Raw genomic sequence first — 1,153,433 nt, forward strand, 5'->3', positions numbered from 1 at the left:
GTCGGCATTGTGCCTTATCTATTTAATTCCGATGCAATTTCTGTGTCTCATGGTCAATAAGAAGGTCCATGGGATGCAGTACAATTGAAGTGAGCATCGGAATCTACAACTGGTGTCACAGGAATGGTTCAAAACATAGACAGTAAGAAGAGTCAGTCTTCTTGTACTTAAGTCGGCATTGTGCCTTTTCTATTTAATTCCGATGCAATTTCTGAGTTTCATCATCGATAAGAAGTTCAGAGGGATACAGTAAACCTGAAGTGAAGTATCGGGGTCTATAACTAGTGTCACAGGAATGATTCAAAACATAGTCAGTAAGAAGAGTCAGTCTTCTTGTACTTGAGTCGGCATTGTGCCTTTCGTATTTAATTATGATGCAATTTCGGTGTTTCATCGTCAATAAGAAGGTCCAAGGGATACACAAAACATATAGTGAAGAAACGGAATCTAAAACTGGTCTCACAGGAATGGTTCAAAACATAGTCTCTAAGAAGAGTCAGTCTTCTTGTACTTAAGTCTTCATTGTGCTTTTTCTATTTAATTCCGATGCAATATCTGTGTTTCATCGTCAATAAGAAGGTCAGAGGGATACATTAAACCTGTAGTGAAGCATCGGAATTTATAACTAGTGTCACAGGAATGGTTCAAAACATAGACAGTAGCAAGAGTCAGTCTTCATGCACTTAAGTCAGCATTGTGCCTTTTCTATTTCTTTCCGATGCAATTTCTGTGTTTCATCATCAATAAGAAGGTCCAAGGGATACAGTAAACCTGAAGTGAGGCATCGGAATCTATAACTAGTGTAACAGGAATGGGTCAAAACATAGTTAGGAAGAAGAGTCGGTCTTCTTGAACTTAAGTCGGCATTATGCCTTTTGTATTTAATTCCGATGCAATTTCTGTGTTTCATCGTCAATAAGAAGGTCCAAGGGATACAGTAAACCTAAAGTGAAGCATCGGAATCTATAACTGGTGTCACAGGAATGTTTCAAAACATAGTCGGTAAGAAGAGTCAGTCTTCTTGTACCTAAGTCGGCATTGTGCCTTTTCTATTTAATTCCGATGCAATTTCTGTGTTTTATCGTCAATAAGAAGGTCTGAGAGATACAGTAAACCTGAAGTGAAGCATCGGAATCTATAACTAGTGTCACAGGAATGGTTCAAAACATAGACTGTAGGAAGAGTCAGTCTTCTCGTACTTATGTCGGCAGTGTGAGTTTTGTTTAAAATTCCGATGCAAATTCTGTTTTTCATCGCCAATAAGAAGGTCCAAGGGATAAAGTAAACCTGAAGTGAGGCATCGGAATCTATAACTAGTGTCACAGGAATGGTTTTAAACATAGACAGTAGGAAGAGTCAGTCATCTTGTACTTAAGTCGGCATTGTGCAATTTGTATTTAATTCCGATGCTATTTCTGTGTTTCATCCTCAATAAGAAGGTCAGAGGGATACAGTATACCTGTAGTGAAGCATCGGAATCTATAACTAGTGTCACAGGAATGGTTCAAAACATAGACTGTAGGAAGAGTCAGTCTTCTCGTGCTTATGTCGGCGCTGTGCCTTTTGTTTTAAATTCCGATGCAAATTCTGTTTTTCATCGTCAATAAGAAGGTCCAAGGGATGAAGTAAACCTGAAGTGAGGCATCGGAATCTATAACTAGTGACACAGGAATGGTTCAAAACATAGACAGTAGGGAGAGTCAGTCTTCTTGTACTTGAGTCGGCATTGTGCCTTTCGTATTTAATTCCGATGTAATTCGGTGTTTCATCGTCAATAAGAAGGTCCAAGGGATACACTAAACATATAGTGAAGAAACGGAATCTAAAACTGGTCTCACAGGAATGGTTCAAAACATAGTCACTAAGAAGAGTCAGTCTTCTTGTACTTAAGTCTTCATTGTGCCTTATCTATTTAATTCCGATGCAATATCTGTGTTTCATCGTCAATAAGAAGGTCAGAGGGATACAGTATACCTGTAGTGAAGCATCGGAATCTAGAACTAGTGTCACAGGAATGGTTAAAGACATAGACAGTAGGAAGAGTCAGTCTTCATGTACTTAAGTCAGCATTGTGCCTTTTCTATTTATTTCCGATGCAATTTCTGTGTTTCATCATCAATAAGAAGGTCCAAGGATACAGTAAACCTGAAGTGAGGCATCGGAATCTATAACTAGTGTCACAGGAATAGTTCAAAACATAGTCAGGTAGAAGAGTCAGTCTTCTTGTACTTAAGTCAGCATTGTGCCTTTTGTATTTAATTCCGATGCAATTTCTGTGTTTCATCGTCAATAAGAAGGTCCAAGGGATACAGTAAACCTAAAGTGAAGCATCGGAATCTATAAAGAGTGACACAGGAATGTTTCAAAACATAGTCGGTAAGAAGAGTCAGTCTTCTTGTACCTAAGTCGGCATTGTGCCTTTTCTATTTAATTCCGATGCAATTTCTGTGTTTTATCGTCAATAAGAAGGTCTGAGAGATACAGTAAACCTGAAGTGAAGCATCGGAATCTATAACTAGTGTCACAGGAAGGGTTCAAAACATAGACTGTAGGAAGAGTCAGTCTTCTCGTACTTATGTCGGCACTGTGCCTTTTGTTTTAAATTCCGATGCAAATTCTGTTTTTCATCGTCAATAAGAAGGTCCAAGGGATGAAGTAAACCTGAAGTGAGGCATCGGAATCTATAACTAGTGACACAGGAATGGTTCAAAACATAGACAGTAGGGAGAGTCAGTCTTCTTGTACTTAAGTCGGCATTGTGACTTTTCTGTTTAATTCCGATGCAATTTCTGTGTTTCATCGTCAATAAGAAGGTCAGAGGGATACAGTAAACCTGAAGTGAAGCATCGGAATCTATAACTAGTGTCACAGAAATGGTTCAAAACATAGACAGTAGGAAGAGTCCGTCTTCTTGTACTTAAGTCGGCTTTGTGCCTTTTGTATTTAATTCCGATGCAATTTCTGTGTTTCAACGTCAATAAGAAGGTCAGAGGGATACAGTAAACATGAAGTGAAGTATCAGAATCTATAACTAGTGTCACAGGAATGGTTCGAAACATAGACAGTAAGAAGAGTCAGTCTACTTGTACTTAAGTCGGCATTGTGCCTTTTGCATTTATTTCGGATGCAATTTCAGTGTTTCATCGTCAATAAGAAGGTCCAAGGGATACAGTAAACCTGAAGTGTAGCATCGGAATCTATAACTAGTGTCATAGGTTCGGTTCAAATCATAGACAGTAAGAAGAGTCAGTCTTCTTGTACATAATTCGGCATTGTGCCCTTTCTATTTATATCCGATGCAATATCTGTGTCTCATCGTCAATAAGAAGGTCAGAGGGATACAGTAAACCTGAAGTGAAGCATCGGAATCTATAACTAGTGTCACAGGAATGGTTCAAAACATAGACAGTAGGAAGAGTCAGTGTTCTTGTACTTAAGTCGGCATTTTGCCTTTTGTATTTAATTCCGATGCAATTTCTGTGTTTCATCATCAATAAGAAGGTCCAAGGGACACATTAACCCTGAAGTGAGGCATCAGAATCTATAACTAGTGTCACAGGAATGGTTCAAAACATAGTCAGTAAGAAGAGTCAGTCTTCTTGTACTTAAGTCGGCATTGTGCATTTTGTATTTAATTCCGATGCAATTTCTGTGTTTCATCGTCAATAAGAATGTCCAAGTGATACACTAAACATATAGTGAAGAATCGGAATCTAAAACTCAACTCACAGGAAATGTTCAAAACATAGTCAGCAAGTAGAGTCAGTCTTCTTGTACTTAAGTCGGCATTGTGCCTTTTCTATTTACGTCCTATGCAATTTCTGTGTTTCGGCGTCAATTAGAAGGTCCAAGGGATACAGTAAACCTAAAGTGAAGCATCGCAGTCTATAACTAGTGTCACAGGAATGGTTCAAAACATAGACAGTAGGAAGAGTCAGTCTTAATGTCCTTATGTCAGCATTGTGCCTTTTCTATTTATTTCCGATGCAATTTCTGTGTTTCATCATCAATAAGAAGGTCCAAGGGATACTGTAAACCTGAAGTGAGGAATCGGAATCTATAACTAGTGTCACAGGAATGGTTCATAACAAAGTCAGGAAGAAGAGTCAGTCTTCTTGTACTTAAGTCGGCATTGTGCGTTTTCTATTTAAATCCGATGCAATTTCTGTGTTTTATCGTCAATTAGAAGGTCTGAGAGATGCAGTAAACCTGAAGTGTAGCATCGGAATCTATAACTAGTGTCACAGGAATGGTTCAAAACGTAGACAGTAGGAAGAGTCAGTCTTCTTGTACTTGTCGGCATTGTGCCTTTTGTATTTAATTCCGTTGCAATTTCTGTGTTTCATCGTCAATAAGAAGGTCAGAGGGATACCGTAAACCTAAAGTGAAGCATCGGAAACTATAACTAGTGTCACAGGAATGGTTAAAACATAGACAGTAAGAAGAGTCAGTCTTCTCGTACTTATGTCGGCACTGTGCCTTTTGTTTTTAATTCCGATGCAATTTCTGTTTTTCATCGTCAATAAGAAGGTCCAAGGGATAAAGTAAACCTGAAGTGAGGCATCGGATTCTATAACTAGTGTCACACCAATGGTTCAAATCATAGACAGTAAGAAGAGTCAGTCTTCTTGTACTCAAGTCGGCATTGTGCCTTTTCTGCTTAATTCCGATGCAATTTCTGTGTTTCATCGTCAATAAGAAGGTCCAAGGCATACAGTAAACCTGAAGTGAAGCATCTGAATCTATAACTAGTGTCACAGGTTCGGTTCAAATCATAGACAGTAAGAAGAGTCAGTCTTCTTGTACATAAGTCGGCATTCTGCCTTTTCTATTTAAATCCGATGCAATATCTGTGTCTCATCGTCAATAAGAAGGTCAGAGGGATACAGTAATCCTGAAGTGAAGCATCGGAATCTATAACTAGTGTCACAGAAATGGTTCAAAACATAGACAGTAGGAAGAGTCCGTCTTCATGTACTTAAGTCGGCATTGTGCCTTTTGTATTTAATTCCGATGCAATTTCTGTGTTTCAACGTCAATAAGAAGGTCAGAGGGATACAGTAAACATGAAGTGAAGTATCAGAATCTATAACTAGTGTCACAGGAATGGTTCAAAACATAGACAGTAAGAAGAGTCAGTCTACTTGTACTTAAGTCGGCATTGTGCCTTATCTATTTAATTCCGATGCAATTTCTGTGTCTCACGGTCAATAAGAAGGTCCATGGGATGCAGTACACCAGAAGTGAAGCATCGGAATCTACAACTGGTGTCACAGGGATGGTTCCAAACATAGACAGTAAGAAGAGTCAGTCTTCTTGTACTTAAGTCGGCATTGTGCCTTTACTATTTAATTCCGATGCAATTTCTGTGTTTCATCATCAATAAGAAGGTCAGAGGGATACAGTAAACCTGAAGTGAAGCATCGGGGTCTATAACTAGTGTCACAGGAATGGTCCAAACCATAGTCAGTAATAAGAGTCAGTCTTCTTGTACTTGAGTCGGCATTGTGGCTTTCGTATTTAATTCCGATGCAATTTCGGTGTTTCATCGTCAATAAGTATGTCCAAGGGATACACTAAACATATAGAGAAGAATCGGAATCTAAAACGGGTCTCACAGGAAATGTTCAAAACATAGTCAGCAAGTAGAGTCAGTCTTCTTGTACTTAAGTCGGCATTGTGCCTTTTCTATTTAAATCCGATGCAATTTCTGTGTTTCGGCGTCAGTAAGAAGGTCCAAGGGATACAGTAAACCTAAAGTGAAGCATCGGAATCTGTAACTAGTGTCACAGGAATGGTTCAAAACATAGTCAGTAAGAAGAGTCAGTCCTCTTGTACTTAGGTCGGCATTGTGCCTTTCCTATTTACTTCCGATGCAATTTCTGTGTATTATCGTCAATAAGAAGGTCAGAGGGATACAGTAAACCTGACGTGTAGCATCGGAGTCTATAACTAGTGTCACAGGAATGGTTCAAAGCATAGTCAGTGAGAAGAGCCAGTCTTCTTGTACTTAAGTCGGCATTGAGCATTTTCTATTTAATTCCGATGCAATATCTGTGTTTCATCGTCAATAAGAAGGTCAGATCGATACAGCAAACCTGTAGTGAAGCATCGGAATCTGTAACTAGTGTCACAGAAATGGTTCAAAACATAGAAAGTAGGAAGAGTCAGTCTTCATGTCCTTATGTCAGCATTGTGCCTTTTCTATTTATTTCCGATGCAATTTCTGTGTTTCATCATCAATAAGAAGGTCCAAGGGATACGGTAAACCTGATGTGAGGCATCGGAATCTATAACTAGTGTCACAGGAATGGTTTAAAACAAAATCAGGAAGAAGAGTTAGTCTTCTTGTACTTAGGTCGGCATTGTGCCTTTTCTATTTAAATCCGTTGCAATTTCTGTGTTTTATCGTCAATAAGAAGGTCTGAGAGATACAGTAAACCTGAAGTAAAGCATCGGAATCTATAACTAGTGTCACAGGAATGGTTCAAAACATAGACAGTAGGAAGAGTCAGTCTTCTCGTACTTAAGTCGGCATTGTGCTTTTTGTATTTAATTCCGATGCAATTTCTGTTTTTCATCGTCAATAAGAAGGTCCAAGGGATAAAGTAAACCTGAAGTGAGGCATCGGAATCTATAACTAGTGTCACAGGAATGGTTCAAACATAGACAGTAAGATGAGTCAGTCTTCTTGTACTTAAGTCGGCATTGTGCCTTTTCTGTTTAATTCCGATGCAATTTTAGTGTTTCATCGTCTATAAGATGGTCAGAGGGATACAGTAAACCTGAAGTGAAGCATCGGAATCTATAACTAGTGTCACAGGAATAGTTCAAAGCTTAGACAGTAGGAAGAGTCCATCTTCTTGTACTTAAGTCGGCATTGTGCCTTTTGTATTTAATTCCGATGCAATATCTGTGTTTCATCGTCAATAAGAAGGTAAGAGGGATACAGAAAACCTGTAGTGAAGCATCGGAATCTATAACTAGTGTCACAGGAATCGTTCAAAACATAGACAGTAGGAAGAGTCAGTCTTCATGTACTTAAGTCGGCATTGTGCTTTTTCTATTTATTTCCGATGCAATTTCTGTGTTTCATCATCAATAAGAAGGTCCAAGGGATACAGTAAACCTGAAGTGAGGCATCGGAATCTATAACTAGTGTCACAGGAATGGTTAAAAACATTGACAGTAAGAAGAGTCAGTCTTCTTGTATTTTAGTCGGCATTGTGCCTTTTGTATTTAATTTTGATGCAATCTCTGTGTTTCATCGTCAATAAGAAGTTAAGAGGGATACAGTAAACCTGAAGTGAAGCTTCAGAATCTATAACTAGTGTCACAGGAATGGTTCAAAACATAGACAGTAGGAAGAGTCAGTCTTCTCGTACTTAAGTCGGCATTGTGCCTTTTGTATTTAATTCCGATGCAATTTCTGTTTTTCATCGTCAATAAGAAGGTCCAAGGGATAAAGTATACCTGAAGTGAGGCATCGGAATCTATAACTAGTGTCACAGGAATGGTTAAAAACATTGACAGTAAGAAGAGTCAGTCTTCTTGTATTTAAGTCGGCATTGTGCCTTTTGTATTTAATTCCGATGCAATCTCTGTGTTTAATTGTCTATAAGAAAGTCCAAGGGAAACAGTAAACCTGAAGTGAAGCATCGGAATCTATAACTAGTGTCACAGGAATGGTTCAAAACATAGACAGTAGGAAGAGTCAGTGTTCTTGTACTTAAGTCGGCATTGTGCCTTTTGTATTTAATTCCGATGCAATTTCTGTGTTTCATCATCAATAAGAAGGTCCAAGGGATACATTAAACCTGAAATGAGGCATCGGAATCTATAACTAGTGTCACAGGAATGGTTCAAAGCATAGTCAGTAAGAAGAGTCAGTCTTCTTGTACTTAAGTCGGCATTGTGCCTTTTTTATTTATTTCCGATGCAATTTCTGTGTTTCATCGTCAATAAGAAGGTCCAAGGGATACACTAAACATATAGTGAAAAATCGGAATATAAAACTGGTCTCACAGGAAATGTTCAAAGCATAGTCAGCAAGTAGAGTCAGTCTTCTTGTACTTAAGTCGGCATTGTTCCTTTTCTATTTAAATCCGAATAAATTTCTTTGTTTCGTCGTCAATAAGAAGGTCCAAGGAATACAGTATACCTAAAGTGAAGCATCAGAATCTGTAACTAATGTCACAGGAATGGTTCAAAACATAGTCAGGAAGAAGAGTCAGTCTTCTTGTACTTAAGTCGGCATTGTGCCTTTTCTATTTACTTCCGATGCAATTTCTGTGTTTTATCTTCAATAAGAAGGTCAGAGATATACTGTAAACCTGAAGTGAAGCATAGGAGTATATAACTAGTGTCACAGGAATATTTCACAACATAGTCAGTAAGAAGAGTCAGTCTTCTTGTACTTAAGTCGGCATTGTGCCTTTTCCTTTTAATTCCGATCCAATATCTGTGTTTCATCGTATATAAGAAGGTCAGAGGGATACAGAAAACCTGTAGTGAAGCATCGGATTCTATAAAAAGTGTCACAGGAATGGTTCAAAACATAGACAGGAGGAAGAGTCAGTCTTCATGTACTTAAGTCAGCATTGTGCTTTTTCTATTTATTTCCGATGCAATTTCTGTGTTTCATCATCAATAAGAAGGTCCAAGGGATACAGTAAACTTGATGTGAGGCATCGGAATCTATAACTAGTGTCACAGGAATGGTTCAAAACATAGTCAGGAAGAAGAGTCAGTCTTCTTGTACTTAAGTCGGCATTGTGCCTTTTTTATTTAATTCCGATGCAATTTCTGTGTTTTATCGTCAATACGAAGGTCTGAGAGATACAGTAAACCTGAAGTGAAGCATCGGAATCTATAACTAGTGTCACAGGAATTTTTAAAAACATAGACAGTAAGAAGAGTCATTTCTCTTGTACTTAAGTCGGTATTGTGCCTATTCTGTTTAATTCCGATGCAAATTCTGTGTTTCATCGTCAATAAGAAGGTCAGAGGGATACAGTAAACCCGAAGTGAGGCATCGGAATCTATAACTAGTGTCACAGGAATGGTTCAAAACATAGACAGTAGGAAGAGTCAGTCTTCTTGTACTGAAGTCGGCATTGTGCCTTTTCTATTTCATTCCGATGCAATTTCTGTGTTTTGTCGTCATTAAGAAGATCAGAGGGATACGGTAAACCTGAAGTGAAATATCGGAATCTATGACTAGTGTCACCGTAATGGATAAAACATACACAGTAAGAAGAGTCAGTCTTCTTGTACTTAAGTCGGCATTGTGCATTTTGTATTTAGTTCCGATGCAATTTCTGTGTTTCATCGTCAATATGAAGGTCAAAGGGATACAGTAAACCTAACGTGAAGCATCGGAATCTGTAAGTAGTGTCACAGGAATGGTTCAAAACATAGTCAATAAGAAGAGTCCGTCTTCTTGTACTTAAGTCGGCATTGTGCCTTCTCCAATTAATTCCGATGCAATTTCTGTGTTTTGTCATCAATAAGAAGGTCAGAGGGATACAGTAAACTGAAAGTGAAGCATCGGAATCTATAACTTGTGTCACAGGGATGGTTCAAAACATAGACAGTAGGAAGAGTCCGTCTTCTTGTACTTAAGTTGGCATTGTGCCTTTTGTATTTAATTCCGATGCAATTTCTGTGTTTCATCGTCAATAAGAAGGTCATGGGAATACAGTACACATGAAGTGAAGTAGCAGAATTTATAACTAGTGTCACACGAATGGCTCAAACATAGACAGTAAGAAGAGTCAGTCTACTTATACTTAAGTCGGCATTGTGACTTTTGCATTTAATATCGATGCAATTTCTGTGTTTCACCGTCAATAAGAAGGTCCGAGGGATACAGTACACCTGAAGTGAAGCGTCGGAATCTATAACTAGTGTCACAGGAATGGTTCAAATCATAGACAGTACGAAGGGTCAGTCTTCTTGTACTTGAGTCGGCATTGTGCCTTTTCTATTTAATTCCGATGGAATTTCTGTGTTTCATCGTCAATAAGAAGGTCAGGGTTACAGTAAACCTGAAGAGAAGCATCGGAATCTATAACTAGTGTCACAGGAAAGGTTCAAATCATAGACAGTAGGAAGAGTCAGTCTTCTTGTACTTAAGTCGGCATTGTGCCTTTTCTATTTAATTCCGATGCTATTTCTGTGTTTTATCGTCAATAAGAAGGTCAGAGGGATACAGTGAACCTGAAGTGAAGCATCGGAATCTATAACTAGTGTCACAGGGATGGTTCAAAACATAGACAGTAGGAAGAGTCCGTCTTCTTGTACTTAAATCGGCAATGTTCCTTTCGTATTTAATTCCTATGCAATTTCTGTGTTTCATCGTCAATAAGAAGGTCAGAGGGATACAGTAAACATGAAGCGAAGTATCAGAATCTATAACTAGTGTCACAGGAATGGTTCAAAACATAGACAGTTGGATGAGTCAGTCTACTTGTCCTCAAATCGGCATTGTGCCTTTTGCATTTAATTCCGATGCAATTTCTGTGTTTCATCATCAATAAGAAGGTCCAAGGGATACAGTACACCTGAAGTGAAGCATCGGAATCTCTAACTAGTGTCACAGGGATGGTTCAAATCATAGACAGTAAGAGGAGTCAGTCTTCCTGTACTTAAGTCGGCATTGTGCCGTTTCTATTTAATTCTGATGCAATTTCTGTGTTTCATCATGAATAAGAAGGTCAGAGGGATACAGTAAACCTTAAGTGAAGCTTGGGAGTCCATAACTAGTGTCACAGGAATGGTTCAAATCATAGTCAGTAAGAAGAGTCAGTCTTCTTGTACTTAAGTCGGCATTGTGCCTTTTCTATTTAATTCCGATGCAATTTCTGTGTTTAATCGTCAATAAGAAGGTCGGAGCGATACAGTAAACCTGAAGTGAAGCATCGGAATCCATAACTAGTGTCACACGAATGGTTCAAACATAGACGGTACGAGGAGTCAGTCATCTTGTACTTAAGTCGGCATTGTGCCTTTTGTATTTAATTCCGATGCTATTTCTGTGTTTCATCCTCAATAAGAAGGTCCAAGGGATAAAGTAAACCTGAAGTGAAGCATCGGAATCTATAACTAGTGTCACAGGAATGGTTCAAAGCACACACAGTAAGAAGAGTCAGTCTTCTTGTACTTCAGTTGGCATTGTGCCTTTTCAGTTTAATTCCGATGCACTTTCTGTGTTTCATCGTTATTAAGAAGGTAAGAGGGATACAGTTAACCTACAGTGAAGCATCGGAACCTATAACTAGTGTCACAGGAATGGTTCAAAACATAGACAGTAGGAAGCGTCAGTCTTCTTGTACTTATGTCGGCATTGTGCCTTTAATATTTAATTCCGATGCAATTTCTGTGTTTCATCGTCAATAAGAAGGTCCAAGGGATACAGTAAAACTGAAGTGAGGCATCGGAATCTATAACTAGTGTCAGAGAAATGGTTCAAAACATAGTCAGTAAGAAGAGTCAGTCATCTTGTACTTAAGACGGCATTGTGCCTTTTCTACTTAATTCCGATGCAATTTCTGTGTTTCATTGTCAATAAGAAGGTCAGAGTGATACAGTAAACCTGGAGTGAAGCATCGGAATCTATAACTAGTGTCACAGGGATGGTTCAAAACATAGACAGTTGGAAGAGTCAGTCTTCTTGTACTTAAGTCGGCATTGTGCCTTTTCAATTCAATTCAGATGCAATTTCTGTGTTTCATCGTCAATAAGAAAGTCAGAGGGATACATTAAACCTGACATGAAGCATCGGAATATATAACTAGTGTCACAGGGATGGTTCAAAACATAGACAGATGGAAGAGTCAGTCTTCTTGTACTTAAGTCGGCATTGTGCCTTTTGTATTTAATTCCGATGCAATTTCTGTGTTTCATCGTCAATAATAAGGTCAGAGGGATACAGTAAACATGAAGTGAAGTATCAGAAACTATAACTAGTGTCACAAGAATGGTTCAAAACATAGACAGTAATAAGAGTGAGTCTACTTGTACTTAAGTCGGCATTGTGCCTTTTCTATTTAATTCCGATGCAATTTCTGTGTTTCATTGTCAACAAGAAGGTCAGAGGGATACAGTAAACCTGAAGAGGAGAATCGGGATCTATAACTAGTGTCACACGGTTGGTTCAAAACATAGACAGTGGGAAGAGTCAGTCTACTTGTACTAAAGTCGGCATTGTGCCTTTTGTATTTAATTCCCATGCAATTTCTGTATTTCATCGTCAATAAGAAGGTCAGAGGGATACAGTATACATGTAGTGAAGTATCAGAATCTATAACTAGTGTCACAGAAATGGATCAAAACATAGACAGTAAGAAGAGACAGTCTACTTGTACTTACGTCGGCATTGAGCATTTTGTATTTAATTCCGATGCAATTTCTGTGTTTCATCGTCAATAGGAAGGTAAGCGGGATACAGTAAACCTGAAGTGAAGCATCGGAATCTATAACTAGTGTCACAGGAATGGTTAAAACATAGACAGTAAGAAGAGTCAGTCTTCTTGTACTTAAGTCGGCATTGTGCATTTTGTATTTAATTCCGATGCAATTTCTGTGTTTCATCGTCAATAAGAAGGTCCAAGGGATACAGTAAACCTAAAGTGAAGCATCGGAATTTGTAAGTAGTGTCACAGGTTTGGTTCAAATCATAGTCAATAAGGAGAGTCAGTCTTCTTGAACTTATGTCGGCATTGTGACTTTTCCATTTAATTCCGATGCAATTTCTGTGTTTCATCGTCAATAAGGTCAGAGGTATACAGTAAACCTGAAGTGAAGCATCGGAATCTATAACCAGTGTCGCAGGGATGGTTCAAAACATAGTCAGTAAGAAGAGTCAGTCATCTTGTACTTAAGACGGCATTGTGCCTTTTGTATTTAATTCCGATGCAATTTCTGTGTTTCATCGTCAATAAGAGGGTCAGAGGGATACAGTAAACCTGGAGTGAAGCATCGGAATCTATAACTAGTGTCACAGGGATGGCTCAAAACATTGACAGTTGGAAGAGTCAGTCTTCTTGTACTTAAGTCGGCATTGTGACTTTTCTATTTAATTCCGATGCAATTTCTGTGTTTCATCGTCGATAAGAAGGTCAGAGGGATACAGTAAACATGAAGTGAAGTATCAGAATCTACAACTAGTGTCACAGAAATGGTTCAAAACATAGACAGTAATAAGAGTGAGTCTACTTGTACTTAAGTCGGCATTGTGCCTTTTGTATTTAATTCCGATTCAATTTCTGTGTTTCATCGTCAATAAGAAGGTAAAAGGGAATCAGTAAACCTGAAGTGAAGCATCGGAATCTATAAATAGTGTGACAGGAATGGTTAAAACGTAGACAGTAAGAAGAGTCAGTCTTCCTGTACTTAAGTCGGCATTGTGACTTTTCTATTTAATTCCGATGCAATTTCTGTGTTTCATTGTCAACAAGAAGGTCAGAGGGATACAGTAAACCTGAAGAGGAGAATCGGGATCTATAACTAGTGTCACACGGTTGGTTCAAAACATAGACAGTAGGAAGAGTCAGTCTACTTTTACTAAAGTCGGCGTTGTGCCTTTTGTATTTAATTCCCATGCAATTTCTGTATTTCATCGTCAATAAGAAGGTCAGAGGGATACAGTATACATGAAGTGAAGTATCAGAATCTATAACTAGTGTCACAGAAATGGATCAAATCATAGACAGTAAGAAGAGACAGTCTACTTGTACTTACGTCGGCATTGAGCATTTTGTATTTAATTCCGATGCAATTTCTGTGTTTCATCGTCAATAGGAAGGTAAGCGGGATTCAGTAAACCTGAAGTGAAGCATCGGAATCTATAACTAGTGTCACAGGAATGGTTAAAACATAGACAGTAAGAAGAGTCAGTCTTCTTGTACTTAAGTCGGCATTGTGCATTTTGTATTTAATTCCGATGCAATTTCTGTGTTTCATCGTCAATAAGAAGGTTCAAGGGATCCAGTAAACCTAAAGTGAAGCATCGGAATTTGTAAGTAGTGTCACAGGTTTGGTTCAAATCATAGTCAATAAGGAGAGTCAGTCTTCTTGAACTTATGTCGGCATTGTGACTTTTCTATTTAATTCCGATGCAATTTCTGTGTTTCATCGTCAATAAGAAGGTCAGAGGTATACAGTAAACATGAAGTGAAGTATCAGAATCTATAACTAGTGTCACAGAAATGGTTCAAATCATAGACAGTAAGAAGAGTCAGTGTACTTGTACTTAAGTCGGCATTGTGCCTTTTGTATTTAATTCCGATACAATATCTGTGTTTCATCGTCAATACGAAGGTAGGAGGGAATCAGTAAACCTGAAGTGAAGCATCGGAATCTATAACTAGTGTCACAGGAATGGTTAAAACGTAGACAGTAAGAAGAGTCAGTCTTCTTGTACTTAAGTCGGCATTGTACCTTTTCTATTTAATTCCGATGCAATTTCTGTGTTTCATCGTCAAGAAGAAGGTCCAAGGGCTACAGTAATCATACAGTAAAGCATCGGAATCATTAACTAGTGTCATAGGAATGGTTCAAATCATAGTCAATAAGAAGAGTCAGTCTTCTTGTACTTAAGTCGGCATTGTGCCTTTTCAATTTAATTGAGATGCAATTTCTGTGTTTTATCCTCAATAAGAAGGTCAGAGGGATACAGTAAACCTGAAGTGAAGCATCGGAATCTATAACCAGTGTCGCAGGGATGGTTCAAAACATAGACAGTAGGAAGAGTCGGTCTTCTTGTATTTAAGTCGGCATTGTGCCTTTTGTATTTAATTCCGATGCAATTTCTGTGTTTCATCGTCAATAAAAAGGTCAGAGGGATACAGTAAACATGAAGTGAAGTATCAGAATCTATAACTAGTGTCACAAGAATGGTTCAAAACATAGACAGTAAGAAGAGTCAGTCTACTTGTACTTAAGTCGGCATTGTGCCTTTTGTATTTAATTCCGATGCAATTTCCGTGTTTCATCGTCAATAAGAAGGTCAGAGGGATACAGTAAACCTGAAGTGAAGTATCAGAATCTATAACTAGTGTCACAAGAATGGTTCAAAACATAGACAGTAAGAAGAGTCAGTCTTCTTGTACTTAAGACGGCATTGTGCCTTTTCTATTTAATTCCGATGCAATATCTGTGTTTCATCGTCAATGAGAAGGTCCAAGGGAAACAGTAAACATATAGTGAAGGATCAGAACCTAAAACTGGTCTCACAGGAAATGTTCAAACATAGAGAGTAAGAAGAGCCAGTCATCTTGTATTGGAGTCGGCATGTACCCTTTGTATTTAATTCCGATGCAATTTCTGTGTTTCATCGCCAATAAGAAGGGCCAAGGGATGCAGTAAACCTGATGTGAAGCATCGGAATCTATAACTAGAGTCACATTAATAGTTCAAAACATAGACAGTAAGAAGAGCCAGTCATCTTGTATTTGAGTCGGCATGTACCTTTTGTATTTTTTCCGATGCAATTTCTGTGTTTCATCGTCAATGAGAAGGTCAGAGGGATACAGTAAACCTGAAGTGAAGCTTCGGAATCTATAACTAGTGACACAGGAATGGTTAAAACACAGACAGTAAGAAGAGTCAGTTTTCTTGTACTTAAGTCGGCATTGTGCCTTTTCTATTTAATTCCGATGCAATTTCTGTGTTTCATCGTCAACAAGAAGGTCCAAGAGTTACAGTAAACCTAAAGTGAAGCATCGGAATCTGTAACTAGTGTCACAGGAAGGTTCAAATCATAGTCAATAAGAAGACTCAGTCTTCTAGTACTTAAGTCGGCATTGTGCCTTTTCTATTTAATTCCGATGCAAATTCTGTGTTTTACCGTCAATAAGAAGGTCAGAGGGATACAGTAAACCTGATGTGAAGCATCGGAATCTATAACTAGTGTCACAGGGATGGTTCAAAACATAGACAGTTGGAAGAATCAGTCTTCTTGTACTTAAGTCGGCATTGTGACTTTTCTATTTAATTCCGATGCAATTTCTGTGTTTCATCGTATATAAAAAGGTCAGAGGGATACAGTAAACATGAAGTGAAGTATCAGAATCTATAACTAGTGTCACAGAAATGGTTCAAAAGAAACACAGTAAGAAGAGTGAGTCTACTTGTACTTAAGTCGGCATTGTGCCTTTTGTATTTAATTCCGATGTAATTTCTGTGTTTCATCGTCAATAAGAAGGTAAGAAAAAATCAGTAAACCTGAAGCGAAGCATCGGAATCTATAACTAGTGTCACAGGAATGGTTAAAACGTAGACAGTAAGAAGAGTCAGTCTTCTTGTACTTAAGTCGGCATTGTGCCTTTTCAATTTAATTCAGATGCAATTTCTGTGTTTCATCGTCAATAAGAAAGTCAGAGGGATACAGTAAACCTGACATGAAGCATCGGAATCAATAACTTGTGTCACAGGGATGGTTCAAAACATAGACAGTTGGAAGAGTCAGTCTTCTTGTACTTAGGTCGGCATTGTGCCTTTGGTATTTAATTCCGATGCGATTTCTGTGTTTCATCGTCAATAAGAAGGTCAGAGGGATACAGTAAACATGAAGTGAAGTATCAGAATCTATAACTAGTGTCACAAGAGTGGTTCAAAACATGGACAGTAAGAAGAGTCAGTATTCCTGTACTTAAGTCGGCATTGTGACTTTTCTATTTAATTCCGATGCAATTGCTGTATTTCATCGTCAATAAGATGGTCAGAGGGATACAGTATACATGAAGTGAAGTATCAAAAACTATAACTAGTGTCACAGAAATGGCTCAAAACATAGTCAGTAAGAAGAGACAGTCTACTTGTACTTAAGTCGGCATTGAGCATTTTGTATTTAATTCCGATGCAATTTCTGTGTTTCATCGTCAATAAGAAGGTAAGCGGGATACAGTAAACCTGAAGTGAAGCATCGGAATCTATAACTAGTATCACAGGAATGGTTAAATCATAGAGAGTAAGAAGAGTCAGTCTTCTTGTACTTAAGTCGGCATTTTGCATTTTGTATTTATTTCCGTTGCAATTTCTGTGTGTCATCGTCAATAAGAAGGTCCAAGGGATACAGTAAACCTAAAGTGAAGCATCGGAATTTGTAAGTAGTGTCCCAGGAATGGTTCAAATCATAGTCAATAAGAAGAGTCAGTCTTCTTGCACTTAAGTCGGCATTGTGCATTTTGTATTTAATTCCGTTGCAATTTCTGTGTTTTATCGTCAATAAGAAGGTCAGAGGGATACAGTAAACCTGAAGTGAAGCATCGGAATCTATAACTAGTGTCACAGAAATGGTTCAAAACATAGACAGTTGGAAGAGTCAGTTTTCTTGTACTTAAGTCGGCTTGTGACTTTTCTATTTAATTCCGATGCAATTTCTGTGTTTCATCGTCAATAAGAAGGTAAGAGGGAATCAATAAACCTTAAGTAAAGCATCGGAATCTATAACTAGTGTCACAGGAATGGTTAAAACGAGGACAGTAAGAAGAGTCAGTCTTCTTGTACTTAAGTCGGCATTGTACATTTTCTCTTTAATTCCGATGCAATTTCTGTGTTTCATCGTCAAGAAGAAGGCCCAAGGAATACAGTAAACATAAAGTAAAGCATCGGAATCATTAACTAGTGTCATAGGAATGGTTCAAATAATAGTCAATACGAAGAGTCAGTCTTCTTGCACTTAAGTCGGCATTGTGCCTTTTCAATTGAATTCAGATGCAATTTCTGTGTTTTATCGTCAATAAGGTCAGAGGGATACAGTAAACCTGAAGTGAAGCATCGGAATCTATAACCAGTGTCACAGGGATGGTTCAAAACATAGACTGTTGGAAGAGTCAGTCTTCTTGTACTTAAGTCGGCATTGTGCCTTTTGTATTTAATTCCGATGCAATTTCTGTGTTTCATCGTCAATAAAAAGGTCAGAGTGATACAGTAAACATGAAGTGAAGTATCAGAATCTATAACTAGTGTCACAAGAATGGTTCAAAACATAGACAGTAAGAAGAGTCAGTCTACTTGTACTTAAGTCGACATTGTGCCTTTTGTATTTAATTCCGATGCAATTTCTGTGTTTCATCGTCAATAAGAAGGTCAGAGGGATAAAGTAAACCTGAAGTGAAGCATCGGAATCTATACCTAGCGTCACAGGGATGGTTCAAAACATAGACAGTAGGAAGAGTCAGTCTTCTTGTACTTAAGTCGGCATTGTGCCTTTTGTATTTAATTCCGATGCAATTTCTGTGGTTCATCGTCAATAAGAAGGTAAGAAAGAATCAGTAAACCTGAAGCGAAGCATCGGAATCTATAACTAGTGTCACAGGAATGGTTAAAACGTAGACAGTAAGAAGAGTCAGTCTTCTTGTACTTATGTCGGCATTGTGCCTTTTCAATTTAATTCAGATGCAATTTCTGTGTTTCATCGTCAATAAGAAAGACAGAGGGATACAGTAAACCTGACATGAAGCTACGGAATCAATAACTTGTGTCACAGGGATGGTTCAAAACATAGACAGTTGGAAGAGTCAGTCTTCTTGTACTTAGGTCGGCATTGTGCCTTTGGTATTTAATTCCGATGCGATTTCTGTGTTTCATCGTCAATAAGAAGGTCAGAGGGATACAGTAAACATGAAGTGAAGTATCAGAATCTATAACTAGTGTCACAAGAGTGGTTCAAAACATAGACAGTAAGAAGAGTCAGTATTCCTGTACTTAAGTCGGCATTGTGACTTTTCTATTTAATTCCGATGCAATTGCTGTATTTCATCGTCAATAAGAAGGTCAGAGGGATACAGTATACATGAAGTGAAGTATCAAAATCTATAACTAGTGTCACAGAAATGGCTCAAAACATAGACAGTAAGAAGAGACAGTCTACTTGTACTTAAGTCGGCATTGAGCATTTTGTATTTAATTCCGATGCAATTTCTGTGTTTCATCGTCAATAAGAAGGTAAGCGGGATACAGTAAACCTGAAGTGAACCATCGGAATCTATAACTAGTATCACAGGAATGGTTAAATCATAGACAGTAAGAAGAGTCAGTCTTCTTGTACTTAAGTCGGCATTGTGCATTTTGTATTTATTTCCGTTGCAATTTCTGTGTTTCATCGTCAATAAGAAGGTCCAGGGATACAGTAAACCTAAAGTGAAGCATCGGAATTTGTAAGTAGTGTCACAGGAATGGTTCAAATCATAGACAATAAGAAGAGTCAGTCTTCTTGCACTTAAGTCGGCATTGTGTATTTTGTATTTACTTCCGTTGCAATTTCTGTGTTTTATCGTCAATAAGAAGGTCAGAGGGATACAGTAAACCTGAAGTGAAGCATCGGAATCTATAACTAGTGTCACAGAAATGGTTCAAAACATAGACAGTTGGAAGAGTCAGTTTTCTTGTACTTAAGTCGGCTTGTGACTTTTCTATTTAATTCCGATGCAATTTCTGTGTTTCATCGTCAATAAGAAGGTAAGAGGGAATCAATAAACCTTAAGTAAAGCATCGGAATCTATAACTAGTGTCACAGGAATGGTTAAAACGAGGACAGTAAGAAGAGTCAGTCTTCTTGTACTTAAGTCGGCATTGTACATTTTCTCTTTAATTCCGATGCAATTTCTGTGTTTCAACGTCAAGAAGAAGGCCCAAGGAATACAGTAAACATAAAGTAAAGCATCGGAATCATTAACTAGTGTCATAGGAATGGTTCAAATCATAGTCAATACGAAGAGTCAGTCTTCTTGCACTTAAGTCGGCATTGTGCCTTTTCAATTGAATTCAGATGCAATTTCTGTGTTTTATCGTCAATAAGAAGGTCAGAGGGATACAGTAAACCTGAAGTGAAGCATCGGAATCTATAACCAGTGTCACAGGGATGGTTCAAAACATAGACTGTTGGAAGAGTCAGTCTTCTTGTACTTAAGTCGGCATTGTGCCTTTTGTATTTAATTCCGATCCAATTTCTGTGTTTCATCGTCAATAAAAACGTCAGAGGGATACAGTAAACATGAAGTGAAGTATCAGAATCTATAACTAGTGTCACAAGAATGGTTCAAAACATAGACAGTAAGAAGAGTCAGTCTACTTGTACTTAAGTCGACATTGTGCCTTTTGTATTTAATTCCGATGCAATTTCTGTGTTTCATCGTCAATAAGAAGGTCAGAGGGATAAAGTAAACCTGAAGTGAAGCATCGGAATCTATAACTAGCGTCACAGGGATGGTTCAAAACATAGACAGTAGGAAGAGTCAGTCTTCTTGTACTTAAGTCGGCATTGTGCCTTTTGTATTTAATTCCGATGCAATTTCTGTGTTTCATCGTTAATAAGAAGGTCAGAGGGATACAGTACACCTAAAGTGAAGCATCGGAATCTATAACTAGTGTTACAGGAATGGTTCAAATCATAGACAGTAAGAAGAGTCAGTTTTCCTGTACTTAAGTAGGCATTGTGCCTTTTGTATTTAATTCCGATGCAATTTCTGTGTTTCATCGTCAATAAGAGGTCAGAGGGATACAGTATACATGAAGCATCGTCGACAGGACTGACTGCGGACCTTTGGTACAGAGCCGAGTGGAGGGTCTGAATCAGAGCCTGAGACGGTTCTGCGACCGTGTGGGCTGCAGATTCCTCGACTTGCGCCATAGGGTGGTGGGGTTTCGGGTTCCGCTGGATAGGTCAGGAGTCCACTACACGCAACAAGCGGCTACACGGGTAGCAGGGGTTGTGTGGCGTGGGCTGGGCGGTTTTTTAGGTTAGATGGCCTTGGGCAAGTACAGAAAGGGCAACAGCCTCAACGGGTGAGGGGCAAAGTCAGGACATGCGGGGACCAAGCAGCAATCGGTATTGTAATTGTCAACTGTCGAAGCTGCGTTGGTAAAGTACCGGAACTTCAAGCGCTGATAGAAAGCACCGAAGCTGAAATCGTTATAGGTACAGAAAGCTGGCTTAAGCCAGAGATAAATTCTTCCGAAATTTTTACAAAGGTACAGACGGTGTTTAGAAAGGATAGATTGCATGCAACCGGTGGTGGAGTGTTCATCGCTGTTAGTAGTAGTTTATCCTGTAGTGAAGTAGAAGTGGATAGTTCCTGTGAATTATTATGGGTGGAGGTTACACTAAACAACCGAACTAGGTTAATAATTGGCTCCTTTTACCGACCTCCCGACTCAGCAGCATTAGTGGCAGAACAACTGAGAGAAAATTTGGAATACATTTCACATAAATTTTCTCAGCATGTTATAGTCTTAGGTGGAGATTTCAATTTACCAGATATAGACTGGGACACTCAGATGTTTAGGACGGGTGGTAGGGACAGAGCATCGAGTGACATTATACTGAGTGCACTATCCGAAAATTACCTCGAGCAATTAAACAGAGAACCGACTCGTGGAGATAACATATTGGACCTACTGATAACAAACAGACCCGAACTTTTCGAATCTGTATGTACAGAACAGGGAATCAGTGATCATAAGGCCGTTGCAGCATCCCTGAATATGGAAGTTAATAGGAATATAAAATAAGGGAGGAAGGTTTATCTGTTTAGCAAGAGTAATAGAAGGCAGATTTCAGACTACCTAACAGATCAAAACGAAAATTTCTGTTCCGACACTGACAATGTTGAGTGTTTATGGAAAAAGTTCAAGGCAATCGTAAAATGCGTTTTAGACAGGTACGTGCCGAGTAAAACTGTGAGGGACGGGAAAAACCCACCGTGGTACAACAACAAAGTTAGGAAACTACTGCGAAAGCAAAGAGAGCTCCACTCCAAGTTTAAACGCAGCCAAAACCTCTCAGACAAACAGAAGCTAAACGATGTCAAAGTTAGCGTAAGGAGGGCTATGCGTGAAGCGTTCATTGAATTCGAAAGTAAAATTCTATGTACCGACTTGACAGAAAATCCTAGGAAGTTCTGGTCTTACGTTAAATCAGTAAGTGGCTCGAAACAGCATATCCAGACACTACGGGATGATGATGGCATTGAAACAGAGGATGACACGCGTAAAGCTGAAATACTAAACACCTTTTTCCAAAGCTGTTTCACAGAGGAAGACCGCACTGCAGTTCCTTCTCTAAATCCCCGCACAATCGAAAAAATGGCTGACATCGAAATAAGTGTCCAAGGAATAGAAAAGCAACTGGAATCACTCAATAGAGGAAAGTCCACTGGACCTGACGGGATACCAATTCGATTCTACACAGAGTACGCGAAAGAACTTGCCCCCCTACTAACAGCCGTGTACCGCAAGTCTCTAGAGGAACGGAGGGTTCCAAATGATTGGAAAAGAGCACAGATAGTCCCAGTCTTTAAGAAGGGTCGTCGAGCAGATGCGCAAAACTATAGACCTATATCTCTTACGTCGATCTCTTGTAGAATTTTAGAACATGTTTTTTGCTCGCGTATCATGTCATTTCTGGAAACCCAGAATCTACTATGTAGGAATCAACATGGATTCCGGAAACAGCGATCGTGTGAGACCCAACTCGCCTTATTTGTTCATGAGACCCAGAAAATATTAGATAGAGGCTCCCAGGTAGATGCTATTTTTCTTGACTTCCGGAAGGCGTTCGATACAGTTCCGCACTGTCGCCTGATAAACAAAGTAAGAGCCTACGGAATATCAGACCAGCTGTGTGGTTGGATTGAAGAGTTTTTAGCAAACAGAACACAGCATGTTGTTATCAATGGAGAGACGTCTACAGACGTTAAAGTAACCTCTGGCGTGCCACAGGGGAGTGTTATGGGACCATTGCTTTTCACAATATATATAAATGAATTAGTAGATAGTGTCGGAAGTTCCATGCGGCTTTTCGCGGATGATGCTGTAGTATACAGAGAAGTTGCTGCATTAGAAAATTGTAGCGAAATACAGGAAGATCTGCAGCGGATAGGCACTTGGTGCAGGGAGTGGCAACTGACCCTTAACATAGACAAATGTAATGTATTGCGAATACATAGAAAGAAGGATCCTTTATTGTATGATTATATGATAGCGGAACAAACACTGGTAGCAGTTACTTCTGTAAAATATCTGGGAGTATGCGTACGGAACGATTTGAAGTGGAATGATCATATAAAACTAGTTGTTGGTAAGGCGGGTACCAGGTTGAGATTCATTGGGAGAGTGCTTAGAAAATGTAGTCCATCAACAAAGGAGGTGGCTTACAAAACACTCGTTCGACCTATACTTGAGTATTGCTCATCAGTGTGGGATCCGTACCAGGTCGGGTTGACGGAGGAGATAGAGAAGATCCAAAGAAGAGCGGCGCGTTTCGTCACTGGGTTATTTGGTAACCGTGATAGCGTTACGGAGATGTTTAATAAACTCAAGTGGCAGACTCTGCAAGAGAGGCGCTCTGCATCGCGGTGTAGCTTGCTCGCCAGGTTTCGAGAGGGTGCGTTTCTGGATGAGGTATCGAATATATTGCTTCCCCCTACTTATACCTCCCGAGGAGATCACGAATGTAAAATTAGAGAGATTAGAGCGCGCACGGAGGCTTTCAGACAGTCGTTCTTCCCGCGAACCATACGCGACTGGAACAGGAAAGGGAGGTAATGACAGTGGCACGTAAAGTGCCCTCCGCCACACACCGTTGGGTGGCTTGCGGGGTATCAATGTAGATGTAGATGTAGAAGTGAAGTATCAGAATCTATAAGTATTGTCACAGAAATGCTTCAAAACATAGACAGTAAGAAGAGTCAGCCTACTTGTACTTAAGTCGGCATTGTGCTTTTTGTATTTAATTCCGATGCAATTTCTGTGTTTCATCGTCAATAAGAAGGTAAGCGGGATACAGTAAACCTGAAGTGAAACATCGGAACCTATAACTAGTGTCACAGGAATGGTTGAAACATAGACAGTAAGAAGAGTCAGTCTTCTTGTACTTAAGTCGGCATTGTGCATTTTGTATTTAATTCCGATGCAATTTCTGTGTTTCATCGTCAATAAGAAGGTCCAAGGGATCCAGTAAACCTAAAGTGAAGCATCGGAATTTGTAAGTAGTGTCAAAGGAATGGTTCAAATCATAGTCAATAAGTAGAGTCAGTCTTCTTGCACTTAAGTCGGCATTGTGATTTTTCTATTTAATTCCGATGCAATTTCTGTGTTTTATCGTCAATAAGAAGGTCAGAGGGATACAGTAAACCTGAAGTGAAGCATCGGAATCTATAACTAGTGTCACAGGGACGGTTCAAAGATTAGACAGTAGGAAAAGTCCTACTTCTTGTACTTAAGTCGGCATTGTGCCTTTTGTATTTAATTCCTATGCAATTTCTGTGTTTCATCGTCAATAAGAAGGTCCAAGGGATACAGTACACCTGAAGTGAAGCATCGGAATCTATAACTAGTGTCACAGGAATGGTTCAAAATATAGTCAAGAAGAACAGTCAGTCTTCTTGCACTTAAGTCGGCATTGTGCCTTTTCTATTTCATTCCGATGCAATTTCTGAGTTTTATCGTCAATAAGAAGGTCAGAGGGATACAGTAAATCTGAAGTGAAGCATCGGAATCTATAACTAGTGTTACAGGGGTGGTTCAAAGCATAGACAGTAGGAAGAGTACGTCATCTTGTACTTAAGTAGGCATTGTGCCTTTTGAATTTAATTCCGATGCAATTTCTGTGTTTCATCGTCAATAAGAAGGTCAGAGGGATACAGTAAACATGAAGTGAAGTATCAGAATATATAACTAGTGTCACAGGAATGGTTCAAACATAGACAGTAAGAAGAGTCAGTCTACTTGTACTTAAGTCGGCATTGTGCTTTTTGTATTTAATTCCGATGCAATTTCTGTGTTTCATCGTCAATAAGGAGGTCAGAGGGATACAGTACACCTGAAGTGAAGCATCCGAATCTAAAACTAGTGTCACAGGAATGGTTCAAATCGTAGACAGTAAGAAGAGACAGTCTTCCTGTACTTAAGTCGGCATTGTGACTTTTTTATTTAATTCCGATGCAATTTCTGTGTTTTATTGTCAATAAGAAGGCCAGAGGGATACAGTAAACCTGAAGTGAAGCATCGGAATCTATAACTAGTGTCACAGGGATGGTTCAAAACATAGACAGTAGGAAGAGTCAGTCTTCCTGTACTTAAGTCGGCATTGTGCCTTTTGTATGTAATTCCGATGCAATGTCTGTGTTTCATTGTCAACAAGAAGGTCCAAGGGATACAGTAAACCTGGAGTGAAGCATCGAAATCTATAACTAGTGTCACAGGAATTGTTCAAAACATAGACAGTAAGAAGAGTCAGTCTACTTGTACTTATGTCGACATTGTGCCTTTTGCATTTAATTCCGATGCAATTTCTGTGTTTCATCGTCAATAAGAAGGTCCAAGGGATACAGTACTCCTGAAGTGAGGCATCGGAATCTATAACTAGTGTCACAGGAATGGTTCAAATCATAGACATTAAGAGGAGTCAGTCTTCTTGTACATAAGTCGTCATTGTGCGTTTTCTATTTAATTCCGATGCAATTTCTGTGTTTCATTGTCATTAAGAAGGTCAGAGGGATACAATAAACCTGAAGTGAAGCATCGGAATCTATGAGTAGTGTCACAGGAATGGTTCAAAACACAGACAGTAGGAAGAGTCAGTCTTCTTGTACTTGAGTCGGCATTGTGCCTCTTGTATTTAATTACGATGCAATTTCTGTGTTTCATCCTCAATACGAAGGTCAGAGGGTTACAGCAAACCTGAAGAGTAGCATCGCAATCAATAACTAGTGTCACAAGAATGGTTCAAAACATAGACAGTAGGAGGAGTCAGTCTTCTTGTACTTATGTCGGCATTGTGCCTTTTCTATTTAATTCCGATGCAATTTCTGTGTTTTATAGTCAATAAGAAGGTCAGAGGGATACACTAAACCTGAAGTGAAGCATCGGAATCTATAACTAGTGTCACAGGGATGGTTCAAAATCATAGATATTAGGAGGAGTCAGTCTTCTTGTGCTTAAGTCGGCATTGTGCCTTTTGTATTTAATTCCGATGCAATCTCTGTGTTTCATCGACAATAAGAAGGTCCAAGGGATACAGTACACCTGAAGTGAAGCATGGGGATCTATAACTAGTGTCACATTAATGGTTCAAATCATAGATAGTACGGAGCGTCAGTCTTCTTGTACTTAAGTCGGCATTGTGCCTTTTCTATTTAATTCCGATGTAATTTCTGTGTTTCATTGTCAATAAGAAGGTCACAGGGTTACAGTAAACCTGAAGTGAAGCATCGGAATCTATAACTAGTGTCATTGGAATGGGTCAAGCATAGACAGTATTAAGAGTCATACTTCTTGTACTTAAGTCGGCATTGTGCCTTTTGAATTTAATTCCGATGCAATTTCTGTGTTTCATCGTCAATAAGAAGGTCAGAGGGATACAGTAAACTTGAAGTGAAGCATCGGAATCTGTAACTAGTGTCACAGGCATGGTTCAAAGCTTAGACAGTAGGAAGAGTCCTTCTTCTTGTACTTCAGTCGGCATTGTGCCTTTTGTATTTAATTCCTATGCAATTTCGGTGTTTCATCGTCAATAAGAAGGTCAGAGGGATACAGTAAACATGAAGTGAAGTATCAGAATCTATAACTAGTGTCACAGGAATGGTTCAAAACATAGACAGTAAGAAGAGTCAGTCTACTTGTACTTAAGTCGGCATTGTGCTTTTTGTATTTAATTCCGATGCAATTTCTGTGTTTTATCGTCAATAAGAAGGTAAGCGGGATACAGTAAACCTGAAGTGAAGCATCGGAATCTATAACTAGTATCACAGGAATGGTTAAAACATAGACAGTAAGGAGAGTCAGTCTTCTTGTACTTAAGTCGGCATTGTGCATTTTGTATTTATTTCCGTTGCAATTTCTGTGTTTCATCGTCAATAAGAAGGTCCAAGGGATACAGTAAACCTGAAGTGAAGCATCGGAATCTATAACTAGTGTCACAGGGATGGTTCAAAACATAGACAGTAGTAAGAGTCTGTTTTCTTGTACTTAAGTCGGCATTGTGCCTTTTGTATTTAATTCCGATGCAATTTCTGTGTTTCATCGTCAATAAGAAGGTCAGAGGTATACAGTAAACCGGAAGTGAAGCATCGGAATCTATAACTAGTGTCACAGGAATGGTTCAAAACATAGACAGTAGGAAGAGTCAGTCTTCTTGTACTTGGGTAGGCATTGTGACTTTTTTACTTAATTCCGATGCAATTTCTGTGTTTCATTGTCAACAAGAAGGTCAGAGGGATACAGTAAACCTGAAGTGAAGCATCGGAATCTATAACTAGTGTCACACGGATGGTTCAAAACATAGACAGTAGGAAGAGTCAGTCTTCGTGTACTTAAGTGGGCATTGTGCCTTTTGTATTTAATTCCGATGCAATTTCTGTGTTTCATCGTCAATAAGAAGGTCCAAGGGATACAGTACACATGAAGTGAAGCATGGGAATCTATAACTAGTGTCACACTAATGGTTCAAATCGTAGTCAGTAAGAAGAGTTAGTCTTCTTGTACTTAAGTCGGCATTGTGCCTTTTCTATTTGATTCCGATGTAATTTCTGTGTTTCATTGTCAATAAGAAGGTCAGAGGGATACAGTAAACCTGAAGTTAAGCATCGGAATCTATAACTAGTGTCACAGGAATGGTTCAAGCATAGACAGTATTAAGAGTCATACTTCTTGTACTTAATTCGGCATTGTCCCTTTTCTATTTAATTCCGATGCAATTTCTGTGTTTCATTGTCAATAAGAAGGTCAGAGGGATACAGTAAACCTGAAGTGAAGCATAGGAATCTATAACTAGTGTCACAGGGATGGTTCAAAACATAGACAGTAGTAAGAGTCAGTTTTCTTGTACTTAAGTCGGCATTGTGCCTTTTGTATTTCATTCCGATGCAATTTCTGTGTTTCATCGTCAATAAGAAGGTGCAAGGGATACAGTAAACCTAATGTGAAGCATCGGAATCTGTAAGTAGTGTCACAGGAATGGTTCAAAACATAGTCAATAAGAAAAGTCAGTCTTCTTGTACTTAAGTCGGCATTGTGCCTTTTGTATTTAATTCCGATGCAATATCTGTGTTTCATCGTCAATAAGAAGATCAGAGGGATACAGTAAACATGAAGTGAAGTATCAGAATCTATAACTAGTGTCACAGGAATGGTTCAAAGCATAGACAGTAAGAAGAGTCTGTCTACTTGTACTTAAGTTGGCATTGTGCCTTTTGCATTTATTTCCGATGCAATTTCTGTGTTTCATCGTCAATACGAAGGCCCAAGGGATACAGTACACCTAAAGTGAAGCATCGGAATCTATAACTAGTGTCGCAGGAACGGTTCGAATCAATAGACAGTAATAAGAGTCAGTCTTCTTGTACTTAAGTCGGCATCGTGCCTCTTCTATTTAATTCCGATGCAATTTCTGTGTTTCGTTGTCAATGAGAAGGTCAGAGGGATACAGTAAACCTGAAGTTAAGCATCGGATTCTATAACTATTGTCATAGGAATGGTTCAAAACATAGACAGTAGGAAGAGTCAATCTTCTTGTACTTGAGTCGGCATTGTGCCTTTGTATATAATTCCGATGCAATTTCTGTGTTTCATCGTCAATAAGAAGGTCAGAGGGTTACAGTAAACCTGAAGAGAAGCATCGGAATCTATAACTAGTGTCACAGGAATGGTTCAAAACATAGCCAGTAACGAGAGTCAGTGTTCTTGTACTTTAGTCGGCATTGTGCCTTTTCTATTTAATTCCGATGCAATTTCTGTGTTTTATCGTCAATAAGAAAGTCATAGGGATACACTAAACCTGAAGTGAAGCATCGGAATCTATAACTAGTGTCACAGGGATGGTTCAAAATCATAGATAGTAGGAGGAGTCAGTCTACTTGTACTTAAGTCGGCATTGTGCCTATTGTATTTAATTCCGATGCAATATCTGTGTTTCATCGTCAATAAGAAGGTCAGAGGGACACAGAAAACATGAAGTGAAGTATCAAAATCTATAACTAGTGTCAAAGGAATAGTTCAAACATAGACAGTAAAAAGAGTCAGTCTACTTGTACTTAAGTCGGCATTGTGTCTTTTGTATTTAATGCCGATGCAATTTCTGTGTTTCGTCATCAATAAGAAGGTCGAAGGGATACAGTGCACCTGAAGTGAAGCATGGGAATCTATAACTAGTGTCACATTAATGGTTCAAATCATAGACAGTAAGAAGAGTCAGTCTTCTTGTACTTAAGCCAGCATTGTGCCTTTTCTATTTAATTCCGATGTAATTTCTGTGTTTCATTGTCAATAAGAAGGTCAGAGGGATACAGTAAACCTGAAGTGAAGCATCTGAATCTATAACTAGTGTCACAGGAATGGTTCAAAGCTTAGACAGTATTAAGAGTCATACTTCTTGTACTTAAGTCGGCATGGTGCCTTTTCTATTTAATTCCGATGCAATTTCTGTGTTCACATTGTCAATAAGAAGGTCAGAGGGATACACTAAACCTGAAGTGAAGCATCGGAATCTATAACTTGTGTCACAGGGATGGTTCAAAACATAGACAGTAGGAAGGGTCCGTCTTCTTGTACTTAGGTCGGCATTGTCCCTTTTGTATTTAATTTCGATGCAATTTCTGTGTTTCATCGTCAATAAGAAGGTCCAAGGGGTACAGTACACCTGAAGTGAAGCATCGGAATCTATAACTAGTGTCACAGGAATGTTTCAAATCATAGACAGTAAGAAGAGTGAGTCGGCTTGTACTTAAGTCGGCATCGTGCCTTTTCTGTTTAATTCCGATGTAATTTCTGTGTTTCATTGTCAATAAGAAGGTCAGAGGGATACAGTAAACCTGAAATGAAGCATCGGAATCTATAACTAGTATCACAGGAATGGTTCAAAATACAGACAGTAGGAAGAGTCAGTCTTCTTGTACTTGAGTCGGCATTGTGCCTTTGTATTTAATTTCGATGCAATTTCTGTGTTTCATCGTCATTAAGAAGGTCCGAGGGATACAGTAAACCTGAAGTGATGCATCGGAATCTATAACCTGTGTCACAGGAATGGTTAAAATATAGACGGAAAGAAGAGTCACTCTTCTTGTATTTAAGTCGGCATTGTGCATTTTGTAATTAATTCCGATGCAATTTCTGTGTTTCATCGTTAATAAGAAGGTCAGAGGGAAACAGTAAACATGAAGTGAAGTATCAGAATCTATAACCAGTGTCACAGGAATGGTTCAAAACATAGACAGTAAGAAGAATCAGTCTACTTGTATTTAAGTCGGCATTGTGCCTTTTGCATTTAATTCCGATGCAATTTCTGTGTTTAATCGTCAATAAGAAGGTCTGAGAGATACAGTAAACCTGAAAGGATGCATCGGAATTTATAACTAGTGTCTCAGGAATGGTTGAAAACATAGACAGTAGGAAGAGTCAGTCTTCTTGTACTTAAGTCGGCATTGTGCCTTTTCTATTTAATTCCGATTCAATATCTGTGTTTCATCGTCAATAAGAAGGTCCAAGGGATACAGTAAACATATAGTGAAGCATCGGAATCTAAAACTGGTCTCACAGGAAAGGTTCAAAGCATAGAGAGTAAAAAGAGCCAGTCATCTTGTATTTGAGTCGGCATGTACCTTTTGTATTTAATTCCGATGCAAGTTTTGTGTTTCATCGTTAATAAGAAGGTCAGAGGGATACAGTAACCCTGAAGTGAAGCATCGGAATCTATAACTAGTGTCACAGGAATGGATAAAACATAGACAGTAGGAAGAGTCAGTCTTCTTGTACTTAAGTCGGCATTGTGCCTTTTGTATTTAATTCCGATGCAGTTTCTGGGTTACATCGTCAATAAGAAGGTCCGAGCGATACAGTAAACATGACGTGAAGTATCATAATCTATAATTAGTGTCACAGAAATGGTTCAAAACATAGACAGTGAGAAGAGTCAGTCTTGTTGTACTTAAGTCGGCATTGTGCATTTTTTATTTAATTCCGATGCAATTTCTGTGTTTCATCGTCAATAAGAAGGTGCAAAGGGATACAGTACACCTTAAGTGAAGCATCAGAATCTATAACTAGTGTCACAGGAATGGTTCAAATCATAGACAGTGAGAAGAGTCAGTCTTGTTGTACTTATGTCGGCATTGTGACTTTTCTATTTAATTCCGATGCAATTTCTGTGTTTCATTGTCAATGAGAAGGTCAGAGGGATACAGTAAAGCTAAAGTGAAGCATCGGAATCTGTTAGTAGTGTCACAGGAATGGTTCAAAACATAGTCAATAAGAAGATTCAGTCCTCTTGTACTTAAGTCGGCATTGTGCTTTTTGTATTTAATTCCGATGCAAATTCTGTGTTTTATCGTCAATAAGAAGGTCAGAGGGATACAGTAAACCTGAAGAGAAGCATCGGAATCTATAACTAGTGTCACAGGGATGGTTCAAATCTTAGACAGTAAGAGGAGTCACTCTTCTTGTACTTAAGTCCGCATTGTGCCATTTCTATTTAATTCCGATGCAATTTCTGTTTTTCATTGTCAATAAGAGGGTCAGAGGGATACAGTAAACCTGAAGTGAAGCATCGGAATCTATAACTAGCGTCACAGGAATGGTTCAAAACATAGACATTAGGGAGAGTCAGTCTTCTTGTACTTGAGTCGGCATTGTGCCTTTTGTATTTAATTCCGATGCAATTTCTGTGTTTCATCGTCAATAAGAAGGTCAGAGTGTTACAGTAAACCTGAAGAGAAGCATCGGAATCTATATCTAGTGTCACAGGAATGGTTCAAAACGTAGACAGTAGGAAGAGTCAGTCTTCTTGTACTTAAGTCGGCATTGTGTCTTTTGTGTTTAATTCCGATGCAATTTCTGTGTTTCATCGACAATAAGAGGGTCAGAGGGATACAGTCATCATCAAGTGAAGTATCTGAATCTATAACTAGTGTCACAGGAATGGTTCAAAACATAGACAGTAAGAAGAGTCAGTCTACTTGTACTTAAGTCGGCATTGTGCCTTTTGTATTTAATTCCGATGCCATTTCTGTGTTTCATCGTCAATAAGAAGGTAAGAGGGATACAGTAAACTTGAAGTGAAGCATCGGAATCTATAACTAGTGTCACAGGAATGGTTAAAACATAGACAGTAAGATGAATCAGTTTCTTGTACTTAAGCCGGCATTGTGCATTTTGTATTTAATTCCGATGCAATTTCTGTGTTTCTACGTCAGTAAGAAGGTCCAAGGGAAACAGTAAACCTGACTTGAAGTATCGGAATCTGTAAGTAGTGTCACAGGAATGGTTCAAATCATAGACAGTAAGAAGAGCCAGTCTTCTTGTACTTAAGTCGGCATTGTGACTTTTCTATTTAATTCCGATGCAATTTCTGTGTTTCATTGTCAATGAGAAGGTCACAGGGATACAGTAACCCTAAAGTGAAGCATCGGAATCTGTAAGTAGTGTCACAGGAAAGGTTCAAACATCGTCAATAAGAAGAGTCAGTCTTCTTGTACTTAAGTTAGCATTGAGCCTTTTGTATTTAATTCCGATGCAATTTCTGTGTTTTATAGTCAATATGAAGGTCAGAGGGATACAGAAAACCTGATGTGAAGCGTCGGAATCTATAACTAGTGTCACAGGGATGGTTCAAAACACAGACAGTAGGAAGAGTCCGTCTTCTTGTACTTAAATCGGCATTGTGCCTTTTGTAGTTAATTCCGATGCAGATTCTGTGTTTCATCGTCAATAAGAAGGTCAGAGGGTTACAGTAAACTTGAAGAGAAGCATCGGAATCTATAACTTGTGTCACAGGAATGGTTCAAAGCATAGACAGTAGGAGGAGTCAGTCTTCTTGTACTTAAGTCGGCATTGTGCCTTATGTATTTTATTCCGATGCAATTTCTGTGTTTCATCGTCAATAAGAAGGTCAGAGGGATACAGTAAACATCAAGTGAAGTATCAGAATCAATAACTAGTGTCACAGGAATGGTTCAAATCATTGACAGAAAGAAGAGTCAGTCTATTTGTACTTAAGTCGGCATTGTGCCTTTTGTATTTAATTCCGATCCAATTTCTGTGTTTTGCGTCAATAAGAAGGTCAGAGGGATACAGTAAACCTGAAGTGAAACATCGGAATCTATAACTAGTGTTACAGAGATGGTTCAAACCATAGACAGTAGGAAGAGTCCGTCTTCTTGTACTTAAGTCGGCATTGTGCCTTTTGTATTTAATTCCGATGCATTTTCTGTGTTTCATCGTCAATAAGAAGGTCAGAGGGATGCAGTAAAAATGAAGTGAAGTATCAGAATCTATAACTACTGTCACAGGAATGTTTCAAAACATAGACATCAAGAATAGTCAGTCTACATGTATTTAAGTCGGCATTTTGCTTGTTGCGTATAATTCCGATGCAATTTCTCTGTTTCATCGTCAATAAGAAGGTCCAAGGGAGACAGTACACCTGAAGTGAAGCATCGGAATCTATAACTAGTGTCACAGGAATGGTTCAAATCATAGACAGTAAGAGGAGTCAGTCTTCCTGTACTTAAGTCGGCATTGTGCCTTTTCTATTTTATTCCGATGCAATTTCTGTGTTTCATTGTCAATAAGAAGGTCAGAGGGATACAGTAAACCTGAAGTGACGCATCGGAATCTATAACTAGTGTCACAGGATTGGTTCAAAACATGGACAGTAGGAAGAGTCAGACTTCTTGTACTTTAGTCGGCATTGTGCATTTTGCATTTAATTCCGATGCAATTTCTGTGTTTCATTGTCAATAAGAAAGTCAGAGGGATACAGTAAACCTGAAGTGAAGCATCGGAATCTATAACTAGTGTCACAGGAATGGTTCAAAACATAGACAGTAGGAAGAGTCAGTCTTCTTGTACTGGAGTCGGCATTGTGGCTTTTGTATTTAATTCCGATGCAATTTCTGTGTTTCGTCGTCAATAAGAAGGTCAGAGGGTTACAGTAAACATGAAGTGAAATATCAGAATCTATAACTAGTGTCACAGGAATGGTTCAAAACATAGACAGTAAGAAGAGCCAGTCTACTTGTACTTAAGTCGGCATTGTGCCTTTTGTATTTGATTCCGATGCAATTTCTGTGTTTCATCGTCAATAAGATGGTCCAAGGCCTACTGTACACCTGAAGTGAAGCATCTGAATCTATAACTAGTGTCACAGGAATGGTTAAAACATAGACAGTAAGAAGAGTCAGTCTTCGTGTACTTAAATCGGCATTGTGCATTTTGTATTTAATTCCGATGCAATTTCTGTGTTTCATCGTCAGTAAGAAAGTCCAAGCGATACAGTAAACCTGAAGTGAAGCATCGGAAACTGTAAGTAGTGTCACAGGAATGGTTCAAAACATAGTGAATAAGAAGAGTCAGTCTTCTTGTACTTAAGTCGGCATTGTGCCTTTTCTATTTAATTCCGATGCAATTTCTGTGTTTTATCGTCAATAAGAAGGTCAGAGGGATACAGTAAACCTGAAGTGAAACATCGGAATCTATAACTAGTGTCACAGGGATGGTACAAACCATAGACAGTAGGAAGAGTCCGACCTCTTGTACTTAAGTCGGCATTGTGCCTTTTGTATTTAATTCCGATGCAATTTCTGTGTTTCATCGTCAATAAGAAGGTCAGAGGGATACAGTAAACATGAAGTGAAGTATCAGAATCTATAACTACTGTCACAGGAATGGTTCAAAACATAGACAGCAAGAAGAGTCAGTCTACATGTACTTAAGTCGGCATTTTGCCTTTTGCGTATAATTCCGATGCAATTTCTGTGTTTCATCGTCAATAAGAAGGTCCAAGGGATACAGTACACCTGAAGTGAAGCATCGGAATCTATAACTAGTGTCACAGGAGTGGTTCAATTCATAGACAGTAAGAGGAGTCAGTCTTCTTGTACTTAAGTCGGCATTGTGCCTTTTCTATTTAATTCCGATGCAATTTCTGTGTTTTATCGTCAATAAGAAGGTCAGAGGGATACAGTAAACCTGAAGTGAAGCATCGGAATCTATAACTAGTGTCACAGGAATGGTTCACAACATAGACAGTAGGAAGAGTCAGTCTTCTTGTACTTGAGCCGGCATTGTGCCTTTTGTATTTAATTCCGATGCAATTTCCTTGTTTCATCGTCAATAAGAAGGTCCAAGGGATACAGTACAGCTAAAGTGAAGCATTGGAATCTATAACTAGTGTCACAGGAATGGTTAAAAACATAGAGAATAGGAAGAGAATGTCTCCTTGTACTTGAGTCGGCATTGTGCCATTTATTATTAATTCCGATGCAATTTCTGTGTTTCATCGTCAATAAGAGGGTCAGAGGGATACTGTATACCTGAAGTGAAGCATCGGAGTCTATAACTAGTGTCACATGAATGGTTCAAAACATAGTCAGTAAGAAGAATCAGTCTTCTTATACTTAAGTCGGCATTGTGCCTTTTGTATTTAATTCCGATGCAATTTCTGTGTTTCATCGTCAATAAGAAGGTCCAAGGGATACAGTACACCTAAAGTGAAGCATCGGAATCTATAATTAGTGTCACAGGAATGGTTCAAAACATAGAGAGTAGGAAGAGTCTGTCTCCATGTACTTGAGTCGGCATTGTGCCTTTTGTATTTAATTCCGTTGCAATTTCTGTGTTTCATCGTCAATAAGAAGGTCAGAGGGTTACAGTACACCTGAAGAGAAGCATCGGAATCTATAACTAGTGTCACAGGAATGGTTCAAAGCATAGACAGTAAGAAGAGTCAGGCTTCTTGTAGTTAAGTCGGCATTGTGCCTTTTGTATTTAATTCCGATGCAATTTCTGTGTTCCATCATCAATTAGAAGGTCAGAGGGATACAGTAAACATGAAGTGAAGTATCAGAATCTATAACTACTGTCACAGGAATGGTTCAAATCATATACAGTAAGAAGAGTCAGTCTTCTTGTAGGTAAGTCGGCATTGTGCCTTTTTTATTTAATTCCGATGCAATATCTGTGTTTAATCGTCAATAAGAAGGTCAGAGGGATACAGTATACCTGAAGTGAAGCATCGGAGTCTATAACTAGTGTCACAGGAATGGTTAAAAGCATAGACAGTAAGAAGAGTCAGTCTTCTTGTACTGAAGTCGGTATTGTGCCTTTTGTATTTAATTCTGATGCAATTTCTGTGTTTCATCGTCAGTAAGACGGTCCAAGGGATACAGTAAACCTGAAGTGAAGCATCGGAACCTGTAAGTAGTGTCACAGGAATGGTTTAAAAAGATAGTGGATAAGATGAGTCAGTCTTCTTGTACTTAAGTCGGCATTGTGCCTTTTCTATTTAATTCCGATGCAATTTCTGTGTTTTATCGTCAATAAGAAGGTCAGAGGGATACAGTAAACCTGAAGTGAAACATCGGAATCTATAACTAGTGTCACAGGGATGGTTCAAACCATAGACAGTAGGAAGAGGCCTTCTTCTTGTACATAAGTCGGCATTGTGCCTTTTGTATTTAATTCCGATGCAATTTCTGTGTTTCATCGTCAATAAGAAGGTCAGAGGGATACAGTAAACATGAAGTGAAGTATCAGAATCTATAACTACTGTCACAGGAATGGTTCAAAACATAGACAGCAAGAAGAGTTAGTCTACATGTACTTAAGTCGGCATTTTGCCTTTTGCGTATAATTCCGATGCAATTTCTGTGTTTCATCGTCAATAAGAAGGTCCAAGGGATACAGTACACCCGAAGTGAAGCATCGGAATCTATAACAAGTGTCACAGGAATGGTTCAAATCATAGACAGTAAGTGGAGTCAGTCTTCTTGTACTTAAGTCGGCATTGTGCCTTTTCTATTTAATTCCGATGCAATTTCTGTGTTTTGTCGTCAATAAGAAGGTCAGAGGGATACAGAAAACCTGAAGTGAAGCTTTGGAATGTATAACTAGTGTACAGGAATGGTTCACAACACAGACAGTGGGAAGAGTCAGTATTCTTGTACTTGAGCCGGCATTGTGCCTTTTGTATTTAATTCCGATGCAATTTCCGTGTTTCATCGTCAATAAGAAGGTCCAAGGGATACAGTACACCTAAAGTGAAGCATCGGAATCTATAACTAGTGTCACAGGAATGGTTCAAAACATAGAGAGTAGGAAGAGTCTGTCTCCTTGTACTTGAGTCGTCATTGTGCCATTTATTATCAATTCCGATGCAATTTCTGTGTTTCATCGTCAATAAGAAGGTCAGAGGGTTACAGTAAACCTGATGAGAAACATCGGAATCTATAACTAGTGTCACAGGAATGGTTCAAATATAGACGGTGGGAAGAGTCAGTCTTCTTGTACTTAAGTCGGCATTGTGCAATTTCTATTTAATTCCGATGCAATTTCTGTGTTTCATCATCAATAAGCAGGTCAGAGGGATACTGTATACCTGAAGTGAAGCATCGGAGTCTATAACTAGTGTCACATGAATGGTTCAAAACATAGTCAGTAAGAAGAATAAGTCTTCTTGTACTTAAGTCGGCATTGTGCCTTTTGTATTTAATTCCGATGCAATTTCTGCGTTTCATCGTCAATAAGAAGATCCAAGGGATACAGCACACCTGAAGTGAAGCATCTGAATCTATAACTAGTGTCACAGGAATGGTTCAAATCATAGGCAGTAAGATGAGTCAGTCTTCTTGTACTTAAGTCGGCTTTGTGCGTTTTCTATTTACTTCCGATGCAATTTCTGTGTTTCATTGTCAATAAGATGGTCAGACGGATACAGTTAACCTGAAGTGAAGCATCGGAATCTATAACTAGTGTCACAGGAATGGTTCAAAACATAGACAGTAGGAAGAGTCAGTCTTCTTGTACTTGGGTCGGCATTGTGATTTTTGTATTTAATTCCGTTGCAATTTCTGTGTTTCATCGTCAGTAAGAAGGTCAGAGGGTTACAGTAAACCTGAAGAGAAGCATCGGAATCTATAACTAGTGTCACAGGTATGGTTCAAAACATAGACAGTAGTAAGAGTCAGTCTTCTTGTACTTAAGTCGGCATTGTGCCTTTTCTATTTAATTCCGATGCAATTTCTTTGTTTTATCGTGAAGAAGAAGGTCAGAGGGATACAGTAAACCTGAAGTGAAGCATCGGAATCTATAACTAGTGTCACAGGGATGGTTAAAAACATAGTCAGTAGGAAGAGTCTGTCTTCTTGTACTTAGTTCGGTATTTTGCCTTTTGTATTTAATTCCGATGCAATTTCTGTGTTTCATCGTCAATAAGAGGGTCAGAGGTATACAATAAACCTGAAGTGAAGCATCGGAATCTATAACTCGTGTCACAGGAATGGTTCAAATCATAGACAGTAAGAAGAGTCAGTTTTCTTGTACTTAAGTCGGCTTTGTGCCTTTTCTATTTAATTCCGATGCAATTTCTGTGTTTCATTGTCAATAAGAAGGTCCAAGGGATACAGCAAACCTGAAGTGAAGCATCGGAATCTATAACTCGTGTCACAGGAATGGTTCAAATCGTAGACAGTAAGAAGAGTCATTCTTCTTGTACTTGAGCCGGCATTGTGCCTTTTGTATATAATTCCGATGCAATATCTGTGTTTCATCGTTAATAAGAAAGTCAGAGGGTTACAGTAAACCTGAAGAGAAGCATCGGAATCTATAACTAGTGACACTGGAATGGTTCAAAACGTAGACAGTAGGAAGAGTCAGTCTTCTGGTACTTAAGTTGGCATTGTGCCTTTTCTATTTAATTCCGATGCAATTTCTGTGTTTTATCGTCAATAAGAAGGTCAGAGGGATACAGTAAACCTGAAGTGAAGCACCGGAATGTATAACTAGTGTCACAATGATGGTTCAAAACATAGACAGTGGGAAGAGTCAGTCTTCTTCTACTCAAGTCGGCATTGTGCCTATTGTATTTAATTCCGAAGCAATTTCTGTGTTTCATCGACAATAAGAGGGTCAGAGGGATACAGTAAACTTAAAGTGAAGTATCAGAATCTATAACTAGTGTCACAGGAATGGTTCAAAACATAGACAGTAAGAAGGGTCAGTCTATTTGTATTTAAGTCGGCATTGTGTCTTTTGTATTTAATTCCGATGCAATTTCTGTGTTTCATCGTCACAAAGAAGGTCCAAGGGATACAGTACACCTAAAGTGAAGCATCGGAATCTATAATTAGTGTCACTGGAATGGTTCAAATCATAGAGAGTAGGAAGAGTCTGTCTCCTTGTACTTGAGTCGGCATTGTGCCTTTTGTATTTAATACCGATGCAATTTCTATGTTTCATCGTCAATAAGAAGGTCGGAGGGTTACAGTAAACCTGAAGAGAAGCATCGGAATCTATAACTAGTGTCAAGGAATGGTTCAAAACATAGACAGTAGGAAGAGTCAGTCTTCTTGTACTTAAGTCGGCATTGTGCATTTTCTATTTACTTCCGATGCAATTTCTGTGTTTCATTGTCATTAAGATGGTCAGACGGATACAGTTAACCTGAAGTGAAGCATCGGAATCTATAACTAGTGCCACAGGAATGGTTCAAAACATAGACAGTAGGAAGCGTCAGTCTTCTTGTACTTGGGTCGGCATTGTGAGTTTTGTATTTAATTCCGTTGCAATTTCTGTGTTTCATCGTCAATAAGAAGGTCAGAGGGTTACAGTAAACCTGAAGAGAAGCATCGGAATCTATAACTAGTGTCACAGGAATGGTTCAAAACATAGACAGTAGTAAGAGTCAGTCTTCTTGTACTTAAGTCGTCATTGTGCCTTTTCTATTTAATTCCGATGCAATTTCTTTGTTTTATCGTGAATAAGAAGGTCAGAGGGATACAGTAAACCTGAAGTGAAGCATCGGAATCTATAACTAGTGTCACAGGGATGGTTCAAAACATAGTCAGTAGGAAGAGTCAGTCTTCTTGTACTTAGGTCGGCATTTTGCCTTTTGTATTTAATTCCGATGCAATTTCTGTGTTTCATCGTCAATAAGAGGGTCAGAGGTATACAATAAACCTGAAGTGAAGCTTCGGAATCTATAACTAGTGTCACAGGAATGGTTCAAAAACATAGAGTGTTAAAAGAGTCAGTCTTCTTGTACTTGAGTCGGCATTGTGCCTTTTGTATTTACTTCCGATGCAATTTCTGTGTTTCATCGTCAATAAGAAGGTCAGAGGATTACAGTAAACCTGAAGAGAAGCATCGGAATCTATAACTAGTGTCACAGGAATGGTTCAAATCGTAGACAGTAGGAAGAGCCAGTCTTCTTGTACTTAAGTCATCATTGTGCCTTTTCTATTTAATTCCGATGCAATTTCTGTGTTTCATCATCAATAAGTAGGTCAAAGAGATACAGTAAACCTGAAGTGAGGCATTGGAATCTATAACTAGTCTCACAGGAATGGTTCAAAACATAGTCAGTAAGAAGAGTCAGTCTTCTTGTACTTAAGTCGGCATTGTGCCTTTTGTATTTCATTCCGACGCAATTTCTGTGTTTCATCGTCAATAAGAAGGTCAGAGAGATACAGTACACCTGAAGTGAAGCATCGTAATCTATAACTAGTGTCACAGGTTCGGTTCAAAACTTAGACAGTAGAAAGAGTCAGTCTTCTTGTACCTAAGTCGGCATTGTGCCTTTTATATTTAATTCCGATGCAATTTCTGTGTTTCATCGTGAATAAGAAGGTCAGAGGAATACAGTACACCTGAAGTGTAGCATCGGAATCAATAACTAGTGGCACAGGAATGGTTCAAATCATAGACAGTAGAAAGAGTCAGTCTTCTTGTACTTGAGTCGGCATTGTGCCTTTTGTATTTAATTCTGATGAAATTGCTGTGTTTCATCGTCAATAAGAAGGTTAGAGGGATACAGTAAACCTGAAGTGAAGCATCGGAATGTATAACTAGTGTCACAATGATGGTTCAAAACATAGACAGTGGGAAGAGTCAGTCTTCTTGTACTCAAGTCGGCATTGTGCCTATTGCATTTAATTCCGATGCAATTTCTGTGTTTCATCGTCACAAAGAAGGTCCAAGGGATACAGTACACCTAAAGTGAAGCATCGGAATCTATAATTAGTGTCACTGGAATGGTTCAAAACATAGAGAGTAGGAAGAGTCTGTCTCCTTGTTCTTGAGTCGGCATTGTGCCTTTTGTATTTAATACCGATGCAATTTCTGTGTTTCTCCGTCAATAAGAATGTCGGAGGGTTACAGTAAACCTGAAGAGAAGCATCGGAATCTATAACTAGTGTCAAGGAATGGTTCAAAACATAGACAGTAGGAAGAGTCAGTCTTCTTGTACTTAAGTCGGCATTGTGCCTTTTCTATTTAATTCCGATGCAATTTGTTTGTTTTATCGTGAATAAGAAGGTCAGAGGAAAACAGTTAACCTGAAGTGAAGCATCGGAATCTATAACTAGTGTCACAGGGATGGTTCAAATCATAGCCTGTAGGAAGAGTCCGTCTTCTTGTACTTAAGTCGGCATTGTGCCTTTTGTATTTAATTCCGACGCAATTTCTGTGTTTCATCGTCAATAAGAAGGTCAGAGAGATACAGTACACCTGAAGTGAAGCATCGTAATCTATATCTAGTGTCACAGGTTCGGTTCAAAACTGAGACAGTAGAAAGAGTCAGTCTTCTTGTACCTAAGTCGGCATTGTGCCTTTTATATTTAATTCCGATGCAATTTCTGTGTTTCATCGTGAATAAGAAGGTCAGAGGAATACAGTACACCTGAAGTGTAGCATCGGAATCAATAACTAGTGTCACAGGAATGGTTCAAATCATAGACAGTAGAAAGAGTCAGTCTTCTTGTACTTGAGTCGGCATTGTGCCTTTTGTATTTAATTCCGATGAAATTGCTATGTTTCATCGTCAATAAGAAGGTTAGAGGGATACAGTAAACCTGAAGTGAAGCATCTGAATCTATAACTAGTGTCACAGGAATGGTTCAAAACATAGCCAGTAGGAAGAGTCAGTCTTCTTGTACTTAAGTCGGCTTTGTGCCTTTTGTATTTAATTCCGATGTAATTTCTGTGTTTTATCGTCAATAAGAAGGTCAGAGGGATACAGTAAGCCTGACGTGAAGCATCGGAATCTATAACTAGTGTCACAGGTATGGTTCAAAACATAGACAGTAGGAAGAGTCGGTCTTCTTGTACTTAAGTCGGCATTGTGCCTTTTCTATTTAATTCCGATGCAATTTCTTTGTTTTATCGTGAATAAGAAGGTCAGAGGGATACAGTAAACCTGAAGTGAAGCATCGGAATCTATAACTAGTGTCACAGGGATGGTTCAAAACATAGTCAGTAGGAAGAGTCAGCCTTCTTGTACTTAGGTCGGCATTTTGCCTTTTGTATTTAATTCCGATGCAATTTCTGTGTTTCATCGTCAATAAGAGGGCCAGGGGTATACAATAAACCTGAAGTGAAGCATCGGAATCTATAACTAGTGTCACAGGAATGGTTCAAAAACATAGAGTGTTAAAAGAGTCAGTCTTCTTGTACTTGAGTCGGCATTGTGCCTTTTGTATTTAATTCCGATGCAATTTCTGTGTTTCATCGTCAATAAGAAGGTCAGAGGATTACAGTAAACCTGAAGAGAAGCATCGGAATCTATAACTAGTGTCACACGAATGGTTCAAATCGTAGACAGTAGGAAGAGTCAGTCTTCTTGTACTTAAGTCATCATTGTGCCTTTTCTATTTAATTCCGATGCAATTTCTGTGTTTCATCATTAATAAGTAGGTCCAAGAGATACAGTAAACCTGAAGTGAGGCATCGGAATCTATAACTAGTCTCACAGGAATGGTTCAAAACATAGTCAGTAAGAAGAGTCAGTCTTCTTGTACTTAAGTCGGCATTGTGCCTTTTGTATTTAATTCCGACGCAATTTCTGTGTTTCATCGTCAATAAGAAGGTCAGAGAGATACAGTACACCTGAAGTGAAGCATCGTAATCTATAACTAGTGTCACACGTTCGGTTCAAAACTTAGACAGTAGAAAGAGTCAGTCTTCTTGTACCTAAGTCGGCATTGTGCCTTTTATATTTAATTCCGATGCAATTTCTGTGTTTCATCGTGAATAAGAAGGTCAGAGGAACACAGTACACCTGATGTGTAGCATCGGAATCAATAACTAGTGTCACAGGAATGGTTCAAATCATAGACAGTAGAAAGAGTCAGTCTTCTTGTACTTGAGTCGGCATTGTGCCTTTTGTATTTAATTCCGATGAAATTGCTGTGTTTCATCGTCAATAAGAAGGTTAGAGGGATACAGTAAACCTGAAGTGAAGCATCGGAATGTATAACTAGTGTCACAATGATGGTTCAAAACATAGACAGTGGGAAGAGTCAGTCTTCTTGTACTCAAGTCGGCATTGTGCCTATTGTATGTAATTCCGATGCAATTTTTGTGTTTCATCGTTAATAAGAGGGTCAGAGGGATACAGTAAACTTAAAGTGAAGTATCAGAATCTATAACTAGTGTCACAGGAATGGTTCAAAACATAGACAGTAAGAAGGGTCAGTCTACTTGTATTTAAGTCGGCATTGTGTCTTTTGTATTTAATTCCGATGCAATTTCTGTGTTTCATCGTCACAAAGATGGTCCAAGGGATACAGTACACCTAAAGTGAGGCATCGGAATCTATAATTAGTGTCACTGGAATGGATCAAAACATAGAGAGTAGGAAGAGTCTGTCTCCTTGTACTTGAGTCGGCATTGTGCCTTTTGTATTTAATTCCGATGCAATTTCTGTGTTTCATCGTCAATAAGAAGGTCGGAGGGTTACAGTAAACCTGAAGAGAAGCATCGGAATCTATAACTAGTGTCAAGGAATGGTTCAAAACATAGACAGTAGGAAGAGTCAGTCTTCTTGTACTTAAGTCGGCATCGTGCCTTTTGTATTTAAATCCGACGCAATTTCTGTGTTTCATCGTCAATAAGAAGGTCAGAGTGATACAGTAAACATGAACTGAAATATCAGAATCTATAACTACTGTCACAGGGATGGTTCAAAACATAGTCAGTAGAAAGAGTCAGTCTTCTTGTACTTAGGTCGGCATTTTGCCTTTTGTATTTAACTCCGATGCAATTTCTGTGTTTCATCGTCAATAAGAGGGTCAGAGGTATACAATAAACCTGAAGTGAAGCATCGGAATCTATAACTAGTGTCACAGGTATGGTTCAAAACATAGACAGTAGGAAGAGTCGGTCTTCTTGTACTTAAGTCGGCATTGTGCCTTTCGTATTTAATTCCGATGCAATTTCTGTGTTTCATCGTTAATAAGAAGGTCCAAGTGATACAGTAAACCTGAAGTGAGACATAGGAAATAATAACTAGCGTCACAGGAATGGTTCAAAACATAGACAGTAAGAAGAGTCAGTCTTCTTGTCCTTAAGTCGGCATTGTACCTTTTCTATTTAATTACAATGCAATTTCTGTGTTTCATCGTCAATAAGAGTGTCATAGGTATACAGTAAAACCGAAGTGAAGCATTGGAATCAATAAGTGGTGCCACAGGAATGGTTAAAAACATAGTCAGTAAGAAGAGTCAGTCTTCTTGTACTTAAGTCGGCATTGTGCCTTTTGTATTTTATTCCGACGCAATTTCTGCGTTTCATCGTCAATAAGAAGGTCAGAGAGATACAGTACACCTGAAGTGAAGCATCGTAATCTATAACTAGTGTCACAGGTTCGGTTCAAAACTTAGACAGTAGAAAGAGTCAGTCTTCTTGTACCTAAGTCGGCATTGTGCCTTTTATATTTAATTCCGATGCAATTTCTGTGTTTCATCGTGAATTAGAAGGTCAGAGTAATACAGTACGCCTGAAGTGTAGCATCGGAATCAATAACTAGTGTCACAGGAATGGTTCAAATCATAGACAGTAGAAAGAGTCAGTCTTCTTGTACTTGAGTCGGCATTGTGCCTTTTGTATTTAATTCCGATGAAATTGCTGTGTTTCATCGTCAATAAGAAGGTTAGAGGGATACAGTAAACCTGAAGTGAAGCATCTGAATCTATAACTAGTGTCACAGGAATGGTTCAAAACATAGCCAGTAGGAAGAGTCAGTCTTCTTGTACTTAAATCGGCTTTGTGCCTTTTGTATTTATTTCCGATGTAATTTCTGTGTTTTATCGTCAATAAGAAGGTCAGAGCGATACAGTAAGCCTGAAGTGAAGCATCGGAATCTATAACTAATGTCACAGGTATGGTTCAAAACATAGACAGTAGGAAGAGTCGGTCTTCTTGTACTTAAGTCGGCCTTGTGCCTTTCGTATTTAATTCCGATGCAATTTCTGTGTTTCATCGTTAATAAGAAGGTCCAAGTGTTACAGTAAACCTGAAGTGAGACATCGGAATTAATAACTAGTGTCACAGGAATGGTTCAAAACATAGACAGTAAGAAGAGTCAGTCTTCTTGTCCTTAAGTCGGCATTGTACCTTTTCTATTTAATTACAATGCAATTTCTGTGTTTCATCGTCAATAAGAGCGTCATAGGTATACAGTAAAACCGAAGTGAAGCATTGGAATCAATAAGTGGTGTCACAGGAATGGTTAAAAACATAGTCAGTAAGAAGAGTCAGCCTTCTTGTACTTAAGTCGGCATTGTGCCTTTCGTATTCAATTCCGACGCAATTTCGGTGTTTCATCGTCAATAAGAAGGTCCAAGGGATACAGTAATCCTCAAGTGAAGTATCGGAATCTATAACTAATAACACAGGATCGGTTCAATACATAGACAGTAAGAAGATTCAGTCTACTAGTACTTAAGTCGGCATTGCGCCTTTTCTATTTAATTCCGATGCAATTTCTGTGTTTCATTATCAATGAGAAGGTCAGAGGGATACAGTAAACCTGAAGTGAAGCATCGGAATCTATAACTAGTGTCACAGGAATGGTTCAAAACATAGACAGTAGGAGGAGTCAGTCTTCTTGTACTTAAGTAGGCATTGTGCCTTTTCTATTTAATTCCGATGCAATTTCTGTGTTTTATCGTCCATAAGAAGGTCAGAGCGATACAGTAAACCTGAAGTGAAGCATTGGAATCTATAACTAGTGTCACAGGGATGGTTCAAATCATAGACAGTAGGAAGAGTCCGTCTTCTTGTACTTAAGTCGGCATCGTGCCTTTTGTATTTAATTCCGACGCAATTTCTGTGTTTCATCGTCAATAAGACGGTCAGATGGATACAGTAATCATGAAGTGAAATATCAGTATCTATAACTAGTGTCACAGGAATGGTTCAAAACATAGACAGTAAGAAGAGTCAGTCTACATGTACTTAAGTCGGCATTGTGCCTTTCGTATTTAATTCCGATGCAATTTCTGTGTTTCATCGTCATTAAGATGGTCCAAGGCCTACAGTACACCTGAAGTGAAGCATCGGAATCTATAACTAGTGTCACAGGAATGGTTCAAGTCATAGGCAGTAAGAAGAGTCAGTCTCCTTTACTTAAGTCTGCTTTGTGCATTTTCTATTTAATTACGATGCAATTTGTGTCTTACATTGTCAATAAGATGGTCAGAGGGATACAGTAAACCTGAAGTGAAGCATCGGAATCTATAACTAGTGGCACAAGAATGGTTCAAAACATAGACAGTAGTATGAGTCAGTCTTCTTGTACTTAAGTCGGCATTGTCCCTTTTCTATTTAATTCCGATGCAATTTCTGTGTTTCATCGTCAATAAGAGGGTCAGAGGTATGCAGTAAACCTGAAGTGAAGTATCGGAATCTATAACTAGTGTCACAGGAATGGTTCAAATCGTAGACAGTGGGAAGAGTCAGTCTTCTTGTACTTAAGTCGGCATTGTCCCTTTTCTATTTAATTCCGGTGCAATTTCTGTGTTTCATCATCAATAAGAACGTCAGAGGGATACAGTATACCTGAAGTGAAGCATCGGAGTCTATAACTAGTGTCACACGAATGGTTCAAAGCATAGTCAGTAGGAAGAGTCTGTCTTCTTGTACTTAAGTCGGCATTGTGCCTTTTCTATTTAATTACGATGCAATATCTGTGTTTCATCGTCAATAAGAAGGTCAGAGGGATACAGTAAACCTGAAGTGAAGCATCGGAATCTATAACTAGTGTCACAGGAATGGTTCAAAACATAAACAGTAGGATAAGTGAGGCTTCTTGTGCTTAAGTCGGCATTGTGAATTTTCTATTTAATTCCGAAGCAATTTCTGTGTTTCATCATCAATAAGTAGGTCCAAGGGATACAGTAAACCTGAAGTGAGGCATCGGAATCCATAGCTAGTCTCGCAGGAATGGTTCAAAACATAGTCAGTAAGAAGAGTCAGTCTTCATGTACATAAGTCGGCAATGTGCCTTTTGTATTTAATTCCGTCGCAATTTCTGTGTTTCATCGTCAATAAGAAGGTCAGAGGGATACAGTAAACCTGAAGTGAAGCGTCGGAATCTATAGCTGGTGTCACAGGAATGGTTCAAAACATAGACAGTAGGAAGAGTCAGTCTTCTTGTACTTGAGTCGGCATTGTGCCTTTTGTATTTAATTCCGATGAAATTGCTGTGTTTCATCGTCAATAAGAAGGTTAGAGGGATACAGTAAACCTAAAGTGAAGCATCTGAATCTATAACTAGTGTCACAGGAATGGTTCAAAACATAGCCAGTAAGAAGAGTCAGTCTTCATGTACTTAAGTCGGCATTGTGCCTTTTCTATATAATCCGATGCAATTTCTGTGTTTCATCGTCAATAAGAATGTCAGAGGGATACAGTAAACCTGAAGTGAAGCATCGGAATCTATAACTAGTGACACAGGAATGGTTCAAAACACAGACAGTAGGAAGAGTCAGTCTTCTTGTACTTGAGTCGGCATTGAGCCTTTTGTATTTAATTCCGATGAAATTGCTGTGTTTCATCGTCAATAAGAAGGTTAGAGGGATACAGTAAACCTGAAGTGAAGCATCTGAATCTATAACTAGTGTCACAGGAATGGTTCAAAGCATAGCCAGTAGGAAGAGTCAGTCTTCTTGTACTTAAGTCGGCTTTGTGCCTTTTGTATTTAATTCCTATGTAATTTCTGTGTTTTATCGTCAATAAGAAGGACAGAGGGATACAGTAAAACTGGAGTGAAGCATCGGAATCTATAACTAGTGTCACAGGGATGGTTCAAAACATAGACAGTAAAAAGAGTCGGTCTTCTTGCACTTAAGTCGGCATTGTGCTTTTTGTATTTAATTCCGATGCAATTTCTGTATTTCATCGTCAATAAGAAAGTCCAAGTGATACAGTAAACCTGAAGTGAGACATCGGAATCCGTAACTAGTGTCACAGGTATGGTTCAAAACATAGACAGTAAGAAGAGTCAGTCTTCTTGTACTTAAGACGGCATTGTTCCTTTTCTATTTAATTACAATGCAATTTCTGTGTTTCATCGTCAATAAGGGCGTCAGAGGGATACAGTAAAACCGAAGTGAAGCATTGGAATCAATAAGTGGTGTCACAGGAATGGTTCAAAGCATAGTCAGTAAGAAGAGTCAGTCTTCTTGTACTTAAGTCGGCACTGTGCCTTTCGTATTCAATTCCGACGCAATTTCGGTTTTTCATCGTCAATAAGAAGGTCCAAGGGATACAGTAATCCTGAAGTGAAGCATCGGAATCTATAACTAGTGTCACAGGATCGGTTCAATACATAGACAGTAAGAAGAGTCAGTCTTCTAGCACTTAAGTCAGCATTGTGATTTTTCTATTTAATTCCGATGCAATTTCTGTGTTTCATTATCAATAAGTAGGTCAGAGGGATACCGTAAACCTGAAGTGAAGCATCGGAATCTATAACTAGTGTCACAGGTATGGTTCAAAACATAGACAGTAGGATGTGTCAGTCTTTTTGTACTTGAGTCGGCATAGTGCCTTTTGTATTTAATTCCGTTGCAATTTCTGTGTTTTATCGTCAATAAGAAGGTCAGAGGGTCACAGTAAACCTGAAGAGAAGCATCGGAATCTATAACTAGTGTCAAAGGAATGGTTCAAAACATAGACAGTAGGAAGAGCCAGTCGTCTGGTACTTAAGTCGGCATTGTGCCTTTTCTATTTAATTCCGATGCATTTTCTTTGTTTTATCGTCAATAAGAAGGACAGAGGGATACAGTAATCCTGAAGTGAAGCTTCGGAATCTATAACTAGTGTCACAGGGATGGTTCAAAACATAGACAGTAGGAAGAGTCGGTCTTCTTGTACTTAATTCGGCATTGTGCCTTTCGTATTTAATTCCGATGCAATTTCTGTGTTTCATCGTCATTAAGATGGTCCAAGGCCTACAGTACACCTGAAGTGAAGCATCGGAATCTATAACTAGTGTCACAGGAATGGTCCAAATCATAGGCAGTAAGAAGAGTCAGTCTCCTTTACTTAAGTCTGCTTTGTGCATTTTCTATTTAATTACGATGCAATTTGTGTCTTTCATTGTCAATAAGATGGTCAGAGGGATACAGTAAACCTGAAGTGAAGCATCGGAATCTATAACTAGTGGCACAGGAATGGTTCAAAACATAGACAGTAGTATGAGTCAGTCTTCTTGTACTTAAGTCGGCATTGTCCCTTTTCTATTTAATTCCGATGCAATTTCTGTGTTTCATCGTCAATAAGAGGGTCAGAGGTATGCAGTAAACCTGAAGTGAAGTATCGGAATCTATAACTAGTGTCACAGGAATGGTTCAAATCGTAGACAGTAGGAAGAGTCAGTCTTCTTGTACTTAAGTCGGCATTGTCCCTTTTCTATTTAATTCCGGTGCAATTTCTGTGTTTCATCATCAATAAGAACGTCAGAGGGATACAGTATACCTGAAGTGAAGCATCGGAGTCTATAACTAGTGTCACATGAATGGTTCAAAGCATAGTCAGTAGGAAGAGTCTGTCTTCTTGTACTTAAGTCGGCATTGTGCCTTTTCTATTTAATTACGATGCAATATCTGTGTTTCATCGTCAATAAGAAGGTCAGAGGGATACAGTAAACCTGAAGTGAAGCATCGGAATCTATAACTAGTGTCACAGGAATGGTTCAAAACGTAAACAGTAGGATAAGTGAGGCTTCTTGTGCTTAAGTCGGCATTGTGAATTTTCTATTTAATTCCGAAGCAATTTCTGTGTTTCATCATCAATAAGTAGGTCCAAGGGATACAGTAAACCTGAAGTGAGGCATCGGAATCCATAGCTAGTCTCGCAGGAATGGTTCAAAACATAGTCAGTAAGAAGAGTCAGTCTTCATGTACATAAGTCGGCAATGTGCCTTTTGTATTTAATTCCGTCGCAATTTCTGTGTTTCATCGTCAATAAGAAGGTCAGAGGGATACAGTAAACCTGAAGTGAAGCGTCGGAATCTATAGCTGGTGTCACAGGAATGGTTCAAAACATAGACAGTAGGAAGAGTCAGTCTTCTTGTACTTGAGTCGGCATTGTGCCTTTTGTATTTAATTCCGATGAAATTGCTGTGTTTCATCGTCAATAAGAAGGTTAGAGGGATACAGTAAACCTAAAGTGAAGCATCTGAATCTATAACTAGTGTCACAGGAATGGTTCAAAACATAGCCAGTAAGAAGAGTCAGTCTTCATGTACTTAAGTCGGCATTGTGCCTTTTCTATATAATCCGATGCAATTTCTGTGTTTCATCGTCAATAAGAATGTCAGAGGGATACAGTAAACCTGAAGTGAAGCATCGGAATCTATAACTAGTGACACAGGAATGGTTCGAAACACAGACAGTAGGAAGAGTCAGTCTTCTTGTACTTGAGTCGGCATTGAGCCTTTTGTATTTAATTCCGATGAAATTGCTGTGTTTCATCGTCAATAAGAAGGTTAGAGGGATACAGTAAACCTGAAGTGAAGCATCTGAATCTATAACTAGTGTCACAGGAATGGTTCAAAGCATAGCCAGTAGGAAGAGTCAGTCTTCTTGTACTTAAGTCGGCTTTGTGCCTTTTGTATTTAATTCCTATGTAATTTCTGTGTTTTATCGTCAATAAGAAGGACAGAGGGATACAGTAAAACTGAAGTGAAGCATCGGAATCTATAACTAGTGTCACAGGGATGGTTCAAAACATAGACAGTAAGAAGAGTCAGTCTTCTTGTACTTAAGACGGCATTGTTCCTTTTCTATTTAATTACAATGCAATTTCTGTGTTTCATCGTCAATAAGGGCGTCAGAGGGATACAGTAAAACCGAAGTGAAGCATTGGAATCAATAAGTGGTGTCACAGGAATGGTTCAAAACATAGTCAGTAAGAAGAGTCAGTCTTCTTGTACTTAAGTCGGCACTGTGCCTTTCGTATTCAATTCCGACGCAATTTCGGTTTTTCATCGTCAATAAGAAGGTCCAAGGGATACAGTAATCCTGAAGTGAAGCATCGGAATCTATAACTAGTGTCACAGGATCGGTTCAATACATAGACAGTAAGAAGAGTCAGTCTTCTTGCACTTAAGTCAGCATTGTGATTTTTCTATTTAATTCCGATGCAATTTCTGTGTTTCATTATCAATAAGTAGGTCAGAGGGATACCGTAAACCTGAAGTGAAGCATCGGAATCTATAACTAGTGTCACAGGTATGGTTCAAAACATAGACAGTAGGATGTGTCAGTCTTTTTGTACTTGAGTCGGCATTGTGCCTTTTGTATTTAATTCCGTTGCAATTTCTGTGTTTTATCGTCAATAAGAAGGTCAGAGGGTCACAGTAAACCTGAAGAGAAGCATCGGAATCTATAACTAGTGTCAAAGGAATGGTTCAAAACATAGACAGTAGGAAGAGCCAGTCGTCTGGTACTTAAGTCGGCATTGTGCCTTTTCTATTTAATTCCGATGCATTTTCTTTGTTTTATCGTCAATAAGAAGGACAGAGGGATACAGTAATCCTGAAGTGAAGCTTCGGAATCTATAACTAATGTCACAGGGATGGTTCAAAACATAGACAGTAGGAAGAGTCGGTCTTCTTGTACTTAATTCGGCATTGTGGCTTTTCTATTTACATCCGATGCAATTTCTGTGTTACATCATCAATAAGAAGGTCAGAGGGATACAGTAAACCTGAAGTGAAGCATCGGAGTCTAAAACTAGTGTCACAGGAATGGTTCAAAACATAGCCAGTAGGAAGAGTTAGTCTTCTTATACTTAAGCCGGCATTGTGCCTTTTCTAATAAATTTCGATGCAATTTCTGTGTGTCGTCGTCAATAAGAAGGCCCAAGGGATACAGTAAACCTGAAGTGAAGCATCGGAATCTATAAGTAGTGTCACAGGAATAGTTTAAACATAGATAGTAAGAAGAGTCAGTCTTCTTGTACTTCAGTCTGCATTGTGCCGTTTGTATTTAATTCCGATGCAATTTCTGAGTTACATCGTCAATTCGAAGGTCAGAGGGTAAGAGTAAACCTGAAGAGAAGCATCGGAATCTATAACTAGTGTCACAGGGATGGTTCAAATCATAGACAGTAGGAAGAGTCCGTCTTCTGGTACTTAAGTCAGCATCGTGCCTTTTGTATTTAATTCCGATGCAATTTCTGTGTTTCATCGTCAATAAGAAGGTCAGAGGGATACAGTAAACATGATGAGAAATATCAGAATCTATAACAAGTGTCACAGGAATGGTTCAAATCATAGACAGAAAGAAGAGTCAGTCTTCTTGTACTTAAGTCGGCTTTGTGCATTTTCTATTTAATTCCGATGCAGTTTCTGTGTTTCATTGTCAATAGGATGGTCAGAGGGATACAGTTAACCTGAAGGGAAGCATCTGAATCTATAACTAGTGTCACAGGAATGGTTCACAACATAGACAGTAGGAAGAGTCAGTCTTCTTGTACTTGAGTCGGCATTGCGCCTTTTGTATTTAATTCCGTTGCAATTTCTGCGTTTCAATGTCAATAAGAAGGTCAGAGGGTTACAGTAAACCTGAAGAGAAGCATCGGAATCTATAACTAGTGTCACAGGAATAGTTCAAAACATAGACAGTAGGAAGAGGCAGTCTTCATGTACTTAAGTCGGCATTGTGCCTTTCTATTTAATTCCGATGTAATTTCTTTGTTTTATCGTCAATAAGAAGGTCAGAGGGATACAGTAAACCTGAAGTGAAGCTTCGTAATCCACAACTAGTGTCACAGGGATGGATCGAAACATAGTCAGTAGGAAAAGTCAGTTTTCTTGTAGTTAAGTCGGCATCGTGCCTTTTGTATTTAATTCCGATGCAATTTCTGTGTTTCATCGTCAATAAGAGGGTCAGAGGGATACAGTAAACATGAAGTGAAGTATCAGAATCTATAACTAGTGTCACAGGAATGGTTCAAAGCATAGACAGTAAGAAGGGACAGTCTACTTGTACTCAAGTCGGCATTGTGCCTTTTGTATTTAATTCCGATGCAATTTCTGTGTTTCATCGTCAACAAGAAGGTCCAAGTGATACAGTACACCTGAAGTGAAGCATCGGAATCTACAACTAGTGTCACAGGAATGGTTCAAATCATAGACAGTAAGAAGAGTCAGTCTTCCTGTACTTAAGTCGGCATTGTGCCTTTTCTATTTAATTCCGATGTAATTTCTGTGTTTCATTGTCAATAAGAAGGTCAGAGAATTACAGTAAACCTGATGTGAAGCATCGGAATCTATAACTAGTGTCATAAGAATGGTTCAAAACATAGAGAGTTGGAAGAGTCAGTCTTCTTGTACTTGAGTCGGCATTGTGCCTATTGTATTTAATTCCGATGCAATTTCTGTGTTTCATCGTCAACAAGAAGGTCAGAGAATTACAGTAAACCTGAAGAGAAGCATCGGAATCTATAACTAGTGTCACAGGAATGGTTCAAAACATAGACAGTAAGAAGAGTCAGTCTTCTTGTACTTAAGTCGGCATTGTGCTTTTTCTATTCAATTCCGATGCAATTTCTGTGTTTCATCGTCAATAAGAACGTCAGAGGGATACTGTAAACCTGAAGTGAAGTATTGGAATCAATAAGTGGTGTCACAGGAATGGTTCAAAACATAGTCAGTAAGAAGAGTCAGTCTTCTTGTACTTAAGTCGGCATTGTGCCTTTCGTATTCAATTCCGACGCAATTTCGGTGTTTCATCGTCAATACGAAGGTCCAAGGGATACAGTAAACCTGAAGTGAAGCATCGGAATCTGTAACTAGTGTCACAGGAATGGTTCAAAACATAGACAGTAAGATGAGTCAGTCTGCAAGCACATTAGTCGGCATTGTGCCTTTTCTATGTAATTCCGATGCAATTTCTGTGATTCATCGTCAATAAGAAGATCCAAGGGATACAGTAAACCTGAAGTGAAGCATCGGAATCTATAACTAGTGTCACAGGAATGGTTGAAAACATAGACAATAGGAAGGGTCAGTCTTCTTGTACTTAAGTTGGCATTGTGCCTTTTCTATTAAATTCCGATGCAATTTCTGTGTGTCGTCGTCACTAAGAAGGTCCAAGGGATACAGTAAACCTGAAGTGAAGCATCGGAATCTATAACTAGTGTCACAGGAATGTTTCAAAACATAGATAGTAAGAAGAGTCAGTCCTCTTGTACTTAAGTAGGCATTGTGCTATTTGTATCTAATTCCGATGCAATTTCTGTGTTTCATCGTCAATAAGAAATTCAGAGGGATATAGGAAACCTGAAGTGAAGCATCGGAATCTATAACTAGTGTCACAGGAATGGTTGAAAACATAGACAATAGGAAGGGTCAGTCTTCTTGTACTTAAGTTGGCATTGTGCCTTTTCTATTAAATTCCGATGCAATTTCTGTGTGTCGTCGTCACTAAGAAGGTCCAAGGGATACAGTAAACCTGAAGTGAAGCATCGGAATCTATAACTAGTGTCACAGGAATGTTTCAAAACATAGATAGTAAGAAGAGTCAGTCCTCTTGTACTTAAGTAGGCATTGTGCTATTTGTATCTAATTCCGATGCAATTTCTGTGTTTCATCGTCAATAAGAAATTCAGAGGGATATAGGAAACCTGAAGTGAAGCATCGGAATCTATAACTAGTGTCGCAGGAGTGGTTCAAAACATAGACAGTAAGAATAGTCAGTCTATTTGTACTTAAGTCAGCATTGTGCCTTTTTACTTAATTCCGATGCAATTTCTGTGTTTCATCGTCGATAAGAAGGTCCAAGGGATACAGTAAACCTGAAGTGAAGCATCGGAATCTATAACTAGTGTCACAGGAATAGTTTAAACATAGATAGTAAGAAGAGTCAGTCTTCTTGTACTTCAGTCTGCATTGTGCCTTTTGTATTTAATTCCGATGCAATTTCTGTGTTACATCGTCAATAAGAAGGTCCAAGGGATACAGTAAACCTGAAGTGAAGAATCGGAATCTATAACTAGTGTCACAGGAATGGTTCAAACACAGACAGTAAGAAGAGTCAGACTTCTTGTACTTAAGTCGGCATTGTGCATTTTATGTTTAATTCCGATGCAATTTCTGTGTTTCATCGTCAATAAGAACGTCAGAGGGATACAGTAAACCTGAAGTGAAGCATCGTAATCTATAACTAGTGTCACAGGGATGGTTCAAAACATAGACAGTAGGAAGAGTCGGTCTTCTTGTACTTACGTCGGCATTGTGCCTTTTCTATTTAATTACGATGCAATTTCTGTGTTTCATCGTCAATAAGAACGTCAGAGGGATACATTAAAACCGAAGTGAACCATTGGAATCAATAAGTGGTGTCACAGGAATGGTTCAAAACATAGTCAGTAAGAAGAGTCCGTCTTATTGTACTTAAATCGGCATTGTGCCTTTCGTATTCAATTCCAACGCAATTTCGGTGTTTCATCGTCAATAAGAAGGTCCAAGGGATACAGTAATCCTGAAGTGAAGCATCGGTATCTATAACTAGTGTCACAGGATCGGTTCAAAACATAGACAGTAAGAAGAGTCAGTCTTCTTGTACTTAAGTCGGCATTGTGCCTTAAGTATTTAATTCCGATGCAATTTCTGAGATTCATCGTCAATAATAATGTCAGAGGGATACAGTAAGCCTGAAGTGAAGCATCGGAATTTATAACTAGTGTCACAGTAATGGTTAAAAGATAGACAGTAAGAAGAGACAGTCTTCTTGTACTTATGTCGGCATTGTGCCTTTTGTATTTAATTCCGATGCAATTTCTGTGTTTCATCGTCAATAAGACGGTCCAAGGGATACAGTAAACATATAGTGAAGCATCGGAATCTAAAACTGGTCTCACTGGAAATGTTCACAACATAGTCAGTAAGAAGAGTCAGTCTTCTTGTACTTAAGTCTGTATTGTGCCTTTTGTATATAATTCCGATTCAATTTCTGTGTTTCGTCGTCAATACGAAGGTCCAAGGGATACAGTAAATCTGAATTGAATTATCGGAATCTATAACTAGTGTCGCAGGAATGGTTCATAGCATAGACAGTAAGAAGAGTCAGTCTATTTGTACTTAAATCAGCATTGTGCCTTTTTATTTAATTCCGATGCAATTTCTGTGTTTCATCGTCGATAAGAAGGTCCGAGGGGTACAGTATACCTGAAGTGAAGCATCGGAATCTATAACTAGTGTCACAGGAACGGTTCAAACATAGACAGTAAGAAGAGTCAGGCTTCTTGTACTTAAGTCGGCATTGTGCCTTTTATGTTTAATTCCGATGCAATTTCTGAGTTTCATCGTCAATAAGAAGGTCAGAGGGATACAGTAAACCTGAAGTGAAGCATCGGAATCTATAACTAGTGTCACAGGAATGGTTCAAACATAGACAGTGAGATGAGTCAGTCTACAAGTACATAAGTCGGCATTGTGCCTTTTCCATTTAATTCCGATGCAATTTCTGTGATTCATCGTCAACAAGAAGATCCAAGGGATACAGTAAACCTGACGTGAAGCATCGGAATCTATAACTAATGTCACAGGAATGGTTGAAAACATAGACAATAGAAAGGGTCAGTCTTCTTGTACTTAAGTCGGCATTGTCTATTTTGTATTTAATTTCGATGCAATTTCTGTGTTTTAACGTCAATAAGAAGGCCAGAGGGATACAGTAAACCTGAAGTGAAGCATCGGAACATATAACTAGTGTCACAGGGATGGTACAAAACATAGACCGTAGGAATAGTCGGTCTTCTTGTACTTAAGTCGGCATTGTGCCTTTTGTATTTAATTCCGATGCAACTTCTGTGTTTCATCGTCAATAAGAAGGTCCAAGTGATACAGTATACCTGAAGTGAGACATCGGAATTTATAACTGGTGTCACAGGAATGGTTCAAAACATAGACAGTAGGAAGATCAGTCTTCTTGTACTTAAGTCGGCATTGTGCCTTTTCTATTTAATTACGATGCAAATTCTGTGTTTCATCGTCAATAAGAACGTCAGAGAGATACAGTAAAATCGAAGTGAAGCATTGGAATCAATAAGTGGTGTCACAGGAATGGTTCAAATCATAGTCAGTAAGAAGAGTCAGTCTTCTTGTACTTAAGTCCGCATTGTGCCTTTCGTATTCAATTCCGACGCAATTTCGGTGTTTCATCGTCAATAAGAAGGTCCAAGGGATACAGTAATCCTGAAGTGAAGCATCGGAATCTATAACTAGTGTCACAGGATCGGTTCAAAACATAGACAGTAAGAAGAGTCGGTCTTCTTGTACTTAAGTCGGCATTGTGAATTTTCTGTTTAATTCCGATGCAAGTTCTGTGTTTCATCATCAATAAGAAGGTACAAGTGATACAGTAAACTTGAAGTGAAGCATCGGAATCTAAAACCGGTCTCACAGGAAAGGTTCAAAACATAGAGAGTAAGAAGAGTCAGTCTTCTTGTACTTAAGTCGGCTTTGTGCCTTTAGTATTTAATTCCAATGCAATTTCTGTGCTTCATCGTCAATAAGAAGGCCAGAGGGATACAGTAAACCTGAAGTGAAGCATCGGAATCTATAACTAGTGTCACAGTAATGGTTAAAAAATAGACAGTATGAAGAGATAGTCTTCTTGTACTTAAGTCGGCATTGTGCCTTTTGTATATAATTCCGATGCAATTTCTGTGTTTCATCGTCAATAAGAAGGTCAGAAGGATACAGTAAACCTGAAGTGAAGCATCGGAATCGATAACTAGTGTCACAGGAATGGTTCTAAATATAGACAGTAAGAAGAGTCAGTCTATTTGTACTTAAGTCAGCATTGTGCCTTTTGTATTTAATTCCGATGCAATTTCGTGTTTCATCGTCGATAAGATTGTCCAAGGGATACAGTAAACCTGAAGTGAAGCCTCGGAATCTATAACTAGTATCACAGGAATAGTTCTAACATAGACAGTAAGAAGAGACAGTCTTCTTGTACTTCTGTCGGCATTGTGCCTTTTGTATTTAATTCCGATGCAATTTCTGTGTTACATCGTCAATAAGAAGGTCCAAGGGATACAGTAAACCAGAAGTGAAGTATCGGAATCTATAACTAGTGTCACAGGAATGGTTCAAACATAGACAGTAAGAAGAGTCAGTCTTCTTGCACTTAAGTCGGCATTGTGCCTTTTATGTATAATTCCGATGCAATTTCTGTGTTTCATCGTCAATAAGAAGGTCAGAGGGATACAGTAAACCTGAAGTAAAGCATCGGAATCTATAACTAGTGTCACAGGAATGGTTCAAAACATAGACAGTGAGATGAGTCAGTCTTCTTGTACATAAGTCCTCATTGTGCCTTTTGTATTTAATTCCGATGCAATTTCTGTGTTTCATCGTCAATAAGAAGGTCCAAGGGATACAGTAAACCTGAAGTGAAGCATCGGAATCTATAACTAGTGTCACAGGAATGGTTCAAAACATAGACAGTAATAAGAGTCAGTCTTATTGTACTTAAGTCGGCATTGTGCCTTTTCTATTTACTTACGATGCAATTTCTGTGTTTCATCGTCAATAAGAACGTAAGAGGGATACAGTGAAACTGAAGTGAAGCATCGGTATCTAAAACTAGTGTCACAGGAATGGTTTAAAACATAGAGAGTAGGAAGAGTCAGTCTTCTTGTACTTAAGTCGTCATTGTGCATTTTTTTTTAATTCCGATGCAAATTTCTGTGTTTCATCGACAATAATAAGGTCAGAGGGATACAGTAAGCCTGAAGTGAAGCATCGGAATCTATAACTAGTGTCACAGGAATAATTAAAAACATAGTCAGTAAGAAGAGTCAGTCTTCGTGTACTTAATTCGGCATTGTGCCTTTTTACTTGATTCCGATGCAATTTCTGTATTTCATCGTCAATAAGAAGATCCAAGGGATACAGTAAACCTGAAGTGAAGCATCGGAATCTATAACTAGTGACACAGAAATGGTTCAAATCATAATCAGTAAGAAGAGTCAGTCTTCTTGTACGTAAGTCGGCATTGTGCCTTTTGTATTTAATTCCGATGCAATTTCTGTGTTTTATCGTCAATAAGAAGGTCAGAGGGATACAGTAAACCTGAAGTGAAGCATCGGTACCTATGACTAGTGTCACAGGGATGGTTCAAAACATAGACAGTTGGAAGAGTCGGTCTTCTTGTACTTCAGTCGGCATTGTGCCGTTTGTATTTAATTCCGACGCAATTTCTGTGTATCATCGTCAATAAGAAGGTCCAAGTGATACAGTAAACCTGAAGTGCGACATCAGAATCCATAACTAGTGTCACAGGAATGGTTCGAAACATAGACAGTGAGAAGAGTCAGTCTTCTTGTACTTAAGTCGGCATTGTGCCTTTTCTATTTACTTACGATGCAATTTCTGTGTTTCATCGTCAATAAGAACGTAAGAGGGATACAGTAAACCGAAGTGAAGCATTGGAATCAATAAGTGGTGTCACAGGAATGGTTCAAATCATAGTCAGTAAGAAGAGTCAGTCTTCTCGTACTTAAGTCGGCATTGTGCCTTTCGTATTCAATTCCAACGCAGTTTCGGTGTTTCATCGTCAATAAGAAGGTCCAAGGGATACAGTAATCCAGAAGTGAAGCATCGGAATCTATAACTAGTGTCACAGAAATGTTTCAAAACATTATCAGTAAGAGGAGTCAGTCTTCTTGTATTTAAGTCGACATTGTGCCTTTTGTATTTAATGCCGATGCAATTTCTGTGTTTCATCGTCAATAAGAAGGTCCATGGGATACAGTAACATATAGTGAAGCATCGGAATCTAAAACTGGTCTCACAGGAAATGTTCCCAACATAGTCAGTAAGAAGCGTCAGTCTTCATGTACTTAAGTCGGCATTGTGCCTTTTGTATATAATTGCGATGCAATTTCTGTGGTTCATCGTCAATAAGAAGGTCAGAAGGATACAGTAAACCTGAAGTGAAGCATCGGAATCTATAACTAGTGTCACAGTAATGGTTAAAAAATAGACAGTAAGAAGAGACAGTCTTCTTGTACTTAAGTCGGCTTTGTGCATTTTGTATTTCATTCCGTTGCAATTTCTGTGTTTCATCGTCAATAAGAAGGTCCAAGGGATACAGTAAACATATAGTGAAGCATCGGAATCAAAAACTGGTCACACAGGAAATGTTTAAAACATAGTCAATAAGAAGAGTCAGTCTTCTTGTACTTAAGTCTGCATTGTGCCTCTTCTATTTAATTCCGATGAAATTTCTGTGTTTCGACGTCAATAAGAAGGTCCAAGGGATACAGTAAACCTGAAGTGAAGCATCGGAATCTATAACTAGTGTCACAGGAAGAGTTGAAACATAGACAGTAAGAAGAGTCAGTCTTCTTGTACTTCAGCCGGCATTGTGCCTTTTGTATTTAATTCCGATGCAATTTCTGTGTTTCATCGTCAATAAGAAGGTCAGAGGGATACAGTACACCTGAAGTGAAGCATCGGAATCTATAACTAGTGTCACAGGAATGGTTTAAAGCATAGACAGTAGGAAGAGTCTGTCATCTTGTACTTGATCGGCATTGTGCCTTTTGTATTTAATTCCGATGCAATTTCTGTGTTTCATCGTCAATAAGAAGGTTAGAGGGACACAGTAAACCTAAAGTGAAGCATCGGAAACTATTACTAGTGGCACAGGCATGGTTCAAAACATAGCCAGTAGGAAGAGTCAGGCTTCTTGTACTTAAGTCGGTATTGTGCCTTTTGTATTTAATTCCGATGCAATTTCTGTGTTACATCGCCAATAAGAAGGTCCAAGGGATACAGTAAACATATAGTGAAGCATCGGAATCAAAAACTGGTCACACAGGAAATGTTTAAAACATAGTCAATAAGAAGAGTCAGTCTTCTTGTACTTAAGTCGGCATTGTGCGTTTTCCATTTCATTCCGATGCATTTTCTGTGTTTCATCGTCAATAAGAAGGTCAGAGGGATACAGTAAACCTGAAGTGAAGCATCAGAATCTATAACTAGTGTCACAGGAATGGTTCAAAACATTGACAGTAGGAAGAGTAAGTCTACTTGTACTTATGTCGGCATTGTGCCTTTTGTATTTAGTTCCGATGCAATTTCTGTGTTTCATCGTCAATAAGAAGGTCCAAGGGATTCAGTAAACCTGAAGTGAGGCATCGGAAACTATAACTAGTGTCACAGGAATGGTTCAAAACATAGACAGCAGGAAGAGTCAGTCTTCTTGTACTTGAGCCTACATTCTGCCTTTTGTATTTAATTCCTATGCAATTTCTGTGTTTCATCGTCAATAAGAATATCAGAGGGATACAGTAAACCTGAAGTGAAGCATCGGAATCTATAACTAGTGTCACAGGAATGGTTCAAAACACAGACAGTAAGAAGAGTCAGTCTTCTTGTTCTTAAGTCAGCATTGTGCATTTCTATTCAATTCCGATGTAATTTCTGTGATTCATCGTCAATAAGACGGTCAGAGGGAGACAGTAAACCTGAAGTGAAGCATCGGAATCTATAACTAGTGTCACAGGAATTGTTCAAAACATAGTCAATAAGAAGAGTCAGTCTTCTTGTACTTAAGTCGGCATTGTGCGTTTTCCATTTCATTCCGATGCAATTTCTGTGTTTCATCGTCAATAAGAAGGTCAGAGGGATACAGTAAACCTGAAGTGAAGAATCAGAATCTATAACTAGTGTCACAGGAATGGTTCAAAACACAGACAGTAAGAAGGGTCAGTCTTCTTTTTCTTAAGTCAGCATTGTGCATTTCTATTCACTTCCGATGTAATGTCTGTGATTCATCGTCAATAAGAAGGTCCAAGGGATTCAGTAAACCTGAAGTGAGGCATCGGTAACTATAACTAGTGTCACAGGAATGGTTCAAAACATAGACAGTAGGAAGAGTCAGTCTTCTTGTACTTGAGTCGGCATTCTGCCTTTTGTATTTAATTCCAATGCAATTTCTGTGTTTCATCGTCAATAAGAGGGTCAGAGGGATATAGTAAACCTGAAGTGAAGCATCGGAATCTATAACTAGTGTCACAGGAATGGTTCAAAACATAGACTGTAATAAGTGTCAGTCTTCTTGTACTTAAGTCAGCATTGTGCCTTTCCTATTCAATTCCGATGTTATTTCTGTGATTCATCGTCAATAAGAAGGTCAGAGGGATACAGTAAACATGAAGTGAAGCATCGGAATCTATAACTAGTGTCACAGGAAATGTTCAAAACATAGACAGTAGGAAGAGTCAGTCTTCTTGTACTTGAGTCGGCATTGTGCCTTTTGTATTTAATTAAAATGCAATTTCTGTGTTTCATCGTCATTAAGAAGGTCAGAGGGATGCAGTAAACCTGAAGTGAAGCATCGGAATCTGTAACTAGTTTCACAGGAATGGTTCTAAACATAGACAGTAGGAAGAGTGAGTCGTCTTGTACTTGAGTCGGCATTGTGCCTTTTGTAATTAATTCCGATGCAATTTCTGTGTTTCATCGTCAATAAGAAGGTCAGAGGGATACGGTAAACGGGAAGTGAAGCATCTCAATCTATAACTAGTGTCACAGGAATGGTTCAAAGCATAGACGGTAAGAAGTGTCAATCTTCTTGTACTTAAGTCAGCATTGTGCCTTTTCTATTCAATTCCGATGTAATTTCTGTGTTTCATCGTCAATAAGAAGGTCAGAGGGATACAGTAAACCTGAAGTGAGGCATCGGAATCTATAACTAGTGTCACAGGAATTGTTCAACCATAGACAGTAAGAAGGGTCAGTCTTCTTGTACTTAAATCGGCATTGTGCCTTTTGTATATAATTCCGATGCAATTTCTGTGTTTCATCGTCAGTAAGAAGGGCCAAGGGATACAGTAAACCTGAATTGAAGCATCGGAATCTATAACTAGTGTCACAGGAATTTCTCAAACATAGACAGTAAGAAGAGTCAGTCTTCTTGTACTTAAGTCGGCATTCTGCCTTTTGTATTTAATTCCGATGCAATTTCTGTGTTTCATCGTCAATAAGATGGTCCAAGGGATACAGTAAACCTGAAGTGAAGCATCGGGAACTATAACTAGTGTCACAGGAATGGTTCAAAAATAGTCAGTAAGAAGAGTCAGTCTTCTTGTACTTAAGTCGGCATTGTGCCTCTTGTATTTAATTCCGATGTAATTTCTGTGGTTGATCGTCAATAAGAAGGTCAGAGGGATACAGTAAAACTGAAGTGAAACATCGGAATCTGTAACGCGTATCACAGGAATAGTTCAAAACATAGACAGTAGGAAGAGTCAGTCCTCTCGTACTAAAGTCGGCATTGTGCCTTTTGTATTTAATTCCGATTCAATTTCTGTGTTTCATCGTCAATAAGAAGGTCCAAGGGATACCGTAAACCTGAAGTGAGGCAGCGGAAACTATAACTAGTATCACAGGAATGGTTCCAACTTAGTCAGTAAGAAGAGTCAGTCTTCTTGTACTTTAGTCGGCATTGTGCCTCTCGTATTTAATTCCGATGCAATTTCTGTGTTCCATCGTCAATAAGAAGGTCCAAGGGATACAGTAAACCTGAAGTGAGGCATCGGAATCTAAAACTAGTGTCACGGGAATTGTTCAAACATAGACAGTAAGAAGAGTCAGTCTTCTTGTACTTGAGTCGGCATTGTGCCTTTTGTATTTAATTCCAATGCAATTTCTGTGTTTCATCTTCAATGAGATGGTCAGAGGGATACAGTAAACCTGAAGTGAAGCATCGGAATCTATAACTAGTGTCACAGGAATGGTTCAAAACATAGACAGTTATAAGAGTCAGTCTTCTTGTAGTTAAGTCGGCATTGAGCATTTTGTAATTCATTCCGATGCTATTTCTGTGTTTCATCGTCAATAAGAAGGTCCAACGGATACAGTAAACCTGAAGTGAGGCATCGGGAACTATAACTAGTGTCACAGGAATGGTTCAAAAATAGTCAGTAAGAAGAGTCAGTCTTCTTGTACTTAAGTCGGCATTGTGCCTCTTGTATTTAATTCCGATGCAATTTCTGTGTTCCTTCGTCAATAAGTAGGTCTAAGGGATACAGTACACCTAAAGTGAGGCATCGGAATCTATAACTAGTGTCACAGGAATTGTTCAAACATAGACAGTAAGAAGAGTCAGTCTTCTAGTACTTAAGTCGGCATTGTGCCTTTTGTATTTAATTCCGATGCAATTTCTGTGTTTCATCGTCAATAAGAAGGTCCAAGCGATACAGTAAACCTGTAGTGAAGCATCGGAATCTATAATTAGAGTCATAGGAATGGTTCAAAACATAGACAGTAAGAAGGGTCAGTCTTCTTGTAGTTAAGACAGCATTGTGCCTCTTCTATTTAATTCCGATGTAATTTCTGTGGTTGATCGTCAATAAGAAGGTCAGAGGGATACAGTAAACCTGAAGTGAAACATCGGAATCTGTAACGCGTATCACAGGAATGGTTCAAAACATAGACAGTAGGAAGAGTCAGTCCTCTTGTACTAAAGTCGGCATTGTGCCTTTTGTATTTAATTCCGATTCAATTTCTGTGTTTCATCGTCAATAAGAAGGTCCAAGGGATACCGTAAACCTGAAGTGAGGCAGCGGAAACTATAACTAGTATCACAGGAATGGTTCCAACATAGTCAGTAAGAAGAGTCAGTCTTCTTGTACTTTAGTCGGCATTGTGCCTCTCGTATTTAATTCCGATGCAATTTCTGTGTTCCATCGTCAATAAGAAGGTCCAAGGGATACAGTAAACCTGAAGTGAGGCATCGGAATCTAAAACTAGTGTCAAGGGAATTGTTCAAACATAGACAGTAAGAAGAGTCAGTCTTCTTGTACTTCAGTCGGCATTGTGCCTTTTGTATTTAATTCCGATGCAATTTCTGTGTTTCATCGTCAATAAGAAGGTCCAAGGGATACAGTAAACCTGAAGTGAAGCACCGTAATCTATAACTAGAGTCACAGGAATGGTTCAAAACATATACAGTAGAAAGAGTCAGTCTTCTTGTACTTGAGTCGGCATTGTGCCTTTTGTTTTTAATTCCAATGCAATTTCTGTGTTTCATCTTCAATGAGAAGGTCAGAGGGATACAGTAAACCTGAAGTGAAGCATCGGAATCTGTAACTAGTTTCACAGGAATGGTTCTAAACATAGACAGTAGGAAGAGTGAGTCTTCTTGTACATGAGTCGGCATTGTGCCTTTTGTAATTAATTCCGATGCAATTTCTGTGTTTCATCGCCAATAAGAAGGTCAGAGGGATACGGTAAACGGGAAGTGAAGCATCTGAATCTATAACTAGTGTCACAGGAATGGTTCAAAGCATAGACAGTAAGAAGTGTCAATCTTCTTGTACTTAAGTCAGCATTGTGCCTTTTCTATTCAATTCCGATGTAATTTCTGTGTTTCATCGTCAATAAGAAGGTCAGAGGGATACAGTAAACCTGAAGTGAGGCATTGGAATCTATAACTAGTGTCACAGGAATTGTTCAACCATAGACAGTAAGAAGGGTCAGTCTTCTTGTACTTAAATCGGCATTGTGCCTTTTGTATATAATTCCGATGCAATTTCTGTGTTTCATCGTCAGTAAGAAGGGCCAAGGGATACAGTAAACCTGAATTGAAGCATCGGAATCTATAACTAGTGTCACAGGAATTTCTCAAACATAGACAGTAAGAAGAGTCAGTCTTCTTGTACTTAAGTCGGCATTCTGCCTTTTGTATTTAATTCCGATGCAATGTCTGTGTTTCATCGTCAATAAGATGGTCCAAGGGATACAGTAAACCTGAAGTGAAGCATCGGAATCTATAACTAGTGTCACAGGAATGGTTCAAAACATAGACAGTTATAAGAGTCAGTCTTCTTGTAGTTAAGTCGGCATTGAGCATTTTGTAATTCATTCCGATGCAATTTCTGTGTTTCATCGTGAATACGAAGGTCCAACGGATACAGTAAACCTGAAGCGAGGCATCGGGAACTATAACTAGTGTCACAGGAATGGTTCAAAAATAGTCAGTAAGAAGAGTCAGTCTTCTTGTACTTAAGTCGGCATTGTGCCTCTTGTATTTAATGCCGATGCAATTTCTGTGTTCCTTCGTCAGTAAGTAGGTCTAAGGGATACAGTACACCTAAAGTGAGGCATCGGAATCTATAACTAGTGTCACAGGAATTGTTCAAACATAGACAGTAAGAAGAGTCAGTCTTCTAGTACTTAAGTCGGCATTGTGCCTTTTGTATTTAATTCCGATGCAATTTCTGTGTTTCATCGTCAATAAGAAGGTCCAAGCGATACAGTAAACCTGTAGTGAAGCATCGGAATCTATAATTAGAGTCATAGGAATGGTTCAAAACATAGACAGTAAGAAGGGTCAGTCTTCTTGTAGTTAAGACAGCATTGTGCCTCTTCTATTTAATTCCGATGTAACTTCTGTGGTTGATCGTCAATAAGAAGGTCAGAGGGATACAGTAAACCTGAAGTGAAACATCGGAATCTGTAACGCGTATCACAGGAATGGTTCAAAACATAGACAGTAGGAAGAGTCAGTCCTCTTGTACTAAAGTCGGCATTGTGCCTTTTGTATTTAATTCCGATTCAATTTCTGTGTTTCATCGTCAATAAGAAGGTCCAAGGGATACCGTAAACCTGAAGTGAGGCAGCGGAAACTATAACTAGTATCACAGGAATGGTTCCAACATAGTCAGTAAGAAGAGTCAGTCTTCTTGTACTTTAGTCGGCATTGTGCCTCTCGTATTTAATTCCGATGCAATTTCTGTGTTCCATCGTCAATAAGAAGGTCCAAGGGATACAGTAAACCTGAAGTGAGGCATCGGAATCTAAAACTAGTGTCACGGGAATTGTTCAAACATAGACAGTAAGAAGAGTCAGTCTTCTTGTACTTCAGTCGGCATTGTGCCTTTTGTATTTAATTCCGATGCAATTTCTGTGTTTCATCGTCAATAAGAAGGTCCAAGGGATACAGTAAACCTGAAGTGAAGCACCGTAATCTATAACTAGAGTCACAGGAAAGGTTCAAAACATATACAGTAGAAAGAGTCAGTCTTCTTGTACTTGAGTCGGCATTGTGCCTTTTGTATTTAATTCCAATGCAATTTCTGTGTTTCATCTTCAATGAGAAGGTCAGAGGGATACAGTAAACCTGAAGTGAAGCATCGGAATCTATAACTAGTGTCACAGGAATGGTTCAAAACACAGACAGTAAGAAGGGTCAGTCTTCTTTTTCTTAAGTCAGCATTGTGCATTTCTATTCAATTCCGATGTAATGTCTGTGATTCATCGTCAATAAGAAGGTCCAAGGGATTCAGTAAACCTGAAGTGAAGCATCGGAATCTATAACTAGTGTCACAGGAATTGTTCAAAACATAGACAGTAGGAAGAGTCAGTCTTCTTGTACTTGAGTCGGCATTGTGCCTTTTGTATTTAATTAAAATGCAATTTCTGTGTTTCATCGTCATTAAGAAGGTCAGAGGGATACAGTAAACCTGAAGTGAAGCATCGGAATCTGTAACTAGTTTCACAGGAATGGTTCTAAACATAGACAGTAGGAAGAGTGAGTCTTCTTGTACTTGAGTCGGCATTGTGCCTTTTGTAATTAATTCCGATGCAATTTCTGTGTTTCATCGTCAATAAGAAGGTCAGAGGGATACGGTAAACGGGAAGTGAAGCATCTGAATCTATAACTACTGTCACAGGAATGGTTCAAAGCATAGACAGTAAGAAGTGTCAATCTTCTTGTACTTAAGTCAGCATTGTGCCTTTTCTATTCAATTCCGATGTAATTTCTGTGTTTCATCGTCAATAAGAAGGTCAGAGGGATACAGTAAACCTGAAGTGAGGCATCGGAATCTATAACTAGTGTCACAGGAATTGTTCAACCATAGACAGTAAGAAGGGTCAGTCTTCTTGTACTTAAATCGGCATTGTGCCTTTTGTATATAATTCCGATGCAATTTCTGTGTTTCATCGTCAGTAAGAAGGGCCAAGGGATACAGTAAACCTGAATTGAAGCATCGGAATCTATAACTAGTGTCACAGGAATTTCTCAAACATAGACAGTAAGAATAGTCAGTCTTCTTGTACTTAAGTCGGCATTCTGCCTTTTGTATTTAATTCCGATGCTATTTCTGTGTTTCATCGTCAATAAGATGGTCCAAGGGATACAGTAAACCTGAAGTGAAGCATCGGAATCTATAACTAGTGTCACAGGAATGGTTCAAAACATAGACAGTTATAAGAGTCAGTCTTCTTGTAGTTAAGTCGGCATTGAGCATTTTGTAATTCATTCCGATGCAATTTCTGTGTTTCATCGTCAATACGAAGGTCCAACGGATACAGTAAACCTGAAGTGAGGCATCGGGAACTATAACTAGTGTCACAGGAATGGTTCAAAAATAGTCAGTAAGAAGAGTCAGTCTTCTTGTACTTAAGTCGGCATTGTGCCTCTTGTATTTAATTCCGATGCAATTTCTGTGTTCCTTCGTCATTAAGTCGGTCTAAGGGATACAGTACACCTAAAGTGAGGCATCGGAATCTATAACTAGTGTCACAGGAATTGTTCAAACATAGACAGGAAGAAGAGTCAGTCTTCTAGTACTTAAGTCGGCATTGTGCCTTTTGTATTTAATTCCGATGCAATTTCTGTGTTTCATCGTCAATAAGAAGGTCCAAGCGATACAGTAAACCTGTAGTGAAGCATCGGAATCTATAATTAGAGTCATAGGAATGGTTCAAAACATAGACAGTAAGAAGGGTCAGTCTTCTTGTAGTTAAGTCAGCATTGTGCCTCTTCTATTTAATTCCGATGTAATTTCTGTGGTTGATCGTCAATAAGAAGGTCCAAGGGATACCGTAAACCTGAAGTGAGGCAGCGGAAACTATAACTAGTATCACAGGAATGGTTCCAACATAGTCAGTAAGAAGAGTCAGTCTTCTTGTACTTTAGTCTGCATTGTGCCTCTCGTATTTAATTCCGATGCAATTTCTGTGTTCCATCGTCAATAAGAAGGTCCAAGGGATACAGTAGACCTGAAGTTAGGCATCGGAATCTAAAACTAGTGTCACGGGAATTGTTCAAACATAGACAGTAAGAAGAGTCAGTATTCTTGTACTTCAGTCGGCATTGTGCCTTTTGTATTTAATTCCGATGCAATTTCTGTGTTTCATCGTCAATAAGAAGGTCCAAGGGATACAGTAAACCTGAAGTGAAGCACCGGAATCTATAACTAGAGTCACAGGAATGGTTCAAAACATATACAGTAGAAAGAGTCAGTCTTCTTGTACTTGAGTCGGCATTGTGCCTTTTGTATTTAATTCCAATGCAATTTCTGTGTTTCATCTTCAATGAGAAGGTCAGAGGGATACAGTAAACCTGAAGTAAAGCATCGGAATCTATAACTAGTGTCACAGGAATGATTCAAAACATAGACAGTAGGAAGACCCAGTCTTCTTGTACTTTAGTCGGCATTGTGCCATTTCTATTTAATTCCGATGCAATTTCTGTGTCTCATCGTCAATAAGAACGTCAGAGGGATACAGTAAACCTGAAGTGAAGCATCGGAATCTATAACTAGTGTCACAGGAATGGTTCAAAACATAGGCACTAGGAAGAGTCAGTCTTCTTGTACTTAAGTCGGCATTGTGCCTTTTCTATTTAATTCCGATGCAATATCTGTGTTTCATCGCCAATAAGAAGGTCAGAGGGATACAGTAAACCTGAAGTGAAGCATCGGAATCTATAAGTGGTGTCACAGGAGCGGTTCAAACATAGTCAGTAAGAATAGTCTGTCTTCTAGTACTTAAGTTGAATTTGTGCCTTTCGTATTTAATTCCGATGCAATTTCGGTGTTTCATCGTCAATAAGAAGGTCCAAAGGATACAGTAAACCTGAAGTGAAGCATCGGAATCTATAAGTAGTGTCACAGGATCGGTACAAAACATAGACAGTAAGAAGAGTCAGTCTTCTTGTTCTTAAGTCGGCTTTGTGCCTTTTGTATATAATTCCGATGCAATTTCCGTGTTTCATCATCAACAATTAGGTCAGAGGGATACAGTAAAACTGAAGTAAAGCATCTGAATCCATAACTAGTGTCACAGGAATGGTTCGAAACATAGACAGTAAGATGAGTCAGTCTTCTTGTACATAAGTCGGCATTGTGCCGTTTCTATTTAATTCCGATGCAATTTCAGTGATTCATCGTTTATAAGAAGGTACAATGGATACAGTAAACCTGAAGTGAAGCATCGGAATCTATAACTAGTGTCACAGGAATGGTTCAAAACATAGGCAGTAAGAAGAGTCACTCATCTTGTACCTAAGTCGGCTTTGTGCCTTTTCTATTTAATTCCGATGCAATTTCTGTGTTTCATCGTCAATAAGACGGTCCAAGGGTTACAGTAAACCTGAAATGAGGCATCGTAATCAATAACTAGTGTCACAGGAATTGTTGAAACATAGACAGTAAGAAGAGTCAGTCTTCTTGTACTTAAGTCGGCATTATGCCTATTGTATTTAATTCCGATGCAATTTCTGTGTTTTATCGTCAATACGATGATCCAAGGGATACAGTAAACCTGAAGTGAAGCATCGGAATCTATAACTAGTGTCACAGGAATGGTTCAAAACATAGACAGTAAGGAGAGTCGGTCTTCTTGCACTTAAGTGAGCATTGTGCCTTTTCTATTTAATTCCGATGTAATTTCTGTGTTTCATCGTCAATTAGAAGGTCAGAAAAATACAGTAAACCTGAAGTGAAGCATCGGAATCTATAACTAATGTCACAGGAATGGTTCAAAACATAGACAGTAGGAGGAGTCAGTCTTCTTGTACTTGAGTCGGCATTGTGCCAATTGTATTTAATTCCAACGCAATTTCTGTGTTTCATCGTCAATAAGAAGGTCAGAGGGATACAGTAAACCTGTAGTGAAGAATCGGAATCTATAACTAGTATCACAGGAATGATTCAAAACATAGACAGTAGGAAGAGTCAGTCTTCTTGTACCTTAGTCGGCATTGTGCCTTTTCTATTTAATTCCGATGCAATATCTGTGTTCCATCGTCGATACGAAGGTCCAAGGGATAAAGTAAACCTGAGGTGAGGCATCGGAATCTATAACTAGTGTCACAGGAATGGTTCAAAACGTAGTCAGTAAGAAGAGTCAGTCTTCTTGTACTGAAGTCCTCAGTGTGCTTTTTGTATTTATTTCCGATGCAATTTCTGTGTTTCATCGTCAATAAGAAGGCCAGAGGGATACAGTAAACCTGAAGTGAAGCATCGGAATCTATAACTAGTGTCACAGGAATGGTTCAAAACATATACACTAGGAAGAATCAGCCTTCTTGTACTTGAGTCGGCATTGTGCCTTTTGTATTTAATTCCAATGCAATTTCTGTGTTTCATCTTCAATAAGATGGTCAGAGGGATACAGTAAACCTGAAGTGAAGCATCGGAATCTATAACTAGTGTCACAGGAATGATTCAAAACATAGGCAGTAGGAAGAACCAGTCTTCTTGTACTTTAGTCGGCATTGTGCCTTTTCTATTTAATTCCGATGCAATTTCTGTGTTTCATCGTCAATAAGAACGTCAGAGGGTTACAGTAAACCTGAAGTGAAGAATCGGAATTTATAACTAGTGTCACAGGAATGGTTCAAAACATAGACACTAGGAAGAGTCAGTTTCTTGTACTTAAGTCGGCATTGTGCCTTTTGTATTTAATTCCGATGCAATTTCTGTGTTTCTTCGTCAATAAGAAGGTCCAAGGGATACAGTAAACCTGAAGTGAGGCATCGGAATCTATAACTAGTGTCACAGGCATGGTTCAAAATATAGTCAGTAAGAAGAGTCAGTCTTCTTGTACTTAAGCCGTCATTGTGCCTTTTCCATTTAATTCCGATGCAATTTCTGTGTTTCATCGTCAACAAGAATGTCCAGGGATGCAGTACACCTGAAGTGAAGCATCGGAATCTATAAGCAGTGTCACAGGGATGGTTCAAAACATAGTCAGTAAGAAGAGTCAGTCTTCTTGTACTTAAGTTGGCATTGTGCCTTTTCTATTTAATTCCCCAGCAATTTCTGTGTTTCATCGTCAATAAGAAGGTCAGAGGGATACAGTAAACCTGAAGTGAAGCATCGGAATCTATAAGTGGTGTCACAGGAATGGTTCAAAACATAGACAGTAAGAAGAGTCAGTCTTTCATCTACTTAAGTCGGCGTTGTGCATTTTCTATTTAATTCCGAGGCAATTTCTGTGTTTCATCTTCAACAGGAAGGTCAGAAGGATACAGTAAACCTGAAGTGAAACATCGGAATCTATAACTAGTGTCACAGGAATGGTTCAAAACATAGACAGTAAGATGAGTCAGTCTTCTTGTACATAAGTCGGCATTGTGCCGTTTCTATTTAATTCCGATGCAATTTCAGTGATTCATCGTTTATAAGAAGGTACAAGGGATACAGTAAACCTGAAGTGAAGCATCGGAATCTATAACTAGTGTCACAGGAATGGTTCAAAACATAGACAGTAAGAAGAGTCACTCATCTTGTACCAAAGTCGGCTTTGTGCCTTTTCTATTTAATTCCGATGCAATTTCTGTGTTTCATCGTCAATACGACGGTCCAAGGGTTACAGTAAACCTGAAGTGAGGCATCGGAAACTATAACTAGTGTCACAGGATTGGTGCAAAACATAGTCAGTAAGAAGAGTCAGTCTACTTGTACTTAAGTCGGCATTGTGCCTTTTGTATTTAATTCCGATGCAATTTCTGTGTTTCATCATCAATAAGAATTTCAGAGGGATACAGTAAACCTGAAGTGAGGCATCGTAATCTATAACTAGTGTCACAGGAATTGTTCAAACATAGACAGTAAGAAGAGTCAGTCTTCTTGTACTTAAGTCGGCATTATGCCTATTGTATTTAATTCCGATGCAATTTCTGTGTTTTATCGTCAATACGATGATCCAAGGGATACAGTAAACCTGAAGTGAAGCATCGGAATCTATAACTAGTGTCACAGGAATGGTTCAAAACATAGACAGTAAGAAGAGTCGGTCTTCTTGCACTTAAGTGAGCATTGTTCCTTTTCTATTTAATTCCGATGTAATTTCTGTGTTTCATCGTCAATAAGAAGGTCAGAAAAATACAGTAAACCTGAAGTGAAGCATCGGAATCTATAACTAATGTCACAGGAATGGTTCAAAACATAGACAGTAGGAGGAGTCAGTCTTCTTGTACTTGAGTCGGCATTGTGCCTATTGTATTTAATTCCAACGCAATTTCTGTGTTTCATCGTCAATAAGAAGGTCAGAGGGATACAGTAAACCTGAAGTGAAGAATCGGAATCTATAACTAGTATCACAGGAATGATTCAAAACATAGACATTAGGAAGAGTCAGTCTTCTTGTACCTTAGTCGGCATTGTGCCTTTTCTATTTAATTCCGATGCAATATCTGTGTTCCATCGTCGATACGAAGGTCCAAGGGATAAAGTAAACCTGAGGTGAGGCATCGGAATCTATAACTAGTGTCACAGGAATGGTTCAAAACGTAGTCAGTAAGAAGAGTCAGTCTTCTTGTACTGAAGTCTTCAGTGTGCTTTTTGTATTTAATTCCGATGCAATTGCTGTGTTTCATCGTCAATAAGACGGTCCAAGGGATACAGTAAACCTGAAGTGAGGCATCGGAATCCATAACTAGTGTCACAGGAATGATTCAAAACATGGACAGTAGGAAGAGTCAGTATTGTTGTACTTAAGTAGGCATTGTTCATTTTGCATTTAATTCCGATGCAATTTCTGTGTTTCATCGTCAATAAAAAGGTCCAAGAGATACAGTAAACCTGAAGTGAGTCATCGGAAACTATAACTAGTGTAACAGGAATGCTTCAAAACATAGTCAGTTAGAAGAGTCTGTCTTCTTGTACTTATGTCGGCAATGTGAATATTGTATTTAATTCCTATGCAATTTCTGGGTTTCATCGTCCATAAGAAGATCCAAGGGATACAGTAAACCTGAAGTGAGGCATCGGAATCTATAACTAGTGTCACAGGAATTGTTGAAACATCGACAGTGAGAAGAGTCAGTCTTCTTGTACTTTAGTCGGCATTGTGCCTTTTGTATTTAATTCCCTTGCAATTTCTGTGTTTCATCCTCAATAGGAAAGTCAGAGGGATACAGTGAACATGAAGTGAAGCATCGGAATCTATAACTAGTGTCACAGGAATGGTTCAAAACATGGACAGTAGGAAGAATCAGTCTTCATGTACTTTAGTCGGCATTGTGCCTTTTGTATTTAATTCCGATGCAAATTCTGTGTTTCATCGTCAATAAAAAGGTCCAACGGATACAGTAAACCTGAAGTGAGGCATCGGAATCTATAACTAGTGTTACAGGAATGGTTCAAACCATAGTCAGTAAGAAGAGTCAGTCTTCTTGTACTTAAGTCGGCTTTGTGCCTTTTGTAATTAATTCCGTTGCAATTTCTGTGTTTCATTGTCAATAAGAAGGTCCAACGGATACAGTAAACCTGAAGTGAAGCATCGGAATCTATTACTAGTGTCACAGGAATGATTCAAACCATAGATAGTAGGAAGAGGCAGTCTTCTTGTACTTATGTCGACATTGAGCCTTTTCTACTTATTTCAGATGCAATTTCTGTGTTTCATCGTCAATAAGAAGGTCAGAGGGATACAGTAAACCTGAAGTGAAGCATCGGAATCTATAACTAGTGTCACAGGAATGGTTCAAAACATATACACTAGGAAGAATCAGCCTTCTTGTACTTGAGTCGGCATTGTGCCTTTTGTATTTAATTCCAATGCAATTTCTGTGTTTCATCTTCAATAAGATGGTCATAGGGATACAGTAAACCTGAAGTGAAGCATCGGAATCTATAACTAGTGTCATAGGAATGATTCAAAACATAGGCAGTAGGAAGAACCAGTCTTCTTGTACTTTAGTCGGCATTGTGCCTTTTCTATTTAATTCCGATGCAATTTCTGTGTTTCATCGTCAATAGGAACGTCAGAGGGATACAGTAAACCTGAAGTGAAGAATCGGAATCTATAACTAGTGTCACAGGAATGGTTCAAAACATAGACACTAGGAAGAGTCAGTTTTCTTGTACTTAAGTCGGCATTGTGCCTTTTGTATTTAATTCCGATGCAATTTCTGTGTTTCTTCGTCAATAAGAAGGTCCAAGGGATACAGTAAACCTGAAGTGAGGCATCGGAATCTATAACTAGTGTCACAGGCATGGTTCAAAATATAGTCAGTAAGAAGAGTCAGTCTTCTTGTACTTAAGCCGTCATTGTGCCTTTTCCATTTAATTCCGATGCAATTTCTGTGTTTCATCGTCAACAAGAATGCCCAGGGATGCAGTACACCTGAAGTGAAGCATCGGAATCTATATGCAGTGTCACAGGGATGGTTCAAAACATAGTCAGTAAGAAGAGTCAGTCTTCTTGTACTTAAGTTGGCATTGTGCCTTTTCTATTTAATTCCCCAGCAATTTCTGTGTTTCATCGTCAATAAGAAGGTCAGAGGGATACAGTAAACCTGAAGTGAAGCATCGGAATCTATAAGTGGTGTCACAGGAATGGTTCAAAACATAGACAGTAAGAAGAGTCAGTCTACTTGTACGTAAGTCGGCATTGTGCCTTTGTATTTAATTCCCCTGCAATTTCTGTGTTTCATCGTCAATAAGGTCAGAGGGATACAGTAAACCTGAAGTGAAGCATCGGAATCTATAAGTAGTGTCACAGGAATGGTTCAAAACATAGTCAGTAAGAAGAGTCAGTCTTTTTGTACTTAGGTCGGCATTGTGCCTTTCGTATTTAATTCCGATGCAATTTCGGTGTTACATCGTAAATAAGAAGGTCCAAGGGATACAGTAAACCTGATGTGAAGAATCGGAATCTATAACTAGTGTCACAGGAATGGTGCAAAACATAGTCAGTAAGAAGAGTCAGTCTACTTGTACTTAAGTCGGCATTGTGCCTTTGTATTTAATTCCGATGCAATTTCTGTGTTTCATCGTCAATAAGAAGGTCCAAGGGATACAGTAAATCTGAAGTGAGGCATCGGAATCTATAACTAGTGTCAGAGGAATTGTTCACACATAGGCAGTAAGACGAGTCAGTCTTCTTGTGCTTAAATGAGCATTGTGCCTTTTCTATTTAATTTCGATGTAATTTCTGTATTTCAATGTCAATAAGAAGGTCATAAAGATACAGTAAACCTGATGTGAAGCATCGGAATCTATAACTAAAGTCACAGGAATGGTACAAAACATAGACAGTAGGAGGAGTCAGTCTTTTTGTACTTGAGTCGGCATTGTGCCTTTCGTATTTAATTCCAATGCAATTTCTGTGTTTCATCGTCAATAAGAAGGTCAGAGGGATACAGTAAACCTGAAGTGAAGCATCGGAATCTATAACTAGTATCACAGGAATGATTCAAATCATAGACAGTAGGAAGAGTCAGTCTTCTTGTACCTTAATCGGCATTGTGCCTTTTGCTATTTAATTCCGATGCAATATCTGTGTTCCATCGTCAATTAGAAGGTCCAAAGGATACAGTAAACCTGAAGTCACTCATCGGAAACTATAACTAGTGTCACAGGAATGGTGCAAAACATAGTCAGTTAGAAGAGTCAGTCTTCTTGTACTTAAGTCGGCATTGTGCCTTTTGCTATTTAATTCCGATGCAATATCTGTGTTCCATCGTCAATTAGAACATCCAAGGGATACAGTATACCTGAAGTGAGGCATCGGAATCTATAACTAGTGTCACAGGAATTGTTCAAACATCGACAGTAAGAAGAGTTAGTCTTCTTGTTCTTAAGTCTGCATTGTGCCTTTTGTATATAATTCCGATGCAATTTCTGTGTTTTATCGTCAGTAAGAAGGTCCACGGGATACAGTAAACCTAAAGTGAAGCATCGGAATCAATAACTAGTGTCTCAGGAATGGTTCAAATCATAGACAGTAAGAAGAGTCAGTCTTTTTGTACTTAAGTCAGAATTGTGCTTTTTCTATTTAATTCCCATGTAATTTCTGTGTTTCATCGTCAATAAGAAGGTTAGAGGGATACAGTAAACCTATAGTGGAGCATCGGAATCTATAACTAGTGTCACAGGAATGGTTCATAACATAGACAGTAGGAAAAGTCAGTCTACTTGTACTTAAGTAGCATTGTGCCTTTTGTATTTCATTCCGATGCAATTTCTGTGTTTCATCGTCAATAAGAAGTTCCAAGGGATACAGTAAACCTGAAGTCACTCATCGGAAACCATAACTAGTGTCACAGGAATGGTGCAAAACATAGTCAGTTAGAAGAGTCAGTCTTCTTGTACCTAAGTCGGCATTGTGCCTTTTCTATTTAATTCCGATGCAATTTCTGTGTTTTATCGTCAATAAGAAGGTCCAAGTGATGCAGTACACCTGAAGTGAAGCATCGGAATCTATAACTAGTGTCACAGGAATGGTTCAAAACATAGACGGTAGGAAGAGTCAGTCTTCTTGTACTTAAGTCGGCATTGTGCCTTTTCTATTTAATTCCGATGCAATTTCTGTGTTTCATCGTCAATAAGAAGATCCAAGGGATACAGTAAACCTGAAGTGAGGCATCGGAATCCATAACTAGTGTCACAGGAATTGTTCAAACATCGACAATAAGAAGAGTCCGTCTTCTTGTACTTAAGTCTGCATTGTGCCTTTTGTATTTAATTCCGATGCAACTTCTGTGTTTTATCGTCAGTAAGAAGGTCCACGGAATACAGTAAACCTTAAGTGAAGCATCGGAATCAGTAACTGGTGTCTCAGGAATGGTTCAAATCATAGACAGTAAGAAGAGTCAGTCTTCTTGTACTTAAGTCAGCATTGTGCTTTTTCTATTTAATTCCGATGTAATTTCTGTGTTTCATCGTCAATAAGAAGGTTAAAGGGATACAGTAAACCTATAGTGAAGCATCGGAATCTATAACTAGTGTCACAGGAAAGGTTCATAACATAGACAGTAGGAAAAGTTAGTCTTCTTGTACTTAAGTCGGCATTGTGCCTTTTGTATTTTATTCCGACGCAATTTCTGTGTTTCATCGTCGATAGGAAGGTCCAAGGGACCCAGTAAACCTGACGTGAAGCATCGGAATCTATAACTAGTGTCACAGGAGTTATTCAAACATAGACAGTAAGACGAGTCAGTCTTTTTGTACCTAAGTCGGCATTGTGCCTTTTCTATTTAATTCCGATGCAATTTCTGTGCTTCATCGTCAATAAGAAGGTCCAAGGGATGCAGTACACCTGAAGTGAAGCATCGGAATCTATAATTAGTGTCACAGGAATGGTTCGAAACATAGACAGTAAGAAGAGTCAGTCTTCCTGTACTTAAGTCGGCATTGTGCCTTTTCTATTTAATTCCGATGCAATTTCTGTGATTCATCGTCAGTAAGAAGGTCAGAGGGATACAGTAAACCTGAAGTGAAGTATCGTAATCTATAACTGGTGTCACAGGAATGGTTCAAAACATAGTCAGTAAGAAGAGTTAGTCTTCGTGTACTTAAGTCGGCATTGTGCCTCTTGTATTTAATTCCGATGCAATTTCAGTGTTTCATCGTCAATAAGAAGGTCAGCGGGATACAGTAAACCTGAAGTGAAGCATCGGAATCTATAACTAGTGTCACAGGAACGGTTCAAAACATAGACAGGAGGAAGAGTCAGTCTTCTTGTACTTAAGTCGTCATTGTGCCTTTTGTATTTAATTCCGATGCAATTTCTGTGTTTCATCGTCAATAAGAAGGTCAGAGGGATACAGTAAACCTGAAGTGAAGCATCGGAATCTATAACTAGTATCACAGGAATGATTCAAAACATAGACAGTAGGAAGAGTCAGTCTTCTTGTACCTCAGTCGGCATTGGGCCTTTTCTATTTAATTCCGATGCAATATCTGTGTTCCATCGTCAATAAGAAAGTCCAAGGGATACAGTAAACCTGAAGTGAGGCATCGAAATCTATAACTAGTGTCACAGGAATGGTTCAAACGTAGTCAGTAAGAAGAGTCAGTCTTCTTGTACTGAATTCCGATGCAATTTCTGTGTTTCATCGTCAATAAGACGGTCCAAGGGATACAGTAAACCTGAAGTGAGGCATCGGAATCCATAACTAGTGTCACAGGAATGGTTCAAAACATAGACAGTAGGAAGAGTCAGTCTTGTTGTACTTAAGTAGGCATTGTTCCCTTTGTATTTAATTCCGATGCAATTCTGTGTTTCATCGTCAATAAGAAGGTCCAAGGGATACAGTAAACCTGAAGTGAGGCATCGGAAACTATAACTAGTGTAACAGGAATGGTTCAAAACATAGTCAGTTAGAAGAGTCAGTCTTCTTGTACTTACGTCAGCATTGTGCCTTTTGTATTTAATTCCGATGCAATTTCGGTGTTTCATCGTCCATAAGAAGATCCAAGGGATACAGTAGACCTGAAGTGAGGCATCGGAATCTATAACTAGTGTGACAGGAATTGTTCAAACATCGACAGTGAGAAGTGTCAGTCTTCTTGTACTTAAGGCGGCATTGTGCCTTTTGTATTTAATTCCGATGCAATTTCTGTGTTTTATCGTCAGTAAGAAGGTCCATGGGATACAGTAAACCTGAAGTGGTGCATCGGAATCAATAACTAGTGTCACAGGAATGGTTCAAAACATAGACAGTAAGAAGAGTCAGTCTTCTTGTACTTAAGTCAGCATTCTGCTTTTTCTATTTAATTCCGATGTAATATCTGTGATTCATCGTCAATAAGAAGGTCAGAGGGATACAGTAAACCTGAAGTGAAGCATCGGAATCTATAACTAGTGTCACAGGAATGATTCAAAATATGGAAAGTGAGAAGAATCAGTCTTCTTGTACTTTAGTCGGCATTGTGCCTTTTGTATTTAATTCCGATGCAAATTCTGTGTTTCATCGTCAGTAAGAAGGTCCAACGGATACAGTAAACCTGAAGTGAGGCATCGGAATCTATAACTAGTGTCACAGGAATGGTTCAAACCATAGTCAGTAAGAAGAGTCAGTCTTCTTGTACTTAAGTCGACATTGAGCCTTTTCTACTTATTTCAGATGCAATTTCTGTGTTTCATCGTCAATAAGAAGGTCAGAGGGATACAGTAAACCTGAAGTGAAGCATCGGAATCTATAACTAGTGTCACAGGAATGGTTCAAAACATATACACTAGGAAGAATCAGCCTTCTTGTACTTGAGTCGGCATTGTGCCTTTTGTATTTAATTCCAATGCAATTTCTGTGTTTCATCTTCAATAAGATGGTCAGAGGGATACAGTAAACCTGAAGTGAAGCATCGGAATCTATAACTAGTGTCACAGGAATGATTCAAAACATAGGCAGTAGGAAGAACCAGTCTTCTTGTACTTTAGTCGGCATTGTGCCTTTTCTATTTAATTCCGATGCAATTTCTGTGTTTCATCGTCAATACGAACGTCAGAGGGATACAGTAAACCTGAAGTGAAGAATCGGAAACTATAACTAGTGTCACAGGAATGGTTCAAAACATAGACACTAGGAAAAGCCAGTTTTCTTGTACTTAAGTCGGCATTGTGTCTTTTGTATTTAATTCCGATGCAATTTCTGTGTTTCTTCGTCAATAAGAAGGTCCAAGGGATACAGTAAACCTGAAGTGAGGCATCGGAATCTATAACTAGTGTCACAGGCATGGTTCAAAATATAGTCAGTAAGAAGAGTCAGTCTTCTTGTACTTAAGCCGTCATTGTGCCTTTTCCATTTAATTCCGATGCAATTTCTGTGTTTCATCGTCAACAAGAATGTCCAGGGATGCAGTACACCTGAAGTGAAGCATCGGAATCCATAAGCAGTGTCACAGGGATGGTTCAAAACATAGACAGTAAGAAGAGTCAGTCTTCTTGTACTTAAGTTGGCATTGTGCCTTTTCTATTTAATTCCCCAGCAATTTCTGTGTTTCATCGTCAATAAGAAGGTCAGAGGGATACAGGTAACCTGAAGTGAAGCATCGGAATCTATAAGTGGTGTCACAGGAATGGTTCAAAACATAGACAGTAAGAAGAGTCAGTCTTTCATCTACTTAAGTCGGCGTTGTGCATTTTCTATTTAATTCCGAGGCAATTTCTGTGTTTCATCTTCAACAGGAAGGTCAGATGGATACAGTAAACCTGAAGTGAAGCATCGGACTCTATAACTAGTGTCACAGGAATGGTTCAAAACATAGACAGTAAGAAGAGTCAGTCTTTTTGTACTTACGTCGGCATTGTGCCTTTCCTATTTAATTCCGATGCAATATCTGTGTTTCATCGTCAATAAGACGGTCCAAGGGTTACAGTAAACATGAAGTGAGGCTTCGGAAACTATAACTAGTGTCACAGGAATGGTGCAAAACATAGTCAGTAAGAAGAGTCAGTCTACTTGTACTTAAGTCGGCATTGTGCCTTTGTATTTAATTCCCCTGCAATTTCTGTGTTTCATCGTCAATAAGGTCAGAGGGATACAGTAAACCTGAAGTGAAGCATCGGAATCTATAACTAGTGTCACAGGAATGGTTCAAAACATAGTCAGTAAGAAGAGTCAGTCTTCTTGTACTTAGGTCGGCATTGTGCCTTTCGTATTTAATTCCGATGCAATTTCGGTGTTACATCGTAAATAAGAAGGTCCAAGGGATACAGTAAACCTGATGTGAAGAATCGGAATCTATAACTAGTGTCACAGGATCGGTTCAAAACATAGACAGTAAGAAGAGTCAGTCTTCTTGTACTTAGGTCGGCAATTCCGACGCAATTTCTGTGTTTCATCGTCGATAAGAAGGTCCAAGAGATCCACTAAACCTGAAGTGAAGCATCGGATTTTATAACTAGTGTCACAGAAATTGTTCAAACATAGACAGTAACAAGAGTCAGTCTTCTTGTACTTAAGTCGGCATTGTGCCTTTTGTATTTAATTCCGATGCAACTTCTGTGTTTCATCGTCAACAATAAGGTCAGAGGGATACAGTAAACCTGAAGTGAAGCATCGGAATCTACAACCAGTGTCACAGGAATGGTTCAAAACATAGACAGTAAGATGAGTCAGTCTTCTTGTACATAAGTCGGCATTGGGACTTTTCTATTTCATTCCGATGCAATTTCTGTGATTCATCGTCAATAAGAAGGTATAAGGGATACAGTAAACCTGAAGTGAAGCATCGGAATCAATAACTAGTGTCACAGGAATGGTTCAAAGCATAGACAGTAAGAAGAGTCTGTCTTTCATCTACTTAAGTCGGCGTTGTGCATTTTCTATTTAATTCCGATGCAATTTCTGTGTTTCATCTTCAACAAGAATGTCAGAAGGATACAGTAAACCTGAAGTGAAGCATCGGAATCTATAACTAGTGTCACAGGAATGGTTCAAAACATAGACAGTAAGAAGAGTCAGTCTTTTTGTACTTACGTCGGCATTGTGCCTTTCCTATTTAATTCCGGTGCAATTTCTGTGTTTCATCGTCAATAAGACGGTCCAAGGGTTACAGTAAACCTGAAGTGAGGCTTCGGAAACTATAACTAGTGTCACAGGAATGGTGCAAAACATAGTCAGTAAGAAGAGTCAGTCTTCTTGTGCTTAAATGAGCATTGTGCCTTTTCTATTTAATTTCGATGTAATTTCTGTATTTCAATGTCAATAAGAAGGTCATAAAGATACAGTAAACCTGAAGTGAAGCATCGGAATCTATAACTAAAGTCACAGGAATGGTACAAACATAGACAGTAGGAGGAGTCAGTCTTTTTGTACTTGAGTCGGCATTGTGCCTTTCGTATTTAATTCCAATGCAATTTCTGTGTTTCATCGTCAATAAGAAGGTCAGAGGGATACAGTAAACCTGAAGTGAAGCATCGGAATCTATAACTAGTATCACAGGAATGATTCAAATCATAGACAGTAGGAAGAGTCAGTCTTCTTGTACCTTAATCGGCATTGTGCCTTTTGCTATCTAATTCCGATGCAAAATCTGTGTTCCATCGTCAATTAGAAGCTCCAAGGGATACAGGAAACCCGAAGTCACTCATCGGAAACTATAACTAGTGTCACAGGAATGGTGCAAAACATAGTCAGTTAGAAGAGTCAGTCTTCTTGTACTTACGTCGGCATTGTGCCTTTTCTATTTAATTCCGATGCAATTTCTGTGTTTCATCGTCAATAAGAACATCCAAGGGATACAGTATACCTGAATTGAGGCATCGGAATCTATAACTAGTGTCACAGGAATTGTTCAAACATCGACAGTAAGAAGAGTTAGTCTTCTTGTTCTTAAGTCTGCATTGTGCCTTTTGTATATAATTCCGATGCAATTTCTGTGTTTTATCGTCAGTAAGAAGGTCCACGGGATACAGTAAACCTGAAGTGAAGCATCGGAATCAATAACTAGTGTCTCAGGAATGGTTCAAATCATAGACAGTAAGAAGAGTCAGTCTTCTTGTACTTAAGTCAAAATTGTGCTTTTTCTATTTAATTCCCATGTAATTTCTGTGTTTCATCGTCAATAAGAAGGTTAGAGGGATACAGTAAACCTATAGTGGAGCATCGGAATCTATAACTAGTGTCACAGGAATGGTTCATAACATAGACAGTAGGAAAAGTCAGTCTACTTGTACTTAAGTAGCATTGTGCCTTTTGTATTTCATTCCGATGCAATTTCTGTGTTTCATCGTCAATAAGAAGTTCCAAGGGATACAGTAAATCTGAAGTCACTCATCGGAAACTGTAACTAGTGTCGCAGGAATGGTGCAAAACATAGTCACTTAGAAGAGTCAGTCTTCTTGTACCTAAGTCGGCATTGTGCCTTTTCTATTTAATTCCGATGCAATTTCTGTGTTTCTTCGTCAATAAGAAGGTCCAAGGGATGCAGTACACCTGAAGTGAAGCATCGGAATCTATAACTAGTGTCACAGGAATGGTTCAAAACATAGACGGTAAGAAGAGTCAGTCTTCTTGTACTTAAGTCGGCATTGTGCCTTTTCTATTTAATTCCGATGCAATTTCTGTGTTTCATCGTCAATAAGAAGATCCAAGGGATACAGTAAACCTGAAGTGAGGCATCGGAATCCATAACTAGTGTCACAGGAATTGTTCAAACATCGACAATAAGAAGAGTCAGTCTTCTTGTACTTAAGTCTGCATTGTGCCTTTTGTATTTAATTCCGATGCAATTTCTGTGTTTTATCGTCAGTAAGAAGGTCCACGGAATACAGTAAACCTTAAGTGAAGCATCGGAATCAGTAACTAGTGTCTCAGGAATGGTTCAAATCATAGACAGTAAGAAGAGTCAGTCTTCTTGTACTTAAGTCAGCATTGTGCTTTTTCTATTTAATTCCGTTGTAATTTCTGTGTTTCATCGTCAATAAGAAGGTTAAAGGGATACAGTAAACCTATAGTGAAGCATCGGAATCTATAACTAGTGTCACAGGAAAGGTTCATAACATAGACAGTAGGAAAAGTTAGTCTTCTTGCACTTAAGTCGGCATTGTGCCTTTTGTACTTTATTCCGACGCAATTTCTGTGTTTCATCGTCGATAGGAAGGTCCAAGGGATCCAGTAAACCTGAAGTGAAGCATCGGAATCTATAACTAGTGTCACAGGAGTTATTCAAACATAGACAGTAAGACGAGTCAGTCTTTTTGTACCTAAGTCGGCATTGTGCCTTTTCTATTTAATTCCGATGCAATTTCTGTGTTTCATCGTCAATAAGAAGGTCCAAGGGATGCAGTACACCTGAAGTGAAGCATCGGAATCTATAATTAGTGTCACAGGAATGGTTCGAAACATAGACAGTAAGAAGAGTCAGTCTTCCTGTACTTAAGTCGGCATTGTGCTTTTCTATTTAATTCCGATGCAATTTCTGTGATTCATCGTCAGTAAGAAGGTCAGAGGGATACAGTAAACCTGAAGTGAAGTATCGTAATCTATAACTAGTGTCACAGGAATGGTTCAAAACATAGTCAGTAAGAAGAGTTAGTCTTCGTTGTCTTAAGTCGGCATTGTGCCTTTTGTATTTAATTCCGATGCAATTTCAGTGTTTCATCGTCAATAAGAAGGTCAGAGGGATACAGTAAACCTGAAGTGAAGCATCGGAATCTATAACTAGTGTCCCAGGAATGGTTCAAAACATAGACAGGAGGAAGAGTCAGTCTTCTTGTACTTAAGTCGTCATTGTGCCTTTTGTATTTAATTCCGATGCAATTTCTGTGTTTCATCGTCAATAAGAAGGTCAGAGGGATACAGTAAACCTGAAGTGAAGCATCGGAATCTATAACTAGTATCACAGGAATGATTCAAAACATAGACAGTAGGAAGAGTCAGTCTTCTTGTACCTCAGTCGGCATTGGGCCTTTTCTATTAAATTCCGATGCAATATCTGTGATCCATCGCCAATAAGAAAGTCCAAGGGATACAGTAAACCTGAAGTGAGGCATCGAAATCTATAACTAGTGTCACAGGAATGGTTCAAACGTAGTCAGTAAGAAGAGTCAGTCTTCTTGTACTGAATTCCGATGCAATTTCTGTGTTTCATCGTCAATAAGACGGTCCAAGGGATACAGTAAACCTGAAGTGAGGCATCGGTATCCATAACTAGTGTCACAGGAATGGTTCAAAACATAGACAGTAGGAAGAGACAGTCTTGTTGTACTTAAGTAGGCATTGTTCCTTTTGTATTTAATTCCGATGCAATTCTGTGTTTCATCGTCAATAAGAAGGTCCAAGGGATACAGTAAACCTGAAGTGAGGCATCGGAAACTATAACTAGTGTAACAGGAATGGTTCAAAACATAGTCAGTTAGATGAGTCAGTCTTCTTGTACTTATGTCGTCATTGTGCCTTTTGTATTTAATTCCGATGCAATTTCTGTGTTTCATCGTCCATAAGAAGATCCAAGGGATACAGTAGACCTGAAGTGAGGCATCGGAATCTATAACTAGTGTGACAGGAATTGTTCAAACATCGACAGTGAGAAGTGTCAGTCTTCTTGTACTTAAGGCGGCATTGTGCCTTTTGTATTTAATTCCGATGCAATTACTGTGTTTTATCGTCAGTAAGAAGGTCCATGGGATACAGTAAACCTGAAGTGGTGCATCGGAATCAATAACTAGTGTCACAGGAATGGTTCAAAACATAGACAGTAAGAAGAGTCAGTCTTCTTGTACTTAAGTCAGCATTCTGCTTTTTCTATTTAATTCCGATGTAATATCTGTGATTCATCGTCAATAAGAAGGTCAGAGGGATACAGTAAACCTGAAGTCAAGCATCGGAATCTGTAATTAGTGTCACAGGAATGATTCAAAACATACACAGTAACAAGAGTCAGTCTTCTTGTACTTAAGTCGGTATTGTGCCTTTTGTATTTAATTCCGATGCTACTTCTGTGTTTCATCGTCAATAAGAAGGTCCAACTGATACAGTAAACCTGAAGTGAAGCATCGGAATCTATAACTAGTGTCACAGTAATGGTTCAAAACATAGCAAGTAAGATGAGTCAGTCTTCTTGTACCTAAGTCGGCATTGTGCCTTTTCTATTTGATTCCGATGCAATTTCTGTGTCTCTTCGTCAATAAGAAGGTCCAAGGGATGCAGTACACCTGAAGTGAAGCATCGGAATCTATAACTAGTGTCACAGGAATGGTTCAAAACATAGACGGTAAGAAGAGTCAGTCTTGTTGTACATAAGTCGGCATTGTGCCTTTTCTATTTAATTCCGATGTAATTTCTGTGTTTCATCGTCAATAAGAGGGTCAGAGGGATACAGTAAACCTGAAGTGAAGCATCGGAATCTATAACTAGTGTCACAGGAATGATTCAAAACATGGACAGTAGGAAGAGTCAGTCTTCTTGTACTTTAGTCGGCATTGTGCCTTTTGTATTTAATTCCGATGCAATTTCTGTGTTTCATCGTCAGTAAGAAGGTCAGAGGGATACAGTAAACCTGAAGTGAAGTATCGTAATCTATAACTAGTGTCACAGGAATGGTTCAAAGCATAGTCAGTAAGAAGAGTTAGTCTTCGTGTACTTATGTCGGCATTGTGCCTTTTGTATTTAATTCCGATGCAATTTCAGTGTTTCATCGTCAATAAGAAGGTCAGAGGGATACAGTAAACCTGAAGTGAAGCATCGGAATCTATAACTAGTGTCACAGGAATGGTTCAAAACATAGACAGGAGGAAGAGTCAGTCTTCTTGCACTTAAGTCGTCATTGTGCCTCTTGTATTTAATTCCGATGCAATTTCTGTGTTTCATCGTCAATAAGAAGGTCAGAGGGATACAGTAAACCTGAAGTGAAGCATCGGAATCTATAACTAGTATCACAGGAATGATTCAAAACATAGACAGTAGGAAGAGTCAGTCTTCTTGTACCTCAGTCGGCATTGTGCCTTTTGAATTTAATTCCGATGCAATTTCTGTGTTTCATCGTCAATAAGAAGGTCAGAGGGATACAGTAAACCTGAAGTGAAGCATCGGAATCTATAACTAGTATCACAGGAATGATTCAAAACATAGACAGGAGGAAGAGTCAGTCTTCTTGCACTTAAGTCGTCATTGTGCCTTTTGTATTTAATTCCGATGCAATTTCTGTGTTTCATCGTCAATAAGAAGGTCAGAGGGATACAGTAAACCTGAAGTGAGGCATCGAAATCTATAACTAGTGTCACAGGAATGGTTCAAAACGTATTCAGTAAGAAGAGTCAGTCTTTTTGTACTGAAGTCCTCAGTGTGCCTTTTGTATTTAATTCCGAAGCAATTTCTGTGTTTCATCGTCAATAAGACGGTCCAAGGGATACAGTAAACCTGAAGTGAGGCATCGGTATCCATAACTAGTGTCACAGGAATGGTTCAAAACATAGACAGTAGGAAGAGTCAGTCTTGTTGTACTTAAGTAGGCATTGTTCCTTTTGTATTTAATTCCGATGCAATTCTGTGTTTCATCGTCAATAAGAAGGTCCAAGGGATACAGTAAACCTGAAGTGAGGCATCGGAAACTATAACTAGTGTAACAGGAATGGTTCAAAACATAGTCAGTTAGATGAGTCAGTCTTCTTGTACTTATGTCGTCATTGTGCCTTTTGTATTTAATTCCGATGCAATTTCTGTGTTTCATCGTCCATAAGAAGATCCAAGGGATACAGTAGACCTGAAGTGAGGCATCGGAATCTATAACTAGTGTGACAGGAATTGTTCAAACATCGACAGTGAGAAGTGTCAGTCTTCTTGTACTTAAGGCGGCATTGTGCCTTTTGTATTTAATTCCGATGCAATTACTGTGTTTTATCGTCAGTAAGAAGGTCCATGGGATACAGTAAACCTGAAGTGGTGCATCGGAATCAATAACTAGTGTCACAGGAATGGTTCAAAACATAGACAGTAAGAAGAGTCAGTCTTCTTGTACTTAAGTCAGCATTCTGCTTTTTCTATTTAATTCCGATGTAATATCTGTGATTCATCGTCAATAAGAAGGTCAGAGGGATACAGTAAACCTGAAGTCAAGCATCGGAATCTGTAATTAGTGTCACAGGAATGATTCAAAACATACACAGTAACAAGAGTCAGTCTTCTTGTACTTAAGTCGGTATTGTGCCTTTTGTATTTAATTCCGATGCTACTTCTGTGTTTCATCGTCAATAAGAAGGTCCAACTGATACAGTAAACCTGAAGTGAAGCATCGGAATCTATAACTAGTGTCACAGTAATGGTTCAAAACATAGCAAGTAAGATGAGTCAGTCTTCTTGTACCTAAGTCGGCATTGTGCCTTTTCTATTTGATTCCGATGCAATTTCTGTGTCTCTTCGTCAATAAGAAGGTCCAAGGGATGCAGTACACCTGAAGTGAAGCATCGGAATCTATAACTAGTGTCACAGGAATGGTTCAAAACATAGACGGTAAGAAGAGTCAGTCTTGTTGTACATAAGTCGGCATTGTGCCTTTTCTATTTAATTCCGATGTAATTTCTGTGTTTCATCGTCAATAAGAGGGTAGGAGGGATACAGTAAACCTGAAGTGAAGCATCGGAATCTATAACTAGTGTCACAGGAATGATTCAAAACATGGACAGTAGGAAGAGTCAGTCTTCTTGTACTTTAGTCGGCATTGTGCCTTTTGTATTTAATTCCGATGCAATTTCTGTGTTTCATCGTCAGTAAGAAGGTCAGAGGGATACAGTAAACCTGAAGTGAAGTATCGTAATCTATAACTAGTGTCACAGGAATGGTTCAAAGCATAGTCAGTAAGAAGAGTTAGTCTTCGTGTACTTATGTCGGCATTGTGCCTTTTGTATTTAATTCCGATGCAATTTCAGTGTTTCATCGTCAATAAGAAGGTCAGAGGGATACAGTAAACCTGAAGTGAAGCATCGGAATCTATAACTAGTGTCACAGGAATGGTTCAAAACATAGACAGGAGGAAGAGTCAGTCTTCTTGCACTTAAGTCGTCATTGTGCCTCTTGTATTTAATTCCGATGCAATTTCTGTGTTTCATCGTCAATAAGAAGGTCAGAGGGATACAGTAAACCTGAAGTGAAGCATCGGAATCTATAACTAGTATCACAGGAATGATTCAAAACATAGACAGTAGGAAGAGTCAGTCTTCTTGTACCTCAGTCGGCATTGTGCCTTTTGAATTTAATTCCGATGCAATTTCTGTGTTTCATCGTCAATAAGAAGGTCAGAGGGATACAGTAAACCTGAAGTGAAGCATCGGAATCTATAACTAGTATCACAGGAATGATTCAAAACATAGACAGGAGGAAGAGTCAGTCTTCTTGCACTTAAGTCGTCATTGTGCCTTTTGTATTTAATTCCGATGCAATTTCTGTGTTTCATCGTCAATAAGAAGGTCAGAGGGATACAGTAAACCTGAAGTGAGGCATCGAAATCTATAACTAGTGTCACAGGAATGGTTCAAAACGTATTCAGTAAGAAGAGTCAGTCTTTTTGTACTGAAGTCCTCACTGTGCCTTTTGTATTTAATTCCGAAGCAATTTCTGTGTTTCATCGTCAATAAGACGGTCCAAGGGATACAGTAAACCTGAAGTGAGGCATCGGTATCCATAACTAGTGTCACAGGAATGGTTCAAAACATAGACAGTAGGAAGAGTCAGTCTTGTTGTACTTAAGTAGGCATTGTTCCTTTTGTATTTAATTCCGATGCAATTCTGTGTTTCATCGTCAATAAGAAGGTCCAAGGGATACAGTAAACCTGAAGTGAGGCATCGGAAACTATAACTAGTGTAACAGGAATGGTTCAAAACATAGTCAGTTAGATGAGTCAGTCTTCTTGTACTTATGTCGTCATTGTGCCTTTTGTATTTAATTCCGATGCAATTTCTGTGTTTCATCGTCCATAAGAAGATCCAAGGGATACAGTAGACCTGAAGTGAGGCATCGGAATCTATAACTAGTGTGACAGGAATTGTTCAAACATCGACAGTGAGAAGTGTCAGTCTTCTTGTACTTAAGGCGGCATTGTGCCTTTTGTATTTAATTCCGATGCAATTACTGTGTTTTATCGTCAGTAAGAAGGTCCATGGGATACAGTAAACCTGAAGTGGTGCATCGGAATCAATAACTAGTGTCACAGGAATGGTTCAAAACATAGACAGTAAGAAGAGTCAGTCTTCTTGTACTTAAGTCAGCATTCTGCTTTTTCTATTTAATTCCGATGTAATATCTGTGATTCATCGTCAATAAGAAGGTCAGAGGGATACAGTAAACCTGAAGTCAAGCATCGGAATCTGTAATTAGTGTCACAGGAATGATTCAAAACATACACAGTAACAAGAGTCAGTCTTCTTGTACTTAAGTCGGTATTGTGCCTTTTGTATTTAATTACGATGCTACTTCTGTGTTTCATCGTCAATAAGAAGGTCCAACTGATACAGTAAACCTGAAGTGAAGCATCGGAATCTATAACTAGTGTCACAGTAATGGTTCAAAACATAGCAAGTAAGATGAGTCAGTCTTCTTGTACCTAAGTCGGCATTGTGCCTTTTCTATTTGATTCCGATGCAATTTCTGTGTCTCTTCGTCAATAAGAAGGTCCAAGGGATGCAGTACACCTGAAGTGAAGCATCGGAATCTATAACTAGTGTCACAGGAATGGTTCAAAACATAGACGGTAAGAAGAGTCAGTCTTGTTGTACATAAGTCGGCATTGTGCCTTTTCTATTTAATTCCGATGTAATTTCTGTGTTTCATCGTCAATAAGAGGGTCAGAGGGATACAGTAAACCTGAAGTGAAGCATCGGAATCTATAACTAGTGTCACAGGAATGATTCAAAACATGGACAGTAGGAAGAGTCAGTCTTCTTGTACTTTAGTCGGCATTGTGCCTTTTGTATTTAATTCCGATGCAATTTCTGTGTTTCATCGTCAGTAAGAAGGTCAGAGGGATACAGTAAACCTGAAGTGAAGTATCGTAATCTATAACTAGTGTCACAGGAATGGTTCAAAGCATAGTCAGTAAGAAGAGTTAGTCTTCGTGTACTTATGTCGGCATTGTGCCTTTTGTATTTAATTCCGATGCAATTTCAGTGTTTCATCGTCAATAAGAAGGTCAGAGGGATACAGTAAACCTGAAGTGAAGCATCGGAATCTATAACTAGTGTCACAGGAATGGTTCAAAACATAGACAGGAGGAAGAGTCAGTCTTCTTGCACTTAAGTCGTCATTGTGCCTCTTGTATTTAATTCCGATGCAATTTCTGTGTTTCATCGTCAATAAGAAGGTCAGAGGGATACAGTAAACCTGAAGTGAAGCATCGGAATCTATAACTAGTATCACAGGAATGATTCAAAACATAGACAGTAGGAAGAGTCAGTCTTCTTGTACCTCAGTCGGCATTGTGCCTTTTGAATTTAATTCCGATGCAATTTCTGTGTTTCATCGTCAATAAGAAGGTCAGAGGGATACAGTAAACCTGAAGTGAAGCATCGGAATCTATAACTAGTATCACAGGAATGATTCAAAACATAGACAGGAGGAAGAGTCAGTCTTCTTGCACTTAAGTCGTCATTGTGCCTTTTGTATTTAATTCCGATGCAATTTCTGTGTTTCATCGTCAATAAGAAGGTCAGAGGGATACAGTAAACCTGAAGTGAGGCATCGAAATCTATAACTAGTGTCACAGGAATGGTTCAAAACGTATTCAGTAAGAAGAGTCAGTCTTTTTGTACTGAAGTCCTCAGTGTGCCTTTTGTATTTAATTCCGAAGCAATTTCTGTGTTTCATCGTCAATAAGACGGTCCAAGGGATACAGTAAACCTGAAGTTAGGCATCGGAATCCATAACTAGTGTCACAGGAATGGTTCAAAACATAGACAGTATGAAGAGTCAGTCTTGTTGTACTTAAGTAGGCATTGATCCTGTTGTATTTAATTCCGATGCAATTCTGTGTTTCATCGTCAAAAAGAAGGTCCAAGGGATACAGTAAAAGTGAAGTGAGGCATCGGAAACTATAACTAGTGTAACAGGAATGGTTCAAAACATAGTCAGTTAGAAGAGTTAGTCTTCTTGTACTTAAGTCGGCATTGTGCCTTTTGTACTTAATTCCGAAGCAATTTCTGTGTTTCATCGTCCATAAGAAGATCCAAGGGATACAGTAGACCTGAAGTGAGGCATCGGAATCTATAACTAGTGTCACAGGAATTGTTCAAACATCGACAGTGAGAAGTGTCAGTCTTCTTGTACTTAAGGCGGCATTGTGCCTTTTGTATTTAATTCCGATGCAATTTCTGTGTTTTATCGTCAGTAAGAAGGTCCATGGGATACAGTAAACCTGAAGTGGTGCATCGGAATCAATAACTAGTGTCACAGGAATGGTTCAAAACATAGACAGTAAGAAGAGTCAGTCTTCTTGTACTTAAGTCAGCATTGTGCTTTTTCTATTTAATTCCGATGTAATATCTGTGATTCATCGTCAATAAGAAGGTCAGAGGGATACAGTAAACCTGAAGTCAAGCATCGGAATCTGTAATTAGTGTCACAGGAATGATTCAAAGCATAGACAGTAACAAGAGTCAGTCTTCTTGTACTTAAGTCGGTATTGTGCCTTTCGTATTTAATTCCGATGCTACTTCTGTGTTTCATCGTCAATACGAAGGTCCAACTGATACAGTAAACCTGAAGTGAAGCATCGGAATCTATAACTAGTGTCACAGTAATGGTTCAAAACATAGACAGTAAGAAGAGTCAGTCTTCTTGTACGTAAGTCGGCATTGTGCCTATTCTATTTAATTCCGATGCAATTTCTGTGTTTCATCGTCAATAAGAGGGTCAGAGGGATACAGTAAACATGAAGTGAAGCATCGGAATCTATAACTAGTGTCACAGGAATGATTCAAAATATGGACAGTAGGAAGAGTCAGTCTTCTTGTACTTTAGTCGGCATTGTGCCTTTTGTATTTAATTCCGATGCAATTCCTGTGTTTCATCGTCAATAAGAGGGTCAGAGGGATACAGTAAACATGAAGTGAAGCATCGGAATCTATAACTAGTGTCACAGGAATGGTTCAAACCATAGTCAGTAAGAAGAGTCAGTCTTCTTGTACTTTAGTCGGCATTGTGCCTTTTATAATTAATTCCGATGCAATTTCTGTGTTTCATTGTCAATTAGAAGGTCTAAGGGATACAGTAAACCTAAAGTGAAGCATCGGAATCTATTACTAGTGTCACAGGAATGATTCAAACCATAGACAGTAGGAAGAGTCAGTCTTCTTGTACTTAAGTCGGCATTGAGCCTTTTCTACTTAATTCAGATGCAATTTCTGTGTTTCATCGTCAATAAGAAGGTCAGAGGGATACAGTAAACCTGAAGTGAAGCATCGGAATCTATAACTAGTGTCACAGGAATGGTTCAAAACATATACAGTAGGAAGAATCAGCCTTCTTTTACCTGAGTCGGCATTGTGCCTTTTGTATTTAATTTCAATGCAATTTCTGTGTTTCATCTTCAATAAGAAGGGCAAAGGGATACAGTAAACCTGAAGTGAAGCATCGGAATCTATAACTAGTGTCACAGGAATAATTCAAACATAGACAGTAGGAAGAGCCAGTCTTCTTGTACTTTAGTCGGCATTGTGCGTTTTCTGTTTAATTCCGATGCAATTTCTGCGTTTCATCGTCAACAAGAAGATCCAGGGATGCAGTACACCTGAAGTGAAGCATCGGAAACTATAAGCAGTGTCACAGGGATGGTTCAAAACATAGACAGTAAGAAGAGTCAGTCTTCTTGTACTTAAGTCGGCATTGTGCATTTCGTATATAATTCCGATGCAATTTCGGTGTTACATCGTCAATAAGAAGGTCCAAGGGATACAGTAAACCTGAAGTGAAGCATCGGAATCTATAACTAGTGTCACAGGATCGGTTCAAATCATAGACAGTAAGAAGGGTCAGTCTTCTTGATCTTAGGTCGGCATTGTGCCTTTTGTATTTTATTACGACGCAATTTCTGTGTTTCATCGTCGATAAGAAGGTCCAAGGGATCCAGTAAACCTGAAGTGAAGCATCGGAATCTATAACTAGTGTCACAGGAATTGTTCAAACATAGACAAAACAAGAGTCAGTCTTCTTGTACTTAAGACGGCATTGTGCCTTTTGTATTTAATTCCGATGCAACTTCTATGTTTCATCGTCAATAAGAAGGTTTAACTGATACAGTAAATCTGATGTGAAGCATCGCAATCTATAACTAGTGTCACAGGAATGGTACAAAACGTAGACAGTAAGAAGAGTCAGTCTTCTTGTACATAAGTCGGCATTGTGCCATTTGCTTATAATTCCGATGCAATTTCTGTGTTTCATCGTCAACAATAAGGTCAGAGGGATACGGTAAACCTGAAGTGAAGCATCGGAATCTATAACCAGTGTCACAGGAATGGTTCAAAACGTAGACAGTATGATGAGTCAGTCTTCTTGTACATAAGTCGGCATTGGGCCTTTTCTATTTAATTCCGATGCAATTTCTGTGATTCATCGTCAATAAGAAGGTACAAGGGATGCAGTAAACCTGAAGTGAAGCATCGGAATCTATAACTAGTGTCACAGGAATGGTTCAAATCATAGAGAGTAAGAAGAGTCAGTCTTCATGTACTTAAGTCGGCGTTGTGCCTTTTCTATTTAATTCCGATGCAATTTCTGTGTTTCATCTTCAACAGGAAGGTCAGAAGGATACAGTAAACCTGAAGTGAAGCATCGGAATCTATAACTAGTCTCACAGGAATGGTTCAAAACATAGACAGTAAGAAGAGTCAGACTTTCTGTACTTACGTCGGCATTGTGCCTTTCCTATTTAATTCCGATGCAATTTCTGTGTTTCATCGTCAATAAGACGGTCCAAGGGTTACAGTAAACCTGAAGTGAGGCATCGGAAACTATAACTAGTGTCACAGGAATGGTGCAAAACATAGACAGTAAGAAGAGTCAGTCTTCTTGAACTTAGGTCAACATTGTGCCTTTTGTATTTTATTCCGTCGCAATTTCTGTGTTTCATCGTCGATAAGAAGGTCCAAGGGATCCAGTAAACCTGAAGTGAAGCATCGGAATCTATAACTAGTGTCACAGGAATTATTCAAACATAGACAGTAAGACGAGTCAGTCTTCTTGTACATAAGTCGGCATTGTGCCTTTTGTATTTAATTCCGATGCAATTTCTGTGTTTCATCGTCAATACAATGGTCCAAGGGATGCAGTAAACCTGAAGTGAAACATCGGAATCTATATCTAATGTCACAGGAATGGTTCAAAACATAGACAGTAGGAAGAGTCAGTCTTGTTGTACTTAAGTAGGCATTGACCCTGTTGTATTTAATTCCGATGCAATTCTGTGTTTCATCGTCAAAAAGAAGGTCCAAGGGATACAGTAACCTGAAGTGAGGCATCGGAAACTATAACTAGTGTATCAGGAATGGTTCAAAACATAGTCAGTTAGAAGAGTTAGTCTTCTTGTACTTAAGTCCACATTGTGCCTTTTGTATTTAATTCCGAAGAAATTTCTGTGTTTCATCGTCCATACGAAGATCCAAGGGATACAGTAGACCTGAAGTGAGGCATCGGAATCTATAACTAGTGTCACAGGAATTGTTCAAACATCGACAGTGAGAAGTGTCAGTCTTCTTGTACTTAAGGCGGCATAGTGCCTTTTGTATTTAATTCCGATGCAATTTCTGTGTTTTATCGTCAGTAAGTGGGTCCATGGGATACAGTAAACCTGAAGTGGTGCATCGGAATCAATAACTAGTGTCACAGGAATGGTTCAAAACATAGACAGTAAGAAGAGTCAGTCTTCTTGTACTTAAGTCAGCATTGTGCTTTTTCTATTTAATTCCGATGTAATATCTGTGATTCATCGTCAATAAGAAGGTCAGAGGGATACAGTAAACCTGAAGTCAAGCATCGGAATCTGTAATTAGTGTCACAGGAATGATTCAAAGCATAGACAGTAACAAGAGTCAGTCTTCTTGTACTTAAGTCGGTATTGTGCCTTTTATAATTAATTCCGATGCAATTTCTGTGTTTCATTGTCAATAAGAACGTCTAAGGGATACAGTAAACCAAAAGTGAAGCATCGGAATCTATTACTAGTGTCACAGGAATGATTCAAACCATAGACAGTAGGAAGAGTCAGTCTTCTTGTACTTAAGTCGGCATTGAGCCTTTTCTACTTAATTCAGATGCAATTTCTGTGTTTCATCGTCAATAAGAAGGTCAGAGGGATACAGTAAACCTGAAGTGAAGCATCAGAATCTATAACTAGTGTCACAGGAATGGTTCAAAACATATACAGTAGGAAGAATCAGCCTTCTTGTACCTGAGTCGGCATTGTGCCTTTTGTATTTAATTCCAATGCAATTTCTGTGTTTCATCTTCAACAGGAAGGTCAGAAGGATACAGTAAACCTGAAGTGAAGCATCGGAATCTATAACTAGTCTCACAGGAATGGTTCAAAACATAGACAGTAAGAAGAGTCAGACTTTCTGTACTTACGTCGGCATTGTGCCTTTCCTATTTAATTCCGATGCAATTTCTGTGTTTCATCGTCAATAAGACGGTCCAAGGGTTACAGTAAACCTGAAGTGAGGCATCGGAAACTATAACTAGTGTCACAGGAATGGTGCAAAACATAGACAGTAAGAAGAGTCAGTCTTCTTGAACTTAGGTCAACATTGTGCCTTTTGTATTTTATTCCGTCGCAATTTCTGTGTTTCATCGTCGATAAGAAGGTCCAAGGGATCCAGTAAACCTGAAGTGAAGCATCGGAATCTATAACTAGTGTCACAGGAATTATTCAAACATAGACAGTAAGACGAGTCAGTCTTCTTGTACATAAGTCGGCATTGTGCCTTTTGTATTTAATTCCGATGCAATTTCTGTGTTTCATCGTCAATACAATGGTCCAAGGGATGCAGTAAACCTGAAGTGAAACATCGGAATCTATATCTAATGTCACAGGAATGGTTCAAAACATAGACAGTAGGAAGAGTCAGTCTTGTTGTACTTAAGTAGGCATTGACCCTGTTGTATTTAATTCCGATGCAATTCTGTGTTTCATCGTCAAAAAGAAGGTCCAAGGGATACAGTAACCTGAAGTGAGGCATCGGAAACTATAACTAGTGTATCAGGAATGGTTCAAAACATAGTCAGTTAGAAGAGTTAGTCTTCTTGTACTTAAGTCCACATTGTGCCTTTTGTATTTAATTCCGAAGAAATTTCTGTGTTTCATCGTCCATACGAAGATCCAAGGGATACAGTAGACCTGAAGTGAGGCATCGGAATCTATAACTAGTGTCACAGGAATTGTTCAAACATCGACAGTGAGAAGTGTCAGTCTTCTTGTACTTAAGGCGGCATAGTGCCTTTTGTATTTAATTCCGATGCAATTTCTGTGTTTTATCGTCAGTAAGTGGGTCCATGGGATACAGTAAACCTGAAGTGGTGCATCGGAATCAATAACTAGTGTCACAGGAATGGTTCAAAACATAGACAGTAAGAAGAGTCAGTCTTCTTGTACTTAAGTCAGCATTGTGCTTTTTCTATTTAATTCCGATGTAATATCTGTGATTCATCGTCAATAAGAAGGTCAGAGGGATACAGTAAACCTGAAGTCAAGCATCGGAATCTGTAATTAGTGTCACAGGAATGATTCAAAGCATAGACAGTAACAAGAGTCAGTCTTCTTGTACTTAAGTCGGTATTGTGCCTTTTATAATTAATTCCGATGCAATTTCTGTGTTTCATTGTCAATAAGAAGGTCTAAGGGATACAGTAAACCAAAAGTGAAGCATCGGAATCTATTACTAGTGTCACAGGAATGATTCAAACCATAGACAGTAGGAAGAGTCAGTCTTCTTGTACTTAAGTCGGCATTGAGCCTTTTCTACTTAATTCAGATGCAATTTCTGTGTTTCATCGTCAATAAGAAGGTCAGAGGGATACAGTAAACCTGAAGTGAAGCATCAGAATCTATAACTAGTGTCACAGGAATGGTTCAAAACATATACAGTAGGAAGAATCAGCCTTCTTGTACCTGAGTCGGCATTGTGCCTTTTGTATTTAATTCCAATGCAATTTCTGTGTTTCATCTTCAATAAGAAAGTCAAAGGGATACAGTAAACCTGAAGTGAAGCATCGGAATCTATAACTAGTGTCACAGGAATAATTCAAACATAGACAGTAGGAAGAGCCAGTCTTCTTGTACTTTAGTGGGCATTGTGCCTTTTCTATTTAATTCCGATGCAATTTCTGTGTTTCATCGTCAATAAGAACGTCAGAGGGATACAGTAAACCTGAAGTGAAGAATCGGAATCTATTAGTAGTGTCAGTTTTCTTCTACTTAAGTCGGCATTGCGCCTTTTGTATTTAATTCCGATGCAATTTCTGGGTTTCTTCGTCAATAAGAAGGTCCAAGGGATGCAGTAAACCTGAAGTGAGGCATCGGAATCTATAACTAGTGACACAGGAATGGTTCAAAATATAGTCAGGAAGAAGAGTCAGTCTTCTTGTACTTAAGCCGGCATTGTGCCTTTTCTATTTAATTCCGATGCAATTTCTGCGTTTCATCGTCAACAAGAAGATCCAGGGATGCAGTACACCTGAAGTGAAGCATCGGAATCTATAAGCAGTGTCACAGGGATGATTCAAAACATAGACAGTAAGAAGAGTCAGTCTTCTTGTACTTACGTCGGCATTGTGCCTTTTCTATTTAATTCCCATGCAATTTCTGTGTTTCATCGTCAATAAGAAGGTCAGAGGGATACAGTAAACCTGAAGTGAAGCATCGGAATCTATAAGTGATGTCACAGGAATGGTTCAATACATAGTCAGTAAGAAGAATCAGTCTTCTTGTACTTAAGTCTGCATTGTGCATTTCGTATTTAATTCCGATGCAATTTCGGTGTTACGTCGTCAATAAGAAGGTCCAAGGGATACAGTAAACCTGAAGTGAAGCATCGGAATCTATAACTAGTGTCACAGGATCGGTTCAAATCATAGACAGTAAGAAGAGTCAGTCTTGTTGAACTTAGGTCGGCATTGTGCCTTTTGTATTTTATTACGACGCAATTTCTGTGTTTCATCGTCGATAAGAAGGTCCAAGGGATCCAGTAAACCTGAAGTGAAGCATCGGAATCTATAACTAGTGTCACAGGAATTGTTCAAACATAGACAAAACAAGAGTCAGTCTTCTTGTACTTAAGACGGCATTGTGCCTTTTGTATTTAATTCCGATGCAACTTCTGTGTTTCATCGTCAATAAGAAGGTTTAACTGATACAGTAAATCTGATGTGAAGCATCGCAATCTATAACTAGTGTCACAGGAATGGTTCAAAACGTAGACAGTAAGAAGAGTCAGTCTTCTTGTACATAAGTCGGCATTGTGCCATTTGCATATAATTCCGATGCAATTTCTGTGTTTCATCGTCAACAATAAGGTCAGAGGGATACGGTAAACCTGAAGTGAAGCATCGGAATCTATAACCAGTGTCACAGGAATGGTTCAAAACGTAGACAGTATGATGAGTCAGTCTTCTTGTACATAAGTCGGCATTGGGCCTTTTCTATTTAATTCCGATGCAATTTCTGTGATTCATCGTCAATAAGAAGGTACAAGGGATACAGTAAACCTGAAGTGAAGCATCGGAATCTATAACTAGTGTCACAGGAATGGTTCAAATCATAGACAGTAAGAAGAGTCAGTCTTCATGTACTTAAGTCGGCGTTGTGCCTTTTCTATTTAATTCCGATGCAATTTCTGTGTTTCATCTTCAACAGGAAGGTCAGAAGGATACAGTAAACCTGAAGTGAAGCATCGGAATCTATAACTAGTGTCACAGGAATGGTTCAAAACATAGACAGTAAGAAGAGTCAGACTTTTTGTACTTACGTCGGCATTGTGCCTTTCCTATTTAATTCCGATGCAATTTCTGTGTTTCATCGTCAATAAGACGGTCCAAGGGTTACAGTAAACCTGAAGTGAGGCATCGGAAACTATAACTAGTGTCACAGGAATGGTGCAAAACATAGACAGTAAGAAGAGTCAGTCTTCTTGAACTTAGGTCGGCATTGTGCCTTTTGTATTTTATTCCGTCGCAATTTCTGTGTTTCATCGTCGATAAGAAGGTCCAAGGGATCCAGTAAACCTGAAGTGAAGCATCGGATTCTATAACTAGTGTCACAGGAAGTATTCAAACATAGACAGTAAGACGAGCCAGTCTTCTTGTACTTAAGTCGGCATTGTGCCTTTTGTATTTAATTCCGATGCAATTTCTGTGTTTCATCGTCAATACAATTTTCCAAGGGATGCAGTAAACCTGAAGTGAAACATCGGAATCTATATCTAATGTCACAGGAATGGTTCAAAACATAGACTGTAAGAAGAGTCAGACTGTTTGTACTTACGTCGGCTTTGTGCCTTTTCTATTTAATTCCGATGTAATTTCTGTGTTTCATCGTCAATAAGAAGGTCAGAAAGATACAGTAAACCTGAAGTGAAGCATCGGAATCTATAACTAAAGTCACAGAAATGGTTCAAAACATAGACAGTAGGAGGAGTCAGTCTTCTTGTACTTGAGTCGGCATTGTGCCTTTTGTATTTAATTCCAATGCAATTTCTGTGTTTCATCGTCAATAAGAAGGTCAGAGGGATACAGTTAGCCTGAAGTGAAGCATCGGAATCTATAACTAGTATCACAGGAATGATTCAAAACATAGACAGTAGGAAGAGTCAGTCTTCTTGTACCTTAATCGGCATTGTGCCTTTTGCTATTTAATTCCGATGCAATATCTGTGTTCCATCGTCAATAAGAGGGTCCAAGGGATACGGTAAACCTGAAGTGAGGCATCGGAATCTATAACTAGTGCCACAGGAATGGTTCAAAACGTAGTCAGTAAGAAGAGTCAGTCTTCTTGGACTTAAGTCCTCAGTGTGCCTTTTGTATTTAATTCCGACGCAATTCCTGTGTTTCATTGTCAATAAGAAGGTCTAAGGGATACAGTAATCCTGAAGTGAAGCATCGGAATCTATTACTAGTGTCACAGGAATGATTCAAACCATAGACAGTAGGAAGAGTCAGTCTTCTTGTCCTTAAGTCGGCATTGAGCCTTTTCTACTTAATTCAGATGCAATTTTTGTGTTTCATCGTCAATAAGAAGGTCAGAGGGATACAGTAAACCTGAAGTGAAGCATCGGAATCTATAACTAGTGTCACAGGAATGGTTCAAAACATATACAGTAGGAAGAATCAGCCTCCTGGTACTTGAGTCGGCATTGTGCCTTTTGTATTTAATTCCAATGCAATTTCTGTGTTTCATCTTCAACAGGAAGGTCAGAGGGATACAGTAAACCTGAAGTGAAGCATCGGAATCTATAACTAGTGCCACAGGAATGATTCAAACATAGACAGTAGGAAGAGCCAGTCTTCTTGTACTTTAGTCGGCATTGTGCCTTTTCTATTTAATTCCGATGCAATTTCTGTGTTTCATCTTCAACAGAAAGGTCAGAAGGATACAGTAAACCTGAAGTGAAGCATCGGAATCTATAACTAGTGTCACAGGAATGGTTCAAAAGATAGACAGTAAGAAGAGTCAGACTTTTTGTACTTACGTCGGCATTGTGCCTTTCCTATTTAATTCCGATGCAATTTCTGTGTTTCATCGTCAATAAGACGGTCCAAGGGTTACAGTAAACCTGAAGTGAGGCATCGGAATCTATAACTAGTGTCACAGGAATTGTTCAAACTTAGACAGTAAGACGAGTCTGTCTTCTTGTACTTAAGTCGGCATTGTGCCTTTTGTATTTAATTCCGATGCAATTTCTGTGTTTCATCGTCAATACAATGGTCCAAGGGATAGAGTAAACCTGAAGTGAAGCATCGGAATCTATAACTAGTGTCACAGGAATGGTTCAAAACATAGACAGTAAGAAGAGTCAGTCTTCTTGTACTTAGGTGAGCATTGTGCCTTTTCTATTTAATTCCGATGTAATTCCTGTGTATCATCGTCAATAAGAAGGTCAGAAAGATACAGTAAACCTGAAGTCAAGCATCGGAATCTTAAACTGGTCTCACAGGAAATGTTCACAACATAGACGGTAGTAAGAGTCAGTCTTGTTGTACTTAAGTCGGCATTGTGCCTTTTCTATTCAATTCCGATGCAATTTCTGTGTTTCATCGTTAATAAGAAGGTCCAAGGGATACAGTAAACCTGAAGTCAGGCATCGGAATCTATAACTAGTGTCACAGGTATGGTTCAAACCATAGTCAGTTAGAAGAGTCAGTCTTCTTGTACCAAAGTCGGCATTGTGCCTTTTCTATTTAATTTCGATGCAATTTCTGTGTTTCATCGTCAATAAGAAGGTCCAAGGGATGCAGTATACCTGAAGTGAAGCATCGGAATCCATAACTAGTGGCACAGGAATGGTTCAAAAACATAGACAGTAAGAAGAGTCAGTCTTCTTGTACTTAAGTCGGCATTGTGCCTTTTGTATTTAATTCCGATGCATTTTCTGTGTATCATCGTCGATAAGATGGTCCAAGAGATACAGTAAACCTGAAGTGAAGCATCGGAATCTATAACTAGTGTCACAGGAATTCTTCAAACATACACAGTAACAAGAGTCAGTCTTCTTGTACTTAAGTCGGCATTGTGCATCTTGTATTTAATTCCGATGCAATTTCTGTGTTCAATCGTCAATAAGTAGAACCAAGGGATACAGTACACCTGAAGTGAGGAATCGGAATATATAACTAGTGTCACAGGAATTGTTCAAACATAGACAGTAAGAAGAGTCAGTCTTCTTGTACTTAAGTCGGCATTGTGCCTTTTGTATTTAATTCCGATGCAATTTCTGTGTTTCATCGGCAATAAGAAGGTCCAAGCGATACAGTAAACCTGAAGTGATGCATCGGAATCTATAACTAGAGTCACAGGAATGGTTCAAAACATAGACAGTATGAAGAGTAAGTCTTCTTGTAGTAAAGTCAGCATTGTGCCTTTTCTATTTAATTCCGATATAATTTCTGTGTTTGATCGTCAATAAGAAGGTCCAAGGGATGCAGTACACCTGAAGTGAAGCATCGGAATCTATAACTAGTGTCACAGGAATGGTTCAAAACATAGACGGTAAGAAGAGTCAGTCTTCTTGTACTTAAGTCGGCATTGTGCCTTTTCTATTTAATTCCGATGTAATTTCTGTGTTTCATCGTCAATACGAACGTCAGAGGGATACAGTAAACCTGAAGTGAGGCATCGGAATCTATAACTAGTGTCACAAGAATGGTTCAAAATATAGTCAGTAAGAAGAGTCAGTCTTCTTGTACTTATGCCGGCATTGTGCCTTTTCCATTTATTTTCGATGCAATTTCTGTGTTTCATCGACGATAAGAAGGTCCAAGGGATACAGTAAACCTGAAGTGAAGCATAGGACTCTATAGCTAGTGTCACAGGAATTGTTCAAACATAGACAGTAAGAAGAGTCAGTCTTCTTGTACTTATGTCGGCATTGTGCCTTTTGTATTTAATTCCGATGCAACTTCTGTGTTTCATCGTCAATAAGAAGGTCCACCTGATACAGTAAACCTGAAGTGAAGCATCGAAATCTATAACTAGTGTCACAGGAATGGTTCAAAACATAGACAGTAAGAAGAGTCAGTCTTCTTGTACTTATGTCGGCATTGTGCCTTTTGTATATAATTCCGATGCAATTTCTGTGTTTCATCGTCAACAATAAGGTCAGAGGGATACAGTAAACCTGAAGTGAAGCATCGGAATCTATAACTAGTGTCACAGGAATGGTTCAAAACATAGTCAGTTAGAAGAGTCAGTCTTCTTGTACCTAAGTCGGCATTGTGGCTTTTCTATTTAATTTCGATGCAATTTCTGTGTTTCATCGTCAATAAGAAGGTCCAAGGGATGCAGTACACCTGAAGTGAAGCATCGGAATCTATAACTAGTGTCACAGGAATGGTTCAAAACATAGACGGTAAGAAGAGTCAGTCTTCTTGAACTTAAGTCGGCATTGTGCCTTTTCTATTTAATTCCGATGCAATTTCTGTGATTCATCGTCAATAAGAAGGTCAGAGGGATACAGTAAACCTGAAGTGAAGTATTGTAATCTATAACTAGTGTCACAGGAATGGTTCAAAACATAGTCAGTAAGGGCGCTGCAGTCTGGAACCGCAAGACCGCTACGGTCGCAGGTTCGAATCCTGCCTCGGGCTTGGATGTTTGTGATGTCCTTAGGTTAGTTAGGTTTAACTAGTTCTAAGTGCTAGGGGACTAATGACCTCAGCAGTTGAGTCCCATAGTGCTCAGAGCCATTTGAACCATAGTCAGTAAGAAGAGTTATTCTTCTTGTAGTTAAGTCGGTATTGTCCCTTTTGTATTTAATTCCGATGCAATTTCAGTGTTTCATCATCAATAAGAAGGTCAGCGGGATACAGTAAACCTGAAGTGAAGCATCGGAATCTATAACTAGTGTCACAGGAATGGTTCAAAACGTAGACAGGAGGAAGAGTCAGTCTTCTTGTACTTAAGTCGTCATTGTGCCTTTTGTATTTAATTCCGATGAAATTTCTGTGTTTCATGGTCAATAAGAAGGTCCAAGGGATACAGTAAACATATAGTGAAGCATCGGAATCTAAAACTGGTCTCACAGGAAATGTTCACAACATAGTCAGTAAGAAGAGTCTGTCTTCTTGTACTTAAGTCGTCATTGTGCCTTTTCTATTTAATTCCGATGCAATTTCTGTGTTTCGTCGTCAACAAGAAGGTCAGAAAGATACAGTAAACCTAAAGTGATGCATCGGAATCTATAGCTAATGTCACAGGAATGGTTCAAAACGTAGCCAGTAAGCGGAGTCAGTCTTCTTGTACTAAAGGCGGCATTGTGCCTTTTGTATTCAATTCCGATGCAATTTCTGTGTTTCATCGTCGATAAGAAGGTCCAAGGGATACAGTAAACCTGAAGTGAAGCATCGGAATCTATAACTAGAGTCACAGGAATGGTTCAAAACATAGACAGTAAAATGAGTCAGTCTTCTTGTATTTAAGTCGGCAATGTGCCTTTTGTATTTAATTCCGATGCAATTTCTGTGTTTCATCGTGAATACGATGGTCCAAGGGATACAGTAAACCTGAAGTGAAGCATCGGTATCTACAACTAGTGTCACAGGAATGGTTCAAAATATAGACAGTAAGAAGAGTCAGTCTTCTTGTACTTAAGTGCGCATTGTGCCTTTTCTATTTAATTCCGATGTAATTTCTGTGTTTCATCGTCAACAAGAAGGTCAGAAAGATACAGTAAACCTAAAGTGATGCATCGGAATCTATAGCTAATGTCACAGGAATTGTTCAAATCATAGACAGTAGGAGGAGTCAGTCTTCTTGTACTTGAGTCGGCATTGTGCCTTTTGAATTTAATTCCAATGCAATTTCTGTGTTTCATCGTCAATAAGAAGGTCAGACGGATACAGTAATCCTGAAGTGAAGCATCGGAATCTATAACTAGTATCACAGGAATGATTCAAAACATAGACAGTAGGAAGAGTCAGTCATCTTGTACCTTAGTCGGCATTGTGCATTTTCTATTTAATTCCGATGCAATATCTGTGTTCCATCGTCAATAAGAAGGTCCAAGGGATACAGTATACCTGAAGTGAGGCATCGGAATCTATAACTAGTGTCACAGGAATGGTTCAAAACGTAGTCAGTAAGAAGAGTCAGTCTTCTTCTACTTAAGTCCTCAGTGTGCCTTTTGTATTTAATTCCGATGCAATTTCTGTGTTTCATCGTCAATAAGAATGTCCAAGGGATACAGTAAACCTCAAGTGATCCATCGGAATATATAACTAGTGTCACAGGAATGGTTCAAAACATAGTCAGTAAGAAGAGTCAGTCTTCTTGTACTGAAGTCGGCATTGTGCCTTTTGTATTTAATTCCGATGCAATTTCTGTGTTTCATCGTCAATAAGAAGGTCAGAGGGATACAGTAAACCTGCAGTGAAGCATCGGAATCTATAAATAGTGTCACAGGAATGGTTCAAAACATAGACAGTAGGAAGAGTCAGTCTTGTTGTACTTAAGTAGGCATTGTTCCTTTTGCATTTAATTCCGATGCAATTTCTGTGTTTCATCGTCAATAAGAAGGTCCAAGGGATACTGTAAACCTGAAGTGAGGCGTCGGACTCTATAACTAGTGTAACAGGAATGGCTCAAAACATAGTCAGTAACAAGAGTCAGTCTTCTTGTACTTAAGTCGGCATTGTGCCTTTTGTATGTTATTCCGATGCTATTTCTGTGTTTCGTCGTTAATAAGAAGGTCAGAGGGATACAGTAAACCTGAAGTGAAGCATCGGAATCTATGACTAGTGTCACAGGAATGGCTCAAAACATAGTCAGTAACAAGAGTCAGTCTTCTTGTAATTTAGTCGACATTGTGCCTTTTCTATTTAATTCCGATGCAATATCTGTGTTTCATCGTCAATAAGAAGGTCAGAGGGATACAGTAAACCTGAAGTGAAGCATCGGAATCTATAACTAGTGTCACAGGAATAGTTCAAAACATAGACACCAAGAAGAGTCAGTCTTCTTGTACTTGAGTAGCCATTGTGCCTTTTGTATTTAATTCCAATGCAATATCTGTGTTTCATTGTCAATAAGAAGGTCAGAGGGATACAGTAAATCTAAAGGAAAGCATCGTAATCTATAACTAGTATCACAGGAATGATTGAAAACATAGGCAGTAGGAAGAATCAGTCTTCTTGTACTTTAGTCGGCATTGTGCCTGTTATATTTAATTACGATGCAATATCTGTGTTCCATCGTCAATAAGAAAGTCCAAGGGATACAGTAAACCTGAAGTGAGGCATCGGAATCTATAACTAGTGTCACAGGAATTGTTCAAACATAGACAGTAAGAAGAGTCAGTTTTCTTGTACTTAAATCGGCATTGTGTCTTTTGTGTTCAATTCTGATGCAATTTCTGTGTTTCATCGTCATTAAGAAGGTTCAAGGGATACAGTAAACCTGAAGTGAAGCATCGGAATCTATAACTAGTGTCACAGGAATGGTTCAAAACATAGACAGTAAGAAGAGTCAGTCTTTTTGTACTTGAGTTGGCTATGTACCTTTTGTATTTAATTCCAATGCAATTTCTGTCTTTCATCGTCAATAAGAAGGTCAGAGGGATACAGTAAACCTGAAGTGAAGCATCGGAATCTATAACTAGTGTCACAGGAATGGTTCAAAACATAGACAGTAAGAAGAGTCAGTCTTCTTGTACTTAAGTGAGCACTGTGCCTTTTCTATTTAATTCCGATGTAATTTCTGTGTTTCATCGTCAATACGAAGGTCAGAAAGATACAGTAAAACTGAAGTGAAGCATCGGAATCTATAACTAATATCACAGGAATGATTCAAAACATAGACAGTAAGATGAGTCAGTCTTTTTGTACATAAGTCGGCATTGTGCTTTTTCTATTTAATTCCGATGCAATATCTGTGATTCATCGTCAATAAGAGGGTCCAAGGGATTCAGTAAACCTGAAGTGAAGCATCGGAATCTACAACTAGTGTCACAGGAATGGTTCAAAACATAGACAGCAAGAAGAGTCAGTCTTCTTGTACTTAAGTCGGCATTGTGCCTTTTCTATTTAATTCCGATGCAATTTCTGTGTTTCATCTTCAATAGGAAGGTCGGAGGGATACAGTAAACCTGAAGTGAAGTATCGGAATCTATAACTAGTGTCACAGGAATGGGTCAAAACATAGACAGTAAGAAGAGTCAGTCTTCTTGTACTTAAGTGGGCATTGTGCTTTTTGTATTTAATTCCGATGCAATTTCTGTGTTTCATCTTCAATAAGAAGGTCCAAGGAACACAGTAAACCTGTAGTGAGACATCGGAATCTATAACTAGTGTCACAGGAATGGTTCAAAACATAGTCAGTAAGAAGAGTCAGTCTTCTTGTACTTATGTCGGCTTTGTGCCTTTTGTATTTAATTACGATGCAATATCTGTTTTTCATTGTCAATAAGAAGGTCCTAGGGATACAGTAAACCTGAAGTGAGGCATCGGAAACTATAACTAGTGTCACAGGAATTGTTCAAACCTAGACAGTAAGAAGAGTCAGTCTTCTTGTACTTAAGTCGGGATTGTGCCTTTTGTATTCAATTCTGATGCAATTTCTGTGTTTCATCTTCAATAGGAAGGTCGGAGGGATACAGTAAACCTGAAGTGAAGCATCGGAATCTATAACTAGTGTCACAGGAATGGGTCAAAACATAGACAGTAAGAAGAGTCAGTATTCTTGTACTGAAGTTGGCATTCTGCTTTTTGTATTTAATTCCGATGCAATTTCTGTGTTTCATCGTCAATAAGAAGGTCCAAGGAATACAGTAAACCTGAAGTGAGGCATCGGAAACTATAACTAGTGTCACAGGAATGGTTCAAATCATAGTCAGTAAGATGAGTTAGTCATCTTGTACATATGTCGGCTTTGTGCCTTTTGTATTTAATTCCGATGCAATATCTGTGTTTCATTGTCAATAAGAAGGACCAAGGGATACAGTAAACCTGAAGTGAGGCATCTATATATATATCTAGTGTCACAGGAATTGTTCAAACATAGACAGTAAGAAGAGTCAGTCTTCTTGTACTTAAGTCGGCATTGTGCCTTTTGTATTAAATTCTGATGCAATTTCTGTGTTTCATTGTCAATAAGAAGGTTCAAGGGATACAGTAAACCTGAAGTGAAGCATCGGAATCTATAACTAGTGTCACAGGAATGGTTCAAATCATAGTCTGTAAGAAGAGTCAGTCTTCTTGTACATATGTCGGCTTTGTGCCCTTTGTATTTAATTCCGATGCAATTTTTGTGTTTCATCGTCAATAAGAAGGTCCTAGGGATACAGTGAACCGGAAGTGAAGCATCGGAATGTGTATCTAGCGTCACAGGGATGGTTCAAAAAATAGACACCTAGAAGAGTCCGTCTTCTGGTACTTAAGTCAGCATTGTGCATTTTCTATTTAATTCCGATGTGCTTTCTGTGTTTCCTCGTCAATAAGAAGGTAAGAGGGATACAGTAAACCTGAAGTGAAGCACCGGAATCTATAACTAATTTCACAGGAATTGTTCATAACATAGACAGTAGGAAGAGTCAGAGTTCTTGTACTTGAGTCGGCATTGTACATTTTATATTTAATTCCAACGCAATTTCTGTCTTTCATCGTCAATAAGAAGGTCAGAGGGATACAGTAAACCTGAAGTGAAGCATCGGAATATATAACTAGTGTCACTGGAATGATTCAAACATAGACAGTAGGAAGAGTCAGTCTTATTGTACTTAAGTCGGCATTGTGCCTTTTCTATTTATTTCCGATGCAATTTCTGTGTTTCATCGTCAATACGAAGGTCAGAGGGATACAGTAAACCTGAAGTGAAGCATCGAAATCTATAACTAGTGTCACAGGAATGGTTGAAATCATAGACAGTAGGAATAGTCAGTCATCTTGTACTTAAGTTGGCATTGTGCCTTCTGTAATTAATTCCGATGCACTATCTGTGTTTCATCGTCAATAAGAAAGTCCAAGGGATACAGTAAACCTGAAATGAAGCATCGGAATCTATAACTAGTGACACAGGAATGGTTCAAAACATAGTCAGTAAGAAAAGTCAGTCTTCTTGTACTTAAATCGTTATTGTGCCTTTTGTATTTAATTCCGATGCAATTTCTGAGTTTCATCGTCAATAAGAAGGTCCAAGGGATACAGTAAAACTGAAGTGGACCATCGGAATGTATAACTAGTGTCACAGGAATGGTTCAAAAATTAGACAATAAGAAGAGTCAGTCTTCTTGTACGTAAGTCGGCATTGTGCCTTTTGTATTTAATTCCGATGCAATTACTGTGTTTCATAGTCAATAAGAAGGTCAGAGGGATACAGTAAACCCGAAGTGAAGCATCGGAATCTCTAACTAGTGTCACAGGAATGGTTCAACACATAGTCAGTAAGAAGAGTTAGTCTTCTTGTACTTAAGCCGGCATTGTGCATTTTGTATTTAATTCCGATGCAATTTTTGTGTTTCATCGTCAATAAGAAGGTCCTAGGGATACAGTAAACCGGAAGTGAAGCATCGGAATGTGTATCTAGCGTCACAGGGATGGTTCAAAAAATAGACACTAAGAAGAGTCAGTCTGCTTGTATATAAGACGCAATTGTGCTTCTCTATTTAATTCCGATGCAATTTCTGTGTTTCATCGTCAATAAGATGGTCAGAGGGATACATTGAACCTGAGGTGAAGCATCGGAATCTATAACTAGTGTCACAGGAATGGTTCAAATCATAGACAGTAGGAAGAGTCAGTCTTCTTGTACTTCACCGGCATTATGCCATTTCTATTTAATTCCGATGCAATTTCTGTGTTTCATCGTCAATATGAAGGTCAGAGGGATACAGTAAACCTGAAGTGAAGCATCGGAATCTACAAGTGTCACAGGAATGGTTCAAAGCATAGACAGTAGGGACAGTCAGTCTTCTTGTAACTAAGTCGGCATTGTGCCTTTTCTATTTAATTCCGATGCAATTTCTGTGTTTCATCGTCAAAGAGAAGGTCAGAGGGATACAGTAAACCTGAATGGAAGCACCGGAATCTATAACTAGTGTCACAGGAATGGTTCAAAACATAGACAGTAGGAAGAGTCAGTCTTCTTGTACTTAAGTCGGCATTGTGCCTTTTCTATTTACTTCCGATGCAATTTCTGTGTTTCGTCGTCACTAAGAAGGTCCAAGGGATACAGTAAACTTGAAGTGAATCACCGGAATCTACAACTAGTGTCACAGGAATTGTTCAAATCATTGACAGTAAGAAGAGTCAGTCTTCTTGTACTTAAGTCGGCATTGTGCCTTTTGTATTTAATTCCGATCCAATTCATGTGTTTTATCGTCAATAAGAAGGTCAGAGGGATACAGTAAACCTGAAGTGAAGCATCGGAATCTATAACTAGTGTCACAGGAATAGTTCAAAACATAGACACCAAGAAGAGTCAGTCTTCTTGTACTTGAGTAGCCATTGTGCCTTTTGTATTTAATTCCAATGCAATTTCTGTGTTTCATCGTCAATAAGAAGGTCAGAGGGATACAGCAAATCTAAAGGAAAGCATCGTAATCTATAACTAGTATCACAGGAATGATTGAAAACATAGGCAGTAGGAAGAATCAGTCTTCTTGTACTTTAGTCGGCATTGTGCCTGTTATATTTAATTACGATGCAATATCTGTGTTCCATCGTCAATAAGAAAGTCCAAGGGATACAGTAAACCTGAAGTGAGGCATCGGAATCTATAACTAGTGTCACAGGAATTGTTCAAACATAGACAGTAAGAAGAGTCAGTTTTCTTGTACTTAAATCGGCATTGTGTCTTTTGTGTTCAATTCTGATGCAATTTCTGTGTTTCGTCGTCATTAAGAAGGTTCAAGGGATACAGTAAACCTGAAGTGAAGCATCGGAATCTATAACTAGTGTCACAGGAATGGTTCAAAACATAGTCAGTAAGAAGAGTCAGTCTTTTTGTACATGAGTTGGCTTTGTAAGTTTTTTATTTAATTCCAATGCAATTTCTGTCTTTCATCGTCAATAAGAAGGTCAGAGGGATACAGTAAACCTGAAGTGAAGCATCGGAATCTATAACTAGTGTCACAGGAATGGTTCAAAACATAGACAGTAAGAAGAGTCAGTCTTCTTGTACTTAAGTGAGCACTGTGCCTTTTCTATTTAATTCCGATGTAATTTCTGTGTTTCATCGTCAATACGAAGGTCAGAAAGATACAGTAAAACTGAAGTGAAGCATCGGAATCTATAACTAATATCACAGGAATGGTTCAAAACATAGACAGTAAGATGAGTCAGTCTTTTTGTACATAAGTCGGCATTGTGCCTTTTCTATTTAATTCCGATGCAATATCTGTGATTCATCGTCAATAAGAGGGTCCAAGGGATTCAGTAAACCTGAAGTGAAGCATCGGAATCTACAACTAGTGTCACAGGAATGGTTCAAAACATAGACAGCAAGAAGAGTCAGTCTTCTTGTACTTAAGTCGGCATTGTGCCTTTTCTATTTAATTCCGATGCAATTTCTGTGTTTCATCTTCAATAGGAACGTCGGAGGGATACAGTAAACCTGAAGTGAAGCATCGGAATCTATAACTAGTGTCACAGGAATGGGTCAAAACATAGACAGTAAGAAGAGTCAGTCTTCTTGTACTTAAGTGGGCATTGTGCTTTTTGTATTTAATTCCGATGCAATTTCTGTGTTTCATCTTCAATAAGAAGGTCCAAGGAACACAGTAAACCTGTAGTGAGACATCGGAATCTATAACTAGTGTCACAGGAATTGTTCAAACCTAGACAGTAAGAAGAGTCAGTCTTCTTGTACTTAAGTCGGGATTGTGCCTTTTGTATTCAATTCTGATGCAATTTCTGTGTTTCATCTTCAATAGGAAGGTCGGAGGGATACAGTAAACCTGAACTGAAGCATCGGAATCTATAACTAGTGTCACAGGAATGGGTCAAAACATAGACAGTAAGAAGAGTCAGTATTCTTGTACTGAAGTTGGCATTCTGCTTTTTGTATTTAATTCCGATGCAATTTCTGTGTTTCATCGTCAATAAGAAGGTCCAAGGAATACAGTAAACCTGAAGTGAGGCATCGGAAACTATAACTAGTGTCACAGGAATGGTTCAAATCATAGTCAGTAAGATGAGTTAGTCATCTTGTACATATGTCGGCTTTGTGCCTTTTGTATTTAATTCCGATGCAATATCTGTGTTTCATTGTCAATAAGAAGGACCAAGGGCTACAGTAAACCTGAAGTGAGGCATCTATATATATATCTAGTGTCACAGGAATTGTTCAAACATAGACAGTAAGAAGAGTCAGTCTTCTTGTACTTAAGTCGGCATTGTGCCTTTTGTATTAAATTCTGATGCAATTTCTGTGTTTCATTGTCAGTAAGAAGGTTCAAGGGATACAGTAAACCTGAAGTGAAGCATCGGAATCTATAACTAGTGTCACAGGAATGGTTCAAATCATAGTCAGTAAGAAGAGTCAGTCTTCTTGTACATATGTCGGCTTTGTGCCCTTTGTATTTAATTCCGATGCAATTTTTGTGTTTCATCGTCAATAAGAAAGTCCTAGGGATACAGTGAACCGGAAGTGAAGCATCGGAATGTGTATCTAGCGTCACAGGGATGGTTCAAAAAATAGACACCTAGAAGAGTCCGTCTTCTGGTACTTAAGTCAGCATTGTGCATTTTCTATTTAATTCCGATGTGCTTTCTGTGTTTCCTCGTCAATAAGAAGGTAAGAGGGATACAGTAAACCTGAAGTGAAGCATCGGAATCTATAACTAATTTCACAGGAATTGTTCATAACATAGACAGTAGGAAGAGTCAGAGTTCTTGTACTTGAGTCGGCATTGTACATTTTATATTTAAATCCAACGCAATTTCTGTCTTTCATCGTCAATAAGAAGGTCAGAGGGATACAGTAAACCTGAAGTGAAGCATCGGAATATATAACTAGTGTCACTGGAATGATTCAAACATAGACAGTAGGAAGAGTCAGTCTTATTGTACTTAAGTCGGCATTGTGCCTTTTCTATTTATTTCCGATGCAATTTCTGTGTTTCATCGTCAATACGAAGGTCAGAGGGATACAGTAAACCTGAAGTGAAGCATCGAAATCTATAACTAGTGTCACAGGAATGGTTGAAATCATAGACAGTAGGAATAGTCAGTCATCTTGTACTTAAGTTGGCATTGTGCCTTCTGTAATGAATTCCGATGCACTATCTGTGTTTCATCGTCAATAAGAAAGTCCAAGGGATACAGTAAACCTGAAATGAAGCATCGGAATCTATAACTAGTGACACAGGAATGGTTCAAAACATAGTCAGTAAGAAAAGTCAGTCTTCTTGTACTTAAATCGTTATTGTGCCTTTTGTATTTAATTCCGATGCAATTTCTGAGTTTCATCGTCAATAAGAAGGTCCAAGGGATACAGTAAAACTGAAGTGGACCATCGGAATGTATAACTAGTGTCACAGGAATGGTTCAAAAATTAGACAGTAAGAAGAGTCAGTCTTCTTGTACGTAAGTCGGCATTGTGCCTTTTGTATTTAATTCCGATGCAATTACTGTGTTTCATAGTCAATAAGAAGGTCAGAGGGATACAGTAAACCCGAAGTGAAGCATCGGAATCTCTAACTAGTGTCACAGGAATGGTTCAACACATAGTCAGTAAGAAGAGTTAGTCTTCTTGTACTTAACCCGGCATTGTGCATTTTGTATTTAATTCCGATGCAATTTTTGTGTTTCATCGTCAATAAGAAGGTCCTAGGGATACAGTAAACCGGAAGTGAAGCATCGGAATGTGTATCTAGCGTCACAGGGATGGTTCAAAAAATAGACACTAAGAAGAGTCAGCCTGCTTGTATATAAGACGCAATTGTGCTTCTCTATTTAATTCCGATGCAATTTCTGTGTTTCATCGTCAATAAGATGGTCAGAGGGATACATTGAACCTGAGGTGAAGCATCGGAATCTATAACTAGTGTCACAGGAATGGTTCAAATCATAGACAGTAGGAAGAGTCAGTCTTCTTGTACTTCACCGGCATTATGCCATTTCTATTTAATTCCGATGCAATTTCTGTGTTTCGTCGCCAATAAGAAGGTCCAAAGGATACAGTAAACCTGAAGTGAAGCATCGGAATCCATAACTAATGTCACAGGAATGGTTCGAAACATAGTCAGTAAGAAGAGTAAGTCTTGTTGTACTTAAGTTGGCATTGTGCCTTTTGCATTTAATTCCGATGCAATTTCTGTGTTTCATCGTCAATATGAAGGTCAGAGGGATACAGTAAACCTGAAGTGAAGCATCGGAATCTACAAGTGTCACAGGAATGGTTCAAAGCATAGACAGTAGGGACAGTCAGTCTTCTTGTAACTAAGTCGGCATTGTGCCTTTTCTATTTAATTCCGATGCAATTTCTGTGTTTCATCGTCAAAGAGAAGGTCAGAGGGATACAGTAAACCTGAATGGAAGCATCGGAATCTATAACTAGTGTCACAGGAATGGTTCAAAACATAGACAGTAGGAAGAGTCAGTCTTCTTGTACTTAAGTCGGCATTGTGCCTTTTCTATTTACTTCCGATGCAATTTCTGTGTTTCGTCGTCACTAAGAAGGTCCAAGGGATACAGTAAACTTGAAGTGAATCACCGGAATCTACAACTAGTGTCACAGGAATTTTTCAAATCATTGACAGTAAGAAGAGTCAGTCTTCTTGTACTTAAGTCGGCATTGTGCCTTTTGTATTTAATTCCGATCCAATTCATGTGTTTTATCGTCAATAAGAAGGTCAGAGGGATACAGTAAACCTGACGTGAAACATCGGAATCTATAACTAGTGTCACAGGAATGGTTGAAAACAGTCAGTAAGAACGGTCAGTCTTCTTGTACTTAAGTCGGCATTGTGCCTTTTGTATTTAATTCCGATGCAATTTCTGTGTTTCATAGTCAATAAGAAGGTCAGAGGGATACAGTAAACCTGAAGTGAAGCATCGGAATCTCTAACTAGTGTCACAATAATGGTTCAACACATAGTCAGTAAGAAGAGTTAGTCTTCTTGTACTTAACCCGGCATTGTGCATTTTGTATTTAATTCCGATGTAATTTTTGTGTTTCTTCGTCAATAAGAAGGTCCTAGGGATACAGTGAACCGGAAGTGAAGCATCGGAATGTGTATCTAGCGTCACAGGGATGGTTCAAAAAATAGACAGTAAGAAGAGTCATTCTACTTGCACTTAAGTCGGCATTGTGCCTTTTTTATTTAATTCCGATGCAATTCCTGTGTTTCATCGTCAAAAAGAAGGTCAGAGGGATAGAGTAAACCTGAAGTGAATAATCGGAATCTATAACTAGTGTCACTGGAATGGTTCAAATCATAGACAGTAGGAAGAGTCAGTCTTCTTGTACTTAAATCGGCATTGTGCCTTTTGTATTTAATTCCGATGCACTATCTGTGTTTCATCGTCAATAAGAAGAACCAAGGGATACAGTAAACATGAAATGAAGCATCGGAATCTATAACTAGTGTCACAGGAATGGTTAAAATCATAGACAGTAGTAAGATCTAGTCTACATGTACTTCAGTCAGCATTATGCCTTTTGTATTTATTTCCGATGCAATTTCTGTGTTTCATCGTCAATAAGTGGGTCCAAGGGATACAGTAAACCTGAAGTGGAGCATCGGAATCTATACCTTGTGTCACAGGAATAGTTCAAAACATAGTCAGTAAGAAGAGTCAGTCTTCTTGTACTGAAGTCGGCATTGTGCCTTTTGTATTTAATTCCGATGCAATTTCTGTGTTTCATCGTCAATAAGTGGGTCCAAGGGATGCAGTAAACCTGAAGTGGAGCATCGGAATCTATAGCTTGTGTCACAGGAATTGATCGAAACATAGCGAGTAAGAAGAGTCAGTCTTCTTGTACTTAAGTCGGCATTGTGCCTTTTCTATTTAATTCCGATGCAATTTCTGTGTTTCATCGTCAATAAGAAGGTCCTAGGGTTCCAGTAAACCTTTGGTGAAGCATTGGAATCTATAACTAGTATCAAAGGATGGTTCAAAACATAGTCAGTAAGAAGAGTCAGTCTTCTTGTACTTAAGTTGGCATTGTGCCTTTTGAATCTAATTCCGATGCAATTTCTGTGTTTAATCGTCAATAAGAAGGTCAGAGGGATACAGTAAATCTGAAGTGAAGCATCGGAATCTATAACTAGTGTCACAGGAATGGTTCAAAACAGTCAGTAAGAAGAGTCAGTATTCTTGTACTTAAGTCGGCATTGTGCATTTTGTATTTAATTCCAATGCAATTTCTGTGTTTCATCGTCAATAAGAAGGTCCAAGGGATACAGTAAACCTGAAGTGAAGCATCGGAATCTATAACTAGTGTCACAGGAATTGTTCAAATCATAGACAGTAAGAAGAGTCAATCTTCTTGTACTTAAGTCGGCATTGTGCCTTTTGTATTTAATTCCGATCCAATTCATGTGTTTTATCGTCAATAAGAAGGTCAGAGGGATACAGTAAACTTGGAGTGAAACATCGGAATCTATAACTAGCGTCACAGGAATGGTTCAAAACAGTCATTAAGAACGGTCAGTCTTCTTGTACTTAAGTCGGTATTGTGCCTTTTGTATTTAATTCCGATGCAATTTCTGTGTTACATCGTCAATAAGAAGGTCCAAGGGATACAGTAAACGTGAAGTGAGGCATCGTAATCTATAACTAGTGTCACAGGAATGGTTCAAAACATAGTCAGTAAGAAGAGTCAGTCTTCTTGTACATAAGTCGGCATTGTGCTTTTGGATGTAATTCCGATGCGCTATCTGTGTTTCATCGTCAATAAGAAGATCCAAGGGATACAGTAAACATGAAATGAAGCATCGGAATCTATAACTAGTGTCACAGGAATGGTTAAAATCATAGACAGTAGAAAGATTTAGTCTACATGTACTTCAGTCGGCATTGTGCCTTTGCTATTTAATTCCGATGCAATTTCTGTGTTTCATCGTCAAAAAGGAGGTCCGAGGGATACAGTAAACCTAAAGTGTAGCATCGGAATCTATAACTAATGTCACAGGAATCGTTCAAAGCATAGACAGTAGGAAAAGTAAGTCTTCTTGTACTTAAGTCGGCATTGTGCCTTTTGTATTTAGTTTCGATGCAATTTCTGTGTTTCATCGTCAATAACAAGGTCCTAGGGATAGAGTAAAACAGAAGTGAAGCATCGGAATCTATAACTAGTGTCACAGGAATGGTTCAAAACATAGTCAGTAAGAAGAGTCAGTCTTCTTGTACATAAGTCGGCATTGTGCCTTTTGTATTTAACTCCGAAGCAATTTCTGTGTTTCATCGTCAATACGAAGGTCCAAGGGATACAGTAAATCTGAAGCGAAGCATCGGAATCTATAACTATTGTCACAGGAATGGTTCGAAACATAGTCACTAAGAAGAGTCAGTCTTCTAGTACTTAAGTTGGCATTCTGCCTTTTGTATTTAATTCCGAAGCAATTTCTGGGTTTCATCGTCAATAAGAAGGTCAGAGGGATACAGTAAACCTGAAGTGAAGCATCGGACTCTATAACTAGTGTCACAGGAATGGTTCAAACATAGACAGTAAGAGGAGTCAGTCTTTTCGTACTTAAGTCGACATTGTGCCTTTTGTATTTAATTCCGATGCAATTCCTGTGTTTCATTGTCAATAAAAGGGTCCAAGGGATACAGTAAACCTGAAGTGAAGCATCGGAATCTATAACTAGTGTCACAGGAATGGTTCAAACATAGACAGTAAGAGGAGTCAGTCTTTTCCTACTTAAGTCGACATTGTGCCTTTTGTATTTAATTCCGATGCAATTTCTGTGTTTCATCGTCAAAAAGAAGGTCAGAGGGATACAGTTAACCTGAAGTGAAGCATCGGAATCTATAACTAGTGTCACAGGAATGTTTCTAATCATAGACAGTATGAAGAGTCAGTCTTCTTGTACTTCAGTCGGCATTGTGTCTTTTCTATTTAATTCCGATGCAATTTCTGTGTTTCGTCGCCAATAACAAGATCCAAAGGCTACAGTAATCCTGAAGTGAAGCATCGGAATCCGTAACTAATGTCACAGGAATCGTTTAAAGCATAGACAGTAGGAAGAGTCAGTAATCTTTTACTTAAGTTGGCATTGTGTCGTTTGTATTTAGTTCCGATGCAATTTCAGTGTTTCATCGTCAATACGAAGGTCCAAGGGATACAGTAAACCTGAAGTGAAGCATCGGAATCTATAACTAGTGTCACAGGAATGGTTCAAACATAGACAGTAAGAGGAGTCAGTCTTCTTGTACTTAAGACGGCATTGTGCCTTTTGTATTTAATTCCGATGCAATTTCTGTGTTTCATCGTCAAAAAGAAGGTCAGAGGGATACAGTAAACCTGAAGTGAAGCATCGGAATCTATAACTAGTGTCACAGGAATGATTCAAAACATAGAGAGTAGGAACAGTGACTCTTCTTGTACTTAAGTCGGCATTGTGCCTTTTCTATTTAATTCCGATGCAATTTCTGTGTTTCATCGTCAAAAAGAAGGTCAGAGGGATAGAGTAAACCTGAAGTGAATAATCGGAATCTATAACTAGTGTCACAGGAATGGTTCAAAACATACACAGTAGGAAGAGTCAGTCTTCTTGTACTTAAGTCGGCATTGTGCATTTGGATTTAATTCCGATGCGCTATCTGTGTTTCATCGTCAATAAGAAGATCCAAGGGATACAGTAAACATGAAATGAGGCATCGGAATCTATAACTAGTGTCACAGGAATGGTTAAAATCATAGACAGTAGAAAGATTTAGTCTACATGTACTTCAGTCGGCATTGTGCCTTTTGTATTTAATTCCGATGCACTATCTGTGCTTCATCGTCAATAAGAAGATCCAAGGGATACAGTAAACATGAAATGAAGCATCGGAATCTATAACTAGTGTCACAGGAATGGTTCAATACATAGTCAGTAAGAAGAGTCAGTCTTCTTGTACTTAAGTCGGCATTGTGTATTTTGTATTTAATTCCGATGCAATTTCTGTGTTTCATCGTCAATAAGAGGGTCCAAGGGATACAGTAAACCTGAAGTGGAGCATCGGAATCTATAACTTGTGTCATAGGACTTGATCGAAACATAGAGAGTAAGAAGAGTCAGTCTTCTTGTACGTAAGTCGGCATTGTGCCTTTCTATTTTTTCCGATGCAATTTCTGTGTTTCATCGTCAATAAGAAGGTCCTAGGGTTACAGTAAACCTGAGGTGAAGCATCGGAATCTATAACTAGTGTCACAGGAATTGTTCAAATCATAGACAGTAAGAAGAGTCAGTCTTCTTGTACTTAAGTCGGCATTGTGCCTTTTGTATTTAATTCCGATCCAATTCATGTGTTTTATCGTCAATAAGAAGGTCAGAGGGATACAGTAAACTTGGAGTGAAACATCGGAATCTATAACTAGCGTCACAGGAATGGTTCAAAACAGTCATTAAGAACGGTCAGTCTTCTTGTACTTAAGTCGGTATTGTGCCTTTTGTATTTAATTCCGATGCAATTTCTGTGTTACATCGTCAATAAGAAGGTCCAAGGGATACAGTAAACGTGAAGTGAGGCATCGTAATCTATAACTAGTGTCACAGGAATGGTTCAAAACATAGTCAGTAAGAAGAGTCAGTCTTCTTGTACATAAGTCGGCATTGTGCTTTTGGATGTAATTCCGATGCGCTATCTGTGTTTCATCGTCAATAAGAAGATCCAAGGGATACAGTAAACATGAAATGAAGCATCGGAATCTATAACTAGTGTCACAGGAATGGTTAAAATCATAGACAGTAGAAAGATTTAGTCTACATGTACTTCAGTCGGCATTGTGCCTTTGCTATTTAATTCCGATGCAATTTCTGTGTTTCATCGTCAAAAAGGAGGTCCGAGGGATACAGTAAACCTAAAGTGTAGCATCGGAATCTATAACTAATGTCACAGGAATCGTTCAAAGCATAGACAGTAGGAAAAGTAAGTCTTCTTGTACTTAAGTCGGCATTGTGCCTTTTGTATTTAGTTTCGATGCAATTTCTGTGTTTCATCGTCAATAACAAGGTCCTAGGGATAGAGTAAAACAGAAGTGAAGCATCGGAATCTATAACTAGTGTCACAGGAATGGTTCAAAACATAGTCAGTAAGAAGAGTCAGTCTTCTTGTACATAAGTCGGCATTGTGCCTTTTGTATTTAACTCCGAAGCAATTTCTGTGTTTCATCGTCAATACGAAGGTCCAAGGGATACAGTAAATCTGAAGCGAAGCATCGGAATCTATAACTATTGTCACAGGAATGGTTCGAAACATAGTCACTAAGAAGAGTCAGTCTTCTAGTACTTAAGTTGGCATTCTGCCTTTTGTATTTAATTCCGAAGCAATTTCTGGGTTTCATCGTCAATAAGAAGGTCAGAGGGATACAGTAAACCTGAAGTGAAGCATCGGACTCTATAACTAGTGTCACAGGAATGGTTCAAACATAGGCAGTAAGAGGAGTCAGTCTTTTCGTACTTAAGTCGACATTGTGCCTTTTGTATTTAATTCCGATGCAATTCCTGTGTTTCATTGTCAATAAAAGGGTCCAAGGGATACAGTAAACCTGAAGTGAAGCATCGGAATCTATAACTAGTGTCACAGGAATGGTTCAAACATAGACAGTAAGAGGAGTCAGTCTTTTCCTACTTAAGTCGACATTGTGCCTTTTGTATTTAATTCCGATGCAATTTCTGTGTTTCATCGTCAAAAAGAAGGTCAGAGGGATACAGTTAACCTGAAGTGAAGCATCGGAATCTATAACTAGTGTCACAGGAATGTTTCTAATCATAGACAGTATGAAGAGTCAGTCTTCTTGTACTTCAGTCGGCATTGTGTCTTTTCTATTTAATTCCGATGCAATTTCTGTGTTTCGTCGCCAATAACAAGATCAAAAGGCTACAGTAATCCTGAAGTGAAGCATCGGAATCCGTAACTAATGTCACAGGAATCGTTTAAAGCATAGACAGTAGGAAGAGTCAGTAATCTTTTACTTAAGTTGGCATTGTGTCGTTTGTATTTAGTTCCGATGCAATTTCAGTGTTTCATCGTCAATACGAAAGTCCAAGGGATACAGTAAACCTGAAGTGAAGCATCGGAATCTATAACTAGTGTCACAGGAATGGTTCAAACATAGACAGTAAGAGGAGTCAGTCTTCTTGTACTTAAGACGGCATTGTGCCTTTTGTATTTAATTCCGATGCAATTTCTGTGTTTCATCGTCAAAAAGAAGGTCAGAGGGATACAGTAAACCTGAAGTGAAGCATCGGAATCTATAACTAGTGTCACAGGAATGATTCAAAACATAGAGAGTAGGAACAGTGACTCTTCTTGTACTTAAGTCGGCATTGTGCCTTTTCTATTTAATTCCGATGCAATTTCTGTGTTTCATCGTCAAAAAGAAGGTCAGAGGGATAGAGTAAATCTGAAGTGAATAATCGGAATCTATAACTAGTGTCACAGGAATGGTTCAAAACATACACAGTAGGAAGAGTCAGTCTTCTTGTACTTAAGTCGGCATTGTGCATTTGGATTTAATTCCGATGCGCTATCTGTGTTTCATCGTCTATAAGAAGATCCAAGGGATACAGTAAACATGAAATGAGGCATCGGAATCTATAACTAGTGTCACAGGAATGGTTAAAATCATAGACAGTAGAAAGATTTAGTCTACATGTACTTCAGTCGGCATTGTGCCTTTTGTATTTAATTCCGATGCACTATCTGTGCTTCATCGTCAATACGAAGATCCAAGGGATACAGTAAACATGAAATGAAGCATCGGAATCTATAACTAGTGTCACAGGAATGGTTCAATACATAGTCAGTAAGAAGAGTCAGTCTTCTTGTACTTAAGTCGGCATTGTGCCTTTTGTATTTAATTCCGATGCAATTTCTGTGTTTCATCGTCAATAAGAGGGTCCAAGGGATACAGTAAACCTGAAGTGGAGCATCGGAATCTATAACTTGTGTCATAGGACTTGATCGAAACATAGAGAGTAAGAAGAGTCAGTCTTCTTGTACGTAAGTCGGCATTGTGCCTTTCTATTTTTTCCGATGCAATTTCTGTGTTTCATCGTCAATAAGAAGGTCCTAGGGTTACAGTAAACCTGAGGTGAAGCATCGGAATCTATAACTAGTGTCACAGGAATGGTTCAAAACATAGTCAGTAAGAAGAGTCAGTCTTCTTGTACTTAAGTTGGCATTGTGCCTTTTGAATTTAATTCCGATGCAAGTTCTGTGTTTTATCGTCAATAAGAAGGTCAGAGGGATACAGTGAACCTGAAGTCAAGCATCGGAATCTATAACTAGTGTCACAGGAATGGTTCAAAACAGTCAGTAAGAAGAGTCAGTATTCTTGTACTTAAGTCGGCATTGTGCATTTTGTATTTAATTCCGATGCAATTTCTGTGTTTCATCGTCAATAGGAAGGTCCAAGGGATACAGTAAACCTGAAGTGAAGCATCGGATTCTATAACTAGTGTCACAGGAATGGTTCAAAAATAGACAGTAAGAAGAGTCAGTCATCTTGTACTTAAGTCGGCATTGTGCCTTTTGAATTTAATTCCGATGCAATTTCTGTGTTTCATCATCAAAAAGAAGGTCAGAGTGATACAGTTAACCTGAAGTGAAGCATCGGAATCTATAACTAGTGTCACAAGAATGGTTAATACATGGACAGTAGGAAGAGTCAGTCTTCTTGTACTTAAGTCGGCATTGTGCCTTTGCTATTTAATTCCGATGCAATTTCTGTGTTTCACCGTCAAAAAGGAGGTCCGAGGGATACAGTAAACCTGAAGTGAAGCATCGGAATCTATAACTAGTGTCACAGGAATAGTTCAAAACATAGACAGTAAGAAGATTCAGTCTTCTTGTACATAAGTCGGCATTGTGCCTTTCTATTTAATTCCGATGCAATTTCTGTATTTCGTCGCCAATACGAAGGTCCAAAGGATACAGTAAACCTGAAGTGTAGCATCGGAATCTGTAACTAATGTCACAGGAATCGTTCAAAACATAGACAGTAGGAAAAGTAAGTCTTCTTGTACTTAAGTCGGCATTGTGCCTTTTGTATTTAGTTCCGATGCAATTTCTGTGTTTCATCGTCAATAACAAGGTCCTAGGGATAGAGTAAACCAGAAGTGAAGCATCGGAATCTATAACTAGTGTCACAGGAATGGTTAAAAACATAGTCAGTAAGAAGAGTCAGTCTTCTTGTACATAAGTCGGCATTGTGCCTTTTGTATTTAACTCCGAAGCAATTTCTGTGTTTCATCGTCAATACGAAGGTCCAAGGGATACAGTAAATCTGAAGCGTAGCATCGGAATCTATAACTATTGTCACAGGAATGGTTCGAAACATAGTCACTAAGAAGAGTCAGTCTTCTAGTACTTAAGTTGGCATTCTGCCTTTTGTATTTAATTCCCAAGCAATTTCTGGGTTTCATAGTCAATAAGAAGGTCAGAGGGATACAGTAAACCTGAAGTGAAGCATCGGAATCTACAACTATTGTCACAGGAATGGTTCTAAACATAGTCAGTAAGAAGAGTGAGCCTTCTTGTACTTAAGTCGGCATTGTGCCATTTGTATTTAATTCCGCCACAATTTCTGTGTTTCAACGTCAAAAAGAAGGTCAGAGATATACAGTAAACCTGAAGTGAAGCATCGGAACCTATAACTAGTGTCACAGGAATGGTTAAAACATAGACAGTAGGAAGAGTCAGTCTTCTAGTACTTAAGTGGGCATTGTGCCTTTTCTATTAAATTCCGATGCAATTTCTGTGTTTCATCGTCATTAAGAAGGTCGGAGGGATACAGAAAATTTGAAGCATCGGAATCTATAACTAGTATCACAGGAATGGTTCAAAACATAGACAGTAAGAAGTGTCAGCTTTCTTGTACTTAAGTCGGCATTGTGCCTTTTCCATTTAATTCCGATGCAATTTCTGTATTTCGTCGCCATTAAGAAGGTCCATAGGATACAGTAAACCTGAAGTGAAGCATCGGAATCTATAACTAATGTCACAGGAACCGTTCAAAACATAGACTGTTGGAAGAGTCAGTCTTCTTGTACTTAAGTCGGCATTGTGCCTTTTGTACTTAATTCCGATGCAATTTCTGTGTTTCATCGTCAATAAGAAGGTCCAAGGGATACAGTAAACCTGAAGTGGAGCATCGGAATCTATAACTTGTGTCATAGGACTTGATCGAAACATAGAGAGTAAGAAGAGTCAGTCTTCTTGTACGTAAGTCGGCATTGTGCCTTTTCTATTTTTTCCGATGCAATTTCTGTGTTTCATCGTCAATAAGAAGGTCCTAGGGTTACAGTAAACCTGAGGTGAAGCATCGGAATCTATAACTAGTGTCACAGGAATGGTTCAAAACATAGTCAGTAAGAAGAGTCAGTCTTCTTGTACTTAAGTTGGCATTGTGCCTTTTGAATTTAATTCCGATGCAATTTCTGTGTTTAATCGTCAATAAGAAGGTCAGAGGGATACAGTAAACCTGAAGTCAAGCATCGGAATCTATAACTAGTGTCACAGGAATGGTTCAAAACAGTCAGTAAGAAGAGTCAGTATTCTTGTACTTAAGTCGGCATTGTGCATTTTGTATTTAATTCCGATGCAATTTCTGTGTTTCATCGTCAATAGGAAGGTCCAAGGGATACAGTAAACCTGAAGTGAAGCATCGGAATCTATAACTAGTGTCACAGGAATGGTTCAAACATAGACAGTAAGAAGAGTCAGTCATCTTGTACTTAAGTCGCCATTGTGCCTTTTGAATTTAATTCCGATGCAATTTCTGTGTTTCATCATCAAAAAGAAGGTCAGAGTGATACAGTTAACCTGAAGTGAAGCATCGGAATCTATAACTAGTGTCACAAGAATTGTTAATACATGGACAGTAGGAAGAGTCAGTCTTCTTGTACTTAAGTCGGCATTGTGCCTTTGCTATTTAATTCCGATGCAATTTCTGTGTTTCATCGTCAAAAAGGAGGTCCGAGGGATACAGTAAACCTGAAGTGAAGCATCGGAATCTATAACTAGTGTCACAGGAATAGTTCAAAACATAGACAGTAAGAAGAGTCAGTCTTCTTGTACATAAGTCGGCATTGTGGCTTTCTATTTAATTCCGATGCAATTTCTGTGTTTCGTCGCCAATACGATGGTCCAAAGGATACAGTAAACCTGAAGTGTAGCATCGGAATCTATAACTAATGTCACAGGAATCGTTCAAAACATAGACAGTAGGAAAAGTAAGTCTTCTTGTACTTAAGTCGGCATTGTGCCTTTTGTATTTAGTTCCGATGCAATTTCTGTGTTTCATCGTCAATAACAAAGTCCTAGGGATAGAGTAAACCAGAAGTGAAGCATCGGAATCTATAACTAGTGTCACAGGAATGGTTCAAATCATAGTCAGTAAGAAGAGTCAGTCTTCTTGTACATAAGTCGGCATTGTGCCTTTTGTATTTAACTCCGAAGCAATTTCTGTGTTTCATCGTCAATACGAAGATCCAAGGGATACAGTAAATCTGAAGCGAAGCATCGGAATCTATAACTATTGTCACAGGAATGGTTCGAAACATAGTCACTAAGAAGAGTCAGTCTTCTAGTACTTAAGTTGGCATTCTGCCTTTTGTATTTAATTCCGAAGCAATTTCTGGATTTTATCGTCAATAAGAAGGTCAGAGGGATACAGTAAACCTGAAGTGAAGCATCGGACTCTATAACTAGTGTCACAGGAATGGTTCAAACATAGACAGTAAGAGGAGTCAGTCTTTTCGTACTTAAGTCGACATTGTGCCTTTTGTATTTAATTCCGATGCAATTTCTGTGTTTTATTGTCAATAAAAGGGTCCAAGGGGTACAGTAAACCTGAAGTGAAGCATCGGAATCTATAACTAGTGTCACAGGAATGGTTCAAACATAGACAGTAAGAGGAGTCAGTCTTTTCCTACTTAAGTCGACATTGTGCCTTTTGTATTTAATTCCGATGCTATTTCTGTGTTTCATCGTCAAAAAGAAGGTCAGAGGGATACAGTTAACCTGAAGTGAAGCATCGGAATCTATAACTAGTGTCACAGGAATGTTTCTAATCATAGACAGTATGAAGAGTCAGTCTTCTTGTACTTCAGTCGGCATTGTGTCTTTTCTATTTAATTCCGATGCAATTTCTTTGTTTCGTCGCCAATAACAAGTTCCAAAGGCTACAGTAATCCTGAAGTGAAGCATCGGAATCCATAACTAATGTCACAGGAATCGTTACAGCATAGACAGTAGGAAGAGTCAGTAATCTTTTACTTAAGTCGGCATTGTGCCGTTTGTATTTAGTTCCGATGCAATTTCAGTGTTTCATCGTCAATACGAAGGTCCAAGGGATACAGTAAACCTGAAGTGAAGCATCGGAATCTATAACTAGTGTCACAGGAATGGTTCAAACATAGACAGTAAGAGGAGTCAGTCTTCTTGTACTTAAGACGGCATTGTGCCTTTTGTATTTAATTCCGATGCAATTTCTGTGTTTCATCGTCAAAAAGAAGGTCAGAGGGATACAGTAAACCTGAAGTGAAGCATCGGAATCTATAACTAGTGTCACAGGAATGATTCAAAACATAGAGAGTAGGAACAGTCACTCTTCTTGTACTTAAGTCGGCATTGTGCCTTTTCTATTTAATTCCGATGCAATTTCTGTGATTCATCGTCAAAAAGAAGGTCAAAGGGATACAGTAAACCTGAAGTGATGCGTCGGAATCTATAACTAGTGGCACAGGAATGGTTCAAATCATAGACAGTAGGAAGAGTCAGTCTTCTTGTACTTAAGTCGCCATTGTGCCTTTTGTATTTACTTCCGATGCAATTTCTGTGTTTCATCGTCAATAAGAAGGCCCTAGGGATACAGTAAACCTGAAGTGAACCATCGGAATCTACAACTATTGTCACAGGAATGGTTCTAAACATAGTCAGTAAGAAGAGTGAGCCTTCTTGTACTTAAGTCGGCATTGTGCCTTTTGTATTTAATTCCGCCGCAATTTCTGTGTTTCATCGTCAAAAAGAAGGTCAGAGATATACAGTAAACCTGAAGTGAAGCATCGGAACCTATAACTAGTGTCACAGGAATGGTTAAAACATAGACAGTAGGAAGAGTCAGTCTTCTAGTACTTAAGTCGGCATTGTGCCTTTTCTATTAAATTCCGATGCAATTTCTGTGTTTCATCGTCATTAAGAAGGTCGGAGGGATACAGAAAATTTGAAGCATCGGAATCTATAACTAGTATCACAGGAATGGTTCAAAACATAGACAGTAAGAAGTGTCAGCTTTCTTGTACTTAAGTCGGCATTGTGCCTTTTCCATTTAATTCCGATGCAATTTCTGTATTTCGTCGCCATTAAGAAGGTCCAAAGGATACAGTAAACCTGAAGTGAAGCATCGGAATCTATAACTAATGTCACAGGAACCGTTCAAAACATAGACTGTTGGAAGAGTCAGTCTTCTTGTACTTAAGTCGGCATTGTGCCTTTTGTATTTAATTCCGATGCAATTTCTGTGTTTCGTCGTCAATAAGAAGGTCCTAGGGTTACAGTAAACATGAGGTGAGGCATCGGAATCTATAACTAGTGTCACGGGAATGGTTCAAAACATAGTCAGTAAGAAGAGTCAGTCTTCTTGTACTTAAGTTGGCATTGTGCCTTTTGAATTTAATTCCGATGCAATTTCTGTGTTTAATCGTCAATAAGAAGGACAGAGGGATACAGTAAACCTGAAGTGAAGGATCGGAATCTATAACTAGTGTCACAGGAATGGTTCAAACATAGACAGTAAGAAGAGTCAGTCATCTTGTACTTAAGTCGGCATTGTGCCTTTTGAATTTAATTCCGATGCAATTTCTGTGTTTCATCGTCAAAAAGAAGATCAGACTGATACAGAAAACCTGAAGTGAAGCATCGGAATCTATAACTAGTGTCACAGGAATGGTTAATACATAGACAGTGGGAAGAGTCAGTCTTCTTGTACTTAAGTCGGCATTGTGCCTTTGCTATTTAATTCCGATGCAATTTCTGTGTTTCATCGTCAAAAAGATGGTCCGAGGGATACAGTAAACCTGAAGTGAAGCATCGGAATCTATAACCAGTGTCACAGGAATAGTTCAAAACATAGACAGTAAGAAGAGTCAGTCTTCTTGTACATAAGTCGGCATTGTGCCTTTCTATTTAATTCCGATGCAATTTCTGTATTTCGTCGCCAATACGAAGGTCCAAACGATACAGTAAACCTGAAGTGTAGCATCGGAATCTATAACTAGTGTCACAGGAATGGTTCAAACATAGACAGTAAGAAGAGTCAGTCATCTTATACTTAAGTCGGCATTGTGCCTTTTGTATTTAGTTCCGATGCAATTTCTGTGTTTCATCGTCAATAACAAGGTCCTAGGGATAGAGTAAACCTGAAGTGAAGCATCGGACTCTATAACTAGTGTCAGAGGAATGGTTCAAAACATAGAGAGTAGGAACAGTCACTCTTCTTGTACTTAAGTCGGCATTGTGCCTTTTCTATTTAATTCCGATGCAATTTCTGTGTTTCATCGTCAAAAAGAAGGTCAGAGGGATACAGTAAACCTGAAGTGATGCATCGGAATCTATAACTAGTGTCACAGAAATGGTTCAAATCATAGACAGTATGAAGAGCCAGTCATCTTGTACTTCAGTCGGCATTGTGTCTTTTCTATTTAATTCCGACGCAATTTCTGTGTTTCGTCGCCAATAACAAGATCCAAAGGCTACAGTAATCCTGAAGTGTAGCATCGGAATCCATAACTAATGTCACAGGAATCGTTTAAAACATAGACAGTAGAAAAAGTCAGTAATCTTTTACTTAAGTCGGCATTGTGCCGTTTGTATTTAGTTCCGATGCAATTTCAGAGTTTCATCGTCAATACGAAGGTCCAAGGGATACAGTAAACCTGAAGTGAAGCAACGGAATCTATTACTAGTGTCACATAAATGGTTCAAACATAGACAGTAAGAGGAGTCAGTCTTCTTGTACTTAAGACGACATTGTGCCTTTTGTATTTAATTCCGATGCAATTTCTGTGTTTCATCGTCAAAAAGAAGGTCAGAGGGATACAGTAAACCTGAAGTGAAGCATCGGAATCTATAACTGGTGTCACAGGAATGGTTCAAAGCATAGAGAGTAGGAACAGTCACTCTTCTTGTACTTAAGTCGGCATTGTGCCTTTTCTATTTAATTCCGATGCAATTTCTGTGTTTCATCGTCATAAAGTAGGTCAGAGGGATACAGTAAACCTGAAGTGATGCATCGGAATCCATAACTAGTGTCACAGGAATGGTTCAAATCATAGACAGTAGGAAGAGTCAGTCTTCTTGTACTTCAGTCGGCTTTGAGCCTTATCTATTTATTTCCGATGCAATTAGTGCGTTTCGTCGTCAATAAGAAGGTCAGAGGGATACAGTAAACCTGAAGTGAAGCATCGGAATCTCTAACAAGTGTCACAGGAATGGTTCCAACATAGACAGTAAGAGGAGTCAGTCTTCTTGTACTTAAGTCGCCATTGTGCCTTTTGTATTTACTTCCGATGCAATTTCTGTGTTTCATCGTCAATAAGAAGGCCCTAGGGATACAGTAAACCTGAAGTGAAGCATCGGAATCTACAACTATCGTCACAGGAATGGTTCTAAACATAGTCAGCAAGAAGAGTGAGCCTTCTTGTACTTTAGTCGGCATTGTGCCTTTTGTATTTAATTTCGCCGCAATTTCTGTGTTTCATCGTCAAAAAGAAGGTCAGAGATATACAGTAAACCTGAAGTGAAGCTTCGGAATCTATACCTAGTGTCACAGGAATGGTTCAAAGCATAGAGAGTAGGAACAGTCACTCTTCTTGTACTTAAGTCGGCATTGTGCCTTTTCTATTAAATTCCGATGCAATTTCTGTGTTTCATCGTCATTAAGAAGGTCGGAGGGATGCAGAAAATTTATAGCATCGGAATCTATAACTAGTATCACAGGAATGGTTCAAAGCATAGACAGTAAGAAGTGTCAGTATTCTTGTACTTAAGTCGGCATTGTGCCTTTTCCATTTAATTCCGATGCAATTTCTGTATTTCGTCGCCAATAAGAAGGTCCAAAGGATACAGTAAACCTGAAGTGAAGCATCGGAATCTATAACTAATGTCACAGGAACCGTTCAAAACATAGACTGTTGGAAGAGTCAGTCTTCTTGTACTTAAGTCGGCATTGTGCCTTTCGTATTTAATTCCGATGCAATTTCTGTGTTTCATCGTCAATAAGAAGGTCCAAGGGATACAGTAAACCTGAAGTGGAGCATCGGAATCTATAACTTGTGTCACAGGAATTGATCGAAACATAGAGAGTAAGAAGAGTCAGTCTTCTTGTACTTAAGTCGGCATTGTGCCTTTTCTATTTAATTCCGATGCAATTTCTGTGTATCGTCGTCAATAAGAAGGTCCTAGGGTTACAGTAAACCTGAGGTGAGGCATCGGAATCTATAACTAGTGTCACAGGAATGGTTCAAAACATAGTCAGTAAGAAGAGTCAGTCTTCTTGTACTTAAGTTGGCATTGTGCCTTTTGAATTTAACTCCGAAGCAATTTCTGTGTTTCATCGTCAATACGAAGGTCCAAGGGATACAGTAAACCTGAAGCGAAGCATCGGAATCTACAACTAGTGTCACAGGAATGGTTCAAACATAGTCAGTAAGAAGAGTCAGTCTCCTTGTACATAAGTTGGCATTGTGCCTTGGTATTTAATCCCGATGCAATTTCTGTGTTTCATCGTCAAAAAGAAGGTTCGAGGGATACAGTAAACCTGAAGTGAAGCATCGGAATCTATAACTAGTGTCACAGGAATAGTTCAAAACATAGACAGTAAGAAGAGTCAGTCTTCTTGTACATAAGTCGGCATTGTGCCTTTCTATTTAATTCTTATGCAATTTCTGTATTTAGTCGCCAATAAGAAGGTCCAAAGGATACAGTAAACCTGAAGTGAAGCATCGGAATCTATAACTAATGTCACAGGAACCGTTCAAAACATAGACAGTAGGAAAAGTCAGTCTTCTTGTACTTAAGTCGGCATTGTGCCTTTTGTATTTAGTTCCGATGCAATTTCTGTGTTTCATCGTCAATAACAAGGTCCTAGGGATAGAGTAAACCTGAAGTGAAGCATCGGAATCTATGACTAGTGTCACAGGAATGGTTCAAAGCATAGTCAGTAAGAAGAGTCAGTCTTCTTGTACTAAAGTCGGCATTGTGCGTTTTGTATTTAACTCCGAAGCAATTTCTGTGTTTCATCGTCAATACGAAGGTCCAAGGGATACAGTAAACCTGAAGCAAAGCATCGGAATCTATAACTAGTGTCACAGGAATGGTTCAAAACATAGTCACTAAGGAGAGTCAGTCTTTTTGTACTTAAGTTGGCATTCTGCCTTTTGTATTTCATTCCGATGCAATTTCTGTGTTTCATCGTCGATAAGAAGGTCAGAGGGATACAGTAAACCTGAAGTGAAGCATCGGAATCTATAACTAGTGTCACAGGAATGGTTCAAAACAGTCAGTAAGAAAAGTCAGTCTTCTTGTACTTAAGTTGGCATGGTGCATTTTGTATTTAATTCCGATGCAATTTCTGTGTTTCATCGTCAATAAGAAGGTCCAAGGGATACAGTAAACCTGAAGTGAAGCATCTGAATCTATAACTAGTGTCACAGGAATGGTTCACACATAGACAGTAAGAGGAGTCAGTCTTCTTGTACTTAAGTCGACATTGTGTCTTTTGTATTTAATTCCGATGCAATTTCTGTGTTTCAACGTCAAAAAGAAGGTCAGAGTGATACAGTAAACCTGAAGTGAAGCATCGGAATCTATAACTAGTGTCACAGGAATGGTTCAAAACATAGAGAGTAGGAACAGTCACTCTTCTTGTACTTAAGTCGGCATTGTGCCCTTTCTATTTAATTCCGATGCAATTTCTGTGTTTCATCGTCAAAAAGAAGGTCAGAAGGACACAGTAAACCTGAAGTGAAGCATCGGAATCTATAACTAGTGTCACAGGAATGGTTCAAATAATAGACAGTAGGAAGAGTCAGTCTTCTTGTAGTTCAGACGGCATTGTGCCTTTTCTATTTAATTCCGATGCAATTAGTGCGTTTTTATCGTCAATAAGAAGGTCAGAGGGATACGGTGAACATGAGGTGATGCATCGGAATCTATAACTAGTGTCACAGGAATGGTTCAAAACATAGACAGTTGGAAGAGTCAGTCTTCTTTTACTTAAGTCGGCATTGTGCCTTTTCTATTTAATTCCGATGCAATTTCTGTGTTTCGTCGCCAATAACAGGATCCAAAGGATACAGTAATCCTAAAGTGAAGCATCGGAATACATAACTAATGTCACAGGAATCGTTCAAAACATAGACAGTAGGAAGAGTCAGTATTCTTTTACTTAAGTCGCCATTGTGCCTTTTGTATATAGTTCCGATGCAATTTCTGTGTTTCATCGTCAATAAGAAGGCCCTAGGGATACAGTAAACCTGAAGTAAAGCATCGGAATCTACAACTATTGTCACTGGAATGGTTCTAAACATAGTCAGTAAGAAGAGTGAGCCTTCTTGTACTTAAGTCGGCATTGTGCCTTTTGTATTTAATTCCGACGCAATTTCTGTATTTCATCGTCAAAAAGAATGTAAGAGATATACAGTAAACCTGAAGTGAAGCATCGGAATCTATAACTAGTGTCACAGGAATGGTTAAAACATAGACAGTAGGAAGAGTCAGTCTTCTTGTACTGAAGTCGGCATAGTGCCTTTTCTTTTAAATTCCGATGCAATTTCTGTGCTTCATCGTCATTAAGAAGGTCGGAGGGATACAGTAAACTTGAAGTCAAGTATCGGAATCTATAACTAGTGTCACAGGAATTTTTCAAAACATAGACAGAGAGAAGTGTCAGTCTTCTTGTACTTAAGTCGCCATGGTGCCTTTTCCATTTAATTCCGATGATATTTCTGTATTTCGTCGCCAATAAAGAAGGTCCAAAGGAAACAGTCAACCTGAAGTGAAGCATCCGAATCTATAACTAATGTCACAGGAACCGTTCAAAACATAGACTGTTGGAAGAGTCAGTCTTCTTGTACTTAAGTCGGCATTGTGCCTTCTGTTTTTAATTCCGATGCAATTTCTGTGTTTCATCGTCAATAAGAAGGTCAGAGGGATACAGTAAACCTGAAGTGAAGCATCGGAATCTATAACTAGTGTCACAGGAATGGTTCAAATCAGTCAGTAAGAAGAGTCAGTCTTCTTGTACTTAAGTCGGCATTGAGCATTTTGTTTTTAATTCCGATGCAATTTCTGTGATTCATCGTCAAAAAGAAGTTCAGAGGGATACAGTAAACCTGAAGGGAAGCATCGGAACCTACAACTAGTGTCACAGGAATGGTTCAAAACATAGACAGTAAGGAGGGTCAGTCTTCTTGTACTTAAGTCGGCATTGTGCCTTTTGTATTTAATTCCGATGCAATTTCTGTGTTTCATCGTCAATAAGATGGTCCAAGGGACAGAGTAGACCTGAAGTGAAGCATCGGAATCTATAACTAGTGTCACAGGAATGGTTCAAACATAGTCAGAAAGAAGAGTCAATCTTCTTGTACTTAAGTCGGCATTGTGCCTTTTGTATTGACTTCCGATGCAATTTCTGTGTTTCATCGTCAATAAGAAGGTCCATGGGATCCAGTAAACCTGAAGCGGAGCATCGGAATCTATAACTAGTATCACACGAATGGTTCAAAACATAGACAGTAAGAAGAGTCAGTCTTCCTGTACTTAAGTCGGCATTGTCCCCTTTTCAATTTAATTCCGATGCAATTACTGTGTTTCATCGTCAATAAGAAGGTCAGAGGGATACAGCAAACCTGAAGTGAAGCATCGGAATCTCTAACTAGCGTCACAGGAATGGTTCAAAACATAGACACTAAGAAGAGTCAGTCTTCTTGTACTTAAGACGCAATGTGCCTTTTCTATTTAATTCCGATGCAATTTCTGTGTTTCATCGTCAATAAGAAGGTCAGAGGGATATAGTGAACCTGAGGTGAAGCATCGGAATCTAATACTAGTCACACAGGAATGGTTCAAATCATAGTCAGTAAGAAGTGTTAGTGTTCTTGTACTTAAGTCGGAATTGTGCCTTTTGTATTTAATTCCGATGCAATTTCTGTGTTTCATCGTCAATACGAAGATCCGAGGGATACAGTAAACCAGAAGTGAAGCATCTGAATCTATAACTTGTGTCACAGGAATGGTTCAAAACATAGTCAGTAAGAAGAGTCAGTCCTCTTGTACTTAAGTCGGCATTGTGCCTTTTGTATTTAATTCCGATGAAACATCTGTGTTTCATCGTTAATAAGAAGGTCAGAGGGATACTGTAAACCTGAAGTGAAGCATCGGAATCTACAAATAGTCACACAGGAATGGTTCAAATCAAAGTCAGTAAGAAGGTCTTCTTGTACTTAAGTCGGCATTGTGCCATTTCTATTTAATTCCGATGCTATTACCGTGTTTCATCGTCAATAAGAAGGTCCAAGGGATACAGTAAACCTGAAGTGAAGCATCGGAATCTATAACTAGTGTCACAGGAATGGATCAAGATACAGTCAGTAAGAAGAGTCAGTCTTCTTGTACTTAAGTCGGCATTGTGCCTTGTGTATTTAATTCCGATGCAATGTCTGTGTTTCATCGTCAATAAGAATGTCCAAGGGATACAGTAAACCTGAAGTGAAGCATCGGAATCTATAACTAGTGTCACAGGAATGGATCAAGATATAGTCAGTAAGAAGAGTCAGTCCTCTTGTACATAAGTCGGCATTGTGCAGTTTGTATTTAATTCCGATGCAATTTCTGTGTTTCATCGTCAATAAGAAGGTCCAAGGGATACAGTAAACCTGAAGTGAAGCATCGGAATGTGTAACTAGCGTCACAGGAATGGTTCAAACATAGACACTAAGAAGAGTGTGACTGCTTGTACTTAAGACGGCATTGTGCCTTTTCTATTTAATTCCGATGCAATTTCTGTGTTTCATCGTCATTAAGAAGGTCAGAGGGATACAGTGTACCTGTGGTGTAGCATCGGAATCTGTAACTAGTGTCACAGGAGTAGTTCAAAACATAGGCAGTAGGAAGAGTCAGTCTTCTTGTACTTATGTCGGCATTGTGCCATTTGTATTTAGTTCCGATGCAATTTCTGTGTTTCATCGTCAATAAGAAGGTTCTGGGGTTACAGTAAAGCTGAAGTGAAGCATCGGAATCTACAACTAGTGTCATAGGAATGGTTCAAAAGTATAGTCAGTAAGAAGAGTCAGTCTTCTTGTACATAAGTCGGCATTTTGCTTTTTGTATTTAATTCTCATGCAATTTCTGTGTTTCATCGTCAATAGGAAGGTCCAAGGGATACAGTAAACCTGATGTGAAGCATCGGAATCTATAACTAGTGTCACAGGATTGGATCAAGATATAGTCAGTAAGAAGAATCAGTCTTCTTGTACTTAAGTCCGCATTGTGCCTTTTCTATTTAATTCCGATGCAATTTCTGTGTTTCATCGTCAAAGAGAAGGTCAGAATTTACAGTAAACCTGAAGTTAAGCATCGGAATCTATAACTAGTGTCACAGGAATGGTTAAAGCATAGACAGTAGGAAGAGTCAGTTTTCTTGTACTTAAGTCGGCATTGCGTTTTTTGTATTTAATTTCGATGCAGTTTCTGTGTCTCATCGTCAATAAGAAAGTCCAAGGGATACAGTAAACCTGAAATGTAGCATCGGAATCTGTAACTAGTGTCACACCAATGGTTCAAAACATAGACAGTAGCAAGATTCAGTCTACATGTACTTAAGTCGGCATTGTGCCTTTTGTATTTATTTCCGATGCAGTTTCTGTGTCTCATCGTCAATACGAAGGTCAGAGGGATACTGTAAACCTAAAGTGAAGCATCGGAATCTCTAACTAGTGTCACAGGAATGGTTCAACACATAGTCCGTAAGAAGAGTCAGTCTTCTTGTACTTAAGTCGGCATTGTGCCTTTTGTATTTAATTCCGATGCAATTACTGTGTTTCGTCGTCAATAAGATGGTCCAAGGGATACAGTAAACCTGAAGTGAAGCATCGGAATATGTAACTAGCGTCACAGGAATGGTTCAAAACAAAGACACTAAGAAGAGTCAGACTGCTTGTACTTAAGACGGCAATGTTCCTTTTCTATTTAATGCCGATGCAATTTCTGTGTTTCATCGTCAATAAGAAGGTCCCAAGGATACAGTGAACCTGAGGTGAACCATCGGAATCTATAACTAGTGTCTCAGGAATGGTTCAAAATATAGACAGTAAGAAGAATCAGTCTTCCTGTACGTAAGTCGGCATTGTGCCATTTTCATTTTAATTCCGATGCAATTAGTGTGTTTCATCGTATATAAGAAGGTCAGAGGAATACAGTAAACCTGAAGTGAAGCGTCGGAATCTGTAACTAGCGTCACAGGAATGGTTCAAAAGATAGACACTAAGAAGAGTCAGTCTGCTTGTACTTAAGACGGCATTGTGGCTTTTCTATTTAATTCCGATGCAATTTCTGTGTTTCATCTTCTATAAGAAGATCAGAGGGAAACAGAGAAACTGAGGTGAAGCATCGGAATCTATAACTAGTGTCACAGAAATGGTTCAAATCATAGACAGTAGGAAGAGTCAGTCTTCATTTACTTATGTCGGCATTGTGCCTTTTCTATTTAGTTCCGATGCAATTTCTGTGTTTCATCGTCAATAAGAAGGTCCTAGGGATACAGTAAACCTGAAGTGAAGCATCGGAATCTATAACTAGTGTCACAGGAATGCTTCAGAACATAGTCAGTAACAAGAGTCAGTCTACTTGTACTTAAGTCGGCATTGTGCCTTTTGTAATTAATTCCCATGCAATTTCTGTCTCTCATCGTCAATAAGAGGGTCGAAGGGATACAGTAAACCTGAAGTGAAGCATCGGAATGTGTAACTAGCGTCACAGGAATGGTACAAACATAGACACTAAGAAGAGTCAGACTGCTTGTACTTAAGACAGCATTGTGCCTTATCTATTTAATTCCGATGCAATTTCTGTGTTTCATCGTCAATAAGAAGGTCAGAGGTGATACAGTGAACCAGAGGTGAAACATCGGAATCTATAACTAGTCACACAGGAATGGTTCAAATCATAGTCAGTAAGAAGAGTCAGTGTTCTTGTACTTAAGTCGGAATTGTGCCTTTTGTATTTAATTCCGATGCAATTTCTGTGTTTCATCGTCAATAAGAAGGTCAGAGGGATACAGTGTACCTGAGGTGTAGCATCGGAATCCGTAACTAGTGTCACAGGAGTAGTTCAAAACATAGGCAGTAGGAAGAGTCAGTCTTCTTGTACTTAAGTCGGCATTGTGCCTTTTGTATTTAATTCCGATGCAATTTTTGTGTTTCATCGCCAATAAGAAGGTCCAAAGGATACATCAAACCTGAAGTGAAGCATCGGAATCCATAACTAATGTCACAGGAATCGTTCAAAACATGGACGGTAGGAAGAGTCAGTCTTCTTGTACTTATGTCGGCATTGTGCCTTTTGTATTTAGTTCCGATGCAATTTCTGTGTTTCATCGTCAATAAGAATGTCCTAGGGTTACAGTAAAGCTGAAGTGAAGCATCGGAATCTACAACTAGTGTCATAGGAATGGTTCAAAAGTATAGTCAGTAAGAAGAGTCAGTCTACTTGTACTTAAGTCGGCATTGTGCCTTTTGTATTTAATTCTGATGCAATTTCTGTGTTTCATCGTCAATAAGAAGGTCCAAGGGATACAGTAAACCTGATGTGAAGCATCGGAATCTATAACTAGTGTCACAGGATTGGATCAAGATATAGTCAGTAAGAAGAATCAGTCTTCTTGTACTTAAGTCCGCATTGTGCCTTTTCTATTTAATTCCGATGCAATTTCTGCGTTTCATCATCAAAGAGAAGGTCAGCATTTACAGTAAACCTGAAGTTAAGCATCGGAATCTATAACTAGTGTCACAGGAATGGTTCAAAGCATAGACAGTAGGAAGAGTCAGTTTTCTTGTACTTAAGTCGGCATTGTGCTTTTTGTATTTAATTTCGATGCAGTTTCTGTGTCTCATCGTCAATAAGAATGTCCAAGGGATACAGTAAACCTGAAATGAAGCACCGGAATCTGTAACTAGTGTCACACTAATGGTTCAAAACATAGACAGTAGCAAGATTCAGTCTACATGTACTTAAGTCGGCATTGTGCCTTTTGTATTTATTTCCGATGCAGTTTCTGTGTCTCATCGTCAATACGAAGGTCAGAGGGATACAGTAAACCTGAAGTGAAGCATCGGAATCTCTAACTAGTGTCACAGGAATGGTTCAACACATAGTCAGTAAGAAGAGTCAGTCTTCTTGTACTTAAGTCGGCATTGTGCCTTTTGTATTTAATTCCGATGCAATTACTGTGTTTCGTCGTCAATAAGAAGGTCCAAGGGATACAGTAAACCTGGAGTGAAGCATCGGAATCTGTAACTAGCGTCACAGGAATGGTTCAAATCATAGACACTAAGAAGAGTCAGTCTGCTTGTACTTAAGACGGCAGTGTTCCTTTTCTATTCAATTCCGATGCAATTTCTGTGTTTCATCGTCAATAAGAAGGTCCGAGGGATACAGTGAACCTGAGGTGAAGCATTGGAATCTATAACTAGTGTCTCAGGAATGGTTCAAAATATAGACAGTAGGAAGAGTCAGTTTTCTTGTACTTAAGTCGGCATTGTGCCTTTTCTATATAATTCCGATGCAATTTCGGTTCAAACATAGGCAGTAAGAAGTGTCAGTCTTCTTGTCCTTAAGTCGGCATTGTGCCTTTTGTATTTAATTCCGATGCAATTTCTGTGTTTCATCGTCAATAAGAAGGTCCAAGGGATACAGTAAACCTGGAGTGAAGCATCATAATCTATATGTAGTGTCACAGGAATGGTTCAAAATATAGTCAGTAAGAAGAGTCAGTCTTCATGTACTTAAGTGGGCATTGTGCCTTTTGTTTTTAATTCCGATGCAATTTCATTATATCATCGTCAATAACAAGTTCCAAGGGAAACAGTAAACCTGAAGTGAAGCATCGGAATCTATAACTAGCGTCACAGGAATGGTTCAAAACATAGACAGTAACAAGAGTCAGTGTTCTTATACTTAAGTCGGCAATGTGCCTTGTGTATTTAATTCCAATGCAATTTCTGTGTTTCTTCGTCAATAAGAAGGTCAGAGGGATACAGTAAACCTGAAGTGAAGCATCGGAATCTACAACTAGTGTCACAGGAATGGTTCAAAACAAAGACAGTAAGAAGAGTCAGTCTTCTTGTACTTGAGTCGGCATTGTGCCTTTTGTATTACATTCCGATGCAATTTCTGTGTTTCATCGTCAATAAGAAGGTCCAAGGGATACAGTAAACCTGGTGTGAAGCATCGGAATCTATAACTAGTGTCACAGGAATGGTTCAAAACATAGACAGTAAGAAGAATCAGTCTTCTTGTACTTAAGTCGGCATTGCGCCTTTTGTATTTAATTCCGATGTAATTTCTGTGTTTCATCGTCAATAACAAGGTCCAAGGGATTCAGTAAACCTGAAGTTAAGCATCGGAATCTATAACTAGTGTCACAGGAATGGTTCAAAACATAGACAGTAGGAAGAGTCAGTCTTCTTGTACTTAAGTCGGCATTGTGCCTTTTGTATTTAATTCCGATGCAATTTCTGTGTTCCATCTTCAATAAGAAGGTCAGAGGGATACAGTAAACCTGAAGTGAAGCATCGGAATCTAAAACTAGTGTCACAGGAATGGTTCAAAACATAGACAGCAAGAAGAGTCAGTCTTCTTGCACTTAAGTCTGCATTGTGCCTTTTCTATTTAATTCCAATGCAATTTCTGTGTTTCATCGTCAATAAGAAGGTCAGAGGGTAACAGTACACCTGAAGTGAAGCTTCGGAATCTATAACTAGTGTCACAGGAATGGTTCAAACATAGGCAGTAGAAAGAGTCGGTCTTCTGGTCCTGAAGTCGGCATTGTGCCTTTTGTATTTAATTCCGATGCAATTTCTGTGTTTAATCGTCAATAAGAAGGTCCAAGGGATACAGTAAACCTGAAGTGAAGCATCATAATCTATAACTAGTGTCACAGAAATGGTTCAAAACATAGACAGTAGGAAGAGTCAGTCTTCTTGTACTTAAGTCGGCATTGTGCCTTTTCTATTTAATTCCGATGCAATTTCTGTGTTTCATCGTCAATAAGAAGGTCCAAGGGATACAGTAAACCAGAAGTGAAGCATCGGAATCTATAACTAGTGTCACAGAAATGGTTCAAAACATAGACAGTAAGAAGAGTCAGTCTACTTGTACTTAAGTCGGCATTGTGCATTTTCTATTTAAATCCGATTCAATTTCTGTGTTTCATCCTCAGTAAGAAGGTCAGAGGGATACAGTAAACCTGAAGTAAAGCATCGGAATCTATAACTAGTGTCACAGGAGTGGTTCAAAACATAGTCAGTAAGAAGAGTCAGTCTTCTTGTACTTAAGTCGGCATTGTGCCTTTTCTATTTAATTCCGATGCAATTTCAGTGTTTCATCGTCAATAAGAAGGTCCTAGGCATACAGTAAACCTGGCGTGAACCATCGGAATCTATAACTTGTGTCAATGGAATGGTTCAAATCATAGACAGTAAGAAGAGTCAGTCTTCTTGTACTTAAGTCGGCATTGTGCCTCTTGTATTTAATTCCTGTGCAATTTCTGTGTTTCATCGTCAATAAGAAGGTCAGAGGAATACAGTAAACCTGAAGTGAAGCATCGGAATCTATAACTAATGTCACAGGAATGGTTCAAAACATAGTGAGTGAGAAGAGTCAGTCTTCTTGTCCTTAAGTCGGCATTGTGCCTTTTGTAATTAATTCCGATGCAATTTTTGTGGTTCATCGTCAATAAGAAAGTCCAAGGGATACAGTAAACCTGGAGTGAAGCATCCGAATCTATAACTAGTGACACAGGAATTGTTCACAACATAGACAGTAAGAGGATACAGTCTTCTTGTACTTATGTCGGCATTGTGCCTTTTGTATTTAATTCCGATGCAATTTCTGTGTTTCATCGTCAATACGAAGGTCCAAGGGATACAGTAAACCTGGAGTGTAGCATCGGAATCTATAACTAGTGTCACAGGAATGGTTCAAAACATAGACAGTAAGAAGAGTCAGTCTTCTTGTACTTAAGTCGGCGTTGTGCCTTTTCTATTTAATTCCGATGCAATTTCTGTGTTTCATCGTCGTTAAGAAAGTCAGAGCGATACAGTAACCTGAAGTGAAGCATCGGAATCTATAACTAGTTTCACAGGAATGGTTCAAAACATAGTCAGAAAGAAGAGTCAGTCTTCTTGTCCTTAAATCGGCATAGTGCCTTTTGCATTTAATTCCGATGCATTTTCTGTGTTTCATCGTCAATAAGAAGGTCCAAGGGATACTATAAACCTGGAGTGTAGCATCGGAATCTATAACTAGTGTCACAGGAATGGTTCAAAACATAGTCAGTATGAAGAGTGAGTCTTCTTGTACTTAAGTCGGCATTGTGCTTTTTCTATTTATATCCGATGCAATTTCAGTGTTTCATCATCAATAAGAAAGTCCAAGGGATACAGTAAAGCTGGAGTGAAGCATCGGAATCTATAACTAGTGTCAATGGAATGGTTCAAAACATAGACAGTAAGAAGAGTCAGTCTTCTTGTACTTAAATCGGCATTGTGCCTTTTGTATTAAATTCCGGTGCTATTTCTGTGTTTCATTGTCAATACGAAGGTCAGAGGGATACAATAAACCTGAAGTGAAGCATCGGAATCTATAACTAGTGTCACAGGAATGGTTCAAAACATAGTCAGTAAGAAGAGTCAGTCTTCTTGTCCTTAAGTCGGCATTGTGCCTATTGTATTTAATACCGAATCAATTTCTGTGTTTCATCGTCAATAAGAAGGTCCAAGGGATACAGTAAACCTAAAGTGAAGCATCGGAATCTATGACTAGTGTCACAGGAATGGTTCAAAACATAGTCAGTAAGAAGAGTCGGTCTTCATGTACTTACGTCGCATTGTGCCTTTTGTATTTCATTCAGATGCAATTTCTGTGTTTCATCGTCTATAAGAAGGTCCAAGGGATACAGTAAACATGAAGTGAAGCATGTTGTTGTTGTTGTGGTCTTCAGTCCTGAGACTGGTTTGATGCAGCTCTCCATGCTACTCTATCCTGTGCAAGCTTTTTCATCTCCCAGTACCTACTGCAACCTACATCCTTCTGAATCTGCTTAGTGTATTCATCTCTTGGTCTCCCTCTACGATTTTTACCCTCCACGCTACCCTCCAATACTAAATTGGTGATCCCTTGATGCCTCAGAACATGTCCTACCAACCGATCCCTTCTTCTGGTCAAGTTGTGCCACAAACTTCTCTTCTCCCCAATCCTATTCAATACTTCCTCATTAGTTATGTGATCAACCCATCTAATCTTCAGCATTCTTCTGTAGCACCACATTTCGAAACCTTCTATTCTCTTCTTGTCCAAATTATTTATCGTCCATGTTTCACTTCCATACATGGCTACACTCCATACGAATACTTTCAGAAATGACTTCCTGACACTTAAATCTATACTGGATGTTAACAAATTTCTCTTCTTCAGAAACGCTTTCCTTGCCATTGCCAGCCTACATTTTATATCCTCTCTACTTCGACCATCATCAGTTATTTTGCTCCCCAAATAGCAAAACTCCTTTACTACTTTAAGTGCTTCATTTCCTAATCTAATTCCCTCAGCATCACCCGACTTAATTAGACTACATTCCATTATCCTTGTTTTGCTTTTGTTGATGTTCATCTTATATCCTCCTTTCAAGACACTGTCCATTCCATTCAACTGCTCTTCCAAGTCCTTTGCTGTCTCCGACAGAATTACAATGTCATCGGCGAACCTCAAAGTTTTTATTTCTTCTCCATGAATTTTAATACCTACTCCGAATTTTTCTTTTGTTTCCTTTATTGCTTGCTCAATATACAGATTGAACAACATCGGGGAGAGGCTACAACCCTGTCTTACACCCTTCCCAACCACTGCTACCCTTTCATGTCCCTCGACTCTTATAACTGCCATCTGGTTTTTGTACAAATTGTAAATAGCCTTTCGCTCCCTGTATTTTACCCCTGCCACCTTTAGAATTTGAAAGAGAGTATTCCAGTCAACATTGTCAAAAGCTTTCTCTAAGTCTACAAATGCTAGAAACGTAGGTTTGCCTTTCCTTAATCTTTCTTCTAAGATAAGTCGTAAGGTCAGTATTGCCTCACGTGTTCCAGTGTTTCTACGGAATCCAAACTGATCTTCCCCGAGGTTGGCTTCTACTAGTTTTTCCATTCGTCTGTAAAGAATTCGTGTTAGTATTTTGCAGCTGTGACTTATTAAGCTGATAGTTCGGTAATTTTCACATCTGTCAACACCTGCTTTCTTTGGGATTGGAATTATTATATTCTTCTTGAAATCTGAGGGTATTTCGCCTGTTTCATACATCTTGCTCACCAGATGATAGAGTTTTGTCAGGACTGGCATCGGAATCTATAACTAGTGTCACAGGAATGGTTCAAAACATAGTCAGTTCGTTCTCCTGTGAGTCCAGATATTCGAATCCGACGCAAAACGGACTGCTTATTGTAACGATCAGAGCCTAATAATGATGATGGAACACTCAAATTGCGTCGAGATTCAATACATCGTCCTCCAGCCGACTTGTCTCCAAGGGGATATTGCTGCCTCGGGCACCATATAGTCCTTCTCCTGTGAGTCTAGAGCTTTGAATCCGACGCTTAAATGATAGTTAATTGTAACGTTCAGGATCTCCTAATGACGATGGAAGACTCAAATTGCGTCGAGATTCAACACATCGTCCTTCAGCCGACTTGTCTCCAAGAGTCCATTGCTCTCTCGGGCACCTTATGGTCGTTCCCCAGTGAGTCTAGACTTTAGAATCCGACGCATAACTGATAGTTAATTGTAATGTTCAGGGCCTCCTAATGACGATGGAACACTCAAATTGCGTCAAGATTCAATACATCGGCCTCCAGCCGACTTGTCTCCAAGGGTCTTTTCCTGCCTCGGGCACCTTATCGTCGTTCTCCTGTGAGTCCAGATATTCGAATCCGACGCAAAACGGACTGCTTATTGTAACGATCAGAGCCTCCTAATTATGATGGAACACTCAAATTGCGTCGAGATTCAATATATCGTCCTCCAGCCGACTTGTCTCCAAGAGGATATTGCTGCCTCGGGCACCATATAGTCCTTCTCCTGTGAGTCTAGAGTTTTGAATCCGACGCATAAATGATAGTTAATTGTAACGTTCAGGGCCTCCTAATGACGATGGAACACTCAAATTGCGTCGAGGTTCAATACATCGTCCTCCAGCCGACTTGTCTCCATGGGGTATTGCTGCCTCAGGCACCATATGGTCCGCCTCTTGTGAGTCTAGATTTTCGATTCCGACGAAAAAATGATAGTTAATTGTAACGTTCAGGGGCTCCTAATGACGATGGAACACTCAAATTGCGTCGAGATTCAATACATCGTCCTTCAGCCGATTTGTCTCCAAAGGTCTATTGCTGCTTCAGACACCTTATGGTATTTCTCCTGTGAGTCTAGATTTTGGAATCCGACGCAAAACTGATAATTGTAACGTTCAGGGCCTCCAAATGACGATGGAACACTCAAATTGCGTCGAGATTCAATACATCGGCCTCCAGCCGACTTGTCTCCGAATGTCTATTGCTGCCTTGGGCACCTTGTGGGCGTTCTCCTGTGAGTCCAGATATTCGAATCCGACGCAAAACGGACTGCATATTGTAACGATCAGAGCCTCCTAATGATGATGGAACACTCAAATTGCGTCGAGATTCAATACATCGTCCTTCAGCCGACTTGTCTCCAAGAGTCCATTGCTCTCTCGGGCACCTTATGGTCGTTCCCCTGTGAGTCTAGATTTTAGAATCCGACGCATAACTGATAGTTAATTGTAATGTTCAGGGCCTCCTAATGACGATGGAACACTCAAATTGCGTCGAGATTCAAAACATCGGCCTCCGGCCGACTTGTCTCCAAGGGTATATTGCTGCCTCGGGCACCTTATGGTCGTTCTCCTGTGGGTCTAGATTGTCGAATCCGACGCATAACTGATAGTTAATTGCAACGTTCAGCGACCCCTAATGACGATGGAACAATCAAATTGGGTAGAGATTCAATACATCCTCCATCGGCCGACTTGTATCCAAGAGTCTATTGCTGACTCGGACACTTTATGGTCGGTCTCCTGTGAGTCTAGATTTTCGAATCCGAAGCAAAACTGATAGTTAATTGCAACGTTCAGGGCCTCTTAATGACGATGGAACACTCAAATTGCGTCGTGATTCAATACATCGTCATTCAGATGACTTGTCTCCAAGTTTCTATTGCTGCCTCGGGCACCTTATGGTCGTTCTCCTGTGAGTCTCGATTTTCGAATCCGACGCAAAACTGATAGTTAATTGCAACGTTCAGGGCCTCTTAATGACGATGGAACACTCAAATTGCGTCGAGATTCAATACATCGTCCTTCAGCCGACTTGTCTCCAAGAGTCCATTGCTCTCTCGGGCACCTTATGGTCGTTCCCCAGTGAGTCTAGACTTTAGAATCCGACGCATAACTGATAGTTAATTGTAATGTTCAGGGCCTCCTAATGACGATGGAACACTCAAATTGCGTCAAGATTCAATACATCGGCCTCCAGCCGACTTGTCTCCAAGGGTCTTTTCCTGCCTCGGGCACCTTATCGTCGTTCTCCTGTGAGTCCAGATATTCGAATCCGACGCAAAACGGACTGCTTATTGTAACGATCAGAGCCTCCTAATTGTGATGGAACACTCAAATTGCGTCGAGATTCAATATATCGTCCTCCAGCCGACTTGTCTCCAAGAGGATATTGCTGCCTCGGGCACCATATAGTCCTTCTCCTGTGAGTCTAGAGTTTTGAATCCGACGCATAAATGATAGTTAATTGTAACGTTCAGGGCCTCCTAATGACGATGGAACACTCAAATTGCGTCGAGGTTCAATACATCGTCCTCCAGCCGACTTGTCTCCATGGGGTATTGCTGCCTCAGGCACCATATGGTCCGCCTCTTGTGAGTCTAGATTTTCGATTCCGACGAAAAAATGATAGTTAATTGTAACGTTCAGGGGCTCCTAATGACGATGGAACACTCAAATTGCGTCGAGATTCAATACATCGTCCTTCAGCCGATTTGTCTCCAAAGGTCTATTGCTGCTTCAGACACCTTATGGTATTTCTCCTGTGAGTCTAGATTTTGGAATCCGACGCAAAACTGATAATTGTAACGTTCAGGGCCTCCAAATGACGATGGAACACTCAAATTGCGTCGAGATTCAATACATCGGCCTCCAGCAGACTTGTCTCCGAATGTCTATTGCTGCCTTGGGCACCTTGTGGGCGTTCTCCTGTGAGTCCAGATATTCGAATCCGACGCAAAACGGACTGCATATTGTAACGATCAGAGCCTCCTAATAATGATGGAACACTCAAATTGCGTCGAGATTCAATACATCGTCCTTTAGCCGACTTGTCTCCAAGAGTCCATTGCTCTCTCGGGCACCTTATGGTCGTTCCCCTGTGAGTCTAGATTTTAGAATCCGACGCTAAACTGATAGTTAATAGTAATGTTCAGGGCCTCCTAATGACGATGGAACACTCAAATTGAGTCGAGATTCAATACATCGTCCTCCAGCCGACTTGTCTCCAAGGGGTATTGCTGCCTCGGGCACCATATGATCCGTCTCTTGTGAGTCTAGATTTTCGCATCCGACGCAAAAATGATAGTTAATTGTAACGTTGAGCGACTCCTAATGACGATGGAACACTCAAATTGCGTCGAGATTCAATACATCGGCCTCCAGCCGACTTGTCTCCAAGGGTCTTTTCCTGCCTCGGGCACCTTATCGTCGTTCTCCTGTGAGTCCAGATATTCGAATCCGACGCAAAACGGACTGCTTATTGTAACGATCAGAGCCTCCTAATTATGATGGAACACTCAAATTGCGTCGAGATTCAATATATCGTCCTCCAGCCGACTTGTCTCCAAGAGGATATTGCTGCCTCGGGCACCATATAGTCCTTCTCCTGTGAGTCTAGAGTTTTGAATCCGACGCATAAATGATAGTTAATTGTAACGTTCAGGGCCTCCTAATGACGATGGAACACTCAAATTGCGTCGAGGTTCAATACATCGTCCTCCAGCCGACTTGTCTCCATGGGGTATTGCTGCCTCAGGCACCATATGGTCCGCCTCTTGTGAGTCTAGATTTTCGATTCCGACGAAAAAATGATAGTTAATTGTAACGTTCAGGGCCTCCTAATGACGATGGAACACTTAAATTGCGTCGAGATTCAATACATCGTCCTTCAGCCGATTTGTCTCCAAAGGTCTATTGCTGCTTCAGACACCTTATGGTATTTCTCCTGTGAGTCTAGATTTTGGAATCCGACGCAAAACTGATAATTGTAACGTTCAGGGCCTCCAAATGACGATGGAACACTCAAATTGCGTCGAGAATCAATACATCGGCCTCCTGCCGACTTGTCTCCAAGGGTCTATTGCTGCCTCGGGCACCTTACGGTCGTTCTCCTGTGAGTCTAGATTTTCGAATCCGACGCGAAACTGATAGTTAATTGTAACGTTCAGGACCTCCTAATGACGATGGAACACTCAAATTGCGTCGAGATTCAATATATTGTCCTTCAGCCGAATTGTCTCCAAGCGTCCATTGCTCCCTCGGGCATATTATGGTCATTCTCCTACGAGTTTACATTTTCGTTTCCGACACATAACTAATAGTTAATTGTAACGTTCAGGGCCTCCTAATGACGATAGAACACTCAAATTGCGTCGTGATCCAATACATCGTCCTCTAGCCGAATTGTCTCCAAGGGTCTATTGCTGCCTCGGGCACCTTATGATCGTTCTCCTGTGAGTCTAGATTTTCGAATCCGACGCATAACTGATAGTTATTTGCAACGTTCAGCGCATCCTAATGACGATGGAACACTCAAATTGCGTCGAGATTCAATACATTGGCCTCCAGCCGACTTGTCTCCAAATGTGTATTGCTGCCTGGGGCGCCTTGTCGTCATTCTCCAGTGAGTCTAGATTTTCGAATCCGACGCTAAACTGATAGTTAATTGTAACATTCATGGACTCCTAATGACGATGGAACACTCAAATTGCGTCGAGATTCAATACATCGTCCTTCAGCCGACTTGTCTCCAAGAGTCTATTGCTGCCTCGGACACCTTATGGTCGTTATCCGGTGTGTCTAGATTTTCGAATCCGACGCAAAACTGATAATTGTAACGTTCAGGGCCTCCTAATGACGATGGAACACTCAAATTGCGTCGAGATTCAATACATCGTCCTTCAGCCGACTTGTCTCCAAGCGTCCATTGCTCCCTCGGGCACCTTATGGTCATTCTCCTGTGAGTCTACATTCTCAATTCCGACACATAACTGAGAGGTAATTGTTACGTTCACGGCCTCATTATGACGATGGAACACTCAAATTGCGTCGCGATCCATTACATCGTCCTCCAGCCGACTTTACTCCAAGGGTCTATTGCTGCCTCGGGCACCTTATGGTCGTTCTCCTGTGAGTCTCGATTTTCGAATCCGACGCAAAACTGATTGTTAATTGCAATTCTCAGGGCCTCCTAATGACGATGGAACACTCAAATTTCGTCGAGGTTCAATACATTGTCCTCCAGCCTACTTGTCTCCAAAAGGTATTGCTGCCTCGTGGTCCATGTGGTCCGTCACCTGTGAGTCTAGATTTTCGAATCCGACGCATAACTGATAGTTAATTGTAACGCTCATCGCCTCTTAATGACGATGGAACACTCAAATTGCGTCGAGAGTCAATACATCGTTATCCAGCCGATTTGTCTCCAAGGGGATATCGCTGCCTTGGGCACCACATGGTCAATCTCCGGTGATTCTACATTTTCGAATCCGACGCAAAACTGATAGTTAATTGTAACGTTCAGGGCCTCCTAATGACGATAGAATACTCAGATTGCGTCGTGATTTAATTCATCGTATTCCAGCAGACTTCCTCCATGGGGATATTGCTGCCTCGGGCACCTTATGGTCGTTCTCCTGTGAGTCAAGATTTTCGAATCCGACGCGAAACTGATAGTTAATTGTAACGTTCAGGGCCTCCTAATGACGATGGAATACTCAAATTGCGTCGATTTTCAATACATCGTCCTCCGGCCGACTTGTCTCCTAGGGCTATTGTTGCCTCGGGCACCATATGGTCCGTCTCCTTTGAGTCTAGATTTTCGAATCCGACGCAAAAATGATAGTTAATTGTAACGTTCAGGGAATCCTAGTGACGATGGAACACTCAAACTGCGTCGAGAGTCATTACATCGTCCTCCAGCCGACTTGTCTACAAGGCGATATTGCTGCCTCTGGCTCCATGTGGTCCGCGGTCCTGTGAGTCTAGATTTTCGAATCCGACGCGAAACTTATAGTTAATTGTAACGTTCAGGGCCTCATAATGACGATGGAACACTCAAATTTCCTCGAGATTCAATACATCGGCCTCCAGTCGACTTGTCTCCAAGGGTCTATTGCTGCCTCGGGCACCTTATGGTCGTTCTCCTGTGAGTCTACATTTTCGAATCTGACGCATAACTGATAGTTAATTGCAACGTTCAAAGCCGCCTAATGACGATGGAACACTCAAATTGCGTCGAGATTCAATACATCGTCCTCCAGCCGCCTTGCCTCCAAGGGGATATCGCTGCCAAGGGCACCACATGCTCCATCTCCGGTGATTCTACATTTTTCGAATCCGACGAAAAACTGATAGTAAATTGTAACGTTCAGGGCCTCCTAATGACGATGGAACACTCAAATTGCGTCGAGATTCAATACATCGGACGCGAGCCGACTTGTCTCCAATGGGACATTGCTGCCTCGGGCACCATATGGTCCGTCTCATGTGAGTCTAGATTTTCGATTCCGATGCGAAACTGATAGTTAATTGTAACGTTCAGGGCCTCCTAATGACGATGGAACACTCAAATTGCGTCGAGATTCAATACATCGTCCTTCTGCCGACTTGGCTCCAAGGTTCTATTGCTGCCTCAGGCACCTTATCGTCGTTCTCCTGTGAGTCTAGATTTTCGAATCCGACGCATAACTGATATTTAATTGCAACGATCAGCGCCTCCTAACGACGATGGAACACTCAAATTGCGTCGAGATTCAATACATCGGCCTCCAGCCGACTTGTCTCCAAATGTCTATTGCTGCCTCGGGCACCTTGTGGTCGTTCTCCTGTGAGTCTAGATTTTCGAATACGACGCATAACTGGTTGTTAATTGTAAAGTTCAGGGCCTCCTAATGACGGAGGAACACTCGAATTGCGTCGAGATTCAATACATCGTCCCCCAGCCGACTTGTCTCCAAGGGTCTATTGCTGCCTCGGGCACCTTATCGTCGTTCTCCTGTGAGTCCAGATATACTAATCCGACGCAAAACGGACTGCTAATTGTAACGTCTGAGCCTCCTAATGATGATGGAACACTCAAATTGCGTCGAGATTCAATACATCGTCCTCCAGCCGACATGTCTCCAAGGGGATATTGCTGCCTCGGGCACCATATTTTCCTTCTCCTGTGAGTCTACATTTTCGATTCCGACACACAACTGATAGTAAATTGTAACGTTCAGGGCCTCCGAATGACGATGGAACACTCAAATTGTTTCGAGATTCAATACCTCGTTATCCAGCCGACTTGCCTCCAAGGGGATATCGCTGCCTTGGGCACCACATGGTCAATCTCCGGTGATTCTACATTCTCGAATCCGACGCAATACTGATAGTTAATTGTAACGTACAGGGCCTCCTAATTACGATGGGGCATTCAAATTTCGTCGCGATTCAATACATCGTCCTCCAGCGGACTGGTCTCCAAGGGGATATTGCTGCCTCGGGCACCCTATGGTCCGTCTCCAGTGAGTCTAGATTTTCGAATCCGACGAAAAACTAATAGTTTATTGTAACATTCAGGGCCTCCTAATGACGATGGAACACTCAAATTGCGTCGCGATCCAATACATCGTCCTCCAGCCGACTTGTGTCCAAGGGTCTATTGCTGCCTCGGGCACCTTATGATCGTTCTCCTGTGAGTCTAGATTTTCGAATCCGACGCTAAACTGATAGTTAATTGTAACGTTCAGGGCCTCCTAATGTCGATAGAATACTCAGATTGCGTCGTGATTCAATTCATCGTATTCCAGCAGACTTCCTCCATGGGGATATAGCTGCCTCGGGCACCTTATGGTCGTTCTCCTGTGAGTCAAGATTTTCGAATCCGACGCGAACCTGATAGTTAATTGTAACGTTCAGGGCCTCCTAATGACAATGGAATACTCAAATTGCGTCGAGGTTAATACATCGTCCACCAGCCGACTTGTCTCCAAGGGGTATTGCTGCCTCGGGCACCATATGGTCCGTCTCCTGTGAGTCTAGATTTTCGAATCCGACGCAATAATGATAGTTAATTGTAACGTTCAGGCCCTCTTAATGACGATGGAACACTCAAATCGCGTCGAGAGTCAATACATCGTCTTCCAGCCGGTCTACAAGGCGATATTGCTGCCTCGGGCTCCATGTGGTCCGCCTCATGTGAGTCTAGATTTTCGAATCCGACGCGAAACTTATAGTTAATTGTAACGTTCAGGGCCTCATAATGACGATTGAACACTCAAATTGCGTCAGGATTCAATACATCGGCCTCCAGCCGACTTGTCTCTAAGGGTCTATTGCTGCCTCGGGCACCTTATGGTCGTTCTCCTGTGAGTCTAGATTTTCGAATCTGGCGCATAACTGATAGTTAATTGCAACGTTCAGGGCCTCCTAATGACGATGGAACATTCAAATTGCATCGAGATTCAATATATCGGCCTCCAGCCGACTTGTCTCCAAATGTCTATTGCTGCCTCGGGCACCTTGTGTTCGTTCTCCTGTGAGTCTAGATTTTCGAATCCGATGCGAAACTGAGAGTTAATTGTAACGTTCAGGGCCTCCTAAAGACGATGGAACACTCAAATTGCGTCGAGATTCAATACATCGTCCTTCAGCCGACTTGTCTCCAAGAGTCTATTGCTGCCTCGGACACCTTATGGTCATTCTCCTGTGAGTCTAGATTTTCGAATAAGACGCAAAACTGATAATTGTAACGTACAGGGCCTCCTAATGAAGATGGAACACTCAGATTGCGTCGAGATTCAATACATCGGCTACGAGCCGACTTGTCTCTAAGGGGACACTGCTGCTTCGGGCACCATATGGTCCGTCAACTGTGAGTCTAGATTTTCGAATCCGACGCAATATTGATAGTTAATTATTACGCTCAGCGCCTCCCAATGATGATGGAACACTCAAATTGCGTCGAGATACCATACATCGTCCTCTGGCCGACTTGTCTCCAAGGGGATATTGCTGCCTCAGGCACCTTATGGTGGTTCTCCTGTGAGTCTAGATTTTCGAATCCGACGCATAACTGATAGTTAATTGTAACGTTCAGGGCCTCCTAATGACAATGGAATACTCAAATTGCGTCGAGGTTAATACATCGTCCACCAGCCGACTTGTCTCCAAGGGGTATTGCTGCCTCGGGCACCCTATGGTCCGTCTCCAGTGAGTCTAGATTTTCGAATCCGACGAAAAACTAATAGTTAATTGTAACATTCAGGGCCTCCTAATGACGATGGAACACTCAAATTGCGTCGCGATCCAATACATCGTCCTCCAGCCGACTTGTGTCCAAGGGTCTATTGCTGCCTCGGGCACCTTATGATCGTTCTCCTGTGAGTCTAGATTTTCGAACCCGACGCTAAACTGATAGTTAATTGTAACGTTCAGGGCCTCCTAATGTCGATAGAATACTCAGATTGCGTCGTGATTCAATTCATCGTATTCCAGCAGACTTCCTCCATGGGGATATAGCTGCCTCGGGCACCTTATGGTCGTTCTCCTGTGAGTCTAGATTTTCGAATCCGACGCATAACTGATTGTTATTTGCAACGTTCAGCGCATCCTAATGACGATGGAACACTCAAATTGCGTCGAGACTCAATACATTGGCCTCCAGCCGACTTGTCTCCAAATGTGTATTGCTGCCTGGGACACCTTGTCGTCATTCTCCAGTGAGTCTAGATTTTCGAATCCGACGCTAAACTGATAGTTAATTGTAACATTCATGGCCTCCTAATGACGATGGAACACTCAAATTGCGTCGAGATTCAATACATCGTCCTTCAGCCGACTTGTCTCCAAGAGTCTATTGCTGCCTCGGACACCTTATGGTCGTTATCCGGTGTGTCTAGATTTTCGAATCCGACGCAAAACTGATAATTGTAACGTTCAGTTCCTCCTAATGACGATGGAACACTCAAATTGCGTCGAGATTCAATACATCGGCCTCCAGCCGACTTGTCTCCAAGGGGATATTGCTGCCTCAGGCACCATATAGTCCTTCTCCTGTGAGTCTAAAGTTTCGAATCCGACGCATAAGTGATAGTTAATTGTAACGTTCAGGACCTTCTAATGACGATGGAACACTCAAATTGCGTCGAGATTCAATACATTGTCCTTCAGCCGAATTGTCTCCAAGCGTCCATTGCTCCCTCGGGCATATTATGGTCATTCTCCTACGAGTTTACATTTTCGTTTCCGACACATAACTAATAGTTAATTGTAACGTTCAGGGCCTCCTAATGACGATAGAACACTCAAATTGCGTCGTGATCCAATACATCGTCCTCTAGCCGAATTGTCTCCAAGGGTCTATTGCTGCCTCTGACATATTATGGTCGTTCTCCTGTGAGTCTAGATTTTCGAATCCGACGCAAATCTGATAATTGTAACGTTCAGGGCCTCCTAATGACGATGGAACACTCAGATTCTGTCGAGATTCAATACATCGTCCTCGAGCCGACTTGTCTCCAAGGGGACATTGCTGCCTCGGGCACCATATGGTCCGTCTCCTGTGAGTCTAGATTTTCGAATCCGACGCATTATTGATAGTTAAATATTACGCTCAGCGCATCCTAATGATGATGGAACACTCAAATTGCGTCGAGATTCAATACATCGTCCTCCAGCCGACTTGCCTCCAAGGGGATATCCCTGCCAAGGGCACCACATGCTCCATCTCCGGTGATTCTACATTTTTCGAATCCGACGCAAAACTGATAGTAAATTGTAACGTTCAGGGCCTCCTAATGACGATGGAACACTCAAATTGCGTCGAGATTCAATACATCGGCCTCGAGCCGACCTGTCTCCAACGGGACATTGCTGCCTCGGGCACCATATGGTCCGTCTCATGTGAGTCTAGATTTTCGATTCCGATGCGAAACTGATAGTTAATTGTAACGTTCAGGGCCTCCTAATGGCGATGGAACACTCAAATTGCGTCGAGATTCAATACATCGTCCTTCTGCCGACTTGGCTCCAAGGTTCTATTGCTGCCTCAGGCACCTTATCGTCGTTCTCCTGTGAGTCTAGATTTTCGAATCCGACGCATAACTGATAGTTAATTGCAACGATCAGCGCCTCCTAACGACGATGGAACACTCAAATTGCGTCGAGATTCAATACATCGGGATCCAGCCGACTTGTCTCCAAATGTCTATTGCTGCCTCGGGCACCTTGTATTCGTTCTCCTGTGAATCTAGATTTTCGAATACGACGCATAACTGGTTGTTAATTGTAAAGTTCAGGGCCTCCTAATGACGGAGGAACACTCGAATTGCGTCGAGATTCAATACATCGTCCCCCAGCCGACTTGTCTCCAAGGGTCTATTGCTGCCTCGGGCACCTTATCGTCGTTCTCCTGTGAGTCCAGATATTCGAATCCGACGCAAAACGGACTGCTAATTGTAACGTTCAGAGCCTCCTAATGATGATGGAACACTCAAATTGCGTCGAGATTCAATACATCGTCCTCCAGCCGACATGTCTCCAAGGGGATATTGCTGCCTCGGGCACCATATATTCCTTCTCCTGTGAGTCTACATTTTCGATTCCGACACACAACTGATAGTAAATTGTAACGTTCAGGGCCTCCGAATGACAATGGAACACTCAAATTGTTTCGAGATTCAATACCTCGTTATCCAGCCGACTTGCCTTTAAGGGGATATCGCTGCCTTGGGCACCACATGGTCAATCTCCGGTGATTCTACATTCTCGAATCCGACGCAATACTGATAGTTAATTGTAACGTACAGGGCCTCCTAATTACGACGGGGCATTCAAATTTCGTCGCGATTCAATACATCGTCCTCCAGCGGACTGGTCTCCAAGGGGATATTGCTGCCTCGGGCACCCTATGGTCCGTCTCCAGTTAGTCTAGATTTTCGAATCCGACGAAAAACTAATAGTTAATTGTAACATTCAGGGCCTCCTAATGACGATGGAACACTCAAATTGCGTCGCGATCCAATACATCGTCCTCCAGCCGACTTGTGTCCAAGGGTCTATTGCTGCCTCGGGTACCTTATGATCGTTCTCCTGTGAGTCTAGATTTTCGAATCCGACGCTAAACTGATAGTTAATTGCAACGTTCAGGGCCTCCTAATGACGATGGAACATTCAAATGGCATCGAGATTCAATACATCGGCCTCCAGCCGACTTGTCTCCAAATGTCTATTGCTGCCTCGGGCACCTTGTGTTCGTTCTCCTGTGAGTCTAGATTTTCGAATCCGATGCGAAACTGATAGTTAATTGTAACGTTCAGGGCCTCCTAAAGACGATGGAACACTCAAATTGCGTCGAGATTCAATACATCGTCCTTCAGCCGACTTGTCTCCAAGAGTCTATTGCTGCCTCGGACACCTTATGGTCATTCTCCTGTGAGTCTAGATTTTCGAATAAGACGCAAAACTGATAATTGTAACGTACAGGGCCTCCTAATGAATATGGAACACTCAGATTGCGTCGAGATTCAATACATCGGCTACGAGCCGACTTGTCTCCAAGGGGACACTGCTGCTTCGGGCACCATATGGTCCGTCACCTGTGAGTCTAGATTTTCGAATCCGACGCAATATTGATAGTTAATTATTACGCTCAGCGCCTCCCAATGATGATGGAACACTCAAATTGCGTCGAGATTCCATACATCGTCCTCCAGCCGACTTGTTTCCAAGGGGATATTGCTGCCTCAGGCACCTTATGGTGGTTCTCCTGTGAGTCTAGATTTTCGAATCCGACGCATAACTGATAGTTAATTGTAACGTTCAGGGCCTCCTAATGACAATGGAATACTCAAATTGCGTCGAGGTTAATACATCGTCCACCAGCCGACTTGTCTCCAAGGGGTATTGCAGCCTCGGGCACCCTATGGTCCGTCTCCAGTGAGTCTAGATTTTCGAATCCGACGAAAAACTAATAGTTAATTGTAACATTCAGGGCCTCCTAATGACGATGGAACACTCAAATTGCGTCGCGATCCAATACATCGTCCTCCAGCCGACTTGTGTCCAAGGGTCTATTGCTGCCTCGGGCACCTTATGATCGTTCTCCTGTGAGTCTAGATTTTCGAACCCGACGCTAAACTGATAGTTAATTGTAACGTTCAGGGCCTCCTAATGTCGATAGAATACTCAGATTGCGTCGTGATTCAATTCATCGTATACCAGCAGACTTCCTCCATGGGGATATAGCTGCCTCGGGCACCTTATGGTCGTTCTCCTGTGGGTCAAGATTTTCGAATCCGACGCGAAACTGATAGTTAATTGCAACGATCAGTGCCTCCTAATGACGACGGAACACTCAACTTGCGTCGAGATACAATACATCGGCCTCCAGCCGACTTGTCTCCAATGGTACATTGCTGCCTCGGGCACCATATGGTCCGTCTCCTGTGAGTCTAGATTTTCGATTCCGTTGCGAAACTGATAGTTAATTGTAACGAACAGGGCCTCCTAATGACGATGGAACGCTCAAATTGCGTCGAGATTCAATACATCGTCCTTCTGCCGACTTGTCTCCAAGGTTCTATTGCTGCCTCGGGCACCTTATGGTGGTTCTCCTGTGAGTCTAGATTTTCGAATCCTACGCATAACTGATAGTTAATTGCAACGATCAGTGCCTCCTAATGACGACGGAACACTCAAATTGCGTCGAGATACGATACATCGGCCTCCAGCCGACTTGTCTCCAAATGTCTATTGCTGCCTCGGGCACCTTGTGGTCGTTCTCCTGTGAGTCTAGATTTTCGAATACGACGCATAACTGATAGTTACTTGTAACGTTCAGCGCCTCCTAATGACGATGGAACACTCAAATTGCGTCTAGAGTCAATACATCGTCCTCCAGCCGTCTTGTCTCCAAGGGTCTATTGCAGCCTCGGGCACCTTATGGTCGTTCTCCTGTGAGTCTAGATTTTCGAATCCGACGCGAAACTGATAGTTAATTGCAACGTTCAGTGCCTCCTAATGACGATGGAACACTCAAATTGCGTCGAGATTCAATACATCGGCCTCCGGCCGACTTGTCTCCAAGGGTCTATTCCTGCCTCGGGCACCTTATCGTCGTTCTCCTGTGGGTCCAGATATTCGAATCCGACGCATAACGGACTGCTAATTGGAACGTTCAGAGCCTCCTAATGATGATGAAACACTCAAATTGCGTCGAGATTCAATACATCGTCCTCCAGCCGACTTATCTCCTAGGGGATATTGCTGCCTCGGGCACCATATAGTCCTTCTCCTGTGATTCTAGAGATTCGAATACGACGCAAAACTGATAGTTAATTGTAACGTTCAGGACCTCCTATTGACGATGGAACACTAAAATTGCGTCGAGATTCAATACATCGTCCTCCAGCCGACTTTTCTCCAAGGGTCTATTGCTGCCTCGGGCACCTTATGGTCGTTCTCCTGTGAGTCTCGATTTTCGAATCCGACGCAAAACTGATAGCTAATTGCAATTTTCAGGGCCTCCTAATGACGATGGAACACTCAAATTGCGTCGAGATTCAATACATCGGCCTCAAGCCCACTTGTGTCCAAGGGTCTATTCCTGCCTCGGGCACCTTATCGTCGTTCTCCTGTGAGTCCAGATATTCGAATCCGACGCAAAACGGACTGCTAATTGTAACGCTCTTAACCTCCTAATGACGATGGAACAAACAAATTGCGTCGAGATTCAATACAACGTCCTTCAGCCGACTTGTCCCCAAGCGTCCAATGCTCCCTCGGGCACCTTACGGTCATTCTCCTGTGAGTCTACATTTTCGATTCCGACACATAACTGATAGTTAATTGTAACGTTCAGGGCCTCCTAATGACGATGGAACACCCAAATTGCCTCGAGAATCAATACATCGGCCTCCAGCCAACTTGTCTCCAAGTTTCTAGTGCTGCCTCGGGAACCTTATGGTCGTTCTCCTGTGACTCTAGATTTTCGAATCCGACGCAAAAATGATAGTTAATTGTAACGTTCAGCGCCTCCTAGTGACGATGGAACACTCAAATTGCGTCGAGAGTCAATACATCGTCCTCCAGCCGACTTGTCTACAAGGGGATATTGCTGCCTCGGGCTCCATGTGGTCCGTCTCCTGTGAGTCTAGATTTTCGAATCCGAAGCGAAACTTATAGTTAATTGTAACGTTAAGGGGCCTCCTAATGACGATGGATCACTCGAATTGCGTCGAGATTCAATACATCGGCCTCCAGCCGACTTGTCTCCAAATGTCTATTGCTGCCTCGGGCACCTTGTGGTCGTTCTCCTGTGAGTCTACATTTTCGATTCCGACACATAACTGATAGTAAATTGTAACGTTCAGGGCCTCCTAATGACGATGGAACACTCAAATTGTGTCGAGATTCAATACCTCGTTATCCAGCCGACTTGCCTCCAAGGGGATATCGCAGCCTTGAGCACCACATGGTCAATCTCCGGTGATTCTACATTCTCGAATCCGACGCAAAACTGATAGTTAATTGTAACGTACAGGGCCTCCTAATTACGATGGGGCACTCAAATTTCGTCGCGATTCAATACATCGTCCTCCAGCGGACTGGTCTCCAAGGGGATATTGCTGCCTCGGGCACCTTATGATCGTTCTCCTGTGAGTCTAGATTTTCGAACCCGACGCAAAACTGATAGTTAATTGGAACGTTCAGGGCCTCCTAATGTCGATAGTATACTCAGATTGTGTCGTGATTCAATTCATCGTATTCCAGCAGACTTCCTCCATGGGGATATAGCTGTCTCGGGCACCTTATGGTCGTTCTCCTGTGAGTCAAGATTTTCGAATCCGACGCGAAACTGATAGTTAATTGTAACGTTCAGGGCCTCCTAATGACGATGGAATACTCAAATTCCGTCGAGGTTAATACATCGTCCACCAGCCGACTTGTCTCCAAGGGGTATTGCTGCCTCGGGCACCATTGGTCCGTCTCCTGTGAGTCTAGATTTTCGAATCCGACGCAAAAATGATAGTTAATTGTAACGTTCAGGGCCTCATAATGACGATGGAACACTCAAATTGCGTCGAGATTGAATACATCGGCCTCCAGCCGACTTGTCTCTAAGGGTCTATTGCTGCCTCGGGCACCTTATGGTCGTACTCCTGTGAGTCTAGATTTTCGAATTTGACGCATAACTGATAGTTAATTGCAACGTTCAGGGCCTCCTAATGACTATGGAACATTCAAATTGCATCGAGATTCAATACATCGGCCTCCAGCCGACTTGTCTCCAAATGTCTAATGCTGCCTCGGGCACCTTGTGTTCGTTCTCCTGTGAGTCTAGATTTTCGAATCCGACGCGAAACTGATAGTTAATTGTAACGTTCAGGGCCTCCTAATGACGATGGAACACTCAAATTGCGTCGAGATTCAATACATCGTCCATCAGCCGACTTGTCTCCAAGAGTCTATTGCTGCCTCGGACACCTTATGGTCGTTCTCCTGTGAGTCTAGATTTTCGAATAAGACGCAAAACTGATAATTGTAACGTACAGGGCCTCCTAATGACGATGGAACACTCAGATTGCGTCGAGATTCAATACATCGGCTACGAGCCGACTTGTCTCCAAGGGGACACTGCTGCTTCGGGCACCATATGGTCCGTCACCTGTGAGTCTAGATTTTCGAATCCGACGCATTATTGATAGCTAATTGTTACACTCAGCGCCTCCCAATGATGATGGAACACTCAAATTGCGTCGAGATTCAATACATCGTCCTCCAGCCGGCTTGTCTCAGAGGGGATATTAATGCCTCGGGCACCAAATGGTCCGTCTACTGTGAGTCTAGATTTTCGAATCCGACGCGAAACTGATAGTTAATTGTAACATTCAGGGCCTCCTAATGATGATGGAACACTCAAACTGCGTCGAGTTTCAATACATCGTCCTCCAGCCGACTTGTCTCCAAGAGGATATTGCTGCCTCGGGCACCATATAGTCCTTCTCCTGTGAGTCTAGAGTTTTGAATCCGACGCATAAATGATAGTTAATTGTAACGTTCAGGGCCTCCTAATGACGATGGAACACTCAAATTGCGTCGAGGTTCAATACATCGTCCTCCAGCCGACTTGTCTCCAAGGGGTATTGCTGCCTCAGGCACCATATGGTCCGCCTCTTGTTAGTCTAGATTTTCGATTCCGACGAAAAAATGATAGTTACTTGTAACGTTCAGCGACTCCTAATGACGATGGAACACTCAAATTGCGTCGAGATTCAATACATCGGCCTCCAGCCGACTTGTCTCCAAGGGTCTATTGCTGCCTCTGGCACCTTACGGTCGTTCTCCTGTGAGTCTAGATTTTCGAATCCGACGCATAACTGATAGTTAATTGCAACGTTCAGCGCCCCCTAATGACGATGGAACAATCAAATTGGGTCGAGATTCAATACATCGTCCATCGGCCGACTTGTATCCAAGAGTCTATTGCTGACTCGGACACCTTATGGTCGGTCTCCTGTGAGTCTAGATTTTCGAATCCGACGCAAAACTGATAGTTAAATGCAACGTTCAGGGCCTCTTAATGACGATGGAACACTCAAATTGCGTCGAGATTCAATACATCGTCCTTCAGCCGACTTGTCTCCAAGAGTCCATTGCTCTCTCGGGCACCTTATGGTCGTTCCCCTATGAGTCTAGATTTTAGAATCCGACGCATAACTGATAGTTAATTGTAATGTTCAGGGCCTCCTAATGACGATGGAACACTCAAATTGCGTCGAGATTCAATACATCGGCCTCCAGCCGACTTGTCTCCGAATGTCTATTGCTGCCTTGGGCACCTTGTGGGCGTTCTCCTGTGAGTCCAGATATTCGAATCCGACGCAAAACGGACTGCATATTGTAACGATCAGAGCCTCCTAATGATGATGGAACACTCAAATTACGTCGAGATTCAATACATCGTCCTCCAGCCGACTTGTCTCCAAGAGGATATTGCTGCCTCGGGCACCATATAGTCCTTCTCCTGTGAGTCTAGAGCTTTGAATCCGACGCTTAAATGATAGTTAAATGTAACGTTCAGGATCTCCTAATGACGATGGAACACTCAAATTGCGTAGAGATTCAATACATCGGCCTCCAGCCGACTTGTCTCCTAGGGTATATTGCTGCCTCGGGCACCTTATGGTCGTTCTCCTGTGAGTCTAGATTTTCGAATCCGACGCATAACTGATAGTTAATTGCAACGTTCAGCGCCCCCTAATGACGATGGAACAATCGAATTGGGTCGAGATTCAATACATCGTCCATCGGCCGACTTGTATCCAAGAGTCTATTGCTGACTCGGACGCCTTATGGTCGGTCTCCTGTGAGTCCAGATTTTCGAATCCGAAGCAAAACTGATAGTTAATTGCAACGTTCAGGGCCTCTTAATGACGATGGAACACTCAAATTGCGTCGTGATTCAATACATCGTCATTCAGATGACTTGTCTCCAAGGTTCTATTGCTGCCTCGGGCACCTTATGGTCGTTCTCCTGTGAGTCTCGATTTTCGAATCCGACGCAAAACTGATAGTTAAATGCAACGTTCAGGGCCTCTTAATGACGATGGAACACTCAAATTGCGTCGAGATTCAATACATCGTCCTTCAGCCGACTTGTCTCCAAGAGTCCATTGCTCTCTCGGGCACCTTATGGTCGTTCCCCTGTGAGTCTAGATTTTAGAATCCGACGCATAACTGATAGTTAATTGTAATGTTAAGGGCCTCCTTTTGACGATGGAACACTCAAATTGCGTCGAGATTCAATACATCGTCCTCCAGCCGACTTGTCTCCAAGGGGTATTGCTGCCTCGGGCACCATATGATCCGTCTCTTGTGGGTCTAGATTTTCGCATCCGACGCAAAAATGATAGTTAATTGTAACGTTGAGCGACTCCTAATGACGATGGAACACTCAAATTGCGTCGAGATTCAATACATCGGCCTCCAGCCGACTTGTCTCCAAGGGTCTATTGCTGCCTCGGGCACTTTACGGTCGTTCTCCTGTGAGTCTAGATTTTCGAATCCGACGCGAAACTGATAGTTAATTGTAACGTTCAGGGCCTCCTAACAACGATGGAACACTGAAATTGCATCGAGATTCAATACATCGTCCTCCAGCCGACTTGTTTCCAAGGGGATATCGCTGCCTTGCGCACCACTTGGTCCAACTCCGGTGATTCTACATTTTCGAATCCGACGCAAAGCTGATAGTTAGTTGTAACGTTCAGGGCCTCCTAATGACGATGGAACACTCAAATTGCGTCGAGATTACATACATCGGCCTCCAGCCGAATTGTCTCCAAGCGTCCATTGCTCCCTCGGGCATATTATGGTCATTCTCCTGTGAGTTTACATTTTCGATTCCGACACATAACTAATACTTAATTGTAGCGTTCAGGGCCTCCTAATGACGATGGAATACTCAAATTGCGTCGAGATTCAATACATCGTTATCCAGCCGACTTGTCTCCAAGGGGATATCGCTGCCTTGCGCACCACATAATCAATCTCCGGTGATTCTACATTTTCGAATCCGACGCAAAACTGATAGTTAGTTGTAACGTTCAGGGCCTCCTAATGACGATGGTGCACTCAAATTGCGTCGCTATTCAATGCATCGTCCTCCAGCGGACTGTCTCCAAGGGGATAATGCTGCCTCGGGCACCTTATGGTCCGTCTCCAGTGAGTCTAGATTTTCGAATCCGACGAAAAACTGATAGTTAATTCAAACATTCAGGGCCGCCTAATGACGATGGAACACTGAAATTGCGTTGCGATCCAATACATCGTCCTCTAGCCGAATTGTCTCCAAGGGTCTATTGCTGCCTCGGGCACCTTATGATCGTTCTCCTGTGAGTCTAGATTTTCGAATTCGACGCATAACTGATAGTTATTTGCAACGTTCAGAGCATCCTAATGACGATGGAACACTCAAATTGCGTCGAGATTCAATACATTGGCCTCCAGCCGACTTGTCTCCAAATGTGTATTGCTGCCTGGGGCACCTTGTCGTCGTTCTCCAGTGAGTCTAGAATTTCGAATCCGACGCTAAACTGATAGTTAATTGTAACATTCAGGCCCTCCTAATGACGATGGAACACTCAAATTGCGTCGAGATTCAATACATCGTCCTTCAGCCGACTTGTCTCCAAGAGTCTATTGCTGCCTCGGACACCTTATGGTCGTTCTCCGGTGTGTCTAGATTTTCGAATCCGACGCAAAACTGATAATTGTAACGTTCAGGGCCTCCTAATGACGATGGAACACTCAAATTGCGTCGAGATTCAATACATCGGCCTCGAGCCGACTTCTCTCCAAGGGGATATTGCTGCCTCAGGCACCATATAGTCCTTCTCCTGTGAGTCTAGAGTTTCGAATCCGACGCATAAGTGATAGTTAATTGTAAAGTTCAGGACCTTCTAATGACGATGGAACACTCAATTTGTGTCGAGATTCAATACATCGTCCTTCAGCCGACTTGTCTCCAAGCGTCCATTGCTCCCTCGGGCACCTTATGGTCATTCTGCTGTGAGTCTACATTTTCGATACCGACACATAACTGATAGTTAATTGTTACGTTCGCGGCCTCATAATGACGATGGAACACTCAAATTGCGTCGCGATCCAATACATCGTCCTCCAGCCGACTTTACTCCGAGGGTCTATTGCTGCCTCGGGCACCTTATGGTCGTTCTTCTGTGAGTCTCGATTTTCGAATCCGACGCAAAACTGATTGTTAATTGCAATTCTCAGGGACACCTAATGACGATGGAACACTCAAATCTCGTCGAGGTTCAATACATTGTCCTCCAGCCGACTTGTCTACAAGGGGATATTGCTGCCTCGGGCTCCATGTGGTCCGTCTCCTGTGAGTCTAGATTTTCGAATCCGAAGCGAAACTTATAGTTAATTGTAACGTTAAGGGGCCTCCTAATGACGATGGATCACTCGAATTGCGTCGAGATTCAATACATCGGCCTCCAGCCGACTTGTCTCCAAATGTCTATTGCTGCCTCGGGCACCTTGTGGTCGTTCTCCTGTGAGTCTACATTTTCGATTCCGACACATAACTGATAGTAAATTGTAACGTTCAGGGCCTCCTAATGACGATGGAACACTCAAATTGTGTCGAGATTCAATACCTCGTTATCCAGCCGACTTGCCTCCAAGGGGATATCGCAGCCTTGAGCACCACATGGTCAATCTCCGGTGATTCTACATTCTCGAATCCGACGCAAAACTGATAGTTAATTGTAACGTACAGGGCCTCCTAATTACGATGGGGCACTCAAATTTCGTCGCGATTCAATACATCGTCCTCCAGCGGACTGGTCTCCAAGGGGATATTGCTGCCTCGGGCACCTTATGGTCCGTCTCCAGTGAGTCTAGATTTTCGAATCCGACGAAAAACTAATAGTTAATTGTGACATTCAGGGCCTCCTAATGACGATGGAACAGTCAAACTGCGTCGTGATCCAATACATCGTCCTCCAGCCGACTTGTCTCCAAGGGTCTATTGCTGCCTCGGGCACCTTATGATCGTTCTCCTGTGAGTCTAGATTTTCGAACCCGACGCAAAACTGATAGTTAATTGTAACGTTCAGGGCCTCCTAATGTCGATAGTATACTCAGATTGTGTCGTGATTCAATTCATCGTATTCCAGCAGACTTCCTCCATGGGGATATAGCTGTCTCGGGCACCTTATGGTCGTTCTCCTGTGAGTCAAGATTTTCGAATCCGACGCGAAACTGATAGTTAATTGTAACGTTCAGGGCCTCCTAATGACGATGGAATACTCAAATTCCGTCGAGGTTAATACATCGTCCACCAGCCGACTTGTCTCCAAGGGGTATTGCTGCCTCGGGCACCATTGGTCCGTCTCCTGTGAGTCTAGATTTTCGAATCCGACGCAAAAATGATAGTTAATTGTAACGTTCAGGGCCTCATAATGACGATGGAACACTCAAATTGCGTCGAGATTGAATACATCGGCCTCCAGCCGACTTGTCTCTAAGGGTCTATTGCTGCCTCGGGCACCTTATGGTCGTACTCCTGTGAGTCTAGATTTTCGAATTTGACGCATAACTGATAGTTAATTGCAACGTTCAGGGCCTCCTAATGACTATGGAACATTCAAATTGCATCGAGATTCAATACATCGGCCTCCAGCCGACTTGTCTCCAAATGTCTAATGCTGCCTCGGGCACCTTGTGTTCGTTCTCCTGTGAGTCTAGATTTTCGAATCCGACGCGAAACTGATAGTTAATTGTAACGTTCAGGGCCTCCTAATGACGATGGAACACTCAAATTGCGTCGAGATTCAATACATCGTCCATCAGCCGACTTGTCTCCAAGAGTCTATTGCTGCCTCGGACACCTTATGGTCGTTCTCCTGTGAGTCTAGATTTTCGAATAAGACGCAAAACTGATAATTGTAACGTACAGGGCCTCCTAATGACGATGGAACACTCAGATTGCGTCGAGATTCAATACATCGGCTACGAGCCGACTTGTCTCCAAGGGGACACTGCTGCTTCGGGCACCATATGGTCCGTCACCTGTGAGTCTAGATTTTCGAATCCGACGCATTATTGATAGCTAATTGTTACACTCAGCGCCTCCCAATGATGATGGAACACTCAAATTGCGTCGAGATTCAATACATCGTCCTCCAGCCGGCTTGTCTCCAAGGGGATATTAATGCCTCGGGCACCAAATGGTCCGTCTACTGTGAGTCTAGATTTTCGAATCCGACGCGAAACTGATAGTTAATTGTAACATTCAGGGCCTCCTAATGATGATGGAACACTCAAACTGCGTCGAGATTCAATACATCGTCCTCCAGCCGACTTGTCTCCAAGAGGATATTGCTGCCTCGGGCACCATATAGTCCTTCTCCTGTGAGTCTAGAGTTTTGAATCCGACGCATAAATGATAGTTAATTGTAACGTTCAGGGCCTCCTAATGACGATGGAACACTCAAATTGCGTCGAGGTTCAATACATCGTCCTCCAGCCGACTTGTCTCCAAGGGGTATTGCTGCCTCAGGCACCATATGGTCCGCCTCTTGTTAGTCTAGATTTTCGATTCCGACGAAAAAATGATAGTTACTTGTAACGTTCAGCGACTCCTAATGACGATGGAACACTCAAATTGCGTCGAGATTCAATACATCGGCCTCCAGCCGACTTGTCTCCAAGGGTCTATTGCTGCCTCTGGCACCTTACGGTCGTTCTCCTGTGAGTCTAGATTTTCGAATCCGACGCATAACTGATAGTTAATTGCAACGTTCAGCGCCCCCTAATGACGATGGAACAATCAAATTGGGTCGAGATTCAATACATCGTCCATCGGCCGACTTGTATCCAAGAGTCTATTGCTGACTCGGACACCTTATGGTCGGTCTCCTGTGAGTCTAGATTTTCGAATCCGACGCAAAACTGATAGTTAAATGCAACGTTCAGGGCCTCTTAATGACGATGGAACACTCAAATTGCGTCGAGATTCAATACATCGTCCTTCAGCCGACTTGTCTCCAAGAGTCCATTGCTCTCTCGGGCACCTTATGGTCGTTCCCCTATGAGTCTAGATTTTAGAATCCGACGCATAACTGATAGTTAATTGTAATGTTCAGGGCCTCCTAATGACGATGGAACACTCAAATTGCGTCGAGATTCAATACATCGGCCTCCAGCCGACTTGTCTCCGAATGTCTATTGCTGCCTTGGGCACCTTGTGGGCGTTCTCCTGTGAGTCCAGATATTCGAATCCGACGCAAAACGGACTGCATATTGTAACGATCAGAGCCTCCTAATGATGATGGAACACTCAAATTACGTCGAGATTCAATACATCGTCCTCCAGCCGACTTGTCTCCAAGAGGATATTGCTGCCTCGGGCACCATATAGTCCTTCTCCTGTGAGTCTAGAGCTTTGAATCCGACGCTTAAATGATAGTTAAATGTAACGTTCAGGATCTCCTAATGACGATGGAACACTCAAATTGCGTAGAGATTCAATACATCGGCCTCCAGCCGACTTGTCTCCTAGGGTATATTGCTGCCTCGGGCACCTTATGGTCGTTCTCCTGTGAGTCTAGATTTTCGAATCCGACGCATAACTGATAGTTAATTGCAACGTTCAGCGCCCCCTAATGACGATGGAACAATCGAATTGGGTCGAGATTCAATACATCGTCCATCGGCCGACTTGTATCCAAGAGTCTATTGCTGACTCGGACGCCTTATGGTCGGTCTCCTGTGAGTCCAGATTTTCGAATCCGAAGCAAAACTGATAGTTAATTGCAACGTTCAGGGCCTCTTAATGACGATGGAACACTCAAATTGCGTCGTGATTCAATACATCGTCATTCAGATGACTTGTCTCCAAGGTTCTATTGCTGCCTCGGGCACCTTATGGTCGTTCTCCTGTGAGTCTCGATTTTCGAATCCGACGCAAAACTGATAGTTAAATGCAACGTTCAGGGCCTCTTAATGACGATGGAACACTCAAATTGCGTCGAGATTCAATACATCGTCCTTCAGCCGACTTGTCTCCAAGAGTCCATTGCTCTCTCGGGCACCTTATGGTCGTTCCCCTGTGAGTCTAGATTTTAGAATCCGACGCATAACTGATAGTTAATTGTAATGTTAAGGGCCTCCTTTTGACGATGGAACACTCAAATTGCGTCGAGATTCAATACATCGTCCTCCAGCCGACTTGTCTCCAAGGGGTATTGCTGCCTCGGGCACCATATGATCCGTCTCTTGTGGGTCTAGATTTTCGCATCCGACGCAAAAATGATAGTTAATTGTAACGTTGAGCGACTCCTAATGACGATGGAACACTCAAATTGCGTCGAGATTCAATACATCGGCCTCCAGCCGACTTGTCTCCAAGGGTCTATTGCTGCCTCGGGCACTTTACGGTCGTTCTCCTGTGAGTCTAGATTTTCGAATCCGACGCGAAACTGATAGTTAATTGTAACGTTCAGGGCCTCCTAACAACGATGGAACACTGAAATTGCATCGAGATTCAATACATCGTCCTCCAGCCGACTTGTTTCCAAGGGGATATCGCTGCCTTGCGCACCACTTGGTCCAACTCCGGTGATTCTACATTTTCGAATCCGACGCAAAGCTTATAGTTAGTTGTAACGTTCAGGGCCTCCTAATGACGATGGAACACTCAAATTGCGTCGAGATTACATACATCGGCCTCCAGCCGAATTGTCTCCAAGCGTCCATTGCTCCCTCGGGCATATTATGGTCATTCTCCTGTGAGTTTACATTTTCGATTCCGACACATAACTAATACTTAATTGTAGCGTTCAGGGCCTCCTAATGACGATGGAATACTCAAATTGCGTCGAGATTCAATACATCGTTATCCAGCCGACTTGTCTCCAAGGGGATATCGCTGCCTTGCGCACCACATAATCAATCTCCGGTGATTCTACATTTTCGAATCCGACGCAAAACTGATAGTTAGTTGTAACGTTCAGGGCCTCCTAATGACGATGGTGCACTCAAATTGCGTCGCTATTCAATGCATCGTCCACCAGCGGACTGTCTCCAAGGGGATAATGCTGCCTCGGGCACCTTATGGTCCGTCTCCAGTGAGTCTAGATTTTCGAATCCGACGAAAAACTGATAGTTAATTCAAACATTCAGGGCCGCCTAATGACGATGGAACACTGAAATTGCGTTGCGATCCAATACATCGTCCTCTAGCCGAATTGTCTCCAAGGGTCTATTGCTGCCTCGGGCACCTTTTGATCGTTCTCCTGTGAGTCTAGATTTTCGAATTCGACGCATAACTGATAGTTATTTGCAACGTTCAGAGCATCCTAATGACGATGGAACACTCAAATTGCGTCGAGATTCAATACATTGGCCTCCAGCCGACTTGTCTCCAAATGTGTATTGCTGCCTGGGGCACCTTGTCGTCGTTCTCCAGTGAGTCTAGAATTTCGAATCCGACGCTAAACTGATAGTTAATTGTAACATTCAGGCCCTCCTAATGACGATGGAACACTCAAATTGCGTCGAGATTCAATACATCGTCCTTCAGCCGACTTGTCTCCAAGAGTCTATTGCTGCCTCGGACACCTTATGGTCGTTCTCCGGTGTGTCTAGATTTTCGAATCCGACGCAAAACTGATAATTGTAACGTTCAGGGCCTCCTAATGACGATGGAACACTCAAATTGCGTCGAGATTCAATACATCGGCCTCGAGCCGACTTCTCTCCAAGGGGATATTGCTGCCTCAGGCACCATATAGTCCTTCTCCTGTGAGTCTAGAGTTTCGAATCCGACGCATAAGTGATAGTTAATTGTAAAGTTCAGGACCTTCTAATGACGATGGAACACTCAATTTGTGTCGAGATTCAATACATCGTCCTTCAGCCGACTTGTCTCCAAGCGTCCATTGCTCCCTCGGGCACCTTATGGTCATTCTGCTGTGAGTCTACATTTTCGATTCCGACACATAACTGATAGTTAATTGTTACGTTCACGGCCTCATAATGACGATGGAACACTCAAATTGCGTCGCGATCCAATACATCGTCCTCCAGCCGACTTTACTCCGAGGGTCTATTGCTGCCTCGGGCACCTTATGGTCGTTCTCCTGTGAGTCTCGATTTTCGAATCCGACGCAAAACTGATTGTTAATTGCAATTCTCAGGGACACCTAATGACGATGGAACACTCAAATCTCGTCGAGGTTCAATACATTGTCCTCCAGCCTACTTGTCTCCAAGAGGTATTGCTGCCTCGGGGTCCATGTGGTCCGTCACCTGTGAGTCTAGATTTTGGAATCCGACGCATAACTGATAGTTAATTGTAACGCTCATCGCCTCTTAATGACGATGGAACACTCAAATTGCGTCGAGAGTCAATACATCGTTATCCAGCCGATTTGTCTCCAAGGGGATATCGCTGCCTTGGGCACCACATGGTCAATCTCCGGTGATTCTACATTTTCGAATCCGACGCAAAACTGATAGTTAATTGTAACGTTCAGTACCTCCTAATTACGATGGGGCACTCAAATTGCGTAGCGATTCAATACATCGTCCTCCAGCGGACTGGTCTCCAAGGGGATACTGCTGCCTCGGGCACCTTATGGCCCGTCTCCAGTGAGTCTAGATTTTCGAATCCGACGAAACACTGATAGTTAATTGTAACATTCAGGGCCTCCTAATGACGATGGAACACACAAATTGCGTCTCGATCCAATACATCGTCCTCCAGCCAACTTGTCTCCAAGGGTCTATTGCTGCCTCGGACGCCTTATGTTCGTTCTCCTGTGAGTCTAGATTTTCGAACCCGACGCAAAACTGATAGTTAATTATAACGTTCAGGGCCTCCTAATGACGATAGAATACTCAGATTGCGTCGTGATTCAATTCATCGTATTCCAGCAGACTTCCTCCATGGGGATATTGCTGCCTCGGGCACCTTATGGTCGTTCTCCAGTGAGTCTAGATTTTCGAATCTGACGCATAACTGATAGTTAATTGCAACGTTCAAAGCCTCCTAATGACGATGGAACACTCAGATTCCGTCGAGATTCAATACATCGTCCTCCAGCCAACTTGTCTCCAAGGGTCTATTGCTGCCTCGGACGCCTTATGATCGTTCTCCTGTGAGTCAAGATTTTCGAATCCGACGCGAAACTGATAGTTAATTGTAACAACGTTCAGGGCCTCCTAATGACGATGGGATACTAAAATTGCGTCGAGATTCAATACAACGTCCTTCAGCCGACATGTCTCCAAGGGGTACTGCTGCCTCGGGCACCATATTGTCCGTCTCCTGTGAGTCTAGATTTTCGAATCCGACGCAAAAATGATAGTTAATTGTAACGTTCAGGGAATCCTAGTGACGATGGAACACTCAAACTGCGTCGAGAGTCATTACGTCGTCCTCCAGCCGACTTGTCTGCAAGGCGATATTGCTGCCTCGGGCTCCATGTGGTCCGCGGTCCTGTTAGTCTAGATTTTCGAATCCGACGCGAAACTTATAGTTAATTGTAACGTTCAGGGCCTCATAATGACGATGGAACACTCAAATTTCGTCGAGATTCAGTACATCGGCCTCCAGCCGACTTGTCTCCAAGGGTCTATTGCTGCCTCCGGCACCTTATGGTCGTTCTCCAGTGAGTCTAGATTTTCGAATCTGACGCATATCTGATAGTTAATTGCAACGTTCAAAGCCTCCTAATGACGATGGAACACTCAGATTCCGTCGAGATTCAATACATCGGCCTCGAGCCGACTTGTCTCCAAGGGGACATTGCTGCCTCGGGCACCATATGGTCCGTTTCCTGTGAGTCTAGATTTTCGATTCCGACGCATTATTGACAGTTAATTGTCACGCTCAGCGCCTCCTAATGATGATGGAACACTCAAATTGCGTCGAGATTCAATACATCGTCCTCCAGCCGACTTGTGTCCAAGGGGATATCGCTGCCAAGGGCACCACATGCTCAATCTCCGGTGATTCTACATTTTCGAATCCGACGCAAAACTGATAGTAAATTGTAACGTTCAGGGCCTCCTAATGACGATGGAACACTCAAATTGCGTCGAGATTCAATACATCGGCCTCGAGCCGACTTGTCTCCAATGGGACATTGCTGCCTCGGGCACCATATGGACCGTCTCATGTGAGTCTAGATTTTCGATTCCGATGCGAAACTGATAGTTAATTGTAACGTTCAGGGCCTCCTAATGACGATGGAACACTCAAATTGCGTCGAGATTCAATACATCGTCCTTCTGCCGACTTGTCTCCAAGGTTCTATTGCTGCCTCAGGCACCTTATGGTCGTTCTCCTGTGAGTCTAGATTTTCGAATCCGACGCAAAAATGATAGTTAATTGTAACGGTCAGGGCCTCTTAATGACGATGGAACACTCAAATTGCTTCGAGAGTCAATACATCGTCTTCCAGCCGAATTGTCTACAAGGCGATATTGTTGCCTTGGGCTCCATGTTTTCCGCCTCATGTGAGTCTAGATTTTTGAATCCGACGCGAAACTTATAGTTAATTGTAACGTTCATGGCCTCATAATTACGATGGAACACTCAAATTGCGTCGAGATTCAATATATCGGCCTCCAGCTGACTTGTCTCTAAGGGTCTATTGCTGCCTCGGGCACCTTATGGTCGTTCTCCTGTGAGTCTAGATTTTCGAAACTGACGCATAACTGATAGTTAATTGCAACGTTCAGGGCCTCCTGATGACGATGGAACATTCAAATTGCATCGAGATTCAATACATCGGCCTCCAGCCGACTTGTCTCCAAATGTCTATTGCTGCGTCGGGCACCTTGTGTTCGTTCTCCTGTAAGTCTAGATTTTCGAATCCAACGCGAAACTGATAGTTAATTGTTACGTTCGGGGCCTCCTAATGACGATGGAACACTCAAATTGCGTCGAGATTCAATACATCGTCCTTCAGCCGACTTGTCTCCAAGAATCTATTGCTGCCTCGGACACCTTATGGTCGTTCTCCTGTGAGTCTAGATTTTCGAATAAGACGCAAAACTGATAATTGTAACGTACAGGGCCTCCTAATGACGATGGATCACTCAGATTGCGTCGAGATTCAATATATCGGCTACGAGCCGACTTGTCTCCAAGGGGAGACTGCTGCTTCGGGCACCATATGGTCCGTCACCTGTGAGTCTAGATTTTCCAATCCGACGCAATATTGATAGTTAATTGTTACGCTCAGCGCCTCCCAATGATGATGGAACACTCAAATTGCGTCGAGATTCCATACATCGTCCTCCAGGCGACTTGTCTCCAAGGGGATATTGCAGCCTCGGGCACCAAATGGTCCGTCTCCTGTGAGTCTAGATTTTCGAATCCGACGCGAAACTGATAGTTAATTGTAACGTTCAGGGACTCCTAATGACGATGGAACACTCAAATTGCGTCGAGATTCAATACATCGTCCTCCAGCCGACTTGTCTCCAAGGGGATATCGCTGCCTAGGGCACCACATGGTCCATCTCCGGTGATTCTACATTTTCAAATCCGACGCAAAACTGATAGTAAATTGTAACGTTCAGGGCCTCCTAATGACGATGGAATAGTCAAATTGCTTCGAGATTCAATACATCGGCCTCGAGCCGACTTGTCTCCAATGGGACATTGCTGCCTCGGGCACCATATGGTCCGTCTCCTGTGAGTCTAGATTTTCGATTCCGATGCGAAACTGATAGTTAATTGTAACGTTCAGGGCCTCCTAATGACGATGGAACACTCAAATTGCGTCGAGATTCAATACATCATCCTTCTGCCGACTTGTCTCCAAGGTTCTATTGCTGCCTCGGGCACCTTATGGTGGTTCTCCTGTGAGTCTAGATTTTCGTATCCGACGCATAACTGATAGTTAATTGCAACGATCAGTGCCTCCTAATGACGATGGAACACTCAAATTGCCTCGAGATACAATACATCGGCCTATAGCCGACTTGTCTCCAAATGTCTAATGCTGCCTCGGGCACCTTGTGGTCGTTCTCCTGTGAGTCTAGATTTTCGAATACGACGCATAACTGATAGTTACTTGTAACGTTCAGCGCCTCCTAATGACGATGGAACACTCAAATTGCGTCGAGATTCAATACATCGTCCTCCAGCCGACTTGTCTCCAAGGGACTATTGCAGCCTAGGGCACCTTATGGTCGTTCCCCTGTGAGTCTAGATTTTCGAATCCGACGCGAAACTGATAGTTAATTGCAATGTTCAGTGCCTCCTAATGACGATGGAACACTCAAATTGCGTCGATATTCAATACATCGGCCTCCAGCCGACTTGTCTCCAAGGGTCTATTCCTGCCTCGGGCACCTTATCGTCGTTCTCCTGTGAGTCCAGATATTCGAATCCGACGCATAACGGACTGCTAATTGGAACGTTCAGAGCCTCCTAATGATGATGAAACACTCAAATTGTGTCGAGATCCAATACAACGTCCTCCAGCCGACTTATCTCCAAGGGGATATTGCTGCCTCGGGCACCATATAGTCCTTCTCCTGTGAGTATAGAGATTCGAATCCGAGGCAAAACTGATAGTTAATTGCAATTTTCAGGGCCTACTAATGACGATGGAACACTCAAATTGCGTCGAGATTCAATACATCGGCCTCCAGCCGACTTGTCTCCAAGGGTCTATTCCTGCCTCGGGCACCTTATCGTCGTTCTCCTGTGAGTCCAGATATTCGAATTCGACGCAAAACGGACTGCTAATTGTAACGCTCTTAACCTCCTAATGTCGATGGAACACCCAAATTGCGTCGAGATTCAATACAACGTCCTTCAGCCGACTTGTCTCCAAGCGTCCAATGCTCCCTCGGGCACCTTATGGTCATTCTCCTGTGAGTCTACATTTTCGATTCCGACACATAACTGATAGTTAATTGTAACGTTCAGGGCCTGCTAATGACGGTGGAACACTCAAATTGCCTCGAGAATCAATACATCGGCCTCCAGCCAACTTGTCTCCAAGGTTCTATTGCTGCCTCGGGCACCTTATGGTCGTTCTCCTGTGACTCTAGAATTTCGAATCCGACGCAAAAATGATAGTTAATTGTAACGTTCAGCGCCTCCTAGTGACGATGGAACACTCAAATTGCGTCGAGAGTCAATACATCGTCCTCCAGCCGACTTGTCTACAAGGGGATATTGCTGCCTCGGGCTCCATGTGGTCCGTCTCCTGTGAGTCTAGATTTTCGAATCCGACGCGAAACTGATTGTTAATTGTAACGTTCAGGGCTTCCTAATGACGATGGAACACTCAAAATGCGTCGAGATTCAATAAATCGGCCTCCAGCCGAATTGTCTCCAAGGGGACATTGTTGCCTCGGGCACCATATGGTCCGTCTCCTGTGATTCTAGATTCTCGATTCCGACGCGAAACTTATAGTTAATTGTTACGTTCAGGGCCTCCTGATGACGATGGAACACTCAAATTGCGTCGAGGTTCAATACATCGTCCTCCAGCCGACTTGTCTCCAAGGGGTACCGCTGCCTCGGGCACCATATGGTCCATCTCCGGTGATTCTACATTTTCGAATCCGACGCAAAACTGATAGTAAATTGTAACGTTCAGGGCCTCCTAATGACGATGGAATAGTCAAATTGCTGCGAGATTCAATACATCGGCCTCGAGCCGACTTGGCTCAAAGGGGATAGTGCTGCCTCGGGCTCCATGTGGTCTGTCTCCTGTGAGTCTAGCTTTTCGAATCCGACGCGAAACTGATTGTTAATTGTAACGTTCAGGGCTTCCTCATGACGATGGAACACTCAAAATGCGTCGAGATTCAATAAATCGGCCTCCAGCCGACTTGTCTCCAAGGGCCTATTGCTGCCTCGGGCACCTTATGGTCGTTCTCCTGTGAGTCTAGATTTTCGAATCCGACGCGAAACTGATAGTTAATTGTAACGTTCAGGGCCTCCTAATGACGATGGAACACTCAAATTGCTTCGCGATCCAATACATCGTCCTCCCGCCGACTTTTCTCTAAGGGTCTATTGCTGCCTCGGGCACCCTATGTTCGTTTCCTGTGAGTCTCGATTTTCGAATCCGACGCAAAACTAATAGTTAATTGCAATTTTCAGGGCCTCCTAAAGACGATGGAACACTCAAATTGCGTCGAGATTCAATACATCGGCCTCCAGCCGACTTGTCTCCAAGGGTCTATTAATGCCTCGGGCACCTTATCGTCGTTCTCCTGTGGGTCCTGATATTCGAATCCGACGCAAAACGGACTGCTAATTGTAACGCTCTTAACCTCCTAATGACGATGGAACACCCAAATTTCGTCGAGATTCAATACAACGTCCTTCAGCCGACATGTCTCCAAGGGGTACTGCTGCCTCGGGCACTATATGGTCCGTCTAATGTGAGTCTAGATTTTCGAATCCGACGCGAAACTGATAGTTAATTGTAACGTTCAGGGCCTCCTAATGACGATGGATCACTCAAATTGCGTCGATATTCAATACATCGGCCTCCAGCCGACTTGTCTCCAAATGTCTATTGCTGCCTCGGGCACCTTGTGGTCGTTCTCCTGTGAGTCTAGATTTCGAATCCGACGCATAACTGATAGTTAATTGTAAAGTTTGGGGCCTCCTAATGACGATGGAACACTCAAATTGCGTCGAGGTTCAATACATCATCCTCCAGCCGACTTGTCTCCAAGGGGATATCGCTGCCTCGGGCACCACATGGACCGTCTCCGGTGATTCTACATTTTCGAACCCGACGCAAAACTGATAGTTAATTGTAACGTTCAGGGCCTCCTAATGACGATGGAATACTCAAATTGCGTCGAGATTCAATACATCGACGTCCAGCCGACTTCTCTCCATGGGGATATTGCTGCCTCGGGCACCTTGTGGTCGTTCTCCTGTGAGTCTAGATTTTCGAATCCGACGCGAAACTGATTGTTAGTTGTAACGTTCAGGGCTTCCTAATGACGATGGAACACTCAAAATGCGTCGAGATTCAATAAATCGGCCTCCAGCCGAACTGTCTCCAAGGGGACATTGTTGCCTCGGGCACCATATGGTCCGTCTCCTGTGATTCTAGATTTTCGATTCCGACGCGAAACTTATAGTTAATTGTAACGTTCAGGGCCTCCTAATGACGATGGAACACTCAAATTGCGTCGAGGTTCAATACATCGTCCTCCAGCCGACTTGTCTCCAAGGGGTACCGCTGCCTCGGTCACCATATGGTCCATCTAATGTGAGTCTAGATTTTCGAATCCGACGCAAAAATGATAGTTAATTGTAACGTTCAGCGCCTCCTAGTGACGATTGAACACTCAAATTGCGTCGAGATTCAATACATCCTCCTCCAGCCGACTTTCTCCAAGGGGATATCGCTGCCTCGGGCACCACATGGTCCGTCTCCGGTGATTCTACATTTTCGAACCCGACGCAAAACTGATAGTTAATTGTGAAGTTCAGGGCCTCCTAATGACGATTGAACACTCAAATTGCGTCGAGATTCAATACATCGTCCTCCAGCCGACTTGTCCCCAAGGGGATATCGCTGCCTCGGGCACCACATGGTCCATCTCCGGTTATTGTACATTTTCGAACCCGACGCATAACTGACAGTTAATTGTAAAGTTCAGGGCCTCCTAATGACGATTGAACACTCAAATTGCGTCGAGATTCAATACATCGGCCTCCAGCCGACTTGTCTCCAAATGTCTATTGCTGCCTCGGGCAACTTGTGGTCGTTCTCTTGTGAGTCTAGATTCTCGAATCCGGCGCATAACTGATAGTTAATTGTAATGTTCAGGGCTTCCTAAATACGATGGAATTGCTGCCTCGGGCACCTTGTGGTCGTTCTCCTGTGAGTCTAGATTTTCGAATCCGATGCGAAACTTATAGTTAATTGTAACGTTCAGGGCCTCCTAATGACGATGGATCACTCAAATTGCGTCGAGATTCAATACATCGGCCTCCAGCCGACTTGTCTCCAAATGTCTATTGCTGCCTCGGGCACCTTGTGGTCGTTCTCTTGTGAGTCTAGATTTTCGAATCCGGCGCATAACTGATAGTTAATTGTAATGTTCAGGGCTTCCTAAATACGATGGAACACTCAAATTGCGTCGAGAATCAATACATCGGCCTCGAGCCGACTTGTCTCCAAGGGTACATTGCTGCCTCGGCACCATATGGTCCGTCTCCTGTGAGTCAAGATTTTCGAATCCGAAGCAAAACTGATTGTTAATTGTCACATTCAGGGCCTCCTAATGACGATGGAACACTCAAAATGCGTCGAGATTCAATACATCGTCATTCAGCCGATTTGTCTCCAAGGGTCTATTGCTGCCTCGGGCACCTTGTGGTCGTTCTCCTGTGAGTCTAGATTTTCGAATCCGACGCGAAACTGATTGTTAATTGTAACGTTCAGGGCTTCCTAATGACGATGGAACACTCAAAATGCGTCGAGATTCAATACATCGTCATTCAGCCGATTTGTCTCCAAGGGTCTATTGCTGCCTCGGGCACCTTATGGTCGTTCCCCTGTGAGTCTCGATTTTCGAATCCGACGAAAAACTGATAGTTAATTGCAATTTTCAGGGCCTCCTAATGACGATGGAACACTCAAATTGCGTCGAGATTCAATACAATGTCCTTCAGCCGACTTGTCTCCAAGCGTCCAATGCTCCCTCGGGCACCTTAAGGTCATTCCCCTAAGAGTCTACATTTTCGATTCCGACACATAACTGATAGTTAATTGTAACGTTTAGGGCCTCCTAATGACGATGGAACACTCAAATTGCCTCGAGAATCAATGCATCGGCCTCCAGCCAACTTGTCTAGAAGTTTCTATTGCTGCCTCGGGCACCTTATGGTCGTTCTCCTGTGACTCTATATTTTCGAATCCGACCCATAACTGACAGTTAATTGCAACGTTCAGCGCCTCCTAATGACGATGGAACTCTGAAATTGCATCGAGATTCAATACATCGTCCTCCAGCCGACTTGTCTCCAAGGGGATATCACTGCCTCATGCACCACATGGTCCGTCTCCGGTGATTCTACATTTTCGTACCCGACGCAAAACTGATAGTTACTTGTAACGTTCAGCGCCTCCTAATGACGATGGAACACTCAAATTGCGTCGAGATTCAATACATCGGCCTCCAGCCGACTTGTCTCCAAGAGTCTATTGCTGCCTCGGGCACCTTATGGTCGTTCTCCTGTGAGTCTAGATTTTCGAATCCGACGCGAAACTGATAGTTAATTGTAACGTTCAGGGCCTCCTAATGACGATGGAACACTCAAATTGCTTCGCGATCCAATACATCGTCCTCCAGCCGACTTTTCTCCAAGGGTCTATTGCTGCCTCGGGCACCCTATGTTCGTTCTCCTGTGAGTCTCGATTTTCGAATCCGACGCAAAACTGATAGTTAATTGCAATTTTCAGGGCCTCCTAAAGACGATGGAACACTCAAATTGCGTCGAGATTCAATACATCGGCCTCCAGCCGAATTGTCACCAAGGGTCTATTCCTGCCTCGGGCACCTTATCGTCGTTCTCCTGTGAGTCCAGATATTCGAATCCGACGCAAAACGGACTGCTAATTGTAACGCTCTTAACCTCCTAATGACGATGGAACACCCAAATTTCGTCGAGATTCAATACAACGTCCTTCAGCCGACTTGTCTCCAAGGGGTACTGCTGCCTCGGGCACCACATGGTCCGTCTAATGTGTGTCTAGATTTCCGAATCCGACGCAAAAATGATGGTTAATTGTAACGTTCAGCGCGTCCTAGTGACGATGGAACACTCAAATTGCGTCGAGAGTCAATACATCGTCCTCCAGCCGACTTGTCTACAATTGGATATTGCTGCCTCGGGCTCCATGTGGTCCGTCTCCTGTTAGTCTAGATTTTCGAATCCGAAGCGAAACTTATAGTTAATTGTAACGTTCAGGGCCTCCTAATGACGATGGATCACTCAAATTGCGTCGATATTCAATTCATCGGCCTCCAGCCGACTTGTCTCCAAATGTCTATTGCTGCCTCGGGCACCTTGTGGTCGTTCTTCTGTGAGTCTAGATTTTCGAATCCGACGCATAACTGATAGTTAATTGTAAAGTTCAGGGCCTCCTAATGACGATGGAACACACAAATTGCGTCGAGATTCAATACATCGTCCTTCTGCCGACTTGTCTCCAAGGTTCTATTGCTGCCTCGGGCACCTTATGGTAGTTCTCCTGTGAGTCTAGATTCTCGAATCCGACGCATAGCTGATAGTTAATTGCAACGATCAGTGCCTCCTAATGACGATGGAACACTCAAATTGAGTCGAGATCCAATACATCGGCCTCCAGCCGACTTGTCTCCAAGTGTCTATTCCTGCCTCGGGCACCTTATCGTCGTTCTCCTGTGAGTCCAGATATTCGAATCCGACGCATAACGGACTGCTAATTGGAACGTTCAGAGCCTCCTAATGATGATGGAACACTCAAATTGCGTCGAGATTCAATACATCGTCCTCCAGCCGACTTATCTCCAAGGGGATATAGCTGCCTCGGGCACCATATAGTCCTTCTCCTGTGAGTCTAGAGATTCGAATCCGAAGCAAAACTGATAGTTAATTGTAACGTTCAGGACCTCCTATTGTAGATGGAACACTCAAATTGCGTCGAGATTCAATACATCGTCCTTCAGCCGACTTGTCTTCAAGCGTCCATTCCTCTCTCGGGCACCTTATGGTCATTCTCCTGTGAGTCTACATTTTCGATTCCGACACATAACTGATAGTTAAATGTTACGTTCAGTGCCTCCTAATGACGATGGAACACTCAAATTGCTTCGCGATCCAATACATCGTCCTCCAGCCGACTTGCCTCCAAGGGGATATTGCTGCCTCGGGCACCACATGGACTGTCTCCGGTGATTCTACATTTTCAAACTCGACGCAAAACTGATAGTTAATTGTAACGTTCAGGGCCTCCTAATGACGATGGAATACTCAAATTGCGTCGAGATTCAATACATCGACCTCCAGCCGACTTCTCTCCATGGGGATATTGCTGCCTCGGGCACCTTGTGGTCGTTCTCCTGTGAGTCTAGATTTTCGAATCCGACGCGAAACTGATTGTTAATTGTAACGTTCAGGGCTTCCTAATGACGATGGAACACTCAAAATGCGTCGAGATTCAATACATCGTCCTCCAGCCGACTTGTCTCCAAGGGGTACCGCTGCCTCAGGCACCATATGGTCCGTCTAATGTGAGTCTAGATTTTCGAATCCGACGCAAAAATGATAGTTAATTGTAACGTTCAGCGCCTCCTAGTGACGATTGAACACTCAAATTGCGTCGAGATTCAATACATCGTCCTCCAGCTGACTTTCTCCAAGGGGATATCGCTGCCTCGGGCACCATATGGTCCGTCTCCGGTGATTCTACATTTTCGAACCCGACGCAAAACTGATAGTTAATTGTGAAGTTCAGGGCCTCCTAATGACGATTGAACACTCAAATTGCGTCGAGATTCAATACATCGTCCTCCAGCCGACTTGTCCCCAAGGGGATATCGCTGCCTCGGGCACCACATGGTCCATCTCCGGTGATTCTACATTTTCGAACCCGACGCAAAACTGATAGTTAATTGTGAAGTTCAGGGCCTCCTAATGACGATTGAACACTCAAATTGCGTCGAGATTCAATACATCGTCCTCCAGCCGACTTGTCCCCAAGGGGATATCGCTGCCTCGGGCACCACATGGTCCATCTCCGGTGATTCTACATTTTCGAACCCGACGCATAACTGACAGTTAATTGTAAAGTTCAGGGCCTCCTAATGACGATTGAACACTCAAATTGCGTCGAGATTCAATACATCGTCCTCCAGCCGACTTGTCTCCAAGGGGATATTGCTGCCGCGGGCACCAAATGGTCCGTCTCCTGTGAGTGTAGATTTTCGAATCCGACGCGAAACTGATAGTTAATTGTAACGTTCAGGGCCTCCTAATGACGATGGAACACTCAAATTGCGTCGAGATTCAATACATCGTCCTCCAGCCGACTTGTCTCCAAGGGGATATCGCTGCCTTGGGCACCACATGGTCCATCTCCGGTGATTCTACATTTTCGAATTCGACGCAAAACTGATAGTAAATTGTAACGTTCAGGGCCTCCTTATGACGATGGAATACTCAATTTGCTTCGAGATTCAATACATCGGCCTCGAGCCGACTTGTCTCCCATGGGACATTGCTGCCTCGGGCACCATATGGTCCGTCTCCTGTCAGTCTAGATTTTCGATTCCGATGCGAAACTGATAGTTAATTGTAACGTTCAGGGCCTCCTAATGACGATGGAACACACAAATTGCGTCGAGATTCAATACATCGTCCTTCTGCCGACTTGTCTCCAAGGTTCTATTGCTGCCTCGGGCACCTTATGGTAGTTCTCCTGTGAGTCTAGATTTTCGAATCCGACGCATAGCTGATAGTTAATTGCAACGATCAGTGCCTCCTAATGACGATGGAACACTCAAATTGCGTAGAGATTCAATACATCGGCCTCCAGCCGACTTGTCTCCAAGGGTCCATTGCTGCCTCGGCCACCTTATGGTCGTTCTCCTGTGAGTCTAGATTTTCGAATCCGACGCGAAACTGATAGTTAATTGTAACGTTCAGTGCCTCCTAATGACGATGGAACACTCAAATTGAGTCGAGATTCAATACATCGGCCTCCAGCCGACTTGTCTCCAAGTGTCTATTCCTGCCTCGGGCACCTTATCGTCGTTCTCCTGTGAGTCCAGATATTCGAATCCGACGCATAACGGACTGCTAATTGGAACGTTCAGAGCCTCCTAATGATGATGGAACACTCAAATTGCGTCGAGATTCAATACATCGTCCTCCAGCCGACTTATCTCCAAGGGGATATAGCTGCCTCGGGCACCATATAGTCCTTCTCCTGTGAGTCTAGAGATTCGAATCCGATGCAAAACTGATAGTTAATTGTAACGTTCAGGACCTCCTATTGTAGATGGAACACTCAAATTGCGTCGAGATTCAATACATCGTCCTTCAGCCGACTTGTCTTCAAGCGTCCATTCCTCTCTCGGGCACCTTATGGTCATTCTCCTGTGAGTCTACATTTTCGATTCCGACACATAACTGATAGTTAAATGTTACGTTCAGGGCCTCCTAAAGACGATGGAACACTCAAATTGCTTCGCGATCCAATACATCGTCCTCCAGCCGACTTTTCTCCAAGGGTCTATTGCTGCCTCGGGCACCCTATGGTCGTTCTCCTGTGAGTCCAGATATTCGAATCCAACGCAAAACGGACTGCTAATTGTAACGCTCTTAACCTCCTGATGACGATGGAACACCGAAATTGCGTCGAGATTCAATACAACGTCCTTCAGCCGACTTGTCTCCAAGCGTCCAATGCATCCTCGGGCACCTTATGGTCATTCACCTGTGAGTCTACATTTTCGATTCCGACACATATCTGATAGTTAATTGTAACGTTCAGCGCCTCCTAGTGACGATGGAACACTCAAATTGCGTCGAGAGTCAATACATCGCCCTCCAGCCGACTTGTCTGCAAGGGGATATTGCTGCCTCGGGCTCCATGTGGTCCGTCTCCTGTGAGTCTAGATTTTCGAATCCGAAGCGAAACTTATAGTTAATTGTAACGTTCAGGGCCTCCTAATGACGATGGATCACTCAAATTGCGTCGAGATTCAATACATCGGCCTCCAGCCGACTTGTCTCCAAATGTCTATTGCTGCCTCGGGCACCTTGTGGTCGTTCTCCTGTGAGTCTAGATTTTCGAATCCGACGCATAACTGATAGTTAATTGTAAAGTCCAGGGCCTCCTAATGACGATGGAACACTCAAATTGCGTCAAGATTCAATACATCATCCTCCAGCCGACTTGTCTCCAAGGGGATATCGCTGCCTCGGGCACCACATGGTCCGTCTCCGGTGATTCTACATTTTCGAACCCGACGCAAAACTGATAGTTAATTGTAACGTTCAGGGCCTCCTAATGACGATGGAATACTCAAATTGCGTCGAGATTCAATACATCGACCTCCAGCCGACTTCTCTCCATGGGGATATTGCTGCCTCGGGCACCTTGTTGTCGTTCTCCTGTGAGTCTAGATTTTCGAATCCGACGCGAAACTGATTGTTAATTGTAACGTTCAGGGCTTCCTAATGACGATGGAACACTCAAAATGCGTCGAGATTCAATACATCGTCAATCAGCCGATTTGTCTCAAAGGGTCTATTTCTGCCTCGGGCACCTTATGATCTTTCCCCTGTGAGTCTAGATTTTAGAATCCGACGCATAACTGATAGTTAATTGTAATGTTCAGGGCCTCCTAATACGATGGAACACTCAAATTGCGTCGAGATACAATAAATCGGCCTCCAGCCGAATTGGCTCCAAGGGGACATTGTTGCCTCGGGCACCATATGGTCCGTCTCCTGTGAGTCTAGATTTTCGATTCCGACGCGAATCTTATAGTTAATTGTAACGTTCAGGGCCTCCTAATGACGATGGAACACTCAAATTGCGTCGAGATTCAATGAATCGGCCTCCAGCCGAATTGTCTCCAAGGGGACATTGTTGCCTCGGGCACCATATGGTCCGACTCCTGTGAGTCTAGATTTTCGATTCCGACGCGAATCTTATAGTTAATTGTAACGTTCAGCGCCTCCTAGTGACGATTGAACACTCAAATTGCGTCGAGATTCAATACATCGTCTTCCAGCCGACTTTCCCCAAGGGGATATCGCTGCCTCGGGCACCACATGGTCCGTCTCCGGTGATTCTACATTTTCGAACCCGACGCAAAACTGATAGTTAATTGTAACGTTCAGGGCCTCCTAATGACGATGGAATACTCAAATTGCGTCGAGATTCAATACATCGGCCTCCAGGCGACTTGTCTCCAAGGGTCTATTCCTGCCTCGGCACCTTATCGTCGTTCTCCTGTGAGTCCAGATATTCGAAACCGACGCAAAACGGACTGCTAATTGTAACGCTCTTAACCTCCTAATGACGATGGAACACCCAAATTGCGTCGAGATTCAATACAATGTCTTTCAGCCGACTTGTCTCCAAGCGTCCAATGCTCCCTCGGGCACCTTATGGTCATTTTCCTAAGAGTCTACATTTTCGATTCCGACACATAACTGATAGTTAATTGTAACGTTCAGGGCCTCCTAATGACGATGGAACACTCAAATTGCCTCGAGAATCAATACATCGGCCTCCAGCCAACTTGTCTTGAAGTTTCTATTGCTGCCTCGGGCACCTTATGGTCGTTCTCCTGTGACTCTAGATTTTCGAATCCGACGCAAAACTGATAGTTAATTGTAACGTTCAGGGCCTCCTAATAACGATGGAATACTCAAATTGCGTCGAGATTCAATACATCGTCCTCCAGCCGACTTCTCTCCATGGGGATATTGCTGCCTCGGGCACCTTGTGGTCGTTCACCTGTGAGTCTAGATTTTCGAATCCGACGCATAACTGATAGTTAATTGTAAAGTTCAGGGCCTCCTAATGGCGATGGAAAACTCAAATTGCGTAGAAATTCAATAAGTCGGCCTCCAGACGAATTGTCTCCAAGGGGACATTGTTGCCTCGGGCACCATATGGTACGTCTCCTCTGAGTCTAGATTTTCGATTCCGACGCGAAACTTATAGTTAATTGTAACGTTCAGGGCCTCCTAATGACTATGGAATACTCAAATTGCGTCGAGATTCAATACATCGTCCTCCAGCCGACTTCTCTCCATGGGGATATTGCTGCCTCGGGCACCTAATGGTCGTTCTCCTATGAGTCTAGATTTTCGAATCCGATGCGGAACTGATTGGTAATTGTAACGTTCAGGGCTTCCTAATGACGATGGAACACTCAAATTGCGTCGAGATTCAATACATCGTCACTCAGCCGATTTGTCTCCAAGGGTCTATTGCTGCCTCGGGCACCTTATGATCGTTCCCCTGTGGGTCTAGATTTTAGAATCCGACGCATAACTGATAGCTAATTGTAATGTTCAGGGCTTCCTAATTACGATGGAACACTCAAATTGCGTCGAGAATCAATACATCGGCTTCGAGCCGACTTGTCTCCAAGGGTACATTGCTGCCTCGGCACCATATGGTCCGTCTCCTGTGAGTCATGAGATTCGAATCCGAAGCAAAACTGATAGTTAATTGTAACGTTCAGGGCCTCCTAATGACGATGGAACACTCAAATTGCGTCGAGATTCAATACATCGTCCTCCAGCCGACTTCTCTCCATGGGGATATTGCTGCCTTGGGCACCTTGTGGTCGTTCTCCTGTGAGTCTAGATTTTCGAATCCGAGGCGAAACTGATTGTTAATTGTAACGTTCAGGGCTTCCTAATTACGATGGAACACTCAAAATGTGTCGAGCTTCAATACATCGTCATTCAGCCGATTTGTCTCCAAGGGTCTATTGCTGCCTCGGGCACCTTATGGTCTTTCCCCTGTGAGTCTAGATTTTAGAATCCGACGCATAACTGATAATTATTTGTAATGTTCAGGGCCTCCTCATTACGATGGAACACTCAAATTGCCTCGAAATTCAATAAATCGGCCTCCAGCCTAATTGTCTCCAAGGGGACATTGTTGCCTCGGGCACCATATGGTCGGTCTCCTGTGAGTCTAGATTTTCGATTCCGACGTGAAACGTATAGTTAATTGTAACGTTCAGGGCCTCCTAACGACGATAGAACACTCAAATTGCGTCGAGGTTCAATACATCGTCCTCCAGCCGACTTGTCTCCAAGGGGTACTGCTGCCTCGGGCACCATATGGTCCGTCTCCTGTGAGTCTAGATTTTCGAATCCGACGCAAAAATGATAGTTAATTGTAACGTTCAGCGCCTCCTAGTGACGATGGAACACTCAAATTGCGTCGAGAGTCAATACATCGTCCTCCAGCCGACTTGTCTACAAGGGGATATTGGTGCCTCGGGCTCCATGTGGTCCGTCTCCTGTGAGTCTGGATTTTCGAATCCGACGCGAAACTTATAGTTAATTGTAACGACCAGGGCCTCCTAATGACGATGGAACACTCAAATTGCGTCGAGATTCAAAACATCGGCCTCCAGCCGACATGTCTCCAAATGTCTGTTGCTGCATCGGGCACCTTGTGGTCGTTCTCCTGTGAGTCTAGATTTTCGAATCCGACGCATAACTGATAGTTATTTGTAAAGTTCAGGGCCTCCTAATGACGACTGAACACTCAAATTGCGTCGAGATTCAATACATGGTCCTCCAGCCAACTTGTCTCCAAGGGGATGTCGCTGCCTCGGGCACCACATGGTCCGTCTACGGTGAATCTACATTTTCGAACCCGACGCAAAACTGATAGTTAATTGTAACGTTCAGGGCCTCCTAATGACGATAATACTCAAATTGCGTCGAGATTCAATACATCGTCCGCCAGCCGACTTCTCTCCATGGGGATATTGCTGCCTCGGGCACCTTATGGTCGTTCTCCTGTGAGTCTAGATTTTCTAATCCGACGCAGAACTGATTGTTAATTGTAACGTTCAGGGCTTCCTAATGACGATGGAACACACAAATTGCGTCGAGATTCAATACATCGTCATTCAGCCGATTTGTCTCCAAGGGTCTATTGCTGCCTCGGGCACCTTATGGTCGTTCCCCTGTGAGTCTAGATTTTAGAATCTGACGCATAACTGATAGTTAATTGTAATGTTCAGGGCTTCCTAATTACGATGGAACACTCAAATTGCGTCGAGATTCAATACATCGGCCTCGAGCCGACTTGTCTCCAATGGTACATTGCTGAATCGGGCACCATATGGACCGTCTCCTGTGAGTCTAGATTTTCGAATCCGACGCGAAACTGATAGTTAATTGTAACGTTCAGGGCCTCCTAATGACGATGGAACACTCAAATTGCGTCGAGGTTCAATACATCGTCCTCCACCCGACTTGTCTCCAAGGGCTATATGGTCGTTCTCCTGTGAGTCTAGATTTTCGAATCCGACGCATACCTGATAGTTAATTGCAACGTTCAGCACTTCCTGATGACGATGGATCACTCAAATTGCGTCGAGATTCAATACATCGGCTTCCAGCCGACTTTTCTCCAAATGTCTGTTGCTGCCTCGGGCACCTTGTGGTCGTTCTCCTGTGAGTCCAGATTTTCGAATCCGACGCATAACTGATAGTTAATTGTAAAGTTCAGGGCCTCCTAATGACGACTGAACACTCAAATAGACGAGATTCAATACATCGTCCTCCAGCCTACTTGACTCCAAGGGGATATCGCTGACTCGGGCACCACATGGTCCGTCCCCGGTGATTCTACAATTTCGAACCCGACGCAAAACTGATAGTTAATTGTAACGTTCAGGGCCTCCTAATGACAATGGAATACTCAAATTGCGTCGAGATTCAATATATCGTCCTCCAGCCGACTTCTCTCTATGGGGATATTGCTGCCTCGGGCACCTTATGGACGTTCTCCTGTGAGTCTAGATTTTCGAATCCGACGCGAAACTGATGGGTTATTGTAACGTTCAGGGCCTCCTAATGTCGATGGAACACTCAAATTGCGTCGAGATTCAATACATCGTCCTTCAGCCGACTTGACTCCAAGAGTCTATTGCTGCCTCGGACACCATATGGTCGCTCTCTTGTGAGTTTAGATTTTTGAATCCGACGCAAAACTGATAATTGTAACGTTCAGGGCCTCCTAATGACGATGGAACACTCAGATTGCGTCGAGATTCAATACATCGGCCTCGAGCCGACTTGTCTCCAAGGGGACATTGCTGCCTCGGGCACCATATGGTCCGTCTCCTGTGAGTCTAGATTTTCGAATCCGACGCATTATTGAAAGTTAATTGTTACGCTCAGCGCCTCCTAATGACGACGGAACACTCAAATTGCGTCGAGATTCAATACATCGTCCTCCAGTCGACTTGTCTCAAAGGGCATATTGCTACCTCGGGCACCATATGGTCCGTCTCCTGTGAGTATAGATTTTCGAATCTGACGCGAAACTGATAGTTAATTGTAACGTTCAGGGCCTCCTAATGACGATGGAACACTCAAATTGCGTCGAGATACAATAAATCGGCCTCCAGCCGAATTGGCTCCAAGGGGACATTGTTGCCTCGGGCACCATATGGTCCGTCTCCTGTGAGTCTAGATTTTCGATTCCGACGCGAATCTTATAGTTAATTGTAACGTTCAGGGCCTCCTAATGACGATGGAACACTCAAATTGCGTCGAGATTCAATGAATCGGCCTCCAGCCGAATTGTCTCCAAGGGGACATTGTTGCCTCGGGCACCATATGGTCCGACTCCTGTGAGTCTAGATTTTCGATTCCGACGCGAATCTTATAGTTAATTGTAACGTTCAGCGCCTCCTAGTGACGATTGAACACTCAAATTGCGTCGAGATTCAATACATCGTCTTCCAGCCGACTTTCTCCAAGGGGATATCGCTGCCTCGGGCACCACATGGTCCGTCTCCGGTGATTCTACATTTTCGAACCCGACGCAAAACTGATAGTTAATTGTAACGTTCAGGGCCTCCTAATGACGATGGAATACTCAAATTGCGTCGAGATTCAATACATCGCCCTCCAGCCGACTTCTCTCCGTGGGGATATTGCTGCCTCGGGCACCTTATGGTCGTTCTCCTATGAGTCTAGATTTTCGAATCCGACGCGGAACTGATTGTTAATTGTAACGTTCAGGGCTTCCTAATGACGATGGAACACTCAAATTGCGTCGAGATTCAATACATCGTCATTGAGCCGATTTGTCTCCAAGGGTCTATTGCTGCCTCGGGCACCTTATGGTCGTTCCCCTGTGAGTCTAGATTTTAGAATCCGACGCATAACTGATAGCTAATTGTAATGTTCAGGGCTTCCTAAATACGATGGAACACTCAAATTGCGTCGAGAATCAATACATCGGCCTCGAGCCGACTTGCCTATAAAGGGTACATTGCTGCCTCGGCACCATATGGTCCGTCTCCTGTGGGTCAAGATTTTCGAATCCGAAGCAAAACTGATTGTTAATTGTCACATTCAGGGCCTCCTAATGACGATGGAACACTCAAATTGCGTCGAGATTCAATACATCGCCCTCCAGCCGACTTCTCTCCGTGGGGATACTGCTGCCTCGGGCACCTTATGGTCGTTCTCCTATGAGTCTAGATTTTCGAAGCCGACGCGGAACTGATTGTTAATTGTAACGTTCAGGGCTTCCTAATGACGATGGAACACTCAAATTGCGTCGAGATTCAATACATCGTCATTCAGCCGATTTGTCTCCAAGGGTCTATTGCTGCCTCGGGCACCTTATGGTCGTTCCCCTGCGAGTCTCGATTTTCGAATCCGACGCAAAACTGATAGTTAATTGCAATTTTCAGGGCCTCCTAATGACGATGGAACACTCAAATTGCGTCGAGATTCAATACATCGGCCTCCAGGCGACTTGTCTCCAAGGGTCTATTCCTGCCTCGGCACCTTATCGTCGTTCTCCTGTGAGTCCAGATATTCGAAACCGACGCAAAACGGACTGCTAATTGTAACGCTCTTAACCTCCTAATGACGATGGAACACCCAAATTGCGTCGAGATTCAATACAATGTCTTTCAGCCGACTTGTCTCCAAGCGTCCAATGCTCCCTCGGGCACCTTATGGTCATTTTCCTAAGAGTCTACATTTTCGATTCCGACACATAACTGATAGTTAATTGTAACGTTCAGGGCCTCCTAATGACGATGGAACACTCAAATGGCCTCGAGAATCAATACATCGGCCTCCAGCCAACTTGTCTTGAAGTTTCTATTGCTGCCTCGGGCACCTTATGGTCGTTCTCCTGTGACTCTAGATTTTCGAATCCGACGCAAAACTGATAGTTAATTGTAACGTTCAGGGCCTCCTAATAACGATGGAATACTCAAATTGCGTCGAGATTCAATACATCGTCCTCCAGCCGACTTCTCTCCATGGGGATATTGCTGCCTCGGGCACCTTGTGGTCGTTCACCTGTGAGTCTAGATTTTCGAATCCGAAGCGAAACTTATAGTTAATTGTAACGTTCAGGGCCTCCTAATGACGATGGATCAATCAAATTCTGTCGAGATTCAATACATCGGCCTCAAGCCGACTTGTCTCAAAATGTCTATTGCTGCCTCGGGCACATTGTGGTCGTCCTCCTGTGAGTCTAGATTTTCGAATCCGACGCATAACTGATAGTTAATTGTAAAGTTCAGGGCCTCCTAATGGCGATGGAAAACTCAAATTGCGTAGAAATTCAATAAGTCGGTCTCCAGACGAATTGTCTCCAAGGGGACATTGTTGCCTCGGGCACCATATGGTACGTCTCCTCTGAGTCTAGATTTTCGATTCCGACGCGAAACTTATAGTTAATTGTAACGTTCAGGGCCTCCTAATGACTATGGAATACTCAAATTGCGTCGAGATTCAATACATCGTCCTCCAGCCGACTTCTCTCCATGGGGATATTGCTGCCTCGGGCACCTAATGGTCGTTCTCCTATGAGTCTAGATTTTCGAATCCGATGCGGAACTGATTGGTAATTGTAACGTTCAGGGCTTCCTAATGACGATGGAACACTCAAATTGCGTCGAGATTCAATACATCGTCACTCAGCCGATTTGTCTCCAAGGGTCTATTGCTGCCTCGGGCACCTTATGATCGTTCCCCTGTGGGTCTAGATTTTAGAATCCGACGCATAACTGATAGCTAATTGTAATGTTCAGGGCTTCCTAATTACGATGGAACACTCAAATTGCGTCGAGAATCAATACATCGGCTTCGAGCCGACTTGTCTCCAAGGGTACATTGCTGCCTCGGCACCATATGGTCCGTCTCCTGTGAGTCATGAGATTCGAATCCGAAGCAAAACTGATAGTTAATTGTAACGTTCAGGGCCTCCTAATGACGATGGAACACTCAAATTGCGTCGAGATTCAATACATCGTCCTCCAGCCGACTTCTCTCCATGGGGATATTGCTGCCTTGGGCACCTTGTGGTCGTTCTCCTGTGAGTCTAGATTTTCGAATCCGAGGCGAAACTGATTGTTAATTGTAACGTTCAGGGCTTCCTAATTACGATGGAACACTCAAAATGTGTCGAGCTTCAATACATCGTCATTCAGCCGATTTGTCTCCAAGGGTCTATTGCTGCCTCGGGCACCTTATGGTCTTTCCCCTGTGAGTCTAGATTTTAGAATCCGACGCATAACTGATAATTATTTGTAATGTTCAGGGCCTCCTAATTACGATGGAACACTCAAATTGCCTCGAAATTCAATAAATCGGCCTCCAGCCTAATTGTCTCCAAGGGGACATTGTTGCCTCGGGCACCATATGGTCGGTCTCCTGTGAGTCTAGATTTTCGATTCCGACGTGAAACGTATAGTTAATTGTAACGTTCAGGGCCTCCTAACGACGATAGAACACTCAAATTGCGTCGAGGTTCAATACATCGTCCTCCAGCCGACTTGTCTCCAAGGGGTACTGCTGCCTCGGGCACCATATGGTCCGTCTCCTGTGAGTCTAGATTTTCGAATCCGACGCAAAAATGATAGTTAACTGTAACGTTCAGCGCCTCCTAGTGACGATGGAACACTCAAATTGCGTCGAGAGTCAATACATCGTCCTCCAGCCGACTTGTCTACAAGGGGATATTGGTGCCTCGGGCTCCATGTGGTCCGTCTCCTGTGAGTCTGGATTTTCGAATCCGACGCGAAACTTATAGTTAATTGTAACGGCCAGGGCCTCCTAATGACGATGGAACACTCAAATTGCGTCGAGATTCAAAACATCGGCCTCCAGCCGACTTGTCTCCAAATGTCTGTTGCTGCATCGGGCACCTTGTGGTCGTTCTCCTGTGAGTCTAGATTTTCGAATCCGACGCATAACTGATAGTTATTTGTAAAGTTCAGGGCCTCCTAATGACGACTGAACACTCAAATTGCGTCGAGATTCAATACATGGTCCTCCAGCCAACTTGTCTCCAAGGGGATGACGCTGCCTCGGGCACCACATGGTCCGTCTACGGTGAATCTACATTTTCGAACCCGACGCAAAACTGATAGTTAATTGTAACGTTCAGGGCCTCCTAATGACGATAATACTCAAATTGCGTCGAGATTCAATACATCGTCCGCCAGCCGACTTCTCTCCATGGGGATATTGCTGCCTCGGGCACCTTATGGTCGTTCTCCTGTGAGTCTAGATTTTCGAATCCGACGCAGAACTGATTGTTAATTGTAACGTTCAGGGCTTCCTAATGACGATGGAACACACAAATTGCGTCGAGATTCAATACATCGTCATTCAGCCGATTTGTCTCCAAGGGTCTATTGCTGCCTCGGGCACCTTATGGTCGTTCCCCTGTGAGTCTAGATTTTAGAATCTGACGCATAACTGATAGTTAATTGTAATGTTCAGGGCTTCCTAATTACGATGGAACACTCAAATTGCGTCGAGATTCAATACATTGGCCTCGAGCCGACTTGTCTCCAATGGTACATTGCTGCCTCGGGCACCATATGGACCGTCTCCTGTGAGTCTAGATTTTCGAATCCGACGCGAAACTGATAGTTAATTGTAACGTTCAGGGCCTCCTAATGACGATGGAACACTCAAATTGCGTCGAGGTTCAATACATCGTCCTCCACCCGACTTGTCTCCAAGGGCTATATGGTCGTTCTCCTGTGAGTCTAGATTTTCGAATCCGACGCATACCTGATAGTTAATTGCAACGTTCAGCACTTCCTGATGACGATGGATCACACAAATTGCGTCGAGATTCAATACATCGGCTTCCAGCCGACTTTTCTCCAAATGTCTGTTGCTGCCTCGGGCACCTTGTGGTCGTTCTCCTGTGAGTCCAGATTTTCGAATCCGACGCATAACTGATAGTTAATTGTAAAGTTCAGGGCCTCCTAATGACGACTGAACACTCAAATAGACGAGATTCAATACATCGTCCTCCAGCCTACTTGACTCCAAGGGGATATCGCTGACTCGGGCACCACATGGTCCGTCCCCGGTGATTCTACAATTTCGAACCCGACGCAAAACTGATAGTTAATTGTAACGTTCAGGGCCTCCTAATGACAATGGAATACTCAAATTGCGTCGAGATTCAATATATCGTCCTCCAGCCGACTTCTCTCTATGGGGATATTGCTGCCTCGGGCACCTTATGGACGTTCTCCTGTGAGTCTAGATTTTCGAATCCGACGCGAAACTGATGGGTTATTGTAACGTTCAGGGCCTCCTAATGTCGATGGAACACTCAAATTGCGTCGAGATTCAATACATCGTCCTTCAGCCGACTTGACTCCAAGAGTCTATTGCTGCCTCGGACACCATATGGTCGCTCTCTTGTGAGTTTAGATTTTTGAATCCGACGCAAAACTGATAATTGTAACGTTCAGGGCCTCCTAATGACGATGGAACACTCAGATTGCGTCGAGATTCAATACATCGGCCTCGAGCCGACTTGTGTCCAAGGGGACATTGCTGCCTCGGGCACCATATGGTCCGTCTCCTGTGAGTCTAGATTTTCGAATCCGACGCATTATTGAAAGTTAATTGTTACGCTCAGCGCCTCCTAATGACGACGGAACACTCAAATTGCGTCGAGATTCAATACATCGTCCTCCAGTCGACTTGTCTCAAAGGGCATATTGCTACCTCGGGCACCATATGGTCCGTCTCCTGTGAGTATAGGTTTTCGAATCTGACGCGAAACTGATAGTTAATTGTAACGTTCAGGGCCTCCTAATGACGATGGAACACTCAAATTGCGTCGAGATTAAATACATCGGCCTCCAGCCGACTTGTCTACAAGGGGATATCGCTGCCTTGGGAACCACATGGTCCATCTCCGGTGATTCTACATTTTCGAATCCGACGCAAAACTGATAGTAAATTCTAACGTTCAGGGCCTCCTACTGACGATGGAACACTCAAATTGCGTCGAGATTCAATACATCGTCCTTCAGCCGACTTGTCTCCAAGGTTCTATTGCTGCCTCGGGCCCCTTATGCTCGTTTTCCTGTGAGTCTCCATTTTCGAATCCGACGCAAAACTGATAGTTAATTGCAACGTTCAGCGCCTCCTAATGACGATGGGACACTCAAATTGCGTCGAGATTCAATACATCGTCCTCCAGCCGACTTGTCTCCAAGGTTCTATTGCTGCCTCGTGCACCTTATGGTCGTTCTCCTGTGAGTCTGGATTTTCGAATCCGACGCATAACTGATAGTTAATTGCAACGTTCAGGGCCTCCTAATCACGATGGAAAGTTCAAATTGCGTCGAGATTCAATACATCGTCCTCCAGCCGACTTCTCTCCATGGGGATATTGCTGCCTGGGGCACCTTATGGTCGTTCTCCTGTGAGTCTAGATTTTAGAATCCGACGCATAACTGATAGTTAATTGTAATGCTCAGGGCCTCCTAATTACGAAGGAACACTCAAATTGCGTCGAGATTCAATACATCGGCCTCCAGCCGAATTGTCTCCAAGGGGACATTGCTGCCTCGGGCACCATATGGTCCGTCTCCTGTGAGTCTAGATTTTCGATTCCGACGCGAAACTTATTGTTCATTGTAACGTTCAGCGCTTCCTAGTGGCGATGGAACACTCAAATTGCGTCGAGAGTCAATACATCGTCCTCCAGCCGAATGGTCTACATGGGTATATTGCTGCCTCGCTCTCCATGTGGTCGTTCTCCTGTGAGTCTAGATTTTCGAATCCGACGCGAAACTGATAGTTAATTGTAACGTTCAGGGCCTCCTAATGACGATGGAAGACACAAATTGCGTCGAGATTCAAGACATCGGCCTCCAGCCGACTTGTCTCCAAGGGTCTATTCCTACCTCGGGCACCTTATCGTCGTTCTCCTGTGAGTCCAGATATTCGAATCCTACGCAAAACGGACTGCTAATTGTAACGTTCAGAGCCTCCTAATGATGAAGGAACACTCAAGGTGCGTCGAGATTCAATACATCGTCCTCCAGCCGACTTGTCTCCAAGGGGTATTGCTGCCTCGGGGTCCATGTGGTCCGTCTCCTGTGAGTGTAGATTTACGAAACCGACGCCAAACTGAAATTAATTGTATCGTTCAGGGTCTCCTAATGACGATGGAACACTCAGATTGCGTCGAGATTCAATACATCGGGCTCGAGCCGACTTGTCTCCAAGGGGACATTGCTGCCTCGGGCACCATATGGTCCGTCTCCTGTGAGCCTAGATTTTCGAATCCGACGCATTATTGAAAGTTAATTGTTACGCTCAGCGCCTCCTAATGACGACGGAACACTCAAATTGCGTCGAGATTCAATACATCGTCCTTCAGCCGATTTGTCTCCAAGGTTCTATTGCTGCCTCAGGCCCCTTATGCTCGTTTTCCTGTGAGTCTCCATTTTCGAATCCGACGCAAAACTGATAGTTAATTGCAACGTTCAGCGCCTCCTAATGACGATGGGACACTCAAATTGCGTCGAGATTCAATACATCGTCCTCCAGCCGACTTGTCTCCAAGGTTCTATTGCTGCCTCGTGCACCTTATGGTCGTTCTCCTGTGAGTCTAGATTTTCGAATCCGACGCATAACTGATAGTTAATTGCAACGTTCAGGGCCTCCTAATCACGATGGAACACTCAAATTGCGTCGAGATTCAATACATCGTCCTCCAGCCGACTTCTCTCCATGGGGATATTGCTGGATGGGGCACCTTATGGTCGTTCTCCTGTGAGTCTAGATTTTAAAATCCGACGCATAACTGATAGTTAATTGTAATGCTCAGGGCCTCCTAATTACGAAGGAACACTCAAATTGCGTCGAGATTCAATACATCGGCCTCCAGCCGAATTGTCTCCAAGGGGACATTGCTGCCTCGGGCACCATATGGTCCGTCTCCTGTGAGTCTAGATTTTCGATTCCGACGCGAAACTTATTGTTCATTGTAACGTTCAGCGCTTCCTAGTGGCGATGGAACTCTCAAATTGCGTCGAGAGTCAATACATCGTCCTCCAGCCGAATGGTCTACATGGGTATATTGCTGCCTCGCTCTCCATGTGGTCGTTCTCCTGTGAGTCTAGATTTTCGAATCCGACGCGAAACTGATAGTTAATTGTAACGTTCAGGGCCTCCTAATGACGATGGAAGACACAAATTGCGTCGAGATTCAAGACATCGGCCTCCAGCCGACTTGTCTCCAAGGGTCTATTCCTACCTCGGGCACCTTATCGTCGTTCTCCTGTGAGTCCAGATATTCGAATCCTACGCAAAACGGACTGCTAATTGTAACGTTCAGAGCCTCCTAATGATGAAGGAACACTCAAGGTGCGTCGAGATTCAATACATCGTCCTCCAGCCGACTTGTCTCCAAGGGGTATTGCTGCCTCGGGGTCCATGTGGTCCGTCTCCTGTGAGTGTAGATTTACGAAACCGACGCCAAACTGAAATTAATTGTATCGTTCAGGGTCTCCTAATGACGATGGAACACTCAGATTGCGTCGAGATTCAATACATCGGGCTCGAGCCGACTTGTCTCCAAGGGGACATTGCTGCCTCGGGCACCATATGGTCCGTCTCCTGTGAGCCTAGATTTTCGAATCCGACGCATTATTGAAAGTTAATTGTTACGCTCAGCGCCTCCTAATGACGACGGAACACTCAAATTGCGTCGAGATTCAATACATCGTCCTTCAGCCGATTTGTCTCCAAGGTTCTATTGCTGCCTCAGGCCCCTTATGCTCGTTTTCCTGTGAGTCTCCATTTTCGAATCCGACGCAAAACTGATAGTTAATTGCAACGTTCAGCGCCTCCTAATGACGATGGGACACTCAAATTGCGTCGAGATTCAATACATCGTCCTCCAGCCGACTTGTCTCCAAGGTTCTATTGCTGCCTCGTGCACCTTATGGTCGTTCTCCTGTGAGTCTAGATTTTCGAATCCGACGCATAACTGATAGTTAATTGCAACGTTCAGGGCCTCCTAATCACGATGGAACACTCAAATTGCGTCGAGATTCAATACATCGTCCTCCAGCCGACTTCTCTCCATGGGGATATTGCTGGATGGGGCACCTTATGGTCGTTCTCCTGTGAGTCTAGATTTTAAAATCCGACGCATAACTGATAGTTAATTGTAATGCTCAGGGCCTCCTAATTACGATGGAACACTCAAATTGCGTCGAGATTAAATACATCGGCCTCCAGCCGAATTGTCTCCAAGGGGACATTGCTGCCTCGGGCACCAAATGGTCCGTCTCTTGTGAGTCTAGATTTACGATTCCGACGCGAAACTTATTGTTCATTGTAACGTTCAGCGCTTCCTAGTGGCGATGGAACACTCAAATTGCGTCGAGAGTCAATACATCGTCCTACAGCCGAATGGTCTACATGGGTATATTGCTGCCTCGCTCTCCATGTGGTCGGTCTCCTGTGAGTCTAGATTTTCGAATACGACGCATGACTGATAGTTAATTGTAACGTTCAGGGCCTCCTAATGACGATGGAACACTCAAATTGCGTCGAGATCCAATACATCGCCCTCCAACCGACTTGTCTCCAAGGGGATATTGCTGCCTCGGGCTCTATGTGGTCCGCCTCCTGTGAGTCTAGATTTTCGAATCCGACGCAAAACTTATTGTTAATTGTAACGTTCAGGGCGTCCTAATGACGATGCAACACTCAAATTGCGTCGAGATTCAATACATCGGCCTCCAGCCGACTTTTCTCCAAGGGTCTATTGCTGCCTCGGGCACCTTTTGGTCGTTCTCCTGTGAATCTAGATTTTCGAATCCGACACAAAAATGATAGTTAATTGTAACGTTCAGCGCCTCCTAATGACGATGGAACACTCAAATTGCGTCGAGAGTCAATACATCGGCCTCCAGCCGAGTTGTCTCCAAATGTCTATTGCTGCCTCGAGCACCTTGTGGTCGTTCTCCTGTGAGTCTAGATTTTCGAATCCGACACGAAACTGATAGTTAATTGTAACGTTCAGGGCCTCCTAATGACGATGGAACACTCAAATTGCGTCGAGATTCAATACACGTATTCCAGCAGACTTCCTCCATGGGGATATTGCTGCCTCGGGCACCTTACGGTCGTTCTCCTGAGAGTCTAGGTTTTCGAATCCGACGCGAAACTGATTGTTAATTGTAACGTTCAGGGCTTCCTTATGACGATGCAAGACTCAAATTGCGTCGAGATTTAATACATGGTCATTCAGCCGACTTGTCTCCAAGGGTCTATTGCTGCCTCGGGCACCTTATGGTCGATCTCCTGTGAGTCTAGATTTTAGAATCCGACGCATAACTGATAGTTATTTGTTACGTTCAGGGCATCCTAATGACGTAGGAACACTCAAAATGCGTCGAGATTCAATACATCGGCCTCCAGACGACTTGTCTCCAAGGGGACATTGCTGCCTCGGGCACCATATGGTCCGTCTCCTGTGAGTCTAGATTTTCGATTCCGGTGCGAAACTGATAGTTAATTGTAACGTTCAGGGCCTCCTAATGACGATGAAACACTCAAATTGCGTCGAGATTCAATACATCGTCCTACAGCCGACTTGTCTCCAAGGTTCTATTGCTGCATCGGGCAATTTATGGTCGTTCTCCTGTGAGTCTAGATTTTCGATTCCGACGCGAAACTTATAGTTAATTGTAACGTTCAGGGCCTCCTAACGACGATGGAACACTCAAATTGCGTCGAGGTTCAATACATCGTCCTCCAGCCGACTTGTCTCCAAGGGGTACTGCTGCCTCGGGCACCATATGGTCCGTCTCCTGTGAGTCTAGATTTTCGAATCCGACGCAAAAATGATAGTTAATTGTAACGTTCAGCGCCTCCTAGTGACGATGGAACACTCAAATTGCGTCGAGAGTCAATACATCGTCCTCCAGCCGACTTGTCTGCAAGGGGATATTGGTGCCTCGGGCTCCATGTGGTCCGTCTCCTGTGAGTCTGGATTTTCGAATCCGACGCGAAACTTATAGTTAATTGTAACGATCAGGGCCTCCTAATGACGATGGAACACTCAAATTGCGTCGAGATTCAATACATCGGCCTCCAGCCGACTTGTCTCCAAATGTCTGTTTCTGCATCGGGCACCTTGTGGTCGTTCTCCTGTGAGTTTAGATTTTCGAATCCGACGCATAACTGATAGTTATTTGTAAAGTTCAGGGCCTCCTAATGACGACTGAACACTCAAATTGCGTCGAGATTCAATACATCGTCCTCCAGCCAACTTGTCTCCAAGGGGATATCGCTGCCTCGGGCACCACATGGTCCGTCTACGGTGAAACTACATTTTCGGACCCGACGCAAAACTGATAGTTAATTGTAACGTTCAGGGCCTCCTAAACACGATGGAATACTCAAATTGCGTCGAGATTCAATACATCGTCCGCCAGCCGACTTCACTCCATGGGGATATTGCTGCCTCGGGCACCTTATGGTCGTTCTCGTGTGAGTCTAGATTTTCGAATCCGACGCAGAACTGATTGTTAATTGTAACGTTCAGGGCTTCCTAATGACGATGGAACACTCAAATTGCGTCGAGATTCAATACATCGTCATTCAGCCGATTTGTCTCCAAGGGTCTGTTGCTGCCTCGGGCACCTTATGGTCGTTCCCCTGTGAGTCTAGATTTTAGAATCTGACGCATAACTGATAGTTAATTGCAACGTTCAGCGCCTCCTGATGACGATGGAACACTCAAATTGCGTCGAGATTCAATACATCGGCCTCGAGCCGAATTGTCTCCTATGGTACATTGCTGCCTCGGGCACCATATGGACCGTCTCCTGTGAGTCTAGATTTTCGAATCCGACGCGAAACTGATAGTTAATTGTAACGTTCAGGGCCTCCTAATGACGATGGAACACTCAAATTGCGTCGAGGTTCAATACATCGTCCTCCACCCGACTTGTCTCCAAGGGCTATATGGTCGTTCTCCTGTGAGTCTAGTTTTTCGAATCCGACGCATAACTGATAGTTAATTGCAACGTTCAGCGCCTCCTGATGACGTTGGAACACTCAAATTGCGTCGAGATTTAATACATCGGCCTCCAGCCGACTTTTCTCCAAGGGTCTATTGCTGCCTCGGGCACCTTTTGGTCGTTCTCCTGTGAATCTAGATTTTCGAATCCGACACAAAAATGATAGTTAATTGTAACGTTCAGCGCCTCCTAATGACGATGGAACACTCAAATTGCGTCGTGAGTCAATACATCGGCCTCCAGCCGAGTTGTCTCCAAATGTCTATTGCTGCCTCGGGCACCTTGTGGTCGTTATCCTGTGAGTCTAGATTTTCGAATCCGACACGAAACTGATAGTTAATTGTAACGTTCAGGGCCTCCTAATGACGATGGAACACTCAAATTGCGTCGAGATTCAATACACGTATTCCAGCAGACTTCCTCCATGGGGATATTGCTGCCTCGGGCACCTTATGGTCGTTCTCCTGAGAGTCTAGGTTTTCGAATCCGACGCGAAACTGATTGTTAATTGTAACGTTCAGGGCTTCCTTATGACGATGCAAGACTCAAATTGCGTCGAGATTTAATACATGGTCATTCAGCCGACTTGTCTCCAAGGGTCTATTGCTGCCTCGGGCACCTTATGGTCGATCTCCTGTGAGTCTAGATTTTAGAATCCGACGCATAACTGATAGTTATTTGTTACGTTCAGGGCATCCTAATGACGATGGAACACTCAAAATGCGTCGAGATTCAATACATCGGCCTCCAGACGACTTGTCTGAAAGGGGACATTGCTGCCTCGGGCACCATATGGTCCGTCTCCTGTGAGTCTAGATTTTCGATTCCGGTGCGAAACTGATAGTTAATTGTAACGTTCAGGGCCTCCTAATGACGATGAAACACTCAAATTGCGTCGAGATTCAATACGTCGTCCTACAGCCGACTTGTCTCCAAGGTTCTATTGCTGCATCGGGCACCTTATGGTCGTTCGACTGTGAGTCTCTATTTTCGAATCCGACGCAAAACTGATAGTTAATTGCAACGTTCAGGGCCTCCTAATGACGATGGAACACTCAAATTGCGTCGAGGTTCAATACATCGTCCTCCAGCCGACTTGTCTACAAGGGGATATTGCTGCCTCGGGCCCCATGTGGCCCGTCTCCAGTGAGTCTAGATTTTCGAATCCGAAGCGAAACTTATAGTTAATTGTAACGTTCAGGGCCTCCTAATGACGATGGATCACTCAAATTCTGTCGAGATTCAATACATCGGCCTCAAGCCGACTTGTCTCCAAATGTCTATTGCTGCCTCGGGCACATTGTGGTCGTTCTCCTGTGAGTCTAGATTTTCGAACCCGACGCATAACTGATAGTTAATTGTAAAGTTCAGGGCCTCCTAATGACGATGGAACACTCAAATTGCGTGGAGATTCAATAAATCGGCCTCCAGTCGAATTGTCTCCAAGGGGACATTGTTGCCTCGTGCACCATATGGTCCGTCTCCTCTGAGTCTAGATTTTCGATTCCTACGCGAAACTTATAGTTAATTGTAACGTTCAGGGCCTCCTAATGACTATGGAATACTCAAATTGCGTCGAGATTCAATACATCGTCCTCCAGCCGACTTCTCTCCATGGGGATATTGCTGCCTCGGGCACCTTATGGTCGTTCTCCTATGAGTCTAGGTTTTCGAATCCGACGCGGAACTGATTGGTAATTGTAACGTTCAGGGCTTCCTAATGACGATGGAACACTCAAATTGCGTCAAGATTCAATACTTCGTCACTCAGCCGATTTGTCTCCAAGGGTCTATTGCTGCCTCGGGCACCTTATGATCGTTCCCCTGTGGGACTAGATTTTAGAATCCGACGCATAACTGATAGCTAATTGTAATGTTCAGGGCTTCCTATTTACGATGGAACACTCAAATTGCGTCGAGGATCAATACATCGGCTTCGAGCCGACTTGTCTCCAAGGGTACATTGCTGCCTCGGCACCATATGTTCCGTCTCCTGTGAGTCATGAGATTCGAATCCAAAGCAAAACTGATAGTTAATTGTAACGTTCAGGGCCTCCTAATGACGATGGAACACTCAAATTGCGTCGAGATTCAATACATCGTCCTCCAGCCGACTTCCCTCCATGGGGATATTGCTGCCTTGGGCACCTTGTGGTCGTTCTCCTGTGAGTCTAGATTTTCGAATCCGAGGCGAAACTGATTGTTAATTGTAACGTTCAGGGCTTCCTAATTACGATGGAACACTCAAAATGCGTCGAGATTCAATACATCGTCATTCAGCCGATTTGTCTCCAAGGGACTATTGCTGCCTCGGGCACCTTATGGTCTTTCCCCTGTGAGTCTAGATTTTAGAATCCGACGCATAACTGATAATTATTTGTAATGTTCAGGGCCTCCTAATTACGATGGAACACTCAAATTGCGTCGAAATTCAATAAATCGGCCTCCAGCCTAATTGTCTCCAAGGGGACATTGTTGCCTCGGGCACCATATGGTCGGTCTCCTGTGAGTCTAGATTTTCGATTCCGACGCCAAACTTATAGTTAATTGTAACGTTCAGGGCCTCCTAACGACGATGGAACACTCAAATTGCGTCGAGGTTCAATACATCGTCCTCCAGCCGACTTGTCTCCAAGGGGTACTGCTGCCTCGGGCACCATATGGTCCGTCTCCTGTGAGTCTAGATTTTCGAATCCGACGCAAAAATGATAGTTAATTGTAACGTTCAGCGCCTCCTAGTGACGATGGAACACTCAAATTGCGTCGAGAGTCAATACATCTTCCTCCAGCCGACTTGTCTACAAGGGGATATTGGTGCCTCGGGCTCCATGTGGTACGTCCCCTGTGAGTCTGGATTTTCGAATCCGACGTGAAACTTACAGTTAATTGTAACGATCAGGGCCTCCTAATGACGATGGAACACTCAAATTGCGTCGAGATTCAGTACATCGGCCTCCAGCCGACTTGTCTCCAAATGTCTGTTGCTGCATCGGGCACCTTGTGGTCGTTCTCCTGTGAGTTTAGATTTTCGAATCCGACGCATAACTGATAGTTATTTGTAAAGTTCAGGGCCTCCTAATGACGACTGAACACTCAAATTGCGTCGAGATTCAATACATCGTCCTCCAGCCAACTTGTCTCCAAGGGGATATTGCTGCCTCGGGCACCACATGGTCCGTCTACGGTGAATCTACATTTTCGAACACGACGCAAAACTGATAGTTAATTGTAACGTTCAGGGCCTCCTAATGACGATGGAATACTCAAATTGCGTCGAGATTCAATACATCGTCCGCCAGCCGACTTCACTCCATGGGGATATTGCTGCCTCGGGCACCTTATGGTCGTTCTCCTGTGAGTCTAGATTTTCGAATCCGACGCAGAACTGATTGTTAATTGTAACGTTCAGGGCTTCCTAATGACGATGGAACACTCAAATTGCGTCGAGATTCAATACATCGTCATTCAGCCGATTTGTCTCCAAGGGTCTATTGCTGCCTCGGGCACCTTATGGTCGTTCCCCTGTGAGTCTAGATTTTAGAATCTGACGCATAACTGATAGTTAATTGCAACGTTCAGCGCCTCCTGATGACGATGGAACACTCAAATTGCGTCGAGATTCAATACATCGGCCTCGAGCCGACTTGTCTCCAATGGTACATTGCTGCCTCGGGCACCATATGGACCGTCTCCTGTGAGTCTAGATTTTCGAATCCGACGCGAAACTGATAGTTAATTGTAACGTTCAGGGCCTCCTAATGACGATGGAACACTCAAATTGCGTCGAGGTTCAATACATCGTCCTCCACCCGACTTGTCTCCAAGGGCTATATGGTCGTTCTCCTGTGAGTCTAGATTTTCGAATCCGACGCATAACTGATAGTTAATTGCAACGTTCAGCGCCTCCTGATGACGATGGAACACTCAAATTGCGTCGAGATTCAATACATCGGCCTCCAGCCGACTAGACTCCAAGTTTCTATTGCTGCCTTGGGCACCTTGTGGTCGTTCTCCAGTGAGTCTAGATTTTCGAATCCGACGCATATCTGATAGGTAATTGTAAAGTTCAGGGCCTCCTAATGACGATTGAACAATCAAATTGCGTCGAGATTCAATAGGACGTCCTCCAGCCGACTTGTCTCCAAGGGGGTATTGCTGCCTCGGGCACCACATGGTCCGTCTCCGGTGATTCTACATTTTCGAACCCGACGCATAACTGATAGTTAATTGTAACGTTCAGGGCCTCCTAATGACGATGGAATACTCTAATTGCGTCGAGATTCAATACATCGTCCTCCAGCCGACTTCTCTCCATGGGGATATTGCTGCCTCGGGCACCTTACGGTCGTTCTCCTGTGAGTCTAGATTTTCGAATCCGACGCGGAACTGATTGCTAATTGTAACGTTCAGGGCTTCCTAATGACGATGGAACTTTCAAATTGCGTCGAGATTCAATACATCGTCAATCAGCCGATTTGTCTGCATGGGACTATTGCTGCCTCGGGCACCTTATGGTCGTTCCCCTGTGAGTCCAGATTTTCGAATCCGACGCATAACTGATAGGTAAATGTAAAGTTCAGGGCCTCCTAATGACGATTGAACAATCAAATTGCGTCGAGATTCAATAGGTCGTCCTCCAGTCGACTTGTCTCAAAGGGCATATTGCTACCTCGGGCACCATATGGTCCGTCTCCTGTGTGTATAGATTTTCGAATCTGACGCGAAACTGATAGTTAATTGTAACGTTCAGGGCCTCCTAATGACGATGGAACACTCAAATTGCGTCGAGATTAAATACACCGTCCTCCAGCCGACTTGTCTACAAGGGGACATCGCTGCCTTGGGAACCACATGGTCCATCTCCGGTGATTCTACATTTTCGAATCCGACGCAAAACTGATAGTAAATTGTAACGTTCAGGGCCTCCTAATGACGATGGAACACTCAAATTGCGTCGAGATTCAATACATCGTCCTTCAGCCGACTTGTCTCCAAGGTTCTATTGCTGCCTCGGGCCCCTTATGCTCGTTTTCCTGTGAGTCTCCATTTTCGAATCCGACGCAAAACTGATAGTTAATTGCAACGTTCAGCGCCTCCTAATGACGAAGGGGACACTCAAATTGCGTCGAGATTCAATACATCGTCCTCCAGCCGACTTGTCTACAAGGGTCTATTGCTGCCTCGGGCTCCAGGTGGTCCGTCTCGTGTGAGTCTAGATTTTCGAATCCGACGCGAAACTGATAGTTAATTGTAACGTTCAGGGCCTCCTAATGACGATGGAACACTCAAATTGCGTCGAGTTTCAATACATCGTCCTCCAGCCGACTTGTCTCCAAGGGTCTACTGCTGCCTCGGGCACCTTATGGTCCTTTTCCTGTGAGTCTAGATTTTCGAATCCGACGCGAAACTGATAGTTAATTGTAACGTTCAGGGCCTCCTAATGACGATGGAAGACACAAATTGCGTCGAGATTCAAGACATCGGCCTCCAGCCGACTTGTCTCCAAGGGTCTATTCCTACCTCGGGCACCTTATCGTCGTTCTCCTGTGAGTCCAGATATTCGAATCCTACGCAAAACGGACTGCTAATTGTAACGTTCAGAGCCTCCTAATGATGAAGGAACACTCAAGGTGCGTCGAGATTCACTACATCGTCCTCCAGCCGACTTGTCTCCAAAGGGTATTGCTGCCTCGGGGTCCATGTGGTCCGTCTCCTGTGAGTGTAGATTTACGATACCGACGCCAAACTGAAGTTAATTGTATCGTTCAGGGTCTCCTAATGACGATGGAACACTCAAATTGCGTCGAGATCCAATACATCGCCCTCCAACCGATTTGTCTCCAAGGGGATATTGCTGCCTCGGGCTCCATGTGGTCCGTCTCCTGTGAGTCTAGATTTTCGAAACCGACGCAAAACTTATAGTTAATTGTATCGTTCAGGGCGTCCTAATGACGATGCAACACTCAAATTGCGTCGAGATTCAATACATCGGCCTCCAGCCGACTTGTCTCCAAGGGTCTATTGCTGCCTCGGGCACCTTATGGTCGTTCTCCTGTGAATCTAGATTTTCGAATCCGACACAAAAATGATAGTTAATTGTAACGTTCAGCGCCTCCTAATGACGATGGAACACTCAAATTGCGTCGAGAGACAATACATCGTCCTCCAGCCGACTTGTCTACAAGGGGATATTGCTGCCTCGGGCTCCATATGGTCCGTCTCCTGTGAGTCTAGATTTTCGAATCCGACGCAAAATTTATAGTTAATTGTAACGTTCAGGGCGTCCTAATGACGATGCAACACTCAAATTGCGTCGAGATTCAATACATCGGCCTCCAGCCGACTTGTCTCCAAGGGTCTATTGCTGCCTCGGATACCCTATGGTCGTTCTCCTGCGAGTCTAGATTTTCGAATCCGACGCATAACTGATAGTTAATTGCAACGTTCAGCGCCTCCTAATGACGATGGAACACTCAAATTGCGTCGAGATTCAATACATCGGCCTCCAGCCGAGTTGTCTCCAAATGTCTATTGCTGCCTCGGGCACCTTGTGGTCGTTCTCCTGTGAGTCTAGATTTTCGAATCCGACACGAAACTGATAGTTAATTGTAACGTTCAGGGCCTCCTAATGACGATGGAACACTCAAATTGCGTCGAGATTCAATTCACGTATTCCAGCAGACTTCCGCCATGGGGATATTGCTGCCTCGGGCACCTTATGGTCGTTCTCCTGAGAGTCTAGGTTTTCGAATCCGACGCGAAACTGATTGTTAATTGTAACGTTCAGGGCTTCCTTATGACGATGCAAGACTCAAATTGCGTCGAGATTTAATACATCGTCATTCAGCCGACTTGTCTCCAAGGGTCTACTGCTGCCTCGGGCACCTTATGGTCGATCTCCTGTGAGTCTAGATTTTAGAATCCGACGCATAACTGATAGTTATTTGTAACGTTCAGGGCATCCTAATGACGATGGAACGCTCAAAATGCGTCGAGATTCAATACATCGGCCTCCAGACGACTTGTCTCCAAGGGCACATTGCTGCCTCGGGCACCATATGGTCCGTCTCCAGTGAGTCTAGATTTTCGAATCCGACGCGAAACTGATTGTTAATTTTAACGTTCAGGGCCTCCTATAGACGATGGAACACTCAAATTGCGTCGAGCTTCAATATAACGGCCTCCAGCCGACTTGTCTCCAAGGGTCTATTGCTGCCACGGATACCTTATGATCGTTCTCCTGCGACTCTAGATTTTCGAATACGACGAAAAACTGACAGTTAATTGTAACATTCAGGGCCTCCTAATGACGATGGAACACTCAAATTGCGTCGCGATCCAATACATCGTCCTCCAGCCGACTTTTCTCCAAGGATCTATTGCTGCCTCGGGCACCTTATAATCGTTCTCCTGTGAGTCTAGACCTTCGAACCCGACGCTAACAGATAGTTAATTGTAACTTTCAGGGCCTCCTAATGACGATGGAACACTCAAATTGCGTCGAGATTCAATACATCGGCCTCGAGCCGACTTGTCTCCAAGGGGACATTGCTGCCTCGGGCAGCATATGGCCCGTCTCCTGTGAGTCTAGATTTTCGATTCCGATGCGAAACTGATAGTTAATTGTAACGTTCAGGGCCTCCTAGTGACGACGGAACACTCAAATTGCGTCGAGATTCAATACATCGACCTTCAGCCGACTTGTCTCCAAGGTTCTATTGCTGCCTCGGGCACCTTTTGGTCGTTCTCCTGTGAGTCTAGATTTCCGAATCCGACGCATAACTGATAGTTAATTGTAATGTTCAGGGCCTCCTAATGACGATGGAACACTCAAATTGCGTCGAGATTCAATACATCGGCCTCCAGCCGAATTGTATCCAAGGAGACTTTGCTGCCTCGGGCACCATATGGTCTGTCTCCTGTGAATCTAGATTTTCGATTCCGACGCAAAACTTATAGTTAATTGTAACTATCAGGGCCTCCTAATGACGATGGAACACTCAAATTGCGTCGAGGTTCAATACATCGTCCTCCAGCCGACTTGTCTCCAAGGGGTATTGCTGCCTCGGGCACCATATGGTTCGTATCCTGTGAGTCTCGATTTTCGAATCCGACGCAAAACTGATAGTTAATTGTAACGTTCAGCGCCTCCTAATAACGATGGAACACTCAAATTGCGTCGCGATTCAACACATCGTCCTCCAGCCGACTTGTCTCCAACGGGATATTGCTGCCTCGGGAACCATGTGGCCATTCTCCTGTGAGTCTAGATTTTCGAATCCGACGGAAAAATGATAGTTAATTGCAACGGTCAGGGCCTCCCAATGTCGATGGAACACTCAAATTGCGTCGAGATTTAATACATCGGCCTCCAGCCGACTTGTCTCCAAGGTGATATTGTTGCCTCGGACACCTTATGGTCGTTCTCCTGTGAGTCTTGAATTTAGAATCCGACGCAAAACTGATAGTTAATTGTAACGTTCAGGGCGTCCTAATGACGATGGAACACTCAAATTGCGTCGTGATTCATTACATCGTCCTCCAGCCGACTTGTCTCGAAGAGTCTATTGCTGCCTCGGGCACCTTATGGTCGTTCACCTGTGAGTCTAGATTTTCGATTCCAATGCGAAAGTGATAGTTAATTGTAGCTTCCAGGGCCTCCTAATGACGATGGAACACTCAAATTGCGTCGCGATCCGATACATCGTCCTCCAGCCGACTTGTCTCCAAGGGTCTATTGCTGCCTCGGGCACCTTATGATCGTTCTCCGGTGAGTCTACATTGTCGAATCCGACACAAAACTGATAAGTAATTGTGACTTTCAGGGCCTCCTAATGACGATGGAACACTCAAATTGCGTCGAGATTCAATTCGTCGTCCTCCAGCCGACTTGTCTCAAAGGGGATATGGCTGCCTCGGGCACCATATAGTCCTTCTCAGGTGAGTCTAGAGTTTCGAATCCGACGCAAAACTGATAGTTGATTGTAACGGTCAGGGCCTCCTAATGACGATGGAACACTCAAATTGCGTCGAGATTGAATACATCGTCTTTCAGCCGACTTGTCTACAAGGGGATATTGCTGCCTCGGGCACCTTATGGTCCGCCTCCTGTGAGTCTAGATTTTCGAATCCGACGAAAAACTGATAGTTAATTGTAACATTCAGGGCCTCCTAATGACGATGGAACACTCAAATTGCGTCGCGATCCGATACATCGTCCTCCAGCCGACTTGTCTCCAAGGGTCTATTGCTGCCTCGGGCACCTTATGATCGTTCTCCTGTGAGTCTAGATTTTCGAACCCGACGCAAAACTGATAGTTAATTGTAACGTTCCTTGCCTCCTAATGACGATGGAACAGTCAAATTGCGTCGAGATTCAATTCATAGTATTCCAGCAGACTGCCTCCATGGGGATATTGCTGCCTCAGGCTCCTTATGGTCGTTCTCCAGTGAGTCTAGATTTTCGAATCCGACGAAAAACTGATAGTTAATTGTAACATTCAGGGCCTCCTAATGACGATGGAACACTCAAATTAAGTCGCGATCCGATACATCGTCCTCCAGCCGACTTGTCTCCAAGGTTCTATTGCTGCCTCGGGCACGTTATGGTCGTTCTCCTGAGAGTCTCGGTTTTCGAATACGACGCAAGACTGATAGTTAATTGCAACGTTCAGGGCCGCCTAGTGACGAAGGGGACACTCAAATTGCGTCGAGAGTCAATACATCGTCTTCCGGCCGACTTGTCTACAAGGGGATATTGCTGCCTCGGGCTCCATGTGGTCCGTCTCCTGTGAGTCTAGATTTTCGAATCCGACGAAAAAATGATAGTTAATTGTAACGTTCAGGGCCTCCTAATGACGATGAAACACTCAAATTGCGTCGCGATTCAATACATCGTCCTCCAGCCGACTTGCTTCCGAGGGTCTATTGCTGCCTCTGGCACCTAATGTTCTTGCTCCTGTGAGTCTAGATTTTCGAATCCGACGCAAAACTGATATTTAATTGTAACGTTAACGGCCTCATGATGACGATGGAACACTCAAATTGCGTCGAGATTCAATACATCGTCCTCCCGCTGACTTGTCTCCAACGGGATATTGCTGCCTCGGGAACCATGTGGCCCTTGTCCTGTGAGTCTAGTTTTTCGAATCCGACGGAAAAATGATAGTTATTTGTAACGGTCAGGGCCTCCTAATGACGATGGAACACTCAAATTGCGTCGCGATTCAATACATCGTCCTGCAGCCGACCCGCCTCCGAGTGTCTATTCCTCCCTCGGGCACCTTATGGTCGTACTCCTGTGAGTCTAGATTATCGAATCCGACGAATAGCTGATAGTTAATTGTAACGTTCAGCGCCTCCTAATGACGATGGAACACTCAAATTGCGTCGAGATTTAATACATCGGCCTCCAGAGGACCTGTCACCAAGGTGATATTGCTGCCTCGGACACCTTATGGTCGTTCTCCTGTGAGTCTAGATTTTTAGAATCCGACGCATAACTGATATTTAATTGTAACGATCAGGGCCTCCTAATAACGATGGAACACTCAAATTGCATCGAGATTCAATACATCGTCCTCCAGCCGACTTGTCTTCAAGGGGATATCGCTGCCTTGGGCACCACATGGTCCATCTCCGGTGATTCTACAGTTTCGAATCCGACGCAAAACTGATAAGTAATTGTAACGTTCAAGGCCTCCTAATGACGATGGAACACTCAAATTGCGTCGAGATTCAATACATCGGCCTCCAGCCAACTTGTCTCCAAGGGTCTATTGCTTTCTCGAGCACCTTATGGTCGTTCTCCTGTGAGTCTAGATTATCGAATCCGACGCATAACTGATAGTTAATTGCAACGTTCAGCGCCTCCTAATGACGATGGAACACTCAAATTGTGTCGACATTCAATACATCGGCCTCCAGCCGACTTGTCTCCAAATGTCTATTGCTGCTTCGGACACGTTGTGGTCGTTCTCCTGTGAGTCTAGATTTTCGAATCCGACGCGAATCTGATAGTTAATTGTAGCGTTCAGTGCTTCCTAATGACGATGGAACACTCAAATCGCGTCGACATTCAATACATCGTATTCCAGCTGACTTCCTCGATGGGGATATTGCTGCCTCGGGCACCTTATGGTCGTTCTCTTGTGAGTGTAGATTTTCGAATCCGACGCGAAACTGATTGTTAATTGTAACGATGAGGGCCTTCTAATAACGATGGAACACTCAAATTGCATCGAGATTCAAAACATCGTCCTCCAGCCGACTTGTCTCCAAGGGGATTTCGCTGCCTTTGGCACCACATGGTCCATCTCCGGTAATTCTACATTTTCGAATCCGACGCAAAACTGATAAGTAATTGTAACGTTCAGGGCCTCTTACTGACGATGGAACACTCAAATTGCGTCGAGATTCAATTCATCGTCCTCCAGCCGACTTGGCTCAAAGGGGATATTGCTGCCTCGGGCACCATATAGTCCTTCTCCTGTGAGTCTAGAGTTTCGATTTCGACGCAAAACTGATAGTTAATTGTAACGTTCAGGGCCTCCTAATGACGGTGGAATACTCAAATTGCGTCGAGATTCAATACATCGTCCTCCAGCCGAATTGTCTCCAACTGGATATCGCTGCCTCGGGCACCACATGGTCAGTTTCCGGTTGTAACACCACAGCTCTTATGCTGTATGGATTCATTTTGCTTTATTTAATGTTACATTGTTGATCGCCTGTGAATGTGTTCAAATCGATAGCATAAAATTGTTTATTCTTTTCTTTGTCAAACCTTTGATGTCGTGATTTGATTCTATGCAAAGTAGTGTATCTGCAATTTGTATTCTTTGTCCCATTTGGAGGGAACAGAACTTATTTTATGTAATTGTAATTTTGTGTGAATAATTTTTTGTAGAAGTGTCAATATGTGAAAATGTTCTGTTTTATTTAATGTATTTGTTTGCTGTTATGTAAATTGCTGATCCTCACTTAGGGTTCTTAGTTAGTTTGTATGAAAATTGTGTAGTGGTTCCCCTCTGGAACGGAAATGCGTAGTGCGCGCAAATTGTGGTTGGCATAGGTGGAAAAGGTGGAACTGATAGTCAGTCGGGGACGAGCAGTCAGTCGGAGACGAGCCACCAGTCGGAAAGGAGCTACCAGTCTGTGCACTGTCAATGTAAAGGTGCATATCATGCTGATTCAGAGAGAGGCTTTTACTGCTTCTTTCCAATGCCTCGGATGGGTGGATAAATAGCTGGATCTATTCTGGAATTTGTATGAATCGTCGCCATGAAGATACGATAAAGTCCGGCAATTCTACCTGTAATTCCACCTACCAACATGCAGTTGCCACCACATTGCGCAATCACTGTAACGTAATACTATATTGATGTACAGTGAAGGATCAGCCTAATGGATGTGTTAGTGTGCTGAAATATAAGGTAATTCATATCGGAATTTATTTACCTACCTTGATTTTACTCATCATCATAACACCTCTCAGGGTCCTCTCCGTTTGAAGTAAAGTGATTACCGAGTGTCCTTACTCAAAATACGTTGAAGCCTAGAGCTTTGTTAAATAATGCCTCTTGAACTTATTTGAAAGATAGTTAAAGCTAAAGTGGTAACAGAGTGAGTTAAAGCAAATGTTATTTGTCCAATAATAATTTTCCTATTGAAACTGTTATTTAAAGTGCTGTTACCAACTTCAAACTTTAGGCTGAGTCTTATAAAGTAAATGATCACGTTGTTGTCTGTAGTAAATTCTAAAAAGGAGAGTCAGTTCCTTGCAATTTTGTCAACATTGTGTTTCGTTGTAGTTAAAGTGAGAAAGCTGCAGTTGTGAAACGTTACATTCTCATGTATGCCAAGTGTTTGTCTCTCTTGTGTGCATATTAACAGTATAAAGACCACTCAGTTTGTGTAAACCCTGAAAGTGATAGTGTTTTTCTGTACCTGTTATAATTTTGAAAATAGTTCCTGCTGCTCTAACTGTTAGCTTCAATCTTAAAACATATGTGTGCTAGAGTACATTGCACTCGCGTGTTGCTAAGTCTAGGTTGTGTCTGTTGTGTTGTCCATTATAGTTACTTATACCTACTTTCATAAACGAGAATGTTAATCTTTCTCTTGCCTAATTAGGCTGGCGACCGTTTCCCTTATTCTATAAACAGTATAGCTAGGCAAAATTTTGTTTGTCACTATTCCAATATTAACGTAATTCTGACTTTCATTTCCGATAAGCCACTTCCATTAGGAACAATACGGTCAACTTAACAAAATTCCTCTCGGAGGGTAACACTGCTCTGTTGCTTTGTGCCATAGTTACTTTTACAAAATTGTTTTATGTTACAACCTGCTTCTGGCATTGAGGTTATGGTACAGTAGTTAGCAGACGGGGAGTGTTATACGTGGCGCCGCGTGACAGGACGTTGTTTAGTTTGCACCTACAGACGGAAAAAATTATAAGTAGTTAGCATTTTACAAACATTGAGTGAACATAAAACGTCCAGCGGCACGAACCTGTACATTACTTGACAGAACTAGTAGTGAAAGTTCAGTTTAAATTAAAAATAAAAGGTATCAGTACTTAATAATAGCTAAAATGGACAGGAAATTAGAAATAAATTTAGACGCGCGAGAGCAGAATGCAACCGAGAGCAGTTCAGGCAGCACACCAACAGATGGCATGACGCGCGAGTTAAATTACGTACGTTATCACGCAGACATTAATAAACAGATCGAAGCTATGGCTCTGAGCACTATGTGACTCAACTGCTGTGGTCATAAGTCCCCTAGAACTTAGAACTACTTAAACCTAACTAACCTAAGGACAGCACACAACACCCAGCCATCACGAGGCAGAGAAAATCCCTGACCCCGCCGGGAATCGAACCCGGGAACCCGGGCGTGGGAAGCGAGAACGCTACCGCACGACCACGAGATGCGGGCTAGATCGAAGCTATGTGTGTAGCGCGTACTAAGCAAGACAATGTAGGCGATGTTGTCGAAGACAGTGGCTATGCTGATGAATCGAGGGATATGTTTGAATCACCAAAACCAGAAAGGGGTGTAGGATCTGAACACGAAAAGGCAGTAGAATCTAAAAGTGAAAAGACACTAGATCTGACTGATTTGCTTAGAATACTGTCTGCGCAAAATGACAATATTAAGGCACAAATTGCAGCACAGGGACAGCAAAATGCAGCAGAAAATAACAGTATTAAGGTACAAATCGCAGCACTAGGGCAACAAAATGTAGAACAAAGACAGCTAATTGCAGCACAGGGTAGTGATATTAGTAAACAGATTGAGAAAGTTGATGTAAAAGTAGACATTATGAGTAATGAATTTAAAAACCTCAAAAGCGAAATTACTGTCATCAATGGCAATATTGCCAACATACAAGGACAAATTGATGACATTAACGAAAGATTTGACTCTGAAGTAATTAAAATTCAAGATCAAATTGAACCCTTAGTCTGTACTAAGGTTGACGAAAAGGTATTCGGTATTAAATCCGAAATACAAACAGAGTGTAACGCGGAATTTGCACAGATCAAACAGTCTGTAACAGAAACAAGCAGAGCTCTAACCAAACAGATTATTACTTGCGAAAAGAAGTATGAGCATAACACTTCACAAATCCAAGGCAAAGTGTATGACTTGGAAAGGAAAATACAAACCGGACCTACACATTTTACTGAAAGAATGCCTCTCAGTAAAATATTAGAGGGCGAAGAGAAATTCGACCATGCAAAGAGGCATAACGGATGGCACCCCCTAGACTTTGTAAAGAATTGCGAAAGAAATTTTCCTGAATATTTGTCTGATCAGGAAAAAATTAATGTCATAATTAGTGCATTAACAGGAGAAGCAAAAAGGTGGGGGTTGAATCTTGATACTAACCAGATGTCTTTTGAAACTTTCAAACAAAAATTTATTGACGAATACTGGTCAGAACAAAAACAAGACCAACTGTGGCGTGAATTTCTAATGGCCAGGTTGTATGACATCAGAGGTAGGCAAACCATGAAAGAATTCTGCGAATCATGGTACAGAAAACTGATACATTTGAAGGCTAGAAGAACTGAAGCTGAGATCGTTTGGGTTCTTTGGCAGAAACTGCCTGAGGATTCGAAACGATATGTTGGGAGTACACACAGTAGTTTTTCTGCGTTCTTGGAAAGGGTAGAAGATGAAGATCATTGGCGAAGAAATCGCGAGGACCGTCCCCATAATAGCAATAATTATTCGCGAGAAAGTAATGACCAAGCTGAACGACAGGAAAACGGTAGATTTCGTGTAAACACGATTCAAAGAGGTCGTGCGAGAGGTAGAGGAAATTACACTACGCGCGGTAGAGGATACATGACGCGGAATTTCCAAAATAGAGAAGAAATGGAAAACTGAAAACCGCGTGTGTTACGGGCCGGATTCACGCGGAAACCGGTTTTGGGCCCAAAGAAAAGATGTCAAATATTAGATTCGAGAAGGAAAAATGTAAACTACGGGGCAGAAAGGTTAAGGACGCACCTATAGCAGACGGGCGCGGAGTGATACATAGTGGCGTTTCCAGTGCTAAGTCACGTGACCGTTCGTGCTCGGGCCAGCCGTTGCCGAAGCAGCGTACATTGCACTTGGCAGCAGACACAAATGGCAGACGTCGGAACAAGATGGCTGCCGTAGAGAGAGACAGAAGAGGCGGGATCGGACACTTCCGATGGCCGGTTTCAGTAGTAGATGAATGTAGAGATGAAAATAAAGTTAATATGTCATATGATAATGATAACTCGGTATCGGAATCGTGTGAAAAGACTTTTTTAAAGAATGAAAGGGAGCCAGAAAAGGCGAGTGGAAAGGAGAACATTTGTACTGTTAATGATGTGTATGAAGTAAAAGACGTAAATGTGGGGGAGGTTGTGATGAATAAAGAGGAAAGGGAGGTAGAATATGCCACGCAAAAGACGTGTGCACAATTAATAATAGGCAAAAATGAGGTAGAGGAGGACGTTAGTAATCATGACATTATGAACAGTGCAGATGAAATTGTTGTTGATGGAAAAGTGTTTTATGATTCTAATGCAGAAGGGTCTAGTAAGTATTTCGCACCATTACCTGAGAATGATAACAAAGGGGAAAATGGAATGAAAGTTATCGAAGTACATGACGATTATACTAAATATGAAGTTAAGGCTGAAATCGTTCAAAGTGATATAACTGAAGTGCCTGCGTGTCCAAACGATGTGTATTATGTAGAAAAGGAGTCGGAAAACGAAGTGGCTGAGACATCTAGTGATAATCTGCTCCACTGTCTAAAAGTTGCTTTCCTGCTCGAATCTGATGACGAAAATGAAATCAGTGATAGTTCAGATGATGAAGGGTATATGAATACAGATAAGAATGAATATACCAACTTTCCCTATTGTTCAAAAGTCGAGTACTTAAGTAATTCTGATGGTGAGGAAAAGAGTAGTGATGACTCCAGTAAAGATGAATTCTCAGGTGTAAATGAAAGTGAATATACTTTTATTGAAAGAGGGTATGAGAAAATTAGTGACATTTTTCCAAAGCAAGATACAGGAAGTAGAACTGGGCCAAAACCGAATGAATTATTTAGTAATGTAACACAGGGGCATAATTTGCAGGAACCCCCAGATGATACTATACTGGGGCAAGCCTTAACAAATGTTTTGAAAGAGTGTGAATCACAGGAACAAAAAGAACCTCATGATAACACTATATTGGGACAAGCTTTAACTAATGTTTTGAGTAAGTGTGAGGCACAGGAACAAAAAGAACCACCTGATAAAATAATAGCAGAGCAGGAGATGTTGTACCTTGCTAAAGACTTTGAAATTCCAAAACCTAAAAAGCCACCTGATGAAACAAAACGTTGGCAAGATCTGAATAGGTTAGTGAAAGATGTAGAAAGTAGGAGGCCCAAAAAGCCACCAGACTTAGTAACTGTTTTATGAACCATAAAAGACTGCCTTGTTAATAAAGAGACTGGAGGCAGGGTGCTGTATTTGTATATATGTTGTTAATATAATGCATGACTTTATTATTATTATTATTATATCTGAGTGTTATCTGAAAGTGGATTGTTGTTTTGTTGATCTTGAGGCCTGTTGGAGGTTGTTGCTTATTTATTATAGTGTACTGTTTAACATTGCTTAGGAAATGTTTATTTTCAATTGAACACTTACTGTTGCCAGTCTAATTATGATGAGAGGGTCATGTAGTGTGAGAAACATGAAAACTTTATGAATAAATATGCTTATGGTAACTTAATGAAAGTGCAAAGAACTCTTCAAGATAATAATTAATTTCTAATATACTTAAAATTCAGAAAGGGCTTATGTTTGCAGTATGTGATTTACTTAAAGATACATGTCCTCAGAAGAGGGTTATTAACCCTCAGGGGGCAATGCACTCTTTGCATTGTCAGGTGCCTGACGAGCACCAGGGACCCGAGTCGTTGCTAGCACTACTTCCATTTCTTTTCGTGCTGCCAACCTTCCTCTTCATCATTCAGAACTTTTACTATCTTCTTTCCTTCTTCTCTATCAGAGTGTATTGAATAGTGTGGCAATGATGTAAGATATTGTGTATTGTTTGTGGACAAGTAAATGGAAAAATAATATGGGTACACTAGAAAATGGCAAAGAATAATGAAAATATAGTGGGTACTGTAAAGGAAAAATGAAATTAAAAAGAAATTGGAAAGAGAAATATGGATGAGAAAAGGTAAGAATATTGAAAAGAAAAGGTAAATGAATGCCATAATATAATTAAATGTAAATGTTTTTGAAAAAGAAAGGGGCAAATATGGTGTTGAAAAACTGTATATGTGTTTAAAACTGAGGAGATGAACCTGGCTAAGGTATGTGTAAAGTAGATGTGAGGTATGTGTCTAGTGCCAGCAAAAGAGTTGGCAGAAATCACTTGCAATAGGATATGAAATTATTGTCCTGATCTTGATGTATGTAATGACCTAACTGTGTGTGGAAAAGCAATGATAAAGGAGTAGTAAGAAATACTTTATCCTAACTTGATCCTGAATATGACATTTAATTCTTTCTCGATTAATGTATATGTTACCTGATTGTGTCATTTGAAAAGAAATGGTTTTGTTACCAGTGTCTAATTGCTGTTTCAAAGTTACAGGTTTCATGTTTTATACCACCAATGCAAATTTTACCAAAAGTGTGTTAGAATGATAAAAAACCTGGAAATGATGACAATGAACTGCTCAAAAATATGTTGATGGGCAGTAAAACAAGACAAAATACTAAAAATGCTATGGTCCTGATGCTAAGGACTACAAAATATACGATGTGAGCAGTAACCAAAGGACTTGCCATTGTGGGGCAAGGAGCTGATAAGTGGTCATGAACTGCCAAACCTAGAGGGTGGGGCAGTGTGTCAATTTAAAAATGTGTTTTTTGTGTATTCTTAATCTAAATTGTGTTTTTGTGTCTAAATGTGTATGTAAAACGACTGCTAAACCAATAATGGGTAGAATGTGTAACATGGACTGCTAGTGCTGAGCAAGCAGTGAATTAAGTCAGGTTTTTTTGAGCAATATGTTATAAACTGACTATTCTTATTGAAGTCAGTGAAAAGTTATTATAAAATGTATAAAGAATCTTATTTAAATGGATGTAGATGTTTTTGATACTAGGTTTTTTGAAATAACGTAAAGTTTTGGACTGCCTTGTTTTGAAACACAGCAGTGATGATTAAAGATAGGCTCTGAATATGTTAGTGTGTTTATGTGTAACAAATATTTTGGACTGCTATTAATGAAGAGCAGCTTTAAAGTTAATTATTTTGAAACAACCTTGCAAAGTTACTTTGGTATTTAAGGAGACAGTTGGAAAAGGTTTCTCATAGTTGTTTGTATAAATAATTGTGCATATCCGGATGCAAACTGAAATTTTCAATATTTCATTAATTGCTGAACCTTGTAAAATATACTATGATCATTAATATGCTTGTGTGTCTGTGAAATTTTACATTTCTCTATAATTATTGAGAGACAAAATTCTGTTTTGCTAACTTAGAATGTCCTGTGTTATTGTATATGTGTTTAAATTTTTTTTCATATTATTTAAAGGCTTTTCCTATTCTACTTATATGTAGATGAGTTTGTGTACTGATTGCCTATTAATTGAACTGTGTGTGTATGAAAAGAACATGCTTAAAGATATCTTGTGTAATGGTGCAAAATTAGTTTCCTTAAACCAGTGTGAAATTGAAAATTGCTTTAGATATTTTACTTTGAAAATATTTTGGAAGAAATACATGCAATTTCTTAGTGTATATACTGTATATTTGTAATGTGTGTGTGTGTTTTTTTTTCTCCCAACTGAAGTTGGATGGAATAAATTTTTTTTTTGCAGCTAGCACCACTTAGGTGTTATGGATGTTTCCTTGAAGTATCCCTGATGGGAAACTTCAACGAAACATGGGGCATGTGTAACACCACAGCTCTTATGCTGTATGGATTCATTTTGCTTTATTTAATGTTACATTGTTGATCGCCTGTGAATGTGTTCAAATCGATAGCATAAAATTGTGTATTCTTTTCTTTGTCAAACCTTTGATGTCGTGATTTGATTCTATGCAAAGTAGTGTATCTGCAATTTGTATTCTTTGTCCCATTTGGAGGGAACAGAACTTATTTTATGTAATTGTAATTTTGTGTGAATAATTTTTTGTAGAAGTGTCAATATGTGAAAATGTTCTGTTTTATTTAATGTATTTGTTTGCTGTTATGTAAATTGCTGATCCTCACTTAGGGTTCTTAGTTAGTTTGTATGAAAATGGTGTAGTGGTTCCCCTCTGGAACGGAAATGCGTAGTGCGCGCAAATTGTGGTTGGCATAGGTGGAAAAGGTGGAACTGATAGTCAGTCGGGGACGAGCAGTCAGTCGGGGACGAGCAGTCAGTCGGAGACGAGCCACCAGTCGGAAAGGAGCTACCAGTCTGTGCACTGTCAATGTAAAGGTGCATATCATGCTGATTCAGAGAGAGGCTTTTACTGCTTCTTTCCAATGCCTCGGATGGGTGGATAAATAGCTGGATCTATTCTGGAATTTGTATGAATCGTCGCCATGAAGATACGATAAAGTCCGGCAATTCTACCTGTAATTCCACCTACCAACATGCAGTTGCCACCACATTGCGCAATCACTGTAACGTAATACTATATTGATGTACAGTGAAGGATCAGCCTAATGGATGTGTTAGTGTGCTGAAATATAAGGTAATTCATATCGGAATTTATTTACCTACCTTGATTTTACTCATCATCATAACACCTCTCAGGGTCCTCTCCGTTTGAAGTAAAGTGATTACCGAGTGTCCTTACTCAAAATACGTTGAAGCCTAGAGCTTTGTTAAATAATGCCTCTTGAACTTATTTGAAAGATAGTTAAAGCTAAAGTGGTAACAGAGTGAGTTAAAGCAAATGTTATTTGTCCAATAATAATTTTCCTATTGAAACTGTTATTTAAAGTGCTGTTACCAACTTCAAACTTTAGGCTGAGTCTTATAAAGTAAATGATCACGTTGTTGTCTGTAGTAAATTCTAAAAAGGAGAGTCAGTTCCTTGCAATTTTGTCAACATTGTGTTTCGTTGTAGTTAAAGTGAGAAAGCTGCAGTTGTGAAACGTTACATTCTCATGTATGCCAAGTGTTTGTCTCTCTTGTGTGCATATTAACAGTATAAAGACCACTCAGTTTGTGTAAACCCTGAAAGTGATAGTGTTTTTCTGTACCTGTTATAATTTTGAAAATAGTTCCTGCTGCTCTAACTGTTAGCTTCAATCTTAAAACATATGTGTGCTAGAGTACATTGCACTCGCGTGTTGCTAAGTCTAGGTTGTGTCTGTTGTGTTGTCCATTATAGTTACTTATACCTACTTTCATAAACGAGAATGTTAATCTTTCTCTTGCCTAATTAGGCTGGCGACCGTTTCCCTTATTCTATAAACAGTATAGCTAGGCAAAATTTTGTTTGTCACTATTCCAATATTAACGTAATTCTGACTTTCATTTCCGATAAGCCACTTCCATTAGGAACAATACAGTCAACTTAACAAAATTCCTCTCAGAGGGTAACACTGCTCTGTTGCTTTGTGCCATAGTTACTTTTACAAAATTGTTTTATGTTACAACCTGCTTCTGGCATTGAGGTTATGGTACGGTAGTTAGCAGACGGGGAGTGTTATACGGTGATTCTACATTTTCGAATCCGACGCAAAACTGATAGTTAATTGTAACGTTCAGGGCCTCCTAATGTCGATGGGGCACTCAAATTGCGTCGCGATTCAATACATCGTCCTCCAGCGGACTGGTCTCCAAGGGGATATTGCTGCCTCAGGCACCTTATGGTCCTTCTCCAGTGTGTCTAGATTTTCGAATCCGACGATAAATTGATAGTTAATTGTAACATTCAGGGCCTCCTAATGACAATGGAACACTCAAATTGCGTCGTGATCCAATACATCGTCCTCCAGCCGACTTGACTCCAAGGGTCTATTGCTGCTTCGGGCACCTTATGCTCGTTGTCCTGTGAGTCTAGATTTTCGTATCCGTCGCGAAACTGATTGCTAATTGTAACGTTCAGGGCTTCCTATTGACGATGGAACACTGAAATAGCGTCGAGATTCAATACAAAGTCATTTGGCCGACTTGTCTCCAAGGGTCTATTGCTGCCTCGGGCACCTTATGGTCGTTCTCCTGTAAGTCTTGATTTTAGAATCCGACGCAAAACTGATAGTTAATTGTAACGATCATGGCCTCCAAATGACGATGGAACACTCAAATTGCGTCGAGATTGAATACATCGGCCTCCAGCCGAATTGTCTCCAAGGGGACATTGCTGCCTCGGGCACCATATGGTCCTTCTACTGTGAGTCTAGATTTTCGATTCCAATGCGAAACTGATAGTTAATTGTAACTTTCAGGGCCTCCTAATGACGATGGAACACTCAAATTGCGTCGAGATTCAATACATCGTCCTTCAGCCGACTTGTCTCCAAGGTTCTATTGCTGCCTCGGGCACGTTATGGACGTTCTCCTGTGAGTCTCGATTTTCGAATCCGACGCAAAACTCATAGTTAATTGCATCATTCAGGGCCTCCTAGTGACGATGGAACACTCAAATTGCGTCGAGATTCAATACATCGTCCACCCGCCGCCTTGTCTCCAACGGGATATTGCTGCCTCGGGCACCTTATGCTCCGTCTATTGTGAGTCTATATTTGCGAAACCGACGCAAAACTGATGGTTAATTGTAACGTTAAGGGCCTCCTAATGACGATGGAACACTCAAATTGCGTCGAGATTCAATACATCGTCCTCCAGCCGACTTGTCTCCACAGGATATTGCTGCCTCGGGCACCTTTGCGTCGTTCTTCTGTGAGTCTAGATATTCGAATCCGACGCAAAACTAATTAATAATTGTAACGTTCAGGGCCTCCTAATGACGATAGAACACTCATATTGTGTCGAGATTCAATACGTCGTCCTTCAGCCGACTTGTCTCCAATAGGATATTGCTGCCTCGGGCACCATATGGTCCGTCTCCTGTGAGTCTATGTTTTCGAATCCGACGCAAAAGGTTGTAATTAAATGTAACGTTCAGCGCCTCCTAATGACGATGGAACACTCAAATTGCGTCGAGATTCAATACATCCTCCTCCAGCCGACTTGTCTACAAGGGGATATTGCTGCCTCGGGCACCTTATGGTACGTCTCCTGTGAATCTAGATTTTCGAATCCGACGCAAAACTGATGGTTAATTGTATCGTTCAGACCCTCCTAATGACGATGGAACACTCAAATTGCGTCGAGATTCAATACATCTTCCTCCTGCCAACTTGTCTACAAGGGGATATTGCTGCCTCGGGCACCTTATGGTACGTCTCCTGTGAGTTTAGATTTTTGAATCCGACGCAAACCTGATGGTTAATTGTAACGTTCAGACCCTCCAAATGACAATGGAACACTCAAATTGCGTCGAGATTTAATACATCGGCCTCCTGCCGACTTGTCTCCAAGGTGACATTGCAGCCTCGGGCACCTTATGGTCGTTCTCCTGTGAGTCTTGATTTTCGAATCCGACGCAAAACTGATAGTTAATTGCTACGTTCATGGCCTCCTAATGACGATGGAACACTGAAATTGCGTCGAGATTCAATACGTCGTCCTCCAGCCGACTTGCCTCCAATAGGATATTGCTGCCTCGGGCACCATATGGTCCGTCTCCTGTGAGTCTATATTTTCGAATCCGACGCACAATTTGTAGTTAATTGTAACGTTCAGGGCCTCCTAATGACGATGGAACACTCAAATTACGTCGAGATTCAATACATCGTCCACCCGCCGCCTTGTCTCCAACGGGATATTGCTGCTTCGGGCACCATGTGGTCCGTCCCCTGTGAGTCTAGAATTTCGAATTCGACGCAAAACTGATGGTTAATTGTAACGTTAAGGGCCTCCTAATGACGATGGAACACTCAAATTGCCTCGAGATTCAATACTTCGTCCTCCAGCCTACTTGTCCCCAAGGGTCTATTGCTGCATCGGGTACCTTATGGTCGTTCTCCTGTGAGTCTAGATTTTCGGATCCGACGCATTACTGATATTTAATTGTAACGTTCAGCGCCTCCTAAAGACGATAGAACACTCAATTTGCGTCGAGATTCAATACATCGTCCTCCAGCCGACTTGTCTCCAAAGTGATATTGCTGTCTCGGGCACCTTATGCTCCGTATACTGTGAGTCTAGATTTTCGAATCCGACGCAAAACTGATGGTGAATTGTAAGTGTTAGGGCCTCCTAATGACGATGGAACACTAAAATTGAGTCGCGATTCAACACATCGTCCTACAGCCGATTTGTCTCCAAGGGTCTATTGGTGCCTGTGGCACCTTATGCTCCGTCTGCTGTGACTCTAGATTTTCGAATCCGACGCAAAACTGATAGTTAATTGTAACGTTCAGGGCCTCCTAATGACGATGGAACACTCAAATTGCGCGGCGATTCAATACATCGTCCTCCAGCCGACTTGTCTCCATGGATCTATTGCTACCTCACTCACCTTATGGTCGTTCTCCTGCGAGTGCAGATATTCGAATCCGACGCAAAACGGACTGCCAATTGTAACGTTCAGAACCTCCTAACGACGATGGAGCACTCAAATTGCATCGATATTCAATACATCGTTCTCCAGCCGACTTGCCTCCAAGTGTCTATTGCTGCCTCGGGCACCTAATGGTCCGTCTCCTGTGAGTCTAGATTTTCAAATCCGACGCCAACATGATAGTTAATTGTAACGTTCAGGGACTCCAAATAACGGTGGAACACTCAAATTGCGTCGAGATTTAATACATCGGCTCCCAGCCGACTTGTCTTCAAGGTGATATTGCTTCCTCGGACACCATATGGTCGTTCTCCTGTGAGTCTAGATTTTAGAATCAGACGCATAACTGATAGTTAATTGTAACGTTCAGGGCCTCCTAATGACGATGGAACACTCAAATTGCGTCGATTTTCAATACATCCTCCTCGAGCCGACTTGTATACAAGGGGATATTGCTGCCTCGGGCACCTTATGGTACGTCTCCTGTGAGTCTAGATTTTCGAATTCGACGCAAACCTGATGGTTAATTGTATCGTTCGGACCCTCCTAATGACGATTGAACACTCAAATTGCGTCGAGATTCAATACATCTTCCTCCTGCCGACTTGTCTACAAGGGGATATTGCTGCCGCGGGCACCTTATGGTCGTTCTCCTGTGAGTCTTGATTTTCGAATCCGACGCAAAACTGATAGTTAATTGTAACGTTCAGGGTCTCCTAATGACGATGGAACACTGAAAATGCGTCGAGATTAAATACATCGTCCTTCAGCCGACTTGTCTCCAAGCGTCCATTGCTGCATCGGGCACCTTATGGTCGTTCTCCTGTGAGTCTACATTTTCAATTCCGACATATAACTAACAGTTAATTGTAACCTTCAGGGCCTCCTAATCACGATGGAACACTCAAATTGCGTCGAGATTCAATACATCGTCCTCCAGCCGACTTCTCTCCAAGGGTGATATGCTGCCTCTAGCACATAATGGTCTTGCTCCTGTGAGTCTAGAAACTCGAATCCGAAGCAAAACTGAAGGTTAATTGTAACGTTCATGGCCTCCTAATGACGATGGAACACTCAAATTGCGTCGAGATACAATACATCGTCCTACAGCAGACTTGTCTCCAAGGGGTTATTGCTGCCTTGGGCACCTTATCGTCGTTCTTCTGTGAGTCTAGAGTTTCTAATCCGACGCAAAACTAATAGTTAATAGTAACGTTCAGGGCCTCCTAATGACGATAGAACACTGAAATTACGTCGAGGTTCAATATGTCGTCCTCCAGCCGACTTGTCTCCAAGGGGATATTGCTGCCTCGGGCACCATCTGGTCCGTCTCCTGTGAGTCTAGATTTTCGAATCCGACGCAAAGTTGTATCAATTTTAACGTTCAGGGCCTCCTAATGACGATGGAACACTCAAATTACGTCGTGATTCAATACATCGTCCATCCCCCGCCTTGTCTCCAACGGGATATTGCTGCCTCGCGCACCTTATGCTCCGTCTCCTGTGAGTCTAGATTTGCAAATGCGAAGCAAAACTGATGATTAATTGTAACGTTAAGGGCCTCCTAATGACGACGTAACACTCAAATTGCGTCGAGATTCAATACATCGTCATCCAGCCGACTTGTCTCCAAGGGGATATTGCTGCCTCGGACACCATATGGTCCATCCCCTGTGAGTCTAGATTTTCGAATCAGACGCAAAACTTGTAGTTAAAAGTAACGTTCAGGGCCTCCTAATGACGATGGAACACTCAAATTTCGTCGAGATTCAATACATCGTCCTCGCGCCTACTTGTCTCCAACGGGATATTGCTGCCATGGGCACCATATGGTCCGTCTCCTGTGAGTCTAGATTTTCGAATCCGACGAAAAACTAATAGTTAATTGTAACGTTCAAGGCCTCCTAATGACGATAGAACACTCAAATTGCGTCGAGATTCAATACGTCGTCCTCCAGCCGACTTGTCTCCAAGGGTCTATTACTGCTTCGGGCATCTTATCGTCGTTCTCCTGTGAGTCTAGATTTTCGGTTCCGACGCACTACTGATAGGTATTTGTAACGTTCAGCGCCTCCTAATGACGATAGAACACTCAAATAACATCGAGATTCAATACATTGTTCTCCAGCCGACTTGTCTACAAGGGGATATTGCTGCATCGCGCACCTTATGGTGCGCATCCTGTGAGTCTAGATTTTCGAATCCGACGCAAAACTGATGGTTAATTGCAACGTTAATGGCCTCCTAATGACGATGGAACACTCAAATTGAGTCGAGATTCAATACATTGTCCTCCAGCCGACTTGTCTCTAAGGGGATATTGCTGCCTCGGGCATCTTATCGTCGTTCTTCTGTGAGTTTAGATTTTCATATCCGACGGAAAAATGATAGTTAATTGTAACGGTCAGGGCCTCCTAATGACAATAGAACACTCAAACTGCTTCGAGTATCAATACGTCGTCCTCCAGCCGACTTGTCTCCAAGGGTCTATTGCTGCTTCGGATACCTTATGGTCGTTCTCCTGTGAGTCTAGATTTTCGGATCCGACGCATAACTGATAGTTAATTGTAACGTTCAGCGCCTCCTAATGACGATTGAACATTCAAATTGCTTCGAGATTCAATACATCGTCCATCCGCCGCCTTGTCTCCAACTGGATGTTGCTGCCTCGGGCAACATGTGGTCCGTCTCCTGTGACTCTAGATTCTCGAATCCGACACAAAACTGATAGTTAATGCTAACGTTCAGGGACTCCTAATGACGATGGAACACTCAAATTACGTCGAGATTCAATACGTCGTTCTCCAGCCGACTTGTCTCCAAGGGGATATTGCTGCTTCGGGCACCATATGGTCCGTCTCCTGTGAGTCTAGATTTTCGAATCCGACGCAAAAGTTGTAGTAAATTGTAACGTTCAGGGCCTCCTAATGACAATGGAACACTCAAATTACGTCGAGATTCAATACGTCGTTCTCCAGCCGACTTGTCTCCAAGGGGATATTGCTGCTTCGGGCACCATATGGTCCGTCTCCTGTGAGTCTAGATTTTCGAATCCGACGCAAAAGTTGTAGTAAATTGTAACGTTCAGGGCCTCCTAATGACAATGCAACACTCAAATTTCGTCGAGATTCAATACATCGTCCTCGCGCCTACTTGTCTCCAACGGGATATTGCTGCCATGGGCACCATATGGTCCGTCTCCTGTGAGTCTAGATTCTCGAATCCGACGCAAAATTGATAGTTAATTGTAACGTTCAGGTCCTCCGAATGACGATGGAACACTCAAATTGCATTGAGATTCAATACATCGTCCTCCAGCCGATTTGTCTTCAATGGGATATGAGCTGTCTCGGGCACCTTATGCTCCGTCTCCTGTGAGTCTACATTTTCGAATCCGACGCAAAACTTGTAGTTAATTGTAACGTTCAGAGCCTCCTAATAACGATGGAACACTCAAATTGCGTCTAGATTCAATACATCGTCCTCCAGCCGACTTGTCTCCAAAGGGAAATTGGTGCCTCGGGCACCTTAAGGTCGTTCTCCTGTGAGCCTAGATTCTCGAAACCGACGCAAAAATTATAGTTAATGGTAACGTTGAGGGACTCCTATTGACGCAGGAACACTCAAATTGCGTCGAGATTCAATACATCGTCCTCCAGCCGACTTGTCTCCAACGGTCTATTGCTGCATCGGGCACCTTATGGTCGTTCTCCTGTGAGTCTCGATTTTCAAATCCGACGAAAAACTGATGGCTAATTGTAACGTTAAGGGCCTCCTAATGAGCATGGAACACTCAAATTGTGTCGAGATTCAGTACATCGTCTTCCAGACGACTTGTCTCCAAGGGGATATTGCTGCCTCGGGCACCATGTGGTCCGTCTCCTGTGGGTCTAGATTTTCGAAACCGACGCAAAAATTATAGTTAATGGTAGCGTTCAGACACTCCTAATGACGAAGGAACACTCAAATTGCGTCGAGATTAAATACATCGTCCTCCAGCCGACTTGTCTCCATCGGTCTATTGCTGCATCGGGCACCTTATGGTCGATCACCTGTGAGTCTCGATTTTCAGATCCGACCAATAACTGATAGTCAATTGTAACGTTCAGCGCTTCATAATGACGATAGAGCACTCAAATTGCGTTGAGATTCAATACATCGTCCTCCAGCCGACTTGTCTCCAAGGGGATATTGCTGCCTCGGGCATCTTATCCTCGTTCATCTGTGAGTCTAGATTTTCGATTCCGACGCAAAACTAATAGTGAATTGTAACGTTCAGGGCCTCCTAATGACAATAGAACACTCAAACTGCTTCGAGTATCAATACGTCGTCCTCCAGCCGACTTGTCTCCAAGGGTCTATTGCTGCTTCGGATACCTTATGGTCGTTCTCCTGTGAGTCTAGATTTTCGGATCCGACGCATAACTGATAGTTAATTGTAACGTTCAGCGCCTCCTAATGACGATTGAACATTCAAATTGCTTCGAGATTCAATACATCGTCCATCCGCCGCCTTGTCTCCAACGGGATGTTGCTGCCTCGGGCAACATGTGGTCCGTCTCCTGTGACTCTAGATTCTCGAATCCGACACAAAACTGATAGTTAATGCTAACGTTCAGGGACTCCTAATGACGATGGAACACTCAAATTGCGTCTAGATTCAATACATAGTCCTCCAGCCGACTTGTCTCCAAGGGGATATTGGTGCCTCGGGCACCTTATCGTCGTTCTTCTGTGAGTCTAGATTTTCGAATCCGACGCAAAACTAATAGTTAATTGTAACGTTCAGGGCCTCCTAATGTCGACAGAACACTCAAATTGCGTCGAGATTCAATACGTCGTCCTCCAGCCGACTTGTCTCCAAGGGGATATTGCTGCCTCGGGCACCATATGGTCCGTCTCCTGTGAGTCGAGATTTTCGAATCCGACGCCAACGTTGTAGTTAATTGTAACGTTCAGGGCCTCCTAATGACAATGGAACACTCAAATTACGTCGAGATTCAATACATCGTCCACCAGCCGCCTTGTCTCCAACGGGATATTGCTGCCTCGGCCACCATGAGGTCCGTCTCCTGTGACTCTAGATTCTCGAATCCGACGCAAAACTGATAGTTAATTGTAACATTGAGGACCTCCTAATGACGATGGAAAACTCAAATTGCGTCGAGATTTAATACATCGTCCTCCAGCCGACTTGTCTCCAAAGGGATATTGCTGCCTCGGGCACCCTGTGCTCCGTCTCCTGTGAGTCTCGATCTTCGAATCCGACCAAAAACTGATGGTTAAGTGTAACGTTAAGGGCCTCCTAATGAGGATGGAACACTCAAATTGCGTCGAGATTCAATATATCGTCCACCCGCCGCCTTGTCTCCAACGGGATATTGCTGCCTCGGGCACCATGTGGTCCGTCTCCTGAGAGTCTAGATTTTCGAATCCGACGCAAAACTGATAGTTAATTGTTACGTTCAGGTCCTCCGAATGACGATGGAACACTCAAATTGCGTTGAGATTCAATACATCGTCCCCCAGCCGATTTGTCTCCAATGGGATATTGCTGTCTCGGGCACCTTATGCTCCGTCTCCTGTGAGACTACATTTTCGAATCCGACGCAAAACTTGTACTTAATTGTAACGTTCGGAGCCTCCTAATAACGATGGAGCACTCAAATTGCGTCTAGATTCAATACATCGTCCTCCAGCCGACTTGTCTCCAAAAGGAAATTGGTGCCTCCGGCACCTTAAGGTCGTTCTTCTGTGAGCCTAGATTCTCGAAACCGACGCAAAAATTATAGTTAATGGTAACGTTGAGGGACTCCTATTGACGCAGGAACACTCAAATTGCGTCGAGATTCAATACATCGTCCTCCAGCCGACTTGTCTCCAACGGTCTATTGCTGCATCGGGCACCTTATGGTCGTTCTCCTGTGAGTCTCGACTTTCAAATCCGACGAAAAACTGATTGTTAATTGTAACGTTAAGGGCCTCCTAATGACCATGGAACACTCAAATTGTGTCGAGATTCAATACATCGTCTTCCAGACGACTTGTCTCCAAGGGGATATTGCTGCCTCGGGCACCATGTGGTCCGTCTCCTGTGGGTCTAGATTTTCGAAACCGACGCAAAAATTATAGTTAATGGTAACGTTCAGGGACTCCTAATGACGAAGGAACACTCAAATTGCGTCGAGATTAAATACATCGTCCTCCAGCCGACTTGTCTCCAACGGTCTATTGCTGCATCGGGCACCTTATGGTCGTTCACCTGTGAGTCTCGATTTTCAGATCCGACCAATAACTGATAGTCAATTGTAACGTTCAGCGCTACATAATGACGATAGAGCACTCAAATTGCGTTGAGATTCAATACATCGTCCTCCAGCCGACTTGCCTCCAAGGGGATATTGCTGCCTCGGGCATCTTATCCTCGTTCATCTGTGAGTCTAGATTTTCGAATCCGACGCAAAACTAATAGTGAATTGTAACGTTCAGGGCCTCCTAATGACAATAGAACACTCAAACTGCTTCGAGATTCAATACGTCGTCCTCCAGCCGACTTGTCTCCAAGGGTCTATTGCTGCTTCGGATACCTTATGGTCGTTCTCCTGTGAGTCTAGATTTTCGGATCCGACGCATAACTGATAGTTAATTGTAACGTTCAGCGCCTCCTAATGACGATTGAACATTCAAATTGCTTCGAGATTCAATACATCGTCCATCCGCCGCCTTGTCTCCAACGGGATATTGCTGCCTCGGGCAACATGTGGTCCGTCTCCTGTTGGTCTAGATTTTCGAATCCGACGCAAAAATGATAGTTAATGCTAACGTTCTGGGACTCCTAATGACGAAGGAACACTCAAATTGCGTCGAGATTCAGTACATCGTCCTCCAGCCGACTTGTCTCCAAGGGTCTACTGCTGCCTCGGGCACCTTATGGTCATTCTCCTGTGAGTCTAGATTTTCGAATGCGACGCAAACCTGATGGTTAATTGTAACGTTCATGGCCTCCTAATGACCATGGAACACTCAAATTGCGTCGAGATTCAATACATCGTCCTCGCGCCGACTTGTCTCCAACGGAATATTGCTGCCTCGGGCAATATGTGGTCCCTCTCCTGTGAGTCTAGATTTTCGAATCCGACGCAAAACTGAAATTTAACTGTAACGTTCAGGGACTCCTAATGACGAAGGAACACTCAAATAGCGTCGGGATTCAATACATCGTCCTTCAGCCGACTTGTCTCCAAGGGTCTATTGCTGCCTCGGGCACCTTTTTGTCATTCTCCTGTGAGTCTAGATTTTCGGATCCAACGCATAACTGATAGCTAATTGTAACGTTCAGCGCCTCCTATTGACGATAGAACACTCAAATTGCGTCAAGATTCAATACATCGTCCTCCAGCCGACTTGTCTACAGGGGGATATTGCTGCCTCGTGCACCTTATGGTCCGCCTCCTGTGAGTCTACATTTTCGAATCCGACGCAAAACTGGTGGTTAATTGTAACGTTCATGGCCTCCTAATGACAATAGAACACTCAAATTGCGTCTAGATTCAATACATAGTCCTCCAGCCGACTTGTCTCCAAGGGGGTATTGGTGCCTCCGGCACCTTATCGTCGTTCTTCTGTGAGCCTACATTTTCGAATCCGACACAAAACTAATAGTTAATTGTAACGTTCAGGGCCTCCTAATGACTATAGAGTACTCAAACTGCCTCGAGATTAAATACGTCGTCCTCCAGCCGACTTGTCTCCAAGGGTCTATTGCCGCTTCGGGTACCTTATGGTCGTTCTCCTGTGAGTCTAGATTTTCGGATCCGAGGCTTAACTGATAGTTAATTGTAACGGTCAGCGCCTCCTAATGACGATAGAACACTCAAATTGCTTCGAGATTCAATACATCGTCCACCCGCCGCCTTGTCTCCAAAGGGATATTGCTGCCTCGGGCACCATGTGGTCCGTCTCCTGAGAGTCTAGATTTTCGAATCCGACGCAAAACTGATAGTTAATTGTAACGTTCACGACCTCCTAATGACGATGGAACACTCAAATTGCGTCGAGATTCAATACATCGTCATCCAGCCGACTTGCCTCCAAAGGGATATTGCTGTCACGGGCACCTTATGCACCGTCTCCTGTGAGTCTAGATTTTAGAATCCGACGCATAACTGATATTTAACTGTAACGATAAGGGCCTCCTAATGACGATGGAACACTCAAATTGCGTTAGATTCAATACATTGTCCACCCGCCGCCTTGTCTCCAACGGGATATTGCTGCCTCGGGCACCATGTGGTCCGTCCCCTGTGAGTCTATATTTTCGAATCCGACGCAAAACTGATGGTTATTTGTAACGTTCATGGCCTCCTAATGACGATGGAACATTCAAATTGCGTCGCGATTCAATACATCGTCCTCTAGCCGACTTGTCTCCAAGAGGATATTGCTGCCACGGGCACCTTATCGTCTTTCTTCTCTGAGTCTAGATTTTCGAATCCGACGCAAAACTAATAGTTAATTGTAACGTTCAGTTCCTCCTAATGTCGACAGAACACTCAAATTGCGTAGAGATTCAATACGTCGTCCTCCAGCCGACTTGTCTCCAAGGGGATATTGCTGCCTCGGGCACCATATGGTCCGTCTCCTGTGAGTCTAGATTTTCGAATCCGACGCAAAAGTTGTAGTTAATTGTAACGTTCAGGGCCTCCTAATGACAATGGAACACTCAAATTACGTCGAGATTCAATACATCGTCCACCAGCCGCCTTGTCTCCAACGGGATATTGCTGCCTCGGGCACCATGAGGTCCGTCTCCTGTGACTCTAGATTCTCGAATCCGACGCAAAACTGATAGTTAATTTTAACGTTGAGGACCTCCAAATGGCGATGGAAAACTCAAATTGCGTCGAGATTTAATACATCGTCCTCCAGCCGCCTTGTCTCCAACGGGATATTGCTGCCTCGGGCACCATATGGTCCGTCTCCTGTGAGTCTAGATTTTCGAATCCGACGCAAAACTTGTACTTAATTGTAACGTTCAGAGCCTCCTAATGACGATGGAACACTCAAATTGCGTCTAGATTCAATACATGGTCCTCCAGCCGACTTGTCTCCAAAGGGAAATTGGTGCCTCGGGCACCTTAAGCTCGTTCTTCTGTGAGCCTAGATTCTCGAAACCGACGCAAAAATTATACTTAATGGTAACGTTGAGGGACTCCTATTGACGCAGGAACACTCAAATTGCGTCGAGATTCAATACATCGTCCTCCAGCCGACTTGTCTCCAACGGTCTATTGCTGCATCGGGCACCTTATGGTCGTTCTCCTGTGAGTCTCGATTTTCAAATCCGACGCAAAACTAATAGTTAATTGTAACGTTCAGGGCCTCCTAATGTCGACAGAACACTCAAATTGCGTAGAGATTCAATACGTCGTCGTCCAGCCGACTTGTCTCCAAGGGGATATTGCTGCCTCGGGCACCATGTGGTCCGTCTCCTGTGGGTCTAGATTTTCGAAACCGACGCAAAAATTATAGTTAATGGTAACGTTCAGGGACTCCTAATGACGAAGGAACACTCAAATTGCGTCGAGATTAAATACATCGTCCTCCAGCCGACTTGTCTCCAACGGTCTATTGCTGCATCGGGCACCTTATGGTCGTTCACCTGTGAGTCTCGATTTTCAGATCCGACCAATAACTGATAGTCAATTGTAACGTTCAGCGCTTCATAATGACGATAGAGCACTCAAATTGCGTTGAGATTCAATACATCGTCCTCCAGCCGACTTGTCTCCAAGGGGATATTGCTGCCTCGGGCATCTTATCCTCGTTCATCTGTGAGTCTAGATTTTCGAATCCGACGCAAAACTAATAGTGAATTGTAACGTTCAGGGCCTCCTAATGACAATAGAACACTCAAACTGCTTCGAGATTCAATACGTCGTAAATCAGCCGACTTGTCTCCAAGGGTCTATTGCTGCTTCGGATACCTTATGGTCGTTCTCCTGTGAGTCTAGATTTTCGGATCCGACGCATAACTGATAGTTCATTGTAACGTTCAGGGCCTCCTAATGACGATTCAACATTCAAATTGCTTCGAGATTCAATACATCGTCCATCCGCCGCCTTGTCTCCAACGGGATGTTGCTGCCTCGGGCAACATGTAGTCCGTCTCCTGTGACTCTAGATTCTCGAATCCGACGCAAAACTGATAGTTAATGCTAACGTTCAGGGACTCCTAATGACGATGGAACACTCAAATTGCGTCTAGATTCAATACATAGTCCTCCAGCCGACTTGTCTCCAAGGGGATATTGGTGCCTCGGGCACCTTATCGTCGTTCTTCTGTGAGTCTAGATTTTCGAATCCGACGCAAAACTAATAGTTAATTGTAACGTTCAGGGCCTCCTAATGTCGGCAGAACACTCAAATTGCGTCGAGATTCAATACGTCGTCCTCCAGCCGACTTGTCTCCAAGGGGATATTGCTGCCTCGGGCACCATATGGTCCGTCTCCTGTGAGTCGAGATTTTCGAATCCGACGCAAACGTTGTAGTTATTTGTAACGTTCAGGGCCTCCTAATGACAATGGAACACTCAAATTACGTCGAGATTCAATACATCGTCCACCAGCCGCCTTGTCTCCAACGGGATATTGCTGCCTCGGGCACCATGAGGTCCGTCTCCTGTGACTCTAGATTCTCGAATCCGACGCAAAACTGATAGTTAATTGTAACATTGAGGACCTCCTAATGACGATGGAAAACTCAAATTGCGTCGAGATTTAATACATCGTCCTCCAGCCGACTTGTCTCCAAAGGGATATTGCTGTCTCGGGCACCCTGTGCTTCGTCTCCTGTGAGTCTCGATCTTCGAATCCGACCAAAAACTGATGGTTAAGTGTAACATTGAGGACCTCCTAATGACGATGGAACACTCAAATTGCGTTGAGATTCAATACATCGTCCTCCAGCCGATTTGTCTCCAATGGGATATTGCTGTCTCGGGCACCTTATGCTCCGTCTCCTTTGAGTCTACAATTTCGAATCCGACGCAAAACTTGTACTTAATTGTAACGTTCAGAGCCTCCTAATAACGATGGAACACTCAAATTGCGTCTAGATTCAATACATCGTCCTCCAGCCGACTTGTCTCCAAAGGGAAATTGGTGCCTCGGGCACCTTAAAGTCGTTCTTCTGTGAGCCTAGATTCTCGAAACCGACGCAAAAATTATAGTTAATGGTAACGTTGAGGGACTCCTATTGACGCAGGAACACTCAAATTGCGTCGAGATTCAATACATCGTCCTCCAGCCGACTTGTCTCCAACGGTCTATTGCTGCATCGGGCACCTTACGGTCGTTCTCCTGTGAGTCTCGACTTTCAAATCCGACGAAAAACTGATGGTTAATTGTAACGTTAAGGGCCTCCTAATGACCATGGAACACTCAAATAGTGTCGAGATTCAATACATCGTCTTCCAGACGACTTGTCTCCAAGGGGATATTGCTGCCTCGGGCACCATGTGGTCCGTCTCCTGTGGGTCTAGATTTTCGAAACCGACGCAAAAATTATAGTTAATGGTAACGTTCAGGGACTCCTAATGACGAAGGAACACTCAAATTGCGTCGAGATTAAATACATCGTCCTCCAGCCGACTTGTCTCCAACGGTCTATTGCTGCATCGGGCACCTTATGGTCGTTCACCTGTGAGTCTCGATTTTCAGGTCCGACCAATAACTGATAGTCAATTGTAACGTTCAGCGCTACATAATGACGATAGAGCACTCACATTGCGTTGAGATTCAATACATCGTCCTCCAGCCGACTTGCCTCCAAGGGGATATTGCTGCCTCGGGCATCTTATCCTCGTTCATCTGTGAGTCTAGATTTTCGAATCCGACGCAAAACTAATAGTGAATTGTAACGTTCACGGCCTCCTAATGACAATAGAACACACAAACTGCTTCGAGATTCAATACGTCGTCCTCCAGCCGACTTGTCTCCAAGGGTCTATTGCTGCTTCGAATACCTTATGGTCGTTCTCCTGTGAGTCTAGATTTTCGGATCCGACGCATAACTGATAGTTAATTGTAACGTTCAGCGCCTCCTAATGACGATTGAACATTCAAATTGCTTCGAGATTCAATACATCGTCCATCCGCCGCCTTGTCTCCAACGGGATATTGCTGCCTCGGGCAACATGTGGTCCGTCTCCTGTTGGTCTAGATTTTCTAATCCGACGCAAAAATGATAGTTAATGCTAACGTTCTGGGACTCCTAATGACGAAGGAACACTCAAATTGCGTCGAGATTCAGTACATCGTCCTCCAGCCGACTTGTCTCCAAGGGTCTACTGCAGCCTCGGGCACCTTATGGTCATTCTCCTGTGAGTCTAGATTTTCGAATGCGACGCAAACCTGATGGTTAATTGTAACGTTCATGGCCTCCTAATGACAATGGAACACTCAAATTGCGTCTAGATTCAATACATAGTCCTCCAGCCGACTTGTCTCCAAGGGGGTATTGGTGCCTCGGGCACCTTATCGTCGTTCTTCTGTGAGCCTACATTTTCGAATCCGACACAAAACTAATAGTTAATTGTAACGTTCAGGGCCTCCTAATGACTATAGAGTACTCAAACTGCCTCGAGATTAAATACGTCGTCCTCCAGCCGACTTGTCTCCAAGGGTCTATTGCCGCTTCGGGTACCTTATGGTCGTTCTCCTGTGAGTCTAGATTTTCGGATCCGAGGCTTAACTAATAGTTAATTGTAACGGTCAGCGCCTCCTAATGACGATAGAACACTCAAATTGCTTCGAGATTCAATACATCGTCCACCCGCCGCCTTGTCTCCAAAGGGATATTGCTGCCTCGGGCACCATGTGGTCCGTCTCCTGAGAGTCTAGATTTTCGAATCCGACGCAAAACTGATAGTTAATTGTAACGTTCACGACCTCCTAATGACGATGGAACACTCAAATTGCGTCGAGATTCAATACATCGTCATCCAGCCGACTTGCCTCCAAAGGGATATTGTTGTCTCGGGCACCTTATGCACCGTCTCCTGTGAGTCTAGATTTTAGAATCCGACGCATAACTGATATTTAACTGTAACGTTAAGGGCCTCCTAATGACGATGGAACACTCAAATTGCGTTAGATTCAATACATTGTCCACCCGCCGCCTTGTCTCCAACGGGATATTGCTGCCTCGGGCACCATGTGGTCCGTCCCCTGTGAGTCTATATTTTCGAATCCGACGCAAAACTGATGGTTAATTGTAACGTTCATGGCCTCCTAATGACGATGGAACATTCAAATTGCGTCGAGATTCAATACATCGTCCTCTAGCCGACTTGTCTCCAAGAGGATATTGCTGCCACGGGCACCTTATCGTCGTTCTTCTGTGAGTCTAGATTTTCGAATCCGACGCAAAACTAATAGTTAATTGTAACGTTCAGGGCCTCCTAATGTCGACAGAACACTCAAATTGCGTAGAGATTCAATACGTCGTCCTCCAGCCGACTTGTCTCCAATTGGATATTGCTGCCTCGGGCACCATATGGTCCGTCTCCTGTGAGTCTAGATTTTCGAATCCGACGCAAACGTTGTAGTTAATTGTAACGTTCAGGGCCTCCTAATGACAATGGAACACTCAAATTACGTCGAGATTCAATACAACGTCCACCAGCCGCCTTGTCTCCAACGGGATATTGCTGCCTCGGGCACCATGAGGTCCGTCTCCTGTGACTCTAGATTCTCGAATCCGACGCAAAACTGATAGTTAGTTGTAACGTTGAGGACCTCCAAATGACGATGGAAAACTCAAATTGCGTCGAGATTTAATACATCGTCCTCCAGCCGCCTTGTCTCCAACGGGATATTGCTGTCTCGGGCACAATATGGTCCGTCTCCTGTGAGTCTAGATTTTCGAATCCGACGCAAAACTTTTACTTAATTGTAACGTTCAGAGCCTCCTAATAACGATGGAACACTCAAATTGCGTCTAGATTCATTACATCGTCCTCCAGCCGACTTGTCTCCAAAGGGAAATTGGTGCCTCGGGCACCTTAAGTTCGTTCTTCTGTGAGCCTAGATTCTCGAAACCGACGCAAAAATTATAGTTAATGGTAACGTTGAGGGACTCCTATTGACGCAGGAACACTCAAATTGCGTCGAGATTCAATACATCGTCCTCCAGCCGACTTGTCTCCAACGGTCTATTGCTGCATCGGGCACCTTATGGTCGTTCACTTATGAGTCTAGATTTTCAGATCCGACCAATAACTGATAGTCAATTGTAACGTTCAGCGCTTCATAATGACGATAGAGCACTCAAATTGCGTTGAGATTCAATACATCGTCCTCCAGCCGACTTGTCTCGAAGGGGATATTGCTGCCTCGGGCATCTTATCCTCGTTAATCTGTGAGTCTAGATTTTCGGATCCGACGCATAACTGATAGTTAATTGTAACGTTCAGCGCCTGTTAATGACGATTGAACGTTCAAATTGCTTCGAGATTCAATACATCGTCCATCCGCCGCCTTGTCTCCAACGGGATATTGCTGCCTCGGGCAACATGTGGTCCGTCTCCTGTTGGTCTAGATTTTCGAATCCGACGCAAAAATGATAGTTAATGCTAACGTTCAGGGACTCCTAATGACGAAGGAACACTCAAATTGCGTCGAGATTCAATACATCGTCCTCCAGCCGACTTGTCTCCAAGGGTCTATTGCTGCCTCGGGCACCTTATAGTCATTCTCCTGTGAGTCTAGATTTTCGAATGCGACGCAAACCTGATGGTTAATTGTAACGTTCATGGCCTCCTAATGACCATGGAACACTCAAATTGCGTCGAGATTCAATACATCTTCCTCCAGCCGACTTGTCTCCAAGGGGATATTGCTGCCTCGGGCACCATATGCACTGTCTCCTGTGAGTCTACATTTTAGAATCCGACGCAAAACTGATATTTAACTGTAACGATAAGGGCCTCCTAATGACGATGGAACACTCAAATTGCGTTAGATTCAATACATTGTCCACCCGCCGCCTTGTCTCCAACGGGATATTGCTGCCTCGGGCACCATGTGGTCCGTCCCCTGTGAGTCTAGATTTTCGAATCCGACGCAAAGCTGATGGTTAATTGTAACGTTCAGGGCCTCCTAATGACGATGGAACACTCAAATTACGTCTAGATTCATTCAATACATCGTCCACCAGCCGCCTTGTCTCCAACGGGATATTGCTGTCTCGGGCACCTTGTGCACCGTCTCCTGTGAGTCTCGATTTTCGAATCCGACGAAAAACTGATGGTTATTTGTAACTCTAGGGGCCTCCTAATGACGATCTAACACTCGAATTGCGTCGAGATTCAAAACATCGTACACCCGCCGCCTTGTCTCCAACGGGATATTGCTGCCTCGGGCACCATGTGGTCCGTCTCCTGAGAGTCTAAATTTTCGAATCCGACGCAAAACTGTTAGTTAATTGTTACGTTCAGGACCTCCTAATGACGATGGAACACTCAAATTGCGTCGAGATTCAATACATCGTCCTCCAGCCCAATTGTCTCCAATGGGATATTGCTGTCTCGGGCACCTTTTGCTTCGTCTCCTGTGAGTCTAGATATTCGCATCCGACGCAAGACTTGTAGTTAATTGTAACGTTCAGAGCCTCCTAATAACGATGGAACACTCAAATTGCGTCGAGATTCAATATATCGTCCTCGCGCCGACTTGTCTCCAACGCGATATTGCTGCCTCGGGCACCATGTGGTCCGTCTCCTGTGAGTCTAGATTTTCGAATCCGACGCAAAAATGATAGTTAATGGTAACGTTCAGGGACTCCTAATGACGAAGGAACACTCAAATAGCGTCGGGATTCAATACATCGTCCTCCAGCCGACTTGTCTCCAAGGGCCTATTGCTGCCTCGGGCACCTTTTTGTCATTCTCCTGTGAGTCTAGATTTTCGGATCCGACGCATAACTGATAAACAATTGTAACGTTCAGCGCTTCCTAATGACGATAGAACACTCAAATTGCGTCGAGATTCAATACATCGTCCTTCAGCCGACTTGTCTCCAAGGGGATATTGCTGCCTCGTGCACCTTATGGTCCGCCTCCTGTGAGTCTACATTTTCGAATCCGACGCAAAACTGGTGGTTAATTGTAACGTTCAGGGCCTCCTAATGTCGACTGAACTCTCAAATTGCGTCGAGATTCAATAGGTCGTCCTCCAGCCGACTTGTCTCCAAGGGGATATTGCTGCCTCGGGCACCATATGGTCCGTCTCCTGTGAGTCTAGATTTTCGAATCCGACGCAAAAGTTGTAGTTAATTGTAACGTTCAGGGCCTCCTAATGACAATGGAACACTCATATTACGTCGAGATTCAATACATCGTCCTCCAGCCGATTTGTCTCCAATGGGATATTGCTGTCTCGGGCACCTTATGCTCCGTCTCCTGTGAGTCTACATTTTCGAATCCGACGCAAAACTTGTACTTAATTGTAACGTTCAGAGCCTCCTAATAACGATGGAACACTCAAATTGCGTCTATATTCAATACATCGTCCTCCAGCCGACTTGTCTCCAAAGGGAAATTGGTGCCTCGGGCACCTTAAGGTCGTTCTTCTGTGAGCCTAGATTTTCGAAACCGACGCAAAAATTATAATTAATGGTAACGTTGAGGGACTCCTATTGACGCAGGAACTCTCAAATTGCGTCGAGATTCAATACATCGTCCGCCAGCCGACTTGTCTCCAACGGTCTATTGCTGCATCGGGCACCTTATGGTCGTTCTCCTGTGAGTCTCGATTTTCAAATCCGACGAAAAACTGATGGTTAATTGTAACGTTAAGGGCCTCCTAATGACAATACAACACTCAAACTGCTTCGAGATTCAATGCGTCGTCCTCCAGCCGACTTGTCTCCAAGGGTCTATTGCTGCTTCGGATACCTTATGGTCGTTCTCCTGTGAGTCTAGATTTTCGGATCCGACGCATAACTGATAGTTAATTGTAACGTTCAGCGCCTCCTAATGACGATTGAACACTCAAATTGCTTCGAGATTCAATACATCGTCCGTCCGCCGCCTTGTCTCCAACGGGATATTGCTGCCTCGGGCAACATGTGGTCCGTCTCCTGTTGGTCTAGATTTTCGAATCCGACGCAAAAATGATAGTTAATGCTAACGTTCAGCACTCCTAATGACGAAGGAACACTCAAATTGCGTCGAGATTCAATACATCGTCCTCCAGCCGACTTGTCTCCAAGGGTCTATTGCTGCCTCGGGCACCTTATGGTCATTCTCCTGTGAGTCTAGATTTTCGAATGCGACCCAAAACTGATGGTTAATTGTAACGTTCATGGCCTCCTAATGACCATGGAACACTCAAATTGCGTCGAGATTCAATACATCTTCCTCCAGCCGACTTGTCTCCAAGGGGATATTGCTGCTTCGGGCACCATATGCACCGTCTCCTGTGAGTCTAGATTTTAGAATCCGACGCAAAACTGATATTTAACTGTAACGTTAAGGGCCTCCTAATGACGATGGAACACTCAAATTGCGTTAGATTCAATACATTGTCCACCCGCCGCCTTGTCTCCAACGGGATATTGCTGCCTCGGGCACCATGTGGTCCGTCCCCTGTGAGTCTATATTTTCGAATCCGACGCAAAACTGATGGTTAATTGTAACGTTCATGGCCTCCTAATGACGATGGAACATTCAAACTGCGTCGAGATTCAACACATCGTCCTCCAGCCGACTTGTCTCCAAGGGGATATTGCTGCCACGGGCACCTTATCGTCGTTCTTCTGTGAGTCTAGATTTTCGAATCCGACGCAAAACTAATAGTTAATTGTAACGTTCAGGGCCTCCTAATGTCGACAGAACACTCAAATTGCGTCGAGATTCAATACGTCGTGCTCCAGCCGACTTGTCTCCAAGGGCATATTGCTGCCTCGGGCACCTTATGCTCCGTCTCCTGTGAGTCTAGATTTTCGAATCCGACGCAAAAGTTGTAGTTAATTGTAACGTTCAGGACCTCCTAATGACAATGGAACACTCAAATTACGTCGAGATTCAATACATCGTCCACCAGCCGCCTTGCCTCCAACGGGATATTGCTGCCTCGGGCACCATGTGGTCCGTCTACTGAGAGTCTAGATTTTCCAATCCGACGCAAAATTGATAGTTAATTGTTACGTTCAGGTCCTCCGAATGACGATAGAACACTCAAATTGCGTCGAGATTCAATACATCGTCCTCCAGCCGATTTGTCCCCAATGGGATATTGCTGTCTCGGGCACATTATGCTCCGTCTCCTGTGAGTCTAGATTTTCAAATCCGACGCAAAACTTGTACTTAATTGTAACGTTCAGAGCCTCCTAATAACGATGGAACACTCAAATTGCGTCTAGATTCAATACATCGTCCTCCAGCCGACTTGTCTCCAAAGGGAAATTGGTGCCTCGGGCACCTTAAGGTCGTTCTTCTGTGAGCCTAGATTTTCGAAACCGACGCAAAAATTATAGTTAATGGTAACGTTGAGGGACTCCTATTGACGCAGGAACACTCAAATTGCGTCGAGATTCAATACATCGTCCTCCAGCCGACTTGTCTCCAACGGTCTATTGCTGCATCGGGCACCTTATGGTCGTTCCCCTGTGAGTCTCGATATTCAAATCCTACGAAAAACTGATGGTTAATTGTAGCGTTAAGGGCCTCCTAATGACCATGGAACACTCAAATTGTGTCGAGATTCAATACATCGTCTTCCAGCCAACTTGTCTCCAACGGGATATTGCTGCCTTGGGCACCATATGTTCCGTCTCCTGTGAGTCTAGATTTTCGAATCCGATGCAAAACTTGTAGTTAATTGTAACGATCAGGGCCTCCTAATGACGATGGAACACTCAAATTGCGTCGAGATTCAATACATCGGATCGCGCCGACTTGTCTCCAACGGGATATTGCTGCCTCGGGCACCATGTGGTCCGTCTCCTGTGGGTCTAGATTTTCGAAACCGACGCAAAAATTATAGTTAATGGTAACGTTCAGGGACTCCTAATGACAAGGGAACACTCAAATTGCGTCGAGATTAAATACATCGTCCTCCAGCTGACTTGTCTCCAAAGGGATATTGCTGCCTCGGGCACCATATCGTCGTTCTTCTGTGAGTCTAGATTTTCGAATCCGACGCAAAAATAATAGTTAATTGTGACGTTCAGGGCCTCCCAATGACGATGGACCACTCAAATTGCGTCGAAATTCAATACATCGTCCTCCAGCCGAATGTCTCCAACGGTCTATTGCTGCATCGGGCACGTTATAGTCGTTCACCTGTGAGTCTAGATTTTCAGATCCGACCAATAACTGATAGTTAATTGTAACGTTCAGTGCTTCCTAATGACGATAGAGCACTCAAATTGCGTTGAGATTAAATACATCGTCCTCCAGCCGACTTGTCTCCAAGGGGATATTGCTGCCTCTGGCATCTTACCCTCGTTCATCTGTGAGTCTAGATTTTCGAATCCGACGAAAAACTAATAGTGAATTGTAACGTTCAGATCCTCCTAATGACAATAGAACATTCAAACTGCTTCGAGATTCAATACGTCGTCCTCCAGCCGACTTGTCTCCAAGGGTCTATTGCTGCTTCGGATACCTTATGGTCGTTCTCCTGTGAGTCTAGATTTTCGGATCCGACGCATAACTGATAGTTAATTGTAACGTTCATGGCCTCCTAATGACGATGGATCACTCAAATTGCGTCGAGATTCAATACATCTTCCTCCAGCCGACTTGTCTCCAAGGGGATATTGCTGCCTCGGGGACCATATCGTCGTTCTTCGGTGAGTCTAGATTTTCGAATCCGACGCAAAACTAATAGTTAATTGTAACGTTCAGCGCCTCCTAATGACGATAGAACACTCAAATTGCTTCGAGATTCAATACATCGTCCACCCGCCGCCTTGTCTCCAACGTGATATTGCAGCCTCGGGCAACATGTGGTCCGTCTCCTGTTGGTCTAGATTTTCGAATCCGACGCAAAAATGATAGTTAATGCTGACGTTCAGCGCCTCCTAATGACGATTGAACATTCAAATTGCTTCGAGATTCAATACATCGTCCATCCGCCGCCTTGTATCCAACGGGATATTGCTGCCTCGGGCAACATGTGGTCCGTCTCCTGTTGGTCTAGATTTTCGAATCCGACGCAAAAATGATAGTTAATGCTGACGTTCAGGGACTCCTAATGGCGAAGGAACACTCAAATTGCGTCGAGATTCAATACATCGTCCTCCAGCCGACTTGTCTCCAAATGTCTATTGCTGCCTCGAGCGCCTTATGGTCATTCTCCTGTGAGTCTAGATTTTCGAATGCGACGCAAAACTGATGGTTAATTGTAACGTTCATGGCCTCCTAATGACGATGGATCACTCAAATTGCGTCGAGATTCAATACATCTTCCTCCAGCCGACTTGTCTCCGAGGGGATATTGCTGCCTCGGGGACCATATCGTCGTTCTTCGGTGAGTCTAGATTTTCGAATCCGACGCAAAACTAATAGTTAATTGTAACGTTCAGCGCCTCCTAATGACGATAGAACACTCAAATTGCTTCGAGATTCAATACATCGTCCACCCGCCGCCTTGTCTCCAACGTGATATTGCTGCCTCGGGCACCTTATCGTCGTTCTTCTGTGAGTCTAGATTTTCGAATCCGACGCAAAACTAATAGTTAATTGTAACGTTCAGGGCCTCCTAATGTCGACAGAACACTCAAATTGCGTCGAGATTCAATAAGTCGTCGTCCAGCCGACTTGTCTCCAAGGGGATATTGCTGCCTCGGGCACCATATAGTCCGTCTCCTGTGAGTCTAGATTTTCGAATCCGACGCAAAAGTTGTAGTTAATTGTAACGTTCAGGGCCTCCTAATGACAATGGAACACTCGAATTGTGTCGAGATTCAATACATCTTCCTCCAGCCGATTTGTCTCCAATGGGATAATGCTGTCTCGGGCACCTTATGCTCCGTCTCCTGTGAGTCTACATTTTCGAATCCGACGCAAACCTTGTATTTAATTGTAACGTTCAGAGCCTCCTAATAACGATGGAACACTCAAATTGCGTCTAGATTCAATACATCGTCCTCCAGCCGACTTGTCTCCAAAGGGAAATTGGTGCCTCGGGCACCTTAAGGTCGTTCTTCTGTGAGCCTAGATTTTCGAAACCGACGCAAAAATTATAGTTAATGGTAACGTTGAGGGACTCCTATTGACGCAGGAACACTCAAATTGCGTCGAGATTCAATACATCGTCCGCCAGCCGACTTGTCTCCAACGGTCTATTGCTGCATCGGGCACCTTATGGTCGTTCTCCTGTGAGTCTCGATTTTCAAATCCGACGAAAAACTGATGGTTAATTGTAACGTTAAGGGCCTCCTAATGACAATACAACACTCAAACTGCTTCGAGATTCAATACGTCGTCCTCCAGCCGACTTGTCTCCAAGGGTCTATTGCTGCTTCGGATACCTTATGGTCGTTCTCCTGTGAGTCTAGATTTTCGGATCCGACGCATAACTGATAGTTAATTGTAACGTTCAGCGCCTCCTAATGACGATTGAACATTCAAATTGCTTCGAGATTCAATACATCGTCCGTCCGCCGCCTTGTCTCCAACGGGATATTGCTGCCTCGGGCAACATGTGGTCCGTCTCCTGTTGGTCTAGATTTTCGAATCCGACGCAAAAATGATAGTTAATGCTAACGTTCAGGGACTCCTAATGACGAAGGAACACTCAAATTGGGTCGAGATTCAATACATCGTCCTCCAGCCGACTTGTCTCCAAGGGTCTATTGCTGCCTCGGGCACCTTATGGTCATTCTCCTGTGAGTCTAGATTTTCGAATGCGAACCAAAACTGATGGTTAATTGTAACGTTCATGGCCTCCTAATGACCATGGAACACTCCAATTGCGTCGAGATTCAATACATCTTCCTCCAGCCGACTTGTCTCCAAGGGGATATTGCTGCTTCGGGCACCATATGCACCGTCCCTTTTGAGTCTAGATTTTAGAATCCGACGCAAAACTGATATTTAACTGTAACGTTAAGGGCCTCCTAATGACGATGGAACACTCAAATTGCGTTAGATTCAATACATTGTCCACCCGCCGCCTTGTCTCCAACGGGATATTGCTGCCTCGGGCACCATGTGGTCCGTCCCCTGTGAGTCTATATTTTCGAATCCGACGCAAAACTGATGGTTAATTGTAACGTTCATGGCCTCCTAATGACGATGGAACATTCAAATTGCGTCGAGATTCAATACATCGTCCTCCAGCCGACTTGTCTCCAAGGGGATATTGCTGCCACGGGCACCTTATCGTCGTTCTTCTGTGAGTCTAGATTTTCGAATCCGACGCAAAACTAATAGTTAATTGTAACGTTCAGGGCCTCCTAATGTCGACAGAACACTCAAATTGCGTCGAGATTCAATACGTCGTGCTCCAGCCGACTTGTCTCCAAGGGCATATTGCTGCCTCGGGCACCTTATGCTCCGTCTCCTGTGAGTCTAGATTTTCGAATCCGACGCAAAAGTTGTAGTTAATTGTAACGTTCACGGCCTCCTAATGACAATGGAGCACTCAAATTACGTCGAGATTCAATACATCGTCCACCAGCCGCCTTGCCTCCAACGGGATATTGCTGCCTCGGGCACCATGTGGTCCGTCTACTGAGAGTCTAGATTTTCCAATCCGACGCAAAACTGATAGTCAATTGTTACGTTCAGGTCCTCCGAATGACGATGGAACACTCAAATTGCGTCGAGATTCAAAACATCGTCCTCCAGCTGATTTGCCTTTAATGGGATATTGCTGTCTCGGGCACATTATGCTCCGTCTCCTTAGAGTCTAGATTTTCGAATCCGACGCAAAACTTGTACTTAATTGTAACGTTCAGAGCCTCCTAATAACAATGGAACACTCAAATTGCGTCTAGATTCAATACATCGTCCTCCAGCCGACTTGTCTCCAAAGGGAAATTGGTGCCTCGGGCACCTTAAGGTCGTTCTTCTGTGAGCCTAGATTTTCGAAACCGACGCAAAAATTATAGTTAATGGTAACGTTGAGGGACTCCTATTGACGCAGGAACACTCAAATTGCGTCGAGATTCAATACATCGTCCTCCAGCCGACTTGTCTCCAACGGTCTATTGCTGCATCGGGCACCTTATGGTCGTTCCCCTGTGAGTCTCGATTTTCAAATCCTACGAAAAACTGATGGTTAATTGTAACTTTAAGGGCCTCCTAATGACCATGGAACACTCAAATTGTGTCGAGATTCAATACATCGTCTTCCAGCCAACTTGTCTCCAACGGGATATTGCTGCCTTGGGCACCATATGTTCCGTCTCCTGTGAGTCTAGATTTTCGAATCCGATGCAAAACTTGTAGTTAATTGTAACGATCAGGGCCTCCTAATGACGATGGAACACTCAAATTGCGTCGAGATTCAATACATCGGATCGCGCCGACTTGTCTCCAACGGGATATTGCTGCCTCGGGCACCATGTGGTCCGTCTCCTGTGGGTCTAGATTTTCGAAACCGACGCAAAAATTATAGTTAATGGTAACGTTCAGGGACTCCTAATGACGAAGGAACACTCAAATTGCGTCGAGATTAAATACATCGTCCTCCAGCTGACTTGTCTCCAAAGGGATATTGCTGCCTCGGGCACCATATCGTCGTTCTTCTGTGAGTCTAGATTTTCGAATCCGACGCAAAAATAATAGTTAATTGTGACGTTCAGGGCCTCCTAATGACGATGGACCACTCGAATTGCGTCGAGATTCAATACATCGTCCTCCAGCCGACTTGTCTCCAACGGTCTATTGCTGCATCGGGCACGTTATGGTCGTTCACCTGTGAGTCTAGATTTTCAGATCCGACCAATAACTGATAGTTAATTGTAACGTTCAGTGCTTCCTAATGACGATAGAGCACTCAAATTGCGTTAAGATTAAATACATCGTCCTCCAGCCGACTTGTCTCCAAGGGGAAATTGCTGCCTCGGGCATCTTACCCTCGTTCATCTGTGAGTCTAGATTTTCGAATCCGACGCAAAACTAATAGTGAATTGTAACGTTCAGGGCCTCCTAATGACAATAGAACATTCAAACTGCTTCGAGATTCAATACGTCGTCCTCCAGCCGACTCGTCTCAAAGGGTCTATTGCTGCTTCGGATACCTTATGGTCGTTCTCCTGTGAGTCTAGATTTTCGGATTCGACGCATAACTGATAGTTAATTGTAACGTTCAGCGCCTCCTAATGACGATTGAACATTCAAATTGCTTCGAGATTCAATACATCGTCCATCCGCCGCCTTGTATCCAACGGGATTTTGCTGCCTCGGGCACCTTATCGTCGTTCTTCTGTGAGTCTAGATTTTCGAATCCGACGCAAAACTAATAGTTAATTGTAACGTTCAGGGCTTCCTAATGACGATAGAACACTCAAATTGCTTCGAGATTCAATACATCGTCCATCCGCCGCCTTGTATCCAACGGGATATTGCTGCCTCGGGCACCTTATCGTCGTTCTTCTGTGAGTCTAGATTTTCGAATCCGACGCAAAACTAATAGTTAATTGTAACGATCAGGGCCTCCTAATGACGATGGAACACTCAAATTGCGTCGAGATTCAATACATCGGATCGCGCCGACTTGTCTCCAACGGGATATTGCTGCCTCGGGCACCATGTGGTCCGTCTCCTGTGGGTCTAGATTTTCGAAACCGACGCAAAAATTATAGTTAATTGTAACGTTCAGCGCCTCCTAATGACGATTGAACATTCAAATTGCTTCGAGATTCAATACATCGTCCACCCGCCGCCTTGTCTCCAACGGGATATTGCTGCCTCGGGCACCATGTGGTCCGTCTCCTGTGACTCTAGATTTTCGAATCCGACGCAAAACTGATAGTTAATTGTAACCTTGAGGACTTCCTAATGACGATGGAAAACTCAAATTGCGTCGAGATTCATTACATCGTCCACCAGCCGACTTGTCTCCAAAGGGATATTGCTGTCTCGGGAAACTTGTGCTCCGTCTCCTGAGAGTCTCGATTTTCGAATCCGACGAAAAACTGATGGTTCATTGTTACGTTGAGGGCCTCCTAATGACCATGGAACACTCAAATTGTGTCGAGATTCAATACATCGTCTTCCAGCCGACTTGTCCCCAAGGGGATATTGCTGCCTCGGGCGCCATATGTTCCGTCTCCTGTGAGTCTAGATTTTCGAATCCGACGCAAAACTTGTAGTTCATTGTAACGATCAGGGCCTCCTAATGACGATGGAACACTCAAATTGCGTCGAGATTCAATACATCGTCCTCCAGCCGACTTGTCTCCAACGGTCTATTGCTGCATCGGGCTCCTTATGGTCGTTCTCCTGTGAGTCTAGATTTTCGGATCCGAGGCATAACTGATAGTTAATTGTAACGTTCAGCGCCTCCTAATGACGATAGAGCGTTCAAATTGCGTTGAGATTCGATACATCGTCCTCCAGCCGACTTGTCTCCAAGGTGATATTGCTTACTCGGGCATCTTATCCTCGTTCATCTGTGAGTCTAGATTTTCGAATCCGACGCAAAACTAATAGTGAATTGTAACGTTCAGGGCCTCCTAATGACAATAGAACACTCAAATTGCTTCGAGATTCAATACGTCGTCATCCAGCCGACTTGTCTCCAAGGGTCTATTGCTGCTTCGGATACCTTATGGTCGTTCTCCTGTGAGTCTAGATTTTCGGATCCGACGCATAACTGATAGTAAATTGTAACGTTCAGCGCCTCCTAATGACGATTGAACACTCAAATTGCTTCGAAATTCAATACATCGTTCATCCGCCGCCTTGTCTCCAACGGGATATTGCTGCCTCGGGCAACATGTGGTCCGTCTCCTGTGAGTCTAGATTTTCGAATCCGACGCAAAAATGATAATTAATGCTAACTTTCAGGGACTCCTAATGACGAAGGAACACTCAAATTGCGTCGAGATTCAATACATCGTCCTCCAGCCGACTTGTCTCCAAGGGTCTATTGCTGCCTCGGGCACCTTATGGTCATTCTCCTGTGAGTCTAGATTTTCGAATCCGACGCAAAACTGATGGTTAATTGTAACGTTCATGGCCTCCTAATGACGATGGAACACTCAAATTGCGTCGAGATTCAATACATCGTCCTCCAGCCGACTTGTCTCCAAGGGGATAGTGCTGCCTCGGGTACTATATCGTCGTTCTTCTGTGAGTCTAGATTTTCGAATCCGACGCAAAACTAATAGTTAATTGTAACGTTCAGGGCCTCCTAATGACTATAGAACACTCAAATTGCTTCGAGATTCAATACGTCGTCCTCCAGCCGACTTGTCTCCAAGGGTCTATTGCTGCTTCGGACACGTTATGGTCGTTCTCCTGTGAGACTAGATTTTCGGATCCGACGCATAACTGATAGTTAATTATAATGTTCAGCGCCACCTAATGACGATAGAACACTAAAATTGCTTCGAGATTCAATACATCGTCCACCCGCCGCCTTGTCTCCAACGGGATATTGCTGCCTCGGGCACCTTATGGTCATTCTCCTGTGAGTCTAGATTTTTGAATCCGACGCAAAACTGATGGTTAATTGTAACGTTCATGGCCTCCTAATGACGATGGAATACTCAAATTGCGTCGAGATTCAATACTTCGTCCTCCAGCCGACTTGTCTCCAAAGGGATATTGCTGCCTCGGGCACCATATCGTCGTTCTTCTGTGAGTCTAGATTTTCGAATCCGACGCAAAAATAATAGTTAATTGTGAGGGTCAGGGCCTCCTAATGACGATGGAATACTCAAATTGCGTCGTGATTCAATACATCGATCTCCAGCCGACTTGTCTCCAAGGGTCAATTGCTGCTTTTGGCACCTAATTGACTTGCTGCTGTGAGTCTAGATTTTCGAATCCGACGCAAAACTAATAGTTAATTGTAACTTTCAGGGCCTCCTAGTGACGATAGAACACTCAAATTACGTCGAGAGTCAATACGTCGTCCACCCGCCGCCTTGTCTCCAACGGGATATTGCTGCCTCGGGCACCATGAGGTCCGTCTCCTGTGAGTCTTGATTTTCGAATCCGACACAAAACTGATAGTTAATTGTAACGATCAGGACCTCCTAATGACGATGGAACACTGAAATTGCTTCGAGATTCAATACATCGTCCTCCAGCCGACTTGACTCTAAGCGGATATTGCTGCCTCGGGCACCTTATGGTCGTTCTCCTGTGAGTCTAGAATTTCGAATCGGAAGCAAAACTTATAGTTAATTGTAACGTTCAGGACCTTCTAATGACGATGGATCAGTCAAATTGCGTCGCGTTTCAATACATCGTCTTCCAGCCGACTTGTCTCCAAGGGGATATTGCTGCCTCAGGCGCCATATAGTCCTTCGCCAGTGAGTCTAGAATTTCGAATCGGACGCAAAACTGATAGTTAATTGTAACGTTCAGGACCTTCTAATGACGATGGAACAGTCAAATTGCGTCGCGTTTCAATACATCGTCTTCCAGCCGACTTGTCTCCAAAGTGATATTGCTGTCTGTGGCACCTAATGGTCTTGCTCCTGTGAGTCTACATTTACGAATCCGACGCAAGAATGATTGTTAATTGTAACGTTCAGGACCTCCTAATTACGAAGGATCACTCAAATTGCGTCGAGATTCAATACATCGTCCTCCAGCCGACTTGTCTCCGTAGGGATATTGCTGTCTGGGGCACCTTATTCTCCGTCTCCTGTGAGTCTAGATTTTCGAATCCGACGCAAAACTGATGGTTAATTGCAACGGTCATGGCCTCCTAATGACGATGGTACACTCGAATTGCGTCGAGAGTCAATACATCGTCCTCCAGGCGACTTGTCTCCAAGGGTCTATTGCTGCCTCGGGCACCATATGATCCGTCTCCTGTGAGTCTAGATTTTCGGATCCGACGCATAACTGATAGCTAATTGTAACGTTCAGCGCCTCCTAATGACGATAGAACACTCAAATTGCGTCGAGATTCAATACATTGTCCTCCAGCCGACTTGTCTACAAGGGGATACTACAGCCTCAGGCACCATAGGTTCGTCTCCTGTGAGTCTAGATTTTCGAATCCGACGCAAATCTGACAGTTAATTGTAACGTTCAGGGCCTCCTAATGACGATGGAACACTCAGATTACGTCGAGAATCAATACGTCGTTCACCCGCCGCCTTGTCTCAAACGGGATATTGCTACCTCGGGCACCATGAGGTCCGTCTCCTGTGAGTCTAGATATTCGAATCCGACGCGAAACTGATAGTTAATTGTAACGATCAGGACCTCCTAATGACGATGGAACACTCAAATTGCGTCGAGATTCAATACGTCTTCCTCCGGCCGACTTGTCTCCAAAGAGATATTGCTGTCTCGGGTACCAAATGCTCCGTCTCCTGTGAGTCTAGATTTTCGAAACCGACCCAAAACTGATGGTTAATTGTAACGGTCAAGGCCTCCTAATGACAATGGAACACTAAAATTGCGTCGCGATTCAATACATCGTCCTCCAACCGATTTGTCTCCAAGCGTCTATTGGTGCCTGTGGCATCTTATGCTCCGTCTCCTGAGAGTCTAGATTTTCGAATCCGACAAAAAACTGATATTTCGTTCTAATGTTTAGGGCCCCCTAATGACGATGGATCACTCAAATTGCGTCGAGATTCAATACATCGTTTTCCAGGCGACTTGTCTCCAAGGGGACATTGCTGCCACGGGCACCATATGGTCCGTCTCCTGTGAGTCAGGATTTTCAAATCCGACACATAACTGATATTTAATTGTTACGTTCAGGGCCTCCTAATGACGATGGAACAGTCGTATTGCGTCGAGAGTCAATACATCGTCCTCCAGGCAACTTGTCTCCAAGGGTCTATTGCTACCTCGGGCACCTTGGGTCGTTCTCCAGTGAGTCTAGATTATCGAATCCGACGCAAAACTGATAGTTAATTGTAACTTTCATGGCCTCCTAATCACGATGCAACACTCGACTTGCGTCGAGAGTCAATACATCGTCCTCCAGGCGACTTGTCTCCAGGGGTCTATTGCTGCCTCGGGCACCATATGGTACGTCACCTGTGAGTCTAGATTTTCGAACCCGACGCAAAACTAGTAGTTAATTGTAAAGTTCATTGCCTCCTAATGACGATGGAACACTCAAATTGCGTCGCGATTCAATACATCGTCCTCCAGCCGACTTGTCTCCAAGGGTCTATTGCTGCCTATGGCACCTAATGGTCTTCCTAGTGTGAGTCTAGATTTTCGTATCCGAAGCAAAACTGATATTTCATTCTAACGTTTAGGGCCTTCTAATGACGGTGGAACAATCAAATTGCGTCGATATTCAATACATCGTTTTCCAGGCGACTTGTCTCCAAGGGGCTATTGCTGCATCGGGCACCATATGGTCGTCTCCTGTGAGTCTAGATTTTCGAATCCGACACAAAACTGATATTTCATTCTAACGTTTAGGGCCTCCTTATGACGATGGACCACTCAAATTGCGTCGAGATTCAATACATCGTTTTCCAGGCGACTTGTCTCGAAGGGGATATTGCTGCCTCGGGCATCTTGTCGTCGTTCTTCTGTAGGTCTAGATTTTCATATCCGACGCAAACTAATAGTTAATCTTAACGTTCAGGGCCGCCTAATGACGATAGAACACTCAAATTGCGTCGAGATTCAATACATCGTCCTAAAGCCGACTTGTCTCCAAGGGTCTATTGCTGCCTAGGGCACCTAATGGTCTTGCTCCTGTGAGTCTAGATTTTCGATTCCGACGCAAAACTGATAGTTAATTGTAACGTCCAGGACCTCCTAATGACGAAGGAACACTCAAATTGCGTCGAGATTCAATACATCGTCCTCCAGCCGACTTGTCTCCAAAGGGATATTGCTGCCTCGGGCACCTTATGGTCGTTCTCCTGTGAGTCTAGATTATCGAATCCGACGCAAATCTGATAGTCAATTGTAACGTTCAGGGCCTCCTAATGACGATGGAACACTCAAATTGCGTAGCGATTCAATACATCGTGCTCCAGCCGACTTGTCTCCAAGGGGTATTGCTGCATCGGGCACCAAATAGTCCTTCTCCTGTGAGTCTAGAATTTCGAATCCGACGCAAAACTGATAGATAATTGTAACGTTCAGGACCTCCTAATGACGATGGAACACTCAAATTGCGTCGAGATTCAATACGTCGTCCACCAGGCGACTTGTCTCCAAGGGGATATTGCTGCCTCGGGCACCATATGGTCCGTCTCCTGTGAGTCTAGATTTTCGAACCCGGCGCAAAACTTGTAGTTATGTGTAACGTTCAAGGCCTCCTAATGACGATGGAACACTCAAATTGCGTCGAGATTCAATACATCGTCCTCCGGCCCACATGTCACCAAAGGTCTATTGCTGCCTCGGGCACCTTATGGTCGTTCTCCTGTGAGTCTAGATTTTCGGATCCGACGCATATCTGATAGTTAATTGTAACGTTCAGCGCCTCCTAATGACGATAGAACACTCAAATTGCGTCGAGATTCAATACATTGTCCTCCAGCCGACTTGTCTACAAGGGGATATTGCTGCCGCGGGCACCTTATGGTCAGCCTCCTGTGAGTCTAGATTTTCTCATCCGACTCAAAACTGATGGTTAATTGTAACGTTCATGGCCTCCTAATGACGATGGAACACACAAATTGCGTCGAGATTCAATACATCGTTCTCCAGCCTACTTGTCTCCAAGTGGATATTGCTGCCTCGGGCACCTTATCGTCGTTCTTCTGTGAATCTAGATTTTCGAATCCGACGCAAAACTAATAGTTAATTGTATCGTTCAGGGCATCCTAATTACGATAGAACACTCAAATTGCGTCGAGATTCTGTACGTAGTCCTCCAGCCGACTTGTCTCCAAGGGGATATTGCTGCCTCAGGCACCATATGGTTCGTCTCCTGTGAGTCAGGATTTTCAAATCCGACACATAACTGATATTTAATTGTAACGTGAAGGGCCTCTTAATGACGATGGAACACTCAAATTGCGTCGAGATTCAATACATCGTCCTCCAGCCGACTTGCCTCCAAGGGGATATTGCTGCCTCGGGCACCACATGGTAAGCCCCTGTGAGTCTAGATTAAAGAATCCGACGCATAACTTGTAGTTAATTGTAATGTTCAGGGCCTCCTAATGACGATGGAGCACTCAAATTGCGTCGAGAATCAATACATCGTCCTCCCGCCGACTTGTCTCCAACGGGATATTAATGTATCGGGCACCTTATCGTCGTACTTCTGTGAGTCTAGATATTCGTATAAGACCCAAAACTAATAGTTAGTTGTAACGTTCATGGCCTCCTAATGACGATGGAACACTCAAATTGCGTCGACATTCAATACATCGTCCTCCAGCCTACTTGTCTCCAATTGTCTATTCCTGCCTCGGGCACCTTATGGTCGTTCTCCTGGGAGTCTAGATTTTCGAATCCGACACAAAACTGATAGTTAATTGTTACGTTCAGGGCCTCCTAATGACGATGGAACACTCGTATTGCGTCGAGCGTCAATACATCGTCCTGCAGGCAACTTGTCTCCAAGGGTCAATTGCTGCCTCGGGCACAATATGGTACGTCTCCTGTGAGTCTAGATTTTCGAACCCGACGCAAAACTAGTAGTTAATTGCAAAGTTCATTGCCTCCTAATGACGATGGAACACTCAAATTGCGTCGCGATTCAATTCATCGTCCTCCAGCCGACTTGTCTCCAAGGGTCTATTGCTGCCTATTGCACCTAATGGTATTGCTCCTGTGAGTCTAGATTTTCGTATCCGAAGCAAAACTGATATTTCATTCTAACGTTTAGGGCCTTCTAATGACGATGGAACAATCAAATTGCGTCGAGAATCAATACATTGTTTTCCAGGCGACTTGTCTCCAAGGGGATATTGCTGCCTCGGGCACCATATGGTCCGTCTCCTGTGAGTCTAGATTTTCGAACCCGACGCAAAACTTGTAGTTAATTGTAACGTTCAGGGCCTCCTAATGACGATGGAACACTCAAATTGCGTCGAGATTCAATACATCGTCCTCCAGCCCACATGTCTCCAAGGGTCTATTGCTGCCTCGGGCACCTTATGGTCCGTATGCTGTGAGTCTAGATTTTCGAATCCGACGCAAAACTGATAGTTAATTGTAACTTTCATGGCCTCCTAATGACGATGCACACTCAAATTGCGTCGAGATTCAGTACATCATCCTCCAGCCGACTTGTCTCCTAGGGTCTATTCCTGCCTCGGGCACCTTATGGTCGTTCTCCTGTGAGTCTAGATTTTCGGATCCGACGCATATCTGATAGTTATTTGTAACGTTCATCGCCTCCTAATGACGATAGAACACTCAAATTGCGTCGAGATTCAATACATTGTCCTCCAGCCGACTTGTCTACAAGGGGATATTGCTGCCGCGGGCACCTTATGGTCCGTCTCTTGTGAGTCTACATTTTCGAAACCGACACAAAGCTGATATTTAATTGTAACGTTAAGGGCCTCCTAATGACGATGGAACACTCAAATTGCGTCGAGATTGAATACATCGTCCTTCTGCCGACTTGCCTCCAAGGGGATATTGCTGCCTCGGGCACCATATGGTTCGGCCCCTGTGAGTCTAGATTAACGAATCCGACGCATAACTTGTAGTTAATTGTAACGTTCAGGGACTCCTAATGACGATGGAGCACTCAAATTGCGTCGAGATTCAATACATCGTCCTCCCGCCGACTTGTCTCCAACGGGATATTGCTGCCTCGGGCACCTTATCGTTGTTCTTCTGTGAGTCTAGATTTTCGAATCCGACGCAAAACTAATAGTTAATTGTAACGTACATGGCCCCCTAATGACGATGGAACACTCAAATTGCGTCGAGATTCAATACATCGTCCTCCAGCCGACTTGTCTCCAAGGGCCTATTCCTGCCTCAGGTACCTTATGGTCGTTCTCCTGTGAGTCTAGATTTTCGAATCCGACGAATAACTGATAGTTAATTGTAACGTTCAGCGCCTCCTAATGACGATGGAACACTCAAATTGCGTCGCGATTCAATACATCGTCCTAAAGCCGACTTGTCACCAAGGGTCTGTTGCTGCCTATGGCACCTAATGGTCTTGCTCCTGTGAGTCTAGATTTTCGAATCCGACGCAAAACTGATATTTCATTCTGACGTTTAGGGCCTTCTAATGACGATGGAACACTCAAATTGCGTCGCGATTCAATATATCGTCCTCCAGCCGACTTGTCTCCAAGGGTCTATAGCTGTCTCTGGCACCGAATGGTCTTGCTCCTGTGAGTCTAGATTACTTGTCTGCAAGGGGATATTGCTGCCTCGGGCGCCTTATGGTCCGCCTCCTGTGAGTATAGATTTATGAATACGACGCAAAACTGATGGTTAATTGTAACGTTCATGGCCTCCTAATGACGATGGAACACTCAAATTGCGTCGAGATTCAACACATCGTCTTCCAGCCTACTTGTCTCCAAGGGGATATTGCTGCCTCGTGCACATTATCGTCGTTCTTCTGTGAACTAGATTTTCGAAACCGACGCAAATCTAATAGTTAATTGTAACGTTCAGGGCCTCCTAATGACGATAGAACAGTCAAATTGCGTCGAGATACAGTACGTCGTCCTCCAGCCGACTTGTCTCCAAGGGTCTATTGCTGCTTCGGGCACCTTATGGTCTTTCTCCTGTGAGTCTAAATTTTCGGATCCGACGCATAACTGATACTTAATTATAGCGTTCAGCGCCTACTAATGGCGATAGAACATTAAAATTGCGTCGAGAATCAATACATCGTTCTCCAGCCGACTTGTCTACAAGGGGCACTGCCTTGGGCACCTTATGGTCCGCCTCCTGTGAGTCTAGATTTTGGAATCCGACGCAAAATTGATGGTTAATTGTAACGTTCATGGCCTTCTAATGACGATGGAACACTCAAATTGCGTCGAGATTCAATACATCGTCCTCCAGCCGATCAGTCTCTAAGGGGATATAGCTGCCTCGGGCACCTTATCGTCGTTCTTCTGTGAGTCTAGATTTTCGAATCCGACGCAAAACTAATGGTTAATGGTAACGTTCAGGTCCTCGTAATGACGATATAACACTCAAATTGCGTTGTGATTCAATACGTCGTCCTCCAGCCCACATGTCTCCAAGGGGATATTGCTGCCTCGGGCGCCATATGTTTCGTCCCCTGTGAGTCTAGATTAACGAATCCGACGCACAACTTGTAGTTAATTGTAACGTTCAGGGCCTCCTAATGACGATGGAACACTCAAATTGCGTCGAGATTCAATACATCGTCCTCCAGCCCACATGTATCCAAGGGTCTATTGCTGCCTCGGGCACCTTATGGTCGTTCTCCTGTGAGTCTAGATTTTCGGATCCGACGCATAACTGATAGTTAATTGGAATGTTCAGCGCCTCCTAATGACGATAGAACACTTAAATTGCGTCGAGATTCAATACATCGTCCTCCAGCCTACTTGTCTCCAAGGGGATATTGCTGCCTCGGGCACCTTATTGTCGTTCTTCTGTGAGTCTAGATTTCGAATCCGACACAAAACTGATATTTAATTGTAACGTTAAGGGCCTCCTAATGACGATGGAACACTCAAATTGCGTAGAGATTCAATACATCGTCCTCCAGCCGACTTGTCTCCAAGGGGATATTGCTGCCTCGGGTAACATATGGTTCGTCTCCTGTCAGTCTAGATTAACGAATCCGACGCATAACTTGTAGTTAATTCTAAGGTTCAGGGCCTCCTAATGACGATTGAGCACTCAAATTGCGTCTAGATTCAATACATCGTCCTCCCGCCGACTTGTCTCTAACGGGATATTGCTGCCTCGGGCACCTTATCGTAGTTCCTCTGTGAGTCTAGATTTTCGAATCCGACGCAAAACTAATAGTTAATTGTAACGTTAAGGGCCTCCTAATGACGATGGAACACTCAAATTACGTCGCGATTCAATACATCGGCCTCCAGCCGACTTGTCTCCAAGGGTCTATTGCTGTTTATGGCACCTAATGGTCTTGCTCCTGTGAGTATAGATTTTCGAATCCGACACAAAACTGATAGTTAATTGTAACGTTCAGGACCTACTAATGACGAAGGAACACTAAAATTGCGCCGAGATTAATTACATCGTCCTTCAGCCGACTTGTCTCCAAAGGGATATAGCTGTCTCGGGCACCTTATCGTAGTTCTTCTGTGAGTCTAGATTTTCGAATCCGACGCAAAACTAATAGTTAATTGTAACGTTAAGGGCCTCCTAATGACAATGGAACACTCAAATTACGTCGCGATTCAATACATCGGCCTCCAGCCGACTTGTCTCCAAGGGTCTATTGCTGTTTATGGCACATAATGGTCTTGCTCCTGTGGGTCTAGATTTTCGAATCCGACGCACAACTAATAGTTAATTGTAACGTTGAGGGCCTCCTAATGACGATGGAACACTCAAATTACGTCGCGATTCAATACATCGTCCTCCACCCGACTTGTCTCCAAGGGTCTATTTCTGCCTCGGCACCTTATGGTCGTTCTCCAGTGAGTCTAGGTTTTCGAATCCCACGCAAAACTGATAGTTAATTGCAACGTTAAGGGCCTCCTAATGACGATTGAACACTCAAATTGCGTCGCGATTCAATACATCGTCCTAAAGCCGACTTGTCTCCAAGGGTCTATTGCTGCCTATGGCACCTAATGGTCTTGCTCCTGTGAGTCTAGATTTTCGAATCCGACGCAAAACTGATATTTCATTCTAACGTTTAGTGCCTCCTAATGTCGATGGAACACTCAAATTGCGTTTAGATTCAATACATCGTTTTCCAGGCGATTTGTCTCCAAGGGGATATTGCTGCCTCGGGCACCATATGGTCCGTCTCCTGTGAGTCTAGATTTTAGAACCCGACGCAAAACTAGTAGTGAATTGTAACGTTCAAGGCCTCCTAATGACGCTGGAACACTCAAATTGCGTCGAGATTCAATACATCGTCCTCCAGCCCACTTGTCACCAAGGGTCTATTGCTGCCTCGGGCAGCATATGGTCGTTCTCCTGTGAGTCTAGACTTTCGGATGCAACACATAACTGATAGTTAATTGTAACGTTCAGCGCCTCCTAATGATGATAGAACACTCAAATTCCGTCGAGCTTCAATACATCGTCCTCCAGCCGACTTGTCTGCAAGGGGATATTGCTGCCTCGGGTACCTTATGGTCCACCTCCTGTGAGTCCAGATTTTCGAATCCGACGCAAAACTGATGGTTAATTGTAACGTTCATGGCCTCCTAATGACGATGGAACACTCAATTTGCGTCAGCATTCAATACATCGTCTACCAGCCGACTTGTCTCCAAGGGTCTATTCCTGCCTCGGGCAACCTTTTGGTCGTTCTCCTGCGAGTCTAGATTTTCGAATCCGACGATTAACTGATAGTTAATTGTAACGTTCAGCGCCTCCCATTGACTATGTAACATTCAAATTTCTTCGAGATTCAATACATCGTCCTCCAGCCGACTTGTCTACAAGGGGATATTGCTACCTCGGGCACCTTATGGTCCGCCTCCTGTGAGTCTAGATTTTCGAATCCGACGCAAAACTGATGGTTAATTGTAACGTTTATGGCCTCCTAATGACGATGGAACACTCAAATTGCGTCGAGAAACAATACATCGTACTCCAGCCGACTTGTCACCAAGGGTCTATTGCTGTCTTTGGCACCTAATGGTCTTGCTCCTGTGAGTCTAGATTTTCGAATCCGACGCAAAACTGATAGTTAATTGTAACGTTCAGGAACTACTAATGACGAAGGAACACTCAAATTGCGTCGAGATTAAATACATCAACCTCCAGCCGACTTGTCTCCAAAGGGATATTGCTGTCTCGGGCACCTTATGCTCCGTCTCCTGTGTGTCTAGATTTTCGAATCCGACGCAAAAGTAATGGTTAATTGTAACGGTCAAGGCCTCCTACTGACGATGGAACACTCAAATTCCGTCGCGATTGAATACATCGTCCTGCAGCCGATTTGTCTCCAAGGGTCTATTGCTGCCTGTGGCACCTTATTGTCGTTCTCCTGTGAGTCTAGAATTTCGAATCCGACGCAAATCTGATACTTAATTGTAACGTTCATGGCCTCCTAATGACGATGGAACACTCAAATTGCGTCGAGATTCAATACGTCGTCCATCAGCCGACTTGTCTCCACGGGGATATTGCTGCTTCGGGCACCGTATGGTCCGTCTCCTGTGAGTCTAGATTTCCGAACCCGACGCAAAACTGGTAGTTAATTGTAACATTCAGGGCCTCCTAATGACGATGGAACACTCTAATTGCGACGAGATTCAATACATCGTCTTCCAGCCGACTTGCCTCCAAGGGGATATTGCTGCCTCAGGCACCATATGGTTCGTCCCCTGTCAGTCTAGATTAACGAATCCGACGCATACCTTGTAGTTAATTGTAAGGTTCAGCGCCTCCTAATGATGATGGAGCACTCAAATTGCGTCTAGATTCAATTCATCGTACTCCCGCCGAATTGTCTCCAACGGGATATTGCTGCCCCGGGCACCTTATCGTAGTTCTTCTGTGAGTCTAGATTTTCGAATCCGACGCAAAACTAATAGTTAATTGTAACGTTAGTGGCCTCCTAATGACGATTGAACAATCAAATTGCGTCGAGATTCAATTCATCGTCCACCAGCCGACTTCTCTCCAAGGGGCTATTCCTGCCTCGGGCACCTTATGGTCGTTCTCCTGTGAGTCTAGATTTTCGAATCCGACGAATAACTGATAGTTAATTGTAACGTTCAGCACCTCCTAATGACGATGGAACACTCAAATTGCGTCGAGATTAAATACATCGTTTTCCAGGCGACTTGTCTCCAAGGGGATATTGCTGCCTCGGGCACCATATGGTCCGCCTCCTGTGAATCTAGATTTTCGAGTCCGACGCAAAACTGATAGTTAATTGTAACGTTCAGGACCTACTAATGACGAAGGAACACTCAAATTGCGTCGAGATTAAATACATCGTCCTCCAGCCGACTTGTTTCCAAAGGGATATTGCTGTCTCGGGCACCTTCTGCTCCGTCTCCTGTGTGTCTAGATTTTCGAATCCGACGCAAAACTAATGGTTAATTGTAACGGTCAGGGCCCCCTACTGACGATGGAACACTCAAATTGCGTCGCGATTGAATACATCGTCCTCCAGCCGATTTGTCTCCATGGGTCTATTGCTGCCTGTGGCACTTTATTGTCGTTCTCCTTTGAGTCTAGATTATCGAATCCGACGCAAATCTGATACTTAATTGTAACGTTCAGAGCCTCCTAATGACGATGGAACACTCGAATAGCGTCGCGATTGAATACATCGTCCTAAAGCCGACTTGTCTCCAAGGGTCTATTCCTGCCTATGGCACCTAATGGTCTTGCTCCTGTGAGTCTAGATTTTCGAATCCGACGCAAAACTGATATTTCATTCTAACGTTTAGGGCCTCCTAATGACGATGGAACACTCAATTTGCGTCGAGATTCAATACGTCGTTTTCCAGGCGACTTGTCTCCAAGGCGATATTGCTGCCTCGGGCACCATATGGTCCGTCTCCTGTGAGTCTAGATTTTCGAATCCGACGCAAACGTTGTAGTTAATTGTAACGTTCAGGGCCTCCTAATGACGATGGAACTCTCCAATTGCGTCGAGAGTCAATACATCGTCCTCCAGCCGACTTGTCTCCAAAGGGATATTGCTGTCTCGGGCACCCTATGCTCCGTCTCCTGTGAGTCTAGATTTTCGAATCCGACGCAAAACTGATGGTTAATTGTAACGGTCAGGGCCTACTAATGACGATGGAACACTCAAATTGCGTCGCGATTCAATACATCGTCCTCCAGCCGATTTGTCTCCAAGGGTCTATTGTTGCCTGTGGCACCTAATTGTCTTTCTCCTGGGAGTCTAGATTTTCGAATCCGACGCAAATCTGATAGTTACTTGTAACGTTAAGGGCCTACTAATGACGATGGAACATTTGAATTGCGTCGAGATTCAATACAACGTCCTCCAGCCGACTTGTCTCTAAGGTGATATTGCTGCCTCGGGCATCTTATCGTCGTTCTTCTGTGAGTCTAGATTTTCGAATCCGACGCAAATCTGGTAGTTAATTGTAACGTACAGGGCCTGCTAATGACGATGAAACACTCAAATTGCGTCGAGATTCAATACGTCGTCCACCAGCCGACTTCTCTCCAAGGGGATATTGCTGCATCGGGCACCATATGGTCCGACTCCTGTGAGTCTACATTTTCGAATCCGACACAAAACTGATATTTCAGTCTAACGTTTAGGGCATCCTAATGACGATGGAACACTCAAATTGCGTCGAGATTCAGTACATCGTTTTCCAGGCGACTTGTCTCCAAGGGGATATTGCTGCCTCGGGCACCATAAGGTCCGTCTCCTGTGAGTCTAGATTTTCGAACCCGACGTAAAACTTGTAGTTAATTGTGACGTTCAGGGCCTCCTAATGACGATGGAGCACTCAAATTGCGTCTAGATTCAATACATCGTCCTCCCGCAGACTTGTCTCCAACGGGATATTGCTGCCTCGGGCACCTTATGGTCCGCCTCCTGTGAGTCTAGATTTTCGTATCCGACGCAAAACTGATGGTTAATTGCAACGTTCAAGGCCTCCTAATGACGATGGAACAGTCAAATTGCGTCGCAATTCAATCCATCGTCCTCCAGCCGACTTGTCTCCAAGGGTCTATTGCTGTCTCTGGCACCTAATGGTCTTGCTCCTGTGAGTCTAGATTTTCGAATTCGACGCAAAAGTGATAGTTAATTTTAACGTTCAGGACCTACTAAAGACGATTGAACAATCAAATTGCGTCGAGATTCAATTCATCGTCCACCAGCCGACTTGTCTCCAAGGGGCTATTCCTGCCTCGGGCACCTTATGGTCGTTCTCCTGTGAGTCCAGATTTTCGAATCCGACGCAAAACTAATGGTTAATTGTAACGGTCAGGGCCTCCTACTGACGATGGAACACTCAAATTGCGTCGCGATTGAATACATCGTCCTCCAGCCGATTTGTCTCCAAGGGTCTATTGCTGCCTGTGGCACTTTATTGTCGTTCTCCTGTGAGTCTAGATTTTCGAATCCGACGCAAATCTGATACTTAATTGTAACGTTCAGAGCCTCCTAATGACGATGGAACACTCGAATTGCGTCGCGATTCAATACATCGTCCTAAAGCCGACTTGTCTCCAAGGGTCTATTGCTGACTATGGCACCTAATGGTCTTGCTCCTGTGAGTCTAGATTTTCGAATCCGACGCAAAACTGATATTTCACTCTAACGTTTAGGGCCTCCTAATGACGATGGAACACTCAATTTGCGTCGAGATTCAATACATTGTTTTCCAGGCGACTTGTCTCCAAGGGGATATTGCTGCATCGGGCACCATATGGTCCGTCTCCTGTGAGTCTAGATTTTCGAATCAGACGCAAACGTTGTAGTTAATTGTAACGTTCAGGGCCTCCTAATGACGATGGAACACTCTAATTGCGACGAGATTCAATACATCGTCTTCCAGCCGACTTGCCTCCAAGGGGATATTGCTGCCTCAGGCACCATATGGTTCGTCCCCTGTCAGTCTAGATTAACGAATCCGACGCATACCTTGTAGTTAATTGTAAGGTTCAGGGCCTCCCACTGACGATGGAGCACTCAAATTGCGTCTAGATTCAATACATCGTACTCCCGCCGAATTGTCTCCAACGGGATATTGCTGCCTTGGGCACCTTATCGTAGTTTTTCTGTGAGTCTAGATTTTCGAATCCGACGCAAAACTAATAGTTAATTGTAAAGTTAGTGGCCTCCTAATGACGATTGAACAATCAAATTGCGTCGAGATTCAATTCATCGTCCACCAGCCGACTTGTCTCCAAGGGGCTATTCCTGCCCCGGGCACCTTATGGTCGTTCTCCTGTGAGTCTAGATTTTCGAATCCGACGAATAAGTGATAGTTAATTGTAACGTTCAGCGCCTCCTAATGACGATGGAACATTCAAATTGCGTCGAGATGCAATACATCGTCCTCCAGCCGACTTGTCTACAAGGGGATATTGCTACCGCGGGCACCTTATGTTTCGCCTCCTGTGAGTATAGATTTTCGAATCCGACGCGAAACCGATGGTTAATTGTAACGTTCATGGCCTCCTAATGACGATGGAACACTCAAATTGCGTCGAGATTAAATACATCGTTCTCCAGCCTACTTGTCTCCAAGGGAAATTGCTGCCTCGGGCACCTTATCGTCGTTCTTCTGTGAGTCTAGATTTTCGAATCCGACGCAAAACTAATAGTTAATTGTAACGTTCATTGCCTCCTAATGACTATGGAACACCCAAATTGCGTCGAGATTCAATACATCGTCCTCCAGCCTACTTGTCTCCGAGGGGATATTGCTGCCTCGGGCACCTTATCGTCATTCTTCTGTGAGTCTAGATTTTCGAACCCGACGCAAAACTAATAGTTAATTGTAACGTTCTGGGCCTCCTAATGACGATAGAACACTCAAATTGCGTCGAGATCCAATACGTCGTCCTCCAGCCGACTTGTCTCCAAGGGGATATTGCTGCCTCGGGCACCATATGGTCCGTCTCTTGTGAGTCTAGATTTTCGAATCCGACACAAAACTGATATTTAATTGTAACGTTAAGGGCCTCCTAATGACGATGGAACACTCAAATTGCGTCGAGATTCAATACATCGTCCTCCAGCCGACTTGCCTCCAAGGGGATATTGCTGCCTCGGGCACCATATGGTTCGTCCCCTGTCAGTCTACATTAACGAATCCGACGCATAACTTGTAGTTACTTGTAAGGTTCAGGGCCTCCTAATGACGATGGAGCACTCAAATTGCGTCGAGATTCAATACATCGTCCTCCCGCCGACTTGTCTCCAACGGGATATTGCTGCCTCGCTCACCTTATCGTAGTTCTTCTGTGAGTCTAGATTTTTGAATCCGACGCAAAACTAATAGTTAATTGTAACGTTCATGGCCTTCTAATGACGATGGAACACCCAAATTGCGTCGAGATTCAATACATCGTCCACCAGCCGACTTGACTCCAAGGGTCTATTCCTGCCTCGGGCACCTTAAGGTCGTTCTCCTGTGAGTCTAGATTTTCGAATCCGACGAATAACTGATAGTTAATTGTAACGTTCAGCGCCTCCTAATGACGATGGAACATTCAAATTGCCTCGAGATTCAATACATCGTCCTCCAGCCGACTTGTCTACAAGGGGATATAGCTGCCTCGGGCACCTTATGGTCCGTCTCCTGTGAGTCTAGATTTTCGAATCCGACGCAAAACTGGTGGTTAATTGTAACGTTCGTGGTCTCCCAATGACGATGGAACACTCAAATTGCGTCGCGATTCAATACATCGTCCTCCAGCCGACTTGACTCCAAGGGGATATTGCTGCCTCGGGCACCTTATGGTCCACCTCCTGTGAGTCTAGATTTTCGAATCCGACGCAAAACTGATGGTTAATTGGAACGTTCATGGCCTCCTAACGACGATGGAACACTCAAATTGGGTCGAGATTCAATACATCGTCCTCCAGCCGACTTGTCTCCAAGGGTATATTGCTGCCTCGGGCACCTTATCGTCGTTCTTCTGTGAGTCTAGATTTTCGAAACCGACGCAAATCTAATACTTAATTGTAACGTTCAGGGATTCCTAATGACGATGGAACACTTAAATTGCGTCGAGATCCAATACGTCGATCTCCAGCCGACTTGTCTCCAAGGGTCTATTGCTGCTTCAGGCACCTTATGGTCTTTCTCCTGTGAGTCTAGATTTTCGGATCCGACGCATAACTGATAGTTAATTATAGCGTTCAGCGCCTCCTAATGACGATAGACCACTCAAATTGCGTCGAGATTCAATACATCGTTCTCCAGCCGACTTGTCTACAAGGGGCACTGCCTTGGGCTTCTTATGGTCCGCCTCCTGTGAGTCTAGATTTTGGAATCCGATGCAAAACTGATGGTTAATTGTAACGATCATGGCCTCCTAATGACGATGGAACACTCAAATTGCGTCGAGATTCAATACATCGTCCTCCAGCCGATTTGTCTCAAAGGGGATATAGCTGCCTCGGGCATCTTATCGTCGTTCTTCTGTGAGGCTAGATTTTCGAATCCGACGCAAAACTAATGGTTAATGGTAACGTTCAGGGCCTCCTAATGACCATAGAACACTCAAATTGCATTGAGATTCAATACGTCGTCCTTCAGCCGACTTGTCTCCAAGGGGATATTGCTGCCTCGGGCACCATATGTTCCGTCTCGTGTGAGTCTAGATTTTCTAATCCGACACAAAACTGATATTTAATTGAAACGTTAAGGGCCTCCTAATGACGAAGGAACACTCAAATTGCGTCGAGATTCAATACATCGTCCTCCAGTCGACTTGTTTCCAAGAGGATATTGCTGCCTCGGGCACCATATATTTCGTCCCTGTGAGTCTAGATTAACGAATCCGACGCATAACTTGTAGTTAGTTGTAACGTTCAGGGCCTCCTAATGACGATGGAACACTCAAATTGCGTCGAGATTAAATACATCGTTTTCCAGGCGACTTGTCTCCAAGGGGATATTGCTGCCTCGGGCACCATATGGTCCGTCTCCTGTGATTCTAGATTTTCGAACACGACGCCAAACTTGTAGTTAATTGTAACGTTCAGGGCCTCCTACTGACGATGGAACACTCAAATTGCGTCGAGATTCAATACATCGTCCTCCAGCCCACATGTCTGCAAGGGGATATTGCTGCCTCGGGCACCATATGGTCCGCCTCCTGTGAATCTAGATTTTCGAGTCCGACGCAAAACTGATGGTTAATTGTAACGTTCATGGCCTCCTAATGACGATGGAACACTGAAATTGCGTCGCGATTCAATACATCGTCCTCCAGCCGACTTGTCTCCAAGGGTCTATTGCTGTCTCTGGCACCTAATGGTCTTGCTCCTGTGAGTCTAGATTTTCGAATCCGACGCAAAACTGATAGTTAATTGTAACGTTCAGGACCTACTAATGACTAAGGAACACTCAAATTGCGTCGAGATTAAATACATCGTCCTACAGCCGACTAGTCTCCAAAGGGATATTGCTGTCTCGGGCACCTTCTGCTCCGTCTCCTGTGTGTCTAGATTTTCGAATCCGACGCAAAACTAATGGTTAATTGTGACGGTCAGGGCCTCCAACTGACGATGGAACACTCAAATTGCGTCGCGATTGAATACATCGTCCTCCAGCCGATTTGTCTCCAAGGGTCTATTGCTGCCTGTGGCACTTTATTGTCGTTCTCCTGTGACTCTAGATTTTCGAATCCGACGCAAATCTGATACTTAATTGTAACGTTCAGAGCCTCCTAATGACGATGGAACACTCGAATTGCGTCGCGATTCAATACATCGTCCTAAAGCCGACTTGTCTCCAAGGGTCTATTGCTGACTATGGCACCTAATGGTCTTTCTCCTGTGAGTCTAGATTTTCGAATCCGACGCAAAACTGATATTTCATTCTAACGTTTAGGGCCTCCTAATGGCGATGGAACACTCAATTTGCGTCGAGATTCAATACATCGTTTTCCAGGCGACTTGTCTCCAAGGGGATATTGCTGCATCGGGCACGATATGGTCCGTCTCCTGTGAGTCTAGATTTTCGAATCAGACGCAAACGTTGTAGTTAATTGTAACGTTCAGGTCCTCCTAATGACGATGGAACACTCTAATTGCGACGAGATTCAATACTTCGTCTTCCAGCCGACTTGCCTCCAAGGGGACATTGCTGCCTCAGGCACCATATGGTTCGTCCCCTGTCAGTCTAGATTAGCAAATCCGACGCATACCTTGTAGTTAATTGTAAGGTTCAGGGGCTCCTAATGACGATGGAGCACTCACATTGCGTCTAGATTCAATACATCGTCCTCCCACCGACTTGTCTCCAACGGGATATTGCTGCCTCGCTCACCTTATCGTAGTTCTTCTGTGAGTCTAGATTTTCGAATCCGACGAATAACTGGTAGTTAATTGTAACGTTCAGCGCCTCCTAATGACGATGAAACATTCAAATTGCCTCGAGATTCAATACATCGTCCTCCAGCCGACTTGTCCACAAGGGGATATTGCTGCCACGGGCACCTTATGGTCCGTCTCCTGTGAGTCTAGATTTTCGAATCCGACGCAAAACTGATGGTTAATTGTAACGTTCGTGGCCTCCTAATGACGATAGAACTCTCAAATTGCGTCGAGATTCAATACATCGTTCTCCAGCCGACTTGTCCACAAGGGGCACTGCCTTGGGCACCTTATGGTCCGCCTGCTGTGAGTCTAGATTTTGGAATCCGATGCAAAACTGATGGTTAATTGTAACGATCATGGCCTCCTAATGACGATGGAACACTCAAATTGCGTCGAGATTCAATACATCGTCCTCCAGCCGATTTGTCTCAAAGGGGATATAGCTGCCTCGGGCATCTTATCGTCGTTCTTCTGTGAGGTTAGATTTTCGATTCCGACGCAAAACTAATGGTTAATGGTAACGTTCAGGGCCTCCTAATGACGATGGAACACTCAAATTGCGTCGAGATTAAATAAATCGTTTTCCAGGCGACTTGTCTCCAAGGGGATATTGCTGCCTCGGGCACCATATTGTCCGTCTCCTGTGATTCTAGATTTTCGAACACGACGCCAAACTTGTAGTTAATTGTAACGTTCAGGGCCTCCTAATGACGATGGAACACTCAAATTGCGTCGAGATTCAATACATCGTCCTCCAGCCCACATGTCTGCAAGGGGATATTGCTGCCTCGGGCACCATATGGTCCGCCTCCTGTGAATCAAGATTTTCGAGTCCGACGCAAAACTGATGGTTAATTGTAACGTTCATGGCCTCCTAATGACGATGGAACACTGAAATTGCGTCGCGATTCAATACATCGTCCTCCAGCCGACTTGTCTCCAAGGGTCTATTGCTGTCTCTGGCACCTAATGGTCTTGCTCCTGTGAGTCTAGATTTTCGAATCCGACGCAAAACTGATAGTTAATTGTAACGTTCAGGACCTACTAATGACTAAGGAACACTCAAATTGCGTCGAGATTAAATACATCGTCCTCCAGCCGACTTGTCTCCAAAGGGATATTGCTGTCTCGGGCACCTTCTGCTCCGTCTCCTGTGTGTCTAGATTTTCGAATCCGACGCAAAACTAATGGTTAATTGTAACGGTCAGGGCCTCCAACTGACGACGGAAAACTCAAATTGCGTCGCGATTGAATACATCGTCCTCCAGCCGATTTGTCTCCAAGGGTCTATTGCTGCCTGTGGCACGTTATTGTCGTTCTCCTGTGAGTCTAGATTTTCGAATCCGACGCAAATCTGATACTTAATTGTAACGTTCAGAGCCTCCTAATGATGATGGAACACTCGAATAGCGTCGCGATTGAATACATCGTCCTAAAGCCGTCGTGTCTCCAAGGGTCTATTCCTGCCTATGGCACCTAATGGTCTTGCTCCTGTGAGTCTAGATTTTCGAATCCGACGCAAAACTGATATTTCATTCTAACGTTTAGGGCCTCCTAATGACGATGGAACACTCAAATTGCGTCGCGATTGAATACATCGTCCTCCAGCCGATTTGTCTCCAAGGGTCTATTGCTGCCTGTGGCACTTTATTGTCGTTCTCCTGTGACTCTAGATTTTCGAATCCGACGCAAATCTGATACTTAATTGTAACGTTCAGAGCCTCCTAATGACGATGGAACACTCGAATTGCGTCGCGATTCAATACATCGTCCTAAAGCCGACTTGTCTCCAAGGGTCTATTGCTGACTATGGCACCTAATGGTCTTGCTCCCGTGAGTCTAGATTTTCGAATCCGACGCAAAACTGATATTTCATTCTAACGTTTAGGGCCTCCTAATGGCGATGGAACACTCAATTTGCGTCGAGATTCAATACATCGTTTTCCAGGCGACTTGTCTCCAAGGGGATATTGCTGCATCGGGCACGATATGGTCCGTCTCCTGTGAGTCTAGATTTTCGAATCAGACGCAAACGTTGTAGTTAATTGTAACGTTCAGGTCCTCCTAATGACGATGGAACACTCTAATTGCGACGAGATTCAATACTTCGTCTTCCAGCCGACTTGCCTCCAAGGGGACATTGCTGCCTCAGGCACCATATGGTTCGTCCCCTGTCAGTCTAGATTAGCAAATCCGACGCATACCTTGTAGTTAATTGTAAGGTTCAGGGGCTCCTAATGACGATGTAGCACTCACATTGCGTCTAGATTCAATACATCGTCCTCCCACCGACTTGTCTCCAACGGGATATTGCTGCCTCGCTCACCTTATCGTAGTTCTTCTGTGAGTCTAGATTTTCGAATCCGACGAATAACTGGTAGTTAATTGTAACGTTCAGCGCCTCCTAATGACGATGAAACATTCAAATTGCCTCGAGATTCAATACATCGTCCTCCAGCCGACTTGTCCACAAGGGGATATTGCTGCCACGGGCACCTTATGGTCCGTCTCCTGTGAGTCTAGATTTTCGAATCCGACGCAAAACTGATGGTTAATTGTAACGTTCGTGGCCTCCTAATGACGATAGAACTCTCAAATTGCGTCGAGATTCAATACATCGTTCTCCAGCCGACTTGTCCACAAGGGGCACTGCCTTGGGCACCTTATGGTCCGCCTGCTGTGAGTCTAGATTTTGGAATCCGATGCAAAACTGATGGTTAATTGTAACGATCATGGCCTCCTAATGACGATGGAACACTCAAATTGCGTCGAGATTCAATACATCGTCCTCCAGCCGATTTGTCTCAAAGGGGATATAGCTGCCTCGGGCATCTTATCGTCGTTCTTCTGTGAGGTTAGATTTTCGATTCCGACGCAAAACTAATGGTTAATGGTAACGTTCAGGGCCTCCTAATGACGATGGAACACTCAAATTGCGTCGAGATTAAATAAATCGTTTTCCAGGCGACTTGTCTCCAAGGGGATATTGCTGCCTCGGGCACCATATTGTCCGTCTCCTGTGATTCTAGATTTTCGAACACGACGCCAAACTTGTAGTTAATTGTAACGGTCAGGGCCTCCTAATGACGATGGAACACTCAAATTGCGTCGAGATTCAATACATCGTCCTCCAGCCCACATGTCTGCAAGGGGATATTGCTGCCTCGGGCACCATATGGTCCGCCTCCTGTGAATCAAGATTTTCGAGTCCGACGCAAAACTGATGGTTAATTGTAACGTTCATGGCCTCCTAATGACGATGGAACACTGAAATTGCGTCGCGATTCAATACATCGTCCTCCAGCCGACTTGTCTCCAAGGGTCTATTGCTGTCTCTGGCACCTAATGGTCTTGCTCCTGTGAGTCTAGATTTTCGAATCCGACGCAAAACTGATAGTTAATTGTAACGTTCAGGACCTACTAATGACTAAGGAACACTCAAATTGCGTCGAGATTAAATACATCGTCCTCCAGCCGACTTGTCTCCAAAGGGATATTGCTGTCTCGGGCACCTTCTGCTCCGTCTCCTGTGTGTCTAGATTTTCGAATCCGACGCAAAACTAATGGTTAATTGTAACGGTCAGGGCCTCCAACTGACGACGGAAAACTCAAATTGCGTCGCGATTGAATACATCGTCCTCCAGCCGATTTGTCTCCAAGGGTCTATTGCTGCCTGTGGCACGTTATTGTCGTTCTCCTGTGAGTCTAGATTTTCGAATCCGACGCAAATCTGATACTTAATTGTAACGTTCAGAGCCTCCTAATGATGATGGAACACTCGAATAGCGTCGCGATTGAATACATCGTCCTAAAGCCGTCGTGTCTCCAAGGGTCTATTCCTGCCTATGGCACCTAATGGTCTTGCTCCTGTGAGTCTAGATTTTCGAATCCGACGCAAAACTGATATTTCATTCTAACGTTTAGGGCCTCCTAATGACGATGGAACACTCAAATTGCGTCGCGATTGAATACATCGTCCTCCAGCCGATTTGTCTCCAAGGGTCTATTGCTGCCTGTGGCACTTTATTGTCGTTCTCCTGTGACTCTAGATTTTCGAATCCGACGCAAATCTGATACTTAATTGTAACGTTCAGAGCCTCCTAATGACGATGGAACACTCGAATTGCGTCGCGATTCAATACATCGTCCTAAAGCCGACTTGTCTCCAAGGGTCTATTGCTGACTATGGCACCTAATGGTCTTGCTCCCGTGAGTCTAGATTTTCGAATCCGACGCAAAACTGATATTTCATTCTAACGTTTAGGGCCTCCTAATGGCGATGGAACACTCAATTTGCGTCGAGATTCAATACATCGTTTTCCAGGCGACTTGTCTCCAAGGGGATATTGCTGCATCGGGCACGATATGGTCCGTCTCCTGTGAGTCTAGATTTTCGAATCAGACGCAAACGTTGTAGTTAATTGTAATGTTCAGGGCCTCCTAATGACGATGGAACACTCTAATTGCGACGAGATTCAATACTTCGTCTTCCAGCCCACATGTCTGCAAGGGGATATTGCTGCCTCGGGCACCATATGGTCCGCCTCCTGTGAATCTAGATTTTCGAGTCCGACGCAAAACTGATGGTTAATTGTAACGTTCATGGCCTCCTAATGACGATGGAACACTAAAATTGCGTCGCGATTCAATACATCGTCCTCCAGCCGACTTGTCTCCAAGGGTCTGTTGCTGTCTCTGGCACCTAATGGTCTTGCTCCTGTGAGTCTAGATTTTCGAATCCGACGCAAAACTGATAGTTAATTGTAACGTTCAGGACCTACTAATGACTAAGGAACACTCAAATTGCGTCGAGATTAAATACATCGTCTTCCAGCCGACTTGCCTCCAAGGGGACATTGCTGCCTCAGGCACCATATGGTTCGTCTCCTGTCAGTCTAGATTAACAAATCCGACGCATACCTTGTAGTTAATTGTAAGGTTCAGGGGCTCCTAATGACGATGGAGCACTCACATTGCGTCTAGATTCAATACATCGTCCTCCCGCCGACTTGTCTCCAACGGGATATTGCTGCCTCGCTCACCTTATCGTAGTTCTTCTGTGAGTCTAGATTTTCGAATCCGACGAATAACTGATAGTTAATTGTAACGTTCACCGCCTCCTAATGACGATGAAACATTCAAATTGCCTCGAGATTCAATACATCGTCCTCCAGCCGACTTGTCCACAAGGGGATATTGCTGCCTCGGGCACCTTATGGTCCGTCTCCTGTGGGTCTAGATTTTCGAATCCGACGCAAAACTGATGGTTAATTGTAACGTTCGTGGCCTCCTAATGACGATAGAACTCTCAAATTGCGTCGAGATTCAGTACATCGTTCTCCAGCCGACTTGTCTACAAGGGGCACTGCCTTGGGCACCTTATGGTCCGCCTGCTGTGAGTCTAGATTTTGGAATCCGATGCAAAACTGATGGTTAATTGTAACGATCATGGCCTCCTAATGACGATGGAACACTCAAATTGCGTCGAGATTCAATACATCGTCCTCCAGCCGATTTGTCTCAAAGGGGATATAGCTGCCTCGGGCATCTTATCGTCGTTCTTCTGTGAGGCTAGATTTTCGAATCCGACGCAAAACTAATGGTTAATGGTAACGTTCAGGGCCTCCTAATGACGATGGAACACTCAAATTGCGTCGAGATTAAATAAATCGTTTTCCAGGCGACTTGTCTCCAAGGGGATATTGCTGCCTCGGGCACCATATTGTCCGTCTCCTGTGATTCTAGATTTTCGAACACGACGCCAAACTTGTAGTTAATTGTAACGTTCAGGGCCTCCTAATGACGATGGAACACTCAAATTGCGTCGAGATTCAATACATCGTCCTCCAGCCCACATGTCTGCAAGGGGATATTGCTGCCTCGGGCACCATATGGTCCGCCTCCTGTGAATCTAGATTTTCGAGTCCGACGCAAAACTGATGGTTAATTGTAACGTTCATGGCCTCCTAATGACGATGGAACACTAAAATTGCGTCGCGATTCAATACATCGTCCTCCAGCCGATTTGTCTCCAAGGGTCTATTGCTGCCTGTGGCACTTTATTGTCGTTCTCCTGTGAGTCTAGATTTTCGAATCCGACGCAAATCTGATACTTAATTGTAACGTTCAGAGCCTCCTAATGATGATGGAACACTCGAATAGCGTCGCGATTGAATACATCGTCCTAAAGCCGTCTTGTCTCCAAGGGTCTATTCCTGCCTATGGCACCTAATGGTCTTGCTCCTGTGAGTCTAGATTTTCGAATCCGACGCAAAACTGATATTTCATTCTAACGTTTAGGGCCTCCTAATGACGATGGAACACTCAATTTGCGTCGAGATTCAATACGTCGTTTTCCAGGCGACTTGTCTCCAAGGCGATATTGCTGCCTCGGGCACCATATGGTCCGCCTCCTGTGAGTCTAGATTTTCGAATCCGACGCAAACGTTGCAGTTAATTGTAACGTTCAGGGCCTCCTAATGACGATGGAACACTCCAATTGCGTCGAGAGTCAATACATCGTCCTCCAGCCGACTTGTCTCCAAAGGGATATTGCTGTCTCGGGCACCCAATGCTCCGTCTCCTGTGAGTCTAGATTTTCGAATCCGACGCAAAACAGATGGTTAATTGTAACGGTCAGGGCCTACTAATGACGATGGAACACTCAAATTGCGTCGGGATTCAATACATCGTCCTCCAGCCGATTTGTCTCCAAGAGTCTATTGTTGCCTGTGGCACCTAATTGTCTTTCTCCTGGGAGTCCAGATTTTCGAGTCCGACGCAAATCTGATAGTTACTTGTAACGTTAAGGGCCTACTAATGACGATTGAACAATCAAATTGCGTCGAGATTCAATTCATCGTCCACCAGCCGACTTGTCTCCAAGGGGCTATTCCTGCCTCGGGCACCTTATTGTCGTTCTCCTGCGAGTCCAGATTTTCGATTCCGACGCAAAACTAATGGTTAATTGAAACGGTCAGGGCCTCCTACTGACGATGGAACACTCAAATTGCGTCGCGATTGAATACATCGTCCTCCAGCCGATTTGTCTCCAAGGGTCTATTGCTGCCTGTGGCACTTTATTGTCGTTCTTCTGTGACTCTAGATTTTCGAATCCGACGCAAATCTGATACTTAATTGTAACGTTCAGAGCCTCCTAATGACGATGGAACGCTCGAATTGCGTCGCGATTCAATACATCGTCCTAAAGCCGACTTGTCTCCAAGGGTCTATTGCTGACTATGGCACCTAATGGTCTTGCTCCTGTGATTCTAGATTTTCGAATCCGACGCAAAACTGATATTTCATTCTAACGTTTAGGGCCTCCTAATGGCGATGGAACACTCAATTTGCGTCGAGATTCAATACATCGTTTTCCAGGCGACTTGTCTCCAAGGGGGTATTGCTGCATCGGGCACGATATGGTCCGTCTCCTGTGAGTCTAGATTTTCGAATCAGACGGAAACGTTGTAGTTAATTGTAACGTTCAGGGCCTCCTAATGACGATGGAACACTCTAATTGCGACGAGATTCAATACTTCGTCTTCCAGCCGACTTGCCTCCAAGGGGACATTGCTGCCTCAGGCACCATATGGTTCGTCCCCTGTCAGTCTAGATTAACAAATCCGACGCATACCTTGTAGTTAATTGTAAGGTTCAGGGGCTCCTAATGACGATGGAGCACTCACATTGTGTCTAGATTCAATACATCGTCCTCCCGCCGACTTGTCTCCAACGGGATATTGCTGCCTCGCTCACCTTATCGTAGTTCTTCTGTGAGTCTAGATTTTCGAATCCGACGAATAACTGATAGTTAATTGTAACGTTCAGCGCCTCCTAATGACGATGAAACATTCAAATTGCCTCGAGATTCAATACATCGTCCTCCAGCCGACTTGTCCACAAGGGGATATTGCTGCCTCGGGCACCTTATGGTCCGTCTCCTGTGAGTCTAGATTTTCGAATCCGACGCAAAACTGATGGTTAATTGTAACGTTCGTGGCCTCCTAATGACGATAGAACACTCAAATTGCGTCGAGATTCAATACATCGTTCTCCAGCCGACTTGTCTACAAGGGGCACTGCCTTGGGCACCTTATGGTCCGCCTGCTGTGAGTCTAGATTTTGGAATCCGATGCAAAACTGATGGTTAATTGTAACGATCATGGCCTCCTAATGACGATGGAACACTCAAATTGCGTCGAGATTCAATACATCGTCCTCCAGCCGATTTGTCTCAAAGGGGATATAGCTGCCTCGGGCATCTTATCGTCGTTCTTCTGTGAGGCTAGATTTTCGAATCCGACGCAAAACTAATGGTTAATGGTAACGTTCAGGGCCTCCTAATGACGATGGAACACTCAAATTGCGTCGAGATTAAATAAATCGTTTTCCAGGCGACTTGTCTCCAAGGGGATATTGCTGCCTCGGGCACCATATTGTCCGTCTCCTGTGATTCTAGATTTTCGAACACGACGCCAAACTTGTAGTTAATTGTAACGTTCAGGGCCTCCTAATGACGATGGAACACTCAAATTGCGTCGAGATTCAATACATCGTCCTCCAGCCCACATGTCTGCAAGGGGATATTGCTGCCTCGGGCACCATATGGTCCGCCTCCTGTGAATCTAGATTTTCGAGTCCGACGCAAAACTGATGGTTAATTGTAACGTTCATGGCCTCCTAATGACGATGGAACACTGAAATTGCGTCGCTATTCAATACATCGTCCTCCAGCCGACTTGTCTCCAAGGGTCTATTGCTGTCTCTGGCACCTAATGGTCTTGCTCCTGTGAGTCTAGATTTTCGAATCCGACGCAAAACTGATAGTTAATTGTAACGTTCAGGACCTACTAATGACTAAGGAACACTCAAATTGCGTCGAGATTAAATACATCGTCCTCCAGCCGATTTGTCTCCAAGGGTCTATTGCTGCCTGTGACACTTTATTGTCGTTCTCCTGTGAGTCTAGATTTTCGAATCCGACGCAAAACTGATATTTCATTCTAACGTTTAGGGCCTCCTAATGACGATGGAACACTGAATTTGCGTCGAGATTCAATACGTCGTTTTCCAGGCGACTTGTCTCCAAGGCGATATTGCTGCCTCGGGCACCATATGGTCCGTCTCCTGTGAGTCTAGATTTTCGAATCCGACGCAAACGTTGTAGTTAATTGTAACGTTCAGGGCCTCCTAATGACGATGGAACACTCCAATTGCGTCGAGAGTCAATACATCGTCCTCCAGCCGACTTGTCTCCAAAGGGATATTGCTGTCTCGGGCACCCTATGCTCCGTCTCCTGTGAGTCTAGATTTTCGAATCCGACGCAAAACTGATGGTTAATTGTAACGGTCAGGGCCTACTAATGACAATGGAACACTCAAATTGCGTCGAGATTTAATACATCGTCCTAAAGCCGACTTGTCTCTAAGTGGATATGGCTGCCTCGGGCATCTTATCGTCGTTCTTCTGTGAGTCAAGATTTTCGAATCCGACGCAAATCTGATAGTTAATTGTAACGTTCAGGGCCTGCTAATGACGATAGAACACTCAAATTGCGTCGAGATTCAATACGTCGTCCACCTGCTGGCTTGTCTCCAATGGGCTATTCCTGCCTCGGGCACCTTATGCTCCGTCTCCTGTGTGTCCAGATTTTCGAATCCGACGCAAAACTAATGGTTAATTGTAACGGTCAGGGCCTCCTTCTGACGATGGAACACTCAAATTGCGTCGCGATTGAATACATCGTCCTCCAGCCGATTTGTCTCCAAGGGTCTATTGCTGCCTGTTTCACTTTATTGTCGTTCTCCTGTGAGTCTAGATTTTCGAATCCGACGCAAATCTGATACTTAATTGTAACGCTCAGAGCCTCCTAATGACGATGGAACACTCGAATTGCGTCGCGATTCAATACATCGTCCTAAAGCCGACTTGTCTCCAAGGGTCTATTGCTGACTATGTCACCTAATGGTCTTGCTCCTGTGAGTCTAGATTTTCGAATCCGACGCAAAACTGATATTTCATTCTAACGTTTAGGGCCTCCTAATGACGATGGAACACTCAATTTGCGTCGAGATTCAATACATCGTTTTCCAGGCGACTTGTCTCCAAGGGGATATTGCTGCATCGGGCACGATATGGTCCGTCTCCTGTGAGTCTAGATTTTCGAATCAGACGCAAACGTTGTAGTTAATTGTAACGTTCAGGGCCTCCTAATGACGATGGACACTCCAATTGCGTCGAGAGTCAATACATCGTCCTCCAGCCGACTTGTCTCCAAAGGGATATTGCTGTCTCGGGCACCCTATGCTCCGTCTCCTGTGAGTCTAGATTTTCGAATCCTACGCAAAACTGATGGTTAATTGTAACGGTCAGGGCCTACTAATGACGATGGAACACTCAAATTGCGTCGCGATTCAATACATCGTCCTCCAGCCGATTTGTCTCCAAGGGTCTATTGTTGCCTTTGGCACCTAATTGTCTTTATCCTGGGAGTCTACATTTTCGAATCCGACGCAAATCTGATAGTTACTTGTATCGTTAAGGGCCTACTAATGACGATGGAACACTCGAATCGCGTCGAGATTCAATTCATCGTCCTCCTGCCGACTTGTCTCTAAGGGGATATTGCTGCCTCGGGCATCTTATCGTCGTTCTTCTGTGAGTCTAGATTTTCGAATCCGACACAAATCTGATAGTTAATTGTAACGTTCAGGGCCTGCTAATGACGATAAAACACTCAAATTGCGTCGAGATTCAATACGTCGACCACCAGCCGACTTCTCTCCAAGGGGATATTGCTGCCTCGGGCACCATATGGTCCGTCACCTGTGAGTCTAGATTTTCGAATCCGACGATAAACTGATGGTTAAGTGTAACGTACATGGCCTCCTAATGACGATGGAACACTCAAATTGCGTCGAGATTCAATACATCGTCCTCCAGCCGACTTGTCTCTAAGGGGATATTGCTGCCTCGGGCATCTTATCGTCGTTCTTCTGTGAGTCTAGATTTTCGAATCCGACGCTAATCTGATAGTTAATTGTAACGTTCAGGGCCTGCTAATGACGATAGAACACTCAAATTGCGTCGAGATTCAATACGTCGTCTACCAGCCGACTTGTCTCCAAGGGGATATTGCTGCCTCGGGCACCTTATGCTCCGTCTCCTGTGAGTCTAGATATTCGAATCCGACGCAAAACTGATGGTTAATTGTAACGGTCAGGGCCTACTAATGACGATGGAGCACTCAAATTGTGTCGCGATTCAATACATCGTCCTCCAGCCGATTTGTCTCCAAGGGTCTATTGTTGCCTGTGGCACCTAATTGTCTTTCTCCTGGGAGTTTAGATTTTCGAATCCGACGCAAATCTGATAGTTACTTGTAACGTTAAGGGCCTACTAATGACGATGGAACACTCGAATTGCGTCGAGAGTTAATACATCGTCCTCCAGGCGACTTGTCTCAAAGGGTCTATTGCTGCCTCGGCTATCTAATGGTCGTTCTCCTGTGAGTCTAGATTTTCGAATCCGACGCAAAACTGATATTCATTCTAACGTTTAGGGCCTCCTAGTGACGATGGAACACTCAAATTGCGTCTAAATTCAATACATCGTTTTCCAGGCGACTTGTCGCCAACGGGATATTGCTGCCTCGGGCACCATGTGGTCCTTCATGTGTGAGTCTAGATTTTCGAATCCGACGCAAAACTGATGGTTAAGTGTAACGTTCATGGCCTCCTAATGACGATGGATCACTCAAATTGCGTCGAGATTCAATACATCGTCCTCCAGCCGACTTGTATCTAAGGGGATATTGCTGCCTCGGGCATCTTATCGTCGTTCTTCTGTGAGTCTAGATTTTCGAATCCGACGCAAATCTGATAGTTAATTGTAACGTTCAGTTCCTGCTAATGACGATAAAACACTCAAATTGCGTCGAGATTCAATACGTCGTCCACCAGCCGACTTCTCTCCAAGGGGATATTGCTGCCTCGGGCACCATATGGTCCGTGTCCTGTAAGTCTAGATTTTCGAACCCGACGCAAAACTTGTAGTTAATTATAACGTTCAGGGCCTCCTAATGACGATGGAACACTCAAATTGCGTCGAGATTCAATACATTGTCCTCCAGCCGACTTGTCTACAAGGGGATATTGCTGCCGCGGGCACCTTATGGTCCGCCTCCTGTGAGTCTAGATTTTCGAATCCGACGCGAAACTGATGGTTAATTGTAACGTTCATGGCCTCCTAATGACGATGGAACACTCAAATTGCGTCGTTCTCCAGCCTACTTGTTTCCAAGGGGATATTGCTGCCTCGGGCACCTTATCGTCGTTCTTCTGTGAGTCTAGATTTTCGAACCCGACGCAAAACTAATGGTTAATTGTAACGTTCAGGGCCTCCTAATGACGGTAGAACACTCAAATTCCGTCGAGATTCAATACTTCGTCCTCCAGCCGACTTGTCTCCAAGGGGATATTGCTGCCTCGGGCACCATATGGTCCGTGTCCTGTGAGTCTAGATTTTCGAATCCGTCACAAAACTGATATTTCATTGTAATGTTAAGGGCCTCCTAATGACGATGGAACACTCAAATTGCGTCGAGATTCAATTCATCGTCCTCCAGCCGACTTGCCTCCAAGAGGATATTGCTGCCTCGGGCACCTTATGGTCCGCCTCCTGTGAGTCTAGATTTTCGTATCCGACGCAAAACTGATGGTTAATTGTAACGTTCATGGCCTCCTAATGACGATGGAACAGTCAAATTGCGTCGCAATTCAATCCATCGTCCTCCAGCCGATTTGTCTCCAAAGGGATATTGCTGTCTCGGGCACGTTATGCTCCGTCTCCTGTGAATCTAGATTTTCGAATACGACGCAAAACTGATGGTTAATTGTAACGGGCAGGGCCTACTAATAACGATGGAACACTCAAATTGCGTCGCGATTGAATACATCGTCCTCCAGCCGATTTGTCTCCAAGGGTCTATTGCTACCTGTAACACCTTGTTGTCGTTCTCCTGTGAGTCTAGATTTTCGAGTCCGACGCAAATCTGATACTTAATTGTAGATTCCGACGCAAAACTGATATTTCATTCTAACGTTTTGGGCCTCCTAATGACGATGGAACACTCAAATTGCGTCGCGATTCAATACATCGTCCTCCAGCCGACTTGTCTACAAGGGGATATTGCTGCATCGGGCATCATATGGTCCGTCTCCTGTGTGTCTAGATTTTCGAATCCGACGCAAAGGTTGTAGTTAATTGTAACGTTTAGGGCCTCCTAATGACGATGGAACACTCGAATAGCGTCGAGAGTCAATACATCGTCCTCCAGCCGACTTATCTCCAAAGGGATATTGCTTTCTCGGGCACCTTATGCTCCGTCTCCTGTGAATCTAGATTTTCGAATACGACGCAAAACTGGTGGTTAATTGTAACGGGCAGGGCCTACTAACAACGATGGAACACTCAAATTGCGTCGCGAATCAATACATCGTCCTCCAGCCGATTTGACTCCAAGGGTATATTGCTGCCTGTGGCACCTAATTGTCGTTCTCCTGGGAGTTTAGATTTTCGAATCCGACGCAAAACAGATAGTTAATTGTAACGTTCAGGGCCTACTAATGACGATGGAACACTCGAATTGCGTCGAGAGTCAATACATCGTCCTCCAGGCGACATGTCTCAAAGGGTCTATTGCTGCCTCGGGCACCTTATGGTGGTTCTCCTGTGGGTATAGATTTTCGAATCCGTCGCAAAACTGATATTTCATTCTAACGTTTAGGGCCTCCTAATGACGATGGAACACTGAAATTGCGTCGAGATTCACTACATCGTCCTCCAGCCCACTTGTCTCCAAGGGTATATTGTTGCCTCGGGCACCTTATCGTCGTTCCTCTGTGAGTCTAGATTTTCGAAACCGACGCAAATCTAATAGTTAATTGTAACGTTCAGGGCCTCCTAATGACGCTGGAACACTCAAATTGCGTCAGGATCCAATACGTCGTCCTCCAGCCGACTTGTCTCCAAGGGTCTACTGCTGCTTCAGGCACCTTATGGTCTTTCTCCAGTGAGTCTGGATTTTCGGATCCGACGCATAACTGATAGTTAATTATAGCGTTCAGCGCCTACTAATGACGATAGAACACTAAAATTGCGTCGAGATTCAATACATCGTTCCCCAGCCGACTTGTCTAGAAGGGGCACTGCCTTGGGCACCTTATGGTCCGCTCCTGTAAGTCTAGATTTTGGAATCCGACGCAAAACTTATGGTTAATTGTAACGTTCATGGCCTCCTAATGACGATGGAACACTAAAATTGCGTCGAGATTCAATACATCGTCCTCCAGCCGACTTGTCACCAAGGGTCTATTCCTGCCTCGGGCACCTTATGGTCGTTCTCCTGTGAGTAGATTTTCGAATCCGACGAATAACTGATAGTTAATTGCATCGTTCAGCGCCTCCTAATGACGATGGAACACTCAAATTGCGTCGAGATTCAATACATCGTCCTCCAGCCTACTTGTCACCAAGGGGTTATTGCTGCCTCGGGCACCTTAATATCGTTCTTCTGTGAGTCTAGATTTTCGAATCCGACGCAAAACTAATAGTTAATTAAAACGTTCAGGGCCTCCTAATGACGCTAGAACACTCAAATTACGTCGAGATTCAATACGTCGTCCTCCAGCCGACTTGTCTCCAAGGGGATATTGCTGCCTCGGGCACCTAATGGTCTTTCTCCTGTGAGTCTAGATTTTCGAATCCGACGCAAAACTGATATTTCGTTCTAACGTTTAGGGCCTCCTAATGACGATGAAACACTCAAATTGCGTCGAGACTCAATACATCGTTTTCCAGGCGACTTGTCTCCAAGGGGATATTGCTGCCTCGGGCACCATATGGTCCGTCTCCTGTGAGTCTAGATTTTCGAATCCGACGCAAAACTAATACTTAATTGTAACGTTCATATCCTCCTAATGACGATGGAACACTCAATTTGCATCGAGATTCAATACATCGTCCTCCAGCCGACTTGTCTCCACGGGTCTATTGCTGCCTGTGGCACCTTATTGTCGTTCTCCTGTGAGTATAGATTTTCGAATCCGACGTAAATCTGATACTTAATTGTAACGCTCAGAGCCTCCTAATGACGATGGAACACTCGAATTGCGTCGAGAGTCAATACATCGTCCTCCAGGCGACTTGTCTCCAAGGGTCTATTTCTGCCTCGGCACCTTATGATCGTTCTCCAGTGAATCTAGATTTTCGAATCCGACGAAAAACTGATAGTTAATTGCAACGATAAGGGCCTCCTAATGACGATGGAACACTCAAATTGCGTCGCGATTCAATACATCGTCCTAAAGCCGACTTGTCTCCAAGGGTCTGTTGCTGCCTATGGCACCTAATGGTCTTGCTCCTGTGAGTCTAGATTTTCAAATCCGACCCAAAACTGATGGTTAATTGTAACGGTCAGGGCCTACTAATGACGATGGAACATTCAAATTGCGTCGCGATTCTATACATCGTCCTCCAGCCGATTTGTCCTCAAGGGTCTATTGCTGACTGTGGCACCTAATTGTCGTTCTCCTAGGCGTCTTGATTTTCGCATCCGACGCAAATCTGATAGTTAATTGTAACGTTCAGGGCCTCCTAATGACGCTGGAACACTCATATTGCGTCAGGATCCAATACGTCTTCCTCCAGCCGACTTGTCTCCAAGGGTCAATTGCTGCTTCAGGCACCTTATGGTCTTTCTCCAGTGAGTCTAGATTTTCGGATCCGACGCGTAACTGATAGATAATTATAGAGTTCAGTGCCAACTAATGACGATAGAACACTAAAATTGCGTTGAGATTCAATACATCGTTCCCCAGCCGACTTGTCTAGAAGGGGCACTGCCTTGGGCACCTTATGGTCCGGTCCTGTAAGTCTAGATTTTGGAATCCGACGCAAAACTTATGGTTAATTGTAACGTTCATGGCCTCCTAATGACGATGGAATACTCAAATTGCGTCGAGATTCAATACATCGTCCTCCAGCCGACTTGTCTCTAAGGGGATATTGCTGCCTCGGGCATCATATCGTCGTTCTTCTGTGAGTCTAGATTTTCGAATCCGACGCAAAACTAATAGTTAATGGTAACGTTCAGGGCCTCCTAATGACGACAGAACACTCAAATTGCGTTCAGATTCAATACGTCGTCCTCCAGCCGACTTGTTTCCAAGGGGAAATTGCTGCCTCGGGCACCATATGTTTCGTCCCCTGTGAGTCTAGATTAACGAATCCGACGAATAACTTGTAGTTAATTGTAACGTTAAGGGCCTCCTAATGACGATGGAACACTAAAATTGCGTCGAGATTCAATACATCGTCCTCCAGCCGACTTGTCTCCAAGGGTCTATTCCTGCCTCGGGCACCTTATGGTCGTTCTCCTGTGAGTAGATTTTCGAATCCGACGAATAACTGATAGTTAATTGCATCGTTCAGCGCCTCCTAATGACGATGGAACACTCAAATTGCGTCGAGATTCAATACATCGTCCTCCAGCCTACTTGTCACCAAGGGGTTATTGCTGCCTCGGGCACCTTAATATCGTTCTCTTGTGAGTCTAGAATTTCGAATCCGACGCAAAACTAATAGTTAATTAAAACGTTCAGGGCCTCCTAATGACGCTAGAACACTCAAATTGCGTCGAGATTCAATACGTCGTCCTCCAGCCGACTTGTCTCCAAGGGGATATTGCTGCCTCGGGCACCTAATGGTCTTTCTCCTGTGAGTCTAGATTTTCGAATCCGACGCAAAACTGATATTTCGTTCTAACGTTTAGGGCCTCCTAATGACGATGAAACACTCAAATTGCGTCGAGACTCAATACATCGTTTTCCAGGCGACTTGTCTCCAAGGGGATATTGCTGCCTCGGGCACCATATGGTCCGTCTCCTGTGAGTCTAGATTTTCGAATCCGACGCAAAACTAATACTTAATTGTAACGTTCATATCCTCCTAATGACGATGGAACACTCAATTTGCATCGAGATTCAATACATCGTCCTCCAGCCGACTTGTCTCCAAGGGTCTATTGCTGCCTGTGGCACCTTATTGTCGTTCTCCTGTGAGTATAGATTTTCGAATCCGACGCAAATCTGATACTTAATTGTAACGCTCAGAGCCTCCTAATGACGATGGAACACTCGAATTGCGTCGAGAGTCAATACATCGTCCTCCAGGCGACTTGTCTCCAAGGGTCTATTTCTGCCTCGGCACCTTATGGTCGTTCTCCAGTGAATCTAGATTTTCGAATCCGACGAAAAACTGGTAGTTAATTGCAACGATAAGGGCCTCCTAATGACGATGGAACACTCAAATTGCGTCGCGATTCAATACATCGTCCTAAAGCCGACTTGTCTCCAAGGGTCTATTGCTGCCTATGGCACCTAATGGTCTTGCTCCTGTGAGTCTAGATTTTCAAATCCGACCCAAAACTGATGGTTAATTGTAACGGTCAGGGCCTACTAATGACGATGGAACATTCAAATTGCGTCGCGATTCTATACATCGTCCTCCAGCCGATTTGTCCTCAAGGGTCTATTGCTGACTGTGGCACCTAATTGTCGTTCTCCTAGGCGTCTTGATTTTCGCATCCGACGCAAATCTGATAGTTAATTGTAACGTTCAGGGCCTCCTAATGACGCTGGAACACTCATATTGCGTCAGGATCCAATACGTCTTCCTCCAGCCGACTTGTCTCCAAGGGTCTATTGCTGCTTCAGGCACCTTATGGTCTTTCACCAGTGAGTCTAGATTTTCGGATCCGACGCGTAACTGATAGATAATTATAGCGTTCAGCGCCAACTAATGACGATAGAACACTAAAATTGCGTCGAGATTCAATACATCGTTCCCCAGCCGACTTGTCTAGAAGGGGCACTGCCTTGGGCACCTTATGGTCCGCTCCTGTAAGTCTAGATTTTGGAATCCGACGCAAAACTTATGGTTAATTGTAACGTTCATGGCCTCCTAATGACGATGGAATACTCAAATTGCGTCGAGATTCAATACATCGTCCTCCAGCCGACTTGTCTCTAAGGGGATATTGCTGCCTCGGGCATCATATCGTCGTTCTTCTGTGAGTCTAGATTTTCGAATCCGACGCAAAACTAATAGTTAATGGTAACGTTCAGGGCCTCCTAATGACGATAGAACACTCAAATTGCGTTCAGATTCAATACGTCGTCCTCCAGCCGACTTGTTTCCAAGGGGAAATTGCTGCCTCGGGCACCATATGTTTCGTCCCCTGTGAGTCTAGATTAACGAATCCGACGAATAACTTGTAGTTAATTGTAACGTTAAGGGCCTCCTAATGACGATGGAACACTAAAATTGCGTCGAGATTCAATACATCGTCCTCCAGCCGACTTGTCTCCAAGGGACTATTCCTGCCTCGGGCACCTTATGGTCGTTCTCCTGTGAGTAGATTTTCGAATCCGACGAATAACTGATAGTTAATTGCATCGTTCAGCGCCTCCTAATGACGATGGAACACTCAAATTGCGTCGAGATTCAACACATCGTCCTCCAGCCGACTTGTGTACAAGGGGATGTTGCTGCCTCAGGCGCCTTATGTTCGCTCTCTAGTGAGTCTAGATTTTCGAATCCGACGCAAAACTGATAGTTAATTGTAACGAACATGGCCTCCTAATGACGATGGAACACTTGTCTCCAAATGTCTATTGCTGTCTCTGGCAACTAATGGTCTTGCTCCTGTAAGTCCAGATTTTCGAATCCGACGCATAACTGATAGTTAATAGTATCGTTCACGACGTCCTAGTGACGAAGAACACTAAAATAGCGTCGAGATTCAATACATCGTCCTCCAGCCGACTTGTCTCCAAAGGGATATTGCTGTCTCGGGCACCTTATGCTCCGTCTCCTGTGAGTCTAGACTTTCGAATCCGACATAAAACTGATGGTTAATTGTAACGGTCAGGGCCTCCTAATGACGATGGAACACTCGAATTGCGCCGAGAGTCAATACATCGTCCTCCAGGCGACTTGTCTCCAAGGGGATATTGCTGATTCGGGCACCATTTGGTCCGTCTCCTGTGAGTCTAGTTTCTCGAACCCGACGCAAAACTAGTAGTTAATTGTAACGTTCAGCGCCTCCTAATGACGATAGAACACTCAAATTGCGTCGAGATTCAATACATTGTCCTCCAGCCGACTTGTCTACAAGGGGATATTGCTGCCGCGGGCACCTTATGGTCCGCCTCCTGTGAGTCTAGATTTTCGAATCCGACGCAAAACTGATGGTTAATTGAAACGTTCATGGCCTCCTAATGACGATGGAACACTCAAATTGCGTCGAGATTCAATACATCGTCCTCCAGCCTACTTGTTTCCAAGGGGATATTGCTGCCTCGGGCACCTTAATATCGTTCTTCTGTGAGTCTAGATTTTCGAATCCGACGCAAAACTAATACTTAATTGTAACCTTCATGGCCTCCTAATGACGATGGAACACTCAAATTGCGTCGCGATTCAATACATCGTCCTCCAGCCGATTTGTCTCCAAGAGTCTATTGCTGCCTGTCGCACCTAATTGTCGTTCTCCTAGGCGTCTAGATTTTCGAATCCGACGCAAAACTAATAGTTAATTAAAACGTTCAGGGCCTCCTAATGACGCTAGAACACTCAAATTGCGTCGAGATTCAATACGTCGTCCTCCAGCCGACTTGTCTCCAAGGGGATATTGCTGCCTCGGGCACCTAATGGTCTTTCTCCTGTGAGTCTAGATTTTCGAATCCGACGCAAAACTGATATTTCATTCTAACGTTTAGGGCCTCCTAATGACGATGGCACACTCAAATTGCGTCGAGACTCAATACATAGTTTTCCAGGCGACTTGTCTCCAAAGGGATATTGCTGCCTCGGGCACCATATGGTCCGTCTCCTGTGAGTCTAGAATTTCGAATCCGACGCAAAAGTTGTAGTTAATTGTAACGTTCAGGGCCTCCTAATGACGATAGAACACTCAAATTGCGTCCAGATTCAATACATCTTCCTCCCGCCGACTTGTCTCCAACGGGATATTGCTGCCTCGGGCACTTTATCGTAGTTCTTCTGTGAGTCTAGATTTTCGAATCCGACGCAAAACTGATGGTTAATTGTAACGGTCAGGGCCTACTAATGACGATGGAGCACTCAAATTGTGTCGCGATTCAATACATCGTCCTCCAGCCGATTTGTCTCCAAGGGTCTATTGTTGCCTGTGGCACCTAATTGTCTTTCTCCTGGGAGTTTAGATTTTCGAATCCGACGCAAATCTGATAGTTACTTGTAACGTTAAGGGCCTACTAATGACGATGGAACACTCGAATTGCGTCGAGAGTTAATACATCGTCCTCCAGGCGACTTGTCTCAAAGGGTCTATTGCTGCCTCGGCTATCTAATGGTCGTTCTCCTGTGAGTCTAGATTTTCGAATCCGACGCAAAACTGATATTCATTCTAACGTTTAGGGCCTCCTAGTGACGATGGAACACTCAAATTGCGTCTAGATTCAATACATCATTTTCCAGGCGACTTGTCGCCAACGGGATATTGCTGCCTCGGGCACCATGTGGTCCTTCATGTGTGAGTCTAGATTTTCGAATCCGACGCAAAACTGATGGTTAAGTGTAACGTTCATGGCCTCCTAATGACGATGGAACACTCAAATTGCGTCGAGATTCAATACATCGTCCTCCAGCCGACTTGTCTCTAAGGGGATATTGCTGCCTCGGGCATCTTATCGTCGTTCTTCTGTGAGTCTAGATTTTCGAATCCGACGAAAATCTGATAGTTAATTGTAACGTTCAGTTCCTGCTAATGACGATAAAACACTCAAATTGCGTCGAGATTCAATACGTCGTCCACCAGCCGACTTCTCTCCAAGGGGATATTGCTGCCTCGGGCACCATATGGTCCGTGTCCTGTAAGTCTAGATTTTCGAACCCGACGCAAAACTTGTAGTTAATTGTAACGTTCAGGGCCTCCTAATGACGATGGAACACTCAAATTGCGTCGAGATTCAATACATTGTCCTCCAGCCGACTTGTCTACAAGGGGATATTGCTGCCGCGGGCACCTTATGGTCCGCCTCCTGTGAGTCTAGATTTTCGAATCCGACGCGAAACTGATGGTTAATTGCAACGTTCATGGCCTCCTAATGACGATGGAACACTCAAATTGCGTCGTTCTCCAGCCTACTTGTTTCCAAGGGGATATTGCTGCCTCGGGCACCTTATCGTCGTTCTTCTGTGAGTCTAGATTTTCGAACCCGACGCAAAACTAATGGTTAATTGTAACGTTCAGGGCCTCCTAATGACGGTAGAACACTCAAATTCCGTCGAGATTCAACACTTCGTCCTCCAGCCGACTTGTCTCCAAGGGGATATTGCTGCCTCGGGCACCATATGGTCCGTGTCCTGTGAGTCTAGATTTTCAAATCCGTCACAAAACTGATATTTCATTGTAATGTTAAGGGCCTCCTAATGACGATGGAACACTCAAATTGCGTCGAGATTCAATTCATCGTCCTCCAGCCGACTTGCCTCCAAGAGGATATTGCTGCCTCGGGCACCTTATGGTCCGCCTCCTGTGAGTCTAGATTTTCGTATCCGACGCAAAACTGATGGTTAATTGTAACGTTCATGGCCTCCTAATGACGATGGAACAGTCAAATTGCGTCGCAATTCAATCCATCGTCCTCCAGCCGATTTGTCTCCAAAGGGATATTGCTGTCTCGGGCACGTTATGCTCCGTCTCCTGTGAATCTAGATTTTCGAATACGACGCAAAACTGATGGTTAATTGTAACGGGCAGGGCCTACTAATAACGATGGAACACTCAAATTGCGTCGCGATTGAATACATCGTCCTCCAGCCGATTTGTCTCCAAGGGTCTATTGCTACCTGTAACACCTTGTTGTCGTTCTCCTGTGAGTCTAGATTTTCGAGTCCGACGCAAATCTGATACTTAATTGTAGATTCCGACGCAAAACTGATATTTCATTCTAACGTTTTGGGCCTCCTAATGACGATGGAACACTCGAATAGCGTCGAGAGTCAATACATCGTCCTCCAGCCGACTTATCTCCAAAGGGATATTGCTGTCTCGGGCACCTTATGCTCCGTCTCCTGTGAATCTAGATTTTCGAATACGACGCAAAACTGATGGTTAATTGTAACGGGCAGGGCCTACTAACAACGATGGAACACTCAAATTGCGTCGCGAATCAATACATCGTCCTCCAGCCGATTTGACTCCAAGGGTATATTGCTGCCTGTGGCACCTAATTGTCGTTCTCCTGGGAGTTTAGATTTTCGAATCCGACGCAAAACAGATAGTTAATTGTAACGTTCAGGGCCTACTAATGACGATGGAACACTCGAATTGCGTCGAGAGTCAATACATCGTCCTCCAGGCGACTTGTCTCAAAGGGTCTATTGCTGCCTCGGGCACCTTATGGTGGTTCTCCTGTGGGTATAGATTTTCGAATCCGACGCAAAACTGATATTTCATTCTAACGTTTAGGGCCTCCTAATGACGATGGAACACTGAAATTGCGTCGAGATTCACTACATCGTCCTCCAGCCCACTTGTCTCCAAGGGTATATTGTTGCCTCGGGCACCTTATCGTCGTTCCTCTGTGAGTCTAGATTTTCGAAACCGACGCAAATCTAATAGTTAATTGTAACGTTCAGGGCCTCCTAATGACGCTGGAACACTCAAATTACGTCGAGATCCAATACGTCGTCCTCCAGCCGACTTGTCTCCAAGGGTCTACTGCTGCTTCAGGCACCTTATGGTCTTTCTCCAGTGAGTCTGGATTTTCGGATCCGACGCATAACTGATAGTTAATTATAGCGTTCAGCGCCTACTAATGACGATAGAACACTAAAATTGCGTCGAGATTCAATACATCGTTCCCCAGCCGACTTGTCTAGAAGGGGCACTGCCTTGGGCACCTTATGGTCCGCTCCTGTAAGTCTAGATTTTGGAATCCGACGCAAAACTTATGGTTAATTGTAACGTTCATGGCCTCCTAATGACGATGGAACACTAAAATTGCGTCGAGATTCAATACATCGTCCTCCAGCCGACTTGTCACCAAGGGTCTATTCCTGCCACGGGCACCTTATGGTCGTTCTCCTGTGAGTAGATTTTCGAATCCGACGAATAACTGATAGTTAATTGCATCGTTCAGCGCCTCCTAATGACGATGGAACACTCAAATTGCGTCGAGATTCAATACATCGTCCTCCAGCCTACTTGTCACCAAGGGGTTATTGCTGCCTCGGGCACCTTAATATCGTTCTTCTGTGCGTCTAGATTTTCGAATCCGACGCAAACCTAATAGTTAATTAAAACGTTCAGGGCCTCCTAATGACGCTAGAACACTCAAATTACGTCGAGATTCAATACGTCGTCCTCCAGCCGACTTGTCTCCAAGGGGATATTGCTGCCTCGGGCACCTAATGGTCTTTCTCCTGTGAGTCTAGATTTTCGAATCCGACGCAAAACTGATATTTCGTTCTAACGTTTAGGGCCTCCTAATGACGATGAAACACTCAAATTGCGTCGAGACTCAATACATCGTTTTCCAGGCGACTTGTCTCCAAGGGGATATTGCTGCCTCGGGCACCATATGGTCCGTCTCCTGTGAGTCTAGATTTTCGAATCCGACGCAAAACTAATACTTAATTGTAACGTTCATATCCTCCTAATGACGATGGAACACTCAATTTGCATCGAGATTCAATACATCGTCCTCCAGCCGACTTGTCTCCACGGGTCTATTGCTGCCTGTGGCACCTTATTGTCGTTCTCCTGTGAGTATAGATTTTCGAATCCGACGTAAATCTGATACTTAATTGTAACGCTCAGAGCCTCCTAATGACGATGGAACACTCGAATTGCGTCGAGAGTCAATACATCGTCCTCCAGGCGACTTGTCTCCAAGGGTCTATTTCTGCCTCGGCACCTTATGGTCGTTCTCCAGTGAATCTAGATTTTCGAATCCGACGAAAAACTGATAGTTAATTGCAACGATAAGGGCCTCCTAATGACGATGGAACACTCAAATTGCGTCGCGATTCAATACATCGTCCTAAAGCCGACTTGTCTCCAAGGGTCTGTTGCTGCCTATGGCACCTAATGGTCTTGCTCCTGTGAGTCTAGATTTTCAAATCCGACCCAAAACTGATGGTTAATTGTAACGGTCAGGGCCTACTAATGACGATGGAACATTCAAATTGCGTCGCGATTCTATACATCGTCCTCCAGCCGATTTGTCCTCAAGGGTCTATTGCTGACTGTGGCACCTAATTGTCGTTCTCCTAGGCGTCTTGATTTTCGCATCCGACGCAAATCTGATAGTTAATTGTAACGTTCAGGGCCTCCTAATGACGCTGGAACACTCATATTGCGTCAGGATCCAATACGTCTTCCTCCAGCCGACTTGTCTCCAAGGGTCAATTGCTGCTTCAGGCACCTTATGGTCTTTCTCCAGTGAGTCTAGATTTTCGGATCCGACGCGTAACTGATAGATAATTATAGCGTTCAGCGCCAACTAATGACGATAGAACACTAAAATTGCGTCGAGATTCAATACATCGTTCCCCAGCCGACTTGTCTAGAAGGGGCACTGCCTTGGGCACCTTATGGTCCGCTCCTGTAAGTCTAGATTTTGGAATCCGACGCAAAACTTATGGTTAATTGTAACGTTCATGGCCTCCTAATGACGATGGAATACTCAAATTGCGTCGAGATTCAATACATCGTCCTCCAGCCGACTTGTCTCTAAGGGGATATTGCTGCCTCGGGCATCATATCGTCGTTCTTCTGTGAGTCTAGATTTTCGAATCCGACGCAAAACTAATAGTTAATGGTAACGTTCAGGGCCTCCTAATGACGATAGAACACTCAAATTGCGTTCAGATTCAATACGTCGTCCTCCAGCCGACTTGTTTCCAAGGGGAAATTGCTGCCTCGGGCACCATATGTTTCGTCCCCTGTGAGTCTAGATTAACGAATCCGACGAATAACTTGTAGTTAATTGTAACGTTAAGGGCCTCCTAATGACGATGGAACACTAAAATTGCGTCGAGATTCAATACATCGTCCTCCAGCCGACTTGTCTCCAAGGGTCTATTCCTGCCTCGGGCACCTTATGGTCGTTCTCCTGTGAGTAGATTTTCGAATCCGACGAATAACTGATAGTTAATTGCATCGTTCAGCGCCTCCTAATGACGATGGAACACTCAAATTGCGTCGAGATTCAATACATCGTCCTCCAGCCTACTTGTCACCAAGGGGTTATTGCTGCCTCGGGCACCTTAATATCGTTCTTCTGTGAGTCTAGAATTTCGAATCCGACGCAAAACTAATAGTTAATTAAAACGTTCAGGGCCTCCTAATGACGCTAGAACACTCAAATTGCGTCGAGATTCAATACGTCGTCCTCCAGCCGACTTGTCTCCAAGGGGATATTGCTGCCTCGGGCACCTAATGGTCTTTCTCCTGTGAGTCTAGATTTTCGAATCCGACGCAAAACTGATATTTCGTTCTAACGTTTAGGGCCTCCTAATGACGATGAAACACTCAAATTGCGTCGAGACTCAATACATCGTTTTCCAGGCGACTTGTCTCCAAGGGGATATTGCTGCCTCGGGCACCATATGGTCCGTCTCCTGTGAGTCTAGATTTTCGAATCCGACGCAAAACTAATACTTAATTGTAACGTTCATATCCTCCTAATGACGATGGAACACTCAATTTGCATCGAGATTCAATACATCGTCCTCCAGGCGACTTGTCTCCAAGGGTCTATTTCTGCCTCGGCACCTTATGGTCGTTCTCCAGTGAATCTAGATTTTCGAATCCGACGAAAAACTGATAGTTAATTGCAACGATAAGGGCCTCCTAATGACGATGGAACACTCAAATTGCGTCGCGATTCAATACATCGTCCTAAAGCCGACTTGTCTCCAAGGGTCTATTGCTGCCTATGGCACCTAATGGTCTTGCTCCTGTGAGTCTAGATTTTCAAATCCGACCCAAAACTGATGGTTAATTGTAACGGTCAGGGCCTACTAATGACGATGGAACATTCAAATTGCGTCGCGATTCTATACATCGTCCTCCAGCCGATTTGTCCTCAAGGGTCTATTGCTGACTGTGGCACCTAATTGTCGTTCTCCTAGGCGTCTTGATTTTCGCATCCGACGCAAATCTGATAGTTAATTGTAACGTTCAGGGCCTCCTAATGACGCTGGAACACTCATATTGCGTCAGGATCCAATACGTCTTCCTCCAGCCGACTTGTCTCCAAGGGTCTATTGCTGCTTCAGGCACCTTATGGTCTTTCTCCAGTGAGTCTAGATTTTCGGATCCGACGCGTAACTGATAGATAATTATAGCGTTCAGCGCCAACTAATGACGATAGAACACTAAAATTGCGTCGAGATTCAATACATCGTTCCCCAGCCGACTTGTCTAGAAGGGGCACTGCCTTGGGCACCTTATGGTCCTCTCCTGTAAGTCTAGATTTTGGAATCCGACGCAAAACTTATGGTTAATTGTAACGTTCATGGCCTCCTAATGACGATGGAATACTCAAATTGCGTCGAGATTCAATACATCGTCCTCCAGCCGACTTGTCTCTAAGGGGATATTGCTGCCTCGGGCATCATATCGTCGTTCTTCTGTGAGTCTAGATTTTCGAATCCGACGCAAAACTAATAGTTAATGGTAACGTTCAGGGCCTCCTAATGACGATAGAACACTCAAATTGCGTTCAGATTCAATACGTCGTCCTCCAGCCGACTTGTTTCCAAGGGGAAATTGCTGCCTCGGGCACCATATGTTTCGTCCCCTGTGAGTCTAGATTAACGAATCCGACGAATAACTTGTAGTTAATTGTAACGTTAAAGGCCTCATAATGACGATGGAACACTAAAATTGCGTCGAGATTCAATACATCGTCCTCCAGCCGACTTGTCTCCAAAGGTCTATTCCTGCCTCGGGCACCTTATGGTCGTTCTCCTGTGAGTAGATTTTCGAATCCGACGAATAACTGATAGTTAATTGCATCGTTCAGCGCCTCCTAATGACGATGGAACACTCAAATTGCGTCGAGATTCAATACATCGTCCTCCAGCCTACTTGTCACCAAGGGGTTATTGCTGCCTCGGGCACCTTAATATCGTTCTTCTGTGAGTCTAGAATTTCGAATCCGACGCAAAACTAATAGTTAATTAAAACGTTCAGGGCCTCCTAATGACGCTAGAACACTCAAATTGCGTCGAGATTCAATACGTCGTCCTCCAGCCGACTTGTCTCCAAGGGGATATTGCTGCCTCGGGCACCTAATGGTCTTTCTCCTGTGAGTCTAGATTTTCGAATCCGACGCAAAACTGATATTTCGTTCTAACGTTTAGGGCCTCCTAATGACGATGAAACACTCAAATTGCGTCGAGACTCAATACATCGTTTTCCAGGCGACTTGTCTCCAAGGGGATATTGCTGCCTCGGGCACCATATGGTCCGTCTCCTGTGAGTCTAGATTTTCGAATCCGACGCAAAACTAATACTTAATTGTAACGTTCATATCCTCCTAATGACGATGGAACACTCAATTTGCATCGAGATTCAATACATCGTCCTCCAGGCGACTTGTCTCCAAGGGTCTATTTCTGCCTCGGCACCTTATGGTCGTTCTCCAGTGAATCTAGATTTTCGAATCCGACGAAAAACTGATAGTTAATTGCAACGATAAGGGCCTCCTAATGACGATGGAACACTCAAATTGCGTCGCGATTCAATACATCGTCCTAAAGCCGACATGTCTCCAAGGGTCTATTGCTGCCTATGGCACCTAATGGTCTTGCTCCTGTGAGTCTAGATTTTCAAATCCGACCCAAAACTGATGGTTAATTGTAACGGTCAGGGCCTACTAATGACGATGGAACATTCAAATTGCGTCGCGATTCTATACATCGTCCTCCAGCCGATTTGTCCTCAAGGGTCTATTGCTGACTGTGGCACCTAATTGTCGTTCTCCTAGGCGTCTTGATTTTCGCATCCGACGCAAATCTGATAGTTAATTGTAACGTTCAGGGCCTCCTAATGACGCTGGAACACTCATATTGCGTCAGGATCCAATACGTCTTCCTCCAGCCGACTTGTCTCCAAGGGTCTATTGCTGCTTCAGGCACCTTATGGTCTTTCTCCAGTGAGTCTAGATTTTCGGATCCGACGCGTAACTGATAGATAATTATAGCGTTCAGCGCCAACTAATGACGATAGAACACTAAAATTGCGTCGAGATTCAATACATCGTTCCCCAGCCGACTTGTCTAGAAGGGGCACTGCCTTGGGCACCTTATGGTCCGCTCCTGTAAGTCTAGATTTTGGAACCCGAAGCAAAACTTATGGTTAATTGTAACGTTCATGGCCTCCTAATGACGATGGAATACTCAAATTGCGTCGAGATTCAATACATCGTCCTCCAGCCGACTTGTCTCTAAGGGGATATTGCTGCCTCGGGCATCATATCGTCGTTCTTCTGTGAGTCTAGATTTTCGAATCCGACGCAAAACTAATAGTTAATGGTAACGTTCAGGGCCTCCTAATGACGATAGAACACTCAAATTGCGTTCAGATTCAATACGTCGTCCTCCAGCCGACTTGTTTCCAAGGGGAAATTGCTGCCTCGGGCACCATATGTTTCGTCCCCTGTGAGTCTAGATTAACGAATCCGACGAATAACTTGTAGTTAATTGTAACGTTAAGGGCCTCCTAATGACGATGGAACACTAAAATTGCGTCGAGATTCAATACATCGTCCTCCAGCCGACTTGTCTCCTAGGGTCTATTCCTGCCTCGGGCACCTTATGGTCGTTCTCCTGTGAGTAGATTTTCGAATCCGACGAATAACTGATAGTTAATTGCATCGTTCAGCGCCTCCTAATGACGATGGAACACTCAAATTGCGTCGAGATTCAATACATCGTCCTCCAGCCGACTTGTGTACAAGGGGATGTTGCTGCCTCAGGCGCCTTATGTTCGCTCTCTAGTGAGTCTAGATTTTCGAATCCAACGCAAAACTGATAGTTAATTGTAACGAACATGGCCTCCTAATGACGATGGAACACTTGTCTCCAAAGGTCTATTGCTGTCTCTGGCAACTAATGGTCTTGCTCCTGTAAGTCCAGATTTTCGAATCCGACGCATAACTGATAGTTAATAGTATCGTTCAGGACCTCCTAGTGACGAAGAACACTAAAATAGCGTCGAGATCCAATACATCGTCCTCCAGCCGACTTGTCTCCAAAGGGATATTGCTGTCTCGGGCACCTTATGCTCCGTCTCCTGTGAGTCTAGACTTTCGAATCCGACATAAAACTGATGGTTAATTGTAACGGTCAGGGCCTCCTAATGACGATGGAACACTCGAATTGCGCCGAGAGTCAATACATCGTCCTCCAGGCGACTTGTCTCCAAGGGGATATTGCTGCCTCGGGCACCATTTGGTCCGTCTCCTGTGAGTCTAGTTTCTCGAACCCGACGCAAAACTAGTAGTTAATTGTAACGTTCAGCGCCTCCTAATGACGATAGAACACTCAAATTGCGTCGAGATTCAATACATTGTCCTCCAGCCGACTTGTCTACAAGGGGATATTGCTGCCGCGGGCACCTTATGGTCCGCCTCCTGTGAGTCTAGATTTTCGAATCCGACGCAAAACTGATGGTTAATTGAAACGTTCATGGCCTCCTAATGACGATGGAACACTCAAATTGCGTCGAGATTCAATACATCGTCCTCCAGCCTACTTGTTTCCAAGGGGATATTGCTGCCTCGGGCACCTTAATAACGTTCTTCTGTGAGTCTAGATTTTCGAATCCGACGCAAAACTAATACTTAATTGTAACCTTCATGGCCTCCTAATGACGATGGAACACTCGATTTGCATCGAGATTCAATACATCGTCCTCCAGCCGACTTGTCTCCAAGGGTCTATTGCTGCCTGTGGCACCTTATTGTCGTTCTCCTGTGAGTCTAGATTTTCGAGTCCGACGCAAATCTGATACTTAATTGTAACGCTCAGAGCCTCCTAATGACGATGGAACACTCGAATTGCGTCGAGAGTTAATACATCGTCCTCCAGGCGACTTGTCTCCAAGGATCTATTTCTGCCTAGGCACCCTATGGTCGTTCTCCAGTGAATCTAGATTTTCGAATCCGACGAAAAACTGATAGTTTATTGCAACGATAAGGGCCTCCTAATGACGATGGAACACTCAAATTGCGTCGCGATTCAATACATCGTCCTCCAGCCGATTTGTCTCCAAGAGTCTATTGCTGCCTGTCGCACCTAATTGTCGTTCTCCTAGGCGTCTAGATTTTCGAATCCGACGCAAAACTAATAGTTAATTAAAACGTTCAGGGCCTCCTAATGACGCTAGAACACTCAAATTGCGTCGAGATTCAATACGTCGTCCTCCAGCCGACTTGTCTCCAAGGGGATATTGCTGCCTCGGGCACCTAATGGTCTTTCTCCTGTGAGTCTAGATTTTCGAATCCGACGCAAAACTGATATTTCATTCTAACGTTTAGGGCCTCCTAATGACGATGGCACACTCAAATTGCGTCGAGACTCAATACATAGTTTTCCAGGCGACTTGTCTCCAAAGGGATATTGCTGCCTCGGGCACCATATGGTCCGTCTCCTGTGAGTCTAGAATTTCGAATCCGACGCAAAAGTTGTAGTTAATTGTAACGTTCAGGGCCTCCTAATGACGATAGAACACTCAAATTGCGTCCAGATTCAATACATCTTCCTCCCGCCGACTTGTCTCCAACGGGATATTGCTGCCTCGGGCACTTTATCGTAGTTCTTCTGTGAGTCTAGATTTTCGAATCCGACGCAAAACTAATACTTAATTGTAACGTTCATGGCCTCCTAATGACGATGGAACACTCAATTTGCATCGAGATTCAATACATCGTCCTCCAGCCGACTTGTCTCCAAGGGTCTATTGCTGCCTGTGGCACCTTATTGTCGTTCTCCTGTGAGTCTAGATTTTCGAATCCGACGCAAATCTGATACTTAATTGTAACGCTCAGAGCCTCCTAATGACGATGGAACACTCGAATTGCGTCGAGAGTCAATACATCGTCCTCCAGGCGACTTGTCTCCAAGGGTCTATTTCTGCCTCGGCACCATATGGTCGTTCTCCAGTGAATCTTGATTTTCGAATCCGACGAAAAACTGATACTTTATTGCAACGATAAGGGCCTCCTAATGACGATGGAACACTCAAATTGCGTCGCGATTCAATACATCGTCCTAAAGCCGACTTGTCTCTAAGGGTCTATTGCTGCCTATGGCACCTAATGGTCTTGCTCCTGTGAGTCTAGATTTTCGAATCCGACGCAAAACTGATAGTTAATTGTAACGGTCAGGGCCTACTAATGACGATGGAACATTCAAATTGCGTCGCGATTCTATACATCGTCCTCCAGCCGATTTGTCTCCAAGAGTCTATTGCTGCCTGTGGCACCTAATTGTCGTTCTCCTAGGCGTCTAGATTTTTGAATCCGACGCAAATCTGATAGTTAATTGTAACGTTCAGGGCCTACTAATGACAATGGAACACTCGAATCGCGTCGAGAGTCAATACATCGTCTTCCTGGCGACTTGTCTCAAAGGGTCTATTGCTGCCTCGGGCACCTTATGGTCGTTCTCCTGTGAGTCTAGATTTTCGAATGCGACGCTAAACTGATATTTCATTCTAACGTTTAGAGCCTCCTAATGACGATGGAACTCTGAAATTGCGTCTAGATTCAATACATCGTTTTCCAGGCGACTTGTGTCCAAGAGGAAATTGCTGCCTCGGGCACCATATGGTCCGTCTCCTGTGAGTCTAGATTTTCGAACCCGACGCAAAACTTGTGGTTAATTGTAACGTTCAGGGCCTCCTAATGACGATGGAACACTCAAATTGCGTCGAGATTCAATACATCGTCCTCCAGCTCACTTGTCTCCAAGGGTCTATTTCTGCTTCGGGCAGCTTATAGTCGTTCTCCTGTGAGTCTAGACTTTCGGATCCAACGCATAACTGATAGTTAATTGTATCGTTCAGCGCCTCCTAATGACGGTAGAACACTCAAATTGCGTCGAGATTCAATACATTGTCCTCCAGCCGACTTGTCTACAAGGGGATATTGCTGCCTCGGGCGCCTTATGGTCCACCTCCTGTGAGGTCGAATTCGACGCAAAACTGATGGTTAATTGTAACGTTCATGGCCTCCTAATGACGATGGACCACTCAAATTGCGTCGAGATTCAATACATTGTCCTCCAGCCGACTTGTCTCCAAAATGATATTGCTGTCTCGGGCACCTTATGCTCCGTCTCCTGTGTGTCTAGACTTTCGAATCCGACGCAGATCTGATAGTTAATTGTAACGTTCAGGGCCTACTAATGACAATGGAACACTCGAATTGCGTCGACAGTCAATACATCGTCTTTCAGGCGACTTCTCTCAAAGGGTCTATTGCTGCCTCGGGCACCTTATGGTCGTTCTCCAGTGAGTCTAGGTTTTCGAATCCGACGCAAAACTGATAGTTAATTGTAACGTTCATGGCCTCCTAATGACGATGGAACACTTGGCTCCAAGGGTCTATTGCTGTCTCTGGCAACTAATGGTCTTGCTCCTGTAAGTCCAGATTTTCGAATCCGACGCATAACTGATCGTTAATTGTATCGTTCAGGACCTCCTAGTGACGAAGAACACAAAAATTGCGTCGAGATTCAATACATCGTCCTCCAGCCGACATGTCTCCAAAGGGATATTGTTGTCTTGGGCACCTTATGCTCCGTCTCCTGTGAGTCTAGACTTTCGATTCCGACATAAAACTGATGGTTAATTGTAACGGTCAGGGCCTCCTAATGACGATGGAACACTCGAATTGCGCCGAGAGTCAATACATCGTCCTCCAGGCGACTTGTCTCCAAAGGGATACTGCTGCCTCGGGCACCATTTGGTCCGTCTCCTGTGAGTCTAGATTTTCGAACCCGACGCAAAACTTGTAGTTAATTGTACCGTTCAGCGCCTCCTAATGACGATAGAACACTCAAATTGCGTCGAGATTCAATACATTGTCCTCCAGCCGACTTGTCTACAAGGGGATATTGCTGCCGCGGGCACGTTATGGTCCGCCTCCTGGGAGTCTAGATTTTCGAATCCGACGCAAAACTGATGGTTAATTGAAACGTTCATCACCTCCTAATGACGATGGAACACTCAAATTTCGTCGAGATTCAATACATCGTCCTACAGCCTACTTGTCTCCAAGGGGATATTGCTGCCTCATGCACCTTAATATCGTTCTTCTGTGAGTCTAGATTTTCGAATCCGACGCAAAACTAATGGTTAATGGTAACGTTCAGGGCCTCCTAATGACGATAGAACACTCAAATTGCGTCCAGATACAATACGTCGTCCGCCAGCCGACTAGTCTCCAAAGGGGTATTGCTGCCTCGGGCACCATATGGTCCGTCTCCTGTGAGTCTAAATTTTCGAATTCGACGAATAACTGATAGTTAATTGTAACGTTCAGCGCCTCCTAATGACGATGGAACATTCAAAATGCGTCGAGATTCAATACATCGTCCTCCAGCCGACTTGTGTACAAGGGGATATTGCTGCCTCGGGCAGCTTATGGTCCGCCTCCTGTGAGTCTAGATTTTCGAATCCGACGCAAAACGGATGGTTAATTGTAACGTTCATGGCCTCTTAATGACGATGGAACACTCAAATTGCGTCGCGATTCAATACCTCTTCCTCCAGCCGACTTGTTTCCAAGGGTCAATTGCTGCCTGTGGCACATTATTGTCGTTCTCCTGTGAGTCTAGATTTTCGAATCCGACGCAAATCTGATACTTAATTGTAACGTTCAGAGCCTCCTAATGTCGATGGAACACTCGAATTTCGTCGAGAGTCAGTACATCGTCCTCCAGGCGTCTTGTCTCCAAGGGTCTATTTCTGCCTCGGCACCTTTTGGTCGTTTTCCAGTGAGTCTAGATTTTCGAATCCGACGCAAAACTGATAGTTAATTGCAACGTTATGGGCCTCCTAATGACGATGGAACACTCAAATTGCGTCGCGATTCAATACATCGTCCTAAAGCCGACTTGTCTCCAAGGGTCTATTGCTGCCTATGGCACCTAATGGTCTTGCTCCTGTGAGTCTAGAGTTTCGAATCCGATGCAAAACTGATATTTCATTCTAACGTTTAGGGCCTCCTAATGACGATGCAACACTCAAATTGCGTCGAGATTCAATACATCGTTTTCCAGGCGACTTGTCTCCAAGGGGATATTGCTGCATCAGGCACCATATGGTCCGTCTCCTGAGAGTCTAGATTTTCGAATCCGACGCAAACGTTGTAGTTAATTGTAACGTTCAGGGCTTCCTAATGACGATGGAACACTCGAATTGCGTCGAGAGGCAATACATCGTCCTCCAGGTGACTTGTCTCCTAGGGTCTATTGCTGCCTCGGGCACCTTATGGTCGTTCTCCAGTGAGTCTAGATTTTCGAATCCGACGCAAAACTGATGGTTAATTGTAACGGTCAGGACCTACTAATGACGATGGAACACTCAAATTGCGTCGCGATTCGATACATCGTCCTCCAGCCGATTTGTCTCAAAGGGTCTATTGCTGCCTGTGGCACCGAATTGTCGTTCTCCTGGGAGACTAGATTTTCGAATCCGACGCAAATCTGATAGTTAATTGTAACGTTCAGGGCCTACTAATGACGATGGAACACTCGAATTGCGTCGAGAGTCAATACATCGTCCTCCAGGCGACTTCTCTCAAAGGGTCTATTGCTGCCTCGGGCACCTTATGGTCGTTCTCCTGTGAGTCTAGATTTTCGAATCCGACGCAAAACTGATATTTCATTCTAACGTTTAGGGCCTCCTAATGACGATGGAACACTCAAATTACGTCTAGATTCAGTACCTCGGCTTCCAGGCGACTTGTCTCCAAGAGGATATTACTGCCTCGGGCACCATATGGTCCGTCTCCTGTGAGTCTAGACTTTAGAACCCGACGCAAAACTTGTAGTTACTTGTAACGATCAGGGCCTCCTAATGACGATGGAACACTCAAATTGCGTCGAGATTCAATACATCGTCCTCCAGCCCACTTGTCTCCAAGGGTCTATTGCTGCTTCGGGCAGCTTATGGTCGTTCTCCTGTGAGTTTAGACTTTCGGATCCAACGCATAACTGATAGATAATTGTAACGTTCAGCGCCTCCTAATGACGATAGAACATTCAAATTGCGTCAAGATTCAATACATTGTCCTCCAGCCGACTTGTCTTCAAGGGGATATTGCTGCCTCGGGCACCTTATGGTCCACCTCCTGTGAGGTCTAATCCGACGCAAAACTGATGGTTAATTGTAACGCTCATGGCCTCCTAATGACGATGGAACACTCAAATTGCGTTGAGATACAATACATCGCCTTCAGCCTACTTGTCTCCAAGGGTATATTGCTGCCTCGGGCACCTTATCGTCGTTCTTCTGTAAGTCTAGATTTTCAAAACCGACGCAAATCTAATAGTTAATTGTAACGTTCAGGGCCTCCTAATGACGATGGAACACTCAAATTGCGTCGAGATCCAATACGTCGTCCTCCACCCGACTTGTCTCCAAGGGTCTATTGCTGCTTCAGGCACCTTATGGTCTTTCTCCTGTGAGTCTAGATTTTCGGATCCGACGCATAACTGATAGTTAATTATAGCGTTCAGCGCCTACTAATGACTACAGAACACTCAAATTGCGTCGAGATTCAATACATCGTTCTCCAGCCGACTTACCTACAAGGGGCACTGCCTTGGGCACCTTATGGTCCGCCTCCTGTGAGTCTAGGTTTTGGAATCCGAAGCAAAACTGATGGTTAATTGTAACGTTCAGGACCTCCATATGACGAAGAACACTCAAATTGCGTCGAGATTCAATTCATCGTCCTCCAGCCGACTTCTCTCCAAAGGGACATTGATGCCTCGGGCACCTTATGCTCCGTCTCCTGTGAGTCTAGGTTTTCGAATCCGACGCGAAACTGATGGTTAATTGTAACGGTCAGGGCCTCCTAACGGCGATGGAACACTCAAATTGCGTCGCGATTCAATACATCGTCCTCCAGCCTATTTGTCTCCTAGGGTCTATTGCTGCCTTTGGCACCTAATTGTCGTTCTCCTGGGAGTCTAGATTTTCGAATCCGACTCAATTCTGATAGATAATTGTAACGTTCAGGGCCTCCTAAGGACGATGGAACACTCGAATTGCGTCGAGAGTCAATACATCGTCGTCCAGGCGACTTGTCTCCAAGGGGATATTGCTGCCTCGGGCACCATTTGGTCCGTCTCCTGTGAGTCTAGATTTTCGAACCCGACGCAAAACTTGTAGTTAATTGTAACGTTCAGCGCCTCCTAATGACGATAGAACACTCAAATTGCGTCGAGATTCAATACATTGTCCTCCAGCCGACTTGTCTACAAGGGGATATTGCTGCCGCGGGCACCTTATGGTCCGCCTCCTGTGAGTCTAGATTTTCGAATCCGACGCAAAACTGATGGTTAATTGTAACGTTCATGGCCTCCTAATGACGGTGGAACACTCAAATTGCGTCGAGATTCAATACATCGTCCTCCAGCCTACTTGTCTCCAAGGGGATATTGCAGCCTCGGGCACCTTGTTGTCGTTCTTCTGTGAGTCTTGGTTTTCGAATCCGACGCAAAACTAATAGTTAATTGTAACGTTCATGGCCTCCTAAAGACGATGGAACACTCAAATTGCGTCGAGATTCAATACATCGTCCTCCAGCCGACTTGTCTACAAGGGGATATTGCTGCCTCGGGCACCTTATGGTCCGCCTCCTGTGAGTCTAGATTTTCGAATCCGACGCAAAACTAATGGTTAATTGTAACGTTCATGGCCTCCTAATGACGAGGAACACTCAAATTGCGTCGCGATTCAATACATCGTTCTCCAGCCGATTTGTCTCCAAGGGTCTATTGCTGCCTGTAGCACCTTATTGTCGTTCTCCTGTGAGTCTAGATTTTCGAATCCGACGCAAATCTGATACTTAATTGTAACGTTCAGAGCCTCCTAATGACGATGGAACACTCGAGTAGCGTCGAGCGACAATACATCGTCCTCCAGGTGACTTGTCTCCAATGGTCTATTTCTGCCTCGGCACCTTATGGTCGTTCTCCAGTGAGTCTAGATTTTCGAATCCGACGCAAAACTGATAGTTAATTGCAACGTTAAGGGCCTCCTAATGACGATGGAACACTCAAATTGCGTCGCGATTCATTACATCGTCCTAAAGCCGACTTGTCTCCAAGGGTCTATTGCTGCCTATGGCACCTAATGGTCTTGCTCCTGTGAGTCTAGATTTTCGAATCCGACGCAAAACTGATGGCTAATTGTAACGTTTATGGCCTCCTAATGGCGATGGAACAATTAAATTGCGTCGCGATTCAATACATCGTCCTCCAGCCGACTTGTCTCCAAGGGTCTATAGCTGTCTCTGGCACCTAATGGTCTTGCTCCTGTGAGTCTAGATTTTCGAGTCCGACGCAATACTGATAGTTAATTGTAACGTTCAGGACCTACTAATGACGAAGGAACACTCGAATTGCGTCGAGATTAAATACATCGTTCTCCAGCCGTCTTTTCTACAAGGGGCACTGCCTTGGGCACCTTATGTTCCGCCTCCTGTGAGTCTAGATTTTGGAATCCGACGCAAAACTGATAGTTAATTGCAACGTTAAGGGCCTCCTAATGACGATAGAACACTCAAATTGCGTCGCGATTCAATACATCGTCCTAAAGCCGACTTGTCTCCAAGGGTCTATTGCTGCCTATGGCACCTAATGGTCTTGCTCCTGTGAGTCTAGATTTTCGAATCCGACGCTAAATTGATATTTCATTCTAACGTTTAGGGCCTCCTAATGACGATGGATCATTCAAATTGCGTCGAGATTCAATACATCGTCCTCCAGCCGACTTGCCTCCAAGGGGATATTGCTGCCTCGGGCACCATATGGTCCGCCTCCTGTGAGTCTAGATTTTCGAATCCGTCGCAAAACTTATGGTTAATTGTAACGTTCATGGACTCCAAATGACGATGGAACACTCAAATTGCGTCGCGATTCAAAACATCGTCCTCCAGCCGACTTGTCTCCAAGGGTCTATTTCTGCCTCGGCACCTTATGCTCGTTCACCAGTGAGTCTAGATTTTCGAATCCGACGCAAAACTGATAGTTAATTGCAACGTTAAGGGCCTCCTAATGACGATGGAACACTCAAATTGCGTCGCGATTCAATACATCGACCTAAAGCCGACTTGTCTCCAAGGGTCTATTGCTGCCTATGGCACCTAATGGTCTTGCTCCTGTGAGTCTAGATTTTCGAATCCGACGCAAAACTAATGGTTAATTGTAACGTTCATGGCCTCCTAATGACGAGGAACACTCAAATTGCGTCGCGATTCAATACATCGTTCTCCAGCCGATTTGTCTCCAAGGGTCTATTGCTGCCTGTGGCACCTAATTGTCGTTCTCCTGGGAGTCTAGATTTTCCAATCCAACGCAAATCTGGTAGTTAATTGTAACGTTCAGGACCTACTAATGACGAAGGAACACTCAAATTGCGTCGAGATTAAATACATCGTCCTCCAGCCGACTTGTCTCCAAAGGGATATTGCTGTCACGGGCACCTTATGCTCCGTCTCCTGTGTGTCTAGATTTTCGAATCCGACGCAAAACTAATGGTTAATTGTAACATTAAGGGCCTCCTACTGACGATGGAACACTCATATTGCGTCGCGATTGAATACATCGTCCTCCAGCCGATTTGTCTCCAAGGGTCTATTGCTGCCTGTAGAACCTTATTGTCGTTCTCCTGTGAGTCTAGATTGTCGAATCCGACGCAAATCTGATACTTAATTGTAACGTTCAGAGCCTCCTAATGACGATGGAACACTCGAGTAGCGTCGAGCGACAATACATCGTCCTCCAGGTGACTTGTCTCCAATGGTCTATTTCTGCCTCGGCACCTTATGGTCGTTCTCCAGTGAGTCTAGATTTTCGAATCCGACGCAAAACTGATAGTTAATTGCAACGTTAAGGGCCTCCTAATGACGATGGAACACTCAAATTGCGTCGCGATTCATTACATCGTCCTAAAGCCGACTTGTCTCCAAGGGTCTATTGCTGCCTATGGCACCTAATGGTCTTGCTCCTGTGAGTCTAGATTTTCGAATCCGACGCAAAACTGATGGCTAATTGTAACGTTTATGGCCTCCTAATGGCGATGGAACACTCAAATTGCGTCGCGATTCAATACATCGTCCTCCAGCCGACTTGTCTCCAAGGGTCTATAGCTGTCTCTGGCACCTAATGGTCTTGCTCCTGTGAGTCTAGATTTTCGAGTCCGACGCAATACTGATAGTTAATTGTAACGTTCAGGACCTACTAATGACGAAGGAACACTCGAATTGCGTCGAGATTAAATACATCGTTCTCCAGCCGCCTTTTCTACAAGGGGCACTGCCTTGGGCACCTTATGTTCCGCCTCCTGTGAGTCTAGATTTTGGAATCCGACGCAAAACTGATAGTTAATTGCAACGTTAAGGGCCTCCTAATGACGATAGAACACTCAAATTGCGTCGCGATTCAATACATCGTCCTAAAGCCGACTTGTCTCCAAGGGTCTATTGCTGCCTATGGCACCTAATGGTCTTGCTCCTGTGAGTCTAGATTTTCGAATCCGACGCAAAACTGATATTTCATTCTAACGTTTAGGGCATCCTAATGACGATGGAACACTCAAATTGCGTCGAGATTCAATACATCGCCCTCCAGCCTACTTGTCTCCAAGGGTATATTGCTGCCTCGGGCACCGTATCGTCGTTCTTCTGTGAGACTAGATATTGGAAACCGACGCAAATCTAATAGTTAATTGTAACGTTCAGGGCCTCCTAATGACAATGGAACACTCAAATTGCGTCGAGATCCGATACGTCGTCCTCCAGCCGACTTGTCTCCAAGGGTGTATTGCTGCTTCAGGCACCTTATGGTCTTTCTCCTGTGAGTCTAGATTTTCGGATCCGACGCATAACTGATAGTTATTTATAGCGTTCAGCGCCTACTAATGACGATAGAAGACTCAAATTGCGTCGAGATTCAATACATCGTCCTCCAGCCGACTTGTGTACAAGGGGATATTGCTGCCTTGGGCACCATATGTTCCGTCTCCTGTGAGTCTACATTTTCGAATCCGACACAAAACTGATATTTAATTGTAACGTTCGGGGCCTCCTAATGACGTTGGAACACTCAAATTGCGTCGAGATTCAATACATCGTCCTCCCACCGACTTGTCTCCAACGGGATATTGCTGCCTCGGGCACCATGTGGTCCTTCTCCTGTGAGTCTAGATTTTCGAATTCGACGCAAAAATGATACTTAATTGTAACGTTCAGTGCCTCCTAATGACGAAGGAACTCTCAAATTGCGTCGAGATTCAATACATCGTCCTCCAGCCGACTTGTCTCCAAGGGTCTATTCCTGCCTCGGGCACCTTATGGTCGATCTCCTGTGAGTAGATTTTCGAATCCGACGAATAACTGATAGTTAATTGCAACGTTCAGCGCCTCCTTATGACGATGGAACACTCAAATTGCGACGAGATTCAATACATCGTCCTCCAGCCGACTTGTCTACAAGGGGATATTGCTGCCTCGGGCAGTTAATGGTCCGCCTCCTGTGAGTCTAGATTTTCGAATCCGGCGTAAAACTGATGGTTAATTGTAACGTTCAATGCCTCCTATTGACGATGGAACACTCAAATTGCGTCGCGATTCAATACATCGTTCTCCAGACGATTTGTCTCCAAGGGTCTATTGCTGCCTGTGGTACCTAATTGTCGTTCTCCTGGGAGTCTAGATTTTCGAATCCGACGGAAATCAGATAGTTAATTGTAACGTTCAGGGCCTCCTAATGACGATGGAACACTCGAATTACGTCGAGAGGCAATACATCGTCCTCCAGGCGACTTGTCTCCAAGGGTCTATTGCTGCCTCGGGCACCTTATGGTCGTCCTCCAGTGAGTCTAGATTTTCGAATCCGACGCAAAACAGATAGTTAATTGTAACGTTAAGGGCCTCCTAGTGAAGATGGAACACTCAAATTGCGTCGCGATTCAATAAATCGTCCTAAAGCCGACTTGTCTCCAAGGGTCTATTGCTGCCTATGGCACCTAATGGTCTTGCTCCTGTGAGTCTAGATTTTCGAATCCGACGCTAAATTGATATTTCATTCTAACGTTTAGGGCCTCCTAATGACGATGGATCATTCAAATTGCGTCGAGATTCAATACATCGTCCTCCAGCCGACTTGCCTCCAAGGGGATATTGCTGCCTCGGGCACCATATGGTCCGCCTCCTGTGAGTCTAGATTTTCGAATCCGTCGCAAAACTTATGGTTAATTGTAACGTTCATGGACTCCAAATGACGCTGGAACACTCAAATTGCGTCGCGATTCAAAACATCGTCCTCCAGCCGACTTGTCTCCAAGGGTCTATTTCTGCCTCGGCACCTTATGCTCGTTCACCAGTGAGTCTAGATTTTCGAATCCGACGCAAAACTGATAGTTAATTGCAACGTTAAGGGCCTCCTAATGACGATGGAACACTCAAATTGCGTCGCGATTCAATACATCGACCTAAAGCCGACTTGTCTCCAAGGGTCTATTGCTGCCTATGGCACCTAATGATCTTGCTCCTGTGAGTCTTGATTTTCGAATCCGACGGAAAACTGATGGTTAATTGTAACGTTCATGGCCTCCTAATGACGATGGAACACTCAAATTGCGACGAGATTCAATAAATCGTCCTCCAGCCTACTTGTCTCCAAGGGGATATGGCTGCCTCGGGCACCATATGGTCCGTATCCTGTGGGTCTAGATTTTGGAATCCGACACAAGACTGATAATTAATTGTAAAGTTCATGGCCTCCTAATGACGATGGAGCACTCTAATTGCGTCGAGATTCAATACATCGTCCTCCAGCCGACTTGTCTCCAAGGGGATATTGCTGCCTCGGACACCATATGTTTCGTCCCCTGTGAGTCTAGATTAACGAATCCGACGCATAATTTGTAGTTAATTGTAACGTTCAGGGCCTCCTAGTGTCGATGGAACACTCAAATTGCGTCGCGATTCAATACATCGTCCTAAAGCCGACTTGTCTCCAAGGGTCTATTGCTGCCTATGGCACCTAATGGTCTTGCTTCTGTGAGTCTAGATTTTCGAATCCGACGCAAAACTGATGGTTAATTGTAACGTTCATGGCCTCCTAATGACGATGGAACACTCAAATTGCGACGAGATTCAATAAATCGTCCTCCAGCGTACTTGTCTCCAAGGGGATATGGCTGCCTCGGGCACCTTATCGTCGTTCTTCTGTGAGTCTACATTTTCGAATCCGACGCAAAACTAATAGTTAGTTGTAACGTTCAGGGCCTCCTAATGACGATAGAACACTAAAATTGCGTCGAGATTCAATAAGTCGTACTCCAGCCGACTTGTTTCCAAGGGGATATTGCTGCCTCGGGCACCATATGGTCCGTATCCTGTGAGTCTAGATTTTCGAATCCGACACAAGACTGATATTTTATTGTGACGTTCATGGCCTCCTAATGACGATGGAGCACTCTAATTGCGTCGAGATTCAATACATCGTCCTCCAGCCGACTTGTCTCCAAGGGGATATTGCTGCCACGGGCACCATATGTTTCGTCCCCTGTGAGTCTAGATTAACAAATCCGACGCATAATTTGTAGTTAATTGTAACGTTCAGGGCCCCCTAATGACCATGGAACACTCAAATTGCGTCGAGATTCAATACATCGTCCTCCCACCGACTTGTCTCCATCGGGACAATGCTGCCTCGGGCACCGTGTGGTCCTTCCCCTGTGAGTCTTGATTTTCGAATCCGACGCCAAATAGTTAATTGTAAAGTTCAGGGCCTCCTAATGACGATGGAACACTCAAATTGCGTCGAGATTCAATACATCGTCCTCCATCCGACTTGTCTCCAAGGGTCTATTCCGGCCTCGTGCACCTTATGGTCGTTCTCCTGTGAGTAGATGTTCGAATCCGACGAATAACTGACAGTTAATTGCAACGTTCAGGACCTACTAATGTCGAAGGAACACTCAACTTGCGTCGAGATTCAATACATCGTCCTCCAGCCGAATGGTCTCCAAAGGGATATTGCTGTCTCGGGCACCTTATGCTCCGTCTCCTGTGAAGCTAGATTTTCGCATCCGGCGCAAAACTGATGGTTAATTGTAACGGTCAGGGCCTACTAATGACGATGGAACACTCAAATTGCGTCGCGAATCAATACATCGTCCTCCAGCCGATTTGTTTCCAAGGGTCTATTGCTGCCTGAGGCACCGAATTGTCGTTCTCCTGGGAGTCTAGATTTTCGAATCCGACGCAAATCTGATAGTTAATTGTATCGTTCAGGGCCTACTAATGACGATGGAGCACTCGAATTGCGTCGAAAGTCAATACATCGTCCTCCAGGCGACTTGTCTCAAAGGGTCTATTGCTGCCTCGGCACCTTGTGGTCGTTCTCCTGTGAGTCTAGATTTTCGAATCCGACGCAAAACTGATTAGTCATTCTAACGTTTAGGGCCTCCTAATGACGATGGAACACTCAAATTGCGTCTAGATTCAATACATCGTTTTCCAGGCGACTTGTCTCCAAGTGGATATTGCTGCCTCGGGCACCATATGGTCCGTCTCCTGTGAGTCTAGATTTTCGAAACCGACGCAAAACTTGTAGTTAATTGTAACTTTCAGGGCCTCCTTATGACGATGGAACACTCAAATTGCGTCGAGATTCAATACATCGTCCTCCAGCCCACTTGTCTCCAAGGGTGTATTGCTGCCTCGGGCAGCTTATGGTCGTTCTCCTGTGAGTCTAGACTTTCGGATCCAACGCATAACTGATAGTTAATTGTAACGTTCAGCGCCACCTAATGACGATAGAACACTCAAATTGCGTCGAGATTCAATACATTGTCCTCCAGCCGACTTGTCTACAAGGGGATATTGCTGCCTCGGGCTCCTTATGGCCCACCTCCTGCGAGTCTAGAATTTCGAATCCGACGCAAAACTGATAGTTAATTAATACGTTCATGGCTTCCTAATGACGATGGAACACTCAATATGCTTCGAGATTCAATACATCGTCCTCCAGCCTACTTGTCTCCAAGGGTATATTGCTGCCTCGTGCCCTTATCGTCGTTCTTCTGTGAGTCTAGATTTTCGAAACCGACGCAAATCTAATAGTTCAGGGCCTCCTAATGACGATGGAACACTCAAACAGCGTCGAGATTCAATACGACGTCCTCCAGCCGACTTGTCCCCAAGGGTCTATTGCTGCCTCAGGCACCTTATGGTTTTTCTCATGTGAGTCTAGATTTTCGGATCCGACGCGCAACTGATAGTTAATTATAGCGTTCATCGCCTACTAATGACGATAGAACGCTCAAATTACGTCGAGATTCAATACGTCGTTCTGCAGACGACTTGTCTACAAGGGGCACTGCCTTGGGCACCTTATAGTCCGCCTCCTGTGAGTGTAGATTTTGGAATCCGACGCAAAACTGATGGTTAATTGTCACGTTCATGGCCTCCTAATGATGATGGAACTCTCAAATTGCGTCGAGATTCTATACATCATCCTCCAGCCGACTTGTCTCTAAGGGGATATTGCTGCCTCGGGCATTATCGTCGTTCTTCTGTGAGTCTAGATTTTCGAATCCGACGCAAAACTTATGGTTAATGGTAACGTTCAGGGCCTCCTAATGACGATAGAACACTCTAATTGCGTTCAGATTCAATACGTCGTCCTCCAGCCGACTTGTCTCCAAGGGGATATTGCTGCCTCGGGCACCATATGTTCCGTCCCCTGTGAGTCTAAATTAACGAATCCGACGCATAACTTGTAGTTAATTATAACGTTCAGGGCCTCCAAATGACATTGGAACACTTAAATTGCGTCGAGATTCAATACATCGTCCTCCAGCCGACTTGTCTCCAAGGGTCTATTCCTGCCTCGGGCACCTTATGGTCGTTCTCCTGTGAGTAGATTTTCGAATCCGACGAATAATTGATAGTTAATTGCAACGTTCAGCGCCTCCTAATGGCGATGGAACACTCAAATTGCGTCGAGATTCAGTACATCGTCCTGCAGCCGACTTGTCTACAAGGGGATATTGCTGCCTCGGGCACCTTATGGTCTTGCTCCTGTGAGTCTAGATTTTCGAATCCGACGCAAAACTGATAGTTAATTGTAACGTTAAGGGCCTCCTAATGACGATGGAACACTCACATTGCGTCGCGATTCAACACATCGCCCTAAAGCCGACTTGTCTCCAAGGGTTTATTGCTGCCTGTGGCACCTAATGGTCTTGCTCCTGTGAGTCTAGATTTTCGAATCCGAAGCAAAAATGATAGTTAATTGTATCGTTCAGGATCTACTAATGACGAAGGAACACTCAAATTGCGTCGAGATTCAATACATCGTCCTCCAGCCGACTTGTCTCCAAGGGTCTATTCCTGCCTCGGGCACCTTATGGTCGATCTCCTGTGAGTAGATTTTCGAATCCGACGAATAATTGATAGTTAATTGCAACGTTCAGCGCCTCCTAATGACGATGGAACACTCAAATTGCGTCGAGATTCAATACATCGTCCTCCAGCCGACTTGTCTCTAAGGGGATATTGCTGCCTCGGGCACCTTATGGTATTGCTCCTGTGAGTCTAGATTTTCGAATCCGACGCAAAACTGATAGTTAATTGTAACGTTAAGGGCCTCCTAATGACGATGGAACACTCACATTGCGTCGCGATTCAACACATAGCCCTAAAGCCGACTTGTCTCAAAGGGTTTATTGCTGCCTGATGTACCTAATGGTCTTGCTCCTGTGAGTCTAGATTTTCGAATCCGACGCAAAACTGATAGTTAATTGTAACGTTCAGGACCTACTAATGACGAAGGAACACTCAAATTGCGTCGAGATTCAATACATCGTCCTCCAGCCGACTTGTCTCCAAAGGGATATTGCTGTCTCGGGCACCTTGTGCTCCGTCTCCTGTGAGTCTAGATTTTCGAATCCGACGCAAAACTGATGGTTAATTGAAACGGTCATTGCCTACTAACGACGATGGAACACTCGAATTGCGTCGAGAGTCAATACATCGTCCTGCAGCCCACTTGTCTCCAAGGGTATGTTGCAGCCTCGGGCACCTTATCGTCGTTTTTCTATGAGTCTAGATTTTCGGATCCGACGCATAACCGATAGTTAATTATGGCGTTCAGCGCCCACTAATGACGATAGAACACTCAAATTGCGTCTTGATTCAATACATCGTTCTCCACCCGACTTGTCTACAGGGGGCACTGCCATGGGCACCTTATGGTCCGCCTCCTGTGAGTCTAGGTTTTGGAATCCGGCGCAAAACTGATGGTTAATTGTAACGTTCATGGCCTCCTAATGACGATGGAACACTCAAATTGCGTCGATATTCAATACATCGCCCTCCAGCCGACTTGTCTCTAAGGGGATATTGCTGCCTTGGGCATCTTAACGTTGTTCTTCTGTGAGTCTAGATTTTCGAATCCGACGCAAAACTAATGGTTAATGGTAACGTTCAGGGTCTCCTAATGACGATAGAACACTCAAATTGCGTTCAGATTCAATACGTCGTCCTCCAGCCGACTTGTCTACAAGGGGATATTGCTGCCTCGGGCACCTTATGGTCTTGCTCCTGTGAGTCTAGATTTTCGAATCCGACGCTAAACTGATAGTTAATTGTAACGTTAAGGGCCTCCAAATGACGATGGAACACTCACATAGCGTCGCGATTCAACACATCGCCCTAAAGCCGACTTGTCTCCAAGGGGATATTGCTGCCCCGGGCACCGTTATGTTCCGTCTCCCGTCAGTCTAGATTTTCTAATCCGACACAAAACTGATATTTAACTGTAACGTTAAGGGCCTCCTAATGACGGTGGCACACTCAAATTGCGTCGAGATTCAATACATCGTCCTCCAGCCGACCTGTCTCCAAGGGGATATTGCTGCCTCGGGCACCATATGTTCCGCCCCCTGTGAGTGTAGATTAACGAATCCGACGCATAACTTGTAGTTAATTGTAACGTTAAGGGCCTCCTAATGACGATGGAATACTCAAATTGCTTCGAGATTCAATACATCGTCCTCCCACCGACTTGTCTCCAACGGAATATTGCTGCCTCGGGCACCATGTGGTCCTTCTCCTGTGAGTCTAAATTTTCGAATCCGACGCAAAAATAATAGTTAATTGTAACGTTCAGGGCCTCCTAATGACGAAGGAACACTCAAATTGCGTCGAGATTCAATACATCGTCCTCCAGCCCACTTTTCTCCAAGGGTCTATTGCTGCCTCGGGCAGCTTATGGTCGTTCTCCTGTGAGTCTAGACGTTCGGATCGTACGCATAACTGATAATTAATTGTAACGTTCAGCGCCTCATAATGACGATAGAACACTCAAATTGCGTCGAGATTCAATACATTGTTCTCCAGCCGACTTGTCTACAAGGGGATATTGCTGCCTCGGGCACCTTATGGTCCACCTCTTGTGGGTCTTGATTTTCGAATCCGACGCAAAACTGATGGTTAATTGTTAACGTTCATGGCCTCCGAATGACGATGGAACACTCAAATTGCGTCGAGCTTCAATACATCATCCTCCAGCCTACTTGTCTCCAAGGGTATATTGCTGCCTCGGGCACCTTATCGTCGTTCTTCTGTGAGTCTAGATTTTCGAAACCGACGCAAATCTAATAGTTAATTGTAACGTTCAAAGCCTCCTAATGACGATGGAACACTCAAATTGCGTCGAGAACCAATACGTCGACCTCCAGCCGACTTGTCTCCAAGGGTCTATTGCTGCTTCAGGCACCTTATGGTCTTTCTCCTGTGAGTCTAGATTTTCGGATCCGACGCAAAACTGATGGTTAATTGTAACGTTCATGGCCTCCTAATGACGATGGAACTCTCAAATTGCGTCGCGATTCAATACATCGTTCTCCAGCTGATTTGTGTCCAAGGTTCTATTGCTGCCTGTGGCACCTAATTGTCGTTCTCCTGGGAGTCTAGATTTTCGAATCCGACGCAAATCTGATAGTTAATTGTAACGTTCAGGTCCTCCTAATGACGATGGAACACTCGAATTACGTCGAGAGGCAATACATCGTCCTCCAGGCGACTTGTCTCCAAGGGTCTATTGCTGCCTCGGGCACCTTATGGTCGTCCTCCAGTGAGTCTAGATTTTCGAATCCGACGCAAAACAGATAGTTAATTGTAACGTTAAGGGCCTCCTAGTGACGATGGAACACTCAAATTGCGTCGCGATTCAATACATCGTCCTAAAGCCGACTTGTCTCCAAGGGTCTATTGCTGCCTATGGCACCTAATGGTCTTGCTTCTGTGAGTCTAGATTTTCGAATCCGACGCAAAACTGATGGTTAATTGTAACGTTCATGGCCTCCTAATGACGATGGAACACTCAAATTGCGACGAGATTCAATAAATCGTCCTCCAGCGTACTTGTCTCCAAGGGGATATGGCTGCCTCGGGCACCTTATCGTCGTTCTTCTGTGAGTCTACATTTTCGAATCCGACGCAAAACTAATAGTTAGTTGTAACGTTCAGGGCCTCCTAATGACGATAGAACACTAAAATTGCGTCGAGATTCAATAAGTCGTACTCCAGCCGACTTGTTTCCAAGGGGATATTGCTGCCTCGGGCACCATATGGTCCGTATCCTGTGAGTCTAGATTAACAAATCCGACGCATAATTTGTAGTTAATTGTAACGTTCAGGGCCCCCTAATGACCATGGAACACTCAAATTGCGTCGAGATTCAATACATCGTCCTCCCACCGACTTGTCTCCAACGGGACAATGCTGCCTCGGGCACCATGTGGTCCTTCCCCTGTGAGTCTTGATTTTCGAATCCGACGCCAAATAGATAGTTAATTGTAACGTTCAGGGCCTCCTAATGACGAAGGAACACTCAAATTGCGTCGAGATTCAATACATCGTCCTCCAGCCGACTTGTCTCCAAGGGTCTATTCCGGCCTCGTGCACCTTATGGTCGTTCTCCTGTAAGTAGATGTTCGAATACGACGAATAACTGACAGTTAATTGCAACGTTCAGGACCTACTAATGTCGAAGGAACACTCAACTTGCGTCGAGATTCAATACATCGTCCTCCAGCCGAATGGTCTCCAAAGGGATATTGCTGTCTCGGGCACCTTATGCTCCGTCTCCTGTGAGTCTAGATTTTCGCATCCGACGCAAAACTGATGGTTAATTGTAACGATCAGGGCCTACTAATGACGACGGAACACTCAAATTGCGTCGCGAATCAATACATCGTCCTCCAGCCGATTTGTTTCCAAGGGTCTATTGCTGCCTGAGGCACCGAATTTTCGTTCTCCTGGGAGTCTAGATTTTCGTATCCGACGCAAATCTGATAGTTAATTGTAACGTTCAGGGCCTACTAATGACGATGGAGCACTCGAATTGCGTCGAAAGTCAATACATCGTCCTCCAGGCGACTTGTCTCAAAGGGTCTATTGCTGCCTCGGCACCTTGTGGTCGTTCTCCTGTGAGTCTAGATTTTCGAATCCGACGCAAAACTGATTAGTCATTCTAACGTTTAGGGCCTCCTAATGACGATGGAACACTCAAATTGCGTCTAGATTCAATACATCGTTTTCCAGGCGACTTGTCTCCAAGTGGATATTGCTGCCTCGGGCACCATATGGTCCGTCTCCTGTGAGTCTAGATTTTCGAAACCGACGCAAAACTTGTAGTTAATTGTAACGTTCAGGGCCTCCTTATGACGATGGAACACTCAAATTGCGTCGAGATTCAATACATCGTCCTCCAGCCCACTTGTCTCCAAGGGTGTATTGCTGCCTCGGGCAGCTTATGGTCGTTCTCCTGTGAGTCTAGACTTTCGGATCCAACGCATAACTGATAGTTAATTGTAACGTTCAGCGCCTCCTAATGACGATAGAACACTCAAATTGCGTCGAGATTCAATACATTGTCCTCCAGCCGACTTGTCTACAAGGGGATATTGCTGCCTCGGGCTCCTTATGGCCCACCTCCTGTGAGTCTAGAATTTCGAATCCGACGCAAAACTGATAGTTGATTAATACGTTCATGGCTTCCAAATGACGATGGAACACTCAATATGCTTCGAGATTCAATACATCGTCCTCCAGCCTACTTGTCTCCAAGGGTATATTGCTGCCTCGGGCCCTTATCGTCGTTCTTCTGTGAGTCTAGATTTTCGAAACCGACGCAAATCTAATAGTTCAGGGCCTCCTAATGACGATGGAACACTCAAACAGCGTCGAGATTCAATACGACGTCCTCCAGCCGACTTGTCCCCAAGGGTCTATTGCTGCCTCAGGCACCTTATGGTTTTTCTCATGTGAGTCTAGATTTTCGGATCCGACGCATAACTGATAGTTAATTATAGCGTTCATCGCCTACTAATGACGATAGAACACTCAAATTACGTCGAGATTCAATACATCGTTCTGCAGACGACTTGTCTACAAGGGGCACTGCCTTGGGCACCTTATAGTCCGCCTCCTGTGAGTGTAGATTTTGGAATCCGACGCAAAACTGATGGTTAATTGTCACGTTCGTGGCCTCCTAATGATGATGGAACTCTCAAATTGCGTCGAGATTCTATATATCATCCTCCAGCCGACTTGTCTCTAAGGGGATATTGCTGCCTCGGGCATTATCGTCGTTCTTCTGTGAGTCTAGATTTTCGAATCCGACGCAAAACTTATGGTTAATGGTAACGTTCAGGGCCTCCTAATGACGATAGAACACTCTAATTGCGTTCAGATTCAATACGTCGTCCTCCAGCCGACTTGTCTCCAAGGGGATATTGCTGCCTCGGGCACCATATGTTCCGTCCCCTGTGAGTCTAGATTAACGAATCCGACGCATAACTTGTAGTTAATTATAACGTTCAGGGCCTCCAAATGACATTGGAACACTCAAATTGCGTCGAGATTCAATACATCGTCCTCCAGCCGATTTGTCTCCAAGGGTCTATTGCTGCCTGTGGCACCTAGTTGTCGTTCTCCTGTGAGTCTAGGTTTTCGGATCCGATGCATAACTGATAGTTAATTATAGCGTTCAGCGCCTACAAATGACGATAGAACACTCAAATTGCGTTCAGATTCAATACGTCGTCCTCCAGCCGACTTGTCTCCATGGGGATATTGCTGCTTCGGGCACCATATGTTCCGTCTCCTGTGAGTCTAAATTTTCTAATCCGACACAAAACTGATATTTAATTGTAACGTTAAGGGCCTCCTAATGACGGTGGAACACTCAAATTGCGTCGAGATTCATTACATCGTCCTCCAACCGACTTGTCTCCAACGGGATACTGCTGCCTCAGGCACCATGTGGTCCTTCTCCTGTGAGTCTAGAGTTTCGAATCCGACGCAAAAATGATAGTTAATTGTAACGTTCAGTGCCTACTAATGACGATGGAACACTCGAATTGCGTCGAGAGTCAATACATCGTTCTCCACCCGACTTGTCGACAAGGGGCACCGCCTTGGGCACCTTATGGTCCGCCTCCTGTGAGTCTAGATTTTGGAATCCGACGCAAAACTGATGGTTAATTTTAACGTTCATGGCCTCCTAATGGCGATGGAACACTCAAATTGCGTCGAGATTCAATACATCGTCCTCCAGCCGACTTGTCTCTAAGGGGATATTGCTGCCTCGGGCATCTTATCGTCGTTCTCCTGTGAGTCTAGATTTTCGAATCCGACGCAAAACTGATGGTTAATGGTAACGTTCATGGCCATCTAATGACGATGGAACACTCAAATTGCGTCGAGATTCAATACATCGTCCTCCAGACGACTTGTCTCTAAGGGGATATTGCTGCCTCGGGCATCTTATCGTCGTTCTCCTGTGAGTCTAGATTTTCGAATCCGACGCAAAACTGATGGTTAATGGTAACGTTCAGGGCCTCCTAATGACGAAGGAACGCTCAAATTGCGTCGAGATTCAATACATCGTCCTCCCACCGACTTGTCTCCAACGGGATATTGCTGCCTCGGGCACCATGTGGTCGTTCTCCTGTGAATCTAGATTTTCGAATCCGACGCAAAAATGATAGTTAATTGTAACGTTCAGGGCCTCCTAATGACGAAGGAACACTCAAATTGCGTCGAGATTCAATACATCGTCCTCCAGCCGACTTGTCTCCAAGGGTCTATTCCTGCCTCGGGCACCTTATGGTCGTTCTCCTGTGAGTAGATTTTCGAATCCGACGAATAATTGATAGTTAATTGCAACGTTCAGCGCCTCCTAATGGCGATGGAACACTCAAATTGCGTCGAGATTCAATACATCGTCCTGCAGCCGACTTGTCTACAAGGGGATATTGCTGCCTCGGGCACCTTATGGTCTTGCTCCTGTGAGTCTAGATTTTCGAATCCGACGCAAAACTGATAGTTAATTGTAACGTTAAGGGCCTCCTAATGACGATGGAACACTCACATTGCGTCGCGATTCAACACATCGCCCTAAAGCCGACTTGTCTCCAAGGGTTTATTGCTGCCTGTGGCACCTAATGGTCTTGCTCCTGTGAGTCTAGATTTTCGAATCCGAAGCAAAAATGATAGTTAATTGTATCGTTCAGGACTTACTAATGACGAAGGAACACTCAAATTGCGTCGAGATTCAATACATCGTCCTCCAGCCGACTTGTCTCCGAAGGGATATTGCTGTCTCGGGCACCTTATGCTCCGTCTCCTGTGAGACCATATTTTCGAATCCGACGCAAAACTGATGGTTAATTGTAACGGTCAGGGCCTACTAATGACGATGGAGCACTCAAATTGCGTCGCGATTCAATACATCGTCCTTCAGCCGATCTGTCTCCAAGGGTCTATTGCTGCCTGTGGCACCTAATTGCCGTTCTCCTAGGAGTCTAGATTTTCGAATCCGACGCAAATCCGATAGTAAATTGTAACGTCCAGGGCCTACTAATGACGATGGAACACTCGAATTGCGTCGAGTGTCAATACATCGTCCTCCAGCCCACTTGTCTCCAAGGGTATATTGCTGCCTCGGGCACCGTATCGCCGTTCTTCTGTGTGTCTAGATTTTCGGATCCGACGCATAACTGATAGTTAATTATAGCGTTCAGCGCCCACTAATGACGATAGAACACTCAAATTGCGTCGAGATTCAATACATCGTCCTCCACCCGACTTGTCTACAAGGGGCACTGCCTTGGGCACCTTATGGTCCGCTCCTGTGAGTCTTGATTTTGGAATCCGACGCAAAACTGATGGTTAATTTTAACGTTCATGGCCTCCTAATGACGATGGAACACTCAAATTGCGTCGAGATTCAATACATCGTCCTTCGGCCGATTTGTCTCCAAGGGTCTATTGCTGCATGTGGCACCTAATTGCCGTTCTCCTGGGTGTCTAGATTTTCGAATCCGACGCAAATCTGATAGTTAATTGTAACGTTCAGGGCCAACTAATGACGATGGAACACTCGAATTGCGTCGAGATTCAATACATCGTCCTCCCACCGACTTGTCTCCAACGGGATATTGCTGCCGCGGGCACCATGTGGTCGTTCTCCTGTGAATCTAGATTTTCGAATCCGACGCAAAAATGATAGTTAATTGTAACGTTCAGGGCCTCCTAATGACGAAGGAACACTCAAATTGCGTCGAGATTCAATACATCGTCCTCCAGCCGACTTGTCTCCAAGGGTCTATTCCTGCCTCGGGCACCTTATGGTCGATCTCCTGTGAGTAGATTTTCGAATCCGACGAATAATTGATAGTTAATTGCAACGTTCAGCGCCTCCTAATGACGATGGAACACTCAAATTGCGTCGAGATTCAATACATCGTCCTCCAGCCGACTTGTCTCTAAGGGGATATTGCTGCCTCGGGCACCTTATGGTCTTGCTCCTGTGAGTCTAGATTTTCGAATCCGACGCAAAACTGATAGTTAATTGTAACGTTAAGGACCTCCTAATGACGATGGAACACTCACATTGCGTCGCGATTCAACACATAGCCCTAAAGCCGACTTGTCTCCAAGGGTTTATAGCTGCCTGAGGTACCTAATGGTCTTGCTCCTGTGAGTCTAGATTTTCGAATCCGACGCAAAACTGATAGTTAATTGTAACGTTCAGGACCTACTAATGACGAAGGAACACTCAAATTGCGTCGAGATTCAATACATCGTCCTCCAGCCGACTTGTCTCCAAAGGGATATTGCTGTCTCGGGCACCTTGTGCTCCGTCTCCTGTGAGTCTAGATTTTCGAATCCGACGCAAAACTGATGGTTAATTGAAACGGTCATTGCCTACTAACGACGATGGAACACTCGAATTGCGTCGAGAGTCAATACATCGTCCTGCAGCCCACTTGTCTCCAAGGGTATGTTGCAGCCTCGGGCACCTTATCGTCGTTTTTCTATGAGTCTAGATTTTCGGATCCGACGCATAACCGATAGTTAATTATGGCGTTCAGCGCCCACTAATGACGATAGAACACTCAAATTGCGTCTTGATTCAATACATCGTTCTCCACCCGACTTGTCTACAAGGGGCACTGCCTTGGGCACCTTATGGTCCGCCTCCTGTGAGTCTAGGTTTTGGAATCCGGCGCAAAACTGATGGTTAATTGTAACGTTCATGGCCTCCTAATGACGATGGAACACTCAAATTGCGTCGATACTCAATACATCGCCCTCCAGCCGACTTGTCTCTAAGGGGATATTGCTGCCTTGGGCATCTTAACGTTGTTCTTCTGTGAGTCTAGATTTTCGAATCCGACGCAAAACTAATGGTTAATGGTAACGTTCAGGGTCTCCTAATGACGATAGAACACTCAAATTGCGTTCAGATTCAATACGTCGTCCTCCAGCCGACTTGTCTACAAGGGGATATTGCTGCCTCGGGCACCTTATGGTCTTGCTCCTGTGAGTCTAGATTTTCGAATCCGACGCTAAACTGATAGTTAATTGTAACGTTAAGGGCCTCCTAATGACGATGGATCACTCACATAGCAACGCGATTCAACACATCGCCCTAAAGCCGACTTGTCTCCAAGGGGATACTGCTGCCCCGGGCACCGTTATGTTCCGTCTCCCGTGAGTCTAGATTTTCTAATCCGACACAAAACTGATATTTAACTGTAACGTTAAGGGCCTCCTAATGACGGTGGCACACTCAAATTGCGTCGAGATTCAATACATCGTCCTCCAGCCGACCTGTCTCCAAGGGGATATTGCTGCCTCGGGCACCATATGTTCCGCCCCCTGTGAGTGTAGATTAACGAATCCGACGCATAACTTGTAGTTAATTGTAACGTTAAGGGCCTCCTAATGACGATGGAATACTCAAATTGCTTCGAGATTCAATACATCGTCCTCCCACCGACTTGTCTCCAACGGAATATTGCTGCCTCGGGCACCATGTGGTCCTTCTCCTGTGAGTCTAAATTTTCCAATCCGACGCCAAAATGATAGTTAATTGTAACGTTCATGGCCTCCTAATGACGAAGGAACACTCAAATTGCGTCGAGATTCAATACATCGTCCTCCAGCCCACTTTTCTCCAAGGGCCTATTGCTGCCTCGGGCAGCTTATGGTCGTTCTCCTGTGAGTCTAGACGTTCGGATCGAACGCATAACTGATAGTTAATTGTAACGTTCAGCGCCTCATAATGACGATAGAACACTCAAATTGCGTCGAGATTCAATACATTGTTCTCCAGCCGACTTGTCTACAAGGGGATATTGCTGCCTCGGGCACCTTATGGTCCACCTCTTGTGGGTCTTGATTTTCGAATCCGACGCAAAACTGATGGTTAATTGTAACGTTCATGGCCTCCGAATGACGATGGAACACTCAAATTGCGTCGAGCTTCAATACATCATACTCCAGCCTACTTGTCTCCAAGGGTATATTGCTGCCTCGGGCACCTTATCGTCGTTCTTCTGTGAGTTTAGATTTTCGAAACCGATGCAAATCTAATAGTTAATTGTAACGTTCAAAGCCTCCTAATGACGATGGAACACTCAAATTGCGTCGAGATCCAATACGTCGACCTCCAGCCGACTTGTCTCCAAGGGTCTATTGCTGCTTCAGGCACCTTATGGTCTTTCTCCTGTGAGTCTAGATTTTCGGATCCGACGCAAAACTGATGGTTAATTGTAACGTTCATGGCCTCCTAATGACGATGGAACTCTCAAATTGCGTCGCGATTCAATACATCGTTCTCCAGCTGATTTGTGTCCAAGGTTCTATTGCTGCCTGTGGCACCTAATTGTCGTTCTCCTGGGAGTCTAGATTTTCGAATCCGACGCAAAACTGATAGTTAATTGTAACGTCATGGGCCTACTAATAACGATGGAACACTCAAATTGCGTCGCGATTCAATACATCGTCCTAAAGCCGACTTGTCTCCAAGGGTCTATTGCTGCCTATTGCACCTAATGGTCTTGCTCCTGTGAGTCTAGATTTTCGAATCCGACGCAAAACTGATAGTTAATTGTAACGTCCAGGACCTCCTAATGTCGATGGAACACTCAAATTGTGTCGAGATTCAATACATCGTCCTCCAGCCGACTTGTCTCCAAAGGGATATTGCTATCTCGGGCACCTGTTGCTCCGGCTCCTGTGAGTCTAGATTTTCGAATCCGACGCAATACTGATGGTTAATTGTAACGGTCAGCGCCTACTAATGACGATGGAACACTCAAATTGCGTCGAGATTCAATACATCGTCCTGCAGCCGATTTGTCTCCAAGGGTCTATTGCCGCCAGTGGCACCAAATTGTCGTTCTCCTGGGAGTCTAGATTTTCGAATCCGACGCAAATCTGATGGTTAATTGTAACGTTCGGGGCCTACTAATGACGATGGAACACTCAAACTGCGTCTAGATTCAATACATCGTTTTCCAGGCGACATGTCTCCAAGGGGATATTGCTGCCTCGGGTACCATATGGTCCGTCTCCTGTGAGTCTACATTTTCGAACCCGAATCAAAACTTGTTGTTAATTGTAACGTTCAGGGCCTCCTAATTACGATGGAACACTCAAATTGCGTCGAGATTCAATACATCGTTCTCCAGCCGACTTGTCTACAAGGGCCACTGCCTTGGGCACCTTATGGTCCGCCTCCTGTGAGTCTAGATTTTGGAATCCGACGCAAAACTGATAGACAATTGTAACGTTCATGGCCTCCTAATGACCATGGAACACTCAAATTGCGTCGAGATTCAATACATCGTCCTCCAGCCGACTTGTCTCCAAGGGTCAATTGCTGTCTCTGGCACCTAATGGTCTTGCTCCTGTAAGTCCAGATTTTCGAATCCGACGCAAAACTGACAGTTAATTGCAACGTTCAGGACCTCCTAATGACGATGGAACACTCAAATTGCGTCGAGATTCAATACATCGTCCTCCAGCCTACTTGTCTCCAAGGGGATATTGCTGCCTCGGGCACCTTATCGTCGTTCTTCTGTGAGTCTAGATTTTCGAATCCGACGCAAAACTAATAGTTAATTGTAACGTTCAGGTCCTCCTAATCACGATAGAACACTCAAAATGCGTCGAGATTCAATACATTGTCCTCCAGCCGACTTGTCTACAAGGGGATATTGCCGCCGAGGGCACCTTATGGTCCACCTCCTGTTAGTCTAGATTTTCGAATCCTACGCAAAACTGATGGTTAAGTGTAACGTTCATGGCCTCCTAATGACGATGGATCACTCAAATTGCGTCGCGATTCAATACATCGTTCTCCAGCCGATTTGTCTCCAAGGGTCTATTGCTGCCTGTGGCACCTAATTGTCGTTCTCCTGGGAGTCTAGATTTTCGAATCCGACGCAAATCTGATAGTTAATTGTAACGTTCAGGGCCTCCAAATGACGATGGAATACTCGAATTGCGTTGAGAGTCAATATATCGTCCTCCAGGCGACTTGTCTCCAAGGGACTATTGCTGCCTCGGGCACCTTATGGTCTTGCTCCTGTGAGTCTAGATTTTCGAATCCGACGCAAAACTGATAGCTAATTGTAACGTTTAGGGCCTCCTAATGACGATGGAACACTCAAATTGCGTCGCGATTCAATACATCGTCCTAAAGCCGACTTGTCTCCAAGGGTCTATTGCTGCCTATGGCACCTAATGGTCTTGCTCCTGTGAGGCTAGATTTTCGAATCCGACGCAAAACTGAGAGTAATTGTAACGTTCAGGACCTTTTAATGACGAAGGAACACTCAAATTGCGTCGAGATTCAATACATCGTCCTCCAGCCGACTTGTCTCCAAAGGGATATTGCTGTCTCGCTCACCTTATGCTCCGTCTCCTGTGAGTTTAGATTTTCGAATCCGACGCAATACTGATGGATAATTGTAACGGTCAGGGCCTACTAATGACGATGGAACACTCAAATTGCGTCGCGATTCAATACATCGTCCTCCAGCCGTTTTGTCTCCAAGGGTCTATTGCTGCCTGTGGCACCTAATTGTCGTACTCCTGGGAGTCTAGATTTTCGAATCCGACGCAAATCGGATAGTTAATTGTAACGTTCAGGGCCTCCTAATGACGATGGAACACTCGAATTGCGTCGAGAGTCAATACATCGTCCTCCAGGCGACTTGTCTCCAAGGGTCTATTGCTGCCTTGGGCACCTTATGTTCATTCTCGTGAGAGTCTAGATTTTCGAATCCGACGCAAATCTGATATTTCATTCTAACGTTTAGGGCCTCCTAATGACGATGGAAAACTCAAATTGCGTCTAGATTCAATACATCGATTTCCAGGCGACTTGTCTCCAAGGGGATATTGCTGCCTCTGGCACCATATGGTCCGTCTCCTGTGAGTCCAAATTGTCGAACCCGACGCAAAACTTGTAGTTAATTGTAACGTTCAGGGCCCCCTAATGACGATGGAACACTCAAATTGCGTCGAGATTCAATACATCGTCCTCCAGCCCACTTGTCTCCAAGGGTCTATTGCTGCCTCGGGCACCATATGGTCCACCTCCTGTGAGTCTAGATTTTCGAATCCGACACAAACATGATAGTTAATTGTAACGTTCAGGGCCTCCTAATGACGATGGAACACTCAAATTGCGTCGAGATTCAATACATCGTCCTCCAGCCGACTTGCCTCCAAGGGTTTATTCCTGCTTCGGGCACCTTATGGTCGTTCTCCTGTGAGTAGATTTTCGAATCCGACGAGTAACTGATAGTTAATTGCAATGTTCAGCGCCTCCTAATGACGATGGAACACTCGAATTGCGTCGAGATTCAATACATCGTCCTCCAGCCGACTTATCTACAAGGGGATATTGCTGCTTCGTGCACCTTATGCTCCGTCTCCTAGAGTCTAGATTTTCGAATCCGACGCGAAACTGATGGTTAATTGTAACGTTCAGGACCTACTAATGTCGAAGGAACCTTCAAATTGCGTCGAAATTAAATACATCGTCCTCCAGCCGACTTGTCTCCAAAGGGATATTGCTGTCTCAGGCATCTTATTGTCGTTCTTCTGTGAGTCTAGATTTTCGAATCCGACGCAAAACTAATGGTTAATGGTAACGTTCAGGGCCCCCTAATGACGATAGAAAACTCAAATTGCGTTCAGATTCAATACGTCGTCCTCCAGCCGACTTGTCTCCAAGGGGATATCGCTGCATCGGGCACCATATTTTCCGTCTCCTTTGAGTCTAGATTTTCTAATCCGACACAAAACTGATATTTAAATGTAACGTTAAGGGCCTCCTAATGACGATGGAACACTCAAATTGCGTCGAGATTCAATACATCGTCCTCCAGCCGACTTGTCTCCAAGGGGATATTGCTGCCTCGGGCCCCATATGTTTCGTCCCCTGTGAGTCTAGATTAACGAATCCGACGCATAATTTGTAGTTAATTGTAACGTTCAGGGCCTTCTAATGACTATGGAACACTCAAATTGCGTCGAGATTCAATACATCGTCCTCCAGACGATTTGTCTCCAAGGGTCTATTGCTGTCTGTGGCACGTTATTGTCGTTCTCCTGTGAGTCTAGATTTTCGAATCCGACGCAAATCTGATACTTAATTGTAACGTTCAGAGCCTCCTAATGACGATGGAACACTCGAATTGCGTTGAGAGTCAATACATCGTCCTCCAGCCGACTTGTCTCAAAAGGGATATTGCTGTCTCGGGCACCTTATGCTCCGTCTCCTGTGAGTCTATTTTTTCGAATCCGACGCAAAACTGATGGTTAATTGTAACGGTCAGGGCCTACTAATGACGATGGAACACTCAAATTGCGTCGCGATTCAATAAATCGTCCTCCAGCCGAATTGTCTCCAAGGGTCTATTGCTGCCTGTGGCACCTAATTGTCGTTCTCCCGTGAGTCTAGATTTTCGAATCCGACGCAAAACTGATATTTCAGTCTGACGTTTAGGGCCTCCTAATGACGATGGAACACTCAAATTGCGTCTAGATTCAATACATCGTTTTCCAGGCGACTTGTCTCCAAAGGGATATTGCTGCCTCGGGCACCATATGATCCTTCTCCAGTGAGTCTAGATTTTCGGATCCGACGCATAACTGATTGTTAACTATAGCGTTTAGCGCCTACTAATGACGATAGAACACTCAAATTGTGTCGAGATTCAATACATCGTTCTCCAGTCGACATGTCTACAAGGGGCACTGCCTTGATCATCTTGTGGTCCGGCACCCGTGAGCCTAGATTTTGGAATCCGACGCAAAACTGATGGTTAATTGTAACGTTCATGGCCTCCTAATGACGATGGAACACTCAAATTGCGTCGAGATTCAATACATCGTCCTCCAGCCGACTTGTCTCTAAGGGGATATTGCTGCATCAGGCATCTTATTGTCGTTCTTCTGTGAGTCTTGATTTTCGAATCCGACGCAAAACTAATGGTTAATAGTAACGTTCAGGGCCTCCTAATGACGATAGACCACTCAAATTGCGTTCAGATTCAATACGTCGTCCTCCAGCCGACTTGTCTCCAAGGGGATATTGCTGCCTCGGGCCCCATATGTTTCGTCCAATGTGAGTCTAGATTAACGAATCCGACGCATAATTTGTAGTTAATTGTAACGTTCAGGGCCTTCTAATGACTATGGAACACTCAAATTGCGTCGAGATTCAATACATCTTCCTCCAGACGATTTGTCTCCAAGGGTCTATTGCTGTCTGTGGCACGTTATTGTCGTTCTCCTGTAAGTCTAGATTTTCGAATCCGACGCAAATCTGATACTTAATTGTAACGTTCAGAGCCTCCTAATGACGATGGAACACTCGAATTGCGTTGAGAGTCAATACATCGTCCTCCAGCCGACTTGTCTCAAAAGGGATATTGCTGTCTCGGGCACCTTATGCTCCGTCTCCTGTGAGTCTATTTTTTCGAATCCGACGCAAAACTGATGGTTAATTGTAACGGTCAGGGCCTACTAATGACGATGGAACACTCAAATTGCGTCGCGATTCAATAAATCGTCCTCCAGCCGAATTGTCTCCAAGGGTCTATTGCTGCCTGTGGCACCTAATTGTCGTTCTCCTGTGAGTCTAGATTTTCGAATCCGACGCAAAACTGATATTTCATTCTGACGTTTAGGGCCTCCTAATGACGATGGAACACTCAAATTGCGACTAGATTCAATACATCGTTTTCCAGGCGACTTGTCTCCAAGGGGATATTGCTGCCTCGGGCACCATATGATCCTTCTCCAGTGAGTCTAGATTTTCGGATCCGACGCATAACTGATTGTTAACTATAGCGTTCAGCGCCTACTAATGACGATAGAACACTCAAATTGTGTCGAGATTCAATACATCGTTCTCCAGTCGACATGTCTACAAGGGGCACTGCCTTGGGCACCTTATGGTCCGCCACCTGTGAGTCTAGATTTTGAATCCGACGCAAAACTGATGGTTAATTGTAACGTTTATGGCACCTAATGGTCTTGCTCCTGTGAGTCTAGATTTTCGATTCCGACGCAAAACTGAGAGTAATTGTAACGTTCAGGACCTCCTAATGACGAAGGAACACTAGAATTGCGTCGAGATTTAATACATCGTCCTCCAGCCGACTTGTCTCCAAAGGGATATTGCTGTCTCGGTCACCTTACGCTCCGTCTCCTGTGAGTTTAGATTTTCGAATCCGACGCAGTACTGATGGTTAATTGTAACGGTCAGGGCCTACTAATGACGATGGAACACTGAAATTGCGTCGCGATTCAATACATCGTCCTCCAGCCGTTTTGTCTCCAAGGGTCTATTGCTGCCTGTGGCACCTAATTGTCGTTCTCCTGGGAGTCTAGATTTTCGATTCCGACGCAAATCGGATAGTTAATTGTAACGTTCAGGGCCTGCTAATGACGATGGAACACTCGAATTGCGTCGAGAGTCAATACATCGTCCTCCAGGCGACTTGTCTCCAAGGGTCTATTGCTGCCGCGGGCACCTTATGGTCGTTCTCCGGTGAGTCTAGATTTTCGGATCCGACGCATAACTGATTGTTAATTATAGCGTTCAGCGCCTACAAATGACGATAGAACACTCAAATTGCGTCGAGATTCAATACATCGTTCTCCAGCCGACTTGTCTACAAGGGGCACTGCCTTGGGCACCTTATGGTCCGCCACCTGTGAGTCTAGATTTTGAATCCGACGCAAAACTGATGGTTAATTGTAACGTTTATGGCCTCCTAATGACGATGGAACACTCAAATTGCGTCGAGATTCAATACATCGTCCTCCAGCCGACTTGTCTCTAAGGGGATATTGCTGCCTCAGGCATCTTATTGTCGTTCTTCTGTGAGTCTAGATTTTCGAATCCGACGCAAAACTAATGGTTAATGGTAACGTTCAGGGCCTCCTAATGACGATAGAACACTCAAATTGCGTTCAGATTCAATACGTCGTCCTCCAGCCGAATTGTCTCCAAGGGGATGTTGCTGCATCGGGCACCATATGTTCCGTCTCCTGTGAGTCTAGATTTTCTAATCCGACACAAAACTGATATTTAAATGTAACGTTCAGGGCCTCCTAATGACTATGGAACACTCAAATTGCGTCGAGATTCAATACATCGTCCTCCAGACGATTTGCCTCCAAGGGTCTATTGCTGCCTGTGGCACGTTATTGTCGTTCTCCTGTGAGTCTAGATTTTCGAATCCGACGCAAATCTGATACTTAATTGTAACGTTCGGAGCCTCCTAATGACGATGGAACACTCGAATTGCGTCGAGAGTCAATACATCGTCCTCCAGCCGACTTGTCTCAAAAGGGATATTGCTGTCTCGGGCACCTTATGCTCCGTTTCATATGAGTCTATTTTTTCGAATCCGACGCAAAACTGATGGTTAATTGTAACGGTCAGGGCCTACTAATGACGATGGAACACTCAAATTGCGTCGCGATTCAATACATCGTCCTCCATAGGAATTGTCTCCAAGGGTCTATTGCTGCCTGTGGCACCTAATTGTCGTTCTCCTGGGAGTCTAGATTTTCGAATCCGACGCAAATCTGATAGTTAATTGTCACGTTCATGGCCTCCTAATGACGATGGAACACTCAAATTGCGTCGCGATTCAATACATCGTTCTCCAGCCGATTTGTCTCCAAGGGTCTATTGCTGCCTGTGGCACCTAATTGTCGTTCTCCTGGGAGTCTCGATTTTCGAATCCGACGCAAATCTGATAGTTAATTGTAACGTTCAGGGCCTCCAAATGACGATGGAATACTCGAATTGCGTTGAGAGTCAATACATCGTCCTCCAGGCGACTTGTCTCCAAGGGATTATTGCTGCCTCGGGCACCTTATGGTCGTCCTCCAGTGAGTCTAGATTTTCGAATCCGACGCAAAACTGATAGTTAATTGTAACGTTAAGGGCCTCCTAATGACGATGGAACACTCAACTTGCGTCGCGATTCAATACATCGTCCTAAAGCCGACTTGTCTCCAAGGGTCTATTGCTCCCTATGGCACCTAATGGTCTTGCTCCTGTGAGTCTAGATTTTCGAATCCGACGCAAATCTGATACTTAATTGTAACGTTCAGGACCTCCTAATGACGAAGGAACACTCAAATTGCGTCGAGATTTAATACATCGTCCTCCAGCCGACTTGTCTCCAAAGGGATATTGCTGTCTCGGGCACCTTACGCTCCGTCTCCTGTGAGTTTAGATTTTCGAATCCGACGCAATACTGATGGTTAATTGTAACGGTCAGGGCCTACTAATGACAATGGAACACTGAAATTGCGTCGCGATTCAATACATCGTCCTCCAGCCGTTTTGTCTCCAAGGGTCTATTGCTGCCCGTGGCACCTAATTGTCCTTCTCCTAGGAGTCTAGATTTTCGAATCCGACGCAAATCGGATAGTTAATTGTAACGTTCAGGGCCTCCTAATGACGATGGAACACTCGAATTGCGTCGAGAGTCAATACATCGTCCTCCAGGCGACTTGTCTCCAAGGGCCTATTGCTGCCTCGGGCACCTTATGGTCATTCTTGTGAGAGTCTAGGTTTTCGAATCCGACGCAAAACTGATATTTCATTCTAACGTTTAGGGCCTCCTAATGACGATGGAAAACTCAAATTGCGTCTAGATTCAATACATCGTTTTCCAGGCGACTTGTCTCCAAGGGGATATTGCTGCCTCTGGCACCATATGGTCCGTCTCCTGTGAGTCTAGATTGTCGAACCCGACGCAAAACTTGTAGTTAATTGTAACGTTCAGGGCCTCCTAATGACGATGGAACACTCACATTGCGTCGAGATTCAATACATCGTCCTCCAGCCGACTTGTCTCCAAGGGTTTATTCCTGCTTCGGGCACCTTATTTTCGTTCTCCTGTGAGTAGATTTTCGAATCCGACGAATAACTGACAGTTAATTGCAATGTTTAGCGCCTCCTAATGACGATGGAACACTCGAAATGCGTCGAGATTCAATACATCGTCCTCCAGCCGACTTGTCTACAAGGGGATATTGCTGCCTCGGGCACAAAATGGTTAGTCCCCTGTCAGTCTAGATTAACGAATCCGACGCATAACTTGTAGTTAATTGTAACGTTCAGCGCGTCCTAATGACGATGCAACATTCAAATTGCGTCGAGATTCAATACATCGTCCTCCAGCCGACTTGTCTCCAAGGGTCTATTGCTGTCTCTGGCACCTAATGATCTTGCTCCTGTGAGTCTAGATTTTCGAATCCGACGCAAAACTGATAGTTAATTGTAACGTTCAGGACCTACTAATGTCGAAGTAACACTCAAATTGCGTCGAGATTAAATACATCGTCCTCCAGTCGACTTGTCTCCAAAGGGATATTGCTGTCTCGGGCACCTTATGCTCCGTCTCCGGTGTGTCTGGATTTTCGAATCCGACGCAAAACTAATCGTTAATTGTAACGGTCAGGGCCTCCTACTGACGAAGGAACACTCAAATTGCGTCGCGATTGAATACATCGTCCTCCAGCCGACTTGTCTCCAAGGGTCTATTGCTGCCTGTGGCACGGTATTGTCGTTCTCCTGTGAGTCTAGATTTTCGAATCCGACGCAAATCTGATACTTAATTGTAACGTTCAGAGCCTCCTAATGACGATGGAACACTGGAATTGCGTCGAGAGTCAATACATCGTCCTCCAGGCGACTTGTCTCCAAGGGTCTATTGCTGCCGCGGGCACCTTATGGTCGTTCTCCGGTGAGTCTAGATTTTCGGATCCAACGCATAACTGATTGTCAATTATAGCGTTCAGCGCCTACAAATGACGATAGAACACTCAAATTGCGTCGAGATTCAATACATCGTTCTCCAGCCGACTTGTCTACAAGGGGCACTGCCTTGGGCACCTTATGGTCCGCCACCTGTGAGTCTAGATTTTGAATCCGACGCAAAACTGATGGTTAATTGTAACGTTTCTGGCCTCCTATTGACGATGGAACACTCAAATTGCGTCGAGATTCAATACATCGTCCTCCAGCCGACTTGTCTCTAAGGGGATATTGCTGATTCAGGCATCTTATTGTCGTTCTTCTGTGAGTCTAGATTTTCGAATCCGACGCAAAACTAATGGATAATGGTAACGTTCAGGGCCTCCTAATGACGATAGAACACTCAAATTGCGTTCAGATTCAATACGTCGTCCTCCAGCCGACTTGTCTCCAAGGGGATGTTGCTGCATCGGGCACCATATGTTCCGTCTCCTGTGAGTCTAGATTTTCTAATCCGACACAAAACTGATATTTAAATGTAACGTTAAGGGCCTCCTAATGACGATGGAACACTCAAATTACGTCGAGATTCAATACATCGTCCTCCAGCCGACTTGTCTCCAAGGGGATATTGCTGCCTCGGGCCCCATATGTTTCGTCCCCTGTGAGTCTAGATTAACGAATCCGACGCATAATTTGTAGTTAATTGTAACGTTCAGGGCCTCCTAATGACTATGGAATACTCAAATTGCGTCGAGATTCAATACATCGTCCTCCAGACGATTTGCCTCCAAGGGTCTATTGCTGCCTGTGGCACGTTATTGTCGTTCTCCTGTGAGTCTAGATTTTAAAATCCGACGCAAATCTGATACTTAATTGTAACGTTCAGAGCCTCCTAATGACGATGGAACACTCGAATTGCGTCGAGAGTCAATACATCGTCCTCCAGCCGACTTGTCTCAAAAGGGATATTGCTGTCTCGGGCACCTTATGCTCCGTTTCATGTGAGTCTATTTTTTCGAATCCGACGCAAATCTGATGGTTAATTGTAACGGTCAGGGCCTACTAATGACGATGGAACACTCAAATTGCGTCGCGATTCAATACATCGTCCTCCAGCCGAATTGTCTCCAAGGGTCTATTGCTGCCTGTGGCACCTAATTGTCGTTCTCCTGGGAGTCTAGATTTTCGAATCCGACGCAAATCTGATAGTTAATTGTAATGTTCAGGGCCTACTAATGACGATGGAACACTCGAATTGCGTCGAGAGTCAATACATCGTCCTCCAGGCTACTCGTCTCCAAGGGTCTATTGCTGCCTCGGGCACCTTATGATCGTTCTCCTGTGAGTCTAGATTTTCGAATCCGACGCAAAACTGATATTTCATTCTGACGTTTAGGGCCTCCTAATGACGATGGAACACTCAAATTGCGTCGCGATTCAATACATCGTCCTAAAGCCGACTTGTCTCCAAGGGTCTATTGCTGCCTATGGCACCTAATGGGCTTGCTCCTGTGAGTCTAGATTTTCGAATCCGACGCAAAACTGAGAGTAATTGTAACGTTCAGGACCTCCTAATGACGAAGGAACACTCAAATTGCGTCGAGATTCAATACATCGTCCTCCAGCCGACTTGTCTCCAAAGGGATATTGCTGTCTCGGGCACCTTATGCTCCGTCTCCTGTGAGTTTAGATTTTCGAATCCGACGCAATACTGATGATTAATTGTAACGGTCAGGGCCTACTAATGACGATGGAACACTCAAATTGCGTCGCGATTCAATACATCGTCCTCCAGCCGTTTTGTCTCCAAGGGTCTATTGCTGCCTGTGGCACCTAATTGTCGTTCTCCTGGGAGTCTAGATTTTCGAATCCGACGCAAATCGGATAGTTAATTGTAACGTTCAGCGCCTCCTAATGACGATGGAACACTCGAATTGCGTCGAGAGTCAATACATCGTCCTCCAGGCAACTTGTCTCCAAGGGTCTATTGCTGCCTCGGGCAGCTTATGGTCGTTCTCCTGGGAGTCTAGACTTTCGGATCCAACGCATAACCGATAGTTAATTGTAACGTTCAGCTCCTCCTAATGACGATAGAACACTCAAACTGCGTCGTGGTTCAATACATTGGCCTCCAGCCGACTTGTCTACGAGGGGATATTGCTGCCTCGGGCACCATATGGTCCACCTCCTGTGAGTCTAGATTTTCGAATCCGACACAAAAATGATAGTTAATTGTAACGTTCAGGGCCTCCTAATGACGATGGAACACTCAAATTGCGTCGAGATTCAATACATCGTCCTCCAGCCGACTTGTCTCCAAGGGTTTATTCCTGCTTCGGGCACCTTATGGTCGTTCTCCTGTGAGTAGATTTTCGAATCCGACGAATAACTGATAGTTAATTGCAATGTTCAGCGCCTCCTAATGACGATGGAACACTCGAATTGCGTCGAGATTCAACACATCGTCCTCCAGCCGACTTGTCTACAAGGGGATATTGCTGCTTCGTGCACCTTATGCTCCATATCCTTGAGTCTAGATTTTCGAATCCGACGCGAAACTGATGGTTAATTGTAACGTTCAGCGCCTCCTAATGACGATAGAAAAATAGCGTCGAGATTCAATACATCGTCCTCCAGCCGACTTGCCTCCAAGGGGATATTGCTGCCTCGGGCACAATATGGTTAGTCCCCCGTCAATCTAGATTAACGAATCCGACACATAACTTGTAGTTAATTGTAACGTTCAGCGCCTCCTAATGACGATGCAACATTCAAATTGCGTCGAGATTCAATACATCGTCCTCCAGCCGACTTGTCTCCATGGGTCTATTGCTGTCTCTGGCACCTAATGGTCTTGCTCCTGTGAGTCTAGATTTTCGAATCCGACGCAAAACTGATATATAATTGTAACGTTCAGGACCTACTAATGTGGAAAGGAACACTCAATTTGCGTCGAGATTAAATACATCGTCCTCCAGCCGTCTTGTCTCCAAAGGGATATTGCTGTCACGGGCACCTTATGCTCCGTCTCCGGTGTGTCTAGATTTTCGAATCCGATGCAAAACTAATCGTTAATTGTAACGGTCAGGTCCTCCTACTGACGACGGAAAACTCAAATTGCGTCGCGATTGAATACATCGTCCTCCAGCCGATTTGTCTCCAAGGGTCTATTGCTGCCTGTGGCACGTTATTGTCGTTCTCCTGTGAGTCTAGATTTTCGAATCCGACGCAAATCTGATACTTAATTGTAACGTTCAGAGCCTCCTAATGACGATGGAAAACTCGAATTGCGTCGAGAGTCAATACATCGTCCTCCAGGCGACTTGTCTCCAAGGGTCTATTGCTGCCTCGGGCACCTTATGGTCGTTCTCCGGTGAGTCTAGATTTTCGGATCCGACGCATAATTGATTGTTAATTATAGCGTTCAGCGCCTACAAATGACGATAGAACACTCAAATTGCGTCGAGATTCAATACATCGTTCTCTAGCCGAATTGTCTACAAGGGGCACTGCCTTGGGCACCATATGGTCCGCCACCTGTGAGTCTAGATTTTGAATCCGACGCAAAACTGATGGTTAATTGTAACGTTTATGGCCTCCTAATGACGATGGAACACTCAAATTGCATCGAGATTCAATACATCGCCCGCCAGCCGACTTGTCTCTAAGGGGATATTGCTGCCTCAGCCATCTTATTGTCGTTCTTCTGTGAGTCTAGATTTTCGAATCCGACGCAAAACTAATGGTTAATGGTAACATTCAGGGCCTCCTAATGACGATAGAACACTCAAATTGCGTTCAGATTCAATACGTCGCCCTCCAGCCGACTTGTCTCCAAGGGGATATTGCTGCATCGTGCACCATATGTTCCGTCTCCTGTGAGTCTAGATTTTCTAATCCGACACAAAACTGATATTTAAATGTAACGTTAAGGGCCTCCTAATGACGATGGAACACTCAAATTGCGTCGAGATTCAATACATCGTCCTCCAGCCGACTTGTCTCCAAGGGGGTATTGCTGCCTCGGGCCCCATATGTTTCGTCCCCTGTGAGTCTAGATTAACGAATCCGACGCATAATTTGTAGTTAATTGTAACGTTCAGGGCCTCCTAATGACTATGGAACACTCAAATTGCGTCGAGATTCAATACATCGTCCTCCAGACGATTTGTCTCCAAGGGTCTATTGCTGCCTGTGGCACGTTATTGTCGTTCTCCTGTGAGTCTAGATTTTCGAATCCGACGCAAATCTGATACTTAATTGTAACGTTCAGAGCCTCCTAATGACGATGGAACACTCGAATTGCGTCGAGAGTCAATACATCGTCCTCAAGCCGACTTGTCTCAAAAGGGATATTGCTGTCTCGGGCACGTTATGCTCCGTCTCCTGTGAGTCTATTTTTTCGAATCCGACGCAAAACTGATGGTTAATTGTAACGGTCAGGGCCTACTAATGACGATGGAACTTTCAAATTGCGTCGCGATTCAATACATCGTCCTCCAGCCGATTTGTCTCCAAGGGTCTATTGCTGCCTGTGGCACCTAATTGTCGTTCTCATGGGAGTCTAGATTTTCGAATCCGACGCAAATCTGATAGTTAGTTGTAACGTTCATTGCCTACTAATGACGATAGAACACTCGAATTGCGTCGAGAGTCAATACATCGTCCTCCAGGCGACTTGTCTCGAAGGGGATAATGCTGCCTCGGGCACCATATGATCCTTCTCCAGTGAGTCTAGATTTTCGGATCCGACGCATAACTGACTGTTAATCATAGCGTTCAGCGCCTACTAATGACGATAGAACACTCAAATTGCGTCGAGATTCAATACATCGGTCTCCAGCCGACATGTCTACAAGGGGCACTGCCTTGGTCATCTTGTGGTCCGCCACCTGTGAGTCTAGATTTTGGAATCCGAGGCAAAACTGATGGTTAATTGTAACGTTCATGGCCTCCTAATGACGATGGAACACTCAAATTGCGTCGAGATTCAATACATCGTCCTCCAGCCGACTTGTCTCTAAGGGGATATTGCTGCCTCAGGCATCTTATTGTCGTTCTTCTGTGAGTCTTGATTTTCGAATCCGCCGCAAAACTAATGGTTAATGGTAACGTTCAGGGCCTCCTAATGACGATAGAACACTCAAATTGCGTTCAGATTCAATACGTCGTCCTCCAGCCGACTTGTCTCCAAGGGGATATTACTGCCTCGGGCACCATATGTTCCGCCTCCTGTGAGTCTAGATTTTCTAATCCGACTCAGAACTGTTATTTAAATGTAACGTTAAGGGCCTCCTAATGACGATGGAACACTCAAATTGCGTCGAGATTCAATACATCGTCCTCCAGCCGACTTGTCTCCAAGGGGATATTGCTGCCTCGGGCACCATATGTTTCGTCCCCTGTGAGTCTAGATTTTCGAATCCGACGCAAAACTGATATTTCATTCTACTGTTTAGGGTCTCCTAATGACGATGGAAATCTCAAATTGCGTCTAGATTCAATACATCGTTTTCCAGGCGACTTGTCTCCAAGGGGATATTGCTGCCTCGGGCACCATATGATCCGTCTTCTGTGAGTCTAGATTCTCGATCCAGACGCAAAACTTGTAGTTAAATGTAACGTTCAGGGCCTCCTAATGACGATGGAACACTCAAATTGCGTCGAGATTCAATACTTCGTCCTCCCACCGACTCGTCTCCAACGGGATATTGCTGCCTCGGGCACCATGTGGTCCTTCTCCTGTGAGTCTAGATTTTCGAATCCGACGAATAACTAATAGTTAATTGCAACGTTCAGCGCCTCCTAATGACGATGGAACACTCAAATTGCGTCGAGATTCAATACATCATCCTCCAGGCGACTTCTCTCCAAGGGGATATTGCTGCATCGGGCATCATTTCTACCGTCTCCTGTGAGTCTAGATTTCCGGACCCGACGCAAAACTTGTAGTTAATTGTAACGTTCAGGGCCTCCTAATGACGAAGGAACACTCAAATTGCGTGGAGATCCAATACGTCGTCCTCCAGCCGACTTGCATCCAAGGGTCTATTCCTGCTTCAGTCACCTTATGGTCTTTCTCCTGAGAGTCTAGATTTTCGGATCCGACGCATAACTGATAGTTAATTATAGCGTTCAGCGCCTCTTAATGACGATAGAACACTCAAATTGCGTAGAGATTCAATACATCGTTCTCCAGCCGACTTGTCTACAAGGGGCACTGCCTTGGGCACCTTATGGTCCGCTTCCTGTGAGTCTAGATTTTGGAATCCGACGCAAAACTGATGGTTAATTGTAACATTCATCGCCTCCTAATGACGATGGAACACTCAAATTGCGTCGAGATTCAATACATCGTCCTCCAGCCGACTTGTATCTAAGGGGATATTGCTTCCGTGGGCAACTTATCGTCGTTCTTCTGCGAGTCTAGATTTTCGAATCCGACACAAAACTAATGGTTAATGGTAACGTTCAAGGCCTCATAATGACGATAGAACACTCAAATTGCGTTCAGATTCAATACGTGGACCTCCAGCCGACTTGTCTCCAAGGGGATATTGCTGCCTCGGGCACCATATGTTTCGTCCCCTGTGAGTCTAGATTAACGAATACGACGCATAACTTGTAGTTCGTTGTAACGTTCAGGGCCTCCTAATGACGATGGAACACTCAAATTGCGTCGAGAATCAATAGATCGTCCTCCCACCGACTTGTCTCCAACGGGATATTGCTGCCTCGGGCACCATGTGGTCCTTCTCCTGTGTGTCTAGATTTTCGAATCCGACGCAAAACTGATGGTTAATTGTAACGGTAATGGCCTCCTAATGACGATGGAACACTCAAATTGCGTCGCGATTCAATACATCGTTCTCCAGCCGATTTGTCACCAAGGGTCTATTGCTGCATGTGGCACCTAATTGTCGTTCTCCTGGGAGTCTAGATTTTCGAATCCGACTAAATTCTGATAGTTAATTGTAACGTTCATGGCCTCCTAATGACGATGGAACACTCCAATTGCGTCGAGATTCAATACATCGTCCTCCAGCCGACTTGTCTACAAGGGGATATTGCTGCCTCGGGCAGCTTATGGTCCGCCTCCTTCGAGTCTAGATTTTCGAATCCGACGCAAAACTGATGGTTAATTGTAACGTTCATGGCCTCCTAATGTCGATGGAACACTTAAATTGCATCGAGATTCTATACATCGTCCTCCAGCCTACTTGTCTCCAAGGGGATATTGCTGCCGCGGGCACCTTATCGTCGTTCTTCTGTGAGTCTAGATTTTCGAATCCGACGCAAAACCGATGGTTAATTGTAACGTTCTTGGCCTCCTAATGACGATGGAACACTCAAATTGCGCCGAGGTACAATACATCGACGTCCAGCCGTCTTGTCTCTAAGGGGATAATGCTGCCTCGGGCATCTTATCGTCGTTCTTCTGTGAGTCTAGGTTTTCGAATCCGACGCAAAACTAATGGTTAATGGTAACGTTGAGGGCCTCCTAATGACGATAGAACCCTCAAATTGCGTCGAGATTCAATACGTTGTCCTCCAATCGACTTGTCTCCAATAGGATATTGCTGCCTTGGGCATTGTATACTCCGTCTCCTGTGAGTCTAGATTTACGAATCCGACACAAAACAGATATTTAATTGTAACGTTAAGGGCCTCCTAATGACGATGGAACACTCCAATTGCGTCGAGATTCAATAGATCGTCCTCCAGCCGACTTGTCTCCAAGGGGATATTGCTGCTTCGTGCACCATATGGTTCGTCCCCTGTGAGTCTAGATTAACGAATGCGACGCATAACTTGTAGTTAATTGTAACGTTCGGGGCCTCCTAATGACGATGGAACACTCGAATTGCGTTGAGAGTCAATACATCGTCCTCCAAGCGACTTGTCTCCAAGGGTCTATTGCTGCCTCGTGCACCTTATGGTCGTTCTCCAGTGAGTATGGATTTTCGCATCCGACGCAAAACTGATAGTTAATTGTAACGTTAAGGGCCTACTAATGACGATGGAACACTCAAATTGCGTCGAGATTCAATACATCGTCCTTAAGCCTACTTGTCTCTAAGGGGATATTGCTGCCTCTGGCATCTTATCGTCGTTCTTCTGTGAGTCTACATTTTCGAATACGACGCAAAACTAATGGTTAATAGCAATGTTCAGGGCCTCCTAATGACGATAGAACACTCAAATTGCGTCGAGATTCAATACGTCGTCCTCCAGCCGACTTGTCTCCAAGGGTCTATTCCTGCCTCGGGCACCTTATGGTCGTTCTCCTGTGAGTCTAGATTTTCAAATCCGACGAATAACTGATGGTTAATTGTAACGTTCATGGCCTCTTAATGTCGATGGAACTCTCAAATTGCGTCGAGATTCAATACATCGTCCTCCAGCCGATTTGTCACCAAGGCTCTATTGCTGCCTCGCTCACCTTATGGTGGTTCTCCTGTGAGTGCAGATATTCGAATCCGACGCAAATGGACTGCCAATTGTAACGTTCAGAACCTCCTAAAGACGATGGAACACTCAAATTGCATCGAGATTCTATACATCGTCCTCCAGCCGACTTGTCTCCAAGATGATATTGCTGCCTCGGGCACCTTATGGTCCGTCTCCTGTGAGTCTAGATTTTCGAATCCGACGCAAAACTGATGGTTAATTGTAACGGTCAGGGCCTCCCAATGACGATGGAACACTCGAATTGCGTCGAGAGTCAAGACCTCGTCCACCAGGCGACTTGTCTCCAAGGGTCTATTGCTGCCTCTGGCACCTAATGGTCTTGCTCCTGTGAGTCTAGATTTTCGAATCCGACGCAAAACTGATATTTAATTCTAACGTTAAGGGCCTCCTAAAGACGAAGGAACACTCAAATTGCGTCGAGATTCAATACATCATCTTCCAACCGACTTGTCTCCAAGGGGATATTGCTGCCTCGGGCACCATATGGTTCGTCTCCTGTGAGTCTAGATTTTCGAATCCGACGGAAAACTTATAGTTAATTGTAACGTTCTGGGCCTCCTAATGACGATGGAACACTCAAATTGCGTCGAGATTTTATACATCGTCCTCGCGCCGACTTGTCTCCAACGGGATATTTCTTCCTCCTGCACCATGTGGTCCGTCTCCTGTGAGTCTAGATTTTCGAATGCGACGCAAAAATGATAGTTAATTGCAATGTTCAGGGACTCCTAATGACGAAGGAACACTCAAATTGCGTAGCGATTCAATAAATCGTCCTCCAGCCGACTTGTCTCCAAGGGTCTATTGCTGCTTCGGGCACCTTATGGTCGATATCCTGTGAGTCTAGATTTTCGGATCCGACGCATAACTGATAGTTAATTGTAACGTTCAGCGCCTCCTAATGTCCATAGAACACTCAAATTGCGTAGATTTTCAATACATCGTCCTCCAGCCGACTTGTCTCCAAGGAGATATTGCAGCCTCGGGCACCATAGGGTCCGTCTCCTGTAAGTCTAGATTTTCGATCCTGACGCGAAACTGATAGGTTATTGTAACGTTCATGGCCTCCTAATGACGATGGAACACTCAAATTGCGTGGAGATTCAATACCTCGTCCTCCAGGCGACTTGTCTACAAGGGGATATTGCTGCCTCGGGCACTACCTGGTCCTTCCCTGTGAGTCTAGATTTTCGAATCAGACGCGAAACTGATAGTTAATTGTAACGTTCAGGGCCTCCTAATGACGTTGGAACACTCAAATTGAGTCGAGATTCAATACATCGTCATTCAGCCGACTTGTCGCCAAGGGTCTATCGCTGCCTCGGGCACCTATTGGTCGTTTTCCTGTGAGTCTAGATTTTCAAATACGACGCAGATCTGATAGTTAATTGTAACGTTAAGGGCCACCTAATGACGATGGACAACTCAAATTGCGTCGAGATTCAATAGATCGTCCTCTAGCCGACTTGTCTCCAAGGCGCTATTGCTGCTTCAGGCACCATATGGTACGTCCCCTGTGAGTCTAGATTAACGAATCCGATGCATAACTTGTAGTTAATTGTAACGTTCAGGGCCTCCTAATGACGATGGAACACTCAAATTGCGTCGAGATTCAATACATCGTCCTCCCGCCGTTTTGTCTCCAACGGGATATTGCTGCCTCGGGCACCATGTGGTCGTTCTCCTGTGAGTCTAGATTATCTAATCCGACGCAAAATTTGTAGTTAATTGTAACGTTCAGGGCCTCCTAATGACGATGGAACACTCAAATTGCGTCGATATTCGCTACATCGTCTTCGCGCCGACTTGTCTCCAACGGGATATTGCTGCCTCCTGCACCATGTGGTCCGTCTCCTGTGAGTCTAGATTTTCGAATCCGACGCAAAAATGATAGTTAATTGTAACGTTCGGGGACTCCTAATGACGAAGGAACACTCAAATTGCGTAGCGGTTCAATACATCGTCCTCCAGCCGACTTGTCTCCAAGCTATTGCTGCCTCGCGCACCTTATGGTCGTTCTCATGTGAGTCTAAATTTTCGGTTCCGACGCATAACTGATAGTTATTTGTAACGTTCAGGGTCTCCTAATTACGAACATTCAAATTGCGTCGAGATTCAATACATCGTCCTTCAGCCCACTTGTCTCCAAGGGTTTTTGCTGCCTCGGGCACCTTATGTCGTTCTCCAGTGAGTCAAGATTATCGCATCCGACGCAAAACTCATAGTTAATTGTAACGATCAGGGCCTCCTAATGACGATGGAACACTCAAATTGCGTCGAGATTCAATACATCGTCCACCAGCCAACTTGTCTCCAAGGGGATATTGCTGCCTCGGGCACCATATGGTCCGTCTCCTGTGGGTCTAGATTTTTGAATCCGACGCGAAACGGATAGTTTTTTGTAACGTTCAGGGCCTCCTAATGACGATGGAACACTTAAATTGCGTCGAGATTCAATACATCGTCCTTCAGCCGACTTGTCTCCAAGGGTCTATTGCTGCCTCGGGCACCTAATGGTCGTTTTCCTGTGAGTCTAGATTTTCGAATCCGACGCATAACTTGTAGTTAATTGTAACGTTTAGCGCCTCCTAATGACGATGGAACACTCAAATTGCGTCGAGATTCAATACATCCTCCTCCAGGCGACTTGTCTACAAGGGGATATTGCTGCCTCGGGCACTATATGGTCCTTCCCTGTGAGTCTAGATATTCGAATCAGACGCGAATCTGATAGTTAATTGTAAAGTTCAGGGCCTCCTAATGACGATGGAACACTCAAATTGTGTCGAGATTCAATACATCGTCATTCAGCCGACTTGTCGCCTAGGGCCTATCGCTGCCTCGGGCGCCTTATGGTCGTTCTCCTGTGAGTCTAGATTTTCGAATTCGACGCAAAACTGATAGTTAATTGTAACTTTCATGGCCTCCTAATGACGATGGAACACTCAAATTAAGTCATTCAGGCGACTCGTCTCCAAGGGTCTACCGCTGCCTCGGGCACCTTATGGTCGTTCTCCTGTGAGTCTATATTACCAAATCCGACGCAAATCTGATAGTTAATTGCAACGTTCAGGGCCTCCTAATGACGATGGAACACTCACATTGCGTCAAGATTCAATACATCCTCCTCCAGCCGACTTGACTCCAAGGGCATATTGCTTCCACGGGCACCAAATGGTCCGTCTCCTGTGAGTCTAGATTTTCGAATCCGACGCGAAACTGATAGTTAATTGTAACGTTTAGGGTCTCTTAATGACGAACATTCAAATTGCGATGAGATTCAATACATCGTCCTCCAGCCGACTTGTCTCCAAGGGTTTTTGCTGCCTCGGGCACCTTATGGTCGTTCTCCTGTGAGTCTAGATTATCGAATCCGACGCAAAACTCATAGTTAATTGTAACGATCAGGGCCTCCTAATGACGATGGAACACTCAAATTGCGTCGAGATTCCATACATCGTCCTCCAGCCGACTTGTCTCCATGGGGATATTGCTGCCTCGGGCACCATAGGGTCCGTCTCCTGTGGGTCTAGATTTTCGAATCCGACGCGAAACTGATGGTAATTTGTAACGTTCAGGGCCTCCCAATGACGATGGAACACTTAAATTGCGTCGAGATTCAATACATCGTCCTTCAGCCGACTTGTCTCCAAGGGTCTATTGCTGCCTCGGGCTCCTAATGGTCGTTCTCCTGTGAGTCTAGATTTTCGAATCCGACGCATAACTTATAGTTAATTATAACGTTTAGCGCCTCCTAATGACGATGGAACACTCAAATTGCGTCGAGATTCAATACATCCTCCTCCAGCGACTTGTCCACAAGGGGCTATTGCTTCCTCGGGGACTATATAGTCCTTCCCTGTGGGTCTAGATATTAGAATCAGACGCGAAACTGATAGTTAATTGTAAAGTTCAGGGCCTCCAAATGACGATGGAACACTCAAATTGTGTCGAGATTCAATACATCGTCATTCAGCCGACTTGTCGCCAAGGGTCTATCGCTGCCTCGGGTACCTTATGGTCGTTCTCCTGTGAGTCTAGGTTTTCGAATCCGACACATAACTTATAGTTAATTGTAACGTTTAGCGCCTCCTAATGACGATGGAACACTCAAATTGCGTCGAGATTCAATACATCGTCCTCCAGCCGACTTGTCTCCAAGGGCATATTGCTTCCACGGGCACCATATGGTCCGTCTCCTGTGAGTCTAGATTTTCGAATCCGACGCATAACTAATAGTTAATTGTAACGTTCAGGGTCTCATAATGACGAACATTCAAATTGGGTCGAGATTCAATACATCGTCATCCAGCCGACTTGTCTCCAAGGGGATATTGCTACCTCGGGATCCATGTGGTCTGTCTCCTGTGAGTCTAGATTTTCGAATCCGACGCGAGACTGATAGTTAATTGTAACGTTCAGGGCCTCCTAATGACGATGGAACACTCAAATTGCGTCGATATTCAATACATCGTCCTTCAGCCGACTTGTCTCCGAGGGTCTATTGCTGCCTCGGGCACATTATGGTCGTTCTCCTGTGAGTCTAGATTTTCGAATCCGACGCGAGACTGATAAATAATTGTAACGTTCAGGGCCTCCTAATGACGATGGAACATTCAAATTGCGTCGAGATTCAATACATCGGCCACCAGCCGACTTGTCTCCAAGGGTCTATTGCTGCCTCGGGCACCTTATGCTCGTTTTCCTGTAAGTCTAGCTTTTTAATCCGACGCGAAACTGATAGTTACTTGTAACGTTTAGCGCCTCCTAATGACGATGGAACACTCAAATTGAGTCGAGATTCAATACATCGTCATTCAGCCGACTTGTCTCCAAGGGTCTATCGCTGCCTCGGGCACCTTATGGTCGTTCTCCTGTGAGTCTAAATTTTCAAATCCGACTCAAATCTGATAGTTAATTGTAACATTCAGGGCCTCCTAATGTCGATGGAACACTCAAATTGCGTCGAGATTCAATACATCGTCCTCCAGCCGACTTGTCTCCAAGGGTTTTTGCTGCCTCGGGCACCTTATGGTCGTTCTCCTGTGAGTCTAGATTATCGAATCCGAAGCAAAACTGATAGTTAATTGTTACGATCAGGGCGTCCCAATGACGATGGAACACTCAAATTGCGTCGAGATTCAATACATCGTCCTCCAGCCGACTTTTCACAAAGGGGATAGTGCTTCCTCGGGAACCATATGGTCCGTCTCCTGTGAGTCTAGATATTCGAATCCGACGCGAGACTGATAGTTAATTATAACGTTCAGGGCCTCCTAATGACGATGGAACACTCAAATTGCGTCAAGATTCAATACATCGGCCACCAGCCGACTTGTCTCCAAGGGTCTATCGCTGCCTCGGGCACCTTAAGGTCGTTCTCCTGTAAGTCTAGATTTTCGAATCCGACGCGAAACTGATAGTTAATTGTAACCTTTAGCGCCTCCTAAAGACGATGGAACACTCAAATTGCGTCGAGATTCAACACATCGTCCTCCAGGCGACTTGTCTACAAGGGGATATTGCTGCACGGGCACTATATGGTCCTTCCCAGTGAGTCTAGATTTTCGTATCAGACGCGAAACTGATAGTTAATTGTAACTTTCAGGGCCTCCTAATGACGATGGAACACTCAAATTGAGTCATTCAGCCGACTTGTCTCCAAGGGTCTATCGCTGCCTCGGGCCCCTTATGGTCGTTCTCCTGTGAGTCTATATTATCAAATCCGACGCAAATCTGATAGTTAATTGTAACGTTCAGGGCCTCCTAATGACGATGGAACACTCACATTGCGTCGAGATCCAATACATCCTCCTCCAGCCGACTTGTCTCCAAGGGGATATTGCTGCCTCGGGCTCCATAGGGTCCGTCTCCTGTGGGTCTAGATTTTCGAATCCGACGCGAAACTGATAGTTATTTGTAACATTCAGGGCCCCCTAATGACGATGGAACTCTTAAATTGCGTCGAGATTCAATACATCGTCCTTCAGCCGACTTGTCTCCAAGGGTCTATTGCTGCCTCGGGCACCTTATGGTCGTTCTCCTGTGAGTCTAGATTTTCGAATCAGACGCGAAACTGATAGTTAATTGTAAAGTTCAGGGCCTCCTAATGACGATGGAACACTCAAATTGTGTCGAGATTCAATACATCGTCATTCAGCCGACTTGTCGCCAAGGGTCTATCGCTGCCTCGCGCACCTTATGGTCGTTCTCCTGTGAGTCTAGATTTTCGAATCCGACGCAAAACTGATAGTTAATTGTAACTTTCAGGGCCTCCTAATTACGATGGAACACTCAAACTGAATCATTCAGCCGACTTGTCTCCAAGGGTCTATCGATGCCTCGGGCACCTTATGCTCGTTCTCCTGTGAGTCTATATTACCAAATCCGACGCAAATCTGATAGTTAATTGCAACGTTCAGGGGCTCCTAATGACGATGGATCACTCACATTGCGTCGAGATTCAATACATCCTCCTCCAGCCGACTTTACTCCAAGGGCATATTGCTTCCACGGGCACCATATGGTCCGTCTCCTGTGAGTCTAGATTTTCGAATCCGACGCGAAACTGATAGGTAATTGTAACGATCAGGGCCTCCTAATGACGATGGAACACTCAAATTGCGTCGAGATTCAATACATCGTCCTCCAGCCGACTTGTCTCCAAGGGGATATTGCTGCCTCGGGCACCATAGGGTCGGCCTCCTGTGGGTCTAGATTTTCGAATCCGACGCGAAACTGATAGTTATTAGCAACGTTCAGGGCCTCCTAATGACGATGGAACACTTAAATTGCGTCGAGATTCAATACATCGATCTTCAGCCGACTTGTCTCCAAGGGTCTATTGCTGCCTCGGGCACCTAATGGTCGTTCTCCTGTGAGTCTAGATTTTCGAATCCGACGCATAACTTATAGTTAATTGTAACGTTTAGCGCCTCCTAATGACGATGGAACACTCAAATTGCGTCGGGATTCAATACATCGTCCTCCAGCCGACTTGTCTCCAAGGGGATATTGCTACCTCGGGAACCATATGGTCCGTCTCCTGTGAGTCTAGATTTTCGAATCCGACGCGAGACTGATAGTTAATTGTACCGTTCAGGGCCTCCTAATGACGACGGAACACTCAAATTGCGTCGATATGCAATACATCGTCCATCAGCCGACTTGTCTCCAAGGGTCTATTGGTGCCTAGGGCACTTTATCGTCGTTCTCCTGTTAGTCTAGATTGTCGAATCCGACGCAAAACTGATAGTTACTTGTAACGTTCAGGGCCTCCTAAAGACGATGGAACACTCAAATTGAGTCGAGATACAATACATCGTCCTACAGCCGACTTGTCTCCAAGGGCTTATTGCTTCCGAGGGCACCATATGGTTCGTCTCCTATGAGTCTGGATTTTCGAATCCGACGCGAAACAGATAATTAATTGTAATGTTCAGGGTCTCCTAATGACGATGGAACACTTAAATTGCATGGAGATTCAATACATCGTCCTCCAACCGACTTGTCTCCAAGGGGATATTGCTGCCTCGGGCACCATAGGGTCCTTCTCCTGTGAGTCTTGATTTTCGAATCTGACGCGAAACTGATAGTTAATTGTAACGTTCAGGGACTCCAAATGACGATGAAACACTCAAATTGCGTCGAGATTCAATACATCGGCTACCTGCCAACTTGTCTCCAAGGGTCTATTGCTGCCTCGGGCACCTTATGGTCGTTCCCCTGTGAGTCTAGATTTTCGAATCCGACGCATAACTGATAATTAATTGTAACGTTTGGCGCCTCCTAATGACGATGGAACACTCAAATTGCGTCGAAATTCAGTACATCGTCCTCCAGGCGTTTTGTCTACAAGGGGATACTGCTGCCTCGGGCACTATATGGTTCTTCCCTGTGAGTCTAGATTTTCGAATCAGACGCGAAACTGATAGTTAATTGTAAAGTTCAGGGCCTCCTAATGACGATGGAACACTCAAATTGAGTCGAGATTCAATACATCGTCCTTCAGCCGACTTGTCTCCAAGGGTCTATCGCTGCCTCGGGGACCTTATGGTCGTTCTCCTGTGAGGCTAGATTTTCAAATCCGACGCAAATCTGATAGTTAATTGAAACGTTCTGGGCCTCCTAATGACGATGGAACACTCAAATTGCGTCTAGATTCAATACATCGTCCTCCAGCCGACTTGTCTCCAAGGGTCTATTGGTGCCTCGGGCACTTTATGATCGTTCTCCTGTAAGTCTAGATGGTCGAATTCGCGCAAAACTGATAGTTACTTGTAACGTTCAGGGCCTCCTAATGACGATGGAACACTCCAATTGCGTCGAAATTCAATACATCGTCATTCAGCCGACTTGTCTCCAAGGGTCAATCGCTGCCGCGGGCACCTTATGGTCGTTCTCCTGTGATTCTAGATTTTCAAATCCGCCGCAAATCTGACAGTTAATTGTAACGTTCAGGGCTTCCTAATGACGATGGAACACTCAAATTGCGTCGAGATTCAATAAATCGTCCTCCAGCCGAATTGTCTCCAAGGGCATATTGCTTCCACAGGCACCATATGGTTCCTCTCCTGTGAGTCTAGATTTTCGAATCCGACACGAAACTGATAGTAAATTGTAACGTTCAGGGTCTCCTAATGACGAACATTCAAAATGCGTCGAGATTCAGTACATCGTCCTCCAGCCGACTTGTCTCCACGGGTTTTTGCTGCCTCGGGCACCTTATTGTCGTTCTCCTGTGAGTCTCGATTATCGAATCCGAAGCAAAAATGATAGTTAATGATAACGATCAGGGCCTCCTAATGACTATTGAATACTCAAATTGCGTCGAGATTCAATACATCGTCCTCCAGCCGACTTGTCTACAAGGGAATATTGCTACCTCGGGAACCATAAGCTCCGTCTCCTGTGAGTCTAGATTTTCGAATCCGACGCGAAACTGATAGTTAATTGTAACGTTCAGGACCTCCTAGTAACGATGGAACACTCAAATTGCGTCGAGATTCAATACATCGTCCTCCAGCCGACTTGTCTCCAAGATAATATTGCTACCTCGGGAACCATAAGGTCCGTCTCCTGTGAGACTAGATTTTCGAATCCGACGCGAAACTGATAGTTAATTGTAACGTTCAGGGCCTCCTAATAACGATGGAACACTCAAATTGCGTCGATATTCAATACATCGTCCTTCAGCCGACTTGTCACCAGGGGTCTATTGCTTCCTGGGGCACCTTATGGACGTTCTCCTGTGAGTCTAGATTTTCGAATCTGACGCAACACTGATAGTTAATTGTCAAGTTCAGGGCCTCCTAATGACGATGGAACACTCAAATTGAGTCGAGATTCGATACATCGTCATTCAGCCGACTTGTCTCGAAGGGTCTATCGCTGCCTCTGGCACCTAATGGTCGTTCTCCTGTGAGTCTAGATTTTCAATTCCGACTCAAATCTGATAGTTAATTGTAACGTTCAGGGCCTCTTAATGACGATGGAATACTCAAATTGCGTCGAGATTCAATACATCGTCCTTCAGCCGACTTGTCTACAAGGGTCTATTGCTGCCTCGGGCAACTTATGGTCGTTCTACTGTAAATCTAGATTTTCGAATCGGACGCAAAACTGATAGTTAATTGTAACGTTTAGCGCCTCCTAAGGACGAAGGAACACTCAAATTGCGTCGAGATTCAATACATCGTAATCCAGGCGACTTGTCTACAAGGGGATATTGCTGCCTCGGGCACTATATGGTCCTTCCCAGTGAGTCTAGATTTTCGAATCAGACGCTAAACTGATAGTTAATGGTAAAGTTCAGGGCCTCCTAATGACGATGGAACGCTCAAATTGAGGCGAGATTCAATACATCGTCATTAAGCCGACATGCTTCAAGGGTCCATCGCTGCCTCGGGCACCTTATGGTCGTTCTCCTGTGAGTCTAGTTTTTCAAATCCGACTCAAATCTGATAGTTAATTGTAACGTTTAGGGTCTCCTAATGACGATGGAACACTCAAATTGCGTCGAGATTCAATACATCGTCCTCCAGCCGACTTGTCTCCAAGGGGATATTGCTGCCTCGGGCGCCATAGGGTCCGTCTCCTGTGGGTCTAGATTTTCGAATCCGACGCGAAACTGATAGTTAATTGTAACGTTCAGGGCCTCCTAATGACGATGGAACACTTAAATTGCGTCGAGATTTAATACATCGTCCTTCAGCCGACTTGTCTCCAAGGGTCTATTGCTGCCTCGGGCACCTAATGGTCGTTCTCCTGTGAGTCTAGATTTTCGAATCCGACGCATAACTTGTAGTTAATTGTAACGTTTAGCGCCTCCTAATGACGATGGAACACTCAAATTGCGTCGAGATTCAATACATCCTCCTCCAGGCGACTTGTCTACAAGGGGATATTGCTGCCTCGGGCACTATATGGTCCTTCCCTGTGAGTCTAGATATTCGAATCAGACGCGAATCTGATAGTTAATTGTAAAGTTCGGGGCTTCCTAATGACGATGGAACACTCAAATTGTGTCGAGATTCAATTCATCGTCATTCAGCCGACTTGTCGCCTAGGGTCTATCGCTGCCTCGGGCACCTTATGGTCGTTCTCCTGTGAGTCTAGATTTTCAAATCCGACGCAAATCTGATAGTTAATTGTAACGTTCTGGGCCTCCTAATGACGATGGAACACTCAAATTGCGTCCTAGATTCAATACATCGTCCTCCAGCCGACTTGTCTCCAAGGGTCTATTGGTGCCTCGGGCACTTTATGATCGTTCTCCTGTAAGTCTAGATGGTCGAATTCGCGCAAAACTGATAGTTACTTGTAACGTTCAGGGCCTCCTAATGACGATGGAACACTCCAATTGCGTCGAAATTCAATACATCGTCATTCAGCCGACTTGTCTCCAAGGGTCAATCGCTGCCGCGGGCACCTTATGGACGTTCTCCTGTGAGTCTAGATTTTCGAATCCGACACGAAACTGATAGTAAATTGTAACGTTCAGGGTCTCCTAATGACGAACATTCAAAATGCGTCGAGATTCAGTACATCGTCCTCCAGCCGACTTGTCTCCACGGGTTTTTGCTGCCTCGGGCACCTTATTGTCGTTCTCCTGTGAGTCTCGATTATCGAATCCGAAGCAAAAATGATAGTTAATGATAACGATCAGGGCCTCCTAATGACTATTGAATACTCAAATTGCGTCGAGATTCAATACATCGTCCTCCAGCCGACTTGTCTACAAGGGGATATTGCTACCTCGGGAACCATAAGCCCCGTCTCCTGTGAGTCTAGATTTTCGAATCCGACGCGAAACTGATAGTTAATTGTAACGTTCAGGACCTCCTAGTAACGATGGAACACTCAAATTGCGTCGAGATTCAATACATCGTCCTCCAGCCGACTTGTCTCCAAGGGAATATTGCTACCTCGGGAACCATAAGGTCCGTCTCCTGTGAGACTAGATTTTCGAATCCGACGCGAAACTGATAGTTAATTGTAACGATCAGGGCCTCCTAATAACGATGGAACACTCAAATTGCGTCGATATTCAATACATCGTCCTTCAGCCGACTTGTCTCCAAGGGTCTATTGCTTCCTGGGGCACCTTATGGACGTTCTCCTGTGAGTCTAGATTTTCGAATCTGACGCAACACTGATAGTTAATTGTCAAGTTCAGGGCCTCCTAATGACGATGGAACACTCAAATTGAGTCGAGATTCGATACATCGTCATTCAGCCGACTTGTCTCGAAGGGTCTATCGCTGCCTCTGGCACCTAATGGTCGTTCTCCTGTGAGTCTAGATTTTCAAATCCGACTCAAATCTGATAGTTAATTGTAACGTTCAGGGCCTCTTAATGACGATGGAATACTCAAATTGCGTCGAGATTCAATACATCGTCCTCCAGCCGACTTGTCTCCCAGGGGATATTGCTACCTCGGGCACTATATGGTCCTTCCCTGTGAGTCTAGATATTCGAATCAGACGCGTAACTGATAGTTAATTGTGAAGTTCAGGGCCTCCTAATGACGATGGAACACTCAAATTGAGTCGAGATTCGATACATCGTCATTCAGCCGACTTGTCTCCAAGGATCTATCGCTGCCTCGGGCACCTTATGGTCGTTCTCCTGTGAGTCTAGATTTTCGAATCCGACGCATAACTTATAGTTAATTATAACGTTTAGCGCCTCCTATTGACGATGGAACACTCAAATTGCGTCGAGATTCAATACATCGTCCTTCAGCCGACTTGTCTCCAAGGGTCTATTGCTGCCTCGGGCAACTTATGGTCGTTCTACTGTAAATCTAGATTTTCGAATCGGACGCAAAACTGATAGTTAATTGTAACGTTTAGCGCCTCCTAAGGACGAAGGAACACTCAAATTGCGTCGAGATTCAATACATCGTAATCCAGGCGACTTGTCTACAAGGGGATATTGCTGCCTCGGGCACTATATGGTCCTTCCCAGTGAGTCTAGATTTTCGAATCAGACGCTAAACTGATAGTTAATGGTAAAGTTCAGGGCCTCCTAATGACGATGGAACGCTCAAATTGAGGCGAGATTCAATACATCGTCATTAAGCCGACTTGTCTCCAAGGGTCTATCGCTGCCTCGGGCACCTTATGGTCGTTCTCCTGTGAGTCTAAATTTTCAAATCCGACTCAAATCTGATAGTTAATTGTAACATTCAGGGCCTCCTAATGTCGATGGAACACTCAAATTGCGTCGAGATTCAATACATCGTCCTCCAGCCGACTTGTCTCCAAGGGTTTTTGCTGCCTCGGGCACCTTATGGTCGTTCTCCTGTGAGTCTAGATTATCGAATCCGAAGCAAAACTGATAGTTAATTGTTACGATCAGGGCGTCCCAATGACGATGGAACACTCAAATTGCGTCGAGATTCAATACATCGTCCTCCAGCCGACTTTTCACAAAGGGGATAGTGCTTCCTCGGGAACCATATGGTCCGTCTCCTGTGAGTCTAGATATTCGAATCCGACGCGAGACTGATAGTTAATTATAACGTTCAGGGCCTCCTAATGACGATGGAACACTCAAATTGCGTCAAGATTCAATACATCGGCCACCAGCCGACTTGTCTCCAAGGGTCTATCGCTGCCTCGGGCACCTTAAGGTCGTTCTCCTGTAAGTCTAGATTTTCGAATCCGACGCGAAACTGATAGTTAATTGTAACCTTTAGCGCCTCCTAAAGACGATGGAACACTCAAATTGCGTCGAGATTCAACACATCGTCCTCCAGGCGACTTGTCTACAAGGGGATATTGCTGCACGGGCACTATATGGTCCTTCCCAGTGAGTCTAGATTTTCGTATCAGACGCGAAACTGATAGTTAATTGTAACTTTCAGGGCCTCCTAATGACGATGGAACACTCAAATTGAGTCATTCAGCCGACTTGTCTCCAAGGGTCTATCGCTGCCTCGGGCCCCTTATGGTCGTTCTCCTGTGAGTCTATATTATCAAATCCGACGCAAATCTGATAGTTAATTGTAACGTTCAGGGCCTCCTAATGACGATGGAACACTCACATTGCGTCGAGATCCAATACATCCTCCTCCAGCCGACTTGTCTCCAAGGGGATATTGCTGCCTCGGGCACCTTATGGTCGTTCTCCTGTGAGTCTAGATTTTCGAATCAGACGCGAAACTGATAGTTAATTGTAAAGTTCAGGGCCTCCTAATGACGATGGAACACTCAAATTGTGTCGAGATTCAATACATCGTCATTCAGCCGACTTGTCGCCAAGGGTCTATCGCTGCCTCGCGCACCTTATGGTCGTTCTCCTGTGAGTCTAGATTTTCGAATCCGACGCAAAACTGATAGTTAATTGTAACTTTCAGGGCCTCCTAATTACGATGGAACACTCAAACTGAGTCATTCAGCCGACTTGTCTCCAAGGGTCTATCGATGCCTCGGGCACCTTATGCTCGTTCTCCTGTGAGTCTATATTACCAAATCCGACGCAAATCTGATAGTTAATTGCAACGTTCAGGGGCTCCTAATGACGATGGATCACTCACATTGCGTCGAGATTCAATACATCCTCCTCCAGCCGACTTTACTCCAAGGGCATATTGCTTCCACGGGCACCATATGGTCCGTCTCCTGTGAGTCTAGATTTTCGAATCCGACGCGAAACTGATGGGTAATTGTAACGATCAGGGCCTCCTAATGACGATGGAACACTCAAATTGCGTCGAGATTCAATACATCGTCCTCCAGCCGACTTGTCTCCAAGGGGATATTGCTGCCTCGGGCACCATAGGGTCGGCCTCCTGTGGGTCTAGGTTTTCGAATCCGACGCGAAACTGATAGTTATTAGCAACGTTCAGGGCCTCCTAATGACGATGGAACACTTAAATTGCGTCGAGATTCAATACATCGCCCTTCAGCCGACTTGTCTCCAAGGGTCTATTGCTGCCTCGGGCACCTAATGGTCGTTCTCCTGTGAGTCTAGATTTTCGAATCCGACGCATAACTTATAGTTAATTGTAACGTTTAGCGCCTCCTAATGACGATGGAACACTCAAATTGCGTCGGGATTCAATACATCGTCCTCCAGCCGACTTGTCTCCAAGGGGATATTGCTACCTCGGGAACCATATGGTCCGTCTCCTGTGAGTCTAGATTTTCGAATCCGACGTGAGACTGATAGTTAATTGTACCGTTCAGGGCCTCCTAATGACGACGGAACACTCAAATTGCGTCGATATGCAATACATCGTCCATCAGCCGACTTGTCTCCAAGGGTCTATTGGTGCCTAGGGCACTTTATCGTCGTTCTCCTGTTAGTCTAGATTGTCGAATCCGACGCAAAACTGATAGTTACTTGTAACGTTCAGGGCCTCCTAAAGACGATGGAACACTCAAATTGAGTCGAGATACAATACATCGTCCTACAGCCGACTTGTCTCCAAGGGCTTATTGCTTCCGAGGGCACCATATGGTTCGTCTCCTATGAGTCTGGATTTTCGAATCCGACGCGAAACAGATAATTAATTGTAATGTTCAGGGTCTCCTAATGACGATGGAACACTTAAATTGCATGGAGATTCAATACATCGTCCTCCAACCGACTTGTCTCCAAGGGGATATTGCTGCCTCGGGCACCATAGGGTCCTTCTCCTGTGAGTCTTGATTTTCGAATCTGACGCGAAACTGATAGTTAATTGTAACGTTCAGGGACTCCAAATGACGATGAAACACTCAAATTGCGTCGAGATTCAATACATCGGCTACCTGCCAACTTGTCTCCAAGGGTCTATTGCTGCCTCGGGCACCTTATGGTCGTTCCCCTGTGAGTCTAGATTTTCGAATCCGACGCATAACTGATAATTAATTGTAACGTTTGGCGCCTCCTAATGACGATGGAACACTCAAATTGCGTCGAAATTCAGTACATCGTCCTCCAGGCGTTTTGTCTACAAGGGGATACTGCTGCCTCGGGCACTATATGGTTCTTCCCTGTGAGTCTAGATTTTCGAATCAGACGCGAAACTGATAGTTAATTGTAAAGTTCAGGGCCTCCTAATGACGATGGAACACTCAAATTGAGTCGAGATTCAATACATCGTCCTTCAGCCGACTTGTCTCCAAGGGTCTATCGCTGCCTCGGGCACCTTATGGTCGTTCTCCTGTGAGGCTAGATTTTCAAATCCGACGCAAATCTGATAGTTAATTGAAACGTTCTGGGCCTCCTAATGACGATGGAACACTCAAATTGCGTCTAGATTCAATACATCGTCCTCCAGCCGACTTGTCTCCAAGGGTCTATTGGTGCCTCGGGCACTTTATGATCGTTCTCCTGTAAGTCTAGATGGTCGAATTCGCGCAAAACTGATAGTTACTTGTAACGTTCAGGGCCTCCTAATGACGATGGAACACTCAAATTGCGTCGAGATTCAATAAATCGTCCTCCAGCCGAATTGTCTCCCAGGGCATATTGCTTCCACAGGCACCATATGGTTCCTCTCCTGTGAGTCTAGATTTTCGAATCCGACACGAAACTGATAGTAAATTGTAACGTTCAGGGTCTCCTAATGACGAACATTCAAAATGCGTCGAGATTCAGTACATCGTCCTCCAGCCGACTTGTCTCCACGGGTTTTTGCTGCCTCGGGCACCTTATTGTCGTTCTCCTGTGAGTCTCGATTATCGAATCCGAAGCAAAAATGATAGTTAATGATAACGATCAGGGCCTCCTAATGACTATTGAATACTCAAATTGCGTCGAGATTCAATACATCGTCCTCCAGCCGACTTGTCTACAAGGGGATATTGCTACCTCGGGAACCATAAGCTCCGTCTCCTGTGAGTCTAGATTTTCGAATCCGACGCGAAACTGATAGTTAATTGTAACGTTCAGGACCTCCTAGTAACGATGGAACACTCAAATTGCGTCGAGATTCAATACATCGTCCTCCAGCCGACTTGTCTCCAAGGGAATATTGCTACCTCGGGAACCATAAGGTCCGTCTCCTGTGAGACTAGATTTTCGAATCCGACGCGAAACTGATAGTTAATTGTAACGTTCAGGGCCTCCTAATAACGATGGAACACTCAAATTGCGTCGATATTCAATACATCGTCCTTCAGCCGACTTGTCTCCAGGGGTCTATTGCTTCCTGGGGCACCTTATGGACGTTCTCCTGTGAGTCTAGATTTTCGAATCTGACGCAACACTGATAGTTAATTGTCAAGTTCAGGGCCTCCTAATGACGATGGAACACTCAAATTGAGTCGAGATTCGATACATCGTCATTCAGCCGACTTGTCTCGAAGGGTCTATCGCTGCCTCTGGCACCTAATGGTCGTTCTCCTGTGAGTCTAGATTTTCAATTCCGACTCAAATCTGATAGTTAATTGTAACGTTCAGGGCCTCTTAATGACGATGGAATACTCAAATTGCGACGAGATTCAATACATCGTCCTTCAGCCGACTTGTCTACAAGGGGATATTGCTACCTCGGGCACTATATGGTCCTTCCCTGTGAGTCTAGATATTCGAATCAGACGCGTAACTGATAGTTAATTGTGAAGTTCAGGGCCTCCTAATGACGATGGAACACTCAAATTGAGTCGAGATTCGATACATCGTCATTCAGCCGACTTGTCTCCAAGGATCTATCGCTGCCTCGGGCACCTTATGGTCGTTCTCCTGTGAGTCTAGATTTTCGAATCCGACGCATAACTTATAGTTAATTATAACGTTTAGCGCCTCCTATTGACGATGGAACACTCAAATTGCGTCGAGATTCAATACATCGTCCTTCTGCCGACTTGTCTCCAAGGGTCTATTGCTGCCTCGGGCAACTTATGGTCGTTCTACTGTAAATCTAGATTTTCGAATCGGACGCAAAACTGATAGTTAATTGTAACGTTTAGCGCCTCCTAAGGACGAAGGAACACTCAAATTGCGTCGAGATTCAATACATCGTAATCCAGGCGACTTGTCTACAAGGGGATATTGCTGCCTCGGGCACTATATGGTCCTTCCCAGTGAGTCTAGATTTTCGAATCAGACGCTAAACTGATAGTTAATGGTAAAGTTCAGGGCCTCCTAATGACGATGGAACGCTCAAATTGAGGCGAGATTCAATACATCGTCATTAAGCCGACATGCTTCAAGGGTCCATCGCTGCCTCGGGCACCTTATGGTCGTTCTCCTGTGAGTCTAGTTTTTCAAATCCGACTCAAATCTGATAGTTAATTGTAACGTTTAGGGTCTCCTAATGACGATGGAACACTCAAATTGCGTCGAGATTCAATACATCGTCCTCCAGCCGACTTGTCTCCAAGGGGATATTGCTGCCTCGGGCGCCATAGGGTCCGTCTCCTGTGGGTCTAGATTTTCGAATCCGACGCGAAACTGATAGTTAATTGTAACGTTCAGGGCCTCCTAATGACGATGGAACACTTAAATTGCGTCGAGATTTAATACATCGTCCTTCAGCCGACTTGTCTCCAAGGGTCTATTGCTGCCTCGGGCACCTAATGGTCGTTCTCCTGTGAGTCTAGATTTTCGAATCCGACGCATAACTTGTAGTTAATTGTAACGTTTAGCGCCTCCTAATGGCGATGGAACACTCAAATTGCGTCGAGATTCAATACATCCTCCTCCAGGCGACTTGTCTACAAGGGGATATTGCTGCCTCGGGCACTATATGGTCCTTCCCTGTGAGTCTAGATATTCGAATCAGACGCGAATCTGATAGTTAATTGTAAAGTTCGGGGCTTCCTAATGACGATGGAACACTCAAATTGTGTCGAGATTCAATACATCGTCATTCAGCCGACTTGTCGCCTAGGGTCTATCGCTGCCTCGGGCACCTTATGGTCGTTCTCCTGTGAGTCTAGATTTTCAAATCCGACGCAAATCTGATAGTTAATTGTAACGTTCTGGGCCTCCTAATGACGATGGAACACTCAAATTGCGTCTAGATTCAATACATCGTCCTCCAGCCGACTTGTCTCCAAGGGTCTATTGGTGCCTCGGGCACTTTATGATCGTTCTCCTGTAAGTCTAGATGGTCGAATTCGCGCAAAACTGATAGTTACTTGTAACGTTCAGGGCCTCCTAATGACGATGGAACACTCCAATTGCGTCGAAATTCAATACATCGTCATTCAGCCGACTTGTCTCCAAGGGTCAATCGCTGCCGCGGGCACCTTATGGACGTTCTCCTGTGAGTCTAGATTTTCGAATCCGACACGAAACTGATAGTAAATTGTAACGTTCAGGGTCTCCTAATGACGAACATTCAAAATGCGTCGAGATTCAGTACATCGTCCTCCAGCCGACTTGTCTCCACGGGTTTTTGCTGCCTCGGGCACCTTATTGTCGTTCTCCTGTGAGTCTCGATTATCGAATCCGAAGCAAAAATGATAGTTAATGATAACGATCAGGGCCTCCTAATGACTATTGAATACTCAAATTGCGTCGAGATTCAATACATCGTCCTCCAGCCGACTTGTCTACAAGGGGATATTGCTACCTCGGGAACCATAAGCTCCGTCTCCTGTGAGTCTAGATTTTCGAATCCGACGCGAAACTGATAGTTAATTGTAACGTTCAGGACCTCCTAGTAACGATGGAACACTCAAATTGCGTCGAGATTCAATACATCGTCCTCCAGCCGACTTGTCTCCAAGGGAATATTGCTACCTCGGGAACCATAAGGTCCGTCTCCTGTGAGACTAGATTTTCGAATCCGACGCGAAACTGATAGTTAATTGTAACGTTCAGGGCCTCCTAATAACGATGGAACACTCAAATTGCGTCGATATTCAATACATCGTCCTTCAGCCGACTTGTCTCCAAGGGTCTATTGCTTCCTGGGGCACCTTATGGACGTTCTCCTGTGAGTCTAGATTTTCGAATCTGACGCAACACTGATAGTTAATTGTCAAGTTCAGGGCCTCCTAATGACGATGGAACACTCAAATTGAGTCGAGATTCGATACATCGTCATTCAGCCGACTTGTCTCGAAGGGTCTATCGCTGCCTCTGGCACCTAATGGTCGTTCTCCTGTGAGTCTAGATTTTCAAATCCGACTCAAATCTGATAGTTAATTGTAACGTTCAGGGCCTCTTAATGACGATGGAATACTCAAATTGCGTCGAGATTCAATACATCGTCCTCCAGCCGACTTGTCTCCCAGGGGATATTGCTACCTCGGGCACTATATGGTCCTTCCCTGTGAGTCTAGATATTCGAATCAGACGCGTAACTGATAGTTAATTGTGAAGTTCAGGGCCTCCTAATGACGATGGAACACTCAAATTGAGTCGAGATTCGATACATCGTCATTCAGCCGGCTTGTCTCCAAGGATCTATCGCTGCCTCGGGCACCTTATGGTCGTTCTCCTGTGAGTCTAGATTTTCGAATCCGACGCATAACTTATAGTTAATTATAACGTTTAGCGCCTCCTATTGACGATGGAACACTCAAATTGCGTCGAGATTCAATACATCGTCCTTCAGCCGACTTGTCTCCAAGGGTCTATTGCTGCCTCGGGCAACTTATGGTCGTTCTACTGTAAATCTAGATTTTCGAATCGGACGCAAAACTGATAGTTAATTGTAACGTTTAGCGCCTCCTAAGGACGAAGGAACACTCAAATTGCGTCGAGATTCAATACATCGTAATCCAGGCGACTTGTCTACAAGGGGATATTGCTGCCTCGGGCACTATATGGTCCTTCCCAGTGAGTCTAGATTTTCGAATCAGACGCTAAACTGATAGTTAATGGTAAAGTTCAGGGCCTCCTAATGACGATGGAACGCTCAAATTGAGGCGAGATTCAATACATCGTCATTAAGCCGACATGCTTCAAGGGTCCATCGCTGCCTCGGGCACCTTATGGTCGTTCTCCTGTGAGTCTAGTTTTTCAAATCCGACTCAAATCTGATAGTTAATTGTAACGTTTAGGGTCTCCTAATGACGATGGAACACTCAAATTGCGTCGAGATTCAATACATCGTCCTCCAGCCGACTTGTCTCCAAGGGGATATTGCTGCCTCGGGCGCCATAGGGTCCGTCTCCTGTGGGTCTAGATTTTCGAATCCGACGCGAAACTGATAGTTAATTGTAACGTTCAGGGCCTCCTAATGACGATGGAACACTTAAATTGCGTCGAGATTTAATACATCGTCCTTCAGCCGACTTGTCTCCAAGGGTCTATTGCTGCCTCGGGCACCTAATGGTCGTTCTCCTGTGAGTCTAGATTTTCGAATCCGACGCATAACTTGTAGTTAATTGTAACGTTTAGCGCCTCCTAATGACGATGGAACACTCAAATTGCGTCGAGATTCAATACATCCTCCTCCAGGCGACTTGTCTACAAGGGGATATTGCTGCCTCGGGCACTATATGGTCCTTCCCTGTGAGTCTAGATATTCGAATCAGACGCGAATCTGATAGTTAATTGTAAAGTTCGGGGCTTCCTAATGACGATGGAACACTCAAATTGTGTCGAGATTCAATACATCGTCATTCAGCCGACTTGTCGCCTAGGGTCTATCGCTGCCTCGGGCACCTTATGGTCGTTCTCCTGTGAGTCTAGATTTTCGAATCCGACGCAAAACTGATAGTTAATTGTAACTTTCAGGGCCTCCTAATGACGATGGAACACTCAAATTGAGTCATTCAGAAGACTCGTCTCCAAGGGTCTATCGCTGCCTCGGGCACCTTATGGTCGTTCTCCTGTGAGTCTATATTACCAAATCCGACGTAAATCTGATAGTTAATTGCAACGTTCAGGGCCTCCTAATGACGATGGAACACACACATTGCGTCGAGATTCAATACATCCTCCTCCAGCCGACTTGACTCCAAGGGCATATTGCTTCCACGGGCACCATATGGTCCGTCTCCTGTGGGTCTAGATTTTCGAATCCGTCGCGAAACTGATAGTTAATTGTAACGTTCAGGGACTCATAATGACGAACATTCAAATTGCGATGAGATTCAATACATCGTCCTCCAGCCGACTTGTCTCCAAGGGTTTTTGCTGCCTCGGGCACCTTATGGTCGTTCTCCTGTAAGTCTAGATTATCGAATCCGACGCAAAACTCATAGTTGATTGTAACGATCAGGGCCTCCTAATGACGATGGAACACTCAAATTGCGTCGAGATTCAATACATCGTCCTCCAGCCGACTTGTCTCCCAGGGGATATTGCTGCCTCGGGCACTATGTGGTCCTTCCCAGTGAGTCTAGATTTTCGAATCAGACGCGAAACTGATAGTTAATTGTAACTTTCAGGGCCTCCTAATGACGATGGAACACTCAAATTGAGTCATTCAGCCGACTTGTCTCCAAGGGTCTATCGCTGCCTCGGGCACCTTATGGTCGTTCTCCTGTGAGTCTATATTACCAAATCCAACGCAAATCTGATAGTTAATTGCAACGTTCAGGGCCTCCTAATGACGATGGAACACTCACATTGCGTCGAGATTCAATGCATCCTCCTACAGCCGACTTGACTCCAAAGGCATATTGCTTCCACGGGCACCATATGGTCCGCCTCCTGTGAGTCTAGATTTTCGAATCCGACGCGAAACTGATAGTTAATTGTAACGTTCAGGGTCTCCTAATGACGAACATTCAAATTGCGTCGAGATTCAATACATCGTCCTCCAGCCGACTTGTCTCCAAGGGTTTTTGCTGCCTCGGGCACCTTATGTTCGTTCTCCTGTGAGTCTAGATTATCGCATCCGACGCAAAACTCATAGTTAATTGTAACGATCAGGGCCTCCTAATGACGATGGAACACTCAAATTGCGTCGAGATTCAATACATCGTCCTCCAGCCGACTTGTCTCCAAGGGGATATTGCTGCCTCGGGCACCATAGGATCCGTCTCCTGTGGGTCTAGATTTTCGAATCCGACGCGAAACTGATAGTTATTTGTAACGTTCAGGGCCTCCTAATGACGATGGAACACTTAAATTGCGTCGAGATTCAATACATCGTCCTTCAGCCGACTTGTCTCCAAGGGTCCATTGCTGCCTCGGGCACCTAATGGTCGTTCTCCTGTGAGTCTAGGTTTTCGAATCCGACACATAACATATAGTTAATTGTAACGTTTAGCGCCTTCTAATGACGATGGAACACTCAAATTGCGTCGAGATTCAATACATCGTCCTCCAGCCGACTTGTCTCCAAGGGCATATTGCTTCCACGGGCACCATATGGTCCGTCTCCTGTGAGTCTAGATTTTCGAATCCGACGCATAACTAATAGTTAATTGTAACGTTCAGGGTCTCATAATGACGAACATTCAAATTGGGTCGAGATTCAATACATCGTCATCCAGCCGACTTGTCTCCAAGGGTTTTTGCTGCCTCGGGCACCGTATGGTCGTTCTTCTGTGAGTCTCTATTATCGAATCCGAAGCAAAACTGATAGTTAATTGCAATGATCGGGGCCTCCTAATGACAATGGAATACTCAAATTGCGTCGAGATTCAATACATCGTCCTACAGCCGACTTGTCTCCAAGGGGATATTGCTAACTCGGGAACCATGTGATCCGTCTCCTGTGAGTCTAGATTTTCGAATCCGACGCGAGACTGATAGTTAATTGTAACGTTCAGGGCCTCCTAATGACGATGGAACACTCAAATTGCGTCGATATTCAATACATCGTCCTTCAGCCGACTTGTCTCCAAGGGTATATTGCTGCCTCGGGCACCTTATGGTCGTTCTCCTGTGGGTCTAGATTTTCGAATCCGACGCGAGACTGATAGTTAATTGCAACGTTCAGGACCTCCTAATGACGATGGAACACTCACATTGCGTCGAGATTCAATACATCCTCCTCCAGCCGACTTGACTCCAAAGGCATATTGCTTCCACGGGCACCATATGGTCCGTCTCCTGTGAGTCTAGATTTTCGAATCCGACGCGAAACTGATAGTTAATTGTAACGTTCAGGGACTCCTAATGACGAACATTCAAATTGCGATGAGATTCAATACATCGTCCTCCAGCCGACTTGTCTCCAAGGGTTTTTGCTGCCTCGGGCACCTTATGGTCGTTCTCCTGTAAGTCTAGATTATCGAATCCGACGCAAAACTCATAGTTAATTGTAACGATCAGGGCCTCCTAATGACGATGGAACACTCAAATTGCGTCGAGATTCAATACATTGTCCTCCAGTCGACTTGTCTCCAAGGGGATATTGCTGCCTCGGGCACCATATGGTCCTTCCCAGTGAGTCTAGATTTTCGAATCAGACGCGAAACTGATAGTTACTTGTAAAGTTCAGGGCCTTCTAATAACGATGGAACACTCAAATTGAGTCGAGATTCAATACATCGCCATTCAGCCGACTTGTCTCCAAGGGTCTATTCCTGCCTCGGGCACCTTATGGTCGTTCTCCTGTGAGTCTAGATTTTCCAATCCGACGCAAAACTGATGGTTAATTGTAACTTTCAGGGCCTCCTAATGACGATGGAACACTCAAATTGAGTCATTCAGACGACTTGTCTCCAAGGGTCTATCGCTGCCTCGGGCACCTTATGGTCGTTCTCCTGTGAGTCTATATTATCAATTCCGACGCAAATCTGATAGTTAATTGCAACGTTCAGGGCCTCCTAATGACGATGGAACACTCACATTGCGTCGAGATTCAAAACATCATCCTCCAGCCGACTTGACTCCAAGGGCATATTGCTTCCACGGGCACCATATGGTCCATCTCCTGTGAGTCCAGATTTTCGAATCCGACGCGAAACTGATAGTTAATTGTAACGTTCAGGGTCTCCTAATGACGAACATTCAAATTGCGTCGAGATTCAATACATCGTCCGCCAGCCGACTTGTCTCCAAGGGTTTTTGGTGCCTCGGGCACCTTATGGTTGTTCTCCTGTGAGTCTAGATTATCGCATCCGACGCAAAACTCATAGTTAAGTGTAACGATCAGGGCCTCCTAATGACGATGGAACACTCAAATTGCGATGAGATTCAATACATCGTCCTCCAGCCGACTTGTCTCCAAGGGGATATTGCTTCCTCGGGCACCATATGATCCATCTCCTGTGAGTCCAGATTTTCGAATCCGACGCGAAACTGATAGTTAATTGTAACGTTCAGGGTCTCCTAATGACGAACATTCAAATTGCGTCGAGATTCAATACATTGTCCTCCAGCCGACTTGTCTCCAAGGGGAAATTGCTGCCTCGGGCACCATAGGGTCCGTCTCCTGTGGGTCTAGATTTTCGAATCCGACGCGAAACTGATAGTCATTTGTAACGTTCAGGGCCTCCCAATGACGATGGAACACTTGAATTGCGTCGAGACTCAATACATCGTCCTTCAGCCGACTTGTCTCCAAGGGTCTATTGCTGCCTCGGGCACCTAATGGTCGTTCTCCTGTGAGTCTAGATTTTCGAATCCGACGCATAACTTATAGTTAATTGTAACGTTTAGCGCCTCCTAATGACGATGGAACACTCAAATTGCGTCGAGATTCAATACATCCTCCTCCAGGCGACTTGTCTACAAGGGGCTATTGCTGCCTCGGGGACTATATGGTCCTTCCCTGTGAGTCTAGATATTCGAGTCAGACGCGAAACTGATAGTTAATTGCAACGTTCAGGGCCTCCTAATGACGATGGAACACTCAAATTGCTTCGAGATTCAATACATCCTCCTCCAGCCGACTTGACTCCAAAGGCATATTGCTTCCACGGGCACCATATGGTCCGTCTCCTGTGAGTCTAGATTTTCGAATCCGACGCGAAACTGATAGTTAATTGTAACGTTCAGGGTCTCCTAATGACGAACATTCAAATTGCGTCGCGATTCAATACATCGGTCTCCAGCCGGCTTGTCTCCAAGGGTTTTTGCTGCCTCGGGCACCTTATGGTCGTTCTCCTGTGAGTCTAGATTATCGCATCCGACGCAAAACTCATAGTTAAGTGTAACGATCAGGGCCTCCTAATGACGATGGAACACTCAAATTGCGATGAGATTCAATACATCGTCCTCCAGCCGACTTGTCTCCAAGGGGATATTGCTTCCTCGGGCACCATAGGGTCCGTCTCCTGTGGGTCTAGATTTTCGAATCCGACGCGAAACTGATAGTTATTTGTAACGTTCAGGGCCTCCTAATGACGATGGAACACTTAAATTGCGTCGAGATTCAATACATCGTCCTTCAGCCGACTTGTCTCCAAGGGTCCATTGCTGCCTCGGGCACCTAATGGTCGTTCTCCTGTGAGTCTAGGTTTTCGAATCCGACACATAACATATAGTTAATTGTAACGTATAGCGCCTCCTAATGACGATGGAACACTCAAATTGCGTCGAGATTCAATACATCGTCCTCCAGCCGACTTGTCTCCAAGGGCATATTGCTTCCACGGGCACCATATGGTCCGTCTCCTGTGAGTCTAGATTTTCGAATCCGACGCATAACTAATAGTTAATTGTAACGTTCACGGTCTCATAATGACGAACATTCAAATTGGGTCGAGATTCAATACATCGTCATCCAGCCGACTTGTCTCCAAGGGTTTTTGCTGCCTCGGGCACCGTATGGTCGTTCTTCTGTGAGTCTCTATTATCGAATCCGAAGCAAAACTGATACTTAATTGCATTGATCAGGGCCTCCTAATGACTATGGAATACTAAAATTGCGTCGAGATTCAATACATCGTCCTACAGCCGACTTGTCTCCAAGGGGATATTGCTACCTCGGGAACCATGTGGTCCGTCTCCTGTGAGTCTAGATTTTCGAATCCGACGCGAGACTGATTGTTAATTGTAACGTTCACGGCCTCCTAATGACGATGGAACACTCAAATTGCGTCGAGATTCAATACATCGGCCACCAGCCGACTTATCTCCAAGGGTCTATCGCTGCCTCGGGCACCTTATGGTCGTTCTCCTGTAAGTCTAGATTTTCGAATCCGACGCGAAACTGATAGTTAATTGTAACCTTTAGCGCCTCCTAATGACGATGGAACACTCAAATTGCGTCGAGATTCAACACATCGTCCTCCAGGCGACTTGTCTACAAGGGGATATTGCTGCCTCGGGCACTATATGGTCCTTCCCAGTGAGTCTAGATTTTCGTATCAGACGCGAAACTGATAGTTAATTGTAACTTTCAGGGCCTCCTAATGACGATGGAACACTTAAATTGAGTCATTCAGCCGACTTGTCTGCAAGGGTCTATCGCTGCCGCGGCCACATATGGTCGTTCTCCTGTGAGTCTATATTATCAAATCCGACGCAAATCTGATAGTTAATGGTAACGTTCAGGGCCTCCTAATGACGATGGAACACTCACATTGCGTCGAGATCCAATACATCCTCCTCCAGCCGACTTGTCTCCAAGGGGATATTGCTGCCTCGGGCTCCATAGGATCCGTCTCCTGTGGGTCTAGATTTTCTAATCAGACGCGATACTGATAGTTATTTGTAACATTCAGGGCCTCCTAATGACGATGGAACTCTTAAATTGCGTCGAGATTCAATACATCGTCCTTCAGCCGACTTGTCTCCAAGGGTCTATTGCTGCCTCGGGCACCTAATGGTCGTTCTCCTGTGAGTCTAGATTTTCGAATCCGACGCATAACTTGTAGTTAATTGTAACGTTTAGCGCCTACTAATGACGATGGAAACATTAAAATTGCTTCGAGATTCAATACATCCTCCTCCAGGCGACTTTTCTACAAGGGGATATTGCTGCCTGGGGGACTATATGGTCCTTCCCTGTGAGTCTAGATATTCGAATCAGACGCGAAACTGATAGTTAATTGTAAAGTTCAGGGCCTCCTAATGACGATGGAACACTCAAATTGTGTCGAGATTCAATACATCGTCATTCAGCCGACTTGTCGCCAAGGGACTATCGCTGCCTCGGGCACCTTATGGTCGCTCTCCTGTGAGTCTAGATTTTCGAATCCGACGCAAAACTGATAGTTAATTTTAACTTTCAGGGCCTCCTAATGACGATGGAACACTCAAACTGATTCATTCAGCCGACTTGTCTCCAAGGGTCTATCGCTGCCTCGGGCACCTTATGGTCGTTTTCCTGTGAGTCTATATTACCAAATCCGACGCAAATCTGATAGTTGATTGCAACGTTCAGGGCCCCCTAATGACGATGGATCACTCACATTGCGTCGAGATTCAATACATCCTCCTCCAGCCGACTTGACTCCAAGGGCATATTGCTTCCACGGGCACCATATGGTCCGTCTCCTGTGAGTCTAGATTTTCGAATCCGACGCGAAACTGATAGTTAATTGTAACGTTTAGGGCCTCCTAATGACGATGGAACACTCAAATTGCGTCGAGATTCAATACATCGTCCTCCAGCCGACTTGTCTCCAAGGGGATATTGCTGCCTCGGGCACCATAGGGTCCGTCTCCTATGGGTCTAGATTTTCGAATCCGACGCGAAACTGATAGTTATTTGCAACGTTCAGGGCCTCCTAATGACGATGGAACACTTAAATTGCGTCGAGATTCAATTCATCGTCCTTCAGCCGACTTGTCTCCAAGGGTGTATTGCTGCCTCGGGCACCTAATGGTCGTTCTCCTGTGAGTCTAAATTTTCGAATCCGACGCATAACTTATAGTTAATTGTAACGTTTAGCGCCTCCTAATGACGATGGAACACTCAAATTGCGTCGAGATTCAATACATCGTCCTCCAGCCGACTAGTCTCCAAGGGCATATTGCTTCCACGGGCACCATATGGTCCGTCTCCTGTGAGTCTAAATTTTCGAATCCGACGCATAACTAATAGTTAATTGTAACGTTCAGGGTCTCATAATGACGAACATTCAAATTGCGTCGAGATTCAATACATCGTCATCCATCCGACTTGTCTCCAAGGGTTTTTGCTGCCTCAGGCACCTTATGGTCGTTGTTCTGTGAGTCTCTATTATCGAATCCGAAGCAAAACTGATAGTTGATTGCAACGATCGGGGCCTCCTAATGACTATGGAGTACTCAAATTGCGACGAGATTCAATACATCGTCCTACAGCCGACTTGTCTCCAAGGGGATATTACTACCTCGGGAACCATATGGTCCGTCTCCTGTGAGTCTAGATTCTCGAATCCGACGCGAGACTGATAGTTAATTGTACCGTTCAGGGCTTCCTAATGACGATGGAACACTCAAATTGCGTCGATATGCAATACATCGTCCATCAGCCGACTTGTCTCCAAGGGTCTATTGGTGCCTAGGGCACTTTATCGTCGTTCTCCTGTTAGTCTAGATTGTCGAATCCGACGCAAAACTGATAGTTAATTGTAACGTTCAGGGCCTCCTAATGACGATGGAACACTCAAATTGAGTCGAGATTCAGTACATCGTCATTCAGCCGATTTGTCTCCAAGGGTCTGTCGCTGCCTCGGGCACCTTATGGTCGTTCTCCTGTGAGTCTAGATTTTCAAATCCAACGCAAATCTGACAGTTAATTGTAACGTTCAGGGCTTCCTAATGACGATGGAACACTCACATTGCGTCGAGATTCAATACATCGTCATTCAGCCGACTTGTCGCCAAGGGTCTATCGCTGCCTCGGGCACCTTATGGTCGTTCTCCTGTGAGTCTAGATTTTCGAATCCGACGCAAAACTGATATTTAATTGTAACTTGCAGGGCCTCCTAATGACGATGGAACACTCAAACTGAGTCATTCAGCCGACTTGTCTCCAAGGGTCTATCGATGCCTCGGGCACCTTATGGTCGTTCTCCTGTGAGTCTATATTACCAAATCCGACGCAAATCTGATAGTTAATTGCAACGTTCAGGGCCTCCTAATGACGATGGATCACTCACATTGCGTCGAGATTCAATACATCCTCCCCAGCCGACTTGACTCCAAGGGCATATTGCTTCCACGGGCATCATATGGTCCGCCTCCTGTGAGTCTAGATTTTCGAATCCGACGTGAAACTGATAGGTAATTGTAACGATCAGGGCCTCCTAATGACGATGGAACACTCAAACTGAGTCATTCAGCCGACTTGTCTCCAAGGGTCTATCGCTGCCTCGGGCACCTTATGGTCGTTTTCCTGTGAGTCTATATTACCAAATCCGACGCAAATCTGATAGTTGATTGCAACGTTCAGGGCCCCCTAATGACGATGGATCACTCACATTGCGTCGAGATTCAATACATCCTCCTCCAGCCGACTTGACTCCAAGGGCATATTGCTTCCACGGGCACCATATGGTCCGTCTCCTGTGAGTCTAGATTTTCGAATCCGACGCGAAACTGATAGTTAATTGTAACGATCAGGGCCTCCTAATGACGATGGAACACTCAAATTGCGTCGAGACTCAATACATCGTCCTTCAGCCGACTTGTCTCCAAGGGGATATTGCTGCCTCGGGCACCATAGGGTCCGTCTCCTATGGGTCTAGATTTTCGAATCCGACGCGAAACTGATAGTTATTTGCAACGTTCAGGGCCTCCTAATGACGATGGAACACTTAAATTGCGTCGAGATTCAATTCATCGTCCTTCAGCCGACTTGTCTCCAAGGGTGTATTGCTGCCTCGGGCACCTAATGGTCGTTCTCCTGTGAGTCTAAATTTTCGAATCCGACGCATAACTTATAGTTAATTGTAACTTTTAGCGCCTCCTAATGACGATGGAACACTCAAATTGCGTCGAGATTCAATACATCGTCCTCCAGCCGACTAGTCTCCAAGGGCATATTGCTTCCACGGGCACCATATGGTCCGTCTCCTGTGAGTCTAAATTTTCGAATCCGACGCATAACTAATAGTTAATTGTAACGTTCAGGGTCTCATAATGACGAACATTCAAATTGCGTCGAGATTCAATACATCGTCATCCAGCCGACTTGTCTCCAAGGGTTTTTGCTGCCTCGGGCACCGTATGGTCGTTCTTCTGTGAGTCTCTATTATCGAATCCGAAGCAAAACTGATAGTTAATTGCAACGATCAGGGCCTCCTAATGACTATGGAATACTCAAATTGCGTCGAGATTCAATACATCGTCATACAGCCGACTTGTCTCCAAGGGGATATTGCTACCTCGGGCACCATATGGTCCGTCTCCTGTTAGTCTAGATTTTCGAATCCGACGCGAGACTGATAGTTAATTGTAACGTTCAGGGCCTCCTAATGACGATGGAACACTCAAATTGCGTCGATATTCAAAACATCGTCCTTCAGCCGACTTGTCTCCAAGGGTCTATTGCTGCCTCGGGCACCTTATGGTCGTTCTCCTGTAAGTCTAGATTTTCGAATCCGACTCGAGACTGATAGATAATTGTAACGTTCAGGGCCTCCTAATGACGATGGAACACTCAAATTGCGTCGAGATTCAATACATCGGCCACCAGCCGACTTGTCTCCAAGGGTCTATTGCTGCCTCGGGCACTTTATGGTCGTTTTCCTGTAAGTCTAGCATTTCGAATCCGACGCGAAACTGATAGTTAATTGTAACATTTAGCGCCTCCTAATGACGATGGGACACTCAAATTGAGTCGAGATTCAATACATCGTCATTCAGCCGACTTGTCTCCAAGGGTCTATCGCTGCCTCGGGCACTTTATGGTCGTTCTTCTGTGAGTCTAAATATTCAAATCCGACTCAAATCTGATAGTTAATTGTAACATCCAGGGCCTCCTAATGACGATGGAACACTCAAATTGCGTCGAGATTCAATACATCGTCCTCCAGCCGACTTTTCACCAAGGGGATATTGCTGCCTCGGGAACCATATGGTCCGTCTCCTGTGAGTCTAGATATTCGAATCCGACGCGAGACTGATAGTTAATTATAACGTTCAGGGCCTCCTAATGACGATGGAAAACTCAAATTGCATCGAGATTCAATACATCGACATTCAGCCGACTTGTCGCCAAGGGTCTATCGCTGCCTCGGTCACCTTATGGTCGTTCTCCTGTGAATCTAGATTTTCAAATCCGACGCAAATCTAATATTTAATTGTAACGTTCAGGGCCTCCCTAATGACGATGGAACACTCACATTGCGTCGAGGTTAAATACATAGTCCTCCAGCCGACTTGTCTCAAAGGGCATATTGCTTCCACGGGCACCATATGATCCGTCTCCTGTGAGTCTAGATTTTCGAATCCGACGCGAAACTCATAGTTAATTGTACCGATCAGGGCCTCCGAATGACGATGTAACGCTCAAATTGGATCGATATTCAATACATCGCCCTCCAGCCGAATTGCCTCCAAGGGTCTATTGCTGCCTCGGGCACCTTATGGTCGTTCTCTTGTAAGTCTAGATTGTCGAATCCGACGCAAAACTGATAGTTCATTGTAACGTTCAGGGCCTCCTAATGACGATGGAACACTCAAATTGCGTTGAGAATCAATACATCGGCCACCAGCCGACTTGTTTCCAAGTGTCTATCGCTGCCTCGGGCACCTTATGGTCGTTCTCCTGTAAGTCTAGATTTTCGAATCCGACGCGAAACTGATAGTTAATTGAAACCTTTAGCGCCTCCTAATGACGATGTAACACTCAAATTGCGTAGAGATTCAACACATCGTCCTCCAGGCGACTTGTCTACAAGGGGATATTGCTGCCTCGGGCACTATATGGTCCTTCCCAGTAAGTCTAGATTTTCGTATCAGACGCGAAACTGATAGTTAATTGTAACTTTCAGGGCCTCCTAATGACGATGGAACACTCAAATTCAGTCATTCAGCCGACTTGTCTCCAAGGGTCTATCGCTGCCTCGGGCCCCTTATGGTCGTTCTCCTGTGAGTCTAGATTATCGAATCCGACGCAACGCTCATAGTTAATTGTAACGATCAGGGCCTCCTAATGACGATGGAACACTCAAATTGCGTCGGGATTCAATACATCGTCCTCCAGCCAACTTGTCTCCAAGGGGATATTGCTGCCTCGGAAACCATAGGGTCCGTCTCCTGTGAGTCTAGATTTTGGAATCCGACGCGAAACTGATAGTTAATCGTAACGTTCAGGGTCTCATAATGACGAACATTCAAATTGCGTCGAGATTCAATACATCGTCATCCAGCCGACTTGTCTCCAAGGGTTTTTGCTGCCTCAGGCACCTTATGGTCGTTGTTCTGTGAGTCTCTATTATCGAATCCGAAGCAAAACTGATAGTTGATTGCAACGATCGGGGCCTCCTAATGACTATGGAATACTCAAATTGCGACGAGATTCAATACATCGTCCTACAGCCGACTTGTCTCCAAGGGGATATTGCTACCTCGGGAACCATATGGTCCGTCTCCTGTGAGTCTAGACTTTCGAATCCGACGCGAGACTGGTAGTTAATTGTACCGTTCAGGGCCTCCTAATGACGACGGAACACTCAAATTGCGTCGATATGAAATACATCGTCCATCAGCCGACTTGTCTCCAAGGGTCTATTGGTGCCTAGGGCACTTTATCGTCGTTCTCCTGTTAGTCTAGATTGTCGAATCCGACGCAAAACTGATAGTTACTTGTAACGTTCAGGGCCTCCTAAAGACGATGGAACACTCAAATTGAGTCGAGATTCAATACATCGTCATTCAGCCGATTTGTCTCCAAGGGTCTATCGCTGCCTCGGGCACCTTAAGGTCGTTCTCCTGTGAGTCTAGATTTTCAAATCCGACGCAAATCTGACAGTTAATGTAACGTTCAGGGCTTCCTAATGACGATGGAACACTCAAATTGCGTCGAGATTCAATACATCGTCCTCCAGCCGACTTGTCTCCAAGGGCTTATTGCTTCTACGGGCACCATATGGTTCGTCTCCTATGAGTCTGGATTTTCGAATCCGACGCGAAACTGATAGTTAATTGTAACGTTCAGGGTCTCCTAATGACGATGGAACACTTAAATTGCATGGAGATTCAATACATCGTCCTCCAACCGACTTGTCTCCAAGGGGATATTGCTGCCTCGGGCACCATAGGGTCCTTCTCCTGTGAGTCTTGATTTTCGAATCTGACGCGAAACTGATAGTTAATTGTAACGTTCAGGGCCTCCAAATGACGATGAAACACTCAAATTGCGTCGAGATTCAATACGTCGGCTACCTGCCAACTTGTCTCCAAGGGTCTATTGCTGCCCCGGGCTCCTTATGGTCGTTCCCCTGTGAGTCTAGATTTTCGAATCCGACGCATAACTGATAGTTAATTGTAACGCTTGGCGCCTCCTAATGACGATGGAACACTCAAATTGCGTCGAAATTGAATTCATCGTCCTCCAGGCGTTTTGTCTACAAGGGGAAATTGCTGCCTCGGGCACTATATGGTTCTTCCCTGTGAGTCTAGATTTTCGAATCAGACGCGAAACTGATAGTTAATTGTAAAGTTCAGGGCCTCCTAATGACGATGGAACACTCAAATTGAGTCGAGATTCAATACATCGTCCTTCAGCCGACTTGTCTCCAAGGGTCTATCGCTGCCTCGGGCACCTTATGGTCGTTCTCCTGTGATTTTAGATTTACAAATCCGCCGCAAATCTGACAGTTAATTGTAACGTTCAGGGCTTCCTAATGACGATGGAACACTCAAATTGCGTCGAGATTCAATACATCGTCCTCCAGCCGAATTTGTCTCCAAGGGCATATTGCTTCCACAGGCACCATATGGTTCGTCTCCTGTGAGTCTAGATTTTCGAATCCGACACGAAACTGATAGTAAATTGTAACGTTCAGGGTCTCCTAATGACGAACATTCAAAATGCGTCGAGATTCAGTACATCGTCCTCCAGCCGACTTGTCTCCACGGGTTTTTGCTGCCTCGGGCACCTTATGGTCGTTCTCCTGTGAGTCACGATTATCGAATCCGAAACAAAACTGATAGTTAATGATAACGATCAGGGCCTCCTAATGACTATGGAATACTCAAATTGCGTCGAGACTCAATAGATCGTCCTCCAGCCGACTTGTCTACAAGGGGATATTGCTACCTCGGGAACCATAAGCTCCGTCTCCTGTGAGTCTAGATTTTCGAATCCGACGCGAAACTGATAGTTAATTGTAACGTTCAGGGCCTCCTAATAACGATGGAACACTCAAATTGCGTCGAGATTCAATACATCGTCCTCCAGCCGACTTGTCTCCAAGCGAATATTGCTACCTCGGGAACCATAAGGTCCGTCTCCTGTGAGTCTAGATTTTCGAATCCGACGCGAAACTGATAGTTAATTGTAACGTTCAGGGCCTCCTAATAACGATGGAATACTCAAATTGCGTCGATATTCAATACATCGTCCTTCAGCCGACTTGTCTCCAAGGGTCTATCGCTTCCGGGGGCACCTTATGGACGTTCTCCTGTGAGTCTAGATTTTCGATCAGACGCGACACTGATAGTTAATTGTCAAGTTCAGGGCCTCCTAATGACGATGGAACACTCAAATTGAGTCGAGATTGGATACATCGTCATTCAGCCGACTTGTCTCGAAGGGTCTATCGCTGCCTCTGGCACCTAATTGTCGTTCTCCTGTGAGTCTAGATTTTCAAATCCGACTCAAATCTGATAGTTAATTGTAACGTTCAGGGCCTCTTAATGACAATGGAATACTCAAATTGCGTCGAGATTCAATACATCGTCCTTCAGCCGACTTGTCTACAAGGGGATATTGCTACCTCGGACACTATATGGTCCTTCCCTGTGAGTCTAGAGATTCGAATCAGACGCGTAACTGGTAGTTAATTGTGAAGTTCAGGGCCTCCTAATGACGATGGAACACTCAAATTGAGTCGAGATTCAATACATCGTCATTCAGCCGACTTGTCTCCAAGGATCTATCGCTGCCTCGGGCACCTTATGGTCGTTCTCCTGTGAGTCTAGATTTTCGAATCCGACGCATAACTTATAGTTAATTGTAACGTTTAGCGCCTCCTATTGACGATGGAACACTCAAATTGCGTCGAGATTCAATACATCGTCCTTCAGCCGACTTGTCTCCAAGGGTCTATTGCTGCCTCGGGCAACCTATGGTCGTTCTACTGTAAATCTAGATTTTCGAATCGGACGCGAAACTGATAGTTAATTGTAACGTTTAGCGCCTCCTAAGGACGAAGGAACACTCAAATTGCGTCGAGATTCAATACATCGTAATCCAGGCGACTTGTCTACAAGGGGATATTGCTGCCTCGAGCCCTATATGGTCCTTCCCTGTGAGTCTAGATTTTCGAATCAGACGCTAAATTGATAGTTAATGGTAAAGTTCAGGGCCTCCTAATGACGATGGAACGCTCAAATTGAGTCGAGATTCAATACATCGTCATTAAGCCGACATGCTTCAAGGTTCTATCGCTGCCTCGGGCACCTTATGGTCGTTCTCCTGTGAGTCTCGTTTTTCAAATCAGTCTCAAATCTGATAGTTAATTGTAACGTTTAGGGTCTCCTAATGACGATGGAACACTCAAATTGCGTCGAGATTCAATACATCGTCCTCCAGCCGACTTGTCTCCAAGGGGATATTGCTGCCTCGGGCACCATAGGGTCCGTCTCCTGTGGGTCTAGATTTTCGAATCCGACGCGAAACTGAAAGTTATTTGTAACGTTCAGGGCATCCTAATGACGATGGAACACTTAAATTGCGTCGAGATTTAATACATCGTCCTTCAGCCGACTTGTCTCCAAGGGTCTATTGCTGCCTCGGGCACCTAATGGTCGTTCTCCTGTGAGTCTAGATTTTCGAATCCGACGCATAACTTGTAGTTAATTGTAACGTTTAGCGCCTCCTAATAACGATGGAACAGTCAAATTGCGTCGAGATTCAATACGTCCTCCTCCAGGCGACTTGTCTACAAGGGGATATTGCTGCCTCGGGCACTATGTGGTCTTTCCCTGTGAGTCTAGATATTCGAATCAGACGCGAATCTGATAGTTAATTGTAATGTTCAGGGCTTCGTAATGACAATGGAACACTCAAATTGTGTCGAGATTCAATACATCGTCATTCAGCGGACTTGTCGCCTAGGGTCTATCGCTGCCTCGGGCACCTTATGGTCGTTCTCCTGTGAGTCTAGATTTTCGAATCCGACGCAAAACTGATAGTTAATTGTAATTTTCAGGGCCTCCTAATGACGATGGAACACTCAAATTGAGTCATTCTGCCGACTCGTCTCCAAGGGTCTATCGCTCCCACGGGCACCTTATGGTCGTTCTCCTGTGAGTCTATATTACAAAATCCGACGCAAATCTGATAGTTAATTGCAACGTTCAGTGCCTCCTAATGACGATGGAACACACACATTGCGTCGAGATTCAATACATCCTCCTCCAGCCGACTTGACTCCAAGGGCATATTGCTTCCACGGGCACCATATGGTCCGTCTCCTGTGAGTCTAGATTTTCGAATCCGACGCGAAACTGATAGTTAATTGTAACGTTCAGGGACTCCTAATGACGAACATTCAAATTGCGATGAGATTCAATACATCGTCCTCCAGCCGACTTGTCTCCAAGGGTTTTTGCTGCCTCGGGCACCTTATGGTCGTTCTCCTGTAAGTCTAGATTATCGAAACCGACGCAAAACTCATAGTTAATTGTAACGATCAGGGCCTCCTAATGACGATGGAACACTCAAATTGCGTCGAGATTCAATACATCGTCCTCCAGCCGACTTCTCTCCAAGGGGATATTGCTGCCTCGGGCACTATATGGTCCTTCCCAGAGAGTCTAGATTTTCGAATCAGACGCGAAACTGATAGTTAATTGCAAAGTTCAGGGCTTTCTAATGACGATGGAACACTCAAATTGAGTCGAGATTCAATACATCGCCATTCAGCCGACTTGTCTCCAAGGGTCTATTCCTGCCTCGGGCACCTTATGGTCGTTCTCCTGTGAGTCTAGATTTTCGAATCCGACGCAAAACTGATAGTTAATTGTAACTTTCAGGGCCTCCTAATGACGATGGAACACTCAAATTGGGTCATTCAGCCGACTTGTCTCCGAGGGTCTATCGCTGCCTCGGGCACCTTATGGTCGTTCTCCTGTGAGTCTATATTATCAATTCCGACGCAAATCTGATAGTTAATTGCAACGTTCAGGGCCTCCTAATGACGATGGAACACTCACATTGCGTCGAGATTCAATACATCCTCCTCCAGCCGACTTGACTCCAAGGGCATATTGCTTTCACGGGCACCATATGGTCCATCTCCTGTGAGTCTAGATTTTCGAATCCGACGCGAAACTGATAGTTAATTGTAACGTTCAGGGTCTCCTAATGACGAACATTCAAATTGCGTCGAGATTCAATACATCGTCCCCCAGCCGACTTGTCTCCAAGGGTTTTTGCTGCCTCAGGCACCTTATGGTCTTTCTCCAGTGAGTCTAGATTATCGAATCCGACGCAAAACTCATAGTTAATTGTAGCGATCAAGGCCTCCTAATGACGATGGAACACTCAAATTGCGTCGAGATTCAATACATCGTCCTCCAGCCGACTTGTCTCCAAGGGGATATTGCTGCCTCGGGCACCATAGGGTCCGTCTCCTGTGGGTCTAGATTTTCGAATCCGACGCGAAACTGATAGTAATTTGTAACGTTCAGGGCCTCCCAATGACGATGGAACACTTAAATTGCGTCGAGATTCAATACATCGTCCTTCAGCAGACTTGTCTCCAAGGGTCTATTGCTGCCTCGGGCACCTAATGGTCGTTCTCCTGTGAGTCTAGATTTTCGAATCCGACGCATAACTTATAGTTAATTGTAACGTTTAGCGCCTCCTAATGACGATGGAACACTCAAATTGCGTCGAGATCCAATACATCCTCCTCCAGGCGACTTGTCTACAAGGGGCTATTGCTGCCTCGGGGACTATATGGTCCTTCCCTGTGAGTCTAGATATTCGAGTCAGACGCGAAACTGATAGTTAATTGTAAAGTTCAGGGCCTCCAAATGACGATGGAACACTCAAATTGTGTCGAGATTCAATACATCGTCATTCAGCCGACTTGTCGCCAAGGGTCTATCGCTGCCTCGGGCACCTTATGGTCGTTCTCCTGTGAGTCTAGATTTTCGAATCCGACGCAAAACTGATAGTTAATTGTAACTTTCAGGGCCTCCTAATGACGATGGAACACTCAAATTGAGTCATTCAGCCGACTTGTCTCCAAGGGTCTATCGCTGCCTCAGGCACCTTATGGTCGTTCTCCTGTGAGTCTATATTACCAAATCCAACGCAAATCTGATAGTTAATTGCAACGTTCAGGGCCTCCTAATGACGATGGAACACTCACATTGCGTCGAGATTCAATACATCCTCCTCCAGCCGACGTGATTCCAAAGGCATATTGCTTCCACGGGCACCATATGGTCCGTCTCCTGTGAGTCTAGATTTTCGAATCCGACGCGAAACTGATAGTTAATTGTAACGTTCAGGTTCTCCTAATGACGAACATTCAAATTGCGTCGAGATTCAATACATCGTCCTCCAGCCGACTTGTCTCCAAGGGTTTTTGCTGCCTCGGGCACCTTATGGTCGTTCTCCTGTGAGTCTAGATTATCGCATCGGACGCAAAACTCATAGTTAATTGTACCGATCAGGGCCTCCTAATGACGATGGAACACTCAAATTGCGTCGAGATTCAATACATCGTCCTCCAGCCGACTTGTCTCCAAGGGGATATTGCTGCCTCGGGCACCATAGGGTCCGTCTCCTGTGGGTCTAGATTTTCGAATCCGACGCGAAACTGATAGTTATTTGTAACGTTCAGGGCCTCTTAATGACGATGGAACACTTAAATTGCGTCGAGATTCAATACATCGTCCTCCAGCCGACTTGTCTCCAAGGGCATATTGCTTCCACGGGCACCATATGGTCCGTCTCCTGTGAGTCTAGATTTTCGAATCCGACGCATAACTAATAGTTAATTGTAACGTTCAGGGTCTCATAATGACGAACATTCAAATTGGGTCGAGATTCAATACATCGTCATCCAGCCGACTTGTCTCCAAGGGTTTTTGCTGCCTCGGGCACCGTATGGTCGTTCTTCTGTGAGTTTCTACTATCGAATCCGAAGCAAAACTGATAGTTAATTGCAATGATCAGGTCCTCCTAATGACTATGGAATACTCAAATTGCGTCGAGATTCAATACATCGTCCTACAGCCGACTTGTCTCCAAGGGGATATTGCTACCTCGGGAACCATGTGGTCCGTCTCCTGTGAGTCTAGATTTTCGAATCCAACGCGAGACTGATAGTTAATTGTAACGTTCAGGGCCTCCTAATGACGATGGAACACTCAAATTGCGTCGATATTCAATACATCGTCCTTCAGCCGACTTGTCTCCAAGGGTCTATTGCTGCCTCGGGCACCTTATGGTCGTTCTCTTGTGAGTCTAGATTTTCGAATCCGACGCGAGACTGATAGTTAATTGCAACGTTCAGGGCCTCCTAATGACGATGGAACACTCACATTGCGTCGAGATTCAATACATCCTCCTCCACCCGACTTGACTCCAAAGGCATATTGCTTCCACGGGCACCATATGGTCCGTCTCCTGTGAGTCTAGATTTTCGAATCCGACGCGAAACTGATAGTTAATTGTAACGTTCAGGGTCTCCTAATGACGAACATTCAAATTGCGTCGAGATTCACTACATCGTCCTCCAGCCGACTTGTCTCCAAGGGTTTTTGCTGCCTCGGGCACCTTATGGTCGTTCTCCTGTGAGTCTAGATTATCGCATCCGACGCAAAACTCATAGTTAATTGTAACGATCAGGGCCTCCTAATGACGATGGAACACTCAAATTGCGTCGAGATTCAATACACCGTCCTCCAGCCGACTTGTCTCCAAGGGGATATTGCTGCCTCGGGCACCATAGGGTTCGTCTCCTGTGGGTCTAGATTTTCGAATCCGACGCGAAACTGATAGTTATTTGTAACGTTCAGGGCCTCCTAATGACGATGGAACACTTAAATTGCGTCGAGATTCAATACATCGTCCTTCAGCCGACTTGTCTCCAAGGGTCCATTGCTGCCTCGGGCACCTAATGGTCGTTCTCCTGTGAGTCTAGGTTTTCGAATCCGACACATAACATATAGTTAATTGTAACGTTTAGCGCCTCCTAATGACGATGGAACACTCAAATTGCGTCGAGATTCAATACATCGCCCTCCAGCCGACTTGTCTCCAAGGGCATATTGCTTCCACGGGCACCATATGGTCCGCCTCCTGTGAGTCTAGATTTTCGAATCCGACGCATAACTAATAGTTAATTGTAACGTTCAGGGTCTCATAATGACGAACATTCAAATTGGGTCGAGATTCAATACATCGTCATCCAGCCGACTTGTCTCCAAGGGTTTTTGCTGCCTCGTGCACCGTATGGTCGTTCTTCTGTGAGTCTCTACTATCGAATCCGAAGCAAAACTGATAGTTAATTGCAATGATCAGGGCCTCCTAATGACTATGGAATACTAAAATTGCGTCGAGATTCAATACATCGTCCTACAGCCGACTTGTCTCCAAGGGGATATTGCTACCTCGGGAACCATGTGGTCCGTCTCCTGTGAGTCTAGATTTTCGAATTCGACGCGAGACTGATAGTTAATTGTAACGTTCAGGGCCTCCTAATGACGATGGAACACTCAAATTGCGTCGATATTCAGTACATCGTCCTTCAGACGACTTGTCTCCAAGGGTCTATTGCTGCCTCGGGCACCTTATGGTCGTTCTGTTGTGAGTCTAGATTTTCGAATCCGACGCGAGACTGATAGTTAATTGCAACGTTCAGGGCCTCCTAATGACGATGGAACACTCACATTGCGTCGAGATTCAATACATCCTCCTCCAGCCGACTTGACTCCAAAGGCATATTGCTTCCACGGGCACCATATAGTCCGTCTCCTGTGAGTCTAGATTTTCGAATCCGACGCGAAACTGATAGTTAATTGTAACGTTCAGGGTCTCCTAATGACGAACATTCAAAATGCGTCGAGATTCACTACATCGTCCTCCAGCCGACTTGTCTCCAAGGGTTTTTGCTGCCTCGGGCACCTTATGGTCGTTCTCCTGTGAGTCTAGATTATCGCATCCGACGCAAAACTCATAGTCAATTGTAACGATCAGGGCCTCCTAATGACGATGGAACACTTAAATTGCGTCGAGATTCAATACATCGTCCTTCAGCCGACTTGTCTCCAAGGGTCCATTGCTGCCTCGGGCACCTAATGGTCGTTCTCCTGTGAGTCTGGGTTTTCGAATCCGACACATAACATATAGTTAATTGTAACGTTTAGCGCCTCCTAATGACGATGGAACACTCAAATTGCGTCGAGATTCAATACATCGTCCTCCAGCCGACTTGTCTCCAAGGGCATATTGCTTCCACGGGCACCATATGGTCCGTCTCCTGTGAGTCTAGATTTTCGAATCCGACGCATAACTAATAGTTAATTGTAACGTTCAGGGTCTCATAATGACGAACATTCAAATTGGGTCGAGATTCAATACATCGTCATCCAGCCGACTTGTCTCCAAGGGTTTTTGCTGCCTCGGGCACCGTATGGTCGTTCTTCTGTGAGTCTCTATTATCGAATCCGAAGCAAAACTGATAGTTAATTGCAATGATCAGGGCCTCCTAATGACTATGGAATACTCAAATTGCGTCGAGATTCAATACATCGTCCTACAGCCGACTTGTCTCCAAGGGGATATTGCTACCTCGGGAACCATGTGGTCCGTCTCCTGTGAGTCTAGATTTTCGAATCCGACGCGAGACTGATAGATAATTGTAACGTTCAGGGCCTCCTAATGACGATGGAACACTCAAATTGCGTCGAGATTCAATACATCGGCCACCAGCCGACTTGTCTCCAAGGGTCTATTGCTGCCTCGGGCACCTTATGGTCGTTCTCCTGTGAGTCTAGATTTTCGAATCCGACGCGAGACTGACGGATAATTGTAACGTTCAGGGCCCTTCTAATGACAATGGAACACTCAAATTGCGTCGAGATTCAATACATCGTCCTCCAGCCGACTTGTCTCCAAGGGTTTTTGCTGCCTCGGGCACCTTATGGTCGTTCTCCTGTGAGTCTAGATTATCGAATCCGAAGCAAAACTGATAGTTAATTGTTACGATCAGGGCATCCCAATGACGATGGAACACTCAAATTGCGTCGAGATTCAATACATCGTCCTCCAGCCTACTTTTCACCAGGGGGATATTGCTTCCTCGGGAACCATATGGTCCGTCTCCTGTGAGTCTAGATATTCGAATCCGACGCGTGACTGATAGTTAATTATATCGTTCAGGGCCTCCTAATGACGATGGAACACTCAAATTGCGTCGAGATTCAATACATCGGCCACCAGCCGACTTGTCTCCAAGGGTCTATCGCTGCCTCGGGCACCTTATGGTCGTTGTCCTGTAAGTCTTGACTTTCGAATCCGACGCGAAACTGATAGTTAATTCTAACCTTTAGCGCCTCCTAATGACGATGGAACACTCAAATTGCGTCGAGATTCAACACATCGTCCTCCAGGCGACTTGTCTACAAGGGGATATTGCTGCCTCGGGGCTATATGGTCCTTCCCTGTGAGTCTAGATATTCGAATCAGACGCGAAACTGATAGTTAATTGTAAAGTTCAGGGCCTCCTAATGACGATGGAACAATCAAATTGTGTCGAGATTCAATACATCGTCATTCAGCCGACTTGTCGCCAAGGGTCTATCGCTGCCTCGGGCACCTTATGGTCGCTCTCCTGTGAGTCCAGATTTTCGAATCCGACGCAAAACTGATAGTTAATTGTAACTTTCAGGGCCTCCAAATGACGATGGAACACTCAAACTGAGTCATTCAGCCGACTTGTCTCCAAGGGTCTATAGCTGCCTCGGGCGCCTTATGGTCGTTCTCCTGTGAGTCTATATTACCAAACCCGACGCTAATCTGATAGTTAATCGCAACGTTCAGGGCCTCCTAATGACGATGGATCACTCACATTGCGTCGAGATTCAATACATCCTCCTCCAGCCGACTTGACTCCAAGGGCATATTGCTTCCACGGGCACCATATGGTCCGTCTCCTGTGAGTCAAAATTTTCGAATCCGACGCATAACTAATAGTTAATTGTAACGTTCAGGGTCTCATAATGACGCACATTCAAATTGCGTCGAGATTCATTACATCGCCATCCAGCCGACTTGTCTCCAAGGATTTTTGCTGCCTCGGGCACCGTATGGTCGTTCTTCTGTGAGTCTCTATTATCGAATCCGAAGCAAAACTGATAGTTAATTGCAACGATCAGGGCCTCCTAATGACTATGGAATACTCAAATTGCGTCGAGATTCAATACATCGTCCTTCAGCCGACTTGTCTCCAAGGGTCTATTGCTGCCTCGGGCACTTTATGGTCGTTTTCCTGTAAGTCTAGATTTTCGAATTCGACGCGAAACTGATAGTTAATTGTAACGTTTAGCTCCTCCTAATGACGATGGAACACTCAAATTGAGTCGAGATTCAACACATCGTCATTCAGCCGACTTGTCTCCAAGGGTCTTTCGCTGCCTCGGGCACCTTATGGTCGTTCTCCTGTGAGTCTAAATTTTCAAATCCGACTCAAATCTGATAGTTAATTGTAACATTCAGGGCCTCCTAATGACGATGAAACACTCAAATTGCGTCGAGATTCAATACATCGTCCTCCAGCCGACTTTTCACCAAGGGGATATTGCTGCCTCGGGAACCATATGGTCCGTCTCCTGTGAGTCTAGATATTCGAATCCGACGCGAGACTGATAGTTAATTATAACGTTCAGGGCCTCCTAATGACGATGGAACACTCAAATTGCGTCTAGATTCAATACATCGACATTCAGCCGACTTGTCGCCAAGGGTCTATCGCTGCCTCGGTCACCTTATGGTCGTTCTCCTGTGAATCTAGATTTTCAAATCCGACGCAAATCTGATATTTAATTGTAACGTTCAGGGCCTCCCTAATGACGATGGAACACTCACATTGCGTCGAGGTTAAATACATCGTCCTCCAGCCGACTTGTCTCAAAGGGCATATTGCTTCCGCGGGCACCATATGATCCGTCTCCTGTGAGTCTAGATTTTCGAATCCGACGCGAAACTCATAGTTAATTGCAACGATCAGGGCCTCCGAATGACGATGGAACACTCAAATTGCGTCGAGATTCAATACATCGTCCTTCAGCCGACTTGTCTCCAAGTGTCTATTGCTGCCTTGGCAACTTATGGTCGTTCTCCTGTGAATCTAGATTGTCGAATCCGACGCAAAAGTGATAGTTAGTTGTAACGTTCAGGGCCTCCTAATGACGATGGAACACTCGAATTGCGTGGAGATTCAATACATCGTCCTCCAGCCGACTTGTCTCCAAGGGGATATTGCTGCCGCGGGCACCATAGGGTCCGTCTCCTGTGAGTCTAGATTTTCGAATCCGACGCATAACTGATAGATAATTCTAAAGTTTAGCGCCTCCTAATGACGATGGAACACTTAATTGTGTCGAGATTCAATACATCGTCCTCCAGGCGACTTGTCTACAAGGGGATATTGCTGCCTCGGGCACTATATGGTTCTTCCCTGTGAGTCTAGAAATTTCGAATGAGACGCGAAACTGATAGTTAATTGTAACGTTTAGCGCCTCCTAATGACGATGGAACACTTAATTGCGTCGAGATTCAATACATCGCCATTCAGCCGACTTGTCTCCAGAGGCATATTGCTTCCACCTGCACCATATGGTTCGTCTCCTGTGAGTCTAGATTTTCGAATCCGACGCGAAACTGATAGTTAATTGTAACGTTCAGGGTCTCCTAATGACGAACATTCAAATTGCGTCGAGATTCAATACATCGTCCTCCAGCCGACTTGTCTCCAATGGTATTTGCTGCCTCGGGCACCATATGGTCGTTCTTCTGTGAGTCTAGATTATCGAATCCGACGCGAAACTGATAGTTAATTGTAACTATCAGGGCCTCCTAATGACGATGGAACACTCAAATTGCGTCAGGATTCGATACATCGTCCTCCAGCCGACTTGTCTCCAAGGGGATATTGCTGCCTCGGGAACCATATGGTCCGTCTCCTGTGAGTCTAGATTTTCGAATCCGACGCGAGACTGATAGTTGATTGTAACGTTCAGGGCCTCCTAATGACGATGGAACACTCAAATTGCGTCGAGATTTAATACATCGTCCTTCAGCCGACTTGTCTCCAAGTGTCTATTGCTGCCTTGGCAACTTATGGTCGTTCTCCTGTGAGTCTAGATTGTCGAATCCGACGCAAAAGTGATAGTTAGTTGTAACGTTCAGGGCCTCCTAATGACGATGGAACACTCAAATTGCGTGGAGATTCAATACATCGTCCTCCAGCCGACTTGTCTCCAAGGGGATATTGCTGCCGCGGGCACGATAGGGTCCGTCTCCTGTGAGTCTAGATTTTCGAATCCGACGCGAAACTGACAGTTAATTGTAACGTTCAGGGTCTCCTAATGACGATGGAACACTTAAATTGCATGGAGATTCAATACATCGTCCTCCAGACGACTTGTCTCCAAGGGGATATTGCTGATTCGATCACCATAGGCTCCTTCTCCTTTGACTCTAGATATTCGAATCCAACGCGAAACTGATAGTTAATTGTAACGTTCAGGGCCTCCTAATGACGATGGAACACTAAAATCACGTCGATATTCAATACATCGTCCTTCAGCCGACTTGTCTCCAACGGTCTATTGCTGCGTAGGGCAACTTATGGTCGTTCTCCTGTGAGTCTAGATTGTCGAATCCGACGCAAAACTGATAGTTGATTGCAACGTTCAGGGCCTCCTAATGACGATGGAACACTTAAATTGCGTGGAGATTCAATACATCGTCCTCCAGCCGACTTGTCTACAAGGGGATATTGCTGACTCGGGCACCATAGGGTCCTTCTCCTGTGAGTCTAGATTTTCGAATCCGTCGCGAAACTGATAGTTAATTGTAACTTTCAGGGCCTCCTAATGACGATGGAATACTCAAATTGAGTCGAGATTCAATACATCGTCCTTCAGCCGACTTGTCTCCAAGGGTCTATCGCTGCCTCGGGCACCTTATGGTCGTTCTCCTGTGAGTATAGTTTTTCAAATCCTACGCAAATCTGATAGTTAATTGTAACGTTCAGGGCTTCCTAATGACGATGGAACACTCAAATTGCGTCTAGATTCAGTACATCTTCCTCGAGCCGACTTGTCTGCAGGGGTCTATTGGTGCCTCGGGCAGTTTATGATCGTTATCCTGTAAGTCTAGATGGTCGAATCCGACGCAAAACTGATAGTTACTTGTATCGTTCAGGGCCTCCTAATGACGATGGAACACTCAACTTTCGTCGAGATTCAATACATCGTCCTCCAGCCGACTTGTCTCCATGGGGATATTGCTGCCTCGGGCACCTTATGGTCGATCTCCTGTGAGATTAGATTTTCGAATCCGACGCATAACTGATAGTTAATTGTAACGTTTAGCGCCTCCTAATGACGATGGAACACTTAATTGCGTCGAGAATCAATACATCGTCCTCCAGGCGACTTGTCTACTAGGGGATATTGCTGCCTCGGGCACTATATGGTTCTTCCCTGTGAGTCTAGAAAATTCGAATCAGACGCGAAACTGATAGTTAATTGTAACGTTTGGCGCCTCCTAATGACGATGGAACACCCAAATTGCGTCGAGATTCAATATATCGTCCTGCAGGCAACTTGTCTACAAGGGGATATTGCTGCCTCGGGCACTATATGGTCCTTCCCTGTGAGTCTAGATTTTCGAATCAGACGCGAAACTGATAGTTAATTGTAAAGTTCAGGGCCTCCTAATGACGATGGAATACTCAAATTGAGTCGAGATTCAATAAATCGTCCTTCAGCCGACTTGTCTCCAAGGGTCTATCGCTGCCTCGGGCACCTTATGGTCGTTCTCCTGTGAGTCTAGATTTTCAAATCCGACGCAAATCTGATAGTTAATTGCAACGTTCAGGGCCTCCTAATGACGATGGAACACTCTAATTGCGTCGAGATTCAATACATCTTCCTCGAGCCGACTTGTCTGCAAGGGTCTATTGGTGCCTCGGGTAGTTTATGATCGTTCTCCTGTAAGTCTAGATGGTCGAATCCGACGCAAAACTGATAGTTACTTGTAACGTTCAGGGCCTCCTAAGGACGATGGAACACTCAAATTGCGTCGAGATTCAATACATCGTCCTCCAGCCGACTTGTTTCCATGGGGATATTGCTGCCTCGGGCACCTTATGGTCGTTCTCCTGTGAGAATAGATTTTCGAATCCGACGCATAACTGATAGTTAATTGTAACGTTCAGGGCCTCCTAATGACGATGGAACACTCAAATTGCGTCGAGATTCAATATATCGTCCTTCAGCCGATTCGTCTCCAAGAGACTATTGCTGCCTCGGGCAACTTATGGTCGTTCTACTGTGAGTCTAGACTTTCGAATCCGACGCATAACTGATAGTTAATTGTAACGTTTAGCGCCTCCTAATGACGATGGAACACTCAAACTGCGTCGAGATTCAATACATCGTCCTCCAGGCGACTTGTCTACAAGGGGATTTTGCTGCCTCGGGCACTATGTGATCCTTCCCTGTGAGTCTAGATTTTCAAATCAGACGCGAAACTGATAGTTAATTGTAAAGTTCAGGGCCTCCTAATGACGATGGAGTACTCAAATTGAGTCGAGATTCAATACATCGTCCATCAGCCGACTTTTCTCCAAGGGTCAATCGCTGCCTTGGGCACCTTATGGTCGTTCTACTGTGAGTCTAGATTTTCAAATGCGACGCAAATCTGATAGCTAATTGTAACGTTCAGGGCCTCCTAATGACGATGGAACACTCAAATTGCGTCTAGATTCAATACATCATCCTCAAGCCGACATGTCTCCAAGAGTCTATTGCTGCCTCGGGCAACTTATGGTCGTTCTACTGTGAGTCTAGATTTTCGAATCCGACGCGAAACTGATACTTAATTGTAACGTTCAGGGCCTCCTAATGGCGATGGAACACTTAAATTGCGTCGAGATTCAATACATCGTCCTCCAGCCGACTTGTCTCCAAGGGGATATTGCTGCCTCGGGCACCATTGGGTCCTTCTCCTGTGAGTCTAGATTTTCGAATCCGACGCGAAACTGATAGTTAATTGTAACGTTTAGGGCCTCCTAATGACGATGGAACACTAAAATTGCGTCGATATTCAATACATCGTCCTTCAGCCGACTTGTCTCGAAGGGCTATTGCTGCCTAGGGCAACTTATGGTCGTTCTCCTGTGCGTCTAGATTGTCGAATCCGACGCAAAACTGATAGCTGATTGTAACGTTCAGGGCCTCCTAATGACGATGGAACACTTAAATTGCGTGGAGATTCAATACATCGTCCTCCAGCCGACTTGTCTCCAAGGGAATATTGCTACCTCGGGCACCATAGGGTCCTTCTCCTGTGAGTCTAGATTTTCGAGTCCGACGCGAAACTGATACTTAATTGTAACGTTCAGGGCCTCCTAATGGCGATGGAACACTTAAATTGCGTCGAGATTCAATACATCGTCCTTCAGCCGACTTGTCTCCAAGGGTATATTGTTGCTTCGGGCACCTTATAGTCATTCCTCTGTGAGTCTAAATTTTCGAATCAGACGCATAAATGATAGTTAATTGTAACGTTTGGCGCCTCCTAATGACGATGGAACACTCAAATTGCGTCGAGATTCAATATATCGTCCTGCAGGCAACTTGTCTACAAGGGGATATTGCTTCCTCGGGCACTATATGGTCCTTCCCTGTGTGGCTAGATTTTCCAATCAGACGCGAAACTGATAGTTAATTGTAAAGTTCAGGGCCTCCTAATGACGATGGAATACTCAAATTGAGTCGAGATTCAATACATCGTCCTTCAGCCGACTTGTCTCCAAGGGTCTATCGCTGCCTCGGGCACCTTATGGTCGTTCTCCTGTGAGTCTAGATTTTCAAATCCGACGCAAATCTGATAGTTAATTGTAACGTTCAGGGCCTCCTAATGACGATGGAACACTCAAATTGCGTCTAGATTCAATACATCGTCCTCGAGCCGACTTGTCTGCAAGGGTCTATTGGTGCCTCGGGCAGTTTATGATCGTTCTCCTGTAAGTCTAGATGGTCGAATCCCACGCAAAACTGATAGTTACTTGTAACGTTCAGGGCCTCCTAATGACGATGGAACACTCAACTTGCGTCGAGATTCAATACATCGTCCTCCAGCCGACTTGTCTCCATGGGGATGTTGCTGCCTCGGGCACCTTATGGTCTTTCTCCTGTGAGATTAGATTTTCGAATCCGACGCATAACTGATAGTTAATTGTAACGTTCAGGGTCTCCTAATGACGAACATTCAAATTGCGTCGAGATTCTATACATCGTCCTCCAGCCGACTTCTCTCCAAGGGTTTTGCTGCCTCGGGCACCTTATGGTCCGTCTCCTGTGACTAGATTCTCGAATCCGACGCGAAACTGATCGTTAATTGTAACGATCAGGACCTCCTAATGACGATGGAACACTCAAATTGCGTCGAGATGCAATACATCGCCCTTCAGCCGACTTGTCTCAAAAAGTCTATTGCTGCTTCGGGCACCTTATGGTCCGTCTCCTGTGAGTATAGATTTTCGAATCCAACGCATAACTGATAGTTAATTGTAACGTTTAGCGCCTCCTAATGACGATGGAACACTTAATTGCGTCGACATTCAATACATCGTCCTCCAGGCGACTTGTCTACAAGGGGATGTTGCTGCCTCGGGCACTATATGGTTCTTTCCTGTGAGTGTAGAAAATGCGAAACAGTTGCGAAAGTGATAGTTAATTGTAACGTTTAGCGACTCCTAATGACGATGGAACACTTAATTGCGTCGAGATTCAATACATCGTCAATCAGCCGACTTGTCTCCAGGGGCATATTGCTTCCACCTGCACCATATGGTACGTCTCCTGTGAGTCTAGATTATCAAATCCGACGCGAAACTGATAGTTAATTGTAACGTTCAGGGTCTCCTAATGACGAACATTCAAATTGCGTCGAAATTCAATACATCGTCCTCCAGCCGACTTGTCTCCAAGGGTTTTTGCTGCCTCGGGCACCTTATGGTCGTTCTCCTGTGAGTCTAGATTATCGAATCCGACTCAAAACTGATAGTTAATTGTAACGATCATGGCCTCCTCAAGACGATGGAACACTCAAATTGCGTCGGGATTCGATACATCGTCCTCCAGCCGACTTGTCTCCAAGGGGTTATTGCTGCCTCGGGAACCATATGGTCCGTCTCCTGTGAGTCTAGATTTTCGAATCCGACGCGAGACTGATAGTTAATTATAACGTTCAGGGCCTACTAATGACGATGGAACACTCAAATTGCGTCGAGATTCAATACATCGTCCTTCAGCCGTCTTGTCTCCAAGTGTCTATTGCTGCCTTGGCAACTTATTATCGTTCTCCTGTGAGTCTAGATTGTCGAATCCGACGCAAAAGTGATAGTTAGTTGTAACGTTCTGGGCCTCCTAATGACGATGGAACACTCGAATTGCGTGGAGATTCAATACATCGTCCTCCAGCCGACTTGTCTCCAAGGGGATATTGCTGCCTCGGGCACCATTGGGTCCTTCTCCTGTGAGTCTAGATTTTCGAATCCGACGCGAAACTGATAGTTAATTGTAACGTTTAGGTCCTCCTAATGACGATGGAACACTAAAATTGCGTCGATATTCAATACATCGTCCTTCAGCCGACTTGTCTCGAAGGGCTATTGCTGCCTAAGGCAACTTATGGTCGTTCTCCTGTGAGTCTAGATTGTCGAATCCGACGCAAAACTGATAGCTGATTGTAACGTTCAGGGCCTCCTAATGACGATGGAACACTTAAAGTGCGTGGAGATTCAATACATCGTCCTCCAGCCGACTTGTCTCCAAGGGAATATTGCTACCTCGGGCACCATAGGGTCCTTCTCCTGTGAGTCTAGATTTTCGAGTCCGACGCGAAACTGATACTTAATTGTAACGTTCAGGGCCTCCTAATGGCGATGGAACACTTAAATTGCGTCGAGATTCAATACATCGTCCTTCAGCCGACTTGTCTCCAAGGGTCTATTGTTGCTTCGGGCACCTTATAGTCATTCCACTGTGAGTCTAAATTTTCGAATCAGACGCATAAATGATAGTTAATTGTAACGTTTGGCGCCTCCTAATGACGATGGAACACTCAAATTGCGTCGAGATTCAATATATCGTCCTGCAGGCAACTTGTCTACAAGGGGATATTGCTGCCTCGGGCACTATATGGTCCTTCCCTGTGAGTCTAGATTTTCCAATCAGACGCGAAACTGATAGTTAATTGTAAAGTTCAGGGCCTCCTAATGACGATGGAATACTCAAATTGAGTCGAGATTCAATACATCGTCCTTCAGCCGACTTGTCTCCAAGGGTCTATCGCTGCCTCGGGCACCTTATGGTCGTTCTCCTGTGAGTCTAGATTTTCAAATCCGACGCAAATCTGATAGTTAATTGTAACGTTCAGGGCCTCCTAATGACGATGGAACACTCAAATTGCGTCTAGATTCAATACATCGTCCTCGAGCCGACTTGTCTGCAAGGGTCTATTGGTGACTCGGGCAGTTTATGATCGTTCTCCTGTAAGTCTAGATGGTCGAATCCCACGCAAAACTGATAGTTACTTGTAACGTTCAGGGCCTCCTAATGACGATGGAACACTCAACTTGCGTCGAGATTCAATACATCGTCCTCCAGCCGACTTGTCTCCATGGGGATATTGCTGCCTCGGGCACCTTATGGTCTTTCTCCTGTGAGATTAGATTTTCGAATCCGACGCATAACTGATAGTTAATTGTAACGTTCAGGGTCTCCTAATGACGAACATTCAAATTGCGTCGAGATTCAATACATCGTCCTCCAGCCGACTTCTCTGCAAGGGTTTTGCTGCCTCGGGCACCTTATGGTCCGTCTCCTGTGACTAGATTCTCGAATCCGACGCGAAACTGATCGTTAATTGTAACGATCAGGACCTCCTAATGACGATGGAACACTCAAATTGCGTCGAGATGCAATACATCGCCCTTCAGCCGACTTGTCTCAAAAAGTCTATTGCTGCTTCGGGCACCTTATGGTCCGTCTCCTGTGAGTATAGATTTTCGAATCCAACGCATAACTGATAGTTAATTGTAACGTTTAGCGCCTCCTAATGACGATGGAACACTTAATTGCGTCGAGATTCAATACATCGTCCTCCAGGCGACTTGTCTACAAGGGGATGTTGCTGCCTCGGGCACTATATGGTTCTTTCCTGTGAGTGTAGAAAATTCGAAACAGTTGCGAAAGTGATAGTTAATTGTAACGTTTAGCGACTCCTAATGACGATGGAACACTTAATTGAGTCGAGATTCAATACATCGTCAATCAGCCGACTTGTCTCCAGGGGCATATTGCTTCCACCTGCACCATATGGTACGTCTCCTGTGAGTCTAGATTTTCAAATCCGACGCGAAACTGATAGTTAATTGTAACGTTCAGGGTCTCCTAATGACGAACATTCAAATTGCGTCGAAATTCAATACATCGTCCTCCAGCCGACTTGTCTCCAAGGGTTTTTGCTGCCTCGGGCACCTTATGGTCGTTCTCCTGTGAGTATAGATTTTCAAATCCTACGCAAATCTGATAGTTAATTGTAACGTTCAGGGCTTCCTAATGACGATGGAACACTCAAATTGCGTCTAGATTCAGTACATCTTCCTCGAGCCGACTTGTCTGCAGGGGTCAATTGGTGCCTCGGGCAGTTTATGATCGTTATCCTGTAAGTCTAGATGGTCGAATCCGACGCAAAACTGATAGTTACTTGTATCGTTCAGGGCCTCCTAATGACGATGGAACACTCAAATTTCGTCGAGATTCAATACATCGTCCTCCAGCCGACTTGTCTCCATGGGGATATTGCTGCCTCGGGCACCTTATGGTCGATCTCCTGTGAGATTAGATTTTCGAATCCGACGCATAACTGATAGTTAATTGCAACGTTCAGGGTCTCCTAATGACGAACATTCAAATTGCGTCGAGATTCAATACATCGTCCTCCAGCCGACCTGTCTCCAAGGATTTTTGCTGCCTCGGGCACCTTATGGTCCGTCACCTTTGGGTCTAGATTTTCGAATCCAACGCATAACTGATAGTTAACTGTAACGTTTAGCGCCTCCTAATGACGATGGAACACTTAATTGCGTCGAGAATCAATACATCGTCCTCCAGGCGACTTGTCTACTAGGGGATATTGCTGACTCGGGCACTATATGGTTCTTCCCTGTGAGTCTAGAAAATTCGAATCAGACGCGAAACTGACAGTTAATTGTAACGTTTAGCGCCTCCTAATGACGATGGAACACTTAATTTCGTCGAGATTCAATACATCGCCACTCAGCCGACTTGTCTCCAGGGGAATATTGATTCCACCTGCACCATATGGTTCGTCTCCGGTGAGTCTAGATTTTCGAATCCGACTCGAAACTGATAGTTAATTGTAACGATCAGGGTCTCCTAATGACGAACATTCAAATTGCGTCGAGATTCAATACATCGTCCTCCAGGCGACTTGTCTCCAAGGGTTTTTGCTGCCTCGGGCACCTTATGGTCGTTCTCCTGTGAGTCTAGATTATCGAATCCGACGCAAAACTTATAGTTAATTGTTACGTTCAGGGCCTCCTAATGACGATGGAACACTCAAATTGCGTCGATATTCAATACATCGTCCTTCAGCCGACTTGTCTCCAGGGGTCTATTGCTGCCTAGGGCAACTTATGGTCGTTCTCCTGTGAGTCTAGATTGTCGAATCCGACGCAAAACTGATAGTTAATTGTAACGTTCAGGGCCTCCTAATGACGATGGAACTCTCAAATTGCGTGGAGATTCAATACATCGTCTTCCAGCCGACTTATCTCCAAGGGGACATTGCTGCCTCGGGCACCATAGGGTCCGTCTCCTGTGAGTCTATATTTTCAAATCCGACGCGAAACTGATAGTTAATTGTAACGTTTGGCGCCTCCTAATGACGATGGAACACCCAAATTGCGTCGAGATTCAATATATCGTCCTGCAGGCAACTTGTCTACAAGGGGATATTGCTGCCTCGGGCACTATATGGTCCTTCCCTGTGAGTCTAGATTTTCGAATCAGACGCGAAACTGATAGTTAATTGTAAAGTTCAGGGCCTCCTAATGACGATGGAATACTCAAATTGAGTCGAGATTCAATACATCGTCCTTCAGCCGACTTGTCTCCAAGGGTCTATCGCTGCCTCGGGCACCTTATGGTCGTTCTCCTGTGAGTCTAGATCTTCAAATCCGACGCAAATCTGATAGTTAATTGCAACGTTCAGGGCCTCCTAATGACGATGGAACACTCAAATTGCGTCGAGATTCAATACATCTTCCTCGAGCCGACTTGTCTGCAAGGGTCTATTGGTGCCTCGGGTAGTTTATGATCGTTCTCCTGTAAGTCTGGATGGTCGAATCCGACGCAAAACTGATAGTTACTTGTAACGTTCAGGGCCTCCTAAGGACGATGGAACACTCAAATTGCGTCGAGATTCAATACATCGTCCTCCAGCCGACTTGTCTCCATGGGGATATTGCTGCCTCGGGCACCTTATGGTCGTTCTCCTGTGAGAATAGATTTTCGAATCCGACGCATAACTGATAGTTAATTGTAACGTTCAGGGCCTCCTAATGACGATGGAACACTCAAATTGCGTCGAGATTCAATACATCGTCCTTCAGCCGATTCGTCTCCAAGAGTCTATTGCTGCCTCGGGCAACTTATGGTCGTTCTACTGTGAGTCTAGACTTTCGAATCCGACGCATAACTGATAGTTAATTGTAACGTTTAGCGCCTCCTAATGACGATGGAACACTCAAACTGCGTCGAGATTCAATACATCGTCCTCCAGGCGACTTGTCTACAAGGGGATTTTGCTGCCTCGGGCACTATGTGATCCTTCCCTGTGAGTCTAGATTTTCAAATCAGACGCGAAACTGATAGTTAATTGTAAAGTTCAGGGCCTCCTAATGACGATGGAATACTCAAATTGAGTCGAGATTCAATACATCGTCCATCAGCCGACTTTTCTCCAAGGGTCAATCGCTGCCTTGGGCACCTTATGGTCGTTCTACTGTGAGTCTAGATTTTCAAATGCGACGCAAATCTGATAGCTAATTGTAACGTTCAGGGCCTCCTAATGACGATGGAACACTCAAATTGCGTCTAGATTTAATACATCTTCCTCGAGCCGACATGTCTCCAAGAGTCTATTGCTGCCTCGGGCAACTTATGGTCGTTCTACTGTGAGTCTAGATTTTCGAATCCGACGCGAGACTGATAGTTAATTGTAACGTTCAGGGTCTCCTAATGACGATGGAACACTTAAATTGCATGGAGATTTAATACATCTTCCTCGAGCCGACATGTCTCCAAGAGTCTATTGCTGCCTCGGGCAACTTATGGTCGTTCTACTGTGAGTCTAGATTTTCGAATCCGACGCGAAACTGATAGTTAATTGTAACGTTTAGGGCCTCCTAATGACGATGGAACACTAAAATTGCGTCGATATTCAATACATCGTCCTTCAGCCGACTTGTCTCGAAGGGCTATTGCTGCCTAGGGCAACTTATGGTCGTTCTCCTGTGAGTCTAGATTGTCGAATCCGACGCAAAACTGATAGCTGTTTGTAACGTTCAGGGCCTCCTAATGACGATGGAACACTTAAATTGCGTGGAGATTCAATACATCGTCCTCCAGCCGACTTGTCTCCAAGGGAATATTGCTACCTCGGGCACCATAGGGTCCTTCTCCTGTGAGTCTAGATTTTCGAGTCCGACGCGAAACTGATACTTAATTGTAACGTTCAGGGCCTCCTAATGGCGATGGAACACTTAAATTGCGTCGAGATTCAATACATCGTCCTTTAGCCGACTTGTCTCCAAGGGTCTATTGTTGCTTCGGGCACCTTATAGTCATTCCACTGTGAGTCTAAATTTTCGAATCAGACGCATAAATGATAGTTAATTGTAACGTTTGGCGCCTCCTAATGACGATGGAACACTCAAATTGCGTCGAGATTCAATATATCGTCCTGCAGGCAACTTGTCTACAAGGGGATATTGCTGCCTCGGGCACTATATGGTCCTTCCCTGTGAGTCTAGATTTTCCAATCAGACGCGAAACTGATAGTTAATTGTAAAGTTCAGGGCCTCCTAATGACGATGGAATACTCAAATTGAGTCGAGATTCAATACATCGTCCTTCAGCCGACTTGTGTCCAAGGGTCTATCGCTGCCTCGGGCACCTTGTGGTCGTTCTCCTGTGAGTCTAGATTTTCAAATCCGACGCAAATCTGATAGTTAATTGTAACGTTCAGGGCCTCCTAATGACGATGGAACACTCAAATTGCGTCTAGATTCAATACATCGTCCTCGAGCCGACTTGTCTGCAAGGGTCTATTGGTGCCTCGGGCAGTTTATGATCGTTCTCCTGTAAGTCTAGATGGTCGAATCCCACGCAAAACTGATAGTTACTTGTAACGTTCAGGGCCTCCTAATGACGATGGAACACTCAACTTGCGTCGAGATTCAATACATCGTCCTCCAGCCGACTTGTCTCCATGGGGATATTGCTGCCTCGGGCACCTTATGGTCTTTCTCCTGTGAGATTAGATTTTCGAATCCGACGCATAACAGATAGTTAATTGTAACGTTCAGGGTCTCCTAATGACGAACATTCAAATTGCGTCGAAATTCAATACATCGTCCTCCAGCCGACTTGTCTCCAAGGGTTTTTGCTGCCTCGGGCACCTTATGGTCGTTTTCCTGTGAGTCTAGATTCTCGAATCCGACGCGAAACTGATCGTTAATTGTAACGATCAGGACCTCCTAATGACGATGGAACACTCAAATTGCGTCGAGATGCAATACATCGCCCTTCAGCCGACTTGTCTCAAAAAGTCTATTGCTGCTTCGGGCACCTTATGGTCCGTCTCCTGTGAGTATAGATTTTCGAATCCAACGCATAACTGATAGTTAATTGTAATGTTTAGCGCCTCCTAATGACGATGGAACACTTAATTGCGTCGAGATTCAATACATCGTCCTCCAGGCGACATGTCTACAAGGGGATGTTGCTGCCTCGGGCACTATATGGTTCTTTCCTGTGTGTGTAGAAAATTCGAAACAGTTGCGAAAGTGATAGTTAATTGTAACGTTTAGCGACTCCTAATGACGATGGAACACTTAATTGCGTCGAGATTCAATACATCGACAATCAGCCGACTTGTCTCCAGGGGCATATTGCTTCCACCTGCACCATATGGTACGTCTCCTGTGAGTCTAGATTTTCAAATCCGACGCGAAACTGATAGTTAATTGTAACGTTCAGGGTCTCCTAATGACGAACATTCAAATTGCGTCGAAATTCAATACATCGTCCTCCAGCCGACTTGTCTCCAAGGGTTTTTGCTGCCTCGGGCACCTTATGGTCGTTCTCCTGTGAGTCTAGATTATCGAATCCGACGCAAAACTGATAGTTAATTGTAACGATCAGGGCCTCCTCAAGACGATGGAACACTCAAATTGCGTCGGGATTCGATACATCGTCCTCCAGCCGACTTGTCTCCAAGGGGTTATTGCTGCCTCGGGAACCATATGGTCCGTCTCCTGTGAGTCTAGATTTTCGAATCCGACGCGAGACTGATAGTTAATTATAACGTTCAGGGCCTCCTAATGACGATGGAACACTCAAATTGCGTCGAGATTCAATACATCGTCCTTCAGCCGACTTGTCTCCAAGTGTCTATTGCTGCCTTGGCAACTTATGGTCGTTCTCCTGTGAGTCTAGATTGTCGAATCCGACGCAAAAGTGATAGTTAGTTGTAACGTTCAGGGCCTCCTAATGACGATGGAACACTCGAATTGCGTGGAGATTCAATACATCGTCCTCCAGCCGACTTGTCTCCAAGGGGATATTGCTGCCGCGGGCACCATAGGGTCCGTCTCCTGTGAGTCTAGATTTTCGAATCCGACGCATAACTGATAGATAATTCTAAAGTTTAGCGCCTCCTAATGACGATGGAACACTTAATTGTGTCGAGATTCAATACATCGTCCTCCAGGCGACTTGTCTACAAGGGGATATTGCTGCCTCGGGCACTATATGGTTCTTCCCTGTGAGTCTAGAAATTTCGAATGAGACGCGAAACTGATAGTTAATTGTAACGTTTAGCGCCTCCTAATGACGATGGAACACTTACTTGCGTCGAGATTCAATACATCGCCATTCAGCCGACTTGTCTCCAGAGGCATATTGCTTCCACCTGCACCATATGGTTCGTCTCCTGTGAGTCTAGATTTTCGAATCCGACGCGAAACTGATAGTTAATTGTAACGTTCAGGGTCTCCTAATGACGAACATTCAAATTGCGTCGAGATTCAATACATCGTCCTCCAGCCGACTTGTCTCCAATGGTATTTGCTGCCTCGGGCACCATATGGTCGTTCTCCTGTGAGTCTAGATTATCGAATCCGACGCGAAACTGATAGTTAATTCTAACGATCAGGGCCTCCTAATGACGATGGAACACTCAAATTGCGTCAGGATTCGATACATCGTCCTCCAGCTGACTTGTCTCCAAGGGCATATTACTGCCTCGGGAACCATATGGTCCGTCTCCTGTGAGTCTAGATTTTCGAATCCGACGCGAGACTGATAGTTGATTGTAACGTTCAGGGCCTCCTAATGACGATGGAACACTCAAATTGCGTCGAGATTTAATACATCGTCCTTCAGCCGACTTGTCTCCAAGTGTCTATTGCTGCCTTGGCAACTTATGGTCGTTCTCCTGTGAGTCTAGATTGTCGAATCCGACGCAAAAGTGATAGTTAGTTGTAACGTTCAGGGCCTCCTAATGACGACGGAACACTCAAATTGCGTGGAGATTCAATACATCGTCCTCCAGCCGACTTGTCTCCAAGGGGATATTGCTGCCGCGGGCACGATAGGGTTAGTCTCCTGTGAGTCTAGATTTTCGAATCCGACGCGAAACTGACAGTTAATTGTAACGTTCAGGGTCTACTAATGACGATGGAACACTTAAATTGCATGGAGATTCAATACATCGTCCTCCAGACGACTTGTCTCCAAGGGGATATTGCTGATTCGATCACCATAGGCTCCTTCTCCTTTGAGTCTAGATATTCGAATCCAACGCGAAACTGATAGTTAATTGTAACGTTCAGGGCCTCCTAATGACGATGGAACACTAAAATCACGTCGATATTCAATACATCGTCCTTCAGCCGACTTGTCTCCAACGGTCTATTGCTGCGTAGGGCAACTTATGGTCGTTCTCCTGTGAGTCTAGATTTTCGAATCCGTCGCGAAACTGATAGTTAATTGTAACTTTCAGGGCCTCCTAATGACGATGGAATACTCAAATTGAGTCGAGATTCAATACATCGTCCTTCAGCCGACTTGTCTCCAAGGGTCTATCGCTGCCTCGGGCACCTTATGGTCGTTCTCCTGTGAGTATAGATTTTCAAATCCTACGCAAATCTGATAGTTAATTGTAACGTTCAGGGCTTCCTAATGACGATGGAACACTCAAATTGCGTCTAGATTCAGTACATCTTCCTCGAGCCGACTTGTCTGCAGGGGTCTATTGGTGCCTCGGGCAGTTTATGATCGTTATCCTGTAAGTCTAGATGGTCGAATCCGACGCAAAACTGATAGTTACTTGTATCGTTCAGGGCCTCCTAATGACGATGGAACACTCAACTTTCGTCGAGATTCAACACATCGTCCTCCAGCCGACTTGTCTCCATGGGGATATTGCTGCCTCGGGCACCTTATGGTCGATCTCCTGTGAGATTAGATTTTCGAATCCGACGCATAACTGATAGTTAATTGTAACGTTTAGCGCCTCCTAATGACGATGGAACACTTAATTGCGTCGAGAATCAATACATCGTCCTCCAGGCGACTTGTCTACTAGGGGATATTGCTGCCTCGGGCACTATATGGTTCTTCCCTGTGAGTCTAGAAAATTCGAATCAGACGCGAAACTGATAGTTAATTGTAACGTTTAGCGCCTCCTAATGACGATGGAACACTTAATTGCGTCGAGATTCAATACATCGCCACTCAGCCGACTTGTCTCCAGGGGAATATTGCTTCCACCTGCACCATATGGTTCGTCTCCGGTGAGTCTAGATTTTCGAATCCGACGCGAAACTGATAGTTAATTGTAACGATCAGGGTCTCCTAATGACGAACATTCAAATTGCGTCGAGATTCAATACATCGTCCTCCAGCCGACTTGTCTCCAAGGGTTTTTGCTGCCTCGGGCACCTTATGGTCGTTCTCCTGTGAGTCTAGATTATCGAATCCGACGCAAAACTTATAGTTAATTGTTACGTTCAGGGCCTCCTAATGACGATGGAACACTCAAATTGCGTCGATATTCAATACATCGTCCTTCACCTGACTTGTCTCCAGGGGTCTATTGCTGCCTAGGGCAACTTATGGTCGTTCTCCTGTGAGTCTAGATTGTCGAATCCGACGGAAAACTGATAGTTAATTGTAACGTTCAGGGCCTCCTAATGACGATGGAACTCTCAAATTGCGTGGAGATTCAATACATCGTCTTCCAGCCGACTTATCTCCAAGGGGACATTGCTGCCTCGGGCACCATAGGGTCCGTCTCCTGTGAGTCTAGATTTTCGAATCCGACGCGAAACTGATAGTTAATTGTAACGTTTGGCGCCCCCTAATGACGATGGAACACCCAAATAGCGTCGAGATTCAGTATATCGTCCTGCAGGCAACTTGTCTACAAGGGGATATTGCTGCCTCGGGCACTATATGGTCCTTCCCTGTGAGTCTAGATTTTCGAATCAGACGCGAAACTGATAGTTAATTGTAAAGTTCAGGGCCTCCTAATGACGATGGAATACTCAAATTGAGTCGAGATTCAATACATCGTCCTTCAGCCGACTTGTCTCCAAGGGTCTATCGCTGCCTCGGGCACCTTATGGTCGTTCTCCTGTGAGTCTAGATTTTCAAATCCGACGCAAATCTGATAGTTAATTGCAACGTTCAGGGCCTCCTAATGACGATGGAACACTCAAATTGCGTCGAGATTCAATACATCTTCCTCGAGCCGACTTGTCTGCAAGGGTCTATTGGTGCCTCGGGTAGTTTATGATCGTTCTCCTGTAAGTCTAGATGGTCGAATCCGACGCAAAACTGATAGTTACTTGTAACGTTCAGGGCCTCCTAAGGACGATGGAACACTCAAATTGCGTCGAGATTCAATACATCGTCCTCCAGCCGACTTGTCTCCATGGGGATATTGCTGCCTCGGGCACCTTATGGTCGTTCTCCTGTGAGAATAGATTTTCGAATCCGACGCATAACTGATAGTTAATTGTAACGTTCAGGGCCTCCTAATGACGATGGAACACTCAAATTGCGTCGAGATTCAATACATCGTCCTTCAGCCGATTCGTCTCCAAGAGTCTATTGCTGCCTCGGGCAACTTATGGTCGTTCTACTGTAAGTCTAGACTTTCGAATCCGACGCATAACTGATAGTTAATTGTAACTTTTAGCGCCTCCTAATGACGATGGAACACTCAAACTGCGTCGAGATTCAATACATCGTCCTCCAGGCGACTTGTCTACAAGGGGATTTTGCTGCCTCGGGCACTATGTGATCCTTCCCTGTGAGTCTAGATTTTCAAATCAGACGCGAAACTGATAGTTAATTGTAAAGTTCAGGGCCTCCTAATGACGATGGAATACTCAAATTGAGTCGAGATTCAATACATCGTCCATCAGCCGACTTTTCTCCAAGGGTCAATCGCTGCCTTGGGCACCTTATGGTCGTTCTACTGTGAGTCTAGATTTTCAAATGCGACGCAAATCTGATAGCTAATTGTAACGTTCAGGGCCTCCTAATGACGATGGAACACTCAAATTGCGTCTAGATTCAATACATCATCCTCGAGCCGACATGTCTCCAAGAGTCTATTGCTGCCTCGGGCAACTTATGGTCGTTCTACTGTGAGTCTAGATTTTCGAATCCGACGCGAGACTGATAGTTAATTGTAACGTTCAGGGTCTCCTAATGACGATGGAACACTTAAATTGCATGGAGATTCAATACATCGTCCTCCAGCCGACTTGTCTCCAAGGGGATATTGCTGCCTCGGGCACCATTGGGTCCTTCTCCTGTGAGTCTAGATTTTCGAATCCGACGCGAAACTGATAGTTAATTGTAACGTTTAGGGCCTCCTAATGACGATGGAACACTAAAATTGCGTCGATATTCAATACATCGTCCTTCAGCCGACTTGTCTCGAAGGGCTATTGCTGCCTAGGGCAACTTATGGTCGTTCTCCTGTGAGTCTAGATTGTCGAATCCGACGCAAAACTGATAGCTGATTGTAACGTTCAGGGCCTCCTAATGACGATGGAACACTTAAATTGCGTGGAGATTCAATACATCGTCCTCCAGCCGACTTGTCTCCAAGGGAATATTGCTACCTCGGGCACCATAGGGTCCTTCTCCTGTGAGTCTAGATTTTCGAGTCCGACGCGAAACTGATACTTAATTGTAACGTTCAGGGCCTCCTAATGGCGATGGAACACTTAAATTGCGTCGAGATTCAATACATCGTCCTTCAGCCGACTTGTCTCCAAGGGTCTATTGTTGCTTCGGGCACCTTATAGTCATTCCACTGTGAGTCTAAATTTTCGAATCAGACGCATAAATGATAGTTAATTGTAACGTTTGGCGCCTCCTAATGACGATGGAACACTCAAATTGCGTCGAGATTCAATATATCGTCCTGCAGGCAACTTGTCTACAAGGGGATATTGCTTCCTCGGGCTCTATATGGTCCTTCCCTGTGAGTCTAGATTTTCCAATCAGACGCGAAACTGATAGTTAATTGTAAAGTTCAGGGCCTCCTAATGACGATGGAATACTCAAATTGAGTCGAGATTCAATACATCGTCCTTCAGCCGACTTGTCTCCAAGGGTCTATCGCTGCCTCGGGCACCATATGGTCGTTCTCCTGTGAGTCTAGATTTTCAAATCCGACGCAAATCTGATAGTTAATTGTAACGTTCAGGGCCTCCTAATGACGCTGGAACACTTAAATTGCGTCTAGATTCAATACATCGTCCTCGAGCCGACTTGTCTGCAAGGGTCTATTGGTGCCTCGGGCAGTTTATGATCGTTCCCCTGTAAATCTAGATGGTCGAATCCCACGCAAAACTGATAGTTACTTGTAACGTTCAGGGCCTCCTAATGACGATGGAACACTCAACTTGCGTCGAGATTCAATACATCGTCCTCCGGCCGACTTGTCTCCATGGGGATGTTGCTGCCTCGGGCACCTTATGGTCTTTCTCCTGTGAGATTAGATTTTCGAATCCGACGCATAACTGATAGTTAATTGCAACGTTCAGGGTCTCCTAATGACGAACATTCAAATTGCGCCGAGATTCTATACATCGTCCTCCAGCCGACTTCTCTCCAAGGGTTTTGCTGCCTCGGGCACCTTATGGTCCGTCTCCTGTGACTAGATTCTCGAATCCGACGCGAAACTGATCGTTAATTGTAACGATCAGGACCTCCTAATGACGATGAAACACTCAAATTGCGTCGAGATGCAATACATCGCCCTTCAGCCGACTTGTCTCAAAAAGTCTATTGCTGCTTCGGGCACCTTATGGTCCGTCTCCTGTGAGTATAGATTTTCGAATCCAACGCATAACTGATAGGTAATTGTAACGTTTAGCGCCTCCTAATGACGATGGAACACTTAATTGCGTCGAGATTCAATACATCGTCCTCCAGGCGACTTGTCTACAAGGGGATGTTGCTGCCTCGGGCACTATATGGTTCTTTCCTGTGAGTGTAGAAAATTCGAAACAGTTGCGAAAGTGATAGTTAATTGTAACGTTTAGCGACTCCTAATGACGATGGAACACTTAATTGCGTCGAGATTCAATACATCGTCAATCAGCCGACTTGTCTCCAGGGGCATATTGCTTCCACCTGCACCATATGGTACGTCTCCTGTGAGTCTAGATTATCAAATCCGACGCGAAACTGATAGTTAATTGTAACGTTCAGGGTCTCCTAATGACGAACATTCAAATTGCGTCGAAATTCAATACATCGTCCTCCAGCCGACTTGTCTCCAAGGGTTTTTGCTGCCTCGGGCACCTTATGGTCGTTCTCCTGTGAGTCTAGATTATCGAATCCGACGCAAAACTGATAGTTAATTGTAACGATCATGGCCTCCTCAAGACGATGGAACACTCAAATTGCGTCGGGATTCGATACATCGTCCTCCAGCCGACTTGTCTCCAAGGGGTTATTGCTGCCTCGGGAACCATATGGTCCGTCTCCTGTGAGTCTAGATTTTCGAATCCGACGCGAGACTGATAGTTAATTATAACGTTCAGGGCCTCCTAATGACGATGGAACACTCAAATTGCGTCGAGATTCAATACATCGTCCTTCAGCCGACTTGTCTCTAAGTGTCTATAGCTGCCTTGGCAACTTATGGTCGTTCTCCTGTGAGTCTGGATTGTCGGATCCGACGCAAAAGTGATAGTTAGTTGTAACGTTCTGGGCCTCCTAATGACGATGGAACACTCGAATTGCGTGGAGATTCAATACATCGTCCTCCAGCCGACTTGTCTCCAAGGGGATATTGCTGCCTCGGGCACCATTGGGTCCTTCTCCTGTGAGTCTAGATTTTCGAATCCGACGCGAAACTGATAGTTAATTGTAACGTTTAGGTCCTCCTAATGACGATGGAACACTAAAATTGCGTCGATATTTAATACATCGTCCTTCAGCCGACTTGTCTCGAAGGGCTATTGCTGCCTAAGGCAACTTATGGTCGTTCTCCTGTGAGTCTAGATTGTCGAATCCGACGCAAAACTGATAGCTGATTGTAACGTTCAGGGCCTCCTAATGACGATGGAACACTTAAAGTGCGTGGAGATTCAATACATCGTCCTCCAGCCGACTTGTCTCCAAGGGATATTGCTACCTCGGGCACCATAGGGTCCTTCTCCTGTGAGTCTAGATTTTCGAGTCCGACGCGAAACTGATACTTAATTGTAACGTCCAGGGCCTCCTAATGGCGATGGAACACTTAAATTGCGTCGAGATTCAATACATCGTCCTTCAGCCGACTTGTCTCCAAGGGTCTATTGTTGCTTCGGGCACCTTATAGTCATTCCACCGTGAGTCTAAATTTTCGAATCAGACGCATAAATGATAGTTAATTGTAACGTTTGGCGCCTCCTAATGACGATGGAACACTCAAATTGCGTCGAGATTCAATATATCGTCCTGCAGGCAACTTGTCTACAAGGGGATATTGCTGCCTCGGGCACTATATGGTCCTTCCCTGTGAGTCTAGATTTTCCAATCAGACGCGAAACTGATAGTTAATTGAAAAGTTCAGGGCCTCCTAATGACGATGGAATACTCAAATTGAGTCGAGATTCAATACATCGTCCTTCAGCCGACTTGTCTCCAAGGGTCTATCGCTGCCTCGGGCACCTTATGGTCGTTCTCCTGTGAGTCTAGATTTTCAAATCCGACGCAAATCTGATAGTTAATTGTAACGTTCAGGGCCTCCTAATGACGATGGAACACTCAAATTGCGTCTAGATTCAATACATCGTCCTCGAGCCGACTTGTCTGCAAGGGTCTATTGGTGCCTCGGGCAGTTTATGATCGTTCTCCTGTAAGTCTAGATGGTCTAATCCCACGCAAAACTGATAGTTACTTGTAACGTTCAGGGCCTCCTAATGACGATGGAACACTCAACTTGCGTCGAGATTCAATACATCGTCCTCCAGCCGACTTCTCTCCAAGGGTTTTGCTGCCTCGGGCACCTTATGGACCGTCTCCTGTGACTAGATTCTCGAATCCGACGCGAAACTGATCGTTAATTGTAACGATCAGGACCTCCTAATGACGATGGAACACTCAAATTGCGTCGAGATGCAATACATCGCCCTTCAGCCGACTTGTCTCAAAAAGTCTATTGCTGCTTCGGGCACCTTATGGTCCGTCTCCTGTGAGTATAGATTTTCGAATCCAACGCATAACTGATAGTTAATTGTAACGATCAGGGCCTCCTCAAGACGATGGAACACTCAAATTGCGTCGGGATTCGATACATCGTCCTCCAGCCGACTTGTCTCCAAGGGGTTATTGCTGCCTCGGGAACCATATGGTCCGTCTCCTGTGAGTCTAGATTTTCGAATCCGACGCGAGACTGATAGTTAATTATAACGTTCAGGGCCTCCTAATGACGATGGAACACTCAAATTGCGTCGAGATTCAATACATCGTCCTTCAGCCTACTTGTCTCCAAGTGTCTATTGCTGCCTTGGCAACTTATGGTCGTTCTCCTGTGAGTCTAGATTGTCGAATCCGACGCAAAAGTGATAGTTAGTTGTAACGTTCAGGGCCTCCTAATGACGATGGAACACTCGAATTGCGTGGAGATTCAATACATCGTCCTCCAGCCGACTTGTCTCCAAGGGGATATTGCTGCCGCGGGCACCATAGGGTCCGTCTCCTGTGAGTCTAGATTTTCGAATCCGACGCATAACTGATAGATAATTCTAAAGTTTAGCGCCTCCTAATGACGATGGAACACTTAATTGTGTCGAGATTCAATACATCGTCCTCCAGGCGACTTGTCTACAAGGGGATATTGCTGCCTCGGGCACTATATGGTTCTTCCCTGTGAGTCTAGAAATTTCGAATCAGACGCGAAACTGATAGTTAATTGTAACGTTTAGCGCCTCCTAATGACGATGGAACACTTAATTGCGTCGAGATTCAATACAACGCCATTCAGCCGACTTGTCTCCAGAGGCATATTGCTTCCACCTGCACCATATGGTTCGTCTCCGGTGAGTCTAGATTTTCGAATCCGACGCGAAACTGATAGTTAATTGAAACGTTCAGGGTCTCCTAATGACGAACATTCAAATTGCGTCGAGAATCAATACATCGTCCTCCAGCCGACTTGTCTCCAATGGTATTTGCTGCCTCGGGCACCATATGGTCGTTCTCCTGTGTGTCTAGATTATCGAATCCGACGCGAAACTGATAGTTAATTGTAACGATCAGGGCCTCCTAATGACGATGGAACACTCAAATTGCGTCAGGATTCGATACATCGTCCTCCAGCCGACCTGTCTCCAAGGGGATATTGCTGCCTCGGGAACCATATGGTCCGTCTCCTGTGAGTCTAGATTTTCGAATCCGACGCGAGACTGATAGTTGATTGTAACGTTCAGGGCCTCCTAATGACGATGGAACACTCAAATTGCGTCGAGATTTAATACATCGTCCTTCAGCCGACTTGTCTCCAAGTGTCTATTGCTGCCTTGGCAACTTATGGTCGTTCTCCTGTGAGTCTAGATTGTCGAATCCGACGCAAAACTGATAGTTGATTGCAACGTTCAGGGCCTCCTAATGACGATGGAACACTTAAATTGCGTGGAGATTCAATACATCGTCCTCCAGCCGACTTGTCTACAAGGGGATATTGCTGCCTCGGGCACCATAGGGTCCTTCTCCTGTGAGTCTAGATTTTCGAATCCGTGGCGAAACTGATAGTTAATTGTAACTTTCAGGGCCTCCTAATGACGATGGAATACTCAAATTGAGTCGAGATTCAATACATCGTCCTTCAGCCGACTTGTCTCCAAGGGTCTATCGCTGCCTCGGGCACCTTATGGTCGTTCTCCTGTGAGTATAGATTTTTAAATCCTACGCAAATCTGATAGTTAATTGTAACGTTCAGGGCTTCCTAATGACGATGGAACACTCAAATTGCGTCTAGATTCAGTACATCTTCCTCCAGCCGACTTGTCTGCAGGGGTCTATTGGTGCCTCGGGCAGTTTATGATCGTTATCCTGTAAGTCTAGATGGTCGAATCCAACGCAAAACTGATAGTTACTTGTATCGTTCAGGGCCTCCTAATGACGATGGAACACTCAACTTTCGTCGAGATTCAATACATCGTCCTCCAGCCGACTTGTCTCCATGGGGATATTGCTGCCTCGGGCACCTTATGGTCGATCTCCTGTGAGATTAGATTTTCGAATCCGACGCATAACTGATAGTTAATTGTAACGTTTAGCGCCTCCTAATGACGATGGAACACTCAAACTGCGTCGAGATTCTATACATCGTCCATCAGGCGACTTGACTACAAGGGGATATTGCTGCCTCGGGCACTATATGGTCCTTCCCTGTGAGTCTAGATATTCGAATCAGACGCGTAACTGATAGTTAATTGCAACGTTCAGGGTCTCCTAATGACGAACATTCAAATTGCGTCGAGATTCAATACATCGTCCTCAAGCCGACCTGTCTCCAAGGATTTTTCCTGCCTCGGGCACCTTATGGTCCGTCTCCTGTGACTAGATTTTCGAATCCGACGCGAAACTGATCGTTAATTGTAACGTTCAGGGCCTCCTAATGACGATGGAACACTCAAATTGCGTCGAGATGCAATACATCGCCCTTCAGCCGACTTGTCTCCAAAGGTCCATTGCTGCCTCGGGCACCTTATGGTCCGTCTCCTGTGAGTCTAGATTTTCGAATCCAACGCATAACTGATAGTTAACTGTAACGTTTAGCGATTCCTAATGACGATGGAACACTTAATTGCGTCGAGATTCAATACATCGTCATTCAGCCGACTTGTCCCCAGGGGCATATTGCTTCCACCTGCACCATATGGTTCGTCTCCTGTGAGTCTAGATTTTCAAATCCGACGCGAAACTGATAGTTAATTGTAACGTTCAGGGCCTCCTAATGACGATGGAACACTCAAATTGCGTCGAGATTCAATACATCGTCCCTCAGCCGACTTGTCTCTAAGGGTCTATTGCTGCCTTGGCAACTTATGGTCGTTCTCCTGTGAGTCTAGATTGTCGAATCCGACGCAAACCTGATAGTTAATTGTAACGTTTAGCGCCTCCTAATGACGATGGAACACTTAATTGCGTCGAGAATCAATACATCGTCCTCCAGGCGACTTGTCTACAAGGGGATATTGCTGCCTCGGGCACTATATGGTTCATCCCTGTGAGTCTAGAAAATTCGAATCTGACGCGAAACTGATAGTTAATTGTAACGTTTAGCTCCTCCTAATGACGATGGAACACTTAATTGCGTCGAGATTCAATACATCGCCACTCAGCCGGCTTGTCTCCAGGGGAATATTGCTTCCACCTGCACCATATGGTTCGTCTCCGGTGAGTCTAGATTTTCGAATCCGACGCGAAACTGATAGTTAATTGTAACGATCAGGGTCTCCTAATGACGAACATTCAAATTGCGTCGAGATTCAATACATCGTCCTCCAGCCGACTTGTCGCCAAGGGTTTTTGCTGCCTCGGGCACCTTATGGTCGTTCTCCTGTGAGTCTAGATTATCGAATCCGACGCAAAACTTATAGTTAATTGTTACGTTCAGGGCCTTCTAATGACGATGGAACACTCAAATTGCGTCGATATTCAATACATCGTCCTTCAGCCGACTTGTCTCCAGGGGTCTATTGCTGCCTAGGGCAACTTATGGTCGTTCTCCTGTGAGTCTAGATTGTCGAATCCGACGCAAAACTGATAGTTAATTGTAACGTTCAGGGCCTCCTAATGACGATGGAACTCTCAAATTGCGTGGAGATTCAATACATCGTCTTCCAGCCGACTTATCTCCAAGGGGACATTGCTGCCTCGGGCACCATAGGGTCCGTCTCCTGTGAGTCTAGATTTTCGAATCCGACGCGAAACTGATAGTTAATTGTAACGTTTGGCGCCTCCTAATGACGATGGAACACCCAAATTGCGTCGAGATTCAATATATCGTCCTGCAGGCAACTTGTCTACAAGGGGATATTGCTGCCTCGGGCACTATATGGTCCTTCCCTGTGAGTCTAGATTTTCGAATCAGACGCGAAACTGATAGTTAATTGTAAAGTTCAGGGCCTCCTAATGACGATGGAATACTCAAATTGAGTCGAGATTCAATACATCGTCCTTCAGCCGACTTGTCTCCAAGGGTCTATCGCTGCCTCGGGCACCTTATGGTCGTTCTCCTGTGAGTCTAGATTTTCAAATCCGACGCAAATCTGATAGTTAATTGCAACGTTCAGGGCCTCCTAATGACGATGGAACACTCAAATTGCGTCGAGATTCAATACATCTTCCTCGAGCCGACTTGTCTGCAAGGGTCTATTGGTGCCTCGGGTAGTTTATGATCGTTCTCCTGTAAGTCTAGATGGTCGAATCCGACGCAAAACTGATAGTTACTTGTAACGTTCAGGGCCTCCTAAGGACGATGGAACACTCAAATTGCGTCGAGATTCAATACATCGTCCTCCAGCCGACTTGTCTCCATGGGGATATTGCTGCCTCGGGCACCTTATGGTCGTTCTCCTGTGAGAATAGATTTTCGAATCCGACGCATAACTGATAGTTAATTGTAACGTTCAGGGCCTCCTAATGACGATGGAACACTCAAATTGCGTCGAGATTCAATACATCGTCCTTCAGCCGATTCGTCTCCAAGAGTCTATTGCTGCCTCGGGCAACTTATGGTCGTTCTACTGTGAGTCTAGACTTTCGAATCCGACGCATAACTGATAGTTAATTGTAACGTTTAGCGCCTCCTAATGACGATGGAACACTCAAACTGCGTCGAGATTCAATACATCGTCCTCCAGGCGACTTGTCTACAGGGGGATTTTGCTGCCTCGGGCACTATGTGATCCTTCCCTGTGAGTCTAGATTTTCAAATCAGACGCGAAACTGATAGTTAATTGTAAAGTTCAGGGCCTCCTAATGACGATGGAATACTCAAATTGAGTCGAGATTCAATACATCGTCCATCAGCCGACTTTTCTCCAAGGGTCAATCGCTGCCTTGGGCACCTTATGGTCGTTCTACTGCGAGTCTAGATTTTCAAATGCGACGCAAATCTGATCGCTAATTGTAACGTTCAGGGCCTCCTAATGACGATGGAACACTCAAATTGCGTCTAGATTCAATACATCTTCCTCGAGCCGACATGTCTCCAAGAGTCTATTGCTGCCTCGGGCAACTTATGGTCGTTCTACTGTGAGTCTAGATTTTCGAATCCGACGCATAACTGATAGTTAATTGTAACGTTCAGGGCCTCCTAATGGCGATGGAACACTCAAATTGTGTCGAGATGCAATACATCGACCACCAGCCGACTTGTCTCCGAGGGGATATTGCTGCCTCGGGCACCATAGGGTCCGTCTCCTGTGAGTCTAGATTTTCGAATCCGACGCAAAACTGATAGTTAATTGTAACGTTCAGGGCCTCCTAATGACGATGGATCACTCAAATTGCGTGGAGATTCAATACATCGTCCTCCAGCCGACTTGTCTCAAGAGTCTATTGCTGCCTCGGGCAACTTATGGTCGTTCTACTGTGAGTCTAGATTTTCGAATCCGACGCATAACTTATAGTTAATTGTAACGTTTAGCGCTTCCTAATGACGATGGAACACTCAAACTGCGTCGAGATTCAATACATCGTCCTCCAGGCGACTTGTCTACAAGGGGATATTGCTGCCTCGGGCACTATGTGGTCCATCCCTGTGAGTCTAGATTTTCGAATCAGAGGCGAAACTGATAGTTAATTGTAAAGTTCAGGGCCTCCTAATGACGATGGAACACTCAAATTGCGTCGAGATTCAATACATCGGCTACCAGCCGACTTGTCTCCAAGGGTCTATTGCTGCCTCGGGCACCTTGTGGTCGTTCTCCTGTGAGTCTAGATTTTCAAATCCGACGCAAATCTGAAAGTTAATTGTAACGTTCAGGGCCTCCTAATGACGATGGAACACTCAAATTGCGTCTAGATTCAATACATCTTCCTCGAGCCGACTTGTCTGCAAGGGTCTATTGGTGCCTCGGGCAGTTTATGATCGTTCTCCTGTAAGTCTAGATGGTTGAATCTGACGCAAAACTGATAGTTACTTGTAACGTTCGGGGCCTCCTAATGACGATGGAACACTCAAATTGCGTCGAGATTTAATACATCGTCCTCCAGCCGACTTGTCTCCATGGGGATATTGCTGCCTAGGGCACCTTATGGTCCGTCTCCTGTGAGTCTAGGTTTTCGAATCCGACGCATAACTGATAGTTAATTGTAACGTTTAGCGCCTCCTAATAACGATGGAACACTTAAATTGCGTCGAGATTCAATACATCGTCCTTCAGCCGACTTGTCTCCAAGGGTCTATTGCTGCCTCGGGCACCTTATGGTCATTCCACTGAGAGTCTAGATTTTCGAATCCGACGCATAACTGATAGTTAATTGTAACGTTTGGCGCCTCCTAATGACGATGGAACACTCAAATTGCGTCGAGATTCAGTACATCGTCCTCCAGGCGACTTGTCTACAAGGGGATATTGCGGCCTCGGGCGCTATATGGTCCTTCCCTGTGAGTCAAGATTTTCGAATCAGACGCGAAACTGATAGTTAAATGTAAAGTTCAGGGCCTCCTAATGACGACGGAACACTCAAATTGCGTCGAGATTCAATACATAGTCCTTCAGCCGACTTGTCTCCAAGGGTCTATCGCTGCCCGGGCACCTTATGGTCGTTCTCCTGTGAGTCTGGATTTTCAAATCCGACGCAAATCTGATAGTTAATTGTAACGTTCAGGGCCTCCTAATGACGATGGAACACTCGAATTGCGTCTAGATTCAATACATCTTCCTCGAGCCGACTTGTCGGCAAGGGTCTATTGTTGCCTCGGGCAATTTATGATCGTTCTCCTGTAAGTCTAGATGGTCGAATCCGACGCATAACTGATAGTTACTTGTAACGTTCAGGGCCTCCTAAGGACGATGGAACACTCAAATTGCGTCGAGATTCAATCCATCGTCCTCCAGCCGACTTGTCTCCATGGGGATATTGCTGCCTCGGGCACCTTGTGGTCGTTGTCCTGTGAGATTCGATTTTCGAATCCGACGCATAACTGATAGGTAATTGTAACGTTCAGGGCCTCCTAATGACGATGGAACACTCAAATTGCGTCGAGATTCAATACATCGTAATTCAGCCGACTTGTCTCCAAGAGTCTATTGCTGCCTCGGGCAACTTTTGGTCGTTCTACTGTGAGTCTAGATTTTCGAATCCGACGCATAATTGATAGTTAATTGTAACGTTTAGCGCCTCCTAATGACGATGGAACACTCAAACTGCGTCGAGATTCAATACATCGTCCTCCAGCCGACTTGTCTCCGAGGGGATATTGCTGCCTCGGGCACCATAGGGTCCGTCTCCTGTGAGTCTAGATTTTCGAATCCGACGCAAAACTGATAGTTAATTGTAACGTTCAGGGCCTCCTAATGGCGATGGAACACTCAAATTGTGTCGAGATGCAATACATCGACCTCCAGCCGACTTGTCTCCGAGGGGATATTGCTGCCTCGGGCACCATAGGGTCCGTCTCCTGTGAGTCTAGATTTTCGAATCCGACGCAAAACTGATAGTTAATTGTAACGTTCAGGGCCTCCTAATGACGATGGATCACTCAAATTGCGTGGAGATTCAATACATCGTCCTCCAGCCGACTTGTCTCCAAGGGGACATTGCTGCCTCGGGCACCATAGGGTCTGTCTCCTGTGAGTCTAGATTTTCAAAGCCGACGCAAACTGATAGTTAATTGTAACGTTCAGGGCCTCCTAATGACGATGGAACACTCAAACTGCGTGGAGATTCAATACATCGTCCTCCAGCCGACTTGTCTCCAAGAGTCTATTGCTGCCTCGGGCAACTTATGGTCGTTCTACTGTGAGTCTAGATTTTCGAATCCGACGCATAACTTATAGTTAATTGTAACGTTTAGCGCCTCCTAATGACGATGGAACACTCAAACTGCGTCGAGATTCAATACATCGTCCTCCAGGCGACTTGTCTACAAGGGGATATTGCTGCCTCGGGCACTATGTGGTCCATCACTGTGAGTCTGAATTTTCGAATCAGAGGCGAAACTGATAGTTCATTGTAAAGTTCAGGGCCTCCTAATGACGATGGAACACTCAAATTGCGTCGAGTTTCAATACATCGGCTACCAGCCGACTTGTCTCCAAGGGTCTATTGCTGCCTCGGGCACCTTGTGGTCGTTCTCCTGTGAGTCTAGATTTTCAAATCCGACGCAAATCTGAAAGTTAATTGTAACGTTCAGGGCCTCCTAATGACGATGGAACACTCAAATTGCGTCTAGATTCAATACATCTTCTTCAAACCGACTTGTCTGCAAGGGTCTATTGGTGCCTCGGGCAGTTTATGATCGTTCTCCTGTAAGTCTAGATGGTCGAATCTGACGCAAAACTGATAGTTACTTGTAACGTTCAGGGCCTCCTAATGACGATGGAACACTCAAATTGCGTCGAGATTTAATACATCGTCCTCCAGCCGACTTGTCTCCATGGGGATATTGCTGCCTAGGGCACCTTATGGTCCGTCTCCTGTGAGTCTAGGTTTTCGAATCCGACGCATAACTGATAGTTAATTGTAACGTTTAGCGCCTCCTAATAACGATGGAACACTTAAATTGCGTCGAGATTCAATACATCGTCCTTCAGCCGACTTGTCTCCAAGGGTCTATTGCTGCCTCGGGCACTATATGGTCCTTCCCTGTGAGTCTAGATTTTCGAATCAGACGCGAAACTGATAGTTAATTGTTAAGTTCAGGGCCTCCTAATGACGAAGGAACACTCAAATTGCGTCGAGATTCAATACATCGGCTACCAGCCGACTTGTCTCCAAGGGTCTATTGCTGCCTCTTGCTCCTTATGGTCGTTCTACTGTGAGTCTAGATTTTCGAATCCGACGCATAAATGATAGTTAATTGTAACGTTTGGCGCCTCCTAATGACGATGGAACACTCAAATTGCGTCGAGATTCAATATATCGTCCTGCAGGCAACTTGTCTACAAGGGGATATTGCTGCCTCGGGCACTATATGGTCCTTCCCTGTGAGTCTAGATTTTAGAATCAGACGCGAAACTGATAGTTAATTGTAAAGTACAGGGCCTCCTAATGACGATGGAATACTCAAATTGAGTCGAGATTCAATACATAGTCCTTCAGCCGACTTGTCTCCAAGGGTCTATCGCTGCCCCGGGCACCTTATGGTCGTTCTCCTGTGAGTCTAGATTTTCAAATCCGACGCAAATCTAATAGTTAATTGTAACGTTCAGGGCCTCCTAATGACGATGGAACACTCAAATTGCGTCTAGATTCAATACATCTTCCTCGAGCCGACTTGCCTGCAAGGGTCTATTGGTGCCTCGGGCAGTTTATGATCGTTCTCCTGTAAGTCTAGATGGTCGAATCCGACGCATAACTGATAGTTACTTGTAACGTTCAGGGCCTCCTAAGGACGATGGAACACTCAAATTGCGTCGAGATTCAATCCATCGTCCTCCAGCCGACTTGTCTCCATGGGGATATTGCTGCCTCGGGCACCTTATGGTCGTTCTCCTGTGAGATTAGATTTTCGAATCCGACGCATAACTGATAGTTAATTGTAACGTTCAGGGCCTCCTAATGACGATGGAACACTCAAATTGCGTCGAGATTCAATACATCGTCCTTCAGCCGACTTGTCTCCAAGAGTCTATTGCTGCCTCGGGCAACGTTTGGTCGTTCTACTGTGAGTCTAGATTTTCGAATCCGACGCATAACTGATAGTTAATTGTAACGTTTAGCGCCTCCTAATGACGATGGAACACTCAAACTGCGTCGAGATTCAATACATCGTCCTCCAGGCGACTTGTCTACAAGGGGATATTGCTGTCTCGGGCACTATATGGTCATTCCCTGTGAGTCTAGATTTTCGAATCAGACGCGAAACTGTTAGTTAATTGTTACGTTCAGGGCCTCCTAATGACGAAGGAACACTCAAATTGCGTCGAGATTCAATACGTCGGCTACCAGCCGACTTGTCTCCAAGGGTCTATTGCTGCATCTTGCTCCTTATGGTCGTTCAACTGTGAGTCTAGATTTTCGAATCCGACGCATAAATGATAGTTAATTGTAACGTTTGGCGCCTCCTAATGACGATGGAACACTCAAATTGCGTCGAGATTCAATATATCGTCCTGCAGGCAACTTCTCAACAAGGGGATATTGCTGCCTCGGGCACTATATGGTCCTTCCCTGTGAGTCTAGATTTTCGAATCAGACGCGAAACTGATAGTTAATTGTAAACTTCAGGGCCTCCTAATGACGATGGAATACTAAAATTTAGTCGAGAATCAATACATCGTCCTTCAGCCGACTTGTCTCCAAGGGTCTATCGCTGCCTCGGGCACCTTATGGTCGTTCTCCTGTGAGATTAGATTTTCGAATCCCAAGCATAACTGATAATTAATTGTAACGTTCAGGGCCTCCTAATGACGATGGAATACTAAAACTGAGTCGAGATTCAATACATCGTCCTTCAGCCGACTTGTCTCCAAGGGTCTATCGCTGCCTCGGGCACCTTATGGTCGTTCTCCTGTGAGTCTAGATTTTCAAATCCGACGCAAATCTGATAGTTAACTGTAACGTTCAGGGCCTCCTAATGACGAAGGAACACTCAAATTGCGTCTAGATTCAATACATCTTCCTCGAGCCGACTTGTCTGCAAGGGTCTATTGGTGCCTCGGGCAGTTTATGATCGTTCTCCTGTAAGTCTAGATGGTCGAATCCGACGCATAACTGATAGTTACTTGTAACGTTAAGGGCCTCCTAATGACGATGGAACACTCAAATTGCGTCGAGATTCAATACATCGTAATTCAGCCGACTTGTCTACAAGGGGATATTGCGGCCTCGGGCGCAATATGGTCCTTCCCTGTGAGTCTAGATTTTCGAATCAGACGCGAAACTGATAGTTAAATGTAAAGTTCAGGGCCTCCTAATGACGACGGAACACTCAAATTGCGTCGAGATTCAATACATCGGCTACCAGCCGACTTGTCTCCAAGGGTCTATTGCTGCCTCGGCACCTTATGGTCGTTCTCCTGTGAGTCTAAATTTTCGAATCCGACCCATAAAGGATAGTTAATTGTATTGATTGGCGCCTCCTAATGACGATGGAACAGTCAAACTGCGTCGAGATTCAATATATCGTCCTGCAGGCAACTTGTCTACAAGGGGATATTGCTGCCTCGGGCACTATATGGTCCTTCCCTGTGAGTCTAGATTTTCGAATCAGACGCGAAACTGATAGTTAATTGTAAAGTTCAGGGCCTCCTAATGACGATGGAATACTCAAATTGAGTCGAGATTCAATACATAGTCCTTCAGCCGACTTGTCTCCAGGGGTCTATCGCTGCCCCGGGCACCTTATGGTCGTTCTCCTGTGAGTCTAGATTTTCAAATCCGACGCAAATCTGATAGTTAATTGTAACGTTCAGGGCCTCCTAATGACGATGGAACACTCAAATTGCGTCGAGATTCAATACATCGTCCTTCAGCCGACTTGTCTCCAAGGGTCTATCGCTGCCTCGGGCACCTTATGGTCGTTCTCCTGTGAGTCTAAATTTTCGAATCCGACCCATAAATGATAGTTAATTGTAACGTTTGGCACCTCCTAATGACGATGGAACACTCAAATTGCGTCGAGATTCAATATATCGTCCTGCAGGCAACTTGTCTACAAGGTTATATTGCTGCCTCGGGCACTATATGGTCCTTCCCTGTGAGTCTAGATTTTCGAATCAGACGCGAAACTGATAGTTAATTGTCAAGGTCAGGGCCTCCTAATGACGATGGAATACTCAAATTGAGTCGAGATTCAATACATAGTGTTTCAGCCGACTTGTCTCCAAGGGTCTATCGCTGCCCCGGGCACCTTATGGTCGTTCTCCTGTGAGTCTAGATTTTCAAATCCGACGCAAATCTAATAGTTAATTGTAACGTTCAGGGCCTCCTAATGACGATGGAACACTCAAATTGGGTCTAGATTCAATACATCTTCCTCGAGCCGACTTGCCTGCAAGGGTCTATTGGTGCCTCGGGCAGTTTATGATCGTTCTCCTGTAAGTCTAGATGGTCGAATCCGACGCATAACTGATAGTTACTTATAACGTTCAGGGCCTCCTAAGGACGATGGAACACTCAAATTGCGTCGAGATTCAATCCATCGTCCTCCAGCCAACTTGTCTCCATGGGGATATTGCTGCCTCGGGCACCTTATGGTCGTTCTCCTGTGAGATTAGATTTTCGAATCCGACGCATAACTGATAGTTAATTGTAACGTTCAGGGCCTCCTAATGACGATGGAACACTCAAATTGCGTCGAGATTCAATACATCGCCCTTCAGCCGACTTGTCTCCAAGAGTCGATTGCTGCCTCGGGCAACGTTTGGTCGTTTTACTGTGAGTCCAGATTTTCGAATCCGACGCATAACTGATAGTTATTTGTAACGTTTAGCGACTCCTAATGACGATGGAACACTCAAACTGCGTCGAGATTCAATACATCGTCTATCAGGCGACTTGTCTACAAGGGGATATTGCTGCCTCGGGCACTATATGGTCCTTCCCTGTGAGTCAAGATATTCGAATCAGACGCGTAACTGACAGTTAATTGTAACGTTCAGGGTCTCCTAATGACGAACATTCAAATTGCGTCGAGATTCAATACATCGTCCTCCAGCCGACTTGTCTCCAAGGGTTTTTGCTGCCTCGGGCACCCTATGGTCCGTCTCCTGTGACTAGAATTTCTAATCCGACGCCAAACTGATCGTTAATTGTAACGTTCAGGGCCTCCTAATGACGATGGAACACTCAAATTGCGTCGAGATGCAATACATCGCCCTTCAGCCGACTTGTCTCCAAAGGTCTATTGATGCCTCGTGCACCTAATGGTCCGTCTCCTGTGAGTCTAGATTTTCTAATCCGACGCATAACTGATAGTTAATTGTAACGTTTAGCGCCTCCTAATAACGACGGAACACTTAATTGCGTTGATATTCAATACATCGTCCTTCAGCCGACTTGTCTCCAAGGGTCTATTGCTGCCTAGGGCAACTTATGGTCGTTCTCCTGTGAGTCTACATTGTCGAATCCGACGCAAAACTGATAGTTAATTGTAACGTTCAGGGCCTCCTAATGACGATGGAACACTCAAATTGCGTGGAGATTCAATACATCGTCCTCCAGCCGACTTGTCTCCAAGGGGATATTGCTGCCTCGGGCTCCATAGGGTCCGTCTCCTGTGAGTCTATATTTTCGAATCCGACGCGAAACTGAAACTTAATTGTGACGTTCAGGGCCTCCTAACGGCGATGGAACACTTAAATTGCGTCGAGATTCAATACATCGTCCTTCAGCCGACTTGTCTCCAAGGGTCTATTGCTGCCTCGGGCACCTTATGGTCATTCCACTGTGAGTCTAGATTTTCGAATCCGACGCATAACTGATAGTTAATTGTAACGTTTGGCGCCTCCTAATGACGATGGAATACTAAGATTGAGTCGAGATTCAATACATCGTCCTTCAGCCGACTTGTCTCCAAGGGTCTATCGCTGCCTCGGGCACCTTATGGTCGTTCTCCTGTGAGTCTAGATTTTCAAATCCGACGCAAATCTGATAGTTAACTGTAACGTTCAGGGCCTCCTAATGACGATGGAACACTCAAATTGCGTCTAGATACAATACAACTTCCTCGAGCCGACTTGTCTGCAAGGGTCTATTGGTGCCTCTTGCAGTTTATGATCGTTCTCCTGTATGTCTAGATGGTCGAATCCGACGCAAACCTGATAGTTACTTGTAACGTTCAGGGCCTCCTAATGACGATGGAACACTCAAATTGCGTCGTGATTCAATACATCGTCCTCCAGCCGAATTGTCTCAATGGGGATATTGCTGCCTCGGGCACCTTATGGTCGTTCTCCTGTGAGATTAGATTTTCGAATCCCACGCATAACTGATAGTTAATTGTAACGTTCAGGGCCTCCTAATGACGATGGAATACTAAAATTGAGTCGAGATTCAATACATCGTATATCAGCCGACTTGTCTCCAAGGGTCTATCGCTGCCTCGCGCACCTTTTGGTCGTTCTCCTGTGAGTCTAGATTTTCAAATCCGACGCAAATCTGATAGTTAACTGTAACGTTCAGGGCCTCCTAATGACGATGGAACACTCAAATTGCGTCTAGATTCAATACATCTTCCTCGAGCCGACTTGTCTGCAAGGGTCTATTGGTGCCTCGGGCAGTTTATGATCGTTCTCCTGTAAGTCTAGATGGTCGAATCCGGCGCAAAACTGATAGTTACTTGTAACGTTCAGGGCCTCCTAATGACGATGGAACACTCAAATTGCGTCTAGATTCAATACATCTTCCTCGAGCCGACTTGTCTGCAAGGGTCTATTGGTGCCTCGGTCAGTTTATGATCGTTCTCCTGTATGTCTAGATGGTCGAATCCGACGCAAAACTGATAGTTACTTGTAACGTTCAGGGCCTCCTAATGACGATGGAACACTCAAATTGCGTCGAGATTCAATACATCGTCCTCCAGCCGACTTGTCTCCATGGGGATATTGCTGCCTCGGGCACCTTATGGTCGTTCTCCTGTGAGATTAGATTTTCGAATCCCACGCATAACTGATAGTTAATTGTAACGTTCAGGGCCTCCTAATGACGATGGAATACTAAAATTGAGACGAGAATCCATACATCGTATTTCAGCCGACTTGTCTCCAAGGGTCTATCGCTGCCTCGGGCACCTTGTGGTCGTTCTCCTGTGAGTCTAGATTTTCAAATCCGACGCAAATCTGATAGTTTACTGTAACGTTCAGGGCCTCCTAATGACGATGGAACACTCAAATTGCGTCTAGATTCAATACATCTTCCTCGAACCGACTTGTCTGCAAGGGTCTATTGGTGCCTCGGGCAGTTTATGATCGTTCTCCTGTAAGTCTAGATGGGCGAATCCGACGCAAAACTGATAGTTACTTGTAACGTTCAGGGCCTCCTAATGACGATGGAACACTCAAACTGCGTCGAGATTCAATACATCGTCCATCAGGCGACTTGTCTACAAGGGGATATTGCTGCCTAGGGCACTATATGGTCCTTCCCTGTGAGTCTAGATATTCGAATCAGACGCGTAACTGATAGTTAATTGTAACGTTCAGGGTCTCCTAATGACGAACATTCAAATTGCGTCGAGATTCAATACATCGGCCTCCAGCCGACTTGTCTCCAAGGGTTTTTGCTGCCTCGGGCACCCTTTGGTCCGTCTCCTGTGACTAGATTTTCTAATCCGACGCGAAACTGATCGTTAATTGTAACGTTCAGGGATACCTAATGACGATGGAACACTCAAATTGCGTCGAGATGCAATACATCGCCCTTCAGCCGACTTGTCTCCAAAGGTCTATTGATGCCTCGGGCACCTTATGGTCCGTCTCCTGTGAGTCTAGATTTTCGAATCCGACGCATAACTGATAGTTAATTGTAACGTTTAGCGCCTCCTAATAACGATGGAACACTTAAATGCGTCGATATTCAATACATCGTCCTTCAGCCGACTTGTCTCCAAGGGTCTATTGCTGCCTCGGGCACCTTATGGTCATTCCACTGTGAGTCTAGATTTTCGAATCAGACACGAAACTGATAGTTAATTGTAACGTTCAGGGCCTCCTAATGACGATGGAACACTCAAATTGCGTCTAGATTCAATACATCTTCTTCGAACCGACTTGTCTCCAAGGGTCTTTGCTGCCTCGGGCACCCTATGGTCCGTCTCCTGTGACTAGATTTTCTAATCCGACGCGAAACTGATCGTTAATTGTAACGTTCAGGGCCTCCTAATGACGATGGAACACTCAAATTGCGTCGAGATGCAATACATCGCCCTTCAGCCGACTTGCCTCTAAAGGTCTATTGATGCCTAGGGCACCTTATGGTCCGTCTCCTGTGAATCTAGATTTTCGAATCCGACGCATAACTGATAGTTAATTGTAACGTTTAGCGCCTCCTAATAACGATGGAACACTCAATTGCGTCGATATTCAATACATCGTCCTTCAGCCGACTTGTCTCCAAGGGTCTATTGCTGCCTAGGGCAACTTATGGTCGCTCTCCTGTGAGTCTAGATTGTCGAATCCGGCGCAAAACTGATAGTTAATTGTAACGTTCAGGGCCTCCTAATGACGATGGAACACTCAAATTGCGTGGAGATTCAATACATCGTCCTCCAGCCGACTTGTCTCCAAGGGGATATTGCTGCCTCGGGCACCATAGGATCCGTCTCCTGTGATTCTATATTTTCGAATCCGACGCGAAGCTGAAAGTTAATTGTAACGTTCAGGGCCTCCTAATGACGATGGAACACTCAAATTGCGTCGAGATTCAATACTTCGTCCTCCAGGCGACTTGTCTACAAGGGGATATTGCTGCCTCGGGCACTTTATGGTCCTTCCCTGTGAGTCTAGATTTTCGAATCAGACGCGAAACTGATAGTTAATTGTAAAGTTCAGGGCCTCCTAATGACGATGGAACACTCAAATTGCGTCGAGATTCAATACATCGGCTACCAGCCGACTTGTCTCCAAGGGTCTATTGCTGCCTCGGGCACCTTTTGGTCGTTCTCCTGTGAGTCTAAATTTTCGAATCCGACCCATAAATGATAGTTAATTGTAACGTTTGGCGCCTCCTAATGGCGATGGAACACTCAAATTGCGTCGAGATTCAATATATCGTCCTGCAGGCAACTTGTCTACAAGGGGATATTGCTGCCTCGGGCACTATATGGTCCTTCCCTGTGAGTCTAGATTTTCGAATCAGACGCGAAACTGATAGTTAATTGTAATGTTCAGGGCCTCCTAATGACGATGGAAAACTCAAATTGAGTCGAGATTCAATACATAGTCCTTCAGCCGACTTGTCTCCAATTGTCTATCGCTGCCACGGGCACCTTATGGTCTTTCTCCTGTGAGTCTAGATTTTCAAATCCGACGCAAATCTGATAGTTAATTGTAACGTTCAGGGCCTCCTAATGACGATGGAACACTCAAATTGCGTCTAGATTCAATACATCTTCCTCGAGCCGACTTGTCTGCAAGGGTCTATTGGTGCCTCGGGCACTATATGATCGTTCTCCTGTAAGTCTAGATGGTCGAATCCGACGCAAAACTGATAGTTACTTGTAACGTTCAGGGCCTCCTAAGGTCGATGGAACACTCAAATTGCGTCGAGATTCAATACATCGTCCTCCAGCCGACTTGTCTCCATGGGGATATTGCTGCCTCGGGCACCTTATGGTCGCTCTCCTGTGAGATTAGATTTTCGAATCCGACGCATAACTGATAGTTAATTGTAACGTTCAGGAACTCCTAATGACGATGGAACACTCAAACTGCGTCGAGATTCAATACATCGTCCTCCAGGCGACTTGTCTACAAGGGGATATTGCTGCCTCGTTCACTATATGGTCCTTCCCTGTGAGTCTAGATTTTCGAATCAGACGCGAAACTGATAGTTAATTGTTAAGTTCAGGGCCTCCTAATGACGATGGAACACTCAAATTGCGTCGAGATTCAATACATCGGCTACCAGCCGACTTGTCTCCAAGGGTCTATTGCTGCCTCTTGCTCCTTATGGACGTTCTACTGTGAGTCTAGATTTTCGAATCCGACGCATAAATGATAGTTAATTGTAACGTTTGGCGCCCCCTAATGACGATGTAACACTCAAATTGCGTCGAGATTCAATATATCGTCCTGCAGGCAACTTGTCTACAAGGGGATATTGCAGCCTCGGGCACTATATGGTCCTTCCCTGTGAGTCTAGATTTTCGAATCAGACGCGAAACTAATAGTTAATTGTAAAGTTCGGGGCCTCCTAATGACGATGGAATACTAAAATTGAGTCGAGATTCAATACATCGTCCTTCAGCCGACTTGTCTCCAAGGGTCTATCGCTGCCTCGGGCGCCTTATGGTCGTTCTCCTGTGAGTCTAGATTTTCAAATCCGACGCAAATCTGATAGTTAACTGTAACGTTCAGGGCCTCCTAATGACGATGGAACACTCAAATTGCGTCTAGATTCAATACATCTTCCTCGAGCCGACTTGTCTGCAAGGGTCTATTGGTGCCTCGGGCAGTTTATGATCGTTCTCCTGTAAGTCTAGATGGTCGAATCCGACGCAAAACCGATAGTTACTTGTAACGTTCAGGGCCTCCTAATGACGATGGAACACTCAACTTGCGTCGAGATTCAATACATCGTCCTCCAGCCGACTTGTATCCATGGGGATATTGCTGCCTCGGGCACCTTATGGTCGTTCTCCTGTGAGATTCGATTTTCGAATCCGACGCATAACTGATAGTTAATTGTAACGTTCAGGGCCTCTTAATGACGATGGAACACTTAAATTGCGTCGAGATTCAATACATCGTCCTTCAGCCGACTTGTCTCTAAGGGTCTATTGCTGCCTCGGGCACCTTATGGTCATTCCACTGTGAGTCTAGATTTTTGAATCCGGCGCATAACTGATAGTTAATTGTAACGTTTGGCGCCTCCTAATGACGATGGAACACTCAAATTGTGTCGAGATTCAATACATCGTCCTACAGGCGACTTGCCTACAAGGGGATATTACTGCCTCGGGCACTATATGGTCCTTCCCTGTGAGTCTACATTTTCGAATCAGACGCGAAACTGATAGTTAATTGTAAGGTTCAGGGCCTCCTAATGACGATGGAACACTCAAATTGCGTCGAGATTCAATACATCGTCCTCCAGCCGACTTGGCTCCATGGAGATATTGCTGCCTCGGGCACCTTATGGTCGTTCTCCTGTGAGATTAGATTTTCGAATCCGACGCATAACTGATAGTTAATTGTAACGTTCAGGTCCTCCAAATGACGATGGCACACTCAAATTGCGTCGAGATTCAATACATCGTCCTTCAGCCGACTTGTCTCCAAGAGTCTATTGCTGCCTCGGGCGACTTTTGGTAGTTCTACTGTGAGTCTAGATTTTCGAATCCGGCGAATAACTGATAGTTAATTGTAACGTTTAGCGCCTCCTAATGACGATGGAACACTCAAACTGCATCGAGATTCAATACATCGTCCTCCAGGCGACTTGTCTACAAGGGGATATTGCTGCCTCGGGCACTATGTGGTCCTTCCCTGTGAGTCTAGATTTTCGAATCAGACGCGAAACTGATAGTTAATTGTAAAGTTCAGGGCCTCCTAATGACGATGGAACACTCAAATTGCGTCGAGATTCAATACATCGGCTACCAGCCGACTTGTCTCCAAGGGTCTATTGCTGCCTCGGGCACCTTTTGGTCGTTCTCCTGTGAGTCTAATTTTTCGAATCCGACCCATAAATGATAGTTAATTGTAACGTTTGGCGCCTCCTAATGGCGATGGAACACTCAAATTGCGTCGAGATTCAATATATCGTCTTGCAGGCAACTTGTCTACAAGGGGATATTGCTGCCTCGGGCACCATATGGTCCTTCCCTGTGAGTCTAGATTTTCGAATCAGACGCGAAACTGATAGTTAATTGTAATGTTCAGGGCCTCCTAATGACGATGGAATACTCAAATTGAGTCGAGATTCAATACATAGTCCTTCAGCCGACTTGTCTCCAATTGTCTATCGCTGCCACGGGCACCTTATGGTCTTTCTCCTGTGAGTCTAGATTTTCAAATCCGACGCAAATCTGATAGTTAATTGTAACGTTCAGGGCCTCCTAATGACGATGGAACACTCAAATTGCGTCTAGATTCAATACATCTTCCTCGAGCCGACTTGTCTGCAAGGGTCTATTGGTGCCTCGGGCAGTATATGATCGTTCTCCTGTAAGTCTAGATGGTCGAATCCGACGCAAAACTGATAGTTACTTGTAACGTTCAGGGCCTTCTAAGGTCGATGGAACACTCAAATTGCGTCGAGATTCAATACATCGTCCTCCAGCCGACTTGTCTCCATGGGGATATTGCTGCCTCGGGCACCTTATGGTCGCTCTCCTGTGAGATTAGATTTTCGAATCCGACGCATAACTGATAGTTAATTGTAACGTTCAGGGCCTCCTAATGACGATGGAACACTCAAACTGCGTCGAGATTCAATACATCGTCCTCCAGGCGACTTGTCTACAAGGGGATATTGCTGCCTCGTTCACTATATGGTCCTTCCCTGTGAGTCTAGATTTTCGAATCAGACGCGAAACTGATAGTTAATTGTTAAGTTCAGGGCCTCCTAATGACGATGGAACACTCAAATTGCGTCGAGATTCAATACATCGGCTACCAGCCGACTTGTCTCCAAGGGTCTATTGCTGCCTCTTGCTCCTTATGGACGTTCTACTGTGAGTCTAGATTTTCGAATCCGACGCATAAATGATAGTTAATTGTAACGTTTGGCGCCCCCTAATGACGATGTAACACTCAAATAGCGTCGAGATTCAATATATCGTCCTGCAGGCAACTTGTCTACAAGGGGATATTGCTGCCTCGGGCACTATATGGTCCTTCCCTGTGAGTCTAGATTTTCGAATCAGACGCGAAACTGATAGTTAATTGTTAAGTTCGGGGCCTCCTAATGACGATGGAATACTAAAATTGAGTCGAGATTCAATACATCGTCCTTCAGCCGACTTGTCTCCAAGGGTCTATCGCTGCCTCGGGCGCCTTATGGTCGTTCTCCTGTGAGTCTAGATTTTCAAATCCGACGCAAATCTGATAGTTAACTGTAACGTTCAGGGCCTCCTAATGACGATGGAACACTCAAATTGCGTCTAGATTCAATACATCTTCCTCGAACCGACTTGTCTGCAAGGGTCTATTGGTGCCTCGGGCAGTTTATGATCGTTCTCCTGTAAGTCTAGATGGTCGAATCCGACGCAAAACCGATAGTTACTTGTAACGTTCAGGGCCTCCTAATGACGATGGAACACTCAACTTGCGTCGAGATTCAATACATCGTCCTCCAGCCGACTTGTATCCATGGGGATATTGCTGCCTCGGGCACCTTATGGTCGTTCTCCTGTGAGATTAGATTTTCGAATCCGACGCATAACTGATAGTTAATTGTAACGTTCAGGGCCTCCTAATGACGATGGAACACTCAAATTGCGTCGAGATTCAATACATCGTCCTTCAGCCGACTTGTCTCCAAGAGTCTATTGCCTCCCTCGGGCAACTTATGGTCGTTCTACTGTGAGTCAAGATTTTCGAATCCGACGCATAACTGATAGTTAATTGTAACGTTTAGCGCCTCCTAATGACGATGGAACACTCAAACTGCATCGAGATTCAATACATCGTCCTCCAGCCGACTTGTCTCCAAGGGGATATTGCTGCCTCGGGCACCATAGGGTCCGTCTCCTGTGAGTCTATATTTTCGAGTCCGACGCGAAACTGATAGTTCATTGTAACGTTCAGGGCCTCTTAATGACGATGGAACACTTAAATTGCGTCGAGATTCAATACATCGTCCTTCAGCCGACTTGTCTCTAAGGGTCTATTGCTGCCTCGGGCAACTTATGGTCATTCCACTGTGAGTCTAGATTTTTGAATCCGGCGCATAACTGATAGTTAATTGTAACGTTTGGCGCCTCCTAATGACGATGGAACACTCAAATTGTGTCGAGATTCAATACATCGTCCTACAGGCGACTTGCCTACAAGGGGATATTACTGCCTCGGGCACTATATGGTCCTTCCCTGTGAGTCTAGATTTTCGAATCAGACGCGAAACTGATAGTTAATTGTAAGGTTCAGGGCCTCCTAATGACGATGGAACACTCAAATTGCGTCGAGATTCAATACATCGTCCTCCAGCCGACTTGGCTCCATGGAGATATTGCTGCCTCGGGCACCTTATGGTCGTTCTCCTGTGAGATTAGATTTTCGAATCCGACGCATAACTGATAGTTAATTGTAACGTTCAGGTCCTCCAAATGACGATGGCACACTCAAATTGCGTCGAGATTCAATACATCGTCCTTCAGCCGACTTGTCTCCAAGAGTCTATTGCTGCCTCGGGCGACTTTTGGTAGTTCTACTGTGAGTCTAGATTTTCGAATCCGGCGAATAACTGATAGTTAATTGTAACGTTTAGCGCCTCCTAATGACGATGGAACACTCAAACTGCATCGAGATTCAATACATCGTCCTCCAGGCGACTTGTCTACAAGGGGATATTGCTGCCTCGGGCACTATGTGGTCCTTCCCTGTGAGTCTAGATTTTCGAATCAGACGCGAAACTGATAGTTAATTGTTAAGTTCAGGGCCTCCTAATGACGATGGAACACTCAAATTGCGTCGAGATTCAATACATCGGCTACCAGCCGACTTGTCTCCAAGGGTCTATTGCTGCCTCTTGCTCCTTATGGTCGTTCTACTGTGAGTCTAGATTTTCGTTTCCGACGCATAAATGATATTTAATTCTAACGTTTGGCGCCTCCTAACGATGATGTAACACTGAAATTGCGTCGAGATTCAATATATCGTCCTGCAGGCAACTTGTCTACAAGGGGATATTGCTGCCTCGGGCACTATATGATCCTTCCCTGTGAGTCTAGATTTTCGAATCAGACGCGAAACTGATAGTTAATTGTAAAGTTCAGGGCCTCCTAATGACGATGGAATACTAAATTTGAGTCGAGATTCATAACATCGACCATCAGCCGACTTATCTCCAAGGGTCTATCGCTGCCTCGGGCACCTTATGGTCGTTCTCCTGTGAGTCTAGATCTTCAAATCCGACGCAAATCTGATAGTTATCTGTAACTTTCAGGGCCTCCTAATGACGATGGAACACTCAGATTGCGTCTAGATTCAATACATCTTCCTCGAGCCGACTTGTCTGCAAGGGTCTATTGGTGCCTCGGGCAGTTTATGATCGTTCTCCTGTAAGTCTAGATGGTCGAATCCGACCCAAAACTGATAGTTACATGTAACGTTCAGGGCCTCCTAATGACGATGGAACACTCAAATTGCGTCGAGATTCAATACATCGCCCTTCAGCCGACTTGTCTCCAAGAGTCGATTGCTGCCTCGGGCAACGTTTGGTCGTTTTACTGTGAGTCCAGATTTTCGAATCCGACGCATAACTGATAGTTAATTGTAACGTTTAGCGACTCCTAATGACGATGGAACACTCAAACTGCGTCGAGATTCAATACATCGTCCTCCAGGCGACTTGTCTACAAGGGGATATTGCTGCCTCGGGCACTATATGGTCCTTCCCTGTGAGTCTAGATTTTCGAATCAGACGCGAAACTGATAGTTAATTGTTAAGTTCAGGGCCTCCTAATGACGAAGGAACACTCAAATTGCGTCGAGATCCAATACATCGGCTACCAGCCGACTTGTCTCCAAGGGTCTATTGCTGCCTCTTGCTCCTTATGGTCGTTCTACTGTGAGTCTAGATTTTCGAATCCGACGCATAAATGATAGTTAATTGTAACGTTCAGGGCCTCCTAATGACGATGGAACACTCAAATTGCGTCGAGATTCAGTATGTCGTCCTGCAGGCAACTTGTCTGCAAGGGGATATTGCTGCCTCGGGCACTAAATGGTCCTTCCCTGTGAGTCTAGATTTTCGAATCAGACGCGAAACTGATAGTTCATTGTAAAGTTCAGGGCCTCCTAATGACGATGGAATACTAAAATTAAGTCGAGATTCAATACATCGGCCTTCAGCCGACTTGTCTCCAAGGGTCAATCGCTGCCTCGGGCACCTTATGATCGTTCTCCTGTGAGATTAGATTTTCGAATCCCACGCATAACTGATAATTAATTGTAACGTTCAGGGCCTCCTAATGACGATGGAATACTAAAATTGAGTCGAGATTCAATACATCGTCCTTCAGCCGACTTGTCTCCAAGGGTCTATCGCTGCCTCGGGCACCTTATGGTCGTTCTCCTGTGAGTCTAGATTTTCAAATCCGACGCAAATCTGATAGTTAACTGTAACGTTCAGGGCCTCCTAATGACGAAGGAACACTCAAATTGCGTCTAGATTCAATACATCTTCCTCGAGCCGACTTGTCTGCAAGGTTCTATTGGTGCCTCGGGCAGTTTATGATCGTTCTCCTAGATGGTCGAATCCGATGCAAAACTGATAGTTACTTGTAACGTTCAGGGCCTCCTAATGACGATGGAACACTCAAACTGCGTCGAGATTCAATACATCGTCTATCAGGCGACTTGTCTACAAGGGGATATTGCTGCCTCGGGCACTATATGGTCCTTCCCTGTGAGTCTAGATATTCGAATCAGACGCGTAACTGACAGTTAATTGTAACGTTCAGGGTCTCCTAATGACGAACATTCAAATTGCGTCGAGATTCAATACATCGTCCTCCAGCCGACTTGTCTCCAAGGGTTTTTGCTGCCTCGGGCACCCTATGGTCCGTCTCCTGTGACTAGAATTTCTAATCCGACGCCAAACTGATCGTTAATTGTAACGTTCAGGGCCTCCTAATGACGATGGAACACTCAAATTGCGTCGAGATGCAATACATCGCCCTTCAGCCGACTTGTCTCCAAAGGTCTATTGATGCCTCGTGCACCTAATGGTCCGTCACCTGTGAGTCTAGATTTTCTAATCCGACGCATAACTGATAGTTAATTGTAACGTTTAGCGCCTCCTAATAACGACGGAACACTTAATTGCGTTGATATTCAATACATCGTCCTTCAGCCGACTTGTCTCCAAGGGTCTATTGCTGCCTAGGGCAACTTATGGTCGTTCTCCTGTGAGTCTACATTGTCGAATCCGACGCAAAACTGATAGTTAATTGTAACGTTCAGGGCCTCCTAATGACGATGGAACACTCAAATTGCGTGGAGATTCAATACATCGTCCTCCAGCCGACTTGTCTCCAAGGGGATATTGCTGCCTCGGGCTCCATAGGGTCCGTCTCCTGTGAGTCTATATTTTCGAATCCGACGCGAAACTGAAACTTAATTGTGACGTTCAGGGCCTCCTAACGGCGATGGAACACTTAAATTGCGTCGAGATTCAATACATCGTCCTTCAGCCGACTTGTCTCCAAGGGTCTATTGCTGCCTCGGGCACCTTATGGTCATTCCACTGTGAGTCTAGATTTTCGAATCCGACGCATAACTGATAGTTAATTGTAACGTTTGGCGCCTCCTAATGACGATGGAATACTAAGATTGAGTCGAGATTCAATACATCGTCCTTCAGCCGACTTGTCTCCAAGGGTCTATCGCTGCCTCGGGCACCTTATGGTCGTTCTCCTGTGAGTCTAGATTTTCAAATCCGACGCAAATCTGATAGTTAACTGTAACGTTCAGGGCCTCCTAATGACGATGGAACACTCAAATTGCGTCTAGATACAATACATCTTCCTCGAGCCGACTTGTCTGCAAGGGTCTATTGGTGCCTCGGGCAGTTTATGATCGTTCTCCTGTATGTCTAGATGGTCGAATCCGACGCAAACCTGATAGTTACTTGTAACGTTCAGGGCCTCCTAATGACGATGGAACACTCAAATAGCGTCGAGATTCAATACATCGTCCTCCAGCCGAATTGTCTCAATGGGGATATTGCTGCCTCGGGCACCTTATGGTCGTTCTCCTGTGAGATTAGATTTTCGAATCCCACGCATAACTGATAGTTAATTGTAACGTTCAGGGCCTCCTAATGACGATGGAATACTAAAATTGAGTCGAGATTCAATACATCGTATATCAGCCGACTGGTCTCCAAGGGTCTATCGCTGCCTCGCGCACCTTTTGGTCGTTCTCCTGTGAGTCTAGATTTTCAAATCCGACGCAAATCTGATAGTTAACTGTAACGTTCAGGGCCTCCTAATGACGATGGAACACTCAAATTGCGTCTAGATTCAATACATCTTCCTCGAGCCGACTTGTCTGCAAGGGTCTATTTGTGCCTCGGGCAGTTTATGATCGTTCTCCTGTAAGTCTAGATGGTCGAATCCGACGCAAAACTGATAGTTACTTGTAACGTTCAGGGCCTCCTAATGACGATGGAACACTCAAATTGCGTCTAGATTGAATACATCTTCCTCGAGCCGACTTGTCTGCAAGGGTCTATTGGTGCCTCGGTCAGTTTATGATCGTTCTCCTGTATGTCTAGATGGTCGAATCCGACGCAAAACTGATAGTTACTTGTAACGTTCAGGGCCTCCTAATGACGATGGAACACTCAATTTGCGTCGAGATTCAATACATCGTCCTCCAGCCGACTTGTCTCCATGGGGATATTGCTGCATCGGGCACCTTATGGTCGTTCTCCTGTGAGATTAGATTTTCGAATCCCACGCATAACTGATAGTTAATTGTAACGTTCAGGGCCTCCTAATGACGATGGAATACTAAAATTGAGTCGAGATTCAATACATCGTATATCAGCCGACTGGTCTCCAAGGGTCTATCGCTGCCTCGCGCACCTTTTGGTCGTTCTCCTGTGAGTCTAGATTTTCAAATCCGACGCAAATCTGATAGTTAACTGTAACGTTCAGGGCCTCCTAATGACGATGGAACACTCAAATTGCGTCTAGATTCAATACATCTTCCTCGAGCCGACTTGTCTGCAAGGGTCTATTGGTGCCTCGGGCAGTTTATGATCGTTCTCCTGTAAGTCTAGATGGTCGAATCCGACGCAAAACTGATAGTTACTTGTAACGTTCAGGGCCTCCTAATGACGATGGAACACTCAAACTGCGTCGAGATTCAATACATCGTCCATCAGGCGACTTGTCTACAAGGGGATATTGCTGCCTAGGGCACTATATGGTCCTTCCCTGTGAGTCTAGATATTCGAATCAGACGCGTAACTGATAGTTAATTGTAACGTTCAGGGTCTCCTAATGACGAACATTCAAATTGCGTCGAGATTCAATACATCGGCCTCCAGCCGACTTGTCTCCAAGGGTTTTTGCTGCCTCGGGCACCCTTTGGTCCGTCTCCTGTGACTAGATTTTCTAATCCGACGCGAAACTGATCGTTAATTGTAACGTTCAGGGATACCTAATGACGATGGAACACTCAAATTGCGTCGAGATGCAATACATCGCCCTTCAGCCGACTTGTCTCCAAAGGTCTATTGATGCCTCGGGCACCTTATGGTCCGTCTCCTGTGAGTCTAGATTTTCGAATCCGACGCATAACTGATAGTTAATTGTAACGTTTAGCGCCTCCTAATAACGATGGAACACTTAAATGCGTCGATATTCAATACATCGTCCTTCAGCCGACTTGTCTCCAAGGGTCTATTGCAGCCTAGGGCAACTTATGGTCGTTCTCCTGTGAGTCTAGATTGTCGAATCCGACGCAAAACTGATAGTTAATAGTAACGTTCAGGGCCTCCTAATGACGATGGAACACCAAAATTGCGTGGAGATTAAATACATCGTCCTCCAGCCGACTTGTCTCCAAGGAGATATTGCTGCCTCGGGCACCATAGGGTCCGTCTCCTGTGAGTCTACATTTTCGAATCCGACGCGAAACTGAAAGTTAATTGCTACGTTCAGGGCCTCCTAATGACGATGGAACACTTAAATTGCGTCGAGATTCAATACATCGTCCTTCAGCCGACTTGTCTCCAAGGGTCTATTGCTGCCTCGGGCACCTTATGGTCATTCCACTGTGAGTCTAGATTTTCGAATCAGACACGAAACTGATAGTTAATTGTAACGTTCAGGGCCTCCTAATGACGATGGAACACTCAAATTGCGTCTAGATTCAATACATCTTCCTCGAACCGACTTGTCTCCAAGGGTCTTTGCTGCCTCGGGCACCCTATGGTCCGTCTCCTGTGACTAGATTTTCTAATCCGACGCGAAACTGATCGTTAATTGTAACGTTCAGGGCCTCCTAATGACGATGGAACACTCAAATTGCGTCGAGATGCAATACATCGCCCTTCAGCCGACTTGCCTCTAAAGGTCTATTGATGCCTAGGGCACCTTATGGTCCGTCTCCTGTGAGTCTAGATTTTCGAATCCGACGCATAACTGATAGTTAATTGTAACGTTTAGCGCCTCCTAATAACGATGGAACACTCAATTGCGTCGATATTCAATACATCGTCCTTCAGCCGACTTGTCTCCAAGGGTCTATTGCTGCCTAGGGCAACTTATGGTCGCTCTCCTGTGAGTCTAGATTGTCGAATCCGGCGCAAAACTGATAGTTAATTGTAACGTTCAGGGCCTCCTAATGACGATGGAACACTAATTTTGCGTGGAGATTCAATACATCGTCCTCCAGCCGACTTGTCTCCAAGGGGATATTGCTGCCTCGGGCACCATAGGATCCGTCTCCTGTGATTCTATATTTTCGAATCCGACGCGAAACTGAAAGTTAATTGTAACGTTCAGGGCCTCCTAATGACGATGGAACACTCAAATTGCGTCGAGATTCAATACTTCGTCCTCCAGGCAACTTGTCTAGAAGGGGATATTGCTGCCTCGGGCACTATATGGTCCTTCCCTGTGAGTCTAGATTTTCGAATCAGACGCGAAACTGATAGTTAATTGTAATGTTCAGGGCCTCCTAATGACGATGGAATACTCAAATTGAGTCGAGATTCAATACATAGTCCTTCAACCGACTTGTCTCCAATTGTCTATCGCTGCCACGGGCACCTTATGGTCTTTCTCCTGTGAGTCTAGATTTTCAAATCCGACGTAAATCTGATAGTTAATTGTAACGTTCAGGGCCTCCTAATGACGATGGAACACTCAAATTGCGTCTAGATTCAATACATCTTCCTCGAGCCGACTTGTCTGCAAGGGTCTATTGGTGCCTCGGGCAGTATATGATCGTTCTCCTGTAAGTCTAGATGGTCGAATCCGACGCAAAACTGATAGTTACTTGTAACGTTCAGGGCCTCCTAAGGACGATGGAACACTCAAATTGCGTCGAGATTCAATACATCGTCCTCCAGCCGACTTGTCTCCATGGGGATATTGCTGCCTCGGGCACCTTATGGTCGCTCTCCTGTGAGATTAGATTTTCGAATCCGACGCATAACTGATAGTTAATTGTAACGTTTGGCGCCTCCTAATGACGATGGAACACTCAAACTGCGTCGAGATTCAATACATCGTCCTCCAGGCGACTTGTCTACAAGGGGATATTGCTGCCTCGTTCACTATATGGTCCTTCCCTGTGAGTCTAGATTTTCGAATCAGACGCGAAACTGATAGTTAATTGTTAAGTTCAGGGCCTCCTAATGACGATGGAACACTCAAATTGCGTCGAGATTCAATACATCGGCTACCAGCCGACTTGTCTCCAAGGGTCTATTGCTGCCTCTTGCTCCTTATGGACGTTCTACTGTGAGTCTAGATTTTCGAATCCGACGCATAAATGATAGTTAATTGTAACGTTTGGCGCCCCCTAATGACGATGTAACACTCAAATTGCGTCGAGATTCAATATATCGTCCTGCAGGCAACTTGTCTACAAGGGGATATTGCTGCCTCGGGCACTATATGGTCCTTCCCTGTGAGTCTAGATTTTCGAATCAGACGCGAAACTGATAGTTAATTGTAAAGTTCGGGGCCTCCTAATGACGATGGAACACTAAAATTGAGTCGAGATTCAATACATCGTCCTTCAGCCGACTTGTCTCCAAGGGTCTATCGCTGCCTCGGGCGCCTTATGGTCGTTCTCCTGTGAGTCTAGATTTTCAAATCCGACGCAAATCTGATAGTTAACTGTAACGTTCAGGGCCTCCTAATGACGATGGAACACTCAAATTGCGTCTAGATTCAATACATCTTCCTCGAGCCGACTTGTCTGCAAGGGTCTATTGGTGCCTCGGGCAGTTTATGATCGTTCTCCTGTAAGTCTAGATGGTCGAATCCGACGCAAAACCGATAGTTACTTGTAACGTTCAGGGCCTCCTAATGACGATGGAACACTCAACTTGCGTCGAGATTCAATACATCGTCCTCCAGCCGACTTGTATCCATGGGGATATTGCTGCCTCGGGCACCTTATGGTCGTTCTCCTGTGAGATTAGATTTTCGAATCCGACGCATAACTGATAGTTAATTGTAACGTTCAGGGCCTCCTAATGACGATGGAACACTCAAATTGCGTCGAGATTCAATACATCGTCGTTCAGCCGACTTGTCTACAAGAGTCTATTGCCTCCCTCGGGCAACTTATGGTCGTTCTACTGTGAGTCAAGATTTTCGAATCCGACGCATAACTGATAGTTAATTGTAACGTTTAGTGCCTCCTAATGACGATGGAACACTCAAACTGCATCGAGATTCAATACATCGTCCTACAGCCGACTTGTCTCCAAGGGGATATTGCTGCCTCGGGCACCATAGGGTCCGTCTCCTGTGAGTCTATATTTTCGAGTCCGACGCGAAACTGATAGTTCATTGTAACGTTCAGGGCCTCTTAATGACGATGGAACACTTAAATTGCGTCGAGATTCAATACATCGTCCTTCAGCCGACTTGTCTCTAAGGGTCTATTGCTGCCTCGGGCACCTTATGGTCATTCCACTGTGAGTCTAGATTTTTGAATCCGGCGCATAACTGATAGTTAATTGTAACGTTTGGCGCCTCCTAATGACGATGGGACACTCAAATTGTGTCGAGATTCAATACATCGTCCTACAGGCGACTTGCCTACAAGGGGATATTACTGCCTCGGGCACTATATGGTCCTTCCCTGTGAGTCTAGATTTTCGAATCAGACGCGAAACTGATAGTTAATTGTTAAGTTCAGGGCCTCCTAATGACGATGGAACACTCAAATTGCGTCGAGATTCAATACATCGGCTACCAGCCGACTTGTCTCCAAGGGTCTATTGCTGCCTCTTGCTCCTTATGGTCGTTCTACTGTGAGTCTAGATTTTCGTTTCCGACGCATAAATGATATTTAATTGTAACGTTTGGCGCCTCCTAACGATGATGTAACACTGAAATTGCGTCGAGATTCAATATATCGTCCTGCAGGCAACTTGTCTACAAGGGGATATTGCTGCCTCGGGCACTATATGATCCTTCCCTGTGAGTCTAGATTTTCGAATCAGACGCGAAACTGATAGTTAATTGTAAAGTTCAGGGCCTCCTAATGACGATGGAATACTAAATTTGAGTCGAGATTCATAACATCGACCATCAGCCGACTTATCTCCAAGGGTCTATCGCTGCCTCGGGCACCTTATGGTCGTTCTCCTGTGAGTCTAGATCTTCAAATCCGACGCAAATCTGATAGTTAACTGTAACGTTCAGGGCCTCCTAATGACGATGGAACACTCAGATTGCGTCTAGATTCAATACATCTTCCTCGAGCCGACTTGTCTGCAAGGGTCTATTGGTGCCTCGGGCAGTTTATGATCGTTCTCCTGTAAGTCTAGATGGTCGAATCCGACCCAAAACTGATAGTTACATGTAACGTTCAGGGCCTCCTAATGACGATGGAACACTCAAATTGCGTCGAGATTCAATACTTCGTCCTCCAGCCGACTTGTCTCCGTGGGGATATTGCTGCCTCGGGCACCTTATGGTCGTTCCCCTGTGAGATTAGATTTTCGAATCCGACGCATAACTGATAGTTAATTGTAACGTTCAGGGACTCCTAATGACGATGGAACACTCAAATGGCGTCGAGATTCAATCCATCGTCCTTCAGCCGACTTGTCTCCAAGAGTCTATTGCTGGTTCGGGCAAATAATGATCGTTCTACTGTGAGTCTAGATTTTCGAATCCGACGCGAAACTGATAGTTAATTGTAACGTTCAGGGTCTCCTAATGACGAACATTCAAATTGCGTCGAGATTCAATACATCGTCCTCCAGCCGACTTGTCTCCAAGGATTTTACTGCCTCGGGCACCTTATGGTCGTTCTCCTGTGAGTCTAGATTATCGAATACGACGCGAGACTGATAGTTAATTGTAACGTTCAGGGCCTCCAAATGACGATGGAACACTCAAATTACGTCGAGATTCAATACATCGTCCTTCAGCTGACTTGCCTCCAAGGGTCAATTGCTGCCTTGGCAACTTATGATCGTTCTCCTGTGAGTCTAGATTGTCGAATCCGACGCAAAACTAATTGTTAATTGTAACGTTCAGGGCCTCCTAATGACAATTGAACACTCAAATTGCGTCTAGATTCTCGTCCTCCTGCCGACTTGTCTCCAAGGTTCTATTGCTGCCTCGGGCACCTTATGGTGAGTCTCCTATGAGTCTAGATTTTCGAATCCGAAGCGAAACTGATAGTTAATTGTAACGTTCAGGACCTCCTACTGACGATTGAACACTCAAATTGCGTCGAGATTCAATACATCGCCCTTCAGCCGACTTGTCTCCAAAGTTCTATTGCTGCCTCGGGCACCTTATGGTCCGTCTCCTGTGAGTCTAGATTTTCGAATCCGACGCATAACTGATAGTTATTTGTAACATTTAGCGCCTCCTAATGACGATGGAACACTTAATTGCGTCGAGATTTAATGCATCGTCCTCCAGGCGACTTGTCTCCAAGGGGATATTGCTGCCTCGGGCACCATAGGATCCGTCTCCTGTGATTCTATATTTTCGAATCCGACGCGAAACTGAAAGTTAATTGTAACGTTCAGGGCCTCCTAATGACGGTGGAACACTCAAATTGCGTCGAGATTCAATACAACGTCCTTCAGCCGACTTGTCTCCAAGGGTCTATTGCTGCCTTGGCAACTTATGATCGTTCTCCTGTGAGTCTAGATTGTCGAATCCGACGCAAAACTAATTGTTAATTGTAACGTTCAGGGCCTCCTAATGACAATTGAACACTCAAATTGCGTCTAGATTCTCGTCCTCCTGCCGACTTGTCTCCAAGGGTCTATTGCTGCCTCGGGCACCTTATGGTCCGTCTCCTATGAGTCTAGATTTTCTAATCCGAAGCGAAACTGATAGTTAATTGTAACGTTCAGGACCTCCTACTGACGATTGAACACTCAAATTGCGTCGAGATTCAATACATCGCCCTTCAGCCGACTTGTCTCCAAAGTTCTATTGCTGCCTCGGGCACCTTATGGTCCGTCTCCTGTGAGTCTAGATTTTCGAATCCGACGCATAACTGATAGTTATTTGTAACGTTTAGCGCCTCCTAATGACGATGGAACACTTAATTGCGTCGAGATTTAATACATCGTCCTCCAGGCGACTTGTCTCCAAGGGGATATTGCTGCCTCGGGCACCATAGGATCCGTCTCCTGTGATTCTATATTTTCGAATCCGACGCGAAACTGAAAGTTAATTGTAACGTTCAGGGCCTCCTAATGACGATGGAACACTCAAATTGCGTCGAGATTCAATACTTCGTCCTCCAGGCGACTTGTCTACAAGGGGATATTGCTGCCTCGGATACTTTATGGTCCTTCCCTGTGAGTCTAGATTTTCGAATCAGACGCGAAACTGATAGTTAATTGTAAAGTTCGGGGCCTCCTAATGACGATGGAATACTAAAATTGAGTCGAGATTCAATACATCGTCCTTCAGCCGACTTGTCTCCAAGGGTCTATCGCTGCCTCGGGCGCCTTATGGTCGTTCTCCTGTGAGTCTAGATTTTCAAATCCGACGCAAATCTGATAGTTAACTGTAACGTTCAGGGCCTCCTAATGACGATAGAACACTCAAATTGCGTCGAGATTCAATACATCGCCCTTCAGCCGACTTGTCTCCAAAGTTCTATTGCTGCCTCGGGCACCTTATGGTCCGTCTCCTGTGAGTCTAGATTTTCGAATCCGACGCATAACTGATAGTTATTTGTAACGTTTAGCGCCTCCTAATGACGATGGAACACTTAATTGCGTCGAGATTTAATACATCGTCCTCCAGGCGACTTGTCTCCAAGGGGATATTGCTGCCTCGGGCACCATAGGATCCGTCTCCTGTGATTCTATATTTTCGAATCCGACGCGAAACTGAAAGTTAATTGTAACGTTCAGGGCCTCCTAATGACGATGGAACACTCAAATTGCGTCGAGATTCAATACTTCGTCCTCCAGGCGACTTGTCTACAAGGGGATATTGCTGCCTCGGGCACTTTATGCTCCTTCCCTGTGAGTCTAGATTTTCGAATCAGACGCGAAACTGATAGTTAATTGTAAAGTTCAGGGCCTCCTAATGACGATGGAACACTCAAATTGCGTCGAGATTCAATACATCGGCTACCAGCCGACTTGTCTCCAAGGGTCTATTGCTGCCTCGGGCACCTTTTGGTCGTTCTCCTGTGAGTCTAAATTTTCGAATCCGACGCATAAATGATAGTTAATTGTAACGTTTGGCGCCTCCTAATGGCGATGGAACACTCAAATTGCGTCGAGATTCAATATATCGTCCTGCAGGCAACTTGTCTACAAGGGGATATTGCTGCCTCGGGCACTATATGGTCCTTCCCTGTGAGTCTAGTTTTTCGAATCAGACGCGAAACTGATAGTTAATTGTAATGTTCAGGGCCTCCTAATGACGATGGAATACTCAAATTGAGTCGAGATTCAATACATAGTCCTTCAGCCGACTTGTCTCCAATTGTCTATCGCTGCCACGGGCACCTTATGGTCTTTCTCCTGTGAGTCTAGATTTTCAAATCCGACGCAAATCTGATAGTTAATTGTAACGTTCAGGGCCTCCTAAGGACGATGGAACACTCAAATTGCGTCGAGATTCAATACATCGTCCTCCAGCCGACTTGTCTCCATGGGGATATTGCTGCCTCGGGCACCTTATGGTCGCTCTCCTGTGAGATTAGATTTTCGAATCCGACGCATAACTGATAGTTAATTGTAACGTTCAGGGCCTCCTAATGACGATGGAACACTCAAACTGCGTCGAGATTCAATACATCGTCCTCCAGGCGACTTGTCTACAAGGGGATATTGCTGCCTCGTTCACTATATGGTCCTTCCCTGTGAGTCTAGATTTTCGAATCAGACGCGAAACTGATAGTTAATTGTTAAGTTCAGGGCCTCCTAATGACGATGGAACACTCAAATTGCGTCGAGATTCAATACATCGGCTACCAGCCGACTTGTCTCCAAGGGTCTATTGCTGCCTCTTGCTCCTTATGGACGTTCTACTGTGAGTCTAGATTTTCGAATCCGACGCATAAATGATAGTTAATTGTAACGTTTGGCGCCCCCTAATGACGATGTAACACTCAAATTGCGTCGAGATTCAATATATCGTCCTGCAGGCAACTTGTCTACAAGGGGATATTGCTGCCTCGGGCACTATATGGTCCTTCCCTGTGAGTCTAGATTTTCGAATCAGACGCGAAACTGATAGTTAATTGTAAAGTTCGGGGCCTCCTAATGACGATGGAATACTAAAATTGAGTCGAGATTCAATACATCGTCCTTCAGCCGACTTGTCTCCAAGGGTCTATCGCTGCCTCGGGCGCCTTATGGTCGTTCTCCTGTGAGTCTAGATTTTCAAATCCGACGCAAATCTGATAGTTAACTGTAACGTTCAGGGCCTCCTAATGACGATGGAACACTCAAATTGCGTCTAGATTCAATACATCTTCCTCGAGCCGACTTGTCTGCAAGGGTCTATTGGTGCCTCGGGCAGTTTATGATCGTTCTCCTGTAAGTCTAGATGGTCGAATCCGACGCAAAACCGATAGTTACTTGTAACGTTCAGGGCCTCCTAATGACGATGGAACACTCAACTTGCGTCGAGATTCAATACATCGTCCTCCAGCCGACTTGTATCCATGGGGATATTGCTGCCTCGGGCACCTTATGGTCGTTCTCCTGTGAGATTAGATTTTCGAATCCGACGCATAACTGATAGTTAATTGTAACGTTCAGGGCCTCCTAATGACGATGGAACACTCAAATTGCGTCGAGATTCAATACATCGTCCTTCAGCCGACTTGTCTAGAAGAGTCTATTGCCTCCCTCGGGCAACTTATGGTCGTTCTACTGTGAGTCAAGATTTTCGAATCCGACGCATAACTGATAGTTAATTGTAACGTTTAGCGCCTCCTAATGACGAGGGAACACTCAAACTGCATCGAGATTCAATACATCGTCCTCCAGCCGACTTGTCTCCAAGGGGATATTGCTGCCTCGGGCACCATAGGGTCCGTCTCCTGTGAGTCTATATTTTCGAGTCCGTCGCGAAACTGATAGTTAATTGTAACGTTCAGGGTCTCTTAATGACGATGGAACACTTAAATTGCGTCGAGATTCAATACATCGTCCTTCAGCCGACTTGTCTCTAAGGGTCTATTGCTGTCTCGGGCACCTTATGGTCATTCCACTGTGAGTCTAGATTTTTGAATCCGGCGCATAACTGATAGTTAATTGTAACGTTTGGCGCCTCCTAATGACGATGGAACACTCAAATTGCGTCGAGATTCAATACATCGTCCTACAGGCGACTTGCCTACAAGGGGATATTACTGCCTCGGGCACTATATGGTCCTTCCCTGTGAGTCTAGATTTTCGAATCAGACGCGAAACTGATAGCTAATTGTAAGGTTCAGGGCCTCCTAATGACGATGGAACACTCAAATTGCGTCGAGATTCAATACATCGTCCTCCAGCCGACTTCTGCTCCATGGGGATATTGCTGCCTCGGGCACCTTATGGTCGTTCTCCTGTGAGATTAGATTTTCGAATCCGACGCATAACTGATAGTTAATTGTAACGTTCAGGTCCTCCAAATGACGATGGCACATTCAAATTGCGTCGAGATTCAATACATCGTCCTTCAGCCGACTTGTCTCCAAGAGTCTATTGCTGCCTCGGGCGACTTTTGGTAGTTCTACTGTGAGTCTAGATTTTCGAATCCGACGAATAACTAATAGTTAATTGTAACGTTTAGCGCCTCCTAATGACGATGGAACACTCAAACTGCGTCGAGATTCAATACATCGTCCTCCAGGCGACTTGTCTACAAGGGGATATTGCTGCCTCGGGCACTATGTGGTCCTTCCCTGTGAGTCTAGATTTTCGGATCAGACGCGAAACTGACAGTTAATTGTTAAGTTCAGGGCCTCCTAATGACGATGGAACACTCAAATTGCGTCGAGATTCAATACATCGGCTACCAGCCGACTTGTCTCCAAGGGTCTATTGCTGCCTATTGCTCCTTATGGTCGTTCTACTGTGAGTCTAGATTTTCGTTTCCGACGCATAAATGATATTTAATTGTAACGTTTGGCGCCTCCTAACGACGATGTAACACTGAAATTGCGTCGAGATTCAATATATCGTCCTGCAGGCAACTTGTCTACAAGGGGATATTGCTGCCTCGGGCACTATATGATCCTTCCCTGTGAGTCTAGATTTTCGAATCAGACGCGAAACTGATAGTTAATTGTAAAGTTCAGGGCCTCCTAATGACGATGGAATACTAAATTTGAGTCGAGATTCATAACATCGACCATCAGCCGACTTATCTCCAAGGGTCTATCGCTGCCTCGGGCACCTTATGGTCGTTCTCCTGTGAGTCTAGATTTTCAAATCCGACGCAAATCTGATAGTTAACTGTAACGTTCAGGGCCTCCTAATGACGATGGAACACTCAGATTGCGTCTAGATTCAATACATCTTCATCGAGCCGACTTGTCTGCAAGGGTCTATTGGTGCCTCGGGCAGTTTATGATCGTTCTCCTGTAAGTCTAGATGGTCGAATCCGACCCAAAACTGATAGTTACTTGTAACGTTCAGGGCCTCCTAATGACGATGGAACACTCAAATTGCGTCGAGATTCAATACTTCGTCCTCCAGCCGACTTGTCTCCGTGGGGATATTGCTGCCTCGGGCACCTTATGGTCGTTCCCCTGTGAGATTAGATTTTCGAATCCGACGCATAACTGATAGTTAATTGTAACGTTCAGGGACTCCTAATGACGATGGAACACTCAAATGGCGTCGAGATTCAATCCATCGTCCTTCAGCCGACTTGTCTCCAAGAGTCTATTGCTGGTTCGGGCAAATAATGATCGTTCTACTGTGAGTCTAGATTTTCGAATCCGACGCGAAACTGATAGTTAATTGTAACGTTCAGGGTCTCCTAATGACGAACATTCAAATTGCGTCGAGATTCAATACATCGTCCTTCAGCTGACTTGTCTCCAAGGGTCTATTGCTGCCTTGGCAACTTATGATCGTTCTCCTGTGAGTCTAGATTGTCGAATCCGACGCAAAACTGATTGTTAATTGTAACGTTCAGGGCCTCCTAATGACAATTGAACACTCTAATTGCGTCTAGATTCTCGTCCTCCTGCCGACTTGTCTCCAAGGGTCTATTGCTGCGTCGGGAACCTTATGGTCCGTCTCCTATGAGGCTAGATTTTCGAATCCGACGCGAAACTGCTAGTTAATTGTAACGATCAGGGCCACCTAATGACAATTGAACACTCAAATTGCGTCTAGATTCTCGTCCTCCTGCCGACTTGTCTCCAAGGGTCTATTGCTGCCTCGGGCACCTTATGGTCCGTCTCCTATGAGTCTAGATTTTCGAATCCGAAGCGAAACTGATAGTTAATTGTAACGTTCAGGACCTCCTACTGACGATTGAACACTCAAATTGCGTCGAGATTCAATACATCGCCCTTCAGCCGACTTGTCTCCAAAGTTCTATTGCTGCCTCGGGCACCTTATGGTCCGTCTCCTGTGAGTCTAGATTTTCGAATCCGACGCATAACTGATAGTTATTTGTAACGTTTAGCGCCTCCTAATGACGATGGAACACTTAATTGCGTCGAGATTTAATACATCGTCCTCCAGGCGACTTGTCTACAAGGGGATATTGCTGCCTCGGGCACAATATGGTTCATCCCTCTGAGTCTAGATATTCGAATCAGACGCGAAACTGATAGTTAATTGTAAAGTTCAGGGCCTCCTAATGACGATGGAACACTCAAAATTGAGTCGAGATTCAATACATCGTCATTCAGCCGACTTGTCTCCAGGGGCATATTGCTTCCAAATGCACCATATGGTTCGCCTCCTGTGAGTCTAGATTTTCGAATCCGACGCGAAACTGATAGTTAATTGTAACGTTCAGGGTCTCCTAATGACGAACATTGAAATTGCGTCGAGATTCAATACATCGTCCTCCAGCCGACTTGTCTCCAAGGGTTTTTGCTGCCGCCGGCACGTTATGGTCGTTCTCCTGTGAGTCTAGATAATCGAATCCGACGCAAAACTGATAGGTAATTGTAACGATCAGGGCCTCCTAATGACGATGGAACACTCAAATTGCGTCGAGATTCGACACATCGTCCTCCAGCCGACTTGTATCCAAGGGGATATTGCTCTCTCGGGAACCATATGGTCCGTCTCCTGTGAGTCTAAATTTTCGAATCGGACGCGAGACTGATAGTTAATTGTAGCGTTCAGGGCCTCCTAATGACGATGGAATACTCAAATTGCGTGGAGATTCAATACATCGTCCTCCAGCCGACTTGTCTCCAAGGGGATTTTGCTGCCTCGTTCACTATCGGGTCCGTCTCCTGTGAGTCTAGATTTTCGAATCCGACGCGAAACTGATAGTTAATTGTAACGTTCAGGGCCTCCTAGTGACGATGGAACACTTAAATTGCGTCGAGATTCAATACATCGTTCTTAAGCCGACTTGTCTCCGAGGGTCTATTGCTGCCTCGGGCACCTTATGGTCGTTCTACTGTGAGTCTAGATTTTCGAATCCGACGCAAAACTGATAGTTAATTGTAACGTTCAGTGCCTCCTAATGACGATGTAACGCTAAAATTGCGTCGAGATTCAATACATCGTCCTCCAGGCGACTTGTCTACAAGGGGATATTGCTGCCTCGGGAATTACTTGGTTCTTCCCTGTGAGTCTAGATATTCGAATGAGACGCGAAACTGATAGTTAATTGTAAAGTTGAGGGCCTCCTAATGACGATGGACCACTCAAATTGAGTCGAGATTCAATACATCGTCATTCAGCCGACTTGTCTCCTGGGGCATATTGCTTCCACCTGCACCATATGGTTCGTCTCCTGTGAGTCTAGATTTTCGAATCCGACGCGAAACTGATAGTTAATTGTAACGTTTAGGGCCTCCTAATGACGAAAATTAAAATTGCGTCGAGATTCAATACATCTTCCTCCAGCCGACATGTCTCCAAGGGTTTTTGCTGCCTCGGGCACCTTATGGTCGTTCTCCTGTGAGTCTAGATTATCGAATCCGACGCAAAACTGATTGTTAATTGTAACGATCAGGGCCTCCTAATGACGATGGAACACTCAAATTGCGTCGAGATTCAATACATCGTCCTCCAGCCGACTTGTCTCCAAGGGTATATTGCTGCCTCGGGCACCATAGGGTCCGTCTCCTGTGAGTCTAAATTTTCGAATCCGACGCGAAACTGATAGTTAATTGTAACGTTTAGAGCCTCCTAATGACAATTGAACACTCAAATTGCGTCTAGATTCTCGTCCTCCTGCCGACTTGTCTCCAAGGGTCTATTGCTGCCTCGGGCACCTTATGGTCCGTCTCCTTTGAGTCTAGATTTTCGAATACGACGCGAAACTGATAGTTAATTGAACGTTCAGGGCCTCCTAATGACGATGCAACTCTCAAATTGCGTCGAGATTCGATACATCGTCCTCCAGCGGACTTGTCTATAAGGGGATGCTGCTGCCTCGGGATCCATATGGTCCGTCTCCTATGAGTCTATATTTTCGAATCCGACGCGAGACTAATACTTAATTGTAACGTTCAGGGCCTCCTAATGACGTTGGAACACTCAAATTGCGTCGAGATTCAATACATCGTCCTCCAGCCGACTTGTCTCCAAGGGGATACTGCTGCCTCGGGCACCATAGGGTCTGTCTCATGTGAGTCTAGATTTTGGAATCCGACGCGAAACTGATAGTTAATTGTAACGTTCAGGACCTCCTAGTGACGTTGGAACACTTAAATTGCGTCGAGATTCAATACATCGTCCTTCAGCCGACTTGTCTCCAAGGGTCTATTGCTGCATCGGGCACCATATGTTCGTTCTACTGTGAGTCTAGATTTTCGAATCCGACGCAAAACTGATAGTTAATTGTAACGTTCAGGGCCTCCTAATGACGATGTAACGCTCAAATTGCGTCGATATTCAATACATCGTCCTACCGCCGACTTGTCTCCAAGGGTCTATTGCTGCCTCGGGCACCTTATGGTCGTTCTCCTGTAAGTCTAGATTGTCGAATCCGACGCAAAACTGATAGTTTATTGTAACGTTCAGGGCCTCCTAATGACGATGGGAGACTCAAATTGCGTCGAGATTCAATACATAGGCTACCAGCCGACTTGTCTCCAAGGGTCTATTGCTGCCTCGGGCACCTTATGGTTGTTCTCGTGTGAGTCTAGATTTTCAAATACGACGCAAATCTGATAGTGAATTGTAACGTTCCGGGCCTCCTAATGACGATGGAACACTCAAATTGCGTCGAGATTCCATATATCGTCCTCCAGCCGACTTACCTCCAAGGGTCTATTGGTGCCTCATGCACTTTATGATCGTTCTCCTGTAAGTCTAGTTGGTCGAATCCGACTCAAAACTGATAGTTACTTGTAACGTTCAGGGCCTCCTAATGACAATGGAACACTCATATTGCGTCGAGATTCAATACATCGTCCTCCAGCTGACTTGTCTCAATGGGGATCTTGCTGCCTCGGGCACCTTATGGTCCGTCTCCTGTGGGTCTAGATTTTCGAATCCTACGCGAAACTGATAGTTAATTGTAACGTTGAGGGCCTCCTAATGACGATGTAACGCTCAAATTGCGTCGATATTCAATACATCGTCCTACAGCCGACTTGTCTCTAAGAGTCTATTGCTGCCTCGGGCACCTTATGGTCGTTCTCCTGTATGTCTAGATTGTCGAATCCGACGCAAAACTGATAGTTAATTGTAACGTTCAGGGCCTCCTACTGACGATGGAACACTCAAATTGCGTGGAGATTCAATACATCGTCCTCCAGCCGACTTGTCTCCAAGGGGATATTGCTGCCTCGGGCACCATAGGTTCCGTCTCCTGTGAGTCTAGATTTTCGAATCTGACGCATGACTGATAGTTAATTGTACCGTTTAGCGCCTCCTAATGACGATGGAACACTCAAATTGCTTCGAGATTCAATACATCGTCCTCCAGCCGATTTGTCTCTAAGGGGATATTGCTGCCTCGGTCACTATAGGGTCCGTCACCTGTGAGGCTAGATTTTCGAATCCGACGCGAAACTGATAGTTAATTGTAACGTTCAGGGTCTCCTAATGACGAACATTCAAATTGTGTCGAGATTCAATACATCGTCCTCCAGCCGACTTGTCTCCAAGGGTTTTTGCTGCCTCGGGCACCTTATGGTCATTCTCCTGTGAGTCTAGATTATCGAATTCGACGCAAAACTGATAGTTAATTGTAACGATCAGGGCCTCCTAATGACGATGGAACACTCAAATTGCGTCGAGATTCGATACATCATCCTCCAGCCGACTTTTCTCCAAGGGGATATTGCTGCCTCGGGAACCACATGGTCCGTCTCCTGTGATTCTAGATTTTCGAATCCGACGCGAGACTGATAGTTAATTGTAACGTTCAGGGCATCCTAATGACGATGGAACACTCAAATTGCGTCGAGATTCAATACATCGTCCTTCAGCCGTCTTGTCTCCAAGGGTCTATTGCTGCCTTGGCAACTTATGGTCGTTCTCCTGTGAGTCTAGATTGTCGAATCCGACGCAAAACTGATAGTTAATTGTAACGTTCAGAGCCTCCTAATGATGATGGAACACTCTAATTGCGTGGAGATTCAATACATTGGCCTCCAGCCGACTTGCCTCCAAGGGGATATTGCTGCCTCGGGCACCATAGGGCACGTCTCCTGTGAGTCTAGATTTTCGAATCCGACGCATAGCTGATAGTTAATTGTAACGTTCAGGGCCTCCTAGTGACGTTGGAACACTTAAATTGCGTCGAGATTCAATACATCGTCCTTCAGCCGACTTGTCTCCAAGGGTCTATTGCTGCCTCGGGCACCATATGTTCGTTCTACTGTGAGTCTAGATTTTCGAATCCGACGCAAAACTGATAGTTAATTGTAACGTTTAGCGCCTCCTAATGACGATGGAACACTTTAATTGCGTCGAGATTCAATACACCGTCCTCCAGGCGACTTGTCTACAAGGGGATATTGCTGCCTCGGGCACTATATGGTCCTTCCCTGTGAGTCTAGATTTTCGAATCAGGCGCGAAACTGATAGTTAATTGTAAAGTTCATGGACTCCTAATGACGATGGAACACTCAAATTGAGTCGAGATTCAATACATCGTCCTTCAGCCGACTTGTCTCCAAGGGTCTATCGCTGCCTCGGGCACCTTATGGTCGTTCTCCTGTGAGTCTAGATTTTCAAATACGACGCAAATCTGATAGTTAATTGTAACGTTCCGGGCCTTCTAATGACGATGGAACACTCATATTGCGTCGAGATTCAATACATCGTCCTCCAGCTGACTTATCTCCATGGGGATCTTGCTGCCTCGGGCACTTTATGGTCGTTCTCCTGTGAGTTTTGATTTTCGAATCCGACGCATAACTGACAGTTAGTTGTAACGTTCAGGGCCTCTTAATGACAATTGAACACTCAGATTGCGTCTATATCCTATACATCGTCCCCCTGCCGACTAGTCTCTAAGGGTCTATTGCTGCCTCGGGCACCTTATGGTCCGTCTCCTGTGGGTCTAGATTTTCGAATCCTACGCGAAACTGATAGTTAATTGTAACGTTCAGGGCCTCCTACTGACGATGGAACACTCAAATTGCGTCGAGATTCAATACATCGGCTACTAGCCGACTTGTCTCCAAGGGTCTATTGCTGCCTCGGGCACCTTATGGTCGTTCTCCTATGAGTCTAGATTATCGAATCCGACGCAAATCTGATAGTTAGTTGTAACGATCAGGGTTTCCTAATGACGATGGAACACTCAAATTGCGTAGAGTTTCGATACATCGTCCTCCAGCCGACTTGTCTCCAAGGGGATATTGCTGCCTCGGGAACCATATGGTTCGTCTCCTGTGAGTCTAGATTTTCGAATCCGACAAGAAACTGATAGTTAATTGTAACGTTCAGGGCCTCCTAATGTCGATGGAACACTCAAATTGCGTCGAGATCAATACATCGTCCTCCAGCTGACTTGTCTCCAAGGGGATATTGCTGCCTCGGGCACCATAGGGTCCGTCTATTGTGAGTCTAGATTTTCGAATCCGACGCATGACTGATAGTTAATTGTACCGTTTAGCGCCTCCTAATGACGATGGAACACTCAAATTGCTTCGAGATTCAATACATCGTCCTCCAGCCGATTTGTCTCCAAGGGGATATTGCTGCCTCGGGCACTATAGGGTCCGTCTCCTGTGAGGCTAGATTTTCGAATCCGGCGCGAAACTGATAGTTAATTGTAACGTTCAGGGTCTCCTAATGACGAATATTCAAATTGTGTCGAGATTCAATACATCGTCCTCCAGCCGACTCGTCTCCAAGGGTTTTTGCTGCCTCGGGCACCTTATGGTCATTCTCCTGTGAGTCTAGATTATCGAATCCGACGCAAAACTGATTGTTAATTGTAACGATCAGGGCCTCCTAATGACGATGGAACACTCAAATTGCGTCGAGATTCGATACATCGTCCTCCAGCCGACTTGTCTCCAATGGGATATTGCTGCCTCGGGCACCTTATGGTCGTTCTCCTGTAAGTCTAGATTGTCGAATCCGACGCAAACCTGATAGTTTATCGTATCGTTCGGGCCTCCTAATGACGATGGAACACTCAAATTGCGTCGAGATTCAATACATCGGCTACCAGCCGACTTGTCTCAAAGGGTCTATTGCTGCCTCGGGCACCTTATGGTTGTTCTCCTGTGAGTCTAGATTTTCGAATCCGACGCATAACTGATAGTTAATTGTTACGTTTAGCGCCTCCTAATGACGATGGAACACTCTAATTGCGTCGAGATTCAATACATCGTCCTCCAGGCGACTTGTGTACAAGGGGATATTGCTGCCTCGGGCACTATATGGTCCTTCCCTGTGAGTCTAGATTTTCGAATCAGACGCGAAACTGATAGTTAATTGTAAAGTTCATGGCCTCCTAATGACGATGGAACACTCAAATTGAGTCGAGATTCAATACATCGTCCATCAGCCGACTTGTCCCCAACGGTCTATCGCTGCCTCGGGCACCTTATGGTCGTTCTCCTGTGAGTCTAGATTTTCAAATCCGACGCAAATCTGATAGTTAATTGTAACGTTCAGGGCCTCCTAATGACGATGGAACACTCAAATTGCGTCGAGATTCCATACATCGTCCACCAGCCGACTTGTCTCCAAGGGTCTCTTGGTGCCTCATGCACTTTATGATCGTTTTCCTGTAAGTCTAGTTGGTCGAATCCGACTCAAAACTTATAGTTACTTGTAACGTTCAGGGCCTCCTAATGACAATGGAACACTCATATTGCGTCGAGATTCAATACATCGTCCTCCAGCTGACTTGTCTCCATGGGGATTTTGCTGCCTCGGGCACCTTATGGTCGTTCTCCTGTGAGTTTAGATATACGAATCCGACGCATAACTGATAGTTAATTGTAACGTTCAGGGCCTCCTAATGACAATTGAACACTCAAATTGCGTCTATTTTCTATACATCGTCCTCCTGCCGACTAGTCTCTAAGGGTCTATTGCTGCCTCGGGCACCTTATGGTCCGTCTCCTGTGGGTCTAGATTTTCGAATCCGACGCGAGACTGATAGTTAATTGTAACGTTCAGGGCCTCCTAATGACGATGGATCACTCAAATTACGTCGAGATTCAATATATCGTCATTCAGCCGACTTCTCTCCAAGGGTCTATTGCTGCCTCGGGCACCTTATTGTCGTTCTCCTGTGTGTATAGATTGCCGAATCCGACGCAAAACTGATAGTTAATTGTAACGTTCAGGGCCTCCTAATGACGATGGAACACTCAAATTGCGTCGAGAATCAACACATCGTCCTTCAGCCGACTTGTCTCCAAGGGTCTATTGCTGCCTCGGGCACCTTATGGTCGTTCTCCTGTGAGTCTATATTATTGAATACGACGCAAAACTGATAGTTAATTGTAACGATCAGGGCCTCCTAATGACGATGGAACACTCAAGTTGCGTCGCGATTCAAAACATCGGCCACCAGGCGACTTGTTTTATAGGGTCTATTGCTGCCTGTGGCACCTTCTCCTGTGAGTCTAGATTTTCGAATCCGACGTAAAACTGATAGTTAATTGTAACTTTCAGGGCAACCTAATGACGATGGGACACTCAAATTGCGTCGAGATTCAATACATCGTCCTTTAGCCGACTTGTCTCCAAGGGTCTATTGCTGCCTTGGCAACTTATGGTCGTTCTCCTGTGAGTCTAGATTGTCGAATCCGACGCAAAACTGATAGTTAATTGTAACGTCCAGAGCCTCCTAATGACGATTGAACACTCAAATATCGTGGAGATTCAATACATCGTCCTCCAGCCGAGTTGTCTCCAAGGGGATATTGCTGCCTCGGGCACCATAGGGTCCGTCTCCTGTGAGTCTAGATTTTCGAATCCGACGCGAAACTCACAGTTAATTGTAACGTTCAGGGCCTCCTAATGACAATTGAACACTCAAATAGCGTCTAGATTCTCGTCCTCCTGCCGACTTGTCTCGAAGCGTCTATTGCTGCCTCAGGCACCTTATGGTCCGTCTCCTGTGAGTCTAGATTTTCGAATCCGACGCGAAACTGATAGTGAATTGCAACGTTCAGGGCCTCCTAATGACGATGGAACACTCAAATTGCGTCGAGATTCAATACATCGCCCTTCAGGCGACTTGTCGCCAAAGGTCTATTGCTGCCTCGGGCACCTTATTGTCCGTCTCCTGTGAGTCTAGATTTTCGAATCCGACGCATAACTGATAGTTAATTGTAACGTTTAGCGCCTCCTAATGACGTTGGAACACTCAAATTGCGTCGAGATTCAATACATCGTCCTCCAGGCGACTTGTCTACAAGGGGATATTGCTGCCTCGGGCACTATATGGTTCTTCCCTGTGAGTCTAGATATTCGAATCAGACGCGAAACTGATAGTTAATTGTAAAGTTCAGGGTCTCCTAATGACGAACGAACTCTCAAATTGAGTCGAGATATAATACATCGTCATTCAGCCGACTTGTCTCCAGGGGCATATTGCTTCCACCTGCACCATATGGTTCGTCTCCTGTGAGTCTAGATTTTCGAATCCGACGCGAAACTGATAGTTAATTGTAACGTTCAGGGTCTCCTAATGACGAACATTCAAATTGCATCGAGATACAATACATCGTCCTCCAGCCGACTTGTCTCCAAGAGGATATTGCTGCCTCTTGAACCATATGGTCCGTCTCCTGTGAGTCTAGATTTTCGAATCCGACGCGAGACTGATAGTTAATTGTAACGTTCAGGGCCTCCTAATGACGATGGATCACTCAAATTACGTCGAGATTCAATATATCGTCATTCAGCCGACTTCTCTCCAAGGGTCTATTGCTGCCTCGGGCACCTTATTGTCGTTCTCCTGTGTGTATAGATTGCCGAATCCGACGCAAAACTGATAGTTAATTGTAACGTTCAGGGCCTCCTAATGACGATGGAACACTCAAATTGCGTCGAGAATCAACACATCGTCCTTCAGCCGACTTGTCTCCAAGGGTCTATTGCTGCCTCGGGCACCTTATGGTCGTTCTACTGTGAGAATAGATTGTCGAATCCGACGCGAAACTGATAGTTAATTGTAACGTTCAGGGTCTCCTAATGAGGAACACTCAAATTGCCCTGTGATTCAATACATCGTCCTCCTGTCGACTTGTCTCCAAGGGTTTTTGCTGCCTCGGGCACCTTATGGTCGTTCTCCTGTGAGTCTAGTTTATCGAATCCGACCCAAAACTGATAGTTAATGTAATGATCAGGGCCTCCTAGTGACGATGGAACACTCAATTTGCGTCGAGATTCAATACATCGTCCTCCAGCCGACTTGTCTCTTAAGGGGATATTGCTGCCTCGCGCTCCAAATGGTTCAGCTCCTGAGAGTCTAGATTTTTGAATCCGACGCGAAACTGATAGTTAATTGTAACGTCCAGGGCCTCCTAATGACGGTGGAACACTCAAATTGCGTCGAGATTCAATACATCGTCCTCCAGCCGACTTGTCTCCTAGGGTGTATTGGTGCCTCGGGAACTTTATGGTCGTTCTCCTGTAAGTCTAGATTGTCAATTCCGACGCAAAACTGATAGTTACTTGTAACCTTCAGGGCCTCCTAAAGACGATGGAACACTCAAATTGTGTCGTGATTCAATACTTCGTCCGCCAGCCGACTTGTCTTCAAGGGGATATTGATGCCTCGGGCACTATATGGTCCTTCCCTGTGGGTCTAGATTTTAGATTCAGACACGAAACTGATAGTTAATTGTAACGTTCAGGGCCTCCTAATGACGATGGAATACTCAAATTGCGTCGAGATTCGATGCAACGTCCTCTAGCCGACTCTTCTCCAAGGGGATATTGCTGCCTCGGGAACCATATGGCCCGTCTCCTGTGAATCTTGATTTTCGAATCCAACGCGAGACTGATAGTTAATTGTAACGTTCAGGGCCTCCTAATGACGATGGAACACTCTAATTGCGTCGATATTCAATACATCGTCCTTCAGACGACTTTTCTCCAAGGGTCTATTGCTGCCTCGGGCAACTTATGTCGTTCTCCTGTGAGTCTAGATTGTCGAATCCGACGCAAAACTGATAGTTAATTCTAACGTTCAGGGCCTCCTAATGACGATGGAACACTCATATTGCGTGGAGATTCAATACATCGTCCTCCAGCCGACTTGCTTCCAAGGGGATATTGCTGCCTCGGGCACCATAGGGTCCGTCTCCTGTGAGTCTAGATTTTTGATACCGTCGCGAAACTGATAGTTAATTGTAACGTTCAGGGCCTCCTAATGACGATGAAACACTTAAATTGCGTCGAGATTCAATACATCGACCTTCAGCCGACTTGTCTCCAAGGGTCTATTGCTGCCTCGGGCACCTTAAGGTCGTTCTACTGTGAGTCTAGATTTTCGAATCCGACGCATAAATGATAGATAATTGTAACGTTTGGCGCCTCCTAATGACGATGGAACACTGAAATTCCGTCGAGATTCAATACATCGTCCTCCAGGCGACTTGTCTACAAGGGGATATCGCTGCCTCGGGCACTGTATGGTCCTTCATTGTGAGTCTAGATTTTCGAATCAGACGCGAAACTGATAGTTAATTGTAAAGTTCAGGGCCTCCTAATGACGATGGAACACTCAAATTGCGTCGAGATTCAATACATCGGCTACCAGCCGACTTGCCTCCAAGGGCATACTGCTGCCCCGGGCACCATATGGTCCAGCTCCTGTGAGTCTAGATTTTCGAATCCTACGCAATACTGATGGTTGATTGTAACGTTTAGGGCCTCCTAATGACGATAGAACACTCTAATTGCGTCGAGATTCAATACATCGTCCTGCAGCCGACTTGTCTTCAAGGGCATATTGCTGCCTCGGGCACCATATGGTCCAGCTCCTGTGAGTCTAGAGTTTTGAATCCGTCGCGAAACTGATAGTTAATTGTAACGTCCAATGCCTCCTAATGACGATGGAACACTCAAATTGCGTCGAGATTTAATACATCGTCCTTCAGCCGACTTGTCTCCAAGGGTCTATTGCTGCCTCGCGCACCTTATGGTCGTTCTCCTGTGAGTCTAGATTTTCGAATCCTACGCTAAACTGATGGTTGATTGTAACGTTCAGGGCCTCCTAATGACGATAGAACACTCTAATTGCGTCGAGATTCAATACATCGTCCTTCAGCCGACTTGTCTCCAAGGGCATATTGCTTCCACGGGACCATATGGTTCGTCTCCTGTGAGTCTAGATTTTCGAATCCGACGCGAAACTGATAGTTAATTGTAACGTTCAGGGTCTCCTAATGACGAACATTCAAATTGCGTCGAGATTCAATACATCGTTCTCCAGGCGACTTGTCTCCAAGGGGATATTGCTACCTCGGGAACCATAGGGTCCGTCTCCTGTGAGTCTAGATTTTTGATACCGTCGCGAAACTGATAGTTAATTGTAACGTTCAGGGCCTCCTAATGACGATGGAACACTCAAATCCCGTCGAGATTCAATACATCGCCCTTCAGCCGACGTGTCTCGAAAGGTCTATTGCTGCCTCGGGCACCTTATGGTCCGTCTCCTGTGAGTCTAGATTTTCGAATCCGACGCATAACTGATAGTTAATTGTAACGTTTAGTGCCTTCTAATGGCGATGGAGCGCCCAAATTGCGTCGAGATTCAATACATCGTCCTCCAGGCGACTTGTCTACAAGGGATATTGCTGCCTTGGGCACTATATGGTCCTTCCCTGTGAGTCTAGTTATTCGAATCAGACGCATAACTGATAGTTAATTGCAAAATTCAGGGCCTCCTAATGACGATGGGGCACTAAAATTGAGTCGAGATTCAATACATCGTTTTTCAGCCGACTTGTCTCCAAGGGTCTATCGCTGCATCGGGCACCTTATGGACGTTCTGTGAGTCTAGATTTTCCAATCCGACGCAAATCTGACGGTTAATAGTAACGTTCAGGGCCTCCTAATGACGATGGAACACTCAAATTGCGTAGAGATTCAATACATCGTCCTTCAGCCGACTAGTCTCCAGGGGTATATTGCTGCCTCGGGCACCTTATGGTCGTCCTCCTGTGAGTCTAGATTGACGAATCCGACGCAAAACTGATAGTTAATTGTAACGTTCAGGGATGCCTAATGACGATGGAACACTCAAATTGCGTCGAGAATCAATACATCGTCATTCAGCCGAATTGTCTCCAAGGGTCTATTGCTGCCTCGGGCACCTAATGGTCGTTCTCCTGTGAGCCCAGATTTAAAATCCGACGCAAATCTGATAGGTAATTGTGACGTTCAGGCCCCCTAATGACGATGGAACACTCAAATTGCGTCGAGATTCAATACATCGCCCTTCAGCCGACTTGTCTCCAAAGGTCTATTGCTGCCACGGGCACCTTATGGTCCGTCTCCTGTGAGTCTAGATTTTCGAATTCGAAGCATAACTGATAGTTAATTGTAACGTTTAGCGCCTCCTAATGACGATGGATTACTCAAATTGCGTCGAGATTCAATACATCGTCCTCCAGCCGACTTGTCTCCAAGGGCATATTGCTTCCACGGGCACCATATGGACCGTCCGCTGTGAGTCTAGATTTTCGAATCCGACGCGAAACTGATAGTTAATTGTAGCTTTCAGGGTCTCCTAATGACGAACATTGAAATTGCGTCGAGATTCAATACATCGTCCTCCAGCCGACTTGTCTATAAGGGGATATTGCTGCCTCGGGAACCATATTGTCCGTCTCCTGTGAATCTTGATTTTCGAATCCAACGCGAGACTGATAGTTAATTGTAACGTTCAGGGCCTCCTAATGACGATGGAACACTCTAATTGCGTCGATATTCAATACATCGTCCTTCAGACGACTTTTCTCCAAGGGTCTATTGCTGCCTCGGGCAACTTATGTCGTTCTCCTGTGAGTCTAGATTGTCGGATCCGACGCAAAACTGATAGTTAATTCTAACGTTCAGGGCCTCCTAATAACGATGGAACACTCATATTGCGTGGAGATTCAATACATCGTCCTCCAGCCGACTTGCTTCCAAGGGGATATTGCTGCCTCGGGCACCATAGGGTCCGTCTCCTGTGAGTCTAGATTTTCGATACCGTCGCGAAACTGATAGTTAATTGTAACGTTCAGGGCCTCCTAATGACGATGAAACACTCAAATTGCGTCGAGATTTAATACATCGTCCTTCAGCCGACTTGTCTCCAAGGGTCTATTGCTGCCTCGCGCACCTTATGGTCGTTCTCCTGTGAGTCTAGATTTTCGAATCCTACGCTAAACTGATGGTTGATTGTAACGTTCAGGGCCTCCTAATGACGATAGAACACTCTAATTGCGTCGAGATTCAATACATCGTCCTTCAGCCGACTTGTCTTCATGGGCATATTGCTTCCACGGGACCATATGGTTCGTCTCCTGTGAGTCTAGATTTTCGAATCCGACGCGAAACTGATAGTTAATTGTAACGTTCAGGGTCTCCTAATGACGAACATTCAAATTGCGTCGAGATTCAATACATCGTTTTCCAGGCGACTTGTCTCCAAGGGGATATTGCTGCCTCGGGAACCATATGGTCCGTCTCCTGTGAATCTAGATTTTCGAATCCGACGCGAGACTGATAGTTAATTGTAACGTTCAGGGCCTCCTAATGATGATGGAACACTCAAATTGCGTCGATATAATATACATCGTCCTTCAGACGACTTGTCTCCAAGGGTCTATTGCTGCCTCGGGCAACTTATGGTCGTTCTCCTGTGACTCTAGATTGTCGATTCCGACGCAAAACTGGTAGTTAATTCTAACGTTCAGTGCCTCCTAATGACGATGGAATACTCAAATTGCGTGGAGATTCAATACATAGTCCTCCAGCCGACTTGTCTCCAAGGGTCTATTGCTGCCTAGGACACATTATGGTCGTTCTACTGTGAGTCTAGATTTTCGAATCCGACGCGTAAATGATAGTTAATTGTAACTTTTGGCGCCTCCTAATGACGATGGAACACTCAAATTGCGTCGAGATTCAATACATCGGCCTCCAGCCGACTAGTCTGCAAGGGTCTATTGGTGCCTCGGGCAGTTTATGATCGTTCTCCTCTAAGTCTAGATGGTCGAATCCGACGCAAAACTGATAGTTAATTGTAACGTTCAGGGCCTCCTAATGACGATGGAACACTCAACTTGCGTCGAGATTCAATACATCGTCCTTCAGCCGACTTGTCTCCAAGGGTCTATTGCTGCTTGGGCCAACTTACGGTCGTTCTACTGTGAGGCTAGATATTCGAATCAGACGCGTAACTGATAGTTAATTGTGAAGTTCGGGGCCTCCTAATGACGATGGAACACTTAAATTGAGTCGAGATTCAATACATCGTCATTCAGTCGACTTGCCTCCAAGGGTTTTTGCTGCCTCGGGCACCTTATGGTCGTCCTCCTGTGAGTCTAGATTATCGAATCCGACGCAAAACTGATAGTTTATTGTAACGATCAGGGCCTCCTAATGACGATGGAACACTCAAATTGCGTCGAGTTTCGATACATCGTCCTCCAGCCGACTTGTTTCCAAGGGGATATTGCTTCCACGGGCACCATATGTTTCATCTCCTGTGAGTCTAGATTTTCGAATCCGACGAGAGGCTGATAGTTAATTGTAACGTTCAGGGCCTCCTAATGTCGATGGAACACTCAAATTGCGTCGAGATTCAATACATCGGCTACCAGCCGACTTGTCTCCAAGGGTCTATTGCTGCCTCGGGCACCTTATGGTCGTTCTCCTGTGAGTCTAGATTTTCGAATCCAACGCATAACTGATAGTTAATTGTAACGTTTTGCGCCTCTTAATGACGATGGAACACTCAAATTGCGTCGAGATTCAATACATCGTCCTCCAGGCGACTTGTCTACATGGGGATATTGCTGCCTCGGGCACTATATGGTCCTTACCTGTGCGGCTAGATTTTCGAATCAGACGCGAAACTGATAGTTACTTGTAACGTTCAGGGTCTCCTAATGAGGAAGGAACACTCAAATTGCGTCGAGATTCAATACATCGTCCTCCAGCCGACTTGTCTCCATGGGGATATTGCTGCCTCGGGCACCTTATGGTCGTTCCCCTGTGAGTTTAGATTTTCGAATCCGACGCGTAACTGATAGTTAATTGTAACGTTCAGGGCCTACTAATGACAATTGAACACTCAAATTGCGTCTAGAATTTATACATCGTCCTCCTGCCGACTTGTCTCCAAGGGTCAATTGCTGCTTCGGGCACCTTATGGTCCGTCTCCTGTGAGTCTAGATTTTCGAATCCGACGCGAAACTGATAGTTAATTGTAGCGTTAAAGCCTCCTAACGACGATGGAACACTCAAATTGCGTCGAGATTCAATACATCGCCCTTCAGCCGACTTGTCTCCAAAGGTCTATTGCTGCCTCGGGCAACTTATGGTCCGTCGCCTGTGAGTCTAGATTTTCGAATCCGACGGATAACTGATAGTCAATTGTAACGATCAGGGCCTCCTAATGACGATGGAACACTCAAATTGCGTCGAGATTCGATACATCAGCCTCCAGCCGACTTGTCTCCAAGGGGATATTGCTGCCTCAAGAACCATATGGTCCGTCTCCTGTGAGTCTAGATTTTCGAATCCGACGCGAGACTGATAGTTAATTGTAACGTGCAGGGCCTCCTAATGACAATTGAACACTCAAATTGCGTGTAGATTCTCGTCCTCCTGCCGACTCGTCTCCAAGGGTCAATTGCTGCTTCGGGCACCTTATGGTCCGTCTCCTGTGAGTCTAGATTTTCGAATCCGACGCGAAACTGATAGTTAATTGTAACGTTGAGGGCCTCCTAATGACGATGGAACACTCAAATTGCGTCGAGATTCAATACATCGTCCTCCAGCCGACTTGTCTCCATGGGGATATTGCTGCCTCGGGCACCTTATGGTCGTTCTCCTGTGAGTTTAGATTTTCGAATCCGACGCAAAGCTGATAGTTAATTGTATCGTTCAGGGCCTCCTAATGACAATTGAACACTCAAATTGCGTCTAGATTCTATACATCGTCCTCCTGCCGAATAGTCTCCAAGGGTCTCTTTCTGCCTCGGGCACCTTATGGTCCCTCTCCTGTGAGTCTAGATTTTCGAATTTTACGCGAAACTGATAGTTAATTGTAACGTTCAGGGCCTCCTAATGACGATGGAACACTCAAATTCCGTCGAGATTCAATACATCGCCCTTCAGCCGACGTGTCTCGAAAGGTCTATTGCTGCCTCGGGCACCTTATGGTCCGTCTCCTGTGAGTCTAGATTTTCGAATCCGACGCATAACTGATAGTTAATTGTAACGTTTAGTGCCTTCTAATGGCGATGGAGCGCCCAAATTGCGTCGAGATTCAATACATCGTCCTCCAGGCGACTTGTCTACAAGGGATATTGCTGCCTTGGGCACTATATGGTCCTTCCCTGTGAGTCTAGTTATTCGAATCAGACGCATAACTGATAGTTAATTGCAAAATTCAGGGCCTCCTAATGACGATGGGGCACTAAAATTGAGTCGAGATTCAATACATCGTTTTTCAGCCGACTTGTCTCCAAGGGTCTATCGCTGCATCGGGCACCTTATGGACGTTCTGTGAGTCTAGATTTTCCAATCCGACGCAAATCTGACGGTTAATGGTAACGTTCAGGGCCTCCTAATGACGATGGAACACTCAAATTGCGTAGAGATTCAATACATCGTCCTTCAGCCGACTAGTCTTCAGGGGTATATTGCTGCCTCGGGCACCTTATGGTCGTCCTCCTGTGAGTCTAGATTGACGAATCCGACGCAAAACTGATAGTTAATTGTAACGTTCAGGGATTCCTAATGACGATGGAACACTCAAATTGCGTCGAGATTCAATACATCGTCATTCAGCCGAATTGTCTCCAAGGGTCTATTGCTGCCTCGGGCACCTAATGGTCATTCTCCTGTGAGCCCAGATTTAAAATCCGACGCAAATCTGATAGGTAATTGTGACGTTCAGGGCCCCCTAATGACGATGGAACACTCAAATTGCGTCGAGATTCAATACATCGCCCTTCAGCCGACTTGTCTCCAAAGGTCTATTGCTGCCACGGGCACCTTATGGTCCGTCTCCTGTGAGCCTAGATTTTCGAATTCGAAGCATAACTGATAGTTAATTGTAACGTTTAGCGCCTCCTAATGACGATGGATTACTCAAATTGCGTCGAGATTCGATACATCGTCCTCCAGCCGACTTGTCTCCAAGGGCATATTGCTTCAACGGGCACCATATGGACCGTCCGCTGTGAGTCTAGATTTTCGAATCCGACGCGAAACTGATAGTTAATTGTAACTTTCAGGGTCTCCTATTGACGAACATTGAAATTGCGTCGAGATTCAATACATCGTCCTCCAGCCGACTTGTCTCCAAGGGGATATTGCTGCCTCGGGAACCATATTGTCCGTCTCCTGTGAATCTTGATTTTCGAATCCAACGCGAGACTGATAGTTAATTGTAACGTTCAGGGCCTCCTAATGACGATGGAACACTCTAATTGCGTCGATATTCAATACATCGTCCTTCAGACGACTTTTCTCCAAGGGTCTATTGCTGCATCGGGCAACTTATGTCGTTCTCCTGTGAGTCTAGATTGTCGAATCCGACGCAAAACTGATAGTTAATTCTAACGTTCAGGGCCTCCTAATGACGATGGAACACTCATATTGCGTGGAGATTCAATACATCGTCCTCCAGCCGACTTGCTTCCAAGGGGATATTGCTGCCTCGGGCACCATAGGGTCCGTCTCCTGTGAGTCTAGATTTTCGATACCGTCGCGAAACTGATAGTAACGTTCAGTGCCTCCTAATGACGATGAAACACTCAAATTGCGTCGAGATTTAATACATCGTCCTTCAGCCGACTTGTCTCCAAGGGTCTATTGCTGCCTCGCGCACCTTATGGTCGTTCTCCTGTGAGTCTAGATTTTCGAATCCTACGCTAAACTGATGGTTGATTGTAACGTTCAGGGCCTCCTAATGACCATAGAACACTCTAATTGCGTCGAGATTCAATACATCGTCCTTCAGCCGACTTGTCTCCAAGGGCATATTGCTTCCACGGGACCATATGGTTCGTCTCCTGTGAGTCTAGATTTTCGAATCCGACGCGAAACTGATAGTTAATTGTAACGTTCAGGGTCTCCTAATGACGAACATTCAAATTGCGTCGAGATTCAATACATCGTTTTCCAGGCGACTTGTCTCCAAGGGGATATTGCTGCCTCGGGAACCATATGGTCCGTCTCCTGTGAATCTAGATTTTCGAATCCGACGCGAGACTGATAGTTAATTGTAACGTTCAGGGCCTCCTAATGATGATGGAACACTCAAATTGCGTCGATATAATATACATCGTCCTTCAGACGACTTGTCTCCAAGGGTCTATTGCTGCCTCGGGCAACTTATGGTCGTTCTCCTGTGACTCTAGATTGTCGATTCCGACGCAAAACTGGTAGTTAATTCTAACGTTCAGTGCCTCCTAATGACGATGGAATACTCAAATTGCGTGGAGATTCAATACATAGTCCTCCAGCCGACTTGTCTCCAAGGGTCTATTGCTGCCTAGGACACATTATGGTCGTTCTACTGTGAGTCTAGATTTTCGAATCCGACGCGTAAATGATAGTTAATTGTAACTTTTGGCGCCTCCTAATGACGATGGAACACTCAAATTGCGTCGAGCTTCAATACATCGGCCTCCAGCCGACTAGTCTGCAAGGGTCTATTGGTGCCTCGGGCAGTTTATGATCGTTCTCCTCTAAGTCTAGATGGTCGAATCCGACGCAAAACTGATAGTTAATTGTAACGTTCAGGGCCTCCTAATGACGATGGAACACTCAACTTGCGTCGAGATTCAATACATCGTCCTTCAGCCGACTTGTCTCCAAGGGTCTATTGCTGCTTGGGCCAACTTACGGTCGTTCTACTGTGAGGCTAGATATTCGAATCAGACGCGTAACTGATAGTTAATTGTGAAGTTCGGGGCCTCCTAATGACGATGGAACACTTAAATTGAGTCGAGATTCAATACATCGTCATTCAGTCGACTTGCCTCCAAGGGTTTTTGCTGCCTCGGGCACCTTATGGTCGTCCTCCTGTGAGTCTAGATTATCGAATCCGACGCAAAACTGATAGTTTATTGTAACGATCAGGGCCTCCTAATGACGATGGAACACTCAAATTGCGTCGAGTTTCGATACATCGTCCTCCAGCCGACTTGTTTCCAAGGGGATATTGCTTCCACGGGTACCATATGTTTCATCTCCTGTGAGTCTAGATTTTCGAATCCGACGAGAGGCTGATAGTTAATTGTAACGTTCAGGGCCTCCTAATGTCGATGGAACACTCAAATTGCGTCGAGATTCAATACATCGTCTACCAGCCGACTTGTCTCCAAGGGTCTATTGCTGCCTCGGGCACCTTATGGTCGTTCTCCTGTGAGTCTAGATTTTCGAATCCAACGCATAACTGATAGTTAATTGTAACGTTTTGCGCCTCTTAATGACGATGGAACACTCAAATTGCGTCGAGATTCAATACATCGTCCTCCAGGCGACTTGTCTACATGGGGATATTGCTGCCTCGGGCACTATATGGTCCTTACCTGTGCGGCTAGATTTTCGAATCAGACGCGAAACTGATAGTTACTTGTAACGTTCAGGGTCTCCTAATGAGGAAGGAACACTCAAATTGCGTCGAGATTCAATACATCGTCCTCCAGCCGACTTGTCTCCATGGGGATATTGCTGCCTCGGGCACCTTATGGTCGTTCCCCTGTGAGTTTAGATTTTCGAATCCGACGCATAACTGATAGTTAATTGTAACGTTCAGGGCCTCCTAATGACAATTGAACACTCAAATTGCGTCTAGAATTTATACATCGTCCTCCTGCCGACTTGTCTCCAAGGGTCAATTGCTGCTTCGGGCACCTTATGGTCCGTCTCCTGTGAGTCTAGATTTTAGAATCCGACGCGAAACTGATAGTTAATTGTAGCGTTAAGGCCTCCTAATGACGATGGAACACTCAAATTGCGTCGAGATTCAATACATCGCCCTTCAGCCGACTTGTCTCCAAAGGTCTATTGCTGCCTCGGGCAACTTATGGTCGTTCTCCTGTGAGTCTAGATTGTCGAATCCGACGCATAACTGATAGTTAATTGTAACGTTCAGGGCCTCCTAATGACGATGGAACACTCAAATTGCGTGGAGTTTCAATACATCGTCCTCCAGCCGACTTGTCTCCAAGGGGAAATTGCTGCCTCGGGCACCATACGGTCCGTCTCCTGTGAGTTTAGATTTTTGAATCTGACGCGAAACTGATAGTTAATTGTAACATTCAGGGCCTCCTAGTGACGATGGAACACTTAAATTGCGTCGAGATTCAATACATCGTCCTTCAGCCGACTTGTCTCCAATGTCTATTGCTGCCTCGGGCACCTTATGGTCGTTCTACTGTGTGTCTAGATTTTCGAATCCGACGCAAAACTGATAATTAAATGTAACGTTCAGGGCCTCCTAATGACGATGTAACGCTCATATTGCGTCGATATTCAATACATCGTCCTACAGCCGACTTGTCTCCCAGGGTCTATTGCTGCGTCGGGCACCTCATGGTCGTTCTACTGTAAGTCTAGATTGTCGAATCCGACGCAAAACTGATAGTTAATTGTAACGTTCAGGGCCTCCTAATGACGATGGAACACTCAAATTGCGTCGAGATTCAATACATCGGCTACCAGCCGACTTGCCTCCAAGGGTCTTTTGCTGCCTCGGGCACCTTATGGTCGTTCTCCTGTGAGTCTAGATTTTCGAATCCGCCGCATAACTGACAGTTAATTGTATCGTTCAGGGCCTCCTAATGACAATTGAACACTCAAATTGCGTCTAGATTCTATACATCGTCCTCCTGCCGACTAGTCTCCAAGGGTCTTTTGCTGCCTCGGGCACCTTATGGTCCCTCTCCTGTGAGTCTAGATTTTCGAATTTTACGCGAAACTGATAGTTGATTGTAACGTTCAGGGCCTCCTAATGACGATGGAACACTCAAATTGCGTCGAGATTCAATACATCGCCCTTCAGCCGACGTGTCTCCAAAGGTCTATTGCTGCCTCGGGCACCTTATGGTCCGTCTCCTGTGAGTCTAGATTTTCGAATCCGACGCATAACTGATAGTTAATTGTAACGTTTAGTGCCTTCTAATGGCGATGGAACGCTCAAATTGCGTCAAGATTTAATACATCGTCCTCCAGGCGACTTGTCTACAAGGGGATATTGCTGCCTTGGGCACTATATGGTCCTTCCCTGTGAGTCTAGATATTCGAATCAGACGCGAAACTGATAGTTAATTGCAAAGTTCAGGGCCTCCTAATGACGATGGAGCACTAAAATTGAGTCGAGATTCAATACATCGTTATTCAGCCGACTTGTCCCCAAGGGTCTATCGCCGCATCGGGCACCTTATGGTCGTTCTGTGAGTCTAGATTTTCAAATCCGACGCAAAACTGATAGTTAATTGTAACGTTCAGGGCCTCTTAATGACGATGGAACACTCAAATTGCGTCGAGATTCAATACATCGTCATTCAGCCGAATTGTCTCCAAGAGTCTATTGCTGCCTCGGGCACCTAATGGTCGTTCTCCTGTGAGCCTAGATTTAAAATCCGACGCAAATCGGATAGTTAATTGTAACGTTCAGGGCCTCCTAATGACGATGGAACACTCAAATTGCGTCGAGATTCAATACATCGCCCTTCAGCCGACTTGTCTCCAAAGGTCTATTGCTGCCACGGGCACCTTATGGTCCGTCTCCTGTGAGTCTAAATTTTCGAATTCGAAGCATAACTGATAGTTAATTGTAATGTTTAGCGCCTCCTAATGACGATGGTTTAATCCAATTGCGTCGAGATTCAATACGTCGTCCTCCAGCCGACTTGTCTCCAAGGGCATATTGCTTCCACGGGCATCATATGGACCGTCCGCTGTGAGTCTAGATTTTCGAATCCGACGCGAAACTGATAGTTAATTATGACTTTCAGGGTCTCCTAATGACGAACATTGAAATTGCGTCGGGATTCAATACATCGTCCTCCAGCCGACTTGTCTCCAAGAGCATATTGCTGCCTCGGGAACCATATGGTCCGTCTCCTGTGAGTCTTGATTTTCGAACCCGACGCGAGACTGATAGTTAATTGTAACGCTCAGGGCCTCCTAATGACGATGGAACACTCAAATTGCGTCGAGATTCAATACATCGTCCTTCAGCCGACTTGTCTCCAAGGGTCTATTGCTGCCTCGGGCACCTTATGGTCGTTCTCCTGTGAGTCTAGATTTTCGAATCCGACGCAAAACTGATAGTTAATTGTAACGTTCAGGCCCACGTAATGACGATGGAACACTCAAATTGCGTCGAGATTAAATACATCGTCCTCCAGGCGACTTGTCTACAAGGGATATTGCTGCCTTGGGCACTATATGGTCCTTCCCTGTGAGTCTAGTTATTCGAATCAGACGCATAACTGATAGTTAATTGCAAAATTCAGGGCCTCCTAATGACGATGGAGCACTAAAATTGAGTCGAGATTCAATACATCGTTTTTCAGCCGACTTGTCTCCAAGGGTCTATCGCTGCATCGGGCACCTTATGGACGTTCTGTGAGTCTAGATTTTCCAATCCGACGCAAATCTGACGGTTAATAGTAACGTTCAGGGCATCCTAATAACGATGGAACACTAAAAATGCGTCGCGATTCAATACATCCACCGCCAGCCGACTTGTCTCCAAGAGCATATCGCTGCCTCGGGAACCATATGGTCCGTCTCCTGTGAGTCTAGATCTTGAGATTCCGACGCGAGACTGATAGTTAATTGTAACGTTCAGGGCCTCCTAATGACGATGGAACACTCAAATTGCGTAGAGATTCAATACATCGTCCTTCAGCCGACTAGTCTCCAGGGGTATATTGCTGCCTCGGGCACCTTATGGTCGTCCTCCTGTGAGTCTAGATTGACGAATCCGACGCAAAACTGATAGTTAATTGTAACGTTCAGGGATTCCTAATGACGATGGAACACTCAAATTGCGTCGAGATTCAATACACCGTCATTCAGCCGAATTGTCTCCAAGGGTCTATTGCTGCCTCGGGCACCTAATGGTCGTTCTCCTGTGAGCCCAGATTTAAAATCCGACGCAAATCTGATAGGTAATTGTGACGTTCAGGGCCCCCTAATGACGATGGAACACTCAAATTGCGTCGAGATTCAATACATCGCCCTTCAGCCGACTTGTCTCCAAGGGTCTATTGCTGCCACGGGCACCTTATGGTCCGTCTCCTGTGAGTCTAGATTTTCGAATTCGAAGCATAACTGATAGTTAATTGTAACGTTTAGCGCCTCCTAATGACGATGGATTACTCAAATTGCGTCGAGATTCAATACATCGTCCGCCAGCCGACTTGTCTCCAAGGGCATATTGCTTCCACGGGCACCATATGGACCGTCCGCTGTGAGTCTAGATTTTCGAATCCGACGCGAAACTGATAGTTAATTGTAACTTTCAGGGTCTCCTAATGACGAACATTGAAATTGCGTCGAGATTCAATACATCGTCCTCCAGCCGACTTGTCTCCAAGGGGATATTGCTGCCTCGGGCACCATAGGGACCGTCTCCTGTGAGTCTAGATTTTTGATACCGACGCGAAACTGATAGTTAATTGTAACGTTCAGGGCTTCCTAATGACGATGAAACATTTAAATTGCGTCGAGATTCAAAACATCGTCCTTCAGCCGACTTGTCTCCAAGGGTCTATTGCTGCCTCTGGCACCTTAAGGTCGTTCTACTGTGAGTCTAGATTTTCGAATCCGACGCATAAATGATAGTTAATTGTAACGTTTGTCGCCTCCTAATGACGGTGGAACACTGAAATTCCGTCGAGATTCAATACATCGTCCTCCAGGCGACTTGTCTACAAGGGGATATCGCTGCCTCGGGCACTATATGGTCCTTCCCTGTGAGTCTAGATTTTCGAATCAGACGCGAAACTGATAGTTAATCGTAACGTCCAGGGCCTCCTAATGACGATGGAACACTCAAATTGCGTCGAGATTTAATACATCGTCCTTCAGCCGACTTGTCTCCAAGGGTCAATTGCTGCCTCGCGCACCTTATGGTCGTTCTCCTGTGAGTCTAGATTTTCGAATCCTACGATAAACTGATGGTTGATTGTAACGTTCAGGGCCTCCTAATGACGATTGAACACTCTAATTGCGTCGTGTTTCAATACATCGTCCTTCAGCCGACTTGTCTCCAAGGGCATATTGCTTCCACGGGCACCATATGGTTCGTCTCCTGTGAGTGTAGATTTTCGAATCCGACGCTAAAATGATAGTTAACTGTAACGTTCAGGGCCTCCTAATGCCGATGGAACACTCAAATTGCGTCGAGATTCAATACATCGGCCTCCAGCCGACTTGTCTCCAAGGGTCTGTTGCTGCCTCGGGCACCTTATGGTCGTTCTCCTGTGAGTTTAGATTATCGAATCCGACGCAAAAATGATAGTTAACTGTAACATACAGCGCCTACTAATGCCGATGGAACACTCAATTTGCGTCGTGATTCAATACATCGGCCTCCAGCCGACTTGTCTCCAAGGGTCTATTGCTGCCTGGGGCACCTTATGGTCGTACTCTTGTAAGTCTAAATTTTCGAATCCGACGCAAAAATGATAGTTAACTGTAACATTCAGGGCCTCCTAATGCCGATGGAACACTCAAATTGCGTCGAGATTCAATACATCGGCCTCCAGACGACTTGTCTCCAAGGGTCTTTTGCAGCCTCGGGCACCTTATGCTCGTTCTCCTGTGAGTTTAGGTTATCGAATCCGACGCAAAAGTGATAGTTAATTGTAACGTTTAGGGCCTCCTAATGACGATGGAACACTCAAATTGCGTCGAGATTCAATACATCGGCCTCCAGCCGACTTGTCTCCAAGGGGATATTGCTGTCTCTGGCACAATATGATCCTTCTCCTGTGAGTCTAGATTTTCGAATCCGACGCAAAAATGATAGTTAATTGTAACGTTTAGGGCCTCCTAATGACGATGGAACACTCAAATTGCGTCGAGATTCAATACATCGGCCTCCAGCCGACTTGTCTCCAAGGTGATATTGCTGTCTCTGGCACAATATGATCCTTCTCCTGTGAGTCTAGATTTTCGAATCCGACGCAAAAATGATAGTTAGTTGTAACGTTTAGGGCCTCCTAATGACGATGGGACACTCAAATTGCGTCGAGATTCAATACATCGGCCTCCAGCCGACTTGTCTCCAAGGGTCTATTGCTGCCTCGGCCACCTTATGGTCGTTCTCCTGTGAGTTTAGATTATCGAATCCGACGCAAAAATGATAGTTAATTGTAACGTTTAGGGCCTCCTAATGACGACGGAACACTCAAATTGCGTCGAGATTCAATACATCGGCCTCCAGCCGACTTGTCTCCAAGGGGATATTGCTGTCTCTGGCACAATATGATCCTTCTCCTTTGAGTCTAGATTTTCGAATCCGACGCAAAAATGATAGTTAATTGTAACGTTCAGGGCCTTGTAATGACGATGGAACACTCAAATTGCGTCGAGATTCAATACATCGGCCTCCAGCCGACTTGTCTCCAAGGGTCTGTTGCTGCCTCGGCCACCTTATGGTCGTTCTCCTGTGAGTTTAGATTATCGAATCCGACGCAAAAATGATAGTTAATTGTAACGCTTAGGGCCTCATAATGACGATAGAAGAATCAAATTGCGTCTAGATTCAATACTTCGGCCTCCAGCCGACTTGTCTCCAAGGGTCTGTTGCTGCCTCGGGCACCTTATGGTCGTTTTCCTGTGAGTTTAGATTATCGAATCCGACGCAAAAATGATAGTTAATTGTAACGTTTCGGGCCTCCTAATGACGATGGGACACTCAAATTGCGTCGAGATTCAATACATCGTCCTCCAGCCGACTTGCCTCCATGGGGATATTACTGCCTCCGGCCTCTTATGTTCGCTCTCATGTGAGTCTAGATTTTCGAATCCGACGCGAAACTGATTGTTAATTGTAACGTTCAGGGCTTTCTAATGACGATGGAACTCTCAAATTGCGTCGAGATTCAATACATCGTCCTTCAGCCGACTTGTCTCCAAGGGTCTATTGCTGCCTCGGGCACCTTATGGTCGTTCTCCTGTGTGTTTAGATTTTCGAATCCGACGCGAAACCGATAGTTAATTGTAAAGTTTAAGGCCTCCTAATGACGATGGAACACTCAAATTGCGTCGAGATTCAATACATCGGCCTCCAGCCGACTTGTTTCCAAGAGGATATTGCAGTCACGTGTACCATATGATCCTTCTCCTGTTAGTAGATTTTCGAATCCGACCCTAACATGATAGTTAACTGTAACGTTCAGGGCCTCCTAATGCCGATGGAACACTCAAATTGCGTCGAGATTCAATACATCGGCCTCCAGCCGACTTGTCTCCAAGGGTCTGTTGCTGCCTCGGGCACCTAATGGCCGTTCTCCTGTGAGTCTAGATTTTCGAATCGGACGCTTATATGATAGTTAACTGTAACGTTCAGGGACTCCTAAAGACGATGGAACACTCAAATTGCGTCGAGAGTCAATACATCGACCTCCAGTCGAATTGTATCCAAGGGGATATTGCAGTCTCGTGCACCATATGATCCTTCCCCTGTTAGTAGATTTTCGAATCCGACGCAAAAATGATAGTTAATTGTAACGTTCAGGGCCTTGTAATGACGATGGAACACTCAAATTGTGTCGAGATTCAATACATCGGCCTCCAGCCGACTTGTCTCCAAGGGTCTATTGCTGCCTCGGGCACCTCATGGTCCTTCTCCTGTGAGTCTAGATTTTCGAATCCGACGCAAAAATGATAGTTAATTGTAACGTTCAGGGCCTCCTAATGATGATGGAACTCTGAAATTGCGTCAAGAATCAATACATCGGTTTCCAGCCGACTTGTCTCCAAGGGTCTATTGCTGCCTCGGGCACCTTATGGTCGTTCTCCTGTGAGTCTAGATTTTCGAATCCGACGCAAAAATGATAGTTAATTGTAACGTTCAGGGCCTTGTAATGACGACGGAACACTCAAATTGCGTCGAGATTCAATACATCGGCCTCTAGCCGACTTGTCTCCAAGGGTCTAATGCTGCCTCGGGCACCATATGGTCGTTCTCCTGTGAGTTTAGATTATCGAATCCGACGCAAAAATGATAGTTAATTGTAACGTTCAGGGCCTCCTAATGCCGATGGAACACTCAAATTGCGTCGATATTCAATACATCATCCTCCAGCCGACTTGTCTCCAAGGGTCTAATGCTGCCTCGGGCACCTTATGGTCGTTCTCTTGTAAGTCTAGATTTTCGAATCCGACGCAAAATTGATAATTAATTGTTACGTTCAGGGCCTCCTAATGACGATGGAACACTCAAATTGCGTCGCGATCCAACACATCGTCCTCCAGCTGATTTGTCTCCAAGGGGATATTGCTGCCTCGGGCACAAAATGGTCCGTCTCCTGTGAGTCTGAATTTTTGAATCCGACGCGAAACTGATAGTTAATTGTAAGGTTCAGGGCCTCCTAATGACGATGGAACACTCAAATTGCGTCGAGATTCAATACATCGGCCTCCAGCGGACTTGTCTCCAAGGGGATATTGCTGTCTCCTGTGAAGGTAGATTTTCGAATCCGATGAAAAAATGATAGTGAATAGTAATGTTCAGCGCCTCCTGATGACGATAGAACTCTCAAATTGCGTCGATATTCAATACATCGTCCTCCAGCCGACTTGACTCCAAGGGTCTATTGCTGCCTCGTGCACCTTATGGTAGTTCTCCTGTGAGTTTAGATTATCGAATCCGACGCAAAAATGATAGTTAATTGTAACGTTGAGGCCGACCTAATGACGATGGAACACTCAAATTGCGTCGAGATTCAATACATCGGCCTCCAGCCGACTTGTTTCCAAGGGGATATTGCAATCTCGTGCACCATATGATCCTTCTCCTGTTGGTAGATTTTCGAATCCGACGCTAAAATGATAGTTAACTGTAACGTTCAGGGCCTCCTAATGCCGATGGAACACTGAAATTGCGTCGAGATTCAATACATCGGCCTCCAGCCGACTTGTCTCCAAGGGTCTGTTGCTGCCTCGGGCACCTTATGGTCGTTCTCCTGTGAGTATAGATTATCGAATCCGACGCAAAAATGATAGTTAATTGTAACGTTTAGGGCCTTGTAATGACGATGGAACACTCAAATTGCATCGCGATCCAATACATCGTCCTCCAGCTGACTTGTCTACAAGGGGATATTGCTGCCTCGGGCTCCATGTGGTCCGTCTCCTGTGAGTCTAGATTTTCGATTCCGACGCGAAACTGATAGTTAATTGTAACGTTCAGGGACTCCTAATGACGATGGAACACTCAAATTGCGTCAAGAAGCAATACATCGGCCTCCAGCCGACTTGTCTCCAAGTGTCTATTGCTGCCTCGGGCACCTTATGGTCGTTCTCCTGTGAGTTTAGATTATCGAATCCGACGCAAAAATGATAGTTAACTGTAACATTCAGGGCCTCCTAATGACGATGGGACACTCAAATTGCTTCGAGATTCAATACATCGTCCTCCAGCCGACTTGTCTCCAAGGGTCTAATGCTGCCTCGGGCACCTTATGGTCGTTCTCTTGTAAGTCTAGATTTTCGAATTCGACGGAAAAAGGATAGTTAATTGTAACGTTCAGGGCCTCCTAATGACGATGGACACTCAAATTGCGTCGAGATTCAATACATCGTCCTCCAGCCGACTTGTCTCCATGGGTTTATTGCTGCCTCGGGCACCTTATGGTCGTTCTCCTGTGAGTCTAGATTTTCGAATCCGACGCAGAACTCATAGTTAATTGTAACGTTCAGGGCCTCCTATTGGCGATGGAACACTCAAATTGCGTTGAGATTCAATACATCGACCTCCAGCCGACTTGTCTCCAAGGGTCTATTGCTGCCTCGGGCACCTTATGGTCGTTCTCCTGTGAGTCTAGATTTTCGAATCCGACGCAAAAATGATAGTTAATTGTAACGTTCAGCGCCTCCTAAAGACGATGGAACACTCAACTTGCGTCGAGATTCAATACATCGGCCCCCAGCCGACTTGTCTCCAAGGGGATATTGCTGTCACGGGCACAATACGATCCTCCTCCTGTGAGTCTAGATTTACGAATCCGACGAGAAACTGATAGTTAATTGTACATTCAGGGCCTCCTAATGAAGATGGAACACTCAAATTGCGTCACGATCCAATACATCGTCCTCCAGCCGACTTGTCTCCAAGGGGTATATTGCTGTCTCGAGCACCGTATGAACTTCTCCTGTGAGTAGATTTTCGAATCCGACGCTGAAATGATTGTTAATTGTAACGTTCAGGGCCTCCTAATGACGATGGAACACTCAAATTGCGTCGAGATTCAATACATCGGCCTCCAGCCGACTTGTCTCCAAGGGTCTGTTGCTGCCTCGGGCACCTTATGGTCGTTCTCCTGTGAGTTTAGATTATCGAATCCGACGCAAAAATGATAGTTAATTGTAACGTTCAGGGCCTCCTAATGCCGATGGAACACTCCAATTGCGTCGAGATTCAATACATCGGCCTCCAGCCGACTTGTCTCCAAGGGGATATTGCTGTCTCGGGCACCATATGATCCTTCTCCTGTGAGTCTAGATTTTCGAATCCGACGTAAAAATGATAGTGAATAGTAACGTTCAGAGCCTCCTAATGACGATAGAAGACTCAAATTGCGCCGAGATTCACTACATCGTCCTCCAGCAGATTTGTCTCCAAGGGGATATTGCTGCCTCGGGCACCTTATGGTCGTTCTCCTGTGAGTCTAGATTTTCGAATCCGACGCAAAAATGATAGTTAATTGTAACGTTCAGGGCCTTGTAATGACGATGGAACACTCAAATTGCGTCGCGATCCAATACATCGTCCTCCAGCCGACTTGTCTCCAAGGGTCTATTGCTGCCTCGGGCACCTTATGGCCGTTCTCCTGTGAGTCTAGATTTTCGAATCCGACGCAAAAATGATAGTTAAATGTAACGTTCAGGGCTTTGTAATGACGATGGAACACTAAAATTGGGTCGAGTTTCAATACATCGTCCTCCAGCCGACTTGTCTCCAAGGGTCTGTTGCTGCCTCGGGCACCTTGTGGTCGTTCTCCTGTGAGTCTAGATTTTCGGATCCGACGGAAAATGATAGTTAATTGTAAGGTTCAGGGCCTCCTAATGACGATGGAACACTCAAATTCCGTCGAGATTCAATACATCGGCCTCCAGCGTACTTGTCTCCAAGGGGATATTGCTGTGTCGAGCACCGTATGAACTTCTCCTGTGAGTAGATTATCGAATCCGACGCAAAAATGATAGTTAATTGTAACGTTTAGGGCCTCCTAATGACGATGGAACACTCAAATTGCGTCGAGATTCAATACATCGGCAACCAGCGGACTTGTCTCCAAGGGGATTTTGCTCTCTCGAGCAACGTATGAACTTCTCCTGTGAGTAGATTTTCGAATCCGACGCATAAATGATAGTTATTTGTAACGTTTAGGGCCTTCTAATGACGATGGGACACTCAAATTGCGTCGATATTCAATACATCGTCCTCCAGCTGATTTGTCTCCAAGGGGATATTGCTGCCTTGGGCACCAAATGGTCCGTCTCCTGTGAGTCTGGATTTTTGAATCCGACGCGAAACTGATAGTTAATTGTAACGTTCAGGGCCTTGTAATGACGATGGAACACTCAAAATGCGTCGAGATTCAATACATCGTCCTCCAGCCGACTTGTCTAAAAGGGTCCATTGCTGCCTCGGGCACCTTATGGTCGTTCTAATGTGAGTATAGATTTTCGAATCCGACGCAAAAATGATAGTTAATTGTAACGTTCAGGGCCTTGTAATGACGATGGAACACTCAAATTGCGTACGATCCAATACATCGTCCTCCAACCGACTTGTCTCCAAGGGTCAATAGCTGCCACGGGCACCTTGTGATCGTTCTGCTGTGAGTCTAGATTTTCGATCCCGACCCAAAACTGATTGTTAATTCTAACGGTCAGGGCCTTCTAATGACGATAGAACACTCAAATTGCGTCGAGATTCAATACATCGGCCTCCAGCCGACTTGTCTCCAAGGGGATATTGCTGTCACGGGCACAATACGATTTTTCTCCTGTGAGTCTAGATTTACGAATCCGACGAAAAACTGATAGTTAATTGTAAATTCAGGGCCTCCTAATGACGATGGAACACTCAAATTGCGTCGCGATCCAATAAATCGTCCTCCAGCCGACTTGTCTCCAAGGGGAGTATTGCTGTCTCGAGCACCGTATGAACTTCTCCTGTTAGTAGATTTTCGAATCCAACGTTGAAATGATTGTTAATTGTAACGTTCAGGGCCTCTTAATGACGATGGAACACTCAAATTGCGTCGAGATTCAATACATCGTCCTCCAGCCGATTTGTCTCCAAGGGGATATTGCTGCCTCCGGCACCTTATGGTCGATCTCCTGTGAGTCTAGATTTTCGAATCCGACGCAAAAATGATAGTTAATTGTAACGTTCAGGGCCTCCTAATGCCGATGGAACACTCCAATTGCGTCGAGATTCAATACATCGGCCTCCAGCCGACTTGTCTCCAAGGGGATATTGCTGTCTCGGGCACCATATGATCCTTCTCCTGTGAGTCTAGATTTTCGAATCCGACGTAAAAATGATAGTGAATAGTAACGTTCAGAGCCTCCTAATGACGATAGAAGACTCAAATTGCGCCGAGATTCACTACATCGTCCTCCAGCAGATTTGTCTCCAAGGGGATATTGCTGCCTCGGGCACCTTATGGTCGTTCTCCTGTGAGTCTAGATTTTCGAATCCGACGCAAAAATGATAGTTAATTGTAACGTTCAGGGCCTTGTAATGACGATGGAACACTCAAATTGCGTCGCGATCCAATACATCGTCCTCCAGCCGACTTGTCTCCAAGGGTCTATTGCTGCCTCGGGCACCTTATGGCCGTTCTCCTGTGAGTCTAGATTTTCGAATCCGACGCAAAAATGATAGTTAAATGTAACGTTCAGGGCTTTGTAATGACGATGGAACACTAAAATTGGGTCGAGTTTCAATACATCGTCCTCCAGCCGACTTGTCTCCAAGGGTCTGTTGCTGCCTCGGGCACCTTGTGGTCGTTCTCCTGTGAGTCTAGATTTTCGGATCCGACGGAAAATGATAGTTAATTGTAAGGTTCAGGGCCTCCTAATGACGATGGAACACTCAAATTCCGTCGAGATTCAATACATCGGCCTCCAGCGTACTTGTCTCCAAGGGGATATTGCTGTGTCGAGCACCGTATGAACTTCTCCTGTGAGTAGATTATCGAATCCGACGCAAAAATGATAGTTAATTGTAACGTTTAGGGCCTCCTAATGACGATGGAACACTCAAATTGCGTCGAGATTCAATACATCGGCAACCAGCGGACTTGTCTCCAAGGGGATTTTGCTCTCTCGAGCAACGTATGAACTTCTCCTGTGAGTAGATTTTCGAATCCGACGCATAAATGATAGTTATTTGTAACGTTTAGGGCCTTCTAATGACGATGGGACACTCAAATTGCGTCGATATTCAATACATCGTCCTCCAGCTGATTTGTCTCCAAGGGGATATTGCTGCCTTGGGCACCAAATGGTCCGTCTCCTGTGAGTCTGGATTTTTGAATCCGACGCGAAACTGATAGTTAATTGTAACGTTCAGGGCCTTGTAATGACGATGGAACACTCAAAATGCGTCGAGATTCAATACATCGTCCTCCAGCCGACTTGTCTAAAAGGGTCCATTGCTGCCTCGGGCACCTTATGGTCGTTGTAATGTGAGTATAGATTTTCGAATCCGACGCAAAAATGATAGTTAATTGTAACGTTCAGGGCCTTGTAATGACGATGGAACACTCAAATTGCGTACGATCCAATACATCGTCCTCCAACCGACTTGTCTCCAAGGGTCAATAGCTGCCACGGGCACCTTGTGATCGTTCTGCTGTGAGTCTAGATTTTCGATCCCGACCCAAAACTGATTGTTAATTCTAACGGTCAGGGCCTTCTAATGACGATAGAACACTCAAATTGCGTCGAGATTCAATACATCGGCCACCAGCCGACTTGTCTCCAAGGGGATATTGCTGTCACGGGCACAATACGATTTTTCTCCTGTGAGTCTAGATTTACGAATCCGACGAAAAACTGATAGTTAATTGTAAATTCAGGGCCTCCTAATGACGATGGAACACTCAAATTGCGTCGCGATCCAATAAATCGTCCTCCAGCCGACTTGTCTCCAAGGGGAGTATTGCTGTCTCGAGCACCGTATGAACTTCTCCTGTTAGTAGATTTTCGAATCCAACGTTGAAATGATTGTTAATTGTAACGTTCAGGGCCTCTTAATGACGATGGAACACTCAAATTGCGTCGAGATTCAATACATCGTCCTCCAGCCGATTTGTCTCCAAGGGGATATTGCTGCCTCCGGCACCTTATGGTCGATCTCCTGTGAGTCTAGATTTTCGAATCCGACGCAAAAATGATAGTTAATTGTAACGTTCAGGGCCTTGTAATGACGATGGAAGACTCAAATTGCGTCGCGATCCAATACATCGACCACCAGCCGACTTGTCTCCAAGGGTCTATTGCTGCCTCGGGCACCTTATGGTCGTTCTCCTGTGAGTCTAGATTTTCGAATCCGGCGCAAAAACGATAGTTAAATGTAACGTTCAGGGCCCTGTAATGACGATGGAACTCTAAAAATGCGTCGAGTCTCAATACATCGTCCTCCAGCCGACTTGTCTCCAAGGGTCTGTTGCTGCCTCGGGCACCTTATGGTCGTTCTCCTGTGAGTCTAGATTTTCGAATCCGACGAAAAATGACAGTTAATTGTAACGTTCAGGGCCTTGTAATGACAATGGAACACTCAAACTGCGTCGAGATTCAATACATCGGCCTCCAGCCGACTTGTCTCCAAGGGTCTAATGCTGCCTCGGGCACCTTTTGGTCGTTCTCCTGTGAGTTTAGATTATCGAATCCGACGCAAAAATGATAGTTAATTGTAACGTTGAGGCCGTCCCAATGACGATGGAACACTCAAATTGCGTCGATATTCAATACATCGGCCTCCAGTCGATTTGTCTCCAAGGGGTATATTGCTGTCTCGAGCACCGTATGAACTTCTCCTGTGAGTAGATTTTCGATTCCGACGCGAAACTGATAGTTAATTGTAAGGTTTAGGGCATCCTAATGACGATGGACACTAAAATTGCGTCGAGATTCAATACGTCGTCCCCAGCCGACTTGTCTCCAAGGGTCTAATGCTGCCTCGGGCACCTTATGGTCGTTCTCCTGTGAGTCTAGATTTTCGAATCCGACACTAAAATGATTGTTAATTGTAACGTTCAGGGCCTGCTAATGACGATGGAACACTCAAATTGCGTCAAGAATCAATACATCGGTTTCCAGCCGACTTGTCTCCAAGGGTCTATTGCTGCCTCGAGCACTGTATGAACTTCTCCTGTTAGTAGATTTTCGAATCCGACGCTAAAATGATAGTTAACTGTAACGTTCAGGGCCTCCTAATGCCGATGGAACACTCAAATTGCGTCGAGATTCAATACATCAGCCTCCAGCCGACTTGTCTCCAAGGGTCTATTGCTGCCTCGGGCACCTTATGTTCGTTCTCCTGTGAGTTTAGATTATCGAATCCGACGCGAAAATAATAGTTAATTGTAACGTTCAGGGCGACCTAATGACGATGGAACACTCAAATTGCGTCGAGATTCAATACATCGGCCTCCAGCTGATTTGTCTCCAAGGGGATATTGCTGCCTCGGGCACCAAATGGTCCGTCTCCTGTGAGTCTGGATTTTTGAATCCGACGCGAAACTGATAGTTCATTGTAACGTTCAGGGCCTTGTAATGACGATGGAACACTCAAATTGCGTCGCGATCCAATACATCGACCTCCAGCCGACTTGTCTCCAAGGGTCTATTGCTGCCTCGGGCACCTTATGGTCGTTCTCCTGTGAGTCTAGATTTTCGAATCCGACGCAAAAACGATAGTTAAATGTAACGTTCAGGGCCCTGTAATGACGATGGAACTCTAAAAATGCGTCGAGTTTCAATACATCGCCCTCCAGCCGACTTGTCTCCAAGGGTCTGTTGCTACCTCGGGCACCTTATGGTCGTTCTCCTGTGAGTCTAGATTTTCGAATCCGACGAAAAATGATAGTTAATTGTAACGTTCAGGGCCTTGTAATGACAATGGAACACTCAAACTGCGTCGAGATTCAATACATCGGCCTCCAGCCGACTTGTCTCCAAGGGTCTAATGCTGCCTCGGGCACCTTATGGTCGTTCTCCTGTGAGTTTAGATTATCGAATCCGACGCAAAAATGATAGTTAATTGTAACGTTGAGGCCGACCCAATGACGATGGAACACTCAAATTGCGTCGATATTCAATACATCGGCCTCCAGTCGATTTGACTCCAAGGGGTATATTGATGTCTCGAGCACCGTATGAACTTCTCCTGTGAGTAGATTTTCGAATCCGACGCTAAAATGATAGTTAACTGTAACGTTCAGGGCCTCCTAATGCCGATGGAACACTCAAATTTTGTCGAGATTCAATACATCGTCCTCCAGCCTACTTGTCTCCAAGGGTCCATTGCTGCCTCGTGCACCTTATGGTCGTTCTAATGTGAGTCTAGATTTTCGAATCCGACGCAAAAATGATAGTTAATTGTAACGTTCAGGGCCTTGTAATGACGATGGAACACTCAAATTGCGTCGCGATCCAATACATCGTCCTCCAACCGTCTTGTCTCCAAGGGTCAATAGCTACCACGGGCACCTTGTGATCGTTCTGCTGTGACTCTAGATTTTCGATCCCGACGCAAAACTGATTGTTAATTGTAGCTTTCAGATCCACCTAATGACGATGGAACACTCAAATTGAGTCGAGATTCAATACATCGACCTCCAGCCGATTTGTCTCCAAGGGGATATTGCTGCCTCGGGCACCTTATGGTCGTTCTCTTGTAAGTCTAGATTTTCGAATCCGACGCAAAAATGATAGTTAATTGTAACGTTCAGGGCCTCCTAATGACGATGGAACTCTCAAATTGCGTCGAGATTCAATACATCGTCCTCCAGCCGACTTGTCTCCAAGGGTCTATTGCTGCCTCGGCCACCTTATGGTCGTTCTCCTGTGTGTTTAGATTTTCAAATCCGACGCAAAAATGATAGTCAATTGTAACGGTCAGGGCCTTCTAATGACGATAGAACACTCAAATTGCGTCGAGATTCAATACATCGGCCTCCAGCCGACTTGTCTCCAAAGGGATATTGCTGTCACGGGCACAATACGATCCTTCTCCTGTGAGTCTAGATTTACGAATCCGACGAAAAACTGATAGTTAATTGTAAATTCAGGGCCTCCTAATGACGATGCAACACTCAAATTGCGTCGCGATCCGATAAATCGTCCTCCAGCCGACTTGTCTCCAAGGGGAATATTGCTGTCTCGAGCACCGTATGAACTTCTCCTGTTAGTAGATTTTCGAATCCGACGCTGACATGATTGCTAATTGTAACGTTCAGGGCCTCCTAATGACGATGGAACACTCAAATTGCGTCGAGATTCAATACATCGGCCTCCAGCCGACTTGTCTCCAAGGGTCTGTAGCTGCCTCGGGCACCTTATGGTCGTTCTCCTGTGAGTTTACATTATCGAATCCGACGCAAAAATGATAGTTAATAGTAACGTTCAGGGCCTCCTAATGACGATAGAAGACTCAAATTGCGTCGAGATTCAGTACATCGTCCTCCAGCCGATTTGTCTCCAAGGGGATATTGCTGCCTCCGGCACCTTATGGTCGATCTCCTGTGAGTCTAGATTTTCGAATCCGACGCAAAAATGATAGTTAATTGTAACGTTCAGGGCCTTGTAATGACGATGGAACACTCAAATTGCGTCGCGATCCACTACATCGACCTCCAGCCGACTTGTCTCCAAGGGTCTATTGCTGCCTCGGGCACCTTATGGTCGTTCTCCTGTGAGTCTTGATTTTCGAATGCGACGCAAAAATGATAGTTAATTGTAACGTTCAGGGCCTTGTAATGACGATGGAACACTCAAATTGCGTACGATCCAATACATCGTCCTCCAACCGACTTGTCTCCAAGGGTCAATAGCTGCCACGGGCACCTTGTGATCGTTCTGCTGTGAGTCTAGATTTTCGATCCCGACCCAAAACTGATTGTTAATTGTAACGTTCAGGGCCACCTAATGAGGATGGAACACTCAAATTGAGTCGAGATTCAATACATCGACCTCCAGCCGACTTGTCTCCAAGGGGATATTGCTGCCTCGGGCACCTTATGGTCGTTCTCTTGTAAGTCTAGATTTTCGAATCCGACGCAAAAATGATAGTTAATTGTAACTTTCAGGGCCTCCTAATGACGATGGAACACTCAAATTGCGTCGAGATGCAATACATCGTCCTCCAGCCGACTTGTCTCCAAGGGTCTATTGCTGCCTCGGCCACCTTATGGTCGTCCTCCTGTGAGTCTAGATTTTCGAATCCGACGCAAAAATGATAGTTAATTGTAAAGGTCAGGGCCTTCTAATGACGATAGAACTCTCAAATTGCGTCGAGTTTCAATACATCGGCCTCCAGCCGACTTGTCTCCAAGGGGATATTGCTGTCACGGGCACAATACGATTTTTCTCCTGTGAGTCTAGATTTACGAATCCGACGAAAAACTGATAGTTAATTGTAAATTCAGGGCCTCTTAATGACGATGGAACACTCAAATTGCGTCGCGATCCGATAAATCGTCCTCCAGCCGACTTGTCTCCAAGGGGAATATTGCTGTCTCGAGCACCGTATGAACTTCTCCTGTTAGTAGATTTTCGAATCCGACGCTGACATGATTGCTAATTGTAACGTTCAGGGCCTCCTAATGACGATGGAACACTCAAATTGCGTCGAGATTCAATACATCGGCCTCCAGCCGACTTGTCTCCAAGGGTCTGTAGCTGCCTCGGGCACCTTATGGTCGTTCTCCTGTGAGTTTACATTATCGAATCCGACGCAAAAATGATAGTTAATAGTAACGTTCAGGGCCTCCTAATGACGATAGAAGACTCAAATTGCGTCGAGATTCAGTACATCGTCCTCCAGCCGATTTGTCTCTAAGGGGATATTGCTGCCTCCGGCACCTTATGGTCGATCTCCTGTGAGTCTAGATTTTCGAATCCGACGCAAAAATGATAGTTAATTGTAACGTTCAGGGCCTTGTAATGACGATGGAACACTCAAATTGCGTCGCGATCCACTACATCGACCTCCAGCCGACTTGTCTCCAAGGGTCTATTGCTGCCTCGGGCACCTTATGGTCGTTCTCCTGTGAGTCTTGATTTTCGAATGCGACGCAAAAATGATAGTTAATTGTAACGTTCAGGGCCTTGTAATGACGATGGAACACTCAAATTGCGTACGATCCAATACATCGTCCTCCAACCGACTTGTCTCCAAGGGTCAATAGCTGCCACGGGCACCTTGTGATCGTTCTGCTGTGAGTCTAGATTTTCGATCCCGACCCAAAACTGATTGTTAATTGTAACGTTCAGGGCCACCTAATGACGATGGAACACTCAAATTGAGTCGAGATTCAATACATCGACCTCCAGCCGACTTGTCTCCAAGGGGATATTGCTGCCTCGGGCACCTTATGGTCGTTCTCTTGTAAGTCTAGATTTTCGAATCCGACGCAAAAATGATAGTTAATTGTAACTTTCAGGGCCTCCTAATGACGATGGAACACTCAAATTGCGTCGAGATGCAATACATCGTCCTCCAGCCGTCTTGTCTCCAAGGGTCTATTGCTGCCTCGGCCACCTTATGGTCGTTCTCCTGTGAGTCTAGATTTTCGAATCCGACGCAAAAATGATAGTTAATTGTAACGGTCAGGGCCTTCTAATGACGATGGAACACTCAAATTGCGTCGCGATCCAATAAATCGTCCTCCAGCCGACTTGTCTCCAAGGGGAATATTGCTGTCTCGAGCACCGTATGAACTTCTCCTGTTAGTAGATTTTCGAATCCGACGCTGGCATGATTGCTAATTGTAACGTTCAGGGCCTCCTAATGACGATGGAACACTCAAATTGCGTCGAGATTCAATACATCGGCCTCCAGCCGACTTGTCTCCAAGGGTCTGTAGCTGCCTCGGGCACCTTATGGTCGTTCTCCTGTGAGTTTACATTATCGAATCCGACGCAAAAATGATAGTTAATAGTAACGTTCAGGGCCTCCTAATGACGATAGAAGACTCAAATTGCGTCGAGATTCAGTACATCGTCCTCCAGCCGATTTGTCTCTAAGGGGATATTGCTGCCTCCGGCACCTTATGGTCGATCTCCTGTGAGTCTAGATTTTCGAATCCGACGCAAAAATGATAGTTAATTGTAACGTTCAGGGCCTTGTAATGACGATGGAACACTCAAATTGCGTCGCGATCCACTACATCGACCTCCAGCCGACTTGTCTCCAAGGGTCTATTGCTGCCTCGGGCACCTTATGGTCGTTCTCCTGTGAGTCTTGATTTTCGAATGCGATGCAAAAATGATAGTTAATTGTAACGTTCAGGGCCTTGTAATGACGATGGAACACTCAAATTGCGTACGATCCAATACATCGTCCTCCAACCGACTTGTCTCCAAGGGTCAATAGCTGCCACGGGGACCTTGTGATCGTTCTGCTGTGAGTCTAGATTTTCGATCCCGACCCAAAACTGATTGTTAATTGTAACGTTCAGGGCCACCTAATGACGATGGAACACTCAAATTGAGTCGAGATTCAATACATCGTCCTCCAGCCGACTTGTCTCCAAGGGGATATTGCTGCCTCGGGCACCTTATGGTCGTTCTCTTGTAAGTCTAGATTTTCGAATCCGACGCAAAAATGATAGTTAATTGTAACTTTCAGGGCCTCCTAATGACGATGGAACACTCAAATTGCGTCGAGATGCAATACATCGTCCTCCAGCCGACTTGTCTCCAAGGGTCTATTGCTGCCTCGGCCACCTTATGGTCGTTCTCCTGTGAGTCTAGATTTTCGAATCCGACGCAAAAATGATAGTTAATTGTAACGGTCAGGGCCTTCTAATGACGATGGAACACTCAAATTGCGTCGCGATCCAATAAATCGTCCTCCAGCCGACTTGTCTCCAAGGGGAATATTGCTGTCTCGAGCACCGTATGAACTTCTCCTGTTAGTAGATTTTCGAATCCGACGCTGAAATGATTGTTAATTGTAACGTTCAGGGCCTCCTAATGACGATGGAACACTCAAATTGTGTCGAGATTCAATACATCGGCCTCCAGCCGACTTGTCTCCAAGGGTCTGTTGCTGCCTCGGGCACCTTGTGGTCGTTCTCCTGTGAGTTTAGATTATCGAATCCGACGCAAAAATGATAGTTAATAGTAACGTTCAGGGCCTCCTAATGACGATAGAAGACTCAAATTGCGTCGAGATTCAATACATCGACCTCCAGCCGACTTGTCTCCAAGGGTCTATTGCTGCCTCGGGCACCTTATGGTCGTTCTCCTGTGAGTCTAGATTTTCGAATCCGACGCAAAAACGATAGTTAAATGTAACGTTCAGGGCCCTGTAATGACGATGGAACTCTAAAAATGCGTCGAGTTTCAATACATCGTCCTCCAGCCGACTTGTCTCCAAGGGTCTGTTGCTGCCTCGGGCACCTTATGGTCGTTCTCCTGTGAGTCTAGATTTTCGAATCCGACGAAAAATGATAGTTAATTGTAACGTTCAGGGCCTTGTAATGACAATGGAACACTCAAACTGCGTCGAGATTCAATACATCGGCCTCCAGCCGACTTGTCTCCAAGGGTCTAATGCTGCCTCGGGCACCTTATGGCCGTTCTCCTGTGAGTTTAGATTATCGAATCCGACGCAAAAATGATAGTTAATTGTAACGTTGAGGCCGACCCAATGACGATGGAACACTCAAATTGCGTCGATATTCAATACATCGGCCTCCAGTCGATTTGTCTCCAAGGGGTATATTGCTGTCTCGAGCACCGTATGAACTTCTCCTGTGAGTAGATTTTCGATTCCGACGCGAAACTGATAGTTAATTGTAAGGTTTAGGGCATCCTAATGACGATGGACACTCAAATTGCGGTGAGATTCAATACGTCGTCCCCAGCCGACTTGTCTCCAAGGGTCTACTGCTGCCTCGGGCACCTTATGGTCGTTCTCCTGTGAGTCTAGATTTTCGAATCCGACGCTAAAATGATTGTTAATTGTAACGTTCAGGGCCTGCTAATGACGATGGAACACTCAAATTGCGTCAAGAATCAATACATCGGTTTCCAGCCGACTTGTCTCCAAGGGTCTATTGCTGCCTCGAGCACCGTTTGAACTTCTCCTGTTAGTAGATTTTCGAATCCGACGCTAAAATGATAGTTAACTGTAACGTTCAGGGCCTCCTAATGCCGATGGAACACTCAAATTGCGTCGAGATTCAATACATCGGCCTCCAGCCGACTTGTCTCCAAGGGTCTATTGCTGCCTCGGGCACCTTATGTTCGTTCTCCTGTGAGTTTAGATTATCGAATCCGACGCGAAAATAATAGTTAATTGTAACGTTCAGGGCGACCTAATGACGATGGAACACTCAAATTGCGTCGAGATTCAATACATCGGCCACCAGCGGACTTGTCTCCAAGGGGATATTGCTGTCTCGGGCACCATATGATCCTTCTCGTGTGAGTCTAGATTTTCGAATCCGACGCAAAAATGATAGTGAATAGTAACATTCAGCGCCTCCTGATGACGATAGAACTCTCAAATTGCGTCGAGATTCAATACATCGTCCTCCAGCTGATTTGTCTCCAAGGGGATATTGCTGCCTCGGGCACTAAATGGTCCGTCCCCTGTGAGTCTGGATTTTTGAATCCGACGCGAAACTGATAGTTCATTGTAACGTTCAGGGCCTCCTAATGCCGATGGAACACTCAAATTTTGTCGAGATTCAATACATCGTCCTCCAGCCGACTTGTCTCCAAGGGTCCATTGCTGCCTCGAGCACCTTATGGTCGTTCTAATGTGAGTCTAGATTTTCGAATCCGACGCAAAAATGATAGTTAATTGTAACGTTCAGGGCCTTGTAATGACGATGGAACACTCAAATTGCGTCGCGATCCAATACATCGTCCTCCAACCGACTTGTCTCCAAGGGTCAATAGCTACCACGGGCACCTTGTGATCGTTCTGTCGTGAGTCTAGATTTTCGATCCCGACGCAAAACTGATTGTTAATTGTAACTTTCAGGGCCACCTAATGACGATGGAACACTCAAATTGAGTCGAGATTCAATACATCGACCTCCAGCCGACTTGTCTCCAAGGGGATTTTGCTGCCTCGGGCACCTTATGGTCGTTCTCTTGTAAGTCTAGATTTTCGAATCCGACGCAAAAATGATAGTTAATTGTAACGTTCAGGGCCTCCTAATGACGATGGAACTCTCAAATTGCGTCGAGATTCAATACATCGTCCTCCAGCCGACTTGTCTCCAAGGGTCTATTGCTGCCTCGGCCACCTTATGGTCGTTCTCCTGTGAGTTTAGATTTTCGAATCCGACGCAAAAATGATAGTTAATTGTAACGGTCAGGGCCTTCTAATGACGATAGAACACTCAAATTGCGTCGAATTTCAATACATCGGCCTCCAGCCGACTTGTCTCCAAGGGGTTATTGCTGTCACGGGCACAATACGATCCTTCTCCTGTGAGTCTAGATTTACGAATCCGACGAAAAACTGATAGTTAATTGTAAATTCAGGGCCTCCTAATGACGATGCAACACTCAAATTGCGTCGCGATCCGATAAATCGTCCTCCAGCCGACTTGTCTCCAAGGGGAATATTGCTGTCTCGAGCACCGTATAAACTTCTCCTGTTAGTAGATTTTCGAATCCGACGCTGACATGATTGTTAATTGTAACGTTCAGGGCCTCCTAATGACGATGGAACACTCAAATTGCGTCGAGATTCAATACATCGGCCTCCAGCTGACTTGTCTCCAAGGGTCTGTTGCTGCCTCGGGCACCTTATGGTCGTTCTCCTGTGAGTTTACATTAGCGAATCCGACGCAAAAATGATAGTTAATAGTAACGTTCAGGGCCTCCTAATGACGATAGAAGACTCAAATTGCGTCGAGATTCAATACATCGTCCTCCAGCCGATTTGTCTCCAAGGGGATATTGCTGCCTCCGGCACCTTATGGTCGATCTCCTGTGAGTCTAGATTTTCGAATCCGACGCAAAAATGATAGTTAATTGTAACGTTCAGATCCTTGTAATGACGATGGAACACTCAAATTGCGTCGCGATCCACTACATCGACCTCCAGCCGACTTGTCTCCAAGGGTCTATTGCTGCCTCGGGCACCATATGCTCGTTCTCCTGTGAGTCTTGATTTTCGAATCCGACGCAAAAATGATAGTTAAATGTAACGTTGAGGCCGACCCAATGACGATGGAACACTCAAATTGCGTCGATATTCAATACATCGGCCTCCAGTCGATTTGTCTCCAAGGGGTATATTGCTGTCTCGAGCACCGTATGAACTTCTCCTGTGAGTAGGTTTTCGAATCCGACGCGAAACTGATAGTTAATTGTAAGGTTTAGGGCCTCCTAATGACGATGGACACTCAAATTGCGTCGAGATTCAATACGTCGCCCCCAGCCGACTTGTCTCCAAGGGTCTAATGCTGCCTCGGGCACCTTATGGTCGTTCTCCTGTGAGTCTAGATTTTCGAATCCGACGCTAAAATGATTGTTAATTGTAACGTTCAGGGCCTCCTAATGCCGATGGAACACTCAAATTGCGTCGAGATTCAATACATCGGCCTCCAGCCGACTTGCCTCCAAGGGTCTATTGCTGCCTCGGGCACCTTATGGTCGTTCTCCTGTGAGTTTAGATTATCGAATCCGACGCAAAAACGATAGTTAATTGTAACGTTCATGGACTCCTAATGTCGATGGAACACTCAAATTGCGTCAAGAATCAATACATCGGTTTCCAGCCGACTTGTCTTCAAGGGTCTATTGCTGCCTCGAGCACCGTATTAACTTCTCCTGTTAGTAGATTTTTGAATCCGACGCTAAAATGATAGTTAACTATAACGTTCAGGGCCTCCTAATGCCGATGGAACACTCAAATTGCGTCGAGATTCAATACATCGGCCTCCAGCCGACTTGCCTCCAAGGGTCTATTGCTGCCTCGGGCACCTTGTGGTCGTTCTTCTGTGAGTTTAGATTATCGAATCCGACGCTAAAACGATAGTTAATTGTAACGTTCAGGGCCTCCTAATGCCGATGAAACACTCAAACTGCGTCGAGATTCAATACATCGGCCTCCAGCCGACTTGCCTCCAAGGGTCTATTGCTGAATCGGGCACCTTATGGTCGTTCACCTGTGAGTCTAGATTTTCGAATCCGACGCAAAAATGATAGTTAATTGTAACGTTCAGGGCCTTGTAATGACGATGGAATACTCAAATTGCGTCGAGATTCAATACATCGGCCTCCAGCCGACTTGTCTACAAGGGGATATTGCTGCCTCGGGCTCCATGTGGTCCGTCTCCTGTGAGTCTAGATTTTCGAATTCGAAGCGAAACTGATAGTTAATTGTAAGGTTCAGGGCCTCCTAATGACGATGGAACACTCAAATTGCGTCGAGATTCAATACATCGGCCTCCAGAGGACTTGTCTCCAAGGGGATATTGCTGTCTCGGGCACTATATGATCCTTCTGCTGTGAGTCTAGATTTTCGAAATCGACGCAAAAAAATGATAGTGAATAGTAACGTTCAGCGCCTCCTGATCACGATAGAACTCTCAAATTGCGATGAGATTCAATACATTGTCCTCCAGCCGACTTGTCTCCAAGGGTCTAATGCTGCCTCGGGCACCTTATGGTCGTTCTCCTGTGAGTCTAGATTTTCGAATCCGACGAAAAACTGATAGTTAATTGTAACATTCAGGGCCTCCTAATGACGATGGAACACTCAAATTGCTTCGAGATTCAATGCATCGGCCTCCAGCCGACTTGTCTCCAAGGGTCTACTGCTGCCTCGGGCACCTTATGGTCGTTCTCCTGTGAGTCTAGATTTTCGAATCCGACGCGAAACTGATAGTTAATTGTAACATTCAGGGCCTCCTAATGCCGATGGAACACTCAATTTGCGTCGAGATTCAATACAACGTCCTCCAGCCGACTTGTCTCCAAGGGTCTATTGCTGCCTCGGCACCTTATGGTCGTTCTCTTGTAAGTCTAGATTTTCGAATCCGACGCAAAAATGATAGTTCATTATAACGTTCAGGGCGACCTAATGACGCAATTTGAGTGTTCCATCGTCATTAGGAGGCCCTAAACCTTACAATTAACTATCGTTTTTGCGTCGGATTCGATAATCTAAACTCACAGGAGAACGACCGTAAGGTGCCCGAGGCAGCAACAGACCCTTGGAGACAAGTCGGCTGGAAACCGATGTATTGATTCTTGACGCAATTTGAGTGTTCCATCGTCATTAGGAGGCCCTGAACGTTACAAATCACTATCATTTTTGCGCCGGATTCGAAAATCTGGACTCACAGGAGAACGACCATAAGGTGCCCGAGGCAGCAATAGACCCTTGGAGACAAGTCGGCTGGAGGCCGATGTATTGAATCTCGACGCAATTTGAGTGTTCCATCGGCATTAGGAGGCCCTGAACGTTACAGTTAACTATCATTTTTGCGTCGGATTCGATAATCTAAACTCACAGGAGAACGACCATAAGGTGCCCGAGGCAGCAATATGCCCTTGGAGACAAGTCGGCTGGAGGCCGATGTATTGAATCTCGACGCAATTTGAGTGTTCCATCGGCATTAGGAGGCCCTGAACGTTACAGTTAACTATCATTTTAGCGTCGGATTCGAAAATCTACTAACAGGAGAAGGATCATATGGTGCACGAGACTGCAATATCCCCTTGGATACAAGTCGGCTGGAGGCCGATGTATTGAATCTCGACGCAATTTGAGTGTTCCATCGGCATTAGGAGGCCCTGAACGTTACAGTTAACTATCATTTTAGCGTCGGATTCGAAAATCTACTAACAGGAGAAGGATCATATGGTGCACGAGACTGCAATATCCCCTTGGATACAAGTCTACTGGAGGACGATGTATTGACTCTCGACGCAATTTGAGTGTTCCATCGCCAATAGGAGGCCCTGAACGTTACAGTTAACCATCATTTATGCGTCGGATTCGAAAATTTACTCACAGGAGAAGTTCATACGGTGCTCGAGGCAGCAATAGACCCTTAGAGACAAGTCGGCTGGAAACCGATGTATAGATTCTAGACGCAATTTGAGTGTTCCATCGTCATTAGGAGGCCCTGAACGTTACAATTAACAATCATGTTAGCGTCGGATACGAAAATCTACTCACAGGAGAAGTTAATACGGTGCTCGAGACAGAAATATACCCCTTGGAGACAAGTCCGCTGGAGGCCGATGTATTGAATCTCGACGCAATTTGAGTGTTCCATCGTCTTTAGAAGTCCCTGAACGTTACAATTAACTATCATTTTTGCGTCGGATTCGATAATCTAAACTCACAGGAGAACGACCATAAGGTGCCCGAGGCAGCAATAGACCGTTGGAGACAAGTCAGCTGGAGGCCGGTGTATGGAATCTCTACGCAATTTGAGTGTTCCATCGGCATTAGGAGGCCCTGAACGTTACAGTTAACTATCATTTTAGCGTCGGATTCGAAAATCTACTAATAGGAGGAGGATAATATGGTGCACGAGACTGCAATATCCCCTTGGAGACAAGTCGGCTGGAGGCCGATGTATTGAATCTCGACGCAATTTGAGTGTTCCATCGTCATTAGAAGGCCCTGAACGTTACAATTAACTATCATTTTTGCGTCGGATTCGAAAATCTGGACTCACAGGAGAACCACCATAAGGTGCCCGAGGCAGCAATAGACCCTTGGAGACAAGTCGGCTGGAGGCCGATGTATTGAATCTCGACGCAATTTGAGTCTTCCATCGGCATTAGGAGGCCCTCAACGCTACAGTTAACTATCATTTTTGCGTCGGATTCGATAATCTATATCACAGGAAAACGACCATAAGGTGCCCGAGGCAGCAATATCCCCTTGGAGACAAGTCGGCTGGAGGCCGATGTATTGAATCTCGACGCAATTTGAGTGTTCCATCGGCATTAGGAGGCCCTGAACGTTACAGTTAACTATCATTTTAGCGTCGGATTCGAAAATCTACTAACAGGAGAAGGATCATATGGAGCACGAGACTGCAATATCCCCTTGGATACAAGTCGGCTGGAGGCCGATGTATTGAATCTCGGCGCAATTTGAGTGTTCCATCGGCATTAGGAGGCCCTGAACATTACAGTTAAGTATCATTTTAGCGTCGGATTCGAAAATCTACTAACAGCAGAGAGATCATATGGTGCACGAGACTGCAATATCCCCTTGGATACAAGTCGACTGGAGGACGATGTATTGACTCTCGACGCAATTTGAGTGTTCCATCGCCAATAGGAGGCCCTGAACGTTACAGTTAACCATCATTTATGCGTCGGATTCGAAAATATACTCACAGGAGAAGTTCATACGGTGCTCGAGGCAGCAATAGACCCTTGGAGACAAGTCGGCTGGAAACCGATGTATAGATTCTTGACGCAATTTGAGTGTTCCATCGTCATTAGGAGGCCCTGAACGTTACAATTAACAATCATGTTAGCGTCGGATTCGAAAATCTACTCACAGGAGAAGTTAATACGGTGCTCGAGACAGCAATATACCCCTTGGAGACAAGTCCGCTGGAGGCCGATGTATTGAATCTCGACGCAATTTGAGTGTTCCATCGTCTTTAGAAGTCCCTGAACGTTACAATTAACTATCATTTTTGCGTCGGATTCGATAATCTAAACTCACAGGAGAACGACCATAAGGTGCCCGAGGCAGCAATAGACCGTTGGAGACAAGTCGGCTGGAGGCCGATGTATGGAATATCGACGCAATTTGAGTGTTCCATCGGCATTAGGGGGCCCTGAACGTTACAGTTAACTATCATTTTAGCGTCGGATTCGAAAATCTACAAATAGGAGGAGGATAATATGGTGCACGAGACTGCAATATCCCCTTGGAGACAAGTCGGCTGGAGGCCGATGTATTGAATCTCGACGCAATTTGATTGTTCCATCGTCATTAGAAGGCCCTGAACGTTACAATTAACTATCATTTTTGCGTCGGATTCGATAATCTAAACTCACAGGAGAACGACCATAAGGTGCCCGAGGCAGCAACAGACCCTTGGAGACAAGTCGGCTGGAGGCCGATGTATTGAATCTCGACGCAATTTGAGAGTTCCATCGTCATTAGGAGGCCCTGAACGTTACAATTAACTATCAGTTTCGTCGGATTCGAAAATCTAGACTCACAGGAGAACGACCATAAGGTGCCCGAGGCAGCAATAGACCCTTGGAGAAAGTCGGCTGGAAGCCAATGTATTGAATCTCGACGCTATTTGAGTGTCCCATCGTCATTAGGAGGCCTTAAACGTTACAATTAACTATCATTTTTGCGTCGGATTCGATAATCTTAACTCACAGGAGAACGACCATAAGGTGCCCGAGGCAGCAACAGACCCTTGGAGACAAGTCGGCTGGAGGCCGATGTATTGAATCTCGACGCAATTTGAGTGTTCGATCGTCATTACAAGGCCCTGAACGTTACAATTAACTATCATTTATGCGTCGGATTCGAAAATCTAGACTCACAGGAGAACGACCATAAGGTGCCCGAGGCAGCAATAGACCCTTGGAGACAAGTCGGCTGGAAACCGATGTATTGATTCTTGACGCAATTTGAGTGTTCCATCGTCATTAGGAGGCCCTGAAAGTTACAATTTACTATGAGTTTTGCGTCGGATTCGAAAATCTAGACTCACAGGAGAACGACCATAAGGTGCCCGAGGCAGCAATAGACCCTTGGAGACAAGTCGGCTGGAAACCGATCCCGATGGAACACTCAACTTGCGTCGAGATTCAATACATCGGCCTCCAGCCGACTTGTCTCCAAGGGTCTATTGCTGCCTCGAGCACCGTATGAACTTCTCCTGTGAGTAGATTTTCGAATCCGACGCTAAAATGATTGTTAATTGTAACGTTCAGGGCCTCCTAATGACGATGGAAAACTCAAATTGCGTCAAGAATCAATACATCGGTTTCCATCCGACTTGTCTCCAAGGGTCTATTGCTGTCTCGGGCACCTTATGGTCGTTCTCCTGTGAGTCTAGATTATCGAATCCGACGCTAAAATGATAGTTGATTGTAACGTTCAGGGCCTTGTAATGCCGATGGAACACTCAAATTGCGTCGAGATTCAATACATCGGCCTCCAGCCGACTTGTCTCCAAGGGTCTGTTGCTGCCTCGGGCACCTTATGGCCGTTCTCCTGTGAGTTTAGATTATCGAATCCGACGCAAAAATGATAGTTAATTGTAACGTTTAGGGTCTCCTAATGACGATGGGACACTCAAATTGCGTCGAGATTCAATACATCGACCTCCTGCCGACTTGTCTCCAAGGGTCTATTGCTGCCTCGGGCATCTTATGGTCGTTCTCCTGTGAGTTTAGATTATCGAATCCGACGAAAAATGATAGTTAATTGTAACGTGTTGGGCCTCCTAATGACGATGGAACATTCAAATTGCGTCGATATTTAATACATCGGCCTCCAGTCGATTTGTCTCCAAGGGGTATATTGCTGTCTCGGGCACCAAATGTTCCGTCTGCCGTGAGTCTAGATTTTCGAATCCGACGCTAAAATGATAGTTAACTGTATCGTTCAGGGCCTTGTAATGACGATGGAACACTCAAATTGCGTCGAGATTCAATACATCGGCCTCCAGCCGGCTTGTCTCCAAGGGGATATTGCTGCCTCGGGCACCTTATGGTCGTTCCCCTGTGAGTTTAGATTATCGAATCCGACGCAAAAATGATAGTTAAATGTAACATTTAGGGCCTCCTAATGACGATGGAACACTCAAATTGCGTCGAGATTAAATACATCGGCCTCCAGCCGACTTGTCTCCAAAGGGATATTGCTGTCTCGAGCACAATTTGATCCTTCTCCTGTGAGTCTAGATTTTCGAATCCGACGCAAAAATGATAGTGAATTGTAACGTTCAGGGCCTTCTAATGACGATGGAACACTCAAATTGCGTCGAGATTCAATACATCGGCCTCCAGCCGACTTGTCTATAAGGGTCTATTGCTGCCTCGGGCACCTTATGGTCGTTCTCCTGTGAGTCTTGATTTTCGATTCCGACGCAAAAATGATAGTTAATTGTAATGTTCAGGGCCTTGTAATGACGATGGAACACTCAAATTGCGTCGAGAATCATTACATCGGCCTTCAGCCGACTTGTCTCCAAGGGTCTGTTGCTGCCTCGGGCACCTTGTGGTCGTGCTCCTGTGAGTTTAGATTATCGAATCCGACGCAAAAATTATAGTTAATTGTAACGTTCAGGGCGACCTAATGACGATGGAACACTCAAATTGCGTCGCGATTCAATACACCGTCCTCCAGCGGAATGGTCTCCAAGGGGATATTGCTGCATCGGGCACCTTATGGTCCGTCTCCAGTGAGTCTAGATTTTCGAATCCGACGAAAAACTGATAGTTAATTGTAACATTCAGGGCCTCCTAATGACGATGGAACACTCGTTTTGCGTCGCGATCCAATACATCCTCCTCCAACCGACTTATCTCCAAGGGTCAATAGCTGCCACGGGCACCATGTGATCGTTCTGCTGTGAGTAGATTTTCGAATCCGACGCTAAAATGATTGTTAATTGTAACGTTCAGGGTCTCCTAATGACGATGGAACACTCAAATTGCGTCAAGAATCAAAACATCGGTTTCCAGACGACTTGTCTCCAAGGGTCTATTGCTGCCTCGGGCACCTTATGGTCGTTCCCCTGTGAGTTTAGATTATCGAATCCGACGCAAAAATGATAGTTAATTGTAACGTTTAGGGCCTCCTAATGACGATGGAACACTCAAATTGCGTCGAGATTCAATACATCGGCCTCCAGCCGACTTGTCTCCAAGGGTCTATTGCTGCCTCGGGCACCGTATGGTCGTTCTCCTGTGAGTCTAGAATTTAGAATCCGACGCAAAACTGATAGTTGATTGTAACGTTCAGGGCCTCCTAATGACGATGGAAAACTCAAATTGCGTCAAGAATCAATACATCGGTTTCCAACCGACTTGTCTCCAAGGGTCTATTGCTGTCTCGGGCACCTTATGGTCGTTCTCCTGTGAGTCTTGATTATCGAATCCGACGCAAAAATGATAGTTAATTGTAACGGTCAGGGCCTTGTAATGCCGATGGAACACTCAAATTGCGTCGAGATTCAATATATCGGCCTCCAGCCGACTTGTCTCCAAGGGTCTGTTGCTGCCTCGGGCACCTTATGGCCGTTCTCCTGTGAGTTTAGATTATCGAATCCGACGCAAAAATGATAGTTAATTGTAACGTTTAGGGCCTCCTAATGACGATGGGACACTCAAATTGCGTCGAGATTCAATACATCGGCCTCCAGCCGACTTGTCTCCAAAGGGATATTGCTGTCTCGAGCACAATTAGATCCTTCTCCTGTGAGGCTAGATTTTCGAATCCGACGAAAAACTGATAGTTAATTGTAACATTCAGAGCCTCCTAATGACGATGGAACACTCATTTTGCGTCGCGATCCAATACATCGTCCTCCAACCGACTTGTCTCCAAGGGTCAATAGCTGCCACGGGCACCTTGTGATCGTTCTGCTGTGAGTAGATTTTCGAATCCGACGCTAAAATGATTGTTAATTGTAACGTTCAGGGCCTCCTAATGACGATGGAACACTCAAATTGCGTCAAGAATCAAAACATCGGTTTCCAGTCGACTTGTCTCCAAGGGTCTATTGCTGCCTCGAGCACCTTATGGTCGTCCTCCTGTGAGTCTAGATTTTCGAATCCGACGCAAAACTGATAGTTAATTGTAACGTTCTGGGCCTCCTAATGACGATGGAACACTCAAATTGCGTCGAGATTCAATACATCGGCCACCAGCCGTCTTGTTTCATAGGGTCTATTGCTGCCTGTGGCACCTTCTCCTGTGAGTCTAGATTTTCGAATCCGACGCAAAACTGATAGTTCATTATAACGTTCAGGGCGACCTAATGACGATGGAACACTCAAAATGCGTCGAGATTCAATACATCGGCCTCCAGTCGATTTGTCTCCAGGGGGTATATTGCTGTCTCGAGCACCGTATGAACTTCTCCTGTGAGTAGATTTTCGAATGATTGTTAATTGTAACGTTCAGGGCCTCCTAATGACGATGGAACACTCAAATTGCGTCGAGATTCGATACATCGGCCTCCAGCGGACTTGTCTCCAAGGGTCTATTGCTGCCTCGAGCACCTTATGGTCGTTCTCCTGTGAGTCTAGATTTTCGAATCTGACGCAAAAATGATAGTTAATTGTAACGTTGAAGGTCTCCTAATGACGATGGAACACTCAAACTGCTTCGAGATTCAATACATCGGCCTCCAGCGGACTTGTCTCCAAGCGGATGTTGCTGTCTCGGGTACCATATGATCCTTCTCCTGTGAGTCTAGATTTTCGAATCCGACGCAAAAATGATAGTGAATAGTAACGTTCAGCGCCCCCTGATGACGATAGAACTCTCAAATTGCGTCGAGATTCAATACATCGTCCTCCAGCGGACTGGTCTCCAAGGGTCAATAGGTGCCACGGGCACCTTGTTATCGTTCTGCTGTGAGTCTAGATTTTCGAACCCGACGCAAAACTGATTGTTAATTGTAACGTTCAGGGCCACCTAATGACGATGGAACACTCAAATTGAGTCGAGATTCAATACATCGACCTCCAGCCGACTTGTCTCCAAGGTTCTATTGCTGCCTCGGGCACCTTATGGTCGTTCTCCTGTTAGTAGATTTTCGAATCCGACGCTAAAATGATAGTTAACTGTAACGTTCAGGGCCTCCTAATGCCGATGGAACACTCAAATTGCGTCGAGATTCAATACATCGGCCTCCAGCCGACATGTCTCCAAGGGTCTATTACGGCCTCGGGCACCTTATGGTCGTTCTCCTGTGAGTTTAGATTATCGAATCCGACGCAAAAATGACAGTTAATTGTAACGTTCAGGGCCTCCTAATGCCGATGGAACACTCAAATTGTGTCGAGATTCAATACATCGTCCTCCAGTCGACTTGTCTCCATGGGGATATTACTGCCTCCGGCCTCTTATGTTCGCTCTCATGTGAGTTTAGATTTTCGAATCCGACGCGAAACTGATTGTTAATTGTAACGTTCAGGGCTTCCTAATGACGATGGAACTCTCAAATTGCGTCGAGATTCAATACATCGTCCTCCAGCCGACATGACTCCAAGGGTCTATTGCTGCCTCGGGCACCTTATGGTCGTTCTCCTGTGAGTCTAGATCTTCGAATCCGACGCAAAAATGATAGTTAACTGCAACGTTCAGGGCTTTCTAATGACGATGGAACACTCAAATTGCGTCGAGATTCAATACATCGGCCTCCAGCCGACTTACCTCCAAGGGGTTATCGCTGCCTCGGGCATCACGTGGTCCGTCTCCGGTGATTTTACGTTTTCGAATCCGACGCAAAACTCATAGTTAATTGTAACTTTCATGGCCTACTATTGGCGATGGAACACTCAAATTGCGTCGGGATTCAATACATCGACCTCCAGCCGACTTGTCTCCAAGGGTCTATAGCTGAACCGGGCACCTTATGGTCGTTCTCCTGTGAGTCTAGATTTTCGAATCCGACGCAAAAATGATAGTTAATTGTAACGTTCAGGGCCTCCTAATGATGATGGAACTCTCAAATCGCGTCGAGATTCAATACATCGTCCTCCAGCCGACTTGTCTCCAAGGGTCTATTGCTGCCTCGGGCACCGTATGGTCGTTCTCCTGTGAGTCTAGAATTTAGAATCCGACACAAAACTGATAGTTAATTGTAACGTTCAGGGCCTCCTAATGACGATGGAAAACTCAAATTGCGTCAAGAATCAATACATCGGTTTTCAACCCACTTGTCTCCAAGGGTCTATTGCTGTCTCGGGCACCTTATGGTCGTTCTCCTGTGAGTCTAGATTATCGAATCCGACGCAAAAATGATAGTTAATTGTAACGGTCAGGGCCTTGTAATGCCGATGGAACACTCAAATTGCGTCGAGATTCAATATATCGGCCTCCAGCCGACTTGTCTCCAAGGGTCTGTTGCTGCCTCGGGCACCTTATGGCCGTTCTCCTGTGAGTTTAGATTATCGAATCCGACGCAAAAATGATAGTTAATTTTAACGTTTAGGGCCTCCTAATGACGATGGGACACTCAAATTGCGTCGAGATACAATACATCGGCCTCCAGCCGACTTGTCTCCAAAGGGATATTGCTGTCTCGAGCACAATTAGATCCTTCTCCTGTGAGTCTAGATTTTCGAATCCGACGCAAAAATGATAGTGAATTGTAACGTTCAGGGCCTTCTAATGACGATGGAACACTCAAATTGCGTCGAGATTCAATACATCGGCCTCCAGCCGACTTGTCTATAAGGGTCTATTGCTGCCTCGGGCACCTTATGGTCGTTCTCCTGTGAGTCTAGATTTTCAATTCCGACGCAAAAATGATAGTTAATTGTAACGTTCAGGGCCTTGTAATGACGATGGAACACTCAAATTGCGTCGAGATTCATTACATCGGCCTCCAGCCGACTTGTCTCCAAGGGTCTGTTGCTGCCTCGGGCACCTTATGGTCGTTCTCCTGTGAGTTTAGATTATCGAATCCGACGCAAAAATGATAGTTAATTGTAACGTTCAGGGCGACCTAATGCCGATGGAACACTCAAATTGCGTCGCGATTCAATACACCGTCCTCCAGCGGAATGGTCTCCAAGGGGATATTGCTGCATCGGGCACCTTATGGTCTGTCTCCAGTGAGTCTAGATTTTCGAATCCGACGAAAAACTGATAGTTAATTGTAACATTCAGAGCCTCCTAATGACGATGGAACACTCATTTTGCGTCGCGATCCAATACATCGTCCTCCAACCGACTTGTCTCCAAGGGTCAATAGCTGCCACGGGCACCTTGTGATCGTTCTGCTGTGAGTAGATTTTCGAATCCGACGCTAAAATGATTGTTAATTGTAACGTTCAGGGTCTCCTAATGACGATGGAACACTCAAATTGCGTCAAGAATCAAAACATCGGTTTCCAGTCGACTTGTCTCCAAGGGTCTATTGCTGCCTCGGGCACCTTATGGTCGTTCCCCTGTGAGTTTAGATTATCGAATCCGACGCAAAAATGATGGTTAATTGTAACGTTTAGGGCCTCCTAATGACGATGGAACACTCAAATTGCGTCGAGATTCAATACATCGGCCTCCAGCCGACTTGTTTCCAAGGGGATATTGCTGTCTCGAGCACAATTTGATCCTTCTCCTGTGAGTCTAGATTTTCGAATCCGAGGCAAAAATGATAGTGAATTGTAACGTTCAGCGCCTCCTAATGACGATAGAAGACTCAAATTGCGTCGAGATTCAATATATCGTCCTCCAGCCGATATGTCTCCAAGGGGATATTGCTGCCTCGGGCACCAAATGGTCCGTCTGCTGTGAGTCTAGATTTTCGAATCCGACGCAAAAATGATAGTTAATTGTAACGTTCAGGGCCTTGTAATGACGGTGGAACACTCGAATTGCGTCGAGATTCAATACATCGGCCTCCAGCCGACTTGTCTCCAAGGATCTGTTGCTGCCTCGGGCACCTTGTGGTCGTTCTCCTGTGAGTTTAGATTATCGAATCCGACGCAAAATTGATAGTTAATTGTAACGTTTAGGGCCTCCTAATCACGATGGAACACTCAAATTGCGTCGATATTCAATACATCGGCCTCCAGTCGATTTGTCTCCAAGGGGAATATTGCTGTCTCGAGCACCGTATGAATTTCTCCTGTGAGTAGATTTTCGAATCCGATGCGAAACTGATAGTTAATTGTAAGCTTTAGGGCCTCCTAATTACGATGGAACACTCAAATTGCGTCGACATTCAACACAACGGCCTCCAGCCGACTTGTATCCAAGGGGATATTGCAGTCTCGTGCACCATAAGATCCTTCTCCTGTTAGTAGATTTTCGAATCCGACGCTAAAATGATAGTTAACTGTAACGTTCAGGGCCTCCTAATGCCGATGGAACACTCAAATTGCGTCGAGATTTAATACATCGGCCTCCAGCCGACTTGTCTCCAAGGGTCTGTTGCTGCCTCGGGCACTTATGGTCGTTCTCCTGTGAGTTTAGATTATCGAATCCGACGCAAAAGTGATAGTTAATTGTAACGTTCAGGTCCTCCTAATGACGATGGAACTCTCAAATTGCGTCGAGATTCAATACATCGTCCTCCAGCTGACTTGTCTCCAAGGTTCAATTGCTGAACCGGGCACCTTATGGTCGTTCTCCTGTGGGTCTAGATTTTCGAATGCGACGCAAAAATGATAGTTAATTGTAACGTTCAGGGCCTCCTAATGACGATGGACCTCTCAAATCGCGTCGAGATTCAATACATCGTCCTCCAGCCGACTTGTCTCCAAGGGTCTTTTGCTGCCTTGGGCACCGTATGGTCCGTCTCCCGTGAGTCTAGATTTTCGAATCCGACGCGAAACTGATAGTTAATTGTAAGGTTCAGGGCCTCCTAATGACGATGGAACACTCAAATTGCGTCGAGATTCAATACATCGGCCTCCAGCGGACCTGTCTCCAAGGGGATATTGCTGTCTCGGGCACCATATGATCCTTCTCCTGTGAGTCTAGAATTTCGAATCCGACGCAAAAATGATAGTGAATAGTAACGTTCAGCGCCTCCTGATGACGATAGAACTCTCAAATTGAGTCGAGATTCAATACATCGACCTCCAGCCGACTTGTCTCCAAGGGGATATTGCTGCCTCTGGCTCCTTGTGGTCTGTCTCCTGTGAGTCTAGATTTTCGAATCCGACGCGAAACTGATAGTTAATTGTAACGTTCAGGGCCTCCTAATGACGATGGAACACTCAAATTGCGTCGCGATCCAATACATCGTCCTCCAGCCGACTTGTCTCCAAGGGTCTATTGCTGCCTCGGGCACCTTATGGTCGTTCTCTCGTAAGTCTAGATTTTCGAATCCGACGCAAAACTGATAGTTCATTATAACGTTCAGGGCGACCTAATGACGATGGAACACTCAAAATGCGTCGAGATTCAATACATCGGCCTCCAGTCGATTTGTCTCCAAGGGGTATATTGCTGTCTCGAGCACCGTATGAATTTCTCCTGTGATTAGATTTTCGAATGATTGTTAATTGTAACGTTCAGGGCCTCCTAATGACGATGGAACACTCTAATTGCGTCGAGATTCGATACATCGGCCTCCAGCGGACTTGTCTCCAAGGGTCTATTGCTGCCTCGAGCACCTTATGGTCGTTCTCCTGTGAGTCTAGATTTTCGAATCTGACGCCAAAATGATTGTTAATTGTAACGTTCAAGGTCTCCTAATGACGATGGAACACTCAAACTGCGTCGAGATTCAATACATCGGCCTCCAGCGGACTTGTCTCCAAGCGGATATTTCTGTCTCGGGCACCATATGATCCTTCTCCTGTGAGTCTAGATTTTCGAATCCGACGCAAAAATGATAGTGAATAGTAACGTTCAGCGCCCCCTGATGACGATAGAACTATCAAATTGCGTCGAGATTCAATACATCGTCCTCCAGCTGATTTGTCTCCAAGGGGTTATTGCTGCCTCGGGCACCAAATGGTCCGTCTCCTGTGAGTCTGGATTTTTGAATTCGACGCGAAATGACGATGGAGCACTCAAATTGCGTCGCGATTCAATACATCGTCCTCCAGCGGACTGGACTCCAAGGGTCAATAGCTGCCACGGGCACCTTGTTATCGTTTTGCTGTGAGTCTAGATTTTCAAACCCGACGCAAAACTTATTGTGAATTGTAACGTTCAGGGCCGCCTAATGACGATGGAACACTCAAATTGCGTCGAGATTCAATACATCGGCCTCCAGCCGACTTGTCTCCAAGGGTCTATTGCTGCCTCGGGCACCTTATGGTCGTTCTCCTGTGAGTTTAGATTATCGAATCCGTCGTTAAAATGATAGTTAACTGTAACGTTCAGGGCCTCCTAATGCCGATTGAACACTCAAATTGCGTCGAGATTCAATACATCGGCCTCCAGCCGACTTGTCTCCAAGGGTCTATTGCTGCCTCGGGCACCTTATGGTCGTTCTCCTGTTAGTAGATTTTCGAATCCGACGCTAAAATGACAGTTAATTGTAACGTTCAGGGCCTCCTAATGCCGATGGAACACTCAAATTGCGTCGAGATTCAATACATCGGCCTCCAGCCGACTTGTCTCCAAGGGTCTATTGCTGCCTCGGGCACCTTATGGTCGTTCTCCTGTGAGTCTAGATTTTCGAATCCGTCGTTAAAATGATAGTTAACTGTAACGTTCAGGGCCTCCTAATGCCGATTGAACACTCAAATTGCGTCGAGATTCAATACATCGGCCTCCAGCCGACTTGTCTCCAAGGGTATATCGCTGCCTCGGGCACCACATGGTCCGTCTCCGGTGATTCTACGTTTTCGAATCCGACGCAAAACTCATAGTTAATTGTAACGTTCAGGGCCTCCTATTGGCGATGGAACACTCAAATTGCGTCGAGATTCAATACATCGACCTCCAGCCGACTTGTCTCCAAGGGTCTATAGCTGAACCGGGCACCTTATGGTCGTTCTCCTGTGAGTCTAGATTTTCGAATCCGACGCAAAAATGATAGTTAATTGTAAGGTTCAGGGCCTCCTAATGACGATGGAACTCTCAAATCGCGTCGAGATTCAATACATCGTCCTCCAGCCGACTTGTCTCCAAGGGTCTATTGCTGCCTCGGACACCGTATGGTCGTTCTCCTGTGAGTCTAGAATTTAGAATCCGACGCAAAACTGATAGTTAAATGTAATGCTCAGGGCCTCTTAATGATGATGGAACACTCAAATTGCGTCGAGAGTCAATACATCTTCCTCCAGCCGACTTGTCTACAAGGGGATATTGCTGCCTCGGGCTCCATGTGGTCCGTCTCCTGTGAGTCTAGATTTTCGAATCCGACGCGAAACTGGTAGTTAATTGTAAGGTTCAGGGCCTCCTAATGACGATGGAACACTCAAATTGCGTCGAGATTCAATACATCGGCCTCCAGCGGACTTGTTTCCAAGGGGATATTGCTGTCTCGGGCACCATATGATCCTTCTCCTGTGAGTCTAGATTTTCGAATCCGACGCAAAAATGATAGTGAATAGTAACGTTCAGCGCCTCCTGATGACGATAGAACTCTCAAATTGAGTCGAGATTCAATACATCGACCTCCAGCCGACTTGTCTCCAAGGGGATATTGCTGCCTCGGGCTCCATGTGGTCCGTCTCCTGTGAGTCTAGATTTTCGAATCCGACGCGAAACTGATAGTTAATTGTAACGTTCAGGGCCTCCTAATGACGATGGAACACTCAAATTGCGTCGCGATCCAATACATCGTCCTCCAGCCGACTTGTCTCCAAGGGTCTATTGCTGCCTCGGGCACCTTATGGTCGTTCTCTTGTAAGTCTAGATTTTCGAATCCGACGCAAAACTGATAGTTCATTATAACGTTCAGGGCGACCTAATGACGATGGAACACTCAAATTGCGTCGAGATTCAATACATCGGCCTCCAGTCGATTTGTCTCCAAGGGGTATATTGCTGTCTCGAGCGCCGTATGAACTTCTCCAGTGAGTCTAGATTTTCGAATCTGACGCAAAAATGATAGTTGATTGTAACGTTCAAGGTCTCCTAATGACGATGGAACACTCAAACTGCGTCGAGATTCAATACATCGGCCTCCAGCGGACTTGTCTCCAAGCGGATATTGCTGTCTCGGGCACCATATGATCCTTCTCCTGTGAGTCTAGATTTTCGAATCCGACGCAAAAATGATAGTGAATAGTAACGTTCAGCGCCCCCTGATGACGATAGAACTCTCAAATTGCGTCGAGATTCAATACATCGTCCTCCAGCTGATTTGTCTCCAAGGGGATATTGCTGCCTCGGGCACCAAATGGTCCGTCTCCTGTGAGTCTGGATTTTTGAATCCGACGCGAAATGACGATGGAGCACTCAAATTGCGTCGCGATTCAATACATCGTCCTCCAGCGGACTGGTCTCCAAGGGTCAATAGCTGCCACGGGCACCTTGTTATCGTTCTGCTGTGAGTCTAGAATTTCGAACCCGACGCAAAACTGATTGTTAATTGTAACGTTCAGGGCCACCTAATGACGATGGAACACTCAAATTGAGTCGAGATTCAATACATCGACCTCCAGCCGACTTGTCTCCAAGGGTCTATTGCTGCCTCGGGCACCTTATGGTCGTTCTCCTGTGAGTCTAGATTTTCGAATCCGACGCAAAAATGATAGTTAATTGTAACGTTCAGGGCCTTGTAATGACGATGGAACACTCAAGTTGCGTCAAGATTCAATACATCGGCCTCCAGCCGACTTGTCTCCAAGTGTCTGTTGCTGCCTCGGGCACCTTATGGACGTTCTCCTGTGAGTTTACATTATCGAATCCGACACAAAAAGGATAGTTAATTGTAACGTTTAGGGCCTCCTAATGACGATGGGACACTCAAATTGCGTCGAGATTCAATACATCGTCCTCCAGCCGACTTGTCTCCAAGGGTCTAACGCTGCCTCGGGCACCTTATGGTCGTTCTCTCGTAAGTCTAGATTTTCGAATCCGACTTAAAAATGATAGTTAATCGTAACGTTCAGGGCCTCCTAATGACGATGGAACTCTCAAATTGCGTTGAGATTCAATACATCGTCCTCCAGCCGACTTGTCTCCAAGGGTCTATTGCTGCCTCGGGCACCTTATGGTCGTTCTCCTGTGAGTCTAGATTTTCGAATCCGACGCAAAAATGATAGTTAATTGTAACATTCAGGGCCTCCTAATTACGATGGAACACTCATTTTTCGTCGCGATCCAATACATCGTCCTCCAACCGACTTGTCTCCAAGGGTCTATTGCTAACTCGGGCACCTTATGGTCGTTCTCCTGTTAGTAGATTTTCGAATCCGACGCTAAAATGATAGTTAACTGTAACGTTCAGGGCCTCCTAATGCCGATGGAACACTCAAATTGCGTCGAGATTCAATACAAATGATAGTAATTGTAACGTTTAGGGCCTCTTAATGACGATGGAACACTCAAATTGCGTCGATATTCAATACATCGGCCTCCAGTCGATTTGTCTCCAAGGGGTATATTGCTGTCTCGTGCACCGTATGAACTTCTCCTGTGAGTAGATTCTCGAATCCGACGCGAAACTGATAGTTAATTGTAAGGTTTAGGGCCTGCTAATGACGATGGAACACTCAAATTGCGTCGAGATTCAATACATCGGCCTCCAGCCGACTTGTATCCAAGGGGATATTGCAGTCTCGTGCCCCATATGGTCCTTCTCCTGTTAGTAGATTTTCGAATCCGACGCTAAAATGATAGTTAATTGTAACGTTTAGGGCCTCCTAATGACGATGGGACACTCAAATTGCGTCGAGATTCAATACATCGTCCTCCAGCCGACTTGTCTCGAAGGGTCTAATGCTGCATCGGGCACCTTATTGTCGTTCTCATGTAAGTCTAGATTTTCGAATCCGACGCAAAAATGATAGTTAATTGTAACGTTCAGGGCTTCCTAATTACGATGGAACTCTCAAATTGCGTCGAGATTCAATACATCGTCCTCCAGCCGACTTGTCTCCAAGGGTCTATTGCTGCCTCGGGCACCTTATGGTCGTTCTCCTGTGAGTCTAGATTTTCGAATCCGACGCAAAAATGATAGTTAATTGTAACATTCAGGGTCTCCTAATGACGATGGAACACTCAAATTGCGTCGCGATCCAATACATCGACCTCCAGCCGACTTGTCTCCAAGGGTCTATTGCTGCCTCGGGCACCTTATTGTCGTTCTCCTGTGAGTCTAGATTTTCGAATCCGTCGTTAAAATGATAGTTAACTGTAACGTTCAGGGCCTCCTAATGCCGATTGAACACTCAAATTGCGTCGAGATTCAATACATCGGCCTCCAGCCGACTTGTATCCAAGGGGATATTGCAGTCTCGTGCCCCATATGGTCCTTCTCCTGTTAGTAGATTTTCGAATCCGACGCTAAAATGATAGTTAATTGTAACGTTTAGGGCCTCCTAATGACGATGGGACACTCAAATTGCGTCGAGATTCAATACATCGTCCTCCAGCCGACTTGTCTCCAAGGGTCTAATGCTGCATCGGGCACCTTATTGTCGTTCTCATGTAAGTCTAGATTTTCGAATCCGACGCAAAAATGATAGTTAATTGTAACGTTCAGGGCTTCCTAATGACGATGGAACACTCAAATTGCGTCGAGATTCAATACATCGTCCTCCAGCCGACTTGTCTCCAAGGGTCTATTGCTGCCTCGGGCACCTTATGGTCGTTCTCCTGTGAGTCTAGATTTTCGAATCCGACGCAAAAATGATAGTTAATTGTAACATTCAGGGTCTCCTAATGACGATGGAACACTCAAATTGCGTCGCGATCCAATACATCGACCTCCAGCCGACTTGTCTCCAAGGGTCTATTGCTGCCTCGGGCACCTTATGGTCGTTCTTTTGTGAGTCTAGATTTTCGAATCCGACGCAAAAATGATAGTTAACTGTAACGTTCAGGGCCTCCTAATGCCGATGGAACACTCAAATTGAGTCGAGATTCAATACATCGGCCTCCAGCCGACTTGTCACCAAGGGTCTGTTGCTGCCTCGGGCACCTTATGGTCGTTCTCCTGTGAGTTTAGATTATCGAATCCGCCGCAAAAATGATATTTAATTGTAACGTGCAGGGCCTCCTAATGACGATGGAACTCTCAAATTGGGTCGAGATTCAATACATCGTCCTCCAGCCGACTTGTCTCCAAGGGTCTATTGCTGCCTCGGGCACCTTATGGTCGTTCTCCTGTGAGTCTATATTTTCGAATCCGACGCAAAAATGATAGTTAATTGTAACGTTCAGGGCCTCCTAATGCCGATGGAACACTCAAATTGCGTCGAGTATCAATACATCGGCCTCCAGCCGACTTGTCTCCGAGGGGATTTTGCAGTCTCGTGCACCATATGATCCTTCTCCTGTTAGTAGATTTTCGAATCCGACGCTAAAATGATAGCTAACTGTAACGTTCAGGGCCTCCTAATGCCGATGGAACACTCAAATTGCGTCGATATTCAATACATCGGCCTCCAGCCGACTTGTCTCCGAGGGGATTTTGCAGTCTCGTGCACCATATGATCCTTCTCCTGTTAGTAGATTTTCGAATCCGACGCAAAAATGATAGCTAACTGTAAAGTTCAGGGCCTCCTAATGACGATGGAACACTCAAATTGCGTCGAGATTCAATACATCGGCCTCCAGCCGACTTGTCTCCAAGGGGATTTTGCAGTCTCGTGCACCAAATGATCCTTCTCCTGTTAGTAGATTTTCGAATCCGACGCTAAAATGATAGTTAACTGTAACGTTCAGTTCCTCCTAATGCCGATGGAACACTCAAATTGCGTCGAGATTCAATACACCGGCCTCCAGCCGACTTGCCTCCAAGGGTCTATTGCTGCCTCGGGCACCTTATGGTCGTTCTCCTGTGAGTTTAGATTATCTAATCCGACGCAAAAATGATAGTTAATTGTAACGTTCAGGGCCTCCTAATGCCGATGGAACACTCAAATTGCGTCAAGATTCAATACATCGGCCTCCAGCCGACTTGTCTCCAAGGGTCTAATGCTGCCTCGGGCACCTTATGGTCGTTCTCCTGTGAGTCTCGATTTTCGAATCCGACGCAAAAATGATAGTTAATTGTAACGTTCAGGGACTCCTAAAGACGATGGAAAACTCAAATTCCGTCGACAGTCAATACATCGACCTCCAGTCGACTTGTATCCAAGGGGATATAGCAGTCTCGTGCACCATATGATCCTTCTCCTGTTAGTAGAATTTCGAATCCGTCGTTAAAATGATAGTTAACTGTAACGTTCAGGGCCTCCTAATGCCGATGGAACACTCAAATTGCATCGAGATTCAAAACATCGGCCTCCAGCCGACTTGTCTCCATGGGTCTGTTGCTGCCTCGGGCACCTTATGGTCGTTCTCCTGTGAGTTTAGATTATCGAATCCGACTCAAAAATGATAGTTAATTGTAACGTTTGGGGCCTCCTAATGCCGATGGGACACTCAAATTGCATCGAGATTCAATACATCGTCCTCCAGTCGACTTGTCTCCATGGGGATATTACTGCCTCCGGCCTCTTATGTTCGCTCTCATGTGAGTCTCGATTTTCGAATCCGACGCGAAACTGATTGTTAATCGTAACGTTCAGGGCTTCCTAATGACGATGGAACTCTCAAATTGCGTCGAGATTCAATACATCGTCCTCCAGCCGACATGTCTCCAAGGGTCTATTGCTGCCTCGGGCACCTTATGGTCGTTCTCCTGTGAGTCTAGATCTTCGAATCCGACGCAAAAATGATAGTTAACTGTAACGTTCAGTACTTTCTAATGACGATGGAACACTCAAATTGCGTCAAGATTCAATACATCGGCCGCCAGCCGACTTGTCTCCAAGTGGATATCGCTGCCTCGAGCACCACATGGTCCGTCTCCGGTGATTCTACGTTTTCGAATCCGACGCAAAACTCATAGTTAATTGTAACGTTCAGGGCCTCCTATTGGCGATGGAACACTGAAATTGCGTCGAGATTCAATACATCGACCTCCAGCCGACTTGTCTCCAAGGGTCTATTGCTGAACCGGGCACCTTATGGTCGTTCTCCTGTGAGTCTAGATTTTCGAATCCGACGCAAAAATGATAGATAATTGTAACATTCAGGGCCTCCTAATGACAATGGAACTCTCAAATCGCGTCGAGATTCAATACATCGTCCTCCAGCCGACTTGTCTCCAAGGGTCTATTGCTGCCTCGGGCACCGTATGGTCGTTCTCCTGTGAGTCTAGAATTTAGAATCCGACGCAAAACTGATAGTTAAATGTAATGCTCGGGGCCTCTTAATGACGATGGAACACTCAAATTGCGTCGAGAGTCAATACATCTTCCTCCAGCCGACTTGTCTAAAGGGGATATTGCTGGTCCGTCTCCTTTGAGTCTAGATTTTCGAATCCAACGCGAAACTGATAGTTAATTGTAAGGTTCAGGGCCTCCTAATGACGATGGAACACTCAAATTGCGTCGAGATTCAATACATCGGCCTCCAGCGGACTTGTCTCCAAGGGGATATTGCTGTCTCGGGCACCATATATCCTTCTCCTGTGAGTCTAGATTTTCGAATCCGACGCAAAAATGATAGTGAATAGTAACGTTCAGCGCCTCCTGATGACGATAGAACTCTAAAATTGAGTCGACATTCAATACATCGACATCCAGCCGACTTGTCTCCAAGGGGATATTGCGGCCTCGGGCTCCATGTGGTCCGTCTCCTGTGAGTCTAGATTTTCGAATCCGACGCGAAACTGATGGTTAATTGTAACGTTCAGGGCCTCCTAATGACGATGGAACACTCAAATTGCGTCGCGATCCAATACATCGTCCTCCAGCCGACTTGTCTCCAAGGGTCTATTGCTGCCTCGGGCACCTTATGGTCGTTCTCTTGTAAGTCTAGATTTTTTGAATCCGACGCAAAACTGATAGTTCATTATAACGTTCAGGGCGACCTAATGACGATGGAACACTCAAATTGCGTCGGGATTTAATACATCGGCCTCCAGTCGATTTGTCTCCAAGGGGTATACTGCTGTCTCGAGCACCGTATGAACTTCTCCTGTGAGTAGATTTTCGAATGATTGTTAATTGTAACGTTCAGGGGCTCCTAATGACGATGGAACACTCAAATTGCGTCGAGATTCGATACATCGCCCTCCAGCGGACTTGTCTCCAAGGGTCTATTGCTGCCTCGAGCACCTTATGGTCGTTCTCCTGTGAGTCCAGATTTTCGAATCTGACGCAAAAATGATAGTTAATTGTAACGTTCTAGGTCTCCTAATGACGATGGAACACTCAAATTGCGTCGAGATTCAATACATCGTCCTCCAGCTGATTTGTCTCCAAGGGGATATTGCTGCCTCGGGCACCAAATGGTCCGTCTCCTGTGGGTCTGGATTTTTGAATCCGACGCGAAATGACGATGGAGCACTCAAATTGCGTCGCAATTCAATACATCGTCCTCCAGCGGACTGGTCTCCAAGGGTCAATAGCTGCCACGGGCACCTTGTTATCGTTGTGCTGTGAGTCTAGATTTTCGAACCCGACGCAAAACTGATTGTTAATTGTAACGTTCAGGGCCACCTAATGACGATGGAACACTCAAATTGAGTCGAGATTCAATACATCGACCTCCAGCCGACTTGTCTCCAAGGGGATATTGCGGCCTCGGGCTCCATGTGGTCCGTCTCCTGTGAGTCTAGATTTTCGAATCCGACGCGAAACTGATAGTTAATTGTAACGTTCAGGGCCTCCTAATGACGATGGAACACTCAAATTGCGTCGCGATCCAATACATCGTCCTCCAACCGACTTGTCTCCAAGGGTCTATTGCTGCCTCGGGCACCTTATGGTCGTTCTCCTGTGAGTCTAGATTTTTGAATCCGACTCAAAAATGATAGTTAATTGTAACGTCTAGGGCCTCCTAATGACGATGGGACACTCAAATTGCGTCGAGATTCAATACATCGTCCTCCAGCCGACTTGTCTCCATGGGGATATTACTGCCTCCGGCCTCTTATGTTCGCTCTCATGTGAGTCTAGATTTTCGAATCCGACGCGAAACTGATTGTTAATTGTAACGTTCAGGGCTTCCTAATGACGATGGAACACTCAAATTGCCTCGAGATTCAATACATCGGCATTCAGCCGGTTTGTCTCCAAGGGTCTATTGCTGCCTCGGGCACCGTATGGTCGTTCCCCTGTGAGTCAACATTTTGGAATCCGACGCAAAACTGATAGTTAATTGTAACATTCAGGGCCTCCTAATGCCAATGGGACACTCATTTTGCATCGCGATCCAATACATCGTCCTCTAACCGACTTGTCTCCAAGGGGCTATTGCTGCCTCGGGCACCCTACGGTCGTTCTCTTGTAAGTCTAGATTTTCGAATCCGACGCAAAACTGATAGTTCGTTATATTGCTCAGGGCGACCTAATGACGATGGAACACTCAAATTGCGTCGAGATTCAATACATCGGCCTCCAGTCGATTTGTCTCCAAAGGGTATATTGCTGTCTCGAACACCGTATGAACTTCTCCTGTGAGTAGATTTTCGAATGATTGTTAATTGTAACGTTCAGGGCCTCCTAATGACGATGGAACACTCAAATTTGGTCGAGATTCAATACATCGGCCTCCAGCGGACTTGTCTCCAAGGGGATATTGCTGTCTCGGGCACCATATGATCCTTCTCCTGTGAGTCTAGATTTTCGAATCCGACGCAAAAATGATAGTGAATAGTAACGTTCAGCGCCCCCTGATGACGATAGAACTCTCAAATTGCGTCGAGATTCAATACATCGTCCTCCAGCTGATTTGTCTCCAAGGGGATATTGCTGCCTCGGGCACCAAATGGTCCGTTTCCTGTGAGTCTGGATTTTTGAATCCGACGCGAAATGACGATGGAGCACTCAAATTGCGTCAAGATTCAATACATCAGCCTCCAGCCGACTTGTCTCCAAGGGTCTGTTGCTGCCTCGGGCACCTTAAGGTCATTCTCTTGTAAGTCTAGATTTTCGAATCCGACGCAAAAATGATAATTAATTGTAACGTTCAGGGCCTCCTAATGACGATGGAACTCTCAAATTGCGTCGAGATTCAATACATCGTCCTCCAGCCGACTTGTCTCCAAGGGTCTATTGCTGCCTCGGGCACCTTATGGCCGTTCTCCTGTGAGTCTAGATTTTCGAATCCGACGCAAAAATGATAGTTAATTGTAACATTCAGGGCTTCCTAATGACGATGGAACACTCATTTTGCGTCGCGATCCAACACATCGTCCTCCAACCGACTTGTCTCCAAGGGTCAATAGCTGCCACGGGCACCTTGTGATCGTTCTGCTGTGAGTCTAGATTTTCGATCCCGACGCAAAACTGATTGTTAACTGTAACGTTCAGGGCCTCCTAATGCCGTTGGAACACTCAAATTGCGTCGAGATTCAATACATCGGCCTCCAGCCGACTTGTCTCCAAGGGTCTATTGCTGCCTCGGGCACCTTACGGTCGTTCTCTTGTAAGTCTAGATTTTCGAATCCGACGCAAAACTGATAGTTCATTATATCGTTCAGGGCGACCTAATGACTATGGAACACTCAAATTGCGTCGAGATTCAATACATCGGCCTCCAGTCGATTTGTCTCCAAGGGGTATATTGCTGTCTCGAGCACCGTATGAACTTCTCCTGTGAGTAGATTTTCGAATGATAGTTAATTGTAACGTTCAGGGCCTTGTAATGACGACGGAAAACACAAGTTGCGTCGAGATATAATACATCGGCCTCCAGCCGACTTGTCTCCAAGGGCCTATTGCTGCCTCGTGCACCATATGAGCCTTCTCCTGTTACTAGATTTTCGAATCCGACGCTAAAATGATAGTTAACTGTAACGTTCAGGGCCTCCTAATGCCGATGGAACACTTAAATTGCGTCGAGATTCAATACATCGGCCTCCAGCCGACTTGTCTCCAAGGGTCTATTGCTGCCTCAGGCACCTTATGGTCGTTCTCCTGTGAGTCTAGATTTTCGAATCCGACGCAAAAATGATAGTCTATTGTAACGTTCAGGGCCTTGTAATGACGATGGAACACTCAAATTGCGTCGAGATTCAATACATCGGTCTCCAGCCGACTTGTCTCCAAGGGTCTATTGCTGCCTCGGGCACCTTATGGTCGTTCTCCTGTGAGTCTAGATTTTCGAATCCGACGCAAAAATGATAGTTATTTGTAACGTTCAGGGCCTTGTAATGACGATGGAACACTCAAATTGCGTCGAGATTCAATACATCGGCCTCCAGCCGACCTGTCTCCAAGGGTCTGTTGCTGCCTCGGGCACCTTATGGTCGTTCTCCTGTGAGTCTAGATTTTCGAATCCGACGCAAAATTGATAGTTATTTGTAACGTTCAGGGCCTTGTAATGACGATGGAACACTCAAATTGCGTCGAGATTCAATACATCGGCCTCCAGCCGACTTGTCTCCAAGGGGATATTGCTGTCTCGGGCCTCTTATGTTCGCCCTCATGTGAGTCTAGATTTTCGAATCCGACGCGAATCTGATTGTTAATTGTAACGTTCAGGGCTTCCTAATGACGATGGAACACTCAAATTACGTCGAGATTCAATACATCGGCCTCGAGCCGACTTGTCTCCAGGGGTCTGTTGCTGCCTCGGTCACCTTATGGTCCCTCTCTTGTAAGTCTAGATTTTCGAATCCGACGCAAAAGTGATAGTTCATTATAACGTTCAGGGCGACCTAATGACGATGGAACACTCAAATTGCGTCGATATTCAATACATCGGCCTCCAGTCGATTTGTCTCCAAGGGGTATATTGCTGTCTCGAGCACCGTATGAACTTCTCCTGTGAGTAGATTTCCGTATCCGACGCTAAAGTGATTGTTAATTGTAACGTTCAGGGCCACCTAGTGACGATGGAACACTCAAATTGCGTCAAGAATCAATACATCGGTTTCCAGCCGACTTGTCTCCAAGGGTCTATTGCTGCCTCGGGCACCTTATGGTCGTTCTCCTGTGAGTCTAGATTTTCGAATCCGACGCAAAAATGATAGTTAATTGTAACCTTCAGGGCCTCCTAATGCCGATGGAACACTCAAATTGCGTCGAGAGTCAATAATCAACCTCCAGTCGACTTGTATCCAAGGGGATATTGCTGCCTCGGGCACCTTATGGACGTTCTCCTGTGAGTTTAGATTTTCGAATCCGACGCATAAATGATAGTTAATTGTATCGTTCAGGGCCTCCTAATGCCGATGGAACACTCAAATTGCGTCGAGATTCAATACATCGGCCTCCAGCCGACTTGTCTCCAAGGGTCTATTGCTGCCTCGGGCACCTTATGGTCGTTCTCTTGTAAGTCTAGATTTTCGAATGCGACGCAAAAATGATAGTTAATTGTAACCTTCAGGGCCTCCTAATGCCGATGGAACACTCAAATTGCGTCGAGATTCAATACATCGGGTTCCAGCCGACTTGTCTCCAAGGGTCTATTGCTGCCTCGGGCACCTTATGGTCTTTCTCCTGTGAGTTTAGATTTTCGAATCCGACGAAAAACTTATAGTTAATTGTAACATTCAGGGCCTCCTAATGACGATGGAACACTCAAATTGCGTCGAGAGTCAATAAATCTTCCTCCAGCCGACTTGTCTACAAGGGGATATTGCTGCCTCGGGCTCCATGTGGTCCGTCTCCCGTGAGTGCAGATTTTCGAATCCGACGCAAAAATGATAGTTAATTGTAACGTTCAGGGCCTTGTAATGACGATGGAACACTCAATTTGCGTCAAGAATCAATACATCGGTTTCCAGCCGACTTGTCTCCAAGGGTCTATTGCTTCCTCGGGCACCTTATGGTCGTTCTCCTGTGAGTCTAGATTTTCGAATCCGACGCAAAAATGATAGTTAATTGTAACGTTCAGGGCCTCCTAATGACGATGGGACACTCAAATTGCGTCGAGATTCAATACATCGTCCTCCAGCCGACTTGTCTCCATGGGGATATTACTGCCTCCGGCCTCTTATCTTCGCTCTCATGTGAGTCTAGATTTTCGAATCCGACGCGAAACTGACTGTTAATTGTAACGTTCAGGGGTTCCTAATGACGATGGAACACTCAAATTGCCTCGAGATTCAATACATCGGCATTCAGCCGACTTGTTTCCAAGGGTCTATTGCTGCCTCGGGCACCTTATGGTCTTTCTCCTGTGAGTTTAGATTATCGAATCCGATGCAAAAATGATAGTTAACTGTAACGTTTAGGGCCTCCTAATGACGATGGAACACTCAAATTGCGTCGAGATTCAATATATCGGCCTCCAGCCGACTTGTCTCCAAGGGTCTATTGCTGCCTCGGGCACCGTATTGTCGTTCCCCTGTGAGTCAACATTTTAGAATCCGACGCGAAACTGATAGTTAAATGTAATGCTCAGGGCCTCTTAATGACGATGGAACACTCATTTTGCGTCGCGATCCAATACATCGTCCTCCAACCGACTTGTCTCCAGGGGTCAATAGCTGCCACGGGCACCTTGTGATCGTTCTGCTGTGAGTCTAGATTTTCGAACCCGACGCAAAACTGATTGTTAATTGTAACGTTCAGGGCCACCTAATGACGCTGGAACACTCAAATTTAGTCGAAATTCAATACATCGACCTCCAGCCGACTTGTCTCCAAGGGTCTATTGCTGCCTCGGGCACCTTATGGTCGTTCTCCTGTTAGTAGATTTTCGAATCCGACACTAAAATGATAGTTAACTGTAACGTTCAGGGCCTCCTAATGCCGATGGAACACTCAAATTGCGTCGAGATTCAATACATCGGCCTCCAGCCGACTTGTCTCCAAGGGTCTATTGCTGCCTCGGGCACCTTATGGTCGTTCTCCTGTGAGTTTAGATTATCGAATCCGACGCAAAAATGATAGTTAATTGTTTCAGGGCCTCCTAATGCCGATGGAACACTCAAATTGCGTCGAGATTCAATACATCGGCCTCCAGCCGACTTGTCTCCAAGGGTCTATTGCTGCCTCGGGCACCTTATGGTCGTTCTCCTGTGAGTCTAGATTTTCGAATCCGACCCAAAAATGATAGTTAATTGTAACGTTCAGTGCCTTGTAATGACGATGGAACACTCAAATTGCGTCGAGATTCAATACATCGGCCTCCAGCCGACTTGTCTCCAAGGGTCTGTTGCTGCCTCGGGCACCTTATGGTCGTTCTCCTGTGAGTTTAGATTATCGAATCCGACGCAAAACTCATAGTTAATTGTAACGTTTAGGGCCTCCTAATGACGATGGAACCCTCAAATTGCGTCGAGATTCAATACATCGGCCTCCAGCCGACTTGTCTCCAAGGGTCTATTGCTGCCTCAGGCACCTTATGGTCGTTCTCCTGTGAGTCTAGATTTTCGAATCCGACGCAAAAATGAAAGTCTATTGTAACGTTCAGGGCCTTGTAATGACGATGGAACACTCAAATTGCGTCGAGATTCAATACATCGGTCTACAGCCGAATTGTCTCCAAGGGTCTATTGCTGCCTCGGGCACCGTATGGTCGTTCCCCTGTGAGTCAACATTTTAGAATCCGACGCAAAACTGATAGTTAATTGTAACATTTAGGGCCTCCTAATGCCAATGGGACACTCATTTAGCATCGCGATCCAATACATCGTCCTCCAGCCGACTTGTCTCCAAGGGTCTATTGCTGCCTCGGGCACCTTACGGTCGTTCTCTTGTAAGTCTAGATTTTCGAATCCGACGCAAAACTGATAGTTCATTATATCGTTCAGGGCGACCTAATGACGATGGAACACTCAAATTGCGTCGAGAATCAATACATCGGCCTCCAGTCGATTTGTCTCCAAGGGGTATATTGCTGTCTCGAGCACCGTATGAACTTCTCCTGTGAGTAGATTTTCGAATGATTGTTAATTGTAACGTTCAGGGTCTCCTAATGTCGATGGAACACACAAATTGCGTCGAGATTCAATACATCGACCTCCAGCCGACTTGTCTCCAAGGGTCTATTGCTGCCTCGGGCACCTTATGGTCGTTCTCCTGTTAGTAGATTTTCGAATCCGACACTGAAATGATAGTTAACTGTAACGTTCAGGGCCTCCTAATGCCGATGGAACACTCAAATTGCGTCGAGATTCAATACATCGGCCTCCAGCCGACTTGTCTCCAACGGTCTATTGCTGCCTCGGGCACCTTATGGTCGTTCTCCTGTGAGTTTAGATTATCGAAACCGACGCAAAAATGATAGTTAAATGTAACGTTCAGGGCCTTGTAATGACGATGGAACACTCAAATTGCGTCGAGATTCAATACATCGGCCTCCAGCCGACTTGTCTCCAAGGGTCTGCTGCTGCCTCGGGCACCTTATGGTTGTTCTCCTGTGAGTCTAAATTTTCGAATCCGACGCAAAAATTGATAGTTAATTGTTACGTTCAGGGCCTTGTAATGACGATGGAACACTCAAATTGCGTCGAGATTCAATACATCGGCCTCCAGCCGACTTGTCTCCAAGGGCCTATTGCTGCCTCGGGCACCTTATGGTCGTTCTCCTGTGAGTCTAGATTTTCGAATCCGACGCAAAAATGATAGTTAATTGTAACGTTCAGGGCCTTGTAATGACGACGGAAAACACAAGTTGCGTCGAGATATATTACGTCGGCCTCCAGCCGACTTGTCTCCAAGGGCCTATTGCTGCCTCGTGCACCATATGAGCCTTCTCCTGTTACTAGATTTTCGAATCCGACGCTAAAATGATAGTTAACTGTAACGTTCAGGGCCTCCTAATGCCGATGGAACACTTAAATTGCGTCGAGATTCAATACATCGGCCTCCAGCCGACTTGTCTCCAAGGGTCTATTGCTGCCTCAGGCACCTTATGGTCGTTCTCCTGTGAGTCTAGATTTTCGAATCCGACGCAAAAATGATAGTCTATTGTAACGTTCAGGGCCGTGTAATGGCGATGGAACACTCAAATTGCGGTGAGATTCAATACATCGGTCTCCAGCCGACTTGTCTCCAAGGGTCTATTGCTGCCTCGGGCACCTTATGGTCGTTCTCCTGTGAGTCTAGATTTTCGAATCCGACGCAAAAATGATAGTTATTTGTAACGTTCAGGGCCTTGTAATGACGATGGAACACTCAAATTGCGTCGAGATTCAATACATCGGCCTCCAGCCGACTTGTCTCCGAGGGTCTGTTGCTGCCTCGGGCACCTTGTGGTCGTTCTCCTGTGAGTCTAGATTTTCGAATCCGACGCAAAAATGATAGTTATTTGTAACGTTCAGGGCCTTGTAATGACGATGGAACACTCAAATTGCGTTGAGATTCAATACATCGGCCTCCAGCCGACTTGTCTCCAAGGGGATATTGCTGTCTCGGGCCTCTTATGTTCGCCCTCATGTGAGTCTAGATTTTCGAATCCGACGCGAAACTGATTGTTAATTGTAACGTTCAGGGCTTCCTAATGACGATGGAACACTCAAATTGCGTCGAGATTCAATACAACGGCCTCGAGCCGACTTGTCTCCAGGGGTCTGTTGCTGCCTCGGTCACATGATGGTCGCTCTCTTGTAAGTCTAGATTTTCGAATCCGACGCAAAAGTGATAGTTCATTATAACGTTCAGGGCGACCTAATGACGATGGAACACTCAAATTGCGTCGATATTCAATACATCGGCCTCCAGTCGATTTGTCTCCAAGGGGTATATTGCTGTCTCGAGCACCGTATGAACTTCTCCTGTGAGTAGATTTTCGTATCCGACGCTAAAATGATTGTTAATTGTAACGTTCAGGGCCACCTAATGACGATGGAACACTCAAATTGCGTCAAGAATCAATACATCGGTTTCCAGCCGACTTGTCTCCAGGGGTCTATTGCTGCCTCGGGCACCTTATGGTCGTTCTCCTGTGAGTCTAGATTTTCGAATCCGACGCAAAAATGATAGTTAATTGTAACCTTCAGGGCCTCCTAATGCCGATGGAACACTCAAATTGCGTCGAGAGTCAATAATCAACCTCCAGTCGACTTGTATCCAAGGGGATATTGCTGCCTCGGGCACCTTATGGACGTTCTCCTGTGAGTTTAGATTTTCGAATCCGACGCATAAATGATAGTTAATTGTAACTTTCAGGGCCTCCTAATGCCGATGGAACACTCAAATTGCGTCGAGATTCAATACATCGGCCTCCAGCCGACTTGTCTCCAAGGGTCTATTGCTGCCTCGGGCACCTTATGGTCGTTCTCTTGTAAGTCTAGATTTTCGAATGCGACGCAAAAATGATAGTTAATTGTAACCTTCAGGGCCTCCTAATGCCGATGGAACACTCAAATTGCGTCGAGATTCAATACATCGGGTTCCAGCCGACTTGTCTCCAAGGGTCTATTGCTGCCTCGGGCACTTTATGGTCTTTCTCCTGTGAGTTTAGATTTTCGAATCCGACGAAAAACTGATAGTTAATTGTAACATTCAGGGCCACCTAATGACGGTGGAACACTCAAATTGCGTCGAGAGTCAATAAATCTTCCTCCAGCCGACTTGTCTACAAGGGGATATTGCTGCCTCGGGCTCCATGTGGTCCGTCTCCCGTGAGTGCAGATTTTCGAATCCGACGCAAAAATGATAGTTAATTGTAACGTTCAGGGCCTTGTAATGACGATGGAACACTCAATTTGCGTCAAGAATCAATACATCGGTTTCCAGCCGACTTGTCTCCAAGGGTCTATTGCTTCCTCGGGCACCTTATGGTCGTTCTCCTGTGAGTCTAGATTTTCGAATCCGACGCAAAAAGGATAGTTAATTGTAACGTTCAGGGCCTCCTAATGACGATGGGACACTCAAATTGCGTCGAGATTCAATACATCGTCCTCCAGCCGACTTGTCTCCATGGGGATATTACTGCCTCCGGCCTCTTATCTTCGCTCTCATGTGAGTCTAGATTTTCGAATCCGACGCGAAACTGATTGTTAATTGTAACGTTCAGGGGTTCCTAATGACGATGGAACACTCAAATTGCCTCGAGATTCAATACATCGGCATTCAGCCGACTTGTTTCCAAGGGTCTATTGCTGCCTCGGGCACCTTATGGTCTTTCTCCTGTGAGTTTAGATTATCGAATCCGACGCATAAATGATAGTTAACTGTAACGTTTAGGGCCTCCTAATGACGATGGAACACTCAAATTGCGTCGAGATTCAATACATCGGCCTCCAGCCGACTTGTCTCCAAGGGACTATTGCTGCCTCGGGCACCTTATTGTCGTTCTCCTGTGAGTCTAGATTTTCGGATCCGACGCAAAAATGATAGTTAACTGTAACGTTTAGGGCCTCCTAATGACGATGGAACACTCAAATTGCGTCGAGATTCAATACATCGGCCTCCAGCCGACTTGTCTCCAAGGGTCTATTGCTGCCTCGGGCACCGTATTGTCGTTCCCCTGTGAGTCAACATTTTAGAATCCGACGCAAAACTGATAGTTAAATGTAATGCTCAGGGCCTCTTAATGACGATGGAACACTCATTTTGCGTCGCGATCCAATACATCGTCCTCCAACCGACTTGTCTCCAGGGATCAATAGCTGCCACGGGCACCTTGTGATCGTTCTGCTGTGAGTCTAGATTTTCGAACCCGACGCCAAACTGATTGTGAATAGTAACGTTCAGCGCCTCCTGATGACGATAGAATTCTCAAATTGCGTCGAGATTCAATACATCGTCCTCCAGCTGATTTGTCTCCAAGGGGATATTGCTGCCCCGGGCACCAAATGGTCCGTCTCCTGTGAGTCTGGATTTTTGAATCCGACGCGAAACTGATAGTTAATTGTAACGTTCAGGGCCTCCAAATGACGATGGAGCACTCAAATTGCGTCGCGATTCAATACATCGTCCTCCAGCGGACTGGTCTCCGAGGGTCAATAGCTGCCACGGGCACCTTGTGATCGTTCTGCTGTGAGTCTAGATTTTCGAACCCGACGCAAAACTGATTGTTAATTGTAACGTTCAGGGCCACCTAATGACGCTGGAACACTCAAATTGAGTCGAAATTCAATACATCGACCTCCAGCCGACTTGTCTCCAAGGGTCTATTGCTGCCTCCGGCACCTTATGGTCGTTCTCCTGTTAGTAGATTTTCGAATCCGACACTAAAATTATAGTTAACTGTAACGTTCAGGGCCTCCTAATGCCGATGGAACACTCAAATTGCGTCGAGATTCAATACATCGGCCTTCAGCCGACTTGTCTCCAAGGGTCTATTGCTGCCTCGGGTACCTTATGGTCGTTCTCCTGTGAGTTTAGATTATCGAATCCGACGCAAAAATGATAGTTAATTGTTTCAGGGCCTCCTAATGCCGATGGAACACTCAAATTGCGTCGAGATTCAATACATCGGCCTCCAGCCGACTTGTCTCCAAGGGTCTATTGCTGCCTCGGGCACCTTATGGTCGTTCTCCTGTGAGTCTAGATTTTCGAATCCGACGCAAAAATGATAGTTAATTGTAACGTTCAGTGCCTTGTAATGACGATGGAACACTCAAATTGCGTCGAGATTCAATACATCGGCCTCCAGCCGACTTGTCTCCAAGGGTCTGTTGCTGCCTCGGGCACCTTATGGTCGTTCTCCTGTGAGTTTAGATTATCGAATCCGACGCAAAACTCATAGTTAATTGTAACGTTTAGGGCCTCCTAATCACGATGGAATACTCAAATTGCGTCGAGATTCAATACATCGGCCTCCATCCGACCTGTCTCCAAGGGTCTGTTGCTGCCTCGGGCACTTTATGGTCGTTCTCCTGTGAGTTTAGATTATCGAATCCGACGCAAAAATGATAGTTAATTGTAACGTTTAGGGCGTCCTAATGACGATGGAACCCTCAAATTGCGTCGAGATTCAATACATCGGCCTCCAGCCGACTTGTCTCCAAGGGATATTGCTGTCTCGGGCCTCTAATGTTCGCCCTCATGTGAGTCTAGATTTTCGAATCCGACGCGAAACTGATTGTTAATTGTAACGTTCAGGGCTTCCTAATGACGATGGAACACTCAAATTGCGTCGAGATTCAATACATCGGCCTCGAGCCGACTTGTCTCCAGGGGTCTGTTGCTGCCTCGGGCACCTTATGGTCGCTCTCTTGTAAGTCTAGATTTTCGAATCCGACGCAGAAGTGATAGTTCATTATAACGTTCAGGGCGACTTAATGACGATGGAACACTCAAATTGCGTCGATATTCAATACATCGGCCTCCAGTCGATTTGTCTCCAAGGGGTATATTGCTGTCTCGAGCACCGTATGAACTTCTCCTGTGAGTAGATTTTCGTATCCGACGCTAAAATGATTGTTAATTGTAACGTACAGGGCCTCCTAATGACGATGGAACACTCAAATTGCGTCAAGAATCAATACATCGGTTTCCAGCCGACTTGTCTCCAAGGGTCTATTGCTGCCACGGGCACCTTATGGTCGTTCTCCTGTGAGTCTAGATTTTCGAATCCGACGCATAAATGATAGTTGATTGTAACGTTCAGGGGCTCCTAAAGACGATGGAACACTCAAATTGCGTCGAGAGTCAATAATCAACCTCCAGTCGACTTGTATCCAAGGGGATATTGCTGCCTCGGGCACCTTATGGACGTTCTCCTGTGAGTTTAGATTTTCGAATACGACGCATAAATGATAGTTAATTGTAACGTTCAGGGCCTCCTAATGCCGATGGAACACTCAAATTGCGTCGAGATTCAATACATCGGCCTCCAGCCGACTTGTCTCCATGGGTCTATTGCTGCCTCGGGCACCTTATTGTCGTTCTCCTGTGAGTCTAGATTTTCGGATCCGACGCAAAAATGATAGTTAACTGTAACGTTTAGGGCCTCCTAATGACGATGGAACACTCAAATTGCGTCGAGATTCAATACATCGGCCTCCAGCCGACTTGTCTCCAAGGGTCTATTGCTGCTTCGGGCACCGTATTGTCGTTCCCCTGTGAGTCAACATTTTAGAATCCGACGCAAAACTGATAGTTAAATGTAATGCTCAGGGCCTCTTAATGACGATGGAACACTCATTTTGCGTCGCGATCCAATACATCGTCCTCCAACCGACTTGTCTCCAGGGGTCAATAGCTGCCACGGGCACCTTGTGATCGTTCTGCTGTGAGTCTAGATTTTCGAACCCGACGCAAAACTGATTGTTAATTGTAACGTTCAGGGCCACCTAATGACGCTGGAACACTCAAATTGAGTCGAAATTCAATACATCGACCTCCAGCCGACTTGTCTCCAAGGGTCTATTGCTGCCTCGGGCACTTTATGGTCGTTCTCCTGTTAGTAGATTTTCGAATCCGACACTAAAATGATAGTTAACTGTAACGTTCAGGGCCTCCTAATGCCGATGGAACACTCAAATTGCGTCGAGATTCAATACATCGGCCTCCAGCCGACTTGTCTCTAAGGGTCTATTGCTGCCTCGGGCACCTTATGGTCGTTCTCCTGTGAGTTTAGATTATCGAATCCGACGCAAAAATGATAGTTAATTGTAACGTTCAGGGCCTCCTAATGCCGATGGAACACTCAAATTGCGTCGAGATTCAATACATCGGCCTGCAGCCGACTTGTCTCCAAGGGTCTATTGCTGCCTCGGGCACCTTATGGTCGTTCTCCTGTGAGTCTAGATTTTCGAATCCGACGCAAAAATGATAGTTAATTGTAACGTTCAGTGCCTTGTAATGACGATGGAACACTCAAATTGCGTCGAGATTCAATACATCGGCCTCCAGCCAACTTGTCTCCAAGGGTCTGTTGCTGCCTCGGGCACCTTATGGTCGTTCTCCTGTGAGTTTAGATTATCGAATCCGACGCAAAAATGATAGTTAATTGTAACGTTTAGGGCCTCCTAATCACGATGGAATACTCAAATTGCGTCGAGATTCAATACATCGGCCTCCATCCGACCTGTCTCCAAGGGTCTGTTGCTGCCTCGGGCACCTTATGGTCGTTCTCCTGTGAGTTTAGATTATCGAATCCGACGCAAAAATGATAGTTAATTGTAACGTTTAGGGCGTCCTAATGACGATGGAACCCTCAAATTGCGTCGAGATTCAATACATCGGCCTCCAGCCGACTTGTCTCCAAGGGGATATTGCTGTCTCGGGCCTCTTATGTTCGCCCTCATGTGAGTCTAGATTTTCGAATCCGACGCGAAACTGATTGTTATTTGTAACGTTCAGGGCTTCCTAATGACGATGGAACACTCAAATTGCGTCGAGATTCAATACATCGGCCTCGAGCCGACTTGTCTCCAGGGGTCTGTTGCTGCCTCGGGCACCTTATGGTCGCTCTCTTGTAAGTCTAGATTTTCGAATCCGACGCAAAAGTGATAGTTCATTATAACGTTCAGGGCGACCTAATGACGATGGAACACTCAAATTGCGTCGATATTCAATACATCGGCCTCCAGTCGATTTGTCTCCAAGGGGTATATTGCTGTCTCGAGCACCGTATGAACTTCTCCTGTGAGTAGATTTTCGTATCCGACGCTAAAATGATTGTTAATTGTAACGTTCAGGGCCTCCTAATGACGATGGAACACTCAAATTGCGTCAAGAATCAATATATCGGTTTCCAGCCGACTTGTCTCCAAGGGTCTATTGCTGCCACGGCCACCTTATGGTCGTTCTCCTGTGAGTCTAGATTTTCGAATCCGACGCATAAATGATAGTTGATTGTAACGTTCAGGGACTCCTAAAGACGATGGAACACTCAAATTGCGTCGAGAGTCAATAATCAACCTCCAGTCGACTTGTATCCAAGGGGATATTGCTGCCTCGGGCACCTTATGGACGTTCTCCTGTGAGTTTAGATTTTCGAATACGACGCATAAATGATAGTTAATTGTAACGTTCAGGGCCTCCTAATGCTGATGGAACACTCAAATTGCGTCGAGATTCAATACATCGGCCTCCAGCCGACTTGTCCCCATGGGTCTATTGCTGCCTCGGGCACCTTATGGTCGTTCTCTTGTAAGTTTAGATTTTCGAATCCGACGCAAAAATGATAGTTAATTGTAACCTTCAGGGCCTCCTAATGCCGATGGAACACTCAAATTGCGTCGAGATTCAATACATCGGGTTCCAGCCGACTTGTCTCCAAGGGTCTATTGCTGCCTCGGGCACCTTATGGTCATTCTCCTGTGAGTTTAGATTTTCGAATCCGACGAAAAACTGATAGTTAATTGTAACATTCAGGGCCTCCTAATGACGATGGAACACTCAAATTGCGTCGAGAGTCAATAAATCTTCCTCCAGCCGACTTGTCTACAAGGGGATATTGCTGTCTCGGGTTCCATGTGGTCCGTCTCCCGTGAGTGCAGATTTTCGAATCCGACGCAAAAATGATAATTAATTGTAACGTCCAGGGCCTTGTAATGACGATGGAACACTCAATTTGCGTCAAGAATCAATACATCGGTTTCCAGCCGACTTGTCTCCAAGGGTATATTGCTTCCTCGGGCACCTTATGGTCGTTCTCCTGTGAGTCTAGATTTTCGAATCCGACGCAAAAGTGATAGTTAATTGTAACGTTCAGGGCCTCCTAATGACGATGGGACACTCAAATTGCGTCGAGATTCAATACATCGTCCTCCAGCCGACTTTTCTCCATGGGGATATTACTGCCTCCGGCCTCTTATGTTCGCCCCCATGTGAGTCTAGATTTTCGAATCCGACGCGAAACTGATTGTTAATTGTAACGTTTAGGGGTTCCTAATGACGATGGAACACTCAAATTGCCTCGAGATTCAATACATCGGCATTCAGCCGACTTGTCTCCAAGGGTCTATTGCTGCCTCGGGCACCTTATGGTCTTTCTCCTGTGAGTTTAGATTATCGAATCCGACGCAAAAATGATAGTTAACTGTAACGTTTAGGGCCTCCTAATGACGATGGAACACTCAAATTGCGTCGAGATTCAATACATCGGCCTCCAGCCGACTTGTCTCCAAGGGTCTTGTGCTGCCTCGGGCACCTTATTGTCGTTCTCCTGTGAGTCTAGATTTTCGGATCCGACGCAAAAATGATAGTTAACTGTAACGTTTAGGGCCTCCTAATGACGATGGAACACTCAAATTGCGTCGAGATTCAATACATCGGCCTCCAGCCGACTTGTCTCCAAGGGTCTATTGCTGCCTCGGGCACCGTATTGTCGTTCCATTGTGAGTCAACATTTTAGAATCCGACGCAAAGCTGATAGTTAAATGTAATGCTCAGGGCCTCTTAATGACGATGGAACACTCATTTTGCGTCGCGATCCAATACATCGTCCTCCAACCGACTTGTCTCCAGGGGTCAATAGCTGCCACGGGCACCTTGTGACCGTTCTGCTGTGAGTCTAGATTTTCGAACCCGACGCAAAACTGATAGTGAATAGTAACGTTCAGCGCCTCCTGATGACGATAGAACTCTCAAATTGCGTCGAGATTCAATACATCGTCCTCCAGTTGATCTGTCACCAAGGGGATATTGCTGCCTCGGGCACCAAATGGTCCGTCTCCTGTGAGTCTGGATTTTTGAATCCGACGCGAAACTGATAGTTAATTGTAACGTTCAGGGCCTCCAAATGACGATGGAGCACTCAAATTGCGTCGCGATTCAATACATCGTCCTCCAGCGGACTGGTCTCCGAGGGTCAATAGCTGCCACGGGCACCTTGTGATCGTTCTGCTGTGAGTCTAGATTTTCGAACCCGACGCAAAACTGATTGTTAACTGTAACGTTCAGGGCCACCTAATGACGCTGGAACACTCAAATTGAGTCGAGATTCAATACATCGACCTCCAGCCGACTTGTCTCCAAGGGTTTATTGCTGCCTCGGGCACCTTATGGTCGTTCTCCTGTTAGTAGATTTTCGAATCCGACCCTAAAATGATAGTTAACTGTAACGTTCAGGGCCTCCTAATGCCGATGGAACACTCAAATTGCGTCGAGATTCAATACATCGGCCTCCAGCCGACTTGTCTCCAAGGGTCTATTGCTGCCTCGTGCACCTTATGGTCGTTCTCCTGTGAGTTTAGATTATCGAATCCGACGAGATAATGATAGTTAATTGTAATGTTCAGGGCCTCCTAATGCCGATGGAACACTCAAATTGCGTCGAGATTCAATACATCGGCCTCCAGCCGACTTGTCTCCAAGGGTCTATTGCTGCCTCGGGCACCTTATGGTCGTTCTCCTGTGAGTCTAGATTTTCGAATCCGACGCAATAAATGATAGTTAATTGTAACGTTCAGTGCCTTGTAATGACGATGGAACACTCAAATTGCGTCGAGATTCAATACATCGGCCTCCAGCCGACTTGTCTCCAAGGGTCTGTTGCTGCCTCGGGCACCTTATGGTCGTTCTCCTGTGAGTCTAGATTTTCGAATCCGACGCAAAAATGATAGTTAATTGTAACGTTTAGGACCTCCTAATGACGATGGGACACTCAAATTGCGTCGAGAATCAATACATCGTCCTCCAGCCGACTTGTCTCCATGTGGATATTAATGCCTCCGGCCTCTTATGTTCGCTCTCATGTGAGTCTAGATTTTCGAATCCGACGCGAATCTGATTGTTAATTGTAACGTTCAGGGCTTCCTAATGACGATGGAACACTCAAATTGCCTCGAGATTCAATACATCGGAATTCAGCCGATTTGTCTCCAAGGGTCTATTGCTGCCTCGGGCACCGTATGGTCGTTCCCCTGTGAGTCAACATTTTGGAATCCGACGCAAAACTGATAGTTAATTGTAACATTCAGGGCCTCCTAATGCCAATGGGACACTCATTTTGCATCGCGATCCAATACATCGTCCTCCAGCCGACTTGTCTCCAAGGGTCTATTGCTGCCTCGGGCACCTTACGGTCGCTCTCTTGTAAGTCTAGATTTTCGAATCCGACGAAAACTGATAGTTCATTATATCGCTCAGGGCGACCTAATGACGATGGAACACTCAAATTGCGTCGAGATTCAATACATCGGCCTCCAGTCGATTTGTCTCCAAAGGGTATATTGCTGTCTCGAGCACCGTATGAACTTCTCCTGTGAGTAGATTTTCGAATGATTGTTAAATGTAACGTTCAGGACCTCCTAATGACGATGGAACACTCAAATTTGGTCGAGATTCAATACATCGGCCTCCAGCGGACTTGTCTCCAAGGGTCTATTGCTGCCTCGAGCACCTTATGGTCGTTCTCCTGTGAGTCTAGATTTTCGAATCCGACGCAAAAATGATAGTTAATTGTAACGTTCAGGGTCTCCTAATGACGATGGAACACTCAAATTGCGTCGAGATTCAATACATCGGCCTCCAGCGGACTTGTCTCCAAGGGGATATTGCTGTCTCGGGCACCATATGATCCTTCTCCAGTGAGTCTAGATTTTCGAATCCGACGCAAAAATGATAGTGAATAGTAACGTTCAGCGCCCCCTGATGACGATAGAACTCTCAAATTGCGTCGAGATTCAATACATCGTCCTCCAGATGATTTGTCTCCAAAGGGATATTGCTGCCTCGGGCACCAAATGCTCCGTCTCCTGTGAGTCTGGATTTTTGAATCCGACGCGAAATGACGATGGTGCACTCAAATTGCGTCGCGATTCAATACATCGTCCTCCAGCGGACTGGTCTCCAAGGGTCAATAGCTGCCACGGGCACCTTGTGATCGTTCTGCTGTGAGTCTTGATTTTCGAACCCGACGCAAAACTGATTGTTAATTGTAAGGTTCAGGGCCTTGTAATGACGATGGAACACTCAAATTGCGTCAAGATTCAATACATCGGCCTCCAGCCGACTTGTCTCCAAGGGTCTGTTGCTGCCTCGGGCACCTTATGGTCGTTCTCCTGTGAGTTTAGATTATCGAATCCGACGCAAAAAGGATAGTTAATTGTAACGTTTAGGGCCTCCTAATGACGATGGGACACTCAAATTGCGTCGAGATTCAATACATCGTCCTCCAGCCGACTTGTCTCCAAGGGTCTAATGCTGCCTCGGGCACGTTAAGGTCGTTTTCTTGTAAGTCTAGATTTTCGAATCCGACGCAAAAATGATAGTTAATTGTAACGTTCAGGGCCTCCTAATGACGATGGAACTCTCATATTGCGTCGAGATTCAATACATCGTCCTCCAGCCGACTTGTCTCCAAGGGTCTATTGCTGCCTCGGGCACCTTATGGTCGTTCTCCTGTGAGTCTAGATTTTCGAATCCGACGCAAAAATGATAGTTAATTGTAACATTCAGGGCCTCCTAATGACGATGGAACACTCATTTTGCGTCGCGATCCAATACAGCGTCCTCCAACCGACTTGTCTCCAAGGGTCAATAGCTGCCACGGGCACCTTGTGATCGTTCTGCCGAGAGTCTAGATTTTAGAACCCGACGCAAAACTGATTGTTAACTGTAACGTTCTGGGCCTCCTAATGCCGATGGAACACTCAAATTGCGTCGAGATTCAATACATCGGCCTCCAGCCGACTTGTCTCCAAGGGTCTATTGCTGCTTCGGGCACCTTATGGTCGTTCTCCTGTTAGTAGTTTTTCGAAACCGACGCTAAAATGATAGTTAACTGTAACGTTCACGGCCTCCTAATGCCGATGGAACACTCAAATTGCGCCGAGATTCAATACATCGGCCTCCAGCTGACTTGTCTCCAAGGGTCTATTGCTGCCTTGGGCACCTTATGGTCGTTCTCCTGTGAGTCTAGATTTTCGAATCCGACGCAAAATTGATAGTTAATTGTAACGTTCACGGCCTTGTAATGACGATGGAACACTCAAATTGCGTCAAGTTTCAATACATCGGCCTCCAGCCGACTTGTCTCCAAGGGTCTGTTGCTGCCTCGGACACCTTATGGTCGTTCTCCTGTGAGTTTAGATTATCGAATCCGACGCAAAAAGGATAGTTAATTGTAACGTTTAGGGCCTCCTAATGACGATGGGACACTCAAATTGCGTCGAGATTCAATACATCGTCCTCCAGCCGACTTGTCTCCAAGGGTCTAATGCTGCCTCGGGCACCTTATGGTCGTTCTCCTGTGAGTCTAGATTTTCGAATCCGACGCAAAAATGATAGTTAATTGTAACATTCAGGGCCTCCTAATGACGATGGGACACTCATTTTGCGTCGCGATCCAATACATCGTCCTCCAACCGACTTGTCTCCAAGGGTCAATAGCTGCCACTGGCACCTTGTGATCGGTCTGCTGTGAGTGTAGATTTTCGAACCCGACGCAAAACTGATTGTTAACTGTAACGTTCAGGGCCTTCTAATGCCGATGGAACACTCAAATTGCGTCGAGATTCAATACATCGTCCTCCAGCCGCCTTGTCTCCATGGGGATATTACTGCCTCCGGCCTCATATGTTCGCTCTCATGTGAGTCTAGATTTTCGAATCCGACGCGAAACTGATTGTTAATTGTAACGTTCAGGGCTTCCTAATGACGATGGAACACTCAAATTGCCTCGAGATTCAATACATCGGCATTCAGCCTATTTGTCTCCAAGGGTCTATTGCTGCCTCGGGCACCGTATGGTCGTTCCCCTGTGAGTCAACATTTTAGAATCCGACGCAAAACTGATAGTTAATTGTAACATTCAGGGCCTCCTAATGCCAATGGGCCACTCATTTTGCATCGCGATCCAATACATCGTCCTCCAGCCGACTTGTCTCCAAGGGTCTATTGCTGCCTCGGTCACCTTACGGTCGTTCTCTTGTAAGACTAGATTTTCGAATCCGACGCAAAACTGATAGTTCATTATATCGTTCAGGGCGACCTAATGACGATGGAACACTCAAATTGCGTCGAGATTCAATACATCGGCCTCCAGTCGATTTGTCTCCAAGGGGTATATTGCTGTCTCGATCACCGTATAAACTTCTCCTGTGAGTAGATTTTCGAATGATTGTTAATTGTAACGTTCAGGGCCTCCTAATGACGATGGAACACTCTAATTTGGTCGAGATTCAATACATCGGATTCCAGCGGACTTGTCTCCAAGGGTCTATTGCTGCCTCGAGCACCTTATGGTCGTTCTCCTGTGAGTCTAGATTTTCGAATCCGACGCAAAAATGATAGTTAATTGTAACGTTCAGGGTCTCCTAATGACGATGGAACACTCAAATTGCGTCGAGATTCAATACATCGGCCTCCAGCGGACTTGTCTCCAAGGGGATATTGCTGTCTCGGGCACCATATGATCCTTCTCCTGTGAGTCTACATTTTCGAATCCGACGCAAAAATGATAGTGAATAGTAACGTTCAGCGCCCCCTGATGACGATAGAACTCTCAAATTGCGTCGAGATTCAATACATCGTCCTCCAGCTGATTTGTCTCCAAGGGGATATTGCTGCCTCGGGCACCAAATGGTCCGTCTCCTGTGAGTCTGTATTTTTGAATCCGACGCGAAATGACGATGGAGCACTCAAATTGTGTCGCGATTCAATACATCGTCCTCCAGCGGACTGGTCTCCAAGGGTCAATAGCTGCCACGGGCACCTTGTGATCGTTCTGCTGTGAGTCTTGATTTTCGAACCCGACGCAAAACTGATTGATAATTGTAACGTTCAGGGCCACCTAATGACGATGGAACACTCAAATTGAGTCGAGATTTAATACATCGACCTCCAGCCGACTTGTCTCCAAGGGTCTATTGCTGCCTCGGGCACCTTATGGTCGTTCTCCTGTTAGTAGATTTTCGAATCCGACGCTAAAATGATAGTTAACTGTAACATTCACGGCCTCCTTATGCCGATGGAACACTTAAATTGCGTCGGGATTCAGTACATCGGATTCCAGCCGACTTGTCTCCAAGGGTCTATTGCTGCCTCGGGCACCTTATGGTCGTTCTCCTGTGAGTCTAGATTTTCGAATCCGACGCAAAATTGATAGTTAATTGTAACGTTCAGGGCCTTGTAATGACGAAGGAACACTCAAATTGCGTCAAGATTCAATACATCGGCCTCCAGCCGACTTGTCTCCAAGGGTCTGTTGCTGCCTCGGGCACCTTATGGTCGTTCTCCTGTGAGTTTAGATTATCGAATCCGACGCAAAAAGGATAGTTAATTGTAACGTTTAGGGCCTCCTAATGACGATGGGACACTCAAATTGCGTCGAGATTCAATACATCGTCATCCAGCCGACTTGTCTCCAAGGGTCTAATGCTGCCTCGGGCACCTTAAGGTCGTTCTCTTGTAAGTCTAGATTTTCGAATCCGACGCAAAAATGATAGTTCATTGTAACGTTCAGGGCCTCCTAATGACGATGAAACTCTCAAATTGCGTCGAGATTCAATACATCGTCCTCCAGCCGACTTGTCTCCAAGGGTCTATCGCTGCCTCGGGCACCTTATGGTCGTTCTCCTGTGAGTCTAGATTTTCGAATCCGACGCAAAAATGATAGTTAATTGTAACATTCAGGGCCTCCTAATGACGATGGAACACTCATTTTGCGTCGAGATTCAATACATCGGCCTTCAGCCGACTTGTCTCCAAGGGTCTATTGCTGCCTCGGGCACCTTATGGTCGTTCTCCTGTGAGTTTAGATTATCGAAACCGACGCAAAAATGATAGTTAATTGTAACGTTCAGGACCTACTATTGGCGATGGAACACTCAAATTGCGTCGAGATTCAATACATCGGCCTCCAGCCGACTTGTCTCCTATGGGCTGTTGCTGCTTCGGGCACCTTATGGTCGTTCTCCTGTGAGTCTAGACTTTCGAATACGACGCAAAAATGATAGTTAATTGTAACGTTCAGGGCCTTGTAATGACGATGGAACACTCAAATTGCGTCGAGATTCAATACATCGGCCTCCAGCCGACTTGTCTCCAAGGGTCTGTTGCTGCCTCGGGCACCTTATGGTCGTTCTCCTGTGGGTTTAGATTATCGAATCCGACGCAAAAATGATAGTTAATTGTAACGTGTAGGGCCTCCTAATTACGATGGAACACTCAAATTGCGTCGAGATGCAATACATCGGCCTCCAGCCGACCTGTCTCCAAGGGTCTGTAGCTGCCTCGGGCACCTTATGGTCGTTCTCCTGTGAGTTTAGATTATCGAATCCGACGCAAAAATGATAGTTAATTGTAACGTCTAGGGCCTCCTAATGACGATGGAACACTCAAATTGCGTCGAGATTCAATACATCGGCCTCCAGCCGACTTGTCTCCAAGGCGATATTGCTGTCTCGGGCCTCTAATGTTCGCTCTCTTGTGAGTCTAGATTTTCGAATCCGACGCGAAACTGATTGTTAATTGTAACGTTCGGGGTTTCCTAATGACGATGGAACACTCAAATTGCGTCGAGATTCAATACATCGGCCTCCAGCCGACTTGTCTCCAGGAGTCTGTTGCTGCCTCGGGTACCTTATGGTCGCTCTCTTGTAAGTCTAGATTTTCGAATCCGACGCAAAAGTGATAGTTCATTACAACGTTCAGGGCGACCTACTGACGATGGAACACTCAAATTGCGTCGATATTCAATACATTGGCCTCCAGTCGATTTGTCTCCAAGGGGTATATTGCTGTCTCGAGCACCGTATGAACTTCTCCTGTGAGTAGATTTTCGAATCCGACGCAAAAATGATAGTTAATTGTAACGTTCAGGGCCTCCTAATGCCTATGGAACACTCAAATTGCGTCGAGATTCAATACATCGGCCTCCAGCCGGCTTGTCTCCAAGGGTCTATTGCTGCCTCGGGCACCTTATGGTCCTTCTCCTGTGAGTTTAGATTTTCGAATCCGACGAAAAACTGATAGTTAATTGTAACATTCGGGGCCTCCTAATGACGATGGAACACTCAAATTGCGTCGAGAGTCAATACATCTTCCTCCAACCGACATGTCTACAAGGGGATATTGCTGCCTCGGGCTCCATGTGGTCCGTCTCCCGTGAGTGCAGATTTTCGAATCCGACGCAAAAGTGATAGTTATTTGTAACGTTCAGGGCCTTGTAATGACGATGGAACACTCAATTTGCGTCAAGAATCAATACATCGGTTTCCAGCCGACTTGTCTCCAAGGGTCTATTGCTGCCTCGGGCACCTTATGGTCGTTCTCCTGTGAGTCTAGATTTTCGAATCCGACGCAAAAATGATAGTTAAATGTAACGTTCAGGGCCTCCAAATGTCGATGGGACACGCAAATTGCGTCGAGATTCAATACATCGTCCTCCAGCCGACTTGTCTCCATGGGGATATTACTGCGTCCGGCCTCTTATGTTCGCTCTCATGTGAGTCTAGATTTTCGAATCCGACGCAAAGATGATAGTTAACTGTAACGTTTAGGGCCTCCTAATGACGATGGAACACTCATTTTACGTCGCGATCCAATACATCGTCCTCCAACCGACTTGTCTCCAGGGGTCAATAGCTGCCACGGGCACCTTGTGATCGTTCTGCTGTGAGTCTAGATTTTCGAACCCGACGCAAAACTGATAGTGAATAGTAACGTTCAGCGCCTCCTGATGACGATAGAACTCTCAAATTGCGTCGAGATTCAATACATCGTCCTCCAACTGATTTGTCTCCAAGGGAATATTGCTGCCTCGGGCACCAAATGGTCCGCCTCCTGTGAGTCTGGATTTTTGAATCCGACGCGAAACTGATAGTTAATTGTAAGGTTCAGGGCCTCCAAATGACGATGGAGCACTCAAATTGCGTCGCGATTCAATACATCGTCCTCCAGCGGACTGGTCTCCAAGGGTCAATAGCTGCTACGGGCACCTTGTGATCGTTCTGCTGTGAGTCTAGATTTTCGAATCCGACGCAAAACTGAATGTTGATTGTAACGTTCAGGGCCTCCTAATGCCGATGGAACACTCAAATTGCGTCGAGATTCAATACATCGGCCTCCAGCCGACTTGACTCCAAGGGTCTATTGCTGCCTCGGGCACCTTACGGTCGTTCTCCTGTGAGTTAAGATTATCGAATCCGACGCAAAAATGATAGTTATTTGTAACGTTCAGGGCCTCCTAATGCCGATGGATCACTCAAATTGCGTCGAGATTCAATTCATCGGCCTCCAGCCGACTTGTCTCCAAGGGTCTATTGCTGCCTCGGGCACTTTATGGTCGTTCTCCTGTGAGTCTAGATTTTCCAATCCGACGCAAAAATTGATAGTTAATTGTAACGTTCAGGCCCTTGTAATGACGATGGAACATTCAAATTGCGTCGAGATTCAATACATCGGCCTCCAGCCGATTTGTCTCCAAGGGTCTATTGCTGCCTCGGGCACCTTATGGTCGTTCTCCTGTGAGTCTAGATTTTCGAATCCGACGCAAAAATGATAGTTAATTGTAACGTTCAGGGCCTTGTAATAACGATGGAACACTCAAATTGCGTCGAGATTCAATACATCGGCCTCCAGCCGACTTGTCTCCAAGGGTCTATTGCTGCCTCGAGCACCATTTGATCCTTCTCCTGTTAGTAGATTTTCGAATCCGACGCTAAAATGATAGTTAACTGTACCGTTCAGGGCCTCCTAATGCCGATGGAACACTTAAATTGCGTCGAGATTCAATACATCGGCCTCCAGCCGACTTGTCTCCAAGGGTCTATTGCTGCCTCGGGCACCTTATTGTCATTCTGTTGTGAGTCTAGATTTTCGAATCCGACGCATAAATGATAGTTAATTGTAACGTTCAGGGACTCCTAAAGACGATGGAACACTCAAATTGCGTCGAGAGTCAATACATCGACCTCCAGTCGACTTGAATCCAATGGGATATTGCTGCCTCGGGCACCTTATGGTCGTTCTCCTGTGAGTCTAGATTTTCGAATCCGACGCATAAATGATAGTTAATTGTAACGTTCAGGGCCTCCTAATGCCGATGGAACACTCAAATTGCGTCGAGATTAAATACATCGGCCTCCAGGCGACTTGTCTCCTAGGGTCTATTGCTGCCTCGGGCACCTTATGGTCGTTCTCTTGTAAGTCTAGATTTTCGAATCCGACGCAAAAATGATAGTTAATTGTAACGTTCAGGGCCTCCTAATGCCGATGGAACACTCAAATTGCGTCGAGATTCAATACATCGGGTTCCAGCCGACTTGTTTCGAAGGGTCTATTGCTGCCTCGGGCACCTTATGGTCATTCTCCTGTGAGTTTAGATTTTCGAATCCGACGAAAAACTGATAGTTAATTGTAACATTCAGGGCCTCCTAATGACGATGGAACACTCAAATTGCGTCGAGAGTCAATACATCTTCCTCCAGCCGACTTGTCTCCAAGGGTCTATTGCTGCCTCGGGCACCTTATGGTCGTTCTCCTGTGAGTCTAGATTTTCGAATCCGACGCAAAGATGATAGTTAACTGTAACGTTTAGGGCCTCCTAATGACGATGGAACACTCATTTTTCGTCGCGATCCAATACATCGTCCTCCAACCGACTTGTCTCCAGGGGTCAATAGCTGCCACGGGCACCTTGTGATCGTTCTGCTGTGAGTCTAGATTTTCGAACCCGACGCAAAACTGATAGTGAATAGTAACGTTCAGCGCCTCCTGATGACGATAGAACTCTCAAATTGCGTCGAGATTCAATACATCGTCCTCCAGCTGATTTGTCTCCAAGGGAATATTGCTGCCTCGGGCACCAAATGGTCCGCCTCCTGTGAGTCTGGATTTTTGAATCCGACGCGAAACTGATAGTTAATTGTAAGGTTCAGGGCCTCCAAATGACGATGGAGCACTCAAATTGCGTCGCGATTCAATACATCGTCCTCCAGCGGACTGGTCTCCGAGGGTCAATAGCTGCTACGGGCACCTTGTGATCGTTCTGCTGTGAGTCTAGATTTTCGAACCCGACGCAAAACTGAATGTTGATTGTAACGTTCAGGGCCACCTAATGACGATGGAACACTCAAATTGAGTCGAGATTCAATACATCGACCTCCAGCCGACTTGTCTCCAAGGGTCTATTGCTGATCGGGCACCTTATGGTCGTTCTCCTGTTAGCAGATTTTCGAATCCGACACTATAATGATAGTTAACTGTAACGTTCAGGGCCTCCTAATGCCGATGTAACACTCAAATTGCGTCGAGATTCAATACATCGGCCTCCAGCCGACTTGTCTCCAAGGGTCTATTGCTGCCTCGGGCACCTTACGGTCGTTCTCCTGTGAGTTAAGATTATCGAATCCGACGCAAAAATGATAGTTAATTGTAACGTTCAGGGCCTCCTAATGCCGATGGAACACTCAAATTGCGTCGAGATTCAATACATCGGCCTGCAGCCGACTTGTCTCCAAGGGTCTATTGCTGCCTCGGGCACCTTATGGTCGTTCTCCTGTGAGTCTAGATTTTCCAATCCGACGCAAAAATTGATAGTTAATTGTAACGTTCAGGCCCTTGTAATGACGATGGAACATTAAAATTGCGTCGAGATTCAATACATCGGCCTCCAGCCGATTTGTCTCCAAGGGTCTATTGCTGCCTCGGGCACCTTATGGTCGTTCTCCTGTGAGTCTAGATTTTCGAATCCGACGCAAAAATGATAGTTAATTGTAACGTTCAGGGCCTTGTAATGACGATGGAACACTCAAATTGCGTCGAGATTCAATACATCGGCCTCCAGCCGACTTGTCTCCAAGGGTCTATTGCTGCCTCGAGCACCATTTGATCCTTCTCCTGTTAGTAGATTTTCGAATCCGACGCTAAAATGATAGTTAACTGTAACGTTCAGGGCCACCTAATGCCGATGGAACACTTAAAGTGCGTCGAGATTCAATACATCGGCCTCCAGCCGACTTGTCTCCAAGGGTCTATTGCTGCCTCGGGCACCTTATTGTCATTCTCCTGTGAGTCTAGATTTTCGAATCCGACGCATTAATGATAGTTAATTGTAACGTTCAGGGACTCCTAAAGACGATGGAACACTCAAATTGCGTCGAGAGTCAATACATCGACCTCCAGTGGACTTGTATCCAATGGGATATTGCTGCCTCGGGCACCTTATGGTCGTTCTCCTGTGAGTCTAGATTTTCGAATCCGACGCATAAATGATAGGAAATTGTAACGTTCAGGGCCTCCTAATGCCTATGCAACACTCAAATTGCGTCGAGATTCAATACATCGGCCTCCAGGCGACTTGTCTCCTAGGGTCTATTGCTGCCTCGGGCACCTTATGGTCGTTCTCTTGTAAGTCTAGATTTTCGAATCCGACGCAAAAATGATAGTTAATTGTAACGTTCAGGGCCTCCTAATGCCGATGGAACACTCAAATTGCGTCGAGATTCAATACATCGGCCTCCAGGCGACTTGTCTTCTAGGGTCTATTGCTGCCTCGGGCACCTTATGGTCGTTCTCCTGTGAGTTTGGATTTTCGAATCCGACGAAAAACTGATAGTTAATTGTATCATTCAGGGCCTCCTAATGACGATGGAACACTCAAATTGCGTCGAGAGTCAATACATCTTCCTCCAGCCGACTTGTCTCCAAGGGTCTATTGCTGCCTCAGGCACCTTATGGTCGTTCTGCTGTGAGTCTAGATTTTCGAATCCGACGCAAAAATGATAGTTAATTGTAACGTTCAGGGCCTCCTAATGACGATGGGACACGCAAATTGCGTCGAGATTCAATACATCGTCCTCCAGCCGACTTGTCTCCATGGGGATATTAGTGCGTCCGGCCTCTTATGTTCGCTCTCATGTGAGTCTAGATTTTCGAATCCGACGCGAAACTGATTGTTAATTGTAACGTTCAGGGCTTCCTAATGACGATGGAACACTCAAATTGCCTCGAGATTCAATACATCGGCATTCAGCCGACTTGTCTCCAAGGGTCTATTGCTGCCTCGGGCACCTTATGGTCGTTCTCCTGTAAGTTTAGATTATCGAATCCGACGCAAAAATGATAGTTAACTGTAACGTTTAGGGCCTCCTAATGACGATGGAACACTCAAATTGCGTCGGGAGTCAATACATCGACCCGAATTCGACTTGTATCCAAGGGGATATCGCCGCCTCGGGCACTACATGGTCCGTCTCCGGTGATTCTACGTTTTCCAATCCGACGCAAAACTCATAGTTAATTGTAACGTTCAGGGCCTCCTATTGGCGATGGAACACTCAAATTGCGTCAAGAATCAATACATCGGCCTCCAGCCGACTTGTCTCCAAGGGTCTATTGCTGCCTCGGGCAACTTACGGTCGATCTCTTGTAAGTCTAGATTTTCGAATCCGACGCAAAAACGATAGTTAATTGTAACGTTCAGGGCCTTCTAATGCCGATGGAACACTCAAATTGCGTCGAGATTCAATACATCGGGTTCCAGCCGACTTGTCTCCAAGGGTCTATTGCTGCCTCGGGCACCTTATGGTCGTTCTCCTGTGAGTTTGAATTTTCGAATCCGACGAAAAACTGATAGTTAATTGTAACGTGTAGGGCCTCCTAATTACGATGGATCACTCAAATTGCGTCGAGATTCAATACATCGTCCTCCAGCTGATTTGTCTCCAAGGGGATATTGCTGCCTCGGGCACCAAATGTTCCGTCTCCTGTGAGTCTGGATTTTTGAATCCGACGCGAAACTGATAGTTAATTGTAACGTTCAGGGCCTCCAAATGGCGATGGAGCACTCAAATTGCGTCGCGATTCAATACATCGTCCTCCAGCGGACTGGTCTCCGAGGGTCAGTAGCTGCCACGGGCACCTTGTGATCGTTCTGCTGTGCGTCTACATTTTCGAACCCGACGCAAAACTGATTGTTAGTTGTAACGTTCAGGGCCACCTAATGACGATGGAACACTCAAATTGAGTCGAGATTCAATACATCGACCTCCAGCGGACTTGTCTCCAATGGTCTATTGCTGCCTCGGGCACCTTAAGGTCGTTCTCCTGTTAGTAGATTTGCGAATCCGACACTAAAATGATAGTTAACTGTAGCGTTCAGGGCCTCCTAATGCCGATGGAACACTCAAATTGCGTCGAGATTCAATACATCGGCCTCCAGCCGACTTGTCTCCAAGGGTCTATTGCTGCCTCGGGCACCTTATGGTCGTTCTCCTGTGAGTTTAGATTATCGAATCCGACGCAAAAATGATAGTTAATTGTAACGTTCAGGACCTACTATTGGCGATGGAATACTCAAATTGCGTCGAGATTCAATACATCGGCCTCCAGCCGACTTGTCTCCTATGGTCTGTTGCTGCCTCGGGCACCTTATGGTCGTTCTCCTGTGAGTCTAGACTTTCGAATCCGACGCAAAAATGATAGTTAATTGTAGCGTTCAGGGCCATGTAATGACGATGGAACACTCAAATTGCGTCGAGATTCAATACATCGTCCTCCAGCCGACTTGTCTCCAAGGGTCTTTTGCTGCCTCGGGCACCTTATGGTCGTTCTCCTGTGAGTTTAGATTATCGAATCCGACGCAAAAATGATAGTTAATTGTAACGTGTAGGGCCTCCTAATTACGCTGGAACACTCAAATTGCGTCGAGATGCAATACATCGGCCACCAGCCGAGCTGTCTCCAAGGGTCTGTAGCTGCATCGGGCACCTTATGATCGTTCTCCTGTGAGTTTAGATTATCGAATCCGACGCAAAAATGATAGTTAATTGTAACGTCTAGGGCCTCCTAATGACGATGGAACACTCAAATTGCGTCGAGATTCAATACATCGGCCTCCAGCCGACTTGTCTCCAAAGGGATATTGCTGTTTCGGGCCTCTAATGTTCGCTCTCATGTGAGTCTAGATTTTCGAATCCGACGCGAAACTGATTGTTAATTGTAACGTTCAGGGCTTCCTAATGACGATGGAACACTCAAATTGCGTCGATATTCAATACATTGGCCTCCAGTCGATTTGTCTCCAAGGGGTATATTGCTGTCTCGAGCACCGTATGAACTTCTCCTGTGAGTAGATTTTCGAATCCGACGCAAAAATAATAGTTAATTGTAACGTTCAGGGCCTCCTAATGCCGATGGAACACTCAAATTGCGTCGAGATTCAATACATCGGCCTCCAGCCGACTTGTCTCCAAGGGTCTATTGCTGCCTCGGGCACCTTATGGTCGTTCTCCTGTGAGTTTAGATTTTCGAATCCGACGAAAAACTGATAGTTAATTGTAAGATTCAGGGCCTCCTAATGTCGATGGGACACGCAAATTGCGTCGAGATTCAATATATCGTCCTCCAGCCGACTTGTCTCCATGGGGATATTACTGCCTCCGGCCTCTTATGTTCGCTCTCATGTGAGTCTAGATTTTCGAATCCGACGCAAAGATGATAGTTAACTGTAACGTTTAGGGCCTCCTAATGACGATGGAACACTCAGTTTACGTCGCGATCCAATACATCGTCCTTCAAAAGACTTGTCTCCAGGGGTCAATAGCTGCCACGGGCACCTTGTGATCGTTCTGCTGTGAGTCTAGATTTTCGAACCCGACGCAAAACTGATAGTGAATAGTAACGTTCAGCGCCTCCTGATGACGATAGAACTCTCAAATTGCGTCGAGATTCAATACATCGTCCTCCAGCTGATTTGTCTCCAAGGGGATATTGCTGCCTCGGGCACCAAATGGTCCGTCTCCTGTGAGTCTGGATTTTTGAATCCGACGCGAAACTGATAGTTAATTGTAAGGTTCAGGGCCTCCAAATGACGATGGAACACTCAAATTGCGTCGAGATTCAATACATCGGCCTCCAGCCGACTTGTCTCCAAGGGTCTATTGCTGCCTCGGGCACCTTACGGTCGTTCTCCTGTGAGTTAAGATTATCGAATTCGATGCAAAAATGATAGTTAATTGTAACGTTCAGGGCCTCCTAATGCCGATGGAACACTCAAATTGCGTCGAGATTCAATACATCGGCCTCCAGCCGACTTGTCTCCAAGGGTCTATTGCTGCCCCGGGCACCTTATGGTCGTTCTCCTGTGAGTCTAGATTTTCGAATCCGACGCAAAAATGATAGTTAATTGTAATGTTCAGGGCCTTGTAATGACGATGGAACACTCAAATTGCGTCGAGATTCAATACATCGGCCTCCAGCCGACTTGTCTCCAAGGGTCTGTTGCTGCCTCGGGCACTTTATGGTCGTTCTCCTGTGAGTCTAGATTTTCCAATCCGACGCAAGAATTGATAGTTAATTGTAACGTTCAGGCCCTTGTAATGACGATGGAACATTCAAATTGCGTCGAGATTCAATACATCGGCCCCCAGCCGATTTGTCTCCAAGGGTCTATTGCTGCCTCGGGCACCTTATGGTCGTTCTCCTGTGAGTCTAGATTTTCGAATCCGACGCAAAAATGATAGTTAATTGTAACGTTCAGGGCCTTGTAATGACGATGGAACACTCAAATTGCGTCGAGATTCAATACATCGGCCTCCAGCCGACTTGTCTCCAAGGGTCTATTGCTGCCTCGAGCACCATTTGATCCTTCTCCTGTTAGAAGATTTTCGAATCCGACGCTAAAATTATAGTTAACTGTAACGTTCAGGGCCTCCTAATGCCGATGGAACACTTAAATTGCGTCGAGATTCAATACATCGGCCTCCAGCCGACTTGTCTCCAAGGGTCTATTGCTGCCTCGGGCACCTTATGGTCATTCTCCTGTGAGTCTAGATTTTCGAATCCGACGCATAAATGATAGTTAATTGTAACGTTCAGGGACTCCTAAAGACGATGGAACACTCAAATTGCGTCGAGAGTCAATACATCGACCTCCAGTCGACTTGTATCCAATGGGATATTGCTGCCTCGGGCACCTTATGGTCGTTCTTCTGTGAGTCTAGATTTTCGAATCCGACGCATAAATGATAGTTAATTGTAACGTTCAGGGCCTCCTAATGCCGATGGAACACTTAAATTGCGTCGAGATTCAATACATCGGCCTCCAGCCGACTTGTCTCCTAGGGTCTATTGCTGCCTCGGGCACCTTATGGTCGTTCTCTTGTAAGTCTAGATTTTCGAATCCGACGCAAAAATGATAGTTAATTGTAACGTTCAGGGCCTCCTAATGCCGATGGAACACTCAAATTGCGTCGAGATTCAATACATCGGGTTCCAGCCGACTTGTCTCCAAGGGTCTATTGCTGCCTCGGGCACTTTATGGTCGTTCTCCTGTGAGTTTAGATTATCGAATCCGACGCAAAAATGATAGTTAATTGTAACGTTCAGGACCTACTATTGGCGATGGAATACTCAAATTGCGTCGAGATTCAATACATCGGCCTCCAGCCGACTTGTCTCCTATGGTCTGTTGCTGCCTCGGGCACCTTATGGTCGTTCTCCTGTGAGTCTAGACTTTCGAATCCGACGCAAAAATGATAGTTAATTGTAGCGTTCAGGGCCATGTAATGACGATGGAACACTCAAATTGCGTCGAGATTCAATACATCGTCCTCCAGCCGACTTGTCTCCAAGGGTCTTTTGCTGCCTCGGGCACCTTATGGTCGTTCTCCTGTGAGTTTAGATTATCGAATCCGACGCAAAAATGATAGTTAATTGTAACGTGTAGGGCCTCCTAATTACGCTGGAACACTCAAATTGCGTCGAGATGCAATACATCGGCCACCAGCCGAGCTGTCTCCAAGGGTCTGTAGCTGCATCGGGCACCTTATGATCGTTCTCCTGTGAGTTTAGATTATCGAATCCGACGCAAAAATGATAGTTAATTGTAACGTCTAGGGCCTCCTAATGACGATGGAACACTCAAATTGCGTCGAGATTCAATACATCGGCCTCCAGCCGACTTGTCTCCAAAGGGATATTGCTGTTTCGGGCCTCTAATGTTCGCTCTCATGTGAGTCTAGATTTTCGAATCCGACGCGAAACTGATTGTTAATTGTAACGTTCAGGGCTTCCTAATGACGATGGAACACTCAAATTGCGTCGATATTCAATACATTGGCCTCCAGTCGATTTGTCTCCAAGGGGTATATTGCTGTCTCGAGCACCGTATGAACTTCTCCTGTGAGTAGATTTTCGAATCCGACGCAAAAATAATAGTTAATTGTAACGTTCAGGGCCTCCTAATGCCGATGGAACACTCAAATTGCGTCGAGATTCAATACATCGGCCTCCAGCCGACTTGTCTCCAAGGGTCTATTGCTGCCTCGGGCACCTTATGGTCGTTCTCCTGTGAGTTTAGATTTTCGAATCCGACGAAAAACTGATAGTTAATTGTAAGATTCAGGGCCTCCTAATGTCGATGGGACACGCAAATTGCGTCGAGATTCAATATATCGTCCTCCAGCCGACTTGTCTCCATGGGGATATTACTGCCTCCGGCCTCTTATGTTCGCTCTCATGTGAGTCTAGATTTTCGAATCCGACGCAAAGATGATAGTTAACTGTAACGTTTAGGGCCTCCTAATGACGATGGAACACTCAGTTTACGTCGCGATCCAATACATCGTCCTTCAAAAGACTTGTCTCCAGGGGTCAATAGCTGCCACGGGCACCTTGTGATCGTTCTGCTGTGAGTCTAGATTTTCGAACCCGACGCAAAACTGATAGTGAATAGTAACGTTCAGCGCCTCCTGATGACGATAGAACTCTCAAATTGCGTCGAGATTCAATACATCGTTCTCCAGCTGATTTGTCTCCAAGGGGATATTGCTGCCTCGGGCACCAAATGGTCCGTCTCCTGTGAGTCTGGATTTTTGAATCCGACGCGAAACTGATAGTTAATTGTAAGGTTCAGGGCCTCCAAATGACGATGGAACACTCAAATTGCGTCGAGATTCAATACATCGGCCTCCAGCCGACTTGTCTCCAAGGGTCTATTGCTGCCTCGGGCACCTTACGGTCGTTCTCCTGTGAGTTAAGATTATCGAATTCGATGCAAAAATGATAGTTAATTGTAACGTTCAGGGCCTCCTAATGCCGATGGAACACTCAAATTGCGTCGAGATTCAATACATCGGCCTCCAGCCGACTTGTCTCCAAGGGTCTATTGCTGCCCCGGGCACCTTATGGTCGTTCTCCTGTGAGTCTAGATTTTCGAATCCGACGCAAAAATGATAGTTAATTGTAATGTTCAGGGCCTTGTAATGACGATGGAACACTCAAATTGCGTCGAGATTCAATACATCGGCCTCCAGCCGACTTGTCTCCAAGGGTCTGTTGCTGCCTCGGGCACTTTATGGTCGTTCTCCTGTGAGTCTAGATTTTCCAATCCGACGCAAGAATTGATAGTTAATTGTAACGTTCAGGCCCTTGTAATGACGATGGAACATTCAAATTGCGTCGAGATTCAATACATCGGCCCCCAGCCGATTTGTCTCCAAGGGTCTATTGCTGCCTCGGGCACCTTATGGTCGTTCTCCTGTGAGTCTAGATTTTCGAATCCGACGCAAAAATGATAGTTAATTGTAACGTTCAGGGCCTTGTAATGACGATGGAACACTCAAATTGCGTCGAGATTCAATACATCGGCCTCCAGCCGACTTGTCTCCAAGGGTCTATTGCTGCCTCGAGCACCATTTGATCCTTCTCCTGTTAGAAGATTTTCGAATCCGACGCTAAAATTATAGTTAACTGTAACGTTCAGGGCCTCCTAATGCCGATGGAACACTTAAATTGCGTCGAGATTCAATACATCGGCCTCCAGCCGACTTGTCTCCAAGGGTCTATTGCTGCCTCGGGCACCTTATGGTCATTCTCCTGTGAGTCTAGATTTTCGAATCCGACGCATAAATGATAGTTAATTGTAACGTTCAGGGACTCCTAAAGACGATGGAACACTCAAATTGCGTCGAGAGTCAATACATCGACCTCCAGTCGACTTGTATCCAATGGGATATTGCTGCCTCGGGCACCTTATGGTCGTTCTTCTGTGAGTCTAGATTTTCGAATCCGACGCATAAATGATAGTTAATTGTAACGTTCAGGGCCTCCTAATGCCGATGGAACACTTAAATTGCGTCGAGATTCAATACATCGGCCTCCAGCCGACTTGTCTCCTAGGGTCTATTGCTGCCTCGGGCACCTTATGGTCGTTCTCTTGTAAGTCTAGATTTTCGAATCCGACGCAAAAATGATAGTTAATTGTAACGTTCAGGGCCTCCTAATGCCGATGGAACACTCAAATTGCGTCGAGATTCAATACATCGGGTTCCAGCCGACTTGTCTCCAAGGGTCTATTGCTGCCTCGGGCACTTTATGGTCGTTCTCCTGTGAGTTTAGATTTTCGAATCCGACGAAAAACTGATAGTTAATTGTAACATTCAGGGCCTCCTAATGACGATGGAACACTCAAATTGCGTCGAGAGTCAGTACATCTTCCTCCAGCCGACTTGTCTCCAAGGGTCTATTGCTGCCTCGGGCACCTTATGGTCGTTCTCCTGTGAGACTAGATTTTCGAATCCGACGCAAAAATGATAGTTAATTGTAACGTTCAGGGCCTCCTAATGACGATGGGACACGCAAATTGCGTCGAGATTCAATACATCGTCCTCCAGCCATCTTGTCTCCATGGGGATTTTACTGCCTCCGGCCTGCTATGTTCGCTCTCATGTGAGTCTAGATTTTCGAATCCGACGCGAAACTGATTGTTAATTGTAACGTTCAGGGCTTCCTAATGACGATGGAACACTCAAATTGCCTCGAGATTCAATACATCGGCATTCAGCAGACTTGTTTCCAAGGGTCTATTGCTGCCTCGGGCACCTTATGGTCGTTCTCCTGTGAGTTTAGATTATCGAATCCGACGCAAAAATGATAGTTAACTGTAACGTTTAGGGCCTCCTAATGACGATGGAACACTCAAATTGCGTCGGGAGTCAATACATCGACCTCCAGTCGACTTGTATCCAAGGGGATATCGCCGCCTCGGGCACCACACGGTCCGTCACCGGTGATTCTACGTTTTCGAATCCGACGCAAAACTCATAGTTAATTGTAACGTTCAGGGCCTCCTATTGGCGATGGAACACTCAAATTGCGTCAAGAATCAATACATCGGCCTCCAGCCGACTTGTCTCCAAGGGTCTATTGCTGCCTCGGGCACCTTATGGTCGATCTCTTGTAAGTCTAGATTTTCGAATCCGACGCAAAAACGATAGTTAATTGTAACGTTCAGGGCCTTCTAATGCCGATGGAACACTCAAATTGCGTCGAGATTCAATACATCGGGTTCCAGCCGACTTGTCTCCAAGGGTCTATTGCTGCCTCGGGCACCTTATGGTCGTTCTCCTGTGAGTTTAGATTTTCGAATCCGACGAAAAACTGATAGTTAATTGTAACATTCAGGGCCTCCTAATGACGATGGAACACTCATTTTGCGTCGAGAGTCAATACATCTTCCTCCAGTGGACTTGTCTCCAAGGGGATATTGCTGCCTCGGGCACCTTATGGTCGTTCTCCTGTGAGTCTAGATTTTCGAATCCGACGCAAAAATGACAATTAATTGTAACGTTCAGGGCCTTGTAATGACGATGGAAAACTCAATTTGCGTAAAGAATCAATACATCTGTTTCCAGCCGACTTATCTCCAAGGGTCTATTGCTGCCTCGGGCACCTTATGGTCGTTCACCTGTGAGTCTAGATTTTCGAATCCGACGCAAAAATGATAGTTAATTGTAATGTTCAGGGCCTTGTAATGACGATGGAACACTCAAATTGCGTCGAGATTCAATACATCGGTCTCCAGCCGACTTGTCTCCAAGGGTCTGTTGCTGCCTCGGGCACCTTATGGTCGTTCTCCTGTGAGTTTAGATTATCGAATCCGACGCAAAAATGATAGTTAATTGTAACGTTTAGGGCCTCCTAATGACGATGAGACACTCAAATTGCGTCGAGATTCAATACATCGTCCTCCAGCCGACTTGTCTCCATGGGGAGATTACTGCTTCCGGCCTCTTAAGTTCGCTCTCATGTGAGTCTAGATTTTCGAATCCGACGCGAAACTGATTGTTAATTGTAACGTTCAGGGCTTCCTAATGACGATGGAACACTCAAATTGCCTCGAGATTCAATACATCGGCATTCAGCCGACTTGTTTCCAAGGGTCTATTGCTGCCTCGGGCACCTTATGGCCGTTCTCCTGTGAGTTTAGATTATCGAATCCCTCGCAACAAAGATAGTTAATTGTAACGATTAGGGCCTCCTAATGACGATGAAACACTCAAATTGCGTCGAGATTCAATACATCGGCCTCCAGCCGACTTGTCTCCAATGGTCTGTTGCTGCCTCCGGCACTTTATGGTCGTTCTCCTGCGAGTTTAGATTATCAAATCCGACGCAAAAATGATAGTTAATTGTAACGTTTAGGGCCTCCTAATGACGATGGGACACTCAAATTGCGTCGAGATTCAATACATCGTCCTCCAGCCGACTTGTCTCCATGGGGATATTACTGCCTCCGGCCTCTTATGTTCGCTCTCATGTGACTCTAGATTTTCGAATCCGACGCGAAACTGATTGTTAATTGAAACGTTCAGGGCCTCGTAATGACGATGGAACTCTCAAATTGTGTCGACATTCAATACATCGGCCTCCAGCCGACTTGTCTCCAATGGTCTTTTGCTGTATCGGGCACCTTATGGACGTTCTCCTGTGAGTCTAGATTTTCGAATCCGACGCAAAACTCATAGTTAATAGTAACGTTCAGGGCCTTGAAATGTCGATGGAACACTCAAATTGCGTCGAGATTCAATACATCGGCCTTCAGCCGACTTGTCTCCAAGGGTCTATTGCTGCCTCGGGCACCTTATGGTCGTTCTCCTGTGAGTTTAGATTATCGAATCCGACGCATAAATGATAGTTAATTGTAACGTTCAGGGACTCCTAAAGACGATGGAAAACTCAAATTGCGTCGAGAGTCAATACATCGACCTCCAGTCGTCTTGTATCCAAGGGGATATTGCAGTCTCGTGCACCATATGATCCTTCTCCTGTTAGTAGATTTTCGGATCCGACGCTAAAATGTTTTTAACTGTAACGTTCAGGGCCTCCTAATGCCGATGGAACACCCAAATTGCGTCGAGATTCAATACATCGGGTTCCAGCCGACTTGTCTCCAAGGGTCTATTGCAGCCTCGGGCACCTTATGGTCGTTCTCCTGTGAGTCTAGATTTTCGAATCCGACGCAAAAATGATAGTTAATTGTAACGTTCAGGGCCTTGTAATGACGATGGAACACTCAATTTGCGTGAAGAATCAATACATCGGTTTCCAGCCGACATGTCTCCAAGGGTCTATTGCAGCCTCGGGCACCTTATGGTCGTTCTCCTGTGAGTCTAGATTTTCGAATCCGACGCAAAAATGATAGTTAATTGTAACGTTCAGGGCCTTGTAATGATGATGGAACACTCAATTTGCGTCGAGATTCAATACATCTGTCTCCAGCCGACTTGTCTCCAAGGGTCTGTTGCTGCCTCGGGCACCTTATGGCCGTTCTCCTGTGAGTTTAGATTATCGAATCCCTCGCAACAAAGATAGTTAATTGTAACGTTTAGGGCCTCCTAATGACGATGGAACACTCAAATTGCGTCGAGATTCAATACATCGGCCTCCAGCCGACTTGTCTCTAAGGGTCTATTGCTGCCTCGGGCACCTTATTGTCGCTCTCCTGTGAGTCTAGATTTTCGAATCCGACGCAAAAATGATAGTTAACGTTCAGGGCCTTGTAATGACGATGGAACACTCAAATTGCTTCGAGATTCAATACATCGGCCTCCAGCGGACTTGTCTCCAAGGGGATATTGCTGTCTCGAGCACCGTATGAACTTCTCCTGTGAGTAGATTTTCGAATCCGACGCGAAACTGATAGTTAACCGTAACGTTCAGGGGACCTCCTAATGCCGATGGAACACTCAAATTGCGTCGAGATTCAATACATCGGCCTCCAGCCGACTTGTCTCCAAGGGTCTGTTGCTGCCTCGGGCACTTTATGGTCGTTCTCCTGTGAGTTTAGATTATCGAATCCGACGCAAAAATGATAGTTAATTGTAACGTTTAGGGCCTCCTAATGACGATGGGACACTCAAATTGCGTCGAGATTCAATACATCGTCCTCCAGCCGACTTGTCTCCAAGGGGATATTACTGCCTCCGGCCTCTTATGTTCGCTCTCATGTGAGTCTAGATTTTCGAATCCGACGCGAAACTGATTGTTAATTGTAACGTTCAGGGCCTCCTAATGACGACGGAACACTCAAATTGCGTCGACATTCAGTACATCGGCCTCCAGCCGACTTGTCTCCAAGGGTCTGTTGCTGCCTCGGGCACCTTATGGTCGTTCTCCTGTGAGTCTAGATTTTCGAATCCGACGCATAAATCATAGTTATTTGTAACGTTCAGGGACTCCTAAAGACGATGGAACACTCAAATTGCGTCGAGACAAAACATCGACCTCCAGTCGACTTGTATCCAAGGGGATATTGCAGTCTCGTGCACCATATGATGCTTCCCCTGTTAGTAGATTTTCGAATCCGACGCTAAAATGATAGTTAACTGTAACGTTCAGGGCCTCCTAATGCCGATGGAACACTCAAATTGCGTCGAGATTCAATACATCGGCCTCCAGCCGACTTGTCCCCAAGGGTCTATTGCTGCCACGGGCACCTTATGGTCGTTCTCTTGTAAGTCTAGATTTTCGAATCCGACGCAAAAATGATAGTTAATTGTAACGTTCAGGGCCTCCTATTGGCGGTGGAACACTCAAATTGCGTCAAGAATCAATACATCGGCGTCCAGCCGACTTGTCTCCAAGGGTCTATTGCTGCCTCGGGCACCTTATGGTCGTTCTCTTGTAAGTCTAGATTTTCGAATCAGACTCAAATATGATAGTTAATTGTAACGTTCAGGGCCTCCTAATGCCGATGGAACACTCAAATTGCGTCGAGATTCAATACATCGGGTTCCAGCCGACTTGTCTCCAAGGGTCTATTGCTGCCTCGGGCACCTTATGGTCGTTCTCCTGTGAGTTTAGATTTTCGAATCCGACGCAAAACTCATAGTTAATTGTAACGTTCAGGGCCTCCTAATGACGATGGGAAACTCAAATTGCGTCGAGATTCAATACATCGTCCTCCAGCCGACTTGTCTCCATGGGGATATTACTGCCTCCGGCCTCTTAAGTTCGCTCTCATGTGAGTCTAGATTTTCGAATCCGACGCGAAACTGATTGTTAATTGTAACGTTCAGGGCCTCCTAATGACGATGGAACACTCAAATTGCGTCGAGATTCAATACATCGGCCTCCAGCCGACTTGTCTCCAAGGGTCTTTTGCTGCCTCGGGCACCTTATGTTCGTTCTCCTGTGAGTCTAGATTTTCGAATCCGACGCAAAACTCATAGTTAATTGTAACGTTCAGGGCCTTGTAATGACGATGGAACACTCAAATTGCGTCGAGATTCAATACATCGGCCTTCAGCCGACTTGGCTCCAAGGGTCTGTTGCTGCCTCGGGCACCTTATGGTCGTTCTCCTGTGAGTTTAGATTATCGAATCCGCCGCAAAAATGATAGTTAATTCTAACGTTTAGGGCCTCCTAATGACGATGGGACACTCAAATTGCGTTAGATTCAATACATCGTCCTCCAGCCGATTTGTCTCCATGGGGATATTACTGCCTCCGGGCTCTTATGTTCGCTCTCATGTGAGTCTAGATTTTCGTATCCGACGCGAAACTGATTGTTAATTGTAACGTTCAGGGCTTCCTAATGACGATGGAACACTCAAATTGCCTCGAGATTCAATACATCGGCATTCAGCCGGTTTGTGTCCAAGGGGATATTGCTCCCTCGGGCACCAAATGGTCCGTCTCCTGTGAGTCTGGATTTTTGAATCCGACGCGAAACTGATAGTTAATTGTAAAGTTCAGGGCCTCCAAATGACGATGGAGCACTCAAATTGCGTCGAGATTCAATACTTCGGCCTCCTGCCGACTTGTCTCCAAGGGTCTGTTGCTGCCTCGGGCACCTTATGGTCGTCCTCCGGTGAGTTTAGATTATCGAATCCGACGCATAAATGATAGTTAATTGTAACGTTCAGGGACTCCTAAAGACGATGGAACACTCAAATTGCGTCGAGAGTCAATACATCGACCTCCAGTCGACTTGTATCCAAGGGGATATTGCAGTCTCGGGCACAATATGATCCTTCTCCTGTGAGTCTAGATTTTCGAATCCGACGCAAAAATGATAGTGAATAGTAACGTTCAGCGCCTCCTAATGACGATAGAAGACTCAAATTGCGTCGAGATTCAATACATCGTCCTCCAGCCGAATTGTCTCCAAGGGTCTATTGCTGCCTCGGGCACCACATGGTCCTTCTCCTGTGAGTCTAGATTTTCGAATCCGACGCTAAAATGATAGTTAATTGTAACGATTATGGCCTCCTAATGACGATGGGACACTCAAATTGCGTCGAGATTCAATACATCGTCCTCCAGCCGACTTGTCTCCAACGGTCTAATGATGCCTCGGGCCCCTTATGGTCGTTCTCTTGTAAGTCTAGAGTATCGAATCCGACGCAAAAATGATAGTTAATTGTAACGTTCAGGGACTCCTAAAGACGATGGAACACTCAAATTGCGTCGAGATTCAATACATCGTCCTCCAGCCGACTTGTCTCCAAGGGATATTGCTGCCTCGGGCACCAAATGTTCCGTCTGCTGTGAGTCTAGATTTTCGAATACGACGCAAAAATGATAGTTAATTGTAACGATTATGGCCTCCTAATGTCGATGGAACACTCAAATTGCGTCGAGAGTCAATACATCGACCTCCAGTCGACTTGTATCCAAGGGAATATTGCAGTCTCGGGCACAATATGATCCTTCTCCTGTGAGTCTAGATTTTCGAATCCGACGCAAAAATGATAGTTAATTGTAACGTTCAGGGCCTCCTAATGACGATGGAACACTCAAATTGCGTCGAGATTCAATACATCGTCCTCCAGCCGACTTGTCTCCATGGGATATTGCTGCCTCGGGCACCAAATGTTCCGTCTGCTGTGAGTCTAGATTTTCGAATACGACGCAAAAATGGTAGTTAATTGTAACGATTATGGCCTCCTAATGACGATGGGACACCCAAATTGCGTCGAGATTCAATACATCGTCCTCCAGCCGACTTGTCTCCAAGGGTCTGTTGCTGCCTCAGGCACCTTATGGTCGTTCTCCTGTGAGTCTAGATTTTCGAATCCGACGCATAAGTGATAGTAATTGTAACGTTCAGGGACTCCTAAAGACGACGGAACACTCAAATTGCGTCGAGAGTCAATACATCGACCTCCAATCGACTTGTATCCAAGGGGATATTGCAGTCTCGGGCACAATATGATCCTTCTCCTGTGAGTCTAGATTTTCGAATCCGACGCAAAAATGATAGTGAATTGTAACGTTCAGCGCCTCCTAATGACGATAGAAGACTCAAATTGCGTCGAGATTCAATACATCGTCCTCCAGCCGATTTGTCTCCAAGGGGATATTGCTGCCTCGGGCACCAAATGGTCCGTGTGCTGTGAGTCTAGATTTTTGAATCCGACGAAAAACTGATAGTTAATTGAAACATTCAGGGCCTCCTATTGACGATGGAACACTCAAATTGCGTCGCGATCCAATACATCGTCCTCCAGCCGACTTGTCTCCAAGGGTCTAATGCTGCCTCGGGCACCTTATGGTCGTTCTCCTGTGAGTCTAGATTTTCGAATCCGACGCATAAATGATAGTTAATTGTAACGTTCAGGGACTCCTAAAGACGATGGAACACTCAAATTGCGTCGAGAGTCAATACATCGACCTCCAGTCGACTTGCATCCAAGGGGATATTGCAGTTTCGGGCACAATATGATCCTTCTCCTGTGATTCTAGATTTTTGAATCCGACGCAAAAATGAAAGTTAATTGTAACGTTCAGGGCCTCCAACTGACGATGGAACACTCAAATTGCGTCGCGATGCAATACATCGTCGTCCAGCCGACTTGACTCCAAGGTTCTAATGCTGCCTCGGGCACCTTATGGTCGTTCTCTTGTAAGTCTAGATTTTCGAATCCGCCGCAAAACTGACAGTTCATTATTACGTTCAGGGCGACCTAATGACGATAGAAGACTCAAATTGCGTCGAGATTCACTACATCGTCCTCCAGCCGATTTGTCTCCAAGGGGATATTGCTGCCTCGGGCACCAAATGGTCCGTCTGCTGTGAGTCTAGATTTTTGAATCCGACGAAAAACTGATAGTTAATTGAAACATTCAGGGCCTCCTATTGACGATGGAACACTCAAATTGCGTCGCGATCCAATACATCGTCCTCCAGCCGACTTGTCTCCAAGGGTCTATTGGTGCCTCGGGCACATTATGGTCGTTCTCCTGTGAGTCTAGATTTTCGAATCCGACGCAAAAATGATAGTCAATTGTAACGTTCAGGGCCTTTTAATGACGATGGAACACTCAAATTGCGTCGAGATTCAATACATCGGCCTCCAGCCGACTTGTCTCCAAGGGGATATTGCTGTCTCGAGCACCGTATGAACTTCTAATGTGAGTAGATTTTCGAATCCGACGCGAAACTGATAGTTAACCGTAACGTTCAGGGGACCTCCTAATGCCGATGGAACACTCAAATTGCGTCGAGATTCAATACATCGGCCTCCAGCCGACTTGTCTTCAAGGGTCTGTTGCTGCCTCGGGCACTTTATGGTCGTTCTCCTGTGAGTTTAGATTATCGAATCCGACGCAAAAATGATAGTTAATTGTAACGTTTAGGGCCTCCTAGTGACGATGGGACACTCAAATTGCGTCGAGATTCAATACATCGTCCTCCAGCCGACTTGTCTCCATGGGGATATTACTGCCTCCGGCCTCTTATGTTCGCTCTCATGTGAGTCTAGATTTTCGAATCCGACGCGAAACTGATTGTTAATTGTAACGTTCAGGGAATCCTAATGACGATGGAACACTCAAATTGCGTCGACATTCAATACATCGGCCTCCAGCCGACTTGTCTCCAAGGGTCTGTTGCTGCCTCGGGCACCTTATGGTCGTTCTCCTGTGAGTCTAGATTTTCGAATCCGACGCATAAATGATAGTTAATTGTAACGTTCAGGGACTCCTAAAGACGATGGAACACTCAAATTGCGTCGAGAGTCAATACATCGACCTCCAGTCGACTTGTATCCAAGGGGATATTGCAGTCTCGTGCACCATATGATCCTTCTCCTGTCAGTAGATTTTCGAATCCGACGCTAAAATGATAGTTAACTGTAACGTTCAGGGCTTCCTAATGCCGATGGAACACTCAAATTGCGTCGAGATTCAATACTTCGGCCTCCAGCCGACTTGTCTCCAAAGGTCTATTGCTGCCACGGGCACCTTATGGTCGTTCTCTTGTAAGTCTAGATTTTCGAATCCGACGCAAAAATGATAGTTAATTGTAACGTTCAGGGCCTTCTAACGACGATGGAACACTCAAATTGCGTCGAGATTGAATACATCGGCCTCCAGCCGACTTGTCTCCAAGGGGATATCGCCGCCTCGGGCACCACATGGTCCGTCTCCGGTGATTCTACGTTTTCGAATCCAACGCAAAACTCATAGTTAATTGTAACGTTCAGGGCCTCCTATTGGCGATGGAACACTCAAATTGCGTCAAGAATCAATACATTGGCGTCCAGCCGACTTGTCTCCAAGGGTCTATTGCTGCCTCGGGCACCTTATGGTCGTTCTCTTTTAAGTCTAGATTTTCGAATCCGACGCAAAAATGATAGTTAATTGTAAAGTTCAGGGCCTCCTAATGCCGATGGAACACTCAAATTACGTCGAGATTCAATACATCGGGTTCCAGCCGACTTGTCTCCAAGGGTCTATTGCTGCCTCGGGCACCTTATGGTCGTTCTCCTGTGAGTTTAGATTTTCGAATCCGACGAAAAACTGATAGTTAATTGTACATTCAGGGCCTCCTAATGACGATGGAACACTCATTTTGCGTCGAGAGTCAATACATCTTCCTCCAGCGGACTTGTCTACAAGGGGATATTGCTGCCTCGGGCACCAAATGTTCCGTCTGCTGTGAGTCTAGATTTTCGAATACGACGCAAAAATGAAAGTTAATTGTAACGTTCAGGGCCTCCAACTGACGATGGAACACTCAAATTGCGTCGCGATCCAATACATCGACCTCCAGCCGACTTGTCTCCAAGGGTCTAATGCTGCCTCGGGCACCTTATGGCCGTTCTCTTGTAAGTCTAGATTTTCGAATCCGACGCAAAACTGATAGTTCATTATAACGTTCAGGGCGACCTAATGACGATAGATGACTCAAATTGCGTCGAGATTCAATACATCGTCCTCCAGCCGATTTGTCTTCAAGGGGATATTGCTGCCTCGGGCACCAAATGGTCCGAATGCTGTGAGTCTAGATTTTCGAATCCGACGAAAAACTGATAGTTAATTGTAACATTCAGGGCCTCCTAATGACGATGGAACACTCAAATTGCGTCGAGATTCAATACATCGGCCTCCAGCCGACTTGTCTCCAAGGGGATATTGCTGTCTCGAGCACCGTATGAACTTCTCCTGTGAGTAGATTTTCGAATCCGACGCGAAACTGATAGTTAACCGTAACGTTCAGGGGACCTCCTAATGCCGATGGAACACTCAAATTGCGTCGAGATTCAATACATCGGCCTCCAGCCGACTTGTCTCCAAGGGTCTGTTGCTGCCTCGGGCAGTTTATGGACGTTCTCCTGTGAGTTTAGATTATCGAATTCGACGCAAAAATGATAGTTAATTGTAACGTTTAGGGCCTCCTAATGACGATGGGACACTCAAATTGCGTCGAGATTTAATATATCGTCCTCCAGCCGACTAGTCTCCATGGGGATATTACTGCCTCCGGCTTCTTATGTTCGCTCTCATGTGAGTCTAGATTTTCGAATCCGACGCGAAACTGATTGTTAATTGTAACGTTCAGGGAATCCTAATGACGATGGAACACTCAAATTGCGTCGACATTCAATACATCGGCTTCCAGCCGACTTGTCTCCAAGTGTCTGTTGCTGCCTCGGGCACCTTATGGTCGTTCTCCTGTGAGTCTAGATTTTCGAATCCGACGCATAAATGATAGTTAATTGTAACGTTCAGGGACTCCTAAAGACGATGGAACACTCAAATTGCGTCGAGAGTCAATACATCGACCTCCAGTCGACTTGTATCCAAGGGGATATTGCAGTCTCGTGCACCATATGATCCTTCTCCTGTCAGTAGATTTTCGAATCCGACGCTAAAATGATAGTTAACTGTAACGTTCAGGGCCTCCTAATGCCGATGGAACACTCAAATTGCGTCGAGATTCAATACATCGGCCTACAGCCGACTTGTCTCCAAGGGTCTATTGCTGCCACGGGCACCTTATGGTCGTTCTCTTGTAAGTATAGATTTTCGAATCCGACGCAAAAATGATAGTTAATTGTAACGTTCAGGGCCTTCTAATGACGATGGAACACTCAAATTGCGTCGAGATTCAATACATCGGCCTCCAGACGACTTGTCTCCAAGGGGAAATCGCCGCCTCGGGCACCACATGGTCCGTCTCCGGTGATTCTACGTTTTCGAATCCGACGCCAAACTCATAGTTAATTGTAACGTTCAGGGCCTCCTATTGGCGATGGAACACTCAAATTGCGTCAAGAATCAATACATCGGCGTCCAGCCGACTTGTCTCCAAGGGTCTATTGCTGCCTCGGGCACCTTATGGTCGTTCTCTTGTAAGTCTAGATTTTCCAATCCGACGCAAAAATGATAGTTAATTGTAACGTTCAGGGCCTCCTAATGACGATGGAACACTCAAATTGCGTCGAGATTCAATACATCGGGTTCCAGCCGACTTGTCTCCAAGGGTCTATTGCTGCCTCGGGCACCTTATGGTCGTTCTCCTGTGAGTTTAGATTTTCGAATCCGACGAAAAACTGATAGTTAATTGTACATTCAGGGCCTCCTAATGACGATGGAACACTCATTTTGCGTCGAGAGTCAATACATCTTCCTCCAGCGGACTTGTTTACAAGGGGACATTGCTGCCTCGGGCTCTATGTGGTCCGTCTAATGTGAGTCTAGATTTTCGAATCCGACGCAAAAATGATAGTTAATTGTAACGTTCAGGGCCTTGTAATGACGATGGAACACTCAAATTGCGTCGAGATTCAATACATCGTCCCCCAGCCGATTTGACTCCAAGGGTCTTTTGCTGCCTCGGGCACCTTATGGTCGTTCTCCTGTGAGTCTAGAATTTCGAATCCGACGCAAAACTCATAGTTAATTGTAACGTTCAGGGCCTTGTAATGACGATGGAACACTCAAATTGCGTCGAGATCCAATACATCGGCCGTCAGCCGACTTGTCTCCAAGGGTCTGTTGCTGCCTCGGGCACCTTATGGTCGTTCTCCTGTGAGTTTAGATTATCGAATCCGCCGCAAAAATGATAGTTAATTCTAACGTTTAGGGCCTCCTAATGACGATGGGACACTCAAATTGCGTCGAGATTCAATACATCGGCCTCCTGCCGACTTGTCTCCAAGGGTCTGTTGCTGCCTCGGGCACCTTATGGTCGTCTTCCGGTGAGTTTAGATTATCGAATCCGACGCAAAATTGATAGTTAATTGTAACGTTTAGGGCCTCCTAATGACGATGGAACACTCAAATTGCGTCGAGATTCAATCCATCGGCCTCCAGCCGACTTGTCCCCAAGGGTCTGTTGCTGCCTCGGGCACCTTATGGTCGTTCTCCTTTGAGTTTAGATTATCGAATCCGACGCAAAAATGATCGTTAATTGTAACGTTTAGGGCCTCCTAATGACGATGGGACACTCAAATTGCGTCGAGATTCAACACATCGTCCTCCAGCCGACTTGTCTCCATGGGGATATTACTGCCTCCGGCCTCTTATGTTCGCTCTCATGTGAGTCTAGATTTTCGAATCCGACGCGAAACTGATTTTTAATTGTAACGTTCAGGGTTTCCTAATGACGATGGAACACTCAAATTGCCTCGAGATTTAATACATCGGCATTCAGCCGATTTGTCTCCAAGGGTCTATTGCTGCTTTGGGCACCGTATGGTCGTTCCCCTGTGAGTCAACATTTTAGAATCCGACGAAAAACTGATAGTTAATTGTAATGCTCAGGGCCTCTTAATGACGATGGAACACTCATTTTGCGTCGAGAGTCAATACATCTTCCTCCAGCCGACTTGTCTACAAGGGGATATTGCTGCCTCGGGCTCCATGTGGTCCGTCTCCTGTGAGTCTAGCTTTTCGAATCCGACGCAAAAATGATAGTTAATTGTAACGTTCAGGGCCTTCTAACGACGATGGAACACTCAAATTGCGTCGAGATTCAATACATCGATTTCCAGCCGACTTGTCTCCAAGGGTCTATTGCTGCCTCGGGCACCTTATGGTCGTTCTCCTGTGAGTCTAGATTTTCGAATCCGACGCAAAAATGATAGTGAATTGTAACGTTCAGCGCCTCCTAATGACGATAGAAGACTCAAATTGCGTCGAGATTCAATTCATCGTCCTCCAGCCGATTTGTCTCCAAGGGGATATTGCTGACTCGGGCACCAAATGGTCCGTCTGCTGTGAGTCTAGATCTTCGAATCCGACGAAAAACTGATAGTTAATTGTAACATTCAGGGCCTCCTAATGACGATGGAACACTCAAATTGCGTCGCGATCAAATACATCGTCCTCCAGCCGACTTGTCTCCAAGGGTCTAATGCTGCCTCGGGCACCTTATGGCCGTTCTCTTGTAAGTCTAGATTTTCGAATCCGACGCAAAACTGATAGTTCATTATAACGTTCAGGGCGACCTAATGACGATAGAAGACTCAAATTGCGTCGAGATTCAATACATCGTCCTCCAGCCGGTTTGTCTCCAAGGGGATATTGCTGCCTCGGGCACCAAATGGTCCGAATGCTGTGAGTCTAGATTTTCGAATCCGACGAAAAACTGGTACTTAATTGTAACATTCAGGGCCTCCTAATCACGATGGAACACTCAAATTGCGTCGCGATCCAATACATCGTCGTCCATCCGACTTGACTCCAAGGGTCTAATGCTGCCTCGGGCACCTTATGGTCGTTCTCTTGTAAGTCTAGATTTTCGAATCCGACGTAAAACTGATAGTTCATTATAACGTTCAGGGCGACCTAATGACGATAGAAGACTCAAATTGCGTCGAGATTCACTACATCGTCCTCCAGCCGACTTGTCTCCAAGGGTCTATTGGTGCCTCGGGCACCTTATGGTCGTTCTCCTGTGAGTCTAGATTTTCGAATCCCACGCAAAATTGATAGTTAATTGTAACGTTCAGGGCCTTTTAATGACGATGGAACACTCAAATCGCGTCGAGATTCAATACATCGGCCTCCAGCCGACTTGTCTCCAAGGGTCTGTTGCTGCCTCGGGCACCTTATGGTCGTTCTCCTGTGAGTGTAGAATATCGAATCCGACGCAATAATGATAGTTAATTGTAACGTTTAGGGCCTAAGAATGACGATGGAACACTCAAATTGCGTCGAGTTTCAATACATCGGCCTCCAGCGGACTGGTCTCCAAGGGTCTATTGCTGCCTCGGGCCCCTTATGGTCGTTCTCCTGTGAGTCTAGATTTTCGAATCCGACGCAAAACTCATGGTTAATTGTAACGTTCAGGGCCTTGTAATGACGATGGAACACGCAAATTGCGTCGAGATTCAATACATCGTCCTCCACCCGACTTGTCTCCAAGGGTCTAATGCTGCCTCGGGCACCTTATGGTCGTTCTCTTGTATGTCTAGATTTTCGAATCCGACGGAAAAATGATAGTGAATAGTAATGTTCAGCGCCTCCTGATGACGATAGGACTCTCAAATTGCGTCGAGATTCAATACATCGTCCTCCAGCCGATTTGTCTCCAAGGGGATAATGCTGCCTCGGGCACCAAATAGTCCTTCTGCTGTGAGTCTAGATTTTCGAATCCGACGAAAAACTGATAGTTAATTGTAAACTTCAGGGCCTCCTAATGACGATGGAACACTCAAATTGCGTCGCGATCCAATACATCGTCCTCCAGCCGACTTGTCTCCAAGGGTCTAATGCTGCCTCGTGCACTTTATGGTCGTTCTCTTGTAAGTCTAGATTTTCGAATCCGACGCAATAATGATAGTTAATTGTAACGTTCAGGGCCTCCTAATGCCGATGGAACCCTCAAATTGCGTCGAGATTCAATACATCGGCCTCCAGCCGACTTGTCTCCAAGGGTCTGTTGCTGCCTCGGGCACCTTATGGTCGTTCTCCTGTGAGTTTAGATTATCGAATCCGACGCAAAAATGATAGTTAATTGTAACGTTTATTGCCTCCTAATGACGATGGGACACTCAAATTGCGTCGAGATTCAATACATCGTCCTCCAGCCGACATGACTCCATGGGGATATTACTGCCTCCGGCCTCTTATGTTCGCTCTCATGTGAGTCTAGATTTTCGAATCCGACGCGAAACTGATTGTTAATTGTAACGTTCAGGGCTTCCTAATGACGATGGAACACTTAAATTGCCTCGAGATTTAATACATCGGCATTCAGCCGATTTGTCTCCAAGGGTCTATTGCTGCCTCGGGCACCGTATGGTCGTTCCCCTGTGAGTCAACATTTTAGAATCCGACGCAAAACTGATAGTTAATTGTAATGCTCAGGGCCTCTTAATGACGATGGAACACTCATTTTGCGTCGAGAGTCAATACATCTTCCTCCAGCCGACTTGTCTACAAGGGGATATTGCTGCCTCGGGCTCCATGTGGTCCGTCTCCTGTGAGTCTAGATTTTCGAATCCGACGCAAAAATGATAGTTAATTGTAACGTTCAGGGCCTTCTAATGACGATGGAACACTCAAATTGCGTCGAGATTCAATACATCGGCCTCCAGCCGACTTGTCTCCAAGGGTCTATTGCTACCTCGGGCACCATATGATCCTTCTCCTGTGAGTCTAGATTTTCGAATCCGACGCAAAAATGATAGTTAATTGTAACGTTCAGGTCCTTCTAATGACGAAGAAACACTCAAATTGCGTCGAGATTCAATACATCGTCCTCCAGCCGACTTGTCTCCAAGGGGATATCGCTGCCTCGGGCACCACATGGTCCTTCTCCGGTGATTCTACGTTTCCGAATCAGACGCAAGACTGCTAGTTAATTGTAACGTTCAGGGCCTCCTAAAGACGATGGAACACTCAAATTGCGTCGAGATTCAATACATCGTCCTCCAGCCGACTTGTCTCCATGGGGATATTACTGATTCCGGCCTCTTATGTTCGCTCTCATGTGAGTCTAGATTCTCGAATCCGACGCGAAACTGATTGTTAATTGTAACGTTCAGGGCTTCCTAATGACGATGGAACACTCAAATTGCCTCGAGATTTAATACATCGGCATTCAGCCGATTTGTCTCCAAGGGTCTATTGCTGCCTCGGGCACCGTATGGTCGTTCCCCTGTGAGTCAACATTTTAGAATCCGACGCAAAACTGATTGTTAATTGTAATGCTCATGGCCTCTTAATGACGATGGAACACTCATTTTGCGTCGAGAGTCAATACATCTTCCTCCAGCCGACTTGTCTCCAAGGGGATATTGCTGCTTCGGGCACCAAAAGTTCCGTCTGCTGTGCGTCTAGATTTTCGAATCCGACGAAAAACTGATAGTTAATTGTAACATTCAGGGCCTCCTAATGACGATGGAACACTCATTTTGCATCGAGAGTCAATACATCTTCCTCCAGCCGACTTGTCTACAAGGGGATATTGCTGCCTCGGGCTCCATGTGGTCCGTCTCCTGTGACTCTAGATTTTCGATTCCGACGCGAAACTAATAGTTAATTGTAAGGTTTAGGGCCTCCTAACGACGATGGAACACTCAAATTGCGTCGAGATTCATTACATCGGCCTCCAGCGGACTTGTCTCCAATTGGATATTGCTGTCTCGGGCACCATATGATCCTTCTCCTGTGAGTCTAGATTTTCGAATCCGACGCAAAAATGATAGTTAATTGTAAATTTTAGGGCCTTGTAATGACGATGGAACACTCAAATTGCGTCGAGATTCAATACATCGGCCTCCAGCCGACTTGTCTCCTATGGTCTGGTGCTGCCTCGGGCACCTTATGGTCGTTCTCCTGTGAGTTTAGATTTTTGAATCCGACGATAAAATGATACTTAATTGTAACGTTCAGGGCCTTGTAATGACGATGGAACACTCAAATTGCGTCGAGATTCAATACATCGGCCTCCAGCCGACTTGTCTCCAAGGGTCTGTTGCTGCCTCGGGCACCTTATGGTCGTTCTCCTGTGAGTTTAGATTTTCGAATCCGACGCGAAACTGATAGTTAATTGTAAGGTTCAGGGCCTTCTAATGACGATGGAACACTCAAATTGCGTCGAGATTCAATACATCGGCCTCCAGCGGACTTGTCTCCAAGGGGATATTGCTGTCTCGAGCACCGTATGAACTTCTCCTGTGAGTAGATTTTCGAATCCGACGCTAAAATGATTGTTAATTGTAACGTTCAGGGCCTCCTAATGACGATGGAACCCTCAAATTGCGTCAAGAATTAATACATCGGTTTCCAGCAGACTTGTCTCCAAGGGTCTATTGCTGCCTCGGGCACCTTATGGTCGTTCTCCTGTGAGTCTAGATTTTCGAATCCGACGCATAAATGATAGTTAATTGTAACGTTCAGGGACTCCTAAGGACGATGGAACACTCAAATTGCGTCGAGAGTCAATACATCGACCTCCAGTCGACTTGTATCCAAGGGGATATTGCAGTCTCGTGCACCATATGATCCTTCTCCTGTTAGTAGATTTTCGAATCCGACGCTAAAATGATAGTTAATTGTAACGTTCAGGGCCTTGTAATGACGATGGAACACTCAAATTGCGTCGAGAATCAATACATCGGCCTCCAGCCGACTTGTCTCCAAGGGGATATCGCTGCCTCGGGCCGTCTCCGGTGATTCTACGTTTTCGAATCCGACGCAAAACTCATAGTTAATTGTAACGTTCAGGGCCTCCTATTGGCGAAGGAACACTCAAATTGCGTCGCGATCCAATACATCGTCCTCCAGCCGACTTGTATCCAAGGGGATATTGCAGTCTCGTGCACCATATGATCCTTCTCCTGTTAGTAGATTTACGGATCCGACGCTAAAATGATAGTTAATTGTAACGTTCAGGGCTTCCTAATGACGATGGAACTCTCAAATTGCGTCGAGATCCAATACATCGGCCTCCAGCCGATTTGTCTCCAAGGGGATATCGCTGCCTCGGGCCGTCTCCGGCGATTCTACGTTTTCGAATCCGACGCAAAACTCATAGTTAATTGTAACGTTCAGGGCCTCCTATTGGCGATGGAACACTCAAATTGCGCCGCGATCCAATACATCGTCCTCCAGCCGACTTGTCTCCAAGGGTCTAATGCTGCCTCGGGCACCTTATGGTCGTTCTCTTCTAAGTCTAGATTTTCGAATCCGACGCAAAACTGATAGTTCATTATAACGTTCAGGGCGACCTAATGACGATGGAACACTCAAATTGCGTCGAGATTCAATACATCGGCCTCCAGCCGACTTATCTCCAAGGGTCTATTGCTGCCTCGGGCACCATATGGTCGTTCTCCTGTGATTCTAGATTTTCGAATCCAACGCAAAAATGATAGTTAATTGTATAGTTCAGGGCCTCCTATTGGCGATTGAACACTCAAATTGCGTCGAGAGTCAATACATCGACCTCCAGTCGACTTGTATCCAAGGGGATATTGCTGTCTCGGGCACAATAGGATCCTTCTCCTGTGAGTCTAGATTTTCGAATCCGACGCAAAAATGATAGTGAATTGTAACGTCCAGCGCCTCCTAATGACGATAGAGGACTCAAATTGCGTCGAGATTCAATACATCGTCCTCCAGCCGATTTGTCTCCAAGGGGAAATTGCTGTCTGGGGCACCAAATGGTCCATCTGCTGTGAGTCTTGATTTTCGAATCCGACGAAAAACTGATAGTTAATTGTAACATTCAGGGCCTCCTAATGACGATAGAACACTCATATTGCGTCGCGATCCAATACATCGTCCTCCAGCCGACTTGTCTCCAAGGGTCTAATGCTGCCTCGGGCACCTCATGGTCGTTCTCTTGCAAGTCTAGATTTTCGAATCCGACGCAAAAATGATAGTTAATTGTAACGTTCAGGGCCTCCTAATGACGATGGATCTCTCAAATTGCGTCGAGATTCAATACATCGTCATCCAGCCGACTTGTCTCCAAGGGTCTGTTGCTGCCTCGGGCACCTTATGGTCGTTCTCCTGTGAGTTTAGATTATCGAATCCGACGCAAAAAAGATAGTTAATTGTAACGTTCAGGGACTCCTAAAGACGATGGAACACTCAAATTGCGTCGAGAGTCAATACATCGACCTCCAGTCGACTTGTATCCAAGGGGATATTGCAGTCTCGTGAACCATATGATCCTCCTCCTGTTAGTAGATTTTCGAATCCGACGCTAAAATGATAGTGAATTGTAACGTTCAGCGCCTCCTAATGACGATAGAAGACTCAAATTGCGTCGAGATTCAATACATCGGCCTCCAGCCGACTTGTCTCCAAGGGTCTGTTGCTGCCTCGGGCACCTTATGGTCGTTCTCCTGTGAGTTTAGATTATCGAATCCGACGCAAAAAAGATAGTTAATTGTAACGTTCAGGGCCTTGTAATGACGATGGAACACTCAAATTGCGTCGAGATTCAATACATCGGCCTCCAGCCGACTTGTCTCCAAGGGTCTGTTGCTGCCTCGGGCACCTTATGGTCGTTCTCCAGTGAGTAGATTTTCGAATCCGACGCATAAATGATAGTTAATTGTAACGCTCAGGGACTCCTAAAGACGATGGAACACTCAAATTGCGTCGAGAGTCAATACATCGAACTCCAGTCGACTTGTCTCCAAGGGGATATTGCAGTCTCGTGCACCATATGATCCTTCTCCTGTTAGTAGATTTTCGAATAAGACGCTAAAATGATAGTTAACTGTAACGTTCAGGGCCTCCTAATGCCGATGGAACACTCAAATTGCGTCAAGATTCAATACATCAGCCTCCAGCCGACTTGTCTCCAAGGGGATATTGCTGTCTCGGGCACAATATGATCCTTCTCCTGTGAGTCTAGATTTTCGAATCCGACGCAAAAATGATAGTGAATTGTAACGTTCAGCGCCTCCTAATGACGATAGAAGACTCAAATTGCGTCGAGATTCAATACATCGTCCTCCAGGCGATTTGTCTCCAAGGGGATATTGCTGTCTCGGGCTCCAAATGGTCCGTCTGCTGTGAGTCTAGATTTTCGAATCCGACGAAAAACTGATAGTCAATTGTAACATTCAGGGCCTCCTAATGTCGATGGAACACTCAAATTGCGTCGCGATCCAATACATGGTTCTCCAGCCGACTTGTCTCCAAGGGTCTAATGCTGCCTCGGGCACCTTATGGTCGTTCTCCTGTGAGTAGATTTTCGAATCCGGCGCATAAATGATAGTTAATTGTAACGTTCAGGGCCTCCAAATGACGATGGAGCACTCAAATTGCGTCACGATTCAATACATCGTCCTCCAGCGGACTGGTCTCCAAGGGGATATTGCTGCATCGGGCACCTTATGGTCCGTCTCCAGTGAGTCTAGATTTTCGAATCCGACGAAAAACTGATAGTTAATTGTAACATTCAGGGCCTCCTAATGACGATGGAACACTCATTTTGCGTCGCGATCCAATACATCGTCCTAAAAACCGACTTGTCTCCAAGGGTCAATAGCAGCCACGGGCACCTTGTGATCGTTCTGCTGTGAGTCTGGATTTTCGAACCCGATGCAAAACTGATTGTTAATTATGACGCCCAGGGCCACCTAATGACGAGTGAACACTCAAATTGAGTCGAGATTCAATACATCGACCTCTAGCCGACTTGTCTCCAAGGGGATATTGCTGCCTCGGGCTCCATGTGGTTCGTCTCCTGTGAGTCTAGATTTTCGAATCCAACGCGAAACCGATAGTTAATTGTAACGTTCAGGGCCTCCTAATGACGATGGAACACTCAAATTGCGTCGAGATTCAATACATCGGCCTCCAGCCGACTTGTCTTCAAGGGGATATTCCTGCCTCGGGCTCCATGTGGTCCGTCTCCTGTGCGTCTAGATCTTGGAATCCGACGCGAAACTGATAGTTCATTATAACGTTCAGAGCCTCCTAATGACGATGGAACTCTCAAATTGCGTCGAGATCCAATACATCGGCCTCCAGCCGACTTGTCTCCAAGGGTCTAATGCTGCCTCGGGCACCTTATGGTCGTTCTCTTGTAAGTCTAGATTTTCGAATCCGACGCAAAACTGATAGATCATTATAACGGTTAGGGCCTCCTAATGCCGATGGAACACTCAAATTGCGTCGAGATTCAACACATCGTCCTCCAGCCGATTTGTCTCCAAGGGGATATTGCTGTCTCGGGCACCAAATGGTCCGTCTGCTGTGAGTCTAGATTTTCGAATCCGACGAAAAACTGATAGTTAATTGTAACATTCAGGGCCTCCTAATGACGATGGAACACTCAAATTGCTTCGCGATCCAATACATCGTTCTCCAGCCGACTTGTCTCCAAGGGTCTAATGCTGCCTCGGGCACCTTATGGTCGTTCTCCTGTGAGTAGATTTTCGAATCCGACGCATAAATGATAGTTAATTGTAACGTTCAGGGACTCCTAAAGACGATGGAACACTCAAATTGCGTCGAGAGTCAATACATCGACCTCCAGTCGACTTGCATCCAAGGGGATATTGCAGTCTCGTGCACCATATGATCTTTCTCCTGTTAGTAGATTTTCGAATCCGACGCTAAAATGATAGTTAACTGTAACGTTCAGGGCCTCCTAATGCCGATGGAACACTCAAATTGAGTCGAGATTCAATACATCGGCCTCCAGCCGACTCGTCTCCAAGGGTCTATTGCTGCCTCGGGCACCATATGGTCGTTCTTCTGTGAGTCTAGATTTTCGAATCCGACGCAAAAATGATAGTTAATTGTTACGTTCAGGGCCTCCTATTGGCGATGGAACACTCAAATTGCGTCGAGAGTCAATACATCGACCTCCAGTCGACTTGCATCCAAGGGGATATTGCAGTCTCGTGCACCATATGATCCTTCTCCTGTTAGTAGATTTTCGAATCCGACGCTAAAATGATAGTTAACTGTAACGTTCAGGGCCTCCTAATGCCGATGGAACACTCAAATTGCGTCGAGATTCAATACATCGTCCTCCAGCCGACTTGTCTCCAAGGGTCTATTGCTGCCTCGGGCACCTTATGGTCGTTCTCCTGTGAGTCTAGATTTTAGAATCCGACGCAAAACTGTAGTTAAATGTAATGCTCAGGGCCTCTTAATGACGATGGAACACTCAAATTGCGTCGAGAGTCAATACATCTTCCTCCAGCCGACTTGTCTACAAGGGGATATTGCTGCCTCCGGCTCCATGTGGTCCGTCTCCTGTGAGTCTGGATTTTTGAATCCGACGCGAAACTGATAGTTAATTGTAACGTTCAGGGCCTCCAAATGACGATGGAGCACTCAAATTGCTTCGCGATTCAATACATCGTCCTCCAGCGGACTGGTCTCCAAGTTGATATTGCTGCATCGGGCAGCTTACGGTCCGTCTCCTGTGAGTCTAGATTTTCGAATCCGACGCGAAACTGATAGTTAATTGTAACGTTCAGGGCCTCCTAATGACGATGGAACACTCAAATTGCGTCGAGATTCAATACATCGGCCTCCAGCCGACTTGTCTCCAAGGGGATATTCCTGCCTCGGGCTCCATGTGGTCCGTCTCCTGTGCGTCTAGATTTTCGAATCCGACGCGAAACTGATAGATAATTGTAACGTTCAGGGCCTCCTAATGACGATGCAACTCTCAAATTGCGTCGAGATCCAATACATCGGCCTCCAGCCGACTTGTCTCCAAGGGGATATCGCTGCCTCGGGCACCACATGGTCCGTCTCCGGTGATTCTACGTTTTCGAATCCGACGCAACACTCATAGTTAATTGTAACGTTCAGGGCCTCCTAATGGCGATGGAACTCTCAAATTGCGTCGAGATTCAATACATCGTCCTCCAGCCGACTTGTCTCCAAGGGTCTATTGCTGCCTGGGGCACCTTATGGTCGTTCTCCTGTGAGTAGATTTTCGAATCCGACGCATAAATAATAATTAATTGTAACGTTCAGGGACTCCTAAAGACGATGGAACACTCAAATTGCGTCGAGAGTCAATACATCGACCTCCAGTCGACTTGTATCCAAGGGGATATTGCAGTCTCGTGCACCATATGATCCTTCTCCTGTTAGTAGATTTTCGAATCGGACGCTAAAATGATAGTTAACTGTAACGTTTAGGGCCTCCTAATGCCGATGGAACACTCAAATTGCGTCGAGATTCAATACATCGGCCTCCAGCCGACTTGTCTCCAAGGGGATATTGCTGTCTCGGGCACAATATGATCCTTCTCCTGTGAGTCTAGATTTTCGAATCCGACGCAAAAATGATAGTGAAATGTAACGTTCAGCGCCTCCTAATGACGATAGAAGACTCAAATTGCGTCGAGATTCAATACATCGTCCTCCAGCCGATTTGCCTCCAAGGGGATATTGCTGTCTCGGGCACCAAATGGTCCGTCTGCTGTGAGTCTAGATTTTCGAATCCGACGAAAAACTGATAGTTAATTGTAACATTCAGGGCCTCCTAATGACCATGGAACACTCAAATTGCGTCGCGATCCAATACATCGTTCTCCAGCCGACTTGTCTCCAAGGGTCTAATGCTGCCTCGGGCACCTTATGGTCGATCTCCTGTGAGTAGATTTTCGAATCCGACGCATAAATGATAGTTAATTGTAACGTTCAGGGACTCCTAAAGACGATGGAACACTCAAATTGCGTCGAGAGTCAATACATCGACCTCCAGTCGACTTGTATCCAAGGGGATATTGCAGTCTCGTGCACCATATGATCCTTCTCCTGTTAGTAGATTTTCGAATCCGACGCATAAATGATAGTTAATTGTAACGTTCAGGGACTCCTAAAGACGATGGAACACTCAAATTGCGTCGAGATTCAATACATCGTCCTCCAGCCGACTTGCCTCCAAGGGTCTATTGCTGCCTCGGTCACCTTATGGTCGTTCTCCTGTGAGTCTAGATTTTAGAATCCGATTCAAAACTGTAGTTAAATGTAATGCTCAGGGCCTCTTAATGACGATGGAACACTCAAATTGCGTCGAGATTCAATACATCGGCCTCCAGCGGACTTGTTTCCAAGGGGATAATGCTGTCTCGGGCACCATATGATACTTCTCCTGTGAGTCTAGATTTTCGAATCCGACGCAAAAATGATAGAGAATAGTAACGTTCAGCGCCTCCTGATGACGATAGAACTCTCAAATTGCGTCGAGAATTAATACATCGTCCTCCAGGTGATTTGTCTCCAAGGGGATATTGCTGCCTCGGGCACCAAATGGTCCGTCTCCTGTGAGTCCGGAATTTTGAATCCGACGCGAAACTGATAGCTAATTGTAACGTTCAGGGCCTCCAAATGACGATGGAGCACTCAAATTGCGTCGCGATTCAATACATCGTCCTCCAGCGGACTGGTCTCCAAGGGGATATTGCTGCATCGGGCACCTTACGGTCCGTCTCCAGTGAGTCTAGATTTTCGAATCCGACGAAAAACTGATAGTTAATTGTAACATTCAGGGTATCCTACTGACGATGGAACACTCATTTTGCGTCGCGATCCAATACATCGTCCTAAAAACCGACTTGTCTCCAAGGGTCAATAGCTGCCACGGGCACCTTGTGATCGTTCTGCTGAGAGTCTAGATTTCGAACCCGATGCAAAACTGATTGTTAATTATGACGCTCAGGGCCACCTAATGACGAGTGAACACTCAAATTGAGTCGAGATTCAATACATCGACCTCTAGCCGACTTGTCTCCAAGGGGATATTGCTGCCTCGGGCTCCATGTGGTCCGTCTCCTGTGAGTATAGATTTTCGAATCCGACGCGAGACTGATAGTTAATTCTAACGTTCAGGGCCTCCTAATGACGATGGAACACTCAAATTGCGTCGAGATTCAATACATCGGCCTCCAGCCGACTTGTCTCCAAGGGGATATTCCTGCCTCGGGCTCCATGTGGTCCGTCTCCTGTGCGTCTAGATTTTCGAACCCGACGCGAAACTGATAGATAATTGTAACGTTCAGGGCCTCCTAATGACGATGGAACTCTCAAATTGCGTCGAGATCCAATACATCGGCCACCAGCCGACTTGTCTCCAAGGGGATATCGCTGCCTCGGGCACCACATGGTCCGTCTCCGGTGATTCTACGTTTTCGAATCCGACGCAAGACTCATAGTTAATTGTAACGTTCAGGGCCTCCTATTGGCGATGGAACACTCAAATTGCGTCGAGATTCAATACATCGACCTCCAGCCGAGTTCTCTCCAAGGGTCTAATGCTGCCTCGGGCACCTTATGGTCGTTCTCTTGTAAGTCTAGATTTTCGAATCCGACGCAAAACTGATAGTTCATTATAACGTTCAGGGCGACCAAATGACGATGGAACATTCAAATTACGTCGATATTCAATACATCGGCCTCCAGTCGATTTGTCTCCAAGGGGTATATTGATGTCTCGAGCACCGTATGAACTTCTCCTGTGAGTAGATTTTCGAATCCGACGCTAAAATGATAGTTAATTGTAAAGTTCAGGGCCTTGTAAGGACGATGGAACACTCAAATTGCGTCGAGATTCAATACATCGGCATCCAGCCGACTTGTCTCCAAGGGTCTATTGCTGCCTCGGGCACCATGTGGTCGTTCCCCTGTGAGTCTAGATTTTCGAATCCGACGCAAAAATGATAGTTAATTGTAACGTTCAGGGCCTCCTAATGGCGATGGAACTCTCAAATTGCGTCGAGATTAAATACATCGTCCTCCAGCCGACTTGCCTCCAAGGGTCTATTGCTGCCTCGGGCACCTTATGGTCGTTCTCCTGTGAGTAGATTTTCGAATCCGACGCATAAATGATAGTTAATTGTAACGTTCAGGGTTTCCTAAAGAGGATGGAACACTCAAATTGCGTCGAGATTCAATACATCGTCCTCCAGCCGACTTGTCTCCAAGGTTCTATTGCTGCCTCGGGCACCTTATGGTCGTTCTCCTGTGGGTCTAGATTTTAGAATCCGACGCAATACTGTAGATAAATGTAATGCTCAGGGCCTCTTAATGACGATGGAACACTCAAATTGCGTCGAGATTCAATACATCGGCCTCCAGCCGACTTGTCTACAAGGGGATATTGCTGCCTCGGGCTCCATGTGGTCCTTCTCCTGTGAGTCTAGATTTTCGAATCCGATGCGAAACTGATAGCTAATTGTAAGGTTCAGGGCCTCCTAATGACGATAGAACTCTCAAATTGCGTCGAGATTCAATACATTGTCCTCCAGCCGACTTGTCTCCAAGGGTCTATTGCTGCCTTGGTCACCTTATGGTCGTCCTCCTGTGAGTCTAGATTTTAGAATCCGACGCAAAACTGTAGTTAAATGTAATGCTCAGGGCCTCTTAATGACGATGGAACACTCAAATTGCGTCGAGATTCAATACACCGGCCTCCAGTCGACTTGTTTCCAAGGGGATATTGCTTTCTCGGGCACCATATGATCCTTCTCCTGTGAGTCTAGATTTTGGAATCCGACGCAAAAATGATAGAGAATAGTAACGTTCAGCGCCCCCTGATGATGATAGAACTCTCAAATTGCGTCGAGATTCAATACATCGTCCTCCAGCTGATTTGTCTCCAAGGGGATATTGCTGCCTCGGGCACCAAATGGTCCGTCTCCTGTGAGTCTGGATTTTTGAATCCGACGCGAAACTGATAGTTAATTGTAACGGTCAGGGCCTCCTAAAGCCGATGGAACACTCAAATTGCGACGAGATTCAATACATCGGCCTCCAGCCGACTTGTCTCCAAGGATATATTGCTGTCTCGGGCACAATATGATCCTTCTCCTGTGAGTCTAGATTTTCGAATCCGACGCAAAAATGATAGTGAATTGTAACGTTCAGCGCCTCCTAATGACGATAGAAGACTGAAATTGCGTCGAGATTCAATACATCGTCGTCCAGCCGATTAGTCTCCAAGGGGATATTGCTGTCTCGGGCTCCAAATGGTCCGTCTGCTGTGAGTCTAGATTTTCGAATCCGACGAAAAACTGATAGTTAGTTGTAACATTCAGGGCCTCCTAATGACGATGGAACACTCAAATTGCGTCGCGATCTAATACATCGTTCTCCAGCCGACTTGTCTCCAAGGGTCTAATGCTGTCTCGGGCACCTTATGGTCGTTCTCCTGTGAGTAGATTTTCGATTCCGACGCATAAATGATAGTTAATTGTAACGTTCAGGGACTCCTAAAGACGATGGAACACTCAAATTGCGTCGAGAGTCAATACATCGACCTCCAGTCGACTTGTATCCAAGGGGATATTGCAGTCTCGTGCACCATGTGATCCTTCTCCTGTTAGTAGATTTTCGAATCCGACGCTAAAATGATAGTTAACAGTAACGTTCAGGGCCCCTAATGCCGATGGAACACTCAAATTGAGTCGAGATTCAATACATCGGCCTCCAGCCGACTTGTCTCCAAGGGTCTATTGCTGCCTCGGGCACCATATGGTCGTTCTCCTGTGCGTCTAGATTTTCGAATCCGACGCAAAAATGATAGTTAATTGTTACGTTCAGGGCCTCCTATTGGCGATGGAACACTCAAATTGCGTCGAGAGTCAATACATCGACCTCCAGTCGACTTGTATCCAAGGGGATATTGCAGTCTCGTGCACCATATGATCCTTCTCCTGTTAGTAGATTTTCGAATCCGACGCTAAAATGATAGTTAACTGTAACGTTCAGGGCCTCCTAATGCCGATGGAACACTCAAATTGCGTCGAGATTCAATACATCGGCCTCCAGCCGACTTGTCTCCAAGGGTCTATTGCTGCCTTGGGCACCTTATGGTCGTTCTCCTGTGAGTCTAGATTTTCGAATCCGACGCAAAAATGATAGTTAATTGTAACGTTCAGGGCCTTGTAATGACGATGGAACACTCAAATTGCGTCGCGATCCAATACATCGTCCTCCAACCGACTTGTCTCCAAGGGTCTAATGCTGCCTCGGGCACCTTATGGTCGTTCTCTTGTACGTCTAGATTATCGAATCCGACGCAAAAATGATAGTGAATAGTAACGTTCAGCGCCTCCTGATGATGATAGAACTCTCAAATTGCGTCGAGATTCAATACATTGTCCTCCAGCCGACTTGTCTCCAAGGGTCTATTGCTGCCACGGTCACCATATGGTCGTTCTCCTGTGAGTCTAGATTTTAGAATCCGACGCAAAACTGTAGTTAAATGTAATGCTCAGGGCCTCTTAATGACGATGGAATACTCATATTGCGTCGAGAGTCAATACATCTTCCTCCAGCCGACTTGTCTACAAGGGATATTGCTGCCTCGGGCTCCATGTGATCCTTCTCCTGTGAGTCTAAATTTTCGAATCCGACGCGAAACTGATAGCTAATTGTAAGGTTCAGGGCCTCCTAATGACGATAGAACTCTCAAATTGCGTCGAGATTCAATACATTGTCCTCCAGCCGACTTGTCTCCAAGGGTCTATTGCTGCCTCGGTCACCTTATGGTCGTTCTCCTGTGAGTCTAGATTTTAGAATCCGACGCAAAACTGTAGTTAAATGTAATGCTCAGGGCCTCTTAATGACGATGGAACACTCAAATTGCGTCGAGATTCAATACATCGGCCTCCAGTCGACTTGTTTCCAAGGGGATATTGCTTTCTCGGGCACCATATGATCCTTCTCCTGTGAGTCTAGATTTTGGAATCCGACGCAAAAATGATAGAGAATAGTAACGTTCAGCGCCCCCTGATGATGATAGAACTCTCAAATTGCGTCGAGATTCAATACATCGTCCTCCAGCTGATTTGTCTCCAAGGGGATATTGCTGCCTCGGGCACCAAATGGTCCGTCTCCTGTGAGTCTGGATTTTTGAATCCGACGCGAAACTGATAGTTAATTGTAACGGTCAGGGCCTCCAAATGACGATGGAGCACTCAGATTGCGTCGCGATTCAATACATCGTCCTCCAGCGGACTGGTCTCCAAGGGGATATTGCTGCATCGGGCACCTTATGGTCCGTCTCCAGTGAGTCTAGATTTTCGAATCCGACGAAAAAATGATAGTTAATTGTAACATTCAGGGCCTCCTAATGACGATGGAACACTCATTTTGCGTCGCGATCCAATACATCGTCCTAAAAAACGACTTGTCTCCAAGGGTCAATAGCTGCCACGGGCACCTTGTGATCGTTCTGTTGTGAGTCTAGATTTTCTACCCGATGCGAAACTGATTGTTAATTATAACGTTCAGGCCACCTAATGACGATGGAACACTCAAATTGAGTCGAGATTCAATACATCGACCTCTAGCCGACTTGTCTCCAAGGGGATATTGCATCCTCGGGCTCCATGTGGTCCGTCTCCTGTGAGTCTAAATTTTCGAATCCGACGCGAAACTGATAGTTAATTGTAACGTTCAGGGCCTCCTAATGACGATGGAACACTCAAATTGCGTCGCGATCCAATACATCGTTCTCCAGCCGACTTGTCTCCAAGGGTCTAATGCTGCCTCGGGCACCTTATGGTCGCTCTCCTGTGAGTAGATTTTCGAATCCGACGCATAAATGATAGTTAATTGTAACGTTCAGGGACTCCTAAAGACGATGGAACACTCAAATTGCGTCGAGATTCAATACATCGGCCTCCAGCCGACTTGTCTCCAAGGGGATATTGCTGTCTCGGGCACAATATGATCCTTCTCCTGTGAGTCTAGATTTTCGAATCCGACGCAAAAATGATAGTGAATTGTAACGTTCAGCGCCTCCTAATGACGATAGAAGACTCAAATTGCGTCGAGATTCAATACATGTCCTCCAGCCGATTTGTCTCCAAGGGGATATTGCTGTCTCGGGTTCCAAATGGTCCGTCTGCTGTGAGTCTAGATTTTCGAATCCGACGAAAAACTGATAGTTAATTGTAACATTGAGGGCCGCCTAATGACGATGGAACACTCAAATTGCGTCGCGATCCAATACATCGTTCTCCAGCCGACTTGTCTCCAAGGGTCTATTGCAGACTCGGGCACCATATGGTCGTTCTCCTGTGAGTCTAAATTTTCGAATCCGACGCAAAAATGATAGTTAATTGTTACGTTCAGGGCCTCCTATTGGCGATGGAACACTCAAATTGCGTCGAGAGTCAATACATCGACCTCCAGTCGACTTGTATCCAAGGGGATACTGCAGTCTCGTGCACCATATGATCCTTCTCCTGTTAGTAGATTTTCGAATCCGACGCTAAAATGATAACTGTAACGTTCAGGGCCTCCTAATGCCGATGGAACACTCAAATTGCGTCGAGATTCAATACATCGGCCTCCAGCCGACTTGTCTCCAAGGGTCTATTGCTGCCTTGGGCACCTTATGGTCGTTCTCCTGTGAGTCTAGATTTTCGAATCCGACGCAAAAATGATAGTTAATTGTAACGTTCAGGGCCTTGTAATGACGATGGAACACTCAAATTGCGTCGCGATCCAATACATCGTCCTCCAACCGACTTGTCTCCAAGGGTCTAATGCTGCCTCGGGCACCTTATGGTCGTTCTCTTGTACGTCTAGATTATCGAATCCGACGCAAAAATGATAGTGAATAGTAACGTTCAGCGCCTCCTGATGATGATAGAACTCTCAAATTGCGTCGAGATTCAATACATTGTCCTCCAACCGACTTGTCTCCAAGGGTCTATTGCTGCCTCGGTCACCATATGGTCGTTCTCCTGTGAGTCTAGATTTTAGAATCCGACGCAAAACTGTAGTTAAATGTAATGCTCAGGGCCTCTTAATGACGATGGAATACTCAAATTGCGTCGAGAGTCAATACATCTTCCTCCAGCCGACTTGTCTACAAGGGATATTGCTGCCTCGGGCTCCATGTGGTCCTTCTCCCGTGAGTCTAGATTTTTGAATCCGACGCGAAACTGATAGCTAATTGTAAGGTTCAGGGCCTCCTAATGACGATAGAACTCTCAAATTGCGTCGAGATTCAATACATTGTCCTCCAGCCGACTTGTCTCCAAGGGTCTATTGCTGCCTCGGTCACCTTATGGTCGTTCTCCTGTGAGTCTAGATTTTAGAATCCGACGCAAAACTGTAGTTAAATGTAATGCTCAGGGCCTCTTAATGACGATGGAACACTCAAATTGCGTCGAGATTCAATACATCGGCCTCCAGTCGACTTGTTTCCAAGGGGATATTGCTTTCTCGGGCACCATATGATCCTTCTCCTGTGAGTCTAGATTTTGGAATCCGACGCAAAAATGATAGAGAATAGTAACGTTCAGCGCCCCCTGATGATGATAGAACTCTCAAATTGCGTCGAGATTCAATACATCGTCCTCCAGCTGATTTGTCTCCAAGGGGATATTGCTGCCTCGGGCACCAAATGGTCCGTCTCCTGTGAGTCTGGATTTTTGAATCCGACGCGAAACTGATAGTTAATTGTAACGGTCAGGGCCTCCAAATGACGATGGAGCACTCAAATTGCGTCGCGATTCAATACATCGTCCTCCAGCGGACTGGTCTCCAAGGGGATATTGCTGCATCGGGCACCTTATGGTCCGTCTCCAGTGAGTCTAGATTTTCGAATCCGACGAAAAAATGATAGTTAATTGTAACATTCAGGGCCTCCTAATGACGATGGAACACTCATTTTGCGTCGCGATCCAATACATCGTCCTAAAAAACGACTTGTCTCCAAGGGTCAATAGCTGCCACGGGCACCTTGTGATCGTTCTGTTGTGAGTCTAGATTTTCTACCCGATGCGAAACTGATTGTTAATTATAACGTTCAGGCCACCTAATGACGATGGAACACTCAAATTGAGTCGAGATTCAATACATCGACCTCTAGCCGACTTGTCTCCAAGGGGATATTGCATCCTCGGGCTCCATGTGGTCCGTCTCCTGTGAGTCTAGATTTTCGAATCCGACGCGAAACTGATAGTTAATTGTAACGTTCAGGGCCTCCTAATGACGATGGAACACTCAAATTGCGTCGCGATCCAATACATCGTTCTCCAGCCGACTTGTCTCCAAGGGTCTAATGCTGCCTCGGGCACCTTATGGTCGCTCTCCTGTGAGTAGATTTTCGAATCCGACGCATAAATGATAGTTAATTGTAACGTTCAGGGACTCCTAAAGACGATGGAACACTCAAATTGCGTCGAGATTCAATACATCGGCCTCCAGCCGACTTGTCTCCAAGGGGATATTGCTGTCTCGGGCACAATATGATCCTTCTCCTGTGAGTCTAGATTTTCGAATCCGACGCAAAAATGATAGTGAATTGTAACGTTCAGCGCCTCCTAATGACGATAGAAGACTCAAATTGCGTCGAGATTCAATACATGTCCTCCAGCCGATTTGTCTCCAAGGGGATATTGCTGTCTCGGGTTCCAAATGGTCCGTCTGCTGTGAGTCTAGATTTTCGAATCCGACGAAAAACTGATAGTTAATTGTAACATTGAGGGCCGCCTAATGACGATGGAACACTCAAATTGCGTCGCGATCCAATACATCGTTCTCCAGCCGACTTGTCTCCAAGGGTCTATTGCAGACTCGGGCACCATATGGTCGTTCTCCTGTGAGTCTAAATTTTCGAATCCGACGCAAAAATGATAGTTAATTGTTACGTTCAGGGCCTCCTATTGGCGATGGAACACTCAAATTGCGTCGAGAGTCAATACATCGACCTCCATTCGACTTGTATCCAAGGGGAAATTGCAGTCTCGTGCACCATATGATCCTTCTCCTGTTAATAGGTTTTCGAATCCGACGCTAAAATGATAGTTAACTGTAACGTTCAGGGCCTCCTAATGCCGATGGAACACTCAAATTGCGTCGAGATTCAATATATATAGGCTTCCAGCCGACTTGTCTCCAAGGGTCTATTGCTGCCTCGGGCACCTTATGGTCGTTCTCCTGTGAGTCTAGATTTTCGAATCCGACGCAAAAATGATAGTTAATTGTAACGTTCAGGGCCTTGTAATGACGATGGAACACTCAAATTGCGTCGCGATCCAATACATCGTCCTCCAACCGACTTGTCTCCAAGGGTCTAATGCTGCCTCGGGCACCTTATGGTCGTTCTCTTGTACGTCTAGATTTTCGAATCCGACGCAAAAATGATAGTGAATAGTAACGTTCAGCGCCCCCTGATGACGATAGAACTCTCAAATTGCGTCGAGATTCAATACATCGTCCTCCAGCTGATTTGTCTACAAGGGGATATTGCTGCCTCGGGCACCAGATGGTCCGTCTCCTGTGAGTCTGGATTTTTGAATCCGACGCGAAACTGATAGTTAATTGTAACGTTCAGATCCTCCAAATGACGATGGAGCACTCAAATTGCGTCGCGATTCAATACATCGTCCTCCAGCGGACTGGTCTCCAAGGGGATATTGCTGCATCGGGCACCTTATGGTCCGTCTATAGCGAGTCTAGATTTTCAAATCCGACGAAAAAATGATAGTTAATTGTAACATTCAGGGCCTCCTAATGACGATGGAACACTCATTTTGCGTCGCGATCCAATACATCGTCCTAAAAACCGACTTGCTTCCAAGGGTCAATAGCTGCCACGGGCACCTTGTGATCGTTCTGCTGTGAGTCTAGATTTTCGAACCCGATGGAAAACTGATTGTTAATTATAACGTTCAGGCCACCTAATGACGATGGAACACTCAAATTGAGTCGAGATTCATTACATCGACCTCTAGCCGACTTGTCTCCAAGGGGATATTGCTGCCTCGGGCTCCATGTGGTCCGTCTCCTGTGAGTCTAGATTTTCGAATCCGACGCGAAACTGATAGTTAATTGTAACGTTCAGGGCCTCCTAATGACGATGGAATACTTAAATTGCGTCGAGATTTAATACAGCGGCCTCCAGCCGACTTGTCTCCAAGGGGATATTGCTGCCTCGGGCTCCATGTGGTCCGTCTCCTGTGCGTCTAGATTTTCGAATCCGACGCGAAACTGATAGATAATTCTAACGTTCAGGGCCTCCTAATGATGATGGAACTCTGAAATTGCGTCGAGATCCAATACATCGGCCTACAGCCGACTTGTCTCCAAGGGGATATCGCTGCCTCGGGCACCACATGGTCCGTCTCCGGTGATTCTACGTTTTCGAATCCGACGCAAAACTCATAGTTAATCGTAACGTTCAGGGCCTCCTCTTGGCGATTGAACACTCAAATTGCGTCGAGATTCAATACATCTACCTCCAGCCGACTTGTCTCCATGGGGATATTATTGCGTCCGGCCTCTTATGTTCGCTCTCATGTGAGTCTAGATTTTGGAATCCGCCGCGAAACTGATTGTTAATTGTAACGTTCAGGGCTTCCTAATGACGATGGAACACTCAAATTGCCTCGAGATTCAATACATCGGCATTCAGCCGATTTTTCTCCAAGGGTCTATTGATGCCTCGGGCACCGTATGGTCTTTCCCCTGTGAGTCAACATTTTAGAATCCGACGCAAAACTGATAGTTAAATGTAATGCTCAGGGCCTCTTAATGACGATGGAACACTCAAATTGCGTCGACAGTCAATACATCTTCCTCCAGCCGACTTGTCTACAAGGGGATATTGCTGCCTCGGGCTCCATGTGGTCCGTCTCCTGTGAGTGTAGATTTTCGAATCCGACGCGAAACTGATAGTTAATTGTAAGGTTCAGGGCCTCCTAATGACGATGGAACACTCAAATTGCGTCGAGATTCAATACATCGGCCTCCAGCGGACTTGTCTCAAAGGGGATATTGCTGTCTCGGGCACCATATGATCCTTCTCCTGTGAGTCTAGATTTTCGAATCCGACGCAAAAATGATAGTGAATAGTAACGTTCAGCGCCTCCTGATGACGATAGAACTCTCAAATTGCGTCGAGATTCAATACATCGTCCTCCAGCTGATTTGTCTCCAAGGGGATATTGCTGCCTCGGGCACCAAATGGTCCGTCTCCTGTGAGTTTAGATTTTCGAATCCGACGAAAAACTGATAGTTAATTGTAACATTCAGGGCCTCCTATTGACGATGGAACATTCATTTTGCGTCGCGATCCAATACATCGTCCTAAAACCGACTTGCCTCCAAGGGTCAATAGCTGCCACGGGCACCTTGTGATCGTTCTGCTGTGAGTCTAGATTTTCGAACCCGACGCAAAACTGATTGTTAATTGTAACGTTCAAGGCCACCTAATGACGATGGAACACTCAAATTGAGTCGAGATTCAATACATCGGCATTCAGCCGACTTGTCTCCAAGGGTCTATTGCTGCCTCGGGCACCGTATGGTCGTTCCCCTGTGAGTCAACATTTTAGAATCCGACGCAAAATTGATAGTTAAATGTAATGCTCAGGGCCTCTTAGTGACGATGGAACACTCAAATATCGTCGAGAGTCATTACATCTTCCTCCAGCCGACTTGTCCACAAGGGGATATTGCTGCCTCGGGCTCCATGTGGTCCGTCTCCTGTGAGTCTAGATTTTCGAATCCGACGCGAAACTGATAGTTAATTGTAACGTTCAGGGCCTCCAAATGACGATGGAGCACTCAAATTGCGTCGCGATACAATACATCGTCCTCCAGCGGACTGGTCTCCAAGGGGATATTGCTGCATCGGGCACCTTATGGTCGTTCTCCTGTGAGTTCAGATTTTCGAATCCGACGAAAAACTGATAGTTAATTGCAACATTCAGGGCCTCCTAATGACGATGGAACACTCAAATTGCGTCGCTATTCAATACATCGTCCTCCAGCCGACTTGTCTCCAAGGGTCTAATGCTGCCTCGGGCACCTTATGGTCGTTCTCTTGTAAGTCTAGATTTTCGAATCCGACGGAAAAATGATAGTTAATTGTACCGTTCAGGGCCTCCTAATGACGATGGAACTCTCAAATTGCGTCGAGATTCAATACATCGTCCTCCAGCCGACTTGTCTCCAAGGGACTATTGCTGCTTCGGCACCTTATGGTTGTTCTCCTGTGTGTCTAAATTTTCGAATCCGACGCAAAAATGATAGTTAATTGTAACGTTCAGGGCCTTCTAATGACGATGGAACACTCAAATTGCGTCGCGATTCAATACATCGGCCTCCAGCCGACTTGTCTCCAAGGGGATATCGCTGCCTCGGGCACCACATGGTCCGTGTCCGGTGATCCTACGTTTTCGAATCCGACGCAAAACTCATAGTTAATTGTAACGTTCAGGGCCTCCTATTGGCGATGGAACACTCAAATTGCGTCGAGATTCAATACATCGACCTCCAGCCGTCTTGTCTCCAAGGGTCTATTGCTGCCTCGGGCAACTTATGGTCGTTCTCCTGTGAGTCTAGATTTTCGGATCCGACGCAAAAGTGATAGTTAATTGTAACGTTCAGAGCCTTCTACAGACGATGGAACACTCAAATTGCGTCGAGATTCAATACATAGTCCTCCAGCCGACTTGTCTCCAAGGGTCTGTTGCTGCCTCGGGCACCCTATGGTCGTTCTCCTGTGATTTTAGATTATCGAATCCGACGCAAAAATGATAGTTAATTGTAACGTTCAGGGCCTCCTAATGCTGATGGAACACTCAAATTGCGTCCAGATTCAATACATCGGCCTCCAGCCTACTTGTCTCCAAGGGTCTATTGCTGCCTCGGCACCTTATGGTCGTTCTCCTGTGAGTCTAGATTTTTCGAATCCGACGCAAAAATGATAGTTAACTGTAACGTTCAGCGCCTCCTAATGCCGATGGAACACTCAAATTGCGTCGAGATTCAATACATCGGACTCCAGCCGACTTGTCTCCTAGGGTCTATTGCTGCCTCGGGCACCTTATGGTCGTTCTCCTGTGAGTCTAGATTTTCGAATCCGACGCAAAAATGATAGTTAATTGCAACGTTCAGGGCCTTGTATTGACGATGGAACACTCAAATTGCGTCGAGATTCAATACATCGGCCTCCAGCCGACTTGTCTCCAAGGGTGTGTTGCTGCCTCGAGCACCTCTTGGTCGTTCTCCTGTGAGTTTAGATTATCGAATCCGACGCAAAAATGATAGTTAATTGTAAGGTTCAGGTCCTCCTAATGACGATGGAACACTCAAATTGCGTCGAGATTCAATACATCGGCCTCCAGCGGACTTGTCTCCAAGGGGATATTGCTGTCTCGGGCACCATACGAACCTTCTCCTGTGAGTCTAGATTTTCGAATCCGACGCAAAAATGATAGTTAATTGTAACGTTCAGGGCCTCCTAATGACGATGGAACACTCAAATTGCGTCGAGAGTCAATACATCGACCTCCAGTCGCCTTGTATCCAAGGGGATATTGCAGTCTCGTGCACCATATAATCCTTCTCCTGTTAGTAGATTTTCGAATCCGACGCTAAAATGATGGTTAACTGTAACGTTCAGGGCCTCCTAATGCCGATGGAACACTCAAATTGCGTCGAGATTCAATAAATCGGCCTCCAGCCGACTTGTCTCCAAGGGTCTATTGCTGCCTCGGGCACCTTACGGTCGTTCTCCTGTGAGTCTAGAATATCGAATCCGACGCAAAAATGATAGCTAATTGTAACGTTCAGCGCCTTGTAATGACGATGGAACACTCAAATTGCGTCGAGATTCAATATATCGGCCTCCAGCTGACTTGTCTCCAAGGGTCTGTTGCTGCCTCGGGCACCTTATGGTCGTTCTCCTGTGAGTTTAGATTATCGAATCCGACGCAAAAATGATAGTTAATTGTAACGTTTAGGGCCTCCTAATGACGATGGGACACTCAAATTGCGTCGAGATTCAATACATCGTCCTCCAGCCGACTTGTCTCCAAGGGTCTAATGCTGCCTCGGGCACCTTATGGTCGTTCTCTTGTAAGTCTAGATTTTCGAATCGGACGCAAAAATGATAGTTAATTGTAACGTTCAGGGCCTCCTAATGACGATGGAACTCTCAAATTGCGTCGAGATCCAATACATCGTCCTCCAACCGACTTGTCTCCAAGGGTCAATAGCTGCCACGGGCAACTTGTGATCGTTCTGCTGTGAGTCTAGATTTTCGAACCCGAAGCAAAACTGATTGTTAATTGTAACGTTCAGGGCCACCTAATGACGATGGAACACTCAAATTGAGTCGAGATTCAATACATCGACCTCCAGCCGACTTGTCTCCAAGGGTCTATTGCTGCCTCGGGCACCTTATGGTCGTTCTCCTGAGTCTAGATTTTCGAATCCGACGCAAAAATGATAGTTAATTGTAACGTTCATGGCCTCCTAATGCCGATGGAACACTCAAATTGCGTCGAGATTCAATAGATCGGCCTGCAGTCGATTTGTCTCCAAGGGGTATATTGCTGTCTCGAGCACCGTATGAATTTCTCCTGTGAGTAGATTTTCGAATCCGACGCTAAAATGATTGTTAATTGTAACGTTCAGGGCCTCCTAATGACGATGGAACACTCAAATTGCGTCAAGAATCAATACATCGGTTTCCAGCCGACTTGTCTCCAAGGGTCTATTGCTGCCTCGGGCACCTTATGGTCGTTCTCCTGTGAGTCTAGATTTTCGAATCCGACGCATAAATGATAGTTAATTGTAACGTTCAGGGACTCCTAATGACGATGGAACACTCAAATTGCGTCGAGAGTCAATACATCAACCTCCAGTCGACTTGTATCCAAGGGGATATTGCAGTTTCGTGCACCATATGATCCTTCTCCTGTTAGTAGATTTTCGATTCCGACGCTAAAATGATAGTTAACTGTAACGTTCAGGGCCTCCTAATGCCGATAGAACACTCAAATTGCGTCGAGATTCAATACATCGGCCTCCAGCCGACTTGTCTCCAAGGGTCTATTGCTGCCTCGGGCACCTTGTGGTCGTTCTCTTGTGAGTCTAGAATTTCGAATCCGACGCAAAAATGATAGTTAATTGTAACGTTCAGGGCCTTGTAATGACGATGGAACACTCAAATTGCGTCGAGATTCAATATATCGGCCTCCAGCTGACTTGTCTCCAAAGGTCTGTTGCTGCATCGGGCACCATATGGTCGTTCTCCTGTGAGTTTAGATTATCGAATCCGACGCAAAAATGATAGTTAATTGTAACGTTTAGGGCCTCCTAATGACGATGGGGCACTCAAATTGCGTCGAGATTCAATACATCGTCCTCCAGCCGACTTGTCTCCAAGGGTCTAATGCTGCCTCGGGCACCTTATGGTCGATCTCTTGTAAGTCTAGATTTTCGAATCGGACGCAAAAATGATAGTTAATTGTAACGTTCAGGGCCTCCTAATGACGATGGAACTCTCAAATTGCGTCGAGATCCAATACATCGTCCTCCAACCGACTTGTCTCCAAGGGTCAATAGCTGCCACGGGCACCTTGTGATCGTTCTGCTGTGAGTCTAGATTTTCGAACCCGACGCAAAACTGATTGTTAATTGTAACGTTCAGGGCCACCTAATGACGATGGAACGCTCAAATTGAGTCAAGATTCAATACATCGACATCCAGCCGACTTGTCTCCAAGGGGATATTGCTGCCTCGGGCTCCATGTGGTCCGTCTCCTGTGAGTCTAGATTTTCGAATCCGACGCGAAACTGATAGTTAATTGTAACGTTCAGGGCCTCCTAATGACGATCGAACACTCAAATTGCGTCGAGATTCAATACATCGTCCTCCAGCCGATTTGTCTCCGAGGGGATATTGCTGTTTCGGGCACCAAATGGTCCGTCTGCTGTGAGTCTAGATTTTCGAATCCGACGAAAAACTGATAGTTAATTGTAACATTCAGGGCCTCCTAATGACGATGGATCACTCAAATTGCGTCGCGATCCAATACATCGTCCAACAGCCGACTTGTCTTTAAGGGTCTAATGCTGCCTCGGGCACCTTATGGTCGTTCTCTTGTAAGTCTAGATTTTCGAATCCGACGCAAAAATGATAGTTAATTGTAACGTTCAGGGCCTCCTAATGACGATGGAACTCTCAAATTGCGTCGAGATTCAATACATCGTCCTCCAGCCGACTTGTCTCCAAGGGTCTATTGCTGCCTCGGACACCTTATGGTCGTTCTCTTGTAGGTCTAGATTTTCGAATCCGACGCAAAACTGATAGTTCATTATAACGTTTAGGGCCTCCTAATGACGATGGAACACTCACATTGCGTCGAGATTCAATACATCGGCCTCCAGCCGACTTGTCTCCATGGGGATATCGCTGCCTCGGGCACCACACGGTCCGTCTCCGGTGATTCTACGTTTTCGAATCCGACGCAAAACTCATAGTTAATTGTAACGTTCAGGGACTCCTAATGACGATGGAACACTGAAATTGCGTCGAGAGTCAATTCATCGACCTCCCGCCGACTTGTCTCCAAGGGTCTGTTGCTGCCTCGGGCACCTTATGGTCGTTCTCCTGTGAGTCTAGATTTTCGAATCCGAAGCAAGAATGATAGTTAATTGTAACGTTCAGGGCTTTCTAATGACGATGGAACACTCAAATTGCGTCGAGATTCAATACATCGGCCGCCAGCCGACTTGGCTCCAAGGGTCTATTGCTGCCTCGGGCACCTTGTGGTCGTTCTCCTGTGAGTTTAGATTATCGAATCCGACGCAAAAATGATAGTTAATTGTAACGTTTAGGGCCTCCTAATGACGATGGAACACTCAAATTGCGTCGAGATTCAATACATCGGCCTCCAGCGGACTCGTCTCCTATGGTCTGTTGCTGTCTCGGGCACCTTATGGTCGTTCTGCTGCGAATCTAGATTATCGAATCCGACGATAAATTGATAGTTAATTGTAACGTTCAGGGCCTCCTAATGACGATGGAACTCTAAAATTGCTTCGAGATTCAATACATCGTCCTCCAGCCGACTTGTCTCCAAGGGTCTATTGCTGCCTCGGGCACTTTATGGTCGTTCTCCTGTGAGTCTAGATTTTCGAATCCGACGCAAAAATGATAGTTAATTGTAACGTTCAGGGCCTTCTAATGACGATGGAACACTCAAATTGCGTCGAGATTCAAATAATCGGCCTCCAGCCGACTTGTCTCCAAGGGGATATTGCTGCCTCGGGCACCACATGGTCCGTCTCCGGTGATTCTACGTTTTCGAATCCGACGCAAAACTCATAGTTAATTGTAACGTTCAGGGCCTCCTAAGGACGATGGAGCACACAAATTGATTCGAGATTCAATACATCGACCTCCAGCCGACTTGTCTCCAAGGGTCTGTTGCTGCCTCGGGCACCTTATGGTCGTTCTCCTGTGAGTCTACATTTTCGAATCCGACGCAAAAATGATAGTTAATTGTAACGTTCAGGGCCTTGTAATGACGAAGGAACACTCAAATTGCGTCGAGATTCAATACATCGGCCTCCAGCCAACTTATCGCCAAGGGTCTGTTGCTGCCTCGGGCACCTTATGGTCGTTCTCCTGTGAGTTTAGATTATCGAATCCGACGCAAAAATGATAGTTAATTGTAACGTTTAGGGCCTCCTAACGACGACGGAGCACTCAAATTGCGTCGTGATTCAATACATCGGTTTCCAGCCGACTTGTCTCCAAGGGTCTATTGCTGCCTCGAGCACCTTATGGTCGTTGTCCTATGAGTCTAGATTTTCGAATCCGACGCAAAAATGATAGTTAATTGTAACGTTCAGGGCCTCCTAATACCGATGGAACACTCAAATTGCGTCGAGGTTCAATACATCGGCCTCCAGCCGACTTGTCTCCAAGGGTCTGTTGCTGCCTCGGGCACCTTATGGTCGTTCTCCTGTGAGTTTAGATTATCGAATCCGACGCAGAAATGATAGTTAATTGTAACGTTTAGGGCCTCCTAATGACGATGGAACACTCAAATTGCGTCGAGATTCAATACATCGGCCTCCAGCGGACTTCTCTCCTATGGTCTGTTGCTGCCTCGGGCACCTTATGGTCGTTCTGCTGCGAATCTAGATTTTCGAATCCGACGATAAATTGATAGTTAATTGTAACGTTCAGGGCCTCCTAATGACGATGGAACTCTAAAATTGCGTCGAGATTCAATACATCGTCCTCCAGCCGACTTGTCTCCAAGGGTCTATTGCTGCCTCAGGCACTTTATGGTCGTTCTCCTGTGAGTTTAGGTAATCGAATCCGACGCAAAAATGATAGTTAATTGTAACGTTCAGGGCCTCCTAATGCCGATGGAACACTCAAATTGCGTCTTGATTCAATACATCGGCCTCCAGCCGACTTGTCTCCAAGGGTCTATTGCTGCCTCGGGCACCATATGATCCTTCTCCTGTGAGTCTGGATTTTCGAATCAGACGCAAAAATGATAGTTAATTGTAACGTTCAGGACCTCCTAATGACGATAGAAGACTCAAATTGCGTCGAGATTCAATACATCGTCCTCCAGCCGATTTGTCTCCAAGGGGATATTGCTGCCTCGGGCACCAAATGGTCCGTCTGCTGTGGGTCTACATTTTCGAATCCGACGCAAAAATGATAGTTAATTGTAAAGTTCAGGGCCTTCTAAAGACGATGGAACACTCAAATTGGGTCGAGATTCAATACATCGGCCTCCAGCCGACTTGTCTCCAAGGGTCTATTGCTGCCTCGGGCACCTTATGGTCGTTCTCCTGTGAGTTTAGATTATCGAATCCGACGCAAAAATGATAGTTAACTGTAACGTTCAGGGCCTCCTAATGACGATGGAACACTCAAATTGCGTCAAGAATCAATACATCGGTTTCCAGCCGACTTTGCTCCAAGGGTCTATTGCTGCCTCGGGCACCTTATGGTCGTTCTCCTGTAAGTCTAGATTTTCGAATCCGACGCAAAAATGATAGTTAATTGTAATGTTCAGGGCCTTCTAATGACGATGGAACACTCAAATTGCGTCGAGATTCAATACATCGTCCTCCAGCCGACTTGTCTCCAAGGGTCTATTGCTGCCTCGGGCACCTTATGGTCGTTCTCCTGTGAGTCTAGATTTTCGAGTCCGACGCAAAAATGATAGTTAATTGTAACGTTCAGGGCCACCTAATGACGATGGAACACTCAAAATGAGTCGAGATTCAATACATCGACCTCCAGCCGACTTGTCTCCAAGGGGATATTGCTGCCTAGGGCTCCTTGTGGTCCGTCTCCTGTGAGTCTAGATTTTCGAATCCGACGAAAAACTGATAGTTAATTGTAACATTCAGGGCCTCCTAATGACGATGGAACACTCAAATTGCGTCGAGATTCAATACATCGACCTCCAGCCGACTTGTCTCCAAGGGTCTATTGCTGCCTCGGGCACCTAATGGTCGTTCTCCTGTGAGTCTAGATTCTCGAATCCGACGCAAAAATGATATTGAATAGTAACGTTCAGGGCCTTGTAATGACGATCGAACACTCAAATTGCGTCGAGATTCAATACATCGGCCTCCAGCCGATTTGACTCCAAGGGGGATATTGCTGCGTCGGGCACCAAATGGTCCGTCTGCTGTGAGTCTAGATTTTCGAATCCGACGAAAAACTGATAGTTAATTGTAACGTTCAGGGCCTTCTAATGACGATGGAACTCTCAAATTGCGTCGATATTCAATACATCGGCCTCCAGTCGACTTGTCTCCAAGGGTCTAATGCTGCCTCGGACACCTTATGGTCGTTCTCCTGTGAGTTTAGATTATCGAATCCGACGCAAAAATGATAGTTAATTGTAACGTTCAGGGCGACCTAATGACGATGGAACACTCAAATTGCGACGATATTCAATACATCGGCCTCCAGTCGATTTGTCTCCAAGGGGCATATTGCTGTCCCGAGCACCGTATGAACTTCTCCTGTGAATAGATTTTCGAATCCGACGCGAAACTGATAGTTAATTGTAAGGTTTAGGGCCTCCTAATGACGATGGAACACTCAAGTTGCGTCGAGATTCAATACATCGGCCTCCAGCCGACTTGTATCCAAGGGGATTTTGCTGCATCGGGCACCTTATGGTCCGTCTCCAGTGAGTTTAGATTTTCGAATCCGACGAAAAACTGATAGTTAATTGTAACATTCAGGGCCTCCTAATGTCGATGGAACACTCATTTTGCGTCGCGATCCAATACATCGTCCTCCAACCGACTTGTCTCCAAGGGTCAATAGCTGCCACGGGCACCTTGTGATCGTTCTGCTGTGAGTCTAGATTTTCGAACCCGACGTAAAACTGATTGTTAATTGTAACGTTCCGGGCCTTGTAATGACGATGGAACACTCAAATTGCGTCGATATTCACTACATCGTCCTCCAGCCGATTTGTCTCCAAGGGGATATTGCTGCCTCGCGCACCAAATGGTCCGTCTGCTGTGAGTCTGGATTTTCGAATCCGACGCTAAAATGATAGTTAACTGTAACGTTCAGGGCCTCCTAATGCCGATGGAACACTCAAATTGCGTCGAGATTCAATACATCGGCCTCCAGCGGACTTGTCTCCAACGGGATTTTGCTGTCTCGGGCACCATATGGTCGTTCTCCTGTGAGTTTAGATTATCGAATCTGACGCAAAATTGATAGTTAATTGTAACGTTCTGGGCCTCCTAATGCCGATGGAACACTAAAATTGCGTCGGGATTCAATGCATCGGCCTCCAGCTGACTTGTCTCGAAGGGGATATTGCTGTCTCGGGCACCATATGAACCTTCTCCTGTGAGTCTAGATTTTCGAATCCGACGCAAAAATGATAGTGAATAGTAACGTTCAGGGCCTCCTAATGACGATAGAAGACTCAAATTGCGTCGAGATTCAATACATCGTCCTCCAGCCGATTTGTCTCCAAGGGGATATTGCTGCCTCGGGCACCAAATGGTCCGTCTGCTGTGAGTCTAGATTTTCGAATCCGACGAAAACCTGATAGTTAATTGTAACATTCAGGGCCTCTAAATGACGATGGAACACTCAAATTGCGTCGAGATTCAATACATCGTCCTCCTGCCGATTTGTCTCCAAGGGGATATTGCTGCGTCGGGCACCAAATGGTCCGTCTGCAGTGAGTCTAGATTTTCGAATCCGACGAAAAACTGATAGTTAATTGTAACGTTCAGGGCCTTCTAATGACGATGGAACTCTCAAATTGCGTCGATATTCAATACATCGGCCTCCAGTCGATTTGTCTCCAAGGGGTATATTGCTGTCTAGAGCAAAGTATGAACTTCTCCTGTGAGTAGATTTTCGAATCCGACGCTAAAATGATAGTTAACTGTAACGTTCAGGGCCTGCTAATGCCCATGGAACACTGAAATTGCGCCGAGATTCAATACATCGGCCTCCAGCCGACTTGCCTCCAAGGATCTGTTGCTGCCTCGGGCACCTTATGGTCGTTCTCCTGTGAGTTTAGATTATCGAATCCGACGCAAAAATGATAGTTAATTGTAACGTTTAGGGCCTCCTAATGACGATGGAACACTCAAATTGCGTCAAGAATCAATACATCGGTTTCCAGCCGACTTGTCTCCAAGGGTCTATTGCTGCCTCGGGCACCTTATGGTCGTTCTCTTGTAAGTCTAGATTTTCGAATCCGACGCAAAAATGATAGTTATATGTAACGTTCAGGGCCTCCTAATGACGATGGAACTCTCGAATTGCGTCGAGATTCAATACATCGTCCTCCAGCCGACTTGTCTCCAAGGGTCTATTGCTGCCTCAGGCACATTATGGTCGTTCTCCTGTGAGTCTAGATTTTCGAATCGGACGCAAAAATGATAGTTAACTGTGACCTTCAGGGCCTCCTAATGCCGATGGAACACTCAAATTGCGTCGAGATTCAATACATCGGCCTCCAGCCGACTTGTCTCCAAGGGTCTATTGCTGCCTCGGGCACCTTATGGTCGTTCTCCTGTGAGTTTAGGTAATCGAATCCGTCGCAAAAATGATAGTTAATTGTAACGTTCAGGGCCTCCTAATGCCGATGGAACACTCAAATTGCGTCTTGATTCAATACATCGGCCTCCAGCCGACTTGTCTCCAAGGGTCTATTGCTGCCTCGGGCACCATATGATCCATCTCCTGTGAGTCTGGATTTTCGAATCAGACGCAAAAATGATAGTTAATTGTAACGTTCAGGACCTCCTAATGACGATAGAAGACTCAAATTGCGTCGAGATTCAATACATCGTCCTCCAGCCGATTTGTCTCCGAGGGGATATTGCTGCCTCGGGCACCAAATGGTCCGTCTGCTGTGGGTCTACATTTTCGAATCCGACGCAAAAATGATAGTTAATTGTAAAGTTCAGGGCCTTCTAAAGACGATGGAACACTCAAATTGGGTCGAGATTCAATACATCGGCCTCCAGCCGACTTGTCTCCAAGGGTCTATTGCTGCCTCGGGCACCTTATGGTCGTTCTCCTGTGAGTTTAGATTATCGAATCCGACGCAAAAATGATAGTTAACTGTAACGTTCAGGGCCTCCTAATGACGATGGAACACTCAAATTGCGTCAATAATCAATACATCGGTTTCCAGCCGACTTGTCTCCAAGGGTCTATTGCTGCCTCGGGCACCTTATGGTCGTTCTCCTGTGAGTCTAGATTTTCGAATCCGACGCAAAAATGATAGTTAATTGTAACGTTCAGGGCCTTCTAATGACGATGGAACACTCAAATTGCGTCGAGATTCAATACATCGTCCTCCAGCCGACTTGTCTCCAAGGGTCTATTGCTGCCTCGGGCACCTTATGGTCGTTCTCCTGTGAGTCTAGATTTTCGAGTCCGACGCAAAAATGATAGTTAATTGTAACGTTCAGGGCCACCTAATGACGATGGAACACTCAAAATGAGTCGAGATACAATACATCGACCTCCAGCCGACTTGTCTCCAAGGGGATATTGCTGCCTAGGGCTCCTTGTGGTCCGTCTCCTGTGAGTCTAGATTTTCGAATCCGACGAAAAACTGATAGTTAATTGTAACATTCAGGGCCTCCTAACGACGATGGAACACTCAAATTGCGTCGAGATTCAATACATCGACCTCCAGCCGACTTGTCTCCAAGGGTCTATTGCTGCCTCGGGCACCTAATGGTCGTTCTCCTGTGAGTCTAGATTTTCGAATCCGACGCAAAAATTATATTGAATAGTAACGTTCAGGGCCTTGTAATGACGATCGAACACTCAAATTGCGTCGAAATTCAATACATCGGCCTCCAGCCGATTTGACTCCAAGGGGGATATTGCTGCGTCGGGCACCAAATGGTCCGTCTGCTGTGAGTCTAGATTTTCGAATCCGACGAAAACCTGATAGTTAATTGTAACATTCAGGGCCTCTAAATGACGATGGAACACTCAAATTGCGTCGAGATTCAATACATCGTCCTCCTGCCGATTTGTCTCCAAGGGGATATTGCTGCGTCGGGCACCAAATGGTCCGTCTGCAGTGAGTCTAGATTTTCGAATCCGACGAAAAACTGATAGTTAATTGTAACGTTCAGGGCCTTCTAATGACGATGGAACTCTCAAATTGCGTCGATATTCAATACATCGGCCTCCAGTCGATTTGTCTCCAAGGGGTATATTGCTGTCTAGAGCAAAGTATGAACTTCTCCTGTGAGTAGATTTTCGAATCCGACGCAAAAATGATAGTTAATTGTAACGTTTAGGGCCTCCTAATGACGATGGAACACTCAAATTGCGTCAAGAATCAATACATCGGTTTCCAGCCGACTTGTCTCCAAGGGTCTATTGCTGCCTCGGGCACCTTATGGTCGTTCTCTTGTAAGTCTAGATTTTCGAATCCGACGCAAAAATGATAGTTATATGTAACGTTCAGGGCCTCCTAATGACGATGGAACTCTCGAATTGCGTCGAGATTCAATACATCGTCCTCCAGCCGACTTGTCTCCAAGGGTCTATTGCTGCCTCAGGCACATTATGGTCGTTCTCCTGTGAGTCTAGATTTTCGAATCGGACGCAAAAATGATAGTTAACTGTGACCTTCAGGGCCTCCTAATGCCGATGGAACACTCAAATTGCGTCGAGATTCAATACATCGGCCTCCAGCCGACTTGTCTCCAAGGGTCTATTGCTGCCTCGGGCACCTTATGGTCGTTCTCCTGTGAGTTTAGGTAATCGAATCCGTCGCAAAAATGATAGTTAATTGTAACGTTCAGGGCCTCCTAATGCCGATGGAACACTCAAATTGCGTCTTGATTCAATACATCGGCCTCCAGCCGACTTGTCTCCAAGGGTCTATTGCTGCCTCGGGCACCATATGATCCATCTCCTGTGAGTCTGGATTTTCGAATCAGACGCAAAAATGATAGTTAATTGTAACGTTCAGGACCTCCTAATGACGATAGAAGACTCAAATTGCGTCGAGATTCAATACATCGTCCTCCAGCCGATTTGTCTCCGAGGGGATATTGCTGCCTCGGGCACCAAATGGTCCGTCTGCTGTGGGTCTACATTTTCGAATCCGACGCAAAAATGATAGTTAATTGTAAAGTTCAGGGCCTTCTAAAGACGATGGAACACTCAAATTGGGTCGAGATTCAATACATCGGCCTCCAGCCGACTTGTCTCCAAGGGTCTATTGCTGCCTCGGGCACCTTATGGTCGTTCTCCTGTGAGTTTAGATTATCGAATCCGACGCAAAAATGATAGTTAACTGTAACGTTCAGGGCCTCCTAATGACGATGGAACACTCAAATTGCGTCAATAATCAATACATCGGTTTCCAGCCGACTTGTCTCCAAGGGTCTATTGCTGCCTCGGGCACCTTATGGTCGTTCTCCTGTGAGTCTAGATTTTCGAATCCGACGCAAAAATGATAGTTAATTGTAACGTTCAGGGCCTTCTAATGACGATGGAACACTCAAATTGCGTCGAGATTCAATACATCGTCCTCCAGCCGACTTGTCTCCAAGGGTCTATTGCTGCCTCGGGCACCTTATGGTCGTTCTCCTGTGAGTCTAGATTTTCGAGTCCGACGCAAAAATGATAGTTAATTGTAACGTTCAGGGCCACCTAATGACGATGGAACACTCAAAATGAGTCGAGATACAATACATCGACCTCCAGCCGACTTGTCTCCAAGGGGATATTGCTGCCTAGGGCTCCTTGTGGTCCGTCTCCTGTGAGTCTAGATTTTCGAATCCGACGAAAAACTGATAGTTAATTGTAACATTCAGGGCCTCCTAACGACGATGGAACACTCAAATTGCGTCGAGATTCAATACATCGACCTCCAGCCGACTTGTCTCCAAGGGTCTATTGCTGCCTCGGGCACCTAATGGTCGTTCTCCTGTGAGTCTAGATTTTCGAATCCGACGCAAAAATGATATTGAATAGTAACGTTCAGGGCCTTGTAATGACGATCGAACACTCAAATTGCGTCGAGATTCAATACATCGGCCTCCAGCCGATTTGACTCCAAGGGGGATATTGCTGCGTCGGGCACCAAATGGTCCGTCTGCTGTGAGTCTAGATTTTCGAATCCGACGAAAAACTGATAGTTAATTGTAACGTTCAGGGCCTCCTAATGACGATGGAACTCTCAAATTGCGTCGAGATTCAATTCATCGTCTTCCAGCCGACTTGTCTCCAAGGGCCTATTGCTGCCTCGGGCACCTTATGGTCGTTCTCCTGAGAGTCTAGATTTTCGAATCCGACGCAAAAATGATAGTTAATTGTAACGTTCAGGGCCTTCAAATGAGGATGGAACACTCAAATTGCGTCGAGATTCAATACATCGGCCTCCAGCCGACTTGTCTCCAAGGGTCTGTTGCTGCCTCGGGCACCTTATTGTCGTTCTCCTGTGAGTTTAGATTAACGAATCCGACGCAAAAATGATAGTTAATTGTAACGTTTAGGGCCTCCTAATGACGATGGGACACTCAAATTGCGTCGAGATTCAATACATCGGCCTCCAGCCGACTTGTCTCCAAGGGTCTGTTGATGCCTCGGGCACCTTATGTTCGTTCTCCCGTGAGTTTAGATTATCGAATCCGACGCAAAAATGATAGTTAATTGTAACGTTCAGGGCCTTGTAATGACGATCGAACACTCAAATTGCGTCGAGATTCAATACATCGGCCTCCAGCCAATTTGTCTCCAAGGGGATATTGCTGCGTCGGGCACCAAATGGTCCGTCTGCTGCGAGTCTAGATTATCAAATCCGACGAAAAACTGATAGTTAATTGTAACGTTGAGGGCCTCCTAATGACGATGGAACTCTCAAATTGCGTCGAGATTCAATACATCGTCCTCCAGCCGACTTGTCTCCAAGGGTCTATTGCTGCCTCGGGCACCTTATGGTCGTTCTCCTGTGAGTCTAGATTTTTCGAATCCGACGCAAAAATGATAGTTAATTGTAACGTTCAGGGCCTTCTAATGACGATGGAACACTCAAATTGCGTCGAGATTCAATACATCGGCCTCCAGCCGACTTGTCTCCAAGGGTCTAATGCTGCCTCGGACACCTTATGGTCGTTCTCCTGTGAGTTTAGATTATCGAATCCGACGCAAAAATGATAGTTAATTGTAACGTTCAGGGCGACCTAATGACGATGGAACAATCAAATTGCGACGATATTCAATACATCGGCCTCCAGTCGATTTGTCTCCAAGGGGTATATTGCTGTCTCGAGCACCGTATGAACTTCTCCTGTGAATAGATTTTCGAATCCGACGCGAAACTGATAGTTAATTGTAAGGTTTAAAGCCTCCTAATGACGATGGAACACTCAAGTTGCGTCGAGATTCAATACATCGGCCTCCAGCCGACTTGTATCCAAGGGGATTTTGCTGCATCGGGCACCTTATGGTCCGTCTCCAGTGACTTTAGATTTTCGAATCCGACGAAAAACTGATAGTTAATTGTAACATTCAGGGCCTCCTAATGTCGATGGAACACTCATTTTGCGTCGCGATCCAATACATCGTCCTCCAACCGACTTGTCTCCAAGGGTCAATAGCTGCCACGGGCACCTTGTGATCGTTCTGCTGTGAGTCTAGATTTTCGAACCCGACGCAAAACTGATTGTTAATTGTAACGTTCCGGGCCTTGTAATGACGATGGAACACTCAAATCGCGCCGATATTCAATACATCGTCCTCCAGCCGATTTGTCTCCAAGGGGATATTGCTGCCTCGGGCACCAAATGGTCCGTCTGCTGTGAGTCTAGATTTTCGAATCCGACGCTAAAATGATAGTAAACTGTAACGTTCAGGGCCTCCTAATGCCGATGGAACACTCAAATTGCGTCGAGATTCAATACATCGGCCTCCAGCGGACTTGTCTCCAACGGGATTTTGCTGTCTCGGGCACCATATGGTCGTTCTCCTGTGAGTTTAGATTATCGAATCTGACGCAAAAATGATAGTTAATTGTAACGTACAGGGCCTCCTAATGCCGATGGAACACTAAAATTGCGTCGGGATTCAACGCATCGGCCTCCAGCTGACTTGTCTCGAAGGGGATATTGCTGTCTCGGGCACCATATGAACCTTCTCCTGTGAGTCTAGATTTTCGAATCCGACGCAAAAATGATAGTGAATAGTAACGTTCAGGGCCTCCTAATGACGATAGAAGACTCAAATTGCGTCGAGATTCAATACATCGTCCTCCAGCCGATTTGTCTCCAAGGGGATATTGCTGCCTCGGGCACCAAATGGTCCGTCTGCTGTGAGTCTAGATTTTCGAATCCGACGAAAACCTGATAGTTAATTGTAACGTTCAGGGCCTCTTAATGACGATGAAACTTTCAAATTGCGTCGAGATTCAATACATCGTCCTCCAGCCGACTTGTCTCCAAGGGTCTGTTGCTGCCTCGGGCACCTTATTGTCGTTCTCCTGTGAGCTTAGATTATCGAATCCGACGCAAAAATGATAGTTAATTGTAACGTTCAGGGCCTTGTAATGACGATGGAACACTCAAATTGCGTCGAGATTCAATACATCGGCCTCTAGCCGACTTGTCTCCAAGGGGATATTGCTGTCTCGGGCACCGTATGATCCTTCTCCTGTGAGTCTAGATTTTCGAATCCGACGCAAAAATGATAGTGAATAGTAACGTTCAGAGCCTCCTAATGACGATAGAAGACTCAAATTGCGTCGAGATACAATACATCGTCCTCCTGCCGATTTGTCTCCAAGGGGATATTGCTGCGTCGGGCACCAAATGGTCCGTCTGCAGTGAGTCTAGATTTTCGAATCCGACGAAAAACTGATAGTTAATTGTAACGTTCAGGGCCTTCTAATGACGATGGAACTCTCAAATTGCGTCGAGATTCAATACATCGTCCTCCAGCCGACTTGTCTCCAAGGGCCTATTGCTGCCTCGGGCACCTTATGGTCGTTCTCCTGTGAGTCTAGATTTTCGAATCCGACGCAAAAGTGATAGTTAATTGTAACGTTCAGGGCCTTCTAATGACGATGGAACACTCAAATTGCGTCGAGATACAATACATCGGCCTCCAGCCGACTTGTCTCCAAGGGTCTAATGCTGCCTCGGGCACCTTATGGTCGTTCTCCTGTGAGTTTAGATTATCGAATCCGACGCAAAAATGATAGTTAATTGTAACGTTCAGGGCGTCCTAATGGCGATGGAACACTCAAATTGCGTCGATATTCAATACATCGGCCTCCAGTCGATTTGTCTCCGAGGGGTATATTGCTGTCACGAGCACCGTATGAACTTCTCCTGTGAGTAGATTTTCGAATCCGACGCAAAAATTATAGATAATTGTAAAGTTCAGGGCCTCCTATTGGCGATGGAACACTCAAATTGCGTCGAGATTCAATACATCGTCCTCCAGCCGATTTGTCTCCGAGGGGATATTGCTGCCTCGTGCACCAAATGGTCCGTCTGCTGTGAGTCTAGATTTTCGAATCCGACGCTAAAATGATAGTTCACTGTAACGTTCAGGGCCTCCTAATGCCGATGGAACACTCAAATTGCGTCGAGATTCAATACATCGGCCTCCAGCCGACTTGTCTCCAAGGGTCTATTGCTGCCTCGGGCACCTTATGGTCGTTCACCTGTGAGTTTAGATTATCGAATCCGACGCAAAAATGATAGTTAATTGCAACGTTCAGGGCCTCCTAATGCCGATGGAACACTCAAATTGCGTCGAGATTCAATACATCGGCTTCTAGCCGACTTGTCTCCAAGGGGATATTGCTGTCTCGGGCACCATATGATCCTTCTCCTGTGAGTCTAGATTTTCGAATCCGACGCAAAAATGATAGTGAATACTAACGTTCAGGGCCTCGTAATGACGATAGAAGACTCAAATTGCGTCGAGATTCAATACATCGTCCTCCAGTCGATTTGTCTCCAAGGGGATATTGCTGCCTCGGGCACCAAATGGTCCGTCTGCTGTGAGTCTAGATTTTCGAATCCGACGAAAACCTGATAGTTAATTGTAACGTTCAGGGCCTCTTAATGACGATGAAACTTTCAAATTGCGTCGAGATTCAATACATCGTCCTCCAGCCGACTTGTCTCCAAGGGTCTGTTGCTGCCTCGGGCACCTTATTGTCGTTCTCCTGTGAGCTTAGATTATCGAATCCGACGCAAAAATGATAGTTAATTGTAACGTTCAGGGCCTTGTAATGACGATGGAACACTCAAATTGCGTCGAGATTCAATACATCGGCCTCTAGCCGACTTGTCTCCAAGGGGATATTGCTGTCTCGGGCACCGTATGATCCTTCTCCTGTGAGTCTAGATTTTCGAATCCGACGCAAAAATGATAGTGAATAGTAACGTTCAGAGCCTCCTAATGACGATAGAAGACTCAAATTGCGTCGAGATACAATACATCGTCCTCCTGCCGATTTGTCTCCAAGGGGATATTGCTGCGTCGGGCACCAAATGGTCCGTCTGCAGTGAGTCTAGATTTTCGAATCCGACGAAAAACTGATAGTTAATTGTAACGTTCAGGGCCTTCTAATGACGATGGAACTCTCAAATTGCGTCGAGATTCAATACATCGTCCTCCAGCCGACTTGTCTCCAAGGGTCTATTGCTGCCTCGGGCACCTTATGGTCGTTCTCCTGTGAGTCTAGATTTTCGAATCCGACGCAAAAGTGATAGTTAATTGTAACGTTCAGGGCCTTCTAATGACGATGGAACACTCAAATTGCGTCGAGATACAATACATCGGCCTCCAGCCGACTTGTCTCCAAGGGTCTAATGCTGCCTCGGGCACCTTATGGTCGTTCTCCTGTGAGTTTAGATTATCGAATCCGACGCAAAAATGATAGTTAATTGTAACGTTCAGGGCGTCCTAATGGCGATGGAACACTCAAATTGCGTCGATATTCAATACATCGGCCTCCAGTCGATTTGTCTCCGAGGGGTATATTGCTGTCACGAGCACCGTATGAACTTCTCCTGTGAGTAGATTTTCGAATCCGACGCAAAAATTATAGATTATTGTAAAGTTCAGGGCCTCCTATTGGCGATGGAACACTCAAATTGCGTCGAGATTCAATACATCGTCCTCCAGCCGATTTGTCTCCGAGGGGATATTGCTGCCTCGTGCACCAAATGGTCCGTCTGCTGTGAGTCTAGATTTTCGAATCCGACGCTAAAATGATAGTTCACTGTAACGTTCAGGGCCTCCTAATGCCGATGGAACACTCAAATTGCGTCGAGATTCAATACATCGGCCTCCAGCCGACTTGTCTCCAAGGGTCTATTGCTGCCTCGGGCACCTTATGGTCGTTCACCTGTGAGTTTAGATTATCGAATCCGACGCAAAAATGATAGTTAATTGCAACGTTCAGGGCCTCCTAATGCCGATGGAACACTCAAATTGCGTCGAGATTCAATACATCGGCTTCTAGCCGACTTGTCTCCAAGGGGATATTGCTGTCTCGGGCACCATATGATCCTTCTCCTGTGAGTCTAGATTTTCGAATCCGACGCAAAAATGATAGTGAATACTAACGTTCAGGGCCTCGTAATGACGATAGAAGACTCAAATTGCGTCGAGATTCAATACATCGTCCTCCAGTCGATTTGTCTCCAAGGGGATATTGCTGCCTCGGGCACCAAATGGTCCGTCTGCAGTGAGTCTAGATTTTCGAATCCGACGAAAAACTGATATTTAATTGTAACATTCAGACCCTCCTAATGACGATGGAACACTCAAATTGCGTCGCGATCCAATACATCGTCCTCCAGCCGACTTGTCTCCAAGGGTCTAATGCTGCCTCGGGCACCTTATGGTCTTTCTCTTGTAAGTCTAGATTTTCGAATCCGACGCAAAAATGATAGTTAATTGTAACGTTCAGGGCCTCTTAATGACGATGGAACTCTCAAATTGCGTCGAGATTCAATACATCGTCCTCCAGCCGACTTGTCTCCAAGGGTCTATTGCTGCTTCGGGCACCTTATGGTCGTTCTCCTGTGAGTCTAGATTTTCGAATCCGACGCAAAAATGATAGTTCATTGTAACGTTCAGGGCCTTGTAATGACGATGGAACACTCAATTTGCGTCGAGATTCAATACAACGGGCTCCAGCCGACTTGTCTCCAAGGGGATATTGCTGTCTCGGGCACCATATGATCCTTCTCCTGTGAGTCTAGATTTTCGAATGCGACGCAAAAATGATAGTGAATAGTAACGTTAAGGGCCTCCTAATGACGATAGAAGACTCAAATTGCGTCGAGATACAATACATCGTCCTCCAGCCGATTTGTCTCCAAGGGGATATAGCTGCGTCGGGCACCAAATGGTCCGTCTGCTGTGAGTCTAGATTTTCGAATACGACGAAAAACTGATAGTTAATTGTAACGTTCAGGGCCTCCTAATGACGATGGAACTTTAAAATTGCGTCGAGATTCAATACATCGTCCTCCAGCCGACTTGTCTCCAAGAGTCTATTGCTGCCTCGGGCACCTTATGGACGTTCTCCTGTGAGTCTAGATTTTCGAATCCGAAGCAAACATGATAGTTAATTGTAACGTTCAGGGCCTTGTAATGACGATGGAACACTAAATTGCGTCGAGATTCAATACATCGGCCTCCAGCCGACTTGTCTCCAAGGGTCTGTTGCTGCTTCGGGCACCTTACTGTCGTTCTCCTGTGAGTTTAGATTATCGAATCCGACGCAAAAATGATAGTTAATTGTAACGTTTAGGGCCTCCTAATGACGATGGGACACTCAAATTGCGTCGAGATTCAATACCACGTCCTCCAGTCGATTTGTCTCCGAGGGGTATATTGCTGTCTCGAGCACCGTATGAACTTCTCCTGTGAGTAGATTTTCGAATCCGACGCAAAAATTATAGATAATTGTAAAGTTCAGGGCCTCCTATTGGCGATGGAACACTCAAATTGCGTCGAGATTCAATACATCGTCCTCCAGCCGATTTGTCTCCGAGGGGATATTGCTGCCTCGTGCACCAAATGGTCCGTCTGCTGTGAGTCTAGATTTTCGAATCCGACGCTAAAATGATAGTTCACTGTAACGTTCAGGGCCTCCTAATGCCGATGGAACACTCAAATTGCGTCGAGATTCAATACATCGGCCTCCAGCCGACTTGTCTCCAAGGGTCTATTGCTGCCTCGGGCACCTTATGGTCGTCCTCCTGTGAGTTTAGATTATCGAATCCGACGCAAAAATGATAGTTAATTGCAACGTTCAGGGCCTCCTAATGCCGATGGAACACTCAAATTGCGTCGAGATTCAATACATCGGCTTCTAGCCGACTTGTCTCCAAGGGGATATTGCTGTCTCGGGCACCATATGATCCTTCTCCTGTGAGTCTAGATTTTCGAATCCGACGCAAAAATGATAGTGAATACTAACGTTCAGGGATTCGTAATGACGATAGAAGACTCAAATTTCGTCGAGATTCAATACATCGTCCTCCAGTCGATTTGTCTCCAAGGGGATATTGCTGCCTCGGGCACCAAATGGTCCGTCTGCAGTGAGTCTAGATTTTCGAATCCGACGAAAAACTGATAGTTAATTGTAACATTCAGACCCTCCTAATGACGATGGAACACTCAAATTGCGTCGCGATCCAATACATCGTCCTCCAGCCGACTTGTCTCCAAGGGTCTAATGCTGCCTCGGGCACCTTATGGTCTTTCTCTTGTAAGTCTAGATTTTCGAATCCGACGCAAAAATGATGGTTAATTGTAACGTTCAGGGCCTCTTAATGACGATGGAACTCTCAAATTGCGTCGAGATTCAATACATCGTCCTCCAGCCGACTTGTCTCCAAGGGTCTATTGCTGCTTCGGGCACCTTATGGTCGTTCTCCTGTGAGTCTAGATTTTCGAATCCGACGCAAAAATGATAGTTAATTGTAACGTTCAGGGCCTTGTAATGACGATGGAACACTCAATTTGCGTCGAGATTCAATACAACGGCCTCCAGCCGACTTGTCTCCAAGGGGATATTGCTGTCTCGGGCACCATATGATCCTTCTCCTGTGAGTCTAGATTTTCGAATCCGACGCAAAAATGATAGTGAATAGTAACGTTAAGGGCCTCCTAATGACGATAGAAGACTCAAATTGCGTCGAGATACAATACATCGTCCTCCAGCCGATTTGTCTCCAAGGGGATATTGCTGCGTCGGGCACCAAATGGTCCGTCTGCTGTGAGTCTAGATTTTCGAATCCGACGAAAAACTGATAGCTAATTGTAACGTTCAGGGCCTCCTAATGACGATGGAACTCTCAAATTGCGTCGAGATTCAATACATCGTCCTCCAGCCGACTTGTCTCCAAGGGTCTGTTGCTGCCTCGGGCACCTTATTGTCGTTCTCCTGTGAGCTTAGATTATCGAATCCGACGCAAAAATGATAGTTAATTGTAACGTTCAGGGCCTTGTAATGACGATGGAACACTCAAATTGCGTCGAGATTCAATACATCGGCCTCCAGCCGACTTGTCTCCAAGGGGATATTGCTGTCTCGGGCACCATATGATCCTTCTCCTGTGAGTCTAGATTTTCGAATCCGACGCAAAAATGATAGTGAATAGTAACGTTCAGAGCCTCCTAATGACGATAGAAGACTCAAATTGCGTCGAGATACAATACATCGTCCTCCTGCCGATTTGTCTCCAAGGGGATATTGCTGCGTCGGGCACCAAATGGTCCGTCTGCAGTGAGTCTAGATTTTCGAATCCGACGAAAAACTGATAGTTAATTGTAACGTTCAGGGCCTTCTAATGACGATGGAACTCTCAAATTGCGTCGAGATTCAATACATCGTCCTCCAGCCGACTTGTCTCCAAGGGTCTATTGCTGCCTCGGGCACCATATGGTCGTTCTCCTGTGAGTCTAGATTTTCGAATCCGACGCAAAAATGATAGTTAATTGTAACGTTCAGGGCCTTCTAATGACGATGGAACACTCAAATTGCGTCGAGATTCAATACATCGGCCTCCAGCCGACCTGTTTCCAAGGGTCTGTTGCTGCCTCGGGCTCCTTATGGTCGTTCTCCTGTGAGTTTAGATTATCGAATCCGACGCAAAAATGATAGTTAATTGTAACGTTTAGGGCCCCCTAATGACGGTGCGACACTCAAATTGCGTCGAGATTCAATACATCGTCCTCCAGCCGACTTGTCTCCAAGTGTCTAATGCTGCCTCGGGCACCTTATGGTCGTTCTCCTGTGAGTCTACAATTTCGAATCCGATGCAAAAATGATAGTGAATTATAACGTTCAGGGCCTTGTAATTACGATGGAACACTCAAATTGCGTCGAGATACAATACATCGGCCTCCAGCCGGCTTGTCTCCAAGGGCCTAATGCTGCCTCGGGCACCTTATGATCGTTCTCCTGTGAGTTTAGATTATCGAATCCGACGCAAAAATGATAGTTAATTGTAACGTTCAGGGCGTCCTAATGGCGATGGAACACTCAAATTGCGTCGATATTCAATACATCGGCCTCCAGTCGATTTGTCTCCGAGGGGTATATTGCTGTCTCGAGCACCGTATGAACTTCTCCTGTGAGTAGATTTTCGAATCCGACGCAAAAATTATAGATAATTGTAAAGTTCAGGGCCTCCTATTGGCGATGGAACACTCAAATTGCGTCGAGATTCAATACATCGTCCTCCAGCCGATTTGTCTCCGAGGGGATATTGCTGCCTCGTGCACCAAATGGTCCGTCTGCTGTGAGTCTAGATTTTCGAATCCGACGCAGAAATGATAGTTCACTGTAACGTTCAGGGCCTCCTAATGCCGATGGAACACTCAAATTGCGTCGAGATTCAATACATCGGCCTCCAGCCGACTTGTCTCCAAGGGTCTATTGCTGCCTCGGGCACCTTATGGTCGTTCTCCTGTGAGTTTAGATTATCGAATCCGACGCAAAAATGATAGTTAATTGCAACGTTCAGGGCCTCCTAATGCCGATGGAACACTCAAATTGCGTCGAGATTCAATACATCGGCTTCTAGCCGACTTGTCTCCAAGGGGATATTGCTGTCTCGGGCACCATATGATCCTTCTCCTGTGAGTCTAGATTTTCGAATCCGACGCAAAAATGATAGTTAATTGTAACGTTCAGGGCCTTGTAATGACGATGGAACACTCAAATTGCGTCGATATTCAATACATCGGCCTCCAGTCGATTTGTCTCCGAGGGGTATATTGCTGTCTCGAGCACCGTATGAACTTCTCCTGTGAGTAGATTTTCGAATCCGACGCAAAGTTATAGATAATTGTAAAGTTCAGGCCCTCCTATTGGCGATGGAACACTCAAATTGCGTCGCGATCCAATACATCGTCCTCCAGCCGACTTGTCTCCAAGGGTCTAATGCTGCCTCGGGCACCTCATGGTCTTTCTCTTGTAAGTCTAGATTTTCGAATCCGACGCAAAAATGATAGTTAATTGTAACGTTCAGGGCCTCTTAATGACGATGGAACTCTCAAATTGCGTCGAGATTCAATACATCGTCCTCCAGCCGACTTGTCTCCAAGGGTCTATTGCTGCTTCGGGCACCTTATGGTCGTTCTCCTGTGAGTCTAGATTTTCGAATCCGACGCAAAAATGATAGTTAATTGTAACGTTCAGGGCCTTGTAATGACGATGGAACACTCAATTTGCGTCGAGATTCAATACAACGGCCTCCAGCCGACTTGTCTCCAAGGGGATATTGCTGTCTCGGGCACCATATGATCCTTCTCCTGTGAGTCTAGATTTTCGAATCCGACGCAAAAATGATAGTGAATAGTAACGTTAAGGGCCTCCTAATGACGATAGAAGACTCAAATTGCGTCGAGATACAATACATCGTCCTCCAGCCGATTTGTCTCCAAGGGGATATTGCTGCGTCGGGCACCAAATGGTCCGTCTGCTGTGAGTCTAGATTTTCGAATCCGACGAAAAACTGATAGTTAATTGTAACGTTCAGGGCCTCCTAATGACGATGGAACTCTCAAATTGCGTCGAGATTCAATACATCGTCCTCCAGCCGACTTGTCTCCAAGAGTCTATTGCTGCCTCGGGCACCTTATGGACGTTCTCCTGTGAGTCTAGATTTTCGAATCCGAAGCAAACATGATAGTTAATTGTAACGTTCAGGGCCTTGTAATGACGATGGAACACTCAAATTGCGTCGAGAATCAATACATCGGCCTCCAGCCGACTTGTCTCCAAGGGTCTGTTGCTGCTTCCTGCACCTTACTGTCGTTCTCCTGTGAGTTTAGATTATCGAATCCGACGCAAAAATGATAGTTAATTGTAACGTTTAGGGCCTCCTAATGACGATGGGACACTCAAATTGCGTCGAGATTCAATACCACGTCCTCCAGCCGACTTGTTTCCAAGGGTCTAATGCTGCCTCGGGCACCTTATGGTCGTTCTCCTGTGAGTCTAGATTTTCGAATCCGACGCAAAAATGATAGTGAATAGTAACGTTCAGGGCCTTGTAATGACGATGGAACACTCAAATTGCGTCGAGATTCAATACATCGGCCTCCAGCCCACTTGTCTTCAAGGGTCTAATGCTGCCTCGGGCACCTTATGGTCGTTCTCCCGTGAGTTAAGATTATCGAATCCGACGCAAAAATGATAGTTAATTGTAACGTTCAGGGCGACCTAATGACGATGGAACACTCAAATTGCGTCGATATTCAATACATCGGCCTCCAGTTGATTTGACTCCAAGGGGTATATTGCTGTCTCGAGCACCGTATGAACTTCTCCTGTGAGTAGATTTTCGAATCCGACGCGAAACTGATAGTTAATTGCAAGGTTTAGGGCCTCCTAATGACGATGGAACACTCAAGTTGCGTCGAGATTCAATACATCGGCCGCCAGCCGACTTGTATCCAACGGAATTTTGCTTCATCGGGCACCTTATGGTCCGTCTCCAGTGAGTCTAGATTTTCGAATCCGACGAAAAACTGATAGTTAATTGTAACATTCAGGGCCTCCTAATGACGATGGAACACTCATTTTGCGTCGCGATCCAATACATCGTCCTCCAACCGACTTGTCTCAAGGGTCAATAGCTGCCACGGGCACCTTGTGATCGTTCTGCTGTGAGTCTAGATTTTCGAACCCGTTGCAAAACTGATTGTTAATTGTACTGTTCAGGGCCTTATATTGACGATGGAACACTCAAATTGCGTCGAGATTCAATACATCGTCTTCCAGCCGACTTGTCTCCAAGGGTCTATTGCTGCCTCGGGCACCTCATGGTCGTTCTCCTGTGAGTCTAGATTTTCGAATCCGACGCAAAAATTATAGATAATTGTAACGTTCAGGGCCTCCTATTGGCGATGGAACACTCAAATTGCGTCGAGATTCAATACATCGTCCTCCAGCCGATTTGTCTCCAAGGGGATATTGCTGCCTCGGGCACCAAATGGTCCGTCTGCTGTGAGTCTAGATTTTCGAATCCGACGAAAAACTGATAGTTAATTGTATCATTCAGGGCCTCCTAATGACGATGGAACACTCAAATTGCGTCGCGATCCAATACATCGTCCTCCAGCCGATTTGTCTCCAAGGGTCTAATGCTGCCTCGGGTACCTTATGGTCTTACTCTTGTAAGTCTAGATTTTCGAATCCGACGCAAAAATGTTAGTTATTGGAACATTCAGGGCCTCTTAAAGACGATGGAACTCTCAAATTGCGACGAGATTCAATACATCGTCCTCCAGCCGACTTGTCTCCAAGGGTCTATTGCTGCCTCGGGCACCTTATGGTCGTTCTCCTGTGAGTCTAGATTTTCGAATCCGAGGCAAAAATGATAGTTAATTGTAACGTTCAGGGCCTTCTAATGACGATGGAACACTCAAATTGCGTCGAGATTCAATACATCCTCCGCCAGCCGACTTGTCTCCAAGGGTCTGTTGCTGCCTCGTGCACCTTATGGTCGTTCTCCTGTGAGTTTAGATTATCAAATCCGACGCAAAAATGATAGTTAATTGTAACGTTCAGGGCCTCCTAATGCCGATGGAACACTCAAATTGCGTCGAGATTCAATACATCGGTGTCCAGTCGATTTGTCTCCAAGGGGTATATTGCTGTCTCGAGCACCGTATGAACTTCTCCTGTGAGTAGATTTTCGAATCCGACGCTAAAATGATAGTGAATAGTAACATTCAGGGCCTTGTAATGACGATCGAACACTCAAATTGCGTCGAGATTCAATACATCGGCCTCCAGCCGACTTGTCTCCAAGGGTCTGTTGCTGCCTCGGGCACGTTATGGTCGTTCTCCTGTGAGTTTAGATTATTGAATCCGACGCGAAACTGATAGTTAGTTGTAACGTCCAGGGCCTCCTAATGAAATTGGGACACTCAAATTTCGTCGAGATTCAATACATCGTCCTCCAGCCGACTTGTCTCTAAGGGTCTAATGCTGCCTCGGGCACCTTATGGTCGTTCTCATGTGAGTCTAGATTTTCGAATCCGACGCAAAAATTAAAGTTAATTGTAACGTTCAGGGCCTTGTAAAGACGATGGAACACTCAAATTGCGTCGAGATTCAATACATCGGCCTCCAGCCGACTTGTCTCCAAGGGGATATTGCTGACTCCGGCACCATATGATCCTTCTCCTGTGAGTCTAGATTTTCGAATCCGACGCAAAAATGATAGTGAATAGTAACGTTCAAGGCCTCCTAATTAATTGTAACGTTCACGGCCTCCTAATGACGATGGAACTCTCAAATTGCGTCGAGATTCAATACGTCGTCCTCCAGCCGTCTTGTCTCCAAGGGTCTATTGCTGCCTCGGGCACCTTATGGTCGTTCTCCTGTGAGTGTAGATTTTCGAATCCGACGCAAAAATGATAGTTAATTGTAACGTTTAGGGCCTCCTATAGCGATGAAACACTCATATTGCGTCGAGATTCAATACATCGTCCTCCAGCCGATTTGTCTCCAAGGGGATATTGCTGCCTCGGGCACCAAATGGTCCGTCTGCTGTGAGTCTAGATTTTAGAATCCGACGCTAAAATGATAGTTAACTGTAACGTTCAGGGCCTCCCAATGCCGATGGAACACTCAAATTGCTTCGAGATTCAATACATCGGCCTCCAGCCGACTTGTCTCCAAGGGTCTATTGCTGCCTCGGGCACCTTATGGTCGTTCTCCTGTGAGTTTAGATTATCGAATCCGACGCAAAAATGATAGTTAATTGTAACGTTCAGGGCCTCCTAATGCCGATGGAACACTCAAATTGCGTCGAGATTCAATATATCGGCCTAACGCCGACTTGTCTCCAAGGGTCTATTGCTGCCTCGGGGACCTTATGGTCGTTCTCCTGTGAGTTTAGATTATCGAATCCGACGCAAAAATGACAGTTAATTGTAACGTTCAGGGCCTCCTAATGACGATGGAACACTCAAATTGCGTCGAGATTGAATACATCGGCCTCCAGCGGACTTGTCTCCAAGGGCATATTGCTGTCTCGGGCACCTTATGGTCGTTCTCCTGTGAGTTTAGATTATCGAATCCGACGCAAAAATGATAGCTAATTGTAACGTTCAGGGCCTCCTAATGCCGATGGAACTCTCAAATTGCGTCGAGATTCAATACATCGGCCTCCAGCCGACTTGTCTCCAAGGGGATATTGCTGTCTCGGGCACCATATGATCCTTCTCCTGTGAGTCTAGATTTTCGAATCCGACGCAAAAATGATAGTGAATAGTAACGTTGAGGGCCTCCTAATGGCGATAGAAGACTCAAATTGCGTCGAGATTCAATACATCATCCTCCAGCCGATTTGACTCCAAGGGGATATTGCTGCCTCAGGCACCAAATGGTACGTCTGCTGTGAGTCTAGATTTTCGAATCCGAAGAAAAACTGATAGTTAATTGTAACATTCGGGGCCTCCTGATGACGATGGAACACTCAAATTGCGTCGCGATCCATTACATCGTCCTCCAGCCGACTTGTCTCCAAGGGTCTAATGCTGCCTCGGGCACCTTATGGTCTTTCTCTTGTAAGTCTAGATTTTCGACTCCGACGCAAAAATGATAGTTAATTGTAACGTTCAGGGCCTCCTAATGACGATGGAACTCTCAAATTGCGTCGAGATTCAATACATCGTCCTTCAGCCGACTTGTCTCCAAGGGTCTATTGCTGCCTCGGGCACCTTATGGTCGTTCTCCAGTGAGTCTAGATTTTCGAATCCGACGCAAAAATGATAGTTAATGGTAACGTTCAGGGCCTCCTAATGCCGATGGAACACTCAAATTGCGTCGAGATTCAATACATCGGCCTCCAGCCGACTTGTCTCCAAGGGTCTATTTCTGCCTCGGGCACCTTATGGTCGTTCTCCTGTGAGTCTAGATTTTCGAATCCAACGCAAAAATGATAGTCAATTGTAACGTTCAGGGCCTTCTAATAAAGATGGAACACTCAAATTGCGTCGAGATTCAATACATCGGCCTCCAGCCGACTTGTCTCCAAGGGTCTGTTGCTGCTTCGGGCACCTTATGATCGTTCTCCTGTGAGTTTAGATTATCGAATCCGACGCAAAAATGATAGTTAATTGTAACGTTTAGGGCCTCCTAATGACGATGGAACACTCATTTTGCGACGCGATCCAATACATCGTCCTCCAACTGACTTGTCTCCAAGGGTCAATAGCTGCCACAGGGCACCTTGTGATCGTTCTACTGTGAGTCTAGATTTTCGAACCCGACGCAAAACTGATTGTCAATTGTAACGTTCAGGGCCACCTAATGACGATGGAACACTCAAATTGAGTCGAGATTCAATACATCGACCTCCAGCCGACTTGTCTCCAAGGGGATATTGCTGCCTCGGGCACCTAATGGTCGATCTCCTGTGAGTCTAGATTTTCGAATCCGACGCATAAATGATAGTTAATTGTAACGTTCAGGGACTCCTAAAGACGATGGAACACTCAAATTGCGTCGAGAGTCAATACATCGACCTCCAGTCGACTTGTATCCAAGGGGATATTGCAGTCTCGTGCACCATATGATCCTTCTCCTGTTAGTAGATTTTCGAATCCGACGCTGAAATGATAGTTAACTGTAACGTTCAGGGCCTCCTAATGCCGATGGAACACTCAAATTGCGTCGAGATTCAATACATTGGCCTCCAGCCGACTTGTCTCCAAGGGTCTATTGCTGCCTCGGGCTCCTAATGGTCTTTCTCCTGTGTGTTTAGATTATCGAATCCGACGCAAAAATGATAGTTAATTGTAACGTTGAGGGCCTCCTAATGCCGATGGAACGCTCAAATTGCGTCGAGATTCAATACATCGGACTCCAGCCGACTTGTCTCCAAGGGTCTATTGCTGCCTCGGGCACCTTATGGTCGTTCTCCTGTGAGTCTAGATTTTCGAATCCGACGCAAAAATGATAGTTAATTGTAACGTTCAGGGCCTCCTAATGACGATAGAAGACTCAAATTGCGTCGAGATTCAATACATCGTCCTCCATCCGATTTGTCTCCAAGGGGATATTGCTGCCTCGGGGACCAAATGCTCCGTCTGCTGTGAGTCTAGATTTTCGAATCCGACGAAAAACTAATAGTTAATTGTAACATTCAGGGCCTCCTAATGACGATGGAACACTCTAATTGCGTCGCGATCCAATACATCGTTATCCAGCCGACTTGTCTCCAAGGGTCTAATGCTGCCTCGGGCACCTTATGGTCGTTCTCTTGTAAGTCTAGATTTTCGAATCCGACGCAAAAATGATAGTTAATTGTAACGTTCAGGGCCTCCTAATGACGATGGAACTCGCAAATTGCGTCGAGATTCAATACATCGTCCTCCAGCCGACTTGTCTCCAAGGGTCTATTGCTTCCTCGGGCACCTTATGGTCGTTCTCCTGTGAGTCTAGATTTTCGAATCCGACGCAAAAATGATAGTTAATTGTAACGTTCAGGGCCTTCTAATGAAGATGGAACACTCAAATTGCGTCGAGATTCAATTCATCGGCCTCCAGCCGACTTGTCTCCAAGGGTCTGTTGCTGCCTCGGGCACCTTATGATCGTTCTCCTGTGAGTTTAGATTATCGAATCCGACGCAAAAATGATAGTTGGTTGTAACGTTTAGGGCCTCCTAATGACGATGGAACACTCATTTTGCGTCGCGATCCAATACATCGTCCTCCAACCGACTTGGCTCCAAGGGTTAATAGCTGCCACGGGCACCTTGTGATCGTTCTGCTGTGAGTCTAGATTTTCGAACCCGACGCAAAACTGATTGTCAGTTGTAACGTTCAGGGCCACCTAATGACGATGGAACACTCAAATTGAGTCGAGATTCAATACATCGACCTCCAGCCGACTTGTATCGAAGGGGATATTGCAGTCTCGTGCACCATATGATCCTTCTCCTGTTAGTAGATTTTCGAATCCGACGCTAAAATGATAGTTAACTGTAACGTTCAGGGCCTCCTAATGCCGATGGAACACTCAAATTGCGTCGAGATTCGATATATCGGCCTCCAGCCGACTTGCCTCCAAGGGGATATTGCTGCCTCGGGCACCTTATGGTCGTTCTCCTGTGAGTCTAGATTTTCGAATCCGACCCAAAAATGATATTTAATTGTAACGTTCAGGGCCTTCTAGTGACGATGGAACACTCAAATTGCGTCGCGATTCAATACATCGTCCTCCAGCCGACTTGTCTCCAAGGGGATATCGCTGCCTCGGGCACCACATGGTCCTTCTCCGGTGATTCTACGTTTTCGAATTCGACGCAAAACTGCTAGTTAATTGTAACGTTCAGGGCCTCCTAAAGACGATGGAGCACTCAAATTGCGTCGCGATTCAATACATCGTACTCCAGCGGACTGGTCTCCAAGGGGATATTGCTGCCTCGGGCACCTTATGGTCCGTCTCCAGTGAGTCTAGATTTTCGATTCCAACGAAGAACTGATGGTTAATTGTAACATTCAGGGCCTCCTAATGACGATGGAACACTCAAATTGCGTCGAGATTCAATACATCGGCCTCCAGCCGACTTGTCTCCAAGGGGATATCGCTGCCTCGTTCACCACACGGTCCGTCTCCGGTGATTCTACGTTTTCGAATCCGACGCAAAACTCATAGTTAATTGTAACGTTCAGGGCCTCATATTGGCGATGGAACACTCAAATTGCGTCGAGATTCAATACATCGACCTCCAGCAAACTTGTCTCCAAGGGGATATTGCTGCATCGGGCACCTTATGCTCGTTCTCCTGTGAGTTTATATTTTCGAATCCGACGAAAAACTGATAGTTAATTGTTACAATCAGGGCCTCCTAATGACGATGGAACACTCATTTTGCGTCGCGATTCAATACGTCGTCCTCCAACCGACTTGTCTCCAATGGTCAATAGCTGCCACGGGCACCTTGTGATCGTTCTGCTGTGAGTCTAGATTTTCGAACCCGACGCAAAACTGATTGTTAATTGTAACGTTCAGGGCCACCTAATGACGATGGAACACTCAAATTGAGTCGAGATTCAATACATCGACCTCCAGCCGACTTGTTTCCAAGGGGATATTGCTGCCTCGGGCTCCATGTGGTCCGTCTCCTGTGAGTCTACATTTTCGAATCCGACGCGAAACTGATAGTTAATTGTAACGTTTAGGGCCTTGTAATGACGATGGAACACTCAAATTGCGTCGAGATTCAATACATCGGCCTCCAGCCGACTTGTCTCCAAGGGTCTGTTGCTGCCTCGGGCACCTTATGGTCGTTCTCCTGTGAGTTTAGATTATCGAATCCGACGATAAAATGATAGTTAATTGTAACGTTCAGGGCCTCCTAATGACGATGGAACACTCAAATTGCGACGAGATTCAATACATCGTCCTCCAGCCGACTTGTCTCCAAGGGTCTAATGCTGCCTCGGGCACAATATGATCCTTCTCCTATGAGTCTAGATTTTCGAATCCGACGCATAAATGATAGTTAATTGTAACGTTCAGGGACTCCTAAAGACGATGGAACATTGAAATTACGTCGAGATTCAATACATCTTCCTCCAGCCGACTTGTCTCCAAGGGTCTAATGCTTCCTCGGGCACAATATGATCCTTCTCCTGTGAGTCTAGATTTTCGAATCCGACGCATAAATGATAGTTAATTGTAACGTTCAGGGACTCCTAAAGACGATGGAACACTCAAATTGCGTCAAGAATCAATACATCGGCCTCCAGCCGACTTGTCTCCAAGGGTCTATTGCTGCCTCGGGCACCTTATGGTCGATCTCTTGTAAGTCTAGATTTTCGAATCCGACGCAAAAACGATAGTTAATTGTAACGTTCAGGGCCTTCTAATGCCGATGGAACACTCAAATTGCGTCGAGATTCAATACATCGGGTTCCAGCCGACTTGTCTCCAAGGGTCTATTGCTGCCTCGGGCACCTTATGGTCGTTCTCCTGTGAGTTTTGATTTTCGAATCCGACGAAAAACTGATAGTTAATTGTAACATTCAGGGCCTCCTAATGACGATGGAACACTCATTTTGCGTCGAGAGTCAATACATCTTCCTCCAGTGGACTTGTCTCCAAGGGGATATTGCTGCCTCGGGCTCCATGTGGTCCGTCTCCTGTGAGTCTAAATTTTCGAATCCGACGCAAAAATGACAATTAATTGTAACGTTCAGGGCCTTGTAATGACGATGGAACACTCAATTTTTGTCAGGAATCAATACATCTGTTTCCAGCCGACTTATCTCCAAGGGTCTATTGCTGCCTCGGGCACCTTATGGTCGTTCACCTGTGAGTCTAGATTTTCGAATCCGACGCAAAAATGATAGTTAATTGTAATGTTCAGGGCCTTGTAATTACGATGGAACACTCAAATTGCGTCGAGATTCAATACATCGGTCTCCAGCCGACTTGTCTCCAAGGGTCTGTTGCTGCCTCGGGCACCTTATGGTCGTTCCCTGTGAGTTTAGATTATCGAATCCGACGCAAAAATGATAGTTAATTGTAACGTTTAGGGCCTCCTAATGACGATGAGACACTCAAATTGCGTCGAGATTCAATACATCGTCCTCCAGCCGACTTGTCTCCATGGGGATATTACTGCTTCCGGCCTCTTAAGTTCGCTCTCATGTGAGTCTAGATTTTCGAATCCGACGCGAAACTGATTGTTAATTGTAACGTTCAGGGCTTCCTAATGACGATGGAACACTCAAATTGCCTCGAGATTCAATACATCGGCATTCAGCCGACTTGTTTCCAAGGGTCTATTGCTGCCTCGGGCACCTTATGGCCGTTCTCCTGTGAGTTTAGATTATCGAATCCCTCGCAACAAAGATAGTTAATTGTAACGATTAGGGCCTCCTAATGACGATGGAACACTCAAATTGCGTCGACATTCAATACATCGGCCTCCAGCCGACTTGTCTCCAAGGGTCTGTTGCTGCCTCGGGCACTTTATGGTCGTTCTCCTGTGAGTTTAGATTATCAAATCCGACGCAAAAATGATAGTTAATTGTAACGTTTAGGGCCTCCTAATGACGATGGGACACTCAAATTGCGTCGAGATTCAATACATCGTCCTCCAGCCGACTTGTCTCCATGGGGATATTACTGCCTCCGGCCTCTTATGTTCGCTCTCATGTGACTCTAGATTTTCGAATCCGACGCGAAACTGATTGTTAATTGAAACGTTCAGGGCCTCGTAATGACGATGGAACACTCAAATTGTGTCGACAATCAATACATCGGCCTCCGGCCGACTTGTCTCCAATGGTCTTTTGCTGTATCGGGCACCTTATGGACGTTCTCCTGTGAGTCTAGATTTTCGAATCCGACGCAAAACTCATAGTTAATAGTAACGTTCAGGGCCTTGAAATGTCGATGGAACACTCAAATTGCGTCGAGATTCAATACATCGGCCTTCAGCCGACTTGTCTCCAAGGGTCTGTTGCTGCCTCGGGCACCTTATGGTCGTTCTCCTGTGAGTTTAGATTATCGAATCCGACGCATAAATGATAGTTAATTGTAACGTTCATTGACTCCTAAAGACGATGGAAAACTCAAATTGCGTCGAGAGTCAATACATCGACCTCCAGTCGTCTTGTATCCAAGGGGATATTGCAGTCTCGTGCACCATATGATCCTTCTCCTGTTAGTAGATTTTCGAATCCGACGCTAAAATGATAGTTAACTGTAACGTTCAGGGCCTCCTAATGCCGATGGAACACCCAAATTGCGTCGAGATTCAATACATCGGGTTCCAGCCGACTTGTCTCCAAGGGTCAACTGCAGCCTCGGGCACCTTATGGTCGTTCTCCTGTGAGTCTAGATTTTCGAATCCGACGCAAAAATGATAGTGAATACTAACGTTCAGGGCCTCGTAATGACGATAGAAGACTCAAATTGCGTCGATATTCAATACATCGTCCTCCAGTCGATTTGTCTCCAAGGGGATATTGCTGCCTCGGGCACCAAATGGTCCGTTTGCAGTGAGTCTAGATTTTCGAATCCGACGAAAAACTGATAGTTAATTGTAACATTCGGGGCCTCCTGATGACGATGGAACACTCAAATTGCGTCGCGAACCAATACATCGTCCTCCAGCCGACTTGTCTCCAAGGGTCTAATGCTGCCTCGGGCACCTTATGGTCTTTCTCTTGTAAATCTAGATTTTCGACTCCGACGCAAAAATGATAGTTAATTGTAACGTTCAGGGCCTCTTAATGACGATGGAACTCTCAAATTGCGTCGAGATTCAATACATCGTCCTTCAGCCGACTTGTCTCCAAGGGTCTATTGCTGCCTCGGGCACCTTATGGTCGTTCTCCTGTGAGTCTAGATTTTCGAATCCGACGCAAAAATGATAGTTAATTGTAACGTTCAGGGCCTCCTAATGCCGATGGAACACTCAAATTGCGTCGAGATTCAATACATCGGCCTCCAGCCGACTTGTCTCCAAGGGTCTATTTCAGCCTCGGGCACCTTATGGTCGTTCTCCTGTGAGTCTAGATTTTCGAATCCAACGCAAAAATGATAGTCAATTGTAACGTTCAGGGCCTTCTAATGAAGATGGAACACTCAAATTGCGTCGAGATTCAATACATCGGCCTCCAGCCGACTTGTCTCCAAGGGTCTGTTGCTGCTTCGGGCACCTTATGATCGTTCTCCTGTGAGTTTAGATTATCGAATCCGACGCAAAAATGATAGTTAATTGTAACGTTTAGGGCCTCCTAATGACGATGGAACACTCATTTTGCGACGCGATCCAATACATCGTCCTCCAACTGACTTGTCTCCAAGGGTCAGTAGCTGCCACAGGGCACCTTGTGATCGTTCTACTGTGAGTCTAGATTTTCGAATCCGACGCAAAAATGATAGTTAATTGTAACGTTCAGGGCCTCCTAATGACGATGGAACTCGCAAATTGCGTCGAGATTCAATACATCGTCCTCCAGCCGACTTGTCTCCAAGGGTCTATTGCTTCCTCGGGCACCTTATGGTCGTTCTCCTGTGAGTCTAGATTTTCGAATCCGACGCAAAAATGATAGTTAATTGTAACGTTCAGGGCCTTCTAATGAAGATGGAACACTCAAATTGCGTCAAGATTCAATTCATCGGCCTCCAGCCGACTTGTCTCCAAGGGTCTGTTGCTGCCTCGGGCACCTTATGATCGTTCTCCTGTGAGTTTAGATTATCGAATCCGACGCAAAAATGATAGTTGGTTGTAACGTTTAGGGCCTCCTAATGACGATGGAACACTCATTTTGCGTCGCGATCCAATACATCGTCCTCCAACCGACTTGGCTCCAAGGGTTAATAGCTGCCACGGGCACCTTGTGATCGTTCTGCTGTGAGTCTAGATTTTCGAACCCGACGCAAAACTGATTGTCAGTTGTAACGTTCAGGGCCACCTAATGACGATGGAACACTCAAATTGAGTCGAGATTCAATACATCGACCTCCAGCCGACTTGTATCGAAGGGGATATTGCAGTCTCGTGCACCATATGATCCTTCTCCTGTTAGTAGATTTTCGAATCCGACGCTAAAATGATAGTTAACTGTAACGTTCAGGGCCTCCTAATGCCGATGGAACACTCAAATTGCGTCGAGATTCGATATATCGGCCTCCAGCCGACTTGCCTCCAAGGGGATATTGCTGCCTCGGGCACCTTATGGTCGTTCTCCTGTGAGTCTAGATTTTCGAATCCGACCCAAAAATGATATTTAATTGTAACGTTCAGGGCCTTCTAGTGACGATGGAACACTCAAATTGCGTCGCGATTCAATACATCGTCCTCCAGCCGACTTGTCTCCAAGGGGATATCGCTGCCTCGGGCACCACATGGTCCTTCTCCGGTGATTCTACGTTTTCGAATTCGACGCAAAACTGCTAGTTAATTGTAACGTTCAGGGCCTCCTAAAGACGATGGAGCACTCAAATTGCGTCGCGATTCAATACATCGTACTCCAGCGGACTGGTCTCCAAGGGGATATTGCTGCCTCGGGCACCTTATGGTCCGTCTCCAGTGAGTCTAGATTTTCGATTCCAACGAAGAACTGATGGTTAATTGTAACATTCAGGGCCTCCTAATGACGATGGAACACTCAAATTGCGTCGAGATTCAATACATCGGCCTCCAGCCGACTTGTCTCCAAGGGGATATCGCTGCCTCGTTCACCACACGGTCCGTCTCCGGTGATTCTACGTTTTCGAATCCGACGCAAAACTCATAGTTAATTGTAACGTTCAGGGCCTCCTATTGGCAATGGAACACTCAAATTGCGTCGAGATTCAATACATCGACCTCCAGCAAACTTGTCTCCAAGGGGATATTGCTGCATCGGGCACCTTATGCTCGTTCTCCTGTGAGTTTAGATTTTCGAATCCGACGAAAAACTGATAGTTAATTGTTACAATCAGGGCCTCCTAATGACGATGGAACACTCATTTTCGTCGCGATTCAATACGTCGTCCTCCAACCGACTTGTCTCCAATGGTCAATAGCTGCCACGGGCACCTTGTGATCGTTCTGCTGTGAGTCTAGATTTTCGAACCCGACGCAAAACTGATTGTTAATTGTAACGTTCAGGGCCACCTAATGACGATGGAACACTCAAATTGAGTCGAGATTCAATACATCGATCTCCAGCCGACTTGTTTCCAAGGGGATATTGCTGCCTCTGGCTCCATGTGGTCCGTCTCCTGTGAGTCTAGATTTTCGAATCCGACGCGAAACTGATAGTTAATTGTAACGTTTAGGGCCTTGTAATGACGATGGAACACTCAAATTGCGTCGAGATTCAATACATCGGCCTCCAGCCGACTTGTCTCCAAGGGTCTGTTGCTGCCTCGGGCACCTTATGGTCGTTCTCCTGTGAGTTTAGATTATCGAATCCGACGATAAAATGATAGTTAATTGTAACGTTCAGGGCCTCCTAATGACGATGGAACACTCAAATTGCGACGAGATTCAATACATCTTCCTCCAGCCGACTTGTCTCCAAGGGTCTAATGCTTCCTCGGGCACAATATGATCCTTCTCCTGTGAGTCTAGATTTTCGAATCCGACGCATAAATGATAGTTAGTTGTAACGTTCAGGGACTCCTAAAGACGATGGAACACTCAAATTGCCTCGAGATTCAATACATCGTCCTCCAGCCGACTTGTCTCCAAGGGTCTATTGCTGCCTCGGGCACCTTATGGTCGTTCTCCTGTGAGTTTAGATTATCGAATCCGACGCAAAAATGATAGTTAACTGTAACGTTTAGGGCCTCCTAATGACGATGGAACACTGAAATTGCGTCGGGAGTCAATACATCGACCTCCAGTCGACTTGTATCCAGGGGGATATCGCCGCCTCGGGCACCACATGGTCCGTCTCCGATGATTCAACGTTTTCGAATCCGACGCAAAACTCATAGTTAATTGCAACGTTCAGGGCCTCCTATTGGCGATGGAACACTCAAATTGCGTCAAGAATCAATACATCGGCCTCCAGCCGACTTGTCTCCAAGGGTCTATTGCTGCCTCGGGCACCTTATGGTCGATCTCTTGTAAGTCTAGATTTTCGAATCCGACGCAAAAACGATAGTTAATTGTAACGTTCAGGGCCTTCTAATGCCGATGGAACACTCAAATTGCGTCGAGATTCAATACATCGGGTTCCAGCCGACTTGTCTCCAAGGGTCTATTGCTGCCTCGGGCACCTTATGGTCGTTCTCCTGTGAGTTTAGATTTTCGAATCCGACGAAAAACTGATAGTTAATTGTAACATTCAGGGCCTCCTAATGACGTTGGAACACTCATTTTGCGTCGAGAGTCAATACATCTTCCTCCAGTGGACTTGTCTCCAAGGGGATATTGCTGCCTCGGGCTCCATGTGGTCCGTCTCCTGTGAGTCTAAATTTTCGAATCCGACGCAAAAATGACAATTAATTGTAACGTTCAGGGCCTTGTAATGACGATGGAACACTCAATTTGCGTGAAGAATCAATACATCGGTTTCCAGCCGACATGTCTCCAAGGGTCTATTGCAGCCTCGGGCACCTTATGGTCGTTCTCCTGTGAGTCTAGATTTTCGAATCCGACGCAAAAATGATAGTTAATTGTAACGTTTAGGGCCTCCTAATGACGATGGGACACTCAAATTGCGTCGAGATTCAATACATCGTCCTCCAGCCGACTTGTCTCCATGGGGATATTACTGCCTCCGGCCTCTTATGTTCGCTCTCATGTGAGTCTAGATTTTCGAATCCGACGCGAAACTGATTGTTAATTGTAACGTTCAGGGCCTCCTAATGACGATGGAACACTCAAATTGCGTCGACATTCAGTACATCGGCCTCCAGCCGACTTGTCTCCAAGGGTCTGTTGCTGCCTCGGGCACCTTATGGTCGTTCTCCTGTGAGTCTAGATTTTCGAATCCGACGCATAAATCATAGTTATTTGTAACGTTCAGGGACTCCTAAAGACGATGGAACACTCAAATTGCGTCGAGACAAAACATCGACCTCCAGTCGACTTGTATCCAAGGGGATATTGCAGTCTCGTGCACCATATGATCCTTCTCCTGTTAGTAGATTTTCGAATCCGACGCTAAAATGATAGTTAACTGTAACGTTCAGGGCCTCCTAATGCCGATGGAACACTCAAATTGCGTCGAGATTCAATACATCGGCCTCCAGCCGACTTGTCCCCAAGGGTCTATTGCTGCCACGGGCACCTTATGGTCGTTCTCTTGTAAGTCTAGATTTTCGAATCCGACGCAAAAATGATAGTTAATTGTAACGTTCAGGGCCTTCTAATGACGATGGAACACTCAAATTGCGTCGAGATTCAATACATCGGCCTCCAGCCGACTTGTCTCCAAGGGGATATCGCCGCCTCGGGCACCACATGGTCCGTCTCCGGTGATTCTACGTTTTCGAATCCGACGCAAAACTCATAGTTAATTGTAACGTTCAGGGCCTCCTATTGGCGATGGAACACTCAAATTGCGTCAAGAATCAATACATCGGCGTCCAGCCGACTTGTCTCCAAGGGTCTATTGCTGCCTCGGGCACCTTATGGTCGTTCTCTTGTAAGTCTAGATTTTCGAATCCGACTCAAATATGATAGTTAATTGTACATTCAGGGCCTCCTAATGACGATGGAACACTCATTTTGCGTCGAGAGTCAATACATCTTCCTCCAGCGGACTTGTCTACAAGGGGATATTGCTGCCTCGGGCTCTATGTGGTCCGTCTCCTGTGAGTCTAGATTTTCGAATCCGACGCAAAAATGATAGTTAATTGTAACGTTCAGGGCCTCCTAATGACGATGGGACACTCAAATTGCGTCGAGATTCAATACATCGTCCTCCAGCCGACTTGTCTCCATGGGGATATTACTGTCTCCGGCCTCTTAAGTTCGCTCTCATGTGAGTCTAGATTTTCGAATCCGACGCGAAACTGATTGTTAATTGTAACGTTCAGGGCCTCCTAATGACGATGGAACACTCAAATTGCGTCGAGATTCAATACATCGGCCTCCAGCCGACTTGTCTCCAAGGGTCTTTTGCTGCCTCGGGCACCTTATGGTCGTTCTCCTGTGAGTCTAGATTTTCGAATCCGACGCTAAACTCATAGTTAATTGTAACGTTCAGGGCCTTGTAATGACGATGGAACACTCAAATTGCGTCGAGATTCAATACATCGGCCTTCAGCCGACTTGTCTCCAAGGGTCTGTTGCTGCCTCGGGCACCTTATGGTCGTTCTCCTGTGAGTTTAGATTATCGAATCCGCCGCAAAAATGATAGTTAATTCTAACGTTTAGGGCCTCCTAATGACGATGGGACACTCAAATTGCGTTAGATTCAATACATCGTCCTCCAGCCGACTTGTCTCCATGGGGATATTACTGCCTCCGGGCTCTTATGTTCGCTCTCATGTGAGTCTAGATTTTCGTATCCGACGCGAAACTGATTGTTAATTGTAACGTTCAGGGCTTCCTAATGACGATGGAACACTCAAATTGCCTCGAGATTCAATACATCGGCATTCAGCCGATTTGTCTCCAAGGGGATATTGCTGCCTCGGGCACCAAATGGTCCGTCTCCTGTGAGTCTGGATTTTTGAATCCGACGCGAAACTGATAGTTAATTGTAAAGTTCAGGGCCTCCAAATGACGATGGAGCACTCAAATTGCGTCGAGATTCAATACATCGGCCTCCTGCCGACTTGTCTCCAAGGGTCTGTTGCTGCCTCGGGCACCTTATGGTCGTCCTCCGGTGAGTTTAGATTATCGAATCCGACGCATAAATGATAGTTAATTGTAACGTTCAGGGACTCCTAAAGACGATGGAACACTCAAATTGCGTCGAGAGTCAATACATCGACCTCCAGTCGACTTGTATCCAAGGGGATATTGCAGTCTCGGGCACAATATGATCCTTCTCCTGTGAGTCTAGATTTTCGAATCCGACGCAAAAATGATAGTGAATAGTAACGTTCAGCGCCTCCTAATGACGATAGAAGACTCAAATTGCGTCGAGATTCGATACATCGTCCTCCAGCCGAATTGTCTCCAAGGGTCTATTGCTGCCTCGGGCACCACATGGTCCTTCTCCTGTGAGTCTAGATTTTCGAATCCGACGCTAAAATGATAGTTAATTGTAACGATTATGGCCTCCTAATGACGATGGGACACTCAAATTGCGTCGAGATTCAATACATCGTCCTCCAGCCGACTTGTCTCCAAGGGATATTGCTGCCTCGGGCACCAAATGTTCCGTCTGCTGTGAGTCTAGATTTTCGAATACGACGCAAAAATGGTAGTTAATTGTAACGATTATGGCCTCCTAATGACGATGGGACACCCAAATTGCGTCGAGATTCAATACATCGTCCTCCAGCCGACTTGTCTCCAAGGGTCTGTTGCTGCCTCAGGCACCTTATGGTCGTTCTCCTGTGAGTTTAGATTTTCGAATCCGACGCAAAAATGATAGTTAATTGTAACGTTCAGGGCCTCCTAATGACGATGGAATTCTCAAATTGCGTCGAGATTCAATACATCGGCCTCCAGCCGACTTGTCTCCAAGGGTCTGTTGCTGCCTCAGGCACCTTATGGTCGTTCTCCTGTGAGTTTAGATTATCGAATCCGACGCAAAAATGATAGTTAATTGAAACGTTTAGGGCCTCCTAATGACGATGGGACACTCAAATTGAATCGAGATTCAATACATCGGCATTCAGCCGATTTGTCTCCAAGGGTCTATTGCTGCCTCGGGCACCTTATGGTCGTTCTCTTGTAAGTCTAGATTTTCGAATCCGACGCAAAACTCATAGTTAATTGTAACGTTCAGGGCCTCCTAATGACCATGGAACACTCAAATTGCGTCAAGAATCAATACATCGGTTTCCAGCCGACTTGTCTCCAAGGGTCTATTGCTGCCTCGGGCACCTTATGGTCGTTCTCCTGTGAGTCTAGATTTTCGAATCCGACGCATAAGTGATAGTAATTGTAACGTTCAGGGACTCCTAAAGACGACGGAACACTCAAATTGCGTCGAGAGTCAATACATCGACCTCCAATCGACTTGTATCCAAGGGGATATTGCAGTCTCGGGCACAATATGATCCTTCTCCTGTGAGTCTAGATTTTCGAATCCGACGCAAAAATGATAGTGAATTGTAACGTTCAGCGCCTCCTAATGACGATAGAAGACTCAAATTGCGTCGAGATTCAATACATCGTCCTCCAGCCGATTTGTCTCCAAGGGGATATTGCTGCCTCGGGCACCAAATGGTCCGTGTGCTGTGAGTCTAGATTTTCGAATCCGACGAAAAACTGATAGTTAATTGTAACATTCAGGGCCTCCTAATGACGATGGAACATTCAAATTGCGTCGCGATCCAATACATCGTCCTCCAGCCGACTAGTCTCCAAGGGTCTAATGCTGCCTCGGGCACCTTATGGTCGTTCTCCTGTGAGTCTAGATTTTCGAATCCGACGCATAAATGATAGTTAATTGTAACGTTCAGGGACTCCTAAAGACGATGGAACACTCAAATTGCGTCGAGAGTCAATACATCGAGCTCCAGTCGACTTGCATCCAAGGGGATATTGCAGTTTCGGGCACAATATGATCCTTCTCCTGTGATTCTAGATTTTTGAATCCGACGCAAAAATGAAAGTTAATTGTAACGTTCAGGGCCTCCAACTGACGATGGAACACTCAAATTGCGTCGCGATCCAATACATCGTCGTCCAGCCGACTTGACTCCAAGGGTCTAATGCTGCCTCGGGCACCTTATGGTCGTTCTCTTGTAAGTCTAGATTTTCGAATCCGCCGCAAAACTGACAGTTCATTATTACGTTCAGGGCGACCTAATGACGATAGAAGACTCAAATTGCGTCGAGATTTACTACATCGTCCTCCAGCCGATTTGTCTCCAAGGGGATATTGCTGCCTCGGGCACCAAATGGTCCGTCTGCTGTGAGTCTAGATTTTCGAATCCGATGAAAAACTGATAGTTAATTGAAACATTCAGGGCCTCCTATTGACGATGGAACACTCAAATTGCGTCGCGATCCAATACATCGTCCTCCAGCCGACTTGTCTCCAAGGGTCTATTGGTGCCTCGGGCACATTATGGTCGTTCTCCTGTGAGTCTAGATTTTCGAATCCGACGCAAAAATGATAGTCAATTGTAACGTTCAGGGCCTTTTAATGACGATGGAACACTCAAATTGCGTCGAGATTCAATACATCGGCCTCCAGCCGACTTGTCTCCAAGGGGATATTGCTGTCTCGAGCACCGTATGAACTTCTAATGTGAGTAGATTTTCGAATCCGACGCGAAACTGATAGTTAACCGTAACGTTCAGGGGACCTCCTAATGCCGATGGAACACTCAAATTGCGTCGAGATTCAATACATCGGCCTCCAGCCGACTTGTCTTCAAGGGTCTGTTGCTGCCTCGGGCACTTTATGGTCGTTCTCCTGTGAGTTTAGATTATCGAATCCGACGCAAAAATGATAGTTAATTGTAACGTTTAGGGCCTCCTAGTGACGATGGGACACTCAAATTGCGTCGAGATTCAATACATCGTCCTCCAGCCGACTTGTCTCCATGGGGATATTACTGCCTCCGGCCTCTTATGTTCGCTCTCATGTGAGTCTAGATTTTCGAATCCGACGCGAAACTGATTGTTAATTGTAACGTTCAGGGAATCCTAATGACGATGGAACACTCAAATTGCGTCGACATTCAATACATCGGCCTCCAGCCGACTTGTCTCCAAGGGTCTGTTGCTGCCTCGGGCACCTTATGGTCGTTCTCCTGTGAGTCTAGATTTTCGAATCCGACGCATAAATGATAGTTATTTGTAACGTTCAGGGACTCCGAAAGACGATGGAACACTCAAATTGCGTCGAGAGTCAATACATCGACCTCCAGTCGACTTGTATCCAAGGGGATATTGTAGTCTCGTGCACCATATGATCCTTCTCCTGTCAGTAGATTTTCGAATCCGACGCTAAAATGATAGTTAACTGTAACGTTCAGGGCTTCCTAATGCCGATGGAACACTCAAATTGCGTCGAGATTCAATACTTCGGCCTCCAGCCGACTTGTCTCCAAAGGTCTATTGCTGCCACGGGCACCTTATGGTCGTTCTCTTGTAAGTCTAGATTTTCGAATCCGACGCAAAAATGATAGTTAATTGTAACGTTCAGGGCCTTCTAATGACGATGGAACACTCAAATTGCGTCGAGATTCAATACATCGGCCTCCAGCCGACTTGTCTCCAAGGGGATATCGCCGCCTCGGGCACCACATGGTCCGTCTCCGGTGATTCTACGTTTTCGAATCCAACGCAAAACTCATAGTTAATTGTAACGTTCAGGGCCTCCTATTGGCGATGGAACACTCAAATTGCGTCAAGAATCAATACATCGGCGTCCAGCCGACTTGTCTCCAAGGGTCTATTGCTGCCTCGGGCACCTTATGGTCGTTCTCCTGTGAGTTTAGATTTTCGAATCCGACGAAAAACTGATAGTTAATTGTACATTCAGGGCGTCCTAATGACGATGGAACACTCATTTTGCGTCGAGAGTCAATACATCTTCCTCCAGCGGACTTGTCTACAAGGGGATATTGCTGCCTCGGGCACCAAATGTTCCGTCTGCTGTGAGTCTAGATTTTCGAATACGACGCAAAAATGAAAGTTAATTGTAACGTTCAGGGCCTCCAACTGACGATGGAACACTCAAATTGCGTCGCGATCCAATACATCGACCTCCAGCCGACTTGTCTCCAAGGGTCTAATGCTGCCTCGGGCACTTTATGGCCGTTCTCTTGTAAGTCTAGATTTTCGAATCCGACGCAAAACTGATAGCTCATTATAACGTTCAGGGCGACCTAATGACGATAGATGACTCAAATTGCGTCGAGATTCAATACATCGTCCTCCAGCCGATTTGTCTCCAAGGGGATATTGCTGCCTCGGGCACCAAATGGTCCGAATGCTGTGAGTCTAGATTTTCGAATCCGACGAAAAACTGGTACTTAATTGTAACATTCAGGGCCTCCTAATGACGATGGAACACTCAAATTGCGTCGCGATCCAATACATCGTCGTCCAGCCGACTTGACTCCAAGGGTCTAATGCTGCCTCGGGCTCCTTATGGTCGTTCTCTTGTAAGTCTAGATTTTCGAATCCGACGCAAAACTGACAGTTCAATATTACGTTCAGGGCGACCTAATGACGATAGAAGACTCAAATTGCGTCGAGATTCACTACATCGTCCTCCAGCCGATTTGTCTCCAAGGGGATATTGCTGCCTCGGGCACCAAATGGTCCGTCTGCTGTGAGTCTAGATTTTCGAATCCGACGAAAAACTGATAGTTAATTGTAACATTCAGGGCCTCCTAATGACGATGGAACACTCAAATTGCGTCGAGATTCAATACATCGGCCTCCAGCCGACTTGTCTCCAAGGGGATATTGCTGTCTCGAGCACCGTATGAACTTCTCCTGTGAGTAGATTTTCGAATCCGACGCGAAACTGATAGTTAACCGTAACGTTCAGGGGACCTCCTAATGCCGATGGAACACTCGAATTGCGTCGAGATTCAATACATCGGCCTCCAGCCGACTTGTCTCCAAGGGTCTGTTGCTGCCTCGGGCAGTTTATGGACGTTCTCCTGTGAGTTTAGATTATCGAATTCGACGCAAAAATGATAGTTAATTGTAACGTTTAGGGCCTCCTAATGACGATGGGACACTCAAATTGCGTCGAGATTCAATACATCGTCCTCCAGCCGACTAGTCTCCATGGGGATATTACTGCCTCCGGCTTCTTATGTTCGCTCTCATGTGAGTCTAGATTTTCGAATCCGACGCGAAACTGATTGTTAATTGTAACGTTCAGGGAATCCTAATGACGATGGAACACTCAAATTGCGTCGACATTCAATACATCGGCTTCCAGCCGACTTGTCTCCAAGTGTCTGTTGCTGCCTCAGGCACCTTATGGTCGTTCTCCTGTGAGTCTAGATTTTCGAATCCGACGCATAAATGATAGTTAATTGTAACGTTCAGGGACTCCTAAAGACGATGGAACACTCAAAATGCGTCGAGAGTCAATACATCGACCTCCAGTCGACCTGTATCCAAGGGGATATTGCAGTCTCGTGCACCATATGATCCTTCTCCTGTCAGTAGATTTTCGTATCCGACGCTAAAATGATAGTTAACTGTAACGTTCAGGGCCTCCTAATGCCGATGGAACACTCAAATTGCGTCGAGATTCAATGCATCGGCCTCCAGCCGACTTGTCTCCAAGGGTCTATTGCTGCCACGGGCACCTTATGGTCGTTCTCTTGTAAGTATAGATTTTCGAATCCGACGCAAAAATGATAGTTAATTGTAACGTTCAGGGCCTTCTAATGACGATGGAACACTCAAATTGCGTCGAGATTCAATACATCGGCCTCCAGACGACTTGTCTCCAAGGGGAAATCGCCGCCTCGGGCACCACATGGTCCGTCTCCGGTGATTCTACGTTTTCGAATCCGACGCAAAACTCATAGTTAATTGTAACGTTCAGGGCCTCCTATTGGCGATGGAACACTCAAATTGCGTCAAGAATCAATACATCGACGTCCAGCCGACTTGTCTCCAAGGGTCTATTGCTGCCTCGGGCACCTTATGGTCGTTCTCTTGTAAGTCTAGATTTTCCAATCCGACGCAAAAATGATAGTTAATTGTAACGTTCAGGGCCTCCTAATGACGATGGAACACTCAAATTGCGTCGAGATTCAATACATCGGGTTCCAGCCGACTTGTCTCCAAGGGTCTATTGCTGCCTCGGGCACCTTATGGTCGTTCTCCTGTGAGTTTAGATTTTCGAATCCGACGAAAAACTAATAGTTAATTGTACATTCAGGGCCTCCTAATGACGATGGAACACTCATTTTGCGTCGAGAGTCAATACATCTTCCTCCAGCGGACTTGTTTACAAGGGGACATTGCTGCCTCGGGCTCTATGTGGTCCGTCTCCTGTGAGTCAAGATTTTCGAATCCGACGCAAAAATGATAGTTAATTGTAACGTTCAGGGCCTTGTAATGACGATGGAACACTCAAATTGCGTCGAGATTCAATACATCGTCCCCCAGGCGACTTGTCTCCATGGGGATTTTACTCCCTCCGGCCTCTTAAGTTCGCTCTCATGTGAGTCTAGATTTTCAAATCCGACGCGAAACTGATTGTTAATTGTAACGTTCAGGGCCTCCTAATGACGATGGAAAACTCAAATTGCGTCGAGAATCAATACATCGGCCTCCAGCCGACTTGACTCCAAGGGTCTTTTGCTGCCTCGGGCACCTTATGGTCGTTCTCCTGTGAGTCTAGAATTTCGAATCCGACGCAAAACTCATAGTTAATTGTAACGTTCAGGACCTTGTAATGACGATGGAACACTCAAATTGCGTCGAGATTCAATACATCGGCCTTCAGCCGACTTGTCTCCAAGGGTCTGTTGCTGCCTCGGGCACCTTATGGCCGTTCTCCTGTGAGTTTAGATTATCGAATCCGCCGCAAAAATGATAGTTAATTCTAACGTTTAGGGCCTCCTAATGACGATGGGACACTCAAATTGCGTCGAGATTCAATACATCGGCCTCCTGCCGACTTGTCTACAAGGGTCTGTTGCTGCCTCGAGCACCTTATGGTCGTCCTCCGGTGAGTTTAGATTATCGAATCCGACGCAAAATTGATAGTTGATTGTAACGTTTAGGGCCTCCTAATGACGATGGAACACTCAAATTGCGTCGAGATTCAATCCATCGGCCTCCAGCCGACTTGTCCCCAAGGGTCTGTTGCTGCCTCGGGCACCTTATGGTCGTTCTCCTGTGAGTTTAGATTATCGAATCCGACGCAAAAATGATAGTTAATTGTAACGTTTAGGGCCTCCTAATGACGATGGGACACTCAAATTGCGTCGAGATTCAACACATCGTCCTCCAGCCGACTTGTCTCCATGGGGATATTACTGCCTCCGGCCTCTTATGTTCGCTCTCATGTGAGTCTAGATTTTCGAATCCGACGCGAAACTGATTTTTAATTGTAACGTTCAGGGTTTCCTAATGACGATGGAACACTCAAATTGCCTCGAGATTTAATACATCGGCATTCAGCCGATTTGTCTCCAAGGGTCTATTGCTGCCTCGGGCACCGTATGGTCGTTCCCCTGTGAGTCAACATTTTAGAATCCGACGAAAAACTGATAGTTAATTGTAATGCTCAGGGCCTCTTAATGACGATGGAACACTCATTTTGCGTCGAGAGTCAGTACATCTTCCTCCAGCCGACTTGTCTACAAGGGGATATTGCTTCCTCGGGCTCCATGTGGTCCGTCTCCTGTGAGTCTAGCTTTTCGAATCCGACGCAAAAATGATAGTTAATTGTAACGTTCAGGGCCTTCTAACGACGATGGAACACTCAAATTGCGTCGAGATTCAATACATCGGTTTCCAGCCGACTTGTCTCCAAGGGTCTATTGCTGCCTCGGGCACCTTATGGTCGTTCTCCTGTGAGTCTAGATTTTCGAATCCGACGCAAAAATGATAGTGAATTGTAACGTTCAGCGCCTCCTAATGACGATAGAAGACTCAAATTGCGTCGAGATTCAATACATCGTCCTCCAGCCGATTTGTCTCCAAGGGGATATTGCTGACTCGGGCACCAAATGTTCCGTCTGCTGTGAGTCTAGATCTTCGAATCCGACGAAAAACTGATAGTTAATTGTAACATTCAGGGCCTCCTAATGACGATGGAACACTCAAATTGCGTCGCGATCAAATACATCGTCCTCCAGCCGACTTGTCTCCAAGGGTCTAATGCTGCCTCGGGCACCTTATGGTCGTTCTCCTGTGAGTCTAGATTTTCGAATCCGACGCATAAATGATAGTTAATTGTAACGTTCAGGGACTCCTAAAGACGATGGAACACTCAAATTGCGTCGAGAGTCAATACATCGACCTCCAGTCGACTTGCATCCAAGGGGATATTGCAGTCTCGGGCACAATATGATCCTTCTCCTGTGAGTCTAGATTTTCGAATCCGACGCAAAAATAAAAGTTAATTGTAACGTTCAGGGCCTCCAAATGACGATGGAACACTCAAATTGCGTCGCGATCCAATACATCGTCCTCCAGCCGACTTGTCTCCAAGGGTCTAATGCTGCCTCGGGCACCTTATGGCCGTTCTCTTGTAAGTCTAGATTTTCGAATCCGACGCAAAACTGATAGTTCATTATAACGTTCAGGGCGACCTAATGACGATAGAAGACTCAAATTGCGTTGAGATTCAATACATCGTCCTCCAGCCGGTTTGTCTCCAAGGGGATATTGCTGCCTCGGGCACCAAATGGTCCGAATGCTGTGAGTCTAGATTTTCGAATCCGACGAAAAGCTGGTACTTAATTGTAACATTCAGGGCCTCCTAATCACGATGGAACACTCAAATTGCGTCGCGATCCAATACATCGTCGTCCAGTCGACTTGACTCCAAGGGTGTTAATGCTGCCTCGGGCACCTTATGGTCGTTCTCTTGTAAGTCTAGATTTTCGAATCCGACGTAAAACTGATAGTTCATTATAACGTTGAGGGCGACCTAATGACGATAGAAGACTCAAATTGCGTCGAGATTCACTACATCGTCCTCCAGCCGACTTGTCTCCAAGGGTCTATTGGTGCCTCGGGCACCTTATGGTCGTTCTCCTGTGAGTCTAGATTTTCGAATCCCACGCAAAAATGATAGTTAATTGTAACGTTCAGGGCCTTTTAATGACGATGGAACACTCAAATCGCGTCGAGATTCAATACATCGGCCTCCAGCCGACTTGTCTCCAAGGGTCTGTTGCTGCCTCGGGCACCTTATGGTCGTTCTCCTGTGAGTGTAGAATATCGAATCCGACGCAATAATGATAGTTAATTGTAACGTTTAGGGCCTAAGAATGACGATGGAACACTCAAATTGCGTCGAGTTTCAATACATCGGCCTCCAGCGGACTGGTCTCCAAGGGTCTATTGCTGCCTCGGGCCCCTTATGGTCGTTCTCCTGTGAGTCTAGATTTTCGAATCCGACGCAAAACTCATGGTTAATTGTAACGTTCAGGGCCTTGTAATGACGATGGAACACGCAAATTGCGTCGAGATTCAATACATCGGCCTCCAGCCGACTTGTCTCCAAGGGTCTGTTGCTGCCTCGGGCACCTTATGGTCGTTCTCCTGTGAGTCAACATTTTAGAATCCGACGCAAAAATGATAGTTAATTGTAACGTTCAGGGCCTTGTAATGACGATGGAACACTCAAATTGCGTCGAGATTCAATACATCGTCCTCCACCCGACTTGTCTCCAAGGGTCTAATGCTGCCTCGGGCACCTTATGGTCGTTCTCTTGTAAGTCTAGATTTTCGAATCCGACGCAATAATGATAGTTAATTGTAACATTCAGGGCCTCCTAAAGACGATGGAACTCTCAAATTGCGTCGAGATTCAATACATCCTCCTCCAGCCGACTTGTCTCCAAGGGTCTATTGCTGCCTCGGGCACCTTATGATCGTTCTCCTGTGAGTCTAGATTCTCGAATCGGACGCAAAAATGATAGTTAATTGCAACGTTCAGGGCCTCCTAATGCCGATGGAACCCTCAAATTGCGTCGAGATTCAATACATCGTCCTCCAGCCGACTTGTCTCCAAGGGTCTGTTGCTGCCTCGGGCACCTTATGGTCGTTCTCCTGTGAGTTTAGATTATCGAATCCGACGCAAAAATGATAGTTAATTGTAACGTTTATTGCCTCCTAATGACGATGGGACACTCAAATTGCGTCGAGATTCAATACATCGTCCTCCAGCCGACATGTCTCCATGGGGATATTACTGCCTCCGGCCTCTTATGTTCGCTCTCATGTGAGTCTAGATTTTCGAATCCGACGCGAAACTGATTGTTAATTGTAACGTTCAGGGCTTCCTAATGACGATGGAACACTTAAATTGCCTCGAGATTTAATACATCGGCATTCAGCCGATTTGTCTCCAAGGGTCTATTGCTGCCTCGGGCACCGTATGGTCGTTCCCCTGTGAGTCAACATTTTAGAATCCGACGCAAAACTGATAGTTAATTGTAATGCTCAGGGCCTCTTAATGACGATGGAACACTCATTTTGCGTCGAGAGTCAATACATCTTCCTCCAGCCGACTTGTCTACAAGGGGATATTGCTGCCTCGGGCTCCATGTGGTCCGTCTCCTGTGAGTCTAGATTTTCGAATCCGACGCAAAAATGATAGTTAATTGTAACGTTCAGGGCCTTCTAATGACGATGGAACACTCAAATTGCGTCGAGATTCAATACATCGGCCTCCAGCCGACTTGTCTCCAAGGGTCTATTGCTACCTCGGGCACCATATGATCCTTCTCCTGTGAGTCTAGATTTTCGAATCCGACGCAAAAATGATAGTTAATTGTAACGTTCAGGTCCTTCTAATGACGAAGAAACACTCAAATTGCGTCGAGATTCAATACATCGTCCTCCAGCCGACTTGTCTCCAAGGGTCTAATGCTGCCTCGGGCACTTTATGGTCGTTCTCTTGTAAGACTAGATTTTCGAATCCGACGCAAAAATGATAGTTAATTGTAACGTTCAGGGCCTCCTAATGACGATGGAACTCTCAAATTGCGTCGAGATTCAATACATCGTCCTCCAGCCGACTTGTCTCCAAGGATCTATTGCTGCCTCGGGCACCTTATGGTCGTTCTCCTGTGAGTCTAGATTTTCGAATCCGACGCAAAAATGATAGTTAATTGTAACGTTCAGGTCCTCCTACTGACGATGGAACACTCAAATTGCGTCGACATTCAAAACATCGGCCTCCAGCTGACTTGTCTCCAAGGGGATATCGCTGCCTCGGGCACCACATGGTCCGCCTCCGGTGATTCTACGTTTTCGAATCCAACGCAAAACTCACAGTTAATTGTAACGTTCAGGGCCTCCTATTGGCGATGGAACACTCAAATTGCGTCGAGATTCAATACATCGACCTCCATCCGACTCGTCTCCAAGGGGATATTGCTGCATCGGGCTCCTTATTATCGTTGTCCTGTGAGTTTAGATTTTCGAATCCAACGAAAAACTGATAGTTAATTGTAACATTCCGGGCCCCCTAATGACGATGGAACACTCATTTTGCGTCGAGAGTCAATACATCTTCCTCCAGCCGACTTGTCAACAAGGGGATATTGCTGCCTAGGGCTCCATGTCGTCCGTCTCCTGTGAGTCTAGATTTTCGAATCCGACGCAAAAATGATAGTTAATTGTAACGTTCAGGGCCTTCTAATGACGATGGAACACTCAAATTGCGTCGAGATTCAATACATCGTCCTCCAGCCGACTTGTCTCCAAGGGGATATCGCTGCCTCGGGCACCACATGGTCCTTCTCCGGTGAGTCTACGTTTTCGAATCCGACGCAAAACTGCTAGTTAATTGTAACGTTCAGGGCCTCCTAAAGACGATGGAACACTCAAATTGCGTTGAGATTCAATACATCGGCCTCCAGCCGACTTGCCTCCAAGGGTCTGTTGCTGCCTCGGGCACCTTATAGTCGTTCTCCTGTGAGTTTAGATTATCGAATCCGACGCAAAAATGATAGTTAATTGTAACATTTAGGGCCTCCTAATGAAGATGGGACACTCAAAATGCGTCGAGATTCAATACATCGTCCTCCAGCCGACTTGTCTCCAAGGGTCTAATGCTGCCTCGGGCACCTTATGGTCGTTCTCTTGTAAGTCTAGATTTTCGAATCCGACCAAAAATGATAGTGAATAGTATCTTTCAGCGCCTCCTGATGACGATAGAACTCTCAAATTGCGTCGAGATTCAATACAATCGTCCTCCAGCCGATTTGTCTCCAAGGGGATATTGCTGCTTCGGGCACCAAAAGTTCCGTCTGCTGTGCGTCTAGATTTTCGAATCCGACGAAAAACTGATAGTTAATTGTAATATTCAGGGCCTCCTAATGACGATGGAACACTCATTTTGCATCGAGAGTCAATACATCTTCCTCCAGCCGACTTGTCTACAAGGGGATATTGCTGCCTCGGGCTCCATGTGGTCCGTCTCCTGTGAGTCTAGATTTTCGATTCCGACGCGAAACTAATAGTTAATTGTAAGGTTTAGGGCCTCCTAACGACGATGGAACACTCAAATTGCGTCGAGATTCATTACATCGGCCTCCAGCGGACTTGTCTCCAATAGGATATTGCTGTCTCGGGCACCATTAGATCCTTCTCCTGTGAGTCTAGATTTTCGAATCCGACGCAAAAATGATAGTTAATTGTAAATTTTAGGGCCTTGTAATGACGATGGAACACTCAAATTGCGTCGAGATTCAATACATCGGCCTCCAGCCGACTTGTCTCCTATGGTCTGGTGCTGCCTCGGGCACCTTATGGTCGTTCTCCTGTGAGTTTAGATTTTTGAATCCGACGATAAAATGATACTTAATTGTAACGTTCAGGACCTTGTAATGACGATGGAACACTCAAATTGCGTCGAGATTCAATACATCGGCCTCCAGCCGACTTGTCTCCAAGGGTCTGTTGCTGCCTCGGGCACCTTATGGTCGTTCTCCTGTGAGTTTAGATTTTCGAATCCGACGCGAAACTGATAGTTAATTGTAAGGTTCAGGGGCTCCTAAAGACGATGGAACACTCAAATTGCGTCGAGAGTCGATACATCGACCTCCAGTCGACTTGTATCCAAGGGGATATTGCAGTCTCGTGCACCATATGATCCTTCTCCTGTTAGTAGATTTTCGAATCCGACGCTAAAATGATAGTGAATTGTAACGTTCAGCGCCTCCTAATGACGATAGAAGACTCAAATTGCGTCGAGATTCAATACATCGGCCTCCAGCCGACTTGTCTCCAAGGGTCTGTTGCTGCCTCGGGCACCTTATGGTCGTTCCCCTGTGAGTTTAGATTATCGAATCCGACGCAAAAAAGATAGTTAATTGTAACGTTCAGGGCCTTGTAATGACGATGGAACACTCAAATTGCGTCGAGATTCAATACATCGGCCTCCAGCCGACTTGTCTCCAAGGGTCTGTTGCTGCCTCGGGCACCTTATGGTCGTTCTCCTGTGAGTCTAGATTTTCGAATCCGACGCTAAAATGATAGTTAACTGTAACGTTCAGGGCCTCCTAATGTGGATGGAACACTCAAATTGCGTCGAGATTCAATACATCGGCCTCCAGCCGACTTGTCTCCAAGGGTCTATTGCTGCCTCGGGCACCTTATGGTCGTTCTCCTGTGGGTCTAGATTTTCGAATCCGACGAAGAACTGATAGTTAATTGTAACATTCAGGGCCTCCTAATGACGATGGAACACTCAAATTGCGTCGCGATCCAATACATCGTCCTCCAGCCGACTTGTCTCCAAGGGGATATCGCTGCCTCGGGCACCACATGGTCCGCCTCCGGTGATTCTACGTTTTCGAATCCAACGCAAAACTCACAGTTAATTGTAACGTTCAGGGCCTCCTATTGGCGATGGAACACTCAAATTGCGTCGAGATTCAATACATCGACCTCCATCCGACTCGTCTCCAAGGGGATATTGCTGCATCGGGCTCCTTATTATCGTTGTCCTGTGAGTTTAGATTTTCGAATCCAACGAAAAACTGATAGTTAATTGTAACATTCCGGGCCCCCTAATGACGATGGAACACTCATTTTGCGTCGAGAGTCAATACATCTTCCTCCAGCCGACTTGTCAACAAGGGGATATTGCTGCCTCGGGCTCCATGTCGTCCGTCTCCTGTGAGTCTAGATTTTCGAATCCGACGCAAAAATGATAGTTAATTGTAACGTTCAGGGCCTTCTAATGACGATGGAACACTCAAATTGCGTCGAGATTCAATACATCGTCCTCCAGCCGACTTGTCTCCAAGGGGATATCGCTGCCTCGGGCACCACATGGTCCTTCTCCGGTGAGTCTACGTTTTCGAATCCGACGCAAAACTGCTAGTTAATTGTAACGTTCAGGGCCTCCTAAAGACGATGGAACACTCAAATTGCGTTGAGATTCAATACATCGGCCTCCAGCCGACTTGCCTCCAAGGGTCTGTTGCTGCCTCGGGCACCTTATAGTCGTTCTCCTGTGAGTTTAGATTATCGAATCCGACGCAAAAATGATAGTTAATTGTAACATTTAGGGCCTCCTAATGAAGATGGGACACTCAAAATGCGTCGAGATTCAATACATCGTCCTCCAGCCGACTTGTCTCCAAGGGTCTAATGCTGCCTCGGGCACCTTATGGTCGTTCTCTTGTAAGTCTAGATTTTCGAATCCGACCAAAAATGATAGTGAATAGTATCGTTCAGCGCCTCCTGATGACGATAGAACTCTCAAATTGCGTCGAGATTCAATACAATCGTCCTCCAGCCGATTTGTCTCCAAGGGGATATTGCTGCTTCGGGCACCAAAAGTTCCGTCTGCTGTGCGTCTAGATTTTCGAATCCGACGAAAAACTGATAGTTAATTGTAACATTCAGGGCCTCCTAATGACGATGGAACACTCATTTTGCATCGAGAGTCAATACATCTTCCTCCAGCCGACTTGTCTACAAGGGGATATTGCTGCCTCGGGCTCCATGTGGTCCGTCTCCTGTGAGTCTAGATTTTCGATTCCGACGCGAAACTAATAGTTAATTGTAAGGTTTAGGGCCTCCTAACGACGATGGAACACTCAAATTGCGTCGAGATTCATTACATCGGCCTCCAGCGGACTTGTCTCCAATAGGATATTGCTGTCTCGGGCACCATTAGATCCTTCTCCTGTGAGTCTAGATTTTCGAATCCGACGCAAAAATGATAGTTAATTGTAAATTTTAGGGCCTTGTAATGACGATGGAACACTCAAATTGCGTCGAGATTCAATACATCGGCCTCCAGCCGACTTGTCTCCTATGGTCTGGTGCTGCCTCGGGCACCTTATGGTCGTTCTCCTGTGAGTTTAGATTTTTGAATCCGACGATAAAATGATACTTAATTGTAACGTTCAGGACCTTGTAATGACGATGGAACACTCAAATTGCGTCGAGATTCAATACATCGGCCTCCAGGCGACTTGTCTCCAAGGGTCTGTTGCTGCCTCGGGCACCTTATGGTCGTTCTCCTGTGAGTTTAGATTTTCGAATCCGACGCGAAACTGATAGTTAATTGTAAGGTTCAGGGGCTCCTAAAGACGATGGAACACTCAAATTGCGTCGAGAGTCAATACATCGACCTCCAGTCGACTTGTATCCAAGGGGATATTGCAGTCTCGTGCACCATATGATCCTTCTCCTGTTAGTAGATTTTCGAATCCGACGCTAAAATGATAGTGAATTGTAACGTTCAGCGCCTCCTAATGACGATAGAAGACTCAAATTGCGTCGAGATTCAATACATCGGCCTCCAGCCGACTTGTCTCCAAGGGTCTGTTGCTGCCTCGGGCACCTTATGGTCGTTCCCCTGTGAGTTTAGATTATCGAATCCGACGCAAAAAAGATAGTTAATTGTAACGTTCAGGACCTTGTAATGACGATGGAACACTCAAATTGCGTCGAGATTCAAAACATCGGCCTCCAGCCGGCCTGTCTCCAAGGGTCTGTTGCTGCCTCGGGCACCTTATGGTCGTTCTCCTGTGAGTCTAGATTTTCGAATCCGACGCTAAAATGATAGTTAACTGTAACGTTCAGGGCCTCCTAATGTGGATGGAACACTCAAATTGCGTCGAGATTCAATACATCGGCCTCCAGCCGACTTGTCTCCAAGGGTCTATTGCTGCCTCGGGCACCTTATGGTCGTTCTCCTGTGGGTCTAGATTTTCGAATCCGACGAAGAACTGATAGTTAATTGTAACATTCAGGGCCTCCTAATGACGATGGAACACTCAAATTGCGTCGCGATCCAATACATCGTCCTCCAGCCGACTTGTCTCCAAGGGTCTAATGCTGCCTCGGGCACCTTATGGTCGTTCTCTTGTAAGTCTAGATTTTCGAATCCGACGCAAAAATGATAGTGAATAGTAACGTTCAGCGCCTCCTGATGACGATAGAACTCTCAAATTGCGTCGAGATTCAATACATCTTCATCCAGCCGACTAGTCTCCACGGGTCTATTGCTGCCTCGGGCACCTTATGGTCGTTTTCCTGTGAGTCTAGATTTTAGAATCCGACGCAAAACTGATAGTTAAATGTAATGCTGAGGGCCTCTTAATGACGATGGAACACTCAAATTGCGTCGAGAGTCAATACATCATCCTCCAGCCGACTTGTCTACAAGGGGATATTGCTGCCTCGGGCTCCATGTGGTCCGTCTCCTGTGAGTCTAGATTTTCGAATCCGACGCGAAACTGATAGTTAATTGTAAGGTTCAGGGCCTCCTAATGCCGATGGAACACTCAAATTGCGTCGAGATTCAATACATCGGCCTCCAGCGGACTTGTCTCCAAGGGGATATTGCTGTCTCGGGCACCATATGATCCTACTCCTGTGAGTCTAGATTTTCGAATCCGACGCAAAAATGATAGTGAATAGTTACGTTTAGCGCCTCCTGATGACGATAGAACTCTCAAATTGCGTCGAGATTCAATACATCGTCCTCCAGCTGATTTGTCTCCAAGGGGATATTGCTGCCTCGGGCACCAAATGGTCCGTCTCCTGTGAGTCTGGAATTTGACCCGACGCAAAACTGATTGTTAATGTAACGTTCAGGGCCACCTAATGACGATGGAACACTCAAATTGAGTCGAGATTCAATACATCGACCTCCAGCCGACTTGTATCCAAGGGGATATTGCAGTCTCGTGCACCATATGATCCTTCTCCTGTTAGTCTAGATTTTCGAATACAACGCAAAAATGATAGTTAATTGTAACGTTCAGGGCCTTGTAATGACGATGGAACACTCAAATTGCGTCGAGATTCAATACATCGGCCTCCGGCCGACTTGTCTCCAAGGGTCTGATGCTGCCTCGGGCACCTTATGGTCGTTCTCCTGTGAGTTTAGATTATCGAATCCGACGCAAAAATGATAGTTAATTGTAACATTCAGGGCCTCCTAGTGACGATGGAACACTCAAATTGCGTCGCGATCCAATACATCGTCCTCCAGCCGACTTGTCTCCAAGGGTCTAATGCTGCCTCGGGCACCTTATGGTCGTTCTCTTGTAAGTCTAGATTTTGGAATTCGACGCAAGACTGATAGTTCATTATAACGTTCAGGGCGACCTAATGACGATGGAACGTTAAAATTGCGTCGATATTCAATACATCGGCATCTAGTCGATTTGTCTCCAAGGGGTATATTGCTGTCTCGAGCACCGTATGAACTTCTCCTGTGAGTAGATTTTCGAATCCGACGCCAAAATGATAGTTAATTGTAACGTTCAGGGCCTTGTAATGACGATGGAACACTCAAATTGCGTCGAGATTCAATACATCGGCCTCCTGCCGACTTGTCTCCAAGGGTCTATTGCTGCCTCGGGCACCATATGGTCGTTCTCCTACGAGTCTAGATTTTCGAATCCGACGCAAAAGTGATAGTGAATTGTAACGTTCAGCGCCTCCTAATGACGATAGAAGACTCAAATTGCGTCGAGATTCAATACATCGTCCTCCAGCCGATTTGTCTCCAAGGGGATATTGCTGTCTCGGGCACCAAATGGTCCGTCTGCTGTGAGTCTAGATTTTCGAATCCGACGAAAAACTGATAGTTAATTGTCACATTCAGGGCCTCCTAATGACGATGGAACACTCAAATTGCGTCGCGATCCAATACATCGTTCTCCAGCCGTCTTGTCTCCAAGGGTCTAATGCTGCCTCGAGCACCTTATGGTCGTTCTCCTGTGAGTAGATTTTCGAATCCGACGCATAAATGATAGTTAATTGTAACGTTCAGGGCCTCCTATTGGCGATGGAACACTCAAAATGCGTCGAGATTCAATACATCGACCTCCAGTCGACTTGTATCCAAGGGGATATTGCAGTCTCGTGCACCATATGATCCTTCTCCTGTTAGTAGATTTTCGAATCCGACGCTAAAATGATAGTTAACTGTAACATTCAGGTCCTCCTAATGCCGATGGAACACTCAAATAGCGTCGAGAGTCAATACATCGACCTCCAGTCGACTTGTATCCAAGGGGATATTGCAGTCTCGTGCACCATATGATCCTTCTCCTGTTAGTAGGTTTTCGAACCGACGCTAAAATGATAGTTAACTGTAACGTTCAGGGCCTCCTAATGCCGATGGAACACTCAAATTGCGTCGAGATTCAATACATCGGCCTCCAGCCGACTTGTCTCCAAGGGTTTATTGCTGCCTCGGGCACCATATGGTCGTTCTCCTGTGAGTCTAGATTTTCGAATCCGACGCAAAAATCATAGTTAATTGTAACGTTCTGGGCCTCCTATTGGCGATTGAACACTCAAATTGCGTCGAGAGTCAATACATCGACCTCCGGTCGACTTGTATCCAAGGGGATATTGCAGTCTCGTGCATCATATGATCCTTCTCCTGTTAGTAGATTTTCGAATCCGACGCTAAAATGATAGTTAACTATAACGTTCAGGGCCTCCTAATGCCGATGGAACACTCAAATTGCGTCGAGATTCAATACATCGGCCTCCAGTCGACTTGTCTCCAAGGGTCTATTGCTGCCTCGGGCACCTAATGGTCGTTCTCCTGTGAGTCTAGATTTTCGAATCCGACGCAAAAATGATAGTTAACTGTAACGTTCAGGGCCTTGTAATGACGATGGAACACTCAAATTGCGTCGAGATTCAATACATCGGCCTCCAGCCGACTTGTCTCCAAGGGTCTGTTGCTGCCTCGGGCACCTTATGGTCGTTCTCCTGTGAGTTTAGATTATCGAATCCGACGCAAAAATGATAGTTAATTGTAACGTTTAGGGCCTCCTAATACCGATGGGACACTCAAATTGCGTCGAGATTCAATACATCGTCCTCCAGCCGATTTGTCTCCAAGGGGATATTGCTGTCTCGGGCACAATATGATCCATCTCCTCTGAGTCTAGAATTTCGTATCCGACACCAAAATGATAGTTAATTGTAACGTTCAGGGCCTCCTAATGACGATGGAACTCTCAAATTGCGTCGAGATTCAATACATCGTCCTCCAGCCGATTTGTCTCCAAGGGGATATTGCTGTCTCGGGCACCAAATGGTCCGTCTGCTGTGAGTCTAGATTTTCGAATCCGACGAAAAACTGATAGTTAATTGTAACATTCAGGGCCTCCTAATGACGATGGAACACTCAAATTGCGTCGCGATCCAATACATCGTCCACCAGCCGATTTGTCTCCAAGGGTCTAATGCTGCCTCGGGCACCTTATGGTCGCTCTCCAGTGAGTAGATTTTCGAATCCGACGCATAAATGATAGTTAATTGTAACGCTCAGGGACTCCTAAAGACGATGGAACACTCAAATTGCGTCGAGAGTCAATACATCGAACTCCAGTCGACTTGTATCCAAGGGGATATTGCAGTCTCGTGCACCATATGATCCTTCTCCTGTTAGTAGATTTTCGAATCCGACGCTAAAATGATAGTTAACTGTAACGTTCAGGGCCTCCTAATGCCGATGGAACACTCAAATTGCGTCAAGATTCAATACATCAGCCTCCAGCCGACTTGTCTCCAAGGGGATATTGCTGTCTCGGGCACAATATGATCCTTCTCCTGTGAGTCTAGATTTTCGAATCCGACGCAAAAATTATAGTGAATTGTAACGTTCAGCGCCTCCTAATGACGATAGAAGACTCAAATTGCGTCGAGATTCAATACATCGTCCTCCAGGCGATTTGTCTCCAAGGGGATATTGCTGTCTCGGGCTCCAAATGGTCCTTCTGCTGTGAGTCTAGATTTTCGAATCCGACGAAAAACTGATAGTTAATTGTAACATTCAGGGCCTCCTAATGTCGATGGAACACTCAAATTGCGTCGCGATCCAATACATGGTTCTCCAGCCGACTTGTCTCCAAGGGTCTAATGCTGCCTCGGGCACCTTATGGTCGTTCTCCTGTGAGTAGATTTTCGAATCCGACGCATAAATGATAGTTAATTGTAACGTTCAGGGCCTCCAAATGACGATGGAACACTCAAATTGCGTCGAGATTCAATACATCGGCCTCCAGCCGACTTGTCTTCAAGGGGATATTCCTGCCTCGGGCTCCATGTGGTCCGTCTCCTGTGCGTCTAGATCTTCGAATCCGACGCGAAACTGATAGTTCATTATAACGTTCAGGGCGACCTAATGACGATAGAAGACTCAAATTGCGTCGAGATTCAATACATCGTCCTCCATCCGATTTGTCTCCAAGGTGATATTGCTGTCTCGGGCACCAAATGGTCCGTCTGCTGTGAGTCTAGAGTTTCGAATCCGACGAAAAACTGATAGTTAATTGTAACATTCAGGGCCTCCTAATGACGATGGAACACTCAAATTGCGGTACGATCGAATACATCGTTCTCCAGCCGACTTGTCTCCAAGGGTCTAATGCTGCCTCGGGCACCTCATGGTCGTTCTCCTGTGAGTAGATTTTCGAATCCGACGCATAAATGATAGTTAATTGTAACGTTCAGGGACTCCTAAAGACGATGGAACACTCAAATTGCGTCGAGAGTCAATACATCGACCTCCAGTCGACTTGTATCCAAGGGGATATTGCAGTCTCGTGCACCATATGATCCTTCTCCTGTTAGTAGATTTTCGAATCCGACGCTAAAATGATAGTTAACTGTAACGTTCAGGGCCTCCTAATGCCGATGGAACACTCAAATTGCGTCGAGATTCAATACATCGTCCTCCAGCCGACTTGTCTCCAAGGGTCTATTGCTGCCTCGGTCACCTTATGGTCGTTCTCCTGTGAGTCTAGATTTTAGAATCCGACGCAAAACTGTAGTTAAATGTAATGCTCAGGGCCTCTTAATGACGATGGAACACTCAAATTGCGTCGAGAGTCAATACATCTTCCTCCAGCCGACTTGTCTACAAGGGGATATTGCTGCCTCGGGCTCCATGTGGTCCGTCTCCTGTGGGTCTAGATTTTCGAATCCGACGCGAAACTGATAGTTAGTTGTAACGTTCAGGGCATCCTAATGACGATGGAACACTCAAATTGCGTCGAGATTCAATACATCGGCCTCCAGCCGACTTGTCTCCAAGGGGATATTCCTGCCTCGGGCTCCATGTGGTCCGTCTCCTGTGCGTCTAGATTTTCGAATCCGACGCTAAAATGATAGTTAACTGTAACGTTCAGGGCCTCCTAATGCCGATGGAACACTCAAATTGCGTCGAGATTCAATACATCGTCCTCCAGCCGACTTGTCTCCAAGGGTCTATTGCTGCCTCGGTCACCTTATGGTCGTTCTCCTGTGAGTCTAGATTTTAGAATCCGACGCAAAACTGTAGTTAAATGTAATGCTCAGGGCCTCTTAATGACGATGGAACACTCAAATTGCGTCGAGAGTCAATACATCTTCCTCCAGCCGACTTGTCTACAAGGGGATATTGCTGCCTCGGGCTCCATGTGGTCCGTCTCCTGTGGGTCTAGATTTTCGAATCCGACGCGAAACTGATAGTTAGTTGTAACGTTCAGGGCATCCTAATGACGATGGAACACTCAAATTGCGTCGAGATTCAATACATCGTCCTCCAGCCGACTTGTCTCCAAGGGTCTATTGCTGCCTGGGGCACCTTATGGTCGTTCTCCTGTGAGTAGATTTTCGAATCCGACGCATAAATAATAATTAATTGTAACGTTCAGGGAATCCTAAAGACGATGGAACACTCAAATTGCGTCGAGAGTCAATACATCGACCTCCAGTCGACTTGTATCCAAGGGGATATTGCAGTCTCGTGCACCATATGATCCTTCTCCTGTTAGTAGATTTTCGAATCGGACGCTAAAATGATAGTTAACTGTAACGTTTAGGGCCTCCTAATGCCGATGGAACACTCAAATTGCGTCGAGATTCAATACATCGGCCTCCAGTCGACTTGTCTCCAAGGGGATATTGCTGTCTCGGGCACAATATGATCCTTCTCCTGTGAGTCTAGATTTTCGTATCCGACGCAAAAATGATAGTGAAATGTAACGTTCAGCGCCTCCTAATGACGATAGAAGACTCAAATTGCGTCGAGATTCAATACATCGTCCTCCAGCCGATTTGTCTCCAAGGGGATATTGCTGTCTCGGGCACCAAATGGTCCGTCTGCTGTGAGTCTAGATTTTCGAATCCGACGAAAAACTGATAGTTAATTGTAACATTCAGGGCCTCCTAATGACGATGGAACACTCAAATTGCGTCGCGATCCAATACATCGTTCTCCAGCCGACTTGTCTCCAAGGGTCTAATGCTGCCTCGGGCACCTTATGGTCGTTCTCCTGTGAGTAGATTTTCGAATCCGACGCATAAATGATAGTTAATTGTAACGTTCAGGGACTCCTAAAGACGATGGAACACTCAAATTGCGTCGAGAGTCAATACATCGACCTCCAGTCGACTTGTATCCAAGGGGATATTGCAGTCTCGTGCACCATATGATCCTTCTCCTGTTAGTAGATTTTCGAATCCGACGCTAAAATGATAGTTAACTGTAACGTTCAGGGCCTCCTAATGCCGATGGAACACTCAAATTGAGTCGAGATTCAATACATCGGCCTCCAGCTGACTTGTCTCCAAGGGTCTATTGCTGCCTCGGGCACCATATGGTCGTTCTCCTGTGAGTCTAGATTTTCGAATCCGACGCAAAAATGATAGTTAATTGTTACGTTCAGGGCCTCCTATTGGCGATGGAACACTCAAATTGCGTCGAGAGTCAATACATCGACCTCCAGTCGACTTGTATCCAAGTTGATATTGCAGTCTAGGGCACCATATGATCCTTCTCCTGTTAGTAGATTTTCGAATCCGACGCTAAAATGATAGTTAACTGTAATGTTCAGGGCCTCCTAATGCCGATGGAACACTCAAATTGCGTCGAGATTCAATACATCGTCCTCCAGCCGACTTGCCTCCAAGGGTCTATTGCTGCCTCGGGCACCTTATGGTCGTTCTCCTGTGAGTCTAGATTTTAGAATCCGACGCAAAACTGTAGTTAAATGTAATGCTCAGGGCCTCTTAATGACGATGGAACACTCAAATTGCGTCGAGAGTCAATACATCTTCCTCCAGCCGACTTGGCTACAAGGGGATATTGCTGCCTCGGGCTCCATGTGGTCCTTCTCCTGTGAGTCTAGATTTTCGAATCCGACGCGAAACTGATAGTTAATTGTAAGGTTCAGGGCCTCCTAATGACGATGGAACACTCAAATTGCGTCGAGATTCAATACATCGGCCTCCAGCGGACTTGTTTCCAAGGGGATAATGCTGTCTCGGGCACCATATGATACTTCTCCTGTGAGTCTAGATTTTCGAATCCGACGCAAAAATGATAGAGAATAGTAACGTTCAGCGCCTCCTGATGACGATAGAACTCTCAAATTGCGTCGAGAACTAATACATCGTCCTCCAGGTGATTTGTCTCCAAGGGGATATTGCTGCCTCGGGCACCAAATGGTCCGTCTCCTGTGAGTCCGGAATTTTGAATCCGACGCGAAACTGATAGCTAATTGTAACGTTCAGGGCCTCCAAATGACGATGGAGCACTCAAATTGCGTCGCGATTCAATACATCGTCCTCCAGCGGACTGGTCTCCAAGTTGATATTGCTGCATCGGGCACATTACGGTCCGTCTCCAGTGAGTCTAGATTTTCGAATCCGACGAAAAACTGATAGTTAATTGTAACATTCAGGGTATCCTACTGACGATGGAACACTCATTTTGCGTCGCGATCCAATACATCGTCCTAAAAACCGACTTGTCTCCAAGGGTCAATAGCTGCCACGGGCACCTTGTGATCGTTCTGCTGAGAGTCTAGATTTTCGAACCCGATGCAAAACTGATTGTTAATTATGACGCTCAGGGCCACCTAATGACGAGTGAACACTCAAATTGAGTCGAGATTCAATACATCGACCTCTAGCCGACTTGTCTCCAAGGGGATATGGCTGCCTCGGGCTCCATGTGGTCCGTCTCCTGTGAGTCAAGATTTTCGAATCCGACGCGAGACTGATAGTTAATTCTAACGTTCAGGGCCTCCTAATGACGATGGAACACTCAAATTGCGTCGCGATTCAATACATCGGCCTCCAGCCGACTTGTCTCCAAGGGGATATTCCTGCCTCGGGCTCCATGTGGTCCGTCTCCTGTGCGTCTAGATTTTCGAATCCGACGCGAAACTGATAGTTAATTGTAACGTTCAGGGCCTCCTAATGACGATGGAACTCTCAAATTGCGTCGAGATCCAATACATCGGCCACCAGCCGACTTGTCTCCAAGGGGATATCGCTGCCTCGGGCACCACATGGTCCGTCTCCGGTGATTCTACGTTTTCGAATCCGACGCAAGACTCATAGTTAATTGTAACGTTCAGGGCCTCCTATTGGCGATGGAACACTCAAATTGCGTCGAGATTCAATACATCGACCTCCAGCCGAGTTCTCTCCAAGGGTCTAATGCTGCCTCGGGCACCTTATGGTCGTTCTCTTGTAAGTCTAGATTTTCGAATCCGACGCAAAACTGATAGTTCATTATAACGTTCAGGGCGACCAAATGACGATGGAACATTCAAATTACGTCGATATTCAATACATCGGCCTCCAGTCGATTTGTCTCCAAGGGGTATACTGCTGTCTCGAGCACCGTATGAACTTCTCCTGTGAGTAGATTTTCGAATCCGACGCTAAAATGATAGTTAATTGTAACGTTCAGGGCCTTGTAAGGACGATGGAACTCTCAAATTGCGTCGAGATTAAATACATCGTCCTCCAGCCGACTTGCCTCCAAGGGTCTATTGCTGCCTCGGGCACCTTATGGTCGTTCTCCTTTGAGTAGATTTTCGAATCCGACGCATAAATGATAATTAATTGTAACGTTCAGGGACTCCTAAAGACGATGGAACACTCAAATTGCGTCGAGAGTCAATACATCGACCTCCAGTCGACTTGTATCCAAGGGGATATTGCAGTCTCGTGCACCATATGATCCTTCTCCTGTTAGTAGATTTTCGAATCCGACGCTAAAATGATAGTTAACTGTAACGTTCAGGGCCTCCTAATGCCGATGGAACACTCAAATTGCGTCGAGATTCAATACATCGGCCTCCAGCCGACTTGTCTCCAAGGGGATATTGCTGTCTCGGGCACAATATGATCCTTCTCCTGTGACTCTAGATTTTCGAATCCGACGCAAAAATGATAGTGAATTGTAACGTTCAGCGCCTCCTAATGACGAAAGAAGACTCAAATTGCGTCGAGATTCAATACATCGTCCTCCAGCCGATTTGTCTCCAAGGGGATATTGCTGCCTCGGGCTCCAAATGGTCCGTCTGCTGTGAGTCTAGATTTTCGAATCCGACGAAAAACTGATAGTTAGTTGTAACATTCAGGGCCTCCTAATGACGATGGAACACTCAAATTGCGTCGCGATCCAATACATCGTTCTCCAGCCGACTTGTCTCCAAGGGTCTAATGCTGCCTCGGGCACCTTATGGTCGTTCTCCTATGAGTAGATTTTCGAATCCGACGCATAAATGATAGTCAATTGTAACGTTCAGGGACTCCTAAAGACGATGGAACACTCAAATTGCGTCGAGAGTCAATACATCGACCTCCAGTCGACTTGTATCCAAGGGGATATTGCAGTCTCGTGCACCATATGATCCTTCTCCTGTTAGTAGATTTTCGAATCCGACGCTAAAATGATAGTTAACTGTAACGTTCAGGGCCTCCTAATGCCGATGGAACACTCAAATTGAGTCGAGATTCAATACATCGGCCTCCAGCCGACTTGTCTCCAAGGGTCTATTGCTGCCTAGGGCACCATATGGTCGTTCTCCTGTGAGTCTAGATTTTCGAATCCGACGCAAAAATGATAGTTAATTGTTACGTTCAGGGCCTCCTATTGGCGATGGAACACTCAAATTGCGTCGAGAGTCAATACATCGACCTCCAGTCGACTTGTATCCAAGGGGATATTGCAGTCTCGTGCACCATATGATCCTTCTCCTGTTAGTAGATTTTCGAATCCGACGCTAAAATGATAGTTAACTGTAATGTTCAGGGCCTCCTAATGCCGATGGAAAACTCAAATTGCGTCGAGATTCAATACATCGTCCTCCAGCCGACTTGCCTCCAAGGGTCTATTGCTGCCTCGGGCACCTTATGGTCGTTCTCCTGTGAGTCTAGATTTTAGAATCCGACGCAAAACTGTAGTTAAATGTAATGCTCAGGGCCTCTTAATGACGATGGAACACTCAAATTGCGTCGAGAGTCAATACATCTTCCTCCAGCCGACTTGGCTACAAGGGGATATTGCTGCCTCAGGCTCCATGTGGTCCGTCTCCTGTGAGTCTAGATTTTCGAATCCGACGCGAAACTGATAGTTAATTGTAAGGTTCAGGGCCTCCTAATGACGATGAAACACTCAAATTGCGTCGAGATTCAATACATCGGCCTCCAGCGGACTTGTTTCCAAGAGGATAATGCTGTCTCGGGCACCATATGATACTTCTCCTGTGAGTCTAGATTTTCGAAACCGACGCAAAAATGATAGAGAATAGTAACGTTCAGCGCCTCCTGATGACGATAGAACTCTCAAATTGCGTCGAGAATTAATACATCGTCCTCCAGGTGATTTGTCTCCAAGGGGACCAAATGGTCCGTCTCCTGTGAGTCCGGAATTTTGAATCCGACGCGAAACTGATAGCTAATTGTAACGTTCAGGGCCTCCAAATGACGATGGAGCACTCAAATTGCGTCGCGATTCAATACATCGTCCTCCAGCGGACTGGTCTCCAAGGGGATATTGCTGCATCGGGCACCTTACGGTCCGTCTCCAGTGAGTCTAGATTTTCGAATCCGACGAAAAACTGATAGTTAATTGTAACATTCAGGGTATCCTACTGACGATGGAACACTCATTTTGCGTCGCGATCCAATACATCGTCCTAAAAACCGACTTGTCTCCAAGGGTCAATAGCTGCCACGGGCACCTTGTGATCGTTCTGCTGAGAGTCTAGATTTTCGAACCCGATGCAAAACTGATTGTTAATTATGACGCTCAGGGCCACCTAATGACGAGTGAACACTCAAATTGAGTCGAGATTCAATACATCGACCTCTAGCCGACTTGTCTCCAAGGGGATATTGCTGCCTCGGGCTCCATGTGGTCCGTCTCCTGTGAGACTAGATTTTCGAATCCGACGCGAGACTGATAGTTAATTCTAACGTTCAGGGCCTCCTAATGACGATGGAACACTCAAATTGCGTCGCGATTCAATACATCGGCCTCCAGCCGACTTGTCTCCAAGGGGATATTCCTGCCTCGGGCTCCATGTGGTCCGTCTCCTGTGCGTCTAGATTTTCGAATCCGACGCGAAACTGATAGATAATTGTAACGTTCAGGGCCTCCTAATGACGATGGAACTCTCAAATTGCGTCGAGATCCAATACATCGGCCACCAGCCGACTTGTCTCCAAGGGGATATCGCTGCCTCGGGCACCACATGGTCCGTCTCCGGTGATTCTACGTTTTCGAATCCGACGCAAGACTCATAGTTAATTGTAACGTTCAGGGCCTCCTATTGGCGATGGAACACTCAAATTGCGTCGAGATTCAATACATCGACCTCCAGCCGAGTTCTCTCCAAGGGTCTAATGCTGCCTCGGGCACCTTATGGTCGTTCTCTTGTAAGTCTAGATTTTCGAATCCGACGCAAAACTGATAGTTCATTATAACGTTCAGGGCGACCAAATGACGATGGAACATTCAAATTACGTCGATATTCAATACATCGGCCTCCAGTCGATTTGTCTCCAAGGGGTATATTGCTGTCTCGAGCACCGTATGAACTTCTCCTGTGAGTAGATTTTCGAATCCGACGCTAAAATGATAGTTAATTGTAACGTTCAGGGCCTTGTAAGGACGATGGAACACTCAAATTGCGTCGAGATTCAATACATCGGCCTCCAGCCGACTTGTCTCCAAGGGTCTATTGCTGCCTCGGGCACCATATGGTCGTTCCCCTGTGAGTCTAGATTTTCGAATCCGACGCAAAAATGATAGTTAATTGTAACGTTCAGGGCCTCCTAATGGCGATGGAACTCTCAAATTGCGTCGAGATTAAATACATCGTCCTCCAGCCGACTTGCCTCCAAGGGTCTATTGCTGCCTCGGGCACCTTATGGTCGTTCTCCTGTGAGTAGATTTTCGAATCCGACGCATAAATGATAATTAATTGTAACGTTCAGGGACTCCTAAAGACGATGGAACACTCAAATTGCGTCGAGAGTCAATACATCGACCTCCAGTCGACTTGTATCCAAGGGGATATTGCAGTCTCGTGCACCATATGATCCTTCTCCTGTTAGTAGATTTTCGAATCGGACGCTAAAATGATAGTTAACTGTAACGTTTAGGGCCTCCTAATGCCGATGGAACACTCAAATTGCGTCGAGATTCAATACATCGGCCTCCAGCCGACTTGTCTCCAAGGGGATATTGCTGTCTAGGGGACAATATGATCCTTCTCCTGTGAGTCTAGATTTTCGAATCCGACGCTAAAATGATAGTGAAATGTAAAGTTCAGCGCCTCCTAATGACGATAGAAGACTCAAATTGCGTCGAGATTCAATACATCGTCCTCCAGCCGATTTGTCTCCAAGTTGATATTGCTGTCTCGGGCTCCAAATGGTCCGTCTGCTGTGAGTCTAGATTTTCGAATCCGACGAAAAACTGATAGTTAATTGTAACATTCAGGGCCTCCTAATGACGATGGAACACTCAAATTGCGTCGCGATCCAACACATCGTTCTCCAGCCGACTTGTCTCCAAGGGTCTAATGCTGCCTCGGGCACCTTATGGTCGTTCTCCTGTGAGTAGATTTTCGAATCCGACGCATAAATGATACTTAATTGTAACGTTCAGGGTTTCCTAAAGAGGATGGAACACTCAAATTGCGTCGAGATTCAATACATCGTCCTCCAGCCGACTTGTCTCCAAGGGTCTATTGCTGCCTCGGGCACCTTATGGTCGTTCTCCTGTGGGTCTAGATTTTAGAATCCGACGCAAAACTGTAGATAAATGTAATGCTCAGGGCCTCTTAATGACGATGGAACACTCAAATTGCGTCGAGATTCAATACATCGGCCTCCAGCCGACTTTTCTACAAGGGGATATTGCTGCCTCGGGCTCCATGTGGTCCTTCCCCTATGAGTCTAGATTTTCGAATCCGACGCGAAACTGATAGCTAATTGTAAGGTTCAGGGCCTCCTAATGACGATAGAACTCTCAAATTGCGTCGAGATTCAATACATTGTCCTCCAGCCGACTTGTCTCCAAGGGTCTATTGCTGCCTTGGTCACCTTATGGTCGTTCTCCTGTGAGTCTAGATTTTAGAATCCGACGCAAAACTGTAGTTAAATGTAATGCTCAGGGCCTCTTAATGACGATGGAACACTCAAATTGCGTCGAGATCCAATACACCGGTCTCCAGTCGACTTGTTTCCAAGGGGATATTGCTTTCTCGGGCACCATATGATCCTTCTCCTGTGAGTCTAGATTTAGGAATCCGACGCAAAAATGATGGAGAATAGTAACGTTCAGCGCCCCCTGATGATGATAGAACTCTCAAATTGCGTCGAGATTCAATACATCGTCCTCCAGCTGATTTGTCTCCAAGGGGATATTGCTGCCTCGGGCACCAAATGGTCCGTCTCCTGTGAGTCTGGATTTTTGAATCCGACGCGAAACTGATAGTTAATTGTAACGGTCAGGGCCTCCTAATGCCGATGGAACACTCAAATTGCGTCGAGATTCAATACATCGGCCTCCAGCCGACTTGTCTCCAAGGGGATATTGCTGTCTCGGGCACAATATGATCCTTCTCCTGTGAGTCTAGATTTTCGAATCCGTCGCAAAAATGATAGTGAATTGTAACGTTCAGCGCCTCCTAATGACGATAGAAGACTCAAATTGCGTCGAGATTCAATACATCGTCGTCCAGCCGATTAGTCTCCAAGGGGTTATTGCTGTCTCGGGCTCCAAATGGTCCGTCTGCTGTGAGTCTAGATTTTCGAATCCGACGAAAAACTGATAGTTAATTGTAACATTCAGGGCCTCCTAATGACGATGGAACACTCAAATTGCGTCGCGATCCAATACATCGTTCTCCAGCCGACTTGTCTCCAAGGGTCTAATGCTGTCTCGGGCACCTTATGGTCGTTCTCCTGTGAGTAGATATTCGATTCCGACGCGTAAATGATAGTTAATTGTAACGTTCAGGGACTCCTAAAGACGATGGAACACTCAAATTGCGTCGAGAGTCAATACATCGACCTCCAGTCGACGTGTATCCAAGGGGATATTGCAGTCTCGTGCACCATGTGATCCTTCTCCTGTTAGTAGATTTTCGAATCCGACGCTAAAATGATAGTTAACAGTAACGTTCAGGGCCCCTAATGCCGATGGAACACTCAAATTGAGTCGAGATTCAATACATCAGCCTCCAGCCGACTTGTCTCCAAGGGTCTATTGCTGCCTCGGGCACCATATGGTCGTTCTCCTGTGCGTCTAGATTTTCGAATCCGACGCAAAGATGATAGTTAATTGTTACGTTCAGGGCCTCCTATTGGCGATGGAACACTCAAATTGCGTCGAGAGTCAATACATCGACCTCCAGTCGACTTGTATCCAAGGGGATATTGCAGTCTCGTGCACCATATGATCCTTCTCCTGTTAGTAGATTTTCGAATCCGACGCTAAAATGATAGTTAACTGTAACGTTCAGGGCCTCCTAATGCCGATGGAACACTCAAATTGCGTCGAGATTCAATACATCGGCCTCCAGCCGACTTGTCTCCAAGGGTCTATTGCTGCCTTGGGCACCTTATGGTCGTTCTCCTGTGAGTCTAGATTTTCGAATCCGACGCAAAAATGATAGTTAATTGTAACGTTCAGGGCCTTGTAATGACGATGGAACACTCAAATTGCGTCGCGATCCAATACATCGTCCTCCAACCGACTTGTCTCCAAGGGTCTAATGCTGCCTCGGGCACCTTATGGTCGTTCTCTTGTACGTCTAGATTATCGAATCCGACGCAAAAATGATAGTGAATAGTAACGTTCAGCGCCTCCTGATGATGATAGAACTCTCAAATTGCGTCGAGATTCAATACATTGTCCTCCAGCCGACTTGTCTCCAAGGGTGTATTGCTGCCTCGGTCACCTTATGGTCGTTCTCCTGTGAGTCTAGATTTTAGAATCCGACGCAAAACTGTAGTTAAATGTAATGCTCAGGGCCTCTTAATGACGATGGAATACTCAAATTGCGTCGAGAGTCAATACATCTTCCTCCAGCCGACTTGTCTACAAGGGATATTGCTGCCTCGGGCTCCATGTGGTCCTTCTCCTGTGAGTCTAGATTTTCGAATCCGACGCGAAACTGATAGCTAATTGTAAGGTTCAGGGCCTCCTAATGAGGATAGAACTCTCAAATTGCGTCGAGATTCAATACATTGTCCTCCAGCCGACTTGTCTCCAAGGGTCTATTGCTGCCTCGGTCACCTTATGGTCGTTCTCCTGTGAGTCTAGATTTTAGAATCCGACGCAAAACTGTAGTTAAATGTAATGCTCAGGGCCTCTTAATGACGATGGAACACTCAAATTGCGTCGAGATCCAATACACCGGTCTCCTGTCGACTTGTTTCCAAGGGGATATTGCTTTCTCGGGCACCATATGATCCTTCTCCTGTGAGTCTAGATTTTGGAATCCGACGCAAAAATGATAGAGAATAGTAACGTTCAGCGCCCCCTGATGATGATAGAACTCTCAAATTGCGTCGAGATTCAATACATCGTCCTCCAGCTGATTTGTCTCCAAGGGGATATTGCTGCCTCGGGCACCAAATGGTCCGTCTCCTGTGAGTCTGGATTTTTGAATCCGACGCGAAACTGATAGTTAATTGTAACGGTCAGGGCCTCCTAATGCCGATGGAACACTCAAATTGCGTCGAGATTCAATACATCGGCCTCCAGCCGACTTGTCTCCAAGGGGATATTGCTGTCTCGGGCACAATATGATCCTTCTCCAGTGAGTCTAGATTTTCGAATCCGACGCAAAAATGATAGTGAATTGTAACGTTCAGCGCCTCCTAATGACGATAGAAGACTCAAATTGCGTCGAGATTCAATACATCGTCGTCCAGCCGATTAGTCTCCAAGGGGTTATTGCTGTCTCGGGCTCCAAATGGTCCGTCTGCTGTGAGTCTAGATTTTCGAATCCGACGAAAAACTGATAGTTAATTGTAACATTCAGGGCCTCCTAATGACGATGGAACACTCAAATTGCGTCGCGATCCAATACATCGTTCTCCAGCCGACTTGTCTCCAAGGGTCTAATGCTGTCTCGGGCACCTTATGGTCGTTCTCCTGTGAGTAGATATACGATTCCGACGCGTAAATGATAGTTAATTGTAACGTTCAGGGACTCCTAAAGACGATGGAACACTCAAATTGCGTCGAGAGTCAATACATCGACCTCCAGTCGACGTGTATCCAAGGGGATATTGCAGTCTCGTGCACCATGTGATCCTTCTCCTGTTAGTAGATTTTCGAATCCGACGCTAAAATGATAGTTAACAGTAACGTTCAGGGCCCCTAATGCCGATGGAACACTCAAATTGAGTCGAGATTCAATACATCGGCCTCCAGCCGACTTGTCTCCAAGGGTCTATTGCTGCCTCGGGCACCATATGGTCGTTCTCCTGTGCGTCTAGATTTTCGAATCCGACGCAAAGATGATAGTTAATTGTTACGTTCAGGGCCTCCTATTGGCGATGGAACACTCAAATTGCGTCGAGAGTCAATACATCGACCTCCAGTCGACTTGTATCCAAGGGGATATTGCAGTCTCGTGCACCATATGATCCTTCTCCTGTTAGTAGATTTTCGAATCCGACGCTAAAATGATAGTTAACTGTAACGTTCAGGGCCTCCTAATGCCGATGGAACACTCAAATTGCGTCGAGATTCAATACATCGGCCTCCAGCCGACTTGTCTCCAAGGGTCTATTGCTGCCTTGGGCACCTTATGGTCGTTCTCCTGTGAGTCTAGATTTTCGAATCCGACGCAAAAATGATAGTTAATTGTAACGTTCAGGGCCTTGTAATGACGATGGAACACTCAAATTGCGTCGCGATCCAATACATCGTCCTCCAACCGACTTGTCTCCAAGGGTCTAATGCTGCCTCGGGCACCTTATGGTCGTTCTCTTGTACGTCTAGATTATCGAATCCGACGCAAAAATGATAGTGAATAGTAACGTTCAGCGCCTCCTGATGATGATAGAACTCTCAAATTGCGTCGAGATTCAATACATTGTCCTCCAGCCGACTTGTCTCCAAGGGTGTATTGCTGCCTCGGTCACCTTATGGTCGTTCTCCTGTGAGTCTAGATTTTAGAATCCGACGCAAAACTGTAGTTAAATGTAATGCTCAGGGCCTCTTAATGACGATGGAATACTCAAATTGCGTCGAGAGTCAATACATCTTCCTCCAGCCGACTTGTCTACAAGGGATATTGCTGCCTCGGGCTCCATGTGGTCCTTCTCCTGTGAGTCTAGATTTTCGAATCCGACGCGAAACTGATAGCTAATTGTAAGGTTCAGGGCCTCCTAATGAGGATAGAACTCTCAAATTGCGTCGAGATTCAATACATTGTCCTCCAGCCGACTTGTCTCCAAGGGTCTATTGCTGCCTCGGTCACCTTATGGTCGTTCTCCTGTGAGTCTAGATTTTAGAATCCGACGCAAAACTGTAGTTAAATGTAATGCTCAGGGCCTCTTAATGACGATGGAACACTCAAATTGCGTCGAGATTCAATACATCGGCCTCCAGTCGGCTTGTTTCCAAGGGGATATTGCTTTCTCGGGCACCATATGATCCTTCTCCTGTGAGTCTAGATTTTGGAATCCGACGCAAAAATGATAGAGAATAGTAACGTTCAGCGCCCCCTGATGATGATAGAACTCTCAAATTGCGTCGAGATTCAATACATCGTCCTCCAGCTGATTTGTCTCCAAGGGGATATTGCTGCCTCGGGCACCAAATGGTCCGTCTCCTGTGAGTCTGGATTTTTGAATCCGACGCGAAACTGATAGTTAATTGTAACGGTCAGGGCCTCCAAATGACGATGGAGCACTCAAATTGCGTCGCGATTCAATACATCGTCCTCCAGCGGACTGGTCTCCAAGGGGATATTGCTGCATCGGGCACCTTATGGTCCGTCTCCAGTGAGTCTAGATTTTCGAATCCGACGAAAAAATGATAGTTAATTGTAACATTCAGGGCCTCCTAATGACGATGGAACACTCATTTTGCGTCGCGATCCAATACATCGTCCTTAAAAACGACTTGTCTCCAAGGGTCAATAGCTGCCACGGGCACCTTGTGATCGTTCTGCTGTGAGTCTAGATTTTCTACCCGATGCGAAACTGATTGTTAATTATAACGTTCAGGCCACCTAATGACGATGGAACACTCAAATTGAGTCGAGATTCAATACATCGACCTCTAGCCGACTTGTCTCCAAGGGGATATTGCATCCTCGGGCTCCATGTGGTCCGTCTCCTGTGAGTCTAGATTTTCGAATCCGACGCGAAACTGATAGTTAATTGTAACGTTCAGGGCCTCCTAATAACGATGGAACACTCAAATTGCGTCGCGATCCAATACATCGTTCTCCAGCCGACTTGTCTCCAAGGGTCTAATGCTGCCTCGGGCACCTTATGGTCGCTTCCCTGTGAGTAGATTTTCGAATCCGACGCATAAATGATAGTTAATTGTAACGTTCAGGGACTCCTAAAGACGATGGAACACTCAAATTGCGTCGAGATTCAATACATCGGCCTCCAGCCGACTTGTCTCCAAGGGGATATTGCTGTCTCGGGCACAATATGATCCTTCTCCTGTGAGTCTAGATTTTCGAATCCGACGCAAAAATGATAGTGAATTGTAACGTTCAGCGCCTCCTAATGACGATAGAAGACTCAAATTGCGTCGAGATTCAATACATGTCCTCCAGCCGATTTGTCTCCAAGGGGATGTTGCTGTCTCGGGCTCCAAATGGTCCGTCTGCTGTGAGTCTAGATTTTCGAATCCGACGAAAAACTGATAGTTAATTGTAACATTGAGGGCCGCCTAATGACGATGGAACACTCAAATTGCGTCGCGATCCAATACATCGTTCTCCAGCCGACTTGTCTCCAAGGGTCTATTGCAGACTCGGGCACCATATGGTCGTTCTCCTGTGAGTCTAGATTTTCGAATCCGACGCAAAAATGATAGTTAATTGTTACGTTCAGGGCCTCCTATTGGCGATGGAACACTCAAATTGCGTCGAGAGTCAATACATCGACCTCCATTCGACTTGTATCCAAGGGGAAATTGCAGTCTCGTGCACCATATGATCCTTCTCCTGTTAGTAGATTTTCGAATCCGACGCTAAAATGATAGTTAACTGTAACGTTCAGGGCCTCCTAATGCCGATGGAACACTCAAATTGCGTCGAGATTCAATATATATAGGCCTCCAGCCGACTTGTCTCCAAGGGTCTATTGCTGCCTCGGGCACCTTATGGTCGTTCTCCTGTGAGTCTAGATTTTCGAATCCGACGCAAAAATGATAGTTAATTGTAACGTTCAGGGCCTTGTAATGACGATGGAACACTCAAATTGCGTCGCGATCCAATACATCGTCCTCCAACCGACTTGTCTCCAAGGGTCTAATGCTGCCTCGGGCACCTTATGGTCGTTCTCTTGTACGTCTAGATTTTCGAATCCGACGCAAAAATGATAGTGAATAGTAACGTTCAGCGCCTCCTGATGACGATAGAACTCTCAAATTGCTTCGAGATTCAATACATCGTCCTCCAGCCGAATTGTCTCCAAGGGTCTATCGCTGCCTCTGTCACCTTATGGTCGTTCTCCTGTGAGTCTAGATTTTAGAATCCGACGCAAAACTGTAGTTAAATGTAATGCTCAGGGCCTCTTAATGACGATGGAACACTCAAATTGCGTCTCGATCCAAAACATCGTCCTCCAACCGACTTGTCTCCAAGGGTCTAATGCTGCCTCGGGCACCTTATGGTCGTTCTCTTGTACGTCTAGATTTTCGAATCCGACGCAAAAATGATAGTGAATAGTAACGTTCAGCGCCCCCTGATGACGATAGAACTCTCAAATTGCGTCGAGATTCAATACATCGTCCTCCAGCTGATTTGTCTCCAAGGGGATATTGCTGCCTCGGGCACCAAATGGTCCGTCTCCTGTGAGTCTGGATTTTTGAATCCGACGCGAAACTGATAGTTAATTGTAACGTTCAGATCCTCCAAATGACGATGGAGCACTCAAATTGCGTCGCGATTCAATACATCGTCCTCCAGCGGACTGGTCTCCAAGGGGATATTGCTGCATCGGGCACCTTATGGTCCGTCTATAGCGAGTCTAGATTTTCGAATCCGACGAAAAAATGATAGTTAATTGTAACATTCAGGGCCTCCTAATGACGATGGAACACTCATTTTGCGTCGCGATCCAATACATCGTCCTAAAAACCGACTTGCTTCCAAGGGTCAATAGCTGCCACGGGCACCTTGTGATCGTTCTGCTGTGAGTCTAGGATTTCGAACCCGATGGAAAACTGATTGTTAATTATAACGTTCAGGCCACCTAATGACGATGGAACACTCAAATTGAGTCGAGATTCATTACATCGACCTCTAGCCGACTTGTCTCCAAGGGGATATTGCTGCCTCGGGCTCCATGTGGTCCGTCTCCTGTGAGTCTAGATTTTCGAATCCGACGCGAAACTGATAGTTAATTGTAACGTTCAGGGCCTCCTAATGACGATGGAACACTTAAATTGCGTCGAGATTTAATACAGCGGCCTCCAGCCGACTTGTCTCCAAGGGGATATTGCTGCCTCGGGCTCCATGTGGTCCGTCTCCTGTGCGTCTAGATTTTCGAATCCGACGCGAAACTGATAGATAATTCTAACGTTCAGGGCCTCCTAATGACGATGGAACTCTGAAATTGCGTCGAGATCCAATACATCGGCCTACAGCCGACTTGTCTCCAAGGGGATATCGCTGCCTCGGGCACCACATGGTCCGTCTCCGGTGATTCTACGTTTTCGAATCCGACGCAAAACTCATAGTTAATCGTAACGTTCAGGGCCTCCTCTTGGCGATTGAACACTCAAATTGCGTCGAGATTCAATACATCGACCTCCAGCCGACTTGTCTCCATGGGGATATTACTGCGTCCGGCCTCTTATGTTCGCTCTCATGTGAGTCTAGATTTTCGAATCCGACGCGAAACTGATAGTTAATTGTAACGTTCAGGGCCTCCAAATGACGATGGAGCACTCAAATTGCGTCGCGATTCAATACATCGTCCTCCAGCGGACGGGTCTCCCAGGGGATATTGCTGCATCGGGCACCTTATGGTCGTTCTCCTGTGAGTTCAGATTTTCGAATCCGACGAAAAACTGATAGTTAATTGCAACATTCAGGGCCTCCTAATGACGATGGAACACTCATTTTGCGTCGCGATCCAATACATCGTCCTCCAACCGACTTGACTCCAAGGGTCAATGGCTGCCACGGGCACCTTGTGATCGTTCTGCTGTGAGTCTACATTTTCGAACCCGACGCAAAACTGATTGTTAATTGTAACGTTCAGGGCCACCTAATTACGATGGAACACTCAAATTGAGTCGATATTCAATACATCGGCATTCAGTCGATTTGTCTCCAAGGGTCTATTGCTGCCTCGGGCACCGTATGGTCGTTCCCCTGTGAGTCAACATTTTAGAATCCGACGCAAAACTGATAGTTAAATGTAATGCTCAGGGCCTCTTAGTGACGATGGAACACTCAAATTGCGTCGAGAGTCATTACATCTTCCTCCAGCCGACTTGTCCACAAGGGGATATTGCTGCCTCGGACTCCATTTGGTCCGTCTCCTGTGAGTCTAAATTTTCGAATCCGACGCGAAACTGATAGTTAATTGTAACGTTCAGGGCCTCCTAATGACGATGGAACACTCAAATTGCGTCGAGATTCAATACATTGTCCTCCAGCGGACTTGTCTCCAAGGAGATAATGCTGTATCGGGCACAATATGATCCTTCTCCTGTGAGTCTAGATTTTCGAATCCGACGCAAAAATGATACTGAATTGTAACGTTCAGCGCCTCCTAATGACGATAGAAGACTCAAATTGCGTCGAGATACAATACATCGTCCTCCAGCCGATTTGTCTCCAAGGGGATATAGCTGCCTCGGGCACCAAATGGTCCGTCTGCTGTGAGTCTAGATTTTCGAATCCGACGAAAAACTGATAGTTAATTGTCACTTTCAGGGCCTCCTAATGACGATGGAACACTCAAATTGCGTCGCGATCTAATACATCGTCCTCCAGCCGACTTGTCTCCAAGGGTCTAATGCTGCCTCGGGCACCTTATGGTCGTTCTCTTGTAAGTCTAGATTTTCGAATCCGACGGAAAAATGATAGTTAATTGTACCGTTCAGGGCCTCCTAATGACGATGGAACTCTCAAATTGCGTCGAGATTCAATACATCGTCCTCCAGCCGACTTGTCTCCAAGGGACTATTGCTGCTTCGGCACCTTATGGTTGTTCTCCTGTGTGTCTAAATTTTCGAATCCGACGCAAAAATGATAGTTAATTGTAACGTCCAGGGCCTTCTAATGACGATGGAACACTCAAATTGCGTCGCGATTCAATACATCGGCCTCCAGCCGACTTGTCTCCAAGGGGATATCGCTGCCTCGGGCACCACATGGTCCGTGTCCGGTGATCCTACGTTTTCGAACCCGACGCAAAACTCATAGTTAATTGTAACGTTCAGGGCCTTCTAATGACGATGGAACACTCAAATTGCGTCGCGATTCAATACATCGACCTCCAGCCGTCTTGTCTCCAAGGGTCTATTGCTGCCTCGGGCACCTTATGGTCGTTCTCCTGTGAGTCTAGATTTTCGGATCCGACGCAAAAGTGATAGTTAATTGTAACGTTCAGAGCCTTCTACAGACGATGGAACACTCAAATTGCGTCGAGACTCAATACATCGTCCTCCAGACGACTTGTCTCCAAGGGTCTGTTGCTGCCTCGGGCACCCTATGGTCGTTCTCCTGTGATTTTAGATTATCGAATCCGACGCAAAAATGATAGTTAATTGTAACGTTCAGGGCCTCCTAATGCTGATGGAACACTCAAATTGCGTCGAGATTCAATACATCGGCCCCCAGCCGACTTGTCTCCAAGGGTCTATTGCTGCCTCGGCACCTTATGGTCGTTCTCCTGTGAGTCTAGATTTTTCGAATCCGACGCAAAAATGATAGTTAACTGTAACGTTCAGGGCCTCCTAATGCCGATGGAACACTCAAATTGCGTCGAGATTCAATACATCGGACTCCAGCCGACTTGTCTCCTAGGGTCTATTGCTGCCTCGGGCACCTTATGGTCGTTCTCCTGTGAGTCTAGATTTTCGAATCCGACGCAAAAATGAAAGTTAATTGCAACGTTCAGGGCCTTGTATTGACGATGGAACACTCAAATTGCGTCGAGATTCAATTCATCGGCCTCCAGCCGACTTGTCTCCAAGGGTGTGTTGCTGCCTCGAGCACCTCTTGGTCATTCTCCTGTGAGTTTAGATTATCGAATCCGACGCAAAAATGATAGTTAATTGTAAGGTTCAGGTCCTCCTAATGACGATGGAACACTCAAATTGCGTCGAGATTCAATACATCGGCCTCCAGCGGACTTGTCTCCAAGGGGATATTGCTGTCTCGGGCACCATACGAACCTTCTCCTGTGAGTCTAGATTTTCGAATCCGACGCAAAAATGATAGTTAATTGTAACGTTCAGGGCCTCCTAATGACGATGGAACACTCAAATTGCGTCGAGAGTCAATACATCGACCTCCAGTCGCCTTGTATCCAAGGGGATATTGCAGTCTCGTGCACCATATAATCCTTCTCCTGTTAGTACATTTTCGAATCTGACGCAAAAATGATAGTTAATTGTAACGTTCAGGGCCTCCTAATGCTGATGGAACACTCAAATTGCGTCGAGATTCAATACATCGGCCCCCAGCCGACTTGTCTCCAAGGGTCTATTGCTGCCTCGGCACCTTATGGTCGTTCTCCTGTGAGTCTAGATTTTTCGAATCCGACGCAAAAATGATAGTTAACTGTAACGTTCAGGGCCTCCTAATGCCGATGGAACACTCAAATTGCGTCGAGAGTCAATACATCGACCTCCAGTCGCCTTGTATCCAAGGGGATATTGCAGTCTCGTGCACCATATAATCCTTCTCCTGTTAGTACATTTTCGAATCTGACGCAAAAATGATAGTTAATTGTAACGTTCAGGGCCTCCTAATGCTGATGGAACACTCAAATTGCGTCGAGATTCAATAAATCGGCCTCCAGCCGACTTGTCTCCAAGGGTCTATTGCTGCCTCGGGCACCTTACGGTCGTTCTCCTGTGAGTCTAGAATATCGAATCCGACGCAAGAATGATAGTTAATTGTAACGTTCAGCGCCTTGTAATGACGATGGAACACTCAAATTGCGTCGAGATTCAATATATCGGCCTCCAGCTGACTTGTCTCCAAGGGTCTGTTGCTGCCTCGGGCACCTTATGGTCGTTCTCCTGTGAGTTTAGATTATCGAATCCGACGCAAAAATGATAGTTAATTGTAACGTTTAGGGCCTCCTAATGACGATGGGACACTCAAATTGCGTCGAGATTCAATACATCGTCCTCCAGCCGACTTGTCTCCAAGGGTCTAATGCTGCCTCGGGCACCTTATGGGCGTTCTCTTGTAAGTCTAGATTTTCGAATCGGACGCAAAAATGATAGTTAATTGTAACGTTCAGGGCCTCCTAATGACGATGGAACTCTCAAATTGCGTCGAGATCCAATACATCGTCCTCCAACCGACTTGTCTCCAAGGGTCAATAGCTGCCACGGGCACCTTGTGATCGTTTTGCTGTGAGTCTAGATTTTCGAACCCGAAGCAAAACTGATTGTTAATTGTAACGTTCAGGGCCACCTAATGACGATGGAACACTCAAATTGAGTCGAGATTCAATACATCGACCTCCAGCCGACTTGTCTCCAAGGGTCTATTGCTGCCTCGGGCACCTTATGGTCGTTCTCCTGAGTCTAGATTTTCGAAACGGCGCAAAAATGATAGTTAATTGTAACGTTCATGGCCTCCTAATGCCGATGGAACACTCAAATTGCGTCGAGATTCAATAGATCGGCCTGCAGTCGATTTGTCTCCAAGGGGTATATTGCTGTCTCGAGCACCGTAAAAATTTCTCCTGTGAGTAGATTTTCGAATCCGACGCTAAAATGATTGTTAATTGTAACGTTCAGGGCCTCCTAATGACGATGGAACACTCAAATTGCGTCAAGAATCAATACATCGGTTTCCAGCCGACTTGTCTCCAAGGGTCTATTGCTGCCTCGGGCACCTTATGGTCGTTCTCCTGTGAGTCTAGATTTTCGAATCCGACGCATAAATGATAGTTAATTGTAACGTTCAGGGACTCCTAATGACGATGGAACACTCAAATTGCGTCGAGAGTCAATACATCGACCTCCAGTCGACTTGTATCCAAGGGGATATTGCAGTTTCGTGCACCATATGATCCTTCTCCTGTTAGTAGATTTTCGAATCCGACGCTAAAATGATAGTTAACTGTAACGTTCAGGGCCTCCTAATGCCGATGTAACACTCAAATTGCGTCGAGATTCAATACATCGGCCTCCAGCCGACTTGTCTCCAAGGGTCTATTCCTGCCTCGGGCACCTTATGGTCGTTCTCTTGTGAGTCTAGAATTTCGAATCCGACGCTAAAATGATAGTTAATTGTAACGTTCAGGGCTTTGTAATGACGATGGAACACTCAAATTGCGTCGAGATTCAATATATCGGCCTCCAGCTGACTTGTCTCCAAAGGTCTGTTGCTGCATCGGGCACCATATGGTCGTTCTCCTGTGAGTTTAGATTATCGAATCCGACGCAAAAATGATAGTTAATTGTAACGTTTAGGGCCTCCTAATGACGATGGGGCACTCAAATTGCATCGAGATTCAATACATCGTCCTCCAGCCGACTTGTCTCCAAGGGTCTAATGCTGCCTCGGGCACCTTATGGTCGATCTCTTGTAAGTCTAGATTTTCGAATCGGACGCAAAAATGATAGTTAATTGTAACGTTCAGGGCCTCCTAATGACGATGGAACTCTCAAATTGCGTCGAGATCCAATACATCGTCCTCCAACCGACTTGTCTCCAAGGGTCAATAGCTGCCACGGGCACCTTGTGATCGTTCTGCTGTGAGTCTAGATTTTCGAACCCGACGCAAAACTGATTGTTTATTGTAACGTACAGGGCCACCTAATGACGATGGAACGCTCAAATTGAGCTAAGATTCAATACATCGACATCCAGCCGACTTGTCTCCAAGGGGATATTGCTGCCTCGGGCTCCATGTGGTCCGTCTCCTGTGAGTCTAGATTTTCGAATCCGACGCGAAACTGATAGTTAATTGTAACGTTCAGGGCCTCCTAATGACGATGGAACACTCAAATTGCGTCGAGATTCAATACATCGTCCTCCAGCCGATTTGTCTCCGAGGGGATATTGCTGTTTCGGGCACCAAATGGTCCGTCTGCTGTGAGTCTAGATTTTCGAATCCGACGAAAAACTGATAGTTAATTGTAACATTCAGGGCCTCCTAATGACGATGGATCACTCAAATTGCGTCGCGATCCAATACATCGTCCAACAGCCGACTTGTCTTTAAGGGTCTAATGCTGCGTCGGGCACCTTATGGTCGTTCTCTTGTAAGTCTAGATTTTCGAATCCGACGCAAAAACGATAGTTAATTGTAACGTTCAGGGCCTCCTAATGACGATGGAACTCTCAAATTGCGTCGAGATTCAATACATCGTCCTCCAGCCGACTTGTCTCCAAGGGTCTATTGCTGCCTCGGACACCTTATGGTCGTTCTCTTGTAAGTCTAGATTTTCGAATCCGACGCAAAACTGATAGTTCATTATAACGTTTAGGGCCTCCTAATGACGATGGAACACTCACATTGCGTCGAGATTCAATACATCGGCCTCCAGCCGACTTGTCTCCATGGGGATATCGCTGCCTCGGGCACCACACGGTCCGTCTCCGGTGATTCTACGTTTTCGAATCCGACGCAATACTCATAGTTAATTGTAACGTTCAGGGACTCCTATTGACGATGGAACACTGAAATTGCGTCGAGAGTCAATTCATCGACCTCCAGTCGACTTGTATCCAAGGGGATGTTGCAGTCTCGTGCACCATATGATCCTTCTCCTGTTAGTAGATTTTCGAATCCGACGCTAAAATGATAGTTAACTGTAACGTTCAGGGCCTCCTAATGCCGATGGAACACTCAAATTGCGTCCAGATTCAATACATCGTCCTCCAGCCGACTTGTCTCCAAGGGTCTGTTGCTGTCTCGGGCACCTTATGGTCGTTCTCCTGTGAGTCTAGATTTTCGAATCCGACGCAAGAATGATAGTTAATTGTAACGTTCAGGGCCTTCTAATGACGATGGAACACTCAAATTGCGTCGAGATTCAATACATCGGCCGCCAGCCGACTTGGCTCCAAGGGTCTATTGCTGCCTCGGGCACCTTATGGTCGTTATCCTGTGAGTCTAGATTTTCGAATCCGACACAAAAATGATAGCTAATTGTAACGTTCAGGGCCTTCTAATGACGATGGAACATTCAAATTGCGTCGAGATTCAATACATCGGCCTCCAGCCGACTTGTCTCCAAGGGTCTGTTGCTGCCTCGGGCACCTTATGGTCGTTCTCCTGTGAGTTTAGATTATCGAATCCGACGCAAAAATGATAGTTAATTGTAACGTTTAGGGCCTCCTAATGACGATGGAACACTCAAATTGCGTCGAGATTCAATACATCGGCCTCCAGCGGACTCGTCTCCTATGGTCTGTTGCTGTCTCGGGCACCTTATGGTCGTTCTGCTGCGAATCTAGATTTTCGAATCCGACGATAAATTGATAGTTAATTGTAACGTTCAGGGCCTCCTAATGACGATGGAACTCTAAAATTGCTTCGAGATCCAATACATCGTCCTCCAGCCGACTTGTCTCCAAGGGTCTATTGCTGCCTCGGGCACTTTATGGTCGTTCTCCTGTGAGTCTAGATTTTCGAATCCGACGCAAAAATGATAGTTAATTGTAACGTTCAGGGCCTTCTAATGACGATGGAACACTCAAATTGCGTCGAGATTCAATACATCGGCCTCCAGCCGACTTGTCTCCAAGGGGATATTGCTGCCTCGGGCACCACATGGTCCGTCTCCGGTGATTCTACGTTTTCGAATCCGACGCAAAACTCATAGTTAATTGTAACGTTCAGGGCCTCCTAATGACGATGGAGCACACAAATTGATTCGAGATTCAATACATCGACCTCCAGCCGACTTGTCTCCAAGGGTCTGTTGCTGCCTCGGGCACCTTATGGTCGTTCTCCTGTGAGTCTAGATTTTCGAATCCGACGCAAAAATGATAGTTAATTGTAACGTTCAGGGCCTTGTAATGACGAAGGAACACTCAAATTGCGTCGAGATTCAATACATCGGCCTCAAACCAACTTATCGCCAAGGGTCTGTTGCTGCCTCGGGCACCTTATGGTCGTTCTCCTGTGAGTTTAGATTATCGAATCCGACGCAAAAATGATAGTTAATTGTAACGTTTAGGGCCTCCTAATGACGACGGAGCACTCAAATTGCGTCGTGATTCAATACATCGGTTTCCAGCCGACTTGTCTCCAAGGGTCTATTGCTGCCTCGGGCACCTTATGGTCGTTGTCCTATGAGTCTAGATTTTCGAATCCGACGCAAAAATGATAGTTAATTGTAACGTTCAGGGCCTCCTAATACCGATGGAACACTCAAATTGCGTCGAGGTTCAATACATCGGCCTCCAGCCGACTTGTCTCCAAGGGTCTGTTGCTGCCTCGGGCACCTTATGGTCGTTCTCCTGTGAGTTTAGATTATCGAATCCGACGCAGAAATGATAGTTAATTGTAACGTTTAGGGCCTCCTAATGACGATGGAACACTCAAATTGCGTCGAGATTCAATACATCGGCCTCCAGCGGACTTCTCTCCTATGGTCTGTTGCTGCCTCGGGCACCTTATGGTCGTTCTGCTGCGAATCTAGATTTTCGAATCCGACGCAAAATTGATAGTCAATTGTAACGTTCAGGGCCTCCTAATGACGATGGAACTCTAAAATTGCGTCGAGATTCAATACATCGTCCTCCAGCCGACTTGTCTCCAAGGGTCTATTGCTGCCTCGGGCACCTTATGGTCGTTCTCCTGTGAGTCTAGATTTTCGAATCCGACGCAAAAATGATAGTTAATTGTAACGTTCGGGGCCTTGTAATGAGGAAGGAACACTCAAATTGCGTCGAGACTCAATACATCGGCCTCCAGCCAACTTATCGCCAAGGGTCTGTTGCTGCCTCGGGCACCTTATGGTCGTTCTCCTGTGAGTTTAGATTATCGAATCCGACGCAAAAATGATAGTTAATTGTAACGTTTAGGGCCTCCTAATGACGACGGAGCACTCAAATTGCGTCGTGATTCAATACATCGGTTTCCAGCCGACTTGTCTCCAAGGGTCTATTGCTGCCTCGGGCACCTTATGGTCGTTGTCCTATGAGTCTAGATTTTCGAATCCGACGCAAAAATGATAGTTAATTGTAACGTTCAGGGCCTCCTAATACCGATGGAACACTCAAATTGCGTCGAGGTTCAATACATCGGCCTCCAGCCGACTTGTCTCCAAGGGTCTGTTGCTGCCTCGGGCAACTTATGGTCGTTCTCCTGTGAGTTTAGATTATCGAATCCGACGCAGAAATGATAGTTAATTGTAACGTTTAGGGCCTCCTAATGACGATGGAACACTCAAATTGCGTCGAGATTCAATACATCGGCCTCCAGCGGACTCGTCTCCTATGGTCTGTTGCTGTCTCGGGCACCTTATGGTCGTTCTGCTGCGAATCTAGATTTTCGAATCCGACGATAAATTGATAGTTAATTGTAACGTTCAGGGCCTCCTAATGACGATGGAACTCTAAAATTGCTTCGAGATTCAATACATCGTCCTCCAGCCGACTTGTCTCCAAGGGTCTATTGCTGCCTCGGGCACTTTATGGTCGTTCTCCTGTGAGTCTAGATTTTCGAATCCGACGCAAAAATGATAGTTAATTGTAACGTTCAGGGCCTTCTAATGACGATGGAACACTCAAATTGCGTCGAGATTCAATACATCGGCCTCCAGCCGACTTGTCTCCAAGGGGATATTGCTGCCTCGGGCACCACATGGTCCGTCTCCGGTGATTCTACGTTTTCGAATCCGACGCAAAACTCATAGTTAATTGTAACGTTCAGGGCCTCCTAATGACGATGGAGCACACAAATTGATTCGAGATTCAATACATCGACCTCCAGCCGACTTGTCTCCAAGGGTCTGTTGCTGCCTCGGGCACCTTATGGTCGTTCTCCTGTGAGTCTAGATTTTCGAATCCGACGCAAAAATGATAGTTAATTGTAACGTTCAGGGCCTTGTAATGACGAAGGAACACTCAAATTGCGTCGAGATTCAATACATCGGCCTCCAGCCAACTTATCGCCAAGGGTCTGTTGCTGCCTCGGGCACCTTATGGTCGTTCTCCTGTGAGTTTTGATTATCGAATCCGACGCAAAAATGATAGTTAATTGTAACGTTTAGGGCCTCCTAATGACGACGGAGCACTCAAATTGCGTCGTGATTCAATACATCGGTTTCCAGCCGACTTGTCTCCAAGGGTCTATTGCTGCCTCGGGCACCTTATGGTCGTTGTCCTATGAGTCTAGATTTTCGAATCCGACGCAAAAATGATAGTTAATTGTAACGTTCAGGGCCTCCTAATACCGATGGAACACTCAAATTGCGTCGAGGTTCAATACATCGGCCTCCAGCCGACTTGTCTCCAAGGGTCTGTTGCTGCCTCGGGCACCTTATGGTCGTTCTCCTGTGAGTTTAGATTATCGAATCCGACGCAGAAATGATAGTTAATTGTAACGTTTAGGGCCTCCTACAGACGATGGAACACTCAAATTGCGTCGAGATTCAATACATCGGCCTCCAGCGGACTTCTCTCCTATGGTCTGTTGCTGCCTCGGGCACCTTATGGTCGTTCTGCTGCGAATCTAGATTTTCGAATCCGACGCAAAATTGATAGTCAATTGTAACGTTCAGGGCCTCCTAATGACGATGGAACTCTAAAATTGCGTCGAGATTCAATATATCGTCCTCCAGCCGACTTGTCTCCAAGGGTCTATTGCTGCCTCGGGCACCTTATGGTCGTTCTCCTGTGAGTCTAGATTTTCGAATCCGACGCAAAAATGATAGTTAATTGTAACGTTCGGGGCCTTGTAATGAGGAAGGAACACTCAAATTGCGTCGAGACTCAATACATCGGCCTCCAGCCAACTTATCGCCAAGGGTCTGTTGCTGCCTCGGGCACCTTATGGTCGTTCTCCTGTGAGTCTAGATTTTCGAATCCGACGCAAAAATGATAGTTAATTGTAACGTTCGGGGCCTTGTAATGAGGAAGGAACACTCAAATTGCGTCGAGACTCAATACATCGGCCTCCAGCCAACTTATCGCCAAGGGTCTGTTGCTGCCTCGGGCACCTTATGGTCGTTCTCCTGTGAGTTTAGATTATCGAATCCGACGCAAAAATGATAGTTAATTGTAACGTTTAGGGCCTCCTAATGACGACGGAACACTCAAATTGCGTCGAGATTCAATACATCGGCCTCCAGCCGACTTGTCTCCAAGGGTCTATTGCTGCCTCGGGCACCTTATGGTCGTTGTCCTATGAGTCTAGATTTTCGAATCCGACGCAAAAATGATAGTTAATTGTAACGTTCAGGGCCTCCTAATGCCGATGGAACACTCAAATTGCGTTGAGGTTCAATACATCGGCCTCCAGCCGACTTGTCTCCAAGGGTCTGTTGCTGCCCCGGGCACCTTATGGTCGTTCTCCTGTGAGTTTAGATTTTCGAATCCGACGCGAAACTGATATTTAATTGAAACGTTCAGGGACTCCTAAAGACGATGGAGCACTCAAATTGCGTCGATATTCAATACATCGGCCTCCAGTCGATTTGTCTCCAAGGGGTATATTGCTGTCTCGAGCAAAGTATGAACTTCTCCTGTGAGTAGATTTTCGAATCCGACGCTAAAATGATAGTTAACTGTAACGTTCAGGGCCTGCTAATGCCCATGGAACACTGAAAATGCGTCGAGATTCAATACATCGGCCTCCAGCCGACTTGCCTCCAAGGATCTGTTGCTGCCTCGGGCACCTTATGGTCGTTCTCCTGTGAGTGTAGATTATCGAATCCGACGCAAAAATGATAGTTAATTGTAACGTTTAGGGCCTCCTAATGACGATGGAACACTCAAATTGCGTCAAGAATCAATACATCGGTTTCCAGCCGACTTGTCTCCAAGGGTCTATTGCTGCCTCGGGCACCTTATGGTCGTTCTCTTGTAAGTCTAGATTTTCGAATCCGACGCAAAAATGATAGTTATATGTAACGTTCAGGGCCTCCTAATGACGATGGAACTCTCGAATTGCGTCGAGATTCAATACATCGTCCTCCAGCCGACTTGTCTCCAAGGGTCTATTGCTGCCTCAGGCACATTATGGTCGTTCTCCTGTGAGTCTAGATTTTAGAATCGGACGCAAAAATGATAGTTAACTGTGACCTTCAGGGCCTCCTAATGCCGATGGAACACTCAAATTGCGTCGAGATTCAATACATCGGCCTCCAGCCGACTTGTCTCCAAGGGTCTATTGCTGCCTCGGGCACCTTATGGTCGTTCTCCTGTGAGTTTAGGTAATCGAATCCGACGCAAAAATGATAGTTAATTGTAACGTTCAGGGCCTCCTAATGCCGATGGAACACTCAAATTGCGTCTTGATTCAATACATCGGCCTCCAGCCGACTTGTCTCCAAGGGTCTATTGCTGCCTCGGGCACCATATGATCCTTCTCCTGTGAGTCTGGATTTTCGAATCAGACGCAAAAATGATAGTTAATTGTAACGTTCAGGACCTCCTAATGACGATAGAAGACTCAAATTGCGTCGAGAGTCAATACATCGTCCTACAGCCGATTTGTCTCCAAGGGGATATTGCTGCCTCGGGCACCAAATGGTCCGTCTGCTGTGGGTCTACATTTTCGAATCCGACGCAAAAATGATAGTTAATTGTAAAGTTCAGGGCCTTCTAAAGACGATGGAACACTCAAATTGGGTCGAGATTCAATACATCGGCCTCCAGCCGACTTGTCTCCAAGGGTCTATTGCTGCCTCGGGCACCTTATGGTCGTTCTCCTGTGAGTTTAGATTATCGAATCCGACGCAAAAATGATAGTTAACTGTAACGTTCAGGGCCTCCTAATGACGATGGAACACTCAAATTGCGTCAAGAATTACTACATCGGTTTCCAGCCGACTTGTCTCCAAGGGTCTATTGCTGCCTCGGGCACCTAATGGTCGTTCTCCTGTGAGTCTAGATTTTCGAATCCGACGCAAAAATGATATTGAATAGTAACGTTCAGGGCCTTGTAATGACGATCGAACACTCAAATTGCGTCGAGATTCAATACATCGGCCTCCAGCCGATTTGACTCCAAGGGGGATATTGCTGCGTCGGGCACCAAATGGTCCGTCTGCTGTGAGTCTAGATTTTCGAATCCGACGAAAAACTGATAGCTAATTGTAACGTTCAGGGCCTTCTAATGACGATGGAACTCTCAAATTGCGTCGATATTCAATACATCGGCCTCCAGTCGACTTGTCTCCAAGGGTCTAATGCTGCCTCGGACACCTTATGGTCGTTCTCCTGTGAGTTTAGATTATCGAATCCGACGCAAAAATGATAGTTAATTGTAACGTTCAGGGCGACCTAATGACGATGGAACACTCAAATTGCGACGATATTCAATACATCGGCCTCCAGTCGATTTGTCTCCAAGGGGCATATTGCTGTCTCAAGCACCGTATGAACTTCTCCTGTGAATAGATTTTCGAATCCGACGCGAAACTGATAGTTAATTGTAAGGTTTAGGGCCTCCTAATGACGATGCAACACTCAAGTTGCGCCGAGATTCAATACATCGGCCTCCAGCCGACTTGTATCCAAGGGGATTTTGCTGCATCGGGCACCTTATGGTCCGTCTCCAGTGAGTTTAGATTTTCGAATCCGACGAAAAACTGATAGTTAATTGTAACATTCAGGGCCTCCTAATGTCGATGGAACACTCATTTTGCGTCGCGATCCAATACATCGTCCTCCAACCGACTTGTCTCCAAGGGTCAATAGCTGCCACGGGCACCTTGTGATCGTTCTGCTGTGAGTCTAGATTTTCGAACCCGACGCAAAACTGATTGTTAATTGTAACGTTCCGGGCCTTGTAATGACGATGGAACACTCAAATTGCGTCGATATTCACTACATCGTCCTCCAGCCGATTTGTCTCCAAGGGGATATTGCTGCCTCGGGCACCAAATGGTCCGTCTGCTGTGAGTCTAGATTTTCGAATCCGACGCTAAAATGATAGTTAACTGTAACGTTCAGGGCCTCCTAATGCCGATGGAACACTCAAATTGCGTCGAGATTCAATACATCGGCCTCCAGCGGACTTGTCTCCAACGGGATTTTGCTGTCTCGGGCACCATATGGTCGTTCTCCTGTGAGTCTAGATTTTCGAATCCGACGCAAAAATGATAGTTAATTGTAACGTTCAGGGCCTTGTAATGACGAAGGAACACTCAAATTGCGTCGAGATTCAATACATCGGCCTCCAGCCAACTTATCGCCAAGGGTCTGTTGCTGCCTCGGGCACCTTATGGTCGTTCTCCTGTGAGTTTAGATTATCGAATCCGACGCAAAAATGATAGTTAATTGTAACGTTTAGGGCCTCCTAATGACGACGGAGCACTCAAATTGCGTCGTGATTCAATACATCGGTTTCCAGCCGACTTGTCTCCAAGGGTCTATTGCTGCCTCGGGCACCTTATGGTCGTTGTCCTATGAGTCTAGATTTTCGAATCCGACGCAAAAATGATAGTTAATTGTAACGTTCAGGGCCTCCTAATACCGATGGAACACTCAAATTGCGTCGAGGTTCAATACATCGGCCTCCAGCCGACTTGTCTCCAAGGGTCTGTTGCTGCCTCGGGCACCTTATGGTCGTTCTCCTGTGAGTTTAGATTATCGAATCCGACGCAGAAATGATAGTTAATTGTAACGTTTAGGGCCTCCTACAGACGATGGAACACTCAAATTGCGTCGAGATTCAATACATCGGCCTCCAGCGGACTTCTCTCCTATGGTCTGTTGCTGCCTCGGGCACCTTATGGTCGTTCTGCTGCGAATCTAGATTTTCGAATCCGACGCAAAATTGATAGTCAATTGTAACGTTCAGGGCCTCCTAATGACGATGGAACTCTAAAATTGCGTCGAGATTCAATACATCGTCCTCCAGCCGACTTGTCTCCAAGGGTCTATTGCTGCCTCGGGCACCTTATGGTCGTTCTCCTGTGAGTCTAGATTTTCGAATCCGACGCAAAAATGATAGTTAATTGTAACGTTCGGGGCCTTGTAATGAGGAAGGAACACTCAAATTGCGTCGAGACTCAATACATCGGCCTCCAGCCAACTTATCGCCAAGGGTCTGTTGCTGCCTCGGGCACCTTATGGTCGTTCTCCTGTGAGTTTAGATTATCGAATCCGACGCAAAAATGATAGTTAATTGTAACGTTTAGGGCCTCCTAATGACGACGGAACACTCAAATTGCGTCGAGATTCAATACATCGGCCTCCAGCCGACTTGTCTCCAAGGGTCTATTGCTGCCTCGGGCACCTTATGGTCGTTGTCCTATGAGTCTAGATTTTCGAATCCGACGCAAAAATGATAGTTAATTGTAACGTTCAGGGCCTCCTAATGCCGATGGAACACTCAAATTGCGTCGAGGTTCAATACATCGGCCTCCAGCCGACTTGTCTCCAAGGGTCTGTTGCTGCCCCGGGCACCTTATGGTCGTTCTCCTGTGAGTTTAGATTTTCGAATCCGACGCGAAACTGATATTTAATTGAAACGTTCAGGGACTCCTAAAGACGATGGAGCACTCAAATTGCGTCGATATTCAATACATCGGCCTCCAGTCGATTTGTCTCCAAGGGGTATATTGCTGTCTCGAGCAAAGTATGAACTTCTCCTGTGAGTAGATTTTCGAATCCGACGCTAAAATGATAGTTAACTGTAACGTTCAGGGCCTGCTAATGCCCATGGAACACTGAAAATGCGTCGAGATTCAATACATCGGCCTCCAGCCGACTTGCCTCCAAGGATCTGTTGCTGCCTCGGGCACCTTATGGTCGTTCTCCTGTGAGTGTAGATTATCGAATCCGACGCAAAAATGATAGTTAATTGTAACGTTTAGGGCCTCCTAATGACGATGGAACACTCAAATTGCGTCAAGAATCAATACATCGGTTTCCAGCCGACTTGTCTCCAAGGGTCTATTGCTGCCTCGGGCACCTTATGGTCGTTCTCTTGTAAGTCTAGATTTTCGAATCCGACGCAAAAATGATAGTTATATGTAACGTTCAGGGCCTCCTAATGACGATGGAACTCTCGAATTGCGTCGAGATTCAATACATCGTCCTCCAGCCGACTTGTCTCCAAGGGTCTATTGCTGCCTCAGGCACATTATGGTCGTTCTCCTGTGAGTCTAGATTTTAGAATCGGACGCAAAAATGATAGTTAACTGTGACCTTCAGGGCCTCCTAATGCCGATGGAACACTCAAATTGCGTCGAGATTCAATACATCGGCCTCCAGCCGACTTGTCTCCAAGGGTCTATTGCTGCCTCGGGCACCTTATGGTCGTTCTCCTGTGAGTTTAGGTAATCGAATCCGACGCAAAAATGATAGTTAATTGTAACGTTCAGGACCTCCTAATGCCGATGGAACACTCAAATTGCGTCTTGATTCAATACATCGGCCTCCAGCCGACTTGTCTCCAAGGGTCTATTGCTGCCTCGGGCACCATATGATCCTTCTCCTGTGAGTCTGGATTTTCGAATCAGACGCAAAAATGATAGTTAATTGTAACGTTCAGGACCTCCTAATGACGATAGAAGACTCAAATTGCGTCGAGAGTCAATACATCGTCCTACAGCCGATTTGTCTCCAAGGGGATATTGCTGCCTCGGGCACCAAATGGTCCGTCTGCTGTGGGTCTACATTTTCGAATCCGACGCAAAAATGATAGTTAATTGTAAAGTTCAGGGCCTTCTAAAGACGATGGAACACTCAAATTGGGTCGAGATTCAATACATCGGCCTCCAGCCGACTTGTCTCCAAGGGTCTATTGCTGCCTCGGGCACCTTATGGTCGTTCTCCTGTGAGTTTAGATTATCGAATCCGACGCAAAAATGATAGTTAACTGTAACGTTCAGGGCCTCCTAATGACGATGGAACACTCAAATTGCGTCAAGAATCAATACATCGGTTTCCAGCCGACTTGTCTCCAAGGGTCTATTGCTGCCTCGGGCACCATATGGTCGTTCTCCTGTGAGTCTAGATTTTCGAATCCGACGCAAAAGTGATAGTTAATTGTAACCTTCAGGGCCTTCTAATGACGATGGAACACTCAAATTGCGTCGAGATTCAATACATCGTCCTCCAGCCGACTTGTCTCCAAGGGTCTATTGCTGCCTCGGGCACCTTATGGTCGTTCTCCTGTGAGTCTAGATTTTCGAGTCCGACGCAAAAATGATAGTTAATTGTAACGTTCAGGGCCACCTAATGACGATGGAACACTCAAAATGAGTCGAGATTCAATACATCGACCTCCAGCCGAATTGTCTCCAAGGGGATATTGCTGCCTAGGGCTCCTTGTGGTCCGTTTCCTGTGAGTCTAGATTTTCGAATCCGACGAAAAACTGATAGTTAATTGTAACATTCAGGGCCTCCTAATGACGATGGAACACTCAAATTGCGTCGAGATTCAATACATCGACCTCCAGCCGACTTGTCTCCAAGGGTCTATTGCTGCCTCGGGCACCTAATGGTCGTTCTCCTGTGAGTCTAGATTTTCGAATCCGACGCAAAAATGATATTGAATAGTAACGTTCAGGGCCTTGTAATGACGATCGAACACTCAAATTGCGTCGAGATTCAATACATCGGCCTCCAGCCGATTTGACTCCAAGGGGGATATTGCTGCGTCGGGCACCAAATGGTCCGTCTGCTGTGAGTCTAGATTTTCGAATCCGACGAAAAACTGATAGCTAATTGTAACGTTCAGGGCCTTCTAATGACGATGGAACTCTCAAATTGCGTCGATATTCAATACATCGGCCTCCAGTCGACTTGTCTCCAAGGGTCTAATGCTGCCTCGGACACCTTATGGTCGTTCTCCTGTGAGTTTAGATTATCGAATCCGACGCAAAAATGATAGTTAATTGTAACGTTCAGGGCGACCTAATGACGATGGAACACTCAAATTGCGACGATATTCAATACATCGGCCTCCAGTCGATTTGTCTCCAAGGGGCATATTGCTGTCTCAAGCACCGTATGAACTTCTCCTGTGAATAGATTTTCGAATCCGACGCGAAACTGATAGTTAATTGTAAGGTTTAGGGCCTCCTAATGACGATGCAACACTCAAGTTGCGTCGAGATTCAATACATCGGCCTCCAGCCGACTTGTATCCAAGGGGATTTTGCTGCATCGGGCACCTTATGGTCCGTCTCCAGTGAGTTTAGATTTTCGAATCCGACGAAAAACTGATAGTTAATTGTAACATTCAGGGCCTCCTAATGTCGATGGAACACTCATTTTGCGTCGCGATCCAATACATCGTCCTCCAACCGACTTGTCTCCAAGGGTCAATAGCTGCCACGGGCACCTTGTGATCGTTCTGCTGTGAGTCTAGATTTTCGAACCCGACGCAAAACTGATTGTTAATTGTAACGTTCCGGGCCTTGTAATGACGATGGAACATTCAAATTGCGTCGATATTCACTACATCGTCCTCCAGCCGATTTGTCTCCAAGGGGATATTGCTGCCTCGGGCACCAAATGGTCCGTCTGCTGTGAGTCTAGATTTTCGAATCCGACGCTAAAATGATAGTTAACTGTAACGTTCAGGGCCTCCTAATGCCGATGGAACACTCAAATTGCGTCGAGATTCAATACATCGGCCTCCAGCGGACTTGTCTCCAACGGGATTTTGCTGTCTCGGGCACCATATGGTCGTTCTCCTGTGAGTTTAGATTAACGAATCTGACGCAAAAATGATAGTTAATTGTAACGTTCAGGGCCTCCTAATGCCGATGGAACACTAAAATTGCGTCGGGATTCAATGCATCGGCCTCCAGCTGACTTGTCTCGAAGGGGATATTGCTGTCTCGGGCACCATATGAACCTTCTCCTGTGAGTCTAGATTTTCGAATCCGACGCAAAAATGATAGTGAATAGTAACGTTCAGGGCCTCCTAATGACGATAGAAGACTCAAATTGCGTCGAGATTCAATACATCGTCCTCCAGCCGATTTGTCTCCGAGGGGATATTGCTGTTTCGGGCACCAAATGGTCCGTCTGCTGTGAGTCTAGATTTTCGAATCCGACGAAAAACTGATAGTTAATTGTTACTTTCAGGGCCTCCTAATGACGATGGATCACTCAAATTGCGTCGCGATCCAATACATCGTCCAACAGCCGACTTGTCTTTAAGGGTCTAATGCTGCCTCGGGCACCTTATGGTCGTTCTCTTGTAAGTCTAGATTTTCGAATCCGACGCAAAAATGATAGTTAATTGTAACGTTCAGGGCCTCCTAATGACGATGGAACTCTCAAATTGCGTCGAGATTCAATACATCGTCCTCCAGCCGACTTGTCTCCAAGGGTCTATTGCTGCCTCGGGCACCTTATGGTCGTTCTCCTGTGAGTCTAGATTTTCGAATCCGACGCATAAATGATAGTTAATTGTAACGTTCAGGGACTCCTAATGACGATGGAACACTCAAAATGCGTCGAGAGTCAATACATCGACCTCCAGTCGACTTGTATCCAAGGGGATATTGCAGTTTCGTGCACCATATGATCCTTCTCCTGTTAGTAGATTTTCGAATCCGACGCTAAAATGATAGTTAACTGTAACGTTCAGGGCCTCCTAATGCCGATGTAACACTCAAATTGCGTCGAGATTCAATACATCGGCCTCCAGCCGACTTGTCTCCAAGGGTCTATTCCTGCCTCGGGCACCTTATGGTCGTTCTCTTGTGAGTCTAGAATTTCGAATCCGACGCTAAAATGATAGTTAATTGTAACGTTCAGGGCCTTGTAATGACGATGGAACACTCAAATTGCGTCGAGATTCAATATATCGGCCTCCAGCTGACTTGTCTCCAAAGGTCTGTTGCTGCATCGGGCACCATATGGTCGTTCTCCTGTGAGTTTAGATTATCGAATCCGACGCAAAAATGATAGTTAATTGTAACGTTTAGGGCCTCCTAATGACGATGGGGCACTCAAATTGCATCGAGATTCAATACATCGTCCTCCAGCCGACTTGTCTCCAAGGGTCTAATGCTGCCTCGGGCACCTTATGGTCGATCTCTTGTAAGTCTAGATTTTCGAATCGGACGCAAAAATGATAGTTAATTGTAACGTTCAGGGCCTCCTAATGACGATGGAACTCTCAAATTGCGTCGAGATTCAATACATCGTCCTCCAGCCGACTTGTCTCCAAGGGTCTATTGCTGCCTCGGACACCTTATGGTCGTTCTCTTGTAAGTCTAGATTTTCGAATCCGACGCAAAACTGATAGTTCATTATAACGTTTAGGGCCTCCTAATGACGATGGAACACTCACATTGCGTCGAGATTCAGTACATCGGCCTCCAGCCGACTTGTCTCCATGGGGATATCGCTGCCTCGGGCACCACACGGTCCGTCTCCGGTGATTCTACGTTTTCGAATCCGACGCAAAACTCATAGTTAATTGTAACGTTCAGGGACTCCTAATGACGAAGGAACACTGAAATTGCGTCGAGAGTCAATTCATCGACCTCCAGTCGACTTGTATCCAAGGGGATGTTGCAGTCTCGTGCACCATATGATCCTTCTCCTGTTAGTAGATTTTCGAATAGGACGCTAAAATGATAGTTAACTGTAACGTTCAGGGCCTCCTAATGCCGATGGAACACTCAAATTGCGTCCAGATTCAATACATCGTCCTCCAGCCGACTTGTCTCCAAGGGTCTGTTGCTGCCTCGGGCACATTATGGTCGTTCTCCTGTGAGTCTAGATTTTCGAATCCGACGCAAGAATGATAGTTAATTGTAACGTTCAGGGCCTTCTAATGACGATGGAACACTCAAATTGCGTCGAGATTCAATACATCGGCCGCCAGCCGACTTGGCTCCAAGGGTCTATTGCTGCCTCGGGCACCTTATGGTCGTTATCCTGTGAGTCTAGATTTTCGAATCCGACACAAAAATGATAGCTAATTGTAACGTTCAGGGCCTTCTAATGACGATGGAACATTCAAATTGCGTCGAGATTCAATACATCGGCCTCCAGCCGACTTGTCTCCAAGGGTCTGTTGCTGCCTCGGGCACCTTATGGTCGTTCTCCTGTGAGTTTAGATTATCGAATCCGACGCTAAAATGATAGTTAATTGTAACGTTTAGGGCCTCCTAATGACGATGGAACACTCAAATTGCGTCGAGATTCAATACATCGGCCTCCAGCGGACTCGTCTCCTATGGTCTGTTGCTGTCTCGGGCACCTTATGGTCGTTCTGCTGCGAATCTAGATTTTCGAATCCGACGATAAATTGATAGTTAATTGTAACGTTCAGGGCCTCCTAATGACGATGGAACTCTAAAATTGCTTCGAGATTCAATACATCGTCCTCCAGCCGACTTGTCTCCAAGGGTCTGTTGCTGCCTCGGGCACCTTATGGTCGTTCTCCTGTGAGTCTAGATTTTCGAATCCGACGCAAGAATGATAGTTAATTGTAACGTTCAGGGCCTTCTAATGACGATGGAACACTCAAATTGCGTCGAGATTCAATACATCGGCCGCCAGCCGATTTGGCTCCAAGGGTCAATTGCTGCCTCGGGCACCTTATGGTCGTTATCCTGTGAGTCTAGATTTTCGAATCCGACACAAAAATCATAGCTAATTGTAACGTTCAGGGCCTTCTAATGACGATGGAACATTCAAATTGCGTCGAGATTCAATACATCGGCCTCCAGCCGACTTGTCTCCAAGGGTCTGTTGCTGCCTCGGGCACCTTATGGTCGTTCTCCTGTGAGTTTAGATTATCGAATCCGACGCAAAAATGATAGTTAATTGTAACGTTTAGGGCCTCCTAATGACGATGGAACACTCAAATTGCGTCGAGATTCAATACATCGGCCTCCAGCGGACTCGTCTCCTATGGTCTGTTGCTGTCTCGGGCACCTTATGGTCGTTCTGCTGCGAATCTAGATTTTCGAATCCGACGATAAATTGATAGTTAATTGTAACGTTCAGGGCCTCCTAATGACGATGGAACTCTAAAATTGCTTCGAGATTCAATACATCGTCCTCCAGCCGACTTGTCTCCAAGGGTCTGTTGCTGCCTCGGGCACCCTATGGTCGTTCTAATGTGAGTCTAGATTTTCGAATCCGACGCAAAAATGATAGTTAATTGTAACGTTCAGGGCCTTCTAATGACGATGGAACACTCAAATTGCGTCGAGATTCAATACATCGGCCTCCAGCCGACTTGTCTCCAAGGGGATATTGCTGCCTCGGGCACCACATGGTCCGTCTCCGGTGATTCTACGTTTTCGAATCCGACGCAAAACTCATAGTTAATTGTAACGTTCAGGGCCTCCTAATGACGATGGAGCACACAAATTGATTCGAGATTCAATACATCGACCTCCAGCCGACTTGTCTCCAAGGGTCTGTTGCTGCCTCGGGCACCTTATGGTCGTTCTCCTGTGAGTCTAGATTTTCGAATCCGACGCAAAAATGATAGTTAATTGTAACGTTCAGGGCCTTGTAATGACGAAGGAACACTCAAATTGCGTCGAGATTCAGTACATCGGCCTCCAGCCAACTTATCGCCAAGGGTCTGTTACTGCCTCGGGCACCTTATGGTCGTTCTCCTGTGAGTTTAGATTATCGAATCCGACGCAAAAATGATAGTTAATTGTAACGTTTAGGGCCTCCTAATGACGACGGAGCACTCAAATTGCGTCGTGATTCAATACATCGGTTTCCAGCCGACTTGTCTCCAAGGGTCTATTGCTGCCTCGGGCACCTTATGGTCGTTGTCCTATGAGTCTAGATTTTCGAATCCGACGCAAAAATGATAGTTAATTGTAACGTTCAGGGCCTCCTAATACCGATGGAACACTCAAATTGCGTCGAGGTTCAATACATCGGCCTCCAGCCGACTTGTCTCCAAGGGTCTGTTGCTGCCTCGGGCACCTTATGGTCGTTCTCCTGTGAGTTTAGATTATCGAATCCGACGCAGAAATGATAGTTAATTGTAACGTTTAGGGCCTCCTAATGACGATGGAACACTCAAATTGCGTCGAGATTCAATACATCGGCCTCCAGCGGACTTCTCTCCTATGGTCTGTTGCTGCCTCGGGCACCTTATGGTCGTTCTGCTGCGAGTCTAGATTTTCGAATCCGACGATAAATTGATAGTTAATTGTAACGTTCAGGGCCTCCTAATGACGATGGAACTCTAAAATTGCGTCGAGATTCAATACATCGTCCTCCAGCCGACTTGTCTCCAAGGGTCTATTGCTGCCTCGGGCACCTTATGGTCGTTCTCCTGTGAGTCTAGATTTTCGAATCCGACGCAAAAATGATAGTTAATTGTAACGTTCGGGGCCTTGTAATGAGGAAGGAACACTCAAATTGCGTCGAGACTCAATACATCGGCCTCCAGCCAACTTATCGCCAAGGGTCTGTTGCTGCCTCGGGCACCTTATGGTCGTTCTCCTGTGAGTCTAGATTTTCGAATCCGACGCAAAAATGATAGTTAATTGTAACGTTCGGGGCCTTGTAATGAGGAAGGAACACTCAAATTGCGTCGAGACTCAATACATCGGCCTCCAGCCAACTTATCGCCAAGGGTCTGTTGCTGCCTCGGGCACCTTATGGTCGTTCTCCTGTGAGTTTAGATTATCGAATCCGACGCAAAAATGATAGTTAATTGTAACGTTTAGGGCCTCCTAATGACGACGGAACACTCAAATTGCGTCGAGATTCAATACATCGGCCTCCAGCCGACTTGTCTCCAAGGGTCTATTGCTGCCTCGGGCACCTTATGGTCGTTGTCCTATGAGTCTAGATTTTCGAATCCGACGCAAAAATGATAGTTAATTGTAACGTTCAGGGCCTCCTAATGCCGATGGAACACTCAAATTGCGTCGAGGTTCAATACATCGGCCTCCAGCCGACTAGTCTCCAAGGGTCTGTTGCTGCCCCGGGCACCTTATGGTCGTTCTCCTGTGAGTTTAGATTTTCGAATCCGACGCGAAACTGATATTTAATTGAAACGTTCAGGGACTCCTAAAGACGATGGAGCACTCAAATTGCGTCGATATTCAATACATCGGCCCCCAGTCGATTTGTCTCCAAGGGGTATATTGCTGTCTCGAGCAAAGTATGAACTTCTCCTGTGAGTAGATTTTCGAATCCGACGCTAAAATGATAGTTAACTGTAACGTTCAGGGCCTGCTAATGCCCATGGAACACTGAAATTGCGTCGAGATTCAATACATCGGCCTCCAGCCGACTTGCCTCCAAGGATCTGTTGCTGCCTCGGGCACCTTATGGTCGTTCTCCTGTGAGTGTAGATTATCGAATCCGACGCAAAAATGATAGTTAATTGTAACGTTTAGGGCCTCCTAATGACGATGGAACACTCAAATTGCGTCAAGAATCAATACATCGGTTTCCAGCCGACTTGTCTCCAAGGGTCTATTGCTGCCTCGGGCACCTTATGGTCGTTCTCTTGTAAGTCTAGATTTTCGAATCCGACGCAAAAATGATAGTTATATGTAACGTTCAGGGCCTCCTAATGACGATGGAACTCTCGAATTGCGTCGAGATTCAATACATCGTCCTCCAGCCGACTTGTCTCCAAGGGTCTATTGCTGCCTCAGGCACATTATGGTCGTTCTCCTGTGAGTCTAGATTTTAGAATCGGACGCAAAAATGATAGTTAACTGTGACCTTCAGGGCCTCCTAATGCCGATGGAACACTCAAATTGCGTCGAGATTCAATACATCGGCCTCCAGCCGACTTGTCTCCAAGGGTCTATTGCTGCCTCGGGCACCTTATGGTCGTTCTCCTGTGAGTTTAGGTAATCGAATCCGACGCAAAAATGATAGTTAATTGTAACGTTCAGGGCCTCCTAATGCCGATGGAACACTCAAATTGCGTCTTGATTCAATACATCGGCCTCCAGCCGACTTGTCTCCAAGGGTCTATTGCTGCCTCGGGCACTATATGATCCTTCTCCTGTGAGTCTGGATTTTCGAATCAGACGCAAAAATGATAGTTAATTGTAACGTTCAGGACCTCCTAATGACGATAGAAGACTCAAATTGCGTCGAGATTCAATACATCGTCCTACAGCCGATTTGTCTCCAAGGGGATATTGCTGCCTCGGGCACCAAATGGTCCGTCTGCTGTGGGTCTACATTTTCGAATCCGACGCAAAAATGATAGTTAATTGTAAAGTTCAGGGCCTTCTAAAGACGATGGAACACTCAAATTGGGTCGAGATTCAATACATCGGCCTCCAGCCGACTTGACTCCAAGGGTCTATTGCTGCCTCGGGCACCTTATGGTCGTTCTCCTGTGAGTTTAGATTATCGAATCCGACGCAAAAATGATAGTTAACTGTAACGTTCAGGGCCTCCTAATGACGATGGAACACTCAAATTGCGTCAAGAATCAATACATCGGTTTCCAGCCGACTTGTCTCCAAGGGTCTATTGCTGCCTGGGGCACCATATGGTCGTTCTCCTGTGAGTCTAGATTTTCGAATCCGACGCAAAAATGATAGTTAATTGTAACCTTCACGGCCTTCTAATGACGATGGAACACTCAAATTGCGTCGAGATTCAATACATCGTCCTCCAGCCGACTTGTCTCCAAGGGTCTATTGCTGCCTCGGGCACCTTATGGTCGTTCTCCTGTGAGTCTAGATTTTCGAGTCCGACGCAAAAATGATAGTTAATTGTAACGTTCAGGGCCACCTAATGACGATGGGACACTCAAAATGAGTCGAGATTCAATACATCGACCTCCAGCCGACTTGTCTCCAAGGGGATATTGCTGCCTAGGGCTCCTTGTGGTCCGTCTCCTGTGAGTCTAGATTTTCGAATCCGACGAAAAACTGATAGTTAATTGTAACATTCAGGGCCTCCTAATGACGATGGAACACTCAAATTGCGTCGAGATTCAATACATCGACCTCCAGCCGACTTGTCTCCAAGGGTCTATTGCTGCCTCGGGCACCTAATGGTCGTTCTCCTGTGAGTCTAGATTTTCGAATCCGACGCAAAAATGATATTGAATAGTAACGTTCAGGGCCTTGTAATGACGATCGAACACTCAAATTGCGTCGAGATTCAATACATCGGCCTCCAGCCGATTTGACTCCAAGGGGGATATTGCTGCGTCGGGCACCAAATGGTCCGTCTGCTGTGAGTCTAGATTTTCGAATCCGACGAAAAACTGATAGTTAATTGTAACGTTCAGGGCCTTCTAATGACGATGGAACTCTCAAATTGCGTCGATATTCAATACATCGGCCTCCAGTCGACTTGTCTCCAAGGGTCTAATGCTGCCTCGGACACCTTATGGTCGTTCTCCTGTGAGTTTAGATTATCGAATCCGACGCAAAAATGATAGTTAATTGTAACGTTCAGGGCGACCTAATGACGATGGAACACTCAAATTGCGACGATATTCAATACATCGGCCTCCAGTCGATTTGTCTCCAAGGGGCATATTGCTGTCTCAAGCACCGTACGAACTTCTCCTGTGAATAGATTTTCGAATCCGACGCGAAACTGATAGTTAATTGTAAGGTTTAGGGCCTCCTAATGACGATGCAACACTCAAGTTGCGTCGAGATTCAATACATCGGCCTCCAGCCGACTTGTATCCAAGGGGATTTTGCTGCATCGGGCACCTTATGGTCCGTCTCCAGTGAGTTTAGATTTTCGAATCCGACGAAAAACTGATAGTTAATTGTAACATTCAGGGCCTCCTAATGTCGATGGAACACTCATTTTGCGTCGCGATCCAATACATCGTCCTCAAACCGACTTGTCTCCAAGGGTCAATAGCTGCCACGGGCACCTTGTGATCGTTCTGCTGTGAGTCTAGATTTTCGAACCCGACGCAAAACTGATTGTTAATTGTAACGTTCCGGGCCTTGTAATGACGATGGAACACTCAAATTGCGTCGATATTCACTACATCGTCCTCCAGCCGATTTGTCTCCAAGGGGATATTGCTGCCTCGGGCACCAAATGGTCCGTCTGCTGTGAGTCTAGATTTTCGAATCCGACGCTAAAATGATAGTTAACTGTAACGTTCAGGGCCTCCTAATGCCGATGGAACACTCAAATTGCGTCGAGATTCAATACATCGGCCTCCAGCGGACTTGTCTCCAACGGGATTTTGCTGTCTCGGGCACCATATGGTCGTTCTCCTGTGAGTTTAGAATAACGAATCTGACGCAAAAATGATAGTTAATTGTAACGTTCAGGGCCTCCTAATGCCGATGGAACACTAAAATTGCGTCGGGATTCAATGCATCGGCCTCCAGCTGACTTGTCTCGAAGGGGATATTGCTGTCTCGGGCACCATATGAACCTTCTCCTGTGAGTCTAGATTTTCGAATCCGACGCAAAAATGATAGTGAATAGTAACGTTCAGAGCCTCCTAATGACGATAGAAGACTCAAATTGCGTCGAGATACAATACATCGGCCTCCAGCGGACTTGTCTCCAACGGGATTTTGCTGTCTCGGGCACCATATGGTCGTTCTCCTGTGAGTTTAGATTAACGAATCTGACGCAAAAATGATAGTTAATTGTAACGTTCAGGGCCTCCTAATGCCGATGGAACACTAAAATTGCGTCGAGATTCAATACATCGTCCTCCAGCCGATTTGTCTCCAAGGGGATATTGCTGCCTCGGGCACCAAATGGTCCGTCTGCTGTGAGTCTAGATTTTCGAATCCGACGAAAACCTGATAGTTAATTGTAACATTCAGGGCCTCTAAATGACGATGGAACACTCAAATTGCGTCGCGATTCAATACATCGTCCTCCAGCCGACTTGGCTCCAAGGGTGTAATGCTGCCTCGGGCACCTTATGGTCTTTCTCTTGTAAGTCTAGATTTTCGAATCCGACGCAAAAATGATAGTTAATTGTAACGTTCAGGGCCTCTCAATGACGATGGAACTCTCAAATTGCGTCGAGATTCAATACATCGTCCTCCAGCCGACTTGTCTCCAAGGGTCTGTTGCTGCCTCGGGCACCTTATTGTCGTTCTCCTGTGAGCTTAGATTATCGAATCCGACGCAAAAATTATAGTTAATTGTAACGTTCAGGGCCTTGTAATGACGATGGAACACTCAAATTGCGTCAAGATTCAATACATCGGCCTCCAGCCGACTTGTCTCCAAGGGGATATTGCTGTCTCGGGCACCATATGATCCTTCTCCTGTGAGTCTAGATTTTCGAATCCGACGCAAAAATGATAGTGAATAGTAACGTTCAGAGCCTCCTAATGACGATAGAAGACTCAAATTGCGTCGAGATACAATACATCGTCCTCCTGCCGATTTGTCTCCAAGGGGATATTGCTGCGTCGGGCACCAAGTGGTCCGTCTGCAGTGAGTCTAGATTTTCGAATCCGACGAAAAACTGATAGTTAATTGTAACGTTCAGGGCCTTCTAATGACGATGGAACTCTCAAATTGTGTCGATATTCAATACATCGGCCTCCAGTCGATTTGTCTCCAAGGGGTATATTGCTGTCTCGAGCAACTAACGCTAAAATGATAGTTAACTGTAACGTTCAGGGCCTGCTAATGCCCATGGAACACTGAAATTGCGTCGAGATTCAATACATCGGCCTCCAGCCGACTTGCCTCCAAGGATCTGTTGCTGCCTCGGGCACCTTATGGTCGTTCTCCTGTGAGTTTAGATTATCGAATCCGACGCAAAAATGATAGTTAATTGTAACGTTTAGGGCCTCCTAATGACGATGGAACACTCAAATTGCGTCAAGAATCAATACATCGGTTTCCAGCCGACTTGTCTCCAAGGGTCTATTGCTGCCTCGGGCACCTTATGGTCGTTCTCTTGTAAGTCTAGATTTTCGAATCCGACGCAAAAATGATAGTTATATGTAACGTTCAGGGCCTCCTAATGACGATCGAACTCTCGAATTGCGTCGAGATTCAATACATCGTCCTCCAGCCGACTTGTCTCCAAGGGTCTATTGCTGCCTCAGGCACATTATGGTCGTTCTCCTGTGAGTCTAGATTTTCGAATCGGACGCAAAAATGATAGTTAACTGTGACCTTCAGGGCCTCCTAATGCCGATGGAACACTCAAATTGCGTCGAGATTCAATACATCGGCCTCCAGCCGACTTGTCTCCAAGGGTCTATTGCTGCCTCGGGCACCTTATGGTCGTTCTCCTGTGAGTTTAGGTAATCGAATCCGACGCAAAAATGATAGTTAATTGTAACGTTCAGGGCCTCCTAATGCCGATGGAACACTCAAATTGCGTCTTGATTCAATACTTCGGCCTCCAGCCGACTTGTCTCCAAGGGTCTATTGCTGCCTCGGGCACCATATGATCCTTCTCCTGTGAGTCTGGATTTTCGAATCAGACGCAAAAATGATAGTTAACTGTGACCTTCAGGGCCTCCTAATGCCGATGGAACACTCAAATTGCGTCTTGATTCAATACATCGGCCTCCAGCCGACTTGTCTCCAAGGGTCTATTGCTGCCTCGGGCACTATATGATCCTTCTCCTGTGAGTCTGGATTTTCGAATCAGACGCAAAAATGATAGTTAATTGTAACGTTCAGGACCTCCTAATGACGATAGAAGACTCAAATTGCGTCGAGATTCAATACATCGTCCTACAGCCGATTTGTCTCCAAGGGGATATTGCTGCCTCGGGCACCAAATGGTCCGTCTGCTGTGGGTCTACATTTTCGAATCCGACGCAAAAATGATAGTTAATTGTAAAGTTCAGGGCCTTCTAAAGACGATGGAACACTCAAATTGGGTCGAGATTCAATACATCGGCCTCCAGCCGACTTGACTCCAAGGGTCTATTGCTGCCTCGGGCACCTTATGGTCGTTCTCCTGTGAGTTTAGATTATCGAATCCGACGCAAAAATGATAGTTAACTGTAACGTTCAGGGCCTCCTAATGACGATGGAACACTCAAATTGCGTCAAGAATCAATACATCGGTTTCCAGCCGACTTGTCTCCAAGGGTCTATTGCTGCCTGGGGCACCATATGGTCGTTCTCCTGTGAGTCTAGATTTTCGAATCCGACGCAAAAATGATAGTTAATTGTAACCTTCACGGCCTTCTAATGACGATGGAACACTCAAATTGCGTCGAGATTCAATACATCGTCCTCCAGCCGACTTGTCTCCAAGGGTCTATTGCTGCCTCGGGCACCTTATGGTCGTTCTCCTGTGAGTCTAGATTTTCGAGTCCGACGCAAAAATGATAGTTAATTGTAACGTTCAGGGCCACCTAATGACGATGGGACACTCAAAATGAGTCGAGATTCAATACATCGACCTCCAGCCGACTTGTCTCCAAGGGGATATTGCTGCCTAGGGCTCCTTGTGGTCCGTCTCCTGTGAGTCTAGATTTTCGAATCCGACGAAAAACTGATAGTTAATTGTAACATTCAGGGCCTCCTAATGACGATGGAACACTCAAATTGCGTCGAGATTCAATACATCGACCTCCAGCCGACTTGTCTCCAAGGGTCTATTGCTGCCTCGGGCACCTAATGGTCGTTCTCCTGTGAGTCTAGATTTTCGAATCCGACGCAAAAATGATATTGAATAGTAACGTTCAGGGCCTTGTAATGACGATCGAACACTCAAATTGCGTCGAGATTCAATACATCGGCCTCCAGCCGATTTGACTCCAAGGGGGATATTGCTGCGTCGGGCACCAAATGGTCCGTCTGCTGTGAGTCTAGATTTTCGAATCCGACGAAAAACTGATAGTTAATTGTAACGTTCAGGGCCTTCTAATGACGATGGAACTCTCAAATTGCGTCGATATTCAATACATCGGCCTCCAGTCGACTTGTCTCCAAGGGTCTAATGCTGCCTCGGACACCTTATGGTCGTTCTCCTGTGAGTTTAGATTATCGAATCCGACGCAAAAATGATAGTTAATTGTAACGTTCAGGGCGACCTAATGACGATGGAACACTCAAATTGCGACGATATTCAATACATCGGCCTCCAGTCGATTTGTCTCCAAGGGGCATATTGCTGTCTCAAGCACCGTATGAACTTCTCCTGTGAATAGATTTTCGAATCCGACGCGAAACTGATAGTTAATTGTAAGGTTTAGGGCCTCCTAATGACGATGCAACACTCAAGTTGCGTCGAGATTCAATACATCGGCCTCCAGCCGACTTGTATCCAAGGGGATTTTGCTGCATCGGGCACCTTATGGTCCGTCTCCAGTGAGTTTAGATTTTCGAATCCGACGAAAAACTGATAGTTAATTGTAACATTCAGGGCCTCCTAATGTCGATGGAACACTCATTTTGCGTCGCGATCCAATACATCGTCCTCAAACCGACTTGTCTCCAAGGGTCAATAGCTGCCACGGGCACCTTGTGATCGTTCTGCTGTGAGTCTAGATTTTCGAACCCGACGCAAAACTGATTGTTAATTGTAACGTTCCGGGCCTTGTAATGACGATGGAACACTCAAATTGCGTCGATATTCACTACATCGTCCTCCAGCCGATTTGTCTCCAAGGGGATATTGCTGCCTCGGGCACCAAATGGTCCGTCTGCTGTGAGTCTAGATTTTCGAATCCGACGCTAAAATGATAGTTAACTGTAACGTTCAGGGCCTCCTAATGCCGATGGAACACTCAAATTGCGTCGAGATTCAATACATCGGCCTCCAGCGGACTTGTCTCCAACGGGATTTTGCTGTCTCGGGCACCATATGGTCGTTCTCCTGTGAGTTTAGAATAACGAATCTGACGCAAAAATGATAGTTAATTGTAACGTTCAGGGCCTCCTAATGCCGATGGAACACTAAAATTGCGTCGGGATTCAATGCATCGGCCTCCAGCTGACTTGTCTCGAAGGGGATATTGCTGTCTCGGGCACCATATGAACCTTCTCCTGTGAGTCTAGATTTTCGAATCCGACGCAAAAATGATAGTGAATAGTAACGTTCAGAGCCTCCTAATGACGATAGAAGACTCAAATTGCGTCGAGATACAATACATCGGCCTCCAGCGGACTTGTCTCCAACGGGATTTTGCTGTCTCGGGCACCATATGGTCGTTCTCCTGTGAGTTTAGATTAACGAATCTGACGCAAAAATGATAGTTAATTGTAACGTTCAGGGCCTCCTAATGCCGATGGAACACTAAAATTGCGTCGAGATTCAATACATCGTCCTCCAGCCGATTTGTCTCCAAGGGGATATTGCTGCCTCGGGCACCAAATGGTCCGTCTGCTGTGAGTCTAGATTTTCGAATCCGACGAAAACCTGATAGTTAATTGTAACATTCAGGGCCTCTAAATGACGATGGAACACTCAAATTGCGTCGCGATTCAATACATCGTCCTCCAGCCGACTTGGCTCCAAGGGTGTAATGCTGCCTCGGGCACCTTATGGTCTTTCTCTTGTAAGTCTAGATTTTCGAATCCGACGCAAAAATGATAGTTAATTGTAACGTTCAGGGCCTCTCAATGACGATGGAACTCTCAAATTGCGTCGAGATTCAATACATCGTCCTCCAGCCGACTTGTCTCCAAGGGTCTGTTGCTGCCTCGGGCACCTTATTGTCGTTCTCCTGTGAGCTTAGATTATCGAATCCGACGCAAAAATTATAGTTAATTGTAACGTTCAGGGCCTTGTAATGACGATGGAACACTCAAATTGCGTCAAGATTCAATACATCGGCCTCCAGCCGACTTGTCTCCAAGGGGATATTGCTGTCTCGGGCACCATATGATCCTTCTCCTGTGAGTCTAGATTTTCGAATCCGACGCAAAAATGATAGTGAATAGTAACGTTCAGAGCCTCCTAATGACGATAGAAGACTCAAATTGCGTCGAGATACAATACATCGTCCTCCTGCCGATTTGTCTCCAAGGGGATATTGCTGCGTCGGGCACCAAGTGGTCCGTCTGCAGTGAGTCTAGATTTTCGAATCCGACGAAAAACTGATAGTTAATTGTAACGTTCAGGGCCTTCTAATGACGATGGAACTCTCAAATTGTGTCGATATTCAATACATCGGCCTCCAGTCGATTTGTCTCCAAGGGGTATATTGCTGTCTCGAGCAACTAACGCTAAAATGATAGTTAACTGTAACGTTCAGGGCCTGCTAATGCCCATGGAACACTGAAATTGCGTCGAGATTCAATACATCGGCCTCCAGCCGACTTGCCTCCAAGGATCTGTTGCTGCCTCGGGCACCTTATGGTCGTTCTCCTGTGAGTTTAGATTATCGAATCCGACGCAAAAATGATAGTTAATTGTAACGTTTAGGGCCTCCTAATGACGATGGAACACTCAAATTGCGTCAAGAATCAATACATCGGTTTCCAGCCGACTTGTCTCCAAGGGTCTATTGCTGCCTCGGGCACCTTATGGTCGTTCTCTTGTAAGTCTAGATTTTCGAATCCGACGCAAAAATGATAGTTATATGTAACGTTCAGGGCCTCCTAATGACGATCGAACTCTCGAATTGCGTCGAGATTCAATACATCGTCCTCCAGCCGACTTGTCTCCAAGGGTCTATTGCTGCCTCAGGCACATTATGGTCGTTCTCCTGTGAGTCTAGATTTTCGAATCGGACGCAAAAATGATAGTTAACTGTGACCTTCAGGGCCTCCTAATGCCGATGGAACACTCAAATTGCGTCGAGATTCAATACATCGGCCTCCAGCCGACTTGTCTCCAAGGGTCTATTGCTGCCTCGGGCACCTTATGGTCGTTCTCCTGTGAGTTTAGGTAATCGAATCCGACGCAAAAATGATAGTTAATTGTAACGTTCAGGGCCTCCTAATGCCGATGGAACACTCAAATTGCGTCTTGATTCAATACTTCGGCCTCCAGCCGACTTGTCTCCAAGGGTCTATTGCTGCCTCGGGCACCATATGATCCTTCTCCTGTGAGTCTGGATTTTCGAATCAGACGCAAAAATGATAGTTAATTGTAACGTTCAGGACCTCCTAATGACGATAGAAGACTCAAATTGCGTCGAGATTCAATACATCGTCCTCCAGCCGATTTGTCTCGAAGGGGATATTGCTGCCTCGGGCACCAAATGGTACGTCTGCTGTGGGTCTACATTTTCGAATCCGACGCAAAAGTGATAGTTAATTGTAAAGTTCAGGGCCTTCTAAAGACGATGGAACACTCAAATTGGGTCGAGATTCAATACATCGGCCTCCAGCCGACTTGTCTCCAAGGGTCTATTGCTGCCTCGGGCACCTTGTGGTCGTTCTCCTGTGAGTTTAGATTATCGAATCCGACGGAAAAATGATAGTTAACTGTAACGTTCAGGGCCTCCTAATGACGATGGAACACTCAAATTGCGTCAATAATCAATACATCGGTTTCCAGCCGACTTGTCTCCAAGGGTCTATTGCTGCCTCGGGCACCTTATGGTCGTTCTCCTGTGAGTCTAGATTTTCGAATCCGACGCAAAAATGATAGTTAATTGTAACGTTCAGGGCCTTCTAATGACGATGGAACACTCAAATTGCGTCGAGATTCAATACATCGTCCTCCAGCCGACTTGTCTGCAAGGGTCTATTGCTGCCTCGGGCACCTTATGGTCGTTCTCCTGTGAGTCTAGATTTTCGAGTCCGACGCAAAAATGATAGTTAATTGTAACGTTCAGGGCCACCTAATGACGATGGAACACTCAAAATGAGTCGAGATTCAATACATCGACCTCCAGCCGACTTGTCTCCAAGGCGATATTGCTGCCTAGGGCTCCTTGTGGTCCGTCTCCTGTGAGTCTAGATTTTCGAATCCGACGAAAAACTGATAGTTAATTGTAACATTCAGGGCCTCCTAACGACGATGGAACACTCAAATTGCGTCGAGATTCAATACATCGACCTCCAGCCGACTTGTCTCCAAGGGTCTATTGCTCCCTCGGGCACCTAATGGTCGTTCTCCTGTGAGTCTAGATTTTCGAATCCGACGCAAAAATGATATTGAATAGTAACGTTCAGGGCCTTGTAATGACGATCGAACACTCAAATTGCGTCGAGATTCAATACATCGGCCTCCAGCCGATTTGACTCCAAGGGGGATATTGCTGCGTCGGGCACCAAATGGTCCGTCTGCTGTGAGTCTAGATTTTCGAATCCGACGAAAAACTGATAGTTAATTGTAACGTTCAGGGCCTCCTAATGACGATGGAACTCTCAAATTGCGTCGAGAATCAATACATCGTCTTCCAGCCGACTTGTCTCCAAGGGCCTATTGCTGCCTCGGGCACCTTAAGGTCGTTCTCCTGTGAGTCTAGATTTTCGAATCCGACGCAAAAATGATAGTTAATTGTAACGTTCAGGGCCTTCAAATGAGGATGGAACACTCAAATTGCGTCGAGATTCAATACATCGGCCTCCAGCCGACTTGTCTCCAAGGGTCTGTTGCTGCCTCGGGCACCTTATTGTCGTTCTCCTGTGAGTTTAGATTATCGAATCCGACGCAAAAATGATAGTTAATTGTAACGTTTAGGGCCTCCTAATGACGATGGGACACTCAAATTGCGTCGAGATTCAATACATCGGCCTCCAGCCGACTTGTCTCCAAGGGTCTGTTGATGCCTCGGGCACCTTATGTTCGTTCTCCCGTGAGTTTAGATTATCGAATCCGACGCAAAAATGATAGTTAATTGTAACGTTCAGGGCCTTGTAATGACGATCGAACACTCAAATTGCTTCGAGATTCAATACATCGGCCTCCAGCCGATTTGTCTCCAAGGGGATATTGCTGCGTCGGGCACCAAATGGTCCGTCTGCTGCGAGTCTAGATTATCAAATCCGACGAAAAACTGATAGTTAATTGTAACGTTGAGGGCCTCCTAATGACGATGGAACTCTCAAATTGCGTCGAGATTCAATACATCGTCCTCCAGCCGACTTGTCTCCAAGGGTCTATTGCTGCCTCGGGCACCTTATGGTCGTTCTCCTGTGAGTCTAGATTTTTCGAATCCGACGCAAAAATGATAGTTAATTGTAACGTTCAGGGCCTTCTAATGACGATGGAACACTCAAATTGCGTCGAGATTCAATACATCGGCCTCCAGCCGACTTGTCTCCAAGGGTCTAATGCTGCCTCGGACACCTTATGGTCGTTCTCCTGTGAGTTTAGATTATCGAATCCGACGCAAAAATGATAGTTAATTGTAACGTTCAGGGCGACCTAATGACGATGGAACACTCAAATCGCGACGATATTCAATACATCGGCCTCCAGTCGATTTGTCTCCAAGGGGTATATTGCTGTCTCGAGCACCGTATGAACTTCTCCTGTGAATAGATTTTCGAATCCGACGCGAAACTGATAGTTAATTGTAAGGTTTAGGGCCTCCTAATGACGATGGAACACTCAAGTTGCGTCGAGATTCAATACATCGTCCTCCAACCGACTTGTCTCCAAGGGTCAATAGCTGCCACGGGCACCTTGTGATCGTTCTGCTGTGAGTCTAGATTTTCGAACCCGACGCAAAACTGATTGTTAATTGTAACGTTCCGGGCCTTGTAATGACGATGGAACACTCAAATTGCGCCGATATTCAATACATCGTCCTCCAGCCGATTTGTCTCCAAGGGGATATTGCTGCCTCGGGCACCAAATGGTCCGTCTGCTGTGAGTCTAGATTTTCGAATTCGACGCTAAAATGATAGTTAACTGTAACGTTCAGGGCCTCCTAATGCCGATGGAACACTCAAATTGCGTCGAGATTCAATACATCGGCCTCCAGCGGACTTGTCTCCAACGGGATTTTGCTGTCTCGGGCACCATATGGTCGTTCTCCTGTGAGTTTAGATTATCGAATCTGACGCAAAAATGATAGTTAATTGTAACGTTCAGGGCCTCCTAATGCCGATGGAACACTAAAATTGCGTCGGGATTCAACGCATCGGCCTCCAGCTGACTTGTCTCGAAGGGGATATTGCTGTCTCGGGCACCATATGAACCTTCTCCTGTGAGTCTAGATTTTCGAATCCGACGCAAAAATGATAGTGAATAGTAACGTTCAGGGCCTCCTAATGACGATAGAAGACTCAAATTGCGTCGAGATTCAATACATCGTCCTCCAGCCGATTTGTCTCCAAGGGGATATTGCTGCCTCGGGCACCAAATGGTCCGTCTGCTGTGAGTCTAGATTTTCGAATCCGACGAAAACCTGATAGTTAATTGTAACATTCAGGGCCTCTAAATGACGATGGAACACTCAAATTGCGTCGCGATTCAATACATCGTCCTCCAGCCGACTTGTCTCCAAGGGTCTAATGCTGCCTCGGGCACCTTATGGTCTTTCTCTTGTAAGTCTAGATTTTCGAATCCGATGCAAAAATGATAGTTAATTGTAACGTTCAGGGCCTCTTAATGACGATGGAACTTTCAAATTGCGTCGAGATTCAATACATCGTCCTCCAGCCGACTTGTCTCCGATGGTCTATTGCTGCCTCGGGCACCTTATGGTCGTTCTCCTGTGAGTCTAGATTTTCGAATCCGACGCAAAAATGATAGTTAATTGTAACGTTCAGGGCCTTCTAATGACGATGGAACACTCAAATTGCGTCGAGATACAATACATCGGCCTCCAGCCGTCTTGTCTCCAAGGGTCTAATGCTGCCTCGGGCACCTTATGGTCGTTCTCCTGTGAGTTTAGATTATCGAATCCGACGCAAAAATGATAGTTAATTGTAACGTTCAGGGCGTCCTATTGGCGATGGAACACTCAAATTGCGTCGAGATTCAATACATCGTCCTCCAGCCGATTTGTCTCCGAGGGGATATTGCTGCCTCGTGCACCAAATGGTCCGTCTGCTGTGAGTCTAGATTTTCGAATCCGACGCTAAAATGATAGTTCACTGTAACGTTCAGGGCCTCCTAATGCCGATGGAACACTCAAATTGCGTCGAGATTCAATACATCGGCCTCCAGCCGACTTGTCTCCAAGGGTCTATTGCTGCCTCGGGCACCTTATGGTCGTCCTCCTGTGATTTTAGATTATCGAATCCGACGCAAAAATGATAGTTAATTGCAACGTTCAGGGCCTCCTAATGCCGATGGAACACTCAAATTGCGTCGAGATTCAATACATCGGCTTCTAGCCGACTTGTCTCCAAGGGGATATTGCTGTCTCGGGCACCATATAATCCTTCTCCTGTGAGTCTAGATTTTCGAATCCGACGCAAAAATGATAGTGAATACTAACGTTCAGGGCCTCGTAATGACGATAGAAGACTCAAATTGCGTCGAGATTCAATACATCGTCCTCCAGTCGATTTGTCTCCAAGGGGATATTGCTGCTTCGGGCACCAAATGGTCCGTCTGCAGTGAGTCTAGATTTTCGAATCCGACGAAAAACTGATAGTTAATTGTAACATTCAGACCCTCCTAATGACGATGGAACACTCAAATTGCGTCGCGATCCAATACATCGTCCTCCAGCCGACTTGTCTCCAAGGGTCAAATGCTGCCTCGGGCACCTTATGGTCTTTCTCTTGTAAGTCTAGATTTTCGAATCCGACGCAAAAATGATAGTTAATTGTAACGTTCAGGGCCTCTTAATGACGATGGAACTCTCAAATTGCGTCGAGATTCAATACATCGCCCTCCAGCCGACTTGTCTCCAAGGGTCTATTGCTGCTTCGGGCAGCTTATGGTCGTTCTCCTGTGAGTCTAGATTTTCGAATCCGACGCAAAAATGATAGTTAATTGTAACGTTCAGGGCCTTGTAATGACGATGGAACACTCAATTTGCGTCGAGATTCAATACAACGGCCTCCAGCCGACTTGTCTCCAAGGGGATATTGCTGTCTCGGGCTCCATATGATCCTTCTCCTGTGAGTCTAGATTTTCGAATCCGACGCAAAAATGATAGTGAATAGTAACGTTAAGGGCCTCCTAATGACGATAGAAGACTCAAATTGCGTCGAGATACAATACATCGTCCTCCAGCCGATTTGTCTCCAAGGGGATATTGCTGCGTCGGGCACCAAATGGTCCGTCTGCTGTGAGTCTAGATTTTCGAATCCGACGAAAAACTGATAGTTAATTGTAACGTTCAGGGCCTCCTAATGACGATGGAACTCTCAAATTGCGTCGAGATTCAATACATCGTCCTCCAGCCGACTTGTCTCCAAGGGTCTATTGCTGCCTCGGGCACCAAATGGTCCGTCTGCAGTGAGTCTAGATTTTCGAATCCGACGAAAAACTGATAGTTAATTGTAACGTTCAGGGCCTTCTAATGACGATGGAACTCTCAAATTGCGTCGAGATTCAATACATCGTCCTCCAGCCGACTTGTCTCCAAGGGTCTATTGCTGCCTCGGGCACCATATGGTCGTTCTCCTGTGAGTCTAGATTTTCGAATCCGACGCAAAAATGATAGTTAATTGTAACGTTCAGGGCCTTCTAATGACGATGGAACACTCAAATTGCGTCGAGATTCAATACATCGGCCTCCAGCCGACTTGTTTCCAAGGGTCTGTTGCTGCCTCGGGCACCTTATGGTCGTTCTCCTGTGAGTTTAGATTATCGAATCCGACGCAAAAATGATAGTTAATTGTAACGTTTAGGGCCTCCTAATGATAATGCGACACTCAAATTGCGTCGAGATTCAATACATCGTCCTCCAGCCGACTTGTCCCCAAGTGTCTAATGCTGCCTCGGGCACCTTATGGTCGTTCTCCTGTGAGTCTACAATTTCGAATCCGATGCAAAAATGATAGTGAATTATAACGTTCAGGGCCTTGTAATGACGATGGAACACTCAAATTGCGTCGAGATACAATACATCGGCCTCCAGCCGGCTTGTCTCCAAGGGTCTAATGCTGCCTCGGGCACTTTATGGTCGTTCTCCTGTGAGTTTAGATTATCGAATCCGACGCAAAAATGATAGTTAATTGTAACGTTCAGGGCGTCCTAATGGCGATGGAACACTCAAATTGCGTCGATATTCAATACATCGGCCTCCAGTCGATTTGTCTCCGAGGGGTATATTGCTGTCTCGAGCACCGTATGAACTTCTCCTGTGAGTAGATTTTCGAATCCTACGCAAAAATTATAGATAATTGTAAAGTTCAGGGCCTCCTATTGGCGATGGAACACTCAAATTGCGTCGAGATTCAATACATCGTCCTCCAGCCGATTTGTCTCCGAGGGGATATTGCTGCCTCGTGCACCAAATGGTCCGTCTGCTGTGAGTCTAGATTTTCGAATCCGACGCTAAAATGATAGTTCACTGTAACGTTCAGGGCCTCCTAATGCCGATGGAACACTCAAATTGCGTCGAGATTCAATACATCGGCCTCCAGCCGACTTGTCTCCAAGGGTCTATTGCTGCCTCGGGCACCTAATGGTCGTTCTCCTGTGAGTTTAGATTATCGAATCCGACGCAAAAAAGATAGTTAATTGCAACGTTCAGGGCCTCCTAATGCCGATGGAACACTCAAATTGCGTCGAGATTCAATACATCGGCTTCTAGCCGACTTGTCTCCAAGGGTCTAATGCTGCCTCGGGCACCTCATGGTCTTTCTCTTGTAAGTCTAGATTTTCGAATCCGACGCAAAAATGATAGTTAATTGTAACGTTCAGGGCCTCTTAATGACGATGGAACTCTCAAATTGCGTCGAGATTCAATACATCGTCCTCCAGCCGACTTGTCTCCAAGGGGATATTGCTGCGTCGGGCACCAAATGGTCCGTCTGCTGTGAGTCTAGATTTTCGAATCCGACGAAAAACTGATAGTTAATTGTAACGTTCAGGGCCTCCTAATGACGATGGAACTCTCAAATTGCGTCGAGATTCAATACATCGTCCTCCAGCCGACTTGTCTCCAAGAGTCTATTGCTGCCTCGGGCACCTTATGGACGTTCTCCTGTGAGTCTAGATTTTCGAATCCGAAGCAAACATGATAGTAAATTGTAACGTTCAGGGCCTTGTAATGACGATGGAACACTAAAATTGCGTCGAGATTCAATACATCGGCCTCCAGCCGACTTGTCTCCAAGGGTCTGTTGCTGCTTCGGGCACCTTACTGTCGTTCTCCTGTGAGTTTAGATTATCGAATCCGACGCAAAAATGATAGTTAATTGTAACGTTTAGGGCCTCCTAATGACGATGGGACACTCAAATTGCGTCGAGATTCAATACCACGTCCTCCAGCCGACTTGTTTCCAAGGGTCTAATGCTGCCTCGGGCACCTTATGGTCGTTCTCCTGTGAGTCTAGATTTTCGAATCCGACGCAAAAATGATAGTGAATAGTAACGTTCAGGGCCTTGTAATGACGATGGAACACTCAAATTGCGTCGAGATTCAATACATCGGCCTCCAGCCCACTTGTCTTCAAGGGTCTAATGCTGCCTCGGGCACCTTATGGTCGTTCTCCCGTGAGTTTAGATTATCGAATCCGACGCAAAAATGATAGTTAATTGTAACGTTCAGGGCGACCTAATGACGATGGAACACTCAAATTGCGTCGATATTCAATACATCGGCCTCCAGTTGATTTGTCTCCAAGGGGTATATTGCTGTCTCGAGCACCGTATGAACTTCTCCTGTGAGTAGATTTTCGAATCCGACGCGAAACTGATAGTTAATTGCAAGGTTTAGGGCCTCCTAATGACGATGGAACACTCAAGTTGCGTCGAGATTCAATACATCGGCCGCCAGCCTACTTGTATCCAACGGAATTTTGCTTCATCGGGCACCTTATGGTCCGTCTCCAGTGAGTCTAGATTTTCGAATCCGACGAAAAACTGATAGTTAATTGTAACATTCAGGGCCTCCTAATGACGATGGAACACTCATTTTGCGTCGCGATCCAATACATCGTCCTCCAACCGACTTGTCTCAAGGGTCAATAGCTGCCACGGGCACCTTGTGATCGTTCTGCTGTGAGTCTAGATTTTCGAACCCGTTGCAAAACTGATTGTTAATTGTACTGTTCAGGGCCTTATATTGACGATGGAACACTCAAATTGCGTCGAGATTCAATACATCGTCTTCCAGCCGACTTGTCTCCAAGGGTCTATTGCTGCCTCGGGCACCTCATGGTCGTTCTCCTGTGAGTCTAGATTTTCGAATCCGACGCAAAAATTATAGATAATTGTAACGTTCAGGGCCTCCTATTGGCGATGGAACACTCAAATTGCGTCGAGATTCAATACATCGTCCTCCAGCCGATTTGTCTCCAAGGGGATATTGCTGCCTCGGGCACCAAATGGTCCGTCTGCTGTGAGTCTAGATTTTCGAATCCGACGAAAAACTGATAGTTAATTGTATCATTCAGGGCCTCCTAATGACGATGGAACACTCAAATTGCGTCGCGATCCAATACATCGTCCTCCAGCCGATTTGTCTCCAAGGGTCTAATGCTGCCTCGGGTACCTTATGGTCATTCTCTTGTAAGTCTAGATTTTCGAATCCGACGCAAAAATGTTAGTTAATTGTAACGTTCAGGGCCTCTTAAAGACGATGGAACTCTCAAATTGCGACGAGATTCAATACATCGTCCTCCAGCCGACTTGTCTCCAAGGGTCTATTGCTGCCTCGGGCACCTTATGGTCGTTCTCCTGTGAGTCTAGATTTTCGAATCCGACGCAATAATGATAGTTAATTGTAACGTTCAGGGCCTTCTAATGACGATGGAACACTCAAATTGCGTCGAGATTCAATACATCCTCCGCCAGCCGACTTGTCTCCAAGGGTCTGTTGCTGCCTCGGGCACCTTATGGTCGTTCTCCGGTGAGTTTAGATTATCAAATCCGACGCAAAAATGATAGTTAATTGTAACGTTCAGGGCCTCCTAATGCCGATGGAACACTCAAATTGCGTCGAGATTCAATACATCGGTGTCCAGTCGATTTGTCTCCAAGGGGTATATTGCTGTCTCGAGCACCGTATGAACTTCTCCTGTGAGTAGATTTTCGAATCCGACGCTAAAATGATAGTGAATAGTAACATTCAGGACCTTGTAATGACGATCGAACACTCAAATTGCGTCGAGATTCAATACATCGGCCTCCAGCCGACTTGTCTCCAAGGGTCTGTTGCTGCCTCGGGCACGTTATGGTCGTTCTCCTGTGAGTTTAGATTATTGAATCCGACGCGAAACTGATAGTTAGTTGTAACGTCCAGGGCCTCCTAATGAAATTGGGACACTCAAATTTCGTCGAGATTCAATACATCGTCCTCCAGCCGACATGTCTCTAAGGGTCTAATGCTGCCTCGGGCACCTTATGGTCGTTCTCATGTGAGTCTAGATTTTCGAATCCGACGCAAAAATTAAAGTTAATTGTAACGTTCAGGGCCTTGTAAAGACGATGGATCACTCAAATTGCGTCGAGATTCAATACATCGGCCTCCAGCCGACTTGTCTCCAAGGGGATATTGCTGACTCCGGCACCATATGATCCTTCTCCTGTGAGTCTAGATTTTCGAATCCGACGCAAAAATGATAGTGAATAGTAACGTTCAAGGCCTCCTAATTAATTGTAACGTTCAGGGCCTCCTAATGACGATGGAACTCTCAAATTGCGTCGAGATTCAATACGTCGTCCTCCAGCCGACTTGTCTCCAAGGGTCTATTGCTGCCTCGGGCACCTTATGGTCGTTCTCCTGTGAGTGTAGATATTCGAATCCGACGCAAAAATGATAGTTAATTGTAACGTTTAGGGCCTCCTATAGCGATGGAACACTCATATTGCGTCGAGATTCAATACATCGTCCTCCAGCCGATTTGTCTCCAAGGGGATATTGCTGCCTCGGGCACCAAATGGTCCGTCTGCTGTGAGTATAGATTTTAGAATCCGACGCTAAAATGATAGTTAACTGTAGCGTTCAGGGCCTCCCAATGCCGATGAACACTCAAATTGCTTCGAGATTCAATACATCGGCCTCCAGCCGACTTGTTTCCAAGGGTCTATTGCTGCCTCGGGCACCTTATGGTCGTTCTCCTGTGAGTTTAGATTATCGAATCCGACGCAAAAATGATAGTTAATTGTAACGTTCAAGGCCTCCTAATGCCGATGGAACACTCAAATTGCGTCGAGATTCAATATATCGGCCTAACGCCGACTTGTCTCCAAGGGTCTATTGCTGCCTCGGGGACCTTATGGTCGTTCTCCTGTGAGTTTAGATTATCGAATCCGACGCAAAAATGACAGTTAATTGTAACGTTCAGGGCCTCCTAATGACGATGGAACACTCAAATTGCGTCGAGATTCAATACATCGGCCTCCAGCGGACTTGTCTCCAAGGGCATATTGCTGTCTCGGGCACCTTATGGTCGTTCTCCTGTGAGTTTAGATTATCGAATCCGACGCAAAAATGATAGCTAATTGTAACGTTCAGGGCCTCCTAATGCCGATGGAACTCTCAAATTGCGTCGAGATTCAATACATAGGCCTCCAGCCGACTTGTCTCCAAGGGGATATTGCTGTCTCGGGCACCATATGATCCTTCTCCTGTGAGTCTAGATTTTCGAATCCGACGCAAAAATGATAGTGAATAGTAACGTTGAGGGCCTCCTAATGGCGATAGAAGACTCAAATTGCGTCGAGATTCAATACATCCTCCTCCAGCCGATTTGACTCCAAGGGGTATTGCTGCCTCAGGCACCAAATGGTCCGTCTGCTGTGAGTCTAGATTTTCGAATCCGACGAAAAACTGATAGTTAATTGTAACATTCGGGGCCTCCTGATGACGATGGAACACTCAAATTGCGTCGCGATCCAATACATCGTCCTCCAGCCGACTTGTCTCCAAGGGTCTAACGCTGCCTCGGGCACCTTATAGTCTTTCTCTTGTAAGTCTAGATTTTCGACTCCGACGCAAAAATGATAGTTAATTGTAACGTTCAGGGCCTCTTAATGACGATGGAACTCTCAAATTGCGTCGAGATTCAATACATCGTCCTTCAGCCGACTTGTCTCCAAGGGTCTATTGCTGCCTCGGGCACGTTATGGTCGTTCTCCTGTGAGTCTAGATTTTTGAATCCGACGCAAAAATGATAGTTAATTGTAACGTTCAGGGCCTCCTAATGCCGATGGAACACTCAGATTGCGTCGAGATTCAATACATCGGCCTCCAGCCGACTTGTCTCCAAGGGTCTATTTCTGCCTCGGGCACCTTATGGTCGTTCTCCTGTGAGTCTAGATTTTCGAATCCAACGCAAAAATGATAGTCAATTGTAACGTTCAGGGCCTTCTAATGAAGATGGAACACTCAAATTGCGTCGAGATTCAATACATCGGCCTCCAGCCGACTTGTCTCCAAGGGTCTGTTGCTGCTTCGGGCACCTTATGATCGTTCTCCTGTGAGTTTAGATTATCGAATCCGACGCAAAAATGATAGTTAATTGTAACGTTTAGGGCCTCCTAATGACGATGGAACACTCATTTTTCGACGCGATCCAATACATCGTCCTCCAACTGACTTGTCTCCAAGGGTCCATAGCTGCCACAGGGCACCTTGTGATCGTTCTACTGTGAGTCTAGATTTTCGAACCCGACGCAAAACTGATTGTCAATTGTAACGTTCAGGGCCACCTAATGACGATGGAACACTCAAATTGAGTCGAGATTCAATACATCGACCTCCAGCCGACTTGTCTCCAAGGGGATATTGCTGCCTCGGGCACCTAATGGTCGATCTCCTGTGAGTCTAGATTTTCGAATCCGACGCATAAATGATAGTTAATTGTAACGTTCAGGGACTCCTAAAGACGATGGAACACTCAAATTGCGTCGAGAGTCAATACATCGACCTCCAGTCGACTTGTATCCAAGGGGATATTGCAGTCTCGTGCACCATATGATCCTTCTCCTGTTAGTAGATTTTCGAATCCGACGCTGAAATGATAGTTAACTGTAACGTTCAGGGCCTCCTAATGCCGATGGAACACTCAAATTGCGTCGAGATTCAATACATTGGCCTCCAGCCGACTTGTCTCCAAGGGTCTATTGCTGCCTCGGGCTCCTAATGGTCGTTCTCCTGTGTGTTTAGATTATCGAATCCGACGCAAAAATGATAGTTAATTGTAACGTTGAGGGCCTCCTAATGCCGATGGAACACTCAAATTGCGTCGAGATTCAATACATCGGACTCCAGCCGACTTGTCTCCAAGGGTCTATTGCTGCCTCGGGCACCTTATGGTCGTTCTCCTGTGAGTCTAGATTTTCGAATCCGACGCAAAAATGATAGTTAATTGTAACGTTCAGGGCCTCCTAATGACGATAGAAGACTCAAATTGCGTCGAGATTCAATACATCGTCCTCCATCCGATTTGTCTCCAAGGGGATATTGCTGCCTCGGGGACCAAATGCTCCGTCTGCTGTGAGTCTAGATTTTCGAATCCGACGAAAAACTGATAGTTAATTGTAACATTCAGGGCCTCCTAATGACGATGGAACACTCTAATTGCGTCGCGATCCAATACATCCTTATCCAGCCGACTTGTCTCCAAGGGTCTAATGCTGCCTCGGGCACCTTATGGTCGTTCTCTTGTAAGTCTAGATTTTCGAATCCGACGCAAAAATGATAGTTAATTGTAACGTTCAGGGCCTCCTAATGACGATGGAACTCGCAAATTGCGTCGAGATTCAATACATCGTCCTCCAGCCGACTTGTCTCCAAGGGTCTATTGCTTCCTCGGGCACCTTATGGTCGTTCTCCTGTGAGTCTAGATTTTCGAATCCGATGCAAAAATGATAGTTAATTGTAACGTTCAGGGCCTTCTAATGAAGATGGAACACTCAAATTGCGTCGAGATTCAATTCATCGGCCTCCAGCCGACTTGTCTCCAAGGGTCTGTTGCTGCCTCGGGCACCTTATGATCGTTCTCCTGTGAGTTTAGATTATCGAATCCGACGCAAAAATGATAGTTAATTGTAACGTTTAGGGCCTCCTAATGACGATGGAACACTCATTTTTCGACGCGATCCAATACATCGTCCTCCAACTGACTTGTCTCCAAGGGTCAATAGCTGCCACAGGGCACCTTGTGATCGTTCTACTGTGAGTCTAGATTTTCGAACCCGACGCAAAACTGATTGTCAATTGTAACGTTCAGGGCCACCTAATGACGATGGAACACTCAAATTGAGTCGAGATTCAATACATCGACCTCCAGCCGACTTGTCTCCAAGGGGATATTGCTGCCTCGGGCACCTAATGGTCGATCTCCTGTGAGTCTAGATTTTCGAATCCGACGCATAAATGATAGTTAATTGTAACGTTCAGGGACTCCTAAAGACGATGGAACACTCAAATTGCGTCGAGAGTCAATACATCGACCTCCAGTCGACTTGTATCCAAGGGGATATTGCAGTCTCGTGCACCATATGATCCTTCTCCTGTTAGTAGATTTTCGAATCCGACGCTGAAATGATAGTTAACTGTAACGTTCAGGGCCTCCTAATGCCGATGGAACACTCAAATTGCGTCGAGATTCAATACATTGGCCTCCAGCCGACTTGTCTCCAAGGGTCTATTGCTGCCTCGGGCTCCTAATGGTCGTTCTCCTGTGTGTTTAGATTATCGAATCCGACGCAAAAATGATAGTTAATTGTAACGTTGAGGGCCTCCTAATGCCGATGGAACACTCAAATTGCGTCGAGATTCAATACATCGGACTCCAGCCGACTTGTCTCCAAGGGTCTATTGCTGCCTCGGGCACCTTATGGTCGTTCTCCTGTGAGTCTAGATTTTCGAATCCGACGCAAAAATGATAGTTAATTGTAACGTTCAGGGCCTCCTAATGACGATAGAAGACTCAAATTGCGTCGAGATTCAATACATCGTCCTCCATCCGATTTGTCTCCAAGGGGATATTGCTGCCTCGGGGACCAAATGCTCCGTCTGCTGTGAGTCTAGATTTTCGAATCCGACGAAAAACTGATAGTTAATTGTAACATTCAGGGCCTCCTAATGACGATGGAACACTCTAATTGCGTCGCGATCCAATACATCCTTATCCAGCCGACTTGTCTCCAAGGGTCTAATGCTGCCTCGGGCACCTTATGGTCGTTCTCTTGTAAGTCTAGATTTTCGAATCCGACGCAAAAATGATAGTTAATTGTAACGTTCAGGGCCTCCTAATGACGATGGAACTCGCAAATTGCGTCGAGATTCAATACATCGTCCTCCAGCCGACTTGTCTCCAAGGGTCTATTGCTTCCTCGGGCACCTTATGGTCGTTCTCCTGTGAGTCTAGATTTTCGAATCCGATGCAAAAATGATAGTTAATTGTAACGTTCAGGGCCTTCTAATGAAGATGGAACACTCAAATTGCGTCGAGATTCAATTCATCGGCCTCCAGCCGACTTGTCTCCAAGGGTCTGTTGCTGCCTCGGGCACCTTATGATCGTTCTCCTGTGAGTTTAGATTATCGAATCCGACGCAAAAATGATAGTTGGTTGTAACCTTTAGGGCCTCCTAATGACGATGGAACACTCATTTTGCGTCGCGATCCAATACATCGTCCTCCAACCGACTTGGCTCCAAGGATTAATAGCTGCCACGGGCACCTTGTGATCGTTCTGCTGTGAGTCTAGATTTTCGAACCCGACGCAAAACTGATTGTCAGTTGTAACGTTCAGGGCCACCTAATGACGATGGAACACTCAAATTGAGTCGAGATTCAATACATCGACCTCCAGCCGACTTGTATCGAAGGGGATATTGCAGTCTCGTGCACCATATGATCCTTCTCCTGTTAGTAGATTTTCGAATCCGACGCTAAAATGATAGTTAACTGTAACGTTCAGGGCCTCCTAATGCCGATGGAACACTCAAATTGCGTCGAGATTCGATATATCGGCCTCCAGCCGACTTGCCTCCAAGGGGATATTGCTGCCTCGGGCACCTTATGGTCGTTCTCCTGTGAGTCTAGATTTTCGAATCCGACCCAAAAACGATATTTAATTGTAACGTTCAGGGCCTTCTAGTGACGATGGAACACTCAAATTGCGTCGCGATTCAATACATCGTCCTCCAGCCGACTTGTCTCCAAGGGGATATCGCTGCCTCGGGCACCACATGGTCCTTCTCCGGTGATTCTACGTTTTCGAATTCGACGCAAAACTGCTAGTTAATTGTAACGTTCAGGGCCTCCTAAAGACGATGGAGCACTCAAATTGCGTCGCGATTCAATACATCGTACTCCAGCGGACTGGTCTCCAAGGGGATATTGCTGCCTCGGGCACCTTATGGTCCGTCTCCAGTGAGTCTAGATTTTCGATTCCAACGAAGAACTGATGGTTAATTGTAACATTCAGGGCCTCCTAATGACGATGGAACACTCAAATTGCGTCGAGATTCAATACATCGGCCTCCAGCCGACTTGTCTCCGAGGGGATATCGCTGCCTCGTTCACCACACGGTCCGTCTCCGGTGATTCTACGTTTTCGAATCCGACGCAAAACTCATAGTTAATTGTAACGTTCAGGGCCTCCTATTGGCGATGGAACACCCAAATTGCGTCGAGATTCAATACATCGACCTCCAGCAAACTTGTCTCCAAGGGGATATTGCTGCATCGGGCACCTGATGCTCGTTCTCCTGTGAGTTTAGATTTTCGAATCCGACGAAAAACTGATAGTTAATTGTTACAATCAGGGCCTCCTAATGACGATGGAACACTCATTTTGCGTCGCGATTCAATACGTCGTCCTCCAACCGACTTGTCTCCAATGGTCAATAGCTGCCACGGGCACCTTGTGATCGTTCTGCTGTGAGTCTAGATTTTCCAACCCGACGCAAAACTGATTGTTAATTGTAACGTTCAGGGCCACCTAATGACGATGGAACACTCAAATTGAGTCGAGATTCAATACATCGACCTCCAGCCGACTTGTTTCCAAGGGGATATTGCTGCCTCGGGCTCCATGTGGTCCGTCTCCTGTGAGTCTAGATTTTCGAATCCGACGCGAAACTGATAGTTAATTGTAACGTTTAGGGCCTTGTAATGACGATGGAACACTCAAATTGCGTCGAGATTCAATACATCGGCCTCCAGCCGACTTGTCTCCAAGGGTCTGTTGCTGCCTCGGGCACCTTATGGTCGTTCTCCTGTGAGTTTAGATTATCGAATCCGACGATAAAATGATAGTTAATTGTAACGTTCAGGGACTCCTAAAGACGATGGAACATTGAAATTACGTCGAGATTCAATACATCTTCCTCCAGCCGACTTGTCTCCAAGGGTCTAATGCTTCCTCGGGCACAATATGATCCTTCTCCTGTGAGTCTAGATTTTCGAATCCGACGCATAAATGATAGTTAATTGTAACGTTCAGGGACTCCTAAAGACGATGGAACACTCAAATTGCCTCGAGATTCAATACATCGTCCTCCAGCCGACTTGTCTCCAAGGGTCTATTGCTGCCTCGGGCACCTTATGGTCGTTCTCCTGTGAGTCTAGAATTTCGAATCCGACGCGAAACTGATAGTTAATTGCAAGGTTCAGGGCCTCCTAATGCCGATGGAACACTCAAATTGCGTAGACATTCAATACATCGTCCTCAAGCCGACTTGTCTCCAAGGGTCTATTGCTGCCTCGGGCACCTTATGGTCGTTCTCCTGTGAGTCTAGATTTTCAAATCCGACGCAAAACTCATAGTTAATTGTAACGTTCAGGGCCTCCTAATGACGATGGAACACTCAAATTGCGTCAAGAATCAATACATCGGTTTCCAGCCGACTTGTCTCCAAGGGTCTATTGCTGCCTCTGGCACCTTATGGTAATTCTCCTGTGAGTCTAGATTTTCGAATCCGACGCAAAAATGATAGTGAATAGTAACGTTCAGCGCCTCCTGATGACGATAGAACTCTCAAATTGCGTCGAGATTCAAAACATCGTCCTCCAGCCGACTTTTCTCCAAGGGTCTATTGCTGCCTCGGGCACCTTATGGTCGTTCTCCTGTGAGTCTAGATTTTAGAATCCGACGCAAAACTGATAGTTAAATGTAATGCTCAGGGCCTCTTAATGACGATGGAACACTCAAATTGCGTCGAGAGTCAATACATCTTCCTCCAGCCGACTTGTCTACAAGGGGATATTGCTGCTTCGGGCTCCATGTGGTCCGTCTCCTGTGAGTCTAGATTTTCGAATCCGACGCGAAACTGATAGTTAATTGTAAGGTTCTGGGCCTCATAATGACGATGGAACACTCAAATTGCGTCGAGATTCAATACATCGGCCTCCAGCGGACTTGTCTCCAAGGGGATATTGCTGTTTCGGGCACCAAATGGTCCGTCTCCTGTAAGTCTGGATTTTTGAATCCGACGCGAAACTGATAGTTAATTGTAACGTTCAGGGCCTCCAAATGACGATGGAGCACTTACATTGCGTCGCGATTCAATACATCGTCCTCCAGCGGACTGGTCTCCAAGGGGATATTGCTGCATCGGGCACCTTATGGTCCGTCTCCAGTGAGTCTAGATTTTTGAATCCGACGAAAAACTGATAGTTAATTGTAACATTCACGGCTTCCTAATGACGATGGAACACTCATTTTGCGTGGCGATCCAATACATCGTCCTCCAACCGACGTGTCTCCAAGGGTCAATAGCTGCCACGGGCACCTTGTGATCGTTCTGCTGTGAGTCTAAATTTTCGAACCCGACGTAAAACTGATTGTTAATTGTAACGTTCGGGGCCACCTAATGACGATGGAACACTCAAATTGAGTCGAGATTCAATACATCGACCTCCAGCCGACTTGTCCCCAAGGGGATATTGCTGCCTCGGGCTCCATGTGGTCCGTCTCCTGTGAGTCTAGATTTTCGAATCCGACGCGAAACTGATAGTTAATTGTAACGTTCAGGGCCTTGTAATGACGATGGAACACTCAAATTGCGTCGAGATTCAATACATCGGCCTCCAGCCGACTTGTCTCCAAGGGTCTGTTGCTGCCTCAAGCACCTTATGGTCGTTCTCCTGTGAGTTTAGATTATCGAATCAGACGATAAAATGATAGTTAATTGTAACGTTCAGGGCCTCCTAATGACGATGGAACACTCAAATTGCGACGAGATTCAATACATCGTCCTCCAGCCGACTTGTCTCCAAGGGTCTAATGCTAGCTCGGGCACAATATGATCCTTCTCCTGTGAGTCTAGATTTTCGAATCCGACGCATAAATGATAGTTAATTGTAACGTTCAGGGACTCCTAAAGACGATGGAACACTCAAATTGCCTCGAGATTCAATACATCGTGCTCCAGCCGACTTGTCTCCAAAAGTCTATTGCTGCCTCGGGCACCTTATGGTCGTTCTCCTGTGAGTCTAGATTTTCGAATCCGACGTGAAACTGATAGTTAATTGTAAGGTTCGGGGCCTCCAAATGCCGATGGAACACTCAAGTTGCGTCGAGATTCAATACATCGTCCTCAAGCCGACTTGTCTCCAAGGGTCTATTGCTGCCTCGGGCACCTTATGGTCGTCCTCCTGTGAGTCTAGATTTTCGAATCCGACGAAAAACTCATAGTTAATTGTAACGTTCAGGGCCTCCTAATGACGATGGAACACTCAAATTGCGTCAAGAATCAATATATCGGTTTCCAGCCGCCTTGTCTCCAAGGGTCTATTGCTGCCTCGGGCACCTTATGGTCGTTCTCCTGTGAGTCTAGATTTTCGAATCCGACGCATAAATGATAGTTAACTGTAAGGTTCAGGGACTCCTAAAGACGATGGAACACTCAAATTGCGTCGAGAATCAATACATCGACCTCCAGTCGACTTGTATCCAAGGGGATATTGCTGTCTCGGCACCATATGATCCTTCTCCTGTGAGTCTAGATTTTCGAATCCGACGCAAAAATGATAGTGAATTGTAACGTTCAGCGCCTCCTGATGACGATAGAACTCTCAAATTGCGTCGAGATTCAATACATCGTCCTCCAGCCGACTTATCTCCAAGGGTCTATTGCTGCCTCGGGCACCTTATGGTCGTTCTCCTGTGAGTCTAGATTTTAGAATCCGACGCAAAACTGATAGTTAAATGTAATGCTCAGGGCCTCTTAATGACGATGGAACACTCAAATTGCGTCGAGAGTCAATACATCTTCCTCCAGCCGACTTGTCTACAAGGGGATATTGCTGCCTCGGGCTCCAAGTGGTCCGTCTCCTGTGAGTCTAGATTTTCGAATCCGACGCGAAACTGATAGTTAATTGTAACGTTCAGGGCCTCCTAATGACGACGGAACACTCAAATTGCGTCCAGATTCAATACATCGTCCTTCAGCCGATTTGTCTCCAAGGGGATATTGCTGCCTCGGGCACCAAATGGTCCGTCTGCTGTGAGTCTAGATTTTCGAATCCGACGAAAAACTGATAGTTAATTGTAACATTCAGGGCCTCCTAATGACGATGGATCACTCAAATTGCGTCGCGATCCAATACATCGTCCTCCAGCCGACTTGTCTCCAAGGGTCTATTGCTGCCTCGGGCACCTTATGGTCGTTCTCCTGTGAGTTTAGATTATCGAATCCGACGCAAAAATGATAGTTAATTGTAACGTTTAGGGCCTCCTAATGACGATGGAACACTCAAATTGCGTCGAGATTCAATACATCGGCCTCCATCCGACTAGTCTCCAAGGGTCTATTGCTGCCTCGGGCACCTTATGGTCGTTCTCCTGTGGGTCTAGATTTTCGCATCCGACGCAAAACTCATAGTTAATTGTAACATTCAGGGCCTCCTAATGACGATGGAACACGCAAATTGCGTCGAGAGTCAATACATTGAGCTCCAGTCGAATTGTATCCAAGGGGATATTGCAGTCTCGGGCACAATATGATCCTTCTCCTGTGAGTCTAGATTTTCGAATCCGACGCAAAAATGTTAGTGAATTGTAACGTTCAGCGCCTCCTAATGACGATAGAAGACTCAAACTGCGTCGCGATTCAATACATCGTCCTCCAGCGGACTTGTATCCAAGGGGATATTGCAGCCTCGTGCACCATATGATCCTTCTCCTGTTAGTAGATTTTCAAATCCGACGCTAAAATGATAGTTAACTGTCGTTCAGGGCCTCCTAATGCCGATGGAACACTCAAATTGCGTCGAGATACAATACATCGGCCTCCAGCCGACTTGTCTCCAAGGGTCTGTTGCTGCCTCGGGCACCTTATGGTCGTTCTCCTCTGGGTCTAGATTTTCGAATCCGACGATAAAATGATAGTTAATTGTAACCTTCAGGGCCTCCTAATGACGATGGATCACTCAAATTGCGTCCAGATTCAATACATCGTCCTTCAGCCGATTTGTCTCCAAGGGGATATTGCTGCCTCGGGCACCAAATGGTCCGTCTGCTGTGAGTCTAGATTTTCGAATCCGACGAAAAACTGATAGTTAATTGTAACATTCAGGGCCTCCTAATGACGATGGATCACTCAAATTGCGTCGCGATCCAATACATCGTCCTCCAGCCGACTTGTCTCCAAGGGTCTATTGCTGCCTCGGGCACCTTATGGTCGTTCTCCTGTGAGTTTAGATTATCGAATCCGACGCAAAAATGATAGTTAATTGTAACGTTTAGGGCCTCCTAATGACGATGGAACACTCAAATTGCGTCGAGATTCAATACATCGGCCTCCATCCGACTAGTCTCCAAGGGTCTATTGCTGCCTCGGGCACCTTATGGACGTTCTCCTGTGGGTCTAGATTTTCGCATCCGACGCAAAACTCATAGTTAATTGTAACATTCAGGGCCTCCTAATGACGATGGAACTCGCAAATTGCGTCGAGAGTCAATACATTGAGCTCCAGTCGAATTGTATCCAAGGGGATATTGCAGTCTCGGGCACAATATGATCCTTCTCCTGTGAGTCTAGATTTTCGAATCCGACGCAAAAATGTTAGTGAATTGTAACGTTCAGCGCCTCCTAATGACGATAGAAGACTCAAACTGAGTCGCGATTCAATACATCGTCCTCCAGCGGACTTGTATCCAAGGGGATATTGCAGCCTCGTGCACCATATGATCCTTCTCCTGTTAGTAGATTTTCAAATCCGACGCTAAAATGATAGTTAACTGTCGTTCAGGGCCTCCTAATGCCGATGGAACACTCAAATTGCGTCGAGATACAATACATCGGCCTCCAGCCGACTTGTCTCCAAGGGTCTGTTGCTGCCTCGGGCACCTTATGGTCGTTCTCCTCTGGGTCTAGATTTTTGAATCCGACGATAAAATGATAGTTAATTGTAACTTTCAGGGCCTCCTAATGACGATGGAACACTCAAATTGCGACGAGATTCAATACATCGTCCTCCAGCCGATTTGTCTCCAAGGGTCTAATGCTCCCTCGGACACAATAAGATCCTTCTCCTGTGAGTCTAGATTTTCGAATCCGACGCATAAATGATAGTTAATTGTAACGTTCAGGGACTCCTAAAGACGATGGAACACTCAAATTGCGTCGAGATTCAATACATCGTCCTCCAGCCGACTTGTCTCCAGGGTTATTGCTGCCTCGGGCACCTTATGGTCGTTCTCCTGTGAGTCTAGATTTTCGAATCCGACGCGAAACTGATAGTTAATCGTAAAGTTCAGGGCCCCCTAATGACGATGGAACACTCAAATTGCGTCGAGATTCAATACATCGGCCTCCAGCCGACTTGTCTCCAAGGATCTGTTGCTGCCTCGTGCACCTTATGATCGTTTTCCTGTGAGTTTAGATTATCGAATCCGACGCAAAAATGATAGTTAATTGTAATGTTTAGGGCCTCCTAATGACGATGGGACACTCAAATTGCGTCGCGATCCAATACATCGTCCTACAGCCGACCTGTCTCCAAGGGTCTAATGCTGCCTCGGGCACAATATGATCCTTCTCCTGTGAGTCTAGATTTTCGAATCCGACGCATAAATGATAGTTAATTGTTACGTTCGGGGACTCCTAAAGACGATGGAACACTCAAATTGCGTCGAGATTCAATACATCGTCCTCCAGCCGACTTGTCTCCAAGGGTCTATTGCTGCCTCGGGCACCTTATGGTCGTTCTCCTGTGAGTCTAGATTTTCGAATCCGACGCGAAACTGATATTTAATTGTAAGGTTCAGGGCCTCCTAATGCCGATGGAACACTCAAATTGCGTCGAGATTCACTACATCGCCCTCCAGCCGACTTGTCTCCAAGGGTCTATTGCTGCCTCGGGCACCTTATGGTCGTTCTCCTGTGAGTCTAGATTATCGAATCCGACGCATAAATGATAGTTAATTGTAACGTTCAGGGACTCCTAAAGACGATGGAACACTCAAATTGCGTCGAGAGACAATACATCGACCTCCAGTCGACATGTATCCAAGGGGATATTGCAGTCTCGGGCACAATATGACCTTTCTCCTGTGAGTCTAGATTTTCGAATCCGACGCAAAAATGATAGTTAACTGTAACGTTTAGGGCCTCCTAATGACGATGGAACACACAAATTGCGTCGAGATTCAATACATCGGCCTCCAGACGACTTGTCTCCAAGGGTCTATTGCTTCCTCGGGCACCTTATGGTCGTTCTCCTGTGAGTCTAGATTTTCGAATAGGACGCAAAACTCATAGTTAATTGTAACGTTCAGGGCCTCCTAATGACGATGGAACACTCAAATTGCGTCAAGAATCAATACATCGGTTTCCAGCCGACTTGTCTCCAAGGGTCTATTGCTGCCTCGGGCACCTTATGGTCGTTCTCCTGTGAGTCTAGATTTTCGAATCCGACGCATAAATGATAGTTAGTTGTAACGTTCAGGGACTCCTAAAGACGATGGAACACTCAAATTGCGTCGAGTGTCAATACATCGACCTCCAGTCGACTTGTATGCAAGGGGATATTGCAGTCTCGGGCACAATATGATCTTTCTCCTGTGAGTCTAGATTTTCGAATCCGACGCAAAAATGATAGTGAATTGTTACGTTCAGCGCCTCCTAATGACGATAGAAGACTCAAATTGCGTCGAGATTCAATACATCGTCCTCCAGCCGATTTGTCTCCAAGGGTCTATTGCTGCCTCGGGCACCTTATGGTCGTTCTCCTGTGAGTCTAGATTTTCGAATCCAACGCATAAATGATAGTTAATTGTAACGTTCAGGGACTCCTAAAGACGATGGAACACTCAAACTGCGTCGAGAGTCAATACATCGACCTCCAGTCGACTTGAATCCAAGGGGATATTGCAGTCTCGGGCACAATATGACCCTTCTCCTGTGAGTCTAGATTTTCGAATCCGACGCAAAAATGATAGTTAGTTGTAACGTTTAGGGCCTCCTAATGACGATGGAACACACAAATTGCGTCGAGATTCAATACATCGGCCTGCAGCCGACTTGTCTCCAAGGGTCTATTGCTGCCTCGGGCACCTTATGGTCGTTCTCCTGTGAGTCTAGATTTTCGAATCCGACGCATAAATGATAGTTAATTGTAACGTTCAGGGACTCCTAAAGACGATGGAACACTCAAATTGCGTCGAGAGTCAATACATCGACCTCCAGTCGAATTGCATCCAAGGGGATATTGCAGTCTCGGGCACAGTATGATCTTTCTCCTGTGAGTCTAGATTTTCGAATCCGACGCAAAAATGATAGTGAATTGTTACTTTCAGCGCCTCCTAATGACGATAGAAGACTCAAATTGCGTCGAGATTCAATACATCGTCCTCCAGCCGATTTGTCTCCAAGGGGATATTGCTGCCTCGGGCACCAAATGGTCTGTCTGCTGTGAGTCTAGATTTTCGAATCCGACGAAAAACTTATAGTTAATTGTAACATTCAGGGCCTCCTAATGACGATGGAACACTCAAATTGCGTCGCGATCCAATACATCGTCCTCCAGCTGACTTGTCTCCAAGGGTCTAATGCTGCCTCGGGCACCTTATGGTCGTTCTCTTGTAAGCCTAGATTTTCGAATCCGACGCAAAAATGATAGGGAATAGTAACGTTCAGCGCCTCCTGATGACGATAGAACTCTAAAATTGCGTCGAGATTCAATACATCGTCCTTCAGCCGACTTGTCTCCAAGGGTCTATTGCTGCCTCGGGCACCTTATGGTCGTTCTCCTGTGAGTCTAGATTATAGAATCCGACGTAAAACTGATAGTTAAATGTAATGCTCAGGGCCTCTTAATGACGATGGAACACTCAAATTGCGTCGAGAGTCAATACATCTTCCTCCAGCCGACTTGTCTACGAGGGGATATTGCTACCTCGGGCTCCACGTGGTCCGTATCCTGTGAGTCTAGATTTTCGAATCCGACGCGAAACTGATAGTTAATTGTAAGGTTCAGGGACTCCTAATGACGATGGAACACTCAAATTGCGTCGAGATTCAATACATCGTCTTCCAACCGACTTGTCTCCAAGAGTCAATAGCTGCCACGGGCACCTTGTGATCGTTCTGCTGTGAGTCTAGATTTTCGAACCCGACGCAAAACTGATTGTTAATTGTAACGTTCAGGGCCACCTAATGACGATGGGACACTCAAATTGAGTCGAGATTCAATACATCGACCTCCAACCGACTTGTCTCCAAGGGGATATTGCTGCCTCGGGCACCTTATGGTCGTTCTCCTGTGAGTTTAGATTTTCGAATCCGACGAAAAACTGATAGTTAATCGTAACATTCAGGGCCTCCTAATGACGATGGAACACTCATTTAGCGTCGCGATCCAATACATCGTCCTCCAACCGACTTGTCTCCAAGGGTCAATAGCTGCCACGGGCACCTTGTGATCGTTCTGCTGTGAGTCTAGATTTTCGAACCCGACGCAAAACTGATTGTTAATTGTAACGTTCAGGGACTCCTAAAGACCATGGGACTCTCTTATTGCGTCGAGAGTCAATACATCGACTTCCAGTCGACTTGTATCCAAGGGGATATTGCAGTCTCGGGCACAATATGATCCTTCTCCTGTGAGTCTAGATTTTCGAATCCGACGCAAAAATGATAGTGAATTGTAACGTTCAGCGCCTCCTAATGACGATAGAAGACTCAAATTGCGTCGAGATTCAATACATCGTCCTCCAGACGATTTGTCTCCAAGGGGATATTGCTGCCTCGGGCACCAAATGGTCCGTCTGCTATGAGTCTAGATTTTCGAATCCGACGAAAAACTGATAGTTAATTGTAACATTCAGGGCCTCCTAATGACGATGGAACACTCAAATTGCGTCGCGATCCAATACATCGACCTGCAGCCGACTTGTCTTTAAGGGTCTATTGCTGCCTCGGGCACCTTATGGTCGTTCTCCTGTGAGTCTAGATTTTCGAATCCGACGCAAAAATGATAGTTAATTGTAACGTTCAGGGCCTCCTAATGCCGATGGAACACTCAAATTGCGTCGAGATTCAATACATCTTCCTCCAGCCGATTTGTCTCCAAGGGGATATTGCTGCCTCGGGCACCAAATGGTCCGTCTGCTATGAGTCTAGATTTTCGAATCCGACGAAAAACTGATAGTTAATTGTAACATTCAGGGCCTCCTAATGACGATGGAACACTCAAATTGCGTCGCGATCCAATACATCGGCCTCCATCCGACTAGTCTCCAAGGGTCTATTGCTGCCTCGGGCACCTTATGGTCGTTCTCCTGTGGGTCTAGATTTTCGCATCCGACGCAAAACTCATAGTTAATTGTAACATTCAGGGCCTCCTAATGACGATGGAACACGCAAATTGCGTCGAGAGTCAATACATTGAGCTCCAGTCGAATTGTATCCAAGGGGATATTGCAGTCTCGGGCACAATATGATCCTTCTCCTGTGAGTCTAGATTTTCGAATCCGACGCAAAAATGTTAGTGAATTGTAACGTTCAGCGCCTCCTAATGACGATAGAAGACTCAAACTGCGTCGCGATTCAATACATCGTCCTCCAGCGGACTTGTATCCAAGGGGATATTGCAGCCTCGTGCACCATATGATCCTTCTCCTGTTAGTAGATTTTCAAATCCGACGCTAAAATGATAGTTAACTGTCGTTCAGGGCCTCCTAATGCCGATGGAACACTCAAATTGCGTCGAGATACAATACATCGGCCTCCAGCCGACTTGTCTCCAAGGGTCTGTTGCTGCCTCGGGCACCTTATGGTCGTTCTCCTCTGGGTCTAGATTTTCGAATCCGACGATAAAATGATAGTTAATTGTAACCTTCAGGGCCTCCTAATGACGATGGAACACTCAAATTGCGACGAGATTCAATACATCGTCCTCCAGCCGATTTGTCTCCAAGGGTCTAATGCTCCCTCGGACACAATAAGATCCTTCTCCTGTGAGTCTAGATTTTCGAATCCGACGCATAAATGATAGTTAACTGTAACGTTCAGGGACTCCTAAAGACGATGGAACACTCAAATTGCGTCGAGATTCAATACATCGTCCTCCAGCCGACTTGTCTCCAGGGTCTATTGCTGCCTCGGGCACCTTATGGTCGTTCTCCTGTGAGTCTAGATTTTCGAATCCGACGCGAAACTGATAGTTAATCGTAAAGTTCAGGGCCTCCTAATGACGATGGAACACTCAAATTGCGTCGAGATTCAATACATCGGCCTCCAGCCGACTTGTCTCCAAGGATCTGTTGCTGCCTCGTGCACCTTATGATCGTTTTCCTGTGAGTTTAGATTATCGAATCCGACGCAAAAATGATAGTTAATTGTAATGTTTAGGGCCTCCTAATGACGATGGGACACTCAAATTGCGTCGCGATCCAATACATCGTCCTACAGCCGACCTGTCTCCAAGGGTCTAATGCTGCCTCGGGCACAATATGATCCTTCTCCTGTGAGTCTAGATTTTCGAATCCGACGCATAAATGATAGTTAATTGTTACGTTCGGGGACTCCTAAAGACGATGGAACACTCAAATTGCGTCGAGATTCAATACATCGTCCTCCAGCCGACTTGTCTCCAAGGGTCTATTGCTGCCTCGGGCACCTTATGGTCGTTCTCCTGTGAGTCTAGATTTTCGAATCCGACGCGAAACTGATATTTAATTGTAAGGTTCAGGGCCTCCTAATGCCGATGGAACACTCAAATTGCGTCGAGATTCACTACATCGCCCTCCAGCCGACTTGTCTCCAAGGGTCTATTGCTGCCTCGGGCACCTTATGGTCGTTCTCCTGTGAGTCTAGATTATCGAATCCGACGCATAAATGATAGTTAATTGTAACGTTCAGGGACTCCTAAAGACGATGGAACACTCAAATTGCGTCGAGAGACAATACATCGACCTCCAGTCGACATGTATCCAAGGGGATATTGCAGTCTCGGGCACAATATGACCTTTCTCCTGTGAGTCTAGATTTTCGAATCCGACGCAAAAATGATAGTTAACTGTAACGTTTAGGGCCTCCTAATGACGATGGAACACACAAATTGCGTCGAGATTCAATACATCGGCCTCCAGACGACTTGTCTCCAAGGGTCTATTGCTTCCTCGGGCACCTTATGGTCGTTCTCCTGTGAGTCTAGATTTTCGAATAGGACGCAAAACTCATAGTTAATTGTAACGTTCAGGGCCTCCTAATGACGATGGAACACTCAAATTGCGTCAAGAATCAATACATCGGTTTCCAGCCGACTTGTCTCCAAGGGTCTATTGCTGCCTCGGGCACCTTATGGTCGTTCTCCTGTGAGTCTAGATTTTCGAATCCGACGCATAAATGATAGTTAGTTGTAACGTTCAGGGACTCCTAAAGACGATGGAACACTCAAATTGCGTCGAGTGTCAATACATCGACCTCCAGTCGACTTGTATGCAAGGGGATATTGCAGTCTCGGGCACAATATGATCTTTCTCCTGTGAGTCTAGATTTTCGAATCCGACGCAAAAATGATAGTGAATTGTTACGTTCAGCGCCTCCTAATGACGATAGAAGACTCAAATTGCGTCGAGATTCAATACATCGTCCTCCAGCCGATTTGTCTCCAAGGGTCTATTGCTGCCTCGGGCACCTTATGGTCGTTCTCCTGTGAGTCTAGATTTTCGAATCCAACGCATAATAGATAGTTAATTGTAACGTTCAGGGACTCCTAAAGACGATGGAACACTCAAACTGCGTCGAGAGTCAATACATCGACCTCCAGTCGACTTGAATCCAAGGGGATATTGCAGTCTCGGGCACAATATGACCCTTCTCCTGTGAGTCTAGATTTTCGAATCCGACGCAAAAATGATAGTTAATTGTAACGTTTAGGGCCTCCTAATGACGATGGAACACACAAATTGCGTCGAGATTCAATACATCGGCCTGCAGCCGACTTGTCTCCAAGGGTCTATTGCTGCCTCGGGCACCTTATGGTCGTTCTCCTGTGAGTCTAGATTTTCGAATCCGACGCATAAATGATAGTTAATTGTAACGTTCAGGGACTCCTAAAGACGATGGAACACTCAAATTGCGTCGAGAGTCAATACATCGACCTCCAGTCGAATTGCATCCAAGGGGATATTGCAGTCTCGGGCACAGTATGATCTTTCTCCTGTGAGTCTAGATTTTCGAATCCGACGCAAAAATGATAGTGAATTGTTACTTTCAGCGCCTCCTAATGACGATAGAAGACTCAAATTGCGTCGAGATTCAATACATCGTCCTCCAGCCGATTTGTCTCCAAGGGGATATTGCTGCCTCGGGCACCAAATGGTCTGTCTGCTGTGAGTCTAGATTTTCGAATCCGACGAAAAACTTATAGTTAATTGTAACATTCAGGGCCTCCTAATGACGATGGAACACTCAAATTGCGTCGCGATCCAATACATCGTCCTCCAGCTGACTTGTCTCCAAGGGTCTAATGCTGCCTCGGGCACCTTATGGTCGTTCTCTTGTAAGCCTAGATTTTCGAATCCGACGCAAAAATGATAGGGAATAGTAACGTTCAGCGCCTCCTGATGACGATAGAACTCTAAAATTGCGTCGAGATTCAATACATCGTCCTTCAGCCGACTTGTCTCCAAGGGTCTATTGCTGCCTCGGGCACCTTATGGTCGTTCTCCTGTGAGTCTAGATTATAGAATCCGACGTAAAACTGATAGTTAAATGTAATGCTCAGGGCCTCTTAATGACGATGGAACACTCAAATTGCGTCGAGAGTCAATACATCTTCCTCCAGCCGACTTGTCTACGAGGGGATATTGCTACCTCGGGCTCCATGTGGTCCGTATCCTGTGAGTCTAGATTTTCGAATCCGACGCGAAACTGATAGTTAATTGTAAGGTTCAGGGACTCCTAATGACGATGGAACACTCAAATTGCGTCGAGATTCAATACATCGTCCTCCAACCGACTTGTCTCCAAGAGTCAATAGCTGCCACGGGCACCTTGTGATCGTTCTGCTGTGAGTCTAGATTTTCGAATCCGACGCGAAACTGATAGTTAATTGTAACGTTCAGGGCCTCCAAATGACGATGGAGCACTCACATTGCGTCGCGATTCAATACATCGTCCTCCAGCGGACTGGTCTCCAAGGGGATATTGCTGCATCGGGCACCTTATGGTCGTTCTCCTGTGAGTTTAGATTTTCGAATCCGACGAAAAACTGATAGTTAATCGTAACATTCAGGGCCTCCTAATGACGATGGAACACTCATTTAGCGTCGCGATCCAATACATCGTCCTCCAACCGACTTGTCTCCAAGGGTCAATAGCTGCCACGGGCACCTTGTGATCGTTCTGCTGTGAGTCTAGATTTTCGAACCCGACGCAAAACTGATTGTTAATTGTAACGTTCAGGGACTCCTAAAGACCATGGGACTCTCTTATTGCGTCGAGAGTCAATACATCGACTTCCAGTCGACTTGTATCCAAGGGGATATTGCAGTCTCGGGCACAATATGATCCTTCTCCTGTGAGTCTAGATTTTCGAATCCGACGCAAAAATGATAGTGAATTGTAACGTTCAGCGCCTCCTAATGACGATAGAAGACTCAAATTGCGTCGAGATTCAATACATCGTCCTCCAGACGATTTGTCTCCAAGGAGATATTGCTGCCTCGGGCACCAAATGGTCCGTCTGCTATGAGTCTAGATTTTCGAATCCGACGAAAAACTGATAGTTAATTGTAACATTCAGGGCCTCCTAATGACGATGGAACACTCAAATTGCGTCGCGATCCAATACATCGACCTGCAGCCGACTTGTCTTTAAGGGTCTATTGCTGCCTCGGGCACCTTATGGTCGTTCTCCTGTGAGTCTAGATTTTCGAATCCGACGCAAAAATGATAGTTAATTGTAACGTTCAGGGCCTCCTAATGCCGATGGAACACTCAAATTGCGTCGAGATTCAATACATCTTCCTCCAGCCGACTTGTCTACAAGGGGATATTGCTGCCTCGGGCTGCATGTGGTCCGTCTCCTGTGAGTCTAGATTTTCGAATCCGACGCGAAACTGATAGTTAATTGTGAGGTTCAGGGCCTCCTAATGACGATGGAACACTCAAATTGCGTCGAGATTCAATACATCGGCCTCCAGCCGACTTGTCTCCAAGGGTCTATTGCTGCGTCGGGCACCTTATGGTCGTTCTCCTGTGAGTTTAGATTATCGAATCCGACGCAAAAATGATAGTTAATTGTAACGTTTAGGGCCTCCTAATGACGATGGGACACTCAAATTGCGTCGAGATTCAATACATCGTCCTCCAGCCGACTTGTCTCCAAGGGTCTAATGCTGCCTCGGGCACCTTACGGTCGTTCTCTTGTAAGTCTAGATTTTCGAATCCGACGATAAAATGATAGTTAATTGTAACGTTCAGGGCCTCCTATTGGCGATGGAACAATCAAATTGCGTCGAGATTCAATACATCGGCCTCCAGCCGACTTCTCTCCTATGGTCTGTTGCTGCCTCGGGCACCTTATGGTCGTTCTCCTGTGAGTCTAGATTTTCGAATCCGACGATAAAATGATAGTTAATTGTAACGTTCAGGGCCTTGTATTGACGATGGAACACTCAAATTGCATCGAGATTCAATACATCGGCCTCCAGCCGACTTGTCTCCAAGGGTCTGTTGCTGCCTCGGGCACCTTATGGTCGTTCTCCTGTGAGTTTAGATTTTCGAATCCGACGCGAAACTGATAGTTAACTGTAACGTTCAGGGCTTCCTAATGCCGATGGAACACTCAAATTGCGTCGAGATTCAATACATCGGCCTCCAGCCGACTTGTCTCCAAGGGTCTATTGCTGCCTCGGGGACCTTATGGTCGTTCTCCTGTGAGTCTAGATTTTCGAATGCGACGCAAAACTCATAGTTAATTGTAACGTTCAGGGCCTCCTAATGACGATGGAACACTCAAATTGCATCAAGAATCAATACATCGGTTTCCAGCCGACTTGTCTCCAAGGGTCTATTGCTGCCTCGGGCACCTTATGGTCGTTCTCCTGTGAGTCTAGATTTTCGAATCCGACGCATAAATGATAGTTACTTGTAACGTTCAGGGACTCGTAAAGACGATGGAACACTCAAATTGCGTCGAGAGTCAATACATCGACCTCCAGTCGACTTGTATCCAAGGGGATATTGCAGTCTCGGGCACAATATGATCCTTCTCCTGTGAGTCTAGATTTTCGAATCCGACGCGAAACTGATAGTTAATTGTAAGGTTCAGGGCCTCCTAATGACGATGGAAGACTCAAATTGCGTCGAGATTCAATACATCGTCATCCAGCCGACTTGTCTCCAAGGGTCTAATGCTGCCTCGGGCACCTTACGGTCGTTCTCTTGTAAGTCTAGATTTTCGAATCCGACGCTAAAATGATAGTTAACTGTAACGTTCAGGGACTCCTAACGCCGATGGAACACTCAAATTGCGTCGAGATTCAATACATCGGCCTCCAGCCGACTTGTCTCCAAGGGTCTATTGCTGCCTCGGGCACCTTATGGTCGTTCTACTGTGAGTCTAGATTTTCGAATCCGACGATAAAATGATAGTTAATTGTAACGTTCAGGACCTTGTAATGACGATGGAACACTCAAATTGCGTCGAGATTTAATACATCGGCCTCCAGCCGACTTGTCTCCAAGGGTCTGTTGCAGCCTCGGGCACCTTATGGTCGTTCTCCTGTGAATTTAGATTTTCGAATCCGACGCGAAACTGATAGTTAACTGTAACGTTCAGGGCTTCATTATGCCGATGGAACACTCAAATTGCGTCGAGATTCAATACATCGGCCTCCAGCCGACTTGTCTCCAAGGGTCTAATGCTGCCTCGGGCACCTTATGGTCGTTCTCTAGTAAGTCTAGATTTTCGAATCCGACGCAAAAATGATAGTTAATTGTAACGTTTAGGGCCTCCTAATGCCGATGGAACACTCAAATTGCGTCGAGATTCAATACATCGGCCGCCAGCTGACTTGTCTCCAAGGGTCTATTGCTGCTTCGGGCACCTTATGGTCGTTCTCCTGTGAGTCTAGATTTTCGAATCCTACGCATAAATGATAGTTAATTGTGACGTTCAGGGACTCCTAAAGACGATGGAACACTCAAATTGCGTCGAGAGTCAATACATCGACTTCCAGTCGACTTGTATCCAAGGGGATATTGCAGTGTCGGGCACAATATGACCCTTCTCCTGTGAGTCTAGATTTTCGAATCCGACGCAAAAATGATAGTAAATTGTAACGTTTAGGGCCTCCTAATGACGATGGAACACACAAATTGCGTCGAGATTCAATACATCGGCCTCCAGCCGACTTGTCTCCAAGGGTCTATTGTTGCCTCGGGCACCTTATGGTCGTTCTCCTCTGAGTCTAGATTTTCGAATCCGACGCAAAACTCATAGTTTATTGTAACGTTCAGGGCCTCCTAATGACGATGGAACACTCAAATTGCGTCAAGAATCAATACATCGGTTTCCAGCCGACTTGCCTTTAAGGGTCTATTGCTGCCTCGGGCACCTTATGGTCGTTCTCCTGTGAGTCTAGATTTTCGAATCCGACGCAGTAATGATAGTTAATTGTAACGTTCAGGGACTCCTAAAGACGATGGAACACTCAAATTGCGTCGAGAGTCAATACATCGACCTCCTGTCGACTTGTATCCAAGGGGATATTGCAGTCTCGGGCACAATATGATCTATGTCCTGTGAGTCTAGATTTCCGAATCCGACGAAAAACTGATAGTTAATTGTAACATTCAGGGCCACCTAATGACGATGGGACACTCAAATTGCGTCGCGATCCAATACATCGTCCTCCAGCTGACTTGTCTCCAAGGGTCTAATGCTGCCTCGGGCACCTTATGGTCGTTCTCTTGTAAGTCTAGATTTTCGAATCCGACGCAAAAATGATAGGGAATAGTAACGTTCAGCGCCTCCTGATGACGATAGAACTCTCAAATTGCGTCGAGATTCAATACATCGTCCTTCAGCCGACTTGTCTCTAAGGGTCAATTGCTGCCTCGGGCACCTTATGGTCGTTCTCCTGTGAGTCTAGATTATAGAATCCGACGCAAAACTGATAGTTAAATGTAATGCTCAGGGCCACCTAATGACGATGGGACACTCAAATTGCGTCGCGATCCAATACATCGTCCTCCAACCGACTTGTCTCCAAGGGTCAATAGCTGCCACGGGCACCTTGTGATCGTTCTGCTGTGAGTCTAGATTTTTGAACCCGACGCAAAACTGATTGTTAATTGTAACGTTCAGGGCCACCTAATGACGATGGGACACTCAAATTGAGTCGAGATACAATACATCGACATCCAGCCGACTTGTCTCCAAGGGGATATTGCTGCCTCGGGCTCCATGTGGTCCGTCTCCTGTGAGTCTAGATTTTCGAATCCGACGCGAAACTGATAGTTAATTGTAACGTTCAGGGCCTCCAAATGACGATGGAGCACTCACATTGCGTCGCGATTCAATACATCGTCCTCCAGCGGACTGGTCTCCAAGGGGATATTGCTGCATCGGGCACCTCATGGTCGTTCTCCTGTGAGTTTAGATTTTCGAATCCGACGATAAAATGATAGTTAATTGTAACGTTCAGGGCCTCCTATTGGCGATGGAACAATCAAATTGCGTCGAGATTCAATACATCGGCCTCCAGCCGACTTGTCTCCAAGGGTCTATTGCTGCGTCGGGCACCTTATGGTCGTTCTCCTGTGAGTTTAGATTATCGAATCCGACGCAAAAATGATAGTTAATTGTAACGTTTAGGGCCTCCTAATGACGATGGGACACTCAAATTGCGTCGAGATTCAATACATCGTCCTCCAGCCGACTTGTCTCCAAGGGTCTAATGCTGCCTCGGGCACCTTACGGTCGTTCTCTTGTAAGTCTAGATTTTCGAATCCGACGATAAAATGATAGTTAATTGTAACGTTCAGGGCCTCCTATTGGCGATGGAACAATCAAATTGCGTCGAGATTCAATACATCGGCCTCCAGCCGACTTCTCTCCTATGGTCTGTTGCTGCCTCGGGCACCTTATGGTCGTTCTCCTGTGAGTCTAGATTTTCGAATCCGACGATAAAATGATAGTTAATTGTAACGTTCAGGGCCTTGTATTGACGATGGAACACTCAAATTGCATCGAGATTCAATACATCGGCCTCCAGCCGACTTGTCTCCAAGGGTCTGTTGCTGCCTCGGGCACCTTATGGTCGTTCTCCTGTGAGTTTAGATTTTCGAATCCGACGCGAAACTGATAGTTAACTGTAACGTTCAGGGCTTCCTAATGCCGATGGAACACTCAAATTGCGTCGAGATTCAATACATCGGCCTCCAGCCGACTTGTCTCCAAGGGTCTATTGCTGCCTCGGGGACCTTATGGTCGTTCTCCTGTGAGTCTAGATTTTCGAATGCGACGCAAAACTCATAGTTAATTGTAACGTTCAGGGCCTCCTAATGACGATGGAACACTCAAATTGCATCAAGAATCAATACATCGGTTTCCAGCCGACTTGTCTCCAAGGGTCTATTGCTGCCTCGGGCACCTTATGGTCGTTCTCCTGTGAGTCTAGATTTTCGAATCCGACGCATAAATGATAGTTACTTGTAACGTTCAGGGACTCGTAAAGACGATGGAACACTCAAATTGCGTCGAGAGTCAATACATCGACCTCCAGTCGACTTGTATCCAAGGGGATATTGCAGTCTCGGGCACAATATGATCCTTCTCCTGTGAGTCTAGATTTTCGAATCCGACGCGAAACTGATAGTTAATTGTAAGGTTCAGGGCCTCCTAATGACGATGGAAGACTCAAATTGCGTCGAGATTCAATACATCGTCATCCAGCCGACTTGTCTCCAAGGGTCTAATGCTGCCTCGGGCACCTTACGGTCGTTCTCTTGTAAGTCTAGATTTTCGAATCCGACGCTAAAATGATAGTTAACTGTAACGTTCAGGGACTCCTAACGCCGATGGAACACTCAAATTGCGTCGAGATTCAATACATCGGCCTCCAGCCGACTTGTCTCCAAGGGTCTATTGCTGCCTCGGGCACCTTATGGTCGTTCTACTGTGAGTCTAGATTTTCGAATCCGACGATAAAATGATAGTTAATTGTAACGTTCAGGACCTTGTAATGACGATGGAACACTCAAATTGCGTCGAGATTTAATACATCGGCCTCCAGCCGACTTGTCTCCAAGGGTCTGTTGCAGCCTCGGGCACCTTATGGTCGTTCTCCTGTGAATTTAGATTTTCGAATCCGACGCGAAACTGATAGTTAACTGTAACGTTCAGGGCTTCATTATGCCGATGGAACACTCAAATTGCGTCGAGATTCAATACATCGGCCTCCAGCCGACTTGTCTCCAAGGGTCTAATGCTGCCTCGGGCACCTTATGGTCGTTCTCTAGTAAGTCTAGATTTTCGAATCCGACGCAAAAATGATAGTTAATTGTAACGTTTAGGGCCTCCTAATGCCGATGGAACACTCAAATTGCGTCGAGATTCAATACATCGGCCGCCAGCTGACTTGTCTCCAAGGGTCTATTGCTGCTTCGGGCACCTTATGGTCGTTCTCCTGTGAGTCTAGATTTTCGAATCCTACGCATAAATGATAGTTAATTGTGACGTTCAGGGACTCCTAAAGACGATGGAACACTCAAATTGCGTCGAGAGTCAATACATCGACTTCCAGTCGACTTGTATCCAAGGGGATATTGCAGTGTCGGGCACAATATGACCCTTCTCCTGTGAGTCTAGATTTTCGAATCCGACGCAAAAATGATAGTAAATTGTAACGTTTAGGGCCTCCTAATGACGATGGAACACACAAATTGCGTCGAGATTCAATACATCGGCCTCCAGCCGACTTGTCTCCAAGGGTCTATTGTTGCCTCGGGCACCTTATGGTCGTTCTCCTCTGAGTCTAGATTTTCGAATCCGACGCAAAACTCATAGTTTATTGTAACGTTCAGGGCCTCCTAATGACGATGGAACACTCAAATTGCGTCAAGAATCAATACATCGGTTTCCAGCCGACTTGCCTTTAAGGGTCTATTGCTGCCTCGGGCACCTTATGGTCGTTCTCCTGTGAGTCTAGATTTTCGAATCCGACGCAGTAATGATAGTTAATTGTAACGTTCAGGGACTCCTAAAGACGATGGAACACTCAAATTGCGTCGAGAGTCAATACATCGACCTCCAGTCGACTTGTATCCAAGGGGATATTGCAGTCTCGGGCACAATATGATCTATGTCCTGTGAGTCTAGATTTCCGAATCCGACGAAAAACTGATAGTTAATTGTAACATTCAGGGCCACCTAATGACGATGGGACACTCAAATTGCGTCGCGATCTAATACATCGTCCTCCAGCTGACTTGTCTCCAAGGGTCTAATGCTGCCTCGGGCACCTTATGGTCGTTCTCTTGTAAGTCTAGATTTTCGAATCCGACGCAAAAATGATAGGGAATAGTAACGTTCAGCGCCTCCTGATGACGATAGAACTCTCAAATTGCGTCGAGATTCAATACATCGTCCTTCAGCCGACTTGTCTCTAAGGGTCAATTGCTGCCTCGGGCACCTTATGGTCGTTCTCCTGTGAGTCTAGATTATAGAATCCGACGCAAAACTGATAGTTAAATGTAATGCTCAGGGCCACCTAATGACGATGGGACACTCAAATTGCGTCGCGATCCAATACATCGTCCTCCAACCGACTTGTCTCCAAGGGTCAATAGCTGCCACGGGCACCTTGTGATCGTTCTGCTGTGAGTCTAGATTTTTGAACCCGACGCAAAACTGATTGTTAATTGTAACGTTCAGGGCCACCTAATGACGATGGGACACTCAAATTGAGTCGAGATACAATACATCGACATCCAGCCGACTTGTCTCCAAGGGGATATTGCTGCCTCGGGCTCCATGTGGTCCGTCTCCTGTGAGTCTAGATTTTCGAATCCGACGCGAAACTGATAGTTAATTGTAACGTTCAGGGCCTCCAAATGACGATGGAGCACTCACATTGCGTCGCGATTCAATACATCGTCCTCCAGCGGACTGGTCTCCAAGGGGATATTGCTGCATCGGGCACCTCATGGTCGTTCTCCTGTGAGTTTAGATTTTCGAATCCGACGAAAAACTGATAGTTAATCGTAACATTCAGGGCCTCCTAATGACGATGGAACACTCATTTAGCGTCGCGATCCAATACATCGTCCTCCAACCGACTTGTCTCCAAGGGTCAATAGCTGCCACGAGCACCTTGTGATCGTTCTGCTGTAAGTCTAGATTTTCGAACCCGACGCAAAACTGATTGTTAATTGTAACGTTCAGGGCCACCTAATGACGATGGAACACTCAAATTGAGTCGAGATTCAATACATCGACCTCCAGCCGACTTGTCTCCAAGGGGATATTGCTGCCTCGGGCTCCATGTGGTCCGTCTCCTGTGAGTCTAGAATTTCGAATCTGACGCGAAACTGATAGTTAATTGTAACGTTCAGGGCCTCCTAATGACGATGGAACACTCAAATTGCGTCGAGATTCAATACATCGGCCTCCAGCCGACTTGTCTAAAAAGGGGATATTGCTGCCTCGGGCACCTTATGGTCGTTCTCCTGTGAGTTTAGATTTTCGAATCCGACGCGAAACTGATAGTTAACTGTAACGTTCAGGGCTTCATAATGCCGATGGAACACTCAAATTGCGTCGAGATTCAATACATCGGCCTCCAGCCGACTTGTCTCCAAGGGTCGGTTGCTGCCTCGGGCACCTTATGGTCGTTCTCCTGTGAGTCTAGATATTCGAATCCGACGCAAAAATGATAGTGAATTGTAACGTTCAGCGCCTCCTAATGACGATAGAAGACTCAAATTGCGTCGAGATTCAATACATCGTCCTCCAGCCTATTTGTCTCCAAGGGGATATTGCTGCCTCGGGCACCAAATGGTCTGTCTGCTGTGTGTCTAGATTTTCGAATCCGACGAAAAACTGATAGTTAATTGTAACATTCGGGGCCTCCTAATGACGATGGAACACTCAAATTGCGTCGCGATCCAATACATCGTCCTCCAGCTGACTTGTCTCCAAGGGTCTAATGCTGCCTCGGGCACTTTATGGTCGTTCTCTTGTAAGTCTAGAGTTTCGAATCCGACGCAAAAATGATAGGGAATAGTAACGTTCAGCGCCTCCTGATGACAATAGAACTCTCAAATTGCGTCGAGATTCAATACTTCGTCCTTCAGCCGACTTGTCTCCAAGGGTCAATTGCTGCCTCGGGCACCTTATGGTCGTTCTCCTGTGAGTCTAGATTATAGAATCCGACGCAAAACTGATAGTTAAATGTAATGCTCAGGGCCTCTTAATGACGATGGAACACTCAAATTGCGTCGAGAGTCAATACATCTTCCTCCAGCCGACTTGTCTACGAGGGGATATTGCTACCTCGGGCTCCATGTGGTCCGTCTCCTGTGAGTCTAGATTTTCGAATCCGACGCGAAACTGATAGTTAATTGTAAGGTTCAGGGCCTCCTAATGACGATGGAACACTCAAATTGCGTCGAGATTCAATACATCGTCCTCCAACCGACTTGTCTCCAAGGATCAATAGCTGCCACGGGCACCTTGTGATCGTTCTGCTGTGAGTCTAGATTTTCGAACCCGACGCAAAACTGATTGTTAATTGTAACGTTCAGGGCCACCTAATGACGATGGAACACTCAAATTGCGTCGAGATTCAATACATCGGCCTCCAGCCGACTTGTCTAAAAAGGGGATATTGCTGCCTCGGGCACCTTATGGTCGTTCTCCTGTGAGTTTAGATTTTCGAATCCGACGCGAAACTGATAGTTAACTGTAACGTTTAGGGCTTCATAATGCCGATGGAACAGTCAAATTGCATCGAGATTCAATACATCGGCCTCCAGCCGACTTGTCTCCAAGGGGCGGTTGCTGCCTCGGGCACCTTATGGTCGTTCTCTAGTAAGTCTAGATTTTCGAATCCGACGAAAAACTGATAGTTAATTGTAACATTCAGGGCCTCCTAATGACGATGGAACACTCAAATTGCGTCGCGATCCAATACATCGACCTCCAGCCGACTTGTCTCCAAGGGTCTATTGCTGCCTCGGGCACCTTATGGTCGTTCTCATGTGAGTCTAGATTTTCGAATCCGACGCAAAAATGATAGTTAATTGTAACGTTCAGGGCCTCCTAATGCCGATGGAACACTCAAATTGCGCCGAGATTCAATACATCTTCCTCCAGCCGACTTGTCTACAAGGGGATATTGCTGCCTCGGGCTGCACGTGTTCCGTCTCCTGTGAGTCTAGATTTTCGAATCCGACGCGAAACTGATAGTTAATTGTAAGGTTCAGGGCCTCCTAATGACGATGGAACACTCAAATCGCGTCGAGATTCAATACATCGTCCTCCAGCCGACTTGACTCCAAGGGCCTATTGCTGCCTCGGGCACCTTATGGTCGTTCTCCTGTGAGTCTAGATTTTCGAATCCGACGCATAAATGATAGTTAATTGTAACGTTCAGGGACTCCTAAAGACGATGGAACACTCAAATTGCGTCGCGATCCAATACATCGACCTCCAGTCGACTTGTATCCAAGGGGATATTGCAGTCTCGGGCACAATATGACCCTTCTCCTGTGAGTCTAGATTTTCGAATCCGACGCAAAACTGATAGTTAATTGTAACGTTTAGGGCCTCCTAATGACTAAGGAACACACAAATTGCGTCGAGATTCAATACATCGGCCTCCAGCCGACTTGTCGCCAAGGGTCTATTGCTGCCTCGGGCACCTTATGGTCGTTCTCCTGTGAGTCTAGATTTTCGAATCCGACGCTAAAATGATAGTTAACTGTAACGTTCAGGGACTCCTAATGCCGATGGAACACTCAAATTGCGTCGAGATTCAATACATCTGTCTCCAGCCGACTTGTCTCCAAGGGTCTATTGCTGCCTCGGGCACCTTGTGGTCGTTCTCCTGTGAGTGTAGATTTTCGAATCCGACGCAAAAATGATAGTTAATTGTAACGTTCAGGGCCTCCTATTGGCGATGGAACACTCAAATTGCGTCGAGATTCAATACATCGGCCTCCAGCCGACTTCTCTCCTATGGTCTGTTGCTGCCTCGGGCACCTTATGGTCGTTCTCCTGTGAGTCTAGATTTTCGAATCCGACGATAAAATGATAGTTAATTGTAACGTTCAGGGCCTTGTAATGACGATGGAACACTCAAATTGCGTCGAGATACAATACATCGACCTCCAGCCGACTTGTCTCCAAGTCTGCCTCGGGCACCTTATGGTCGTTCTCCTGTGAGTTTAGATTTTCGAATCCGACGCGAAACTGATAATTAACTGTAACGTTCAGGGCTTCCTAATGCCGATGGAACACTCAAATTGCATCGAGATTCAATACATCGGCCTCCAGCCGACTTGTCTCCAAGGGGCGGTTGCTGCCTCGGGCACCTTATGGTCGTTCTCTAGTAAGTCTAGATTTTCGAATCCGACGAAAAACTGATAGTTAATTGTAACATTCAGGGCCTCCTAATGACGATGGAACACTCAAATTGCGTCGCGATCCAATACATCGACCTCCAGCCGATTTGTCTCCAAGGGTCTATTGCTGCCTCGGGCACCTTATGGTCGTTCTCATGTGAGTCTAGATTTTCGAATCCGACGCAAAAATGATAGTTAATTGTAACGTTCAGGGCCTCCTAATGCCTATGGAACACTCAAATTGCGCCGAGATTCAATACATCTTCCTCCAGCCGACTTGTCTACAAGGGGATATTGCTGCCTCGGGCTGCATGTGTTCCGTCTCCTGTGAGTCTAGATTTTCGAATCCGACGCGAAACTGTTAGTTAATTGTAAGGTTCAGGGCCTCCTAATGACGATGGAACACTCAAATTGCGTCGAGATTCAATACATCGTCCTCCAGCCGACTTGACTCCAAGGGCCTATTGCTGCCTCGGGCACCTTATGGTCGTTCTCCTGTGAGTCTAGATTTTCGAATCCGACGCATAAATGATAGTTAATTGTAACGTTCAGGGACTCCTAAAGACGATGGAACACTCAAATTGCGTCGCGATCCAATACATCGACCTCCAGTCGACTTGTATCCAAGGGGATATTGCAGTCTCGGGCACAATATGACCCTTCTCCTGTGAGTCTAGATTTTCGAATCCGACGCAAAAATGATAGTTAATTGTAACGTTTAGGGCCTCCTAATGACGAAGGAACACACAAATTGCGTCGAGATTCAATACATCGGCCTCCAGCCGACTTGTCTCCAAGGGTCTATTGCTGCCTCGGGCACCTTATGGTCGTTCTCCTGTGAGTCTAGATTTTCGAATCCGACGCAAAACTCATAGTTAATTGTAACGTTCAGGGCCTTCTAATGACGATGGAACACTCAAATTGCGTCAAGAATCAATACATCGGTTTCCAGCCGACTTGTCTCCAAGGGTCTATTGCTGCCTCGGGCACCTTATGGTCGTTCTCCTGTGAGTCTAGATTTTCGAATCCGACGCGAAACTGATAGTTAATTGTAAGGTTCAGGGCCTCCTAATGACGATGGAACACTCAAATTGCGTCGAGATTCAATACATCGGCCTCCAGCCGACTTGTCTCCAAGGGTCTATTGCTGCGTCGGGCACCTTATGGTCGTTCTCCTGTAAGTTTAGATTATCGAATCCGACGCAAAAATGATAGTTAATTGTATCGTTTAGGGCCTCCTAATGACGATGGGACACTCAAATTGCGTCGAGATTCAATACATCTGTCTCCAGCCGACTTGTCTCCAAGGGTCTATTGCTGCCTCGGGCACCTTGTGGTCGTTCTCCTGTGAGTCTAGATTTTCGAATCCGACGCAAAAATGATAGTTAATTGTAACGTTCAGGGCCTCCTATTGGCGATTTAACACTCAAATTGCGTCGAGATTCAATACATCGGCCTCCAGCCGACTTCTCTCCTATGGTCTGTTGCTGCCTCGGGCACCTTATGGTCGTTCTCCTGTGAGTCTAGATTTTCGAATCCGACGATAAAATGATAGTTAATTGTAACGTTCAGGGCCTTGTAATGACGATGGAACACTCAAATTGCGTCGAGATTCAATACATCGACCTCCAGCCGACTTGTCTCCAAGTCTGCCTCGGGCACCTTATGGTCGTTCTCCTGTGAGTTTAGATTTTCGAATCCGACGCGAAACTGATAATTAACTGTAACGTTCAGGGCTTCCTAATGCCGATGGAACACTCAAATTGCGTCGAGATTCAATACATCGGCCTCCAGCCGACTTGTCTCCAAGGGTCGGTTGCTGCCTCGGACACCTTATGGTCGTTCTCCTGTGAGTCTAGATTTTCGAATCCGACGCATAAATGATAGTTACTTGCAACGTTCAGGGACTCCTAAAGACGATGGAACACTCAAATTGCGTCGAGAGTAAATACATCGACCTCCAGTCGACTTGTATCCAAGGGGATATTGCAGTCTCGGGCACAATATGATCCTTCTCCTGTGAGTCTAGATTTTCGAATCCGACGCAAAAATGATAGTGTATTGTAACGTTCAGCGCCTCCTAATGACGATAGAAGACTCAAATTGCGTCGAGATTCAATACATCGTCCTCCAGCTGATTTGTCTCCAAGGGTCTATTGCCGCCTCGGCCACCTTATGGTCGTTCTCCTGTGAGTCTAGATTTTCGAATCCGACGCAAAAATGATAGTTAATTATAACGTTCAGGGCCTCCTAATGCCGATGGAACACTCAAATTGCGTCGAGAGTCAATACATCGACCTCCAGTCGACTTGTATCCAAGGGGATATTGCAGTCTCGGGCACAATATGATCTATCTCCTGTGAGTCTAGATTTTCGAATCCGACGAAAAACTGATAGTTAATTGTAACATTCAGGGCCACCTAATGACGATGGGACACTCAAATTGCGTCGCGATCCAATACATCGTCCTCCAGCTGACTTGTCTCCAAGGGTCTAATGCTGCCTCGGGCACCTTATGGTCGTTCTCTTGTAAGTCTAGATTTTCGAATCCGACGCAAAAATGATAGGGAATAGTAACGTTCAGCGCCTCCTGATGACGATAGAACTCTCAAATTGCGTTGAGATTCAATACATCGTCCTTCAGCCGACTTGTCTCCAAGGGTCAATTGCTGCCTCGGGCACCTTATGGTCTTTCTCCTGTGAGTCTAGATTATAGAATCCGACGCAAAACTGATAGTTAAATGTAATGCTCAGGGCCACCTAATGACGATGGGACACTCAAATTGCGTCGCGATCCAATACATCGTCCTCCAACCGACTTGTCTCCAAGGGTCAATAGCTGCCACGGGCACCTTGTGATCGTTCTGCTGTGAGTCTAGATTTTTGAACCCGACGCAAAACTGATTGTTAATTGTAACGTTCAGGGCCACCTAATGACGATGGGACACTCAAATTGAGTCGAGATACAATACATCGACCTCCAGCCGACTTGTCTCCAAGGGGATATTGCTGCCTCGGGCTCCATGTGGTCCGTCTCCTGTGAGTCTAGATTTTCGAATCCGACGCGAAACTGATAGTTAATTGTAACGTTCAGGGCCTCCAAATGACGATGGAGCACTCACATTGCGTCGCGATTCAATACATCGTCCTCCAGCGGACTGGTCTCCAAGGGGATATTGCTGCATCGGGCACCTCATGGTCGTTCTCCTGTGAGTTTAGATTTTCGAATCCGACGAAAAACTGATAGTTAATCGTAACATTCAGGGCCTCCTAATGACGATGGAACACTCATTTAGCGTCGCGATCCAATACATCGTCCTCCAACCGACTTGTCTCCAAGGGTCAATAGCTGCCACGAGCACCTTGTGATCGTTCTACTGTAAGTCTAGATTTTCGAACCCGACGCAATACTGATTGTTAATTGTAACGTTCAGGGCCACCTAATGACGATGGAACACTCAAATTGAGTCGAGATTCAATACATCGACCTCCAGCCGACTTGTCTCCAAGGGGATATTGCTGCCTCGGGCTCCATGTGGTCCGTCTCCTGTGAGTCTAGAATTTCGAATCTGACGCGAAACTGATAGTTAATTGTAACGTTCAGGGCCTCCTAATGACGATGGAACACTCAAATTGCGTCGAGATTCAATACATCGGCCTCCAGCCGACTTGTCTAAAAAGGGGATATTGCTGCCTCGGGCACCTTATGGTCGTTCTCCTGTGAGTTTAGATTTTCGAATCCGACGCGAAACTGATAGTTAACTGTAACGTTCAGGGCTTCATAATGCCGATGGAACACTCAAATTGCGTCGAGATTCAATACATCGGGCTCCAGCCGACTTGTCTCCAAGGGTCGGTTGCTGCCTCGGGCACCTTATGGTCGTTCCCCAGTAAGTCTAGATTTTCGAATCCGACGCAAAAATGATAGTTAATAGTAACGTTTAGGGCCTCCTAATGCCGTTGGAACACTCAAATTGCGTCGAGATTCAATACATCGGCCGCCAGCCGACTTGTCTCCAAGGGTCTATTGCTGCCTCGGGGACCTTATGGTCGTTCTCCTGTGAGTCTAGATTTTCGAATCCGACGCAAAAATGATAGTGAATTGTAACGTTCAGCGCCTCCTAATGACGATAGAAGACTCAAATTGCGTCGAGATTCAATACATCGTCCTCCAGCCGATTTGTCTCCAAGGGGATATTGCTGACTCGGGCACCAAATGGTCCGTCTGCTATGAGTCTAGATTTTCGAATCCGACGAAAAACTGATTGTTAATTGTAACATTCAGGGCCTCCTAATGACGATGGAACACTCAAATTGCGTCGCGATCCAATACATCGACCTCCAGCCTACTTGTCTCCAAGGGTCTATTGCTGCCTCGGGCACCTTATGGTCGTTCTCCTGTGAGTCTAGATTTTCGAATCCGACGCATAAATGATAGTTAATTGTAACGTTCAGGGACTCCTAAAGACGATGGAACACTCAAATTGCGTCGAGAGTCAATACATCGACCTCCAGTCGACTTGTATCCAAGGGGATATTGCAGTCTCGGGCACAATATGACCCTTCTCCTGTGAGTCTAGATTTTCGAATCCGACGCAAAAATGATAGTTAATAGTAACGTTTAGGGCCTCCTAATGACGATGGAACACACAAATTGCGTCGAGATTCAATACATCGGCCTCCAGCCGACTTGTCTCCAAGGGTCTATTGCTGCCTCGGGCACCTTATGGTCGTTCTCCTGTGAGTCTAGATTTTCGAATCCGACGCAAAACTCATAGTTAATTGTAACGTTCAGGGCCTCCTAATGACGATGGAACACTCAAATTGCGTCAAGAATCAATACATCGGTTTATAGCCGACTTGTCTCCAAGGGTCTATTGCTGCCTCGGGCACCTTATGGTCGTTCTCCTGCGAGTCTAGATTTTTGAATCCGACGCATAAATGATAGTTAATTGTAACGTTCAGGGACTCCTAAAGACGATGGAACACTCAAATTGCGTCGAGAGTCAATACATCGACCTCCAGTCGACTTGTATCCAAGGGGATTTTGCAGTCTCGGGCACAATATGTTCTTTCTCCTGTGAGTCTAGATTTTCGAATCCGACGCAAAAATGATAGTGAATTGTTACGTTCAGCGCCTCCTAATGACGATAGAAGACTCAAATTGCGTCGAGATTCAATACATCGTCCTCCAGCCTATTTGTCTCCAAGGGGATATTGCTGCCTCGGGCACCAAATGGTCTGTCTGCTGTGTGTCTAGATTTTCGAATCCAACGAAAAACTGATAGTTAATTGTAACATTCGGGGCCTCCTAATGACGATGGAACACTCAAATTGCGTCGCGATCCAATACATCGTCCTCCAGCTGACTTGTCTCCAAGGGTCTAATGCTGCCTCGGGCACTTTATGGTCGTTCTCTTGTAAGTCTAGATTTTCGAATCCGACGCAAAAATGATAGGGAATAGTAACGTTCAGCGCCTCCTGATGACGATAGAACTCTCAAATTGCGTCGAGATTCAATACATCGTCCTTCAGCCGACTTGTCTCCAAGGGTCAATTGCTGAGTCGGGCACCTTATGGTCGTTCTCCTGTGAGTCTAGATTATAGAATCCGACGCAAAACTGATAGTTAAATGTAATGCTCAGGGCCTCTTAATGACGATAGAACACTCAAATTGCGTCGAGAGTCAATACATCTTCCTCCAGCCGACTTGTCTACGAGGGGATATTGCTACCTCGGGCTCCATGTAGTCCGTCTCCTGTGAGTCTAGATTCTCGAATCCGACGCGAAACTGATAGTTAATTGTAACGTTCAGGGCCTCCAAATGACGATGGTGCACTCCTATTGCGTCGCGATTCAATACATCGTCCTCCAGCGGACTGGTCTCCGAGGGGATATTGCTGCATCGGGCACCTTATGGTCGTCTCCTGTGAGTTTAGATTTTCGAATCCGACGAAAAACTGATAGTTAATCGTAACATTCAGGGCCTCCTAATGACAATGGAACACTCATTTAGCGTCGCGATCCAATACATCGTCCTCCAACCGACTTGTCTCCAAGGGTCAATAGCTGCCACGAGCACCTTGTGATCGTTCTGCTGTAAGTCTAGATTTTCGAACCCGACGCAAAACTGATTGCTAATTGTAACGTTGAGGGCCACCTAATGACGATGGAACACTCAAATTGAGTCGAGATTCAATACATCGACCTCCAGCCGACTTGTCTCCAAGCGGATATTGCTGCCTCGGGCTCCATGTGGTCCGTCTCCTGTGAGTCTAGAATTTCGAATCCGACGCGAAATTGATAGTTAATTGTAACGTTCAGGGCCTCCTAATGACGATGGAACACTCAAATTGCGTCGAGATTCAATACATCGTCCTCCAGCCGACTTGACTCCAAGGGCCTATTGCTGCCTCGGGCACCTTATGGTCGTTCTCCTGTGAGTCTAGATTTTCGAATCCGACGCATAAATGATAGTTAATTGTAACGTTCAGGGACTCCTAAAGACGATGGAACACTCAAATTGCGTCGCGATCCAATACATCGACCTCCAGTCGACTTGTATCCAAGGGGATATTGCAGTCTCGGGCACAATATGACCCTTCTCCTGTGAGTCTAGATTTTCGAATCCGACGCAAAAATGATAGTTAATTGTAACGTTTAGGGCCTCCTAATGACGAAGGAACACACAAATTGCGTCGAGATTCAATACATCGGCCTCCAGCCGACTTGTCTCCATGGGTCTATTGCTGCCTCGGGCACCTTATGGTCGTTCTCCTGTGAGTCTAGATTTTCGAATCCGACGCAAAACTCATAGTTAATTGTAACGTTCAGGGCCTCCTAATGACGATGGAACACTCAAATTGCGTCAAGAATCAATACATCGGTTTCCAGCCGACTTGTCTCCAAGGGTCTATTGCTGCCTCGGGCACCTTATTTTCGTTCTCCTGTGAGTCTAGATTTTCGAATCCGACGCGAAACTGATAGTTAATTGTAAGGTTCAGGGCCTCCTAATGACGATGGAACACTCAAATTGCGTCGAGATTCAATACATCGGCCTCCAGCCGACTTGTCTCCAAGGGTCTATTGCTGCGTCGGGCACCTTATGGTCGTTCTCCTGTGAGTTTAGATTATCGAATCCGACGCAAAAATGATAGTTAATTGTATCGTTTAGGGCCTCCTAATGACATTGGGACACTCAAATTGCGTCGAGATTCAATACATCGTCCTCCAGCCGACTTGTCTCCAAGGGTCTAATGCTGCCTCGGGCACCTTACGCTCGTTCTCTTGTAGGTCTAGATTTTCGAATCCGACGCTAAAATGATAGTTAACTGTAACGTTCAGGGACTCCTAATGCCGATGGAACACTCAAATTGCGTCGAGATTCAATACATCTGTCTCCAGCCGACTTGTCTCCAAGGGTCTATTGCTGCCTCGGGCACCTTGTGGTCGTTCTCATGTGAGTCTAGATTTTCGAATCCGACGCAAAAATGATAGTTAATTGTAACGTTCAGGGCCTCCTATTGGCGATGGAACACTCAAATTGCGTCGAGATTCAATACATCGGCCTCCAGCCGACTTCTCTCCTATGGTCTGTTGCTGCCTCGGGCACCTTATGGTCGTTCTCCTGTGAGTCTAGATTTTCGAATCCGACGATAAAATGATAGTTAATTGTAACGTTCAGGGCCTTGTAATGACGATGGAACACTCAAATTGCGTCGAGATTCAATACATCGACCTCCAGCCGACTTGTCTCCAAGTCTGCCTCGGGCACCTTATGGTCGTTCTCCTGTGAGTTTAGATTTTCGAATCCGACGCGAAACTGATAATTAACTGTAACGTTCAGGGCTTCCTAATGCCGATGGAACACTCAAATTGCATCGAGATTCAATACATCGGCCTCCAGCCGACTTGTCTCCAAGGGGCGGTTGCTGCCTCGGGCACCTTATGGTCGTTCTCTAGTAAGTCTAGATTTTCGAATCCGACGAAAAACTGATAGTTAATTGTAACATTCAGGGCCTCCTAATGACGATGGAACACTCAAATTGCGTCGCGATCCAATACATCGACCTCCAGCCGACTTGTCTCCAAGGGTCTATTGCTGCCTCGGGCACCTTATGGTCGTTCTCATGTGAGTCTAGATTTTCGAATCCGACGCAAAAATGATAGTTAATTGTAACGTTCAGGGCCTCCTAATGCCGATGGAACACTCAAATTGCGCCGAGATTCAATACATCTTCCTCCAGCCGACTTGTCTACAAGGGGATATTGCTGCCTCGGGCTGCATGTGTTCCGTCTCCTGTGAGTCTAGATTTTCGAATCCGACGCGAAACTGATAGTTAATTGTAAGGTTCAGGGCCTCCTAATGACGATGGAACACTCAAATTGCGTCGAGATTCAATACATCGTCCTCCAGCCGACTTGACTCCAAGGGCCTATTGCTGCCTCGGGCACCTTATGGTCGTTCTCCTGTGAGTCTAGATTTTCGAATCCGACGCATAAATGATAGTTAATTGTAACGTTCAGGGACTCCTAAAGACGATGGAACACTCAAATTGCGTCGCGATCCAATACATCGACCTCCAGTCGACTTGTATCCAAGGGGATATTGCAGTCTCGGGCACAATATGACCCTTCTCCTGTGAGTCTAGATTTTCGAATCCGACGCAAAAATGATAGTTAATTGTAACGTTTAGGGCCTCCTAATGACGAAGGAACACACAAATTGCGTCGAGATTCAATACATCGGCCTCCAGCCGACTTGTCTCCAAGGGTCTATTGCTGCCTCGGGCACCTTATGGTCGTTCTCCTGTGAGTCTAGATTTTCGAATCCGACGCAAAACTCATAGTTAATTGTAACGTTCAGGGCCTCCTAATGACGATGGAACACTCAAATTGCGTCAAGAATCAATACATCGGTTTCCAGCCGACTTGTCTCCAAGGGTCTATTGCTGCCTCGGGCACCTTATGGTCGTTCTCCTGTGAGTCTAGATTTTCGAATCCGACGCGAAACTGATAGTTAATTGTAAGGTTCAGGGCCTCCTAATGACGATGGAACACTCAAATTGCGTCGAGATTCAATACATCGGCCTCCAGCCGACTTGTCTCCAAGGGTCTATTGCTGCGTCGGGCACCTTATGGTCGTTCTCCTGTGAGTTTAGATTATCGAATCCGACGCAAAAATGATAGTTAATTGTATCGTTTAGGGCCTCCTAATGACGATGGGACACTCAAATTGCGTCGAGATTCAATACATCGTCCTCCAGGCGACTTGTCTCCAAGGGTCTAATGCTGCCTCGGGCACCTTACGGTCGTTCTCTTGTAATTCTAGATTTTCGAATCCGACGCTAAAATGATAGTTAACTGTAACGTTCAGGGACTCCTAATGCCGATGGAACACTCAAATTGCGTCGAGATTCAATACATCTGTCTCCAGCCGACTTGTCTCCAAGGGTCTATTGCTGCCTCGGGCACCTTGTGGTCGTTCTCCTGTGAGTCTAGATTTTCGAATCCGACGCAAAAATGATAGTTAATTGTAACGTTCAGGGCCTCCTATTGGCGATGGAACACTCAAATTGCGTCGCGATTCAATACATCGGCCTCCAGCCGACTTCTCTCCTATGGTCTGTTGCTGCCTCGGGCACCTTATGGTCGTTCTCCTGTGAGTCTAGATTTTCGAATCCGACGATAAAATGATAGTTAATTGTAACGTTCAGGGCCTTGTAATGACGATGGAACACTCAAATTGCGTCGAGATTCAATACATCGACCTCCAGCCGACTTGTCTCCAAGTCTGCCTCGGGCACCTTATGGTCGTTCTCCTGTGAGTTTAGATTTTCGAATCCGACGCGAAACTGATAATTAACTGTAACGTTCAGGGCTTCCTAATGCCGATGGAACACTCAAATTGCGTCGAGATTCAATACATCGGCCTCCAGCCGACTTGTCTCCAAGGGTCGGTTGCTGCCTCGGACACCTTATGGTCGTTCTCCTGTGAGTCTAGATTTTCGAATCCGACGCATAAATGATAGTTACTTGCAACGTTCAGGGACTCCTAAAGACGATGGAACACTCAAATTGCGTCGAGAGTCAATACATCGACCTCCAGTCGACTTGTATCCAAGGGGATATTGCAGTCTCGGGCACAATATGATCCTTCTCCTGTGAGTCTAGATTTTCGAATCCGACGCAAAAATGATAGTGTATTGTAACGTTCAGCGCCTCCTAATGACGATAGAAGACTCAAATTGCGTCGAGATTCAATACATCGTCCTCCAGCTGATTTGTCTCCAAGGGTCTATTGCCGCCTCGGGCACCTTATGGTCGTTCTCCTGTGAGTCTAGATTTTCGAATCCGACGCAAAAATGATAGTTAATTATAACGTTCAGGGCCTCCTAATGCCGATGGAACACTCAAATTGCGTCGAGATTCAATACATGTTCCACCAGCCGACTTGTCTACAAGGGGATTTTGCTGCCTCGGGCTCCATGTGGTCCGTCTCCTGTGAGTCTAGATTTTCGAATTCGACGCGAAACTGATAGTTAATTGTAAGGTTCAGGGCCTCCTAATGACGATGGAACACTCAAATTGCGTCGAGATTCAATACATCGACCTCCAGCCGACTTGTCTCCAAGGGTCTATTGCTGCCTCGGGCACCTTATGGTCGTTCTCCTGTGAGTCTAGATTTTCGAATCCGACGTAAAAATTATAGTTAATTGTATCGTTCCGGGCCTTGTAATGACGATGGAACACTCAAATTGCGTCGAGATTCAATACATCGGCCTCCAGCCGACTTGTCTCCAAGGGTCTATTGCTGCCTCGGGCACCATATGGTCGTTCTCCTGTGAGTCTAGATTTTCGAATCCGACGCAAAAATTATAGTTAATTGTAACGTTCAGGGCCTCCTACTGGCGATGGAACTCTCAAATTGCGTCGTGATTCAATACTTCGTCCTCCAGCCGACTTGTCTCCAAGGGTCTATTGCTGCCTCGGGCACCTTATGGTCGTTCTCCTGTGAGTAGATTTTCGAATCCGACGCATAAATGATAATTAATTGTAACGTTCAGGGACTCCTAAAGACGATGGAACACTCAAATTACGTCGAGAGTCAATACATCGACCTCCAGTCGAATTGTATCCAAGGGGATATTGCAGTCTCGTGCACCATATGATCCTTCTCCTGTTAGTAGATTTTAGAATCCCGCGCTAAAATGATAGTTAACTGTAACGTTCAGGGCCTCCTAATGCCGATGGAACACACAAATTGCGTCGAGATTCAATACATCGACCTCCGGCCGACTTGTCTCCAAGGCTCTATTGATGCCTCGGGCACCATATGGTCGTTCTCCTGTGAGTCTAGATTTTCGAATCCGACGCAAAAATGATAGTAACTTGTAACGTTCAGGGCCTCCTAATGACGATAGAAGACTAAAATTGCGTCGAGATTCAATACATCGTCCTCCAGCCGACTTGGCTCCAAGGGGATAATGCTGTCTCGGGCACCATATTATCCTTCTCCTGTTAGTCTAGATTTTCGAATCCGACGCAAATTTGATAGTGAATAGTAACGTTCAGCGCCTCCCGATCACGATAGAACTCTCAAATTGCGTCGAGATTCAATACATCGTCCTTCAGCTGATTTGTCTCCAAGGGTCTGTTGCTGCCTCGCTCACCTTATGGTCGTTCTCCTGTGAGTTTAGATTTTCGAATCCGACGCGAAACTGATAGTTAATTGTAAGGTTCAGGGCCTCCTAATGACGATGGAACACTCAAATTGCGTCGAGATTCAATACATCGGCCTCCAGCGGACTTGTCTCCAAGGGGATATTGCTGTCTCGAGCACCGTATGAACTTCTCCTGTGAGTAGATTTTCGAATCCGACGCATAAATGATAGTTAATTGTTACGTTCAGGGACTCCTAAAGACGATGGAACACTCAAATTGCGTCGAGAGTCAATACATCGACCGCCAGTCGACTTGTATCCAAGGGGATATTGCAGTCTCGTGCACCATATGATCCTTCTCCTGTTAGTAGATTTTCGAATCCGACGCAAAAATGATAGTGAATTGTAACGTTCAGCGCCTCCTAATGACGATAGAAGACTCAAATTCCGTCGAGATTCAATACATCGTCCTCCAGCCGATTTGTTTCCAAGGGGATATTGCTGTCTCGGGCACCAAATGGTCCGTCTGCTGTGAGTCTAGATTTTCGAATCCGACGAAAAACTGATAGTTAATTGTAACATTTAGGGCCTCCTAATGACGATGGAACACTCAATTTGCGTCGCGATCCAATACATCGTTCTCCAGCCGACTTGTCTCCAAGGGTCTAATGCTGCCTCGGGCACCTTATGGTCGTTCTCCTGTGAGTAGATTTTCGAATCCGACGCATAAATGATAGATAATTGTTACTTTCAGGGACTCCTAAAGACGATGGAACACTCAAATTGCGTCGAGAGTCAATACATCGACCGCCAGTCGACTTGTATCCAAGGGGATATTTCAGTCTCGTGCACCATATGATCCTTCTCCTGTTAGTAGATTTTCGAATCCGACGCTAAAATGATAGTTAACTGTAACGTTCAGGGCCTCCTAATGCCGATGGAACACTCAAATTGCGTCGAGATTCAATACATCGGCCTCCAGCCGACTTGTCTCCAAGGGTCTATTGCTGCCTCGGGCACCATATGGTCGTTCTCCTGTGAGTCTAGATTTTCGAATCCGATGCAAAAATCATAGTTAATTGTAACGTTCAGGGCCTCCTATTGGCGATGGAACACTCAAATTGCGTCGCGATCCAATACATCGTCCTCCAGCCGACTTGTCTCCAAGGGTATAATGCTGCCTCGGGCACCTTATGGTCGTTCTCTTGTAAGTCTAGATTTTCAAATCCGACGCAAAAATGATAGTTAATTGTAACATTCAGGGCCTCCTAATGACGAAGGGACACTCAAATTGCGTCGCGATCCAATACATCGTCCTCCAGCCGACTTGTCTCCAAGGGTCTAAAGCTGCCTCGGGCACCGTATGGTCGTTCTCCTGTGAGTCTAGATTTTCGAACCGGACGCAAAAACGATAGTTAATTGTAACGTTCAGGGCCTTCTAATGACGATAGAACACTCAAATTGCGTCGAGATTCAATACATCGGCCTCCAGCCGACTTGGCTCCAAGGGGATGTCGCTGCCTCGGGCACCACATGGTCCGTCTCCGGTGATTCTACGTTTTCGAATCCGACGCAAAACTCATAGTTAATTGTAACGTTCAGGGCCTCCTATTGGTGATGGAACACTCAAATTGCGTCGAGATTCAATACATCAACCTCCAGCCGACTTGTCTCCAAGGGTCTATTGCTGCCTCGGGCACCTTATGGTCGTTCTAATGTGAGTCTAGATTTTCGAATCCGACGCATAAATGATAGTTAATTGTAACGTTCAGGGACTCCTAATGACGATGGAACACTCAAATTGCGTCGAGAGTCAATACATCGACCTCCAGTCGACTTGTATCCAAGGGGATATTGCAGTCTCGTGCACCATATGATCCTTCTCCTGTTAGTAGATTTTCGAATCCGACGCTAAAATGATAGTTAACTGTAACGTTCAGGGCCTCCTAATGCCGATGGAACACTCAAATTGCGTCGAGATTCAATACATCGGCCTCCAGCCGACTTGTCTCCAAGGGTCTACTGCTGCCTCTGGCACCTTATGGTCGTTCTCCTGTGAGTCTAGATTTTCGAACCCGATGCAAAACTGATTGTTAATTATAACGTTCAGGGCCACCTAATGACGCTGGAACACTCAAATTGAGTCGAGATTCAATACATCGACCTCCAGCCGACTTGTCTCCAAGGGGATATTGCTGCCTCGGGCTCCATGTGGTCCGTCTCCTGTGAGTCTAGATTTTCGAATCCGACGCGAAACTGATAGTTAATTGTAACGTTCAGGGCCTCCTAATGACTATGGAACACTCAAATTGCGTCGAGATTCAATACATCGGCCTCCAGCCGACTTGTCTCCAAGGGAATATTGCTGCCTCGGGCTCCATGTGGTCCGTCTCCTTTGCGTCTAGATTTTCGAATCCGACTCGAAAGTCATAGATAATTGAAACGTTCAGGGCCTCCTAATGACGAAGGAACTCTCAAATTGCGTCGAGATCCAATACATCGGCCTCCAGCCGACTTGTCTCCAAGGGGATATCGCTGCCTCGGGCACCACATGGTCCGTCTCCGGTGATTCTACGTTTTCGAATCCGACGCAAAACTCATAGTTAATTGTAACGTTCAGGGCCTCCTATTGGCGATGGAACACTCAAATTGCGTCGAGATTCAATACATCGACCTCCAGCCGACTTGTCTCCAAGGGTCTATTGCTGCCTCGGGCACCTTATGGTCGTTCTCCTGTGAGTCTAGATTTTCGAATCCGACGTAAAAATTATAGTTAATTGTATCGTTCCGGGCTTTGTAATGACGATGGAACACTCAAATTGCGTCGAGATTCAATACATCGGCCTCCAGCCGACTTGTCTCCAAGGGTCTATTGCTGCCTCGGGCACCATATGGTCGTTCTCCTGTGAGTCTAGATTTTCGAATCCGACGCAAAAATGATAGTTAATTGTAACGTTCAGGGCCTCCTACTGGCGATGGAACTCTCAAATTGCGTCGTGATTCAATACTTCGTCCTCCAGCCGACTTGTCTCCAAGGGTCTATTGCTGCCTCGGGCACCTTATGGTCGTTCTCCTGTGAGTAGATTTTCGAATCCGACGCATAAATGATAATTAATTGTAACGTTCAGGGACTCCTAAAGACGATGGAACACTCAAATTACGTCGAGAGTCAATACATCGACCTCCAGTCGAATTGTATCCAAGGGGATATTGCAGTCTCGTGCACCATATGATCCTTCTCCTGTTAGTAGATTTTAGAATCCCGCGCTAAAATGATAGTTAAATGTAACGTTCAGGGCCTCCTAATGCCGATGGAACACTCATATTGCGTCGAGATTCAATACATCGGCCTCCAGCCGACTTTTCTCCAAGGGGATATTGCTGCCTCGGGCACCACATAGTCCGTCTCCGGTGATTCTACGTTTTCGAATCCGACGCAAAACTCATAGTTAGTTGTAACGTTCAGGGCCTCCTATTGGCGATGGAACACTCAAATTGCGTCGAGATTCAATACATCGGCCTCCAGCCGACTTGTCTCCAAGGGTCTGTTGCTGCCTCGGGCACCTTATGGTCGTTCTCCTGTGAGTTTAGATTATCGAATCCGACGCAAAAATGATAGTTAATTGTAACGTTTAGAGGCTCCTAATGCCGGTGGAACACTCAAATTGCGTCGAGATTCAATACACAGGCCTCCAGCCGACTTGTCTCCAAGGGTCTGTTGCTGCCTCGGGCACCTTATGGTCGTTCTCCTGTGAGATTAGATTATCGAATCCGACGCAAAAACGATAGTTAATTGTAACGTTCAGGGCCTCCTAATGACGATGGAACTCTCAAATTGCGTCGAGATACAATACATCGTCCTCCAACCGACTTGTCTCCAAGGGTCAATAGCTGCCACGGGCACCTTGTGATCGTTCTGCTGTGAGTCTAGATTTTCGAACCCGACGCAAAACTGATTGTTAATTGTAACGTTCAGGGCCACCTAATGACGATGGAACACTCAAATTGCGTAGAGATTCAATACATCATCCTCCAGCCGACTTGTCCCCAAGGGTCTAATGCTGCCTCGGGCACCTTATGGTCGTTCTCTTGTAAGTCTAGATTTTCGAATCCGACGCAAAACTGATAGTTCATTATAACGTTCAGGGCGACCTAATGACGATGGAACACCCAAATTGCGTCGATATTCAATACATCGGCCTCCAGTCGATTTGTCTCCAAGGGGTATACAGCTGTCTCGAGCACCGTATGAACTTCTCCTGTGAGTATATTTTCAAATCCGACGCTAAAATGATTGTTAATTGTAACGGTCAGGGCCTCCTAACGACGATAAAACACTCAAATTGCGTCAAGAATCAATACATCGGTTTCCAGCCGACTTGTCTCCAAGGGTCTATTGCTGCCTCGAGCACCGTATGAACTTCTCCTGTGAGTAGATTTTCGAATCCGACGCTAAAATGATAGTTAAATGTAACGTTCAGGGCCTCCTAATGCCGATGGAACACTCAAATTGCGTCGAGATTCAATACATCGGCCTCCAGCCGACTTGTCTCCAATTGTCTATTGCTGCCTCGGGCACCTTATGGTCGTTCTCCTGTGAGTCTAGATTTTCGAATCCGACGCAAAAATGATAGATAATTGTAACGTTCAGGGCCTCCTATTGGCAATGGAACACTCAAATTGCGTCGAGAGTCAATACATCGACCTCCAGTCGTCTTGTATCCAAGGGGATATTGCAGACTCGTGCACCATATGATCCTTCTCCTGTTAGTAGATTTTCGAATCCGACGCAAAAATGATAGTTAATTTTAAGGTTCAGGGCCTCCAAATGACGATGGAGCACTCAAATCGCGTCGCGATTCAATACATCGTCCCCCAGCGGACTGGTCTCCGAGGGTCAATAGCGGCCACGGGCACCTTGTGATCGTTCTGCTGTGAGTCTAGATTTTCGAACCCGACGCAAAGCTGATTGTTAATTGTGAGGTTCAGGGACTCCTAATGCCGATGGAACACTCAAATTGCGTCGAGATTCAATACATCTTCCTCCAGCCGACTTGTCTACAAGGGGATATTGCTGCCTCGGGCTCCATGTGGTCCGTCTCCTGTGAGTCTAGATTTTCGAATCCGGCGAGAAACTGATAGTTAATTGTAAGGTTCAGGGCCTCCTAATGACGATGGAACTCTCAAATTGCGTCGAGATTCAATACATCGGCCTCCAGCCGACTTGTCTCCAAGGGTCTGTTGCTGCCTCGGGCACCTTATGGTCGTTCTCCTGTGAGTTCAAGATTATCGATTCCGACGCAAAAATGATAGTTAATTGTAACGTTTAGGGCCTCCTAATGACGATGGAACACTCAAATTGCGTCGAGATGCAATACATCGTCCTCCAGCCGACTTGTCTCCAAGGGGATATTGCTGTCTCGGACACAATATGATCCTTCTCCTTTGAGTCTAGATTTTCGAATCCGACGCAAAAATCTTAGTGAATTGTTACGTTCAGCGCCTCCTAATGACGATAGAAGACTCAAATTGCGTCGAGATTCAATACATCGTCCTCCAGCCGATTTGTCTCCAAGGAGATATTGCTGCCCCCGGCACCAAATGGTCCGTCCTGCTGTGAGTCTAGATTTTCGAATCCGACGAATAACTGATAGTTAATTGTAACATTCAGGGCCTCCTAATGACGATGGAACACTCAAATTGCGTCGCGATCTAATACATCGTCCTCCAGCCGACTTGTCTCCAAGGGTCTAATGCTGCCTCGGGCACCTTATGGTCGTTCTCTTGTAAGTCTAGATTTTCGAATCCGACGCAAAAATGATAGTTAATTGTAACGTTCAGGGCGTCCTAATGACGACGGAACTCTCAAATTGCGTCGAGATTCAATACATCGTCCTCCAGCCGACTTGTCTCCAAGGGACTATTGCTGCCTCAGGCACCTTATGGTCGTTCTCCTGTGAGTCTAGATTTTCGAATCCGACGCAAAAATGATAGTTAACTGTACCGTTTAGGGTCTCCTAATGACGATGGAACACTCAAATTGCGTCGAGATTCAATACATCGGCCTCCAGCCGACTTGTCTCCATGGGGATATTACTGCCGCCGGCCTCTTATGTTCGCTCTCATGTGAGTCTTGATTTTCGAATCCGACGCGAAACTGATTGTTAATTGTAACGTTCAGGGCTTCCTAATGTCGATGGAACACTCAAATTGCCTCGAGATTCAATACATCGGCATTCAGCCGATTTGTCTCCAAGGGTCTATTGCTGCCTCGGGCACCGTATGGTCGTTCCCCTGTGAGTCAACATTTTTGAATCCGACGCAAAACTGATAGTTAAATGTAATGCTCAGGGCCTCTTAATGACGATGGAACACTCAAATTGCGTCGAGAGTCAATACATCTTGCTCCAGCCGACTTGTCTACAAGGGGATATTGCTGCCTCGGGCTCCATGTGGTCCGTCTCCTGTGAGTCTAGATTTTCGAATCCGACGAGAAACTGATAGTTAATTGTAAGGTTCAGGGCCTCCTAATGACGATGGAACACTCAAATTGCGTCGAGATTCAATACATCGGCCTCCAGCGGACTTGTCATTTAGGGGATATTGCTGTCTCGGGCACCATATGAACCTTCTCCTGTGAGTCTAGATTTTCGAATCCGACGCAAAAATGATAGTGAATAGTAACGTTCAGCGCCTCCTGATGACGATAGAACTCTCAAATTGCGTCGAGGTTCAATACATCGTCCTCCAGCTGATTTGTCTCCAAGGGGATATTGCTGCCTCGGGCACCAAATATTCCGTCTTCTGTGAGTCTGGATTTTTGAATCCGACGCGAAACTGATAGTTAATTGTAAGGTTCAGGGCCTCCAAATGACGATGGAGCACTCAAATTGCGTCGCGATTCAATACATCGTCCTCCAGCGGACTGCTCACCAAGGGTCAATAGCTGCCACGGGCACCTTGTGATCGTTCTGCTGTGAGTCTAGATTTTCGAACCCAACGCAAAACTGATTGTTAATTGTAACGTTCAGGGCCACCTAATGACGATGGAACACTCAAATTGAGTCGAGATTCAATACATCGACCTCCAGCCGACTTGTCTCCAAGGGTCTATTGCTGCCTCGGGCACCTTATGGTCGTTCTCCTGTGAGTCTAGATTTTCGAATCCGACGCAAAAATGTTAGTTAATTGTAACGTTCAGGGCCTCCTAATGCCGATGGAACACTCATATTGCGTCGAGATTCAATACATCTTCCTCCAGCCGACTTGTCTACAAGGGGATATTGCTGCCTTGGGCTCCATGTGGTCCGTCTCCTGTGAGTCTAGATTTTCGAATCCGACGAGAAACTGATAGTTAATTGTAAGGTTCAGGGCCTCCTAATGACGATGGGACACTCAAATTGCGTCGAGATTCAATATATCGGCCTCCAGCCGACTTGTCTCCAAGGGTCTGTTGCTGCCTTGGGCACCTTATGGTCGTTCTCCTGTGAGTTTAGATTATCGAATCCGACGCAAAAATGATAGTTAATTGTAACGTTTAGGGCCTCCTAATGACGATGGGACACTCAAATTTCGTCGAGATTCAATACATCGTCCTCCAGCCGACTTGTCTCCAAGGGTCTAATGCTGCCTCCGGCACCTTATGGTCGTTCTCTTGTAAGTCTAGATTTTCGAATCGGACGCAAAAATGATAGTTAATTGTAACGTTCAGGGCATCCTAAAAACGATGGAACTCTCAAATTGCGTCGAGATCCAATACATCGTCCTCCAACCGACTTGTCTCCAAGGGTCAATAGCTGCCACGGGCACCTTGTGATCGTTCTGCTGTGAGTCTAGATTTTCGAACCCGACGCAAAACTGATTGTTAATTGTAACGTTCAGGGCCACCTAATGACGATGGAACACTCAAATTGAGTCGAGATTCAATACATCGACCTCCAGCCGACTTGTCTCCAAGGGGATATTGCTGCCTCTGGCTCCATGTGGTCCGTCTCCTGTGAGTGTAGATTTTCGAATCCGACGCGAAACTGATAGTTAATTGTAACGTTCAGGGCCTCCTAATGACGATGGAACACTCAAATTGCGTCGCGATTCAATACATCGGCCTCCAGCGGACTTGTCTCCAAGGGGATATTGCTGTCTCGAGCACCGTATGAACTTCTCCTGTGAGTAGATTTTCGAATCCGACGCTAAAATGATTGTTAATTGTAACGTTCAGGGCCTCCTAATGACGATGGAACACTCAAATTGCGTCAAGAATCAATACATCGGTTTCCAGCCGACTTGTCTCCAAGGGTCTATTGCTGCCTCGAGCACCGTATGAACTTCTCCTGTGAGTAGATTTTCGTATCCGACGCATAAATGATAGTTAATTGTAACGTTCAGGGACTCCTAAAGACGATGGAACACTCAAATTGCGTCGAGAGTCAATACATCGACCTCCAGTCGACTTGTATCCAAGGGTATATTGCAGTCTCGTGCACCATATGATCCTTCTCCTGTTAGTAGATTTTCGAAACCGACGCTAAAATGATAGTTAAATGTAACGTTCAGGGCCTCCTAATGCCGATGGAACACTCAAATTGCGTCAAAATTCAATACATCGGCCTCCAGCCGACTTGTCTCCAAGGGGATATCGCTGCCTCGAGCACCACATGGTCCGTCTCCGGGGATTCTACGTTTTCGAATCCGACACAAAACTCATAGTTAATTGTAACGTTCAGGGCCTCCTATTGGCGATGGAACACTCAAATTGCGTCGAGATTCAATACATCGGCCTCCAGCCGACTTGTCTCCAAGGGTCTGTTGCTGACTGGGGCACCTTATGGTCGTTCTCCTGTGAGTTTAGATTATCGAATCCGACGCAAAAATGATAGTTAATTGTAACGTTTAGGGCCTCCTAATGCCGATAGAACACTCTAATTGCGTCGAGATTCAATACATCGGCCTCCAGCCGACTTGTCTCCAAGGGTCTGTTGCTGCCTCGGGCACCTTATGGTCGTTCTCCTGTGAGTTTAGATTATCGAATCCGACGCAAAGACGATAGTTAATTGTAACGTTCAGGGCCTCCTAATAACGATGGAACTCTCAAATTGCGTCGAGATTCAATACATCGTCCTCCAGCTGACTTGTCTCCAAGGGTCTAATGCTGCCTCGGGCACCTTATGGTCGTTCTCTTGTAAGTCTAGATTTTCGAATCCGACGCAAAACTGATAGTCCATTATAACGTTCAGGGCGACCTATTGACGATGGAACACCCAAATTGCGTCGATATTCAATACATCGGCCTCCAGTCGATTTGTCTCCAAGGGGTATATAGCTGTCTCGAGCACCGTATGAACTTCTCCTGTGAGTAGATTTTCGAATCCGACGCAAAACTGATAGTTAAATGTAATGCTCAGGGCCTCTTAATGACGATGGAACACTCAAATTGCGTCGAAAGTCAATACATCTTCCTCCAGCCAACTTGTCTACAAGGGGATATTGTTGCCTCGGGCTCCATGTGGTCCGTCTCCTGTGAGTCTAGATTTTCGAATCCGACCCGAAACTGATAGTTAATTGTAAGGTTCAGGGCCTCCTAATGACGATGGAACACTCAAATTGCGTCGAGATTCAATACATCGGCCTCCAGCGGACTGGTCTCCGAGGGACAATAGCGGCCACGGGCACCTTGTGATCGTTCTGCTGTGAGTCTAGATTTTCGAACGCGACGCAAAACTGATTGTTAATTGTAACGTTCAGGGCCACCTAATGACGATGGAACACTCAAATTGAATCGAGATTCAATACATCGACCTCCAGCCGACTTGTCTCCAAGGGTCTATTGCTGCCTCGAACACCTTATGGACGTTCTCCTGTGAGTCTAGATTTTCGAATCCGACGCAAAAATGATAGTTAATTGTAACGTTTAGGGTCTCCTAATGACGATAGAAGACTCAAATTGCGTCGAGATTCAATACATCGTCCTCCAGCCGATTTGTCTCCAAGGAGATATTGCTGCCCCCGGCACCAAATGGTCCGTCCTGCTGTGAGTCTAGATTTTCGAATCCGACGAATAACTGATAGTTAATTGTAACATTCAGGGCCTCCTAATGACGACGGAACTCTCAAATTGCGTCGAGATTCAATACATCGTCCTCCAGCCGACTTGTCTCCAAGGGACTATTGCTGCCTCAGGCACCTTATGGTCGTTCTCCTGTGAGTCTAGATTTTCGAATCCGACGCAAAAATGATAGTTAACTGTACCGTTTAGGGTCTCCTAATGACGATGGAACACTCAAATTGCGTCGAGATTCAATACATCGGCCTCCAGCCGACTTGTCTCCATGGGGATATTACTGCCGCCGGCCTCTTATGTTCGCTCTCATGTGAGTCTTGATTTTCGAATCCGACGCGAAACTGATTGTTAATTGTAACGTTCAGGGCTTCCTAATGTCGATGGAACACTCAAATTGCCTCGAGATTCAATACATCGGCATTCAGCCGATTTGTCTCCAAGGGTCTATTGCTGCCTCGGGCACCGTATGGTCGTTCCCCTGTGAGTCAACATTTTTGAATCCGACGCAAAACTGATAGTTAAATGTAATGCTCAGGGCCTCTTAATGACGATGGAACACTCAAATTGCGTCGAGAAACAATACATCTTGCTCCAGCCGACTTGTCTACAAGGGGATATTGCTGCCTCGGGCTCCATGTGGTCCGTCTCCTGTGAGTCTAGATTTTCGAATCCGACGAGAAACTGATAGTTAATTGTAAGGTTCAGGGCCTCCTAATGACGATGGAACACTCAAATTGCGTCGAGATTCAATACATCGGATTCCAGCGGACTTGTCTTTTAGGGGATATTGCTGTCTCGGGCACCATATGAACCTTCTCCTGTGAGTCTAGATTTTCGAATCCGACGCAAAAATGATAGTGAATAGTAACGTTCAGCGCCTCCTGATGACGATAGAACTCTCAAATTGCGTCGAGGTTCAATACATCGTCCTCCAGCTGATTTGTCTCCAATGGGATATTGCTGCCTCGGGCACCAAATATTCCGTCTTCTGTGAGTCTGGATTTTTGAATCCGACGCGAAACTGATAGTTAATTGTAAGGTTCAGGGCCTCCAAATGACGATGGAGCACTCAAATTGCGTCGCGATTCAATACATCGTCCTCCAGCGGACTGCTCACCAAGGGTCAATAGCTGCCACGGGCACCTTGTGATCGTTCTGCTGTGAGTCTAGATTTTCGAACCCAACGCAAAACTGATTGTTAATTGTAACGTTCAGGGCCACCTAATGACGATGGAACACTCAAATTGAGTCGAGATTCAATACATCGACCTCCAGCCGACTTGTCTCCAAGGGTCTATTGCTGCCTCGGGCACCTTATGGTCGTTCTCCTGTGAGTCTAGATTTTCGAATCCGACGCAAAAATGTTAGTTAATTGTAACGTTCAGGGCCTCCTAATGCCGATGGAACACTCAAATTGCGTCGAGATTCAATACATCTTCCTCCAGCCGACTTGTCTACAAGGGGATATTGCTGCCTTGGGCTCCATGTGGTCCGTCTCCTGTTAGTCTAGATTTTCGAATCCGACGAGAAACTGATAGTTAATTGTAAGGTTCAGGGCCTCCTAATGACGATGGGACACTCAAATTGCGTCGAGATTCAATATATCGGCCTCCAGCCGACTTGTCTCCAAGGGTCTGTTGCTGCCTTGGGCACCTTATGGTCGTTCTCCTGTGAGTTTAGATTATCGAATCCGACGCAAAAATGATAGTTAATTGTAACGTTTAGGGCCTCCTAATGACGATGGGACACTCAAATTTCGTCGAGATTCAATACATCGTCCTCCAGCCGACTTGTCTCCAAGGGTCTAATGCTGCCTCCGGCACCTTATGGTCGTTCTCTTGTAAGTCTAGATTTTCGAATCGGACGCAAAAATGATAGTTAATTGTAACGTTCAGGGCATCCTAAAAACGATGGAACTCTCAAATTGCGTCGAGATCCAATACATCGTCCTCCAACCGACTTGTCTCCAAGGGTCAATAGCTGCCACGGGCACCTTGTGATCGTTCTGCTGTGAGTCTAGATTTTCGAACCCGACGCAAAACTGATTGTTAATTGTAACGTTCAGGGCCACCTAATGACGATGGAACACTCAAATTGAGTCGAGATTCAATACATCGACCTCCAGCCGACTTGTCTCCAAGGGGATATTGCTGCCTCTGGCTCCATGTGGTCCGTCTCCTGTGAGTGTAGATTTTCGAATCCGACGCGAAACTGATAGTTAATTGTAACGTTCAGGGCCTCCTAATGACGATGGAACAATCAAATTGCGTCGCGATTCAATACATCGGCCTCCAGCGGACTTGTCTCCAAGGGGATATTGCTGTCTCGAGCACCGTATGAACTTCTCCTGTGAGTAGATTTTCGAATCCGACGCTAAAATGATTGTTAATTGTAACGTTCAGGGCCTCCTAATGACGATGGAACACTCAAATTGCGTCAAGAATCAATACATCGGTTTCCAGCCGACTTGTCTCCAAGGGTCTATTGCTGCCTCGAGCACCGTATGAACTTCTCCTGTGAGTAGATTTTCGTATCCGACGCATAAATGATAGTTAATTGTAACGTTCAGGGACTCCTAAAGACGATGGAACACTCAAATTGCGTCGAGAGTCAATACATCGACCTCCAGTCGACTTGTATCCAAGGGGATATTGCAGTCTCGTGCACCATATGATCCTTCTCCTGTTAGTAGATTTTCGAAACCGACGCTAAAATGATAGTTAAATGTAACGTTCAGGGCCTCCTAATGCCGATGGAACACTCAAATTGCGTCAAAATTCAATACATCGGCCTCCAGCCGACTTGTCTCCAAGGGGATATCGCTGCCTCGAGCACCACATGGTCCGTCTCCGGGGATTCTACGTTTTCGAATCCGACACAAAACTCATAGTTAATTGTAACGTTCAGGGCCTCCTATTGGCGATGGAACACTCAAATTGCGTCGAGATTCAATACATCGGCCTCCAGCCGACTTGTCTCCAAGGGTCTGTTGCTGACTGGGGCACCTTATGGTCGTTCTCCTGTGAGTTTAGATTATCGAATCCGACGCAAAAATGATAGTTAATTGTAACGTTTAGGGCCTCCTAATGCCGATAGAACACTCTAATTGCGTCGAGATTCAATACATCGGCCTCCAGCCGACTTGTCTCCAAGGGTCTGTTGCTGCCTCGGGCACCTTATGGTCGTTCTCCTGTGAGTTTAGATTATCGAATCCGACGCAAAGACGATAGTTAATTGTAACGTTCAGGGCCTCCTAATAACGATGGAACTCTCAAATTGCGTCGAGATTCAATACATCGTCCTCCAGCTGACTTGTCTCCAAGGGTCTAATGCTGCCTCGGGCACCTTATGGTCGTTCTCTTGTAAGTCTAGATTTTCGAATCCGACGCAAAACTGATAGTCCATTATAACGTTCAGGGCGACCTATTGACGATGGAACACCCAAATTGCGTCGATATTCAATACATCGGCCTCCAGTCGATTTGTCTCCAAGGGGTATATAGCTGTCTCGAGCACCGTATGAACTTCTCCTGTGAGTAGATTTTCGAATACGACGCTAAAGTGATTGTTAATTGTAACGTTCAGGGCCTCCTAATGACGATGGAACACTCAAATTGCGTCAAGAATCAATACATCGGTTTCCAGCCGATTTGTCCTCAAGGGTCTATTGCTGCCTCGGGCACCGTATGGTCGTTCCCCTGTGAGTCAACATTTTAGAATCCGACGCAAAACTGATAGTTAAATGTAATGCTCAAGGCCTCTTAATGACGATGGAACACTCAAATTGCGTCGAAAGTCAATACATCTTCCTCCAGCCGACTTGTCTACAAGGGGATATTGTTGCCTCGGGCTCCATGTGGTCCGTCTCCTGTGAGTCTAGATTTTCGAATCCGACCCGAAACTGATAGTTAATTGTAAGGTTCAGGGCCTCCTAATGACGATGGAACACTCAAATTGCGTCGAGATTCAATACATCGGCCTCCAGCGGACTGGTCTCCGAGGGACAATAGCGGCCACGGGCACCTTGTGATCGTTCTGCTGTGAGTCTAGATTTTCGAACCCGACGCAAAACTGATTGTTAATTGTAACGTTCAGGGCGACCTAATGACGATGGAACACTCAAATTGAATCGAGATTCAATACATCGACCTCCAGCCGACTTGTCTCCAAGGGTCTATTGCTGCCTCGAACACCTTATGGACGTTCTCCTGTGAGTCTAGATTTTCGAATCCGACGCAAAAATGATAGTTAATTGTAACGTTCAGGGCCTCCTAATGCCGATGGAACACTCAAATTGCGTCGAGATTCAATACATCGGCCTCCAGCCGACTTGTCTCCAAGGGTCTGTTGCTGCCTCGGGCACCTTATGGTCGTTCTCCTGTGAGTTCAAGATTATCGAATCCGACGCAAAAATGATAGTTAATTGTAACGTTTAGGGCCTCCTAATGACGATAGAAGACTCAAATTGCGTCGAGATTCAATACATCGTCCTCCAGCCGATTTGTCTCCAAGGAGATATTACTGCCCCCGGCACCAAATGGTCCGTCCTGCTGTGAGTCTAGATTTTCGAATCCGACGAATAACTGATAGTTAATTGTAACATTCAGGGCCTCCTAATGACGACGGAACTCTCAAATTGCGTCGAGATTCAATACATCGTCCTCCAGCCGACTTGTCTCCAAGGGACTATTGCTGCCTCAGGCACCTTATGGTCGTTCTCCTGTGAGTCTAGATTTTCGAATCCGACGCAAAAATGATAGTTAACTGTACCGTTTAGGGTCTCCTAATGACGATGGAACACTCAAATTGCGTCGAGATTCAATACATCGGCCTCCAGCCGACTTGTCTCCATGGGGATATTACTGCCGCCGGCCTCTTATGTTCGCTCTCATGTGAGTCTTGATTTTCGAATCCGACGCGAAACTGATTGTTAATTGTAACGTTCAGGGCTTCCTAATGTCGATGGAACACTCAAATTGCCTCGAGATTCAATACATCGGCATTCAGCCGATTTGTCTCCAAGGGTCTATTGCTGCCTCGGGCACCGTATGGTCGTTCCCCTGTGAGTCAACATTTTTGAATCCGACGCAAAACTGATAGTTAAATGTAATGCTCAGGGCCTCTTAATGACGATGGAACACTCAAATTGCGTCGAGAGTCAATACATCTTGCTCCAGCCGACTTGTCTACAAGGGGATATTGCTGCCTCGGGCTCCATGTGGTCCGTCTCCTGTGAGTCTAGATTTTCGAATCCGACGAGAAACTGATAGTTAATTGTAAGGTTCAGGGCCTCCTAATGACGATGGAACACTCAAATTGCGTCGAGATTCAATACATCGGCCTCCAGCGGACTTGTCTTTTAGGGGATATTGCTGTCTCGGGCACCATATGAACCTTCTCCTGTGAGTCTAGATTTTCGAATCCGACGCAAAAATGATAGTGAATAGTAACGTTCAGCGCCTCCTGATGACGATAGAACTCTCAAATTGCGTCGAGGTTCAATACATCGTCCTCCAGCTGATTTGTCTCCAAGGGGATATTGCTGCCTCGGGCACCAAATATTCCGTCTTCTGTGAGTCTGGATTTTTGAATCCGACGCGAAACTGATAGTTAATTGTAAGGTTCAGGGCCTCCAAATGACGATGGAGCACTCAAATTGCGTCGCGATTCAATACATCGTCCTCCAGCGGACTGCTCACCAAGGGTCAATAGCTGCCACGGGCACCTTGTGATCGTTCTGCTGTGAGTCTAGATTTTCGAACCCAACGCAAAACTGATTGTTAATTGTAACGTTCAGGGCCACCTAATGACGATGGAACACTCAAATTGAGTCGAGATTCAATACATCGACCTCCAGCCGACTTGTCTCCAAGGGTCTATTGCTGCCTCGGGCACCTTATGGTCGTTCTCCTGTGAGTCTAGATTTTCGAATCCGACGCAAAAATGTTAGTTAATTGTAACGTTCAGGGCCTCCTAATGCCGATGGAACACTCAAATTGCGTCGAGATTCAATACATCTTCCTCCAGCCGACTTGTCTACAAGGGGATATTGCTGCCTTGGGCTCCATGTGGTCCGTCTCCTGTGAGTCTAGATTTTCGAATCCGACGAGAAACTGATAGTTAATTGTAAGGTTCAGGGCCTCCTAATTACGATGGGACACTCAAATTGCGTCGAGATTCAATATATCGGCCTCCAGCCGACTTGTCTCCAAGGGTCTGTTGCTGCCTTGGGCACCTTATGGTCGTTCTCCTGTGAGTTTAGATTATCGAATCCGACGCAAAAATGATAGTTAATTGTAACGTTTAGGGCCTCCTAATGACGATGGGACACTCAAATTTCGTCGAGATTCAATAGATCGTCCTCCAGCCGACTTGTCTCCAAGGGTCTAATGCTGCCTCCGGCACCTTATGGTCGTTCTCTTGTAAGTCTAGATTTTCGAATCGGACGCAAAAATGATAGTTAATTGTAACGTTCAGGGCATCCTAAAAACGATGGAACTCTCAAATTGCGTCGAGATCCAATACATCGTCCTCCAACCGACTTGTCTCCAAGGGTCAATAGCTGCCACGGGCACCTTGTGATCGTTCTGCTGTGAGTCTAGATTTTCGAACCCGACGCAAAACTGATTGTTAATTGTAACGTTCAGGGCCACCTAATGACGATGGAACACTCAAATTGAGTCGAGATTCAATACATCGACCTCCAGCCGACTTGTCTCCAAGGGGATATTGCTGCCTCTGGCTCCATGTGGTCCGTCTCCTGTGAGTGTAGATTTTCGAATCCGACGCGAAACTGATAGTTAATTGTAACGTTCAGGGCCTCCTAATGACGATGGAACAATCAAATTGCGTCGCGATTCAATACATCGGCCTCCAGCGGACTTGTCTCCAAGGGGATATTGCTGTCTCGAGCACCGTATGAACTTCTCCTGTGAGTAGATTTTCGAATCCGACGCTAAAATGATTGTTAATTGTAACGTTCAGGGCCTCCTAATGACGATGGAACACTCAAATTGCGTCAAGAATCAATACATCGGTTTCCAGCCGACTTGTCTCCAAGGGTCTATTGCTGCCTCGAGCACCGTATGAACTTCTCCTGTGAGTAGATTTTCGTATCCGACGCATAAATGATAGTTAATTGTAACGTTCAGGGACTCCTAAAGACGATGGAACACTCAAATTGCGTCGAGAGTCAATACATCGACCTCCAGTCGACTTGTATCCAAGGGGATATTGCAGTCTCGTGCACCATATGATCCTTCTCCTGTTAGTAGATTTTCGAAACCGACGCTAAAATGATAGTTAAATGTAACGTTCAGGGCCTCCTAATGCCGATGGAACACTCAAATTGCGTCAAAATTCAATACATCGGCCTCCAGCCGACTTGTCTCCAAGGGGATATCGCTGCCTCGAGCACCACATGGTCCGTCTCCGGGGATTCTACGTTTTCGAATCCGACACAAAACTCATAGTTAATTGTAACGTTCAGGGCCTCCTATTGGCGATGGAACACTCAAATTGCGTCGAGATTCAATACATCGGCCTCCAGCCGACTTGTCTCCAAGGGTCTGTTGCTGACTGGGGCACCTTATGGTCGTTCTCCTGTGAGTTTAGATTATCGAATCCGACGCAAAAATGATAGTTAATTGTAACGTTTAGGGCTCCTAATGCCGATAGAACACTCTAATTGCGTCGAGATTCAATACATCGGCCTCCAGCCGACTTGTCTCCAAGGGTCTGTTGCTGCCTCGGGCACCTTATGGTCGTTCTCCTGTGAGTTTAGATTATCGAATCCGACGCAAAGACGATAGTTAATTGTAACGTTCAGGGCCTCCTAATAACGATGGAACTCTCAAATTGCGTCGAGATTCAATACATCGTCCTCCAGCTGACTTGTCTCCAAGGGTCTAATGCTGCCTCGGGCACCTTATGGTCGTTCTCTTGTAAGTCTAGATTTTCGAATCCGACGCAAAACTGATAGTCCATTATAACGTTCAGGGCGACCTATTGACGATGGAACACCCAAATTGCGTCGATATTCAATACATCGGCCTCCAGTCGATTTGTCTCCAAGGGGTATATAGCTGTCTCGAGCACCGTATGAACTTCTCCTGTGAGTAGATTTTCGAATACGACGCTAAAATGATTGTTAATTGTAACGTTCAGGGCCTCCTAATGACGATGGAACACTCAAATTGCGTCAAGAATCAATACATCGGTTTTAAGCCGATTTGTCCTCAAGGGTCTATTGCTGCCTCGGGCACCGTATGGTCGTTCCCCTGTGAGTCAACATTTTAGAATCCGACGCAAAACTGATAGTTAAATGTAATGCTCAGGGCCTCTTAATGACGATGGAACACTCAAATTGCGTCGAAAGTCAATACATCTTCCTCCAGCCGACTTGTCTACAAGGGGATATTGTTGCCCCGGGCTCCATGTGGTCCGTCTCCTGTGAGTCTAGATTTTCGAATCCGACCCGAAACTGATAGTTAATTGTAAGGTTCAGGGCCTCCTAATGACGATGGAACACTCAAATTGCGTCGAGATTCAATACATCGGCCTCCAGCGGACTGGTCTCCGAGGGACAATAGCGGCCACGGGCACCTTGTGATCGTTCTGCTGTGAGTCTAGATTTTCGAACCCGACGCAAAACTGATTGTTAATTGTAACGTTCAGGGCCACCTAATGACGATGGAACACTCAAATTGAATCGAGATTCAATACATCGACCTCCAGCCGACTTGTCTCCAAGGGTCTATTGCTGCCTCGAACACCTTATGGACGTTCTCCTGTGAGTCTAGATTTTCGAATCCGACGCAAAAATGATAGTTAATTGTAACGTTCAGGGCCTCCTAATGCCGATGGAACACTCAAATTGCGTCGAGATTCAATACATCGGCCTCCAGCCGACTTGTCTCCAAGGGTCTGTTGCTGCCTCGGGCACCTTATGGTCGTTCTCCTGTGAGTTCAAGATTATCGAATCCACGCAAAAATGATAGTTAATTGTAACGTTTAGGGCCTCCTAATGACGATAGAAGACTCAAATTGCGTCGAGATTCAATACATCGTCCTCCAGCCGATTTGTCTCCAAGGAGATATTGCTGCCTCCGGCACCAAATGGTCCGTCCTGCTGTGAGTCTAGATTTTCGAATCCGACGAATAACTGATAGTTAATTCTAACATTCAGGTCCTCCTAATGACGATGGAACACTCAAATTGCGTCGCGATCTAATACATCGTCCTCCAGCCGACTATTCTCCAAGGGTCTAATGCTGCCTCGGGCACCTTATGGTCGTTCTCATGTAAGTCTAGATTTTTGAATCCGACGCAAAAATGATAGTTAATTGTAACGTTCAGGACCTCCTAATGACGATGGAACTCTCAAATTGCGTCGAGATTCAATACATCGTCCTCCAGCCGACTTGTCTCCAAGGGACTATTGCTGCCTCGGCACCTTATGGTCGTTCTCCTGTGTGTCTAGATTTTCGAATCCGACGCAAAAATGATAGTTAATTGTAACGTTCAGGGCCTTCTAATGACGATGGAACACTCAAATTGCGTCGCGATTCAATACATCGGCCTCCAGCCGACTTGTCTCCAAATGGATATCGCTGCCTCGGGCACCACATGGTCCGTGTCCGGTGATTCTACGTTTTCGAATCCGACGCAAAACTCATAATTAATTGTAACGTTCAGGGCCTCCTATTGGCGATGGAACACTCAAATTGCGTCGAGATTCAATACATCGACCTCCAGCCGACTTGTCTCCAAGGGTCTATTGCTGTCTCGGGCACAATATGATCCTTCTCCTGTGAGTCTAGATTTTCGAATCCGACGCAAAAATGATAGTTAATTGTAACGTTCAGGGCCTTGTAATGACGATGGAACACTCAAATTGCGTCGAGATTCAATACATCGGCCTCCAGCCGACTTGTCTCCAAGGGTCTGTTGCTGCCTCGGGCACCTTATGGTCGTTCTCCTGTGAGTTTAGATTATCGAATCCGACGCAAAAATGATAGTTAATTGCAACGTTTAGGGCCTCCTAATGACGATGGGACAATCAAATTGCGTCGAGAATCAATACATCGTCCTCCAGCCGACTTGTCTCCATGGGGATATTACTGCCTCCGGCCTCTTATGTTCGCTCTCATGTGAGTCTTGATTTTCGAATCCGACGCAAAAATGATAGTGAATAGTAACGTTCAGCGCCTCCTGATGACGATAGAACTCTCAAATTGCGTCGAGGTTCAATACATCGTCCTCCAGCTGATTTGTCTCCAATGGGATATTGCTGCCTCGGGCACCAAATGGACCGTCTTCTGTGAGTCTGGATTTTTGAATCCGACACGAAACTGATAGTTAATTGTAAGTTTCAGGGCCTCCAAATGATGATGGAGCACTCAAATTGCGGCGCGATTCAATACATCGTCCTCCAGCGGACTGCTCGACAAGGGTCAATAGCTGCCACGGGCACCTTATGGTCGTTCTCCTGTGAGTCTAGATTTTCGAATCCGACGCAAAAATGATAGTTAATTGTAACGTTCAGGGCCTCCTAATGCCGATGGAACACTCAAATTGCGTCGAGATTCAATACATCTTCCTCCAGCCGACTTGTCTACAAGGGGATATTGCTGCCTTGGGCTCCATGTGGTCCGTCTCCTGTGAGTCTAGATTTTCGAATCCGACGAGAAACTGATAGTTAATTGTAAGGTTCAGGGCCTCCTAATGACGATGGAACACTCAAATTGCGTCGAGATTCAATATATCGGCCTCCAGCCGACTTGTCTCCAAGGGTCTGTTGCTGCCTCGGGCACCTTATGGTCGTTCTCCTGTGAGTTTAGATTATCGAATCCGACGCAAAAATGATAGTTAATTGTAACATTCAGGGCCTCCTAATGACGATGGAACACTCAAATTGCGTCGCGATCCAATACATCGTCCTCCAGCCGACTTGTCTCCAAGGGTCTAATGCTGCCTCGGGCACCTTATGGTCGCTCTCTTGTAAGCCTAGAGTTTCGAATCCGACGCAAACCTGATAGTTCATTATAACGTTCAGGGCGACGTAATGACGATGGTACACTCAAATTGCGTCGATATTCAATACATCGGCCTCCAGTCGATTTGTCTCCATGGGGTATATTGCTGTCTCGAGCACCGTATGAACTTCCCCTGTGAGTAGATTTTCGAATCCGACGCTAAAATGATTGTTAATTGTAACGTTTAGGGCCTCCTAATGACGATGGAACACTCAAATTGCGTCAAGAATCAATACATCGGTTTCCAGCTGACTTGTCTCCAAGGGGCTATTACTGCCTCGGGCACCTTTTGGTCGTTCTCCTGTGAGACTAGATTTTCGAATCTGACGCATAAATGATAGTTAATTGTAACGTTCAGTTACTCCTAAAGACGAAGGAACACTCAAATTGCGTGGAGAGTCAATACATCGACCTCCAGTCGACTTGTATCCAAGGGGATATTGCAGTCTCGGGCACAATATGATCCTTCTCCTGTGAGTCTAGATTTTCGAATCCGACGCAAAAATGGTAGTGAATTGTAACGTTCAGCGCCTCCTAATGACGATAGAAGACTCAAATTGCGTCGAGATTCAATACATCGTCCTGCAGCCGATTTGTCTCCAAGGGGATATTGCTGCCTCGGGCACCAAATGGTCCGTCTGCTGTGAGTCTAGATTTTCGAATCCGACGAAAAACTGATAGTTAATTGTAACATTCAGGGCCTCCTAATGACGATGGATCACTCAAATTGCGTCGAGATTCAATACATCGTCCTCCAGCTGATTTGTCTCCATGGGGATATTGCTGCCTCGGGCACCTTATGGTCGTTCTCCTGTGAGTCTAGATTTTCGAATCCGACACAAAAATGATAGCTAATTGTAACGTTCAGGGCCTTCTAATGACGATGGAACACTCAAATTGCGTCGAGATTCAATACATCGGTCTCCAGCCGACTTGTCTCCAAGGGTCTGTTGCTGCTTCGGGCACCTTATGGTCGTTCTCCTGTGAGTTTAGATTTTGAATCCGACGCGAAACTGTTATTTAATTGTAACGTTCAGGGACTCTTAAAGACGATGGAACACTCAAATTGCGTCGATATTCAATACATCGGCCTCCAGTCGATTTGTCTCCAAGGGTCTATGGCTGCCTCAGGCACCTTATGGTCGTTCTCCTGTGAGTCTAGATTTTCGAATCCGACGCAAAAATGATAGTTAACTGTAACGTTCAGGGCCTCCTAATGCCGATGGAACACTCAAATTGCGACGAGATTCAATACATCGGCCTCCAGCCGACTTGTCTCCAAGGGTCTGTTGCTGTCTCGAGCACCGTATGAACTTCTCCTGTGAGTAGATTTTCGAATCCGACGCTAAAATGATAGTTAATTGTAACGTTTAGGGGCTCCTAATGACGATGGAACACTCAAATTGCGTCAAGAATCAATACATCGGTTTCCAGCCGACTTGTCTCCAAGGGTCTATTGCTGCCTCGGGCACCTTATGGTCGTTCTCCTGTGAGTCTAGATTTTCGAATCCGACGCATAAATGATAGTTAATTGTAACGTTCAGGGACTCCTACAGACGATGGAACACTCAAATTGCGTTGCGAGTCAATACATCGGTTTCCAGCCGACTTGTCTCCAAGGGGTATACTGCTTTCTCGAGCACCGTCTGAATTTCTCCTGTGAGTAGATTTTCGAATCCAACGCTAAAATGATTGTTAATTGTAACGTTCAGGGCCTCCTAATGACGATGGAACACTTAAATTGCGTCAAGAATCAATACATCGTCCTCCAGCCGACTTGTCTCCAAGGGTCTAAAGCTGCCTCGGGCACCTTATGCTCGTTCTCTTGTAAGTATAGATTTTCGAATCCGACGCAAAAATGATAGTTATATGTAACGTTCAGGGCCTCCTAATGACGATGGAACTCTCAAATTGCGTCGAGATTCAATACATCGTCCTCCAGCCGACTTGTCTCCAAGGGTCTATTCCTGCCTCAGGCACCTTATGGTCGTTCTCCTGTGAGTCTAGATTTTCGAATCCGACGCAAAAATGATAGTTAACTGTAACGTTCAGGGCCCCCTAATGCCGATGGAACACTCAAATTGCGTCGAGATCCAATACATCGTCCTCCAACCGACTTGTCTCCAAGGGTCAATAGCTGCCACGGGCACCTTGTGATCGTTCTGCTGTGAGTCTACATTTTCGAACCCGTCGCAAAACTGATTGTTAATTGTAACGTTCAGGGTCACCTAATGACGATGGAACACTCTAATTGAGTCGAGATTCAATACATCGACCCCCAGCCGACTTGTCACCAAGGGGATATTGCTGCCTTGGGCTCCATGTGGTCCGTCTCCTGTGAGTCTAGATTTTCGAATCCGACGCGAAACTGATAGTTAATTGTAACGTTCAGGGCCTCCTAATGACGATGGAACACTCAAATTGCGTCGAGATTCAATACATCGGCCTCCAGCCGGCTTGTCTCCAAGGGGATATTGCTGTCTCGGGCACAATATGATCCTTCTCCTGTGGGTCTAGATTTTCGAATACGACGCAAAATTGATAGTGAATTGTAACGTTCAGCGCCTTCTAATGACGATAGAAGACTCAAATTGCGTCGAGATTCAATACATCGTCCTCCAGCCGATTTGTCTCCAAGGGGATATTGCTGCCTCGGGCACCAAATGGTCCGTCTGCTGTGAGTCTAGATTTTCGAATCCGACGAAAAACTGATAGTTAATTGTAACGCACAGGGCCTCCTAATGACGATGGAACTCTCAAATTGCGTCGAGATTCAGTACATCGTCCTCCAGCCGACTTGTCTCCAAGGGTCTATTGCTGCCTCAGGCACCTTATGGTCGTTCTCCTGTGAGTCTAGATTTTCGAATCCGACGCAAAACTGATAATTCATTATAACGTTCAGGGCGACCTAATGACGATGGTACACTCAAATTGCGTCGATGTTCAATACATCGGCCTCCAGTCGATTTGTCTCCATGGGGTATATTGCTGTCTCGAGCACCGTACGAACTTCTCCTGTGAGTAGATTTTCGAATCCAACGCTAAAATGATTGTCAATTGTAACGTTCAGGGCCTCCTAATGACGATGGAACACTCAAATTGCGTCAAGAATCAATACATCGGTTTCCAGCCGACTTGTCTCCAAGGGTCTATTGCTGCCTCGGGCACTTTTTGGTCGTTCTCCTGTGAGACTAGATTTTCGAATCCGACGCATAAATGATAGTTAATTGTAACGTTCAGTTACTCCTAAAGACGAAGGAACACTCAAATTGCGTGGAGAGTCAATACATCGACCTCCAGTCGACTTGTATCCAATGGGATATTGCAGTCTCGGGCACAATATGATCCTTCTCCTGTGAGTCTAGATTTTCGAATCCGACGCAAAAATGATAGTTAATTGTAACGTTCTGGGCCTTCTAATGACGATGGAAAACTCAAATTGCGTCGAGATTCAATACATCGGCCTCCAGCCGACTTGTCTCCAAGGGTCTATTGCTGCCTCGGGCTCCTTATGGTCGTTCTCCTGTGAGTCTAGATTTTCGAATCCGACACAAAAATGATAGCTAATTGTAACGTTCAGGGCCTTCTAATGACGATGGAACACTCAAATTGCGTCGAGATTCAATACATCGGCCTCCAGCCGACTTGTCTCCAAGGGTATGTTGCTGCCTCGGGCACCTTATGGTCGTTCTCCTGTGAGTTTAGATTTTCGAATCCGACGCGAAACTGATATTTAATTGTAACGTTCAGGGACTCCTAAAGACGATGGAACACTCAAATTGCGTCGATATTCAATACATCGGCCTCCAGTCGATTTGTCTCCAAGGGGTATATTGCTGTCTCGAGCACCGTATGAACTTCTCCTGTGAGTAGATTTTCGAATCCGACGCTAAAATGATAGTTAATTGTAACGTTCAGGGCCATGTAATGACGATGGAACACTCAAATTGCGTCGAGATTCAATACATCGGCCTCCAGCCGACTTGTCTCCAAGGGTCTGTTGCTGCCTCGGGCGTTCTCCTGTGAGTTTAGATTATCGAATCCGACGCAAAAATGATAGTTAATTGTAACGTTTAGGGCCTCCTAATGACGATGGAACACTCAAATTGCGTCAAGAATCAATACATCGGTTTCCAGCCGACTTGTCTCCAAGGGTCTATTGCTGTCCCGGGCACCTTATGGTCGTTCTCCTGTGAGTCTAGATTTTCGAATCCGACGCATAAATGATAGTTAATTGTAACGTTCAGGGACTCCTAAAGACGATGGAACACTCAAATTGCGTTGAGAGTCAATACATCGGTTTCCAGCCGACTTGTCTCCAAGGGGTATATTGCTGTCTCGAGCACCGTATGAACTTCTCCTGTGAGTAGATTTTCGAATCCAACGCTAAAATGATTATTAATTGTAACATTCAGGGCCTCCTAATGACGATGGAACACTTAAATTGCGTCAAGAATCAATACATCGTCCTCCAGCCGACTTGTCTCCAAGGGTCTAATGCTGCCTCGGGCACCTTATGGTCGTTCTCTTGTAAGTCTAGATTTTCGAATCCGACGCAAAAATGATAGTTATATGTAACGTTCAGGGCCTCCTAATGACGATGGAACTCTCAAATTGCGTCGAGATTCAATACATCGTCCTCCAGCCGACTTGTCTCCAAGGGTCTATTGGTGCCTCAGGCACCTTATGGTCGTTCTCCTGTGAGTCTAGATTTTCGAATCCGACGCAAAAATGATAGTTAACTGTAACGTTCAGGGCCTCCTAATGCCGATGGAACACTCAAATTGCGTCTTGATTCAATACACCGGCCTCCAGCCGACTTGTCTCCAAGGGTCTATTGCTGCCGCGGGCATCATATGATCCTTCTCCTGTGAGTTTAGATTATCGAATCCGACGCGAAACTGATTGTTAATTGTAACGTTCAGGGCCTCCTAATGACGATGGGACACTCAAATTGCGTCGAGATTCAATACATCGTCCTCCAGCCGACTTGTCTCCAAGGGTCTAATGCTGCCTCGGGCACCTTATGGTCGTTCTCTTGTAAGTCTAGATTTTCGAATCGGACGCAAAAATGATAGTTAATTGTAACGTTCATGGCCTCCTAATGACGATGGAACTCTCAAATTGCGTCGAGATCCAATACATCGTCCTCCAACCGACTTGTCTCCAAGGGTCAATAGCTGCCACGGGCACCTTGTGATCGTTCTGCTGTGAGTCTACATTTTCGAACCCGACGCAAAACTGATTGTTAATTGTAACATTCAGGGCCGCCTAATGACGATGGTACACTCAAATTGCGTCGATATTCAATACATCGGCCTCCTGTCGATTTGTCTCCATGGGGTATATTGCTGTCTCGAGCACCGTATGAACTTCTCCTGTGAGTAGATTTTCGAATCCGACGCTAAAATGATTGTTAATTGTAACGTTCAGGGCCTCCTAATGACGATGGAACACTCAAATTGCGTCAAGAATCAATACATCGGTTTCCAGCCGACTTGTCTCCAAGGGTCTATTGCTGCCTCGGGCACTTTTTGGTCGTTCTCCTGTGAGACTAGATTTTCGAATCCGACGCATAAATGATAGTTAATTGTAACGTTCAGTTACTCCTAAAGACGAAGGAACACTCAAATTGCGTGGAGAGTCAATACATCGACCTCCAGTCGACTTGTATCCAATGGGATATTGCAGTCTCGGGCACAATATGATCCTTCTCCTGTGAGTCTAGATTTTCGAATCCGACGCAAAAATGATAGTTAATTGTAACGTTCTGGGCCTTCTAATGACGATGGAACACTCAAATTGCGTCGAGATTCAATACATCGGCCTCCAGCCGACTTGTCTCCAAGGGTCTATTGCTGCCTCGGGCTCCTTATGGTCGTTCTCCTGTGAGTCTAGATTTTCGAATCCGACACAAAAATGATAGCTAATTGTAACGTTCAGGGCCTTCTAATGACGATGGAACACTCAAATTGCGTCGAGATTCAATACATCGGCCTCCAGCCGACTTGTCTCCAAGGGTATGTTGCTGCCTCGGGCACCTTATGGTCGTTCTCCTGTGAGTTTAGATTTTCGAATCCGACGCGAAACTGATATTTAATTGTAACGTTCAGGGACTCCTAAAGACGATGGAACACTCAAATTGCGTCGATATTCAATACATCGGCCTCCAGTCGATTTGTCTCCAAGGGGTATATTGCTGTCTCGAGCACCGTATGAACTTCTCCTGTGAGTAGATTTTCGAATCCGACGCTAAAATGATAGTTAATTGTAACGTTCAGGGCCATGTAATGACGATGGAACACTCAAATTGCGTCGAGATTCAATACATCGGCCTCCAGCCGACTTGTCTCCAAGGGTCTGTTGCTGCCTCGGGCGTTCTCCTGTGAGTTTAGATTATCGAATCCGACGCAAAAATGATAGTTAATTGTAACGTTTAGGGCCTCCTAATGACGATGGAACACTCAAATTGCGTCAAGAATCAATACATCGGTTTCCAGCCGACTTGTCTCCAAGGGTCTATTGCTGTCCCGGGCACCTTATGGTCGTTCTCCTGTGAGTCTAGATTTTCGAATCCGACGCATAAATGATAGTTAATTGTAACGTTCAGGGACTCCTAAAGACGATGGAACACTCAAATTGCGTTGAGAGTCAATACATCGGTTTCCAGCCGACTTGTCTCCAAGGGGTATATTGCTGTCTCGAGCACCGTATGAACTTCTCCTGTGAGTAGATTTTCGAATCCAACGCTAAAATGATTATTAATTGTAACATTCAGGGCCTCCTAATGACGATGGAACACTTAAATTGCGTCAAGAATCAATACATCGTCCTCCAGCCGACTTGTCTCCAAGGGTCTAATGCTGCCTCGGGCACCTTATGGTCGTTCTCTTGTAAGTCTAGATTTTCGAATCCGACGCAAAAATGATAGTTATATGTAACGTTCAGGGCCTCCTAATGACGATGGAACTCTCAAATTGCGTCGAGATTCAATACATCGTCCTCCAGCCGACTTGTCTCCAAGGGTCTATTGGTGCACCTTATGGTCGTTCTCCTGTGAGTCTAGATTTTCGAATCCGACGCAAAAATGATAGTTAACTGTAACGTTCAGGGCCTCCTAATGCCGATGGAACACTCAAATTGCGTCTTGATTCAATACACCGGCCTCCAGCCGACTTGTCTCCAAGGGTCTATTGCTGCCGCGGGCATCATATGATCCTTCTCCTGTGAGTTTAGATTATCGAATCCGACGCGAAACTGATTGTTAATTGTAACGTTCAGGGCCTCCTAATGACGATGGGACACTCAAATTGCGTCGAGATTCAATACATCGTCCTCCAGCCGACTTGTCTCCAAGGGTCTAATGCTGCCTCGGGCACCTTATGGTCGTTCTCTTGTAAGTCTAGATTTTCGAATCGGACGCAAAAATGATAGTTAATTGTAACGTTCATGGCCTCCTAATGACGATGGAACTCTCAAATTGCGTCGAGATCCAATACATCGTCCTCCAACCGACTTGTCTCCAAGGGTCAATAGCTGCCACGGGCACCTTGTGATCGTTCTGCTGTGAGTCTACATTTTCGAACCCGACGCAAAACCGATTGTTAATTGTAACGTTCAGGGCCACCTAATGACGATGGAACACTCTAATTGAGTCGAGATTCAATACATCGACCTCCAGCCGACTTGTCTCCAAGGGGATATTGCTGCCTCGGGCTCCATGTGGTCCGTCTCCTGTGAGTCTAGATTTTCGAATCCGACGCGAAACTGATAGTTAATTGTAACGTTCAGGGCCTCCTAATGACGATGGAACACTCAAATTGCGTCGAGATTCAATACATCGTCCTCCAGCCGATTTGTCTCCAAGGGGATATTGCTGCCTCGGGCACCAAATGGTCCGTCTGCTGTGAGTCTAGATTTTCGAATCCGACGAAAAACTGATAGTTAATTGTAACATTAAGGGCCTCCTAATGACGATGGAACACTCAAATTGCGTCACGATCCAATACATCGTCCTCCAGCCGACTTGTCTCCAAGGGTCTGATGCTGCCTCGGGCACCTTATGGTCGCTCTCTTGTAAGTCTAGATTTTCGAATCCGACGCAAAACTGATAGTTCATTATAACGTTCAGGGCGACCTAATGACGATGGTACACTCAAATTGCGTCGATATTCAATACATCGGCCTCCAGTCGATTTGTCTCCATGGGGTATATTGCTGTCTCGAGCACCGTATGAACTTCTCCTGTGAGTAGATTTTCGAATCCGACGCTAAAATGATTGTTAATTGTAACGTCTAGGACCTCCTAATGACGATGGAACATTCAAATTGCGTCGATATTCAATACATCGGCCTCCAGTCGATTTGTCTCCAAGGGGTATATTGCTGTCTCGAGCACCGTATGAACTTCTCCTGTGAGTAGATTTTCGAATCCGACGCTAAAATGATAGTGAATAGTAACGTTCAGGGCCTTGTAATGACGATCGAACACTCAAATTGCGTCGAGATTCAATACATCGGCCTCCAGCCGACTTGTCTCCAAGGGTCTGTTGCTGCCTCGGGCACTTTATGGTCGTTCTCCTGTGAGTTTAGATTATCGAATCCGACGCGAAACTGATTGTTAATTGTAACGTTCAGGGCCTCCTAATGACGATGGGACACTCAAATTGCGTCGAGATTCAATACATCGTCCTCCAGCCGACTTGTCTCCAAGGGTCTAATGCTGCCTCGGGCACCTTATGGTCGTTCTCTTGTGAGTCTAGATTTTCGAATCGGTCGCAAAAATGGTAGTTAATTGTAACGTTCATGGCCTCCTAATGACGATGGAACTCTGAAATTGCGTCCAGATCCAATACATCGTCCTCCAACCGACTTGTCTCCAAGGGTCAATAGCTGCCACGGGCACCTTGTGATCGTTCTGCTGTGAGTCTACATTTTCGAACCCGACGCAAAACTGATTGTTAATTGTAACGTTCAGGGCCACCTAATGACGATGGAACACTCTAATTGAGTCGAGATTCAATACATCGACCTCCAGCCGACTTGTCTCCAAGGGGATATTGCTGCCTCGGGCTCCATGTGGTCCGTCTCCTGTGAGTCTAGATTTTCGATTCCGACGCGAAACTGATAGTTAATTGTAACGTTCAGGGCCTCCTAATGACGATGGAACACTCAAATTGCGTCGAGATTCAATACATCGTCCTCCAGCCGACTTGTCTCCAAGGGGATATTGCTGTCTCGGGCACAATATGATCCTTCTCCTGTGGGTCTAGATTTTCGAATACGACGCAAAAATGATAGTGAATTGTCACGTCAAGCGCCTTCTAATGACGATAGAAGACTCAAATTGCGTCGAGATTCAATACATCGTCCTCCAGCCGATTTGTCTCCACGGGGATATTGCTGCCTCGGCCACCAAATGGTCCGTCTGCTGTGAGTCTAGATTTTCGAATCCGACGAAAAACTGATAGTTAATTGTAACATTCAGGGCCTCCTAATGACGATGGAACACTCAAATTGCGTCGCGATCCAATACATCGTCCTCCAGCCGACTTGTCTCCAAGGGTCTATTGCTGCCTCGGGCACCTTTTGGTCGTTCTCCTGTGAGACTAGATTTTCGAATCCGACCCATAAAGGATAGTTAATTGTAACGTTCAGTTACTCCTAAAGACGAAGGAACACTCAAATTGCGTGGAGAGTCAATACATCGACCTCCAGTCGACTTGTATCCAAGGGGATATTGCAGTCTCGGGCACAATATGATCCTTCTCCTGTGAGTCTAGATTTTCGAATCCGACGCAAAAATGATAGTTAATTGTAACGTTCTGGGCCTTCTAATGACGATGGAACACTCAAATTGCGTCGAGATTCAATACATCGGCCTCCAGTCGACTTGGCTCCAAGGGTCTATTGCTGCCTCGGGCACCTTATGGTCGTTCTCCTGTGAGTCTAGATTTTCGAATCCGACACAAAAATGATAGCTAATTGTAACGTTCAGGGCCTTCTAATGACGATGGGACACTCAAATTGCGTCGAGATTCAATACATCGGCCTCCAGCCGACTTGTCTCCAAGGGTCTATTGCTGCCTCGGGCACCTTATGGCGTTCTCCTGTGAGTTTAGATTTTCGAATCCGACGCGAAACTGATATTTAATTGTAACGTTCAGGGACTCCTAAAGACGATGGAACACTCAAATTGCGTCGATATTCAATACATCGGCCTCCAGTCGATTTGTCTCCAAGGGGTATATTGCTGTTCAAGCACCGTATGAACTTCTCCTGTGAGTAGATTTTCGAATCCGACGCTAAAATGATAGTTAATTGTAACGTTTAGGGCCTTGTAATGACGATGGAACACTCAAATTGCGTCGAGATTCAATACATCGGCCTCCAGCCGACTTGTCTCCAAGGGTCTGTTGCTGCCTCGGGCACCTTATGGTCGTTCTCCTGTGAGTTTAGATTATCGAATCCGACGCAAAAATGATAGCTAATTGTAACGTTTAGGGCCTCCTAATGACGATGGAACACTCAAATTGCGTCAAGAATCAATACATCGGTTTCCTGCCGACTTGTCTCCAAGGGTCTATTGCTGCCTCGGGCACCTTATGGTCGTTCTCCTGTGAGTCTAGATTTTCGAATCCGACGCATAAATGATAGTTAATTGTAACGTTCAGAGCCTCCTAATGACGATGGAACACTTAAATTGCGTCAAGAATCAATACATCGTCCTCCAGCCGACTTGTCTCCAAGGGTCTAATGCTGCCTCGGGCACCTTATGGTCGTTCTCTTGTAAGTCTAAATTTTCGCATCCGACGCAAAAATGACAGTTATATGTAATGTTCAGGGCCTCCTAATGACGATGGAACTCTCAAATTGCGTCGAGATTCAATACATCGTCCTCCAGCCGACTTGTCTCCAAGGGTCTATTGCTGCCTCAGGCACCTTATGGTCGTTCTCCTGTGAGTCTAGATTTTCGAATCCGACGCAAAAATGATAGTTAACTGTAACGTTCAGGGCCTCCTAATGCCGATGGAACACTCAAATTGCGTCGAGATTCAATACATCGGCCTCCAGCCGACTTGTCTCCAAGGGTCTATTGCTGCCTCGGGCACCTTATGGTCGATTTATTGTGAGTTTAGATTATCGAATCCGACGCAAAAATGATAGTTAATTGTAACGTTCAGGGCCTTCTAATGCCGATGGAACACTCAAATTGCGTCGCGATTCAATACATCGACGTCAAGCCGACTTGTCTCCAAGGGTCTATTGCTGCCTCGGGCACCTTATGGTCGTTCTCCTGTGACTCTAGATTTTCGAATCCGACGCAAAAATGATAGTTAATTGTAACGTTTAGGGCCTCCTAATGAGGATGGAACACTCAAATTACGTCGATATTCAATACATCGGCCTCCAGTCGATTTGTCTCCAAGGGGTATATTGCTGTCTCGAGCACCGTATGAACTTCTCCTGTGAGTAGATTTTCGAATCCGACGCTAAAATGATAGTGAATAGTAACGTTCAGGGCATTGTAATGACGATCGAACACTCAAATTGCGTCGAGATTCAATACATCGGCCTCCAGCCGACTTGTCTCCAAGGGTCTGTTGCTGCCTCGGGCACCTTATGGTCGTTCTCCTGTGAGTTTAGATTATCGAATCCGACGCGAAACTGATAGTTAATTTTAACGTTCAGGGCCTCCTAATGACGATGGGACACTCAAATTGCGTCGAGATTCAATACACCGTCCTCCAGCCGACTTGTCTCCAAGGGTCTTACGCTGCCTCGGGCACCTTATGGTCGTTCTCTTGTAAGTCTAGATTTTCGAATCGGACGCAAAAATGATGGTTAATTGTAACGTTCAGGGACTCCTAAAGACGATGGAACACTCAAATTGCGTTGATATTCAATACATCGGCCTCCAGTCGATTTGTCTCCAAGGGGTATATTGCTGTCTCGAGCACCGTATGAACTTCTCCTGTGAGTAGATTTTCGAATCCGACGCTAAAATGATAGTTAATTGTAACGTTCAGGGCCTTGTAATGACGATGGAACACTCAAATTGCGTCGAGATTCAATACATCGGCCTCCAGCCGATTTGTCTCCAAGGGGATATTGCTGCCTCGGGCACCAAATGGTCCGTCTGCTGTGAGTGTAGATTTTCGAATCCGACGAAAAACTGATAGTTAATTGTAACATTCAGGGCCTCCTAATGACGATGGAACACTCAAATTGCGTCGCGATCCAATACATCGACGTCCAGCCGACTTGTCTCCAAGGGTCTATTGCTGCCTCGGGCACCTAATGGTCGTTCTCCTGTGAGTCTAGATTTTCGAATCCGACGCAAAAATGATAGTTAATTGTAACGTTTAGGGCCTCCTAATGACGATGGAACACTCAAATTGCGTCGATATTCAATACATCGGCCTCCAGTCGATTTGTCTCCAAGGGGTATATTGCTGTCTCGAGCACCGTATGAACCTCTCCTGTGAGTAGATTTTCGAATCCGACGCTAAAATGATAGTGAATAGTAACGTTCAGGGCCTTGTAATGACGATCGAACACTCAAATTGCGTCGAGATTCAATACATCGGCCTCCAGCCGACTTGTCTCCAAGGGTCTGTTGCTGCCTCGGGCACCTTATGGTCGTTCTCCTGTGAGTTTAGATTATCGAATCCGACGCGAAACTGATAGTTAATTGTAACGTTCAGGGCCTCCTAATGACGATGGAACACTCAAATTGCGTTGATATTCAATACATCGGCCTCCAGTCGATTTGTCTCCAAGGGGTATATTGCTGTCTCGAGCACCGTATGAACTTCTCCTGTGAGTAGATTTTCGAATCCGACGCTAAAATGATAGTTAATTGTAACGTTCAGGGCCTTGTAATGACGATGGAACACTCAAATTGCGTCGCGATCCAATACATCGTCCTCCAGCCGACTTGTCTCCAAGGGTCTAATGCTGCCTCGGGCACCTTATGGTCGCTCTCTTGTAAGTCTAGATTTTCGAATCCGACGCAAAACTGATAGTTCATTATAACGTTCAGGACGACCTAATGACGATGGTACACTCAAATTGCGTCGATATTCAATACATCGGCCTCCAGTCGATTTGTCTCCATGGGGTATATTGGTGTCTCGAGCACCGTTTGAAATTCTCCTGTGAGTAGATTTTCGAATCCGACGCTAAAATGATTGTTAATTGTAACGTTCAGGGCCTCCTAATGACGTTGGAACACTCAAATTGCGTCAAGAATCAATACATCGGTTTCCAGCCGACTTGTCTCCAAGGGTCTATTGCTGCCTCGGGCACCTTTTGGTCGTTCTCCTGTGAGACTAGATTTTCGAATCCGACGCATAAATGATAGTTAATTGTAACGTTCAGTTACTCCTAAAGACGAAGGAACACTCAAATTGCGTGGATAGTCAATACATCGGCCTCCAGTCGACTTGTATCCAAGGGGATATTGCAGTCTCGGGCACAATATGATCCTTCTCCTGTGAGTCTAGATTTTCGAATCCGACGCAAAAATGATAGTGAATTGTAACGTTCAGCGCCCCCTAATGACGTTAGAAGACTCAAATTGCGTCGAGATTCAATACATCGTCCTCCAGCCGATTTGTCTCCAAGGGGATATTGCTGCCTCGGGCACCAAATGGTCCGTCTCCTGTGAGTCTAGATTTTCGAATCCGACGCGAAACTGATAGTTAATTGTAACGTTCAGGGCCTCCTAATGACGATGGGACACTCAAATTGCGTCGAGATTCAATACATCGTCCTCCAGCCGACTTGTCTCCAAGGGTCTAATGCTGCCTCGGGCACCTTATGGTCGTTCTCTTAAAAGTCTAGATTTTCGAATCGGACGCAAAAATGATAGTTAATTGTAACGTTCAGGGACTCCTAAAGACGATGGAACACTCAAATTGCGTCGATATTCAATACATCGGCCTCCAGTCGATTTGTCTCCAAGGGGATATTGCTGTCTCGGGCACAATATGATCCTTCTCCTGTGGGTCTAGATTTTCGAATACGACTCAAAATTGATAGTGAATCGTATTGTTCAGCGCCTTCTAATTACGATAGAAGACTCAAATTGCGTCGAGATTCAATACATCGTCCTCCAGCCGATTTGTCTCCAAGGGGATATTGCTGCCTCGGGCACCAAATGGTCCGTCTGCTGTGAGTCTAGATTATCGAATCCGACGAAAAACTGATATTTAATTGTAACATTCAGGGCCTCCTAATGACGATGGAACACTCAAATTGCGTCGCGATCCAATACATCGTCCTCCAGCCGACTTGTCTCCAAGGGTCTAATGCTGCCTCGGGCACCTTATGGTCGCTCTCTTGTAAGTCTAGATTTTCGAATCCGACGCAAAACTGATAGTTCATTATAACGTTCAGGGCGACCTAATGGCGATGGTACACTCAAATTGCGTCGATATTCAATACATCGGCCTCCAGTCGATTTGTCTCCATGGGGTATATTGCAGTCTCGAGCACCGTATGAACTTCTCCTGTGAGTAGATTTTCGAATCCGACGCTAAAATGATTGTTAATTGTAACGTTCATGGCCTCCTAATGTCGATGGAACACTCAAATTGCGTCAAGAATCAATACATCGGTTTCCAGCCAACTTGTCTCCAAGGGTCTATTGCTGCCTCGGGCACCTTTTGGTCGTTCTCCTGTGAGACTAGGTTTTCGAATCCGACGCATAAATGATAGTTAATTGTAACGTTCAGTTACTCCTAAAGACGAAGGAACACTCAAATTGCGTGGAGAGTCAATACATCGACCTGCAGTCGACTTGTATCCAAGGCGATATTGCAGTCTCGGGCACAATATGATCCTTCTCCTGTGAGTCTAGATTTTCCAATCCGACGCAAATATGATAGTGAATTGTAACGTTCAGCGCCTCCTAATGACGATAGAAGACTCAAATTGCGTCGAGATTCAATACATCGTCCTCCAGCCGATTTGTCTCCAAGGGGATATTGCTGCCTCGGGCACCAAATGGTCCGTCTGCTGTGAGTCTAGATTTTCGAATCCGACGAAAAACTGATAGTTAATTGTAACATTCAGGGCCTCCTAATGACGATGGATCACTCAAATTGCGTCGCGATCCAATAAATCGTCCTCCAGCCGACTTGTCTCCAAGGGTCTAATGCTGCCTCGGGCACCTTATGGTCGTTCTCTTGTAAGTCTAGATTTTCGAATCCGACGCAAAAATGATAGTTAATTGTAACGTTCAGGGCCTCCTAATGCCGATGGAACACTCAAATTGCGTCGAGATTCAATACATCGTCCTCCAGCTGATTTGTCTCCAAGGGGATATTGCCGCCTCGGGCACCTTATGGTCGTTCTCCTGTGAGTCTAGATTTTTGAATCCGACGCAAAAATGATAGTTAATTGTAACGTTCTGGGCCTTCTAATGACGATGGAACACTCAAATTGCGTCGAGATTCAATACATCGGCCTCCAGCCGACTTGGCTCCAAGGGTCTATTGCTGCCTCGGGCACCTTATGGTCGATTTCCTGTGAGTTTAGATTATCGAATCCGACGCAAAAATGATAGTTAATTGTAACGTTCAGGGCCTTCTAATGCCGATGGAACACTCAAATTGCGTCTTGATTCAATACATCGGCCTCCAGCCGATTTGTCTCCAAGGGTCTATTGCTGCCGCGGGCACCATATGATCCTTCTCCTGTGAGTCTAGATTTTCGAATCCGACGCAAAAAAGATAGTTTATTGTAAGGTTCAGGGCCTCCTAATGCCGATGGAACACTCAAATTGGGTCGAGATTCAATACATCGGCCTCAAGCCGACTTGTCCCCAAGGGTCTATTGCTGCCTCGAGTACCTTATGGTCCGTCTCCGGTGATTCTACGTTTTCGAATCCGACGCAAAACTCATAGTTAATTGTAACGTTCAGGGCCTCCTATTGGCGATGGAACACTCAAATTGCGTCGCGATTCAATACATCGACGTCAAGCCGACTTGTCTCCAAGGGTCTATTGCTGCCTCGGGCACCTTATGGTCGTTCTCCTGTGACTCTAGATTTTCGAATCCGACGCAAAAATGATAGTTAATTGTAACGTTTAGGGCCTCCTAATGAGGATGGAACACTCAAATTACGTCGATATTCAATACATCGGCCTCCAGTCGATTTGTCTCCAAGGGGTATATTGCTGTCTCGAGCACCGTATGAACTTCTCCTGTGAGTAGATTTTCGAATCCGACGCTAAAATGATAGTGAATAGTAACGTTCAGGGCCTTGTAATGACGATCGAACACTCAAATTGCGTCGAGATTCAATACATCGGCCTCCAGCCGACTTGTCTCCAAGGGTCTGTTGCTGCCTCGGGCACCTTATGGTCGTTCTCCTGTGAGTTTAGATTATCGAATCCGACGCGAAACTGATAGTTAATTTTAACGTTCAGGGCCTCCTAATGACGATGGGACACTCAAATTGCGTCGAGATTCAATACATCGTCCTCCAGCCGACTTGTCTCCAAGGGTCTAATGCTGCCTCGGGCACCTTATGGTCGTTCTCTTGTAAGTCTAGATTTTCGAATCGGATGCAAAAATGATGGTTAATTGTAACGTTCAGGGACTCCTAAAGACGATGGAACACTCAAATTGCGTTGATATTCAATACATCGGCCTCCAGTCGATTTGTCTCCAAGGGGTATATTGCTGCCTCGAGCACCGTATGAACTTCTCCTGTGAGAAGATTTTCGAATCCGACGCTAAAATGATAGTTAATTGTAACGTTCAGGGCCTTGTAATGACGATGGAACACTCAAATTGCGTCGAGATTCAATACATCGACCTCCAGCCGACTTGTCTCCAAGGGGATATTGCTGCCTCGGGCTCTATGTGGTCCGTCTCCTGTGAGTCTAGATTTTCGAATCCGACGCGAAACTGATAGTTAATTGTAACGTTCAGGGCCTCCTAATGACGATGGAACACTCAAATTGCGTCGAGATTCAATACATCGGCCTCCAGCCGACTTGTCTCCAAGGGGATATTGCTCTCTCGGGCACAATATGATCCTTCTCCTGTGGGTCTAGATTTTCGAATACGACGCAAAATTGATAGTGAATTGTAACGTTCAGCGCCTTCTAATTACGATAGAAGACTCAAATTGCGTCGAGATTCAATACATCGTCCTCCAGCCGATTTGTCTCCAAGGGGATATTGCTGCCTCGGGCACCAAATGGTCCGTCTGCTGTGAGTGTAGATTTTCGAATCCGACGAAAAACTGATAGTTAATTGTAACATTCAGGGCCTCCTAATGACGATGGTACACTCAAATTGCGTCGATATTCAATACATCGGCCTCCTGTCGATTTGTCTCCAAGGGGTATATTGCTGTCTCGAGCACCGTATGAACCTCTCCTGTGAGTAGATTTTCGAATCCGACGCTAAAATGATAGTGAATAGTAACGTTCAGGGCCTTGTAATGACGATCGAACACTCAAATTGCGTCGAGATTCAATACATCGGCCTCCAGCCGACTTGTCTCCAAGGGTCTGTTGCTGCCTCGGGCACCTTATGGTCGTTCTCCTGTGAGTTTAGATTATCGAATCCGACGCGAAACTGATAGTTAATTGTAACGTTCAGGGCCTCCTAATGACGATGGAACACTCAAATTGCGTTGATATTCAATACATCGGCCTCCAGTCGATTTGTCTCCAAGGGGTATATTGCTGTCTCGAGCACCGTATGAACTTCTCCTGTGAGTAGATTTTCGAATCCGACGCTAAAATGATAGTTAATTGTAACGTTCAGGGCCTTGTAATGACGATGGAACACTCAAATTGCGTCGAGATTCAATACATCGACCTCCAGCCGACTTGTCTCCAAGGGGATATTGCTGCCTCGGGCTCCATGTGGTCCGTATCCTGTGAGTCTAGATTTTCGAATCCGACGCGAAACTGATAGTTAATTGTAACGTTCAGGGCCTCCTAATGACGATGGAACACTCAAATTGCGTCGAGATTCAATACATCGGCCTCCAGCCGACTTGTCTCCAAGGGGATATTGCTCTCTCGGGCACAATATGATCCTTCTCCTGTGGGTCTAGATTTTCGAATACGACGCAAAATTGATAGTGAATTGTAACGTTCAGCGCCTTCTAATTACGATAGAAGACTCAAATTGCGTCGAGATTCAATACATCGTCCTCCAGCCAATTTGTCTCCAAGGGGATATTGCTGCCCCGGGCACCAAATGGTCCGTCTGCTGTGAGTCTAGATTTTCGAATCCGACGAAAAACTGATAGTTAATTGTAACATTCAGGGCCTCCTAATGACGATGGAACACTCAAATTGCGTCGCGATCCAATACATCGTCCTCCAGCCGACTTGTTTCCAAGGGTCTAATGCTGCTTCGGGCACCTTATGGTCGCTCTCTTGTAAGTCTAGATTTTCGAATCCGACGCAAAACTGATAGTTCATTATAACGTTCAGGGCGACCTAATGACGATGGTACACTCAAATTGCGTCGATATTCAATACATCGGCCTCCAGTCGATTTGTCTCCATGGGGTATATTGCTGTCTCGAGCACCGTATGAACTTCTCCTGTGAGTAGATTTTCGAATCCGACGCTAAAATGATTGTTAATTGTAACGTTCAGCGCCTCCTAATGACGATAGAAGACTCAAATTACGTCGAGATTCAATACATCGTCCTCCAGCCGATTTGTCTCCAAGGGGATATTGCTGCCTCGGGCACCAAATGGTCCGTCTGCTGTGAGTCTAGATTTTCGAATCCGACGAAAAACTGATATTTAATTGTAACATTCAGGGCCTCCTAATGACGATGGAACACTCAAATTGCGTCGCGATCCAATACATCGTCCTCCAGCCGACTTGTCTCCAAGGGTCTAATGCTGCCTCGGGCACCTTATGGTCGCTCTCTTGTAAGTCTAGATTTTCGAATCCGACGCAAAACTGATAGTTAATTATAACGTTCAGGATGACCTAACGACGATGGTACACTCAAATTGCGTCGATATTCAATACATCGGCCTCCAGTCGATTTGTCTCCATGGGGTATATTGCTGTCTCGAGCACCGTTTGAACTTCTCCTGTGAGTAGATTTTCGAATCCGACGCTAAAATGATTGTTAATTGTAACGTTCAGGGCCTCCTAATGACGATGGAACACTCAAATTCCGTCAAGAATCAATACATCGGTTTCCAGCCGACTTGTCTCCAAGGGTCTATTGCTGCCTCGGGCACCTTTTGGTCGTTCTCCTGTGAGACTAGATTTTCGAATCCGACGCATAAATGATAGTTAATTGTAACGTTCAGTTACTCCTAAAGACGAAGGAACACTCAAATTGCGTGAATAGTCAATACATCGGCCTCCAGTCGACTTGTATCCAAGGGGATATTGCAGTCTCGGGCACAATATGATCCTTCTCCTGTGAGTCTAAATTTTCGAATCCGACGCAAAAATGATAGTGAATTGTAACGTTCAGCGCCCCCTAATGACGTTAGAAGACTCAAATTGCGTCGAGATTCAATACATCGTCCTCCAGCCGATTTGTCTCCAAGGGGATATTCCTGCCTCGGGCACCAAATGGTCCGTCTCCTGTGAGTCTAGATTTTCGAATCCGACGCGAAACTGATAGTTAATTGTAACGTTCAGGGCCTCCTAATGACGATGGGACACTCAAATTGCGTCGAGATTCAATACATCGTCCTCCAGCCGACTTTTCTCCAAGGGTCTAATGCTGCCTCGGGCACCTTATGGTCGTTCTCTTAAAAGTCTAGATTTTCGAATCGGACGCAAAAATGATAGTTAATTGTAACGTTCAGGGACTCCTAAAGACGATGGAACACTCAAATTGCGTCGATATTCAATACATCGGCCTCCAGTCGATTTGTCTCCAAGGGGATATTGCTGTCTCGGGCACAATATGATCCTTCTCCTGTGGGTCTAGATTTTCGAATACGACTCAAAATTGATAGTGAATTGTATTGTTCAGCGCCTTCTAATTACGATAGAAGACTCAAATTGCGTCGAGATTCAATACATCGTCCTCCAGCCGATTTGTCTCCAAGGGGATATTGCTGCCTCGGGCACCAAATGGTCCGTCTGCTGTGAGTCTAGATTATCGAATCCGACGAAAAACTGATATTTAATTGTAACATTCAGGGCCTCCTAATGACGATGGAACACTCAAATTGCGTCGCGATCCAATACATCGTCCTCCAGCCGACTTGTCTCCAAGGGTCTAATGCTGCCTCGGGCACCTTATGGTCGCTCTCTTGTAAGTCTAGATTTTCGAATCCGACGCAAAACTGATAGTTCATTATAACGTTCAGGGCGACCTAATGGCGATGGTACACTCAAATTGCGTCGATATTCAATACATCGGCCTCCAGTCGATTTGTCTCCATGGGGTATATTGCTGTCTCGAGCACCGTATGAACTTCTCCTGTTAGTAGATTTTCGAATCCGACGCTAAAATGATTGTTAATTGTAACGTTCATGGCCTCCTAATGTCGATGGAACACTCAAATTGCGTCAAGAATCAATACATCGGTTTCCAGCCAACTTGTCTCCAAGGGTCTATTGCTGCCTCGGGCACCTTTTGGTCGTTCTCCTGTGAGACTAGGTTTTCGAATCCGACGCATAAATGATAGTTAATTGTAACGTTCAGTTACTCCTAAAGACGAAGGAACACTCAAATTGCGTGGAGAGTCAATACATCGACCTGCAGTCGACTTGTATCCAAGGCGATATTGCAGTCTCGGGCACAATATGATCCTTCTCCTGTGAGTCTAGATTTTCCAATCCGACGCAAATATGATAGTGAATTGTAACGTTCAGCGCCTCCTAATGACGACAGAAGACTCAAATTGCGTCGAGATTCAATACATCGTCCTCCAGCCGATTTGTCTCCAAGGGGATATTGCTGCCTCGGGCACCAAATGGTCCGTCTGCTGTGAGTCTAGATTTTCGAATCCGACGAAAAACTGATAGTTAATTGTAACATTCAGGGCCTCCTAATGACGATGGATCACTCAAATTGCGTCGCGATCCAATAAATCGTCCTCCAGCCGACTTGTCTCCAAGGGTCTAATGCTGCCTCGGGCACCTTATGGTCGTTCTCTTGTAAGTCTAGATTTTCGAATCCGACGCAAAAATGATAGTTAATTGTAACGTTCAGGGCCTCCTAATGCCGATGGAACACTCAAATTGCGTCGAGATTCAATACATCGTCCTCCAGCTGATTTGTCTCCAAGGGGATATTGCCGCCTCGGGCACCTTATGGTCGTTCTCCTGTGAGTCTAGATTTTTGAATCCGACGCAAAAATGATAGTTAATTGTAACGTTCTGGGCCTTCTAATGACGATGGAACACTCAAATTGCGTCGAGATTCAATACATCGGCCTCCAGCCGACTTGGCTCCAAGGGTCTATTGCTGCCTCGGGCACCTTATGGTCGTTCTCCTGTGGGTCTAGATTTTCAAATCCGACACAAAAATGATAGCTAATTGTAACGTTCAGGGCCTTCTAATGACGATGGAACACTAAAATTGCGTCAAGAATCAATACATCGGTTTCCAGCCGACTTGTCTCCAAGGGTCTATTGCTGCCTCGGGCACCTTATGGTCTTTCTCCTGTGAGTCTAGATTTTCGAATCCGACGCATAAATGATAGTTAATTGTTACGTTCAGGGACTCCTAAAGACGATGGAACACTCAAATTGCGTTGAGAGTCAATACATCGGATTCCAGCCGACTTGTCTCCAAGGGGTATATTGCTGTCTCGAGCACCGTATGAACTTCTCCTGTGAGTAGATTTTCGAATCCAACGCTAAAATGAATGTTAATTGTAACGTTCAGGGCCTCCGAATGACGATGGAACACTTAAATTGCGTCAAGAATCAATACATCGTCCTCCAGCCGACTTGTCTCCAAGGGTCTAATGCTGCCTCGGGCACCTTATGGTCGTTCTCTTGTAAGTCTAGATTTTCGAATCCGACGCAAAAATGATAGTTATATGTAACGTTCAGGGCCTCCTAATGACGATGGAACTCTCAAATTGCGTCGAGATTCAATACATCGTCCTCCAGCCGACTTGTCTCGAAGGGTCTATTGCTGCCTCAGGCACCTTATGGTCGTTCTCCTGTGAGTCTGGATTTTCGAATCCGATGCAAAAATGATAGTTAACTGTAACGTTCAGGGCCTCCTAATGCCGATGGAACACTCAAATTGCGTCGAGATTCAATACATCGGCCTCCAGCCGACTTGTCTCCAAGGGTCTATTGCTGCCTCGGGCACCTTATGGTCGTTCTCCTGTGAGTTTAGATTATCGAATCCGACGCAAAAATGATAGTTTATTGTAACTTTCAGGGCCTCCTAATGCCGATGGAGCACTCAAATTGCGTCGAGATTCAATACATCGGCCTCCAGCCGACTTGTCTCCAAGGGTCTATTGCTGCCGCGGGCACCATATGATCCTTCTCCTGTGAGTCTAGATTTTCGAATCCGACGCAAAAATGATAGTGAATTGTAACGTTCAGCGCCTCCTAATGACGATAGAAAACTCAAATTGCGTCGAGATTCAATACATCGTCCTAAAGCCGATTTGTCTCCAAGGGGATATTGCTGCCTCGGGCACCAAATGGTCCGTCTGCTGTGAGTCTAGATTTTCGAATCCGACGAAAAACTGATATTTAATTGTAACATTCAGGGCCTCCTAATGACGATGGAACACTCAAATTGCGTCGCGATCCAATACATCGTCCTCCAGCCGACTTGTCTCCAAGGGTCTAATGCTGCCTCGGGCACCTTATGGTCGCTCTCTTGTAAGTCTAGATTTTCGAATCCGACGCAAAACTGATAGTTCATTATAACGTTCAGGGCGACCTAATGACGATGGTACACTCAAATTGCGTCGATATTCAATACATCGGCCTCCAGTCGATTTGTCTCCATGGGGTATATTGCTGTCTCGAGCACCGTATGAACTTCTCCTGTGAGTAGATTTTCGAATCCGACGCTAAAATAATTGTTAATTGTAACGATCAGGGCCTCCTAATGACGATGGAACACTCAAATTGCGTCAAGAATCAATACATCGGTTTCCAGCCGACTTGTCTCCAAGGGTCAATTGCTGCCTCGGGCACCTTTTGGTCGTTCTCCTGTGAGACTAGATTTTCGAATCCGACGCATAAATGATAGTTAATTGTAACGTTCAGTTACTCCTAAAGACGAAGGAACACTCAAATTGCGTGGAGAGTCAATACATCGACCTCCAGTCGACTTGTCTCCAAGAGTCTAATGCTGCCTCGGGCACCTTATGGTCGTTCTCTTGTAAGTCTAGATTTTCGAATCCGACGCAAAAATGATAGTTAATTGTAACGTTCAGGGCCTTCTAATGCCGATGGAACACTCAAATTGCGTCGAGATTCAATACATCGTCCTCCAGCTGATTTGTCTCCAAGGGGATATTGCTGAGTCGGGCACCTTATGGTCGTTCTCCTGTGAGTCTAGATTTTCGAATCCGACGCAAAAATGATAGTTAATTGTAACGTTCTGGGCCTTCTAATGACGATGGAACACTCAAATTGCGTCGAGATTCAATACATCGGCCTCCAGCCGACTTGGCTCCAAGGGTCTATTGCTGCCTCGGGCACCTTATGGTCGTTCTCCTGTGAGTCTAGATTTTCGAATCCGACACAAAAATGATAGCTAATTGTAACGTTCAGGGCCTTCTAATGACGATGGAACACTAAAATTGCGTCAAGAATCAATACATCGGTTCCAGCCGACTTGTCTCCAAGGGTCTATTGCTGCCTCGGGCACCTTATGGTCTTTCTCCTGTGAGTCTAGATTTTCGAATCCGACGCATAAATGATAGTTAATTGTAACGTTCAGGGCCTTCTAATGACGATGAACACTCAAATTGCGTCGAGATTCAATACATCGTCCTCCAGCGGACTTGTCTCCAAGGGGAATTTGCTGTCTCGGGCACCTTATGGTCGTTCTGCTGTGAGTTTAGATTATCGAATCCGACGCAAAAATGATAGTTAATTGTAACGGTCAGGGCCTCCTAATGCCGATGGAACACTCAAATTGCGTCGAGATTCAATACATCGGCCTCCAGCTGACTTGTCTCCAAGGGTCTAATGCTGCCTCGGGCACCTTATGGTCTTTCTTTTGTAAGTCTAGATTTTCGAATCCGACGCAAAAATGATAGTTAATTGTAACGTTCAGGGCCTCTTAATGACGATGGAACTCTCAAAATTGCGTCGAGGTTCAATACATCGTCCTCCAGCCGACTTGTCTCCAATTGTCTTTTGCTGCCTCGGGCAATTTATGGTCGTTCTCCTGTGAGTCTAGATTTTCGAATTCGACGCAAAAATGATAGTTAATTGTAACGTTCAGGGCTTTGTAATGACGATGGAACACTCAAATTGCGTCGAGATTCAATACATCGTCCTGCAGCCGATTAGTTTCCAAGGGTCTGTTGCTGCCTCGGGCACCTTATGGTCGTTCTCCTGTGAGATTAGATTATCGAATCCGACGCAAAAATGATAGCTAGTTGTAACGTTTAGGGCCTCCTAATAACGATGGAACACTCAAATTGCGTCGATATTCAATACATCGGCCTCCAGTCGATTTGTCTCCAAGGGGTATATTGCTGTCTCGAGCACCGTATGAACTTCTCCTGTGAGTAGATTTTCGAATCCGACGCTAAAATGATAGTGAATTGTAACGTTCAGGGCCTTGTAATGGCGATCGAACACTCAAATTGCGCCGAGATTCAATACATCGGCCTCCAGTCGACTTGGCTCCAAGGGTCTATTGCTGCCTCGGGCACCTTATGGTCGTTCTCCTGTGAGTCTAGATTTTCGAATCCGACACAAAAATGATAGCTAATTGTAACGTTCAGGGCCTTCTAATGACGATGGAACACTAAAATTGCGTCAAGAATCAATACATCGGCCTCCAGCTGACTTGTCTCCAAGGGTCTAATGCTGCCTCGGGCACCTTATGGTCTTTCTTTTGTAAGTCTAGATTTTCGAATCCGACGCAAAAATGATAGTTAATTGTAACGTTCAGGGCCTCTTAATGACGATGGAACTCTCAAAATTGCGTCGAGATTCAATACATCGTCCTCCAGCCGACTTGTCTCCAATTGTCTATTGCTGCCTCGGGCAATTTATGGTCGTTCTCCTGTGAGTCTAGATTTTCGAATCCGACGCTAAAATGATAGTTAACTGTAACGTTCAGGACTTCCTAATGCCGATGGAACACTCAAATTGCGTCGAGATTCAATACATCGGCCTCCAGCCGACTTGTCTCCAAGAGTCTATTGCTGCCTCGGGCACCTTATGGTCGTTCTCCTGTGAGTTCAGGTTATCGAATCCGACGCAAAAATGATAGTTAATTGTAACGTTCAGGGCCTCCTAATGCCGATGGAACACTCAAATTGTGTCGAGATTCAATATATCGGCCTCCAGCCGACTTGTCTCCAAGGGTCTATTGCTGCCTCGGGGACCTTATGGTCGTTCTCCTGTGAGTTTAGATTATCGAATCCGACGCAAAAATGATAGTTAATTGTAACGTTCAGGGCCTCCTAATGCCGATGGAACACTCAAATTGCGTCGAGATTCAATACATCGGCCACCAGCCGACTTGTCTCCAAGGGGATATTGCTGTCTCGGGCACCATATGATCCTTCTCCTGTGAGTCTAGATTTTCGAATCCGACGCAAAAATGATAGTGAATAGTAACGTTCAGCGCCTCCTATTGGCCATGGAACACTCAAATTGCGTCGAGATTCAATACATCGTCCTCCAGCCGATTTGTCTCCAAGGGTCTAATGCTGCCTCGGGCACCATATGGTGTTTCTCTTGTAAGTCTAGATTTTCGAATCCGACGCAAAAATGATAGTTAATTGTAACGTTCAGGGCCTTCTAATGACGATGGAACACTCAAATTGCGTCGAGATTCAATACATCGTCCTCCAGCCGACTTGTCTCCAAGGGTCTGTTGCTGCCTCGGGCACCTTATGGTCGTTCTCCTGTGAGTTTAGATTATCGAATCCGACGCAAAAATGATAGTTAATTGTAACGTTTAGGGCCTGCTAATGACGATGGGACACTCAAATTGCGTCGAGATTCAATACATCGTCCTCCAGCCGACTTGTGTCCAAGGGTCTAATGCTGCCTCGGGCACCTTATGGTCGTTCTCCTGTGAGTCTAGATTTTCGAATCCGACGCAAAAATGATAGTGAATAGTAACGTTCAGGGCCTTGTAATGACGATGGAACACTCAGATTGCGTCGAGATTCAATACATCGGCCTCCAGCCGACTTGCCTCCAAGGGTCTAATGCTGCCTTGTGCACCTTATGGTCGTTATCCTGTGCGTTTAGATTATCGAATCCGACGAAAAAATGATAGTTAATTGTAACGTTCAGGGCGACCTAATGACGATTGAACACTCAAATTGCGTCGATATTCAATACATCGGCCTCCAGTCGATTTGTCTCCAAGGGGTATATTGCTGTGTCGAGCACCGTATGAACTTCTCCTGTGAGTAGATTTTCGAATCCGACGCGAAACTGATAGTTAATTGTAACGTTCAGGGCCTCCTAATGACGATGGAACACTCAAATTGCGTCGCGATCCAATACATCGTCCTACAGCCGACTTGTCTCCAAGGGTCTAATGCTGCCTCGGGCACATTATGGTCTTTCTCTTGTAAGTCTAGATTTTCGAATCCGACGCAAAAATGATAGTTAATTGTAACGTTCAGGGCCTCTTAATGACGATGGAACTCTCAAATTGCGTCGAGATTCAATACATCGTCCTCCAGCCGACTTGCCTCCAAGGGTCTATTGCTGCCTCGGCACCTTATGGTCGATCTCCTGTGAGTCTAGATTTTCGAATCCGACGCAAAAATGATTGTTAATTGTAACGTTCACTGCCTTCTAATGACGATAAACACTCAAATTGCGTCGAGATTCAATACATCGGCCTCCAGCCGACTTGTCTCCAAGGGTCTATTGCTGCCTCGGGCACCTTATGGTCGTTCTCCTGTGAGTTTAGGTTATCGAATCCGACGCAAAAATGATAGTTAATTGTAACGTTCAGGGCCTCCTAATGCCGATGGAACACTCAAATTGTGTCGAGATTCAATATATCGGCCTCCAGCCGACTTGTCTCCAAGGGTCTATTGCTGCCTCGGGGACCTTATGGTCGTTCTCCTGTGAGTTTAAATTATCGAATCCGACGCAAAAATGATAGTTAATTGTAACGTTCAGGGCCTCCTAATGCCGATGGAACACTCAAATTGCGTCGAGATTCAATACATCGGCCTCCAGCCGACTTGTCTCCAAGGGGATATTGCTGTCTCGGGCACCATATGATCCTTCTCCTGTGAGTCTAGATTTTCGAATCCGACGCAAAAATGATAGTGAATAGTAACGTTCAGCGCCTCCTATTGGCCATGGAACACTCAAATTGCGTCGAGATTCAATACATCGTCCTCCAGCCGATTTGTCTCCAAGGGTCTAATGCTGCCTCGGGCAACATATGGTGTTTCTCTTGTAAGTCTAGATTTTCGAATCCGACGCAAAAATGATAGTTAATTGTAACGTTCAGGGCCTCTTAATGACGATGGAACTCTCAAATTGCGTCGAGATTCAATACATCGTCCTCCAGCCGACTTGTCTCCAAGGGTCGGTTGCTGCCTCGGGCACCTTATGATCGTTCTCCTGTGAGTCTAGATTTTCGAATCCGACGCAAAAATGATAGTTAATTGTAACGTTCAGGGTTTTCTAATGACGATGGAACTCTCAAATTGCGTCGAGATTCAATATATCGTCCTCCAGCCGACTTGTCTCCAAGGGTCTATTGCTGCCTCGGGCACCTTATGGTCGTTCTCCTGTGAGTTTAGATTATCGAATCCGACGCAAAAATGATAGTAAATTGTAACGTTCAGGGCCTCCTAATGACGATGGAACACTCAAATTGCGTCGAGATTCAATACATCGGCCTCCAGTCGATTTGTCTCCAAGGGGTATATTGCTGTCTCGAGCACGGTATGAACTTCTCCTGTGAGTAGATTTCGAATCCGACGCTAAAATGATAGTGAATAGTAACGTTCAGGGCCTCCTAATTAATTGTAACGTTCAGGGTCTCCTAATGACGATGGAACTCTCAAATTGCGTCGAGATTCAATACATCGTCCTCTAGCCGACTTGTCTCCAAGGGTCTATTGCTGCCTCGGGCACCTTATGGTCGTTCTCCTGTGAGTCTAGATTTTCGAATCCGGCGCAAAAATGATAGTTAATTGTAACGTTCAGGGCCTTCTAATGTCGATGGAACACTCAAATTGCGTCGAGATTCAATACATCGACCTCCAGCCGACTTGTCTCCAAGGGTCTGTTGCTGCCTCGGGCACCTTATGGTCGTTCTCCTGTGAGTTTAGATTATCGAATCCGACGCAAAAATGATAATTAATTTTAACGTTTAGGGCCTCCTAATGACGATGGGACACTCAAATTGCGTCGAGATTCAATACATCGTCCTCCAGCCGACTTGTCTCCAAGGGTCTAATGCTGCCTCGGGCACCTTATGGTCGTTCTCCTGTGAGTCTAGATTTTCGAATCCGACGCAAAAATGATAGTGAATAGTAACGTTCAGGGCCTTGTAATGACGATGGAACACTCAAATTGCGTCGAGATTCAATACATCGGCATCCAGCCGACTTGTCTCCAAGGGTCTAATGCTGCCTCGTGCACCTTATGGTCGTTATCCTGTGAGTTTAGATTATCGAATCCGACGAAATAATGATAGTTAATTGTAACGTTCAGGGCGACCTAATGACGATGGAACACTCAAATTGCGTCGATATTCAATACATCGGCCTCCAGTCGATTTGTCTCCAAGGGGTATATTGCTGTCTCGAGCACCGTATGAACTTCTCCTGTGAGTAGATTTTCGAATCCGACGCGAAACTGATAGTTAATTGTAACGTTCAGGGCCTCCTAATGACGATGGAACACTCAAATTGCGTCGCGATCCAATACATCGTCCTCCAGCCGACTTGTCTCCAAGGGTCTAATGCTGCCTCGGGCACCTTATGGTCTTTCTCTTGTAAGTCTAGATTTTCGAATCCGACGCAAAAATGATAGTTAATTGTAACGTTCAGGGCCTCTTAATGACGATGGAACTCTCAAATTGCGTCGAGATTCAATACATCGTCCTCCAGCCGACTTGTCTCCAAGGGTCTATTGCTGCCTCGGCACCTTATGGTCGATCTCCTGTGAGTCTAGATTTTCGAATCCGACGCAAAAATGATTGTTAATTGTAACGTTCACTGCCTTCTAATGACGATGAACACTCAAATTGCGTCGAGATTCAATACATCGTCCTCCAGCCGACTTGTCTCCAAGGGTCTGTTGCTGCCTCGGGCACCTTATGGTCGTTCTCCTGTGAGTTTAGATTATCGAATCCGACGCAAAAATGATAGTTAATTGTAACGTTTAGGGCCTCCTAATGACGATGGAACACTCAAATTGCGTCGATATTCAATACATCGGCCTCCAGTCGATTTGTCTCCAAGGGGTATATTGCTGTCTTGAGCACCGTATGAACTTCTCCTGTGAGTAGATTTTCGAATCAGACGCTAAAATGATAGTGAATAGTAACGTTCAGGGCCTTGTAATGACGATCGAACACTCAAATTGCGTCGAGATTCAATACATCGTCCTCCAGCCGATTTGTCTCCAAGGGGATATTGCTGCCTCGGGCACCAAATGGTCCGTCTGCTGTGAGTCTAGATTTTCGAATCCGACGCAAAAATGATAGTGAATAGTAACGTTCAGCGCCTCCTATTGGCCATGGAACACTCAAATTGCGTCGAGATTCAATACATCGTCCTCCAGCCGATTTGTCTCCAAGGGTCTAATGCTGCCTCGGGCACCATATGGTGTTTCTCTTGTAAGTCTAGATTTTCGAATCCGACGCAAAAATGATAGTTAATTGTAAAGTTCAGGGCCTTCTAATGACGATGGAACACTCAAATTGCGACGACATTCAATACTTCGTCCTCCAGCCGACTTGTCTCCAAGGGTCTGTTGCTGCCTCGGGCACCTTATGGTCGTTCTCCTGTGAGTTCAGGTTATCGAATCCGACGCAAAAATGATAGTTAATTGTAACGTTCAGGGCCTCCTAATGCCGATGGAACACTCAAATTGTGTCGAGATTCAATATATCGGCCTCCAGCCGACTTGTCTCCAAGGGTCTATTGCTGCCTCGGGGACCTTATGGTCGTTCTCCTGTGAGTTTAGATTATCGAATCCGACGCAAAAATGATAGTTAATTGTAACGTTCAGGGCCTCCTAATGCCGATGGAACACTCAAATTGCGTCGAGATTCAATACATCGGCCACCAGCCGACTTGTCTCCAAGGGGATATTGCTGTCTCGGGCACCATATGATCCTTCTCCTGTGAGTCTAGATTTTCGAATCCGACGCAAAAATGATAGTGAATAGTAACGTTCAGCGCCTCCTATTGGCCATGGAACACTCAAATTGCGTCGAGATTCAATACATCGTCCTCCAGCCGATTTGTCTCCAAGGGTCTAATGCTGCCTCGGGCACCATATGGTGTTTCTCTTGTAAGTCTAGATTTTCGAATCCGACGCAAAAATGATAGTTAATTGTAACGTTCAGGGCCTTCTAATGACGATGGAACACTCAAATTGCGTCGAGATTCAATACATCGTCCTCCAGCCGACTTGTCTCCAAGGGTCTGTTGCTGCCTCGGGCACCTTATGGTCGTTCTCCTGTGAGTTTAGATTATCGAATCCGACGCAAAAATGATAGTTAATTGTAACGTTTAGGGCCTGCTAATGACGATGGGACACTCAAATTGCGTCGAGATTCAATACATCGTCCTCCAGCCGACTTGTGTCCAAGGGTCTAATGCTGCCTCGGGCACCTTATGGTCGTTCTCCTGTGAGTCTAGATTTTCGAATCCGACGCAAAAATGATAGTGAATAGTAACGTTCAGGGCCTTGTAATGACGATGGAACACTCAGATTGCGTCGAGATTCAATACATCGGCCTCCAGCCGACTTGCCTCCAAGGGTCTAATGCTGCCTTGTGCACCTTATGGTCGTTATCCTGTGCGTTTAGATTATCGAATCCGACGAAAAAATGATAGTTAATTGTAACGTTCAGGGCGACCTAATGACGATTGAACACTCAAATTGCGTCGATATTCAATACATCGGCCTCCAGTCGATTTGTCTCCAAGGGGTATATTGCTGTGTCGAGCACCGTATGAACTTCTCCTGTGAGTAGATTTTCGAATCCGACGCGAAACTGATAGTTAATTGTAACGTTCAGGGCCTCCTAATGACGATGGAACACTCAAATTGCGTCGCGATCCAATACATCGTCCTACAGCCGACTTGTCTCCAAGGGTCTAATGCTGCCTCGGGCACATTATGGTCTTTCTCTTGTAAGTCTAGATTTTCGAATCCGACGCAAAAATGATAGTTAATTGTAACGTTCAGGGCCTCTTAATGACGATGGAACTCTCAAATTGCGTCGAGATTCAATACATCGTCCTCCAGCCGACTTGCCTCCAAGGGTCTATTGCTGCCTCGGCACCTTATGGTCGATCTCCTGTGAGTCTAGATTTTCGAATCCGACGCAAAAATGATTGTTAATTGTAACGTTCACTGCCTTCTAATGACGATAAACACTCAAATTGCGTCGAGATTCAATACATCGGCCTCCAGCCGACTTGTCTCCAAGGGTCTATTGCTGCCTCGGGCACCTTATGGTCGTTCTCCTGTGAGTTTAGGTTATCGAATCCGACGCAAAAATGATAGTTAATTGTAACGTTCAGGGCCTCCTAATGCCGATGGAACACTCAAATTGTGTCGAGATTCAATATATCGGCCTCCAGCCGACTTGTCTCCAAGGGTCTATTGCTGCCTCGGGGACCTTATGGTCGTTCTCCTGTGAGTTTAAATTATCGAATCCGACGCAAAAATGATAGTTAATTGTAACGTTCAGGGCCTCCTAATGCCGATGGAACACTCAAATTGCGTCGAGATTCAATACATCGGCCTCCAGCCGACTTGTCTCCAAGGGGATATTGCTGTCTCGGGCACCATATGATCCTTCTCCTGTGAGTCTAGATTTTCGAATCCGACGCAAAAATGATAGTGAATAGTAACGTTCAGCGCCTCCTATTGGCCATGGAACACTCAAATTGCGTCGAGATTCAATACATCGTCCTCCAGCCGATTTGTCTCCAAGGGTCTAATGCTGCCTCGGGCAACATATGGTGTTTCTCTTGTAAGTCTAGATTTTCGAATCCGACGCAAAAATGATAGTTAATTGTAACGTTCAGGGCCTCTTAATGACGATGGAACTCTCAAATTGCGTCGAGATTCAATACATCGTCCTCCAGCCGACTTGTCTCCAAGGGTCGGTTGCTGCCTCGGGCACCTTATGATCGTTCTCCTGTGAGTCTAGATTTTCGAATCCGACGCAAAAATGATAGTTAATTGTAACGTTCAGGGTTTTCTAATGACGATGGAACTCTCAAATTGCGTCGAGATTCAATATATCGTCCTCCAGCCGACTTGTCTCCAAGGGTCTATTGCTGCCTCGGGCACCTTATGGTCGTTCTCCTGTGAGTTTAGATTATCGAATCCGACGCAAAAATGATAGTAAATTGTAACGTTCAGGGCCTCCTAATGACGATGGAACACTCAAATTGCGTCGAGATTCAATACATCGGCCTCCAGTCGATTTGTCTCCAAGGGGTATATTGCTGTCTCGAGCACGGTATGAACTTCTCCTGTGAGTAGATTTCGAATCCGACGCTAAAATGATAGTGAATAGTAACGTTCAGGGCCTCCTAATTAATTGTAACGTTCAGGGTCTCCTAATGACGATGGAACTCTCAAATTGCGTCGAGATTCAATACATCGTCCTCTAGCCGACTTGTCTCCAAGGGTCTATTGCTGCCTCGGGCACCTTATGGTCGTTCTCCTGTGAGTCTAGATTTTCGAATCCGGCGCAAAAATGATAGTTAATTGTAACGTTCAGGGCCTTCTAATGTCGATGGAACACTCAAATTGCGTCGAGATTCAATACATCGACCTCCAGCCGACTTGTCTCCAAGGGTCTGTTGCTGCCTCGGGCACCTTATGGTCGTTCTCCTGTGAGTTTAGATTATCGAATCCGACGCAAAAATGATAATTAATTTTAACGTTTAGGGCCTCCTAATGACGATGGGACACTCAAATTGCGTCGAGATTCAATACATCGTCCTCCAGCCGACTTGTCTCCAAGGGTCTAATGCTGCCTCGGGCACCTTATGGTCGTTCTCCTGTGAGTCTAGATTTTCGAATCCGACGCAAAAATGATAGTGAATAGTAACGTTCAGGGCCTTGTAATGACGATGGAACACTCAAATTGCGTCGAGATTCAATACATCGGCATCCAGCCGACTTGTCTCCAAGGGTCTAATGCTGCCTCGTGCACCTTATGGTCGTTATCCTGTGAGTTTAGATTATCGAATCCGACGAAATAATGATAGTTAATTGTAACGTTCAGGGCGACCTAATGACGATGGAACACTCAAATTGCGTCGATATTCAATACATCGGCCTCCAGTCGATTTGTCTCCAAGGGGTATATTGCTGTCTCGAGCACCGTATGAACTTCTCCTGTGAGTAGATTTTCGAATCCGACGCGAAACTGATAGTTAATTGTAACGTTCAGGGCCTCCTAATGACGATGGAACACTCAAATTGCGTCGCGATCCAATACATCGTCCTCCAGCCGACTTGTCTCCAAGGGTCTAATGCTGCCTCGGGCACCTTATGGTCTTTCTCTTGTAAGTCTAGATTTTCGAATCCGACGCAAAAATGATAGTTAATTGTAACGTTCAGGGCCTCTTAATGACGATGGAACTCTCAAATTGCGTCGAGATTCAATACATCGTCCTCCAGCCGACTTGTCTCCAAGGGTCTATTGCTGCCTCGGCACCTTATGGTCGATCTCCTGTGAGTCTAGATTTTCGAATCCGACGCAAAAATGATTGTTAATTGTAACGTTCACTGCCTTCTAATGACGATGAACACTCAAATTGCGTCGAGATTCAATACATCGTCCTCCAGCCGACTTGTCTCCAAGGGTCTGTTGCTGCCTCGGGCACCTTATGGTCGTTCTCCTGTGAGTTTAGATTATCGAATCCGACGCAAAAATGATAGTTAATTGTAACGTTTAGGGCCTCCTAATGACGATGGAACACTCAAATTGCGTCGATATTCAATACATCGGCCTCCAGTCGATTTGTCTCCAAGGGGTATATTGCTGTCTTGAGCACCGTATGAACTTCTCCTGTGAGTAGATTTTCGAATCAGACGCTAAAATGATAGTGAATAGTAACGTTCAGGGCCTTGTAATGACGATCGAACACTCAAATTGCGTCGAGATTCAATACATCGTCCTCCAGCCGATTTGTCTCCAAGGGGATATTGCTGCCTCGGGCACCAAATGGTCCGTCTGCTGTGAGTCTAGATTTTCGAATCCGACGCAAAAATGATAGTGAATAGTAACGTTCAGCGCCTCCTATTGGCCATGGAACACTCAAATTGCGTCGAGATTCAATACATCGTCCTCCAGCCGATTTGTCTCCAAGGGTCTAATGCTGCCTCGGGCACCATATGGTGTTTCTCTTGTAAGTCTAGATTTTCGAATCCGACGCAAAAATGATAGTTAATTGTAAAGTTCAGGGCCTTCTAATGACGATGGAACACTCAAATTGCGACGAGATTCAATACTTCGTCCTCCAGCCGACTTGTCTCCAAGGGTCTGTTGCTGCCTCGGGCACCTTATGGTCGTTCTCCTGTGAGTTTAGATTATCGAATCCGACGCAAAAATGATAGTTAATTGTAACGTTTAGGGCCTGCTAATGACGATGGGACACTCAAATTGCGTCGAGATTCAATACATCGTCCTCCAGCCGACTTGTGTCCAAGGGTCTAATGCTGCCTCGGGCACCTTATGGTCGTTCTCCTGTGAGTCTAGATTTTCGAATCCGACGCAAAAATGATAGTGAATAGTAACGTTCAGGGCCTTGTAATGACGATGGAACACTCAGATTGCGTCGAGATTCAATACATCGGCCTCCAGCCGACTTGCCTCCAAGGGTCTAATGCTGCCTTGTGCACCTTATGGTCGTTATCCTGTGAGTTTAGATTATCGAATCCGACGAAAAAATGATAGTTAATTGTAACGTTCAGGGCGACCTAATGACGATTGAACACTCAAATTGCGTCGATATTCAATACATCGGCCTCCAGTCGATTTGTCTCCAAGGGGTATATTGCTGTCTCGAGCACCGTATGAACTTCTCCTGTGAGTAGATTTTCGAATCCGACGCGAAACTGATAGTTAATTGTAACGTTCAGGGCCTCCTAATGACGATGGAACACTCAAATTGCGTCGCGATCCAATACATCGTCCTACAGCCGACTTGTCTCCAAGGGTCTAATGCTGCCTCGGGCACCTTATGGTCTTCCTCTTGTAAGTCTAGATTTTCGAATCCGACGCAAAAATGATAGGTAATTGTAACGTTCAGGGCCTCTTAATGACGATGGAACTCTCAAATTGCGTCGAGATTCAATACATCGTCCTCCAGCCGACTTGTCTCCAAGGGTCTATTGCTGCCTCGGCACCTTATGGTCGATCTCCTGTGAGTCTAGATTTTCGAATCCGACGCAAAAATGATTGTTAATTGTAACGTTCACTGCCTTCTAATGACGATAAACACTCAAATTGCGTCGAGATTCAATACATCGGCCTCCAGCCGACTTGTCTCCAAGGGTCTATTGCTGCCTCGGGCACCTTATGGTCGTTCTCCTGTGAGTTTAGGTTATCGAATCCGACGCAAAAATGATAGTTAATTGTAACGTTCAGGGCCTCCTAATGCCGATGGAACACTCAAATTGTGTCGAGATTCAATATATCGGCCTCCAGCCGACTTGTCTCCAAGGGTCTATTGCTGCCTCGGGGACCTTATGGTCGTTCTCCTGTGAGTTTAAATTATCGAATCCGACGCAAAAATGATAGTTAATTGTAACGTTCAGGGCCTCCTAATGCCGATGGAACACTCAAATTGCGTCGAGATTCAATACATCGGCCTCCAGCCGACTTGTCTCCAAGGTGATATTGCTGTCTCGGGCACCATATGATCCTTCTCCTGTGAGTCTAGATTTTCGAATCCGACGCAAAAATGATAGTGAATAGTAACGTTCAGCGCCTCCTATTGGCCATGGAACACTCAAATTGCGTCGAGATTCAATACATCGTCCTCCAGCCGATTTGTCTCCAAGTGTCTAATGCTGCCTCGGGCAACATATGGTGTTTCTCTTGTAAGTCTAGATTTTCGAATCCGACGCAAAAATGATAGTTAATTGTAACGTTCAGGGCCTCTTAATGACGATGGAACTCTCAAATTGCGTCGAGATTCAATACATCGTCCTCAAGCCGACTTGTCTCCGAGGGTCGGTTGCTGCCTCGGGCACCTTATGGTCGTTCTCCTGTGAGTTTAGATTATCGAATCCGACGCAAAAATGATAGTAAATTGTAACGTTCAGGGCCTCCTAATGCCGATGGAACACTCAAATTGCGTCGAGATTCAATACATCGGCCTCCAGTCGATTTGTCTCCAAGGGGTATATTGCTGTCTCGAGCACCGTATGAACTTCTCCTGTGAGTAGATTTTCGAATCCGACGCTAAAATGATAGTGAATAGTAACGTTCAGAGCCTCCTAATTAATTGTAACGTTCAGGGCCTTCTAATGACGATGGAACACTCAAATTGCGTCGAGATTCAATACATCGACCTCCAGCCGACTTGTCTCCAAGGGCCTGTTGCTGCCTCGGGCACCTTATGGTCGTTCTCCTGTGAGTTTAGATTATCGAATCCGACGCAAAAATGATAATTAATTTTAACGTTTAGGGCCTCCTAATGACGATGGGACACTCAAATTGCGTCGAGATTCAATACATCGTCCTCCAGCCGACTTGTCTCCAAGGATCTAATGCTGCCTCGGGCACCTTATGGTCGTTCTCCTGTGAGTCTAGATTTTCGAATCCGACGCAAAAATGATAGTGAATAGTAACGTTCAGGGCCTTATAATGACGATGGAACACTCAAATTGCGTCGAGATTCAATACATCGGCATCCAGCCGACTTGTCTCCAAGGGTCTAATGCTGCCTCGTGCACCTGATGGTCGTTATCCTGTGAGTTTAGATTATCGAATCCGACGAAAAAATGATAGTTAATTGTAACGTTCAGGGCGACCTAATGACGATGGAACACTCAAATTGCGTCGATATTCAATACATCGGCCTCCAGTCGATTTGTCTCCAAGGGGTATATTGCTGTCTCGAGCACCGTATGAACTTCTCCTGTGAGTAGATTTTCGAATCCGACGCGAAACTGATAGTTAATTGTAACGTTCAGGGCCTCCTAATGACGATGGAACACTCAAATTGCGTCGCGATCCAATACATCGTCCTCCAGCCGACTTGTCTCCAAGGGTCTAATGCTGCCTCGGGCACCTTATGGTCTTTCTCTTGTAAGTCTAGATTTTCGAATCCGACGCAAAAATGATAGTTAATTGTAACGTTCAGGGCCTCTTAATGACGATGGAACTCTCAAATTGCGTCGAGATTCAATACATCGTCCTCCAGCCGACTTGTCTCCAAGGGTCTATTGCTGCCTCGGCACCTTATGGTCGATCTCCTGTGAGTCTAGATTTTCGAATCCGACGCAAAAATGATTGTTAATTGTAACGTTCACTGCCTTCTAATGACGATGAACACTCAAATTGCGTCGAGATTCAATGCATCGTCCTCCAGCCGACTTGTCTCCAAGGGTCTGTTGCTGCCTCGGGCACCTTATGGTCGTTCTCCTGTGAGTTTAGATTATCGAATCCGACGCAAAAATGATAGTTAATTGTAACGTTTAGGGCCTCCTAATGACGATGGAACACTCAAATTGCGTCGATATTCAATACATCGGCCTCCAGTCGATTTGTCTCCAAGGGGTATATTGCTGTCTTGAGCACCGTATGAACTTCTCCTGTGAGTAGATTTTCGAATCAGACGCTAAAATGATAGTGAATAGTAACGTTCAGGGCCTTGTAATGACGATCGAACACTCAAATTGCGTCGAGATTCAATACATCGTCCTCCAGCCGATTTGTCTCCAAGGGGATATTGCTGCCTCGGGCACCAAATGGTCCGTCTGCTGTGAGTCTAGATTTTCGAATCCGACGCAAAAATGATAGTGAATAGTAACGTTCAGCGCCTCCTATTGGCCATGGAACACTCAAATTGCGTCGAGATTCAATACATCGTCCTCCAGCCGATTTGTCTCCAAGGGTCTAATGCTGCCTCGGGCACCATATGGTGTTTCTCTTGTAAGTCTAGATTTTCGAATCCGACGCAAAAATGATAGTTAATTGTAACGTTCAGGGCCTTCTAATGACGATGGAACACTCAAATTGCGTCGAGATTCAATACATCGTCCTCCAGCCGACTTGTCTCCAAGGGTCTGTTGCTGCCTCGGGCACCTTATGGTCGTTCTCCTGTGAGTTTAGATTATCGAATCCGACGCAAAAATGATAGTTAATTGTAACGTTTAGGGCCTGCTAATGACGATGGGACACTCAAATTGCGTCGAGATTCAATACATCGTCCTCCAGCCGACTTGTGTCCAAGGGTCTAATGCTGCCTCGGGCACCTTATGGTCGTTCTCCTGTGAGTCTAGATTTTCGAATCCGACGCAAAAATGATAGTGAATAGTAACGTTCAGGGCCTTGTAATGACGATGGAACACTCAGATTGCGTCGAGATTCAATACATCGGCCTCCAGCCGACTTGCCTCCAAGGGTCTAATGCTGCCTTGTGCACCTTATGGTCGTTATCCTGTGAGTTTAGATTATCGAATCCGACGAAAAAATGATAGTTAATTGTAACGTTCAGGGCGACCTAATGACGATTGAACACTCAAATTGCGTCGATATTCAATACATCGGCCTCCAGTCGATTTGTCTCCAAGGGGTATATTGCTGTCTCGAGCACCGTATGAACTTCTCCTGTGAGTAGATTTTCGAATCCGACGCGAAACTGATAGTTAATTGTAACGTTCAGGGCCTCCTAATGACGATGGAACACTCAAATTGCGTCGCGATCCAATACATCGTCCTACAGCCGACTTGTCTCCAAGGGTCTAATGCTGCCTCGGGCACCTTATGGTCTTTCTCTTGTAAGTCTAGATTTTCGAATCCGACGCAAAAATGATAGGTAATTGTAACGTTCAGGGCCTCTTAATGACGATGGAACTCTCAAATTGCGTCGAGATTCAATACATCGTCCTCCAGCCGACTTGTCTCCAAGGGTCTATTGCTGCCTCGGCACCTTATGGTCGATCTCCTGTGAGTCTAGATTTTCGAATCCGACGCAAAAATGATTGTTAATTGTAACGTTCACTGCCTTCTAATGACGATAAACACTCAAATTGCGTCGAGATTCAATACATCGGCCTCCAGCCGACTTGTCTCCAAGGGTCTATTGCTGCCTCGGGCACCTTATGGTCGTTCTCCTGTGAGTTTAGGTTATCGAATCCGACGCAAAAATGATAGTTAATTGTAACGTTCAGGGCCTCCTAATGCCGATGGAACACTCAAATTGTGTCGAGATTCAATATATCGGCCTCCAGCCGACTTGTCTCCAAGGGTCTATTGCTGCCTCGGGGACCTTATGGTCGTTCTCCTGTGAGTTTAAATTATCGAATCCGACGCAAAAATGATAGTTAATTGTAACGTTCAGGGCCTCCTAATGCCGATGGAACACTCAAATTGCGTCGAGATTCAATACATCGGCCTCCAGCCGACTTGTCTCCAAGGGGATATTGCTGTGTCGGGCACCATATGATCCTTCTCCTGTGAGTCTAGATTTTCGAATCCGACGCAAAAATGATAGTGAATAGTAACGTTCAGCGCCTCCTATTGGCCATGGAACACTCAAATTGCGTCGAGATTCAATACATCGTCCTCCAGCCGATTTGTCTCCAAGGGTCTAATGCTGCCTCGGGCAACATATGGTGTTTCTCTTGTAAGTCTAGATTTTCGAATCCGACGCAAAAATGATAGTTAATTGTAACGTTCAGGGCCTCTTAATGACGATGGAACTCTCAAATTGCGTCGAGATTCAATACATCGTCCTCCAGCCGACTTGTCTCCGAGGGTCGGTTGCTGCCTCGGGCACCTTATGGTCGTTCTCCTGTGAGTTTAGATTATCGAATCCGACGCAAAAATGATAGTAAATTGTAACGTTCAGGGCCTCCTAATGCCGATGGAACACTCAAATTGCGTCGAGATTCAATACATCGGCCTCCAGTCGATTTGTCTCCAAGGGGTATATTGCTGTCTCGAGCACCGTATGAACTTCTCCTGTGAGTAGATTTTCGAATCCGACGCTAAAATGATAGTGAATAGTAACGTTCAGGGCCTCCTAATTAATTGTAACGTTCAGGGTCTCCTAATGACGATGGAACTCTCAAATTGCGCCGAGATTCAATACATCGTCCTCTAGCCGACTTGTCTCCAAGGGTCTATTGCTGCCTCGGGCACCTTATGGTCGTTCTCCTGTGAGTCTAGATTTTCGAATCCGACGCAAAAATGATAGTTAATTGTAACGTTCAGGGCCTTCTAATGACGATGGAACACTCAAATTGCGTCGAGATTCAATACATCGACCTCCAGCCGACTTGTCTCCAAGGGCCTGTTGCTGCCTCGGGCACCTTATGGTCGTTCTCCTGTGAGTTTAGATTATCGAATCCGACGCAAAAATGATAATTAATTTTAACGTTTAGGGCCTCCTAATGACGATGGGACACTCAAATTGCGTCGAGATTCAATACATCGTCCTCCAGCCGACTTGTCTCCAAGGGTCTAATGCTGCCACGGGCACCTTATGGTCGTTCTCCTGTGAGTCTAGATTTTCGAATCCGACGCAAAAATGATAGTGAATAGTAACGTTCAGGGCCTTGTAATGACGATGGAACACTCAAATTGCGTCGAGATTCAATACATCGGCATCCAGCCGACTTGTCTCCAAGGGTCTAATGCTGCCTCGTGCACCTTATGGTCGTTATCCTGTGAGTTTAGACTATCGAATCCGACGAAAAAATGATAGTTAATTGTAACGTTCAGGGCGACCTAATGACGATGGAACACTCAAATTGCGTCGATATTCAATACATCGGCCTCCAGTCGATTTGTCTCCAAGGGGTATATTGCTGTCTCGAGCACCGTATGAACTTCTCCTGTGAGTAGATTTTCGAATCCGACGCGAAACTGATAGTTAATTGTAACGTTCAGGGCCTCCTAATGACGATGGAACACTCAAATTGCGTCGCGATCCAATACATCGTCCTCCAGCCGACTTGTCTCCAAGGGTCTAATGCTGCCTCGGGCACCTTATGGTCTTTCTCTTGTAAGTCTAGATTTTCGAATCCGACGCAAAAATGATAGTTAATTGTAACGTTCAGGGCCTCTTAATGACGATGGAACTCTCAAATTGCGTCGAGATTCAATACATCGTCCTCCAGCCGACTTGTCTCCAAGGGTCTATTGCTGCCTCGGCACCTTATGGTCGATCTCCTGTGAGTCTAGATTTTCGAATCCGACGCAAAAATGATTGTTAATTGTAACGTTCACTGCCTTCTAATGACGATGAACACTCAAATTGCGTCGAGATTCAATGCATCGTCCTCCAGCCGACTTGTCTCCAAGGGTCTGTTGCTGCCTCGGGCACCTTATGGTCGTTCTCCTGTGAGTTTAGATTATCGAATCCGACGCAAAAATGATAGTTAATTGTAACGTTTAGGGCCTCCTAATGACGATGGAACACTCAAATTGCGTCGATATTCAATACATCGGCCTCCAGTCGATTTGTCTCCAAGGGGTATATTGCTGTCTTGAGCACCGTATGAACTTCTCCTGTGAGTAGATTTTCGAATCAGACGCTAAAATGATAGTGAATAGTAACGTTCAGGGCCTTGTAATGACGATCGAACACTCAAATTGCGTCGAGATTCAATACATCGGCCTCCAGCTGACTTGTCTCCAAGGGTCTGTTGCTGCCTCGGGCACCTTATGGTCGTTGTCCTGTGAGTTTAGATTATCGAATCCGACGCGAAACTGATAGTTAATTGTAACGTTCAGGGCCTCCTAATGACGATGGGACACTCAAATTGCGTCGAGATTCAATACATCGTCCTCCAGCCGACTTGTCTCCAAGGGTCTAATGCTACCTCGGGCACCTTAAGGTCGTTCTCCTGTGAGTCTAGATTTTCGAATCCGACGCAAAAATAAGAGTTAATTGTAACGTTCAGGGCCTTGTAATGACGATGGAACACTCAAATTGCGTCGAGATTCAATACATCGGCCTCCAGATGACTTGTCTCCAATGGGATATTGCTTACTCGGGCACCATATGATCCTTCTCCTGTGGGTCTAGATTTTCGAATCCGACGCAAAAATGATAGTGAATAGTACCGTTCAGGGCCTCCTAATTAATTTTAACGTTCAGGGCCTCCTAATGACGATGGAACTCTCAAATTGCGTCGAGATTCAATACATCGTCCTCCAGCCGACTTGTCTCCAAGGGTCTATTGCTGCCTCGGGCACCTTATGGTCGTTCTCCTGTGAGTCTAGATTTTCGAATCCGACGCAAAAATGATAGTTAATTGTAACGTTCAGGGCCTTCTAATGACGATGGAACACTCAAATTGCGTCGACATTCAATACATCGTCCTCCAGCCGACTTGTCTCCAAGGGTCTATTGCTGCCTCGGGCACCTTATGGTCGTTCTCCTGTGAGTTTAAATTATCGAATCCGACGCAAAAATGATAGTTAATTGTAACGTTCAGGGCCTCCTAATGACGATGGAACACTCAAATTGCGTCGAGATTCAATACATCGGCCTCCAGCGGACTTGTCTCCAAGGGGATATTGCTGTCTCGGGCACCTTATGGTCGTTCTCCTGTGAGTTTAGATTATCGAATCCGACGCAAAAATGATAGTTAATTGTAACGTTCAGGGCCTCCTAATGCCGATGGAACACTCAAATTGCGTTGAGATTCAATACATCGGCCTCCAGCCGACTTGTCTCCAAGGGGATATTGCTGTGTCGGGCACCATATGATCCTTCTCCTGTGAGTCTAGATTTTCGAATCCGACGCAAAAATGATAGTGAATAGTAACGTTCAGCGCCTCCTATTGGCCATGGAACACTCAAATTGCGTCGAGATTCAATACATCGTCCTCCAGCCGATTTGTCTCCAAGGGTCTAATGCTGCCTCGGGCACCATATGATGTTTCTCTTGTAAGTCTAGATTTTCGAATCCGACGCAAAAATGATAGTTAATTGTAACGTTCAGGGCCTCTTAATGACGATGGAACTCTCAAATTGCGTCGAGATTCAATACATCGTCCTCCAGCCGACTTGTCTGCAAGGGTCGGTTGCTGCCTCGGGCACCTTATGGTCGTTCTCCTGTGAGTCTAGATTTTCGAATCCGACGCAAAAATGATAGTTAATTGTAACGTTCAGGGCCTTCTAATGATGATGGAACTCTCAAATTGCGTCGAGATTCAATATATCGTCCTCCAGCCGACTTGTCTCCAAGGGTCTATTGCTGCCTCGGGCACCTTATGGTCGTTCTGTGAGTTTAGATTATCGAAATTGACGCAAAAATGATAGTAAATTGTAACGTTCAGGGCCTCCTAATGCCGATGGAACACTCAAATTGCGTCGAGATTCAATACATCGGCCTCCAGTCGATTTGTCTCCAAGGGGTATATTGCTGTCTCGAGCACCGTATGAACTTCTCCTGTGAGTAGATTTTCGAATCCGACGCTAAAATGATAGTGAATAGTAACGTTCAGGGCCTCCTAATTTATTGTAACGTTCAGGGCATCCTAATGACGATGGAACTCTCAAATTGCGTCGAGATTCAATACATCGTCCTCCAGCCGACTTGTCTCCAAGGGTCTATTGCTGCCTCGGGCACCTTATGGTCGTTCTCCTGTGAGTCTAGATTTTCGAATCCGACGCAAAAATGATAGTTAATTGTAACGTTCAGGGCCTTCTAATGACGATGGAACACTCAAATTGCGTCGAGATTCAATACATCGACCTCCAGCCGACTTGTCTCCAAGGGTCTGTTGCTGCCTCGGGCACCTTATGGTCGTTCTCCTGTGAGTTTAGATTATCGAATCCGACGCAAAAATGATAGTTAATTGTAACGTTTAGGGCCTCCTAATGACGATGGGACACTCAAATTGCGTCGAGATTCAATACATCGTCCTCCAGCCGACTTGTCTCCACGGGTCTAATGCTGCCTCGGGCACCTTATGGTCGTTCTCCTGTGAGTCTAGATTTTCGAATCCGACGCAAAAATGATAGTGAATAGTAACGTTCAGGGCCTTGTAATGACGATGGAACACTCAAATTGCGTCGAGATTCAATACATCGGCCTCCAGCCGACTTGTCTCCAAGGGTCTAATGCTGCCTCGTGCACCTTATGGTCGTTATCCTGTGAGTTTAGATTATCGAATCCGACGAAAAAATGATAGTTAATTGTAACGTTCAGGGCGACCTAATGACGATGGAACACTCAAATTGCGTCGATATTCAATACATCGGCCTCCAGTCGATTTGTCTCCAAATGGTATATTGCTGTCTCGAGCACCGTATGAACTTCTCCTGTGAGTAGATTTTCGAATCCGACGCGAAACTGATAGTTAATTGTAACGTTCAGGGCCTCCTAATGACGATGGAACACTCAAATTGCGTCGCGATCCAATACATCGTCCTCCAGCTGACTTGTCTCCAAGGGTCTAATGCTGCCTCGGGCACCTTATGGTCTTTCTCTTGTAAGTCTAGATTTTCGAATCCGACGCAAAAATGATAGTTAATTGTAACGTTCAGGGCCTCTTAATGACGATGGAACTCTCAAATTGCGTCGAGATTCAATACATCGTCCTCCAGCCGACTTGTCTCCAAGGGTCTATTGCTGCCTCGGCACCTTATGGTCGATCTCCTGTGAGTCTAGATTTTCGAATCCGACGCAAAAATGATTGTTAATTGTAACGTTCACTGCCTTCTAATGACGATGACACTCAAATTGCGTCGAGATTCAATACATCGTCCTCCAGCCGACTTGTCTCCAAGGGTCTGTTGCTGCCTCGGGCACCTTATGGTCGTTTTCCTGTGAGTTTAGATTATCGAATCCGACGCAAAAATGATAGTTAATTGTAACGTTTAGGGCCTCCTAATGACGATGGAACACTCAAATTGCGTCGATATTCAATACATCGGCCTCCAGTCGATTTGTCTCCAAGGGTATATTGCTGTCTTGAGCACCGTATGAACTTCTCCTGTGAGTAGATTTTCGAATCCGACGCTGAAATGATAGTGAATAGTAACGTTCAGGGCCTTGTAATGACGATCGAACACTCAAATTGCGTCGAGATTCAATACATCGTCCTCCAGCCGACTTGTCTCCAAGGGTCTATTGCTGCCTCGGGCACCTTATGGTCGTTCTCCTGTGAGTTTAAATTATCGAATCCGACGCAAAAATGATAGTTAATTGTAACGTTCAGGGCCTCCTAATGACGATGGAACACTCAAATTGCGTCGAGATTCAATACATCGGCCTCCAGCGGACTTGTCTCCAAGGGGATATTGCTGTCTCGGGCACCTTATGGTCGTTCTCCTGTGAGTTTAGATTATCGAATCCGACGCAAAAACGATAGTTAATTGTAACGTTCAGGGCCTCCTAATGCCGATGGAACACTCAAATTGCGTCTAGATTCAATACATCGGCCTCCAGCCGACTTGTCTCCAAGGGGATATTGCTGTGTCGGGCACCATATGATCCTTCTCCTGTGAGTCTAGATTTTCGAATCCGACGCAAAAATGATAGTGAATAGTAACGTTCAGCGCCTCCTATTGGCCATGGAACACTCAAATTGCGTCGAGATTCAATACATCGTCCTCCAGCCGATTTGTCTCCAAGGGTCTAATGCTGCCTCGGGCACCATATGGTGTTTCTCTTGTAAGTCTAGATTTTCGAATCCGACGCAAAAATGATAGTTAATTGTAACGTTCAGGGCCTCTTAATGACGATGGAACTCTCAAATTGCGTCGAGATTCAATACATCGTCCTCCAGCCGACTTGTCTCCAAGGGTCGGTTGCTGCCTCGGGCACCTTACGGTCGTTCTCCTGTGAGTCTAGATTTTCGAATCCGACGCAAAAATGATAGTTAATTGTAACGTTCAGGGCCTTCTAATGATGATGGAACTCTCAAATTGCGTCGAGATTCAATATATCGTCCTCCAGCCGACTTGTCTCCAAGGGTCTATTGCTGCCTCGGGCACCTTATTGTCGTTCTGTGAGTTTAGATTATCGAAATTGACGCAAAAATGATAGTAAATTGTAACGTTCAGGGCCTCCTAATGCCGATGGAACACTCAAATTGCGTCGAGATTCAATACATCGGCCTCCAGTCGATTTGTCTCCAAGGGGTATATTGCTGTCTCGAGCACCGTATGAACTTCTCCTGTGAGTAGATTTTCGAATCCGACGCTAAAATGATATTGAATAGTAACGTTCAGGGCCTCCTAATTAATTGTAACGTTCAGGGCATCCTAATGACGATGGAACTCTCAAATTGCGTCGAGATTCAATACATCGTCCTCCAGCCGACTTGTCTCCAAGGGTCTATTGCTGCCTCGGGCACCTTATGGTCGTTCTCCTGTGAGTCTAGATTTTCGAATCCGACGCAAAAATGATTGTTAATTGTAACGTTCAGGGCCTTCTAATGACGATGGAACACTCAAATTGCGTCGAGATTCAATACATCGACCTCCAGCCGACTTGTCTCCAAGGGTCTGTTGCTGCCTCGGGCACCTTATGGTCGTTCTCCTGTGAGTTTAGATTATCGAATCCGACGCAAAAATGATAGTTAATTGTAACGTTTAGGGCCTCCTAATGACGATGGGACACTCAAATTGCGTCGAGATTCAATACATCGTCCTCCAGCCGACTTGTCTCCACGGGTCTAATGCTGCCTCGGGCACCTTATGGTCGTTCTCCTGTGAGTCTAGATTTTCGAATCCGACGCAAAAATGATAGTGAATAGTAACGTTCAGGGCCTTGTAATGACGATGGAACACTCAAATTGCGTCGAGATTCAATACATCGGCCTCCAGCCGACTTGTCTCCAAGGGTCTAATGCTGCCTCGTGCACCTTATGGTCGTTATCCTGTGAGTTTAGATTATCGAATCCGACGAATAAATGATAGTTAATTGTAACGTTCAGGGCGACCTAATGACGATGGAACACTCAAATTGCGTCGATATTCAATACATCGGCCTCCAGTCGATTTGTCTCCAAATGGTATATTGCTGTCTCGAGCACCGTATGAACTTCTCCTGTGAGTAGATTTTCGAATCCGACGCGAAACTGATAGTTAATTGTAACGTTCAGGGCCTCCTAATGACGATGGAACACTCAAATTGCGTCGCGATCCAATACATCGTCCTCCAGCTGACTTGTCTCCAAGGGTCTAATGCTGCCTCGGGCACCTTATGGACTTTCTCTTGTAAGTCTAGATTTTCGAATCCGACGCAAAAATGATAGTTAATTGTAACGTTCAGGGCCTCTTAATGACGATGGAACTCTCAAATTGCGTCGAGATTCAATACATCGTCCTCCAGCCGACTTGTCTCCAAGGGTCTATTGCTGCCTCGGCACCTTATGGTCGATCTCCTGTGAGTCTAGATTTTCGAATCCGACGCAAAAATGATTGTTAATTGTAACGTTCACTGCCTTCTAATGACGATGACACTCAAATTGCGTCGAGATTCAATACATCGTCCTCCAGCCGACTTGTCTCCAAGGGTCTGTTGCTGCCTCGGGCACCTTATGGTCGTTTTCCTGTGAATTTAGATTATCGAATCCGACGCAAAAATGATAGTTAATTGTAACGTTTAGGGCCTCCTAATGACGATGGAACACTCAAATTGCGTCGATATTCAATACATCGGCCTCCAGTCGATTTGTCTCCAAGGGTATATTGCTGTCTTGAGCACCGTATGAACTTCTCCTGTGAGTAGATTTTCGAATCCGACGCTGAAATGATAGTGAATAGTAACGTTCAGGGCCTTGTAATGACGATCGAACACTCAAATTGCGTCGAGATTCAATACATCGGCCTCCAGCCGACTTGTCTCCAAGGGTCTGTTGCTGCCTCGGGCACCTTATGGTCGTTGTCCTGTGAGTTTAGATTAAAGAATCCGACGCGAAACTGATAGTTAATTGTAACGTTCAGGGCCTCCTAATGACGATGGGACACTCAAATTGCGTCGAGATTCAATACATCGTCCTCCAGCCGACTTGTCTCCAAGGGTCTAATGCTGCCTCGGGCACCTTAAGGTCGTTCTCCTGTGAGTCTAGATTTTCGAATGCGAAGCAAAAATGAGAGTTAATTGTAACGTTCAGGGCCTTGTAATGACGATGGAACACTCAAATTGCGTCGAGATTCAATACATCGGCCTCCAGCCGACTTGTCTCCAATGGGATATTGCTGTCTCGGGCACCATATGATCCTTCTCCTGTGGGTCTAGATTTTCGAATCAGACGCAAAAATGATAGTGAATAGTACCGTTCAGGGCCTCCTAATTAATTGTAACGTTCAGGGCCTCCTAATAACGATGGAACTCTCAAATTGTGTCGAGATTCAATACATCGTCCTCCAGCCGACTTGTCTCCAAGGGTCTATTGCTGCCTCGGGCACCTTATGGTCGTTCTCCTGTGAGTCTAGATTTTCGAATCCGACGCAAAAATGATAGTTAATTGTAACGTTCAGGGCCTTCTAATGACGATGGAACACTCAAATTGCGTCGAGATTCAATACATCTGCCTCCAGCCGACTTGTCTCCAAGGGTCTGTTGCTGCCTCGGGCACCTTATGGTCGTTCTCCTGTGAGTTTAGATTATCGAATCCGACGCAAAAATGATAGTTAATTGTAACATTTAGGGTCTCCTAATAACGATGGGACACTCAAATTGCGTCGAGATTCAGTACATCGGCCTGCAGCCGACTTGTCTCCAAGGGTCTGTTGCTGCCTCGGGCACCTTATGGTCGTTCTCCTGTGAGTTTAGATTATCGAATCCGACGCAAAAATGATAGTTAATTGTAACGTTTAGGGCCTCCTAATGACGATGGAACACTCAAATTGCGTCAAGAATCAATACATCGGTTTCCAGCCGACTTGTCTCCAAGGGTCTATTGCTGCCTCGGGCGCCTTATGGTCTTTCTCCTGTGAGTCTAGATTTTCGAATCCGACGCATAAATGATAGTTAATTGTAACGTTTAGGGACTCCTAAAGACGATGGAACACTCAAATTGCGTTGAGAGTCAATACATCGGTTTCCAGCCGACTTGTCTCCAAGGGGTATATTGCTGTCTCGAGCACCGTATGAACTTCTCCTGTGAGTAGATTTTCGAATCCAACGATAAAATGAATGTTAATTGTAACGTTCAGGGCCTCCGAATGACGATGGAACACTTAAATTGCGTCAAGAATCAATACATCGTCTTCCAGCCGACTTGTCTCCAAGGGTCTAAAGCTGCCTCGGGCACCTTATGGTCGTTCTCTTGTAAGTCTAGATTTTCGAATCCGACGCAAAAATGATAGTTATATGTAACGTTCAGGGCCTCCTAATGACGATGGAACTCTCAAATTGCGTCGAGATTCAATACATCGTCCTCCAGCCGACTTGTCTCCAAGGGTCTATTGCTGCCTTAGGCACCTTATGGTCGTTCTCCTGTGAGTCTAGATTTTCGAATCCGACGCAAAAATGATAGTTAACTGTAAGGTTCAGGGCCTCCTAATGCCGATGGAACACTCAAATTGCGTCGAGATTCAATACATCGGTTCCAGCCGACTTGTCTCCAAGGGTCTATTGCTGCATCGGGCACCTTATGGTCGTTCTCCTGTGAGTTTAGATTATCGAATCCGACGCAAAAATGATAGTTAATTGTAACGTTCAGGGCCTCCTAATGCCGATGGAACACTCAAATTGCGTCGAGATTCAATACATCGGCCTCTAGCCGACTTGTCTCTAAGGGTCTATTGCTGCCGCGGGCACCATATGATCCTTCTCCTGTGAGTCTAGATTTTCGAATCCGACGCAAAAATGATAGTTAATTGTAACGTTCAGGACCTCCTAATGACGATAGAAGACTCAAATTGCGTCGAGATTCAATACATCGTCCTCCAGCCGATTTGTCTCCAAGGGGATATTGCTGCCTCGGGCACCAAATGGTCCGTCTGCTGTGAGTCTAGATTTTCGAATGCGACGAAAGACTGACAGTTAATTGTAACATTTAGGGCCTCCTAATGACGATGGAACACTCAAATTGCGTCGCGATCCAATACATCGACCTCCAGCCGACTTGTCTCCAAGGGTCTATTGCTGCCTCGGGCACCTAATGGTCGTTCTCCTGTGAGTCTAAATTTTCGAATCCGACGCAAAAATGATAGTGAATTGTAACGTTCAGGGCCTTCTAAAGACGATGGAACACACAAATTGGGTCGAGATTCAATACATCGGCCTCCAGCCGACTTGTCTCCAAGGGTCTATTGCTGCCTCGGGCACCTTATGGTCGATCTCCTGTGAGTTTAGATTATCGAATCCGACGCAAAAATGATAGTTAACTGTAACGTTCAGGACCTCCTAATGACGATGGAACACTCAAATTGCGTCAAGAATCAATACATCGGTTTCCAGCCGACTTGTCTCCAAGTGTCTATTGCTGCCTCGGGCACCTTATGGTCGTTCTCCTGTGAGTCTAGATTTCCGAATCCGACGCAACAATGATAGTTAATTGTAACGTTCAGGGCCACCTAATGACGATGGAACACTCAAAATGAGTCGAGATTCAATACATTGTCCTCCAGCCGACTTGTCTCCAAGGGTCTATTGCTGCCTCGGGCACCTTATAGTCGTTCTCCTGTGAGTCTAGATTTTCGAATCCGACGCTAAAATGATAGTTAATTGTAACGTTCAGGGCCTTGTAATGACGATGGAACACTCACATTGCGTCGAGATTCAATACATCCTCCTCCAGCCGATTAGTCTCCAAGGGTCTGTTGCTGCCTCGGGCACCTTATGGTCGTTCTCCTGTGAGATTAGATTATCGAATCCGACGCAAAAATGATAGTTAGTTGTAACGTTTAGGGCCTCCTAATAACGATGGAACACTCAAATTGCGTCGATATTCAATACATCGGCCTCCAGTCGATTTGTCTCCAAGGGGTATATTGCTGTCTCGAGCACCGTATGAACTTCTCCTGTGAGTAGATTTTCGAATCCGACGCTAAAATGATAGTGAATTGTAACGTTCAGGGCCTTGTAATGACGATCGAACTCTCAAATTGCGTCGAGATTCAATACATCGGCCTCCAGCCGACTTGTCTCCAAATGTCTGTTGCTGCCTCGTGCACCTTATGGTCGTTCTCCTGTGAGTTTAGATTATCGAATCCGACGCGAAACTGATAGTTAATTGTAACGTTCAGGGCCTCCTAATGACGATGGGACACTCAAATTGCGTCGAGATTCAATACATCGTCCTCCAGCCGACTTGTCTCCAAGGGTCTAATGCTGCCTCGGGCACCTTATGATCGTTCTCCTGTGAGTCTAGATTTTCGAATCCGACGCAAAAATGATAGTTAATTGTAACGTTCAGGGCCTTGTAATGACGATGGAACACTCAAATTGCGTCGAGATTCAATACATCGGCCTCCAGCCGACTTGTCTCCAAGGGGATATTGCTGTCTCAGGCACCATATGATCCTTCTCCTGTGAGTCTAGATTTTCGAATCCGACGCAAAAATGATAATGAATAGTAACGTTCAGCGCCTCCTATTGGCGATGGAACTCTCAAATCGCGTCGAGATTCAATACATCGTACTCCAGCCGACTTGTCTCCAAGGGTCTATTGCTGCCTCGGGCACCTTATGGTCGTTCTCCTGTGAGTCTAGATTTTCGAATCCGACGCAAAAATGATAGTTAATTGTAACGTTCAGGGCCTTCTAATGACGATGGAACACTCAAATTGCGTAGAGATTCAATACATCGGCCTCCAGCCGACTTGTCTCCAAGGGTCTGTTGCTGCCTCGGGCACCTTATGGTCGTTCTCCTGTGAGTTAAGATTATCGAATCCGACGCAAAAATGATAGTTAATTGTAACGTTTAGGGCCTTCTAATGACGATGGGACACTCAAATTGCGTCGAGATTCAATACATCGTCCTCCAGCCGACTTGTCTCCAAGGGTCTAATGCTGCCTCGGGCACCTTATGGTCGTTCTCCTGTGAGTCTACATTTTCGAATCCGACGCAAAAATGATAGTGAATAGTAACGTTCATGGCCTTGTAATGACGATGGAACACTCAAATTGCGTCGAGATTTAGTACATCGGCCTCCAGCCGACTTGTCTCCAAGGGTCTAATGCTACCTCGGGCACCTTATGGACGTTCTCCTGTGAGTTTAGTTTATCGAATCCGACGCAAAAATGATAGTTAATTGTAACGTTCAGGGCGGCTTAATGACGATGGAACAAACAAATTGCGTCGATATTCAATACATCGGCCTCCAGTCGATTTGTCTCCAAGGGGTATATTGCTGTCTCGAGCACCGTATGAACTTCTCCTGTGAGTAGATTTTCGAATCCGACGCGAAACTGATAGTTAATTGTAAGGTTTAGGGCCTCCTAATGACGATGGAACACTCAAGTTGCGTCGAGATTCAATACATCGGCCTCCAGCCGACTTGTATCCAAGGGGATTTTGCTGCATCGGGCACCTTATGGTCCGTCTCCAGTGAGTCTAGATTTTCGAATCCGACGAAAAACTGATAGTTAATTGTAACATTCAGGGCCTCCTAATGACGATGGAACACTCATTTTGCGTCGCGATCCAATACATCGTCCTCCAACCGAATTGTCTTCAATGATCAATAGCCGCCACGGGCACCTTGTGATCGTTCTGCTGTGAGTCTAGATTTTTGAACCCGTTGCAAAACTGATTGTTAATTGTAACGTTCAGGGCCTTGTAATGACGATGGAACACTCAAATTGCGTCGAGATTCATTACATCGTCCTCCAGCCGACTTGTCTCCAAGGGTCTATTGCTGCCTCGGGCACCTTATGGTCGTTCTCCTGTGAGTCTAGATTTTCGAATCCGACGCAAAAATGATAGATAATTGTAACGTTCAGGACCTCCTATTGGCGATGGAACACTCAAATTGCGACGAGATTCAATACATCGTCCTCCAGCCGATTTGTCTCCAAGGGGATATTGCTGCCTCGGGCACCAAATGGTCCGTCTGCTGTGAGTCTAGATTTTCGAATCCGACGCTAAAATGATAGTTAACTGTAACGTTCAGGGCCTCCTAATGCCGATGGAACACTCAAATTGCGTCGAGATTCAATACATCGGCCTCCAGCCGACTTGTCTCCAAGGGTCTATTGCTGCCTCGGGCACCTTATGGTCGTTCTCCTGTGAGTTTAGGTTATCGAATCCGACGCATAAATGATAGTTAATTGTAACGTTCAGGGCCTCCTAATGCCGATGGAACACTCAAATTGTGTCGAGATTCAATATATCGGCCTCCAGCCGACTTGTCTCCAAGGGTCTATTGCTGCCTCGGGGACCTTATGGTCGTTCTCCTGTGAGTTTAAATTATCGAATCCGACGCAAAAATGATAGTTAATTGTAACGTTCAGGGCCTCCTAATGACGATGGAACACTCAAATTGCGTCGAGATTCAATACATCGGCCTCCAGCGGACTTGTCTCCAAGGGGATATTGTGTCTCGGGCACCTTATGGTCGTTCTCCTGTGAGTCTAGATTTTCGAATCCGACGCTAAAATGATAGTGAATAGTGACGTTCAGGGCCTTGTAATGACGATGGAACACTCAAATTGCGTCGAGATTCAATACATCGGCCTCCAGCCGACTTGTCTAGAAGGGTCTAATGCTGCCTCGTGCACCTTATGGTCGTTATCCTGTGAGTTTAGATTATCAAATCCGACCAAAAAATGATAGTTAATTGTAACGTTCAGGGCGACCTAATGACGATGGAACACTCATATTGCGTCGATATTCAATACATCGGCCTCCAGTCGATTTGTCTCCAAGGGGTATATTGCTGTCTCGAGCACCGTATGAACTTCTCCTGTGAGTAGATTTTCGAATCCGACGCGAAACTGATAGTAAATTGTAACGTTCAGGGCCTCCTAATGACGATGGAACACTCAAATTGCGTCGCGATCCAATACATCGTCCTTCAGCCGACTTGTCTCCAAGGGCCTATGCTGCCCCGGGCACCTTATGGTCGTTCTCCTGTGAGTTTAGATAATCGAATCCGACGCAAAAATGATAGTTAATTGTAACGTTTAGGGCCTCCTAATGACAATGGAACACTCAAATTGCGTCGATATTCAATACATCGGCCTCCAGTCGATTTGTCTCTGAGGGGTATATTGCTGTCTTGAGCACCGTATGAACTTCTCCTGTGAGTAGATTTTCGAATCTGACGCTAAAATGATAGTGAATAGTAACGTTCAGGGCCTTGTAAAGACGATCGAACACTCAAATTGCGTCGAGATTCAATACATCGGCCTGCAGCCGACTTGTCTCCAAGGGTCTGTTGCTGCCTCGGGCACCTTATGGCCGTTGTCCTGTGAGTTTAGATTATCGAATCCGACGCGAAACTGATAGTGAATTGTAACGTTCAGGGCCTCCTAATGACGATGGGACACTCAAATTGCGTCGAGATTCAATACATCGTCCTCCAGCCGACTTGTCTCCAAGGGTCTAATGCTGCCTCGGGCACCTTAAGGTCGTTCTCCTGTGAGTCTAGATTTTCGAATCCGACGCAAAAATGAGAGTTAATTGTAACGTTCAGGGCCTTGTAATGACGATGGAACACTCAAATTGCGTCGAGATTCAATACATCGGCCTCCAGCCGACTTGTCTCCAATGGGATATTGCTGTCTCGGGCACCATATGATCCTTCTCCTGTGGGTCTAGATTTTCGAATCCGACGCAAAAATGATAGTGAATAGTCCCGTTCAGGGCCTCCTAATTAATTGTAACGTTCAGGGCCTCCTAATGACGATGGAACACTCAAACTGCGTCGAGATTCAATACATCGTCCTCCAGCCGACTTGTCTCCAAGGGTCTATTGCTGCCTCGGGCACCTTATGGTCGTTCTCCTGTGAGTCTAGATTTTCGAATCCGACGCAAAAATGATAGTTAATTGTAACGTTCAGGGCCTTCTAATGACGATGGAACACTCAAATTGCGCCGAGATTCAATACATCGTCCTCCAGCCGACTTGTCTTCAAGGGTCTGTTGCTGCCTCGGGCACCTTATGGGCGTTCTCCTGTGAGTTTAGATTATCGAATCCGACGCAAAAATGATAGTTAATTGTAACGTTTAGGGCCTCCTAATGACGATGGGACACTCAAATTGCGTCGAGATTCAGTACATAGGCCTCCAGCCGACTTGTCTCCAAGGGTCTAATGCTGCCTCGGGCACCTTATGGTCGTTCTCCTGTGAGTCTAGATTTGCGAATCCGACGCAAAAATGATAGTGAATAGTAGCGTTCAGGGCCTTGTAATGACGATGGAACACTCAAATTGCGTCGAGATTCAATACATCGGCCTCCAGTCGATTTGTCTCCAAGGGGTATATTGCTGTCTCGAGCACCGTATAACTTCTCCTGCGAGTAGATTTTCAAATCCGACGCGAAACTGATAGTTAATTGTAAGGTATAGGGCCTCCTAATGACGATGGAACACTCAAGTTGCGTCGAGATTCAATACATCGTCCTCCAACCGACTTGTCTCCAAGGGTCAATAGCTGCCACGGGCACCTTGTGATCGTTCTGCTGTGAGTCTAGTTTTTCGAACCCGACGCAAAACTGATTGTTAATTGTAACGTTCAGGGCCTTGTAATGACGATGGAACACTGAAATTGCGTCGAGATTCAATACATCGTCCTCCAGCCGACTTGTCTCCAAGGGTCAATTGCTGCCTCATGCACCTTATGGTCGTTCTCCTGTGAGTCTAGATTTTCGAATCCGACGAAAAACTGATAGTTAATTGTAACATTCAGGGCCTCCTAATGACGATGGAACACTCATTTTGCGTCGCGATCCAATACATCGTCCTCCAACCGAATTGTCTCCAAGGATCAATAGCTGCCACGGGCACCTTGTGATCGTTCTGCTGTGAGTCTAGAATTTCGAACCCGTTGCAAAACTGATTGTTAATTGTAACGTTCAGGGCCTTGTAATAACGATGGAACACTCAAATTGCGTCGAGATTCAATACATCGTCCTCCAGCCGACTTGTCTCCAAGGGTCTATTGCTGCCTCGGGCACCTAATGGTCGTTCTCCTGTGAGTCTAGATTTTCGAATCCGACGCAAAAATGATAGATAATTGTAACGTTCAGGGCCTCCTATTGGCGATGGAACACTCAAATTGCGTCGAGATTCAATACATCGTCCTCCAGCCGATTTGTCTCCAAGGGGATATTGCTGCCTCGGGCACCAAATGGTCCGTCTGCTGTGAGTCTAGATTTTCGAATCCGACGCTAAAATGATAGTTAACTGTAACGTTCAGGGCCTCCTAATGCCGATGGAACACTCAAATTGCGTCGAGATTCAATACATCGGCCTCCAGCCGACTTGTCTCCAAGGGTCTATTGCTGCCTCGGGCACCTTATGGTCATTCTCCTGTGAGTTTAGGTTATCGAATCCGTTGCAAAAATGATAGTTAATGGTAACGTTCAGGGCCTCCTAATGCCGATGGAACACTCAAATTGTGTCGAGATTCAATATATCGGCCTCCAGCCGACTTGTCTCCAAGGGTCTATTGCTGCCTCGGGCACCTTATGGTCGTTCTCCTGTGAGTCTAGATTTTCGAATCCGACGCAAAAATGATAGATAATTGTAACGTTCAGCGCCTCCTATTGGCCATGGAACACTCAAATTGCGTCGAGATTCAATACATCACCCCAAAGCCGATTTGTCTCCAAGTGTCTAATGCTGCCTCGGGCACCATATGGTGTTTCTCTTGTAAGTCTAGATTTTAGAATCCGACGTAAAAATGATAGTTAATTGTAACGTTCAGGGCCTCTTAATGACGATGGAACTCTCAAATTGCGTCGAGATTCAATACATCACCCCAAAGCCGATTTGTCTCCAAGGGTCTAATGCTGCCTCGGGCACCATATGGTGTTTCTCTTGTAAGTCTAGATTTTCGAATCCGACGTAAAAATGATAGTTAATTGTAACGTTCAGGGCCTCCTAATGCCGATGGAACGCTCAAATTGCGTCGAGATTCAATACATCGGCCTCCAGTCGATTTGTCTCCAAGGGGTATATTGCTGTCTCGAGCACCGTATGAACTTCTCCTGTGAGTAGATTTTCGAATCCGACGCTAAAATGATAGTGAATAGTAACGTTCAGGGCCTCCTAATTAATTGTAACGCTCAGGGCCTCCTAATGACGATGAAACTCTCAAATTGCGTCGAGATTCAATACATCGTCCTCCAGCCGACTTGTCTCCAAGGGTCTATTGCTGCCTCGGGCACCCTATGGTCGTTCTCCTGTGAGTCTAGATTTTCAAATCCGACGCAAAAATGATAGTTAATTGTAACGTTCAGGGCCTTGTAATGACGATGGAACACTCAAATTGCGTCGAGATTCAATACATCGGCCTCCAGCCGACTTGTCTCCAAGGGTCTAATGCTGCCTCGTGCACCTTATGGTCGTTATCCTGTGAGTTTAGATTATCGAATCCGTCGAAAAAATGATAGTCAATTGTAATGTTCAGGGCGACCTAATGACGATGGAACACTCAAATTGCGTCGATATTCAATACATCGGCCTCCAGTCGATTTGTCTCCAAGGGGTATATTGCTGTCTCGAGCACCGTATGAACTTCTCCTGTGAGTAGATTTTCGAATCCGACGCGAAACTGATAGTTAATTGTAGCGTTCAGGGCCTCCTAATGACGATGGAACACTCAAATTGCGTCGCGATCCAATACATCGTCCTCCAGCCGACTTGTCTCCAAGGGTCCAATGCTGCCTCGGGCACCTTATGGTCTTTCTCTTGTAAGTCTAGATTTTCGAATCCGACGCAAAAATGATAGTTAATTGTAACGTTCAGGGCCTCTTAATGACGATGGAACTCTCAAATTGCGTCGAGATTCAATACATCGTCCTCCAGCCGACTTGTCTCCAAGGGTCTATTGCTGTCTCAGCACCTTATGGTCGATCACCTCTGAGTCTAGATTTTCGAATCCGACGCAAAAATGATTGTTAATTGTAACGTTCAGGGCCTTCTAATGACGATGAACACTCAAATTGCGTCGAGATTCAATACATCGTCCTCCAGCCGACATGTCTCCAAGGGTCTGTTGCTGCCTCGGGCACCTTATGGCCGTTGTCTTGTGACTTTAGATTATCGAATCCGACGCGAAACTGATAGTTAATTGTAACGTTCAGGGCCTCCTAATGACGATGGGACACTTAAATTGCGTCGAGATTCAATACATCGTCCTCCAGCCGACTTGTCTCCAAGGGTCTAATGCTGCCTCGGGCACCTTAAGGTCGTTCTCCTGTGAGTCTAGATTTTAGAATCCGACGCAAAAATGAGAGTTAATTGTAACGTTCAGGGCCTTGTAATGACGATGGAACACTCAATTTGCGTCGAGATTCAATACATCGGCCTCCAGCCGACTTGTCTCCAATGGGATATTGCTGTCTCGGGCACCATATGATCCTCCTCCTGTGGGTCTAGATTTTCGAATCCGACGCAAAAATGATAGTGAATAGTACCGTTCAGGGCCTCCTAATTAATTGTAACGTTCAGGGCCTCCTAATGACGATGGAACTCTCAAATTGCGTCGAGATTCAATACATCGTCCTCCAGCCGACTTGTCTCCAAGGGTCTATTGCTGCCTCGGGCACCTTATGGTCGTTCTCCTGTGAGTCTAGATTTTCGAATCCGACGCAAAAATGATAGTTAATTGTAACGTTCAGGGCCTCCTAATGACGATGGAACACTCAAATTGCGTCGAGATTCAATACATCGGCCTCCAGCCGACTTGTCTCCAAGGGTCTGTTGCTGTCTCGGGCACCTTATGGTCGTTCTCCTGTGAGTTTAGATTATCGAATCCGACGCAAAAATGATAGTGAATAGTAGCGTTCAGGGCCTTGTAATGACGATGGAACACTCAAATTGCGTCGAGATTCAATACATCGGCCTCCAGTCGATTTGTCTCCAAGGGGTATATTGCTGTCTCGAGCACCGTATAACTTCTCCTGCGAGTAGATTTTCGAATCCGACGCGAAACTGATTGTTAATTGTAAGGTTTAGGGCCTCCTAATGACGATGGAACACTCAAGTTGCGTCGAGATTCAATACATCGTCCTCCAACCGACTTGTCTCCAAGGGTCAATAGCTGCCACGGGCACCTTGTGATCGTTCTGCTGTGAGTCTAGATTTTCGAACCCGACGCAAAACTGATTGTTAATTGTAACGTTCAGGGCCTTGTAATGACGATGGAACACTGAAATTGCGTCGAGATTCAATACATCGTCCTCCAGCCGACTTGTCTCCAAGGGTCTATTGCTGCCTCGGGCACCTTATGGTCTTTCTCCTGTGGGTCTAGATTTTCGAATCCGACGAAAAACTGATAGTTAATTGTAACATTCAGGGCCTCCTAATGACGATGGAACACTCATTTTGCGTCGCGATCCAATACATCGTCCTCCAACCGAATTGTCTCCAAGGATCAATAGCTGCCACGGGCACCTTGTGATCGTTCTGCTGTGAGTCTAGAATTTCGAACCCGTTGCAAAACTGATTGTTAATTGTAACGTTCAGGGCCTTGTAATGACGATGGAACACTCAAATTGCGTCGAGATTCAATACATCGTCCTCCAGCCGACTTGTCTCCAAGGGTCTATTGCTGCCTCGGGCACCTTATGGTCGTTCTCCTGTGAGTCTAGATTTTCGAATCCGACGCAAAAATGATAGATAATTGTAACGTTCAGGGCCTCCTATTGGCGATGGAACACTCAAATTGCGTCGAGATTCAATACATCGTCCTCCAGCCGATTTGTCTCCAAGGGGATATTGCTGCCTCGGGCACCAAATGGTCCGTCTGCTGTGAGTCTAGATTTTCGAATCCGACGCTAAAATGATAGTTAACTGTAACGTTCAGGACCTCCTAATGCCGATGGAACACTCAAATTGCGTCGAGATTCAATACATCGGCCTCCAGCCGACTTGTCTCCAAGGGTCTATTGCTGCCTCGGGCACCTTATGGTCGTTCTCCTGTGAGTTTAGGTTATCGAATCCGACGCAAAAATGATAGTTAATGGTAACGTTCAGGGCCTCCTAATGCCGATGGAACACTCAAATTGTGTCGAGATTCAATATATCGGCCTGCAGCCGACTTGTCTCCAAGGGTCTATTGCTGCCTCGGGGACCTTATGGTCGTTCTCCTGTGAGTTTAAATTATCGAATCCGACGCAAAAGTGATAGTTAATTGTAACGTTCAGGGCCTCCTAATGACGATGGAACACTCAAATTGCGTCGAGATTCAATACATCGGCCTCCAGCGGACTTGTCTCCAAGGGGAAAATGCTGTCTCGGGCACCTTATGGTCGTTCTCCTGTGAGTTTAGATTATCGAATCCGACGCAAAAATGATAGTTAATTGTAACGTTCAGGGCCTCCTAATGCCGATGGAACACTCAAATTGCGTCGAGATTCAATACATCGGCCTCCAGCCGACTTGTCTCCAAGGGGATATTGCTGTCTCGGATACCATATGATCCTTCTCCTGTGAGTCTAGATTTTCGAATCCGACGCAAAAATGATAGTGAATAGTAACGTTCAGCGCCTCCTATTGGCCATGGAACACTCAAATTGCGTCGAGATTCAATACATCGTCCTCCAGCCGATTTGTCTCCAAGGGTCTAATGCTGCCTCGGGCACCATATGGTGTTTCTCTTGTAAGTCTAGATTTTCGAATCCGACGCAAAAATGATAGTTAATTGTAACGTTCAGGGCCTCTTAATGACGATGGAACTCTCAAATTGCATCGAGATTCAATACATCGTCCTCCAGCCGACTTGTCTCCAAGGGTCGGTTGCTGCCTCGGGCACCTTTTGGTCGTTCTCCTGTGAGTCTAGATTTTCGAATCCGACGCAAAAATGATAGTTAATTGTAACGTTCAGGGCCTTCTAATGACGATGGAACTCTCAAATTGCGTCGAGATTCAATATATCGTCCTCCAGCCGACTTGTCTCCAAGGGTCTATTGCTGCCTCGGGCACCTTATGGTCGTTCTCCTGTGAGTTTAGATTATCGAATCCGACGCAAAAATGATAGTAAATTGTAACGTTCTGGGCCTCCTAATGCCGATGGAACACTCAAATTGCGTCGAGATTCAATACATCGGCCTCCAGTCGATTTGTCTCCAAGGGGTATATTACTGTCTGGAGCACCGTATGAACTTCTCCTGTGAGTAGATTTTCGAATCCGACGCTATAATGATAGTGAATAGTAACGTTAAGGGCCTCCTAATTAATTGTAACGTTCAGGGCCTCCTAATGACGATTAAACTCTCAAATTGCGTCGAGATTCAATACATCGTCCTCCAGCCGACTTGTCTCCAAGGGTCTATTGCTGCCTCGGGCACCTTATGGTCGTTCTCCTGGGAGTCTAGATTTTCAAATCCGACGCAAAAATGATAGTTAATTGTAACGTTCAGGGCCTTGTAATGACGATGGAACACTCAAATTGCGTCGAGATTCAATATATCGGCCTCCAGCCGACTTGTCTCCAAGGGTCTAATGCTGCCTCGTGCACCTTATGGTCGTTATCCTGTGAGTTTAGATTATCGAATCCGACGACAAAATGATAGTTACTTGTAACGTTCAGGGCGACCTAATGACGATGGAACACTCAAATTGCGTCGATATTCAATACATCGGCCTCCAGTCGATTTGTCTCCAAGTGGTATATTGCTGTCTCGAGCACCGTATGAACTTCTCCTGTGAGTAGATTTTCGAATCCGACGCGAAACTGATAGTTAATTGTAACGTTTAGGGCCTCCTAATGACGATGGAACACTCAAATTGCGTCGATATTCAATACATCGTCCTCCAGCCGACTTGTTTCCAAGGGTCTAATGCTGCCTCGGGCACCTTAAGGTCGTTCTCCTGTGAGTCTAGATTTTCGAATCCGACGCAAGAATGAAAGTTAATTGTAACGTTCAGGGCCTTGTAATGACGATGGAACACTCAAATTGCGTCGAGATTCAATACATCGGCCTCCAGCCGACTTGTCTCCAATTGGATATTGCTGTCTCGGGCACCATATGACCCTTCTCCTGTGGGTCTAGATTTTCGAATCCGACGCAAAAATGATAGTGAATAGTACCGTTCAGGGCCTCCTAATTAATTGTAACGTTCAGGGCCTCCTAATGACGATGGAACTCTCAAATTGCGTCGAGATTCAATACATCGTCCTCCAGCCGACTTGACCCCAAGGGTCTATTGCTGCCTCCGGCACCTTATGGTCGTTCTCCTGTGAGTCTAGATTTTCGAATCCGACGCAAAAATGATAGTTAATTGTAACGTTCAGGGCCTTCTAATGACGATGGAACACTCAAATTGCGTCGAGATTCAGTACATCGGCCTCCAGCCGACTTGTCTCCAAGGGTCTAATGCTGCCTGGGGCACCTTATAGTCGTTCTCCTTTGAGTCTAGATTTGCGAATCCGACGCAAAAATGATAGTGAATAGTAGCGTTCAGGGCCTTGTAATGACGATGGAACACTCAAATTGCGTCGAGATTCAATACATCGGCCTCCAGTCGATTTGTCTCCAAGGGGTATATTGCTGTCTCGAGCACCGTATAACTTCTCCTGCGAGTAGATTTTCGAATCCGACGCGAAACTGATAGTTAATTGTAAGGTTTAGGGCCTCCTAATGACGATGGAACACTCACGTTGCGTCGAGATTCAATACATCGGCCTCCAGCCGACTTGTCCCCAAGGGTCTATTGCTGCCTCCGGCACCTTATGGTCGTTCTCCTGTGAGTCTAGATTTTCGAATCCGACGCAAAAATGATAGTTAATTGTAACATTCAGGGCCTCCTAATGACGATGGAACACTCATTTTGCGTCGCGATCCAATACATCGTCCTCCAACCGACTTGTCTCCAAGGGTCAATAGCTGCCACGGGCACCTTGTGATCGTTCTGCTGTGAGTCTAGATTTTCGAACCCGACGCAAAACTGATTGTTAATTGTAACGTGCAGGGCCTTGTAATGACGATGGAACACTCAAATTGCGTCGAGATTCAATACATCGTCCTCCAGCCGACTTGTCTCCAAGGGTCTATTGCTGCCTCGGGCACCTTATGGTCGTTCTCCTGTGAGTCTAGATTTTCGAATCCGACGCAAAAATGATAGTTACTTGTAACGTTCAGGGCCTCCTATTGGCAAGGGAACACTCAAATTGCGTCGAGATTCAATACATCGTCCTCCAGCCGATTTGTCTCCAAGGGGATATTGCTGCCTCGGGCACCAAATGGTCAGTCTGCTGTGAGTCTCGATTTTCGAATCCGACGCTAAAATGATAGTTAACTGTAACGTTCAGGGCCTCCTAATGCCGATGGAACACTCAAATTGCGTCGAGTTTACATACATCGGCCTCCAGCCGACTTGTCTCCAAGGGTCTATTGCTGCCTCCGGCACATTATGGTCGTTCTCCTGTGAGTCTAGATTTTCGAATCCGACGCAAAAATGATAGTGAATAGTAACGTTCAGGGCCTCCTAATGACGATAGAAGACTCAAATTGCGTCGAGATTCAATACATCGTCCTCCAGCCGATTTGTCTCCAAGGGGATATTGCTGCCTCGGGCACCAAATGGTCCGTCTGCTGTGAGTCTAGATTTTCGAATCTAGACTAGGGCCTCCTAATGACGATGGAACACTCAAATTGCGTCGCGATCCAATACATCGTCCTCCAGCCGACTTGTCTCCAAGGGTCTATTGCTGCCTCGGGTACCTTATGGTCGTTCTCCTGTGAGTTTAGATTATCGAATCCGACGCAAAAATGATAGTTAATTGTAACGTTGAGGGCCTCCTAATGCCGATGGGACACTCAAATTGCGTCGAGATTCAATACATCGCACTCCAGCCGACTTGTCTCCAAGGGTCTATTGCTGCTTAGGGCACCTTATGGTCGTTCTCCTGTGAGTCTAGATTTTCGAATCCGACGCAAAAATGATAGTTACTTGTAACGTTCAGGGCCTCCTATTGGCAAGGGAACACTCAAATTGCGTCGAGATTCAATACATCGTCCTCCAGCCGATTTGTCTCCAAGGGGATATTGCTGTCTCGGGCACCAAATGGTCCGTCTGCTGTGAGTCTAGATTTTCGAATCCGACGAAAAACTGATAGTTAATTGTAACGTTCAGGGCCACCTAATAACGATGGAACTCTCAAATTGCGTCGAGATTCAATACATCGTACTCCAGCCGACTTGTCTCCGAGGGTCTAATGCTGCCTCGGGCACCTTATGGTCGTTCTCCTGTGAGTCTAGATTTTCGAATCCGACGCAAAAATGATAGTGAATAGTAACGTTCAGGGCTTTGTAATGACGATGGAACACTCAAATTGCGTCGAGATTCAATACATCGGCCTCCAGCCGACTTGTCTACAAGGGTCTAATGCTGCCTCGGGCACCCTATGGTCGTTCTCCGGTGAGTTTAGATTATCGAATCCGACGCAAAAATGATAGTTAATTGTAACGTTCAGGGCGACCTAATGACGATGGAACACTCAAATTGCGTCGATATTCAATACATCGGCCTCCAGTCGATTTGTCTCCAAGGGGTATATTGCTGTCTCGTGCACCGTATGAACTTCTCCTGTGAGTAGATTTTCGAATCCGACGCGAAACTGATAGTTAATTGTATGGTTTAAGGCCTCCTAATGACGATTTAACATTCAAGTTGCGCGAGATTCAATACATCGGCCTCCAGCCGACTTGTATCTAAGGAGATTTTGCTGCATCGGGCACCTTATGGTCCGTCTCCAGTGAGTCCAGATTTTCGAATCCGACGAAAAGCTGATAGTTAATTGTAACATTCAGGGCCTCCTAATGACGATGGAACACTCATTTTGCGTCGCGATCCAATACATCGTCCTCCAACCGACTTGTCTCCAAGGGTCAATAGCTGCCACGGGCACCTTGTGATCGTTCTGCTGTGAGTCTAGATTTTCGTACCCGACGCAAAAACTGATTGTTAATTGTAACGTTCAGGGCCTCCTAATGCCGATGGAACACTCAAATTGCGTCGAGATTCAATACATCGGCCTCCAGCCGACTTGTCTCCAAGGGTCTATTGCTGCCTCGGGCACCTTTTGGTCGTTCTCCTGTGAGTCTAGATTTTCGAATCCGACGCAAAAATGATAGTTAATTGTAACGTTCAGGGCCTCCTATTGGCGATGGAACACTCAAATTGCGTCGAGATTCAATACATCGTCCTCCAGACGATTTGTCTCCAAGGTGATATTGCTGCCTCGGGCACCAAATGGTCCGTCTGCTGTGAGTCTCGATTTTCGAATCCGACGCTAAAATGATAGTTAACTGTAACGTTCAGGGCCTCCTAATGCCGATGGAACACTCAAATTGCGTCGAGATTCAATACATCGGCCTCCAGCCGACTTGTCTCCAAGGGTCTATTGCTGCCTCCGGCACCTTATGGTCGTTCTCCTGTGAGTTTAGATTATCGAATCCGACGCAAAAATGATAGTTAATTGTAACGTTCAGGGACTCCTAATGCCGATGGAACACTCAAATTGCGTCGAGATTCAATATATCGGCCTCCCGCCGACTTGTCTCCAAGGCGATATTGCTGTCTCGGGCACCTTATGGTCGTTCTCCTGTGAGTTTAGATTATCGAATCCGACGCAAAAATGATAGTTAATTGTAACGTTCAGGGCCTCCTAATGCCGATGGTACACTCAAATTGCGTCGAGAATCAATACATCGGCCTCCAGCCGACTTGTCTCCAAGGGTCTATTGCTGCCTCGGGCACCTTATGGTCGTTCTCCTGTGAGTTTAGATTATCGAATCCGACGCGAAAATGATGGTTAATTGTAACGTTAAGGGCCTCCTAATGCCGATGGAACATTCAAATTGCGTCGAGATTCAATACATCGGACTCCAGCCGACTTGTCTCCAAGGGGATATTGCTGTCTCGGGCACCATATGTTCCTTCTGTGAGTCTAGATTTTCGAATCCGACGCAAAAATGATAGTGAATAGTAACGTTCAGGGCCTCCTAATGGCGATAGAAGACTCAAATTGCGTCGAGATTCAATACATCGTCCTCCAGCCGATTTGTCTCCAAAGGGATATTGCTTCCTCGGGCACCAAATGGTCCGTCTGCCGTCAGTCTAGATTTTCGAATCTAGACTAGGGCCTCCTAATGACGATGGAACACTCAAATTGCGTCGCGATCCAATACATCGTCCTCCAGCCGATTTGTCTCCAAGGGTCTATTGCTGCCTCGGGCACCTTATGGTCGTTCTCCTGTGAGTTTAGATTATCGAATCCGACGCAAAAATGATAGTTAATTGTAACGTTGAGGGCCTCCTAATGCCGATGGAACACTCAAATTGCGTCGAGATTCAATACATCGCACTCCAGCCGACTTGTCGCCAAGGGTCTATTGCTGCCTAGGGCACCTTATGGTCGTTCTCCTGTGAGTCTAGATTTTTGAATCCGACGCAAAAATGATAGTTAATTGTAACGTTCAGGGCCTTGTATTGACGATGGAACCCTCAAATTGCGTCGAGATTCAATACATCGGCCTCCAGCCGATTTGTCTCCAAAGGGATATTGCTTCCTCGGGCACCAAATGGTCCGTCTGCCGTCAGTCTAGATTTTCGAATCTAGACTAGGGCCTCCTAATGACGATGGAACACTCAAATTGCGTCGCGATCCAATACATCGTCCTCCAGCCGATTTGTCTCCAAGGGTCTATTGCTGCCTCGGGCACCTTATGGTCGTTCTCCTGTGAGTTTAGATTATCGAATCCGACGCAAAAATGATAGTTAATTGTAACGTTGAGGGCCTCCTAATGCCGATGGGACACTCAAATTGCGTCGAGATTCAATACATCGGGTTCCAGCCGACTTGTCTCCAAGGGTCTGTTGCTGCCTCGGGCACCTTTTGGTCGTTCTCCTGTGAGTTTAGATTATCGAATCCGACGCAAAAATGATAGCGAATAGTAACGTTGTGGGCCTCCTAATGACGATAGAAGACTCAAATTGCGTCGAGATTCAATACATCGTCCTCCAGCCGATTTGTCTCCAAGGGGATATTGCTGCCTCGGGCACCAAATGGTCCGTCTGCTGTGAGACTAGGTTTTCGAATCCGACGAAAAACTGATAGTTAATTGTAACATTCAGGGCTTCCTAATGACGATGGAACACTCAAATTGCGTCGCGATCCAATACATCGTCCTCCAGCCGACTTGTCTCCAAGGGTCTAATGCTGCCTCGGGCACTTTATGGTCGTTCTCTTGTAAGTCTAGATTTTCGAATCCGACGCCAAAATGATAGTTAATTGTAACGTTCAGGGCCTCCTAATGACGATGGAACTCTCAAATTGCATCGAGATTCAATACATCGTCCTCCAGCCGACTTCTATCCAAGTGTTTATTGCTGCCTCGGGCACCTTATGGTCGTTCTCCTGTGAGTCTAGATTTTCGAATCCGACGCAAAAATGATAGTAAATTGTAACGTTCAGGGCCTCCTAATGCCGATGGAACACTCAAATTGCGTCGAGATTCAATACATCGGCCTCCAGTCGATTTGTCTCCAAGGGGTATATTGCTGTCTCGAGCACCGTATGAACTTCTCCTGTGAGTAGATTTTCGAATCCGACGCTAAAATGATAGTGAATAGGAACGTTCAGGGCCTTGTAATGACGATCGAACACTCAAATTGCGTCGAGATTCAATACATCGGCCTCCAGCCGACTTGTCTCCAAGGGTCTGTTGCTGCCTCGGGGCACCTTATGGTCGTTCTCGTGTGAGTTTAGATTATCGAATCCGACGCGAAACTGATAGTTAATTGTAACGTTCAGGGCCTCCTAATGACGATGGGACACTCAAATTGCGTCGAGATTCAATACATCGTCCTCCAGCCGTCTTGTCTCCAAGGGTCTATTGCTGTCTCGGGCACCATATGATCCATCTCCTGTGGGTCTAGATTTTCGTATCCGACGCAAAAATGATAGTGAATAGTACCGTTCAGGGCCTCCTAATTAATTGTAACGTTCAGGGCCTCCTAATGACGATGGAACTCTCAAATTGCGTCGAGATTCAATACATCGTCCTCCAGCCGACTTGTCTCCAAGGGTCTATTGCTGCCTCGGGCACCTTATGGTCGTTCTCCTGTGAGTCTAGATTTTCGAATCCGACGCAAAAATGATAGTTAATTGTAACGTTCAGGGCCTTCTAATGACGATGGAACACTCAAATTGCGACGAGATTCAATACATCGGCCTCCAGCCGACTTGTCTCCAAGGGTCTGTTGCTGCCTCGGGCACCTTATGGTCGTTCTCCTGTGAGTTTAGATTATCGAATCCGACGCAAAAATGATAGTTAATTGTAACGTTTAGGGCCTCCTAATGACGATGGGACACTCAAATTGCGTCGAGATTCAGTATATCGGCCTCCAGCCGACTTGTCTCCAAGGGTCTAATGCTGCCTCGGGCACCTTATGGTCGTTCTCCTGTGAGTCTAGATTTTCGAATCCGACGCAAAAATGATAGTGAATAGTAGCGTTCAGGGCCTTGTAATGACGATGGAACACTCAAATTGCGTCGAGATTCAATACATCGGCCTCCAGTCGATTTGTCTCCAAGGGGTATATTGCTGTCTCGAGCACCGTATAACTTCTCCTACTAGTAGATTTTTGAATCCGACGCGAAACTGATTGTTAATTGTAAGGTTTAGGGCCTCCTAATGACGATGGAACACTCAAGTTGCGTCGAGAGTCAATACATCGGCCTCCAGCCGACTTGTATCCAAGGGGATTTTGCTGCATCGGGCACCTTTTGGTCGTTCTCCTGTGAGTTTAGATTATCGAATCCGACGCGAAAATGATAGTTAATTGTAACATTCAGGGACACCTAAAGACGATGGAACTCCCAAATTGCGTCGAGATTCAATACTTCGGCCTCCAGCGGACTTGTCTCCAAGGGGTATATTGTTGTCTCGAGCACCGTACGAACTTCTCCTGTGAGTAGATTTTCGAATCCGACGCTAAAATGATTGTTAATTGTAACGTTCAGGGCCTCCTAATGACGATGGAACACTCAAATTACGTCAAGAATCAATACATCGGTTCCAGCCGACTTGTCTCCAAGGGTCTATTGCTGCCTCGAGCACCGTATGATCTTCTCCTGTGAGTAGATTTTCGAATCCGACGCATAAATGATAGTTAATTGTAACGTTTAGGGCCTCCTATTGGCGATGGAACACTCAAATTGCGTCGAGAGTCAATACATCGTCCTCCAGTCGACTTGTATCCAAGGGGATATTGCAGTCTCGTGCACCATATGATCCATCTCCTGTTACTAAATTTTCGAATCCGACGCTAAAATGATAGTTAACTGTAACGTTCAGGGCCTCCTTATGCCGATGGAACACTCAAATTGCGTCGAGATTCAATACATCGGCCTCCAGCCGACTTGTATCCAAGGGGATATTGCAGTCTCGTGCACCATATGATCCTTCTCCTGTTAGTAGATTTTCGAATTCGACGCTAAAATGATAGTTAACTGTAACGTTCAGAACCTCCTAATGCCCATGGGACACTCAAATTGCGTCGAGATTCAATACATCGGCCTCCAGCCGACTTGTCTCCAAGGGGATATTGCTGCCTCGGGAACTTTATGTACGTTCTCCTGTGAGTTTAGATTATCGAATCCGACGCAAAAATGATAGTTAATTGTAACGATTAGGGCCTCCTAATGACGATGGAACACTCAAATTGCGTCGAGAATCAGTACATCGGCCTCCAGCCAACTTGTCTCCAAGGGGATATTGCTGTCTCGGGCACCATATGATCCTTCTCCTGTGAGTCTAGATTTTCGAATCCGACGCAAAAATGATAGTGAATAGTAACGTTCAGGGCCTCCTAATGACGATAGAAGACTCAAATTGCGTCGAGATTCAATACATCGTCCTCCAGCCGATTTGTCTCCAAGGGGATATTTCTGCCTCAGGCACCAAATGGTCCGTTTGCTGTCAGTCTAGATTTTCGAATCCGACGCAAAACTCATAGTTAATTGTAACGTTCAGGGCCTCCTAATGACGATGGAACACTCAAATTGCGTCACGAATCAATACATCGGTTTCCAGCCGACTTGTCTCCAAGGGTCTATTGCTGCCTCGGGCACCTTATGGACGTTCTCCTGTGAGTCTACATTCTCGAATCCGACGCATAAATGATAGTTAATTGTAACGTTCAGGGCCTTGTAATGACGATGGAACACTCAAATTGCGTCACGATTCAATACATCGGTTTCCAGCCGACTTGTCTCCAAGGGTCTATTGCTGCCTCGGGCACCTTATGGTCGTTCTCCTGTGAGTCTAGATTATCGAATCGGAAGCAAAAATGATATCTAATTGTAACGTTTACGGCCGCCTAATGACGATGGAACACTCAAATTGCGTCGAGATTCAATACATCGGCCTCCAGCCGACTTGTCTCCAAGGGTCTATTGCTGCCTCGGGCACCTTATGGTCGTTCCCCTGTGAGTCTAGATTTTCGAATCCGACGCAAAACTCATAGTTAATTGTAACGTTCAGGGCCTCCTAATGACGATGGAACACTCAAATTGCGTCACGAATCAATACATCGGTTTCCAGCCGACTTGTCTCCAAGGGTCTATTGCTGCCTCGGGCACCTTATGGACGTTCTCCTGTGAGTCTACATTTTCGAATCCGACGCATAAATGATAGTTAATTGTAACGTTCAGGGCCTTGTAATGACGATGGAACACTCAAATTGCGTCACGAATCAATACATCGGTTTCCAGCCGACTTGTCTCCAAGGGTCTATTGCTGCCTCGGGCACCTTATGGTCGTTCTCCTGTGAGTCTACATTTTCGAATCCGTCGCATAAATGATAGTTAATTGTAACGTTCAGGGCCTTCTAATGACGATGGAACACTCAAATTGCGTCGAGATTCAATACATCGGCCTCCAGCCGACTTGTCTCCAAGGGGATATCGCTGTCTCGGGCACCACATGGTCATTCTCCTGTGAGTTTAGATTTTCGAATCCGACGCGAATTTGATAGTTAATTGTAAGGTTCAGGGCCTCCTAATGACGATGGAACACTCAAATTGCGTCGAGATTCAATACATCGGCCTCCTGCGGACTTGTCTCCAAGGGGTATATTGCTGTCTCGAGCACCGAATGAACTTCTCCTGTGAGTAGATTTTCGAATCCGACGCTAAAATGATTGTTAATTGTAACGTTCAGGGCCTCCTAATGACGATGGAACACTCAAATTGCGTCAAGAATCAATACATCGGTTTCCAGCCGACTTGTCTCCAAGGGTCTATTGCAGCCTCGAGCACCGTTTGAACTTCTCCTGTGAGAAGATTTTCGAATCCGTCGCATAAATGATAGTTAATTGTAACGTTCAGGGCCTCCTATTGGCGATGGAACACTCAAATTGGGTCGAGAGTCAATACATCGTCATCCAGTCGACTTGTATCCAAGGGGTTTCTGCAGTCTCGTGCACCATATGTTCCTCCTCCTGTTATTAGATTTTCGAATCCGACGCTAAAATGATAGTTAACTGTAACGTTCAGGGCCTCCTATTCCCGATGGAACACTCAAATTGCGTCGAGATTCAATACATCGGCCTCCAGCCGACTTGTATCCAAGGGGATATTGCAGTCTCGTGCACCATATTATCCTTCTCCTGTTAGTAGATTTTCGAATCCGACGCTAAAATGATAGTTAACTGTAACGTTCAAAGCCTCCTAATGCCGATGGAACACTCAAATTGCGTCGAGATTCAATACATCGGCCTCCAGCCGACTTGTCTCCAAGGGGATATTGCTGCCTCGGGCACCTTATGGTCGTTCTCCTGTGAGTTTAGATTATCGAATCCGACGCAAAAATGATAGTTGATTGTAACGTTTAGGGCCTCCTAATGACGATGGAACACTCAAATTGCGTCGAGATTCAATACATCGGCCTCCAGCCGACTTGTCTCCAAGGGTCTATTGCTGCCTCGGGCACCTTATGGTCGCTCTCCTGTGAGTCTAGATTTTCGAATCCTACGCAAAAATGATAGTTAATTGTAACGTTCAGGGACTCCTAAAGATGATGGAGCTCTCAAATTGCGTCGAGATTCAATACATCGGCCTCCAGCGGACTTGTCTCCAATGGGTATATAGCTGTCTCGAGCACCGTATGAACTTCTCCTGTGAGTAGATTTTCGAATCCGACGCTAAAATGATTGTTAATTGTAACGTTCAGGGCCTCCTAATGACGATGGAACGCTCAAATTGCGTCAAGAATCAATACATCGGTTTCCAGCCGACTTGTCTCCAAGGGTCTATTGCAGCCTCGAGCACCGTTTGAACTTCTCCTGTGAGAAGATTTTCGAATCCGTCGCATAAATGATAGTTAATTGTAACGTTCAGGGCCTCCTATTGGCGATGGAACACTCAAATTGGGTCGAGAGTCAATACATCGTCATCCAGTCGACTTGTATCCAAGGGGTTTCTGCAGTCTCGTGCACCATATGTTCCTCCTCCTGTTATTAGATTTTCGAATCCGACGCTAAAATGATAGTTAACTGTAACGTTCAGGGCCTCCTATTCCCGATGGAACACTCAAATTGCGTCGAGATTCAATACATCGGCCTCCAGCCGACTTGTATCCAAGGGGATATTGCAGTCTCGTGCACCATATTATCCTTCTCCTGTTAGTAGATTTTCGAATCCGACGCTAAAATGATAGTTAACTGTAACGTTCAAAGCCTCCTAATGCCGATGGAACACTCAAATTGCGTCGAGATTCAATACATCGGCCTCCAGCCGACCTGTCTCCAAGGGGATATTGCTGCCTCGGGCACCTTATGGTCGTTCTCCTGTGAGTTTAGATTATCGAATCCGACGCAAAAATGATAGTTGACTGTAACGTTTAGGGCCTCCTAATGACGATGGAACACTCAAATTGGGTCGAGATTCAATACATCGGCCTCCAGCCGACTTGTCTCCAAGGGTCTATTGCTGCCTCGGGCACCTTATGGTCGTTCTCCTGTGAGTCTAGATTTTCGAATCCGACGCAAAAATGATAGTTAATTGTAACGTTCAGGGACTCCTAAAGATGATGGAGCTCTCAAATTGCGTCGAGATTCAATACATCGGCCTCCAGCGGACTTGTCTCCAATGGGTATATAGCTGTCTCGAGCACCGTATGAACTTCTCCTGTGAGTAGATTTTCGAATCCGACGCTAAAATGATTGTTAATTGTAACGTTCAGGGCCTCCTAATGCCGATGGAACTCTCAAATTGCGTCGAGATTCAATACTTCGGCCTCCAGCGGACTTGTCTCCAAGGGGTATATTGTTGTCTCGAGCACCGTACGAACTTCTCCTGTGAGTAGATTTTCGAATCCGACGCAAAAATGACAGTGAATTGCAACGCTCAGGGCCTCCTAATGCCGATATACCTCTCAAATTGCGTCGAGATTCAATTCATCGGCCTCCAGCCGACTTGTCTCCAAGGGGATATTGCTGCCTCGGGCACCTTATGGTCGTTCTCCTGTGAGTTTAGATTATCGAATCCGACGCAAAAATGATAGTTAATTGTAACGTTTAGGGCCTCCTAATGACTATGGAACACTCAAATTGCGTCGAGATTCAATACATCGGCCTCCAGCCGACTTGTCTCCAAGGCTCTATTGCTGCCTCGCGCACCTTGTGGTCGTTCTCCTGTGAGTCTAGATTTTCGAATCCGACGCAAAAATGATAGTTAATTGTAACATTCAGGGACACCTAAAGACGATAGAACTCTCAAATTGCGTCGAGATTCAATACTTCGGCCTCCAGCGGACTTGTCTCCAAGTTCTATATTGTTGTCTCGAGCACCGTACGAACTTCTCCTGTGAGTAGATTTTCGAATCCGACGCTAAAATGATTGTTAATTGTAACGTTCAGGGCCTCCTAATGACGATGGAACACTCAAATTACGTCAAGAATCAATACATCGGTTCCAGCCGACTTGTCTCCAAGGGTCTATTGCTGCCTCGAGCACCGTATGATCTTCTCCTGTGAGTAGATTTTCGAATCCGACGCATAAATGATAGTTAATTGTAACGTTTAGGGCCTCCTATTGGCGATGGAACACTCAAATTGCGTCGAGAGTCAATACATCGTCCTCCAGTCGACTTGTCTCCAAGGGGATATTGCTGCCTCGGGAACTTTATGTACGTTCTCCTGTGAGTTTAGATTATCGAATCCGACGCAAAAATGATAGTTAATTGTAACGATTAGGGCCTCTTAATGACGATGGAACACTCAAATTGCGTCGAGAATCAGTACATCGGCCTCCAGCCAACTTGTCTCCAAGGGGATATTGCTGTCTCGGGCACCATATGATCCTTCTCCTGTGAGTCTAGATTTTCGAATCCGACGCAAAAATGATAGTGAATAGTAACGTTCAGGGCCTCCTAATGACGATAGAAGACTCAAATTGCGTCGAGATTCAATACATCGTCCTCCAGCCGATTTGTCTCCAAGGGGATATTTCTGCCTCAGGCACCAAATGGTCCGTTTGCTGTCAGTCTAGATTTTCGAATCCGACGCAAAACTCATAGTTAATTGTAACGTTCAGGGCCTCCTAATGACGATGGAACACTCAAATTGCGTCACGAATCAATACATCGGTTTCCAGCCGACTTGTCTCCAAGGGTCTATTGCTGCCTCGGGCACCTTATGGACGTTCTCCTGTGAGTCTACATTTTCGAATCCGACGCATAAATGATAGTTAATTGTAACGTTCAGGGCCTTGTAATGACGATGGAACACTCAAATTGCGTCACGAATCAATACATCGGTTTCCAGCCGACTTGTCTCCAAGGGTCTATTGCTGCCTCGGGCACCTTATGGTCGTTCTCCTGTGAGTCTAGATTATCGAATCGGAAGCAAAAATGATATCTAATTGTAACGTTTACGGCCGCCTAATGACGATGGAACACTCAAATTGCGTCGAGATTCAATACATCGGCCTCCAGCCGACTTGTCTCCAAGGGTCTATTGCTGCCTCGGGCACCTTATGGTCGTTCTCCTGTGAGTCTACATTTTCGAATCCGTCGCATAAATGATAGTTAATTGTAACGTTCAGGGCCTTCTAATGACGATGGAACACTCAAATTGCGTCGAGATTCAATACATCGGCCTCCAGCCGACTTGTCTCCAAGGGGATATCGCTGTCTCGGGCACCACATGGTCCTTCTCCTGTGAGTTTAGATTTTCGAATCCGACGCGAAATTGATAGTTAATTGTAAGGTTCAGGGCCTCCTAATGACGATGGAACACTCAAATTGCGTCGAGATTCAATACATCGGCCTCCAGCGGACTTGTCTCCAAGGGGTATATTGCTGTCTCGAGCACCGAATGAACTTCTCCTGTGAGTAGATTTTCGAATCCGACGCTAAAATGATTGTTAATTGTAACGTTCAGGGCCTCCTAATGACGATGGAACACTGAAATTGCGTCAAGAATCATTACATCGGTTTCCAGCCGACTTGTCTCCAAGGGTCTATTGCAGCCTCGAGCACCGTTTGAACTTCTCCTGTGAGAAGATTTTCGAATCCGTCGCATAAATGATAGTTAATTGTTACGTTCAGGGCCTCCTATTGGCGATGGAACACTCAAATTGGGTCGAGAGTCAATACACCGTCATCCAGTCGACTTGTATCCAAGGCGTTTCTGCAGTCTCGTGCACCATATGTTCCTCCTCCTGTTATTAGATTTTCGAATCCGACGCTAAAATGATAGTTAACTGTAACGTTCAGGGCCTCCTATTCCCGATGGAACACTCAAATTGCGTCGAGATTCAATACATCGGCCTCCAGCCGACTTGTATCCAAGGGGATATTGCAGTCTCGTGCACCGTATTATCCTTCTCCTGTTAGTAGATTTTCGAATCCGACGCTAAAATGATAGTTAACTGTAACGTTCAAAGCCTCCTAATGCCGATGGAACACTCAAATTGCGTCGAGATTCAATACATCGGCCTCCAGCCGACTTGTCTCCAAGGGGATATTGCTGCCTCGGGCACCTTATGGTCGTTCTCCTGTGAGTTTAGATTATCGAATCCGACGCCAAAATGATAGTTAATTGTAACGTTTAGGGCCACCTAATGACGATGGAACACTCAAATTGCGTCGAGATTCAATACATCGGCCTCCAGCCGACTTGTCTCCAAGGGTCTATTGCTGCCTCGTGCACCTTATGGTCGTTCTCCTGTGAGTCTAGATTTTCGAATCCGACGCAAAAATGATAGTTAATTGTAACGTTCAGGGACTCCTAAAGATGATGGAGCTCTCAAATTGCGTCGAGATTCAATACATCTGCCTCCAGCGGACTTGTCTCCAATGGGTATATAGCTGTCTCGAGCACCGTATGAAATTCTCCTGTGAGTAGATTTTCGAATCCGACGCTAAAATGATTGTTAATTGTAACGTTCAGGGCCTCCTAATGACGATGGAACGCTCAAATTGCGTCAAGAATCAATACATCGGTTTCCAGCCGACTTGTCTCCAAGGGTCTATTGCAGCCTCGAGCACCGTTTGAACTTCTCCTGTGAGAAGATTTTCGAATCCGTCGCATAAATGATAGTTAATTGTAACGTTCAGGGCCTCCTATTGGCGATGGAACACTCAAATTGGGTCGAGAGTCAATACATCGTCATCCAGTCGACTTGTATCCAAGGGGTTTCTGCAGTCTCGTGCACCATATGTTCCTCCTCCTGTTATTAGATTTTCGAATCCGACGCTAAAATGATAGTTAACTGTAACGTTCAGGGCCTCCTATTCCCGATGGAACACTCAAATTGCGTCGAGATTCAATACATCGGCCTCCAGCCGACTTGTATCCAAGGGGATATTGCAGTCTCGTGCACCATATTATCCTTCTCCTGTTAGTAGATTTTCGAATCCGACGCTAAAATGATAGTTAACTGTAACGTTCAGGGCCTCCTAATGCCGATGGAACACTCAAATTGCGTCGAGAATCAATACATCGGCCTCCAGCCGACTTGTATCCAAGGGGATATTGCAGTCTTGTGCACCATATGATCCTTCTCCTGTTAGTAGATTTTCGAATCCGACGCTAAAATGATAGTTAACTGTAACGTTCAGGGCCTCCTAATGCCGATGGAACACTCAAATTGCGTCGAGATTCAATACATCGGCCTCCAGCCGACTTGTCTCCAAGGGGATATTGCTGCCTCGGGCATCTTATGGTCGTTCTCCTGTGAGTTTAGATTATCGAATCCGACGCAAAAATGATAGTTAATTGTAACGTTTAGGGCCTCCTAATGACGATGGAACACTCAAATTGCGTCGAGATTCAATACATCGGCCTCCAGCCGACTTGTCTCCAAGGGTCTATTGCTGCCTCGGGCACCTTATGGTCGTTCTCCTGTGAGTCTAGATTTTCGAATCCGACGCAAAAATGATAGTTAATTGTAACGTTCAGGGCCTTCTAATGACGATGGAACACTCATTTTGCGTCGCGATCCAATACATCGTCCTGCAGCCGACTTGTCTCCAAGGGTCTGTTGCTGCCTCGGGCACCTTATGGTCGTTCTCACGAGGGAGCAGTAACTGCTGCGCAGAACAATCCCATTTCTGACGTTCTGCGCATGACGTCACTAAGGAACAGCTCTTGGCGCGCGCGAAGTGTACGTCTGAGCTTTGTGTTGCCGTGGTTCGTTCGTGTTGTGTTTCGTGCGTGTTGTCGTTTCCGTTTGGTTATCTCTGTGCAGTGAGTGTTTGTCCGAAGTATTAGAGTGTGTGGAAGCAATGCCAGGTTGTGCTGTTGTTGGCTGTAACTCTCACAATCGCAATACAAAAGGGACTGAAATAGTGTTGCATTGTTTCCCACGTGATGAAAGTCTGCACAAGGTTTGGCTTTCAAAATGCTTTAGGAAAGATCCTGTGAATGTAGGGAACGCTAGAATATGCTATCGTCATTTCAAGGAAACGGATTATATCCGGGACTTACGTTCAGAGCTGTTAAATTTACCGCGGAAACTGATCCTTAAGAGTGATGCGTATCCGTCTTGCAATTTGCCTTGTGGTAGTAACGCCAGTGATAACACACCGATTGCAATAGAAGAAAGGAAAGAACGTTTTAACAAACGTGAAATTCGTAGAAGAAGCCTAGAGACTTTAAAGAAGCTCTCACCATTGAAGAGGAATGTTGACAAGTATACATTTACAGATGAAGTTCTTTGTAGTGATCCACATAAAGTCACTTTACAGAATTCTGTAGCGTCACTACAGAGGAGAAATGCTCATCTAAGGAACATGTGCATGAAATTGCGAGCACGTAATAAATATCTTAGAGGTCAGCTGTCCTCAATGAAACGACGTCTGCACGAAGAATAATTTAATAAAAAGGAACTTGTGTCTCGTGAAACTAATCAAATACTGGGCAAAATATTTTCACCCAATCAAATTAGAAGCTTGTTGCATGGTTCAAAACGGGTTCGATGGGGCAGAGAGGACATTTGTAAGTCTATTACTTTACGTGCTCTGTCGCAGAAGAGTTACAATTTCCTCAGAGAAAAACTCGGATATCCTCTACCTGCAGTGTCAACCTTGCGTTCTTGGATTAATCGCAGTTTCAGTTGCCAACCAGGAATTTTGAAGGATGTTTTAGTGATGATGAAAATGCAGGCTGCAACACTGACTGACAGGGAACGTATTTGCCTTTTGTCATTTGATGAAATGAACATTGACAGTAGAATTTGTTACGATCAGCAAGATGACAGGATTCTTGGACCTCACAGTAATGTCCTTGTTGTCATGCTCCGAGGCTTGTTTGCAACGTGGAAGCAACCTATCTATTTCAATTTTGACGTTCAGATGACAGCAGCACTCTTGAACGAAGTAATTGTTTCCCTGGCCAGCATTTGCTACAATGTTGTGGCTGCAGTAGCAGACATGGGTGCAAAGAATAGTTCTGTCTGGAAGGAGCTTGGCATTACTCATGAAAATACTTGTTTTCCACACCCGTGTGATTCTCTGAGACGTGTGTGGGTGTTTGCTGACGTTCCCCATTTGCTCAAACTCTTAAGGAACCACTTGCTGGATCAAGGAATAATGTTGGAAAACAAGGCTGTGACAAAAACTGTGTTCGAGAAACTGTTAGTTCTGGACAGTGGCGAGATGAAAATATGTCCCAAGTTATCTCAGCAACACATTATAGTGAAGGGCAGAGAGCGACAGCGAGTACGCTTAGCAGCTCAGCTGCTATCAAATACAACTGCACAGGCGATTCGGTATTTGATGCCTGAAGAAGGACACGCCAGTGATTTCATACAGATGGTGGATGAGACTTTCGATGTACTTAATTCAAGGACAAAAGAAAGTAATAAATCACTAGCTTGTGGATTTGGTGTCAATTTTCAAGCCCAAGAACAGTGCCTACGTAAATTTTCGAAGTGTTGTGAGAAGATGCGTGTTGGCAACTCAAAACATCTCCTACCGTTCCAGAAAGGATTTTTGAAAACTGTTCGGTCACTTTTGGGTCTGTTCAGTGACTTAGCTGTTTATAATATTGAATATATTCTTACAGCAAGATTAAATCAAGACTGCAAGGAGAACTTTTTTTCTCTTATAAGAGGCCTTGGACGTTTTTATGATCACCCATCGCCAGTCGAAGTAAAGAGCCGAATAAGACTGTTGTTGTTGGGAGCAAACGCTCATGATATTCCACTTTCAAATGCATCGTCTGTTGAGCCAGATGAAGATGGAAGATTCGTGACTGCAACTGTTTTTGGCAATATCCTGTCTGATATGTCTGAGGCGTTGGCAATGTTTGAGGGAGAGAAGGAGATAGAAGATTTAGATTTTGGAGTAGGAGAATCCGATGTGCCTCCAATGTCACTGGCTTCTGATTGCAGCACTGAAGGATTTAAATATCTTGCTGGATATGTAGCTTATCGATGCAGACAGTATGACAGATCACCGGCCACACCCACTGGAGAGTTACTGACAGTGCCTGAGGAGACATCGAGAGGATGGCTGGGCATGGTTTCTCGTGGGGGTTTGCTTGTGCCTTCAGAAACGTGGCTCGAAACAATTAGCAGATTTGAGTTAATTTTTGCCCAGATCCATGGACACGACAGTTTGTCCAGGGAAACTGGTGTCATCAAGAACCTGTGTGCTATACTTACCGAGCGATTCCCCACTATTCACCCAGAAATCATTAAGATTTATGCTAGGACGAGAACCTTTATCCGACTGCGTTGGCTGTCTGCAAAGGACAAGTCGAAGAAAGCAGTTGCCGCTCAGCAACGGAAAGCAAGGAAGTGGTATTTGTCATCGCTTTAGAATGGAAATAAACATTATTTGTGAAAGTTAAATAATATATAAACTTAGTGATAGAAGTGAAGGTCCTGTGACTGTGTGTTTCACAACAAGCAAGACTCTACACTGACAGTGTCAAGGATTGGCTTATTGTTTCCCACACTACATACCAACTTTGCTGAACGGCGGACTCGGTAAGTTAATTTACCACTATTTCCTGTAAATCGTATTTTGCAGCACTTTTTTTGATTCAATGCTCTTTTATATAAGTGAATTTTAACAACTTGGGCAAACATTATACAGCCACCTTGATAAAAATATAAGCCAAGGTTTGAGGTGTGAGAAAATTAAGAATGTGTGTATGCGTGTGTGTGTGTGTGTGTGTGTGTGTGTGTGTGTGTGTGTGTGTGTGTCAGTTCAGGTAGGTAATTCAAATGCTTCCTACAAATAAGGCAATTGCATAATTTCTTGAGTGAAAATGAAAGTGTTTCTGTAGACATGATGCAAACAGAATATAAATGAGCGTTACATAGAGCTTGTCTACAAGTTAACACTTTTCCCAGAGCCAAAGTTAGAAAATCGAATGCTCATTTCGAACGTTTACTTCGTAGAGAACTGCAAAACAGACTGTACTTTGCACTTATTTTTGTATAGTTTGATCTATAGACACTTGATTTTATTAAAGTCAGCACTCAGCAGTGTCTGTTTGAAAGCTGGACAAGTTACAGAATATAGCAGTAACTATCTAGAAATAGCAGAATAACAATTTACCTTTTACTATTTCTGTACAAACTGAAACATTTCACAAATACTTCGCTTAAATGCGCGGACTGCGTCTTCTAGCGCTGTTCAGAGGCAGCGGCGGTTCCTTCGTGGCGTCACAGCCTCAGCCAATGGCAGGACAGAACGGTTACTGCTCAACCTTATTTTTTTACGGACCTTGGGTCGTTCTCCTGTGAGTTTAGATTATCGAATCCGACGCAAAAATGGTAGTTAATTGTAACGTTCAGGGCCTCCTAATGACGATGGAACACTCAAATTGCGACGAGATTCAATACATCGTCCTCCAGCCGACTTGTCTCCAAGGGTCTATTGCTGCCTCGGGTACCACATGGTCCTTCTCCTGTGAGTCTAGATTTTCGAATCCGACGCAAAAATGATAGTGTATTGTAACGTTCAGGGCCTCCTAATGACGATGGAACACTCAAATTGCGTCAAGAATCAATACATCGGCCTCCAGCCGACTTGTCTCCAAGGGTCTATTGCTGCCTCGAGCACCTTATGGTCGTTCTCCTGTGAGTTTAGATTATCGAATCCGACGCAAAAATGATAGTTAATTGTAACGTTTAGGGCCGCCTAATGACGATGGAACACTCAAATTGCGTCGAGATTCAATACATCGGCCTCCAGCCGACTTGTCTCCAAGGGTCTATTGCTGCCTCGGGCACCTTATGGTCGTTCTCCTGTGAGTCTAGATTTTCGAATCCGACGCAAAACTCATAGTTAATTGTAACGTTCAGGGCCTCCTAATGACGATGGAACACTCAAATTGCGTCACGAATCAATACATCGGTTTCCAGCCGACTTGTCTCCATGGGTCTATTGCTGCCTCGGGCACCTTATGGTCGTTCTCCTGTGAGTCTAGATTTTCGAATCCGACGCAAAACTCATAGTTAATTGTAACGTTCAGGGCCTCCTAATGACGATGGAACACTCAAATTGCGTCACGAATCAATACATCGGTTTCCAGCCGACTTGTCTCCATGGGTCTATTGCTGCCTCGGGCACCTTATGGTCGTTCTCCTGCGAGTCTAGATTTTCGAATCCGACGCGAAACTCATAGTTAATTGTAACGATCAGGGCCTCCTAATGACGTTGGAGCACTCAAATTGCGTCGCGATTCAATACATCGTACTCCAGCGGACTGGTTTCCAAGGGGATATTGCTGCCTCGGGCACCTAATGGTCGTTCTCCTGGGAGTTTAAATTTTCGAATCCGACGAAAAACTGATAGTTAATTGTAACGTTCAGGGAATCCTAATGCCGATGGAACTCTCAAATTGCGTTGAGGTTCAATACATCGGCCTCCAGCCGACTTGTCTCCAAGGGTCTGTTGCTGCCTCGGGCACCTTATGGTCGTTCTCCTGTGAGTTTAGATTATCGAATCCGACGCAAAAATGATAGTTAATTGTAACGTTCAGGGCCTTCTAATGACGATGGAACACTCAAATTGCGTCGAGATTCAATACATCGGCCTCCAGCCGACTTGTCTCCAAGGGGATATCGCTGCCTCGGGCACCACATGGTCCTTGTCCTGTGAGTTTAGATTTTCGAATCCGACGCGAAACTGATAGATAATTGTAAGGTTCAGGGCCTCCTAATGACGATGGAACACTCAAATTGCGTCGAGATTCAATACATCGGCCTCCAGCGGACTTGTCTCCAAGGGTATATTGCTGTCTCGGGCACCAGATGATCCTTCTCCTGTGAGTCTAGATTTTCGAATCCGACGCTACAATGATTGTTAATTGTAACGTTCAGCGCCTCCTAATGACGACAGAAGACTCAAATTGCGTCGAGATTCAATACATCGTCCTCCTGCCGATTTGTCTCCAAGGGGATATTGCTGCCTCGGGAACCAAATGGTCCGTCTGCTGTGAGTCTAGATTTTTGAATCCGACGCAAAAATGATAGTGAATAGTAACGTTCAGCGCCTCCTGATGACGATAGAACTCTCAAATTGCGTCGAGATTCTATACATCGTCCTCCAGCTGATTTGTCTCCAAGAGTCTGTAGCTGCCTCGGGCACCTTATGGTCGTTCTCCTGTGAGTTTAGATTTTCGAAATCGACGCGAAACTGATTGTTAATTGTAAGGTTCAGGGCCTCCTAATGACGATGGAACACTCAAATTGCGTCGAGAGTCAATACATCGGCCTCCAGCGGACTTGTCTCCAAGGGGTATATTGCTGTCTCGAGCACCGAATGAACTTCTCCTGTGAGTAGATTTTCGAATCCGACGCTACAATGATTGTTAATTGTAACGTTCAGGGCCTCCTAATGGCGATGGAACACTCAAAAATGCGTCAAGAATCAATACATCGGTTTCCAGCCGACTTGTCTCCATGGGTCTATTGCTGCCTCGAGCACCTTATGAACTTCTCCTGTGAGTAGATTTTCGAATCCGACGCATAAATGATAGTTAATTGTAACGTTCAGGGACTCCTAAAGACGATGGAACACTCAAATTGCGTCGAGAGTCAATACATCGACCTCCAGTCGACTTGTATCCAAGGGGATATTGCAGTCTCGTGCACCATATAATCCTTCTCCTGTTAGTAGATTTTCGAATCCGACGCTAAAATAATAGTTAACTGTAACGTTCAGGGCCTCCTAATGCCGATGGAACACTCAAATTGCGTTGAGATTCAATACATCGGCCTCCAGCCGACTTGTCTCCAAGGGGATATTGCTGCTTCGGGCGCCTTATGGTCGTTCTCCTGTGAGTTTAGATTATCGAATACGACGCAAAAATGATAGTTAATTGTGGCGTTTAGGGCCTCCTAATGACGATGGAACACTCAAATTGCGTCGAGATTCAATACATCGGCCGCCAGCCGACTCGTCTCCAAGGATCTATTGCTGCCTCGGGCACCTTATGGTCGTTCTCCTGTGAGTCTAGATTTTCGAATCCGACGCAAAAATGATAGTTAATTGTGACGTTCAGGGACTCCTAAAGACGATGGAACTCTCAAATTGCGTCGAGATTCAATACATCGGCCTCCAGCGGACTTGTCTCCAAGGGGTATATTGCTGTCTCGAGCACCGTATGAACTTCTCCTGTGAGTAGATTTTCGAATCCGACGCTAAAATGATTGTTAATAGTAACGTTCAGGGCATCATAATGACGATGGAACATTCAAATTGCGTCAAGAATCAATACATCGGTTTCCAGCCGACTTGTCTCCAAGGGTCTATTGCTGCCTCGAGCAGCGTATGAAATTTTCCTGTGAGTAGATTTACGAATCCGACGCATAAATGATAGTTAATTGTAACGTTCAGGGCCTCCTATTGGCGATGGAACACTCAAATTGCGTCGAGAGTCAATACATCGTCCTCCAGTCGTCTTGTATCCAAGGGGATATTGCAGTCTCGTGCACCATATGATCCTTCTCCTGTTAGTAGATTTTCGAATCCGACGCTAAGATGATAGTTAACTGTAACGTTCCGGGCCTCCTAACGCCGATGGAACACTCAAATTGCGTCGAGATTCAATACATCGGCCTCCAGCCGACTTGTATCCAAGGGGATACTGCAGTCTCGTGCACCATATGATCCTTCTCCTGTTAGTAGATTTTCGATTCTGACGCTAAAATGATAGTTAATTGTAACGTACAGGGCCTTCTAATGACTATGGAACACTCATTTTGCGTCGCGATCCAATACATCGTCCTCCAGCCGACTTGTCTCCAAGGGTCTGTTGCTGCCTCGGGCACCTTTTGGTCGTTCTCCTGTGAGTTTAGATTATCGAATCCGACGCAAAAATGATAGTTAATTGTAACGTTCAGGGCCTCCTAATAACGATGGAACTTTCAAATTGCGAAGAGATTCAATACATCGGCCTCCAGGCGACTTGTCTCCAAAGGTCTATTGCTGCCTCGGGCACCACATGGTCCTTCTCTTGTGAGTCTAGATTTTCGAATCCGGCGCAAAAATGATAGTGAATTGTATCATTCAGGGCCTCCTAATGACGATGGAACACTCAAATTGCGTCAAGAATCAATACATCGTTTCCAGCCGTCTTGTCTCCAAGGGTCTGTTGCTGCCTCGGGCACCTTATGGTCGTTCACCTGTGAGTATAGATTATCGAATCCGACGCAAAAACGATAGTTAATTGTAAGGTTTAAGGCCTCCTAATGACGATGGAACACTCAAATTGCGTCAATAGTTCGCCCTGAACGTTATAATGAACTATCATTTTTGCGTCGGATTCGAAAATCTAGACTTACAAGAGAACGAAGATAAGGTGCCCGAGGCAGCAATAGACCCTTGGAGACAAGTCGGCTGGAGGCCGATGTATTGAATCTCGTCGCAATTTGAGTGTTCCGTCGTCATTACAAGGCCCTGAACCTTACAATTAACTATCAGTTTCGCGTCGGATTCGAAAATCTAGACTCACAGGAGAACGACCATAAGGTGCCCGAGGCAGCAATAGACCCTTGGAGACAAGTCGGCTGGAGGCCGATGTATTGAATCTCGTCGCAATTTGAGTGTTCCATCGTCATTACAAGGCCCTAAACGTTACAATTAACTATCATCTTTGCGTCGGATTCGATAATCTAAACTCACAGGAGAACGACCATAAGGTGCCCGAGGCAGCATTAGACCCTTGGAGACCAGTCGGCTGGAGGACGATGTGTTGAATCTCGACGCAATTTGAGAGTTCTATCGTCATCAGGAGGCGCTGAACGTTACTATTCACTATCATTTTTGCGTCGGATTCGAAAATCTAGACTCACAGGAGAAGGATCATATGGTGCCCGAGACAGCAATATCCCCTTGGAGACAAGTCCGCTGGAGGCCGATGTACTGAATCTCGACGCAATTTGAGTGTTCCATCGTCATTACAAGGCCCTGAACGTTACAATTAACTATCATTTTTGCGTCGGATTCAAAAATATAGACTCAGAGGAAACGGACCACATGGAGCCCGAGGCAGCAATATCCCCTTGTAGACAAGTCGGCTGGAGGAAGATGTATTGACTCTCGACGCAATTTGAGTGTTCCATCGTCATTAAGAGGCCCTGAGCATTACATTTAACTATCAGTTTTGCGTCGGATTCTAAAATGTTGACTCACAGGGGAACGACCACACGGTGCCCGAGGCAGCTATTGACCCTTGGAGACAAGTCGGTTGGAGGACGATGTATTGGATCGCGACGCAAAATGAGTGTTCCATCGTCATTAGGAGGCCCTAAACGTTACAATTACTATCATTTTTGCGTCGGATTCGATAATGTAGACTCACAGGAGAACGACCATAAGGTGCCCGAGGCAGCAATAGACCGTTGGAGACAAGTCGGCTGGAGGACGATGTATTGAATCTCGACGGAATTTGAGTGTCCCATCGGCATTAGGAGGCCCTAAACGTTACAATTAACTATCATTTTTGCGTCGGATTCGATAATCTAAACTCACAGGAGAACGACCATAAGGTTCCCGAGGCAGCAACAGACCCTTCGAGACAAGTCGGCTGGAGGCCGATGTATTGAATCTCGACGCAATTTGAGTGTTCCATCGTCATTACAAGGCCCTGAACGTTACAATTAACTATCATTTTTGCGTCGGATTCGAAAATCTAGACTCACAGGAGAACGACCATAAGGTGCCCGAGGCAGCAATAGACCCTTGGAGACAAGTCGGCTGGAGGACGATGTATTGAATCTCGACGCAATTCGAGTGTTCCATCAGCAGTAGGAGGCCCTGAACGTTACAATTAACTATCAGTTTCGCGTCGGATTCGAAAATCTAGACTCACAGGAGACGGACCACATGGAGCCCGAGGCAGCAATATCCCTTTGTGGACAAGTCGGCTGGAGGAAGATGTATTGACTCTCGACGCAATTTGAGTGTTCCATCGTCATTAAGAGGCCCTGAGCATTACATATAACTATCAGTTTTGCGTCGGATTCGAAAATGTTGACTCACAGGGGAACGACCATACGGTGCCCGAGGCAGCCATTGACCCTTGGAGACAAGTCGGTTGGAGGACGATGTATTGGATCGCGACGCAAAATGAGTGTTCCATCGTCATTAGGAGGCCCTGAATGTTACAATTAACTATCAGTTTATCGTCGGATTCGAAAATCTAAACTCACAGGAGAACGACCATAAGGTGCCCGAGGCAGCAATAGACCCTTGGAGACAAGTCGGCTGGAGGCCGATGTATTGAATCTCGACGCAATTAGAGTGTCCCATCGTCATTAGAAGGCCCTGAACGTTACAATTAACTATCATTTATGCGTCAGATTCGAAAATCTACTCACAGGAGAAGTTCATACGGTGCTCGAGACAGCAATATCCCCTTGGAGGCAAGTCCGCTGGAGGCCGATGTATTGAATCTCGTCGCAATTTGAGAGTTCCATCGGCATTAGGATGCCCTGAACGTTACAATTAACTATCATTTTTGCGTCGGATTCGAAAATCTAGAATTTCAAGAGAACGACCATAAGGTGCCCGAGGCAGCAATAGACCCTTGGAGGCAAGTGGGCTGGAGGCCGATGTATTGAATCTCGACGCAATTTGAGTGTTCCATCGTCATTAGGAGGCCCTGAACGTTACAATTAACTATCAGTTTCGCGTCGGATTCAAAAATCTAGACTCATAGGAGACGGACCACATGGAGCCCGAGGCAGCAATATCCCCTTACAGACAAGTCGGCTGGAGGTCGATGTATTGAATCTCGACTCAATTTGAGTGTTCCATCGTCATTAGGTGGCCCTGAACGTTACAATTGACAATCAGTTTTGCGTCGGGTTCGAAAATCTAGACTCACAGCAGAACGATCACAAGGTGCCCGTGGCAGCTATTGACTCTTGGAGGCAAGTCGGTTGGAGGACGATGTATTGGATCGCGACGCAAAATGAGTGTTCCTTCGCTATTAGGAGGCCCTGAATGTTACAATTAACTATCAGTTTTTCGTCGGATTCGAAAATCTAAAGTCACAGGAGAACGACCATAAGGTGCCCGATGCAGCAATATCCCCTTGGAGACAAGTCGGCTGGAGGTCGATGTATTGAATCTCGACGCAATTTGAGTGTTCCATCGCCAATAGGAGGCTCTGAACGTTACAATTAACTATGAGTTTTGCGTCGGATTCGAAAACGTAGAATCACCGGAGACGGACCATGTGGTGCCCGAGGCAGCGATATCCCCTTGGGGACAAGTCGGCTGGAGGCCGAAGTATTGAATCTCGACGCAATTAGAGTGTCCCATCGTCATTAGAAGGCCCTGAACGTTACAATTATCTATCATTTTTGCGTCGGATTCGAAAATCTAGACTTACAAGAGAACGACCATAAGGTGCCCGAGGCAGCATTAGACCCTTGGAGACAAGTCGGCTGGAGGACGATGTATTGAATCTCGACGCAATTTGAGTGTCCCATCGTCATTAGGAGGCCCTAAACGTTACAATTAACTATCATTTTTACGTCGGATTCGATAATCTAAAGTCACAGGAGATCGACCATAAGGTGCCCGAGGCAGCAACAGACCCATGGAGACAAAACGGCTGGAGGCCGATGTATTGAATTTCGACGCAATTTGAGTGTTCCATCGTCATTACGAGGCCCTGAACTTTACAATTAACTATCATTTTTGCGTCGGATTCGAAAATCTAGACTCACAGGAGAACGACCATAAGGTGCCCCATGCAGCAATAGACCCTTGGAGGCAAGTCCGCTGGAGGCCAATGTATTGAATCTCGACGCAATTTGAGTGTTCCATCGGCATTAGGAGGCCCTGAACGTTACAATTAACTATCATTTTTGCGTCGGATTCGATAATCTAAACTCACAGGAGAACGACCATAAGGTGCCCGAGGCAGCAATAGACCCTTGGAGACAAGTCGGCTGGAGGCCGATGTATTGAATCTCGACGCAATTTGAGTGTTCCATCGGCATTAGGAGGCCCTGAACGTTACAGTTAACTATCATTTTAGCGTCGGATTCGAAAATCTACTAACAGGAGAAGGATCATATGGTGCATGAGACTGCAATATCCCCTTGGATACAAGTCGGCTGGAGGTCGATGTATTGAATCTCGGCGCAATTTGAGTCTTCTATCGTCATTAGGAGGCCCTAAACGTTACAATTAACTATCATTTTAGCGTCGGATTCGAAAATCTAGACTCACAGGAGAACGACCACAAGGTGCCCGAGGCAGCTACAGACCCTTGGAGACAAGTCGGCTGGAGGCCGATGTATTGAATCTCGACGCAAATTGAGTGTTCCATCGGCATTAGGAGGCCCTGAACGTTACAGTTAACTATCATTTTTGCGTCGGATTCGATAATCTAAACTCACAGGAGAACGACCATACGGTGCCCGAGGCAGCAATAGACCCTTTGAGACAAGTCGGCTGGAATACGATGTATTGAATCTCGACGCGATTTGAGTGTTCCATCGTCATTAGGAGGCCCTAAACGTTACAATTAACAATCATTTTTGCGTCGGATTCGATAATCTAAACTCACAGGAGAACGACCACAAGGTGCCCGATGCAGTAACAGACCCTTGGAGACAAGTCGGCTGGAGGCCGATGTATTGAATCTCGACGCAATTTGAGTGTTCCATCGTCATTACAAGGCCCTGAACGTTACAATTAACTATCATTTTTGCGTCGGATTCGAAAATCTAGACTCACAGGAGAACGACCATAAGGTGCCCGAGGCAGCAATAGACCCTTGAAGACAAGTCGGCTGGAGGCCGATGTATTGAATCTCGACGCAAATTGAGTGTTCCATCGGCATTAGGAGGCCCTGAACGTTACAGTTAACTATCATTTTTGCGTCGGATTCGATAATCTAAACTCACAGGAGAACGACCATACGGTGCCCGAGGCAGCAATAGACCCTTTGAGACAAGTCGGCTGGAATACGATGTATTGAATCTCGACGCAATTTGAGTGTTCCATCGTCATTAGGAGGCCCTAAACGTTACAATTAACTATCATTTTTGCGTCGGATTCGATAATCTAAACTCACAGGAGAACGACCATAAGGTGCCCGATGCAGCAACAGACCCTTGGAGACAAGTCGGCTGGAGGCCGATGTATTGAATCTCGACGCAATTTGAGTGTTCCATCGTCATTACAAGGCCCTGAACGTTACAATTAACTATCATTTTTGCGTCGGATTCGAAAATCTAGACTCACAGGAGAACGACCATACCTTGCCCGAGGCAGCCATTGACCCTTGGAGACAAGTCGGTTGGAGGACGATGTATTGGATCGCGACGCAAAATGAGTGCTCCATCGTCATTAGGAGGCCCTGAATGTTACAATTAACTATCAGTTTATCGTCGGATTCGAAAATCTAAACTCACAGGAGAACGACCATAAGGTGCCCGAGGCAGCAATAGACCCTTGGAGGCAAGTGGGCTGGAGGCCGATGTATTGAATCTCGACGCAATTTGAGTGTTCCATCGTCATTAGGAGGCCCTGAACGTTACAATTAACTATCAGTTTCGCGTCGGATTCAAAAATCTAGACTCATAGGAGACGGACCACATGGAGCCCGAGGCAGCAATATCCCCTTACAGACAAGTCGGCTGGAGGTCGATGTATTGAATCTCGACTCAATTTGAGTGTTCCATCGTCATTAGGTGGCCCTGAACGTTACAATTGACAATCCGTTTTGCGTCGGGTTCGAAAATCTAGACTCACAGCAGAACGATCACAAGGTGCCCGTGGCAGCTATTGACTCTTGGAGACAAGTCGGTTAGAGGACGATGTATTGGATCGCGACGCAAAATGAGTGTTCCTTCGCTATTAGGAGGCCCTGAATGTTACAATTAACTATCAGTTTTTCGTCGGATTCGAAAATCTAAAGTCACAGGAGAACGACCATAAGGTGCCCGATGCAGCAATATCCCCTTGGAGACAAGTCGGCTGGAGGTCGATGTATTGAATCTCGACGCAATTTGAGTGTTCCATCGCCAATAGGAGGCTCTGAACGTTACAATTAACTATGAGTTTTGCGTCGGATTCGAAAACGTAGAATCACCGGAGACGGACCATGTGGTGCCCGAGGCAGCGATATCCCCTTGGAGACAAGTCGGCTGGAGACCGATGTATTGAATCTCGACGCGATTAGAGTGTCCCATCGTCATTAGAAGGCCCTGAACGTTACAATTACCTATCATTTTTGCGTCGGATTCGAAAATCTAGACTTACAAGAGAACGACCATAAGGTGCCCGAGGCAGCATTAGACCCTTGGAGACAAGTCGGCTGGAGGCCGATGTATTGAATCTCGACGCAATTAGAGTGTCTCATCGTCATTAGGAGGCCCTAAACGTTACAATTAACTATCATTTTTGCGTCGGATTCGATAATCTAAACTCACAGGAGAACGACCATAAGGTGCCCGATGCAGCAACAGACCCTTGGAGACAAGTCGGCTGGAGGCCGATGTATTGAATCTCGACGCAATTTGAGTGTTCCATCGTCATTACAAGGCCCTGAACGTTACAATTAACTATCATTTTTGCGTCGGATTCGAAAATCTAGACTCACAGGAGAACGACCATAAGGTGCCCGAGGCAGCAATAGACCCTTGGAGACAAGTCGGCTGGAGGACGATGTATTGAATCTCGACGCAATTCGAGTGTTCCATCAGCAGTAGGAGGCCCTGAACGTTACAATTAACTATCAGTTTCGCGTCGGATTCGAAAATCTAGACTCACAGGAGACGGACCACATGGAGCCCGAGGCAGCAATATCCCTTTGTGGACAAGTCGGCTGGAGGAAGATGTATTGACTCTCGACGCAATTTGAGTGTTCCATCGTCATTAAGAGGCCCTGAGCATTACATATAACTATCAGTTTTGCGTCGGATTCGAAAATGTTGACTCACAGGGGAACGACCATACGGTGCCCGAGGCAGCCATTGACCCTTGGAGACAAGTCGGTTGGAGGACGATGTATTGGATCGCGACGCAAAATGAGTGTTCCATCGTCATTAGGAGGCCCTGAATGTTACAATTAACTATCAGTTTATCGTCGGATTCGAAAATCTAAACTCACAGGAGAACGACCATAAGGTGCCCGAGGCAGCAATAGACCCTTGGAGACAAGTCGGCTGGAGGCCGATGTATTGAATCTCGACGCAATTAGAGTGTCCCATCGTCATTAGAAGGCCCTGAACGTTACAATTAACTATCATTTATGCGTCAGATTCGAAAATCTACTCACAGGAGAAGTTCATACGGTGCTCGAGACAGCAATATCCCCTTGGAGGCAAGTCCGCTGGAGGCCGATGTATTGAATCTCGTCGCAATTTGAGAGTTCCATCGGCATTAGGATGCCCTGAACGTTACAATTAACTATCATTTTTGCGTCGGATTCGAAAATCTAGAATTTCAAGAGAACGACCATAAGGTGCCCGAGGCAGCAATAGACCCTTGGAGGCAAGTGGGCTGGAGGCCGATGTATTGAATCTCGACGCAATTTGAGTGTTCCATCGTCATTAGGAGGCCCTGAACGTTACAATTAACTATCAGTTTCGCGTCGGATTCAAAAATCTAGACTCATAGGAGACGGACCACATGGAGCCCGAGGCAGCAATATCCCCTTACAGACAAGTCGGCTGGAGGTCGATGTATTGAATCTCGACTCAATTTGAGTGTTCCATCGTCATTAGGTGGCCCTGAACGTTACAATTGACAATCAGTTTTGCGTCGGGTTCGAAAATCTAGACTCACAGCAGAACGATCACAAGGTGCCCGTGGCAGCTATTGACTCTTGGAGGCAAGTCGGTTGGAGGACGATGTATTGGATCGCGACGCAAAATGAGTGTTCCTTCGCTATTAGGAGGCCCTGAATGTTACAATTAACTATCAGTTTTTCGTCGGATTCGAAAATCTAAAGTCACAGGAGAACGACCATAAGGTGCCCGATGCAGCAATATCCCCTTGGAGACAAGTCGGCTGGAGGTCGATGTATTGAATCTCGACGCAATTTGAGTGTTCCATCGCCAATAGGAGGCTCTGAACGTTACAATTAACTATGAGTTTTGCGTCGGATTCGAAAACGTAGAATCACCGGAGACGGACCATGTGGTGCCCGAGGCAGCGATATCCCCTTGGGGACAAGTCGGCTGGAGGCCGAAGTATTGAATCTCGACGCAATTAGAGTGTCCCATCGTCATTAGAAGGCCCTGAACGTTACAATTATCTATCATTTTTGCGTCGGATTCGAAAATCTAGACTTACAAGAGAACGACCATAAGGTGCCCGAGGCAGCATTAGACCCTTGGAGACAAGTCGGCTGGAGGACGATGTATTGAATCTCGACGCAATTTGAGTGTCCCATCGTCATTAGGAGGCCCTAAACGTTACAATTAACTATCATTTTTACGTCGGATTCGATAATCTAAAGTCACAGGAGATCGACCATAAGGTGCCCGAGGCAGCAACAGACCCATGGAGACAAAACGGCTGGAGGCCGATGTATTGAATTTCGACGCAATTTGAGTGTTCCATCGTCATTACGAGGCCCTGAACTTTACAATTAACTATCATTTTTGCGTCGGATTCGAAAATCTAGACTCACAGGAGAACGACCATAAGGTGCCCCATGCAGCAATAGACCCTTGGAGGCAAGTCCGCTGGAGGCCAATGTATTGAATCTCGACGCAATTTGAGTGTTCCATCGGCATTAGGAGGCCCTGAACGTTACAATTAACTATCATTTTTGCGTCGGATTCGATAATCTAAACTCACAGGAGAACGACCATAAGGTGCCCGAGGCAGCAATAGACCCTTGGAGACAAGTCGGCTGGAGGCCGATGTATTGAATCTCGACGCAATTTGAGTGTTCCATCGGCATTAGGAGGCCCTGAACGTTACAGTTAACTATCATTTTAGCGTCGGATTCGAAAATCTACTAACAGGAGAAGGATCATATGGTGCATGAGACTGCAATATCCCCTTGGATACAAGTCGGCTGGAGGTCGATGTATTGAATCTCGGCGCAATTTGAGTCTTCTATCGTCATTAGGAGGCCCTAAACGTTACAATTAACTATCATTTTAGCGTCGGATTCGAAAATCTAGACTCACAGGAGAACGACCACAAGGTGCCCGAGGCAGCTACAGACCCTTGGAGACAAGTCGGCTGGAGGCCGATGTATTGAATCTCGACGCAAATTGAGTGTTCCATCGGCATTAGGAGGCCCTGAACGTTACAGTTAACTATCATTTTTGCGTCGGATTCGATAATCTAAACTCACAGGAGAACGACCATACGGTGCCCGAGGCAGCAATAGACCCTTTGAGACAAGTCGGCTGGAATACGATGTATTGAATCTCGACGCGATTTGAGTGTTCCATCGTCATTAGGAGGCCCTAAACGTTACAATTAACAATCATTTTTGCGTCGGATTCGATAATCTAAACTCACAGGAGAACGACCACAAGGTGCCCGATGCAGTAACAGACCCTTGGAGACAAGTCGGCTGGAGGCCGATGTATTGAATCTCGACGCAATTTGAGTGTTCCATCGTCATTACAAGGCCCTGAACGTTACAATTAACTATCATTTTTGCGTCGGATTCGAAAATCTAGACTCACAGGAGAACGACCATAAGGTGCCCGAGGCAGCAATAGACCCTTGAAGACAAGTCGGCTGGAGGCCGATGTATTGAATCTCGACGCAAATTGAGTGTTCCATCGGCATTAGGAGGCCCTGAACGTTACAGTTAACTATCATTTTTGCGTCGGATTCGATAATCTAAACTCACAGGAGAACGACCATACGGTGCCCGAGGCAGCAATAGACCCTTTGAGACAAGTCGGCTGGAATACGATGTATTGAATCTCGACGCAATTTGAGTGTTCCATCGTCATTAGGAGGCCCTAAACGTTACAATTAACTATCATTTTTGCGTCGGATTCGATAATCTAAACTCACAGGAGAACGACCATAAGGTGCCCGATGCAGCAACAGACCCTTGGAGACAAGTCGGCTGGAGGCCGATGTATTGAATCTCGACGCAATTTGAGTGTTCCATCGTCATTACAAGGCCCTGAACGTTACAATTAACTATCATTTTTGCGTCGGATTCGAAAATCTAGACTCACAGGAGAACGACCATACCTTGCCCGAGGCAGCCATTGACCCTTGGAGACAAGTCGGTTGGAGGACGATGTATTGGATCGCGACGCAAAATGAGTGCTCCATCGTCATTAGGAGGCCCTGAATGTTACAATTAACTATCAGTTTATCGTCGGATTCGAAAATCTAAACTCACAGGAGAACGACCATAAGGTGCCCGAGGCAGCAATAGACCCTTGGAGGCAAGTGGGCTGGAGGCCGATGTATTGAATCTCGACGCAATTTGAGTGTTCCATCGTCATTAGGAGGCCCTGAACGTTACAATTAACTATCAGTTTCGCGTCGGATTCAAAAATCTAGACTCATAGGAGACGGACCACATGGAGCCCGAGGCAGCAATATCCCCTTACAGACAAGTCGGCTGGAGGTCGATGTATTGAATCTCGACTCAATTTGAGTGTTCCATCGTCATTAGGTGGCCCTGAACGTTACAATTGACAATCCGTTTTGCGTCGGGTTCGAAAATCTAGACTCACAGCAGAACGATCACAAGGTGCCCGTGGCAGCTATTGACTCTTGGAGACAAGTCGGTTAGAGGACGATGTATTGGATCGCGACGCAAAATGAGTGTTCCTTCGCTATTAGGAGGCCCTGAATGTTACAATTAACTATCAGTTTTTCGTCGGATTCGAAAATCTAAAGTCACAGGAGAACGACCATAAGGTGCCCGATGCAGCAATATCCCCTTGGAGACAAGTCGGCTGGAGGTCGATGTATTGAATCTCGACGCAATTTGAGTGTTCCATCGCCAATAGGAGGCTCTGAACGTTACAATTAACTATGAGTTTTGCGTCGGATTCGAAAACGTAGAATCACCGGAGACGGACCATGTGGTGCCCGAGGCAGCGATATCCCCTTGGAGACAAGTCGGCTGGAGACCGATGTATTGAATCTCGACGCGATTAGAGTGTCCCATCGTCATTAGAAGGCCCTGAACGTTACAATTACCTATCATTTTTGCGTCGGATTCGAAAATCTAGACTTACAAGAGAACGACCATAAGGTGCCCGAGGCAGCATTAGACCCTTGGAGACAAGTCGGCTGGAGGCCGATGTATTGAATCTCGACGCAATTAGAGTGTCTCATCGTCATTAGGAGGCCCTAAACGTTACAATTAACTATCATTTTTGCGTCGGATTCGATAATCTAAACTCACAGGAGAACGACCATAAGGTGCCCGATGCAGCAACAGACCCTTGGAGACAAGTCGGCTGGAGGCCGATGTATTGAATCTCGACGCAATTTGAGTGTTCCATCGTCATTACAAGGCCCTGAACGTTACAATTAACTATCATTTTTGCGTCGGATTCGAAAATCTAGACTCACAGGAGAACGACCATACGGTGCCCGAGGCAGCCATTGACCCTTGGAGACAAGTCGGTTGGAGGACGATGTATTGGATCGCGACGCAAAATGAGTGCTCCATCGTCATTAGGAGGCCCTGAATGTTACAATTAACTATCAGTTTATCGTCGGATTCGAAAATCTAAACTCACAGGAGAACGACCATAAGGTGCCCGAGGCAGCAATAGACCCTTGGAGGCAAGTGGGCTGGAGGCCGATGTATTGAATCTCGACGCAATTTGAGTGTTCCATCGTCATTAGGAGGCCCTGAACGTTACAATTAACTATCAGTTTCGCGTCGGATTCAAAAATCTAGACTCATAGGAGACGGACCACATGGAGCCCGAGGCAGCAATATCCCCTTACAGACAAGTCGGCTGGAGGTCGGTGTATTGAATCTCGACTCAATTTGAGTGTTCCATCGTCATTAGGTGGCCCTGAACGTTACAATTGACAATCCGTTTTGCGTCGGGTTCGAAAATCTAGACTCACAGCAGAACGATCACAAGGTGCCCGTGGCAGCTATTGACTCTTGGAGACAAGTCGGTTAGAGGACGATGTATTGGATCGCGACGCAAAATGAGTGTTCCTTCGCTATTAGGAGGCCCTGAATGTTACAATTAACTATCAGTTTTTCGTCGGATTCGAAAATCTAAAGTCACAGGAGAACGACCATAAGGTGCCCGATGCAGCAATATCCCCTTGGAGACAAGTCGGCTGGAGGTCGATGTATTGAATCTCGACGCAATTTGAGTGTTCCATCGCCAATAGGAGGCTCTCAACGTTACAATTAACTATGAGTTTTGCGTCGGATTCGAAAACGTAGAATCACCGGAGACGGACCATGTGGTGCCCGAGGCAGCGATATCCCCTTGGAGACAAGTCGGCTGGAGACCGATGTATTGAATCTCGACGCGATTAGAGTGTCCCATCGTCATTAGAAGGCCCTGAACGTTACAATTACCCATCATTTTTGCGTCGGATTCGAAAATCTAGACTTACAAGAGAACGACCATAAGGTGCCCGAGGCAGCATTAGACTCTTGGAGACAAGTCGGCTGGAGGCCGATGTATTGAATCTCGACGCAATTAGAGTGTCCCATCGTCATTAGAAGGCCCTGAACGTTACAATTACCTATCATTTTTGCGTCGGATTCGAAAATCTAGACTTACAAGAGAACGTCCATAAGGTGCCCGAGGCAGCATTAGACCCTTGGAGACAAAACGGCTGAAGGCCGATGTATTGAATTTCGACGCAATTTGAGTGTTCCATCGTCATTACGAGGTTCTGAACTTTACAATTAACTATCATTTTTGCGTCGGATTCGAAAATCTAGACTCACAGGAGAACGACCATAAGGTGCCCGATGCAGCAATAGACCCTTGGAGGCAAGTCCGCTGGAGGCCAATGTATTGAATCTCGACGCAATTTGAGTGTTCCATCGGCATTAGGAGGCCCTGAACGTTACAATTAACTATCATTGTTGCGTCGGATTCGATAATCTAAACTCACAGGAGAACGACCATAATGTGCCCGAGGCAGCAATAGACCCTTGGAGACAAGTCGGCTGGAGGCCGATGTATTGAATCTCGACGCAATTTGAGTGTTCCATCGGCATTAGGAGGCCCTGAACGTTACAGTTAACTATCATTTTAGCGTCGGATTCGAAAATCTACTAACAGGAGAAGGATCATATGGTGCATGAGACTGCAATATCCCCTTGGATACAAGTCGGCTGGAAGTCGATGTATTGAATCTCGGCGCAATTTGAGTCTTCTATCGTCATTAGGAGGCCCTAAACGTTACAATTAACTATCATTTTAGCGTCGGATTCGAAAATCTAGACTCACAGGAGAACGACCACAAGGTGCCCGAGGCAGCTACAGACCCTTGGAGACAAGTCGGCTGGAGGCCGATGTATTGAATCTCGACGCAAATTGAGTGTTCCATCGGCATTAGGAGGCCCTGAACGTTACAGTTAACTATCATTTTTGCGTCGGATTCGATAATCTAAACTCACAGGAGAACGACCATACTGTGCCCGAGGCAGCAATAGACCCTTTGAGACAAGTCGGCTGGAATACGATGTATTGAATCTCGACGCAATTTGAGTGTTCCATCGTCATTAGGAGGCCCTAAACGTTACAATTAACTATCATTTTTTCGTCGGATTCGATAATCTAAACTCACAGGAGAACGACCATAAGGTGCCCGATGCAGCAACAGACCCTTGGAGACAAGTCGGCTGGAGGCCGAAGTATTGAATCTCGACGCAATTTGAGTGTTCCATCGTCATTACAAGGCCCTGAACGTTACAATTAACTATCATTTTTGCGTCGGATTCGAAAATCTAGACTCACAGGAGAACGACCATAAGGTGCCCGAGGCAGCAATAGACCCTTGAAGACAAGTCGGCTGGAGGACGATGTATTGAATCTCGACGCAATTTGAGTGTTCCATCGGCATTAGGAGGCCCTGAACGTTACAATTAACTATCAGTTTTGCGTCGTATTCAAAAATCTAGACTCACAGGAGACGGACCACATGGAGCCCGAGGCAGCAATATCCCTTTGTAGACAAGTCGGCTGGAGGAAGATGTATTGACTCTCGACGCAATTTCAGTGTTCCATCGTCATTAAGAGGCCCTGAGCATTACATTTAACTATCAGTTTTGCGTCGGATTCGAAAACGTTGACTCACAGGGGAACGACCATACGGTGCCCGAGGCAGCTATTGACCCTTGGAGACAAGTCGGTTGGAGGACGATGTATTGGATCGCGACGCAAAATGAGTGTTCCATCGTCATTAGGACGCCCTGAATGTTACAATTAACTATCAGTTTATCGTCGGATTCGAAAATCTCAACTCACAGGAGAACGACCATAAGGTGCCCGAGGCAGAAATAGACCCTTGGAGACAAGTCGGCTGGAGGCCGATGTATTGAATCTCGACGCAATTTGAGTGTCCCATCGTCATTAGAAGGCCCGGAACGCTACAATTAACTATCATTTATGCGTCGGATTCGAAAATCTACTCACAGGAGAAGTTCATACGGTGCTCGAGACAGCAATATCCCCTTGGAGACAAGTCCGCTGGAGGCCGATGTATTGAATCTCGACGCAATTTGAGAGTTCCATTGGCATTAGGATGCCCTGAACGTTACAATTAACTATCATTTTTGCGTCGGATTCGAAAATCTAGAATTACAAGAGAACGACCATAAGGTGCCCGAGGCAGCAATAGAACCTTGGAGACAAGTGGGCTGGAGGCCGATGTATTGAATCTCGACGCAATTTGATTGTTCCATCGCCAATAGGAGGCTCTGACCGTTACAATTAACTATGAGTTTTGCGTCGGATTCGAAAACGTAGAATCACCGGAGACGGACCATGTGGTGCCCGAGGCAGCGATATCCCCTTGCAGACAAGTCGGCTGGAGGCCGATGTATTGAATCTCGACGCAATTTCAGTGTTCCATCGTCATTAGAAGGCCCTGAACGTTACAATTAACTATCATTTTTGCGTCGGATTCGAAAATCTAGACTCACAGGAGAACGACCATAAGGTGCTCGAGGCAGCAATAGACCCTTGGAGACAAGTCGGCTGGAGGACGATGTATTGAATTTCGACGCAATTTGAGAGTTCCATCGTCATTAGGAGGCCCTGAACGTTACAATTAACTATCATTTTTGCGTCGGATTCGAAAATCTAGACTTACAAGAGAACGACCATAAGGTGCCCGAGGCAGCATTAGACCCTTGGAGACAAGTCGGCTGGAGGACGATGTATTGAATCTCGACGCAATTTGAGTGTCCCATCGTCATTAGGAGGCCCTAAACGTTACAATTAACTATCATTTTTGCGTCGGATTCGATAATCTAAACTCACAGGAGATCGACCATAAGGTGCCCGAGGCAGCAACAGGCCCTTGGAGACAAAACGGCAGGAGGCCGATGTATTGAATTTCGACGCAATTTGAGTGTTCCATCGTCATTACAAGGCCCTGAACGTTACAATTAACTATCATTTTTGCGTCGTAATCGAAAATCTAGACTCACAGGAGAACGACCATAAGGTGCCTGATGCAGCAATAGACCCTTGGAGGCAAGTCGGCTGGAGGCCGATGTATTGAATCTCGACGCAATTTGAGTGTTCCATCGGCATTAGGAGGCCCTGAACGTTACAATTAACTATCATTTTTGCGTCGGATTCGATAATCTAAACTCACAGGAGAACGACCATAAGGTGCCCGAGGCAGCAATAGACCCTTGGAGACAAGTCGGCTGGAGGCCGATGTATTGAATCTCGACGCAATTTGAGTGTTCCATCGGCATTAGGAGGCCCTGAACGTTACAGTTAACTATCATTTTAGCGTCGGATTCGAAAATCTACTAACAGGAGAAGGATCTTATGGTGCATGAGACTGCAATATCCCCTTGGATACAAGTCGGCTGGAGGTCGATGTATTGAATCTCGACGCAATTTGAGTCTTCTATCCTCATTAGGAGGCCCTAAACGTTACAATTAACTATCATTTTAGCGTCGGATTCGAAAATCTACTAACAGGAGAAGGATCATATGGTGCACGAGACTGCAAAATCCCCTTGGATACAAGTCGGCTGGAGGCCGATGTATTGAATCTCGACGCAATTTGAGTGTTCCATCGTCATTAGGAGGCCCTGAACATTACAATTAACAATCATTTTAGCGTCGGATTCGAAAATCTAGACTCACAGGAAAATGACCGTAAGGTGCCCGAGGCAGCAATAGACCCTTGGAGACAAGTCGGCTGGAGGCCGATGTATTGAATCTCGACGCAATTTGAGAGTTCCATCGTCATTAGGAGGCCCTGAACGTTACAATTAACTATAATTTTTGCGTCGGATTCGAAAATCTAGACTCACAGGGGAACGACCATATGGTGCCCGAGGCAGCTATTGACCCTTGGAGATAAGTCGGTTGGAGGACGATGTATTGGATCGCGACGCAAAATGAGTGTTCCATCGTCATTAGGAGGCCCTGAATGTTACAATTAACTATCAGTTTATCGTCGGATTCGAAAATCTAAACTCACAGGAGAACGACAATAAGGTGCCCGAGGCAGCAATAGACCCTTGGAGACAAGTCGGCTGGAGGCCGATGTATTGAATCTCGACGCAATTTGAGTGTCCCATCGTCATTAGAAGGCCCTGAACGTTACAATTAACTATCATTTATGCGTCGGATTCGAAAATCTACTCACAGGAGAAGTTCATACGGTGCTCGAGACAGCAATATCCCCTTAAAGACAAGTCCGCTGGAGGCCGATGTATTGAATCTCGACGCAATTTGAGAGTTCCATCGGCATTAGGATGCCCTGAACGTTACAATTAACTATCATTTTTGCGTCGGATTCGAAAATCTAGAATTACAAGAGAACGACCATAAGGTGCCCGAGGCAGCAATAGAACCTTGGAGACAAGTGGGCTGGAGGCCGATGTATTGAATCTCGACGCAATTTGATTGTTCCATCGCCAATAGGAGGCTCTGACCGTTACAATTAACTATGAGTTTTGCGTCGGATTCGAAAACGTAGAGTCACCGGAGACGGACCATGTGGTGCCCGAGGCAGCGATATCCCCTTGGAGACAAGTCGGCTGGAGGCCGATGTATTGAATCTCGACGCAATTTCAGTGTTCCATCGTCATTAGAAGGCACTGAACGTTACAATTAACTATCATTTTTGCGTCGGATTCGAAAATCTAGACTCACAGGAGAACGACCATAAGGTGCTCGAGGCAGCAATAGACCCTTGGAGACAAGTCGGCTGGAGGCCGATGTATTGAATCTCGACGCAATTTGAGTGTTCCATCGGCATTGGGAGGCCCTGAACGTTACAGTTAACTATCATTTTAGCGTCGGATTCGAAAATCTACTAACAGGAGAAGGATCTTATGGTGCATGAGACTTCAATATCCCCTTGGATACAAGTCGGCTGGAGGTCGATGTATTGAATCTCGACGCAATTTGAGTCTTCTATCCTCATTAGGAGGCCCTAAACGTTACAATTAACTATCATTTTAGCGTCGGATTCGAAAATCTACTAACAGGAGAAGGATCATATGGTGCACGAGACTGCAAAATCCCCTTGGATACAAGTCGGCTGGAGGCCGATGTATTGAATCTCGACGCAATTTGAGTGTTCCATCGTCATTAGGAGGCCCTGAACGTTACAATTAACAATCATTTTAGCGTCGGATGCGAAAATCTAGACTCACAGGAGAATGACCATAAGGTGCCCGAGGCAGCAATAGACCCTTGGAGACAAGTCGGCTGGAGGCCGATGTATTGAATCTCGACGCAATTTGAGAGTTCCATCGGCATTAGGAGGCCCTGAACGTTACAATTAACTATCATTTTTGCGTCGGATTCGAAAATCTAGACTCACAGGAGAACGACCATAAGGTGCCCGAGGCAGCTACAGACCCTTGGAGACAAGTCGGCTGGAGGCCGATGTATTGAATCTCGACGCAATTTGAGTGTTCCATCGGCATTAGGAGGCCCTGAACGTTACAATTAACTATCATTTTTGCGTCGGATTCGATAATCTAAACTCACAGGAGAACGACCATATGGTGCCCGATGCAGCAATATCCCCTTGGAAACAAGTCGGCTGGAGGTCGATGTATTGAATCCCGACGCAATTTGAGTGTTCTATCGCCAATAGGAGGCCCTGAACGTTACAATTATCTATGAGTTTTGCGTCGGATTCGAAAACGTAGAATCACCGGAGACGGACCATGTGGTGCCCGAGGCAGCGATATCCCCTTGGAGACAAGTCGGCTGGAGGCCGATGTATTGAATCTCGACGCAATTTGAGTGTTCCATCGTCATTAGGTGGCCCTGAACGTTACAATTGACAATCAGTTTTGCGTCGGGTTCGAAAATCTAGACTCACAGCAGAACGATCACAAGGTGCCCGTGGGAGCTATTGATGCTTGGAGACAAGTCGATTGGAGGACGATGTATTGGATCGCGACGCAAAATGTGTGTTCCATCGTCATTTGGAGGCCCTGAATGTTACAATTAACTATCAGTTTTTCGTCGGATTCGAAAATCTAAACTCACAGGAGAACGACCATATGGTGCCCGATGCAGCAATATCCCCTTGGAAACAAGTCGGCTGGAGGTCGATGTATTGAATCCCGACGCAATTTGAGTGTTCCATCGCCAATAGGAGGCCCTGAACGTTACAATTAACTATGAGTTTTGTGTCGGATTCGATAATCTAAACTCACAGGAGAACGACCATAAGGTGCCCGATGCAGCAACAGACCCTTGGAGACAAGTCGGCTGGAGGCCGATGTATTGAATCTCGACGCAATCTGAGTGTTCCATCGTCATTACAAGGCCCTGAACGTTACAATTAACTATCATTTTTGCGTCGGATTCGAAAATCTAGACTCACAGGAGAACGACCATAAGGTGCCCGAGGCAGCAATAGACCCTTGAAGACAAGTCGGCTGGAGGACGATGTATTGAATCTCGACGCAATTTGAGTGTTCCATCGGCATTAGGAGGCCCTGAACGTTACAATTAACTATCAGTTTCGCGTCGGATTCAAAAATCTAGACTCATAGGAGACGGACCACATGGAGCCCGAGGCAGCAATATCCCCTTACAGACAAGTCGGCTGGAGGTCGATGTATTGAATCTCGACTCAATTTGAGTGTTCCATCGTCATTAGGTGGCCCTGAACGTTACAATTGACAATCAGTTTTGCGTCGGTTTCGAAAATCTAGACTCACAGCAGAACGATCACAAGGTGCCCGTGGCAGCTATTGACCCTTGGAGACAAGTCGGTTGGAGAACGATGTATTGGATCGCGACGCAAAATGAGTGTTCCTTCGCCATTAGGAGGCCCTGAATGTTACAATTAACTATCAGTTTTTCGTCGGATTCGAAAATCTAAACTCACAGGAGAACGACCATAAGGTGCCCGATGCAGCAATATCCCCTTGGAGACAAGTCGGCTGGAGGTCGATGTATTGAATCTCGACGCAATTTGAGTGTTCCATCGCCAATAGGAGGCTTTGACCGTTACAATTAACTATGAGTTTTGCGTCGGATTCGAAAACGTAGAATCACCGGAGACGGACCATGTGGTGCCCGAGGCAGCGATATCCCCTTGGAGACAAGTCGGCTGGAGGCCGATGTATTGAATCTCGACGAAATTTCAGTGTTCCATCGTCATTAGAAGGCCCTGAACGTTACAATTAACTATCATTTTTGCGTCGGATTCGAAAATCTAGACTCACAGGAGAACGACCATAAGGTGCTCGAGGCAGCATAGACCCTTGGAGACAAGTCGGCTGGAGGACGATGTATTGAATTTCGACGCAATTTGAGAGTTCCATCGTCATTAGGAGGACCTGAACGTTACAATTAACTATCATTTTTGCGTCGGATTCGAAAATCTAGACTTACAAGAGAACGACCATAAGGTGCCCGAGGCAGCATTAGACCCTTGGAGACAAGTCGGCTGGAGGACGATGTATTGAATCTCGACGCAATTTGAGTGTCCCATCGTTATTAGGAGGCCCTAAACGTTACAATTAACTATCATTTTTGCGTCGGATTCGATAATCTAAACTCACAGGAGAACGACCATAAGGTGCCCGAGGCAGCAATAGACCCTTGGAGACAAGTCGGCTGGAGGCCGATGTATTCAATCTCGACGCAATTTGAGTGTTCCATCGGCATTAGGAGGCCCTGAACGTTACAGTTAACTATCATTTTAGCGTCGGATTCGAAAATCTACTAACAGGAGAAGGATCATATGGAGCATGAGACAGCAATATCCCCTTGGATACAAGTCGGCTGGAGGTCGATGTATTGAATCTCGACGCAATTTGAGTCTTCTATCGTCATTAGGAGGCCCTAAACGTTACAATTAACTATCATTTTAGCGTCGGATTCGAAAATCTACTAACAGGGGAAGGATCATATGGTGCACGAGACTGCAAAATCCCCTTGGATACAAGTCGGCTGGAGGCCGATGTATTGAATCTCGACGCAATTTGAGTGTTCCATCGTCATTAGGAGGCCCTGAACGTTACAATTAGCTACCATTTTAGCGTCGGATTCGAAAATCTAGACTCACAGGAGAATGTCCATAAGGTGCCCGAGGCAGCAATAGACCCTTGGAGACAAGTCGGTTGGAGGCCGATGTATTGAATCTCGACGCAAATTGGGAGTTCCATCGTCATTAGGAGGCCCTGAACGTTACAATTAACTATCATTTTTGCGTCGGATTCGAAAATCTAGACTCACAGGAGAACGACCATAAGTTGCCCGAGGCAGCTACAGACCCTTGGAGACAAGTCGGCTGGAGGCCGATGTATTGAATCACGACGCAATTTGCGTGTTCCATCGGCATTAGGAGGCCCTGAACGTTACAGTTAACTATCATTTTTGCGTCGGATTCGATAATCTAAACTCACAGGAGAACGACCATACGGTGCCCGATGCAGCAATAGACCCTTGGAGACAAGTCGGCTGGAATACGATGTATTGAATCTCGACGCAATTTGAGAGTTCCATCGTCATTAGAAGGCCCTAAACGTTACAATTAACTATCATTTTTGCGTCGTATTCCATAATCTAAACTCACAGGAGAACGACCATAAGGTGCCCGATGCAGCAACAGACCCTTGGAGACAAGTCGGCTGGAGGCCGATGTATTGAATCTCGACGCAATTTGAGTGTTCCATCGGCATTAGGAGGCCCTGAACGTTACAATTAACTATCATTTTTGCGTCGGATTCAAAAATCTAGACTCACAGGAGACGGACCACATGGAGCCCGAGGCAGCAATATCCCTCTGTAGACAAGTCGGCTGGAGGAAGATGTATTGACTCTCGACGCAATTTAAGTGTTCCATCGTCATTAAGAGGCCCTGAGCATTACATTTAACTATCAGTTTTGCGTCGGATTCGAAAATGTTGACTCACAGGGGAACGACCATAGGGTGCCCGAGGCAGCTATTGACCCTTGGAGACAAGTCGGTTGGAGGACGATGTATTGGATCGCGACGCAAAATGAGTGTTCCATCGTCATTAGGAGGCCCTGAATGTTACAATTAACTATCAGTTTATCGTCGGATTCGAAAATCTAAACTCACAGGAGAACGACCATAAGGTGCCCGAGGCAGCAATAGACCCTTGGAGACAAGTCGGCTGGAGGCCGATGTATTGAATCTCGACGCAATTTGAGTGTCCCATCGTCATTAGAAGGCCCTGAACGTTACAATTAACTATCATTTATGCGTCGGATTCGAAAATCTACTCACAGGAGAAGTTCATACGGTGCTCGAGACTGCAATATCCCCATGGAGACAAGTCCGCTGGAGGCCGATGTATTGAATCTCGACGCAATTTGAGAGTTCCATCGGCATTAGGATGCCCTGAACGTTACAATTAACTATCATTTTTGCGTCGGATTCGAAAATCTAGAATTACAAGAGAACGACCATAAGGTGCCCGAGGCAGCAATAGAACCTTGGAGACAAGTGGGCTGGATGCCGATGTATTGAATCTCGACGCAATTTGAGTGTTCCATCGTCATTAGGAGGCCCTGAACGTTACAATTAACAATCAGTTTCGCGTCGGATTCGAAAATCTAGAATCACATGAGTGCGAACATAAGAGACCAGAGGCAGTAATATCCACATTGAGACAAGTCGGCTGGAGGACGATGTATTGAATCTCGACGCAATTTGAGTGTCCCATCGTCATTAGGAGGCCCTAAACGTTACAATTAACTATCATTTTTGCGTCGGATTCGATAATCTAGACTCACAGGAGACGGACCACATGGAGCCCGAGGCAGCAATATCCCCTTGGAGACAAGTCGGCTGGAGGACGAAGTATTGAATCTCGACTCAATTTGAGTGTTCCATCGTCATTAGGTGGCCCTGAACGTTACAATTGACAATCAGTTTTGCGTCGGGTTCGAAAATCTAGACTCACAGCAGAACGATCACAAGGTGCCCGTGGCAGCTATTGACCCTTGGAGACAAGTCGATTGGAGGACGATGTATTGGATCGCGACGCAAAATGAGTGTTCCATCGTCATTAGGAGGCCCTGAATGTCACAATTAACTATCAGTTTTTCGTCGGATTCGAAAATCTAAACTCACAGGAGAACGACCATATGGTGCCCGATGCAGCAATATCCCCTTGGGGACAAGTCGGCTGGAGGTCGATGTATTGAATCTCGACGCAATTTGAGTGTTCCATCGCCAATAGGAGGCCCTGAACGTTACAATTAACTATGAGTTTTGCGTCGGATTCGAAAACGTAGAATCACCGGAGACGGACCATGTGGTGCCCGAGGCAGCGATATCCCCTTGGAGACAAGTCAGCTGGAGGCCGATGTATTGAATCTCGACGCAATTTGAGTGTTCCATCGTCATTAGAAGGCCCTGAACGTTACAATTAACTATCATTTTTGCGTCGGATTCGAAAATCTAGACTCACAGGAGAACGACCATAAGGTGCCCGAGGCAGCAATATACCCTTGGAGACAAGTCGGCTGGAGGACGATGTATTGAATCTCGACGCAATTTGTGAGTTCCATCGTCATTAGGAGGCCCTGAACGTAACAATTAACTATCATTTTTGCGTCGGATTCGAAAATCTAGACTTACAAGACAACGACCATAAGGTGCCCGAGGCAGCATTAGACCCTTGGAGACAAGTCGGCTGGAGGACGATGTATTGAATCTCGACGCAAATTGAGTGTCCCATCGTCATTAGGAGGCCCTAAACGTTACAATTAACTATCATTTTTGCGTCGGATTCGATAATCTAAACTCACAGGAGAACGACCATAAGGTGCCCGAGGCAGCAACAGACCCTTGGAGACAAGTCGGCTGGAGGCCGATGTATCGAATCTCGACGCAATTTGAGTGTTCCATCGTCATTACAAGGCCCTGAACGTTACAATTAACTATCATTTTTGCGTCGGATTCGAAAATCTAGACTCACAGGAGAACGACCATAAGGTGCCCGAGGCAGCAATAGACCCTTGGAGACAAGTCGGCTGGAGGACGATGTATTGAATCTCGACGCAATTTGAGTGTTCCATCGACATGAGGAGGCCCTGAACGTTACAATTAACTATCATTTTTGCGACGGATTCGATAATCTAAACTCACAGGAGGACGACCATAAGGTGCCCGAGGCAGCAATAGACCCTTGGAGACAAGTCGGCTGGAGGCCGATGTATTGAATCTCGACGCAATTTGAGTGTTCCATCGGCATTAGGAGGCCCTGAGTGTTACAATTAACTATCAGTTTATCGTCGGATTCGAAAATCTAAACTCACAGGAGAACGACCATAAGGTGCCCGAGGCAGCAATAGACCCTTAGAGACAAGTCGGCTGGAGGCCGATGTATTGAATCTCGACGCAATTTGAGTGTCCCATCGTCATTAGAAGGCCCTGAACGTTACAATAAACTATCATTTATGCGTCGGATTCGAAAATCTACTCACAGGAGAAGTTCATACGGTGCTCGAGACAGCAATATTCCCTTGGAGACAAGTCCGCTGGAGGCCGATGTATTGAATCTCGACGCAATTTGAGAGTTCCATCGGCATTAGGATGCCCTGAACATTACAATTAACTATCATTTTTGCGTCGGATTCGAAAATCTAGACTTACAAGAGAACGACCATAAGGTGCCCGAGGCAGCATTAGACCCTTGGAGGCAAGTCGGCTGGAGGACGATGTATTGAATCTCGACGCAATTTGAGTGTCCCATCGTCATTAGGAGGCCGTAAACGTTACAATTAACTACCATTTTTGCGTCGGATTCGATAATCTAAACTCACAGGAGAACGACCATAAGGTGCCCGAGGCAGCAACAGACCCTTGGAGACAAGTCGGCTGGAGGCCGATGTATTGAATCTCGACGCAATTTGAGTGTTCCATCGTCATTACAAGGCCCTGAACGTTACAATTAACTATCATTTTTGCGTCGGATTCGAAAATCTAGACTCACAGGAGAACGACCATAAGGTGCCAGATGCAGCAATAGACCCTTGGAGGCAAGTCGGCTGGAGGCCGATGTATTGAATCTCGACGCAATTTGAGTGTTCCATCGGCATTAGGAGGCCCTGAACGTTACAGTTAACTATCATTTTTGCGTCGGATTTGATAATTTAAACTCGCAGGAGAACGACTATAAGGTGCCCGAGGCAGCAATAGACCCTTGGAGACAAGTCGGCTGGAGGCCGATGTATTGATTCTTGACGCAATTTGGGTGTTCCATCGTCATTAGGAGGCCCTGAACGTTACAATTAACTATCAGTTTCGCGTCGGATTCGAAAATCTAGACTCACAGGAGACGGACCACATGGAGCCCGAGGCAGCAATATCCCCTTGTAGACAAGTCGGCTGGAGGACGATGTAGTGGATCGCGACGCAATTTGAGTGTTCCATCGTCATTACAAGGCCCTAAACGTTACAATTAACTATCATTTTTGTGTCGGATTCGATAATCTAAACTCACAGGAGAACGACCATACGGTGCCCGAGGCAGCAATTGATCCTTGGAGACAAGTCGGCTGGAGGACGATGTATTGAATCTCAACGCAATTTGAGAGTTCCATCGTCATTAGGAAGCAGTGAACGTTACAATTAACAATCAGTTTCGCGTCGGATTCAAAAATTTAGACTCACATGAGAGCGAACATAAGAGACCGGAGGCAGTAATATCCACATGGAGACAAGTCGGCTGGAGGACGATGTATTGAATCTCGACGCAATTTGAGTGTCCCATCGTCATTAGGAGGCCCTAAACGTTACAATTAACTATCATTTTTGCGTCGGATTCGAAAATCTAGACTCACAGGAGAACGACAATAAGGTGCCCGAGGCAGCAATATACCCTTGGAGACAAGTCGGCTGGAGGACGATGTATTGAATCTCGACGCAATTTGAGAGTTCCATCGTCATTAGGAGGCCCTGAACGTTACAATTAACTATCAGTTTCGCGTCGGATTCAAAAATCTAGACTCACAGGAGACGGACCACATGGAGCCTGAGGCAGCAATATCCCTTTGTAGACAAGTCGGCTGGAGGAAGATGAATTGACTCTCGACGCAATTTGAGTGTTCCATCGTCATTAAGAGGCCCTGAGCATTACATTTAACTATCAGTTTTGCGTCGGATTCGAAAATGTTGACTCACAGGGGAACGACCATACGGTGCCCGAGGCAGCTATTGACCCTTGGAGACAAGTCGGTTGGAGGACGATGTATTGGTTCGCGACGCAAAATGAGTATTCCATCGTCATTAGGAGGCCCTGAATGTTACAATTAACTATCAGTTTATCGTCGGATTCGAAAATCTAAACTCACAGGAGAACGACCATAAGGTGCCCGAGGCAGCAATAGACCCTTAGAGACAAGTCGGCTGGAGGCCGATGTATTGAATCTCGACGCAATTTGAGTGTCCCATCGTCATTAGAAGGCCCTGAACGTTACAATAAACTATCATTTATGCGTCGGATTCGAAAATCTACTCACAGGAGAAGTTCATACGGTGGTCGCGACAGCAATATCCCCTTGGAGACAAGTCCGCTGGAGGCCGATGTATTGAATCTCGACGCAATTTGAGAGTTCCAACGGCATTAGGATGCCCTGAACATTACAATTAACTATCATTTTTGCGTCGGATTCGAAAATCTAGACTTACAAGAGAACGACCATAAGGTGCCCGAGGCAGCATTAGACCCTTGGAGGCAAGTCGGCTGGAGGACGATGTATTGAATCTCGACGCAATTTGAGTGTCCCATCGTCATTAGGAGGCCGTAACCGTTACAATTAACTACCATTTTTGCGTCGGATTCGATAATCTAAACTCACAGGAGAACGACCATAAGGTGCCCGAGGCAGCAACAGACCCTTGGAGACAAGTCGGCTGGAGGCCGATGTATTGAATCTCGACGCAATTTGAGTGTTCCATCGTCATTACAAGGCCCTGAACGTTACAATTAACTATCATTTTTGCGTCGGATTCGAAAATCTAGACTCACAGGAGAACGACCATAAGGTGCCAGATGCAGCAATAGACCCTTGGAGGCAAGTCGGCTGGAGGCCGATGTATTGAATCTCGACGCAATTTGAGTGTTCCATCGGCATTAGGAGGCCCTGAACGTTACAATTAACTATCATTTTTGCGTCGGATTCGATAATCTAAACTCACTACACACCGGAAGCAGCTACTAGGGTAGCAGAGTACGTGTGGCGTGCACACGGGGGTTTTTTAGGTTAGAGGGACCCCCCCTTGGGCGAAACGATAAAATACCTGACGGCTTACCAGAGAGGACATTATCATCGTTGATAAAGAACGTCCGTCCTCAGAGACCAAAAACAGGAAAAGTCAACGTAATATTGGTAAACTGCAGGAGTATCCAGGGCAAGGTTCCTGAATTAGTATCTCTTATTGAAGGAAATAGTGCGCATATAGTATTAGGAACGGAAAGTTGGTTAAAACCGTAAGTGAACAGTAACGAAATCCTAGACACAGAATGGAATATATACCGCAAGGATAGGATAAACGCCAATGGTGGAGGAGTATTTATAGCTGTAAAGAATTCAATAATATCCAGTGAAGTTATTAGCGGATGCGAATGTGAAATAATCTGGGTTAAGTTAAGTATCAAAGGTGGGTCAGATATGATAGTCGGATGCTTCTATAGACCACCTGCATCAGCAACCGTAGTAGTTGAGCGCCTCAGAGAGAACCTGCAGAACGTCGTGAAGAAGTTTCGTGATCATACTATTGTAATAGGGGGAGACTTCAATCTACCAGGTATAGAATGGGATAGTCACACAATCAGAACTGGAGCCAGGGACAGAGACTCTTGTGACATTATCCTGACTGCCTTGTCCGAGAATTACTTCGAGCAGATAGTTAGAGAACCAACTCGTGAAGCTAACGTTTTAGACCTCATAGCAACAAATAGACCGGAACTTTTAGACTCCGTGAATGTAGAAGAGGGTATCAGTGATCATAAGTCAGTGGTTGCATCAATGACTACAAGTGTAATAAGAAATGCCAAGAAAGGAAGGAAAATATATTTGCTTAACAAGAGTGATAGGGCACAAATCGCAGAATATCTGAGTGACCACCATCAAACGTTCATTTCTGAGGAAGAGGATGTGGAACAAAAATGGAAAAAATTCAGAAACATCGTCCAGTACGCCTTAGATAAGTTCGTACCGACTAAGGTCCAAAGCGAGGGGAAAGATCCACCGTGGTATAACAATCATGTACGAAAGGTACTACGGAAACAAAGAAAGCTTCATCATAGGTTTAAGAGTAGTCGAATCATAGCTGATAAGGAAAAGCTGAACGAAGCGAAAAAGAGCGTAAAGAGAGCAATGAGAGAAGCATTCAACGAATTCGAACATAAAACATTGGCAAACAATCTAAACAAGAACCCTAAAAAGTTTTGGTCATATGTAAAATCGGTAAGCGGATCTAAATCCCCTATTCAGTCACTCGTTGACCACGATGGCACCGAAACAGAGGACGACCGAAGAAAGGCAGAAATACTGAATTCAGTGTTCCGAAACTGTTTCACTGCGGAAAATCGTAACACTGTCCCTGACTTCAGCCGTCGCACGGACGCCAAAATGGAAAATATTGAAATAAACGATATCGGAATTGAAAAACAACTGCTATCACTTAGTAGCGGAAAAGCATCCGGACCAGACGAGATACCCTTAAGATTCTACAGTGATTATGCTAAAGAACTTGCCCCCTTTCTATCAGCAATTTATCGTAGATCGCTGGAAGAACGTAAAGTACCTAGCGACTGGAAGAAAGCGCAGGTCGTTCCCATTTTCAAGAAGGGTCATAAATCAGATGCGAATAATTATAGGCCTATTTCGCTTACGTCAATCTGTTGTAGAATAATGGAACATGTTTTGTGTTCTCGTATTATGACGTTCTTAGATAATACAAATCTCCTTCATCATAACCAACATGGATTCCGCAAACAGAGATCATGTGAAACTCAGCTCGCTCTATTTGCCCAAGAAATTCACAGTGCCGTAGACACTGGCGAGCAGATTGATGCCGTATTCCTGGACTTCAGGAAGGCATTTGATACGGTTCCGCACTTACGTTTAGTGAAAAAAATACGAGCTTACGGAATATCGGACCAGGTTTGTGATTGGATTCAGGATTTCCTAGAAGAAAGAACACAACATGTCATTCTTAACGGTTCAAAATCTGCAGATGTAGAGGTAATTTCGGGAGTACCGCAGGGAAGCGTGATAGGACCTTTATTGTTTACAATATACATAAATGACTTAGTTGACAACATCGGTAGCTCCGTGAGGCTATTTGCAGATGACACGGTTGTCTACAAGAAAGTAGCAACATCAGAAGACTCGTACGTACTCCAGGAGGACCTGCAGAGGATTAATGCATGGTGCGACAGCTGGCAGCTTTCCCTAAACGTAGATAAATGTAATATAATGCGCATACATAGGGGCAGAAATCCATTCCAGTACGATTATGCCATAGGTGGTAAATCATTGGAAGCGGTAACGACCGTAAAATACTTAGGAGTTACTATCCGGAGCGATCTGAAGTGGAATGATCACATAAAACAAATAGTGGGAAAAGCAGGCGCCAGGTTGAGATTCATAGGAAGAATTCTAAGAAAATGTGACTCATCGACGAAAGAAGTAGCTTACAAAACGCTTGTTCGTCCGATTCTTGAGTATTGCTCATCAGTATGGGACCCTTACCAGGTTGGATTAATAGAAGAGATAGACATGATCCAGCGAAAAGCAGCGCGATTCGTCATGGGGACATTTAGTCAGCGCGAGAGCGTTACGGAGATGCTGAACAAGCTCCAGTGGCGGACACTTCAAGAAAGGCGTTACGCAATACGGAGAGGTTTATTATCGAAATTACGAGAGAGCACATTCCGGGAAGAGATGGGCAACATATTACTACCGCCCACATATATCTCGCGTAATGATCACAACGAAAAGATCCGAGAAATTAGAGCAAATACGGAGACTTACAAGCAGTCGTTCTTCCCACGCACAATTCGTGAATGGAACAGGGAAGGGGGGATCAGATAGTGGTACAATAAGTACCCTCCGCCACACACCGTAAGGTGACTCGCGGAGTATAGATGTAGATGTAGACAGGACAACGACCATAAGGTGCCCGAGGCAGCAATAGACCCTTGGAGACAAGTCGGCTGGAGGCCGATGTATTGAATCTCGACGCAATTTGAGTGTTCCATCGGCATTAGGAGGCCCTGAACGTTACAGTTAACTATCATTTTAGCGTCGGATTCGAAAATCTACTAACAGGAGAAGGATCATATGGTGCACGAGACTGCAATATCCCCTTGGATACAAGTCGGCTGGAGGTCGATGTATTGAATCTCGACGCAATTTGAGTCTTCTATCGTCATTAGGAGGCCCTAAACGTTACAATTAACTATCATTTTTGCGTCGGATTCAATAATCTACTCACAGGAGAAGTTCATACGGTGCTCGAGGCCGCAATAGACCCTTGGAGACAAGTCGGCTGGAAACCGATGTATTGATTCTTGACGCAATTTGAGTGTTCCATCGTCATTAGGAGGCAATGAACGTTACAATTAACAATCATTTTAGCGTCGGATTCGAAAATCTAGACTCACAGGAGAATGACCATAAGGTGCCCGAGGCAGCAATAGACCCTTGGAGACAAGTCGGCTGGAGGCCGATGTATTGAATCTCGACGCAATTTGAGTGTTCCATCGGCATTCGGAGACCCTGAACGTTACAGTTAACTATCATTTTTCCGTCGGATTCGATAATTTAAACTCACAGGAGAACGACTATAAGGTGCCCGAGGCAGCAATAGACCCTTGGAGACAAGTCGGCTGGAGGCCGATGTATTGATTCTTGACGCAATTTGGGTGTTCCATCGTCATTAGGAGGCCCTGAACGTTACAATTAACTATCAGTTTCGCGTCGGATTCGAAAATCTAGACTCACAGGAGACGGACCACATGGAGCCCGAGGCAGCAATATCCCCTTGTAGACAAGTCGGCTGGAGGACGATGTAGTGGATCGCGACGCAATTTGAGTGTTCCATCGTCATTACAAGGCCCTAAACGTTACAATTAACTATCATTTTTGCGTCGGATTCGATAATCTAAACTCACAGGAGAACGACCATACGGTGCCCGAGAAAGCAATTGATCCTTGGAGACAAGTCGGCTGGAGGACGATGTATTGAATCTCAACGCAATTTGAGAGTTCCATCGTCATTAGGAAGGAGTGAACGTTACAATTAACAATCAGTTTCGCGTCGGAAACAAAAATCTAGACTCACATGAGAGCGAACATAAGAGACCGGAGGCAGTAATATCCACATGGAGACAAGTCGGCTGGAGGACGATGTATTAAATCTCGTCGCAATTTGAGTGTCCCATCGTCATTAGGAGGCCCTAAACGTTACAATTAACTATCATTTTTGCGTCGGATTCGATAATCTAAACTCACAGGAGAACGACCATAAGGTGCTCGAGGCAGCAACAGACCCTTGGAGACAAGTCGGCTGGAGGCCGATGTATTGAATCTCGACGCAATTTGAGTGTTCCATCGTCATTAGGAGGCCCTAAACCTTACAATTAACTATCAGTTCCGCGTCGGATTCGAAAATCTACTCACAGGAGAAGTTCATACGGTGCTCGAGACAGCAATATACCCCTAGGAGACAAATCGACTGGAGGCCGATGTATTGAATATCGACGCAATTTGAGTGTTCCATCGTCATTAGGTCGCCCTCAACGTTACAATTAACTATCATTTTTGCGTCCGATTCGATAGCCTAAACTCACAGGAGAACGACCATAAGGTGCCCGAGGCAGCAACAGACCCTTGGAGACAAGTCGGCTGGAGGACGATGTATTGAATCTCGACGCAATTTGAGTGTTCCATCGTCATTACAAGGCCCTGAACGTTACAATTAACTATCATTTTTGCGTCGGATTCGAAAATCTAGACTCACAGGAGAACGACCATAAGGTGCCCGAGGCAGCAATAGACCCTTGGAGACAAGTCGGCCGGAGGTCGATGTATTGGATCGCTACGCAATTTGAGTGTTCCATCGTCATTAGGAGGCCCTGAAGGTTACAATTAACTATCAGTTTTTCGTCGGATACGAAAATCTAGACTCACAGCAGACGGACCATTTGGTGCCCGAGGGAGCAATATAACCCTTGGAGACAAATCGACTGGAGGCCGATGTATTGAATATCGACGCAATTTGAGTGTTCCATCGTCATTAGGAGGCCCTATACGTTACAATTAACTATCATTTTTGCGTCGCAATCGATAATCTAAACTCACAGGAGAACGACCATAAGGTGCCCGAGGCAGCAACAAACCCTTGGAGACAAGTCGGCTGGAGGCCGATGTATTGAATCTCGACGCAATTTGAGTGTTCCATCGTCATTAGGAGGCCCTGAACGTGGCAATTAACAATCATTTTAGCGTCGGATTCGAAAATCTACTCACAGGAGAAGTTCATACGGTGCTCGAGACAGCAATATACCCCTTGGAGACAAGTCGGCTGGAGGACGATGTATCGGATCGCGACGCAATTTGAGTATTCCATCGTCATTAGGAGGCCCTGAATGTTACAATTAACTATCAGTTTTTCGTCGGTTTCGAAAATCTAGACTCACAGGAGAAGGATCGTATTGTGCCCGAGGCAGCGGTATCCCCTTGGAGACAAGTCGGCTGGAGGCCGATGTATTGAATCTCGACGCAATTTGAGTGTTCCATCGTCATTAGAAGGCCCTGAACGTTACAATTAACTATCATTTTTGCGTCGGATTCGAAAATCTAGACTCACAGGAGAACGACCATAAGGTGCCCGAGGCAGCAATAGACCCTTGGAGACAAGTCGGCTGGAGGACGATGTATTGAATCTCGACGCAATTTGAGAGTTCCATCGTCATTAGGAGGCCCTGAACATTACAATTAACTATCATTTTTGCGTCGGATTCGAAAAACTAGACTTACAAGAGAACGACCATAAGGTGCCCGAGGCAGCAATAGACCCTTGGAGACAAGTCGGCTGGAGGACGATGTGTTGGATCGCGACGCAATTTAAGTGTTCCATCGTCATTAGGAGGCCCTGAACGTTACAATTAACAAACAGTTTCGCGTCGGATTCAATAATCCAGACTCACAGGAGTCGGACCATTTGGTGCCCGAGGCAGCAATAGACCCTTGGAGACAAGTCGGCTGGAGGCCGATGTATTGATTCTTGACGCAATTTGGGTGTTCCATCGTCATTAGGAGGCCCTGAACGTTACAATTAAGTATCAGTTTCGCGTCGGATTCGAAAATCTAGACTCACAGGAGACGGACCACATGGAGCCCGAGGCAGCAATATCCCCTTGTAGACAAGTCGGCTGGAGGACGATGTAGTGGATCGCGACGCAATTTGAGTGTTCCATCGTCATTACAAGGCCCTAAACGTTACAATTAACTATCATTTTTGCGTCGGATTCGATAATCTAAACTCACAGGAGAACGACCATACGGTGCCCGAGGCAGCAATTGATCCTTGGAGACAAGTCGGCTGGAGGACGATGTATTGAATCTCAACGCAATTTGAGAGTTCCATTGTCATTAGGAAGCCCTGAACGTTACAATTAACAATCAGTTTCGCGTCGGATTCAAAAATCTAGACTCACATTAGAGCGAACATAAGAGACCGGAGGCAGTAATATCCACATGGAGCCAAGTCGGCTGGAGGACGATGTATTGAATCTCGACGTAATTTGAGTGTCCCATCGTCATTAGGAGGCCCTAAACGTTACAATTAACTATCATTTTTGCGTCGGATTCGATAATCTAAACTCACAGGAGAACGACCATAAGGTGCCCGAGGCAGCAACAGACCCTTGGAGACAAGTCGGCTGGAGGCCGATGTATTGAATCTCGACGCAATTTGAGTGTTCCATCGGCATTTGGAGGCCCTGAACGTTACAGTTAAATATCATTAATTTAGCGTGGGATTCGAAAATCTACTAACAGGAGAAGGATCATATGGTGCACGAGACTGCAATATCACCTAGGAAACAAGTCGGCTGGAGGCCGATGTATTGAATCTCGACGCAATTTGAGTGTTCCATCGTCATTAGGAGGCCCTAAACCTTACAATTAACTATCAGTTCCGCGTCGGATTCGAAAATCTACTCACAGGAGAAGTTCATACGGTGCTCGAGACAGCAATATACCCCTAGGAGACAAATCGACTGGAGGCCGATGTATTGAATCTCGACGCAATTTGAGTGTTCCATCGTCATTAGGAGGCCCTAAACGTTACAATTAACTATCATTTTTGCGTCGGATTCGATAATCTAAACTCACAGGAGAACGACCATAAGGTGCCCGAGGCAGCAACAGACCCTTGGAGACAAGTCGGCTGGAGGCCGATGTATTGAATCTCGACGCAATTTGAGTGTTCCATCGTCATTAGGAGGCCCTGAACGTGACAATTAACAATCATTTTTGCGTCGGATTCGAAAATCTACTCACAGGAGAAGTTCATACGGTGCTCGAGACAGCAATATACCCCTTGGAGACAAGTCGGCTGGAGGACGATGTATCGGATCGCGACGCAATTTGAGTATTCCATCGTCATTAGGAGGCCCTGAATGTTACAATTAACTATCAGTTTTTCGTCGGATTCGAAAATCTAGACTCACAGGAGAAGGATCGTATTGTGCCCGAGGCAGCGGTATCCCCTTGGAGACAAGTCGGCTGGAGGCCGATGTATTGAATCTCGACGCAATTTGAGTGTTCCATCGTCATTAGAAGGCCCTGAACGTTACAATTAACTATCATTTTTGCGTCGGATTCGAAAATCTAGACTCACAGGAGAACGACCATAAGGTGCCCGAGGCAGCAATAGACCCTTGGAGACAAGTCGGCTGGAGGACGATGTATTGAATCTCGACGCAATTTGAGTGTTCCATCGTCATTAGGAGGCCCTAAACGTTACAATTAACTATCATTTTTGCGTCGGATTCGATAGCCTAAACTCACAGGAGAACGACCATAAGGTGCCCGAGGCAGCAACAGACCCTTGGAGACAAGTCGGCTGGAGGACGATGTATTGAATCTCGACGCAATTTGAGTGTTCCATCGTCATTACAAGGCCCTGAACGTTACAATTAACTATCATTTTTGCGTCGGATTCGAAAATCTAGACTCACAGGAGAACGACCATAAGGTGCCCGAGGCAGCAATAGACCCTTGGAGACAAGTCGGCCGGAGGTCGATGTATTGGATCGCTACGCAATTTGAGTATTCCATCGTCATTAGGAGGCCCTGAATGTTACAATTAACTATCAGTTTTTCGTCGGATTCGAAAATCTAGACTCACAGCAGACGGACCATTTGGTGCCCGAGGCAGCAATATAACCCTTGGAGACAAATCGACTGGAGGCCGATGTATTGAATATCGACGCAATTTGAGTGTTCCATCGTCATTAGGAGGCCCTATACGTTACAATTAACTATCATTTTTGCGTCGCAATCGATAATCTAAACTCACAGGAGAACGACCATAAGGTGCCCGAGGCAGCAACAGACCCTTGGAGACAAGTCGGCTGGAGGCCGATGTATTGAATCTCGACGCAATTTGAGTGTTCCATCGTCATTAGGAGGCCCTAAACGTTACAATTAACTATCATTTTTGCGTCGGATTCGATAATCTAAACTCACAGGAGAACGACCATAAGGTGCCCGAGGCAGCAACAGACCCTTGGAGACAAGTCAACTGGAGGCCGATGTATTGAATCTCGACGCAATTTGAGTGTTCCATCGTCATTAGGAGGCCCTGAACGTGGCAATTAACAATCATTTTAGCGTCGGATTCGAAAATCTACTCACAGGAGAAGTTCATACGGTGCTCGAGACAGCAATATACCCCTTGGAGACAAGTCGGCTGGAGGACGATGTATCGGATCGCGACGCAATTTGAGTATTCCATCGTCATTAGGAGGCCCTGAATGTTACAATTAACTATCAGTTTTTCGTCGGTTTCGAAAATCTAGACTCACAGGAGAAGGATCGTATTGTGCCCGAGGCAGCGGTATCCCCTTGGAGACAAGTCGGCTGGAGGCCGATGTATTGAATCTCGACGCAATTTGAGTGTTCCATCGTCATTAGAAGGCCCTGAACGTTACAATTAACTATCATTTTTGCGTCGGATTTGAAAATCTAGACTCACAGGAGAACGACCATAAGGTGCCCGAGGCAGCAATAGACCCTTGGAGACAAGTCGGCTGGAGGACGATGTATTGAATCTCGACGCAATTTGAGAGTTCCATCGTCATTAGGAGGCCCTGAACATTACAATTAACTATCATTTTTGCGTCGGATTCGAAAAACTAGACTTACAAGAGAACGACCATAAGGTGCCCGAGGCAGCAATAGACCCTTGGAGACAAGTCGGCTGGAGGACGATGTGTTGGATCGCGACGCAATTTGAGTGTTCCATCGTCATTAGGAGGCCCTGAACGTTACAATTAACAAACAGTTTCGCGTCAGATTCAATAATCCAGACTCACAGGAGACGGACCATTTGGTGCCCGAGGCAGCAATAGACCCTTGGAGACAAGTCGGCTGGAGGCCGATGTATTGATTCTTGACGCAATTTGGGTGTTCCATCGTCATTAGGAGGCCCTGAACGTTACAATTAACTATCAGTTTCGCGTCGGATCGAAAATCTAGACTCACAGGAGACGGACCACATGGAGCCCGAGGCAGCAATATCCCCTTGTAGACAAGTCGGCTGGAGGACGATGTAGTGGATCGCGACGCAATTTGAGTGTTCCATCGTCATTACAAGGCCCTAAACGTTACAATTAACTATCATTTTTGCGTCGGATTCGATAATCTAAACTCACAGGAGAACGACCATACGGTGCATGAGGCAGCAATTGATCCTTGGAGACAAGTCGGCTGGAGGACGATGTATTGAATCTCAACGCAATTTGAGAGTTCCATTGTCATTAGGAAGCCCTGAACGTTACAATTAACAATCAGTTTCGCGTCGGATTCAAAAATCTAGACTCACATGAGAGCGAACATAAGAGACCGGAGGCAGTAATATCCACATGGAGCCAAGTCGGCTGGAGGACGATGTATTGAATCTCGACGCAATTTGAGTGTCCCATCGTCATTAGGAGGCCCTAAACGTTACAATTAACTATCATTTTTGCGTCGGATTCGATAATCTAAACTCACAGGAGAACGACCATAAGGTGCCCGAGGCAGCAACAGACCCTTGGAGACAAGTCGGCTGGAGGCCGATGTATTGAATCTCGACGCAATTTGAGTGTTCCATCGTCATTAGGAGGCCCTAAACCTTACAATTAACTATCAGTTCCGCGTCGGATTCGAAAATCTACTCACAGGAGAAGTTCATACGGTGCTCGAGACAGCAATATACCCCTAGGAGACAAATCGACTGGAGGCCGATGTATTGAATCTCGACGCAATTTGAGTGTTCCATCGTTGGAGACAAGTCGGCTGGAGGCCGATGTATTGAATCTCGACGCAATTTGAGTGTTCCATCGTCATTAGGAGGCCCTGAACGTGACAATTAACAATCATTTTAGCGTCGGATTCGAAAATCTACTCACAGGAGAAGTTCATACGGTGCTCGAGACAGCAATATACCCCTTGGAGACAAGTCGGCTGGAGGACGATGTAGTGGATCGCGACGCAATTTGAGTGTTCCATCGTCATTACAAGGCCCTAAACGTTACAATTAACTATCATTTTTGCGTCGGATTCGATAATCTAAACTCACAGGAGAACGACCATACGGTGCATGAGGCAGCAATTGATCCTTGGAGACAAGTCGGCTGGAGGACGATGTATTGAATCTCAACGCAATTTGAGAGTTCCATTGTCATTAGGAAGCCCTGAACGTTACAATTAACAATCAGTTTCGCGTCGGATTCAAAAATCTAGACTCACATGAGAGCGAACATAAGAGACCGGAGGCAGTAATATCCACATGGAGCCAAGTCGGCTGGAGGACGATGTATTGAATCTCGACGCAATTTGAGTGTCCCATCGTCATTAGGAGGCCCTAAACGTTACAATTAACTATCATTTTTGCGTCGGATTCGATAATCTAAACTCACAGGAGAACGACCATAAGGTGCCCGAGGCAGCAACAGACCCTTGGAGACAAGTCAACTGGAGGCCGATGTATTGAATCTCGACGCAATTTGAGTGTTCCATCGTCATTAGGAGGCCCTGAACGTGGCAATTAACAATCATTTTAGCGTCGGATTCGAAAATCTACTCACAGGAGAAGTTCATACGGTGCTCGAGACAGCAATATACCCCTTGGAGACAAGTCGGCTGGAGGACGATGTATCGGATCGCGACGCAATTTGAGTATTCCATCGTCATTAGGAGGCCCTGAATGTTACAATTAACTATCAGTTTTTCGTCGGTTTCGAAAATCTAGACTCACAGGAGAAGGATCGTATTGTGCCCGAGGCAGCGGTATCCCCTTGGAGACAAGTCGGCTGGAGGCCGATGTATTGAATCTCGACGCAATTTGAGTGTTCCATCGTCATTAGAAGGCCCTGAACGTTACAATTAACTATCATTTTTGCGTCGGATTTGAAAATCTAGACTCACAGGAGAACGACCATAAGGTGCCCGAGGCAGCAATAGACCCTTGGAGACAAGTCGGCTGGAGGACGATGTATTGAATCTCGACGCAATTTGAGAGTTCCATCGTCATTAGGAGGCCCTGAACATTACAATTAACTATCATTTTTGCGTCGGATTCGAAAAACTAGACTTACAAGAGAACGACCATAAGGTGCCCGAGGCAGCAATAGACCCTTGGAGACAAGTCGGCTGGAGGACGATGTGTTGGATCGCGACGCAATTTGAGTGTTCCATCGTCATTAGGAGGCCCTGAACGTTACAATTAACAAACAGTTTCGCGTCAGATTCAATAATCCAGACTCACAGGAGACGGACCATTTGGTGCCCGAGGCAGCAATAGACCCTTGGAGACAAGTCGGCTGGAGGCCGATGTATTGATTCTTGACGCAATTTGGGTGTTCCATCGTCATTAGGAGGCCCTGAACGTTACAATTAACTATCAGTTTCGCGTCGGATCGAAAATCTAGACTCACAGGAGACGGACCACATGGAGCCCGAGGCAGCAATATCCCCTTGTAGACAAGTCGGCTGGAGGACGATGTAGTGGATCGCGACGCAATTTGAGTGTTCCATCGTCATTACAAGGCCCTAAACGTTACAATTAACTATCATTTTTGCGTCGGATTCGATAATCTAAACTCACAGGAGAACGACCATACGGTGCATGAGGCAGCAATTGATCCTTGGAGACAAGTCGGCTGGAGGACGATGTATTGAATCTCAACGCAATTTGAGAGTTCCATTGTCATTAGGAAGCCCTGAACGTTACAATTAACAATCAGTTTCGCGTCGGATTCAAAAATCTAGACTCACATGAGAGCGAACATAAGAGACCGGAGGCAGTAATATCCACATGGAGCCAAGTCGGCTGGAGGACGATGTATTGAATCTCGACGCAATTTGAGTGTCCCATCGTCATTAGGAGGCCCTAAACGTTACAATTAACTATCATTTTTGCGTCGGATTCGATAATCTAAACTCACAGGAGAACGACCATAAGGTGCCCGAGGCAGCAACAGACCCTTGGAGACAAGTCGGCTGGAGGCCGATGTATTGAATCTCGACGCAATTTGAGTGTTCCATCGTCATTAGGAGGCCCTAAACCTTACAATTAACTATCAGTTCCGCGTCGGATTCGAAAATCTACTCACAGGAGAAGTTCATACGGTGCTCGAGACAGCAATATACCCCTAGGAGACAAATCGACTGGAGGCCGATGTATTGAATCTCGACGCAATTTGAGTGTTCCATCGTTGGAGACAAGTCGGCTGGAGGCCGATGTATTGAATCTCGACGCAATTTGAGTGTTCCATCGTCATTAGGAGGCCCTGAACGTGACAATTAACAATCATTTTAGCGTCGGATTCGAAAATCTACTCACAGGAGAAGTTCATACGGTGCTCGAGACAGCAATATACCCCTTGGAGACAAGTCGGCTGGAGGACGATGTATCGGATCGCGACGCAATTTGAGTATTCCATCGTCATTAGGAGGCCCTGAATGTTACAATTAACTATCAGTTTTTCGTCGGATTCGAAAATCTAGACTCACAGGAGAAGGATCGTATTGTGCCCGAGGCAGCGGTATCCCCTTGGAGACAAGTCGGCTGGAGGCCGATGTATTGAATCTCGACGCAATTTGAGTGTTCCATCGTCATTAGAAGGCCCTGAACGTTACAATTAACTATCATTTTTGCGTCGGATTCGAAAATCTAGACTCACAGGAGAACGACCATAAGGTGCCCGAGGCAGCAATAGACCCTTGGAGACAAGTCGGCTGGAGGACGATGTATTGAATCTCGACGCAATTTGAGAGTTCCATCGTCATTAGGTGGCCCTGAACATTACAATTAACTATCATTTTTGCGTCGGATTCGAAAAACTAGACTTACAAGAGAACGACCATAAGGTGCCCGAGGCAGCAATAGACCCTTGGAGACAAGTCGGCTGGAGGACGATGTGTTGGATCGCGACACAATTTGAGTGTTCCATCGTCATTAGGAGGCCCTGAATGTTACAATTAACTATCAGTTTTTCGTCGGATTCGAAAATCTAGACTCACAGGAGACGGACCACATGGAGCCCGAGGCAGCAATATCCCCTTGGAGACAAGTCGGCTGGAGGTCGATGTATTGAATCTCGACTCAATTTGAGTGTTCCATCGTCATTAGGTGGCCCTGAACGTTACAATTAACAATCAGTCTTGCGTCGGGTTCGAAAATCTAGACTCACAGCAGAACGATCACAAGGTGCCCGTGGCAGCTATTGACCCTTGGAGACAAGTCGGTTGGAGGACGATGTATTGGATCGCGACGCAAAATGAGCGTTCTATCGTCACTAGGAGGCCCTAAACGTTAAAATTAACTATCATTTTTGCGTCGGATTCGATAATCTAAACTCACAGGAGAACGACCATAAGGTGCCCGAGGCAGCTACTGACTCTTGCAGACAAGTCGGCTGGAGGCCGATGTATTGAATCTCGACGCAATTTGAGTGTTCCATCGTCATTACAAGGCCCTGAACGTTACAATTAACTATCATTTTTGCGTCGGATTCGAAATCTAGACTCACAGGAGAACGACCATAAGGTGCCCGAGGCAGCAATGGACCCTTCGAGACAAGTCGGCTGGAGGACGATGTATTGAATCTCGACGCAATTTGAGTGTTCCATCGGCATTAGGAGGCCCTGAACGTTACAATTAACAATCAGTTTCGCGTCGGATTCAATAATCAGACTCACAGGAGACGGACCATTTGGTGCCCGAGGCAGCAATAGACCCTTGGAGACAAGTCGGCTGGAGGCCGATGTATTGATTCTTGACGCAATTTGGGTGTTCCATCGTCATTAGGAGGCCCTGAACGTTACAATTAACTATCAGTTTCGCGTCGGATTCGAAAATCTAGACTCACAGGAGACGGACCACATGGAGCCCGAGGCAGCAATATCCCCTTGTAGACAAGTCGGCTGGAGGACGATGTAGTGGATCGCGACGCAATTTGAGTGTTCCATCGTCATTACAAGGCCCTAAACGTTACAATTAACTATCATTTTTGCGTCGGATTCGATAATCTAAACTCACAGGAGAACGACCATACGGTGCCCGAGGCAGCAATTGATCCTTGGAGACAAGTCGGCTGGATGACGATGTATTGAATCTCAACGCAATTTGAGAGTTCCATCGTCATTAGGAAGCTCTGAACGTTACAATTAACAATCAGTTTCGCGTCGGATTCAAAAATCTGGACTCACATGAGAGCGAACATAAGAGACCGGAGGCAGTAATATCCACATGGAGACAAGTCGGCTGGTGGACGATGTATTGAATCTCAACGCAATTTGAGTGTCCCATCGTCATTAGGAGGCCCTAAACGTTACAATTAACTATCATTTTTGCGTCGGATTCGATAATCTAAACTCACAGGAGAACGACCATAAGGTGCCCGAGGCAGCAACAGACCCTTGGAGACAAGTCGGCTGGAGGCCGATGTATTGAATCTCGACGCAATTTGAGTGTTCCATCGGCATTTGGAGGCCCTGAACGTTACAGTTAAATATCATTAATTTTGCGTGGGATTCGAAAATCTACTAACAGGAGAAGGATCATATGGTGCACGAGACTGCAATATCCCCTTGGAAACAAGTCGGCTGGAGGCCGAAGTATTGAATCTCGACGCAATTTGAGTGTTCCATCGTCATTAGGAGGCCCTAAACCTTACAATTAACTATCAGTTCCGCGTCGGATTCGAAAATCTACTCTCAGGAGAAGTTCATACGGTGCTCGAGACAGCAATATACCCCTAGGAGACAAATCGACTGGAGGCCGATGTATTGAATATCGACGCAATTTGAGTGTTCCATCGTCATTAGGTCGCCCTCAACGTTACAATTAACTATCATTTTTGCGTCGGATTCGATAGCCTAAACTCACAGGAGAACGACCATAAGGTGCCCGAGGCAGCAACTGACCCTTGGAGACAAGTCGGCTGGAGGACGATGTATTGAATCTCGACGCAATTTGAGTGTTCCATCGTCATTACAAGGCCCTGAACGTTACAATAATCTATCATTTTTGCGTCGGATTCGGAAAATCTAGACTCACAGGAGAACGACCATAAGGTGCCCGAGGCAGCAATAGACCCTTGGAGACAAGTCGGCCGGAGGTCGATGTATTGGATCGCTACGCAATTTGAGTGTTCCATCGTCATTAGGAGGCCATGTATGTTACAATTAACTATCAGTTTTTCGTCGGATTCGAAAATCTAGACTCACAGGAGACGGACCATTTGGTGCCCGTGGCAGCAATATAACCCTTGGAGACAAATCGACTGGAGGCCGATGTATTGAATATCGACGCAATTTGAGTGTTCCATCGTCATTAGGAGGCCCTAAACGTTACAATTAACTATCATTTTTGCGTCGGATTCGATAATCTAAACTCACAGGAGAACGACCATAAGGTGCCCGAGGCAGCAACAGACCCTTGGAGACAAGTCGGCTGGAGGCCGATGTATTGAATCTCGACGCAATTTGAGTGTTCCATCGTTATTAGGAGGCCCTAAACGTTACAATTAACTATCATTTTTGCGTCGGATTCGATAATCTAAACTCACAGGAGAACGACCATAAGGTGCCCGAGGCAGCAACAGACCCTTGGAGACAAGTCGGCTGGAGGCCGATGTATTGAATCTCGACGCAATTTGAGTGTTCCATCGTCATTAGGAGGCCCTGAACGTGACAATTAACAATCATTTTAGCGTCGGATTCGAAAATCTACTCACAGGAGAAGTTCATACGGTGCTCGAGACAGCAATATACCCCTTGGAGACAAGTCGGCTGGAGGACGATGTATCGGGTATGCGACGCAATTTGAGTATTCCATCGTCATTAGGAGGCCCTGAATGTTACAATTAACTATCAGTTTTTCGTCGGATTCGAAAATCTAGACTCACAGGAGAAGGATCGTATTGTGCCCGAGGCAGCGGTATCCCCTTGGAGACAAGTCGGCTGGAGGCCGATGTATTGAATCTCGACGCAATTTGAGTGTTCCATCGTCATTAGAAGGCCCTGAACGTTACAATTAACTATCATTTTTGCGTCGGATTCGAAAATCTAGACTCACAGGAGAACGACCATAAGGTGCCCGAGGCAGCAATAGACCCTTGGAGACAAGTCGGCTGGAGGACGATGTATTGAATCTCGACGCAATTTGAGAGTTCCATCGTCATTAGGAGGCCCTGAACATTACAATTAACTATCATTTTTGCGTCGGATTCGAAAAACTAGACTTACAAGAGAACGACCATAAGGTGCCCGAGGCAGCAATAGCCCCTTGGAGACAAGTCGGCTGGAGGACGATGTGTTGGATCGCGACGCAATTTGAGTGTTCCATCGTCATTAGGAGGCCCTGAATGTTACAATTAACTATCAGTTTTTCGTCGGATTCGAAAATCTAGACTCACAGGAGACGGACCACATGGAGCCCGAGGCAGCAATATCCCCTTGGAGACAAGTCGGCTGGAGGTCGATGTATTGAATCTCGACTCAATTTGAGTGTTCCATCGTCATTAGGTGGCCCTGAACGTTACAATTAACAATCAGTCTTGCGTCGGGTTCGAAAATCTAGACTCACAGCACAACGATCAGAAGGTGCCCGTGGCAGCTATTGACCCTTGGAGACAAGTCGGTTGGAGGACGATGTATTGGATCGCGACGCAAAATGAGTGTTCTATCGTCATTAGGAGGCCCTAAACGTTAAAATTAACTATCATTTTTGCGTCGGATTCGATAATCTAAACTCACAGGAGAACGACCATAAGGTGCCCGAGGCAGCTATTGACCCTTGGACACAAGTCGGCTGGAGGCCGATGTATTGAATCTCGACGCAATTTGAGTGTTCCATCGTCATTACAAGGCCCTGAACGTTACAATTAACTATCATTTTTGCGTCGGATTCGAAATCTAGACTCACAGGAGAACGACCATAAGGTGCCCGAGGCAGCAATGGACCCTTGGAGACAAGTCGGCAGGAGGACGATGTATTGAATCTCGACGCAATTTGAGTGTTCCATCGGCATTAGGAGGCCCTGAACGTTACAATTAACAATCAGTTTCGCGTCGGATTCAATAATCCAGACTCACAGGAGACGGACCATTTGGTGCCCGAGGCAGCAATATCCCCTTGGAGAAAAATCAGCTGGAGGACGATGTATTGAATCTCGACGCAATTTGAGAGTTCTATCGTCATCAGGAGGCGCTGAACGTTACTACTCACTATCATTTTTGCGTCGGATTCGAAAATCTAGACTCACAGGAGAAGGATCAAATGGTGCCCGAGACAGCAATATCCCCTTGGAGACAAGTCCGCTGGAGGCCGATGTATTGAATCTCGACGCAATTTGAGTGTTCCATCGTCATTAGGAGGCCCTGAACCTTACAATTAACTATCAGTTTCGCGTCGGTTTCGAAAAACTAAACTCACAGGAGAACGACCATAAGGTGCCCGAGGCAGCAACAGACCCTTGGAGACAAATCAGCTGGAGGACGATGTATTGAATCTCGACGCAATTTGAGAGTTCTATCGTCATCAGGAGGCGCTGAACGTTACAATTAACTATCATTTTTGCGTCGGATTCGATAATCTAAACTCACAGGAGAACGACCATAAGGTGCCCGAGGCAGCAACAGACCCTTGGAGACAAGTCGGCTGGAGGCCGATGTATTGAATCTCGACGCAATTTGAGTGTTCCATCGTCATTACAAGGCCCTGAACGTTACAATTAACTATCATTTTAGCGTCGGTTTCGAAAATCTACTCACAGGAGAAGTTCATACGGTGCTCGAGACAGCAATATACCCCTTGGAGACAAGTCGACTGGAGGCCGATGTATTGAATATCGACGCAATTTGAGTGTTCCATTGTCATTAGGAGGCCCTAAACCTTACAATTAACTATCAGTTTCGCGTCGGATTCGAAAATCTACTCACAGGAGAATTTCATTCGGTGCTCAAGACAGCAATATAGCCCTTGGAGACAAATCGACTGGAGGCCGATGTATTGAATCTCGACGCAATTTGAGTGTTCCATCGTCATTAGGTCGCCCTGAACGTTACAATTAACTATCATTTTTGCGTCGGATTCGATAATCTAAACTCACAGGAGAACGACGATAAGGTGCCCGAGGCAGCATTAGACCCTTGTCGACAAGTAGGCTGGAGGCCGATGTATTGAATCTCGACGCAATTTGAATGTTCCATCGTCATTACAGGGCCCTGAACGTTACAATTAACTATCATTTTTGCGTCGGATTCGAAAATCTAGACTCACAGGAGAACGACCATAAGGTGCCCGAGGCAGCAACAGACCCTTGGAGACAAGTCGGTTGGAGGCCGATGTATTGAATCTCGACGCAATTTGAGTGTTCCATCGTCATTACAAGGCCCTGTACGTTACAATTAACTATCATTTTTGCGTCGGATTCGAAAATCTAGACTAACAGGAGAAGGATCATATTGTGCCCGAGACAGCAATATCCCCTTGGAGACAAGTCGGCTGGAGGCCGATGTATTGAATCTCGACGCAATTTGAGTGTTCCATCGTCATTAGGAGGCCCTGAACGTTACAATTAACTATCAGTTTTGCGTCGGATTCGAAAATCTAGACTCACAGGAGAACGACCATAAATTGCCCGAGGCAGCAATAGACCCTTGGAGACAAGTCGGCTGGAGGCCGATGTATTGAATCTCGACGCAATTTAAGTGATCCATCGTCATTAGGAGGCCCTAAACGTTGCAATTAACTATCATTTTTGCGTCGGATTCGATAATCTAAACTCGCAGGAGAACGACCATAAGGTGCCCGAGGCAGCAACAGACCCTTGGAGACAAGTCGGCTGGAGGCCGATCTATTGAATCTCGACGCAATTTGAGTGTTCCATCGTCATTACAAGGCCCTGAACGTTTCAATTAACTATCATTTTTCCGTCGGATTCGAAAATCTAGACTCACAGGAGAACGACCATAAGGTGCCAGAGGCAGCAATAGACCCTTGGAGACAAGTCGGCTGGAGAACGATGTATTGAATCTCGACGCAATTTGAGAGTTCCATCGTCATTAGGAGGCCCTAAACCTTACAATTAACTATCAGTTTCGCGTCGGATTCGAAAATCTACTCACAGGAGAAGTTCATACGGTGCTCGAGACAGCAATATACCCCTTGGAGACAAATCGACTGGAGGCCGATGTATTAAATATCGACGCAATTTGAGTGTTCCATCGTCATTAGGTCGCCCTGAACGTTACAGTTAACTATCATTTTTGCGTCGGATTCGATAATCTAAACTCACAGGAGAACGACCATAAGGTGCCCGAGGCAGCATTAGACCCTTGGAGACAAGTAGGCTGGAGGCCGATGTATTGATTCTCGACGTAATTTGAGTGTTCCATCGTCATTACAGGGCCCTGAACGTTACAATTAACTATTATTTATGCGTCGGATTCGAAAATCTAGACTCACAGTAGAACGACCATAAGGTGCCCGAGGCAGCAGTAGACCCTTGGAGACAAGTCGGCTGGCGGTCGATGTATTGTATCGCGACGCAACTTGAGTGTTCCATCGTCATTAGGAGGCCCTGAATGTTACAATTAACTATCAGTTTTTCGTCGGATTCGAAAATCTAGACTCACAGCAGACGGACCATTTGGTGCCCGAGGCAGCAATATCCCCTTCGAGACAAATCGGCTGGAGGACGATGTATTGAATCTCGACGCAATTTGAGCCTTCTATCGTCATTAGGAGGCCCTGAACGTTACTATTCACTATCATTTTTGCGCGGATTCGAAAATCTAGACTCACAGGAGAAGGATCATGTGGTGCCCGAGACAGCAATATCCCCTTGGAGACAAGTCGGCTGGAGGCCGATGTATTGAATCTCGACGCAATTTGAGTGTTCCATCGGCATTAGGAGGCCCTGAACGTTACAATTAACTATCATTTTTGCGTCGGATTCGATAATCTAAACTCACAGGAGAACGACCATAAGGTGCCCGAGACAGCAATATCCCCTTGGAGACAAGTCGGCTGGAGGCCGATGTATTGAATATCGACGCAATTTGAGTGTTCCATCGTCATTACAGGGCCCTGAACGTCACAATTAACTATTATTTTTGCGTCGGATTCGAAAATCTAGACTCACAGGAGAACGACCATAAGGTGCCCGAGGCAGCAACAGAGCCTTGGAGACAAGTCGGCTGGAGGACGATGTATTGAATCTCGACGCAATTAGAGTGTTCCATCATCATTACAAGGCCCTGAACGTTACAATTAACTATTATTTTTGCGTCGGGTTTCGAAAATCTTGACTCACAGGAGAACGACCATAAAGTGCCCGAGGCAGCAATAGACCCCTGGAGACAAGTCGGCTGGCGGTCGATGTATTGGATCGCGACGCAATTTGAGTGTTCCATCGTCATTAGGAGGCCCTGAATGTTACAATTAACTATCAGTTTTTCGTCGGATTCGAAAATCTAGACTCACAGCAGACGGACCATTTGGTGCCCGAATCAGCAATGTCCCCTTGGAGACAAATCGGCTGGAGGACGATGTATATAATCTCGACGCAATTTGAGTCTTCTATCGTCATTAGGAGGCCCTGAACGTTACTATTCACTATCATTTTTGCGTCGGATTCGAAAATCTAGACTCACAGGAGAAGGTTCATATGGTGCCCGAGACAGCAATATCCCCGTGGAGACAAGTCGGCTGGAGGCCGATGTATTGAATCTCGACGCAATTTGAGTGTTCCATTGGCATTAGGAGGCCCTGAACGTTACAGTTAACTATCATTTATGCGTCGGATTCGAAAATCTAGACTCACAGGAGAACGACCATAAGGTGCCCGAGGCAGCAATAGACCCTTGGAGACAAGTCGGCTGGCGGTCGATGTATTGGATCGCGACGCAATTTGAGTGTTCCATCGTCATTAGGAGGCCCTGAATGTTACAATTAACTATCAGTTTTTCGTCGGATTCGAAAATCTAGACTCACAGCAGACGGACCGTTTGGTGCCCGAGGCAGCAATATCCCCTTGGAGACAAACCTTCTGGAGGACGATGTATTGAATCTCGACGCAATTTGAGTCTTCTATCGTCATTAGGAGGCCCTCAACGTTACAATTAACTATCATTTTTGCGTCGGATTCGATAATCTAAACTCACAGGAGAACGACCATAAGGTGCCCGAGGCAGCATTAGATCCTTGGAGACAAGTAGGCTGGAGGCCGATGTATTGAATCTCGACGCAATTTGAGTGTTCCATCGTCATTACAGGGCCCTGAACGTCACAACTAACTATCATTTTTGCGTCGGATTCGAAAATCTAGACTCACAGGAGAACGACCATTAGGTGCCCGAGGCAGATACAGAGCCTTGGAGAGAAGTCGGCTGGAGGACAATGTATTGAATCTCGACGCAATTTGAGTGTTCCATCGGCATTAGGAGGCCCAGAACGTTACAGTTAACTATCATTTTAGCGTCGGATTCGAAAATCTACTAACAGGAGAAGGATCATATGGTGCACGAGACTGCAATATCCCCTTGGATACAAGTCGGCTGCAGGCCGATGTATTGAACCTCGACGCAATTTGAGTGTTCCATTGTCATTAGGAGGCCCTAAACCTTACAATTAACTATCAGTTTCGCGTCGGATTCGAAAATCTACTCACAGGAGAAGTTCATACGGTGCTCGAGACAGCAATATACCCCTTGGAGACAAGTCGGCTGGAGGCCGATGTATTGAATAATGACGCAATTTGAGTGTTCCATCGTCATTAGGAGGCCCTAAACGTTACAATTAACTTTCATTTTTGCGTCGGATTCGAAAATCTAGACTCACAGGAGAATGACCATACGGTGCCCGAGGCAGCAATAAACCCTTGGAGATAAATTGGCTGAATGCCGATGTATTGAATCTCGAGGCAGTTTGAGTGTTCCATCGTCATTAGGAAGCCCTGAACGTTACAATTAACAATCAGTTTCGCGTCGGATTCGAAAATCTAGACTCACATGAGAGCGAACATAAGGTGCCCGAGGCAGCAACAGACACTTGGAGACAAGTCGGCTGGAGGCCGATGCATTGAATCTCGACGCAATTTGAGTGTTCCATCGTCATTAGGTGGCCTTGAATGTTACAATTAACTATCATTTTTGCGTCGGATTCGATAATCTAAACTCACAGGAGGACGACCATTTGGTGCCGGAGGCAGCATTAGACCCTTGGAGACAAGTCGGCTAGAGGACGTAACTATCATTTTTGCGTCGGATTCGATAATCTAGACCACAGGAGAACGACCATAAGGTGCCCGAGGCAGCAACAGACCCTTGGAGACAAGTCCGCTGGAGGCCGATGTATTGAATCTCGACGCAATTTGAGTGTTCCATCGTCATTAGGAGGCCCTGAACCTTACAATTAACTATCAGTTTCGCGTCGGTTTCGAAAATCTAAACTCACAGGAGAACGACCATAAGGTGTCCGAGGCAGCAACAGACCCTTGGAGACAAGTCGGCTGGAGGCCGATGTATTGATTCTTGACGCAATTTGAGTGTTCCATCGTCCTTAGGAGGCCCTGAACCTTACAATTAACTATCAGTTTCGCGTCGGATTCAAAAATCCAGACTCACAGGAGACGGACCATTTGGTGCCCGAGGCAGCAATATCCCCTTGGAGACAAATCAGCTGGAGGACGATGTATTGAATCTCGACGCAATTTGAGAGTTCTATCGTCATCAGGAGGCGCTGAACGTTACAATTAACTATCATTTTTGCGTCGGATTCGATAATCTAAACTCACAGGAGAACGACCATAAGGTGCCCGAGGCAGCAACAGACCCTTGGAGACAAGTCGGCTGGAGGCCGATGTATTGAATCTCGACGCAATTTGAGTGTTCCATCGTCATTACAAGGCCCTGAACGTTACAATTAACTATCATTTTAGCGTCGGATTCGAAAATCTACTCACAAGAGAAGTTCATACGGTGCTCGAGACAGCAATATACCCCTTGGAGGCAAGTCGACTGGAGGCCGATGTATTGAATATCGACGCAATTTGAGTGTTCCATTGTCATTAGGAAGCCCTAAACCTTACAATTAACTATCAGTTTCGCGTCGGATTCGAAAATCTACTCACAGGAGAATTTCATTCGGTGCTCAAGACAGCAATATAGCCCTTAGAGACAAATCGACTGGAGGCCGATGTATTGAATCTCGACGCAATTTGAGTGTTCCATCGTCATTAGGTCGCCCAGAACGTTACAATTAACTATCATTTTTGCGTCGGATTCGATAATCTAAACTCACAGGAGAACGACCATAAGGTGCCCGAGGCAGCATTAGACCCTTGTCGACAAGTAGGCTGGAGGCCGATGTATTGAATCTCGACGCAATTTGAATGTTCCATCGTCATTACAGGGCCCTGAACGTTACAATTAACTATCATTTTTGCGTCGGATTCGAAAATCTAGACTCACAGGAGAACGACCATAAAGTGCCCGAGGCAGCAATAGACCCTTGGAGACAAGTCGGCTGGAGGCCGATGTATTGAATCTCGACGCAATTTGAGTGATCCATCGTCATTAGGAGGCCCTAAACGTTGCAATTAACTATCATTTTTGCGTCGGATTCGATAATCTAAACTCGCAGGAGAACGACCATAAGGTGCCAGAGGCAGCAACAGACCCTTGGAGACAAGTCGGCTGGAGGCCGATCTATTGAATCTCGACGCAATTTGAGTGTTCCATCGTCATTACAAGGCCCTGAACGTTTCAATTAACTATCATTTTTCCGTCGAATTCGAAAATCTAGACTCACAGGAGAACGACCATAAGGTGCCAGAGGCAGCAATAGACCCTTGGAGACAAGTCGGCTGGAGAACGATGTATTGAATCTCGACGCAATTTGAGAGTTCCATCGTCATTTGGAAGCCCTGAACGTTACAATTAACAATCAGTTTCGCGTCGGATCGAAAATCTAGACTCACATGAGAGCGAACATAAGAGGCCGGATGCAGTAATATCCCCATGGAGACAAGTCGGCTGGAGGACGATGTATTTAATCTCGACGCAATTTAAGAGTTCCATCGTCATTAGGAAGCCCTGAACGTTACAATTAACAATCAGTTTCGCGTCGGATTCGGAAATCTAGACTCACATGAGAGCGAACATAAGAGGCCGGAGGCATTAATATCCCCATGGAGACAAGTCGGCTGGAGGACGATGTATTGAATCTCGACGCAATGTGAGTGTCCCATCGACATTAGGAGGCCCTAAACGTTACAATTAACTATCATTTTTGCGTCGGATTCGATAATCTAAACTCACAGGAGAACGACCATAAGGTGCGCGAGGCAGCAACAGACCCTTGGAGACAAGTCGGCTGGAATCCGATGTATTGAATCTCGACGCAATGTGGGTGTTCCATCGGCATTAGGAGGCCCTGAACGTTACAGTTAACTATCATTTTAGCGTCGGATTCGAAAATCTACTAACAGGAGAAGGATCATATGGTGCACGAGACTGCAATATCCCCTTGGATACAAGTCGGCTGGAGGCCGATGTATTGAATCTCGACGCAATTTGAGTGTTCCATCGTCATTAGGAGGCCCTAAACCTTACAATTAACTCTCAGTTTCGCGTCGGATTCGAAAATCTACTCACAGGAGAAGTTCATACGGTGCTCGAGACAGCAATATACCCCTTGGAGACAAATCGACTGGAGGCCGATGTATTGAATATCGACGCAATTTGAGTGTTCCATCGTCATTAGGTCGCCCTGAACGTTACAGTTAACTATCATTTTTGCGTCGGAATCGATAATCTAAACTCACAGGAGAACGACCATAAGCTGCCCGAGGCAGCATTAGACCCTTGGAGACAAGTAGGCTGGAGGCCGATGTATTGAATCTCGACGTAATTTGAGTGTTCCATCGTCATTACAGGGCCCTGAACATTACAATTAACTATTATTTATGCGTCGGAATCGAAAGTCTAGACTCACAGGAGAACGACCATAAGGTGCCCGAGGCAGCAGTAGATCCTTGGAGACAAGTCGGCTGGCGGTCGATGTATTGGATCGCGACGCAACTTGAGTGTTCCATCGTCATTAGGAGGCCCAGAATGTTACAATTAACTATCAGTTTTTCGTCGGATTCGAAAATCTAGACTCACAGCAGACGGACCATTTGGTGCCCGAGGCAGCAATATCCCCTTCGAGACAAATCGGCTGGAGGACGATGTATTGAATCTCGACGCAATTTGAGTCTTCTATCGTCATTAGGAGGCCCTGAACGTTACTATTCACTATCATTTTTGCGTCGGATTCGAAAGTCTAGACTCACAGGAGAAGGATCATGTGGTGCCCGCGACAGCAATATCCCCTTGGAGACAAGTCGGCTGGAGGCCGATGTATTGAATCTCGACGCAATTTGAGTGTTCCATCGGCATTAGGAGGCCCTGAACGTTACAATTAACTATCATTTTTGCGTCGGATTCGATAATCTAAACTCACAGGAGAACGACCATAAGGTGCCCGAGACAGCAATATCCCCTTGGAGACAAGTCGGCTGGAGGCCGATGTATTGAATATCGACGCAATTTGAGTGTTCCACCGTCATTACAGGGCCCTGAACGTCACAATTAACTATTATTTTTGCGTCGGATTCGAAAATCTAGACTTACAGGAGAACGACCATAAGGTGCCCGAGGCAGCAACAGAGCCTTGGAGACAAGTCGGCTGGAGGACGATGTATTGAATCTCGACGCAATTAACGTGTTCCATCGTCATTACAAGGCCCTGAACGTTACAATTAACTATTATTTTTGCGTCGGGTTTCGAAAATCTAGACTCACAGGAGAACGACCATAAAGTGCCCGAGGCAGCAATAGACCCCTGGAGACAAGTCGGCTGGCGGTCGATGTATTGGATCGCGACGCAATTTGAGTGTTCCATCGTCATTAGGAGGTCCTGAATGTTACAATTAACTATCAGTTTTTCGTCGGATTTGAAAATCTAGACTCACAGCAGACGGACCATTTGGTGCCCGAATCAGCAATATCCCCTTGGAGACAAATGGGCTGGAGGACGATGTATTGAATCTCTACGCAATTTGAGTCTTCTATCGTCATTAGGAGGCCCTGAACGTTACTATTCACTATCATTTTTGCGTCGGATTCGAAAATCTAGACTCACACGAGAAGGTTCATATGGTGCCCGAGACAGCAATATCCCCTTGGAGACAAGTCGGCTGGAGGCCGATGTATTGAATCTCGACGCAATTTGAGTGTTCCATCGTCATTACAAGGCCCTGAACGTTACAATTAACTATTATTTTTGCGTCGGATTCGAAAATCTAGACTCACAGGAGAACGACCATAAGGTGCCCGAGGCAGCAATAGACCCTTGGAGACAAGTCGGCTGGCGGTCGATGTATTGGATCGCGACGCAATTTGAGTATTCCATCGTCATTAGGAGGCCCTGAATGTTACAATTAACTATCAGTTTTTCGTCGGATTCGAAAATCTAGACTCACAGCAGACGGACCATTTGGTGCCCGAGGCAGCAATATCCCCTTGGAGACAAACCTTCTGGAGGACGATGTATTGAATCTCGACGCAATTTGAGTGTTCCATTGTCAATAGGAGGCCCTAAACCTTACAATTAACTATCAGTTTCGCGTCGGATTCGAAAATCTACTCACAGGAGAAGTTCATACGGTGCTCGAGACAGCAATATACCCCTTGGAGACAAGTCGGCTGGAGGCCGATGTATTGAACAATGACGCAATTTGAGTGTTCCATCGTCATTAGGAGGCCCTAAACGTTACAATTAACTACCATTTTTGCGTCGGATTCGAAAATCTAGACTCACAGGAGAACGACCATACGGTGCCAGAGGCAGCAATAAACCCTTGGAGATAAATCGGCTGAATGCCGATGTATTGAATCTCGAGGCAATTTGAGTGTTCCATCGTCATTAGGAAGCCCTGATCGTTACAATTAACAATCAGTTTCGCGTCGGATTCGAAAATCTAGACTCACATGAGAGCGAACATAAGGTGCCCGCGGCAGCAACAGACCCTTGGAGACAAGTCGGCTGGAGGCCGATGCATTGAATCTCGACGCAATTTGAGTGTTCCATCGCCATTAGGAGGCCCTGAATGTTACAATTAACTATCATTTTTGCGTCGGATTCGATAATCTAAACTCACAGGAGAACGACCATTTGGTGCCGGAGGCAGAATTAGACCCTTGGAGACAAGTCGGCTAGAGGACGTAACTATCATTTTTGCGTCGGATTCGATAATCTAGACCCACAGGAGAACGACCATAAGGTGCCCGATGCAGCAATAGACCCTTGTAGACAAGTCGGCTGGAGGTCGATGTAATGGATCGCGACGCAATTTGAGTGTTCCATCGTCATTAGGAGGCCCTAAACGTTACAATTAACTATCATTTTTGCGTCGGATTCGATAATGTAAACTCACAGGAGAACGACAATAAGGTGTCCGAGGCAGCAACAGACCCTTGGAGACAAGACGGTTGGAGGCCGATGTATTGAATCTCGACGCAATTTGAGTGTTCCATCGTTATTACAAGGCCCTGAACGCTACAATTAACTATCATTTTTGCGTCGGATTCGAAAATCTAGACTCACAGGAGAACGACCATAAGGTGCCCGAGGCAGCAATAGACCCTTGGAGACAAGTCGGCTTGAGGTCGATGTATTGGATCGCGAAGCAATTTAAGTGTTCCATCGTCATTAGGAGGCCCTGAACCTTACAATTAACTATCAGTTTCGCGTCGGATTCGGAAATCTACACTCACAGGAGAAGGATCATATTGTGCCCGAGACAGCAATATCCCCTTGGAGACAAGTCGGCTGGAGGCCGATGTATTGAATCTCGACGCAATTTGAGTGTTCCATCGTCATTAGGAGGCCCTGAACGTTACAATTAACTATCCTCTTTGCGTCGGATTCGATAATCTAAACTCACAGGAGAACGACCATAAGGTGCCCGAGGCATCAACAGACCCTTGGAGACAAGTCGGCTGGAGGCCGATGTATTGAATCTCGACGCAATTTGAGTGTTCCATCGTCACTACAAGGCCCTGAACGTTACAATTAACTATCATTTTAGCGTCGGATTCGAAAATCTACTCACAGGAGAAGTTCATACGGTGCTCGAGACAGCAATATACCCCTTGGAGACAAATCGACTGGAGGCCGATGTATTGAATATCGACGCAATTTGAGTGTTCCATCGTCATTAGGAGGCCCTAAACGTTACAATTAACTATCATTTTTGCGTCGGATTCGATAATCTAAACTCACAGGAGAACGACCATAAGGTGCCCGAGGCAGCAACAGACCCTTGGAAACAAGTCGGCTGGAGGCCGATGTATTGAATCTCGACGCAATTTGAGTGTTCCATCGTCATTACAAGGCCCTAAACGTTACAATTAACTATCATTTTTGCGTCGGATTCGGTAATCTAAACTCACATGAGAACGACCATAAGGTGCCCGAGGCAGCAATAGACCCTAGGATACAAGTCGGCTGGAGGCCGTTGTATTGAAACTCGACGCAATTTGAGTGTTCCATCGTCATTAGGAGGCTCTAAACGTTACAAATAACTATCATTTTTGCGTCGGATTCGATAATCTAGACTCACAGGAGAATGACCATAAGGTGCCCGAGGCAGCAACAGACCCTTGGAGACAAGTCGGCTGGAGGCCGATGTATTGAATCTCGACGCAATTTGAGTGTTCCATCGGCATTAGGAGGCCCTGAACGTTACAGTTAACTATCACTTCAGCGTCGGATTCGAAAATCTACTAACAGGAGAAGGATCATATGGTGCACGTGACTGCTATATCCCTTTGGATACAAGTCGGCTGGAGGCCGATGTATTGAATCTCGACGCAATTTGAGTGTTCCATCGCCATTAGGAGGCCCTGAACGTTTCAATTGACTATCATTTTTGCGTCGGATTCGATAATCTAAACTCACAGGAGAACGACCATAAGGTGCCCGAGACAGCAATATCCCCTTGGAGACAAGTCGGCTGGAGGCCGATGTATTGATTCTCGACGCAATTTGAGTGTTCCATCGGCATTAGGAGGCCCAGAACGTTTCAGTTAACTATCATTTTAGCGTCGGATTCGAAAATCTACTAACAGGAGAAGGATCATATGGTGTACGAGACTGCATTATCCCCTTGGATACAAGTCGGCTGGAGGCCGATGTATTGAATTTCGACGCAATTTGAGTGTTCCATTGTCATTAGGAGGCCCTAAACCTTACAATTAACTATCAGTTTCGCGTCGGATTCGAATATCTACTCACAGGAGAAGTTCATACGGTGCTCGAGACAGCAATATACCCCTTGGAGACAAAACGACTGGAGGCCGATGTATTGAATATCGACGCAATTTGAGTGTTCCATTGTCATTAGGAGGCCCTGAACGTTACAATTAACTATCATTTTTGCGTCGGATTCGATAATCTAAACTCACAGGAGGACGACCATAAGGTGCCCGAGGCAGCAACAGACCCTTGGAGACAAGTCGGCTGGAGGCCGATGTATTGAATCTCGACGCAATTTGAGTGTTCCATCGTCATTACAAGGCCCTGAACGTTACAATTAACTATCATTTTTGCGTCGGATTCGAAAATCTAGACTCACAGGAGAACGACCATACGGTGCCCGAGGCAGCAATAGACCCTTGGAGATAAATCGGCTGAATGCCGATGTATTGAATCTCGAGGCAATTTGAGTGTTCCATCGTCATTAGGAAGCTCTGAACGTTACAATTAACAATCAGTTTCGCGTCGGATTCGAAAATCTAGACTCACATGAGAGCGAACATAAGGTGCCCGAGGCAGCAACAGACCCTTGGAGACAAGTCGGCTGGAGGCCGATGCATTGAATCTCGACGCAATTTGAGTGTTCCATCGTCATTAGGAGGCCCTGAATGTTACAATTAACTATCATTTTTGCGTCGGATTCGATAATCTAAACTCACAGGAGAACGACCATTTGGTGCCCGAGGCAGCATTAGACCCTTGCAGACAAGTCGGCTAGAGGACGTAACTATCATTTTTGCGTCGGATTCGATAATCTAGAGTCACAGGAGAACGACCATAAGGTGCCCGTGGCAGCAATAGACCCTTGGAGACAAGTCGGCTGGAGGTCGATGTAGTGGATCGCGACGCAATTTGAGTGTTCCATCGTCATTTGGAGGCCCTAAACATTACAATTAACTATCATTTTTGCGTCGGATTCGATAATCTAAACTCACAGGAGAACGACCATAAGGTGCCCGAGGCCGCAACAGACCCTTGGAGACAAGTCGGTTGGAGGCCGATGTATTGAATCTCGACGCAATTTGAGTGTTCCATCGTTATTACAAGGCCCTGAACGTTAAAATTAACTATCATTTTTGCGTCGGATTCGAAAATCTAGACTCACAGGAGAACGACCATAAGGTGCCGGAGGCAGCAATAGACCCTTGGAGACAAGTCGGTTAGAGGACGTAACTATCATTTTTGCGTCGGATTCGATAATCTAGACTCACAGGAGAACGACCATAAGGTGCCCGAGGCAGCAATAGACCCTTGGAGACAAGTCGGCTGGAGGTCGATGTAATGGATCGCGACGCAATTTGAGTGTTCCATCGTCGTTAGGAGGCCCTAAACGTTACAATTAACTATCATTTTTGCGTCGGATTCGATAATCTAAACTCACAGGAAAACGACCATAAGGTGCCCGAGGCAGCAACAGACCCTTGGAGACAAGTCGGTTGGAGGCCGATGTATTGAATCTCGACGCAATTTGAGTGTTCCATCGTTATTACAAGGCACTAACCGTTAAAATTAACTATCATTTTTGCGTCGGATTCGAAAAATTAGACTCACAGGAGAACGACCATAAGGTGCCCGAGGCAGCAATAGACCCTTGGAGACAAGTCGGCTGGAGGTCGATGTATTGGATCGCGAAGCAATTTGAGTGTTCCATCGTCATTAGGAGGCCCTGAACCTTACAATTAACTATCAGTTTCGCGTCGGATTCGAAAATCTAGACTCACAGGAGAAGGATCATATTGTGCCCGAGACAGCAATATCCCCTTGGAGACAAGTCGGCTGGAGGCCGATGTATTGAATCTCGACGCAATTTGAGTGTTCCATCGTCATTAGGAGGCCCTAAACGTTACAATTAACTATCCTTTTTGCGTCGGATTCGATAATCTAAACTCTCAGGAGAACGACCATAAGGTGCCCGAGGCAGCAACAGACCCTTAGAGTCAAGTCGGCTGGAGGCCGATGTATTGAATCTCGACGCAATATGAGTGTTCCATCGTCATTACAAGGCCCTGAACGTTACAATTAACTATCATTTTAGCGTCGGATTCGAAAATCTACTCACAGGAGAAGTTCATACGGTGCTCGAGGCAGCAATATACCCCTTGGAGACAAATCGACTGGAGGCCGATGTATTGAATATCGACGCAATTTGAGTGTTCCATCGTCATTAGGAGGCCTTAAACGTTACAATTAACTATCATTTTTGCGGTAGATTCGATAATCTAAACTCACAGGAGAACGACCATAAGGTGCCCCAGGCAGCAACAGACCCTTGGAGACAAGTCGGCTGGAGGCCGATGTATTGAATCTCGACGCAATTTGAGTGTTCCATCGTCATTACAAGTCCCTAAACGTTACAATTAACTATCATTTTTGCGTCGGATTCGATAATTTAACTCACAGGAGAATGACCATAAGGTGCCCGAGGTAGAAACAGACCCTTGGAGACAAGTCGGCTGGAGGCCGATGTATTGAATCTCGACGCAATTTGAGTGTTCCATCGGCATTAGGAGGCCCTGAACGTTACAGTTAACTATCATTTTAGCGTCGGATTCGAAAATCTACTAACAGGAGAAGCATCATATGGTGCACGAGACTGCAATATCCCCTTGGATACAAGTCGGCTGGAGGCCGATGTATTGAATCTCGACGCAATTTGAGTGTTCCATCGGCATTAGGAGGCCCTGAACGTTACAGTTAACTATCATTTTAGCGTCGGATTCGAAAATCTACTAACAGGAGAAGGATCATATGGTGCACGAGACTGCAATATCCCCTTGGATACAAGTCGGCTGGAGGTCGATGTATTGAATCTCGACGCAATTTGAGTCTTCTATCGTTATTAGGAGGCCCTAAACGTTACAATTAACTATCATTTTTGCGTCGGATTCAAAAATCTACTCACAGGAGAAGTTCATACGGTGCTCGAGGCAGCAACAGACCCTTGGAGACAAGTCGGCTGGAGGCCGATGTATTGAATCTCGACGCAATTTGAGTGTTCCATCGATATTAGGAGGCCCTGAACGTTACAGTTAACTATCATTTTAGCGTCGGATTCGAAAATCTACTAACAGGAGAAGGATCATATGGTGCACGAGACTGCAATATCCCCTTGGATACAAGTCGGCTGGAGGTCGATGTACTGAATCTCGACGCAATTTGAGTCTTCTATCGTTATTAGGAGGCCCTAAACGTTACAATTAACTATCATTTTTGCGTCGGATTCAAAAATCTACTCACAGGAGAAGTTCATACGGTGCTCGAGGCAGCAACAGACCCTTGGAGACAAGTCGGCTGGAGGCCGATGTATTGAATCTTGACGCAATTTGAGTGTTCCATCGTCATTACAAGTCCCTAAACGTTACAATTAACTATCATTTTTGCGTCGGATTCGATAATCTAAACTCACATGAGAACGACCATAAGGTGCCCGAGGCCGCAATAGACCCTAGGATACAAGTCGGCTGGAGGCCGATGTATTGAATCTCGACGCAATTTGAGTGTTCCATCGTCATTAGGAGGCTCTAAACGTTACAATTAACTATCATTTTTGCGTCGGATTCGAAAATCTAGACTCCCAGGAGACGGACCATAAGGTGCCCGAGACAGCAATAGACCCTTAGAGACAAGTCGGCTGGAGGCCGATGTATTGAATCTCGACGCAATTTGAGTGTTCCATCAGCAATACGAGGCCCTGAACGTTACAGTTAACTATCACTTTGGCGTCGGATTCGAAAATCTACTAACAGGAGAAGGATCATATGGTGCACGTGTCTGCAGTATCCCCTTGGATACAAGTCGACTGGATGTCGATGTATTAACTCTCGACGCAATTTGAGTGTTCCATCGCCAATAGGAGGCCCTGAACGTTACAATTAACTAACATTTTTGCGTCGGATTCGAAAATCTAGACTCACAGGAGAACGACGATAAGGTGACCGAGGCAGCAATAGACCCTTGGAGACAAGTCGGCTGGAGGCCGATGTATTGAATCTCGAAGCAATTTGAGTGTTCCATCGTCATTACAAGTCCCTAAACGTTACAATTAACTATCATTTTTGCGTCGGATTCGATAATCTAAACTCACATGAGAACGACCATAAGGTGCCCGAGGCAGCAATAGACCCTAGGATACAAGTCGGCTGGAGGCCGATGTATTGAATCTCGACGCAATTTGAGTGTTCCATCGTCATTAGGAGGCTCTAAACGTTACAATTAACTATCATTTTTGCGTCGGATTCGATAATCTAAACTCACAGGAGAATGACCATAAGGTGCCCGAGGTAGCAACAGACCCTTGGAGACAAGTCGGCTGGAGGCCGATGTATTGAATCTCGACGCAATTTGAGTGTTCCATCGGCATTAGGAGGCCCTGAACGTTACAGTTAACTATCATTTTATCGTCGGATTCGAAAATCTACTAACAGGAGAAGGATCATATGGTGCACGAGACTGCAATATCCCCTTGGATACAAGTCGGCTGGAGGCCGATGTATTGAATCTCGACGCAATTTGAGTGTTCCATCGGCATTAGGAGGCCCTGAACGTTACAGTTAACTATCATTTTAGCGTCGGATTCGAAAATCTACTAACAGGAGAAGGATCATATGGTGCACGAGACTGCAATATCCCCTTGGATACAAGTCGGCTGGAGGTCGATGTATTGAATCTCGACGCAATTTGAGTCTTCTATCGTTATTAGGAGGCCCTAAACGTTACAATTAACTATCATTTTTGCGGCGGATTCAAATATCTACTCACAGGATAAGTTCATACGGTGCTCGAATCAGCAACAGACCCTTGGAGACAAGTCGGCTGGAGGCCGATGTATTGAATCTCGACGCAATTTGAGTGTTCCATCGGCATTAGGAGGCCCTGAACGTTACAGTTAACTATCATTTTAGCGTCGGATTCGAAAATCTACTAACAGGAGAAGGATCATATGGTGCACGAGACTGCAATATCCCCTTGGGTTCAAGTCGGCTGGAGGTCGATGTACTGAATCTCGACGCGATTTGAGTCTTCTATCGTCATTAGGAGGCCCTAAACGTTACAATTAACTATCATTTTTGCGTCGGATTCAAAAATCTACTCACAGGAGAAGTTCATACGGTGCTCGAGGCAGCAACAGACCCTTGGAGACAAGTCGGCTGGAGGCCGATGTATTGAATCTTGACGCAATTTGAGTGTTCCATCGTCATTACAAGTCCCTAAACGTTACAATTAACTATCATTTTTGCGTCGGATTCGATAATCTAAACTCACATGAGAACGACCATAAGGTGCCCGAGGCAGCAATAGACCCTAGGATACAAGTCGGCTGGAGGCCGATGTATTGAATCTCGACGCAATTTGAGTGTTCCATCGTCATTAGGAGGCTCTAAACGTTACAATTAACTATCATTTTTGCGTCGGATTCGATAATCTAAACTCACAGGAGAATGACCATAAGGTGCCCGAGGTAGCAACAGACCCTTGGAGACAAGTCGGCTGGAGGCCGATGTATTGAATCTCGACGCAATTTGAGTGTTCCATCGACATTAGGAGGCCCTGAACGTTACAGTTAACTATCATTTTTGCGTCGGATTCGAAAATCTAGACTCCCGGGAGACGGACCATAAGGTGCCCGAGGCAGCAATAGACCCTTAGAGACAAGTCGGCTGGAGGCCGATGTATTGAATCTCGACGCAATTTGAGTGTTCCATCAGCAATACGATGCCCTGAACGTTACAGTTAACTATCACTTTAGCGTCGGATTCGAAAATCTACTAACAGGAGAAGGATCATATGGTGCACGTGTCTGCAATATCCCCTTGGATACAAGTCGACTGGAGGTCGCTGTATTGACTCTCGACGCAATTTGAGTGTTCCATCGCCAATAGGAGGCCCTGAACGTTACAATTAACAATCATTTTAGCGTCGGATTCGAAAATCCACTCACAGGAGAAATTCATACGGTGCTCGACACAGCAATATCCCCTTGGAGACAAGCCCGCTGGAGGCCACTGTACTGAATCTCGACGCAATTTGAGTGTTCCATCGTCATTAGGAGGCCCTAAACGTTACAATTAACTATCATTTTTGCGTCGGATTCGATAATCTAAACTCACAGGAGAACGACCATAAGGTGCCCGAGGCAGCAACAGACCCTTGGAGACAAGTCGGCTGGAGGACGATGTATAGAATCTCGACGCAATTTGAGAGTTCCATCGTCATTACGAGCCCTGAACGTTACAATTAACTATGAGTTTTGCGTGGGATTCGAAAATGTAGACTCACAGGAGAACGACCATAAGGTGCCCGAGGCAGCAATAGACCCTTGAAGACAAGTCGGCTGTAGGACGATGTATTGAATCTCGACGCAATTTGAGTGTCCCATCGTCATTAGGAGGCTCTAAACGTTATAATTAACTATCATTTTTGTGTCGGATTCGATAATCTAAACTCACAGGAGAACGACCATAAGGTGCCTGAGGCAGCAACATACCCTTGGAGACAAGTCGGCTGGAGGCCGATGTATTGAATCTCGACGCAATTTGAGTCTTCTATCGTTATTAGGAGGCGCTGAACGTTACAATTCACTATCATTTTTGCGTCGGATTCGAAAATCTAGACTCACAGGAGGAGGATCATATTGTGCCCGAGGCAGCAATATCCCCTTGGAGACAAGTCGGCTGGAGGACGATGTATTGAATCTCGACGCAATTTGAGTCTTCTATCGTCATTAGGAGGCGCTGAACGTTACAATTCACTATCATTTTTGCGTCGGATTCGAAAATCTCGACTCACAGGAGAAGGATCATATTTTGCCCGAGACAGCAATATCCCCTTGGAGACAAGTCGGGTGGAGGCCGATGTATTGAATCTCGACTCAATTTGAGTGTTCCATCGTCAATAGGTGGCCCTGAACGTTACAATTAACAGTCAGTTTTGCGTCGGGTTCGAAAATCTAGACTCACAGCAGAACGATCACAAGGTGCCCGTGGCAGCTATTGACCCTTGGAGACAAGTCGGTTGGAGGACGATGTATTGGATCTGGACGCAATTTCAGAGTTCCATCGTCATTAGGAGGCCATGAACGTTACAATTAACTACCATTTTTGCGACCGATTCGAAAATCTAGACTCACAAGAGAACGACCATAAGGTGCCCGAGGCAGCATTAGACCCTTGGAGACAAGTCGGCTGGAGGTCGATGTATTGAATCTCGACGCAATTTGAGTCTTCTATCGTTATTAGGAGGCCCTAAACGTTACAATTAACTATCATTTTTGCGGCGGATTCAAAAATCTACTCACAGGAGAAGTTCATACGTTGCTCGAGGCAGCAACAGACCCTTGGAGACAAGTCGGCTGGAGGCCGATGTATTGAATCTCGACGCAATTTGAGTGTTCCATCGGCATTAGGAGGCCCTGAACGTTACAGTTAACTATCATTTTAGCGTCGGATTCGAAAATCTACTAACAGGAGAAGGATCATATGGTGCACGAGACTGCAATATCCCCTTGGGTTCAAGTCGGCTGGAGGTCGATGTACTGAATCTCGACGCAATTTGAGTCTTCTATCGTCATTAGGAGGCCCTAAACGTTACAATTAACTATCATTTTTGCGTCGGATTCAAAAATCTACTCACAGGAGAAGTTCATACGGTGCTCGAGGCAGCAACAGACCCTTGGAGACAAGTCGGCTGGAGGCCGATGTATTGAATCTTGACGCAATTTGAGTGTTCCATCGTCATTACAAGTCCCTAAACGTTACAATTAACTATCATTTTTGCGTCGGATTCGATAATCTAAACTCACATGAGAACGACCATAAGGTGCCCGAGGCAGCAATAGACCCTAGGATACAAGTCGGCTGGAGGCCGATGTATTGAATCTCGACGCAATTTGAGTGTTCCATCGTCATTAGGAGGCTCTAAACGTTACAATTAACTATCATTTTTGCGTCGGATTCGATAATCTAAACTCACAGGAGAATGACCATAAGGTGCCCGAGGTAGCAACAGACCCTTGGAGACAAGTCGGCTGGAGGCCGATGTATTGAATCTCGACGCAATTTGAGTGTTCCATCGACATTAGGAGGCCCTGAACGTTACAGTTAACTATCATTTTTGCGTCGGATTCGAAAATCTAGACTCCCAGGAGACGGACCATAAGGTGCCCGAGGCAGCAATAGACCCTTAGAGACAAGTCGGCTGGAGGCCGATGTATTGAATCTCGACGCAATTTGAGTGTTCCATCAGCAATACGAGGCCCTGAACGTTACAGTTAACTATCACTTTAGCGTCGGATTCGAAAATCTACTAACAGGAGAAGGATCATATGGTGCACATTGTCTGCAATATCCCCTTGGATACAAGTCGACTGGAGGTCGATGTATTGACTCTCGACGCAATTTGAGTGTTCCATCGCCAATAGGAGGCCCTGAACGTTACAATTAACTATCATTTTTGCGTCGGATTCGAAAATCTAGACTCACAGGAGAACGACGATAAGGTGCCCGAGGCAGCAATAGACCCTTGGAGACAAGTCGGCTGGAGGCCGATGTATTGAATCTCGACGCAATTTGAGTGTTCCATCGGCATTAGGAGGCCCTGAACGTTACAGTTAACTATCATTTTAGCGTCGGATTCGAAAATCTACTAACAGGAGAAGGATCATATGGTGCACGAGACTGCAATATCCCCTTGGATACAAGTCGGCTGGAGGTCGATGTACTGAATCTCGACGCAATTTGAGTCTTCTATCGTTATTAGGAGGCCCTAAACGTTACAATTAACTATCATTTTTGCGTCGGATTCAAAAATCTACTCACGGAAGAAGTTCATACGGTGCTCGAGGCAGCAACAGACCCTTGGAGACAAGTCGGCTGGAGGCCGATGTATTGAATCTTGACGCAATTTGAGTGTTCCATCGTCATTACAAGTCCCTAAACGTTACAATTAACTATCATTTTTGCGTCGGATTCGATAATCTAAACTCACATGAGTACGACCATAAGGTGCCCGAGGCCGCAATAGACCCTAGGATACAAGTCGGCTGGAGGCCGATGTATTGAATCTCGACGCAATTTGAGTGTTCCATCGTCATTAGGAGGCTCTAAACGTTACAATTAACTACCATTTTTGCGTCGGATTCGAAAATCTAGACTCCCAGGAGACGGACCATAAGGTGCCCGAGGCAGCAATAGACCCTTAGAGACAAGTCGGCTGGAGGCCGATGTATTGAATCTCGACGCAATTTGAGTGTTCCATCAGCAATACGAGGCCCTGAACGTTACAGTTAACTATCACTTTAGCGTCGGATTCGAAAATCTACTAACAGGAGAAGGATCATATGGTGCACGTGTCTGCAATATCCCCTTGGATACAAGTCGACTGGAGGTCGATGTATTAACTCTCGACGCAATTTGAGTGTTCCATCGCCAATAGGAGGCCCTGAACGTTACAATTAACTATCATTTTTGCGTCGGATTCGAAAATCTAGACTCACAGGAGAACGACGATAAGGTGCCCGAGGCAGCAATAGACCCTTGGAGACAAGTCGGCTGGAGGCCGATGTATTGAATCTCGACGCAATTTGAGTGTTCCATCGTCATTACAAGTCCCTAAATGTTACAATTAACTATCATTTTTGCGTCGGATTCGATAATCTAAACTCACATGAGAACGACCATAAGGTGCCCGAGGCAGCTATAGACCCTAGGATACAAGTCGGCTGGAGGCCGATGTATTGAATCTCGACGTAATTTGAGTGTTCCATCGTCATTAGGAGGCTCTAAACGTTACAATTAACTATCATTTTTGCGTCGGATTCGATAATCTAAACTCACAGGAGAATGTCCATAAGGTGCCCGAGGTAGCAACAGACCCTTGGAGACAAGTCGGCTGGAGGCCGATGTATTGAATCTCGACGCAATTTGAGTCTTCTATCGTTATTAGGAAGCCCTAAACGTTACAATTAACTATCATTTTTGCGTCAGATTCAAAAATCTACTCACAGGAGAAGTTCATACGGTGCTCGAGGCAGCAACAGACCCTTGGAGACAAGTCGGCTGGAGGCCGATGTATTGAATCTCGACGCAATTTGAGTGTTCCATCGGCATTAGGAGGCCCTGAACGTTACAGTTAACTATCATTTTAGCGTCGGATTCGAAAATCTACTAACAGGAGAAGGATCATATGGTGCACGAGACTGCAATATCCCCTTGGATACAAGTCGGCTGGAGGTCGATGTACTGAATCTCGACGCAATTTGAGTCTTCTATCGTCATTAGGAGGCCCTAAACGTTACAATTAACTATCATTTTTGCGTCGGATTCAAAAATCTACTCACAGGAGAAGTTCATACGGTGCTCGAGGCAGCAACAGACCCTTGGAGACAAGTCGGCTGGAGGCCGATGTATTGAATCTTGACGCAATTTGAGTGTTCCATCGTCATTACAAGTCCCTAAACGTTACAATTAACTATCATTTTTGCGTCGGATTCGATAATCTAAACTCACAGGAGAATGACCATAAGGTGCCCGAGGTAGCAACAGACCCTTGGAGACAAGTCGGCTGGAGGCCGATGTATTGAATCTCGACGCAATTTGAGTGTTCCATCGACATTAGGAGGCCCTGAACGTTACAGTTAACTATCATTTTTGCGTCGGATTCGAAAATCTAGACTCCCGGGAGACGGACCATAAGGTGCCCGAGGCAGCAATAGACCCTTAGAGACAAGTCGGCTGGAGGCCGATGTATTGAATCTCGACGCAATTTGAGTGTTCCATCAGCAATACGATGCCCTGAACGTTACAGTTAACTATCACTTTAGCGTCGGATTCGAAAATCTACTAACAGGAGAAGGATCATATGGTGCACGTGTCTGCAATATCCCCTTGGATACAAGTCGACTGGAGGTCGATGTATTGACTCTCGACGCAATTTGAGTGTTCCATCGCCAATAGGAGGCCCTGAACGTTACAATTAACAATCATTTTAGCGTCGGATTCGAAAATCCACTCACAGGAGAAGTTCATACAGTGCTCGACACAGCAATATCCCCTTGGAGACAAGCCCGCTGGAGGCCACTGTACTGAATCTCGACGCAATTTGAGTGTTCCATCGTCATTAGGAGGCCCTAAACGTTACAATTAACTATCATTTTTGCGTCGGATTCGATAATCTAAACTCACAGGAGAACGACCATAAGGTGCCTGAGGCAGCAACAGACCCTTGGAGACAAGTCGGCTGGAGGCCGATGTATTGAATCTCGACGCAATTTGAGTCTTCTATCGTTATTAGGAGGCGCTGAACGTTACAATTCACTATCATTTTTGCGTCGGATTCGAAAATCTAGACTCACAGGAGGAGGATCATATTGTGCCCGAGGCAGCAATATCCCCTTGGAGACAAGTCGGCTGGAGGACGATGTATTGAATCTCGACGCAATTTGAGTCTTCTATCGTCATTAGGAGGCGCTGAACGTTACAATTCACTATCATTTTTGCGTCGGATTCGAAAATCTCGACTCACAGGAGAAGGATCATATTGTGCCCGAGACAGCAATATCCCCTTGGAGACAAGTCGGGTGGAGGCCGATGTATTGAATCTCGACTCAATTTGAGTGTTCCATCGTCAATAGGTGGCCCTGAACGTTACAATTAACAGTCAGTTTTGCGTCGGGTTCGAAAATCTAGACTCACAGCAGAACGATCACAAGGTGCCCGTGGCAGCTATTGACCCTTGGAGACAAGTCGGTTGGAGGACGATGTATTGGATCGCGACGCAATATGAGTGTTCCATCGTCATTAGGAGGCCCTGAATGTTACAATTAACTATCAGTTTTTCGTCGGATTCGAAAATCTAAACTCACAGGAGAACGACCATAAGGTGCCCGATGCAGCAATATCCCCTTTTAGACAAGTCGGCTGGAGGTCGATGTATTGAATCTCGACGCAATTTGAGTGTTCCATCGCCAATAGGAGGCCCTGAACGTTACAATTAACTATGAGTTTTGCATCGGATTCGGAAACGTGGAATCACCGGAGACGGACCATGTGGTGCACGAGGCAGCGATATCCCCTTGGAGACAAGTCGGCCTGAGGCAGATGTATTGAATCTCGACGCAATTGTGGTGTTCCGTCGGCATTACGAGGCCCTGAACGTTACAGTTAACTATCAGTTTCGCGTCGGATTCGAAAATCTAGACTGACAGGAGAACGACCGTAAGGTGCCCGAGGCAGCAATAGACCCTTTGAGACAAGTCGGCTGGTGGACAATGTATTGAATCTCGCCGCAATTTGAGTGTTCCATCGTCATTAAGAGGCCCTGAGTATTACATTTAACTATCAGTTTTGCGTCGGATTCTAAAATCTAGACTCACAGGAGGACGACCATACGGTGCCCGAGGCAGCAATAGACCATTGGAGACAAGTCGGCTGGAGGACGATGTATTGAATCTCGACGCAATTTGAGAGTTCCATCGCCATTAGGAGGCCCTGAACGTTACAATTAACTATCATTTTTGCGTCGCATTCGAAAATCTAGACTTACAAGAGAACGACCATAAGGTGCCCGAGGCAGCATTAGACCCTTGGAGACAAGTCGGCTGGAGGACGATGTATTGAATCTCGACGCAATTTGAGTGTTCCATCGTCATTAGGAGGCCCTGAACGTTACAATTAACTATGAGTTTTGCGTCGGATTCGAAAATCTAGACTCACAGGAGAACGACCATAAGGTGCCCGAGGCAGCAATAGACCCTTGGAGACAAGTCGGCTGGAGGCCGATGTATTGAATCTCGACGCAATTTGAGTGTTCCATCGGCATTAGGAGGCCCTGAACGTTACAATTAACTATCATTTTTGCGTCGGATTCGATCATCTAAACTCACAGGAGAACGACCATAAAGTGCCCGAGGCAGCAACAGACCCTTGGAGACAAGTCGGCTGGATGCCGATGCATTGAATCTCGACGCAATTTGAGTGTTCCATCGTCATTAGAAGGCCCTGAACGTTACAATTAACTATCATTTTTGCGTCGAATTCGAAAGTCTAGACTCACCGGAGACGGACCATGTGGTGCCCGAGGCAGCGATATCCCCTTGGAGACAAGTTGGCTGGAGGCCGATGTATAGAATCTCGACGCAATTTGAGTGCTCCATCGTCATTTGGAGGCCCTGAACGTTACAATTAACTATCAGTTTCGCGTCGGATTCAAAAATCCAGACTCACAGGTGACGGACCATTTGGTGCCCGAGGCAGCAATATCCCCTTGGAGACAAATCGACTAAATGCCTATGTATTGAATCTCGAGGCAATTTGAGTGTTCCATCGTCATTAGGAAGCCCTGAACGTTATAATTAACAATCAGTTTCGCGTCGGATTCGAAAATCTAGACTCACATGAGAGCGAACATAAGAGGCCGGAGGCAGTAATATTCCCATGGAGACAAGTCGGCTGGAGGACGATGTATTGAATCTCGACGCAATTTGAGTGTTCCTTCGTCATTAGGAGGCCCTGAACCTTACAATTAACTATCATTTTTGCGTCGGATTCAAAAATCTACTCACAGGAGTAGTTCATACGGTGCTCGAGGAAGCAACAGACCCTTGGAGACAAGTCGGCTGGAGGCCGATGTATTGAATCTCGACGCAATTTGAGTGTTCCATCGTCATTACAAGGCCCTGAACGTTACAATTAACTATCATTTTTGCAACGGATTCGATAATCTAAACTCACAGAAGAACGACCATAAAGTGCCCGAGGCAGCAACAGACCCTTGGAGACAAGTCGGCTGGAGGCCGATGCATTGAATCTCGACGCAATTTGAGTGTTCCATCGTCATTAGAAGGCCCTGAACGTTACAATTAACTATCATTTTTGCGTCGGATTCGAAAATCTAGACTCTCCGGAGACGGACCATGTGGTGCCCGAGGCAACGATATCCCCTTGGAGACAAGTCGGCTGGAGGACGATGTATTGAATCTCGACGCAATTTGAGTGTCCCATCGTCATTAGGAGGCCCTAAACGTTACAATTAACTATCATTTTTGCGTCGGATTCGATAATCTAAACTCACAGGAGTACGACCGTAAGGTGCCCGAGGCAGCAACAGACCCTTGGAGACAAGTCGGCTGGAGGCCGATGTATTGAATCTCGACGCAATTTGAGTGTTCCATCGTCATTAGGAGGCCCTGAATGTTACAATTAACAATCAGTTTCGCGTCGGATTCGAAAATCTAGACTCACATGAGAGCGAACATAAGAGGACGGAGGCAGTAATATCCCCACGGAGACAAGTCGGCTGGAGGACGATGTATTGGATCTCGACGCAATTTGAGCGTCCCATCGTCATTAGGTGGCCCTAAACGTTACAATTAACTATTATTTTTGCGTCGGATTCGACAACCTAAACTCACAGGAGAACGACCATAAGGTGCCCGACGCAACAACAGACCCTTGGAGACAAGTCGGCTGGAGGCCGATGTATAGAATCTCGAGGCAATTTGAGTGCTCCATCGTCATTTGGAGGCCCTGAACGTTACAATTAACTATCAGTTTCGCGTCGGATTCAAAAATCCAGACTCACAGGAGACGGACCATTTGGTGCCCGAGGCAGCAATATCCCCCTGGAGACAAGTCGGCTGGAGGACGATGTATTGAATCTCGACGCAATTTGAGTGTTCCATCGGCATTAGGAGGCCCTGAACCTTACATTTAACTATCAGTTTTGCGTCGGATTCTGAAATGTTGACTCACAGGGGAACGACCATAAGGTGCCCGAGGCAGCAACAGACCCTTGGAGACAAGGCGGCTGGAGGCCGATGTATTGAATCTCGACGCAAAATGAGTGTTCCATCGTCATTAGGAGGCCCTAAACGTTACAATTAACTATGAGTTTTGCGTCGGATTCGAAAATCTAGACTCACAGGAGAACGACTATAAGGTGCAGGAGGCAGCAATAGACCCTTGGAGACAAGTCGGCTGGAGGACGATGTATTGATTCTCGACGCAATTTGAGTGTTCCATCGTCATTAGGAGGCCCTGAACGCTACAATTCACTATCATTTTTGCGTCGGATTCGAAAATCCAGACTCACAGGAGAAGGACCATGTGGTGCCCGAGGCAGCAATAGACCCTTGGAGACAATTCGGCTGGAGGACAATGTATTGAATCTCGACGCCATTTGAGAGTTCCATCGTCATTAGGAAGCCCTGACCGTTACAATTAACAAACAGTTTCGCGTCGGATTCGAAAATCTAGACTCACATGAGAGCGAACATAAGAGGCCGGAGGCAGTAATATCCCCATGGAGACAAGTCGGCTGGAGGACGATGTACTGAATCTCGACGCTATTTGAGTGTCCCATCGTCATTAGGAGGCCCTAAACGTTACAATTAACTACCATTTTTGCGTCGGATTCGATAATCTAAACTCATCGGAGAACGACCATAAGGTGCCCGAGGCAGCAATAGACCCTTGGAGACAAGTCGGCTGGAGGCCGATGTATTGAATCTCGACGCAATTTGAGTATTCTATCGTCATTAGGAGGCCCTAAACGTTACAATTAACTATCATTTTTGCGTCGGATTCGATAATCTAAACTCACAGGAGAACGACCATTAGGTGCCCGAGACTGCAATATCCCCTTGGATGCAAGTCGACTGGAGGTCGATATATTGAATCTCGACGCAATTTGAGAGATCCATCGTCTTTGGGAAGCCCTGAACGTTACAATTAACAATCAGTTTCGCGTCGGATTCCAAAATCTAGACTCACATGAGAGCGAACATAAGGGGCCGGAGGCAGTAATATCCCCATGGAGACTAGTCGGCTGGAGGACGATGTATTGAATCTCGACGCAATTTGAGTGTCCCATCGTCATTAGGAGGCCCTAAACGTTACAATTAACGATCATTTTTGCGTCAGATTCGATAATCTAAACTCACAGGAGAACGACCATAAGGTGCCCGAGGCAGCAACAGACCCTTGGAGACAAGTCGGCTGGAGGCCGATGTATTTAATCTCGACGCAAAATGAGTGTTCCATCGTCATTAGGAGGCCCTAAACGTTACAATTAACTATGAGTTTTGCGTCGGATTCGAAAATCTAGGCTCACAGGAGAACGACCATAAGGTGCCCGATTCAGCAATGGACCATTGGAGACAAGTCGGCTGGAGGCCGACGTATTGAATCTCGACGCAATTTGAGTGTTCCATCGGCATTAGGAGGCCCTGAACGTTACAATTCACTATCATTTTTGCGTCGGATTCGAAAATCTAGACTCACAGGGGAAGGAACATGTGGTGCCCGAGGCAGCAATAGACCCTTGGAGACAAGTCGGCTGGAGGACGATAAATTGAATCTCGACGCAATTTGAGAGTTCCATCGTCATTAGGAAGCCCTGAACGTTACAATAAACAATCAGTTTCGCGTCGGATTCGAAATCTAGACTCACATGAGAGCGAACATAAGAGGCCGGAGGCAGTATTATCCCCATGGAGACAAGTCGGCTGGAGGACGATGTATTGAATCTCGACGCAATTTGAGCGTCACATCGTCATTAGGAGGCCCTAAATGTTACAATTAACTATCATCTTTGCGTCGGATTCGATAATCTAAACTCACAGGAGAACGACCATAAGGTGCCCGAGGCAGCAACAGACCCTTGGAGACAAGTCGGCTGGAGGCCGATATATTGAATCTCGACGCAATTTGAGTGTTCCATCGTCATTACAAGTCCCTGAACGTTACAATTAACTATCATTTTAGCGTCGGATTCGAAAATCTACTCACAGGAGAAGTTCATACGGTGCTCGAGACAGCAATATCCCATTGGAGACAAGTCGGCTGGAGGACGATGTATTGAATCTCGACGCAATTTGAGTGTTCCATCGTCATTAGGAGGCCCTGAACGTTACAATTAACTATCAGTTTCGCGTCGGATTCGAAAATCTAGACCCACAGGAGAACGACCATAAGGTGCCCGAGGCAGCAATAGACCCTTGGAGACAAGTCGGCTGGAGGACGATAAATTGAATCTCGACGCAATTTGAGAGTTCCATCGTCATTAAGAAGCCCAGAACGTTACAATTAACAATCAGTTTCGCGTCGGATTCGAAAATCTAGACTCACATGAGAGCAAACATAAAAGGCCGGAGGCAGTAATATCCCAATGAAGACAAGTCGGCTGGAGGACGATGTATTGAATCTCGACGCAATTTGAGTGTCCCATCGTCATTAGGAGGCCCTAAACGTTACAATTAACTATCATTTTTGCGTCGGATTCGGTAATCTAAACTCACAGGAGAACGACCTTAAGTTGCCCGAGGCAGCAACAGATCCTTGGAGACAAGTCGGCTGGAGGCCGATGTATTGAATCTCGACGCAATTTGAGTGTTCCATCGTCATTAGGGGGCCTAAACGTTACAATTAACTATCATCCTTCGTCAGATTCGAAAATCTAAACTCACAGGAGAACGACCATAAGGTGCCCGAGGCAGCAACAGACCCTTGGAGACAAGTCGGCTGGAGGCCGATGTATTGAATCTCGACGGAATTTGAGTGTTCCATCGTCATTACAAGGCCCTGAACGTTACAATTAACTATCATTTTTGCGTCGGAATCGAAAATCTAGACTCACAGGAGAAGGATCATATTGTGCCCGAGACAGCAATATCCCCTTGGAGACAAGTCGGCTGGAGTCCGATGTATTGAATCTCGACGCAATTTGAGTGTTTCCTCGTCATTAGGAGGCCCTGAACGTTACAATTAACTATCATTTTTGCGTCGGATTCGATAATCTGAACTCACAGGAGAACGACCATAAGGTGCCCGAGGCAGCAACAGACCCTTGGAGACAAGTCAGCTGGAGGCCGATGTATTGAATCTCGACGCAATTTGAGTGTTCCATCGTCATTACAAGGCCCTGAACGTTACAATTAACTATCATTTTTGCGGCGGATTCGAAAATCTAGACTTACAAGAGAACGACCATAAGGTGCCCGAGGCAGCAATAGACCCTTGGAGACAAGTCGGCTGGAGGACGATATATTGAATCTCGACGCAATTTGAGAGATCCATCGTCTTTGGGAAGCCCTGAACGTTACAATTAACAATCAGTTTCGCGTCGGATTCCAAAATCTAGACTCACATGAGAGCGAACATAAGGGGCCGGAGGCAGTAATATCCCCATGGAGACTAGTCGGCTGGAGGACGATGTATTGAATCTCGACGCAATTTGAGTGTCCCATCGTCATTAGGAGGCCCTAAACGTTACAATTAACGATCATTTTTGCGTCAGATTCGATAATCTAAACTCACAGGAGAACGACCATAAGGTGCCCGAGGCAGCAACAGACCCTTGGAGACAAGTCGGCTGGAGGCCGATGTATTTAATCTCGACGCAAAATGAGTGTTCCATCGTCATTAGGAGGCCCTAAACGTTACAATTAACTATGAGTTTTGCGTCGGATTCGAAAATCTAGGCTCACAGGAGAACGACCATAAGGTGCCCGAGGCAGCAATGGACCATTGGAGACAAGTCGGCTGGAGGCCGACGTATTGAATCTCGACGCAATTTGAGTGTTCCATCGGCATTAGGAGGCCCTGAACGTTACAATTAACTATCATTTTTGCGTCGGATTCGAAAATCTAAACTCACAGGAGAACGACCATAAGGTGCCCGAGGCAGCAATAGACCCTTGGAGACAAGTCGGCTGGAGGACGATGTATTGATTCTCGACGCAATTTGAGTGCTCCATCGTCATTACAAGGCTCTGAACGTTACAATTCACTATCATTTTTGCGTCGGATTCGAAAATCCAGACTCACAGGAGAAGGACCATGTGGTGCCCGAGGCAGCAATAGACCCTTGGAGACAAGTCGGCTGGAGGACTATGTATAGAATCTCGACGCAATTTGAGTGTTCCATCGTCATTAGGAGGCCCTGAACGTTGCAATTAACTATCAGTTTCGCGTCGGATTCGAAAATCTAGACTCACAGGAGAACGACCATAAGGTGCCCGAGGCAGCAATAGACCCTTGGAGACAAGTCGGCTGGAGGCCGATGTATTGAATCTCGACGCAATTTGAGTGTTCCATCGTCATTAGGAGGCCCTAAACGTTACAATTAACTATCATTTTTGCGTCGGATTCGATAATCTAAACTCACAGGAGAACGACCATAAGGTGCCCGAGGCAGCAACAGACCCTTGGAGACAAGTCGGCTGGAGGCCGATGTATTGAATCTCGACGCAAAATGAGTGTTCCATCGTCATTAGGAGGCCCTAAACGTTACAATTAACTATGAGTTTTGCGTCGGATTCGAAAATCTAGACTCACAGGAGAACGACCATAAGGTGCCGGAGGCAGCAATAGACCCTTGGAGACAAGTCGGCTGGAGGCCGATGTATTGAATCTCGACGCAATTTGAGTGTTCCATCGGCATTAGGAGGCCCTGAACGTTACAATTAACTATCATTTATGCGTCCGATTCGAAAATCTAGACTCACAGGAGAACGACCATAAGGTGCCCGAGGCAGCAATAGACCCTTGGAGACAAGTAGGCTGGAAACCGATGTACGGATTCTTGACGCAATTTTAGTGTTCCATCGTCATTAGGAGGCCCTGAACGTTACAATTCACTATCATTTTTGCGTCGGATTCGAAAATCTAGACTCACAGGAGAACGACCATGTGGTGCCCGAGGCAGCAATAGACACTTGGAGACAAGTCGGCTGGAGGACGATAAATTGAATCTCGACGCAATTTCCGAGTTCCATCGTCATTAGGAAGCCTTGAACGTTACAATTAACAATCAGTTTCGCGTCGGATTCGAAAATCTAGACTCACATGAGAGCGAACATAAGAGGCCGGAGGCAGTAATATCCCCATGGAGACTAGTCGGCTGGAGGACGATGTATTGAATCTCGACGCAATTTGAGTGTCCCATCGTCATTAGGAGGCCCTAAACGTTGCAATTAACTATCATTTTTGCGTCGGATTCGATAATCTAAACTCACAGGAGAACGACCATAAGCTGCCCGAGGCAGCAATAGACCCTTGGAGACAAGTCGGCTGGAGACCGATGTATTGAATCTCGACGCAATTTGAGTGTCCCATCGTCATTAGGAGGCCCTAAACGTTGCAATCAACTATTATTTTTGCGTCGGATTCGATAATCTAAACTCACAGGAGAACGAACATAAGCAGCCGGAGGCAGCAATAGACCCTTGGAGACAAGTCAGCTGGAGGCCGATGTATTGAATCTCGACGCAATTTGAGTGTTCCATCGGCATTAATAGGCCTTGAACGTTACAATTAACTATCATTTTTGCGTCGGATTCGAAAATCTAAACTCACAGGAGAACGACCATAAGGTGCCCGAGGCAGCAATAGACCCTTGGAGACAAGTCCCCTGGAAGACGATGTATTGATTCTCGACGCAATTTGAGTGTTCCATCGACATTAGGAGGCCCTGAACGTTACAATTCACTATCACTTTTGCGTCGGATTCGAAAATCCAGACTCACAGGAGAAGGACCATGTGGTGCCCGAGGCAGCAATAGACCCTTGGAGACAAGTCGGCTGGAGGGCGATGTATTGCATCTCGACGCAATTTGAGAGTTCCATCGTCATTAGGAAGCCCTGAACGTTACAATTAACAATCAGTTTCGCGTCGGATTCGAAAATCTAGACTCACATGAGAGCGAACATAAGAGGCCGGAGGCAGTAATAACCCCATGGAGACAAGTCGGCTGGAGGCCGATGTATTGAATCTCGACGCAATTTGAGTCTTCTATCGTCATTAGGAGGCCCTAAACGTTACAATTAACTACCATTTTTGCGTCGGATTCGATAATCTAAACTCACAGGAGAACGACCATAAGGTGCCCGAGACTGCAATATCCCCTTGGATACAACTCGACTGGAGGTCGATATATTGACTCTCGACGCAATTTGAGTGTTCCATCGTCTTTAGGAGTCCCTGAACGTTGCAATTAACTATCATTTATGCGTCGGATTCAAAAATCTAGACTCACAGGAGAACGACCATAAGGTGCCCGAGGCACCTTGCAGACAAGTCGGCTGGAAACCGATGTATTGATTCATGACGCAATTTGAGTGGTCCATCGTCATTAGGAGGCCCTGAACGTTACAATTTACTATCATTTTTTCGTCGGATTCGAAAATCTAGACTCACAGGAGAAGGACCATGTGGTGCCCGAGGCAGCAACAGACCCTTGGAGACAAGTCGGCTAGGGGCCGATGTATTGAATCTCGACGCAATTTGAGTGTTCCATCGGCATTAGGAGGCCCTGAACGTTACAGTTAACTATCATTTTAGCGTCGGATTCGAAAATCTACTAACAGGAGAAGGATCATACGGTGCACGAGACTGCAATATCCCCTTGGACACAAGTCGCCTGGAGGCCGATGTATTGAATCTCGACGCAATTTGAGTCTTCTATCGTCATTAGGAGGCCCTAAACGTTACAATTAACTACCATTTTTGCGTCGGATTCGATAATCTAAACTCACAGGAGAACGACCATAAGGTGCAGGAGACTGCAATATCAACTTGGATACAACTCGACTGGAGGTCGATATATTGACTCTCGACGCAATTTGAGTGTTCCATCGTCTTTAGGAGTCCCTGAACGTTGCAATTAACTATCATTTTTGCGTCGGATTCGAAAATCTAGACTCACAGGAGAAAGGACAATAAGGTGCCCGAGGCAGCTGTAGACCCTTGGAGACAAGTCGGCAGGAGGACAATGTATTGAATCACGACGTAATTTGAGAGTTCCATCGTCATTAGGAGGCCCTGAACGTTACAATTAAATACCATTTTTGCGTCGGATTCGAAAATCTAGACTTACAAGAGAACGACCATAAGGTGCCCGAGACTGCAATATCCCCTTGGATACAAGTCGACAGGAGGTCGATGTATTGAATCTCGACGCAATTTGAGTCTTCTATCGTCATTAGGAGGCGCTGAACGTTACAATTCACTATCATTTTTGCGTCGGATTCGAAAATCTAGAATCACAGGAGAACGACCATAAGGTGCCCGAGGCACTTTGCAGACAAGTCGGCTGGAAACCGATGTATTGATTCTTGACGCAATTTGAGTGTTCCATCGTCATTAGGAGGCCCTGAACGTTACAATTTACTATCATTTTTTCGTCGGATTCGAAAATCTAGACTCACAGGAGAAGGACCATGTGGTGCCCGAGGCAGCAACAGACCCTTGGAGACAAGTCGGCTAGGGGCCGATGTATTGAATCTCGACGCAATTTGAGTGTTCCATCGGCATTAGGAGGCCCTGAACGTTACAGTTAACTATCATTTTAGCGTCGGATTCGAAAATCTACTAACAGGAGAAGGATCATACGGTGCACGAGACTGCAATATCCCCTTGGACACAAGTCGCCTGGAGGCCGATGTATTGAATCTCGACGCAATTTGAGTGTTCCATCGTCATTAGGAGGCCCTAAACCTTACAATTAACTATCAGTTTCGCGTCGGATTAGAAAATCTACTCACAGGAGAAGTTCATGCGGTGCTCGAGACAACAATATACCCCTTGGAGACAAATCGACTGGAGGCCGATGTATTGAATCTCGACACAATTTGAGTGTTCCATCGTCATTAGGAGGCCCTGAACGTTACAATTAACTATCATTTTTGCGTCGGATTCGAAAATCTAGACTCACAGGAGAACGACCATAAGGTGCCCGAGGCAGCAACAGACCCTTGAAGACAAGTCGGCTGGAGGCCGATGTACTTAATCTCGACGCAATTTGAGTGTTCCATCGTCATAAGGAGGCCCTAAATCTTACAATTAACTATCATTTTTGCGTCGGATTCGATAATCTAAACTCACAGGAGAACGACCATAAGGTGCCCGAGGCAGCAACAGACCCTTGGAGACAAGTCGGCTGGAAACCGATGTATTGAATCTCGACGCAATTTAAGTGTTCCATCGGCATTAGGAGGCCCTGAACGTTACAATTAACTATAATATTTGCATCGGATTCGAAAATCTAGACTTACAAGAGAACCACCATAAGGTGCCCGAGGCAGCATTAGACATTTGGAGACAAGTCGGCTGGAGGACGATGTATTGAATCTCGACGCAATTTGAGAGTTCTATCGTCATCAGGAGGCGCTGAACGTTACTATTCACTATCATTTTTGCGTCGGATTCGAAAATCTAGACTTACAAGAGAACGACCATAAGGTGCCCGAGACAGCAATAGACCCTTGGAGAAAAGTCGGCTGGAGGCCGATGTATTGAATCTCGACGCAATTTGAGTGTTCCATCGGCATTAGGAGGCTCTGAACGTTACAGTTAACTATCAGTTTCGCGTCGGATTCGAAAATCTAGACTCACAGGAGAACGACCATAAGGTGCCCGAGGCAGCTGTAGACCCTTGGAGACAAGTCGGCTGGAGGACAATGTATTGAATCACGACGCAATTTGAGAGTTCCATCGTCATTAGGAGGCCCTAGACGTTACAATTAAATACCATTTTTGCGTCGGATTCGAAAATCTAGACTTACAAGAGAACGACCATAAGGTGCCCGAGACTGCAATATCCCCTTGGATACAAGTCGACTGGAGGAAGATGTATTGACTCTCGACGCAATTTGAGTGTTCCATCGTCATTACGAGGCCCTGAACCTTACAATTAACTATCAGTTTCGCGCCGGATTCGAAAATCTAGACTCTCAGGAGACGGACCACATGGAGCCCGATGCAGCAATATCCCCTTGTAGACAAGTCGGCTGGAGGAAGATGTATTGACTCTCGACGCAATTTGAGTGTTCCATCGTCATTACGAGGCCCTGAACCTTACAATTAACTATCAGTTTCGCGTCGGATTCGAAAATCTAGACTCACAGGAGACGGACCACATGGAGCCCGAGGCAGCAATATCCCCTTGTAGACAAGTCGGCTTGAGGAAGATGTATTGAATCTCGACGCAATTTGAGTGTCCCATCGTCATTAGGAGGCCCTAAACGTTACAATTAACTATCATTTATGCGTCGGATTTGAAAACGTAGAATCTACGGAGAAGGACCATGTGGTGCCCGAGGCAGCGATATCCCCTTGGAGAAAAGTCGGCTGGAGGAAGATGTATTGACTCTCGACGTAATTTGAGTGTTTCATCGTCATTACGAAGCCCTGAGCATTGCATTTAACTATCAGTTTTGCGTCGGATTCTAAAATGTTGACTCACAGGAGAACGACTATAAGGTGCCCGAGGCAGCAACAGACCCTTGGAGACAAGTCGGCTGGAGGCCGATGTATTGAATCTCGATGCAATTTGAGTCTTCCATCGTCATTACAAGGCCCTGAACGTTACAATTAACTATGAGTTTTGCGTCGGATTCGAAATTCTAGACTCACAGAGAACGACCATAAGGTGCCCGAGGCAGCAATAGACCCTTGGAGACAAGTCGGCTGGAGGTCGATGTATTGAACCTCGACGCAATTTGAGTGATCCATCGTCATTAGGAGGCCCTGAACCTTACAATTAACTATCAGTTTCGCGTCGGATTCGAAAATCTAGACTCACAGGAGACGGACCACATGGAGCCCGAGGCAGCAATATCCACTTGTAGACAAGTCGGATGGAGGAAGATGTATTGACTCTCGACGCAATTTGAGTGTTCCATCGGCATTAGAAGGCCCTGAACGTTACAATTAACTATGAGATTTGCGTCGGATTCGAAAATCTAGACTCACAGGAGAACGACCATAAGGTGACCGAGCCAGAAACAGACCTTTGGAGGGAAGTCGGCTGGAGGCCGATGTATTGAATCTCGACGCAATTTGAGTGTTCCATCGGCATTAGGAGGCCCTGAATGTTACAATTAACTATCAGTTTCGCGTCGGATTCGAAAATCTAGACTCACAGGAGACGGACCACATGGAGCCCGAGGCAGCAATATCCCCTTGCAGACAAGTCGGCTGGAGGTCGATATATTGAATCTCGACGCAATTTGAGTGTTCCATCGTCTTTAGGAGTCCCTGAACGTTACAATTAACTATCATTTATGCGTCGGATTCGAAAACGTAGAATCTACGGAGAAGGACCATGTGGTGCCCGAGGCAGCGATATCCCCTTGGAGACAAGTCGGCTGGAGGACGATGTATTGAATCTCGACGCAATAAGAGTGTTCCATCGTCGTTAGAAGGCCCTGAACGTTACAATTAACTATCATTTTTGCGTCGGATTTGAAAATCTAGACTCACAGGAGAACGACCATAAGGTGCCCGAGACTGCAATATCCCCTTGGATACAAGACGACTAGCGGTCGATGTATTGAATCACGACGCAATTTGAGTGTTCCATCGTCATTACTAGGCCCTGAACCTTACAATTAACTATCAGTTTCGCGTCGGATTCGAAAATCTAGACTCACAGGAGACGGACCACATGGAGCCCGAATCAGCAATATCCCCTTGTAGACAAGTCGGCTGGCGGAAGATGTATTGACTCTCGACGCAATTTGAGTGTTCCATCGTCATTAAGAGGCCCTGAGCATTACATTTAACTATCAGAGTTGCGTCGGATTCTAAAATGTTGACTCACAGGAGAACGACCATAAGGTGCCCGAGGCAGCAACAGACCCTTGGAGACAAGTCGGCTGGAGGCCGATGTATTGAATCTCGACGCAATTTAAGTGTTCCATCGTCATTAGAAGGCCCTGAACGTTACAATTAACTATCATTTATGCGTCGGATTCGAAAATCTACTCACAGGAGAAGTTCATACGGTGCTCGAGGCAGCAATAGACCCTTGGAGACAAGTCGGCTGGAAACCGATGTATTGATTCTTGACGCAATTTGAGTGTTCCATCGTCATTAGGAGGCCCTGAACGTTACAATTCACTATCATTTTTGCGTCGGATTCGAAAATCTAGACTCACAGGAGAACGACCATAAGGTGCCCGAGGCAGCAATAGACCCTTGGAGACAAGTCGGCTGGAGGACGATGAATTGAATCTCGACGCAATTTGAGTGTTCCATCGGCATTAGGAGGCCCTGAACGTTACAATTAACTATCATTTATGCGTCGGATTCGAAAATCTACTCACAGGAGAAGTTCATACGGTGCTCGAGGCAGCAAAAGACCCTTGGTGACAAGTCGGCTGGAAACCGATGTATTGATTCTTGACGCAATTTGAGTGTTCCATCGTCATTGGGAGGCCCTGAACGTTACAATTAACTATCATTTATGCGTCGGATTCGAAAATCTAGACTCACAGGAGAACGACCATAAGGTGCCCGAGGCAGCAATAGACCCTTGGAGACAAATCGGCTGGAGGACGATGTATTGAATCTCGACGCAATTTGAGTCTTCTATCGTCATTAGGTCGCTCTGAACGTTATAATGAACTATCATTTTTGCGTCGGATTCGAAAATCTAGACTCACAGGAGAACGACCATAAGGTGCCCGAGACTGCAATATCCCCTTGGAGTCAAGTCGGCTGGAAACCGATGTATTGATTCTTGTCGCAATTTGAGTGTTCCATCGTCATTAGGAGGCCCTGAACGTTCCAATTCACTATCATTTTTGCGTCGGATTCGAAAATGTAGACTCACAGGAGAAGGTCCATGTGGTGCCCGAGGCAGCGATATCCCCGTGGAGACAAGTCGGCTGGAGGCCGATGTATTGGATCGCGACGCAATTTGAGTGTTCCATCGTCATTAGGAGGCCCAGAATGCTACAATTAACTATCAGTTTTGCGTCCGAATCGAAAATCTAGACTCACAGGAGAACGACCATAAGGTGCCCGAGGCAGCTGTTGACCCTTGGAGACAAGTCGGTTGGAGGACGATGTATTGGATCGCGACGCAAAATGAGTGTTCCATCGTCATTAGGAGGCCCTGAATGTTACAATTAACTATCAGTTTTTCGTCGGATTCGAAAATCTAGACTCACAGGAGTAGGATCATATGGTGCCCGAGACAGCAATATCCCCTTGGAGACAAGTCCGCTGGAGGCCGATGTATTGAATCTCGACGCATATTTGAGTGATCCATCGTCATTAGAAGGCCCTGAACGTTACAATTAACTATCATTTTTGCGTCGGATTCGAAAATCTAGACTCACAGGAGAAGGATCATATGGTGCCCGAGACAGCAATATCCCCTTGGAGACAAGTCGGCTGGAGGCCGATGTATTGAATCTCGACGCAATTTGAGTGTCCCATCGTCATTAGGAGGCCCTAAACGTTACAATTAACTATCATTTTTGCGTCGGATTCGATAATCTAAACTCACAGGAGAACGACCATAAGGTGCCCGAGGCAGCAACAGACCCTTTGGAGACAAGTCGGCTGGAGGCCGATGTATTGAATCTCGACGCAATTTGAGTGTTCCAATGTCATTACAAGGCCCTGAACGTTACAATTAACTATCATTTTTGCGTCGGATTCGAAAATCTACTCTCAGGTGAAGTTCATACGGTGCTCGAGGCAGCAATAGACCCTTGGAGACAAGTCGGCTGGAAACCGATGTATTGATTCTTGACGCAATTTGAGTGTTCCATCGTCATTAGGAGGCCCTGAATGTTACAATTAACAATCACTTTAGCGTCGGATTCGAAAATCTACTCACAGGAGGACGACCATAAAATGCCCGAGGCAGCAATAGACCCTTGGAGACAATTCGGCAGGAAACCGATGTATTGAGTCTTGACGCAATTTGAGTGTTCCATCGTCATTAGGAGGCCCTGAATGTTACAATTAACAATCATTTTAGCGTCGAATAAGAAAATCTACTCACAGGAGGACGACTATAAAGTGCCCGAGGCAGCAATAGACCCTTGGAGACAATTCGGCTGGAAACCGATGTGTTGATTCTTGACGCAATTTGAGTGTTCCATCGCCATTAGCGGGCCCTGAACGTTACAATTCACTATCATTTTTGCGTCGGATTCGATAATCTAAACTCACAGGAGAACGACCATAAGGTGCCCGAGGCAGCAACAGACCCTTGGAGACAAGTCGGCTAGAACCCGATGTATTGAATCTCGACGCAATTTGAGTGTTCCATCGTCATTACAAGGCCCTGAACGTTTCAATTAACTATCATTTTTGCGTCGGATTCGAAAATCTAGACTCACAGGAGAACGACCATAAGGTGCCCGAGGCAGCAATAGACCCTTGGAGACAAGTCGGCTGGAAGCCGATGTATTGAATCTCGACGCAATTTGAGTGTTCCATCGGCATTAGGAGGCCCTGAACGTTACAATTAACTATGAGTCTTGCGTCGGATTTGAAAACGTAGAATCACCGGAGAAGGATCATATGGTGCACGAGACTGCAATATCCCCTTGTAGACAAGTCGACTGGAGGTCGATGTATTGAATCTCGACGCAATTTGAGTGTTCCATCGTCATTAGGAAGCCCTGAACGATACAATTAACAATCAGTTTCGCGTCAGATTCGAAAATCTAGACTCACATGAGAGCGAACATAAGAGGCCGGAGGCAGTAATATCCCCATGGCGACAAGTCGGCTGGAGGACGATGTATTGAATCTCGACGCAATTTGAGTGTCCCATCGTCATTAGGAGGCCCTAAACGTTACAATTAACTATCATTTTTGCGTCGGATTCAAAAATCTAGACTCACAGCAGAACGATCACAAGGTGCCCGAGGCAGCAATAGACCCTTCGAGACAAGTCGGCTGGAGGCCGATGTATTGAATCTCGACGCAATTTGAGTGTTCCATCGGCATTATTAGGCCCTGAACGTTACAATTAACTATGAGTCTTGCGTCGGATTCGAAAACGTAGAATCACCGGAGAAGGATCATATGGTGCACGAGACTGCAATATCCCCTTGTAGACAAGTCGACTGGAGGTCGATGTATTGACTCTCGACGGAATTTGAGTGTTCCATCGTCTTTAGGAGTCCCTGAACGTTACAATTAACTATCATTAATGCGTCGGATTCGAAAATCTACTCATAGGAGAAGATCATACGGTGCTCGAGGCAGCAACAGACCCTTGGAGACAAGTCCGCTGGAGGCCGATGTATTGAATCTCGACGCAATTTGAGTGTTCCATCGTCATTACAAGGCCCTCAACGTTACAATTAACTATAATTTTTGCGTCGGATTCGAAAATCTAGACTCACAGGAGAACGACCATAAGGTGCCCGAGGCAGCAAAAGACCCTTGGAGACAAGTCGGCTGGAGGCCGATGTATTGAATCTCGACACAATTTGAGTGTTCCATCGGCATTAGGAGGCCCTGAACGTTACAGTTAACTATCATTTTTGCGTCGGATTCGAAAATCTAGACTTACAAGAGAACGACCATAAGGTGCCCGAGGCAGCATTAGACCCTTGCAGACAAGTCGGCTGGAGGACGATGTATTGAATCTCGACGCAATTTGAGTTACCCATCGTCATTAGGAGGCCCTAAACGTTACAATTAACTATCATTTTTGCGTCGGATTCGATAATCTATACTCACAGGAGAACGACCATAAGGTGCCCGAGGCAGCAACAGACCCTTGGAGACAAGTCGGCTGGAGGCCGATGTATTGGATCGCGACGCAATTTGAGTGTTCCATCGTCATTAGGAGGTCCTGAATGTTACAATTAACTATCAGTTTTTCGTCGGATTCGAAAATCTAGACTCACAGCAGACGGACCATTGGGTGCCCGAGGCAGCAATATCCCCTTGGAGACAAATCGGCTGGAGGACGTTGTATTGAATCTCGACGCAATTTGAGTCTTCTATCGTCATTAGGAGGCCCTGAACGTTACTATTCACTATCATTTTTGCGTCGGATTCGAAAATCTAAACTCACAGGAGAAGGATTATATGGTGCCCGAGACAGCAATATCCCCTTGGAGACAAGTCGGCTGGAGGCCGATGTATTGCATCTCGACGCAATTTGAGTGTTCCATCGGCATTAAGAGGCCCTGAACGTTACAATTAACTATCATTTTTGCGTCGGATTCGTTAATCTAAACTCACGGAGAACGACAACAAGGTGCCCGAGGCAGCAACAGACCCTTGGAGACAAGTCGGCTGGAGGCCGATGTATTGAATCTCGACGCATCGCATCGACATTACAAGGCCCTGAACGTTACAATTAACTATCATTTTTGCGTCGGATTCGAAAATCTAGACTCACAGCAGAACGACCATAAGGTGCCCGAGGCAGCAATAGACCCTTGGAGACAAGTCGGCTGGAGGCCGATGTATTGAATCTCGACGCAATTTGAATGTTCCATCGGCATTAGGAGGCCCTGAACGTTACAATTAACTATCATTTTTGCGTCGGATTCGATAATCTAAACTCACAGGAGAGCGACCATAAGGCGCCCGAGGCAGCAATAGACCCTTGGAGACAAGTCGGCTGGAGGCTGATGTATTGAATCTCGACGCAAATTAAGTCTTCTATCGTCATTAGGAGGCCCTGAACGTCACTATTCACTATCATTTATGCGTCGGATTCGAAAATCTAGACTCACAGCAGAAGGATCATATGGTGCCCGAGACAGCAATATCCCCTTGGAGTCAAGTCGGCTGGAGGCCGATGTATTGAATCTCGACGCAATCTGAGGGTTCTATCGTCATCAGGAGACGCTGAACGTTACTATTCACTATCATTTTTGCGTCGGATTCGAAAATCTAGACTCACAGGAGAAGGATCATATGGTGCCCGAGACAGCAATATCCCCTTGGAGACAAGTCCGCTGGAGGCCGATGTATTGAATCTCGACGCAATTTGAGTGTTCCATCGTCATTAGGTCGCCCTGAACGTTATAATGAACTATCAGTTTTGCGTCGGATTCGATAATCTAAACTCACAGGAGAACGACCATAAGGTGCCCGGGGCAGCAATAGACCCTTGGAGACAAGTCGGCTGGAGGCCGATGTATTGAATCTCGACGCAATTTGAGTGTTCCATCGGCATTAGGAGCCCCTGAACGTTACAATTAAATATCATTTTTGCGTCGGATTCGATAATCTAAACTCACAGGAGAACGACCATAAGGTACCCGAGGCAGCAACAGACCCTTGGAGACCAGTCGGCTGGAGGACGATGTATTGAATCTCGACGCAATTTGAGTGTTCCATCGTCATTAGAAGGCCCTGAACGTTACAATTAACTATCATTTTTGCGTCGGATTCGAAAATCTAGACTCACAGGAGAACGACCATAAGGTGCCCGAGGCAACAATACCCTTGGAGACAAGTCGGCTGGAGGACGATGTATTGAATCTCGACGCAATTTGAGAGTTCCATCGTCATTAGGAGGCCCTGAACGTTACAATTATCTATCATTTTTGCGTCGGATTCGAAAATCTAGACTTACAAGAGAACGACCATAAGGTGCCCGAGGCAGCATTAGACCCTTGGAGACAAGTCGGCTAGAGGACGATGTATTGAATCTCGACGCAATTTGAGTGTTCCATCGTCATTAGAAGGCCCTGAACGTTGCAATTAACTATCATTTTTGCGTCGGATTCGAAAATCTAGACTCACAGGAGAACGACCATAAGGTTCCCGAGGCAGCAATAGACCCTTGGAGACAAGTCGGCTGGAGGACGATGTATTGAATCTCGACGCAATTTGAGTGTTCCTTCGGCATTAGGAGGCCCTGAACGTTACAATTAACTATCATTTATGCGTCGGATTCGAAAATCTACTCACAGGAGAAGTTCATACGGTGCTTGAGGCAGCAATAGACCCTTAGAGACAAGTCGGCTGGAAACCGATGTATTGATTCTTGACGCAATTTGAGTGTTCCATCGTCATTAGGAGGCCCTGAATGTTACAATTAACAATCATTTTAGCGTCGGATTCGAAAATCTACTCACAGGAGGACGACCATAATGTGCCCGAGGCAGCAATAGAACCTTGGAGACAATTCGGCTGGAAACCGATGTATTGATTCTTGACGCAATTTGAGTGTTCCATCGTCATAAGAAGGCCATGAACGTTACAATTAACTATCATTTTTGCGTCGGATTCGAAAATCTAGACTCACAGGAGAACGACCATAAGGTGCCCGGGGCAGCAATAGACCCTTGGAGACAAGTCGGCTGGAGGCCGATGTATTGAATCTCGACGCAATTTGAGTGTTCCATCGGCATTAGGAGGCCCTGAACGTTACAATTAAATATCATTTTTGCGTCGGATTCGATAATCTAAACTCACAGGAGAACGACCATAAGGTACCCGAGGCAGCAACAGACCCTTGGAGACAAGTCGGCTGGAGGACGATGTATTGAATCTCGACGCAATTTGAGTGTTCCATCGTCATTAGAAGGCCCTGAACGTTACAATTAACTATCATTTTTGCGTCGGATTCGAAAATCTAGACTCACAGGAGAACGACCATAAGGTGCCCGAGGCAACAATACCCTTGGAGACAAGTCGGCTGGAGGACGAAGTATTGAATCTCGACGCAATTTGAGAGTTCCATCGTCATTAGGAGGCCCTGAACGTTACAATTATCTATCATTTTTGCGTCGGATTCGAAAATCTAGACTTACAAGAGAACGACCATAAGGTGCCCGAGGCAGCATTAGACCCTTGGAGACAAGTCGGCTAGAGGACGATGTATTGAATCTCGACGCAATTTGAGTGTTCCATCGTCATTAGAAGGCCCTCAACGTTGCAATTAACTATCATTTTTGCGTCGGATTCGAAAATCTAGACTCACAGGAGAACGACCATAAGGTTCCCGAGGCAGCAATGGACCCTTGGAGACAAGTCGGCTGGAGGACGATGTATTGAATCTCGACGCAATTTGAGTGTTCCTTCGGCATTAGGAGGCCCTGAACGTTACAATTAACTATCATTTATGCGTCGGATTCGAAAATCTACTCACAGGAGAAGTTCATACGGTGCTTGAGGCAGCAATAGACCCTTGGAGACAAGTCGGCTGGAAACCGATGTATTGATTCTTGACGCAATTTGAGTGTTCCATCGTCATTAGGAGGCCCTGAATGTTACAATTAACAATCAGTTTCGCGTCGGATTCGAAAATCTATACTCACATGAGAGCGAACATAAGAGGCCCGAGGCAGTAATATCCCCATGGAGACAAGTCGGCTATAGGACGATGTATTGAATCTCGACGCAATTTGAGTGTTCCATCGCCATTAGGAGGCCCTGAATGTTACAATTACCCATCAGTTTTGCGTCGGATTCGAAAATCTAGACTCACAGGAGAACGAATATAAGGTGCCCGTGGCAGCTATTGACCCTTGGAGACAAGTCGGTTGGAGGACGATGTATTGGATCGCGACGCAAAATGAGTGTCCCATCGTCATTAGGAGGCCCTAAATGTTACAATTAACTATCATTTTTGCGTCGGATTCGATAATCTAAACTCACAGGAGAACGACCATAAGGTGCCCGAGGCAGCAACAGACCCTTGGAGACAAGTCGGCTGGAACCCGATGTATTGAATCTCGACGCAATTTGAGTGTTCCATCGTCATTAGGAGGCCCTGAACGTTACAATTAACTAATATTTATGCGTCGGATTCGAAAATCTACTCACAGGAGAAGTTCATACGGTGCTCGAGGCAGTAATAGACCCTTGGAGAAAAGTCGGCTGGAAACCGATGTATTGATTCTTGACGCAATTTGAGTGTTCCATCGGCATTAGGAGGCCCTGAACGTTACAATTAACTATGAGTTTTGCGACGGATTCGAAAACGTAGAATCACCGGAGAAGGATCATATGGTGCACGAGACTGCAATATCCCCTTGTGGACAAGTCGACTGGAGGTCGATGTATTGAATCTCGACGCAATTTGAGTGTTCCATCGTCATTAGGAAGCCCTGAGCGATACAATTAACAATCAGTTTCGCGTCAGATTCGAAAATCTAGACTCACATGAGAGCGAACATAAGAGGCCGGAGGCAGTAATATCCCCATGGCGACAAGTCGGCTGGAGGACGATGTATTGAATCTCGACGCAATTTGAGTGTTCCATCGGCATTAGGAGGCCCTGAACGTTACAATTAAATATCATTTTTGCGTCGGATTTGATAATCTAAACTCACAGGAGAACGACCATAAGGTACCCGAGGCAGCAACAGACCCTTGGAGACAAGTCGGCTGGAGGACGATGTATTGAATCTCGACGCAATTTGAGTGTTCCATCGGCATTAGATGGCCCTGAACGTTACAATTAACCATCATTTTTGCGTCGGATTCGAAAATCTAGACTCACAGGAGAACGACCATAAGGTGCCCGAGACAGCAATATCCCCTTGGAGACAAGTCCCCTGGAGGACGATGTATTGAATCTCGACGCAATTTGAGTGTTCCATCGTCATTAGAAGGCCATGAACGTTACAATTAACTATCATTTTTGCGTCGGATTCGAAAATCTAGACTCATAGGAGAACGACCATAAGGTGCCCGGGGCAGCAATAGACCTTGGAGACAAGTCGGCTGGAGGCCAATGTATTGAATCTCGACGCAATTTGAGTGTTCCATCGGCATTAGAAGGCCCTCAACGTTGCAATTAACTATCATTTTTGCGTCGGATTCGAAAATCTAGACTCACAGGAGAACGACCATAAGGTTCCCGAGGCAGCAATGGACCCTTGGAGACAAGTCGGCTGGAGGACGATGTATTGAATCTCGACGCAATTTGAGTGTCCCATCGTCATTAGAAGGCCCTGAACGTTACAATTAACTATCATTTTTGCGTCGGATTCGAAAATCTAGACTCACAGGAGAACGACCATAAGGTGCCAGAGGCAGCAATAGTCCCTTGGAGACAAGTCGGCTGGAGGACGATGTATTGAATCTCGACGCAATTTGAGTGTTCCATCGTCATTAGAAGGCCCTGAACGTTACAATTAGCTATCATTTTTGCGTCGGATTCGAAAATCTAGACTCACAGGAGAACGACCATAAGGTGCCCGAGGCAACAATACCCTTGGAGACAAGTCGGCTGGAGGACGATGTATTGAATCTCGACGCAATTTGAGAGTTCCATCGTCATTAGGAGGCCCTGAACGTTACAATTATGTATCATTTTTGCGTCGGATTCGAAAATCTAGACTTACAAGAGATCGACCATAAGGTGCCCGAGGCAGCATTAGACCCTTGGAGACAAGTCGGCTAGAGGACGATGTATTGAATCTCGACGCAATTTGAGTGTTCCATCGTCATTAGAAGGCCCTGAACGTTGCAATTAACTATCATTTTTGCGTCGGATTCGAAAATCTAGACTCACAGGAGAACGACCATAAGGTTCCCGAGGCAGCAATGGACCCTTGGAGACAAGTCGGCTGGAGGACGATGTATTGAATCTCGACGCAATTTGAGTGTTCCTTCGGCATTAGGAGGCCCTGAACGTTACAATTAACTATCATTTATGCGTCGGATTCGAAAATCTACTCACAGGAGAAGTTCATACGGTGCTTGAGGCTGCAATAGACCCTTGGAGACAAGTCGGCTGGAAACCGATGTATTGATTCTTGACGCAATTTGAGTGTTCCATCGTCATTAGGAGGCCCTGAATGTTACAATTAACAATCAGTTTCGCGTCGGATTCGAAAATCTATACTCACATGAGAGCGAACATAAGAGGCCCGAGGCAGTAATATCCCCATGGAGACAAGTCGGCTGGAGGACGATGTATTGAATCTCGACGCAATTTGAGTGTTCCATCGTCATTAGGAGGCCCTGAATGTTACAATTACCCATCAGTTTGCGTCGGATTCGAAAATCTAGACTCACAGGAGAACGAATATAAGGTACCCGTGGCAGCTGTTGACCCTTGGAGACAAGTCGGTTGGAGGACGATGTATTGGATCGCGACGCAAAATGAGTGTCCCATCGTCATTAGGAGGCCCTAAACGTTACAATTAACTATCATTTTTGCGTCGGATTCGATAATCTAAACTCACAGGAGAACGACCATAAGGTGCCCGAGGCAGCAACAGACCCTTGGAGACAAGTCGGCTGGAACCCGATGTATTGAATCTCGACGCAATTTGAGTGTTCCATCGTCATTAGGAGGCCCTGAACGTTACAATTAACTATCATTTATGCGTCGCATTCGAAAATCTAGACTCACAGGAGAACGACCATAAGGTGCCAGAGGCAGCAATACACCCTTGGAGACAAGTCGGCTGGAGGCCGATGTATTGAATCTCGACGCAATTTGAGTGTTCCATCGGCATTAGGAGGCCCTGAACGTTACAATTAACTATGAGTTTTGCGACGGATTCGAAAACGTAGAATCACCGGAGAAGGATCATATGGTGCACGAGACTGCAATATCCCCTTGTAGACAAGTCGACTGGAGGTCGATGTATTGAATCTCGACGCAATTTGAGTGTTCCATCGTCATTAGGAAGCCCTGAGCGATACAATTAACAATCAGTTTCGCGTCAGATTCGAAAATCTAGACTCACATGAGAGCGAACATAAGAGGCCGGAGGCAGTAATATCCCCATGGCGACAAGTCGGCTGGAGGACGATGTATTGAATCTCGACGCAATTTGAGTGTTCCATCGGCATTAGGAGGCCCTGAAAGTTACAATTAAATATCATTTTTGCGTCGGATATGATAATCTAAACTCACAGGAGAACGACCATAAGGTACCCGAGGCAGCAACAAACCCTTGGAGACAAGTCGGCTGGAGGACGATGTATTGAATCTCGACGCAATTTGAGTGTTCCATCGGCATTAGATGGCCCTGAACGTTACAATTAACTATCATTTTTGCGTCGGATTCGAAAATCTAGACTCACAGGAGAACGACCATAAGGTGCCCGAGACAGCAATATCCCCTTGGAGACAAGTCCCCTGGAGGACGATGTATTGAATCTCGACGCAATTTGAGTGTTCCATCGTCATTAGAAGGCCATGAACGTTACAATTAACTATCATTTTTGCGTCGGATTCGAAAATCTAGACTCATAGGAGAACGACCATAAGGTGCCCGGGGCAGCAATAGACCTTGGAGACAAGTCGGCTGGAGGCCAATGTATTGAATCTCGACGCAATTTGAGTGTTCCATCGGCATTAGAAGGCCCTGAACGTTACAATTAAATATCATTTTTGCGTCGGATTCGATAATCTAAACTCACAGGAGAACGACCATAAGGTACCCGAGGCAGCAACAGACCCTTGGAGACAAGTCGGCTGGAGGACGATGTATTGAATCTCGACGCAATTTGAGTGTTCCATCGTCATTAGAAGGCCCTGAACGTTACAATTTACTATCATTTTTGCGTCGGATTCGAAAATCTAGACTCACAGGAGAACGACCATAAGGTGCCCGAGGCAGCAATACCCTTGGAGACAAGTCGGCTGGAGGACGTATTGAATCTCGACGCAATTTGAGAGTTCCATCGTCATTAGGAGGCCCTGAACGTTACAATTATCTATCATTTTTGCGTCGGATTCGAAAATCTAGACTTACAAGAGAACGACCATAAGGTGCCCGAGGCAGCATTAGACCCTTGGAGACAAGTCGGCTAGAGGACGATGTATTGAATCTCGACGCAATTTGAGTGTTCCATCGTCATTAGAAGGCCCTGAACGTTACAATTAACTATCATTTTTGCGTCGGATTCGAAAATCTAGACTCACAGGAGAACGACCATAAGGTGCCCGAGGCAGCAATAGACCCTTGGAGACAAGTCGGCTGGAGGACGATGTATTGAATCTCGACGCAATTTGAGTGTTCCATCGTCATTAGAAGGCCATGAACGTTACAATTAACTATCATTTTTGCGTCGGATTCGAAAATCTAGACTCACAGGAGAACGACCATAAGGTGCCCGGATCAGCAATAGACCCTTGGAGACAAGTCGGCTGGAGGCCGATGTATTGAATCTCGACGCAATTTGAGTGTTCCATCGTCATTAGGAGGCCCTGAACGTTACAATTAAATATCATTTTTGCGTCGGATTCGATAATCTAAACTCACAGGAGAATGAACATAAGGTACCCGAGGCAGCAACAGACCCTTGGAGACAAGTCGGCTGGAGGACGATGTATTGAATCTCGACGCAATTTGAGTGTTCCATCGTCATTAGAAGGCCCTGAACGTTACAATTAACTATCATTTTGGCGTCGGATTCGAAAATCTAGACTCACACGAGAACGACCATAAGGTGCCCGAGGCAGCAATACCCTTGGAGACAAGTCGGCTGGAGGACGATGTATTGAATCTCGACGCAATTTGAGAGTTCCATCGTCATTAGGAAGCCCTGAACGTTACAATTATCTATCATTTTTGCGTCTAATTCGAAAATCTAGACTCACAGGAGACGGACCACATGGATCCCGAGGCAGCAATATCCCCTTGTAGACAAGTCGGCTGGAGGTCGATGTATTGAATCTCGACGCAATTTGAGTGTTCCATCGTCATTAGGAAGCCCTGAACGTTACAATTAACAATCAGTTTCGCGTCGGATTCGAAAATCTATACTCACATGAGAGCGAACATAAGAGGCCCGAGGCAGTAATATCCCCATGGAGACAAGTCGGCTGGAGGACGATGTATTGAATCTCGACGCAATTTGAGTGTTCCATCGTCATTAGGAGGCCCTGAATGTTACAATTAACTATCAGTTTTTCGTCGGATTCGAAAATCTAGACTCACAGGAGAAGTTTCATATGGTGCCCGAGACAGCAATATCCCCTTGGAGACAAGTCCGCTGGAGGCCGATGTATTGAATCTTGACGCAATATGAGTGTCCCATCGTCATTAGGAGGCCCTAAACGTTACAATTAACTATCATTTTTGCGTCGGATTCGATAATCTAAACTCACAGGAGAACGACCATAAGGTGCCCGAGGCTGCAACAGACCCTTGGAGACAAGTCGGCTGGAACCCGATGTATTGAATCTCGACGCAATTTGAGTGTTCCATCGTCACTAAAAGGCCCTGAACGTTACAATTAACTATCATTTTTGCGTCGGATTCCAAAATCTAGACTCACAGGAGAACGACCATAAGGTGCCCGAGGCAGCAATAGACCCTTGGAGACAAGTCGGCTGGAGGACGATGTATTGAATCTCGACGCAATTTGAGTGTTCCATCGGCATTAGGTGGTCCTGAACGTTACCATTAACAATCATTTATGCGTCGGATTCGAAAATCTACTCACAGGAGAAGTTCATACGGTGCTCGAGGCAGCAATAGACCCTTGGAGAAAAGTCGGCTGGAAACCGATGTATTGATTCTTGACGCAATTTGAGTGTTCCATCGTCATTAGGAGGCCCTGAACGATACAATTAACTATCATTTATGCGTCGCATTCGAAAATCTAGACTCACAGGAGAACGACCATGAGGTGCCCGAGGCAGCAATAGACCCTTGGAGACAAGTCGGCTGGAGGCCGATGTATTGAATCTCGACGCAATTTGAGTGTTCCATCGGCATTAGGAGGCCCTGAACGTTACAATTAACTATGAGTTTTGCGTCGGATTCGAAAACGTAGAATCACCGGAGAAGGATCATATGGTGCACGAGACTGCAATATCCCCTTGTAGACAAGTCGACTGGAGGTCGATGTATTGAATCTCGACGCAATTTGAGTGTTCCATCGTCATTAGGAAGCCCTGAACGATACAATTAACAATCAGTTTCGCGTCAGATTCGAAAATCTAGACTCACATGAGAGCGAACATAAGAGGCCGGAGGCAGTAATATCCCCATGGCGACAAGTCGGCTGGAGGACGATGTATTGAATCTCGACGCAATTTGAGTGTCCCATCGTCATTAGGAGGCCCTAAACGTTACAATTAACTATCATTTTTGCGTCGGATTCAAAAATCTAGACTCACAGCAGAACGATCACAAGGTGCCAGAGGCAGCAATAGACCCTTGGAGACAAGTCGGCTGGAGGCCGATGTATTGAATCTCGACGCAATTTGAGTGTTCCATCGGCATTAGGAGGCCCTGAACGTTACAATTAACTATCATTTTTGCGTCGGATTCGATAATCTAAACTCACAGGAGAACGACCATCAGGTGCCCGAGGCAGCAATAGACCCTTGGAGACAAGTCGGCTGGAAGACGATATATTGAATCTCGACGCAATTTGAGAGTTCCATCGTCATTAGGAGGCCCTGAACGTTACAATTAACTATCATTTTTGCGTCGGATTCGAAAATCTAGACTAACAAGAGAACGACCATAAGGTGCCCGAGGCAGCATTAGACCCTTGGAGACAAGTCGGCTAGAGGACGTTGTATTGAATCTCGACGCAATTTGAGTCTTCTATCGTCATTAGGAGGCCCTGAACGTTACTATTCACTATCATTTTTGCGTCGGATTCGAAAATCTAGACTCACAGGAGAAGGATTATATGGTGCCCGAGACAGCAATATCCCCTTTGAGACAAGTCGGCTGGAGGCCGATGTATTGCATCTCGACGCAATTTGAGTGTTCCATCGGCATTAGGAGGCCCTGAACGTTACAATTAACTATCATTTTTGCGTCGGATTCGATAATCTAAACTCACAGGAGAACAACCACAAGGTGCCCGAGGCAGCAACAGACCCTTGGAGACAAGTCGGCTGGAGGCCGATGTATTGAATCTCGACGCATCGCATCGTCATTACAAGGCCCTGAACGTTACAATTAACTATCATTTTTGCGTCGGATTCGAAAATCTAGACTCACAGGAGAACGACCATAAGGTGCCCGAGGCAGCAATAGACCCTTGGAGACCAGTCGGCTGGAGGCCGATGTATTGAATCTCGACGCAATTTGAATGTTCCATCGGCATTAGGAGGCCCTGAACGTTACAATTAACTACCATTTTTGCGTCGGACTCGATAATCTAAACTCACAGGAGAACGACCATAAGATGCCCGACGCAGCAATAGACCCTTGGAGACAAGTCGGCTGGAGGCTGATGTATTGAATCTCGACGCAATTTGAGTCTTCTATCGTCATTAGGAGGCCCTGAACGTTACTATTCACTATCATTTTTGCGTCGGATTCGAAAATCTAGACTCACAGCAGAAGGATCATATGGTGCCCGAGACAGCAATATCCCCTTGGAGACAAGACCGCTGGAGGCCGATGTATTGAATCTCGACGCAATTTGAGTGTTCCATCGTCATTAGGTCGCCCTGAACGTTATAATGAACTATCAGTTTTGCGTCGGATTCGATAATCTAAACTCACAGGAGAACGACCATAAGGTGCCCGAGGCAGCAATATACCCGTTGGAAACAAGTCGGCTGGAGGCCGATGTATTGAATCTCGACGCAATTTGAGTGTTCCATCGGCATTAGGAGGCCCTGAACGTTACAATTAACTATCATTTTTGCGTCGGATTCGATAATCTAAACTCACAGGAGAACGACCATAAGGTGCCCGAGACAGCAATATCCCCTTGGAGTCAAGTCCCCTGGAGGACGATGTATTGAATCTCGACGCAATTTGAGTGTTCCATCGTCATTAAAAGGCCATGAACGTTACAATTAACTATCATTTTAGCGTCGGATTCGTAAATCTAGACTCACAGGAGAAAGACCATAAGGTGCCCGGGGCAGCAATAGACCCTTGGAGACAAGTCGGCTGGAGGCCGATGTATTGAACCTCGACGCAATTTGAGTGTTCCATCGGCATTAGGAGGCCCTGAACGTTACAATTAAATATCATTTTTGCGTCGGATTCGCTAATCTAAACTCACAGGAGAACGACCATATGGTACCCGAGGCAGCAACAGACCCTTCTAGACAAGTCAGCTGGAGGACGATGTATTGAATCTCGACGCAATTTGAGTGTTCCATCGTCATTAGGAGGCCCCGAACGTTACAATTAACTATCATTTTTGCGTCGGATTCGAAAATGTAGACTCACAGGAGAACGACCATAAGGTGCCCGAGGCAGCAATACCCTTGGAGACAAGTCGGCTGGAGGACGATGTATTGTATCTCGACGCAATTTGGGAGTTCCATCGTCATTAGGAGGCCCTGATCGTTACAATTATCTATCATTTTTGCGTCGGATTCGAAAATCTAGACTTACAAGAGAACGACCATAAGGTGCCCGAGGCAGCATTAGACCCTTGGAGACAAGTCGGCTAGAGGACGATGTATTGAATCTCGACGCAATTTGAGTGTTCCATCGTCTTTAGAAGGCCCTGAACGTTACAATTAACTATCATTTTTGCGTCGGATTCGAAACCCTAGGCTCACAGGAGAACGACCATAAGGTGCCCGGGGCAGCAATAGACCCTTAGAGACAAGTCGGCTGGAGGCCGATGTATTGAATCTCGACGCAATTTGAGTGTTCCATCGGCATTAGGAAGCCCTGAACGTTACACTTAAATATCATTTTTGCGTCGGATTCGATAATCTAAACTCACAGGAGAACGACCATAAGGTGCCCGAGGCAGCAACAGACCCTTGGAGACAAGTCGGCTGGAGGACGATGTATTGAATCTCGACGCAATTTGAGTGTTCCATCGTCATTAGAAGGCCCTGAACGTTACAATTAACGATCATTTTTGCGTCGGATTCGAAAATCTAGACTCACAGGAGAACGACCATAAGGTGCCCGAGGCAGCAATAGACCCTTGGAGACAAGTCGGCTGGAGGACGATGTATTGAATCTCGACACAATTTGAGAGTTCCATCGTCATTAGGAGGCCCTGAACGTTACAATTAACTATCATTTTTGCGTCGGATTCGAAAAGCTAGACTTACAACAGAACGACCATAAGGTGCCCGAGGCAGCATTAGACCCTTGGAGACAAGTCGGCTAGAGGACGATGTATTGGATCGCGACGCAATTTGAGTGTTCCATCGGCATTAGGAGGCCCTGAACGTTACAAGTAACTATCATTTTGGCGTCGGATTCGATAATCTAAATTTACAGGAGAACGACTACAAGGTGCCCGAGGCAGCAACAGACCCTTGGAGACAAGTCGGCTGGAGGCCGATGTATTGTATCTCGACGCAATTTGAGGGTTCCATCGTCATTAGAAAGCCCTGAACGTTACAATTAACTATCAGTTTTGCGTCGGATTCGAAGACCTAGACTCACAGGAGAACGACCATAAGGTGCCCGAGGCAGCATTAGACCCTTGGAGACAAGTCGGATGGAGGCCGATGTATTGAATCTCGACGCAATTTGAATGTTCCATCGGCATTAGGAGGCCCTGAACGTTACAATTAACTATCATTTTAGCGTCGGATTCGAAAATCTAGAGTCACAGCAGACGGACCATTTGGTGCCCGAGGCAGCAATATCCCCTTGGAGACAAATCGGCTGGAGGACGATGTATTGAATCTCGACGCAATATGAGTGTTCCATCGTCATTAGGAGGCCCTGAATGTTACAATTAACTATCAGTTTTTCGTCGGATTCGAAAATCTAGACTCACAGCAGACGGACCATTTAGTGCCCGAGGCAGCAATATCCCATTGGAGACAAATCAGCTGGAGGACGATGTATTGAATCTCGACGCAATTTGAGTCTTCTATCGTCATTAGGAGGCCCTGAACGTTACTATTCACTATCATTTTTGCGTCGGATTCTAAAATCTAGACTCACAGGAGAAGGTTCATATGGTGCCCGAGACAGCAATATCCCCTTGGAGACAAGTCGGCTGGATGCCGATGTATTGAATCTCGACGCAATTTGAGAGTTCTATCGTCATCAGGAGGCGCTGAACGTTACTATTCACTATCATTTTTGCGTCGGATTCGAAAATCTAGACTCACAGGAGAAGGATCATATGGTGCCCGAGACAGCAATATCCCCTTGGAGACAAGTCTGCTGGAGGCCGATGTATTGAATCTCGACGCAATTTGAGTGTTCCATCGTCATTAGGTCGCCCTGAACGTTCTAATGAACCATCAGTTTTGCGTCGGATTCGATAATCTAAACTCACAGGAGAACGACCATAAGGTGCCCGAGGCAGCAATATACCCCTTGGAAACAAGTCGGCTGGAGGCCGATGTATTGAATCTCGACGCAATTTGAGTGTTCCATCGTCATTAGGTCGAACTGAACGTTATAATGAACTATCAGTTTTGCGTCGGATTCGAAAATCTAGACTTACAAGAGAACGACCATAAGGTGCCCGAGGCAGCATTAGACCCTTGGAGACAAATCGGCTGGAGGACGTTGTATTGAATCTCGACGCAATTTGAGTCTTCTATCGTCATTAGGAGGCCCTGAACGTTACTATTCACTATCATTTTTGTGTCGGATTCGAAAATCTAGACTCACAGGAGAAGGATTATATGGTGCCCGAGACAGCAATATCCCCTTGGAGACAAGTCGGCTGGAGGCCGATGTATTGCATCTCGACGCAATTTGAGTGTTCCATCGGCATTAGGAGGCCCTGAACGTTACAATTAACTATCATTTTTGCGTCGGACTCGATAATCTAAACTCACAGGAGAACGGCCATAAGGTGCCCGAGGCAGCAATAGACCCTTGGAGACAAGTCGGCTGGAGGCTGATGTATTGAATCTCGACGCAATTTGAGTCTTCTATCGTCATTAGGAGGCCCTGAACGTTACTATTCACTATCATTTTTGCGTCGGATTCGAAAATCTAGACTCACAGGAGAACGACCATAAGGTGCCCGAGGCAGCAATAGACCCTTGGAGACAAGTCGGCTGGAGGACGATGTATTGAATCTCGACGCAATTTGAGAGTTCCATCGTCATTAGGAGGCCCTGAACGTTACAATTAACTATCATTTTTGCGTCGGATTCGAAAATCTAGACTTACAAGAGAACGACCATAAGGTGCCCGAGGCAGCATTAGACCCTTGGAGACAAGTCGGCTAGAGGACGATGTATTGGATCGCGACGCAATTTGAGTGTTCCATCGGCATTAGGAGGCCCTGAACGTTACAAGTATCTATCATTTTGGCGTCGGATTCGATAATCTAAACTCACAGGAGAACGATTACAAGGTGCCCGAGGCAGCAACAGACCCTTGGAGACAAGTCGGCTAAAGGCCGTTGTATTGTATCTCGACGCAATTTGAGGGTTCCATCGTCATTAGAAAGCCCTGAACGTTACAATTAACTATCAGTTTTGCGTCGGATTCGAAGACCTAGACTCACAGGAGAACGACCATAAGGTGCCCGAGGCAGCAATAGACCCTTGGAGACAAGTCGGATGGAGGCCGATGTATTGAATCTCGACGCAATTTGAATGTTCCATCGGCATTAGGAGGCCCTGAACGTTACAATTAACTATCATTTTAGCGTCGGATTCGAAAATCTAGAGTCACAGCAGACGGACCATTTGGTGCCCGAGGCAGCAATATCCCCTTGGAGACAAATCGGCTGGAGGACGATGTATTGAATCTCGACGCAATATGAGTGTTCCATCGTCATTAGGAGGCCCTGAATGTTACAATTAACTATCAGTTTTTCGTCGGATTCGAAAATCTAGACTCACAGCAGACGGACCATTTGGTGCCCGAGGCAGCAATATCCCATTGGAGACAAATCAGCTGGAGGACGATGTATTGAATCTCGACGCAATTTGAGTCTTCTATCGTCATTAGGAGGTCCTGAACGTTACTATTCACTATCATTTTTGCGTCGGATTCGAAAATCTAGACTCACAGGAGAAGGTTCATATGGTGCCCGAGACAGCAATATCCCCTTGGAGACAAGTCGGCTGGATGCCGATGTATTGAATCTCGACGCAATTTGAGAGTTCTATCGTCATCAGGAGGCGCTGAACGTTACTATTCACTATCATTTTTGCGTCGGATTCGAAAATCTAGACTCACAGGAGAAGGATCATATGGTGCCCGAGACAGCAATATCCCCTTGGAGACAAGTCTGCTGGAGGCCGATGTATTGAATCTCGACGCAATTTGAGTGTTCCATCGTCATTAGGTCGCCCTGAACGTTCTAATGAACCATCAGTTTTGCGTCGGATTCGATAATCTAAACTCACAGGAGAACGACCATAAGGTGCCCGAGGCAGCAATATACCCCTTGGAAACAAGTCGGCTGGAGGCCGATGTATTGAATCTCGACGCCATTTGAGTGTTCCATCGTCATTAGGTCGAACTGAACGTTATAATGAACTATCAGTTTTGCGTCGGATTCGAAAATCTAGACTTACAAGAGAACGACCATAAGGTGCCCGAGACAGCAATATCCCCTTGGAGACAAGTCTGCTGGAGGCCGATGTATTGAATCTCGACGCAATTTGAGTGTTCCATCGTCATTAGGTCGCCCTGAACGTTCTAATGAACCATCAGTTTTGCGTCGGATTCGATAATCTAAACTCACAGGAGAACGACCATAAGGTGCCCGAGGCAGCAATATACCCCTTGGAAACATGTCGGCTGGAGGCCGATGTATTGAATCTCGACGCAATTTGAGTCTTCTATCGTCATTAGGAGGCCCTGAACGTTACTATTCACTATCAGTTTTTCGTCGGATTCGAAAATCTAGACTCACAGCAGACGGACCATTTGGTGCCCGAGGCAGCAATATCCCATTGGAGACAAATCAGCTGGAGGACGATGTATTGAATCTCGACGCAATTTGAGTCTTCTATCGTCATTAGGAGGCCCTGAACGTTACTATTCACTATCATTTTTGCGTCGGATTCGAAAATCTAGACTCACAGGAGAAGGATCATATGGTGCCCGAGACAGCAATATCCCCTTGGAGACAAGTCCGCTGGAGGCCGATGTATTGAATCTCGACGCAATTTGAAAGTTCCATCGTCATTAGAAGGCCCTGAACGTTACAATTACCTATCATTTTTGCGTCGGATTCGAAAAGGTAGACTCACAGGAGAACGACCATAAGGTGCCCGAGGCATCAATAGACCCTTGGAGACAAGTCGGCTGGAGGCCGATGTATTGAATCTCGACGCAATTTGAGTGTTTCATCGGCATTAGGAGGCCCTGAACGTTACAATTAACTATCATTTTTGCGTCGGATTCGATAATCCAAACTCACAGGAGAACGACCATAAGGTGCCCGAGGCAGCAATGGACCCTTGGAGACAAGTCGGCTGGAGGCCGATGTATTGAATCTCGACGCAAATTGAGTGTTCCATCGGCATTAGGAGGCCCTGAACGTTACAGTTAACTATCGTTTTAGCGTCGGATTCGAAAATCTACTAACAGGAGAAGGATCATTTGGTGCACGAGACTGCAATATCCCCTTGGATACAAGTCGATTGGAGGTCGATGTATTGACTCTCGACGCAATTTGAGTGTTCCATCGTCATTAGGAGGCCCTGAACGTTACAATTAACAATCATTTTAGCGTCGGACTCGAAAATCTACTCACAGGAGAAGTTCATACGGTGCTCGAGACAGCGATATCCCCTTGGAGACAAGTCCGCTGGAGGCCGATGTATTGAATCTCGATGCAATTTGAGTGTTCCATTGTCATTAGGAGGCCCTGAACCTTACAATTAACTATCACTTTTGCGTCGGATTCAAAAATCTACTCACAGGAGAGGTTCAGACGGTGCTCGAGACAGCAACAGACCCTTGGAGACAAGTCGGCTGGTGGCCGATGTATTGAATCTCGACGCAATTTGAGTGTTCCATCGTCATTACAAGGCCCTGAACGTTACAATTAACTATCATTTTTGCGTCAGATTCGAAAATCTAGACTCACAGGAGAACGACCATAAGGTGCACGAGGCAGCAATAGACCCTTGGAGACAAGTCGGCTGGAGGACGATGTATTGAATCTCGACGCAATTTGAGACTTCCATCGTCATTAGGAGGCCCTGAACGTTACAATTAACTATCATTTTTGCGTCGGATTGGAAAATCTAGACTTACAAGAGAACGACCATAAGGTGCCCGAGGCAGCATTAGACCCTTGGAGACAAGTCGGCTGAAGGACGATGTATTGAATCTCGACGCAATTTGAGTGTCCCATCGTCATTAGGAGGCCCTAAACGTTACAATTAACTATCATTTTTGCCTCGGATTCGAAAATCTAGACTCACAGGAGCACGACCATAAGTGCCCTAGGCAGCAATAGACCCTTGGAGACATGTCGGCCGGAGGCCGATGTATTGAATCTCGACGCAATTTGAGTGTTCCATCGGCATTAGGAGGCCCTGAACGTTACAGTTAACTATCATTTTAGCGTCGGATTCGAAAATCTACTAACAGGAGAAGGATCATATGGTGCACGAGACTGCAATATCCCCTTGGATACAAGTCGGCTGGAGGTCGATCTATTGAATCTCGACGCAATTTGAGTCTTCTATCGTCATTAGGAGGCCCTAAACCGTACAATTAACTATCATTTTTGCGTCGGATTCGATAATCTAAACTCACAGGAGAACGACCATAAGGTGCCCGAGGCAGCAACAGACCCTTGGAGACAAGTAGGCTGGAAGCCGATGTATTGAATCTCGACGCAATTTGAGAGTTCTATCGTCATCAGGAGGCGCTGAACGTTACTATTCACTATCATTTTAGCGTCGGATTCGAAAATCTAGACTAACAGGAGAAGGATCATATGGTGCCCGAGACAGCAATATCCCCTTGGAGACAAGTCCGCTGGAGGCCGATGTATTGAATCTCGACGCAATTTGAGTGTTCCATCGTCTTTAGGAGTCCCTGAACGTTACAATTCACTATCATTTATGCGTCGCATTCGATAATCTAAACTCACAAGAGAACGACCATAAGGTGCCCGAGGCAGCAATAGACCCTTGGAGACAAGTCGGCTGGAAACCGATGTATTGAATCTCGACGCAATTTGAGTGTTCCATCGTCTTTAGGAGTCCCTGAACGTTACAATTCACTATCATTTATGCGTCGGATTCGAAAATCTAGACTTACAAGAGAACGACCATAAGGTGCACGAGGCAGCAATAGACCCTTGGAGACAAGTCCGCTGGAGGACGATGTATTGGATCGCGACGCAATTTGAGTGTTCCATCGTCATTAGGAGGCCCTGAAACTTACAATTAACTATCAGTTTCGCGTCGGATTCGAAAATCTAGACTCACAGGAGACGGACCACATGGAGCCCGAGGCATAAATACCCCCTTGTAGACAAGTCGGCTGGAGGAAGATGTATTGACTCTCGACGCAATTTGAGTGTTCCATCGACATTAAGAGGCCCTGAGCATTACATTTAACTATCAGTTTTGCGTCGGATTCTAAAATGTTGACTCACAGGGGAACGGCCATACGGTGCTAGAGGCAGCAATAGACCCTTGGAGACAAGTAGGCTGGAGGCCGATGTATTGAATCTCGACGCAATTTGAGTGTTCCATCGGCATTAGGAGGCCCTGAACGTTACAGTTAACTATCATATTAGCGTCGGATTCGAAAATCTACTAACAGGAGAAGGATCATATTGTGCACGATACTGCAATATCCCCTAGGATACAAGTCGACTGGAGGTCGATGTATTGACTCTCGACGCAATTTGAGTGTTCCATCGTCATTAGGAGGCCCTAAACGTTACAATTAACTATCCTTTTAGCGTCGGATTCGATAATCTAAACTCACGGGAGAACGACCATAAGGTGCCCGAGGCAGCAACAGACCATAGGAGACAAGTCGGCTGGAGGCCGATGTATTGAATCTCGACGCAATTTGAGTGTTCCATCGTCATTACAAGGCCCTGAACGTTACAATTAACTATCATTTTAGCGTCGGATTTGAAAATCTAGACTCACAGGAGAACGACCATAAGGTGCCGAGGCAGCAACAGACCATAGGAGACAAGTCGGCTGGAGGCCGATGTATTGAATCTCGACGCAATTTGAGTGTTCCATCGCCAATAGGAGGCCCTGAACGTTACAATTAAGTATCATTTTTGCGTCGGATTCGAAAATCTAGACTCACAGGAGAACGACCATAAGGTGCCCGAGGCAGCAATAGACCCTTGGAGACAAGTCGGCTGGAAACCGATGTATTGATTCTTGACGCAATTTGAGTGTTCCATCGTCATTAGGAGGCCCTGAATGTTACAATTAACTATCAGTTTTTTGTCGGATTCGAAAATCTAGACTCACGTCAGACGGACCATTTGGTGCCCGAGGCAACAATATCCCCTTGGAGACAAATCGGCTGGAGGACGATGTATTGAATCTCGACTCAATTTGAGTGTTCCATCGTCATTAGGTGGCCCTGAACGTTACAATTAACAATCTGTTTTGCGTCGGGTTCTAAAATCTAGACTCACAGCAGAACGATCACAAGGTGCCCGAGGCAGCTATTGACCCTTGGAGACAAGTCGGTTGGAGGACGATGTATTGGATCGCGACGCAAAATGAGTGTTCCATCGTCATTAGGAGGCCCTGAATGTTACAATTAACTAACAGTTTTTCGTCGTATTCGAAAATCTAGACTCACAGGAGACGGACCATTTGGTGCCCGAGACAGTAATATCCCCTTGGAGACAAGTTCGCTGGAGGCCGGTGTATTGAATCTAGACGCAATTTGTAAGTTCCATCGTCATTATTAGGCCTTGAACCTTACAATTAACTATCAGTTTCGCGTCGGATTCGAAAATCTAGACTCACAGGGGACGGACCACATGGAGCCCGAGGCAGCAATATCGCCTTGTCGACAAGTCGGCTGGAGGAAGATGTATTGAATCTCGACGCAATTTGAGTGTTCCATCGTCACTGAGAGGCCCTGAGCATTACATTTAACTATCAGTTTTGCGTCGGATTCTTAAATGTTGACTCACAGGGGAACAACCATACGGTGCCTGAGGCAGCAATAGACCCTTGGAGACAAATCGGCTGAATGCCGATGTATTGAATCTCGAGGCAATTTGAGTGTTCCATCGGCATTAGGAGGCCCTGAACGTTACAGTTAACTATCATTTTAGCGTCGGATTCGATAATCTAGAATCACCGGAGAAGGACCATGTGGTGCCCGAGGCAGCGATATCCCCTTGGAGACAACTCGGCTGGAGGACGATGTATTGAATCTCGACGCAATTTGAGTGTTCCATCGGCATTAGGAGGCCCTGAACTTTACAGTTGACTATCATTTTAGCGTCGGATTCGAAATTCTACTAACAGGAGAAGGATCATATGGTGCACGAGACTGCAATATCCCCTTGGATACAAGTAGACTGGAGGTCGATGTATTGACTCTCGACGCAATTTGAGTGTTCCAGCGTCTTTAGGAGTCCCTGAACGTTAGAATTAACTATCATTTATGCGTCGGATTCGTAAATCTAGACTCACAGGAGAACGACCATAAGGTGCCCGAGGCAGCTATAGACCCTTGGAGACAAGTCGGCTGGTGGTCGATGTATTGAATCTCGACGCAATTTGAGAGTTCCATCGTCATTAGGTCGCCCTGAACGTTACAATTAACTATCATTTTTGCGTCGGATTCGGTAATCTAAACTCACAGGAGAACGACCATAAGGTGCCCGAGGCAGCAACAGACCCTTGGAGACAAGTCGGCTGGAGGCCGATGAATTGAATCTCGACGCAATCTGAGTGTTCCATCGTCATTACAAGGCCCTGAACGTTACAATTAACTATCATTTTTGCGTCGGTTTCGAAAATCTAGACTCACAGGAGAACGACCATAAGGTGCCCCAATCAGCAATAGACCCTTGGAGACAAGTCGGCTGGAGGCCGATGTATTGATTCTTGACGCAATTTGAGTGTTCCATCGTCATTAGGAGGCCCTGAACGTTACAATTCACTATCATTTTTGCGTCGGATTCGAAAATCTAGACTCACAGGAGTAGGATCATATTGTGCCCGAGACAGCAATATCCCCTTGGAGACAAGTCGGCTGGAGGCCGATGTATTGAATCTCGACGCAATTTGAGAGTTCTATCGTCATCAGGGGGAGCTGAACGTTACTATTCACTATCATTTTTGCGTCGGATTCGAAAATCTAGACTCACTGGAGAAGGATCATATGGTGCCCGAGACAGCAATATCCCCTTGGAGACAAGTCCGCTGGAGGCCGATGTATTGAATCTCGACGCAATTTGAGTGTTCCATCGTCATCAGGAGGCCCTGAACCTTACAATTAACTATCAGTTTCGCGTCGGATTCGAAAATCTAGACTCACAGGAGACGGACCACATGGAGACCGAGGCAGCAATATCCTATTGTAGAGAATTCGGCTGGAGGAAGATGTATTGACTCTCGACGCAATTTGAGTGTTCCATCGTCATTAAGAGGCTCTGAGCATTACATTTAACTATCAGTTTTGCGTCGGATTCTAAAATGTTGACTCACAGGGGAACGACCATACGGTGCCCGAGGCAGCTATTGACCGTTGGAGACAAGTCGGTTGGAGGACGATGTATTGGATCGCGACGCAAAATGAGTGTTCCATCGTCATTAGAAGGCCCTGAACGTTACAATTAACTATCATTTTTGCGTCGGATTCGAAAATCTAGACTCACAGGAGTACGACCATAAGGTGCCCGAGGCAGCAATAGACCCTTGGAGACAAGTCGGCTGGAGGACGATGTATTGAATCTCGACGCAATTTGAGAGTTCCATCGTCTTTAGGAGGCCCTGAACGTTACAATTAACTATCATTTTTGCGTCGGATTCAAAAATCTACTCGCAGGAGAAGTTCATACGGTGCTCGAGGCAGCAATAGACACTTGGAGACAAGTCGGCTGGAAACCGATGTATTGATTCTTGACGCAATTTGAGTGTTCCATCGTCATTAGGCGGCCCTGAACGTTACAATTAACTATCATTTTTGCGTCGGATTCGATAATCTAAACTCATAGGAGAACGACCATAAGGTGCCCGAGGCAGCAACAGACCCTTGGAGACAAGTCGGCTAGAGGCCGATTTATTGAATCTCGACGCAATTTGAGTGTTCCATCGTCATTACAAGGCCCTGAACGTTACAATTAACTATCATTTTTGCGTCGGATTCGAAAATATAGACTCACAGGAGAACGACCATAAGGTGCCCGAGGCAGCAATAGACCCTTGGAGACAAGTCGGCTGGAGGCCGATGTATTGAATCTCGACGCAATTTAAGTGTTCCATCGGCATTAGGAGGCCCTAAACGTCACAATTAACTATCAGTTTCGCGTCGTATTCAAAAATCAAGACTCACTGGAGACGGACATTTTGGTGCCCGAGGCAGCAATATCCCCTTTGAGACAAATCAGCTGGAGGACGATGTATTGAATCTCGACGCAATTTGAGAGTTCAATCGTCATCAGGAGGCGCTGAACGTTACTATTCACTATCATTTTTGCGTCGGATTCGAAAATCTAGACTCACAGGAGAAGGATCTTATGGTGCCCGAGACAGCAATATCCCCTTGGAGACAAGTCGGCTGGAGGAACATGTATTGACTCTCGACGCAATCTGAGTGTTCCATCGTCATTAGGAGGCCCTGAGCATTACATATAACTATCAGTTTTGCGTCGGATTCGAAAATCTAGACTCACAGGGGAACGACCATACGGTGCCCGAGGCAGCTATTGACCCTTGGAGACAAGTCGGTTGGAGGACGATCTATTGAATCGCGACGCAAAATGAGTGTTCCATCGTCATTAGAAGGCCCTGAACGTTACAATTAACTATCATTTTTGCGTCGGATTAAAAAATCTAGACTCACAGGAGAACGACCATAGGGTGCCCGAGGCAGCAATAGACCCTTGGAGACAAGTCGGCTGGAGGCCGATGTATTGAATCTCGACGCAATTTGAGTGTTCCATCGGCATTAGGAGGCCCTGAACGTTACAGTTAACTATCATTTTAGCGTCGGATTCGAAAATCTACTAACTGGAGAAGGATCATATGGTGCACGAGACTGCAATATCCCCTTGGATACAAGTCGGCTGGAAGTCGATGTATTGAATCTTGACGCAATTTGAGTCTTCTATCGTCATTAGGAGGCCCTAAACGTTACAATTAAGTATCATTTTTGCGTCGGATTCAAAAATCTACTCACAGGAGAAGTTCATACGGTGCTCGAGGCAGCAATAGACACTTGGAGACAAGTCGGCTGGAAACCGATGTATTGATTCTGGACGCAATTTGAGTGTTCCATCGTCATTAGGAGGCCCCGAACGTTACAATTAACAATCATTTTAGCGTCGAATTCGAAAATCTACTCACAGGAGACAGCAATAGACCCTTGGAGACAAGTCGTCTGGAAACCGATGTATTGATTCTTGACGCAATTTGAGAGTTCCATCGGCATTAGAAGGCCCTGAGCGTTACAATTAACTATCAGTTTCGCGTCGGATTCAAAAATCCAGACTCATAGGAGACGGACCATTTGGTGCCCGAGGCAGCAATATCCCCTTGGAGACAAATCAGCTGGAGGACGATGTATTGAATCTCGACGCAATTTGAGAGTTCTATCGTCATCAGTAGGCGCTGAACGTTACTATTCATTATCATTTTAGCGTCGGATTCGAAAATCTAGACTCACAGGAGAAGGATCATATGGTGCCCGAGACAGCAATATCCCCTTGGAGACAAGTCCGCTGGAGGCCGATGTATTGAATCTCGACTCAATTTGAGTGTTCCATCGTCATTAGGAGGCCCTGAACCTTACAATTAACTATCAGTTTCGCGTCGGATTCGAAAATCTAGACTCACAGGAGACGGACCACATGGAGCCCGAGGCAGCAATATCCCCTTGTAGACAAGTCGGCTGGAGGAAGATGTATTGACTCTCGACGCAATTTGAGTGTTCCATCGTCATTAGCGGGCCCCGAACGTTGCAATTAACAATCATTTTAGCGTCGGATTCGAAAATCTACTCACAGGAGACAGTAATAGACCAATGGAGACGAGTCGGCTGGAGACCGATGTATTGAATCTCGACGCAATTTGAGTGTCCCAACGTCATTAGAAGGCCTTGAAGGTTACAATTAACTATCATTTTTGCGTCGGATTCGAAAATCTAGACTTACAAGAGAACGACCATAACGTGTCCGAGACTGCAATATCCCCTTGGATGCAAGTCGACTGGAGGTCGATGTATTGAATCTCGACGCAATTTGAGTCTTCTATCGTCATTAGGAGGCGGTGAACGTTACAATTCACTATCATTTTTGCGTCGGATTCGAAAATCTAGACTTACAGGAGAAGGATCATATTGTGCCCGAGACTGCAATATCCCCTTGGATACAAGTCGACTGGAGGTCGATGTATTGAATCTCGACGCAATTTGAGTGTTCCATCGTCTTTAGGAGTCCCTGAACGTTACAATTAACTACCATTTATGCGTCGGATTCGAAAATCTAGACTCAGAGGAGAACGACCATAAGGTGCCCGAGGCAGCAATAGACCCTTGGAGACAAGTCGGCTGGAAACCGATGTATCGATTCTTGACGCAATTTGAGTGTTCCATCGTTATTAGGAGGCCCTGAACGTTACAATTCACTATCATTTCTGCGTCGGATTCGAAAATCTAGACTCACAGGAGAAGGACCATGTGGTGCCCGAGGCAGCAATAGACCCTTGGAGACAAGTCGGCTGGAGGACGATGTATTGAATCTCGTCGCAATTTGAGTGTTCCATCGTCATTAGGAGGCCCTGAAAGTTGCAATTAACTATCATTTTTGCGTCGGATTCGATAATTTAAACTCACAGGAGAACGACCATAAGGTGCCCGAGGCAGCAACAGACGCTTGGAGACAAGTCGGCTGGAGGCCGATGTATTGAATCTCGACGCAATTTGAGTGTTCCATCGTTAGTAGGAGGCCCTGAACGTTACAATTAACTATCATTTTTGCGTCGGATTTGAAAATCTAGACTTACAAGAGAACGACCATAAGGTGCCCGAGGCAGCAATAGACCCTTGGAGACAAGTCGGCTGGAGGCGGATGTATTGAATCTCGACGCAATTTGAGTGTTCCATCGGCATTAGGAGGCCCTGAACGTTACAGTTAACTATCATTTATGCGTCGGATTCGAAAATCTAGACTCACAGGAGAACGACCATAAGGTGCCCGAGGCAGCAATAGACCCTTGGAGACAAGTCGGCTGGAGGACGATGTATTGAATATAGACGCAATTTGAGAGTTCCATCGTCATTAGGAGGCCCTGAACGTTACAATTAACTATCATTTTTACGTGGAATTCGAAAATCTAGACTTACAAGAGAACGACCATAAGGTGCCCGAGGCAGCAATAGACCCTTGGAGACAAGTCGGCTGGAGGCCGATGTATTGAATCTCGACGCAATTTGAGTCTTCCATCATCTTTAGGAGTCCCTGAACGTTACAATTAACTATCATTTATGCGTCGGATTCGAAAATCTAGACTCACAGGAGAACGACCATAAGGTGCCCGAGGCAGCAATAGACCCTTGGAGGCAATTCGGCTGGAAGCCGATGTATTAATTCTTGACGCAATTTGAGTGTTCCATCGTCATTAGGAGGCCCTGAAAGTTACAATTCACTATCATTTCTGCGTCGGATTCGAAAGTCTAGACTCACAGGAGAAGGACCATGTGGTGCCCGAGGCAGCAATGGACCCCATGGAGACAAGTCGGCTGGAGGACGATGTATTGAATCTCGTCGCAATTTGAGTCTTCTATCGTCATTAGGAGGCGGTGAACGTTACAATTCACTATCATTTTTGCGTCGGATTCGAAAATCTAGACTCACAGGAGAAGGATCATATTGTGCCCGAGACTGCAATATCCCCTTGGATACAAGTCGACTGGAGGTCGATGTATTGAATCTCGACGCAATTTGAGTGTTCCATCGTCTTTAGGAGTCCCTGAACGTTACAATTAACTACCATTTATGCGTCGGATTCGAAAATCTAGACTCAGAGGAGAACGACCATAAGGTGCCCGAGGCAGCAATAGACCCTTGGAGACAAGTCGGCTGGAAACCGATGTATCGATTCTTGACGCAATTTGAGTGTTCCATCGTCATTAGGAGGCCCTGAACGTTACAATTCACTATCATCTCTGCGTCGGATTCGAAAATCTAGACTCACAGGAGAAGGACCATGTGGTGCCCGAGGCAGCAATAGACCCTTGGAGACAAGTCGGCTGGAGGACGATGTATTGAATCTCGTCGCAATTTGAGTGTTCCATCGTCATTAGGAGGCCCTGAAAGTTGCAATTAACTATCATTTTTGCGTCGGATTCGATAATTTAAACTCACAGGAGAACGACCATAAGGTGCCCGAGGCAGCAACAGACGCTTGGAGACAAGTCGGCTGGAGGCCGATGTATTGAATCTCGACGCAATTTGAGTGTTCCATCGTTAGTAGGAGGCCCTGAACGTTACAATTAACTATCATTTTTGCGTCGGATTTGAAAATCTAGACTTACAAGAGAACGACCATAAGGTGCCCGAGGCAGCAATGGACCCTTGGAGACAAGTCGGCTGGAGGCGGATGTATTGAATCTCGACGCAATTTGAGTGTTCCATTGGCATTAGGAGGCCCTGAACGTTACAGTTAACTATCATTTATGCGTCGGATTCGAAAATCTAGACTCACAGGAGAACGACCATAAGGTGCCCGAGGCAGCAATAGACCCTTGGAGACAAGTCGGCTGGAGGACGATGTATTGAATATAGACGCAATTTGAGAGTTCCATCGTCATTAGGAGGCCCTGAACGTTACAATTAACTATCATTTTTACGTCGAATTCGAAAATCTAGACCTACAAGAGAACGACCATAAGGTGCCCGAGGCAGCAATAGACCCATGGAGACAAGTCGGCTGGAGGCCGATGTATTGAATCTCGACGCAATTTGAGTGTTCCATCGGCATTAGGAGGCCCTGAACGTTACAGTTAACTATCATTTTAGCGTCGGATTCGAAAATCTACTAACAGGAGAAGGATCATATGGTGCACGAGACTGCAATATCCCCTTGGATACAAGTCGGCTGGAGGTCGATGTATTGAATCTCGACGCAATTTGAGTCTTCTATCGTCATTAGGAGGCCCTAAACGTTACAGTTAACTATCATTTTAGCGCCGGATTCGAAAACCTACTAACAGGAGAAGGATCATATGGTGCACGAGACTGCAATATCCCCTTGCATACAAGTCGGCTGGAGGTCGATGTATTGAATCTCGACGCAATTTGAGTCTTCCATCATCTTTAGGAGTCCCTGAACGTTACAATTAACTATCATTTATGCGTCGGATTCGAAAATCTAGACTCACAGGAGAACGACCATAAGGTGCCCGAGGCAGCAATAGACCCTTGGAGGCAATTCGGCTGGAAGCCGATGTATTGATTCTTGACGCAATTTGAGTGTTCCATCGTCATTAGGAGGCCCTGAAAGTTACAATTCACTATCATTTCTGCGTCGGATTCGAAAGTCTAGACTCACAGGAGAAGGACCATGTGGTGCCCGAGGCAGCAATGGACCCTTGGAGACAAGTCGGCTGGAGGACGATGTATTGAATCTCGTCGCAATTTGAGTGTTCCATCGTCATTAGGAGGCCCTGAACGTTACAATTAACTATCGTTTTTGCGTCGGATTCGATAAGCTAAACTCACAGGAGATCGACCATAAGGTGCCCGAGGCAGCAACAGACCCTTGGAGACAAGTCGGCTGGAGGCCGATGTATTGAATCTCGACGCAATTTGAGCGTTCCATCGTCATTACAAGGCCCTGAACGTTACAATTAACTATCATTTTTGCGTCGGATTCGAAAATCTAGACTTACAAGAGAACGATTATAAGGTACACGAGGCAGCAATAGACCATTGGAGACAAGTCGGCTAGAGGCGGATGTATTGAATCTCGACGCAATTTGAGTGTTCAATCGGCATTAGGAGGCCCTGAACGTTACAGTTAACTATCATTTATGCGTCGGATTCGAAAATCTAGACTCACAGGAGAACGACCATAAGGTGCCCGAGGCAGCAATAGACCCTTGGAGACAAGTCGGCTGGAAACCGATGTATTGATTCTTGACGCAATTTGAGTGTTCCATCGTCATGAGGAGGCCCTGAACGTTACAATTAACCATCATTTTTGCGTCGGATTCGAAAATCTAGACTCACAGGAGATCGACTATAAGGTGCCCGAGGCAGCAATAGACCCTTGGAGACAAGTCGGCTGGAGGCCGATGTATTGAATCTCGACGCAATTTGAGTGTTCAGTCGGCATTAGGAGGCCCTGAACGTTACAGTTAACTATCATTTTAGCGTCGGATTCGAAAATCTACTAACAGGAGAAGGATCATACGGTGCACGAGATTGCAATATCCCCTTGGATACAAGTCGGCTGGAGGTCGATGTATTGAATCTCGACGCAATTTGAGTCTTCCATCGTCTTTAGGAGTCCCTGGAAGTTACAATTAACTATCAATTATGCGTCGGATTCGAAAATCTAGACTCACAGGAGAACGACCATAAGGTGCCCGAGGCAGCAATAGACCCTTGGAGACAAGTCGGCTGGAGGCGGATGTATTGAATCTCGACGCAATTTGAGTGTTCCATCGGCATTACAAGGCCCTGAACGTTACAATTAACTATCATTTTAGCGTCGGATTCGAAAATCTAGACTTACAAGAGAACGACCATAACGTGCCCGAGGCAGCAATAGACCCTTGGAGACAAGTCGGCTGGAGGCGGATGTATTGAATCTCGACGCAATTTGAGTGTTCCATCGTCATTACAAGGCCCTGAACGTTACAATTAACTATCATTTTAGCGTCGGATTCGAAAATCTAGACTTACAAGAGAACGACCATAACGTGCCCGAGGCAGCAATAGACCCTTGGAGACAAGTCGGCTGGAGGCGGATGTATTGAATCTCGACGCAATTTGAGTGTTCCATCGGCATTAGGAGGCCCTGAACGTTACAGTTAACTATCATTTATGCGTCGGATTCGAAAATCTAGACTCACAGGAGAACGACCATAAGGTGCCTCAGGCAGCAATAGACCCTTGGAGACAATTCGGCTGGAAACCGATGTATTGATTCTTGACGCAATTTGAGTGTTCCATCGTCATGAGGAGGCCCTAAACGTTACAATTAAATATGAGTTTTGCGTCGGATTCGAAAATCTAGACTCACAGGAGAATGACTATAAGGTGCCCGAGGCAGCAATAGACCCTTGGAGACAAGTCGGCTGGAGGCCGTTGTATTGAATCTCGACGCAATCTGAGTGTTCCATCGTCAGTAGGAGGCCCTAAACGTTACAATTAACTATAATTTTTGCGTCGGATTCGATAATCTAAACTCACAGGAGAACGACCATAAGGTGCCCGAGGCAGCAATAGACCCTTGGAGACAAGTCGGCTGGAGGCCGATGTATTGAATCTAGACTGAATTTGAGTGTTCCATCGGCATTAGGAGGCCCTGAACGTTACAGTTAACTATCATTTATGCGTCGGATTCGAAAATCTAGACCCACAGGAGAACGACCATAAGGTGCCCGAGGCAGCAATAGACCCTTGGAGACAAGTCGGCTGGAGGACGATGTATTGAATATAGACGCAATTTGAGAGTTCCATCGTCATTAGGAGGCCCTGAACGTTACAATTAACTATCATTTTTACGTCGAATTCGAAAATCTAGACCTACAAGAGAACGACCATAAGGTGCCCGAGGCAGCAATAGACCCATGGAGACAAGTCGGCTGGAGGCCGATGTATTGAATCTCGACGCAATTTGAGTGTTCCATCGGCATTAGGAGGCCCTGAACGTTACAGTTAACTATCATTTTAGCGTCGGATTCGAAAATCTACTAACAGGAGAAGGATCATATGGTGCACGAGACTGCAATATCCCCTTGGATACAAGTCGGCTGGAGGTCGATGTATTGAATCTCGACGCAATTTGAGTCTTCTATCGTCATTAGGAGGCCCTAAACGTTACAGTTAACTATCATTTTAGCGCCGGATTCGAAAACCTACTAACAGGAGAAGGATCATATGGTGCACGAGACTGCAATATCCCCTTGCATACAAGTCGGCTGGAGGTCGATGTATTGAATCTCGACGCAATTTGAGTCTTCCATCATCTTTAGGAGTCCCTGAACGTTACAATTAACTATCATTTATGCGTCGGATTCGAAAATCTAGACTCACAGGAGAACGACCATAAGGTGCCCGAGGCAGCAATAGACCCTTGGAGGCAATTCGGCTGGAAGCCGATGTATTGATTCTTGACGCAATTTGAGTGTTCCATCGTCATTAGGAGGCCCTGAAAGTTACAATTCACTATCATTTCTGCGTCGGATTCGAAAGTCTAGACTCACAGGAGAAGGACCATGTGGTGCCCGAGGCAGCAATGGACCCTTGGAGACAAGTCGGCTGGAGGACGATGTATTGAATCTCGTCGCAATTTGAGTGTTCCATCGTCATTAGGAGGCCCTGAACGTTACAATTAACTATCGTTTTTGCGTCGGATTCGATAAGCTAAACTCACAGGAGATCGACCTTAAGGTGCCCGAGGCAGCAACAGACCCTTGGAGACAAGTCGGCTGGAGGCCGATGTATTGAATCTCGACGCAATTTGAGCGTTCCATCGTCATTACAAGGCCCTGAACGTTACAATTAACTATCATTTTTGCGTCGGATTCGAAAATCTAGACTTACAAGAGAACGATTATAAGGTACACGAGGCAGCAATAGACCATTGGAGACAAGTCGGCTAGAGGCGGATGTATTGAATCTCGACGCAATTTGAGTGTTCCATCGGCATTAGGAGGCCCTGAACGTTACAGTTAACTATCATTTATGCGTCGGATTCGAAAATCTAGACTCACAGGAGAACGACCATAAGGTGCCCGAGGCAGCAATAGACCCTTGGAGACAAGTCGGCTGGAAACCGATGTATTGGTTCTTGACGCAATTTGAGTGTTCCATCGTCATGAGGAGGCCCTGAACGTTACAATTAACTATCATTTTTGCGTCGGATTCGAAAATCTAGACTCACAGGAGATCGACCATAAGGTGCCCGAGGCAGCAATAGACCCTTGGAGACAAGTCGGCTGGAGGCGGATGTATTGAATCTCGACGCAATTTGAGTGTTCCATCGGCATTAGGAGGCCCTGAACGTTACAGTTAACTATCATTTATGCGTCGGATTCGAAAATCTAGACTCACAGGAGAACGACCATAAGGTGCCCGAGGCAGCAATAGACCCTTGGAGACAAGTCGGCTGGAAACCGATGTATTGATTCTTGACGCAATTTGAGTGTTCCATCGTCATGAGGAGGCCCTGAACGTTACAATTAACTATCATTTTTGCGTCGGATTCGAAAATCTAGACTCACAGGAGATCGACTATAAGGTGCCCGAGGCAGCAATAGACCCTTGGAGACAAGTCGGCTGGAGGCCGATGTATTGAATCTCGACGCAATTTGAGTGTTCAGTCGGCATTAGGAGGCCCTGAACGTTACAGTTAACTATCATTTTAGCGTCGGATTCGAAAATCTACTAACAGGAGAAGGATCATACGGTGCACGAGATTGCAATATCCCCTTGGATACAAGTCGGCTGGAGGTCGATGTATTGAATCTCGACGCAATTTGAGTCTTCCATCGTCTTTAGGGGTCCCTGGAAGTTACAATTAACTATCAATTATGCGTCGGATTCGAAAATCTAGACTCACAGGAGAGCGACCATAAGGTGCCCGAGGCAGCAATTGACTCTTGGAGACAATTCGGCTGGAAACCAATGTATTGATTCTTGACGCAATTTGAGTGTTCCATCGTCATTAGGAGGCCCTGAACGTTACAATTCACTATCATTTCTGCGTCGGACTCGAAAATCTAGACTCACAGGAGAAGGACCATGTGGTGCCCGAGGCAGCAATAGACCTTTGGAGACAAGTCTGCTGGTGGCCGGTGTATTGAATCTCGACGGAATTTGAGTGTTCCATCGTCATTACAAGGCCCTGAACGTTACAATTAACTATCATTTTAGCGTCGGATTCGAAAATCTAGACTTACAAGAGAACGACCATAACGTGCCCGAGGCAGCAATAGACCCTTGGAGACAAGTCGGCTGGAGGCGGATGTATTGAATCTCGACGCAATTTGAGTGTTCCATCGGCATTAGGAGGCCCTGAACGTTACAGTTAACTATCATTTATGCGTCGGATTCGAAAATCTAGACTCACAGGAGAACGACCATAAGGTGCCTGAGGCAGCAATAGACCCTTGGAGACAATTCGGCTGGAAACCGATGTATTGATTCTTGACGCAATTTGAGTGTTCCATCGTCATGAGGAGGCCCTGAACATTACAATTAACTATGAGTTTTGCGTCGGATTCGAAAATCTAGACTCACAGGAGAATGACTATAAGGTGCCCGAGGCAGCAATAGACCCTTGGAGACAAGTCGGCTGGAGGCCGTTGTATTGAATCTCGACGCAATCTGAGTGTTCCATCGTCAGTAGGAGGCCCTAAACGTTACAATTAACTATAATTTTTGCGTCGGATTCGATAATCTAAACTCACAGGAGAACGACCATAAGGTGCCCGAGGCAGCAATAGACCCTTGGAGACAAGTCGGCTGGAGGCCGATGTATTGAATCTAGACTCAATTTGAGTGTTCCATCGGCATTAGGAGGCCCTGAACGTTACAGTTAACTATCATTTTAGCGTCGGATTCGAAAATCTACTAACAGGAGAGGGATCATATGGTGCACGAGACTGCTATATCCCCTTGGATACAAGTCGGCTGTAGGTCGATGTATTGAATCTCGACGCAATTTGAGTCTTCTATCGTCATTAGGAGGCCCTAAACGCAACAATTAACTATCATTTTTGCGTCGGATTCAAAAATCCACTCACAGGAGAAGTTCATACGGTGCTCGAGGCAGCAATAGACACTTGGAGACAAGTCGGCTGGAAACCGATGTATTGATTCTTGACGCAATTTGAGTGTTCCATCGTCATGAGGAGGCCCTGAACGCTACAATTAACAATCATTTTAGCGTCAGATTCGAAAATCTACTCACAGGAGACAGCAATAGACCCTTGGAGACAAGTCGCGCTGGAAACCGATGTATTGAATCTTGACGCAATTTGAGTGTTCCATCGTCATTAGGAGGCCCTGAACGTAACAATTAACAATCATTTTAGCGTCGGATTCGAAAATCTACTCATAGGAGACTGCAATAGACCCTTGGAGACAAGTCGGCTGGAGGCCGATATATTGAATCTCGACGCAATTTGAGTCTTCTACCGTCATTAGGAGGCGCTGAACGTAACAATTCACTATCATTTTTGCGTCGGATTCGAAAATCTAGACTCACAGGAGAAGGATCATATTGTGCCCGAGACTGCAATATCCACTTGGATACAAGTCGACTGGAGGTCGATGTATTGAATCTCGACGCAATTTGAGTGTTCCATCGTCTTTAGGAGTCCCTGAACGTTACAATTAACTATCATTTATGCGTCGGATTCGAAAATCTAGACTCACAAGAGAACGACCATAAGGTGCCCGAGGCAGTAATAGACCCTTGGAGACAAGTCGGCTGGAAACCGATGTATTGATTCTTGACGCAATTTGAGTGTTCCATCGGCATTAGGAGGCCCTGAACGTTACAATTAACTATCATTTTTGCGTCGGATTCGAAAATCTAGACTTACAAGGGAACGACCATAAGGTGCCCGAGGCAGCAATAGACCCTTGGAGACAAGTCGGATGGAGGCCGATGTATTGAATCTCGACGCAATTTGAGTGTTCCATCGGCATTAAGAGGCCCTGAATGTTACAATTAACTATCAGTTTCGCGTCGGATTCGAAAATCTAGATTCACAGCAGACGGACCATATGGAGCCCGAGGCAGCAATTTCCCCTTGTAGACAAGTCGGCTGGAGGAAGATGTATTGACTCTCGACGCAATTTGAGTGTTCCATCGGCATTAAGAGGCCCTGAATGTTACAATTAACTATCAGTTTCGCGTCGGATTCGAAAATCTAGATTCACAGGAGACGGACCATATGGAGCCCGAGGCAGCAATTTCCCCTTGTAGACAAGTCGGCTGGAGGAAGATGTATTGACTCCCGACGCAATTTGAGTGTTCCATCGTCATTAAGAGGCCCTGAGCATTACATTTAACTATCAGTTTTGCGTCGGTTTCTAAAATGATGACTCACAGGAGAACGACCATAAGGTGACCGAGGCAGCAATATCCCCTCGGAGACAAGTCGGCTGGAGGTCGATGTATTGAATCTCGACGCAATTTGAGTGTTCCATCGCCAATAGGAGGCTCTGAACGTTACAATTAACTATGAGTTTTGCGTCGGATTCGAAAACGTAGAATCACCGGAGACGGACCATGTGGTGCCCGAGGCAGCGATATACCCATGGAGACAAGTCGGCTGGAGGACGATGTATTGAATCTCGACGCAATTTGAGTGCCCCATCGTCATTAGGAGGCCCTAAACGTTACAATTAACTAACATTTTTGCGTCGGATTCGAAAATCTAGACTCACAGGTGAAGGATCATATTGTGCCCGAGACTGCAATATCCCCTTGGATACAAGTCGACTGGAATTCGATGTATTGACTCTCGACGCAATTTGAGTGTTCCATCGCTTTAGGAGTCCCTGAACGTTACAATTAACTATCATTTATGCGTCGGATTCGAAAATCTAGACTCACAGGAGAACAACCATAAGGTGCCCGAGGCAGCAGTAGACACTTGGAGACAAATTGGCTGGAGGACGATGTATTGAATCTCGACGCAATTTGAGTGTTCCATCGTCATTAAGAGGCCCTGAGCATTACATTTAACTATCAGTTTTGCGTCGGACTCTAAAATGTTGACTCACAGGGGACGACCATACGGTGCCCGAGGCAGCTATTGACCCTTGGGGACAAGTCGGTTGGAGGTCGATGTATTGGATCGCGACGCAAAATGTGTGTTCCATCGCCATTAGAAGGCCCTGAACGTTACAATTAACTATCAGTTTTGCGTCGGATTCGAAAATCTAGACTCACAGGAGAACGACCATAAGGTGCCCGAGGCAGCAATAGACCCTTGGAGACAAGTCGGCTGGAGGACGATGTATTGAATCTCGACGCAATTTGAGAGTTCCATCGTCATTAGGAGGCCCTGAACGTTACAATTACCTATCATTTTTGCGTCGGATTGGAAAATCTAGACTTACAAGAGAACGACCATAAGGTGCCCGAGGCAGCAATAGACCCTTGGAGACAAGTCGGCTGGAGGCCGATGTATTGAATCTCGACGCAATTTGAGTGTTCCATCGGCATTAGGAGGCCCTGAACGTTACAGTTAACTATCATTTTAGCGTCGGATTCGAAAATCTACTAACAGGAGAAGGATCATATGGTGCACGAGACTGCAATATCCCCTTGGATACAAGTCGGCTGGAGGTCGATGTATTGAATCTCGACGCAATTTGAGTCTCCTATCGTCATTAGGAGGCCCAAAACGTTACAATTAACTATCATTTTTGCGCCGGATTCAAAAATCTACTCACAGGAGACAGCAATAGACGCTTGGAGACAAGTCGGCTGGAAACCGATGTATTGATTCTTGACGCAATTTGAGTGTTCCATCGGCATTAGGAGGCCCTGAACGTTACAATTAACTATCAGTTTCGCGTCGGATTCAAAATTCCAGACTCATAATAGACGGACCATTTGGTGCCCTATGCGGCAATATCCCCTTGGTGACAAATCAGCTGGAGGACGATGTATTGAATCTCGACGCAATTTGAGTGTTCCATAGTCATTAGGAGGCCATGAACCTTACAATTAACTATCAGTTTCGCGTCGGATTCGAAAATCTAGACTCACAGGAGACGGACCACATGGAGCCCGAGGCAGCAATATCCCCTTGTAGACAAGTCGGCTGGAGGAAGATGTATTGACTCTCGACGCAATTTGAGTTTTCCATCGTCATTAGGAGGCCCTGAACGTAACAATTAACAATCATTTTAGCGTCGGATTCGAAAATCTACTCACAGGAGACAGCAATAGACCCTTGGAGACAAGTCGGCTGGAGGCCGATGTATTGAATATCGACGCTATTTGAGTGTCCCATCGTCATTAGAAGGCCCTGAACGTTACAATTGACTATCATTTTTGCGTCGGATTCGAAAATGTAGACTTACAAGAGAACGACCATAAGGTGCCCGAGACTGCAATATCCCCTTGGATACAAGTCGACTGGAGGTCGATGTATTGAATCTCGACGCAATTTGAGTCTTCTATCGTCATTAGGAGGCGCTGAACGTTACAATTCACTATCATTTTTCCGTCGGATTCGAAAATCTAGACTCACAGGGGAAGGATCATATTGTGCCCGAGACTGCAATATCCCCTTGGATACAAGTCGACTGGAGGTCGATGTATTGAATCTCGACGCAATTTGAGTGTTCCATCGGCTTTAGGATACCCCGAACGTTACAATTAACTATCATTTATGCGTCGGATTCGAAAATCTAGACTCACAGGAGAACGACCATAGGGTGCCCGAGGATGCAATAGACCCTTGGTGACAAGTCGGCTGGAAACCGATGTATTGATTCTTGACGCAATTTGAGTGTTCCATCGTCATTAGGAGGCCCTGAACGTTACCATTCACTATCATTTCTGCGTCGGATTCGAAAATCTAGACTCACAGGAGAAGGACCATGTGGTGCCCGAGGCAGCATTAGACCCTGGGAGACAAGTCGGCTGGAGGACGATGTATTGAATCTCGTCGCAATTTGAGTGTTCCATCGTCATTAGGAGGCCCTGAACGTTACAATTAACTATCACTTTTGCGTCGGATTCGAAAATCTAGACTTACAAGAGAACGACCATAAGGTGCCCGAGGCAGCAATAGACCCTTGGAGACAAGTCGGCTGGAGGCCGATGTATTGAATCTCGACGCAATTTGAGTGTTCCATCGGCGTTAGGAGGCCCTGAACGTTACAGTTAACTATCATTTATGCGTCGGATTCGAAAATCTAGACTCACAGGAGAACGACCATAAGGTGCCCGAGGCAGCAATAGACCCTTGGAGACAAGTCGGCTGGAAACCGAAGTATTGAGTCTTGACGCAATTTGAGTGTTCCATCGTCATTACGAGGCCCTGAACGTTACAATTATCTATGAGTTTTGCGTCGGATTCGAAAATCTAGACTCACAGGAGAGCGACTATAAGCTGCCCAAGGCAGCAATAGACCCTTGGAGACAAGTCGGCTGGAGGCCGATGTATTGAATCTCGACGCAATTTGAGTGTTCCATCGTCAGTAGGAGGCCTTAAACGTTACAATTAACTATCCTTTTTGCGTCGGATTCGATAATCTAAACTCACAGGAGAACGACCATAAGGTGCCCGAGGCAGCAATAGACCCTTGGAGACAAATCGGCTGGAGGACGGTGTATTGAATCTCGACGCAATTTGAGTCTTCTATCGTCATTAGGAGGCGCTGAACGTTACAATTCACTATCATTTTTGCGTCGGATTCGAAAATCTAGACTCACAGGAGAAGGATCATATTGTGCCCGAGACTGCAATATCCCCTTGTATACAAGTCGACTGGAGGTCGATGTATTGACTCTCGACGCAATTTGAGTGTTCCATCGTCTTTAGGAGTCCCTGAACGTTACAGTTAAGTATTATTTATGCGTCGGATTCGAAAATCTAGACTTACAGGAGAACGACCATAAGGTGCCCGAGGCAGCAATAGACCCTTGGAGACAAGTCGGCTGGAGGCCGATGTATTGAATCTCGACGCAATTTGAGTGTTCCATCGGCATTAGGAGGCCCGGTACGTTACAGTTAACTATCAGTTTCGCTTCGGATTCGAAAATCTAGACTCACAGGAGAACGACCATAAGGTGCCCGAGGCAGCAATAGACCCTAGGAGACAAGTCGGCTGGAGGACGATGTATTGCATCTCGACGCAATTTGAGAGTTCCATCGTCATTAGGAGGCCCTGAACGTTACAATTAACTATCATTTTTGCGTCAGATTCGAAAATGTAGACTTACAAGAGAACGATCATAAGGTGCTCGAGGCAGCATTAGACCCTTGTAGACAAGTCGGCTGGAGGACGATGTATTGAATCTGGACGCAATTTGAGTCTTCTATCGTCATTAGGTGGCGCTGAACGTTACAATTCTCTATCATTTTTGCGTCGGATTCGAAAATCTAGACTCACAGGAGAAGGATCATATTGTGCCCGAGACTGCAATATCCCCTTGGATACAAGTCGGCTGGAGGTCGATGTATTGACTCTCGACGCAATTTGAGTGTTGCATCGTCTTTAGGAGTCCCTGAACGTTACAATTAACTATCATTTATGCGTCGGATTCGAAAATCTAGACTCACAGGAGAACGACCATAAGGTGCCCGAGGCAGCAATAGACCCTTGGAGACAAGTCGGCTGGAGGACGATGTATTGAATCTCGACGCAATTTGAGTGTTCCATCGTCATTAGGAGGCCCTGAACCTTACAATTAACTATCAGTTTCGCGTCGGATTCGAAAATCTAGACTCACAGGAGAACGACCATAAGGTGCCCGAGGCAGCAATAGACCCTTGGAGACAAGTCGGCTGGAGGCCGATGTATTGAATCTCGATGCAATTTGAGTGTTCCATCGTCATTAGAAGGCCTTGAACGTTACAATTAAATATCATTTTTGCGTCGGATTCGAAAATCTAAACTCACAGGAGAACGACCATAAGGTGCCCGATGCAGCAATATCCCCTTGGAGACAAGTCGGCTGGAGGTCGATGTATTGAATCTCGACGCAATTTGAGTGTTCCATCGTCATTACAAGGCCCTGAGCGTTACTATTAACTATCATTTTTGCGTCGGATTCGAAAATCTAGACTCACAGGAGAACGACCATAAGGTGCCCGAGGCAGCAATAGACCCTTGGAGACAAGTCGGCTGGAGGCCGATGTATTGAATCTCGACTCAATTTGTGGGCTCCATCGTCATTACGCGGTCCTGAACGTTACAATTAACTATGAGTTTTGCGTCGGATTCGAAAACGTAGAATCACCGGAGACGGACCATGTGGTGCCCGAGGGAGCGATATCCCCTTGGAGACAAGTCGGCTGGAGGCAAATGTACTGAATCTCGACGCAATTTGAGTGTTCCATCGTCATTAGAAGGCCCTGAACGTTACAATTAACTATCATTTTTGCGTCGGATTCGAAAATCTAGACTCACAGGAGAACGACCATAAGGTGCCCGAGGCAGCAATAGACCCTTGGAGACAAGTCGGCTGGAGGTCGATGTATTGCCTCTCGACGCAATTTGAGTGTTCCATCGGCATTAGGAGGCCCTGAACGTTACAGTTAACTATCATTTTAGCGTCGGATTCGAAAATCTACTAACAGGTGAACGACCATAAGGTGCCCGAGGCAGTAATATCCCCATGGAGACAAGTCGGCTGGGGGAAGATGTATTGACTCTCGACGCAATTTGAGTGTTCCATCGTCATTAGTAGGCCCTGAACCTTACAATTAACTATCACTTTCGCGTCAGATTCGAAAACGTTGAATCACCGGAGACGGACCATGTGGTGCCCGAGGCAGCGATATCCCCTTGGGGACAAGTCGGCTGGAGGCCGATGTATTGAATCTCGACGCAATTTGAGTGTCCCATCGTCATTAGAAGGCCCTGTACGTTACAATTAACTATCATTTTTGCGTCGGATTCGAAAATCTAGACTCACAGGAGAACGACCATAGGGTGCCCGAGGATGCAATAGACCCTTGGAGACAAGTCGGCTGGAAACCGATGTATTGATTCTTGACGCAATTTGAGTGTTCCATCGTCATTAGGAGGCCCTGAACGTTACCATTCACTATCATTTCTGCGTCGGATTCGAAAATCTAGACTCACAGGAGAAGGACCATGTGGTGCCCGAGGCAGCATTAGACCCTTGGAGACAAGTCGGCTGGAGGACGATGTATTGAATCTCGTCGCAATTTGAGTGTTCCATCGTCATTAGGAGGCCCTGAACGTTACAATTAACTATCACTTTTGCGTCGGATTCGAAAATCTAGACTTACAAGAGAACGACCATAAGGTGCCCGAGGCAGCAATAGACCCTTGGAGACAAGTCGGCTGGAGGCCGATGTATTGAATCTCAACGCAATTTGAGTGTTCCATCGGCATTAGGAGGCCCTGAACGTTACAGTTAACTATCACTTATGCGTCGGATTCGAAAATCTAGACTCACAGGAGAACGACCATAAGGTGTCCGAGGCAGCAATAGACCCTTGGAGACAAGTCGGCTGGAAACCGAAGTATTGATTCTTGACGCAATTTGAGTGTTCCATCGTCATTACGAGGCCCTGAACGTTACAATTATCTATGAGTTTTGCGTCGGATTCGAAAATCTAGACTCACAGGAGAGCGACTATAAGGTGCCCAAGGCAGCAATAGACCCTTGGAGACAAGTCGGCTGGAGGCCGATGTATTGAATCTCGACGCAATTTGAGTGTTCCATCGTCAGTAGGAGGCCTTAAACGTTACAATTAACTATCCTTTTTGCGTCGGATTTGATAATCTAAACTCACAGGAGAACGACCATAAGGTGCCCGAGGCAGCAATAGACCCTTGGAGACAAATCGGCTGGAGGACGATGTATTGAATCTCGACGCAATTTGAGTCTTCTATCGTCATTAGGAGGCCTGAACGTTACAAGTCACTATCATTTTTGCGTCGGATTCGAAAATCTAGACTCACAGGAGAAGGATCATATTGTGCCCGAGACTGCAATATCCCCTTGTATACAAGTCGACTGGAGGTCGATGTATTGACTCTCGACGCAATTTGAGTGTTCCATCGTCTTTAGGAGTCCCTGAACGTTACAGTTAACTATCATTTATGCGTCGGATTCGAAAATCTAGACTTACAAGAGAACGACCATAAGGTGCCCGAGGCAGCAATAGACCCTTGGAGACGAGTCGGCTGGAGGCCGATGTATTGAATCTCGACGCAATTTGAGTGTTCCATCGGCATTAGGAGGCCCTGTACGTTACAGTTAACTATCAGTTTCGCGTCGGATTCGAAAATCTAGACTCACAGGAGAACGACCATAAGGTGCCGAGGCAGCAATAGACCCTTGGAGACAAGTCGGCTGGAGGACGATGTATTGCATCTCGACGCAATTTGAGAGTTCCATCGTCATTAGGAGGCCCTGAACGTTACAATTAACTATCATTTTTGCGTCAGATTCGAAAATGTAGACTTACAAGAGAACGATCATAAGGTGCTCGAGGCAGCATTAGACCCTTGGAGACGAGTCGGCTGGAGGTCGATGTATTGAATCTCGACGCAATTTGAGTGTTCGATCGCCAATAGGAGGCCCTGAACGTTACAATTAACTAAGAGTTTTGCGTCGGATTCGAAAACGTAGAATCACCGGAGACGGACCATGTGGTGCCCGAGGCAGTAATATCCCCTTGGATACAAGTCGACTGGAGGTTGATGTATTGACTCTCGACGCAATTTGAGTGTTCCATCGCCATTAGGAGGCCCTGAACGTTACAGTTAACTATCATTTTAGCGTCGGATTCGAGAATCTACTAACAGGAGAACCACCATGTGGTGCCCGAGGCAGCGATATCCCCTTGGAGACAAGTCGGCTGGAGGACGATGTATTGAATCTCGATGCAATTTGAGTGTTCCATCGTCATTAGAAGGCCTTGAACGTTACAATTAACTATCATTTTTGCGTCGGATTCGAAAATCTAAACTCACAGGAGAACGACCATAAGGTGCCCGATGCAGCAATATCCCCTTGGAGACAAGTCGGCTGGAGGTCGATGTATTGAATCTCGACGCAATTTGAGTGTTCCATCGTCATTACAAGGGTCTGAGCGTTACTATTAACTATCATTTTTGCGTCGGATTCGAAAATCTAGACTCACAGGAGAACGACCATAAGGTGCCCGAGGCAGCAATAGACCCTTGGAGACAAGTCGGCTGGAGGCCGATGTATTGAATCTCGACTCAATTTGTGGGCTCCATCGTCATTACGCGGTCCTGAACGTTACAATTAACTATGAATTTTGCGTCGGATTCGAAAACGTAGAATCACCGGAGACGGACCATGTGGTGCCCGAGGGAGCGATATCCCCTTGGAGACAAGTCGGCTGGAGGCAAATGTATTGAATCTCGACGCAATTTGAGTGTTCTATCGTCATTAGAAGGCCCTGAACGTTACAATTAACTATCATTTTTGCGTCGGATTCGAAAATCTAGACTCACAGGAGAACGACCATAAGGTGCCCGAGGCAGCAATAGACCCTTGGAGACAAGTCGGCCGGAGGTCGATGTATTCCCTCTCGACGCAATTTGAGTGTTCCATCGGCATTAGGAGGCCCTGAACGTTACAGTTAACTATCATTTTAGCGTCGGATTCGAAAATCTACTAACAGGTGAACGACCATAAGGTGCCCGAGGCAGTAATATCCCCATGGAGACAAGTCGGCTGGGAGAAGATGTATTGACTCTCGACGCAATTTGAGTGTTCCATCGTCATTAGTAGGCCCTGAACTTTACAATTAACTATCACTTTCGCGTCAGATTCGAAAACGTTGAATCACCGGAGACGGACCATGTGGTGCCCGAGGCAGCGATATCCCCTTGGGGACAAGTCGGCTGGAGGCCGATGTATTGAATCTCGACGCAATTTGAGTGTCCCATCGTCATTAGAAGGCCCTGAACGTTACAATTAACTATCATTTTTGCGTCGGATTCGAAAATCTAGACTCACAGGAGAACGACCATAAGGTGCCCGAGGCAGCAATAGACCCTTGGAGACAAGTCGGCTGGACGTCGATGTTTTGAATCTCGACTCAATTTGTGTGCTCCATCGTCATTAGGAGGCCCCGAACGTTACAATTAACTATCATTTTTGCGTCGGATTCAAAAATCTAGACTCACAGGAGAAGGATCATATGGTGCCCGAGACAGCAATATCCCCATGGAGACAAGTCGGCTGGAAGAAGATGTATTGACTCTCGACGCAATTTGAGTGTCCCATCGTCATTAGTAGGCCCTGAACGTTACAATTAACTATCATTTTTGCGTCGGATTCAAAAATCTAGACTCACAGGAGAAGGACCACATGGAGCCCGAGGCAGCAATATCCTCTTGTAGACAAGTCGGCTGGAGGAAGATGTATTGACTCTCGACGCAATTTGAGTGTTCCATCGTCTTTAGGAGTCCCTGAACGTTACAATTAACTGTCATTTATGAGTCGGATTCGAAAATCTAGACTCACAGCATAACGACCATAAGGTGCCCGAGGCAGCAGTAGACCCTTGGAGACAAGTCGGCTGGAGGACGATGTATTGAATCTCGACGCAATTTGAGTGTTCCATCGTCATTAGGAGGCCCTGATCCTTACAATTAACTATCAGTTTCGCGTCGGATTCGAAAATCTAGACTCACAGGAGAACGAAGATAAGGTGCCCGAGGCAGCAATAGACCCTTGGAGACAAGTCGGCTGGAGGACGATATATTGAATCCCGACGGAATTTGAGTGTTCCATCGTCATTAGAAGGCCCTGAACGTTACAATTAACTATCATTTTTGCGTCGGATTCGAAAATCTTAACTCACAGGAGAACGACCATAAGGTGCCCGATGCAGCAATATCCCCTTGGACACAAGTCGGCTGGAGGTCGATGTATTGAATCTCGACGCAATTTGAGTGTTCGATCGCCAATAGGAGGCCCTGAACGTTACAATTAACTATGAGTTTTCCGTCAGATTCGAAAACGTAGAATCACCGGAGACGGACCATGTGGTGCCCGAGGCAGTAATATCCCCTTGGATACAAGTCGACTGGAGGTTGATGTATTGACTCTCGACGCAATTTGAGTGTTCCATCGGCATTAGGAAGCCCTGAACGTTACAGTTAACTATCATTTTAGCGACGGATTCGAAAATCTACTAACAGGAGAACCACCATGTGGTGCCCGAGGCAACGATATGTCCTTGGAGACAAGTCGGCTGGAGGACGATGGATTGAATCTCGATGTAATTTGAGTGTTCCATCGTCATTAGAAGGCCCTGAACGTTACAATTAACTATCATTTTTGCGTCGCATTCGAAAATCTAAACTCACAGGAGAACGACCATAAGGTGCCCGATGCAGCAATATCCCCTTGGAGACAAGTCGGCTGGGGGTCGATGTATTGAATCTCGACGCAATTTGAGTGTTCCATCGTCATTACAAGGCCCTGAACGTTACAATTAACTATCATTTTTGCGTTGGATTCGAAAATCTAGACTCACAGGAGAACGACCATAAGGTGCCCGAGGCAGCAATAGACCCTTGTGAGACAAGTCGGCTGCAGGCCGATGTATTGAATCTCGACTCAATTTGTGGTCTCCATCGTCATTACGCGGCCCTGAACGTTACAATTAACTATGAGTTTTGCGTCGGATTCGAAAACGTAGAATCACCGGAGACGGACCATGTGGTGCCCGAGGCAGCGATATCCCCTTGGAGACCAGTCGGCTGGAGGACGATGTATTGAATCTCGATGCAATTTGAGTGTTCCATCGTCATTAGAAGGCCCTGAACGTTACAACTAACTATCATTTTTGCGTCGCATTCGAAAATCTAAACCCACAGGAGGACGACCATAAGGTGCCCGATGCAGCAATATCCCCTTGGAGACAAATCGGCTGGAGTTCGATGTATTGAATCTCGACGCAATTTGAGTGTTCCATCGTCATTAGGAGGCCCTGAACCTTACAATTAACTATCAGTTTCGCGTCGGATTCGAAAATCTACTAACAGGAGAACCACCATGTGGTGCCCGAGGCAGCGATATCCCCTTGGAGACAAGTCGGCTGGAGGTCGATGTATTGAATCTCGACTCAATTTGTGTGCTCCATCGTCATTAGGAGGCCCTGAACGTTACAATTAACTATGAGTTTTGCGTCGGATTCGAAAACGTAGAATCACCGGAGACGGACCATGTGGTGCCCGAGGCAGCGATATCCCCTTGGAGACAAGTCGGCTGGAGGCCAATGTATTTAATCTCGACGCAATTTGAGTGTCCCATCGTCATTAGTAGGCCCTGAACGTTACAATTAACTATCATTTTTGCGTCGGATTCAAAAATCTAGACTCATAGGAGAAGGATCATATGGTAACCGAGACAGCAATATCCCCATGGAGACAAGTCGGCTGGAGGAAGATGTATTGACTCTCGACGCAATTTGAGTGTTCCATCGTCATTAGAAGGCCCTGAACGTTACAATTAACTATCAGTTTCGCGTCGGATTCGAAAATCTAAACTCACAGGAGACGGACCACATGGAGGCCGAGGCAGCAATATCCCCTTGTAGACAAGTCGGCTGGAGGAAGATGTATTGACTCTCGATGCAATTTGAGTGTTCCATCGTCTTTAGGAGTCCCTGAACGTTACAATTAACTGTCATTTATGCGTCGGATTCGAAAATCTAGACTCACAGGAGAACGACCATAAGGTGCCCGAGGCAGCATTAGACCCTTGGAGACAAGTCGGCTGGAGGCCGATGTATTGAATCTCGACGCAATTTGAGTGTCCCATCGTCATTAGAAGGCCCTGAACGTTACAATTAACTATCATTTTTGCGTCGGATTCGAAAATCTAGACTCACAGGAGAACGACCATAAGGTGCCCGAGGCAGCAATAGACCCTTGGAGACAAGTCGGCTGGAGGTCGATGTATTGAATCTCGACTCAATTTGTGTGCTCCATCGTCATTAGGAGGCCCTGAACGTTACAATTAACTATGAGTTTTGCGTCGGATTCGAAAACGTAGAAACACCGGAGACGGACCATGTGGTGCCCGAGGCAGCAATATCCCCTTGGAGACAAGTCCACTGGATGCCGATGTATTGAATCTCGACGCAATTTGAGTGTTCCATCGTCATTAGGAGGCCCTGAACCTTACAATTAACTATCAGTTTCGCGTCGGATTCGATAATCTGGACTCACAGGAGACGGAACACATGGAGCCTGAGGCAGCAATATCCCCTTACAGACAAGTCGGCTGGAGGAAGATGTATTGAATCTCGGCTCAATTTGAGTGTTCCATCGTCATTAGGTGGCCCTGAACTTTACAATTAACAATCAGTTTTGCGTCGGGTTCGAAAATCTAGACTCACAGCAGAACGATCACAAGGTGCCCGTGGCAGCTATTGACCCTTGGAGACAAGTCGGTTGGAGGACGATGTATTGGATCGCGACGCAAAATGAGTTTTCCATCGTCATTAAGAGGCCCTGAATGTTACAATTAACTATCAGTTTTTCGTCGGATTCGAAAATCTAGACTTACAAGAGAACAACCATAAGTTGCCCGAGGCAGCATCAGACCCTTGGAGACAAGTCGGCTGGAGGACGATGTATTGAATCTCGACGCAATTTGAGTGACCCATCGTCATTAGGAGGCCCAAAACGTTACAATTAACTATCATTTTTGCGTCGGATTCGATAATCTAAACTCACAGGAGAACGACCATAAGGTGCCCGAGGCAGCAACCGACCCTTGGAGACAAGTCGGCTGGAGGCCGATGTATTGAATCTCGACGCAATTTGAGTGTTCCATCGTCATTACAAGGCCCTGAACGTTACAATTAACTATCATTTTTGCGTCGGATTCGAAAATCTAGACTCACAGGAGAACGACCATAAGGTGCCCGAAGCAGCAATAGACCCTTGGAGACTAGTCGGCTGGAGGCCGATGTATTGAATCTCGACGCAATTTGACTGTTCCATCGTCATCAGAAGGCTCTGAACGTTACAATTAACTATCATTTTTGCGTCGGATTCGAAAATCTAGACTCACAGGAGAACGACCATAAGGTGCCCGAGGCAGCAATAGACCCTTGGAGACGAGTCGGCTGGAGGTCGATGTATTGAATCTCGACTCAATTTGTGTGCTCCATCGTCATTAGGAGGCCCTGAACGTTACAATTAACTATGAGTTTTGCGTCGGATTCGAAAACGTAGAATCACCGGATACGGACCATGTGGTGCCCGAGGCAGCGATATCCCCTAGGAGACAAGTCGGCTGGAGGCCGATGTATTGAATCTCGACGTAATTTGAGTGTCCCATCGTCATTAGAAGGCACTGAACGTTACAATTCACTATCATTTTTGCGTCGGATTTGAAAATCTAGACTCACAGGAGTAGGATCATATTGTGCCCGAGGCAGCATTAGACCCTTGGATACAAGTCGACTGGAGGTCGATGTATTGACTCTCGACGCAATTTGAGTGTTCCATCGGCATTAGGAGGCCCTGAACGTTACAGTTAACTATCATTTTAGCGTCGCATTCGAAAATCTACTAACAGGAGAACGACCATAAGGTGCCCGAGGCAGTAATATCCCCATGGAGACAAGTCGGCTGGAGGAAGATGTATTGACTCTCGACGCAATTTGAGAGTTCCATCGTCATTAGAAGGCACTGAACGTTACAATTAACAATCATTTTTGCGTCGGATTCGAAAACGTAGAATCACCGGAGACGGACCATGTGGTGCCCGAGGCAGCGATATCCCCTTGGAGACAAGTCGGCTGGAGGCCGATGTATTGAATCTCGACGCAATTTGAGGGTCCCATCGTCATTAGAAGGCCCCGAACGTTACAATTAACTATCATTATTGCGTCGGATTCGAAAATCTAGACTCACTGGAGAAGGGTCATATGGTGTCCGAGACAGCAATATCCCCTTATAGACAAGTCCGCTGGAGGCCGATGTATTGAATCTCGACGCAATTTGAGTGTTCCATCGTCATTAAGAGGCCCTGAACCTTACAATTAACTATCAGTCTCGCGTCGGATTCGAAAATCTAGACTCACAGGAGACGGACCACATGGAGCCCGAGGCAGCAATATCCCCTTGTAGACAAGTCGGCTGGAGGAAGATGTATTGACTCTCGACGCAATTTGAGTGTTCCATAGTCATTAGGAGGCCCTGAACCTTACAATTAACTATCATTTTTGCGTCAGATTCGAAAATCTAGACTCACAGGAGAACGACCAAATGGTGCCCGATGCAGCAATATCCCCTTGGAGACAAGTCGGCCGGAGGTCGATGTATTGAATCTCGACTCAATTTGAGTGTTCCATCGTCATTAGGTGGCCCTGAACGTTACAATTAACAATCAGTTTTGCGTCGGGTTCGAAAATCTAGACTCACAGCAGAACGATCACAAGGTGCCCGTGGCAGCTATTGACCCTTGGAGACAAGTCGGTTGGAGGACGATGTATTGGATCGGGACGCAAAATGAGTGTTCCATCGTCATTCGGAGGCCCTGAATGTTACAATTATTTATCAGTTTTTCGTCGGATTCGAAAATCTAAAGTCACAGCAGAACGACCATAAGGTGCCCGAGGCAGCAATAGGCCCTTGGAGACAAGTCGGCTGGAGGCCGATGTATTGAATCTCGACTCAATTTGTGTGCTCCATCGTCATTAGGAGGCCCTGAACGTTACAATTAACTATGAGTTTTGCGTCGGATTCGAAAACGTAGAATCACCGGAGACGGACCATGTGGTGCCCGAGGCAGCGATATCCCCCTGGAGACAAGTCGGCTGGACTCCGATGTATTGAATCTCGACGCAATTTGAGTGTTCCGTCGTCATTAGAAGGCCCTGAACGTTACAATTAACTATCATTTTTGTGTCGGATTCGAAAATCTAGACTCACAGGAGAACGACCATAAGGTGCCCGAGGCGGCAATAGACCCTTGGAGACAAGTCGGCTGGAGGTTGATGTATTGATTCTCGACTCAATTTGTGTGCTCCATCGTCATTATGAGGCCCTGAACGTTACAATTAACTATGAGTTTTGCGTCGGGTTCGAAAACGTAGAATCACCGGAGACGGACCATGTGGTGCCCGAGGCAGCGATATCCCCTTGGAGACAAGTCGGCTGGAGGCCGATGTATTCAATCTCGACGCAATTTGAGTGTCCCATCGTCATTAGAAGGCCCTGAACGTTACAATTAACTATCATTTTTGCGTCGGATTCGAAAATCTAGACTCACAGGAGAAGGATCATATGGTGCCCGAGACAGCAATATCCCCTTGGAGACAAGTCCGCTGGAGGCCGATGTATTGAATCTCGACGCAATTTGAGTGTTCCATCGTCATTAGGAGGCCGTGAACCTTACAATTAACTAACAGTTTCGCGTCGGATTCGAAAATCTGGACTCACAGGAGACGGACCACACGGAGCCCGAGGCAGCAATATCCCCTTGTAGACAAGTCGGCTGGAGGAAGATCTATTGACTCTCGACGCAATTTGAGTGTTCCATCGTCTTTAGGAGTCCCTGAACGTTACAATTAACTATCATTTATGCGTCGGATTCGAAAATCTAGACTCACAGGAGAACGACCATAAGGTGCCCGAGGCAGCAATAGACCCTTGGAGACAAGTCGGCTGGAGCACGATGTATTGAATCTCGACGGAATTTGAGTGTTCCATCGTCATTAGGAGGCCCTGAACGTTACAATTAACTATCAGTTTCGCGTCGGATTCAAAAATCCAGACTCACAGGAGGCGGACCATTTGGTGCCCGAGGCAGCAATATCCCCTTGTAGAAAAGTCAACTGGAGGAAGATGTATTGACTCTCGACGCAATTTGAGTGTTCCATCGTCTTTAGGAGTCCCTGAACGTTACAATTAACTATCAGTTTTGCGTCGGATTCTAAAATGTTGACTCACAGGAGAACGACCATAAGGTGCCCGAGGCAGCAATAGACCCTTGGAGACGAGTCGGCTGGAGGTCGATGTATTGAATCTCGACTCAATTTGTGTGCTCCATCGTCATTAGGAGGCCCTGAACGTTACAATTAACTATGAGTTTTGCGTCGGATTCGAAAACGTAGAATCACCGGATACGGACCATGTGGTGCCCGAGGCAGCGATATCCCCTAGGAGACAAGTCGGCTGGAGGCCGATGTATTGAATCTCGACGTAATTTGAGTGTCCCATCGTCATTAGAAGGCACTGAACGTTACAATTCACTATCATTTTTGCGTCGGATTCGAAAATCTAGACTCACAGGAGTAGGATCATATTGTGCCCGAGGCAGCATTAGACCCTTGGATACAAGTCGACTGGAGGTCGATGTATTGACTCTCGACGCAATTTGAGTGTTCCATCGGCATTAGGAGGCCCTGAACGTTACAGTTAACAATCATTTTAGCGTCGCATTCGAAAATCTACTAACAGGAGAACGACCATAAGGTGCCCGAGGCAGTAATATCCCCATGGAGACAAGTCGGCTGGAGGAAGATGTATTGACTCTCGACGCAATTTGAGAGTTCCATCGTCATTAGAAGGCACTGAACGTTACAATTAACAATCATTTTTGCGTCGGATTCGAAAACGTAGAATCACCGGAGACGGACCATGTGGTGCCCGAGGCAGCGATATCCCCTTGGAGACAAGTCGGCTGGAGGCCGATGTATTGAATCTCGACGCAATTTGAGTGTCCCATCGTCATTAGAAGGCCCCGAACGTTACAATTACCTATCATTTTTGCGTCGGATTCGAAAATCTAGACTCACTGGAGAAGGGTCATATGGTGTCCGAGACAGCAATATCCCCTTATAGACAAGTCCGCTGGAGGCCGATGTATTGAATCTCGACGCAATTTGAGTGTTCCATCGTCATTAGGAGGCCCTGAACCTTACAATTAACTATCAGTTTCGCGTCGGATTCGAAAATCTAGACTCACAGGAGACGGACCACATGGAGCCCGAGGCAGCAATATCCCCTTGTAGACAAGTCGGCTGGAGGAAGATGTATTGACTCTCGACGCAATTTGAGTGTTCCATAGTCATTAGGAGGCCCTGAACCTTACAATTAACTATCATTTTTGCGTCAGATTCGAAAATCTAGACTCACAGGAGAACGACCAAATGGTGCCCGATGCAGCAATATCCCCTTGGAGACAAGTCGGCCGGAGGTCGATGTATTGAATCTCGACTCAATTTGAGTGTTCCATCGTCATTAGGTGGCCCTGAACGTTACAATTAACAATCAGTTTTGCGTCGGGTTCGAAAATCTAGACTCACAGCAGAACGATCACAAGGTGCCCGTGGCAGCTATTGACCCTTGGAGACAAGTCGGTTGGAGGACGATGTATTGGATCGGGACGCAAAATGAGTGTTCCATCGTCATTCGGAGGCCCTGAATGTTACAATTATTTATCAGTTTTTCGTCGGATTCGAAAATCTAAAGTCACAGCAGAACGACCAAAAGGTGCCCGAGGCAGCAATAGGCCCTTGGAGACAAGTCGGCTGGAGGCCGATGTATTGAATCTCGACTCAATTTGTGTGCTCCATCGTCATTAGGAGGCCCTGAACGTTACAATTAACTATGAGTTTTGCGTCGGATTCGAAAACGTAGAATCACCGGAGACGGACCATGTGGTGCCCGAGGCAGCGATATCCCCCTGGAGACAAGTCGGCTGGACTCCGATGTATTGAATCTCGACGCAATTTGAGTGTTCCGTCGTCATTAGAAGGCCCTGAACGTTACAATTAACTATCATTTTTGTGTCGGATTCGAAAATCTAGACTCACAGGAGAACGACCATAAGGTGCCCGAGGCGGCAATAGACCCTTGGAGACAAGTCGGCTGGAGGTCGATGTATTGATTCTCGACTCAATTTGTGTGCTCCATCGTCATTATGAGGCCCTGAACGTTACAATTAACTATGAGTTTTGCGTCGGGTTCGAAAACGTAGAATCACCGGAGACGGACCATGTGGTGCCCGAGGCAGCGATATCCCCTTGGAGACAAGTCGGCTGGAGGCCGATGTATTCAATCTCGACGCAATTTGAGTGTCCCATCGTCATTAGAAGGCCCTGAACGTTACAATTAACTATCATTTTTGCGTCGGATTCGAAAATCTAGACTCACAGGAGAAGGATCATATGGTGCCCGAGACAGCAATATCCCCTTGGAGACAAGTCCGCTGGAGGCCGATGTATTGAATCTCGACGCAATTTGAGTGTTCCATCGTCATTAGGAGGCCGTGAACCTTACAATTAACTAACAGTTTCGCGTCGGATTCGAAAATCTGGACTCACAGGAGACGGACCACACGGAGCCCGAGGCAGCAATATCCCCTTGTAGACATGTCGGCTGGAGGAAGATCTATTGACTCTCGACGCAATTTGAGTGTTCCATCGTCTTTAGGAGTCCCTGAACGTTACAATTAACTATCATTTATGCGTCGGATTCGAAAATCTAGACTCACAGGAGAACGACCATAAGGTGCCCGAGGCAGCAATAGACCCTTGGAGACAAGTCGGCTGGAGGACGATGTATTGAATCTCGACGGAATTTGAGTGTTCCATCGTCATTAGGAGGCCCTGAACCTTACAATTAACTTTCAGTTTCGCGTCGGATTCGAAAATCTAGACTCACAGGAGAACGACCATAAGGTGCCCGAGGCAGCAATAGACCCTTGGAGACAAGTCGGCTGGAGGCCGATGTATTGAATCTCGACGCAATTTGAGTGTTCCATCGGCATTAGAAGGCCCTGAACGTTACAATTAACTATCATTTTAACGTCGGATTCGAAAATCTAAACTCACAGGAGAACGACCATAAGGTGCCCGATGCAGCAATATCCCCTTGGAGACAAGTCGGCTGGAGGTCGATGTATTGAATCTCGACTCAATTTGTGTGCTCCATCGGCATTAGGAGGCCCTGAACGTTACAATTAACTATCAGTTTCGCGTCGGATTCAAAAATCCAGACTCACAGGAGGCGGACCATTTGGTGCCCGAGGCAGCAATATCCCCTTGTAGAAAAGTCAACTGGAGGAAGATGTATTGACTCTCGACGCAATTTGAGTGTTCCATCGTCTTTAGGAGTCCCTGAACGTTACAATTAACTATCAGTTTTGCGTCGGATTCTAAAATGTTGACTCACAGGGGAACGACCATACGGTGCCCGAGGCAGCAATAGACCCTTGGAGACAAGTCGGGTGGAGCCCGATGTATTGAATCTCGACGCAATTTTAGTGTTCCATCGGCATTAGGAGGCCCCGAACGTTACAATTCACTATCATTTTTGCGTCGGATTCGAAAATCTACTAACAGGAGAAGGATCGTATGGTGCACGAGACTGCAATATCCCCTTGGATACAAGTCGACTAGAGGTCGATGTATTGAATCTGGACGCAATTTGAGTGTTCCATCGTCATTAGGAGGCCCTGAACCTTACAATTAACTATCAGTTTTTCGTCGGATTCGAAAATCTAAACTCACAGGAAACGACCATAAGGTGCCCGATGCAGCAATACCCCCTTGGAGACAAGTCGGCTGGAGGTCGATGTATTGAATCTCGACACAATTTGAGTGTTCCATCGCCAATAGGAGGCCCTGAACGTTACAATTAACTATGAGTTTTTCGTCGGATTCGAAAACGTAGAATCACCGGAGACGGACCATGTGGTGCCCGAGGCAGCGATATCCCCTTGGAGACAAGTCGGCTGGAGGCCGATGTATTGAATCTCGACGCAATTTGAGTGTTCCATCGTCATTAGAAGGCCCTGAACGTTACAATTAACTATCATTATTGCGTCGGATTCGAAAATCTAGACTCACAGGAGAACGACCATAAGGTGCCCGAGGCAGCAATAGACCCTTGGAGACAAGTCGGCTGGAGGACGATGTATTGAATCTCGACGCAATTTGAGTGTTGCATCGTCATTAGGAGGCCCTGAACCTTACAATTAACTATCACTTTCGCGTCGGATTCGAAAATCTAGACTCACAGGAGACGGACCACATGGAGCCCGAGGCAGCAATATCCCCTTGTAGACAAGTCGTTTGGAGGAAGATGTATTGACTCTCGACGCAATTTGAGTGTTCCATCGTCTTTAGGAGTCCCTGAACGTTACAATTAACTATCATTTATGCGTCGGATTCGAAAATCTAGACTCACAGGAGAACGACCATAAGGTGCCCAAGGCAGCAATAGACCCTTGGAGACAAGACGGCTGGAGGACGAAGTATTGAATCTCGACGCAATTTGAGTGCTCCATCGTCATTAGGAGGCGCTGAACCTTACAATTAACTATCATTTTTGCGTCGGGTTCGAGAATCTAGACTCACAGGAGAACGACCATAAGGTGCCCGAGGCAGCAATAGACCCTTGGAGACAAGTCGGCTGGAGGCCGATGTATTGAATCTCGACTCAATTTGTGTGCTCCATCGTCATTAGGAGGCCCTGAACGTTACAATTTACTATGAGTTTTGCGTTGGATTCGAAAACGTAGAATCACCGGAGACGGACCATGTGGTGCCCTAGGCAGCGATATCCCCTTGGAGACAAGCCGGCTGGAGGCCGATGTATTGAATCTCGACGCAATTTGAGTGTTCCATCGTCATTAGGTGGCCCTGAACCTTACAATTAACTATCAGTTTCGCGTCGGATTCGAAAATCATGAGTCACAGGAGACGGACCACATGGAGCCCGAGGCAGCAATATCCCCTTGTAGACAAGTCGGCTGGAGGAAGATGTATTGACTCTCGTCGCAATTTGAGTGTTCCATCGTCTTTAGGAGTCCCTGAACGTTACAATTAACTATCATTTATGCGTCGGATTCGAAAATCTAGACTCACAGGAGAACGACCATAAGGTGCCCGAGGCAGCAATAGACCCTTGGAGACAAGTCGGCTGGAGGACGATGTATTGAATCTCGACGCAATTTGAGTGTTCCATCGTCATTAGGAAGCCCTGAACCTTACAATTAACTATCAGTTTCGCGTCGGATTAGAAAATCTAGACTCACAGGAGAACGAACATAAGGTGCCCGAGGCAGCAATAAACCCTTGGAGACAAGTCGGCTGGAGGCCGATTTATTGAATCTCGACGCAATTTGAGTGTTCCATCGGCATTAGAAGGCCCTGAACGTTACAATTAACTATCATTTTAGCGTCGGATTCGAAAATCTAAACTCACAGGAGAACGACCATAAGGTGCCCGATGCAGCAATATCCCCTTGGAGGCAAGTCGGCTGGAGGACGATGTATTGAATCTCGACTCAATTTGTGTGCTCCATCGGCATTAGGAGGCCCTGAACGTTACAATTCACTATCATTTTGGCGTCGGATTCGAAAATCTACTAACAGGAGTAGGATCATATGGTGCACGAGACTGCAATATCCCCTTGGATACAAGTCGACTGGAGGTCGATGTATTGAATCTCGACGCAATTTGAGTGTTCCAGCGTCATTAGGAGGCCCTGAAACTTACAATTAACTATCAGTTTCGCGTCGGATTCGAAAATCTAGACTCACAGGAGACGGACCACATGGAGCCCTAGGCAGCAATATCCCCTTGGAGACAAGTCGGCTGGAGGTCGATGCATTGAATCTCGACTCAATTTGAGTGTTCCATCGTCATTAGGTGGCCCTGAACGTTACAATTAACAATCAGTTTTGCGTCGGGTTCGAAAATCTAGACTCACAGCAGAACGATCACAAGGTGCCCGTGGTAGCTATTGACCCTTGGAGACAAGTCGGTTGGAGGATGATGTATTGGATCGCGACGCAAAATGAGTGTTCCATCGTCATTAGGAGGCCCTGAGTGTTACAATTAACTATCAGTTTTTCGTCGGATTCGAAAATCTAAACTCACAGGAGAACGACCATAAGGTGCCTGATGCAGCAATACCCCCTTGGAGACAAGTCGGCTGGAGATCGATGTATTGAATCTCGACGCAATTTGAGTGTTCCATCGCCAATAGGAGGCCCTGAACGTTACAATTAACTATGAGTTTTGCGTCGGATTCGAAAACGTAGAATCACCGGAGACGGACCATGTGGTGCCCCAGGCAGCGATATCCCCTTGGAGACAAGTCGGCTGGAGGCCGATGTATTGAGTTTCGACGCAATTTGAGTGTTCCATCGTCATTAGAAGGCCCTGAACGTTACAATAAAACTATCATTTTTGCGTCGGATTCGAAAATCTAGACTCACAGGAGAACGACCATAAGGGGCCCGAGGCAGCAATAGACCCTTGGAGACAAGTCGGCTGGTGGACGATGTATTGAATCTCGACGCAATTTGAGTGTCCCATCGTCATTAGGAGGCCCTGAACGTAACAATTAACTATCATTCTTGCGTCGGATTCGAAAATCTAGACTTACAAGAGAACGACCATAAGGTGCCCGAGGCAGCAACAGACCCTTGGAGACAAGTCGGCTGGAGGTCGATGTATTGAATCTCGACTCAATTTGTGTGCTCCACCGTCATTAGGAGGCCCTGAACGTTTCAATTAACTATGAGTTTTGCGTCGGATTCGAAAACGTAGAATCACCGGAGACGGACCATGTGGTGCCGAGGCAGCGATATCCCCTTGGAGACAAGTCGGCTGGAGGAAGATGTATTGACTCTCGACGCAATTTGAGTGTTCCATAGTCATTAGGAGGCCCTGAACCTTACAATTAACTATCATTTTTGCGTCAGATTCGAAAATCTAGACTCACAGGAGAACGACCATATGGTGCCCGATGCAGCAATATCCCCTTGTAGACAAGTCGGCTGGAGGTCGATGTACTGAATCTCGACTCAATTTGAGTGTTCCATCGTCATTAGGTGGCCCTGAACGTTACAATTAACAATCAGTTTTGCGTCGGGTTCGAAAATCTAGACTCACAGCACAACGATCACAAGGTGCCCGTGGCAGCTATTGACCCTTGGAGACAAGTCGGTTGGAGGACGATGTATTGGATCGGGACGCAAAATGAGTGTTCCATCGTCATTCGGAGGCCCTGAAATTTACAATTAACTATCAGTTTTTCGTCGGATTCGAAAATCTAAACTCACAGCAGAACGACCATAAGGTGCCCGAGGCAGCAATAGGCCCTTGGAGACAAGTCGGCTGGAGGCCGATGTATTGAATCTCGACTCAATTTGTGTGCTCCATCGTCACTAGGAGGCCCTGAACGTTACAATTAACTATGAGTTTTGCGTCGGATTCGAAAACGTAGAATCACCGGAGACGGACCATGTGGTGCCCGAGGCAGCGATATCCCCCTGGAGACGAGTCGGCTGGACTCCGATGTATTGAATCTCGACGCAATTTGAGTGTTCCATCGTCATTAGAAGGCCCTGAACGTTACAATTAACTATCATTTTTGCGTCGGATTCGAAAATCTAGACTCACAGGAGAACGACCATAAGGTGCCCGAGGCGGCAATAGACCCTTGGAGACAAGTCTCCTGGAGGTCGATGTATTGATTCTCGACTCAATTTGTGTGCTCCATCGTCATTATGAGGCCCTGAACGTTACAATTAACTATGAGTTTTGCGTCGGGTTCGAAAACGTAGAATCACCGGAGACGGACCATGTGGTGCCCGAGGCAGCGATATCCCCTTGGAGACAAGTCGGCTGGAGGCCGATGTATTCAATCTCGACGCAATTTGAGTGTCCCATCGTCATTAGAAGGCCCTGAACGTTACAATTAACTATCATTTTTGCGTCGGATTCGAAAATCTAGACTCACAGGAGAAGGATCATATGGTGCCCGAGACAGCAATATCCCCTTCGAGACAAGTCCGCTGGAGGCCGATGTATTGAATCTCGACGCAATTTGAGTGTTCCATCGTCATTAGGAGGCCGTGAACCTTACAATTAACTAACAGTTTCGCGTCGGATTCGAAAATCTGGACTCACAGGAGACGGACCACACGGAGCCCGAGGCAGCAATATCCCCTTGTAGACAAGTCGGCTGGAGGAAGATCTATTGACTCTCGACGCAATTTGAGTGTTCCATCGTCTTTAGGAGTCCCTGAACGTTACAATTAACTATCATTTATGCGTCGGATTCGAAAATCTAGACTCACAGGAGAACGACCATAAGGTGCCCGAGGCAGCAATAGACCCTTGGAGACAAGTCGGCTGGAGGACGATGTATTGAATCGCGACGCAATTTGAGTGTTCCATCGTCATTAGGAGGCCCTGAACCTTACAATTAACTATCAGTTTCGCGTCGGATTCGAAAATCTAGACTCACAGGAGAACGACCATAAGGTGCCCGAGGCAGCAATAGACCCTAGGAGACAAGTCGGCTGGAGGCCGATGTATTGAATCTCGACGCAATTTGAGTGTTCCATCGGCATTAGAAGGCCCTGAACGTTACAATTAACTATCATTTTAACGTCGGATTCGAAAATCTAAACTCACAGGAGAACGACCATAAGGTGCCCGATGCAGCAATATCCCCTTGGAGACAAGTCGGCTGGAGGTCGATGTATTGAATCTCGACTCAATTTGTGTGCTCCATCGGCATTAGGAGGCACTGAACGTTACAATTAACTACCAGTTTCGCGTCGGATTCAAAAATCCAGACTCACAGGAGGCGGACCATTTGGTGCCCGAGGCAGCAATATCCCCTTGTAGACAAGTCGGCTGGAGGAAGATGTATTGACTCTCGACGCAATTTGAGTGTTCCATCGTCTTTAGGAGTCCCTGAACGTTACATATAACTATCAGTTTTGCGTCGGATTCTAAAATGTTGACTCACAGGGGAACGACCATACGGTGCCCGAGGCAGCAATAGACCCTTGGAGACAAGTCGGCTGGAGCCCGATGTATTGAATCTCGACGCAATTTTAGTGTTCCATCGGCATTAGGAGGCCCCGAACGTTACAATTCACTATCATTTTTGCGTCGGATTCGAAAATCTACTAACAGGAGAAGGATCATATGGTGCACGAGACTGCAATATCCCCTTGGATACAAGTCGACTAGAGGTCGATGTATTGAATCTGGACGCAATTTGAGTGTTCCATCGTCATTAGGAGGCCCTGAATCTTGCAATTAACTATCAGTTTCGCGTCGGATTCGAAAATCTAGACTCACAGGGACGGACCACATGGAGCCCGAGGCAGCAATATCCCCTTGGAGACAAGTCGGCTGGACGTCGATGTATTGAATCTCGACTCAATTTGAGTGTTCCATCGTCATTAGGTGGCCCTGAACGTTACAATTAACAATCAGTTTTGCGTCGGGTTCGAAAATCTAGACTCACAGCAGAACGATCACAAGGTGCCCGTGGTAGCTATTGACCCTTGGAGACAAGTCGTTTGGAGGACGATGTATTGGATCGCGACGCAAAATGAGTGTTCCATCGTCATTAGGAGGCCCTGAGTGTTATAATTAACTATCAGTTTTTCGTCGGATTCGAAAATCTAAAGTCACAGGAAACGACCATAAGGTGCCCGATGCAGCAATACCCCCTTGGAGACAAGTCGGCTGGAGGTCGATGTATTGAATCTCGACACAATTTGAGTGTTCCATCGCCAATAGGAGGCCCTGAACGTTACAATTAACTATGAGTTTTGCGTCGGATTCGAAAACGTAGAATCACCGGAGACGGACCATGTGGTGCCCGAGGCAGCGATATCCCCTTGGAGAAAAGTCGGCTGGAGGCCGATGTATTGAATCTCGACGCAATTTGAGTGTTCCATCGTCATTAGAAGGCCCTGAACGTTACAATTAACTATCATTATTGCGTCGGATTCGAAAATCTAGACTCACAGGAGAACGACCATAAGGTGCCCGAGGCAGCAATAGACCCTTGGAGACAAGTCGGCTGGAGGACGATGTATTGAATCTCGACGCAATTTGAGTGTTGCATCGTCATTAGGAGGCCCTGAACCTTACAATTAACTATCAGTTTCTCGTCGGATTCGAAAATCTAGACTCACAGGAGACGGACCACATGGAGCCCGAGGCAGCAATATCCCCTTGTAGACAAGTCGGCTGGAGGAAGATATATTGACTCTCGACGCAATTTGAGTGTTCCATCGTCTTTAGGAGTCCCTGAACGTTACAATTAACTATCATTTATGCGTCGGATTCGAAAATCTAGACTCACAGGAGAACGACCATAAGGTGCCCAAGGCAGCAATAGACCCTTGGAGACAAGACGGCTGGAGGACGATGTATTGAATCTCGACGCAATTTGAGTGTTCCATCGTCATTAGGAGGCGCTGAACCTTACAATTAACTATCATTTATGCGTCGGGTTCGAAAATCTAGACTCACAGGAGAACGACCATAAGGTGCCCGAGGCAGCAATAGACCCTTGGAGACAAGTCGGCTGGAGGACGATGTATTGAATCTCGACGCAATTTGAGTGTTCCATCGTCATTAGGAAGCCCTGAACCTTACAATTAACTATCAGTTTCGCGTCGGATTAGAAAATCTAGATTCACAGGAGAACGAACATAAGGTGCCCGAGGCAGCAATAGACCCTTGGAGACAAGTCGGCTGGAGGCAGATTTATTGAATCTCGACGCAATTTGAGTGTTCCATCGGCATTAGAAGGCCCTGAACGTTACAATTAACTATCATTTTAGCGTCGGATTCGAAAATCTAAACTCACAGGAGAACGACCATAAGGTTCCCCATGCAGCAATATCCCCTTGGAGACAAGTCGGCTGGAGGACGATGTATTGAATCTCGACTCAATTTGTGTGCTCCATCGGCATTAGGAGGCCCTGAACGCTACAATTCACTATCATTTTTGCGTCGGATTCGAAAATCTACTAACAGGAGTAGGATCATATGGTGCACGAGACTGCTATATCCCCTTGGATACAAGTCGACTGGAGGTCGATGTATTGAATCTCGACGCAATTTGAGTGTTCCATCGTCATTAGGAGGCCCTGAAACTTAGAATTAACTATCAGTTTCGCGTCGGATTCGAAAATCTAGACTCACAGGAGACGGACCACATGGAGCCCGAGGCAGCAATATCCCCTTGGAGACATTCGGCTGGAGGTCGATGTATTGAATCTCGACTCAATTTGAGTGTTCCATCGTCATTAGGTGGCCCTGAACGTTACAATTAACAATCAGTTTTCCGTCGGGTTCGAAAATCTAGACTCACAGCAGAATGATCACAAGGTGCCCGTGGTAGCTATTGACCCTTGGAGACAAGTCGGTTGGAGGACGATGTATTTGATCGCGACGCAAAATGAGTGTTCCATCGTAATTAGGAGGCCCTGAGTGTTACAATTAACTATCAGTTTTTCGTCGGATTCGAAAATCTAAACTCACAGGAGAACGACCATAAGGTGCCCGATGCAGCAATACCCCCTTGGAGACAAGTCGGCTGGAGGTCGATGTATTGAATCTCGACACAATTTGAGTGTTCCATCGCCAATAGGAGGCCCTGAACGTTACAATTAACTATGAGTTTTGCGTCGGATTCGAAAACGTAGAATCACCGGAGACGGACCATGTGGTGCCCGAGGCAGCGATATCCCCTTGGAGAAAAGTCGGCTGGGGTCCGATGTATTGAATCTCGACGCAATTTGAGTGTTCCATCGTCATTAGAAGGCCCTGAACGTTACAATTAACTATCATTATTGCGTCGGATTCGAAAATCTAGACTCACAGGAGAACGACCATAAGGTGCCCGAGGCAGCAATAGACCCTTGGAGACAAGTCGGCTGGAGGACGATGTATTGAATCTCGACGCAATTTGAGTGTTGCATCGTCATTAGGAGGCCCTGAACCTTACAATTAACTATCAGTTTCTCGTCGGATTCGAAAATCTAGACTCACAGGAGACGGACCACATGGAGCCCGAGGCAGCAATATCCCCTTGTAGACAAGTCGGCTGGAGGAAGATATATTGACTCTCGACGCAATTTGAGTGTTCCATCGTCTTTAGGAGTCCCTGAACGTTACAATTAACTATCATTTATGCGTCGGATTCGAAAATCTAGACTCACAGGAGAACGACCATAAGGTGCCCAAGGCAGCAATAGACCCTTGGAGACAAGACGGCTGGAGGACGATGTATTGAATCTCGACGCAATTTGAGTGTTCCATCGTCATTAGGAGGCGCTGAACCTTACAATTAACTATCATTTATGCGTCGGGTTCGAAAATCTAGACTCACAGGAGAACGACCATAAGGTGCCCGAGGCAGCAATAGACCCTTGGAGACAAGTCGGCTGGAGGACGATGTATTGAATCTCGACGCAATTTGAGTGTTCCATCGTCATTAGGAAGCCCTGAACCTTACAATTAACTATCAGTTTCGCGTCGGATTAGAAAATCTAGATTCACAGGAGAACGAACATAAGGTGCCCGAGGCAGCAATAGACCCTTGGAGACAAGTCGGCTGGAGGCCGATTTATTGAATCTCGACGCAATTTGAGTGTTCCATCGGCATTAGAAGGCCCTGAACGTTACAATTAACTATCATTTTAGCGTCGGATTCGAAAATCTAAACTCACAGGAGAACGACCATAAGGTGCCCGATGCAGCAATATCCCCTTGGAGACAAGTCGGCTGGAGGACGATGTATTGAATCTCGACTCAATTTGTGTGCTCCATCGGCATTAGGAGGCCCTGAACGCTACAATTCACTATCATTTTTGCGTCGGATTCGAAAATCTACTAACAGGAGTAGGATCATATGGTGCACGAGACTGCTATATCCCCTTGGATACAAGTCGACTGGGGGTCGATGTATTGAATCTCGACGCAATTTGAGTGTTCCATCGTCATTAGGAGGCCCTGAAACTTAGAATTAACTATCAGTTTCGCGTCGGATTCGAAAATCTAGACTCACAGGAGACGGACCACATGGAGCCCGAGGCAGCAATATCCCCTTGGAGACATTCGGCTGGAGGTCGATGTATTGAATCTCGACTCAATTTGAGTGTTCCATCGTCATTAGGTGGCCCTGAACGTTACAATTAACAATCAGTTTTCCGTCGGGTTCGAAAATCTAGACTCACAGCAGAACGATCACAAGGTGCCCGTGGTAGCTATTGACCCTTGGAGACAAGTCGGTTGGAGGACGATGTATTTGATCGCGACGCAAAATGAGTGCTCCACCGTAATTAGGAGGCTCTGAGTGTTACAATTAACTATCAGTTTTTCGTCGGATTCGAAAATCTAAACTCACAGGAGAACGACCATAAGGTGCCCGATGCAGCAATACCCCCTTGGAGACAAGTCGGCTGGAGATCGATGTATTGAATCTCGACGCAATTTGAGTGTTCCATCGCCAATAGGAGGCCCTGATCGTTACAATTAACTATGAGTTTTGCGTCGGATTCGAAAACTTAGAATCACCGGAGACGGACCATGTGGTGCCCGAGGCTGCGATATCCCCTTGGAGACAAGTCGGCTGGAGGCCGATGTATTGAGTTTCGACGCAATTTGAGTAATCCATCGTCATTAGAAGGCCCTGAACGTTACAATAAAACTATCATTTTTGCGTCGGATTCGAAAATCTAGACTCACAGGACAACGACCATAAGGGGCCCGAGGCAGCAATAGACCCTTGGAGACAAGTCGGCTGGAGGACGATGTATTGAATCTCGACGCAATTTGAGTGTTCCATCGTCATTAGGAGGCCCTGAACGTAACAATTAACTATCATTTTTGCGTCGCATTCGAAAATCTAGACTTACAAGAGAACGACCATAAGGTGCCCGAGGCAGCAACAGACCCTTGGAGACAAGTCGGCTGGAGCTCGATGTATTGAATCTCGACTCAATTTGTGTGCTCCATCGTCATTAGGAGGCCCTGAACGTTACAATTAACTATGAGTTTTGCGTCGGATTCGAAAACGTAGAATCACCGGAGACGGACCATGTGGTGCCGCGGCAGCGATGTCCCCTTGGAGACAAGTCGGCTGGAGGCCGATGGATTGAATCTCGACGCAATTTGAGTGTCCAATTGTCATTAGGAGGCCCTGAACGTTACAATTAACTATCATTTTTGCGTCGGATTCGAAAATCTAGACTCACAGGAGAACGATCATATGGTGCCCGAGACAGCAATATCGGCTTGGAGACAAGACGGCTGGAGGACGATGTATTGAATCTCGACGCAATTTGAGTGTTGCATCGTCATTAGGAGGCCCTGAACCTTACAATTAACTGTCAGTTTCGCGTCGGATTCGAAAATCTAGACTCACAGGAGACGGACCACATGGAGCCCGAGGCAGCAATATCCCCTTGTAGACAAGTCGGCTGGAGGAAGATGTATTGACTCTCGACGCAATTTGAGTGTTCCATCGTCTTTAGGAGTCTCTGAACGTTACAATTAACTATCATTTATGCGTCGGATTCGAAAATCTAGACTCACAGGAGAACGACCATAAGGTGCCCGAGGCAGCAATAGACCCTTGGAGACAAGACGGCTGGAGGACGATGTATTGAATCTCGACGCAATTTGAGTGTTCCATCGTCATTAGGAGGCCCTGAACCTTACAATTAACTATCATTTTTCCGTCGGATTCGAAAATCTAGACTCACAGGAGAACGGCCATAAGGTGCCCGAGGCAGCAGTAGACCCTTGGAGACAAGTCGGCTGGAGGCCGATGTATTGAATCTCGACTCAATTTGTGTGCTCCATCGTCATTAGGAGGCCCTGAACGTTATAATTAACTATGAGTTTCGCGTCGGATTCGAAAACGTAGAATCACCGGAGACGGACCATGTGGTGCCCGAGGCAGCGATATCCCCTTGGAGACAAGTCGGCTGGAGGCCGATGTATTGAATCTCGACGCAATTTGAGTGTTCCATCGTCATTAGAAGGCCCTGAACGTTACAATTAACTATCATTTTTGCGTTGGATTCGAAAATCTAGACTCACAGGAGAACGACCATAAGGTGCCCGAAGCAGCAATAGACCCTCGGAGACCAGTCGGCTGGAGGTCGATGTATTGAATCTCGACTCAATTTGCGTGCTCCATCGTCATTAGGAGGCCCTGAACGTTACAATTAACAACGAGTTTTGCGTCGGATTCGAAAACGTAGAATCACCGGAGACGGACCATGTGGTGCCCGAGGCAGCGATATCCCCTTGGAGACATGTCGGCTGGAGGCCGATGTATTGAATCTCGACGCAATTTGAGTGTCCCATCGTCATTAGAAGGCCCTTAAAGTTACAATTAACTATCATTTTTGCGTCAGATTCGAAAATCTAGGCTCACAGGAAAAGGATCATATGGTGCCCGAGACAGCAATATCCCCTTGGAGACAAGTCCGCTGGAGGCCGATGTATTGAATCTCGACGCAATTTGAGTGTTCCATCGTCATTAGGAGGCCCTGAACCTTACAATTAACTATCAGATTCGGGTCGGATTCGAAAATCTAGACTCACAGGAGACGGACCACATGGAGCCCGAGGCAGCAATATCCCCTTGGAGACAAGTCAGCTGGAGGTCGATGTATTGAATCTCGACGCAATTTGAGTGTCCAATTGTCATTAGGAGGCCTTGAACGTTACAATTAACTATCATTTTTGCGTCGGATTCGAAAATCTACACTCACAGGAGAACGATCATATGGTGCCCGTGACAGCAATATCGGCTTGGAGACAAGACGGCTGGAGGACGATGTATTGAATCTCGACGCAATTTGAGTGTTGCATCGTCATTAGGAGGCCCTGAACCTTACAATTAACTGTCAGTTTCGCGTCGGATTCGAAAATCTAGACTCACAGGAGACGGACCACATGGAGCCCGAGGCAGCAATATCCCCTTGTATACAAGTCGGCTGGAGGAAGATGTATTGACTCTCGACGCAATTTGAGTGTTCCATCGTCTTTAGGAGTCCCTGAACGTTACAATTAACTATCATTTATGCGTCGGATTCGAAAATCTAGACTCACAGGAGAACGACCATAAGGTGCCCGAGGCAGCAATAGACCCTTGGAGACAAGTCGGCTGGAGGACGATGTATTGAATCTCGACGCAATTTGAGTGTTCCATCGTCATTAGGAGGCCCTGAACCTTACAATTAACTATCATTTTTCCGTCGAATTCGAAAATCTAGACTCACAGGAGAACGGCCATAACTTGCCCGAGGCAGCAGTAGACCCTTGGAGACAAGTCGGCTGGAGGCCGATGTATTGAATCTCGACGCAATTTGAGTGTTCCATCGTCACTAGAAGGCCCTGAACGTTACAATTAACTATCATTTATGCGTCGGATTCGAAAATCTAGACTCACAGGAGAACGACCATAAGGTGCCCGAGGCAGCAATAGACCCTTGGAGACAAGGCGGCTGGAGGACGATGTATTGAATCTCGACGCAATTTGAGTGTTCCATCGTCATTAGGAGGCCCTGAACCTTACAATTAACTATCATTTTTCCGTCGGATTCGAAAATCTAGACTCACAGGAGAACGACCATAAGGTGCCCGATGCAGCAATATCCCCTTGGAGACAAGTCGGCTGGAGGAAGATGTATTGACTCTCGACGCAATTTGAGTGTTCCATCGTCTTTAGGAGTCCCTGAACGTTACAATTAACTATCAGTTTTGCGTCGGATTCTAAAATGTTGACTCACAGGGGAACGACCATACGGTGCCCGAGGCAGCAATAGACCCTTGGAGACAAGTCGGCTGGAGCCCGATGTATTGAATCTCGACGCAATTTTAGTGTTCCATCGGCATTAGGAGGCCCCGAACGTTACAATTCACTATCATTTTTGCGTCGGATTCGAAAATCTACTAACAGGAGAAGGATCATATGGTGCACGAGACTGCAATATCCCCTTGGATACAAGTCGACTAGAGGTCGATGTATTGAATCTGGACGCAATTTGAGTGTTCTATCGTCATTAGGAGGCCCTGAACCTTACAATTAACTATCAGTTTCGCTTCGGATTCGAAAATCTAGACTCACAGGGACGGACCACATGGAGCCCGAGGCAGCAATATCCCCTTGGAGACAAGTCGGCTGGAGGTCGATGTATTGAATCTCGACTCAATTTGAGTGTTCCATCGTCATTAGGTGGCCCTGAACATTACAATTAACAATCAGTTTTGCGTCGGGTTCGAAAATCTAGACTCACAGCAGAACGATCACAAGGTGCCCGTGGTAGCTATTGACCCTTGGAGACAAGTCGGTTGGAGGACGATGTATTGGATCGCGGCGCAAAATGAGTGTTCCATCGTCATTAGAAGGCCCTGAACGTTACTATTAACTATCATTATTGCGTCGGATTCGAAAATCTAGACTCACAGGAGAACGACCATAAGGTGCCCTAGCAGCAATAGACCCTTGGAGACAAGTCGGCTGGAGGACGATGTATTGAATCTCGACGCAATTTTAGTGTTGCATCGTCATTAGGAGGCCCTGAACCTTACAATTAACTATCAGTTTCGCGTCGGATTCAAAAATCTAGACTCACAGGAGACGGACCACATGGAGCCCGAGGCAGCAATATCCCCTTGTAGACAAGTCGGCTGGAGGAAGATGTATTGACTCTCGACGCAATTTGAGTGTTCCATCGTCTTTAGGAGGCGCTGAACCTTACAATTAACTATCATTTTTGCGTCGGGTTCGAAAATCTAGACTCACAGGAGAACGACCATAAGGTGCCCGAGGCAGCAATAGACCCTTGGAGACAAGTCGGCTGGAAGCCGATGTATTGAATCTCGACTCAATTTGTGTGCTCCATCGTCATTAGGAGGCCCTGAACGTTACAATTAACTATGAGTTTTGCGTTGGATTCGAAAACGTAGAATCACCGGAGACGGACCATGTGGTGCCCGAGGCAGCGATATCCCCTTGGAGACAAGCCGGCTGGAGGCCGATGTATTGAATCTCGACGCAATTTGAGTGTTCCATCGTCATTAGGAGGCCCGGAACCTTACAATTAACTATCAGTTTCGCGTCGGATTCGAAAATCATGAGTCACAGGTGACGGACCACATGGAGCCCGAGGCAGCAATATCCCCTTGTAGACAAGTCGGCTGGAGGAAGATGTATTGACTCTCGTCGCAATTTGAGTGTTCCATCGTCTTTAGGAGTCCCTGAACGTTACAATTAACTATCATTTATGCTTCGGATTCGAAAATCTAGACTCACAGGAGAACGACCATAAGGTGCCCGAGGCAGCAATTGACCCTTGGAGACAAGTCGGCTGGAGGACGATGTATTGAATCTCGACGCAATTTGAGTGTTCCATCGTCATTAGGAAGCCCTGAACCTTACAATTAACTATCAGTTTCGCGTCGGATTAGAAAATCTAGACTCACAGGAGAACGAACATAAGGTGCCCGAGGCAGCAATAGACCCTTGGAGACAAGTCGGCTGGAGGCCGATTTATTGAATCTCGACGCAATTTGAGTGTTCCATCGGCATTAGAAGGCCCTGAACGTTACAATTAACTATCATTTTAGCGTCGGATTCGAAAATCTAAACTCACAGGAGAACGACCATAAGGTGCCCGATGCAGCAATATCCCCTTGGAGACAAGTCGGCTGGAGGACGATGTATTGAATCTCGACTCAATTTGTGTGCTCCATCGGCATTAGGAGGCCCTGAACGTTACAATTCACTATCATTTTTGCGTCGGATTCGAAAATCTACTAACAGGAGTAGGATCATATGGTGCACGAGACTGCAATATCCCCTTGGATACAAGTCGACTGGAGGTCGATGTATTGAATCTCGACGCAATTTGAGTGTTCCATCGTCATTAGGAGGCCCTGAACCTTACAAGTAACTATCAGTTTCGCGTCGGAATCGAAAATCTGGACTCACAGGAGACGGACCACATGGAGCCCGAGGCAGCAATATCCCCTTGTAGACAAGCCGGCTGGAGGAAGATGTATTGACTCTCGACGCAATTTGAGTGTTCCATCGTCTGTAGGAGTCCCTGAACGTTACAATTAACTATCATTTATGCGTCGGATTCGAAAATCTAGACTCACAGGAGAACGACCATAAGGTGCCCGAGGCAGCAATAGACCCTTGGAGACAAGTCGGCTGGAGGACGATGTATTGAATCTCGACGCAATTTGAGTGTTCCATCGTCATTAGGAGGCCCTGAACCTTACAATTAACTATCAGATTCGGGTCGGATTCGAAAATCTAGACTCACAGGAGACGGACCACATGGAGCCCGAGGCAGCAATATCCCCTTGGAGACAAGTCAGCTGGAGGTCGATGTATTGAATCTCGACGCAATTTGAGTGTCCAATTGTCATTAGGAGGCCCTGAACGTTACAATTAACTATCATTTTTGCGTCGGTTTCGAAAATCTACACTCACAGGAGAACGATCATATGGTGCCCGTGACAGCAATATCGGCTTGGAGACAAGACGGCTGGAGGACGATGTATTGAATCTCGACGCAATTTGAGTGTTGCATCGTCATTAGGAGGCCCTGAACCTTACAATTAACTGTCAGTTTCGCGTCGGATTCGAAAATCTAGACTCACAGGAGACGGACCACATGGAGCCCGAGGCAGCAATATCCCCTTGTATACAAGTCGGCTGGAGGAAGATGTATTGACTCTCGACGCAATTTGAGTGTTCCATCGTCTTTAGGAGTCCCTGAACCTTTCAATTAACTATCATTTTCCCGTCGAATTCGAAAATCTAGACTCACAGGAGAACGGCCATAAGGTGCCCGAGGCAGCAGTAGACCCTTGGAGACAAGCCGGCTGGAGGCCGATGTATTGAATCTCGACGCAATTTGAGTGTTCCATCGTCACTAGAAGGCCCTGAACGTTACAATTAACTATCATTTATGCGTCGGATTCGAAAATCTAGACTCACAGGAGAACGACCATAAGGTGCCCGAGGCAGCAATAGACCCTTGGAGACAAGGCGGCTGGAGGACGATGTATTGAATCTCGACGCAATTTGAGTGTTCCATCGTCATTAGGAGGCCCTGAACCTTACAATTAACTATCATTTTTCCGTCGGATTCGAAAATCTAGACTCACAGGAGAACGACCATAAGTTGCCCGATGCAGCAATATCCCCTTGGAGACAAGTCGGCTGGAGGTCGATGTATTGAATCTCGACTCAATTTGTTTGCTCCATCGGCATTAGGAGGCCCTGAACGTTACAATTAACTATCAGTTTCGCGTCGGATTCAAAAATCCAGACTCACAGGAGGCGGACCATTTGGTGCCCGAGGCAGCAATATCCCCTTGTAGACAAGTCGGCTGGAGGAAGATGTATTGACTCTCGACGCAATTTGAGTGTTCCATCGTCTTTAGGAGTCTCTGAACGTTACAATTAACTATCAGTTTTGCGTCGGATTCTAAAATGTTGACTCACAGGGGAACGACCATACGGTGCCCGAGGCAGCAATAGACCCTTGGAGACAAGTCGGCTGGAGCCCGATGTATTGAATCTCGACGCAATTTTAGTGTTCCATCGGCATTAGGAGGCCCCGAACGTTACAATTCACTATCATTTTTGCGTCGGATTCGAAAATCTACTAACAGGAGAAGGATCATATTTTGCACGAGACTGCAATATCCCCTTGGATACAAGTCGACTAGAGGTCGATGTATTGAATCTGGACGCAATTTGAGTGTTCTATCGTCATTAGGAGGCCCTGAACCTTACAATTAACTATCAGTTTCGCTTCGGATTCGAAAATCTAGACTCACAGGGACGGACCACATGGAGCCCGAGGCAGCAATATCCCCTTGGAGACAAGTCGTCTGGAGGTCGATGTATTGAATCTCGACTCAATTTGAGTGTTCCATCGTCATTAGGTGGCCCTGAACGTTACAATTAACAATCAGTTTTGCGTCGGGTTCGAAAATCTAGACTCACAGCAGAACGATCACAAGGTGCCCGTGGTAGCTATTGACCCTTGGAGACAAGTCGGTTGGAGGACGATGTATTGGATCGCGACGCAAAATGAGTGTTCCATCGTCATTAGAAGGCCCTGAACGTTACTATTAACTATCATTATTGCGTCGGATTCGAAAATCTAGACTCACAGGAGAACGACCATAAGGTGCCCTAGCAGCAATAGACCCTTGGAGACAAGTCGGCTGGAGGACGATGTATTGAATCTCGACGCAATTTTAGTCTTGCATCGTCATTAGGAGGCCCTGAACATTACAATTAACTATCAGTTTCGCGTCGGATTCAAAAATCTAGACTCACAGGAGACGGACCACATGGAGCCCGAGGCAGCAATATCCCCTTGTAGACAAGTCGGCTGGAGGAAGATGTATTGACTCTCGACGCAATTTGAGTGTTCCATCGTCTTTAGGAGGCGCTGAACCTTACAATTAACTATCATTTTTGCGTCGGGTTCGAAAATCTAGACTCACAGGAGAACGACCATAAGGTGCCCGAGGCAGCAACAGACCCTTGGAGACAAGTCGGCTGGAAGCCGATGTATTGAATCTCGACTCAATTTGTGTGCTCCATCGTCATTAGGAGGCCCTGAACGTTACAATTAACTATGAGTTTTGCGTTGGATTCGAAAACGTATAATCACCGGAGACGGACCATGTGGTGCCCGAGGCAGCGATATCCCCTTGGAGACAAGCCGGCTGGAGGCCGATGTATTGAATCTAGACGCAATTTGAGTGTTCCATCGTCATTAGGAGGCCCGGAACCTTACAATTAACTATCAGTTTCGCGTCGGATTCGAAAATCATGAGTCACAGGAGACGGACCACATGGAGCCCGAGGCAGCAATATCCCCTTGTAGACAAGTCGGCTGGAGGAAGATGTATTGACTCTCGTCGCAATTTGAGTGTTCCATCGTCTTTAGGAGCCCCTGAACGTTACAATTAACTATCATTTATGCGTCGGATTCGAAAATCTAGACTCACAGGAGAACGACCATAAGGTGCCCGAGGCAGCAATTGACCCTTGGAGACAAGTCGGCTGGAGGACGATGTATTGAATCTCGACGCAATTTGAGTGTTCCATCGTCATTAGGAAGCCCTAAACCTTACAATTAACTATCAGTTTCGCGTCGGATTAGAAAATCTAGACTCACAGGAGAACGAACATAAGGTGCCCGAGGCAGCAATAGACCCTTGGAGACAAGTCGGCTGGAGGCCGATTTATTGAATCTCGACGCAATTTGAGTGATCCATCGGCATTAGAAGGCCCTGAACGTTACAATTAACTATCATTTTAGCGTCGGATTCGAAAATCTAAACTCACAGGAGAACGACCATAAGGTGCCCGATGCAGCAATATCCCCTTGGAGACAAGTCGGCTGGAGGACGATGTATTGAATCTCGACTCAATTTGTGTGCTCCATCGGCATTAGGAGGCCCTGAACGTTACAATTCACTATCATTTTTGCGTCGGATTCGAAAATCTACTAACAGGAGTAGGATCATATGGTGCACGAGACTGCAATATCCCCTTGGATACAAGTCGACTGGAGGTCGATGTATTGAATCTCGACGCAATTTTAGTGTTCCATCGTCATTAGGAGGCCCTGAAACTTACAATTAACTATCAGTTTTGCGTCGGATTCTAAAATGTTGACTCACAGGGGAACGACCATACGGTGCCCGAGGCAGCAATAGACCCTTGGAGACAAGTCGGCTGGAGCCCGATGTATTGAATCTTGACGCAATTTTAGTGTTCCATCGGCATTAGGAGGCCCCGAACGTTACAATTCACTATCATTTTTGCGTCGGATTCGAAAATCTACTAACAGGTGAAGGATCATATGGTGCACGAGACTACAATATCCCCTTGGATACAAGTCGACTAGAGTTCGATGTATTGAATCTGGACGCAATTTGAGTGTTCCATCGTCATTAGGAGGCCCTGAACCTTACAATTAACTATCAGTTTCGCGTCGGATTCGAAAATCTAGACACACAGGGACGGACCACATGGAGCCCGAGGCAGCAATATCCCCTTGGAGACAAGTCGGCTGGAGGTCGATGTATTGAATCTCGACTCAATTTGAGTGTTCCATCGTCATTAGGTGGCCCTGGACGTTACAAGTAACAATCAGTTTTGCGTCGGGTTCGAAAATCTAGACTCACAGCAGAACGATCACAAGGTGCCCGTGGTAGCTATTGACCCTTGGAGACAAGTCGGTTGGAGGACGATGCATTGGATCGCGACGCAAAATGAGTGTTCCATCGTCATTAGGAGGCCCTGAGTGTTACAATTAACTATCAGTTTTTCGTCGGATTCAAAAATGTAAACTCACAGGAAACGACCATAAGGTGCCCGATGCAGCAATACCCCCTTGGAGACAAGTCGGCTGGAGGTCGATGTATTGAATCTCGACACAATTTGAGTGTTCCATCGCCAATAGGAGGCCCTGAACGTTACAATTAACTATGAGTTTTGCGTCGGATTCGAAAACGTAGAATCACCGGAGACGGACCATGTGGTGAACGAGGCAGCGATATCCCCTTGGAGACAAGTCGGCTGGAGGCCGATGTATTGACTCTCGACGCAATTTGAGTGTTCCATCGTCATTAGAAGGCCCTGAACGTTACAATTAACTATCATTATTGCGTCGGATTCGAAAATCTAGACTCACAGGGGAACGACCATAAGGTGCCCGAGGCAGCAATAGACCCTTGGAGACAAGTCGGCTGGAGGACGATGTATTGAATCTCGACGCAATTTGAGTGTTGCATCGTCATTAGGAGGCCCTGAACCTTACAATTATCAGTTTCGCGTCGGATTCGAAAATCTAGACTCACAGGAGACGGACCACATGGAGCCCGAGGCAGCAATATCCCCTTGTAGACAAGTCGGCTGGAGGAAGATCTATTGACTCTCGACGCAATTTGAGTGTTCCATCGTCTTTAGGAGTCCCTGAACGTTACAATTAACTATCATTTATGCGTCGGATTCGAAAATCTAGACTCACAGGAGAACGACCATAAGGTGCCCAAGGCAGCAATAGACCCTTGGAGACAAGACGGCTGGAGGACGATGTACTGAATCTCGACGCAATTTGAGTGTTCCATCGTCATTAGGAGGCCCTGAACCTTACAATTAACTATCAGTTTCGAGTCGGATTCGAAAATCATGAGTCACAGGAGACGGACCACATGGAGCCCGAGACAGCAATATCCCCTTGTAGACAAGTCGGCTGGAGGAAGATGTATTGACTCTCGTCGTAATTTGAGTGTTCCATCGTCTTTAGGAGTCCCTGAACGTTACAATTAACTATCATTTATGCGTCGGATTCGAAAATCTAGACTCACAGGAGAACGACCATAAGGTGCCCGAGGCAGCAATAGACCCTTGGAAACAAGTCGGCTGGAGGCCGATTTATTGAATCACGACGCAATTTGAGTGTTCCATCGGCATTAGAAGGCCCTGAACGTTACAATTAACTATCATTTTAGCGTCGGATTCGAAAATCTAAACTCACAGGAGAACGACCATAAGGTGCCCGATGCAGCAATATCCCCTTGGAGACAAGTCGGCTGGAGGACGATGTATTGAATCTCGACTCAATTTGTGTGCTCCATCGGCATTAGGAGGCCCTGAACGTTACAATTCACTATCATTTTTGCGTCGGATTCGAAAATCTACTAACAGGAGTAGGATCATATGGTGCACGAGACTGCAATATCCCCTTGGATACAAGTCGACTGGAGGTCGATGTATTGAATCTCGACGCAATTTGAGTGTTCCATCGTCATTAGGAGGCCCTGAAACTTACAATTAACTATCAGTTTCGCGTCGGATTCGAAAATCTAGACTCACAGGAGACGGACCACATGGAGCCCGAGGCAGCAATATCCCCTTGGAGACATTCGGCTGGAGGTCGATGTATTGAATCTCGACTCAATTTGAGTGTTCCATCGTCATTAGGTGGCCCTGAACGTTACAATTAACAATCAGTTTTGCGTCGGATTCGAAAATCTAGACTTACAAGAGAACGACCATAAGGTGCCCGAGGCAGCAACAGACCCTTGGAGACAAGTCGGCTGGAGGTCGATGTATTGAATCTCGACTCAATTTGTGTGCTCCATCGTCATTAGGAGGCCCTGAACGTTACAATTAACTATGAGTTTTGCGTCGGATTCGAAAACGTAGAATCACCGGAGACGGACCAAGTGGTGCAGATGCAGCGATATCCCCTTGGAGACAAGTCGGCTGGAGGCCGATGTATTGAATCTCGACGCAATTTGAGTGTCCAATTGTCATTAGGAGGCCCTGAACGTTACAATTAACTATCATTTTTGCGTCGGATTCGAAAATCTAGACTCACAGGAGAACGATCATATGGTGCCCGAAACAGCAAAATCGGCTTGGAGACAAGACGGCTGGAGGACGATGTATTGAATCTCGACGCAATTTGAGTGTTGCATCGTCATTAGGAGGCCCTGAACCTTACAATTAACTGTCAGTTTCGCGTCGGATTCGAAAATCTAGACTCACAGGAGACGGACCACATGGAGCCCGAGGCAGCAATATCCCCTTGTAGACAAGTCGGCTGGAGGAAGATGTATTGACTCACGACGCAATTTGAGTGTTCCATCGTCATTAGAAGGCCCTGAACGTTACAATTAACTATCATTTTTGCGTTGGATTCGAAAATCTAGACTCACAGGAGAACGACCATAAGGTGCCCGAAGCAGCAATAGACAGTTGGAGACAAGTCGGCTGGAGGTCGATGTATTAAATCTCGACTCAATTTGTGTGCTCCATCGTCATTAGGAGGCCCCGAGCGTTACAATTAACAATGAGTTTTGCGTCAGATTCGAAAACGTAGAATCACCGGAGACGGACCATGTGGTGCCCGAGGCAGCGATATCCCCTTGGAGACAAGTCGGCTGGAGGCCGATGTATTGAATCTCGACGCAATTTGAGTGTCCCATCGTCATTAGAAGGCCCTGAAAGTTACAATTAACTGTCATTTTTGCGTCGGATTCGAAAATCTAGGCTCACAGGAGAAGGATCATATGGTGCCCGAGACAGCAATATCCCCTTGGAGACAAGTCCGCTTGAGGCCGATGTATTGAATCTCGACGCAATTTGAGTGTTCCATCGTCATTAGGAGGCCCTGAACCTTACAATTAACTATCAGTTTCGCGTCGGAATCGAAAATCTGGACTCACAGGAGACGGACCACATTGAGCCAGAGGCAGCAATATCCCCTTGTAGACAAGCCGGCTGGAGGAAGATGTATTGACTCTCGACGCAATTTGAGTGTTCCATCGTCTGTAGGAGTCCCTGAACGTTACAATTAACTATCATTTATGCGTCGGATTCGAAAATCTAGACTCACAGGGGAACGACCATAAGGTGCCCGAGGCAGCAATAGACCCTTGGAGACAAGTCGGCTGGAGGACGATGTATTGAATCTCGACGCAATTTGAGTGTTCCATCGTCATTAGGAGGCCCTGAACCTTACAATTAACTATCAGTTTCGCGTCGCATTCGAAAATCTAGACTCACAGGAGAACGACCACAAGGTGCCCGAGGCAGCAATAGACCCTTGGAGACAAGTCGGCTGGAGGCCGATGTATTGAATCTCGACGCAATTTGAGTGTTCCATCGGCATTAGAAGGCCCTGAACGATACAATTAACTATCATTTTAGCGTCGGATTCGAAAATCTAGACTCACAGGAGGACGACCATAAGGTGCCCGAGGCAGCAATAGACCCTTGGAGACAAGTCGGCTGGAGGCCGATGTATTGAATCTCGACGCAATTTTAGTGTTCCATCGGCATTAGGCGGCCCTGAACGTTACAATTCACTATCATTTTTGCGTCGGATTCGAAAATCTACTAACAGGAGAAGCATCATATGGTGCACGAGACTGCAATATCCTCTTGGATACAAGTCGACTGGAGGTCGATGTATTGAATCTCGACGCAATTTGAGTGTTCCATCGTCATTAGGAGACCCTGAACGTTACAATTAACTATCAGATTCGCGTCGGATTCGAAAATCTAGACTCACAAGAGACGGACCACATGGAGTCCGAGGCAGCAATATCCCCTTGGAGACAAGTCGGCTGGAGGTCGATGTATTGAATCTCGACGCAATTTGAGTGTCCAATTGTCATTAGGAGGCCCTGAACGTTACAATTAACTATCATTTTTGCGTCGGATTCGAAAATCTAGACTCACAGGAGAACGATCATATGGTGCCCGTGACAGCAATATCGGCTTGGAGAAAAGACGGCTGGAGGACGATGTATTGACTCTCGACGCAATTTGAGTGTTGCATCGTCATTAGGAGGCCCTGAACCTTACAATTAACTGTCAGTTTCGCGTCGGATTCGAAAATCTTGACTCACAGGAGACAGAACACTTGGAGCCCGAGGCAGCAATATCCCCTTGTAGACAAGTCGGCTGGAGGAAGATGTATTGACTCTCGACGCAATTTGAGTGCTCCATCGTCTTTAGGAGTCCCCGAACGTTACAATTAACTATCATTTATGCGTCGGATTCGAAAATCTAGACTCACAGGAGAACGACCATAAGGTGCCCAAGGCAGCAATAGACCCTTGGAGACAAGACGGCTGGAGGACGATTTATTGAATCTCGACGCAATTTGAGTGTTCCATCGTCATTAGGAGGCCCTGAACCTTACAATTAACTATCATTTTTCCGTCGGATTCGAAAATCTAGACTCACAGGAGAACGGCCATAAGGTGCCCGAGGCAGCAGTAGACCCTTGGAGACAAGTCGGCTGGAGGCCGATGTATTGAATCTCGACTCAATTTGTGTGCTCCATCGTCATTAGGAGGCCCTGAACGTTACAATTAACTATGAGTTTTGCGTCGGATTCGAAAACGTAGAATCACCGGAGACGGACCATGTGGTGCCCGAGGCAGCGATATCCCCTTGGAGACAAGTCGGCTGGAGGCCGATGTATTGAATCTCGACGCAATTTGAGTGTTCCATCGTCATTAGAAGGCCCTGAACGTTACAATTAACTATCATTTTTGCGTTGGATTCGAAAATCTAGACTCACAGGAGAACGACCATAAGGTGCCCGAAGCAGCAGTAGACCCTTTGAGACAAGTCGGCTGGAGGTCGATGTATTGAATCTCGACTCAATTTGTGTGCTCCATCGTCATTAGGAGGCCCTGAACGTTACAATTAACAATGAGTTTTGCGTCGGATTCGAAAACGTAGAATCACCGGAGACGGACCATGTGGTGCCCGAGGCAGCGATATCCCCTTGGAGACAAGTCGGCTGGAGGTCGATGTATTGAATCTCGACGCAATTTGAGTGTCCAATTGTCATTAGGAGGCCCTGAACGTTACAATTAACTATCATTTTTGCGTCGGATTCGAAAATCTAGACTCACAGGAGAACGATCATATGGTGTCCGTGACTGCAATATCGGCTTGGAGAAAAGACGGCTGGAGGACGATGTATTGAATCTCGACGCAATTTGAGTGTTCCATCGTCATTAGGAGGCCCTGAACCTTACAATTAACTGTCAGTTTCGCGTCGGATTCGAAAATCTTGACTCACAGGAGACGGACCACATGGAGCCCGAGGCAGCAATATCCCCTTGTAGACAAGTCGGCTGGAGGAAGATGTATTGACTCTCGACGCAATTTGAGTGTTCCATCGTCTTTAGGAGTCCCCGAACGTTACAATTAACTATCATTTATGCGTCGGATTCGAAAATCTAGACTCACAGGAGAACGACCATAAGGTGCCCGAGGCAGCAATAGACCCTTGGAGACAAGACGGCTGGAGGACGATGTATTGAATCTCGACGCAATTTGAGTGTTCCATCGTCATTAGGAGGCCCTGAACCTTACAATTGACTATCATTTTTCCGTCGGATTCGAAAATCTAGACTCACAGGAGAACGGCCATAAGGTGCCCGAGGCAGCAGTAGACCCTTGGAGACAAGTCGGCTGGAGGCCGATGTATTGAATCTCGACTCAATTTGTGTGCTCCATCGTCATTAGGAGGCCCTGAACGTTACAATTAACTATGAGTTTTGCGTCGGATTCGAAAACGTAGAATCACCGGAGACGGACCATGTGGTGCCCGAGGCAGCGATATCCCCTTGGAGACAAGTCGGCTGGAGGCCGATGTATTGAATCTCGACGCAATTTGAGTGTTCCATCGTCATTAGAAGGCCCTGAACGTTACAATTAACTATCATTTTTGCGTTGGATTCGAAAATCTAGACTCACAGGAGAACGACCATAAGGTGCCCGAAGCAGCAATAGACAGTTGGAGACAAGTCGGCTGGAGGTCGATGTATTAAATCTCGACTCAATTTGTGTGCTCCATCGTCATTAGGAGGCCCCGAGCGTTACAATTAACAATGAGTTTTGCGTCAGATTCGAAAACGTAGAATCACCGGAGACGGACCATGTGGTGCCCGAGGCAGCGATATCCCCTTGGAGACAAGTCGGCTGGAGGCCGATGTATTGAATCTCGACGCAATTTGAGTGTCCCATCGTCATTAGAAGGCCCTGAAAGTTACAATTAACTGTCATTTTTGCGTCGGATTCGAAAATCTAGGCTCACAGGAGAAGGATCATATGGTGCCCGAGACAGCAATATCCCCTTGGAGACAAGTCCGCTTGAGGCCGATGTATTGAATCTCGACGCAATTTGAGTGTTCCATCGTCATTAGGAGGCCCTGAACCTTACAATTAACTATCAGTTTCGCGTCGGAATCGAAAATCTGGACTCACAGGAGACGGACCACATTGAGCCAGAGGCAGCAATATCCCCTTGTAGACAAGCCGGCTGGAGGAAGATGTATTGACTCTCGACGCAATTTGAGTGTTCCATCGTCTGTAGGAGTCCCTGAACGTTACAATTAACTATCATTTATGCGTCGGATTCGAAAATCTAGACTCACAGGGGAACGACCATAAGGTGCCCGAGGCAGCAATAGACCCTTGGAGACAAGTCGGCTGGAGGACGATGTATTGAATCTCGACGCAATTTGAGTGTTCCATCGTCATTAGGAGGCCCTGAACCTTACAATTAACTATCAGTTTCGCGTCGCATTCGAAAATCTAGACTCACAGGAGAACGACCACAAGGTGCCCGAGGCAGCAATAGACCCTTGAAGACAAGTCGGCTGGAGGCCGATGTATTGAATCTCGACGCAATTTGAGTGTTCCATCGGCATTAGAAGGCCCTGAACGATACAATTAACTATCATTTTAGCGTCGGATTCGAAAATCTAGACTCACAGGAGGACGACCATAAGGTGCCCGAGGCAGCAATAGACCCTTGGAGACAAGTCGGCTGGAGGCCGATGTATTGAATCTCGACGCAATTTTAGTGTTCCATCGGCATTAGGCGGCCCTGAACGTTACAATTCACTATCATTTTTGCGTCGGATTCGAAAATCTACTAACAGGAGAAGCATCATATGGTGCACGAGACTGCAATATCCTCTTGGATACAAGTCGACTGGAGGTCGATGTATTGAATTTCGACGCAATTTGAGTGTTCCATCGTCATTAGGAGACCCTGAACCTTACAATTAACTATCAGATTCGCGTCGGATTCGAAAATCTAGACTCACAAGAGACGGACCACATGGAGCCCGAGGCAGCAATATCCCCTTGGAGACAAGTCGGCTGGAGGTCGATGTATTGAATCTCGACGCAATTTGAGTGTCCAATTGTCATTAGGAGGCCCTGAACGTTACAATTAACTATCATTTTTGCGTCGGATTCGAAAATCTAGACTCACAGGAGAACGATCATATGGTGCCCGTGACAGCAATATCGGCTTGGAGAAAAGACGGCTGGAGGACGATGTATTGAATCTCGACGCAATTTGAGTGTTGCATCGTCATTAGGAGGCCCTGAACCTTACAATTAACTGTCAGTTTCGCGTCGGATTCGAAAATCTTGACTCACAGGAGACGGAACACTTGGAGCCCAAGGCAGCAATATCCCCTTGTAGACAAGTCGGCTGGAGGAAGATGTATTGACTCTCGACGCAATTTGAGTGTTCCATCGTCTTTAGGAGTCCCCGAACGTTACAATTAACTATCATTTATGCGTCGGATTCGAAAATCTAGACTCACAGGAGAACGACCATAAGGTGCCCAAGGCAGCAATAGACCCTTGGAGACAAGACGGCTGGAGGACGATTTATTGAATCTCGACGCAATTTGAGTGTTCCATCGTCATTAGGAGGCCCTGAACCTTACAATTAACTATCATTTTTCCGTCGGATTCGAAAATCTAGACTCACAGGAGAACGGCCATAAGGTGCCCGAGGCAGCAGTAGACCCTTGGAGACAAGTCGGCTGGAGGCCGATGTATTGAATCTCGACTCAATTTGTGTGCTCCATCGTCATTAGGAGGCCCTGAACGTTACAATTAACTATGAGTTTTGCGTCGGATTCGAAAACGTAGAATCACCGGAGACGGACCATGTGGTGCCCGAGGCAGCGATATCCCCTTGGAGACAAGTCGGCTGGAGGCCGATGTATTGAATCTCGACGCAATTTGAGTGTTCCATCGTCATTAGAAGGCCCTGAACGTTACAATTAACTATCATTTTTGCGTTGGATTCGAAAATCTAGACTCACAGGAGAACGACCATAAGGTGCCCGAAGCAGCAGTAGACCCTTTGAGACAAGTCGGCTGGAGGTCGATGTATTGAATCTCGACTCAATTTGTGTGCTCCATCGTCATTAGGAGGCCCTGAACGTTACAATTAACAATGAGTTTTGCGTCGGATTCGAAAACGTAGAATCACCGGAGACGGACCATGTGGTGCCCGAGGCAGCGATATCCCCTTGGAGACAAGTCGGCTGGAGGTCGATGTATTGAATCTCGACGCAATTTGAGTGTCCAATTGTCATTAGGAGGCCCTGAACGTTACAATTAACTATCATTTTTGCGTCGGATTCGAAAATCTAGACTCACAGGAGAACGATCATATGGTGTCCGTGACAGCAATATCGGCTTGGAGAAAAGACGGCTGGAGGACGATGTATTGAATCTCGACGCAATTTGAGTGTTCCATCGTCATTAGGAGGCCCTGAACCTTACAATTAACTGTCAGTTTCGCGTCGGATTCGAAAATCTTGACTCACAGGAGACGGACCACATGGAGCTCGAGGCAGCAATATCCCCTTGTAGACAAGTCGGCTGGAGGAAGATGTATTGACTCTCGACGCAATTTGAGTGTTCCATCGTCTTTAGGAGTCCCCGAACGTTACAATTAACTATCATTTATGCGTCGGATTCGAAAATCTAGACTCACAGGAGAACGACCATAAGGTGCCCGAGGCAGCAATAGACCCTTGGAGACAAGACGGCTGGAGGACGATGTATTGAATCTCGACGCAATTTGAGTGTTCCATCGTCATTAGGAGGCCCTGAACGATACAATTAACTATCATTTTAGCGTCGGATTCGAAAATCTAGACTCACAGGAGGACGACCATAAGGTGCCCGAGGCAGCAATAGACCCTTGGAGACAAGTCGGCTGGAGGCCGATGTATTGAATCTCGACGCAATTTTTGTGTTCCATCGGCATTAGGCGGCCCTGAACGTTACAATTCACTATCATTTTTGCGTCGGATTCGAAAATCTACTAACAGGAGAAGCATCATATGGTGCACGAGACTGCAATATCCTCTTGGATACAAGTCGACTGGAGGTCGATGTATTGAATCTCGACGCAATTTGAGTGTTCCATCGTCATTAGGAGGCCCTGAACCTTACAATTAACTATCAGATTCGCGTCGGATTCGAAAATCTAGACTCACAGGAGACGGACCACATGGAGCCCGAGGCAGAAATATCCCCTTGGAGACAAGTCGGCTGGAGGTCGATGTATTGAGTCTCGACTCAATTTGAGTGTTCCATCGTCATTAGGTGGCCCTGAACGTTACAATTAACAATCAGTTTTGCGTCGGGTTCGAAAATCTAGACTCACAGCAGAACGATCACAAGGTGCCCGTGGCAGCTATTGACCCTTGGAGACAAGTCGGTTGGAGGACGATGTATTGGATCGCGACGCAAAATGAGTGTTCCATCGTCATTAGGAATCCCTGAGTGTTACAATTAACTATCAGTTTTTCGTCGGATTCGAAATTCTAGACTCACAACAGACGGACCATTTGGTGCCCGAGGCAGCAATATCCCCTTGGAGACAAATCGACTGCAGGACGATGTATTGAATCTCAACGCAATTTGAGTCTTCTATCGTCATTAGGAGGCGCTGAACGTTACAATTCACTATCATTTTTGCGTCGGATTCGAAAATCTAGACTCACAGGAGAAGGATCATATTGTGCCCGAGGCAGCAATATCCCCTTGGAGAGAAATCGGCTGCAGAACGTTGTATTGAATCTCAACGCAATTTGGGTCTTCTATCGTCATGAGGAGACGCTGAACGTTACAATTCACTATCATTTTTGCGTCGGATTCGAAAATCTAGACTCACTTGAGAAGGATCATATTGTGCCCGAGACAGCAATATCCCCTATTAGACAAGTCGGCTGGAGGCCGATGTAACGAATCTCGACGCAATTTGAGTGTTCCATCGTCATTAGGAGGCCCTGAACCTTTAATTAACTATCAGTTTCGCGTCGGATTCGAAAATCTAGACTCACAGGAGACGGACCACATGGAGCCCGAGGCAGCAATATCCCCATGGAGACAAGTCGGCTGAAGGTCGATGTATTGAATTTCGACTCAATTTGAGTGTTCCATCGTCATTAGGTGGCCCTGAACGTTACAATTAACAATCAGTTTTGCGTCGGGTTCGAAAATCTAGACTCACAGCAGAACGATCACAGGGTGCCCGTGGCAGCTATTGACCCTTGGAGACAAGAGGGTTGGAGGACGATGTATTGAATCTCGACGCAATTTGAGTGTTCCATCGGCATTAGGAGGCCCTGATCGTTACAATTAACTATCATTTTTGCGTCGGATTCGATAATCTAAACTCACAGGAGAACGACCATAAGGTGCCCGAGGCAGCAATAGACCCTTGGAGACAAGTCGGCTGGAGGCCGATGTATTGAATCTCGACGCAATTTGAGTGTTCCATCGGCATTAGGAGGCCCTGAACGTTACAGTTTACTATCATTTTAGCGTCGGATTCGAAAATCTGCTAACAGGAGAAGGATCATATGGTGCACGAGACTGCAATATCCCCTTGGATACAAGTCGACTGGAGGTCGATGTATTGACTCTCGACGCAATTTGAGTGTTCCATCGTCTTTAGGAGTCCGTGAACGTTACAATTAACTATCACTTATGCGTCGGATTCGAAAATCTAGACTCACAGGAGAACGACCATAAGTTGCCCGAGGCAGCATTAGACCCTTGGAGACAAGTCGGCTGGAAACCGATGTATTGATTCTTGACGCAATTTGAGAGTTCTATCGTCATCAGGAGGCCCTGAACGTTACAATAAACAATCATTTTAGCGTCGGATTCGAAGATCTACTCACAGGAGAAGTTCGTACGGTGCTCGAGACAGCAATATCCCCTTGGAGACAAGTCCGCTGGAGGCCGATGTATTGAATCTCGACGAAATTTGAGTGTTCCATCGTCATTAGGAGGCCCTGAACCATACAATTAACTATCAGTTTTGCGTCGGATTCGAAAATCTAAACTCACAGGAGAACGACCATAAGGTACCCGAGGCAGCAACAGACCCTTGGAGACAAGTCGGCTGGACGCCGATGTATTGAATCTCGACGCAATTTGAGTGTTCCATCGTCATTACAAGGCCCTGAACGTTGCAATTAACTATCATTTTATCGTCGGATTCGAGAATCTAGACTCACAGGAGAACCACCATAAGGTGCCCGAGGCAGCAACAGACCATAGGAGACAAGTCGGCTGGAGGCAGATGTACTGAATCTCGACGCAATTTGAGTGTTCCATCGCTAATAGGAGGCCCTGAACATTACAATTAACTATCATTTTTGCGTCGGATTCGAAAATCTAGACTCACTGGAGAACGACCATAAGGTGCCCGAGGCAGCAATAGACCCTTGGAGACAAGTCGGCTGGAGGCCGATGTATTGAATCTCGACGCAATTTGAGTGTTCCATCGGCATTAGGAGGCCCTGAACGTTACAATTCACTATCATTTTTGCGTCGGATTCGAAAATCTACTAACAGGAGAAGCATCATATGGTGCACGAGACTGCAATATCCTCTTGGATACAAGTCGACTGGAGGTCGATGTATTGAATCTCGACGCAATTTGAGTGTTCCATCGTCATTAGGAGGCGCTGAACCTTACAATTAACTATCAGATTCGCGTCGGATTCGAAAATCTAGACTCACAGGAGACGGACCACATGGAGCCCGAGGCAGAAATATCCCCTTGGAGACAAGTCGGCTGGAGGCCGATGTATTGAGTCTCGACTCAATTTGAGTGTTCCATCGTCATTAGGTGGCCCTGAACGTTACAATTAGCAATCAGTTTTGCGTCGGGTTCGAAAATCTAGACTCACAGCAGAACGATCACAAGGTGCCCGTGGCAGCTATTGACCCTTGGAGACAAGTCGGTTGGAGGACGATGTATTGGATCGCGACGCAAAATGAGTGTTCCATCGTCATTAGGAATCCCTGAGTGTTACAATTAACTATCAGTTTTTCGTCGGATTCGAAATTCTAGACTCACAACAGACGGACCATTTGGTGCCCGAGGCAGCAATATCCCCTTGGAGACAAATCGACTGCAGGACGATGTATTGAATCTCAACGCAATTTGAGTCTTCTATCGTCATTAGGAGGCGCTGAACGTTACAATTCACTATCATTTTTGCGTCGGATTCGAAAATCTAGACTCACAGGAGAAGGATCATATTGTGCCCGAGGCAGCAATATCCCCTTGGAGACAAATCGGCTGGAGAACGATGTATTGAATCTCAACGCAATTTGGGTCTTCTATCGTCATGAGGAGACGCTGAACGTTACAATTCACTATCATTTTTGCGTCGGATTCGAAAATCTAGACTCACTTGAGAAGGATCATATTGTGCCCGAGACAGCAATATCCCCTATTAGACAAGTCGGCTGGAGGCCGATGTAACGAATCTCGACGCAATTTGAGTGTTCCATCGTCATTAGGAGGCCCTGAACCTTTAATTAACTATCAGTTTCGCGTCGGATTCGAAAATCTAGACTCAGAGGAGACGGACCACATGGAGCCCGAGGCAGCAATATCCCCTTGGAGACAAGTCGGCTGGAGGTCGATGTATTGAATTTCGACTCAATTTGAGTGTTCCATCGTCATTAGGTGGCCCTGAACGTTACAATTAACAATCAGTTTTGCGTCGGGTTCGAAAATCTAGACTCACAGCAGAACGATCACAGGGTGCCCGTGGCAGCTATTGACCCTTGGAGACAAGTGGGTTGGAGGACGATGTATTGAATCTCGACGCAATTTGAGTGTTCCATCGGCATTAGGAGGCCCTGAACGTTACAATTAACTATCAGATTCGCGTCGGATTCGAAAATCTAAACTCACAGGAGAACGACCATAAGGTGCCCGAGGCAGCAACAGACCATTGGAGACAAGTCGGCTGGACGCCGATGTATTGAATCTCGACGCAATTTGAGTGTTCCATCGTCATTACAAGGCCCTGAACGTTGCAATTAACTATCATTTTATCGTCGGATTCGAAAATCTAGACTCACAGGAGAACGACCATAAGGTGCCAGAGGCAGCAACAGACCATAGGAGACAAGTCGGCTGGAGGCAGATGTACTGAATCTCGACGCAATTTGAGTGTTCCATCGCTAATTGGAGGCCCTGAACATTACAATTAACTATCATTTTTGCGTCGGATTCGAAAATCTAGACTCACTGGAGAACGACCATAAGGTGCCCGAGGCAGCAATAGACCCTTGGAGACAAGTCGGCTGGAGGCCGATGTATTGAATCTCGACGCAATTTGAGTGTTCCATCGTCTTTAGGAGTCCCTGAACGTTACAATTAACTACCATTTATGCGTCGGATTCGAAAATCTAGACTCGCAGCGGAACGACCATAAGGTGCCCGAGGCAGCAATAGACCCTTGGAGACAAGTCGGCTGGAAACCGATGTATTGATTCTTGACGCAATTTGAGTGTTCCATCGTCATTAGGAGGCACTGAACGTTACAATTAACAATCATTTTAATGTCGGATTCGAAAATCTACTCACAGGAGAAGTTCATACGGTGCTCGAGACAGCAATATACCCCTTGGAGACAAATCGACTGGAGGCCGATGTATTGAATATCGACACAATTTGAGTGTTCCATCGTCATTAGGTCGCCCTGAACGTTATAATGAACTATCAGTTTTGCGTCGGATTCGAAAATCTAGACTTACAAGAGAACGACCATAAGGTGCCCAATCAGCATTAGACCCTTGGAGACAAGTCGGCTGGAGGACGATGTATTGGATCGCGACGCAATTTGAGTGTTCCATCGTCATTAGGAGGCGCTGAACCAAACAGTTAACTATCAGTTTCGCGTCGGATTCGAAAATCTAGACTCAGAGGAGACGGACCACATGGAGCCCGCGGCAGCAATATCCCCTTGTAGACAAGTCGGCTGGAGGAAGATGTATTGACTCTCGACGCAATTTGAGTGTTCCATCGTCATTAAGAGGCCCTGAGCATTAGATTTAACTATCAGTTTTGCGTCGGAATCTAAAATGTTGACTCACAGGGGAATGACCATACGGTGCCCGAGGCAGCAATAGACCCTTGGAGACAAATCGGCTGAATGCCGATGTATTGAATCTCGAGGCAATTTGAGTGTTCCATCGTCATTGGGAAGCCCTGAAAGTTACAATTAACAATCAGTTTCGCGTCGGATTCGAAAATCTAGACTCACATGAGAGCGAACATAAGAGGCCGGAGGCAGTAATATCCCCATGGAGACAAGTCGGCTGGAGGACGATGTATTGAATCTCGACGCAATTTGATTGTCCCATCGTCATTAGGAGGCCCTAAACGTTACAATTAACTATCATTTTTGCGTCGGATTCGGTAATCTAAACTCACAGGAGAACGACCATAAGGTGCCCGTCGCAGCAACAGACCCTTGGAGACAAGTCGGCTGGAGGCCGATGTATTGAATCTCGGCGCAATTTGAGTGTTCCATCGCCATTAGAAGGCCCTAAACGTTACAATTAACTATCATTTTTGCGTCGGATTCGAAAATGTAGACTCACTGGAGAACGACCATAAGGTGCCCGAGGCAGCAATAGACCGTTGGTGACAAGTCGGCTGGAGGCCGATGTATTGAATCTCGACGCAATTTGAGTGTTCCATCGGCATTAGGAGGCCCTGAACGTTACAGTTAACTGTCATTTTATCGTCGGATTCGAAAATCTACTAACAGGAGAAGGATCATATGGTGCACGAGACTGCAATATCCCCTTGGATACAAGTCGACTGGAAGTCGATTTATTGACTCTCGACGCAATTTGAGTTTTCCATCGTCTTTAGGAGTCCCTGAACGTTACAATTAACTATCATTTTTGCGTCGGATTCGAAAATCTAGACTTACAAGAGAACGACCACAAGGTGCCCGAGGCAGCATTAGACCCTTGGAGACAAGTCGGCTGGAAGACGATGTATTGGATCGCGACGCAATTTGAGTTTTCCATCGTCATTAGGAGGCCCTGAATGTTACAATTAACTATCAGTTTTTCGTTGGATTCGAAAATCTAGACTCACAGCAGACGGACCATATGGTGCCCGAGACAGCAATATCCCCTTGGAGACAAATCGGCTGGAGGACGATGTATTGAATATCGACGCAATTTGAGTGTTCCATCGTCATTAGGTCGCCCTGAACGTTATAATGAACTATCAGTTTTGCGTCGGATTCGAAAATTTAGACTTACAAGAGAACGACCATAAGGTGCCCGAGGCAGCAATAGACCCTTGGAGACAAGTCGGCTGAAGGTCGATGTATTGGATCGCGACGCAATTTGAGTGTTCCATCGTCATTACAAGGCCCTGAACGTTACAATTAACTATCATTTTTGCGTCGGATTCGAAAATCTAGACTCACAGGAGAACGACCATAAGGTGCCCGAGACAGCAATAGACCCTTGGAGACAAGTCGGCTGGAGGTCGATGTACTGAATCTCGACTCAATTTGAGTAATCCATCGTCATCAGGTGGCCCTGAACGTTACAATTAACGATCAGTTTTGCGTCGGGTACGAAAATCTAGACTCACAGCAGAACGATCTCAAGGTGCCCGTGGCACCTATTGACCCTCGGAGACAAGTCGGTTGGAGGTCGATGTATTGGATCGCGACGCAAAATGAGTGTTCCATCGTCATTAGGAGGCCATGAATGTTACAATTAACTATCAGTTTTTCTTCGGATTCGAAAATCTAGACTCACTGGAGACGGACCATAAGGTGTCCGATGCAGCAATATCCCCTTGGAGACCAGTGCGCTGGAGGACGATGTATTGGATCGCGACGCAATTTGAGTGTTCCATCGTCATTAGGAGGCGCTGAACCAAACAATTAACTATCAGTTTCGCGTCGGATTCGAAAATCTAGACTCACAGGAGACGGACCACATGGAGCCCGAGGCAGCAATATCCCCTTGTAGACAAGTCGGCTGGAGGAAGATGTCTTGACTCTCGACGCAATTTGAGTGTTCCATCGTCATTAAGAGGCCCTGAGCATTAGATTTAACTATCAGATTTGCGTCGGAATCTAAAATGTTGACTCACGGGGGAACGACCATACGGTGCCCGAGGCAGCAACAGACCCTTGGAGACAAATCGGCTGAAAGCCGATGTATTGAATCTCGAGGCAATTTGAGTGTTCCATCGTCATTAGGAAGCCCTGAACGTTACAATTAACAATCAGTTTCGCGTCGGATTCGAAAATCTAGACTCACATGAGAGCGAACATAAGAGGCCGCAGGCAGTAATATCCCCATGGAGACAAGTCGGCTGGAGGACGATGTATTGAATCTCGACGCAATTTGAGTGTCTCATCGTCATTAGGAGGCCCTAAACGTTACAATTAACTATCATTTTTGCGTCGGATTCGGTAATCTAAACTCACAGGAGAACGACCATAAGGTGCCCGAGCCAACAACAGACCCTTGGAGACAAGTCGGCTGGAGGCCGATGTATTGAATCACGACGCAATTTGAGTGTTCCATCGTCATTAGAAGGCCCTAAACGTTACAATTAACTATCATTTTTGCGTCGGATTCGAGAATCTAGACTCACAGGAGAACGACCATAAGGTGCCCGAGGCAGCAATAGACCCTTGGAGACAAGTCGGCTGGAGGCCGATGTATTGATTCTCGACGCAATTTGAGTGTTCCATCGGCATTAGGAAGCCCTGAACGTTACAGTTAACTATCATTTTATCGTCGGATTCGAAAATCTACTAACAGGAGAAGGATCATATGGTGCACGAGACTGCAATATCCCCTTGGATACAAGTCGACTGGAGGTCGATGTATTGACTCTCGACGCAATTTGAGTTTTCCATCGTCTTTAGGAGTCCCTGAACGTTACAATTAACTATCACTTATGCGTCGGATTCGAAAATCTACTCACAGGAGAACGACCGTAAGGTGCCCGAGGCAGCAATAGACCCTTGGCGACAAGTCGGCTGGAGGACGATGTATTGAATCTCGACGCAATTTGAGAGTTCCATCGTCATTAAGAGGCGTTGAACGCTACAATTAACTATCATTTTTGCGTCGGATTCGAAAATCTAGACTTACAAGAGAACGACCATAAGGTGCCCGAGGCAGCATTAGACCCTTGGAGACAAGTCGGCTGGAAGACGATGTATTGGATCGTGACGCAATTTGAATGTTCCATCGTCATTAGGAGGCCCTGAATGTTACAATTAACTATCAGTTTTTCGTCGGATCCGAAAATCTAAACTCACAGGAGAACGACCATAAGGTGCCCGAGGCAGCAACAGACCCTTGGAGACAAGTCGGCTGGAGGCCGATGTATTGAATCTCGACGCAATTTGAGTGTTCCTTCGTCATTACAAGGCCCTGAACGTTACAATTAACTATCATTTTAGCGTCGGATTCGAAAATCTACTCACAGGAGAAGTTCATACGGTGCTCGAGACAGCAATATACCCCTTGGAGACAAATCGACTGGAGGCCGATGTATTGAATATCGACGCAATTTGAGTGTTCCATCGTCATTAGGTCGCCCTGAACGTTATAATGAACTATCAGTTTTGCGTCGGATTCGAAAATTTAGACTTACAAGAGAGCGACCATAAGGTGCCCGAGGCAGTATTAGACCCTTGGAGACAAGTCGGCTGGAGGACGATGTCTTGGATCGCGACGCAATTTGAGTGTTACATCGTCATTACAAGGCCCTGAACGTTACAATTAACTATCATTTTTGCGTCGGATTCGAAAATCTAGACTCACAGGAGAACGACCATAAGGTGCCCGAGGCTGCAATAGACCCTTGGAGACAAGTCGGCTTGATGTCGATGTATTGAATCTCGACGCAATTTGAGTGTTCCATCGCCAATAGGAGGCCCTGAACGTTACAATTAAGTATGACTTTTGCGGCGGATTCGAAAACGTAGAATCACCGGAGACGGACCATGTGGTGCCGGAGGCAGCGATATCCGCTTGGAGACAAGTCGGCTGGAATCCGATGTATTGGATCTCGACGCAATTTGAGTTTTCCATCGTCATTAGGAGGCCCTGAACGTTACAATTAACTATCAGTTTCGCGTAGGATTCGAAAATCTAGACTCACAGGAGACGGACCACATGGAGCCCGAGGCAGCAATATCCCCTTGGAGACTAGTCTGCTGGAGTCCGATGTATTGAATCTCGACGCAATTTGAGTGTTCCATCGTCATTAGGAGGCCCTGAACGTTACAATTAACTACCAGTTTCGCGTAGGATTCGAAAATCTAGACTCACAGGAGACGGACCACATGGAGCCCGAGGCAGCACTATCCCCTTAGAGACAATTCGGCTGGAGGTCGATGTATTGAATCTCGACTCAATTTGAGTAATCCATCGTCATTAGGTGGCCCTGAACGTTACAATTAACAATCAGTTTTGCGTCGGGTTCGAAAATCTAGACTCACAGCAGAACGATCTCAAGGTGCCCGTGGCAGCAATTGACCCTTGGAGACAAGTCGGCTGGAGGCCGATGTATTGAATCTTGACGCAATTTGAGTGTTCCATCGTTATTACAAGGCCCTGAACTTTACAATTAACTATCATTTTATCGTCGGATTCGAAAATCTAGACTCACAGGAGAACGACCATAAGGTGCTTGAGGCAGCAACAGACCATAGGAGACAAGTCGGCTGGAGGACGATGTATTGAATCTCGACGCAATTTGATTGTCCCATCGTCATTAGGAGGCCCTAAACGTTACAATTAACTATCATTTTTGCGTCGGATTCGGTAATCTAAACTCACAGGAGAACGACCATAAGGTGCCCGTCGCAGCAACAGACCCTTGGAGACAAGTCGGCTGGAGGCCGATGTATTGAATCTCGACGCAATTTGAGTGTTCCATCGCCATTAGAAGGCCCTAAACGTTACAATTAACTATCATTTTTGCGTCGGATTCGAAAATGTAGACTCACTGGAGAACGACCATAAGGTGCCCGAGGCAGGAATAGACCGTTGGTGACAAGTCGGCTGGAGGCCGATGTATTGAATCTCGACGCAATTTGAGTGTTCCATCGGCATTAGGAGGCCCTGAACGTTACAGTTAACTGTCATTTTATCGTCGGATTCGAAAATCTACTAACAGGAGAAGGATCATATGGTGCACGAGACTGCAATATCCCCTTGGATACAAGTCGACTGGAAGTCGATTTATTGACTCTCGACGCAATTTGAGTTTTCCATCGTCTTTAGGAGTCCCTGAACGTTACAATTAACTATCATTTTTGCGTCGGATTCGAAAATCTAGACTTACAAGAGAACGACCACAAGGTGCCCGAGGCAGCATTAGACCCTTGGAGACAAGTCGGCTGGAAGACGATGTATTGGATCGCGACGCAATTTGAGTTTTCCATCGTCATTAGGAGGCCCTGAATGTTACAATTAACTATCAGTTTTTCGTTGGATTCGAAAATCTAGACTCACAGCAGACGGACCATATGGTGCCCGAGACAGCAATATCCCCTTGGAGACAAATCGGCTGGAGGACGATGTATTGAATATCGACGCAATTTGAGTGTTCCATCGTCATTAGGTCGCCCTGAACGTTATAATGAACTATCAGTTTTGCGTCGGATTCGAAAATTTAGACTTACAAGAGAACGACCATAAGGTGCCCGAGGCAGCAATAGACCCTTGGAGACAAGTCGGCTGAAGGTCGATGTATTGGATCGCGACGCAATTTGAGTGTTCCATCGTCATTACAAGGCCCTGAACGTTACAATTAACTATCATTTTTGCGTCGGATTCGAAAATCTAGACTCACAGGAGAACGACCATAAGGTGCCCGAGACAGCAATAGACCCTTGGAGACAAGTCGGCTGGAGGTCGATGTACTGAATCTCGACTCAATTTGAGTAATCCATCGTCATTAGGTGGCCCTGAACGTTACAATTAACGATCAGTTTTGCGTCGGGTACGAAAATCTAGACTCACAGCAGAACGATCTCAAGGTGCCCGTGGCACCTATTGACCCTCGGAGACAAGTCGGTTGGAGGTCGATGTATTGGATCGCGACGCAAAATGAGTGTTCCATCGTCATTAGGAGGCCATGAATGTTACAATTAACTATCAGTTTTTCTTCGGATTCGAAAATCTAGACTCACTGGAGACGGACCATAAGGTGTCCGATGCAGCAATATCCCCTTGGAGACCAGTGCGCTGGAGGACGATGTATTGGATCGCGACGCAATTTGAGTGTTCCATCGTCATTAGGAGGCGCTGAACCAAACAATTAACTATCAGTTTCGCGTCGGATTCGAAAATCTAGACTCACAGGAGACGGACCACATGGAGCCCGAGGCAGCAATATCCCCTTGTAGACAAGTCGGCTGGAGGAAGATGTATTGACTCTCGACGCAATTTGAGTGTTCCATCGTCATTAAGAGGCCCTGAGCATTAGATTTAACTATCAGATTTGCGTCGGAATCTAAAATGTTGACTCACGGGGGAACGACCATACGGTGCCCGAGGCAGCAACAGACCCTTGGAGACAAATCGGCTGAAAGCCGATGTATTGAATCTCGAGGCAATTTGAGTGTTCCATCGTCATTAGGAAGCCCTGAACGTTACAATTAACAATCAGTTTCGCGTCGGATTCGAAAATCTAGACTCACATGAGAGCGAACATAAGAGGCCGCAGGCAGTAATATCCCCATGGAGACAAGTCGGCTGGAGGACGATGTATTGAATCTCGACGCAATTTGAGTGTCTCATCGTCATTAGGAGGCCCTAAACGTTACAATTAACTATCATTTTTGCGTCGGATTCGGTAATCTAAACTCACAGGAGAACGACCATAAGGTGCCCGAGCCAACAACAGACCCTTGGAGACAAGTCGGCTGGAGGCCGATGTATTGAATCACGACGCAATTTGAGTGTTCCATCGTCATTAGAGGGCCCTAAACGTTACAATTAACTATCATTTTTGCGTCGGATTCGAGAATCTAGACTCACAGGAGAACGACCATAAGGTGCCCGAGGCAGCAATAGACCCTTGGAGACAAGTCGGCTGGAGGCCGATGTATTGATTCTCGACGCAATTTGAGTGTTCCATCGGCATTAGGAAGCCCTGAACGTTACAGTTAACTATCATTTTATCGTCGGATTCGAAAATCTACTAACAGGAGAAGGATCATATGGTGCACGAGACTGCAATATCCCCTTGGATACAAGTCGACTGGAGGTCGATGTATTGACTCTCGACGCAATTTGAGTTTTCCATCGTCTTTAGGAGTCCCTGAACGTTACAATTAACTATCACTTATGCGTCGGATTCGAAAATCTACTCACAGGAGAACGACCGTAAGGTGCCCGAGGCAGCAATAGACCCTTGGCGACAAGTCGGCTGGAGGACGATGTATTGAATCTCGACGCAATTTGAGAGTTCCATCGTCATTAAGAGGCGTTGAACGCTACAATTAACTATCATTTTTGCGTCGGATTCGAAAATCTAGACTTACAAGAGAACGACCATAAGGTGCCCGAGGCAGCATTAGACCCTTGGAGACAAGTCGGCTGGAAGACGATGTATTGGATCGTGACGCAATTTGAATGTTCCATCGTCATTAGGAGGCCCTGAATGTTACAATTAACTATCAGTTTTTCGTCGGATCCGAAAATCTAAACTCACAGGAGAACGACCATAAGGTGCCCGAGGCAGCAACAGACCCTTGGAGACAAGTCGGCTGGAGGCCGATGTATTGAATCTCGACGCAATTTGAGTGTTCCTTCGTCATTACAAGGCCCTGAACGTTACAATTAACTATCATTTTAGCGTCGGATTCGAAAATCTACTCACAGGAGAAGTTCATACGGTGCTCGAGACAGCAATATACCCCTTGGAGACAAATCGACTGGAGGCCGATGTATTGAATATCGACGCAATTTGAGTGTTCCATCGTCATTAGGTCGCCCTGAACGTTATAATGAACTATCAGTTTTGCGTCGGATTCGAAAATTTAGACTTACAAGAGAGCGACCATAAGGTGCCCGAGGCAGTATTAGACCCTTGGAGACAAGTCGGCTGGAGGACGATGTCTTGGATCGCGACGCAATTTGAGTGTTACATCGTCATTACAAGGCCCTGAGCGTTACAATTAACTATCATTTTTGCGTCGGATTCGAAAATCTAGACTCACAGGAGAACGACCATAAGGTGCCCGAGGCTGCAATAGACCCTTGGAGACAAGTCGGCTTGAGGTCGATGTATTGAATCTCGACGCAATTTGAGTGTTCCATCGCCAATAGGAGGCCCTGAACGTTACAATTAAGTATGACTTTTGCGGCGGATTCGAAAACGTAGAATCACCGGAGACGGACCATGTGGTGCCGGAGGCAGCGATATCCGCTTGGAGACAAGTCGGCTGGAATCCGATGTATTGGATCTCGACGCAATTTGAGTTTTCCATCGTCATTAGGAGGCCCTGAACGTTACAATTAACTATCAGTTTCGCGTAGGATTCGAAAATCTAGACTCACAGGAGACGGACCACATGGAGCCCGAGGCAGCAATATCCCCTTGGAGACTAGTCTGCTGGAGTCCGATGTATTGAATCTCGACGCAATTTGAGTGTTCCATCGTCATTAGGAGGCCCTGAACGTTACAATTAACTACCAGTTTCGCGTAGGATTCGAAAATCTAGACTCACAGGAGACGGACCACATGGAGCCCGAGGCAGCACTATCCCCTTAGAGACAATTCGGCTGGAGGTCGATGTATTGAATCTCGACTCAATTTGAGTAATCCATCGTCATTAGGTGGCCCTGAACGTTACAATTAACAATCAGTTTTGCGTCGGGTTCGAAAATCTAGACTCACAGCAGAACGATCTCAAGGTGCCCGTGGCAGCAATTGACCCTTGGAGACAAGTCGGCTGGAGGCCGATGTATTGAATCTTGACGCAATTTGAGTGTTCCATCGTTATTACAAGGCCCTGAACTTTACAATTAACTATCATTTTATCGTCGGATTCGAAAATCTAGACTCACAGGAGAACGACCATAAGGTGCTTGAGGCAGCAACAGACCATAGGAGACAAGTCGGCTGGAGGACGATGTATTGAAACTCGACGCAATTTGAGTGTTCCATCGCCAATAGGAGGCCCTGAACGTTACAATTAACTATCATTTTTGCGTCGGATTCGAAAATCTAGACTCACTGGAGAACGACCATAAGGTGCCCGAGGCAGCAATAGACCCTTGGAGACAAGTCGGCTGGAGGCCGATGTATTGAATCTCGACGCAATTTGAGTGTTCCATCGACATTAGGAGGCCCTGAACGTTACAGTTAACAATCATTTTAGCGTCGGATTCGAAAATCTACTAACAGGAGAAGCATCATATGGGGCACGTGACTACAATATCCCCTTGGATACAAGTCGACTGGAGGTCGATGTATTGACTCTCGACGCAATTTGAGTGTTCCATCGTCTTTAGGAGTCCCTGAACGTTACAATTAACTATCATTTATGCGTCGGATTCGAAAATCTAGACTCACAGGAGAACGACCATAAGTTGCCCGAGGTAGCAATAGACCCATGGAGACAAGTCGGCTGGAAACCAATGTATTGATGCTTCATGCAATTTGAGAGCTCTTTCATCATCAGGAGTCCGTGAACGTTACAATAAACAATCATTTTAGCGTCGGATTCGAAAATCTACTCACAGGAGAAGTTCATACGGTGCTCGAGACAGCAATATCCCCTTGGAGACAAGTCCGCTGGAGGCCGATGCATTGAATCTCGACGCAATTTGAGTGTTCCATCGCCATTAGGAGGCCCTGAACCTTACAATTAACTATCAGTTTCGCGTCGGATTCGAAAATCTAAACTCACAGGAGAACGACCATAAGGTGCCCGAGGCAGCAACAGACCCTTGGAGACAAGTCGGCTGGAGGCCGATGTATTGAATCTCGACGCAATTTGAGTGTTCCATCGTCATTACAAGGCCCTGAGCGTTACAATTAACTATCATTTTATCGTCGGATTCGAAAATCTAGACTCACAGGAGAACGACCATTAGGTGCCCGAGGCAGCAACAGACCATAGGAGACAAGTCGGCTGGAGGCCGATGTATTGAATCTCGACGCAATTTGAGTGTCCCATCGTTATTAGGAGGCCCTAAACGTTACAATTAACTATCATTTTTGCGTCGGATTCGGTAATCTAAACTCACAGGAGAACGACCATAAGGTGCCCGAGCCAACAACAGACCCTTGGAGACAAGTCGGCTGGAGGCCGATGTATTGAATCACGACGCAATTTGAGTGTTCCATCGTCATTAGAAGGCCCTAAACGTTACAATTAACTATCATTTTTGCGTCGGATTCGAAAATCTAGACTCACAGGAGAACGACCATAAGGTGCCCGAGGCAGCAATAGACCCTTGGAGACAAGTCGGCTGGAGGCCGATGTATTGATTCTCGACGCAATTTGAGTGTTCCATCGGCATTAGGAACCCCTGAACGTTACAGTTAACTATCATTTTATCGTCGGATTCGAAAATCTACTAACAGGAGAAGGATCATATGGTGCACGAGACTGCAATATCCCCTTGGATACAAGTCGACTGGAGGTCGATGTATTGACTCTCGACGCAATTTGAGTTTTCCATCTTCTTTAGGAGTCCCTGAACGTTACAATTAACTATCACTTATGCGTCGGATTCGAAAATCTACTCACAGGAGAACGACCGTAAGGTGCCCGAGGCAGCAATAGACCCTTGGCGACAAGTCGGCTGGAGGACGATGTATTGAATCTCGACGCAATTTGAGAGTTCCATCGTCATTAAGAGGCGTTGAACGCTACAATTAACTATCATTTTTGCGTCGGATTCGAAAATCTAGACTTACAAGAGAACGACCATAAGGTGCCCGAGGCAGCATTAGACCCTTGGAGACAAGTCGGCTGGAAGACGATGTATTGGATCGTGACGCAATTTGAATGTTCCATCGTCATTAGGAGGCCCTGAATGTTACAATTAACTATCAGTTTTTCGTCGGATCCGAAAATCTAAACTCACAGGAGAACGACCATAAGGTGCCCGAGGCAGCAACAGACCCTTGGAGACAAGTCGGCTGGAGGCCGATGTATTGAATCTCGACGCAATTTGAGTGTTCCATCGACATTAGGAGGCCCTGAACGTTACAGTTAACAATCATTTTAGCGTCGGATTCGAAAATCTACTAACAGGAGAAGCATCATATGGGGCACGTGACTACAATATCCCCTTGGATACAAGTCGACTGGAGGTCGATGTATTGACTCTCGACGCAATTTGAGTGTTCCATCGTCTTTAGGAGTCCCTGAACGTTACAATTAACTATCATTTATGCGTCGGATTCGAAAATCTAGACTCACAGGAGAACGACCATAAGTTGCCCGAGGTAGCAATAGACCCATGGAGACAAGTCGGCTGGAAACCAATGTATTGATGCTTCATGCAATTTGAGAGCTCTTTCATCATCAGGAGTCCGTGAACGTTACAATAAACAATCATTTTAGCGTCGGATTCGAAAATCTACTCACAGGAGAAGTTCATACGGTGCTCGAGACAGCAATATCCCCTTGGAGACAAGTCCGCTGGAGGCCGATGCATTGAATCTCGACGCAATTTGAGTGTTCCATCGCCATTAGGAGGCCCTGAACCTTACAATTAACTATCAGTTTCGCGTCGGATTCGAAAATCTAAACTCACAGGAGAACGACCATAAGGTGCCCGAGGCAGCAACAGACCCTTGGAGACAAGTCGGCTGGAGGCCGATGTATTGAATCTCGACGCAATTTGAGTGTTCCATCGTCATTACAAGGCCCTGAGCGTTACAATTAACTATCATTTTATCGTCGGATTCGAAAATCTAGACTCACAGGAGAACGACCATTAGGTGCCCGAGGCAGCAACAGACCATAGGAGACAAGTCGGCTGGAGGCCGATGTATTGAATCTCGACGCAATTTGAGTGTCCCATCGTTATTAGGAGGCCCTAAACGTTACAATTAACTATCATTTTTGCGTCGGATTCGGTAATCTAAACTCACAGGAGAACGACCATAAGGTGCCCGAGCCAACAACAGACCCTTGGAGACAAGTCGGCTGGAGGCCGATGTATTGAATCACGACGCAATTTGAGTGTTCCATCGTCATTAGAAGGCCCTAAACGTTACAATTAACTATCATTTTTGCGTCGGATTCGAAAATCTAGACTCACAGGAGAACGACCATAAGGTGCCCGAGGCAGCAATAGACCCTTGGAGACAAGTCGGCTGGAGGCCGATGTATTGATTCTCGACGCAATTTGAGTGTTCCATCGGCATTAGGAAGCCCTGAACGTTACAGTTAACTATCATTTTATCGTCGGATTCGAAAATCTACTAACAGGAGAAGGATCATATGGTGCACGAGACTGCAATATCCCCTTGGATACAAGTCGACTGGAGGTCGATGTATTGACTCTCGACGCAATTTGAGTTTTCCATCGTCTTTAGGAGTCCCTGAACGTTACAATTAACTATCACTTATGCGTCGGATTCGAAAATCTACTCACAGGAGAACGACCGTAAGGTGCCCGAGGCAGCAATAGACCCTTGGCGACAAGTCGGCTGGAGGACGATGTATTGAATCTCGACGCAATTTGAGAGTTCCATCGTCATTAAGAGGCGTTGAACGCTACAATTAACTATCATTTTTGCGTCGGATTCGAAAATCTAGACTTACAAGAGAACGACCATAAGGTGCCCGAGGCAGCATTAGACCCTTGGAGACAAGTCGGCTGGAAGACGATGTATTGGATCGTGACGCAATTTGAATGTTCCATCGTCATTAGGAGGCCCTGAATGTTACAATTAACTATCAGTTTTTCGTCGGATCCGAAAATCTAAACTCACAGGAGAACGACCATAAGGTGCCCGAGGCAGCAACAGACCCTTGGAGACAAGTCGGCTGGAGGCCGATGTATTGAATCTCGACGCAATTTGAGTGTTCCTTCGTCATTACAAGGCCCTGAACGTTACAATTAACTATCATTTTAGCGTCGGATTCGAAAATCTACTCACAGGAGAAGTTCATACGGTGCTCGAGACAGCAATATACCCCTTGGAGATAAATCGACTGGAGGCCGATGTATTGAATATCGACGCAATTTGAGTGTTCCATCGTCATTAGGTCGCCCTGAACGTTATAATGAACTATCAGTTTTGCGTCGGATTCGAAAATTTAGACTTACAAGAGAGCGACCATAAGGTGCCCGAGGCAGCATTAGACCCTTGGAGACAAGTCGGCTGGAGGACGATGTCTTGGATCGCGACGCAATTTGAGTGTTACATCGTCATTACAAGGCCCTGAACGTTACAATTAACTATCATTTTTGCGTCGGATTCGAAAATCTAGACTCACAGGAGAACGACCATAAGGTGCCCGAGGCTGCAATAGACCCTTGGAGACAAGTCGGCTTGAGGTCGATGTATTGAATCTCGACGCAATTTGAGTGTTCCATCGCCAATAGGAGGCCCTGAACGTTACAATTAAGTATGACTTTTGCGGCGGATTCGAAAACGTAGAATCACCGGAGACGGACCATGTGGTGCCGGAGGCAGCGATATCCGCTTGGAGACAAGTCGGCTGGAATCCGATGTATTGGATCTCGACGCAATTTGAGTTTTCCATCGTCATTAGGAGGCCCTGAACGTTACAATTAACTATCAGTTTCGCGTAGGATTCGAAAATCTAGACTCACAGGAGACGGACCACATGGAGCCCGAGGCAGCAATATCCCCTTGGAGACTAGTCTGCTGGAGTCCGATGTATTGAATCTCGACGCAATTTGAGTGTTCCATCGTCATTAGGATGCCCTGAACGTTACAATTAACTACCAGTTTCGCGTAGGATTCGAAAATCTTGACTCACAGGAGACGGACCACATGGAGCCCGAGGCAGCACTATCCCCTTAGAGACAATTCGGCTGGAGGTCGATGTATTGAATCTCGACTCAATTTGAGTAATCCATCGTCATTAGGTGGCCCTGAACGTTACAATTAACAATCAGTTTTGCGTCGGGTTCGAAAATCTAGACTCACAGCAGAACGATCTCAAGGTGCCCGTGGCAGCAATTGACCCTTGGAGACAAGTCGGCTGGAGGCCGATGTATTGAATCTTGACGCAATTTGAGTGTTCCATCGTTATTACAAGGCCCTGAACTTTACAATTAACTATCATTTTATCGTCGGATTCGAAAATCTAGACTCACAGGAGAACGACCATAAGGTGCTTGAGGCAGCAACAGACCATAGGAGACAAGTCGGCTGGAGGACGATGTATTGAAACTCGACGCAATTTGAGTGTTCCATCGCCAATAGGAGGCCCTGAACGTTACAATTAACTATCATTTTTGCGTCGGATTCGAAAATCTAGACTCACTGGAGAACGACCATAAGGTGCCCGAGGCAGCAATAGACCCTTGGAGACAAGTCGGCTGGAGGCCGATGTATTGAATCTCGACGCAATTTGAGTGTTCCATCGACATTAGGAGGCCCTGAACGTTACAGTTAACTATCATTTTAGCGTCGGATTCGAAAATCTACTAACAGGAGAAGCATCATATGGGGCACGTGACTACAATATCCCCTTGGATACAAGTCGACTGGAGGTCGATGTATTGACTCTCGACGCAATTTGAGTGTTCCATCGTCTTTAGGAGTCCCTGAACGTTACAATTAACTATCATTTATGCGTCGGATTCGAAAATCTAGACTCACAGGAGAACGACCATAAGTTGCCCGAGGTAGCAATAGACCCATGGAGACAAGTCGGCTGGAAACCAATGTATTGATGCTTCATGCAATTTGAGAGCTCTTTCGTCATCAGGAGTCCGTGAACGTTACAATAAACAATCATTTTAGCGTCGGATTCGAAAATCTACTCACAGGAGAAGTTCATACGGTGCTCGAGACAGCAATATCCCCTTGGAGACAAGTCCGCTGGAGGCCGATGCATTGAATCTCGACGCAATTTGAGTGTTCCATCGCCATTAGGAGGCCCTGAACCTTACAATTAACTATCAGTTTCGCGTCGGATTCGAAAATCTAAACTCACAGGAGAACGACCATAAGGTGCCCGAGGCAGCAACAGACCCTTGGAGACAAGTCGGCTGGAGGCCGATGTATTGAATCTCGACGCAATTTGAGTGTTCCATCGTCATTACAAGGCCCTGAGCGTTACAATTAACTATCATTTTATCGTCGGATTCGAAAATCTAGACTCACAGGAGGACGACCATTAGGTGCCCGAGGCAGCAACAGACCATAGGAGACAAGTCGGCTGGAGGCCGATGTATTGAATCTCGACGCAATTTGAGTGTCCCATCGTTATTAGGAGGCACTAAACGTTACAATTAACTATCATTTTTGCGTCGGATTCGATAATCTAAACTCACAGGAGAATGACCATAAGGTGCCCGAGGCAGCAACAGACCCTTGGAGTCAAGTCGGCTGGAGGCCGATGTATTGAATCTTGACGCAATTTGAGTGTTCCATCGTCATTAGAAGGCCCTGAACGTTACAATTAACTATCACTTTTGCGTTGGATTCGAAAATCTAGACTCACAAGAGAACAACCATAAGGTGCCCGAGGCAGCAATAGACCCTTGGAGACAAGTCGGCTGGAGGACGATGTATTGAATCTCGACGCAATTTGAGTGTTCCATCGGCATTAGGAGGCCCTGAACGTTACAATTAACTATCATTTTTGCGTCACATTCGAAAATCTAGACTCACAGGAGAAGGATCATATTGTGCCCGAGACTGCAATATCCCCTTGGATACAAGTCGACTGGAGGTCGATGTATTGACTCTCGACGCGATTTGAGTGTTCCATCGTCTTTAGGAGTCCCTGAACGTTACAATTAACTATCATTTATCCGTCGGATTCTAAAATGTTGACTCACAGGAGAACGACCATAAGCTGCCCGAGGCAGCAATAGACCCTTGGAGACAAGTCGGCTGGAGGCCGATGTATTGAATCTCGATGCAATTTGAGTGTTTCATCGGCATTAGGAGGCCCTGAACGTTACAATTAACTATCATTTATGCGTCGGATTCGAAAATCTACTCACAGGAGAAGTTCATACGGTGCTCGAGGCAGCAATAGACCCTTGGAGACAAGTCGGCTGGAAACCGATGTATTGATTCTTGACGCAATTTCAGTGTTCCATCGTCATTAGGAGGCCCTGAACGTTACAATTAACAAACATTTCAGCGTCGGATTCGAAAATCTACTCACAGGAGAAGTTCATACGGTGCTCGAGACAGCAATATCCCTTGGAGACAAGTCCGCTGGAGGCCGATGTATTGAATCTCGACGCAATTTGAGTGTTCCATCGTCATTACAAGGCCCTGAACGTTGCAATTAACTATCATTTTTGCGTCGGATTCGAAAATCTAGACTTACAAGAGAACGACCATAAGGTGCCCGAGGCAGCAACAGACCCTAGGAGACAAGTCGGCTGGAGGCCGATGTATTGAATCTCGACGCAATTTGAATGTTCCATCGGCATTAGGAGGCCCTGAACGTTACAGTTAACTATCATTTTAGCGTCGGATTCGAAAAACTACTGACAGGAGAAGGATCATATGGTGCCCGAGGCAGCAATATCCCATTGGAGACCAGTCCGCTGGAGGACGATGTATTGAATCGCGACGCAATTTGAGTGCTCCATCGTCTTTAGGAGGCCCTGAACGTTACAATTAACTAGCAGTTTTGCGTCGGATTCGAAAACGTAGAATCACCGGCGAAGGACCATGTGGTGCCCGAGGCAGCGATATCCCCATGGAAACAAGTCGGCTGGAGGACGATGTATTGAATCTCGACGCAATTTGAGTGTTCCATCGTCATTGCAAGGCCCTAAACGTTACAATTAACTATCATTTTTGCGTCGGATTCGAAAATCTAGACTCACAGGAGAACGACCATAAGGTGCCCGAGGCAGCAATATACCCTTGGAGACAAGTCGGCTGGAGGCCGATGTATTGAATCTCGACGCAATTTGAGAGTTCCATCGTCATTAGGAGGCCCTGAACGTTACAATTAACAATCAGTTTCGAGTCGGATTCGAAAATCTAGACTCACATGAGAGCGAACATAAGAGGCCGGAGGCAGTAATATCCCCATGGAGACAAGTCGGCTGGAGGACGATGTATTGAATCTCGACGCAGTTTGAGTGTCCCATCGTCATTAGGAGGCCCTAAACGTTACAATTAACTATCATTTTTGCGACGGATTCGATAATCTAAACTCACAGGAGAACGACCATAAGGTGCCCGAGGCAGCATCAGACGCATGGAGACAAGTCGGCTGGATCCCGATGTATTGAATCTCGACGCAATTTGAGTGTTCCATCGTCATTACAAGGCCCTGAACGTTACAATTAACTATCATTTTAGCGTCGGATTCGAAAATCTACTCACAGGAGAAGTTCATACGGTGCTCGAGACAGCAATATACCCCTTGGAGACAAATCGACTGGAGGCCGATGTATTGAATATCGACGCAATTTGAGTGTTCCATCGTCATTAGGAGGCCCTAAATGTTACAATTAACTATCATTTTTGCGTCGGAATCGATAATCTAAACTCACAGGAGAACGACCATAAGGTGCCCGTGGCAGCAACAGACCCTTGGAGACAAGTCGGCTGGTGGCCGATGTATTGAATCTCGACGCAATTTGAGTGTTCCATCGTCATTGCAAGGCCCTAAACGTTACAATTAACTATCATTTTTGCGTCGGATTCGAAAATCTAGACTCACAGGAGAAGGATCATATGGCGCCCGAGACAGCAATATCCCCTTGGAGACAAGTCCGCTGGAGGCCGATGTATTGAATCTCGACGCAATTTGAGTGTTCCATCGTCATTACAAGGCCCTGAACGTTACAATTAACTATCATTTTTGCGTCGGATTCGAAAATCTAGACTCACAGGAGAACGACCATAAGGTGCCCGAGGCAGCAGTAGACCCTTGGAGACAAGTCGGCTGGAGGCCGATGTATTGAATCTCGACGCAATTTGAGTGTCCCATCGTCATTAGGAGGCCCTAAACGTTACAATTAACTATCATTTTTGCGTCGGATTCGATAATCTAAACTCACATGAGAACGACCATGAGGTGCCCGATGCAGCAACAGACCCTTGGAGACAAGTCGGCTGGAGGCCGATGTATGGAATCTCGACGCAATTTGAGTGTTCCATCGTCATTAGGAGGCCCTAAACGTTACAATTAACTATCATTTTTGCGGCGGATTCGATAATCTAAACTCACAGGAGAACGACCATAAGGTGCCCGAGGCAGCAACAGACCCTTGGAGACAAGTCGGCTGGAGGCCGATGTATTGAATCTCGACGCAATTTGAGTGTTCCATCGTCATTACAAGGCCCTGAACGTTACAATTAACTATCATTTTTGCGTCGGATTCGAAGATCTAGACTCACAGGAGAACGACCATAAGGTGCCCGAGGCAGCAATATACCCTTGGAGACAAGTCGGCTGGAGGCCGATGTATTGAATCTCGACGCAATTTGAGAGTTCCATCGTCATTAGGAGGCCCTGAACGTTACAATTAACAATCAGTTTCGCGTCGGATTCGAAAATCTAGACTCACATGAGAGCGAACATAAGAGGCCGGAGGCAGTAATATCCCCATGGAGACAAGTCGGCTGGAGGACGATGTATTGAATCTCGACGCAGTTTGAGTGTCCCATCGTCATTAGGAGGCCCTAAAAGTTACAATTAACTATCATTTTTGCGACGGATTCGATAATCTAAACTCACAGGAGAACGACCATAAGGTGCCCGAGGCAGCAACAGACGCTTGGAGACAAGTCGGCTGGATCCCGATGTATTGAATCTCGACGCAATTTGAGTGTTCCATCGTCATTACGAGGCCCTGAACGTTACAATTAACTATCATTTTAGCGTCGGATTCGAAAATCTACTCACAGGAGAAGTTCATACGGTGCTCGAGACAGCAATATACCCCTTGGAGACAAATCGACTGGAGGCCGATGTATTGAATATCGACGAAATTTGAGTGTTCCATCGTCATTAGGAGGCCCTAAACGTTACAATTAACTATCATTTTTGCGTCGGATTCGATAATCTAAACTCACAGGAGAACGACCATAAGGTGCCCGAGGCAGCAACAGACCCTTGGAGACAAGTCGGCTGGAGGCCGATGTATCGAATCTCGACGCAATTTGAGTGTCCCATCGTCATTAGGAGGCCCTAAACGTTACAATTAACTATCATTTTTGCGTCGGATTCGATAATCTAAACTCACATGAGAACGACCATGAGGTGCCCGATGCAGCAACAGACCCTTGGAGACAAGTCGGCTGGAGGCCGATGTATGGAATCTCGACGCAATTTGAGTGTTCCATCGCTAATAGGAGGCCCTGAACATTACAATTAACTATCATTTTTGCGTCGGATTCGAAAATCTAGACTCACTGGAGAACGACCATAAGGTGCCCGAGGCAGCAATAGACCCTTGGAGACAAGTCGGCTGGATTCCGATGTATTGAATCTCGACGCAATTTGAGTGTTCCATCGGCATTAGGAGGCCCTGAACGTTACAGTTAACTATCATTTTAGCGTCGGATTCGAAAATCTACAAACAGGAGAAGGATCATATGGGGCACGAGACTACAATATCCCCTTGGATACAAGTCGACTGGACGTCGATATATTGACTCTCGACGCAATTTGAGTGTTCCATCGTCTTTAGGAGTCCCTGAACGTTACAATTAACTACCATTTATGCGTCGGATTCGAAAATCTAGACTCGCAGCGGAACGACCATAAGGTGCCCGAGGCAGCAATAGACCCTTGGAGACAAGTCGGCTGGAAACCGATGTATTGATTCTTGACGCAATTTTAATGTTCCATCGTCATTAGGAGGCACTGAACGTTACAATTAACAATCATTTTAGCGTCGGATTCGAAAATCTACTCACAGGAGAAGTTCATACGGTGCTCGAGACAGCAATATACCCCTTGGAGACAAATCGACTGGAGGTCGATGTATTGAATATCGACACAATTTGAGTGTTCCATCATCGTTAGGTCGCCCTGAACGTTATAATGAACTATCAGTTTTGCGTCGCATTCGAAAATCTAGACTTACAAGAGAACGACCATAAGGTGCCCGAGGCAGCATTAGACCCTTGGAGACAAGTCGGCTGGAGGACGATGTATTGGATCGCGACGCAATTTGAGTGTTCCATCGTCATTAGGAGGCGCTGAACCAAACAGTTAACTATCAGTTTCGCGTCGGATTCGAAAATCTAGACTCAGAGGAGACGGACCACATGGAGCCCGCGGCAGCAATATCCCCTTGTAGACAAGTCGGCTGGAGGAAGATGTATTGACTCTCGACGCAATTTGAGTGTTCCATCGTCATTTAGAGGCCCTGAGCATTAGATTTAACTATCAGTTTTGCGTCGGAATCTAAAATGTTGACTCACAGGGGAATGACCATACGGTGCCCGAGGCAGCAATAGACCCTTGGAGACAAATCGGCTGAATGCCGATGTATTGAATCTCGAGGCAATTTGAGTGTTCCATCGTCATTGGGAAGCCCTGAACGTTACAATTAACAATCAGTTTCGCGTCGGATTCGAAAATCTAGACTCACATGAGAGCGAACATAAGAGGCCGGAGGCAGTAATATCCCCATGGAGACAAGTCGGCTGGAGGACGATGTATTGAATCTCGACGCAATTTGAGTGTCCCATCGTCATTAGGAGGCCCTAAACGTTACAATTAACTATCATTTTTGCGTCGGATTCGGTAATCTAAACTCACAGGAGAACGACCATAAGGTGCCCGTGGCAGCAACAGACCCTTGGAGACAAGTCGGCTGGAGGCCGATGTATTGAATCTCGACGCAATTTGAGTGTTCCATCGCCATTAGAAGGCCCTAAACGTTACAATTAACTATCATTTTTGCGTCGGATTCGAAAATGTAGACTCACTGGAGAACGACCATAAGGTGCCCGAGGCAGCAATAGACCGTTGGTGACAAGTCGGCTGGAGGCCGATGTATTGAATCTCGACGCAATTTGAGTGTTCCATCGGCATTAGGAGGCCCTGAACGTTACAGTTAACTGTCTTTTTATCGTCGGATTCGAAAATCTACTAACAGGAGAAGGATCATATGGTGCACGAGACTGCAATATCCCCTTGGATACAAGTCGACTGGAAGTCGATTTATTGACTCTCGACGCAATTTGAGTTTTCCATCGTCTTTAGGAGTCCCTGAACGTTACAATTAACTATCATTTTTGCGTCGGATTCGAAAATCTAGACTTACAAGAGAACGACCACAAGGTGCCCGAGGCAGCATTAGACCCTTGGAGACAAGTCGGCTGGAAGACGATGTATTGGATCGCGACGCAATTTGAGTTTTCCATCGTCATTAGGAGGCCCTGAATGTTACAATTAACTATCAGTTTTTCGTTGGATTCGAAAATCTAGACTCACAGCAGACGGACCATATGGTGCCCGAGACAGCAATATCCCCTTGGAGACAAATCGGCTGGAGGACGATGTATTGAATGTCGACGCAATTTGAGTCTTCTATCGTCATTAGGAGGCGCTGAACGTTACAATTCACTATCATTTTTGCGCCGGATTCGAAAATCTAAACTCACAGGAGAACGACCATAAGGTGCCCGAGGCAGCAACAGACCCTTGGAGACAAGTCGGCTGGAGGCCGATGTATTGAATCTCGACGCAATTTGAGTGTTCCATCGTCATTACAAGGCCCTGAACGTTACAATTAACTATCATTTTAGCGTCGTATTCGAAAATCTACTCACAGGAGAAGTCCATACCTTGCTCGAGACAGCAATATACCCCTTGGAGACAAATCGACTGGAGGTCGATGTACTGAATCTCGACTCAATTTGAGTAATCCATCGTCATTAGGTGGCCCTGAACGTTACAATTAACGATCAGTTTTGCGTCGGGTACGAAAATCTAGACTCACAGCAGAACGATCTCAAGGTGCCCGTGGCACCTATTGACCCTCGGAGACAAGTCGGTTGGAGGTCGATGTATTGGATCGCGACGCAAAATGAGTGTTCCATCGTCATTAGGAGGCCATGAATGTTACAATTAACTATCAGTTTTTCTTCGGATTCGAAAATCTAGACTCACTGGAGACGGACCATAAGGTGTCCGATGCAGCAATATCCCCTTGGAGACCAGTGCGCTGGAGGACGATGTATTGGATCGCGACGCAATTTGAGTGTTCCATCGTCATTAGGAGGCGCTGAACCAAACAATTAACTATCAGTTTCGCGTCGGATTCGAAAATCTAGACTCACAGGAGACGGACCACATGGAGCCCGAGGCAGCAATATTACCTTGTAGACAAGTCGGCTGGAGGAAGATGTATTGACTCTCGACGCAATTTGAGTGTTCCATCGTCATTAAGAGGCCCTGAGCATTAGATTTAACTATCAGATTTGCGTCGGAATCTAAAATGTTGACTCACAGGGGAACGACCATACGGTGCCCGAGGCAGCAACAGACCCTTGGAGACAAATCGGCTGAAAGCCGATGTATTGAATCTCGAGGCAATTTGAGTGTTCCATCGTCATTAGGAAGCCCTGAACGTTACAATTAACAATCAGTTTCGCGTCGGATTCGAAAATCTAGACTCACATGAGAGCGAACATAAGAGGCCGCAGGCAGTAATATCCCCATGGAGACAAGTCGGCTGGAGGACGATGTATTGAATCTCGACGCAATTTGAGTGTCTCATCGTCATTAGGAGGCCCTAAACGTTACAATTAACTATCATTTTTGCGTCGGATTCGGTAATCTAAACTCACAGGAGAACGACCATAAGGTGCCCGAGCCAGCAACAGACCCTTGGGGACAAGTCGGCTGGAGGCCGATGTATTGAATCACGACGCAATTTGAGTGTTCCATCGTCATTAGAAGGCCCTAAACGTTACAATTAACTATCATTTTTGCGTCGGATTCGAAAATCTAGACTCACAGGAGAACGACCATAAGGTGCCCGAGGCAGCAATAGACCCTTGGAGACAAGTCGGCTGGAGGCCGATGTATTGATTCTCGACGCAATTTGAGTGTTCCATCGGCATTAGGAAGCCCTGAACGTTACAGTTAACTATCATTTTATCGTCGGATTCGAAAATCTACTAACAGGAGAAGGATCATATGGTGCACGAGACTGCAATATCCCCTTGGATACAAGTCGACTGGAGGTCGATGTATTGACTCTCGACGCAATTTGAGTTTTCCATCGTCTTTAGGAGTCCCTGAACGTTACAATTAACTATCACTTATGCGTCGGATTCGAAAATCTACTCACAGGAGAACGACCGTAAGGTGCCCGAGGCAGCAATAGACCCTTGGCGACAAGTCGGCTGGAGGACGATGTATTGAATCTCGACGCAATTTGAGAGCTCCATCGTCATTAAGAGGCGTTGAACGCTACAATTAACTATCATTTTTGCGTCGGATTCGAAAATCTAGACTCACAGGAGAACGACCATAAGGTGCCCGAGGCTGCAATAGACCCTTGGAGACAAGTCGGCTGGAGGTCGATGTATTGAATCTCGACGCAATTTGAGTGTTCCATCGCCAATAGGAGGCCCTGAACGTTACAATTAAGTATGACTTTTGCGGCGGATTCGAAAACGTAGAATCACCGGAGACGGACCATGTGGTGCCGGAGGCAGCGATATCCGCTTGGAGACAAGTCGGCTGGAATCCGATGTATTGGATCTCGACGCAATTTGAGTGTTCTATCGTCATTAGGAGGCCCTGAACGTTACAATTAACTATCAGTTTCGCGTAGGATTCGAAAATCTAGACTCACAGGAGACGGACCACATGGAGCCCGAGGCAGCAATATCCCCTTGGAGACTAGTCTGCTGGAGTCCGATGTATTGAATCTCGACGCAATTTGAGTGTTCCATCGTCATTAGGAGGCCCTGAACGTTACAATTAACTACCAGTTTCGCGTAGGATTCGAAAATCTAGACTCACAGGAGACGGACCACATGGAGCCCGAGGCAGCAATATCCCCTTGGAGACAAGTCGGCTGGAGGTCGATGTATTGAATCTCGACTCAATTTGAGTAATCCATCGTCATTAGGTGGCCCTGAACGTTACAATTAACAATCAGTTTTGCGTCGGGTTCGAAAATCTAGACTCACAGCAGAACGATCTCAAGGTGCCCGTGGCAGCAATTGACCCTTGGAGACAAGTCGGTTGGAGGACGATGTATTGGATCGCGACGCAAAATGTATGTTCCATCGGCATTAGGAGGCCCTGAATGTTACAATTAACTATCAGTTTTTCGACGGATTCGAAAATCTCGACTCACTGGAGACGGACCATAAGGTGCCCGATGCAGCAATATCCCCTTGGAGACCAGTGCGCTGGAGGACGATGTATTGAATCGCGACGCAATTTGAGTGCTCCATCGTCATTTGGAGGCCCTGAACGTTACAATTAACTATCAGTTTCGCGTCGGATTCAAAAATCCAGACTCACAGGAGACGGACCATTTGGTGCCCGAGGCAGCAATATCCCCTTGGAGACAAATCAGCTGGAGGACGATGTATTGAATCTCGACGCAATTTGAGAGTTCTATCGTCATCAGGAGGCGCTGAACGTTACTATTCACTATCATTTTTGCGTCGGATTCGAAAATCTAGACTCACTGGAGAAGGATCATATGGTGCCCGAGACAGCAACATCCCCTTGTAGACAAGACGGCTGGAGGAAGATGTATTGACTCTTGACGCAATTTGATTGTTCCATCGTCATTAAGAGGCACTGAGCATTACATTTAACTATCAGTTTTGCGTCGGATTCTAAAATCTAGACTCACAGGAGAACGACCATAAGGTGCCCGAGGCAGCAATAGACCCTTGGAGACAAGTCGGCTGGAGGACGATGTATTGAATCTCGACGCAATTTGAGAGTTCTATCGTCATCAGGAGGCGCTGAACGTTACTATTCACTATCATTTTTGGGTCGGATTCGAAAATCTAGACTTACAAGAGAACGACCATAAGGTGCCGGAGGCAGCAACAGACCCTTGGAGACACGTCGGCTGGAGGCCGATGTATTGAATCTCGACGCAATTTGAGTGTTCCATCGTTATTACAAGGCCCTGAACTTTACAATTAACTATCATTTTATCGTCGGATTCGAAAATCTAGACTCACAGGAGAACGACAATAAGGTGCTTGAGGCAGCAACAGACCATAGGAGACAAGTCGGCTGGAGGCCGATGTATTGAAACTCGACGCAATTTGAGTGTTCCATCGCCAATAGGAGGCCCTGAACGTTACAATTAACTATCATTTTTGCTTCGGATTCGAAAATCTAGACTCACTGGAGAACGACCATAAGGTGCCCGAGGCAGCAATAGACCCTTGGAGACAAGTCGGCTGGAGGCCGATGTATTGAATCTCGACGCAATTTGAGTGTTCCATCGACATTAGGAGGCCCTGAACGTTACAGTTAACTATCATTTTAGCGTCGGATTCGAAAATCTACTAACAGGAGAAGCATCATATGGGGCACGTGACTACAATATCCCCTTGGATACAAGTCTACTGGAGGTCGATGTATTGACTCTCGACGCAATTTGAGTGTTCCATCGTCTTTAGGAGTCCCTGAACGTTACAATTAACTATCATTTATGCGTCGGATTCGAAAATCTAGACTCACAGGAGAACGACCATAAGTTGCCCGAGGTAGCAATAGACCCATGGAGACAAGTCGGCTGGAAACCAATGTATTGATGCTTCATGCAATTTGAGAGCTCTATCGTCATCAGGAGTCCGTGAACGTTACAATAAACAATCATTTTAGCGTCGGATTCGAAAATCTACTCACAGGAGAAGTTCATACGGTGCTCGAGACAGCAATATCCCCTTGGAGACAAGTCCGCTGGAGGCCGATGCATTGAATCTCGACGCAATTTGAGTGTTCCATCGCCATTAGGAGGCCCTGAACCTTACAATTAACTATCAGTTTCGCGTCGGATTCGAAAATCTAAACTCACAGGAGAACGACCATAAGGTGCCCGAGGCAGCAACAGTCCCTTGGAGACAAGTCGGCTGGAGGCCGATGTATTGAATCTCGACGCAATTTGAGTGTTCCATCGTCATTACAAGGCCCTGAGCGTTACAATTAACTATCATTTTATCGTCGGATTCGAAAATCTAGACTCACAGGAGAACGACCATTAGGTGCCCGAGGCAGCAACAGACCATAGGAGACAAGTCGGCTGGAGGCCGATGTATTGAATCTCGACGCAATTTGAGTGTTCCATCGCCAATAGGAGGCCCTGAACGTTACAATTAACTATCATTTTTGCGTCGGATTCGAAAATCTAGACTCACAGGAGAACGACCATAAGGTGCCCGAGGCAGCAATAGACCCTTGGAGACAAATCGGCTGAATGCCGATGTATTGAATCTCGACGCAATTTGAGTGTTCCATCGTCATTAAGAGGCCCTGAGCATTACATTTAACTATCAGTTTGGCGTCGGATTCTAGAATGTTGACTCACAGGGGAACGACCATACGGTGCCCGAGGCAGCAATAGACCCTTGGAGACAAATCGGCTGAATGCCGATGTATTGAAGCTCGAGGCAATTTGAGTGTTCCATCGTCATTAGGCAGCCCTGAACGTTACAATTAACAATCAGTTTCGCGTCGGATTCGAAAATCTAGGCTCACATGAGAGCGAACATAAGAGGCCGGAGGCAGTAATATCCCCATGGAGACAAGTCGGCTGGAGGACGATGTATTGAATCTCGACGCAATTTGAGTGTCCCATCGTTATTAGGAGGCACTAAACGTTACAATTAACTATCATTTTTGCGTCGGATTCGATAATCTAAACTCACAGGAGAACGACCATAAGGTGCCCGAGGCAGCAACAGACCCTTGGAGTCAAGTCAGCTGGAGGCCGATGTATTGAATCTTGACGCAATTTGAGTGTTCCATCGTCATTACAAGGCCCTGAACGTTACAATTAACTATCACTTTTGCGTTGGATTCGAAAATCTAGCCTCACAAGAGAACAACCATAAGGTGCCCGAGGCAGCAATAGACCCTTGGAGACAAGTCGGCTGGAGGACGGTGTATTGAATCTCGACGCAATTTGAGTGTTCCATCGGCATTAGGAGGCCCTGAACGTTACAATTAACTATCATTTTTGCGTCACATTCGAAAATCTAGACTCACAGGAGAAGGATCATTTTGTGCCCGAGACTGCAATATCCCCTTGGATACAAGTCGACTGGAGGTCGATGTATTGACTCTCGACGCGATTTGAGTGTTCCATCGTCTTTAGGAGTCCCTGAACGTTACAATTAACTATCATTTTTGCGTCGGATTCGAAAATCTAGACTCACAGGAGAAGGATCATATGGCGCCCGAGACAGCAATATCCCCTTGGAGACAAGTCCGCTGGAGGCCGATGTATTGAATCTCGACGCAATTTGAGTGTTCCATCGTCATTACAAGGCCCTGAACGTTACAATTAACTATCATTTTTGCGTCGGATTCGAAAATCTAGACTCACAGGAGAACGACCATAAGGTGCCCGAGGCAGCAGTAGACCCTTGGAGACAAGTCGGCTGGAGGCCGATGTATTGAATCTCGACGCAATTTGAGTGTCCCATCGTCATTAGGAGGCCCTAAACGTTACAATTAACTATCATTTTTGCGTCGGATTCGATAATCTAAACTCACATGAGAACGACCATGAGGTGCCCGATGCAGCAACAGACCCTTGGAGACAAGTCGGCTGGAGGCCGATGTATGGAATCTCGACGCAATTCGAGTGTTCCATCGTCATTAGGAGGCCCTAAACGTTACAATTAACTATCATTTTTGCGGCGGATTCGATAATCTAAACTCACAGGAGAACGACCATAAGGTGCCCGAGGCAGCAACAGACCCTTGGAGACAAGTCGGCTGGAGGCCGATGTATTGAATCTCGACGCAATTTGAGTGTTCCATCGTCATTACAAGGCCCTGAACGTTACAATTAACTATCATTTTTGCGTCGGATTCGAAAATCTAGACTCACAGGAGAACGACCATAAGGTGCCCGAGGCAGCAATATACCCTTGGAGACAAGTCGGCTGGAGGCCGATGTATTGAATCTCGACGCAATTTGAGAGTTCCATCGTCATTAGGAGGCCCTGAACGTTACAATTAACAATCAGTTTCGCGTCGGATTCGAAAATCTAGACTCACATGAGAGCGAACATAAGAGGCCGGAAGCAGTAATATCCCCATGGAGACAAGTCGGCTGGAGGACGATGTATTGAATCTCGACGCAGTTTGAGTGTCCCATCGTCATTAGGAGGCCCTAAAAGTTACAATTAACTATCATTTTTGCGACGGATTCGATAATCTAAACTCACAGGAGAACGACCAAAATGTGCCCGAGGCAGCAACAGACGCTTGGAGACAAGTCGGCTGGATCCCGATGTATTGAATCTCGACGCAATTTGAGTGTTCCATCGTCATTACAAGGCCCTGAACGTTACAATTAACTATCATTTTAGCGTCGGATTCGAAAATCTACTCACAGGAGAAGTTCATACGGTGCTCGAGACAGCAATATACCCCTTGGAGACAAATCGACTGGAGGCCGATGTATTGAATATCGACGCAATTTGAGTGTTCCATCGTCATTAGGAGGCCCTAAACGTTACAATTAACTATCATTTTTGCGTCGGATTCGATAATCTAAACTCACAGGAGAACGACCATAAGGTGCCCGAGGCAGCAACAGACCCTTGGAGACAAGTCGGCTGGAGGCCGATGTATTGAATCTCGACGCAATTTGAGTGTCCCATCGTCATTAGGAGGCCCTAAACGTTACAATTAACTATCATTTTTGCGTCGGATTCGATAATCTAAACTCACATGAGAACGACCATGAGGTGCCCGATGCAGCAACAGACCCTTGGAGACAAGTCGGCTGGAGGCCGATGTATGGAATCTCGACGCAATTTGAGTGTTCCATCGTCATTAGGAGGCCCTAAACGTTACAATTAACTATCATTTTTGCGGCGGATTCGATAATCTAAACTCACAGGAGAACGACCATAAGGTGCCCGAGGCAGCAACAGACCCTTGGAGACAAGTCGGCTGGAGGCCGATGTATTGAATCTCGACGCAATTTGAGTGTTCCATCGTCATTACAAGGCCCTGAACGTTACAATTAACTATCATTTTTGCGTCGAATTCGAAAATCTAGACTCACAGGAGAACGACCATAAGGTGCCCGAGGCAGCAATATACCCTTGGAGACAAGTCGGCTGGAGGCCGATGTATTGAATCTCGACGCAATTTGAGAGTTCCATCGTCATTAGGAGGCCCTGAACGTTACAATTAACAATCAGTTTCGCGTCGGATTCGAAAATCTAGACTCACATGAGAGCGAACATAAGAGGCCGGAGGCAGTAATATCCCCATGGAGACAAGTCGGCTGGAGGACGATGTATTGAATCTCGACGCAGTTTGAGTGTCCAATCGTCATTAGGAGGCCCTAAACGTTACAATTAACTATCATTTTTGCGACGGATTCGATAATCTAAACTCACAGGAGAACGACCATAAGGTGCCCGAGGCAGCAACAGACGCTTGGAGACAAGTCGGCTGGATCCCGATGTATTGAATCTCGACGCAATTTGAGTGTTCCATCGTCATTACAAGGCCCTGAACGTTACAATTAACTATCATTTTAGCGTCTGATTCGAAAATCTACTCACAGGAGAAGTTCATACGGTGCTCGAGACAGCAATATACCCCTTGGAGACAAATCGGCTGGAGGCCGATGTATTGAATATCGACGCAATTTGAGTGTTCCATCGTCATTAGGAGGCCCTAAACGTTACAATTAACTATCATTTTTGCGTCGAATTCGATAATCTAAACTCACAGGAGAACGACCATAAGGTCCCCGAGGCAGCAACAGACCCTTGGAGACAAGTCGGCTGGAGGCCGATGTATTGAATCTCGACGCAATTTGAGTGTTCCATCGTCATTGCAAGGCCCTAAACGTTACAATTAACTATCATTTTGGCGTCGGATTCGAAAATCTAGACTCACAGGAGAAGGATCATATGGCGCCCGAGACAGCAATATCCCCTTGGAGACAAGTCCGCTGGAGGCCGATGTATTGAATCTTGACGCAATTTGAGTGTTCCATCGTCATTAGGTGGCCCTGAACCTTACAATTAACTATCAGTTTCGCGTCGGATTCGAAAATCTAGACTCACAGGAGACGGACCACATGGAGCCCGAGGCAGCAATATCCCCTTGTAGACAAGTCGGCTGGAGGATGATGTATTGAATCTCGACGCAATTTGAGTGTTCCATCGTCATTAAGAGGCCCTGAGCATTACATTTAACTATCAGTTTTGCGTCGGATTCTAAAATGTTGACTCGCAGGTGAACGACCATACGGCGCCCGAGGCAGCAATAGACCCTTGGAGACAAATCGGCTGAATGCCGATGTATTGAATCTCGAGGCAATTTGAGTGTTCCATCGTCATTAGGAAGCCCTGAACGTTACAATTAACAATCAGTTTCGCGTCGGATTCGAAAATCAAGACTCACATGAGAGCGAACATTAGAGGCCGGAGGCAGTAATATCCCCATGCAGACAAGTCGGCTGGAGGACGATGTATTGAATCTCGACGCAATTTGAGTGTTCCATCGGCATTAGGAGGCCCTGAACGTTACAGTTAACTATCATTTTTGCGTCGGATTCGAAATTCTAGACTCACAGGAGAAGGATCACATTGTGCCCGAGACTGCAATATCCCCTTGGATACAAGTCGACTGGAGGTCGATGTATTGACTCTCGACGCAATTTGAGTGTTCCATCGTCTTTAGGAGTCCCTGAACGTTACAATTAACTATCATTTATGCGTCGGATTCGATAATCTAGACTCACAGGAGAACGACCATAAGGTGCCGGAGGCAGCATTAGACCCTTGGAGACAAGTCGGCTGGAGGCCGATGTATTGGATCGCGACGCAATTTGAGTGTTCCACCGTCATTAGGAGGCCCTGAATGTTACAATTAACTATCAGTTTTTCGTCGGATTCGAAAATCTACTAACAGGAGAAGGATCATATGGTGCACGAGACTGCAATATCCCCTTGGATACAAGTCTACTGGAGATCGATGTATTGACTCTCGACGCAATTTGAGTGTTCCATCGTCATTACAAGGCCCTGAACGTTACAATTAACTATCATTTTTGCGTCGGATTCGAAAATCTAGACTTACAAGAGAACGACCATAAGGTGCCCGAGGCAGCAACAGACCCTTGGAGACAATTCAGCTGGAGGCCGAAGTATTGAATCTCGACGCAATTTGAGTGTTCCATCGGCATTAGGAGGCCCTGAACGTTACAGTTAACTATCATTTTTGCGTCGGTCTCGAAAATCTACTAACAGGAGAAGGATCATATGGTGCCCGAGGCAGCAATATCCCCTTGGAGACCAGTCCGCTAGAGGACGATGTATTGAATCGCGACGCAATTTGAGTGCTCCATCGTCTTTAGGAGGCCCTGAACGTTACAATTAACTATCAGTTTTGCGTCGGATTCGAAAATCTACTCACAGGAGAAGTTCATACGGTGCTCGAGACAGCAATATACCCCTTGGAGACAAAACGACTGGATGCCGATGCATTGAAAATCGACGCAATTTGAGTGTTCCATCGTCATTAGGTCGCCCTGAACGTTATAATGAACTATCACTTTTGCGTCGGATTCGAAAATCCAGACTTATAAGAGAACGACCATAACGTACCCGAGGCAGCATTAGACCCTTGGAGACAAGCCTGCTGGAGAACGATGTATTGGATCGCGACGCAATTTGAGTGTTCCATCGTCATTAGTAGGCCCTGAATGTTACAATTAACTATCAGTTTTTCGTCGGATTCGAAAATCTAGACTCACAGCAGACGGAACATTTGGTGCCCGAGGCAGCAATATCCCCTTGGAGACAAATCGGCTGGAGGACGATGTATTGAATCTCGACGCAATTTGAGTGTTCCATCGTCATTAGGAGGCCCTGAATGTTACAATTCACTATCATTTTTGCGTCGGATTCGAAAATCTAGACTCACAGGAGAACGACCATAAGGTGCCCGAGGCAGCAACAGACCCCTGGAGACAAATCGGCTGGAGGACGATGTATTGAATCTCGACGCAATTTGAGTCTTCTATCGTCATTAGGAGGCGCTGAATGTTACAATTCACTATCATTTTTGCGTCGGATTCGAAAATCTAGACTCACAGGAGAACGACCATAAGGTGCCCGAGGCAGCAACAGACCCTTGGAGACAAGTCGGCTGGAGGCTGATGTATTGAATCTCGACGCAATTTGAGTTTTCCATCGGCATTAGGAGGCCCAGAACGTTGCAGTTAACTATCATTTTAGCGTCGGATTCGAAAATCTACTAACAGGAGAAGGATCATATGGTGCACGAGACTGCAATATCCCCTTAGATACAAGTCGGCTGGAGGCCGATGTATTGAATCTCGACGCAATTTGAGTGTTCCATCGTCATTAGGAGGCCCTGAATGTTACAATTAACTATCAGTTTTTTGTCGGATTCGAAAATCTAGACTCACAGCAGTTGGACCACTTGGTGCCCGAGGCAGCAATATCCCCTTGGAGACAAATCGGCTGGAGGACGATGTATTGAATCTCGACGCAATTTGAGTCTTCTATCGTCATTAGGAGCCGCTGAACGTTGCAATTCACTGTCATTTTTGCGTCGGATTCGAAAATCTAGACTCACAGGAGAAGGATCATATTGTGCCCGAGACAGCAATATCCCCTTGGAGACAAGTCGGCTGGAGGCCGATGTATTGAATCTCGACGCAATTTGAGTGTTCCATCGTCATTAGGAAGCCATGAACGTTACAATTAACAATCAGTTTCGCGTCGGATTCGAAAATCTAGACTCACATGACAGCGAACATAAGAGGCCGGAGGCAGTAATATCCCCATGGAGACAAGTCGGCTGGAGGACGATGTATTGAATCTCGACGCAATTTGAGTGTCCCATCGTCATTAGGAGGCCCTAAACGTTACAATTAACTATCATTTTTGCGTCGGATTCGATAATATAACTCACAGGAGGACGACCATAAGGTGCCCGAGGCAGCAACAGACCCTTGGAGACAAGTCGGCTGGAGGCCGATGTATTGAATCTTGACGTAATTTGAGTGTTCCATCTGCATTAGGAGGCCCTGAACGTTACAGTTAACTATCATTTTTGCGTCGGATTCGAAAATCTACTAACAGGAGAAGGATCATATGGAGCACGAGACTGCAATATCCCCTTGGATACAAGTCGGCTGGAGGCCGATGTATTGAATCTCGACGCAATTTGAGTGTTCCATCGTCATTAGGAGGCCCTAAATCTTACAATTAACTATCAGTTACGCGTCGGATTCGAAAATCTACTCATAGGAGAAGTTCATACGGTGCTCGAGACAGCAATATACCCCTTGGAGACAAATCGACTGGATGCCGATGTATTGAAAATCGACGCAATTTGAGTGTTCCATCGTCATTAGGTCGCCCTGAACGTTATAATGAACTATCACTTTTGCGTCGGATTCGAAAATCCAGACTTACAAGAGAACGACCATAAGGTACCCGAGGCAGCATTAGACCCTGGGAGACAAGTCGGCTGGAGAACGATGTATTGGATCGCGACGCAATTTGAGTGTTCCATCGTCATTAGGAGGCCCTGAATGTTACAATTAACTATCAGTTTTTCGTCGGATTCGAAAATCTAGACTCACAGCAGACGGAACATTTGGTGCCCGAGGCAGCAATATCCCCTTGGAGACAAATCGGCTGGAGGACGATGTATTGAATCTCGGCGCAATTTGAGTCTTCTATCGTCATTAGGAGGCGCTGAACGTTGCAATTCACTATCATTTTTGCGTCGGATTCGAAAATCTAGACTCACAGGAGAAGGATCATATTGTGCCCGAGACAGCAATATCCCCTTAAAGACAAGTCTGCTTGAGGCCGATGTATTGAATCTCGACGCAATTTGAGTGTTCCATCGTCATTAGGAGGCCCTGAACGTTACAATTAACTATCAGTTTCGCGTCGGATTCGAAAATCTAGACTCACGGGAGAAGGATCATATTGTGCCCGAGACAGCAATATCCCCTTGGAGACAAATCGGCTGGAGGACGATGTATTGAATCTCGGCGCAATTTGAGCCTTCTATCGTCATTATATCGCCCTGAACGTTGTAGTGAACTATCATTTTAGCGTCGGATTCGAAAATCTATTAACAGGAGAAGGATCATATTGTGACCGAGGCAGCAATATCCCCTTGGAGACAAGTCGGCTGGAGGTCGATGTATTGAATCTCGACTTAATTTGAATGTTCCATCGTCATTAGGTGGCCCTGAACGTTACAATTAACAATCAGTTTTGCGTCGGGTTCGAAAATCTAGACTCACAGCAGAACGATCACAAGGTGCCCGTGGCAGCTATTGACCCTTGGAGACAAATCGGCTGGAGGCCGATGTATTGAATCTCGACGCAATTTGAGTTTTCCATCGGCATTAGGAGGCCCAGAACGTTACAGTTACTATCATTTTAGCGTCGGATTCGAAAATCTACTAACAGGAGAAGGATCATATGGTGCACGAGACTGCAATATCCCCTTAGTAACAAGTCGGCTGGAGGCCGATGTATTGCATCTCGACACAATTTGAGTGTTCCATCGTCATTAGGAGGCCCTGAATGTTACAATTAACTATCAGTTTTTCGTCGGATTCGAAAATCTAGACTCACAGCAGACGGAACATTTGGTGCCCGAGGCAGCAATATCCCCTTGGAGACAAATCGGCTGGAGGACGATGTATTGAATCTCGACGCAATTTGAGTCTTCTATCGTCATTAGGAGGCGCTGAACGTTGCAATTCACTATCATTTTTGCGTCGGATTCGAAAATCTAGACTCACAGGAGAAGGATCATATTGTGCCCGAGACAGCAATATCCCCTTAAAGACAAGTCTGCTTGAGGCCGATGTATTGAATCTCGACGCAATTTGAGTGTTCCATCGTCATTAGGAGGCCCTGAACGTTACAATTAACTATCAGTTTCGCGTCGGATTCGAAAATCTAGACTCACAGGAGAAGGATCATATTGTGCCCGAGACAGCAATATCCCCTTGGAGACAAATCGGCTGGAGGACGATGTATTGAATCTCGGCGCAATTTGAGTCTTCTATCGTCATTATGTCGCCCTGAACGTTATAGTGAACTATCATTTTAGCGTCGGATTCGAATATCTATTAACAGGAGAAGGATCATATTGTGACCGAGGCAGCAATATCCCCTTGGAGACAAGTCGGCTGGAGGTCGATGTATTGAATCTCGACTTAATTTGAATGTTCCATCGTCATTAGGTGGCCCTGAACGTTACAATTAACAATCAGTTTTGCGTCGGGTTCGAAAATCTAGACTCACAGCAGAACGATCACAAGGTGCCCGTGGCAGCTATTGACCCTTGGAGACAAATCGGCTGGAGGCCGATGTATTGAATCTCGACGCAATTTGAGTTTTCCATCGGCATTAGGAGGCCCAGAACGTTACAGTTACTATCATTTTAGCGTCGGATTCGAAAATCTACTAACAGGAGAAGGATCATATGGTGCACGAGACTGCAATATCCCCTTAGTAACAAGTCGGCTGGAGGCCGATGTATTGCATCTCGACGCAATTTGAGTGTTCCATCGTCATTAGGAGGCCCTGAATGTTACAATTAACTATCAGTTTTTCGTCGGATTCGAAAATCTAGACTCACAGCAGACGGACCACTTGGTGCCCGAGGCAGCAATATCCCCTTGGAGACAAATCGGCTGGAGGACGATGTAATGAATCTCGACGCAATTTGAGTCTTCTATCGTCATTAGGAGGCGCTGAACGTTGCAATTCACTGTCATTTTTGCGTCGGATTCGAAAATCTAGACTCACAGGAGAAGGATCATATTGTGCCCGAGACAGCAATATCCCCTTGGAGACAAGTCGGCTGGAGGCCGATGTATTGAATCTCGACGCAATTTGAGTGTTCCATCGTCATTAGGTGGCTCTGAACGTTACAATTATTTATCAGTTTCGCGTCGGATTCGAAAATCTAGACTCACATTAGATCGACCATAAGGTGCCCGAGGCAGCAACAGACCCTTGGAGACAAGTTGGCTGGAGGCCGATGTATTGAATCTCGACGCAATTTGAGTGTTTCATCGTCATTACAAGGCCCTGAACGTTACAATTAACTATCTTTTTTGCGTCGGATTCGAAAATCTAGACTCACAGGAGAACGACCATAAGGTGCCCGAGGCAGCAATAGACCCTTGGAGACAAGTCGGCTGGAGGTCGATGTATTGGATCGCGACGCAATTTGAGTGTTCCATCGTCATTAGGAGGCCCTGAATGTTACAATTAACTATCAGTTTTTCGTCGGATTCGAAAATCTAGACTCACAGCAGACGGACCATTTGGTGCCCGAGGCAGCAATATCCCCTTGGAGACAAATCGGCTGGAGGACGATGTATTGAATCTCGACGCAATTTGAGTCTTCTTTCGTCATTAGGTCGCCCTGAACGTTATAATGAACTATCAGTTTTCCGTCGGATTCGAAAATTTAGACTTACAAGAGAACGACCATAAGGTGCCCGAGGCAGCATTAGACCCTTGGAGACAAGTCGGCTGGAGGCCGATGTATTGAATCTCGACGCAATTTGAGTGTTCCTTCGGCATTAGGAGGCCCTGAACGTTACAGTTAACTATCATTTTAGCGTCGGATTCGAAAATCTACTAACAGGAGAAGGATCATATGGTGCACGAGACTCAAATATTCCCTTGGATACAAGTCGGCCGGAGGCCGATGTATTGAATCTCGACGCAATTTGAGTGTTCCATCGTCATTAGGAGGCCCTAAACCTTACAATTAAGTATCAGTTTCGCGTCGGATTCGATAATCTAAACTCACAGGAGAACGACCATAAGGTGCCCGAGGCAGCAATAGGCCCTTGGAGACAAGTCGGCTGGAGGACGATGTATTGAATCTCGACGCAATTTGAGAGTTCCATCGTCATTAGGAGGCCCTGAACGTTACAATTAACTATCATTTTTGCGTCGCATTCGAAAATCTAGACTTACAAGAGAACGACCATAAGGTGCCCGAGGCAGCAATAGACCCTTGGAGACAAGTCGGCTGGAGGACGATGTATTGAATCTCGACGCAATTTGAGTGTTCCATCGTCATTAGAAGGCCCATAAACGTTACAATTAACTATCATTTTTGCGTCGGATTCGATAATCTAAACTCACAGGAGAACGACCATAAGGTGCCCGAGGCAGCAATAGACCCTTGGAGACAAGTCGGCTGGAAACCGATGTATTGATTCTTGACGCAATTTGAGTGTTCCATCGTCATTACAAGGCCCTGAACGTTACAATTAACTATCATTTTAGCGTCGGATTCGAAAATCTACTCACAGGAGAAGTACATACGGTGCTCGAGACAGCAATATACCCCTTGGAGACAAATCGACTGGAGGCCGATGTATTGAATATCGACGCAATTTGAGTGTTCTATCGTCATTAGGAGGCCCTAAACGTTACAATTAACTATCATTTTTGCGTCGGATTCGATAATCTAAACTCACAGGAGAACGACCATAAGGTGCCCTAGGCAGCAACAGACCCTTGGAGACAAGTCGGCTGGAGGCCGATGTATTGAATCTCGACGCAATTTGAGTGTTCCATCGTCATTACAAGGCCCTAAACGTTACAATTAACTATCATTTTTGCGTCGGATTCGATAATCTAAACTCACAGGAGAACGACCATAAGGTGCCCGTGGCAGATACAGACCCTTGGGGACAAGTCGGCTGGAGGCCGATGTATTGTATCTGGACGCAATTTGAGTGTTCCATCGTCATTAGGAGGCCCTGAACGTTACAATTAACTATCAGTTTTGCGTCGGATTCGATAATCTAAACTCACAGGACAACGACCATAAGATGCCCGAGACAGAAATAGACCCTTGGAGACAAGTCGGCTGGAGGCCGATGTATTGAATCTCGACGCAATTTGAGTGTTCCATCGGCATTAGGAGGCCCTGAACGGTACAGTTAACTATCATTTTAGCGTCGGATTCGAAATACTACTAACAGGAGAAGGATCATATGGTGCACGAGACTGCAATATCCCCTTGGATACAAGTCGGCTGGAGGTCGATGTATTGAATCTCGACGCAATTTAAGTCTTCTATCGTCATTAGGAGGCCCTAAACGTTACAATTAACTATCATTTTTGCGTCGGATTCAAAAATCTACTCACAGGAGAAGTTCATACGGTGCTCGAGGCAGCAATAGACCCTTGGAGACAAGTCGGCAGGATTCCGATGTATTGAATCTCGACGCAATTTGAGTGCTCCATCGTCATTACAAGGCCCTGAACGTTACAATTAACTATCATTTTTGCGTCGGATTCGAAAATCTAGACTCACAGGAGAACGACCATAAGGTGCCCGAGGCAGCAATAGACCCTTGGAGACAAGTCGGCTGGAGGCCGATGTATTGAATCTCGACGCAATTTGAGTGTTCTGTCGTCATTACAAGGCCCTGAACGATACAGTTAACTATCATTTTTGCGTCGGATTCGAAAATCTAGACTCACAGGAGAACGACCATAAGGTGCCCGAGGCAGCAATGCACCCTTGGAGACAAGTCGGCTGGAGGCCGATGTATTGAATCTCGACGCAATTTGAGTGTTCCATCGTCATGACAAGGCCCTGAACGATACAATTAACTATCATTTTTGCGTCGGATTCGAAAATCTAGACTCACAGGAGAACGACCATAAGGTGCCCGAGGCAGCAATTGACCCTTGGAGACAAGTCGCCTGGACGCCGATGTATTGAATCTCGACGCAATTTGAGTGTTGCATCGGCATTAGGAGGCCCTGAGCGTTACAATTAACTATCATTTTTGCGTCGGATTCGATAATCTAAACTCACAGGAGAACGACCATAAGGTGCCCGAGGCAGCAATAGACCCTTGGAGACAAGTCGGCGTAGGCCGATGTATTGAATCTCGACGCAATTTGAGTGTTCCATCGGCATTAGGAGGCCCTAAACGTTACAGTTAACTATCATTCTAGCGTCGGATTCGAAAATCTACTAACAGGAGAAGGATCATATGGTGCCCGAGACAGCAATATCCCCTTGGAGACAATTCGGCTGGAGGCCGATGTATTGAATCTGGACGTAATTTGAGTGTTCCATCGTCATTAGGAGGCCCTAAACGTTACAATTAACTATCATTTTAGCGTCGGATTCGAAAATCTACTCACAGGAGAAGTTCATACGGTGCTCGAGACAGCAATATTCCCCTTGGAGACAAATCGACTGGAGGCCGATGTATTGAATCTCGACGCAATTTGAGAGTTCCATCGTCATTAGGAGGCCCTGAACGTCACAATTAACTATCATTTTTGCGTCGGATTCGAAAATCTAGACTCACAGGAGAACGACCATAAGGTGCCCGAGGCAGCAATATCCCCTTGGAGAAAAGTCGGCTGGAGGCCGATGTATTGAATCTCGACGCAATTTGAGTGTTCCATCGTCATTAGGAGGCCCTGAATGTTACAATTAACTATCAGTTTTTCGTCGGATTCGAAAATCTAGACTCACAGCAGACGGACCACTTGGTGCCCGAGGCAGCAATATCCCCTTGGAGACAAGTCGGCTGGAGGACGATGTAATGAATCTCGACGCAATTTGAGTCTTCTATCGTCATTAGGAGGCGCTGAACGTTGCAATTCACTGTCATTTTTGCGTCGGATTCGAAAATCTAGACTCACAGGAGAAGGATCATATTGTGCCCGAGACAGCAATATCCCCTTGGAGACAAGTAGGCTGGAGGCCGATGTATTGAATCTCGACGCAATTTGAGTGTTCCATCGTCATTAGGAGGCCCTAAACGTTATAACGAACTATCAGTTTTGCGTCGGATTAGAAAATCTAGACTTACAAGAGAACGACCATAAGGTGCCCGAGGCAGCATTAGACCCTTGGAGACAAGTCGGCTGGAGGACGATGAATTGGATCGCGACGCAATTTGAGTGTTCCATCGTCATTATGAGGCCCTGAATGTTACAATTAACTATCAGTTTTTCGTCGGATTCGAAAATCTAGACTCACAGCAGACGGACCATTTGGTGCCCGAAACAGCAATAGACCCTTGGAGACAAGTCGGCTGGAGGCCGATGTATTGAATCTCGACGCAATTTGAGTGTTCCATCGTCATTAGGAGGCCCTAAACGTTACAATTAACTATCATTTTTGCGTCGGATTCGATAATCTAAACTCACAGGAGAACGACCATAAGGTGCCCGAGGCAGCAATAGACCCTTGGAGACAAGTCGGCTGTAGTACGATGTATTGAATCTCGACGCAATTTGAGTGTTCCATCGTCATTACAAGGCCCTGAACGTTACAATTAACTGTCATTTTTGCGTCGGATTCGAAAATCTAGACTCACAGGAGAACGTCCATAAGGTGCCCGAGGCAGCAATAGACCCTTGCAGACAAGTCGGCCTGAGGACGATGTAGTGAATCTCGACGCAATTTGAGAGTTCCATCGTCATTAGGAGGCCCTGAACGTTACAATTAACTATCATTTTTGCGTCGCATTCGAAAATCTAGACATAGAAGAGAATGACCATAAGGTGCCCGAGGCAGCAATAGACCCTTGGAGACAAGTCGGCTGGAGGACGATGTATTGAATCTCGACGCAATTTGAGTGTTCCATCGTCATTAGGAGGCCCTAAACGTTACAATTAACTATCATTTTTGCGTCGGATTCGATAATCTAAACTCACAGGAGAACGACCATAAGGTGCCCGAGGCAGCAATAGACCCTTGGAGACAAGTCGGCTGGAGGCCGATGTATTGAATCTCGACCCAATTTGAGAGTTCCATCGTCATTAGGAGGCCCTGAACGCTACAATTAACTATCATTTTTGCGTCGCATTCGAAAATCTAGACTTACAAGAGAACGACCATAAGGTGCCCGAGGCAGCATTAGACCCTTGGAGGCAAGTCGGCTGGAGGACGATGTATTGAATCTCGACGCAATTTGAGTGTTCCATCGTCATTAGGAGGCCCTAAATGTTACAATTAACTATCATTTTTGCGTCGGATTCGATAATCTAAACTCACAGGAGAACGACCTTAAGGTGCCCGAGGCAGCAACAGACCCTTGGAGACAAGTCGGCTGGAGGCCGATGTATTGAATCTCGACGCAATTTGAGTATTCCATCGTCATTAAAAGGCCCTGAACGTTACAATTAACTATCATTTTAGCGTCGGATTCGAAAATCTACTCACAGGAGAAGTACATACGGTGCTCGAGACAGCAATATACCCCTTGGAGACAAATCGACTGGAGGCCGATGTATTGAATATCGACGCAATTTGAGTGTTCCATCGTCATTAGGAGGCCCTAAACGTTACAATTAACTATCATTTTTGCATCGGATTCGATAATCTAAACTCACAGGAGAACGACCATAAGGTGCCCTAGGCAGCAACAGACCCTTGGAGACAAGTCGGCTGGAGGCCGATGTATTGAATCTCGACGCAATTTGTGTGTTCCATCGTCATTACAAGGCCCTAAACGTTACAATTAAATATCATTTTTGCGTCGGATTCGATAATCTAAACTCACAGGAGAACGACCATAAGGTGCCCGTGGCAGATACAGACCCTGGGGGACAAGTCGGCTGGAGGCCGATGTATTGTATCAGGAACGCAATTTGAGTGTTCCATCGTCATTAGGAGGCCCTGAACGTTACAATTAACTATCAGTTTTGCGTCGGATTCGATAATCTAAACTCACAGGAGAAAGACCATAAGGTGCCCGAGGCAGAAATAGACCCTTGGAGACAAGTCGGCTGGAGGCCGATGTATTGAATCTCGACGCAATTTGAGTGTTCCATCGGCATTAGGAGGCCCTGAACGGTACAGTTAACTATCATTTTAGCGTCGGATTCGAAAATCTACTAACAGGAGAAGGATCATATGGTATACGAGACTGCAATATCCCCTTGGATACAAGTCGGCTGGAGGTCGATGTATTGAATCTCGACGCAATTTGAGTCTTCTATTGTCATTAGGAGGCCCTAAACGTTACAATTAACTATCATTTTTGCGTCGGATTCAAAAATCTACTCACAGGAGAAGTTCATACGGTGCTCGAGGCAGCAAAAGACCCTTGGAGACAAGTCGGCAGGATTCCGATGTATTGAATCTCGACGCAATTTGAGTGCTCCATCGTCATTACAAGGCCCTGAACGTTACAATTAACTATCATTTTTGCGTCGGATTCGAAAATCTAGACTCACAGGAGAACGACCATAAGGTGCCCGAGGCAGCAATAGACCCTTGGAGACAAGTCGGCTGGAGGCCGATGTTTTGAATCTCGAAGCAATTTGAGTGTTCCATCGTCATTACAAGGCCCTGAACGATACAATTAACTATCATTTTTGCGTCGGATTCGAAAATCTAGACTCACAGGAGAACGACCATAAGGTGCCCGAGGCAGCAATGGACCCTTGGAGACAAGTCGCCTGGAGGCCGATGTATTGAATCTCGACGCAATTTGAGTGTTCCATCGTCATTACAAGGCCCTGAACGATACAATTTACTATCATTTTTGCGTCGGATTCGAAAATCTAGACTCACAGGAGAACGACCATAAGGTGCCCGAGGCAGCAATTGACCCTTGGAGACAAGTCGGCTGGAGGCCGATGTATTGAATCTCGACGCAATTTGAGTGTTCCATCGGCATTAGGAGGTCCTAAACGTTACAGTTAACTATCATTCTAGCGTCGGATTCGAAAATCTACTAACAGGAGAAGGATCATATGGTGCCCGAGACAGCAATATCCCCTTGGAGACAAGTCGGCTGGAGGCCGATGTATTGAATCTCGACGCAATTTGAGTGTTCCATCGACATTAGGAGGCCCTAAACGTTACAATTAACTATCATTTTTGCGTCGGATTCGATAATCTAAACTCACAGGAGAACGACTATAAGGTGCCTGGGGGCAGCTACAGACCCTTGGAGACAAGTCGGCTGGAGGCCGATGTATTGAATCTCGACGCAATTGGAGTGTTCCATCGTCATTACAAGGCCCTGAACGTTACAATTAACTATCATTTTAGCGTCGGATTCGAAAATCTACTCACAGGAGAAGTTCATACGGTGCTCGAGACAGCAATATACCCCTTGGAGACAAATCGACTGGAGGCCGATGTATTGAATCTCGACGCAATTTGAGAGTTCCATCGTCATTAGGAGGCCCTGAACGTTACAATTAACTATCATTTTTGCGTCGGATTCGAAAATCTAGACTCACAGGAGAACGACCATAAGGTGCCCGAGGCAGCAATATCCCCTTGGAGAAAAGTCGGCTGGAGGCCGATGTATTGAATCTCGACGCAATTTGAGTGTTCCATCGTCATTAGGAAGCCCTGAACGTTACAATTAACAATCAGTTTCGCGTCGGATTCGAAAATCTAGACTCACATGAGAGCGAACATAAGAGGCCGGAGGCAGTGATATCCCCATGGAGACAAGTCGGCTGCAGGTCGATGTACTGAATCTCGACGCAATTTGAGTGTCCCATCGTCATTAGGAGGCCCTAAACGTTACAATTAACTATCATTTTTGCGTCGGATTCGATAATCTAAACTCACAGGAGAACGACCATAAGGTGCCCGAGGCAGCAACAGACCCTTGGAGACAAGTCGGCTGGAGGCCGATGTATTGAATCTCGACGCAATTTGAGTGTTCCATCGTCATTACAAGGCCCTAAACGTTACAATTAACTATCATTTTTGCGTCGGATTCGATAATCTAAACTCACAGGAGAACGACCATAAGGTGCCCGTGGCAGCAACAGACCCTTGGGGACAAGTCGGCTGGAGGCCGATGTATTGTATCTGGACGCAATTTGAGTGTTCCATCGTCATCAGGAGGCCCTAAACGTTACAATTAACTATCATTTTAGCGTCGGATTCGATAATCTAAACTCACAGGAGAACGACCTATTGACCCTTGGAGACAAATTGGCTGGAGGACGATGTATTGAATCTCGACGCAATTTGAGTCTTCTATCGTCATTAGGAGGCGCTGAACGTTACAATTCACTATCATGTTTGCGTCGGATTCGAAAATCTAGACTCACAGGAGAAGGATCATATTGTGCCCGAGGCAGCAATATCCCCTTGGAGACAAGTCGGCTGGAGGTCGATGTATTGAATCTCGACTCAATTTGAGTGTTACATCGTTATTAGGTGGACCTGAACGTTACATATAACAATCAGTTTTGCGTCGGGTTCGAAAATCTAGACTCACAGCAGAACGATCACAAGGTGCCCGTGGCAGCTATTGACCCTTGGAGACAAATCGGCTGGAGGACGATGTATTGAATCTCGACGCAATTTGAGTCTTCTATCGTCATTAAGAGGCGCTGAACGTTATAATTCACTATCATTTTTGCGTCGGATTAAAAAATCTAGACTCACAGGAGAAGGATTATATTGTGTCCGAGACAGCAATATCCCCTTGGTGACAAGTCGGCTGGAGGCCGATGTATTGAATCTCGACGCAATTTGAGTGTTCCATCGGCATTAGGAAGCCCTGAACGTTACAATTAACAATCAGTTTCGCGTCGGATTCGAAAATCTAGACTCACATGAGAGCGAACATTAGAGGCCGGAGGCAGTGATATCCCCATGGAGACAAGTCGGCTGGAGGCCGATGTATTGAATCTCGACGCAATTTGAGTGTCCCATCGTCATTAGGAGGCCCTAAACGTTACAATTAACTATCATTTTTGCGTCGGATTCGATAATCTAAACTCACAGGAGAACGACCATAAGGTGCCCTAGGCAGCAACAGACCCTTGGAGACAGGTCGGCTGGAGGCTGATGTATTGAATCTCGACGCAATTTGAGTGTTCCACCGGCATTAGGGGGCCCTGAACGTTACAGTTAACTATCATTTTAGCGTCGGATTCGAAAATCTACTAACAGGAGAAGGATTATATGGTGCACGAGACTAAAATATCCCCTTAGATACAAGACAGCTGGAGGCCGATGTATTGAATCTCGACGCAATTTGAGTTTTCCATCGTCATTAGGAGGCCCTAAACATTACAATTAACTATCAGTTCCGCGTCGGATTAGAAAATCTACACACAGGAGAAGTTCATACTGTGCTCGAGACAGCAATATACCCCTTGGAGACAAATCGACTGGAGGCCGATGTATTGAATATCGACGCAATGTGAGTGTTCCATCGTCATTAGGTCGCCCTGAACGTTATAATGAACTATCACTTTTGCGTCGGATTAGAAAATCCAGACTTACAAGAGAACGACCATAAGGTGCCCGAGGCAGCATTAGACCCTTGGAGACAAGTCGGCTGGAGGACGATGTATTGGAGCGCGACGCAATTTGAGTGTTCCATCGTCATTAGGAGGCCCTGAATGTTACAATTAACTATCAGTAATTCGTCGGATTCAAAAATCTAGACTCACAGCAGACGGACCATTTGGTGCCCGAGGCAGCAATATCCCCTTGGAGACAAATCGGCTGGAGGACGATGTATTGAATCTCGACGCAATTTGAGTCTTAAATCGTCATTAGGAGGCGCTGAACGTTCAATTCACTATCATTTTTGTGTCGGATTCGAAAATCTAGACTCACAGGAGAAGGATCATGTAGTGCCCGAGACAGCAATATCCCCTTGGAGACAAGTCGGCTGGAGGCCGATGAATTGAATCTCGACGCAATTTGAGTGTTCCATCGTCATTAGGAGGCCCTGAACGTTACAATTAACTATCAGTTTCGCGTCGGATTCGAAAATCTAGACTCACAGGAGAACGACCATAAGGTGGCCGAGGCAGCAACAGACCCTTGGAGACAAGTCGGCTGGAGGCCGATGTATTGAAGCTCGACGCAATTTGAGTCTTCTATCGTCATTAGGTCGCCCTGAACGTTATAATGAACTATCAGTTTTGCGTCGGATTCGAAAATTTAGACTTACAAGAGAACGACCATAAGGTGCCCGAGGCAGCATTAGACCCTTGGAGACAAGTCGGCTGGAGGCCGATGTATTGAATCTCGACGCAATTTGAGTGTTCCATCGGCATTAGGAGGCCCTGAACGTTACAGTTAACTATCATTTTAGCGTCGGATTCGAAAATCTACTAACAGGAGAAGGTTCATATGGTGCACGAGACTGCAATATCCCCTTGGATACAAGTCGGCTGGAGGCCGATGTATTGAATCTCGACGCAATTTGAGTGTTCCATCGTCATTAGGAGGCCCTAAAATTACAATTAAGTATCAGTTTCGCGTCGGATTCGAAAATCTACTCACAGCAGAAGTTCATACGGTGCTCGAGACAGCAATATACCCCTTGGAGACAAATCGACTGGAGGCCGATGTATTGAATATCGACGCAATTTGAGTGTTCCATCGTCATTAGGTCGCCCTGAACGTTATAATGAACTATCATTTTTGCGTCGGATTCGATAATCTAAACTCACAGGAGAACGACCATAAGGTGCCCGAGGTAGCAATAGACCCTTGGAGACAAGTCGGCTGGAAACCGATGTATTGATTCTTGACGCAATTTGAGTGTTCCATCGTCATTACAAGGCCCTGAACGTTACAATAAACTATCACTTTTGCTTCGGATTCGAAAATCTAGACTCACAGGAGAACGACCATAAGGTGCACGAGGCAGTAATAGACCCTTGGAGACAAGTCGGCTGGAGGACGATGTATTGAATCTCGACGCAATTTGAGAGTTCCATCGTCATTAGGAGGCCCTGAACGTTACAATTAACTATCATTTTTGCGTCGGATTCGAAAATCTAGACTTACAAGAGAACGACCATAAGGTGCCCGAGGCAGCATTAGACCCTTGGAGACAAGTCGGCTGGCGGACGATGTATTGAATCTCGACGCAATTTGAGTGTCCCATCGTCATTAGGAGGCCCTAAACGTTACATTTAACTATCATTTTTGAGTCGGATTCGAAAATCTAGACTCACAGGAGAACGACCATAAGGTGCCCGAGGCAGCAATAGACCCTTGGAGACAAGTCGGCTGGAGACCGATGTATTGAATCTCAACGCAATTTGAGTGTTCCATCGGCATTAGAAGACCCTGAACGTTACAATTAACTATCATTTTTGCGTCGGATTCGATAATCTAAACTCACAGGAGAACGACCATAAGGTGCCCGAATCAGAAATAGACCCTTGGAGACATGTCGGCTGGAGGCCGATGTATTGATTCTCGACACAATTTGAGTGTTCCATCGTCATCACAAGGCCCTGAACGATACAATTAACTATCATTTTTGCATCGGATTCGAAAATCTAGACTCACAGGAGAACGACCACAAGGTGCCCGAGGCAGCAATTGACCCTTGGAGACAAGTCGGCTGGAGGCCGATGTATTGAATCTCGACACAATTTGAGTGTTCCATCGTCATCACAAGGCCCTGAACGATACCATTAACTATCATTTTTGCGTCGGATTCGAAAATCTAGACTCACAGGAGAACGACCACAAGATGCCCGAGGCAGCAATTGACCCTTGGAGACAAGTCGGCTGGAGGCCGATGTATAAAAATCTCGACGCAATTTGAGTGTTCCATCGGCATTAGGAGGCCCTGAACGTTACAATTAACTATCATTTTTGCGTCGGATTCAATAATCTAAACTCACAGGAGAACGACCACAAGGTGCCCGAGGCAGCAATAGACCCTTGGAGACAAGTCGGCTGGAGGCCGATGTATTGAATCTCGACGCAATTTGAGTGTTCCATCGGCATTAGAAGGCCCTGAACGTTACAGTTAACTATCATTTTAGAGTCGGATTCGAAAATCTACTAACAGGTGAAGGATCATATGGTGCCCGAGACAGCAATATCCCCTCGGAGACAAGTCGGCTGGAGGCCGATGTATTGAATCTCGACGCAATTTGAGTGTTCCATCGTCATTGAGAGGCCCTAAACGTAACAATTAACTATCATTTTTGCGTCGGATTCGATAATCTAAACTCACAGGAGAACGACCATAAGGTGCCCGGGGCAGCAACAGACCCTTGGATACAAGTCGGCTGGAGGCCGATGTATTGAATCTCGACGCAAGTTGAGTGTTCCATCGTCATTACTAGGCCCTGAACGTTACAATTAACTATCATTTTAGCGTCGGATTCGAAAATCTACTCACAGGAGAAGTTCATACGGTGCTCGAGACAGACCTTGGAGACAAATCGACTGGAGGCCGATGTATTGAATCTCGACGCAATTTGAGTGTTCCATCGTCATTACAAGGCCCTAAACGATACAATTAACTATCATTTTTGCGTCGGATTCGATAATCTAAACTCACAGGAGAACGACCATAAGGTGCCCGAGGCAGCAATAGACCCTTGGAGACAAGTCGGCAGGAGGACGATGTATTGAATCTCGACGCAATTTGAGAGTTCCATCGTCATTAGGAGGCCCTGAACGTTACAATTAACTATCATTTTTGCGTCGGATTCGAAAATCTAGACTTACCAGCGAACGACCATAAGGTGCCCGAGGCAGCATTTGACCCTTGGAGACAAGTCGGCTGGAGGACGATGTATTGAATCTCGACGCAATCTGAGTCTTCTATCGTCATTAGGAGGCCCTAAACGTTACAATTAACTATTTTTTGCGTTGGATTCAAAAATCTACTCACAGGAGAAATTCATACGGTGCTCAATGCAGCAATAGACCCTTGGAGTCAAGTCGGCTGGATTCCGATCTATTGAATCTCGACGCAATTTGAGTGCTCCATCGTCATTACAAGGCCTTGAACGTTACAATTAACTATCATTTTTGCGTCGGATTCGAAAATCTTGACTCACAGGAGAACGGCCATAAGGTGCCCGAGGCAGCAATAGACCCTTGGAGACAAGTCGGCTGGAGGCCGATGTATTGAATCTCGACACAATTTGAGTGTTCCATCGTCATCACAAGGCCCTGAACGATACAATTAACTATCATTTTTGCGTCGGATTCGAAAATCTAGACTCACAGGAGAACGACCATAAGGTGCCCGAGGCAGCAATTGACCCTTGGAGACAAGTCGGCTGGAGGCCGATGTATTGAATCTCGACGCAATTTGAGTGTTCCATCGTCATTAGGAGGCCATAAACGTTACAATTAACTATCATTTTTGCGTCGGATTCGATAATCTAAACTCACAAGCGAACGACCATAAGGTGCCCGGGGCAGCAACAGACGCTTGGAGCCAAGTCGGCTGGAGGCCGATGTATTGAATCTCGACGCAATTTGAGTGTTCCATCGTCATTACAAGGCCCTGAAAGTTACAATTAACTATCATTTTAGCGTCGGATTCGAAAATCTACTCACAGGAGAAGTTCATACGGTGCTCGAGACAGACCTTGGAGAAAAATCGACTGCAGGCCGATGTATTGAATCTCGACGCAATTTGAGTGTTCCATCGTCATTACAAGGCCTAAACGGTACAATTAACTATCATTTTTGCGTCGGATTCGAAAATCTAGACTTACAAGCGAACGACCATAAGGTGCCCGAGGTAGCAATAGACCCTTGGAGACAAGTCGGCTGGAGGACGATGTATTGAATCTCGACGCAATTTGAGAGTTCCATCGACATTAGGAGGCCCTGAACGTTACAATTAACAATCATTTTTGCGTCGGATTAGAAAATCTACTAACAGGAGAAGGATCATATGGTGCACGAGACTGCAATATACCCCTTGGAGACGAATCGACTGGAGGCCGATGTATTGAATATCGACGCAATTTGAGTGTTCCATCGTCATTAGGAGGCCCTAAACGTTACAATTAACTATCATTTTTGCGTCGGATTCGATCATCTAAACTCACAGGAGAACGACCATAAGGTGCCCGAGGTAGCAACAGACCCTTGGAGTCAAGTCGGCTGGAGGTCGATGTATTGAATCTCGACGCAATTTGAGTGTTCCATCGTCATTACAAGGCCCTAAACGTTACAATTAACTATCATTTTTGCGTCGGATTCGATAATCTAAACTCACAGGAGAACGACCATAAGGTGCCCGAGGCAGCAACAGACCCTTGGAGACAAGTCGGCTGGAGGCCGATGTATTGAATCTCGACCCAATTTGAGTGTTCCATCGTCATTAGGAGGCCCTGAACGTTACAATTAACTATCATTTTTGCGTCGGATTCGATAATCTAAACTCACAGGAGGACGACAATAAGGTGATCGAGGCAGCAACAGACCCTTGGAGACAAGCCGGCTGGAGGCCGATGTATTGAATCTCGACGCAATTTGAGTGTTAAATCGTAATTTGGAGGCCCTGAACGTTACAATTAACTATCAGTTTCGCTTCGGATTCAAAAATTCAGACCAACGGAGACGGACCATTTGGTGCCCGAAGCAGCAATATCCCCTTGGAGACAAATCGGCTGAATGCCGATGTATTGAATCTCGAGGCAATTTGAGTGTTCCATCGTCATTAGGAAGCCCTGAACGTTACAATTAACAATCATTTTTGCGTCGGATTCGATAATCTAAACTCACAGGAGAACGACCATAAGGTGCCCGAGGCAGCAGTAGACCCTTGGAGACAAGTCGGCTGGAGGCCGATGTATTGAATCTCGACGCAATTTGAGTGTTCCATCGGCATTAGGAGGCCCTGAACGTTACAATTAACTATCATTTTTGCGTCGGATTCGAAAATCTACTAACAATAGAAGGATCATATGGTGCCCGAGACAGCAATTTCCCCTTGGAAACAAGTCGGCAGGAAATCGATGTATTGATTCTTGACGCAATTTGAGTGTTCCATCGTCATTAGGAGGCCCTGAATGTTACAATTAACTATCATTTTTGCGTCGGATTCGATAATCTAAACTCACAGGAGAACGACCATAAGGTGCCCGGGGCAGCAATAGACCCTTGGAGACAAGTCGGCAGGAGGCCGATGTATTGAATCTCGACGCAATTTGAGTGCTCCATCGCCATTTGGAGGCCCTGAATGTTACAATTAACTATCAGTTTTTCGTCGGATTCGAAAATCTAGACTCACAGGAGTTGGACCACATGGAGCCCGAGGCAGCAATATCCCCTTGGAGACAAGTCGGCTGAAGGTCGATGTATTGAATCTCAACTCAATTTGAGTGTTCCATCGTCATTAGGTGGCCCTGAACGTTACAATTAACAACCAGTTTTGCGTCGGGTTCGAAAATCTAGACTCACAGCAGAACGATCACAAGGTGCCCGTGGCAGCTATTGACCCTTGGAGAGAAGTCGGTTGGAGGACGATGTATTGGATCGCGACGCAAAATGAGTCTTCCATCGTCATTAGGAGGCCCTAAACGTTACAATTAACTATCATTTTTGCGTCGGATTCGATAATCTAAACTCACAGGTGAACGACCATAAGGTGCCCGAGGCAGCAACCGACCCTTGGAGACAATTCGTCTGGAGGCCGATGTATTGAATCACGACGCAATTTGAGTGTTCCCTCGTCATTAGGAGGCCCTAAACGTTACAATTAACTGTCATTTTTGCGTCGGATTCGATGATCTAAACTCACTGGAGAACGACCATAAGGTGCCCGAGGCAGCAACAGACCCTTTAGACAAGTCGGCAGGAGGCCGATGTATTGAATCTCGACGCAATTTGAGTGTTCCATCGTCATTACAAGGCCCTGAACGTTACGATTAACTATCATTTTTGCGTCGGATTCGAAAATCTAGACTCACAGGAGAAGGATCATATTGTGCCCGAGACAGCAATATCCCCTTGGAGACAAGTCGGCTGGAGGAAGATGTATTGAATCTCGACGCAATTTGAGTGTTCCATCGCTAATAGGAGGCCCTGAACGTTACAATTAACTATGAGTTTTCGTAGGATTCGAAAACGTAGAATCACCGGAGACGGACCATATGGTGCCCGAGGCAGCGATATCCCCTTGGAGACAATTCGGCTGGAGGCCGATGTACTGAATCTCGACGCAATTTGTGTGTTCCATCGTACTTAGGAGGCCCTGAATGTTACAATTAACCATCAGTTCTTTGTCGGATTCGAAAATCTAGACCCACTGGAGACGGACCATAAGGTGCCCGAAGCAGCAATATCCCCTTGGAGACCAGTCCGCTGGAGGACGATGTATTGAATCGCGACGCAATTTGAGTGCTCCATCGTCTTTAGGAGGCCCTGAACGTTACAATTAACTAGCAGTTTTGCGTCGGATTCGATAACGTAGAATCACCGGAGAAGGACCATGTGGTGCCCGAGGCAGCGATATCCCCTTGGAGACAAGTCGGCTGGAGGACGATGTACTGAATCTCGACGCAATTTGAGTGTTCCGTCGTCATTAGAAGGCCCTGAACGTTACAATTAACTATCATTATTGCGTCGGATTCGAAAATCTAGAATCACAGGAGAACGACCATAAGGTGCCCGAGGCAGCAATATCCCCTTGCAGACAAGTCGGCTGGAGGCCGATGTATTGAATCTCGACGCAATTTGAGTGTTCCATTGGCATTAGGAGGCCCTTAACGTTACAATTAACAATCATTTTAGCGTCGGATTCGATAATCTAAACCCACAGTGGAACGACCACAAGGTGCCCGAGACAGCAATATCCCCTTGGAGACAAGTCGGCTGGAGGCCGATGTATTGAATCTCGACGCAATTTGAGTGTTCCATCGTCATTAGGAGGCCCTAAACCTTGCAATTAACTATCAGTTTCGCGTCGGATTCGAAAATCTACTCACAGGAGAAGTTCATACGGTGCTCGAGACAGCAATATACCCTTGGAGACAAGTCGGCTGGAGGCCGATGTATTGAATCTCGACGCAATTTGAGTGTTCCATCGTCATTACAAGGCCCTGAACGTTACAATTAACTATCATTTTTGCGTCGGATTCGATAATCTAAACTCACAGGAGAACGACCATAAGGTGCCCGAGGCAGCAATAGACCCTTGGAGACTAGTCGGCTGGAGGACGATGTCTTGAATCTCGACGCAATTTGAGAGTTCCATCGTCATTAAGAAGCCCTGAACGTTACAATTAACAATCAGTTTCTCGTCGGATTCGAAAATCTAGACTCACATGAGAGCGAACTTAAGAGGCCGGAGGCAGTAATATCCCCATGGAGACAAGTCGGCTGGAGGCCGATGTATTGAATCTCGACGCAATTTGAGTGTTCCATCGTCATTACAAGGCCCTGAACGTTACAATTAACTATCATTTTTGCGTCGGATTCGATAATCTAAACTCACAGGAGAACGACCATAAGGTGCCCGAGGCAGCAACAGACCCTTGGAGACAAGTCGGCTGGAGGCCGATGTATTGAATCTCGCCGCAATTTGAGTGTTTCATCGGCATTAGGAGGCCCTGAACGTTACAGTTAACTATCATTTTAGCGTCGGACTCGAAAATCTACTAACAGGAGAAGGATCTTATGGTGCACGCGACTGCAATATCCCCTTGCATACAAGTCGGCTGGAGGCCGACTTATTGAATCTCGACGCAATTTGAGTGTTCCATCTGCATTAGGAGGCCCTGAACGTTACAGTTAACTATCAGTTTCGCGTCGGATTCGAAAATCTAGACTCACAGGAGAACGACCATAATGTGCCCGAGGCAGCAATAGACCCTTGGAGACAAGTCGGTTGGAGGACGATGTATTGAATCTCGACGCAATTTGTGTGTTCCATCGTCATTAGGTCGCCCTGAACGTTACAATTAACTATTATTTTTGCGTCGGATTCGATAATCTAAACTCACAGGAGAACGACCATAAGGTGCCCGAGGCAGCATTAGACCCTTGGAGACAAGTCGGCTGGAGGCCGATGTACTGAATCTCGACGCAATTTGAGTGTTCCATCGTCATTACAAGGCCCTGAACGTTACAATTAACTATCATTTTTGCGTCGGATTCGAAAATATAGACTCACAGGAGAACAACCATAAGGTGCCCGAGGCAGCAATAGACCCTTGGAGACAAGTCGGCTGGAGGCCGATGTATTGAATCTCGACGCAATTTGAGTGTTCCAGCGGCATTAGGAGGCCCTGAACGCTACAGTTAACTATCAGTTTCGCGTCGGATTCGAAAATCTAGACTCACAGGAGAACGATTATAAGGTGCCCGAGGCAGCAATAGACCCTTGGAGACAAGTCGGCTGGAGGACGATGTATTGAATCTCGACGCAATTTGTGAGTTCCATCGTCATTAGGAGGCCCTGAACGTTACAATTAACTATCATTTTTGCGTCGGATTCTAAAATCTAGACTTCCAAAAGAACGACCATAAGGTGCCCGAGGCACCATTAGACCCTTGGAGACAAGTCGGCTGGAGGACGATGTATTGAATCTCGACGCAATTTGAGTCTTCTATCGTCATTAGGTGGCGCTGAACGTTACAATTCACTATCATTTTTGCGTCGGATTCGAAAATCTAGACTCACAGGAGAAGGATCATATTGTGCCCGAGACTGCAATATCCCCTTGGATACAAGTCGACTGGAGGTCGATGTATTGACTCTCGACGCAATTTGAGTGTTCCATCGTCTTTAGGAGTCCCTGAACGTTACAATTAACTATCATTTATGCGTCGGATTCGAAAATCTTGACTCACAGGAGAACGACCATATGGTGCCCGAGGCAGCAATATCCCCTTGGAGACAACTCGGCTGGAGGCCGATGCATTGAATCTCGACGCAATTTGAGTGTTCCATCGGCATTAGGAGGCCCTGAATGTTACAATTAACTATCAGTTTCGCGTCGGATTCGAAAATCTAGACTCACAGGAGACGGTCCACATGGAGCCCGAGGCAGCAATATCCCCTTGTAGACAAGTCGGGTCTCGACGCAATTTGAGTGTTCCATCGTCATTAAGAGGCCCTGAGCATCTCACATGAGAGCGAACATAAGGTGCCCGAGGCAGCAACAGACCCTTGGAGACAAGTCGGCTGGAGGTCGATGTATTGAATCTCGACGCAATTTGAGAGTTCTATGATAATCAGGAGGCGCTGAACGTTACTATTCACTATCATTTTTGCGTCGGATTCGAAAATCTAGACTTACAAGAGAACGACCATGAGGTGCCCGAGGCAGCATTAGACCCTTGCAGACAAGTCGGCTGGAGGACGATGTATTGAATCTCGACGCAATTTGAGTGTCCCATCGTCATTAGGAGGCCCTAAACGTTACAATTAACAATCAGTTTCGCGTCGGATTCGAAAATCTAGACTCACATAAGAGCGAACATAAGAGGCCGGAGGCAGTAATATCCCCATGGAGACAAGTCGGCTGGAGGACGATGTATTGAATCTCTACGCAATTTGAGTGTCCCATCGTCATTAGGAGGCCCTAAACGTTACAATTAACTATCATTTTTGCGTCGGATTCGATAATCTAAACTCACAGGAGAACGACCATAAGGTGCCCGAGGCAGCAACAGACCCTTGGAGACTAGTCGGCTGGAGGCCGATATATTGAATCTCGACCCAATTTGGGTGTTCCATCGTCATTACAAGGCCCTGAACGTTACAATTAAGTATCATTTTTGCGCCGGATTCAAAAATCTAGACTCACAGGAGAACGACCATAAAGTGCCCGAGGCAGCAATAGACCCTTGGAGACAAGTCGCTGGAGGGCGATGTTTTGAATCTCGACGCAATTTGAGTGTTCCATCGGCATTAGGAGGCCCTGATCGTTACAGTTAACTGTCATTTTAGCGTCGGATTCGAAAATCTACTAACAGGAGAAGGGTCATATGGTGCACGAGACTGCAATATCCCCTTGGATAGAATTCGGCTGGAGGCCGATGTATTGAATATCGACGCAATTTGAGTGCTCCATCGTCATTACAAGGCCCTGAACGTTACAATTAACTATCATTTTGGCGTCGGAATCAAAAATCTACTCACAGGATAAGTTCATACGGTGTTCGAGACAGCAATATACCCCTTGGAGACAAATCGACTGGAGGCCGATGTATTGAATATCGACGCAATTTGAGTGTTTCATCGTCAAGGCCCTAAACGTTACAATTAACTATCATTTTTGCGTCGGATTCGATAATCTAAACTCACAGGAGAACGACCATAAGGTGCCCGAGGCAGCAAAAGACCCTTGGAGACAAGTCGGCTGGACGCCGATGTATTGAATATCGACGCCATTTGAGTGTTCCATCGTCATTAGGAGGCCCTGAACGTTACAATTAACAATCATTATAGCGTCGGATTCGAAAATCTACTCTCAGGAGAAGTTCATACGGTGCTCGAGACACCAAAATCCCCTTGGAGACAAATCGACTGGAGGCCGATGTATTGAATATCGACGCAATTTGAGTGTTCCATCGTCATTACAAGGCCCTAAACGTTACAATTAACTATCATTTTTGCGTCGGATTCGAAAATCTAGACTCACAGGAGAACGATTATAAGGTGCCCGAGGCAGCAATAGACCCTTGGAGACAAGTCGGCTGGAGGACGATGTATTGAATCTCGACGCAATTTGTGAGTTCCATCGTCATTAGGAGGCCCTGAACGTTACAATTAACTATCATTTTTGCGTCGGATTCGAAAATCTAGACTTCCAAGAGAACGACCATAAGGTGCCCGAGGCAGCATTAGACCCTTGGAGACAAGTCGGCTGGAGGACGATGTATTGAATCTCGACGCAATTTGAGTCTTCTATCGTCATTAGGTATCGCTGAACGTTACAATTCACTATCATTTTGGCGTCGGATTCGAAAATCTAGACTCACAGGAGAAGGATCATATTGTGCCCGAGACTGCAATATCCCCTTGGATACAAGTCGACTGGAGGTCGATGTATTGACTCTAGACGCAATTTGAGTGTTCCATCGTCTTTAGGAGTCCCTGAACGTTACAATTAACTATCATTTATGCGTCGGATTCGAAAATCTTGACTCACAGGAGAACGACCATATGGTGCCCGAGGGAGCAAAAGACCCTTGGAGACAAGTCGGCTGGACGCCGATGTATTGAATCTCGACGCAATTTGAGTGTTCCATCGGCATTAGGATGCCCTGAACGTTACAATTAACAATCAGTTTCGCGTCGGATTCGAAAATCTAGACTCACATGAGAGTGAACATAAGGTGCCAGAGGCAGCAACAGACCCTTGGGGACAAGTCGGCTGGAGGTCGATGTATTGGATCGCGACGCAATTTGAGTGTTCCATCGTCATTAGGAGGCCCTGAATGTTACAATTAACTATCATTTTTGCGTCGGATTCGATAATCTATACTCACAGGAGAACGAGCGTAAGGTGCCCGAGGCAGCAATAGACCCTTGGAGACAAGTCGGCTGGAGGCCGATGTATTGAATCTCGACGCAATTTGAGAGTTCTATCGTCATTAGGAGGCCGTAAACGTTACAATTAACAATCAGTTTCGCGTCGGATTCCAAAATCTAGACTCACATGAGAGCGAACATAAGAGGCCGGCGGCAGTAATATCCCCATGGAGACAAATCGGCTGGAGGACGATGTATTGAATCTCGACGCAATTTGAGTGTCCCATCGTCATTAGGAGGCCCTAAACGTTACAATTAACTATCATTTTTGCGTCGGATTCGATAATCTAAACTCACAGGAGAACGACCATAAGGTGCCCGAGGCAGCAACAGACCCTTGGAGACAATTCGGCTGGAGGCCGATGTATTGAATCTCGACGCAATTTGAGTGTTCCAACGTCATTACAAGGCCCTGAACGTTACAATTAACTATCATTTTTGCGTCGGATTCGAAAATATAGACTCACAGGAGAACGACCATAAGGTGCCCGAGGCAACAATAGCCCCTTGGAGACAAGTCGGCTGGACGCCGATGTATTGAATCTCGACGCAATTTGAGTGTTCCATCGGCATTAGGAGGCCCTGAACGTTACAATTACCTATCATTTTTGCGTCGGATTCGAAAATCTAGACTTACAAGAGAACGACCATAAGGTGCCCGAGGCAGCAATAGACCCTTGGAGACAAGTCGGCTGGAGGCCGGTGTATTGATTCTTGACGCAATTTGAGTGTTCCATCGTCATTAGGAGGCCCTGAACGTTACAATTAACAATCATTTTAGCGTCGGATTCGAAAATCTACTCACAGGAGAAGTTCATACGGTGCTCGAGACACCAAAATCCCCTTGGAGACAAGACCGCTGGAAGACGATGTATTGAATCTCGACGCAATTTGAGTGTCCCATCGTCATTAGGAGGCCCTAAACGTTACAATTAACTATCATTTTGGCGTCGGATTCGATAATCTAAACTCACAGGAGAACGACCATAAGGTGCCCGAGGCAGCAACAGACCCTTGGAGGCAAGTCGGCTGGTGGCCGATGTATTGAATCTCGACGCACCTTGAGTGTTCCATCGTCATTACATGGCCCTGAACGTTACAATTAACTATCATTTTTGCGTCGGATTCGAAAATCTAGACTCACAGGAGAACGACCGTAAGGTGCCCGAGGCAGCAATAGACCCTTGGAGACAAGTCGGCTGGAGGCCGATGTTTTGAATCTCGACGCAATTTGAGTGTTCCATCGGCATTAGGAGGCACTGAACGTTACAATTAACAATCATTTTAGCGTCGGATTCGAAAATCTACGCACAGGAGAAGTTCATACGGTGCTCGAGACACCAATATCCCCTTGGAGACAAGTCCGCTGGAGCCCGATGTATTGAATCTCGACGCAATTTGAGTGTTCCATCGTCATTAGGAGTCCCTGAACGTAACAATTAACTATCAGTTTCGCGTCGGATTCGAAAATCTAGACTCACATGATAGCGAACATAAGAGGCCGGAGGCAGTAATATCCCCATGGAGACAAGTCGGCTGGAGGACGATGTATTGAATCTCGACGCAATTTGAGTGTCCCATCGTCATTAGGAGGCCCTAAACGTTACAATTAACTATCATTTTTGTGTCGGATTCGATAATCTAAACTCACAGGAGAACGACCATAAGGTGCCCGAGGCAGCAACAGACCCTTGGAAACAAGTCGGCTGGAGGCCGATGTATTGAATCTCGACGCAATTTGAGTGTTCCATCGTCATTACATGGCCCAGAACGTTACAATTAACTATCAATTTTGCGTCGGATTCGAAAATCTAGACTCACAGGAGAACGACCATAAGGTGCCCGAGGCAGCAACAGACCCTTGGAGACAAGTCGGCTGGAGGACGATGTATTGAATCTCGACGCAATTTGAGTGTTCCATCGGCATTATAAGGCCCTGAACGTTACAATTAACTATCATTTTTGCGTCGGATTCGAAAATCTAGAATCACAGGAGAACGACCATAAGGTGCCCGAGGCAGCAATAGACCCTTGCAGACAAGTCGGCTGGGGGCCGATGTATTGAATCTCGACGCAATTTGAGTGTTCCATCGGCATTAGGAGGCCCTGAACGTTACAATTAACAATCAGTTTCGCGTCGGATTCGAAAATCTAGACTCACATGAGAGTGAACATAAGGTGCCCGAGACAGCAACAGACCCTTGGAGACAAGTCGGCTGGAGGCCGGTGTTTTTATTCTTGACGCAATTTGAGTGTTCCATCGTCATTAGGAGGCCCTGAACGTTACAATTAACAATCATTTTAGCGTCGGATTCGATAATCTAAACTCACAGGAGAACGACCGTAAGGTGCCCGAGGCAGCAGCAGACCCTTGGAGACAATTCGGCTGGAGGCCGATGGATTGAATCTTGACGCAATTTGAGTGTTCCATCGTCATTACAAGGCCCTGAACGTTACAATTAACTATCATTTTTGCGTCGGATTCGAAAATCTAGACTCACAGGAGAACGACCATAAGGTGCCCGAGGCAGCAATAGACCCTTGGAGACAAGTCGGCTGGACGCCGATGTATTGAATCTCGACGCAATTTGAGTGTTCCATCGGCATTAGGAGGCCCTGAACGTTACAATTAACTATCAGTTTTGCGTCGGATTCGAAAATCTAGACTTACAAGAGAACGACCATAAGGTGCCCGAGGCAGCAATAGACCCTTGGAGACAAGTCGGCTGGAGGCCGGTGTTTTTATTCTTGACGCAATTTGAGTGTTCCATCGTCATTAGGAGGCCCTGAACGTTACAATTAACAATCATTTTAGCGTCGGATTCGAAAATCTACTTACAGGAGAAGTTCATACGGTGCTCGAGACACCAATATCCCCTTGGAGACAAGACCGCTGGAAGACGATGTATTGAATCTCGACGCAATTTGGGTGTCCCATCGTCATTAGGAGGCCCTAAACGTTACAATTAACTATCATTTTTGCGTCGGATTCGATAATCTAAACTCACAGGAGAACGACCATAAGGTGCCCGAGGCAGCAACAGACCCTTGGAGGCAAGTCGGCTGGAGGCCGATGTATTGAATCTCGACGCACCTTGAGTGTTCCATCGTCATTACATGGCCCTGAGCGTTACAATTAACTATCATTTTTGCGTTGGATTCGAAAATCTAGACTCACAGGAGAACGACCGTAAGGTGCCCGAGGCAGCAATAGACCCTTGGAGACAAGTCGGCTGGAGGCCGATGTTTTGAATCTCGACGCAATTTGAGTGTTCCATCGGCATTAGGAGGCACTGAACGTTACAATTAACAATCATTTTAGCGTCGGATTCGAAAATCTACTCACAGGAGAAGTTCATACGGTGTCGAGACACCAATATCCCCTTGGAGACAAGTCCGCTGGAGCCCGATGTATTGAATCTCGACGCAATTTGAGTGTCCCATCGTCATTAGGAGGCCCTAAACGTTACAATTAACTATCATTTTTGTGTCGGATTCAATAATCTAAACTCACAGGAGAACGACCATAAGGTGCCCGAGGCAGCAACAGACCCTTGGAGACAAGTCGGCTGGAGGCCGATGTATTGAATCTCGACGCAATTTGAGTGTTCCATCGTCATTACAAGGCCCTGAACGTTACAATTAACTATCAATTTTGCGTCGGATTCGAAAATCTAGACTCACAGGAGAACGACCATAAGGTGCCCGAGGCAGCAACAGACCCTTGGAGACAAGTCGGCTGGAGGACGATGTATTGAATCTCGACGCAATTTGAGTGTTCCATCGGCATTATAAGGCCCTGATCGTTACAATTAACTATCATTTTTGCGTTGGATTCGAAAATCTAGACTCACAGGAGAACGACCATAAGGTGCCCGAGGCAGCAATAGACCCTTGGAGACAAGTCGGCTGGGGGCCGATGTATTGTATCTCGACGCAATTTGAGTGTTCCATCGGCATTAGGAGGCCCTGAATGTTACAATTAACTATCATTTTTGCGTCGGATTCGATAATCTATACTCACAGGAGAACGACCGTAAGGTGCCCGAGGCAGCAATAGACCCTTGGAGACAAGTCGGCTGGTGGCCGATGTATTGAATCTCGACGCAATTTGAGAGTTCTATCGTCATTAGGAGGCCCTAAACGTTACAATTAACAATCAGTTTTGCGTCGGATTCCAAAATCTAGACTCACATGAGAGCGAACATAAGAGGCCGGACGCAGTAATATCCCCATGGAGACAAGTCGGCTGGAGGACGATGTATTGAATCTCGACGCACCTTGAGTGTTCCATCGTCATTACATGGCACTGAACGTTACAATTAACAATCATTTTAGCGTCGGATTCGAAAATCTACTCACAGGAGAAGTTCATACGGTGTCGAGACACCAATATCCCCTTGGAGACAAGTCCGCTGGAGCCCGATGTATTGAATCTCGACGCAATTTGAGTGTTCCATCGTCATTAGGAGTCCCTGAACGTAACAATTAACTATCAGTTTCGCGTCGGATTCGAAAATGTAGACTCACATGAGAGCGAACATAAGAGGCCGGAGGCAGTAATATCCCCATGGAGACAAGTCGGCTGGAGAGCGATGTATTGAATCTCGACGCAATTTGAGTGTCCCATCGTCATTAGGAGGCCCTAAACGTTACAATTAACTATCATTTTTGTGTCGGATTCGATAATCTAAACTCACAGGAGAACGACCATAAGGTGCCCGAGGCAGCAACAGACCCTTGGAGACAAGTCGGCTGGAGGCCGATGTATTGAATCTCGACGCAATTTGAGTGTTCCATCGTCATTACATGGCCCTGAACGTTACAATTAACTATCAATTTTGCGTCGGATTCGAAAATCTAGACTCACAGGAGAACGACCATAAGGTGCCCGAGGCAGCAACAGACCCTTGGAGACAAGTCGGCTGGAGGACGATGTATTGAATCTCGACGCAATTTGAGTGTTCCATCGGCATTATAAGGCCCTGATCGTTACAATTAACTATCATTTTTGCGTCGGATTCGAAAATCTAGACTCACAGGAGAACGACCATAAGGTGCCCGAGGCAGCAATAGACCCTTGGAGACAAGTCGGCTGGGGGCCGATGTATTGAATCTCGACGCAATTTGAGTGTTCCATCGGCATTAGGAGGCCCTGAACGTTACAATTAACAATCAGTTTCGCGTCGGATTCGAAAATCTAGACTCACATGAGAGTGAACATAAGGTGCCCGAGGCAGCAACAGACCCTTGGAGACAAGTCGGCTGGAGGTCGATGTATTGGATCGCGACGCAATTTGAGTGTTCCATCGTCATTAGGAGGCCCTGAATGTTACAATTACCTATCTTTTTTGCGTCGGATTCGATAATCTATACTCACAGGAGAACGACTGTAAGGTGCCCGAGGCAGCAATAGACCCTTGGAGACAAGTCGGCTGGAGGCCGATGTATTGAATCTCGACGCAATTTGAGAGTTCTATCGTCATTAGGAGGCCCTAAACGTTACAATTAACAATCAGTTTTGCGTCGGATTCCAAAATCTAGACTCACATGAGAGCGAACATAAGAGGCCGGACGCAGTAATATCCCCATGGAGACAAGTCGGCTGGAGGACGATGTATTGAATCTCGACGCAATTTGAGTGTCCCATCGTCATTAGGAGGCCCTAAACGTTACAATTAACTATCATTTTTGCGTCGGATTCGATAATCTAAACTCACAGGAGAACGACCGTAAGGTGCCCGAGGCAGCAACAGACCCTTGGAGACAATTCGGCTGGAGGCCGATGTATTGAATCTTGACGCAATTTGAGTGTTCCATCGTCATTACAAGACCCTGAACGTTACAATTAACTATCATTTTTGCGTCGGATTCGAAAATCTAGACTCACAGGAGAACGACCATAAGGTGCCCGAGGCAGCAATAGACCCTTGGAGACAAGTCGGCTGGACGCCGATGTATTGAATCTCGACGCAATTTGAGTGTTCCATCGGCATTAGGAGGCCCTGAACGTTACAATTAACTATCAGTTTTGCGTCGGATTCGAAAATCTACTCACAGGAGAAGTTCATACGGTGCTCGAGACACCAATATCCCCTTGGAGACAAGACCGCTGGAAGACGATGTATTGAATCTCGACGCAATTTGAGTCTTCTATCGTCATTAGGAGGCGCTGAACGATACAATTCACTATCATTTTTGCGTCGGATTCGAAAATCTAGACTCACAGGAGAAGGATCATATTGTGCCCGAGACTGCAATATACCCCTTGGAGACAAATCGACTGGAGGCATATGTATTGACTCTCGACGCAATTTGAGAGTTCCATCGTCATTAGGAGGCCCTGAACGTTACATTTAACTATCATTTTTGCGTAGGATTCGAAAATCCAGACTTACAAGAGAACGACCATGAGGTGCCCGAGGCAGCATTACACCCTTGGAGACAAGTCGGCTGGAGGACGATGTATTGGATCGCGACGCAATTTGAGTGTTCCATCGTCATTAGGAGGCCCTGAATGTTACAATTAACTATCAGTTTTTCGTCGGATTCGAAAATCTAGACTCACAGCAGACGGAGCATTTGGTGCCCGAGGCAGCAATATCTCCTTGGAGACAAGTCGGCTGGAGGACGATGTATTGAATCTCGACGCAATTTGAGAGTTCTATCGTCATCAGGAGGCGCTGAACGTTACTATTCACTATCATTTTTGCGTCGGATTCGAAAATCTAGACTTACAAGAGAACGACCATAAGGTGCCCGAGGCAGCATTAGACCCTTGGAGACAAGTCGGCTGGAGGACGATGTATTGAATCTCGACGCAATTTGAGTGTCCCATCGTCATTAGGAGGCCCTAAACATTACAATTAACAATCAGTTTCGCGTCGGATTCGAAATTCTAGACTCACATGAGAGAGAGCATAAGAGGCCGGAGGCAGTAATATCCCCATGGAGACAAGTCGGCTGGAGGACGATGTATTGAATCTCGACGCAATTTGAGTGTCCCATCGTCATTAGGAGGCCCCAAACGTTACTATTAACTATCATTTTTGCGTCGGATTCGATAATCTAAACTCACAGGAGAACGACCATAAGGTGCCCGAGGCAGCAACAGACCCTTGGAGACAATTCGGCTGGAGGCCGATGTATTGAATCTCGACGCAATTTGAGTGTTCCATCGTCATTACAAGGCCCTGAACGTTACAATTAACAATCAGTTTCGCGTCGGATTCGAAAATCTAGACTCACATGAGAGTGAACATAAGGTGCCCGAGGCAGCAACAGACCCTTGGAGACAAGTCGGCTGGAGGTCGATGTATTGGATCGCGACGCAATTTGAGTGTTCCATCGTCATTAGGAGGCCCTGAATGTTACAATTAACTATCATTTTTGCGTCTGATTCGATAATCTATACTCACAGGAGAACGACCATAAGGTGCCCGAGGCAGCATTAGACCCTTAGAGACAAGTCGACTGGAGGCCGATGTATTGAATCTCGACGCAATTTGAGAGTTCTATCGTAATCAGGAGGCGCTGAACGTTACTGTTCACTATCATTTTTGCGTCGGATTCGAAAATCTAGACTTACAAGAGAACGACCATAAGGAGCCCGAGGCAGCATTAGACCCTTGGAGACAAGTCGGCTGGAGGACAATGTATTGAATCTCGACGCAATTTGAGTGTTCCATCGTCATTAGGAGGCCCTAAACGTTACAATTAACAATCAGTTTCGCGTCGGATTCGAAAATCCAGACTCACATGAGAGCGAACATAAGAGGCCGGAGGCAGTAATATCCCCATGGAGACAAGTCGGCTGGAGGACGATGTATTGAATCTCGACGCAATTTGAGTGTCACATAGTCATTAGGAGGCCCTAAACGTTACGATTAACTATCATTTTTGCGTCGGATTCGATAATCTAAACTCACAGGAGAACGACCATAAGGTGCCCGAGGCAGCAACAGACCCTTGGAGACAATTCGGCTGGAGGCCGATGTATTGAATCTCGACGCAATTTGAGTGTTCCATCGTCATTACAAGGCCCTGAACGTTACAATTAACTATCATTTTTGCGTCGGATTCGAAAATCTAGACTCACAGGAGAACGACCATAAGGTGCCCGAGGCAGCAATAGACCCTTGGAGACAGGTCGGCTGGAGGCCGGTGTATTAATTCTTGACCCAATTTGAGTGTTCCATCGTCATTAGGAGGCCCTGAACGTTACAATTAACAATCATTTTAGCGTCGGATTAAGAAAACTACTCACAGGAGAAGTTCATACGTTGCTCGAGACACCAATATCCCCTTGGAGACAAGACCGCTGGAGGCCGATGTATTGAATCTCGACGCAATTTGAGTGTTCCATCGTCATTAGGAGGCCCTGAACGTTACAATTAACTATCAGTTTCGCGTCGGATTCGAAAATCTAGACTCACATGAGAGTGAACATAAGGTGCCCGAGGCAGCAACAGACCCTTGGAGACAAGTCGGCTGGAGGTCGATGTATTGGATCGCGACGCAATTTGAGTGTTCCATCGTCATTAGGAGGCCCTGAATGTTACAATTAACTATCATTTTTGCGTCGGAATCGATAATCTATACTCACAGGAGAACGACCGTAAGGTGCCCGAGGCAGCAATAGACCCTTGGAGACAAGTCGGCTGGAGGCCGATGTATTGAATCTCGACGCAATTTGAGAGTTCTATCGTCATTAGGAGGCCCTAAACGTTACAATTAACAATCAGTTTTGCGTCGGATTCCAAAATCTAGACTCACATGAGAGCGAACATAAGAGGCCGGACGCAGTAATATCCCCATGGAGACAAGTCGGCTGGAGGACGATGTATTGAATCTCGACGCAATTTGAGTGTCCCATCGTCATTAGGAGGCCCTAAACGTTACAATTAACTATCATTTTTGCGTCGGATTCGATAATCTAAACTCACAGGAGAACGACCGTAAGGTGCCCGAGGCAGCAACAGACCCTTGGAGACAATTCGGCTGGAGGCCGATGTATTGAATCTTGACGCAATTTGAGTGTTCCATCGTAATTACAAGACCCTGAACGTTACAATTAACTATCATTTTTGCGTCGGATTCGAAAATCTAGACTCACAGGAGAACGACCATAAGGTGCCCGAGGCAGCAATAGACCCTTGGAGACAAGTCGGCTGGACGCCGATGTATTGAATCTCGACGCAATTTGAGTGTTCCATCGGCATTAGGAGGCCCTGAACGTTACAATTAACTATCAGTTTTGCGTCGGATTCGAAAATCTAGACTTACAAGAGAACGACCATAAGGTGCCCGAGGCAGCAATAGACCCTTGGAGACAAGTTGGCTGGAGGCCGGTGTTTTTATTCTTGACGCAATTTGAGTGTTCCATCGTCATTAGGAGGCCCTGAACGTTACAATTAACAATCATTTTAGCGTCGGATTCGAAAATCTACTCACAGGAGAAGTTCATACGGTGCTCGAGACACCAATATCCCCTTGGAGACAAGACCGCTGGAAGACGATGTATTGAATCTCGACGCAATTTGAGTGTTCCATCGTCATTATAGGGCCCTGAACGTTACAATTAACTATCATTTTAGCGTCGGATTCGAAAATCTACTAACAGGAGAAGGATCATATGGTGCACGAGACTGCAATATCCCCTTGGATACAAGTCGACTGGAGGTGGATGTATTGACTCTCGACGCAATTTGAGTGTTCCATCGTCATTAGGATGCCCTGAACGTTACAATTAACTATCATTTTTGCGTCGGATCCGAAAATCTACACTCACAGGAGAACGACCATAAGGTGCCCGAGGCAGCAATATACCCGTGGAGACAAATCGGCTGGAGGACGATGAATTGAATCTCGACGCAATTTGAGTCTTCTATCGTCATTAGGAGGCGCTGGACGATACAATTCACTATCATTTTTGCGTCGGATTCGAAAATCTAGACTCACAGGAGAAGGATCATATTGTGCCCGAGACTGCAATATACCCCTTGGAGACAAATCGACTGGAGGCATATGTATTGACTCTCGACGCAATTTGAGAGTTCCATCGTCATTAGGAGGCCCTGAACGTTACAATTAACTATCATTTTTGCGTCGGATTCGAAAATCCAGACTTACAAGAGAACGACCATAAGGTGCCCGAGGCAGCATTACACCCTTGGAGACAAGTCGGCTGGAGGACGATGTATTGGATCGCGACGCAATTTTAATGTTCCATCGTCATTAGGAGGCCCTGAATGTTACAATTAACTAACAGTTTTTCGTCGGATTCGAAAATCTAGACTCACAGCAGACGGAGCATTTGGTGCCCGAGGCAGCAATATCCCCTTGGAGACAAATTGCCTGGAGGACGATGTACTGAATCTCGACGCAATTTGAGAGTTCTATCGTCATCAGGAGGCGCTGAACGTTACTATTCACTATCATTTTTGCGTCGGATTCGAAAATCTAGACTTACAAGAGAACGACCATAAGGTGCCCGTGGCAGCATTAGACCCTTAGAGACAAGTCGGCTGGAGGACGATGTATTGAATCTCGACGCAATTTGAGTGTCTCATCGTCATTAGGAGGCCCTAAACGTTGTAATTAACTATCATTTTTGCGTCGGATTCGAGAATCTAAACTCACAGGAGAACGACCATAAGGTGCCCGAGGCAGCAACAGACCCTTGGAGACAAGTCGGCTGGAGGCCGATGTATTGAATCTCGACGCAATTTGAGTGTTCCATCGGCATTATAAGGCCCTGATCGTTACAATTAACTATCATTTTTGCGTCGGATTCGAAAATCTAGACTCACAGGAGAACGACCATAAGGTGCCCGAGGCAGCAATAGACCCTTGGAGACAAGTCGGCTGGGGGCCGATGTATTGTATCTCGACGCAATTTGAGTGTTCCATCGGCATTAGGAGGCCCTGAATGTTACAATTAACTATCATTTTTGCGTCGGATTCGATAATCTATACTCACAGGAGAACGACCGTAAGGTGCCCGAGGCAGCAATAGACCCTTGGAGACAAGTCGGCTGGAGGCCGATGTATTGAATCTCGACGCAATTTGAGAGTTCTATCGTCATTAGGAGGCCCTAAACGTTACAATTAACAATCAGTTTTGCGTCGGATTCCAAAATCTAGACTCACATGAGAGCGAACATAAGAGGCCGGACGCAGTAATATCCCCATGGAGACAAGTCGGCTGGAGGACGATGTATTGAATCTCGACGCACCTTGAGTGTTCCATCGTCATTACATGGCACTGAACGTTACAATTAACAATCATTTTAGCGTCGGATTCGAAAATCTACTCACAGGAGAAGTTCATACGGTGTCGAAACACCAATATCCCCTTGGAGACAAGTCCGCTGGAGCCCGATGTATTGAATCTCGACGCAATTTGAGTGTTCCATCGTCATTAGGAGTCCCTGAACGTAACAATTAACTATCAGTTTCGCGTCGGATTCGAAAATCTAGACTCACATGAGAGCGAACATAAGAGGCCGGAGGCAGTAATATCCCCATGGAGACAAGTCGGCTGGAGAGCGATGTATTGAATCTCGACGCAATTTGAGTGTCCCATCGTCATTAGGAGGCCCTAAACGTTACAATTAACTATCATTTTTGTGTCGGATTCGATAATCTAAACTCACAGGAGAACGACCATAAGGTGCCCGAGGCAGCAACAGACCCTTGGTGACAAGTCGGCTGGAGGCCGATGTATTGAATCTCGACGCAATTTGAGTGTTACATCGTCATTACATGGCCCTGAACGTTACAATTAACTATCAATTTTGCGTCGGATTCGAAAATCTAGACTCACAGGAGAAGGACCATAAGGTGCCCGAGGCAGCAACAGACCCTTGGAGACAAGTCGGCTGGAGGACGATGTATTGAATCTCGACGCAATTTGAGTGTTCCATCGGCATTATAAGGCCCTGATCGTTACAATTAACTATCATTTTTGCGTCGGATTCGAAAATCTAGACTCACAGGAGAACGACCATAAGGTGCCCGAGGCAGCAATAGACCCTTGGAGACAAGTCGGCTGGGGGCCGATGTATTGAATCTCGACGCAATATGAGTGTTCCATCGGCATTAGGAGGCCCTGAACGTTACAATTAACAATCAGTTTCGCGTCGGATTCGAAAATCTAGACTCACATGAGAGTGAACATAAGGTGCCCGAGGCAGCAACAGACCCTTGGAGACAAGTCGGCTGGAGGTCGATGTATTGGATCGCGACGCAATTTGAGTGTTCCATCGTCATTAGGAGGCCCTGAATGTTACAATTAACTATCTTTTTTGCGTCGGATTCGATAATCTATACTCACAGGAGAACGACTGTAAGGTGCCCGAGGCAGCAATAGACCCTTGGAGACAAGTCGGCTGGAGGCCGATGTATTGAATCTCGACGTAATTTGAGAGTTCTATCGTCATTAGGAGGCCCTAAACGTTACAATTAATAATCAGTTTTGCGTCGGATTCCAAAATCTAGACTCACATGAGAGCGAACATAAGAGGCCGGACGCAGTAATATCCCCATGGAGACAAGTCGGCTGGAGGACGATGTATTGAATCTCGACGCAATTTGAGTGTCCCATCGTCATTAGGAGGCCCTAAACGTTACAATTAACAATCATTTTAGCGTCGGATTCGAAAATCTACTCACAGGAGAAGTTCATACGGTGCTCGAGACACCAATATCCCCTTGGAGACAAGACCGCTGGAAGACGATGTATTGAATCTCGACGCAATTTGAGTCTTCTATCGTCATTAGGAGGCGCTGAACGATACAATTCACTATCATTTTTGCGTCGGATTCGAAAATCTAGACTCACAGGAGAAGGATCATATTGTGCCCGAGACTGCAATATACCCCTTGGAGACAAATCGACTGGAGGCATATGTATTGACTCTCGACGCAATTTGAGAGTTCCATCGTCATTAGGAGGCCCTGAACGTTACATTTAACTATCATTTTTGCGTAGGATTCGAAAATCCAGACTTACAAGAGAACGACCATAAGGTGCCCGAGGCAGCATTACACCCTTGGAGACAAGTCGGCTGGAGGACGATGTATTGGATCGCGACGCAATTTGAGTGTTCCATCGTCATTAGGAGGCCCTGAATGTTACAATTAACTATCAGTTTTTCGTCGGATTCGAAAATCTAGACTCACAGCAGACGGAGCATTTGGTGCCCGAGGCAGCAATATCTCCTTGGAGACAAGTCGGCTGGAGGACGATGTATTGAATCTCGACGCAATTTGAGAGTTCTATCGTCATCAGGAGGCGCTGAACGTTACTATTCACTATCATTTTTGCGTCGGATTCGAAAATCTAGACTTACAAGAGAACGACCATAAGGTGCCCGAGGCAGCATTAGACCCTTGGAGACAAGTCGGCTGGAGGACGATGTATTGAATCTCGACGCAATTTGAGTGTCCCATCGTCATTAGGAGGCCCTAAACATTACAATTAACAATCAGTTTCGCGTCGGATTCGAAATTCTAGACTCACATGAGAGAGAGCATAAGAGGCCGGAGGCAGTAATATCCCCATGGAGACAAGTCGGCTGGAGGACGATGTATTGAATCTCGACGCAATTTGAGTGTCCCATCGTCATTAGGAGGCCCTAAACGTTACTATTAACTATCATTTTTGCGTCGGATTCGATAATCTAAACTCACAGGAGAACGACCATAAGGTGCCCGAGGCAGCAACAGACCCTTGGAGACAATTCGGCTGGAGGCCGATGTATTGAATCTCGACGCAATTTGAGTGTTCCATCGTCATTACAGGGCCCTGAACGTTACAATTAACAATCAGTTTCGCGTCGGATTCGAAAATCTAGACTCACATGAGAGTGAACATAAGGTGCCCGAGGCAGCAACAGACCCTTGGAGACAAGTCGGCTGGAGGTCGATGTATTGGATCGCGACGCAATTTGAGTGTTCCATCGTCATTAGGAGGCCCTGAATGTTACAATTAACTATCATTTTTGCGTCTGATTCGATAATCTATACTCACAGGAGAACGACCATGAGGTGCCCGAGGCAGCATTAGACCCTTGGAGACAAGTCGACTGGAGGCCGATGTATTGAATCTCGACGCAATTTGAGAGTTCTATCGTAATCAGGAGGCGCTGAACGTTACTGTTCACTATCATTTTTGCGTCGGATTCGAAAATCTAGACTTACAAGAGAACGACCATAAGGAGCCCGAGGCAGCATTAGACCCTTGGAGACAAGTCGGCTGGAGGACAATGTATTGAATCTCGACGCAATTTGAGTGTCCCATCGTCATTAGGAGGCCCTAAACGTTACAATTAACAATCAGTTTCGCGTCGGATTCGAAAATCCAGACTCACATGAGAGCGAACATAAGAGGCCGGAGGCAGTAATATCCCCATGGAGACAAGTCGGCTGGAGGCCGATGTATTGAATCTCGACGCAATTTGAGTGTTCCATCGTCATTAGGAGGCCCTGAACGTTACAATTAACTATCAGTTTCGCGTCGGATTCGAAAATCTAGACTCACATGAGAGTGAACATAAGGTGCCCGAGGCAGCAACAGACCCTTGGAGACAAGTCGGCTGGAGGTCGATGTATTGGATCGCGACGCAATTTGAGTGTTCCATCGTCATTAGGAGGCCCTGAATGTTACAATTAACTATCATTTTTGCGTCGGATTCGATAATCTATACTCACAGGAGAACGACCGTAAGGTGCCCGAGGCAGCAATAGACCCTTGGAGACAAGTCGGCTGGAGGCCGATGTATTGAATCTCGACGCAATTTGAGAGTTCTATCGTCATTAGGAGGTCCTAAACGTTACAATTAACAATCAGTTTTGCGTCGGATTCCAAAATCTAGACTCACATGAGAGCGAACATAAGAGGCCGGACGCAGTAATATCCCCATGGAGACAAGTCGGCTGGAGGACGATGTATTGAATCTCGACGCAATTTGAGTGTCCCATCGTCATTAGGAGGCCCTAAACGTTACAATTGACTATCATTTTTGCGTCGGATTCGATAATCTAAACTCACAGGAGAACGACCGTAAGGTGCCCGAGGCAGCAACAGACCCTTGGAGACAATTCGGCTGGAGGCCGATGTATTGAATCTTGACGCAATTTGAGTGTTCCATCGTCATTACAAGACCCTGAACGATACAATTAACTATCATTTTTGCGTCGGATTCGAAAATCTAGACTCACAGGAGAACGACCATAAGGTGCCCGAGGCAGCAATAGACCCTTGGAGACAAGTCGGCTGGACGCCGATGTATTGAATCTCGACGCAATTTGAGTGTTCCATCGGCATTAGGAGGCCCTGAACGTTACAATTAACTATCAGTTTTGCGTCGGATTCGAAAATCTAGACTTACAAGAGAACGACCATAAGGTGCCCGAGGCAGCAATAGACCCTTGGAGACAAGTTGGCTGGAGGCCGGTGTTTTTATTCTTGACGCAATTTGAGTGTTCCATCGTCATTAGGAGGCCCTGAACGTTACAATTAACAATCATTTTAGCGTCGGATTCGAAAATCTACTCACAGGAGAAGTTCATACGGTGCTCGAGACACCAATATCCCCTTGGAGACAAGACCGCTGGAAGACGATGTATTGAATCTCGACGCAATTTGAGTGTTCCATCGTCATTATAGGGCCCTGAACGTTACAATTAACTATCATTTTAGCGTCGGATTCGAAAATCTACTAACAGGAGAAGGATCATATGGTGCACGAGACTGCAATATCCCCTTGGATACAAGTCGACTGGAGGTGGATGTATTGACTCTCGACGCAATTTGAGTGTTCCATCGTCATTAGGATGCCCTGAACGTTACAATTAACTATCATTTTTGCGTCGGATCCGAAAATCTACACTCACAGGAGAACGACCATAAGGTGCCCGATTCAGCAATATACCCGTGGAGACAAATCGGCTGGAGGACGATGAATTGAATCTCGACGCAATTTGAGTCTTCTATCGTCATTAGGATGCGCTGGACGATACAATTCACTATCATTTTTGCGTCGGATTCGAAAATCTAGACTCACAGGAGAAGGATCATATTGTGCCCGAGACTGCAATATACCCCTTGGAGACAAATCGACTGGAGGCATATGTATTGACTCTCGACGCAATTTGAGAGTTCCATCGTCATTAGGAGGCCCTGAACGTTACAATTAACTATCATTTTTGCGTCGGATTCGAAAATCCAGACTTACAAGAGAACGACCATAAGGTGCCCGAGGCAGCAACAGACCCTTGGAGACAAGTCGGCTGGAGGCCGATGTATTGAATCTCGACGAAATTGGAGTGTTCCATCGGCATTAGGAGGCACTGAACGTTACAATTAACTATCATTTTTGCGTCGGATTCGAAAATCTAGTCTTACAAGAGAACGACCATAAGGTGCCCGAGGCAGCAATGGACCCTTGGAGACAGGTCGGCTGGAGGCCGGTGTATTGATTCTTGACCCAATTTGAGTGTTCCATCGTCATTAGGAGGCCCTGAACGTTACAATTAACAATTATTGTAGCGTCGGATTCGAAAATCTACTCACAGGAGAAGTTCATACAGTGCTCGAGACACCAATATCCCCTTGGAGACAAGACCACTGGAGGCCGATGTATTGAAACTCGACGCAATTTGAGTGTTCCATCGTCATTAGGAGGCCCTGAACGTTACAATTAACTATCATTTTTGCGTCGGATTCGAAAATCTAGACTCACAGGAGAACGACCATAAGGTGCCCGAGGCAGCAATAGACCCTTGGAGACAAGTCGGCTGGAGGCCGATGTATTGACTCTCGACGCAATTTGAGTGTTCCATCGTCATTAGAAGGCCCTGAACGTTACAATTAACTATCATTTTTGCGTCGGATCCGAAAATCTACACTCACAGGAGAACGACCATAAGGTGCCCGAGGCAGCAATATCCCCGTGGAGACAAATTGGCTGGAGGACGATGTAATGAATCTCGACGCAATTTCAGTCTTCTATCGTCATTAGGAGGCGCTGAACGATACAATTCACTATCATTTTTGCGTCGGATTCGAAAATCTAGACTCACAGGAGAAGGATCATATTGTGCCCGAGACTGCAATATACCCCTTGGAGACAAATCGACTGGAGGCATATGTATTGACTTTCGACGCAATTTGAGAGTTACATCGTCATTAGGAGGCCCTGAACGTTACAATTAACTATCATTTTTGCGTCGGATTCGAAAATCCAGACTTACAAGAGAACGACCATAAGGTGCCCGAGGCAGCATTACACCCTTGGAGACAAGTCAGCTGGAGGACGATGTATTGGATCGCGACGCAATTTGAGTGTTCCATCGTCATTAGGAGGCCCTGAATGTTACAATTAACTATCAGTTTTTCGTCGGATTCGAAAATCTAGACTCACAGCAGACGGACCATTTGGTGCCCGAGGCAGCAATATCCCCTTGGAGACAAATCGGCTGGAGGACGATGTATTGAATCTCGACGGAATTTGAGAGTTCTATCGTCATCAGGAGGCGCTGAACGTTACTATTCACTATCATTTTTGCGTCGGATTCGAAAATCTAGACTTACAAGAGAACGACCATAAGGTCCCCGAGGCAGCATTAGACCCTTGGAGACAAGTCGGCTAGAGGACGATGTATTGAATCTCGACGCAATTTGAGTGTCCCATCGTCATTAGGAGGCCCTAAACGTTACAATTAACTATCATTTTTGCGTCAGATTCGAGAATCTAAACTCACAGGAGAACGACCATAAGGTGCCCGAGGCAGCAACAGACCCTTGGAGACAAGTCGGCTAGAGGCCGATGTATTGAATCTCGACGCAATTTGAGTGTTCCATCGTCTTTAGGAGGCCCTGAACGTTACAATTAAGTAGCAGTTTTGCGTCGGATTCGAAAACGTAGAATCACCGGAGAAGGACCATGTGGTGAGCGAGGCAGCGATATCCCCATGGAGACAAGTCGGCTGGAGGACGATGTATTGAATCTCGACGCAATTTGAGTGTTCCATCGTCATTAGGAGGCCCTAAACGTTACAATTAACTACCATTTTTGCGTCGGATTCGATAATCTAAACTCACAGGAGAACGACCACAAGGTGCCCGAGGCAGCAACAGACCCTTGGAGACAAGTCGGCTGGAGGCCGATGTATTGAATCTCGACGAAATTGGAGTGTTCCATCGGCATTTGGAGGCCCTGAACGTTACAATTAACTATCATTTTTGCGTCGGATTCGAAAGTTTAGACTTACAAGAGAACGACCATAAGGTGCCCAAGGCAGCAATAGACCCTTGGAGACAAATCGGCTGGAGGCCGATGTATTGAATCTCGACGCAATTTGAGTGTTCCATCTTCATTAGGAGGCCCTGAACGTTACAGTTAACTACTACTCTAGCGTCGGATTCGAAAATCTACTAACAGGAGACGGATCATATGGTGCACGAGACTGCAATATCCCCTTTTATACAAGTCGACTGGAGGTCGATGTATTGACTCTCGACGCAATTTGAGTGCTCCATCGGCATTAGGAGGCCCTGAACGTTACTGTTAACTATCATTTTAGCGTCGGATTCGAAAATCTACTAACAGGAGAAGGATCATATGGTGCACGAGACTGCTATATCCCCTTGGATACAAGTCGAATGGAGGTCGATGTATTGACTCTCGACGCAATTTGAGTGTTCCATCGTCATTAGAAGGCCCTGAACGTTACAATTAACTATCATTTTTGCGTCGGATCCGAAAATCTACACTCACAGGAGAACGACCATAAGGTGCCCGAGGCAGCAATATCCCCGTGGAGACAAATCGGCTGGAGGACGATGTATTGAATCTCGACGCAATTTCAGTCTTCTATCGTCATTAGGAGGCGCTGAACGATACAATTCACTATCATTTTTGCGTCGGATTCGAAAATCTAGACTCACAGGAGAAGGATCATATTGTGCCCGAGACTGCAATATACCCCTTGGAGACAAATCGACTGGAGGCATATGTATTGACTCTCGACGCAATTTGAGAGTTCCATCGTCATTAGGAGGCCCTGAACGTTACAATTAACTATCATTTTTGCGTCGGATTCGAAAATCCAGACTTACAAGAGAACGACCATAAGGTGCCCGAGGCAGCATTACACCCTTGGAGACAAGTCAGCTGGAGGACGATGTATTGGATCGCGACGCAATTTGAGTGTTCCATCGTCATTAGGAGGCCCTGAATGTTACAATTAACTATCAGTTTTTCGTCGGATTCGAAAATCTAGACTCACAGCAGACGGACCATTTGGTGCCCGAGGCAGCAATATCCCCTTGGAGACAAATCGGCTGGAGGACGATGTATTGAATCTCGACGGAATTTGAGAGTTCTATCGTCATCAGGAGGCGCTGAACGTTACTATTCACTATCATTTTTGCGTCGGATTCGAAAATCTAGACTTACAAGAGAACGACCATAAGGTGCCCGAGGCAGCATTAGACCCTTGGAGACAAGTCGGCTGGAGGACGATGTATTGAATCTCGACGCAATTTGAGTGTCCCATCGTCATTAGGAGGCCCTAAACGTTACAATTAACTATCATTTTTGCGTCGGATTCGAGAATCTAAACTCACAGGAGAACGACCATAAGGTGCCCGAGGCAGCAACAGACCCTTGGAGACAAGTCGGCTGGAGGCCGATGTATTGAATCTCGACGCAATTTGAGTGTTCCATCGTCTTTAGGAGGCCCTGAACGTTGCAATTAAGTAGCAGTTTTGCGTCGGATTCGAAAACGTAGAATCACCGGAGAAGGACCATGTGGTGCCCGAGGCAGCGATATCCCCATGGAGACAAGTCGGCTGGAGGACGATGTATTGAATCTCGACGCAATTTGAGTGTTCCATCGTCATTAGGAGGCCCTGAACGTTACAATTAACTATCATTTTTGCGTCGGATTCGATAATCTAAACTCACAGGAGAACGACCATAAGGTGCTCGAGGCAGCAACAGACCCTTGGAGACAAGTCGGCTGGAGGCCGATGTATTGAATCTCGACGAAATTGGAGTGTTCCATCGGCATTTGGAGGCCCTGAACGTTACAATTAACTATCATTTTTGCGTCGGATTCGAAAATCTAGACTTACAAGAGAACGACCATAAGGTGCCCAAGGCAGCAATAGACCCTTGGAGACAAATCGGCTGGAGGCCGATGTATTGAATCTCGACGCAATTTGAGTGTTCCATCGTCATTAGAAGGCCCTGAACGTTACAATTAACTATCATTTTTGCGTCGGATTTGAAAATCTAGACTCACAGGAGAAGACCATAAGATGCCCGAGGCAGCAATAGACCCTTGGAGACAAGTCGCCTGGAGGAAGATGTATTGACTCTCGACGCAAAATGAGTGTTCCATCGTCATTAGGAGGCCCTGAATGTTACAATTAACTATCAGTTTTTCGTCGGATTCGAAAATCTAAACTCACAGGAGAACGACCATAAGGTGCCCGATGCAGCAATATCCCCTTGGAGACAAGTCGGCTGGAGGTCGATGTATTGAATCTCGACGCAATTTGAGTGTTCCATCGCCAATACGAGGCCCTGAACGTTACAATTAGCTATGAGTATTGTGTCGGATTCGAAAACGTAGTATCACCGGAGACGGACCATGTGGTGCCCGAGGCAGCGATATCCCCTTGGAGACAAGTCGGCTGGAGGCCGATGTATTGAATCTCGACGCAATTTGAGTGTTCCATCGTCATTAGAAGGCCCTGAACGATACAATTAACTATCATTTTTGCGTCGGATTTGAAAATCTAGACTCACAGGAGAAGACCATAAGAAGCCCGAGGCAGCAATAGACCCTTGGAGACAAGTCGCCTGGAGGAAGATGTATTGACTCTCGACGCAAAATGAGTGTTCCATCGTCATTAGGAGGCCCTGAATGTTACAATTAACTATCATTTTTGCGTCGGATCCGAAAATCTACACTCACAGGAGAACGACCATAAGGTGCCCGAGGCAGCAATATCCCCGTGGAGACAAATCGGCTGGAGGACGATGTATTGAATCTCGACGCAATTTCAGTCTTCTATCGTCATTAGGAGGCGCTGAACGATACAATTAACTATCAGTTTTTCGTCGGATTCGAAAATCTAGACTCACAGCAGACGGACCATATGGTGCCCGAGGCAGCAATATCCCCTTGGAGACAAATCGGCTGGAGGACGATGTATTGAATCTCGACGCAATTTGAGAGTTCTATCGTCATCAGGAGGCGCTGAACGTTACTATTCACTATCATTTTTGCGTCGGATTCGAAAATCTAGACTTACATGAGAACGACCATAAGGTGCCCGAGGCAGCATTAGACCCTTGGAGACAAGTCGGCTGGAGGACGATGTATTGAATCTCGACGCAATTTGAGTGTCCCATCGTCATTAGGAGGCCTCAAACGTTACAATTAACTATCATTTTTGCGTCGGATTCGAGAATCTAAACTCACAGGAGAACGACCATAAGGTGCCCGAGGCAGCAACAGTCCCTTGGAGACAAGTCGGCTGGAAGCCGATGTATTGAATCTCGACGCAATTTGAGTGTTCCATCGTCTTTAGGAGGCCCTGAACGTTACAATTAAGCAGCAGTTTTGCGTCGGATTCGAAAACGTAGAATCACCGGAGAAGGACCATGTGGTGCCCGAGGCAGCGATATCCCCATGGAGACAAGTCGGCTGGAGGACGATGTATTGAATCTCGACGCAATTTGAGTGTTCCATCGCCATTAGGAGGCCCTAAACGTTACAATTAACTATCATTTTTGCGTCGGATTCGATAATCTAAACTCACAGGAGAACGACCATAAAGTGCCCTAGGCAGCAACAGACCCTTGGAGACAAGTCGGCTGGAGGCCGATGTATTGAATCTCGACGAAATTGGAGTGTTCCATCGGCATTAGGAGGCACTGAACGTTACAATTAACTATCATTTTTGCGTCGGATTCGAAAATCTAGTCTTACAAGAGAACGACCATAAGGTGCCCGAGGCAGCAATGGACCCTTGGAGACAGGTCGGCTGGAGGCCGGTGTTTTGATTCTTGACCCAATTTGAGTGTTCCATCGTCATTAGGAGGCCCTGAACGTTACAATTAACAATTATTTTAGCGTCGGATTCGAAAATCTACTCACAGGAGAAGTTCATACAGTGCTCGAGACACCAATATCCCCTTGGACACAAGACCACTGGAGGCCGATGTATTGAAACTCGACGCAATTTGAGTGTTCCATCGTCATTAGGAGGCCCTGAACGTTACAATTAACTATCAGTTTCGCGTCGGATTCGAAAATCTAGACTCACTTGAGAGCGAACATAAGAGGCCGGAGGCAGTAATATCCCCATGGAGACAAGTCGGCTGGAGGACGATGTATTGAATCTCGACGCAATTTGAGTGTCCCATCGTCATTAGGAGGCCCTAAACGTTACAATTAACTATCATTTTTGCGTCGGATTCGATAAACTATACCCACAGGAGAACGACCATAAGATGCCCGAGGCAGCAACAGACCCTTGGAGACAAGTCGGCTGGAGGACGATGTATTGAATCTCGACGCAATTTGAGTGTTCCATCGTCATTATAAGGCCCTGAACGTTACAATTAACTATCATTTTTGCGTCGGATTCGAAAATCTATACTCACAGGAGAACGACCATTAGGTGCCCGAGGCAGCAATAGACCCTTGGAGACAAGTCGGCTGGAGGCCGATGTATTGAATCTCGAAGCAATTTGAGTGTTCCAACTTCATTAGGAGGCCCTGAACATTACAGTTAACTATCACTCTAGCGTCGGATTCGAAAATCTACTAACAGGAGAAGGATCATATGGTGCACGAGACTGCAATATCCCCTTCTATACAAGTCGACTGGAGGTCAATGTATTGACTCTCGACGCAATTTGAGTGTTCCATCGGCATTAGGAGGCCCTGAACGTTACAGTTAACTATCATTTTAGCGTCGGATTCGAAAATCTACTAACAGGAGAAGGATCATATGGTGCACGAGACTGCTATATCCCCTTGGATACAAGTCGACTGGAGGTCGATGTATTGACTCTCGACGCAATTTGAGTGTTCCATCGTCATTAGAAGGCCCTGAACGTTACAATTAACTATCATTTTTGCGTCGGATCCGAAAATCTACACTCACAGGAGAATGACCATAAGGTGCCCGAGGCAGCAATATCCCCGTGGAGACAAATTGGCTGGAGGACGATGTATTGAATCTCGACGCAATTTCAGTCTTCTATCGTCATTAGGAGGCGCTGAACGATACAATTCACTATCATTTTTGCGTCGGATTCGAAAATCTAGACTCACAGGAGAAGGATCATATTGTGCCCGAGACTGCAATATACCCCTTGGAGACAAATCGACTGGAGGCATATGTATTGACTCTCGACGCAATTTGAGAGTTCCATCGTCATTAGGAGGCCCTGAACGTTACAATTAACTATCATTTTTGCGTCGGATTCGAAAATCCAGACTTACAAGAGAACGACCATAAGGTGCCCGAGGCAGCATTACACCCTTGGAGACAAGTCAGCTGGAGGACGATGTATTGGATCGCGACGCAATTTGAGTGTTCCATCGTCATTAGGAGGCCCTGAATGTTACAATTAACTATCAGTTTTTCGTCGCATTCGAAAATCTAGACTCACAGCAGACGGACCATTTGGTGCCCGAGGCAGCAATATCCCCTTGGAGACAAATCGGCTGGAGGACGATGTATTGAATCTCGACGGAATTTGAGAGTTCTATCGTCATCAGGAGGCGCTGAACGTTACTATTCACTATCATTTTTGCGTCGGATTCGAAAATCTAGACTTACAAGAGAACGACCATAAGGTGCCCGAGGCAGCATTAGACCCTTGGAGACAAGTCGGCTGGAGGACGATGTATTGAATCTCGACGCAATTTGAGTGTCCCATCGTCATTAGGAGGCCCTAAACGTTACAATTAACTATCATTTTTGCGTCGGATTCGAGAATCTAAACTCACAGGAGAACGACCATAAGGTGCCCGAGGCAGCAACAGACCCTTGGAGACAAGTCGGCTGGAGGCCGATCTATTGAATCTCGACGCAATTTGAGTGTTCCATCGTCTTTAGGAGGCCCTGAACGTTACAATTAAGTAGCAGTTTTGCGTCGGATTCGAAAATCTAGACTTACAAGAGAACGACCATAAGGTGCCCAAGGCAGCAATAGACCCTTGGAGACAAATCGGCTGGAGGCCGATGTATTGAATCTCGACGCAATTTGAGTGTTCCATCGTCATTAGAAGGCCCTGAACGTTACAATTAACTATCATTTTTGCGTCGGATTTGAAAATCTAGACTCACAGGAGAAGACCATAAGATGCCCGAGGCAGCAATAGCCCCTTGGAGACAAGTCGCCTGGAGGAAGATGTATTGACTCTCGACGCAAAATGAGTGTTCCATCGTCATTAGGAGGCCCTGAATGTTACAATTAACTATCAGTTTTTCGTCGGATTCGAAAATCTAGACTCACAGGAGAAGGATCATATTGTGCCCGAGACTGCAATATACCCCTTGGAGACAAATCGACTGGAGGCATATGTATTGACTCTCGACGCAATTTGAGAGTTCCATCGTCATTAGGAGGCCCTGAACGTTACAATTAACTATCATTTTTGCGTCGGATTCGAAAATCCAGACTTACAAGAGAACGACCATAAGGTGCCCGAGGCAGCATTACACCCTTGGAGACAAGTCAGCTGGAGGACGATGTATTGGATCGCGACGCAATTTGAGTGTTCCATCGTCATTAAGAGGCCCTGAATGTTACAATTAACTATCAGTTTTTCGTCGGATTCGAAAATCTAGACTCACAGCAGACGGACCATTTGGTGCCCGAGGCAGCAATATCCCCTTGGAGACAAATCGGCTGGAGGACGATGTATTGAATCTCGACGGAATTTGAGAGTTCTATCGTCATCAGGAGGCGCTGAACGTTACTATTCACTATCGTTTTTGCGTCGGATTCGATAATCTAAACTCACAGGAGAACGACCATAAGGTGCCCGAGGCAGCAACAGACCCTTGGAGACAAGTCGGCTGGAGGCCGATGTATTGAATCTCGACGCAATTTGAGTGTTCCATCGTCTTTAGGAGGCCCTGAACGTTACAATTAAGTAGCAGTTTTGCGTCGGATTCGAAAACGTAGAATCACCGGAGAAGGGCCATGTGGTGCCCGAGGCAGCGATATCCCCATGGAGACAAGTCGGCTGGAGGACGATGTATTGAATTTCGACGCAATTTGAGTGTTCCATCGTCATTAGGAGGCCCTAAACGTTACAATTAGCTATCATTTTTGCGTCGGATTCGATAATCTAAACTCACAGGAGAACGACCATAAGGTGCCCGAGGCAGCAACAGACCCTTGGAGACAAGTCGGCTGGAGGCCGATGTATTGAATCTCGACGAAATTGGAGTGTTCCATCGGCATTTGGAGGCCCTGAACGTTACAATTAACTATCATTTTTGCGTCGGATTCGAAAATCTAGACTTACAAGAGAACGACCATAAGGTGCCCAAGGCAGCAATAGACCCTTGGAGACAAATCGGCTGGAGGCCGATGTATTGAATCTCGACGCAATTTGAGTGTTCCATCGTCATTAGAAGGCCCTGAACGTTACAATTAACTATCATTTTTGCGTCGGATTTGAAAATCTAGACTCACAGGAGAAGACCATAAGATGCCCGAGGCAGCAATAGACCCTTGGAGACAAGTCGCCTGGAGGAAGATGTACTGACTCTCGACGCAAAATGAGTGTTCCATCGTCATTAGGAGGCCCTGAACGTTACAATTCACTATTATTTTTGCGTCGGATTCGAAAATCTAGACTCACAGGATAAGGACCATGTCGTGCCCGAGGCAGCGATATCCCCTTGGACACATGTCGGCTGGAGGCCGATGTATTGAATCTCGACGCAATTTGAGTGTTCCATCGCCAATAGGAGGCCCTGAACGTTACAATTAAGTATGAGTTTTGCGTCGGATTCGAAAATCTAGACGCACAGGAGAACGACCATAAGGTGCCCGAGGCAGCGATATCCCCTTGGAGACAAGTCGGCTGGAGGCCGATGTATTGAATCTCGACGCAATTTGAGTGTTCCATCGTCATTAGAAGGCCCTGAACGTTACAATTAACTATCATTTTTGCGTCGGATTCGAAAATCTAGACTCACAGGAGAACGACCATAAGGTGCCCGTGGCAGCAATAGACCCTTGGAGACAAGTCGGCTGGAGGCCGATGTATTGAATCTCGACGCAATTTGAGTGTTCAATCGGCATTAGGAGGTCCTGAACGTTACAGTTAACTATCATTTTAGCGTCGGATTCGAAAATCTACTAACAGGAGAAGGATCATATGGTGCACGAGACTGCAATATCCCCTTGGATACAAGTCGACTGGGGGTCGATGTATTGACTCTCGACGCAATTTGAGTGTTCCATCGTCTTTAGGAGTCCCTGAACGTTACAATTAACTATCATTTATGCGTCGGATTAGAAAATCTAGACTCACAGGAGTACGACCATAAGGTGCTCGAGGCAGCAATAGACCCTTGGAGACAAGTCGGCTGGAAACCGATGTATTGATTCTTGACGCAATTTGAGTGTTCCATCGTCATAAGGAGGCCCTGAACGTTACTATTCACTAACATTTTTGCGTCGGATTCGAAAATCTAGACTCACAGGAGAAGGATCATATTGTGCCCGAGACTGCAATATCCCCTTGGATACAAGTCGACTGGAGGTCGATGTATTGACTCTCGACGCAATTTGAGTGTTCCATCGTCTTTAGTAGTCCCTGAACGTAACAATTAACTATCATTTATGCGTCGGATTCGAAAATCTAGACTCACAGGAGAAGGACCATGTCGTGCCCGAGGCAGCGATATCCCCTTGGAGACAAGTCGGCTGGAGGCCGATGTATTTAATCTCGACGCAATTTGAGTGTTCCATCGCCATTAGAAGGCCCTGAACGTTAGAATTAACTATCATTTTTGCGTCGGATTCGAAAATCTAGACGCACAGGAGTACTACCATAAGGTGCCCGAGGGAGCAATAGACCCTTGGAGACAAGTCGGCTGGAGGACGATGTACTGAATCTCGACGCAACTTGAGAGTTCCATCGTCATTAGGAGGCACTGAACGTTACAATTAACTATCATTTATGCGTCGGATTCAAAAATCTAGACTTACAAGAGAACGACCATAAGGTGCCCGAGGCAGCATGAGACCCTAGGAGACAAGTCGGCTGGAAACCGATGTATTGATTCTTGACGCAATTTGAGTGTTCCATCGTCATAAGGAGGCCCTGAACGTTACTATTCACTATCATTTTTGCGTCGGATTCGAAAATCTAGACTCACAGGAGAAGGATCATGTCGTGCCCGAGGCAGCGATATCCGCTTGGAGACAAGTCGGCTGGAGGCCGATGTATTGAATCTCGACGCAATTTGAGTGTTCCATCGGCATTAGGAGGCCCTGAACGTTACAGTTAACTATCATTTTAGCGTCGGATTCGAAAATCTACTAACAAGAGAAGGATCATATGGTGCACGAGACTGCAATATCCCCTTGGATACAAGTCGACTGGAGGTCGATGTATTGACTCTCGACGCAATTTGAGTGTTCCATCGTCTTTAGGAGTCCCTGAACGTTACAATTAACTATCATTCATGCGTCGGATTCGAAAATCTAGACTCACAGGAGAACGACCATAAGGTGCCCGAGGCAGCAATAGACCCTTGGAGACAAGTCGGCTGGAAACCGATGTATAGATTCTTGACGCAATTTGAGTGTTCCATCGTCATTAGGAGGCCCTGAACGTTACAGTTAACAATCATTTTAGCGTCGGATTCGAAAATCTACTCACAGGAGAAGTTCATACGGTGCTCGAGACAGCAATATACCCCTTGGAGACAAATCTACTGGAGGCCGATGTATTGAATATCGACGCAATTTGAGTGTTCCATCGTCATTAGGTCGCCCTGAACGTTATAATGAACTATCATTTTTGCGTCGGATTCGAAAATCTAGACTTACAAGAGAACGACCATAAGGTGCCCGAGGCAGTAACAGACCCTTGGAGACAAGTCGGCTGGAGGCCGATGAATCTCGACGCAATTTGAGTGTTCCATCGTCATTAGGAAGCCCTGAACGTTACAATTAACAATCAGTTTCGCGTCGGATTCGAAAATCTGGACTCACATGAGAGCGAACATAAGAGGCCCGAGACAGCAATATCCGCTTGGAGACAAGTCGGCTGGAGGCCGATGTATTGAATCTCGACGCAATTTGAGTGTTCCATCGTCATTAGGAGGCCCTAAACGTTACAATTAACTATCATTTTTGCGTCGGATTCGATAATCTAAACTCACAGGAGAACGACCTTAAGGTGCCCGAGGCAGCAACAGACCCTTGGAGACAAGTCGGCTGGAGGCCGATGTATTGAATCTCGACGCAATTTGAGTGTTCCATCGTCATTAGGAGGCCCTAAACGTTGCAATTAACTATCATTTTTGCGTCGGATTCGATAATCTAAACTCACAGGAGAACGACCATAAGGTGCCCGAGGCAGCAATAGACCCTTGGAGAAAAGTCGGCTGGCGGCCGATGTATTGAATCTCGACGCAATTTGAGTGTTCCATCGGCATTAGGAGGCCCTGAACGTTACAATTAACTATCATTTTTGCGTCGGATTCGAAAATCTACTAACAGGAGAAGGATCATATGGTGCACGAGACTGCAATATCCCCTTGGAGACAAGTCCGCTGGAGGCCGATGTATTGAATCTCGACGCAATTTGAGTGTTCCATCGTCATTAGAAGGCCCTGAAAGTTACAATTAACTATCATTTTTGCGTCGGATTCGAAAATCTAGACTCACAGGAGAACGACCATAAGGTGCCCGAGGCAGCAATAGACCCTTGGAGACAAGTCGGCTGGAGGTCGATGTATTGAATCTCGACTCAATTTGTGTACTCCATCGTCATTAGGAGGCCCTGAAGGCTACAATTAACTATGAGTTTTGCGTCGGATTCGAAAATCTAGACGCACAGGACAACGACCATAAGGTGCCCGAGGCAGCGATATCCCCTTGGAGACAAGTCGGCTGGAGGCCGATGTATTGAATCTCGACGCAATTTGAGTGTTCCATCGTCATTAGAAGGCCCTGAACGTTACAATTAACTATCATTTTTGCGTCGGATTCGAAAATCTAGACTCACAGGAGAACGACCATAAGGTGCCGGAGGCAGCAATAGACCCTTGGAGACAAGTCGGCTGGAGGCCGATGTATTGAATCTCGACGCAATTTGAGTGTTCAATCGGCATTAGGAGGTCCTGAACGTTACAGTTAACTATCATTTTAGCATCGGATTCGAAAATCTACTAACAGGAGAAGGATCATATGGTGCACGAGACTGCAATATCCCCTTGGATACAAGTCGACTGGAGGTCGATGTATTGACTCTAGACGCAATTTGAGTGTTCCATCGTCTTTAGGAGTCCCTGAACGTTACAATTAACTATCATTTATGCGTCGGATTAGAAAATCTAGACTCACAGGAGTACGACCATAAGGTGCCCGAGGCAGCAATAGACCCTTGGAGACAAGTCGGCTGGAAACCGATGTATTGATTCTTGACGCAATTTGAGTGTTCCATCGTCATAAGGAGGCCCTGAACGTTACATTTCACTATCATTTTTGCGTCGGATTCGAAAATCTAGACTCACAGTAGAAGGACCATGTGGTGCCCGAGGCAGCAATAGACCCATGGAGACAAGTCGGCTGGAGGACGATGTATTGAATCTCGACGCAATACGAGTCTTCTATCGTCATTAGGAGGCGCTGAACGTTACTATTCACTATCATTTTTGCGTCGGATTCGAAAATCTAGACTCACAGGAGAAGGATCATATTGTGCCCGAGACTGCAATATCCCCTTGGATACAAGTCGACTGGAGGTCGATGTATTGACTCTCGACGCAATTTGAGTGTTCCATCGTCTTTAGTAGTCCCTGAACGTTACAATTAACTATCATTTATGCGTCGGATTCGAAAATCTAGACTCACAGGAGAAGGACCATGTCGTGCCCGAGGCAGCGATATCCCCTTGGAGACAAGTCGGCTGGAGGCCGATGTATTGAATCTCGACGCAATTTGAGTGTTCCATCGCCATTAGAAGGCCCTGAACGTTACAATTAAGTATCATTTTTGCGTCGGATTCGAAAATCTAGACGCACAGGAGTACTACCATAAGGTGCCCGAGGCAGCAATAGACCCTTGGAGACAAGTCGGCTGGAGGACGATGTATTGAATCTCGACGCAACTTGAGAGTTCCATCGTCATTAGAAGGCACTGAACGTTACAATTAACTATCATTTTTGCGTCGGATTCAAAAATCTAGACTCACAGGAAAACGACCATAAGGTGCCCGAGGCAGCAATAGACCCTTGGAGACAAGTCGGCTGGAAACCGATGTATTGATTCCTGACGCAATTTGAGTGTTCCATCGGCATTAGGAGGCCCTGAACGTTACAAATCACTATCATTTTTGCGTCGGATTCGAAAATCTAGACTCACAGGAGAAGGACCATGTCGTGCCCGAGGCAGCGATATCCCCTTGGAGACAAGTCGGCTGGAGGCCGATGTATTGAATCTCGACGCAATTTGAGTGTTCCATCGCCATTAGAAGGCCCTGAACGTTACAATTAACTATCATTTTTGCGTCGGATTCGAAAATCTAGACGCACAGGAGTACTACCATAAGGTGCCCGAGGCAGCAATAGACCCTTGGAGACAAGTCGGCTGGAGGACGATGTATTGAATCTCGACGCAACTTGAGAGTTCCATCGTCATTAGGAGGCACTGAACGTTACAATTAACTATCATTTTTGCGTCGGATTCAAAAATCTAGACTCACAGGAGAACGACCATAAGGTGCCCGAGGCAGCAATAGACCCTTGGAGACAAGTCGGCTGGAAACCGATGTATAGATTCTTGGCGCAATTTGAGTGTTCCATCGTCATTAGGAGGCCCTGAACGTTACAATTAACAATCATTTTAGCGTCGAATTCAAAAATCTACTCACAGGAGAAGTTCATACGGTGCTCGAGACAGCAATATACCCCTTGGAGACAAATCGACTGGAGGCCGATGTATTGAATATCGACGCAATTTGAGTGTTCCATCGTCATTAGGTCGCTTGTACGTTATAATGAACTATCATTTTTGCGTCGGATTCGAAAATCTAGACTTACAAGAGAACGACCATAAGGTGCCCGAGGCAGTAACAGACCCTTGGAGACAAGTCGGCTGGAGGCCGATGAATCTCGACGCAATTTGAGTGTTCCATCGTCATTAGGAAGCCCTAAACGTTACAATTAACTATCATTTTTGCGTCGGATTCGATAATCTAAACTCACAGGAGAACGACCATAAGGTGCCCGAGGCAGCAATAGACCCTTGGAGAAAAGTCGTCTGGCAGCCGATGTATTGAATCTCGACGCAATTTGAGTGTTCCATCGGCATTAGGAGGCCCTGAACATTACAATTAACTATCATTTTTGCGTCGGATTCGAAAATCTAGACTTACAAGAGAACGACCATAAGGTGCCCGAGGCATCAATAGACCCTTGGAGACAAGTCGGCTGGAGGCCGATGTATTGAATCTCGACGCAATTTGAGTGTTCCACCGGCATTAGGAGGCCTTGTAAGTTACAGGTAACTATCATTTTAGCGTCGGATTCGAAAATCTACTAACAGGAGAAGGATCATATGGTGCACGAGACTGCAATATCCCCGTGGAGACAAGTCCGCTGGAGGCCGATGTATTGAATCTCGACGCAATTTGAGTGTTCCATCGTCATTAGAAGGCCCTGAAAGTTACAATTAACTATCATTTTTGCGTCGGATTCAAAAATCTAGACTCACAGGAGAACGACCATAAGGTGCCCGAGGCAGCAATAGACCCTTGGAGACAAGTCGGCTGGAAACCGATGTATTGATTCCTGACGCAATTTGAGTGTTCCATCGGCATTAGGAGGCCCTGAACGTTACAAATCACTATCATTTTTGCGTCGGATTCGAAAATCTAGACTCACAGGAGAAGGACCATGTCGTGCCCGAGGCAGCGATATAACCTTGGAGACAAGTCGGCTGGAGGCCGATGTATTGAATCTCGACGCAATTTGAGTGTTCCATCGCCATTAGAAGGCCCTGAACGTTACAATTAACTATCATTTTTGCGTCGGATTCGAAAATCTAGACGCACAGGAGTACTACCATAAGGTGCCCGAGGCAGCAATAGACCCTTGGAGACAAGTCGGCTGGAGGACGATGTATTGAATCTCGACGCAACTTGAGAGTTCCATCGTCATTAGGAGGCACTGAACGTTACAATTAACTATCATTTTTGCGTCGGATTCAAGAATCTAGACTCACAGGAGAACGACCATAAGGTGCCCGAGGCAGCAATAGACCCTTGGAGACAAGTCGGCTGGAAACCGATGTATAGATTCTTGACGCAATTTGAGTGTTCCATCGTCATTAGGAGGCCCTGAACGTTACAATTAACAATCATTTTAGCGTCGAATTCAAAAATCTACTCACAGGAGAAGTTCATACGGTGCTCGAGACAGCAATATACCCCTTGGAGACAAATCGACTGGAGGCCGATGTATTGAATATCGACGCAATTTGAGTGTTCCATCGTCTTTAGTAGTCCCTGAACGTTACAATTAACTATCATTTATGCGTCGGATTCGAAAATCTAGACTCACAGGAGAAGGACCATGTCGTGCCCGAGGCAGCGATATCCCCTTGGAGACAAGTCAGCTGGAGGCCGATGTATTGAATCTCGACGCAATTTGAGTGTTCCATCGCCATTAGAAGGCCCTGAACGTTACAATTAAGTATCATTTTTGCGTCGGATTCGAAAATCTAGACGCACAGGAGTACTACCATAAGGTGCCCGAGGCAGCAATAGACCCTTGGAGACAAGTCGGCTGGAGGACGATGTATTGAATCTCGACGCAACTTGAGAGTTCCATCGTCATTAGGAGGCACTGAACGTTACAATTAACTATCATTTTTGCATCGGATTCAAAAATCTAGACTCACAGGAGAACGACCATAAGGTGCCCGAGGCAGCAATAGACCCTTGTAGACAAGTCGGCTGGAAACCGATGTATTGATTCCTGACGCAATTTGAGTGTTCCATCGGCATTAGGAGGCCCTGAACGTTACAAATCACTATCATTTTTGCGTCGGATTCGAAAATCTAGACTCACAGGAGAAGGACCATGTCGTGCCCGAGGCAGCGATATCCCCTTGGAGACAAGTCGGCTGGAGGCCGATGTATTGAATCTCGACGCAATTTGAGTGTTCCATCGCCATTAGAAGGCCCTGAACGTTACAATTAACTATCATTTTTGCGTCGGATTCGAAAATCTAGACGCACAGGAGTACTACCATAAGGTGCCCGAGGCAGCAATAGACCCTTGGAGACAAGTCGGCTGGAGGACGATGTATTGAATCTCGACGCAACTTGAGAGTTCCATCGTCATTAGGAGGCACTGAACGTTACAATTAACTATCATTTTTGCGTCGGATTCAAAAATCTAGACTCACAGGAGAACGACCATAAGGTGCCCGAGGCAGCAATAGACCCTTGGAGACAAGTCGGCTGGAAACCGATGTATAGATTCTTGACGAAATTTGAGTGTTCCATCGTCATTAGGAGGCCCTGAACGTTACAATTAACAATCATTTTAGCGTCGAATTCAAAAATCTACTCACAGGAGAAGTTCATACGGTGCTCGAGACAGCAATATACCCCTTGGAGACAAATCGACTGGAGGCCGATGTATTGAATATCGACGCAATTTGAGTGTTCCATCGTCATTAAGTCGCTTGTACGTTATAATGAACTATCATATTTGCGTCGGATTCGAAAATCTAGACTTACAAGAGAACGACCATAAGGCAGTAACAGACACTTGGAGACAAGTCGGCTGGAGACCGATGAATCTCGACGCAATTTGAGTGTTCCATCGTCATTAGGAAGCCCTGAACGTTACAATTAACAATCAGTTTCCCGTCGGATTCGAAAATCTAGACTCACATGAGAGCGAACATAAGAGGCCCGAGACAGCAATATCCGCTTGGAGCAAATCGGCTGGAGGCCGATTTATTGAATCTCGACGCAATTTGAGTGTTCCATCGTCATTAGGAGGCCCTAAACGTTACAATTAACTATCATTTTTGCGTCGGATTCGATCATCTAAACTCACAGGAGAACGACCTTAAGGTGCCCGAGGCAGCAACAGACCCTTGGAGACAAGTCGGCTGGAGGCCGATGTATTGAATCTCGACGCAATTTGAGAATTCCATCGTCATTAGGAGGCCCTAAACGTTACAATTAACTATCATTTTTGCGTCGGATTCGATAATCTAAACACACAGGAGAACGACCATAAGGTGCCCGAGGCAGCAATAGACCCTTGGAGAAAAGTCGTCTGGCAGCCGATGTATTGAATCTCGACGCAATTTGAGTGTTCCATCGGCATTAGGAGGCCCTGAACATTACAATTAACTATCATTTTTGCGTCGGATTCGAAAATCTAGACTTACAAGAGAACGACCATAAGGTGCCCGAGGCATCAATAGACCCTTGGAGACAAGTCGGCTGGAGGCCGATGTATTGAATCTCGACGCAATTTGAGTGTTCCACCGGCATTAGGAGGCCTTGTAAGTTACAGGTAACTATCATTTTAGCGTCGGATTCGAAAATCTACTAACAGGAGAAGGATCATATGGTGCACGAGACTGCAATATCCCCGTGGAGACAAGTCCGCTGGAGGCCGATGTATTGAATCTCGACGCAATTTGAGTGTTCCATCGTCATTAGAAGGCCCTGAAAGTTACAATTAACTATCATTTTTGCGTCGGATTCGAAAATCTAGACTCACAGGAGAACGACCATAAGGTGCCCGAGGCAGCAATAGACCCTTGGAGACAAGTCGGCTGGAGGTCGATGTATTGAATCTCGACTCAATTTGTGTACTCCATCGTCATTAGGAGGCCCTGAACGTTACAATTAACTATGAGTTTTGCGTCGGATTCGAAAACGTAGAATCCCGGAGACGGACCATGTGGTGCCCGAGGCAGCGATATCCCCTTGGAGACAAGTCGGCTGGAGGCCGATGTATCGAATCTCGACGCAATTTGAGTGTTCCATCGTCATTAGAAGGCCCTGAACGTTACAATTAACTATCATTTTTGTGTCGGATTCGAAAATCCACACTCACAGGAGACGGACCATTTCGTGCCCGAGGCAGCAATATCCCCTTGTAGACAAGCCGGCTGGAGGAAGATGTATTGACTCTCGACGCAATTTGAGTGTTCCATCGTCTTTAGGAGTCCCTGAACGTTACAATTAACTATCAGTTTTGCGTCGGATTCTAAAATGTTGACTCACAGGGGAACGACCATACGGTGCCCGAGGCAGCAATAGACCCTTGGAGACAAGTCGGCTGGAGGCCGATGTATTGAATCTCGACGCAATTTGAGTGTTCCATCGGCATTAGGAGGCCCTGAACGATACAATTCACTATCATTTTTGCGTCGGATTCGAAAATCTACTAACAGGAGAAGGATCATATGGTGCACGAGACTGCAATATCCCCTTGGATACAAGTCGACTGGAGGTCGATGTATTGAATCTCGACGCAATTTGAGTGTTCCATCGTCATTAGGAGGCCCTGAACCTTACAATTAACTATCAGTTTCGCGTCGGATTCGAAAATCTAGACTCAAAGGAGACGGACCACATGGAGCCCGAGGCAGCAATATCCCCTTGTAGACAAGTCGGCTGGAGGAAAATGTATTGACTCTCGACGAAATTTGAGTGTTCCATCGTCATTAAGAGGCCCTGAGCATTACATTTAACTATCAGTTTTGCGTCGGATTCTAAAATGTTGACTCCCAGGGGAACGACCATACGGTGCCCGAGGCAGCAATAGACCCTTGGAGACAAGTCGGCTGGAGGCCGATGTATTGAATCTCGAAGCAATTTGAGTGTTCCATCGTCATTAGGAGGCCCTGAACGTTACAATTAACTATGAGTTTTGCGTCGGATTCGAAAACGTAGAATCACCGGAGACGGACCATGTGGTGCCCGAGGCAGCGATATCCCCTCGGAGACAAGTCGGCTGGAGGCCGATGTATTGAATCTCGACGCAATTTGAGTGTCCCATCGTCATTAGGAGGCCCTAAACGTTACAATTAACTATCATTTTTGCGTCGGATTCGATAATCTAAACTCACAGGAGAACGACCATAAGGTGCCCGAGGCAGCAACAGACCCTTGGAGACAAGTCGGCTGGAGGCCGATGTATTGAATCTCGACGCAATTTGAGTGTTCCATCGTCATTACAAGGCCCTAAACGTTACAATTAACTATCATTTTTGCGTCGGATTCGAAAAATCTAGACTCACAGGAGACGGACCACATGGAGCCCGAGGCAGCAATATCCCATTGTAGACAAGCCGGCTGGAGGAAGATGTATTGACTCTCGACGCAATTTGAGTGTTCCATCGTCTTTAGGAGTACCTGAACGTTACAATTAACTATCAGTTTTGCGTCGGATTCTAAAATGATGACTCACAGGGGAACGACCATACGGTGCCCGAGGCAGCAATAGACCCTTGGAGACAAGTCGGCTGGAGGCCGATGTATTGAATCTCGACGCAATTTGAGTTTTCCATCGGCATTAGGAGGCCCTGAACGTTACAATTCACTATCATTTTTGGGTCGGATTCGAATATCTACTAACAGGAGAAGGATCATATGGTGCACGAGACTGCAATATCCCCTTGGAGACAAGTCCGCTGGAGGCCGATGTATTGAATCTCGACGCAATTTGAGTGTTCCATCGTCATTAGGAGGCCCTGAACCTTACAATTAACTATCAGTTTCGCGTCGGATTCGAAAATCTAGACTCACATGAGAGCGAACATAAGAGGCCGGAGGCAGTAATATCCCCATGGAGACAAGTCGGCTGGAGGACGATGTATTGAATCTCGACGCAATTTGAGTGTCCCATCGTCATTAGGAGGCCCTAACGTTACAATTAACTATCATTTTTGCGTCGGATTCAATAATCTAAACTCACAGGAGAACGATCATAAGGTGCCCGAGGCAGCAACAGTCCCTTGGAAACAAGTCGGCTGGAGGCCGATGTATTGAATCTCGACGCAATTTGAGTGTTCCATCGTCACAATCAGTTTCGCGTCGGATTCGAAAATCTAGACTCACATGAGAGCGAACATAAGAGGCCGGAGGCAGTAATATCCCCATGGAGACAAGTCGGCTGGAGGACGATGTATTGAATCTCGACGCAATTTGAGTGTCCCATCGTCATTAGGAGGCCCTAACGTTACAATTAACTATCATTTTTGCGTCGGATTCGATAATCTAAGCTCACAGGAGAACGACCATAAGGTGCCCGAGGCAGCAACAGACCCTTGGAGACAAGTCGGCTGGAGGCCGATGTATTGAATCTCGACGCAATTTGAGTGTTCCATCGTCATTACAAGGCCCTGAACGTTACAATTAACTATCATTTTTGCGTCGAATTCGAAAATCTAGACTCACAGGAGAACGACCATAAGGTGCCCGAGGCAGCAATAGACCCTTGGAGACAAGTCGGCTGGAGGCCGATGTATTGAATCTCGACGCAATTTGAGTGTTCCATCGGCATTAGGAGGCCCTGAACGTTACAGTTAACTATCATTTTAGCGTCGGATTCGAAAATCTACTAACAGAAGAAGTATCATATGGTGCACGAGACTGCAATATCCCCTTGGATACAAGTCCACTGGAGGTCGATGTATTGACTCTCGACGGAATTTGAGTGTTCCATCGTCTTTAGGAGGCCCTAAACGTTACAATTAACTATCATTTTTGCGTCGGATTCGATAATCTAAGCTCACAGGAGAACGACCATAAGGTGCCCGAGGCAGCAACAGATCCTTGGAGACAAGTCGGCTGGAGGCCGATGTATTGAATCTCGACGCAATTTGAGTGTTCCATCGTCATTACAAGGCCCTGAACGTTACAATTAACTATCATTTTTGCGTCGAATTCGAAAATCTAGACTCACAGGAGAACGACCATAAGGTGCCCGAGGTAGCAATAGACCCTTGGAGACAAGTCGGCTGGAGGCCGATGTATTGAATCTCAACGCAATTTGAGTGTTCCATCGGCATTAGGAGGCCCTGAACGTTACAGTTAACTATCATTTTAGAGTCGGATGCGAAAATCTACTAACAGAAGAAGTATCATATGGTGCACGAGACTGCAATATCCCCTTGGATACAAGTCCACTGGAGGACGATGTATTGACTCTCGACGGAATTTGAGTGTTCCATCGTCTTTAGGAGGCCCTGAACGTTACAGTTAACTATCATTTTTGCGTCGGATTCGATAATCTAAGCTCACAGGAGAACGACCATAAGGTGCCCGAGGCAGCAACAGATCCTTGGAGACAAGTCGGCTGGAGGCCGATGTATTGAATCTCGACGCAATTTGAGTGTTCCATCGTCATTAGGAGGCCCTAAACGTTACAATTAACTATCATTTTTGCGTCGGATTCGATAATCTAGACTCACAGGAGAACGACCATAAGGTGCCCGAGGCAGCAATAGACCCTTGGAGACAAGTCGGCTGGAGGCCGATGTATTGAATCTCGACGCAATTTGAGTGTTCCATCGGCATTAGGAGGCCCTGAACGTTATAATTCACTATCATTTTTGCGTCGGATTCGAAAATCTACTAACAGGAGAAGGATCATATGGTGCACGAGACTGCAATATCCCCTTGGAGACAAGTCCGCTGGAGGCCGATGTATTCAATCTCGACGCAATTTGAGTGTTCCATCGTCATTAGGAGGCCCTGAACCTTACAATTAACTATCAGTTTCGCGTCGGGTTCGAAAATCTAGACTCACAGGAGACGGACCACATGGAGGCCGAGGCAGCAACATCCCCTTGTAGACAAGTCGGCTGGAGGAAGATGTATTGACTCTCGACGCAATTTGAGTGTTCCATCGTCATTAAGAGGCCCTGAGCATTACATTTAACTATCAGTTTTGCGTCGGATTCTAAAATGTTGACTCACAGGGGAACGACCATACGGTGCCCGAGGCAGCAATAGACCCTTGGAGACAAATCGGCTGAATGCCGATGTATTGAATTTCGAGGCAATTTGAGTGTTCCATCGTCATTGGGAAGCCCTGAACGTTACAATTAACAATCAATTTCGCGTCGGATTCGAAAATCTAGACTCACATGAGAGCGAACATAAGAGGCCGGAGGCAGTAATATCCCCATGGAGACAAGTCGGCTGGAGGACGATGTATTGAATCTCGACGCAATTTGAGTGTCCCATCGTCATTAGGAGGCCCTAACGTTACAATTAACTATCATTTTTGCGTCGGATTCAATAATCTAAACTCACAGGAGAACGATCATAAGGTGCCCGAGGCAGCAACAGTCCCTTGGAAACAAGTCGGCTGGAGGATGATGTATTGAATCTCGACGCAATTTGAGTGTTCCATCGTCACAATCAGTTTCGCGTCGGATTCGAAAATCTAGACTCACATGAGAGCGAACATAAGAGGCCGGAGGCAGTAATATCCCCATGGAGACAAGTCGGCTGGAGGACGATGTATTGAATCTCGACGCAATTTGAGTGTTCCATCGGCGTTAGGAGGCCCTGAACGTTACAATTAACTATCATTTTTGCGTCGGATTCAATAATCTAAACTCACAGGAGAACGATCATAAGGTGCCCGAGGCAGCAACAGTCCCTTGGAAACAAGTCGGCTGGAGGCCGATGTATTGAATCTCGACGCAATTTGAGTGTTCCATCGTCACAATCAGTTTCGCGTCGGATTCGAAAATCTAGACTCACATGAGAGCGAACATAAGAGGCCGGAGGCAGTAATATCCCCATGGAGACAAGTCCACTGGAGGTCGATGTATTGACTCTCGACGGAATTTGAGTGTTCCATCGTCTTTAGGAGGCCCTAAACGTTACAATTAACTATCATTTTAGCGTCTGATTCGATAATCTAAGCTCACAGGGGAACGACCATAAGGTGCCCGAGGCAGCAACAGATCCTTGGAGACAAGTCGGCTGGAGGCCGATGTATTGAATCTCGACGCAATTTGAGTGTTCCATCGTCATTAGGAGGCCCTAAACGTTACAATTAACTATCATTTTTGCGTCGGATTCGATAATCTAGACTCACAGGAGAACGACCATAAGGTGCCCGAGGCAGCAATAGACCCTTGGAGACAAGTCGGCTGGAGGCCGATGTATTGAATCTCGACGCAATTTGAGTGTTCCATCGGCATTAGGAGGCCCTGAACGTTACAGTTAACTATCATTTTAGCGTCCGATTCTAAAATCTACTAACAGGAGAAAGATCATATGGTGCACGAGACTGCAATATCCCCTTGGATACAAGTCGACTTGAGGTCGATGTATTGACTCTCGACGCAATTTGAGTGTTCCATCGCCAATAGGAGGCCCTGAACGTTACAATTAACTATCATTTTTGCGTCGGATTCGAAAATCTAGACTCACAGGAGAACGACCATAAGGTGCCCGAGGCAGCAATAGACCCTTGGAGACAAGTCGGCTGGAGGCCGATGTATTACATCTCGACGCAATTTGAGTGTTCCATCGGCATTAGGAGGCCCTGAACGTTACAGTTAACTATCAGTTTCGCGTCAGATTCGAAAATCTAGACTCACAGGAGACGGACCACATGGAGCCCGAGGCAGCAATAGACCCTTGGAGACAAGTCGGCTGGAGGCCGATGTATTGAATCTCGACGCAATTTGAGTGTTCCATCGTCATTACAAGGCCCTAAACGTTACAATTAACTATCATTTTTGCGTCGGATTCGAAAAATCTAGACTCACAGGAGACGGACCACATGGAGCCCGAGGCAGCAATATCCCATTGTAGACAAGCCGGCTGGAGGAAGATGTATTGACTCTCGACGCAATTTGAGTGTTCCATCGTCTTTAGGAGTACCTGAACGTTACAATTAACTATCAGTTTTGCGTCGGATTCTAAAATGATGACTCACAGGGGAACGACCATACGGTGCCCGAGGCAGCAATAGACCCTTGGAGACAAGTCGGCTGGAGGCCGATGTATTGAATCTCGACGCAATTTGAGTTTTCCATCGGCATTAGGAGGCCCTGAACGTTACAATTCACTATCATTTTTGGGTCGGATTCGAATATCTACTAACAGGAGAAGGATCATATGGTGCACGAGACTGCAATATCCCCTTGGAGACAAGTCCGCTGGAGGCCGATGTATTGAATCTCGACGCAATTTGAGTGTTCCATCGTCATTAGGAGGCCCTGAACCTTACAATTAACTATCAGTTTCGCGTCGGATTCGAAAATCTAGACTCACATGAGAGCGAACATAAGAGGCCGGAGGCAGTAATATCCCCATGGAGACAAGTCGGCTGGAGGACGATGTATTGAATCTCGACGCAATTTGAGTGTCCCATCGTCATTAGGAGGCCCTAACGTTACAATTAACTATCATTTTTGCGTCGGATTCAATAATCTAAACTCACAGGAGAACGATCATAAGGTGCCCGAGGCAGCAACAGTCCCTTGGAAACAAGTCGGCTGGAGGCCGATGTATTGAATCTCGACGCAATTTGAGTGTTCCATCGTCACAATCAGTTTCGCGTCGGATTCGAAAATCTAGACTCACATGAGAGCGAACATAAGAGGCCGGAGGCAGTAATATCCCCATGGAGACAAGTCGGCTGGAGGACGATGTATTGAATCTCGACGCAATTTGAGTGTCCCATCGTCATTAGGAGGCCCTAACGTTACAATTAACTATCATTTTTGCGTCGGATTCGATAATCTAAACTCACAGGAGAACGACCATAAGGTGCCCGAGGCAGCAACAGACCCTTGGAGACAAGTCGGCTGGAGGCCGATGTATTGAATCTCGACGCAATTTGAGTGTTCCATCGTCATTACAAGGCCCTGAACGTTACAATTAACTATCATTTTTGCGTCGAATTCGAAAATCTAGACTCACAGGAGAACGACCATAAGGTGCCCGAGGCAGCAATAGACCCTTGGAGACAAGTCGGCTGGAGGCCGATGTATTGAATCTCGACGCAATTTGAGTGTTCCATCGGCATTAGGAGGCCCTGAACGTTACAGTTAACTATCATTTTAGCGTCGGATTCGAAAATCTACTAACAGAAGAAGTATCATATGGTGCACGAGACTGTAATATCCCCTTGGATACAAGTCCACTGGAGGTCGATGTATTGACTCTCGACGGAATTTGAGTGTTCCATCGTCTTTAGGAGGCCCTAAACGTTACAGTTAACTATCATTTTAGCGTCGGATTCGAAAATCTACTAACAGAAGAAGTATCATATGGTGCACGAGACTGCAATATCCCCTTGGATACAAGTCCACTGGAGGTCGATGTATTGACTCTCGACGGAATTTGAGTGTTCCATCGTCTTTAGGAGGCCCTAAACGTTACAATTAACTATCATTTTTGCGTCGGATTCGATAATCTAAGCTCACAGGAGAACGACCATAAGGTGCCCGAGGCAGCAACAGATCCTTGGAGACAAGTCGGCTGGAGGCCGATGTATTGAATCTCGACGCAATTTGAGTGTTCCATCGTCATTACAAGGCCCTGAACGTTACAATTAACTATCATTTTTGCGTCGAATTCGAAAATCTAGACTCACAGGAGAACGACCATAAGGTGCCCGAGGTAGCAATAGACCCTTGGAGACAAGTCGGCTGGAGGCCGATGTATTGAATCTCAACGCAATTTGAGTGTTCCATCGGCATTAGGAGGCCCTGAACGTTACAGTTAACTATCATTTTAGAGTCGGATGCGAAAATCTACTAACAGAAGAAGTATCATATGGTGCACGAGACTGCAATATCCCCTTGGATACAAGTCCACTGGAGGACGATGTATTGACTCTCGACGGAATTTGAGTGTTCCATCGTCTTTAGGAGGCCCTGAACGTTACAGTTAACTATCATTTTTGCGTCGGATTCGATAATCTAAGCTCACAGGAGAACGACCATAAGGTGCCCGAGGCAGCAACAGATCCTTGGAGACAAGTCGGCTGGAGGCCGATGTATTGAATCTCGACGCAATTTGAGTGTTCCATCGTCATTAGGAGGCCCTAAACGTTACAATTAACTATCATTTTTGCGTCGGATTCGATAATCTAGACTCACAGGAGAACGACCATAAGGTGCCCGAGGCAGCAATAGACCCTTGGAGACAAGTCGGCTGGAGGCCGATGTATTGAATCTCGACGCAATTTGAGTGTTCCATCGGCATTAGGAGGCCCTGAACGTTATAATTCACTATCATTTTTGCGTCGGATTCGAAAATCTACTAACAGGAGAAGGATCATATGGTGCACGAGACTGCAATATCCCCTTGGAGACAAGTCCGCTGGAGGCCGATGTATTCAATCTCGACGCAATTTGAGTGTTCCATCGTCATTAGGAGGCCCTGAACCTTACAATTAACTATCAGTTTCGCGTCGGGTTCGAAAATCTAGACTCACAGGAGACGGACCACATGGAGGCCGAGGCAGCAACATCCCCTTGTAGACAAGTCGGCTGGAGGAAGATGTATTGACTCTCGACGCAATTTGAGTGTTCCATCGTCATTAAGAGGCCCTGAGCATTACATTTAACTATCAGTTTTGCGTCGGATTCTAAAATGTTGACTCACAGGGGAACGACCATACGGTGCCCGAGGCAGCAATAGACCCTTGGAGACAAATCGGCTGAATGCCGATGTATTGAATTTCGATGCAATTTGAGTGTTCCATCGTCATTGGGAAGCCCTGAACGTTACAATTAACAATCAATTTCGCGTCGGATTCGAAAATCTAGACTCACATGAGAGCGAACATAAGAGGCCGGAGGCAGTAATATCCCCATGGAGACAAGTCGGCTGGAGGACGATGTATTGAATCTCGACGCAATTTGAGTGTCCCATCGTCATTAGGAGGCCCTAACGTTACAATTAACTATCATTTTTGCGTCGGATTCAATAATCTAAACTCACAGGAGAACGATCATAAGGTGCCCGAGGCAGCAACAGTCCCTTGGAAACAAGTCGGCTGGAGGCCGATGTATTGAATCTCGACGCAATTTGAGTGTTCCATCGTCACAATCAGTTTCGCGTCGGATTCGAAAATCTAGACTCACATGAGAGCGAACATAAGAGGCCGGAGGCAGTAATATCCCCATGGAGACAAGTCGGCTGGAGGACGATGTATTGAATCTCGACGCAATTTGAGTGTTCCATCGGCGTTAGGAGGCCCTGAACGTTACAATTAACTATCATTTTTGCGTCGGATTCAATAATCTAAACTCACAGGAGAACGATCATAAGGTGCCCGAGGCAGCAACAGTCCCTTGGAAACAAGTCGGCTGGAGGCCGATGTATTGAATCTCGACGCAATTTGAGTGTTCCATCGTCACAATCAGTTTCGCGTCGGATTCGAAAATCTAGACTCACATGAGAGCGAACATAAGAGGCCGGAGGCAGTAATATCCCCATGGAGACAAGTCCACTGGAGGTCGATGTATTGACTCTCGACGGAATTTGAGTGTTCCATCGTCTTTAGGAGGCCCTAAACGTTACAATTAACTATCATTTTTGCGTCTGATTCGATAATCTAAGCTCACAGGGGAACGACCATAAGGTGCCCGAGGCAGCAACAGATCCTTGGAGACAAGTCGGCTGGAGGCCGATGTATTGAATCTCGACGCAATTTGAGTGTTCCATCGTCATTAGGAGGCCCTAAACGTTACAATTAACTATCATTTTTGCGTCGGATTCGATAATCTAGACTCACAGGAGAACGACCATAAGGTGCCCGAGGCATCAATAGACCCTTGGAGACAAGTCGGCTGGAGGCCGATGTATTGAATCTCGACGCAATTTGAGTGTTCCATCGGCATTAGGAGGCCCTGAACGTTACAGTTAACTATCATTTTAGCGTCCGATTCTAAAATCTACTAACAGGAGAAAGATCATATGGTGCACGAGACTGCAATATCCCCTTGGATACAAGTCGACTTGAGGTCGATGTATTGACTCTCGACGCAATTTGAGTGTTCCATCGCCAATAGGAGGCCCTGAACGTTACAATTAACTATCATTTTTGCGTCGGATTCGAAAATCTAGACTCACAGGAGAACGACCATAAGGTGCCCGAGGCAGCAATAGACCCTTGGAGACAAGTCGGCTGGAGGCCGATGTATTACATCTCGACGCAATTTGAGTGTTCCATCGGCATTAGGAGGCCCTGAACGTTACAGTTAACTATCAGTTTCGCGTCAGATTCGAAAATCTAGACTCACAGGAGACGGACCACATGGAGCCCGAGGCAGCAATAGACCCTTGGAGACAAGTCGGCTGGAGGCCAATGTATTGAATCTCGATGCAATTTGAGTGTTCCATCGGCATTAGGAGGCCCTGAACGTTACAGTTAACTATCATTTTAGCGTCGGATTCGAAAATCTACTAACAGAAGAAGTATCATATGGTGCACGAGACTGCAATATCCCCTTGGATACAAGTCCACTGGAGGTCGATGTATTGACTCTCGACGGAATTTGAGTGTTCCATCGTCTTTAGGAGGCCCTAAACGTTACAATTAACTATCATTTTTGCGTCGGATTCGATAATCTAAGCTCACAGGAGAACGACCATAAGGTGCCCGAGGCAGCAACAGACCCATGGAGACAAGTCGGCTGGAGGCCGATGTATTGAATCTCGACGCAATTTGAGTGGTCCATCGTCATTAGGAGGCCCTAAATGTTACAATTAACTATCATTTTAGCGTCGGATTCGATAATCTAGACTCACAGGAGAACGACCATAAGGTGCCCGAGGCAGCAATAGACCCTTGGAGACAAGTCGGCTGGAGGCAGATGTATTGAATCTCGACGCAATTTGAGTGTTCCATCGGCATTAGGAGGCCCTGAACGTTACAGTTAACTATCATTTTAGCGTCGGATTCTAAAATCTACTAACAGGAGAAAGATCATATGGTGCACGAGACTGCAATATCCCCTTGGATACAAGTCGACTGGAGGTCGATGTATTGACTCTCGACGCAATTTGAGTGTTCCATCGCCAATAGGAGGCCCTGAACGTTACAATTAACTATCATTTTTGCGTCGGATTCGAAAATCTAGACTCACAGGAGAACGAACATAAGGTGCCCGAGGCAGCAATAGACCCTTGGAGACAAGTCGGCTGGAGGCCGATGTATTACATCTCGACGCAATTTGAGTGTTCCATCGGCGTTAGGAGGCCCTGAACGTTACAGTTAACTATCATTTTAGCGTCAGATTCGAAATTCTACTAACAGGAGAAGGATCATATGGTGCACGAGACTGCAATATCCCCTTGGAGCCAAGTCCGCTGGAGGCCGATGTATTGTCCGCTGGAGGCCGATGTATGGAATATCGACGCAATTTGAGTGTACCATCGTCATTAAGAGGCCATGAACCTTACAATTAACTATCAGTTTCGCGTCGGATTCGAGAATCTAGACTCACAGGAGACGGACCACATGGAGCCCGAGGCAACAATATCCCCTTGTAGACAAGTCGGCTGGAGGAAGATGTATTGACTCTCGACGCAATTTGAGTGTTCCATCGTCATTAAGAGGCCCTGAGCCTTACATTTAACTATCAGTTTTGCTTCGGATTCTAAAATGTTGACTCACAGGGGAACGACCATACGGTGCCCGAGGCAGCAATAGACCCTTGGAGACAAATCGGCTGAATGCCGATGTATTGAATTACGAGGCAAGTTGAGTGTTCCATCGTCATTAGGAAGCCCTGAACGTTACAATTAACAATCAGTTTCGCGTCGGATTCGAAAATCTAGACTCACATGAGAGCGAACATAAGAGGCCGGAGGCAGTAATGTCCCCATGGAGACATGTCGGCTGGAGGACGATGTATTGAATCTCGACGCAATTTGAGTGTCCCATCGTCATTAGGATGCCCTAAACGTTACAATTAACTATCATTTTTGCGTCGGATTCGATAATCTAAACTCACAGGAGAACGACCATAAGGTGCCCGAGGCAGCAATAGACCCTTGGAGACAAGTCGGCTGGAGGCAGATGTATTGAATCTCGACGCAATTTGAGTGTTCCATCGGCATTAGGAGGCCCTGAACGTTGCAGTTAACTATCATTTTAGCGTCGGATTCGATAATCTAGACTCACAGGAGAACGATCATAAAGTGCCCGAGGCAGCAATAGACCCATGGAGACAAGTCGGCTGGAGGCCGATGTATTGAATCTCGACTCAATTTGAGTGTTCCATCGGCATTAGGAGGCCCTGAACGTTACAATTCACTATCATTTTTGCGTCGGATTCGAAAATCTACTAACGGGGGACGGACCACATGGAGCCCGAGGCAGCAATATCCCCTTGTAGCCAAGTCGGCTGGAGGAAGATGTATTGACTCTCGACGCAATTTGAGTGTTCCATCGTCATTAAGAGGCCCTGAGCATTACATTTAACTATCAGTTTTGCGTCGGATTCTAAAATGTTGACTCACAGTGGAACGACCATACGGGGCCCGAGGCAGCAATCGACCCTTGAAGACAAATCGACTGAATGCCGATGTATTGAATCTCGAGGCAATTTGAGTGTTCCATCGTCATTAGGAAGCCCTGAACGTTACAATTAACAATCAGTTTCGCGTCGGATTCTAAAATCTAGACTCACATGAGAGCGAACATAAGAGGCCGGAGGCAGTAATATCCCCATGGAGTCAAGTCGGCTGGAGGACGATGTATTGAATCTGGACGCAATTTGAGTGTTCCATCGGCATTAGGAGGCCCTGAACGTTGCAGTTAACTATCATTTTAGCGTCGGATTCGAAAATCTACTAACAGGAGAAAGATCATATGGTGCACGAGACTGCAATATCCCCTTGGATACAAGTCGACTGGAGGTCGATGTATTGACTCTCGACGCAATTTGAGTGTTCCATCGCCAATAGGAGGCCCTGAACGTTACAATTAACTATCATTTTTGCGTCGGATTCGAAAATCTAGACTCACAGGAGAACGAACATAAGGTGCCCGAGGCAGCAATAGACCCTTGGAGACAAGTCGGCTGGAGGCCGATGTATTACATCTCGACGCAATTTGAGTGTTCCATCGGCGTTAGGAGGCCCTGAACGTTACAGTTAACTATCATTTTAGCGTCAGATTCGAAATTCTACTAACAGGAGAAGGATCATATGGTGCACGAGACTGCAATATCCCCTTGGAGCCAAGTCCGCTGGAGGCCGATGTATTGTCCGCTGGAGGCCGATGTATGGAATATCGACGCAATTTGAGTGTACCATCGTCATTAAGAGGCCATGAACCTTACAATTAACTATCAGTTTCGCGTCGGATTCAAGAATCTAGACTCACAGGAGACGGACCACATGGAGCCCGAGGCAACAATATCCCCTTGTAGACAAGTCGGCTGGAGGAAGATGTATTGACTCTCGACGCAATTTGAGTGTTCCATCGTCATTAAGAGGCCCTGAGCCTTACATTTAACTATCAGTTTTGCTTCGGATTCTAAAATGTTGACTCACAGGGGAACGACCATACGGTGCCCGAGGCAGCAATAGACCCTTGGAGACAAATCGGCTGAATGCCGATGTATTGAATTACGAGGCAAGTTGAGTGTTCCATCGTCATTAGGAAGCCCTGAACGTTACAATTAACAATCAGTTTCGCGTCGGATTCGAAAATCTAGACTCACATGAGAGCGAACATAAGAGGCCGGAGGCAGTAATGTCCCCATGGAGACATGTCGGCTGGAGGACGATGTATTGAATCTCGACGCAATTTGAGTGTCCCATCGTCATTAGGATGCCCTAAACGTTACAATTAACTATCATTTTTGCGTCGGATTCGATAATCTAAACTCACAGGAGAACGACCATAAGGTGCCCGAGGCAGCAATAGACCCTTGGAGACAAGTCGGCTGGAGGCAGATGTATTGAATCTCGACGCAATTTGAGTGTTCCATCGGCATTAGGAGGCCCTGAACGTTGCAGTTAACTATCATTTTAGCGTCGGATTCGATAATCTAGACTCACAGGAGAACGATCATAAAGTGCCCGAGGCAGCAATAGACCCATGGAGACAAGTCGGCTGGAGGCCGATGTATTGAATCTCGACTCAATTTGAGTGTTCCATCGGCATTAGGAGGCCCTGAACGTTACAATTCACTATCATTTTTGCGTCGGATTCGAAAATCTACTAACGGGGGACGGACCACATGGAGCCCGAGGCAGCAATATCCCCTTGTAGCCAAGTCGGCTGGAGGAAGATGTATTGACTCTCGACGCAATTTGAGTGTTCCATCGTCATTAAGAGGCCCTGAGCATTACATTTAACTATCAGTTTTGCGTCGGATTCTAAAATGTTGACTCACAGTGGAACGACCATACGGGGCCCGAGGCAGCAATCGACCCTTGAAGACAAATCGACTGAATGCCGATGTATTGAATCTCGAGGCAATTTGAGTGTTCCATCGTCATTAGGAAGCCCTGAACGTTACAATTAACAATCAGTTTCGCGTCGGATTCTAAAATCTAGACTCACATGAGAGCGAACATAAGAGGCCGGAGGCAGTAATATCCCCATGGAGTCAAGTCGGCTGGAGGACGATGTATTGAATCTGGACGCAATTTGAGTGTTCCATCGGCATTAGGAGGCCCTGAACGTTGCAGTTAACTATCATTTTAGCGTCGGATTCGAAAATCTACTAACAGGAGCAGGATCATATGGTGCACGAGACTGCAATATCCCCTTGGATACAAGTCGACTGGAGGTCGATGTATTGACTCTCGACGCAATTTGAGTGTTCCATCGCCAATAGGAGGCCCTGAACCTTACAATTAACTATCAGTTTCGCGTCGGATTCGAAAATGTAGACTCTCAGGAGACGGACCACATGGAGCCCGAGGCAGCAATAGACCCTTGGAGACAAGTCGGCTGGAGGCCGATGTATTGAATCTCGACGCAATTTGAGTGTTCCATCGTCATTAGGAGGCCCTGAACGTTACAATTAACTATGAGTTTTGCGTCGGATTCGAAAACGTAGAATCACCGGAGACGGACCATGTGGTGCCCGAGGCAGCGATATCCCCTTGGAGACAAGTCGGCTGGAGGCCGATGTATTGAATCTCGACGCAATTTGAGAGTTCCATCGTCATTAGGAGGCCCTGAACGTTACAATTAACTATCATTTTTGCGTCGGATTCGAAAATCTAGACTTACAAGAGAACGACCATAAGGTGCCCGAGGCAGCATTAGACCCTTGGATACAAGTCGACTGGAGGTCTATGTATTGACTCTCGACGCAATTTGAGTGTTCCATCGTCTTTAGGAGGCCCTAAACGTTACAGTTAACTATCATTTTTGCGTCGGATTCGATAATCTAAGCCCATAGGAGAACGACCATAAGGTGCCCGAGGCAGCAATAGACCCTTGGAGACAAGTCGGCTGGAGCCGATGTATTGAATCTCGACGCAATTTGAGTGTTCCATCGTCATTAGGAGGCACTAAACGTTACAATTAACTATCATTTTTGCGTCGGATTCGATAATCTAGACTCACAGGAGAACGACCATAAGGTGCCCGAGGCAGCAATAGACCCTTGGAGACAAGTTGGCTGGAGGCCGATGTATTGAATCTCGACGCAATTTGAGTCTTCCATCGGCATTAGGAGGCCCTGAACGTTACAGTTAACTATCATTTTAGCGTCGGATTCGAAAATCTACTAAAAGGAGAAGGATCATATGGTGCACGAGACTGCAATATCCCCTTGGATACAAGTCGACTGGAGGTCGATGTATTGACTCTCGACGCAATTTGAGTGTTCCATCGCCAATAGGAGGCCCTGAACGTTACAATTAACTATCATTTTTGCGTCGGATTCGAAAATCTAGACTCACAGGAGAACGACCATAAGGTGCCCGAGGCAGCAATAGACCCTTGGGGACAAGGCGGCTGGAGGCCGATGTATTAAATGTCGACGCAATTTGAGTGTTCCATCGGCATTAGGAGGCCCTGAACGTTACAGTTAACTATCATTTTAGCGTCGAATTCGAAAATCTACTAACAGGAGAAGGATCATATGGTGCACGAGACTGCAATATCCCCTTGGCGACAAGTCCGCTGGAGGCCGATGTATTGTCCGCTGGAGGCCGATGTATTGAATCCCGACGCAATTTGAGTGTACCATCGTCATTAAGAGGCCGTGAACCTTACAATTAACTATCAGTTTCGCGTTGGATTCGAAAATCTAGGCTCACAGGAGACGGACCACATGGAGCCCGAGGCAGCAATATCCCCTTGTAGACAAGTCGGCTGGAGGAAGATGTATTGACTCTCGACGCAATTTGTGTGTTCCATCGTCATTCAGAGGCCCTGAGCATTACATTTAACTATCAGTTTTGCGTCGGATTCAAATAGTTGACACACAGGGGAACGACCATACGGTGCCCGAGGCAGCAATAGACCCTTGGAGACAATTGGGCAGAATGCCGATGTATTGAATCTCGAGGCAATTTGAGTGTTCCATCGTCATTAGGAAGCCTTGAACGTTACAATTAACAATCAGTTTCGCGTCGGATTCGAAAATCTAGACTCACATGAGAGCGAACATAAGAGGCAGGAGGCAGTAATATCCCCATGGATACAAGTCGGCTGGGGGACGATGTATTGAATCTCGACGCTATTTGAGTGACCCATCGTCATTAGGAGACCCTAAAAGTTACAATTAACTATCATTTTTGCGTCGGATTCGATAATCTAAACCCACAGGAGAACGACCATAAGGTGCCCAGGCAGCAACAGACCATTGGAGACAAGTCGGCTGGAGGCCGATGTATTGAATCTCGACGCAATTTGAGTGTTCCATCGTCATTACAAGGCCCTGAACGTTACAATTAACTATCATTTTTGCGTCGGATTCGAAAATCTAGACTCACAGGAGAACGAAAATAAGGTGCCCGAGGCAGCAATAGACCCTTGGAGACAAGTCGGCTGGAGGCCGATGTATTGAATCTCGACGCAATTTGAGTGTTCCATCGGCATTAGGAGGCCCTGAACGTTACAGTTAACTATCATTTTAGCGTCGGATTCGAAAATCTACTAACAGGAGAAGGATCATATGGTGCACGAGACTGCAATATCCACTTGGATACAAGTCGACTGGAGGACGAAGTATTGACTCTCGACGCAATTTGAGTGTTCCATCGCCAATAGGAGGCCCTGAACCTTACAATTAACTATCAGTTTCGCGTCGGATTCGAAAATCTAGACTCACGGGAGACGGACCACATGGAGCCCGAGGCAGCAATAGCCCCTTGGAGACAAGTCGGCTGGAGGCCGATGTATTGAATCTCGACGCAATTTGAGTGTTCCATCGGCATTGGGAGGCCATGAACGTTACAGTTAACTATCATTTTAGCGTCGGATTCGAAAATCTACTAACAGGAGAAGGATCATATGGTGCACGAGACTGCAATATCCCCTTGGATACAAGTCGACTGGAGGTCGATGTATTGACTCTCGACGCAATTTGAGTGTTCCATCGTCTTTAGGAGACCCTGAACGTTACAATTAACTATCATTTATGCATCGGATTCGATAATGTAGACTCACAGGACAACGACCATAAGGTGCCCGAGGCACCAATAGACCCTTGGAGACAAGTCGGCTGGAGGCCGATGTATTGAATCTCGAGGCAATTTGAGTGTTTCATCGTCATTACAAGGCCCTTAACGTTACAATTAACTATCATTTTTGGGTCGGATTCGAAAATCTAGACTCACAGGAGAACGACCATAAGGTGCCCGAGGCAGCAAAAGACCCTTGGAGACAAGTCGGCTGGAGGAAGATGTATTGACTCTCGACGCAATTTGAGTGTTCCATCGTCATTACAAGGCCCTGAACGTTACAATTAACTATGAGTTTTGCGTCGGATTCGAAAATCTAGACTCACAGGAGAACGACCATAAGGTGCCCGAGGCAGCATTAGACCCTTGGAGACAAGTCGGCTGGAGGACGAGGTATTGAATCTCGACGCAGTTTGAGTGTTCCATCGTCTTTAGGAGTCCCTGAACGTTACAATGAACTATCATTTATGCGTCGGATTCGAAAATCTAGACTCACAGGAGAAGGATCATATTGTGCCCGAGAGAGCAATATCCCCTTGGAGACAAGTCGGCTGGAGGCCGATGTATTGAATCTCGACGCAATTTGAGTGTTCCATCGTCATTACAAGGCCCAGAACGTTACAATTAACTATCATTTTTGCGTCGGATTCGAAAATCTAGACTCACAGGAGAACGACCATAAGGTGCCCGAGGCAGCAATAGACCCTTGGAGACAAGTCGGCTGGAGGCCGATGTATTGAATCTCGACGCAATTTGAGTGTTCCATCGGCATTAGGAGGCCCTGAACGTTACAGTTAACTATCATTTTAGCGTCGGATTCGAAAATCTACTAACAGGAGAAGGATTATATGGTGCACGAGACTGCAATATCCCCTTGGATACAAGTCGACTGGAGGTCGCTGTATTGACTCTAGCGCAATTTGAGTGTTCCATCGTCTTTAGGAGTACCTGATCGTTACAATTAACTATCATTTATGCGCCGCATTCGAAAATCTACTCACAGGAGAAGTTCATACGGTGCTCGAGGCAGCAATAGACCCTTGGAGAGGTCGGCTGGAAACCGATGTATTGTTTCTTGACGCAATTTGAGTGTTCCATCGTCATTAGGAGGCCCGGAACGTTGCAATTAACAATCATTTTTGCTTCGGATTCGATAATATACTCACAGGAGAAGTTCATACGGTGCTCGAGACAGCAATATCCCCTTGGAGACAAGTCCGCTGGAGGCCGATGTATTGAATCTCGACGCAATTTGAGTGTTCCATCGTCATTAGGAGGCCCTGAACCTTACAATTAACTATCAGTTTCGCGTCGGATTCGAAAATCTAGACTCACAGGAGAACGACAATAAGGTGCCCGAGGCAGCAATAGACCCTTGGAGACAAGTCGGCTGGAGGCCGATGTATTGAATCTCGACGCAATTTGAGTGTTCCATCGGCATTAAGAGGCCCTGAACGTTACAGTTAACTATCATTTTAGCGTCGGATTCGAAAATCTACTAACAGGAGAAGGATCATATGGTGCACGAGACTGCAATATCCACTTGGATACAAGTCGACTGGAGGACGAAGAATTGACTCTCGACGCAATTTGAGTGTTCCATCGCCAATAGGAGGCCCTGAACCTTACAATTAACTATCAGTTTCGCGTCGGATTCGAAAATCTAGACTCACGGGAGACGGACCACATGGAGCCCGAGGCAGCAATAGCCCCTTGGAGACAAGTCGGCTGGAGGCCGATGTATTGAATCTCGACGCAATTAGAGTGTTCCATCGGCATTGGGAGGCCATGAACGTAACAGTTAACTATCATTTTAGCGTCGGATTCGAAAATCTAGTAACAGGAGAAGGATCATATGGTGCACGAGACTGCAATATCGCCTTGGATACAAGTCGACTGGAGGTCGATGTATTGACTCTCGACGCAATTTGAGTGTTCCATCGTCTTTAGGAGTCCCTGAACGTTACAATTAACTATCATTTATGCATCGGATTCGAAAATGTAGACTCACAGGACAACGACCATAAGGTGCCCGAGGCACCAATAGACCCTTGGAGACAAGTCGGCTGGAGGCCGATGTATTGAATCTCGAGGCAATTTGAGTGTTCCATCGTCATTACAAGGCCCTTAACGTTACAATTAACAATCATTTTTGGGTCGGATTCGAAAATCTAGACTCACAGGAGAACGACCATAAGGTGCCCGAGGCAGCAAAAGACCCTTGGAGACAAGTCGGCTGGAGGAAGATGTATTGACTCTCGACGCAATTTGAGTGTTCCATCGTCATTACAAGGCCCTGAACGTTACAATTAACTATGAGTTTAGCGTCGGATTCGAAAATCTAGACTCACAGGAGAACGACCATAAGGTGCCCGAGGCAGCATTAGACCCTTGGAGACAAGTCGGCTGGAGGACGAGGTATTGAATCTCGACGCAGTTTGAGTGTTCCATCGTCTTTAGGAGTCCCTGAACGTTACAATGAACTATCATTTATGCGTCGGATTCGAAAATCTAGACTCACAGGAGAAGGATCATATTGTGCCCGAGAGAGCAATATCCCCTTGGAGACAAGTCGGTTGGAGGACGTTGTATTGAATCTCGACGAATTTGAGTGTCCCATCGTCATTAAGAGGCCCTAAACGTTACAATTAACTATCAGTTTTGGGTCGGATTCGATAATCTAAGCTCACAGGAGAACGACCATAAGGTGCCCGAGGCAGCAACAGACCCTTGGAGACAAGTCGGCTGGAGGCCGATGTATTGAATCTCGACGCAATTTGAGTGTTCCATCGTCATTACAAGGCCCAGAACGTTACAATTAACTATCATTTTTGCGTCGGATTCGAAAATCTAGACTCACAGGAGAACGACCATAAGGTGCCCGAGGCAGCAATAGACCCTTGGAGACAAGTCGGCTGGAGGCCGATGTATTGAATCTCGACGCAATTTGAGTGTTCCATCGGCATTAGGAGGCCCTGAACGTTACAGTTAACTATCATTTTAGCGTCGGATTCGAAAATCTACTAACAGGAGAATGATTATATGGTGCACGAGACTGCAATATCCCCTTGGATACAAGTCGACTGGAGGTCGCTGTATTGACTCTAGCGCAATTTGAGTGTTCCATCGTCTTTATTAGTACCTGAACGTTACAATTAACTATCATTTATGCGCCGCATTCGAAAATCTACTCACAGGAGAAGTTCATACGGTGCTCGAGGCAGCAATAGACCCTTGGAGCGGTCGGCTGGAAACCGATGTATTGTTTCTTGACGCAATTTGAGTGTTCCATCGTCATTAGGAGGCCCTGAACGTTGCAATTAACTATCATTTTTGCTTCGGATTCGATAATCTACTCACAGGAGAAGTTCATACGGTGCTCGAGACAGCAATATCCCCTTGGAGACAAGTCCGCTGGAGGCCGATGTATTGAATCTCGACGCAATTTGAGTGTTCCATCGTCATTAGGAGGCCCTGAACCTTACAATTAACTATCAGTTTCGCGTCGGATTCGAAAATCTAGACTCACAGGAGAACGACAATAAGGTGCCCGAGGCAGCAATAGACCCTTGGAGACAAGTCGGCTGGAGGCCGATGTATTGAATCTCGACGCAATCTGAGTGTTCCATCGGCATTAGGAGGCCCTGAACGTTAGAGTTAACTATCATTTTAGCGTCGGATACGAAAATCTACTAACAGGAGAAGGATCATATGGTGCACGAGAATGCAATATCCCCTTGGATACAAGTCGACTGGAGGTCGATGTATTGACTCTCGACGCAATTTGAGTGTTCCAGCGCCAATAGGAGGCCCTGAACCTTACAATTAAGTATCATTTTTGCGTCGGATTCGTAAATCTAGACTCACAGGAGAACGTCCATAAAGTGCCCGAGGCAGCAATAGAACCTTGGAGACAAGTCGGCTGGAGGCCGATGTATTAAATCTCGACGCAATTTGAGTGTTCCATCGGCATTAGGAGGCCCTGAACGTTACAGTTAACTATCATTTTAGCGTCGGATTCGAAAATCTACTAACAGGAGAAGGATCATATGGTGCACGAGACTGCAATATCCCCTTGGAGACAAGTCCGCTGGAGGCCGATGTTTTGAATCTCGACGCAATTTGAGTGTTCCATCGTCATTAGGAGGCCCTGATCCTTAAGATTAACTATCAGTTACGCGTCGGATTCGAAAATCTAGACTCACAGGAGACGGACCACATGCAGCCCGAGGCAGCAATATCCCCTTGTAGACAAGTCGGCTGGAGGAAGATGTATTGACTCTCGACGCAATTTGAGTGTTTCATCGTCATTAAGAGGCCTGAGCATTACATTTAACTATCAGTTTTGCGTCGGATTCCAGATGTTGACTCACAGGGGAACGACCATACGGTGCCCGAGGCAGCAATAGACCCTTGGAGACAAATCGGCTGAATGCCGAGGTATTGAATCTCGAGGCAATTTGAGTGTTCCATCGTCATTAGGAAGCCCTGAACGTTACAATTAACAATCAGTTTCGCGTCGGATTCGAAAATCTAGACTCACATGAGAGCGAACATAAGAGGCCGGAGGCAGTAATATCCCCATGTAGACAAGTCGGCTGGAAGACGATGTTTTGATTCTCGACGCAATTTGAGTGTCCCATCGTCATTAGGAGGCCCTAAACGTTACTATTAACTATCAGTTTCGCGTCGGATTCGAAAATCCAGACTCACAGGAGACGGACCACATGGTGCCCGAGGCAGCAATAGACCCTTGGAGACAAGTCGGCTGGAGGCCGATGTATTGAATCTCGACGCAATTTGAGTGTTCCATCGGCATTAGGAGACCCTGAACGTTACAATTAACTATCATTTTTGCGTCGGATTCGATAATCTAAACTTACAGGATAACGACCATAAGGTGCCCGAGGCAGCAACAGACCCTTGGAGACAAGTCGGCTGGAGGCCGATGTATTGAATCTCGACGCAATTTGAGTGTTCCATCGTCATTACAAGGACCTGAACGTTACAATTAACTATCATTTTTGCGTCGGATTCGAAAATCTAGACTCAAAGGAGAACGACCATAAGGTGCCCGAGGCAGCAATAGACCCTTGTAGACAAGTCGGCTGGAAACCGATGTATTGATTCTTGACGCAATTTGAGTGTTCCATCGTCATTAGGAGGCCCTGAACGTTACAATTAACAATCATTTTAGCGTCGGATTCGAAAATCTACTCACAGGAGAAGTTCATACGGTGCTCGAGACAGCAATATACCCTTGGAGACAAGTCCGCTGGAGGCCGATGTATTGAATCTCGACGTAATTTGAGTGTTCCATCGTCATTAGGAGGCCCTGAACCGTACAATTAACTATCAGTTTCGCGTCGGATTCGAAAATCTAGACTCACAGGAGAACGACCATAAGGTGCCCGAGGCAGCAATAGACCCTTGGAGACAAGTCGGCTGGAGGACGATGTA

Source organism: Schistocerca serialis, chromosome 5, assembly GCF_023864345.2.
Source record: "Schistocerca serialis cubense isolate TAMUIC-IGC-003099 chromosome 5, iqSchSeri2.2, whole genome shotgun sequence".
Classification (NCBI taxonomy): Eukaryota; Metazoa; Arthropoda; class Insecta; order Orthoptera; family Acrididae; genus Schistocerca; species Schistocerca serialis.